This window comes from Strix aluco, chromosome W (genome assembly GCF_031877795.1).
Source record: "Strix aluco isolate bStrAlu1 chromosome W, bStrAlu1.hap1, whole genome shotgun sequence".
Lineage (NCBI taxonomy): Eukaryota > Metazoa > Chordata > Aves > Strigiformes > Strigidae > Strix > Strix aluco.
This window is the reverse complement of record NC_133970.1, coordinates 37,573,928-38,727,360: the sequence shown is the minus strand read 5'-3', so window position 1 is coordinate 38,727,360 and position 1,153,433 is coordinate 37,573,928. Positions and strand designations below refer to the sequence as shown.

The 1,153,433-nt window shown below is 44.4% G+C and overlaps 10 protein-coding genes, 1 long non-coding RNA gene and 2 pseudogenes across 35 annotated transcripts; 10 read left to right on the top strand and 3 right to left on the bottom strand.

Annotated features, from left to right (window-relative positions):
- Positions 1–305,393: 305,393 nt before the first annotated feature.
- Positions 305,394–313,047, bottom strand: LOC141917681 (ATP synthase F(1) complex subunit alpha, mitochondrial-like). The gene is made up of 12 exons (XM_074811075.1): positions 312,901–313,047; positions 311,827–311,905; positions 310,571–310,740; positions 309,596–309,769; positions 309,350–309,516; positions 309,057–309,205; positions 307,955–308,106; positions 307,598–307,822; positions 307,386–307,493; positions 306,682–306,826; positions 306,342–306,492; positions 305,394–305,602 (listed from the first exon to the last, which is right to left on the bottom strand). Exons 1-12 carry the CDS (start codon positions 312,958–312,960, stop codon positions 305,521–305,523), a joined length of 1,662 nt encoding a protein of 553 aa, XP_074667176.1. The 5' UTR covers positions 312,961–313,047; the 3' UTR covers positions 305,394–305,520.
- A 19,602-nt stretch (positions 313,048–332,649) lies between these two features.
- LOC141917808 (uncharacterized) lies at positions 332,650–1,062,662 on the bottom strand. Of its 2 annotated transcripts, XR_012621472.1 has the most exons (3): positions 1,062,569–1,062,662; positions 338,380–339,056; positions 332,650–333,334 (listed from the first exon to the last, which is right to left on the bottom strand). XR_012621472.1 is itself a non-coding variant. In XM_074811349.1 (2 exons), the coding sequence occupies exon 2, from the start codon at positions 338,199–338,201 to the stop codon at positions 336,708–336,710; it is 1,494 nt and encodes a 497-aa protein (XP_074667450.1). In that variant the 5' UTR covers positions 338,202–339,056; positions 1,062,569–1,062,658; the 3' UTR covers positions 336,188–336,707. The 2 variants fall into 2 exon arrangements, 1 of the variants encoding a protein (XP_074667450.1); XM_074811349.1 differs by lacking the exon at positions 332,650–333,334 and having other exon boundaries at positions 336,188–339,056; positions 1,062,569–1,062,658.
- Positions 389,752–401,736, top strand: LOC141917813 (uncharacterized). The gene is made up of 5 exons (XM_074811385.1): positions 389,752–389,885; positions 391,113–391,204; positions 398,636–398,760; positions 400,021–400,404; positions 400,615–401,736. Exons 3-5 carry the CDS (start codon positions 398,733–398,735, stop codon positions 400,851–400,853), a joined length of 651 nt encoding a protein of 216 aa, XP_074667486.1. The 5' UTR covers positions 389,752–389,885; positions 391,113–391,204; positions 398,636–398,732; the 3' UTR covers positions 400,854–401,736.
- On the top strand, positions 404,000–456,714 carry LOC141917580 (protein ARK2N-like). Of its 12 annotated transcripts, none has more exons than XR_012621364.1 (9): positions 404,000–404,146; positions 404,476–404,533; positions 419,490–420,303; positions 438,034–438,216; positions 443,059–443,185; positions 447,843–448,028; positions 452,324–452,483; positions 453,852–454,668; positions 455,443–456,711. XR_012621364.1 is itself a non-coding variant. In XM_074810903.1 (8 exons), exons 3-8 carry the CDS (start codon positions 419,583–419,585, stop codon positions 453,855–453,857), a joined length of 1,383 nt encoding a protein of 460 aa, XP_074667004.1. In that variant the 5' UTR covers positions 404,000–404,146; positions 411,297–411,450; positions 419,490–419,582; the 3' UTR covers positions 453,858–456,714. The 12 variants fall into 12 exon arrangements, 7 of the variants coding, with proteins under 7 accessions (XP_074667004.1, XP_074667002.1, XP_074666998.1 ...); XR_012621365.1 differs by having other exon boundaries at positions 453,852–453,953; positions 455,443–456,705; XR_012621366.1 differs by lacking the exons at positions 453,852–454,668; positions 455,443–456,711 and adding exons at positions 451,028–451,209; positions 451,319–451,493 and having other exon boundaries at positions 452,324–452,411.
- LOC141917746 (E3 ubiquitin-protein ligase ARK2C-like) lies at positions 529,060–534,512 on the top strand. The gene is made up of 6 exons (XM_074811163.1): positions 529,060–529,161; positions 530,136–530,240; positions 530,771–530,866; positions 531,115–531,198; positions 532,061–532,167; positions 533,314–534,512. The coding sequence occupies exons 1-6, from the start codon at positions 529,123–529,125 to the stop codon at positions 533,429–533,431; spliced, it is 549 nt and encodes a 182-aa protein (XP_074667264.1). The 5' UTR covers positions 529,060–529,122; the 3' UTR covers positions 533,432–534,512.
- Positions 602,613–603,300, top strand: LOC141917631 (rRNA N(6)-adenosine-methyltransferase METTL5 pseudogene; annotated as a pseudogene).
- LOC141917612 (uncharacterized) lies at positions 717,247–749,747 on the top strand. Its single transcript, XM_074810947.1, has 9 exons — positions 717,247–719,170; positions 739,549–739,581; positions 740,665–740,777; positions 742,422–742,496; positions 742,915–742,966; positions 745,548–745,733; positions 748,216–748,270; positions 748,927–749,026; positions 749,631–749,747. The coding sequence occupies exons 1-9, from the start codon at positions 717,247–717,249 to the stop codon at positions 749,745–749,747; spliced, it is 2,655 nt and encodes an 884-aa protein (XP_074667048.1).
- Positions 759,028–761,834, top strand: LOC141917698 (uncharacterized). Of its 2 annotated transcripts, none has more exons than XR_012621411.1 (3): positions 759,028–759,140; positions 760,401–760,537; positions 760,623–761,834. It is a non-coding gene; the product is annotated as an uncharacterized LOC141917698 (long non-coding RNA). The 2 variants fall into 2 exon arrangements; XR_012621410.1 differs by having other exon boundaries at positions 760,620–761,834.
- LOC141917611 (elongation factor 2-like) lies at positions 793,035–823,541 on the top strand (annotated as a pseudogene).
- LOC141917586 (E3 SUMO-protein ligase PIAS2-like) lies at positions 822,852–858,479 on the bottom strand. Of its 11 annotated transcripts, none has more exons than XM_074810916.1 (14): positions 858,399–858,479; positions 842,945–843,419; positions 841,821–841,905; positions 841,137–841,187; positions 840,925–841,015; positions 836,511–836,645; positions 833,555–833,660; positions 832,894–832,967; positions 831,835–831,995; positions 831,143–831,276; positions 830,595–830,766; positions 828,232–828,371; positions 826,417–826,454; positions 822,852–824,901 (listed from the first exon to the last, which is right to left on the bottom strand). In XM_074810916.1, the coding sequence occupies exons 2-14, from the start codon at positions 843,414–843,416 to the stop codon at positions 824,719–824,721; spliced, it is 1,842 nt and encodes a 613-aa protein (XP_074667017.1). In that variant the 5' UTR covers positions 843,417–843,419; positions 858,399–858,479; the 3' UTR covers positions 822,852–824,718. The 11 variants fall into 11 exon arrangements, 10 of the variants coding, with proteins under 10 accessions (XP_074667017.1, XP_074667016.1, XP_074667018.1 ...); XM_074810915.1 differs by lacking the exon at positions 858,399–858,479 and adding an exon at positions 858,155–858,244; XM_074810917.1 differs by lacking the exon at positions 858,399–858,479 and adding an exon at positions 857,972–857,993.
- Positions 1,062,663–1,106,586: 43,924 nt separating the features above from the next.
- On the top strand, positions 1,106,587–1,110,851 carry LOC141917589 (immediate early response 3-interacting protein 1-like). 2 transcript variants are annotated; one of them, XM_074810928.1, is made up of 4 exons: positions 1,106,587–1,106,715; positions 1,108,503–1,108,604; positions 1,109,088–1,109,151; positions 1,109,504–1,110,851. In XM_074810928.1, exons 1-4 carry the CDS (start codon positions 1,106,625–1,106,627, stop codon positions 1,109,646–1,109,648), a joined length of 402 nt encoding a protein of 133 aa, XP_074667029.1. In that variant the 5' UTR covers positions 1,106,587–1,106,624; the 3' UTR covers positions 1,109,649–1,110,851. The 2 variants fall into 2 exon arrangements, with proteins under 2 accessions (XP_074667029.1, XP_074667030.1); XM_074810929.1 differs by lacking the exon at positions 1,109,088–1,109,151.
- A 14,293-nt stretch (positions 1,110,852–1,125,144) lies between these two features.
- On the top strand, positions 1,125,145–1,143,221 carry LOC141917809 (uncharacterized). Its single transcript, XM_074811350.1, has 2 exons — positions 1,125,145–1,125,213; positions 1,140,660–1,143,221. The coding sequence occupies exons 1-2, from the start codon at positions 1,125,201–1,125,203 to the stop codon at positions 1,142,045–1,142,047; spliced, it is 1,401 nt and encodes a 466-aa protein (XP_074667451.1). The 5' UTR covers positions 1,125,145–1,125,200; the 3' UTR covers positions 1,142,048–1,143,221.
- Positions 1,136,294–1,139,863, top strand: LOC141917847 (uncharacterized). The gene is made up of 3 exons (XM_074811433.1): positions 1,136,294–1,136,406; positions 1,137,705–1,139,727; positions 1,139,813–1,139,863. The coding sequence occupies exons 2-3, from the start codon at positions 1,137,916–1,137,918 to the stop codon at positions 1,139,861–1,139,863; spliced, it is 1,863 nt and encodes a 620-aa protein (XP_074667534.1). The 5' UTR covers positions 1,136,294–1,136,406; positions 1,137,705–1,137,915.
- Positions 1,143,222–1,153,433: the final 10,212 nt, after the last annotated feature.

Genomic DNA, 1,153,433 nt, shown 5'->3' with positions numbered 1-1,153,433 from the left:
ACATACTGGACTAGGGTAAGGGTATCTCCTATCTGGTAATCCTGCAAAATTTGTTCTAAAGCTTGCCCAAACAGGTTTGGGGATTCAGTGAAACCTTGGGGTAGGACTGTCCACCGGAGTTGAGTTTTCCTGTGGGTGTCTGGGTCCTCCCACTCAAAAGCAAAATAGTTTCTGCATTCCTCTTTTAAGGGACATGCCCAGAAAGCGTCCTTCAAGTCTATTACACTGTACCACCGGTCGTTCGGGCCTAATTGACTTAAGAGAGTGTGTGGGTTAGCTACTACAGGGAATCTAGTTACAGTCCTTTTATTAATTTCCCTTAGGTCATGGACTAATCTATACCCCCCATCTGCCTTCTTGACAGGTAAAATGGGAGTATTAAAAGGGGACATGCAGGGTTCCAATAATCCCTGCTTTATTAATCTCTGAATTTCTGGTTTTAATCCTTGCCTTCCCTCCAGAGGTATGGGATATTGCTTAATCCTCACCGGTACCTCAGGATCCCGGATGGTTACCATAAAAGGTTCAACATTCAATTTTCCCACCGTATCTGGAGTGTACCATACTTCAGGGTTGATTTTAGTCTCATCTTCAACCCGTAGGGGGCATAGTTTGATTTCAAGTTTGTGTTCTGTTACTTCCAAACTAATTCCTAATTCAATCATTAGATCTCTCCCCAGTAGGTTATAATCTGCCTCAGGTACTAACAATAAGGATCCCACCCCCACTTTAGAATCTGTTTCAAGGAGTACATCTTTAATTACCGGTACTCCGAATGGTTCTCCTTTCGCCCCAACTACTTGTACTTTTTCTGATGAAATCTTACATCCTTGGGGCAATGATTGAACAGTAGATCTCTCCGCTCCTGAATCTACTAAAAATTCTACCTCCTGTTGCCGAGGACCTACTTTTAACTTTATCAAGGGCTCAGTTCGTTCTCGGGTCCCCAGCAAATAGAGCCCCTGACACCCCTAATCTTCTTTAAACATTCTCTCATCCATCATTCTCCTTCTGCAGCTCTTCTTTGTGTGACCTTTTCTTCCGCAATAAAAGCAGACAATACTCCCTTTTTCTCTCTCTCTCTCTCCGGTTCCTTTGATATATAGCCTGTTCTTTGACCTTCTTGTTTTCTCCCAGCACTGTTCACTCTCTGTCCTTCCCTTATCGCAGCTACCATCATTCTGGTATGTTTCTTTTGAGTCTCGTCCTCCCTTCGGACATAGACTTTCTGTGCTTCCCTCAGTAATTCATCCAACCCCCGATCCTGCCAATCTTCTATTTTTTCTAGCTTCTTTCTAATATCTATCCATGCTTTTGCCACAAATTGTGTCTTTAACAATGCCTGTCCCACTGGGGTATTAGGGTCCAGTCCTGAGTAAAGCTGAAGATTTTTTCTCAGTCTCTCTAACCACTCGGTAGGAGTTTCATCCTTTTTCTGATGTTCACTAAAGGCTTTGTTTATATTTTGTCCTCTAGGGACTGATGCTCTTATACCCTGGATTACAATCGTCCTCAGGTCTTGCATATGACCTCTATCGATTTCATTTTGATTATTCCAATTAGGTCGATTTAGAGGCCATTTTACATCTGCTGCCGGACCTTGCTGATGCTGTTGATCCCAAATTCTCATTCCTGCTCTCCTGATCATATCCCTTTCTTCAACAGTGAATAGTATAGCCATTATGGCTTGTATTTCATCCCAGGTATAGATGTTTGGTCCTAAAAACTGATCCACCCGCTCCGCCACACATAAGAGATCCTCCAATAGATTCCCCATCTCTTTTTTAAATTCTCTGACGTCCCCTGAATTAAGAGGGACAGTCACATATCCCATGCCAGGCTGGGGTCCTCCCATCGCAACCTCCCTTAGGGGGTTGTATCGGGTCTGGCTGAGCCAGAATTGGTTTTCCCCTGTAGCAGCCCTCATGGTGCTGTGTTTTATGCTGGGAGCTGGCAGGGTGTTGATAGCACACTGGTGTTGTGGCTACTGTTGAGTAGTGCTTACACAGCACCAAGGCTCTTTCTGACATTTCCCCCCCCACAGTGGGACGGGGTGGGCAAGATCTTGGGAGGGGACACAACCAGGACAGCTGACCCGAACTGACCAAAGGGATATTCCATACCATATGACATCTGCTCAGTATAAAGCTGGGAGAAAGGAGGAAGGGGGTGGGGTCACCCTTGGTCCTCCGAGGCAACCGCTACGCATATCAGAGCCCTGCTTCCTGAGAAGGCCCGACATCGCCTGTTAATGGGAAGTAGAGAATAAATCTGTTTTCTTTTTTTGCTTCCGCGCGCGGACCTTTGCTTCGCTTTGCTTATATTAAAACTGCTGTTGTTTTACCCACAAGGGTTGTTTTGTTTTCCTATCTTATTTTCTTTCCCTTCTTTGCCCTATTGAGAAAAAAAGGGGAAGGGGGGGGAAGTGATAGAGCGACTTGGTGGGTACCTGGCATTTAGCCAAGGTCAAACCACCACAGTCAATTTTGGCGCCCAACGCGGGGCGGGACAACGGCAGTTTTATATTAATTGTGCTATAGCTATAGCAGTTAGTAAGCGACAAGCTCTTGTGCTGGTCACGGGTTTGTTTATTGCTCTGCTTATCTTTATTTTGCTAAGCTCGGGAACATGCTGGAAGAAATTGGGAACATCATGAGTGGTTTCATCCTGCAAGCTCCCGAAGTACTTATTAATCCTTATGTTAGCTCTTTGATACTGTTCATTAATGCTATTCGCCTATTGTGGGCTGTGTGGAGCTCGTTAGGTTTTTGGTGTAAGAGAAAGCAAATTTTGGGTGAGAGAATACCAAAATGTGCCCTGAGGCGGCCTGTCCCTGGGTGGCAGGGGGAGTGGAAGGATTTGGGCAGATTCCTAGGACGGTTATCACCTCCTGTAGCCTGGGATCTTCCCCCTGAACAGGCAAGCAACCCCGCAAAACTGACACAACACCTGATAGAAGGGTGCCTTGTCTATCCCGATGAAAATCAGCAACTCCTAGCGCTGTACTGGGGCCTGGCCTGTGCTTATCGAGCTGCAGTTCAGTGCTCTCAAAGGACTGTGGTGGAAATGGGAACTCAAACAAAAACAATAACAGCAGAGATTGCCCCAGTAGTAAAAAAGAAACAGTGGACAAGGAGAACAACAGGTCCATACCCTCGATTAATAAGGGACGAGAAAGAGGAGGAAGAAGCGGGTCCTTCAGCAAAGGGGTCAGAAGAGGGAATAACAGAACTCAAACAGGAGGCAGAAACTACCCGGTCCCTGACGTCATCAGAACTGCGAGATCTGCGGAAAGACTATAGCCGCCAGCCAGGTGAGCGGATTGCTGCCTGGCTGCTTCCATGCTGGGATAATGGGGCTGATGCTCAGCAGCTGGAAGGTAAGGAAGCCCAACAGCTGGGTTCCCTTGCTAGAGATCGAGGAATTGAAAGGGGAATTGGAAAAGAAACAGGAATTTGCAGTCTGTGGAGACGGCTCCTTTCAAGTGTTAAAGCAAGATATCCTTTCAAGGAAGATCTTACGGACAACTCCCCAGGGAAGTGGGCTACTGCGGATGAAGGTGTCCAGTACCTGAGAGAACTAGCAGTGCTGGAAGTCATCTATAGTGATCCAGATAATGATGAAGCCCCTAAAAATCCAGAGGATGTCCTGTGCACACGGGCCATGTGGAGGAAGGTGATTAAAGGTGCACCATCCTCGTATTCTGCGGGCTTGGCTGCGATGTACTATCCAGAAATGGATATGGGAGAAGGACTAAGATGTACGCCAACTGTGGAGGCAGTCTCTTCCTGGCTTCAGAACTTTGAAGAGAGTCTTGGAACCTCCTCATCTCTACGAGCGAGTGCCTTAGATGTCAGGAGCACCCCAAGAAATCGGTTCTCTTCCATCCCAGTCAGAGGGAAAGGGAAACCTAGGCGCATGACACGTGGCGAACTTTGGTTCTTCCTGCGTGACCAGGGGGAGGACATGAGGAAGTGGGATGGTCAACCCACCTTCAAATTGGAAGCTCGTGTACATGAATTGCGAGGAAAGACCCCTGCCAAGAAGACAACATCCAAGAAGGTTTTTAATGTAGCTGGCGTGAAACCGCAAGAAAGTAATCAGCGATCTCCCAGATACAGGAAGACTGAGATCACCTCCCTTGGCCCTGATGAAGGAGTTTCCGGCCTGGCACGGCAAGGGTCAGACAGTGAATACTCTGACCAAGAACAGGAATAGAGGGCCCCTGCCTCCAGCCAGGAGGAGGAAAGGGATGATCGGGTGTATTGGACAGTGTGGATTCGATGGCCTGGCACATCAAATCCACAGAAGTACCAGGCTTTAATCGATACCGGGGCACAGTGTACATTAATGCCATCAAGTTATAGAGGGGCAGAACCTATCTGGATCTCAGGAGTGACACGGGGATGTCAAGAACTGTCAGTACTGGAGGCCGAGGTTAGCTTGACCGGGGATAAGTGGGAAAAACATCCCATTGTAACTGGCCCAGAAGCCCCTTGTATCTTGGGCATTGACTACCTCAAGAGGGGGTATTTCAAAGACCCAAAAGGATACCGATGGGCTTTTGGTGTGGCCAGTGTGAACACAGAGAAGGTCAAACAGTTGTCTAATCTGCCTGGCCTCTCAGGAGATCCTTTTGTTGTAGGACTGTTGCGAGTTAAAGAACAACAGGTGCCAATTGCCATGAGGACCGTGCACCGACGGCAGTATCGCACGAACCGAGACTCTCTGGCTCCCATCCAAGAACTGATGGGAGACTGGAGACCCAAGGTGTCATCAGTAAGACACATTCGCCTTTTAATAGCCCAATATGGCCAGTGCGAAAGTCTGACGGAGGGTGGAGGTTGACAGTAGACTATCGTGACCTGAACGAAGTGACGCCACCACTGAGTGCTGCTGTACCAGATATGTTAGAGCTCCAGTATGAACTAGAGTCAAAGGCAGCCAAGTGGTACGCCACAATCGACATCGCCAATGCATTCTTTTCAATTCCTTTGGCAGAAGAGTGCAGGCCACAGTTTGCTTTCACGTGGAGGGGTGTCCAATATACCTGGAATCGACTGCCCCAGGGGTGGAAGCACAGCCCCACTATTTGTCATGGACTAATTCAAACTGCACTGGAAAAGGGTGATGCCCCTGAACATCTACAGTACATCGATGACATCATTGTGTGGGGCAACAAGGCAGAAGAAGTGTTCAAGAAAGGACAAAAAGTAATTGAGATTCTTCTGAGAGCTGGGTTTGCCATAAAGAAAAGCAAGGTCAAGGGACCAGCACAGGAGATTCAGTTCTTGGGAATAAAATGGCAAGATGGACGCCGCCATGTGCCTATGGAGGTTGTCAACAAGATAGCAGCTATGTCTCCACCGACCAACAAGAAGGAAACACAAGCTTTCTTAGGACTTGTGGGATTTTGGAGGATGCACATTCCAGGTTACAGTCAGCTGGTGAGCCCTCTCTATCAAGTAACCCGAAAGAAGAACAATTTTGAGTGGGGTCTTGAGCAACAACAAGCCTTTGAGCACATCAAACAGGAGATAGCTCGGGCGGTAGCTCTTGGGCCCGTTCGGACAGGACCAGATGTGCAAAATGTACTTTACACATCAACTGGGGAGCATGGCCTCACATGGAGCCTCTGGCAGAAGATACCAGGTGAAACTCGGGGTCAACCATTAGGATTTTGGAGCCGGGGATATCGAGGATCAGAAGCCCACTACACTCCAACTGAAAAGGAGATTCTGGCAGCATATGAGGGGATTCGAGCCGCTTACGAAGTTGTTGGTACAGAAGCACAGCTCCTCTTGGCACCGCGATTGCCTGTACTACATTGGATGTTCAAAGGAAACATCCCTTCTACACACCATGCAACCAGTGCTACCTGGAGTAAATGGGTAGCGTTAATCACGCAACGAGCTCGACTGGGAAAACCCAACCGTCCAGGAATCCTGGAAGAGATCATGGACTGGCCAGAAGGTAGAGATTTTGGAGCACTGCCTGAGGAGGTGGCTCGTGCCCAAGAAGCACCACCATATAACAAATTACCAGAAGATGAAAGGCGGTATGCTCTGTTTACTGATGGATCCTGTCGTGTGGTAGGAAACCATCGAAAGTGGAAAGCTGCTGTGTGGAGCCCCACAAGACAAGTCATTGAGGCCACTGAAGGAGAGGGCGAGTCAAGTCAGTTTGCAGAAGTAAAAGCGATCCAACTAGCCCTAAAGATTGCTGAACGAGAAAAGTGGCCAGTACTGTATCTCTACACTGACTCCTGGATGGTGGCTAATGCCCTGTGGGGGTGGCTACAGGAGTGGAAGAAGACCAATTGGCAGCGCAGAGGTAAACCCATCTGGGCTGCTGCACTGTGGCAGGACATCGCTGCCCGAGTGGAAAACGTGGCTCTAAAGGTACGTCATGTAGATGCCCACGTGCCCAAAAGCCGTGCCACCGAAGAACATCAAAACAATGAGCAAGTAGACAAGGCTGCTAAAATTGAAGTAGCTCAGCTGGACCTGGACTGGGAGCGCAAGGGTGAGCTATTTGTAGCTCGATGGGCCCATGAAACATCCGGGCATCTCGGGAGAGATGCAACGTACAGATGGGCTCGTGATCGAGGGGTGGACCTGACCATGGAGGCCATCTCACAGGTCACTCATGAATGCGAAACATGTGCTGCAATCAAGCGAGCCACACGAGTAAAGTCTCCCTGGAACAGAGGGCGATGGCTGAGTTTTCGATATGGTGAGGCCTGGCAAATTGACTATATTGCACCATTGCCACGAACACGCCAAGGCAAGCGCTACATACTCACTATGGTGGAAGCAACTACTGGTTGGCTTGAGACGTACCCTGTAAATCATGCCACTGCCCGAAATACCATCTTAGGTCTTGAAAGGCAAATTTTATGGCGACATGGTACTCCTGAAAGAATTGAATCAGACAATGGAACCCATTTTCGAAATAATCTCATAAACTCCTGGGCAAAGAAACACGGCATTGAGTGGGTGTATCACATCCCTTATTACCCACAAGCGTCTGGAAAGATTGAAAGATACAATGGACTGTTGAAGACTATGTTGAGAGCATTGGACAATGGGGGATGGAAACACTGGGATATAAATTTAGCAGAAGCCACTTGGCTAATTAATACCAGAGGATCTGTTAACCGTCCTGGTCCTGCCCAAACAAAACCCCTTCATACTGTGGGAGGAGATAAGGTCCCTGTAGTACACACAGGGAAATGGCTGGGGAAGGCAGTATGGATTGCTCCTCCCTTGGGAAAAGGCAAGCCCACTCGTGGGATTGTTTTTGCTCAGGGACCTGGATGTACTTGGTGGGTAATGCGGGAGAATGGGGCTACTCAGTGTGTGCCTCAAGGAGATTTAACCTTGGGGGGGAAATAATCTGTGAGCTGAGTTGTATGTTGCAGGAAGTGATGGAGGAAGTAGGAACGACGAAGAGTGAACCAGATACATGCGATGATGACCCAAACCTAGCCGGTGCTGGAGTCCAACAGTCAAACATACTGCTCCTGTCCTGAACATCCACCTTGACAGATGGCAGCCAAGTCACTGAACATCTAGAGGAGTGAAGAAAGCTTACGGAATGGATAAATGAGTGTTATGTGGGACCTGGGCATGACGTAAATGGTATGGAATAAGGGGTGGAGACTGTACCGGGTCTGGCTGAGCCAGAATTGGTTTTCCCCTGTAGCAGCCCTCATGGTGCTGTGTTTTATGCTGGGAGCTGGCAGAGTGTTGATAGCACACTGGTGTTGTGGCTACTGTTGAGTAGTGCTTACACAGCACCAAGGCTCTTTCTGACATTTCCCCCCCCACAGTGGGACGGGGTGGGCAAGATCTTGGGAGGGGACACAACCAGGACAGCTGACCCGAACTGACCAAAGGGATATTCCATACCATATGACGTCTGCTCAGTATAAAGCTGGGAGAAAGGAGGAAGGGGGTGGGGTCACCCTTGGTCCTCCGAGGCAACCGCTACGCGTATCAGAGCCCTGCTTCCTGAGAAGGCCCGACATCGCCTGTTAATGGGAAGTAGAGAATAAATCTGTTTTCTTTTTTTGCTTCCGCGCGCGGACCTTTGCTTCGCTTTGCTTATATTAAAACTGCTGTTGTTTTACCCACAAGGGTTGTTTTGTTTTCCTATCTTATTTTCTTTCCCTTCTTTGCCCTATTGAGAAAATAAGGGGAAGGGGGGGGAAGTGATAGAGCGACTTGGTGGGTACCTGGCATTTAGCCAAGGTCAAACCACCACAGTCAATTTTGGCGCCCAACGCGGGGCGGGACAACGGCAGTTTTATATTAATTGTGCTATAGCTATAGCAGTTAGTAAGCGACAAGCTCTTGTGCTGGTCACGGGTTTGTTTATTGCTCTGCTTATCTTTATTTTGCTAAGCTCGGGAACATGCTGGAATAAATTGGGAACATCATGAGTGGTTTTATTCTGCAAGCTCCCGAAGTACTTATTAATCCTTATGTTAGCTCTTTGATACTGTTCATTAATGCTATTCGCCTATTGTGGGCTGTGTGGAGCTCGTTAGGTTTTTGGTGTAAGAGAAAGCAAATTTTGGGTGAGAGAATACCAAAATGTGCCCTGAGGCGGCCTGTCCCTGGGTGGCAGGGGGAGTGGAAGGATTTGGGCAGATTCCTAGGACGGTTATCACCTCCTGTAGCCTGGGATCTTCCCCCTGAACAGGCAAGCAACCCCACAAAACTGACACAACACCTGATAGAAGGGTGCCTTGTCTATCCCGATGAAAATCAGCAACTCCTAGCGCTGTACTGGGGCCTGGCCTATGCTTATCGAGCTGCAGTTCAGTGCTCTCAAAGGACTGTGGTGGAAACGGGAACTCAAACAAAAACAACAACAGCAGAGATTGCCCCAGTAGTAAAAAAGAAACAGTGGACAAGGAGAACAACAGGTCCATACCCTCGATTAATAAGGGACGAGAAAGAGGAGGAAGAAGCGGGTCCTTCAGCAAAGGGGTCAGAAGAGGGAATAACAGAACTCAAACAGGAGGCAGAAACTACCCGGTCCCTGACATCATCAGAACTGCGAGATCTGCGGAAAGACTATAGCCACCAGCCGGGTGAGCGGATTGCTGCCTGGCTGCTTCCATGCTGGGATAATGGGGCTGATGCTCAGCAGCTGGAAGGTAAGGAAGCCCAACAGCTGGGTTCCCTTGCTAGAGATCGAGGAATTGAAAGGGGAATTGGAAAAGAAACAGGAATTTGCAGTCTGTGGAGACGGCTCCTTTCAAGTGTTAAAGCAAGATATCCTTTCAAGGAAGATCTTACGGACAACTCCCCAGGGAAGTGGGCTACTGCGGATGAAGGTGTCCAGTACCTGAGAGAACTAGCAGTGCTGGAAGTCATCTATAGTGATCCAGATAATGATGAAGCCCCTAAAAATCCAGAGGATGTCCTGTGCACACGGGCCATGTGGAGGAAGGTGATTAAAGGTGCACCATCCTCGTATTCTGCGGGCTTGGCTGCGATGTACTATCCAGAAATGGATATGGGAGAAGGACTAAGATGTACGCCAACTGTGGAGGCAGTCTCTTCCTGGCTTCAGAACTTTGAAGAGAGTCTTAGAACCTCCTCATCTCTACGAGCGAGTGCCTTAGATGTCAGGAGCACCCCAAGAAATCGGTTCTCTTCCACCCCAGTCAGAGGGAAAGGGAAACCTAGGCGCATGACACGTGGCGAACTTTGGTTCTTCCTGCGTGACCAGGGGGAGGACATGAGGAAGTGGGATGGTCAACCCACCTTCAAATTGGAAGCTCGTGTACATGAATTGCGAGGAAAGACCCCTGCCAAGAAGACAACATCCAAGAAGGTTGTTAATGTAGCTGGCGTGAAACCGCAAGAAAGTAATCAGCGATCTCCCAGATACAGGAAGACTGAGATCACCTCCCTTGGCCCTGATGAAGGAGTTTCCGGCCTGGCACAGCAAGGGTCAGACAGTGAATACTCTGACCAAGAACAGGAATAGAGGGCCCCTGCCTCCAGCCAGGAGGAGGAAAGGGATGATCGGGTGTATTGGACAGTGTGGATTCGATGGCCTGGCACATCAAATCCACAGAAGTACCAGGCTTTAATCGACACCGGGGCACAGTGTACATTAATGCCATCAGGTTATAGAGGGGCAGAACCTATCTGGATCTCAGGAGTGACACGGGGATGTCAAGAACTGTCAGTACTGGAGGCCGAGGTTAGCTTGACTGGGGATAAGTGGGAAAAACATCCCATTGTAACTGGCCCAGAAGCCCCTTGTATCTTGGGCATTGACTACCTCAAGAGGGGGTATTTCAAAGACCCAAAAGGATACCGATGGGCTTTTGGTGTGGCCAGTGTGAACACAGAGAAGGTCAAACAGTTGTCTAATCTGCCTGGCCTCTCAGGAGATCCTTTTGTTGTAGGACTGTTGCGAGTTAAAGAACAACAGGTGCCAATTGCCATGAGGACCGTGCACCGATGGCAGTATCGCACGAACCGAGACTCTCTGGCTCCCATCCAAGAACTGATCCGTCAACTGGAGACCCAAGGTGTCATCAGTAAGACACATTCGCCTTTTAATAGCCCAATATGGCCAGTGCGAAAGTCTGACGGAGGGTGGAGGTTGACAGTAGACTATCGTGGCCTGAACGAAGTGACGCCACCACTGAGTGCTGCTGTACCAGATATGTTAGAGCTCCAGTATGAACTAGAGTCAAAGGCAGCCAAGTGGTACGCCACAATCGACATCGCCAATGCATTCTTTTCAATTCCTTTGGCAGAAGAGTGCAGGCCACAGTTTGCTTTCACGTGGAGGGGTGTCCAATATACCTGGAATCGACTGCCCCAGGGGTGGAAGCACAGCCCCACTATTTGTCATGGACTAATTCAAACTGCACTGGAAAAGGGTGATGCCCCTGAACATCTACAGTACATCGATGACATCATTGTGTGGGGCAACAAGGCAGAAGAAGTGTTCAAGAAAGGACAAAAAGTAATTGAGATTCTTCTGAGAGCTGGGTTTGCCATAAAGAAAAGCAAGGTCAAGGGACCAGCAGAGGAGATTCAGTTCTTGGGAATAAAATGGCAAGATGGACGCCGCCATGTGCCTATGGAGGTTGTCAACAAGATAGCAGCTATGTCTCCACCGACCAACAAGAAGGAAACACAAGCTTTCTTAGGACTTGTGGGATTTTGGAGGATGCACATTCCAGGTTACAGTCAGCTGGTGAGCCCTCTCTATCAAGTAACCCGAAAGAAGAACAATTTTGAGTGGGGTCTTGAGCAACAACAAGCCTTTGAGCACATCAAACAGGAGATAGCTCGGGCGGTAGCTCTTGGGCCCGTTCGGACAGGACCAGATGTGCAAAATGTACTTTACACATCAACTGGGGAGCATGGCCTCACATGGAGCCTCTGGCAGAAGGTAGCAGGTGAAACTCGGGGTCGACCATTAGGATTTTGGAGCCGGGGATATCGAGGATCAGAAGCCCACTACACTCCAACTGAAAAGGAGATTCTGGCAGCATATGAGGGGATTCGAGCCGCTTCCGAAGTTGTTGGTACAGAAGCACAGCTCCTCTTGGCACCGCGATTGCCTGTACTACATTGGATGTTCAAAGGAAACATCCCTTCTACACACCATGCAACCAGTGCTACCTGGAGTAAATGGGTAGCGTTAATCACGCAACGAGCTCGACTGGGAAAACCCAACCGTCCAGGAATCCTGGAAGAGATCATGGACTGGCCAGAAGGTAGAGATTTTGGAGCACTGCCTGAGGAGGTGGCTCGTGCCCAAGAAGCACCACCATATAACAAATTACCAGAAGATGAAAGGCGGTATGCTCTGTTTACTGATGGATCCTGTCGTGTGGTAGGAAACCATCGAAAGTGGAAAGCTGCTGTGTGGAGCCCCACAAGACAAGTCGTTGAGGCCACTGAAGGAGAGGGCGAGTCAAGTCAGTTTGCAGAAGTAAAAGCGATCCAACTAGCCCTAAAGATTGCTGAACGAGAAAAGTGGCCAGTACTGTATCTCTACACTGACTCCTGGATGGTGGCTAATGCCCTGTGGGGGTGGCTACAGGAGTGGAAGAAGACCAATTGGCAGCGCAGAGGTAAACCCATCTGGGCTGCTGCACTGTGGCAGGACATCGCTGCCCGAGTGGAAAACGTGGCTCTAAAGGTACGTCATGTAGATGCCCACGTGCCCAAAAGCCGTGCCACCGAAGAACATCAAAACAATGAGCAAGTAGACAAGGCTGCTAAAATTGAAGTAGCTCAGCTGGACCTGGACTGGGAGCGCAAGGGTGAGCTATTTGTAGCTCGATGGGCCCATGAAACATCCGGGCATCTCGGGAGAGATGCAACGTACAGATGGGCTCGTGATCGAGGGGTGGACCTGACCATGGAGGCCATCTCACAGGTCACTCATGAATGCGAAACATGTGCTGCAATCAAGCGAGCCACACGAGTAAAGTCTCCCTGGAACAGAGGGCGATGGCTGAGTTTTCGATATGGTGAGGCCTGGCAAATTGACTATATTGCACCATTGCCACGAACACGCCAAGGCAAGCGCTACATACTCACTATGGTGGAAGCAACTACTGGTTGGCTTGAGACGTACCCTGTAAATCATGCCACTGCCCGAAATACCATCTTAGGTCTTGAAAGGCAAATTTTATGGCGACATGGTACTCCTGAAAGAATTGAATCAGACAATGGAACCCATTTTCGAAATAATCTCATAAACTCCTGGGCAAAGAAACACGGCATTGAGTGGGTGTATCACATCCCTTATTACCCACAAGCGTCTGGAAAGATTGAAAGATACAATGGACTGTTGAAGACTATGTTGAGAGCATTGGACAATGGGGGATGGAAACACTGGGATATAAATTTAGCAGAAGCCACTTGGCTAATTAATACCAGAGGATCTGTTAACCATCCTGGTCCTGCCCAAACAAAACCCCTTCATACTGTGGGAGGAGATAAGGTCCCTGTAGTACACACAGGGAAATGGCTGGGGAAGGCAGTGTGGATTGCTCCTCCCTTGGGAAAAGGCAAGCCCACTCGTGGGATTGTTTTTGCTCAGGGACCTGGATGTACTTGGTGGGTAATGCGGGAGAATGGGGCTACTCAGTGTGTGCCTCAAGGAGATTTAACCTTGGGGGGGAAATAATCTGTGGGCTGAGTTGTATGTTGCAGGAAGTGATGGAGGAAGTAGGAACGACGAAGAGTGAACCAGATACATGCGATGATGACCCAAACCTAGCCGGTGCTGGAGTCCAACAGTCAAACATACTGCTCCTGTCCTGAACATCCACCTTGACAGATGGCAGCCAAGTCACTGAACATCTAGAGGAGTGAAGAAAGCTTACGGAATGGATAAATGAGTGTTATGTGGGACCTGGGCATGACGTAAATGGTATGGAATAAGGGGTGGAGACTGTACCGGGTCTGGCTGAGCCAGAATTGGTTTTCCCCTGTAGCAGCCCTCATGGTGCTGTGTTTTATGCTGGGAGCTGGCAGAGTGTTGATAGCACACTGGTGTTGTGGCTACTGTTGAGTAGTGCTTACACAGCACCAAGGCTCTTTCTGACATTTCCCCCCCCACAGTGGGACGGGGTGGGCAAGATCTTGGGAGGGGACACAACCAGGACAGCTGACCCGAACTGACCAAAGGGATATTCCATACCATATGACGTCTGCTCAGTATAAAGCTGGGAGAAAGGAGGAAGGGGGTGGGGTCACCCTTGGTCCTCCGAGGCAACCGCTACGCGTATCAGAGCCCTGCTTCCTGAGAAGGCCCGACATCGCCTGTTAATGGGAAGTAGAGAATAAATCTGTTTTCTTTTTTTGCTTCCGCGCGCGGACCTTTGCTTCGCTTTGCTTATATTAAAACTGCTGTTGTTTTACCCACAAGGGTTGTTTTGTTTTCCTATCTTATTTTCTTTCCCTTCTTTGCCCTATTGAGAAAATAAGGGGAAGGGGGGGGAAGTGATAGAGCGACTTGGTGGGTACCTGGCATTTAGCCAAGGTCAAACCACCACAGTCAATTTTGGCGCCCAACGCGGGGCGGGACAACGGCAGTTTTATATTAATTGTGCTATAGCTATAGCAGTTAGTAAGCGACAAGCTCTTGTGCTGGTCACGGGTTTGTTTATTGCTCTGCTTATCTTTATTTTGCTAAGCTCGGGAACATGCTGGAAGAAATTGGGAACATCATGAGTGGTTTCATCCTGCAAGCTCCCGAAGTACTTATTAATCCTTATGTTAGCTCTTTGATACTGTTCATTAATGCTATTCGCCTATTGTGGGCTGTGTGGAGCTCGTTAGGTTTTTGGTGTAAGAGAAAGCAAATTTTGGGTGAGAGAATACCAAAATGTGCCCTGAGGCGGCCTGTCCCTGGGTGGCAGGGGGAGTGGAAGGATTTGGGCAGATTCCTAGGACGGTTATCACCTCCTGTAGCCTGGGATCTTACCCCTGAACAGGCAAGCAACCCCGCAAAACTGACACAACACCTGATAGAAGGGTGCCTTGTCTATCCCGATGAAAATCAGCAACTCCTAGCGCTGTACTGGGGCCTGGCCTGTGCTTATCGAGCTGCAGTTCAGTGCTCTCAAAGGACTGTGGTGGAAACGGGAACTCAAACAAAAACAATAACAGCAGAGATTGCCCCAGTAGTAAAAAAGAAACAGTGGACAAGGAGAACAACAGGTCCATACCCTCGATTAATAAGGGACGAGAAAGAGGAGGAAGAAGCGGGTCCTTCAGCAAAGGGGTCAGAAGAGGGAATAACAGAACTCAAACAGGAGGCAGAAACTACCCGGTCCCTGACATCATCAGAACTGCGAGATCTGCGGAAAGACTATAGCCGCCAGCCGGGTGAGCGGATTGCTGCCTGGCTGCTTCCATGCTGGGATAATGGGGCTGATGCTCAGCAGCTGGAAGGTAAGGAAGCCCAACAGCTGGGTTCCCTTGCTAGAGATCGAGGAATTGAAAGGGGAATTGGAAAAGAAACAGGAATTTGCAGTCTGTGGAGACGGCTCCTTTCAAGTGTTAAAGCAAGATATCCTTTCAAGGAAGATCTTACGGACAACTCCCCAGGGAAGTGGGCTACTGCGGATGAAGGTGTCCAGTACCTGAGAGAACTAGCAGTGCTGGAAGTCATCTATAGTGATCCAGATAATGATGAAGCCCCTAAAAATCCAGAGGATGTCCTGTGCACACGGGCCATGTGGAGGAAGGTGATTAAAGGTGCACCATCCTCGTATTCTGCGGGCTTGGCTGCGATGTACTATCCAGAAATGGATATGGGAGAAGGACTAAGATGTACGCCAACTGTGGAGGCAGTCTCTTCCTGGCTTCAGAACTTTGAAGAGAGTCTTGGAACCTCCTCATCTCTACGAGCGAGTGCCTTAGATGTCAGGAGCACCCCAAGAAATCGGTTCTCTTCCACCCCAGTCAGAGGGAAAGGGAAACCTAGGCGCATGACACGTGGCGAACTTTGGTTCTTCCTGCGTGACCAGGGGGAGGACATGAGGAAGTGGGATGGTCAACCCACCTTCAAATTGGAAGCTCGTGTACATGAATTGCGAGGAAAGACCCCTGCCAAGAAGACAACATCCAAGAAGGTTGTTAATGTAGCTGGCGTGAAACCGCAAGAAAGTAATCAGCGATCTCCCAGATACAGGAAGACTGAGATCACCTCCCTTGGCCCTGATGAAGGAGTCTCCGGCCTGGCACAGCAAGGGTCAGACAGTGAATACTCTGACCAAGAACAGGAATAGAGGGCCCCTGCCTCCAGCCAGGAGGAGGAAAGGGATGATCGGGTGTATTGGACAGTGTGGATTCGATGGCCTGGCACATCAAATCCACAGAAGTACCAGGCTTTAATCGACACCGGGGCACAGTGTACATTAATGCCATCAGGTTATAGAGGGGCAGAACCTATCTGGATCTCAGGAGTGACACGGGGATGTCAAGAACTGTCAGTACTGGAGGCCGAGGTTAGCTTGACCGGGGATAAGTGGGAAAAACATCCCATTGTAACTGGCCCAGAAGCCCCTTGTATCTTGGGCATTGACTACCTCAAGAGGGGGTATTTCAAAGACCCAAAAGGATACCGATGGGCTTTTGGTGTGGCCAGTGTGAACACAGAGAAGGTCAAACAGTTGTCTAATCTGCCTGGCCTCTCAGGAGATCCTTTTGTTGTAGGACTGTTGCGAGTTAAAGAACAACAGGTGCCAATTGCCATGAGGACCGTGCACCGACGGCAGTATCGCACGAACCGAGACTCTCTGGCTCCCATCCAAGAACTGATGGGAGACTGGAGACCCAAGGTGTCATCAGTAAGACACATTCGCCTTTTAATAGCCCAATATGGCCAGTGCGAAAGTCTGACGGAGGGTGGAGGTTGACAGTAGACTATCGTGGCCTTAACGAAGTGACGCCACCACTGAGTGCTGCTGTACCAGATATGTTAGAGCTCCAGTATGAACTAGAGTCAAAGGCAGCCAAGTGGTACGCCACAATCGACATCGCCAATGCATTCTTTTCAATTCCTTTGGCAGAAGAGTGCAGGCCACAGTTTGCTTTCACGTGGAGGGGTGTCCAATATACCTGGAATCGACTGCCCCAGGGGTGGAAGCACAGCCCCACTATTTGTCATGGACTAATTCAAACTGCACTGGAAAAGGGTGATGCCCCTGAACATCTACAGTACATCGATGACATCATTGTGTGGGGCAACAAGGCAGAAGAAGTGTTCAAGAAAGGACAAAAAGTAATTGAGATTCTTCTGAGAGCTGGGTTTGCCATAAAGAAAAGCAAGGTCAAGGGACCAGCAGAGGAGATTCAGTTCTTGGGAATAAAATGGCAAGATGGACGCCGCCATGTGCCTATGGAGGTTGTCAACAAGATAGCAGCTATGTCTCCACCGACCAACAAGAAGGAAACACAAGCTTTCTTAGGACTTGTGGGATTTTGGAGGATGCACATTCCAGGTTACAGTCAGCTGGTGAGCCCTCTCTATCAAGTAACCCGAAAGAAGAACAATTTTGAGTGGGGTCTTGAGCAACAACAAGCCTTTGAGCACATCAAACAGGAGATAGCTCGGGCGGTAGCTCTTGGGCCCGTTCGGACAGGACCAGATGTGCAAAATGTACTTTACACATCAACTGGGGAGCATGGCCTCACATGGAGCCTCTGGCAGAAGGTAGCAGGTGAAACTCGGGGTCGACCATTAGGATTTTGGAGCCGGGGATATCGAGGATCAGAAGCCCACTACACTCCAACTGAAAAGGAGATTCTGGCAGCATATGAGGGGATTCGAGCCGCTTCCGAAGTTGTTGGTACAGAAGCACAGCTCCTCTTGGCACCGCGATTGCCTGTACTACATTGGATGTTCAAAGGAAACATCCCTTCTACACACCATGCAACCAGTGCTACCTGGAGTAAATGGGTAGCGTTAATCACGCAACGAGCTCGACTGGGAAAACCCAACCGTCCAGGAATCCTGGAAGAGATCATGGACTGGCCAGAAGGTAGAGATTTTGGAGCACTGCCTGAGGAGGTGGCTCGTGCCCAAGAAGCACCACCATATAACGAATTACCAGAAGATGAAAGGCGGTATGCTCTGTTTACTGATGGATCCTGTCGTGTGGTAGGAAACCATCGAAAGTGGAAAGCTGCTGTGTGGAGCCCCACAAGACAAGTCGTTGAGGCCACTGAAGGAGAGGGCGAGTCAAGTCAGTTTGCAGAAGTAAAAGCGATCCAACTAGCCCTAAAGATTGCTGAACGAGAAAAGTGGCCAGTACTGTATCTCTACACTGACTCCTGGATGGTGGCTAATGCCCTGTGGGGGTGGCTACAGGAGTGGAAGAAGACCAATTGGCAGCGCAGAGGTAAACCCATCTGGGCTGCTGCACTGTGGCAGGACATCGCTGCCCGAGTGGAAAACGTGGCTCTAAAGGTACGTCATGTAGATGCCCACGTGCCCAAAAGCCGTGCCACCGAAGAACATCAAAACAATGAGCAAGTAGACAAGGCTGCTAAAATTGAAGTAGCTCAGCTGGACCTGGACTGGGAGCGCAAGGGTGAGCTATTTGTAGCTCGATGGGCCCATGAAACATCCGGGCATCTCGGGAGAGATGCAACGTACAGATGGGCTCGTGATCGAGGGGTGGACCTGACCATGGAGGCCATCTCACAGGTCACTCATGAATGCGAAACATGTGCTGCAATCAAGCGAGCCACACGAGTAAAGTCTCCCTGGAACAGAGGGCGATGGCTGAGTTTTCGATATGGTGAGGCCTGGCAAATTGACTATATTGCACCATTGCCACGAACACGCCAAGGCAAGCGCTACATACTCACTATGGTGGAAGCAACTACTGGTTGGCTTGAGACGTACCCTGTAAATCATGCCACTGCCCGAAATACCATCTTAGGTCTTGAAAGGCAAATTTTATGGCGACATGGTACTCCTGAAAGAATTGAATCAGACAATGGAACCCATTTTCGAAATAATCTCATAAACTCCTGGGCAAAGAAACACGGCATTGAGTGGGTGTATCACATCCCTTATTACCCACAAGCGTCTGGAAAGATTGAAAGATACAATGGACTGTTGAAGACTATGTTGAGAGCATTGGACAATGGGGGATGGAAACACTGGGATATAAATTTAGCAGAAGCCACTTGGCTAATTAATACCAGAGGATCTGTTAACCATCCTGGTCCTGCCCAAACAAAACCCCTTCATACTGTGGGAGGAGATAAGGTCCCTGTAGTACACACAGGGAAATGGCTGGGGAAGGCAGTATGGATTGCTCCTCCCTTGGGAAAAGGCAAGCCCACTCGTGGGATTGTTTTTGCTCAGGGACCTGGATGTACTTGGTGGGTAATGCGGGAGAATGGGGCTACTCAGTGTGTGCCTCAAGGAGATTTAACCTTGGGGGGGAAATAATCTGTGGGCTGAGTTGTATGTTGCAGGAAGTGATGGAGGAAGTAGGAACGACGAAGAGTGAACCAGATACATGCGATGATGACCCAAACCTAGCCGGTGCTGGAGTCCAACAGTCAAACATACTGCTCCTGTCCTGAACATCCACCTTGACAGATGGCAGCCAAGTCACTGAACATCTAGAGGAGTGAAGAAAGCTTACGGAATGGATAAATGAGTGTTATGTGGGACCTGGGCATGACGTAAATGGTATGGAATAAGGGGTGGAGACTGTACCGGGTCTGGCTGAGCCAGAATTGGTTTTCCCCTGTAGCAGCCCTCATGGTGCTGTGTTTTATGCTGGGAGCTGGCAGAGTGTTGATAGCACACTGGTGTTGTGGCTACTGTTGAGTAGTGCTTACACAGCACCAAGGCTCTTTCTGACATTTCCCCCCCCACAGTGGGACGGGGTGGGCAAGATCTTGGGAGGGGACACAACCAGGACAGCTGACCCGAACTGACCAAAGGGATATTCCATACCATATGACGTCTGCTCAGTATAAAGCTGGGAGAAAGGAGGAAGGGGGTGGGGTCACCCTTGGTCCTCCGAGGCAACCGCTACGCGTATCAGAGCCCTGCTTCCTGAGAAGGCCCGACATCGCCTGTTAATGGGAAGTAGAGAATAAATCTGTTTTCTTTTTTTGCTTCCGCGCGCGGACCTTTGCTTCGCTTTGCTTATATTAAAACTGCTGTTGTTTTACCCACAAGGGTTGTTTTGTTTTCCTATCTTATTTTCTTTCCCTTCTTTGCCCTATTGAGAAAAAAAGGGGAAGGGGGGGGAAGTGATAGAGCGACTTGGTGGGTACCTGGCATTTAGCCAAGGTCAAACCACCACAGTCAATTTTGGCGCCCAACGCGGGGCGGGACAACGGCAGTTTTATATTAATTGTGCTATAGCTATAGCAGTTAGTAAGCGACAAGCTCTTGTGCTGGTCACGGGTTTGTTTATTGCTCTGCTTATCTTTATTTTGCTAAGCTCGGGAACATGCTGGAAGAAATTGGGAACATCATGAGTGGTTTTATTCTGCAAGCTCCCGAAGTACTTATTAATCCTTATGTTAGCTCTTTGATACTGTTCATTAATGCTATTCGCCTATTGTGGGCTGTGTGGAGCTCGTTAGGTTTTTGGTGTAAGAGAAAGCAAATTTTGGGTGAGAGAATACCAAAATGTGCCCTGAGGCGGCCTGTCCCTGGGTGGCAGGGGGAGTGGAAGGATTTGGGCAGATTCCTAGGACGGTTATCACCTCCTGTAGCCTGGGATCTTACCCCTGAACAGGCAAGCAACCCCGCAAAACTGACACAACACCTGATAGAAGGGTGCCTTGTCTATCCCGATGAAAATCAGCAACTCCTAGCGCTGTACTGGGGCCTGGCCTATGCTTATCGAGCTGCAGTTCAGTGCTCTCAAAGGACTGTGGTGGAAACGGGAACTCAAACAAAAACAATAACAGCAGAGATTGCCCCAGTAGTAAAAAAGAAACAGTGGACAAGGAGAACAACAGGTCCATACCCTCGATTAATAAGGGACGAGAAAGAGGAGGAAGAAGCGGGTCCTTCAGCAAAGGGGTCAGAAGAGGGAATAACAGAACTCAAACAGGAGGCAGAAACTACCCGGTCCCTGACATCATCAGAACTGCGAGATCTGCGGAAAGACTATAGCCGCCAGCCGGGTGAGCGGATTGCTGCCTGGCTGCTTCCATGCTGGGATAATGGGGCTGATGCTCAGCAGCTGGAAGGTAAGGAAGCCCAACAGCTGGGTTCCCTTGCTAGAGATCGAGGAATTGAAAGGGGAATTGGAAAAGAAACAGGAATTTGCAGTCTGTGGAGACGGCTCCTTTCAAGTGTTAAAGCAAGATATCCTTTCAAGGAAGATCTTACGGACAACTCCCCAGGGAAGTGGGCTACTGCGGATGAAGGTGTCCAGTACCTGAGAGAACTAGCAGTGCTGGAAGTCATCTATAGTGATCCAGATAATGATGAAGCCCCTAAAAATCCAGAGGATGTCCTGTGCACACGGGCCATGTGGAGGAAGGTGATTAAAGGTGCACCATCCTCGTATTCTGCGGGCTTGGCTGCGATGTACTATCCAGAAATGGATATGGGAGAAGGACTAAGATGTACGCCAACTGTGGAGGCAGTCTCTTCCTGGCTTCAGAACTTTGAAGAGAGTCTTGGAACCTCCTCATCTCTACGAGCGAGTGCCTTAGATGTCAGGAGCACCCCAAGAAATCGGTTCTCTTCCACCCCAGTCAGAGGGAAAGGGAAACCTAGGCGCATGACACGTGGCGAACTTTGGTTCTTCCTGCGTGACCAGGGGGAGGACATGAGGAAGTGGGATGGTCAACCCACCTTCAAATTGGAAGCTCGTGTACATGAATTGCGAGGAAAGACCCCTGCCAAGAAGACAACATCCAAGAAGGTTGTTAATGTAGCTGGCGTGAAACCGCAAGAAAGTAATCAGCGATCTCCCAGATACAGGAAGACTGAGATCACCTCCCTTGGCCCTGATGAAGGAGTTTCCGGCCTGGCACAGCAAGGGTCAGACAGTGAATACTCTGACCAAGAACAGGAATAGAGGGCCCCTGCCTCCAGCCAGGAGGAGGAAAGGGATGATCGGGTGTATTGGACAGTGTGGATTCGATGGCCTGGCACATCAAATCCACAGAAGTACCAGGCTTTAATCGACACCGGGGCACAGTGTACATTAATGCCATCAGGTTATAGAGGGGCAGAACCTATCTGGATCTCAGGAGTGACACGGGGATGTCAAGAACTGTCAGTACTGGAGGCCGAGGTTAGCTTGACCGGGGATAAGTGGGAAAAACATCCCATTGTAACTGGCCCAGAAGCCCCTTGTATCTTGGGCATTGACTACCTCAAGAGGGGGTATTTCAAAGACCCAAAAGGATACCGATGGGCTTTTGGTGTGGCCAGTGTGAACACAGAGAAGGTCAAACAGTTGTCTAATCTGCCTGGCCTCTCAGGAGATCCTTTTGTTGTAGGACTGTTGCGAGTTAAAGAACAACAGGTGCCAATTGCCATGAGGACCGTGCACCGACGGCAGTATCGCACGAACCGAGACTCTCTGGCTCCCATCCAAGAACTGATGGGAGACTGGAGACCCAAGGTGTCATCAGTAAGACACATTCGCCTTTTAATAGCCCAATATGGCCAGTGCGAAAGTCTGACGGAGGGTGGAGGTTGACAGTAGACTATCGTGGCCTGAACGAAGTGACGCCACCACTGAGTGCTGCTGTACCAGATATGTTAGAGCTCCAGTATGAACTAGAGTCAAAGGCAGCCAAGTGGTACGCCACAATCGACATCGCCAATGCATTCTTTTCAATTCCTTTGGCAGAAGAGTGCAGGCCACAGTTTGCTTTCACGTGGAGGGGTGTCCAATATACCTGGAATCGACTGCCCCAGGGGTGGAAGCACAGCCCCACTATTTGTCATGGACTAATTCAAACTGCACTGGAAAAGGGTGATGCCCCTGAACATCTACAGTACATCGATGACATCATTGTGTGGGGCAACAAGGCAGAAGAAGTGTTCAAGAAAGGACAAAAAGTAATTGAGATTCTTCTGAGAGCTGGGTTTGCCATAAAGAAAAGCAAGGTCAAGGGACCAGCAGAGGAGATTCAGTTCTTGGGAATAAAATGGCAAGATGGACGCCGCCATGTGCCTATGGAGGTTGTCAACAAGATAGCAGCTATGTCTCCACCGACCAACAAGAAGGAAACACAAGCTTTCTTAGGACTTGTGGGATTTTGGAGGATGCACATTCCAGGTTACAGTCAGCTGGTGAGCCCTCTCTATCAAGTAACCCGAAAGAAGAACAATTTTGAGTGGGGTCTTGAGCAACAACAAGCCTTTGAGCACATCAAACAGGAGATAGCTCGGGCGGTAGCTCTTGGGCCCGTTCGGACAGGACCAGATGTGCAAAATGTACTTTACACATCAACTGGGGAGCATGGCCTCACATGGAGCCTCTGGCAGAAGGTAGCAGGTGAAACTCGGGGTCGACCATTAGGATTTTGGAGCCGGGGATATCGAGGATCAGAAGCCCACTACACTCCAACTGAAAAGGAGATTCTGGCAGCATATGAGGGGATTCGAGCCGCTTCCGAAGTTGTTGGTACAGAAGCACAGCTCCTCTTGGCACCGCGATTGCCTGTACTACATTGGATGTTCAAAGGAAACATCCCTTCTACACACCATGCAACCAGTGCTACCTGGAGTAAATGGGTAGCGTTAATCACGCAACGAGCTCGACTGGGAAAACCCAACCGTCCAGGAATCCTGGAAGAGATCATGGACTGGCCAGAAGGTAGAGATTTTGGAGCACTGCCTGAGGAGGTGGCTCGTGCCCAAGAAGCACCACCATATAACGAATTACCAGAAGATGAAAGGCGGTATGCTCTGTTTACTGATGGATCCTGTCGTGTGGTAGGAAACCATCGAAAGTGGAAAGCTGCTGTGTGGAGCCCCACAAGACAAGTCGTTGAGGCCACTGAAGGAGAGGGCGAGTCAAGTCAGTTTGCAGAAGTAAAAGCGATCCAACTAGCCCTAAAGATTGCTGAACGAGAAAAGTGGCCAGTACTGTATCTCTACACTGACTCCTGGATGGTGGCTAATGCCCTGTGGGGGTGGCTACAGGAGTGGAAGAAGACCAATTGGCAGCGCAGAGGTAAACCCATCTGGGCTGCTGCACTGTGGCAGGACATCGCTGCCCGAGTGGAAAACGTGGCTCTAAAGGTACGTCATGTAGATGCCCACGTGCCCAAAAGCCGTGCCACCGAAGAACATCAAAACAATGAGCAAGTAGACAAGGCTGCTAAAATTGAAGTAGCTCAGCTGGACCTGGACTGGGAGCGCAAGGGTGAGCTATTTGTAGCTCGATGGGCCCATGAAACATCCGGGCATCTCGGGAGAGATGCAACGTACAGATGGGCTCGTGATCGAGGGGTGGACCTGACCATGGAGGCCATCTCACAGGTCACTCATGAATGCGAAACATGTGCTGCAATCAAGCGAGCCACACGAGTAAAGTCTCCCTGGAACAGAGGGCGATGGCTGAGTTTTCGATATGGTGAGGCCTGGCAAATTGACTATATTGCACCATTGCCACGAACACGCCAAGGCAAGCGCTACATACTCACTATGGTGGAAGCAACTACTGGTTGGCTTGAGACGTACCCTGTAAATCATGCCACTGCCCGAAATACCATCTTAGGTCTTGAAAGGCAAATTATATGGCGACATGGTACTCCTGAAAGAATTGAATCAGACAATGGAACCCATTTTCGAAATAATCTCATAAACTCCTGGGCAAAGAAACACGGCATTGAGTGGGTGTATCACATCCCTTATTACCCACAAGCGTCTGGAAAGATTGAAAGATACAATGGACTGTTGAAGACTATGTTGAGAGCATTGGACAATGGGGGATGGAAACACTGGGATATAAATTTAGCAGAAGCCACTTGGCTAATTAATACCAGAGGATCTGTTAATCATCCTGGTCCTGCCCAAACAAAACCCCTTCATACTGTGGGAGGAGATAAGGTCCCTGTAGTACACACAGGGAAATGGCTGGGGAAGGCAGTATGGATTGCTCCTCCCTTGGGAAAAGGCAAGCCCACTCGTGGGATTGTTTTTGCTCAGGGACCTGGATGTACTTGGTGGGTAATGCGGGAGAATGGGGCTACTCAGTGTGTGCCTCAAGGAGATTTAACCTTGGGGGGGAAATAATCTGTGAGCTGAGTTGTATGTTGCAGGAAGTGATGGAGGAAGTAGGAACGACGAAGAGTGAACCAGATACATGCGATGATGACCCAAACCTAGCCGGTGCTGGAGTCCAACAGTCAAACATACTGCTCCTGTCCTGAACATCCACCTTGACAGATGGCAGCCAAGTCACTGAACATCTAGAGGAGTGAAGAAAGCTTACGGAATGGATAAATGAGTGTTATGTGGGACCTGGGCATGACGTAAATGGTATGGAATAAGGGGTGGAGACTGTACCGGGTCTGGCTGAGCCAGAATTGGTTTTCCCCTGTAGCAGCCCTCATGGTGCTGTGTTTTATGCTGGGAGCTGGCAGAGTGTTGATAGCACACTGGTGTTGTGGCTACTGTTGAGTAGTGCTTACACAGCACCAAGGCTCTTTCTGACATTTCCCCCCCCCAGTGGGACGGGGTGGGCAAGATCTTGGGAGGGGACACAACCAGGACAGCTGACCCGAACTGACCAAAGGGATATTCCATACCATATGACGTCTGCTCAGTATAAAGCTGGGAGAAAGGAGGAAGGGGGTGGGGTCACCCTTGGTCCTCCGAGGCAACCGCTACGCGTATCAGAGCCCTGCTTCCTGAGAAGGCCCGACATCGCCTGTTAATGGGAAGTAGAGAATAAATCTGTTTTCTTTTTTTGCTTCCGCGCGCGGACCTTTGCTTCGCTTTGCTTATATTAAAACTGCTGTTGTTTTACCCACAAGGGTTGTTTTGTTTTCCTATCTTATTTTCTTTCCCTTCTTTGCCCTATTGAGAAAAAAAGGGGAAGGGGGGGGAAGTGATAGAGCGACTTGGTGGGTACCTGGCATTTAGCCAAGGTCAAACCACCACAGTCAATTTTGGCGCCCAACGCGGGGCGGGACAACGGCAGTTTTATATTAATTGTGCTATAGCTATAGCAGTTAGTAAGCGACAAGCTCTTGTGCTGGTCACGGGTTTGTTTATTGCTCTGCTTATCTTTATTTTGCTAAGCTCGGGAACATGCTGGAAGAAATTGGGAACATCATGAGTGGTTTTATTCTGCAAGCTCCCGAAGTACTTATTAATCCTTATGTTAGCTCTTTGATACTGTTCATTAATGCTATTCGCCTATTGTGGGCTGTGTGGAGCTCGTTAGGTTTTTGGTGTAAGAGAAAGCAAATTTTGGGTGAGAGAATACCAAAATGTGCCCTGAGGCGGCCTGTCCCTGGGTGGCAGGGGGAGTGGAAGGATTTGGGCAGATTCCTAGGACGGTTATCACCTCCTGTAGCCTGGGATCTTACCCCTGAACAGGCAAGCAACCCCGCAAAACTGACACAACACCTGATAGAAGGGTGCCTTGTCTATCCCGATGAAAATCAGCAACTCCTAGCGCTGTACTGGGGCCTGGCCTATGCTTATCGAGCTGCAGTTCAGTGCTCTCAAAGGACTGTGGTGGAAACGGGAACTCAAACAAAAACAATAACAGCAGAGATTGCCCCAGTAGTAAAAAAGAAACAGTGGACAAGGAGAACAACAGGTCCATACCCTCGATTAATAAGGGACGAGAAAGAGGAGGAAGAAGCGGGTCCTTCAGCAAAGGGGTCAGAAGAGGGAATAACAGAACTCAAACAGGAGGCAGAAACTACCCGGTCCCTGACATCATCAGAACTGCGAGATCTGCGGAAAGACTATAGCCGCCAGCCGGGTGAGCGGATTGCTGCCTGGCTGCTTCCATGCTGGGATAATGGGGCTGATGCTCAGCAGCTGGAAGGTAAGGAAGCCCAACAGCTGGGTTCCCTTGCTAGAGATCGAGGAATTGAAAGGGGAATTGGAAAAGAAACAGGAATTTGCAGTCTGTGGAGACGGCTCCTTTCAAGTGTTAAAGCAAGATATCCTTTCAAGGAAGATCTTACGGACAACTCCCCAGGGAAGTGGGCTACTGCGGATGAAGGTGTCCAGTACCTGAGAGAACTAGCAGTGCTGGAAGTCATCTATAGTGATCCAGATAATGATGAAGCCCCTAAAAATCCAGAGGATGTCCTGTGCACACGGGCCATGTGGAGGAAGGTGATTAAAGGTGCACCATCCTCGTATTCTGCGGGCTTGGCTGCGATGTACTATCCAGAAATGGATATGGGAGAAGGACTAAGATGTACGCCAACTGTGGAGGCAGTCTCTTCCTGGCTTCAGAACTTTGAAGAGAGTCTTGGAACCTCCTCATCTCTACGAGCGAGTGCCTTAGATGTCAGGAGCACCCCAAGAAATCGGTTCTCTTCCACCCCAGTCAGAGGGAAAGGGAAACCTAGGCGCATGACACGTGGCGAACTTTGGTTCTTCCTGCGTGACCAGGGGGAGGACATGAGGAAGTGGGATGGTCAACCCACCTTCAAATTGGAAGCTCGTGTACATGAATTGCGAGGAAAGACCCCTGCCAAGAAGACAACATCCAAGAAGGTTGTTAATGTAGCTGGCGTGAAACCGCAAGAAAGTAATCAGCGATCTCCCAGATACAGGAAGACTGAGATCACCTCCCTTGGCCCTGATGAAGGAGTTTCCGGCCTGGCACGGCAGGGGTCAGACAGTGAATACTCTGACCAAGAACAGGAATAGAGGGCCCCTGCCTCCAGCCAGGAGGAGGAAAGGGATGATCGGGTGTATTGGACAGTGTCGATTCGATGGCCTGGCACATCAAATCCACAGAAGTACCAGGCTTTAATCGACACCGGGGCACAGTGTACATTAATGCCATCAGGTTATAGAGGGGCAGAACCTATCTGGATCTCAGGAGTGACACGGGGATGTCAAGAACTGTCAGTACTGGAGGCCGAGGTTAGCTTGACCGGGGACAAGTGGGAAAAACATCCCATTGTAACTGGCCCAGAAGCCCCTTGTATCTTGGGCATTGACTACCTCAAGAGGGGGTATTTCAAAGACCCAAAAGGATACCGATGGGCTTTTGGTGTGGCCAGTGTGAACACAGAGAAGGTCAAACAGTTGTCTAATCTGCCTGGCCTCTCAGAAGATCCTTTTGTTGTAGGACTGTTGCGAGTTGAAGAACAACAGGTGCCAATTGCTACGAGGACCGTGCACCGACGGCAGTATCGCACGAACCGAGACTCTCTGGCTCCCATCCAAGAACTGATCCGTCAACTGGAGACCCAAGGTGTCATCAGCAAGAGACATTTGCCTTTTAATAGCCCAATATGGCCAGTGCGAAAGTCTGACGGAGGGTGGAGGTTGACAGTAGACTATCGTGGCCTGAACGAAGTGACGCCACCACTGAGTGCTGCTGTACCAGATATGTTAGAGCTCCAGTATGAACTGGAGTCAAAGGCAGCCAAGTGGTACGCCACAATCGACATCGCCAATGCATTCTTTTCAATTCCTTTGGCAGAAGAGTGCAGGCCACAGTTTGCTTTCACGTGGAGGGGTGTCCAATATACCTGGAATCGACTGCCCCAGGGGTGGAAGCACAGCCCCACTATTTGTCATGGACTAATTCAAACTGCACTGGAAAAGGGTGATGCCCCTGAACATCTACAGTACATCGATGACATCATTGTGTGGGGCAACAAAGCAGAAGAAGTGTTCAAGAAAGGACAAAAAGTAATTGAGATTCTTCTGAGAGCTGGGTTTGCCATAAAGAAAAGCAAGGTCAAGGGACCAGCAGAGGAGATTCAGTTCTTGGGAATAAAATGGCAAGATGGACGCCGCCATGTGCCTATGGAGGTTGTCAACAGGATAGCAGCTATGTCTCCACCGACCAACAAGAAGGAAACACAAGCTTTCTTAAGACTTGTGGGATTTTGGAGGATGCACATTCCAGGTTACAGTCAGCTGGTGAGCCCTCTCTATCAAGTAACCCGAAAGAAGAACAATTTTGAGTGGGGTCTTGAGCAACAACAAGCCTTTGAGCACATCAAACAGGAGATAGCTCGGGCGGTAGCTCTTGGGCCCGTTCGGACAGGACCAGATGTGCAAAATGTACTTTACACATCAACTGGGGAGCATGGCCTCACATGGAGCCTCTGGCAGAAGATAGCAGGTGAAACTCGGGGCCGACCATTAGGATTTTGGAGCCGGGGATATCGAGGATCAGAAGCCCACTACACTCCAACTGAAAAGGAGATTCTGGCAGCATATGAGGGGATTCGAGCCGCTTCCGAAGTTGTTGGTACAGAAGCACAGCTCCTCTTGGCACCGCGATTGCCTGTACTACATTGGATGTTCAAAGGAAACATCCCTTCTACACACCATGCAACCAGTGCTACCTGGAGTAAATGGGTAGCGTTAATCACGCAACGAGCTCGACTGGGAAAACCCAACCGTCCAGGAATCCTGGAAGAGATCATGGACTGGCCAGAAGGTAGAGATTTTGGAGCACTGCCTGAGGAGGTGGCTCGTGCCCAAGAAGCACCACCATATAACGAGTTACCAGAAGATGAAAGGCGGTATGCTCTGTTTACTGATGGATCCTGTCGTGTGGTAGGAAACCATCGGAAGTGGAAAGCTGCTGTGTGGAGCCCCACAAGACAAGTCGTTGAGGCCACTGAAGGAGAGGGCGAGTCAAGTCAGTTTGCAGAAGTAAAAGCGATCCAACTAGCCCTAAAGATTGCTGAACGAGAAAAGTGGCCAGTACTGTATCTCTACACTGACTCCTGGATGGTGGCTAACGCCCTGTGGGGGTGGCTACAGGAGTGGAAGAAGACCAATTGGCAGCGCAGAGGTAAACCCATCTGGGCTGCTGCACTGTGGCAGGACATCGCTGCCCGAGTGGAAAACGTGGCTCTAAAGGTACGTCATGTAGATGCCCACGTGCCCAAAAGCCGTGCCACCGAAGAACATCAAAACAATGAGCAAGTAGACAAGGCTGCTAAAATTGAAGTAGCTCAGCTGGACCTGGACTGGGAGCGCAAGGGTGAGCTATTTGTAGCTCGATGGGCCCATGAAACATCCGGGCATCTCGGGAGAGATGCAACGTACAGATGGGCTCGTGATCGAGGGGTGGACCTGACCATGGAGGCCATCTCACAGGTCACTCATGAATGCGAAACATATGCTGCAATCAAGCGAGCCACACGAGTAAAGTCTCCCTGGAACAGAGGGCGATGGCTGAGTTTTCGATATGGTGAGGCCTGGCAAATTGACTATATTGGACCATTGCCACGAACACGCCAAGGCAAGCGCTACATACTCACCATGGTGGAAGCAACTACTGGTTGGGTTGAAACGTACCCTGTAAATCATGCCACTGCCCGAAATACCATCTTAGGTCTTGAAAGGCAAATTTTATGGCGACATGGTACTCCTGAAAGAACCGAATCAGACAATGGGACCCATTTTCGAAATAATCTCATAAACTCCTGGGCAAAGAAACACGGCATTGAGTGGGTGTATCACATCCCTTATTACCCACAAGCGTCTGGAAAGATTGAAAGATACAATGGACTGTTGAAGACTATGTTGAGAGCATTGGACAATGGGGGATGGAAGCACTGGGATATAAATTTAGCAGAAGCCACTTGGCTAATTAACACCAGAGGATCTGTTAACCGTCCTGGTCCTGCCCAAACAAAACCCCTTCATACTGTGGGAGGAGATAAGGTCCCTGTAGTACACACAGGGAAATGGCTGGGGAAGGCAGTGTGGATTGCTCCTCCCTTGGGAAAAGGCAAGCCCACTCGTGGGATTGTTTTTGCTCAGGGACCTGGATGTACTTGGTGGGTAATGCGGGAGAATGGGGCTACTCAGTGTGTGCCTCAAGGAGATTTAACCTTGGGGGGGAAATAATCTGTGAGCTGAGTTGTATGTTGCAGGAAGTGATGGAGGAAGTAGGAACGACGAAGAGTGAACCAGATACGTGCGATGATGACCCAAACCTAGCCGGTGCTGGAGTCCAACAGTCAAACATACTGCTCCTGTCCTGAACATCCATCTTGACAGATGGGAGCCAAGTCACTGAACATCTGGAGGAGTGAAGAAAGCTTACGGAATGAATAAATGAGTGTTATGTGGGACCTGGGCATGACGTAAATGGTATGGAATAAGGGGTGGAGACTGTACTGGGTCTGGCTGAGCCAGAATTGGTTTTCCCCTGTAGCAGCCCTCATGGTGCTGTGTTTTATGTTGGGAGCTGGCAGGGTGTTGATAGCACACTGGTGTTGTGGCTACTGCTGAGTAGTGCTTACACAGCACCAAGGATCTTTCTGACATTTCCCCCCCACAGTGGGACGGGGTGGGCAAGATCTTGGGAGGGGACACAACCAGGACAGCTGATCCGAACTGACCAAAGGGATATTCCAGACCATATGACGTCTGCTCAAGTATAAAGCTGGGAGAAAGGAGGAAGGGGGTGGGGTCACCCTTGGTCCTCCGAGGCAACCACTACGTGTGTGGGAGCCCTGCTTCCTGAGAAGGCCCGACATCGCCTGTTAATGGGAAGTAGAGAATAAATCTGTTTTCTTTTTTTTCACTTCCGCGCGCGGACCTTTGCTTCGCTTTGCTTATATTAAAACTGCTTTTGTTTTACCCACAAGGGTTGTTTGGTTTTCCTATCTTATTTTCTTTCCCCTCTTTGCCCTATTGAGAAAAAAAGGGGAAAGGGGGGGAAGTGATAGAGCGACTTGGTGGGTACCTGGCATTTAGCCAAGGTCAAACCACCACAAATGGCAACCCAAAACGCTTTAGCACTCACCTAACAATTGAGGGCTCTCAACCTCGAGCACCTGCTCAGGGCAGCGTCCCGACCCAAGGCCCCTCAAGGAGTTTCCTTGGGCAGCATCCTGACCCAAGGGGAGAGTCCTCCACCACACCGTGATGCTCCAGGGGACGAGCTCAGAATGGCTCCCCGAGGGGACTCCATTTATACCCAGGCCGAATCTGACCTCTAGTCAATAGCAGCTCCCATTGGCCAAAGGTCCCAATTACCGCAAAGCCCTGAGAAAAAAGGCAGCTAGGAGCTGCTACACTTCAGCAGCCAAGAAGCTCTGCTTTCATTGGGCGGATGCACCTGCCACATAGGAGAAAAGATATATAGCTGTTTGCATGCATTAAAAGAAGGCGAACTCTTTGACTCGTTATTTTTGCCACTACAACTGGTGACCCTAACATGTGAATCACGACGTGATTTGGGACAAAACGAGGATCGTGGAAGCCAAGAAGTGGTAGCAGAGCCCAGCTGAACTCTATGGTCGGTGGAGATTGAGCCAAATAGTCCGGACGGCAACTGAAGGCACCTGGAAGAAGGTGAGCAGCTGGGGACTGACATGGGGGAGCAAATTTCTACAGAGGAAAGGTCTATTTTACATATTTTGACAAGAATTCTGGAGAAGTGGGGAATCAAATATGAGGAAAAGGTGATACGTACTTTGCTTATTCGGTGCAAAAGGAATGGGGTCCCTGCTGATGCACAGTCTGCTTTTAATCTCGAAACATGGAAAGAGGCAGGGAATGCCTTATTCGAGGCGGCCACAAAGGGGGATACCATCGCTACATCATCTTTAACTACATGGCGATTGGTACATGAATCCCTGAAACAGTTAAAAAGTGATCGGACTGCCGCGGCAGCCGCAGCCACTGCCACGTCACTTAGTGGATCCGATTCTCAGACGGATCCTGCAGTTGTGGATGAGACACCCCCAGAAAAGCTGCGAGCCCCTTCCACATGTCAACTACCTGCCGATGAAGAATCTGATGGGGACTCTCCTAAGACGCTGACACAGTATTCTATCTGGAAAACTGAGTGTGTGGATCTCTGTACTGAGCATTCGCGCCGCCCCACCAGCCAGCGCAGAGTTGGCGGCGGCGGCCTCGGGCCTCCCCAAGCCCCCCCACTGCTGCAGGGTGACCGCCTGCGGCCGAGGCCGGCACTGCGCCCCCGGCCTGCGCCCGCCCGCCCCGCCTCCCCTGAACGCCAAAAGCGGCAGTTTTTACAGAAGGTTCTGACACTGTGATGCGACATCCCTTGTCTGTCACCATGAGAAATAAACTGATTAAGGCTGCCCCACCGGCATATAAAAATGTAATCATACGTTTTGATTAATAAGACAGGAAATCCCCTTTCTAATGTGGTGGAAAAAAAAAATACAGCAGCTGAGTGACCTTGGAGAGTGAGGCCCTGAGGGAGTGCAGGGAATCGAGACACTCGAGACAGCCCTAGTGAATAGGGCTGAATAGTTCTGAAACTAAGGATCCAGGGACAACTCAGCCTACAGCACCTCTTCTCAAACCTCAACGAGACCCTTCATCTGCTCACGGAGGGCCCCCGTGGGTGGATCAACGGTTCCGGAGGTGAAAGAGGATTGGGCATCGTTTTCTGACTTGTACCCTTTGCAGGAGGCAAGGGAGGGGAATCAATATTATGGTCCCCACAAACTGTAAATGCCTTGATTGACACTGGAGCGGAGGCTTCCTTAATATATGAGAATCCCAGGAAATTTAAAGGACAACCTGTAATTATCACAAGTTTGAAAGGAAAACAAATTGAAGCTGTACAAACACAAATAGAAATGGAAATAGGAAACCTCCCAAGACGATTGTATTCAGTCATGTTTCCTCCCGTTCCTGAATATATAATAGGTATAGATATTCTAAAAGGACTAACTTTAAATCTTTCTGATGGTCAGTACACTAAAGGCCTTGATTTTAAAACAAAGAAGGGGGAATTCTCTGGACACACCACATAATCAACTGGCAATGGCTTTATATACTCTTAATTTCTTAAACAGAAATCATTTTGCTTTGACAGCAGCAGAATGTCATTTTAACACCACAACAGACTACAATTAAACCACGTGTCTTGTATAAGGATCCTAAAGGAGACCCGACCTGGAGAGGGCCAGTAGATCTGCTGGTATGGGGGAGGGGGTATGCTTGTGTTTTATCACCCACAGGTCCTCAGTGGATACCAGCAAGGAAAGGCAAGCCATATCGTGAGCTGGAAGGAGCAACCCTCCAACCCGATGCCACAGACCCCTCAACTGATGAGGCAGGAATCGACACGCAGGCTACGTTCCCCTAGGAACTCGGTGACTGCAGCTATCACTTGGAGAAGTCTGAAACACTAAACGTTATCCATTATTAGTTTTTGTTAATTAGCAAAATCTGTATTACTATTAGCATTATTAGTATTTGATCATTATGAAATATATAGGCTGACTAGTCACTAGTGAAAGATGCAGCTTAGACAAAATGTAGTTATTAATAAGGATGAAATGCTATAAGAATGTGTGTATTCAACTTTCTTTGTTTAGCAATATTAAGAATTAAGGACTCAAGTGTTTAACCTTATTAGAAACTCCCTTGGTTTTCCCCCTTGAGTGGTGGCCAGGCTCTGGGTGGAACCCAACAGGAGGATGAGATCAGATGTTTCCGCTCAAAGAAAATTGCCAGTTATTTTGGCCTGCTGATTTAGATATATGAGGCTGGACCTGCTTGCAGCGACTTTGGATGCCTCACCTACGGATGGACGCATCGCGTAGGATTTCCAATTTGCAAGGAAAGGTACTCCAAATCCTCACTGCAACCAGGGTTCCCAGGAATTGCGGATCTGAATATTAGTACCCCATTAAGTAAGTGTACTATTCTGTATTTTCCTTATTGTTTATTTTGTAATACTTGGTCATATTCTTTAATTATTGTCAGTGAAACCAGCCTACTCTTTTCACCTAGTAACTGTAACTGCTATATTGGTTTTAGCCTTTTGTGGAATTATTTTATGTATACTGTGTTTTTTGAAGTTTGTCTAAACCTTAATTGATAAAGCTTTAAAACAAGTCTTGCAGGTGCAGCTGTAAAACGAAGGGGGAGATGTGGGAGAGAGGCAAGTCGATATCGGCCTGTCAGCTCTGCGCAGCCCCTGAGAAACAGCAAGGCTTTGATGAGAAACAGGCCTTGGGAGAATGATAAGAAACTGCTGAGTTGTGCCAAGGTGGCAGGGAAAAACAACGGACAGCTGCAACACTGAACTGTGGAAAAGTACTGAACTGCGAGAAGTTACTGCTGCGTGAACAGCGCGTGAATGAGAGGGTGATTGGTCTGCACAGCGCGTGTTAGAGTGATCTGATGCTGGTAGGAGAAAAGATATATAGCTGTTTGCCTGCATTAAAAGAAGGTGAGCTCTCTGACTCGTTATTTTGGCCGCTACAACCTTATTGTTCATCTTAGTAGCTGGAGATAAGCTTTTACTGAATGTGTTTCATTTCATTCTAACCCAGATTTCCAAAAAAATGAACAAATAAGCCATTGCCTAAAATGCTTACTTCTTTCTATGCAGTCAAATGTAGATATCTGCATTATATAAGTCTCAAGCTAGATGAGAACAATCCACTTTCTATCATTCTTCAACATGGATTATTAATAGGTTTTGAACTAGGACCTTCAGTCCAAATCAAAGTTGAAATTGCATTGCTGGACTCTTAGTAAGAAGAGGCGTGTGTATTGTGTATTCTGCTTTGGAGACTCACTGAGAGTCAACCACTTTGTCAGCTAAGATGGTAGCCTTCAAACACACCTTTTTCACTTCAAGTCTTGCTGTAGGACATAGTCTCTGGTCATTTATAGTGATATCCTGTGGCCTTGTTAACACAGAGATGTCACTTGTGTCCAAGCTTGCTCTTTGAGTTTGGACACATTTGGGGTTTCCCTTCAGGAACTCCTGAGTGAAGCAGGTAGGACATATTTTGCAAGATTGTTTTTCTTGTTGGCATGTTTCTTCACTATAGCAATGTGAATTACATGGGAATAAGCCTTCAGGTATGATATAGCCCCAGCTAATTTAGAAGGGAACAGTGTAACACCCCAGGCAAATGTACATCTTCCTATAGATCAGTGCATGATTAGGGGAGCCAGATATACCCAAATTTCACTGGGTTGCAGTATTTTCTCCACATGAAGCATATATAGGTATATATTTACTTAATATATTATCTTCCATTTCTCACTATCCCACATTTTAGATTTTGGATTAAGCTAATCTCATTCTCAAATTTTAAATTACCTCCTAGAGAAACACTTAAAAATCTATATTTAGTATCTAGATTCCACAAGTTGCTCTGAGTTTATTACTACTAGTGATATTTAATACTAACACAAATATTATTGTAGGGTTCTAGCCTTGTTTGAGATGTCACTGTGTTTTGAATAAACACATGGAACTCAGTTCTCTAAGAGACTTGACTCTGAGGAGGATATCATAAATTGGGATTAATGGATTTAGGCAACAGTTCATAATACACCCATAGCAGGGAACAAATTTCCTGGTTCCTAGTTCAGAGCCTTATCTGGGAGACCACAATTCTAATTCAATCTCATCTCAATTAATCTAATCATTGGGTAGTAAATTCCATATTACACCTTTTCCTGATCTTTAGCAATAAGTAATTAGTTCAGTATAAGCATCTGACATTTTCTCCTGACCATTAATAAAAAACAGTGCAGCTATTCATTCCAGTCAGTAGCACCTTGACTGTCTTCCCCCACAAATAAATGGTGAGATCAGGAAATAACATAAAGCTTTTTTTTTTTCCTTGGGACTCACAGTGTCTCCTTTGCCTTATCCATCATTTTTTTTGCTGATATTTGTAATGTGCCCTATTGTGACATCTTTGCTTGATTCCACATGTTTTATACATCAGTTCCTCTAACATTCAAGCAGACTTTATAGAGATCTATTCAGAGACTGATATATGTGCACTATTAATTGTATATATTATATATAGTATATGAAGCGAGAGGAAGAAAGAATCTGATTACTCTAGGGCATCGTCTCCTTCCAACTAATAATAATTTAACATCTCTATTAACTACCTTTTGATGTTCTTTGTAGAGGGTACATACTGTTTTATATACAGGATGCATAATAAATTCCTATGAGATTATGCTGCAATTGAGTAGAAAGTCTATAATGTATAAGTGATGGAGCTGCAAAGCAGCTAGGAAGGATTTTCCTTTCAAAATAAGGTCACATATTTATATCTCATAGGGCAACATGATGGGTGCTGAGGAGCAAGAGGCACCAAGTTGCACTTTCTGGTGTGCTAAGCCTTTCTGTATATTCACTGATGCTGGAAAATAAGCCAATACATGATAAGAAGATGCAGAAGAAAAACCCATAAACTTCTGAACTTCCAACCAAGGATTTGGGGTGACTTTCTTCAGAACAGAAAACAGAGGATGGGATTAATCTCAACTATCATTACCTAAATGAGGCATCTCTTCTCAAGTAGGCTAGCACTTTAGTCACCTCTGTTAGGTGGGATTGTTGAACCCTGAGAGGTGCCCACTTGTGCTACAGGTGCTCTCCCTCTTGATGCCAGAGGGACCCTAGGGAACTAGCACAGACTAGTTGCCTATCATCTCTTGCAGCCAGTAGGTTGGCAGTGAGGCATCCAGCTCATTGCCTGAAAGAAAGATATTCTACACCCCAGCTATATCTCTGGTCCTTTGAGACTTCAGAATACATTGTGGCAAAGAGACTCTGTTATAACAGGTAGCATATCTGCCTGAGAAGAAAGGGAGCCATATTCCAGTCTGTGTTGGCATATGACAGGTCAGAGACTTGAGACTGGTTTTATCAGCTCCAGAAAGGTGATGCTTTGAACCATCTATGCATGGAGCTGTCACTCACTGTTTCAGATCCCATCCTGGACCAGTCTGAAGCTCTTTTGAAGTGAAATGTTTCCATAGTAAGTTTTGTTTTGGACAAATCTGTTTTCCATTTCAGAGAAATTTACTGAAAAAGATGCCAACTGTCTCAACTGGCTAATTCTGCCCTGAAGATCTTTGCTCACCTTCTATCAGTTTGAAAACAATCTTCTTTATTTGGAAATATGGTCACCAAATATTGTGTTTTCCTAGAGCAATTGCATATTAGAAAACAACTATTCTGATATTCTTAGCTACAAATATTATAACAGAAGTTATTTAACTTTATTCATAGACTTCTGAAAGTTGTCATTTAGAAGTAAGGCTCAGAGAAGTGTGAATTTTAAAAAGTTGTTTTCTGGAAATATCAGTTTGTCATAACTAAAATTGTCCATTAAAAAGGGTTCATTCCAAACATAGAAACCTCTCAGCTTGAAAACCAAAATGGAGAAAAATGCAGAACTGCAAAAACATTATATGTTGCTTTTGAAAACAAACAAATAAAACAAAAAGCCAAAACAATCAAAAAATCCCAAGTTGGGCGAGCTGGTTTAAGTGGTTTGCCTTTCAGGACCTAAGTTAATGCATTAGAAGATATCTTAAAAATTAATTGAAAAAGAATCGGAACTGAAAGGACAAACTTAGATTCAATCAATTTTTTTGAGTATCAGTTTTTTTAAAATCCCATTTTCCTTATCTGGGATAAGATTGCCTTTTCATATATTCACAGTTGTCACAGATTAAAAAAATAAATAAATTCTGGCTTGGTTTCAGCTAGAACCATTGTCATATCCTGTATGCTATGGCATTTGTGTATAATGTCTATGTGTTTGCCAAAGAAACCACATATGAGTCTGTGCCTGTGTCCACAGTTAGGCATACAAATATATAAAATGCATACACTCACATGTGCTTTAGAGAGGAAAAGAGACTATGTAGGGTTTCATATGTGTGTAAGGGCTCCAAAAACAGTCTAATTTTCTCTTATTCACAGAAATCTGTAGATTTGAATGTATGAGTGAAATATCTCTTTCAAACATCACTGCTCTGTAAAATTGACCAAGAGATTTCATGTGCACATGATTTCTTGAGAAATGTGGGATGTTTCTATTTCCTCCCAGATCTCCCTTACACAAATTAGAGGTGGGGAAATAATACAGTTTGTCCAAATAATAGGCAAAAAAATAAAGTATCTAAACATGAAAAAAGAGTCCTGAAGCACAAGACTGAGTGAGAAGTTCCTATCTCCCTGTGCCCCTCATCTAAATTGGAGAAGAGGGGGCTCTTAAAGTGAGCAGAGAAGCACACAAAGGCTTTTCAATTCTGATTTAAGTTTTAGCTGGACACATACTAGAGTTACATATAGTTCAAAAAAAGAAATCTCAATGTGAGGCAGCTTAAAAACCAAACAGTGTGTCAGCAAACCTGTTTCTTTGTAGTATGAGTGTTTTCTCTCAAGAAGGATGGAAAACTTATTTTCAGTTCTTCAATTGTTTGTGGATTCTTGGGTTTCAACAAACTCTACATAGCTGTATCAGGATCCTCAGGAAAGTCTCTTTCTGTTTCTTCTTAGGCCTGGCTGCATCTATATACCCTGTTCATCTCCGGAGCCTGCCTGTCTCAAGGCTTCCTCTAAATGGTTTTCTGCCAAGGCTAGCCTCTAGAAGATTTTCCATATGAATATAATCAATTACATTTCAGGAATAAATTATTTCCCCTCTATATACCACCATAACAGCTGAAACTAGGCAAATGGGAGCTTCACTCCCTATTGTGTAGTCCTCTTTTAATTGAGCCACAGGACACTGCAAGCTGACAATACAGGGTTGTCTTTGCCACTCAATAGGTTTTAGGTTTCTCACTGAGAAGTCAACAAACAACAAACAAATGACAGCTGTGAGAAAAACAGTTTCCAGGAAGTGTAAACAACACTAAAGAAAAATAAATTAAAAAACTGAAAGGGAAAAGATATTAAAAACCAATCAGAAAAAAATTAAGTATAAATTTCTAGATTATTAAAACTTCAACTTATATTTTTTTAAAAAACTCTAATGCTGATGTGCCTAGTTCCTTACTAATTTTGACTAGTCAACTATAATAAGCATGACTACATTGTGAGCAATAGCATTTAAAAATGTAAAACCAATGTAATACAAAAAGCAGCTGGCTCAGTAGTTTAAGACTAATGCAAGCATAGCGCCTCATTTCTTGTTGCCTCGTGTTACACATCCAGTTCATCACCTTGCTGATTCAGGTGCTTTTTAACTGTGCGTATGTGAACGTGTGTGTGTGTGTGTGTGTGTGCATATGCACACGCATATGAGAATGCATGCACGTGTTATACATGTATGTGATGTGATGTGACTACCAGTTTGGAGTATTCAGGATCAGAGTGGCACAGAATAGAAAAAGCAGAAAAGACAAAGACATTGCTCTGGCACAAAGGAAAGCTCTGGCTTTACAATGCATCAGGACTGAGTCACCCACCCTTGAATCTCCTCCCCCCCCCCCCCCCCCACCTCTCCAAAATCCTCCTGCAGGTAAGGACACTAGTCTATAGTGGTATTCACCTGGTAAAAATGCTTACACTTATTGGAGGGTGATTGTCTGGGAGGAAGGTAATGAAATGTGATATTTCACATAACTGTGCAGTGCAGAAATCGTGCAGAGTGACTGTCAAGTGTCAACATTCAGTGAGTAAGACCAACTTGAAATGCAAGATGAAGTCACTAAATTATTTTTGCACTGCACTGAATATCCAGCAGAGACTGTCCTCATCATGGCCTCAGATCTCCAGTTACATTTCACAGCTATGCTTGTGTCACCATTGCTTGCCCTTAGCTTTTCAAAGTTCTATATTTTAAAGGATCAGACAACAAAACTCACTGTGAGGAAATACTGACAAGCTATTAACTCATAACCAAGGATAGGCTGTGAGCAGTATTTTAAAGAACATAACTGTTCCTCTTTGTGTTCTGTTATTTGGTGCTTCTCTTATGAGATGCATATAGGTTTTCTGTAAATTTTGGACTTAGATAATCTATCTTTTTTTTCTTGTCTTTACTCTAAAACTTCTAACTTTGAGCAAGTTGCATTCCTGCTTCTCATGCTTCCACTTCCTCATCTTTTAAAGGAATGAATGATGTCAGAGACATTTGCAAAGGAAGTTTGATAAAGGCTAGAGGACTCAAGTGCATGTATTGCTAAAATACAGTTTGGGGTTTCTCCTAGCTGTCACGTATTCCTTTATAGGAGTTGCTGGATAGTAATTATGAATTCATGCTCCACATCATGAGTATGGTTCTTATGATTATTTGGAGAAAAAGAAGAATGTGAACAATTCCCTGAAGTGGTTGCCTGTGCAGGCTTGGTCCTGCTTTTTCACTGCCTGCTTTTTTCTTTTGTTCTTCTTCTGGTTCAGTTCCTTCATCTTCTATACCTCAGAATACCTTATATTCTTTCTGAGGAAGAAAATCTCCCCCTTTTTCATGGCTGTAGCTTTCTGCTTTCTACGATTTTTTTCTTTTCTTTCTTTTCAGTACTTACAGCTAAATCCACTTCACCTTCTCTTACACCTTTCCCTATAAACCATGTCATTCTTCTGCTAGTACTCAGATACCGCCCACTCTTTACCACTTCTGCTATCATATTATGACTCTTCTATCCCTGATACCCTCTCGGGTCTTAGCTTCCACTGCCATCACTCTTGCCTCCAGGACTATTTTTGCAACATCTGCTTCAATTGATGGTCTCTCTTCTAATGCTGCTGTTTTCTATTTCAGAATGAGAAGTGAATCTCACCTGACCCTGAGGGTTCCTCCTGAGCTCCTAGGGATACTGTTTAGTCACTGACATTTTCCCTGCTTAGAGTTATCACTGTGATTGCTTGTACGTGGCATCTCTTCAGCATGAGAAAACATGCCCTAGCAAGTGACATTTGCCTTTGACCTTTTGTGACTCCTCTGCCTACTATGTGCCAATTGCAACTTCCTCAAGAGAGGAGAACTTATAGTTTTCATGCTGCCTCTGTTTTATATTTAGGTGATTACAGTGGCCAAGCTTTCCTCACTGAATGAGAGATCTAAAGGAGCATTGCTTTGGAAGAGCTCAGAGCAACCAGGTATCACAGAATTATAGATGGTTTGGGTTGGAAGGGACCTTAAAGATCATCTAGTTCCAACTTCCCTGCCATGGGTAGGGACACCTTCCACTAGACCAGGTTGCTCAAAGTCCCATCCAACCTGGCCTTGAACACTTCCAGGGAGGGGGCAGCCACAACCTCTTTGGGCAACCTGTTCCAATGCCTCACCATCCTCACTGTGAAGAACTTCCTTACATCTAATCTAAATCTACCCTCTTTCAGTTTAAAGCCATTACCCTTTGTCCTATCACTACATGCCCTTGTAAAAAGTCCCTCTCTGGCTTTCTTGTAGGCCCCCTTTAAATACTGGAAGGCCTCTATAATGTCTCCCCGGAGCTTTCTCTTCTCCATGCTGAACTACTCCAACTCTCTCAGCCTGTTTTCATAGGAGAGGTGCTCCAGCCCCCAGATCATCTTTGTGGCCCTCCTCTGGACTTACTCCAACAGGTCCAGGTAACATTTCAGTTCTTTGGAACTGGGTGGGGTGAGAAGCTTTTGTGTCAAGCTGGAAGATTGCAGTGATTTATCCTGAAGGGAGGTCCCATTTGCTCAAGCAAAATATTCTTCAAAGCTATAATATAATATGAGGGATCAGGAATTGTTTACTAAAGGGGTCTTGTAAAATGACTGGGAATTGACTTTATGGCCTGAGGATATCCCCTCTAATCATGTGTGAAACCCAGAGAATGGGCTCATGGCCCATGTTTTGCTTATAGATGGTAGCTATCATGTTAAGCTAGCTCAGTTCTCAACCTGTGATCCATGAAGTATTAGAAATCAAGACATAATCTGCATAATGATTGCAGGAAATCATCATAGCTTCTTATTTACTTTGCATATTTAGAAGGTCAAATCTCTGAATCAGATATCTTCATTCTGTATCTGCATGACAACTTGGTTGAAGGATATGGAATTTTCTACTAACAGGTCAGATTCATCTACCTTGCTAAATTTATGTCTGAGAGATCCCTGACAGAGCTGGGACTGAACTGGTCACTCTATAAAGCACAGTATGATTATCTTGGTGACACACTGGATGGATATGTGTAGACAGTTTCCATTTTGGCATTTACTTATTCTGAGCTAATCCCTCCAGAATGTCTGAAACACTGCTCAAATACCAACAGTGGAGTAATAGATGGTGATTGATAGTTTTCACTTGGCTTGCTTGGTGCATCCAGCTCCCCTCATTCACTGCCCATTTAAGTAAGTTTCTTTTACATTTTAACTTTAGCAGAGGCTAAAATTGAGCTCACACCATTACCAAGCTCAAAACAAATATGTCTTTGTTCTGATTTGTCAGAGGTTCTTTTCTATCTCCTATTGCTTTCTCACAAGATGAGTCCAAATTTGTCAGCCTTGTTTTATTTTGAAAGTAAGGTCAAGATGCCTAAGGAATTTTAGAAAAGCCAAGTTTAAAGGATGAGAAAAGCAAACTTGTATGGAGACCATAAAGTATAGACACTTGGACTGTCACAGTATAGGCATGCATGATCTCATGGGAATAGAAAAAGAGAGAAAGGGAAATGATTTAGTTCTTCAGATTAGGATATCCAGGACATTACCAATATCCCAGGCTAGCAGAGTAAGAGGAAGAACTGCACATGTTTATGCAAATCAAAGAAACCTGGGGAAAAAGCAAAAAAGCCCACAACGCTGTTCATGGGCAAATTTGTAATTATTCTGACACTGTTAGTGATTACTGCCATGCAGTCTTTTGGAATGGCTGCATCCCTTAACAGGGAATAGCATACTAGCACTGTTAAGGTAAGCCCTTCTGACATGCTTTTGCAGAAATGTTTGAATAAACAAATAGTGTAATAGTTGGAACTGCTTTATTCAGTCTTAATATGCACCTCAGATACACATATCATCTTGACAGGCCTGAGGAAATGCACAAAAGCCCCCTCTTTTTTTTTTTTTTTTTCTTGAGGCTGGCATTGCATCTATATGTATCTATGCCAGCTGACTGGCTAACAGATCACATGAAGAAAAGACCTCATTCCTTCCTGTCCTGGTTTAGCCAGGATAGGGTTAAGTTTCCCCAGCAGTGTGGGGGAAGCTCTAGCTGGGTTATTCACATATCATGCTGATGTCACGTCCTGGAGTGAGCACGGGAAGAATCGGTGATCGCTTGGGTTGGCTCAGCCGGTTCTCTCTTTGCTGTATCGGTATATATATACTTTGCTCTGTTCATTGTTATCACTGTTATTCTCATTGTTATTGTTTGCTGTGTTGCTGTTGCTCTGTTGTATTAAACCTTTCCTTATCTCAGTCTTGGGGCTTTGTATTTCACTCCCTTTGTGGGGGAGGGGCAGCGGCCGCGTGGTCTCAGACCCCGCCAGGGATTAAACCACCACAACTTTGGCGCTCCAACGTGGGGCTGGAGAAGACTGAGATAAGGACAAAAGAAGAAGGTGTGTTAGAACCATCTGTTAGGTGTAATTTTTCTGTTTTTATTTGCATTTGCTTGATAAAAAACGTTTGCAATGCTGGCCAATTTGCTTGCGTGGTGGGGCTGGATCAATCCTTATATCAACTGTGTGTTTCCAGTGCTGATGTTTGTTTTTGGTGGAAAATGTGTCAAGGGTCTTGTTTTGCTGTATTGGCTGCAGACTGCTTATAATGTGCTTGTAGCGCTGCTTGTGGGGGTGAACCGATACCTGTTTGCTGCCTGGGCTTTTGTTAAGGGTCTCACCCCCTCCATGGGTGAGCCAGGGGAAGAGATTCTCTCGGTTTTTGAGAGTTTCAGCTATCCCTGGAGCACCCAGGCCAGTGTGCTTGCGGCTCTGTGCTTTCTAAATGTCTGTCAAATCTTGTTTTGGGCCATGCGGTACTTCTCCAATAATAGCACCACCTGGAAACCTGCCCCGAGGGCAGATAGTTATAAAAGGCAAGGTGTGTGGGAAAAGATGGGCAAGTACCTGAGTCAGTGGTCACCCCCAATGCTTTGGGATTTCGATCCCGAACAAGTGCAGACTCCTGATAAACTGGTGGAGTGTTTGGAAAAGGTGTGCTGCCAATCTGACACACCCCGGGAGACACAAATCCTTGTGATGTGCTGGGGGCTTGCCCATGCTTACCGCAATTGCCCTTAACACCGATCACTGCCCTCAAGGGGGAGAAAGGGCTGCAGGGTCTGAAAGTGAACTTACTGGTGCAGCAGCTGGGCCAGGGGGACAGGCAGTGCCAGTACCAGTCGCCTCCACCAGCACAGCAGCTGAGCCGGAGGGACAAGCAGTACCAATATCAGTCGCCCCGATACGGAAAACCAAATATACCAAAAAATCCCCTCGCAGTGTACAGGGTGATGATGAACCAGGCCCATCACGAGAGCAGGAGGAAGAGCCGGAGGTAACCATCCGATCTCTATCCCTGAGTGAGTTGGGAGATATGCGGAAGGATTTCAGCCGCCTTCCAGGCGAGCAAATTTGCACCTGACTGCTCCGGTGCTGGGATAGTGGAGCTGGTGTTTTAGAATTGGAAGGGAGAGAGGCCAAGCAGCTGGGACCTTTAGCCAAGCAGGCTGGTATTGACAAGGCAATAGGGAAACAGGCTCAAACCCTCAGCCTTTGGAGGCGACTCCTGCTCGGTGTGAGGGAGAGGTACCCCTACAAGGATGATGTTTAATGTCGGTTAGGCAAGTGGACCGACATGGAGAAAGGCATTCAGAACCTCAGGGAATTGGCTGTGTTTGATATGGTTTATGGTGATCTGAATGATGAGCGGTCACCAATGGATCCAGACCAGGCCCCTTGCACACAGTTGATGTGGCGGAAGTCCCTGCAAAGTGGAACAGAGGCACATTCCAAAGCATTAGCAGTAGCGTCCTGGTAGCGAGACACCCAGACTCAGACAGTAGATGAAGTGATTATCCTGCTCCAGCAATATGAGGGAAGTCTCCCTTCCTCCCAACATGCTTTGGTTTCAGCTGTAGAGGAACTGTCTCAGAGGCTCCAGAAAGTGGAACAGGACATGTCCTATGTTCCACCTGCATGGGCCAATGTCTCAGCTATTAGAAGCAGGCACTTCCCCACACAAGAGAAGGGCAGTGCAAGACACACACCACGGGGCACCCTGTGGTTCTTCCTCCGCGACCATGGGGAAAACATGAGAAGGTGGCATGGACAGCCCACTTCCGCCCTAGCTGCACGAGTACAGCAACTGAAAGGGAAGACCGCCATGAAAGGGGAGTCTTCCAAGAGAGACGCAGCTCCAGTGTCCAGTCGGAAATCCCCCAGACAGAATAGAATGGCCAACAGTATGTTTGACCCTCTTGAGGGGACCAGGAAGTCATTCTTGCAGGAGTCACTCTTAGATCAAGCGAGTGATGGTGAGCAGGATTAGAGGGGCCCTGCCTCCAGCCAGGTGGAGGAAAGGGATAATCGGATTTACTGGAAGGTGTGGATCCGATGGCCTGGCACATCAGAACCACAAGAATATAAGGCCTTGGTAGATACTGGCGCACAGTGCACCCTGATGCCATCAAGCCACAGTGGGGTTGAACCCATCTGTATCTCCGGAGTGACAGGGGGATCCCAACAGCTGACCGTATTAGAAGCTGAAGTAAGCTTAACTGGGAAGGACTGGCATAAGCACCCCATTGTGACTGGCCCAGATGCCCCGTGCATCCTAGGTATAGACTACCTCAGGAGAGGGTACTTTAAAGACCCAAAAGGGTACCGCTGGGCCTTTGGTATAGCTGCCCTGGAGGAGGTTGAACAATTGTCCACCTTACCCGGCCTCTCAGAGGACCCCTCGGTGGTGGGGTCGCTTAAGGTTGAACAGCAGCAAGTGCCAATTGCCACCAAGACGGTGCACCGACGGCAGTACCGCACTAACCGAGATTCCCTGGTCCCCATCCATCAGCTGATCCGTCGACTAGAAAGCCAGAAGGTGATCAGCAAGACTCATTCACCTTTCAACAGCCCTATATGGCCAGTGAGAAAACCTAATGGTGAATGGAGACTAACCGTGGACTACCGTGGCCTGAATGAAGTTACGCCAGCGATGAGTGCTGCAGTGCCGGACATGCTAGAGCTCCAGTATGAGCTGGAGTCGAGGGCAGCCAAGTGGTACGCCACGATTGACATCGCTAACCCATTCTTCTCCATCCCAATAGCACCAGAGTGCAGGCCACAGTTTGCATTCACTTGGAGGGGTATCCAGTACACCTGGAATCGATTGCCCCAGGGGTGGAAACACAGCTCCACCATTTGCCATAGACTGGTCCATGCTGCACTGGAGAAAGGTGGGGCTCCAGAACACCTGCAGTTCATTGATGATATCATTGTATGGGGGGACACAGCTGAGGAAGTCTTTGAGAAAGGAAAGAAGATAATTGAAATCCTCCTGAAGGCTGGTTTTGCCATCAAGCGACAGAAAGTTAAGGGGCCTGGAAGGGAGATTCAGTTCCTAGGAATAAAATGGCAAGATGGGCGTCGCCACATCCCAATGGAGGTGATAAACAAGACAACAGCCATGGCCCCACCAACCACTAAAAAGTAGACTCAATCTTTCCTGGGCGCTGTGGGGTTCTGGAGGATGCACATCCCAAACTACAGCCTGATTGTGAGCCCTCTCTACCACGTAACCCGCAAGAAGAACGATTTTAAATGGGGCCCAGAGCAACAACAAGCTTTTGAACAAATTAAGCAGGAGATTGCCCAGGCAGTGGCCCTCGGGCCAGTCCGGACAGGGCAGGAGATTAAGAACGTGCTCTACACCGCAGCCAGGGAGAATGGCCCTTCCTGGAGCCTTTGGCAGAGAGCAGATGGGGAATCCCAAGGCCGACCTCTAGGCTTTTGGAGCCGGGGATACAAAGGCTCTGAAGCTAACTATACACTGACTGAGAAGGAGATACTGGCAGCGTACGAAGGAGTTCGAGCTGCCTCAGAAGTGGTCGGCACTGAGATACAGCTCCTCCTGGCACCCCGACTGCCGGTGCTGGGATGGATGTTCAAAGGAAAGGCTCCCTCCACACATCATGCAACAGATGCCACGTGGAGTTAATGGGTTGCGTTGATAACACAACGGGCCCAAATAGGGAACCTCGACCCCCCAGGATTAGTAGAAATGATCATAAACTGGCCAGAGAGCAAAGATTCTGCGATGTCACTGGAACAAGAGGTGAAACATGCTGAGGAGGCCCCACCATATAATGAGCTGCCAAAGAAGAGAAACGATATGCCCTGTTCACTGATGGGTCTTGTCGCATTGTGGGAAAACATCGACGATGGAAGGCTGCAATGTGGCATCCCACACAAGAAACCACTGAAGCTGTTGAGGGACAAGGTGAATCGAGCCAGTTCGCAGAGGTGAAAGCCACCCAATTGGCTTTGGAGATTGCTGAGCGAGAAAAGTGGCCGAGGCTCTATCTCTACACTGACTCATGGGTGGTGGCAAGTGCCCCGTGGATGTGGTTGCAGCAATGGAAACAGAACAACTGGCAACGCAAGGGCAGACCCATCTGGGCCGCTGAAGTATGGCAGGACATTGCAGCCCATGTGGAGAACCTCGTTGTGAAGGTGCGCCATGTGGACGCCCATATACCCAAGAGTCGAGCCACTGATGAACATCAACATAACCAGCAGGCGGACCAGGCTGCTAAGATCGAGGTGGCTCAGGTGGACTTGGACTGGCAGCGTAAAGGTGAACTGTTCATAGCCTGGTGGGCCCATGAGACCTTGGGCCACCAAGGCAGAGATGCAACATACAGGTGGGCTCGAGATCGAGGGGTGGACCTCACCATTGACACCATCGCAGAGATCATCCACGGATGTGAGACGTGTGCTGCAATCAAACAAGCCAAACGGGTGAAGCCCCAGCGGAATGAAGATCGATGGCTGAAATATAAATATGGAGAGGCCTGGCAGATCAACTACATCACACTGCCACAGACCCGCCGAGGCAAGCGCCACGTGCTCACAATGGTGGAAGCAACCACTGGGTGGCTCGAAACTTATCCAGTGTCCCACGCTACCGCCCGAAATACCATCCTGGGCCTTGAAGAGCGAGTCCTGTGGCGACACGGCACCCCAGAGAGGATTGAGTTGGGTACAATGGGACTCACTTCCGAAATAACCTCATAGATGCCTGGGCAGAAGAACACGGCATCGAGTGGGTCTACCACATCCCCTACCATGCACCAGCCTCTGGGAAGATCGAGCGCTACAATGGACTGTTAAAAACTACATTGAGAGCAATGGGGGGTGGAACCTTCAAACACTGGGACACACATCTGACAAAGGCCACTTGGTTAGTCAACACAAGAGGATCTGCCAATCGAGCTGGTCCAGCTCAGTCAAAACTTCCACGTGTTGTAGATGGGGATAAAGTCCCTGTTGCGCACATGAGGGACCTGCTGGGAAAAATGGTCTGGGTTAGTCCTGCACCAGGCAAAGGCAAACCCATCCACGGGGTTGTTTTTGCTCAAGGACCTGGGTGCACCTGGTGGGTGATGCAGAAGGATGGAGAGGTCCGATGTGTACCACAAGGGTCTTGATTTTGGGTGAAAACACACCGTGAGTTATACTGGGCTTTTGTTAATTTTTCTTTGTCAATGCTAATTGCTAAATGGCAGCTGGATGTGACGCACATGGTATAGAATAAAGGGGTGGATTATGTCCTGGTTTAGCCAGGATAGGGTTAAGTTTCCCCAGCAGTGTGGGGGAAGCTCTAGCCGGGTTATTCATATATCATGCTCACGTCACATCCTGGAGTGAGCGCGGGAAGAATCGGTGATCGCTTGGGTTGGCTCAGCCGGTTCTCTCACTGCTGTATAGGTATATATATACTTTGCTCTGTTCATTGTTATCACTGTTATTCTTATTGCTATTGTTTGTTGTGTTGCTGTTGCACTGTTGTATTAAACCTTTCCTTATCTCAGTCTCGGGGCTTTGTATTTCACTCCCTTTGTGGGGGAGGGGCAGCGGCCGTGTGGTCTCAGACCCTGGCAGGGATTAAACCACCACACTTCCTAAATCCTGCTTTTCACCCACACCCATCCAAATGCACAAGCATGTCTGGCTGGCCATCCTTTAGCACAGTAATGAGAAAATGATGGAAAGATTTCTCCTAATATTGCCATTGGTATGAGGCAAATATAGTCAGTCTACAAAGTATTGAGAAAACAGTTAGCACAACAAGAAACAACAGATAAACAGCATCTTCTGCAGAAAGCCTAGTTTAAATCAAAATAGTGCAGCCTCAGTTTCAATAACCTTTCCCTTAAACACTTGTCTCTATACACAGAGTTCAGATACTGTTTTTCTGGATATGAGTCTGGCTGAACAGAAGAATTGTTGGGTTTCCTTACAGAGCAATTCATTTCACTTCCTCTTGCCTCCTCTTGTTTCTGAAGAAATGGGGAGAACTTCATACAAATAATTTTTGTGGTTCTTTTTTTTAATCATAACCCCTGATACAACTGAGTTCAGGATTCAGCAGATGTCTCCGCTTTGTATAAGACTACAAAGAGCAGCAATGATGCAGGGAATCTATCTGAAACATACTGTTTGAAAGTGTCTATTTTCCCTAACTGATTGGCATTTTGTTACTACCAAACACAAGAAGCAAATTTGCTTTGTTTTTTTGCTAGGGAGCTGCTTTGCTTTTAAAATATTATCTGGATTAACAACTCCCCTCTGCCACACACATGCACACCCATGCTTTCATGGCAGCTTTGCTCCCAGGTTTCACCTTTAAACGCTTACTTTCAGCAAAGCTTCTGAGTGACCTGTGAACTATACAGAAAGTCTCTGAAGCCCTGGGGTAAAAGGGTTAACTACAGATGACAAAGTGCAACCATCACTGCTATAACTAACCCTTAATGCCATTTTTTCTAATAGGCTTTTGCACTTTCAAATTGCTCCATTCTCAACTTGAAAGAAACAGATACTGATCCTGGAGCAAGAGCAAGTAAAAAATAAATGACAACTTGATTTAGCTGGGATGGCCTGTCACAAACAGACTGGTAATTTGTTGCTTTCTGCAGTTGTTTAGTATACTGTAGCCCAGCCAGGTACAGTCATTTGTATGGGAATGGCTGGCAGCATTTGCTTCCATTCTGAGGAGGCTCTTCAGAAATGTTTCTGAGTTTGCAATCTGTATTTATAGCACCCACTGCACTTGTGCAAGTGCTGGCTTTTCCACCTGGTGGGATCTCCGTGCCACAGGTTTTGAGACATGAAGTTCTCTGTGCTATTCCTTCCATGTTGGGCATAGCAGTGTACTCCCATGTGGTCCCATCTCCACCTCCCTACTAGCACCTCTTAGTAAAAGGGTTTGCTCATGATCCCATGTGCATTCAGCTTTATTTTGCTCCACTCTTCCACCCCACAAAGCCCCAGACTACAGAAACATGGAAATAACAGGACTGGATTGAACCAGTATCCAGCTTGGCCAGTATGTTGTCTCTGAGAGTGACCAAAAGCAAATGCCTAGGGAAGAACACAGGAACAGGACAACTATATTTGATAGTCTCTCAAATACTCTCCCAGCACATAGAAAAACTTGTTCAAAAGTCTGCTAGTCTCCAACATTTTGAGGGAAATCCTCATCCACAGATATGGCCTTTAGTTGATAGCCTTTAATGAATATTTTGTATAATTAGCCTAGAGTCTTTCACTCTGTGTCATCTTCCTGCCTTTGTACCATCTTTCAGTGAGTAGTACCACAGCTTCAGTACATGTTAGTGAAAGGACAACCTAGTAACATGCCCATGTCTTGCCACCTATCTGTCAGTCATCACTTCACCCTAATATGGTGTTTGCTCTCCCTTTAACAGTCCTGAATGGAGGTGAAAAAAGGGGCCCTTGCATTTTCTATAAATGTCTGAGTACACAAGCTTTACATTTAAAATATTTGTCTTTATCATCCCAAGTCATATTATCATTCATCATCTCAAAATTTATTATCTAGCTGTCTCATTTTCCTATTTATTTGTCTCAATGGTGTCTGGTTGCACTGATCTCCACATTCATAACAGAAGACCAGACTCAGGATATACAGCTTGCTTTTTCAGCAGAATCAAGGAAAAACTTTGAGTTTCCAGATGGAAAATTTTGAGTTTCCAGTTGCAACTAAAATGGGCTGATCCATATTATCAAGGCAGACAAACCACATTTAGCTTTTTGACTGACCTTTATAAATTCCATTAATCTTTAATGTGAAGGATAATTTTGATATGAATCTCTGAAGTTTTTCCATGTTTACATCTAAGTGAAAGACATAAGTGAGAATGTTACATGCTCCTTTAACGTTGAATCACTCATGTTTAGAAAAGACCTAACAGTTCATGGACACTCCTCAAGGTTGATTCATCACTTGTGGTAACCAGGCTTTTAAATTAGATGCCTTAACTCTCTAAAGTTAACTGTGATGAAACCAGGCTTACATCATTAACTATACTAGAGATCTCCCAGATGCCATTTCTTTACTTTGTTATTGAGTGTAAAAATGTCCCCAAGCCCAAGCTTCTAACTTTGATTATTTTCCACAAACATTTATAAATAAATGGAAGAAGTGCAATAGGTGAGCATGGCTAGACATGAGGGCTTGTAGTATATCTAAATGTTATGTAATTTTCTTAAATTGCAACATCTGCATCAGGGACAGGCTTTGACTCCACTTAAGTACAATTCCTGGCACAGTGCAGCCTTAACCCATGACTACAATTTCTAGTCATTACCATGTTACAAATAATAATTTGTAGTAGTAGTAAACAATATATTTTAAAGCAGGAGACAAATATAACCAATAGTAGAACTGTGCAGTGCCAAAATGGCATTAGGAACCAGTCATCTGAAAAATAAATCTGTTTGAAGAGATCATATTATGACACTCTGACTTTACTGATTAGAAATTCTATAGGCCAGAAACAATTTTGTTCAAGCCACCAATAATAATTAGTGATATAGGAGTCTAATTATTTGTTGCTCTTTCCTTCAGAATCTCCTTTTCAATCATTCAGAAAGTCTTTATTTATTACTAGTGTACTTATTTTACTAGTGTAAAAACCCCAATTTATACCATGAAATTAAAAAGTGGTATTGGTAGGAGCTGCCTTCATGCTGCAACTCATATCAAGGAGGGGAAAAGAAAGAAGGAACATACTGCTGTGGTTTGTTAATTAATAATAAGGCAGACAAGCATTGCAGAACACTAAACCCACTCCACTACAGCTGAGATGTAAGTCTCCTTTTTTCTTATTAGCTATATTTCAGTCATTTCTAAAAACCCCTGACTGGTTTCAGGGTGCCATTGTACAGATACAGAACTGATTCATGTCCTTGAAGAATGCCAGTCTGAATATAATGAAACATAGAGAGAACTGAGCCAGTGAAGCAGCTTGTCCGTTAACACCGAACAATAAAAGTAAGGAAATAAAACTGTCTCCTTTCTTTTAGGATGCAAGCCAGTGGATCCCATGCTCTCCACCTATGTAAAATTTTAATTCCATTTTTTTGACTCACATAATTCCTCTGTTTCTCAAACGTTATTGTTTTATGCTAGGCTTAACACTTTTTAAAGAAATCCCCAGCTATATTATTGATCTACTATTTTGTTTTAATCCATTTACTGTAGTTAGTAATATTAAATATTAGAAAATATTAAATCTCTCTGAAGCCAACAATATAGATGATAGATTAGCAAAGTGAGAGTAAAACTACAGGTAGTATATGGCCTGCTTGGTTTTAGTCATTATAATGTAAAATAAGGTGACTCCTTTTTAAGATAGGAAAATTCAGAACTGAGAAATTTCTCAGAACTGAGAAATGGGCTAGAAAATTTCTGTGGGCTGTGATCAGAAAGCATGCTTAAAGACAAACCATCCTTTGCCTTCTATTCAATAAGATAATCTTGTGGTAGCAAGTTATGCACATTTTAAGATAGCTTGTTAGACATTTTTATTAAGATAGTTTAAAATTAGTAAAATAAAATATTATTTTTCTTCATGCTAAGAATTTTTTATATTTTTTAAAGTTTTCTGGTTTGAAATGGTGTTTCTTTGACACTGAACCTCTGTTAACACTATGGTTCACATATGTAGATGTCCCAATGCCTTTCTTGAAATGTACTTCTCAAGTAGATATAAATGATGTCAGATTTTTTCCTCTGTAATAGATTGCCCAATTGTGAGTAATCTTCAAGGTAAAGCTTAAGTTTTGAATCTGAACATCAGTTTTCTTTGTCATTAATTATCCATATAATCAATCACTTCACAATAGTATTGAAACTGTTGCATATGAATTCTTCATCTCTTAGTTGTACTGCACTGTAATTAACCCTCAGGATTTTGTTTGATATTAAGAGGGTGGGGTTTTTTTTAAATTTAGTTTATTTATCTCTTCCTCTGAAAATCCCATTCCTCCTTGCTTTGTTCCCAGAATTTTCAGACTATGTCTGAAAAGTAATGTTGGTTTGACCTGGTCCTTTGTAAACTTCTGAAATTTTTCAAGGCCCCGAAATGCTTTTATTTTTAAAAATTTTTTCTTTACTTTCAGTCCATGATCAGAAACAGAATTCTCTGATGCAAAATTTAAATCATCATTATTCCTGTACACTTCTAATACAAAGTTTTAGCTACATATGTACTCACTTATTTCTAAATTAAGAACCTAATTTTGCTGGCGATCAGTTTTTATTGAAAAGGAACAGGGTCTCTATTTCTTCATAAGCTTGTATTCTGTGGTGTTTTTTTCCCCTTAAACATTGCACATATCTATATCTCACACTTCTTTAAAAATATATTTCCTAAAAAAACCCAGAAGTAAACTAAAAAACCCTCTTTGCTTTGGTTTCCTCTCACTTAATTTTAGGTGGTCAAATTAGAACAGTTGCCTTTGTTTCCTGTTCAGATCAAAATGGAAAAAAATATCCACCAGCTGCAGGTCCCTCAAATCTCAGGTGTGCTCAGTGAGTGTATGGAGCTGCTTTTCCTCTTTCATTGACTACAGAGAAAACCTAACCTGATAAAGTTCCTAATTTGGAACCTCCTAATTTGGCACTTCTGTTAAATATCTCTAAATGGGCAGCATAATTCTTTGTCAGCTGTGTGACTGGCTTAAACTCAGTGTTTTAAAAATCTGGACACAGCTCAAGCCAGATGTATTCCAAGCCAGAACTACATTGTCTAACTTATTCCTGAGGCTGTGTTGGGGTTGGTCAAATACTTGAGATATACCTATTTGATTTGGTCTGAGAGCAATTTTTTTTTCTTCATTTTTGGTTCTGGTTACCAAGCATGCTAACTTTGTCTGTTTACTACATAACTGTTCACATTCTCATGAGGTTTACTTTTCACCTTGCACCTACAGATCTGGATATAATTTTTGGACATCCTTTTAATATTTTATGGACTATGGAAAAAATTTTCTTAATTGTTTGGCAACTAACTTAACTTCATAATATATAATCAAAAGTACAGGTGCTGAATATCCCAGTGCCAAATATCATTTGACTTAACCTGACAAGCAATCTGGCAGACAATGAAATGACACATAACCAAAGTTGTGATTTATAAACCACATGTTCTGCTCATGACTATTGTAATCTTTTGAGACAATATGGGAGCAGGTTTTTTTTTGTTCTTCTGTCCTGTGTACATTTTCATTTATTTACCTTTCCATAGGTAAATGTGAACTGATTGTTATGGCTATAGCAAAATTTGAAACTCCTAGCTAAACAAAGCATAATATTTCCTTTATGTAGGAAAAAAAATTTAAAAAATTAAAAATGGATCTACTGACCATGGATACTTTTAATCTGGCTATTAAAATAATATAACAATAAGGAAAAAAATATTCTGCAATAGTATATTAATAATAGAAAGAATGGGGGTAGAAAATGGACTAATTTTAAAATGGGACCTGATAAATGTATAGATTGGATTATAAGGTGTAATTGCATTTGGTATCAGAGGACAGGACTTGTCAGTTCAGATATCCTCTACTACTTCTTTATCCCGTGCTCTCCTGTTATTCACTCAATGCTTTAAATAAATCTCTTTTTATCAGAGATCATAAGAAAGAAATGGAAGAATGTTCACCTATTTGGACCATCTGCATATATCAGAATTTCCAGCTATGTACCTCAATTTTAGCATGCCTGCTTCTCTACTGTCTTGAGCCACCTGTCATTTACATTTTTGCAAAGCAAATTTTATGGCAGGTATTAACTACTTGCATTCAATATGCTACCATTTTACTGCTGCATTTTCCAGGCAGGACTCAGTATTGAATCAGATCCCAAAATGTTGTAGATTACAGGTTTACTGGCAGCTAATAACTCTAGTACAGCTATGGACAGAAGTTTGTATATGGATCATTTTTGGTAAGTGTCGGGGTCACCATTAGCCGGGGTCCTTATTTCTCCGTGCGGGAACAGAAACGAAGCAACACCAATGTGATGATCAGGTCGTCCATCTTTTTTATTATAGTTATTGTCGTATTCTATTCCTTTTCTGGTTACATTTATACTCTACTAAGTTCCGTACACGCACTCATCTATCTTCTAATAGGCTACAGGTTATCTGCACGCGCTGTTCACGCGCCTCTACAAGCATTTGCATTGGTTAATTGCAATTAGCACGTAAAGCCCAAAACTTGCCAAAAACTCCCTTATCTCATACCCTGTTTTGCTCAGACTTGTGTGCTTTTGCTGACCACAGGTGTTTCTCACTTATCTGCTGTCTTGTGTGTTTTTGCAGCCTTATTTTGCTGGCCTTGTCTTCGTCCTTGCATTCTTCTGTCTGCACTAACTTTCTCCCAGCGCGGCCCAGACTCCTACAGGTAAGGTTCTGCTTCAGCTCATTTCATAATCAGACTCTACCTAGTAAACACAGTAACTAGAAATGGATGAGGAGAACTCAGTGAGGTTCTTGCTGGAAAATGTCTTTCTTGCAAAAACACCAAGAAAATGATACAAAAAATGTAAGTGATAAGGAAATAGTGAAATATGACCAACAATATATATGGATGCATCTTGATCAACAAAATGTAGAGTCAAAATATAATAAAACCAGTACTGTGTATCTTACTCATTGCATATGCAGAGACACCTTAACTAATATGAGTAATCTGAAAGAATCAAAGTCATCAGGAATGATGTTTGAGGACTGTTTAAGTAATGTTACTTGAATATTATCTGATGAGTTAAGACATAAAATAATGAAAAATATGAATTCTTTCTTTCTTTCTTCAAGCACCTCTTGAAATGTAGGGAGGTAAATTGCAGTCAGAGGACTCCAGGGCCATAAAGCCAGTTATTTCATCATTCTGCCTCCATTATCTTACTCTACACCATTATGGAGATGCAAAAATGACTCTGCTATCTCTGGACATTGCAAGGTCAGCCTGCCTTTCAGTTCAGCGGACTCCTTAAAGTACTATTGCCAACTCATGACGCTGAGTCAGATAAGCTGAGCTCTACAGGAGAGAATAACTGCATTTCCCCATTCCCCTCCCACCCTTCAGTCTACACTGAACCGGAGGAACCACAGGAACAAGCCATGGATCAGTAAATTGGCAGAGCTCAGAGAACAGTCAGTCAATCAATCTTAAGAGCAATTCATTCTTGGATCTGTGGATGCTGTGCAAAAGGATGCTTAGAAAAATCTAGGATAGGGTAGTTATTAAAAGAGATTAAAGGGTATTACTGAGTGCTTCAGAAAGTTATAATTAAAAAAAAAAGATGGAGAGAGGAAAAGAGAGAAAGAGAGGGAGATAGAGGGAAAGTAGGCTAATTTTTCCAGTCAGTGAAGTTTCAAGGATGAGAAGCCCAGTTTTGCTTTGTTATTGGCTACAATATTAATTATACAGTATTTTTTCCACTTAACATAAAGAATCAGCTCCTTCAACCCAAATTCCCTAGTTAATTTCTTTAAGGTAATAATGCATACATAAAACACAAACTCAATGTTTTTGCCAAGTAGAGGTGCACCAGTCTAGCACACTTGCTGAAAATCTAGCCTACTCTGAAAATTGAGTGCCTCATGACACACAGACAGCCCAGGTATGAATCCTATCTTCCTAAATGGAAAAGGTAATTCAGCATTTGCTTCAATCATGCAAAGTGCTCTACAGGGAAGTATCTGTCTCCATCTGCAGGCAGAACTGGGTGAATTTTATGGTGTTACAGAGAACATCAGACTACATAATCTGATGGTCACATATGCCCTTAAAAAACTGTCTATCAGTCTATGTAATGACCTATTCTTTTGCACATTCACCCTCACTATAGCATCTGATTGCCCTCAAACTAAGATAATTAAAGCCAGAAGGAATTCTTATAAAGCCAGTTCTGAACATGCATCCCAAAGAAAGTAAAATAAATTGGAAACCTTTCAAACTCTTAAGGAATTGAATTTTTTTTTTTTTTTTTTTTTTTTAAATCTTGGGTCTAGATGATACTTACTTATTTTTACTGCTTTTACCCTGACCAAGAAGCCAAATAGCAAGACCTAGCTTCTATGGTCAGCTGGAATCTGGGAGTGTTTTGTTCTCCTAGAAAATATATTTTTTCCAAACTACACAGCAAACTCCAATCTTGAAGGACAAACCTCACTGATTCTCCATCCTGATTCTGTCTTCAGAGGTTGTTTCAGTTTCCAAATAGGTGATGGAGCATGATCTGCTTTCTATATTCCTGGATTTCTGGACTGTGGACTAGGACCCCACCTCATCTAAAGATGAGGATATTCCCACAGACATTAACATTCTCAACACTGCAACACACCCTCATTTTTCATATGCAATGTCTAGGAATGGCATGCAGCTGATGAACACTTGTTGACCATGCTGAAACATGGTAGCCATAGCTAATTCCTTCCCTTGTATTCAGACCACATTCAAGATTCAATTAAAATCTCAGCATGTGTTGCATCTTTCACTTATCAATGCTAATGACCAGGTCCTGAAACCTCCATTATACTGTGTGGTGCTTTTTGCTTCCCGGAGCTGTGCTACACAGAACCTGTGAAGTGCTAAGGCTTGGACAATAGGCCCAAGCCAGAGTTGACCTATAGATGAATCCTGTACATTTTATAACTGATAACCATTGTGCTAATAGGTATTATACTAAGTTATAGCAAACCACCTATTCTGATGTAAAAGGTGGGAGTATTGAAGCCTGAGCAACAGGCCCTGAACTGAAACTGCTAACTCTGTATGTAGTCATTAGTGAAATATGCATAGAAGATGTAGCTTAAACATCATAAAACATGTTTATCTTCAATGTATCCTTCTTTGTGTGTGTGAGCAAGATAACAGGGCCACAGAGACAGTCGTCTGGCCCTGTGACCTGGTGTGTGACCTTGCTCATAAATCAACTAGATAAGCAGGGAAACTCCCTTAGCTTCTCCCTTAAGCCCTGGCCAGGCTCTGGGGGAACCTAATGTGAGATGGAAACCAGATATTTCCGCTTAAAACAAAGGTGCCAGGTATTCTGGCTTGCTGATTTTTGGTATATAAGTCTGGACCCGCTCACAACGACTTTGGAAGCCTCACCTATGGGTGGACGCACCGCGTAGGATTTCCCACTTGCCGGGACAGGTTCTCCAAATCCTCGCTGTAACCGGGGCTGCCCAGCGACTGCGGATCTGGATGATGGTAACGTATGCAAGTGGTGATGGATCTTTCTTAATCACTATTCTCTCTCTCAGGTAGTAATGATTTGATGCATTACCCTGTATTTTCCTATTTGTTTAAGCGCGCTACTCTGTCTTTTCTTACTGTATGTTTTCTGTATTATTCTGTTATATTATTTAGTTATTTCTAGTAAAATACGCCTGCTCTTTTCACTCTGGTGTCTGAGTGTAATTGGTATCCCTAATCAGCAAAACAACCTGACATAGCCAGGACTTTTAAAGACCCTTTAGATCCTTAGATTCCAGACCTGCAAGGTCACTTCATCAAACCAAAGCTCATAAAAAGGAGGAAGAAAGGTGATCTACCATTTTGACCTCGGATATTGTAGCTGAAAAAGCCCTTTGCCATTTATATTTTAACTTTCAATGAGTATATGTCTCAGTACTGGAAGGATTTGTAGCTGACACTCAGTAGAAACTGCTCTCGAATTTTGGTAAATCCCATCTTGAGCCAAGAAGGGAAACAGATATTGATCCTAAGTGTACCTAATTCATCTCTGCACTTGTAATCCCAAAAGAAAATGGCTTCTATGACCAGAGGGCATTCAATATTTTTTCCATCTTGTAAATAAACAGCAGTTATTTTGGTGTGTCTTCACGCATCAGCAGCAACTTTGTAAGTAAACAAAGCACTGATTTTTTTCCTTTCCTCTTTCCTGAGCAGAGTTATAACAGCTGCTGGGCCTTTTGATTGGACTAATCAAATTGTATCAAATAATTTAGACTGATGAAAGTCTGGAGGCCACAGCACCACAGTTGAGATCTGTGATTCCGAAAGGAAGCTATGTTTCTTTATCAGAGAGCTGTATTTCATCAGGGATCATGTAATAAATCATGAGGAAATTAATTTCACCCTGATGATATAGCCTCAGTAGCAGTGTCTTGGCACTAGCACTTGCTGGGTGCTGAGAGTGATGATACACGGAGAGATAAGAGGCTGAGTTCTGTTGTCAATTACATTCATGTAAATATGGAGTGATTCTATTGATTTTACTGATGGTGTTTAAGATATAGTCTGAGGTCAGGATCTAGCCCATGATTTTACTTATTGTTCCTTTTTTCAGCATGTCATATCAGAACAACTGACTACAAAATATAAAAGGTTTGAAGTTCTGTCCCGAGAGTCACTCGTGACAAGAGCTGGATAGGAAGCAACCAACCATCCTAGCTGATTAATATTTTTAGTTTCTAAAGCACACTCAACTAGAATACCTAACCGTGCAGCATACTGTGGTGAAGTCCTCCTTTGATGTGGGGAGAAACAGTCTATTGTGGGAAATAACCAGACCAGGCATTTGAACCTGAATCTCCCATCATTATTGGGATATTGAATTTTATGGGGAAGTGTCACGTCTTGCTCAGATGAGGGAGACAAGTGACTCATATTCGCAAATCCCCAACAGAGCGGACAACGGTGAGATGAGTCTCAAAGTCCAAACATTTATTAACTACCCACAATGTACTAATTGGACACATGATAATTGGCTAAGTATATAGCGAATTGTGGCAAGCAATACAGTATCCCTTGCATTTCTTAATGGTAGTAAAGGAAAAGGGGAAAAAAGGAAAGGAGGGAGATAGAGGGAACAGAGGAATAGAGATCACGGGTCTGGGTTTCTGCGTCGATCCCACCAGAGAGGGTTCCAGGAGGCATCCGTCTTCTTCACTTCACTGCACTCTCCCGCCCCCCTTTCCCCCCTCCCCCCCTTTCCTCCCTCTCGATTTATACCCACTTTCCTTGGGTCCGTCCCCTACGTCAACCCACATACCTACGTATCCCATGTATGGGGAGGGGTAAGGTGTTTCATGGGATGATGTAATTACCATGATCATGTTAGCCCTCATTAGCATATTGAGGGGTGTTAACTTTAATATGCATTTCGTGGATAATGAAGCAAAGGTCATTCACCGGACAGATGGCCCTTGAAATTTGTCCAGGTGCACCAGAGCAGAGCCGTCCTGTCTTCACAGGGCTCCCTCCTCCAGCTGCATCTTGTGTTATTGGGGCAGCCTTATCAGCTTCGACCTCCACACTGTCCACGCCATGACTATAGTTTCGTCTTGTGAGTGTTTGAGGCATTCCTTAGCTCGGAGGGCCTCAACTCTTATCTCTTTCTCAGGCTGTTTTTCTCAGTCCGTGTTTCTCGCAGGCCTGGTTTTTCATCTCTCACAGGAAGCTGGGACTCTTTCCTGACATAGCTAAGATTCACTGAATATGCTGAGTTCCTGTGAAGTTTTCATTTCAGTGAATCAGTCTTTTCTGACAGCAATGACAACAAATGCTGAAAATTTTCCTATTGGCTCCAATAATCATGCAAGGAAGCACCTGGCTGCAAAAGACTGGTGAGCAGGGCATGGTATTTTATAGACAGGTGAGAGTCATTAAGTGCAACTCAGCAGGGTTTTGACACTTTTAAGCAAGAGACTGTTATGGGAGAGAGAAAATAAGGAATTTAGTCATCGTTTTAGATATTTAATGGCATTGTTATCTTAGAAGGAAGGGTAACATGGTGTACATTTGTGTATATGGTAGGTTGTTGAGAATGGATGTCACACACATAAGCATCCAAATTTTTCCCTGTTCTAGATCTGGTTCCAGTTTGCTTTTTTCCCCCCCTACAATTCATTAATTCAGTGTTAAGTGCTGCTACAAATTCAGTGGCATACAAAAAGCGTCTCATCAGTGTCTAGTACTTTTTCCTGGACTGAAACCGGATCACGACCGGATCGCGCCGTCAGTGCAGCGGCAGCGGTGGGAGTAGAGTGCTGGGGCTGGGCTTGCGTCCCTCCGCGCTCTCTCGCCGTCTAGTCAGCCCCTTCTCTTTCTCATCGCCGGTGGGTGCAGGAGACTGGCAGCTCCCGGCGCTTCAGACAGGTCACGGGACCTCTGTGCATGAATCCCTGTTGGAATTTGATCCTTTGAGCGCTCGTCTTGGGAGCCGGTCGCTGCGTTTGCTGTGGCTAGAGGAGAGATCGGGGAGTCGTACGGAGGGTTTTGCGAAGCGTCTTGGGGTTTTGTTTGGGTCTGCAGATTCCACGCGGACGCTTTTTTAGATTTTTTTTTTTTTATTATTATTATAAACACTTTTAAAAATATATTTCTTTTAAGACCAGACTCAAACGTCATCAGACCCACAAAGTTTTTGTTGGTTTTTTTTTTGGTTTTTGGGGTTTTTTTTTTAAGATAATGGAATTAAATTTTGCCCAAGATTTGCAGAAACATTTCCATCTGCCCGGGGCCCCTGTGGACTCCAGCAGGCACACTGCCTAACAGCTGTGAAGACTCCAGCTCGCTGGTCCAGTACCCAGGCAGCGCTTTGTCTTGACAGGCCCCATCCTGCCCTGCGCGCAGCTGCACGCTGTCAGCGGCACTAATCGGGGAGCTCTGCGCTCCTGGATTTTTACCTCTGCTTCATTGGTAATCCTTTGTGAGAGCAGCCCAGAGACAAGCTGTGGCACAAGCCAGTTCTACCAGGCTTCAACAGGAAGAGGGGAACAGGGTGGGAGAGGGAGGGGTTTGAACTGGCCAGCTTCCCTGGAGGCGCTGGGAGTGAGAGCTGCGGTGCCAAGGAGCTTTGAATCGGGGTGGAGAGTAAGGAGTTGAAGAAGCAGAATGGTGGCCACTTGTTGTAAAGCCATGGCTGTTGCCCTGGCTGGGCAGTCTGCACCGCCAGCCCCCATGGTGGCTTATGCCTCCACCCAGACTGAGATATTCAAGGTTGAGGCTGCTGTCCAGAAATTCCAGGAATGCATTGACAACAACTTCCTTCTCCAGGTGGTAGAGGAGCTGAAGAGAAGGGGTGCCATGCTGGACTTTGTTCTCACCAACAAGGAGGGGCTGGTGGATAATGTGAAGCTGAAGGGAAGCCTTGGCTGCAGCAACCATGAAATGTTAGAATTCATGATCCTCAGGGCATCAAGGAGAGTGTGCAGTAAACTCACCACCCTGGACTTCAAGAGAGCAGACCTTGACCTTTTCAGGGATCTGCTTAGTGAAGTACCATGGGATGATGCCCTGAAGGGGAGAGGGGCCCGAGAATGCTGGTCCATATTCAAGGACCACCTCCTCCAAGCCCAGGAACAATGCATTCCAAAAAAGAGGAAGGCGGGTAAGAATGCTAGGAGACCTGCATGGATGGACAAGAAGCTCCTGGACAAGCTTAGAGATAAAAAGAAAATTTACAGAAAGTGGAAAGATGGACAGGCAGATTGGGAAGAATATAAAGAAGTTGTCCAAGTAGCTAGGGATCAGGTTAGGAAAGCAAAAGCCCAGATAGAATTAAATCTAGTCCGGGACATCAAGGGGAATAAGAAAAACTTTTTTAGGCATGTAAATGATAAAAGGAAGGCTAGGGAAGATGTGGGTCCTCTCTGGAAGGGAACAGGAGAACTGGTCACGGAGGATATGGAGAAGGCTGAGGTTCTCAATGATTTCTTTGCCTCAGTCTTTACTGGCAAGGGCTTCAGCCACACTGCCCAAGATGTAGAAGTTGAAGGTGGGGAGGACTGGGAGAAGGATAATCTGCCCACTGTCAGTGAAGATCAGGTTCGAGAACATCTAAAGAACCTGAAGGTGTACAAGTCTATGGGGCTTAATGAGATCCATCCACGGATCCTGAAGGAACTGGCAGATGAAGTTGCTAGGCCACTCTCCATCATATTTGAGAGGTCATGGCAGTCTGGTGAAGTGCCTACTGACTGGAAAAGGGGAAACATTGCCCCCATTTTTAAAAAGGGAAAAAAGGAAGATTCTAGCAACTACAGGCCAGTCAGTCTTACCTCCGTGCCTGGTAAGATCATGGAGCAGATCCTCCTGAAGGCTCTGCTAGGGCACATGGATAATGTGGAGGTGATTGGTGGCAACCAATATGGCTTCACCAAGGGAAAATCCTGCCTGACAAATTTGGTGGCCTTTTATGATGGAGTGACAGCATCAATAGATAAGGGAAGAGCAACTGATGTCATTTACCTGGACTTGTGCAAGGCCTTTGACACTGTCCCGCATGACATTCTGGTCTCTAAGTTGGAAAGACATGGATTTGATGGATGGACCACTTGGTGGATAAGGAATTGGTTGGAAGGACGCACTCAAAGGGTTGCGGTCAATGGTTCAATGTCCAAGTGGAGACCGGTGACAAGTGGTGTCCCTCAAGGATCAGTACTGGGACTGGTACTGTTTAATATCTTTGTTGGTGATATGGATAGTGGGATGGAGTGCACCCTCAGCAAGTTTGCCGATGACACTAAGCTGTGTGGTGTGGTTGACACGCTGGAGGGAAGGGATGCCATCCAGAGGGACCTGGACAGGCTGGAGAGGTGGGCCCAGGCCAACCTCATGAAGTTTAACAAGGCCAAGTGTAAGGTCCTGCACCTGGGCCAGGGCAATCCCAAGCACAAATACAGGGTGGGTAATGAGTGGATTGAGAACAGTCCTGGGGAGAAGGACTTGGGCATGTTGGTGGATGATAAGATCAACATGAGCCAACAGTGTGTGTTTGCAGCCCAAAAAGCCAACCAGATTCTGGGCTGCATCAAAAGAAGTGTGGTCAGTAGGTCGAGGGAGGTGATTCTGCCCCTCTACTCTGCCCTCGTGAGACCCCCCCTGGAATACTGTGTCCAGCTCTGGAGCCCCCAACACAAGAAGGATATAGAACTGTTAGAACGAGTCCAGAGGAGGGCTACCAAGATGATCAGAGGGCTGGAACACCTCTTCTATGAGGACAGGCTGAGAGAGTTGGGCTTGTTCAGCCTGGAAAAGAGAAGGCTTCGGGGAGACCTCATAGTGGCCTTCCAGTACTTAAAGGGTGCCTACAAGAAGGCTGGGGAGGGACTTTTTACAAGGGACTGTAATGATAGGATGAGGGGTAATGGGTGGAAGCTGAGGGAGGGGAGGTTTAGACTAAATATAAGGAAGAAGTTTTTTTACTGTGAGGGTGGTGAGGCACTGGAACAGGTTGCCCAAGGAGGTTGTGGATGCTCCATCCCTGGAAGTGTTCAGAGCCAGGTTGGATGGAGCCTTGAGCAACCTGATCTAGTGGGAGGTGTCCCTGCCATAGCAGGGGGGTTGGAACTAGACGATCTTTGAGGTCCCTTCCAACCCAAACCATTCTATGATTCTATGAGTCTATGAAATCTCAACCTTCTGGTGAAACTACAAAGCCCTAATTCAAACAGATGCTCTGAACATGCATGTCCAGCAAGACCTTCCAAAATGTCTGGTTATATTGAAATCAGTGGAGGCATCTGTCTGCAAGACAAAGGTGCTTCTCAATAAGACTACAATCATGGCCCACTCAAGCCATTCCCAAAGAGGTTGCCTATTAGTAGTGAGACAGTCAAAGCAGAGAGATGGCAGGTAGGAGGCAAGATTTGGTGCTCTACTAGCTGATCCAGAAGCTATTCTCTTGAAGTAGCTGTAGAGATCTGGCCCACGGGACCCAATGGTCATGCTAAAAGTGAGTGTCATTGTCCAACTCTGTCTCCCACAGCAAATTTCAGCTAAGAGGAAAGGAAGGGGAAGTCCTGGATGCCCACATATAGGCAAGTGAGGGTTCACCTACAAGCAGGAGTCCATAGCTTCTTTCAGAAATATCAAATGCTTTCTGAATTTTCAGGTAGCAAGTGCACAAATATTATCAGCTAAATGATGTCAGAACAGGAAAAGTTCATCCTGTGAATTCAGCAATATTTCAGTTCAAAAACAAAGGATTTAGTTACATGTCTTGTGATCAGAGAGGTGCAAATATGAAATTTATTCATTGTCATTTTTGTTTGGCAATATCTTGCTGTTACGGGTAACCTCTAAACATGGGGGCCAGGGAAAGCTCTGCATTTCTTCATAATGAATAAAACACAAAATGTGTGGCAAGTTGGATATTTTGGGGAGAAAAAAAGATAAAAAATAAATGCAATACTGGATTTTCTTTTAAAGAAAATTCATATATAATGTTTTGTCTTACATTTTTCAAACTTTCAAATATTTTTATTTTTTTATTGCTTAGGGCAAGACTGCTGCTGGTGATGCACAAGTAAGCAAAAAACAGGACTGATGTTCTGTGGGTTCTCATGAGTAGATGTCAGAAACATCCAGTTACTTCCTCAGCCACAGTATCACATAACTCTGCTGAAGTTATCAAAGCCCTGCTGCAGAACAGCTTATAAATGATCTGGAATTAATGCTGAACAATAAACAAGGGAAAATACTCAACTATATTTGCAGACTCCTGTTGCAGGGATAGAAGAACCCAGAAATAGGTGGGACTGTAAAAATGATTGTTGGAAACAGGCATCATAAGAACGGTGTGTAATGGTCAGGTCATTTAGGTATTCTGGTCACCAGCTGAAGCAATGTGAAATCTGTGACATATAGAAATGAACCATAATGCTAGCATTTATTTACTTTCTTTGCTATGACTAATTTCCTAAATAAATAAATAAATAAAGCCATCTGGCAAGCTTGTAGTGTCTTGGACATAAACATTAATGGCAGTGCTTTTGCCCTTGCATATCACTTTTAATCTAACATTCTTAAAATGTTCCACATTAATTAAACCTTGCAACTCTTTGTTAAGGTCCATAAGAAAAGGCAGATAATACTTGACAACACTCTCTGAATGTTAGGAAATTAAATCAATGGTTCTAAGATTCTCAGATAGTTTTTAAAAGATGAGTTGATTCACTCAGAGGTTTGCATCAAAATTCTAGCAAACAAAAGTATCTATGAATTTCCCTCTTTTGTTTTTTTTTCAATGACTGCTTCCAAATTTGCTGTTCCTTAATTTCTGGAACTGTTTCCTTTATCAGATGATGGATGATAGAAAGGGAAAAATGAGGTGCCTGAGAATCTGCAGGATTCTTCATTTTGAACATGAGCAGATTACAGTTTTCATTGTCCATGGGTGGAAAAATGAAAAAATTAAAAAAAAAAAAAAAAAGCTGTAAAAATTAAGGACCTGTCCAGGCTGTCTAACCACACACTGAGGAGCACATTCACAAAGGCCTAGATTCATTGTTCCCCAAGCACCTGACTGGTTATAATCATACAAAATACTCTGTGATGTTAAAAGCAGGAGCTTAATTTCTCCAGAGGTTAATTCAGCCTTCCTCTGATCTCAGTTAGCTTGTGAAGGGATTTATCTCTCTTCATTGACTAGACAGGGGAGGGCAACTATATTCCAACTTAAAAGCCCTCAGATATTTCACAAATTAGCAGGATTAATCCAAGTCTAAGTTTTTATGTGTAACTGACTCCTTCATATAATGTTTCCATCAGAAAACCCACTTGAGAGTGTATGTATCCAACTGAAAACAACTTGAGTGATGGTCAAAAGAAGTTCTCTTGATGGAAACTCATTTTGATTGAGTAGAGTTTATCTAGAAAGATGACAGTAGCCTTAAAAACCTAAGATGTTTACCTGGGCCCTCTGTTTCCATAGGAAATTTTATCAATTGTTGTAGAGCCAAGATTTCATCCTATTTGTTAGTGGAGACTCCTATTTGAAACAGGCCTGGGTCACCTCAGCTCTTCAGCCCAAGTCAAGAGATAGTTAAATTGCACGCCAGCAGTTTATTTTATAGGTCTTCTTTCTTTCCCTTTCTCTCTACTGTGAGGTTTTGGAAAACTGCTGACCCTTGTCCTCTCTGAGCACACTGAATACTAGATAGTACTTCTACTTTAATACAGAATTTTCTGTGATACTGTCCTCGACCAAAATTCTCTCTTATTGTTATTGAGCACATTGTTTGTTGACTCTACTTGACTCCTTTTCATCTACATGCAGGGATACACCATACTTAGATACTATATGTAAATACATATAAATTATCTTCTCCTATATATAGACCCATTAATATAGATTATATTATTCATTGCTATTTCTTCCAGATGAATAGTGTCAAGAGTATTCTTCCCTGTAGTAAGAACAAGAATATATTGTTGATAGAAAGATACCTTAATAAGATGAAAAATCCATTCAATGACAGGAACAATAGATTTCATAGGAAACTATGTGACAGGAAAGAGGCACTGCATTGTTTGGAACACCTGTGGTTAATTATCATAGCTGAATACATTAAAATCAGTTTCCAACCTCATATATCTTCATAGACTGTTTGGTAATATTAAGTGATAAACGCTTAATAATCAAAAGTATTGAGTTAGCAAATGTTTTCTAATTTTAATAACTTCTTGTTCTAATTACCAAGTCTTGGAGTGAAATGATTTAATTAGAAAGTAATCAAGAAGTCTCTACTGTTAATTGAAGAAATTATAAAAGATCTACATTTTTAATATATTTCCTGGGTAATAAAATTAAAGTCTATGATAATTATTTTATAAACCATGATGATAAAAAAATTTTGATACCGAAATGAAATATTGTATATGATAATTCCCACAGCTGCATTTGCCTTTGGCAGGTATAACCCAAAGCAAGGGTACTTTGGACATATCCATTGTCTGTCATTTCACAGTGTAGTTAAAGAATGTCCATTCATGCTCACAGCTCCTATGAGATTAGCAATAATTATACCTATTTTCTCAACTAATAAAGTAAGGTTAAATGCATCAGGATACATCATGGCTATTTATAGGTTAGATTGAAAAATCTGTCTAATCTCCTTTTGATAGAAGACTGGATTTATAATTAAGCTGTTTTTTAAAAGAAATGAATATGATTCTCTTTTCATAAACATTTTAACTTTTCAGAAATTAAAAAAGGTACATTTCAAATCAAAACAAAACAGCAAAACTTAATGTTTCAATAATATTCAGCTAAACCTGAAAGAATTTGAATTTAGAAAATGTCTTTAGATCACCTAGTAGGATTTATATTTCATATTCTTCACCTTTTCATTATTCTCTGCCAGCTGAGTACTGAAAATGGACGGTATTTCCCAAAATCCTCTATGGTTATGCATTCCCATGCTGAACCATGCTCAGCAAATGGGGTGTCAAAAATGCTGAATGTGTCATAGGGATAAAACCTTTTTTTCCTGACTGCTGCTATTTCTGTTAAACATTCCAAGACACTGATCATCCAATTTAAAACTTCTGTGGTGAACTGCTCTTCCCTCTTGGGTGTCTGTTAAAATTAATCTGTCAATGCATAAGAAGCACAGGGTAAAGATCTTCTAACACAGGTTTGTCAGAATAGACATGGTGTATGTAGATTTCTGAAACAGTACATGCTCTTAGGTCCTAGGCTTGCATGAAAATCTTGTACTCTAATAAATAAATGCTATTAAAAAAGATGTTTTCCATGAAAGGGAAAAATGACCTGCTTGCAGGAAAAGTGACAGAGCTAAAAGCACATAGAGAAATGTTTTCCAACCTGCAATAGAAGTAATTGGAGAAAAGAAATACATTCTATAAAATGAGAAATGAACTCAATTTTTCATGAGAATGCCATTATTGGTTTACACCTGCGGGAGATTGACGCATGCGTATGATCACACAGTGATTAAGCAATGCCTACTTTATTATGGTGGACAAGCCTTTTATAATGCAGGTGAAAATCACAAGATACAATCACATGGTACAATTCTTTCTGATTGGACAGTTAGCTTTGCACATGCTCCTTAAGCTCTCTTCTGATTGGATGAGAACTGCCACATTGACATTGTACAAACTTCTTCTCTGTCCAGACCAACACCCTGAAGTTGTTTATCTTCCTGGGTTCTTCCTCATTCTTCCAGGGTCATCTCCTCGTCACGTCCTCGCCGAAGCTGAGGCTTTGCCAGTCTTACTCATATGCAGGATTGCTCACATGCGGATTTCCCAGCAGGAAGTCCTTTAGAATCCCCACATATCCCTCTTTTTGTTTTTGAGCAATCCAAACTCCTTGTAAGCCTTTTCGCAGCGATTGTCTAACACAAGAAATTAAGCATGGCAAAATAATAGCAAGCACAATAATCACGATAATTACAATGATTACTCCTTTTAACAATTCCTTCAACCATCCTACAATGGGGGTACTAACATTCAGATCCGCAATTGCTGGGGAACCCTGGATGCAGCGAGAATTTAGAGTGGCCCTTCCTCACAAACTGGAAAGTCCTACGCGATGCGTCCATCCGTAGGTGAGGCATCCAACATCGCTGCAAGCAGGTCCAGCCTCTAAATCAACAGGCCAAAATAACTGGTGACTTTCTTTGAGCAGAAACATCTGATCTCATTCTCCTGGTGGGTTCCACCCAGAGTCTGGCCATCACTCAAGGGGGAAAACCAAGGGAGTCTCTAATAAGGTTGAACAGTTAAGGTCTTGCTTCTTAATACTGCTAAACAAGGAAAGTTGAATACAGACATTTTTATAGCATTTCATCCTTATTAATAACTACATTTTGTCTAAGCCACATCTTTGAGCCCATATGTTTACTGGATGAGCATTAATCACTGTCAGAACCATCACGAGGCTTAGAGTCACAAACTTGATCTCCTTTCCAAGGCCGTACCCAGCGAGATGGAAACCACCATAAGCCATGATCTGTAAGCAAACACATATAACCTCTGCCAGTTAATTGTACTTTAACAGGTCCCTTCCATTGGCCTGTGCTTAAATCTTTGAACATGACCAGCGGCTGCTGTGTGCCCATAGACTGTTCGGCATCACCCTTTAGTGCTAAACTATGAATCATCATTGGAGGTTCCTGACGCGTCCCTGTAAGTCACAGAAAATTTAAAACATACAAAGCTTTGTTTAAACTTTCGGCTGGCATCATTCCTAACATTCCCTCTTTTTGTTTTTGAAGCAATTGCTTCAGAGTTTGATGGGCTCGTTCAATGATTGCCTGTCCAGTGGGAGAATGTGTAATTCCTGTGTAGTGTTTGATACCCCATAAAATACAAAAACGTTGAAAGCGACTAGAAATATATGCAGGACCATTGTCTGTTTTGATCTCTCGTGGTACCCCAAGCACTGCAAAGGAACTATATAAATGTTTCTCAACATGTTTTGCTGTTTCTCCAGTTTGGGCTGTAGCCCAAACAGCCATAGAAAAGGTATCAATAACAAAATGTACATATTTTAATCTACCAAATTCAGCTATGTGAGTGACATCCATTTGCCATAATTGCAAAGGTGACAGGCCCCGTGGGTTGACCCCTGTTCTGAGGCCAAACCCTATTTTCTGACAGGACGGGCAGGAGAGAACAATTCCTTTTGTGTCTACAAGAGGAATTTTGAATTGTCTATGTAACATTTTTGCTGACTGATGAAAAAAGTTGTGAGATTCTCTAGCTTGGGCAACCAAATCTGGAGAAGGTCCAGACCAGGCTGGAGCAACTAATTGATCGGCTAAGTCATTCCCATAGCCTAACCCCTCCTTAGATTGGTGACTTCTGATATGAGTAATAAAATAGAAAACTTCCCTCTGATTAAGAGTGTGAGCTAACTGTTGAAGCAGTTTCCCTAAACGTTCATTTTTTACTTCCTTTACTTGGCCACGTTCAATTCGCTTCACTATTCCCACTACATATAATGAGTCAGATACTACATTTAATCCTATTTCTGGCCAGGATAAAAATACCCACAAAACCGCTTGGAGTTCTAACGTTTGTAAAGAATCTTCTTGTTGGCCCTGAATAATATGATATTTCCATTCCTCTTCTTCTAACTAGGTACATGCAGCTCCCCTTGACCTTTCTCCAGCATCTGTAAAAACTGTTAGCCCTTGAACTGGTATTTCTGATTGCATTGGGAAAGTTTCAATTGTTTGGTTCATTAATAATGGTAATAGATGATGGGCTGGGTAGACATCGGACAGCTGACCAGTGTAATCTTCAAGAGCAATTTGCAACACTTCCAAATGTCTGAGCAGCCATTCCAAATATTCTTGTACCAGGGGAACAATAATAGTTTGGGGATCTGCGCCTGAGATCTCCATAATTCTATTTCTACCTTGCATGATCAATTGCGATAGTAATTCCGCTCTCGTAGTTACTGTTTTCTTAGGAGTGTATGATGTGAAGATCCACTCTAGAATACGTAATGGTTGTTTCTGTTCTGAATCCCATTGCATAATGATAGCTAATGGGTATTGTCTATTTCCGCCGCTATTAACAATCATCAATTGTAATGGGAGTTCTAATTGTAATCTCTGTGCATGGCAGGACTCTATTTTATCTGTAATTTTTTGTAAAGCAATCTTGTGTTCCTGTGTCAAGGTTCTCTTTGTATCGGCCTGTACAGCAGTGCTCAGTAATGGCATTAATGGTTTTAAGTCATCATTTGTAATCCCACACAAATTTCTAACCCACTGAATGTCTCCAATCATTTTCTGTACATCATTTAGTGTGTGAATATCTGTATTGATCTTTAATTTCTGAGGTCGAATGGCAGCATCGGTTATGATCCACCCTAGGTAGTTCCAGGGTGAAGTAAACTGTACTTTTTCAGGGGCTACTCGAAGGCCCCTCTTTGACAATTCTGCATGCAGATGACTTAATATGACTTCTGGTTGCATGTCCTTACCAGCTATTAGTATATCGTCCATGTAATGATAAACGATTAATTGGGGAAACCTTTTACTAATTGGTTCTAATGTCCAGGCAATGAAAATTTGACACATAGTAGGTAAATTTTTCATTCCCTGAGGCAACACTACCCAATGATAACGTTTTGCTGGCTTGGCATTATTAATAGATGGAACAGAGAATGCAAATTTCTATCAGCCTCATGAAGTGGAATGGTGAAAAAACAATCCTTTAGATCAATGATCAATATTGACCAATACTCTGGTATCATTGAAGGAGAAGGCAGTCCTGGCTGCAAGGATCCCATGGGTTCCATTATTGCATTGACCGCTCTTAAATCATGCAACAATCGCCATTTGTTGTTCTTTTTGGGAATGACAAAGATTGGAGTATTCCAGGCACTTTGTGAAGGGACAATGTGGCCCGCTTGTAATTGTTCTCCAACTAAGTGATGGATGATTTGCAGCCTTTCCTGTTTCAATGGCCATTGATCTATCCACACAGGCGTTTCTGTTTTCCATTTGAGCTTGAGGATGGGCTGCTCATCAATGGCCATCACTGAAAAGGCTGTGTAACCAATGTTGTTTTGACTTGACTGAGGACATCTCGCCCAAGTAAGGTAATAGGAACTTCCATCACATAAGGTTTCGTGGTGACCTGAGCTCCATCCGGAAATTTGACTACAATGGGATCTTTGCTAATTCTGGTGGCTTGGAACCCCCCAATGCCAAACACTCCTGTTGATGCTGCAATGGTAGGCCATGAAGCAGGCCATTGCTGAGCCGATATAATTGTAACATCAGCCCCTGTATCTATTAACATTTTTAATTTCTTCCATGTCCCATCAGAGGATTGGATAATCATGTCACATTCTGGTTTTACTCAATTTATGTCAAAAGATAAATATACTTGCGGTTCTCCAGTTGACCTGAAACCACCAGTCCCTCGATTACCATCTCCTACATTGGGAACACAGGCTTTAAATGGCACAAGCTGGGCTATTTTGCTACCTTTAGGAATAAACACAGGTGGCGTTAAAGTTTGAGCCATTATCTTTACAACACCAATGTAATCGGCATCAATTACCCCCAATAATACTTTAATACCTTGCCGAGTCGTTGATGACCTCCCTATTAAAAGAGCACTCAATCCAAACCCTAATGGTCCTTTTACATTACTATCCACTAAGTGGACCTTTTGATCTTGTATTGTAATGTCTACTGAGGTTTCCACGTCCACTCCGGCACTTCCTGCTGTGGCGGAAGCGATATTGGACAGGAAACCAGCCCTTGGTCCTGATGTTGAGCTTGCCATACACCCCTCATTTGTGTCTGAGCGCGAGGGGGAATCGCACTCTTCTTCATGTTTCCCAAGCACCTTCTACACTCTTGAGTGTTATGATTATCTTGTAGACAATTATGACACCATTTTTGAACCTTTGGGTTCCTGCATTGGTTCTGAAGATGACCTTGCTTGCCACAATTGTAGCATTTCTTCCCCGGTTTCTGCCCCCCCCCCCCCCCCTTTACTCTTAAGAAATGGTGCAGCCATGTTGCGCCCTGCAGCGGCATAGGCTGCAACATTAGACTGTTGCATTCCTCGGTTGGTTAACTCAATCATATCAGCTACAGATGCTCCATGTGGGAGGGTCGCTAGCAGGTGCTGGGTAGATGGGTTAGCGTTTTCAAAGCCATTAACTTGAACATTTTTTCTTTGATCTCTAGGGTCATGTCAGATTGTTGTTCTAGGAAGTGATAAAGGCGATCTACATATTTTGAAAAAGGTTCATTTAGTCCCTGTTTTACTGTTACAAACTTATCCCGTTGCTTTCCTTCTGTGTCAGATACAGACATTAGGGCCTGACTGGCTATTGACTGTGATAGCCGTAACACTTCATTAGAAAAATTGACCTGTAGATCTACTGCGGCGAAGGGCCCTGTACCCAATAGCATTTGTGCTTGGACAAGATGAAGGGGATCACCCTGTGAGTGCGGACGAACCTGTTCTTCATTAGCTAACTTCGACCATGCGCTTTCAAATAACATTTTTTGAGATGGAGTTAAAATAACTGCCGCTATTTGATCAATATCTTTTGGGATTAACAACGATGACGAGAAGATATAGTTAATGATTTGTTTGGTCAATTGGTGATGGAGACCATCTTGGATTACTGAAGCCCTAGCCTTTTCAAGAAATTTCCAATCGAAGGGATCCCACTTATTGGTGTTAGTAACAGTATTAAAGGAAACTGGAAATGCTTGTATGGTTTCTGGGACAAAAGACCCTTCTATTATAGCATCTCTAAGAACTCCTTTCCATCGGCGTGTAGCTGCAGAGGCACTCTGCGCCTGTGAAGAAAAAAGATGGGAAGCTGCAGTGTGAGATGATGAGGGCACAGTAGCAGGCACAGGAACTGCATACTCGAGTGATGGATCCGGAGGAGCAGATGGCTGTGGTCCCGTATTTGACGAAAAGGTATATGGTTTCTGCTCCCTCTTCTCTGCCTGTGATACAGTCAAGTTGTCAAGCTTGTCTACAATGTGCAGGAGTAAAGTTTCAATGTCTGCAGAGCCGGCTTGTGAGGCGGGGCTCTCTTCTCCCGAGGGGTTGTTCTGTGAGGGTGGGAGGGGCGGGCACAAATCCTCTGTACCCCCGCCCTCGCCTGGGTCCCGCCCACTACTGGCGTCTTTGGTCTCTTCCGGTTTCTCCTCAGTCGCTTTCCGGTTGGCATCAGACACACTTCCGGTGCTTCCCGCCCCTGATGACGCAGTTTTGGGTTTAGCCCCCGCTGCTCGCCCCAGCCCCGGCGGCACAATCGTTAAGCCAAACGGATTTTTCAGCTCACCCAGCGTGGTGGGCGCCGCAAGTGGCGTAGAGCCCCCCACTCCCTCATCGCTCCGGGGCGAGGGGGCTGAGGGGGGGGAAGGGGCCGGACCGTCCTTCCGGCCGTGGTCGGGGCAGGGCGGTAGCGGCGGCAGCGGCGCCGTGGCTGATATATCAAGATTAGGGGCCGGCCCGAGAGCTGCAGCGGCATATGCCGCAGCCGTACGCTCACTACTCATCTCCTGTAACGCCTCTCGGATTAATTTCCATAGCGCAGTGTAACCGCTCACTTCTCTTGCCGACTTTCCTCCATCACTGACCGAGTCCCATAGCTGTTTCCCTATGGCTTCCCAGGTAGCGGCTTCAAATACGCGCCCTGGACTGGGGATAAGTCCCTTCTCTCAGCTCCACTTTAATAAGCCTTCTAAAGCCGACTTGTCATATTTTATCCCTCTCCCAGAGAGGATAAGTTGGAGGAGTTTCACTACTGCTTGCTCATCCCTGGTAAGCGTAGACCCCATTCCTCCCCGGCTGCGGCCTTTCGCGGATCGTTACCCGCCTCTCGCGGCTCCTTAAGGGTACAGTGCGCTGATTCTCACCTTCAGACACCAGGGCGGCCTTCCCGTGATAATACTTCACCGAGTCCTCTTCGGACTTGTGCTAATCTGATTTATGGCCCTGTTCAGGCGCCAGGTGCGGGAGATTGACACATGCAAATGATCACACAGTGATTAAACAATGCCTACTTTATTATGGTGGACAAGCCTTTTATAATGCAGGTGAAAATCACATGATACAATCACATGGTACAATTCTTTCTGATTGGACAGCTAGCTTTGCACATGCTCCTTAAGCTCTCTTCTGATTGGATGAGAACTGCCACATCGACATTGTACAAACTTCTTCTCTGTCCAGACCAACACCCTGAAGTTGTTTACCTTCCTGGGTTCTTCCTCATTCTTTCAGGGTCATCTCCTCGTCACATCCTCGCTGAAGCTGAGGCTTTGCCAGTCTTACTCATATGCAGGATTGCTCACATGCGGATTTCCCAGCAGGAAGTCCTTTAGAATCCCCACATACACCTTTTAGTTATTTCTCCTGAAAAGCACATCTGGTTAATAACAAAATCAACATCATTATTCCTTTGGTTGCTGTTCTTAATTCTGAAGGACTTTTCAGACTGTCAACAAAACATGTCATATGACACGCATGGTGAGCAGCCACTAGTGGGATGGAAAGTGACATCTGTATAGCTGAACAAAATTCAAATGGTCTGTCTGACTAACAAGACTGCAAGATGTTGAAGTAGTGATTGACAAACTGTCAGGCACTTCAGAAAAGGTTCACAAATGCATGTACATTCCTAATTTATGCATGCTGTTAATACAATTGTAGGTGCAAATAAGACACTCCCATGCCAAAAGTGTACTAAGAGCTGGAAACACCTGATTCACATACATATGTGAATTCTCTCGTCAATTCAATTGGCTTCTATGCACCCATACCTTTTCTTAGTTTGGTAAACCTTTAAAAAACCCAACCAACCAGCCAAAGAAAAATGCCCAGAACATTTTACTTTTCTAGAAATGTTCAAATCAAACTAAATGTAAATTATTTGGCCATAAAGAATATCCATTTTGTTTGTTTCTGTTCTACCTTAGACAGAAGACATCACCTTGGCATAAGACATCTATTTGGAACTAATGACTAGTTGGTGATAATGCTCTCTAGGTGTTCACCAGGCCATCAGCTCCTCCCAGCTCTTCACTAATCCCCAGAAGTTACCTTTGGCCTTGATCATTATTGCTTAAACAAACACATCTTGAAAACTTAGGATGTTACTTTTCATTTACCTGCCATCTAAATTCATTCTTCAGAGACACTCTGTCAGCAAAGGAGATATGAGTCAGTGTCTTCACTGTAAAAGAAAAAAAGGAAAACCTCACTCTATGGCATGTTTTATATGAAGAAGAGAAAGAATAATTATATGTTACCTCTTATGGTTACCTTACAACAGGGAATTTTCTGGATGACTTCTTTCACAGAATGAGAAAGTCTATTTTGCAAAAAGAAGCAAAAAACATTTTGGGGAGTGGAGGCATTGGGGAACTTTTGCATCCTTTAGGATAACAAAAAGGGGAGCATTACAATGACTGTGCTCAACTGGGCATGGATTTATAAGTTACACAGAGCACCCTTATTTACTGAAATGCAGAAGTATATGCATGAGAAATTCCCAGATGCTGACATTTTGTGAGCTTTTAATAGTACCATTAGTCAATATATCAGTATGCAGTATATCATATTGACTAGATCTGATGTTTATAGTGGAAAGCTATTGATTTATGGGATGAAAAAGTGGATATAATTCAGCTTCAAGCATTATTGCCCAGTGGAGGTTACTTTTTCATTTACAGGGACAATAATTTGCCTTGTAAACTGAAAACTCTAGGCTCACTATATATTTTAGTATGCACTTTAATAAGACATTTTTTCCCTAAATGTGCTTTACATAGAAGCTGGAACTTCAGCGGTAGTATATGTTATCATAGCTGATACTAAAAAAAAAAAACCAAAAACTTGAGTGGCTCACTAAAATTTATTAATTTTAGAAATGGTCAACAACGCATTTAGATATAGATGTAAAGGGATACCTCCTACATATCTATCATACTCTATGACATTGCCAGCAGTCTTGAGGTTGGACTTTAAATCTTAAATTGCCTACTACTCATTTATGCATCTTTAGTATGGGACTGGGATTCTTGGTATAGGATTTATCTCAGCTAACTCTGTTCCAAGCAGCCAAATAGGTTGTGCAGAGAGGTTGTGCAGTCCTCATCCTCAAAAGATTTTCATAGAAGCCCTAAGCAGCCCTGGTCTGACTATACTTTGAACAAGAATTCAGACAAGATGGCCACTTGAGATCCCTTCCAACCTGAATTCTCCTATGATCGTATGAACTCAATCACTCTAAAAGTTTATACAGGCTCTTTCTTCATTCAGTGGAGAGACAGACAGTTACAGAAGTTAGGTCACATCAGCAAAAGATAAATGTCTGTTACAAGTGGGAAGAAATGCTCTCTGGAGCCACTGTAGAGGGAATCCAGAAGATTAACCTGGAATAGGCAATTAACAGATGGCTAAAAATGGTGATATGGCAAGGCACTTCACCTTGACTACACAGACTACTGGTTAGTTGAGGATCACATGATTGTTCCAAGATGCTTTCTTTGTACGGGACTCACTCATCCTTGATCACAGCTGATGACTTAGAATGCTACCATAATACAGGTAAATAATTGCATAGAAATAAAAGTACCATATGCATTGACTGATGAACTAATGGGCTGAATCCTACAGTTTTAGTAAAAGATCAGCTTGCTAACCAAAAGATGCATAAACTTCAGCTGACAATGCATCATGACAAGCTAAAAAAAAATTCAGAATTAGCTTGTCAATAGCAGAAATGAGTCAATAGCAGAACAACTGATATCCACTTCTAATCATAGTAATGGCACAATAGACAATATTCATTATCCACCTGTCAAATCTTGGTGTGAAAAAAAGCAGTAATAGATCAAGTATAATATAACAATAATAGAAACAAAAATAGTAAAAACAAGAGCAGCACCAAAACCCAAAAACATTATGTCCTAAAATCAGTGACATAAATCAATGAGTGTTTTTGTGTGTCAATTCACATTAAGATACACTGTATAAGATATAATAATCCAGAGTATCCTAAAACAGCATGACATCCTGCTTTTACTTCATGAATTATAATTTAAGACTTACTATAACGTGATATGTTCAGGGATTTTCGCCAGGTTTCTTGGTAAGATACTCATTTACCTATATCCTAGGAGAAAAAGCAGTTCTTTCCTCTTGCCTTTTTTTGGTAGCATTCATCCCAACAGTGATATTGTGTAACAAGACTAAATAATTTCACAGTTTGACAGCTTAATGCTGACTTCTTCTCATAGGGAGGAAAGTCTTCTAAACTAAAGCATAAGACATGAGAGTTTTGAGAGCTTTGGTAAGTCAGGTTTTCCTCTTTGTGGAGTTCTGGTGTTGTCTTCCTGCTATACAGTTTCTTCCTTTACTTGTTTGGCCCTTGATTAGTGGTGACATCATTACAGGGTGAACCAAGATGGTGCTGTGTTAGCCACGTAGGATTCCATCACTTAAAGGTAGATGTCTGCACTGCAGGTGTAATATATGAGCTGACTATCTGAGATCCCATTGTAGTCAAAGGGGATTATGGTCAATATGGACACCTTACTCTAAAATAGACAGCCACATTTTATTTATTTTTCAGCCAAGTGGCTTTCTAGATTTTTTCAATGCATTGACTGAATTTCTGTTGACTGCAATGAGAACCAACATATCATCATTACCATATGTAGGTTTCTGAATCTGGAGCTGAAACCCACCCTTACTACTCAGTCTAGTTGGCTAGGCATTTAAGTGGGTAATGTCATTTGAGATGCCACAGTGTTATCTAAAACATTTGTGTGGGGTTGGCAGATGTGACACAATTTATAGTTAAGAAAAATCCTTCCATTCTTTTGGAGTGGTAACCAAAAGGGACACCCAAGGGCATCTCAAATGACACTAGATAATTATGTCTAGGCAATTTTACTATTTTTCTTAGTGTCTAATTTATTACAATCATTAAGGATTAAGAAATTGCATGGGACCGGGAACATTTCTGGTCATTGGGGTCAAGCAGCAAAATAAATTTGTGTCTATGCTGGTGAATTCTCCAAGCTTCCAAAAAGGGTAAGTGCACCTGGAGTAGTTATTGGGAGTAGTTCTAACTCCTAAAATGTTCTCAGGTGTTGGCAGTATGTTAGCTGTTATAAACCGAAAGTGGACCAGAGACAGTCCTAGTATCTCACTAACATGGACAGACATGCTTAAGAGTCCTTCTGGGCATTATTTCATTTAACAGTCATAGCTAAAGCACCCAGGAATCCAGCCATGTGTAGGCATTAACAGATAAACATTCCTGGTTTAGACAATAGAAAAGGTAAAAATTTTCATCTTCCCATCTGTCCACTCCTATCTGCACCCCAGTATATCCAAAATAATTTCAGCCCTAACATACCTCTAGATGCATCAAGTTCTACCAGATTTATTTTTCTCTCTTCCTCTTGAAGTAATGTTCATTCAGTCCTGGAGTTGAGGTATTGCAATAGGTTTGTATGGGTTTGGTATTTTATTCATTCCTCTCTCCATCTGTTTTTCTCTTTCCATTCAGACACAGAGCATAATAGAACTGCCACTGCCAAAACCCTCACTCCACTAGAGTGAAAACCATTCATTTGTTGTCTCAATTTTAAGATTCCTGACTCCAAATGCAAGGGTATTCTCCATGGATGGGACATTTAGCAATTCATTCATTTTCTTCACATGCTACTTATCTAGACACTCAGCAGTTGGTAGCTTTGATGTGAGTGGTGGAAATTATAAAGATATTACAGATCATAAAAATATAAATGAAAGAAAACATAGGCCCTGTTTTATATCGGACTAAATTGACTAGTGTCATACTCAGGATATTTTGGTTTATAAATTATAATCATTAGAGAAGGTTCTCGCTTGAGTGAAACACTACCTGTCTGTTTCATATATAACACCAGCTCTTCACTTTTTCTCTTATAAAGAAATTGCTGTGCAAGACTTAGACACAAAGAAGTAAACTCAAATAGTACACACATGACTAGAATAGAGTATGCCTGTGTTTGAGATCTTAAATGTAATTAAGGTCTGTCAGTGTAATTAAGTGTAATTAAGACTGTCAGTGAAGGAAAAGAAATAATATTATATGGAGGGAGTGGTAAAACTCAGCTGGAGAAGTAGGACTATGATTGTTCATAAATGTTTATATAGAAGGCGAAGAAAAAAGAAAAAAAGGACAATTTTTCATGCTGTTGTTCTATCCCATTTTCTGGCCATTTGTGATGGGTTGAATCCAGACAGCAACTAAGCACCCACACAGCTGCTCACTCACTCCTACCCCTGTAGTGGGACAGGGGAGAAAACAGGAAGAGCAAGAGTGAGAGAACTCATGAATCAAGATAAAGACACTTTAATAAGTGAAGAAAAGAGGGGAATAAAACCCAACCACAAGTGATGCAAAGGCAATCAATCACCACCTCCCACAACCAGACCGATTCTCTGCCCATCTTTGAGCAACAGCGACCTTGGAAGACACTTCTCTCCCCACTTCAATTCTTAATTGTGGAACATGACATTGCATCCCTTTGGTCAATTCAGGTCAACTGTCCTGCCTGTTTCCCCTCCCAACTTCTTACCCAACCCTAGCCTACTTGTTGTAGGGGGACAGAGTGAGAAACAGAAAGTTAAGTGGGTTATCAACACTGTTTTGGTCACAAATTCACAACACAGCATCATATGGACTCCTATGAAGAAAGTTAAACTCCATTCCTGCCAGACCTAGTACATAATTATAAGTGCTGGTGTCAAAGCAGTGACCCATTTTGACTACAGAGCATGTATCTAGTGAGACAAAACTGATAGGTGTACTCTGTGGAGTGAATCTCTAGATGTTTGAAGTAGGTCTTGCATACTTCAAATAAAATGGCATATTAAACCAAGGACCCTAGTGGGATCAAAATCTACTATAACCATTCAGCCACCCTAGAGCCAGTAAGAGTGACATAACTAATGCTGCCTTTTTCCTTCATGCACTTTCTGATTTGATTCTAATGGCCTTTCTCTTCACTCTGCATTTTTTTTCTATTAATTTTCTTCTAACTTTTTGTTTTTCCCTAATAGTTTCTCCCTGGAAGCTCAAAGAGATTTTGGATTCTCCATCCTTGTAGATATTCACAATATTGCCAGACAAGAAGCTGAGCAACCTGATCTAAGTTGGTTCGGCTTTGAGCAGGGCATTGGAGTAAAGGACTACCAGAGGTCCCTCCCAACTGATACCACATAGTTCTGGTCTGTGGTTCCACACCAGTCCACTCCTGTTGCAGTTAGTTCTGCCTCTTTGAACCTGCCTCTCCACGTGTCAGTGGCGCTCAGGTCGCAGAGACTAATACTGCAACACCGCAATTAGCCTGCCTCATTAAACCTGCCAATCCACATGTCAGTGGCGCTCAGATCGCAGACTAATGCTGCAGGAGGTTAAGACCTTCACGGGGACATCAGTACAAACACCAATATGATGGATACAAAATGTCCGTTTATTAAACTGTGTATCTCACCTATATACGTTCACCAAGTACCTCCTTCGTGGGTGTGCCCTTAACATTACAAGCCTATCCATCACCTTACCTCGTAACAAGGGAGGGCTACAGCTATTCCTTCCGTACATCGCGAGATCTTCCGAACGCCACTCCCTACATTTCCCCCTCCCCATGCTTTATAACATCATTATTCCTGATTGATTGTCATTATTGCGCTGTTCCAAGCGGTGATGAGCAAGACCCATACGTCGATCTAAGAACAAAACATTAACCTTCTTAAACAATCTACAAACTACAGCACTAATACATGTAAAGGCGATACAAGTAGCAAGAAGCACACCACATATCCCAATAATTCCCCAAATGAGCCAATCCCAACTAAGCTAACTAGTAATCTAAGTCCACACGTTGTCAAGCCACCCAAACCATTCTGGTTTTACAAAGGTGGCTGTGATGAAGACATAGCAAGATTCTGCCCCTGTATCCAGAGGAAAACAGACGTCTTCGCGGTGATGTGCTCGTGCCCGCTCTCTCCAATATCCTGCGTGAGTTGGCAACACGCAACCAAGGAGGGTGATCCACCACCAACGCTGTAACACAAAACTCCATCTTATGTTAGATCAGGTTTTACACACCGTGCGGGTATCCATTTGATTAGGCCGTCCTTTTCCACTGCTGTGTACCCACACCCAAACACCCTCAGTGACCACCCCGACTCCCAAGCTATGGTGCCCGGTTCCCTGATCTGGACCAAAGGATAGTTTTTCGTCGCCTGGGCTGGCATAAAGTGTTTCCACAGGGGAGGTGTAGACTCATCGCCTCGAACAAAATGATTTAAGGTATACAAAGCGCGTGACAAAAGAGCCTGTTGGCGGTCTATGGGTATTGTCCCTCTATGACCTTCCCCCTCCCCAAGCTGTTGGAGCTTTGCTTTCAGGGTGCGATGTGCACGTTCCACTATCGCTTGTCCTTGGCTGTTATAAGGAAGGCCGTGTACTAATTTGATGTCCCACAATGCACACCATTCTTTTGTGCGTCTAGCAACAAAACAAGGGCCGTTATCTGTTTTGATCTCTTGTGGCTTCCCTAACAAGGCGATAACGCCTTCCCAATGAACAATAATGTGTCTGGCTGTTTGCTTACGAGCCATTGTGGCTAATATTGTAGAGCTAAAGGTGTCAATGGTTACTATGAGATACTTATTTGGTTTTAACAATTCACATGTTGTTACATCAGTTTGCCATATCTGATTGAAAGAGAGACCCCGTGGATTGACACCTGCCTCCCACAGTGGGCCTTTTTGACAGTAGGGACAAAGTGCCACTATGTTTTTTGCTTGCGACAGAGAAATATGACATGTTTTTGCTAAGGCTTTTGCTCCAAGGTGTAAAAAGGCATGTAAACTCTTTGCGGCGTCCAATGACCACACACCCTGTGCCGCTTGGTCAGCCTTATGATTGCCTTCTATAATCGGACCTGGTAGGGATTGGTGACTATTCACATGTGTAATAAAGGCCTGCCCTATGCGCTGTTGTAGAGCTTCATAAAGTAAGGTCGACACTTCCGTCTGCACAAATCCTACTGTTGCCATTTTGTGTACAAGTTTATAAACATATAAAGAGTCTGTAACAATATTAACAGGATTCTCTGCCTCTTGCTGGAGTGCCATTTGGACTGCTTTGGCCTCTAACCATTGTACAGATTTGTTAGTCTGAGTCCACATCCTCTTTTCTTTGTTTTGCAGCAGCACCTGAAACACTTATTTCAAGACTTTATGAATTAAGGGTGCGGCAAACTTCAAAAAATGCAGCATACTCAAAATAGTTCCACAGAAGGCTAGAAACAATACAGCAGTTACAGTTACTAGTTAAAAAGAGGAGGCTAATTTCAGTACCCATAATTAGGGGATATGACTAAATACTACAAAAGTAAACAGTAAGGAAAATACGGAATAGCACACTTACTTAATGGGGTACTAACATTCAGATCCGCAATTGCTGGGGAACCCTGGATGCAGCGAGAATTTAGAGTACCCTTCCTCGCAAACCGGAAATCCTACGCGATGCGTCCATCCGTAGGTGAGGCATCCAACATCGCTGCAAGCAGGTCCAGCCTCCAAATCAACAGGCCAAAATAACTGGCAATTTTCTTTGAGCGGAAACATCTGATTTCATCCTCCTGTTGGGTTCCACCCAGAGTCTGGCCACCACTCAAGGGGGAAAACCAAGGGAGTTTCTAATAAGGTTAAACACTTGGGGTCCTGCTTCTTGATACTGCTAAACAAGGAACTTAAATACACACATTCTTCTAGCATTCCATCCTTATTAATAACTACATTTTATCTAAGCTACATCTTTTACTAGTGACTAATAAGCTTATATATTTCATCAAGGAGTTGCAATTACTGTCAGCATTTTCTCTTAAAAAGGTTGGCAACCATAGTGTGATTAAGGACAGAGATATTTTGTCCTATTGCAGTTGCAAGCATTACCCATACATTCTGCTTAAATGATCAGCTGAAGAGATCGTGAACTGTTGGCACAGGGGCATCCACAGCACCCACAGCCGGCTCCTGGGTGTCCACCAAAAGCTGCCTCTCACGCCTCAGCTGTGGTCACACACAGCTTGCTGGTAACCACAGGGATTATGACCTGTGAAAATACAAGCATAATCTCTTCCCCAGGTTATTAAAGGATATGGTCCTTCCCAATTACCACTTTCCAGGACTTGAACCCTGCCCTGGACTTCTTGTTGATCTGGTATCTGCGACGAGAAGTGACGCAATATTGGTGGCACCTTTCATGATCAGTTTGGCAAACATTTCTGGACGAGTAGTGACCATCTTGTGCATTTGGTGTGACAAAAAAAATCCATTCAATAATAACAAGAGGGTCACTAAGTGTTTCATCCCATTGAACAGCAGAGCATAGGGCTGCCCTGAAGGATTAAATAATATCAGTTGATACGAATGGCCGGGCACACATTGTGATGCTTGTCTTTCTGAGATGGCATTAGCTACCCGGTGGAGATCTTGTTTTGCTTTCTCTGTAAGTACTCTGGGTGATGTCAGTGAAGGATCTCCTTGCAAAATATCAAACAAGCTATGCAGATCATCATTAGTTAGGCCCAACAACAGCTGTATCCAATTTATAGCTCCTAACAGTTTCTGTAAATCATTTAAAGTCTTAACATCAGTTTTAAGTTCAACCTGTTGTGGGACATTAGTCTGTTCACAAATTCTCCACTCCAGGTACTGCCATGGTGATGATCGCTGTACCTTTTCAGGTGCTAATTGTCACCCCATTTGAGATACTGAGTCTTTGGTTAAAGCAAGAGCCTTTTCCATGATCTCCTGTGTTTCTGCTGCTATGAGGATGTCATCCATATAATGATAGATAACAGTCTGGGGGACCTGTATTCTAACAGGGCTCAAAGCCTTTGCAACAAACCACTGACACATCGAGGGACTATTTTTCATGCCTTATGGTAAAACAACCAAGTGGTACCATCTTGCAGGTTCATTAACATTAATACTGGGAACAGAAAAGGTAAATTTAGGTGCATCATCTGGATGCAAGGGAATGGTAAATACCAATCCTTTAGATCAATTATTACAAGATGCCAGTTTCAGGGAATCATTGTTGGGGAGGGCATTCCTGGCTGTAATGTACTCATATCCTCCATGGCATCATTAATGTGTTGGAGATCATGTAGAAGTCACCATTTACCACTTTTGTTTCAAATAATTAACACCAGCGAGTTCTAAGGACTGGTGGTAGGTACGAGATGTCCTGCACTTAATTGTTCCTGAATTAAATCATTAAGGTGGCACAACTGTTCCATTGGTGAGGGCCACTGACCCACCCACACAGGTGATTCTGTTTTCCAGGTTAGTTTCAGGGTGTCCTGTGCTGCAGTGGCAATTAAGACAAATTTGATCCAATTTGAGTTCCCCATTGAGCCATACAGTCACGACCCCATGATGTAGCAGGGGTTTCTAATATAAATGGATGAATATTTGCTACCCAGTTTACTGGGCTCCTTACATGAATGAGATCTTTGCTTTGAAATGTTACAGCATGACCACCAACCCTGAAAAGCACTCGAGTTACCGAAGCTCACAGATATTACAGTCACATCTGCACCAGTATGTAAAATGCCTGTCAGTTCAACAGATTCTTCGGCTTTAGTGAGGTTACTTTTTATCAGAGGTCGACTTTGTCTCCCTGGCTGAGCTCAGAATGTTTGAGGGGTACGTGCTGGTCCAAATCCTGAGTCACCCCAGCTGTAGTAAAATAAAGAAGCTGAGTAAGTCTGACCTCTGGTAAAATGAACAACCCCTGTAAGGTTGTAGATAATTTTTATGACAATACCCTTCTTAGATAGATGGTACAAGGGTGCACTCTCCCCACAGAGTATGCACCTAAATTCAAGACAACAATTAATACAGAATTACTGCCTCCTGCTAGAGGAGATATTTCACCTATGACACTTCAAACACTCAGCCCAAACAAACAGGCAGCACCAGTGACCCAGCAGGCGGGCACTAAGGTGCTCTGTCAGAGAACTCCACACTCCGCAGCTGCAGCTGGGCTGCGTCTCATGCACGCAAAACAATCACACAAGGAGGTCTCTTACACTTATTACTCACACAACATAAAATGATAAACGCTGCAAACATCAAAACACTGTTAAGAATATATAAAGCCATTGCTTATTGATTATGTGGTCTTGGCAGACAAGGGACGTCGCATTCCAGCGTCAGCACCTTCTGTAAAAACTGCCGCTCCTGGCGTTGGAGGGGGGGGGCTTGGGAAGGCCCAGGGCCGCCGCCGTCAACTCTGCACTTGCAGGCCAATCACCCTCTTGATCACTCGCTGTTCTCGCGGTAGCATCTTCTCGCGGTTCAGTACTTTTCCCCAGTTCAGTGTTGCAGCTGTCTGTTGTTTTTCCCTGCCACCTTGGCATAGCTCAACAGCCTCTTATCTTTCTTCCAAGGCCTGTTTTTCATCAAAGCCTAGCACTTTCTCACAGGCTGTGCAAGGTTGACAGGCCAATGCCTCCCACATCTCCGCCCCCCAACGCTGCATGTCCGCCTTCTATTTTTCTGCTAGTTCTCCCCTACGCACCTCGGTTTCCCCCTCCCCATCGTCGGAGCTCGCTGAGTGCTCCTCTGGGGTAGCTTTCATCATCGCATTTGCCTGCCCCCAAGCCATTAAATGCTCCGGCTTTCCTAATTTTGCTTGTTCTGCTAACTCTGCCTCTATTTGCGGCCAGAGCTCTGGCTTCATACAGTCTATAGGCTCTGCTAAAACGCCGAGCCTTATCAATCTTTGTAGCATTGCTTTTAATGTTCTCGACTTCATAGAAGTCTTATTTTGTTTACCCCATCTTTTCAGTACCTTAACTGTGACATCTATGGCGCGCCGCGGAGTCTCCCGTCCTGCGTAGAGCTCCTCACCTCCTGCTGTGCACCGCCGACTGCCACAGATTATCTTTTCCCAAAATCATGTCGTAAATCACGTCGGGGTCACCATTTGTTGCTGTTAGCTCTGCCTCTTTGAACCTGCCTCTCCACGTGTCAGTGGCGCTCAGGTCGCAGAGACTAATACTGCAACACCGCAATTAGCCTGCCTCATTAAACCTGCCAATCCACATGTCAGTGGCGCTCAGATCGCAGACTAATGCTGCAGGAGGTTAAGACCTTCACGGGGACATCAGTACAAACACCAATATGATGGATACAAAATGTCCGTTTATTAAACTGTGTATCTCACCTATATACGTTCACCAAGTACCTCCTTCGTGGGTGTGCCCTTAACATTACAAGCCTATCCATCACCTTACCTCGTAACAAGGGAGGGCTACAGCTATTCCTTCCGTACATCGCGAGATCTTCCGAACGCCACTCCCTACACACTCCTACCAGTGCCAGCAATCCTGTACACAGCTACTACTATTTAGATCACCATTTCATCCACATTATTTTGTGGTATCCACAAATACCCTGACTCTCAATGAGTGGATATCCTATCTCTGTTGATGTTCTCACTGCCATCTCAATTCCATGACTCTGATCTAACGGCAATTACTGTGGGAAAAGAGAGGCAAATAGCAAAGTGTGTTTAAACTCATGCAGATGCCTGATTTTTGCTGTTGTATTGAACAATAACAGTGAGGCTGTCTACAGATGTCGATTTTGGGAAGTACTGAACAAGTGTAACACCTAATAAATTTGTTTCATGGTATTTTACCTTCTGAGACTGACACCTAAGGTACCAGCCAGGCAGGATAGTAAACTGTATCTTAAGTTTGTGAAACTTCTGTGTAATTCAAATGTACATATGTGCTTAAGTATGTTGTTGAAATCTAAAGAAGAAAATCTGGAAGGATTTTTCAACATATGCTTTTTATTATAGAAATCTCTAAAATCTTTACATTTTCAGTAGTAGTAAGCACAGGGCACCAAAAAGACACTCTCTTCACACTACTTCGGTATCACAAATAAATGTAGAACTTTCTCAAGGGCTGAATAATATCTTTCAAGCAGCAATGACATACAACACAATGCTTTTCAAAACAGCTTGTTTAGTTTCCTTGTGACTTCAACAGTTTCCATAATTATTTCCTTTTAAATTAAAAAAAAATTATTTATAGATTTACTGCTCAAAATCAGAAGATGGGAGGGGTATTCAGCTCAACTGTCTTTACCCATCTGGAGGCTTAACATCTAGTGCACACCAGTCTTCTAGACTTTGAGTACAGTTCATGACTGAGATACATATTTTGAGAGGTGACTTGTTCTATTAGTCATCTGCTTTAGGGTGGAATGAGTTTTCTATTTTCTTTTCACTTCCAAAATCATATTGATTTCTTGTTTGAAGATAGAATAATTAACTGCTCCAGCTGAAAAATTTCCTTGCAAATATCTTGATTATACAAAATTTTTCATGAGTGAATATTTTATGCTAAAAATGTCAGCTATTCATTGAGGTGTTTTTTACTCCAAACCCTTGTCACGGATGAAAGTATTGACATGGTAATATTTAGTAAGAAATCTAGGTTTATTAATAACAGCAAATTATTATTATAAAATAATTCAGAAATACTAAAAGAAAGAAAAGCGACTTATTCAGATTCTAAAATGACAAGATTCACACTAACTTACTTAATGGTACCTATATATATACATGCATGCACATAACAAAACAGACAAACATACAGAAGCAAAGGGGTTTGGATTCAGTAGAATGAACACAGAACGGACATACACACACAGAAACAAGGGTACGTACACACACACACACAGAGTAAAGAGAAGCTGGCTCAAAGAAAATTTCCCTCTTGAGTTTAGAGCAAATACTCACAATGCCTTGGCATTCCTCAACGGGCGATAATTGAGACTCGAGCGGGTGGACTTCGCCCTGGCCTTCCGTCTGGAGCAGACGACACCTTAAGGGTTTGGTACCTGAGAGACGTCCCAGCTCAGGGGAGATGCTGGTCACAGGCCCGCTGCGATCCAGGAGAGCTCAAAGGGTCTCCCTGGTGGTCGCCATTTATAGGGTCCAAGATAATTGACTTTTGTCAAATACCTTCTGGTGCCTTCCAGCAGTTACACAAGAATTTGATTAATGTGCGACTCTGTTATTGTTCCCATTTGACCACATCCCAGGCACAGGTGTGCCAGGCCCTTAGGAGTTGATGGGCCATTATAGCTGTTTCCGAGCAATCGGGAGGGGCAGGAGCCAGGCTCGTTAACATTGTCAGTCCTTATCTCCACAGATTGGTGTATAGCTCGGGGGATGTGGGTGGAATCGCACCTAGCACCAAGCAGCCCAACAAAGAGGGGCGGAGGGGGGGGGTAAGAATTGCACCACCACAACCCTAAACAATCCAATTCTGTAATGTTACTTTAATTCCTATAGGCATTGTTGTTTGGATGCTGTATACTCTCAGTCTTTTCTATTCTGTCCCCAGCTCAAAGACATTCTTGTGATCACATGCCATGATGCACTGGCTCTTCTCACAAAAAAGGACATGCTATGATATGTCTTGTTTATTTTGGCCTGTGAGGAGTAATGGATTATAGAGTTATGACAACATAATGCATTTAGATTAATTTATTAACTGAAATATATTGCATTGTTTGACAAGGCAGTTTCAACTTTGTTATTTTGTCAGTATTCAACACATAAAAAGAATCCTATGTAGATTATTGCCTCCCATCAAACAATGTAGAAGTTGAAACTCTGAATGACAAGCTTCCTAGGATCCATTGTAAATGAACTTTTCTGTTTAAAACAGATTATTTTAGATAGTTTCATTACAAGGAGGTATGTGGCAAATATGCATTTAAAAAATTATTTCAAGAAATTATGTAAATATTACAAGTTCTTTTATGGATTTTCACTGTCAAATAAGCAAAACATTCATATTAAAATTACTTCTGTCAGACTTCGTGTCAATCATAAATCAAACTTAAATCCATCACAAGGTTTTGAAGATTCAGATACATATAGTTGATGGACCTCTGGTTCTCAAATTTTTGTACCTATGTCAGCTGGAATTTACTGAAGTGTTTTTTGTGTTTGGTTGGTTTTTATCCTCTGTCATTTCATTATTTTTGAAAACAGGAAATATTATTCTCTCCATGGAGTTAGGCTGAATTGGTAAAATGTATGGCTGAAATATATTTGAACAGTTCTGGTTTTATATTTATTCTACTTCTTTCCCTCAGTGCTGCCTGAATATTTTAATTTCCTTTCACAACTAAAGTATATATTTATTATTGAAGCCTGATAATTTTTTGCCTTAATCTTTTTCTCTTTCACTTCATATATATTGTTCTCTTGCTGATGAGTCTTGAACAACTTCAGGAATGCTTTTGCCATATCTATTAATTTTTTTGGCTTCTATTGCTTACTAGTGGTTCTTATTTCCTTATGATTTTTCTGTTATCCTTTTTCATTCAGTATAGTATAGAAATATTTTATTCAAGTTTAACTTTTGCTTGAGATAGATACATAGAACTTTTCAGTAGGTTTCCTATGTCGAAAAAAGAAAATATACAGGCCATCTTTATATTTATGTTCAGTATCTGTTCCACCCGGATGATTTCTCTGCATAATTTCCTTTTTTTCTTTATCACTGAAAACCTTAGTTACAGACCTACTTTCAGCCTTTCATTTAATTGACTTAAAATCATTCTACGCAGGGTTAATTTTCATGCCTGGTTTATCTTCTTGACTTACCACTACCAAATCAGAAATCTTTCAACTCTGGCATGTGACAAAACTGTAGGTAGCTGTTGACGCAGAAGTCCCAGACACAACTTAGACGACCAATGTGATCAAGTTGATGCCACTTTATTAAAGGCTACACAGCAATTTATACTCTATCTCAAGCTTCACGCGCCGCTATCTTATTGCTAATAGGCTAAAGCTACTTGTTCACGCGCCCTTCTGCCCTCTATGATTGGTCCCGGTGTGGTGTCCACGCGCTGCTCTCCCACTAGGTAGGCATCCTGTTTTCAACAGTCCAACTTCTTTATCTTTTGCCCAGGAATGTAGTTTCTCAATCCATCTCGGCCTTGTTTATGTCCTTGAACACAGCTGCAGCTTGCTGTTACAGTGAGGCCCCTTGGTCTGGATCGCTCACAACATGTCCGTTGTTCTCCAGCGATGCCACAAATCCCCCTTTTTGTTTTTGAGCGATCCAGACCCCCCTCGATTCCTGTGCTAAAAACATTGCACCGAGAGTCCTCTGCAGGGCCCTTTGCAGAAGGCCTATAAGGCAAGGCAACGTTGAGAGCACAGTCACTACAATCAAAAGGACTACTCCGACAGTTTTGACTAATGTTATCAACCCACCAGATAATCCCCAACCTTTAAACATCCTTGTCAGCCAGTCCAAGCCATCATCTTCTGTTAAGCGTTTGACTCCATCCTTCAATTGCTGAATGCTTTTTAAAAAATAGATTCTGAATGATTGGATAGATTCATACAACACATTCCTCCAAATTCAGCACACCCATGTCCTTGCGCTAGAAGCACAAAATCAATCGTAGCTCTATTTTGTAACATAGCATGTCTGACACTATCAACATCAGTTAAAAGACCACTTAAAGCTAAAGAAGTAGCATTAGTTTGTTTGCTAAGCCAACACCCTAATTTATTTAAAGTAGTTTAAGCATTCACAACGCCAACACCTGGTGCTAACACGGAGGCCGGTATGATTTCTCCTGGATTCCAAAATTCAATGTTATCGCGACAGGAAGTGCTAAACTGATGAACAGTCCTCTGGACTCGCTTATGCTTTCGAGTCATGGTCAAAATCATTGATATATTTGGTGTTAGTAACATGAGGCGTCCGGGGCTACACGGGCCTCCATTCAGTTTAGATGGAACGCCTCCCCAGGCACGATCTCCACAGATTAAAAACACACCAGGAGGTAGCACGAGAGGAGCAACAGAGGATTGTGAAGCATTGAGTGCAGTATAATTACACCACACAGTAGCATTGTGATAAACAATAATGGTTGCATTAACATTTTTACCTTGGCGAGCAGTCTTGTTATAAGAGTAATTGAAAAATACACAAGCATCCATCATAACAGATACTACTGGTGGTTCCTCCCTATCACCTGTGAGCCGTAAGTAATTTAACACATACACCGCTTTTGCAAGTGGTTCTGCAGCAGCCAAGACCTCTCCCCCTTTTTGTTTTTGCAAAAGCGCTTTTAAAGTTTGATGTGCTCTCTCCACTATGGCTTGCCCCGTGGGGGAATGTGGTATACCTGTGATGTGATGTGTACCCCAGAGTTGGCAAAAATGAGCGAATTTTTGAGAGGTAGAGGCTGGTCCATTATCAGTTTCACGGGTCAATCGAACTAATTCCCCATATTCCCTGGCGCATTCCGCCCTACCGCGATGGTAACTTCTCACAGCTTAGTGCTTTTTCACAGTTCAGTGTTACAGCTGTCTGCTGTTTTTCCCTGCCCCCCTGGCACAGCTCAGCAGTTTCTTATCTATCTTCCAAGGCCTGTTCTTCATCAACCCTAGCTATTGCTCAGATGCTGTGTAAGGCTGACAGGCCAATGCCTCCCACATCTCCCCTTTTTTTGTTTTGCAGCTGCACCTGCAAGACTTATTTCGAGACTTTATCAATTAAGGGTTAGGCAAACTTCAAAAACCACAGCATACTTAAAATAGTTTCACAGAATGCTAGAAACAATAGAGCAGTTACAGTTACTAGTTAAAAAGAGGAGGCTAATTTCAGTACCCATAATTAGGGGATATGACTAAATACTACAAAAGTAAACAGTAAGGAAGATACAGAATAGCACACTTACTTAATGGGGTACTAACATTCAGATCCGCAATTGCTGGGGAACCCTGGATGCAGCGAGAATTTAGAGTGCCCTTCCTCGCAAACCGGAAATCCTACGCGATGCGTCCATCCGTAGGTGAGGCATCCAACATCGCTGCAAGCAGGTCCAGCCTCATATATCTAAATCAACAGGCCAAAATAACTGGCAATTTTCTTTGAGCGGAAACATCTGATCTCATCCTCCTGTTGGGTTCCACCCAGAGCCTGGCCACCACTCAAGGGGGGAAACCAAGGGAGTTTCTAATAAGGTTAAACACTTGAGTTCTTAATTCTTAATATTGCTAAACAAAGAAAGTTGAATACACACATTCTTATAGCATTTCATCCTTATTAATAACTACATTTTGTCTAAGCTACATCTTTCACTAGTGACAAGTAAGCCTATATATTTCATCAAGGAGTTGCAATTACTGTTAGCATTTTCTCTTAAAAGAGTTGGCAACCGTAGTGTGATTAAGGACAGAGATAGTGTACTTTGTCCTATTGCAGTAGCAAGCATTACCCATACACTCTGCTTAAATGATCAGTTGAAGAGATGGCAAACTGTCGGCACAGGGGCATCCACAGCACCCACAGCTGGCTCCTGAGTGTCCACCAAAAGCTGCCTCTCATGCCTCAGGTATGGTCGCACACACCTTGCCGGTAACCACCGGGGACCGTGACCTGTGGAGACACAAGCATAACCTCTTCCCCAGGTTATTAAAGGATATGGTCCTTCCCAGTTACCACTTTCCAGGTTTTTGCTAACACTTGAGCCTTGCCCTGGACGACTTCTTGATCTGGTATCTGTGACGAGAAGTGATGCAATATTGACGGCACCTATTTTAACGATCCAAATGCAGCAAAGTGAGTGACGTCAGATTGCCATAATTCTGAGGAGGTGAGTCCCGAGGATTGACACCATTGGCTGGTGAAGAGAGAGAGTCCTTCTGGCATTCAGGGCAAGTCGCAATGATGTCTTTAGCCTGATGCCTTGATAAAGAAAACTGGTTTTGTATTGCCCTGGCATTTTGATGGAAAAATGGCATGTGAAAGCCGAGCTTGCTGTGTTTCTGAGATGGCGTTAGCTACCCGGTGGAGATCTTGTTTTGCTTTCTCTGTAAGTACTCTGGGTGATGTCAGTGAAGGATCTCCTTGCAAAATATCAAACAAGCTATGCAGATCATCATTAGTTAGGCCCAACAACAGCTGTATCCAATTTATAGCTCCTAACAGTTTCTGTAAATCATTTAAAGTCTTAACATCAGTTTTAAGTTTAACCTGTTGCGGGACAATGGTCTGTTCACAAATTCTCCACCCCAGGTACTGCCACGGTGATGATCGCTGTACCTTTTCACCCCATTTGAGATACTGAGTCTTTGGGTAAAGCAAGAGCCTTTTCCATGATCTCCTGTGTTTCTGCTGCTATGAGGATGTCATCCATATAATGATAGATAACAGCCTGGGGGACCTGCATTCTAACAGGGCTCAAAGCCTTTGCAACAAACCACTGACACATCGTGGGAGTATTTTTCAAGCCTTGTGGCAAAACAACCCAGTGGTACCATCTTGCAGGTTCATTAACATTAATACTGGGAACAGAGAAGGCAAATTTAGGTGCATCATCCGGATGCAAGGGAATGGTAAAAAAAAAAAAAAATTAATCCTTTAGATCAATTATTACAAGATGCCAGTTTCGGGGAATCATTGTTGGGGAGGGCATTCCTGGCTGTAACGTACCCATATCCTCCATGGCATCATTAATGTGTCGGAGATCATGTAAAAGTCACCATTTACCACTTTTCTTTAAAATAACAAACACCAGCGAGTTCCAAGGACTGGTGATAGGTACGAGATGTCCTGCACTTAATTGTTCCTGAATTAAATCATTAAGGTGGCACAACTGTTCCATTGGCAAGGGCCACTGACCCACCCACACAGGTGATTCTGTTTTCCAGGTTAGTTTCAGGGTGGGTTTAGGGGTGGGTTGTGCTGCAGTGGCCCCTAAGAGAAATTTGATCCAATTTGAGTTCCCCATCGAGCCGTACAGTCACGACCCCATGATGTAATAGGGGTTTCCAATATAAATGGATGAATATTTGCTACCCAGTTTTCTGGGCCCCTTATATGAATGAGATCTTTGCTGAAAAGCACTCGAGTTACCCGAGCTAACGGCCAATCTGCTCACAGATATTACAGTCACATCCGCACCAGTATGTAAAATGCCTGTCAGTTCAACAGATTCTTCTGCTTTAGTGAGGGTACATTTTATCAGAGGTTGACTTTGTCTCACTGTCTGAGCTCAAAATGTTTGAGGAGTACGTGCTGATCCAAATCCTGAGTCACCCCGGCTTCTCGACATACTATTAGGGTGAGCTGTAGTAAAATAAACAAGCTGAGTAATTTTTGACCCTTTTGTTACTGAACACAGGGGTCCAGGGGTCCAGGCCATAATTCTGATTTCCCCTTCATAATCGGCATCTATGACCCCTGGTAAAACGAACAACCCCTGTAAGGTTGTAGATGATCTTCTGACAATATCCTTCCCGGGTAGATGGTACAAAGGTGCACTCTCCTCACAGAGTATGCACCTAAATTCAAGACAACAATTAACACAGAATTACTGCCTCCGCTAGAGGAGATATTTCACCTATGACACTTCAAACACTGAGCCTGAACAAACAGGCAGCACCGATGACCCAGTGGGCACTAGGACGCTCTGTCAGAGAACTCCGCACTCCGCAGCTGCCGCTGGGCTGCGTCTCACACCCGCAGAACAGTCACACAAAGAGGCCTCTTACACTTATTGCTCACACAACATAAAATGATAAACGCTGCAAACATCAAAACACTGTTAAGAATATATAAAGCCATTGCTTATTGAATATGTGGTGTTGGCAGACAAGGGGCGCTGCACTCCAGTGTCAGTAGCTTCTGTAAAAACTGCCGCTTTTGGCAGAGGGGTGGGGGGGGCCGAGAGCGCGGTGCCGGGCTCGGCCGCCGGCGGGTAAGAGACTTAAGACTTTCTTAGTTTTCTCATTAGCATTATCATAAGCAAGCATAGCAAGAAATTTAACTTTCATTTCATCATTTACGTCAGGATTACCATTAATAGCAGCATGTAGTCTATCAATAAATTTTGGACAGGGCTCCGTGGGTCCCTGTCTTATTCCTGTAAATGCTGGTGCCGCCTTTTCATCATGTACAGCTAAAACCGGTTTTAGGGCTAATTCTTGGGTTAAGCGTTAACACTTCCGGTTGAAACCCTGCTTGCCAATCCGGGTTGGCAAAAGGGCCTGTGCCCATCAGCATCTGAGCTTGCACCCCATGTAGAGGATCTCCTTGCTGACGGGGTGTGGCTGCCGCAGCCTCGCAGGCCACTTGCCAACGTTGGAAAAATTGCAATTGTTGGGAAGCTGTTAGTAAGGTTTGTATAATCATGCGCACGTCATACGGAGTGAATAATTGTGCTGTAAGAATCTGCTGAATTACTGAATTAGTATATGGTGATTTTAACCCATATTGTGTTACGGCTAATTTGGCCTCCTTAATCACTTTCCAGTCTCAGGCCTCCCACTCCTTGCCTTGTGGGGTTACTGTTACCGGGAACGCCATTGGTCCCAGCTCGTTAAACTGCCCCTCAATTATCGCATCCCGAGTAACTCCCCGCCATCGATGTGCCGGATTACCATTACCACCCGCGCCTCCCAGTGCCCCCCCTCCCATTTGAGCCGACGATGGCAGCGGCCCGATCGCCACCGTTTCCCCCTGACCGCCCCCCCCAGTGTCGGGAAAAAAGGGGTTAATCGGAAGAGGGGGCGGCGGCGGTGCCGGAGGAATAGGCTGAGCCGCTTGCTGCATTCGGATCTCAAGTTGCTCTAGTTTTCTCGTTAGCTCTCGCAAGCGTGGATCTTGTAAACCATCACGAGATTGTTCCTGCACCGGTCGGGGTGACGGGGGCGAGGACGGGGGGCAGGGCTGGGTCGGCGCCTTCCTCTGGCGAGGGGGCGGGCGGGGGGCGGCGGGAGCGGGGCGGGGCGGGGCACTCCGGGGATTGGTCCTTTGAGCTTGAGGGGGGGACTCAAGCGGTGGTGAATCTGTTGACTTTTGCTCTTGCCTTCCCTGCCGCACGGGTGCTGCGCGTGCAGCGTCCCCGTCCCTCCTTTTAGGAGCCGCCTTGGGGAACAGGGATCCCGCGAACGTCCCAGCAGTGGCGGAATCCTGAGCGCCAGCGCGTTCGGCCTCTGCTGACCAGGCAGCGAAAGCGGAGGCGGGGGTCTGCCGTTCTGCTTTCAGTTCTGTCAGAGTGTCTAGGACCAATCTCCACACGGTGGAGAGTTTCCCACTGTCTTTAGAGCCTGAGCTAATGTCGTCCCACAGTGCTGCGCCCAAGTAGCTGCTTCAAAGGCTGCACTCACTGAGGGGATTAATCCGTGCTGCCGAGCCCACAACAGCACCCTCCTCAGGTTCCCCTCATCATAAGATATTCCTCTCTTAGAGAGTATATGTTGGAGGAGCTTAACCACTGCCGCTTCTTCTTTACCCATCGTGGACCCCATCTCCTCCCCAGCCGCTCACCTGATCAGGGCGAGATTCCCGACGATTGCGCGCGCGTCTTCCCAGGCGCCGGGGCAGCACCTGCTACGGCTGCTTCTGCCCCCTCTGGGCCGTCTTCTCTTGCTCGGGAGGGCACCGACGGGAGGGTCCCGATTCCTCAGTATTCAAGTCCCACATAGTTTCAATAAGGCTCCTTCACATCCCTGTTTGGGCGCCACTTGCTGGCGCGGAAGTCTCGGACACAACTTAGACGACCAATGTGATCAAGTTGATGCCCCTTTATTAAAGGCTACACAGCAGTTTATACTCTATCACAAGCTTCACGCGCCGCTATCTTATTGCTAATAGGCTAAAGCTACTTGTTCACGCGCCCTTCTGCCCTCTATGATTGGTCCCGGTGTGGTGTCCATGCGCTGCTCTCCCACTAGGTAGGCATCCTGTTTTCAGCAGTCCAACTTCTTTATCTTTTGCCCAGGAATGTAGTTTCTCAGGCCATCTCGGCCTTGTTTATGTCCTTGAACACAGCTGCAGCTTGCTGTTACAGTGAGGCCCCTTGGTCTGGATCGCTCACAACATGTTCGTTGTTCTCCAGCGATTCCACAGGTAGCTAGGACTGATATGCTATCACAGTGGAATTATTCTGAAGGAAAGGTGTGGCCAGTACAATTTTGATTTTCCACAGTGCTAGGAATGTGTCTACACATATAAAACAGAATAAGCTGCTCTAATCAGGATTAGCATGGGAGAAGGCTAACTGGTCTTTTACCTCAGTTTTGCTGTCATTCCTTCAGGGATTAGGTTAAGCCTCAGTGTATGTTTCATCAGGGAATCATGGAGATTATACTTGGTCTCTCTGTCATTCAGACACTTCCTCTAACGTTGACTAGATTTTTATAAACCTCACAACACATCATGCAGTTCCTTTTAGTCAAAATAGGTATATAATTTGTGGTACCAAAGGCAGCTGTTAGAGTAATAAAATGCAAGGCATGAGACAGTAACATGATTGCTAAATCTTTATTAAGTTTCCTGATTTGCCACCTTTCACCCATGCCAAGTCTCGCCTTGCCTATGGGATTTTTGCATCTTTAAATTCAGAAGATGTAAATGAGGTGTCTAGGAGTCTGACCTCAGACACATAAAGCATTCTGGGTAAACTGAGATTGCCTACTATAAAGTAATGTAACCCAAAGTCCTGACCTGGTCCTTTAAAATAAAGCTCCACTCAATGACAAAATAGAACTGCTATAGGAATATGTTGGTTACTCAGCAAAATTTAAATGAGGCAGAGAGACCAACTCTTTTTCTTTCAGTTCCAGCCAGGAATCTTCACAGATACTGTAAAACTGACTATCATTGTGATATCTGAACACTTAATTATTCACAGAATTTCCTGTTAGCCTAAAGGCCATGATAAATCATTGTATTAATTTAGGATGGGATTCATGTCGTACAGCTTCAAAAATCTACAACATCTGCAACCGGGATAATAGCACTTTCAATTCAGTACAATTAATAGGCATTTTTAGGGAATGATTCCTTGGGTCTGCTTAGAAGTTCACCTTAGGATGAGCCAAGTTATGCCCTAGAAATACCAATTTCTGGTTTTGACTACAGGATGAACAAAGGGTAAGACTAACTGTAGATACCAGTCTTCAGACAACTCCTACAACCTCCCTGTACAATGAACGGAAATAGGTACATTCAGAGGATGATTCATCCCACCTAAGATCCATGTCTAAGGAAAGGGGAGTGAATAGCCATGTGAATGTGTTAGTCTTTCTCTACTGAATATGCAGAAAACTCTTTTTACATAATCATCTTAAAAAAAATGCCCAATTTACAGTGTGGAAGAGAGGCAAGTCGACATCGACCTGTCAGCTCTGCGCAGCCCCTGACAAGCAGCAAGGCTTTGATGAGAAACAGGCCTTGGGAGTAAGATAAGAAACTGCCGAGTTGTGCCAAGGTGGCAGGGAAAAACAACGGACAGCTGCAACACAGAACTGTGGAAAAGTACTGAACTGTGAGAAGTTACCGCCGCGTGAACAGCGCGTGAATGAGAGGGTGATTGGTCTGCACAGCGCGTGTGAGAGTGGTCTTATGCTGATAGGAGAAAAGGTTGATAGCTGTCTAATTGCTGATTTGTTAATTATGAAGTAAGAGCTTTAACGAGAGCATAAGTATGTACTATTGTAAGAAAAGAAAAGAAAAAAAAAGATGGCCCCTGCCCTGCAGAAAGAAAAGAGAACACTCTGACTCGTTATTTTGGCCGCTACATACAGTTGATATTAAAATAAGTTAATTGTACTTTTAACCACACTTCAGATAAAGACATGATTTCCATGAAGAAATTCCAGTTTTACTTCTAGGATCTATGCTTGTAAAGTATGTTTTATAAACAAACTAAAAATTTGTTTTCTTATTTGAAAGTGCCAGATGATGAAAAACCTACTGCAGTTATTGACCGGTCATTCTACAGTTTTCTATCATTTTTGCTAAAAATGGATATTTCTTTGCAGAACCAGTTTGCCAAGTGTCAGTTACTGACCACTGGATGTTTTCAAGTTTTTCCTTCTAAGACTGAAGAAACTTCTATTCTCACATTTTTATTCCTTCAGTGGATATTTATAGACAATGTCTAGTCACGCCTTTATCTTCCTTCTGAAAAATTAAAAAGAGCATGGAGTACTTAATTGCACAGTGTTTTCAAACCTGTAATAATTCCTATGGACCTTTTCTGAACCCTTTCAAATCTTTTCCAATATCTCTTCTGAGCTGCAGGTACCAAGATTGGACAGTTTTCCCATAATGGTCATATCAATGCCAAGTACAAACTGATAAAAAGATTCCTTTCTCCTATTTGATATATTTTCATTTATGTGTTTAAGGATCATACTGGTCCTCTGCAACATAACATCTCACAGAATCATCATCAAGTTTGGAAAAGACCTTGAAGATCATCTAGTCCAACCATTAACCTAACACTGACAGCTCCCAACTACACCATATCGCTAAGTGCTATGTCAACCCGACTCTTAAACACCTCCAGGGATGGGGACTCCACCACTGCCCTGGGCAGCCCATTCCAACACCTAACAACCCGTTCTGGAAAGAAATACTCCTAATATCCAGTCTAAACCTTCCCTGGCGCAACTTGAGGCCATTCCCTCTTGTCCTATCCCTTGTTACTTCATTAAAGAGACTCATCCCCATCTCTCTGCAACTTCCTTTCAGGTAGCTGTAGAGGGCGATGAGGTCTCCCCTCAGCCTCCTCTTCTCTAGACTAAACAACCCCAGTTCCCTCAGCCGCTCCTCATAAGACCTGTGCTCCAGGCCCTTCACCAGCTTCGTTGCCCTTCTTTGGACATGCTCGAGTAATTCAATGTCCTTTTTGTAGTGAGGGGCCCAAAACTGAACACAGTCATCGAGGTGCGGCCTCACCAGTGCCGAGTACAGGGGTAAGATCCCTTCCCTGTCCCTGCTGGCCACGCTATTTCTGACACAAGCCAGGATGCCATTGGCCTTCTTGGCCACCTGGGCACACTGCTGGCTCATGTTCAGCTGGCTGTCAATCAACACCCCCAGGTCCCTCTCTGACTGGCAGCTTTCCAGCCACTCCTCCCCAAGCCTGTAGCACTGCTGGGGGTTGTTGTGGCCGAAGTGCAGCACCCAGCATTTGGCCTTATTGAAACTCCTACAGTTGGCCTTAGCCCAGTGATCCAGCCTGTCCAGGTCTCTCTGCAGAGCCTCCCTACCCTCGAGCAGATCAACACTCCCACCCAACTTGGTGTCATCTGCAAACTTATTGAGGGTGCACTCGATCCCCTCGTCTAGATCATCAATAAAGATGTTAAACAGGAGAGGCCCCAAAACTGAGCCCTGTGGGACACCACTCGTGACCGGCCGCCAACCGGATTTAACTCCATTCACCACAACTCTTTGGGCCTGACCATCCAACCAGTTTTTTACCCAGCAAAGCGTGTGCCCATCCAAGCCATGAGCAGCCAGTTTTGCCAGGAGAATGCTGTGGGAAACGGTGTCAAAGGCCTTCCTAAAGTCAAGGTAGACAACATCCACGGCCTTTCCCTCATCCAATAAGCAGGTCGTCCTGTCGTAGAAGGAGATCAGGTTTGTCAAGCAGGACCTGCCTTTCATAAACCCATGCTGACTGGGCCTGATCATCTGGTTGTCCCACACGTGTTGTATGATGGTACTCAGGATGAGCTGCTCCATCATCTTCCCGGGCACTGAAGTCAATCTGACAGGCCTGTAATTTCCCAGATGATCATTATGACCCTTCTTATATATGGGTGTCACATTTGGCCAATTTCCAATCTGTCGGGACCTCCCCGGTCAGCCAGGACTGCTGGTAAATGCTGGAAAGCAGCTTGGCGAGCACCCCAGCCAGCTCATTCAGCACCCTCAGGTGTATCCCCTCTGGTCCCATAGACTGGTGTATGTCTATGTGATGCAGTAGGTCACTGACTGTCTCCTCCTGGATTGCGGGGGGGTCGTTCTCCCAGTCTCTGTCTTCTGGCTGAGGAGGCTGGATTCCCTCAGTACAACTAGTCTTGTTATTAAAGACTGAGGCAAAGAAGGTAACTGGTAACACCAGAATGAGACTTGTAACACCAGTCTCGGAGCCACAAGTTCATCTGTTGAGTTCTCCTGTAATCTTCTTCATCCATCCCTGCAACTGAAGGGATGGAGGAGAACACAATTTGTGCCCCCGACCCCTTAACCAGTTTCTCCAAGGCCCTGAAATGTCTCTTCACTGATTTAGGACTTCTCCTGGTAATATTGTCGCTACCTACCTGAAAAACCAGGAGAGGGTAGTAGTCCTTGGGTCTCACTACAGTGGGGAGTTTTGCCATGAGGTCTTTCACCCGGGCCCCAGGGAGGCAGCAGAATTCCCTATGGAGAAGGTCCAGTCTGCATATTGGGCCTTCGACACCCCTCAGAATGGAGTCACCCACTACAATGACCCTTCTGGTGTTCTTTTTAGAATTGGTTTTAATACCTGGTCTAGAGAGACCTATTCTCATTGGATCCCATATACTGTTGATGAGCTATGACTGATTCTCATTTTCTCCTTCAAGTCTGTTACTAGATCACAGCTTCTCAAGATAGAATTCTCCATTCAGCAAATGTAACTTTGATTTTCTGATCTTGGGGCAGAAATGCAGCTGACTGAGGTCAGTATAATTCTGTTCTATGCCATTTTCTGCTAGATCAGGATCTGACCAAGGAGCTTATTTCAAGAATTTGTTATATGGACTTGATATAGTCCTTTGCTTAATTTTACTCCAGTAATTAAAGCTAACTTTAATGTGGTCCTAATATCGTTCTTCCTGAACATCTAAACTAGTGTGGTGGTTTGACCTTGGCTAAATGCCAGGTACCCACCAAGTTGCTCTATCACTTCCCCCCCCCTCCCCTTTTTTTCTCAACAGGGCAAAGAGGGGAATGAAAATAAGATAGGAAAAAAAACCCCAACCCTTGTGGGTAAAACAACAGCAGTTTTAATATAAGCAAAGCGAAGCAAAGGTCCGCGCGCGGAAGCAAAAAAAAAGAAAACAGATTTATTCTCTACTTCCCATGAACAGGCGATGTCGGGCCTTCTCAGGAAGCAGGGCTCCCATACGCGTAGTGGTTGCCTCGGAGGACCAAGGGTGACCCCACCCCCTTCCTCCTTTCTCCCAGCTTTATACTGAGCAGACGTCATATGGTCTGGAATATCCCTTTGGTCAGTTCGGGTCAGCTGTCCTGGTTGTGTCCCCTCCCAAGATCTTGCCCACCCCGTCCCACTGTGTGTGGGGGGGAAATGTCGGAAAGAGCCTTGGTGCTGTGTAAGCACTACTCAGCAGTTGCCAGCTGCTGCTAAACAAGGCATTTTAGAAGTGATTAATGATCTTGAAAAAAGAGGAATTATAAGTCGAACACATTCTCCTTATAACTCTCCAGTTTGGCCAGTCCGTAAGCCAGATGGGCACTGGCGATTAACAATTGATTATCGGAGATTGAACAGCAATACTCCACCTTTAACAGCTGCTGTCCCAAATATATCATCAGTAGTAGCAGCAATACAGGCAGCTGCTCACTTATGGATGGCTGCTTTAGATGTTAAAGATATGTTTTTTATGATTCCTCTGAGAGATGAAGATAAGCCTCAGTTTGCTTTTACCTGGGAGGGGATTCAATATACTTTCAATCGCCTCCCACAAGGGTATAAACATTCTCCCACTATTGCTCATAATGCTTTGGCCAAGCTTCTCGACATGGTGGAGGTGCCGTCGGGTGTTCATATATATCAGTATATAGATGATATATTGGTGGGTGGAAATACTAAAGAACAGGTAGGACAAGTGGCTGAGATCATTTGGGACCTGTTAACTAAAAACGGGTTAGATATTCCACCCTCTAGGTGCCAAGGTCCCGGACAAGAAATTAAATTTTTAGAAGCTTGGTGGGTGGCTGGAGCAATTGCAGTACCTGATGATACTTTATCAGTTATTGAGAAGGGACAGATACCAGGTAATAAGGTAGAACTGCAGCAACTGCTGGGTACGTTGGGTTATTGGAGGAAGCATATACCAGGGTTTTTGGTAATTGTGGTGGTGCAATCCTTACCCCCCTCCCCCGCCCCTCTTTGTTGGGCTGCTTGGTGCTAGGTGCGATTCCACCCACATCCCCCGAGCTATACACCAGTCTGTGGAGATAAGGACTGACAATGTTAACGAGCCTGGCTCCTGCCCCTCCCGATTGCTCGGAAATGGTTAAAATGGCCCATCAACTCCTCAGGGCCTGGCACACCTGTGCCTGGGATGTGGTCAAATGGGAACAATAACAGAGTCGCACATTAATCAAATTCTTTTGTAACTGCTGGAAGGCACCAGAAGGCATTTGACAAAAGTCAATTATCTTGGACCCTATAAATGGCGACCACCAGGGAGACCCTTTGAGCTCTCCTGGATCGCAGTGGGCCTGTGACCAGCATCTCCCCTGAGCTGGGACGCCTCTCAGGTACCAAACCCTTAAGGTGTCGTCTGCTCCAGACGGAAGGCCAGGGCGAAGTCCCCCGCTTGAGTCTCAATTATCGCCCGTTGAGGAATGCCAAGGCATTGTGAGTATTTGCTCTAAACTCAAGAGGGAAATTTTCTTTGAGCTAGCTTCTCTTTACTCTGTGTGTGTGTGTGTGTGTGTGTGTGTGGGTACGTACCCTTGTTTCTGTGTGTGTATGTCTGTTCTGTGTTCATTCTACTGAATCCAAACACCTTTGTTTCTGTATGTTTGTCCATTTTGTTATGTGCATGCATGTGTATATATGTATATATAGGTACCGTTAAGTAAGTTAGTGTGAATCTTGTCATTTTAGAATCTGAATAAGTCGCTTTTCTTTCTTTTAGTATTTTTGAATTATTTTATAATAACAAATTGCTGTTAGTTATTAATAAACCTAGATTTCTTACTAAATATTGCCGTGTCAATACTTTCATCCGCGACAAATTGGCGTAGTCGGCAGGATGACAAGCAAAATCACCAAATACTTACAAAAACACGGTATCCAACCAAATCCCACCTTCCCAGAGGATTGGGCTTATAATAATTGGCACAACTGGGAAGAGGTAGAAAAACAGTTAACTATTGCTCGAGGTGCAACTAAATTTGGAAAAAATAAAGGTATGATTTGTAAAATGTTGGGAGTGTGCCTGGAAGCTGCCTGTCATGAACGAGAGAAAGTTAATCGTAAAATACAAAATTTACAAGATGAGATTACAGGGCACAAATCCACCAATCTGCTGTTATCGATTAAAATAGAGCAGCTGCAACAGCAACTTAAGGAATCCCAATTGAAACAACAAAAACTGGGGGAACGTGTTGAAATGATGCTAATGCAGTCTCCAAACCCCCCTGATATTGTTCAAATCAGAAAATTAATTGTGTCCCCTGAAGACTGGGATGGTAACATTTGGAGTGATACACATAATGACGACTCAGACGAAAATAATTATTTGCAGCCGCCTGAGTCTCCCCCTCTTGCAGTCAGACCAATTATTAAAACAGAGGAAACAACAGGACCTCAGGGTGGTGTGAGAAGTCGCATCAGCAAAACAACCCCTTTTGATCCAATTCAAATAGCTCATTTACAAGATCGTTAGGGCCGTAAGCCTGGAGAAACTGAAACTGAATACCTATGGAGAGTTTCTCTAAACGGGGGAGATAGAATTTTACTAGATGGCAATGAAGCCAGTGGATATTGGGGTCCTGGTGTCTTTTTGGATGCTGGTCCCAACCCCCCGAATGATCCCCACTCACTAACAAGCAGAGTGGCATATTGGGCTGGTGGCATTGATGCCTTAGAGAGAGGAGAACCTCTGTTAATACCTATCAAATCTCTAAATGACCTCTCTGCAGCTTTTACAAAAGCTGCCTGTATTCAAGCCATGCATCAGCGTAAACCTACTGATGTTCCTCTTTCGGCAACTGTAGCTCCTGCTATACTTAAAGTACTGATAAAAGGAGCCCCTGCCATGCTCAAACCTTTTCTCATTGCAAAACGGGATGAGATCCAGAGAGACTTAAATTATAATGAATTGGTAAATCTAACACAAACTATTGGAAATAGTGGGGAAGAAGAATTAGAACCAAGAGTATTACCCACTTGGGCAACTTTAGTACATGAAACTGTAAATCATGCCCGAGAAATGGGATGGGATGAAATTCCCAATGAAACAAAAAATGTAGGTTGCACTGTTAGGCAAATTAAACAATTGCATCAAAATAATTCTCAGGAACAAAAACCCTCTGACCGACAACGTAGGGGTCAGGAGTGGAGAAATGAACTGTGGAAGCAAGCATTGTCACTAGGAATTCCTAGAACCGCGATTCAGAGACAGCCTAGCGGCGTCATTCTGAGTCTGATTCAGGCATTTCAAAAAGGTATCGCTCCAAATGCTCCAACCCCCCCCCTCCCCCCTTCGCCAGCTCCCAGAGAACAAAAAGATAACCCTTTCCTCCCTCAAGAGGATCAGTTGCAAAGCACAGGATCAAAAAACTGATAAGGTCCGGACGGCAACTGGGCCTGCCAGTCCGGCAAGTAGAAGCTTATCAGTGGATAAATGAGAACGGCCCTTACATTTTAATTCCAGTTGGTCCTCAAAATCAATTAATAAAATTTTTGATTGATACTGGTGCACAAATTTCAATAATTACACAGCGAGATGCCAATAAGCTAGGCATACGACCTGGCCGGCGAAAGGTTAAAATTACCGGAGTCACAGGAATTAGCACTGTGTGCCAGACAGCAAAAGTTAATTTACTGCTCCCTGGCGAAAAACGTGTAACATCTCTTCGCTTTGCGATCAAGGAGCATTATGAAAATATCCTGGGTTTTGATGCACTGAACGGCCGGACCTGGCGTTTGCCAGACGGTAGTCTGTGGTCTTTTGGTTCAATTGCCAACCCCAGCCATAATAAAAATCAACAAACTGCCACAGTGCGTGTACTCCGTGCAGCTCCAGCACTTCCCGAATCAAAAATTACTAATGTCCCACAGTATCCAATTTCTGCTACAGCACGAACTGGAATTTCTGAAGTAATTGCGGACTTAGAAAAACGGCAGATTATTTCCCGAACTCACTCCCCATACAATTCTCCTGTCTGGCCAGTCCGCAAACCAGATGGGAGGTGGCGTTTAACAGTCGATTATCGGCGTTTAAATGCCAGTACAGCCCCATTGACAGCGGCAGTTCCCAACATTGCAGCTTTAACTGCTACACTGCAAGCCGCTGCACATCCTTGGATGGCAGTGCTAGATGTAAAAGACATGTTTTTCATGGTCCCTTTAAGGGAAAAAGATAAAGAAAAATTCGCATTCACATGGGAAGGTATCCAATATACCTTTAACAGGCTCCCACAGGGATATAAACACTCACCCACAATTGCCCATGCTGCACTTGCTGAACTTTTACAGACAGTTTCACTCCCTGCAGATGTAAAACTGTATCAGTATATAGATGATATTCTAATCGGAGGACCCTCTCCTGACAAGGTGGGAGAAGTGGCAGCAACAGTTTGGCAAACATTGCATGAAGCAAAAATTGAAATTCCACCTGAAAAATGTCAGGGACCAAGTAAAGAAGTGAAATTCCTGGGCACTTGGTGGATTGCTGGAAGTGCAGCAATCCCACCAGATACTCTAAATAAAATAGAACAATCAGAAATGCCCCAATCTAAAAAGGAATTACAACAGCTAATGGGCACTTTAGGATATTGGAGAAAACATGTACCTGGATTCTCCATCATTGCCTGCCCACTTTATTCACTTTTACGAAAAGGAAAATCGTGGAGATGGGATTCAGAACATGAAGAAGCAATTAAAACTCTAATACTGGAATTAAAAACATATCAATCCCTAGGACCTGTTCATCCTCGTGACCCTATTATAGCAGAATGGGGTTTTGCAGAACATGGTACTTATTGTAACTTATTTCAGATCGGCCCTGATGGGCCAAAGAGACCTTTACTGTTTAGCTCAACTGCATTTAAAGAGACTGAACAAAGATACTCAGAATGGGAAAAGGGTCTTTTGTCTCTAGTCCGTGCAGTTAAACAAGTTGAGAAAATACGTCAAGAACAAGCTGTTCAGACCAGAGGTCCCTTTAATTTATTAGACACAATCCTAAAAGGGACTGCTCCCCCAGAGGGAATTGCACAAAAACCTACAATTAGAAAATGGTATGCCTATCTAGTGGGTGTGGCAGATGAAATGCAATTAAGTGAAGGACACACAAAAGTTTCTAAATTACAAATGCCTATTAATACTGACCCCCTAGCATTACAACAACCATTCAAACCTTCACCAATTTTAGATGCACCTCCCTTCACTGAAGATTCACCAACCGAGGGTGTCTGGTTTTCTGATGCCTCGGCAAAAAGAGTGGATGGTAAATGGCAATATAGAGCTGTTGCATTAGAAATCAAAACAGGCAAACAAGTTATTGAAGAGGGTGAAGGCAGTGCTCAAGTAGGAGAGTTAAGAGCAGTTGTTTTGGCAGCACAAAATGAAGCAAAAGCCATTTATGTAGACTCTTATGCTGTCTGGGCAGGTGCCACACAGTGGCTTTGTCAATGGGAAGCCCTAAACTGGGAGATAAATAAATCACCAATCTGGAGAACTGAAGACTGGCAATTACTATTGACCATAGCCAGAAAAACACCATTCCAAATAGGATGGGTAAAAGCTCACGCTAATGACAATAAACCAGCTACAAATTGGAACCAAAGGGTGGATGAATTGACAAAAATTAGGAAAATAGATATTGAAGATTCCTCAGACCCCACATGGTATCGACTGGGAGAATGGTTACATCAAAAATTAGGCCACACAGGTCGAGAAGCACTTTACTTTTCAGCCCAAAGCCGGGGATGGCCTCTCAGTAGGAAAACATGTGAAACCATCCTCACTGAGTGCCCCCAGTGTAAATTAAAATTGCAGATGGACCACCCTGCCAAAGCACCACCTTTACACATTAAAGAGGGGAAAACTTTGTGGTCTACTTGGCAAATTGATTACATTGGTCCTTTAAAATCCTCTGCTGGGTACAAATATATTTTAACAGGTGTAGAAATAATATCTGGACTCCTTACAGCTACCAAGTGCCAAAAGGCTAATGCACAGAATACTATCCGAGGCCTTTCCTCATGGTTCTCAATTTTACCTGTCCCTGATTCTATCCAGAGTGACAATGGCTCACACTTTACTAGTAAAGAAGTACAGGAATGGGCAAAGCAAAAAGAAATAAAGTGGGTATTTCACACACCTTATTACCCACAATCTAATGGTATAGTTGAACGAGCCAATGGACTGCTGAAAAAATATCTTAAACCACATGAAGGACAATGGGACAGACGTCTTTCTGAAATTTTACAGCAGTTAAATAATCGGTATGGTCCCTATGGAAGTCCAATTACTCGAGCCTTCTTAACACTTTCTTCAGAAACAAACCTAAATAATGAGCACACCTGGTCCTCAATGAAAGCAGGACAGCCTGTGATGGCAAAAATACCATCTGTAGGAACAATACCAGTAACCCTGGTCAAGCCACGAGGATTTCTAGCATGGGATGCTATTGATAATAATGGAATAAAACATAAAATCAGTAGTAGATGGATTTATCCAGCATCCTAAGGGGTAACCTGTTCAGCTTCCCCCCCCCCCCGCCCCGAGACCGTTCTCTTTTCTTTCCTTTTCAGAAATAACCGACTCCACCAACGACAATGTGGAAGCAGACACCATACCCAGCAAGTCCACCAGTAGCACTGTGGGAACAACCCTCATCTTCAATATGAGACTCTTCGCAGCATTGCACCTACCCTTTCTCTCCCTCACCATCATACCTCGATTGCTACAACAATGGTGTCTATACGGCTTCTTCTTCTCTCTTCCTTTTTCTGCTCATGAGAGTAAAGACACTTACAATGGCTCACACATCAAATCCTTGGGATCTTGCATTACTGAGATACACTGGAAGCATCAAAACACTACAAGGCAGGTCTAATTGGTCAATTTTCCTCACTACACAGAAGGTGACAGGATTATTGCATTTGTCCTCACTATACGCAATGCCTCAGTGTACTACATACACCCAATCCTTGCATTAGGACTAAATCACAATGGAAACATACTCTGTCCCTCAGAACATAAAGTATGGGCCCACCAGAAGGAGGGGAAATGGCAAACAATTGATGTAAATGCATGTACTGTGCGAGAAAAACGAGGCTTCATTTGTGAAAGAAATACTCTTGAGGCTCAAGACATTTGTCTTGATACTGAACAAAACATTTGTCACTTTGAGATCCACCCAAATGAAACCCCTGAAAGCGTAGTCATATATGTTGGAAAAGGATGTGTTTGCATGCGAACACAATGTGATTCCTTATTAATAGATGGTACTGTCCATACGACTCCTCCAACATCCTGACTTAATCGACCTCCTGCAACAAGCACAGAAAACTGGACAAAAGACTCTCATCACGGTCCAACATGATATAGAAGAAATACATCAAGTATTAACAAGAGTCAAAAGGAATGGAGAACATCAGTGGTGGGAAAGCTCATCTGGATGGTCACCCACCACAACAGGACTGTTTAATTCTATGTTCCACCCAGTCATGATTTTCTTAATTCTAATTCTAATATGTTTACTGCTCATAATTGTATTGTATATTAAGGTTTGGAGGATGGTTAAACAGATTACTCAGTTACAGAAGTATCCCCGTGTGTACACCATCCCAAAATAACTTTTTGAAGCTAATCAAACACAAAATTTCCTTCAATTGTAATTGGATTATGGCATCCTCTGTTTATAGGCATAGAGGCAAGAGGCAACCACACTGCCACTCTATGGACAAGATAAATTGACTTTAGTCACGGGGTGGATTGTGGTGGTGCAATCCTTACCCCCCTCCCCCGCCCCTCTTTGTTGGGCTGCTTGGTGCTAGGTGCGATTCCACGAGCTATACACCAGTCTGTGGAGATAAGGACTGACAATGTTAACGAGCCTGGCTCCTGCCCCTCCCGATTGCTCGGAAATGGTTAAAATGGCCCATCAACTCCTCAGGGCCTGGCACACCTGTGCCTGGGATGTGGTCAAATGGGAACAATAACAGAGTCGCACATTAATCAAATTCTTTTGTAACTGCTGGAAGGCACCAGAAGGCATTTGACAAAAGTCAATTATCTTGGACCCTATAAATGGCGACCACCAGGGAGACCCTTTGAGCTCTCCTGGATCGCAGTGGGCCTGTGACCAGCATCTCCCCTGAGCTGGGACGCCTCTCAGGTACCAAACCCTTAAGGTGTCGTCTGCTCCAGACGGAAGGCCAGGGCGAAGTCCCCCGCTTGAGTCTCAATTATCGCCCGTTGAGGAATGCCAAGGCATTGTGAGTATTTGCTCTAAACTCAAGAGGGAAATTTTCTTTGAGCTAGCTTCTCTTTACTCTGTGTGTGTGTGTGTGTGTGTGTGGGTACGTACCCTTGTTTCTGTGTGTGTATGTCTGTTCTGTGTTCATTCTACTGAATCCAAACACCTTTGTTTCTGTATGTTTGTCCATTTTGTTATGTGCATGCATGTGTATATATGTATATATAGGTACCGTTAAGTAAGTTAGTGTGAATCTTGTCATTTTAGAATCTGAATAAGTCGCTTTTCTTTCTTTTAGTATTTTTGAATTATTTTATAATAACAAATTGCTGTTAGTTATTAATAAACCTAGATTTCTTACTAAATATTGCCGTGTCAATACTTTCATCCGCGACAGTAATTGCCCGCCCTTTATAGATTCAGTTCTTAAGGGGTCATCTCCCCCTGAAGGGATAGCTTAGAAGGCTACAGTACGTAAGTGGTATGCTTTTTTGGAGGGAGTTAGTCAGTTATTGCAGTTAAGAGAGGGCCCAGTTAAAATCTCTAAGCTTCATCAACCTATAAATTTAGATTTGGCTTTGTTAAGTCAACCCTATAAACCTTCCCCAATTAAGGAGGCACCTGAATTGACTATAGATTCAGATACACAGGGAGTTTGGTTCACTGACGCATCTGCCTGTCGGGTGGAATCAAAGTGGCAATATAAAGCAGTGGCTTTAGAAATTGGTACTGGTAAGACAGTCATAGAGGAGGGAGAAGGTGGTGCGCAGGTGGGGGAGTTGCGTGCTCTTTTGCTAGCAGTAGAAAATGGTGCCACTGTGGTTTATACTGATTCCTATGCAACGTATAAGGGTGCTACAGAGTGGATATGTCAGTGGGAATCTAATCAGTGTCAGGTGGGTCGTACAGAGGTGTGGAGAGCTGGGGATTGGCAACGATTGTTGGAAATAAGTAGATTGCGACCCCTGAAGGTGGGGTGGGTAAAGGGCCATGCAAGAGATGGAACCCCTGCTGCAAAATGGAATCAACAAGCAGATCATTTGGCCCAAATTACGGTAGTTGATAGTGATGAAGGAGATTGGGATCGGCTGGTTGAGTGGCTACATATTAAGCGAGGTCACTCAGGGAAAACAGATCTTTATTATGAGTGTCGGTCCTGAGGATGGCCTGTGTCGATGAAGATGTGCGAAGCAATTCTTACAGCTTGTCCACAATGTCAAGTGAGGCTTAAGATTGACCATCCAAATCAATCACCAGCCCAACATATTAAAGAAGGTAAGGCACTTTGGAGCACCTGGCAAGTTGATTATGTTGGTCCTTTAAAGCCATCTCATGGAAGAAGGTACATCTTGGTGGGAGTAGAGGTGGTATCGGGACTGACTATGGCTACAGCTGTTAATGTAGCTACTGGAGACCAAACAATCTGAGTTTTAAGGGGATGGTTTGGCATTTTGCCCATTCCTGAATGTATTCAGAGTGATAATGGGTCACATTTTACAGCTGCAGTGGTGCAAGACTGGGCACGAGGGGAAGGTATCAAGTGGGTGTTTCATACACCATATTACCCTCAAGCTAATGGCATGGTTGAGCGAGTTAATGGCTTAATTAAGAAACATGCTGATGTTTCACGGCCTAATTGGGACACGAGATTGTCACAAGCGGTTTTTATTGTTAATAACCGCTGGGGACATTATGGGAATCCAAAAATATGAGCGTTTTGTCCCATGGGATTATCAGGTGGTGACAATCATAAGGGTCAGTGTCCCTTGAAAATATATGCAGGCCAGCCTGTCATGGTGAAATTGCCCTCAGTTGGCATTGTGCCTATGACCCTGGTAAAATCTAGGGGTTTATATGCCTGGGAGGCTTTAGATAAAGGTGGGAAAACCCACCGAATTAGTGTCCGATGGATAATCCCTGATTTTTAACTTGATGCCCGGGTTTTGATCCGAGGCCTAGTTTTGGGTTTTTTTATTAGGACCTCGGAGGAATGGATGATTTTGACATCTTGCCTGGCTGTGGGGATCCATATGGACAATCAAGACTCGGATGACAACGGGGTGGTGAAGGAGTCTTGTGAAATTGACAGCCCTCAGAAGAATATGATTGGACTTGGTGTTGTTATATTGGGCATTGATTGTTTGTTTTGTTAGAATGGTTAATCAGCCTTTTCAATTTTGACTGTATAATTACCTAGGGATGACAATCCATAATGAGCATGGAGACTCACTGGACCGCACTCCCTTTTAACCTTGGAGGCAAGAGGTGATTGCGCCACCACTCCAAGGAAACCAGACAAATCATGACTGTAGTCACGGGGTGGATTGTGGCAGGTGCATCCGCCCAGTGAAAACAGAGCTTCCTGGCTGTTGAAACGTGGCAGCTTTTGGCTGTCTTTGTTTTCAGGGTCTCGCGGTAGTTGAGACCTTTGACCAATGGGAGCCGCTATTGACTACAGGTCAGATTCGGTCTGGGTATAAACGGAGTCCCCTGGGGGAGCCATTTTGAGCTTGTCCCCCGGAGCTGCACGCTGCGGTCAGAGGACTCTCCCCTTGGGTTCGGGACGCCGCCCAGGGAAACTCCTCGAGGTGCCTTGGGTCGGGATGCTGCCCTGAGCAGTTCCTCGAGGTTGAGAGCCCTCACTTTCTAGGTGAGTGATAGTGCATTTTGGGTTGTCGTTAAACCCTAGGTAGTGAAGCTTTGTTTACGTTTGGGGTTGCCGTTAAACCCCTGGGGAGTGGGGTTTTGTAAAGTGTTTTGGGTTATTGTTAAACCCCAGAAAGTTATTCTGTGCTCCTCTTGCGGACATTCGGATCTGTAATCTACGGAGGGCTGACTGGTGGTTTTATTAAAAAAAAAAAAAATTATTTATTTTTTTAAATTGGTGGTGGGTTGCTTATTTGGAAGCCTCTGTAACATAGCCACAACACCAGTGTGCTATCAACACCCTGCCAGCTCCCAACATAAAACACAGCACCATGAGGGCTGCTACAGGGGAAAACCAATTCCAGCTCAGCCAGACCCAGTACAACTAGATATTCAATTTTATCTTCAGGAGCCATCCATGATGATATTGGAAACTCTGCCTCATTTCTGGCTATGCTGGTGTCCTGCTTTTGGCCAGGAGAGATTTAACTTTCCTTGGGCTGAGAGGGAGAACAGTTAGAGGGCACAGCCCGAATCGGTCATTGGAGTGTTCATATCATGTGACGTCATGCTATAAGGTGACCCGTGCTCTCTCATCTTTTGGTTTCGGTTTCCCGATCGGCAGCAGGATTTCTGGTGTGGTCGGGATAGCTGCTGGGGGTGGACTGCGTACTGGTCGCTGGTCGGTGAGCAACTGCTGTATATTACCTGTTTGGACTTACTATTGTTACTGTTGTTTTCTTACTATTACTAATTTTTTTTTACTAAACCTACGAATTTCTTCTTTTTTCCCTCCTCTATTTCACCGGGGAGGTGGGGGGGAAGCAAATGACTGGCCATGTGGTGATTGTCTACGGGCCGAGTTCAAACCACGACAATCTTTTGGCACCCAATGTGGGGCCTGAGGTTTGAGATAAGGACAGAATGGGTAATAATGCTGATTGCTTGGCTCCTTAAGATTTTATCATCACATCTGCAATGTGTATTTCCCATGCTGTTGCTCACAGTCCGTGAGAGTTGGGTTAAGATTTTGTTTTGCTGTACTATATAATGCTGATCTATGACAGGATGCAGTCGTCAGTCCTGGGGCTATTTACAATTGTGTTTGAGAAATTCAGGAATTTCAAATATCTTTGGAATGTTGAGATTAACATGGTCGTCTTACTGCTAGGAGCCAGTATGTTCCCACATGTGGATCAGGTTTTGTTCAGAGTTAAGCAACTAGTTAAGAGTATCCCTTGGAAATCTACCCCCAGCTTGGAGAAATATTAGTGGCTGGGGTGTGGGCAAGTACCTAGAACAGTGGGCACCTCCGGTGTATTGGAACTTCACTCCCTAACAGGTGCAGAATGCTGAAGAAATAGTAAAATATTTGGAAAAAGTATGCTGTCACCCGGGTAATTCCAGAGAGGCACAGCTCACTGCAACATGCTGGGGCCTAGCCCACACTTACCGAGTGCTATTAAACACTGTTCAGCACCCTCAAGAGGAAGAGAAGGGCTGTGGATCTGGTAACAAACTAACAGACATTGCAGCCACTCCAAAGCCCACAACAGAAACTGCAGCCACTACAACCCCGAGGACAGGCGCTGCAGCTGAAGCAGAGAACCAACCCATGACGGTGTCATTTGCTCCCATACAGAAGAAGAAATACACAAGAAAATCCCCTCACAGTGTACAGAGTGACAACGAACCAGGCCCATCACAAGAACAGGAGAAGGAGGCAGAGCCAGTGATAGTCACCCGAACCTTATTCCTGAGTGAGTTGCGAGACATGCGAAAAGATTTCAGCTGCCATCCAGGTGAGCAACTCGTTACCTGGCTGCTCCGATGCTGGGATAGCAGGGCCAGTAGTGAGGAATTAGAGGGTAGGGAGGCCAGGCAGCTGGGATCCCTGTCTAGGGAAGGGGGCATTGACAAAGCCATTGGAAAGAAGACAGAAAATCTCAGTCTCTGGAGGCAACTCCTTGTCAAGTGTGAGGGAGAGGTATCCCTTCAAGGAAGATGTTATATGTCATCCAGTTAAGCGGACCACTATGGAGAGAGGCATTCAATACTTGAGGGAGCTAACCGTGAGGGAGATGGTTTACTATAACCCAGATAATGCACAGCTACCCAGAGATCCAGATGAAGTCCAATGCACCCGGCCCATGTGGAGGAAGTTTGTGTGGAGTAAACCATCATCATTTGTCAATGCATTAGCAGTAATGGACTGGAGAGACAAAGAGGGACCAACAGTTGACAAATTGGCTCGCCGACTATGACAATATGAAGAAAGTCTCTCTTCCCCCCTCGTCGTGGCTATGGCGAAACTATCTCAAGAATTCCAGCAGTATAAGGCTTTAGTGGACACTGGTGCTCAATGCACCCTAATGCTGTCAAATTTTAAATAGGTAGAACCCATTTGTATTTCAGGAGTGACAGGGGGTCTCACCAGTTGACTGTATTGGAGGCCGAGGTGAGCCTAAGTGGAAAAGTGTGGGAAAAACACCCCATTGTGACTGGCCCAGAAGCTCCATGTATTCCTGGTATAGATTTTCTCAGGAGAGGGTATTTTAAGGACCCAAAAGGGTATCAGTGGGCTTTTAGAATAGCTGCCTTTGAAATGGATGAAATTTAACAGCTGTCTGTGTTACCTGGTGTGGCAATTGAGGCACGGACTCTCCATGAAGTGCAAAAGGAAAGATCCTTTATTATTACGATAGTACATACTCATGCTATGTTTAAAGCTCTTCATAATTAGCAAATCAGCAATTAGACAGTTATCAACCTTTTCTCCTACCAGCATAAGACCACTCTAACACGCGCTGTGCAGACCAATCAACTACTCATTCACGCGCTGTTCACACGGCGGTAACTTCTCACAGTTCAGTACTTTTCCACAGTTCAGTGTTGCAGCTGTCCCTTGTTTTTCCCTGCCACCTTGGCACAACTCGGCAGTTTCTTATCTTTCTCCCAAAGCCTGCTTTTCATCAAAGCCTTGCTGCTTGTCAGGGGCTGCGTAGAGCTGACAGGCCAAAGTCAGCTTGCCTCTCTCCCACAACCTGGTCTCTCAGAGAATCCTTCTGTTGTGGATTGCTGAGGGTCAAAGAACTCCGGGTGCCAATTGCCACTACAACAGTGCACCGATGGCAATATCGCACCAATCGAGACTCTGTAATCCCTATCCATAAACTGATTCATCAGCTAGAGAGCCAAGGACTCATCAGCAAGACGCATTCCCCCTTTAACAGCCCCATATGGCCAGTGCGAAAGTCTAATGGAGAGTGGAGATTGACAGTAGACTTTTGTGGCCTGAATGAAGTCACACCATCGCTTAGTGCTGCTCTGCTGGACATGCTAGAACTTCACTATGAACTAGAGTTGAAGGCAGCCAAGTGGTACACCACAACTGATATTTCTAACACATTTTTCTCCATCCCTCTGGCAGCAGAATGCAGGCCACAGTTTGCTTTTACCTGGAGGGGTGTCCACTACACCTGGAATCGACTGCCCCAGGGGTGGAAACATAGCCCCACCATTTGCCATGGACTGATCCAGACTGCACTGGAACAGGGTGAAGCCCCAGAACACTTGTTTTAAAGTCCCAGGCTAAGGCCACTTAGGCTGGTAATAATCAATAACCAGATTTCTATTCAAAGAATAAGACTCATGACCAGGTACCATTGTTAGACTCTTCGGTAAGGATGATTTTGCTCTGTAGACCAGGTGTTCTAAAAGTTAGATTGTGAAAGGGCCTCAAAGCATGTTAAAATCGCAATGTGAGCCAAAGTCCTTGAGTCAAGGGCATTGGAGGGTCTTTCTTTTGAGTCGGTAGTCCGTGGTGGTCGCAAAAGCAGCCCCCCAACTCATTTCAGGACTGAAGTGCACATGACCGGAAAGAGGTGGGAATAAGAAAATGAGTTATGGGAATTACCATGTTTATGTATGAGAACTTGATTAGTATGTATTACTGTATCCTATATAAGCAACATGCTACACGAGTTAGGTGTGCGTTGTTGGTGAGACAACTCCCCTATGCACCCGGCATTTAATAAAGGAGTGTCTGCTTATCTACATCACATTGGTGTTGATAAGTTCTTTTATCCTGTTTTGGTGACATAACCATGGATGCTATTGCACAGGTAATCCATGAATGTGAGACATGTGCTACAGTCAAGCAAGCCAAACGGTTAAAGCCCATTTGGTATGGAGGACGATGGTTAAAATATAAATATGGGGAGGCCTGGCAGATTGATTATATCACACTCCCACAAATTCAGCATGGCAAACACTATGTGCTTACAATGGTGGAAGCAGCTACCGGATGGTTGGAAACTTATGCCGTGCCATAAGGGGTGTGTGGGGGGGAAGTAAACGACTGGCCATGTAGTGATTGGCTACCAGCTGAGTTCAAACCACGACATGGCTAAAGCACTATAAGAACAATTAAGTAATAAGGAAAATACTGTGTTAATATTGTCAATAGAGTAGCTGCCATAATCACTGTAATAATGACTTGCAGCTCAAAATGTTTAAGTATATAAAAAATTAACCTACACAGTATTTCTGTGGTCTACAGAATAGAGATGTCCAAGATTAAAAAAAAAAAGAAGAAAAAAAAAGTGTATATATTATCCCCCTCTACTCCGCCATCATGAGACCTGGAGTACTGTGTCCAGCTCTGGGGCCCCCAATATAAGATGGACATAGATCTGCTCAAGTGAGTCCAGAGGAGGGACACAATGATGATCAGAGGGATGGACCACCTCCCTTATGAGGACAAGCTAAGAGAGTTGGGGCTGTTCAGCCTAGAGAAAAGAAGGCTCCAGGGAGACCTTATAGTGGCCTTCCAGTACCTAAAGGGGGCCTTCAGGAAAGATTTGTGTCTGTGGTGGTTTGACCTTGGCTAAATGCCAGGTACCCACCAAGTCGCTCTATCACTTCCCCCCCTTCCCCTTTTTTTCTCAACAGGGCAAAGAGGAGAAAAAAATAAGATAGGAGAAAAAAAAAACAAACAACCCTTGTGGGTAAAACAACAGCAGTTTTAATATAAGCAAAGCGAAGCAAAGGTCCGCGCGCGGAAGTGAAAAAAAAGAAAACAGATTTATTCTCTACTTCCCATGAACAGGCGATGTCGGGCCTTCTCAGGAAGCAGGGCTCCCATACGCGTAGTGGTTGCCTTGGAGGACCAAGGGTGACCCCACCCCCTTCCTCCTTTCTCCCAGCTTTATACTTGAGCAGACGTCATATGGTCTGGAATATCCCTTTGGTCAGTTCGGGTCAGCTGTCCTGGTTGTGTCCCCTCCCAAGATCTTGCCCACCCCGTCCCACTGTGTGTGGGGGGGAAATGTCAGAAAGAGCCTTGGTGCTGTGTAAGCACTACTCAGCAGTAGCCACAACACCAGTGTGCTATCAACACCCTGCCAGCTCCCAACATAAAACACAGCACCATGAGGGCTGCTACAGGGGAAAACCAATTCTGGCTCAGCCAGACCCAGTACAGTCTCCACCCCTTATTCCATACCATTTACGTCATGCCCAGGTCCCACATAACATTCATTTATCCATTCCGTAAGCTTTCTTCACTCCTCCAGATGTTCAGTGACTTGGCTCCCATCTGTCAAGATGGATGTTCAGGACAGGAGCAGTATGTTTGACTGTTGGACACCAGCACCGGCTAGGTTTGGGTCATCATCGCACGTATCTGGTTCACTCTTCGTCGTTCCTACTTCCTCCATCACTTCCTGCAACATACAACTCAGCTCACAGATTATTTCCCCCCCAAGGTTAAATCTCCTTGAGGCACACACTGAGTAGCCCCATCCTCCCGCATTACCCACCAAGTACATCCAGGTCCCTGAGCAAAAACAATCCCACGAGTGGGCTTGCCTTTTCCCAAGGGAGGAGCAATCCACACTGCCTTCCCCAGCCATTTCCCTGTGTGTACTACAGGGACCTTATCTCCTCCCACAGTATGAAGGGGTTTGGTTTGGGCAGGACCAGGACGGTTAACAGATCCTCTGGTGTTAATTATCCAAGTGGCTTCTGCTAAATTTATATCCCAGTGTTTCCATCCCCCATTGTCCAATGCTCTCAACATAGTCTTCAACAGTCCATTGTATCTTTCAATCTTTCCAGACGCTTGTGGGTAATAAGGGATGTGATACACCCACTCAATGCCGTGTTTCTTTGCCCAGGAGTTTATGAGATTATTTCGAAAATGGGTCCCATTGTCTGATTCGGTTCTTTCAGGAGTACCATGTCGCCATAAAATTTGCCTTTCAAGACCTAAGATGGTATTTCGGGCAGTGGCATGATTTACAGGGTATGTTTCAACCCAACCAGTAGTTGCTTCCACCATGGTGAGTATGTAGCGCTTGCCTTGGCGTGTTCGTGGCAATGGTGCAATATAGTCAATTTGCCAGGCCTCACCATATCGAAAACTCAGCCATCGCCCTCTGTTCCAGGGAGACTTTACTCGTGTGGCTCGCTTGATTGCATCACATGCTTCACATTCATGAGTGACCTGTGAGATGGCCTCCATGGTCAGGTCCACCCCTCGATCACGAGCCCATCTGTACGTTGCATCTCTCCCGAGATGCCCGGATGTTTCATGGGCCCATCGAGCTACAAATAGCTCACCCTTGCGCTCCCAGTCCAGGTCCAGCTGAGCTACTTCAATTTTGGCAGCCTTGTCTACTTGCTCATTGTTTTGATGTTCTTCGGTGGCACGGCTTTTGGGCACGTGGGCATCTACATGATGTACCTTTAGAGCCACGTTTTCCACTCGGGCAGCGATGTCCTGCCACAGTGCAGCAGCCCAGATGGGTTTACCTCTGCGCTGCCAATTGGTCTTCTTCCACTCCTGTAGCCACCCCCACAGGGCGTTAGCCACCATCCAGGAGTCAGTGTAGAGATACAGTACTGGCCACTTTTCTCGTTCAGCAATCTTTAGGGCTAGTTGGATCGCTTTTACTTCTGCAAACTGACTTGACTCGCCCTCTCCTTCAGTGGCCTCAACGACTTGTCTTGTGGGGCTCCACACAGCAGCTTTCCACTTCCGATGGTTTCCTACCACACGACAGGATCCATCAGTAAACAGAGCATACCGCCTTTCATCTTCTGGTAACTCGTTATATGGCGGTGCTTCTTGGGCACGAGCCACCTCCTCAGGCAGTGCTCCAAAATCTCTACCTTCTGGCCAGTCCATGAGCTCTTCCAGGATTCCTGGACGGTTGGGTTTTCCCAGTCGAGCTTGTTGCGTGATTAACGCTACCCATTTACTCCAGGTAGCACTGGTTGCATGGTGCGTAGAAGGGATGTTTCCTTTGAACATCCAATGTAGTACAGGCAATTGCGGTGCCAAGAGGAGCTGTGCTTCTGTGCCAACAACTTCTGAAGCGGCTCGAATCCCCTCATATGCTGCCAGTATCTCCTTTTCAGTTGGAGTGTAGTGGGCTTCTGATCCTCGATATCCCCGGCTCCAAAATCCTAATGGTCGGCCCCGAGTTTCACCTGCTATCTTCTGCCAGAGGCTCCATGTGAGGCCATGCTCCCCAGTTGATGTGTAAAGTACATTTTGCACAGCTGGTCCTGTCCGAACAGGCCCAAGAGCTACCGCCCGAGCTATCTCCTGTTTGATGTGCTCAAAGGCTTGTTGTTGCTCAAGACCCCACTCAAAATTGTTCTTCTTTCGGGTTACTTGATAGAGAGGGCTCACCAGCTGACTGTAACCTGGAATGTGCATCCTCCAAAATCCCACAAGTCTTAAGAAAGCTTGTGTTTCCTTCTTGTTGGTCGGTGGAGACATAGCTGCTATCTTGTTGACAACCTCCATAGGCACATGGCGGCGTCCATCTTGCCATTTTATTCCCAAGAACTGAATCTCCTGTGCTGGTCCCTTGACCTTGCTTTTCTTTATGGCAAACCCGGCTCTCAGAAGAATCTCAATTACTTTTTGTCCTTTCTTGAACACTTCTTCTGCCTTGTTGCCCCACACAATGATGTCATCGATGTACTGTAGATGTTCAGGGGCATCACCCTTTTCCAGTGCAGTTTGAATTAGTCCATGACAAATAGTGGGGCTGTGCTTCCACCCCTGGGGCAGTCGATTCCAGGTATATTGGACACCCCTCCACGTGAAAGCAAACTGTGGCCTGCACTCTTCTGCCAAAGGAATTGAAAAGAATGCATTGGCGATGTCGATTGTGGCGTACCACTTGGCTGCCTTTGACTCCAGTTCATACTGGAGCTCTAACATATCTGGTACAGCAGCACTCAGTGGTGGCGTCACTTCGTTCAGGCCACGATAGTCTACTGTCAACCTCCACCCTCCGTCAGACTTTCGCACTGGCCATATTGGGCTATTAAAAGGCAAATGTCTCTTGCTGATGACACCTTGGGTCTCCAGTTGACGGATCAGTTCTTGGATGGGAGCCAGAGAGTCTCGGTTCGTGCGATACTGCCATCGGTGCACGGTCCTCGTAGCAATTGGCACCTGTTGTTCTTCAACTCGCAACAGTCCTACAACAAAAGGATCTTCTGAGAGGCCAGGCAGATTAGACAACTGTTTGACCTTGTCTGTGTTCACACTGGCCACACCAAAAGCCCATCGGTATCCTTTTGGGTCTTTGAAATACCCCCTCTTGAGGTAGTCAATGCCCAAGATACAAGGGGCTTCTGGGCCAGTTACAATGGGATGTTTTTCCCACTTGTCCCCGGTCAAGCTAACCTCGGCCTCCAGTACTGACAGTTCTTGACATCCGACTGTCACTCCTGAGATCCAGATAGGTTCTGCCCCTCTATAACTTGATGGCATTAATGTACACTGTGCCCCGGTGTCGATTAAAGCCTGGTACTTCTGTGGATTTGATGTGCCAGGCCATCGAATCCACACTGTCCAATGCACCCGATCATCCCTTTCCTCCTCCTGGCTGGAGGCAGGGGCCCTCTATTCCTGTTCTTGGTCAGAGTATTCACTGTCTGACCCTTGCCGTGCCAGGCCGGAAACTCCTTCATCAGGGCCAAGGGAGGTGATCTCAGTCTTCCTGTATCTGGGAGATCGCTGATTACTTTCTTGCGGTTTCACACCAGCTACATTAACAACCTTCTTGGATGTGTTCTTCTTGGCAGGGGTCTTTCCTCGCAATTGATGTACACGAGCTTCCAACTTGAAGGTGGGTTGACCATCCCACTTCCTCATGTCCTCCCCCTGGTCACGCAGGAAGAACCAAAGTTCACCACGTGTCACGCGCCTGGGTTTCCCTTTCCCTCTGACTGGGGTGGAAGAGAACTGATTTCTTGGGGTGCTCCTGACATCTAAGGCATTCGCCCGTAGAGATGAGGAGGTACCAAGACTCTCTTCAAAGTTCTGAAGCCAGGAAGAGACTGCCTCCACAGCTGGTGTACATCTTAGTCCTTCTCCCACATCCATTTCTGGGTAGTACATCGCAGCCAAGCCGGCAGAATACGAGGATGGTGCACCTTTAATCACCTTCCTCCACATGGCCCGTGTGCACAGGACATCCTCTGGATTTTTAGGGGCTTCATCATTATCTGGATCACTATAGATGACTTCCAGCACTGCTAGTTCTCTCAGGTACTGGACACCTTCATCCGCAGTAGCCCACTTCCCTGGGGAGTTGTCCGTAAGATCTTCCTTGAAAGGATATCTTGCTTTAACACTTGAAAGGAGCCGTCTCCACAGACTGCAAATTCCTGTTTCTTTTCCAATTCCCCTTTCAATTCCTCGATCTCTAGCAAGGGAACCCAGCTGTTGGGCTTCCTTACCTTCCAGCTGCTGAGCATCAGCCCCATTATCCCAGCATGGAAGCAGCCAGGCAGCAATCCGCTCACCCGGCTGGCGGCTATAGTCTTTCCGCAGATCTCGCAGTTCTGATGACGTCAGGGACCGGGTAGTTTCTGCCTCCTGTTTGAGTTCTGTTATTCCCTCTTCTGACCCCTTTGCTGAAGGACCCGCTTCTTCCTCTTCTTTCTCGTCCCTTATTAATCGAGGATATGGACCTGTTGTTCTCCTTGTCCACTGTTTCTTTTTTACTACTGGGGCAATCTCTGCTGTTGTTGTTATTGTTTGAGTTCCCATCTCCACCACAGTCCTTTGAGAGCACTGAACTGCAGCTCGATAAGCACAGGCCAGGCCCCAGTACAGCGCTAGGAGTTGCTGATTTTCATCGGGATAGACAAGGCACCCTTCTATCAGGTGTTGTGTCAATTTTGCGGGGTTGCTTGCCTGTTCAGGGGTAAGATCCCAGGCTACAGGAGGTGATAAACATCCTAGGAATCTGCCCAAATCCTTCCACTCCCCCTGTCACCCAGGGACAGGCCGCCTCAGGGCACATTTTGGTATTCTCTCACCCAAAATTTGCCTTCTCTTACACCAAAAACCTACCGAGCTCCACACAGCCCACAATAGGCGAATACTATTAATGAACAGTATCAAAGAGCTAACATAAGGATTAATAAGTACTTCGGGAGCCTGCAGAATAAAACCACTCATGATGTTCCCAATTTCTTCCAGCATGTTCCCGAGCTTAGCAAAATAAAGATAAGCAGAGCAATAAACAAACCCGTGACCAGCACAAGAGCTTGTCGCTTACTAACTGCTATAGCTATAGCACAATTAATATAAAACTGCCGTTGTCCAGCCCCACGTTGGGCGCCAAAAAAGACTGTGGTGGTTTGACCTTGGCTAAATGCCAGGTACCCACCAAGTCGCTCTATCACTTCCCCCCCTTTCCCCTTTTTTTCTCAACAGGGCAAAGAGGGGAAAGAAAATAAGATAGGAAAACCAAACAACCCTTGTGGGTAAAACAAAAGCAGTTTTAATATAAGCAAAGCGAAGCAAAGGTCTGCGCGCGGAAGTGAAAAAAAAGAAAACAGATTTATTCTCTACTTCCCATTAACAGGCGATGTCGGGCCTTCTCAGGAAGCAGGGCTCCAATACGCGTAGTGGTTGCCTCGGAGGACCAAGGGTGACCCCACCCCCTTCCTCCTTTCTCCCAGCTTTATACTGAGCAGACGTCATATGGTCTGGAATATCCCTTTGGTCAGTTCGGGTCAGCTGTCCTGGTTGTGTCCCCTCCCAAGATCTTGCCCACCCCGTCCCACTGTGTGTGGGGGGGAAATGTCAGAAAGAGCCTTGGTGCTGTGTAAGCACTACTCAGCAGTAGCCACAACACCAGTGTGCTATCAACACCCTGCCAGCTCCCAACATAAAACACAGCACCATGAGGGCTGCTACAGGGGAAAACCAATTCTGGCTCAGCCAGACCCGGTACAGTGTCACAACCCACTCTGGGAGCCCAGAGTGTCATAATGGTTCTGTGATCCCCTCGGGTTAAATTAAGGTGAAGCAACAGCAAACGACTGGTTAAAAAGTTTTACTTGTGGTAGAAAACAATTTAAACTTGGAAAAGGATAATAAGCAATGTTGTCTCTTATAAATCTATAAGAAAGGAAAGAAAAGAAAAGGAAAGGAAATAAGAGAGTCAAAGAAATCCGGATCACCACCCATGTATCCAGCGTTGTCTCAGGTCCGGTAATCTTGGGTGGTGGGTGCACACACAGCAAAGTTTTCTGTCACCTTTTAAGTTCATCTTATCAGCTGATTAGCATACTAGATGAGGAGAGGCAGGTATTCCACAAACTAATTTCCATGAGATATGGGGAAAAAGGTGGAGCATGGGTTCTGTGCATACATTGAGGGAGAATGGGGTGCACGAACTCCCTTGTCCAATTGAGTTGGTGCTTGTGCTCGCCCTGACGCCTTTGTTTTTTCTTCAGTTCCCACAGATTTTTGCTGACTTCCTGCTTCTTGAGCAATCATCCAGCTCCTGGGGTAGAAATGCTCACCTCTTATCAGGCCTTGTCACCTCTTTGAGCTTACAGAATGGAGCCAATGATTAGTGGCCCTTGTGCTTGATGAGAAACATTTGGTTTCACTCAGTCCACATTTCCCCCCTTTGAGGTTTATCTGAGGAGTTTGACAATACAACTGCAAGGGAGTGGGGGGTGCATCCTTTGATACACTCCTGCTTCCTTGGGTGACATTCCTTAGACTAATCACAAAGTCCACAGCTTGTCCTTGAGGTTTTCTGTGTCAATGAATGTTTGAGGCGTTACTTCCTTCGCATCCTTACAGTGGGGAGGGACTCTTTATCAGGGAGTATAATGACAGGATGAGGGGTAACTGTTTTAAAATAAATGAGGGTTGATTTAGATTAGATGCTAGGGAAAAAGTCTTTACTGTGAGGGTCGTGAGGCACTGGAACAGGTTGGATGGGACTTTGAGCAACCTGATCTAGTGGAACCTTTCCCTGCCCATGGCAGGGGGATTGGAACTAGATGATATTTAAGGTCCCTTCCAACCCAAATCGTTCTATGATTCTATAATGTATATGAAGTTGTTCCAGTTTTGTGGTTTTGGGGGTTGTTTTAGTCTTTAATGTGACAAAAACTGTCCTGAAGACAAATAAATGAAAATTCCAGCTACCAAATGTTCACTGTGTTTATGTAACTTATAAATGTATGGATTAAATATCAGTGAAAAATGGTGAAATTTAGGCTTCTTAGACTAATCTTTATAATTCTTGAAGTGCTTTGTTCCCTTTGATTTCAGCAGAGACATTTGGTGCTTAAGTCACTTCAAAATCACAGATCTTAGGGCTGTGATTCAGTTGCCCAAACACTGATCTCTTGCTTTAGATATAAATTATCCCACCTCCATCTAGCTACTGCTGGAAAATGGATTAAAGGGCATTAGACATCCATATTCAGGCAACTGATTTTTGCCCCAAGTAATTTCTGTTCCTTTTCAGAACTTTATTCAGCATTTACTTTTATTTTTTCTATTATCCAGAATGACAGAAGTTGTCAAAAAAGGTTGGGTTTTTTTTAAGTATCACTATAATTTTTTTCTTCAACAAGTGGAATATGCAATACATTAATTGGCCAGCACAGTCTTTTGCAAACGTATCCATTCTGAGACACTACTTCAGTAAGATTATCATTAGAATGGAGAAATTCCATATAATGTATTGAGTGATTAATGATGGCAAGTAGCCAAATGGAAAGTCCAAGTAATTTTGTTGGGAGTTTTCAAAGTATTTTTTTTCAATGGAATTTCAAAATTCCCAAACAGTGAAAAGTTAACAAAAATAAAATCAACACTTTCTATTGAACAATAACATATGGTCTAAATTCCCAATCAGTTTGGGATAAACGGTAATGGTTGAAATGGGTTCTTCTGGATATAAAGGTTTCCCTAGGAGTAATTTCCATAGGAGAATTAAAATAACAAGCTGGCAAATGTGAATTAAAAAATGGCCTTCTTTGAAAGGCTTTGGAAAATAAATCATAGAGTCATAGAATATCTCAAGTTGGAAGGGACCCATAAGGATCATCAAGTCCAACTCCGTGCTCCATATGATTCCTCAAGGGAGGCAGTGGAAGGGGAGGTGCTAATCTCCTGTCTCTGGTGACCAGCGATAGGACACAAGGAAATGGTTTGAAGCTGCATCAGGAGAAGTTCAGATTGGACATTAGGAAAAGGTTCTTCACCGAGAGGGTGGTCGGTCACTGGGACAGGATTCCCAGGGAAGTGGTCGCAGCACCAAGCCTGTCAGAGTTTGAGGAGCATCTGATTTTTCATTTTTCAATCCAGCCCCCTCAAATGGACTGTTGGTATTTTAATGTATTTGCTTTTTCTTACTATCTTTATGTCCTCCAAAATTCATTACCACTACCCAACAAAGTCACACATTTACTTTATAATATTAAACTTTAAATCAAAGTTCATACTTTTTGTTTTCAGTTTTTAGAAAATAAATTGAAAAAAATCATAAATCTGTCCTCTGACAAAATAAGCAGAACAAAATAGTATTTTCTAAAAATCTTTATCAGTCTTTTAGCTTTTATTTTTAACTTCTACTAACTGAATTACTGATTTACACAAGCCATATAAGATTAGATTTCTGTACAATGAGCATAGGAATGGTAAAATTTGATTCCTGAAAAGACATAATATCCTGCTTTACTTATGTCCATTACTATGGAACTAAATAATGATATATTTATAAAAATAATGGAACTACCTAATTACTTAATGCTAAGAACATGTACAAGTGTTTTTAAAATGTGGTCCTATTATCTAGTTAAGCACCAGCAAGAGATATAATATCTTTAAATATCTTTTACTCTAGAAATAGTATAATCATATTAACTACATGTCTGTATTAACTTGCCATTAAAAAGTACCTTAGGACTTATTTTGCACCTAAGTTTTCTTTAATTTGTTTTGATTTTCTTCCTTGGTCTCTTTGGAATTTACAAGATTCTTCAAAAGAAGCAAGCATGAAAAATCCTTTAAAGAAATTCAAGTTTCAGGGTACACAATAACAGCTAATCTCCTGATCTTCAAAAACATTCCCTGAAGGATTGAACGCGGCTCTGTGCTACAGTAAAAATAAGAGAGAATTCTTTTGCTTATTTGTTTGTACGTAATTAAAAAAGACTTTTATTTCTGATCAAGCTGTAAAACATTCTGCCCATTCTGAAAATCATATTGGATAGTACACTTCAGTCTTGATTTAGAACTTTCTGCTATGCCAGGACTGCAGCCTTGCATATATGTTTTTAATATCAAAAACTTGCCTGTTGGTCTCTGTCTTAGTCTGGCCTTTGTCTCTTCACACACTGTGCTCTTGATACACCTCTGTCCTGGCTTTCAGCATATAGTTATTCCGGGGTTCTTTCTGGATACATCAGCAGAATCCTGAAGCAAACTTCACCTGCCTGTGCCATCCACTGTGGCATTGAAATGAGCATGAATGGCGATGTACTAAAGTCATTCTGAAGTGTGACTAGAGCCAGAATTTGAGGTTGTGTTTGGAGATGAAAGGGTGGTGAGCTAGTACATTGTGCTTGCCCATTACACCACCTGCTAGGAGACAATAACTTTCCCAAAACTTGCCTAATGCAGCCAAAAAAAAAAGACGCAGAAGTAATCATGCTTATTTCTTATCAGCAGGGATCCTATTATTGCAAGCTCCATAGTGCTTTGGACTCTAGCTCTACTCATCAAACCATTCCTCTTGCTCCATTCGCCAAGCAATTTACAGAAGGCATTTGACTATAAACAATTATGGAACTCGATGTCCTGTAGCTTGGAGGGGAGGGGGGGGGGGAAGCCTCCTACACTGGCTGAGCTGATAATCAGTGACTTTGACAGTTGAAAACTCTGGCTCTGAAAGACTAATGAAGCTGTTTGAACAATTACCCCATCACCATATTCCACCACAGTCTTCAATTGGGATATTGTTTCTTTTACAGGGTCTGGCAGTCGATGAGATCTAAATGCCAGAAAAGATCTGGCACAGACATTTCACTGTTCAGCTTGGCCGCTGCAGTCTAAACAAATGCAAAAAAACATGTCGTGCTGTGTGCTTTATTGAAGCCAACGATGAGAGCTGAACCACGGTGGGAAGCAAGTGAATGAGCGATGCAGCATTATTCAGATAGCCCATGTGGTTGAATTATACTACACAGTGTACCAAAGATAGGATCCAGGCAGTTAAGCTTTGGGCAACATGGAAGACTCATATCAAGAGATAGGAGTCTCAAAAAGCAGACCAACAATCTGCAGAGTTTTGATAACAGCACAAAGTTTATGCTGATAGCTTTGTGGGAGAAAGTGATGATGCATCATTTGATGCAAGATATTCAGGCAAAACTTTAAAATCTCTCCATTAAATGTCATGACGCCTTTGGAGTTCACATCAGAGGTTGCTTTGCTGTGACAAGAAGTGATCTCCTGGGTTAGACCAGCAGCATTATGTTGTCTTTTTCAAAAACCTGACATTGCTTATAGTTACCAGATATGAATTTGTATAGGTATTGCTTAGTGTGTTTCAAAATGTTATTCTTATCACTTGGCCACAAATACCCATCTTTCACTTAAACTAAGCGATCAAGTGATCACTGGGGGAGAAAAGGAAGCTCTGTCATCACCTTATTGGTGAAAAATCTTGTGTTGCTTTTACTTAGAAATCATAAATCAAGACTTAGTGCTGGGTAGATGGTGTTATTCCTTCCTTCAGATGAGTTAAGGAATCTAGAGATGGTATCTCGGACTTTCATGCAGGTCCGGATTTACCTTTAACCACCTAAGTTTCCTGGCTAATATGGTAATCTAAATTCTTTCTGTGAAAAAATACTTCCACAGGATGATCCATCCCATCCTAAGATAGGTATGTACCTAAAATAGAACAAATCACCATTTTGTCGTTTATTCTTATTATCTATAAAGGAATTTATAAACAAGCAAACAAATAAACAAACAAACAAATAAATAAATAGGATAGATGCCTAAACTGGGGCAGGCAAATATCCTCCATAGTGATTAATACAAACTCCAGTGAGATCATCAAACAAATAAACATTAATGGGGATGTGGATTGGGAGAAAGTTAAGACAATACCAGTGCCTGAATAGAAACCCAGGGTGAGATATTGGCTCCTGATGAGATCTGAGCTCCCCAGAAGTCAGCGACACTCTACCGTTTACTTCAGCAAGGACAGGTTTTCATGCAGACCTGTCATCTTTCACATCTAATCTTAAAAACTATACAGATACGCACACCAAATCACCAAGGTTAAAGAAGGAGCTCTTCTTGGGGTCAGAATGTGGCGTCATCTGGGAGCAGTGGGCAGGAATCAGCACAGGGGAGGAGATCTGAGCAGGAGCAGGACATGATGTGGGGTACAGAGGGGGGGCTACAAAGGCAGTGACCCAAGCTGTGTGGGGAGGCACTCTGACCTCCAATACCTAGCGATGGCTTTCCCCAGCCTCTCTCACCTCGTGCCCCACACACTACTGGGTGCCTGTGTCATACATGTCTGCCTGTTGTGAAACAAGTCCCTTCAATGCCCCCTTCTATTCCAGAGCCACCAAGTATCCTTCCCACAGCTCCAGCTCTACCTGTCACCCAGCAAGATAGGGACAAAGAAAGTTCTTTTGGGGAAAAACCCTCAAGAGCACTTTCCCAGGCCCCTGAAAGGTGCTCAATATTTGTGCCACTTTCTCTTCCCTTTCCAGTGTGCATTCTGTATCACCAGGCAGATCATCATCCAAATATTTACATGCATAAAAAACAGGAGGACTGTCTGTACCCAGAAGAATTGCCTCGCGAGCTTCCCTGCAGCTGCCTCCAACTTTACCCTGGAATCCAGCCCAGCAGCCTGGGCTCTCCAACCCCAGCCTGGCAGCGTCAGGGTGCAGGGGTACACTGGGTCCTGTTGGAAAACTGTTTTCCTGATTAAGGATACAAATTAAACTCAGACACTAGAGTGAAAAGAGTAGGCATATTTTACCGGTGATAACTAAATAATGTAAGAGAGTAATACAGAAAACATGCAGTAAGAAAAGGCAGAATAATGCACCTAAAGCAACAAATAGGAAAATACAGGGTAATGCATCAAATCATTACTACATGAGAGAGAGAGAGAATAGTGATTAAGAAAGATCCATTCACCACTTGCATACTTTACCATCATCCAGATCCGCAGTCGCTGGGCAGCCCCGGTTACAGCGAGGATTTGGAGAGCCTGTCCCGGCAAGTGGGAAATCCTACGCGGTGTGTCCACCCATAGGTGAGGCTTCCAAAGTCGCTGCAAGTGGGTCCAACCTTATATACCAGAGATCGACAAACCAGAATAGCTGGCACCTTTGTTTTGAGCGGAAAATTTCTGGTTTCATTCTCCTGTTGGATTCCACCCAAAGCCTGGCCAGGGCTCGGGGGGGAAACCAAGGGAGTTTCCAGCAAGGCCAAATACTTGGGTTCTCAGCCTTGAACAAGGCTGAGAAAGGAAAGCTGGATACATTCTCTTGGCCTTTCATCCTCACTACTGATTATATTCTGTCTAAGCTGCATCTTTCACTAGTGAGTTTACCTACTTTGTTAATGATTACATACTAAGTTAGCAGCTTCGGCTCGGGGCTTGTTGTTGAGGCTTCAGTATTTCAATGCTTTAGCACTCTTTACACCAGCATAAGTGGGTTGTTATAACTTAGTACAATACCTATTAGCACAATGGTTATCAGTTATAAAGTATACAGGATTCATCTATAGGTCAACTCTGGCTTGGGCCTGTTGTCCAAGGCTTAGCACTTCAAAAACACATCCCAAGAGCTCTGTGGCTGTCAACTCCTTCTCTAAACACCACCAGAACACCCCTTGAAATCCATCTTCTGAGCTATGCTTTAGCATTCCTTGTCTACCCCAGCCTGGTATCTGCTCAGTTCCGCCAGGCTGGCCAGCTCTGCAGGAGTTGCAGATGAAAAACCTGCAAATAGTCAGTATAAACTGTTCCTGTGTAAGCCAAAACATCTTGCTAACATTTCTTTTTGTCTTGCTTTTTCGTCTTGCTAAAAATTTTTTTACTGAGAATAAATTAGGTCAGTGTCAATGTAGGTATGTGCAGACACAGCTGAAGGTTGGTGCTTTTGTGAAGAAGAAATGGGTTTGAAGATAAGACACTAATAAATAAGACAGTTGGGGCCTATTCTTGAAGATAACAGGAACAAGGTTGGGACAAATTAAAACAAACCATCTCAAGACACAACACAACCTCACAACACCTCCTAAACAGACTTTTGTGAGCATGCGTGAGCACTGAGGTCAACCAGCAGATACGGTGAGGAAGACTACCAAGGACCACCAGGGACCCCTCGAGACCACCATCCAGCAAGAAAGTGCATGAGTAATTAGGATGCAGATATTGTAATTAGTTCCAGGAAATCTAATGCATATGTAACTCATTTATCAGAAAAGTTATGAATGTGTATAATCTCACTGTATATTAGCTGCCTCTTATAGATCTGGGGCATGCTCACCTTTGTGAAGCTATTCGCGTGTGCACCCAGCACTGCAATAAAGACTGCCTGCGTTCTAAAACTCAAAAATGAGTCTTAGAGAGTTCCTCTGCTGGCTTTTATGGTAACACCTGTGAGATGAGGAGCTAGGAAATTAAAATAGGATATAGAAATTAGGCACTCAAGAAATGAAGGTATAACTTAGTTTAGAGATAAAGATGGAAGACTTAGAGATCAGGCTAGGGGCTAGAGGCCCATTAGTTAAAAGATAACTAAGATTGAATAGGATAATAGATCATAGTCGATGGGCCAGAGAGCAGAACAATATGGAAACCTTGATTAATGGAAACTGTGAGGGAACGCTTCCTGATGGAATAGGAAGACAGCCCTAAAAACTGGTCAAAACCAACCCTATGGTCCGGCCTGAGTCCAGGAGGCTACAGAGACTGCGCAAGGAACGGAGGTAAAAAGTTCCACAGTGAGGAAGAGGAGCTCCTTCATCTCTGCGACCCCAGCCCACGATCACCGGGACACACTGCGCAGACACGACTAGGAGGAGACCGGGGCGAAACATATGAAAAAGACTTTCAGGCCCATTATAATACGAAGCGGGGATAGGTCATGCATATGTATAGGCATATTATGAATATGTGATGCTTTGTAGCATAAAGCCAAGACAAGGTGCCACGAGAGGGGCGCACGTTTGTGGTGGAGCGATCCCCCGTGCGTCTCAGCGTTGAATAAACATACCTACTTTATAACCTTATAGGTTGGGGAGTCGTGTTTCCGCAAGTCACCTGCAGATGCAGAAGCGGTCTCATAGGACAGTCTTCTGTACATAGTTAAGATAGTTAGGAGAAATGTGCATAGTATCAAGAGTGATGGATCTTGAATGGGCTGGAGTGGTCACAAAGTGGCATTGTGGGTGTCTGTCTCTTCTCCCAAGTAGCAAGCCGTAGAACAAGAGGAAATGGCCTCAAGTTGCACCAGGGGAGGTTTAGATTGGATAGTAGGAAAAATGTCTTCACTGAAAGGGTCATCAAGTATTGTAACAGGCTGCCCCAGGAAGTGGTTGAGTCACCATCCCTGGAGGTATTTAAAAGATGTGTAAATGTGGTGCTTAGGGACATGGTTTAGTGCTGAACTTGACAGTGCTAGGTTAACGTTGGAACCGTTAAGGTGAAACAACACCAGACAACCAGATAAAATGTTTTACTTGCGGTAGAAATGGATTAAACTTGGAAAAGGATAGTAAGCATTGTGGTCTCTTATAAATCTCTAAGAAAGAAAAGAAAGGAAAGAAAAGAAAAACAAAGGAGAGAAAGCGAGTCAAAGAAATACAGATCACCACCCAAGGTTCCAGCATAATCTCAGGTCTGGTAATCTTGGGTGGTGGGTGCACACACACAGCAAAGTTATCTGTTGCCTTTTAAATTCATCTTATCAGCTGATTAGCATACTTGACAAAGAGAAGCAGGTATTCCATTAACTCATTTCCATGGGGGGGGGGGGGGGGGGGGAGGGGAGGGGGGAAGGTGGGGCATGGGTTCTGTGCATACATTGAGGGAGAATGGGGTGCACCAATCCCCTTGTCCAATTCAGTCGGTGGTTGTGCTCGCTCTGCCGCCTTTACTTCTCCCCCAGTTGCCCCAGAGTTTTCCTGACTTCCTGCTTCTTGAGCAATCATCCAGCTTCTTGGGCAGAATGCTCACCTCTTATCAATCCTTATCACCTCTTCAATGGTGAAGTCATTAGCAAGGTCTGCATGGTATCAGGCTTACACAATAGAGCCACAAAGTATCTGGCTTACACAATGGAGCCAGTGATTAGTGATGCAATTCCCCCCTTTGAGATTTATCTAAGGAGTTTGACAATGCAATTGCAAGTGAGTGGGGACGTGCATCCCTCAATACCCTCCGCGCTTCCTTGGGCAGCGTTCCTTATACTAATCACAAAGTCCACAACTTGTCCTTGAGGTTCTCTGTGTCGATGAATATTTGAGGCATTACTTCCTTCACTTCCTTACAGATGTCAAAAAATGGCAGCCTCTGTATATGCAGTGGGCACAAGCTTCCTGCTCTGATGCACTCCCATGGAAAGTGGAAGGAGTCCCCAGTCCTGCCAGCCAATCACAAAGCAGTATGAAAACATGTGGGTCATGACCTTGTCATAAATGGTGGCTCCCTGCCATAAAATCGTGGCTGAAACAAAATGGTAGAAAGAAGTGGCATACACAGACCATGTGACTGGAGGGTTGGAGGACACTTCTGGGGCAAGTGGGATGAGTGACCGCTGGAAGGGGTGACACTTCTGCCAAAAGTTGGGGACTGGGTACCTGTTTCTACCTATCTTGAATTAACATTTTTCTCATAGTGCTGAAGTGCTTATGAGAGCTACCACCACAACCAGGAAAAGTCTGATATATTTAGAGACCGACCACAAAATCTAGGAAAAGTGGAGATTAGAAGGAAAAAAGGCTTGCGTTTTTGTAGAGACATCTGCCAGTACAGTAGAGACAACAACACTAAAATGGACTAGAAAAGAGGGAGATATAGCATTCCTTAGGGGCACTAAGTCTTTGTTGAATACTGCTCCCCCTCACCCAAGGAAGGTTAACTCTAGCCTGGACAAAACCAGGACAGTCTCTACCCATTATTCCATACCATTGACATTATACTCAGGTTTCAAATACATTCTAAGGAATCACCACCCCTTTCCCGGGTCTCACAGGTATCATTCCCTCAGTCTATGGGCCATCCTTCCAAAATGTCTACTGAGTTCATTTAGCCCATAACTTTGGCTTCCATCTGTCATGACAGTCTTTAAGTCTGGAGGAATGAGGTGGAGTTGGCTCAGTTGGTGGAGCAGGAGTCTTTGGATGTGGCAGGAGGATGTTGCGAGGCACCAATTGCAATAACAAGGTTATTTGACAGTTCAATTCATTGGCTACTTTCACCTAAAATCAAATCTCCTTGAGGCACGCATCGGACTTCTTCGTCCTTCTGCATTACCCACCAAGTGCACCCAGGTCCTTGGGCAAAAGTAATCCCACCCATGGGTTTACCTTTACCCGATGCAGGAATAACCCAGACGGTCTTCCCCAGCATATTTTCCAAGCGCACTACGGGGACTTTATCCCCATCTACAGTACGTAGGAGGTTTGATTGAGCAGGGCCAGCTTGCTTGGCAGATCCTCTGGTATTGACTAACCAGGTGGCTTTTGCTAAATGCACGTCCCAGTGTTTGAAAGTTCCACCACCCTGTCACGGTCCACTCAGTGGACTCGTGATGGTTCGTTTGCTACGATCTCGAAAGTGCAAAATTAAGGTGACCAACACCAAAGGGGATAGCTGTAATCAAACAGTGAAACTTTATTGTGTTCCCTGTGGAGCAGCACGCGATAGTTAGAGATGGGTGAAAGAAAGGAGAAAAGTAAAGTCAAGTTTAGAGAGAGGAGGGAGAGATGTTATAGCTACCACCGCTGATCTCACGATGTCCTAACGGTCCCGGGTCCAGCTGACGCTGTGTGGTCGATCACCGTGGTCCTTGGTGGGGAAGCTTCCAATTTTCATTGTCCAGAAGTCATCTTTTATGCTTAGTAACACACCTTGCTCCTCCTCTGCCTCAGGGGTCTCCGCCCTTCTCAGAATTCAATTGTGATATCTCCACCCTTCTCGAGCGAGGCCATCGCGCATGCGTGGGGGGAGTGTCCGAGGTGTGGTCAGTCTTGGAGGTGGGTAACCTTCAACCAGGAGGTGTGTTTTGGTATTATAATGAAGCAAAGTTCGTCTAAGGTTCATGATTTCTTCATCGATGTTATGGCAACAGTCGCGATCCATCTTTTTTGACAATGGCTATGCAATTATCTCTAACGGTTCTGGCTAGGCCCAGGTACCGAACAATAGCACAGCACTCTTTGAACTACATGGCTCAGGCACCGAAAAACAGCACTGCACTGCCTGCACCACACGGTTCAGTACTCAGGAGAACAGCACAGCACTGGCTGTGCCACACAGTTCTGCATTCAGGAGCCTTTGCACCACATTCCACTCCAGGGATTGGCAACTGCGCTCCAAACAGGCCGTTGTTGGGTACCTCACTGTCCATGTCCCTGATGACAATGTTGAGACAATGCTGATCTTCTGACCGACTCTTACACACCCATTGCTCTCAGTGTAGTTTTCAGCAACCCATTGTATCGCTCAGTTTTCCCAGAGTCTGGTGCATGGTAGGGGATGAGATATATCCACTCAATACCAAGTTCTTTGGCCCAAGCATCTATGAGGTTGTTTCGGAAGTGTGTCCCATTATCTGACTCAGTCCTTTGTGACGTGCCATGCCACCATAAGACTTTCTCCTCAAGGCCTAAAATGGTGTTCCGGGCAGTGGCATGGGACACGGCATAAGTTTCCAACCAAGCGGTGGCTGCTTCCACCATTGTAAGGAGATAGTGTTTGCCTTGCTGAGTTGGTGGGAGCGTGATATAATCAATCTGCCAGGCCTCCCCATGTTTATATTTTGACCATCGTCCTTCATACCAAATGGGCTTTAACTGTTTGGCTTGCTTGATCGTAGCACATGTCTCACATTCATGGATTACCTGTGCAATAACATCCATGGTTAAGTCCACCCCTCGGTCACGAGCCCATCTATATGTCGCATCTCTTCGCTGATGGCCTGAGGAGTCATGGGCCCAGCGAGCCATGAATTGTTCACCCTTATGTTGCCAGTCCAGATCTACTTGAGCCACCTTAATCTTGGCAGCCTGATCCGCCTGTTGGTTGTTCTGATGTTCTTCAGTGGCCCGGCTCTTGGGTACATGAGCGTCTACATGGCGTACTTTCACATCCACATTCTCTACTCGAGCAGCAATATCTTGCCATAATTCAGCAGCCCAGACGAGTTTGCCTGTGCGCTGCCAGTTGCTCCGTTTCCACTGCTGTAACCATCCCCACAGTGCATTTGCCACCATCCATGAGTCAGTACAGAGGTAGAGGACTGGCCACCTTTCTTGCTCAGCGATATCCAAGGCCAACGGGATGGCTTTCACCTCTGCAAACTGACTCGATTCACCTTCTCCTTCAGCACCTTCAGTGACCAGTCGTGTGGGGCTCCATACAGCTGCCTTCCACCTTCGATGTTTTCCCACAATGCGACAGGACCCGTCGGTAAACAGGGTATATTGCTTTTCATTATCCGGTAGCTCAGTATATGGTAGGGCCTCTTCAGCACGTGCTACCTCTTCCTCTGGCGCCATTCCAAAATTATTGCCTTCTGGCCAATTTGTGATCACTTCCAGTATTCCTGGACGTCTGGGGCTCCCTATTCGAGCCCGTTGTGTGATTAATGCGACCCATTTACTCCATGTGGCATCAGTTGCATGGTGTGTAGAGGGGACACTCCCTTTGAACATCCAGCCCAGCACTGGCAGTCGGGGTGCCAGGAGGAGCTGTACTTCAGTCCTGATCACCTCTGAAGCACTCGGACCCCTTCATATGCTGCCAGTATCTCCTTTTCGGTCGGAGTATAGCGGTCTTCTGATCCTCTGTATCCCCGACTCCAAAACCCCAGGGGTTGACCCCGAGTATCCCCTGGTTCTCTCTGCCAGAGACTCCAGGTAGGGCCATTCTTCCCGGCTGCAGTGCAGAGCACATTTTTAACATCATGTTCTGACCGAACTGGCCCGAGGGCTACTGCATGAACTATTTCCTGTTTAATTTGTTCAAAAGCTTGTCATTGCTCTGGGCCCCATATAAAATCATACTTTTTCCAGGTCACTTGATAGAGAGGGCTGACAATCTGACTGTAATTTGAAATGTGCAGTCTCTGGAAACCCACAATGCCTAAGAAAGCTTACGTTTTCTTTCTGTTAGTCGGTGGGGACATGTGGGAGATACAGGCATGCGGACGATCACACTGTGATTAAGCAATGCGAATTTTATTATGGTGGAGCAAGCCTTTTATAATGCAGGTGAAAATCACAAGATACAATCACATGGTACAATTCTTTCTGATTGGACAGTTAGCTTTGCACATGCTCCTTAAGCTCTCTTCTGATTGGATGAGAACTGCCACATCGACATTGTACAAACTTTCTTCTCCGCCCAGACCCACACCCTGAATTGTTTATCTTCCTGGGTTCTTCCTCATTCTTTCAGGGTCATCTCCTCATCACATCCTTGCCGAAGCTGAGGCTTTGCCAGTCTTGCTCATATGCAGACTTGCTCACACGTCCATTTTCTTGCAGGGACTCCTTCCGAATCCCCACAGGGACGTAGCTGTTATTTTATTAATCACCTCCTTTGGAATCTGACGACGTCCATCTTGCCATTTTACTCCTAAATACTGGATCGCTTGTGCAGCTCCCTTGACCTTACCACGCTTTATGGCAAAATCGTCTCTCAGAAGGATTTGGATTATTTTCTCCCCTTTCTCAAAAACTTCTTCTGCTGTATTACCCCATATAATGATGTCATCAATGTACTGTAAGTGTTCTGGGGCTTCCCCCTGTTCCAGTGCAGTCTGTATCAGTCCATGGCAAATGGTGGGTTTGTGTTTCCAGCCCTGGGGTAGTCGATTCCAGGTGTATTGGACACCCCTCCAGGTAAAAGCAAACTGTGGCCTGCATTCTGCTGCCAGAGGGATGGAGAAAAATGCATTGGCAATATCAATCGTGGCGTACTACTTGGCTGCCTTTGACTCTAGTTCATATTGCAGTTTCAACATGTCTGGCACGGCAGCACTCAGCAGTGGTGTGACTTCATTCAGGCCACGATAGTCCACTGTCAATCTCCACTCTGCATTAGACTTTTGCACTGGCCATATGGGGCTGTTAAAAGCAGAGCGCGTGTTGCTGATCACTCCTTGGCTGTCTAGCTGACGAATCAGTTTATGGATAGGGATTACAGAGTCTCGATTGCTGCGGTATTGCCATCGGTGCACGGCTGTAGTGGCAGTTGGCACCCGTTGTTCTTCAGCCCTCAGCAATCCCACAACAGAAGGATCCTCTGAGAGACCAGGTAACACAGACAGCTGTTTAATTCCTTCTGTTTCCAAGGCAGCTATATCAAAAGCCCACCGATACCCTTTTGGGTCCTTGAAATACCCTCTTCTGAGATAATCTATGCCAAGAATACATGGAGCATCTGGGCCAGTCACAATGGGGTGTTTTTCCCACTCTTTTCCACTTAGGCTCACCTCAGCCTCCATTACAGTCAACTGTTGAGACCCCCCTGTCACTCCTGAAATACAAATGGGTTCTGCTCCTTTAAAATTTGATGGCATTAGGGTGCATTGAGCACCAGTGTCCACTAGAGCCTTATACTGCTGGGGGTCAGATGTACCAGGCCATCGAATCCACACAGGCCAATAAACTCGATTGTCCCTGTCCTCCGCCTGGCTGGAGGCAGGGCCCCTGTAATGTTGATCATAATACTCGCTAACAACAAATGGGTTAGTGTGGTGTGCACGGGTTTTAGCCTCATACTGATCACTCACTTCTTGTGAATACAAATCAGAAGTTCTTCTCATAGGATCATGAGCAAAGTCGACCTTTCTGCTCCGTTTGGGCGCTTGATTACTGGAAACCGGAGCAGCATTTCTCCTGAAAGGACCACGTTCTGTACTTGTTCTTCCTTCCAGCTCACACACCTGCTTTTCTAGGAGGTAGGTAGGTTTTCCATCCCATTTCTTCATGTCTTCTCCATAGTCACTCAGGCAACGCCACAGCTTCCCCTGTGGTGTGTACCGGTTCTCTTGAGTAGAGAAACGATTGCTCCTAATAGCCGAGATTCTGGTCCGTGCAGGTGGGGAGTAGGACATGTTCTCCTTAAGTTGCTGGACATCTTGAGATAATTTGTTCACAGCTGCGATGATGGGGGAAGAGACACTTTCTTCATATTGTCGTAGTCGGCGAGCCAGTTCATTCACTGTTGGTCCCTCTTCGTCTGTCCAGTCCATTAGTGCTAATGCATTGGCATATGATGAGGATGTGCTCCGTACAAAAGTCCTCCACATGGGCTGGGTGCATTGGACTTCATCTGGATCTGTGGGTAGCCGTGCATTATCTGGGTCATCGTAAACTACCTCCCGCACAGCTAGCTCCCTCAAGTATTGAATGCCTCTCTCCATAGTGATCCACTTACTTGGTTGACATTTAAAGTTGTCCTTGAAGGGATACCTCTCCCTCATACTTGACAGAAGTCGCTTCCAGAGACTAAGATTTTGTGTCTCCTTTCCAATGGCTTTGTCAATGCCCCCTTCCCTAGACAGGGATCCCAGCTGCCTCGCCTCTCTGCCCTCTAGTTCCATGCTACTGACCCTGCTATCCCAGCACCAAAGCAGCCAGGTAACGAGTTGCTCACCTGGATGGCGGCTGTAATCTTTTCTTATGTCTCGCAACTCACTCAAGGACAAGGATTGGGTGACTATCACTGGCTCTGCCTCCTCCTGTTCTCGTGATGGGCCTGGTTCGTTGTCACCCTGTACACTGTGAGGGGATTTTCTTGTGTATTTCTTCTTCTGTATGGGAGCAACTGACACTGTCATGGGTTGGTTCTCTGGTTCAGCTGCAGCTCCCATCCTCAGGCTTGTAGTGGCTGCAGTTTCTGTTACTTGGTTAATCTTAAATAGCAGCTTAACCATAAACAAAACCTGAACCACATGCAGGAAAACACTAGCTCCTAACAGCACGGTAACCATGTTTATGTCAACATTCCAAAGATATTTGAACCCCCCAAATTTCTCAAACACAACTGTAAATAGCCCCAAGGCCGATGAGTGCAAGCTATCATAGATTAGCATCACATAGTACAACAGAAACCAAACCTTAACCCAACTCTCACGGAAGGTGAGCAACAGCATGGGAAACACGTATTGCAAATGAGGTGATAAGATCTTAAGGAGCCAAGCAATCCACATTTTACCCGTTTTGTTGTTATCTCAAACAAAAAGAAAAACCTCGTGCCCCACGTTGGGTGCCAAAAACTGTGGAGGTTTGAACTCATCCGGCAGCCAGACGCCACGTGGCCGGCTGTTCACCTCCCCCACCCCACTCTGGTGAAATAGGGGAGGCACAAAAGTAGAGAATTCGTAGGTTGAATAAAAAGAAAGAATCTACGAAACATAACAAGAGAACAACAGTAACAATAGTGAGTTCAAAAAGAAAACGGTTAAAATGCAGCAGTGGTTTACCGAGCGCGGAGACCGCCCCCCCACAGCAACAACACTGCCCGGCGAGCAGATGGCGTGCGTGCAAGCCCCCAGCGAAAAACCGCGCGGGAGAGAGAGAGAGCCTGCCCACCTAAATCCCTGGGCATGACATCACATGGTATGAAATACTCCAATGAAAATTAACTCGTTCGAAACCAGGACATATGTTTACTCCAGCGCCGGGGTACAAGGGGATTTCTCCACAAAGCTTGCACCCCCCAGCACATTTTACCAAAAACTTATAGAGTGTGGATATACATATTCATTGGATTACATAACACAAACATACATATGCATGAGTGAGGCTGGGTTAGTTCTAGAGGCTGGTGTCAGCAGTTTATGTTCTCTTTGCACCTGCGCATTGCCTCCTGGGGGGCGTCTCCGGGGGTCTTTGGGAGGAAGGCTCACAGTCTTTCTCACCTTGTACTTTTCCTCGGAGCATGCGCAGATTCTCTTAGCCAATTTCTTGAACAACAAGAGTGGTTTCAGCCGGTTTACTCATTCTATCTTATCTAAAAGTACCAGTGTATCAATTTCTACCGTCCATATATAGCTATCTATTCATTACAAAGACTAAACTAGTTAGGGCACTTCTGCTTCCCAAGGACAAAAACATAATATTTTGCTGAACAGTGCAGTTCTTGTTAGATTTTCACAGTAAACTGCTTTGTTTTGATGAACACAGTAGTCCTTGGTAAGTTTCCACAGAACAGTCAAGGCAAGCAGGATTATTAAGCAATATTCAGAAATCATTATAAGTTGCTATAAGTAAATAAGTTGCAAAGTAGGTGATCATTTCCTTGTATCGGCTGTTAAAGTGAATTTCTTCGTTTCACTGGCCTGGAAGAAAAATTCAAAGGACAAGGTAGGGCTGCTAATAGATAGAATGGATCTTTGCAGTAATTTGGGACTTTTGTATTTTTGCTTTGGTGAGATTTATCTCACTTTTGATGCCAACTTCGTCTAGGTCTTCTTGCTCTTATTCTATTACTGAGATTTTTTTTATTGACTCCTGTGGGTGTGCATGCTGGCTTACTGAACTTTCTGCCCACACTGACAATGGAAAAGTACAACCAGCACTCGGGCAGAAGATTAACGACGTCTGAAAACACGAAGTAGTTACAAGAAGGCCAGAAGAAAAGAATGTGCTCGTTAAGGAAGAAACTGATAAAGAAGGGACCTTTTGGAATTGCAAAAGCAGGAACTTATCTACTGGCTGTGTGCGGGTAGCAATGTTTGTGGAAAGTACTGAGGGGAGCTATTTTTAGAATGCACAACAGTATATAAGGGCTTGCTGCTATTTTTAGAAGGCACAAGAGTATATAAGGGCTTGCTTGCTAATAAAATTTGAGCTTGACTTCCAATCATATTGATTGTCTGTGGTCTTGTCTCCTGTGGCCTGTACGGGATTTCGTCCCCACAGACTCCCATGCTCTTTTTAAGAAAAAAGTTCTGACACCTTTCCCTTCTCTTCCTTTCTTCTCTGCTCCACATAAATCCTAGTATAATATTCTACTGCTCATTGGTCCTTTATTTGTTCCCTATTATTGTTCCCACTGATCAGACAGTCTTATTGATTTTCTCCTCCCATTGCTACAGCAGGATTATCATTTACATGACTGAAACCTCAGGGCCAGATTCCTGCCCATTAGCAAGCTGCCTTGCCCTGTTTAAAAAGGCATTTGGTGTCCTGCCTGTCTTCTAAATAGGCCTCTTGCTGGCTGTAGCTCCTGTTGGAAGTGTCTCTGTGCTGATTAGAGTCTAGACTGAAAATTTGCTAAGGAGGTCCAAGACAAACTTCTTTATGCACAGGGTAAGTCATACATAAGATTGGATCCCAAAGGCAGCAGTACAATCAGCAATAGTTTATATACAAGTTACGCAAACACTCAGAGGGAAAAAGGCTTTACAGGGTATAAACATGAGCAGATAACTAGGCTCATGACCTCCTGAAGGGAAGTCGCTACAAGTATACTTGAAATTGCTAATGTAGAGGGACCTGTAATGTAAGACATTTAGTTTTAACGTTAGACATCAGTTGTGTTTTACTAGCTTTTATTTTTTCCTGTATTTTTCCTGTATTTTACTGTAATGTATATAATTTCATTTATACTTTTTCCTAACTACCCTCTGTAGTTGTTACCTAGTTACCCACTTGTAAGATATTTTGAAACCTTTAACTCCTTGCCTAGTAAAGATAAGACAGACCTTGGACAGTCTGAAAAACTCCCTGAGTACATCCCTAATAGCAGGAACCTAAAGAAAACAAGTGCCTAAGAAGACGCCAGTGTCAAGATAAGTGACTGAAAGCTGGAACAAACAGGAGCTGAAGGACGGATGAAGTAACTCTATGACCATGTATGGACACTAGAGACCTAAAGTTCACTAAGGGACAGTGTGAGAAAGGCTGTGGGGACCCCTAAGGAGGGGAGAAGACCCTCACTCTATTTTTACTACGCATGCTCAGACTATGTAAATGAATTCTGAGAACCCCTTAGTATAAGACTGCCTTTTCTAAGAAATCTGATGCATATGTATGCTTTTTGTGTATATTAGTCAGAGTTTTGTTAGTAGGTGCGGCACTTGTGGTGGAGCGATCCCCAGTGCTGCCCAGCGCTGCGAATAAAGAATACCTGCTTAACACTTATACTCAATTCTGACTGATGAGTGAACCTCTTTGTTTCACTCCTTTCCTTGTAAACTGTTACTCTCCAGTTGTGGTCATGAGCTAAGTGACTTTGCCTTCAAGACTTTTCCTTGAGCATTAGTCCCTCTGGATTATTTTGGTAATATCTTTTGAAGCAAAAGGAATGGGATCTGGTGGATTTGGGTGGAAGGGTCTGTAATGAGCAAGCTGTTCCCTCTGTAGACCGCAAATGCTTTTCTGACTCCAAAAAGCCATATGGTGGCTTTAATAGGGGACATGACCTGCATTCACTTAACAGTGTTCAGCATTCCATCTTCCATCATCTTTCAATTCTCTTGTTAGAGCTCTTCTACTCTGTTTATATTTCTCTATGTACATACCCATATATAAGGAAATGTGCTGAATAATTTGATAGTAAAGTAACTAACACACTTCAGAAGCGAAACAGTTCAGAATAAGCAGAAAAGAAACTCAAAACCTCAGTGCCCACATATCCTGTCGTCTGGGCTACCGCAAGATGAGAAGCTTTTGCTTTCTCTGGTTTTGATCACAAGCCCCAGTGGGGAGCTGAGAAAACTTCTGTGACAAAAGTTTCCTCTGCACTGCCATGTCTTCATGAAAAGTTTCAGTTTTGATGATTTATCATTTTCACACACACACAAAAAGACACATTGTGTTGAAGGATTTCTGACCAGCCCTAGTAATGAATCCATTTGCTGCAGTCAGAGAACACAGTTACAAGACAAATCACCCATATTCAACAGTAAAGCTGAGAAAAGAACCTGTTTTTTTGAAAAAAAAAAAAAAAAAAGAGAGAATGAAAAGGCACAGACTGTTAGATTTTGGTCTTAAGGAGATTTTTACTATCCTCTATTAGCAGATAATTTATTCTACTCTTCTAGGTGTGGCCCAGCTGCAAGAGACAAACACGATCTGATACCCACACACAGATGCACACAGAGCAAAAGAGAGAGGGAATCTGTGTATGTCCTTTGCCTACTCTGTGATCATTAAAAATCTGATAATACTTCTGTTCAAGAATGAAGGTTAGACCCCACCTGCTAGTCATTCTACCCAGGTATCTGCTAAACACTGTGTTCTTTATTCTCAGTAGTATGACTAGGTCGCTGTTATATACCTGCTGTGCACTGCACAAGAGACAGCTGCATATGAATGGGCAGAGAATTGCTCTTCCTTTGTGCCTGGTCTACCTTACAGTGTGAAAGCCCATTGCTTGTGATAATGATAAGAAAGTAAACAATGTTATTGAAATATGAAACCTGAGGCCAGATTTTGCCTGAAGACTTAACTGCTTTATGAGCAAAACTCTGAGGTTCAGGTAATCGATGTTCAATGTCCATTTCTACCTCAGATTTCTTTCAGCCCACTGGGGACACCATTTAATTTAGCCGCTTGCTGTAAAACAAAGATTGTGCTCATTCTGCCTCTACCCTCCAGCCTCTGTCTGGTCTTCTCTACACTGTAAGATCTTCAAGTCAGGGAATTTAACGTGTTTGTACAGCACCTCTCACATGGGGACCCGTCTCCCACCTGGGGCCTCTACACATCACAAAAACCACACAGCAACCACTTGGAAATGAGAGTTTAAACACAGAAGTTGGCATTGCTTGCACCAGCATAGATAGTTAACCCCTTCCAATACCCTTCTCTTTCCCTCCCAAAAATACAGATATTCCACTGTATCACATCTGACATTTGGGGATGGTGTGGAAAGCAGGTAATAAAAGAAGAGAAATAACCACAGGGCAGATACCACCTGCCTGGACTTCTCCATGGGAATGAGTGATTTGACAATTATAGACTTCAGGTGCTGTGAGGAATCATCTTTCCAAACTGCTGCTGATGTCAGATTAGTAAAAGAAATGTTGAAAAGTTAGAGGACGGTTTTGTTAGGAACACTGTAGAACAAAATGATTAGCTGTTAGGATAATGGTAAAAACAAATTATTAACTTTGAAACAATCTGCTATTGTATATGCATGTCAAAAAGCAGGAGCCTAGGTAGGATTAATGGGAAGTAGAGACAACGAACTGCGATGACCTGCCTATGTCTGCCAGATTATGAGGAAACTAAGCAAAAGTTAATTCTGGCAGGGGGAGATCATGACCACTGACTCATGGACCACTAACTCTGATTACACCCCAAACTCAAAAGAAGTAGGTGGAGAGGGCAAACTAGGCATGCATGCTAATTTACATGCTAAGCGTATAAATTATGACCAATCACTTAGTAGATGTGTATCAGTGTATTGAATATGTATATACTGTGTGTATAAATAGTTGTCGTTTTTGGGACCATGGTGTGCTGTCTTGGGTCAGGCACCCGTGCATGCACATTCAGGTAATAAAAAAAATACCTCCATCCGGTGTGTGAATTGGGCATCTGCACACTGGGTGACAAACCTCTGATTTTTGGGACAACACTGCCAGGGGGAAAAAGACTAGTTCTGATCTGATATCTAAACAGTCTAAGATTTATTTTTGTCCTTGAAGACTAATAGTGGGTTATTGGTAATTATGAGAAAAGATACCCTATAAAAAGGGTGGGTTGTCTTTTTTATTTCTTCCCCATCTATTCAGTTCTATGGAAATGTTGTGGTGTTCCTATTCCATGAAGTGCCACTTTAAGGAGACTTTACCCCTATTATTATTTTAAATTAAAAGATGCCTGTTCTGTGACATGCTCTTTTTATTTTTTAATCTTAATGTTTATATTATTGTTGTAATTTCTCTTTAAACTGCTGCAGAAAGATGCTATAACACTGCCCAGAGAAATAAACCCCATTTTACACAGCTGTGCATTGCTCTCCAAAGGGGTGGGGCAATATCCCTGCTGCTAAAGAAGGGGGAACCCAAAAATAAAAGCCAGGAGCACATGGCAGAGGAAGAAGAGGAACTGAAAAGAAGGAAAGGTAAAAAAAAAAGGAGGTGGGGAGGGAGGAGGAAGAAAAAGGAGAAGAAAAAGAAAGGAGACAGGAGTGGGAGAACAGGACCATAAAAGTCCCGCATGAACCTGGGATGACTCAGAGAAACCTTTCTATATAACATATCTCAAAATTTTATTTAATTTTATTTAGGGATGGAGCTGAATGCAGCCTAGAAGGAGACTATTTAAGAGCTCCAAAGGCTCCCACTGGCTATTAAGCTCACCTAACAGGCAGCAGCCATCTGGGTCCCTGTTTTGCTGATTAAGGATACCAATTAAACTCAGACACCAGAGTGAAAAGAGTAGACGTACTTTACTGGTGATAACCAAGTAATGTAACAGCGTAATACAGAGAACATGCAGTAAGAAAAAGCAGAACAGTGTACTTAAAGCAACAAACAGGAAAATACAGGGTAATGCATCAAATCATTACTACACGAGAGAGAGACTAGTGATTAAGAAAGATCCATCACCACTTGCATACGTTACCATCATCCAGATCCGCAGTCGCTGGGCAGCCCCGGTTACAGCGAGGATTTGGAGAGCCTGTCCCGGCAAGTGGGAAATCCTACGCGGTGCGTCCACCCATAGGTGAGGCATCCAAAGTCGCTGCAAGTGGGTCCAACCTTATATACCAGAGATCGACAAGCCAGAATAGCTGGCATCTTTGTTTTGAGCGGAAAATTTCTGGTTTCATTCTCCTGTTGGATTCCACCCAAAGCCTGGCCAGGGCTCGGGGGGGGGGGGGAACCAAGGGAGTTTCTAACAAGGCCAAATACTTGGGTTCTCAGCCTTGAACAAGGCTGCAAAAGGAAAGTTGAATACATTCACTCCTCACTACTGATTATATTTTGTCTTTCACTAGCGAGTTTACATATTTTACTAATGACTACATGCTAAGTTAGCAGCTTCAGCTTGGGGCCTGTTGCTCAGGCTGCAGTATTTCAATGCTTTAGCACTTTTTACACCAGCATAAGTGGGTTGTTATAACTTAGTACAATACCTACTAGCACAATGGTTATCAGTTATAAAATATACAGGATTCATCTATAGGTCAACTCTGGCTTGGGCCTGTTGTCCAAGCCTTAGCACTTCAGTCCCTTGCTGGACAGCAAGGGGGAGGAGGAGACTGCCAAATGACAAACAGCAAAAAAAGCATAACTTCCATCTCTTTATTAGGCTTTCAGGACAGATCACTAAAAGTCATAGGTATCCTAAATCCATTGGCACCTCTGGAAATGCTAGGGCAGAGGCAGGGAAGGATAGGTACAGTTCTGAGAGAGCAGGTGTAGGCCTTCATGGCAAGTCTTGTTGGAGAGTCTGCACTGACATCCCTGATTTCAATGGGAAAAACAGACCCTTTAAATCAAATGTTTCAAAGGAAGAGTTGGAAAGGAGAAAGGGAGTGATAGAATAGGGAAGAGGAATGTGGAGGAAGGCTGAAGAGAATAAGAGGATGAGGCTATGGAATTTGGAGGTGGTGGAGAGCCTGGATTTGAAATAGGCAGCAGAGGGCTCGAGCAAGGAAACCTGGTCTCCAGCCTGATTCAGTTGCAGAGATGCTGCAGTTATTTGCTGAGCTGCCTGGCATTGTTTTGAACTATCTGAGAAACCAGTGGCATTCAGGGCAAATTGCATCTAATTTTCTGTACAAATTGCCAAACTATCAGACCCAGCAAATGTGTTTATTAAAAATCAGAGGCATAGGCATGGGTCACATCTTTGTGGCACCAGACAATCAGAAAGAGACTAAGCCCACTAATATGGACAAATTGCATTTGATTTTTCATGCTGGAAAGGTAACCAATAAGGGCTCTTTCATCCTTGCTTTCACTGTCCTGAAGTATGTGTGGCCCAAAAGGGGGTGCTTGCCTATTCCAGTGCTACTGATTTATTTTGGGACCTCAGTCATTGACCCACACTCATGATTAGGACTGAGTAAACATTTGTCTCAATTTGTAACTCATAATGTTTCCTAGCAATGAAGAAGTAACTACAGAGAACTGAGATCATGCTGGAAGAACTGTGTGAATAGCTATGATTCTTCAGAAATCTCTTCTTCCAACTTGCAGTGGATATTCAAGAGTCCTTGATGTGATGGTGGTATGAGGACAGGAGATGAGAGGCATTTTGACATTTATAGAGGTGTTTAAGTGAGGGGCTGATGTTGAAAAACATGCAAAGCTGTTGAAAGCAGACCTTTTATTATCCAGCTAACCTGTCTTGTTTCTTCTGTAAAAAAGGATAGGAAAGTGAGTTGTTCATTTGTTCATCTACTGGTTTAGGTTTTGAAATTTAAAAGGTCAACAAATCTGTTACCACTAGCAAACAAACTAGGACTTGGTGTTGAACTTTGGTGGAACATTTCAGTTTAAGGAGTGCACAGGGTCTGAACAAAATTTTCTCTCCCATAAAGGGGAGAACAATAGTTTTTTTGTTTCGTTTTTGGTTTTGGTTTTTTTTTTTTTATACAAGGACAATCTTCTTTCTTTGATAGATTTTAAGGAAATCATCAAATCCTGAGTTGTAAGGCAATTCACAGAGTCTTGATCCTTCTGGAAGCTATGCTAAGGCAGGTTGAACCTGCAGTGTTTCTCTGGTCTGGGACTGACGTCATCTACCTGGACTTGTGCAAAGCATTTAATAGTCCTACACAACATCCTTGTCTCTAAAATGGAGAGACATGGATTTGATGGATGGACCACTTGGTGGATAAGGAATTGGTTGGATGGTCACACTCAAAGAGTTGCTGATGTCCAGGTGGAGACCAGTGATGAGTAGTGTCCCTTAGGGGTCCGTATTGGGACCAGTATTATTTAACATCTTTGTCAGGGACATGAACAGTGGGATTGAGTGCTCCCTCAGCAAGTTTGTGCATGACAACAAGCTGAGTGGTGGTGTTGATGCTCTAGAGGTGTTATAGACTATCTTGCCAAAATGATGCAAGTTAGGACAAATTAAATTTCAACTATTTATTTTAGCAAGCGGCAATAAGCAAAACAGCGCTGGGCGGCCGGGGAGTCCCTGCTCCACCAACGGCGCGCACTCACTTCCCGAGGGTCCGTCTTTTTTATATCCTCTGTCTTCCGGTATCGGGTCTCTCTGAGAGGTGTACCCTGCGTCTGCGCACTTTGCAGCTAGGGGGTCGCTCCATCCGGGTCTTCCTCGCGTCACCAACTCCTCGTATTTCCTGCTTTCCTGAGAGTGGCTCACAAAGCTTTTGTTTATATCTTACAGAGTATAGACACTACCCCTTTTTTCTTCTCCCCTTTGTCTTTCTCCCCTTTGTCCTTCTTCCCTTTCTCCCTCTTTTCAGTCTTTTGCACAATAGGAGTCCTTGCTTCAGCATTTCAACTTAGATAAGCACTTGCAGTCAGTTAGTCGTTACACAATGTAATAGTTAAGATTAAGCTTAGGCCAACATAGTTTATGGAATAACATGTCACGAGCTCCCAGTATCTTTAATGGAATTTGATGAACAAACAGTTTACTGTCTATCACAGAGGGAAGGGATGCCATCCAGAGGGACCTTGACAAGCTAGAGAGGTGGGCCCATGTGAACCTCATGAAGTTCAACAAGGTAAAGTGCAAAGTCCTGCACCTGAGTTTGGGCAATCTCAAACATGGATACAGACTGGGCGATGAGTGGATTGAGAGCAGCCCTGTGAAGAAGGACTTGGGTGAAAAACTGAATATGATCTGGCAAGGTGCACTAGCTCTCAGACTTTTAATGTTATATTTCTAGCTGTGAATTGTATTTTTCGTGTAAAATTAGTTTAGACAATGGCATTTGGAATGGAAAATGTGTGGACAAAGTTTTCCATATCACATGGGAAGAATATTTTCTGAAAAGACTGAAAACTCTTAAGGGATCATTTGTAGAAAAAGTGGGGAGATATATCCAAGGTGAATCATAAAAGCTATAGCTTTAATGAAGAAAAAAAAAGAGGAGAGATTTTTTTTTTTAAAGTTTTATCTCCACCTTGTTATAAAGGGACGAACTTGCAACTGGGAATGTAATTCTCCCCTCTAGCATGGTGCCAAATAATTATATGGATCACTCTATGTACATTCAAGGTTCTCCTAAAAGGCTTGATTTATTCAGAATTGTAAAGCCTATGCTTTTGATTCTAAAAGGTCTTTGTTTCAATCCTCACTTACATAATAGCTGCCATCTTGGCTGACATTTAAGGCTTGAACTAGGTATAGTCAAGCTGAAAGTATAAACTGTTATAGCTTGAACACAAGTTCCAGGGTTCTTTTGTTAGGGCTGGAATAGGCTCAGAGCATCTGCAGACTGAGCACAGAGGAGGCCTGTAGCATACAATCTCCAATGTACTATGAGTCCTCTGAACATGAATTTTACTGGAACGTGGTTTAACACACTGTAGGCATTCATAGCTTCTATTGGTTTACACAGATATAAGAAAAGGAGAAAAAATGTTTCAGAAAATCAGGATTATCAACTCTTTTTTTCTTTTTTTTTACAGTAATTGTTTGTAGGGCAAATTAATGTCCCAGCTAATATTCCCAGAACTTAAATATCTGCTGCAAAATATTAAACTAAAAGTCAAAGGTGGATGGAGGTGTGAAATTTGCCCATGATTGTGATGCAAATGATGGATAATCAATCTGCTGCTTTCACAAAAATACAAATCATCTTTGCAATGTTTTGTGATCAACTCTAAAGCAACAATGATCACTTATGTGCTTGTGTTCTCTGATGAGATTCAAAAGCTTGAGTACTCAGTGGAGTTTTCTGGGAACTCATGACCTGTATATTGAAAACACAACAGGCACTAGTTTGTAAACGAGTAAAATTTCCAAATTTATGTCTTGTCCAATTTCTAAAATTTCTGCATAGCAAAAAGGGTACTTATATAGATTTGCACAAACCATTCTCAACCAGAGAAATCAAGGGCAACATTTCTTTGTCAGCAAGGGTTCCAGGTTGAGCTCCTGAGGAAAGACTGAAAACATCACCATATAGAAAGGTTGAAAAGCTATAGGGAAAGTGAAGATGGATACAAAACTGATCAATATAAACTGAAACTAAATATAATGAAAAATGTCAGTGAGGTTTATCTGCATCACAATAATTTTTCTATGAGATATTTTCACAGAAGAGATGGTAGAATTAATTAGGTCCAAATGTAAATGAACAAAGAACTTGAAAAAATATATTTTTTTCAAATAATATCCAGACCTGACTTCTGAACATATTCTTATACAAAGAATTCTTATTCTTGTTTTTCTCTATGTGAAAAAAAACTTGTAAACATTTTTTCTCATAGTACAGTGTTCTCATTATCCATTTTGATCTTCCACAAAACTTAAGAGTACTGGTGACCTGTAAAAGCTGACTTGAGCATTATTTCTCTGCTGGAGTTCATTGTGGTCACTGTTTGAAATGTGGCTACTCTGATAACTGAATGCTAGATCACATGTAGGTATCAGAAGAAAATACTTTGAAGAGAGAAGTGTCCCTGGAAAGTCTCCTTTGGCAGACAGTTATGTCAGGTAAGTCAATAGCTCAGTATTTCTGTTAGATCCTTCAGACATGCAAAAGTCTGTTTTATTCCAGCATTTATTAATAACTTTTTCTAATCTGTTTGTTTGTTTAAAATACTCCATCCTGGTCTAGAAGTTAAAAATCTTCTCTTTCTTAAACATATTCTAAATAACAATATTATGTACCTGGGAATGACAACATCAATGCTTAGGAGACTGCATTGCCCATTTATCTGAAGCATGCCTGCCCAGAAACATGATCTGACATACAGCCTGGCTTTCTGTAATATGGTAAGTAGTGTACAGACAAAATCTAAGGTTTCAGCTGTTATTTGCAAGAAGCAGTTTTCAGTAAATTCAGGGTCATGATATAGGCAGGAGCACTAACACACACTTGTCCAGCCTGTTTGGTTGTGAGCCTGCTTCTTGATGTGGTTTTATCTGAGGTTGTTTACGACTTCTCAGATCAAAGTCTGACATATAATTTACCATAAACATTGCACACGCATAAAATGAGAAAATGAAGGTGACAAAATGTACTTAATGTTTTACTAGAAGGTTCTTAGATACAGCTGTGATAACAATGATATGAGAAATTAAAGTGAATAGAAAAGAACCAGTATTCTGGATTTTGTAGACTTCTGGTTTGCTGTCAAATTAAATTTCATATGTTTATAGGCAATCTTTCCTAGCCAAAGAATTACACCAGAATTTTGTCCCACCATTATTTATCATAATGATCATGAGGTTTTATTGATATGTAGGATTTTAAATAAATTGGCTGGTAGAAATAAGTATAATTTCCACAGCATAACTACACATGTGGTTCTCAATGACAACATTATAACTAATGTACTAGCAAACTGTACAAGATCTAACCACGATGCTTTTTATTTTCCAGGTGTCTGAACTCAGCTAGATTCATAAATCATGAATGTTGGACTCTGGAGGGTTTCTTGGTAACTCTGTCATGTAATGATGCTTGGCAAGGTTACTTTTCTTTTTTAAAGATCCACATTTTAGACAGGAAACCAGTATCATTCAAAGTCAGGTAGTACTTATCTTGATGTTGACTATTACGAAGAGAACTGAGGCCACATTTGGTTGTGGTGGCCATCAGGGATCAAATCATGACTCTCCAGAGTTTTCTGCATGTTTTCATTAGGCTCACCAGATATAAGGGTTTTATACATGCATGAGGCTTAGGATGGGTGCACAAAATACACACCAATCTGTTAGTTGCATGTATGAGGTAAATGAGTAAAAGAAGCCATGGTTTTCTAATGTGAACATGCTTGCTCTTCACAAGGTGAGCTCTTCATTTTTGTTCTTTTTTCCCTGTATTTACCTGGACACACAGATCACACAAAATATAGTTGAATGTTTTTCACCATCATCTAAGAGCAATATCAACAAGAATTCCCTCAATTTGATAACCACAACACTGGGAGACAATAAGGCGTATGCTTGTCCAAGTCTGTAAGTGATTGTTAGTAGAATACTCACATTTTGCAGTGTCTCCTGCCAGTATGCACTGCTGTTCATAGCCATGCCTCAGCATCCTGAGTAGTCTGAAGAACAAATAGTAGTCCTTGGCCAGTATGGCCACAGACTACAAACTAGGGACACATTGCCCTAGCAAAGTCTGGAGGTGCCAATCTTTCAATGATATATCTGGAATAATTATCATCCCCACATGAAATCAGGGGCCCTTCTAGCCTGGTATCTGGTCTCTGAAAGTGACCAGCAGAAATAAAAATAGAAATAAATAGAAAGAGCATAAAAGACAGGGCAAGTACAGAATTATTTTCCTGCTATAATGCTTCAGTTTCTATCATTCTTCTGATGAACTTCCCAAGTTGACTAACTTAATAGCCACTAATGGCTCTATCCTTCACGAATTTGTTCCATAATTTTTTTTGCTTTAGCTACTACAGCATCATATGGCAATGAATTTCATACTCTAATGATGACATGCTTCTTTTTATTTCTTTTTTCAGTTGGCTTCATAATTATTTCATTGGTTCATTTTTACATTGTGAGAAACACTGAATCATTCTTTCCTGGTTGCCTACATGGTAATATTCACATCCTCCCATCATCCTCTCTATTGCTCTTTCAGCTGGCAGACAAATAACTTTTAAAATACCTTTATACACATATATCTTCCTCTAGAATAATTTTCCAAAGATTCATTGGCAAAGTCTGGACTTTTAACAGATTAAGATAACAATTTTCAGAGAGAAATGAATTCTCTATTAATTCTGTAGACCTGCTGTTTTTCTAAAATGGAGCATGTTCTTTGCAAGCCTGTAAAGGATAATTTCCATAAGTGGGTATTCTGAAGCCACTGATTCTCAACACATGTCTAAAATTATATGATCTCACCATGCCAAAACAATTATCTTCAATAAAAATTTCTAGCACAAATGATATTGCAATACTGAAAGCAGTCATTACACTATTCAAATTTGTTATATAGTACTGCATAATAATTGCATTTGTCCATTGTCACATTCTTGCATATTCAAGTATTGATTACAACTCTTCAACCCAAATGATATATATCATCACCTCTTTTTACAACTACCTTACATGAAAGAAACTTGGATTTCAGAAAAAATAGCCTTTCTCCTACCTCTCTTGCTGGCTTCCTCCCATTGTGCCTATTCTAATTTTACTGATGAATAATAACCTCATGAGGATGGGAGGCTGAAAGAACTGCATTTTTCCAGCCTTAAGAGAAAGCTAAGGGGAGATCTGTAGACTAGGTCATCTACAACTACCTAGTGGGAGGCTCTAGAGAAAATGGAGCCAGACTCTTCTTGGATGTGCACAGTGGAAGGATGAGAGGCAATGGACACAAGCTGGAGCATGGGAAATTCTGACTAGATGTAAGGATAATGTTTCCCCCCCTATAAGAGATACCCACAGGGCTCCATCCTTGGAGATACTCAAAACTTTGACAAACAGTTCCTTGAACAATCTGCTTTAATTGGACTCGCTTTATGCTGACCATCTCAGGTCACTTCCAACATCTATGATTATGTCATTTTATGATTGTGCATATCTCCCTGATGAAACTTCTGCCCACAGCTGAGCTGTAAATGAGTTCCACATATTCATATGTAACAGCAGGTGGTGATAGTTTCTTAGAGTTGAAGAATAATTTATATAATGCACAACAAATTGTTTCTTACAAAAAAAGTAAAAGAAATCAAGATGACCCCCTCTTCTCATTACATCTGTGTGGCGGTTTGACCTTGGCTAAATGCCAGGTACCCACCAAGTCGCTCTATCACTTCCCCCCCCTTCCCCTTTTTTTCTCAACAGGGCAAAGAGGGGAAAGAAAATAAGATAGGGAAAAAAACCAACCCTTGTGGGTAAAACAAAAGCAGTTTTAATATAAGCAAAGCGAAGCAAAGGTCCGCACGCAGAAGCAAAAAAAAAAAGAAAACAGATTTATTCTCTACTTCCCATTAACAGGCGATGTCAGGCCTTCTCAGGAAGCAGGGCTCCAATACACGTAGTGGTTGCCTCAGAGGACCAAGGGTGACCCCACCCCCTTCCTCCTTTCTCCCAGCTTTATACTTGAGCAGACGTCATATGGTCTGGAATATCCCTTTGGTCAGTTCGGGTCAGCTGTCCTGGTTGTGTCCCCTCCCAAGATCTTGCCCACCCCGTCCCACTGTGTGTGGGGGAAAATATCGGAAAGAGCCTTGGTGCTGTGTAAGCACTACTCAGCAGTAGCCACAACACCAGTGTGCTATCAACACCCTGCCAGCTCCCAACATAAAACACAGCGCCATGAGGGCTGCTACAGGGGAAAACCAATTCCGGCTCAGCAGTACAATCTGCAAGTACAATCCCAGTACAATCTGCAAGAAGAAAGCATAAACATGGGTAATTAGAATTTAACAGAGATTTCAAAAAAGAATCAAACAAGTAATGAAGGGATTGAGGGAAGAGAAGCTCATTTTATTCAAACAAGTGAGTTAAGACATAGACAGGGATAGCTCAGAGTAGTCTTGACATGAATAGTGAACATGGAATCTCCTTTAATCTAAGTAGCCGAATTTACAACAGCAGGTTATGTGGTTCTGGTTTCGTTGAATCCCTGAATGGCTAACACCTACAACAGAGTGTCAGCTGTGCTCTTGTAAGGGACCATGGATTGGAAAGGTACTTTGCAAAAAAGAGTTGGAATGTCTAAGAGATCTGTCAGTAAAATATTTCAAAAAGCAGAAAAGGGAGCACAAAATGGGTTTGCAATAAGGATTGTTTCTATCACAGAAACAGTAACACTTTGGGAGGAATGAAAGAGGAGTGAAACAGAAAACGAGAATATATTTGTAGTTAATCATAGAATACCAGGTTGGAAGGAACCTCAAGGATCATCTGGTCCAACCTTTCTGGCAAAAGCACAGTCTAGACAAGATTGCCCAGCACCCTGTCCAGCTGAACTTTAAAATTGTCCAGTGTAGGGGAATCCACCACTTCCCTGGGGAGATTATTCCAGTAATAGTTTGTGGGAGACATTGGCCTGTCAGTCTTGCAGAGCCTCTGAGAAATAGCTAGGCTTTGATGAAAAACAGGCCTTGAAAGAAAGATAAGAAACTGCTGAGTTGTGCCAAGGTGGCAGGGAAAAACAACAGCCAGCTGCAACACTGAACTGTGGAAAAGTACTGAAATGTGAGAAGTTACCGCCGCGTGAACAGCGCGTGAACGAGAGGGTGATTGGTCTGCACAGCGCGTGTTAGAGTGGTCTTATGCTGATAGGAGAAAAGGTTGATAGCTGTCTAATTGCTGATTTGTTAACTATGAAGTAAGAGCTGTACTGACAGCATCCGAGAGCATAAGTATGTACCATTGTAACAATAAACTCTCTTTTTCCTTCTGGACTTCATGGAGAGTCCGTGCCTCAATTGCCACAAATGGTGCCCCGTGTGAGGAGGCGATAACAGTGATCAGCTTGAATCACTCTTGTGGCAAACCCCACAGAACTTAAGAGCTGCTGAAAGGAAGCAGGAGCTGGCATCAATCACCGTTGCATTGTGAGCAAGGTGAGCTGTGGGGAAGCAATGGGTAGGTTAATACCCTCAGAAGAAAATTCAGTGTTTTCACTGATGGAAAGACTGTTAGTTAAAAATAAGGTCCATATTAACCCGCATGCCTTGAAGAGACTTTTACAGTGGGTAGTAGCAGAAATACCAGGAGTTAATGTGGTTACTGTATTCACCGTTCCGATATGGGATGAAGCAGGAGTAAGATTGTGAGACTGTGCAACCCGAGGGAATCAGGTTGCGGAAGAACTCTTACCGACATGGAGAACTCTTTCTGAGATAATAAAAAGACAAAATAATGAACGCGGCCAGACTGTTAACACGGAGGATGAGAACCCAGAGGGCGAGGACGCATATTTTGAACCTCGGGAGCAAGATTTATATGCTGACTCTGTAGACTGTGATAATCTTTTAGACCCTGACACCGTGAATCCTAAAAGAGAACCTGGCCTGTGTCCTCCCTTAGCTGGGGATGATCCGTGGGTAAAAGTGAGGCAAGAAGCCTTGGCGCAAGGGGATATGGACATGGCGAGAAAGATTGTTGCTCCTGTAATCTATGAGCCGGGACGTCACCCACGGTGGGAAGGACTGCAATTTTCTGTTATTAAAGAACTACAGAAAAGCGTTAATGAGGACAGGCTTCAAAACTCATTTACAACAGGTATACTGGAGGCAATCGCTCATGGGTATCGATTGGTCCCGTGGAATTGGCTGGCACTTTTAAAAAAGGTATTAACGTCAGCACAGCATTCTATCTGGAAAATCGAGTGTGTGGATCTCTGTACTCAGCATTCGCGCCCCCACACCTCCAAGCGCGGAGTTGGCGGCGGCAGCCCGGGGCCTCCCCGAGCGCCCCCCGCCGCGGAGCGAACGCCTGCGGCCGAGACCAACACCGTGCTCTCGGCCCCCCTGCCCCCCCCTGCCCCCCCCCCCGCCAAAAGTGGCAGTTTTTACAGAAGGTGCTGACACTGGGATGCGGCGTCCCTTGTCTGTCAACAGCACATAATCAATAAGCAATGGCTTTATATATTCTTAACGGTGTTTTGATGTTTGTAGTGTTTGTCATTTGATGTTGTGTGAGTAATAAGTGTAAGGGCCCCTTTGTGTGGGTGTGTGACTGTTCTGCGGGTGTGAGACGCAGCCCAGCTGCAGCTGCGGAGTGCGGAGTTCTCTGACCCACAGTCCCGTTATCCCGCGAGGGAAGCAGCCGGAGAGGAACGAAGCTCAGGGCAGACTCTGTACCAGTGGGGGGGTAGTGCAGGACGAGGGAACATTCCTTAGTACAGAGCGCCCCAGTGCCCGCCCGCTGGGTCATCGGTGCTGCCTGTTTGTTCGGGCTCAGTGTTTGAAGTGTCATAGGTGAAATATCTCCTCTAGCGGAGGCAGTAATTCTGTGTTAATTGTTGTCTTGAATTTAGGTGCGTACTCTGTGGGGAGAGTGCACCCTTGTACCATCTGCCTGAGGGGGATATTGTCAGAAGATCATCTACAACCTTACAGGTGTTGTTCATTTTACCAGGGGTCATAGATGCCGATTATGAAGGGGAAATCAGAATTATGGCCTGGATCCCGGTACCGCCGTGTTCAGTAACAAAAGGGTCAAAAATTACTCAGCTTGTTTATTTTACTGCGGCTCCCCCTAATAGTATGCCCAGAAGCCGGGGTGACCCAGGATTTGGATCAGCAGGTACTCCTCAAATATTTTGGGCTCAGACAGTGACACAAGGTCGACCTCTGGTAAGATGTGCCCTCACTAAAGCAGAAGAATCTGTTGAACTGACAGGCATTTTAGATACTGGTGCGGATGTGACCATAATATCTGTGAGCAGATTGGCCGTTAGCTCGGGTAACTCGAGAGCTTTTCAGGGTTGGTGGTCATGCTGTAACATTTCAAAGCAAAGATCTCATTCTTGTAAGGGTCCCAGAAAACCAGGTAGCAAATATTTGTCTATTTATATTGGAAACCCCTTGTGGTGGTTTAGGCCCTGCGGGGACCCAAGACCATGCTGCCACTGCCCATCCCCCACCCTCAGACTGGACGGGGCAGGGAGTGAAATACAAACCCCGGGGTTGAGATAAGGAGAGTTTTAATACAACAGTGTATCAACAACAAACCGAACAACAACAAGAATAATAACAAATAGCAATAGCAGTAATAACAATAAACAGAACAAAGATATACCAATACAGCAGTGAGAGGAGCAACTGCACACTGCGCGGTTAACAATCTTCCCGCGCTTGGGCTCCCCGGATGTGACGTCAGCATGGTATTGAATAACCCGGCTAGAGATTCCTCCCCTCTGCTGGGGAAACTTAACCCTATCCTAGCTGAACCAGGACATAATCCACCCCTTTATTCTATACCATCTGGGTCACGTCCAGCTGCCAGTTAGCAATTAACATAAACAAAAAAACAATTAACAAAAGCACAATATAATTCATGGTGTGTTTTCACCCAAAATCAAGTCCACTTGTGGTATGCATTGGGTCTCTCCATGCTTCTGCATCACCCACCAGGTGCATCCAGGTCCTTGAGCAAAAGCAATCCCGTGGATGGGTGTGCCTTTGCCCAGCGCAGGACCAACCCAGACCATTTTTCCCAGCAGATTCCCTCATGCGCACCACAGGGACTTTATCCCCATCTACAACACGTGGAAGTTTTGACTGAGCTGGACCAGCTCGATTGGCAGATCCTCTTGTGCTGACTAACCAGGTGGCCTTTGTCAGATGTGTGTCCCAGTGTTTGAAGGTTCCACCTCCCATTGCTTTTAATGTAGCTTTTAACAGTCCATTGTAGAGCTCGATCTTCCCAGAGGCTGGTGCGTGGTAGGGGATGTGGTAGACCCACTCGATGCCGTGTTCTTCTGCCCAGGTATCTATGAGGTTATTTTGGAAGTGAGTCCCATTGTCCGACTCAATCCTCTCTGGGGTGCCGTGTCGCCACAGGACTCGGTCTTCAAGGCCCAGAATGGTGTTCCAGGCGGTGGCGTGGGACACTGGATAAGTTTCCAGCCATCCAGTGGTTGCTTCCACCATTGTGAGCCCTGGCAGGTCTGTGGCAGTGTGATGTAGTCGATCTGCCAGGCCTCTCCATATTTATATTTCAGGCATCGATCTCCATTCCGCTGGGGCTTCACCCGTCTGGCTTGTTTGATTGCAGCACACGTCTCACATCCGTGGATGATCTCTGTGATGGTGTCAATGGTGAGGTCCACCCCTCGATCTTGAGCCCACCTGTATGTTGCATCTCTGCCTTGGTGGCCCGAGGTCTCATGGGCCCACCGGGCTATGAACAGTTCACCTTTACGCTGCCAGTCCAAGTCCACCTGAGCCACTTCGATCTTAGCAGCCTGGTCTGCCTGCTGGTTGTGTTGATGTTCACCAGTGGCCCGACTCTTGGGTATATGGGCGTCCACATGGCGCACCTTCACAACGAGGTTCTCCACCTGGCCTGCAATATCCTGCCATACTTCAGCGGCCCAGACGGGTCTGCCCTTGCATTGCCAGTTGTTCTGTTTCCATTGCTGCAACCACATCCACAGGGCACTTGCCACCACCCACGAGTCAGTGTAGATATAGAGCCTCGGCCACTTTTCTCGCTCAGCAATCTCCAAAGCCAATTGGGTGGCTTTCACCTCTGCGAACTGGCTCGATTCACCTTGTCCCTCAACAGCTTCAGTGGTTCGTCGTGTGGGATTCCACACTGCAGCCTTCCATCGTCGATGTTTTGCCACAATGTAACAAGACCCATCAGTGAACAGGGCATATCGCTTCTCCTCCTCTGGCAGCTCGTTATATGGTGGGGCCTCCTCAGCACGTGTCACCTCCTGTTCTGGTGACATCCCAGAATCTTTGCTCTCTGGCCAGTTCGCGATCACCTCCAATATTCCTGGGCGCTTGGGGTTCCCTATTCGAGCCTGTTGTGTTATCAACGCAACCCATTTACTCCACGTGGCATCTGTTGCATGATGTGTGGAGGAAACCTTTCCTTTGAACATCCATCCCAGCACCGGCAGTCGAGGTGCCAGGAGGAGCTGTGTCTCAGTGCCGACCACTTCTGAGGCAGCTCGAATTCCTTCGTATGCTGCCAGTATCTCCTTCTCAGTCAGGGTATAGTTAGCTTCAGAGCCTTTGTATCCCCGGCTCCAAAAGCCTAGAGGTCGGCCTCGGGATTCCCCATGTGCTCTCTGCCAAAGGCTCCAGGAAAGGCCATTCTCCCCGGCTGCCGTGTAGAGCACGTTCTTAATCTCCTGCCCTGTCCGGACTGGCCCGAGAGCCACTGCCTGGGTAATCTCCTGCTTAATTTGTTCAAAGGCTTGTTGTTGCTCCGGGCCGCATTTAAAATCGTTCTTCTTGCGGGTAATGTGGTAGAGAGGGCTCACAATCAGGCTGTAGTTTGGGATGCGCATCCTCCAGAACCCCACAGCGCCCAAGAAAGATTGAGTCTCCTTTTTAGTGGTTGGTGGGGCCATGGCTGTTATCTTGTTTATCACCTCCATTGGGATGTGGCGACGCCCATCTTGCCATTTTATTCCTAGGAACTGAATCTCCCTTCCAGGCCCCTTAACTTTCTGTTGCTTGATGGCAAAACCAGCCTTCAGGAGGATTTCAATTACCTTCTTTCCTTTCTCAAAGACTTCCTCAGCTGTGTCCCCCCATACAATGATATCATCAATGAACTGCAGGTGTTCTGGAGCCCCACCTTTCTCCAGTGCAGCATGGACCAGTCTATGGCAAATGGTGGAGCTGTGTTTCCACCCCTGGGGCAATCGATTCCAGGTGTACTGGATACCCCTCCAAGTGAATGCAAACTGTGGCCTGCACTCTGGTGCTATTGGGATGGAGAAGAATGCGTTAGCGATGTCAATTGTGGCGTACCACTTGACTGCCCTCAACTCCAGCTCATACTGGAGCTCTAGCATGTCCGGCACTGCAGCACTCATCGCTGGCGTAACTTCATTCAGGCCACGGTAGTCCACGGTCAGTCTCCATTCGCCATTAGGTTTTCTCACTGGCCATATAGGGCTGTTGAAAGGTGAGTGAGTCTTGCTGATCACCTTCTGGCTTTCTAGTCGACGGATCAGCTGATGGATGGGGACCATGGAATCTCAGTTAGTACGGTACTGTGGCCGGTGCACCGTCTTGGTGGCAATTGGCACTCGCTGCTCTTCAACCTTAAGCAACCCCACCACCGAGGGGTCCTCTGAGAGGCCGGGTAAGGTGGACAATTGCTCAATCTCCTCCAGGGCAGCTATACCAAAGGCCCAGCGGTACCCTTTTGGGTCTTTAAAGTACCCTCTCCTGAGGTAGTCTATACCTAGGATGCACGGGGCATCTGGGCCAGTCACAATGGGGTGCTTATGCCAGTCCTTCCCAGTTAAGCTTACTTCAGCTTCTAATACGGTCAGCTTTTGGGATCCCCCTGTCACTCCGGAGATCAGATGGGTTCAACCCCACTGTGGCTTAATGGCATCAGGGTGCACTGTGTGCCAGTATCTACCACGGCCTTATATTCTTGTGGGTCTGATGTGCCAGGCCATCAGATACACACCTTCCAGTAAATCCGATTATCCCTTTCCTCCACCTGGCTGGAGGCAGGGCCCCTCTAATCCTGTTCACCATCACTCACTTGATGACTGACTCCTGCAAGAATGACTCACTGGTCCCCTCAGGAGGGTCAAGCATTGTGTTGGCCATTCTATTCTGTCTGGGGGATTTCCGACTGGACACTGGAGCTGCGTCTCTCTTGGAAGACTCCCCTTTCATGGTGGTCTTCCCTTTCAGCTGCTGTACTCGTGCAGCTAGGGCTGCAGTGGGTTGCCCATCCCACCTCCTCATGCTTTCTCCATGGTCGTGGAGGAAGAACCACAGGGTGCCCCTTGGTGTGTGCCTTCCACTGCCCTTCTCTTGGGTGGGGAAGCGCCTGCTTCTAATAGCTGAGACATTGGCCCATGCAGGTGGAATGTAGGACATGTCCTCTTCCACTTTGTGGAGCTTCTGAGACAGTTCCTCTACAGCTGAAACCAAAGCATGTTGGGAAGAAGGGAGATTTCCCTCATATTGCCGGAGCTGGCCAATCACATCGTCCAGTGTTTGAGTCTGGGTGTCTCGCCACCAGGACACTACTGCTAATGCTTTGGAATGTGCCTCTGTTGCACTTTGCAGGAACTTCCGCCACATCAACTGTGTGCAAGGGGCCTGGTCTGGATCCATGGGTGACCGCTCATCATTCAGATCACCATAAAGCATGTCAAACACAGCCAATTCCCTGAGGTTCTGAATGCCTTTCTCCATGTTGGTCCACTTGCCTAACCGACATAGAACATCATCCTTGTAGGGGTACCTCTCCCTCACACCGAGCAGGAGTCACCTCCAAAGGCTGAGGGTTTGAGCCTGTTTCCCTATTGCCTTGTCAATACCAGCCTTCCTGGCTAAAGATCCCAGCTGCTTGGCCTCTCTCCCCTCCAATTCCAAAACACCAGCTCCACTATCCCAGCACCGGAGCAGCCAGGTGCTAATTTGCTCGCCTGGAAGGCGGCTAAAATCCTTCCGCATATCTCGCAACTCACTCAGGGATAAAGATTGCATGGTTACCTCCGGCTCTTCCTCCTGCTCTCGTGATGGGCCTGGTTCATCATCACCCTGTACACTGCGAGGGGATTTTTTGGTATATTTGGTTTTCCGTATCAGGGCGACTGATATTGGTACTGCTTGTCCCTCTGGCCCAGCTGCTGTGCTGGTGGAGGTGACTGGTACTGGCACTGCTTGTCCCCCTGGCCCAGTTGCTGTACCAGTAAGTTCACTTTCAGATCCTGCAGCCCTTTCTCCCCCTTGAGGGCAGTGAACAGTGTTAAAGATGACACGGTAAGCATGGGCAAGCCCCCAGCACATCGCAGCGAGTTGTGTCTCCTGGGGTTTGTCAGATTGGCAACACACCTTTTCCAAATACTCCACTAGTTTATCAGGACTCTGCATTTGTTCAGGAGTGAAATTCCAAAACATTGGGGGTGACCACTGACCCAGGCACTTGCCCATCTTTTCCCACACACCTTGCCATTTATAACTATCTTCCCTTGGGGCAGGTTTCCGGGTGGTGCTATTATTGGAGAAGTACCGCATGGCCCAAAACAAGATCAGGCAGATATTCAGAAAGCACAGTGCCCCAAGCACATTGGCTAGGATGCTCCAAGGATAGCTGAAACTCTCAAAACCCGAGAGGATCTCTTCCCCTGGCTCACCCATAGAGGGGGTGAGACCCCTAACAAAAGCCCAGGCAGCAAACAGGTACAGGTTCACCCCCACAAGCAGTGATACAAGCCCATTATAAGCAGACAGTAGCCAGTACAGCAAAATAAAACCCTTAACACATTCTCCACCGACAACAAACACCAGCACTAGGAGCACACAGTGGATATAAGGATTAATCCAGCCCCACCACGCAAACAAGTTGGCCAGCATTGAAATCTTCCTTATCAAACAAATACAAATAAAAACAGAAAAATGGCACCTAACATATTGCTCTAACACACCTTCTCTTTTTGTCCTTATCTCAACCCTCTCGTGCACCACCTTGGGCGCCAAAAACGCTGAGGTGGGTTAGGCCCTGCCGGGACCCGAGACCACGCTGCTGCTGCTCCTCCCCCACCCTCTGACCGGACGGGGCAGGGAGTGAAATACAAACCCCGGGGTTGAGATAAGGAGAGTTTTAATACAACAGTGTAACAACAACAAACCGAACAACAACAAGAATAATGACAATAGCAATAGCAGTAATAACAATAAACAGAACAAAGATATACCAATACAGCAGTGAGAGGAGTGACTGCACACTGCGTGGTTAACAATCTTCCCGCGCTTGGGCACCCCGGATGTGACGTCAGCATGGTATTGAATAACCCGGCTAGAGCTTCCTCCCCACTGCTGGGGAAACTTAACCCTATCCTAGCTGAACCAGGACACCCCTATTACATTATGGGGTCGTGACTGTATGGCTCCATGGGGAACTCAAATTGGATCAAATTTGTCTTAAGGGCCACTGCAGCACAACCCACCCCTAAACCCACCCTGAAACTAACCTGGAAAACAGAATCACCTGTGTGGGTGGGTCAGTGGCCCTTGCCAATGGAAAAGTTGCACCACCTTAATGATTTAGTTCAGGAACAATTAAGTGCAGGACATCTCGTACCTACCACCAGTCCTTGGAACTCCCTGGTGTTTGTTATTTGAAAGAAAAGTGGTAAATGGTGACTTTTACATGATCTCCAACGCATTAATGATGCCATGGAGGATATGGGTACGTTATAGCCAGGAATGCCCTCCCCAACAATGATTCCCCAAAACTGGCATCTTGTAATAATTGATCTGAAGGACTGATTTTTTTTTTCCATTCCCTTGCATCTGGATGATGCACCTAAATTTGCCTTTTCTGTTCCCAGTATTAATGTCAGTGAACCTGCAAGACGGTACCACTGGGTTGTTTTACCATAAGGCATAGAAAACATTCCCACGATGTGTCAGTGGTTTGTTGCAAAGGCTTTGAGCCCTGTTAGAATGCAGGTCCCCCAGGCTGTTATCTATCATTATATGGATGACATCCTCATAGCAGCAGAAACACAGGAGATCATGGAAAAGGCTCTTGCTTTAACCAAAGACTCAGTATCTCAAATGGGGTGATAATTAGCACCTGAAAAGGTACAGCGATCATCACTGTGGCAGTACCTGGGGTGGAGAATTTGTGAACAGACCATTGTCCCACAACAGGTTAAACTTAAAACTGATGTTAAGACTTTAAATGATTTGCAGAAACTGTTGGGAGCCATAAATTGGATACGGCCGTTGTTGGGCCTAACTAATGATGATCTGCATAGTTTGTTTGATATTTTGCGAGGAGATCCTTCACTGACATCACCCAGAGTACTTACAGAGAAAGCGAAACAAGATCTCCACTGTGTAGCTAACGCCATCTCAGAAAGACAAGCATCGCGATGTGTGCCCGGCCATCTGTATCAACTGATATTATTTAATCCTCCAGGGCAGCCCTATATCCGCTGTTTCAATGGGATGAAACACTTAGTGACCCTCTTGTTATTATTGAATGGATATTTTTGTCACACCAAATGCACAAGACGGTCACTACTCATCCAGAAATGTTTGCCAAACTGCTCATGAAAGGTAGGCAGCGCCTACTATTACTTGCTGGTCAGGAACCTGTGTGTATCATTGTTACAGTTACTATGCACATGTTACATGGCTAATACAAATGTCTTTAGAATTCCAGACAGTGATCTGTGACTACCACAGACAGCTTTAGTACACAGCCCGTCACATAAATTATTACAGCAAATTTTTAATTATATGCCATGCCAAAGTGCAGCGATGTACCATTGCAAGCCTTGACTGTGTTTACTGATGGATCTGGAAAAATGGGAAAGTCAGTCATAGTATGGGAAGACCCACATACTCAAATTTGTCAATCAGACATTACTCGATCCCCGGGTTCACCACAGATCATTAAGCTAGCTGCAGTAGTCTGTGTATTTCAATGCTGGGACACCCCAATTAACATTGTTACTGATTCTGCTTATATTGCCAATCTTGTACAGCGTATGGAGTATTTGTGTTTGAAAGACATTAATAATCCACTGTTATATTCATTAAATAACCACAAGACTTCTTATTTTATTGTACATATTCGAGCGCATACTGCACTACCTGGACCTTTGGTTGAAGGCAATCGAGTAGATGCGTTGACTCTGTCGGCTCCGGTAGTACCTAATGTCTTTGAGCAAGCGCGGCTTTCACATGCATTTTTCCACCAAAATGCCAGAGCAATACAAAAACAGTTTTCTTTATCAAGGCTTCAGGCTAAAGACATCATTGCCAATTGCCCTGAATGCCAGAAGGACTCCCTCTCTTCAACAGCTAGTGGTGTCAACCCTCGAGGACTCACCTCCTCAGAATTATGGCAATCTGACGTCACTCACTTTGCTGCATTTGGAACGTTAAAATATGTACCTGTGTCTGTTGATACCTTTTCTGGAGCAGTGTTTGCGTCCTGCCATACAGGAGAAAAAGCACGCGATGTGCGAAAAAAATTTTTAGCTGCATTTGCTTCCTTGGGCGTGCCACGACAGATTTAGACAGACAATGGACCTGCTTATGTTTCTGTTTCCCTTTTTTATTTCTTTCAACAGTGAGGAGTCAAGCATCTGACCGGCATTCCCCACTCGCCGACCGGACAGGCCATTGTGGAGCGTACGCATGGCATGCTAAAGCGTCTATTACAACAACAAAAAGGGGGAGATGGAGGGTATCTATCTACACCTCACGAAAGGCTAAATAAGGCATTATATGTCATGAACTTTTTAAACATTTCCTCTGTCTCACAGGTGCCACCAATATTGCATCACTTCTCGTCACAGATACCAGATCAACAAGAAGTGCAGGGCAAGGCTCAAGTGTTAGCAAAAAACCTGGAAAGTGGTAACTGGGAAGGACCATATCCTTTAATAACCTGGGGAAGAGGTTATGCTTGTGTCTCCACAGGTCACGGTCCCCGGTGGTTACAGGCAAGGTGTGTGCAACCACACCTGAGGCGTGAGAGGCAGCTTTTGGTGGACACTCAGGAGCCAGCTGTGGGTGCTGTGGATGCCCCTGTGCCGACAGTTTGTGGTCTCTTCGACTGATCATTTAAGCAGAATGGATGGGTAATGCTTGCTGCTGCAATAGGACAAAATACACTACCTCTGTCCTTAATCACACTACAGTTGCCAACTCTTTTAAGAGAAAATGCTAACAGTAATTGCAACTCCTTAATGAAATATATAGGCTTACTAGTCACTAGTGAAAGATGTAGCTTAGACAAAATGTAGTTATTAATAAGGATGAAATGCTATAAGAATGTGTGTATTCAACTTCCTTTGTTTAGCAATATTAAGAATTAAGAACTCAAGTGTTTAACCTTATTAGAAACTCCCTTGGTTTTCCCCCTTGAGTGGTGGCCAGGCTCTGGGTGGAACCCAACAGGAGGATGAAATCAGATGTTTCCGCTCAAAGAAAATTGCCAGTTATTTTGGCCTGTTGATTTGGAGGCTGGACCTGCTTGCAGCGATGTTGGATGCCTCACCTACGGATGGACGCATCGCGTAGGATTTCCGGTTTGTGAGGAAGGGCACTCTAAATTCTCGCTGCATCCAGGGTTCCCCAGCAATTGCGGATCTGATTATTACCACCCCATTCAGTAAGTGTGCTATTCTGTATCTTCCTTATTTTGTAAAACTTAGTCATATGCTTTATGGCAGTGATGAGAGTGCTTGTGTGAAGAAGACGTGTGCTGAATCTGATTTTGTGTGCATCAGTGGTCAGTGTGTGCCTAACAGATGGCAATGTGATGGGGATCCGGACTGCGAGGGTGGGTCTGACGAGAGTGCTGAACTGTGCCATATGAGAACATGCTGGGCAAATGAAATCAGCTGTGGTCCTCAGTTAACCCAGTTGTGGTGGTTTGATCTTGGCTAAATGCCAGGTACCCACCAAGTCGCTCTATCACTTCCCCCCCTTCCCCTTTTTTCTCAACAGGGCAAAGAGGAGAAAAAAATAAGATAGGAAAAAGAAGACCAACCCTTGTGGGTAAAACAAAAGCAGTTTTAATATAAGCAAAGCGAAGCAAAGGTCCGCATGCGGAAGCAAACAAAGAAAACAGATTTATTCTCTACTTCCCATGAACAGGCGATGTCGGGCCTTCTCAGGAAGCAGGGCTCCAATACGCGTAGTGGTTGCCTCGGAGGACCAAGGGTGACCCCACCCCCTTCCTCCTTTCTCCCAGCTTTATACTGAGCAGACGTCATATGGTCTGGAATATCCCTTTGGTCAGTTCGGGTCAGCTGTCCTGGTTGTGTCCCCTCCCAAGATCTTGCCCACCCCATCCCACTGTGGGGGGGAAATGTCAGAAAGAGCCTTGGTGCTGTGTAAGCACTACTCAGCAGTAGCCACAACACCAGTGTGCTATCAACACCCTGCCAGCTCCCAACATAAAACACAGCACCATGAGGGCTGCTACAGGGGAAAACCAATTCTGGCTCAGCCAGACACGGTACACCGTTAAACCCTAAAAAGTTGTTCTGTTCTCCTCTCACAGACATTCGAACCTGTAATTTACAGAGAGCTAGTTAACTGTTAATAATTAATTTTTTTATTTTTTGTGGTTGGTTGTTGTGGTGGTTTAGGGCCTGCCAGGACCCGAGACCATGATGCCGCGGCCCCTCCCCCACCCTCGGACCAGATGGGGCAGGGAGTGAAATACAAACCCCGGGGTTGAGATAAGGAAAGTTTTAATAAAACAGTGTAACAACAACAAACCGAATAACAACAATAACAATAACAATAACAGTAATAACAATGAACAGAACAAGAGATATACCGCACGGATACAGCAGTGAGGGGACCAACCCGGACAAAACACATTCCTGCTCTTCCCGCGCTTGGGCGTCCAGACCTGACGTCAGCATGGTATTGAATAACCCAGCTAGAGCTCCCTCCCCACTGCTTGGGAAACTTAACCCTATCCTAGCTGAACCACGACATAATCCACCCCTTTATTCTATACCATCTGCGTCATGACCAGCTGCCATTTAGCAATTAACAATAACAAAAAAAAAATTAACAAAATGAAGTGCTAAGGCTTGGATAATAGGCCCAAGCCAGAGTTGACCTATAGATGAATCCTGTACATTTTATAACTGATAACCATTGTGCTAACAGGTATTATACTAAGTTATAGCAAACCACCTATTCTGATGTAAAAGGAGTATTGAAGCCTGAGCAACAGGCCCTGAACCAAAACTGCTAACTCAGTATGTAGTCATTAGTGAAATATACATAGAAGATGTAGATTAAAACATCATAAAACATGTCTATCTTCAATGTATCCTTCTTTGTGTGTGTGAGCAAGATAACAGGGCCACAGAGACAGTCGTCTGGCCCTGTGACCTGGTGTGTGACCTTGCTCATAAATCAACTAGATAAGCAGGGAAACTCCCTTAGCTTCTCCCTTGAGCCCTGGCCAGGCTCTGGGGGAACCTAATGTGAGATGGAAACCAGATATTTCCACTTAAAACAAAGGTGCCAGCTATTCTGGCTTACTGATTTTTAGGTATATAAGTCTGGACCCGCTCACAGCAACTTTGGAAGCCTCACCTACGGGTGGACGCACCGCGTAGGATTTCCCACTTGCCGGGACAGGCTCTCCAAACCCTCGCTGTAACCGGGGCTGCCCAGCGACTGCGGATCTGGATGATGGTAATGTATGCAAGTGGTGATGGATCTTTCTTAATCACTATTCTCTCCTTCTTGTAGTAATCATTTGATGCATTACCCTATATTTTTCTATTTGTTTAAGTGCACTATTCTGTCTTTTCTTACTTTATGTTTTCTGTATTATTCTGTTATATTATTTAGTTATTTCTAGTAAAATACGCCTGCTCTTCTCACTCTGGTGTCTGAGTGTAATTGGTATCCCTAATCAGCAAAACACAAAAGCACAATATAATTCACGGCATGTTCTCACCCAAAATCAAGTCCCCTTGTGGTACGTATCGGACCTCTCCATCCTCCTGCATCACCCACCAGGTGCACCCAGGTCCTTGAGCAAAAGCAATCCCGTGGATGGGTTTGCCTTTGCCCATCACAGGACTAACCCAGACCATTTTTCCCAGCACATCCCTCATGCACACCACAGGGACTTTATCCCCGTCTACAACACGTGGGAGTTTTGACTGAGCCGAGTCAGCTCGATTGGCAGATCCTCTTGTGTTGACTAACCAAGTGGCCTTTGTCAGATGTGTGTCCCAGTGTTTGAAGGTTCCACCCCCCCATTGCTCTCAATGTAGTTTTTTACAGCGCTCGATCTTCCCAGAGGCTGGTGCGTGGTAGGGGATGTGGTAGAACCACTCGATGCCGTGTTCTTCTGCCCAGGCATCTATGAGGTTATTTCGGAAATGAGTCCCATTGTCTGACTCAATCCTCTCTGGGGTGCTGTGTTGACACAGGACTTGGTTTTCAAGGCCCAGGATGGTGTTCCGGGAAGTGGCGTGAGACACTGGATAATTTTCGAGCCATCCACTGGTTACTTCCACCGATGTGAGCATGTGCACTTGCCTTGGCAGGTCTGTGGCAGTGTGATGTAGTCGATCTGCCAGGCCTCTCCATATTTATATTTCATCCATCGTTCTCCATTCCGCTGGGGCTTCACCCGTTTGGCTTGTTTGATTGCAGCACACGTCTCACATCCGTGGATGATCTCTGTGATGGTGTCAATGGTGAGGTCCACCCCTCGATCTCGAGCCCACCTGTATGTTGCATCTCTGCCTTGGTGGCCCGAGGTCTCATGGGCCCACCGGGCTATGAACAGTTCACCTTTACGCTGCCAGTCCAAGTCCACCTGAGCCACCTAGATCTTAGCATCCTGGTCTGCCTGCTGGTTATGTTGATGTTCACCAGTGGCCCGACTCTTGGGTATATGGGCGTCCACATGGCGCACCTTCACAACGAGGTTCTCCACCCGGGCTGCAATGTCCTGCCATACTTCAGCGGCCCAGATGAGTCTGCCCTTGCGTTGCCAGTTGTTCTGTTTCCATTGCTGCAACCACATCCACAGGGCACTTGCCACCACCCACGAGTCAGTGTACATATAGAGCCTCGGCCACTTTTCTCGCTCAGCAATCTCCAAAGCCAATTGGGTGGCTTTCACCTCTGCAAACTGGCTCGATTCACCTTGTCCCTCAACAGCTTCAGTGCTTTGTCATGTGGGACTCCACACAGCAGCCTTCCATCGTCGATGTTTTCCCACAATGCGGCAAGACCCATCAGTGAACAGGGCATATCGCTTCTCCTTATCTGGCAGCTTGTTATATGGTGGGACCTCCTTAGTACGTGTCACCTCCTGTTCCGGTGACATCCCAGAATCTTTGCTCTCTGGCCAGTTCGTGATCACCTCCAATATTCCTGGGGGGCTGGGGTTCCCTAATTGAGCCCGTTGTGTTATCAACGCAACCCATTTACTCCACGTGGCATCTGTTGCATGATGTGTGGAGGGAGCCTTTCCTTTGAACATCCATCCCAGCACCGGCAGTCGGGGTGCCAGGAGGAGCTGTGTCTCAGTGCCGACCACTTCTGAGGCAGCTCGAATTCCTTCGTACGCTGCCAGTATCTCCTTCTCAGTCAGGGTATAGTTAGCTTCAGAGCCTTTGTATCCCCGGCTCCAAAAGCCTAGAGGTCGGCCTCGGGATTCCCCATGTGCTCTCTGCCAAAGGCTCCAGGAAGGGCCATTCTCCCCGGCTGCGGTGTAGAGCACGTTCTTAATCTCCTGCCCTGTCCGGACTGGCCCGAGGGCCACTGCCTGGGCAATCTCCTGCTTAATTTGTTCAAAAGCTTGTTGTTGGTCAGGGCCCCATTCAAAATCGTTCTTCTTGCGGGTTACGTGGTAGAGAGGGCTCACAATCAGGCTGTAGTTTGGGATGCGCATCCTCCAGAACCCCACAGCGCCCAGGAAAGACTGAGTCTCCTTTTTAGTGGTTGGTGGGGCCACGGCTGTTATCTTGTTTATCACCTCCATTGGGATGTGGCGACGCCCATCTTGCCATTTTATTCCTAGGAACTGAATCTCCCTTCCAGGCCCCTTAACTTTCTGTTGCTTGATGGCAAAACCAGCCTTCAGGAGGATTTCAATTACCTTCTTTCCTTTCTCAAAGACTTCCTCAGCTGTGTCCCCCCATACAATGATATCATCAATGAACTGCAGGTGTTCTGGAGCCCCACCTTTCTCCAGTGCAGCATGGACCAGTCTATGGCAAATGGTGGAGCTGTGTTTCCACCCCTGGGGCAATCGATTCCAGGTGTACTGGATACCCCTCCAAGTGAATGCAAACTGTGGCCTGCACTCTGGTGCTATTGGGATGGAGAAGAATGCGTTAGCGATGTCAATTGTGGCGTACCACTTGGCTGCCCTCAACTCCAGCTCATACTGGAGCTCTAGCATGTCCGGCACTGCAGCACTCATCGCTGGCGTAACTTCATTCAGGCCACGGTAGTCCACGGTCAGTCTCCATTCGCCATTAGGTTTTCTCACTGGCCATATATGGCTGTTGAAAGGTGAATGAGTTTTGCTGATCACCTTCTGGATTTCTAGTCGACGGATCAGCTGATGGATGGGGACCAGGGAATCTCGGTTGGTACGGTACTGCCGCCGGTGCACTGTCTTGGTACAGTTGGCACTCTCTGCTCTTCAACCTTAAGCAGCCCCACTGTTGGTGTGCATGCTGGCTTACTGAACTTTCCGCCCACACTGACAATGGAAAAGTACAACCAGCACTCGGGTCAGAAGATTAACGACGTCTGAAAACAAGAAATAGTTACCAGAAGGCCAGAAGAAAAGAATGTGCTCGTTAAGGAAGAAACTGATAAAGAAGGGACCTTTTGGAATTGCAAAAGCAGGAACTTATCTACTGGCTGTGTGCGGGTAGCAATGTTTGTGGAAAGTACCGAGGGGAGCTACTTTTAGAATGCACCGCAATATATAAAGGCTTGCTGCTATTCTTAAAAGGCACAAGATTATATAAGGGCTTGCTTGCTAATAAAGCTTTGAGCTTGACTTCCAATCATATTGATTGTCTGTGGTCTTGTCTCCTGTGGCCTGCACGGGATTTTGTCCCCACAAATGGTGACCCTGACGTGATCTGCTATCAACGTGATCGATGTGATATACTACCAACGTGATCTGCTATCAACGTGATCGAAGTGATATACGACCGACTCAGTCAACGGTGGGGACAACGCCCTTCTTAAAGAAGGTAAACACAAGGCAGGGAAGAAACGGCTGCGGGGTGAAGAAACAAAGAAAAAGAGACGAAAGTGCAGACAAGGTGAGCAGCCAGGGGAAGCGCGGTATCCGCGGAAGAAAAGCCAGTCCAGGGGTTTTTAATGAGATTAGCGGACCGGCAGGGTTTTATCAATAAACCCAGAAGCGCTGTCCGGATTATTAAAATGGAGACAGCGGACAGGACTTTTTTTCAGACCACGAAATATGTTTGACCTAGGACTTTGGGACTCTTTGGGGGGAGAACTATGACAAGTGATCACTATAAGAAATTCTCAAAAACCAAAGGTAACTCAGACTTGGGGAATAGTTAAAAAGATGTTGGAAACTATGAAAGCTGACGCTGCTACTGATGCTGCTGTAGCTCAAATTTTTCATGCGGCTGCTGAAATGAAGGATTTGGGGAACAGAGAGTTAGGTACTACTCAGACAGAATCACCCCCACCCGTTGCTTTACCAGTTGGGGCTGCTGAATATGCTGAGTCTGTAGACGGTGATAATCTTTTAGACCCTGACACCGTAAACCCTAAAAGAGAACCTGGCCTGTGTCCTCCCTTAGCTGGGGATGATCCGTGGGTAAAAGTGAGGCAAGAAGCCTTGGCGCAAGGGGATATGGACATGGCGAGAAAGATTGTTGCTCCTGTAATTTATGAGCCGGGACGTCACCCACGGTGGGAAGGACTGCAATTTTCTGTTATTAGAGAACTACAGAAAAGCATTAATGAGGACGGGATCCAGAACTCATTAAACAACAGGTATACTGGAGGCAATCGCTCATGGGTATCGATTGGTCCCGTGGAATTGGCTGGCACTTTTAAAAATGGTATTAACACCGGCACAGTATTCTATCTGGAAATCGAGTGTGTGGATCTCTGTACTCAGCATTCGTGCCCCCACACCTGCAAGCGCGGAGTTGGCGGGGGCGGCCCGGGGCCTCCCCGAGCCCCCCCCACCGCGGAGCGACTGCCTGCGGCCGAGACCAACACCACTCTCTCGGCCTGCACCACCCACCCCACCCCACACCACCCCACCCCCCCGCCAAAAGTGGCAGTTTTTACAGAAGGTGCTGACACTGGGATACACCGTCCCTTGTCTGTCAACAGCACATAATCAATAAGCAATGGCTTTATATATTCTTAACAGTGTTTTGATGTTTGTAGTATTTGTCATTTGATGTTGTGTGAGTAATAAGTGTAAGGGGCCCCTTTGTGTGGGTGTGTGACTGTTCTGCGGGTGTGAGGCGCAGCCCAGCTGCAGCTGCGGAGTGCGGAGTTCTCTGACCCGCAGTCCCGTTATCCGGCGAGGGAAGTGGCCGCAGAGGAACGAAGCGCAGGGCAGACTCTGTACCAGTGGGGGGGTAGTGCAGGACGAGGGAACATTCCTTAGTACAGAGCGCCCTAGTGCCCGCCCGCTGGGTCATCGGTGCTGCCTGTTTGTTCGGGCTCAGTGTTTGAAGTGTCATAGGTGAAATATCTCCTCTAGCGGGAGGCAGTAATTCTGTGTTAATTGTTGTCTTGAATTTAGGTGCATACTCTGTGAGGAGAGTGCACCTTTGTACCATCTACCCGGGAAGGATATTGTCAGAAGATCATCTACAACCTTACAGGGGTTGTTCGTTTTACCAGGGGTCATAGATGCCGATTATGAAGGGGAAATCAGAATTATGGCCTGGACCCCTGGACCCCCGTGTTCAGTAACAAAAGGGTCAAAAATTGCTCAGCTTGTTTATTTTACTGTGGCTCCCCCTAAAAGTATACCGAGAAGCCGGGGTGACTCAGGATTTGGATCAACAGGTACTCCTCAAATATTTTGGGCTCAGATAGTGACTCAAGGTTGACCTCTGATAAAATGTACCCTCACTAAAGCAGAAGAATCTGTTGAACTGACAGGCATTTTAGATACTGGCACGGATGTGACGGTAATATCTGTGAGCAGATTGGCTGTTAGCTCGGGGTTGGTGGTCATGCTGTAACATTTCAAAGCAAAGATCTCATTCATGTAAGGGGCCCAAAAAATTGGGTAGCAAATATTCGTCCATTTATATTGGAAACCCCTATTACATCATGGGGTCGTGACTGTATGGCTCAATGGGGAACTCAAATTGGATCAAATTTGTCTTAATGGCCACTGCAGCACAACCCACCCCTAAACCCACCCTGAAACTAACCTGGAAAAGAGAATCACCTGTGTGGGTGGGTCAGTGGCCCTTGCCAATGGAAAAGTTGTGCCACCTTAATGATTTAATTCAGGAACAATTAAGTGCAGGACATCTCGTACCTACCACCAGACCTTGGAACTCCCTGGTGTTTGTTATTTTAAAGAAAAGTGGTAACTGGTGACTTTTACATGATCTCCGACACATTCATGATGCCATGGAGGATATGGGTACGTTACAGCCAGGAATGCCCTCCCCAACAATGATTCCCTGTGGTGGTGCAATTCTTACCGCCCCCCCCGCCCCTCTTTGTTGGGCTGCTTGGTGCTAGGTGCGATTCCACCCACATCCCCCGAGCTATACACCAGTCTGTGGAGATAAGGACCGATAATGTTAACGAGCCTGGCTCCTGCCCCTCCCGATTGCTCGGAAACAGCTATAACGGCCCATCAACTCCTAAGGGCCTGGCACACCTGTGCCTGGGATGTGGTCAAATGGGAACAATAACAGAGCTGCACATTAATCAAATTCTTTTGTAACTGCTGGAAGGCACCAGAAGGCATTTGACAGAAGTCAATTATCTTGGCCCCTATAAATGGTGACCACCAGGGAGACCCTTTGAGCTCTCCTGGATCGCAGTGGGCCTGTGACCAGCATCTCCCCTGAGCTGGGACGCCTCTCAGGTACCAAACCCTTAAGGTGTCGTCTGCTCCAGACGGAAGGCCAGGGCGAAGTCCCCCGCTCGAGTCTCAATTATCGCCCGTTGAGGAATGCCAAGGCATTGGGAGTATTTGCTCTAAACTCGAGAGGGAAATTTTCTCTGAGCTAGCTTCTCTTTACTCTGTGTGTGTGTGTGTGTGTGTGGGTACGTACCCTTGTTTCTGTGTGTGTATGTCCGTTCTGTGTTCATTCTACTGAATCCAAACACCTTTGTTTCTGTATGTTTGTCCATTTTGTTATGTGCATGCATGTGTGTATATATATATAGGTACCGTTAAGTAAGTTAGTGTGAATCTTGTCATTTTAGAATCTGAATAAGTCGCTTTCCTTTCTTTTAGTATTTCTATTATTATTTTATAATAATAAATTGCTGTTAGTTATTAATAAACCTAGATTTCTTACTAAATATTACCGTGTCAATACTTTCATCCGCGACATATCCCAGATTTAAACAAAGGTAAATGAGCAATAACACTACAAATAACAAATAAAACAATATTAACACTAACAATGGTTAACAACATTCTAACCAAACATATAATAAAGGTAACAGTAACAATAACAATGTCAATTAACAATATTTTAACCAAACATTTTTAACTAAAATGTGTCCCACGCTGGGCCTAATGGATGTACTCCCGGTCCTTGGGGACTGGGGGAAGAAGGTGGTTGTCTACATGAACAAGTACAATTACAGGATGTTTTACATGGACACTTATAAGACCAACACATACATATCACAAGGGAAAATATTCTGGTTGTTGCTGTCCATTGTGGAGCTGAAGATGGTCTGGCTCGCTGGAGCTGGGGTCTGCCTTTGCAGCAGAAAAATGAATTTCCATGCCCCCAGCCCAGAGTGCATGTGTGGTTTAGGTCTTGATACCTCCACCTCGCCTTCATGGGCCCAGTAATGACCTTTTAAAGCCCAGGCCCCATTAGCAAAGGGACCTTGCCCTGGTTTGGTGTCTGTTGTTTGTTCATAATACTGGTAACAGAATGACCTAAACCCACAAATTCGTTTTCCTCCCATTCTTGGTTAACACTTAGGAAGCCGGAGCTTCCCCCAGAACCAAGGGAGAGGGGAACAGTCACCCAAAGCAATTTTTGCAATGATAGACAATACATCTTAGAAATATTAATAAGACAATGAACATCAACACTGTACAAAAATTTAAATTTACACAAGGATCCCCCGTCGTGACTCAGGATATCTTTCTCCAGGGGGTTTACCTGCAAGAAAAAGGAAAGAAAAGCTTCTCGGTTCATTTTGAGAACCGGAAGTGGGTTATAATTAGAAAGATGGGATAATCCACCTTGTATTAATTTTGCGCTCCTTTCCATGAGCATCTTTGGCTTTCCAGGTGTACTTGTTTATTTGGGTATCCAATACCAATAGTACTGCTCCCACCATGGGGAGTTTGACTAAGACAGGTTGTCCTGGAAAATGAGATGGATTTCTGGGGTGGTCAGGGCCATGTGGGGCTGGCTTGATGCCCACAATGCCACTGAATTCCCAGAAACTTCACTGTCTCAGATGGTCCTTGGATTTTTGCAGAGTTAATTTCCCAACCCCTCTGTTTCATATGATCTCCCACTAATTCAAGAACTTGTTGTATTTCCTCCTCATCATTTCCTTGAATCAAAATATCATCTATATAGTGGCTTAATTGTGTGTGAGGAGGCAGCTGTATTTCATCTAAGTGTTCAGCTACAATTCTATAACAGATAGTGGGGCTGTGCAACCATCCTTGTGAAAGCAAATGCTTTTCTGCAATTGGGATAGTAAAAAATGCACTAGTTAAATCTATTACAGCGTACCAAGTTCCTGGATGTTTCTGAGCTTCGTCTATTAAAGTGACAGTGCCTGGCACAGCTGCTGCAAGTGGTGCAGTATGTTTGTTTAGTTCTCTAAAATCCACTGTCATTCTCTAGGATCCATCACTTTTCTTGACAGGCCACACCAGACTGCCACCTCAAAACTTCTACATCTAATAAATCTCTAATTGTCTATGATATCTCTTCATGTGCTCCCAGAATTCTATATTGCCTCATTGTAACTAACTTAGTTGCAGCCAGGATCTGCTCAGGAGGCATTTTTTTACTTTGCTGACCGTAACAGGTCTGGTACTAATACAGGGTTTAACTCCAAATTGATACTGACTATCAGAAAGATTTAAAGTTAGTCTTTTTAGAATGTCTATAATGATTTTATATTCAGGAATGGGGACAATCATGACTGAATATAATAATTTTTGGAGGTTTCCTGTTTTCATTTCCATTTGTGTTTGTACAGTTTTAATTTATTTTCCTCCCAAACCTGTAATAATTACAGGTTGTCTTTTAAATTTCCTGGGATTCCCATATATATTAACGAGGCCTCTGTTCCAGTCTCAATTAGGGCATTTACAGTTTGTGGGGACTGGTTGTTCTAAATAAAAAACAAACAAACAACAACAAAAGGAAAAAAAAAAAAAACTTTAAGTTCTACATGGGGCCATCGGTCCTTCTGCACTCACTGCCCTGGAACTTGGCCATTAATTCATATGTGCTGATTATAATATTGATTCCCCTCCCTTGCCTCCTGCAAAGGGTACAAGTCAGAAAATGCTGCCCAATCCTCTTTCACCCCCGGAACCGGTGATCCACTCACGGGGGGCCCTCCGTGGGCAGATGGAGGGTCCCGTTGAGGTTCGAGAAGGGGTGCCGTAGGCTGAGTTGTCCCTGGATCCTTAGTTTTAGCACTCTGCACTCTCTTGCTAGGTTTATTCAGCCCTCTCTGTGTATATATTCGCCACGGCTCGTTAGTTGGAACACCATAAATTTTTTCATGAGACATGCTGTCTTTTAACAAAGCCGTAAACATTTCCTTACGAGAAATCCTGTTTTCACTGCCTTTAGGGCTGTCTCGAGTATCTCGATTCCCTGCACTCCCTCGGGGGCTCCACTCTTCAAGGTCACGTAACTGTTGCACTTTTTCTATTACTTCATCGAGGGGATCCCCCATTTCATTAATGCAAAGGGGCATGATTACATTTTTATATGCCAGTGGAACGGTTTGAATCACTCTGTTTCTCATAGTGACCGGCAAAGGATGCCACATCATAAAGTCAGCGTCTCCTACAAAAATAGCTGCTTTCATCCCTTCCTCTTTCATTCGCTGTATGCAATCTCGCAAAGTATACCACTGACGGTCAGATGCCAGCCAATCATTCTCTGGAGGATATTTGGTATTACATCCCAGAGCAGCCAGTGTTAACAAATTAATATCCTGAGTGTTGTTTTGAAATGCATCCTGCACAAAAGCATTTGAACTTAAAATCAAAAACCTTTTAGAATCTCCTGCATCTAGGGTTACCCCTGCCACTCCCTGATCCTGCAAACGCACCATCCAAGAGAGCAAGGATTCCCCCGGTCTCTGCTTAAATCTTTCAATTATATCATTTACTTCATACTGTGTATAATCCTCTATCATATCCTTCCTCACAGCTTGCCCACTATTAGGATCTCTACCAGGATCCCACTGCACACCCGCTTCTGCAATCACCGCATGAACTTTCTTACACTTTCTCCTTTTCCTATACTTATATTGTGCTACTCGCACCGCAGCTTTCTCCGCCACTGTCTGATAAGTATCCATCTTATCAGCAAGCAACTTATTCTGGCATTGCAACATCACTATTTGACTCTGTAAATCACACCTCTGTCGCTCCATCTGGGAGCGCTCTAACAACAGCCTCTCTTTACTCTGGTGTTGTTTTCTACATGCAGTTAACAAAATCCACCCTCGTTTACTTGAATTTGTAGTTTCTTTTCCTTTTTCAATAGGTACCTTTTCATACAATTTAAAACATCCAATGGTCACTTTAAATAATGGCATTTTTGTCAAATCCCACTTCTGACACCAATTTATGTTTTGCTGATCAGGGATATCAATTAAACTCAGACACCAGAGTGAAAAGAGCAGGCGTATTTTACTAGAAATAACTAAATAATATAACAGAATAATACAGAAAACATACAGTAAGAAAAGACAGAACAGTGCACTTAAACAGATAGGAAAATACAGGGTAATGCATCAAATCATTACTACCTGAGAGAGAGAATAGTGATTAAGAAAGATCCATCACCACTTGCATACGTTACCATCATCCAGATCCGCAGTCGCTGGGCAGCCCCGGTTACAGCGAGGATTTGGAGAGCCTGTCCCGGCCAGTGGGAAATCCTACGCGGTGCGTCCACCCGTAGGTGAGGCTTCCAAAGTCGCTGTGAGCGGGTCCAGCCTTATATACCTAAAAATCAGTAAGCCAGAATAGCTGGCACCTTTGTTTTAAGCGGAAATATCTGGTTTTCATCTCACGTTAGGTTCCCCCCAGAGCCTGGCCAGGGCTTAAGGGAGAAGCTAAGGGAGTTTCCCAGCTTATCTAGTTAATTTATGAGCAAGGTCACAAGGCCAGACAACTGTTTCTGTGGCCTTGTTATCTTGCTCACACATAAAGAAATATAAGGATACATTCAAGATAGACATGTTTTATGATGTTTAAGCTACATCTTCTATGCATATTTCACTAATGACTACATACGGAGTTAGCAGTTTCAGTTCAGGGCCTGTTGCTCAGGCTTCAGTATTCCCACCTTTTACATCAGAATAGTTGGTTTGCTATAACTTAGTATAATACCTATCAGCACAATGGTTATCAGTTATAAAATGTACAGGATTCATCTATAGGTCAACTCTGGCTTGGGCTTATTGTCCAAGCCTTAGCACTTCAGCAGTTCAAATGGTTCGGCTAAAAGGTTACCACCTGGGTATTTTTTAATATGTGGGGATCAAGCTTGGGGAGGGATTCCTGCCAAAGCAGTTGGAGGTCCGTGTTACCTGGGAAGGCTGACTTTATTTGCCCCTAGTATAAGAAATCTTAAAAAACATCAAAGATCAAAACGGGCCATAACACATCATGAACTCACCCCAGATTGCTGAGACCAAGTGGAATTATGGGGGCCTGGAGAGATTATTGCTGCCTCTCTCTTGGCCCCAGGAGTAGGGGTTGCAAAAGCCCTATCCACCTTGAACAAAATGGCCTGTTGGAGTGTAAAACAATTTAATTTAACATCTAATATAATAAGTAATTAGTTGATGGACGTAGATAGCGTAAGGCATGCTGTTTTGCAGAATAGAGCGGTTATAGATTTTTGTTACTGGCACAATGACAAGGATGTGAAGAATGTGAGGGCATGTGTTGTATGAACCTTTCTGATCACTCTCAGTCGATATCTAATCAGCTTCAGCAACTGCAACATAATATGCATAAGATTCAGCAAGTTTCTTCTCCTTTGCATGAGCTTTAGGAAGTCTAGGGTGGCCAAAGTGGATTACAGAGCTTTTGAGAATGTTAGCAGGACCAATAATAATAGTGGGATTATTGATATGTTGTCTTCCTATTTTAATGAGATGTTGTCTGTCTTGTGTGGAAAATAGCATGGAGGCTTTAATAAAAAGAAAGGGGGGAGATGTTGGTGTGCATGCTGGCTTACTGAACTTTCCGCCCACACTGACAATGGAAAAGTACAACCAGCACTCGGGTCAGAAGATTAACGACGTCTGAAAACAAGAAATAGTTACCAGAAGGCCAGAAGAAAAGAATGTGCTCGTTAAGGAAGAAACTGATAAAGAAGGGACCTTTTGGAATTGCAAAAGCAGGAACTTATCTACTGACTGTGTGCAGGTAGCAATGTTTGTGGAAAGTGCTGAGGGGAGCTACTTTTAGAATGCACAGCAATATATAAAGGCTTGCTGCTATTTTTAGAAGTCACAAGAGTATATAAGGGCTTGCTTGCTAATAAAGCTTTGAGCTTGACTTCCAATCATATTGATTGTCTGTGGTCTTGTCTCCTGTGGCCTGCACGGGATCTCGTCCCCACACCCCACCACCGAGGGGTCCTCTGAGAGGCCGGGTAAGGTGGACAATTGTTCAACCTCCTCCAGGGCAGCTATACCAAAGGCCCACCGGTATCCTTTTGGGTCATTAAAGTACCCTCTCCTGAGGTAGTCTATACCTAGAATGCACGGGGCTTCTGGGCCAGTCACAATGGGGTGCTTATGCCAGTCCTTCCCAGTTAAGCTTACTTCAGCTTCCAATAGCGTCAGCTGTTGGGATCCCCCTGTCACTCCAGAGATACAGATGGGTTCAACCCCACTGTAGCTTGATGGCATCAGGGTGCACTGTGCGCCAGTATCTACCAAGGACTTATATTCTTGTGGGTCTGATGTGCCAGGCCATCGGATCCACACCATCCAGTAAATCCAATTATCCCTTTCCTCCACCTGGCTGGAGGCAGGGCCCCTCTAATCCTGCTCACCATCACTCACTTCTTGTAAGAATGACTCCTGCAAGAATGACTCACTGGTCCCCTCAAGAGGGTCAAGCATAGTGTTGGTCACTCTATTCTGTCTGGGGGATTTCCGACTAGACACTGGAGCTGCGTCTCTCTTGGAAGACTCCCCTTTCATGGTGGTCTTCCCTTTCAGCTGCTGTACTCGTGCAGCTAGGGCTGCAGTGGGTTGCCCATCCCACCTCCTCATGCTTTCTCCATGGTCGTGGAGGAAGAACCACAGGGTGCCCCTTGGTGTGTGCCTTCCACTGCCCTTCTCTTGGGTGGGGAAGCGCCTGCTTCTAATAGCTGAGACATTGGCCCATGCAGGTGGAATGTAGGACATGTCCTCTTCCACTTTGTGGAGCTTCTGAGACAGTTCCTCTACAGCTGAAACCAAAGCATGTTGGGAAGAAGGGAGATTTCCCTCATATTGCCGGAGCTGGCCAATCACATCGTCCAGTGTTTGAGTCTGGGTGTCTCGCCACCAGGACACTACTGCTAATGCTTTGGAATGTGCCTCTGTTGCACTTTGCAGGAACTTCCGCCACATCAACTGTGTGCAAGGGGCCTGGTCTGGATCCATTGGTGACTGCTCATCATTCAGATCACCATAAAGCATGTCAAACACAGCCAATTCCCTGAGGTTCTGAATGCCTTTCTCCATGTTGGTCCACTTGCCTAACCGACATAGGACATCATCCTTGTAGGGGTACCTCTCCCTCACAGCGAGCAGGAGTCGCCTCCAAAGGCTGAGGGTTTGAGTCTGTCTCCCTATTGCCTCGTCAATACCAGCCTCCCTGGAGAAAGATCCCAGCTGCTTGGCCTCTCTCCCCTCCAATTCCAAAACACCAGCTCCATTATCCCAGCATCGGAGCAGCCAGGTGAAAATCTGCTCGCCTGGAAGGCAGCTGAAATCCTTCTGCATATCTCGCAACTCACTCAGGGATAGAGATCGGGTGATCACCTCTGACTCTTTCTCCTGTTCTCGTGCTGGGCCTGGCTCATCTCCATCCCTTACTATGCGAGCTGACTTTTTGGTATATTTGGTTTTCTGTATCGGGGCGACTGGTACTGGCACTGCCTGTCCCCCTGGCCCAGTTGCTGTACCAGTAAGTTCACTTTCAGATCCCTTTCTCCCCCTTGAGGGCAGTGAGTAGCGTTAAGGATGACATGGTAAGCATGGGCAAGTCCCCAGCACATCGCAGTGAGTTGTGTCTCCCGGGGTTTGTCAGATTATTAATTAGTATCTGATCATTAACAAAATATGTATTCTCACTAGTGAAAGATGTAGCTTAGACAAAATGTAATTAATAGTGAGGATGAAATGCTGTGAGAATGTATCCAACTTCCCTTGTTTAGCAGTGTTCAAGGCTGAGAATCCAAGTGTTTGGCCTTGTTAGAAACTCCCTTGGTCCTCGTCGCTGAGCCCTGGCCAGGCTTTGGGTGGAATCCAACAGGAGGATGAAACCAGATGTTTCTGCTCAAAACAAAGGTTCAAATTATTCTGGCTTGCTGATTTTTGGTATACAAGGCTGGACCCTCTTGCCACAACTTTGGATGCCTCACCCACAGATGGATGTATCGTGTAGGACTTCCCAGTTGCAGGGAAAGGTACTCCAAATTCTCGCTGCAACCAGGGCTCCCTAGCGACTGTGAATCTGGATGATGGTAACATATGCAAGTGTACCTCTGTCAGCTGCTGAAACTATGGTTCCTTCAGACATCTGCCAGTTTGCAGCAACTGAATTTAGACACTGCATGCATTTCCCTCATGTCCCCATGACCTGTTGTCCCAATCCAATGTCAGGGGATGTTTCGATACGATCCCAATTGCAAGATTAAGACACAAATGAGGTCAAATGCCGTACAACCTTTCAAACTTTATTCCCGTAAAAAAAAGTAATAGTGATAGGACAGAGGGAAGCAGAAAAGGTCAGAACAGCTAAACAAGCAAACGGAAGAGATGCAGCAAGCTCATTTACCACCACCACGAATCCAGCGGTGTCCTGTTGGTTCGGTCTTGGTGCAGGTGATGGGGGGGTCCCTGCAGGTGATGGGGAATCCCTCAAGAGAAGAGTACACAGTCCTTTTATCATCCCAGTCCCCACAATCAGTCCGCCCATTTCCACGGAGCTCATTATCATATTCGCCACCCCGTGTTCCTCCATGTGCGCATGCCCAGGTGTTCATGGTGGTCGTACTGGGGGGGGTGTTGGCCAGCGATGCCTTCAGCCTCCACACGTCCTCCTCATCCTGACTTCTTCCCCCAGCCCTGCGTGCAAGCACAGCTTGGTAGATGTTACAAAAGATGTTGTTGTTCCAGCTGCAGGCAGACACTATGGTTTTTTTTGGGGATATTTTTGTCCTCTTCAGGGCGTACTTCTTCACAGCAACGGGATGTTGAGGCCCAGTTTAGGCAGTGGTGCAGTGTCAAAACAGGCAGCTGACACAATCCGATAGTCTTACACCACCCCGCGGCTCAGGAGATGGTAATGGTGCAATAGCAATGCTGAGACAAAGCCGCTGACACAGTCCCTTACATCTGTAAAATATGACATGCAATGAAACCATCAAGAATACAAAGCCTCAGGAGAGCTTCTACATGCTTGTGTGTGTACGAACATTTACTTTGTGTGTATATATGCGTGTGTACGTGTGTGTGCACATTTTTATGCATCTCTGAGCATGAAGGCTGATCTTTTGCATAGCACTGGTGGAATATTTTTGCATTGAATTTGTACAGCCAACACTTTTTACTGTTCTTTTTTTAAACAGAATATTTTTTACGGAAAGGCACAAAAGAGCACTACTACGCAAGAACTAAACTTCAGTTCATTGCTTACCTTTATAGTGCCTATTGCAGTACGCTCCTGATGGCGGTAGGTTGCAGTAGTAGTGATCATCAGCGTACAAAGGAACTAACATTCTATAAAGAAAGAGTCACAACACAATTGTTGTACCAAGTATTTAGAAGAACAGATACAGCTTCAGTGACTGCATTAAAGCAATAATTATTTACATCACCTAAAGGTCTGGTCCCTCAGAAGACTGACCTATTCATTATCCAATGGTGTCTTTCAGTCTCCCTGTCACTGTTCTAGCCTGCAAAGATCAGCCTGCACAGTTTATCTGCTTTTTATTTACCTTGGATTCTGGTAGTGTTGACTAAATGATCGAGTTGTTAAATTTTCCTGATTGGGTTGTATCTTCCCCTGATTTAGTGATGCCCTACTTGAGTGTAGTTCTTGCACACTTTTCTGATTGAGATGCATGATTTAGTTTAATAAATGGAGAGAGTTTACTATTATTTTTGCATATTTTATTATTAGGGAGGATTCATATTTTTCAGCGCCAGTTTATCCATTCCCCTTATTTCTTTATATTTGGCAAAGCCAGCTGCACAAACAACGCTTGTTCAGCTGCAAAACTTCTCTGACCAACTGTACAATTCAGGCACTGAACTTCTGAATCTTTTCCTTATTAAGGTGCATATTCTAGCAGGAAAAATTCCAGATGCTTTTTGTTTCAGCAGCCTGATCTTATGTGCTAAACTGTTGAAGTGCTAAGGCTTGGACAATAAGCCCAAGCCAGAGTTGACCTATAGATGAATCCTGTATGTTTTATAACTGATAACCATTGTATCAACAGGTATTGTGCTAAATTATAACAAACCACCTATCCTGATGTAAAAGGTGGGAATATTGAAACCTGAACAATAGGTCTTGAACCGAAATTGCTAACTCAGTATGTAGTCATTAGTGAAATATGTATAGAAAATGTAGCTTAAACATCATAAAACATGTATCCTTCTTTGTGTGTGTAAACAAGATAACAGGGCCACAAAGACAGTTGTCTGGCCCTGTGACCTGGTGTGTGACCTTGCTCATAAATCACCTAGATAAGCTGGGAAACCTCCCTTAGTTTTTTCCCTGAGCCCCGGCCAGGCTCTGGGAAAATCTAACGTGAGACTGACTCCAGATATTTCCGCTTAAAACAAAAGGTGCCAGCTATTCTGGCTTACTGATTTCAGGTATATAAGGCTGGGCCCGCTCACAGCGACTTTGGAAGCCTCACCTACGGGTGGACGCACCGCGTAGGATTTCCCACTGGCCGGGACAGGCTCTCCAAATCCTCGCTGTAACCGGGGCTGCCCAGCGACTGCGGATCTGGATGATGGTAACGTATGCAAGTGGTGATGGATCTTTCTTAATCACTATTCTCTCTCTCAGGTAGTAATGATTTGATGCATTACCCTGTATTTTCCTATTTGTTTAAGTGCACTATTCTGTCTTTTCTTACTGTATGTTTTCTGTATTATTCTGTTATATTATTTAGTTATTTCTAGTAAAATACACCTGCTCTTTTCACTCTGGTGTCTGAGTTTAATTGATATCCCTGATCAGCAAAACAACTGTTGACAAATCTGTTTGGGTTATCATTTTTTTTAAAACCACTAAAGTGCATTTTCTATAGTTTCAGCTATGGTTTTAGATTCTGTGATAAAGCAAATAAAGATGCAATCAGTTTATTTGTAAATCTCCCTATTTTGTATGTAGTAAGTGGCACAAGCCTTCCATAACCAGCAGCTTCAATCTTTGGAGAAGCATTTATCCCACTATTTGAAAGAAAACTTAAGCATTTTGCTATCTTAGATTCTGAAGACACAGCAGGTTGGAAATACTGCAATTCCTGTTCAGTTTATTTTGCATAATATATTGGGGGAAAAGCAAGCTTGAAACTGGACTGGCAAACACAGAATGTAATAGCTATATAAACAGTGATAATAGGCGGCTCAATCAGCAAAGAATGCAGCGAGATTATAAAATTTCATCCACTAAAGTTCACAGAATGATCAGGAAAGGAAGCAGACAATCAACAGAGCATAGATCTCTACTGGGAATGAATATGTTTTGAAAGCTCAGCTACACAGAATATTCAATGGGATCAGCAAAGTTCTAAAAGGGGCATTTGAAGATAATGGATATGTCATTATTAGTGATTACAATGACAACCCCTTAGCATGTCCTGTTTCCAGTAGCGTGTTTAAAAGAATTTAAGTATTAGGTTCCCGGGAATATGAGTTAATGTTGTGCGTGTCATTCATGGTGAGAGCCCTTGGCAGGACTGGTATAAAAATCTGTTATTGTTACATGCCAAAGAATTCACTTCATTACATCCCTACTGTGTTCTTCCTCTGTTCATATTTGCAAAGGCTATCATCTTGATCAGCACCCTGAGAATCAAGTGAAGAACTAAAGAAGGAGTATATGAGACCTAAATTTTCTCTGTGATGCAATATCAAGTTCATCGTCCTTGAGGAAAGTGCACTCAGAAAAATTGCTAGCAGTTATCTGTATGTTACACAAGGTACATCAGTCACGCTGAATGCTCAAAGCCTTGGCTGACTCACAAAGCATGTTTCTCACAGCATCAAAATTTCCATCTATGTCTTCCTAGCCTCTAGGGTATGTAGTTTGTTCAGTATACATGCCCAGATGATCTGGAGATGAACTGCTGGGACTACCAACCTGGATGTCAGCTTGGATGCATATCCCGATATCATAAGAAATAGAGTCAAGAAACACACTCCATATGGGCCACTCACTGACCACTGAAATCATGGTTTTAAGATACCATGAGATTGAAAATCTCATTCTTTTCTAGGTTTCTAAGACTCCTAACCTTTTAGCTTTCACTTTTTAATGTAAAAAGCAGGTATTAGAAACATGTTTCCCAGTACCCCAGGATACTGCTGGTCAGTGCCATCAGGTTTTAATCTGGAAGAACAACTTCACACTTTCTAGATGTGTGTCTTCATGCATGAGATAAATGGAAGTACCCAGGTTCCTGTCCGTGACACAGCAAAGGTGAAGACATTGAAGAGCTGAGGGTAGAAAGGTACCACAGCAAAAATATCAGCTTTCATTTATTGATGAGATAATTATTCAGACTGTAGATAAACCATGCCCTGTGGCTGACTTCAAAGCAGGTTGCTCCCAGTGCAGGCTGAGACCAACAAAGCCTATTGGCTTATAGATAAAGCCAATAAAGGAGTGTTTCTGGATTGGGGCTGTGTGTTTAGCCTCAGAGCCTCAGGGTGAGGTGATGTGAAGATATCTGAGGATGCATTTATATTAGCAAGCAGGGTGATGCAACTTCAGTAGATATGCAGAATCAACTGCTGCTGAGGGCCCAGTATCCACACTATACACCTTTTAGGGTTTTTTTTTAATTCAGTCTAGCCCTAGGCTGGTCCAGTAAACACAAGCTACAGGAGCTGTTCTATTAGCTGTTCTATTAAAGTTCATTAATGGGATCAGTTTTTTCCAAAAAGGATCCCGTTCACACACTCCAAACTCACTCTGTACAAAGTGCAATAACTGAGAAAGATCCAGAAGGTCACTTCAGAAATACACTCCTCATCGAAACTAAATTGTCAAGGTAGACATACTGTGAGCCATGTCAAGTCCTCAGGCTTTTCAGACAGATAGAGCATGGAGCACACTATCTCTCCAGAACACAGGAATTGTAATGTAGAAGATAAAAAAAGGAAATATAAAAGAAATGTAAGACTGCTAAAAAATGTAAATGTCCTGGGATGACATAATCAAAGAGCCTAGTACAGGCTAGGATCTGTTGGCTGGGGAGCAATCTTGCTGAAAGGGATCTGGGGGTCCTGGTCGACAACAAGCTGAACATGAGTCAGCAGTGTGCCGCTGCAGCAATAAAGGCAAATCAAATCCTGGGCTGCATCTGCAGGTCCATTGCTAGCAGAGATAGAGGTGTGATCATCCCACTCTACTCAGTGCTTGTAAGGCTCCACCTGGTCCAGTTTTGGTCCCCACAGTTCAAAAAATATATGGACAGACTGGAGAGGGTCCAAAGAAGGGCCACGAAAATGATCAAAAGGACTGGAGAAGCTGCCCTATGAGAAAAGACTGAAAGAGTTAGGTCTTTTCACCCTGGAGAAGAGAAGGCTCAGGGGGGACCTCATCATTGAGGATGGAGGCTCTCTCTTCACAAGGAGTCACATGGAGAAGACAAGGGGCAATGGGAACAAGTTGCACCAGGAGTAGTTTCATCTTGATAGAAGAAAGAGATTTTTTACAGTGAGAGCAACCATTCACTGAAACAACTTCACCAGGGACATGGTAGAGTCCTCATCACTGGAGGTTTTCGAGATGCAATTGGACAGGATGCTAGATAATCTTATTTAGGCTCCCTTTCCCACAAAAGGTGGACCCAGATGATCTTTGGAGGTCCCTTCCAGCCTGGGCTGTTCTATGATTCCATGAGTCTACGTTATATATATATATATATATATGTATATATATAAAGGAATATGAAATATTCTACCTTCCCTTAAAAAAGAAATGCTAAAACATATGTTATTTCACAGCCATTTCCATAACCACCCCCAAGTTACCTCCAAACTGATACTGAAAACAGTTGACTCTCATGTAGGCAGTACCAAAGTCCAACACTTGCTGTAGTAATAGGCTGTTATGCATCACAAGATATTGAGCCTGAGTCAAGAATTACTGGCTAAAATTCCATGACCGGCACTATGCAAGAGGTCAGAGCACATAATCATAATGTTCCCTTCCAGCCTTAAAATCTATTAATCTAAAGATTTCGTTCTACTTGGCATTGAGGAAAATTTGCTACAACAAATACTGAATTCAATTCACCCAGGTCACAGAGAAAAACAGTTGTTTTTAAGATCACACTTAGAAAGATTTTGCACATGGTATCAGATAAGTTCATGTACCAAAGGAAGAATATCAACAATCTTCGCTTACCTTTTGCTTGGATCAGCCTAGTTTCCAAAATTTCTGACAAGTTCCAGTGATTTCAGAAGCTTGATGTTTTAGAAAGAAAAGCCACTTGTTAAAGCAAATAAATATAGATGGAACCTCTTAAGTTGATTTTTTTTTTTCTGGATGACTGAAAGGGCCAATAAAACATAAGACTCCTTTCATCCCATCCTTTTTTAAAATATGTTTGGATATATCTAACATAGCACTGAAAAACAGTCTAATTTAAAAATTATCACCATACAATATGAATAAAACATATGATAAATGGATTAAGAACTAGCTAACTGTCAGATCTCAAAATGCAGTACTTAATGTTGTATGATCCTAGGATTTAGGAGGGAGCTGCTTCTAATGTGGCTTGGTAATAGGTGCAGCATTATTCAATATTTTCATCAATAAGTAAATAAGAAATCGCTACAGCTAAAATCTGCAGATGGTGCAGAGATTGACAAGCTGGTAAGTAATGATGGGGACAGGGAAATCATCTGGCTGTCTCAAAAAATGGCAGCCATATAAAAATAAGTTTCATTGCAACACATGCCAAGGTCATACCTTGAAAAGGAAGGTCCAAAACATCTTTGATTTCTTTAGAAAGAAGACCCTGAACACTTTTGAAAACCAGAAACTCAGCATGGATTCCCATGTTGCTGTTTTTAAACATATATGTAATATGCCTACATAAACTTTCATTCAGTGTCTAAACTGCGGAATGAGGAGTAGGGATTGGGAAATTAATTTTTCTATAAATGGTATTGATGAGATTAGAGTCATGACAGTCCTGAGAAATGAAGGTGCTGACAAAGCAATGGATAAAGAAGTCTTAGAAATTATCATAAGGATTCAAAAATGTTCTTAATGAAGGATTAAAATAACTCGATTCACTTACTTTTCTGAAATGAAGCCAGGAGGTGACTTGATTGCAACATAGGTAGGACAAGGTAGAATATGTAGTTTAATCTAATGCAATATGACAGAACAAGCACAAATGATTGGACACATTCAAACTGGCAGACAATAAAATTTAGAGGAAGGCATAACTTTTTAATAGTAAGGGTCATAAACCATTGGAACAAATCACCCAAGTGAGTAATAGATTCTCTGTGTTTTGATGTCTTTAGAAGTAGTACAGATGCCTTTTGGGAAGGTATGTAATCAAATATGTTGAATCCAATGCTAAGTAACTTGGTGACATTTAATAAGTTGTGGTATGGAACTACCCACAGTAAATGTGAGCATCCCTTCTGGCTTTATCATCTCTACATGTATTATTTCAGATTATAATGGACTTCCCACAGGATTATTGGCTGGAATCCTACTCTCCTATTAATGACAGAAGGACATGCTGCAGACTAACTTAAAAATAATAATAACAATAAAAGGAATCTAAGTTCTAGGATTCCTTTTATTTCCACTTCCTCAATCCCCATCCTTCACAGCCATAATGGGACACATCTATGTGTGTGTTACCACAAGATAACTCCCATCTTGGGTCACTGAAGGCACTTCTCTTTGCCTTGTGTTTCACACTTCCCCAAAGGTATGTATTATCTCAGCATAACACACACTTTGTCATGTCTTATTTCTCAGCTCCAAGAGAGACCGTGACAATAAATAAATAAGTCACCAAACAGCATGGGAGGAATTGAAGGGTATTTCCCCCCCAGTGTTTCTTTGTGTTTGTGTATGCATGCACGTGTGTGTGTGTGCGTGCGCACATGTGTGTATGTGGTGTATGCCTTTTGGACTTCTTCAGGGGAGAGGAATGAAGAGAGAAATGTCTGGGAGAAAGAGAGAGAGAATTAAGAATTGAAAGAAGCACAGAGATAAAACAAAAGATGTCAAAACAGCAGCACGGCTTCGTTACATAGCAACAACATAGGTTTGGGATAATAGGTTCTGATGAAAGAGTCCCAAGGAAATTATAAACACGTTTGCACATGCACACAAACTAACAAAAAATATTATAAGATAACAAAACATACATAAAGAGGAAAAAAAAAAGAACAAGAAAACAAAGTGAGAACAATTGACACCTATGTAGAAAAACAGTGCATATAAAACCTGGAAGCAGAAGAAAATAGAGATTTCGGAAAAAGCTTGATTAGGAAACGCAAGCAGAGAACACTGGTGTCACATATTCAAGGAATGCCTTCTTTTCCCCTCTTTTCATATGCTGTGTTTCAATTGTGACAATGAGGCAGACTGGATCATACAGGTGAGCAAGAACAGGAGTAGAAGGGAGGTACTGCAGTGACAGATTAATTTATATGGCTAAAAAAATGAAGGCCAGTAGCGTACCTGCAGTTCATTTCTTCACAGTCCTTATTTCTTAAACTGGTTACAGATGACTTCAAAGGTCCTGATAACCAAAGAATAGTTGGCAGAAACAACTGCCAGCTAGGAAGAAAATGTCTATCAAAATCATTAATTGGTTTTGAAAATATCAGCACTGTTTTCACAGTTCATTTTTGTGGGGTTTTTTTTAATCTTTGTTTCAGCCAGGGTGTGATGATGAGAGCATTGTGGCTGCTGTTGGCTAAATCAGCTCCAGAGCTGGGACTAATCTGGCTGTATGAACACATGCCTGCATTCAAACTGCAAAGCTGAGCAGCAGGACACGTGGATTGGGATGCAAAGCCACATTGACACAGCAAGCCTGTTTCTGGATCCAGTTGTGCATCTGCACAAGTTCCTAGGATGCACAATGTGGTTTTGGTCTGAATAGACAGTTGCACCAGCTACTAAACTCTTGGGAACTACAAAGGACAGAGTTTTTATGGAGGAGTGGAAGCTGCCATTTGTATCCTATCAAGAAGTGCAATCAGGTTTGAAAGATCACCAACTTGGACCTTTAAGTGCACAGTCCTGTTCTGCTCTTCAGACTGGCAAACACAGGACCCGGTCCCACGTTTACGAAGCATCTTAGCTGACCCTAGAGTACCAGTTTGGAACAAAGCCCATTGTTTTGTTCAATGTTTGTAAAATGCTTGGAACAAGGCCATTCTGGCCCATGAGTATTATTCTTTGAGTATTGGTGATAACTTGCATACATGTCTTTAAAACTAGTCCACTCAGAAACTACATCTTCCCTTTTACAAGCACAAACAGGAGAGCATGACAAAGAAAGAAGGGTTATTCTTTTCCTTAAGAGACTAATCCCCATCTCAGACTGGTGGCAATGATGAAGTCCTTTCTCATCTGCTTCATCTGAGAGCAAAAGACAAGTAGGTGTCAGGGTCCCGAAGCATCCACAGGCCTTACTGTCCCTGACTAGCATTCCCTGAGTGTCCTAGAGAGAGTGATCTAGATCTCTTCCAAAAGGTCGATGCATGGCAAAGATTATGAACAACCATTCATCTGCCAGACTTCCAACCCTTCTGCTTACATCACTCAGCGTGACTTGCTACAGCATTAATTTCATGCATGATTTAAGTCAGCATAAGCTACTGCTTTCACAAAGAAGACCCATCATGTGCTCACCCAACCCCTCCTTCCACCTCCTGTAGCATATCCTCCCCATCCTGTGCTAAAACAAACCTTTGTGTGGCCACACTAGGAATCAAGTTAAGGAGCTTTTTTGGTTTAAGGGAAGCAAGCAAAATGCATATATTTAATCTAGTAGATCTACTTCTCCATAGCACTATAGGAATGTTTTCTCCAGAGGTAAAGAGGGGAAGACATGGGAGCCAGAAAGAACGTCTTAGAAGAGTGTGTCTGCTTTTTTCCACATCAATGTTGTCCTGACAGCATCTTAAATTATACATACATTTGCAGCTTAAGTCAGCCCTGGTGTCCACATACAGCTAACAGCAGCTTCATGTGTGACCAAACACACAACCGCATTCCCATAGACCAGCTGTATGTCTGTCAAAGCTGTAGTCAACAAGAATTTGCTGAAGTCACATGGGAAAACATAATCATACTTGTCAGCCAGATCCACCAGAAAAACAGCAAATGGCTGTACTGGATGCAATATTTAGAGGTAGCAAGGATAATGGATAATGGATAATGAGATCCAATGCAAAGCTTACTAGAGATGGAAGATGGAGATAGAGATGGATAGATGGAGATAGAGATGGATTAGGAAGCATTTCTTTACAGAACGGGTAGTCAGGCGTTGGAATGGGCTGCCCAGGGAGGTGGTGGAGTCCCCATCCCTGGAGGTGTTTAAGAGGCGGGTTGACATAGCACTTAGGGATATGGTATAGTTGGGAACTGTCAGTGCTAGGTTAACGGTTGGACTAGATGATCTTCAAGGTCCTTTCCAACCTAGATGATTCTGTGATTCTGAGATAATAAGGTGTCTTTACACATGTTTCTGTTGGCTTTTGATTGTGAGCAACCATATCCCCTGTATATTAACCGTTCTTTTCTAACTAGCACATAGCTGCACAGATCAGCTCACAGATGAGTTAGTTTTCTGGGTCTTGTCAGCAGGTACAGTACTTCATGGTACAAATCACCTGGTTCCTGCAGACAAAGAGTTCAAATGTGAAGTCTGTCAAGGAAAATGTCATCAGTTTCAGTCTCCTCACAGGTTGCCATAAGTGCAAGAACTGGAGGCTCAGAAAAAAAAATGACTTACAGTCTGGGAGATTTCCTAGCATTTGTGGAAAAGCACTTGCTTCAGGCCATTGTAGACCAATAAACAGTTCATTTTTCCATTGTTCTAATTAATTTAATTAAGTTAACTTCCAAGGTGTGTTAAGAAGCAATGCCTTGGGTGATTATCTGTTCCCATATCAAGGTGTTTTCACAAACACATTTACCTTGATTAGTGTACACATTATTATGTAATTAAATACCTCACACAGAGGAATTTATTAGTGCCTCCTTGTCTCCTAACAAATAAAGCAGCCTTTGAAATTCTCTCTGAAAAGAGCTCTCCTAAGCTACGTGAGAAGGACAAGTAGAAATGTGTGGAGAGAAAGATAATCATGGATTCGTCATGCAAGCAAGTTCCTCATTGTCTCAGCAAGACTCTGAATTTGTTATTTCAAGGACTGGGAATGTCTGCCTGGGTCTCCTGGAAACTTGCTAATTAAACCACTTCTTACAGATCTAATGTGCATTTCTTTGGCCAGCAGAACCTTGTGATCATTTGCCTGTCATCACTGTCCCAGTTCTGTGGGACAAATTTTCTATTGAAAACTTAATTCAGCTAAATAGAAAACCTTAATTTAAAACATACTTAAGAACATTTCAAATCTGAAAAATTTTCTTACAAAGAAGATTTAAACAGTGTTTAAGAGCACTTGCTATGGGGTTTAGTAAAAGCAGTGAAATGGGCCACCTTGTCCAGTTTCACTGAGAGTTTGCTCCTACTTTCTTTCATTTGTAGCCTGTAGTCACTCTAACCACAGTCCTGGACTTAAGCATGTGCTGAAATATTTTGTTGAACTGAGGCCAAGGTTACTCCCATTGGCTTCAGCAAAGATTAGTACATGAAGCTGAGATTAATCTTTGCCCTATCTGCAGATTGTACCTACTATTTTATTAGGCGTGACCACAATATTTCAGCATTCTCTGCTGGGTTTGTCAGTAGATCATAAATTGCACCCACCATCTGATGAAGCAATAAAATTTGCTTTATGCCTCATTGGTCACTTTCCCAAACATTAAAGCTTAGCATAAACAAAACTCAGATGGTTCACAGACTTGCCCAAACTTTATATAAATGTATTTTGAAAATCTTATGTCTGTAAAAATAAAACAGATTTTTTCATTAAATTTTGGTATTACTAATAATTTATTACAGATCAACAAAGCACTTGGAACAGAAATTCTTCTAGGCAAGTGAAATGTGATTATCAAGTTCCCTGTAGACCAGGAATTTAGTGCCGGAGTAACAAGGTGCAAATTCACCATCATTACTCCAGTTTATCTGTGAGAAGGGAATTTCAGACCTATATGAACAGCCCACACAATTTTCCCATACTATGGAAGTCCCACTTAAGTTAAATTTTGAAAGCTAAATTGCTGCCATTATATTCCTTAGATGAATTTCATCTAGAGTGAATATGATCTCTTTAATTCTCCCAGCCCTCCCCCCACCAAAAAAAAGAGAGATTCCAGCTCCACTTCAGCAACAGAATCTGGGGTCTTTCCAGTGCTTAAATGCTTAAATGCTCAGACTGATTATTATTGATTTGACTTATTCCCCATCATTCCTTTAAATATTAAAAAAAAAAAAAAAAGAAGAAAATAAAAATATTTTCTATTTTGTGGAATGTAGGGAGTGGCGTTCGGAAGATCTCGCGATGTACGGAAGGAATAGCTGTAGCCCTCCCTTGTTACGAGGTAAGGTGATGGATAGGCTTGTAATGTTAAGGGCACACCCACGAAGGAGGTACTTGGTGAGTGTATATAGGTGAGATACACAGTTTAATAAACGGACATTTTGTATCCACCACATTGGTGTTTGTACTGGTGTCCCCGTGAAGGTCTTAACCTCCTGCAGCATTAGTCTGCGATCTGAGCGCCACTGACATGTGGATTGGCAGGTTTAATGAGGCAGGCTAATTGCGGTGTTGCAGTGTTAGTCTCTGCGACCTGAGCGCCACTGACACGTGGAGAGGCAGGTTCAAAGAGGCAGAGCTAACAGCAACAAATGGTGACCGCGACGTGATTTACGACATGATTTTGGGAAAAGATAAGCTGTGGCAGTTGGCGGTGCACAGCAGGAGGTGAGGAGCTCTACGCAGGACGAGAGACTCCGCGGCGCGCCATAGATGTCACAGTTAAGGTACTGAAAAGATGGGGTAAACAAAATAAGACTTCTGTGAAGTCGAGAACATTAAAAGCAATGCTACAAAGGTTGATAAGGCTCGGCGTTTTAGCAGAGCCGATAGACGGTATGAAGCCAGAGCTCTGGCCGCGAATAGAGGCGGAGTTAGCAGAGCAGGCGAAGTTAGGAAAGCTGGAGCATTTAATGGCTTGGGGGCAGGCAAATGTAATGATGAATGCTACCCCGGAGGAGCACTCAGTGAGCTCCGACGATGGGGAGGGGGAAACCGAGGTGCATAGGGGAGAACTAGCAGAAAAATGGAAGGCAGACATGCAGCGTTGGGGGGCGGAGATGTGGGAGGCATTGGCCTGTCAACCTTGCACAGCCTGTGAGAAAGTGCTAGGCTTTGATGAAAAACAGGCCTTGGAAGAAAGATAAGAGGCTGTTGAGCTATGCCAAGGTGGCAGGGAAAAACAACAGACAGCTGCAACACTAAACTGTGGAAAAGTACTGAACCACGAGAAGATGCTACCGCGAGAACAGCGCGTGATCAAGAGGGTGATTGGCCTGCAAGCGCGGAGTTGACGGCGGCGGCCCTGGGCCTTTCCAAGCCCCCCCCTCCAACGCCAGGAGCGGCAGTTTTTACAGAAGGTGCTGATGCTGGAATGCAACGTCCCTTGTCTGCCAAGACCACATAATCAATAAGCAATGGCTTTATATATTCTTAACAGTGTTTTGATGTTTGCAGCGTTTATCATTTTATGTTGTGTGAGTAATAAGTGTAAGAGACCTCCTTGTGTGATTGTTTTGCGTGCATGAGACGCAGCCCAGCTGCAGCTGCGGAGTGTGGAGTTCTCTGACAGAGCACCTTAGTGCCCGCCTGCTGGGTCACTGGTGCTGCCTGTTTGTTTGGGCTGAGTGTTTGAAGTGTCATAGGTGAAATATCTCCTCTAGCAGGAGGCAGTAATTCTGTATTAATTGTTGTCTTGAATTTAGGTGCATACTCTGTGGGGAGAGTGCACCTTTGTACCATCTATCTAAGAAGGGTATTGTCATAAAAATTATCTACAACCTTACAGGGGTTGTTCGTTTTACCAGAGGTCAGACTTACTCAGCTTCTTTATTTTACTACAGCTGGGGTGACTCAGGATTTGGACCAGCACGTACCCCTCAAACATTTTGAGCTCAGACAGGGAGACAAAGTCGACCTCTGATAAAAAGTAACCTCACTAAAGCCGAAGAATCTGTTGAACTGACAGGCATTTTACATACTGGTGCGGATGTGACTGTAATATCTGTGAGCTTCGGTAACTCGAGTGCTTTTCAGGGTTGGTGGTCATGCTGTAACATTTCAAAGCAAAGATCTCATTCATGCAAGGAGCCCAGTAAACTGGGTAGCAAATATTTATGCATTTATATTGGAAACCCCTGCTACATCATGGGGTTGTGACTATATGGCTCAATGGGGAACTCAAATTGGATCAAATTTGTCTTAATTGCCACTGCAGCACAGCCCACCCTGAAACTAACCTGGAAAACAGAATCACCTGTGTGGGTGGGTCAGTGGCCCTCGCCATGGAACAGTTGTGCCACCTTAATGATTTAATTCAGGAACAATTAAGTGCAGGACATCTCGTACCTACCACCAGTCCTTAGAACTCGCTGGTGTTAATTATTTGAAACAAAAGTGGTAAATGGTGACTTTTACATGATCTCCGACACATTAATGATGCCATGGAGGATATGGGTACGTTACAGCCAGGCCTGCCCTCCCCAACAATGAGTCCCTGAAACTGGCATCTTGTAATAATTGATCTAAAGGATTGGTATTTACCATTCCCTTGCATCCAGATGATGCAGCTAAATTTACTTTTCTGTTCCCAGTATTAATGTTAGTGAACCTACAAGACGGTACCACTGTGTTGTTTTGCCACAAGGCATGAAAAATAGTCCCTCGATGTGTCAGTGGTTTGTTGCAAAGGCTTTGAGCCCTATTAGAATACAGGTCTCCCAGACTGTTTTATATATCATTATATGGATGACATCCTCATAGCAGCAGAAACACAGGAGATCATGGAAAAGGCTCTTGCTTTACCCAAAGACTCAGTATCTCAAATGGGGTGACAATTAGCACCTGAAAAGGTACAGCGATCATCACCATGGCAGTACCTGGAGTGGAGAATTTGTGAACAGACCATTGTCCCACAACAGGTTGAACTTAAAACTGATGTTAAGACTTTAAATGATTTACAGAAACTGTTAGGAGCTATAAATTCGATACAGCTGTTGTTGGGCCTAACTAATGATGATCTGCATAGCTTGTTTGATATTTTGTGAGGAGATCCTTCACTGACATCACCCAGAGTACTTACAGAGAAAGCAAAACAAGATCTCCACCAGGTAGCTAATGCCATCTCAGAAAGACAAGCATGGTGAGGTGTGCCTGGCCATCCGTATCAACTGATATTGTTTAATCTTTCAGGGCAGTCCTATGCTCTGCTGTTTCAATGGGATGAAACACTTAGTGACCCTCTTGTTATTATTGAATGGATTTTTTTTTTTGTCACACCAAATGCACAAGATGGTCACTACTCATCCAGAAATGTTTGCCAAACTGATCATGAAAGGTGCCACCAATATTGTGTCACTTCTCGTCGCAGATACCAGATCAACAAGAAGTCCAGGGCAGGATTCAAGTCCTGGAAAGTGCTAACTGGGAAGGACCATATCCTTTAATAACCTGGGGAAGAGGTTATGCTTGTATTTTCACAGGTCACAGTCCCGGTGGTTACCAGCAAGCTGTGTGTGACCACATCCGAGGTGTGAGAGGCAGCTTTTGGTGGACACCCAGGAGCCGGCTGTGGATGCCCCTGTGCCAACAGTTCACGATCTCTTCAGCTGATCATTTAAGCAGAATGTATGGGTAATGCTTGCAACTGCAATAGGACAAAATATCTCTGTCCTTAATCACACTATGGTTGCCAACCTTTTTAAGAAAAAATGCTAACAGTAATTGTAACTCCTTGATGAAATATATAAACTTATTAGTTACCAGTAAAAGATATAGCTTAGATAAAATGTACTTATTAATAAGGATGGAATGCTATAAGAATGTGTGTATTTAAGTTCCTTGTTTAGCAGTATCAAGAAGCAGGACCCCAAGTGTTTAACCTTATTAGAAACTCCCTTGGTTTTCCCCCTTGAGTGGTGGCCAGACTCTGGGTGGAACCCAACAGGAGGATGAAATCAGATGTTTCCGCTCAAAGAAAATTGCCAGTTATTTTGGCCTGTTGATTTGGAGGCTGGACCTGCTTGCAGCGATGTTGGATGCCTCACCTACGGATGGACGCATCGCGTAGGATTTCCAGTTTGCGAGGAAGGGCACTCTAAATCCTCGCTGCATCCAGGGTTCCCCAGCAACTGCGGATCTGAATGTTAGTACCCCATTAAGTAAGTGTGCTATTCCGTATTTTCCTTACTGTTTACTTTTGTAGTATTTAGTCATATCCCTCAAAGTAGTGAAATTAGCCTACTCTTTTAACTAGTAACTGTAGCTGCTGTATTGTTTCTAGCCTTCTGTGGAACTATTTTGAATATGCTGCATTTTTTGAAGTTTCCCTAACCTTTAATTCACAAAGTCTTGAAATAAGTGTTTCAGGTGCTGCTGCAAAACCAAGAAAAGAGGATGTGGACTCAGACTAACAAATCTGTACAATGGTTAGAGGCCAAAGCAGTCCAAATGGCACTCCAGCAAGAGATAGAGAATCCTGTTAATATTGTTACAGACTCTTTATATGTTTATAAACTTGTACACAAAATGACAACAGTAGGATTTGTGCAGATGGAAGTGTCGACCTTACTTTATGAAGCTCTACAACAGCGCATAGGGCAGGCCTTTATTACACATGTGAATAATCACCAATCCCTACCAGGTCCGATTGTAGAAGGCAATCATAAGGCTGACCAAGCGGCACGGAGTGTGTCATCATTGGACGCCGCAAAGAGTTTACATGCCTTTTTACACCTTGGAGCAAAAGCCTTAGCAAAAACATGTCATATTTCTCTGTCACAAGCAAAAAACATAGTGGCACTTTGTCCCTACTGTCAAAAAGGCCAACTGTGGGAGGCAGGTGTCAATCCACGGGGTCTCTCTTCCAATCAGATATGGCAAACTGATGTAACAACATGTGAATTGTTAAAACCAAATAAGTATCTCATAGTAACCATTGACACCTTTAGCTCTACAATAAACAGCCAGACACATTATTGTTCATTGGGAAGGCGTTATCGCCTTGTTAGGGAAGCCACAAGAGATCAAAACAGATAACGGCCCTTGTTTTGTTGCTGGACGCACAAAAGAATGGTGTGCATTGTGGGACATCAAATTAGTACACAGCAGTGGAAAAGGACGGCCTAATCAAATGGATACCCGCACGGTGTGTAAAACCTGATCTAACATAAGATGGAGTTTTGTGTTACAGCGTTGGTGGTGGATCACCCTCCTTGGTTGTGTGTTGCCAACTCACGCAGGATATTGGAGAGAGCGGGCACGAGAACATCACCGCGAAGACGTCTGTTTTCCTCTGGATACAGGGGCAGAATCTTGCTATGTCTTCATCACAGTCACCTTTGTAAAACCAGAATGGTTTGGGTGGCTTGACAACGTGTGGACTTAGATTACTAATTAGCTTAGTTGGGATTGGCTCATTTGGGGAATTATTGGAATATGTGGTGTGCTTCTTGCTACTTGTATCACCTTTACATGCATTAGTGCTGTAGTTTGTAGATTGTTTAAGAAGGTTAATGTTTTGTTCTTAGATCGACATATGGGTCTTGCTCATCACCGCTTGGAACAGCGCAATAATGACAATCAATCAGGAATAATGATGTTATAAAGCATGGGGAGGGGGAAATGTAGGGAGTGGCGTTCGGAAGATCTCGCGATGTACGGAAGGAATAGCTGTAGCCCTCCCTTGTTACGAGGTAAGGTGATGGATAGGCTTGTAATGTTAAGGGCACACCCACGAAGGAGGTACTTGGTGAGTGTATATAGGTGAGATACACAGTTTAATAAACGGACATTTTGTATCCATCATATTGGTGTTTGTACTGATGTCCCCGTGAAGGTCTTAACCTCCTGCAGCATTAGTCTGCGATCTGAGCGCCACTGACATGTGGATTGGCAGGTTTAATGAGGCAGGCTAATTGCGGTGTTGCAGTGTTAGTCTCTGCGACCTGAGCACCACTGACACGTGGAGAGGCAGGTTCAAAGAGGCAGAGCTAACAGCAACAGTGAAAAATGGAAGAAATTTAAGAAATGAGGAGCAGGGTTAGACATCTGGCCAACTGTCCAGTAAATGGAGGAAAGAACAGTTTGTATGACTGTCTAAAAAACCTTTACATTGCTTTGTACTTCCAGCAGTGTTTGAAGTTATCAAGACCTCTGATCCCTCCTATATCCTCTTACAAACCCACTTCTAAAGACATGAATTTGCCAGTCTTGATTACACAGTAACTCAAGTGTGGGCACTGTCATTTCATGATCTAATGCAGGCTGTGCCTGAAAGAAATCAGCCGTCCTTCCCCTCCATCCCCCTTCCTGACCTGGTGTCAGTTTTAGCACCTTGGTGACTACAAAGTGAGTCTCATCAGTTTGCTTCTATTACTGAAAATCAAACATTTAGGTTTGTGGGTTTTTTTTTTTTTCTGAATTCATTTTCAGCCAGAGCATTGAACTTGAACTGCATCATCTCACTCCACAGTTGCATGATTTCTGGAACTCATGTAAGGTAGATCACAGTGAGGAGCAGGGGATGGTTGAGATAACCCTTTTAGCCTGTAGCACAATGTTAGATCAGTTCAGGCCAAGTGGACAGCCACATTTCAGGAGAAGAATGTAACCTCTTGAAGCACTGCATGCACTGGTGATTGAGACTGGTGTTTGTGGTAGAGGAGATGTGAGTCCCTACTCCTCACAGCATGGCAGGAACATTGAAAAAGGTCTTCCGTTTTCTGGAAAAAATGCTCTCCCTAGCCCATTTTGCGTACCAGCTCTGCTTCTAATGAGAAAAATGTGATGCAGATTCTTAATTACTGGAGCATTTCTAAGCTCCAAATACCAGCTTTTAAGAGGCCCCAAATTATAATAAAAACCTATGCAGAAGAGAGCACTGTAAATGCACTCCTCTCTTTCACATATAATTAGCTATTTACATATTCTGGTGCTTGGGAGCTGGCTATTCTGACTCCCTGTCTAGGACTAAGAATAATTTAAGGGGGAAAAAAAGAAGGAAAAAAAAAAAAAAGGAATTTTTTTCCCTTGTCCAATGAGTACGGCAACTATGCTCCTGAGTCAGCACTCAAAATTCCTAGAATTCAGTGGGCTTACTTACCTTGATGCTTTTCAGGACATTTTGGCCCAGAAAAAAAAAAAAAGAAATTATCAAATCTAAAAGTTTCTATAAGCTTCAATCAGGTAAGGCCCAGCCTTCATTCTGTGGTTAGTATAGATCCTGGCTCCAATGGTGTCATAGTCCAGAATGATGCCTTTGAGTTGCCATTGGAATACAAATAATAAAGCTTACTGATTAGCCTACCTGCTGACAGACACAAAAAGCCTGACTGAGTTAAAAGCACTCAAAAGATTTTAACAGCCCTCCTTGTGTGTCTGCCATTCCCCTTTCTCAAATCACATGAACAAAAGGATCTTGTTTTCCATTCAGCTCTTAGAATGTAATATACTACTGGGAAAACAAGTATTAGGATACTCTAATATACAAGCATCACCACCCCTTTTAAAGAGGATGAATTAAGTGACATTTTCTGGGAATCTGGAAAATACTCCTGAATGCTAAGTGAATCAATGTTGAAATAAGAACAAATACACTCTCTACAAATGGGACAAGAGCTATCAGGTCTGTGGCAGTGAGAGAGAATTACGTTTGCCTGGGGCCAGCTCCTCAGGGAGTGAAGACTGACTCTTTATGATTGTTGCCTCTGCACTTGAATGCCAAGTCATCAAGTCCCTGTGTTCATGGCATTGACTGCATCAAGATAACTTTTCCCTCGTGCCTAAGCATGGGTATGGTCCTTGTCTGGAGTGCAGCCTCAGAGGACTCAGGTACAGAACCTGAGTCAGTTGCTTTAAATAAGAGACAGACACAAACTCCAAGTATCTGCAAGGAATAGACTGCACTGAAAAATGAAGTGGGAATGGTGCATGGAAGGCTTGGCTTCCCCTTTGCTGTAACAGGTTCAGACAACATATCCTAAAATGAATGGGCTTACATTATGCAGTTATGTACTCTGAAATACAAAATAAGAATTTTTGGTTTTATTGACTGTATTATCAAGCCTCTGTCTGGGAGAACTGGGTGACAACTCAACACTCATGTCACTGTGTGTCATGGTTTGATCTCAGAGGGCAACTGGGCACCACACAGCTGCTCACTCCCTCCTTCCCCCGCAGTGCTGAGAAGGAAGGAAGCAAAAGACCCAGGAAATTGAGATAAAGACAAGAGATGACATCATCCTTTAAGGCACAGGCAAAAACCAGACTTGTTAGGGGAAGAAAAAAACCCATAAATTTAATACAGACACCAACAACAGCAACACTTAACAGACAGAGTAGGGCCATGAGAAGCATTACCACATCTTGAAAACACCTTCCCTCATCCCTCCCTTCTTCCCAGGCTCAGCTTTGCTCCCAATATCTCTACCTCCTCTCCCACAGCAGAGCAGGGGCAGGGAATGGGGGGTGCAGTCAGTCCCACCCCTTCTTCCACCTCCGTGGGGAGGGAACTTCTGGCATTCCTCCCCTGTCCCAGCACGGTCCCCCTCTCACAGGAGACAGTCCTCCACAAACTAACTCCGACATGAGTCACTCCCACGGGTGTGTGGGTCACCGCTGCATGTTGCAATTCTCCCAGTGCCAAACTATAACAGCAGGGCCTTCTTCCCATAGGGTCCTGGCCTTCTTCGGGTGCAGTCACCTGGCATGGCGTGGGGCCCCCACAGGCTGCAAATCAGTATCTGCTCCACCGTAGATGGAGCAGTGGGGGGCGGCCCTGCCATCTCACCACAGGATACAGGGGAATCTCTGCTCCAGTGCACCTCCCCCCCTTCCTCCTCCTTTCTTCCACTGACCTCGGTGTTCACACAGATGTTCTCCTCACAACTCCTCCCAGGTTCCCCTCCTTAAAAATGTTATTGCAGAGGTGTAGCTAATTGGCTCAGCCTTGGTGCAAAGGCAGGTCCAAACTTGGAGCTGGGGGAGCTTTGAGAAGCTTCTCACAGGGGCCCACCACTGTAGTCCCTCCCCTGCTACCAAAAACCCCTGACACTCACTCAAACCAGGACACTGTGACACTGTAAGCTGTGCAGCTCAGAGCATAGGGGAAAGTGGCAACCAGAAATATGTACCTTTATCTGTATGTCTGATGGGGTGTTGTTAAAATGCACTTGTCCTATGTGTCTTGATACCTACAGACAAGCTTTGGAAAACATGCACAAAATAACTAACCCCTGATAAAGGAAGGACTCTAATTCGGTTGTCAAAAAGAATCTAAAAAATAAACAGCATGAAAACCACACTTCATGTTTGGAAGGAAGTCTGTTCCTTGTCCCATTTGCTCTGATTCTAAAGTCCAAGTGAATAAATTAAGTTTTGTAAGTAAAATTCAGGGCAGCCTTGATCACACACCCCCCCCCCCCCCCCCCCCCTTTCCAACTGCTGTAAGTGTTTTAAAGGATATCTCCAGCTGCTTTAAACTGACCTCTAAAGGTTTCCCCATCAGGGAAGGATCCCCAGCTGACATAAAGCCCCCCTGGGCTGGGGGACTGTTTTGCTGATTAGGGATATCAATTAAACTCAGACACCAGAGTGAAAAGAGCAGGTGTATTTTACTAGAAATAACTAAATAATATAACAGAATAATACAGAAAACATACAGTAAGAAAAGACAGAACAGTGCACTTAAACAAATAGGAAAATACAGGGTAATGCATCAAATCATTACTACCTGAGAGAGAGAATAGTGATTAAGAAAGATCCATCACCACTTGCATACGTTACCATCATCCAGACCCGCAGTCGCTGGGCAGCCCCGGTTACAGCGAGGATTTGGAGAACCTGTCCCGGCAAGTGGGAAATCCTACGCGGTGCGTCCACCCGTAGGTGAGGCTTCCAAAGTCGCTGTGAGCGGGCCCAGCCTTATATACCTAAAAATCAGTAAGCCAGAATAGCTGGCACCTTTGTTTTAAGCGGAAATATCTGGTTTTCATCTCACGTTAGGTTCCCCCCAGAGCCTGGCCAGGGCTTAAGGGAGAAGCTAAGGGAGTTTCCCAGCTTATCTAGTTAATTTATGAGCAAGGTCACAAGGCCAGACAACTGTTTCTGTGGCCTTGTTATCTTGCTCACACATAAAGAAATATAAGGATACATTCAAGATAGACATGTTTTATGATGTTTAAGCTACATCTTCTATGCATATTTCACTAATGACTACATACGGAGTTAGCAGTTTCAGTTCAGGGCCTGTTGCTCAGGCTTCAGTATTCCCACCTTTTACATCAGAATAGTTGGTTTGCTATAACTTAGTATAATACCTAATAGCACAATGGTTATCAGTTATAAAATGTACAGGATTCATCTATAGGTCAACTCTGGCTTGGGCTTATTGTCCAAGCCTTAGCACTTCAGGGACATGTCAGTGGTGTAGAAAGGAGTAAGTAGAGCAGGACTGCGATGCCTCTCAGGTGAATCCAGGCTGACAGAAATGTTCAATCAGTGTATGTCAGAGGAACTGTGTGGCTGTTCTTTAACAGGCTGCAAAATGTTAAAGCTTGTATAAGCCACCACTAGCACATTGGAAAGAACTCTGCTGTAAAGTCACCTTTTGGTCTTTTCCCTTTTCTTCTTTCTTTTTTCATTCTTCTGTCTCCTTTTTTTTTTTTTTTTAACTTGGTTACCTTTAATCCTGAAGAAATATGCATTTTTACTACGTGTGTGGAAAGTGTCAGGTTTTTTTAAATAACACAAACAGTTTGCTGAACTCAAACTTTGAAAACACTTATTCCAAGTTCAGATTGAGTTTCACAAATTATAACATGAAAAAAGAGGAAAACATCTTTATTCAGAACATTCTTCCATCTCTTTTCATTCTTTACTTCTAGTAGGACTAGTATGTGATGCCTTTAAAGAAGGTCTTAAAAATTTTGCAAGAAATAATTACAAACTTTTAAGCCTCACAAATCTTACTAGTAATGTTTCTATTTTGCTCTAAAACAAAGAAAAACTTAAGCAGAAAAGCAAATTTTCTCTTCTACTTCTCCCAACCAAAATTAGAAGAAAAAGCTCGCAGAATGCCCAGTGATGCAACTCAGAGAGGCAGAGAAGTAGTAACAATAATAAAGAAATATGGTGCAGATTCCAGCTCTAGCCATGTGTGAGAACATGTTGCTCCTTTCCATGTTTAGTAACACTCTATGATCACTATTGCTTAATGTTTATCTAGTGGTTCCTCTTCCTTGATTAACATTTAATAATGCTGATGTCAAAACCAGTTACCAGGGAGCATTTGTAATGCCAGCTTATTAATGTTGTGGGACATGCAATATTACAATCATCCTTTTAATCGCATCACGTTGCATTTGTCCTATTCAAAAGTAGGGAATTATTTCACCTCATGCTAGAATCTTTTTGACTCAGAGGTTATGTACCATATGCAAAAGGATCTATCTACAGAAAGAGATGTGGGCTATTTCCAGCCTTCCCTCAAGCTTAGGCTGTTTGATTTCTGCTCCTGGCTTATAAATATATGATGCGTTGTACATTTAAGTTGCTTTAGAACTTGTTCTTAAGTGTCAAATACTTGAGGATGAAAGGCTGAGAGTTACACAGTGTGTTTTCCTCTACAGTAGAATAAAAGGGGTGATACCTTTTGAAGGTTGTGAAACTGCTGCTAATGATTTTCCATGAACTTTTGATGCAATGATAGAAGGAAAAAAATGTAACATTATACTAAGAAGAGATGACCTGGTTCAGAAAAACTGCAGCCAGGCAACCAAATCTCTGCTATAGTCATCCATAGCCTGGCCTTGCATACTAACCAAATCCAGTCCAATTCCTTGTGAAATGTAATAATTCCATAGTTTCCCTGGGTTGGACCCTCACTACAAATAAATCACCATAGATTTTTTTATTGAATTATACTATTTTACAGAGCCTCTAAAAGACTTTGAGATCCCTTCCGCTACTGTTGCATGAATGTAATTTTTATCTTATACATACACAGTGTTGATGTTACACATCAGGTCTTGTGTTTGCTAAAGCAAGCCATGTACATAACGAGATTTGTGTGGGTAGACTGAGATATGGAGGTGCTTAGATATGTATACAAACATACACGCAGGTATTTCAGCCCAGAGAAAGTTCAGTTCATTCATAGGTCTAAAAGTATCCAGAAGTTTTAGAAGCTTGGACACCTGCACAAAGTCTTGATCACTGAGTCCTGAAACTGTGTATTGCCAGGGGAAGCAAAGAGGCAAAGCATCACTCTGTGCTTGCCTGACTTCTTATACATTTTCACAAACAGATGCAGTTGGTCTGAGGTAGACTTAATGCTTTAGGCTAACAGGACCTTTAGCTTGACCCTGTATATGGGAAATTTCCTAAGGAAAAGGTTGATCTGAAAGGAGGCAATGCTTCAGCTAGTGGCCTTAGTGTATGCACAGATGCTCCCAGCTCCAGTTTCCTAGCAGTTTTAGTACAAGTCACTAAGAGTCTTTGTCAATTTGTTGACAACTTTAATTACAGCAAGACCTGATTATAACCACTTTGCAGACTCTATTCAGTGCTTCTCTTCATTAACATCTTATCAGCAGTATAAGTGCAGGCTGGAGTGAACTCACATTACTTTTTACCTTCTTCAAAGCTTCATTCAAAATGTGGAGACAACTTCCATTTCAGCCTTGTGAGGCTTAAGCAGATGTGTTCCTTCAAACATTTCCTCAATCTGTTGTCAGAGCAACAAAACCAGGCAAGCACCCTTTGAACTGCCAGGATCATATAAGAATTGTACTGGTGAAAGCACTGCACTGATTTAAAGAATGAGTATTTTTCCAACACTTTAGTGACTGTATTTGCAATGGGAAATGAGACTGAGTTCTCTGTTTCCTAGAAGATGACACAATTCAAAATTTTACTATTCCAGTTGGAGTGGAGACCAAATAGAGAAAAAGTTTACAAATCAAAAAGTTAATTTTCTTTTCTGAAAATCAATAATAATAATTTTAAAAATACTTTGGACCAGTCAGCTCTTTTTTTTTTCTCCATTTAAAGCAAATTGTTTCACTCTTAATGACAATATGTATTACCCCAGTGTCCTTGGAGCAAACACATCTGGTTCTTCAAAACTATGATACAAGGAAATGATCACCTATTTTGCAACTTATTTACTTATAGCAACTTATAATGATTTCTGAATATTGATAATAATAATGCTTGCCCTGACTGTTCTGTGGAAGCTTACCAAGGACTACTGTGTTCATCAAAACAAAGCAGTTTTCTGTGGAAACTTACCAAGAATTACTATGTTCGGCAAAAATAAGAGACATGTCCTTGGAAAGCAGATGGGTTCTAACTAGTTTAGTCTTTTAATGAATAGATAGCCATATATGGATGGTAGAAATTGATACACTGGTACTTTTAGATAAGATAGAATGAGTAAACTGGCTGAAACCACTCTTGTTGTTCAAGAAATTGGCCAAGAGAATCTGCGCATGCTCCGAGGAAAAGTACAAGGTGAGAAAGACTGTGAGCCTTCCTCCCAAAGACCCCCGGAGACGCCCCCCAGGAGGCAATGCGCAGGTGCAAAGAGAACATAAACTGCTGACACCAGCCTCTAGAACTAACCCAGCCTCACTCATGCATATGTATGTTTGTGTTATGTAATCCAATGAATATGTATATCCACACTCTATAATAGTTTTTGGTAAAATGTGCTGTTGGTGTGCAAGCTTTGTGGAGAAATCCCCTTGCACCCTGGTGCCGGAGTAAATATACCTGCTTTAGAACTCTCTCTGAGTTGTAGAGTCTGTTTTCCGCAAGTCAACTACATTGGAGGATACCAAGCCTAGCTTGTTCTGAGTGCATAGGACAGGACTGAGTCTCACAAGCACTATTCTTCTCTGAATGCCATGATGGTTAGTGACAGAATAATTTGTAGCCCTAGTATGTAAATATTGTGGTGGAAACATCTTCTGTCCCACTGTTTGGAGTTGTGTGCCACCCTGAAGGATGTGGAAGAAGACAGTCCCTTAAGTTTCTATTAGCTGCAGAAAAGGTCCCAGGGAGAGAAGAAAATAAGTGGATCTCCCCTGTCACAGCTTCCCTAAGAAGAGATACAAACCCACCCTGATGAGTACCCAGATGCTGTCTCGATACAGTTCATGCTGCTTGACTAGCAGGGAGATGATGTGATGATGACAATTTAACAATAAATAGTCAAGTTATAACCTGGGATTCTTCTATTCAAATGCAAAGAGTTCTAGTTAGAGCAGAAGGAGCCAAGCCGCAGTATCACATCTCCTTCATTGTTTCAACCACTTTGTCTATCCAGGTCTGCTATTCCTCTACCAAGAAGTCAGATTCTGATTCAGGGTATTTATTTATCATGTAGTAATTAAGTATATGCCTAGATAACTGCACTTTAGGTCACTTCTTAGCAATTTAATTGCAAAAGAAAGTTAATCAGATTTAGGCAGGCTCTCCCAAGCTTTTTTTTTGCTTTTTTTTTTTACTTAAATCATTTTTCCTCTGTGTTCAAAATTAATTAATGCTAGTAAAAAAAAAGGTACTAGATTGACACCACAGAGTCTGTTGCTCTTCCTCTATTCATTGATCAGGCACAGTGTGAACAAGACAAACTTTTTCACCCAGGCGTTCATTGTTGCTGACAGTCTTTTTGGAAGTTTATTTGTAAAGATATATTTTATGTGTACAGATTTTGAGGCCATTAGATGTTGTTGTGCTTATCCACACTGCTCCCAGATTCAGGAATACAAATAGCAAAACTCAGCCCTTCCTCCTAGCAAATCATAAAACATGTTGAAAATTTTGAGGGTGTGCTAACAAACACTTTCCTGGTTCTCTCTGATTGATTCGGGGTGTTTTTAGAATTCTTCTCATGGCATGTCCATAAATTTAACTTTGTGGCCATGGGGACTAGAAATTACTTAAGAAAAGACAGACATAAAACCAGACATTTTCCAAAACACATACCTCCAAATAATAGGTGTTTAAAGAGAAAAAATTATCATGAGAAATGAACTGAAATCATGGGAGCTAGTTAGCAATCAATTTGCAGACTACAGCTAGGGGAACTTCGCCCAGCAATTCATGTACAACACCCAATAACCTGTGGTAAACATGTCTTCTAAGACAAATGCCTTATTCTGACTGAACAGTAGGTTTACCAGCAGATAAATCTGCTGGAATGCAAAGCCCTGATCCATACCAGCACAGGACAGGGGGATCAGACCTTTCAGATCACTGCCATTTTTCACAGCTTCTGGGATTGTTACAGAGGGTGTCAGTCAGGAAAGGTTTTGTTTCTTGTTTATGCTTGGGATGCCTTCCCCTCTAGGACAGGCACTTGCAATCTGTTTTCATGCAGGTGCCCCTTTTAAAGGAGGAAATTTCCCAGCAAGGTACCTCTGTTTTCTATTTCTTCAAGGGATTTTTTTTTTTTTTAAAGCTATCTTAAATTCATGCCAGATTTCTCACGTTAATTCACAGATTTTTTTGTTTTTCCTGGATAGGAAGGATGTAAAAATATTGGTGAAAATTCATTTCGAATATCTTCCCCTTGTCTTGATCCAATGTCAGGGGAGGTTTCAATATGATCCCAAGAGCGAGATTAAGACACAAACGAGGTCAAATGCCATACACCCAAAAGAGTTTTTTATTATTAAAAAGTGAAGAGGGGTAGCAATAGGACAGAATGGAAGGAAAAGACAGAAATCAAGCAAGCATGTGGGATAGAGTCGCAAGAATAGTCACCACCATGGATCCAGCAGCGTCCTGTTGGTCCTCAGTCTTCAGTTCTTCGGTGGTGGGTGCATACGCAGCAAAGTTTTCTGTTGCCCTTTTAAGTTCATCGTATCCACTGATTAGCATATCTGCCCACCTTCAGATTTTTTTTCTCTGGTCCCACAGGTTTTTGTGGCATCCGTCTTCTGGGGCAGAAATGCTCACCTCTTATCAGTTCATTAGCAATGCATGCATGGTGTCTGGTGTACACAACAGAGCCACAAATGGCTACACGATGGAGCCACTGATAAACATTTGTTTTCACTCAGTCCATGTCTCCCTCTTTGAGGCTTGTCTAATGAGATTGACAATGCAACTGCAAGGGAGTGGGGGTGTGCATCTGTATCGGGTCTGGCTGAGCCAGAATTGGTTTTCCCCTGTAGCAGCCCTCATGGTGCTGTGTTTTATGTTGGGAGCTGGCAGGGTGTTGATAGCACACTGGTGTTGTGGCTACTGCTGAGTAGTGCTTACACAGCACCAAGGCTCTTTCTGACATTTCCCCCACACACACAGTGGGACGGGGTGGGCAAGATCTTGGGAGGGGACACAACCAGGACAGCTGACCCGAACTGACCAAAGGGATATTCCAGACCATATGACGTCTGCTCAGTATAAAGCTGGGAAAAAGGAGGAAGGGGGTGGGGTCACCCTTGGTCCTCCGAGGCAACCACTACGCGTATTGGAGCCCTGCTTCCTGAGAAGGCCCGACATCGCCTGTTAATGGGAAGTAGAGAATAAATCTGTTTTCTTTTTTTTCACTTCCGTGCGCGGACCTTTGCTTCGCTTTGCTTATATTAAAACTGCTGTTGTTTTACCCACAAGGGTTGTTTTGTTTTCCTATCTTATTTTCTTTCCCTTCTTTGCCCTATTGAGAAAAAAAAGGGAAAGGGAGGGAAGTGATAGAGCGAATTGGTGGGTACCTGGCATTTAGCCAAGGTCAAACCACCACAGCATCCTTCAATACACTCCTGCTTCCTTGGTGACATTCCTTAGACTAATCCAAAGGCCGCAGCTTGTCCTTGAGGTTTGCACAGACACAAGCAAGCTTTGAGACAGTCATATGACATTTCAGTCTCTCACACCCCCCCGTGGCTCAAAGATTGCTTCAGGCTTTAAGAAAGTATAGTTGTTTAGAAAAGGCCAGAAAAGAGCATTTTATAATCCATCCAATGAAATAGTAATCAAATGTATAAAATATGAAACAATATATGGCAAGAAGAAGAAGCATTAACATGACAAAATCACATAGCAAAATAAAATAGGGAAAAAAACCCATCTGTCCGTACAATTTTCACAACTGAAGGTTTTGGCTGGTACACTGCATGGACATATTTAACATCATCCGGTGATGAGGCGGCTATAAATTGCATATTGGTCACAATTCGTTGAATTAATTGAATAAAGCAGAGAATAATACATGGCAAAAACAGCAATAAGGCCAAACCATGCAACAAATAAAACAATATTAACACTAACAATGGTTAACAATATTCTCACCAAACATATAATAAAGGTAACAATAACAATATCAGTTAACAATATTTTAACCTAACATGTTTAACCAAAATGTGTCCCAGGCTGGGCCTAAGGACCTGCTCCCGGCCCTTGGGGATTGGGGGGAGAAGGTGGTTGTCCACAAAAACAAGTACAACTATGGAACAGGTTACATGGACACTTACAAGACCAACACATACATATCACAAGGGAAAGCATAACAAGAGCTACCAAAGTAACCACTAGAGAATTAAGTATCAAAAGGGTATACATTTCTGGTTGTTCTTGTCAGTTGTGGAGCTGAAGATGGTGGTCTGGCTCACTGGAGCTGGGGTCTGCCTACGCAGCAGGAAAATGTATTTCCGCACCCCCAGCCCAGACCGCATGTGTAGTTTAGGCTTGGGTACTTTCATTTCCCCTTCATGGGTTGCTCGCCGCTATGCTTATTCCCAATAAGGCAGTGAGTGGGCTGTTATACCACCCCATGACTAAAATGGTGGCCATTTGTTAGTAAAAGAGGTCAAAGGTAAGTGAGAAAAGAACACATGCATTTATACAACCTGTATGATAGATGGTGCCTTTTTACGTATGGCACGAATCTGTTTAACGCCATCGGGCGAAGCGGTAGAGACAAATTGCATGTTCAATACAACGCTTTGAATCAATTGTATAAAACATGGAATCAAACAAGGTAAAAACACTACCATAGCCAAGCCACATAACATATAAAACAAGATATGTTTAACCCACGGAGCATCTGGAAGCCATGAGAAGGGATCAAATTATCAACCTTTCCAGGTCTGAACAGGGACATGGGCTAGTTTCCTAATCCCAGAAGTTATTTGTTTGACCACCTGACCATTGTCACCAATTTTTAAACAACAGTTTGAATCATTTAATTTACCACAAACACCCCCTTCTTCAGCTAACAGGTAATCGAGAACCATGCGATGTTGGAATATTCCAGTTCACATTTCCGTGGCCTGGTCTGCTAATAAATCCAGGGCACGAGCGGTCTCATTGGTGAGAATTTCTAAAAGAGCTTGTAATTGAATAATGCAATTCAAATTATACATAGATTCTCGAGCACCGCTGATCACTTCATTGGGGTTCCAGGTGGCAGGCCCATAATGTTGGATGACAAACCTGATCTCCTTCTACGACAGGGTGACCTGCTTATTGGATGAGGGAAAGGCTGTGGATGTAGTTTACCTCGACTTCAGTAAGGCCTTTGACACCGTTTCCCACAGCATTCTCCTGGCGAAACTGGCTGCTCGAGGCTTGGATGATCACACGCTTTGCTGGGTAAAAAACTGGCTAGATGGCCGGGCCCAGAGAGTTGTGGTGAATGGAGTTAAATCCATCCAATCGGTTTTGGGGCCACTCCTGTTTAACATCTTTATTGATGATCTAGACGAGGGGATCGAGTGCACCCTCAGTAAGTTTGCAGACGACACCAAGTTGGGTGGGAGTGTTGATCGGCTGGAGGGTAGGGAGGCTCTGCAGAGAGATCTGGCCAGGCTGGAGCGATGGGCTAAGGCCAACTGTAGGAGTTTCAATAAGGCCAAATGCCGGGTGCTGCACTTTGACCACAACAACCCCCAGCAGCGCTACAGGCTTGGGGAGGAGTGGCTGGAGAGCTGCCAGTCAGAGAGGGACCTGGGGGTGTTGATTGACAGCCGGCTGAACATGAGCCAGCAGTGTGCCCAGGTGGCCAAGAAGGCCAATGGCATCCTGGCCTGTATCAGGAATAGCGTGGCCAGTAGGGACAGGGAAGTGATCTTGCCCCTGTACTCGGCACTGGTGAGACCGCACCTTGATTACTGTGTTCAGTTTTGGGCCCCTCACTACAAAAAGGACATTGAATTACTCGAGCGTGTCCAGAGAAGGGCAACAAAGCTGGTGAAGGGTCTGGAGCACATGTCGTACGAGGAGCGGCTGAGGGAACTGGGGTTGTTTAGTTTGGAGAAGAGGAGGCTGAGGGGAGAACTCATTGCCCTCTATAACTACCGGAAAGGAGGTTGCAGAGAGCTGGGGATGAGTCTCTTTAACCAGGTAATGAGGGATAAGACAAGAGGCAATGGCCTCAAGTTGCGCCAGGGAAGGTTTAGACTAGATATTAGGAAGCATTTCTTTACAGAACGGGTTGTTGGGCGTTGGAATGGGCTGCCCAGGGAGGTGGTGGAGTCCCCATCCCTGGAGGTGTTTAAGAGTCGGGTCGACATAGCGTTGAGGGATATGGTGTAGATGGGAACTGGCAGTGCTAGGTTAATGGTTGGACTAGATGATCTTCAATGTCCTTTCCAACCTAGTTGATTCTGTGATTCTGTGATTCTGTTGTGGGGTCCATTCATCCTTGCCCCAAGTTTGGACACTACCTCCTGTCAGGGTGGTGTCAATAGATCGCTTATTTCAAATTAGGTCATCATATATTTTAATTCCTAACCCATCACCCTGGGTTTGTGGTAATAAGAAAAACAGTGGTCTAATATACCCTATGTAACATATTCCTGTCCAATTTGGAGGCAGCCTCTGGTAGGCATGTTGCCCACAAATCCAGTAATGACCTTTTAAAGCCCAGGCCCCACTGACAAAGGGACCTTCCCATGATTCAGTGTCTATTGGTTCTTCATAATATAAATGGTTTTCAGGTGTCCTAGAGATCCTCCCACCACGATCATTTCCCCTTCAAAGCCACAATAACTACATGTCCAGGTTCCTTCATTGGGTCGCCATTTACAGCTGCACCCCCAATCGCCCTTACCCATTCGGTTGGTTGTAGACCAAAATTTGTCAAAATAAGGTCAGGTTCCATTTTGGAGTTGTCATGCCCACTGATACACCCGCACTATATGTTTTTTATCTGTACTATTGGCTTGTAGACAATTTACCAACAGCGCATCAAAGAACCGGTCTCGCATTACTGCTTTACAACCTTCCCCTGTAGGTTCTTGGTATGAACATTTTACCCAGCTATTGTTAGTGAGTTTTACATGTGTTCGGTTCCATCTCCCTTGGTATTTAGAACAATCATAGGGTCTGCAGTAGGGGTCATAACAATCAAAGCCTGGAGATAAAGTCCATTCACAAACACTCTCCCCGACTCGTACTCCTCTCTCTTTTGTCCAGTTAAGGCAATAAATACCTTTTCCAGGAAAATGGAGTCGCCAGGTATCGGCATCCTCAGTCCAGAACCTCATCCCATTATGGACTGTACTCAGGTTGCTGACCCACCATTTAGGTTGTACCGGTTGGGCCAGCCAAGGCCAATCTTCAAATCCTCCTGGACCTCCACACCCCCAACAATTAGTAAGGTTAAATGCACTGGCAACAGAATGACCTAAAGCCACAAATTCGTTTACCCCCATTCTCAGTTAACACTTAGAGAGCCGAAGCCTCCCCAGAGACCAAGAGAGAGAATGGTCACCCAAAGCAGTTTCTGTGATGATAGACAATACATCCTAAAAATATTAACAAAGCAATAACCATTGCCATGATGCATAGAATTAAGACTTTCATCCCTTCTGCGTCAAGAGCTGTGGTCCATGTCAGAGCCTATCGATACCTACAAAAGAAAACACAGCATCCTCGGTTCGATATGTGGAACTGGAAACGGGTTATGGTTAGAAAGATGGAATAATCCATCTTGTGTTAATCTTATGTTCCTTTCCGTAGGCATCTTTTGTCTTCCAGGCATATTTGTTTATCGGAGTTTCCAACAGCAGGGGCACAGCTCCCATAGTAGGGAGTTTGACCAAAATCGTTTGGCCTGGAAAGTGCAACGGATTTTTAGGATGATCAGGGCTGAATGGGGCTGGTATAACAGTTGGGGCCTTCGGACAGAATGCTGTAATTTTTGGGCATCCGTTTATTCCCCAACGACTGTTAACACTAGTCACAGCATCCCATAGTCGCTCAGCCCATCCTGATTTATGTGGCTTAAGGAAGCACTTTAACAAGCCGCTTGTTCTTTCCACAATTCCGTTTGCCTGTGGATAATATGGAGTATGGTACACCCATGAAATCCCCTCTCGAGCTGCCCACTCTTAGACTAATTTGGCAGTGAAGGGGGAACCATTGTCTGATTGGACTGAATGCGGTTCGGGGAAGGTGCTAAACCACCCTTTCAGAGCTTTCACTGTGTTTTCCCCCATTGCTCTATCAAATGTCTCAGCTCGGATCAGCCCAGACACTATCTCTACCCCAACCAGCACGTAATGCTTTCCTTCTGATTTCCAGAAAGGGCCAATATAATCCACTTGCCAGGCCTCCCATAGCCCTTTCCCTTCCCTTAGGTGCAGGGGATAATCTTCCAGGCGGTGTCTTTCTAAGCGGGTATGACATTGTTCACAAGCAGACACAGAAGTTTTACATTCTTCTCTGGTAACTGGCCAGCCTTGAGCTTGGCCCCAGAGTGTTTTCTTTTCACATGTAGCCATTCTAGCAACCGTTCCCAATCCTCTGCTATTTGGGCATTCGGCTGGGGAGACAGCCGGGCTAGCTCGTCAGCTTTGCCATTCCACTGGCTTGCAGGGGTATCATCCTGCTGGTGGGAAGCCACCCATGCTGTCACAAAATCCCCATGTTTGGCAATATCTAAGATTTCTTGCCATTTCTCCTTTTGCCACACTGGCACCCGGTTTACCTCCCAGTTGTTCTGTTCCCAAAAAGGGAGCCATTCTGTGCACCCTTTGAATACTGCAAACGAATCTGTGTAGATATACACTGGAGTTCTGCTACGGAGGCTTCCAAATAAGCAACCCACCACCAATTTAAAAAAATAAATAAATTTATTTTTTTCTAAAACCACCAATCAGCCCTCCGTAGATTACAGATCCGGATGTCCGCAAGAGGAGGACAGAATAACTTTCTGGGGTTTAACAATAACCCAAAAGACTTTACAAAACCCCACTCCCCAGGGGTTTAACGGCAACCCCAAACGCAAACTTCCTGGGGTTTAACGGGAACCCGAAAGGTAAAACAAAACCTCACACCCCAGGGGTTTAACGGCAACCCCAAACGTAAAACAAAACCTCACACCCCAGGGGTTTAACGGCAACCCCAAACGTAAAACAAAACCTCACACCCCAGGGGTTTAACGGCAACCCCAAACGTAAACAAAGCTTCACTCCCTAGGGTTTAACGACAACCCAAAATGCGCTATCACTCACCTGGAAAGTGAGGGCTCTCAACCTCGAGGACCTGCTCAGGGCAGCGTCCCGACCCAAAGCACCTCGAGGAGTTTCCCTGGGCGGCGTCCTGAACCCAAGGGGAGAGTCCTCTGACCGCAGCATGCAGCTCCAGGGGACGAGCTCAAAATGGCTCCCCCAAGGGACTCCATTTATACCCAGACCGAATCTGACCTGTAGTCAATAGCGGCTCCCATTGGTCAAAGGTCTCAACTACCGTGAGACCCTGAAAACAAAGACAGCCAAAAGCTGCCACGTTTCAACAGCCAGGAAGCTCTGTTTTCACTGGGCGGATGCACCTGCCACAATCCACCCCGTGACTACAGTCATGATTCGGCTGGTTTCCTTGGAGTGGTGGCGCAATCACCTCTTGCCTCCAAGGTTAAAAGGGAGTGCGGTCCAGTGAGTCTCCATGCTCATTATGGATTGTCATCCCTAGGTAATTATACAGTCAAAATTGAAAAGGCTGATTAACCATTCTAACAAAACAAACAATCAATGCCCAATATAACAACACCAAGTCCAATCATATTCTTCTGAGGGCTGTCAATTTCACAAGACTCCTTCACCACCCCGTTGTCATCCGAGTCTTGATTGTCCATATGGATCCCCACAGCCAGGCAAGATGTCAAAATCATCCATTCCTCCGAGGTCCTAATAAAAAAAAAAAACAACTAGTCCTCGGATCAAAACCCGGGCATCAAGTTAAAAATCAGGGATTATCCATCGGACACTAATTCGGTGGGTTTTCCCACCTTTATCTAAAGCCTCCCAGGCATATAAACCCCTAGATTTTACCAGGGTCATAGGCACAATGCCAACTGAGGGCAATTTCACCATGACAGGCTGGCCTGCATATATTTTCAAGGGACACTGACCCTTATGATTGTCACCACCTGATAATCCCATGGGACAAAACGCTCATATTTTTGGATTCCCATAATGTCCCCAGCGGTTATTAACAATAAAAACCGCTTGTGACAATCTCGTGTCCCAATTAGGCCGTGAAACATCAGCATGTTTCTTAATTAAGCCATTAACTCGCTCAACCATGCCATTAGCTTGAGGGTAATATGGTGTATGAAACACCCACTTGATACCTTCCCCTCGTGCCCAGTCTTGCACCACTGCAGCTGTAAAATGTGACCCATTATCACTCTGAATACATTCAGGAATGGGCAAAATGCCAAACCATCCCCTTAAAACTCAGATTGTTTGGTCTCCAGTAGCTACATTAACAGCTGTAGCCATAGTCAGTCCCGATACCACCTCTACTCCCACCAAGATGTACCTTCTTCCATGAGATGGCTTTAAAGGACCAACATAATCAACTTGCCAGGTGCTCCAAAGTGCCTTACCTTCTTTAATATGTTGGGCTGGTGCTTGATTTGGATGGTCAATCTTAAGCCTCACTTGACATTGTGGACAAGCTGTAAGAATTGCTTCGCACATCTTCATCGACACAGGCCATCCTCAGGACCGACACTCATAATAAAGATCTGTTTTCCCTGAGTGACCTCGCTTAATATGTAGCCACTCAACCAGCCGATCCCAATCTCCTTCATCACTATCAACTACCGTAATTTGGGCCAAATGATCTGCTTGTTGATTCCATTTTGCAGCAGGGGTTCCATCTCTTGCATGGCCCTTTACCCACCCCACCTTCAGGGGTCGCAATCTACTTATTTCCAACAATCGTTGCCAATCCCCAGCTCTCCACACCTCTGTACGACCCACCTGACTGTAACGTCCCGCTCAGACGAGGGGGACAAGTGACTCAGATTCGCAAATCCCCAATGGAGCGGACAACAAGTCTCCAAGTCTAAACATTTATTAACTACTCACAATGTACTAATTGAACACACGATAGTTGGCTAAGTATATAGCAAGTTGTGGCAAGCAATATAATATGCCTTGCATTGCTTAATAGGAAAGGGAAAAGAGGGAGATAGAGGGAATGGGGAAATACAGATCACCGGTCTGGGTTTCTGCGCTGCTCCTGCCGACGAGGGTTCCGGGAGGCACGGGAGACATCCGTCTTTTTCGCTGGCATCCGTCTTCTTCGCTTCACTGCACTCTCTCTCCTCGGGCCGCGCCCCCCCCCCTTCCCTTCTTGATTTATACCCACTTTCCTTGGGTCCATCCCCTAGGTCGACCCCCATACCTACGTATCCCATGTACGGGGAGGGGTGAGGTGTTTGCATTTCGTGGATAATGAAGCAAAGGTCATTCACTGGACAGATGGCCCTTGAAGTTTTGGCCAGGTGCACCAGAGCAGAGCCGTCCTGTCTTCACAGGGCTCCCTCCTCCAGTCCCATCTTGTGTTATTTGGGCAGCCTTATCAGCTTCGACCTCCACAGAATGCACCCTGTGACTCATAGTTTTGTCTTGCGAGTGTTTGAGGCATTTCTTTGATCAGCCTCAACTTTTGCTTTCTCAGGCTGTTTTTCTTAGTTTCTCACAGGCCTGGTTTCTCGTCTCTCACATCCCACCCCGTGACTCAAACACTCCAAGTTCTTCTTTGACCATTGTGATCCCAAAAGGTATAGGGAAAAGGAAGACAGAAGGTGAGAGAGCATATAGCTAATTGCTGCAAGGCATACCATTAAAAGCAAAAATTTGCATAATATCACAATACTAATATTTACAAGCCATCTTCCCCACCCCGTGAGTCCTGAGGATCCCAGTGATGTGACCCATGACCCAGGGTTCCATCCATCAAACTAGTCCATCAGTCAATAAAAAGGTTCTCACTTCCCGTTGTTGATCATCTTCATCATGGCACGGTCTCCTCTATAGAGGTGGTGGCATTGTGGATGATGATATAGCATTCTCCCTCAGTTAGATTCAGCACACCGCACAGTCCATGTTCCTTCAGCAATGCTAGCCAGATTCTGCAACGTCATCTTAGATGCTTGTTGGGTCTGCACCTTTAATTCCTTAAAGGCATATCTTGTTAGTACATAGAATTGCTAAGTTAAATTTTCTAAACCTATTTGAGGTTACACAATGACATTATCAGGTCTATAAGGATTTAAATGGGAATACAATTTAATATTCAGGTACAATTCATTAATGCTTAATTTGTGGGATCAGACCCCTTCAACTAGTCTTTGATGACTGCATCTTGCTGTTGGTGGATGTGGTGTTGTAAGGACCACATACAGTTATATGAGCTAGCACTGTAATCTGTTTGGTATTTGCAAGCACCAGTGTGCAGTCACAGGTGACTCACAGGCTTCCTTTATTTTGGAGGTGATTCCCAATAAGGTAACTTAAGGCACAACTCCAGGTTAACCTTCTAATAAGTGAACTCATTAAATGTACCTGTAAAATTTCCTGGATTGTTGATTGTAATTGATTGGCAATGATTTATTCCACACTCAGCAGGTATGATTCCACAAAGTATATAACAATGTAAGCAGATTACAAATAATAACTAGCCAATAATGCCTACAACCATTGAAAGTGCTAAAAGTAACATAGGTCTCCTGTTGTCCAGGATCAATGCCCTGTAAAACACATATATACATGACAAAACCATGATGGTTAGAAAGAAGGGACAATCCACCTGGTATTGATGCGGTATTCTTTCCCATGGGCATCAGTAGCCACCCATGAACAAATATTGATGGGAGTTTTTAGGGTTAGGGGTACTTGCCCCACGGTGGGCAAGTCTACTAGAACAGGTTGTCCAGGATAATGGAGCGGGTTTGCAGGGTCTTTAGTCTCTTTTTTCCTGGCGAGTATGGACAGAGGCTTAGGACAGAACGCAGTAAGTCGTGGGCACCCATTAATTCCCCACCGGCTGTTTATCTTCATTACTGCGTCTGGCACCCGTTGTGGCCATCCTGGTTCGAGGGGTTTTAGGGCCTGCTTTAACAGTCCATTGGTGCGTTCCACAATTCCATTTGCTTGGGGATAGTATGGAGTATGGAAAATCCACTGAATTCCTTCATCTTGAGCCCACTCCTGAACCACCCCGGCAGTAAAGTGACTACCGTTGTTTGATTGGATCGATTTGGGCTTAGGCAAGTAGCTAAACCAACGTTTTAACCCCTTCACCGTATTTTCTGCAGTTGCTCGAGATACAGCTTCTGCTTGGGTTAGGCCTGATACTATTTCCACCCCCACCAATACATAACGTTTTCCCTCAGAGAGCCCGAAAGGGCCAATATAATCCACCTGCCAGGTGTCCCATAGTCCCTTGTTGTCCCTTAGGTGTAGGGGTTGGTCCTTAAGAGGGTTGTGCTCTCCCAGCCGAGTACGACATAGACTACACGCTGAAATAATGGTATTGCACAATTCCCTGGTTACGGACCATCCCCTGCTTATCGCTTCTTTAAACAAATCTTTGCTTCCTGAGTGACCCCGCTTTACATGCAGCCATTCCAGTAAGTGTTCCCATTTCTCCTCCTCACCTTCTGTAGCAGTTCTCATCAAACGAGTCATTGAATCCACCTGGTTGTTTAGCAGGTGGGCAGGGTGATTTCCTGACTGGTGTGCAGCAACCCATCCTACTAAAAAGGACTTCTGTTTTGCAATGTTTAAGATTTCCTCCCACTTCTCACGCTGCCACACCGGTACCTGATTTACTTCCCAGTGGTTTTCTTCCCAAAATGTAAGCCATTCGGTACACCCCTTGAATACGGCATGGGAGTCTGTGTAAATAAATCCTGGTTCTGTAGTCTCAGCTTCTTTAACAATCACGCTCCATACTGCTGTTAACTCTCCCACCTGAGCACTTCCCTCACCCTCTGTTATGATTCGGTCCCCCGAGTCAACATGCAGTGCTACTGCTCGGTATTTCCATACCTTTCCCTCTCTTCTAGAAGATGCATCGGTGAACCATACATTCTTTAGGTGGGTTTCAAATGGGGGAGCAGGTTTTATGTATGAGGGAGGGGGTTCAGGGTGATTGGAGGGTGGATCTTGTATTTTGAGCACTTTGGGTGCCCCCTCCTCTATCTGATGCGTGTGGCAGTAATGATCTACTTGTGCATACCACTTCCTCACTGTGTCTCGCTGCGCAACCCCCACAGGAGGGGGGGTTCCGGCCAGTACTGGTTTCAGGACCTTAAAGGGTCCTCGTAGAATGATTGGTTGCTGCTGTATGATTTTTTCAGCTTCCTGCAAAGCTAGGGTAACCACAAAAAGACCCTTCTCCCAGATCGAGTAACGCTTTTCTGCATCTTTGAAACTGCGCGAATGAAACCCTATAGGGCGGGTGGTACCCTCCGGCCCACGTTGCCACATATGTATCGATAGTCCATGAATTGCAAAACCCCACTCAATTTGGAATGGATCTGTTGGATGTATCGGCCCTAAAGCCTGATATACTCCAGCCTCAAAGATTAACAGCTTTAAGGCTTCTTCATGGACAGGAGTCCAGTCCCAAGTAGCCCTTTTGCGTGTCAAATCATATAAAGGACGAGCTATGATGGAAAAATCGGGAATATGTTTCCTCCAAAATACCAGCAAGCCTAAGGCATGTTGCAGCTCCTTCTTATTTTCAGGGCTCTTTACTTCTTCCAGGGTAGTTAAAGTTTCCAGGGGAATACACACTGTTCCTCCCCGCCACCAAATACCCAGAAACTTTACCTCAGAGGATGGGAGTTGTACCTTTTCAGCTGGAATTTGGAGCCCTAAATTTTCTAGGTGGGTGATTATCTCTGTCTGGGTCTGTCCCACTGCAGCAGCATCAGAGCCACCAATCAGAACATCGTCAATATATTGATATATCCTGACCCCTTCCCTTGGAGGGATTTGAGCAAGCTCCTGTGCTAGTGCATAATGAGCGATGGTCGGCGAATGGCAGTATCCCTGGGGGAGACGTGTAAAAGTTAATTGCACGCCTTCCCATGTAAAGGCAAAGCCATCTCTGTCTGCCTCCTGTATGGGGACCATAAAGAACATATCTTTTACATCAGTAGTTGCTAAGATCTGGTGGGCTTGTTCCTGTATGGTTGCAATCAGTTCAGCTATGTTAGGCACTGCAGCTGTTAGAGGACCTGTATTGGCATTTAATCGCCGATAGTCAATTGTCAGACGCCACTTTCCGTTAGGTTTACGGACTGGCCACACTGGGGAATTATAGGGTGAGTGAGTTGGAACGATTATCCCTTGTTTCCGCAGCTCTGCTATTACCGGAGTGATCCCCTCCCTTGCACCTAACGGTAAGGCGTAAGGTTTCACATTAACAGTTTTAGAAGGAGGAAGCGTAGGCGCTTGCTGTAGAAGTCTTATAGAGGCAGTTGGGGACCCAAATTTCCATTCCCTTCCTTTTGAATCCACCCAAGCTTGTCCCTTCAATAGGTCAAGTCCCAGGATATTTGTGGGGAAATTTCCCAGGATCATCATAGCCTCTGTTGCAGTTTCATTCCCAGGTAACCAGCATTTCACCCGAGCAGTCGGCTGTGGCTTAGAGTCCCCAAAAACATCTGTAACCCAGATCTGCTTTTTGTCAGCAATTATGCCATTCCGCTTGGCAACATCAGCTTGGAGTGCTGAAATCTGAGCACCCGTATCTACTAGAAATGTAACTGGAGTTTTAAAGGGGCCGAGCGGAAAGGTAATCAACAAGTCTCCTTTAGTATTCTCTGTGAGCCTCCTTAAGTGGACCCACCCGCCATCCCCCGGCTCACTTACTGGGGATGGCACGTCCAGTTTCCCGACCCTAAATCAATCAAGTCCTCTTCAGGGGCAGTTGGTGTTTGAGAAGCAATTACCACCATCTCTTAGTTTCCAGCTCTGTCCCTCCCTTTGCCCGAAAGGTCCGCTCGGTTGGGGGGGGCAGCTTTCTTTTGTCTTTCCAGGCTCGAATGAGCTTTTCTAAAACTGTAGTAGGCATACCATCCATTAACTCTCGGGGAATCCCCTGTCCAATTCCCTCAGTCCACAAGAGGTTTCTCTTTGCTCTTAAAACTTGCGGAGGGGAAGGAGGTGGATTTTCCTGCTGTTCCACTCTGCGTACCGAGGGCTTAGGTTTACCCGTTCCCCTGGTAAGGCCCTTTCTCCGGCCATAATTTATTAAGTCCTGAGCTATCTCTCCCCAGGTCATGGCTTCTCCCCCCGCCCGTCTCCCCCCTCGCAGGGCTAATGCATTCCGCAAACGATCTTGTAATTGTACTGCATGTGATTTCAAAGAGTCCGGCAAACCCCGAATCAGGGGAGTCATTTGATCAGGGTTAGCAATTAATAGCATCGGGGAAGGCTGCTGCGGAACCAAACGCCTGTCATGCATTAATTGGAGACAAGCAGCCTTCTGCAGACTTTCAGTCAAATGATTTACGGTTAGGGTCTCAATACATACTGGATCCCCCCTTTCCAAGGGGTCCAGACCCCCAGCCCAATAAGCAGCTCGTTGAGTTAACGACCACGGCTCTCTCTGGTCATCAGTAACTAAGAAAACCCCTGGCCCCCAGTATCCCTGGGCCTCATCTTCTGATAACAAAATTCGGTCGCCACCAGTCAAAGATACCCTCCACACGTATTCAGTCTCAGTTTCCTGAGCTCGTCTGGTATATTTCTCCTGAATTTTTGCAAGCTCAGTCGCTGGATATGGTGTAGTTCGAATGGTGACCTGCGGAGCTCTTCCACCCTGACCCTCGGTGGTCTCCGTTTTAATTAATGGTCTTAAATTTGCCCCCTCATTTTCGGGGTAAGAAATTTCTCGCCTTATCTCTAACTCCTTTGTTGGATACAAGGGTCTGGCTGCTGCTTTTTCCAGACTCTTAACTCCCTGTTCACTATCCGGAACAGAGCCGAGATCTGTCCGGTTGCAGGTTTCTTGTTCATTCCCCTCTTTTTCGGACCGTGAGATTTTTTCTCGGTCCAAGGCATCTAACAGAGCCATGTGAAATCGCTGAGAGGTGTTACGCTCATCAGCTAATTGGCTTTTCAGAACTTCAGTTTGCTCTTGCCAGAGTTTAGCTTTTTGTTCAGTAACTTTACATTCCTCAACCAATTGATCCTGGAGAGCTTTTACCAGATCTTGTAAGGATTTGATCATTTCCCCTTCTAATTGTTTCTTAACATGTTTATCTTTTTGGGCTGCAGTCAGTGCTGCCCCTAATACAGCGCACACTACAGCTTTTCCTTTGCCTGGTCGCGACCCTTGCACCCCCGCAAGTGCACTGATATAGCTTGCCACTGCTTCTGGATTATGCCAATTATCGTGGGCCCAAACCTCTACTAAAGGAGGAGGACAAGCCTTATACTCCTTCAGTTTCTCAAAAATAGGGGAGCAGTCAAGCACCGACATTTCCTGGCCAGTCATGGCTTGCCACTGCTCGAACCTCTCCTGGCTTAGAGCTGAGAGGTCACTTCCCGATTCTCCCTGTCCTTATCGGATAGAGAATCGGTATCCCTCCGACCCTTTCCCAGCATAGAGCTGAGGGGCCAATTCCCAGTTCTCCCTGTCTGAGTTGGCCGGATAGAGAACCAGTATCTCATAAGACTTTCCGACACCGAAGGGGATCCTGCCGACTACGCCAATTTTAATGTCACGTCCCGCTCAGACGAGGGGGACAAGTGACTCAGATTCGCAAATCCCCAATGGAGCGGACAACAAGTCTCCAAGTCTAAACATTTATTAACTACTCACAATGTACTAATTGAACACACGATAGTTGGCTAAGTATATAGCAAGTTGTGGCAAGCAATATAATATGCCTTGCATTGCTTAATAGGAAAGGGAAAAGAGGGAGATAGAGGGAATGGGGAAATACAGATCACCGGTCTGGGTTTCTGCGCTGCTCCTGCCGACGAGGGTTCCGGGAGGCACGGGAGACATCCGTCTTTTTCGCTGGCATCCGTCTTCTTCACTTCACTGCACTCTCTCTCCTCGGGCCGTGCCCTCCCCCCCTTCCCTTCTTGATTTATACCCACTTTCCTTGGGTCCATCCCCTAGGTCGACCCCCATACCTACGTATCTCATGTACGGGAGGGGTGAGGTGTTTCATGGGATGATGTAATTAGCATGATCATGTTAGCCCTCGTTAGCATATTGAGGGGTGTTAACTTTAATATGCATTTCGTGGATAATGAAGCAAAGGTCATTCACCGGACAGATGGCCCTTGAAGTTTTGGCCAGGTGCACCAGAGCAGAGCCGTCCTGTCTTCACAGGGCTCCCTCCTCCAGTCCCATCTTGTGTTATTCGGGCAGCCTTATCAGCTTCGACCTCCACAGAATGCACCCTGTGACTCATAGTTTTGTCTTGCGAGTGTTTGAGGCATTTCTCTGATCAGCCTCAACTTTTGCTTTCTCAGGCTGTTTTTCTTAGTTTCTCACAGGCCTGGTTTCTCGTCTCTCACACTGACACTGATTAGATTCCCACTGACATATCCACTCTGTAGCACCCTTATACGTTGCATAGGAATCAGTATAAACCACAGTGGCACCATTTTCTACTGCTAGTAAAAGAGCACGCAACTCCCCCACCTGCGCACCACCTTCTCCCTCCTCTATGACTGTCTTACCAGTACCAATTTCTAAAGCCACTGCTTTATATTGCCACTTCGATTCCACCCGACAGGCAGATGCGTCAGTGAACCAAACTCCCTGTGTATCTGAATCTATAGTCAATTCAGGTGCCTCCTTAATTGGGGAAGGTTTATAGGGTTGACTTAACAAAGCCAAGTCTAAATTTATGGGTTGCTGAAGCTTAGAGATTTTAACTGGGCCCTCTCTTAACTGCAATAACTGACTAACTCCCTCCAAATAAGCATACCACTTACGTACCGTAGCCTTCTGAGCTATCCCTTCAGGGGGAGATGACCCCTTAAGAACTGAATTTAAAAGAAGAAAAGGGCCTTGTACTACGATGTCCTGCATAGTACGTAGCCTCTCTGCCTCCTTAACTGCCCTGACAAGTGAGAGAAGTCCCTTTTCCCACTCTGTATACCGCTGTCCAGCCTCCTTAAATGAAGTGGAAGAAAATAACAAAGGTCTAACTGGTCCTTGTGGTCCCTTCTGGAACACACCACAATAAGAGGCATGTTCTGCAAATCCCCACTCCACTCTCAACGGGTCCTGTGGATGTAAGGGCCCCAACTTCTGATAAGTTTTAAGTTCATCCTTTAAAACATTCAGGGCCTCTGCATGCTGTAACGTCCAATCCCATTCTCTATTTTTCCGAAGCAAATCATATAAAGGGCGGGCAATTACCGAAAACCCTCGTATATGCTTCCTCCAATAACCCAACGTACCCAGCAATTGCTGCAGTTCTACCTTATTACCTGGTATCTGTCCCTTCTCAATAACTAATAAAGTATCATCAGGTACTGCAATTGCTCCAGCCACCCACCAAGCTCCTAAAAATTTAATTTCTTGTCAGGGACCTTGGCACCTAGAGGGTGGAATATCTAACCCATTTTTAGTTAACAGGTCCCAAATGATCTCAGCCACTTGTCCTACCTGTTCTTTAGTATTTCCACCCACCAATATATCATCTATATACTGATATATATGAACACCCGACGGCACCTCCACCATGTCGAGAAGCTTGGCCAAAGCATTATGAGCAATAGTGGGAGAATGTTTATACCCTTGTGGGAGGCGATTGAAAGTACATTGAATCCCCTCCCAGGTAAAAGCAAACTGAGGCTTATCTTCATCTCTCAGAGGAATCATAAAAAACATATCTTTAACATCTAAAGCAGCCATCCATAAGTGAGCAGCTGCCTGTATTGCTGCTACTACTGATGATATATTTGGGACAGCAGCTGTTAAAGGTGGAGTATTGCTGTTCAATCTCCTATAATCAATTGTTAACCGCCAGTGCCCATCTGGCTTACGGACTGGCCAAACTGGAGAGTTATAAGGAGAACGTGTTCGACTTATAATTCCTCTTTTTTCAAGATCATTAATCACTTCTAAAATACCTTGTTTAGCAGCAGTTGGCAATGGATATTGTGAAACACAAGTCACTTTAGATTGTGGTAATAAAGGGGCAACCTGCAAAGTTTTTACATGAACAGTTCCTATACCCCTACCTCCAAAACTCCACACTCTGCCATCTGGCAAACACCACTGTTTACCTGCCAAAACATCAAACCCCAGTATATTTCCTTTATAAGGACTTAAAGCCACTTCCAACGCTGTCATCCTTTTTTCCCCTGGTAACCAAAATTGTGTTCTCACTAGGGGACATTTTTCTATTGCCCCCATCACACCTACTATATTTATAAATTTCCTCGATGGTTTAAGTCCTAACTCAGTAGCTTGTTGTCTATTTAAAACACTAACTTGAGCCCCTGTGTCAATTAAAAACTCCAAACTTATCCGTTTAGGACCCACAGGGATACGTATATAAGGTTCCTTGTCAGTGGACCATTGGCAGGAATTCACCATGCAGAGTGGGCGGCCCGATCCCCAAACCGCAGCTACTAGTTTTTTGACTCTCTCAGCTCCCCCCTCGATGCCACAAAAGGGTTAATTTTCCCTTCCTGAGGGAGTACAGTTACCTGTGTTTCCCTTTGTTCTCGAGTTTTCCCCTCCAGCAATTCCACCAACTTTAAGATATTATCATTGATTGCCCATGCAACACAGCCGGGGTATCCCCAATGCCAATGCCTTCCGCCAAAGATCATTCCTTCCTAACTCATAAAATCGACCTGGCTTATCTTGGGGCGATTCAAACTCTCTGCGAGCAGGCTGTTCAGCGGGGGAAACCGTTCTAACTTGTCGAACCCTCTGATTTTCACCCCCACCCCCACTCAAATCAGTCCAGCCCATCTCTCGTCCATAAGCAACCAAATCATGTAATACTTCCGCCCATGTTAACACATGTACATGGGCATTGGAGGAATTTCGCTGATTACATTCAATAGCTCTTTGCACCCTCTCTCTAAGGGACTGGACGTGTATCTTTAAGGCATCCGGGAGCCCTCTAATGAGAGGTTTAAGGTGGCTGGGATCCACCGGCGCCGCAAGCGGAATTCCACACCGCCCCCTCTCATACATCGCCTGAATACAAGCTGCTTTTTGTACTCCCTCCGCCAGCTCCGACAGTCCCTTTACTTTAATAGTAACAGGCTCCCCTCTCTCCTTCGGGTCCACACCCCCAGCCCAGTAAGCCACTCGAGATGTTATCGACTGGTTACCCGCTGGTCCATCACTTAAAAACACTCTGGGACCCCAGAAACCTCCCGCCTCGTCGTCACTCAACAGGATTCGATCCCCCCCCGTCAGAGAAACTCTCCACAAATACTCAGTTTCAGTTTCACCTGGCTTACGTGAATATTTAACCTGAAGCTCACCAAGCTCCAGTCCTGTCCAGGGGGTTGTGCGAACGGTGGTTCGGGGGTTCCCACCTTGTGGACCTGTATGTCTTTCTGTTTTAATGAGAGGTCGCACATGTCTTTCCTCCAACTCCTTTATTTCTTCCGAACCACTTTCATCAGACTCTCCCCAGATGTCTCCATCCCACTCCTCAAGATCTGCACTGGTAATTAACTTTCGAATCTGAGCAACACTAGGGGGTCTTTTTGCTCGTGCCAGCATGATCTCAATTTTTTTTTCTAATAACAACCTTCTCTCTCTTTCTCATAATAACTCCGACTTTAAACGATCAATTTCCAACTGCTCCTCCAAAACATCTCTCTCCACTGCTGCAAAATAATCCTGGGCCTGAATCAAGCAGGCACCTAATACGGCGCACATTTTTCCTTCATTTCCGCTTATCCACCAACTTCCCCGGCTCTGTTCTAACTTTCTCACAACTTCTACCGGGTCAAACCATCTCTCTTTTGCCCATTGTATCTGAAGAGGGGAGGGGGCACGACTATATTTCTGTAACAACTCCTCTATCGACATCCTGCCGACTACGCCAATTGCTACGGAGGCTTCCAAATAAGCAACCCACCACCAATTTAAAAAAATAAATAAATTTATTTTTTTCTAAAACCACCAATCAGCCCTCCGTAGATTACAGATCCGGATGTCCGCAAGAGGAGGACAGAATAACTTTCTGGGGTTTAACAATAACCCAAAAGACTTTACAAAACCCCACTCCCCAGGGGTTTAACGGCAACCCCAAACGCAAACTTCCTGGGGTTTAACGGGAACCCGAAACGTAAAACAAAACCTCACACCCCAGGGGTTTAACGGCAACCCCAAACGTAAACAAAGCTTCACTCCCTAGGGTTTAACGACAACCCAAAATGCGCTATCACTCACCTGGAAAGTGAGGGCTCTCAACCTCGAGGACCTGCTCAGGGCAGCGTCCCGACCCAAGGCACCTCGAGGAGTTTCCCTGGGCGGCGTCCTGAACCCAAGGGGAGAGTCCTGACCGCAGCGTGCAGCTCCAGGGGACGAGCTCAAAATGGCTCCCCCAGGGGACTCCATTTATACCCAGACCGAATCTGACCTGTAGTCAATAGCGGCTCCCATTGGTCAAAGGTCTCAACTACCGCGAGACCCTGAAAACAAAGACAGCCAAAAGCTGCCACGTTTCAACAGCCAGGAAGCTCTATTTTCACTGGGCGGATGCACCTGCCACAAGTTCTCATCCTTTCTTCACTATTAAACACACTCCATACTGCTACCAAATTCCCCACTTGAGCACTACCCTCGCCTTCAGTAATTATTTCCTTTTCAGTATCCACATGTACTGAGCCGGAATTGGTTTTCCCCTGTAGCAGCCCTCATGGTGCTGTGTTTTATGTTGGGATCTGGCAGGGTGTTGATAGCACACTGGTGTTGTGGCTACTGCTGAGTAGTGCTTACACAGCACCAAGGCTCTTTCCGACATTCCTCCCCCCCACAGTGGGACGGGGTGGGCAAGATCTTGGGAGGGGACACAACCAGGACAGCTGACCTGAACTGACCAAAGGGATATTCCAGACCATATGACGTCTGCTCAGTATAAAGCTGGGAGAAAGGAGGAAGGGGGTGGGGTCACCCTTGGTCCTCCGAGGCAACCACTACGCGTATTGGAGCCCTGCTTCCTGAGAAGACCCGACATCGCCTGTTCATGGGAAGTAGAGAATAAATCTGTTTTCTTTTTTTTGCTTCCGCGCGCGGACCTTTGCTTCGCTTTGCTTATATTAAAACTGCTGTTGTTTTACCCACAAGTGTTGGGTTTTTTTCCTATCTTATTTTCTTTCCCCTCTTTGCCCTGTTGAGAAAAAAAGGGGAAGGGGGGGGAAGTGATAGAGCGACTTGGTGGGTACCTGGCATTTAGCCAAGGTCAAACCACCACACCACATTAATAGCTACAGCCCGATACTTCCACTGTTTACCCTCTTGCTTAGCGGAGGCGTCTGTGAACCACACGTTCTGCAATTCTTCTGAAAAGGGCGGGGCAGTTCTGACAACTGAAGGAGGAGGAGTATCCCTGTCCAGAAGGTTTGCCACTTGTTCCTGTATGTTTAAAACCTTAGGGGTACCTTCAGTGACTGTGAAAACATTACAATAATGTTCGATTCTGGTGTACCATTACCTTATGGTATCCCTTTGGGCCACCCCATCAGGAGGAGGAGTTCCTGCCAACAGAGACTTAATTACCTTAAAGGGTCCCCTTAAGACTATAGGTTGTTGGTGTATGGTCCGCTCCGCTTCTCTAAGAGCCAAACTCACTACAAACAGACCCTTTTCCCAACTGGAATATCGGTTTTCAGAATCCTTAAAAGTCCTAGAATAAAACCCAATCAGGCGGATAGGACCTTCTGGTCCCTTTTGCCAAAAGTGAACTGACAATCCTGAGCATGCAAACCCCCATTCAATCTGGACAGGGTCAGTGGGGTGGATGGGGCCCAAAGCTTGATGGGTGCTAGCTTACAACACCAAAAGTTGCAAGGCCTTGTCATGGGCTGGAGTCCACTCTCAAGCCACCCCTTTCTGCAACAGGTTATATATAAGGGTTGTGCAATTATTGCAAAGACCGGGATATGCTTTCTCCAAAAGACCAATAATGCTAAGGCGTGTTTCAGGTCTTTCTTATTTTCTGGGATCTTTACCTGATCTAATGCTGAGAGGGTTTCCAGAGGAATACAGACTGACCCTCCTTTCCACCAGATGCCTAAAAACTTAACCTCACTGGCAGGAGCTTGAATTTTCTCCTTGGGTATTTGAAGGCCTATTTCTTCCAGATGGTTGATGATTTTATCCTACATAGTCTGCACTGAGGCCATGTCATGTCCCCCTATTAATATGTCATCGATATACTGATAGACCTTGATGTCCCCTTCTGACGGAATTATTGCCAATTCCTGCGCTAGGGCATGGTGGGCCAGGGTAGGCAAGTGTTTATATCCCTGGGGAAAGCGGGTAAAGGTATACTGTTGCCCTTCCCAAGTGAAAACAAATTGATTTTGATCACCCTCTTGGAGTGGAACCGTAAAAAACATGTCTTTCACATCAATAGTTGCTAAGATGGGGTGGGCCTGTTCTTGAATGGTTGCGATTAATTCAGCTATGTTAGGTACAGCCACAGTCAGGGGGCCAATGTTTGTATTCAGACACCGATAGTCAACAGGCAATCGCCATTTTCCATTAGGTTTGCGTACTGGCCACACTGGCGAATTATACGGGGAATGGGTAAACACTAGAATTCCCTGTTATTTGAGATCCTCAGTCACTGGGGCTATCCCTTCTCTGGCCCCTAACATCAATGGGTAGGGTTTCACATTGGTAATCTTGGAGGGGGGAAGGGTAGGTGCCGCTTGCAATAAGTGCACCTCCGCCCGGGATGTTTCGGCCAATTGCCTGATCTGGGGAATGCCAAAAGATCATGAGTTTCCCTGGGTATCATGCCACTGCCTACCCTTCGACACATCTATACCTAAAAGATTCATCTGAAAAGATCCTATGGCCACCATGGTGTTGACAGGGTTTTCCTCTCCTGGTAACCATAGTGTCACCAAAGTAATAGGCATCAACTGTGTTTTTCCCAGGGCATTTAAGACAATTAGGTTCCTAGATGGGATCGAGATTCCGCATTGTTTTGCTTCGGTCTGCATTAGCGCGGTGATATGTGCCCCAGTATCAATTAAAAAGGTTACTGGCCTCTTCCTTGGTTCTACAGCAATTGTAATCAATAAATCCCCTTTTATATTAAAGGTGAGTTGTCTTACAAACATCCATACTCTGTTCCCCCCCCACACCTTTGGGGGACGGAGGGTCTAGTTTTCCACCACCTTCTTTTCCCCGGTCAGCTCCTCCTCAAGGTCTATCAAGGGTGGAGCATTAGGGGTTGGTCCGAAAGTGACCTTTCGCCCTGACCATTTCTGCACAAGTTTTTCTAATTTTTGGGTCGGGAGTCTGTCCATCAAATCCTGGGGAATGCCTTTCTGAAGCCCTAGCTGCCATAGTCCCTGTCGAGTTAAGGGCCTCTCCCTTCTGGGATTATTGCCTCGGAGCAGCCCCAAGTCTTGGCCCTTCCTAATTGATGGTTGCTGCCCATTAACTTGCTCTGCAGCCCGTACGACCCTAGTTTTGGTTCTTTGGGACGATCCACCAATGAGGCCGTATTTTCTCCCAAAATTAATCAATTCCTGGGCTACCTCTCCCCACGTCCATACTTTCCTTCCCGACCGCCTATGGTCAGCAGTCATTATTCCCTCCAGAGCGGCTGTAACTCTTTCTCCTTTGGGGGTGTTTTGAATCTTCCCTTGTAATTGAATTCCAGTGGGTTTTAGGGAGTCAGGAAGTCCCCGTATCAGGGGAGTAATCCTCTCCGGGTCCACAAGCGTCATCATTGGGGAGCCCTGGTTAGGCTTGAGCTCCCAATCATACATCATCTGGAGGCAGGTCGCCTTCTGCACACTTTCCACTAACTGATCCACCGTACCTTCTATGGCAAGGGGATGTCCCCTCTCCAATGGGTTCAGCCCTCTGGCCCAATACGTGGCCCTCTGAGTTAATGACCATGGGGCCCAGTGATTACAGTAGTTAGAAACACACCCGGACCCCAATATCCTTCCGCTTCTTCCTCTGACAACAAAATTCCATCCCCCCCGACAAAGACACTCTCCACACATACTTAGTCTCCGATTCCTTTGCAGTCCTTGCAAAATCTTTTCTCAACTTTGCTAATTCAGTTGCTGTAACTGGGACTTCTTTGGTGACAACCTGAGGATGGTCGTTATCATCCTCATACAAATACTCCATTTTAACCAGTGGATACATATGGGGGGGGGCTTTCTACAGTTTCCTTTGCCTTTCGCAAATCTCTTTGGGGATAGATTTGCCATATCCCCTTCTCTGAAAGCTTCACTTCTACCTCCGCCTGTGTATCCACCTCCCTCAAAAGTTGATTCCTCAGCTCCTCCTTTAATATCACATTTTGGTTCCTTTCCTCCTCCAGCAACTGTTTATTTTCTTTCAACTGTTCCTGCAGGGTCTTTATTACCATTTGCAGGGAGTCAATTACAGTATCAGCCTGACAAAGCCTCTGCTTTCTATCCTCCACCGCTGCTGCCAGACTTGCTCCCAATACTGCACAAATTATAGCTTTTCCTTTCCCCCTCCTAACCTTAGCTTCCTTCTGCAACACCCTTATCCTATCCACTACACTCTGTGGTTGAAACCAGTGGGTTTTCGCCCAATCTTGCCCCTGGAGTGAGGGACGAGACTGATGTGCCTCCAAAAGGTCATATAATTTATCTATCCGTTCGACCGGCGAGGGGACATAATCACAAGCATCGGCTGCCTTCCAGGTGGCCATTCTCTCTTTTTTTTTTTTTTTTTTTCTAACACAAAGGGACTATCGTCCTGAGAACGTCACACCTTAGTATCCAATTTTCCCCTTTTCACTCTCAGGAGGTCACACCTTAATTATATGCTTTCTGTTTCCCGAGAACCCTGTTCATGTATAAAGCAGGGAAGTGATCGTCTCAGGGAGGCAGCACATAAATTCCCAACACAACACAAGCCCACCCCCCTTACGCTCCTGAGAGGTCTCACTTAAGACAGTGAGGGAATACAGCACTTTCATCTCTAGGGATCCTGTCCATGACACCAATTTAATGTCCCGATCCAATGTCAGGGGAGGTTTCAATATGATCCCAAGAGCGAGATTAAGACACAAACGAGGTCAAATGCCGTACACCCAAAAGAGTTTTTTATTATTATAAAAAGTCTTTTCCTCCACTACAGAGCATTGTGGTTGAATGTGAGAAAACACCACTTTTAAGTCTGCCCTCCAGGGTCCTTTTGTCCTTTATGTTCAAACAAGAAAAACATTAAAAAAAAAAAAATAGAGGAAAAGCAAAGATGAATAAGAAAAAAACCAAAACAGACCACTTCCTCGAAAACACCCTCTAAAAAAGCTTTTAAATTGTATAAGGAGCTTCTGTTTCAGATAAGCTGTTTTGACACAAATGCACTGCAAAGTCACTGATCCCTTTTAAACACCCCACCTTTCTTAAGTAGATAAATTGTTCTGGTCAATATTGTCACACTTGTCAATTATTTGGGTAACAAAATAACTGACCAACATTCACATTTACATATTTCGTTAGTACAATAACTTGACCAGTTGTATTAGTCAGATAATAACAATATTATGAATATTCTTAATAACTGTTCTACACAATTATGATAATTCTCAATAAAATAGCTAAGGAAAAAAATCCAATGAAAGGAAGGACAAAAAAAAAAAATGGTTGCCAAATGCTGAGCTATGACTGTGTGCTGTGCCTTTGAAACTTCATCAAAAAGTAACAGGTGCAGATCCAGAAAAAAAAAAAAGATATAAAAGCTATAAGAAATATCAAAGGACACCTTTGTTGGTGGAAGATTTTTCGTTATATCTTCACATTACAGAAGGCAGGATGGTGATCAGTAAAAATGAGTACAAGTATGAAACAAATAGAGAAGTCAATGAACACATAGAATGCATCAGGTATGTTCAACAGAACATCAGCAAAGGAAATCAAAATATAGAGTATTTTCAACTCTCTGTCAGTCCATTTATGTATGTATCTATTTATCCAAACATTATTCATCCAGAACAAGAAGGTCAAGCAGCCCAACAGATTTAAAAGGAAACCTGTTGGATGTACAGGGGTGCATTAGTCACATGTGTGTCAGCAGTGGCAGACAGATAGACTCAGTGAATCAGTTGGTCCCTTCATTTCCTTTTGTCTCTGTTTCCCATGGTACGTATAAGATCCTGAGAAACGCCTGGTAACGCTAAACGCATTTTGCTCAAGAGAACCAAATGCATTAGTCCATATCAGAATGTAACATCCAATCACTACTAGCAATAATGAGGTTTTCAGATTGTAGGGTCTTAAATGATCAAACACACCATTGGTTGTAGAATTAACCAAAGGGATAAAATCCCAATGAATTCCCAAATGTCTCCAAAAAAAATTTGTTTTAAAGTAGAAGAAAAAAATTAAATTTCCAAATTGTGGGAAAGCAGATGGGAAAACAGGTCTGTACTCTAAACAAAGGTCCTCATATCCTCACCATAAATGTTGATTTTTGGCAGATTAACTATTTCAAATTGGGAAATGTTTCATTAGAAATATTCCGGTTTACTCTGCTCTTTTGTATTTCTGCCGCAGATAGCATAACAAATGGAGTAGGGTCTTAACTGACAAACAAGGGGTGAATAAAGTCTCCTGAGACTACCATTCATTTCTCAAAGCCATTCATTGTAGGAGTCTGGGCCACGCTGGAGGGTAGTGCAGACAGAAGAATGCAAGGACAAAGACAAGGCCAGCAAAATAAGGCTGCAAAAACACACAAGACAGCAGATAAGTGAGAAACACCTGTGGTCAGCAAAAGCACACAAGTCTGAGCAAAACAGGGTATGAGATAAGGGAGTTTTGGCAAGTTTTGGGCTTTACGTGCTAATTGCAATTAACCAATGCAAATGCTTGTAGAGGCGCGTGAACAGCGCGTGTAGATGACCTGTAGCCTATTAGAAGATAGATGAGTGCGTGTACGGAACTTAGTAGAATATAAATGTAACCAGGATTGGGAAATGAACGGACGATCTGATCATCATATTGGTGTTGTGTCATTCCTGTTCCCGCATGGAGAAGTAAGGACCCCGGCAAATGGTGACCCTGACAAATGGTGACCCCGACGTGCCGACGTGACCTGCTACCGACAAGATCTGCTACCAACGTGATCAGGTGAACTGTCCGTTTGGAGCCAATGTGATTTACTCTTGACGTGATAGAATCGTCGCTGATTCTGATAGAATCGTCTGAACAGAAGCCAGAGGAAGGCGGGGGCTGTCGGCCGGCGTTATCGGAGGTAAGCCGGGCTGCCCGAGAGAGGCAGGAGCGGATCCGCGCTAAGCTGGGAAAGTAGGGGCTTAGATACCGACAGCATGGGGCTCGCTGCATCAGCGACAGAAAAGGCTGCAGTTCGAAGTTTGATGCAGCTCGCAGAGGAGACAGAGGTGGATCTCAAGGAAGGGGATTTAGCCACGCTGCTTCTCTGGTGTAGACGTAAGACATTAATCGCTAATACTGATCAGCTGTATGATGAAGAAGTTTGGAAATCTATTGAGACTGATTTGTGGGAATTGATTCAAGCAGGGAAAAAGGAAGCGAGAAAATTAGCACCTACTTATCGAAGTGTGCGAGTGATAGTGGAAGCAATGAAAGGTCGGGCTTGTGTCGCTGCTGCTGCTGCTGCTGCTCGCGCGATTGCTGCCGCTGAGTGGAAGGAGAGTGACAAGGAGGAGAAAGAGAAGGAGGAAAAGAACTTGTTATTTGATGGTGTGCCTGCGTCCTCTAAAGTTGTGTGTCCCGTGTCAGAAAGGGAATTTTGGGCAGGTCCTAGGATTGAGATCGAACCCTGGGTGCCGCCAACAATGCCCTCTGCCCCACCTTTGCCTGGTTCACCTCCTCCTGATACTTTGTCGAATTCCATAGACCCAGTTAAAGTGCCACTCCCTATGGATGTGGATGATGAGTCGTCTCAGGCAGTCTATCCTAAACCTCATTCTGAACAGCTTGCTAGTCTGTTAAAAGAACAAGAGAAAGCAATGTCTGACCTTTTGGATGAAACACAACGGCTAGATCGTGGGTCAGCCAAACAGGCTATTCGTGAGGCGTATAAAAAGGCTCATCAAGCCATAAGGGATGGTTTGAAAGCAGTCGAAGAGAGCGTCTGTGCGCCAGAAGCTAGGGGTGTGCCCGGTGGGCAAAATAATTCTGAGAGACCCCCACAAGAGACTCAGATTACTGAGGAGGAATTGAGAGAGAAGGAAAAAAGAGCCAGAGCTTGGGTAATGCAGCTGTTAGAGGACGGAGAGATGACTCCAGAAGAGGCGGATAATTATCTGAGAAGTAAATTTGGAAATGGGCTTACATCAAAGGAACGGCGAGCATACGCAAAATATAAACAGTTAGAGAACGGAGAAGGGGAAGTAAGTTCAACGACTCCATTAAAACGGGTTGCTGGATGGCTGCAGGGCAAAGACGAAAGAAAAGGACATGAAAACAATGCCGCTTCTTCGGCATCCAGTCCTCCCGCGCCTGATCCGCCCCCCCCCGCAGGACCCGAATTATACTGTCGGGCAGAGATGGAAGGGGGTGATTGAACATGCAGTTATAGAAGGGCAGATGCTGCCACCTAGTGTCATGGCAATGCCAGTTGTCGTGCAAGGGAACCAGCGGGTGTGGCATCCATTTGACTGGAAGACTGTGAATCAGTTACAAAGAACAGTCATGGACTTTGGGTATGATAACAAACAAGTTATGACCGTGATACAATCCTTTTTTCGCAATCAAGATTTAGTGCCAACTGATATCAGAGCACTTTTGGAGATTATTCTTCCCCCTACTGCTTTTATGATGTTTAAAGATAGATGGCAGGAAAAAATGTGAGATTTCAATGGTAAACAACGTCCATCAGTTGAATGGACATGATCCTTTAAGATTTGCTACACTTGATCAACTTATGGGGACAGGACAGTATTGTAATGGAGCAGCACAGGCAGCCTTGCACCCTCGTATAACACAACACTCTCAGGCACTGGCCTTAGAGGCACTTCAAGAGCTGCCTCAAATTGGAAAACCGAGACTGCCTTATCATCAAGTGAAGCAAAAGCCAGAGGAGCCATATATGCAATTTATTGATCGATTGAAAGAGGCACTGGATACTGCACCTAATCTTACACCTGATGCTAAAACAGCAGTGGGGAAAGATTTGGCATATCAAAATGCAAATCAAAGATGCCAACAAGTGATTGCCAGTCTCCCACGAGGTGCTAGCCTGACACAGATGGTTGAGGCATGTTCACGATTGCCATCATTATTGGAAGAGCAAGAAAAGGCTACTATCCACGCAAGAGCCCTTGCTGCAGCTTTAAGACCTGTTACAAGTCAGGGAAAAGGAGATCCTAGACTTAAAAATGCTAGGAAAAAGGAAGGATGTTTTTTATGTGGTAAACCTGATCATTTTAAGCGACAATGTCCTCAGGCAAAGAAAGCTACCATAACAGAGCCATTTGCCGGTACCTGTAACCCATGTGATAAATTTGGGCATAAGGCCAGCGAGTGTCCATCAAAATTCAAGAAAGACGGGAGCCCCTTGTTGGGAAACTCCTCGCAGAGCGCCTTTCCGGGGGGCGCCAAGACACTCAAATTCCCCCAAGTGGCGGCTGCCTTGACGAGCTCTCAGCAGCCACCCGAGGAAGTGCAGGCCTCGATTTGGCCGTGGGAGTCGATGTCACAATAGTAGATGATTCAGTGCATGTAGTTCCTTCCGCAGTTACAGGACCGTTAGGACATGGACTTAGTGCATTATTGATAGGACGATCCTCGGCATCGAAGCAAGGAATTATGATTATTCCTGGATTCATTGATTCTGATTATACTGGACAAATTGGGATAATGGTGAGAATTCTAAACCCTCCAGCCACATTGCATAAAGGTGACCGTATTGCTCAATTAATTCCGTTTCGAGCACATGTTATTAAGAGTCAAGATCGCGAAAGAGGCGATCAAGGATTTGAGTCTACTGGACCAGTGACTGTTGCCTTTTCACAATTGATCACCAACAATAAGCCTATGAGAACAGTCACAATACTTGGGAATGATGGAGTTAAGATCTGCTCTGAACAAGTCATGCTTGACACTGGAGCCGATGTCACCATTATACCATATGCTGCATGGCCACCTTCTTGGCCTTTGATTATGGCATCCAACATGGTTGTAGGAATTGGAGGAGCATCCCCTACACAGCAAAGTGCACATTTTGTCACCATTATAGATGACAAAGAAGGTCTCAGAGCACAAGTGAAACCATATGTACTGCATACGACACTCTGGTTATTAGGGCGAGATGTCTTGTCTCAGTGGGGATGTGTATTACAAACGCCTTTTTAGAGGTGGCCATTGTAGCGAGCGACCCCCGTCCTGTTTTAAAACTGAACTGGTTAACTGATACTCCTGTATGGGTGGAGCAATGGCCGCTACCAACTGAGAAGCTCGCTCATTTAAGGGATCTCGTGCAAGAACAATTGAATGCTGGACACCTTGTCCCTTCTACCAGTCCGTGGAATACACCTGTGTTTACCATCAAAAAGAAGTCTGGAAAATGGAGACTGTTACAAGATCTGCGAGCAGTTAATGCAGTTCTGCAGGACATGGGAGCACTTCAGCCAGGATTACCCAATCCATCCATGCTCCCTCAGGGCTGGGACATTGTGGTTATTGATTTGAAAGATTGTTTTTTTACAATACCTTTGCATCCAGAGGATTATGAAAAATTTGCCTTCTCTGTCCCTTCTACAACTAGAGCAAAACCTTCTGAGAGATATCATTGGGTAGTGTTACCACAGGGCATGAAAAATTCTCCCACAATATGTCAATGGTATGTGGATTTAGCTCTACGACCCTTTCGAGAACATCATATCGACTGTATTTTGTATCACTATATGGATGATTTGTTGCTTTGCCAAAAAACACCCATTTCTGAAGAATTGATTCAAGAACTGATAGAAGCTCTAAATATAATGGGACTCGTTGTGGCCCCTGAAAAGGTACAAGGGACTGAGCCATGGAAATACCTAGGGATGACTTTAACTGAATCTACTGTTAGGCCACAGAAGCTATCAATAACACAGAAAGTGGAAACATTAAATGATCTACAGAAATTGGTGGGAGATATTCAGTGGATCCGCAGTATTTGTGGCATTACTAACACAGATTTACAGCCTTTATTTAAGTTGTTGCAAGGAAATTGTAATCCTCAAGAACCTAGGTCTCTAACAGCATCAGCTAAACACGCCCTGGATAATATTTCCCTGAAATTGAGTGTTAATTCTGCAGCTCGTATTGACCCTGTGCAAGCATTACAATTGTTTGTATATAATACAGAGTCAGAAGTATCAGCTTTTTTAGGACAATGATGTGAACAACAGTCTAATCCCCTCAGAATTATTGAATGGTTATTTTTATCAGCCAGAGGACATAGAACAATAACATCACGTGTGGATGCGATAGCAAGTATTATCCGAAAAGGTGTTCAGCGAGCAATATCTATTGCTGGAAAGGAACCGGATCGAGTAGTTGTGCCGTATGCACTAGACCTAATTCAGGCTATGTGTGAATCATCTATGTCCTTCTCGCTGGCTGTGATGAACAAATCCTATCAAATTGACAACCATTATCCAAAGCATCCACTATTTAAAACTGCTTTAACAATGACTGCTGTTCCTGTCATTAGTCGACAACCTTTACAGGCTTTAAGAGTATTTACAGATGCCAGCAGCAAGACCAAAACGGCAGGATTTGTTTGGAAGGAGAATGGAATATGGCAATCAGAACGTTTTGTTTGCGATACATCTGTACAGATTTTGGAGCTTAAAGCGGTGATTGCTGTGCTTAACCGCTGGAACATTCAAGATTTAAACATTGTGACTGATTCTTTATATGTGGCAGGTGTAGTACAACGAATCGAAAGGGCCTTGTTAGGACATGTAAACAATCCCACCCTTTTTCAGGCTTTTGTTTGACTTACGAAATACTGTTAATCCTCACACGTATCGGGTTTTTATCATGCATATAAAGAGCCATACTAGGCTCCCTGGAGGTCTTGTAGAAGGCAACGCTCGAGCTGATCAGTTGGTTGCCGCTTTAGCAGACACGGATAACATTGTTCAAGAAGCCTATAAATCTCATGCCTTTTTTCACCAGTCTGCAACTGCATTACGTAAGCAATTTAACATCCCTAAGACCCAAGCACGGGCGATAGTGGCTGCTTGTCCAGACTGTGACACTCTCACACCGCTACAGGACGGTGGTGCGAATCCTCGTGGCTTACAGCCACGGGGAGTTTGGCAAACTGATATCACTGTATTTCCGCCTTTTGGGCGTCTTCGCTACTTACATGTGTCAGTGGATACCTGTTCCTCATTTATATGGGCCTCTGCTCATGCTTCTGCCTCGGCAGCAGCAGCTCGTCAACATTGGACGCAAGCAATTGCGGTTATGGGGTGTCCAAAGAAAATTAAAACTGATAATGGTCCTGCATATCGGGCAGCCTCCACCACTGCCTTTTTACAACATTGGGGAATTCAGCTTCTCCATGGAGTACCACACAACTCTACTGGGCAAGCAATCGTTGAGCGCGCCCATCGTATATTGAAACATCACCTTATTATTTTGAAAAAACAGGGGGAGACAGGGGGTTCCCCTCATGAGATATTGGCAAAAACATTATTTGTTTTAAATTGGCTTAATATACGCGGAGGGCAAGATGAACCGCCTGCGCGAATACATATGCAAACAAACAAGCATGATTATTCTTTTCAAAAAATTCAAGTGCAATTGTATTCCCCTCAATCTGGGCAATGGGAGGGACCTATGCAGTTGCTAACTTAGGGAAGAGGTTATGCTTGTGTTTCCACAGGTAGTGATCCACCTAAATGGGTCCCCACAAAGTGGGTGAAACCATGGATCGCAAAGAATGACGACACCAACCCTGCATCCCGAGGCACTCCAGAGACACCAACATCGGTTGAACTTGGTCCTGACGCCGTTGTTAATGGCACTACATCCAGCGAACAGTGAAGTTCTGTGTCTTTTACCGAATCTGTAGTCATTTTACGTGGCTATTCGAACACAGCCGCTCACCATAAAACAACTTGAAGAACATGACACAGCTTGTACGAAACATGGTCTAAACTGTCGACCTTGGGTTTTTATACATTGTGCATGGTGTGACAGGGGAACTTGGAGAGTCACACGTGCGCATGATCGGGAAAGTGTGTATAAATGTCACTTGTGTGCTGACCGGATTATCTTTTACTGAAGCAGATTGGTTGTCTGATTTTATAGGTAGGTCAGTATATCAGCGATTAGCTGTTAGTACAGAAGGACAGATTAGAGTTTTAGAGAACAGCAGCAGTTTTCTAGGGCTTTAAGCCTAATTGAAGATCTTGGGCAAAGAGTTTTAGCAGAAATTAGTTTTGAGTTTTGTAAACGCTTAGCTTTGCAATGTATTAGGCAAAATAATAAGGTAGTGGATAGGAGCTGTGGTGTTGGAATAAACGTTCCTCGAAGTTGGCAGGTGCACAAGGATAAGATCACGCGGATCTGTTCGAACCTTTGACGACACCTGCAACGACAAGGTGCGGCTACCTTCATTAGCCACTGTTATAGCTACTTCTTTCTTCTTTCCGCAAGGAATGGCTGCCATAAATGCAAAAATATATACGTAGATTAGCATGTTGGAGTGAAAAGCAATTTAATCTAACTTCGCAAATGCTGAGTGCGCTGCTTACTGATGTTGATAGTGTTAGGCATGCTACTTTGCAAAATCATGCTGCTGTAGATTTTTATTATTGGCACATGGGCATAGATGTGAAGATTTTGAAGGAATGTGTTGCTTTAATTTGTCTGACCATTCACAGAGCATACACCAATGATTAGCGAAAATGCAACATAACATGAAACATATTACAGAGGGACATGGCCCCTTTTCAGATTGGCTCATTGATCTCGGACTGAGAGGTTGGTTACAAACATTGGTCAAAGGAGCATTGATGGTACTGATGGTATTGCTGCTTTTGCTGTTGATTCTTCCTTGCTTGTTCCAATGTTTGCAGAGGATGCTGCAAAGTTTGGTTGAGCAAATAAAATAAAAAAAAAAAGGGGGAGATGTAGGAGTCTGGGCCGCGCTGGGAGAAAGTTAGTGCAGACAGAAGAATGCAAGGACAAAGACAAGGCCAGCAAAATAAGGCTGCAAAAACACACAAGACAGCAGATAAGTGAGAAACACCTGTGGTCAGCAAAAGCACACAAGTCTGAGCAAAACAGGGTATGAGATAAGGGAGTTTTGGCAAGTTTTGGGCTTTACGTGCTAATTGCAATTAACCAATGCAAATGCTTGTAGAGGCGCGTGAACAGCGCGTGTAGATGACCTGTAGCCTATTAGAAGATAGATGAGTGCGTGTACGGAACTTAGTAGAGTATAAATGTAATCAGAAAAGGAATAGAAGAGAACAATAATATATAATAAAAAAGATGGACGACCTGATCATCACATTGGTGTTGCGTCGTTTCTGTTCCCGCATGGAGAAATAAGGACCCCGGCTAATGGTGACCCCAATACTCGTAGTTACTGTTTTCTTAGGAGTGTATGATGTGAAGATCCACTCTAGAATACGTAATGGTTGTTTCTGTTCTGAATCCCATTGCATAATGATAGCTAATGGGTATTGTCTATTTCCGCCGCTATTAACAATCATCAAATGTAATGGGAGTTCTAATTGTAATCTCTGTGCATGGCAGGACTCTATTTTATCTGTACTTTTTTGTAAAGCAATCTTGTGTTCCTGTGTCAAGGTTCTCTTTGTATCGACCTGTACAGTAGTGCTCAATAAGGGCATTAATGGTTTTAGATCATCATTTGTGATTCCACACAAATTTCTAACCCACTGAATGTCTCCAATCATTTTCTGCGCATCATTTAGTGTGTGAATATCTGTATTGATCTTTAATTTCTGAGGTCGAATGGCAGCATCGGTTATGATCCACCCTAGGTACTTCTAGGGTGAAGTAAACTGTACTTTTTCAGGGGCTATTCGAAGGCGCCTTTTTTTGACAATTCTGCATGACTTAATATGACTTCTGGTTGCATGTCCTTACCAGCTATTAATATATCATCCATGTAATGATAAATGATTACTTGGGGAAACCTTTTCCTAATTGGTTCTAATGTCCAGGCAACGAAGATTTGACACATAGTAGGTGAATTTTTCATTCCTTGAGGCAGCACTACCCAATGATAACGTTTTGCTGGCTCGGCCTTATTAATAGATGGAACAGAGAATGCAAATTTCTCTCTATCATCCTCATGAAGAGGAATAGTGAAAAAACAATCCTTTAGATCAATGATCAATATTGACCAATACTCTGGTATCATTGAAGGAGAAGGCAGTCCTGGCTGCAAGGATCCCATGGGTTCCATTATTGCATTGACCGCTCTTAAATCATGCAACAATCGCCATTTGTTGTTCTTTTTGGGAATGACAAAGATTGGAGTATTCCAGGCACTTTGTGAAGGGACAATGTGGCCCGCTTGTAATTGCTCTGCAACTAAGTGATGGACGATTTGCAGCCTTTCCTGTTTCAATGGCCATTGATCTATCCACACAGGCGTTTCTGTTTTCCATTTGAGTTTGAGGATGGGCTGCTCATCAATGGCCATCACTGAAAAGGCTGTGTAACCAATGTTGTTTTGACTTGACTTAGGACGTCTCGCCCAAGTAAGGTAACAGGAACTTCCATCACATAAGGTTTCGTGGTGACCTGAGCTCCATCCGGAAATTTGACTACAATGGGATCTTTGCTAATTCTGGTGGCTTGGGACCCCCCAATGCCAAACACTCCTGTTGCTGCTGCAATGGTAGGCCATGAAGCAGGCCATTGTTGAGCTGATATGATTATAACATCAGCCCCTGTATCTATTAACATTTTTAATTTCTTCCATGTCCCATCAGAGGATTGGATAATCATGTCACATTCTGGTTTTACTCGACCTATATCAAAAGATAAATATACTTGCGGTTTGCCGGTTGACCCGAAACCACCAGTCCCTCGATTACCATCTCCTACATTGGGAACACAAGCTTTAAACGGCACAAGCTGGGCTATTTTGCTACCTTTAGGAATAAACACAGGTGGCGTTAAAGTTTGAGCCATTATCTTTACAACACCAATGTAATCGGCATCAATTACCCCCAATAATACTTTAATACCTTGCCGAGTCGTTGATGACCTCCCTATTAAAAGAGCACTCAATCCAAACCCTAATGGTCCTTTTACATTACTATCCACTAAGTGGACCTTTTGATCTTGTATTGTAATGTCTACTGAGGTTTCCACGTCCACTCCGGCACTTCCTGCTGTGGCGGAAGCGATATTGGACAGGAAACCAGCTCTTGGTCCTGATGTTGAGCTTGCCATACACCCCTCATTTGTGTCTGAGCGCGAGGGGGAATCGCACTCTTCTTCATGTTTCCCAAGCACCTTCTACACTCTTGAGTGTTATGATTATCTTGTAGACAATTATGACACCATTTTTGAACCTTTGGGTTCCTGCATTGGTTCTGAAGATGACCTTGCTTGCCACAATTGTAGCATTTCTTCCCCGGTTTCTGCCCCCCCCCCACCCCCCCCCTTTATTCTTAAGAAATGGTGCAGCCATGTTGCGCCCTGCAGCGGCATAGGCTGCAACATTAGACTGTTGCATTCCTCGGTTGGTTAACTCAATCATATCAGCTACAGATGCTCCATGTGGGAGGGTCGCTAGCAGGTGCTGGGTAGATGGGTTAGCGTTTTCAAAGCCATTAACTTGAACATTTTTTCTTTGATCTCTAGGGTCATGTCAGATTGTTGTTCTAGGAAGTGATAAAGGCGATCTACATATTTTGAAAAAGGTTCATTTAGTCCCTGTTTTACTGTTACAAACTTATCCTGTTGCTTTCCTTCTGTGTCAGATACAGACATTAGGGCCTGACTGGCTATTGACTGTGATAGCCGTAACACTTCATTAGAGAGACTGACCTGTAGATCTACTGCGGCGAAGGGCCCTGTACCCAATAGCATTTGTGCTTGGACAAGATAAAGGGGATCACCCTGTGGGCCTGGACGAACCTGCTCTTCGTTAGCTAACTTCGACCATGCGCTTTCAAATAACATTTTGGAGTTGGATGGAGTTAAAATAACTGCTGCTATTTGATCAATATCTTTTGGGATTAACAATGATGACGAGAAGATATAGTTAATGATTTGTTTGGTCAATTGGTGATGGAGACCATTTTGGATTACTGAAGCCCTAGCCTTTTCAAGAAATTTCCAATCGAAGGGATCCCACTTATTGGTGTTAGTAACAGTATTAAAGGAAACTGGAAATGCTTGTATGGCTTCTGGGATAAAAGATCCTTCTAGTATAGCATCTTTAAGAATTCCTTTCCATCGGCGTGTAGCTGCAGAGGCACTCTGCGCCTGTGAAGAAAAAAGATGGGAAGCTGCAGTGTGAGATGATGAGGGCACAGTAGCAGGCACAGGAACTGCATACTCGAGTGATGGATCCGGAGGAGCAGATGGCTGTGGTCCCGTATTTGACGAAAAGGTATATGGTTTCTGCTCCCTCTTCTCTGCCTGTGATACAGTCAAGTTGTCAAGCTTGTCTACAATGTGCAGGAGTAAAGTTTCAATGTCTGCAGAGCCGGCTTGTGAGGCGGGGCTCTCTTCTCCCGAGGGGTTGTTCTGTGAGGGTGGGAGGGGCGGGCACAAATCCTCTGTACCCCCGCCCTCGCCTGGGTCCCGCCCACTACTGGCGTCTTTGGTCTCTTCCGGTTTCTCCTCAGTCGCTTTCCGGTTGGCATCAGACACACTTCCGGTGCTTCCCGCCCCTGATGACGCAGTTTTGGGTTTAGCTCTCGCTGCTCGCCGCGGCCCCGGCGGCACAATCGTTAAGCCAAACGGATTTTTCAGCTCACCCAGCGTGGTGGGCGCCGCAAGTGGCGTAGAGCCCCCCACTCCCTCATCGCTCCGGGACGAGGGGGCTGAGGGGGGGGAAGGGGCCGGACCGTCCTTCCGGCCGTGGTCGGGGCAGGGCGGTAGCGGCGGCAGCGGCGCCGTGGCTGATATATCAAGATTAGGGGCCGGCCCGAGAGCTGCAGCGGCATATGCCGCAGCCGTACGCTCACTACTCATCTCCTGTAACGCCTCTCGGATTAATTTCCATAGCGCAGTGTAACCGCTCACTTCTCTTGCCGACTTTCCTCCATCACTGACCGAGTCCCATAGCTGTTTCCCTATGGCTTCCCAGGTAGCGGCTTCAAATACGCGCCCTGGACTGGGGATAAGTCCCTTCTCTCGGCTCCACTTTAATAAGCCTTCTAATGCGGACTTGTCATATTTTATCCCTCTCACAGAGAGGATAAGTTGGAGGAGTTTTACTACTGCTTGCTCATCTCTAGTAAGCCTAGACCTCATTCCTCCCTGGCCACCGCCTTTTGCGGATCGTTAGCCGCCTCCCGCGGCTCCTTAAGGGTACAGCGCGCTGATTCTCACCTTCAGACACCGGGGCAGCGTCTGGCTTAGTTTCGACCGGCCTTCCCGTGAAAGCACCTCACCGAGTCCTCATCGGACTTGTGCTAATCTGATTTCGCCCCATGTTGGGCACCAGATGCGGGAGCTACAGACATACTGATGATCACACAGTGATTAAGCAATGCCTACTTTATTATGGTGGAGCAAGCCTTTTATAATGCAGGTGAAAATCACAGGATACAATCACATGGTACAATTCTTTCTGATTGGACAGTTAGCTTTGCACATGCTCCTTAAGCTCTCTTCTGATTGGCTGAGAACTGCCACATCGACATTGTACAAACTTCTTCTCTGCCCAGACCAACACCCTGGAGTTGTTTAACTTCCTGGGTTCTTCCTTATTCTTCCAGGGTCATTCCCTCGTCACATCCTCGCTGAAGCTGAGGCTTTGCCAGTCTTGCTCATATGCAGGATTGCTCACATGTTGATTTCCTTGCAGGAAATCCTTTAGAATCCCCACAGAGAACTATGACATAGTAGCTATAACAGAAACGTGGTGGGATGCCTCACACAACTGGAGTGCTGCAATCGATGGCTACAAGCTCTTCAGGAGGGATAGACAGGGAAGGAGAGGTGGTGGAGTGGCCCTGTATGTTAGAGAATGCTATGAGAGCTCAGATATCAAGTATAGTGATAACAGGGTTGGGAGTGTGTGGATCAGGTTAAGGGCCAATAAAGCAGATCTTGCTGTGGGAGTCTGCTATAGACCTCCCAACCAAAGCAGTGAGGTGGATGAAGCTTTCTATAAACAGTTGGGAGAAATCTCGCGGTCACTTGCCGTTGTTCTTGTGGGGGACTTTAACCTCTCGGGTATCTGCTGGGATCACAGCACAGCAGAGAGGGAACAATCCAGGAGGTTCCTGGAATGTGTGGAGGATAACTTCCTCACACAGCTGGTGAGTGAACCGACCAGGGGAGGTGCCCTCCTGGACCTGCTTCTTGTGAACAGGGAAGAGCTTGTGGGGGAGGTAAAGGTTGGAGGCCGTCTAGGGTGCAGTGATCATGAGATGATTGAGTTTTCCATCCTTGGAGAAACAAAGAGAGGGGTTAGTAAAACTTCCACCTCAGACTTCTGCAGGGCAAACTTTGACCTGTTCAAAAGACTGATTAACAAAATCCCTTGGGAGGCTGCCTTGGAGGATATGGGAGTCCAGGAAGGCTGGACATACTTCAAGAGAGAAGTCTTAAAGGCACAGGAGCAGGCTGTTCCCGTGTGCCCAAAAACAAGCAGGCGGGGAAGGAGACCGGCCTGGCTAAACAGGGACCTTTGGCTGGGTCTCAAGAACAAAAGGAGAATCTATGACCTTTGGAAGAGGGGGCAGGTCTCTCAGGAAGACTATAAAGACGTAGTGAAGTTATGCAGGAAGAACATTAGGAGAGCCAAAGCGCAGCTAGAGCTCAACCTGGCTACAGCTGTTAAGGATAATAAAAAATGTTTCTATAAATTCATTAACAACAAAAGGAGGATTAGGGAAAATCTCCCTCCTTTATTGGATGCAGAGGGAAACATGGTAACAAAGTGTACTGGGTCTGGCTGAGCCAGAATTGGTTTTCCCCTGTAGCAGCCCTCATGGTGCTGTGTTTTATGTTGGGAGCTGGCAGGGTGTTGATAGCACACTGGTGTTGTGGCTACTGCTGAGTAGTGCTTACACAGCACCAAGGCTCTTTCCGACATTTCCCCCCCACAGTGGGACGGGGTGGGCAAGATCTTGGGAGGGGACACAACCAGGACAGCTGACCCGAACTGACCAAAGGGCTATTCCAGACCATATGACGTCTGCTCAGTATAAAGCTGGGAGAAAGGAGGAAGGGGGTGGGGTCACCCTTGGTCCTCCAAGGCAACCACTACGCGTATTGGAGCCCTGCTTCCTGGGAAGGCCCGACATCGCCTGTTCATGGGAAGTAGAGAATAAATCTGTTTTCTTTTTTTTGCTTCCACGCGCGGACCTTTGCTTTGCTTTGCTTATATTAAAACTGCTGTTGTTTTACCCACAAGGGTTGGCTGTTTTTTTTCCTATCTTATTTTCTTTCCCCTCTTTGCCCTGTTGAGATAAAAAGGGGAAAGGGGGGGAAGTGATAGAGCGACTTGGTGGGTACCTGGCATTTAGCCAAGGTCAAACCACCACACAAAGGATGAGGAAAAGGCTGAGGTGCTCAACGCCTACTTTGCCTCAGTCTTTAGCAGTGGAACTGGCTGTTCCCTGGACACCCAGTCTCATGAGCTGGGAGATGGGGAGGGGAAGCAGAATGAGGTCAGCAGAGTTGAAGAGGAGGTGGTCAGAGACCTGCTACACCACTTGGATGCACACAAGTCTGTGGGACTGGATGGGTTACACCCAAGGGTGCTGAAAGAGTTGGCAGATGTGCTCGTGTGGTGGGCAGCCCATTCCAACGCCTAACAACCCGTTCTGTAAAGAAATGCTTCCTAATATCTAGTCTAAACCTTCCCTGGCGCAACTTGAGGCCATTCCCTCTTGTCCTATCCCTTGTTACTTGGTTAAAGAGACTCATCCCCAGCTCTCTGCAACCTCCTTTCAGGTAGCTGTAGAGGGCAATGAGGTCTCCCCTCAGCCTCCTCTTCTCCAGACTAAGCAACCCCAGTTCCCTCAGCCGCTCCTCATAAGATATGTGCTCCAGACCCTTCACCAGCTTCGTTGCCCTTCTCTGGACACGCTCGAGTCATTCAATGTCCTTTTTGTAGTGAGGGGCCCAAAACTGAACACAGTCATCGAGGTGCGGCCTCACCAGTGCCGAGTACAGGGGTAAGATCCCTTCCCTGTCCCTGCTGGCCACACTATTTCTGATACAGGCCAGGATGCCATTGGCCTTCTTGGCCACCTGGGCACACTGCTGGCTCATGTTCAGATGGCTGTCAATCAACACCCCCAGGTCCCTCTCTGACTGGTAGGTCTCCAGCCACTCCTCCCCAAGCCTGTAGCGCTGCTGGGGGTTGTTGTGGTCAAAGTGCAGCACCCGGCATTTGGTCTTATTGAAACTCCTACAGTTGGCCTTAGCCCATCACTCCAGCCTGTCCAAATCCCTCTGCAGAGCCTTCCTACCCTCGAGTAGATCAACACTCCCACCCAACTTGGTGTCATCTGCAAACTCCTTGCCTAGTGGGAATAAAACAGGCCTTTGACAGTCTGGTAAACTCCCTGAGTGCATCCCTGATAACAGGAGTAAACTCCCTAAATACATCCCTGATAACAGGAACCTAAGAATGCAAGATAAGCGTCTGAGAAGATGCCAGTGTCAAGATAAGTGACTGGTAGCCCTTTTAAACTAACCACCTTGAAGCAAACAGAAGTCGAAGGATGGATGAGGTAACTCCATGACCATATATGGACATGGGAAGCCCAAAGTTCAACTAGCAGACAGTGTGAGGAAGACTATGTGGACCACCACGGGAGGGAGAAGACCCTCACTCTATTTTTACTACGCATGCTCAGACTATGCAAATGAGTTCTGAGAACCCATTAGCATAAGACTACCTTTTCCAGGAAATCTGATGAATATGTATGCTTTTTGTGTATATTAGAACGTCTTGTTAGTAGTCGGAGCACTCATGGTGGAGTAAATCCCAGTGCTGCCCAGTGCTGCAATAAAGAATACCTGTCTAAAATTTATATTGGATTCTGACTGTTGAGTTAACCTCTTTGTTTCAGTTGGCACCCCAGGTGGGACCCTCTCTGCTTGGCTGCAGGACCCATTGAGAATAGGACTCCCTTGGGCACGCCCAGGATTTTCCCGGAGGGACTCCTCACCTCAGTTGGATCACTGCAGGAACAGACAAGGACCATCTGAATAAAGGTATTCTTTAAATCTTTTGGGGGGGGCCTGGCCGTTAGGAAGCTGTTCATAAATCGTGAGACGAGATCTTACGTGGAACAGCGTATACTGGGTTGCTAGCACCTCACTGGTATACGTTTGGGCACGCTTCAGTGTACATTTGGTGTACTTCAGTGTACATTTGGGAACACTTCGGTGTTCATTTGGGGACATTTCAATGTTCATTTGAGTGTTTTCTGGTTCTGACATGGGAAATGGTACTCTTGGATCTCACATTTTTGGTTTTGTGCTTCTGGATCTTGCAATATTGGTAATATGAATGATAATGAGATATTATTGAAAATCTGTATGTATGTATGAATGAGTGAGTGAGAGGTGCAATTACACACAAAGCAAGTGAGGAGTCTGGATCCGTGGTTCTGTTATTCCGCAAGGAAAACAGCCGGAGAAGGATGAAGCAAGAGGAGAGGAGTGAATGGTGATTTTAAACATTATTATTGTTAGCGTCAATAATTTGTGGTTATCCTCGTTGTTATAAGATAACCCCTGCCTGCGTGGTATAATGGATGGTCAGCAGAGTGGGGGAATTCTGAAAAAGAGCCCATTAGGGTGTGTTCTGATACATTGGAAAGATATTGGTAGTCCACCGGGAGGGAATGTGAATAAGAAAACTTTAATCAAATATTGTAATCAATGGTGGCTGTTGTATAAATTGGATGATAAAGAAAAATGGCCGAATAACAGAACTTTAAATTATAATACTTCAATTGATGCTGTTTCTCAGAAGAAATAATAAATGGGGTGAGGTGGTATATGCTGATATGTTTTCACTTTAAGAAATCATCCTGAGTGGAAAAGGAATGTGGTATAAATTTGGCCCCTCAGGATCCCCTTGTTTTGACATTAGAAAATAATAAGAAGAGGGAACAGGGAAAGTTGAAGCAATGTTGTTCAGCATGTAGTATTGGAGAAAGATGTCTGAAAGTGAAGGACCAGGGAGATGAAGAAAGGATAGAGGATTATGTACCACCACCTCCTATATTATCCGAGGGGTTTTCAGAATGAGGAAGATGACTCGGGAAAAGGGGCAGGGGCACTGGGAGGATCAACCCCGATTACTGCCCAAACTCATAGTAAAATGGGACCAATTCTCCAGGTGCCACTTAGAGGAGCTGTGGGACCGGTGGGGCCAACAAGAATTGAAGTCCCCTTTAATATGGGAGACTTGGATGCTTGGAAGGAATTGGTTAAAGGGTATAGAGATGATCCACTGGGGATTGCCAAAAGATTTGAATTAATAATTAAAAATCAAAATCCAGATTGGAAAGATATAGACATAATGTTAGATGCAATGACTGAAACTGAGAAACAGCTAGTTTTAAAAACTGCCCAAACCCATGTCCAGGCTCAGATTAAAGCTGGAACACCAGCAGGGGGAGATGATCAGCATGTTCCCCTGACTGACCCAAATTGGGATCCAAATGATAATATGGAGTATCGCATATTAAAGCGATATCAAGATTGGATAAAATTTGGATTGGAGAACACAATCCTGAAGGCTGTAAATTGGTCAGCACTTTATGCTGTGAAGCAGGGGCAAACTGAAACCCCCATGGAATTCTTAGACAAATTACAATTAGCAATGCATAAATATACCACCTTAGACCCCTCATCTGATGTAGGGCAGCAACAATTGGTATCGTTGGTTTTGGGTCAATCATTGGAAGATATTAGGAGAAAACTCCAGAGACTAAAAGAGCCTTAAGTGCGGGATTTGGAGAAGTTAATTGAAGAAGCCTGGAGGGTATACAGGAATAGGGAAAACAGCGATAGGAGAAAATTAAGTAGAACAATAGCTACGGCAACAATTGTAGCATTAGAACAAAGTGCGGGACCTCAGAGACTCCCTGGAGGCAGAGGTAGAGGAGGACCTCCTGTGGGAACTCGAGGAAGTTTCTGAACAACACTGCGATCAGATCAGTGTGCTTATTGTGGAGAACAAAGACATTGGAAAATGGAATGTCTGAAACTGAGAAAAGTAAAGCCTGAAGTGCTTGCTGAAGTCGAATGACGGGGACCTGGAGAATCTACCCTAGTGGATCCACTGGTTAAACTGAAGCTAGAGAACCAGAATGAGGAGATAGAATATGAGACACCCGTATCTATAAGAAATTCTGTATTAAATCAGGAACTAATACCTGTAGGTCATGATTTCGTAACTGTAATAGGAGCCACTGGCCAGCAAAAGAAGGCTTTCTTTTTACAGCCAATCAAATTTAAGACTTGAAAACAAACAGGAATTCACAAATTCCTTTATTTACCAGAATCTCCAAAATCTTTATTAGGACGGGATTTGTTAGAGCAATTAGAGGCACAAATAATTTTTGAAAAGGGTAAAATAGAACTCAGAGTAAAAGATGATCAACTAATTGAAATTTTAAGTTTGGCTATGATTGAAATGGAAAAACAAACTGAGGGTACCCCAGAACTTGGAGAAATCCTAGATCAAGTGTATCCAGGGATATGGGCTTCTGAAACTCCTGGTAAGGCCAAAAATGCTATGCCAGTAAAAGTGGAATTAAAACCTGGTTCTGGTACAGTTAAAAATAAAACAGTATCCTTTAAGATTGGAAGATCAGAGGGGTATAAAAGAAATAATTGAAAAATTCTTGAAATTTGGACTACTGATCGCATGTGAATCAGAATATAATACCCCAATTTTACCGGTAAAGAAGCCGGATGGGAAATATAGAATAGTACAAGACCTGAGGGCAGTAAACAGAATTGTGGAAGATCTATACCCAGTAGTTGCAAACCCATACACCTTATTAACTAGCCTGAAAGAAACGTATGAATGGTTCACAGTATTGGATTTAAAAGATGCATTCTTTTGCCTCACCTTGGTCCCTGAAAGCCGCAATCTGTTTGCCTTTGAATGGGAAAACCCCGATTCAGGACATAAAACTCAGCTTACTTGGACAGTGTTACCCCAAGGATTTAAAAATAGCCCTACTATTTTTGGAAACCACTTGGCAAGAGAATTAGAACTCTGGGAAAGGCCTCCAGATAATGGTATCCTTTTGCAATATGTGGATGACACTTTGATAGCTACGGAGAAGAGTGTAAAGTATGGACTGTGAGTTTATTGAACTTCCTTGAATTAAGTGGTTATCGAGTGTCATTACAGAAAGCCCAAATCCTGAAGAAGGAAGTGGTCTATTTGGGATTCCTGATTTCCAAGGGACAATGACAGCTCAGAAACGAAAGGAAAGAGGCCATCTGTAAGACTCCAGAGCCAACCACGGTAAAAGAACTTTGAACCTTTCTAGGAATGACAGGTTGGTGTCGTCTATGGATTTATAATTATGGAGTGTTAGTGAAACCTTTATACGAACTACTGAAAGATAATCAGAAACAATCTGGACTGATGAGGCCAAAAGAGCATTTAAAGAGTTAAAATGAGAACGGATGAGAGCCCCTGCTTTGGGCTCGCCAGATGTGACTAAACTTTTTTGGTTGTTTGCCTATGAAAAACAAGGAGTGGCCCTGGGAATTTTAGCCCAAAGATTGGGACCCTACAAGCGAGCAGTAGCATATTTTTCCAAACAATTGGATGAAGTCAGCAAAGGATGGCCAGAATGCCTCCGGGCAGTGGCGGCTGTCGTCATAATCATTCAAGAGGCTCGCAAGTTTACCCTGGGGCAGAAGATGATCGTTCACACTTCCCATGCAGTAACTTCCGTTTTGGAACAAAAAGGCAGACATTGATTATCACTGTCTAGATTTTTAAAATATCAGGCAGTCTTAATGGAGCAGGATGATGTGGAAATTATTACGTCTACAATAGTTAACCCTGCCTCTTTTCTAAGTGCTAAACAGGAAACTGATCCCATTATACATGACTGCATAGAAACAGTTAAAACCATCTATGCAAGTAGACCTGACCTGAAGGAAGAACCATTGGAAGAAGCTGACCATACCTGATATATGGATGGAAGCAACTTTGTGAAAAATGGAGTCTGAATGGCCGGGTATGCGGTGACAACTACAGATCAGGTAATAGAAGCAAAACCTCTCCCAAAAGGTACATCGGCACGGAGGGCTGAGATAATTGCCTTAACGAGAGCACTGGAGCTTGCTGAAGGACTGTGAGTAAATATATGGACAGATTCAAAGTATGCCTTTGGTGTAGTGCATGCTCATGAAGCGATCTGGAAAGAACGAGGACTTCTAACCACACAAGGAAAAACCATTAAACATGCAGATATGATATTGCGAATTTTGGAAGCGATCCAACTTCCAACAGCTGTGGCCATCATGCATTGTAGGGGACATCAGAAAGGTAACACAGACAAAGAAGTGGGTAACAAATTGGCTGATTATGAGGCAAGACAAGCAGTGGAACAAGGTGACGTATTAAGTTTGATTCCTGAAAAATCTCTATCATTACCTGAAACAGTAAAATATGATGAAAAAGATAAAAAGCTAATCAAGGACTTAAAAGCTAAGATTAATTCATCAAGTTGGGCAACAGTAGAAGACAATCGAGTAATAGTTTCCTTTAGAATATTGTGGACATTATATTAGGAATTATTTCTTTACAGACTGGATTGTTAGGCATTGGAATGGGCTGCCCAGGGAATTGGTGGAGTCCCATCCCTGGAGGTGTTTAAGAGTCAGGTTGATATAACGCTTAGGGATATGGTGTGGTTGGGAACTGTCAGTGTTAGGCTAATGGTTGGACTAGATGATCTTCAAGGCCTTTTCCACCCTGGATGATTCTGTGATTCTGTGACATTGGTAAAAACTGAACATGACAACACTCATCGGGGAACAGCAGCTCTGTATAATTCTCTCTCTAATTAAATAATAGCCCGAAGCTTGTTTCAAACTGTGAGAAATGTGGTTAACAGATGTGAGACATGTTTGAAAAATAACCCAAAAGTAGAGCACCGAGTAAAGCTTGGAAACATTAGCAAAGGATGTATCCCAGGTCAAAACTGGTAAATTGACTTCTCCGAATTGCCTAGAAAAGGGGGGTATAGATATCTGTTAGTATTAACAGATACCTATTCCGGTTGGCCTGAAGCATTTCCCTGTCGAACTAACAAAACTCGAGAAGTGACTAAAATTCTGTTAAGGGAAATTATCCCTCAGTTTGGAGTCCCTGAAGTAATCTCTTCAGATAGAGGGCCGCATTTTGTGTCACAAGTAGTACAATCTGTTAGTAATCTTCTGGAAACCAATTGGAAATTGCATACGGCCTATCGCCCTCAAGCAAGTGGGCAAGTAGAGAAAATTAATCACTTAATAAAAACACAATTAAGCAAAATTTGTCAAAAAAAAAAGCTTGAGATGGGATCAAGCCCTTCCAATTGCTTTATTTATATGGGAAACCATTCCAAACCAGATATCAAGGGCAAGATCTCACTCAAGTTGGAGAAATGAGTTTACAACAATATTTAATAGCATTAGGAAAACAATTGGAAGAAGTAAACAAAGTACTTGTGTCTACCAGGGCATGGGAATTAGATTCCCCGGTGCACACATTTAAACCTGGGGATTGGGTTTATGTTAAAACTATTTCAGGTCACCCTGTCACCAAAACGGGATAAAAGAACTTATCGACACCAATGTGATGTAGATAAGCAGACACTCCTTTATTAACAGCTGGGTGCACGGGGGTCGTCCCACCAACAATGCACACCTAACTCATGTAGCATGCTGATTATATAGGATACAGTTATACATAATAAACAAATTCTCATACATAAACATGCTAATTCCTGTAACTCATTTTCTTATTCCCACCTCTTTCCGGTCACGCACACTTGAGTCCTGAAATAAGTCAGGGGGCTGCTTTTGTGACCACCACAGACTACTGACTCAAAATAAAGACCCTCCAGTGCCCTTGACTCAAGGACTTTAGCTCACATTACAGTTTTAACATGCTTCAAGGCCCTTTCACAATGTAACTTCTAGAACACCTGGTCTACAGGGCAATAAATCGTCCTTACTGAACAGTCTAACAATGGTACCTCATCATGAGTCTTATTCTTTGAATAGAAATCTGGTTAATGACTATTATCAGCCTATGTGGCCTTAGCCTGGGACTTTACAAAGGACTTTGTAGCAGCGTGACTGGTTGTATGGTCACTCTAAATCATTCCTTATTTAAATACAAATCACCAAAAATCATTAAAATCAGCTCAAATTAATAACAAATCAGTAACAACCCCCTCAAAGAAAAGTGGAATGGACCATTCCAGATATTGTTGACAACCTTACCCCACTTAGAGGGAGACTATATTGACTCTAGGAATCGGACCCATAAGTGAGATTTGTGTACGTCTACACCAAATGGTATATTATGTGGACAAAGCTTCATGAACCATGTTTATTGGAACATTCAGTGAATCTATGTAAATGGACAATCTTGCCTAGAAACTTTGATATGTTTGCAGAAATTAGTGCTAGGCATGTTTGTGTAGTAACAGATAATCAAAATATTACAAGAATGTATAATTTAACCACTCCATTTTCAGGGTGCCTTAGAAATGTACTCTATCTCATTTGCAATGAAAAAATGTATACCTTTTATTTGGCACATGAGAAAAAACTAAACCTGTATTGACACTGTGAGAGACGAGAAACCAGGCCTGTGAGAAACTAAGAAAAACAGCCTGAGAAAGCAAAAGTTGAGGCTGATCAAAGAAATGCCTCAAACACTCGCAAGACAAAACTATGAGTCACAGGGTGCATTCTGTGGAGGTCGAAGCTGATAAGGCTGCCCGAATAACACAAGATGGGACTGGAGGAGGGAGCCCTGTGAAGACAGGACGGCTCTGCTCTGGTGCACCTGGCCAAATTTCAAGGGCCATCTGTCCGGTGAATGACCTTTGCTTCATTATCCACGAAATGCATATTAAAGTTAACACCCCTCGATATGCTAACGAGGGCTAACATGATCATGCTAATTACATCATCCCATGAAACACCTCACCCCTCCCCGTACATGGGATACATAGGTATGTGGGTCGACCTGGGGGACGGTCCCAAGGAAAGTATGTATAAATCAAGGGGGGGGAAAGAAAGGGGGGGGCCTGGAGAGTGCAGTGAAGCGAAGAAGACGGATGCAAGCGAAGAAGACGGCTGCCTCCTGTGCCTCCTGGAATCCTCGCTGGTGGGATCAGCGCAGAAACCCAGACCGGTGATCTGTATTTCCCCATTCCCTCTATCTCCCTCTTTTCCCTTTCCCATTAAGAAATGCAAGGCATATTGTATTGCTTGCCACAACTTGCTGTATACTTAGCCAATTATGGTGTGTTCAATTAGTACATTGTGGGTAGTTAATAAATGCTTGGACTTGGAGACTTGTTGTCCGCTCCATTGGGGATTTGCGAATCTGAGTCACTTGTCTCCCTCGTCTGAGCGGGACGTGACAGACACCCTCAAAGTTTAGATCTTAGTGGAATCAGCTCATCCCTGACTCCATTGAAAACCATCATGGAGCAATCAGAATATTTGCAATGACACCTGGAACAACAGAATAAAACTCTGTGAGACTCCATGATACAGACTGTGATCACAAAAAAAAAAAAAAAAAAAAATCAATTAATGTCACTAGCTAGCCAGGTGGAAAAAGAGATTGCACATCATTGGTGGGACATCTTCACGGGATACTCACCATCGGTGACCAATGTGTTAAATGTGTTGATACATCCTTTGCTTATAGTACTGATAGTAGTAACAATGCTAACAATTGTAAATCTTATTTTCTGGTGCAAATTAACTAAACTAGCCAGAAGAGTTTGGGCTTTACCCACCGTCCTTAAGCATGAACAATATGAACTTTTGTGAAAGAATTCACAAAGATAATGAAAAGGGGGGATTGAAAGAGGAGCTGCTGCAAGTATACTTGAAATTACAAGACCAATACACCTCTCAAGACCCACTGACTTTGTTAGTATATAGAAACCAGTAATGTTATTTTTATTTTTGTATTTTACTGCAATGTATATAACTTCATTTATATTCTTTTCCTAGCTACCCCTTGTAGTCTTACCCATTTGTAAAATATCTTGAAACCTGTAACTCCTTGCCTAGTGGGAATAAAACAGGCCTTGGACAGTCTGGTAAACTCCCTGAGTGCATCCCTGATAATAGGAATCTAAAAATGCAAGATAAGTGACTGGAAGCCAGTTTAAACTAACCACCTTGAAGCAAACAGAAGTCGAAGGACAGATGAGCTAACTCCATGACCATATATGGACATGGGAAGCCCAAAGTTCAACTAGCAGACAGTGTGGGGAAGACTATGTGGACCACCACGGGAGGGAGAAGACCCTCACTCTATTTTTACTACGCATGCTCAGACTATGTAAATGAGTTCCAAGAATCCATTAGCATAGGACTACCTTTTCAAGGAAATCTGATGAAATGTATGCTTTTTGTGTATATTAGAGCATTTTGTTAGTAGTCAGAGCACTCATGGTGGAGTAAACCCCAGTGCTGCCCAGCACTGCAATAAAGAATACCTGCTTAACAGTGATATTGTGTGGGAGTGTCAGCCCTGTGCAGCTGTGGGAGATTCAATATGTTAAGAGCCAAATTGACATTGGCTGGTCAGCTCTGCGCAGGCTCAGAGAAGGAGCAAGGCTTTGATGAGAAACAGGCCTTGGAGGAGAGATAAGAAACTGCCAGGTGGTGCTAAGGTGGCAGGGAAAAACAAAACAACGGACAGCTGCAACGCTGAGCGGTGGAAAAGGACGGAACTGTCTGATGGGAGAGAGGGTTGATGACTGTCTAGTTGCTGATTTGCTTATTATGAAGTAAGAGCTTGAATGAGAGCATAAGTATGTATTATTGTATAAGTGTGTATTATTGTAAGAAGGAAAAGAGAGATTAAAGAAAATAAACGGCCTCCGCCCTGCAGAAAGAAAGAACACTTTGACTCATGATTTTTGCCGCTACAATATTGGATTCTGACTGTTGAGTTAACCTCTTTGTTTCAACTCTTTGAAATTGTATGCAGTACAACTACAAGATCGCTTGCAGGATGCACTAACCCCATGGGGAGGAAGATGGAATCAGCAGGGGGGAGCTGTGACCTGGGGGGAGGTGGCCCAAGAGTTAATAAATTATGGCCGGAGAATGGGCCTTACCAGAAGCCCACGGTATACAGAGTGGAACAGCAGGAAAATCGCCCTCCCCCCCCACCCCACGAGCCTCAGGGGCAAAGAAAAACCTATTGTGGGCTGAAGGAATCGAACAGGGGATTTAATGAACTGTATGTCTGCTACGGCTTTAGAAAAGCTCATTCAAGTGTGGAAAGGCAAAAGGAAGGTGCTCCCCCACCGAATTAGGCAGACCTCTGGAGACAGTAGGAGGGCAGAACCCTGATCTGACTAACTGCCCCTCAAACACCTACTGCCTTTGGAAAAGACTTGATTGATCTTGGGATGGGGTGTTGATACTCCTCTGTTTTTGGAAATGATGTCTCTAAGAAATTTTCTACTCTGCTCATTCTGAACTTGTAAATAGAACAATGACACAATCAATTACTGGGTCTTCTCCCTCCCATGGTGGTCCACATAGTCTTCCTCACACTGTCCATATACAGTCATGGAGTTAGCTCATCTGTCCTTCGGCTCCTGTTTGCTTCAAGGTGGTTAGTTTAAACCGGCTTCCAGTCACTTATCTTGACACTGACATCTTCTCAGGCGCTTATCTTGCATTCTTAGGTTCCTGTTATCAGGGATGTATTCAGGCAGTGTAGGTAGTCAACAAGACCTGGAAGGGTCCTTGCCACTTCGCTCTTAGTGGTTCGTCCTTCCATGTCTTGATATAAACACAGTCTCCTGGCTGAAATGGATGTGCTGGAACGTCTAGTCCACTTGGTTGGTGTAGGACCACTTGGTTATGGAGCTTCTGGAAAGTCTTGCCCAAAGCCAGCAGGTGTTGTCTGAGATCCTGCCTGCCCTGTAAAAATACATCTACAGGAACAAAAGGCAATTGGTAAGGTCGCCCATACATTAATTCATAAGGACTCACACAGTTTCTTCCTGGTTGTATTTGCATTCTTAACAAAGCTATTGGTAAAGGTTGTAACCATGTTAAAGAAGTTTCTTGACATATCTTCCTCAATTGCAATTTGAGGGTTTGATTCATGCGTTCTACCTTTTCACTAGCTTGAGGTCTGTAAGGGGTATGCAAATCCCATCTAACTCCCAGATGTTCTCCCACCTTTTTAACCACTTCTGCAACAAAATGGGGACCCCTATCAGAAGACATACCTGCTGGTACACCAAACCAGGGTAATATTTGATTTAGCATTTGTTTTACTACCTTACGTGCCATATTGGTGCGACAGGGGTAGGCCTCTGGCCATCTGCTAAACGTGTCCACCAAGACTAGGAGATATTTATAGCCTCCTGTCCTTGGTAATTCAGTGAAGTCTATTTGCCAGTATTTCCCTGGGGTTATTCCTGGTTTTGTTATCCCTAATATTACTCTCTTACCTGTGTTAGGATTATTTGTTTTACAGATCTCACATTTTTCAACTACTGATTTTACAGTCTCTCCCATATATCTGCTAAGTAAGGTCTTCCTTAAATGTTTAATCAGACTTTCTGTTCCTCAATGAGTGGCTTCGTGCTCTTTTGCAGCCACCTCTCTCGTTAGACTAGGAGTGAGTATTATTTGCCTTTGAGGGGTTATTGCCCAGCCATCTTTCTGTTCTTTTGCCCCCAAATCACTAATAAATTTTCTATCATGTTCTTCATAATGCGGGGTTTGGTCCAATATCCTTGGTACTTTTTCAGGAATCAAGGCTAGAATTTTTGCTTTGGCTGCATCTTTTGCTGCTTTGTCAGCCAACTGATTTCCTTGCACGGCAGCATTGTTATCTCCTTTCTGATGAGCTTTACAATGCATAACTGCCACTTGTGCAGGTAGCTGGATTGGCTTCCAATAGTTTCAGAATTTGGCTTGCATGTTTTATTTCACTTCCTTGGGGGGGTCAAAAGCCCTCTCTTTCCAAATAGCCCTATGAGCATGGGAAGTGCTAAGGCTTGGACAACCGGCCCAAGCCAGAGTTGACCTATAGATGAATCCTGTATATTTTATAACTGATAACCATTGTGCTAGTAGGTATTGTACTAAGTTATAACAACCCACTTATGCTGGTGTAAAAAGTGATAAAGCATTGAAATACTGCAGCCTGAACAACAGGCCCCAAGCTGAAGCTGCTAAATTAGTATGTAATCATTAACAAAGTAGGTAAGCTCACTAGTGAAAGATGCAGCTTAGAATATAATCACTAGTAAGGACGAAATGCTGTGAGAATGTATCCAACTTCCCTTGTTTAGCCTTGTTCAAGGCTGAGAACCCAAGTATTTGGCCTTGTTAGAAACTCCCTTGGTCTCCCCACCTGAGCCCTGGCCAGGCTTTGGGTGGAATCCAACAGGAGAATGAAACCAGAAATTTTCCGCTCAAAACAAAGGTGCCAGGTATTCTGGCTTGTCGATCTCTGGTATATAAGGCTGGGCCCGCTCACAGCGACTTTGGAAGCCTCACCTACGGGTGGACGCATCACATAGGACTTCCCACTTGCCGGGACAGGCTCTCCAAATCCTCGCTGCAACCGGGGCTCCCCAGCGTCTGCGGATCTGGATGATGGTAACATATGCAAGTGGTGATGGATCTTCTTAATCACTATTCTCTCTCTCATGTAGTAATGATTTGATGCATTGCCCTGTATTTTCCTATTTGTTGCTTTAGGTGCATTATTCTGCCTTTTCTTACTGCATGTTTTCTGTATTACTCTGTTACATTATTTGGTTATCACCAGTAAAATATGCCTACTCTTTTCACTCTGGTGTCTGAGTTTAATTGGTATCCTTAATCAGCAAAACAGCATGTATCACACTAAAAGCATACTTTGAGTCTGTCCACACATTTACTTTCTTTCCTTGACTTAATTCCAATGCTCTGGTCAAGGCTATAAGCTCAGCCTTCTGTGCAGAGGCATCTGAGGGCTGTGCCTGTGCCTCTATAATGGCGTCTGTTGTAACCACAGCATATCCTGTTTTCCTGTACGAAACTGCTTCCATCAGTATATAAGTCCCAGTCTGCATCCAAAAATGGTTGTTCTTTTAAATCCTTCCTGCTGGAATAGACTTCATCGATGGTTTGCAGACAATCATGTTCAGGAACACCTTCTGGAGTTGAAGAGGATAAAAATATAGCTGGATTAACAATGGCAGTTGTTTTCAGGTTCACATCATCCTGTTCTAATAAGGCAACCTGATACTTCAACATTCAGCTTGGAGATAGCCAGTGTCCCCCCTTTTGTTCCAGTACTGCCAGTACCGAATGGGGAGCATATACAGTCATTTTCTGACCCAAAGTCAATTTCCGGGCCTCGGTAATCAATATCATAGTTGCAGCTACTGCTCTCAGACACCCTGGCCATCCTTGGCTAGCCGTGTCTAGTTGTTTGGAAAAATAAGCAACAGCTCTCCATTCAGGCCCTAAAAATTGGGCCAGTCTAAGGGCTACTCCTTGCCTCTGGTGTGTGAACAGTTCAAAAGCCTTAGTTGGGTCAGGTAAATCCAAAGCTGGAGCTCTCATTAAAGATGCCTTGAGTCTCCTGAATGCAGCCTTACTCGCATCGTCCCATTGTAGAACATTCTTCTCTGCAGTTTTCAGCAGCTGATACAGCGGTTTTACTAATAGTCCATAATTAGTAATCCAAAGGTGGCACCATCTGACCATTCCCAGAAGGGCACGCAGCTCGTGTGGAGTTCCAGGTTCAGGGAGCTTACAGATAGCCTCCTTTCTTTCCTGGCTCAAACTTCGGTGTCCTTGGTCAATTTCAAATCCCAGGTATAAAACGGTCTCTTTAGCTATCTGTGCTTTTTCCTTTGAGACTCAATAGCTGCTCAATCCAAGAAAATTCAGCAGGTCAATCATCATCTGGACACATTCTTCTCAAGTTTCTATTGCTATTAATATATCATCAACGTACTGCAACAATGTCCCTTTTGAATTAGTCTTTTTCCACTGTGCCAATTGCTAATTGATTTTCAAAAATGGTAGGGCTGTTCTTAAAACCCTGTGGGAGCACTGTCCAAGTCAGTTGTGTATTGCAGACGGTCTCAGGGCTTTCCCATTCAAAGGAAAACAATTCCTGGCTCTCCTGACTCAAGGGAATACAAAAGAAAGCATCTTTTAAATCAGTCACTGTAAACCATCTCAATTTTCCATGTAGTGTTGTTAACAAAGTATATGGGTTTGCTACTACATGGTGTATATCTTCTACTATTGTATTAATTGCTCTTAAATCCTGTACCAACCGGTTATCTTTCCCATTAGCTTTCTTTACAGGCAATACTGGAGTGTTATATTTTGATTCGCATTCTGTTAGTAATCCAAACGTGCAAAATTGATTTACTAGAGGTTCAAGCTCTCTTTTCGCTTCTATTTTAATTGGATATTGTTTCAATCTTACCAGTCTGGCTCCCTGTTTCAGTTGAATCTTTACCGATTCTGCTGCCTTTGACCGTCAAGGTATTCCACTCACCCACACAATAGGAATCACAGCATCCTCTACTTCACCTGGAATGCTAGACACTATATTATCAATAAAGTAAATCACGGCTTCCTCTAGTTTCAATGGGGTTACATTAATAGACATTTCCCCTTTTTCAAACTTGATTTCTGCTTCTAGCTTTTCCAATAAATCCCTTCCTAGCAATGCCCTAGGTGAATCTGGCAGATACAAGAATTGGTGTGTTACCCAGTGTTTTCCTAATTTAAACTTGATTGGTTTGAAGAATGGACAGTTTTCCCCAGCCCCTGTGGCACCAATAACTGTTACTGTTTCTTGACTAAGTGGTCCTTCTAAAGTGTTTAACACCGAATAGGATGCCCCAGTATCAACTAAAAATTCCACCTCATCTTTTTTTTTTTTTCTTCCCAGCTGGGCTGTAACCAGAGGTTCTGCTGAGGTAGAGGTCTCTGGTCCCCTTCATGTTGTTTCTATATTCATTAGAGGAGTTTGAGAAAAGTCGCATCGCCTCCTTTAATCTTTCAACAACACTAGATAGTGACTCATTAACATCTTGTTTAATTTCATAAAGCTTAGACCAATTCACTGCCTTAGGAACCGCATCTTTAATGCCAAACAAAATCCACTTTTGGTATTGTCTTAAAGCCTGTTCATCCTGGTCTTTATTAGGATCCCAGCCAGGATCAGCCACAGGCACATGGAAGTTTATGTTCCCTTGTAGGCTTCCTGCTGTTATATGTTGTTCCACCGCCCCCCTAGCAGTGCAAATAATCATATCCATGTCAACACATTCAAAGATGTGGTGCATCATGGCTTGTATATCTTGCCAGTCAGGATCCTGAGTGCGAATCATAGTTTTGAATGTACTCACGACCTGATCAGGATTTTCCCTGTAATTTCCTGCAGTATGCTTCCAAGTATTCAAATCACTGATAGTAAAAGGGACTTTTATCGTTACCAGAACAGCATTTCCCACAGCCTGTCTGAGGGGTGCAATTATCGTTTTTTCCAGCCTCCCCCTCGTTCGTCCGGCCACTGGGCTGAACCCGTCTGCTCCTCCGGACACAGCTACCTCTTTCATTATTTGCTCCAAATCTTGATTCTCAACACGACCCACGGCTCCCGCCGCACCATCCAAAACTCCATTCACAACTCCCCCCTTCTGGGAGCTATCATTAAATCCAAGTCCTCCTCTGGAGTTTCCAAATGCTTAGCACATAGTTGTCCTATACTACACAGAGAACAACAGTGCTTGAGTGGCTTTTTAAGATCTTTCTCTAAAGATAACACCAGTGGATCCTGGCAAGATATTAAACCCACAATCTTTTTGCCACTCAGGATGTTTCCTTAAAGTGAAGAACTGTACTGGGTCTGGCTGAGCCGGAATTGGTTTTCCCCTGTAGCAGCCCTCATGGTGCTGTGTTTTATGTTGGGAGCTGGCAGGGTGTTGATAGCACACTGGTGGTGTGGCTACTGCTGAGTAGTGCTTACACAGCACCAAGGCTCTTGCCAATATTTCCCCCCCTCCAGTGGGACGGGGTGGGCAAGATCTTGGGAGGGGACACAACCAGGACAGCTGACCCGAACTGACCAAAGGGCTATTCCAGACCATATGACGTCTGCTCAGTATAAAGCTGGGAGAAAGGAGGAAGGGGGTGGGATCACCCTTGGTCCTCTGAGGCAACCACTACGCGTATTGGAGCCCTGCTTCCTGAGAAGGCCCGACATCACCTGTTAATGGGCAGTAGAGAATAAATCTGTTTTCTTTCTTTTGCTTCTGTGTGCGGACCTTTGCTTCACTTTGCTTATATTAAAACTGCTTTTGTTTTACCCACAAGGGTTGGGGTTTTTTTCTATCTTATTTTCTTTCCCCTCTTTGCCCTGTTGAGAAAAAAAGGGGAAGGGGGGGGAAGTGATAGAGCGACTTGGTGGGTACCTGGCATTTAGCCAAGGTCAAACCACCACAGTCTTTTTTGGTGCCCAACATGGGGAAAGACAACGGCAGTTTTATATTAATTGTGCTATAGCTATAGCAGTTAGTAAGCGACAAGCTCTTGTGCTGGTCACGGGTTTGTTTATTGCTCTGCTTATCTTTATTTTGCTAAGCTCGGGAACATGCTGGAAGAAATTGGGAATATCATGAGTGGTTTTATTCTGCAGGCTCCCAAGGTACTTATTCATCCTTATGTTAGCTCTTTGATACTGTTCATTAATGCTATTTGCCTATTGTGGGTTGTGTGGAGCTCGGTAGGTTTTTGGTGTAAGAGAAGGCAAATTTTGGGTGAGAAAATACCAAAATGTGCCCTGAGGCAGCCTGTCCCTGGGTGGCAGGGGGAGTGGAAGGATTTGGGCAGATTCCTAGGACGGTTATCACCTCCCGTAGCCTAGGATCTTACCCCTGAACAGGCAAGCAACCCCGCAAAATTGACACAACACCTGATAGAAGGGTGCCTTGTCTATCCCAATGAAAATCAGCAACTCCTAGCGCTGTACTGGGGCCTGGCCTGTGCTTATCGAGCTGCAGTTCAGTGCTCTCAAAGGACTGTGGTGGAGATGGGAACTCAAACAATAACAACAACAGCAGAGATTGCCCCAGTAGTAAAAAAGAAACAGTGGACAAGGAGAACAACAGGTCCATACCCTCGATTAATAAGGGAGGAGAAAGAAGAGGAAGAAGCGGGTCCTTCATCAAAGGGGTCAGAAGAGGGAATAACAGAACTCAAACAGGAGGCAGAAACTACCCGGTCCCTGACGTCATCAGAACTGCAAGATCTGCAGAAAGACTATAGCCGCCAGCCGGGTGAGCGGATTGCTGCCTGGCTGCTTCGATGCTGGGATAATGGGGCTGATGCTCAGCAGCTGGAAGGTAGGGAAGCCCAACAGCTGGGTTCCCTTGCTAGAAATTGAGGAATTGAAAGGAGAATTGGAAATGAAACAGGAATTTGCAGTCTGTGGAGACGGCTCCTTTCAAGTGTTAAAGCAAGATATCCTTTCAAGGAAGATCTTATGGACAACTCCCCAGGGAAGTGGGCTACTGCAGATGAAGGTGTCCAGTACCTGAGAGAATTAGCAGTGCTGGAAGTTATCTATGGTGATACAGATAATGATGAAGACCCTAAAAATCCAGAGGATGTCCTGTGCACACGGGCCATGTGGAGGAAGGTGATTAAAGGTGCGCCATCCTCATATTCTGCCAGCTTGGCTGCGATGTACTATCCTGAAATGGATGTGGGAGAAGGACTAAGATGTACACCAGCTGTGGAGGCAGTCTCTTCCTGGCTTCAGAACTTTGAAGAGAGTCTTGGTACCTCCTCATCTCTACGGGCGAGTGCCTTAGATGTCAGGAGCACCCCAAGAAATCAGTTCTCTTCCACCCCAGTCAGAGGGAAAGGGAAACCCAGGCGCATGACACGTGGCAAACTTTGGTTCTTCCTGCGTGACCAGGGGGAGGACACGAGGAAGTGGGATGGTCAACCCACCTTCAAGTTGGAAGCTCGTGTACATGAATTGTGAGGAAAGACCCCTGCCAAGAAGAAGACATCCAAGAAGGTTGTTAATGTAGCTGGTGCAAAACCACAAGAAAGTAATCAGCGATCTCCCAGATACAGGAAGACTGAGATCACCTCCCTTGGCCCTGATGAAGGAATCTCCGGCCTGGCACGGCAAGGGTCAGACAGTGAATACTCTGACCAAGAACAGGAATAGAGGGCCCCTGCCTCCAGCCAGGAGGAGGAAAGGGATGATCGGGTGTATTGGACAGTGTGGATTCGATGGCCTGGCACATCAAATCCACAGAAGTACCAGGCTTTAATCGACACCGGGGCACAGTGTACATTAATGCCATCAAGTTATAGAGGGGCAGAACCTATCTGGATCTCAGGAGTGACAGGCGGATGTCAAGAACTGTCAGTACTGGAGGCCGAGGTTAGCTTGACCGGGGATAAGTGGGAAAAACATCCCATTGTAACTGGCCCAGAAGCCCCTTGTATCTTGGGCATTGACTACCTCAAGAGGGGGTATTTCAAAGACCCAAAAGGATACCGATGGGCTTTTGGTGTGGCCAGTGTGAACACAGACAAGGTCAAACAGTTGTCTAATCTGCCTGGCCTCTCGGAAGATCCTTTTGTTGTAGGACTGTTGCGAGTTAAAGAGCAACAGGTGCCAACTGCTACGACGCCCGTGCACCGACGGCAGTATCGCACGAACCGAGACTCTCTGGCTCCCATCCAAGGACTGATCCGTCAACTGGAGACCCAAGGTGTCATCAGTAAGACACATTCGCCTTTTAATAGCCCAATATGGCCAGTGCGAAAGTCTGACGGAGGGTGGAGGTTGACAGTAGACTATCGTGACCTGAACGAAGTGACGCCACCACTGAGTGCTGCTGTACCAGATATGTTAGAGCTCCAATATGAACTGGAGTCAAAGGCAGCCAAGTGGTACGCCACAATCGACATCGCCAATGCATTCTTTTCAATTCCTTTGGCAGAAGAGTGCAGGCCACAGTTTGCTTTCACGTGGAGGGGTGTCCAGTATACCTGGAATCGACTACCCCAGGGGTGGAAGCACAGCCCCACTATTTGTCATGGACTAATTCAAACTGCACTGGAAAAGGGTGATGCCCCTGAACATCTACAATACATCGATGACATCATTGTGTGGGGCAACAAGGCAGAAGAAGTGTTCAAGAAAGGACAAAGAGTAATTGAGATTTTTCTGAGAGCTGGGTTTGCCATAAAGAAAAGCAAGGTCAAGGGTCGAGCACAGGAGATTCAGTTCTTGGGAATAAAATGGCAAGATGGACGCCGTCATGTGCCTATGGAGGTTGTCAACAAGATAGCAGCTATGTCTCCACCGACCAACAAGAAGGAAACACAAGCTTTCTTAGGACTTGTGGGATTTTGGAGGATGCACATTCCAGGTTACAGTCAGCTGGTGAGCCCTCTCTATCAAGTAACCCAAAAGAAGAACCATTTTGAGTGGGGTCTTGAGCAACAACAAGCCTTTGAGCACATCAAACAGGAGATAGCTCGGGCGGTAGCTCTTGGGCCTGTTCGGACAGGACCAGATGTGCAAAATGTACTTTACACATCAACTGGGGAGCATGGCCTCACATGGAGCCTCTGGCAGAAGATAGCAGGTGAAACTTGAGGTCGACCATTAGGATTTTGGAGCCGGGGATATCGAGGATCAGAAGCCCACTACACTCCAACTGAAAAGGAGATTCTGGCAGCATATGAGGGGATTCAAGCTGCTTCAGAAGTTGTTGGCACAGAAGCACAGCTCCTCTTGGCACCGCGATTGCCTGTACTACATTGGATGTTCAAAGGAAACATCCCTTCTACACACCATGCAACCAGTGCTACCTGGAGTAAATGGGTAGCGTTAATCACGCAACGAGCTCGACTGGGAAAACCCAACCGTCCAGGAATCCTGGAAGAGACCATCGACTGGCCAGAAGGTAGAGATTTTGAAGCTCTGCCTGAGGAGGTGGCTCGTGCCCAAGAGGCACCGCCATATAATGAGTTACCAGAAGATGAAAGGCGGTATGCTCTGTTTACTGATGGATCCTGTCGTGTGGTAGGAAACCATCGGAAGTGGAAAGCTGCTGTGTGGAGTCCCACAAGACAAGTCGTTGAGGCCACTGAAGGAGAGGGCGAGTCAAGTCAGTTTGCAGAAGTAAAAGCGATCCAACTAGCCCTAGAGATTGCTGAACGAGAAAAGTGGCCAGTACTGTATCTCTACACTGACTCCTGGATGGTGGCTAACGCCCTGTGGGGGTGGCTACAGGAGTGGAAGAAGACCAATTGGCAGCACAGAGGTAAACCCATCTGGGCTGCTGCATTGTGGCAGGACATCGCTGCCCGAGTGGAAAACGTGGCTCTAAAGGTACGTCATGTAGATGCCCACGTGCCCAAAAGCCGTGCCACCGAAGAACATCAAAGCAATGAGCAAGTAAACAAGGCTGCTAAAATTGAAGTAGCTCAGCTGGACCTGGACTGGGAGCGCAAGGGTGAGCTATTTGTAGCTCGATGGGCCCATGAAACATCCGGGCATCTCGGGAGAGATGCAACATACAGATGGGCTTGTGATCGAGGGGTGGACCTGACCATGGAGGCCATCTCACAGGTCACTCATGAATGTGAAACATGTGCTGCAATCAAGCGAGCCACACGAGTAAAGTCTCCCTGGAACAGAGGGCGATGGCTGAGTTTTCGATATGGTGAGGCCTGGCAAATTGACTATATTGGACCACTGCCACGAACACGCCAAGGCAAGCGCTACATACTCACCATGGTGGAAGCGACTACTGGTTGGCTCGAAACGTACCCTGTAAATCATGCCACTGCCCGAAATACCATCTTAGGTCTTGAAAGGCAAATTTTATGGCAGCATGGTACTCCTGAAAGAATCGAATCAGACAATGGGACCCATTTTCGAAATAATCTAATAAACTCCTGGGCAAAGAAACACGGCATTGAGTGGGTGTATCACATCCCTTATTACCCACAAGCGTCTGGAAAGATTGAAAGATACAATGGACTGTTGAAGACTATGTTGAGAGCATTGGACAATGGGGGATGGAAGCACTGGGATATAAATTTAGCAGAAGCCACTTGGCTAATTAACACCAGAGGATCTGTTAACCATCCTGGTCCTGCCCAAACAAAACCCCTTCATACTGTGGGAGGAGATAAGGTCCCTGTAGTACACACAGGGAAATGGCTGGGGAAGGCAGTGTGGATTGCTCCTCCCTTGGGAAAAGGCAAGCCCACTCATGGGATTGTTTTTGCTCAGGGACCTGGATGTACTTGGTGGGTAATGTGGGAGAATGGGGCTACTCAGTGTGTGCCTCAAGGAGATTTAACCTTGGGGGGAAAATAATCTGTGGGCTGAGTTGTATGTTGCAGGAAGTGATGGAGGAAGTAGGAATGACGAAGAGTGAACCAGATACGTGCGATGATGACCCAAACCTAGCCGGTGCTGGAGTCCAACAGTCAAACATACTGCTCTGTCCTCAACATCCATCTTGACAGATGGGAGCCAAGTCACTGAACATCTGGAGGAGTGAAGAAAGCTTACGGAATGAATAAATGAGTGTTATGTGGGACCTGGGCATGACGTAAATGGTATGGAATAAGGGGTGGAGACTGGACTGGGTCTGGCTGAGCCGGAATTGGTTTCCCCCTGTAGCAGCCCTCATGGTGCTGTGTTTTATGTTGGGAGCTGGCAGGGTGTTGATAGCACACTGGTGTTGTGGCTACTGCTGAGTAGTGCTTACACAGCACCAAGGCTCTTTCCAACATTTCCCCCCCTCCAGTGGGACAGGGTGGGCAAGATCTTGGGAGGGGACACAACCAGGACAGCTGACCCGAACTTACCAAAGGGATATTCCAGACCATATGACGTCTGCTCAAGTATAAAGCTGGGAAAAAGGAAGAAGGGGGTGGGGTCACCCTTGGTCCTCCGAGGCAACCACTACGCGTATTGGAGCCCTGCTTCCTGAGAAGGCCCGACATCGCCTGTTCATGGGCAGTAGAGAATAAATCTGTTTTCTTTTTTTGCTTCCGCGCACGGACCTTTGCTTCGCTTTGCTTATATTAAAACTGCTGTTGTTTTACCCACAAGGGTTGTTGGTTTTTTTCCTATCTTATTTTCTTTCCCCTCTTTGCCCTGTTGAGAAAAAAAAGGGGAAGGGAGGGAAGTGATAGAGCAACTTGGTGGGTACCTGGCATTTAGCCAAGATCAAACCACCACAAGTACATATCTGCATAAGCTACTTCATCCCATTTTCCTCCCATCTTAAAAATGACATTAGCTCTAGCAAGGCGTTATAGTTCAATGTACCATTCAGCAGCCACTTCTCCACAGATTCCAGATTATACAAAGACCACCATTGATTACAATATTTTATCAAAGTCACACAAGTAACTGAGACACCTGGGGGTCCACCAATTTGTTTCCAATGTTGTAAAATTCAACCCAATGGGGACTTTTTCAAGATTCATGCCTTTGGAGGCAGTGGTACCCATGATCCTGACCTCCGTTCAAATGCAATGTCCGGATAACCAAACAAACCTCTATCTACTGCACAGGACATCTCCTGTGACTAATGTGGATAGGCAAACAAGTTTAAAGAATGCCTTTTAAAAGAGAAAAATATCACAGGTGTGAGAGACAAGAAACCAGGCCTGTGAGAAACTAAGAAAAACAGCCTGAGAAAGCAAAAGTTGAGGCTGATCAAAGAAATGCCTCAAACACTCGCAAGACAAAACTATGAGTCACAGGGTGGATAGTGTGGAGGTCGAAGCTGATAAGGCTGCCCCAATAACACAGGATGCAGCTGGAGGAGGGAGCCCTGTGGAGACAGGACGGCTCTGCTCTGGTGCACCTGGACAAATTTCAAGGGCCATCTGTCCAGTGAATGACCTTTGCTTCATTATCCACAAAAAGCATATTAAAGATAACACCCCTCAATATGCTAACGAGGGCTAACATGATCATGCTAATTACATCATCCCACGAAACACCTTACCCCTCCCCGTACATGGGATGCGTAGGTATGTGGGTCGACCTGGGGGACGGACCCAAGGAAAGTGGGTATAAATCAAGGGGGAGGAAGAAAGCGGGGGGCCCTGGAGAGTGCAGTGAAGCGAAGAAGACGGATGCCAGCGAAAAAGATGGCTGCCTCCTGTGCCTCCTGGAACCCTCGCTGGCGGGATCAGCGCAGAAACCCAGACCAGTGATCTGTATTTCCCTATTCCCTCTATCTCCCTCTTTTCCCTTTCCCAGTAAGAAATACAAGGCATATTATATTGCTTGCCACAACTTGCTGTATACTTAGCCAATTATGGTGTGTTCAATTAGTACATTGTGGGTAGTTAATAAATGTTTGGACTTGGAGACTTGTTGTCCGCTCCATTGGGGATTTGCGAATCTGAGTCACTTGTCCCCCTCGTCTGAGCGGGACGTGACAGGGGTCTTACCGGTATCCCAACTCAGTCCAGAGACCTGTGGTTCCTTCTCAGGAAAAGTTTCCGACACTGGCATGAAGGTCCCAGAGACTCCCCGGATCCACGGGAAACACGGCAGAGTGTCCCTGTTCGGGCGCTAAATCTTACCTTAAATGCTGTCAGAGGAACTCTCTAAGACTCATTTTGGAGTGTTAGAAAGCAGACATTCTTTATTGCAGCGTTGGGTGTGCACATGAATAGCTTCTCAAAGGTGAGTGCGCCCCCATATCTCTAAGCAGCAGCTAATATACCGCGAGCTTATGCATATTCATAACTTTTCCGAGAAATGAGTTACATATGCATTAGATTTCCTGGAACTAATTGCAATATCTGCATCCTAATTACGCATGCACTTTCTTGCTGGGTGGTGGTCTCTAGGGGTCCCTGGTGGTCGTTGGCAGTCTTCCTCACCGTGTCTGCTGGTTGACCTCAGTGCTCACTCATGCTCACAAAGGTCTGTTTAGGAGGTGTTGTGCAGCTGTGTTGTGTCTTGAACTGGTTTGTTTTCATTTGTCTCGTTCTTGTTCCTGTTATCTTCAAGAATAGGCCCCAACTGTCATATTTATTACTGTCTTATCTACAAACCCCTTTCTTCTTCAGAAAAGCACCCACCTTCAGCTGTGTCTGCACATACCAGAAGCTACATTGACACTGACCTAATTTATTCTCAGTAAAAAAATGTTTAGCAAGATGAAAAAAAATGTTAACAATACGTTTTGGCTTACACCCTAGCACCATGCATGTGCATGTTAGCAGCATTAACCCATACAGCAAGAAACAGCAGCATATTTGCTTTACCTCCATGGTCTTGTAATGCAAATTCCTGGTTTTGTGAATCACCTCCATTATCAGCTCTCTCTGTGAAGACAGCAGATCCGGAGTCAGCACATCACTGACCATCAAAGCTCCAGGATGAACTATGTAGCTTAGGAAACGAAGAGGCACAGACCAGATTGAGATGGGTTTAAGGACCCTCCTCTACCTAAAGCATCTTCACAAAACCCATCCGAGACATTCATCTTTCTATGCTTGTATTGAAGCTTTCACTTGTGTGTGCAAAGGTGCTCTACAAATGAAATCCTAGCAATACATGTTATTGTATTGTCTCCATATGGTCTGGACAAATTGGGAAGCCAAATCAAAGTAATCCTATTAAGCAATGGTGAACAAGATTTGATTATTCATCCCCATGACAGAGTAGCCCAGTTATTGATATTGCCAGTTTTAAAAACAGTTGTAAAAAAGGGGGATCCACCCCAAGCCACCACCATTCGTGGAGATAAAGGGTTTGGATCGACTGATGTTAATAATGGAGCTAAGGTATGGGTCCAAAGATCAGGGGGACCTCCTGAACTGTCTGAGGTAGTAGCTACAGGAAAAGACAATACCATTTTAATCATGAGACCGGGACAGGAAAAATGGGAATATGTCCCTGCAACTAAATGTTATCTGCGAGAATAACTAGATGTCTCAAGATTCTATCTTCTAGGTCCTCCTAAGATGGATCTGCCAGTTTATTGTCATGGTCCATTTGGGAAAGGCTTTTACCCCAGGATGGCCGTTAGAAGGACTGTGGCTCACACCATTCACATGGAGTTGGAAGAATGATACTGATAGGGATATTGAAAAGCTAACTAAAAGACTAACAATATAGGGATATGGAGAAACTAAAATGACTAATAATATTAGGCCTAAGAATTGTATGTTTAACCAAAGAATTGCTGAGCCTTAAAGAACAGAGATAGAGGCACCAAGGACAGAGGAGATGAAACCATGGCAATGGAAGATAACGGACAATTTATTACTCACAGGATTAAGACTAGGCCCAAGGATGCACTACATTCTACAGATAAGGAGGCTAACGAGCAATTTGACCAGAAAGAACTGGTTCTATGACCTGGCGATGTTGCAACTGGGGGAAAGGTGACAAGGAAGACTGCCAGCCTTCCTCCTGAAGACCCCCGAAGACAACCACCAGGAGGCAATGCGCAGGCACAAGGATGACATAGACATTTTAAAACTGCTGACACAAGTCTTTTGAATTAACCCCACCTTGGTTGTACATATGTATGTTTGTATTGTGTAACCCTATGAATATGTATAAGATACCTGCATTTAAGAAGTAAGCTAAGGAGCTTGGGTGTGCACGATAGGTGGAGCAATCCCCCGTGCACGCAGCGCTGCAATAAAGAATACCTGCTTTCTAAAACTCTGACTTTGAGTCCTAGAGAGTTCTTCGACCGGCTTTTTTGGTAACAATACTAAAATAAGACAACAGGATAATTTCATATGTGAAGCAAATGTGAAGTGCCCTATAGTAAATCTTATGTTTACGGTTCAAGATAATGAAACTTGTATGTTTTGGCAGCCTTTGGGGCCTTTGTCACAATGGAGGGAACGTGGACGTGTGTTTATAACTTGTCCCATGGATAATTTGAATGTTAATATATCCAGTAAAGTATCTATCAAATGTTGTAGCATGTCAGGCCTACCCAATTCAAAAGATTTTTATAAATGTGTCAATCGAACAGATGGTTATGTGATAAATGCTACCCAAACAGTGACCATTCCCTTGGAAGAGACAGAAACCTTGATATGTCATGATAATTCAGTAATCCAAAATCGATCACATTGGGGTGACTTTTTTACTATGTTAAAATCTAAACCCCATATTTCTGTCGATCCTTTGTATCGTCTTCCATCTACTTGCGTTCAAGTAGCTCAACAATATCAGAAGCATGTTATTCATTTCAATATTTCTTTCGCCCCACACCATCATGTAGATGGAAAAGAGCATGGTATAATAACCTGTTAGGAGGAGCTGGGGCGGGAATGGGAGTTTTAAATTCCATTGACATTGAAGCCTTAGCTAACAAAGTAAAGAATGCCAGTTATGATGCGGCAGAAGGAATTAGGTTACAAACCCAGTGGCTTCCGACCACTTTGACCCCACAAATTGGATCTTTAAAATATGATGTGGAATTTTTAAAGCTTTTTAATAGGACTTGAATTAATCAGTGGCATCTCGATAATAATATTAGCCAGATTATGAATTGGACAACGTGTACATTACAGACTTTATATATTAGCATGCAACGAAACAAAGCCCAGAATGATCTGATGGCAAATAATGAGTTGTTATGGAGAAACATTTTTAAGAAATGGATTCCTCAGACCCACTGGATCGAATTATCTCCACAGACAGTGCAGTGCATGGATTTATTCTGTACTGGCCAGGTAATTCACTATATTGTGAGCGAACCAAAAGTTATGTGTAAATTTGTGGTATTGCCTGTGATTTTTGGTGAAAAACGACCATTTGAGTCAGAATATTGGCTACCCCATTTTGAAGGAGACTATACTGATTCTAGGAATCAGGCCCATAAATTAGATTTGTGTACATCCACAACAAATACTGTATTGTGTGGACAAAGCTCACGGTTATATGAACCATGTTTATTGGAACATTCAGTGAATTTATGTAAATAGAAAATCTTGCCTAGAAGCTTTGATATGTTTGTAGAAATTAGTGCTAAGTATGTTTGCATAGTAACAGATGATCAGAATATTACAACAATGTATAATTTAACTACTCTGTTTTCAGGGTGCCTTAGAAATGTATTCTATCTCATTTGGCATGGACAGATGTGGGAGGCATCGGCCTGTCAGCCCTGCACAGCCTCTGAATCAACAGTAAGGCTTTGATGAGAAACAGACCTTGGGAGAAAGATAAGAAACTGCTGAGTTGTGCCAAGGTGGCAGGGAAAAACAAGGGACAGCTGCAACACTGAACTGTGGAAAAGTACTGAACTGTGAGAAGTTACCGCCGCGTGAACAGCGCGTGAACGAGAGGGTGATTGGTCTGCACAGCGCGTGTGAGAGTGGTCTTATGCTGATAGCAGAAAAGGTTGATAGCTGTCTAATTGCTGATTTGCTAATTATGAAGTAAGAGCTTTGGCGAGAGCATAAGTATGTACTATTGGAAGAATAAACGGCTTTGCTTGTTATAACTCTCACAGAGTTGTGCAGGTCCGATATCCTCCCGCAACAAATGGTGACCCCGATGTCCCAGGACGGAGCGCAGAAGACGCCGCGGGAGGATCCCCAATTGGAGGTACTGTCTGCAGCGGGGCTGTGGCAGGGAGGATGGAAAACAGTCGATTGACGGAAACTCACCCAGGAGAGGTGATCGATCGGGGGCAGCATGGGGCAGAACAAGTCCGCAGAGGAGACGGCCACTGTCAGACTCCTGCTGCATATACTCTCTATGAGAGGGATAACTTACACTCTAAGGGAGGGATAACTTATAACGAAACTTCTGTACGAAGGTTACTTAAATGGTGCAGAAACCACGACTATCCTGTCGATACCGTCACAGCCTTTGAACCAGCAAAATGGGCTGAAATAGGTGAACAGTCGTGGGAAGCTATTTCCAAGGGGGATCAGCATGCCAGTGAGCTCGCGACCACTTGGAAGTTGGTTTCGGACACTCTTAAAGCGTGGAGTTGGCGGCGGCGGCCCTGGGCCTCCCCAAGCCCCCCCGCCACGGAGCGATTGCCTGCGGCCATCTGGCACCGCGCGATCGTCCGTCCCGCCTCCCCCGAACACCAAAAGCGGCAGTTTTTACAGAAGGTGCTGACACTGGGATGCGGCGCCCCTTGTCTGCCAACACCACATAATCAATAAGCAATGGCTCTATATATTCTTAACGGTGTTTTGATGTTTGTAGTGTTTGTCATTTGATGTTGTGTGAGTAATAAGTGTAAGGGCCCCTTTGTGTGGGTGTGTGACTGTTCTGCGGGTGTGAGGCGCAGCCCAGCTGCAGCTGCGGAGTGCGGAGTTCTCTGACCCGCAGTCCCGTTATCCCGCGAGGGAAGCGGCCGCAGAGGAACGAAGCGCAGGGCAGACTCTGTACCAGTGGGGGGGTAGTGCAGGATGAGGGAACATTCCTTAGTACAGAGCGCCCTAGTGCCTGCCCGCTGGGTCATCGGTGCTGCCTGTTTGTTCGGGCTCAGTGTTTGAAGTGCTATAGGTGAAATATCTCCTCTAGCGGAGGCAGTAATTCTGTGTTAATTGTTGTCTTGAATTTAGGTGCATACTCTGTGGGGAGAGTGCACCCTTGTACCATCTGCCTGAGGGGGATATTGTCAGAAGATCATCTACAACCTTACAGGGGTTGTTCATTTTACCAGGGGTCATAGATGCCGATTATGAAGGGGAAATCCGAATTATGGCCTGGACCCCTGGACCCCCGTGTTCAGTAACAAAAGGGTCAAAAATTGCTCAGCTTGTTTATTTTACTGCGGCTCCCCCTAATAGTATGCCGAGAAGCCGGGGTGACTCAGGATTTGGATCAGCACCTACTCCTCAAATATTTTGGGCTCAGACAGTGACACAAGGTCGACCTCTGGTAAAATGTGCCCTCACTAAAGCAGAAGAATCTGTGGAACTGACAGGCATTTTAGATACTGCTGCGGATGTGACTGTAATATCTGTGAGCAGATTGGCCGTTAGCTCGGGTAACTCGAGTGCTTTTCGGGGTTGGTGGTCATGCTGTAACGTTTCAAAGCAAAGATCTCATTCATGTAAGGGGCCCAGAAAACCGGGTAGCAAATATTCATCCATTTATATTGGAAACCCCTATTACATCATGGGGTTGTGACTGTATGGCTCAATGGGGAACTCAAATTGGATCAAATTTGTCTTAATGGCCACTGCAGCACAGCCCACCCCTAAACCCACCCTGAAACTAACCTGGAAAACAGAATCACCTGTGTGGGTGGGTCAGTGGCCCTTGCCAATGGAAAAGTTGCACCACCTTAATGATTTAGTTCAGGAACAATTAAGTGCAGGACATATTGTACCTACCACCAGTCCTTGGAACTCCCTGGTGTTTGTTATTTTAAAGAAAAGTGGTAAATGGTGACTTTTACATGATCTCCGACACATTAATGATGCCATGGAGGATATGGGTACGTTACAGCCAGGAATGCCCTCCCCAACAACGATTCCCCAAAACTGGCATCTTGTAATAATTGATCTGAAGGATTGGTTTTTTATCATTCCCTTGCATCCGGATGATGCAGCTAAATTTGCCTTTTCTGTTCCCAGTATTAATGTTAGTGAACCTGCAAGACGGTACCACTTGGTTGTTTTACCATAAGGCATAAAAAACAGTCCCACGATGTGTCAGTGGTTTGTTGCAAAAGCTTTGAGCCCTGTTAGAATGCAGGTCCCCCAGGCTGTTATCTATCATTATATGGATGACATCCTCATAGCAGCAGAAACACAGGAGATCATGGAAAAGGCTCTTGCTTTACCCAAAGACTCAGTATCTCAAATGGGGTGACAAATAGCACCTGAAAAGGTACAGCGATCATCACCGTGGCAGTACCTGGGGTGGAGAATTTGTGAACAGACCATTGTCCCGCAACAGGTTAAACTTAAAACTGATGTTAAGACTTTAAATGATTTACAGAAACTGTTGGGAGCCATAAACTGGATACAGCCATTGTTGGGCCTAACTAATGATGATCTGCATAGCTTGTTTGATACTTTGCGAGGAGATCCTTCACTGACATCACCCAGAGTACTTACAGAGAAAGCGAAACAAGATCTCCACTGTGTAGCTAACGCCATCTCAGAAAGACAAGCATCGCGATGTGTGCCCGGCCATCTGTATCAACTGATATTATTTAATCCTCCAGGGCAGCCCTATGCTCTGCTGTTTCAGTACGATCAAACACTTAGTGACCCTCTTGTTATTCTGGATTGGATTTTTTGTTTTGTTTTGTTTTAATGTACAAGACTGTCACTACTCGTCCAGAAATGTTTGCCAAACTGCTCATGAAAGTTAGGCAGCGCCTACTATTACTTGCTGGTCAGGAACCTGTGTGTATCATTGTTCTGGTTACTATGCACATGTTACAGTGGCTAATACAAATGTCTTCAAGCAAGCACGGCTTTCACATGCATTTTTCCACCAAAATGCCAGGGCAATACAAAACCAGTTTTCTTTATCAAGGCGTCAGGCTAAAGACATCATTGCCACTTGCCCTCAATACCAGAGGACTCCCTCTCTTCAACAGCCAGTGGTGTCAACCCTCGGGGACTCACCTCCTCAGAATTATGGCAATCTGACATCACTCACTTTGCTGCATTTGGATCGTTAAAATAGGTGCCACCAATATTGCATCACTTCTCGTCGCAGATACCAGATCAACAAGAAGTCCAGGGCAAGGCTCAAGTGTTAGCAAAAAACCTGGAAAGTGCTAACTGGGAAGGACCATATCCTTTAATAACCTGGGGAAGAGGTTATGCTTGTGTCTCCACAGGTCACAGTCCCCGGTGATTACCGGCAAGGTGTGTGCGACCACACCTGAGGCGTGAGAGGCAGCTTTTGGTGGACACTCAGGAGCCAGCTGTGGGTGCTGTGGATGCCCCTGTGCCAACAGTTTGCGGTCTCTTCAACTGATCATTTAAGCAGAATGGATGGGTAATGCTTGCTGCTGCAATAGGACAAAATACACTACCTCTGTCCTTAATCACACTACAGTTGCCAACTCTTTTAAGAGAAAATGCTAACAGTAATTGCAACTCCTTAACGAAATATATAAGCTTATTAGTCACCAGTGAAAGATGTAGCTTAGACAAAATGTAGTTATTAATAAGGATGAAATGCTATAAGAATGTGTGTATTCAACTTCCTTTGTTTAGCAATATTAAGAATTAAGAACTCAAGTGTTTAACCTTGTTAGTGGTAGTGGTGGCCAGGCTCTGGGTGGAACCCAACAGGAGGATGAGATCAGATGTTTCCGCTCAAAGAAAATTGCCAGTTATTTTGGCCTGTTGATTTAGAGGCTGGACCTGCTTGCAGCGATGTTGGATGCCTCACCTACGGATGGACGCATCGCGTAGGATTTCCGGTTTGCGAGGAAGGGCACTCTAAATTCTCGCTGCATCCAGGGTTCCCCAGCAATTGCAGATCTGAATGTTAGTACCCCATTAAGTAAGTGTGCTATTTCGTATTTTCCTTACTGTTTACTTTTGTAGTATTTAGTCATATCCCCTAATTATGGGTACTGAAATTAGCCTCCTCTTTTTAACTAGTAACTGTAACTGCTCTATTGTTTCTAGCATTCTGTGAAACTATTTTAAGTATGCTGTGTTTTCTGAAGTTTGCCTAACCCTTAATTGATAAAGTCTCGAAATAAGTGTTGCAGGTGCAGCTGCAAAACAAAGAAAGGGGAGATGTGGGAGGCATTGGCCTGTCAGCCTTACACAGCCTCTGAGCAATAGCTAGGCTTTGATGAAGAACAGGGCTCAGAAGATAGATAAGAAACTGCTGAGTTGTGCCAAGGGGGCAGGCAAAAACAGCAGACAGCTGCAACACTGAACTGTGAAAAAGCACTAAGCTGTGAGAAGTTACCATCGCGGTAGGGCGGAATGCGCCAGGGAATATGGGGAATTAGTTCAATTGACCCGTGAAACTGATAATGGACCAGCCTCTACCTCTCAAAAATTCGCTTCTTTTTGTCAACTCTGGGGTACACGTCACATCACAGCTATACCACATTCCCCCACGGGGCAAGCCATAGTGGAGAGAGCACATGAAACTTTAAAAGTGCTTTTGCAAAAACAAAAAGGGGGAGAGGTCTTGGCTGCTGCAGAACCACTCGCAAAAGTGGTGTATGTGTTAAATTACTTACGGCTCACAGGTGATAGGGAGGAACCACCAGTAGTAATACATAGTATGGGTCTGAAATCCGGTATAAGCCGGTGTGGAGATGGTGCTTTTGCTCAGTACAAAGATGTTGCTACAGGAGAGTGGAAAGGACCTGCAGAACTAACAATGACGGGTCGAGGCTATGCCTGCGTTATTACCGATACCGGCACTAGATGAGTTCCGAGTCGATGGGTGCGACCCTGGAAAAGGGAAGTTAAGAAAGATGAAACAGAAACCGAATGAGATATTAACTTGGAGCAGGGTTTGTGTTTTCACAGATGCCGGCTCTCGCTGGGTTCCTGCTCGGTGTGTTCGGCCTGTATTGGAACCTGCCTCAGGGTGAAGGATGGGTAGTCTCACAGCCAAATACCACCGCAAGCCCTGAAAATCCGTTCTCTACATGCTTGGTAGAAATACCTGTGGATACATGGCCGAACCCACTGCAGTTTTGGCTTGGCAAACAAACTAATGCTACTTCTTTGGCTTTAAGTGGTTTTTTAACCGATGCTGATAGTGTCAGACATGCTACGTTACAAAATAGAGCTGCGATTGACTTTTGCTTCTAGCGCAAGGACATGGTTGTGCTGAATTGGGAGGAATGTGTTGTATGAATCTATCCGATCATTCAGAATCTGTTTTTAAAAGCATTCAGCAATTGAAGGATGGAGTCAAACGCTTAACAGAAGATGATGGCTTGGACTGGCTGACAAGGATGTTTAAAGGTTGGGGATTATCTGGTGGGTTGATAACATTAGTCAAAACTGTAGGGGTAGTCCTTTTGATTGTAGTGACTGTGCTCTCAACGTTGCCTTGCCTTATAGGCCTTCTGCAAAGGGCCCTGCAGAGGACTGTCGGTGCAATGTTTTTAGCACGGGACCACAGGGGGGTCTGGATCGCTCAAAAACAAAAAGGGGGATTTGTGGAATCGCTGGAGAACAACGGACATGTTGTGAGCGATCCAGACCAAGGGGCCTCACTGTAACAACAAGCTGCAGCTGTGTTCAAGGACATAAGCAAGGCTGAGATAGATTGAGAAACTACATTCCTGGCCAAGAGATAAAGAAGTTGGACTGTTGAAAACAGGATGCCTACCTAGTGGGAGAGCAGCGCGTGGACACCACACCGGTACCAATCATAGAGGGCAGAAGGGCGCGTGAACAAGTAGCTTTAGCCTATTAGCAATAAGATAGCGGCGCGTGAAGCTTGAGATAGAGTATAAATTGCTGTGTAGCCTTTAATAAAGTGGCATCAACTTGATCACATTGGTTGTATAAGTTGTGTCCGGGACTTCCGTGTCAGCACCTATCCTGCTCCTCCCAGAGACACAGAAAGCAATGGACCATCCCACCTCGATGCAATTACTTCTTCCCACAAACTCCACCTTGTTCCTTTCAAATGACGACCTGAGAATTTCATAACATGGCTGATAAACCCCGCCAAGCCAGTCCCTGTTTAGAGAAGAACAAGCAGGGGTAAGGGGAAGTGAAACGGCCCAGCCAGTGTCACACCACGAGTCAGCAGCTGGGGAATGAACCCAGGAGCCCAGGGCTGGCAGCCTCCCCCATCCCCCAACAGCAGGGACACAGAAAAAAGGACTTTATCCCCGACCAGCCTCACAAGGCTAAAAAAAATTCCTTTGCAGGCACTGGCACTCCCTTGCTCTGCAATGAGGGGCAAAGCATTTATTTTCCTCCACGCTTCCTTTGTGCCATTGCAAAAAGAGATGCAATAGCTCTTTCCTATGTGTTGGGGGGTAAATAAGTGTTTTCAGATACTTTGCCACATGCTTTGTTAGAAAATTAAATATGTCAGTCTAGCTTTTATTGCAGATGACCTGCCTGAGCCATGGATTGTTTTAGCATCATCGCTTTTTCTTGGCGTGACAAAGAAGTATTTGAGAGTGCCTAAAAGATTTAGATACCTAAGTCTAATTTTCAAAAAATCACTTAACCAGACCAACCTCAGCAGGTCTCAGACTTCAGCATTATTTGCTTATTTTTTTAATGTTTTACCAAATGCTTCTTTTTAATGCACCCTGCAATATGCTGCAGAGACCAAAGCATTGTTTTTATCTCATTAAAAGCAAAACGACTGAAAATCCACTCTCCAAGTTGCAAGCTGTTAGCCAATAGATCAGACTTAAAGTGTTTTATAGTATTATCATAATTTCTATTTTTCCCACATAGTTTTACAGGACCAAAGTGCTCTGATGAGACCCAAAGCTTTGCTGCTGGGTTACCTGATATACTCTGCAAGAACAGGCTTGGGGAGAACCAGGCACATACCAAGAAAATTATTAAAGTGAAAGAAGAGACCTCGTACAGTGAAAGAAGAACAGCAGGTTGCAAAACCAAATGAAAACAAAACCCCACACTTGCTCAACTCTCGGCAGTCACTACAGGCAGGGCAAGAGGAAACAAACATGATCTTTGGCATATTTTTATTTTTGCACAACTCTTTTGCAGGCAGCTGCAGGCAGCACAGGCTGCAGGAGGGAGCATCACACGAGTGGGGGCATTCGGGGCAATGGACGTGCAGCTTCAGGCACCTCCGGACTTTGGTAGGATGCAAAAGAGCAAACCCCTTTATTTAAGGAAATTTATCATCTTGTGCTGAGACCTAAGAGCATAGGCAAACTCGAATGCAGAGAGCAAAGTCACAGTGTGCTTTCCCAACACAGCGCATCATGAGCATTACACTATGAACTTCAGCAGGGACCAGGTTCCAGTGCAGGAAAAGACAGACACACACACCCCACCAAAGAAACCAGAACTGCCAGGGTTTAAAGCTAAATCAGTCCCGAGATAAGGCTTGAGGCACAGCCCTGCCACCTCGGCAGAGCAAGGCGGGGCTGCAGTTTATCCCCACAAAGAAATTCAGTGGTTGCCATTCATGACCAGCCACGTTTCAAAGCTAGAAGATGCAACACCAAAAATGGCTCAGCTGTTGGGGGAGTTTGGTTATTTTTTAGACTTTCTCCCATCAGTTGGAGCAGCCCTCTGTCACGTCCCGCTCAGATGAGGGAGACAAGTGACTCAGATTCGCAAATCCCCAATGGAGCGGACAAGTCTCCAAGTCCAAACATTTATTAACTACCCACAATGTACTAATTGAACACACCATAATTGGCTAAGTATACAGCAAGTTGTGGCAAGCAATATAATATGCCTTGCATTTCTTAATGGGAAAGGGAAAAGAGGGAGATAGAGGGAATGGGGAAATACAGATCACCGGTCTGGGTTTCTGCACTGATCCCGCTGGCAAGGGTTCCAGGAGGCACAGGAGGCAGCCGTCTTTTTCGCTGGCATCCGTCTTCTTCGCTTCACTGCACTCTCCAGGGCCCCCCCTTTCTTTCCCCCTCCCTTCTTGATTTATACCCACTTTCCTTGGGTCCATCCCCTAGGCCGACCCACATACCTACGTATCCCATGTACGGGGAGGGGTAAGGTGTTTCATGGGATGATGTAATTAGCATGATCATGTTAGCCCTCGTTAGCATATTGAGGGGTGTTAACTTTAATATGCTTTTTGTGGATAATGAAGCAAAGGTCATTCACTGGACAGATGGCCCTTGAAATTTGTCCAGGTGCACCAGAGCAGAGCCGTCCTGTCTCCACAGGGCTCCCTCCTCCAGCTGCATCCTGTGTTATTGGGGCAGCCTTATCAGCTTCGACCTCCACACTATCCACCCTGTGACTCATAGTTTTGTCTTGCGAGTGTTTGAGGCATTTCTTTGATCAGCCTCAACTTTTGCTTTCTCAGGCTGTTTTTCTTAGTTTCTCACAGGCCTGGTTTCTCGTCTCTCACATCCTCCCCTGGAGCCCTCTCAAAATCTCTCCTTTCCTATCTGACCACTGCGAAATCACTTGCTTCAGCAAAGAAGAATTCTCCTTCCCTTTTTGGCTTAAGCAAAGTAATTTAAGAGGAAAAATTGCAGGAGGAAGCTTGCACTCTCTCACAGCACTTAACAGCAAACTGAAGCTGGATGAGCAGCCCTCTGCACCTCGTCTAAATTTGTTTTTTTCTGCCCATTTCTCATTCTCCTTCTCCCTCCCCAGCCCTCACAGCTGATGCATAGTCACGGGTACATGGCATGGAGACTGCTTGAGGTGGTACCTGCCTTTTCTATGGGCCAAATGACCACAGCAGGGCCTCGATCTCTCCACTGAGTCATGTCCATCACACTCCCATCCAACCTCCACCCCAGCTGCCTACTCCAGGCATGTTTCCTCAGTCAGAGGGAGATGAAGCACAGGGGCTTCGGAAAGGAAAAAGCCAGTCAAAATCCCTGGCAACACCAATAGTTTTGGGCTCAGCAAGAGGATTATTCAGTAAATAGATGTGTTTGCTATAAAAGGGACCAAGCAGGCATGAGCACCCTGGGCAGCGTCCTGGCTCCTCCTCACCTCTGGGGCTTGGGGCAGCTCCTGGCCCTGTATTTTCCCCCACCAAGCCCCCTCCTCCAGAATCCTCCTTCAAAAAGCACCAGACCGCAGCAGAAGAGGAACAAACTGAGCAGCACTAGCCAAAGCAAGCCCCGTGGTGAGGAGCTCTTCAATCCAATGTGCTACTGAAGCACGACAAACCATGTCTACTCAGCTCTCATGGCATCACAGTTATTCCCCTCAGCCTGGAGGATGCTGCCCCCACCCTTGCATCCCTCCGCTCCTGCACATTTGCAAAGCAAAGGGAGCACTGTGGAAATTTCTTGGCAATAAATAGATGAGAAATGGCTGCCAGATGTAAAGCTGGCTTTATTTTCCAAGCCAGGTTAGATACCTATGTGGGATTTACATATTTGACAGCACTGTGCCAGATAATACGCTAATAATGCTGGGCAAGCCCAGTGCTCTGCACTTACCCCTCTCATTCCACAACATGCAGGAGCCCCAAACCCAGCACCCGCTCCTCCCAGGGCCCACGCACCTTTCCCCCCTCCTGCGAGATGGGAGCAGCTTCCCAGGCATCAGCTGGGAAACCCTGAGTGCCATTCACAGACGGGGATTTTCAGCCCCGAAAGCCAAAATGTTGTCATTTATTTCCTGGTTGCCAGTACCTGGAAAGGCCCACACACCAAGAGGAACTGAGCAGCCACAGTGCTGATGCTCTGCAGCGGCTACTGAGCACTTCTCCATTCCAAAAAGCAGAGTTTAGACTCAAAAGAATAAATTGTGGCTTTCCCTGAACCGTGGCCTTTCCTCCACAGCTCAGCACTTGGAAGCAGCATACCAAGGGACTCACTCCTAGTCTGGGATTAGCTCGACATCAAAGGATCTTTTTTGACCATGGCGTCACTGGTAGCCAACTAATATTATCAAGCCCTCAGCCTGGCACCGACTTCCTCCAGCACGGCAGCAGCAGCTCGCCGTGGCTTATTTTGTCTGCCTGGGGCAGGTTGCAAAGCCACAGCTCTCAGGACACGCGTGGACGAGCAGTGCCTGCTGGGGGATGCTCAGAGCCTTCAGCAGTCACCCCAGGATCACGAAGGTGGCTTTGTAGCCAACTCTGACCAGAGAGAGGTGACACGCTCCTCCACCCCGACCCAGCTGTGATGCCCCGCCTCCAGCTGTGACACACCCCCAACCCCCCCGCCCGGCTCCGGCTGGGTCCTGTCCCCACTCCCCCTGTTTCACCGTGCCCCCGCTCACCCAGAAGTGGTCCCCGAACCGCGACTCCCGCATGCTGCTGCCACCGCCGCTGCTCCCGACCCTGACCCGCCGATCCCACCCCGCAGCAGGGTCACATCCACCCCCCTTGCTGCGTGGATTTTCTCTGTGCGCTCCTGGGTGCCTGTGGGTTTGGGGACCGGGGCGCACCGCTGCAGATGAAGGAGATCGGTGGGGATGCGAGGCACAGTATCACAGCACCACGGGGAGAAGCCCACTAATGATGGTCAAATTCGATTGATCTACGTGGTTTCACAAAGGAAACAGAGCAGAGGGTGAGCACAGCCATGCCCATGCGACCTGCAGCGCCTTCCACGCCCAGCTTGGCCAGAGGTTGCCAGAGTAATTTGGGTAGGTTTCACTATACACGTCCTGTTGTTATCGTTAATTTATTAGGGGCTGCTGCCTGAGACAAGACACTGGGTGAGCAACCTCTGAGCAGTTCTTAAAAAAGATGAAAGTAGATGAGCTAGGACACTGTGTGCCAGAAAGCCTGAATCATACCCACTGCCCTAACCTGCTGCCTCTGCTTTAACATGGGGACAGATAAAACAGTGCAGTAATATAAAAAAAGGCATTTTCCACTTACTTAAGTGACCTGAGGCCACTGCCACTTGGCAAACGTTTCTGAGGTTTATACTGAAGAAGCCAGGTTTGCGTGGATTTTTCTTTCAGTGTTCATGGCTGCCCCAGCAGCAGAGGTAGTATCACATCTGTGTTTCAGATTTGAATTACAGAATCACAGAATGGTTTGGGTTGGAAGGGACCTTAAAGATCACCTAGTTCCAACCCCCTGCCATGGGCAGGGACACCTTCCACTAGACCAGGTTGCTCAAAGCCTCATCCAACCTGGCCTTGAACACTTCCAGGGAAGGGGCAGCCACAACCTCTCTGGGTAACCTGCTCCAGTCTCACTACCCTCACAGTAAATAATTTCTTCCTTATATCTAATCTAAATCTGCCCTCTTTCAGTTTAAAGCCCCTCATCCTATCCCTACGCTCCCTGATAAAGAGTCCCTCACCATCTTTCCTGTAGGCCCCCTTTAAGTACTGGAAGGCCGCTATAAGATCTCCCCAGAGGCTGAACACCACCAACTCTCTCAGCCTGTCCTCATAAGGCAGATGCTCCAGCCCCCTGATCATCTTTGTGGCCTCCTCTGGACCCAGTCGAGCAGGTCAATGTCCTTCTTATATTGGGGGCCCCAGAGTACTCCAGGTGGGGTATTACAAGAGTGGAGTAGAGAGGGTTTCAGTCAAAGCTTTGAAGAGGTTTTAGCAACCTCATCTGAACATCTATCAGCTGAAGTACAATCTGCTCAGCTGCAAGCACAAAAAAAACCCCAAAGTGTGAATTCTGGAATAAATTTCCAAGTTTTCTCCATCCAATCAGATGTCCACAGTACCTCTCAGGACTTGCAACCAACCCTTCAAAACCAGCCCCACTCTCCTTGTGTCTGACTGGACTGGATGTATTTACCACACAGTGCTTTAGTGAGGAAACTACCTCCTTCTTACATCACAGCAGCAACAGGGCAGAAATCAGGACTTTGGAATATTTATCTGTTACCAAGAAACAAATATGTCTTTGTGCAATTTTGGACTAAGACACCCCTAAGCTTGGTGCTTTCTAACTACAGCAGCATGCAAGTAAAACATGACACAACACCACCAACAAGTAACTGGGGTTTTGTCACTGTGCAAGAACAAAGTGGCAAGCTGTAAAAGCTGCCCTGGAAGGGACAAGTGATGTAGGGCAGTGTGAGAGACGAGAAACCAGGCCTGTGAGAAACTAAGAAAAACAGCCTGAGAAAGCAAAAGTTGAGGCTGATCAGAGAAATGCCTCAAACACTCGCAAGACAAAACTATGAGTCACAGGGTGCATTCTGTGGAGGTCGAAGCTGATAAGGCTGCCCGAATAACACAAGATGGGACTGGAGGAGGGAGCCCTGTGAAGACAGGACGGCTCTGCTCTGGTGCACCTGGCCAAAACTTCAAGGGCCATCTGTCCAGTGAATGACCTTTGCTTCATTATCCACGAAATGCATATTAAAGTTAACACCCCTCAATATGCTAACGAGGGCTAACATGATCATGCTAATTACATCATCCCATGAAACACCTCACCCCTCCCCGTACATGAGATACGTAGGTATGGGGGTCGACCTAGGGGATGGACCCAAGGAAAGTGGGTATAAATCAAGAAGGGAAGGGGGGGGGGTGCGGCCCGAGGAGAGAGAGTGCAGTGAAGCGAAGAAGACGGATGCCAGCGAAAAAGACGGATGTCTCCTGTGCCTCCTGGAACCCTCTCTGGCGGGATCAGCGCAGAAACCCAGACCGGTGATCTGTATTTCCCCATTCCCTCTATCTCCCTCTTTTCCCTTTCCTATTAAGCAATGCAAAGCATATTGTATTGCTTGCCACAACTTGCTATATACTTAGCCAACTATCGTGTGTTCAATGAGTACATTGTGAGTAGTTAATAAATGTTTAGACTTGGAGACTTGTTGTCCGCTCCATTGGGGATTTGCGAATCTGAGTCACTTGTCCCCCTCGTCTGAGCGGGACGTGACATTAAAATTGGCGTAGTCGGCAGGATCCCCTTCGGTGTCAGAAAGTCTTATGAGATACTGGTTCTCTATCCGGCCAACTCGGACAGGGAGAACTGGGAATTGGCCCCTCAGCTATATGCTGGGAAAGGGTCGGAGGGATACCGATTCTCTATCCGATAAGGACAGGGAGAATCGGGAAGTGACCTCTCAGCTCTAAGCCAGGAGAGGTTCGAGCAGTGGCAAGCCATGACTGGCCAGGAAATGTCGGTGCTTGACTGCTCCCCTATTTTTGAGAAACTGAAGGAGTATAAGGCTTGTCCTCCTCCTTTAGTAGAGGTTTGGGCCCACGATAATTGGCATAATCCAGAAGCAGTGGCAAGCTATATCAGTGCACTTGCGGGGGTGCAAGGGTCACGACCAGGCAAAGGAAAAGCTGTAGTGTGCGCTGTATTAGGGGCAGCACTGACTGCAGCCCAAAAAGAGAAACATGTTAAGAAACAATTAGAAGGGGAAATGATCAAATCCTTACAAGATCTGGTAAAAGCTCTCCAGGATCAATTGGTTGAGGAACGTAAAGTTACTGAACAAAAAGCTAAACTCTGGCAAGAGCAAACTGAAGTTCTGAAAAGCCAATTAGCTGATGAGCGTAACACCTCTCAGCGATTTCACATGGCTCTGTTAGATGCCTTGGACCGAGAAAAAATCTCACGGTCCGAAAAAGAGGGGAATGAACAAGAAACCTGCAACCGGACAGATCTCGGCTCTGTTCCGGATAGTGAACAGGGAGTTACGAGTCTGGAAAAAGCAGCAGCCAGACCCTTGTATCCAACAAAGGATTTAGAGATAAGCCGAGAAATTTTTTACCCCGAAAATGAGGGGGCAAATTTAAGACCATTAATTAAAACGGAGACCACCGAGGGTCAGGGTGGAAGAGCTCCGCAGGTCACCATTCGAACTACACCATATCCAGCGACTGAGCTTGCAAAAATTCAGGAGAAATATACCAGACGAGCTCAGGAAACTGAGACTGAATACGTGTGGAGGGTATCTTTGACTGGTGGCGACCGAATTTTGTTATCAGAAGATGAGGCCCAGGGGTACTGGGGGCCAGGGGTTTTCTTAGTTACTGATGACCAGAGAGAGCCGTGGTCGTTAACTCAACGAGCTGCTTATTGGGCTGGGGGTCTGGACCCCTTGGAAAGGGGGGATCCAGTATGTATTGAGACCCTAACCGTAAATCATTTGACTGAAAGTCTGCAGAAGGCTGCTTGTCTCCAATTAATGCATGACAGGCGTTTGGTTCCGCAGCAGCCTTCCCCGATGCTATTAATTGCTAACCCTGATCAAATGACTCCCCTGATTCGGGGTTTGCCGGACTCTTTGAAATCACATGCAGTACAATTACAAGATCGTTTGCGGAATGCATTAGCCCTGCGAGGGGGGAGACGGGCGGGGGGAGAAGCCATGACCTGGGGAGAGATAGCTCAGGACTTAATAAATTATGGCCGGAGAATGGGCCTTACCAGGGGAACGGGTAAACCTAAGCCCTCGGTACGCAGAGTGGAACAGCAGGAAAATCCACCTCCTTCCCCTCCGCAAGTTTTAAGAGCAAAGAGAAACCTCTTGTGGACTGAGGGAATTGGACAGGGGATTCCCCGAGAGTTAATGGATGGTATGCCTACTACAGTTTTAGAAAAGCTCATTCGAGCCTGGAAAGACAAAAGAAAGCTGCCCCCCCCAACCGAGCGGACCTTTCGGGCAAAGGGAGGGACAGAGCTGGAAACTAAGAGATGGTGGTAATTGCTTCTCAAACACCAACTGCCCCTGAAGAGGACTTGATTGATTTAGGGTCGGGAAACTGGACGTGCCATCCCCAGTAAGTGAGCCGGGGGATGGCGGGTGGGTCCACTTAAGGAGGCTCACAGAGAATACTAAAGGAGACTTGTTGATTACCTTTCCGCTCGGCCCCTTTAAAACTCCAGTTACATTTCTAGTAGATACGGGTGCTCAGATTTCAGCACTCCAAGCTGATGTTGCCAAGCGGAATGGCATAATTGCTGACAAAAAGCAGATCTGGGTTACAGATGTTTTTGGGGACTCTAAGCCACAGCCGACTGCTCGGGTGAAATGCTGGTTACCTGGGAATGAAACTGCAACAGAGGCTATGATGATCCTGGGAAATTTCCCCACAAATATCCTGGGACTTGACCTATTGAAGGGACAAGCTTGGGTGGATTCAAAAGGAAGGGAATGGAAATTTGGGTCCCCAACTGCCTCTATAAGACTTCTACAGCAAGCGCCTACGCTTCCTCCTTCTAAAACTGTTAATGTGAAACCTTACGCCTTACCGTTAGGTGCAAGGGAGGGGATCACTCCGGTAATAGCAGAGCTGCGGAAACAAGGGATAATCGTTCCAACTCACTCACCCTATAATTCCCCAGTGTGGCCAGTCCGTAAACCTAACGGAAAGTGGCGTCTGACAATTGACTATCGGCGATTAAATGCCAATACAGGTCCTCTAACAGCTGCAGTGCCTAACATAGCTGAACTGATTGCAACCATACAGGAACAAGCCCACCAGATCTTAGCAACTACTGATGTAAAAGATATGTTCTTTATGGTCCCCATACAGGAGGCAGACAGAGATGGCTTTGCCTTTACATGGGAAGGCGTGCAATTTACTTTTACACGTCTCCCCCAGGGATACTGCCATTCGCCGACCATCGCTCATTATGCACTAGCACAGGAGCTTGCTCAAATCCCTCCAAGGGAAGGGGTCAGGATATATCAATATATTGACGATGTTCTGACTGGTGGCTCTGATGCTGCTGCAGTGGGACAGACCCAGACAGAGATAATCACCCACCTAGAAAATTTAGGGCTCCAAATTCCAGCTGAAAAGGTACAACTCCCATCCTCTGAGGTAAAGTTTCTGGGTATTTGGTGGCGGGGAGGAACAGTGTGTATTCCCCTGGAAACTTTAACTACCCTGGAAGAAGTAAAGAGCCCTGAAAATAAGAAGGAGCTGCAACATGCCTTAGGCTTGCTGGTATTTTGGAGGAAACATATTCCCGATTTTTCCATCATAGCTCGTCCTTTATATGATTTGACACGCAAAAGGGCTACTTGGGACTGGACTCCTGTCCATGAAGAAGCCTTAAAGCTGTTAATCTTTGAGGCTGGAGTATATCAGGCCTTAGGGCCGATACATCCAACAGATCCATTCCAAATTGAGTGGGGTTTTGCAATTCATGGACTATCCATACATATGTGGCAACGTGGGCCGGAGGGTACCACCCGCCCTATAGGGTTTCATTCGCGCAGTTTCAAAGATGCAGAAAAGCGTTACTCGATCTGGGAGAAGGGTCTTTTTGTGGTTACCCTAGCTTTGCAGGAAGCTGAAAAAATCATACAGCAGCAACCAATCATTCTACGAGGACCCTTTAAGGTCCTGAAACCAGTACTGGCCGGAACCCCCCCTCCTGTGGGGGTTGCGCAGCGAGACACAGTGAGGAAGTGGTATGCACAATTAGATCATTACTGCCACACGCATCAGATAGAGGAGGGGGCACCCAAAGTGCTCAAAATACAAGATCCACCTTCTGACCACCCTGAACCTCCTCCCTCATACATAAAACCTGCTCCCCCATTTGAAACCCACCTAAAGAATGTATGGTTCGCCAACGCATCTTCTAGAAGAGAGGGAAAGGTATGGAAATACCGAGCAGTAGCACTGCATGTTGACTCGGGGGACCGAATCATAACAGAGGGTGAGGGAAGTGCTCAGGTGGGAGAGTTAACAGCAGTATGGAGCGTGATTGTTAAAGAAGCTGAGACTACAGAACCAGGATTTATTTACACAGACTCCCATGCCGTATTCAAGGGATGTACCGAATGGCTTACATTTTGGGAAGAAAACCACTGGGAAGTAAATCGGGTACCGGTGTGGCAGCGTGAAAAGTGGGAGGAAATCTTAAACATTGCAAAACGGAAGTCCTTTTTAGTAGGATGGGTTGCTGCACACCAGTCAGGAAATCACCCTGCCCACCTGCTAAACAACCAGGTGGATTCAATGACTCGATTGATGAGAACTGCTACAGAAGGTGAGGAGGAGAAATGGGAACACTTACTGGAATGGCTGCATGTAAAGCGGGGTCATTCAGGAAGCAAAGATTTGTTTAAAGAGGCAATAAGCAGGGGATGGTCCGTAACCAGGGAATTGTGCAATACCATTATTTCAGCATGTAGTCTATGTCGTACTCGGCTGGGAGAGCACAAACCTTTTAAGGACCAACCCCTACACCTAAGGGACAACAAGGCACTATGGGACACCTGGCAGGTGGATTATATTGGCCCTTTCTGGCTCTCCGAGGGAAAACGCTCTGTATTGGTGGGGGTGGAAATAGTGTCAGGCCTAACCCAAGCAGAAGCTGTATCTCGAGCAACTGCAGACAATACGGTGAAGGGGTTAAAACGCTGGTTTAGCTACTTGCCTAAGCCCAAATCGATCCAATCAGACAATGGTAGTCACTTTACTGCCGGGGTGGTTCAGGAGTAGGCTCAAGATGAAGGAATTCAGTGGATTTTCCATACTCCATACTATCCCCAAGCAAATGGAATTGTGGAACGCACCAATGGACTGTTAAAGCAGGCCCTAAAACCCCTCGAACCAGGATGGCCACAACGGGTGCCAGATGCAGTAATGAAGATAAACAGCCGGTGGGGAATTAATGGGTGCCCACGACTTACCGCGTTCTGTCCTAAGCCTCCGTCCATACTCGCCAGGAAAAAAGAGACTAAAGACCCTGCAAACCCGCTCCATTATCCTGGACAACCTGTTCTAGTAGACTTGCCCACCGTGGGGCAAGTACCCCTAACCCTAAAAACTCCCATCAATATTTGTTCATGGGTGGCTACTGATGCCCATGGGAAAGAATACTGCATCAATACCAGGTGGATTGTCCCTTCTTTCTAACCATCATGGTTTTGTCATGTATATATGTGTTTTACAGGGCATTGATCCTGGACAACAGGAGACCTATGTTACTTTTAGCACTTTCAATGGTTGTAGGCATTATTGGCTAGTTATTATTTGTAATCTGCTTACATTATTATATAATTTGTGGAATCATACCTGCTGAGTGTGGAATAAATCATTGCCAATCAATTACAATCAACAATCCAGGAAATTTTACAGGTACATTTAATGAGTTCACTTATTAGAAGGTTAACCTGGAGTTGTGCCTTAAATTACGTTATTGGGAATCACCTCCAAAATAAAGGAAGCCTGTGAGTCACCTGTGACTGCACACTGGTGCTTGCAAATACCAAACAGATTACAGTGCTAGCTCATATAACTGTATGTGGTCCTTACAACACCACATCCACCAACAGCAAGATGCAGTCATCAAAGACTAATTGGAGGGGTCTGATCCCACAAATTAAGCATTAATGAATTGTACCTGAATATTAAATTGTATTCCCATTTAAATCCTTATAGACCTGCTAATGTGATTGTGTAACCTCAAATAGTTTTAGAAAATTTAACTTAGCAATTCTATGTACTAACAAGATATGCCTTTAAGGAATTAAAGGTGCAGACCCAACAAGCATCTAAGATGGTGTTGCAGAATCCGGCTAGCATTGCTGAAGGAACATGGACTGTGCGGTGTGCTGAACCTAACTGAGGGAGAATGCTGCATCACCATCCACAATGCCACCACCTCTATAGAGGAGACCGTGCCATGATGAAGATGATCAACAACGGGAAGTGAGAACCTTTTTATTGACTGATGGACTAGTTTGATGGATGGAACCCTGGGTCATGGGTCACATCACTGGGATCCTCAGGACTCACGGGGTGGGGAAGATGGCTTGTAAATATTAGTATTGTGATATTATGCAAATTTTTGCTTTTAATGGTATGCCTTGCAGCAATTAGCTATATGCTCTCTCACCTTCTGTCTTCCTTTTCCCTATACCTTTTGAGATCACAACAGTCAAAGAAGAACTTGGAGTGTTTGAGTCACGGGGTGGGATGTGAGAGACGAGAAACCAGGCCTGCGAGAAACTAAGAAAAACAGCCTGAGAAAGCAAAAGTTGAGGCTGATCGAAGAAATGCCTCAAACACTCGCAAGACAAAACTATGAGTCACGGGGTGGATAGTGTGGAGGTCGAAGCTGATAAGGCTGCCCCAATAACACAAGATGCAGCTGGAGGAGGGAGCCCTGTGAAGACAGGACGGCTCTGCTCTGGTGCACCTGGCCAAAACTTCAAGGGCCATCTGTCTGGTGAATGACCTTTGCTTCATTATCCACGAAATGCATATTAAAGTTAACACCCCTCAATATGCTAACGAGGGCTAACATGATCATGCTAATTACATCATCCCATGAAACACCTTACCCCTCCCCGTACATGAGATACGTAGGTATGGGGGTCGACCTAGGGGATGGACCCAAGGAAAGTGGGTATAAATCAAGAAGGGAAGGGGGGGGGGGTGCGGCCCGAGGAGAGAGAGTGCAGTGAAGCGAAGAAGACGGATGCCAGCGAAAAAGACGGATGTCTCCTGTGCCTCCTGGAACCCTCGTCGGCAGGAGCAGCACAGAAACCCAGACCGGTGATCTGTATTTCCCCATTCCCTCTATCTCCCTCTTTTCCCTTTCCCATTAAGAAATGCAAGGCATATTGTATTGCTTGCCACAACTTGCTATATACTTAGCCAACTATCGTGTGTTCAATTAGTACATTGTGAGTAGTTAATAAATGTTTAGACTTGGAGACTTGTTGTCCGCTCCATTGGGGATTTGCGAATCTGAGTCACTTGTCCCCCTCGTCTGAGCGGGACGTGACAGGCAGCCAGAGTAAAAAGGCTCCACAGCAGTATTCCTGCCTGCCTGCGAAGCCTCCCAGGCACCGGTGCTGGAGCTGTGTGTAGAAGAAACAAGATTGTGAAAGTCAAAAGAAACTTCACAGGAAGCCCTCCTCCAGGAGCACAGCACTCCTCTAACATGCCAGCCCTTCACAGAAAGGTGTCTAACACTTCTGGACTAAAAATGTTTATTTTTTCCTGTACTAGAGAAGCCAGAGCTCACACTCAAAGCACTCAAGGCATTCATAGATAAGCTTGTTAGCCTGGAATTGTGTGAAGAGCTTAGATGAAATGTTTCCAGCTGCTTATAACACAGCAGGTTTGAACTCAGAGACAGGAGGCTCTCCTATGAAAGAAGGTAACTAGGGACAGAGTGAAGAGCCTCAACAGACGTCCTGATCACAGGTAACCATGTGGCAGAGGCTCACTGAGGATTAAGGACCTAGGTTCCAGTGTACCAGATAAAGTTGAATACACCACACCAAGTAGAGCAACTTTAAACTGAACTTTCCCACATCCCAGATACAAGTTCTAACACTGGATCTTGTACCTCACATAGTATTGCAGAAAAAGTCAGGAAATGAAATGGATGCTGTGGTATTGTTTTGCCAATTGATGGGGTCAACAGAAAGGACACAGACACCAAGTTAAAAAGATAAGCTTATTTTACTTTAAAGCAGCAGAAAGAATAAGCAAGGTAATGCACCTGATCATTACTACATAAAGTTAGCTATAATGATTAAGAAAGATGCATCACCAGTTGCCCTAATACTTTACCAACATCCAGATCTGTGCTTCAGCTGGGGAGCCCCGTCACAGCGAAGGGTCAGAGAACCGCTCCCAGCAATTGGGAAGTCCTACGCAGTGTGTCCACTCGTAGGTGAGGTCTCCATCTTCACTGTGAGAGGGTCCTGCTTTTATACAGTTTAACAAACAGATCATATAAAATAAGGGCATGAAAACATCTAGTAGATTGGCTTCACTTCACTCGGGCACATCCCGGATCTGGCCAGGATCCCAGGCGTGTCCGAGAAGTTCCTGTCTTCTAGGAAACAGCTGGCTTAGGGTCCAAAAATATATATTCTTTATCTATAGTTTTCAGAGGATATTGCCATGGTCATATTTCATGCTGAAATGATGCTGGTCAGGAGGTTCACTCAGAAGTCAACTCTGGTTCGAGGCCTATGGTTCAGGCCTTTTTGTGTCAGGTATATAACCTTCCCCCAAACCATTAATGATTGCAGTTTACTGACAGAACTGGAGTCACAGAGGATGGTGGTGTTTAAATCTTTAGCAGGTACTACTATAACAGCTAAATGTGCAGTTGTCCCAGGACACAAGGACAGTCAGTTCCGAAAGAACTGTCTTCTGAAAGCCAGGCACCAGGATGGGTTAGGCAACAATTCTAAAAAAATATTGTCACAGCATCAGACTATTAAAGAATACTGCGAGGTCCAACCAGTTACCACCCATGACAAGACAGCATAAACTGTTTCCTCAGTTGTATGCCCTTCTCTGAGATCAGCTGCCTAATGAAAAGGATAAAAAACTGCAAGAGAAACAGCTCTGTTACCATAGGAACTGCAGCCTTAACCACAGGATCCAGCTGCTACCCCTATTCATTCTTGTAAGGGGTGCTTCATCCACCCCACAGCTAAGATGCCCCCTGATTTTTCAGAGTTCCTTTAGCAAGTGTGTGTCCAGGGCAGTTTAACTCTGCAGTTTTAAAAGCATGTGTTGCTCAAGCAGCAATAATTTAGAACAAGCCTTTTTACACAGAAACTTTTATTCTCACCGAGATCTGTGCATTTAAGTCACACATACTTTTAAGTCTTTGATGGAGCTGGAGCACAGGATCACAACAGCCTGGTCTGTTTGAACAGTTTTAAGAGTTTATGCCTCAAAAGTAGCCAGGAAACTTGTGACTATTTCCTTCAATTTAGCTTCTGTCTGGTCAGAGATCTTCCCTTCCATCCTGTTGAAAGAATTTAGTTAAACTTCTGATGCAGGAATAGATATATGGTCAATCCCTAAGGCAAAGAAAAAAGCTTTACAGCAAACCTTCCAATTTCTAACAAAATTCACAGATGAATTCACACATTCCTGTTTGATGCACGAAGCTATAACACTGAAACCAACGTAACACCCCTTTCCACTGATAAAATTAGTCCTGTTTAAGAACTAAGGTTTGTCAACAAATACTTTCAAAACAGCTGTACATAGTTTAACAAGGCTCTGCCTTCTATAGAGCTGTGCCTCAGAGATGGAAGGCACATGATGTAATTCACGACAAAACAAGCCAGGACCAGTTTACAGAACAGAACTATGGAAATACTCAGTCCCCAACAGTCCACTTGGCAGCAGGGAAGGCAGTGAGCAGCACTTAATCCACAGTACTGTAACAGCTTAAAGCTGTCAAAAACATGGAAACTGACTAGATTAAGTGATTTCAATATCAGATTAGAGGAGAGATATGAAAGTAGGTTCAGTTTTAAGCATCAGCTGGATTTTTTAAGTATAAACTGGAGATATGAAGCTGAGCTCTGGACAGCAGTGCAAGGACAGCAGGAAGGCTGATTTAACCTCCAGTTCTGGTACAGGCAGCTTAAGGCCTGATGTTCTAGGATACACTAAATTAACAGTTCAGTGACCATTATCTGCACTCCAGACATAAAGCTAATACCCTTGGGATGAAGCAAGATAAATCATCGCACCCGATTGTGGAGAGGAGGTCCTGGTGCTGGCTCAGCACATGAGCTAGGAAAGCACTCTCAAATTTAGTGATTTTGCTGGGCTCCAGCTTGTCCAAGTGACCTCTTACACCAGCATAGATGACTGCAACCTGTTCCTCAATAGCCATGGGAACTGCAGAAAAGAAAGCATCCATGTCATTGGCAACTCTTACATCGGGACACATCAGTTGTACACAGAGTCCTCCTTTGAAGATCAACCACACGTATACAACATGGTTCAAGTAATGCTGCCACAAAGACCAACCTTGTTAACACAAAAGACTAATGGGAAAAGCAGACTCGTTATGTCCAAGACACTCACCATACTGTCCTTGTTTGAGAAGCTCTGTCAGACGTACACCACGGTTCAGCAGCTGTTGTGTGGCAGCATCCAGATCAGACCCAAACTGAGCAAAGGCAGCTACTTCACGATACTGAGCCAATTCCAGCTTCATGGTACCTGCCACCTACAACACAAGACACAGGTCAGACTGAGTTTGACCACCTTTTAAATGAGTCTAGTAGTTTGCAGGTTGTCTTCAGCTGACAGTCGTCACAAGTCAGCTTTGCCTTGCATACCAGTCAAGTGAATCTCAAAATTCTGACAGATCATTATATGCATTTCTAAAAATCCCACCACCTGCTTGGCCTTTTAACATAAGCATCCTATTCCTCCCTAAAATGGTGACAGTTGATATTAAACCTCTCTAATTTCGTATCTGGACTAAAAGCGCAGGATTAAGAGAGCATTCTCTATTTCTAGTTAGGTCAGTACCCAGTTCAGCATACCGAAACTTAACAGTCCTACATCTTTATACAGATACTATTTTCCTTCCTCCTCCCTCTCTCAGCAGGCAATGGAAATAACAAATAGAACTCTAAAGTTTGTTTTTTTATAATTTCATAACACTAAGGATTACAAAGCTTTATTCCCTCTCTATTCACAGTTCTTTAGAGTGAAATGGTTTGAAAAGCCTACACACTACTCGTCTCTAGTGAGAGGAAGAGCAGCAGTTTCATGCTTACCTGCTTCATAGCCCTGGTCTGAGCAGCTGAACCTACACGTGACACAGACAGACCAACATTGATGGCTGGACGGATACCTTTGTAGAACAACTCGGTTTCCAAGAAGATCTGTAGGAGAAAATTGTTTTATTATCTTGGTCAGAAGCCTAGAAGCCTCCTCAGAGACCTGTCAGTATGTTACCCAGAAGTACCGGCATGTGAAGATGTCCTACCTGTCCATCAGTGATGGAGATGACATTGGTTGGAATGTAAGCAGACACATCACCAGCCTGAGTTTCTATGACAGGCAAGGCAGTCAGAGAGCCACCTCCAAAGGAATCATTCATTTTGGCTGCTCTCTCCAGCAGGCGAGAGTGCAGGTAGAACACGTCACCTGGGTAAGCTTCACGACCGGGTGGACGACGCAGCAGCAGAGACATCTGACGATAGGCAACAGCCTGTGTGGTATAAAGAAAGCTTTCAGACTTCAGTAGCTCATTTAAAATTTTGAATTTCTAAACCTGAGGTGATCTTACAGCTACAAACACCAATGCTAGAGACTGTGAGGCCGATAAACAATGTTTCCTGACCTGTTTGGATAAGTCATCATAGATGATTAACGCGTGTTTTCCATTATCTCTGAAGCATTCCCCCATGGAGCAGCCTGAATACGGAGCCAGATACTGAAGGGGTGCTGCATCAGATGCTGTGGCAGACACCACAATAGTGTACTTCATGGCATCTGCAAAGAATTGGAGACACACCACTGAGTCTATTACCTCATCATGCCCATAATCAGCAAATACAATATGCATGTGAAATACTAGTTGCTGAAGCAAGCCCAGGCAGCATCACTACACTGTTATACAGAAAAACACCATACTAGATTAACACATCCATTAACTCAGCTAACTCATTAAGTTTCAAGAGCAAGTTTGTGGCAGCTAATGTCTAACACTTGCAGACTTCTTTCCCATGTAAAATGAAGTTTAAACTTTCACTAAGATACACTTTGGTTCTAGAAGTAACTCAGCCTTGAAGTCTGTGATTTCCTAGCTTCTACAAGGAGATACTACCCTTTGTTTCACAGTACCAAACAAATTACTGTCTTTAAAATGGGTTTATTTTCCTGCTAGGTATGACTCTGACCCACAGGCAAGAAGTAAGGTGACTGGTCTCTTGCAAGCTGTTACATACACAGCCTTGGTCAATGAGATCACTGTTTCTGAAAAAAAAAAGCTATCATTTAATCCCTTACGTTTGGGCTGTAAAGTCTATGTTTTGGCAGTAAACTCTCTCCACTAAACTTGCAACTGCCATTCACACCGACTTGCATACATATGAAACATGCCAATTCCATAAATACTTGTAGGCCATCACTTGTCATCAGGCCTGCCTGACTGCCAAGAGGAAGCTCTCAACTCTGCTGAAAAAAGTCTGACTTTTCCAGAAGCAATTCAGCAGTTTTGGGGCCTCATACTAGTCTTCTAATGTGATGTAGCAAAAAGGAGGTTTTATTCCCCAGATACCTAGAAAGATTTCTTGTTCACAAAAGCAAGTAGTTCACTCATTTAATAAGGAAAGAATTCTGTCTATACTCGCAGCTAGGAGAGGTCACAGTAGTAATTCAGCATTATAATGAGAACAGGATGTCACTAGTTGCCAGGCTCAACCATCTTCAAAAATCTGTACCTGCATCAGTGAGCCTCTTCACCAGCTGAGCAACAGTAGACCTCTTCTGGCCAATTGCAACATAGATACAGTACAGCTTCTTTTTCTCATCTGCTCCATCATTAAATCTTTTCTGGTTGATTATTGTGTCAATTGCAATTGAAGTTTTCCTGTGTAAGACAGAGGTTGGTAAGTTAAGCTGCCAACACTTCTCCCAACCTCTACACAGTTCTATGTTCAGCTTTGTACATCAGCACATGCTGTACTCGAATCTCTGTTTAAAGAAACATTTTTAACTTGGGCATTTAACTTACCCAGTCTGCCTGTCACCAATGATCAGCTCACGCTGGCCACGACCAATTGGCACCAAGCTGTCCACAGCCTTGATGCCAGTCTGCATAGGTTCGCGCACAGAGATTCTGGGAATGATCCCAGGGGCCTTTAAGCCAACTCTTCTACGCATCTTAGATGTAATAGGACCCTTAAAAGACAGGAAAAAACCTGATGCAGTCTGCATCACATAGATACAAGCAGAGGTAGTAAAACCTAGTTATACTTACCTTCCCATCAATTGGATTGCCCAGGGCATCTACAACACGTCCCAGCAGCTCTTCCCCAACTGGAACATCTACAATTGCACCAGTCCTCTTCACAACATCCCCTTCCTTGATCAGTCTGTCATTACCAAACACAACAACACCAACATTGTCGGGCTCCAAATTCAAGGACATACCCTACGACAAAGATCACATTGTCCTGAGAAAACCCATACCAAAATTTACGAAAGTTTTGACAGTTTAAATACAGATGTGATTATTCTACAGTGTAGAATATCCAACATAATCTACCTCAATTTTATTTGTAACAATAGTCAATATTCTGCTTTTATGTACAATGTATGTATGTTCTTCCATACCGGTTAGAGAACCTGCCTAAGCTTTCAGCTTACTACATAACTGCACTTACAGCAGTCCAGTCATTTCTCTCTCTAAAACAAACAAAAAGGATAAGCAGGCTTCAAATACAACATTTCTCTCTTGCCTAGGAATTGGACAAGGGAAAAGCACTGGCTGCTTCTCTGCCTAAAGTGAGTTAGGTCATTAAAAATACTGGAAGAGCTGTTGCAGTAGTCTCAGAACATTCAGACAGCTTTTTAATTCTAGTCTACTCTTAGGACTATAAGAAGTCAGCACACTGTATTGGAGCAGAGGGGCTATTATTCAACAGTAAACAGAAAAGCCAGTCTGAAACCAAAGAAAACAAAATCCAATGCCAGATTAGTTTTTATACTTCCTAGATGAAGACAAATGAAGCTCAAATGCTGGCCAAAAACCAGATACTGAAAGCAAAGTGTTACAAATTCAAAGAATATTTGCTTTTTGTAGTATTATTTCAACTAGTTACTACGTATTAAAGCTGCAATGAAGTCTGTAAAAGGTCCATATGGGTACTTCCAAGCATAGTCTCATGTTCTCCTTAAAAAAAAGTATTTCTTGTATTTCTAAGCTAAACAAACTGCTTTAGTGAAAGCTTACCTTCAGGCCAGAAGAGAATTCAACCATTTCTTCTGCTTGGACATTTCTTAGGCCATACACACGGGCAATACCATCACCAATTGAGAGCACACGGCCAGTCTCCTCAAGTTCAGCAGAGGTGTCAGCTCCCAAAATACGTTCCTCAAGAATAGAAGATACCTCAGCAGTACCTGGAAAGAGGTGTTTCAAACCACATTTAGCACATTAAGGCACAGTATGAATTCAGTAAGCTTGTCTTGAATTTACAAGCCAAGGTACCCTTCCTCAGGTATGCCACAAGGTCTAGCAAGTAGTACTCTCCCTTACATAGGATGCATAAGAAATAATAGCTTCTGTATTCACATCCAATAAAAGCAGCTTCAACACATCATTAGAAGCCAGCTTCAATCAAAACATTGATGGCTGTTTAGTTATCAATTTCCTTCATTATGTCCAACACTATTAGTAATCGCTCCCCCTAGAAAACAATTAGATTAAATCATTAGCCTTAGCTCAGAAAGGACATGCTAGGTCTGCTTGCAGAGCATTTAGTTAGACTGGAGGCATCAAAACACCCTATCAAGTGATTTTTAATCCAAGATACAAATATATTTAAAGGAACTCAATACATTTAAGGAGCAAGTTGTTTGATATAAGCTATAAAAATGTATTCTCCATTTTCCTCAAATTTGTTTGGCAGTGTACCAACAACTTTTTATTTCCTCAGCTAGGAAACAGTAAATAACACTGTGAAACAGTTATTTCCTAATAACACCTTTAATCACCCTAAACCACTTCAAAAATTGTACATGAATCGCTACCAAATAATACAGCTATGCAGTGCCACTGCCTTCTCTAAACACCAAGATGCTGGCAGCAAAAAAGTTATAATCAAGGACACAAGGTAGCAGGTCTGGGAAAGTCATCTGTTCCTTCATACTGTTACAAACAAGACAGGAAACGGCAATTTGAGGTGTTTTTTCAAATAATTTTGCAGGAGTTGAAGACTGAATTGAATCCTCGTGAAACAGGTAAGCTGTGTAAGCAAATTGACATGTGACCACTCCTTCGGTTTGGGCACAATTATTTAAGTGAAGTCTCCTGGATGTGACTGTGTAACAGATAGTTCACTATTAAATACTGTCAGTACATAAATGTCCTCAAGTGTTTTGTCAACTGACACACACACCCCTCACACTTCATATTCAAATTCCTTTTTGTCTAATAGAGCAAGTTCTTAAACTGCACTCTTATATGAAGACCTTTCTCAAACTTACCAGTTTTCTGAAAGCATGTTTTGGAGGCATGAATGTTTCTCGTAGCAATAAATGCTGCACCCAGGGTGTTTCTGGAAATCTAAAACAAATAACTGTTTCAAGTAACAGTAAGGTTTCCTCAATCATTCAAAAAAATGTTAAGAGATAACACACTGAAATTTTTGATCATGAGCTTATACATTTAACGTGTCTCAGTTCTCAGTTGAGCTTCACAGCACGCTCCATTCACAAACTGTAATTATGGAACCAAGTCCAGCACTGCTAAGCAAGGACAGATGGTAAAGGAGATTGTTCAATTACTCGCTGCATTTTTCTGTATTGCACTAATGTCACCATCACAGCACTGCAGCAGCTCCCAAAGCAATATCTCTTCTCCTTTGCCACCTTTGCGCTGAACATAAGCTTGGGGCATAAAGAAGCCAGTGCACCCCTCATAGTTCTGCATGAGGGAGAAATAAGATTATGCCTTTTAAAGGTTGGCTTTTCCAAGAAAAATCTAACTGCAGAATTTCTGAAGCATGGCTAGAACATATACGATAGCAGAAACGGGAAAAAAAACCCTGTAATAATAAATGCATTCAAAGATTATAATCCCACATCCCAAGCAAAACTCCCAGTTCAGTCCTATGCAGCGCTAATGCTATTTCTCTGAAAGTTTAGGCAGGCCTCTCCTCCATTCACCTTCACAAGATACACTGGCCAGGAACGGGTCCTGACAGATCTTCGCAACCCTGCCCCCCCCCCAAACAGGAAAAACAAAATACCACCTGACAAAGCCTCGCAGCTCAAATCCCTAACCCTGACTAGGATCTAGCAGCTTTCAGACGTTAACCTGAACCTCAACAGTGCCAATCCGCATCCCTGGGGAAAGACACACCGTCCCGTAGACCCCCCCACGCTCCTTAGCAGGGGGTCGGGCTCCACCGTCACCTAGTGCTGAGGTAAGCCCCCCATACATCCTAGACTCCCGACAACAAGAGGCCGCGACCCCTCAATGTCACCGCGGCCCCCAAGATGGCGGCTGCACCCGCCATCCCCTCCCCGCTCACCCCAGGGAGGAGAGAGCGCACTCACCAGGCCAGCCTGCAGCGGCAAGAAGCGAGCGAGGGCGGCAGCCACGCGGGCAAAGAACATAGCAGCAATTCCTATAGAGAAAAACTAAAGCAGAAAGGAAAGGACTACGAGTCGTGCTCTTTCTCCCCAAAATGGCGACGGCGCGCTCCGCCCCTTTTGGCGGCGAGGCCACGCCCACGGGCCGGAGCGGGACACGGCCCGGAAGTGCATCCCCCACCACCTCCGGCCATCTCAGGCGTCGCGTCGCCCTGCCCCTTACTACACCTCGGATCGGTGAGGGAATGTATAGATATATATATAGAAAATAATAAAAAGCACACGAAACGGGGCTTTTAAAAAAATACCCCGTTGCGGTAGGTGTCCTTGAAATGGCTCTCGGCGGGCAGAAGGGGCGGGGAGGGGGCATGAAGTGGGTAGGCGCCGGTGTGGGATACAGGAGGCTGGGGTATGAGGGCTGTAGGACAGCCTAGGGCCAAGAGTGTGAGAGGCTGCGAGGCAGACAGTGATGGTGTGGGGCAGGGTGTCCCCCTATTCTGGAAGCTGTGGATGCTTTTGTCCACCTGGTCCCATAGTAGCTGCTGGTGGCAGAAGAAAAGTGTGACAGAGGAGTGCTGGCATCTTGCCTGCGCTCTGGAAATGGGGGTAAAAGAGAGATGATGTGCAGCACCGTGTTGGTTTTCTTTCTACAGAGGAGCTTAAATTTTTTAGCTAGTCTACTGATGATATGTGAAACCTAAAAGCTGACTCTACAGGTGCCATCAGAGGTGATCGTGACAGGGTAGCATCATTGCAAGCTGGGGAGAATCTCACTGCAAGAGGCAGTTGTGCTTATGGCGCACAGGGGTGTCTCTCCCTGTTGTGATCTGAGGCCTAACCCTGCAGGAACAGCACACTTGGCAATAAGTCCCATATGTAAGATGTAGGATTTAGTCTGCTGGGGAGAAAGTGCTGAAACTCAGGCAGGCACAGTGTGATTGTGTCCCCATGGTAATCCAGAGAAGTTAGTAAAGCACAGATCCCAGCAGGACTTCCTAGGAATTGGAAAAGGTTAAGTGAAAATACAACCCTTTTGGCATGCGCTGTGTCGAACATGATGCTTCAGCAATGTTTCTCATGCTGATTATTTCAGTAATCACTTTAAATTCTTTAAAACTGCCTGAAAAGAAACCCACATTGATTTAAATAATCTATTTAAGTCTTGTGCCTTTGTACTTTTGCTGTTACTAAAGAAAGGTGGTTTCTTGGTAACTGTTTTAAGAGTTTGGCTCAGAAGATGTGTTTTTACAGTGTATTTTCCAACAAGGAGTACATTTTTTAATATGAATTTATGTAAGCAATGATATACAAACTTCGGATTTCAATTTTTACCCTTGAACTTAAAATTATTCATGCCTTTTTTATTAAGGGTTTTATAGGTCTTTATTTGTAATTTGCCTTATGAAATACATGAAACATACGATTCCATCAAAAAAAATAAATCCCCTCAAATTATTTTACTGATTAAAGACCATTTTCTTAAAAGTATTGGGTATAGGGGAGAAGCAAATTCTTTCAAAACACTTAGAGCATTTAAATCCACTTTGGTAAAAGTGTTCACTGCAGCTATTTGAATTGAACTGATTTTTTAAAAATATTTTCTCTGCGTTTCAAGTATTTAAAACTAGGAAACTGCGTCTTGCTGGGCTCGCCCAGCCCCCTTCACCCCAGACCTACAAGTTCTGTGAGGCCCCGCGACAGGCGGGGGAAGTTGTGATGGAGGTGGTGGAGGCCGCCATGGAGGAGAAGCTCCGGCGGGTAACGGTGGGGCTGGGACGGGGCGCGGCTCTCACGGTGCGGGGTTTACGGGAGTGGGGGGACTCCGTGGCCCCACCCTGGACACGCCTTAGGCCGGGCCCGGCTGCCCTTTGCTCGCTCGGGGGGTCCTCCTCCCCGCCGGCCCGGCCCAGGGCCTATTGGGGGGGCGCCGGGCGCGGCGGTTGCTGTGCAGCGCCCCCCCGCCCCCGCCCCCCGGCGGCCAAGGTACCAGCGCGTTATCGGAGCCCTCGTCCCGCTCTCCCGAGAGCATCTCCCTCAGTCCTTCCACAGGAGGCACCCGAGTAGTTGCTCAGAAGGTTTTGCCGGGCCCTAGCCGTTGTTGCTCTACCTGTCTGGCGCTCGGGCATGCATGGTTTAAGAGTAGAAACGAGCCCGTGTCGCTTTCTTACCCCTTTGAGCGTTGGGGGATGGGCAAGGCGTGGTTGCTGGGTGGGTTTTGCAGCAGTGAAGTCTGTGTTAGCCCACTACTACCTACTAGATAACAGCCCGTGCTCTCTGACCTTTAAGTATAAACTCACACCTGATTTAAGATGCTGGATTATGAAGATCTTGGGTGCCTGAAGTTTTTGTGTTTCAAATCTTTTTCACTGGAGAGAGTGGCGTTCCTCAGGGGTCAGTATTGGGACCAAAGCTGTTTAACATCTTTGTTGGTGACATGGACAGTGGGACTGAGCGCACCCTCAGCAAGTTTGCTGATGACACTGTGATAAATAATTTAGTTCCAAACAGGAATTTAAACAAAGTTTCCAATTTATTAAGTGAATAAAAACAAGCAAACAGCGCTGGGTGCGCCGGGAGTCTCTGCTCTACCAGGATGCACACCGAGTTCTACAAGCAGTGTCTTTTATATTCTTGCACCAGCATCTTGACCAATCTCCTTTCACCAGATAGTCATCCTGCTCTTTTCCCATTTGTTCATTTGAGTTGCTGGGGTATGTGTCCTCTTCCTATTGGGTCTTTTGAAAGTCTCAAGGTCTTTACCTCTTGGCACGCTCTTCTCCTATTGGATCTTTTAAAAGTCTCATGATTTCATCTTTTGGCGGGCTTTTTAAGCAGCGGTTACATTGTTGCAAGCGAGTAGCACACTCATCCATATTTTATTCATACATATTCTCAATTTGATCCAAACATTCATCACAATTATGATACAGGTTATAGTGATCACAAATCATTTCAGATCCACACAGGGTACAACAATTACACTTACCACACCATATTCTATCTTGACACGAATCATGCCTATGTTTTCCACAATACCAAGCTCTATGGTGCAGTCGACAGGTTAGAGGGAAGGGATGCCATCCAGAGGGACCTGGACAGGCTTGAGAGGTGCGCCCGTGCAAACCTCATGAAGTTCAACAAGGCCAAGTACAAGCTGTGCACATGGGTTGGGGATATCCCATACGTAAATATAGGCTGGGCAATGAGTGGATTGAGAGCAGCCCTGCAGAGAAGGACTCGGGGGTACTAGTGGATGGAAAACTGACTATGAGCCAGCAGTGTGTGCTCGCAGCTGAGAAAGGCAACCATATCCTGGGCTGCATCGAGAAGTGTAGCCATCTGTGACAACTCAGACATGGACTCTCCGTGAAGTGCAGAAGGAAAAAGAGAGTTTATTGTTACAATAGTACATACTTATGCTCTCAGATGCTGTCGGTAAAGCTCTTACTTCATAGTTAACAAATCAGCAATTAGACAGCTATCAACCTTTTCTCCTACCAGCATCAGACCACTCTAACACGCCCTGTGCAGACCAATCACCCTCTTGTTCACACGCTGTTCATGCGGCAGTAACTTCTCACAGTTCAGTACTTTTCCACAGTTCAGTGTTGCAGCTGTCCGTTGTTTTTCCCTGCCACCTTGGCACAACTCGGCAGTTTCTTATCTTTCTCCCAAGGCCTGTTTCTCATCAAAGCCTAGCTATTTCTCAGAGGCTGTGCAAGGCTGACAGGCCAATGCCTCCCACATCTCCCCTTTCTTTGTTTTGCAGCTGCACCTGCAAACATGTTTCAAAGATTTATCAATTAAGGGTTAGGCAAACTTCAAAAAACACAGCATACTTAAAATAGTTCCACCGAAGGCTAAAAACAATACAGCAGTTACAGTTACTAGTTGAAAAGAGTAGCACAGTCTTTTTCACCATCACATTTCCAGGACACTGGGATACACTGGGTTGACTGAGGACCACAGCTGATTTCATTTGCCCGGCATGTTCTCATATGGCACAGTTCAGCACTCTCGTCAGACCCATCCTCACAGTCCAGATCCCCATCACACTGCCATCTGTTAGGCACACACTGACCACTGATGCACACAAAATCAGATTCAGCACACGTCTTCTTCACGCAAGCACTCTCATCACTGCCATCGTCTTCACCACACAAGCAGTCTCATCATTAATGAGGTACTAATATTCAGATCCGCAATTGCTGGGGAACCCTGGATGCAGCGAGAATTTAGAGTGCCCTTCCTCGCAAACCGGAAATCCTACGCGATGCGTCCATCCGTAGGTGAGGCATCCAACATCGCTGCAAGCAGGTCCAGCCTCTAAATCAACAGGCCAAAATAACTGGCAATTTTCTTTGAGCGGAAACATCTGATTTCATCCTCCTGTTGGGTTCCACCCAGAGCCTGGCCACCACTCAAGGGGGAAAACCAAGGGAGTTTCTAATAAGGTTAAACACTTGAGTCCTTAATTCTTAATATTGCTAAACAAAGAAAGTTGAATACACACATTCTTGCAGCATTTCATCCTTATTAATAACTACATTTTGTCTAAGCTACATCTTTCACTGGTGACTAGTAAGCCTATATATTTCATTAAGGAGTTGCAATTACTGTTAGCATTTTCTCTTAAAAGAGTTGGCAACTGTAGTGTGATTAAGGACAGAGATAGTGTATTTTGTCCTATTGCAGTAGCAAGCATTACCCATCCATTCTGCTTAAATGATCAGTCGAAGAGACCACAAACTGTTGGCACAGGGGCACCCACAGCACCCACAGCTGGCTCCTGAGTGTCCACCAAAAGCTGCCTCTCACGCCTCAGGTGTGGTCGCACACACCTTGCCGGTAACCACCGGGGACTGTGATCTGTGGAGACACAAGCATAACCTCTTCCCCGGGTTATTAAAGGATATGGTCCTTCCCAGTTACCACTTTCCAGGACTTGAACCCTGCCCTGGACTTCTTGTTGATCTGGTATCTGCGACAAGAAGTGACGCAATATTGGTGGCACCTTTCATGATCAGTTTGCTTTTCCCACACTTCCAACAAATGCACAGTGTGATTGCTCACCACCCACTGACTGATACCCAGCCCGTTCCCAGCTAGTGATCCCAGAGAAGAGAGAATTCTGAAACCACAGTCCTGAAAGTCAGAGTGAGCTTCCTGATCAACCCTTATCTATATACTGAGCATGACGTTATATGGTATGGAATATTCCAGTGGCCAGTTTGGGTCCGTTGCTCTGGTCATGCTCCTTCCCAGCTTCTTGTGTACCTGCGTACTAGCAGGACATGGGAAGTTGAAAAGTCCTTGATCTCTTAGCAACAACTAGAAACATCAGTACATTATCAACATTCTTCTCATATCAAATTCCATACTGAATCCAAAACACAGCACTATTCTAGCTACAAAGAAGGAAAAAAATTAGCTCTGTACCAGCTGAGACCAGGACAGGAAGAGACTGAAATACTGCTGGGCATGTCTCAGGGAGGCGTGTTTTCAGGAACTGAATACAGTTTCTCTGAAAGGCAATTTGGCAAGCCAGGAGTGGAGCGTTTGATCATATCAAACCCAGTGGTTATATTCACTAGAGTGCCAGGTCTTGTTCACTTCCTCCTACTCATCGATTGCTGGGCCATTTCCCCTTCCAGATGAAATCTTTGTTAGTTAAGGGAAGCAAATACCCTTAGTGACTTATTTTACTTTCCTCTAAAATAGCTGGCAGTTATCTGATGTATCATAATATGAGAAGAAAATAAAGTCATTTGTGGAAAGTGTGGAGAAAATAATAATTCTGAGTTTCAGAAGACCTGACTCCTGAGCATTCCCACTGAATCTCTCTTTTCACCAGCTGCTTCTGTGCCATCAATGATATGACCTCAGAGCTGTATGCAACAGAATTGAAAAACAGAGAAATGGAACCGGAATTGACCAACATCAGGGAAAAACTAACTGCAGTGCTGATGCTGGAAAAGCTGTTAGAGGGGTGAGTAATGGATGAGAAAAGGCAAAGATGTAAGCACTACTGCTGATCTCTGCAATGTGGAACATTGGTTGTGATAACTAACAAGGATAACTGAATTTTCAAGGTTTTCTCTAATTCACAGTATTTGGAAGTACGTATCAAAAGCCATGTGCAATGGACACATTCAGTAATCAAAAGAGATTTGGGATACCACCAAATCCATTATTTTAAACCAAAAATGGTCTACAAGCAGTTTTCAAATACAGGCTGGCATCTTCCACCAGTTGCCTTCATCTGAGGTTGAAGACAAACCTGATTTTCTTACCACATTTAGCGTGGGCTCTGCAGTCAGAGTGAAAGAGCCAGGCAAAACAAAAACTGTTCCCAGGTAAGAATTTCCTTTAACCAGTCTGTGGGAGACTTTTTTTAAAAAAAAAAAATTAAAAATCTGTGTCAAGTCCATTCCCTAGAATATGTAATCTGAAGTGCTTTGCCAAGTATAGCAGGATCGACCCCTATCTTGAGTGGGGTTTGGCCCAGATGATCTCCACAGCCCCCTTCCAGTCTAATTATTTTCTGGTTTTTGTCTTTTAAAGTAGTAATTGTGGTGCTGCTTATAGCAAAGATACCAGACCTGTGTTTTTTGCAGGTTTGCCATGGCCCCTCTATGTGATCGTAATTTTAGCTTGCGTAACAGGTCTCTAACTGAATTAGGGAATTATGTGGAGAACTATTACTCTTTGCTTTTATGCAGATGGCTTTCTCCTTGGCCTTTTTTTCTCCCTGTCCTTTAGGACTCTGGATGTAACAGCTGTGGATGTTTCCACTGGGAAATCTCACAGGGAAATGCAAGTTTTTCACCATTCTCTCCCTTCTCATGTTGGTTGTATTACAGGGTTTAGCTTGAGCATAGATAATTAAGTTGTATTCATATACTGGTATGTCTCTGAATGTAAAAGTTTGTTTCTTTTTGTATTTTTTTTAAGGGGTCCTAAAAAAACAGACTGTCCTGGTTTCGACCAGGATGGAGTTGTTACCGAAAATCCGGAATAAAGAACTTATCAACACCAATTTGATGCAGATAAGCAGACACTTCTTTATTGACGGCCGGGCGCGCAGGGGAGTATTCTCACCAACAACGCGCGCCAAGCACTAAAATCACACATCTTATATAGAACTTACTCATATATAATTTCCAAGGACACAGTTTCATACACAAACACAATTCCCAAGGACACAGTTTCATACACAAACATAATTCCCAAGGACACAGTTTCCTTGGCAGGTACTTGTAAACTGTTATGGTTGTTTCCCCCAGTTCCTATTAATCCTAAACTTTGACAACTACTTGCATTCTCCTGGTCCTGTATATATATATTATAAATCAACTTACAGATCAGTTTGTATTTGGTTACCTAGGTCCCAAATGTTTCTACTAAATGATTATGACCAATCTCTTCAGCCTTGGTATGGGACTGTATAGGTGATTTTAAAGCAGCAATCGGTTGCTAATTCAAACCACAACAGATAAAAATTTTACTAAATATTTCTTATTATTTTATATTTCTATTAAATCAAACACAATTTCTTCTACTTATTGGTAAATCGATAACATTTCCCCCCTTTGAAAGTGTTGAAAATTATTTCAATGCTTTCACATTTTATTAGTTTTCATTTTCAAAGTTAGTATTTGTTTCACCATATTTTGGTGGTGGACTGTATTCAGGTGGCATATGTGGTACTTCTCTCATAATCCTTCGGTGTGCTGCAAGTCTATTAATAAACTGTCTTTTAAGACAGGCATAAATTAACATGATCATCACAAAGACAATTAACAGCAAAAACAAGGTCTTGATTAGGGATTTCAGCCAAGAGCTCAGGTTCCATCCTAATCCACTAAAAATCTTTCCCAGCCAATCTTCGGACATATCTTCTCGAATTGTTTCTGTCTCTTTTTCAATTTTGCCTAAGAGATCTAGATCATGTTCTACATCCTGAGTGACATTAGGAATATGAATGCAGCAATGATCTAAGCTATCCTTGAGATATCCACACGCTCCATGCTCCTTTAGCAGAAGCATGTATTACTAATGCCATCCTATTCTGAAGTGTCATTCGGGAAGTTGCCTGTAATTAGATGTTTAATTCTTTAAATCCTTTCCTTGTGACGTTGGCCAATTTTTCTACTTGTCCTGTCAACTGATAGAGCCATTCTCTGTTTCTATATGAAGCTATTGGGTTCAAAAGGCCCAGCCAATTTTCACTGCTGTTGATGGTTCATTCCATGTGTCATCATCTGTCTCAGACCTCTTGGTTCATTTTAATTTTAAATTTTCTAAGGGTCCTTTGAATGGCGATTTCTTCCAAATTGGACACAATGCTGGCATGCCTAAAGTAACTTGTTTCACCTTACCATCTACTGGCAGGTGAGTTGTCCAGGTTCCATCACTTAATGTCCAAACCAAATGTCCTGGACTCTGAATGGTAGATTTCTTACAACTAAAAAAGTATCCTCTCCTGGGTGTAAATATACTTGTCAAAGTGAGGTTATTATGAAAACCTCAACAGTAACAACCAAACTTCAAAGCAGCTGCTAAGGGAGGAATTCTTTGAATTATTAAGTCTGCATTGCTGCAATCATATACCTTTTCACACTTCCACCATGGTACTACATGTTCCTTTTCTATTTGTGTAGTACCTTTATCTACTACTGAAGGAAGAATTGCGAATGCACCTTTAATCCAAGTACCGTCCCAAGTAAAACACCAGGGAGTTCTTATGTTCCAGGTTGATCAGATTTACAGTTGAAATTCCCCAAGGAATAGATTCACCTACTGCTCTTGGTATTGGTAAACAAGCAGTAATCTTTGTAACATTCTGCAAATTGGCAAATCCCTTAATCAATCCTAACATCAAATTTTCTTCAGACATTTCTTTGGGAATGTTGATCAATTGTTCTGTGTCTTGTTGTCTTTAGTTTCTCACCACCGAATCAGTCCACTCCAGTATCACCTGCTTAGCTAACACAAGGAGAATAATCACAAACTGATATGAAAAATTAGACATGTTTCAGAGTCAGTTTTAAAGTCTTTGGGTCATGGCTAATAATCTTCCATGGAGTGGGCGCCTTCTTCACCCGGGTATAGTGTATCCAAGCATCTGATTCTGCAATCTTGATAGCCGTAAAGGTGGTTAACAGTATCTGGAAAGGTCCCTTCCAGCGTTCTTGCAGAGGTTCGGAAGTCCACATCTTCACATAGACATAATCTCCTGGTTGAAAGTCATGCACAGGATTTTCAAGGGATAATGGTCTGTTCCACAGTATTGCTCTCCAAATTGCAGTCAAAGTTTTTCCTAAAGAAAGTAAATAGTTATACACATCTTGTTTCCCTTTCACATGCATGTTTGGATTTGGTTCTGGGGATTCATAAGGTTTCCCATACAATAATTCATAAGGACTGACTGAGGTTCCACTTTTGGTTGTACTCTAATTCGTAACAATGCCAATGGAAGCGCTTGAGGCCATTTTAAATTAGTTTCTTGACAGATTTTACTTATTTGTCTCTTTAAGGTTTGATTCATTCTTTCTACTTTTCCACTGGATTGTGGCCTCCATGAGGTATGTAAGTCCCAAGTGATACCCAAAATTTTGCTAATATTTTGGACTACTTCTGCAACAAAGTGTGGACCTCTGTCAGAGGAAATTCCAATAGGAACTCCAAATCTTGGAATTATTTCTCGTAGTAACCACTTTACTACTTCTTTTGCTTGTGTGGTGCGACAGGGAAAAGCTTCTGGCCATCCTGTAAAAGTATCAACCCCCACCAGGATGTATCGATACCCATTTTGTCTAGGTAATTCTGAAAAATCTACTTGCCAATAATCTCCAGGTTCCGTACCAGATTTTAACCTGCCCATTTGAACTCTTTTCTTGATCACTGGATTATTTTTCAAACATACTTCGCATTTTGCAGTTATTAATTTAGCCATGTCCATCATCTTCACTGATATAACTTGTTTTTGTAAAGATGTTACTAGTGCTTCTGCTCCCCAATGACATTCTTGATGTTTGGTTTGCATTATTTCTCTCATTAACAAAGGTGGAACTACTACTCGTCCATGAGGAGTTACCCACCATCCAGCTAAATTTTTCTTGGCATTCAAAAATTGACCTAATTTCTTATCTTCCACCGAATATTTTGGCTTTTCTCTAGGAAGGGTTACTATTTTGGAGGGAATTAATGCCATTTGGAATGCTCGTTCCTTCTCTATTTTCCTTGCCGTTCGGTCGGCCAAATTATTTCCAACAATTTCTTTTGTGTTCCCAATTTGATGTGCTTTACAGTGCATGATTGCTACTTGATCTGGTTTTTGAACTGCTTGTAATAATTGTAAAATTTAATTTTGATGCTTAATATTTAATCCCTGGGAGGACAATAATCCTCTTTCTTTCCACAAAGCTCCATGGACATGTACCACCCCAAAAGCATACTTTGAGTCTGTCCAAATATTTACTTTCTTCTCTTCACTTAGTTCTAAGGCTCGAATTAAAGCAATAAGTTCTGCTTTCTGAGCTGATGTGGTACCCGTCAATGCCTTTGCTTCTATAACTGTGGTGTCTGTTGTTACCGCATATCCAGCGTATCGGACCCCTTGCTCCATAAAGCTGCTACCATCTGTATACAGTTCCCAGTCTGGTCGCTCCAATGGTACGTCCTTCAAATCGTCTCGACTGGAATAAACATACTCAATGGTAGCCAAGCAGTCATGTTCCAGTTGTCCTTCTTCCTGTATGGAACTTAAAAACACTGCAGGATTTACCAGGTTAGTTGTTTTTAGAATCACATCATCTTGTTCAGTCAGTATTACCTGGTACTTCATCATTCGGCTCGGAGACAGCCAATGTCCCCCCTTTTGTTCTAAACCAGTTATCACCATGTGTGGGACATAGACTGTTATTGTTCTTCCCAAAGTCAATTTCCAAGCTTCTTGTATGAGCATCACTGTTGCAGCCACTGCTCGAAGGCAGTTCGGCCACCCTTTACTCACTGTGTCCAGTTGTTTGGAGAAGTATCCGACTGGTCGTTTCCAGCTTCCTATTCGCTGAGTCAGCACACCCAACGCCAGACGTTGTCTCTCATGGACAAACAACTGAAAATCTTTGGTTAAATCCGGAAGTCCTAAAGCAGGTGCAGACATTAAGGCGCGTTTTAATTCCGTAAAAGCCTTTTGCTGTTGTGGGCCCCATACAAAAGGAAAGTTTTTCTGGGCCTCATACAATGGCTTAGCTATTAGACCATAGTTCATGATCCAAAGGCGACACCACCCTGCCATTCCCAAGAATGCTCTGAGTTCATGAATATTTTTCGGCTCAGGTATACTACAAATAGTTTCCTTGCGATCTTTTCCTAATTGTCGCTGCCCTTTTGAAATTTCAAAGCCCAGATAAATCACAGTCTGGCAGGCTATTTGGGCTTTCTTCCGAGATACATTGTACCCATTCAGTCCCAGAAAATTTAAAAGGTCTGTTGTTACCTGTATGCAGGTAAATCTTTCTTCTGTGGCAATCAGTATGTCATCCACATATTGTAAAAGTCAATGTCCAGGCCTTGGTTTATCCTGTTTCCAGATTTCAAGCTCTTTTGCCAGCTGATTTCCAAAAATCGTTGGGCTATTTTTAAATCCTTGGGGTAGCCTTGTCCACGTCAACTGCATTTTTCGTCCTGTTTGTGGATTTTCCCACTCAAAAGCAAACAATTTTCTGCTTTCCTTTTCCAAAGGTATACAAAAGAAAGCATCTTTTAAATCAAGCACTGTAAACCACTGATAAGTCTCCTTTAACGCTGTTAACAATGTATAAGGATTTGCCACCACAGGATATATGTCCTTGACTATTTGATTTACTGCTCTCAAGTCTTGCACTAACCTATTCACCCGAGGGTTTTCTAACTGGTAGAATAGGAGTATTATACTCAGATTCGCATTCTTCTAAAATTTTGTACTCCAAAAATTTATCAATTAATTTCTTCAGCTCCTGTCTAACTTCTGGTTTGATTGGATATTGCTTAATTCTCACTGTCCCTCCACCTTCCTTTAAATCTATTTTCACAGGCTCTGCCAATTTTGATTTGCCAGGAATATCTGTTTCCCATACTGTAGGAATCACTGCAGAATCCACCTCTGGTGGAATTTCTTGCTCTTTCACTTTTTCCTGTATCATCAGGATTTCTCCTGTTTTTGATTCAGGTATTTTCAAGAAAAGTTCTCCTTCTTCAAAAACAATCTGCACATTTAATTTGAATAACAAATCCCTTCCTAACAAGGGTATCGGACATTCTGGTACATACAAAAATTCATGTGTAATTATTTTATTTCCAAATTTTAAATCCAGGGGTTGCAGGAATGGCCTATTTTCCTCCTTCCCTGTTGCTCCTATTATGTTTGCTGTTTTTGTTCCAATTTTTCCTTTACAAGTATTCAATACCGAAAATGTTGCTCCCGTATCCACTAAAAATTTAACTTCTTTATCTCCCAGCTTAATTACAACCAGAGGCTCAGATGGGTTCCCCTCCGGTCCCCTTCAGTCATCTAAAACCATCAATTTGGCTATTTCTTGCTGAGCATTCCCGTTTCTTGGGCAGTCTCTCTTCCAATGTCCTTCTTGTTTACAAAAGGCACACTGATTCACTCCTAAGGGGGTATTAAAGTTTTGATTACCATAGTTCATAAATCCTCCCCTTCCACCAATTCCTCGTCCTCTTCCTCTGCCCCTTCCTCTGCCTGCTGTCTCTGTCATTACAGCCAACAATCTACTTTCTTTGGTCTTCCTTTCCTCTTTTTCCCTGTTGTTATATACTTTCCATGCTGCTTCTAGCATTTTATTCAGACTCCTTGAATCCTCTCCTTCAAGTTTCTGGAGTTTCTTTCTTATATCTGGTGCCGATTGTCCCATAAAAATCAAAGCCAATTGTATCTGAGCCGCCTCCGTTTCTACTCTTAAATCAGTATATTTTCCGGCTGCTTCCTTCAATCTCTCCAGAAACGCTGAGGGAGATTCATTCCTATCTTGTCTCACCTCATATAATTTAGACCAATTCAGAGACTTAGGCATGGCATGTTTAACTCCATACAAAATCCATTTCTGATACCGACTCAGTCTTTCTCTGTGCTCTACATTATTTGGATCACACTGTGGATCCCCAGATGGAAAATTCTGTTCTACTGTTCCACCTGTTGTCCCACTCAATACAGCCACTTCTACCTGTGCTTTGCCAAATACCATCTGCTTTTCTGTATCATCCAGTAAATTATCCAAGATCACCTGTGAATCACTCCAGTCCGGATTCTGTGTTCTGATTATAGTATCTACCACTCTGCCTACTCTTTCAGGATCTTCTCTATATATACCTGCTGCCTGCTTCCAAGCCATCAAATCCGTAACTGAAAAAGGCACTTTTACATACACTGGCCCATCATTACCAACGCCCTGCCGTAGAGGAGCTATTGTTTGCACCTGCTGCCGAGTTCTTCGGGAGACAGGAGTATGAATTACAATCTCAGGCGGCCCTTCCTCCACATCCTCTATTCCACTACTCTCTGGTTCCTCTACCTGTTCCCTATATTCTCGCCCCCGATGCCTTTCTCTCTGCGGAGGGGATATATCTAATTCTGGCCCTTCATCCTTTTCAGCAGAAGCAATTCCTTTCTTTAAACAATCTTTTCCAAGCTCACATGTTGAACAACACTTTTTCACTTTTTTTTTATTGTCAGAAGTCATAGCCATTACTAAATTATCCCTACTAATCAACTTACATTCTTTCTGCCAATCTTTCCTCTGTCTTAAATAGAAAAATAAATCAACATATGGCACTTCATTTCCCTTCCCTTCTACAGAACAGCATTAACTGCAGAATGGTGTTATAATTCAGTGTCCCATTCATAGGCCATTTTTCCTGATCATCCAAAGTATACAGAGGCCACCACTGATTACAATATTCAATCATCTGACTCTTTCACAAATCATCATGCAAATCTCCCCAATGTGCTAACAAACATCCTAATGGAGAAGTTTTCGGAACTTTGTCATTTGCAGCCAGATTACCCATACTTTTACTTTTAAACAAATGAGTCAGCTTAGATGCCATAATAAATCACTTTGCAGTACAATATACAATCAATCACTCAAATCTGTCGCTTCGTTCTTCTCCGGCTGCACCCCTCACGGGATAACAGAACCGCGGATCCAAACTCCGCACTCGCTTCGTGCTCAATTGCACGTCTAATGCTTACAAACACACTCACACTCACACCTTTCCACAACTGTTACAATATACAAAGGTATATAACACAATATTACACAATTCTTAATTCTTATACAATACTCTACTGAAGAAATAAACAATTTTACAATATAACACATATAAAACTTCTAACTTCTTGTTAGAGGCACTTCCTTTGAGAACGCTATAGCATATAGGTTCTCTTGTTTCCCAATCCACAATTGTCCAACCCTGCAATAGCTTTCGCTTATGTCTTACGGGCAGACGCCTAGGCTTCCAATACACGAGGATCCTCTAGCCCAACCCTGCGCAGCTTTCGCCACCTCTGACAGGCAGGCTTATACAGTGGGACTCTAACCCACTGTGTGGGACTCTAACCCACTTTCCAAGGGTGGGACTCTAACCCACTCCTAGTACAAAAAAAGAAGTGTCTTACCAAAATCCAGGGAACGTCGCGAAGAGCCTTACGGATCGGGGATTGATGGGTATCCCCGAGAAATCCTCAGTTCTGGCTGGAACCGATCATGTCCCCGATTCCTCCGGTCTCTCTCAGCGAGGTCCCATCTGGGTCGCCAGAAACTGTTACCGAAAAACTCGGAATAATGAACTTATCAACACCAATTTGATGCAGATAAGCAGACACTTCTTTATTGACAGCCGGGCGCGCAGGGGAGTGTTATCACCAACAACGCGCGCCAAGCACTAAAATCACTCATCTTATATAGAACTTTTCATATACAATTCCCAAGGACACAGTTTCATACACAAACACAATTCCCAAGGACACAGTTTCATACACAAACATAATTTCCAAGGGCACAGTTTCCTTGGCAGGTACTTGTAAACTGTTATGGTTGTTTCCCCCAGTTCCTATTAATCCTAAACTTTGACAACTACTTGCATTCTCCTGGTCCTGTATATATATATTATAAATCAACTTACAGATCAGTTTGTATTTGGTTACCTAGGTCCCAAATGTTTCTACTAAATGATTATGACCAATCTCTTCGGCCTTGGTATGGGACTGTATAGGTGATTTTAAAGCAGCAATCGGTTGCTAATTCAAACCACAACAGATAAAAATTTTACTAAATATTTCTTATGATTTTATATTTCTATTAAATCAAACACAATTTCTTCTACTTATTGGTAAATCGATAACAGAGTTAACTTTCATTAGAGTATTTCATACCATGTGATGTTGTTATTGATTACTTGTAATTTAGTGGGAAATAACCACTTCTCAATTTTTAGTGATCAATAATAAATTTATTAGCAAGCGACGAGTGAGCAAAACAGCCTGGGTGTGCCGGGAGTCTCTGCTCTACCAGGACACACACCTGACCCGGCAGAACCGAGTCCCTTTCTAGTGTAGGCTTCATCCATATTCATGATGGGCGTACCCTGAGGGGTCTGCAAAGGTGTAAACAAGTTTCCCGGGCTTTTCTCAGGTTTTCGCGGGCTTGTCTCCCGTTTCCGTCACAGAAGGGGGGATGACTCAGCACAGGTGTTTTTGTAGTGGCTTGAAGATGGGGGCCATTTTAGCTCCCTTCTAACAACTGATTTTAACAATAGAAACTATAGACATATATCTTATTTCTTATTTACATAAGAGAATTACAAAACTGTTCGGCCACAACATCCTGACTACAACTTCTTTTTCCCCTTGAGATTTGAATAACAAATACCATATATGTTTTATTACAATGCCCAGAGCTTCTGTAATTAACTTTATAATTTTTGATGTAAAATGAGTACCCTGATCCGAATCAAATACTTTTACAATTCCAAATCATGGTATAATTTGTTCCAATAATATTTTAGCTACTGACTGGGCAGTCGCTCTGGTGGTAGGAAAAGCTTCTACCCAGTGAGTTAATTGATCTACTATTACCAGTAAATATTTGCATCTCCTAACTTTCGGTAGTTCTGTGAAATCTATTTGGATCCTTTCATTCATTGCAGAAATTGTTTTGCTGGTAGAAATACATGACATACGTTCAGTTTTCTCAAACATATTGATTTTAGGGTCATATTCATTAACATTTGTGTCACCAGGTAAAAGATCAGAGTGCCTGCTTTTTATCCATGATGTGCCATTAATGGTACGCACTGAACAGCTATCAAGATCTTTCTTATTGTTTGTGGCTCAAATACTTAACTGGTTTTCATTAATCTCTTTTACACTGTACCCATCACCCAAAAGTTTCGTTTCAATTCTGGTCTGGTTTGCAGAGTCCTCTGCAATTCTCCTTGTATCCCTATTGTCTTCTAACACGCACCTCCTGCGCTTCTCTTAATTCCTGTAGACCCCGCTCTTGCCAATCATCGAATTTTTCTAACTTCTTTCTAATATCTCCCCATAATTTGGACACGAATTAAGTTTTTAATAAAGCCTCCCCCACCGGGGATGCATGCAGGGTCTACTCCCGAATACATTTGTAACAATTTTTTTTTTCTTTTTTTTTTTTTTTTTTCCTTTTCTCGCTGGCCGCTTTATTCCCCGGCCGGGCTCCTCCAGCAGCGCGCTCAGACCGCAGCGCTCGGCGCAGCCCCCGCGGGGGCGCAGCCGCGGCCGGGCCCCCTCCCTGCGGCACCGCGGGGGGGCCGCGTCCTGGCGCGGGGTCGTGCCGCGGTCCTAGGGGCCGCCCGCCGCCGCCAACGCCTCCCCAAACCTCTGCCCCACTATTTTCTAATTGTTTCTGCTTTTCTCGATTACGGGTTCGGCTGCTGGTGGAGGGGAAGGAGCGCTAGGTTTTGGTTCCTCATGCAGGAGTTTAAGATACAACCCCTTTGTTTTCTGTGCATAGGCCTCAATCCATAGGCGGCAATACCCAGTCAATCCCAAAAACTTTCTTAATTCTTTCTTAGTTCCAGGGAGCAGTAGATTAATTATCCCTTGAATCCCTTCTGTTATATGTTGAGAAAACGAGACCAAAAGTTTCCAACCCAATCAGAATTTATTATAATTTCAGCAAGCAAAGTTAGCGAGCAAAAATCAGCGCTGGGCAGCCGGGGAGTCTCCGCTCCATCAACGGCGGCCCTCTTCCCTTTTTACAGTCCCTTTTTATATACAGTCTTCTTCCCGGTTGACGTAGTTTCTTTCGGTATACTCTGCGCATGTTCGTTTTGCTACTAGGGGGTCGCAGGGATGGAGGTTCTCAATCTTCCTTATTCAATCCTCTCAATATCTGGGTGGAGACCAGACCTGTGGGGGCTGATTAAGCAAGCCTAACGGCGTCTGGGTGGAGACCAGACCTGTGGGGGCTGATTAAGCAGGCCTAACGGCATCTGGGTGGAGACCAGACCTGTGGGGGCTGATTAAGCAGGCCTAACGGTATCTGGGTCTCACCCACCAAGAGGCCCCCAGCATATCCTGCCAAGCAAACAAGCACTTTATCCTGCTGACATTTTAGTGAACAAACCCACCCAATCTATCACAATCCCCCCTTTTCTATTTCTTAATTTTGTTCACTAAACCTTTTTAATTCTTGTTGACTCAAATTCAAGCTTTCTTCCATTTCCATATCTCCTCGGAGTGGTTCGTATTTAGCTCTAACAAGCATTAAGTGTGCAGCTTCCAAGCGACTTTTTACAATTGTAATTAGTTTGTTAAAAATGCATGGTCCAAAAGTTAATCCCAAAATAAGCAACAGCAGAGGGCCAGCTATAGTCGAAAGCAAAGTTGTTAGCCAAGGGGAATAATTGAACCAGGATTCATACCAGCTCTGTTGAGCCTCTCTTCCCCGTTTCCGTTGTTCCAACCTCTTTCGTAACTTAGTCATTGTATCAATTGTTACCCCTGTATGGTCTGCATAAGTACAACATTCTTCCTTGAGTGCTACACATAATCCTCCTTGTTGTAGTAACAAGAGATCTAATCCCCTTCTATTTTGCATTACTACCTCAGATAAGGATCTTAATGACTTTACCAATCCATCAATCGCTAGCTCAATTTTACCGAGATCTTCGTCTACTGTTACTCGGAGTGCCTTCATTTCTTTTTGATTGTTTACTAAGGAGGCGATTCCTGTTCCTGTGCCTATGCCACTGATGGTGAGAAGAGTAGCAATGGTAAGGACAGTGATTGGTTCTCGTTTTACTAAATGATGTTCAGGGGTTATATGCTGATTATAAATATATTCGCTAGAATGGTAAGTAATACGTGGTATTATTGATACCTGAATGCAGTATTCACTGCTTTCGTTAAATGCAACAAGAGATATACACGGGGTGATCCCAATGTTTGAACATATCCATTTCGTATTAGCGGCGGGAATCAGCCACTGTGCAGGTCTCTCGTTTTTTGATATTTTTGCTCCACAGAGATGCATTTTATGGGTGGGGACCTTTCCAATGCATCTCCCTTTACCTGTTACTTGGGACAAAGTGAGTCCCTGTGTCTGGTCCTTTCCTTTTTTCCACAGGTACCGTGCAGGGTTAGTTCCATTTACTCTTTTAGCTTTAGCAGTCATTCCTACAGCTTCATAAAAAGGTGGCCTAATATTATAACATAACCAACAGTCTTTCGTTAACTCAGGTTTGGTTTTGTTTAGTATCCCATAACTAGCTTGTATAATTTTCCATAGAGTACTATATCCATATATATTGATTTCAGAGGTCAAATTAGTGGGTTGGGTATACTTTCCCTGGTAATTAGTGGTATTGTTTTTAACATTAATAGTAGAAATTGCCAGATTTGGTCCAATGGGTTCTGGGGTTTCATTAGGTGCAATTTCTTTCTTAATTGTTATAAGATTTCCCCGATCTCCTCCAGGTTCCCAATGTCTAATTCCCCAGGTTCTTCCCAGGATCCACCCTGGGTCTTCTGGCTTTTTTATATTAATATATATATATGAACATGTTCCTTTAGAGAGCATCTCTCCTGAGGGACCTTTCCAAGGTGGTGTACACCCAGCTGGACCAAATCCTACTTTAAGATACTGATCTGGTCCCCCTCCTGGAGCCCAATCAGAAGCGATAGTTTCACAGCCCCAATAGGCACAAAAATAATGGCCAGGGTAATTACAATATGGTTTCCCTTGGTTGGAACTAGGACACATGTAAAATCCTGTTAAATTCAAAATTTTACCACAGTGGTCTATTCCCGTTAGATCACACAATCCCACAATGAAGCTTGGAGCCCCTGGTACAGTTGATGTACGTAAGATTTTACCATCTAATCTGGTTAGGGACCATTTAAAAGGTTGGTGTGTTTCCAGTTCTGCAGTACAATAACTTAATTTTAGCCATAACAATATTACAATTATGATATGCAAGGTTTGAGATGATGTTCCCCTGTATACCAGATTCCCTCTGCGTTGATTCCTGTGAAATGCAGACAGGGTTAAAAGTATGTTATTCACCCATTTTTCTTTACCAATCCCGTGGTAATTCTGCCAGCATCTCAGCAACGCTCCAGTTGGACGGCTCCTTCCTCCACAGTCATCTTTCCCTCTGCCTTGCTCGTCGACTCAGGTGCTTCGAGCCACGAGGTGTACCATCTTCTCGGCAGCAAGGATGTTCTTCAGGAGGAAACACTCGCCGTCTAAGATCCTGTCTCGTAAAATAGGATCTCCAATTTGTATGTTTAATTTCAGGAACGTCACAGCGGACTTTACTGATGAGCTTACGACAGAGGCTCTCAGTGATTTCCGCTACAAAAGGCTTTGGTTCATTCGGGTGATAACAATAAAAATTTGGTTCAATTCCTTTTGTAAATATATCCCACCATTCTTTTGAGCCCGAGGTTAATTCTCCTTTAAATATTTTGCAGGTTAATGTCCAATTAGTGATTTCCCTTTGCAATTTATAACAGGAGATGCAAACCCCTCGGGGAGGGTATCCTTCAACACAATGAGTCCACCACCTTTCCTTGCATACTTTACAGGTATAACATACAAAGGGATGACAATTACAGTACTTATTTCCACACCTTATTCTAACATCATCATTACTTATAAGTCCATCATCTAAGTAATAAGGGTTAAGTAAATACTCAATCCTGTAAGGGTCCAAGTCCATTAAGTCCTCTGGAATTTTAATTTCAAGTCTCCAACCGTGCTGGTGATTTTCCACAAAGAGTTAGTGATAGGTCCTTTTATTAAGCGGGCATGGGTCCAACCTCGTTCAGCAGTTCGGACAGCAGTCTCTGTGGTAAGCAATACAAGGTAAGGTCCGTCCCATTGAGGGGTTAATGATGATTCCTTCCATGATTTAATTAATACCCAGTCTCCTGGCTGGATTTTATGAATAGCCAAGTCCAGAGGAGGTCTTTGCACCACCATTCCCTTTTTCCATAATTCATTTCGATATTTCATTAAGTTTATAATATAGGAGTTTAATTTCTGGTCTCTCACTCTAGGATGGTCTTGGGGTTCCTCTAAATCATAAGGCATTCCGTATAGCATCTCAAAAGGTGAAATCCCAAGATCAGCCCTAGGTCTAGTTCTCAAATTAAGTAGTGCGAGTGGTAAACACTTCACCCAGGATAACCGGGTTTCCATCATTAGTTTGGTGAGCTGTTTCTTAATTTCTGCATTCATCCTCTTTACTTTCCCCGAACTTTGGGGATGCCATGGTGTATGATGTTCCCATTTTGTTCCCATTGCCACCAAAACCTCCTGTATTATTTTAGACACAAAGTGGGGACCTCGATCTGAGTCAATAACTTCACTCATTCCATATCTTGGTATTATGTTTTCCAACAGTATTTTTACTACTGTGTGAGCAGTTGCTCTAACAGTGGGGAAAGCCTCTACAAAATGAGTTAGGTGGTCTACTATCACTAGCAAATATTTATATCTTCCCACTTTTGGTAGCTCAGTAAAATCTATCTGAATGTTAGCAAATGGTCTGTGTGCAAGCTGCCTGCCACCTAGTGGTCTTTCTCTAATTTGGGTTTTATTGACCCTTTTGCAGATTAGGCAGTCTTCTACTACTCGTTTTGCCAAATTATATATTCCAATGCTCATATATTTAGTAGCAAATTGGTCTACTAATGCTTGTACTCCCCAATGAGTCTGATCGTGAAACCTTTGCAAAGTTTCTAATGCAAGTGTTTTTGGTAGAATAGTTCTCCCATCGGGGAGATTCCAATGTCCCCCCTGGTTTTCTTTTACGCCCATCTCCTTTAATTTAGCTTTCTCCTGCAGGGTGAAGCTATACAATCTGTATTTCTTTACCTCTGAGGTATCGTGGCTAAGAGTATCAACTGGGGTCCAGTCTTTTAGGGCCGCTCTTTTTGCTTCTCGGTCAGCTACATTGTTTCCCCTATTTCGGATATCCACTCCTTTTTGATGTCCCTTTAGATGTACCACTGCAATTCCTTTTGGACCCCTTAGAGCTTTTAATATCTGCACTATTAATTCCTGATGGATTATGTCCTTTCCCTGTGAATTTATTAATCCTCTTTCTTCCCATATTTTCCCAAAGGTATGCACTACTCCATATGCATACTTAGAGTCGGTAAATATAGTTCCTACTTTATTTCTTAGATATTCCAAAGCTCTTAGCACTGCATATAATTCACACGCCTGGGCTGACCAGGAATGATTTAATGGTCCTGATTCCAATACTTTGAGATTTGGTCCTTTAATAATTGCATATCCTGATTTTCTTTTCCCATTCACTACTCGTGACGAGCCATCCACAAATAATTTTTCTCCTTCTCCTAGTTCTTCCTCTTCCAAATCTGGTCTAATTTTAGTTTGACTTTCTATGGTTATGAAACAGTCATGTATCAACTGTGAGTCCCAGGGTTCTCCGTACAGGAACTGGGCTGGATTCTGGAGGGTTGTGACTTCCAGGGATAGTTTTGGGGAATCAATCAATATTCCTTCATATTTTAAAAGCCTGGAATCTGTGACCCATTTTTCTGCCTTTTGTTGCAAGATGCCCCGAATGTTATGAGGCGATAAAACCCTTAATTCTCCATTAAAAGTTATTTTATTTGCTTCTTCTACCAGGAGTGCAGCTGCTACTACTGCTTGTAGGCAGGTGGGCCAACCCTTGCTAACCGGGTCTAGTAACTTAGACAGATATCCTACTGGTTTCTTTTTCCCTGCCCAGTCCTGGGTAAGGACTCCATAGGCAGTTCCCTCATCAGTATTAACAAAGAGGGAAAAGGGTCTTTTTAGGTCAGGTAAGCTTAGTACTGGGGCAGTTATAAGATCTTTTCGCAGTCGTTCCAAATGTTGTTCATCTTCCATGGTCCATTTTAGCAGGTTATCCTGGCTCAATTTATTATACAAAAATTTTACTTTGCTGCTATAATTTTCAATCCATTGTCTGCAATACCCGACCAGACCCAATAATTGTCTTATCTGCTTTTTATTTGTAGGAGGGGGTATTGACAATATCCCTTTTATTCGTTCGGGATCTATTCTCTTTTCTCCTTTTGATAAATAATGCCCCAGATATTTAACTTCTTCTTCCACAAATTGTAGCTTGGATCGTGATACCTTCAGTCCCTTTAGAGCCAGGAAGTTTAATAATTTAATGCTTTCTTGCCTTACTATTGCTTCCTCCTTTCCTGCAATTAAAAGATCATCCACATACTGGATCAAGATGGTATTTTCATTTACCACATATTCTTGGAGAATTTTCTCCAATGCTTGCCCGAATAAATTCGGTGACTCGGTAAATCCTTGAGGTAAGACCGTCCACCTTAATTGCTGTCGACGGTGGGTTTCAGGATCTTCCCATTCAAAGGCAAAATAATTTCGGCTTTCCTCACTCAGGGGGCAAGCCCAGAAGGCATCTTTTAAATCAATTACACTATACCAGTGATTTTCTGGCCCTATCCTACTAAGCAAGGTATAAGGATTAGCCACTATGGGGAATCGAGTTACGGTTCTTTTGTTAATTTCCCTTAAATCATGCACTAATCTATAAGACCCATCTGATTTCTTTACGGGTAGGATGGGAGTGTTAAAGGGGGACATACATGGTTCTAAAAGGCCTTTTTCAAGTAACCTTTCAATCTCAGGCTTTAACCCCCACTTCCCTTCTGGTGGAATTGGATATTGTTTGATTCGTATAGGTACCTCCGGATTAATAATGGTTACTGAAAATGGAGGTATCTGTAGCTTACCAATCGTTTCTGGGGTATACCATACCTCTGGGTTAACTTCCTTTTCATCTTCCACTCGAAGGGGGCATAATCTAATCTTTAGTTCTTTATTTTTTACTTCCAAATTAATTCCTAATTCTATTATTAGATCTCTACCCAATAAATTGTAATCAGCCTCAGGGACTAATAATAATGATCCCATCCCAAATTTGGAATGTGTTTCAAATACTATATTTTTGATAATGGGTACTTCAAAGGGTTCTCCCTTGGCTCCTATAACTTGGGCCGTTTCTGACGATACTTTACAGCCCTGGGGCATTATCTGGATAGTGGATCTTTCAGCCCCTGAATCTACCAGGAACTCGAATTCCTGTTGCTGGGGACCTACCTTAACTTTTATCAAGGGCTCCTTATGTTTTTGGGTCCCCAGCAAATAGAGCCCCTGACACCCCTAATCTTCCTTGAACATTCTTTCGTCCCGCAGCCGCTTCCTGCATTCCCTTTTTATGTGTCCTCGGGCACCACAATAGAAACAGGTGCCCTGTTCTCTTCGTCTTATCATTCCTTCAGTTTTTTCTGTCCTGAATCTGGGGTTTTCTTTTAGGAAATCCCCATATTTTCCTAGTGTACGAGGAGGTGTCTGATTCCTTGGGCCTTTTTGTCCCTCCCGGACAGCTGCCACCATCATCCTGACTTGCTTCTTATGATTTTCGTCATCCCTCCGGACGTACACTTTCTGAGCCTCTCGCAATAACTCATCTAACCCCCGGTCCTGCCAGTTGTCCATCTTTTCTAATTTTTTTCTTATGTCATCCCAAGATTTGGCTACAAATTGAGTTTTCAGCAATGCCTGTCCCACTTGGGTGTCCGGATCCAATCCTGAATACATCTGGAGGCTTTTTCTCAGCCTCTCTAACCAATCGGTGGGGCTTTCCTCTTTTTTCTGCCTCTCATTAAAGGCTTTGTTTATATTTTGCCCCCTGGGCACAGATTCTCGGATGCCTTGAATAATAATAGTCCTTAGGTCCTGCATGTGAGTTCTGTGGTTTGGGTTTTGGTGGTCCCAATTTGGTCGCTGTATGGGCCATTTTTCATCTGCAAAAGGACCTTGTACATGCTGGGCATCCCATATTCTCATTTCGGCCCTTCTGATCATATTTCTTTCTTCTGCAGTAAATAGTATACTCAAAATAGACTGCATTTCATCCCAGGTATAGGTGTTAGGACCTAGGAATTGATCAATCCTTTCAGCAACCCCCAAAGGATCTTCTATCAAGTTTCCCATTTCTTTTTTGAATTCCCTAACATCCCCTGAGTTAAGGGGTATAGATACAAATCCTATCCCTGGTTGTGGTCCCCTCATTGGTGTCTCCCGGAGTGGATATAATTTTTGTTGTTTTGCCTGACTTCTAGTTGCCCTTCTGGAACTTCTGGGGGTGTCTGAGGAAGTTCCAGAGTCGCTCTCAGTTTCCTCAGGGGCTGAGGGTGGTGGATTGGCAATAGGTGGTGGGGGTGGTATATAAGGTGGGGGTAATAAGGGAACCTCTTCTTTGTCTTGTTTTTTCTTATCGTTTTTCCCACCCCCCTTTTCTTTTAGGGCAAACAGATAGCTTTTGGCTCCTGATCCCATCCACATGTTAGCATAATCACTCTCCTCCGGATTAACCGGTTCCTTAGAATTGACATATGTGTTTAGGGCCTCACATACCCAATTTTCAAAAGACCCAAAGATTGGCCAGAAGACATGTTCTTCCTTAATATTCTGACCTCCCCAAATTTCCATACAAAAATGGATCATTTTTGCTTTATTCTTTCCTTTGCTTTTTGAAAAATCCCTCCAATTTGTCAACATTAATCCTAAGGGACTATCAGGCGGGATAGGGGGCAACCGCACAGGGGGCCCTCCACCCATGGGACCAGGGGGCTTGCTTTTCCCCTGTCCCATCTTCCGAAGCGCACTCTTTCTCACTCACACACGTTCCCCTGGTTCGTGGCCCACGCCCTCGCGGGCTATGGGAACCGCACTACTGAGGGTCCGCACTCGCTTGGTTCCACTGGAACCACTCACATGCAACGCTTCAGGATCACCAACCCTAACCGAACGGATTTCCAAATATACTTACACGTCCTGTGTCTTCGTCCGGACTTTTTGTGCACAAAGATTACAGGGTCGACCGGTTCCTTTTGCTCACTACTTTAGATTTTGGGTTCGTCAGTGGAAAGTGTGGAGACTTTGGGAACAGCTAGGACCACCAAAGGATGGTGGGGCGCCTTCCCTGCTGCCCAAGTCCAGCCACTATATTTCCATCCGAGTCACGGCACCAAATTGTTATATGTTGAGAAAACGAGACCAAAAGTTTCCAACCCAATCAGAATTTATTATAATTTCAGCAAGCAAAGTTAGCGAGCAAAAATCAGCGCTGGGCAGCCGGGGAGTCTCCGCTCCATCAACGGCGGCCCTCTTCCCTTTTTACAGTCCCTTTTTATATACAGTCTTCTTCCCGGTTGACGTAGTTTCTTTCGGTATACTCTGCGCATGTTCGTTTTGCTACTAGGGGGTCGCAGGGATGGAGGTTCTCAATCTTCCTTATTCGATCCTCTCAATATCTGGGTGGAGACTTGACCTGTGGGGGCTGATTAAGCAAGCCTAACGGCATCTGGGTGGAGACCAGACCTGTGGGGGCTGATTAAGCAGGCCTAACGGTATCTGGGTCTCACCCACCAAGAGGCCCCCAGCATATCCTGCCAAGCAAACAAGCACTTTATCCTGCTGACATTTTAGTGAACAAACCCACCCAATCTATCACACCTTCGGGATTTATTTTTCATCTCCCTTCTGTAATTAAATGGCCCAAATACTTAACTTCATTTTCTATATATTGGAGTTTGGCCTTTGAGACCCTTAACCCTTGTTTTCCCAGAAAATTAAGGAGTCCATCAGTGGCTATTTTCACCTCAGACCGCTCCTCCCCTGAGAGTAAAAGGTCATCCACATACTGTAGTAACATGACCCCTTCAGGTGGCTTAAATTGTTCCAGAGTTTGTTCTAATATCTGCCCAAATAAATTAGGGGATTCTGTAAATCCTTGAGGTAGAACAGTCCACCTCAACTGTTGTTTGCGCCCTGTCTGGGCATCTTCCCATTCAAAGGCAAATAAATCTCTACTTTCTGGATCTAATGGGCAAGCCCAAAAAGCATCCTTTAAGTCTGTAACACTGAACCATCTGTGTCCATGTGGTATTTTACTCATCAGAGTATACGGGTTTGGTACCACAGGATATCTCTTTTTGACTATTTCATTTACTTTTCTTAAGTCTTGTACTAATCGATAAGAACCATCCGTTTTTCGAACTGGCAAAATGGGGGTGTTGAAAGGGGACATACAGGGTTCCAGCAGTCCATCCTTGAGCAACCCCTCAATTATTGGTTGAAGACCTTTCCACCCCTCTGCTGAAATCGGATATTGTTTCTGTCATACTACATCATGTCCATCCAATAAGGTAATTTTTTTAAGGGGGGGATTTTTAGTCCTCCCCTATTACCCTCTTTGACCCACACGATGGGGTTTATATCTACCTCATCTTTCTCTGTCAGAGTATTCATAGTAATAGTCATACACATTCCTTATAAGTGTGGATTTGTAATCCTAGTCGTATCACCAAATCCCGGCCCAGCAGATTACTGCCTGCCTTTGGGACATATAACAGTTGTCCCACAACTGTCCTATTTTTTTTTTTTTTTAAATACAGAAGCCGTAAACCCTTCCCCTTTTATGCCGGCCACCGACGCCCATTGGTCCGATAGCTCCAACCCCAAGGGAATATAATTTAAAGAAGTCTTGCTTGCCCCGGTATCACTCCCGGGGTCCCACCCTCCAATTTTTCAAGGGCTCTTGGTGGGATTTATAGCTAAAGAACCCCTGACTGCTCTATTCTGTCTTCAAAGTTCATGATTGGAATTACTTTAACTCTGGGCATTCTCTCTCAAAATGCCCCAGCCTCCCACAATGATAGCTTCTGGAGGCTTTTCATCCCCAGTTCCTTCCCGGTCCTCCTGTTCCACCTTTAAGGTAAAAAGGTGTTCAGTCCTTTGTTGGACCCAGAAGGAGGTGTAGTCAGACTCCTCTTGTGAAAAAGGGGTCTTTGAACTCACATAGAAGTTTAAGTCTTGACATAACCAGTTCTTAGTTGACCCATATTTTGGCCAAAAAGCCTTACGTCCCAAAATGGGCTCCTTTGTCCACACAAAAACACAATAATGTGTCATTTTCTTTTTGTCCTTCCCCTTGTATTCGGAACGTTCCTTCATCATAACAACATTCTCCCCAATGGACTGTCCGGGGGAATGTTTTCAGGGACCTTCCCTGAGTTCCCGCTAAGCTTAGTCTTTTTGTTCCCCATTTTTCCCCGAGACTTCTGGTCGTTTTCCTCGCGGCACAGCAGAGCCGCCACTGCGGACTCCGCCCTCAGCCCGCACTGACGTACGGCTCACTCGCTCCCACCCACCAGAATCTCCCAGACCACCAAGGCAGTACTTAACAGTCCAATTTTCTTACCTTGGTCCATGCACAGAGTTGCCTGGTCTAACAGCGCTTTCCAAAGTTCCTCCCTTTTTTTTTTTTTTATCCTTTTGCCCCCAGTGGTTCACAAGGCCTGTCTGTATTATCAGTCTCAGGGTCTCAGTCGGTCCCCGTGGAGTCACCGTCGATGATTCACGACACCGTTGAAATCAACAGGGCGCGCCTCCTCGCCCTCAGCGGTGGAGACTCCCAGGCGACGACTTTGCTCCCGGACGAGCCCCCAAAGTGTGAGAAACGCTCAGTTGCCAATTATCCATAGCTCAGACAGGATGCGGTGTGAAGCACTCTTTATTACGTTCTTGCAAGACCGGGCGCCCCCATCAAGTGGACGCGCCTACCAGCCATCATGCAATGGTTTATATCCCTTTCTCCCAACCGCCAGTTCCCTCCCCTGATTCCTCATTGGCTGAGTACTACAGGGTGTACAGACTTCCCGAACCGCCTACCGATACGCCCCTTCATGTATGTGTTCATACGTCGCATGTTCATGGAAATGAACCTTGGCTTTCTCCAGGGCGGAGAAGTTAATATGCATGAGCTCATCACGCAAGCCTACTAAGATGGAAAAGTTCGAAATTCAGGTTCCCCAAGTCTTTCGGTATCTGCATCCATCTAAAGCCAGTTCCAAGTACTGGGTCATCACAGTTGACAAAAAGACCACTTGCCTTCTAGCCCTAGGCCAGGGATTTCAATGGTTGTGAATTGCTCTTGTTGATTGCTTTGGTGAATCGCTCCTGCCCTTCCTGTGATAAGAGACATAGTATTTGTTGATCAGATAAAGGGTGAGGTGATAAGAGACATATGGTATTTGTCAATCAGATAAAGGGTGGGAGCCTGGGTATGTGCATGTCTATTTGATGTGATTTACGATTGCGATAAGAGGCAAATGGCATTTGGTGGTCAGATAGTTTACAAAGGGTGAAGGCCTGAGTGTGGGCATGTCTGTGATTTACGCCAAGTCTGCAATTAGCGATATCCTGTAAAGTAGGCATAGAGATGAGCTATGCCATATAAGGGAAAAACCCGAGAGGGTCAGCAGAAGATAACGCAGAGGAAGACTACGACCACCCTAGCAACAAAAGGCGCAGCCGCAGATGAAACCAAAAAGACCACGTCACCCCAGAACCTGAAGATTATAAAAAGAGACTGCCAAAGAGGAGGGGTGCGTGCCGTTGGTGGAGCAGTGACTCCCTGGCCACCCAGCGCTGCTTTACTTGCTCAACCGCTTGCTGAATTAATAAATTTTATAAGTCACTTGATTTGGCTTCTGAAAGTTATTTTCCCCAATTTATAACACTTCCCATCAGGCTTATTATGCGAAAACAACATTCTTTCCCTTACATTGGTGAAAGAAGAGAAAGTGTCCTTACATTGATTGTTATAAGTAAATTCTCAAGTTGATGTGAGACAGGGCCAATAAAAATTCCAATTGTTTATTTAGCAAGCGACAACAAGCAAAACAGCGCTGGGCGGCCGGGGAGTTCAACTCCACCAACGGCGCGCACTTTCAAAGTTTTTTCGTCTTGCTTATGTGTTACAAAGTGATGTATATTAATGAAACTCTCATATATATTCATAATCTATCCCCGCCTACCCCCGCTTCATATTTTAATGAGGCTTCCTCCTACTTGCGTCTGCGCAGTAAACTTCAACAGTTCTGGGCGGTGGTCGCAGAGTCCTGAGTAGTGGTCGTAGAGATGAAGTATCTCCTCTTCCTCGCCGTTGAACTTTTCACCCCAAGGTTCTACGCAGCCTCCGTAGTTCTCTGACATGTCTCTGCATGCCTCTTGTCTCTACATGTCTCTGTTAAAGCTCTGATAAGGACGCACCACTATATCTTCTACCTACCCCCTACACAGCCTTGATTTATTATGTTAGTTCAGCTAAGCGATTGCTGTTAGTCGGTTAGTTTTATACAATGTAGCAATATTAGCATTACATAGCTCATGTGGTAATTTACTTCTCCATTGTTTTAACTGAATTTGATGAATAAATAGTTTACTATCTATCACATTGATCATAGGATATCCTGGGGAGAGACCATGAATATAGCAGGAACAACTTAAGTGTATTAATATGTTGTCCTGTTAGCCCAAGAGTCCTCAGTCCTGGAGTTTAGGAAGCTTCTGGGATGTCTCTGTAACCACAATTTTGGGTCCGACCAACCATGACTGTGCCATCCTGTCACAACATCTTATTAGAAAATTCCTTCCATCTACCTCAGCAGCCTTGATCCTGATTTTTAAATACTCAGATTTGTCTTTCAGGAACTTCAAGTTCTGGGATCAGCTGTCAGCTTTGGCCTTTTCTACTTCCAGAAGTTCCTCTGTGTGGAGGTTTGAACTCAGCCGGCAGCCAGACGCCACGTGGCCGGCCGTTCACCTCCCCCTCCCCCCTCTGGTAAGATAGGGGAGGGACAAAAAGAAGAGAATTCGTAGGTTGAATAAAAAGAAAGAATTTACTAAATATAGCAAGAGAACAACAGTAACAATAGTGAGTCCAAAAAGAAACGGGTAAAATGCAGCAGTGGCTTACCGAGCGCAGCGACCGCCCCCACAGCAACAACACAGCCCCAAGAGTGAAGAGCAGAGAGAGAGAGACCCTGAGAGCGCACCCGCCCCCCTGGGCATGACATTGTAATAAAACATATATGGTATTTGTTATTCAAATCTCAAGGGGAAAAAGAAGTTGTAGTCAGGATGTTGTGGCCGAACAGTTTTGTAATTCTCTTATGTAAATAAGAAATAAGATATACATATATAGTTTCTATTGTTAAAATCAGTTGTTAGAAGGGAGCTAAAATGGCCCCCATCTTCAAGCCACTACAAAAACACCTGTGCTGAGTCATCCCCCCTTCTCTGATGGAAACCTGAGAAAAGCCCGCGAAAACGGGAGAAAAGCCCGGGAAACTTGTTTACACCTTTGCAGACCCCTCAGGGTACGCCCATCATGAATATGGATGAAGCCTACACTATAAAGGGACTCGGTTCTGCCGGGTCAGGTGTGTGTCTTGGTAGAGCAGAGACTCCCGGCACACCCAGCGCTGTTTTGCTCACTCGCCGCTTGCTAATAAATTTTTACTGATCACTAAAAATTGAGAAGTGGTTATTTCCCACTAAATTACAAGTAATCAATAACAGGCATCACTTGGGAATATCACACTCCATGGCATCCACAAAATTATAGACAGGTAGAGCGAATGAATCAGACCTTGAAACAACAGTTACCTAAATTAATGATAGAAACCAAATTCTCATGGATTAAATGCTCACCCTTAGCCTTACTTCATATTAGGACTATGCCAAATTCAGAGACAGGCCTCTCACCTTTTGAGATGTTATATGGGATGCCATATTCCCTAGGTATGCCTTTAGGGCATCCATTAATAGAAGACATGACAATTCAACAATATATTAAAACTATTGAGAAAAACCTAAAAGAATTAAGAATAAAAAGAATGTTAGCCCAGACAACTCCTTTAGGATTTGCAGTACACAAAATACAACCTGGAGATAAAGTAATGATCAAAACTTGGAAGGAGGAAAGCTTATCTCCTAGATGGGAAGGACCATTCCTGGTATTATTGACTACGGAGACAGCTGTAAGAACTGCTGAAAGAGGATGGACTCATATTTCCAGGGTAAAAGGACCAGTTACAGGTGAACCCAATTAGAAGATCAAGTCAGCACCTGGAGATCTGAAGCTTCAAATACGATGGAGCTAAAATAAGACTGGACTTATTAAAACAGACCGAGTGACACCAATAGTAGTGAGGTCCTGAATCGTCTACATGAACCCTGTGTGTATGTACATATGTTAAAAAGTTGTAATACCTATGATTTTTGGTTTTAGACTGTTTTGCATAAAAACATAAATCAGTTGAACAAAGGAATTAGGAAAAAAAAAAAAGTAAAAGGGAGTGAGGGAAAAGCTGAGGATAAGTCCAAGTGAGGGCAAGACCGGGTTGGCCTCCATTTTTGCTGTTAAGAAGACACGAACCCGACCGTTGGCAGCAACCCAATGGGTCCAGGGGTAAACAGAAAAATGTGCCATACCGGACCTCACTATGGTAGCTGGCTTTTTCTCCTCACTGTGTATGTTAGCCTCATAATGGCTAAAAGGAGTCAAAATGCTACCAACTCATATGACCCCTTTGAAAATAATGAGCTTGTTTTATTAACAAAGACTATAAGTAAAACCTTCAATTTCAGTCACTGCTGGGTTTGTGGGGACCTTTGGGATTATCAAGCTGGCCGTGGGTCTCTATACCGCTTCCCCATCACAGATAGCAAACGTGGAATGGCTGGAATGGCAATCTATGGTCCTGGTTACCTGGAACACCGTGGGTAAAACAGCTTTTATTTTATCTGTTGTGTACATTTGCTACCCTAATGTTTATACCATGTATGATTCCATGTTTTATTAAATTGATTCATTCAGTCATTCAAGGGATAAACCCAAACACGAATCAATTTAATAAAATGCGAGGGATTGTGAAGAATATGGTGGTGATTCGTGTTAAAAATATAGTGACTTTAATGTGAGGAGCAGGTATGCTGCTGGTATTTTGCCATGTACATAAGTTAAAGGAGATTTACTGTGGTTTTGTTTTTAAAATGGTTCGGAGTTCTTTTTCTGTAAACACAGACTCCTATGGACTGCTATTGCGCAATGGAAAAGTACTGGAGGGACCCCTGTCAGAAGCCCCTGGCAACACCAGAAAGCCCAGGATAGTTCGAGAGACTCTACTGCGCATGTGCGGACTGGGGAAGAACAAGGATGTCAAGATACCACCTACTTTCTCCACTGTCTCTGTAGGATGCTACATAATCCCTTGCGTCCGAGGATTGGTCCAGCGTCTCATTGAAACCGCCTTGTCAAAACAGATGCCTCTGGAACCACCCCCCTATCTTGGCAAGGTGCTGTTACTAGAGGAAGAGGGAGATGAAGATGCAAGAGATGACTTGTCATCAGAGAAAAGATGTGAAATCATGTTGTCAACACTCGAAAAATGTTCATAGAACAATACTCTAAGAATATGCAAAAAGCAACAAGAGTATAAATAAAAACAGGGGGGAATTGTAAGGGAAAGAATGTTGTTTTCGCATAATAAGCCTGATGGGAAGGGCAGGAGCGATTCACCAAAGCAATCAACGAGAGCAATTCACAACCATTGAAATCCCTGGCCTAGGGCTAGAAGACAAGTGGTCTTTTTGTCAACTGTGATGACCCAGTACTTGGAACTGGCTTTAGATGGATGCAGATACCGAAAGACTTGGGGCAACTTTTCCATCTTAGTAGGCTTGCGTGATGAGCTCATGCATATTAACTTCTCCGCCCTGGAGAAAGGCAAGGTTCATTTCCATGAACATGCGATGTATGAACACATACATGAAGGGGCGTATCGGTAGGCGGTTCGGGAAGTCTGTACACCCTGTAGTACTCAGCCAATGAGGAATCAGGGGAGGGAACTGGCGGTTGGGAGAAAGGGATATAAACCATTGCATGATGGATGGTAGGCGCGTCCACTTCATGGGGGCGCCCGGTCTTGCAAGAACGTAATAAAGAGTGCTTCACACCACATCCTGTCTGAGCTATGGATAATTGGCAACTGAGCGTTTCTCACACCAAAAACTGTATTAGCTCGGACTACCTCGTGCTTATTGTGAGGTGTTGTCATGTAGAAGTATACAGACAGCTACCAGTAGAGCAGCTGATTCACTGAGGTAAATTGTGTGTCAAAATTCTGAACATAGCCATTTTTTGAAATTAATGACTGATTAAACACAGAAGGCAGAAGTTGTACTGTCTTCTCCTTCACCTTTCCTACATAATGAATGACATGTGAATGCTTTATTTAACACTGGGATGCTGTCCAATACCTTGACAAATATGAGATGGAAAATGTTGTATTAGTTGATGACATTTTACTGAGAAGCCTCTTCCCAGACTTGCCACGTGCTCTTCTCCCAGTATTTTTCTGGAAAGACTTGTTATTCTTGATATAAATTTTAGTAACAACTGATTTGATATACCAGCTATACCTGTGGTTCAAATAGCACATTTCTGTTGTTGACAAACTGCATTCTTGTTTGTCTGTTCAGATCAAAACCCCAGGAAATGGTAAAATCTTTCTCCTCCCTGTTATATTTTATGGTAAGTTATGAATTAGCTCTTTCCTGTTTGTAGGAGCAGCTTGCTGCCATGGGGTTGGACCAATTGCTGACACAAATCACTTGTGAGTCTGTCTGAGGTAGGTCTTTTGGTACAAGATGGATGTTTCTACAGTGGTACAGACCAGGCTTGTTGGGTGGTTTCAGGAAATGTAGTTTGCTATTTGGTTACTTGGACAAATATTAATGGTAAAAAGAAGCACAAATAAAAATCCCATAGATGGATACCTCTGAACTGGGGTATGTTGGGATGGGTTTGTCTCTCCTAGAAACTGAGAGGCATCTATGGGTGCTGAAGTAGTACCTTTTCTTCAGTTAGATGTGGGCTTGTTTTGGAATTGCGAAGAAGCTTTCCTTCTGGACTGATTGAGGGGAACAATTGGAATCCTTATTTTTGTTGTCTTTTGTTTTTCCCTCCTCTTTCTGCTGCTGTAATTGGGAATATAGCCTACTAGAGAATTTCCATTGAATAAATTCCCTGCCACTGAAAGAAAATTAGCAGCCTGTGATCTGTCTCCTTTCTCTGTGATGCATGTTATAAACAGAGTGGATATTCTGTGGACTATATCCTGTTATGTGGCTACCTGTGTATTGCAATTACTTGATAGAATGACCCAGGTGATTCTTTCTAGCTTGTGTGAAATAAACCTGCTTTCAAACATTTCAGAGCAAGGGGAGGAGGTCAAGTGAAACCCAAATTCTGAACCACGGTGTGCTTTTTTTTTCTTGTGTCTTTAAATATAACATTTTTCAGCTGTATTGTAAACCCAATGGGATTATTTGTTAAAGGAAAAAGCACATTTCTTGAGTTACTAGCTATAGATTCTCCAGCTTTGTGCTGAAGCATTTGTACACATGTAACATGTATTTGTGTTGTTCTGTCTCCACTCACCACATTTTAATATCATTTGTTATTACTGTAATGAGAACTTAATTTTTCTCCCCATTTCTTTTGATAGCTTTTTCTGCACGTTAGTTGAACAATGAAAATAGGTTTCCTGATTCTTATGTTGTCATTCTCATGAACCAGCACTGGGTGGCAATGCTTACATTGCACAGTGTTTCAGAAGAGTACTCATCAAAAATAATTTCTGTTGGAATGTTACATACAAAAAGTCATAGGCAATTTTCTAGACTTGTCATCTTCTAGAACCTGAGCATAAGGGCAGGTTTGACTCCCTGACATTTCTATATCTGCTTTGCCAAGAGCTCAGTGAATTGGGCAGCACAAATGACTTTCTTCAGAGTGCATTTTTTTTTTACTTTGAAAAAGTTGAGGACTGTGGAAGGTGCTCAATTTTCAGCCCCAAAGAGAAATTATTTCCCCTGGTTAACAGAATGAGCAAAACAGTGCAAGTGTAAGGGAGTCTTTCTGCTACTGCATGCGCAAAACTGTTTTCACTCAGAAGCCATAGGCATGAGAATGTATCCCCTTGGGCCTCAGTTCTCTCTCTGGCCTACAGTGAGGTTGACAGTAGAAATCATCTGTCTGGCGGATTCTCATTTGAAATCCCCTCTCCTTTCAGGGAGATGAGATCAGGTAGTTATACTGTACGGAAAGGCATCTGAAGATGTCTTCAGAATGAAGAGAAATTGATAACTCTGTGTAAAATTTGAACTGGGTTTGACTGACTGATAACTGAATGAATAGCAGATCTTTAGTTTTCCATGGGTTTTAAGAAAGATGATGAAAGCTCTCACCAACATCTGAGAATTCTGAAATGCTGTAAGATAATTGTGGATCTATTTCACTGATTTACATCACTTCTACAAGTAAGACTATAGAATATAATCTGCCTTGTTCTCTTCAGAAACTGGCTGGACTGCAGAAAGAAATTGTGCCTTTGAAGAAAAAACTGGAGTCCTACCTAGATTTAACTCCTGTAATTATTTTTTCCACTGTTCTATTGTATTTGCCATCAGATTAATTTTAATGGACTTTACAATGTAAAGGATATTCTTGTGATGGTTTCGGTGGGCAGGTAGATGTCCTACACATCTGTTAATGGTGTGAACAGAAGACTTTACTTAAACAGAAGGCTATCTATTTGTTAATCAAAACCAAGAAATTAAGTATGCTTACCAGGCAAACTTTGTTCTAACAGAATGCACAGATTTGCTGGGTGAGCTCAGTATCAAGGTGAATTAGCTAGAAATTAGACAAAGAAATGTGGAAGAAAATGTAATTCCTTAGTATAACAAATTTTTGAGGTTTACCAATATATTAGCTATACCTGTTGTCAGGCTGTCAATATGGTGGACACAGCACATTGTGTAGAGGTTGGAGCTCTGAGCAAGATTTTAACAATTATGAAGAAATAGACAAATGTAGGTGTTGTCCCCTAAACAAGTACTCTAGCTTGTGTGAGTATTGGCTGCTCCATCATTTTCTTTGATTTCTCCTGAGGGTGCTGGGTACTCAGCTCTCTGAAAACGCAGGTTTCTCGTTTAGGTGACTAAATTGCAGTTTTGAAAGCCCCTGTCTGTATATCTTTTTTTCGTTTTATATTTTAGCTACTGTCATTATTGGTCCCTGTGCTAGGAGTTACTATCAGACTGCTGTGGGAAGCATCTTTTATAAAAAGGATTTTACTCTTTTCAAATTAGAACACTTGTTACAAAAGACTGTTTCAGTTAAGGGTAATTTTGTGAACAACTTTATAGTGGCTTAAAGAAATCATGGGTAAACAAGGCTTTAATCCATGAAACAGAAGGCCTTGGCTTTGTGCGACATCTTACATCGCCACCTATGATATTTGGGACTACTAAACCCGAGTGTTTCCAATCTCCTTTGGAAGATTGCCATTGCTTTTACAGATAAGTATTAAGGACTTTTCTATTTGTCATTCAGGGGAGAAAAAGCAAAAACTGGAGTGTGAATAGTTGAGTGTCTTTTACAACTGTATTTAATAAAACCAACTGTCTAGTTTACAGTTTTGTATTTGAGTTACCTGATATGGCTCCTGTTACCTCCTCATCTGAGCACCCTACAGCCTTTAATAGAGCTAGCCTCAGACCTTTCTGTGCAAGAGGTGAAAAGATTCCAGTTCTTATAAATGGGGCATAGAGGTCCAGAGAAACAAAGAGACTTGCCCAAAATCACACAGAAACTCTGTGATTAATCACATCTCTCATATTATGAACTAGGGACCTGTCTGCTGGGCCACACTTTTCTCTTCACCTCCTTAGCCCCACCATCAAGTTCCTGCCTCTCAACACATCGCCGTCATACAACTACAGCTGTCTCCCTCCTAAAAAAAAAAGGATGAAGGGAGAGGAGTGGGACTGCTTCTCTTTTAAATCCATCTTACTCCAAGAGACAGCTGCCTAGGTTCTCCAATTCCCCCCTGTAAGAAATGACTTGTAACTCCCCAAAACAAAGGCTGAGAGAAGCAGCCTGAGGGAAGCATAAACAATGTCAAGAGAAAAGGAACTTGGTAAAGATAAGGGATGGGGAGAACAGAGGCCCTCCGAGCCTTTCTGAGGAATGTCTCAAACACTTGCAAATACCCTAAGATGAAACTATAGTCACGGGGTGGGTAATGTGGAGTCTGGATAATGCAGGCTTTGCACTCAAGGAGCTGATAAGGCTGCCTGGATAGCACAGGATGCACCTGGAGGAGGGAGCCCTGTGGAGACAGGACAGTTCTGCTCTGGTGCATCTTGTAAAGTTTCAGGGCCATCCATCTGGTAAATGACCTTTGCTTCATTATCCATGAAATGCATATTAAAGTTGACACCCTGCATATGCTAATGAAGATTAACAAGATCATGCTAGTTACATCATTCCATGAAGCACCTTACTCCTCCCCGTACATGGGATACGTAGGTATGTAGGTTGACCTAGGGGACGGACCCAAGGAAAGTGGGTATAAATTGAGGGAGGGCGAGGAGTGAAGAAAAGTGAAGATGACGGATGCATCCTTGAACCCTTGTCAATGGGACCAACGCAGGAACCCGGACCAGTGATCTCTATTTTTACCTCTCTCTCTCTCTTAGTACATTCTGGGAAATTAATAAATGTTTATGTCTGGACTTTGAGACTTGTCTCACCATTGTCCACTCCATTGGGGATTTACAAATCTTAAGTCACCTGTCTCCTTCTTCTGAGCAGGACGTGACACCCCTTCCTTCCCATCTTGCTGTCAGTGGAGACAGGGAGAGCCCCAATGCCTTGTTTCTGGTACAGGCAGGAGGGAGGAAGGTTTATCCTTGCAAGCTTATTGTGCTTTGGAAAATTCATGGATATGTTTGAAATCCAGTTCCTTGATTGGTAGGTTTGGAAAATTGCTCAAAATGAGGGTTTTTTTAGTCTTTAGGCCATACCAGACTTTTGAAAAATGTGTGATTGCCCAAACCAAACTGATACTTAGCTTTTAATGTCAGTACCTTTTGCATGTAAAGGGTGTACACAAAACTGATTTAATTATCCCTGAATTCCCCTGTGGCACATCATTAGACTCTTGCAATGATGCAGGGACTCTGTGTTTCCAGCTGAAATATTGATTTTTATGCTATTTTCTCTCATTAGAATCCTTCCCTTGCACGAGTGAAGGTTGAAGAAGTAAAATGAGAACTGGTAAGAGTTTTTTATCTTTCACAAATATTTAAATGACTGCTGTTGTTCCAGAACAAGCTCTATATGTTAATTGGCTGTGGATTTATCTACCTCAGATTGTAGTCTTGACCTCTAGAGGGAAATTTTGCTCTGGTAAGGCAGAAGCCATGCATATTGGTAGGAGGAACTGGTGGAAGAATGGTATCTAAGCTACAAAGGCAGTTGGGCATAATGATATCAGTGGGGATTAGGTATCTATATTCCTCTGGATTTTGTCTGCTTCACCTGTCAGAATGTTTATTCACTCAGCTGTGTTGCAGCTTATTGGTCCCACAACCTTCATTGCTGCTCCTGAACTCTGAGGGCTCTAGGGCCCATATTTTAACAGCTGCCTTGTAGACTGCAATGGGGACCTTCTCCTATAAAGCATAATGCCCATTTCATCCACGTTTGTGTAATCTGCAGGTATGGTTGTTGGGAAACATTCCTATAAAGCTGTTTGGGAAGTTAATACATAGTTTTCCTGAGTGAGCTGGGCCACATTTGAGCATAAAACCTGTCTTTATTTCTTTGGGCTACTGCCTGCTTGCTCATAGATAAAGCACAAGGTAGTCAGTGAGAAGCCTTAAAGCTGTGATCAAAAAAATCACAGCTATTTGAGAGTATTTGGTACATTTTCAGATGGGACTGCTCAGGTTGGTAAGCCACTTGTTTTTGATTCAGAAATACAAGCTCACTTTACCAGCCTGAGGCTTTTATCAGGTCCGAATACTCACCTCTGGAGAGTACCTGTTGAGCTTGAAGATCACGTTGGGGCACAGTATAAAGGCAACTGAGCTTGTTTAGCCCATCATTTGGAGATTTCTCTGTAGTTGTCTACAGAGACTACTGCTGTTTGCAGTACTGAGACCTTCCAGTTCAATACTTGGTGCTAATCAGTGCTAATAATATCCCAAGGTTAGATCACTGTAGATACGTTTGTCTAATAAGAACATAAGAAAACTGTTTCATGGTCACTGATTCCTCTTGGTTTTCTCTCCTGCTAGAATGCCTTGGAGACAGAGTTCTCAAAGTAGATTGATATGCTGACTCTTGAGGTGCCAAAGCCCAGCAAACCCCAGTTCACCTGAAATGGCCTGTGTAGAAGAAGATTTCCCTTCTATTTTCTATTTATTTGCACTACTAAAACATTTTAGAATTCTTACTGTACTTCTGCAGCTTTCTGCCTTACTCTTCTTGCTGTTGGATGGCACGCTTGTGACCTTCCAGCAAGCATGCTCATTTTTAAGGGTTCATGTAGCCTTGTATTTGTAAACATCACCTATTTTTCATAAAATAATCTCCCAAACTTACTGTTTTCTTTATCAGTTCTTTTTGCATATGTGATACACACACATAACTGGCCTCCAGATGGCACCTTCACCAGATGTCCCTGTCATGATTTGGTTGACCATTACCATGTAGAATTGAACTGATCAGGGAGTCTGTTTTTCTTCTTTTTCCTTCTTGAGGCTCTGGATTGTGCTTTTTCCTGGAGTCCTCTCTTTGGTGGCACAAGTAAGGTGATGACAGACTGTCTTTACATCTACTAGATCATAGGCTTTTGCTCCCTTGTTTTGTTTTCTCTTGTCATTTCAGGGTTTTTTTTCCACTCATAGTATGTCTGATGTTTACCAAGTTTGTGAAGATGAGTTCTAGACTAGTGCCTGGAGTGTTGCTTAGTTTGAGCATTTTCTTTAAACAGAAGTAAACAGTTAAATTTTTCCTTAATGTCTTCAGCAGGGGTTTGATATGTTAATCAAAGTGAACAATATGGAAACTGTGATCTATTGCTCAAGATAGTAGTTCTCGTTGCCTTCTAAAGCCCTGCAGCATCTGAGACAGCCCACAAAAAGGGGATTTTCTTGTGTGTGTGATGGCTGTCTACCTTCATGGAAACAAGTTGAGTGTGGGAATTAAGAATTGGTGGTTAGCAAAATGTAAACTGACCTTGAGGTTAGAAGAATGATTGTGGATAACTGAGGCAACATTATGTAACACCCTGTTGTGTGAAAAACAGCAGTAAAAAACACCACCTGCAGAGTGTGGTGAACGTGTGAGCAGGCAAAACCTGAAGGTCAGTAGGATGTAGAAGTGTGGTGGTTTAGCCCCTGCCGGGGTCTGAGACCACGCGGCCGCTGCCCCTCCCCCACAAAGGGAGTGAAATACAAAGCCCCAAGACTGAACTAAGGAAAGGTTTAATACAACAGTGCAATAGCAACACAACAAACAACAACAATAACAATAACAGTAACAGTGATAGCAATGAACAGAGCAAAATATCTACCAATACAGCAGTGAGAGGAGCAGATGTACAAAACCACGCGCACCGCACTCCCGTGCCAGGAAAATGTGACCTGCCAGGATGTGACGTCCGCATGGTATCTGAATAACCCGGCTAGAGCTCCCCCCCACTGCTGGGGAAACTTAACCCTATCCTGGTTAAACCAGGACAAGAAGTAAAAACAAACCTATGTAAACAAGTGGGAATAAATTGGGAGCTGGCACACAGTGCAGCGGCATTTGCTCTTGGCAGTGCTCCCCCTTCAACAGACTGGTGTGAGTTTGTTATTATTCAGTGTGTTGCCCCGGTCCCAGCTGGTCCGAGACCAGCAAGTGGTGCCCTGTGTGAGCTGTACGGGAAATTGAAGAAGACAGCGACATGCTCGTATGTGAAGGAGGAAAGTGGAGTCTGGACTACAGTATTCAGTTATCTGGTAAGTACCAGACAGCAGCACCTGGCTTTGGGAAAGCTGCCGGCATACGAAAGAGCAGAAGGGTTTTTCTTTAAGTATCTGGTGAATACCGGACAGCAGCGCCTGGCTGTGGGAAGCTGCTGGCATATAGCTCTTTCTCTTTCTTTTAAATCATGGGGTCAGGGTTTTCTAAGGAACAAAAGCACTATATACAAGTTTTAAAGCAGCTATTGAAGGCTGCCCAATATTCAGTAACAGATGATCAACTGCATGAGCTGCTGCGCTATGTCTTTAAATATTGTACACGGTTCCCGGACAATGGAACTTTTGATTTAGCATTATGGTGGAAGGTCGGACAGGAGTTTAAAACTAATGAAGACCTGGGGAGTACATTGCCAACCTCTGTCTTGCTTACATGGCGATTGATTTACATGGCTTTACAAGCGCTGACAGGAGAAATAGTAGAACCTGTTGGTACCCCATCCTGACAGGAGAAAGAAGTAACTCCCAGTGCTCCCCCGGGAGAAACAAGCGGGGGTGAAAAAGGTAAAGATGAGGAACTAGAATCTGTAACTCCAGATTTTCCACCTCCCCCACCAGAGGCATTCCCGGTAGAGATTCAGGGAGGAGAATCTAGGCTAGAGACCTGTTTTAAGGCGGCACTGAGCAATGGAGATCCTGTGGCGTTTCCAGCAATCTTAAAACCCAACAACCAGCTGCAGCATGAGTCCCTGCCATACCAGGTTTTTAAAGAACTGCGTAAAAGCATTAATGAGGACGGGCTCCAGAACTCATTTACAACAGGTATACTGGAGGCAATCGCTCATGGGTATCAATTGGTCCCATGGGATTGGCTGGCACTTTTAAAAACGGTACTAACGCCGGCACAGTATTCTATCTGGAAACTGAGTGTGTGGATCTCTGTACTCAGCATTCACGCCCCCCCACCTGCCAGGGCGGAGTTGACGGCGGCAGCCTTGGGCTTTGTCCCCGCCCCCCCCCGCCCCTATCGCCCCCCCCACAGGGCGACCGCATGCGGCCGAGTCCGGCACCATGCCCCCGGCCGGTGACATCCCGCCCGCCGCCTCCATGCGTGCCCACCCGCCCTCCCCGCCTCCCCCGAACACCAGAGTCGGCTCCAGCACCAAAATGTCCAACCGGGGACTTTGCCGGGAACCAGCCACGCCGGCAGCTGGGACACAGCCTCAGGACCCCAGCTGAATGCACAACTAGAAGGTTGGCTTTCTCAAGTACAGTCCACAAAAAGACCTGTTAGAGCCATTACTGCACCCCATGCAGGATATACCTGTTGTGGGTCAGGGTGCTACACCCGTAAAGAAGAGACAAGAGTGATGTCAAGCATTGACAGGGCTTGGCCCGCAGATCATACATCTGCCTTGTACCAAAGAACAGCTAGAAGCAGAACACATTGAACCCTCTAATAGCCCATGGAACACACCTATTTTTATAATACCAAAAAAAGGGATGAAAGCGGCAGTATTTATAGAAGATGCTGACACTGTGATGTGGCATCCTTTGTCTGTCACCATGAGAAATAAACTGATTAAGGCTGCCCCACCGGCATCTAAAAATGTAATCATGACTCTTTTGATTAATAAGACAAAAAATCCCCTTTGTAATGTGGTAGAAAAAATACAGCAGCTGGGTGACCTTGGAGAATGGGGCCCCCGAGGGAGTGCAGGGAATCGAGATACTCGAGACAGCCCTAAAGGCAGTGAAAACAGGATTTCTCGTAAGGAAATGTTTACGGCTTTGTTAAAAGACAGCATGTCTCATGAAAAAAAATTTATGGTGTTCCAACTGACGATCTGTGGCAAATATATACACAGAGAGGGCTGAATAAACCCAGCAAGAGAGTGCAGAGTGCTAAAACTAAGAATCCAGGGACAACTCAGCCTATGGCACCCCTTCTCGAACCTCAGCGGGACCTTCCACCTGCCCACGGAGGGCCCCCCGTGAGTGGATCACCGGTTCCGGGGGTGAAAGAGGATTGGGCAGCATTTTCTGACTTGTACCCTTTGCAGGAGGCAAGGGAGGGGAATCAATATTATGGTCCCCACAAACTGTAAATGCCCTGATTGACGCTGGAGTGGAGGCCTCCTTAATATATGGGAATCCCAGGAAATTTAAAGGAGAAGCTGTAATTATCACAGGTTTGGAAGGAAAACAAATTGAAGCTGTGCAAACACAAATAGAAATGAAATAGGAAACCTCCCAAGACAATTGTATTCAGTCATGATTGTCCCCATTCCTGAATATATAATAGGTATCGACATTCTAAAAAGACTAACTTTAAATCTTTCTGATGGTCAGTATCAATTTGGGGTTAAACCCTGTATTAGTGCCAGACCTGTTACAGTCGGTAGAGTAAAAATGCCTCCTGTGCAGATCCCAGCTGCAACTAACTTGGTCACAATGAAGCAGTATAGAATTCCATGAGGACATGAAGAGATATCACAGACAATTAGAGATTTATTAGATGTAGGAGTTTTAAAGCCAACCACCACAGCTTGGAACAATCCAATATGGCCTGTCAAGAACAGTGATGGATCCTGAAGAATGACGGTGGATTTTAGAGACAGAAGGTGGCAGACTTACAACTATTTTTGCAGCAATGGGGGATTCGACATAAGACAGGTATTCCGCATAACCCCAGAGGACAGGCAATAGTTGAATGTGCACATGCTACACTAAAAGCCTTGATTTTAAAACAAAGAAGGGGAAATTCTCTGGACACACCATATAATCAGCTGGCAATGGCTTTATATGCTCTTAATTTTTTAAACAGAAATCATTTTGCCCTGACAGCAGCGGAACATCATTTTATCACCACAACGGACTCTATAGTTAAACCACGGGTCTTGTATAAGGATCCTAAAGGAGACCCGACCTGGAGAGGGCCAGTAGATCTGTTGGTATGGGGGAGGGGGTATGCTTGTGTTTTATCACCCACAGGTCCTCGGTGGATACCAGCAAGGAAAGTGAAGCCATATCGTGAGCTGGAAGGAGCAACCCTCCAACCCGATGCCACAGACCCCTCAACTGATGATGCAGGAATCGACATGCAGGCTACATTTCCCTAGGAACTCGGCGACTGCAGCTATCACTTGGAGAAGTCTAAAACAACTACAACAGAAGACACGGTGGCAGCAGTGGGATCCCGATGTACCAGTAGCCAATAGCGACACACAGTGGACTGGAGGGACTTGGCTTCCTCCTCGAGACACAGAGAATCAGTCATATCATTTGAATGTTGCCAATATAGCATTGTATGCAGATGCCCCCCTGTGTGTATGTCCACAGGAGGAGGGGGTGCATGTGTGCAGCCACAACAGCACCTGTATTTTAGACTGTCTGTGCAACTCATCCGTATATTTTGTTGGCTGGAAAAGAGGCACAAATAAGCAATAGTAATGGCTGATATCAGATCATCATTACAGATCCTCACTATTTTAGTTGTCTATCTACGGCCAATGTATCTAGCCATAAGCTTACAGTAATTTTTCCTTTGAGATGTAGATATGAATTTGTAGTGCTAGGGCCTGAATAATAGACCCTGAAACAAAGCTGACCTCTAGATGAACCTCACAACTAAACGTTATCCATTATTAGTATCTGTTACTTAGTAAAATCTGTATTACCATTGGCATTAATTATTAGAATCTGATCATTAACGAAATATGTATGCTCACTAGTGAAAGATGTAGCTTAGGCAAAATGTAATCAGTAGTGAGGATGAAATGCTGAGAGAATGTATCCAACTTCCCTTTAGTCTTGTTCAAGGCTGAGAACCCAAGTATTTGGCCTTGTTAGAAACTCCCTTGGTCTCCCCCCCCCGAGCCCTGGCCAGGCTTTGGGTGGAATCCAACAGGAGAATGAAACCAGATGTTTCCGCTCAAAGAAAAGTGCAAGTCATTCTGACTTGCTGATTTTTAGGTATATAAGGCTGGACCCGCTCACAGCGACTTTGGAAGCCTCACCTACGGGTGGATGCACCGCGTAGGATTTCCCACTTGCCGGGACAGGCTCTCCAAATCCTTGCTGTAACTGTGTTACCGAAAATCCGGAATAAAGAACTTATCAACACCAATTTGATGCAGATAAGCAGACACTTCTTTATTGACGGCCGGGCGCGCAGGGGAGTGTTCTCACCAACAGCGCGCACCAAGCACTAAAATTATGCACCTTATATAGAACTTGCTCATACAATAAACACACAATTTCCAAGGACACAATTTCATACACAAACATATAATTTCCAAGGACACGGTTTCCTTGGCAGGTACTTATAAACTGTTACGGTTGTTTCCCCCAGTTCCCATTAATCCTAAACTCTGACAACTACTTGTATTCTCCTGGTCCTGTATATATATTATAAATCAATTTACAAATCAGTTTGTGTTTGGTTACCTAGGTTCCAAACATTTCTACTAAATGACTATGACCAATTTCTTTGGCCTTGGTATGGGGCTGTATAGGCGATTCTAAAGCAACAATCGGTTGCTGGTACAAACCACAACAAATAAAAATTTTACTAAATATTTCTTATTATTTTATATTTCTATTAAATCAAACACAATTACTTCTACTTATTGGTAAATCGATAACAACCGGGGCTGCCCAGCGACTGCGGGTCTGGATGATGGTAACGTATGCAAGTGGTGATGGATCTTTCTTAATCACTGTTCTCCCCATCATGTAGTAATGATTAGGTGCATTGCCTTGTTTCACTGTATGTAGTAATAATTACTATTCTGTATTTTTCTTACTGCTTATTTTTTGTAGTACTTAGTTATATCCTTTAATTATTAATAGTAAAATAAGCCTACTATTTTCACTCTGGTGTCCGAGTTTAATTGGCATCCTTGATCAACAGAACAGAATTATGGCTACCAGTCAACCTTACTTGCCCTTAGGAGGGTAACTCTGAATTCTCTCAAGTAAACAAGCTGTTGACACAAAAAGTTGCGGCAAAAAACAAAAAGTGATTCATTGGATGGCCGATAGCCTTTATTATCTTGGTTATTAGAACTCCGGCCACAGCCGTGGTAGCCTCTACATGTGGGAGGCATCGGCCTGTCAGCCCTGCACAGCCTCTGAATCAACAGTAAGGCTTTGATGAGAAACAGACCTTGGGAGAAAGATAAGAAACTGCTGAGTTGTGCCAAGGTGGCAGGGAAAAACAAGGGACAGCTGCAACACTGAACTGTGGAAAAGTACTGAACTGTGAGAAGTTACCGCCGCGTGAACAGCGCGTGAACGAGAGGGTGATTGGTCTGCACAGCGCGTGTGAGAGTGGTCTTATGCTGATAGCAGAAAAGGTTGATAGCTGTCTAATTGCTGATTTGCTAATTATGAAGTAAGAGCTTTGGCGAGAGCATAAGTATGTACTATTGGAAAAATAAACGGCTTTGCTTGATATAACTCTCACAGAGTTGTGCAGGTCCGATATCCTCCCGCAACAAATGGTGACCCCGATGTCCCAGGACGGAGCGCAGAAGACGCCGCGGGAGGATCCCCGATTGGAGGTACTGTCTGCAGCGGGGCTGTGGCAGGGAGGATGGAAAACAGTCGATTGACGGAAACTCACCCAGGAGAGGTGATCGATCGGGGGCAGCATGGGGCAGAACAAGTCCGCAGAGGAGACGGCCACTGTCAGACTCCTGCTGCATATACTCTCTATGAGAGGGATAACTTACACTCTAAGGGAGGGATAACTTATAACGAAACTTCTGTACGAAGGTTACTTAAATGGTGCAGAAACCACGGCTGTCCTGTCGATACCGTCACAGCCTTTGAACCAGCAAAATGGGCTGAAATAGGTGAACAGTCGTGGGAAGCTATTTCCAAGGGGGATCAGCATGCCAGTGAGCTCGCGACCACTTGGAAGTTGGTTTCGGACACTCTTAAAGCGTGGAGTTGGCGGCGGCGGCCCTGGGCCTCCCCAAGCCCCCCCGCCACGGAGCGATTGCCTGCGGCCATCTGGCACCGCGCGATCGTCCGTCCCGCCTCCCCCGAACACCAAAAGCGGCAGTTTTTACAGAAGGTGCTGACACTGGGATGCGGCGCCCCTTGTCTGCCAACACCACATAATCAATAAGCAATGGCTCTATATATTCTTAACGGTGTTTTGATGTTTGTAGTGTTTGTCATTTGATGTTGTGTGAGTAATAAGTGTAAGGGCCCCTTTGTGTGGGTGTGTGACTGTTCTGCGGGTGTGAGGCGCAGCCCAGCTGCAGCTGCGGAGTGCGGAGTTCTCTGACCCGCAGTCCCGTTATCCCGCGAGGGAAGCGGCCGCAGAGGAACGAAGCGCAGGGCAGACTCTGTACCAGTGGGGGGGTAGTGCAGGACGAGGGAACATTCCTTAGTACAGAGCGCCCTAGTGCCCGCCCGCTGGGTCATCGGTGCTGCCTGTTTGTTCGGGCTCAGTGTTTGAAGTGTCATAGGTGAAATATCTCCTCTAGCGGAGGCAGTAATTCTGTGTTAATTGTTGTCTTGAATTTAGGTGCGTACTCTGTGGGGAGAGTGCACCTTTGTACCATCTGCCTGAGGGGGATATTGTCAGCTTACTTGGGTAGCGTTTTAAGGTAAAGTAGACGAGATGGGAAGCGGCCAGAGTGGGGGAATAGTCAAAAAGTGTCCCCTAGGCTGTATTTAAAAACGCTGGAAGAAGATAGGGGGACCTCCAGGCTCAAGTGTGAATAAAAAGACACTAATCAAATATTGCAATCAGTGGTGGTTTATAATAATTTAGTCGATACCGATCAGGCGTGGACCTGGCAGCCTCCGAGTCAGTAACATCATTAGATACCACGGTATCCTTGATACCAACAGGAGTATACAGACTGTTGGGAAATGGAAAAAAAAAAAAAAAAAAAAAAGAGGGCATTATGAAAGGTAGGCAGCGCCTACCATTACTTGCTGGTCAGGAACCTGTGTGTATCATTGTTCCGGTTACTATGCACATGTTACAGTGGCTAATACAAATATCTTTGAGCAAGCGCGGCTTTCACATGCATTTTTCCACCAAAATGCCAGGGCAATACAAAACCAGTTTTCTTTATCAAGGCGTCAGGCTAAAGACATCATTGCCACTTGCCCTGAATGCCAGAGGACTCCCTCTCTTCAACAGCCAGTGGTGTCAACCCTCGGGGACTCACCTCCTCAGAATTATGGCAATCTGACGTCACTCGCTTTGCTGCATTTGGATCGTTAAAATATGTACCTGTGTCTGTCGATACCTTTTCTGGAGCAGTGTTTGCGTCCTGCCATACAGTGGGGAGTCAAGCATCTGACCGGCATTCCCCACTCACCGACCGGACAGGCCGTTGTGGAGCGTACGCATGGCACGCTAAAGCGTCTATTACAACATCAAAAAGGGGGAGATGGAGGGTATCAATCTACACCTCACGAAAGGCTAAATAAGGCATTATATGTCATGAACTTTTTAAACATTCCCCTGTCTCACAGGTGCCACCAATATTGCGTCACTTGTCGTCACAGATACCAGATCAACAAGAAGTCCAGGGCAAGGCTCAAGTGTTAGCAAAAAACCTGGAAAGTGGTAACTGGGAAGGACCATATCCTTTAATAACCTGGGGAAGAGGTTATGCTTGTGTCTCCACAGGTCACGGTCCCCGGTGGTTACCGGCAAGGTGTGTGCGACCACACCTGAGGCGTGAGAGGAAGCTTTTGGTGGACACTCAGGAGCCAGCTGTGGGTGCTGTGGATGCCCCTGTGCCGACAGTTTGTGGTCTCTTCGACTGATCATTTAAGCAGAATGGATGGGTAATGCTTGCTACTGCAATAGGACAAAATACACTACCTCTGTCCTTAATCACACTACAGTTGCCAACTCTTTTAAGAGAAAATGCTAACAGTAATTGCAACTCCTTAATGAAATATATAGGCTTACTAGTCACTAGTGAAAGATGTAGCTTAGACAAAATGTAGTTATTAATAAGGATGAAATGCTATAAGATTGTGTGTATTCAACTTCCTTTGTTTAGCAATATTAAGAATTAAGAACTCAAGTGTTTAACCTTATTAGAAACTCCCTTGGTTTTCCCCCTTGAGTGGTGGCCAGGCTCTGGGTGGAACCCAACAGGAGGATGAGATCAGATGTTTCCGCTCAAAGAAAATTGCCAGTTATTTTGGCCTGTTGATTTAGAGGCTGGACCTGCTTGCAGCGATGTTGGATGCCTCACCTACGGATGGACGCATCGCGTAGGATTTCCGGTTTGCAAGGAAGGGCACTCTAAATTCTCGCTGCATCCAGGGTTCCCCAGCAATTGCGGATCTGAATGTTAGTACCCCATTAAGTTAGTGTGCTATTCTGTATCTTCCTTATTTTGTAATATTTAGTCAAAGACTGTCCTAGTCTTTTCAACTAGTAACTGTAACTGCTCTTTTATTTTTAGGCTTTTGTAGAATTGTTTTAGGTATACTGTGTTTTGTGAAGTTTGTCTAAACCTTAATTGATAAAGCTTTGAAACAAGTCTTGCAGGTGCAGCTGTAAAGCAAAGAAGGGGGAGATGTGGGAGAGAGGCAAGTTGACATCGGCCTGTCAGTTCTGCGCAGCCCCTGAGAAGCAGCAAGGCTTTGATGAGAAACAGGCCTTGGGAGAAAGATACAAAACTGCTGAGTTGTGCCAAGGTGGCAGGGAAAAACAAGGGACAGCTGCAACACTGAACTGTGGAAAAGTACTGAACTGTGAGAAGTTACTGCTGCGTGAACAGCGCGTGAACGAGAGGGTGATTGGTCTGCACAGCGCGTGTGAGAGTGGTCTTATGCTGATAGGAGAAAAGGTTGATAGCTGTCTAATTGCTGATTTGCTAATTATGAAGTAAGAGCTTTGGCGAGAGCATAAGTATGTACTATTGGAAGAATAAACGGCTTTGCTTGTTATAACTCTCATAGAGTTGTGCAGGTGCGATATCCTGCCGCAACATCTACGGCCTTGTTCATTCTGTTCAAACAGCTCATACGGTGGCACAGGTTATGAGTAATGTTACAGAAGGATACAACGTGGGAGCTGGTTAAGATGCATCTACAAGGAGCCTTTTCTAGCAATCTGCAACAAGTTACCAAACTACATAATTCATTACAGCATGAATTGGCCAGGAGAGGGGGAAGCACAACTGACATCCTGGAGTTCCAAAGGGCTGACTTTGTCTTGTTTAGGCACCTGCTTGAAAGGATCCCTTGGGAGACGATCCTGAAGGGTATAGGGGTCCAGGAAGGCTGGGCGCTCTTTAAGAAGGAAGTGTTAATGGCACAGGAACAGGCGGTCCCCAGGTGCTGTAAGAGAAGCCGGAGCCAGAGAAGACCACCCTGGCTGAACAGGGAGCTTTGGCTGCAACTCAGGGAGAAAAGGAGAGTTTACAGCCTTTGGAAGAAGGGGCTAGCCACTCACAGTGATTACAAAGAGGCTGTGAGGCTATGCAGGGCGGAAATCAGGAGGTCTAAAGCCCAGCTGGAAATTAATCTGGCTTCAGCAATCAAGGACAAGAAGAAATGTTTCTACAAGTATGTCAGCAGCAAAAGAAAGACCAGGGAGATCCTCCATCCCCTGCTAGACGCAGGAGGAAACATGGCAACGAGTGATGAGGAGAAGGCTGAGGAGCTTAATGCCTTCTTTGCCTCAGTCTTTAATAGCAAGACTAGTTGTACTGAGGGAATCCAGCCTCCTCAGCCAGAGGACAGAGACTGGGAGAACGACCCCCCCACAATCCAGGAGGAGACAGTCAGTGACCTACTGCATCACATAGACATACACAAGTCTATGGGACCGGATGGGATACACCCGAGGGTGCTGAAGGAGCTGGCTGGGGTGCTCGCCAAGCCGCTTTCCAGCATTTACCAGCAGTCCTGGCTGTCTGGGGAGGTCCCGACAGATTGGAAACTGGCCAATGTGATGCCCATCTATAAGAAGGGTCGGAGGGATGATCCGGGAAATTACAGGCCTGTCAGCTTGACTTCGGTGCCCGGGAAGATGATGGAGCAGCTCATCCTGAGTACCATCACACAACACATGCGGGACAACCAGATGATCAGGCCCAGTCAGCATGGGTTTATGAAAGGCAGGTCCTGCTTGACAAACCTGATCTCCTTCTACGACAGGGCAACCTGCTTATTGGATGAGGGAAAGGCTGTGGATGTTGTTTACCTTGACTTTAGTAAGGCCTTTGACACCGTTTCCCACAGCATTCTCCTGGCAAAACTGGCTGCTCGAGGCTTGGATGATCGCACGCTTTGGTGGGTAAAAAACTGGCTGGATGGCCGGGCCCAAAGAGTGGTGGTGAACGGACTTAAATCTAGTTGGCGGCCGGTCACGAGTGGTGTCCCCCAGGGCTTGGTTTTGGGGCCACTACTGTTTAACATCTTTATTGATGACCTAGACGAGGGGATCGAGTGCACCCTCAGTAAGTTTGCAGATGACACCAAGTTGGGTGGGAGTGTTGATCTGCTCGAGGGTAGGGAGGCTCTGCAGAGAGACCTGGACAGGCTGGAGCGATGGGCTAAGGCCAACTGTAGGAGTTTCAATAAGGCCAAATGCCGGGTGCTGCACTTTGGCCACAACAACCCCCAGCAGCGCTACAGGCTTGGGGAGGAGTGGCTGGAGAGCTGCCAGTCAGAGAGGGACCTGGGGGTGTTGATTGACAGCCATCTGAACATGAGCCAGCAGTGTGCCCAGGTGGCCAAGAAGGCCAATGGCATCCTGGCTTGTATCAGAAATAGCGTGGCCAGCAGGGACAGGGAAGGGATCTTACCCCTGTACTCAGCACTGGTGAGGCCGCACCTTGATTACTGTGTTGAGTTTTGGTCACCTCACTACAAAAAGGGCATTGAATTGCTCGAGTGTATCCAAAGAAGGGCAACGAAGCTGGTGAAGGGTCTGGAGGACAGGTCTGATGAGGAGCGGCTGAGGGAACTGGGGTTGTTTAGTCTGGAGAAGAGGAGGCTGAGGGGAGACCGCATCGCCCTCTACAACTACATGAAAGGAGGTTGCAGAGAGCTGGGGATGAGTCTCTTGAACCAAGTAAGAAGTCATAGGACAAGAGGGAATGGCCTCAAGTTGCTCCAGGGAAGGTTTAGACTAGATATTAGGAAGCATTTCTTTACAGAACGGGTTGTTAGGCGTTGGAATGGGCTGCCCAGGGAGGTGGTGGAGTCCCCATCCCTGGAGGTGTTTAAGAGTCGGGTCAACATAGCGCTGACGGATATGGTGTAGCTAGAACGGTCAGTGTTAGGTTAATTGTTGGACTGGATGATCTTCAAGGTCTTTTCCAACCTAGAGAATTCTGTGATTCTGTGAATTAACTGAGATTCAGAAATTAATGCATGGTGATGTCAGGAGAGAGTTAGGCCAAAGTTTATCCTGGCTCAGCGCTAGTCATTGGGTTGCAGGTCTGAACCTACTGATGTCATTTTAGCAGGCCTGGGATGTTTGATTTGTTTTACAGGATTTGCCATCCTGTGACGCTGTCGCGGATGAAAGTATTGACACGGTAATGATTTAGTAAGAAATCTAGATTTATTAATAACTAACAGCAATTTATTATTATTACAAAATAATTCAGAAATGCTGAAAGAAAGGAAAGCGACTTATTCACAGATTCTAAAATGACAAGATTCACACTAACTTACTTAACGGTACCTTAATTTATACATATATACATGCGCATACACAAAACATACAAACACACACACAGAAACGAAAGTATCTGGATCCAGTAGAATGAAGTACGTACCCACACACCAATAAGCAGAGAAAGAACGGGTGAAAGAGAAGCTAGCTCAAAGGAAAATTTCCCTCTCGAGTTTAGAGTAAATACTCACAATGCCTTGGCATTCCTCAACGGGCGATAATTGAGACTCGAGCGGGTGGACTTCGCCCTGGCCTTCCGTCAGCTCTGGCAGCAGACGACACCTGAAGGGTTTGGTACCTGAGAGACGTCCCAGCTCAGGGGAGATGCTGGTCACAGGCCCGCTGCGATCCAGGAGAGCTCAAAGGGTCTCCCTGGTGGTCGCCATTTATAGGGTCCAAGATAATTGACTTTTGTCAAATACCTTCTGGTGCCTTCCAGCAGTTGCAGAAGAATTTGATGAATGTGCGACTCTGTTATTGTTCCCATTTGACCACATCCCAGGCACAGGTGTGCCAGGCCCTTAGGAGTTGATGGGCCATTTTAACCATTTCCGAGCAATCAGGAGGGGCAGGAGCCAGGCTCGTTAATGTTATCAGTCCTTATCTCCACAGACTGGTGTATAGCTCGGGGGATGTGGGTGGAATCACACGTAGCACCAAGCAGCCCAAAAGGAGGGGCGGGGAGGGGTAAGAATTGCACCACCACAGACGCGTATGACGCCTCCTGTCGGCAGTGTGGAAGGCTGAACCACAACTGATTGCAGTGATTGCCATGGATATGAAGCTAAAAAACAAAGAAGGGGGAGATGTGGGAATTAAGAATTGGTAGTTAGCAAAATGTAAACTGACCTTGAGGTTAGAAGAATGATTGTGGATAACTAAGGCAACATTACGGAACACCGTGTTGCAAGTGTGAGAAACAGCAGGAAGAAACACCACCTGCAGAGAGCGTGGTGAGTTTGTGAGCAGTCAACAGATAAAACCTGAAGGTCAGTAGAATGTAGAAGTAAAAACAAACCTATGTAAACAAGTGGGAATAAATTGGGAGCTTGCACACAGTGCAGCGGCATTTGCTCTTGGCAATGCTCCCCCTTCAACAAACTTGAGTGAGTTTGTCATGATTCAGCGTGTCGCCCCAATCCCAGCTGGGTAGGGCTCAGGATATATCAATATATTGACGATGTTCTGACTGGTGGCTCTGATGCTGCCGCAGTGGGACAGACCCAGACAGAGATAATCACCCACCTAGAAAATTTAGGGCTCCAAATTCCAGCTGAAAAGGTACAACTCCCATCCTCTGAGGTAAAGTTTCTGGGTATTTGGTGGCGGGGAGGAACAGTGTGTATTCCCCTGGAAACTTTAACTACCCTGGAAGAAGTAAAGAGCCCTGAAAATAAGAAGGAGCTGCAACATGCCTTAGGCTTGCTGGTATTTTGGAGGAAACACATCCCCGATTTTTTCATCATAGCTCGTCCTTTATATGATTTGACATGCAAAAGGGCTATTTGGGACTGGACTCCTGTCCATGAAGAAGCCTTAAAGCTGTTAATCTTTGAGGCTGGAGTATATCAGGCTTTAGGGCCGATACATCCAACAGATCCATTCCAAATTGAGTGGGGTTTTGCAATTCACGGACTATCCATACATATGTGGCAACGTGGGCCGGAGGGTACCACCCGCCCTATAGGGTTTCATTCGCGCAGTTTCAAAGATGCAGAAAAGCGTTACTCGATCTGGGAGAAGGGTCTTTTTGTGGTTACCCTAGCTTTGCAGGAAGCTGAAAAAATCATAAGGCAGCAACTAATCATTCTACGAGGACCCTTTAAGGTCCTGAAACCAGTACTGGCCGGAACCCCCCCTCCTGTGGGGGTTGCGCAGCGAGACACAGTGAGGAAGTGGTATGCACAAGTAGATCATTACTGCCACACGCATCAGATAGAGGACGGGGCACCCAAAGTGCTCAAAATACAAGATCCACCCTCCGATCACCCTGAACCCCCTCCCTCATACATAAAACCTGCTCCCCCATTTGAAATCCATCTAAAGAATGTATGGTTCACCGATGCATCTTCTAGAAGAGAGGGAAAGGTATGGAAATACCGAGCAGTAGCACTGCATGTTGACTCGGGGGACCGAATCATAACAGAGGGTGAGGGAAGTGCTCAGGTGGGAGAGTTAACAGCAGTATGGAGCGTGATTGTTAAAGAAGCTGAGACTACAGAACCAGGATTTATTTACACAGACTCCCATGCTGTATTCAAGGGGTGTACCGAATGGCTTACATTTTGGGAAGAAAACCACTGGGAAGTAAATCAGGTACCGGTGTGGCAGCGTGAGAAGTGGGAGGAAATCTTAAACATTGCAAAACAGAAGTCCTTTTTAGTAGGATGGGTTGCTGCACACCAGTCAGGAAATCACCCTGCCCACCTGCTAAACAACCAGGTGGATTCAATGACTCATTTGATGAGAACTGCTACAGAAGGTGAGGAGGAGAAATGGGAACACTTACTGGAATGGCTGCATGTAAAGCGGGGTCATTCAGGAAGCAAAGATTTGTTTAAAGAGGTGTCCTGGTTTAACCAGGATAGGGTTAAGTTTCCCCAGCAGTGGGGGGGGGAGCTCTAGCCGGGTTATTCAGATACCATGTGGACGTCACATCCTGGCACGGGAGCGCGGTGCACTCGTGGTTTTGTACATCTACTCCTCTCACTGCTGTATTTGGTAGCTATTTTGCTCTGTTCATTGCTATCACTATTACTGTTATTGTTATTGCTGTTGCTTGTTGTGTTGCTATTGCACTGTTGTATTAAACCTTTCCTTAGTTCAGTCTTGGGGCTTTGTATTTCACTCCCTTTGTGGGGGAGGGGTAGCGGCCGCGTGGTCTCAGACCCCGGCAGGGGCTAAACCACCACAAGAGGAAATAAGCAGAGGATGGTCCGTAACCAGGGAATTGTGCAATACCATTATTTCAGTGTGTAGTCTATGTCGTACTCGGCTGGGAGAGCACAACCCTCTTAAGGACCAACCCCTACACCTAAGGGACAACAAGGGACTATGGGATGCCTGGCAGGTGGATTATATTGGTCCTTTCTGGCTCTCCGAGGGAAAACGCTCTGTATTGGTGGGGGTGGAAATAGTATTGGGCCTAACCCAAGCAGAAGCTGTATCTCGAGCAACGGCAGAAAATACGGTGAAGGGGTTAAAACGTTGGTTTAGCTGCTTGCCTAAGCCCAAATCGATCCAATCAGACAACGGTAGTCACTTTACTGCCGGGGTGGTTCAGGAGTGGGCTCAAGATGAAGGAATTCAGTGGATTTTCCATACTCCATACTACTGAAGTGCTAAGGCTTGGACAATAGGCCCAAGCCAGAGTTGACCTATAGATGAATCCTGTATATTTTATAACTGATAACCATTGTGCTAACAGGTATTACACTAAGTTATAACAAACCACCTAGTCTGATGTAAAAGGCAGAAGTGTTGAAGCCTGAGCAACAGGCCCTGAACCGAAACTGTTAACTCAGTATGTAATCCCTAATGAAATATGCATGGAGGATGGAGCTATCTTGAATGTATCTTTCCCTTCCTTTGTATATGAATAGAGTAACAGAGTCATGGAGGCAGGTGCCCGTCCTCGAGGCCTGATGTGAGACCTTGCGTATAATCCAATCAGATAAGCAGAGAAATTCCCTTAGTTTCTTCATTGAGCCCTGGCCAGGCTCTGGGGGGAACATAATGTGAAATTTAAACCAGATATTTCCACTTAAAACAAAGGTGCCAGCTATTCTGGCTTGTCCATCTCTGGTATATAAGGCTGGACCCGCTCACAGCGACTTTGGAAGCCTCACCTACGGGTGGACGCACCGCGTAGGATTTCCCACTTGCCGGGACAGGCTCTCCAAATCCTCGCTGTAACCGGGGCTGCCCAGCGTCTGCGGGTCTGGATGATGATGATAATATATGCAAGTGGTGATGTATTTCTCTTAATTACTATTCTCTCTCTCTCTCGTGTAGTAATGATTTGATGCATTACTCTGTTTGTTGCTTTAAGTGCACTATTCTGCTTCTTCTTACTGCATGTTCTCTGTATTACGCTGTTACATTACTTGGTTATCACCAGTAAAGTACGCCTGCTCTTTTCACTCTGGTGTCCGAGTTTAACTGGTATCCTATGGGAGATAGAGACATGTGTATGATCACACAGTGAGTAAGCAATGCCAACTTTAATATGGTGGACAAGCCTTTTATACTGAAGGTGAAAATCACAAGGTACAATCACATGGTACAATTCTTTCTGATTGGACAGTTAGCTTTGCACATGCTCCTTAAGCTCTCTTCTGATTGGCTGAGAACTGCCACATCAACATTGTACAAACTTCTTCTCTGCCCAGACCAACACCCTGGAGTTGTTTAACTTCCTGGGTTCTTCCTTATTCTTCCAGGGTCATTCCCTCGTCACATCCTTGCCAAAGCTGAGGCTTTGCCAGTCTTGCCCATATGCAGGATTGCTCACACATCCATTTTCTTGCAGGGACTCCTTCCGAATCCCCACATATCCCTCTTTTTGTTTTTGAGCAATCCAAACTCCTTGTAAGCCTTTTCGCAGCGATTGTCTAACACAAGAAATGAAACATGGCAAAATAATAGCAAGCACAATAATCACAATAATTACAATGATTACTCCTTTTAACGATTTCTTCAACCATCCTATAATGGGGGTAGTAACATTCAGATCTGCAATTGCTGGGGAACCCTGGATGCAGCGAGAATTTAGAGTACCCTTCCTCACAAACCGGAAATCCTACGCGATGCGTCCATCCGTAGGTGAGGCATCCAACATCGCTGCAAGCAGGTCCAGCCTCTAAATCAGCAGGCCAAAATAACTGGCAATTTTCTTTGAGCGGAAACATCTGATTTCATCCTCCTGTTGGGTTCCACCCAGAGCCTGGCCACCACTCAAGGGGGAAAACCAAGGGAGTTTCTAATAAAGTTAAACACTTAAGACCTTAACTCTTAATATTGCTAAATAAAGAAAGTCAGATACACACATTCTTACAGCATTTCATCCTTCTCAGTAACTACATTTTGTTTAAGCTACATCATCTCTCACTAGTGACTAGTAAGTCTCTATATTTGCTGGATGAGCATTAATCACTGTCAGAACCATTACGAGGCCTAGCATCACAAGCTTGATTTCCTTTCCAAGGCTGTACCCAACGAGATGGACCCCACCGCAGACCATGATCTGTAAACAAACACATATAACCTCTGCCAGTTAATTGTACTTTAACCGGTCCCTCCCATTGGCCTGTGCTTAAGTCATTGAACATGACCAACGGTTGCTGTGTGCCCATAGACTGTTCAGCATCACCCTTTAATGCTAAACTGTGAATCATCATTGGAGGTTCTTGACGTGTTCCTGTAAGTCGCAGAAAATTTAAAACATATAAAGTTTTGTTTCAACGTTCAGCTGGCATCATTCCTGACATTCCCCCTTTTTGTTTTTGAAGCAACTGCTTCAGAGTTTGATGGGCACGTTCAACAATTGCTTGTCCAGTGGGAGAATGTGGAATTCCTGTGTTGTGCTTAATTCCCCATAAAATGCAAAAACGTTGAAAGCGAGTAGAAAGATATGCAGGACCATTGTCTGTTTTAATTTCTCGTGGTACTCCAAGCACTGCGAAGGAACTGTACAAATGTTTTTCTACATGTTTTGCCGTTTCTCCTGTTTGGGCTGTAGCCCAAATGGCCATAGAAAAGGTATCAATAACAACATGTACAAATTTTTGTCTACCAAATTCTGCTATGTGAGTGACATCCATTTGCCATAGTTGCAAAGGTGACAGGCCCCGTGGGTTAACTCCTGTTCCGAGGCCAAACCCTATTTCTTGACAGGACGGGCAGGAGGCTACAATTCCTTTCACATCTGCAAGAGGCATTTTGAATTGCCTATGTAACATTTTTGCTGGCTGATGAAAAAAGTTGTGAGATTCTCTAGCTTGTGCAAACAAATCTGGAGAAGGTCCAAACCAGGCTGGAGCAACTAATTGATCAGCTAAGTCATTCCCATAGCCTAACCCCTCCTTAGATTGGTGACTTCTGATATGAGTAATAAAGTAGAAAACTTTTCTCTGATCAAGAGTGTGAATTAACTTTTGTAGTAGTTTGCTTAAACGTTCATTTTTTACTTCCTTTACCTGCCCACGTTCAATCCGCTTCACTATTCCCACTACATATAATGAGTCAGATACTACATTTAATCCTACATCTGGCCAGGATAAAAACGTCCACAAAACTGCTTGAAGTTCCAATGTTTGTAAAGAGTCTTCTTTTTGACCCTGAATATGATACTTCCATGCGTTTTCTTCTAACCAGGTGCATGCAGCTCGCCTTGACTTTTTTCCAGCATCTGTAAAAACTGTTAGCCCTTGAACTGGTGTTTCTGATTGCATTGGAAAAGTTTCAATTGTTTGGTTCATTAATAATGGCAGTAAACGATGGGCCGGATAGACATTGGACAACTGACCAGTATAATCTTCAAGAGCAATTTGTAACACTTCCGACTGTGTAAGCAGCCATTCTAAATATTCTTGTACTAGGGGAACAATAATAGTTTGGGGATCTGCGCCTGAGATCTCAATAATTCTATTTCTACCTTGTATGATCAATTATGATAGCAATTCTGCTCTCGTAGTTACTGTTTTCTTAGGAGTGTATGATGTGAAGATCCACTCCAGAATACGTAATGGTTGTTTCTGTTCTGAATCCCATTGCATAATGATAGCTAATGGGTATTGTCTATTTCCGCCGCTATTAACAATCATCAATTGTAATGGAAGTTCTAATTGTAATCTCTGTGCATGGCAGGACTCTATTTTATCTGTAATTTTTTGTAAAGCAATCTTGTGTTCCTGTGTCAAGGTTCTCTTTGTATCGGCCTGTACAGCAGTGCTCAGTAATGGCATTAATGGTTTTAAGTCATCATTTGTAATCCCACACAAATTTCTAACCCACTGAATGTCTCCAATCATTTTCTGCGCATCATTTAGTGTGCGAATATCTGTATTGATCTTCAATTTCTGAGGTCGAATGGCAGCATCGGTTATGATCCACCCTAGATACTTCCAGGGTGAAGTAAACTGTACTTTCTCAGGGGCTATTTCAAGGCCCCTTTTTGACAATTCTGCATGTAAGTGAGTTAATATAACTTCCGGTTGCATGTCTTTACCAGCTATTAATATATCGTCCATGTAATGATAAATGATTAACTGGGGAAATCTTTTCCTAATTGGTTCCAACGTCCAGGCAACGAAAATTTGACACAGAGCAGGTGAATTTTTCATTCCTTGAGGCAGCACTACCCAATGATAACGTTTTGCTGGCTCGGTCTTATTAATGGATGGGACAGAGAATGCAAATTTCTCTCTATCATCCTCATGAAGAGGAATAGTGAAAAAGCAATCCTTTAGATCAATGATCAATATTGACCAATACTCTGGTATCATTGAAAGAGAAGGCAGTCCTGGCTGCAAGGATCCCATGGGTTCCATTATTGCATTGACCGCTCTTAAATCATGCAACAATCGCCATTTGTTGTTCTTTTTGGGAATAACAAAGATTGGAGTATTCCAGGCACTTTGTGAAGGGACAATGTGGCCCGCTTGTAATTGTTCTCCAACTAAGTGATGGACGATTCGCAGCCTTTCCTGTTTCAATGGCCATTGATCTATCCACACAGGCGTTTCTGTTTTCCATTTGAGTTTGAGGATGGGCTGCTCATCAATGGCCATCACTGAAAAGGCTGTGTAACCAATGTTGTTTTGACTTGACTGAGGACATCTCGCCCAAGTAAGGTAATAGGAACTTCCATCACATAAGGTTTCGTGGTGACCTGAGCTCCATCCGGAAATTTGACTACAATGGGATCTTTGCTAATTCTGGTGGCTTGGGACCCCCCAATGCCAAACACTCCTGTTGATGCTGCAATGGTAGGCCATGAAGCAGGCCATTGTTGAGCTGATATGATTGTAACATCAGCCCCTGTATCTATTAACATTTTTAATTTCTTCCATGTCCCATCAGAGGATTGGATAATCATGTCACATTCTGGTTTTACTCGACCTATATCAAAAGATAAATATACTTGCGGTTCGCCAGTTGATCCGAATCCACCAGTCCCTCGATTACCTTCTCCTACACTGGGAACACAAGCTTTAAATGGCACAAGCTGAGCTATTTTGCTACCTTTAGGGATAAACACAGGTGGTATTAAAGTTTGAACCATTATTTTTACAACACCAGTATAATCTGCATCAATTACTCCTAATAGCACTTGAATGCCTTGAGGAGTTGTTGACGATCTCCCTATTAAAAGAGCACTCAATCCAAACCCTAACGGTCCTGTTGCATTACTATCTACTAAGTGGACCCTCTGATCTTGTATTGTAATGTCTACTGCTGTTTCCACGTCCACTCCGACACTCCCTGCTGTGGCGGAGGCGATATTGGACAGGAAACCACCTCCTGCTCTTGATGTTGAGCTTGCCATACACCCCTCATTTGTGTCTGAGCGCGAGGGGGATTCGCGCTCTTCTTCAAGTTTCCCGAGAGCCTTCTACATTCTGAAGTGCAATGATTGTCCTTCTGACACTTATCACACCACTTTTGAATTTTTGAGCTCTTACATTGACTTTGAAAATGACCTTCCTTGCCACAATTGTAGCATTTTTTCTCCCATTTGTCTCTCTTATTCTTAAAAAATGGTGCAACCATTTCACGCACTGCAGCGGCATAGGCTGCAACATTGGCCTGTTGCATCCCTCTGTTGGTTAATTCAATCATGTCAGCCACAGATGCTCCCTGTGGGAGGGTCACTAACAGCCGTTTGGTAGATGGATTGGCATTTTCGAAAGCCATTAACTTAAACATGTTTCCTTCATCTCTTGGGTCATGTCAGGTTGTTGTTCTAGAGAGTCATAAAGATGATCTACAAATTTTGAAAAAGATTCATTAAGTCCCTGTTTTACTGTTACAAACTTATCCTGTTGCTTTCCTTCTGTGTCAGGTACAGACATTAGGGCCTGACTGGCTATTGACTGTGATAGCCATAACACTTCATTAGAGAGATTGACCTGTAGATCTACTGCGGCGAAGGGCCCTGTACCCAATAGCATTTGTGCTTGGACAAGATAAAGGGGATCACCCTGTTGTCGTGGACGAACCTGTTCATCGTTAGCTAACTTCATCCACGCGCTTTCGAATAGCATTTTTTGAGATGGAGTTAAAATCACTGCCGCTATTTGATCGATATCTTTTGGAATTAACAATGATGACAAGAAGATATAGTTAATGATTTGCTTGGTTAATTGATGGTGGAGACCATTTTGAACTACTGAAGCCCTAGCCTTTTCTAGCAATTTCCAATCTAAGGGATCCCACTCATTGGCCCCAGTAACAGTATTAAAGGAAACTGGAAATGCTTGTACAGTTTCTGGGATAAAAGACCCTTCTACTATAGCATCTCTAATAATTCCCTTCCATCGGCGTGTAGCTACAGAGGCACTCTGCATCTGTGAAGAGAAAAGATGTGAAGCTGCAGGGTGAGATGGTGGGAACGCAGTCACCGTTTGTGATGAAGATGAAGGGAAGGAATTAGTAACGGGCACGGGAACTGAATACTCGAGCGATGGATCAGGAGGAGCAGATGGTTGTAGTTCTGTATTTGACGAAAAGGTATATGGTCTCTGCTCCATCTTCCCTCCCTGTGATACAGTCAGTTTCTCCAGGCTGTTTACAAGCTGCAGGAGTAAAGTTTCAGTGTTTGAAGAGCCGACTTGTGAGGCGGGGGTGTGTTCTTCTGTGGTGTTGCCTTGTGAGGGAGGCGGAGGCGGGTACAAGTCCTTGCTACTCACGCCCTCATCTGAGTCCCGCCCACTATCAGGGTCTCTAGTCTCTTCCGGTCCCTCAGTCTCTTTCCGGTTGGCATCAGATACACTTCCGGCGCTTGCAGCTCCTCCCTGCACAGTTTTGGGTCTAGCTCCTGTAGCCCGCCGCGGCCCTGGTGGCACAATCGATGAGGCAAACGGATTTTTCGGCTGACCCAGCGTGGCAGGAGCCGCAAGCGGCGTAGAGCACCCCCCTCCTTCATCGCTCCGGGACGAGGGGGCTGAGGGGGGGGAAGGGGCCGGACCGTCCTTCCGGCCGTGGTCGGGGCAGGGCGATAGCGGCGGCAGCGGCGCCGTGGCTGATATATCAAGATTAGGGGCCGGCCCGAGAGCTGCAGCGGCAGACGCTGCTGCTGCGCGCTCACTACTCATCTCCTGCAATGTTTCTCGGATTAATTTCCATAACGTGGTGTAACCGCTCACTTCTTTTGCTAATTTTCCTCCATCACTGACCGAGTCCCATAGCTGTTTCCCTGTGGCTTCCCAGGTAGCGGCTTCAAATACACGCCCTGCACTGGGGATAAGTCCCTTCTCTCGGCTCCACTTTAATAAGCCTTCTAACGCGGACTTGTCATATTTTATCCCTCTCACAGAGAGGATAAGTTGGAGGAGTTTCACTACTGCTTGCTCATCCCTGGTAAGCGTAGACCCCATTCCTCCCCGGCCGCCACCTCTCGCGGATCCCTGGCTGCTGTCCTGCGGAGCCTTAAAGTTACAGCGCGCTGATTCTCACCTTCAGACACCGGGGCAGCGTCTGGATCAACTTCGACCGGCCTTCCCGTAGTTAGTTGCACGTCATCGAGTCCTTTTCGGACTTGTGCTAATCTGATCGTGGCCCATGTCTCAGCGCCAGATATGGGAGATGAAGACATGTGTATGATCACACAGTGATTAAGCAATGCCAACTTTAATATGGTGGACCAGCCTTTTATACTAAAAGTGAAAATCACAAGATACAATCACATGGTACAATTCTTTCTGATTGGACAGTTAGCTTTGCACATGCTCCTTAAGCTCTCTTCTGATTGGCTGAGAACTGCCACATCGACATTGTACAAACTTCTTCTCTGCCCAGGCCAACACCCTGGAGTTGTTTAACTTCCTGGGTTCTTCCTTATTCTTCCAGGGTCATTCCCTCGTCACATCCTTGCCAAAGCTGAGGCTTTGCCAGTCTTGCCCATATGCAGGATTGCTCACACGTCCATTTTCTTGCAGGGACTCCTTCCAAATCCCCACAGTATCCTTAATCAGCAAAACAGCTCCACATGGCCCTGACCACTCCAGAAATCCATCTCCTTTGCCAGGACAACCTGTCTTAGTCGAACTCCCCACGGTGGGAGCAGTACCGTTGGTATTGGATACCCCAATAAACACGTATACCTGGAAAGCCAAAGATGCTCATGGAAAGGAGCACAAAATTAATACAAGGTAGATTATCCCATCTTTCTAATTATAACCCACTTCCGGTTCTCAAAATGAACCGAGAAGCTTTTCTTTCCTTTTTCTTGCAGGTAAAACCCCCGGAGAAAGATCACAACGTGGGATCCTTATGTAAATTTAAATTTTTGTATAGTATTGATATTCATTGTCTTATTAATATTTCTAGGATGTATTGTCTATCATCACAGAAACTGCTTTGGGTGACCGTTCTCCTCTCCCTCAGTTCCTGAGGAGGCTTTGACTCTCCTAAGTGCTCACCAAGAATGGTGGGTCAGCAATTTGAGTACAGCCCATAAAGGGATGAGATTCTGGACTGAGGATGCTGATCCCTGGCAACTCCATTTTCCTGGAAAAGGTATTTATTGCCTTAACTGGACAAAAGAGAGAGGAGTACGAGTCTGGGAAAGTGTTTATGAATGGGCTTTATCCCCAGGCTTTGATTGTTATGACCCCTATTGCAGACCCTATGATTGTCCTAAATACCAAGGGAGATGGAACTGAACACATGTAAAACTCATAATAGTTGGGTAAAATGTTCATACCAAGAACCTACAGGGGAAGGTTGTAAAGCGGTAATGCGAGACCGGTTCTTTGATGTGTTGTTTGGAAATTGTCTACATGCCAATAGTACAGATAAAAAACATATAGTGCAGGTGTTTCAGTGGGCCTGCCACCTGGAACCCCAATGAAGTGATCAGCGGTGCTCGAGAACCTATTTATAATTTGAATTGCATTATTCAATTACAAGCTGTTTTAGAAATTATCACCAATGAGACCGCTCGTGCCCTGGATTTATTAGCAGACCAGGCCACGGAAATGCAAACTGCAATATTCCAACATCGTATGGTTCTCGATTACCTGTTAGCTGGAGAAGGGGGTGTTTGTGGTAAATTAAATGATTCAAACTGTTGTTTAAAAATTGATGACAATGGTCAGGTGGTCAAAAAAATAACTTCTGGGATTAGGAAACCAGCCCATGTCCCTGTTCAGACCTGGAAAGGTTGGGAATTCGATCCCTTCTCATGGCTTCTGGGTGCCCCATGGGTTAAGCATATCTTGTTTTATATGTTATGTGGCTTGGCTATGGTAGTGTTTTTACCTTGTTTGATTCCATGTTTTATACGATTGATTCAAAGCGTTGTATCGAACATGCAATTTGTCTCTACCGCTTCGCCCGATGGCGTTAAACAGATTCGTGCCATACGTAAAAAGGCACCATCTATCATACAGGTTGTATAAATGCATGTGTTCTTTCTCACTTACAATGGCCACCATTCCAGTCACGGGGTGGTATAACAGCCCACTACCTTATTGGGAGTAAGGCGAGATGGAGGTACCAAGGCCTAAACCACACATGCACTCTGGGCTGGCGGTGTGGAAATCCATTTTCCTGCTGTGTAGGCAGACCCCCGCTCCAGTGAGCCAGACCATCTTCAGCTCCACAATTGACAACAAAAAACAGAATATTTTCCCTTGTGATATGTATGTGTTGGTCTTGTAAGTGTCCATGTAAACCATCTTGTAATTGTACTTGTTCATGCAGACAATCACCTTCTCCCCCCAGTCCCCAAGGACCGGGAACACATCCTTAGGCCTGGCCTGGGACACATTTTGGTTAAATATGTTTGGTTTAAATATTGTCAATTGACATTGTTATTGTCACTGTTACCTTTATTATATGTTTGGTTAGGATGTTGTTAACCATTGTTAGTGTTAATATTGTTTTATTTGTTATTTGTAGTGTTATTGCTCATTTACCTTTGTTTAAATCTGGGATAGAAGTTTCTAGGCCCAGATGACACATGCGCTTTAGGATAAAGGGGCGTGGAAAGCGATTTTCCTGCTGCGTATGCTGACCCCAACTTCGGCAGAGCAGGGCAACAGACTGCGTGGGCTACCAGAGCCACAAACACTCAGTGATATATTACCAGAACCACGGAAAAATAATGGATAATATGTTAGTGGTGATTCCAATTCACTTTATAGCCTTAACTTTGTCAACTATTATCTCAATTGCTCTTCTAATATGTCTTTTTTGTCCTTGTAAATGTCCACCATGTAAACTTCTGTCATGTTCTTCTACTGATTCCTCGCAACCTTAAAATCGGTTTGTAGAATGTTTTGGTTTTGTAGAGTTAGTTAATTTTGAGCATGACATGTTTGTTAGAGATGTTGTTAGCTATATGCTTGTTAACTGAAGATATTCGTATTTGTTAAAGATATTGTTAGTTACATGTTTATTAATGGAAAATTTATATATCTGTTAAAGATGTTATTAGTTATATGTTAGTCAGAAATATCGTTAGTTGTCATGTTGCACGCTATTTCTGTCCTTTCTTTCTCTCTCTCTCTTTATATCTCTATCCTTTGTGCCACCATGAGGACAGCAATGTCAAGCCATGGGGCGGTGTGAGAGACTGTATTGCCTCGACATTGCTGCTGCACCACTACCACTACCTGGCCTCAACATCCTGTTGCCGTGAAGGAGTACGCTCTGAGACGAATTGTCCCCGAAGAAACCACCACATCCGGCTGAAGCCAGAACAACATCCTTGTCAGTGCCTGCTAAGCTGCGCTTGCACACAAGCCATGTGGAGAAGAAATCAGGGTGAGGAAGGCGTGCAGAGTCTGAAGATGCTGCAGGCTGACACCCCCCCCCTCCTTGAGCACAACCACTGTGAACACCTGGACATGCGCACCTGGAGGAACACGGGGCGGCACGTATGACAATGAGCTCCGTGGAAATGGGCGGACTCTTTGGAGAAATTGTGGGGACTGGGACAATAAAAGGACTGCGTACTCCTCTCTCAGGGCTCAGAGCTGGGATTTCAGGAGAGACCGAGCCAACAGGATGTCGCTGGATTCGTGGTGGTGGCACCTGATTCTTCAGTTTGCTTGCTTAGGTATTCTGACTTTTTCTTTCTTCTTCCCTCTGTTCTATCACTGTTATTGCTTGTTACAGGAAATAGAGTTTACAAGGCTGTATGGCATCTAACCTTGTTTGTGTCTTAAGATCACTACTGAGATCGTTTAAGAACCCTCTCTGATATTGGATCGGGACACGCCTGACAAAACATCATCAACTGATGAACGAAAACTAATGTCACTAACCATAGAGATGGTTTGAGAGCCATGATTCACCTATAGGTCAAAGGACCGAATGAAGTGCTAAGGCTTGGACAATAAGCCCAAGCCAGAGTTGACCTATAGATGAATCCTGTACATTTTATAACTGATAACCATTGTGCTAATAGGTATTATACTAAGTTATAACAAACCACCTAGTCTGATGTAAAAGGCAGAAGTATTGAAGCCTGAGCAACAGGCCCTGAACCGAAACTGTTAACTCAGTATGTAATCCCTAATGAAATATGCATGGAGGATGGAGCTATCTTGAATGTATCTTTCCCTTCCTTTGTATATGAATAGAGTAACAGAGTCATGGAGGCAGGTGTCTGTCCTCCAGGCCTGATGTGAGACCTTGTGCATAATCCGATCAGATAAGCAGAGAAATTCCCTTAGTTTCTTCATTGAGCCCTGGCCAGGCTCTGGGGGGAACATAATGTGAAATTTAAACCAGATATTTCTGCTTAAAACAAAGGTGCCAGCTATTCTGGCTTGTCCATCTCTGGTATATAAGGCTGGACCCGCTCACAGCGACTTTGGATGCCTCACCTACGGGTGGACGCACCGCGTAGGATTTCCCACTTGCCGGGACAGGCTCTCCAAATCCTCGCTGTAACCGGGGCTGCCCAGCGACTGCGGGTCTGGATGATGGTAACGTATGCAAGTGGTGATGGATCTTTCTTAATCACTATTCTCTCTCTCAGGTAGTAATGATTTGATGCATTACCCTGTATTTTCCTATTTGTTTAAGTGCACTGTTCTGTCTTTTCTTACTGTATGTTTTCTGTATTATTCTGTTATATTATTTAGTTATTTCTAGTACAATACGCCTGCTCTTTTCACTCTGGTGTCTGAGTTTAATTGATATCCCCGATCAGCAAAACAACTATCCCCAAGCAAATGGAATTGTGGAACGCACCAACAGACTTTTAAAGCAGGCCCTAAAACCCCTCGAACCAGGATGGCCACAACGGGTGCCAGATGCAGTAATGAAGATAAACAGCCGGTGGGGAATTAATGGGTGCCCACGACTTACCGCGTTCTGTCCTAAGCCTCTGTCCATACTCGCCAGGAAAAAAGAGACTAAAGACCCTGCAAACCCGCTCCATTATCCTGGACAACCTGTTCTAGTAGACTTGCCCACCGTGGGGCAAGTACCCCTAACCCTAAAAACTCCCATCAATATTTGTTCATGGGTGGCTACTGATGCCCATGGGAGAGAATACTGCATCAATACCAGGTGGATTGTCCCTTCTTTCTAACCATCATGGTTTTGTCATGTATATATGTGTTTTACAGGGCATTGATCCTGGACAACAGGAGACCTATGTTACTTTTAGCACTTTCAATGGTTGTAGGCATTATTGGCTAGTTATTATTTGTAATCTGCTTACATTATTATATAATTTGTGGAATCATACCTGCTGAGTGTGGAATAAATCATTGCCAATCAATTACAATCAACAATCCAGGAAATTTTACAGGTACATTTAATGAGTTCACTTATTAGAAGGTTAACCTGGAGTTGTGCCTTAAGTTACCTTATTGGGAATCACCTCCAAAATAAAGGAAGCCTGTGAGTCACCTGTGACTGCACACTGGTGCTTGCAAATACCAAACAGATTACAGTGCTAGCTCATATAACTGTATGTGGTCCTTACAACATCACACCCACCAACAGCAAGATGAAGTAATCAAAGACTAATTGGAGGGGTCTGATCCCACAAATTAAGCATTAATGAATTGTACCTGAATATTAAATTGTATTCCCATTTAAATCCTTATAGACCTGCTAATGTGATTGTGTAACCTCAAATAGTTTTAGAAAATTTAACTTAGCAATTCTATGTACTAACAAGATATGCCTTTAAGGAATTAAAGGTGCAGACCCAACAAGCATCTAAGATGACGTTGCAGAATCCGGCTAGCATTGCTGAAGGAACATGGACTGTGCGGTGTGCTGAACCTAACTGAGGGAGAATGCTGTATCACCATCCACAATGCCACCACCTCTATAGAGGAGACCGTGCCATGATGAAGATGATCAACAACGGGAAGTGAGAACCTTTTTATTGACTGATGGACTAGTTTGATGGATGGAACCCTGGGTCATGGGTCACATCACTGGGATCCTCAGGACTCACGGGGTGGGGAAGATGGCTTGTAAATATTAGTATTGTGATATTATGCAAATTTTTGCTTTTAATGGTATGCCTTGCAGCAATTAGCTATATGCTCTCTCACCTTCTGTCTTCCTTTTCCCTATACCTTTTGAGATCACAACAGTCAAAGAAGAACTTGGAGTGTTTGAGTCACGGGGTGGGATGTGAGAGACGAGAAACCAGGCCTGTGAGAAACTAAGAAAAACAGCCTGAGAAAGCAAAAGTTGAGGCTGATCAAAGAAATGCCTCAAACACTCGCAAGACAAAACTATGAGTCACGGGGTGGATAGTGTGGAGGTCGAAGCTGATAAGGCTGCCCCAATAACACAAGATGCAGCTGGAGGAGGGAGCCCTGTGAAGACAAGATGGTTCTGCTCTGGTGCACCTGGCCAAATTTCAAGGGCCATCTGTCCAGTGAATGACCTTTGCTTCATTATCCACGAAATGCATATTAAAGATAACACCCCTCAATATGCTAACGAGGGCTAACATGATCATGCTAATTACATCATCCCATGAAACACCTTACCCCTCCCCGTACATGGGATACGTAGGTATGTGGGTCAACCTAGGGGATGGACCCAAGGAAAGTGGGTATAAATCAAGGGGGGGGGGAAAGAAAGGGGGGGCCCTGGAGAGTGCAGTGAAGCGAAGAAGACGGATGCCAGCGAAAAAGACGGCTGCCTCCTGTGCCTCCTGGAACCCTTGCCAGCGGGATCAGTGCAGAAACCCAGACCGGTGATCTGTATTTCCCCATTCCCTCTATCTCCTTCTTTTCCCTTTCCCAGTAAGCAATGCAAGGCATATTGTATTGCTTGCCACAACTTGCTATATACTTAGCCAACTATCGTGTGTTCAATTAGTACATTGTGGGTAGTTAATAAATGCTTGGACTTGGAGACTTGTCCGCTCCATTGGGGATTTGTGAATCTGAGTCACTTGTCCCCCTCATCTGAGCGGGATGTGACAGTCTGAGACTGGCAGTTGAGCTCTGACTTTTTTCACATTGGTCATAGTATTGGCTTCACAAATCAGCAAATTGTACTGCTTACACAAGTAAGAGCTGAGATGAGTTGTAGCAGCATCAAATTCCTGAGATTCTGTAGCTTTGTCGTTATCCGAGAAAGTGGAAGCCCATGGTGCTAACCTGTAAGGCTTGCCCATGCTCAAGGCTTTGAGAGATACCACTCTACTGTTGACTACTTGTTGTTTCTCCTTACATTATAATTAGAGCTAAGCAAATTAAAGTAGATAAATAGCTTTACGGATAGTGAAGTGATAGCTTTAAAAAAGGCTTTATAGTAAAACCTTTCTAGGTCTGATAATGTATTAATATTTTTGCAGAATCACTGTGGGGTGTGATCATTTTGAAGGTAGATTGTCCTTTTCATTTCTACCTCAAATGTCATCTTCCAAAAGGGTCCCCAGAGCCCTCTTCTTATTTCCATGCCACCAGCACACCAGCCTTAAACACTCCAGCTTTCAAAAGTTGTTTTGTACTAAAGCAAAAAATCTGAAAATCTCCTGTGGATGGGGAAAAATCAAAATCTAGAAATAGTGGCAGCACCTAAGGAACATCAAGCATGGACTAGGGCCCCTTTGTACTGGGCAATATCCAGACAAATAACAGTGGTGCTCTCAATGACAATTTGTAGCTACATCTGTTTGCAATTAGAGTTGCAAAAGATTATGGTAATGATTTAGCATGGTGTGCCTGTCCCCAGGAGCTGTTACTTCACTGCAGAAATTGATTTCACTGATCTGCACGAAGAGAGATTCTTTCTATTGCTTCATGTCCTCCCTTGAAGCAATAGCATCATGAGATCTCTATCTGATCATGCCTAGGGTGTATCTCTGATTTCTAAGAACCTGAAAGCTCAGAATGACACTGATGTCATTAAAGCGTCACAGCCTCCTCACCTTGCGACCTTCACCTCGTTTCTTCCACTGTGATGGGGAAGAATTGAAGGATGCTCAGAGAGCCATCATGGGAATCTTGGGCTTCATCTTCCATACACCAGAGGGAGTTGCTGTTTAGTTTCAGGTTTTTAAAACAAGACTTTAGGAAAGGGTGAGTTGCGTTAGTTTCATGGCTATTTATCTTCAATTCCTTCTGGGCTAGAAATCAAGATGGCAAAAGCAAGTGGACAAGCCATCTTATGTATGCATGGGCTAAACTGGCTAAGGGGAAATAACCTCAGAGGTAACTGATATGAAATCTAGAGGAGGCATAGTAGTGCAGGGATGATTACAGGTACAGCTACTGCTTACCAAAAAAACCACCAAAAGAATGCAAGAGTCTTTGAATCTGGAAAGAGCAAAAGCATAATCTGATCTTTCCTGTTGTGGAAGGGGAAAGAAGTCATTGCCTTGAAAGGTGTCAGAACATAGCTGGGTAGACATCAGAGAATGATTTAACAAAAAAAGCCAGTTTGAGGCGCTGGAGGTCATGGCCTGACAATTAAGCAGTCTTAATCACTGATAGCTTTGAAGAGCAGATCAGAAATGTTTTGCTTAAATGTATATAATGAGAGTGAGGGTTGATCATGCTTTGGGATAGAAAGATAAATTTGATGAGGGCACGAGGACGCTACCAGCCCTGCTTTTCAATGAGAGCCTCAAGACTTAATGTTAGCTGAGGCTAACATTAGAGGAAGGCTTTTTACTGCACACGTTGTAACCATGACTTGAGGCTTGGGAGGATTTCCCGGGACTGTGGCACTCCCTTAGCACCACTTCATCACAGAACACTGCACCAGTTGTGAAACCTGGGGGGTGTTCTCCCCCTGCGCCCACAGGGCTGCTGCACCACTCCCTGGCTGCTGCTATTTCACAGCATGTGCTGTGTCCCAACAGCAAAGAGCCCAAATGTAGACAGCAGCAGGGCCAGACTCTGATTCAAGAGCTGTCCAAAGATAGCCACATGTTGCTTCCCAGCGTTGGAAACACGAGGAGAAAAAAATACCCAGCAGCTCCTTCAAGCTGTGTGCCACAGCTGAGCCATCTACAGCACATGCAACATAAATCAGTGGCCAGTTGTCAATCTGACAGGTGCAGGAATGCCTCATGGAGGTCCTGCCGAGACAGGAGCATGCCAGCCTGAGTGCTCAGCTGAGAAATGTCTGATTTTGGGCCTTGCCCTCTGCCTTGGCAGCTATGGAGTGTTTCCACGGAGGTCACAGTGGGTGGTGAGGAGCTGTGGCAGCCTGGAGGAAGGCTGCCAGCTGGACTCCTTGGCTCTTGTATATTATGAAATAATCACCCAGCTGAGAATGACACTAATGCCTGGAGAGGCCTTTGCTGCTTTAGCCTCACTTCAGATTACATCAGCTGCTCTGCTCTGAACTCCCAGACTGAGTTTTGGAGACACCCATTTATTAACACCTGCAAGCTGAGAGTAGTTGTGCCTGCTGGGAGCTTTGTGTGGGGCTCCTGCAGCTCCGGGGCAGCTGTCCACAGCGTGGGATGCTGCTGGGCTGAGCTGCAGACCCTTCGGTTTTACAGAGTGCAAAGGATGTGCGTGCTTTTATCACCATGCACTCAATTCCTCCTGTGGGAAAATGTGAGGATCCAAATTCCACCTGAAAAAAAAAGGAATTAAAATTATGCACTAGATGTGAAAAATAGTGGTCAACCTCAAGTGTAAACTTATGTATGTTTTACCACAAAGTGACATTCTGCTCTTATCAGGCCAATATGCAAAATAATAATTGCTTTAGGAAAAAAAATTAGAATTGATCCCCAGATTAGCTAGGGGATAGGAATTTATTTAAGAGAACATTTAGGTACTAAAACCAGAATAATAAAAATAAAATGCTAGGGAAATGCAAAATACATGAACTGAAATAGGTATCTATTTACTCAAATGCATTGAATCAAAAGATGTGGATGGAATCTCTTTTGGCTGTATATTTTGGCTAGCACTATAGAAATAATTCTGTTGCAAACATTTAACTGTGGTTGCTTTTCAATCTTCCTTTGACTGAAAGTATTCAAAATTTTTTTCATTCATATAAATCCTTTAGTAGATATAGAATATTAATATGGGACTTTGAAATTAAATACAATTTTTTAAAATATTAAAATAGTTTCAAGATTTATTTTAAAAGTTGGTTGCATTTTGTACCATCTCCTGTAAAACACTCCAAATATTCTTTTGATACTCAATTCTGTTTGGGGTACTTATAAGCAAAAAATGTGATGTGTCAAATTGTAAGTGTACTTAAGATTTTTTTTAATTACATCTAGTACTGAATAGGTCTTACAGGTTTGGGAAAGATTTTGTATTTCTGAGCTGTTCCTTGAATTTTTAAATTAGAGGGTCAGCAGTGAAACAATAGTAATCCTGGTCTGCATGGCCTTGCATGCTGCAGGAAATCCTTCAGTTTGTCTCTGAGTACGCAGTTGCTGTTAGTAACTTCAAGCAGCTTTAGAAATATTTTTCATTTTCTTATGTGCTCACTTCATTAAAAAAATTCAGTACCAGGCTGGAAGGATTTCTGCTTCTCCAATTCAGAAATATTTTTTCTGAAAAAAAAAATCTACAAGTGAGTAAGCAGAGGCTTTACCAATGAGCGTGTGTTTAAAGTAAAATTTGTGGTTCCTTTTCTCTTTGCTGGGTACCACCTATGTGGGAGAATACAGTGCTGCCTCCATCTGCCTTGAAGTCATTCAGCATTACACTGTCCTTCCTGAACCATATAATCTCTGGTAAAAAAAACCCAAAACCAACCAACAACTCCAACACTATAACCTAATCTAATAAATGCTTTCTCTAGCCCTTTGCTCAAGATACCTTTAATGCTAATTAAGCAGCACAGCACAGCTGCTTAATTAGCTAATATTGGCTAGTAAAACCCAGCAGCAAGTAAAGGATTTATCTCTCTTCCTTCCCTAGGAGATGCGGGCTGTAGTTTGGGGGTGGGCTCCCAGGCACCTTTCCTGTGGTCCCTGTTTGGCTGCTGCTGGAGGCTGCAGAGGAGACTGGGTGACTTGGCAAAGGAGTGAGAGTGCAGCAAGGGGATGCCTTGGCTGGGTTTCAGCGGCACATTTGTGATTTCAGATGCTTGGCAGCCAGCAGCCCAACTTGGAAAATGGGTGTTGTTTAAATGTTACTCGGAAGGTCAAGTTTCTATATATTCCTCCTGAAGAGGATGCTTAGTAATGTGCCTAAGGATGCTGCTGTCAGATGCATGGGGATTGGTTCTTGAAAAGTCATTTGCCCAGTCTGGAGCTGGAGAGAAACTTTTGGCCTGAGGCTGATTTCAAGATGGGAGCTGGGACAGAGGAGCTCCACTCCCCCCCCCCCCCCAAGAGCTGGCTGAGGGAAGACAGCCTGGAAGCCCTTATGAGCCAAAGTCCTCCCACAACCAGCTTTTGCTTTTACTTTGACAGGGGAGTGTGGCTCAGGGTCACTCCTGCCATCTGCTCCAGCACTAATTTCCTCCCATTGTCTTTGGGGAAGCACAAGTGTGGCGGAGGGGAGGTGGTGGTGGTGGTGAGGTCCCCTAGAAGCTTAGGTGCGGGGCTGCACCACTGGGCCCCTCTGCAGCTGAAGGAGCATCTGCTGCTCCCTTCCCTGGTGATCCTTTCTAGAGATGTCCCACCAAGACCCCCACTTCTCAGCCATGTTTCTTCATGGTGGAAGAGTACTTATCACTTCCTTGTGGAGGCAACTAATGCTGAAATCATTTCACTCTTGACAGAGGCAGTTGAAGAATGATAAAACAGAGCCAAAGGAGCCTAGAAGAGGTGCTGGGCTGTACTCCCTAAATTCCTGGAGCCAGCGCCACTTCTTGCCTTTCCTCCCCCCTTCCTAATCTTTCAGCCCATCTCCCTGAAAATTCAGAATGAGTCCCCTGGTATTTCTCCTAATCCGGCATTTAAAAATCTCAGGCAATAAAGCTTTCACCATTTCCCTTAGCGAGACAATTTTCCAGCCTACGGTTCTCCATTCAAAAGCTTTCCACCCTGATTCTCAGCTTAAACATGTCCTTCCTTAATTTCACCCCATTAAAATCATTAACCTATCACCAGTCTTCTCCCTTCATGCCACTTATTTAATTCAGATATTTACAGATCACTAATGTCTCCCTGTTTAGTTTACTAATTCTGTTGTACCTATGATAGTCAGAATTTCTTTTTTTCTTTTGTAATGCCTCCAGCCTGCCAATTCCTTCAGTTGTGGCTCTTTGAGCTCCTTTCCATTTATCACTCTTCTCGCAAATGTGAGGCTGATGCTCACCACCCTCGCCCGTGTTATGCTTTTCTGTATGCCATCCAAAACTGCATTGCCTGTTCCTTGCTGCCATGTCTTAACGCTGTGCAACAGCGTGCCATCCTCCAAGTGTCTTTCAGGAGTTGTGCCTACAAAGCACGTCCTTCCTTGTAAATACAGATTCTGGATTATTTTCCCAGAAGTATCTGGTCGGATTGTGGAGGTTGATTTTAGTTGGTGCCAGGGCATAGCTAGAGCACGTAGGAAATGAGAGCAGACTCTGGATTAGAGCCCCCAGCAGCCCCACACAGGGCAGGTTTTATCTTTCCTTAAGTATGGATTTCATTAGCGCCCTGCTTGTTCCGTCTTATGTTGACACTGCCGATATTGGATGCACCGACAAGGCTGGTGCTCTTGCAAAAGAAGTTTTTTACATGTTTGGTGAGAAAAGTACTGTGTGGGAGAGAGGCAAGTTGACATTGGCCTGTCAGCCTTGCACAGCCCCTGAGAAGCAGCCAGGCTTTGATGAGAAACAGGCCTTGGGAGAAAGATAAGAAACTGCTGAGCTGTGCTAAGGTGGCAGGGAAAAACAAGGGACAGCTGCAACACTGAACTGTGGAAAAGTACTGAACTGTGAGAAGTTACCGCCGCGTGAACAGCGCGTGAACGAGAGGGTGATTGGTCTGCACAGCGCGTGTTAGAGTGGTCTTCTGCTGATAGGAGAAAAGGTTGAGAGCTGTCTAATTGCTGATTTGCTAATTATGAAGTAAGAGCTTTGGCGAGAGCATAAGTATGTACTATTAGAAAAATAAACGCCCCTTTCCTGCAGAAAGAAAAAAGAACACTCTGACTTGTTATTCTGGCCACTACAACTGGTGACCCCGACATGCAAATCCTGACGTGATTTGGGACAGAGCGAGGACCACGGAAGCCGAGCGGTGGTAGCGGAGCCCAGCTGAACTCTACGGTCGGCGGAGATTGAGCCGAATAGTCCAGACGGCAACTGAAGGCACCTGGAAGAAGGTGAGCAGCTGGGGACTGACATGGGGGTGAAAATTTCTGCAGAGAAAAAGTCTATTTTACATATTTTGATAAGAATTCTGGAGAAGCAGGGAATCAAATATGAGGAAAAGGTGATACGCACTTTGCTTATTCGGTGCAAAAGGAATGGGGTCCCTGCTGATGCACAGTCTGCTTTTAATCTGGAAACATGGAAAGAGGCAGCGAACGCCTTATTCGAGGCGGCCATAAGGGGGGATACCATTGCTGCGTCATCTTTAACTACATGGGAACTGGTAAATGAATCCCTGAAACAGTTAAAAAGTGATTGGACTGCCACGGCAGCTGCAGCTGATGTGACGTCACCTAGTGGATCCGATTCTTGGATGGATCCTACAGTTGTGGCTGAGACACCCCCAGAAAAGCCGCGAGCCCCTTCCACATGTCCACTAACTGCCAATGAGGACTCTGATGGGGACTCTCCCAAGTCGCCGGCATGCCCCAAAGCATTGAGATGTTTACTAATAGATTTGTCTGAGGACACAGAGGGCGAGGACACATGTCCTGAACCCCTGCAGCAAGCTTTATATGCTGGGTCCTTTGACTGTGATAATCTTTTAGACCCGGACCCTGTAGATCCTAAAAGAGAACCTGGCCTGTGTCCTCCCTTACTTGGGAATGATCCGTGGGTAAAAGTGAGGCAAGAAGCCTTGGCGCAAGGGGATATGGACATGGCGAGAAAGATTGTTGCTCCTGTAATCTATGAGCCGGGATGTCAGCCACAGTGGGAAGGACTGCAATTTTCTGTTATTAAAGAACGACAGAAAAGCGTTAATGAGGACGGGCTCCAGAACTCATTTACAACAGGTATACTGGAGGCAATCGCTCATGGGTATCGATTGGTCCCGTGGGATTGGCTGGCACTTTTAAAAACGGTACTAACGCCGGCACAGTATTCTATCTGGAAACCGAGTGTGTGGATCTCTGTACTCAGCATTGTTTTGCTATATTAAGGATACCAATTAAACTCAGACACCAGAGTGAAAAGAGTAGGTGTATTTTACTAGTGATAACCAAATAATGTAACAGCGTAATACAGAAAACATGCAGTAAGAAAAGGCAGAATAATGCACCCAAAGCAAAAAATAGGAAAATACAGGGTAATGCATCAAATCATTACTACATGAGAGAGAGAGAATAGTAATTAAGAGAAATACATCAATACTTGCATATATTATCATCATTATCCAGATCCGCAGACGCTGGGGAGCCCCGGTTACAGCGAGGATTTGGAGAGCCTGTCCCGGCAAGTGGGAAATCCTACGCGGTGCGTCCACCCATAGGTGAGGCATCCAAAGTCGCTGTGAGCGGGTCCAGCCTTATATACCAGAGATGGACAAGCCAGAATAGCTGGCACCTTTGTTTTGAGCGGAAAGTTTCTGGTTTCATTCTCCTGTTGGATTCCACCCAAAGCTTGGCCAGGGCTCGGGGGGGGGGAGACCAAGGGAGTTTCTAACAAGGCCAAATACTTGGGTTCTCAGCCTTGAACAAGGCTGCGAAAGGAAAGTTGGATACATTCTCTCCTCACTACTGATTATATTTTGTCTAAGCTGCATCTTTCACTAGCAAGTTGTCCTGGTTTAACCAGGATAGGGTTAAGTTTCCCCAGCAGTGGGGGGGGAGCTCTAGCCGGGTTATTCAGATACCATGCGGACGTCACATCCTGGCGCGGGAGCGCAGGGCGCGTGGTTTTATACATCTGCTCCTCTCACTCCTGTATTGGTAGATATACTTTGCTCTGTTCATTGTTATCACTGTTATTGTTGTTGCTGTTTGTTGTGTTGCTGTTGCACTGTTGTATTAAACCTTTCCTTATCTCAGTTTCGGGGCTTTGTATTTCACTCCCTTTGTGGGGGAGGGGCAGCGGCCGCGTGGTCTCAGACCCCGGCAGGGGCTAAACCATCACAACTTTGGCGCTCCAACGTGGGGCTGGAGAAGACTGAAATAAGGACAGAAGGAGAAGGTGTGTTAGAGCAATCTGTTAGGTGTAATTTTTCTGTTTTTACTTGTATTGTTTGATAAGAAATGTTTGCAATGCTGGGCAATTTGCTTGCGTGGTGGGGCTGGATTAATCCTCATGTCCACTCTGTGCTCCTAGTGTTGGTGTTTGTTCTCGGTGGAAAATGTGTCAAGGGTCTTGTTCTGATCTACTGGTTTCTGTCTGCTTATAATGGGCTCGTTTCACTGCTTGTGGGGGTGAACCGGTACCTGTTTGCTGCCTGGTCTTTTGTTTGGGGTCTCACCCCCTCTATGGGTGAGCCAGGGGAAGAGATTCTCTCGGGTTTTGAGAGTTTCAGCTATCCCTGGAGCACCCAGGCCAGTGTGCTTGCGGCTCTGTGCTTTCTAAATGTCTGCCAGATCTTGTTTTGGGCCATGCGGTACTTCTCCAACAATAGCACCACCCAGAAACCTGCCCCGGGGGCAGATAGTTATAAATGGCAAGGTGTGTGGGAGAAGATGGGCAAGTGCCTGAGTCAGTGGTCACCCCCAACGTTCTGGGATTTTACTCCCGAACAAGTGCAGAGTCCTGATAAACTGGTGGAGTGTTTGGAAAAGGTGTGCTGCCAATCTGACAAACCCCGGGAGATGCAGCTCGCTGAGATGTGCTGGGGGCTTGCCCATGCTTACCGCATCGCCCTTAACACTGATCACTGCCCTCAAGGGGGCGAAGGAGCTGCAGGGTCTGAAAGTGAACTTACTGGTGCAGCAGCTGGGCCAGGGGGACAGGCAGTGCCAGTACCAGTCGCCTCCACCAGCACAGCAGCTGGGCCAGAGGGACAAGCAGTACCAATATCAGTCGCCCCGATACGGAAAACCAAATATACCAAAAAATCCCTGTAGGAGTCTGGGCCGCGCTGGGAGAAAGTTAGTGCAGACAGAAGAATGCAAGGACGAAGACAAGGCCAGCAAAATAAGGCTGCAAAAACACACAAGACAGCAGATAAGTGAGAAACACCTGTGGTCAGCAAAAGCACACAAGTCTGAGCAAAACAGGGTATGAGATAAGGGAGTTTTGGCAAGTTTTGGGCTTTACGTACTAATTGCAATTAACCAATGCAAATGCTTGTAGAGGCGCGTGAACAGCGCGTGTAGATGACCTGTAGCCTATTAGAAGATAGATGAGTGCGTGTACGGAACTTAGTAGAGTATAAATGTAACCAGAAAAGGAATAGAAGAGAACAATAATATATAATAAAAAAGATGGACGACCTGATCATCACATTGGTGTTGCGTCGTTTCTGTTCCCGCACGGAGAAATAAGGACCCCGGCTAATGGTGACTCCGATAAATCCCCTCGCAGTGTACAGGGTGATAATGAACCAGGCCCATCACGAGAGCAGGAGGAAGAGCCGGAGGTAATCATCCGATCTCTATCCCTGAGTGAGTTGCGAGATATGCGGAAGGATTTCAGACGCCTTCCAGGTGAGCAAATTTGCACCTGGCTGCTCCAGTGCTGGGATAGTGGAGCTGCTGGTTTGGAATTGGAGGGGAGAGAGGCCAAGCAGGTGGGACCTTTAGCCAAGCAGGCTGGTATTGACAAGGCAATAGGGAAACAGGCTCAAACCCTCAGCCTTTGGAGGCGACTCCTGCTCGCTGTGAGGGAGAGGTACCCCTACAAGGATGATGCTCTATGTCGGTTAGGCAAGTGGACCAACATGGAGAAAGGCATTCAAAACCTCAGGGAAATGGCTGTGATTGACATGGTCTATGGTGATCTGAATGATGTGCGGTCACCAATGGATCCAGATCAGGCCCCTTGCACACAGTTGATGTGGCGGAAGTTCCTGCAAAGTGGACCAGAGGCACATTCCAAAGCATTAGCAGTAGCGTCCTGGTGGCGAGACACCCAGACTCAGACAGTGGACGAAGTGACTATCCAGCTCCGGCACTATGAGGGAAGTCTCCCTTCCTCCCAACATGCTTTGGTTTCAGCTGTAGAGGAACTGTCTCAGAGGCTCCAGAAAGTGGAAGAGGACATGTCCTATGTTCCACCTGCACAGGCCGATGTCTCAGCCATTAGAAGCAGGCGCTTCCCCACCCAAGAGAAGGGCAGTGCAAGACACACACCACGGGGCACCCTGTGGTTCTTCCTCCGCGACCATGGGGAAAACATGAGGAGGTGGCATGGACAGCCCACTTCCGCCCTAGCTGCACGAGTACAGCAGCTGAAAGGGAAGACCGCCATGAAAGGGGAGTCTTCCAAGAGAGATGCAGCTCCAGTGTCCAGTCGGAAATCCCCCAGACAGAATAGAATGGCCAACAGTATGCTTGACCCTCTTGAGGGGACCAGGAAGTCATTCCTGCAGGAGTCACTCTTAGATCAAGTGAGTGATGGTGAGCAGGATTAGAGGGGCCCTGCCTCCAGCCAGGTGGAGGAAAGGGATAATCGGATTTACTGGAAGGTGTGGATCCGATGGCCTGGCACATCAGACCCACAAGAATATAAGGCCTTGGTAGATACTGGCGCACAGTGCACCCTGATGCCATCAAGCCACAGTGGGGTTGAACCCATCTGTATCTCCGGAGTGACAGGGGGATCCCAACAGCTGACTCTATTGGAAGCTGAAGTAAGCTTAACTGGGAAGGACTGGCATAAGCACCCCATTGTGACTGGCCCAGAAGCCCCGTGCATCCTAGGTATAGACTACCTCAGGAGAGGGTACTTTAAAGACCCAAAAGGGTACCGGTGGGCCTTTGGTATAGCTGCCCTGGAGGAGGTTGAGCAATTGTCCACCTTACCCGGCCTCTCAGAGGACCCCTCGGTGGTGGGGTTGCTTAAGGTTGAAGAGCAGCGAGTGCCAATTGCCACCAAGACGGTGCACCGGCGGCAGTACCGTACTAACCGAGATTCCCTGGTCCCCATCCATCAGCAGATCCGTCGACTAGAAAGCCAGAAGGTGATCAGCAAGACTCATTCACCTTTCAACAGCCCTATATGGCCAGTGAGAAAACCTAATGACGAATGGAGACTGACCGTGGACTACCGTGGCCTGAATGAAGTTACGCCAGCGATGAGTGCTGCAGTGCCGGACATGCTAGAGCTCCAGTATGAGCTGGAGTCGAGGGCAGCCAAGTGGTACGCCACAATTGACATCGCTAACGCGTTCTTCTCCATCCCAATAGCACCAGAGTGCAGGCCACAGTTTGCATTCACTTGGAGGGGTATCCAGTACACCTGGAATCGATTGCCCCAGGGGTGGAAACACAGCTCCACCATTTGCCATAGACTGGTCCATACTGCACTGGAGAAAGGTGGGGCTCCAGAACACCTGCAGTTCATTGATGATATCATTGTATGGGGGGACACAGCTGAGGAAGTCTTTGAGAAAGGAAAGAAGGTAATTGAAATCCTCCTGAAGGCTGGTTTTGCCATCAAGCAACAGAAGGTTAAGGGGCCTGGAAGGGAGATTCAGTTCCTAGGAATAAAATGGCAAGATGGGCGTCGCCACATCCCAATGGAGGTGATAAACAAGATAACAGCCATGGCCCCACCAACCACTAAAAAGGAGACTCAGTCCTTCCTGGGCGCTGTGGGGTTCTGGAGGATGCACATCCCAAACTACAGCCTGATTGTGAGCCCTCTCTACCACGTAACCCGCAAGAAGAACGATTTTAAATGGGGCCCAGAGCAACAACAAGCCTTTGAACAAATTAAGCAGGAGATTACCCAGGCAGTGGCCCTTGGGCCAGTCCGGACAGGGCAGGGGATTAAGAAGGTGCTCTACACCACAGCCGGGGAGAATGGCCCTTCCTGGAGCCTTTGGCAGAGAGCAGATGGGGAATCCCGAGGCCGACCTCTAGGCTTTTGGAGCCGGGGATACAAAGGCTCTGAAGCTAACTATACCCTGACTGAGAAGGAGATACTGGCAGCGTACGAAGGAATTCGAGCTGCCTCAGAAGTGGTCGGCACTGAGACACAGCTCCTCCTGGCACCCCGACTACCGGTGCTGGGATGGATGTTCAAAGGAAAGGCTCCCTCCACACATCATGCAACAGATGCCACGTGGAGTAAATGGGTTGCGTTGATAACACAACGGGCTCGAATAGGGAACCTCGACCCCCCAGGATTAGTGGAAATGATCATGAACTGGCCAGAGAGCAAAGATGCTGGGATGTCACCAGAACAAGAGGTGAAACATGCTGAGGAGGCCCCACCATATAACGAGCTGCCAGAGGAAGAAAAACAATATGCCCTGTTCACTGATGGGTCTTGCCGCATTGTGGGAAAACATCGATGATGGAAGGCTGCGGAGTGGCATCCCACACGAGAAACCACTGAAGCTGTTGAGGGACAAGGTGAATCGAGCCAGTTCGCAGAGGTGAAAGCCATCCAATTGGCTTTGGAGATTGCTGAGCGAGAAAAGTGGCCGAGGCTCTATCTCTACACTGACTCGTGGGTGGTGGCAAGTGCCCTGTGGATGTGGTTGCAGCAATGGAAACAGAACAACTGGCAACGCAAGGGCAGACCCATCTGGGCTGCTGAAGTATGGCAGGACATTGCAGCCCGGGTGGAGAACCTCGTTGTGAAGGTGCGCCATGTGGACGCCCATATACCCAAGAGTCGGGCCACTGATGAACATCAATATAACCAGCAGGCGGACCAAGCTGCTAAGATCGAGGTGGCTCAGGTGGACTTGGACTGGCAGCGTAAAGGTGAACTGTTCATAGCCCGGTGGGCCCATGAGACCTCGGGCCACCAAGGCAGAGATGCAACATACAGGTGGGCTCGAGATCGAGGGGTGGACCTCACCATTGACACCATCGCAGAGATCATCCACGGATGTGAGACGTGTGCTGCGATCAAACAAGCCAAACGGGTGAAGCCCCAGCGGAATGAAGATCGATGGATGAAATATAAATATGGAGAGGCCTGGCAGATCGACTACATCACACTGCCACAGACCCGCCGAGGCAAGCGCCACGTGCTCACAATGGTGGAAGCAACCACTGGGTGGCTCGAAACTTATCCAGTGTCCCACGCCACCGCCCGGAATATGGGGGGCGGAACCTTCAAACACTGGGACACGCATCTGACAAAGGCCACTTGGTTAGTGAACACAAGAGGATCTGCCAATCGAGCTGGCCCGGCTCAGTCAAAACTCCCACGTGCTGTAGACGGGGATGGACTCCCTGTGGTGCGCATGAGGGACCTGCTGGGAAAAATGGTCTGGGTTAGTCCTGCGCCGGGCAAAGGCAAACCCATGCACGGGATTGCTTTTGCTCAAGGACCTGGGTGCACCTGGTGGGTGATGCAGAAGGATGGAGAAGTCCGATGCATACCACAAGGGGACTTGATTGTGGGTGAAAACACACCGTGAGTTATACTGTGCTTTTGTTAATTTTTCTTTGTCAATGCTAATTGCTAAGTGGCAGCTGGATGTGACGCACATGGTATAGAATAAAGGGGTGGATTATGTCCTGGTTTAACCAGGATAGGGTTAAGTTTCCCCAGCAGTGGGGGGGGAGCTCTAGCCGGGTTATTCAGATACCATGCAGACGTCACATCCTGGCGCGGGAGTGCGGGGCGCCTGGTTTTATACATCTGCTCTTCTCACTCCTGTATTGGTAGATATACTTTGCTCTGTTCATTGTTATCACTGTTATTCTTATTGTTGCTGTTTGTTGTGTTGCTGTTGCACTGCTGTATTAAACCTTTCCTTATCTCAGTTTCGGGGCTTTGTATTTCACTCCCTTTGTAGGGGAGGGGCAGTGGCCGCATGGTCTCAGACCCCGGCAGGGGCTAAACCATTACACAAGTTTACGTATTTTATTAATGACTACATGCTAAGTTAGCAGCTTCAGCTTGGGGCCTGTTGTTCAGGCTGCAGTATTTCAATACTTTAGCACTTTTTACACCAGCATAAGTGGGTTGTTATAACTTAGTACAATACCTACTAGCACAATGGTTATCAGTTATAAAATATACAGGATTTATCTATAGGTCAACTCTGGCTTGGGGCTGTTGTCCAAGCCTTAGCACTTCAAGCATTTGCACCCCCCCCACCTGCCAGCGCCGAGTTGGCGGCGGCGGTCTCGGGCCTCCCTGAGTCCCCCCCACCGCCACGGGGCAACCGCCTGTGGCTGAGTCTATCACTGCGCCCCCGGCCCGCGCCTGCCCGCCCCGCCTCTCCCGAACGCCAAAAGCGGCAGTTTTTACAGAAGGTGCTGACACTGTGATGCGGCATCCCTTGTCTGTCACTATGAGAAATAAACTGATTAAGGCTGCCCCACCGGCATATAAAAATGTAATCATGACTCTTTTGATTAATAAGACAGGAAATCCCCTTCCTACTGTGGTAGAAAAAAAAGCCCCTGATACCCCGCCATAATCAGGGAAACAGAAGGCAAAGCGCAAAGAGGGTCCGTGCTGCGACACAAATAACTCCTCGGAATCCATTTCAGGCCTATGTGGCGGACTCACAGCAAAAACCTCAGGAAGTGCCGGAGTGGATGTCGTCACAGCCACGTCAGTGACTTTTTCTGATGAGGAAGTTCACAAAGTGCCTCTCCTGGCGTATGGCCCTTTAGGGAATGGATTAAGTGCCTTGTTGTTAGGACGTTCTAGTACTACTTTACAAGGATTGTTTGTTCTCCCAGGAATAATTGATGCAGATTATGAGGGTCAAATTTGTGCTATGATGTGGACGCCATCTCCACCAGTAACTGTTCCTGCTAATTGTCCTATTGCTCAACTTGTACCATTTGTTTCACAGGCCCTGGGCACGGAACAACGGACCAGGGGAGGGTTTTGGCTCCAGAGGTACTCCGCAGATCTATTGGACGCAGAACATCGGATCTTCACGTCCTATTATGACATGTATCGTTTCGTTATCCAAAGGTACTCCAAAAGATGTGCGGATCAAGGGGATGATAGATACAGGAGCTGACATCACTATTATATCATCCCGAGATTGGCCCAAAAATTGGCCAACGATAAATATTGGGGCAGCATTAGCAGGAATAGGAGGAGCCACGACCACTCGTCAGAGTACTATGCCAGTTCAAATTGTTAACCCAGAAGGACAAGTGGCCACAGTACGGCCCTATGTAGTGGCAGTTCCTCTAAATCTATGGGGACGAGATGTACTGGGAATGTGGGGCATGACTATCAGTTCACAGCCAGTGGGTTTTTCATAGGGGCCACTGTCACAGAGGGCACAAAGAGACCAACCATTCCCTTGAAATGGTTGACAACTACCCCTGTTTGGGTTGATCAGTGGCCCCTGTCCCAAGAAAAGCTATGTGCCCTGCAGTCCTTAGTACAAGAGCAACTAGACCAAGGCCACATTGAACCTTCTAATAGTCCTTGGAATACACTTGTTTTTGTAATGAAAAAAGAAATCTGGCAAATGGAGGCTGCTGCATGACCTCAGGCAAGTCAATGCAGTGATGGAAAGTATGGGCGCCTTACAACCTGGGATGCCCTCACCAACAATGATACCAAGAGAATGGGACATATGTGTAATTGACCTGAAAGATTGTTTTTTTACGATCCCGTTGCATCCTGATGATGCCCTGAAATTCGCTTTTACAGTTCCAACAGTAAACAATCAAGAACCCTGTAAAAGATATCATTGGACGGTCTTGCCCCAGGGCATGAAAAACAGTCCAACCATTTGCCAGCGGTATGTTGCCTTAGCTCTTTCAACAGTTAGGAAACAGTTCCCTAATGTATATTGTTATCATTATATGGATGACATCTTAACAGCTGCACCAACAAAAATGCATTTGCAGGAAGTGATGCCAGTTTTATGACAGGCGCTGGAAATATATGGTTTGCACATTGCCCCTGAAAAGGTTCAAACACTGCCGCCCTGGAGATATCTAGGGGTGAAAATATTAGATCACACTATCCAGCCACAACCAATTCAAATTAATGATGAAGTAAAAACTTTGAATGATGTGCAGAAATTATTGGGTACAATCGATTGGTTACGGCCCTTGCTGGGCATTACAAATTCCCTTTTGGCTCCACTGTTTCACCTTTTAAAGGGAGACTCAGACCTACTTTCAGCTCAACAACTGTCCCCAGAGGCAAAAGCTGTTTTGAATGTTGTTGCTGACGCAGCTGTGACTTCTCATGCTTTTTTCCACCAAGGTGCCAGAGCATTACAACGACAGTTTGAATTGACTCCTTCTGTTGCCAAAGACATTATAGCTTCGTGTCCAGACTGCCAACAACACGTATCCGTGCCTCAGCTAGGAGTTAACCCTAGAGGTCTACAGAGCCTTCAGGTGTGGCAAACAGATGTTACTCATATACCTGAATTTGGGCGCTTGAAATATGTACATGTTTCTGTTGACACCTTTTCCACAGCAGTATGGGCCACCGCCCATTCAGGAGAGAAAAGTCGAGATGTTACCTCGCACTGGAGATCTACCTTTGCAGCTTTAGGCATCCCTCACTGCATTAAAACACAACGGTCCAGGATATGTGGCAGCCAGCACCCATGCGTTTTTACACCAATGGGGTGTATCTCAGGTAACCGGCATTCCTCATTCCCCCCCAGGACAAGCCATTGTCGAACGTACCCATGCTACTCTCAAGCGACTGCTTGAAAAACAAAGAGGGGGAATGCAAGGAGAGATGCCACACAGCCGTCTTGCTAAAGCAATATATACTTTGAATCATCTTACCATCCCACAATATTCCAATAACCCTGTGATATTAACACATTTTTTGTCGTTACAGAGCTCGACCGAAGTATCTGTTCCTCGTGCCAAAGTCCTAGTGCGGGATCTTATCTCCCGCAAGTGGGAAGGCCCATGGGACCTTGTTACTTGGGGACGTGGGTATGCTTGTGTCTCTACAGCTCGTGGTCCGCAATGGATACCAGCACGAAATGTGCGACCGTTTTTATTGCCCTCCTCAGAAGTATCACCTCTACAGTCTGGGTGCTACCACAACCAAAAACAAATGTTTGGGTCTAACTTGTACCCTTTGCAGGAGGCAAGGGAGGTGAATCAGTATTATGGTCTGCACAAACTGTAAATGCTCTGATTGATGTTGAAGCAGAGGCTTCCTTAATATATGGGAACTCCAGGGAAAGCTGTACAAACACAAATAGAAAGGGAAATACAAGACCTCCCTGGACAATTGTATTCAGTCATGTTTCCCCCTGTTTCTGAATATATAATAGGTATAGATATTCTAAAAGGACTAACTTTAAATCTTTCTGATGGTCACTACACTAAAGGCCTTGATTTTAAAACAAAGAAGGGGGAATTCTCTGGACACACCACATAATCAACTGGCAATGGCTTTATATGCTCTTAATTTCTTAAACAGAAATCATTCTGCTTTGACAGCAGCAGAACGTCATTTTACTACTACAACAGACTCTGCAATTAAACTATGGGTCTTGTATAAGGATCTTGAAGGAGACCCGACCTGGAGAGTGAATCTGTTGGTATGGGGGAGGGGGTATGTTTGTGTTTTATCACCCACAGGTCCTCGGTGGATACCGGCAAAGAAAGTCAAGCCATATCGTGAGCTGGAAGGAGCAACCCTCCAACCCGATGCCACAGACCCCTCAACTGATGATGCAGGAATCGACATGCAGGCTACATTTCCCTAGGAACTCGGCGACTGCAGCTATCACTTAGAGAAGTCTCAATTAGTAAAATCTGTATTACTATTAGCATTATTAGTATCTGATCATTAACGAAATATATAGGCTTACTAGTCACTAGTGAAAGATGTAGCTTAGACAAAATGTAGTTATTAATAAGGATGAAATGCTATAAGAATGTGTGTATTCAACTTTCTTTGTTTAGCAATATTAAGAATTAAGAACTCAAGTGTTTAACCTTATTAGAAACTCCCTTGGTTTTCCCCCTTGAGTGGTGGCCAGTCTCTGGGTGGAACCCAACAGGAGGATGAAATCAGATGTTTCCGCTCAAAGAAAAGTGCCAGTTATTTTGGCCTGTTGATTTAGAGGCTGGACCTGCTTGCAGCGATGTTGGATGCCTCACCTACGGATGGACGCATCGCGTAGGATTTCCGGTTTGTGAGGAAGGGTACTCTAAATTCTCGCTGCATCCAGGGTTCCCCAGCAATTGCAGATCTGAATATTAGTACCCCATTAAGTAAGTGTGCTATTCTGTATCTTCCTTGTTTTGTAATACTTAGTCATATGCTTTATTTATTAGCAGTGAAACCAGCCTACTCTTTTCAACTAGTAACTGTAACTGCTGTATTGGTTTTAGCCTTTTGTGGAATTATTTTATGTATACTGTGTTTTGTGAAGTTTGTCTAAACCTTAATTGATAAAGCTTTGAAACAAGTCTTGCAGGTGCAGCTGTAAAACAAAGAAGGGGGAGATGTGGGAGAGAGGCAAGTCGACATCGGCCTGTCAGCTCTGCAGAGCCCCTGAGAAGCAGTAAGGCTTTGATGAGAAACAGGCCTTGGAAGAAAGATAAGAAACTGCTGAGTTGGGCCAAGGTGGCAGGGAAAAACAAGGGACAGCTGCAACACTGAACTGTGGAAAAGTACTGAACTGTGAGAAGTTACCGCTGCGTGAACAGCGTGTGAACAAGAAGGTGTTTGGTCTGCACAGCGCGTGTGAGAGTGGTCTTATGCTGATAGGAGAAAAGGTTGATAGCTGTCTAATTGCTGATTTGTTAACTATGAAGTAAGAGCTTTAACGAGAGCATAAGTATGTACTATTGTAAGAATAAATGCCCCTACCTTGTAGAAAGAAAAAAGAACACTCTGACTCGTTGTTTTGGCTGCTACAGTACTGTTTTAAAAGTACGTAGCTCTACTTCTGTCTTAATGTATCTCTCATTCTTATTTCTCCTTAATGTGGTAAATTCTTCTGAGGTAGTATGTGCTGTCTGTCTTCCCAAGTTGATGTATATGATTTGGGTGGTGGTGGGGGTAGGTGCATGAACACGTTTCTGTACTATCAACCCTATAACTGATTCTGTGCCAGGAGCAGTGGCTGTGGAGGAGCAGGATCCTCCATGTTTAACACTTGAATTTCCCAGGCGTTTGTAGGCTCTGATCAGGATTTAGGGACTATACTGAAATGATTGCTGCCACATATTTTCAAATTGCAGACCACTACCTACAATGTATTGCACAGCTGTGCAGCACATATACCCCGGGGCTGCAAAGCTAAATACTCTGATTAAGAAACATCAGAGCCATGTTTAGTGTATGTATTATAATGTCACCCTAATTGCACACTATGCTTCCCCCACCCAGCCCCCAGGTCTCTGATCTCCAGGAGTGCAGAAGCAGGATCACCAGGATCAGCACTGGAGGGAGGAGTGTTGGTCAAGAGACTGGTGAGAGGCATTTGCGGTGCTGGGCTCCTGCTGCCTTCGCCTGTGTCTCTCCTGAGCTCAGCCCTCCTCGTTGCCCATCCCCTGCACCAGGGAAAGATGTTTCTTCTTGTTTCCTGGTTTCCTTCTGCTTCCTCCTCTGCTTTTTTCCTCCTATGAGTCGGCTCCAACCACCATGCTTGGTTTGCATGCTTCTGCTTCTCTGCTGAGAAACCAAATAAAGTGGTGTGCTGTTAGCCCACAGGCAGGTCTCTGTCCTGGCTGATTTACCAGCCATCAGCTCTCTCAGCTTTCCTCTGTGGCAGGCAACCCTCAGCACCCACTGGCACAAACAGCTCTGGTGGTGGCTGCCTGCTGCCGTGCCCCTCAAGTGGTCTCAGCCTCTCAGGCCTCTGTCCCGACGCCAGCCATGGGCATGGCCACCTCGACATGCTGCAGCCTGACCGAAGCCGAATGCGTCCCCTCAGGCAATGTCTCGCAGGGGCCCCGCTGGGCCTGGGGCTGCCCGAGGGGGCTCTCCCGCGGGTGTAGGCGAGAAGGGATGTGTGTGCGTTTCACACCCAGAGGGTGTGAGGGGTGGGTGCGCAACAACCGCGAGTGTCAGGATGCCAGTAGGTAACAGCCCACACGCCCGCCCGCTGGTCCTCTCAGGGTACCGCGGGAGTGGAGGGCGAGGAGAGGGAGGGAGGGGGTGGAGCCTACCGGCCCCGGCCTCGCTCTGTGCCGAGGGGTGGCGCTAGCGGGCGGTAGCCGCTCTGCGCGGCGAGAGGAAGTGACGTCGCGTAGCGGAGTCTCGCGGCCTCCGGTGATATTCTCTGTGGCGTCGGGGTTAGGGGGGTGCCGGCGCGGTTGAGATCTGGCTTCTCTTGGCTGCACATGCCTTAGTTGCAGTCCCCTGGGGGGGAGGCCAGGAGGGCCTCTGTGTCATCCAGGTGAGTGGGGCTGGCGTGGCTAGGGCTCGCCCGCTGCGTGCTCCGGCCGAGCCGCCTCGCCGCAGCCGCGGAGGCCCTGGGCGAGCGGCAAAACCGTTGCCGTTAGGCCCCCTGCGCGCGGGTGGGAGGCGGCGTGCCGCGATGGGGGGTTGGAGTGGGTACCGGCCTCATCTCCCCCTTTCCCCGGGGCCGGCAGGGGTGGGAGCCGACGGCCCGGCGGTGGCCTTGAGCGGCTGGGCGCGACCCCGCGGCGCCTTGGGGGCCTGGTCTTATCAAGGGCTGGGGGGGTGGCGACCCTGCTCACGCCGGGCATTTTCCGCTCTGGCCAGGAGGCGTTTCAGGAAAATGTGGGTGCCTGGTGAGTGGCCTTCAGCGTCGCCCGCCCCGGTAAGTGGTGATCTCCATCACGGCCCGGTAGTGTACCAGGAGGTCAGCCTAGCCGCTGCTTTTTTTGTCCTCATTTTGCCCGGAGTCGGCGTACGAAAGCCTTGTCACAGTTCCTGGAAGCAATTTCTGGCCACTTTGTGTTTCTTAGGACTTCTGTAATGTGTTGTGGGATCGTAGGAGCTGTTTGGAGAAAAACCCCTTTGAAAAACAAAGCGTGTAATTGCTGTAGTTTTACACTCCTCTAGGGGTTTTTTTTGCTTCTTTGTTTATGTTGGATGATCTGGGAATATTTATTTTATGTAGAAAAAGAGTTTAAGTTGTTCATTGCTTATCTAGCCTGAGTTCCCCTTGAGTTCCCAACACTTAATGGGTTGCAGATGTGGCTTTCAGTGACATAGCCATTTGAGGAGAATATCAAATTTAACTGTGCTACTTGTTCTTTTTACAAAGGAAAAATGCAGTCTGAGCAGACTTGTAATATTTTAATGATTTCCCTAATTCTAGTATTGTAAATTTCTTTTCATTGAGGTTATTGGGCAACTACTTAAAAGGCTACTTTTTGAAAGACTTGGGGGGCGGGGGGGTGTGTGTATGTTTCAGGTTTACATTGTGTAGCTGGTATGGAGAGCTTCCACCTTTGTTAAGTAGCATCTAATTGTATTTATGTCTTGTTAACAGTGGAACAAGGCTACTTGTATTAAAGTTTGTAGGTACCTTTGTGAAACCATAACTGCAATAACTTAAACAAGGTCTTGGTTGTAACTAGTTGCACACTTTAAACCGGTACAAAATACTGAACAACATTTCAAAGGCTAAAAAACCCTGTGTGTAGAGATACTATGGCATAAATCAATCCTGTTTGGTATTGGCTTTTTTCACTGGCAAATAATTCTAGCTTTTAAAAATCAATGATTAGTAAGACTTTGAACCGTTGTGTATCTCCAAAAATGTAAAATTTCTCTTAATTGTAACAAGCTCTAAGGAGACCAATAAGTTGCTTGTCATGTATTTGCTAAACCCAAACATCCCCCCCTCCTATATAGATGTCTGATACAAAAGCAGTGAGATGAAGAACTCAGCTGTCCAACAGCAATCATTTTTAAGCATAATTTTCTAAATCTTTCTCATATCTAGTGATATAGAGCAGTCTGGTTTTGGCAAAAGAAGCTCCAAAGGGGGTGGTTATGTGGCTACTAAAAGCTAATAAAATACTGCGTTCTGTGGTTCTGGTATACCAGTAACACTGGTGTTTTGTCTAGGGGATTAGGAGGAGGGACAGTGGGGGTGATGGAAGGTAGTACCTAAGTTTGGGCAGCTGGTATTTATGCTCAAGTATGAGGACAACAGTTCTGACTCATTTTTAAACACTTGAATTTTTAATTATAATGTGTTGACTATTTCTGTTTGCTCTTCAGCCTAATTGCTAGTTGGCATCATGAAGAGGTGTGATGAGGAATTCCTGAGAAATCAGGAAGAGGAAAGGACTGTGATCTTTGATATTCAAGCATATGAGGTGAATTGCAGTCAGCCTGGCCATCTATGCTTGTGCTCGATAAGTGCACGAAGGCTGCCTGCTTGGTAGAAATTGAAGTGCATAAGCAAGTTGGGAAATGAGTGGATACATCAAACTGGGTACTGCAGAGATGTAAGCCAAAACATCTTGCTAACATTTTTTGTCTTGCTTTTTCATCTTGCTAAGGAGAAGGAACCTGAAGCCAACCACAAGGCAGTTGAGAGCAGTAGATATGGAGTGGTCACAACACACACAAACCAAGCACTGCTCTAACTGATAAAGGAGAGGTAGGAAGGATGTTTGTGTGTGTTTGACAAATGGGCAGATCATGCTAGCCTCTGACAGTGTGGAGGAGGTGCGGATTAATGAGGTATGATAAGATCGGATGAACAAAGAGTAAATATAGGGAATCACGAGGGGCTTTGAACACTGAGTGTTAGAGAGATAAATTGGTGTAACTTGACCAGAGCAACAAGAAATAATTGCCTTGGTTATCCTGACCCCCCCATCTCCTTGTGGTGTAATTACCTTTAAAATGCAGGCTACTTTGCCTCAATTTTGTTCACGTTCTTGGCTATCTCTTGTATATGATCACATCAACTCCCTGCTCCATCAAGGATGTATGCCCATCTATGACCCACCTGTATATCAACATCTCACTTAAACATCTGGTAATGAGATGGGAGTCTGTAATGGCACTGTGAAAGCAGCTGCAGACTGAGCATTCGCAACTGTCTGGTTATCCTCTGACTGAAATGTCACCACTAGATATGTTACAGCTTTGGAAACTTCAAATGGGTGAATAGTTTCAAACAACCTGTATTTAATTTTCTATAGCATTTCCAAGTTATTATGTTGCTGGTACTTTTTGACAGAATTGAGTCTATGGTCAATCTCAGCTTCTGTATTTTTATCTGCAGTTGACTAAATTACTTAGAAAACTGTAAACATTGACAGAAAGTGAACAGCAGATTTAATAACACATTTACTAGATCAGAGTAAAAGATTTAAATACTGTAGTTGCAAGCATATAACTTGCACCTCAGAACAAGCACTCTGGGGGGAAAAAAAAAGTACCAAAACTTGAAAATCTTTGCTGGCTTGAACATTATCAGTAGCAATGGGGAACCAAAAAATGAAGCAGCAGTGGGAGAGGGGAACAGGTGTAGTGCTGGGGAAGAGCTCTGGGATAAAGTTGTAGTGGTACAGTGTATGTCGTTGCACATTTACAGCTCCAAGATAACCTGAGGCTTATGTGGCAAGGAAACCACTTGTTTCTGTTTTCCGTTATGTGAATCAAAGTTCAGCAGAGAACTGACACTCATGCCCTTTACTTTAGCACTGTAACTCAGGAGCAGCTGAACTGTTATGACATGGGAGTCTGGCAGCAAATATTATCGCAGGGAACTTAATATGAGTTTTGTGGTGATTTGTGTTGTCTTTGTCACATCTTTGTTCCAGGTTTTTAATGCATAATGCAGTTCTGAGTCTGACTTGAGGTCTAGAATGCAACGTCTACAAATGTACAATTCTGAGCAAAAAGAAAACTGGATGAAAGAGACTGTGAAGGAAAATGTGCATTTAGTGTAAATATTTGCCTCTGCAGTTGCCATCTCATAACAGAGTGCATCTCTGAGCTAGACTGGAGTGACTGATACCTTGTCACTTATTCAGTATTATTGCTAAGAGTTTGAATTTAAATTTGTGGTTGCACATTCCCACTTGTTAGCGTTCCCTCTTCACATGTCTGATCAGCATGAATAGAGCCTGTACAGTATAGTAGTTTCTCCACAGATATGACTTACTTTCTGCAGTTGGGGCATGCATCGATTACTCATTCAGGACTGAAAATGAGTTGCAGCTCAGTCACTGAGGTGTTGCTGTTAGACCATTGCAGATGCATTACTGAATGCACAGGGAGGTCAAGTAATGTGCCTGTGGTCATGTGAGTCAGTTTTAGGTTCAGAATGATCCAACCTAATATCCCTTTTTATTGAAGAAGGTATTTAGGGTTTTCTATCAATTTGACCACGTAGTCTGTCTCCTGAATGCTCAGAAATTAAGTAGCAGAATAGTGTACAGGCTTCAGCGATATCACGTCCTGTGATATTTGGTCTCCAAGAAGACAGCTTAAAAGCTGTTAGGATTCAATCTGACAGCTTTTTAATCATAAGCAGAACAGGTGGTCACTTTTTAATTAAATGCAAGTATTTAAGACTCAAGCTAGCATTTTTTTGTTTCAGTATATGTGGATCATGGATTTGACTTTATAGTGAGACTTCTGCAGTGTTATGCACAATGCTCTTCTGCTTTGATGCCTCAAAATTTCCTGGAAATGAGCAGGAAGAGCCAGACCATGATTGGATAAGTGGTGTTCTTGCTGCGTTTCTGCTGTAATGTCTTGTTTCATTGTGCTTGGTCATTAGCCTTTCAAGACTTACTTTAGAGAAAGCAGATTTCATTTCCATTCATCCGAAATGGGTAGAGACTCACAGTAGCAGAGCTGGGAATAACTAAGAGCCAGACTTTATAATATCAGTTGTCTGTGTGATGATGCAGTTATTACCATTTCAGTAATTTATTTTTCATTGGAAATATTACATTTCCATGATATCAGTTTGAGGTTGGTGCTGTATGCTCCAATAGTATTGTCAAACTTTCTGAAGTAAAAAGAAGCAACTTAACATGATAGCCAGGTAAGGTTAAGACAGTGCTGTTCTCTTGTACTGTGGCTTTCTCATCAGCTGGTAATCTCCTGACTCCTCATCTTACTCTTCCAGTTCTTGCTCTCTGGGAATGCCAACTCTTGATAGCGAGACACTCTAAGTAATCTAGGGGTTGGAACTAGATGATCTTTAAGGTCCTTTCCAACCCAAACCATTCTATGATTCTATAGTCTTCCAAAAGAAAAATGTTAGGGAAAAAGGTCAGTAAAGAGTAGGTCAGGAAGCTGTTTACTAATTCCATGTGCTTGTAGTTGGAAATACAATGTAAGATAAAGGAGGCTTAGAGGCTGTCTCCTAATTAAATAAGCTGGATGAAATGCTGGTAGCCTGCAACCTTATAGTGTTTAATAAGATGTCTTGGAAGTGAAGTTGTCATTGTGGGAAGGAATGGGCTTGTGGGTAGCAGTGCCCATGAGCTGAATTACTGATGAATACAATTTGAGTTGTCAGTAGTTATGGTTCCTCCAGAGCTGGTAATACCTTTTGATCAGCACTACACAGAATCTGTGAGTAGTTATTTAAAAAAAGTAAATTGAGTTTTGTTTTTAAAAAGCTTTTAAGGTGAAGTCTTATTTTCCATGGTTCCAGTTACAGATATTAAGTCACAGGCTTTGGATCTGTTCACTGTAATGAAGAAAATCCAGAAATTGTTGAATACAATAAAACTAAGCTAGGGAAATTTAGTATCTTGCCATAGATAGCCAGATATTGAGGGTTTATGAAGTTATAGATCTCATCTCAATTTAAAGTTGGTTTGATAAGACACTCAATTTCCCTTTTTTTTTTTTTTTTAAGATCAAAATGTTTTTTCTGCTTTTTAAGACCTGTAGTGGATTTCACCGTTTGTCTGTATGGAATTCATCAAGCTACAGCAGTAATAAGACTGTGTTGAATGAACAGAATGGGGTTAAATTAATACTCTTCTATCTCCCCTTTTGCTGGGGAAGTTGTATATATTGTTTACATCTCCTGTTGCTAACCATTAGTTTTTTTCTTAAGAATGTTCTGCCAGTTGAGCCTCTTTTTCCTAAATCAAGAACAATAATGTAACAAACCATTTTGGGGTAAATGGTGCTTTTATTTAAGGGTGTTTTGGTGGTGGTGGTTTTGTGTTTGGTTTTTTTTTTTTTTCCTCCTGTCAGTACTTGCATGGTACTGATGAAAACTACCTTTTAATTTTCTTTTGCTATAGCTGGTAACTTGGTATCCTCTTGCATGCTGTTATTTAATTTCTGTAGTCAAATACATGCAAAGTCCTCTGTATGTTGTGGGAAAGAAATGTCTGTTTCCTGGTCTGTCTGTTATCCTCTCAAAGTAGAGGTCAAATTTCTTCACCTCTACCAACTGGGAGTAAATACTGTAGGAAGTATTTGATAGTAAACCTGTGTTAGAGGCATTATTCATAGCGCACATGTAACTGGCTTTTGACTGAGTCAGTTCTGTTTTTTTGAAATACCCAAAGTAGCTTTTGTTCATTTGTAGAACCAACCTGTGTTTACATCATGCTATTTTTTTCATCTGTTTGTCAAAAGCCTATTCTGAATTAACCCTCTCCTGCACTGTCCTTTTTCTTTACCAGGCTTCGTTCTCCTTCCATAACAGACCACGCCAGTCCTCCTAATTCTGCCAGTGTCCATGTACATTTATCTATGGCTGCAATGTCCTACAAGAGTTTCACTTTTTTGTTGCATTTGTTTCTTAGGAAAACTTAACTGAGAAGGAGAGTGTTAGGATTTGTAAAGATACAGACTAGCTATCTTGAGTTAGCTGTGCTTTTGAGTATGGTTCAGTGGCATGGGTGAGCTTAGTGAGAAGCTGGTGGGTTGTTTCCAGTGAAGCTATACTTATTGCTTACTGAGTCCTAATTAGGTCATGGCAGACCAGTGTCATGAGTGCTTTCTTCCTTAGGAGCAATTTGGACCTGTAAAGACTGTGGTATCAATTCTTAGCAATCTGGTGGATGCTGAAATCAGTTGGGACCTTCTGTTACTGGTCAACAGATGATCAAGGGTTTGGTGTCAAGAACAGTCCAACAGCAGTTGGTATCTTAACTGTTACTAAAATTTTCATAATTTGAATGCAATGTGACTTGGCTTTTAGTCTATTGATACCATTTATTTTTCAGTAATATACTTACTGCAAGTTCATGTCGCAATATTTAGATTATTTTTTTTTACTACTAGCTTAATAATTAAAGAAACAAATTAATAATATTAGTGGCTTGTGGATGAGAAAATGACTTGAGATCAGGGTTTGGTTGGCTTACAGCTCCTTTCCAGCCTTTCTGTAGAATTTGGGCATGTCACCTGATCTTTCTTCTTCAGTTGGCCAGACCATAAAATGGGTATGTTATGGTTGGTTAGGTAAGCAGCACTGTTACTGGAAAGAAATGTTATACAGAACTTGACAAAACATCTCCCTTATCTGCTGATAGTATCTATCCTCCTGATGTCAAGGGTTGTGCAATTTTGGAGTGGTGTTTTGCAAGATCTGGTGAATTGTCTAATGCTCTCTCTTGCTCCAGGCCTGTCACTGCTGTCTGTTGTGTAAGATGCTTGCCTTGCTGTCATTCTGGACCCTGATCTCGTTCAGCCAACTAGCACTACGATAAGCTGCACAGCTTTCCTCTGGGAAGTTGAATTACAGAAGGACTTGATGGGTGCTAACTGGCCCAGCAGGTAGGCAGTTCTGCCTCTTTACAGTGGACTGCAGGATGGACTTACAGGCTCCTGGAACTGCAGTCTGTGTCCCACAGCACTCATTGCTGCTTCAAGATTTCCACATAACGGTAATAGCAAGGTACATTTCTGCCTGTCCGTGATGGACCGGCTTTGATTTTTGCGGGAGACAGAACAAGCCCTTCTCAATGAATACGGCAGTACTGTGATGACTTTACTGCTTGGAAGTTATATTGCAGTTGTCCTGATCTGCCAATTGGAGCTATTAGTGAGTAATGCAAGGTGTGATTACTTTCAGGATATTTCATATAACTGTTCTTAATTGAAAGAAAATCTGTGCTCTGAAAATCAGGATTAATTTGTTACTGTTATGCTCAAGCAATTTAAAATGTGGCTTTTCTGTGAGCATTACTTTATTGACCATGGTAGAACAATAAACTAAAATTTCTTGAGAAGAGGAGATCTGTTTATATAGAATGGCATGAACCAGCGGAGGAAGCACAGAATACGTTTCCTTTGAATAACAGAAATGGATACGTAAAGTGGGAAAATTTGTTGAATTCAAAATCTTAGAAAAAGATGGTACATCTATATGACTATCCTCAGTAGGGTGATCTTCTGTAAGCTAATATACAGCAGAGAGAAAAAGAAATGAAGCATGGCTATGCTAGCATTGATTTCTGACACTAGTTTTATGGAAGAATAATGAAAAAAATCTGAGTAGTTTAAATTTTTAGGAACAGATAGTAATAAAAATACACACCCCCTCTTGATTTTTAGAGTAGAGAGTGTTGTAGACTTTAAATTGCTGTGCACTTGAGAAAAATTGTTTCACTTTGAGAAAGAAATTAGATCTTTAGAAGGCGAAGTGAAGCTGACCCTGTGTGCTGATGCGCGGAAACAAACTACAACTCGAATGGAGTTATACAGCAGGTATGTTTACTCCGGCCGGGGTGCAAGGGGATTTCTCCACAAAGCTTGCACACCAACAGCACATTTTACCAGAAACTGATAGAGTGTGGATATACATATCCATTGGATTACATAACACAAACATACATATGCATGAGTGAGGCTGGGTTAGTTCTAGAGGCTGGTGTCAGCAGTTTATGTTCTCTGTGCACCTGCGCATTGCCTCCTGGGGGGCGTCTTCGGGGGGCTTTGGGAGGAAGGCTCACAGTCTTTCTCACCTTGTACTTTTCCTCGGAGCATGCACAGATTCTCTTAGCTAATTTCTTGAATAACAAGAGTTGTTCCAGCTGTTTTACCACCTCTATCTTATCTAAAAGCAGCAGTATATCAGTTTCTACCGTCCATATACGGCTATCTATCCACTACAAAGACTAAACTAGTTAGAACCCATCTGCTTTCCAAGGACAAGAAACATATTTTTGCCGAACATAGTAATTCTTGGTAAGTTTCCACAGAAAACTGCTTTGTTTTGCTGAACACAGTAGCAGTAGCCCTTGGTAAGCTTCCACAGAACAGTCAGGGCAAGCAGGATTATTAAGCAATACTCAGAAATCATTATAAGTTGCTATAAGTAAATAAGTTGCAAAGCAGGTGATCATCTCCTTGTATCAGTGCCTTTATCTGTATGCTAATAAATTTATTTTTACGAGGACTGTGATGTTTTGTTGGTGGTTTGTTTTTTTTTTGTGGGATTCCAGTGCAGTTGGTGAACGTTTCTGGAAGTCTGTCTGCAGGCTTGTGAACTAACCTGTAGCTGGTAGTTATCTTTCATTTGAAAGAGGCAGAATATGTGCGTTAAGCGTTGCAATGCAAAACCCTGTATTTAAATGTAAAGTCTTGCTTCTTATTTACCATGAAAAATGTTGCTTTTCAGGGTTGCAAAGGATGCTCCACAAACCTTTGTTTTAACACATATACTTGTAGTTTTTATTCAGTCTTGGATAATTGGTATATGCAGCCTGTTGCACTCAGTAGGAGCAGCCTATTTTTAACCTTCATTTGTTTATGCAAAACCAGGTGAAACACAGCATTAGTTTAATCCTTTCTTCTTTTGTTTCACACCACCGTTTTCTTACCATGTTGGTTGGAGAGGGTCCTATTCTTTAGGATTGCTACCAGACCTGATTTATGAGTCATCTGATAAAGAGCCAGCTCCACCCCCAGAAATGGGCCTTAAGTAGAATTGTATGCCAGTGAGTCAGCTGTAGGGCAGCATTTTCAAAGGAACACTATATAAATTACACAGTATCCGAGTGGGGGTGGCTTAGTGTTAAGAAAAATCTCTTCTAGAGCATTGTGTACCCACATACACACAGAGCTGAGTCAGCTGTCTTGAGTTAAATTGAGTGCTGATCACACTTGTTTTAAGCGCATGTGTATGTGTGACACTTATAAGAAAATAAAAAAGATTGTATAGTATCTTGGGGAGGAGATGAACAAGTCCAAAAGACAGCACTTGGGAAGTCCAGAAAGCATTGGTACTTCACCATTTGTCTGGATGCACATTAGTCTTTTCTGATAGAGGTCTAATTATTTGGATTGATTAGTTTTTAGTTACTTAGACATTTTATTGTTGGTCATATCTGTATGTGTTATTCGTGCTGGAATGTCATTGGTGAGTTTGCTGAATTAAGCGTCTTGGCTTTTAATGGAAAGGAAGGCATTCAAGTAGAAAAAAAGAATGACCAACATGCAGATACACCTACAAAGGTTTTTGGTGAAGCTTCAGAAGTGGCCAGAGTCATATCTTCACAGTTATGTGGCGCTCTATCAGAAGAGGACATAATTTTGGTCTTTGCCAAAAGTTTCTCCTGTATTATAAAGTGGACTTGTGTGTTACAGTCAACTCTTCAGTACCCAGGTCATGTGCTGCTTCTGTCCTTTCCGAACCCATCACCCTTAGACACATAGTCTATCAAGTGTTTGATTTGGAGTTCTTAATGAGCTTGCCTGAGTGTTTAAATTTTTTTAAAAGTCAGCTGTTTTACATAATTTTTAGACTCAGTTGTATACATTTGTCATTACTTCTCTCACACCTCTGATTTATTCCATCTATGAATTATGTTGGGTAAATGTGTGATATTGTAATCTACTGGTGATGGAAATAATTGTTTATGTAAGTATCAGCCACTATAGTCTTTAGTTTTGTATAAATACAAAAGCATATTCATATTTAGATGAAAATACTGACTTCTGTGACACTGGAGCTGTAAGGTAGTAGGTGCTCTGGAAGGATCTCTGTAGTTAGCTGTGTATTTTGAACAAGTAACTCCTATGCAGCAGTGCAGTTCAGCTTTTCATTTACGTGATCATAAAAGCTTAAAGAACATACTTGGTGTTATTTTCTGTGAAAATGTAGGTACAGCTTCTCATTTTTGTAAAATTACAGCTTGTGAATGAATGGCTAGTGGTGTGAGGAGGTAGGTTGTTCAAACTGTTTTCTTTCAGCACTAACTAAAATGGAATTAAAAGACTGTTCTGCTAGATAATTTTTTTCATTTAAACAATTGCTAGAACTGGCATAAGAAGGTGATATGGTTGTAAGCAGGGAAGAGAAGTGGTCTGTTGGACTCTGAATAAGAGGAAATGTGTCAGTAAAACTAAAGTGACTTAACAGCAAGCTGCTATGAAAAACTTAGTACTTCTGAAGTAAGAATCTGCCATATCCACAGCTGCTGAGAAAAAGCTGGTTTGCTTCATATAAGCTAGGCATTTGTTATTATTAATCAGTTCAATAACACCTAAAATGACAATGAACAATTAAGGTTAGGGTGTCATGGTGTTTATTAAGTATTTCAGACCTTATTATTTGTTTGGGGGAAACTCATTTCCTTTTGTTATTGCAGGATATGCAATTATAAAGAACAACATTTATGGAGAGCAAACCAAATAAAAATATTATGAAGTATGTATGAGTGGGCAGTTATTGATTGATAAAGGGCATGCATGCCATCTTCAGTGTAATTCTTTATGCTGTAGTACATATTACTTAATAGCATATGTTCTGATAGTTGTTCTTTAGGAAGCTACTAACACCTCTGAATTTAACTTTTTGCTTGTTAATAATTTTTTATCTTCAAAAATCTCTTCTCTGAGCAAACAGTGCTGTGAAAGAAACACTTAGTACCCTCTCCTGCATCTACCTGTGAGACTAAACAGCAGGTAGTTTTTAATCAGATTTGTTTTTTTTTCTAAAGGGATGGTTTGTGCTTGCCTTCCCTTCCCTCCTTCCTGACAGCTCTGGCAGAAAATTTCACTTATTTTTCTGGTTTTGTTTTCTGCTGGCTTAGTGAAGTGAATCTACCTAAGAAAGGATGAGCCAGTTCTGGTGCAAAGGAGGGAATATGACTGTGCAGTCACAATTAGGTGGTAAAAGAGTAGGGGGTAAAACCCATTCCTGTTAGTAGCAGCAAACTGTTAGACTGGCAGGGCTGTCTCTGCTAATCTGACCTTCAAAATCCTTCTGGATTTCTTCATTAAAGTGCAGGTTTTATAGTGTACAAATTATGTGCCTTTACAAATGAGTCCACGATTTGAAAATATTTCCTAGGTAAAGGTACAGTTAGATATTTAATGGCTTCTGCATACTGGTGTGTGTGGCTGGAAAATAAAATTTTTTGTTGGAAAAATCTAGCACAGAAGTTTTTACAGAATTGCCTTTTAAAATCATCAGTGCGGTATCTGTGCATCAGAAAAAGGAAAATTACATTTCTGAACAATGTCTACTTAAGTATCCATCCGTGTGTCTGTAAGCATCACAACTTATTTTTCAGTGCTGTTCTCATTTAAGTAAAAAACTAGTCCTTCTCTAGCATCATCTTGAGATTATCTTTTCTAGTACTGCTACTAGAAAAGTGAGTGGCAAGAAAGGAATGGGAATTTTTCGATATAGTCTTTTCCTCTCTCTGATCTATACACTTCTCAAATACAACTAAATTAGTGCATTTTTTTCTTTCTTGGAGACAAGGCTTTCCTTGGCATAGATATTTTCCCCTGAACTGTCTGTATTCTTCCCTGCAACAAAGTCTGTTTGAGTCACAATAGACTTTTTTTTTTTTACTGAGATAAATATGACCTTCTTTTTCATATACGTACTAATGCTCAAATTGTTGTCACTTAAATAGCCATTTCAAGGGACCTGGAGAGTACAAACCTCATCAGAGCAAGTATTTTTTTCACAGACACAAACATATGTCAATGTTGTTCAGATATACTTTTGTGAAGTTACTAGTCCCTGTACTGCCTTCTCACTGAAAATATATTTCACTGATCACTGTATGAGGGATCAAACCAGCATAGTTTGATTAGTTAAAGTAAGATCCTACTTAATAAAAAAATCTTAAGTCATTCAAATTAGGCTGTTAGCAAGGTGGCAACATGTAGATGAAACATAATTTTTTCTGGCTGATAGGCCAGAGAGATGGAAAGGCAAGTACAGGTGTTCTTGTAGTCTCTTTGGGAGTTGTGAGATAGCTGATGTCCCCAGGTAGAATGTTTATGAAAGAAGTCTTTAGTTCACTTCAGTCTCTTTAGCTTTGTGTCAAGCTTTGTTGTTTGTGCTCCCCAGGCTAAAAGGATGAATAGTGCAGAAGCTGTTCTGCAGTTATTTGTATGAATATTTAAATATATTTTTTTTGGCCAGGCTGATATTCTTCTGCAATGTGTTTGAGCAACCAATTTTTTCCTTGCATGTACTTTTCAAAATTCTTAGAAAAGATATTTTTCTTTTCAAAGTACATGACGAGAGCAAAGCTGGGAGTTGCACTAGCAGGTACAATACATATCCCACAGTGTATCACTCTTGGCCAGTCATTCAATCATCAAATCTGTGTTTTACCTGTATAATAGGAGAATTATTTGATAATGTAGATTTGCAGATTAAATATGTAGAAATACTGATTTTATTGCAGTATTGGGATATATGTCTCAAATGTGTATTCATCACTTGAGTTTGTTGATGCTGTGCTGTGGCCTTGGAAACAAATTGGTTCTTAAATGATATTTATTGCCCATATTAAATGACAATCTCCAGAAATTCTTTTAAGTTGCTTTTAAGAGAGCTTTACTCAGTGCAAGTACTGGCAAATGTTTTTCTTTATATATATGTTCCTGTATTTTACAGTATGTATCTTATTCTTTTTTTTGGAAGTAAAATGTTTGGTTTACTGTTTGTTTTGGGGTTTGGGGGTTTTCATTTATTTTTTCATCATATTTAGCAGGCCTAGAGTTGTCATCTCTATCTTTCTTGTGTTGTCTGATGTTAACTAAGCTTTCTTTCCTTAACTGGTGTTTCTCTCCCATAAATATTTTCATAATTCCCTTGCACCATACAGCATTTCATTTGTTAGCCTGAAGGAAGCATGAACTCTATTTTAGTGTTATTTAAAAATAAAGTTTCAAAGTGGGTTAGGGCAGACAGGACAACACTGAACTTTTCACAGCACCTTTTAGAAGCAGGGGAGTAGCCTTATTCTGTGCTGCAGGTGGAGGGGAGCAAGCAGCATATAATTACAGGCAGCTTGGGATGGATCAGGAGACTGAAGAAGGATTGTCAGGGTACAGAAATCTCTCTCTGAACCATCCATCTTCTCTCAGGCTGCTCAAGTACTAATTGCCCTTGTCTGCAGAAATGCATTTTTTTAAAAAACAGTAGATTAAATCTTACTACTGCTTTTTCTTGTCTATGCTTTTTTTTGAAGTGCCATAAATTTATTGTTTACTTCTAAACCCATAAACAATTTGTTCCATATCATTTGTCTGTAAGTGCATGTGGTAACTGAAAGATCTTTATTCTATGTTGAATTCAAAGTGAAAATTCGGGTGGAAGGCAAAATTGAATAATGAAGATAAAATGATAAATATTGATATCTAAAACAAAATTTCCCTGAAGGTACTTCATGTACTTTGGGGTTGATAATGTGCAAGTTATCAATCAGATAAATAGCTTGAGTTTTGTATTTGCACTGAAGCAATGCAATTTATTAAATTATAGCTTGAAGTAAAATGTAGGATACTGGTGTGGGTGGATACTGTTTCTTGCTTGCAGCCCATACTATTTGATGCTGTTTTCCTGGCAGATTTGAGAGAAACTAGGTCAGCCTGTAGGTTCTCATACAACCAGGACTTGTATGGGAGACAATCAAGGAGCACTTGAATGGTGCTCTCTGCTGAGAAGGTCTTTATGTGACTCACCAGCATGGTGACTCTCTGCTGAGAACAAATCTGTTACACATAGCTAATGCTTCTAAAGACATTGCCTGTAGATGTTGTAAACCCTGTGTCTCTGACAATTTAGTATCACTTCATAGCACTTGTAAATACATCTCTGGTATGTAAGGTCTACTGGCAGAGCGGTTCCACTGGGAAAGGAAGGTGTTTGTAGTCTTGCTCTGTAATGTTCAGCAAGTCTGTAAGTAAGATTGTAGTCTTGCTACTTGCAAGTTAGGCAAGTCTGTTCAGCAAGCTTGTAGTCTTGCTCTGTAATGTTCAGCAGCTGCTCGGTTTCTGCTCAGTGACTGGATTTCTCCTATGTCATGTTGGTACTGTAAGTTTGCAAATTGCCATAAAAACATTGTAATTTTATAAGATTGAGGTCCTGTTCAACTGAAAGTAGATTTCTCATAGATATGGAAACTGAGCTATATTCTGGTCTGTCCAGGTAGATGACTACCAAGTCTGTGAATTTTCAGGCTGGCATTGTTCATAAGGGCTAAAATTCTCCATTAAAATGTTTAAAGTTCTAGGTAAAGAAGTTTAGCATATGTTGCTTATATTGATTTAAATTTTGTAAAGTAAGAGTTTAGAAATATTTTTATTATTTTTTGATCCGTTTTGATTATTCTCATGAAGTGAATCACATTTAATGTGATTTCAATACCATCTTTCATGGGTGTGTGAAAGGAAAAATAGTTTGGTCTAACAGGATGAGTTCACTAGGAAAAAGTAAATAAAGCAATACAGTATCGAACCACACTGTAATTGAAAGCAATGAGTTGTGTAGGTAATGCTATCAAGAGCAGGATTGAGTGACGTGGCTAAATTATTCTTACTGTTCTGTTCTTGTTCAGGCTGCTGTATTGCTGAAGTCCATATCTAGTTCACCCAGTCTTCCAGACCACGTGCTCCATGCTTTGAGACCAGGGGGACCTTGGTGTTCTGAAATGAAGATGGAGGCAGCGGGAAAAGCAGAACTTGTTGATTCAGAAATTCCGCTAAAGACTTCTGAAAAGCAAGAAACTGCTCCTGATGAGGACAGACCTATAGAACTCAAGACACAAACTCAGAAAGACAATGTTCCCACTGCAGCAGACTCTGCGGTGCTCTCTTCAATGCCTTGTTTACTGATGGAACTGAGGCGAGACTCCTTGGAGTCTCAGCTAGTATCTATAGAGAGTGATAAGCCAACGGGTGGTCGAGTTTATGAGAGTGACTCTTCTAACCATTGCATGCTTTCCCCTTCTTCCAGTGGGCATTTGGCTGACTCAGATACATTGTCTTCCACAGAAGAGAATGAGCCTTGTCAAGCTGAAGCTGCTGTAGAGGGAGAACCTTCTGCAGTATCTGGGGCTGCAGTTGGGAGGAAATCCAGGCGATCCAGGTCTGAAAGTGAAACTTCAACAATGGCTGCCAAGAAAAACCGACAGTCTAGTGATAAGCAGAATGGTCGAGTTACCAAGGTAAAAGGTCATCGAAGCCAAAAGCACAAAGAAAGAATCCGGCTCTTAAGACAGAAACGGGAGGCAGCTGCTCGCAAGAAGTACAACCTGCTGCAGGACAGCAGTACCAGTGATAGTGACCTGACATGTGACTCGAGCACAAGTTCATCAGATGATGATGAAGAGGTTTCAGGGAGCAGCAAGACAATCACTGCAGAGATACCAGGTAGAGGATGTTTTTTTTAAATTGAACTGTAATGCATCTGACATGGTTTCTCAGCTGTCATGCGAAATTAGATGAGTGACACTTGAGAAAAACTAGAACTGCAGCTCTGTAAATTTGAAGACTGCAGTATATTAACAAGACATGGGCAAATTTTAAAATCTGTTCTGAGGTTTCAGTGTACTTTCACACACCAACAAAGCATAGAAATGGTAAATTGGAGGAAGGACTACACTTGAATTCTGGAATTTTCAGATCTTTTCTTTTGTAAGCCTACATGAACTCCTATCAGTGCTGTCAAATCCCATTAGATGGTGATAATCTATTAAATACATTCTTAAGACAAGTGGCCAGGTGTGCTTTAATATATTAAGACCACAGCTTGGCAGCTGTGTTGGAAATAACATGGCATACCTCTTGCCTGTGTTACAGTAAGGCTGTGTTAGTTATTGCACTTATGCTGTGCTTTCAGCTCTGTTTCAGTGCATGACAAACCTACCTAGCCTTATTGTAAATTCTTGCAGATTGCAGCTGGTCACCTATTTTAGGATGTAAATATGAATTTGTTTACACAGGTGCCCAAGCTATATCCACACCTAAATTTTCAACATTTTAGACAAAGCTGTTACCATTTCCTATGTCATAAAGATCTATAATTTCTATACTTTTAATTTTGACACATCTGTGTTAAGATTGGAGGCAGCAAATTATAGGGGCCTCTTGTGATTTTTATTAGCAAAAGAAAGGTTAATTATTCAAGTTGTCTGCTGAGTCTGTTACTTTATTAGCCCAAGTGCTGTGGACAGGATTTTGTATGAATTATTCTTGCAGCATAGAACCGTCATCATATGGCAATCAAAAATAAAATCACATAAAAATAAACTTTTTGGCTTGCCAACTTTTACTGGGTTACATGCCTTTTTGCCTCTTGTGCTAGAAGTTTTGGGCTTTTTTGAGATAAATATCAGTTTATATAGGGCAAGAATATTTAAAGGAAAATGTAATAATTAGTCTTTAAGTTGCTGAACTAATATTTCCTAGATTAATTATTTAAAATATTTGCAGCAGATTTTTCAAATAACTTTTAATTGACTTGATTATGGTGAATGATTCTGTCACCATGAGAACTGTCATTTTTCCCACATATTGCTAGGAAGCAGGTTGCACAAAGGAAGTTAATGTTTATTAGAAAGTCTGTGAAAGGCGTAGTCCTCCTATAATCATTGTGTAATAAACTTTTAATAGATAGCTAGATTTGGTAAAAATAATTTTAGATTTCATAGTTTTGTGCCTTTTTATTTACTATATTTACACTTTGGGCAATTAAAGCCTGTCAAAGAAGACTGTTTCATTCAGTTTTGGGACAGGTTCCTCCCCACCCCCCAAAAAACCCAAAACACACACAACAAATCCCCCAGGTTATATTCTTAAGTCATAAAAATACATTGTGACCCAGAAAGGCATCACATGGTATTTTCATATCTGCTTAGATTTCTGACTTCCATTGTGGAGACCTGAAACCACTCTGGAGTACTTTTTCTGTGTCGCTAGGCTCTTCTGTATTTAAGCTCTTAGTCTTAACTGTGAGATGCTTGCAGTGAAAAGGTCCCATTGCAGTGCACAAAAGAACTTGACAATTTAATGATGATGACACCAAGGCCCAATTTTACCTTCGATGCAAGATGTGGGAGTACAAAAACCATCCTGAGGAACCATGACCTTTATTCTTATTTCATACCCATATCATCTGCTTGATACTGAATTACGTTTAAGACATTAAAACTTGTGAGTTGTCCTTTTGGAATTAGGTACAGTATGTACCTGCCACATTACAGTTTTCCTTTAAATAGAAACAACTCTGGTTTGTGGGAAACAGTCTCCAAGTACAAGAGAACAATATTCTCTCTAGAGATAAGGACAGTGTTGTCCAAAAATGCATCCTGTGCTACTTGTGGGTTAATGAAATGTTGTGGTCTTAATAGATGCAGTGGAGCTGTGTGTCTGAGTAGGACTTTCAGCTCTCTGTCACAGTGGTAGGTTCACATGCCATCTGTGATCCCTCTTCTTGGAACCGGCGAAGTGGTTAAATTTTTTTTTTTTTTACTAGAAAGCCATTTTAGTGCACTTAGCATTACACTGTGAATATCCTCAAAATTTAGGGAATGAACACATAGTTAGAAAATAATACAGGGTATCAAAAAGCATTACTGGAAATTCAGGCCATGAGTCATGCACACAGTCAAAAGCTAAGAGGTTTAACTTGGCACTTGAACTTGAGTGTCAAGAAACTACAGTGCACCTGTCAGAAGGACATAAGCATGAGAACTTTTGCTTTTACTTCTGAAAAAAGTCTGTACACATTGATGCAAAAGTTTTACAGGTAGCCTGTGTTCCCCTTAGTCTTCCTGTATTTGGACACTTCAGCTGTAGTGTTGGTTACTGTCTCAACATAGCTTATTATTGGGACTGATTTTCAAATGTCTGTTGTCTGAAAAATAGCTTTGCCAGCAGAGATGCTCTAAAATTTTTAGTGACAGTTAATGTGGCCTTCATGTATGAAGGTTATACATACTCTGACTCTTAACACTACCTGTGTTGATAGAAGGTTATGGAAGACAGTTCGCTTTGTGTGTGATCTGAAAAATTGAAGTGCCACATTCAAGAATACAGTGGTCTTTTATGTTGTGTTAACCAAACCTTTTCCATTTTAATAGTACAGTTACTTTTTTCAAGCCATCCACATCACTAGCTCTGAAATATATTTGGCTAAATAAGTAAGATAAGGGAAATGTTTAGTGAAATACATAATAATGCCATGAAATTGTGAACTGAGCAGTTGTGCAATAGAGAGTCAGTTCTCTCTGAACTCTAATGTGGATTAAAATACTGGCAGGCTTGGTTTTCTTCTTAAAGATTGAAGAGTAAAGAGTTGAGAACTTACTGGTGATACTTCAATACAAATATTGTGAGCTCAGTAGGAGCTAAGCACAATATGTTATGTTATTCTGAATGCATTATATGGTGTTAATTTACACCTGAAAATACAGGTTCAATCTAAACTTCATGGGTGCTTATTAAGAATCTTTTCACTGACCTGAGCAGTCATAATCTTAGGCTCTTTAATTCAGGGAATGCCATGATTTTTGAATTATTGCATATGAGGAACAATTTCTTATCTTTTAACGATTGAGCCTCTCTATTGGCATTTAGGATTTTACCATTCTTAAGCACCAGATAGCATTCATGGTGTAAGAGGATGATCTTTGAGTCCTGAAATATAGGTTTTGCTAGACCTGCTGCTGTTGAAAGTTTTTCCTTTAAACAATTTCAAATTTGACCATGCAAATTAACTCTTAATGAAATTGGCATGAGAGCAAGTCTGGGAATCAATATTTATTTCTGTATAAACACTTTCTTTGGAAGAAGGAAGGGTTTTTTAAAAATTCAAATATAATATGAAAATATTGTCATTTCACCACCATTGTGCTTTCTACAACTCAAAAAAATCGGAATTGAAATAGGAGTGACTCACGTTTTAGGCTGTTAAAAAGTTTGAATACGCAGAAATTCAAAGAGAGGGGCGCAGTGTGTGTGAGGGACTCTCAGCCAGGTTAATTCCTCTGAAGAATTGTGCATGGACCTTGGATGAAGCATCTTGCAAAGGGTGAATTTGGTTGAAGTAACTCAGAATGACGATTATATAAGAACGGGGGGGGAAAAGATATCTGTTAAGAGGGATTTGCAGTAAGATACTAATTTGGAAATGTCAGGTAGCATAATGCCACAGAGGAATCCACTGTTGCTAATTAGAATGAAGATGCAGCATATCTTCTTAAATTGTTAGGTTGTCAGATTTCCTTAATCAACTTTGGATTTGGTAATTGTTTGGATAGTACTTAATAGATTCCATAAAGAGACAGCATTGGGGAATATCTTAGGTGCTTTTCTGCAGGAGGTATTGTCTTGAAAATAAGATATGAGTCTTGGATTCTGACCCCTTCGATTGCAGATTTCTTTGCCTTTTAACTTGGTGTAACTTCAAAAACTATAGAGCTGTAAGTTTACGGATAGCAAAGGAACCAATTAGATAAATGCTAGCATTTCTATTATAATAATGCATTTTTAGATTTTTAATACTGAAGGCCACCGGTAAAGATTGACTGAGGCTTGTTATGAGAATTGCAAGGGAAGTATTTGAAACACTGATTTGCTGCTACTGTAAATTGTGAATATACTATGAATGGTGCCTTTTAAAAATAGTATTGCAGGGTAATATATATTTCAATATATAGTCTCTTCAGTTTACAAAACAGTTTTGTTAACTTTGACCATGCTAGTTCATTCTTAACTCTAAAAGCCTAGCTAGATTGTCTCGCATATTGCTATCAATAGTTTTTATTTAAATGGCAATTAAAACTTACTCAACATGATTTAAAGGTGTCTGATTGTAAGCCTGTGGAAGTCAGAAAGACTGCCATTTCAGTTACTTGACCTTGGGATAAGATTCCCAACTAAAGATGAATAACCAGAATCGTATTGGACGTTCAACACTAGGAGTATATGAACAGGAGTTTTTTTTTTCAGGGTGGAAAAAGACATTGAATATACAAAAGGAACCACATTTTAGGAGAAAGGTACCATTTTACTTAATTACTTCTAGTTAAAATGCAGTTGGAGGGATGTAAATTAGTTGCTATAAAGTAACTTATTTTTGAGCAGAGGACCTGAATGCTGAATTTCCAGCCTGTCTGATAGGTAAACAGATGAGAGAGAAGACTTAAAAAGTAGGGTTTTTTAATAGAAGGTTTTTGGCCCCTGCTTGGAAATAAGAAAATCATCTTAGGCTTTGTCTAGCTGTTACTGAAGGACTTATGTATATCTCATTTAAATAGCTCCTAAAAAGAATGTATTATTTAAGTAATACTGTAATTTCATGTACAGAGTGAAATCCCAATAAAGATTTAGTGCCATATGTTTTTATTAGTAAAAACTTGCTTAGGTTGTTCAATGATTTCTCTCATTGTTAAGATATTCTCTATTATTTTTAAGCTAGAGGATCCTACAAGTTTCATGTTTACATATTAAATTGTCAGGTTCTGTAGCTGCTTTGTGTAGTTTAGTAAGGTGCTTGTCTTGTTTTGGCATTACCTTAGGTGAGGTTTGTGTGTATGGAGGATGTGCACACATTGTTTATTATTCCTCAAACAGGTACAGAGGGTCATTTTCCTGGTGTTTTATTGCTTCCTAGAGGATTCCTGAGTGAACTCTAAACTTAAAAATATAGATATCGCTGCCTTTTCTTATTGATATGTAGAGTAAGGTAATGAGGATGGCCTTCTTGCTGCTAGAGTTCTTCCTGATAATCCCAAAGCCAGTCATTTTAACCATATTTTTGATGGTTAGAAGGAAGGAGATGACAATTTCCTTCCAACTATGCCCTGTCTGTTTTCTGCCTTGACTAGAATTAATGCCTGAAATGCTCCACAGCTGGTGACTCATGTGATAAAGGGCATGCTTCTAGTTGGTGTGAGGTTGATCACTCCTATGTGTCGTGTGGATTAGCCCATGATGTAGCTGTGTTCATCAGACCTAACAGAGGTTGCTTTCACCTCATGTAGTAGCATAACATTCACATATCTTTTCATGTTTGTGTGTGTGTGTTTGTGTTGTATATTCTCTTCATTGGTGTTTAGTGTGTTTTCCAAAATTAGATTTGGGCTTGGCTACTTTAGATGCTGGAATCACTATATCAGCCTTTTTCTCTGTTATCTTGTGTACAATTTTGTCTGTGTTTAACAGTCCATTATAAAAGGGTTCAAGTATGTAAGTAAAATATGCATAATTATTCATGTTTATCAGTTAAACAGTAGTATTTTGGATTGCAGCTTAACTAAACATGTTATTGTATCATGTTTTTGACACCTCCAGTTGAATTCAAAACAAATTGTGAGGGAATTGGACTAATTTGGTTTACTTATTTAAAAAAAGACCTTTGTGACAGAATTGTCTGAATTCTAGAATAAAAATAATTTTGAAGCCAAAATTTCTATTATAACCTCAGTGAGTGTAAAACGGGCTTTTTTTGACGGTGATGCTGTTGGTTACTATTTGCAAATTCCTCCCCCGTTGTCATATCCAAGGGATACAACTAGAAAAGTTGTTTTCCTGAGTGAAGATGCCTTAATAAACAATATTATGTTCTTAATGATGTCTTATCAAATGGCATCAATGTCTTTAAAGCTGGCTTCAGTCATGCTGGGGGATATGGAGGAGCAACCAGGGAAATTCCAGGATTGCTTGACAGGGGCACTGTGTGGGATAGGAACTGCATAGGCAGTATCCTGGAAGAGGCCATGAACTGCTTTGGTGAGATGCAGAGGCAGACAGAGGAGAAATTTCACGTGTGGATAGAAAAGCTAACCCGTCTTGACACAGATGAAGAAAGCAAGCAACTACTGGAGCCCAGGGAACCTAAAATTCAATTAGTTGGCCAAAGAATCCCCCTGACCACACAGTCAGGGGCTTTTATACAGATGCCTGATAGCCACATACTTCCATAGCAGTTGTTTAATTCTTATGTGGGCTATCAAAATGTTGATGCTGCACTAGAGTTTCCAGTGACTTTTAATAACAATTTTCTAACTATCTTTCCAGAGAATGGGAATATTGCAGAGCCTGATCAGATTCAATCATAAGCGTAAAAAAATCTGGTCTTTGAAATCTTGATGTTGTTTTGGATTATGCTAAAACCAAGGTTTGCTTTTCATATATGTTTGGTTTGATTTTTCTCTTTTGGGTTTTATTACCATTATATATATATTTAATTTATAGAGTATATATATGTAGCTTAAAAAAACTCACAGCATGCCCACGTGTATGTGCCAGCACACACATACCAGCACGTTTAAAGGTGGTGGGGAGAACTACCCTAAGTGTTCATCACCGAACTTGGGAAAATATAACTTTAGAATCCTTGTTTAGGTACCCCAAAATCAGTAGAGGTATGTTTGCTAAAATAGGAGCATTCAGAGTATTCATCCAAATGCTCTTTTTGTATGTTAAAACATTTATATAAGGAAATAAGTTGTATATTTAAAGATGTAAAGTACCCTAGAGAACCAGACTAGATACAGACCAATAACATTTCCTTAACTATATGTTTACTCCCAAGTTTTGCAGCTTGACCATTTCACACATGAGTTTTTTTCTTCTTCCTTTTTAGACAGAAGTAATAATGTGCACAAGTGATTTTTGTCTCTCACATTTAGTAGTTCACTTTCTGTCCAGAGTTTTTATTAACGCCACTGCTGTGTTGCACATAGCATATTTATGGAAGCAGCTGTCTTGTATTGTGTGCACAAATATCCACATGTATACATATATATATGTTTGGTTTGGGTGGAAGTCATCTCCTCTAATTTTAGATGTCTAGTTCTGTGTATCTCCTTCTTAGTCAATGGGAAGAGAGAAGCACCTACAGAGGATTCCTCCTGGCAGTGTCTTTCTCTTCCATTAAGGTGCCTAAACCTCCTTATAAAACTGTTTGGAATAGATAACTTTTGGCTAAAGTTAGGTGAGATGAATCACACCCAACTGCGTGTGCATGCATGACCTGTGCACACAAAGCACTGCTGCTTCTTTCTGTGTATATGATCAAACTGCATCCTTCATGCTGGAATAAAAATAGTCGTGTCAGTCCGAAGATAAGCAGCTGTCAGTGGATGGATTGAGCCTTGGCACAGGAATTGAAAGGAAGGCTTGACAGTTGGATTACTAAACACTGTGGTGGTCTGAAGGTATGGGTTTCTGGTCTGGGTCAGACAGCAAGAGCTTCTGAACCATGTCTGAATGCTGCTGAAATCATTATTTACTTGTGATGGGGAATGCCAGAACATTAGTTTCATTTAAATAATACAATAACTTGCTGTTGTGTGGATGTTTTTTATATTGATAGTTACCTTGAATAGGCAGGCTTGAAACTGTGATGTTTAAAGTAGGATTAATTTATATAGTAGAAATCTCTTATTTAATGACTATTATCACTACACACAGGATTTTTTTGGTCTCATCTCCATTAAGGCCTTTCTTCATGTGAAGTAACTTCTCTGTAGCTACCAAAAATGTGTATTTATCATCAGTTAGAAATTGCTAAAAGTTTCTAATGCAAATTAAATCAAAATTCTAATAATGGAAATTGAAAGTCTTTGCATAGACATATTTTAAGTAGAGAAAACACTATAGGTCTCCTTTAGCTCTGTTTTGCTTTTTAAGCCACAGTCACTTTTTTCTAATTTAGTGTAACTCATTTTCTTCCTGTTGAAAGTAACCAGTGTAAGTAACCAGTGTATCTTCTGTAGGTCTGACTTTTTTTTTTCCCTTCTCTCCTCCCTGAGGTCTGGGAGTTTTTCCATCAAGTTATATGGGGGTTTGGATCAAACCTGTAACAGGAGCTCAAAAACTGCTTTTTGTTACCAGTATAATACTAACACTGGTGTCTTAACATTATTCTTGGCCCAGACTTATTTTTTAAGTATGTGATGCCTACATTTAAAAAAAAATAATTAAGTTAGAGAGCTCTGTTATTTTCAGAGTAACTGTTTGAAAGACTATGCAGGAGATAATTTTTAGGTACTGGAATAAATTCTTTATGGATCACCTTCATGTGTGATTTTGATATGAACTTGTAAGAAAACTCCCTTGTCTGACATTGTGTGCATTTTTAACTTAACTATAGGTAAAAGCTAAATGAGTTATTCTATGTTTGATTGCAATTTAATAAACTTGTCCTCATCTGTTTAAAATTTAAGATCTTAAGATTATTTTCTGATATTAAAAAAAAAAATCCCATCCTTCTGGTGTTCGTAGATTGTGTGTGTGTGTATATATATACACACCTTTATGATGATGATAAAAGCAGCATATTTTAAAGCATGACAACTTTACAAGTCTTCCTGTGTATGCAGAAGCAGCTTTTTGCAGTGACTGGTTTCTCTTAACGTGTAAGAGTCACTTAACTTGGTATGTCTGTAAGCATGCCCTTAACCTTTTTTTATAAAAGGGTGTATATGGAGCAATTAGGTATTTCAAAACAGATGGTGTAAGGAGATCAGTTCAAATTATTTATCTCAGACTGAAACAGACTTTTATGTACTGATCTCATAAATGGATGATAACTTTGTTAGGGATGTAGCCAGTGAAATTTCTGACAACTTTCAATGTCTTGGTTAGGTAATCTCTTAAAAAAAATCAAAAAAACAAAAAAACCCCAAACAAACATTGAAATCATTCAGTGTATTAATAGATAAAAAATTGTATTTGGTTACTATAGGCAAAAATGAAAATGTCAAACATTTTTATCCATTTATGTTAATCTTTTTTTCCTCCAATGCAAATAGCTATGAATGTGAAAGAACAAGCAGAGGATTGCAGCAGTTGAGCGTATAGACTTTAAAGCTGTACTCTTTCTAGGATAAAATAATTCCAAGGCACCCAGAAGACTGAGGGAATACTTCATATTAGATATAATTTTAACTTAATTTCCCCACAACAGCTACCTAGTGTTAAGAGCACCTGTGCAAGACCAATGGTTGTAAATGGTAAATATTCTTCTGTTTGGTTGCTATTTTCACTTGCCTCAAAACTGGAGCCAAAATTCAGCTGTCATACATCAGCTCCTTTGAAATTAAAAGTGTGTGTTGATTTACACAGTTGAATATCTGGTCCATTAGCTTGTTTTCCATGTGAAGAAGGATGTTTCTCCTTCTAGGAACTGAGAGGGGAACCCTACCTTTCTGTTGTTCAGGTGTAGTATAACCTGCCTGATGAAGGATTTGGCAGGCTATGCAATTAAACAGGAGCATATCTCTTCTTGCTTTGTATTGTGAATTTTAAAGATGCAAAGCACTGAAGAAACCAACCTTCAGACACCAATACTAGTGATGAGTCTGTGTGTTAAATGTGTGTGCAACAGCCTTTGGCATCTCTTTGAGAAAACAGATTCCTGATACATATTTTCAGATTTTTTTTTTCTCTTCTGGAAATACTTCTGCTATATTGTATGGCTAAAGTTAAGTTTTTCATGATTTCCATTATAAACTCCTATTTTCACAGGGCTTTGACTAGAAATGTTCAGGAAGTTAAAATTTCTTCAGCTGAAATTTTAACATAATTTCCATTCTGTATTTCATTAAAGCAGTCTGGCCTTATTTAAGACTATTTTAAGATTATCAGAAGGAAACTCTTCTACTTTCCAACCCAGAGTTACATTTTGAATGTATGTTTATGCTCACATCTCAATAAATTACTTCAAAACCACCAAATTTAACAATTGGAGAAATCAGTGCAAGTTTTGCATGGATGTGGAGAATCAGATGATAATTTAGAGTTTCTCCAATTGCCCTAGGTTTTATACTTCAGAATGGAGTAAAGAAACATTCTAGTAGCAGGTGGAACACAGCTACTTTCTTAGCATTTTTTCTGCAAGTGCAAAAGAAATAAGTCTTTATATAAAAGCTCAATTCAAATGTCACTAAATGTCAAACTGACAATTCAGTAAACGAAAAATTAGAGGATCTGCTCCTAGAATTGGACCATATGTAGGAGTCCTTGGAAGTCTAGGGGCTTTATTGTGCAGACTTGGCTGCAGGTTCTTCCCCAGGCATTTGTGCTGCTTCCCTCCCTCGAGTAGAGTTCGATAAGGAAGGTCTATAGGAAATTCCACCCTTCATACATCATTTTATCTGAAGGTTTGGAGTTTTGCTTCACATGCTTCTAACAAAACATCTGAATTTTCAGGTTTTATTTAGGAAAAAAAAAAAGGTAATGTACAAAATAAAGTTTCACAGCCTTTACTTGAATTTGTTTTATTCAGTGTTTCTATGGCAAAAAATAACCGAGCAGGGGAAAAAATATCTTAAACCTTTCAGATATACTGCTCTTCAGTGTTATTTTTAACAGTATTAGGACAGAATAATTCAGGCAGAAATATACATCTCTATTTTAAGTTCATAGTGTCTTTTAGTGTTTTTGCAGGATTGTTTAGGTTATTTTTTTCTGAGCTCCTAGAGTTAAGATTGGAGGACCAATCTTAACTTCAATGAAATGGGATTATATTTGGCAGTTATTTTTATGAATTGAAATGTATTTATTATCACTGATTTATCTTGTTAATATATTTTGTCTATTCCTGTATCCCCATACTGTAAATATATATTTTTTTTTTAAAGAAGAAATATTTCAAGGGCATTAAAAAATTAAATCCTAGCCCTATGAAAACCAGTAGAAAACTACTTCTAATTACAGTGGGGGGGCTAGCATTTCATCTCATTAGAAATTGAACTTATTCTGCAGTTTTTGGTCAGAGAATCCTTCAGCAGACTTCAAGGGGAGTCTTTGCCTGATGAGTGTGTGTAAATCAGGCTAGTTGAGTAGATGTTTTTAAAATAGTCAAGGTCTGCCCTGTGACCACTGCAGTTACATTTGGAAGCATTAGAACAAATGCACTGTGCAATATGTACTGTAGAAGATAAAATATTCAGGCTGATTGATAGAGATGGACAATACCTTGCAAAATGGGAAGCTAGAAACCACTCTTTCTCAGAAATTTTTAGTCTCATAGTTAGAAGAAATTTCAAGTGCTCTGTTAAATCTTGCAGAGCAGGGGGTTAGTCTTGACCATCAAAAGTTTTGCATCAAGGCTGTATCAGTCCTTCCATGGGAAGATGCAGTTTGTACTTGCAAAAATGTGATGTTTCCTGGAGGGGTGTGTATGGGGTGTGTGTTTGCCTGCCTTTTCCTAATGTGAGTTGTATTTACATAGGGAATTTTTTAACTGTCATTAGCTATGTAAGAGTAGAGTGTGATGGTTTCCAAAACCCTCCTGTGAGACACTTTTGCAAGTAAAACTGGGGAAGAGATCTGGCTAACATCTCTGCTTCCATAATTAATGAATCACTGGGTAGCATCAGGGAAAAGAAATCCTATTGAGATAAAAAGTGCACACCACTTCCTGATATTTTCAATACACAACCATGTTCCATGTGCCTTTGCTTAATGCACAATGAAAAAGACTTTATTATGTCTTATATATAACTTGATAAAACAAATCCAAGATATTTTCCATCTAGTCATCAAAAAGCCTGAAAGAATGAATGTTGATCAGCAAGACTTGAATTTTTGAGATCTCTTTTGATGTGATATATTAAAAATTATCCAGTCTGAGAACAGATACTCATTTGATCATGTTTTGATTTTATTATTTTTATGGTAAAAAAAAAACCATCAAACACAAAAGCTTTACTATGTGAAATGAAGGAAAATGTGAGGAAAGTGGATTCATCAATAACTTTTTGTTCACTTTATGATTTTAGAGAGAATGTTGTTACACTACTATTGGTTTTTATTGTATTTACAATGTATTCTTTGCCTAACCCTGTCAATTTTGAAATATAACTACTGTAATCTGGAACAAATAAATAAATATAAACAGTAATGCAGCATTTCATGTTGCTAAACAACACTTAAAAAAAGCACAGATCTCCTCTGCCCCCCATCCCTCTTTGGGAATTGTTTTAGGGTTCAGCTAGTTTATGCCATTTGAACTGCATATACTTTATGAAACTGCAGCTCTGGATCATGTTTTAAATAATACCAGGTTTGTATTGTTTATCTAAAACACAGACTGTCACTTCAGCTTGTAGTCTTGCATATGAAGCCTTTCTGTTTGGATCAAAGCTACTGATGTGTTTACTGTAAAACTACTTTGGCAAGTCACTTAAGATGAATCTTCTAGTTTTTGGTGCACAAAATAATATTATTTTGATTACTGTAATGATCATCTGATCTTAAAATTTTTATAGGTATTAAAGTCGATTCTATGTTTTGTTTCATCTTGAAGTAAATGGAGTTATCTCTTAAGCATCAAGTGTAAATGAGGGCATTCTTAGATCTTTTATTATTTTAAAATGTCTCAGTATTCTCTTTCGTTATATAAAAATTAACGCATTTTAGTTTAGAGTACTGAGATTGAGACAAAGCACTGCCTACATTCACAGTGAAGATGCAGAGGTGAGTCTGGAAGAAGTCATGTCTCCTTGGGCTTGTGATTACCTGGGTGCCTCTGTGTGTTGCCTTTTTAGCTTTTGCATGTTTCACAAAAGCATTCCTAAACACTGTTTTTAAAATCCTCAATAATTCACCAGTTAAAAATAGCTCAGTAACTTGAGAGGAGTGTTGTTTTCAGCAAAGCTGAGCTCCTGTGCTCTTAGCCTTGAGCAAGCTACAAATCTCTGCTTGCTCAGTTTTCCCCATAGGCAGAAGGAGGTTAATAACCACCTCAGAGCTCTTTGAGATCCACTAATGGAAAGCTTTTTGTAAAAATGAAGTGCTGTAATTATTGCTGTTATTATTGTACCTGTTCTGTGTGTTTTAAAGCTTAAGGTGATACACCTAACAGTGCAAAGACACTGATGAGTCCAGAGGTCGATTCAGACCATCAAAATTAGGCTTTTAATTTTGAAATTATTTCAGTCAGGATTGAATTCAGTCCAGTCCTCTGGAGATTTCAGTCTTTTTCCACTACTTGTAGAGGAAAATACAGCGAAGCTGAAATCCCATCCCTAAGGCTGGAATTCATCTTGCTGAACTTCAGCAATGTAAAAGTTAGGTGCCTTGTCTAAGGTGGTTGTCTAAGCTCTGCTTGCTGGGGAATGAGGAGAGATGATGATGCTCCAGGCTGCAGTTTCCAGGCTGAGATTACTTGACCCTAAAGTTCCTCTCTGGCTACAATGGGTGGAAGTTTAGGTGATCAGCTTGGCACTACATGCCTAAATATAAGAAAGCTAAAGAGAAATAATGATTTAAAAGAACTAAATTCCCCATTCAAGTTCTGCTAGCTGTTATCTTTTGTTTCCTATGATAAAATACTGCTGTGCATTGATATACAGCTGTTGTGGTGCAAAGGTACGGTGCTGCTTATAGGATTGCTGCTTTTAACCTACAGCTGAAATTTTACAGTTGATTCCCCTTTTTCCTTGTGCTCCATAATAATGAATTAAGGGATAATAGGAGGCTGGATCTTGCAACACAGTTTAGACTGCTGAATGTTGAGATGTGGCTCTGAAAAGCATGGGAGTGGCTAGCAGATAAGAAATTATTGAATTTTCTACATTATAAGCTTAAAATGAAAGTTGATATGTGTAGACCTGGATTTTTGTGCATGTGGCTTCTGATTTGGTTGTCATGAGAGGAATTAATTTATACAGCTCATCAAAACTAAGGGAGAATTGGATGCTTAGAAATGCTGTCCCCATGATGACCTCTGCCTCTGAATTTTTTTTTTTTTAAAAAAAGGCAGTCTTTTCCTTCCCTTTGTTAACATTAAATGTCAACAGCTGTATTTTACTGCTGGTACTTATTAACTTTCAGCCTTGTCTTTTTCAAGCATTTGTTGGTTTAGAAATTAATTAAAGCTTATCACCAGGGAAATTTCAGTCTTCCATCTACCTTGGCTTCTCAAAAGATGTGACTTGTTAAATAGATTGTTTAAATTACTGACCAGGGAACATCCTACTTGTGCTACATCAAATTTTGATTCTGGCATGGCTTGTTTTGGTGTGTTTTTCTATCTGAAATCCTGTTGCAGTCAGTAATTATGAGGGGTGGCTCTATTGTAAAGAAAAGATGATAAATTACAACTATGGCTGTAGTTAATCCTTTTACCTTTTCAGCCTGAAAGCATTTTTTCACTTATTTCCTGGCTGAAGTCAGTTGTCCTTATTTCTTGGTACCAGACATTCACTTTGCATCGCATCATCAGATGATCATGTAATTGGCTAGGGAAGTATTATTTATTTCCAAATTTAACCCTTCCTGTCCTTGTAGCACTGAAAAGGAAACAGGCTTTGGGGAATGGAGGATTTTTAGAGGATTTTTTTGATATGCCGTCGCTGCAACTTTCATCTAGTTGTAGACAACTTAATGGCTTGTTTATTGGGTTTTTTAAACACGTATAGGCATTTATTGCTTATTTCTTTTTATACATGCTATGAATCCTAGGATTTGTCACAGCATCGTCACAGTTACCTTGGCGATAGGTATGGATAACCCTGGTGTCAGGGGGCCTTTCACTTCCAAATCTGATTCTGAAAGGCAAGGCTGAGAAAAGCAAAAATAGATCTCTGCTGCGATTGCTTTGTAAACAGGCAGCTTGTTTTTTCCAGACTGTCAAATTGGTGGCTATTACACTGACAAATATAATTACAGTATGTAAATTATATTGAAAATATTTTTATCTGTTTGATGTATACTAAATTTAAGCTAAGTTATAAGGTGTGCTGTTTGGAAGTGTGGAAGATACAAGAGTGGAGCTACAGATAACAAGTTTATGCTTGTTTTTCCTACTGATGAAGACTTTCACACAAGTTATTTCTATGGGTAGGTGATGAGAATATCACTCTGCATATATATACATTTATTACACATTTTTGCATGATTATACATGTAGGAGTGGTACAATTTTGACTTGAGACTATTGGTTCCTTTTGTCCAAATATAATTTTACTTGTGTAGACAGGTCTGTCTAAAATCAAATTTTGCTTCTGCTTTTGGAGATCTTAGTAGGAAATGAGAGAAACAGAGATCTGAAGGAACAGTACATAGCTCCTGAAATTTTAGATAACCTATTGAAAAAATGGTCAAATAGTCAATATTGTACTTGACCCTCGTATCTTCTGCACTCGACTGTTTATTTTTATAGATCATGTTATATATGTTCACGCTGAACTCTGATGATAAAGCTAAAAGAAAACATGCCTCATGACTCAGTCCAGTTGTAACTTCTGCATATAATTTAATCATCAGCTTTCACAAATAATTAACTGAACATCAGCTAGCTTAATTTTGAACTTCATATTCCATTATTTTGCAGTTGCCTTTTAAAAAGACAAAGACTGCCTTTCAATTAATTATTGGGACTTTTTTTCCAGTCATAATCACTGATGTTTCACATTGTGGACAGTTTGGTCTTTAATACATTGGCATTTAACTGCCCATTTATTTTTGTCGGGTCTGTTTTAAGTTTTTAATATAACATTGTTTTATGAAATTGTTGGTTTGGAGGCAGGTCTGATCAGAAATATTTTGTGAATTTCTTCATATCTTGTTACAAAACTGATCTTTAGTATGACTTAAGCAATATGGTCACTCTTTAATGAAGTGTGTTGCTAATCACAAAATAGGTGTTTCTTAAAATAGTGAGTCGACTTATGTTTCAGGGACCAAGTTACAAAAAAACTGCAAAACCAAAAAACTCCACCCTAAAAACCTCAGTAGAAACAGCTTTTCAGAGAACTAAATTTGAAACTTTTAGTTCATCATGTTCTTTCTGTCTTCAACAGCCACTTAACACTCCTAAAAGAAACCAATCTTTCCTGAAAAGTCTTTTCATTTTATTCTTTGTGACTTTTAAAGATTTCTTCAGTAATTTTGTAACTCTGAAGGTCCTATCTTCCTAAACACATTATTAGTTCATGATTATTTTATATTATTCCATACAAATTATACCCTCTATGTATCATACCCATAACGAAAAAGTCCTGCAGACACTCAGCTGCCATAACTTCCTTGGAGTTAAAGAATTGCAGTAGCAAAGCAGCTGAGCTTTGGCCCAGCCTGTTTTTCTATTTCATATTCATTTTTGTGGATGAAATCTTGGCCCAAAGAAAGCTTTGATTCTCTAATTTGGGGAGTGGGAACTCCAATTACTTTCATCCACTCTGAGTCGATAAGCTGGAGCTGAGACGAGGCATTTGAGTCAAAATGTGCATACTTTCAGAATTACAATATTTATCCATTCTCTCTTTGCTTCCACATTAATCCTTGTCTTGAATTTGACTTTTTTCTGAGCCTCTTCTGTTTCTAGCATGCTTTGCAATTATAAGTGATTTTCATTCCTCACAAAGAAAATAGTCTATCCTAACAAAATAGACCAAAAATAGCTTTTTGTTATTCCTCAAGAATAGATTTCAGAATCATGTAAGCAATTATCTTTCCCTCTTTCCCCTTTCACTTTTGTGGCCAAAAATGCATATGGTAATCATATTGAACTAAAAGCATATTTATTACTGCACGTTATAGTTTTGTTTCTTGTTATTTTTGATCTTAAAAAAATCAAAACTGAATACCATTGCCATTTTGAAAAATTCCCCTGTCCTTGACAGGTAAACATTATGAAAGGGAAGTTGCCTAATGTTAAATTTATTGTCACTGGATCAGTTATATCAAAAAGTTAGTTTTATTCCATCAACCTTAAAGTAATGTAATCTGTCACTTGAGTTTTGTAAAATTCTCTAGATAAATATCTTGTCTTGCCAAATTTAATGTCCTGTAACTTACTATTTTTTATTTTAAACTGAAGGGTTTATCCTTTTAAGATTGTAAATGTAACCTTGTCAGATAGAGATGTTTGTGTTCATGTAAAAGATAATACACAAATAACTGATACGTTTGATAAACATGTTTTTCTTACATTTGTGTTTTCTGTGTATGCAAAGGTTAAAATGTCTCTGTAATGTCAGACTATGTTCATTAACTGAAGTTTAATCATATAATTTATAGTTCTTTAAGAGCTTCATGTAGGAGATTGCATTAATCCTTAAACAAATTATTTGTACTTTTAAAGATGTCTTTCACAGTATGCTGACTTCTAATCCATGTTGCTTTTCTCTCCTTCTGCAGATGGACCTCCAGTTGTAGCTCACGATGATAGATCAGACACAAATTCAGACCCAGAAGTGGTAAATGTGGATAGTCTGTTGGCGGCTGCAGTAGTTCAAGAGCACAATAATTCTTTAGGAAATCAAGACTCAGGATCTACCTGGAGATCCAGAGGGCTGCTAGATGAACTGAGTGCTGATACAGGTTTGTTTAAATTCTCTTCCTCTGACGTTTGTTCCAGTATCTCAGTTGGTGTCTCTCCTTTTCTTGCTTTCAATATTTTTGTAGGTTATACAGCTTTAAAAGCTCACTGTGTGGATTTTGCAATGCAAAAGTACAGGTGCTTATTAAAAAGATCTGACATTTATTCCAAATTACAACTGATAAAAATTGACAGAGATTCCTGCAATGTATTTTTGACACTAATTTTCTTAATTATTTTTTTCTCCTTCTTTTCCTTCTAATTACTACTTGGAACTTAGCTCTGGGGTTTTGGTGGTGTTGGTTTTTTTAAAAATGAAAGTGAGCCAAGCTTGTTACTGAATGGTTGATTATGACAACCTGTGCCACCAGCTAGTAAACTGATCATAATCTCATTTTAAGTATTGTAGTTGTATATGTGTGTTTTTGTTTGTCTCTATTTCTTTAAAATACAAGCCTTAATTATTCCCATATTCCATCTGCATTTCTAACTTACCTTAGAAAATTGGACAGACCAGCATCAGATAAAGATGAAGGGCGAAAAGGTGCTGGTAAGTGGGCTTAGCATCAAGAGACAGCAAAGAAATTTCTTTCAAGAAAGCAAGAGCAAGAATACTGTGGAAGAATTCAGAGAAGTTCATGTAGCTTGTAAAAGTTGTTTAGTTTCACTAAGTGCTTGTAACTCTTCACTAACAAAAGAGTTAAACAACAACATGAAATGCTACTGTGTTTTGAATGCAGAGAGCTAATGTAATATTTTCTATTGACTTTATCTCTAGTCTTGTATATCAACATATTGCCTTCCTTTCCACTTTTTTAATACCCATGTTAAGATTTCTAGCTGCATAAGACATGGAGTCTTGCCTGCAGTGGTGGAGCACGGCAGCTTTTTTGTTTCATGCTGTCTTTTTCCAAACGTAAGCCTGTCAAAGGGCACCTACATTGAAAGTGTCCTGGTAGCTCTGAGCTACTTTTCAATGTCTATAAGCCTTAAAGAAATACAAGTATGTGGCTGATTTTGAAAGAGATATTCCATTATCATATAGTGGACAAGTCCATTATTTGAATATGAGAATCTCTATTGCATTATTTTCACTGTGGTCTGTGGCTGGATGTTGTTCCAGCCTTTCTGAAGATAGCTGGTGTCTTCCAAGCTCACTGGTATTGTTTGCAGGATAGCAGCTGACTGATAGTTAGCTATTTGACTCCTAACAAGCCCACTCCTTTATAAAGTGATTTATTAAACGATTAGAACAGCTGAAATTTAACTTTATTATATAGCACTAATGGATTGGTACTTCAGAGGAGTGTAAGGAAATAAAAAGTAATGTTTCTTACCAAGCTTTCTTCCACTCTCTGCTTAAGAGTATAGTGCTGTGATGCGGGTAGAAATTTGTCTTCCTTCCTCTATCTATATCCAAGTGGACTTGCAAGAAAGAGGTTGCCAGGTAAAAGAAAACTAAAAAACTTCAAGAAGCTTCTTCATCCCTGACCCTGTGGGAATGTGTCTAGACAAATTTGTTCATGGTGCTATGGCCATGTCAATATCTGAAAGGATGAATCTCTTTTTTTTTTTTTTTTTGTCTGTCTTCCTGTATATACACCTTGCCCCCAGAGCCCTGTAGCCTCGGTACACTTCTGACTGCACATTTGACAGTACTTTTCTTACCATGTCTAGGATTACATATTTGGAAAGCAGAATTTTCAGATCTTACATCTTGTTGCCAAATTAATCTTCAGCCAATATCTAGTTTAATAGACATTAAATTATGTGTACCCATGGGAAAATAACATAAGCTTTATACAAGTGAAAAATCTTAATAGGACACACTAGCACATCTTTGTGCATGGGCAAATATTTTGAGCTGTTTTGCAAGCCCTGATGTTGTAGGGCAAACAAAACATCTCCTTTGGGTGTCATCCTAATGTTCATGCAAAAAAATTAACAGTGTAGGCATGAAATTTGTATGGCCTGAGACTGTAAATCTATCTGTATGCTATAATCCTGATTTACACTCAGCTACTGTTGCAATATTTACTCTGCTAATCATGGTTTCTCTACTGCTATTTACTTTTTTGTTGTCTGATCTTAAAGCTATGGTAATATACTACTTTTTTGGGGCTCTCATTTATACATCTGGGGATTCATTTTGGGGTTACGTAAGAGCTGGTCTGGTTTGCCCCTCTGCCAGACATTACCCTGTCTAGCAAAGGGTGCAGAATGGTGGTACATCATTAATACAACATATTAAGGCAGGTTGATATCCATACCAGTTTGCATGAATCAATGGCTAAGGACTGTGTTGCTGTTCTGCTGCCTGTACTGCAGCAGTGGTGAGGTTCAGGAGTGGAACAATGCAAATCCCTGGGGCAGTAATCACGTAAAACTCCTAGTTTGCATCACCAGCACATGAATCAAAGCTTCTGAGCACTTCCATTTCATCTTTCACAGTGTCTCCAGCCACTTCTATTAAAGAAGTGTCTGTGACCCATTTTGGGACTTTCTGGCAGTCAGTAATATTTGTCAAGAAATGTTCAGCTGAACTGTAATGTTTAGGAAAAGTCTGCTTGGGCTATTAATTCGTTTTAAGTTCAGCTGACAAATCTTTTTGTCCTGTGGTGGAAACTCCTCCTTTGGGTACACAACAGCACACAGGTTTCCTTCCCTTGCTAACCCTGATCAGATGTAGCACCAAGGGTCTTCCCTTTCCAGAAATTCAACATACAGTATGGTCTCTGCCCCTCTATTTGCTTGTATCTTTTCCAAGTAATTTAAGCAGTCATTAGAAGGTTTCCCTGGCACTTGTTTTAAGTTGAATTTCTTCTCTCTGTGCCCTCTTGATCTACCTGGGGGTATAATCAGTTCTGCATGTTTGCACATCTTTGAAATTCTGTGGATCATTATTGCATCCTCCTCCTCTCATCTTTGAAGAAGTGTCCAGTCAAACTAGATATATATATCTAATCTCAATTTTCCTGCTTGACAAATGATTCTTCCCCTGTGTAATACAGCTGAGTGAGTGGTTTCCAAGAAGTAGGTAGTATCTTCAGCCCAGTGTCCCCCAGGTTACTGCTAGAGCGACAATAGAAGTAATCTTTTTTTTGAGGGGAAAAAAAAAAAGTAGAATGTAATGTCCTGCTCAGACGAGGGAGACAAGTGACTTAGATTTGTAAATCCCCAATGGAGCGGACAATGATGAGACAAGTCTCAAAGTCCAGACACTTATTAACTTCCCATAATGTACTGATTGGATAGCCAATAATTGGCTAAGTATATAATGTGTTATGGCAAGCAATACAGTATGCCTTGCATTACTTAATGGTAGTGAGGGAAAAGGGGAAAAAGGAAAGGAGTGAGATGGAGAGAACAGAGAAATAGAGATCACCAGTCCGGGTTCCTGCGTTGGGCCTGTCTGAGTTCGTCAGGAATGCATCCATCTTTTTTACTTCTTTGTGTCTTTTTTTCTTTCTCCCTTTCATTCCCCCCTGCTCCCCCCCCCCAATTTATACCCACTTTCCTTGAGTCCATCCCCTAGGTCGACCCACATACCTAAGTATCCCATGTACAGGGAGGGGTAAGGTGCTTCATGGGATGATGTAATCATTAGCATATTTAGGGGTGTTAACTTTAATATGCATTTTGTGGATAATGAAGCAAAGGTCATTCACCAGACAGATGGCCCTTGAAATTTGTCCAGGTGCACCAGAGCAGAGCCGTCCTGTCTCCACAGGGCTCCCTCCTCCAGCTGCATCTTGTGTTATTTGGGCAGCCTTATCAGCTTCGACCTCCACACTATCCACCCTGTGACTATAGTTTTGCTACTTGAAAGTGCTTGAGACATTCCTTGGCTTGGAGGGCCTCTGCTCCCCCCCATCCCTTATCTCTCTCGGGCTGTTTTTTCTTGCAGGCCTGTTTCTCTCAGGCCCTGTTTTTGTGGAGTTACAAGTCGTCTCTCACATAGAAGTTATCTCCTTTTATTGAAATCTTACTTTTTAATTGATTTTTTTTTTAAATTGTTTATTTTCTATAAAACAGCCAAAATCATTATGTCTTGTGTTTTCCATGCAAGTATTACTTAATATGTCACAACACAGCTTCGCTGACTGTGGTGAAGAACCTTCTTAGCAGTACTTAGCAGAAAAGACAGAACCTGCCACACTAGTTGCAAATAATTAGATAGGACTTGTTGTTTGACAGACCAATGAACTGGATAGCATTGAGGAATTGTAATAAAAAGCCAACACTGCTGTATATGGAACTTATGAAAAACAGATTTTTTTTTTTAAAGTGTTTATAATAATGTTAGAGCAGATGTGTGAAGCAGCATGACCAGAAACTGATGGGTTTGTTAGGTTTTTTTCATTGACTGGCTTCACCTATTTAAAAAAAAGAGTAAATTCATTTTCCTTAGTGTGTGATGTTTCTGTCCAGCCTATAGGCTGTTTGCCACAGTATCATCGAGTTTGATTTATTTACAATAGATTGTCTTGTTTTTTTATCTCAAAGAGATTTAGGCACAGTCTAATTCTTAGCATTGTCATAAAATAACAGCTGGAAAGACTAATTACATCAAGTGTTCTTGATGCAATAGTCGGGCTTTGTTCACATTTGTGTGATAATACCATCACTAGAGTTATTGAGACTGGATAAATCCAGTGGTCATCCTGTATCTGGTGATGAACTGAAGGTTGGATAACTTGATCTAATAAGATTTTCCTATCTCAGTGTTTCAGTCTTTTTTTTTTTTTTTTTTTTTGCTAGCTTGGGAAATTCCTTTTCCAGCTGATTTCTGAGCTGTGTAAGCTGTTAAACATTGGCTGTATTTGCATTTTCCCCATCTGTAGGTCATTTGGATCCAAGCTTCCTTGCAAGTGACAAAACCTCTTCTGGTAATGCCCAGATCAATGAAGAAATTAATATCGCCTCTTCTGATAGTGAAGTAGAGATTGTTGGAGTTCAGAAACATGCCAGGTATGAATTCCTTTTTCTTTTTCCACTTCTATTTCTTTCATTTTATCAGAATATCTGCATCGCCAAAATTAATGAAAAAAAACTGCTGACTTCTACTTCTGTAGTTATCCATCCACAACTGGTGCCCAAAAGTAGCAAACATTGCACTTGTTTTTTCTATTCTGCTGGTCACGGTGATGTCAGAATGTGTTTTTCCTTAGAACATTATCAACTTCATATGTATTCAGATTAAGCTTGTGATTCAATATCAAACATTAACAGGCAAAACACATATAGTGTTAAAATACCAAATATTGAGATACCAGATTTATATACATCAGGAACCATTGTTAGGAATTCAGATTTTAAGGGCAGAGTGTGAATATGCAAATACATAAACAAAAATATTTGTGGGTTCTTCTTTCCTTTCAAAATATTCACCTACTTTAAGCATTTAATCAGTTTCCAGTTTATGTAATTAATCAGTAGTTGTAAAAATACTATCAACTTTTCAATGGCTAATGTCATAAGATAGCCCCTTTAGATTAAAAATCAGTTCATTATGAATCTTGGGTTTATTTCAAGATACAGGAGAGTTCAAACCCCTGAAGTAGGTGAGGGTAAAGAAGCCAGAGGTTTCTCTCAAACTCAGATAGAAAGCTGTCCAGCTGTGTTTTAGCTGTTATTCTTGATAGGCATTTTTGATGTTACTCTTCATCTTCAGTCTATGATCTTTTCTTGGCTTAAGGTATTATGAAGCACATGAACAAGACTGGAATTTTCATATAGAATGGAGGGTTAATTTGGTAGAATAAAAGCAAATTAAGACAGTATACAGACAAGGTCTTTAAAACTAGTCTGCTGCCTGTTGGATGCTTGGAGGTGGAAAAGGGGTGTGAGGGACAAGGAACAGAGCTGTTCCTTGCTGTCCCTTCACTGCAAATTTCTTGAGAAAAGGAAGGAGGAAGGTGTGCAGGACCCAATTCCCCAGGCAGGAAATTGTACAGATAGTGTGGGGACAGTCCAGTGCTGTTGGATGTGAAAAATGGAAATTTTAAGGTGCCAAAGGAAAAGAGATTTCACCTTTGCTTTTAGAATAGTGAAAGTCCTTGCATGGCTAACTCTTTTTGGAAGGCACTAACTCTTTAGGAAGTAGCTAGCTCTCCTGGCTGTTTATCCAGCAGACCCAGGGCTTGGAGGACCTTTGTCCTAATGATAAATAGTGTGGACTTGTCCTCCAATACTAGTTTGTGTAAATCTGTCTAGCACTATGTACGCACAGCCCTTCTGCTTTTGAGGTCTCCTAGTCAAAAGCTTTCCATGCTGCTTGCCTCAATATTTACCATGTACAAGAATGGAAATGCTAAGTAAATGCAGAGTTGCTGTTTAAAATCAGTTTTAGTAGATATGGACTGAAATAATTTCAGCAAAGACAGATTTAAAGCACACTTTCTATGCTTTCCTCTGTTCATGTAACCATCTACTATCTCTCCCAAAGACTGGTTTATACTGGCTCCATTGAATACTCACACATTTCAGTTGTTCGAATCCTATTTAGAATTTTATTTCTCTTGCAGGTCTAGGCTTGCAGTTATGAAGTATTGATGGGCTTCTGACAGGGTTGTCGTTTGGAAAAGGTTTAGGTTTTTGATCAGTATTTTTTTGCATGCTTAGTATGCTGTTCAGATTCAGTTCTTTTGCTCACACTTTTTTATTGTGCTCCGTATTCCATGATGATGTTGGTCTGGCATGAGTTGTGACACCCTAGAGTTTGTTCATCATTTGTAGCTTTTCAGATTGCTAGTGAATTGGCGGTGCTTCTCATCATTGGAATATTACTTGGCATCTACATAGGACACTAAGTCATGTTTTTCAGTTTGCTTAATTTTTCTCCAATAGATTTTTTTTTTTCATTATTCATGTATATAAAACTCTTTTTCCTAGGTCCCGTTCCCCCCCCCCTCTTTTTTTTGGTTGCCTTTGGTATCTTCCCTTAGCTACAGATTGGAAAGCATGTTCCCTAAGCTACTGTTTGATTGAACGTTTTCCTATTGGCTGTTTGTATGATTTGTTTGATGATAAACACTTTTATTTTTGCGAGGTAGTGTTTTTGAGATAACTTATAGCTTGCTTTTTGCCCTCTTCAGGGAGAAAATTAGTACTAGTTTTGCCTAAGCATTGAGGACTGTTCTGTATCAGAATGATGGATCATAGTCACTGAGACTGAACATCATAGTGTGCTTTGGCTACAAGCTTTTTTCCTCAGTTATGCTTAAAATTATTTTTTCTTAAAGCTTTAAAAAAAAAATTTCCCTATATTTGTTAGAGTTCCAGTCTCTTACTACTAATTCTTTGTAAATACGTACTTTATGTATTTTTAAGACTGAAGAAGTAATAAAAAAGTCATTCTGAACATCACATCCAAAACTAAATGTCATGGTTTGAGCTCAGAGGGCAACTGAGCACCACGCAGCTGCTCACTCCCCCTTCCCCCCCTCCCAGCGCTGAGAAGGAGGGAAGCAAAAGGCCCAGAAAATAGAGGTAAGGACAGGGAGGGATGATCTCCTCCATTAAGGCACAGGCAAAAACCAGACTCATTAGGGGAAGAAAAAAAAGAACATATATTTAACACAGATACTAACAACAACAACACTTAACAGACAGAGTAGGGCCATGAGAAGCATTACCACATCCTGAAAACACCTTCCCCCATCCCTCCCTTCTTCCCCAGGCTCAGCTTTGCTCCCCATATATCTACCTCCTCTTCCCACAGTGGCTCAGGGGGCGGGGAATGGAGGGTGTGGTCAGTCCTGCTGCTTCTTCCACCTCGGGGGGTGGGGGTGAACTCTGGCATTTCTCTTCTCTCACAGGAGACAGTCCTCCACAAACCAACTCTGACATGAGTCACTCCCACAGGTGTGTGGGTCACACCCACATGTCGCAATCCTCCCAGTGCCAAACTACAACAGTGGGGCCTTCTTCCCACAGGGTCCCAGCCCTCTTCGGGAACAGTCACCTGTCCTGGCATGGGGCCCCCCACAGGCCACAAATCGGCATCTGTTCCACCACAGACCTCCATGGGTGGCAGGGGGGCGGCCCTGCTGTCTCACCACAGGATACAGGGGAGTCTCTGCTCTGGTGCACCTCCTCACCCTTCTCCATTCTTCCACTGACCTTGGGGTTCACACAGATGTTCTCCTCACAACTCCCACAACTCCTCCCAGGTTCCCCTTCTTAAATACATTATTGCAGAGGCGCAGCTAATTGGCTCAGCCTTGGTGCAAAAGTGGATCCAATATGGAGCTGGGGGAGCTTTGAGAAGCTTCTCACAGGGGGCTACCATTGTAGCCCCCTCCTCTGCTACCAGAAACCCTGTCAGTCACTCAAACCAGGACACTAAACAGCATATCTGAGGAGGAAATGAGACGTTTACATTCAGCAAAGTTAGAGCTTGGGGAATGAGATTTTTCATTTCATGAAACTCTAACCAGAGCCAAGAGAGATGAGCATAACATAAGTAGTTCTAGAGAAAAAAATTGTGCTACCTTAAATTAAAGCAAATAAAGTATAAACGTCAGGGATATTTGACCAGTGCAGAAAATCTGGGTTCCTGAAATATAGTACATGTGCCTTCACAAAGAAACAGGAAAAGGTTACCCCAGCAGCCAAACATCTCCTACTTATGTCTGCAGCCAGGAGCAGCTACAGCCACCACCAGTGCTTACAAAAACAAAACAATTTTTGGATCACTAGGTATAAAGTTTTACTAGCACTTATTTAAGATTTACAACTGGAAATGGAGTGATCATCTTAGAGTCCAGTAAATTCTTGTCATCACTTCATTATATATCAAAATTAGTCTATCCTTTTCTAATTATTATTAGCTTGTACTTCAATTGTCACATCTATTATTAATATAATAGGTAATGTGCAAATAAGTAGATATGTACCTCTCTTCAGCAAGGCACTTGACTGTGTGCTTATCTTTAAATACGTGATTTAGTCTCATTGACTATAATCACTGAAAGCTTAAATGTCTTGCTGAAGTGGGGCTGTACTGTTACCAGTGAGCATTTCCCAGCGTGTTTGTAATTTTTAGCTAAGACCACCAAAGAAAAATCAAATGTAATGGCTGTAATGATGTAATTGCAAGATGTCTCTTGTAATTATTTTAATGAAAGTATCGTTATGTCCTTATTTTAACATGGATTTGATTTAATAGAGAAAGATAGCTGTTCTCTTTGTCTCATTGAGCCTCACTTAAAATTTTTCTCTTTTAAAAAGTCCAGTGGGTAAAACTGCTATCAGGAAACTAATGCTTCTGAATAATACATGGTACTACACATGATGGGTTAGACTTCTTCAAGATCCTTGGGATCCATGCGCATATTTTGTGAGGAATATCACTTTACACCCGCTGGCAGAATTCAGTTCTTTAAAATAATTTAATCCCCACCACCACCCCCAAGTTTAAATTTAAAGTGTAGTCTGCGCTTTGTTTACTGGGTATTTAAGATGTCATGGACTTTACAAATGGAAGATCCAGGAGGACATTTTGGAGAGGGACATGTTAACAAGATGCATGTTGTCATACAAAGTGATAAAACACTGCAGCTAAGAATCTTGTGTCTGAATTCAACAGTAGCTTTAATCCTTTGTGTTTTTTGTCTTGCTACAGGTGTGTGCATCCCAGGGGAGGTGTGATTCAGACTGTGTCTTCCTGGAAGCATGGCTCAGGCTCACAGTACATTAACACTCAGCAAACACAATCATGGACAGCTGTGACTCCCCAGCAGAATTGGTCTTTGCCCCCAGAAGTAGTAGACCTCACTTTGGATGAAGATACCAGACGCAAATATCTACTGTAATGCAGTGTCACTGTGTTTCTGTCCCCACCCCTTCTCCCCTTTGTTGCACAGTTCATTGCTAAAGTTTCAGCTTCAGAAAGCCTATTCCTGGCATTACAAAATTCAAACTTATGAAGTTTTTCGTTTCCATAAGAATGTAGTGTAATTTCAATATCATTTAAAATGGTTTTGCCTTCTCAAAGGAGGATTCCTCCCAGAATTAAAACCCAGTAGCACCAAATTTAAAACACATCTACAGTTACTAACGTGTGTGTGTTAATATGAAGAAATAATGGTGTGCAAACTTATGTCTTCCCACCCTTTCCCACCTCCAACTTCAGAACACTTTTAATTTATCAGTATATTGAGTTTGTTAGAAGTTAGTGTTTTGCTGTGTGAGCATCAGTGATTTTGAGAAATACTGTGTCCTCTCACTGATTTCAGTGGAACTGGGGGTATTCAACACTTCCAAAAATTGGGCCAAGAGTATTTGTATCCAAGCTGATTTGGTTATGTTACCAGCAGGAGGGACTGTCTTTAATACAAATGGCCCATAACATATGCACTGAACAGCTTTTCATTAAAGGATTTTTATTTTCAATATAATTTATAGTTTACACTCTTTTCAGTGCTGAGTCTTCTGTCTACTTTACTATGTTTCACTGATCATTTCTCACAGATTGTTATAGTTCAAAATAGTAATCATAGTGACTTACTAGCAGCTGATTATTGCAAAAGCACAAGAAAAAGAAAAGTAATAAAAGGGCCCAGCATGCCTCTCCTTTTTAAATACAGCTGAACTTTTTTATCTATATCTGAGTCTTGCCTGGAGTAGAAGTGGTGAAACATTTTGCTCATAATCCTCATTTCTGCTGTTGCTTATTTGCTTCATTAACCATCTTAAGGGGAAAAAAAAAAAGGCAACCAACCAACCTTGTAAAGCCTGAGTCTGGCAAAGCACTTCAGCAGCTGTGTATGTTCAGTTTGGACAGTTTGCTGAAACTCACGGGGTCATCCAAGTGCTTAAAAACTCTGGCCTAAAAGATGTTGCAGGATCAGGGCCTAAGGTTGTGATTTTTTTTTTTTTTTTTTTTAAAAATATCACAAACTAGATCTGCACCATTTTCCTGGCTTTAGCTCATGTCTCTTATCCTAGTTTGGAATTTTTTTAGGGTATGATCCAGGAAACACTTTCTACCAAAATATTTATTGAAATCAGTGGAACTACTTACTTTAGCAGACCGTAGTTTCTGTAATGTATATGGAAATTCCTGCCCCTCATCTGTTATTCTGAGCCTTTCTCAAGGCAAAAACCAAAGATTAGACTTTAACAAGATAATGTTCACTTTAAAAGTCTGTTGTGCAATTAAAATGTTCCTTTGTACTCAGAATGTTTCTAGTGGGAATTTTGTGCAGCTCTATCATCAGATTTTTTGCCATTTAAGGCTGAACGGGGGTAGTCAGGACGTGGGAAGTTCTGTTTTCTTTTTGTGTTGGCTGATTTCTAAATTTATTTGGCTTCCAATAATTTTTCTGTAGGCAAAAAAAAACCCTTACGTTGTCACATAACATAACAGAAAAACCCAGCAGTGGTGGTATAGTTAGTAACAAACAGCTTTTTCTTTAATAAGCAGAACAGTTATGACTGCACTTTAAAGAACAACTAGGTAAGGGATTGATATTCCAATTTCAAGCTTTCTGAAACATCAAACATAAGTGTATTGCATGGCCAGAAAAATCTATGTGGTGCTTCTAGTGACAGATTTCTTTCTCTGGGAGTGGGAGGGAGGGAGTGGAACGTGGATGGAGCCTATTTGCATTGCAGTAGGGAAAAGCCCTGTACTATTGGGGCACTATATCAGTAGTGGCTGTTGATCTTTTCTCCTTGTATTTTAATCATGCAACTCGGCCGTCATTTTAGTGGGCTAGCACACATGCTGTGTGAAACAGTAAATTAGTGTGGCTGCTTTTTCCTGTTTCACAAAGTCTTTTAAAGATCAGTTTTGAAGAAAGCTGCAGGGACCCATTTGTAGTCCTTCCATGAAAAATGCAAACGAACTCTTATTTTTCAGTTTGTATATGATGTGACTTTCACATATGTATAAAAATGATTGTGTCCTAACCAAACTTCCTCCAATTGTGCACTGTTTAAACAATTCATGTATTGTAGTCTGCAGGTTCTTTTATTTAAAACACTACATATTTTCTCCTATTCTTAACAAATTTGAAAGGGTAGTGATCTGAAAACCTCAATCACTGGATAGCTAGGAAGTTTTTAGTTTTGGTTTGGTTTTTTGTTGGGTTTTGTTTTCTTTTTTTTTTTTAAAGAGAGCAAAAGGTGTGTGGATGGTTTTGCTCTTCTCAGCAGAAAAGACAAATGTTAGCTGTTGTATGGCTAAGAACCAGTGCTCTTGGGGCCTGATCCAGAACCCATTGGCGTTGATGTGGGGCTTTTCATTGACTTCAGTGTGCATTGGCTTAAGCCCTTCATGGTTTAGCAGTTCCTGAATTGCTGGGGTGTGAACTTGGAATCTTCTGTAGTGAAGACAAATCATTGTTTAGGATATAAATGTTTAAAATGTGCAACTCTAGTTAAAAAAGTTGATTCTTCTCGACACTCATTATTTAGTTCTCATTTTCTATCTAGTATTTAATGGTCTTTAGAGAAAAAATAATAATAAAAGAGTGTTATATATATATATAAAATATATATATTTTTGGTGCAAGATGAGACCTTCTGTTTTTTGAAACAAGCCTGTAGCATAAAGGTTAAACTATTTTAAGACAAAATAAAATAGTGTATTATTTAAACAATATCAATTTGTTTGGGATGTTTTTTTCCACTTTCATTCAATATGCTGCTGTTTGTCACATCTCCAAAATGAAGCCTTAAGCTCTGGAAACGGGTTACAGTTGCCCAAATTCAGCACTGTTCCCTGCTGTAACGTGTTTAATTTTGAAGGTCCAGAACAGAAATATGATTTCCTGACCACAAAAGCTTCCTTTTATCTCCCAGGTCAGGACCACCACTTCTTCCTGTAGTGCTGGTGGGGAATGCCAGGGGATGCGCAGGTAGCTGGAATGAGCGGCTGCTGCCCATCGCACTCCGCTGAATCCCTTCTAGGGATGTGGTTTCTGCCCAGTCTCCATTCTCCTGCACATCACAGTCCTTCAGATGCCTGAGCAACCTTCACACTGGTATTTCTCTGACTACATCCCCTTGTCCCATCCTTCCAGCTGTCTTCTGCTGGTCAGTAAGAACATTTGAATAAGAGACCGTTGTTACACTCAGATTTTTCTCATACAGCCAGATAGTGCTGGGAAGCTCAGATCCTACTGCCATTTGAAATGGATATGTAGACCAGCTATGAAGCTCTGGGCAGGTCCTCTTGGACCACGAGAGGTGGTGCCAGGCTGAACAGTGTTTGGAGAACCACTAAATTATACTGGGGAATTTACAGCTGCAAATAAAGAGAAGGATGGTGAGTGTAACTTCACTGTGTTAAACATAGGGTCCCGCTGCCTTCCAGTCTTCTCATAGCCAATATGGAAATAGTAATAATAAAATCTGCTGCGTTTCCAGCTAAATAGGGAAGTTTGCTTTAGTTCTGATGTTTTTATCACGTGAGAAGGCTCTCGGTGTGAATAAGGAGGAGCTGTTTATCTACATATTTTAAATGTCAAGATGGATGATGAGAGTGAAGTGAGTTTGCATTTCAGCCCCACTGAGTTCTTGGCTTTTGTGAAGCTTGAAAATACAAATTCTGGGTCTGGTGGTGGTTGTGGAAGTGGATGCCAGACTTGGATTTTATTTCACATGTATCACCAGCTGAGGGAGAACAGCACTGTGGAGTTTGGTGCAGATATGGAAAGATAAGAGCTGACTTATCTCCTGTATCTTTTTCTCCATCACCAAGAGATACACAGAGTCTTTGGACTTCAGGATATACTGAATGGAAAGCTTAAAATGTCTTCTGCAGCACTCAGCACATCCCTTGTGGCTTGGGCCACTTTGCTTTTATGTAGGAGCTGCTTGGCTTTGTGGGACTTGTCATTTCTGGGGCAATATGAGAACTGACAAAAACTACCCAAACAGGTTAGATTTTTCTATTGCTTTCCCCAGTGAAATGATTGCAATGCAGATTAATTTTGTGACTGAAAATTCAGTTTGTCTGCCTTAAATTGGAACTGAAAAGGCTTTACTAAGTGGATTAGTTCCTCAGTTCCCTGGAGAATCTGTAAATGGTGTCCTTTGCTGAGTGCATCATCTCCGTTTGCTGAAATACTACTTGTTTTTCCCTCTCCTTTTTAGGGTCGTTGTATGTGAATGTCAGCTGCTGTGGGTTTCTCTCCAGAGCATCACAGGGATGCAGTTTCCCTTCTGTCTGCAAAAGAAAAGAGCAGCACGCCTGCAAAATGCAAACTTCCAACGGACAAACCCTGTGTTTACTTTTGTCCTTGGTACAAATAAGGTGAACGTCCTCCGTTTACTGAAACTAGACAGTAGATGAGGATCCCCCCCCCCATTATATATCTTGATACCAGGGAGTTTATGAAAAATATAAATGCATTTCTGAGAGTCCTTATGACTACTGATTCATAAATGCCCCTTGGAAGTTTTCTCTTGGAGCTGGTTAGTCATCTGGATTTGCATTTCAGTTTAAAATTATAATTGAGTGCCAGCTACTGGGAAGGAAGGATCTTTCAGACAGTAAATCTCAGGGCAAAGCTGGAGTGGGCAGGGGAAAACTGTCTGAAAGTTTAATTTCAGATAACTTTCGACTTTTACTAGCTGCATCAGCAGCTTTGGGTGAATCCAGAGCAACCACATCACAGCTGGAAAAAGAAACAAGAGTCTCCTGTCAAATTCATTTTTCATTGCTGTAGGCGATGCAAATTGAATGCAGAGCTCCTGGAGTCTGGTGCCTTTTCCAGGGGGGTTCCTACATGTGCCTCTGGCAAAATGCTGTCTCATACAGCTGAGGATTGCATTGTTTTGTGCATAGTATTGACAGCTTTTGGCTGGCCCATGATCAAGGACACGCAAATCTTTCCTATTTCCTTTCTGCCAGGTCCTTGTGCATCTACCTTAAACTTGACATTACTGAATTCCAATGTCATGCTCATCTGACCTCATCCACATCTTCCAGTATTGATAGTGCTGCTACACAATTCTGTGTGATCAGCAGTTTTTAGTAGAAATCTCCAACTCTATATGCTGAAGTTACTCATAAAAATAGTGTCTTTTCATTGTTTCCTTGGAAATATATAATTTCTAATGTTACCACCGGCAGATTTAATTATCTGCATCCTAAAATACTCTTGATTTTCCTCCTATCGTTACAACTATAGCCCTCTGGATGCTCCAGTGTTTGGCAGCAGGGACGTCCAGGGAAGGCTGCCATTTCAAAGCAGGGTGCATTCAAATCCTCCCCTCTGGGGTTGTAGATACATAGGAGATGTTTATCCATGGTGTTATGAGCTGGCAGTGGTCCTGTAAACCCAAAGAGGAGCTTTCGAGTCAGAGGTGGTTGAGCTGGAGTGATGCTTTTAAAATCCTAATGGGAAATGTGTCACTTGTGCGTTCTTACTCAAAGCTCATATTCACCTGGCACAGGATATGACAGAGATTCATAAAAGGGTAATTTTCTTGCTTTTCCACATAATTACACTTCCCATTCAGGTCCATTTATTCACACTCTCCCTGGACTGTGTGTGACAAAACTACTGAATAAAAATACCCCTCACAGCAGCTCTGCCAGTTAAAAATCACTGGCCAAGCACCTCTGATTTATTTTCTGACATCTCACTAACACCTCCTTTCTGCTAACATTTTACAGCTCTAATGGGATCCATCATCTGCATGAAGAGCCCAGGCAAAGCTCTCCACGACATGGCAATTGTCTGGAAACCACCTCTTTGGCTGAGATTTCCTTTTCTTGGTCAGCAGCATGTCCCTGAGAGGAGGATACCCCCCCCCCCTCTCTATTGCTCAGAGCAGCAAGAGGGAAGGACACCCTAAGAAAGTTATTTTGCACTTAAAGTGGTGATGTAGGTTAATTAATAGATTTGGGCAAAGTGGTGGTTCTTCTGAGCATTCGGGGTTGGCTCTTGAAGGTGAAGGACCGCACTTGCTCAGCTTCCCTTCCCCACTGCATGGGAGCAGGGAACAATGGAGGCATCCTCATAACATGGGGTACCAATGAGGACAGGACCCATGGGTGAGATGTCATCAAGGGCAGCTGGTGGGTGACTCCTTAACTGTTCCTCCAGCTTTGCCTCTTGCTTCTGGAGGCGTTCCTCGACCCTTGGGCAGAAGGGTCATCTTCAGCACAGTCGAGTGATGCAGCCAAAACCTCAGCTTGTAAATACATCCCTGGTGGGGATGGTCTCTGATTTTTCTCAGCAAAGGTGGGAGGTGGGACCTACCTGTCTATGAGATGCATCCCAAGGAGGAAAAACTTCAGGTCTGGGTATTTTGTCAAATCATTTTTGTTCCTGATGGTTCTTTATGAGTGCTGGGTCTTTTCTTAGATTGTTAGTGTCACATTTCCAATCCCATGCTGAACATTAGGCTGGACAGGCAGTGATGGGAGCTCACCCTTGGTCTGTGGAAGGACCAGAACTCTTCAGAGAACCATTTTCTGCTCCAGATAGGTAAGAGATGGAGATTATCCAGACAAAATCCTGGCGGACAATAAGATATGGGAGCACCAGCTTGTAGAAGCACCACCATTTCTGTGCTTTGCCTGACTAGCTTCCCAAATACCCCTCATTAAAAAAAAGTCCCTGAAACAATGAGAACTCCAATCACTGGGAGTTGCTGCGTGTCCACAAACCATGTCTGGCATGGGAAAAGCCAGCCATGGGAGCCAGGAGCATGTAGGGGAAGCAGTGTCTATGGTACGACCTTCCCCAGGTACTCAGGGCTGGGCGGAGGTTTGCTCCGACAACCCCAGGATGTACTAAATAACCAGACACTCAACCCCTCCCTTAACAGCTAACACAGTCTTGTGGCTTTTTGGTGTCTGTTGGCTCCAGGGGAGGTGTGAAGCTGCTCAAATGGTCATGCATTACTTAGGATGGAATGAGTAAGCAGATGCCTTCCCTTGGATAATTGAAGACCACGTGTTTACCTGTGCTGATGCACTCATTTGCCATGGGTGTGTTGTAGATGTATTCTTGATGAGCATCAGACAGCCCCAGTACAGCCCTTGGGCTCCTCCTGTGCAACCAAGCCTATGCCACCACTTCAGGCCCTGACACATGATGCCTAGGATGTGATTAAGGGACTGGAGAGCAGCATCCTGCCCCATGGCTACTGCAGAGGTGTAAAATCAGTCTCAATGTCATCCTTCATCCTGTTGGGTTTTATTTTTTCCATCTTATTTCTATTGCTCATGGTGTGTTCCCCTGTGGGTTCAATCCTAGGTTTGAAGACCACTGTGCCCTACAGAGGTGAGGAGATGGGTTCAGGTGGCCTTTGGGGTAACCCAGGGCAGACTCAAGCCATTAGAAGTCAACAGTGGGAAGGTGAAGAGCAGGCTGGAGGTTTAAGACACCCAGAGCAGAAGACAAAACACTGTGAGTAAATTCTAATGAAAAGAGGGATAACTTCAAAAGGCAGCTTACAGCATGTCTCAGATAAGACTTGGTGAGTTGAAAATGCTGTTTAGTTCATCTCTTCCCTTGCAAAAGGAGGATGAGCCCCTGGTGCACACCTGACTGTCCTCCACACCTCCTAAGAGCGTTTGAGGACCTTTTCTCTGGCTGGGATGCTGCTAAAACATAGTCTCAGGCTATTAAAAACACCGTTCCCCTTGGACCTGTGGAACCACTGGCTCCTTGCACAGTCTCCTTCCTCTAGCTGCTTCTTAAGAGGAAGAATTGGGGCAATTTTTAAAGCAGTCCCACCTGGGCATGGCACAAGGTAGGGAGCATGCTTTCTAGGAGGGTCTGAGCTCCCTGCTAGCCAAAAAAAAAAAGTGTTATAATGCTTTATGCCCACTAAGCAGCAGCACCACGTGCTATGTCCAAGTTGTCAGAGGGATAATGCTGAGCTCCCCCATCCTTCGATGGCCAGTGTGAGGTCTTGCCCTGGACCAGCGCTCCCAGCTTGTGCAAGGGGTATAGCAAAACTCTAAAATACTCAGAAAGGTTCTCAAAAATGCTTCAAATTTAGCTTTACACCCACATCCTCCCATTCCCCATGCCCCAGGGAGGAATCCCCTTAATTCCTGGTACTCCAGGCTCAGCCCAATCTACTCTCAGCCCTACAGAAAGGCTGGGGGGTGTGCTGTGTGGAGGTGAGGGCTCTCAGCAGCACCCAGTCTGCAAAGCAGGTAATATTGAGATGAGGAGCTAGGAAATTAAAATAGGATATAGAAATTAGGCACTCAAGAAATGAAGGTATAACTTAGTTTAGAGATAAAGATGGAAGACTTAGAGATCAGGCTAGGGGCTAGAGGCCCATTAGTTAAAAGATAACTAAGATTGAATAGGATAATAGATCACAGTTGATGGCCCAGAGAGCAGAACAATATGGAAACCTTGATTAATGGAAGCTGTGAGGGAACGCTTCCTGATGGAATAGGAAGACAGCCCTAAAAACTGGTCAAAACCAACCCTATGGTCCGGCCTGAGTCCAGGAGGCGACAGAGACTGCGCAAGGAACGGAGGTAAAAAGTTCAACAGTGAGGAAGAGGAGCTCCTTCATCTCTGCAACCCCAGCCCACGACCACCGGGACACACTGCGCAGATGCGACTAGGAGGAGACCGGGGCGGAACATATGAAAAAGACTTTCAGGCTCATTATAATACGAAGCAGGGATAGGTCATGCATATGTATAGGCATATTATGAATATGTGATGCTTTGTAGCATAAAGCCAAGACAAGGTGCCACGAGAGGTGCGCACATTTGTGGTGGAGCGATCCCCCGTGCGTCTCAGCGCTGAATAAACATACCTACTTTATAACCTTATAGGTTGGGGAGTCGTGTTTCCGCAAGTCATGACAAGCGAGGGCTCTCAACCTCGAGGACCTGCTCAGGGCAGCGTCCCGACCCAAGGCTCCTTGAGGAGTTTCCTTGGGCAGCATCCTGATCCAAGGGGAGAGTCCTCGACCACAGCGTGTTGCTCTAGGGGACTCCATTTATACCCAGGCCGAATCTGACCTGTAGTCAATAGCGGCTCCCATTGGCCAAAGGCCCCAATTACCACGGAGCCCTGAGAACAAAGACAGTCAGTAGCTGCTACCCTTCAGCAGCCAAGAAGCTCTGCTTTCATTGGGCGGATGCACCTGCCACACCTGGAATTCCACTCGCCCATACCAATGGTATCACTGCATTCTCTGCTTCCTGAGGAATTTCTTTTGTTTTCTCATCCTGCAATATAAAAGTTCTCGCTTCCACAGCTTTTGATTCCGGAATTAGTAATTGTATTTCTCCATCTTTAAATGGAATTTGAGGTTCCAATTTACTTAAAAGATCTCTCCCCATTAAGGGAATTGGGCAATCTGGCATATATAAAAATTGGTGGGTTACCCATTGTTTGCCAACTTTGAATTTTATTGGTTGGAGAAAAGGCCACTTTTCTGTTTTACCTGTTGCACCAACAACGCTTACCAATGTTTGGCTAAAGTTTCCTTTACAAGTATTGAGAACTGAATATGTGGCTCCTGTATCTACTAAAAATTAAATTTCCTCATTCCCCAGCTTTAATGTAACCAGGGGCTCAGCTGAGGATGATGGCCATGGTCTCCTTCATGATTCTTCATCTAAGGTCATCAGTTTAACAGCTTGCAAAGTCAGATCTAAATTCCCTGCTTGAGGGCATTCCTTTTTCCAGTGTCCTCTTTCCTTACAAATTGCACATTGGTGTTCTGCAAGCCAAGAATGTACAAAAGGGGGTGATCTTCCTATTCCCCTACCTCTTCCAGTTCCTCTATACCCCCTTTCTCTTCCTCGAAATCCTCCTCCCAAAGCCCCAGTGAGGGCTGCAATCAATCTCACATCTCTGTTATTTTCCCTTCTAATCTGCCTTGTTTCTTTCTCCTTTTCTCTATTATTAAAAACTTTCCATGCTACATCCATCATTTTTTCCCAAATTTCTAGAATCTGCCCCTTCCAATTTTTGAAGTTTCTTTCTTATATCTGGTGTGGATTGACCCATAAAATGGAGGCTAACTAAACCGCTGCCTCAGGATTCTCGGGATCCAAATTGGTATATCTTCTAGCTGTTACTTTTAACCTTTCTGTAAAGGCAGTTGGGGATTCATTTGAATCTTGTTTCACTTCACACAATTTAGACCAATTTATTGCTTCGGGCATAGCATGTCTTATTCCAAATAATATCCACCTCTGATACCTTCTTAGTAATTCCCGGGGATCCTCCTGATTTGGATCTCAATTTGGGTCCACAGTGGGAAAGTTCTGGTCTACAGTTCCCTGCAGGTCTCCATTAGCATGTGCCCCTTCTACTTGTTTTCTGGCAGTATTTAACACTGTTCTTTTCTCTGTATTATCTAACAACATATCTAAGAATACTTGTAAATCATTCCAATCAGGATTTTGAGTTCTGATTACAGTCTTGACCACGTTTTCTACCTTATCTGGATCCTCCCTATAAACCCCTGCCATCTCCTTCCATGATCTGAGATCTGTTATGGAAAATTGAACTTTAACCATTACTGGTCCATTGTGGAATTGCTGGAGAACAACAAACATGTTGTGAGCGATCCAGACCAAGGGGCCTCACTGTAACAACAAGCTGCAGCTGTGTTCAAGGACATAAGCAAGGCCGAGATAGATTGAGAAACTACATTCCTGGGCAAAAGATAAAGAAGTTGGACTGTTGAAAACAGGATGCCTACCTGGGGGGAGAGCAGCGCGTGGACACCACACCGGGACCAATCATAGAGGGCAGAAGGGCGCGTGAACAAGTAGCTTTAGCCTATTAGCAATAAGATAGCGGCGTGTGAAGCTTGTGATAGTGTATAAATTGCTGTGTAACCTTTAATAAAGTGGCATCAACTTGATCACATTGGTCGTATAAGTTGTGTCCGGGACTTCCGCATCAGTAGGCTGTTATTTCCAATTCCCTGCCAGAGTGAAGCCTGTATTATTTCCCCGTGTCTGCCCCGCATCCTTCCCGCTACTGGGCTAAATTCCTCCTGTCCTTCATCATCCTGCTCCTCCCGAGCTCCCCCCGCTCCTGCTTCTTCTAACTGTTCATTATCATTCAGGCCATTCCCAAACCTCCGTCTCGGCGCTATTACCAATTCTAAATCATCATCTTCTTCTTTCTCACACTTTAAACATCTCTTTCCAATACTACATGCAGAACAACACCTCTGTAAATGTCCTTTCCTGTTTTCTTTTTCTAATGGGGTCAGGTGAATTTAATCTACACTGTCTTTGCCACTCTGGATGATTTCATAAAAAGAAAAAGAGATCAACATATGGTACCTCATCCCATTTTCCTTCTCTTCTACAAAATAACATCAATTGCAACATGGTATTATATTTTAAAGTTCCATTTTTTGGCCATTTTTCCCCCATCATCAAGAATGTACATGGGCCACCAATGATTACAATATTTCTTAAGCTGCCTACAAGTAAGCAGATCCCCTCCTACCTTTTTCCAATGCTTTAAAATGCATCCTAAGGGAGATTGTTGGGGAATTCCTTCTTCCTCTGATGTCAAGTTTTTCTCCCCTCATATAGAAGCCTTATTCCTTACACCTCACCAACCTTTTTACCAAACCCTAGGTATCCCACAGGCTTTCACCTAGCAGGATCAAAACCTCCTTATGTAAGGCGTCCTATTCTTAACCCAATCCTGTGGGGTTTTCACTGCATCTTATGGACAGGTGTGGGAGTGTCAGCTCTGCACAGCTGTGGGAGATTCAATATGTTAAGAGTTAAATCATGTGTTACTGGTAAATGATTAAGAGGCCAGTCGGCATTGGCCTGTCAGCCCTGCACAGCTGTGGGAGATTCAATACTTAAGAGCCAAATCAACATTGGCTGGGTAGCTCAGCTAGAGAGTTCTGTTTGGGGAGTTCAGTGAAGGTGGAGAGCTCTGCCCAGAAGAACTCTGCTTGGCAAGCCAGGCAGGAGTTCTGTCCTGCACTGGCTTGGAAAAGCAGCAAGGTCTGGAGGAGAAACAGGCCTTTGAAGAGAGATACCAGGCTGTGCTAGTGTGGTGAAGAAAATGGCAGCACTGAGACTGCCTGTGTGGTATGGAACTGTTTGTGGGATAAGTGTTGATGACTCTAGCTGCTGATTTGCTTATCATGAAGTAAGAGCTAAGGTAGCGAGAGCATAGTATGAACCATTTTAATAATAAAGGTTTTCCTTCTGCACTTCAATGGAGAGTCCATGCCTCAGTTGCCACAGACAGGCCTTTACCATCATAAATGAAAGAATGCCTTTACCTTTTCCCAGGGAACTTTCTTGAGCTCTGCGGTCCAGGGATTGGAGGTTCTCCCTGATAATCCCTCGGTGCCAGCTGGAGGTCCCATGATCCCAAAGATCCACCGAGGTTCATGAGCAGTGTCCCATCTGGGTTGCCAAAACTGTCACTGAAATTGGGAATAAAGGAATTCCTTAACACTAATGCAGTATTAAGAAGCAGGCATTTGCTATTAACAGCCGGGTGCGTAGGGGAGTTGTCTCACCAACAACGCACACCTAACTCGTGTAAGACACATTATATAGGATACAGTAATACATAATAAACAAGTTCTCATACATGAACATGATAATTCCCGTAACTCATTTTCTTATTCCCACCTCTTTCTGGTCATGCGCACTTGAGTCCTGAAATGAGTCGGGGGGCTGCTTGTGTGACCACCACGGACTACTGACTCAAAAGAAAGACCCCTGAATGTCCTTGTCTCAAGGACTTTGGCTTGAGTTACACTTTTAACATGCTTCAAGGCTTCTTTACAATGCATCCTCAAAAACATTCTGATCAATGAGGTCATAAATCATTTCCTAGCAGGCACCTACACAATGGTGTTTGTTACAGAATCATTCTACAAATATATCACCAGTTAATGATTACTTCAGTTTAAGATTATACAGAAGAGAAGTTGCTAACATATAGCAACTTTAAAATTTTATTTTACCTAAACATTTCTTATCCTGTATCAATGGTATGATGCTATGGTGTTTACTGGAGAGATTTCTCCTCCCTCTTCACCCTTTCTCTATCCATTCTTCATTTTGCCTTTAATTTTTCCACCATCACTTTTCACTGGAGGTTCTCCTCTTCAGTGCTGGTCTCCCAAGCCCAACAGGCTTTTTGTCTCCTCTCATTTAAGACCTGAGACTCTCAAAACCCCAGATCTATTCTTCATGGGGTTTGTAAGACCCATCACCCTTGCCCTAGATGCACCACCAAAGATGTAGCCAAGGCCGTGCTGTGTTTGTATCACCACTGACATCAAGACATGCTGCCAAGGAAATCATTATGCAAAGAGTAGCTGAAGATCAGAAAATAATCAAAGCCTCAGACAATCATCTAGAAAAGAGATCACACCATCCATGTGCTTCATCCCTACCAGGAGTGAGACATCATATCTTTTCATGACATCAATCCCATTGCTCTTTATCCTGCCATAAAATGGCCTCTGGTGATGCGAGATGTCCTTCTTGAGCACACCATGGCTTCAAAACTGCTGGAAAAAAGTCCTTTACTGAGGCTTTTCCATTGTCTTGTCAAAGGCCAGGCAAAAAAAACCCCCAAGTGTGGCAACTGAGGCACGGACTCTCCACGAAGTCCAGAAGGAAAAAAGAGACTTTATTGTTACAATGGTACATACTTATGCTCTCGGATGCTGTCAGTAAAGCTCTTACTTCATAGTTAACAAATCAGCAATTAGACAGCTATCAACCTTTTCTCCTATCAGCATAAGACCACTCTCACACGCGCTGTGCAGACCAATCACCTTCTTGTTCACGTGCTGTTCACGCAGCGGTAACTTCTCACAGTTCAGTACTTTTCCACAGTTCAGTGTTGCAGCTGTCCCTTGTTTTTCCCTGCCACCTTGGCACAACTCAGCAGTTTCTTATCTTTCTTCCATGGCCTGTTTTTCATCAAAGCCTACCTATTTCTCAGAGGCTGTGTAAGGCTGACAGGCCAACGTCTCCCACACCCAAGTTTGAAGAAAATAGGCTCATCAGTTTTTGAGCTTGACTTCCCAAAGGATTTCACTCAACTCAGTTTTGCAGAGAAGGTGAAAAATCCCATATCACATTGAAATTACCAAGGCCTTTGAGGTGGGCAGAGGGTGAGTGCCAGGTCTGGCAATGAGCTGAGAGTTATGGTCACCCCAAGATCTGCCCAAGGATGGTGGCTGATGTGCCATATGCACCCCATAACTTCTCAACTGCTCTGTACCACATTTATATTTATTGAATATCCTCTGCGCATGCCTGGCTAAGGGGAGAAACCTTCCCCATGGGACCGAGGGGTGAGACATCCCTGGTGCCCCAACGCCTGTGCTGCAGCATCTCCAAAACATCTACTCCACAGGTACGCTGGTGGCATGTGAGACATCCATGAGGCTGGAGAACATCACGTTGAAGAAGAATGGTGTTAATTTTTAAAGAGAGCTTGAGGCAAAAGTGGAAGGATGCCCCAAACTGGGGCTGCTGGGACCCCAAAAGCTGCACTGGGGGACACCAACAGGCACTGGCCACGTGGACAGGAGGAAGCCAAAGGCTAATTTTAATGTCAACCTGTGCCTGTGGCATCTGTGTGACATGCAAAGCCCCAGCGACAGATTGGGTGTCCCAGGGGTGAGGGTGGGGGGGAGCACGCGCAGATGAAAAGCAACAGCAGTGAGGGCTGAGCCCTGCGAAATGCCCACGATGACTGCCACAGCGGGGCCAGGGTCCACGGGAGCAGCTGCCCAAGGCAACTGGAACCAGCAGTGGGGCTGTAGCCCCTAGTCTGGGGCCAGCGGTGGTCCCAAGGGACCATGGAGGGGATGTCGGCGTGCTTTGCAGGGCCCATGCATGTCCTGGGAGTCCCCTGGGGCCTGTCCTGCAGCCATCATGGTGGGGATAGGTGAGTGGAGGCAAGGTGGAAATCTCTCCTTGGTTGATTCACACATGAATTTGTCTACATGAGCCCCCTCTAGGCTTTTTACATCTTAAAAACATGTAAGATATGTTTAATACAGCACAATCAAGCAGATCGCACCTTGCTGCTGGAAACGATTTCTCGCCACTGGTAGAAATGGGTGGAAAGTGGTAATTTTTCCATGCTGCACCACAAACGGGGCATGGGAAGCATTTCGTTACAGCATAAGCATGGAAAAAACCTCCAAGTTTTCTCCTTCCTTGGAAATATTCATGCTGGTGGGACGATGTGTGCCACCTGCAAATACTGATCATTGCAGATCTGGGGCTGGCCGAGCCGTGGTGTGGGCATTGCTCAGAGCAGTATGGTGACAGCGGGGGACAAGTCCAGCCTTTCCCTACCCAAAACCCCTCCTGGAGTCTGTGCAGCCTTCTGGGAGACACTGAGGTGGGCAAGGCAGGAGGGAAAATCCAAACTGGGATGCAATCACGTGGGCACTGAGAGGCAGTGGACACCTGGGACTTTTCCTGATCCCATTTGAGGGGAGCTTGGCACAGCAGTGGTGTGAAAACTTACCCAGAAGAGCTTTTTTTGGGTAGACGTCACAGCTCTGAAGAAGGCAGCGAGGGCTCGCGAGCAGCTGTCCCTGCTGCCTGGATCAAGTTTAATCCCTCTCATGCTGCTGCCGGGCGGCATCTGCCCTCAGGCTGTGGGGCTGGGAGGGAAAGGGTTAAACAGATCCAGGTTGCCAAAGCCCCCATTTTAATTCAGATCAGGAAAAAAAAAAAAACAACCACGAAATAAATCCAAGGACAAACCCAATGCAATAATCCAGGTGAACAAATCCATCGCATATATATGTTAGGAAGCTGCCGAGTGCTTAAACCTGCCAGATGCACGGAATGGATAAAGCTAAACCGGGATTAAGGGGGCTCCCCACAGCGGGACAGTGGCTGGCATTGGGGGGGGAAGCACAGCAAAAACAACCGCCAGCCCGGCCAGGGTGGAAAGGCCACAAAAAAATTGGTTTGCAGCAGGGTAAAGTGCTTCCTGGGACCCTGCGCCCTGACAGAAACCCCTCCTGCACAGTGGGGTCTTTCCTACTTCATTAAAACAGTTTTAAATCAACAAGGATGAGCTTCTGGTTGGGGTTTTTTTTGGGGGGGAATTGTCCTTCTTAAAGCCATGGGGGTTCTTCACCCCAAGAGGAGGGGGGCTCTGAGCCTTGTGGGGTTTCCATGTACTCTCTGCATCCCTCCGGGCTTGGCGATGCCCCAACGAATAAATTCTGTCAGGAACTGGAGTGTCAACACAATAGGCCACTGTGTTGCCTGCAGGGAGAGGGACAGGGACTGCAATGGGGATGAGCCCCTCCACGGCCAGCACGATCCTCTGCTTTGGGCCTGACTTAATGTGTGTTTCCCATACGTGCCATAACCAGGGGTGCTGGCATGGGTTGGGGTGCAGAGGGGACATATGGAGGGGTGTGCCTCCCTCCCACATGTGCTCCTCTGGAGGGGAGAGCAGGGCTGCAACCTGGGCGCCATGCCTGCTGGCATGGGGGTGATACAAGGAGATGATCACCTACTTTGCAACTTATTTACTTACAGCAACTTATAATGATTTCTGAATATTGCTTAATAATCCTGCTTGCCCTGACTGTTCTGTGGAAGCTTACCAAGGGCTACTGCTACTGTGTTCATCAAAACAAAGCATTTTTCTGTGGAAACTTACCAAGAACTACTACGTTTGGCAAAAATAAGAGACATGTTGTACTGGGTCTGGCTGAGCCAGAATTGGTTTTCCCCTGTAGCAGCCCTCATGGTGCTGTGTTTTATGTTGGGAGCTGGCAGGGTGTTGATAGCACCCTGGTGTTGTGGCTACTGCTGAGTAGTGCTTACACAGCACCAAGGCTCTTTCTGACATTTCCCCCCCACAGTGGGACGGGGTGGGCAAGATCTTGGGAGGGGACACAACCAGGACAGCTGACCCGAACTGACCAAAGGGATATTCCAGACCATATGACGTCTGCTCAGTATAAAGCTGGGAGAAAGGAGGAAGGGGGTGGGGTCACCCTTGGTCCTCCGAGGCAACCACTACGCGTATTGGAGCCCTGCTTCCTGAGAAGGCCCGACATCGCCTGTTCATGGGAAGTAGAGAATAAATCTGTTTTCTTTTTTTGCTTCCGCGCGTGGACCTTTGCTTCGCTTTGCTTATATTAAAACTGCTTTTGTTTTACCCACAAGGGTTGGCTGTTTTTTTTCCTATCTTATATTCTTTCCCCTCTTTGCCCTGTTGAGAAAAAAGGGGAGGGGGGGGGAAGTGATAGAGCGACTTGGTGGGTACCTGGCATTTAGCCAAAGTCAAACCACCACACATGTCCTTGGAAAGCAGATGTGTTCTAGCAAGTTTAGTCTTTGTAGTGGATAGATAGCCATATATGGACAGAAGAAATTAATATACTGGTACTTCTAGATAAGATAGAGGTGGTAAACCAGCTGGAACCACTCTTGTTGTTCAAGAAATTGGCCAAGAGAATCTGCGCATGCTCCGGGGAAAAGTACAAGGTGAGAAAGACTGTGAGCCTTCCTCCCAAAGCCCCCCAGAGATGCCCCCCAGGAGGCAATGCGCAGGTGCAAAGAGAACATAAACTGCTGACACCAGCCTCTAGAACTAACCCAGCCTCACTCATGCATATGTATGTTTGTGTTATGTAATCCAATGGATATGTATATCCACACTCTATCAGTTTCTGGTAAAATGTGCTGTTGGTGTGCAAGCTTTGTGGAGAAATCCCCTTGCTCCCTGGTGCCGGAGTAAACATACCTGCTGTATAACTCTATTCGAGTTGTAGAGTCTGTTTCCGCGAATCAGTTGGCACCCCAGATGGGACCCTCTCTGTCCGGCTGCAGGACCGGCTGAGAGGGGGACGTTCTAGGTGCGCCCCGAAGTTTCTTTCTTGGAGAGCCTCCCTCGCTCTCCCGATCTCCGCAGGGACAGACAAGGACCATCTATCGGCAGATCAGGTATGTTGGAGAACGGGGAGACCTGTAAGTCGTGAGGAGACGTCCTACACGAGGTAAAGGGCCTTTGTGCTCGCCCCTGGGGTTGGGGTTCGAGTCCCCAAGTGGTAGTGGGCCGGTGGGTTGCAGGGTGGTTTCAACACTCTGACCACATTGGGATCCTGGGTTGACCTGGGTACTCCTAGTACGGGGAGTATGGGAGTGGTGTGAGTTGTGTGAGTGGGGTGGCATTGCCATTGCTACCATCAAATGTAAAATCTGGTACCGTTTATAATAATTTAGTCGATATCAATCAGGTGTTGGATCTGTGGTAAATGATAAATGGCAAACGGCTCATGGTATATGATTTATGCTTTTGGCTTTGATTTATGACTTTTCTGATTTAGCAATTGTTGTAATTGGTGTTTTGATGTTTGTAGTGTTTGTCATTTGATGTTGTGTGAGTAATAAGTGTAAGGGCCCCTTTGTGTGGGTGTGTGACTGTTCTGCGGGTGTGAGGCGCAGCCCAGCTGCAGCTGCGGAGTGCGGAGTTCTCTGACCCGCAGTCCCGTTATCCCGCGAGGGAAGCGGCCGCAGAGGAACGAAGCGCAGGGCAGACTCTGTACCAGTGGGGGGGTAGTGCAGGACGAGGGAACATTCCTTAGTACAGAGCGCCCTAGTGCCCACCCGCTGGGTCACTGGGATATTGTGAGCTTACTTGGGTAGCGTTTTAAGGTAAAGTAGACAAGATGGGAAGCGGCCAGAGTGGGGGAATAGTCAAAAAGAGTCCCCTGGGCTGTATTTTAAAACGCTGGAAGAAGATAGGGGGACCTCCAGGCGCAAGTGTGAATAAAAAGACACTAATCAAATATTGCAATCAGTGGTGGCCCCTATATAAATTGGATGAGGGGGAAAATGGCCCCTTAATGGGTCCTTGAATTATAACACCCTGCTACAAGTGATGCTGTTTTAAGAGGGATGAAGTCTCCTATGCAGACATGTTTTCCACCCTCCGAGACCATCCTGAATATCAAACAGACTGTGGCCTGGCACCCCCATGAGATCCACTAGTGCTGGCTCTGGAAAAACAAAATAAGCAGGAAGGGAAAGAGAAAGGGGCCGAAATAAAGGATTTACCAGAATACTATAAACCACTGGTAGGAAGCCGACAGGAGGAGAGTGAAAGTTTGGAGGAGCCAGAGCCAGGCTCCCCACCTCACAGCCCCGTATCCTCTCACCCTCGGAGACCGGAGAAGCAGAAGCGAGCGGTGGTGCCGGCTCCTCTGAGAGAGGCCGCAGGGCCGGATGGGGGGGCCCTGTCAGAATAAAAGTCCCGTTCGCTTCCTTTCATCTTGCAACTTGGAAAAGTGCAGCGAAGGGATATCGAAGCGACTCTGTTGGGGTGACCAAGCATTTTCAGTTTCTAATAAAACACCCGCGCTGGGACCCCAACAGAGGAGCCCATATGAGATTGCTAAATGCACATAGAGATTGGATTGTAAGGGGCATGGAACGGGCTATACCGAAAGCAATTAACTGTGCGGCCCTATACGCCGTTCGACAGGGACCTAAAGATACTCCATCAGAATTCCTGGAGAAGCTGCGGGATACCGTGAGGTGACACACCCTTAGATCCAGGATCAGAGGTGGGAATACAACAGTTAGTGTCATTATTTATAGGGCAATCAGCATGTGACATTCAAAAGAAGTTGCAAAAGCTGAAACTGTTAGAGAGTAGGTATTTGGAGACCTTGTTGTGTATAGAGAGCATATAGCAATAAGAGAGGAGGAGATCTGCATCCTGTTGTAGCAAACCCATATACATTATTAATTAGATTAGTACCAGAATTGGCTCAGTTTACTGTGCTGGACCTAAAAAGACGCCTTCTTTTACTTGCCTTTGAGCTCCGAAACTCAGTTATTGTTTGCATTTGAATGAGAAAACCCAGAATGCAGAGGGAAGATTCAATTAACATGGACTGTGCTACCCCAGGGGTTTAAAAATAGCCCCACTCTTTTTGGAAACCAACTAGCTAAAGATCTGGAGCAATGGGAGCGGCTGCATGGAATCAGGGAAGTTCTGCAGTATGTAGAGGATTTATTAATAGCCACAGAGACTAAAGAAATGTGCATCACATGGACTATTAGTTTATTAAATTTTTTGGGACTTAATGGCTATCGAGTCTCTCCACAGAAAGCTCCAGTAGCTCAGCAGCAAGTAACCTACCTGGGATACGAGGTCACAGCTGGCCAACAGACCCTAGAACTGCAAGGAAGGAGGCCATCTGTCAGACCCCTCGGCCACAGACAGCTCAAGAGCTCTGCGCGTTCCTAGGAATGACGGACGGTGTCGCCTGTGGATATATAACTATGGACTCATGGTAAAACCCCTTTATGAACTATTAAAGTCAAATCCAAAACCCCTCACTTGGAATGGAGAGGCGGACAGAGCATTCCATCAGCTGAAAAGAAAGCTGGTGGATGCCCCTGCTTTGGGTTTACAAGACATCACTAAGCCTTTCTGGTTATCCTCCCACGAGAAACAGGGAACAGCCCTAGGGGTCCTGGCCCAAAATTTGGGACCAGATAGAAGGGCAGTGGCATACTTCTCTAAACAACTCGATGAAGTAAGCAAGGGATGGCCTAGCTGCCTGAGGGCAGGAGCAGCAGTAGTTCTAAATATCCAAGAAAACACATTGGGCCAGAAAATCACAGTACTAGTATCCCACACAGTGTCTGCAGCACTCAACATGAAGGGAGGACACTGGCTTTCACCCCAAAGGTACCTGAAATACCAAGCCCTCCTAGTGGAACAGGATGATATAGAAATAGAGGTTACTAATATTGTCAACCCAGCTTCTTTTCTCAGTGGAACCACAGGAGAACCTGTGACACACGACTGCCTGGAAACGATTGAAGCAGTTTATTCCAGCCGGCCAGACCTCAAAGAGGGGCCATTAGAGGAAGCTGATGGATCCTGGTATACGGACGGGAGCAGTTTCATCCGACAAGGTATCCGCAAGGCAGGATACACAGTAATCACCAAAGATCAGGTAATAGAATCTAAAGCTCTTCCTCCAAATACCTCAGCACAAAAGGCAGAAATAATAGCTCTAACACGAGCACTGGAAATGGCCAAGGGTATGAAAATTAATATATGGATGGACTCTAAATACGCTTTTGGAGTGGTCCATGCTCATGGGGCAGTGTGGAAAGAAAGAGGACTCCTGTCTGCACAGGGAAAACATATAAAGCATGCCAAAGAAATCCTCAAACTCCTGGAAGCGGTGCAACTACCTGAAAAGGTGGCTATAATGCATTGCAAAGCTCACCAAAGAGGAAATTCCACCCATGAACTTGGGTACGCTATGGCAGATCGTGAGGCCAAAAGAGTGGCTAAGGAAGGTGAAGTAGAAGTGCAGGCTTTGGTTCCAGATGGTAAAATATAAATTGATGTTGAGCCTCAATATTCTAGGGAGGATCAAAAACTTATTGAAAATCTAGGGGGAAGCAGAGAAGAGGAGAAGTGGGCAAAGACTCCTCAAGGTAACATAATAGTACCATCTGCATTATTATGGGCTATAGTGATGGCAGAACATAGAAAATCCCATTGCGGTGTAGAGGCCTTATATAAGTATCTAAATCAACATACAGTTGCCCGAAATCTATATACCACCATCAAGCAGGTGACACAGCAATGTAAAATCTGTTTACAAAATAATCCTAAACTAGGACCAAAGGCCCAACCCAGGTGGATAGGGAAAGGAAATTACCCAGGGCAACAATGGCAAATTGATTTTTCTGAACTCCCAAGAAAAGAGGGGTTTCGGTACCTTTTGGTCTCGACAGATACCTTTTCTGGGTGGCCAGAAGCATTCCCTTGCAGAACTAATAAGGCCAGAGAAGTAACAAAGGTATTGTTACAAGAAATAATACCAAGGTTTGGGGTTCCAGCAACAATGTCCTCAGATCGGGGATCACATTTTGTGGCAAAAATTGTCCAGCAGGTTAGTAAACTTTTAGGAATAGATTGGCAATTACATACCCCGTATAATCCACAAGCCAGTGGTCAAGTAGAAAAAATTAATCATTTAATCAAACAACAAATAGTAAAACTAGGCCAGGAAGCTGGATTGTCCTGGCCCCAAGCATTGCCCTTAGGCCTTCTAAGAATCAGAACCAAACCCAGAACTAAGGAGGGATTAAGTCCTTTTGAAATAGTATATGGGAGACCATATATGATACAAGCAGGAATATCAACCCAGGTTGGAGATGAAATACTAACAGATGATGTTATAAGTCTACAAAAGCAGCTGCGAGAAATAGAGAAATTGGTCCTGGGGACCAGACCTCGAGGTCTGGACGGGCCTGTACACAACATTAAACAGGGTGATTATGTATATATCAGATCTTTTTCAGATTCACCTCTGGAACCAAAATGGGAAGGTCCGTTTCAGGTGTTATTAACTTCCCATACAGCAATCAAGATTATGGAACAGACATCGTGGATATATCACACTCAAGTTAAAGGAGCCCCGAACCAGCAATGGGAATCAAAATCGACTGGTCCCCTGAGGCTACGAATCCAACAAAAGGATGGACATTAATTATCAACATGATCGAACTATGGGGAGGGATCGTAAGTACATGGCACTCTAACACACATTATACATTAACACAGAATATCTCCCTAATTCTAGGTAAGATCAATTGTTAGATATGTACTCAAATACCTGCTTTGATATAGCAAAAGAATTTGCTTAGGAAAAAGAAAAGGGGGGAATTGATACAAGGAGATGATCACCTGCTTTGCAACTTATTTACTTATAGCAACTTATAATGATTTCTGAGTATTGCTTAATAATCCTGCTTGCCCTGACTGTTCTGTGGAAGCTTACCAAGGGCTACTGCTACTGTGTTCAGCAAAACAAAGCAGTTTTCTGTGGAAACTTACCAAGAATTACTATGTTCGGCAAAAATATGTTTCTTGTCCTTGGAAAGCAGATGGGTTCTAACTAGTTTAGTCTTTGTAATGAATAGATAGCCATATATGGATGGTAGAAATTGATACACTGGTACTTCTAGATAAGATAGAATGAGTAAACCGGCTGAAACCACTCTTGTTGTTCAAGAAATTGGCCAAGAGAATCTGCGCATGCTCCGAGGAAAAGTACAAGGTGAGAAAGACTGTGAGCCTTCCTCCCAAAGCCCCCCGGAGACGCCCCCCAGGAGGCAATGCGCAGGTGCAAAGAGAACATAAACTGCTGACACCAGCCTCTAGAACTAACCCAGCCTCACTCATGCATATGTATGTTTGTGTTATGTAATCCAATGAATATGTATATCCACACTCGATAAGTTTCTGGTAAAATGTGCTGTTGGTGTGCAAGCTTTGTGGAGAAATCCCCTTGCACCCCGGCCGGAGTAAACATACCTGCTGTATAACTCTATTCGAGTTGTAGAGTCTGTTTCCGCGAATCAGGGAGTGTGTGCCCATGTTGTGTGTGTGAATATGTGGGGTTGCACACCTGTTTGCATGTATGCATGTGTGTGTGCATGTATGTGTGCCTCTGTAGTTGCACATGTGTGTGGGACTGACTTGCGGAAACACGACTCCCCAACCTATAAGGTTATAAAGTAGGTATGTTTATTCAACGCTGAGACGCACGGGGGATCGCTCCACCACAAACGTGCGCCCCTCTTGTGGCACCTTGTCTTGGCTTTATGCTACAAAGCATCACATATTCATAATATGCCTATACATATGCATGACCTATCCCCGCTTCGTATTATAATGAGCCTGAAAGTCTTTTTCATATGTTCCGCCCCGGTCTCCTCCTAGTCGTGTCTGCACAGTGTGTCCCGGTGGTCGTGGGCTGGGGTCGCAGAGATGAAGGAGCTCCTCTTCCTCACTGTCGAACTTTTTTTCTCCATTCCTTGCACAGTCTCTGTCGCCTCCTGGACTCAGGCCGGACCATAGGGTTGGTTTTGACCAGTTTTTAGGGCTGTCTTCCTATTCCATCAGGAAGCGTTCCCTCACAGCTTCCATTAATCAAGGTTTCCATATTGTTCTGCTCTCTGGCCCATCGACTATGATCTATTATCCTATTCAATCTTAGTTATCTTTTAACTAATGGGCCTCTAGCCCCTAGCCTGATCTCTAAGTCTTCCATCTTTATCTCTAAACTAAGTTATACCTTCATTTCTTGAGTGCCTAATTTCTATATCCTATTTTAATTTCCTAGCTCCTCATCTCAGGACTGTGTGTATATGGGGTGTGCATGTATCTGTGCCTGTGTGTGTGCATGCATGTCCATGTGTTTGTGCACATGTGCTAGTGCCCATGTATGTGCACACATGCCTGTGTGTGCATATGCATCTGTATGCATACGTACGTGTGCCTGTGTGTATGGGTGCAGTGTACATGCATGCATCTGTGCACGTGTGTGTGTACGCATGCATGCATTCACGCACACATGTACCTGTGTGTGCACGTGCACATCTGCGTATGCCTGTGTGCTTACGTTCACGCTGTGTGCGCGCGTGTGCACACGTGCGTACATGCATGCACGGCTACGCGCGTGCAGCCATGCAGGCTGCATACATGCGTGCGTGTGCCCGCCTGATAGCGGCCGCACGTGCGGACGCGCGCCCGCCACCTTGCCCGAGCCCCGCCCTACGCCCTTCCGTCGCCTCCTATTGGCCGGTGCTTCGGTCGGAGGGGCGTGGCCTGGCGGCGGGGGGGCCGTGGTGGCCGGCCGTTGACGCGCTGCTATTGGCGGCGGGCGCCTTTGTGTGCCGGTGGCGTGGGCGGCTCCTGCTTGCCCCTGCGTTGGAGTGGCCGGCGGGACCGGACCGGACCCGACTGGGACTGGCACTGGCACTGGCACTGGGACTGGATTGGGACTGAGACTGAGATACGGACACGGACACGGACACGAACACGCCACGCCACAAAGGCCGCAGCATGGTCCTGGTGCACGTCGGCTACCTGGTGCTGCCCGTCTTCGGCTCCGTGCGCAACAGAGGTACCGCGCTGTGCGCGGGGGCTGAGGGTTCGCGTCCTGGGGCGGGAGAGTGGGTGTTGTGGGCGAGCAGGGACTGCGGCCGGGCGCGTAGGGCTGCGCGCCGCCATGCCCGCCTGGCGGGCTTGGCCTGGGGTCTGGGCTCCCCGGCAGAAGGAGGTGTGCTGCTGTCGTCCGTGTCCCCCCCCCCCCGCGGTTGGGGCGAGCCCGCATTGCTCCTCAGCCCCCCTGCAGTGCCCGTTTTGGGGGTGTCCGTCCCCGTCCTCCTTGTCCACCGGGACCGTCCCGGCGCTTGCCGCTTGACCTGCTTCCGCCTGCACCTCCAGTTTGTGCTTCGGTAGATCCATTTTCCTTTTTTTATTTGTTTTGTATTTTTAAAATTTTATTTTATTTTTTTAATTCAACCCCCCACCCACCTACTCTCCCCCCTCCCCGTCTCGCCGTGTAGCGTAGCCACCAGGTCATTTCAGCGTAGCTGTAGACGATAACAGCCATTTTTGTACCTTCATCCTGTTTAGCTGAGTACATTGCACTGTAAGTTCCTGTTAAGTGGATTCCTTTTGCTGTGGTCATTGGGCGCAGAGTCTCCTGGGGGACTTGGGGGGGGGGGGGAAATGCCCCTAAACTGCAGCAGAAAATCCCCAAAAAATTAAATCGGGAGGGGAAATCTGGCAAGGAAATGCAATTGACCTCAATTCCAAAAGTAAAATTGGAAGAGTTGGAGAGCAAGATCTGTGATTAAACGGGGGCTAACACACCCCGCAAAAGCTGCTGGCCGGTGCTGACGAGAGTCGCCCGCAAAGGGGTGCAGCATCCCTGTCCTTGGCGGCAGTGACGCCGCAGCTGGCAGATGTCCCCCGTGGGCGCCTGGCCAGCCCCACGCTTCATCCCGCCCGGCCCCATCAGCCTCAAGTGTCCCGTCCCATTAGTGAGCCTCCGACGTGGCGAACACCACCCCTTCCCCCCCCCCTAAATTTGCTTTCGAAAAGAGACGACTAGCAAAATGGTTTTCCATTAAACAGGGATAACATTTTTTTTCTGCTGTGCTAAATTACTTCCTGTTCTTATTTTTTGTGGGTAATTTTCTGTATCGAATATCCTTTGGTTGTGTATCTTCACCTTTTTCTTGTACTAAAACTAAAGCATGGTCTGTATTTTTTTTACATTACCTAGTTTCTGATGTAAATCTCTCTGTAGAGACATACCCTGCTGAAATGTAATGTGCTGTAGCCTATACATCTGCTCAGTGTACGCTGCTTTTGTTCTGTTGCCCTTCCATAGCATGGTGGGCCTTGCCTTTTTGTATTGTGTGCATGATGACATTGTTACACACGATTCCACTAATACTAATATACAATCTCTCAATAAAGAAACTAGTTTTCCTATTATTAACCTAGTGTGCTTTTTCTATTGCTGTTCTCCCATTTATTGTTGTATCCTGCTGTTTAGATTTTTTTCCTTGCTTTCCCCCATCGTGAGGTTTGAGTGAGCAGATTTTTTTCCCCATAGTGCAGATATGGGAGCTTTTTAATACATTTTTTTTCTCCTATCCCATATCTACCCTCAGCATTAGTCTGTGTGTACATACTTCCTAGATGCACAGTCCCTATTACTGTTGTGCTGATACAGAATTCTGTTTTACTGCAGAATAGCCAAAAAAGGTGTATAAATACAAGCTGTCATTATTAATAAAAAAAAAAAAATGTTCGATGAAGGGTCTGCTGCTTACTTAATTCTAGTTACAACATTACGCATTCCTTACCAGACTGATAGCAGAATGAGAGGGACAACCTCCAGATGGATGGGTGGAATTATTTTTTTAAATGAACCTGGAAAAAACAAAAAATCCCTTTAATCTATTAGCCACCAATCTATTTAAACATTTTACATATATGCGAGTGCCCTGCCCATCATCTGCTAGGCGAGAAGTTGCGAGTCACCTCGAGTCACCTCTTGTCCTCTCTTGTCCTGTGGTTGTTGGCATGCTATAAATATCTTCACTAGATCCCTGCAAGGCAGGGTTTGTAAAACCGTTCCAGTTGCTAATGTTGTAACTACATTTTCCTGCTTCAAGCCTCCAGGCCCACCATCTTCTGAATAACTCGATTTGGTCAAAAGAGCAAACTATGGGATTGAGAGAAAGTCACTGGGAACCTTAAAATAATGGAAACAGGGAGGGATGGACAACCAAATTGTGGTCAGCAAGCAATTTTGCTGCAAAGCATTAATAATGCTGGTCACCTCTCCTTGTTCCTGTGCCAGACCTCCTTTCCCAGGTCCGCAAAATGGTCCTGTAAAACCTTCCAATTTTGGCTTGGATGCCACCAGAAACTGAAGGAAGTCAGGGCTCCTGAAAGCAGTAGATGGGGCTGGGGTTGGGGGGGAGCATCTTCTCTTAATTGCTTTTCCACAAAAGGGGGGAAGATAAGAGTTGGTTATTTGTCTTTAATGAGAAGAAGACAAATTCACCAGGTCGGTGGTTCCCACTGCTAAAATTTCAAGAGGAGCCACTAGCAAACAAAACAAAAGCAAGTGCCTCCAGCAACCTGCCTTGCCTTACCCCAGCATTCCTCAAAGTGATGCATCATTTTGCAAGGCTGTAACTTTCTGCCTCCCTCCTAGCTTTATTCTGAGTTTGGTTGGTTTGTTGGGGTTTTTTTTAAACACTTTTTTATTATTTCCTTCCCCATATTTCCTTTTCTGTGTATCTCAATGACTGTTTGGCCATTCTGTCCTGTCGTCCCCCCCCATGAACACAAGTAGGTTGCCCCCCTGTTCCCCCCTGGATGTAGTGTATGCTGTGGCCCTTTGTTCTCGCTCCATCCTTGCCTCGGGCCAGCGCTGAGCTCTGGGCGTGACATGTCCCTGTATGCATCCGGAGGAGGGAGGCTGTGCTTCTCGCTTGCATGAAAGGAGACATGCATGCCTGTTGGGGCTGATCATTTTCCAATGTGATTTTTTTTTTCTCTTTTTTTTTTTTTTTTTTAAATTCAACCCCCCACTTCATGTGAGACAATGAGATTTGGGTTATGGTGTGGAAAAAAATGAATATGCCTACCCCACCCTAAAACCCTGACATGGATATACCCAGTCCCCTCCAAAATATACCTCGTGCTACAGGCACCTGCTGGCAGCTGCCCCTTTGTTTGGAGCGGCTGATTCACTGAAGCGAGTGTAATAACCCCCCAGATGTTCTTCTGTAAATTAGTGCTAATATAGAGCAAAACTGTTTGGTCAATATACTCTGAGGATACCTTGGTAATCTAATAATAATACAGAAAGCTGCTGGGTTAATGGCAACTGGTACTAAGCAATTTATCATCTGCATCATATTTTGACCTGTCTTGTTAGAAACACATTCTTACAAGAGGAAACGTTTCCCTGCCCCTCCACCTTCCAGCCTTATTAGTCAGTAACCACGAGGCTTTCATAAGCTCATCATCCATCAAATGCATCCACAATTTAATGACTTAATTCCTTTGATACTCTGAGTCTTGAAAAGCTACCTGGTACAAAAGAAAATAATCTTTTTTTATTTTACCATCACGGAGTGAGGAAATCCAAGACAAGTCACGTGCTGGTGGTGCTGCTGTGTGTGTGGAGGCACATGCAGTGATTTCTGTAAAGCCTATACATCTCTCCAGCACCAACCTGTATTCCTGGACTGCTTTAAATAACTTCTTTCAATAACAGGGAGACAGATAATCCCAAACATGAACAAAATGGGCCCTGAGATTCATTTATATAGGAGTTGTGTAAAGGTCTTATACACATCTGTGTTCATTTAATGATGCGAAATGGGAGCTGGACTGATCTGTCTCTCACACGGGGTTTGGGGTGGTGTCACAATTTCCATTGTTTTTAAGAAAAAGATAAACAAGTAGTGGTCACATTTTGCTCATATTGGGAATTATCAACAAAGTCTAATGAAAGCTGATCTGGATTTACCTTGCCGTGTGTGGATCTGGCCTCGTGGAAGTGTGTTATTTAAGAACCGGTGAGTTGGTGCCTGAGCGAGAAAGCAAATGCAGCTGCGAAGCTGGGGAGGGGTTTGGGGGGTGTTTGCCACAAAACCTGGGAGCTGCTCTGGCTGGGAGGGATGAGGTGGTGGGGACACAGTAGGGACACAGTCCAGCATTGCTTGGTGCGTCCCAGACAGAGTGTGGGGTGCCAACCCGGGGGGTGAGATCCGTAGGCGCCAGGACGCTGCCATAACTGCCTCTGGCCTCTGTCCTTGCCGAGTCACTGGTCTTGCATTGAGTCCTCCTCCGTGAACTTCCTGGAAGGATTGTCCTAGAGTAAGTCTGAGCTTCCTTTTTTTGTTGTTTTAAACCCTGCTCGTAATTTGGGGAGCACCTTGTTATCTGAAAGGGGAGGATGGAGCACTGCTGGGGCAGGCACAGGAGCCCCATCCTCCCAAATCTGTAGGAGAAACCCCCCAAGTGCCACAGGGAGCACGTGTGACATCCAAGACCGGCTCATCCCTCTCCACCAACCAGACAGAGGATGGTTGCAACCTCTGAAGGTGCAGGGCTGGAAGGAGAGGGGAGGATGGCTCTTTCGGGGCCTCTGCAGGGCACAATGCTGGGTAGTGAGGGTGTGGGCATCCCCTCCAGCCTGTTTACATGCTGCTTTAAACCCAAACTGTGTGCTGGGGCTGCCTCGTGTCAAAACTGGAAGGCCCTTATCTCTAGAAGTGTTCAAAAGGGGACACATGCTACAGTAGGTCAGCAGAGAAAAGTCTTTCCCACCCTTAACCTGGGAGCATTCGTTTTGGGAAGTATTAAATAAATGTGCCAGAAATTCAAGGGGAGACTTTGCAAAAGGTCTTCTCCTACATCTAGATCATCTTCGGTATCTGTAACCTCCCAAGACCAAGTTGGTTTGGCAATTGGGAGAGGTGATGGCACCACCAAATGTCGTGACTCTTGGGCATCTCACGGTGTTTGGGTGTTTCTACATAAACCTGCAGCTCCTGGAGTCAGGCGATAGCACAAGGCTTTTTGATTAAAGGGTGGTATATAAAGTAGAGCTTCAAATTGCTGCTTATGGGAAACTTGATGCTCAAAACTCACAAGTCAGCTACAACACTTGGGAGGTGTTTCAGTCAATGCAGTGGTTTGGGAAGAAAGGCGATGTGGGGCTGCAGCGGGGCCAGAGCAGGGACCTGTAGGTGGGCAGTGAGAGTGGGGCTAAAACCCAGTGGGGAAAATGAGAATTTTCTCCCTTTTTGGGTTCAATTTGGGGAGATGGAGTGGGTTGGTCTGCAGTCGGAGTTGGCAGAGGGGGTTGCGGTTTCCTGAGCGGCTCTGCACAGGGCCCCATGGGAGATCCTCTGATTAAATCCTTGCATGGTCTTGTCTCACTCCTAAACCTTCTTAGGGAGAAAATCTGGTCTTTTGGGAATGGCTAAATTCTCCCTCTAAAAAAAAAAGCCCAATCACTTTTCAGCCAGAGTGACAGATCCTGGTGGTGGCAGGGACTGGGCTTCTGTACAGGAGAGCTCTGGTGGGTAGAGCTCAGTGGCCAGGACAAAGGGAAAGAAAACCCATGTCTGCTCCATGCCTCCCCACCGCCTTTGCTTAACCCTTTCTGCTCCTCCTCTGCTCAGTTTTGCAGTCTCCCAGGACCTTTTCTCACCCATTTTCCTGCCTGCTGGTACTTTACATTTCCCAGCCCCAGCTGGGTTGGGCTGGTTGGCACATGCTGTCATGGATCCCTCTTGGTAAGTGTCCTTAACTGCTGTTGTTTTCTCTCCTTCCCTTTAAAGGCTGTAAAATGTGCCTGCAGGACAGTTGCATGTGTATGGCTTGTAGCTCTTTAATAAACATTATCACTTTGGTTTGAGTGACTAAGCCCAGAGGGGTCAGGAGCAAAGCAAGTGCTGGAAGCAGTGAAGATGCAGGTTATGGGGAGAGGCAATAAGGGGCAGCTTGGTACCCATGGGCTGGGACCCTCTAAAGTGAGGACATGTCTGTGGGGAGATGTTTGGATGAGGATTTTGGTAGTTTGGAGAAGGACCTGGATGTCTCTGTCTCTCACACCGCATCCTTGTGCTCCTGGCTGCTTGCAGCAGCTGCCTTGCCTGGAGGTGACACCCCAAGGTGTGGGTGACTGTCAGCTTATACAGAGCCACCAGCCATTGCTGTTTTTCCCTGGGAGGCTCAAGTGATGCTGTGGAGCTGTTACCATGTGTTGCTCCTTCATCTCCTTCCCCCAAAATGGTACAAGGAGCAGCCATTTTCCTAAATGAGGAGAAAGCCGGGCCATGGGTACCTTCTGGGACTTCTTTGAAGTGACCTTGAGCAGGACTCTGGTGGAACTGGACAGCCCATCAGGCTACATGTCCAGGCACCCAACACTGAGGCTGAGTTAGGAGCTACTCTGAAAACCTGCTCTTGTCTTTTTCTCCAGGCTTGGGAGGGTCTCTAAAAGACATTCAGAAACATAGTCCCTTAGGCATCCATTGTGCTGCAGCTGCTTCCCACATTGGGCTCCTCTAGTGGGGGGTGGGATTGGGAAACATCCCCATAGCAAATGTGCCCTCCCCAGTGGTTCTTCGTGTTGTGTCTCTGGGCTTTCTCATTCTCCTGGTGGCATCTGACTCTTCCTTCAGTCACACTGCTAACTCAAGGTACTGATATATCCAAAGGAATCTTGTTTTTTTGGAAGCTGTGGGTGCGTGAGGAGGCACCGCTCATGAGCACTTGCCCAACCAACCTGTTTCCATTATATGTCTGCTTGAAAACTGGGCATCTACAGACAAAACAAAGCTTTCTCCTCTTTTTTTTTTTTTTTGATAGCAGAGGAGGTGCCTGTTCTCATGCAGCCCTGAAGCATTGGGTATGATCTCATTTGTCTGTGCTCCTTGGAGCAGTGGAGGATGTTTGTCTGGTCCATGCAGGGCTGATCATCATCATCTGGTGGGAGCTGAGACTTAAATAGACTCTCCTGTGAGCCCCAAACCTGAGTGAGGAGCAGTTGGAGTCAGAAATGAGCTGTGGGTTCATGGTGAAGCTGCCTGGACGTGGGATTGGACAGCAACATGGAAAGGTCTGAACTTGTTTATACCTGCATAAATCCAAAGTAAGTCCTCAACTTTTAAAAGAGTTGCTTAGCATTTATACTGGGATGAGTAAGATGAGAATCTAGTTTGAGGTGGGTTTTTTGGGGGTTTTTTTGGTTTTGTTTTTTTTTTTAAAGTAATTGGCAGCAAACTGACTATAGTCTAAAGGTATTCTGTTTGCATGAGGGTTTGGTGATGCAGTTATCTTTGCAAGACTATCTGTGTTTTCAGCCCTGGCGTGGCATTTGCTGGCAAACTTGACCAGGAGCTTTTTAAATCTCAGGCAGTGTCTGAAGGTGATGGGGGTCCTACTGCTTCAGGAGAGGTGTCTGTCAAGCCTGGCAGTTTCCACAACCTCCAGGCAGAAAATACCACATCTCTAATTTGCCTGGCAGGAAAGGAGCTGTAAATCTCATGCAGATTACCATGTTTCTTGTTGTGGTTTGCTAAATCCACATTTCTCTTTCTTGTAGCCTGGCCTTTAATATTAATATCTTAATTTATCAGCTTTCATTAGTCATCCCGTTAATGATCTGAGGCAAGAAATTTGTCATTTGATGTCAAAAGGCAGATTAAGGGACTTCTAGAGCCTTGGGAAACGGCTTCATGCTGCACCAGAATTATAGTGGTTGGCATATGAGGCTAATACTATGTATATTTTGCATCTGCTGCTCAGGGGATGAATGATTATTTTATATATTTAGCAGAAAAAAAGAGCATTTCTTAATCATGAATGGTGTTACATTTCCTGCAAACTCTGCAGTATTATGAATCATTGGGCTATAAACATCTTGTTGCTGGTGTGCTTGGTTTTGCATTACCACAGTGGTAAGCCCTAGAGGGTCAGATCCTGACAGCTCGCCTCCTCCTTGGGGGGTTTTACTGCACAAGCAGCTAACTGAAATTAAGAAGTTCCCTCAACACTAGGAGCTGGAAGGGACTGGGAGTGGATTAAGCTTTGCTTGGCCAAAATTGAGTGTCTTTGGTCTCTGTTCTCCCTGATGGGAGGTGAGGGTGTTGGTAGGGTTTGGAGATGGGTGTCTAAGGCATGAAAATGGGGAAGAAACCTCACAGTATTTTCTCAAAACATCTGGAAAAGAGCAGGGTTGGACTGAAACCAGATGAGATGTAGCATCCCCAGGCACTAGTCCATTCAGGTCCATCACGATGAGGCTTTATAGATGTTAGGAGCAAGCAGTGTGTTGGAAGAAGCCTTATCTTGTCCAGCTGTTATTTGTGATATCCCACAAATCTCCAGGAGCTGAGATAAGGAATGAGCAAGCTTTCTGTACAGAGATAGCATGACATGAGTGGGCTTGGGGTTACAAGGCTTTTTTTTAATAGTGAATGTCTGAGTTGCATAAAACCCTATAAAGAAGGGTCCCCTCCCATGCTGGCCACCTGTAAAGCCCACTGGTGGCTCCAAACTCCCTCCACACACTGCTCCTCTGGGCAGAGCCTCCTTTGAGATCTATGGGCTGCAGGCAGCTCTCCATGAGGCTGAACAAAGAAAATTTTATCTGTTGTGTACCAAAAGCACTTACTGAGGTGGCTTTGCTCAGCCCCTGTTTGCCTGAGTGGGAAACTTCTGTATGAACCTGTAGTGGGTTAACCTTGGCTGGATACCAGGTGCCTATCAAGCTGCTCTATTACTCCTGTCCTCAGCAGGAGGGGGAGATAGAAAATAAGATGGAAAAGAACTCATGGGTCGAGGTAAAGGCAGTTTAATACTGCAAAAGCAAAGGCTGCATGCAGAAGGAAAGGAAAACAAAAGATTTATTCTCTACTTCCCATCAGCAGGTAATGTCCAGCCACTTCCAGGAAGTAGGGCTTCAGTGTGTGTAGCAGTTGCTCCAGAAGACGAATGTTGTAATAATGAATGTACCCTCCTCCTTTCTCTTAGCTTTTATTGCTGAGCAGACATCATATAGTATGGAATATCCTTTTGGTCAGTTTGGGTCAGCTGTCCTGGCTATGTCCCCTCCCAGGATCTTGCCCACCCCAAGCCTACTGGCTTTTGGGGGTGGGTGGGGGGGATGTTGGAGAGACAGCCTTGATTCTGTGAGAGCACTGCTCAGTGGTAGCCAAACCGCTGGTGTGTTATCAATGCCTTTCTGCTACCAATACAAAGCACAGCACTATGAGGGCTGCTAAGGGGAAAATCAACTCTATCTCATCCAGACCCAACACAGAACCTGAGATAATGGTTATATTGTGTCAAGTGCAGCTCTGGAAGAGCCTGGAGGTGGCAACAAACCTGGCTGGGGGCTGCAGGGTGATCTATACTGTCTGGCATTTTGATCACTGGTGCATGAATCTGTCCTGGGTGGTAAATGACAGCCTGGGTGAATCCAAGTAGGCATGAGGCAGCTGGAGGTTGGGGGTATGTGGGGAGGTGGAGCCCTTCAGCCTCCTATCTGCAAGGGCTAAAAGGTGACCCACAGCCCAGGGAGTGAAAAGGACCTGGGGATGTTGGTCGACAGTTGTCTGAATATGAGCCAGCAGTGTGCCCAGGTAGCCAAGAAGGCCAATAGCATCCTGGCTTGTGTCAGAAATAGTGTGGCCAGCAGGGACAGGGAAGTGATCGTTCCCCTGTACTTGGCCCTGCTGAGGCCGCACCTCGATGACTGTGTTCAGTTTTGGGCGTCTCACTACAGGAAAGACATTGAGGTGCTGGAGCGTGTCCAAAGAAGGTCAACGAAGCTGGTGAAAGGTCTGGAGCACAAGTCTTATGAGGAGTGGCTGAGGGAACTGGGGTTGTTTAGCCTGGAGAAAAGGAGGCTCAGGGGAGACCTTATTGCTCTCTACAACTACCTGAAAGGATGTTGTAGCAAGGTGGGGGGTTGGTCTCTTCTCCCAGGTAACCAGTGATAGGATGAGAGGAAACAGCCTCAAGTTGCTCCAGGGGAGGTGTAGATTGTGGATATTAGGAAAAATTTCTTGACCAAAAGGGTTATCAAGCATTGGAACAGGCTGCCCAGGGCAGTGGTTGAGTCACCATCCCTGGAGGTATTTAAAAGACATGTAAATGTGGCACTTGGGGACATGGTTTAGTGGTGGACTTGGCAGTGTTAGATTTACAGTTGGACTCGATGATCTTAAGGGTCTTTTCCAACCTAAATGATTCTATACCTTCCTGCTCTTATCAAAGCAGCAGCAAAACTCATCGTCCATCCTTAATCTGTTGCTCAGCTCTCTGCCTGACTCCTTCTTAAGTTAAATTAACTAGTGGTGGCTGGACTCTTGTTTCTGAGGTTGTTCTTTGAAGCTGAGAGCTGAAAATATGGTATTGAGTGGGAATTGGGCCCTGAAGTAAGGGATGTTGTGTCCCAGCAGCAACAGGGGTGTGCACGGGTGAGCGATGGGTAGTGGACCAGCAGCTCAGCTGATGGCACTTCTATTGACCTGAGTTTCTAGAGACTAGAGCTATGTGAAAACAGATAGCTGATTTTGATGATGATTATTATTTTCTGGTTCACTGGCTGAAAATTTATTTTCCTGGTTTTATATTGTCTTTGAGTTTTTCAGCAAAATGAGAGGAGGGGAAAAAAGGCTTTTAAATGGTTCATTTGAAGTGAGATGAAATAGGCCACTACCCCAGAAGTGAAATGCTGTCTTATAGCAGAAAATGAAACATCATCAACTGGATGCAGGGAATAAAACCAATTCATCATAATCTTTCAGTTGGGTTTTTCATACAGAAATGTTTCACCTAGACATAATTTTTTTTATATCCAAGAGATGGATTCTGTGTTTTGTACTCACTCGGAAAGCATGTAATGGTCAGGAATAGACTGTCCCAGTCCTCCGTGTTCTTGTACTGTGAAACCATGTGACTTCAGTGTGTGCAGAAATTGGATTTATTTAATCAACAGAAAGTGCTTTAATGCCTGAGATGAGTCTTGGAGAAGCAAAGGCTGTTCCCAGTGAGGGAGGTTGCAAAAAATGTAGTTGGCTCCTTACAAAATGAGGAAGGTCTCATCAGCCCCTGCCTTTCCTTCATTCTCACCTCTATTGGCAATGAGGGTGGGTTTCCAGGCTTGTGATAGGACTGAAGGCAGTTTCCAAAATGAAAATGAGAGCTGAGGTCTGGAATGGGATGTGCAACCACTGCTTTGCTCCTCACTGGGATCATCCACCTGAGTTACTTCAGCCAGCAGAAACAAATAGCACCTTCTTCATGGCCTTGTTTGATTTAAATAGGACAATCTGTCTGGCACTGTCCTGGTTTTGAACAGGATGGAGTTAACTTTCATCGGAGTATTTCATACCATGTGGTGTCATGCCCAGGGATACAGGTGGGTGGGCTCTCTCCGGCATGCACCGTTTTTGGGTTCCGGTGTGGTCACGTGTTGCTGTGGGGACGGTCGCTGCACTTGGTAAGCCACTGCTGCATTTTACCCGTTTCTTTTTGGACTCACTATTGTTACTGTTGTTCTCTTGTTATATTTAGTAAATTCTTTCTTTTTATTCAACCTACGAATTCTCTTCTTTTTGTCCCTCCCCTATTTCATCGGGGAGGGGGAGGTGAACGGCCGGCCACGTGGCGTCTGGCTGCCGGCTGAGTTCAAACCTCAATAGGCACGTGTGATTAAAACTTGCCGGTGGAAATCCTGGGTGTTTTGCCAAAGGAGACCATAGAAGTACCCTGGAGATGAGGACGTATCATCTTGCCCTGAGTCATCTGCAAGGAGAGTCTCGTATTGCCAGATTCAGATGGCATGTGATGCCATCCAGGTGCTTCTTCTATAGGGTGCAGGGGTGTCCTGGGGAAGGAAAATATTACCAGGAGGTAGTTACAAGCTTAGAAAAATAGGACATGGACAAACGGGAAGGGAGGCATCCCCCCATCCCTTGGAAAGAATGCAGTTCCTCCCGAAAGGAGTTGGGGTGCTGTTAGGGAAGCCAAAGCATGTTTGTTTGGTGTCCAGTGTGACTGTTCTTCCTGTAACAAGCAATTTTGAGCCCCATTAACAAAATCAAGGGCCAGACCTCAACAACATCCAGGAAACTCATAGTAGTTTTTGGGATATGTTACATTGGCTCGTGCATTCATCTAGACCGTGTGGGACCAGCTGTTCTGAACCCCTGTCCTTGCCCTAGGTTTCCTTATCCACAGCCCAGCATCTCTCAATGGACCTTTTTCTACTAGAAACTAAGCAATGAGAGGAGGTCTTTTCAGCCTGGGCTGACCTCGATGCTGGCAGACCCAGGCTTAGACCCACCCTCTGGCTCTCTGCAGAGACACAGCATTTGCTGATCTTCAGCAAATGCATTACGAGGCTGGTTATATGCCAGATGAGAAGTCCTCCTGGCCAGCACTGCTGTTGGTATTACCTTCACTTGATTTCTTCACCTTTACTTCTCTTTTCCCACCATGTTTATAAATATCTGTCATGTTTTCCCCCGTGGATGTGATGGGTTTTTCTGATTTGCTCCTTCCTCGCATTCATTCCCCAGGTACCAAAGTCTTCCTCAGGGCTAGTGCTGGCTCCGGGGACTCAAACCTGCTGGAACACTTGAGATGCTCAAGCACGCTGGTCTGGTATGTGTTGGTGGAGGGGAGGATAAGACACTGCTCTCCGTGGGACAGCGTGTCCAGAAGGTAGAGGACCTCCTTGAGAGCTCTGTATGGGCTGAAAGGATGAGGAGGCTGAAGAACAAGTGCTGTCCTCTGGCTGCTGCATCGGGAGACGGCTATGATTGATGCTGTAATACCTGGTGCTGGGAACGCAGTGATGGGGAGGTTTATCTCATAACCAGAGTACTAGCTTTAAAGCATGGTCACACTGGTCATTTGGCTGGGGGAAAGGAGCATCATGGTAGGGGTGCTGAGTGGGCTCTAGGTACACATCCCTCATCTGTCTTCACTTCTAGAAAATATTGCTTTTAGAGGGAGGGTGGTTTTGATGGATGCTTTGCAGAAAATAGCTGTGCAAAAGCGCTGCAGCTCTTTCATCACGTTGAACAGGGAGTGCTGGTGCCTCTCCCCCCCCCCTCCCTGTTTTTGGTGCACCGGCACAACTGGTCACAGCTTTCTTGGCCCCATGATGACAATGGGGAGGCAGCAAGGGCCCCTTCCCAATGCCCTGCAATTCAAATGGGAAACAGGGGGATGGACATGCTTTGCAGAAACCCAACTCACTGGCAGCATCCCTTGGGGGGGAGGTGATATCCAGGCCAGTGCAAGAGCCAAAGGGCATAAAAGAGGTTCTGGGATCCTCCTGCGAGCCAGGGCCGGGCAGGTGGATGGTGCAGGGGAGGAGGGATGTATGAGGGCACCCAACGACTAACCCTGCTTGGAGCTGTCACCTTTGCAGAGGACTTTGGGGAGTCCTCTTTGAACGGAGCCTGTTGAAGGTAAGTTTAACGGAGCGGGTGGGTGTGCAGAGTTGGCACCCTGCTCCCTGAGCCGAAACATTCCTCTCCAGCCCATGAGTAGACCCAGCTCCTGCTTGCTTTCCTTTTTTTTTTTCAGCATAAAGAACAAGCCCATTTCTAGTGATGCTGTGATGCATGCACTTTCGCATCATGCCAGGGAGCTGGAGCTTTGAGAAAGACAACAAACATAGTGAGATTTTGTGATTTAAAAAAAAAATAGAAAAAAGGAATAAAATCCCAGAACATAACAGCAACATGAAAATGCAAAGTGTTCGCCAAGGTTCATACACCAAAAAGCCAGTGAAAAGGTGCTTTGTTCTTATCGATGCCTGCTGTGAGGGGTCTGCTCCCCACATCTCCTGGGGTTTGGGGTTGGCTGTGGTTCAGTCCTTAAGCTGTAGGAGTTGTTGTCTCTGTGTGTCCATGTGCATACCACCTTCCATGGTGAGAAAGGTGGCTTTCACCTCTAGTGTCCTGCTGTCTCCAAAAAGTGGGGCTTAAAATTCCTTGCATCTGTGAGAGAGGTTTTAGCTGAGCTCTGATGTGAAAGTGCTGGCTGATGGCAGAGGAGGGAGGGCAACACACAGTGGGAAGCCGGGGAGGCTCTCAGGGCAGCGAGTGATGGACCAGAAAGTCAAGGAAAAGCAGCACCACACAGAGAGAGTTCCCACACCACGGGCTGGGGATGCTCGTCAGTGCAGCTTGGTAATGGTTAGGAGAACTGTGGGTTTCCACCACATCCAAGCTGGGCAGGGGCTGAGGGTGGCTGTTGACTGGTTTCCACAATATTAAGAAAAAATGAGGCCTTTGACAAGAAAGCTGATCTGCTCTGAAGGGCTGGGCACTTTGGTTGAACAAACCACCGCTTGTCATCAAGAAAATGGGGCATTCGGGAGTGTGGCAACTCTGCCTGAGCTGCACCTGTAATACCAGGGCATCTCTATTTAAAACTACAAGCAGGTTAATGCTAGTGGGGCTTTACACTGCTGTGCTGCTATCTCGAAATACAGAGAGCAGAAATCCATATACTCCATTAGAGCAGAAGAGTAAATGACCTGAACCCAGGGGTCCCAGGAGGAAGTTTGCTATCTGTACAGCTTTTGTTGTTTCTCTAAAAAATAAAAATGATCCCACTGTAAAATGGCAGGAATCAGGATTTTGCCCATACAGATTTCTGTGTGGAGGGTATTCAGGGCTTGGGGACTGCCCACAGGCATCTCTTTGGGGCTAGATGATTGCAGATCTGCCAAATCCTGGACAACTTCTGAGTCAGCCAGCGCCTCCTAATGGAGCTCGGTTTGATTTTGCTTGGTCAAAATGCTCCTGAATGGAGGAACAGGATTAGATGTTTTGTAGTCCATATTTCTCAAAAGCACGAAAGAAATTTTAGAAATGCAGTGTGCGGCTCGTCTGGTGTTCTAGAGGTGCCAGGCTTTAATTAACATCACTGAGAAGTTCAAATCCCAGCTTTAATTCCTTTTTGTTTGTAACTGGGAGCTCTGAGGAGGCAACAGATTTTGTGGCTTGAACAGATGTTTTTTTCCCCAGAGCTGGGTTGAATCTGAGATACACCTTTGTAATTGCTGCTTTTCTCTCTTCTACTTGATATCTGCCAGAACCACTATCCAATGGACATTACGTGGGTTAGTGTTATTCATGCTGTATTATTTCAAATCAGGTAGAAGTCTTCTCCTGGATTCAGCGGTTAGCGCTGTGAAAGATCTTGTAATCTTTTTCTGCTTTCTCTAAAGGTTCAGTTACACTGTGAACTGACAATATAAATGGAAAATGCATATCTAGGATTATTTTCATTCCAGTCTTTGAGTGAAGTCTGCGCTCCTTGTAATGCAGAAGTTCTGGGCACTGTACCACTGTCTTCATGTGTGTGCATTTACAAGCACACCCCTTGCAAGGGTAGAAGAGACTTTTTCCATGTTAGTAGTGCTTTCAGAGGTGTAAGGTGAAGGCACACACCCAGCTGCCCCAGAAGATGCTGATAGAGTTGCAGAATAATTCAGCTGGGAAGGGACCTCTGGAGGTCTCTAGTCCAGCCTTCTGCTCAAGGCAAGGCTACCTTCACAGTTATTGAGTGTCTCAGGGTCTTGCCCAGCCAAGTCTGGGATGGAGATGACAGCACCTTGGTGGTGCCTGCTATCTTGTCAGCAGTCCCTGGGGGTACACCCACTCCTAGGGCTGGATGGGCAGTCAGATGGCATGGTCAGGGGTGCAGATGTGCTCTCCCCTGCCATAAAATTCAGTGTTGGACACTTCCCTTCTGTTCTGCACTGGAGTCATCCCCTTCAAATAATGCAACTTTCCATGGTCAGGGATATCCAATTCTGTGGCCATATCTGCATGGGGAAGATGCCAAACCACCATGGGTCTGGTCCAAGGCTAAGTAGCTGTGCTGTGTCCAATACTCGGAGCAGAAACCAGCTCTCCCCAAAGTTATGGACATGCTTCTGTTTACTCAAATGGCATGTGTGGGTCCAGGTGGGCAGTGGGCACAACACACTGACCCCCAGCTCCAAAGATCCCCACTTGGACCCTCTGGTCTTTCCTAAGGTTGAGTAAGTGCTGTTGGTCTCCCACCTTCATTTCTCTGTCTGTACAATGCACCAGTGTTCATCTCTCAGGCCACTGGGTATAAAATTCAGGGAGCAAGGGAAATGCAGATGATTCTGCTCCTCTGTAGGCAAAATTCCTGGGAAAATGTAAATGTGGATGGGGAAGAGTGGATTTCTGGTTTTCATCTTCCTTTCTGTGGTCACTATTGAGGAAATGTGTTACAGGAGATGTTTGAACAATTGTATTTAGCCATAAAAACTTGGTCAGATGCCTCTGCTTTCTTCAGGAAATAGATTTAGAAATTAAACAGAAAGCTGACAAAGCTGAGAATTTTGGATGAAAAATAAAAGCCTCAATTCTTTCCTAGTGTTATAGACACACACACACCTATATATATATATTTTTAAGAATGGTTTTAACATTATTTGGTTTTAATCCATGGGGAGGCATTTTCCCAAGGTTACCCACTGCAGTAGTGGAAAGAGTGACTCAGGCCCCATCTCCTCTATGGAATTTCCTTAAAAATAATGATCTGGGGGAACACCTGGCTGCTGACACTAATTGTACGACTTCCTTATCTAGCTGCTCTGATCAATAGGTGTCGTGGTTTGAACTCGGCCAGCAGCCAAACACCATGCAGCCACTCGCTCACCCTCACCCCACATGGGGGATGGGGGAGTAAATTGGAAGGATAAAGGGAGACTGATAGGTTGAGATAAAAAACAGTTTAGTAATTGTAATAAAATAAACCAATAACAATAATAGAAAGTACAAACGGGTAATGCACAATGCGATTGCTCACCACCTGCCGACTGATACCCAGCCTGTTCCTGGCTAGCGATCCCAAAAAAAACCCAAGATCTCGCAGTCGCAATCCCAGAAGTGAGAGAGAACCCCCCTCCTTCCTGGCTGCCCCTCCTTTATATACTGAGCATGACGTTACATGATATGGAACATTCCATTGGCTAATTTGAGTCCGGTGCTCTGACTGTGCCCCCTCCCAGCTTCTTGTACACCTATGCACAGACAGGACATGGGGAGTTGGAGAGACCTTGATCTCTTAGCAACAACTGTAAACATCAGTGTATCATCAGCATTCTTCTCACTGAATCCAAAACATAGCACTATTCTAGCTACTAAGAAGAAAAATTGACTCTATCCCAGCCAAAACCAGGACAATAGGTTTGCTTTCCCCATGTAGCTGATAGATCCTGACTTTTTGAGTCTGACAGTGACTTTTTGCAACGCCAGCTGATACAGAGCCATGGAGACTTGTGGCCACTTCTCAATACCAGGGGATTTGTCGAAGTAAATCAGATCTGGAGTCACTGAGAGGGAATTAATGTGAAATGCCTTGATGTTAGTTTTACAATCGATTTAATAGACATAACTACACTATTAAACTGATCTGCCTGTATTTAACTCTTATTTGTACTTGAGTGGAATAAATGTTTTCCTTTAGGAAGGATGAATTTACAGAGTAAAAGCTATTATAAACCTCCCAAATGCCTCAGCAATAATGATGTGACAGCTTACAGCCTGAAACACAGACTTCTTATGCTGTGGTAGTGCCTTGAAGTCCTATTTCATCCTCTTCCCCACCTCTTCTCCTTCACCCCAATTGCACTTTCAAAATGTCTCTGAAACAATGGTGTTGGGCACACAGCTGGTTAGACCTTGAGTAGCCACACACAACTAAAATTGTCATCTTGCTTCAGCAGAGCAACTCCTGATTTCAGCCCAAGTCATCTTCTTCTCCATTTTGTTGTGTTACATGGCTGAGAATATCCTCACCTTGATACCCAAATGGGGCTTTGATAAATTAAGGCTCTATAAGAAGTTGCAGCTTGTACTGGTCTGGTATAGACATGAGCTGGTTGCACCCTTGGGTTTAGGTTAATTGTGCTAAAGAGTAGGAAAAGTGTTTTCTGATGTTTTTGTAGGTCCTTCCTTGCCCATGGGTGACAGTAGCTATACCACCTTGTTGTAGAAGCAGGGAGAGAAACTGCAGGTGTGGTGGGCCACTGGCCATGGGGCCATGCTGGAAGGGGTTGGGAAGGTGATGGGGTGGGCACCTTCATTGCTCATTTCTCTGCTGTGCAATTGCCAGCTCCTCAAAACTGCTTCCAGGCCAGGTGCAGAGCCCAAGGAGTGGAAGGTGGGTGTCCCAGTGTTGGTAGCTGTCGAGCTCTGAAAAGCAGATAGAGGCTAGCACCCAATAGGTCTGACTGGAGTGGACTTAGCAACAGGGAGGATCTTGTAGCATCTTTAAATCCTCTGTACCCTCTTTGTGGCAGGCAGCGGGGTGAAGTCTGGAAACTGAGACAGAACAACCCTGCTGAAATCTATTTCTTGCTTTTGGGTTTTTTTGTAGGATTTTTTGTGGATTTTTTTTTTCTTTCCTCTTCTTGGCTCTATCTTTCAATTGCAGCTTGTGAAGATTTGTCACAGGTCAGGAAAACTTGAGCCATGATTTGTAGAAGATGAATGGACTTTTAAAATCAATTCTGTGTTCCCTAGTGACAGTGGGGTGCCAATCACTGTGCTGGTGCTGCCTGGTTCCTCTGCCGGTATCATTAGGAGACACAGGCAGCATTCATTACAGGGAGGCTGAGTCTCGCCGCCTGTTAATGGAATTGAGCTTCCTGACCTTAATGTGTGACTGATATTTAATTTGAAGTTTCTGTGGACACCAGCAGGCTGTAATGGAAACAACACAGATCCAGCAATGCAAAGCCTTAGCCCTGAGAAGACCGCAAAATAAATTAAATTTATAATTAGTAAAAATCCTTGGGGCCTAGAGGTCACACGCAGAACTAGAGAAAGTGTATATTTTTCTGCTTCTCAACTGCACAGGTTCCTGGTAAGCTTTTGTGTGTCGCAGGGAGGAGCGTGGTACAGTCTGTTTGCCCTGGACTGGTGGGAAATTTTGAGGTGCTCCTGGCCCTGCTCAGATGGGTGCATCTCTAGCCCCATAGCCATCACCATCACCCTCCTGGTCTCCTTTGCTTTGCTGAGATGCACAGACCCTGTACCCCAGAGAGAAGTCTTAAAGGCACAGGAGCAGGCTGTTCCCGCGTGCCAAAAAACAAGCAGGCGGGGAAGGAGACCGGCCTGACTAAACAGGGACCTTTGGCTGGATCTCAAGAACAAAAGGGGAATCTATGACCTTTGGAAGAGGGGGCAGGTCTCTCATGAAGACTATAAAGACGTAGTGAAGCTATGCAGGGAGAACATTAGGAGAGCCAAAGTGCAGCTAGAGCTCAACTTGGCTACAGCTGTTAAAGATAATAAAAAATGTTTCTATAAATTCATTAACAACAAAAGGAGGATTAGGGAAAATCTCCCTCCTTTATTGGATGCAGAGGGAAACATGGTAACTAAGGATGAGGAAAAGGCTGAGGTGCTCAACGCCTACTTTGCCTCAGTCTTTAGCAGTGGAACTGGCTGTTCCCTGGACACCCAGCCTCATGAGCTGGGAGATGGGGAGGGGAAGCAGAATGAGATCAGCACAATTAAAGAGGAAGTGGTCAGAGACCTGCTACACCACTTGGATGCACACAAGTCTGTGGGACCAGATGGGTTACACCCAAGGGTGCTGAGGGAGTTGGCAGATGTGCTCGCCAAGCCACTGTCCATGATTTACCTGAAGTCATGGCTAACTGGGGAGGTCCCATTGGACTGGAGGGTAGCAAATGTAACACCCATCTACAAGAGAGGCAGAAAGGAGGATCTGGGAAACTATAGACCTGTCAGTCTGACCTTGGTGCCAGGGAAGGTCATGGAGCAGATCATCTTGAGTGCCATTAAAAGTCATATAATGGGCAACCAGGGGATCAGGCCTAGTCAGCATGGGTTTATGAAAGGCAGGACCTGCCTGACAAGCCTGATCTCCTTCTATGACAAGATGACCCGACTATTGGATGAGGGAAAAGCTGTGGATATTGTCTACCTGGATTTTTGAAAAGCATTCGGCACAGTTCCCCATAGAATTCTCACAGGAAAACTGGCTGCCCATGGCCTGGATGAGCGAACGGTCTGTTGGGTCAAGCACTGGCTGGATGGACGGTCCCAGAGAGTGGTGGTCAATGGAGCTAAATCCAGCTGGCGGCCGGTCACAAGTGGTGTTCCTCAGGGCTCGGTGTTGGGACCATTTCTGTTCAACATCTTTATTGATGATCTTGATAAGGACATAGAGTGTATCACCAGTAAGTTCGCAGATGACACCACGTTAAGCGGGAGTGTCGATCTGCATGAGGATAGGGAGGCTCTACAGAAAGACTTGGATAGATTGGATTGGTGGGCCAACATTAACGGGATGAGCTTCAACAAGGCCAAGTGCCCGGTCCTGCCCTTGGGCCACAACAACCCCATGCATGGTTACAGGCTTGGGGAGGTGTGGCTGGAGAGCTGTCTGGAAGAGAAGGATCTGGGGGTTCTAATTGACAAGCAGCTGAACATGAGCCAGCAGTGTGCCCAGGTGGCCAAGAAAGCCAATGGCATACTGGCTTGTATTAGAAATAGTGTGACTAGCAGAAGTAGGGAGGTGATAGTCCCCCTGTACTCTGCACTGGTGAGGCCACACCTGGAGTATTGTGTCCAGGTTTATTGCCCATTCCCCTCTTCCCATGAGCCCTACTTGCCCCTTGGTGCAGCAGGGCAGGTAGGTAAGGTACAGGCAGGGGGTTCCCAGCATGGGAAAAAGTAAAATTGGAGAATGAGACCACTATCCCAGCTGTTTGGCAGGGAAAAGCATGGTTCCTCCTCAGTCTGTAGCAGATGAAAATGTATCTCCTGAGCCAGGAGGAAGCTCTGGGCTGGTGTGGTGCCAGCTAAAAGATCAAATTACAATTTCCTAAATGTCTCCTGAATGTCTAGGGCCATGATGTTATAAAAGGTGCTCTGTCATCCTTTGGGAAGGAAAGGTCTCTGCTCCTTAACACGCAGGAGTGATATACATAGACAAAGCTGAGCTATCTTATGGTCTGTAAATCTGCTGCCCACCTCCCTGGGGCTGGTCCATTGCCCTCCAGTATGTGTCTGGTCATGTGTGTCCATGGTTTGCAGGGCAGAAAACCGCCTGCTGCTGGGGAAAAATGGTGCATGTAAGGCAAAAAAGGGGTATCTAGGCTGCTACTCGTAGAAACTCAGACCTGTGCTTCTTTGGTTCATCTTACTAGCAACGGTAACACATTAATTTGCGTGAGAGCCCTGGGTGGGGTGATATCTGTAAATGCCCTGCAAGCACGGGGTGATGTAGGAGACCTTGGCTGGTCATAGGGGAAAAGGTGGCTTTGGTTCCCGAAGCATCACCAAGAGGCAGTGGGGAAGGGAACAGCATGGCAGCAACCTGTGGTTGTACAAACACCTTTTCATGGGAGATATGCAGAGGAGAGGGTCTGGTCCTGGGTCGACCACCCACCACTTCTGCTGCCCAGGCCAGCTCTGTCCTCTGCCCAGTTCCCATCTTCTCTGTAAAACAGGGTGTATTCACCAGCCCAGTTCTCAGTGCACTGGGCAAGCACTTTCCCATCCTCCCCCCATGCCATTTAAGTACAGAAACAGCTAATTTGGGTGTGCCGTTGATTTGTGGAAACACGACTCCCCAACCTATAAGGTTATAAAGTAGGTATGTTTATTCAGCGCTGAGACGCACGGGGGATCGCTCCACCACAAACGTGCGCACCTCTCGTGGCACCTTGTCTTGGCTTTATGCTACAAAGCATCACATATTCATAATACGTCCATACATATGCATGACCTATTCCCGCTTCGTATTATAATGAGCCTGAAAGTCATTTTCATATGTTCCGCCCCGGTCTCCTCCTAGTTGCGTCTGCACAGTGTGTCCCGGTGGTCGTGGGCTGGGGTCGCAGAGATGAAGGAGCTCCTCTTCCTCACTGTCGAACTTTTTTTCTCCATTCCTTGCACAGTCTCTGTCGCCTCCTGGACTCAGGCCGGACCATAGGGTTGGTTTTGACCAGTTTTTAGGGCTGTCTTCCTATTCCATCAGGAAGCGTTCCCTCACAGCTTCCATTAATCAAGGTTTCCATATTGTTCTGCTCTCTGGCCCATCGACTATGATCTATTATCCTATTCAATCTTAGTTATCTTTTAACTAATGGGCCTCTAGCCCCTAGCCTGATCTCTAAGTCTTCCATCTTTATCTCTAAACTAAGTTATACCTTCATTTCTTGAGTGCCTAATTTCTATATCCTATTTTAATTTCCTAGTTCCCCATCTCACCGTGATTCTCCACAGCACGAAAAGTCTGCTTGAAGGCCCTGCAGAGAAACGGAAATCAAACAAATTTCAGATGGTCTCACAAATGAAGCTGACAGGTCATAACAATATCTAACAGGAGGTCGTGTGCGGCGCTGCAAGCCTCTGCTAAATAACAGCCAAAGATTATTCCATCCTCTCCAAAAGGCCAAGAGCTATAAAGGCTCTGAGTTCCTTCTGCCACATGTTCAGACTTGTGGCATCTAAAAATGGCACAATCCCCCTGTGAGAGATACAAATTCAAGGGAGAATGTTAGGCTGGTGAGGTGTGTGAAAATGAATTTGGAAAATTCTTAGAATTTTTTAAAGTCAAAAGGGATTTGTAGATTGTGTGGCTAGTGCTAATTAATTTGGCATTTTGCTGAGCATCGCCATCACAGTTTAATCAGCATCTGTGAAACAGCATTGTCCATCTGCCAGCCTCCCATCCTGGCTCCTGAGGATGGCAAGGGACATCTCTGTTAGATAGATCACCACATCCTGCATTTGTTTGAAAATCTGGTCATTTAAAGGCTTCATCTGACATAAAAGTTGTCAGTGCAGGAACTGTACTGGACAGGAATTTCATCTGGGAAATGCAGAGTCAAAGCATCAGTTTAACTGGGGGGGTTAGGCTATTGTGTAAAGAGTTCAATAAGACTGCAGGCTTCTCCCCAAGGCCACCAACCTTCTCCTAATAGTATTGTGCTAATTAACCAGTGAATTCCTTGTCTCTTGTGCTGACATGGATTGCTGGTCTAACTGGGTTCACTAATTCTCCCCTAGTCCAATTTCTGGTGTCTGATGCTGAGTATCCCACAACCTCCAGAGGTCCAAGACCAGGAGTTTGAGGAGCAGCTGAATCTCACACCCATTAAAACCACTAAAAGCCCATACAAGACACCCTGCAAATATGAAATAACTCATCGTCATGAGAGAAATCTCACCTCATATGTGGTGGGTAGTGACTGGTCCTGAAAACATGTGAGTGGATGCATCAATTAAGTTAAAAAGTGCCTGGTGTGCAGAAAGCCCTGGGGACACACACTTTCCCTGCCACAGCATCTCACCTTCCTCCCCCCAGGTGACAGCTCACAGACTCCAGTCATTTCCACTATTTGTATTTATGGGGCACTTAACCAACCCTATCAACAACAATATACAGGTTATTCTGCACCCTCTAACTGAAAACCTCTTTATTATTTTGTTGTCTCAGTTAAGAGCAGCACCTGAAGCCCTGGGAGCTGAATTCCCTCTGAATGCCAGCTTTGTTTCTCAACAGCAAGGCTGACTTTGGAAAGCAAGATAACAGTGGCAACCTGGTGCTGCTAATGGGCTTCTCCAAGGGGGTTTGCTGATACAACAGGGCTGAGGGCTGTATAGCCTCCCTGTACCTGTTGTGCTTGCTGGTTATGCTGAATGGCAGCGTGTAGGTTTCCAAGGTAGATGTAATAAAAACAACATCCATGTGAGAGAGGAAAAATGTTTCTGTCTGAGCAGGCTCGGCAAAACCACTGTCAGGAATGATAAAAATCATAACACCTGCCATTGCCTTGGTAACCCTCCCTTCAGGTGACTTAAGGCAGCCTGGTTTGGCTTGTCCCCTGCTGAGAAGCACTTTCTTCTCCCAGCAGCTCCCCCAGGTCCCCAATGTTCTCCATGCCACGAGGTGCCCATCATGTCCAACCAAGGGGTTGATGCAGTGCGAGGATTTGGGACCCAGACCAGTTTCCCATCCTGTGATGCTCAGTTTAGCTCTGGCTGAACTAATTTGATGGGGAGCAGATGCTAGAGGTTGTGTTTTGCTTGAAGGAGGGAGCAGACTTTGCTGCCAGGGTCCCTCCTCCTCCCCTGCATCCTCCTCATCTGCTCAAGCCCCTCTTTCTTCCGATTTGTGCAAACAGACTCTACAACTCGAATAGAGTTATACAGCAGGTATGTTTACTCCGGCACCAGGGAGCAAGGGGATTTCTCCACAAAGCTTGCACACCAACAGCACATTTTACCAAAAACTATTATAGAGTGTAGATATACATATCCATTGGATTACATAACACAAACATACATATGCATGAGTGAGGCTGGGTTAGTTCTAGAGGCTGGTGTCAGCAGTTTATGTTCTCTTTGCACCTGCGCATTGCCTCCTGGGGGGCGTCTCCGGGGGTCTTTGGGAGGAAGGCTCACAGTCTTTCTCACCTTGTACTTTTCCTCGGAGCATGCGCAGATTCTCTTGGCCAATTTCTTGAACAACAAGAGTGGTTTCAGCCGGTTTACTCATTCTATCTTATCTAAAAGTACCAGTGTATCAATTTCTACCATCCATATATGGCTATCTATTCATTAAAAGACTAAACTAGTTAGAACCCATCTGCTTTCCAAGGACATGTCTCTTATTTTTGCCGAACATAGTAATTCTTGGTAAGTTTCCACAGAAAACTGCTTTGTTTTGCTGAACACAGTAGCAGTAGCCCTTGGTAAGCTTCCACAGAACAGTCAGGGCAAGCAGGATTATTAAGCAATATTCAGAAATCATTATAAGTTGCTATAAGTAAATAAGTTGCAAAGCAGGTGATCATCTCCTTGTATCACTTCCTGCAGCAGCTGGAGAAGACATGAAACCAGGGGTTGCAGGTTTGCATATGGGCCTCCCTCATCACCCAGCTTGGTTCATTCTGGTTTTGCCGGTAGTTTCTGTGTCTTTAATATTCACATGGATTAATCTTTTGGCTCTGCAACAGCTTTTCTGTTTGAGGTGGCTGGGTTTGCTTCTTTAGATTAGTTTAATTACTGGCACTCTATTGCCTTTAAATCTAAAAGAAAAAAAAAAGGCCATTCATTGACAGCAAGCACAGGGAGTGCGGACCCACCTCTGCTGTCTTTCCTGCAGATTGAAGCCAGCATGCATGGATTTGCAACAGACACCCCTGGCGCTGGCCTGATGTTAAGCAAATGCTTCCCAACATTGGACCATGCCTGGTGTTTTCTCCAGCTGTGGGAGCTGGGTTACATCTTATGTGAATGAGTGGTGGGAAGACCTTGCTGTGGTTGGAGTTAGTTTTGGACTCAGTGTTGCAATTCATCCACCAAAAAATTCCTGCAATGGCCTCATTGCATCAGGAGGATGTTTCTTCCTTGGGTGCAATTGCTATGCCATGTCAGAATAGTTTCACCTGAGTGACTTCTTGCTGTGATATCTCCTATGTGCTTTATAATGTGGCTTGTGTTGCTCAAGGACAGATGGCCCAAAGTGTACCTGTATATTTGGCAGTTTTTCTTCCGATTCACCACTCTCTCATTCAGTGAGTCACCTGGATCCTGTGCAAATCCATACCATATGTGGGCTATCTCATTCCTCCTGGAGACTACATGTACGCAGGGCTGATGCCAGGCTTTGGACCTTCTGGGACAAGGGGTGGACTCTGCAGCACAAGCTGCTTGCCTTGCTTCCAGCCAGCAAATTCCCCATACCTCTCTTGCAAGTAATTCTTCACTGGGTCTGCTGGGATTTGGGGAGGCTGAGACATGGGACGAGTGCATGAGGAGGCCCTGTGCATGCTGTTGGGTTGCAAGCTCGGCATTGAGATGGAGAACTTGGTGGGAGGCCATTTTGGGGGAAAATTTCCAACCCTGTAGGGTTGCTTTCAATCCTCTCTCTCAGCAAATGGGAATTTGGCTCAGAGGGAATGGTGGGTGGATCCATACCCCATGGAAAGGACATTTTCCTAAAGTAACATCTGCAGAGATGTCCTCAGGCCACGTTGCATGATCCTGACCCAACATCAGCTCAGCTCCCCATACCAGTGCAATGTTCCCATACCTGGCAGCCCCCCACTGCCTCCTGCAAAAAGTCCCAGCCCTGCAGATAACAAAACATTCGGATAACAGCACCAGCTGGACAGTAGCCCAGCATCCCACTGGGGACCCTCTGACATCTGGAGTTGACTGTATGAGCAAAATCACTGCTATTTCTCTCTGCTCCAGCTGAGGTGGACTTTTGAAGGGTGGCCAAGCTGGGGCTTTGGGGCGTGTCCTTGGCTTTTGGCTACTGGAAAGTAGCTGGCCTCAGTAGAGCAAAGTCTGAGTTTGGGGTAAATATGGAAGTGCTAAAATCCTGGCGTACAGCTGATGAAAACCAATCCTCACCCAGGGACTGGTTAGATAGTGCTGGGCTGCAATAACTGCCTGAACTCTAGAGAAGTGGGATGTCACAGGGGCTCAATTAAAACAGCAAATCCATTCTCAAAACATTACCGACATTGATTAAAGGGCTTGGGGGATTTTGCCATGTTTTAACTCTTCCTGAACATCAGGCTTAATGTGCAAGTCACCCCCGGAAATCTCGAGCTGTGATGCTGGCACTCTGCTGGGCAAAGGACATTGATCTTGTTAAAGAGGGGATATTAAAAAGGCAAGATATTTGAGAAATGGCACTGTGAACTGTATCTGAAAAAAGCCTGCCATTATTCAGTATAAGCTGCTTTTTCAAAATTATTGGAAGGTAGGAATAAAAATCCCACACATTTTTCTTTTCCCATTTTACATGTTTAAGCCAAAAAGAAAAAAAAAGGCTCACGAGATTTAAGCTATTTATTACCAAATAAAACTGCATCTGGACCGTGTGCTTCTGTGCCAAGTTTTGGTCTCACAAACATCAGAGTTATGAGCCCCTTGAAAGCGAGGTTAATGGAAACACTGACTTAGTCTTAACTCTTTCAGGGATGCCAGGTGCTTGTTGGGATATTTCAGAAGCTGGTTGCAGGGAAATGAGATGCTGCCTGTGATGTGGAGCCATACCTGCAGCATCCTACCTGGTTGCCGCTGGGTCACCTGCAGCCCTGCAGGATATTCTTGATAGAATAAGCAGGAACCTGATTTTCTATTCCCATTGTGGTGGAAAAGTGAGTCCCTTGCAATCAGCCTCCTTTGACTTCAGTGGGAGGGGAAAATATCCACAAGCAGGTGGATTTTCATGCCAGAAGGGACAGCTGTTGTCACCTTCTCCATCTCACGTCCCAAAATTAATTCCTGCCTGAGCAAGAGGATGACCTTTAGGAAACCATCCAGCCTCATCTTTACCAGCCCTGGTACTGAGGAGGGAATTTTGGTTGTGGGTATGTGGTGCCTGGTGTTTCAGCCTGTGTTGGCTGCAGGTCAGTCCCAGCTGATGGGTTTTGTCAGGCTCATTACCAGGCTGATGAGCCTCATCCTGCCCAACCAGTGCAAGGTACCATTTTAGGCTGTGCTCAACCACAGTTTCATCTTTGCTCTTTCTAATGTGGAGACACGGCTCTCCTGCAGTGCCTCCCTCCAGGGTGCATGCATGGCACCCTTGGGCTCCTCTCCAAGCCTCCTTCTGAACTTTGGCATCAATAGAAGGGACTTATTGCTCCCATGGGACCCCACCTCCTGCTTTTTATATAGCAAACACTTGTGCCTTCAGATGCTGCTGGGGCTCTGGGAGCTCATGGTTTGCTGATTTTACCAAAAATCACTTTCCCTGGGATAGCCTGCCACCTGCAAATAGGACCTGTATGGTTTTTTCTTAGATGGATGACTTTACATTTAACCCTATAAAATACATATTCCTTGCTGTCTGGGTAGAGTTTTCCTTTATATGTTATTACAGCAGGGATTAGTGGCACTAACTCATGCCAGGACCTCATGCAGAAATGTAAAGAGCTATCTCCACATTGAGAAACTGATGTTTTACTTGTATTTAAACACAGCTCGCTCTCTCCTGGAGTGACACATGCCTATAAACTTCAGGATATTAAGTTTAATAGGGAACAGGCTTCCAGGATCTTTGATTTTTAGCTACAGGCTTCTTATTCATGGAGTTTAAAAGGGGAATTGCCAGGATGTGGCACGGCAGGACTCGTGGTAGCTGGGGTTTTCCCAGACCCATGCCAGCTCACCATGGGCACCCACTGCATCTCACGTGGCTTTTCCTCAGCCTTGGTCCTTGGGATGGACTGTGGTCCCAGCTGCTGCTGTGGTGCTGGGAGTGTAAACAGGTCCCTGCATGGCACCTCCAACCAATGCACAGAGATGGTCTAACCTCCAAAGTCTTTTAGGTTAATTAAATGAAGAGGTCCAGTGGGGATTGGGAATTTGCAGAAGCCCCATGGGTGCAAGCCCCCATGGTGAGGGCTGCTCTTAGACTGTGAGGGTGAGCTTGTGGGCTCGGGATAGGACCTTATAATGCTGTACAGAGGATTTGCTTAACCTTGTTCATTCACTGCATCCCATGGACCCACCTACTGGGAGCATTTCTCCTCTTTCTGAACAGATAATCTTAATTTTTTTGTACCCTAGCAGTTGTAAGACCCTGTCTTCTGTATATTGTCACTTGGAAGAAGTGCCAGCTGCTGAACAGCTCCTGCCTTCTGCCTTGTGGGGTGAGGAGGAGCTTTTTTTGGTGTGGTTTATGGGTGGTCTCTAAAAAACTCGAGGGGGACCATACAATATATTGGCTTCCCTGGGCAGCAGGTACCACACATACTGCAAGAGTTGCTCTCCTGGCCCCACTGAGGGTCTCATGCAGCCCGGTAAATGTTTTGCACCCTACCTGGCATGTGTCTACAAGGTTTGAGATAAAATCCAGAAGGTGACCTGCAACATGGGATCAACCAATCCCTTTGCAAGGGGATGATGGCCCATGTCCTGACTCCCATCCTTGTCTCTCACTGCTACAAACTTTACTAGCCCTCAGCATTAATAGCAGCACTAATGACACACCCAGCACTTTCCACCTCCCTTTCTTTAATAGCCAGCCTGACTTCTTGCCACTCTCCAGCGCTGTGCTCTCCCTGTGAGGTCAGACAGTTGTTTTTGGTGGCACATTTCTGCAGTTGCTAGGAGAAACAAAACTCGGAGCTGTGCTCTGCTGTCAAAAAGTTCTGGCTTTGGGGCTGATTTGACAGACAGTCAGCAAAGAAGAAAGGCTAGAATGCAAAACATCCCCCATCCAACCTGACGTGCTGTTCCCAGAAATGATGAAACACTCCACCGGTTTCTCAAACCTGCCCCCCAAATCTCTGCCACTCGCTCTGGAGTTGTGCAGATGTGTCAGGTGGGATCTCCCACCTCCAGTCAGATAAATGAATCAAGCAGGAAAACCCAGCTGGTGATTACAGCCCCATTTGAAACATGAGGTGGGGGGACAATCAATGCATGCAAAATAGAGATGGATGAGATCAATGCAGAATACCCCCCCCCCCCAAATAGTCTCCTCTATTTTTTTTAGGACAGGTTTCAAATGCTGCTCTGATCTCTCCCTAGCAGAGAGGTTTAAAGCAGGTCAGAAACTGTGCTCCAAAAAGCATCTTTCCCCTCTTTGATCATAAGGGGAAAGCAGGATGGAAGTCTTCACTGGAAATCCCTATGGCTAGGGGAGACAAGGTGTGCGGAGAGGAGAGGGCTGGTGCCAATGCTGCTGGTCCTCACCCAAAAGCTGCTGAGGAGGGAGGGGATATCAGGGTTGGCATAGGATTGGGGTCCTGTCACTGCATCCCCACAGCCTTGTGAGGCAGAGCAGTCCCATCCCCTAGGCTGTTCTGGGACTGCAGACAAGCCTTGGTTCTTGAGAGCCCACGGGGTTCAGGCATACTGAAGGACTTGGCTCCTGTCTGAGCAGCTGCAGCATAGCATGGATTAATACTGAGCAGATGCAGGTCTGAGACCAGGTGGGATCACGAGGCCTTTTATTTAAACAGGGACAGGAGACAGCTGAGAGCATTGGCTTTTCCCATTAACGTCTCCTCCAGAGAAGTGTAAAGTTGCATTTGGATTTTAGACCCACCAGGTCTGGCAGTGTTTGTGTGAAAGGTTTTGGTTTGGGCTGTCACAGAATTAAGAGGCTCTGTGAGTGATGCAGCGCAACACTAGAGAGATCCTTCCAGATCCTTTCTGGGGTTTTTCCCCAATGATTTTGGCTTTTTGTCTGGTTTTGGATGTCCTGTGTATCATTACTGGTAGGAGGGAGCTGCTGCAAGCCCCCCAGCTGGTCATTAGGAGCAGTTAAGAGAGTTTTAAGGCAGGTGTTGAGCACTTCCAAATGTCTGTGGAGGGCTTTGGACATTGTGAAAGCAAGGAAACACTGGAAACCCAAGTATTGAATTTCCCTTTCCACACAACTGGCTGCAGCATATCGCTGCTCATCAAAGCTGAAGGCTCCTGCGTGCACAAGTCAGCACGTTTTTACATTCCCAAGGGCAGGGATAGGGCTTGCTCCAAGTGCTTCCCCATTGCCCTCTGCAGGCAGAGCCGAGTAATAGACTACTGTCACGTCAGGATTTTTTATTTTTAAATTAAGGATGAATTTCTTCCCCTGGTTAATTTTCCCATTTCCAGGTTGGGGACTAATTCAGGTGGATATAACACCCTGTTAGTAATGTATAATGACAAAAATATGAGCTCTCTTGCCTCCTTTGACCAAAGGGGCCCCTGGCCCCCTCCAGCTCCCTTTTCAACCTTTTTTTTGAATTTGGCTAACACTCCAAACCCTGGAGAAGAGCCATCAAGCCCGGGCGCCTGACAATAAACTAGGAAAAGTTCCGATTTTGTTTGCCTTCCCCACCACACGACATGTAAAAAATGGGCTTGGATTACACATAGGAGCTGGCCGGGATGATGGTGGGGGAGAAGGGATGGGTGAGTACGTTGGGTTGCATGGCTGATGGGCAAAGCCCTAAGAGTTGCCTTAAAGTTCAAGTACTAGCCAAACCCTCTCTGCACTTGGCAGCACCGGAGTTTTGCTCAGGCATAAGCCCTGCAAACGGCTGAGCAGTCCAAAAATGTCATTGAGACCTGAGATGTGACTCTTGCTTTTAGCCTGGGCTTTGAGGACAAGTGATTCCTGTCAGTCATTCATTCTCCATTCTTTCTGACACCTTCAGACCAAACAGAAACGAGACACATTATAAATAAGTCACAGAGGGGTTTTGCAACATCTCTAAAGCCACATTTCCTCCAGTGCCCTTTCCTGGCAGATGCAAAGCTGGGCCCAAAACCGTGAAAAATGGGGCAGTTTGGGGAGGAAGAGCTAGGTTGGGTGGGAAACATCATTCCAGGCTTCCAGGGCCACCTGTCCCTCCAGGCATGTGAGAACCTGGGAGGGGAGGAGTGAAATTAATTGGGGCCATTAAATCTCAGAAAACATTTGATTTCAGCGCAGTTTGGCTCTTTTTTTTGGTGTGCCAATCCAAAAATCATAAATACACCCTCAAATGCTGTACATTAGAATAAAGCTATAATTAAAACATAGTGTGAAGTAGAAAAGCAAAAAGATGGATTTCAGTGTAGCAACGCCACTGAAGTGTTTCTCCTTCCTCCTCGGAAAATATTGCTGAATTCAACACATTCCCGTGAAACATCATCTTCAACAAAACTTTTTTTCCCCCCTGAAGCTAGTGGAAAAGGGTTGCAGGAAAAATACCCCTCAGCCAGCGCTGTATAAAAACTGTCTTTCTCCTGTGATGGGTCCGGGCTGCCCAGCCATACCCCATCACTAGCTCTTGCTGCTCCCCATCCCCACCACTCAGCATCACTTCAGCCTTGATAGAAATATGCTAATAAATGCTGGTTATTGATAGCTGTAAGTGGTTTTTTTTTTGTTGAATGCTGAGTCTGGGCTCTGGAAGGAGTCCCAGTTCAGCCTTTTTTTGGGTACATCAGGGCCATAAGTGGTTTCCCCCCTGTGGTGTGCAGGAGAGGAGATGCTCTGCTCAGTGTTGGGGACCACGGGTGTGTGTACGAGCCTGTGCTCCAGCCACACCAGCTCATGTCACTCAGCGATTAATGAGAGACTTCGTTAGGGTGAGAGGATTTTGAATGGGGATCATGCAATCAGGCAGAGGCAATCTGCAGTCTCTGAGGTCTGTATTTATATAGTTTTTGCTATGAGCTGAGCTGGGTTTTGCTGTGCCTGCACAGAGGTCCATAGAGGCACGGTGCAATAAGGGCTATTGAGTGGTGGTGACCATCAAACTGTTAAATGGCGATGGGGGAGCCCATCTCAGCCATGTTCCCCTAAACCCCTTTGCAATCCTTTTCCATCATATGTGCAAGACACTGAGCGGGAGGATGATAAACCTCCAAAACCTCATGTTTCCACCCAGGACCCAACCATGCTCTGCCAGCCACCACAGACCAGCCTTTTGCCCACCGCAAGGGCTCCATCCTGGTGCTGCACAGCCTGGCCAAGCAAATAAGACAAATGAAAATGCTCTTTATCCATCGCTAATGTGTGCCAGGGCTGCTCCTCACCTGGCCATGGGCTGGTGCTGGGGTCTGCTACTCACTGCATGGCACTAGACTCATGAGACAGCAGGCTGCACCCTGGGCTGGATTTGAGCTGGCTGCCTATTATTTTTGGCATGGTTCTTGCCATTTGCTAGATCAAATGAGAAAGCTGTTGGCAAAGGTGCTGAAAGTGAGACAGATTCCTTTTCATCTGATAAATTTTTCTCAAATTCTTTCCTCCTCCTCCTCTTCCATCATCCCTGCCCTAATCTCCTCGCCCTGCATTTTGCTATTCTATAATGGGAGTGAGACGGCATGATATCTCCCTCTGTGCAAGACCGCTACATTTTTATGCAGCTGACTATACTGTGGATTCGGTCTGGGGGTTTATTTTTTTAATATTTTCTTTGCCAGGTGCATTGTCACTCCTCATTTCCTATTAGTAAGTCAATTGAACTCATTTAATAAGGGTATATTCACAAATAATTTGCAAAGGGTTAAGACACGACTGATGGCACCAGGCAATTAGTAGCTTGTTTGTAAATGTGGTATGAGTCCCCGTGGCTGTCCTCAGTATGCCATGTGAAGCTGGAGCTGCTCCCACAATTTTAGCATTTACTCACTCTATGCCATTGGGACCAACGTTAGCTTCCCACCATGCTGTTGTCTCCAAGGGGAATTTTAATGCCCGTCCAGGGAAACAAGCTGCAGGTGCCTGGGCTATTAAAAGCCTGGCAGGCTCTCTGCAGAGCCTGGTGCTCAGAGAGGCATTGCAGATGGCTCCTGTTTATGGGGTTTATCTGCCTCCCCAGGGCAGGAGGAGGGGTTGTGGGGGCTCTAATCAGAGCGAAATGGCTGAGACGGCACAGCTCCAGCCCCTGGCTTGGCCAATTGTGACGGGCAGATATCTGTGACTGCAAAATCTGTCAGTGAGCGAAGCCAGAGCTTTCCAGGAGCTGCCATCTCCCTCTCCGCCGTGATGGGATCAAGATATATAAACAGCCCCAGCCTCCCCACTAACCCCCCCAGCCCCGGCATGATCGCACACAGACCGTGAATGCCTTGACAAGCTGGCCAGGTTGCCTTACCCAAGGGAAAAATTCATATGCATCGCAGGCAGCTTAACAGCATAAGACAGATTTTGTTTTCCTCTCGAAGGTGGCTGGGCTCCCTGGGCTGCAGCTGTCTGCTTGAGATACCTATCCCCAGCACCAGCTCCAGGCCTGATCCTGCATGCCTTCCCAGTAGCCTGACTGCATCAAAAATATTGTTGCCACGAGGAAAGGAGGTGGAAATAAATTGTTCTGCTTTCTGTGTTTTTCTTTTCATAAAGCCCATAGCATCCACTGTCTCTCTGCAGGGATTACCCAGGGGCTTTGCATCTCCGACATGGGTCAGTGTTTAATGAGCACACAGATCCCTTTAGCCTTCTGGGTGAAATATTGGTGGATGGATAAATTTGCATGTGCATATGCATAGTCAGATCTTGACTAATGCTAAAGGAGAATCACCAGTGACAGAAATACCCAGTATCAGATCAGTACATTTCTGTGACTTTATGTCACATACCAACCTGCAAAAATATATAAACTTATAGTTTGCAGGGTTCACCTGGAGGTGTGAAGGAAGCAGGAGCATTTCTTTTAATGAAAAAGTCCAGGCTGCTTCAGATAATGTATAGAAACAATAAATATAATTGTAGAACTGAGAAAAAAAAAAAAAAAGAAAAAGCCATGGAAGTGAGAAAGTGGCGACGAGGAAGACGTGATGAGTTTCCCCACAGGTTTCTACCATGTTCGAAGCCTGTGTGAGCAAAGGGTGGAAACAGCATGTCGACGAGCAGCAAAACAGGTTCAGCTATCCATTCTCCTGCATCATCTGTTGGCTTTCTTAAAACGAATTTATACCTCCTTGGTTTGAGACTGTAGCCTGTAACACCATCTTCCAGCTCAGTATTTTGGGTGCTTCATAAATAGCTGTTTAGCAATCTTCCCTGTGGGCTTTTTAGTTGAAGATCATCTTCACGGTGCAGGTAAGGAGATGGGGCCACGGCATCACCGAGCTGCATCGCTGTGGGGAATACAGCAGACCCAGCTCCATGGTGGTTCCTCGGTATCATGGCATGAAGCCACAGTGTCCATCATGGTGGAGGTAGAGCCAGACTGGTTGGGGCAGCTATTGATCTGCACTCATGTTCTGGCAGTGGCAGGAATTAATGAAGCGCCAATTCCCCCACCCTTGATACCTGGTGCTGACCTTGGCTTTGGGACCTGACAGAAGAAGCCAAGGGCGACTGGATGCAGCAGCTTTCAGAGCATCGCAGAAGGCAGGGAGGTGTTGCTGGTGCTCACTCAAAGGCACGAGGTGGATGGGGCATCCATGGCCACATGGTCCTACACCATCATGCTGTGCCGTAGCCTCTTTTGGGGCAGGCTTGGCCCCAGGCTTGTCAGAGGACTACGTAGCTCTTCTTTTCCACTACACAGATAGTCTGGCTTGCCCAAGACTTGATTCACTTCTCCACTGGATCCCATCTTTGCCTCCATGTGTTAGGGAAAACTTTTAGACTTGCAAGGCACTTCTGGATTATCTAGGCTCAGGCATTAGCTGCCTTTGTGTCTTAGCTGAGGCCAGGTGGGTGTAAAGCAACAAGGGTTGTTGGGTGGGTCGGTGGGCAGGCTGAGAAAGACAGCAGACCTTGCAAATATGTATGGTCAACAGAAGAGCATGGAGAGGGAGAGGAAAGGCAAAGAAGGGGAGGGGGGAAATACACCCCTGCTCTGTTGAGAAATAATTCAGTTTAGATGCTTACATTGAGACAGAGGGCTCTGATCTCAATGACATTTGGCCTCAACTAGTTAATGGGAGACTGCACAAAACTGGAATATGTCGCCTGTTTTGCTTACACAGATGTGATGCATTGCTCATCTCAGAGCTGCTGATCATCATCGTCTGCCACAGCAACAGCATTTAAATGAAAGGAAGAACCAATAGGACAAGGAAAGAAGGATTTATGGCTGGTGGGCAGTCTGCCAGTGAGCCCAGAGAAATCAGTCCTCCACAGCTCCAGATATGAGAAGCTGGAGCTACTCGTGCCACCAGGAGGAGCACATCAATGAGCCTCACACAGCAGGGTGGACCTTCTCCTCCTGACCAGCAGGCTGGACATGGGGACACATGTTTCCAGGTTGGCCTCAGGTCAAAAGCCTCTCAGGGCTGGTGAGGACTGCATTGCCTCTGCAGCAAGGACATTGGGTTTCCCCCTTCCTCTTCAGCTGGAGAAGACAAGTGTTTGCAGCAAAGGCCACTGAAGCTGATGAACCTGTTAGGTGCCTTTGCGGTAAGCCATAAAAAAACACCCAAGATCTGGCTGACCCCTCTTCCTGCAAAATCAAAGTATCCCAATGGAGAAGGAGAATCCTTCTGTAGGATGAGGACCAAAACTCAAGCTCATTGAGCTGGGAGAAGGTCTCTGCCTTGCTGATCCCAGAGCAACATTGCCTTCCTGCAGCCACCGCTGGGGCAGGTGGTAGGGATCATGGCTTGTGGAGGATGCAATTAGTGTCTCTGGAGCTTGATAGGCACACTTTCCAACCTCATCGTCTTTGCTGCAGAAATGTCCTCAAAGCTTAGCTAATGAAATTGTCATCCCTGCCCTTGTTCTAGGGAGTGAAAACAAAAGATGAAATGTGGTATCTGGACTAATTTTTAGTCATGGATTGCTCTCTGCTGTGGCAGACATTACTGTCCAGGCAAAAAGCAGATTAAATCCATGAATCAGATTTTCTTGAAGCATTTTATGGGCAATGCTTGTCGGTTCCAATGCAAATGTGATATAGGACCAAACTGCAGCTTGGAAAAGAGAAGGAAGATGTGCTAGCAGAGTAATCATTGTTAGACACTGCTAACATGAGATCTTCCGTTGCACTGAATAGGGGTGAGTGCTGCAAGCCAGATTTTGGTGTTGGTCATGGTGTAAACCTGGAGTAAGGATGCTCAGCTGGTGTCAGCAGGGTGACACTGGATTTACCTTGAGTATGCAAGACCAACATGTGGACTTGGAAAGCAGTCTCCATGAAGGCCCTTTGCAGCTAGATACGATGAGCAGAAGAGGGTAAACTTGAAAATTGATAACTTGGAAAAGTAATGTTCTATTTTGCACTGTTATTTGTTTGCCAGGGCTTTCTGGGGTCCAGCAGTACCATACTTGGCAAGGACTGGCTTTGTTGTGCAAGCTGATTCAGTTATGCCAGCTGTATGATTTGATGACTGCTAATAAGCATAGATTTGCTGAAGTATTCCCCGAAGTCTTTGCTTTGAAAATCCTCATCAGCAATTTGATTAGTTGTAGGGAATGAATAATTACAACACAAGACAGTGTATTATGTTAAGACAAATTGATGGGTTTTATTTAATCATATGGTCCTGGTCACATCTTGATAGTATTTTTTCTATGGAGGGAAATGCATCATTGCACCAGTAGGTACCAGGAAAAAAAACTAAAAAATGCTTGATTTAATTGACTAGTGCCTAAAAAGAAGGCAAATTAACTCTCTGTACCAAAACAAAATCGGTTATGTTGGCTCTGCATGTCTTCCTGCCAAGATATCAGAGATAAAGTTTGCACTTTCTGGACCACAGGGAAATGTATGACCAAGTTCCTCGGAAGGACTGTCTTGGTATGGGAGGAAAAATTCAAGTCAAAAGCTCTGACAAGATGATCTGCCCACCCTGTGCACTCTAGTTCATCATGACTCCAGCATCAAAGGCCCTGCAGGCATTTTGCTAAATCAGACTAAGACCTCCCAAGATACAGCAAAACGCTGGAAATCCTTGGCCAAGGTTGCACCAGACATCAAGAGATGAGATGCAGATTAGAGACTGGCATTTTCTGCTTATGTGCTACAAAATGTGTCCCAGTAAATGTGGGGGAATATCACTAAGCTTCACTGTCTTGTGTCACCCTAAGCCATTTCTGTGTGAAATGCAACTAAACTGCTGCCTGGTGGCACAGGCTGGTGTGTTTGGGTGTGCAGAGGGCTCATCACTTTAACCTGCTCTCGCACCTTGACTTCAGGCCTCATGAAGACCTGGAGGTATAAAATGGCTCACCTGTGACTTGCTGTAGCAGTTTTCCATTGAGAGGACCCACGGCCATTAGAGGTTGAGCAATTCACCATGAGTTGCTTTGCAAGTACCCAGAAAACACAGCAGTTAGGAGGCATCTCCCCATGATTATGGTGTTGCTCAGCTTTAGCAATGGTTCAGGGCAGCACAGGATCCCCATTTCATTACTTAGCCTTTACCTCTTGGTGGGGTACGGTGAATTGGGGCCAAGCTGACAGCAGCAAATATAACCTTCAGTACTGGGGAAATGGGGTATGTGGATGGCTCTTGGGTCTGGGTTTGCAGCTCCGTCATTGAGGAACGGTGGGTCTGATCCCACCTCCTCCAGTTTTAATTAATAGTGTAGTTGAATCATGCCGTTATCTGACAGCATGAGAAATTATCACCTTAAGAAATTCTGCTGCTGGTGGCACACATATTTGTTACCTGCTGCTTCTCTCAGAGGGGCACTAAGGAGGACTATTTTGTATTTAAGAGATGCTGTGTGTAATTACTTATGCACAGTTTTGGAAACCATTCGTTTCTATTAGGTCCTCTCCCGTTGTTTCTCTTGCTGGCATCTGGCTTGCTTTGTGCATCTTCTGTTTCCATACGGGTGTGAACAGAAAACGCTCGGGGCTCCCTGAGCTGCTGTGATGGACTGGCCCTGCCTGCTGGCAGAAGGGAGATGTGAGCAGAAGGGATCTGGGTGAAGAAGGCATGATGTGCATGCCTGTGTCTTGGGATGACACTCAGTGTCTCTTGGTGCAGTTGTTCCTGGATATTTTGTGCCATTCACAAAGATTAAAAAAGAAAGAGGAGTTTTTTAGGAAGATGAGGTGTTCAAAAGACTGCCTAAAAGGGTAGGTGTCCTATACTGGGGCTGATCCTCAGTAAAGAGGCATCTCTAATAGCCTCACTTGAGTCTCATCCTTCACCACTGAGTTGACTCCCTAGTTTAAGAGCCAAAAGTTTTGTCACAATGCCTGTAAACGCTCTGGGAATGTAGGAATTAATGTGCCAGACTAGGCCAAGGGCCCATCCAAGCAAGGATCTTGAGCAAGGTGCAAGCCAGTGCCAGATGTTTTGCAAAAAGCCTCCGCTACAAATATCTTTCACACCTCATTTCTTCCTCATTCCCATCAGTTTCATGGCTGGTCTCATAGCAGTTAATGTGTTTCCTCCCTGCATGCAGCTCATGAAGACAGGCTATGAAGGGTCTCAGCAAAGACACATGGTCTTAATCCCGGCTCTCAGAGGTGGAAGGTGTCTCATCCATGTCCTGTAGTCAGCGAGAGATGGTTTCTTAGAGCAGAGATTATTTCCTTGCCTATGAGACATTTTTAGACAGGCAAAGAAATACCTTGAATTGCATGGAAAATCAGCAAGCTTTGAAAACTTCAGTGAGCTCATAACCCATGAAAACATATTTTAGAAAACAGATTTTTTTTTTCCTTTTCTAAAATGTTGAGGCTTTTTCATAGAATCATAGAACAGTTTGGGTTGGAAAGGACCTTTAAAGGTCTTCTAGTCCAACCCCTGCTGCAATGAGCATCTTCAACTAGATCACGTTGCTCAGAGCTCCGTCCAACCTGACCTTGAATGTTTCCAGGGATGGGGCATCTACCATCTCTCTGGGCAACCTGTTCCAGTGTTTCACCACCTTCATCATAAAAAATTTCTTCCTTATATCTACTCTGAATCTGTCCTCTTTCAGTTTAAAACCATTACCCCTTTTCCTATTGCCATAGGCCCTATTAAAACTTTTGTTATTTTTCTCTTTAAGACAGGCAAACCAAAACAAGCTGAAGCAGTTTTCATCAGTATACACTTCAATTTGGAGCCAAAAAGTCACTTTGAACCCAAATTCATGTTTTGGTTTCAATGTTTTTTGGAGGAGAAAAACTATTAGTCAAAATCAATATTTTTCCATGTAATTGACATTAAATGACCTGTTGTCTTTTTTTAACCCTTTTGACAGAGAAGAGAAACAGCTGTTTGCCCAATTCTTGCCCTGGATGGGCAACTGCCGGGTTGGGCTGCCCTGGCCACCGCTGGCCCCCATGACAGCCGTGCTCTTCTCTTCCAGGTGCTCCTTTTCAAAGGTCTCAGCATCCCCATGCTACCTCCTGCCGGCACTTCCACCTGGGTCCCCAGCCTCATCTCTCTGCTGACTTCACCCTGCCTCACACGGTGCAGCCCCAACCAGGGCTGACTCCCCACATGGCCCCCGCACACCAGCACAGCAGCCCCCTGCACCAGCCCCTGGCACCGATGCCAGCCCTGCCCTTCCAGGACGTGGCTGGACCCTCCTTCCTACCTCAGGCGCTACGCCAGCAATACCTCCTCCAGCAGCAGCTCCTCGAGGCACAGCACCACCGGCTCATGCCCCATCCCAGGTAAGAGGATCTTACTCTTCCTGAAGGATGCTGAGAAGCTACATCAGCCTCACTTCAGCAAAGTGGCTTCTGCAAAACCCTGACAGAACGTGCTGGCAACATTGGGTTTTCTTCACAAGTTCATCTGTGTACCCCCAAAATGCATCCACCAGAAAGGAAGCTGCAGGGCAGGTTGTACCTTTCCCATGGGGATCCATACTGTGCTCATCTAGTATGTCCCAAGGTCACCTATTATTGTCACTTGTAGGAGAAGCATGATGGTAACATCTTGGTGTTGCAGTCAATTTGTCCTGCATGGCAGAGAGAGCAATAGACTGCGTGCACGAGCTACCTCCTCGTAGCTGCTATTTCAAAACCATGTAACAGATTGTACTCACCTTTCCTGTAAGGTTTTGCACAGGAAGAGCTTGCTCCTCTGGGTCTAGGTAGGCTTCCCAGCTCTATGAGGAAACGATGCTGTTGACCTGCAGCACATTCAATCGCGCAAAGGAGCCTAAACTCAGACTGGGCTGATGACTGCAGAGAGAATTACTGTAACTCAGCAGAGGTGGAAATGGATGCCTGGCCTTATCCATATTGTGTTTCTTGAGAGAGGGGTTTAGATAGCATGTAGGAGAGGAGTGCTTTTTTTGGGAACATATGGAAGCTATTTGTGGGTTGTACCCATGGATCAAAAATCAGAGGATGAGTCTTTGCGATAATGCTTCATTTGGAAAGAATGCTACAGATGGAAAACACTTTCTTTCCATACCCTTTCTGTCTGAAAACTGTGTGTTCTTCTCATCCTTGTTTTGTTTTGCTTAAGCTGGATTTTAGGTGGATTTAATGATTAGTTAATAATTGGGTAGAAAATATGTGTGAGGCTGAGGCATTGATGATGTTTATCTCTTAGTCATAAACTGAATTCAAATAAAAGCAAGGAGCACAATTCCACGCAGAAGCTGCTTTGGTAAATGTTGTCAGTGTTACATTTGCAAGTGGGTTGTGGTGTGGAAAAGGGCAGGAACCTCTTGCCCAGTCCCACAGCCTGTTTCTGAAAGAACAGCTGCAGTGGAGGAGGGTGTCAGAAACCTCACAGGTGTGGGGCATGAGGTCCCAGTAATGGAAATCTGGGTTGTACCTTCAAAAGTGAAGCCTCTGAGCTGTGGCTGCATGAAAAATTCTTTATCCTGCAGTTCCCTGCTCCATTTGCTCTAGTGTTTTCCTATAGATATGCTTTGTGATGGCTCCACTGGTAAGCAGGGACTTGGCAGGGAGCAAGGGGCATGAGTCTGTCTGTAATGCAAATCCTGCTTGTGCATCCACCTTGTCTTTCTCCAAATGTGGACACTGATCAAGCAGCAAATACTCTTCCCCTGAGTAGTTCAAATAAGCAATAATCACAAGAAGAGACTCAAATCCTTAGAAAATCCTTGCTATATTTTCTACCACTTTCCTTTCCCTGCCTGCAAAGACAGAAAAGCTGGGGGAGAAGGAGCTGGATCCCAGTCTGGCCTGTCCATCATCCAGAGAAATGTTGGCAAAGGTCAGCAGGAGTAAATTCTGGTTTCAGTTACCCCTGAGTAATCGTGTTATGAATGAGGTTCCCCAGGAGTTTATGGACTGCATGGGGAGATGAGACATCCTGCAGCTTCTTTATGATGATGGATAATGGCTGAAGCAGGGGCACGTTTTATCTTGTGTGTTGTTTATGGGGCTGACAGTGGAGAAAAAGAAAATAGTGCAAATGGCACAAAGCTGCTAAAGAAGTTTTTTGGTTTTCTTTTTCTCTCCATGTTGCCACCAAATAGCATCTCCTGTAAACTGATCATATGTGGATGCCACAGGGGGTGAGAGTGCAGGTCTATGTTATGTCTGTGGTGACCACGAGTAAATGACATAGTTCCTCTTCCCATCATCCCCAATGCCTGCCTTGGACGCTTTTCTCTTGGATGCATATTCACAAGCCCAACCATTTGGGTTTTCCCCTGGTTTATTGACATGGGCTTGGAGCAGGAGCTGTATGTACCAGTGCCTACCGCGTGGCTAACTTGTTTGCTGGTCTCCCTGCAGGCGGGCTCAAGAGCGCATGTCTGTTCAGCCTCACCGTCTACACCCCAGCTTTGACTTCAGCCACCAACTGCAAACTCCACAACCCATGGGGCCCCAGCCCAGGTATTTAGCCGAAGGCACAGACTGGTAAGTCTTCCACATTTCACTAGTGCATTGAATGAGGTGTTAAAAAAGTCCTGGGGAGGCTGGTGAATGTCATCAAGGATCAGTGCTTTCATGAAAGCTAATGGTTCAGCTCAACAGATATGATGTGGGGAGTGTGCAATGGGAAAACTCATCTCTGGGAGGGCCATGAATGTGTGCTAAAGCCTTTATACAGGTATATGATAACATTGAGGCATCGATATTGCCCATAGCTCTTCATTCATGGATGTAGAGTGCAGCCAAGCATTAATCTTCCCCAGGGGCTTTTCCTGCTGCAGGGCACAGCCAGAGTCTTTTTCCTGTAGACCAATGTCTCTGCCTGAAGTAAATCTTCTGCTGTCTACCAGGCACTCAAAAACCAGTGACCGCAACGTTTTCTGTGGTATAAATTAGGGAGCACCATGCTGCCCTTCCCCGCAGGGTGGTGTGAATGAATTAATAGTTGTTAATCGTTCTCCCACTGTAGTGTTCGATACCCTGGAAAAGCCAAGCAGGGAATTGATCATTTCGTTTTCAGAGCAGGTCTTGAGTTCTTGCACAGTTAATAAGGTATGGGACCCTACTTGGAAGAATAAGAAAATAAAAACATACTTCTGAGTAGCTGCTTGTTAGCTGAGCAAAGACCATTCTGTGAACTGAATGGAAAAAATAGCATGCAAACATGTAATTAGAGACAATCACAATGTGTGTGCACAAGGGGACCAAAATAAAATGGCACAGGAAATCTTAATTATGGCATTTCCTAACATCTGAGCACTTTGCTCTGCAAATGGAGAGTCCTTTTAACACAAGGGTTTTTTTCTCCCTCCAGGGTAATAATACACAACCTAAAATATGGCCAGATCCTTCTGCCATTTTCTTCTCAGGTGTTTTCATTACTGGCACCACTGTGAGCTGAATTTGGCCAGGATGACATTGTTCAGATCAGTTTGCAAAGTGGTTCATGTACCATCTGGATAGAGCCATTCTTTCTGCCTCTCTTTCAGCACAGAGTGTTTAATTATAATCATTAGAAGGATCTGATAAAGCATCGCTTTATGTTCCTTTCCTCCTCCCTCCTTTTTCCCCTGTGTTGCTCCATAGCCTTATAAAACCTAAGGAGTGGTGATGACAGAAATCATATACTGTGTATATATATTTGGGTGACTCACTTTCCCTTGGGGCACATGTACAGTTTTGCCCAGTGACAGATATAAAAACTTTCATCTGATGTGTTACCAGCGCATGAGCAGCAGCAGCACTTGCTCAGAAGTGGTAGGTGGTAGGTATTGTGGCAGGAAATGGGGATGGAAGGAAGATCTGAAGGTGCTCAGTCATCTCAGCCCAGCCTCGATTAAAATCTTCTGGTGAAGAATAAATAAAGTCCCATTTGGTTCCTCAAATCATCTTCTGCATACACATTTAGTGACAGTCATCCAGCCTGTTATCTGGAGCCTTATCCTTCACTTTTTGGTTGTTGGCAGCCCATGTACCATAAGCATTGCAGCTTTTGAACCTCATAGCTGATCATCAAGATGCTGTACAGTTGTCCATGTAGCACAGGCTAGAAGGTTGTCGTGGTTTGAGCTCAGAGGGCAACTGAGTACCATGCAGCTGCTCACTCCCCCCCTTCCCCCCCAGCGCTGGGAAGGAGAAAATAAAACAAAAATCTCAGGAAATCGAGATAAGGACAGGGAAGGATGACCTCATCCTTTTAGGCACAGGCAAAAACCAGACTCATTAGGGGAAGAAAAAAAAGAACATAAAATTTAATACAGACACTAACAACAACAACATGTAACAGACAGAGTAGGGCCATGAGAAGCATTACCACATCCTGAAAACACCTTCCCCCATCACTCCCTTCTTCCCAGGCTCAGCTTTGCTCCCGATATCTCTACCTACTCCCCCTACAGCAGAGCAGGGGCAGGGAATGGGGGTGTGGTCAGTCCTGCTGCTTCTTCCACCTCGGTGTGGGGGGGAACTTCTGGCATTCTTCCCCTGTCCCAGTACGGTCCCCCTCTCACAGGAGACAGTCCTCCACAAACTCTCTCTAAGTCACTCCCACAGGCATGCGGGTCACCCCTATGTGTTGCAATCCTCCCAGTGCCGAACTACAACAGCAGGGCCTTCTTCCCATAGGGTCCCAGCCTTCTTTGGGCACAGTCACCTGGTTTGGTGTGGGGCCCCCCACAGGCTACAAATCAGCATCTGCTCCACTGTAGACCTCCATGGGTGGCAGGGGGGCGGCCTGTTACGGAGGCTCCCAAATGAGCAACCAACCACCAAAAATAAAAAATTAATTATTAACACAGTTAACTAGCTCTCTGTAAATTACAGGTTCGAATGTCTGTGAGAGGAGAACAGAACAACTTTCTAGGGTTTAACGGCAACCCAAAACACATAACAAAGAACTCTATGGGGTTTAATGGCAACCCAAAACGCAGAACAAAGCCCCACTCCCTAGGGTTTAACAGCAACCCAAAACGCTTTATCACTCACCTGACAAGTGAGGGCTCTCAACCTTGAGGACCTGCTCAGGGCAGCATCCCGACCCAAGGCACCTCGAGGAGTTTCCTTGGGCAGCGTCCTGACCCAAGGGGAGAGTCCTTGACCGCAGCGTGCTGCTCCAGGGGACGAGCTCCAAAATGGCTCCCCCAGGGGACTCCATTTATACCCAGGCTGAATCTGACCTGTAGTCAATAGGGGCTCCCATTGGCCAAAGGCCCCAATTACCGCAAAGCCCTGAGAACAAAGGCAGCCAGGAGCTGCTGCACTTCAGCAGCCAAGAAGATCTGCTTTCATTGGGCGGATGCACCTGCCACACGGCCCTGCCATCTCACCACGGGCTACAGGGGAATCTCTGCTCTGATGCACCTCCCCCACTTCTCCTCCTTTCTTCCACTGACTTTGGTGTTCACACAGATGTTCTCACAACTTCTCCTCGCAACTCCCACCACTCCTCCCAGGTTCCCTTCCTTAAATATGTTATTGCAGAGGCACAGCTAATTGGCTCAGCCTTGGTGCAAAGGTGGGTCCGAGTTGGAGCTGGGAGAGCTTCGAGAAACTTCTCACAGGGGGCACTGCTGTAGCCCCCCTTCCCCCTACCAAAAAACCCCCGCCACTCACTCAAGCAAGGACAAAGGTGATGGTTGGTTTTGGTTTTCTTCAGCTAATGTGCTCTGCTTATTCACCCCCAAACCCTGGGAAAACACCGTTCAATGCAGTATTCTGCTTTGGACCCTTCTGTAGATCCACAGCATCGACATCCAATTCATCCCATCACTGTAGACCCAGGAGCCTTGACATCCGATTTTAAGACTCTAGATGCACCAGTGCACAAGTAGTTCAGCAATGCTCTTATTGCAATTACTTGTGCAAGTTAATAATGGCCATTCATCTTTGAGACATCTCTTCAGTTCTTGATCTCAAAGCACTCTGTGGATTATCACATCCATTTTGTAGACAGAGAATATGGGAAGGCAGAGAGGAAGTGGTCAAGGTCATTCATCAGGCCAGTGACAGGGCTGGGAATAGACCCAAAGACTCCTGATTTCCAGTTGAGCCTTCCATCCACCTGGGAACAGTCTTAAGCAATTGGATAAATCTCTAAAATTGTGACAAAGGAGCAGGAAAATGCCCAGTCCTTCAGATTCTCACCCTGGCTGTGTTCCTGCCAGTCGTGTGCTGTGTTTTATCCTCTGCCAGGTTTTGTTTGTCTAGCACATGGCTAGCACAGGGCCAGCAAAGATAGTCTCTCTCTTTGCTTCAACTTGGTGCAGGGTGTCTTATTAGGGGGTACTAGAGCACTGGAACTGCTGCCTGATACACAGGCTGTTCTGGGTAAAGGATTTCTGTGTTTACTGTCCCCTTACATCTGTAATCTGCTGTTGGGTGAAAGCTGTTTCACAGCTGCTGGAGGACATGTCTGGGTTGCTTATAACAAGCCGTGGCGCTCGCTGCCACTGTCCTCCGCACAGGGGAAGAGAAGTTTGATGCTGAAACGAGAAGCCACCCCTGTGCTCTAATTAGCTTTGCTTTGGCAAATGTGAAGACAATGGTTATTAGAGCACTGGCTTTTGTAATTATGATAAGGTGAATGATGTTCAAAGCACTTGTTTGCTGAGAGACTCTGGCTGGAGAGACAAGGGATCAGCTAATTGGATTATAGATAGAGATGCTGCTCTAGGTCTCCTCCCATCCCCTCCACATGGTGTGGGGATGGGATTGCCGTTTGTGTCTGTGTGCTGGATTGGGCAGAGCTGTGGCATTTGCCAGGATCTTGGTCATGCCGAATCCTGCGATTGAACTGGGTTATTTTTCTGGAGGAAAAAAGTGCCCAAACTCACTAAGCTAAGCCTCAGCTCTTCTTGCCTGGGACAGGCTGCACGCGGGGAAGTGGGACCACCAGGGATGTCCTCCTTCATTGGTGTTGGCCTGCTGGTTGTGTGACATGCTTTCCTGTTGCTGTTAGCTCTGCCTCTTTGAACCTGCCTCTCCACGTGTCAGTGGCGCTCAGGTCGCAGAGACTAACACTGCAACACCGCAATTAGCCTGCCTCATTAAACCTGCCAATCCACATGTCAGTGGCGCTCAGATCGCAGACTAATGCTGCAGGAGGTTAAGACCTTCACGGGGACATCAGTACAAACACCAATATGATGGATACAAAATGTCCGTTTATTAAACTGTGTATCTCACCTGTATACACTCACCAAGTACCTCCTTCGTGGGTGTGCCCTTAACATTACAAGCCTATCCATCACCTTACCTCGTAACAAGGGAGGGCTACAGCTATTCCTTCCGTACATCGCGAGATCTTCCGAACGCCACTCCCTACATTTCCCCCTCCCCATGCTTTATAACATCATTATTCCTGATTGATTGTCATTATTGCGCTGTTCCAAGTGGTGATGAGCAAGACCCATATGTCGGTCTAAGAACAAAACATTAACCTTCTTAAACAATCCACGAACTACGGCGCTAATACATGTAAAGGCGATACAAGTAGCAAGAAGCACACCACATATCCCAATAATTCCCCAAATGAGCCAATCCCAACTAAGCTAACTAGTAATCTAAGTCCACACGTTGTCAAGCCACCCAAACCATTCTGGTTTTACAAAGGTGGCTGTGATGAAGACATAGCAAGATTCTGCCCCTGTATCCAGAGGAAAACAGACGTCTTCGCGGTGATGTGCTCGTGCCCGCTCTCTCCAATATCCTGCGTGAGTTGGCAACACGCAACCAAGGAGGGTGATCCACCACCAACGCTGTAACACAAAACTCCATCTTATGTTAGATCAGGTTTTACACACCGTGCGGGTATCCATTTGATTAGGCCGTCCTTTTCCACTGCTGTGTACTAATTTGATGTCCCACAATGCACACCATTCTTTTGTGCGTCCAGCAACAAAACAAGGGCCGTTATCTGTTTTGATCTCTTGTGGCTTCCCTAACAAGGTGATAACGCCTTCCCAATGAACAATAATGTGTCTGGCTGTTTGCTTACGAGCCATTGTGGCTAATATTGTAGAGCTAAAGGTGTCAATGGTTACTATGAGATACTTATTTGGTTTTAACAATTCACATGTTGTTACATCAGTTTGCCATATCTGATTGGAAGAGAGACCCCGTGGATTGACACCTGCCTCCCACAGTGGGCCTTTTTGACAGTAGGGACAAAGTGCCACTATGTTTTTTGCTTGCGACAGAGAAATATGCCATGTTTTTGCTAAGGCTTTTGCTCCAAGGTGTAAAAAGGCATGTAAGCTCTTTGCGGCGTCCAATGACCACACACCCCGTGCCGCTTGCTCAGCCTTATGATTGCCTTCTACAATCGGACCTGGTAGGGATTGGTGACTATTCACATGTGTAATAAAGGCCTGCCCTATGCGCTGTTGTAGAGCTTCATAAAGTAAGGTCGACACTTCCGTCTGCACAAATCCTACTGTTGTCATTTTGTGTACAAGTTTATAAACATATAAAGAGTCTGTAACAATATTAACAGGATTCTCTGCCTCTTGCTGGAGTGCCATTTGGACTGCTTTGACCTCTAACCATTGTACAGATTTGTTAGTTTGAATCCAGATCCTCTTTTCTTTGTTTTGCAGCAGCACCTGCAGCACTTATTTCAAGACTTTATGAATTAAGGGTTAGGGAAACTTCAAAAAATGCAGCATACTCAAAATAGTTTCACAGAAGGCTAGAAACAATACAGCAGTTACAGTTACTAGTTAAAAGAGTAGGCTAATTTCACTACTTTGAGGGATATGACTAAATACTACAAAAATAAACAGTAAGGAAAATACAGAATAGCACACTTACTTAATGGGGTACTAACAATCAGATCTGCAATTGCTGGGGAACCCTGGATGCAGCGAGAATTTAGAGTGCCCTTCCTCGCAAACCGGAAATCCTACGCGATGCGTCCATCCGTAGGTGAGGCATCCAACATCGCTGCAAGCAGGTCCAGCCTCTAAATCAACAGGCCAAAATAACTGGCAATTTTCTTTGAGCGGAAACATCTGATTTCATCCTCCTGTTGGGTTCCACCCAGAGCCTGGCCACCACTCAAGGGGGAAAACCAAGGGAGTTTCTAATAAGGTTAAACACTTGGGGTCCTGCTTCTTGATACTGCTAAACAAGGAACTTAAATACACACATTCTTATAGCATTCCATCCTTATTAATAACTACATTTTATCTAAGCTACATCTTTTACTAGTGACTAATAAGCTTATATATTTCATCAAGGAGTTACAATTACTGTTAGCATTTTTTCTTAAAAAGGTTGGCAACCATAGTGTGATTAAGGACAGAGATATTTTGTCCTATTGCAGTTGCAAGCATTACCCATACATTCTGCTTAAATGATCAGCTGAAGAGATCGTGAACTGTTGGCACAGGGGCATCCACAGCCGGCTCCTGGGTGTCCACCAAAAGCTGCCTCTCACGCCTCAGGTGTGGTCACACACAGCTTGCTGGTAACCACTGGGGATCGTGACCTGTGAAAATACAAGCATAACCTCTTCCCCAGGTTATTAAAGGATATGGTCCTTCCCAATTACCACTTTCCAGGACTTGAAGCCTGCCCTGGACTTCTTGTTGATCTGGTATCTGCAATGAGAAGTGACGCAATATTGGTGGCACCTTTCATTATCAGTTTGGCAAACATTTCTGGATGAGTAGTGACCATCTTGTGCATTTGGTGTGACAAAAAAAAATCCATTCAATAATAACAAGAAGGTCATTAAGTGTTTCATCCCATTGAAACAGCAGAGCATAGGGCTGCCCTGAAGGATTAAATAATATCAGTTGATACGGATGGCCGGGCACACATCATGATGCTTGTCTTTCTGAGATGGCATTAGCTACCTGGTGGAGATCTTGTTTTGCTTTCTCTGTAAGTACTCTGGGTGATGTCAGTGAAGGATCTCCTTGCAAAATATCAAACAAGCTATGCAGATCATCATTAGTTAGGCCCAACAACAGCTGTATCCAATTTATGGCTCCCAACAGTTTCTGTAAATCATTTAAAGTCTTAACATCAGTTTTAAGTTTAACCTGTTGCGGGACAATGGTCTGTTCACAAATTCTCCACCCCAGGTACTGCCACGGTGATGATCGCTGTACCTTTTCAGGTGCTATTTGTCACCCCATTTGAGATACTGAGACGTTGGGTAAAGCAAGAGGCTTTTCCATGATCTCCTGTGTTTCTGCTGCTATAAGGATGTCATCCATATAATGATAGATAACAGTCTGGGAGACCTGCATTGTGGGAGTATTCTTTATGCCTTATGGTAAAACAACCCAGTGATACCGTCTTGCAGGTTCACTAACATTAATACTGGGAACAGAAAGGGCAAATTTAGGTGCATCATCTGGGTGCAAGGGAATAGTAAAAAACCAATCCTTTAGATCAATTATTGCAAGATGCCAGTTTCAGGGACTCATTGTTGGGGAGGGCAGGCCTGGCTGTAATGTACCCATATCCTCCATGGCATCATTAATGCATCGGAGATCATGTAAAAGTCACCATTTACCACTTTTGTTTCAAATAATGAACACCAGGGAGTTCTAAGGACTGGTGGTAGGTACGAGATGTCCTGCACTTAATTGTTCCTGAATTAAATCATTAAGGTGGCACAACTGTTCCATTGGCGAGGGCCACTGACCCACCCACACAGGTGATTCTGTTTTCCAGGTTAGTTTCAGGGTGGGTTTAGGGGTGGGCTGTGCTGCAGTGGCAATTAAGACAAATTTGATCCAATTTGAGTTCCCCATTGAGCCATATAGTCACGACCCCATGATGTAATAGGGGTTTCTAATATAAATGCATGAATATTTGCTACCCAGTTTACTGGGCCCCTTACATGAATGAGATCTTTGCTTTGAAATGTTACAGCATGACCACCAACCCCGAAAAGCACTCGAGTTACCGAAGCTCACAGATATTACAGTCACATCCGCACCAGTATGTAAAATGCCTGTCAGTTCAACAGATTCTTCGGCTTTAGTGAGGGCACATTTTATCAGAGGTCGACTTTGTCTCCCTGTCTGAGCTCAAAATGTTTGAGGGGTACGTGCTGGTCCAAATCCTGAGTCACCCCAGCTGTAGTAAAATAAAGAAGCTGAGTAAGTCTGACCTCTGGTAAAATGAACAACCCCTGTAAGGTTGTAGATAATTTTTATGACAATACCCTTCTTAGATAGATGGTACAAGGGTGCACTCTCCCCACAGAGTATGCACCTAAATTCAAGACAACAATTAATACAGAATTACTGCCTCCTGCTAGAGGAGATATTTCACCTATGACACTTCAAACACTCAGCCCAAACAAACAGGCAGCACCAGTGACCCAGCAGGCGGGCACTAAGGTGCTCTGTCAGAGAACTCCACACTCCGCAGCTGCAGCTGGGCTGCGTCTCATGCACGCAAAACAATCACACAAGGAGGTCTCTTACACTTATTACTCACACAACATAAAATGATAAACGCTGCAAACATCAAAACACTGTTAAGAATATATAAAGCCATTGCTTATTGATTATGTGGTCTTGGCAGACAAGGGACGTCGCATTCCAGCGTCAGCACCTTCTGTAAAAACTGCCGCTCCTGGCGTTGGAGGGGGGGGGGGCTTGGGAAGGCCCAGGGCCGCCGCCGTCAACTCTGCACTTGCAGGCCAATCACCCTCTTGATCACTCGCTGTTCTCGCGGTAGCATCTTCTCGCGGTTCAGTACTTTTCCCCAGTTCAGTGTTGCAGCTGTCTGTTGTTTTTCCCTGCCACCTTGGCATAGCTCAACAGCCTCTTATCTTTCTTCCAAGGCCTGTTTTTCATCAAAGCCTAGCACTTTCTCACAGGCTGTGCAAGGTTGACAGGCCAATGCCTCCCACATCTCCGCCCCCCAACGCTGCATGTCCGCCTTCTATTTTTCTGCTAGTTCTCCCCTATGCACCTCGGTTTCCCCCTCCCCATCGTCGGAGCTCGCTGAGTGCTCCTCCGGGGGTCCGCCCCATCGTCGGAGCTTGCTGAGTGCTCCTCCGGGGTAGCTTTCATCATCGCATTTGCCTGCCCCCAAGCCATTAAATGCTCCGGCTTTCCTAATTTCGCTTGTTCTGCTAACTCCGCCTCTATTTGCGGCCAGAGCTCTGGCTTCATACAGTCTATCGGCTCTGCTAAAACGCCGAGCCTTATCAATCTTTGTAGCATTGCTTTTAATGTTCTCGACTTCATAGAAGTCTTATTTTGTTTACCCCATCTTTTCAGTACCTTAACTGTGACATCTATGGCGCGCCGCGGAGTCTCCCTTCCTGCGTAGAGCTCCTCACCTCCTGCTGTGCACCGCCGACTGCCACAGCTTATCTTTTCCCAGAATCATGTCGTAAATCACGTCGGGGTCACCATTTGTTACAGTTAGCTCTGCCTCTTTGAACCTGCCTCTCCACGTGTCAGTGGCGCTCAGGTCGCAGAGACTAATACTGCAACACCGCAATTAGCCTGCCTCATTAAACCTGCCAATCCACATGTCAGTGGCGCTCAGATCGCAGACTAATGCTGCAGGAGGTTAAGACCTTCACGGGGACATCAGTACAAACACCAATATGATGGATACAAAATGTCCGTTTATTAAACTGTGTATCTCACCTATATACGTTCGCCAAGTACCTCCTTCGTGGGTGTGCCCTTAACATTACAAGCCTATCCATCACCTTACCTCGTAACAAGGGAGGGCTACAGCTATTCCTTCCGTACATCGCGAGATCTTCCGAACGCCACTCCCTACACTTTCCTACAGCAGTCTCATCCAAAAATTTCTTAAAACCTTTATATTTTCTGCACAAATAGCAGTTTGGAGTTCCCTAAGGCTGGGTTCAGGCGAGGTGCAGTCTCCCTTATCTCCCGGAGTTCTACCATAACCTGGGCTGGGAGACCTCCAAGGAGAGCACAGGGACATCAAAAAGCCCCCCTGGATGGTGCCTAGCTGGCTACAAACAACTACCAAGAATGGTTCATCAGTGTGTCCCCAGTGTAATTATCTGTATTTCTGCAAAGTCACAGAAACGTGGTGGGATGCCTCACACAACTGACGTGCCGCAATCGATGGCTACAAGCTCTTCAGGAGGGATAGACATGGAAGGAGAGGTGGTGGAGTGGCCCTGTATGTTAGAGAATGTTATGAGAGCTCAGAAATCAAGTATAGTGATAATGGGGTTGGTAGTGTTTGGATTAGGTTAAGGGCCAGTAAAGCAGATCTTGCTGTGGGAGTCTGCTATAGACCTCCCAACCAAAGCAGTGAGGTGGATGAAGCTTTCTATAAACAGTTGGGAGAAATCTCGCGGTCACTTGCCGTTGTTCTTGTGGGGGACTTTAACCTCCCGGGTATCTGCTGGGATCACAACACAGCAGAGAGGGAACAATCCAGGAGGTTCCTGGAATGTGTGGAGGATAACTTCCTCACACAGCTGGTGAGTGAACCGACCAGGGAAGGTGCCCTCCTGGACCTGCTTCTTGTGAACAGGGAAGAGCTTGTGGGGGAAGTAAAGGTTGGAGGCCGTCTAGGGTGCAGTGATCATGAGATGATTGAGTTTTCCATCCTTGGAGAAACAAAGAGAGGGGTTAGTAAAACTGCCACCTCAGACTTCCGCAGGGCAAACTTTGACCTGTTCAAAAGACTGATTAACAAAATCCCTTGGGAGGCTGCCTTGAAGGGTATGGGAGTCCAGGAAGGCTGGACATACTTCAAGAGAGGAGTCTTAAAGGCACAGGAGCAGGCTGTTCCCGTGTACCGAAAAACAAGCAGGAGGGGAAGGAGACCGGCCTGGCTAAACAGGGACATTTGGCTGGGTCTCAAGAACAAAAGGAGAATCTATGACCTTTGGAAGAGGGGGCAGGTCTCTCATGAAGACCATAAAGATGTAGTGAAGCTATGCAGGGAGAACATTAGGAGAGCCAAAGTGCAGCTAGAGCTCAACCTGGCTACAGCTGTTAAGGATAATAAAAAATGTTTCTATAAATTCATTAACAACAAAAGGAGGATTAGGGAAAATCTCCCTCCTTTATTGGATGCAGAGGGAAACATGGTAACTAAGGATGAGGAAAAGGCTGAGGTGCTCAACGCCTACTTTGCCTCAGTCTTTAGCAGTGGAACTGGCTGTTCCCTGGACACCCAGCCTCATGAGCTGGGAGATGGGGAGGGGAAGCAGAATGAGGTCAGCACAGTTGAAGAGGAGGTGGTCAGAGACCTGCTACACCACTTGGATGCACACAAGTCTGTGGGACCAGATGGGTTACACCCAAGGGTGCTGAGGGAGTTGGCAGATGTGCTCGCCAAGTCGCTTTCCACGATTTACCTGAAGTCATGGCTAACTGGGGAGGTCCCATTGGACTGGAGGGTAGCAAATGTAACACCCATCTACAAGAGAGGCAGAAAGGAGGATCTGGGAAACTATAGACCTGTCAGTCTGACCTCGGTACCAGGGAAGGACATGGAGCAGATCACCTTGAGTGCCATTACAAGTCATATAATGGACAACCAGGGGATCAGGCCAGGTCAGCATGGGTTCATGAAAGGCAGGTCCTGCCTGACAAGCCTGATCTCCTTCTATGACAAGATGATCCGACTATTGGATGAGGGAAAAGCTGTGGATATTGTCTACCTGGATTTTTGAAAAGCATTCAACACAGTTCCCCATAGAATTCTCATAGAAAAACTGGCTGCCCATGGCCTGGATGAGCGAACGGTCTGTTGGGTCAAGCACTGGCTGGATGGACGGTCCCAGAGAGTGGTGGTCAATGGAGCTAAATCCAGCTGGCGGCCAGTCACAAGTGGTGTTCCTCAGGGCTCGGTGTTGGGACCGTTTCTGTTCAACATCTTTATTGATGATCTTGATAAGGACATAGAGTGTATCACCAGTAAGTTCGCAGATGACATAAAGTTAAGTGGGAGTGTCGATCTGCATGAGGATAGGGAGGCACTACAGAGAGACTTGGATAGATTGGATTGGTGGCCAATGTTAACGGGATGAGCTTCAACAAGGCCAAGTGCCAGGTCCTGCCCTTGGGCCACAACAACCCCATGCATGGTTACAGGCTTGGGGAGGTGTGGCTGGAGAGCTGTCTGGAAGAGAAGGATCTGGGGGTTCTAATTGACAAGCAGCTGAACATGAGCCGGCAGTGTGCCCGGGTGGCCAAGAAAGCCAATGGCATCCTGGCTTGTATTAGAAATAGTGTGACCAGCAGAAGTAGGGAGGTGATAGTCCCCCTGTACTCTGCACTGGTGAGGCCACACCTGGAGTATTGTGTCCAGTTTTGGGCACCTCAATACGAGAGAGATATCGAGGTGCTGGAGCGAGTGCAGAGGAGGGCAACGAAGCTGGTGAAGGACCTGGAGAATAAATCCTATGAGGAGCGATTGAAGGAGCTGGGACTGTTCAGTTTGAGGAGGAGAAGGCTAAGGGGAGACCTCATCACTCTACAACTACCTGAAAGGACATTGTAGAGAGGTTGGTGCTGGTCTCTTCTCACAGGTAATTAGCGATAGAACAAGAGGGAATGGCTTTAAACTGCAACAGGGGAGGTTTAGACTGGATATTAGGAAAAATTTTTTCCCAGAAAGAGTGGTCAGACAGTGGAATAGGCTGCCCAGGGAGGTGGTGAAGTCACCATCCCTGGATGTGTTTAAGGGTCGTTTGGATGAGATGTTGGGGGATATGGTGTAGGGGAGAACTTTGTAGAGTAGGGCTGATGGTTGGACTCGATGATCCCAAGGGTCTTTTCCAACCTGAAAGATTCTGTGATTCTGTGAAAATATTCAAGACAAAATGTAATTGTTTGCAGTGATGGCAGCAGAGGAAGGACCAGGTCTGGCCGGGTTGAGTTACCAAGCCTGGGTATTGATCGGAGCCACCAAAATGCTCTTGCTGTGAAATTATCAGGCTGCATCTGTGCAGGTCTTGACCCCAGCTAACACAAATGATAACTGGCATAAAAACAACCCCTCACGCCTTTGTGCTGGTCTGGTGGGTGATTTCCTAAATTGAAGGAAACTCCCTTCCAAGCAGTAGCATCACCCAGGTTGAGGAACCCATAGCAGCCCAGAGCCCACCAGTGGAGGTTGCCCTCCTCTGCCATGATCATGATCTAACTTGCTGTAGGCCACGCAATAAAACCATGCTATATCTTCATCCGAATGCCCACAGGGACCTCAGTGTCGATGCAGGGCTGACTCATGCCCAGTTCCAGGTCCGGCCCGTCCCTCAGCCATATCAGCACTATTTAGCTACACCTCGGATGCACCATTTCCCCAGAAGCACATCCTCAACACAGATGGTAAGTGAAACACTTTTACTGAGAAATGTTTTATGCATTGTCTGCCAGAAGGCAGTCAAAATAAAGGCTGCTATCTTTCTTTCACCTGTCTTTTGTGAATCCCACTTATCTCCAGCTGTGGGAGGGAGTGTCTGAAAGGATAATGTTGCATCATTGCACTCTGGATTAGAGAAAGGAAAGAAAAGCTCAGCTGCTCTGGAAAGATTCAGTCCATCCTGCAGCACCATGCTCACAAGCTGGTCTGCAAAACCTGGGCAGGATGTGAGAGACTCAGCAGTTATTACTAATAATATTATCAATACTGGAACAAATTGTGGGCTCCCAGGACTTTTTGTATGCAGAAGGATTGGCAGTAGGTGACTCCCTTCCCTGGGCTCAGCCCCAAGGACCATCCCTCATCACATCATTGCCCTCTACATCAGCCTTGATGCCAGGTAGAGATGGGGTTTGACAAGAACTGGGGTTTGACTGGGGTTGTTTGCTGGCCCTTTTTCTATCAGTGCTGTATTTGGAACTGAGCCATGCCAAACACTGCTAATCCTTAAAGCATCCTCAGAAATCCTACGAGGGTGTTTTTTCCTTGTGCCCGTAGTCAGACCCTGACACCTGTGTACTACAGCGAGGCTTAAAAAATCAAAGCTTGGATAAAGAGAAGTTCACTCATTTAGAACTAAATAAAATAAAATCTCTTTTTAAGTTAATCCATGGTGAGAGTATGGAACTGCAATGTTATAGATGCAACAGGAATTATTATAACAGATAGTTTATTCAGAAGAAATGCATGTTCTTAGTTATCATTTATAGATCTATTTAATAAAACCTCATTTTTTGGTTATTAAAAGGCTTCCATTTAGGAAGGTGTTGGTCTGCTCTTTCATTTGAATTTTTTAAACACTAGATTTAAATCAGGGTTATGCAAGGGATTTCTATGTGCCAATACAGGTGGCTTTATTTTTCTCCCTCACTTCTTGCAGGTTGTTCATGAAATCAGAAATTACTCTTATCCTCAGCTTCAGTTACTTGCTCTTCAGGGACTGAACCCAAGCAGGCACACATCCGCTGTGCGGGAGAGCTATGAAGTATGTATCTCGGGGACTGGAATTATTATTAAATTTTTAAGTGCTGGGAATCTATGCAAGCTCTAGCATAAACTTGTAAGACTGTTTTGTTGCATGGAAGTTGCACTGAGTCTTGCAGAAAGTAATAACTGGGAGGCAAAAGGGTTGAGTGGGTTTGGTAAAAGATGGTTTACTCCAGGGTGGCTGAGTCTGGCTCAGGTTGACTCTGGTTTGTTTCATGTCTGTGAACAAAGTGCTTCAGTTCTGTGGGTTTTTGTTTCCCAGCCTGTCAAATGGAGCTCAAATTCCGCCCTAATTTCTGAAACATTGGATGTTCAGCTCTCTGCTCTCTGCCTTGAACCCTTAGTTATTGGTCCAAGAGCCAGGGCTCAGGTCCATCATTAAAGCACAACTGATTTGGGTTTGATGGACATTTCCACCAAGGAAAGGGCAGGAGGGAGCCTTGGTCCCCAGCAGGTAGGTTGGAGTGGTGGGATCTCATGTTTCAGGAGCAATGCTGACGGCACTTTGCTACTGTTCCTGTGCCACAGGAGCTGCTGCAGCTGGAGGACAGGCTGGGCAGTGTGAGCCGGGGCACTATCCAGAACACCATTGAGAGGTTCACCTTCCCCCACAAGTACAAGAAGGTGAGCGCCCTGAAACTGCAGCACAACTGCCAGCCCCTCTCAGTTGGCCAAGGGTTGTGGGCATGGAGTGGACAGAAGGAAGGACTTTGGTGGGTCACAATCCTTAGGGTTGGCAAACTGGCACCATCAATCAAAATATTCCCTGAAATGGAGGAGGAATGTAAAATCCAGAATTGGTGCTTTAATATCTTGTGGGGCTCCCAGGCTGAAGCGGTGGTGTGGCTCAGCTGGCTGTTTCTCACTTCTAGGCTAGGAAGCTGCGAGCCAAATTTTCAAAAGGGACTCAACCTTCTCCCACGCAGCGGGTGCAATTCCCCCCCTGTCTGCACCTGGTAAGAAAGTGCGTACACCAAGGGGGCTTCGTGCACGCAAACCTGCCCCGTTCTGCATGCAAGCGGCGCTGCCCGCATGCCCTGCCATGAGGGCGCTGGCTCAATGGCATGGGGGAGCTTGTCCTCCCCTCGCTTTGCAAGATGTGTCTCCTCTGTTGGAGCTGATCTCCTGCCCATAAGGAAATCAGTGCTATGTTTTTGGGTCTTGCTAAATAGAAAATGGGAAAAGTGCTTGTTTGCATAGTAATTTCACATGTTGGTCATTCCCATCTGGGCAGTAACGAGTAAGGACATTGCATTGTCCAAGTTGGAAGTGAGTCAACTCCTGCTGTGCTTATCTCTGACCGCATCTCCAGTGGATCCAGAAAAATTATATTAATAGGAATGGATGTGTGGGGGGAAGATAAAAGAGGAGAGCTGACAGGCTAAGCACTGCCCCATGGCACAGAGTGGGGCGGGGACAGTGGCCAAGCTAGCATGGGGCACAGCGGTTGCCCTTCCTGGCAGTGGTGGCCCCACATGCTTTGGGGTCTCCAGGAGAAGCCTCCAGCAAAGGAGACCATGGGGCCATCCCTACTGCAAGGAGGATGGAGGAGGTGGTGGGGGGCTGTGTTAGGGCAGCAGAGGACAGGCTGCTCCTTGGGGCACTACCACCAGCCCCACTGCCGAGGAGACATGCCAATCAGCAGCATGTTGGTGGCATCCTTCCCTCACTGTCTGTTTTGGCTGGGCTGGCTTCCCCAAGCTGGAGGATCTGGCTGATAGATGAAGCTCTTATTATTTGTATTCCTGCAACTAGGCAGTCTTGGAGAGCATTAGAAAGTCAAGTCCTAACCAAATCATGTCTTTAATCTTGCTGCAGAGAAGACCGCAGGAGGGTAAAGCTGAGCAAGAGGATGGAGAGGAGTCAGACATCGACGAGAAATGCACAATCTGTCTGTCCGTGCTTGAAGATGGAGAAGACGTCAGGTACAATACTTCCATCTGCTCCTCTGCCTCTTGATGCCATCTGAGATGTGTTTATTGGGATTAATGCTGCCTTGTGCTGGTGGGATTGTCCCTGTTCCTGTCCTGACAAACTCCCTTGGGCTGTTGCAGGTTTGGGAAACCAAATGTCATTTAGATGGATATTGGTATCAGCTGTAGGTAGGAAGAGCTCTGCAGCAGCAGGAGGGCCAAGTTTTATAGTATCTCCTGGGTTTGGATCACCTGCTTCAAGGCTGTGCCAATGGGCCAGGTGGCAAGTGTCAGAGAAGGATGGATCCCAGGTCTCAGACAGACATCTGGAGCTCGGGACATCAACATCTGAGCTTGACAGATGACCAAAGGGTGTGAAGTCCACAGGAGTTTGGCTTGTGGACAGGACAGAGCCGCTTCATTGTAGAATAAGCGAGATTACCTTACCCACATGGTCACAGGGAGCCATCCTGAGCCAACAACAAAGCCCCAGTTATCCCTCACAGACATCCCCAGGCTCTTGGCTGGGTCAAATCTCTGACTGTGACAAAGGATGAGAACAAGCAATTGCAAGGGGCTGAGCTACCATGGCTGAAGGAGCTGCAGGTGGGCAGTGCAGCTACACTACCTGGTCCTTCTCCTCACCCTTTAATTGTCTTAAACCATCAAGAAAAACTCTGATCCTCTTGCTGTGGGTCCTTGTGGTTCAGGGTCCCTCTGGCTGGTGAGGGTGAGCAAAGAGATGACAGAGGTGATGTAGGTGAAAAGCAACCACATTCCCTGGGGCACGCCAGACACCCACATAGGAGTGGTGGGTGCTAATGAGCTGCAATGATGAAGAATCAAGAGGCTTTGGAGTATAGCCTAATACTCCTGAAAGGTTAAAAAGCAGCAGCCAGGGTAATTAATAACTGGAACAGCTTGATTCAGGAGGGTGTGAGGTTTTCTAAAAGGCTTTTAGCCAAGAAGGGCACCATCTCTGACCTACTTCCATCTGTGAGCTGGCATGTCTGGGGAAGGCTGTAGGACCTAGGCAGAACTGGTGTCACTACATCGGTGCTTCCCCATGTTTGAAGCAGCCCTGGCTGTTGCTTTCTGGCTCTTTGTGGTCCCCTGGGCCTCCTCCATCCTAACGGGGTGGTACTTCTCTCTCTGCAGGCGGTTGCCCTGTATGCATCTCTTCCACCAAGTGTGCGTGGACCAGTGGCTGGTCACCAGCAAGAAGTGCCCGATCTGCAGGGTAGACATTGAAACACAGCTTGGCTCGGACAGCTGAAAGGACTGGCTGGACACACCATTTTCCTTACCAGGTCGTATGGCCATAAACCCTTGCAGCAAATTTTTTGCCTTCTGAGCCATTTGATTGAGAGGAAAAGTCTGCAGGCACATTAGTGAGGAGGAGGAGGTAGCAGTACAACATCTAGTGGGATACGGGCCCGGTGAAAGGGAGCCGGCATTCCTGGAGCTCAGAGACCTCATGCTGCAGAAAATTTAGTGTTGAACATGAAGGAACTAGTTGTGGTAGTCTGGCCTGTCAATCCTGCATTTCATGAGGATTGTATATATACCTCTCGGATACATAGAAACATGTTAGGGGTCCTTTAGCTATTTCTATGGATGGCAGCTGGAGCATGTTAGCTTAAGAAATGTTGTGTTTAATGCCCTATTCATCTTGTGGTGGACATGTTGCTGTTACCTAATTTGCACCAAATATTTTTTCATAGATTCTTTATTTTGGTGCCTGATTAATACATTGCAGAGGGAGAATAAAGAGGTCAAGCTTTCCCACCCCTGGGGGGAGAAGAGGTGAAAAAGCAAATCCTGTTTACAGTCAGAAGGGTTGTGCTCTTTGCCTCAGCCACATGTGCTTCCTTTCTTTGTGTTTACAGTGTCTTGCAAATTTAGAGAAGCTTAAAAAAATAAAAATTGGGAATGAAATGAATGAAGCAATAGGGAGAAGCTTCGTTCCTGCTTATCTGCTGGTGCTGGATACTTTCTGTAGGGGCACAATATTGGAGTAGATGCTGTTTCTTTGCTTTCTGTATCTTAATGAAGTAGCTTGGTATATCAAAATCCAAGGGAGGGCTGTTTTCTTGATTGCCATTGTCCATGATGCTTTCTCCTGTGAGCTGTGAGGCTGGTTGGCTTCAACACTGGCCCAAAATGATGGTTACTGTAATCGGTGCCTATAGCTGTGCTTTGGGGTATAATAACTCCGGAGGGGTGCTGAGAGATATACGCTGCCGACTCCTCTCCCATGCAAAAGCATCTCTGATAACAGGACAGGAGAAAACTCAGTGCTCACGAGGCACTGCTGAGGCCATGAGCATTTCGGCGTGGGAGGGAAAGGCATATTGGAAGGGGGATTTGCTGCTTTTTGGAGGGGCTGTGACCCTGCCTCAAAGCATGCGCACCTGCACCTGAGTGCGTTTGTATACATGTTTCAGGCTGTATCCATAAGGAGAATGGAATGATTATTAAAATGAAACTTAATTGCATTAATGTTCAAAACAGAATTAGGAGGTGGTCCCTGAAGGAGTGAGCTGTTGCAATCCAAGCTCCCCCTGAAATAAAGACCTCAGCATGCCAGCCGCAGGGACAGAGCTGAAACCCCTCTTGAGAACCGACATTCACAGCCAAACCCCTTTTTTTTCTTTTTTTTTAAATTTAAAATCTATTTTTTTCTTTTTGCATACTAGGGAAGCAAAAGAGAGATACAGAGGAGCAAGGGGAATTAGTCAGGAACATTATATATTAAAAATGCTGATGTGGTGGGAATGATTTCTGGCTACCCTGAGCCAAGTGATCCTCTCCAAGTATAAATAATCATAAATTGCCATCTGAGAGATCGTGGGATTTCCATGAGCTGTAATTGGAAAACACCAACCTCAGAGGCTTTTTTTTTCCCAGCTGGAGAGGGGAGGGAAAGAAGGGAGCCCCACAGGGTGCAAGGTTGCAGGAGCCCCTCTCTTGCCATGACCATTCAGATAGGAGGGAGTGGAGTGGGATGCATGGTGGCATATAAGGAAGATACAAGGAAGAAATTTTTTATGATGATGAGGGTGATGAAACACTAGAACAGGTTGCCCAGAGAGGTGGTAGATGTCCCATCCCTGGAAACATTCAAGGCCAGGTTGAATGGGTCTCTGAGCAACCTGATCTAGTTGAAGATGTCCCTGCTCATTGCAGTGGAGGTTGGACTAGATGACCTTTAAAGGTCCCTTCCAACCCAAACTATTCTATGATTCTGATATATTTGCCATTCAGCACAAGCGATGGCTTCTTGGTGGATGTGGTGGTCCCAGCCCTGATGTCCATGGGTCAAGGAGTGGTCCATCAATACCTATGGGGCTTGCTCCAACAGCAGCAGATTGAAGCAGCATTAAAAATAATACTAATATTACTAGTAATATGGACAAGCAAAGCAAGGCTTTGCTGGTAAAATACACTGTAAGATGGTCTGGTCTGTCCAGGTGTGAGCTGGGGGCAAAGCAGGGGGAGGAATGGGGTGATTGGGATCCTGGCCAGGAGGGGAGAGAAGGACGAGCACTTCCAAACCGTGCATTTTCTTAAAGCCTATGTGAAAGTATTACCATTTGCCTAATGAACAAGCACAGTTTTTAAAAAACAAAACAAAAAGATCTTTGGTGAAGAAAAGCACCAAACTCCCGTGGTCTTGTGTGAGTGACTGCCCAAGGTGTGTGCGAATTTACAGCGTCTGGAGTTGCATCAGTGTGTCAGGTTCCTTTGCGTTTAAATAATTTGTATGAGTAGGCTGCGATAATAGGATGAGTTTAAAAATAAAACAAAACAAACAACAAAAAATCTCTAGGAACAAAACATTGATAGTTTACAGGGTTTTATGAGTTTAAAAGCCTTATATTTAACAATCATAATTTATGACTAACTGTGGGTTCTTATTTAATTATTTTATAGGGTTTTTTTGCATTTTTAATCATAATTTATTTATTTAGAAATTAATACTAATTTTTTTATTACTCCTATTACCTCATTTTTGCATTGTTTCTGGGAATGGAATGCTTTGCATGTGTTGGTACTTTAAAGAAAAATTAAAAATGGGATGTGAGGGGTAATGTTTATATTGTCAAAAAAAAGAGAGAGAAAAAAATCAGGGTGTGTGATTACAAACTGTATTACTGTGGTGCTGTTACCTTGGGTACATTCCATAAAAACATAAAAATGCAAACCTTTGATTCTGTATGCTGTGACATAGTGGAAAACTGCAATATAGTGACTGTGTTTAGCACATATATATGAGTATTATTTGCACTCATAATCAAACTCTGGTGATCCTTTCACTTGTGTCCTTGCGCACCGATGGTGATTAACGGTGCTCTGCAAAACCAAAACGTTTCAGTCGATTCTTGTTACTGCCCTGTCCCCAGCGCCGCTGGTGATGCTACTGCTGTTGCTGCATGTGTTACCCTGCAATAACACCCAATGGGCCCCCACTATAAGGCTGTGCTTGGGGCAATGCATGCATTTAGTGCAAGACTGCAAATTGCTTCAAAAGCCAAGGAAGGAAGCCCAGGTGTGGTGTCTCTGTCCAATTTTTGTGCCTATCAGTGCTCGGTCTGGCTCTTTTCACCCTCTGTGCGTGCACCCAGCTGGGTGCTGTGGGGAGGATGAAGGAGGCAGTCAACTGAGCCTGAGCTTCGAGGCAACAAAACTGAAGGATTCATTGCAATTTTTAAGGGCTGACCCCTGGTCTAGCTGAGAAGGGCTGGGGTGGATGCGGGAGTGATTCGGCATCCCTTTGTAATGCCTGGCCATGAGCATTTACTATAACCCAGCCGTGAAACATGCATGGAGCAGAAGCCCTCAACACTGATCTACTTGATCAGTTGGTTTCATCCCCCCGTTAAGGGGGAAACCTCGACTTGGAGCTTTTTAATCCACTGTAAAGCTGGGACCTGCACTGGAGCCCTCCTGGCCCCAAGGAAGGGGGTCAGCCCCAAGCTGACATCCCACTCCTGCAGCGGTGGCCAAGCATTCCCATCCCTAGCCATGGCCGCACTGCTCTTGCAACGCACTGCCCTTTCCCAAAAGGCTCCTGAATATCAAGTGCTTGAGCCTCACAAGAGCATTAGAGCACCTTTGATAATATTTTAATCTTTAAGCCATAACTGCTCTTGGTCAGCGCAGATGCTCGGCTATGTATGGACAGAAGTGGGGTTCAATGCATGTGCTCAGCCAGTAGCCATCCCCCCCCCAAAGACTTTGGATGCAATTCTTTTCTGGGTTAGAAAGGCACAAAATGACTGTACCTTAATTTTTTTTCTCTCTGTCCCTTCAGGGTGCTGCTCTGCTTTGTCGACTTTGCCTTACCCTGGGTTTAAAACCTGTCTGTTTTTTTCCTTGCTGCTCTGTAACACTCCTCCCCTATAGCCTGGAGCTGCAAATTTGAGCCATGCGGGGATGGGGGGTCGGTTGTTTCCCCCCCTGCAAAGACACTATAAAAGGGATAAGTAAAACAATGAGCAAGCAAACAAAAATCCTCTCCTTTAATGACCCGGGCTGGTGAAAGGATCACCATTTTTGTACTCCTACTGATGTTCTGTTGTGCTGTGCAACATTTTGCTACATAGACTATTTTATAGAAGAAAGCTAGAAAAATACTTATTATTAATATTAAAGCAATAGCGCATTGAAGAAATGAAAAGACATTAGAAATTGTGTAAATGCTTAGATTCACTTTTGGTGGATTTTTTGTACTTTATTTATAACTAATAAACTGCATTGCTAACTATAAACTTGTGCCAGACAGAAGCCACCTGTCAGGACAATCGCTTGGTCCTTATTTACTGCTCATTTCTTGTTTCGTTGGGTCGGAGTCAATTCTTCTTTCACTGTTTATGCCTTTGGACTTTGATGTGCAAAAGAGATGCTGCTGGGGTATAAAATACTCTGCCCAGCTGTTTTTCAGGAGCTGTTGGTGCTTGAGCTCCATGGCAGAGGTGAGATGAGGCTTCCACACAGGTCACACCACCATGCATGATGTCCTGTGGCACCAGTTTTGTGATTAGGTACCAAAATCACTTTCTAGAACCAGGCTGGAAATTGCCTGTTAAAGAGAAATTTCTCCTCTAAACACAACCCACAGTGTCTGTAGGATATCTCTAGCAAGTCCTGCAGAGATACTGACAGGTCTTCCATCCTCTTGGTGGAGGAGCATGTCCCTCCCTGTGGGTCTCTGATTTAATAACTAAGGAAAGAGAAAATTATTGGAAGAAAAAAAAATCCCCCAAACTAATACAGATATATTTGAGGGTATTTTCAATCCTTTTGTTACTTGTAGGAGAATCCAATGGGCCATACACCCAACTTTGCATCCTGCACAGCTCATTTCATAGGTCCTCTTGCACTTTTATTTTTTCCCACAATGAATGGTGCCAGTCTCTGCTCCTGCCCACTCTCAATTTGGTTGCTTCTCCTCATGCATTTCATGTAGAAAGACTGAGACCAGTCCCCAGCTTTGACTATGTGATTAGACTAAAGAAGCCTTGGAGACAGGTGGCTGCTGATCGTAGAGATTTGGTTCCCATAGTCGAAGGGAATTGCTGGCTCCTCCAGCATCCTGCAAAGGCTGCATAAGGGCTGCACCATATTTAGGCAATACAAAGCTCCAGTTATAGGAAGCTTTTACAAATACAGAAAACAGGTTAAAAATGATCTGCTGGTCCAGCTGGGGAAAATCTCAGTTGCTTGCTGAGATCTTGTTGATGTCCTTTGAAAGGGTAATGGCGCTGAGACAGTTGCTTGAGATGGCAAATGGTTTTGCTTCAAAGCTGCCACAGCAAACACACTGCCATGATCTCATAACAGCCCTGCCGAGTGCAGCGAGCAGTAACCAGTTAGCTGCGCTGGAGAGGGAGAGGGGTTGTGCCCATTAAGGTGTAACAGCATGGGCCAAGATGCAATGTCTTTATTCACTGCGAGCATCTGCTCTTGCAGCAGCTGCCCAGGGTCAGGAAGCTTAGCCCTTATTTGTGTTTTGTAGTATCTAAATCCTCAGCTGCCGCACAGGTTGCAGCTCAGAGCTGTACAACCCCATCAGTAAATATCTTTTTTTTTTGGTTGTTTTTTTAAATGGAGCTTTTCTCTATGTCAAAATGGACCCCTACACATACTGATGGGGCAGGGGAGATTATAAGATGGATACTTCACAGCCCTCAGTTATTCTGCCTTCGTGCACATAAAGTTGGTGTAGCTATATGATGCTATCAAAAATGTTTCACAACAATTTCATAGAGATTTTCAAACAATTCTCTGTGTCCTGCAGCAAGAGTCAACCAGTCCCTCTTAGCATCCAACACTGCAAAGGACTCCTTAGTTATACTTGTTTTCACTGGCAGCACCCAAATGCTTTTGTAAACACAGCACTTCATTGGGATCGCAAAACACTGGGGACCACGGAGACAATGGGATAGCCTGGTTTTGCAGACTCCCGCTGAGTGCTACCATCCTTGTCCTTTGCTCTTGCTTCTCATCTACATTCATGGTTTTTGGATTGTGGTGGTTTGACCTTGGCTAAATGCCAGGTACCCACCAAGTCGCTCTGTCACTTCCCCCCCTTTCCCCTTTTTTTCTCAACAGGGCAAAGAGGGGAAAGAAAACAAAATATGAAAAAAAACCCAACCCTTGTGGGTAAAACAAAAGCAGTTTTAATATAAATAAAGCGAAGCAAAGGTCCGCGCGCGGAAGCAAAAAAAAGAAAACAGATTTATTCTCTACTTCCCATGAACAGGCGATGTCGGGCCTTCTCAGGAAGCAGGGCTCCAATACGCGTAGTGGTTGCCTCGGAGGACCAAGGGTGACCCCACCCCCTTCCTCCTTTCTCCCAGCTTTATACTGAGCAGACGTCATATGGTCTGGAATATCCCTTTGGTCAGTTCGGGTCAGCTGTCCTGGCTGTGTCCCCTCCCAAGATCTTGCCCACCCCGTCCCACTGTGTGTGTGGGGGAAATGTCAGAAAGAGCCTTGGTGCTGTGTAAGCACTACTCAGCAGTAGCCACAACACCAGTGTGCTATCAACACCCTGCCAGCTCCCAACATAAAACACAGCACCATGAGGGCTGCTACAGGGGGAAACCAACTGTGGCTCAGCCAGACCCAGTACAGTCTCCACCCCTTATTCCATACCATTTACGTCATGCCCAGGTCCCACATAACACTCATTTATCCATTCCGTAAGCTTTCTTCACTCCTCCAGATGTTCAGTGACTTGGCTCCTGTAGGGAGTGGCGTTCGGAAGATCTCGCGATGTACGGAAGGAATAGCTGTAGCCCTCCCTTGTTACGAGGTAAGGTGATGGATAGGCTTGTAATGTTAAGGGCACACCCACGAAGGAGGTACTTGGTGAACGTATATAGGTGAGATACACAGTTTAATAAACGGACATTTTGTATCCATCATATTGGTGTTTGTACTGATGTCCCCGTGAAGGTCTTAACCTCCTGCAGCATTAGTCTGCGATCTGAGCGCCACTGACATGTGGATTGGCAGGTTTAATGAGGCAGGCTAATTGCGGTGTTGCAGTGTTAGTCTCTGCGACCTGAACGCCACTGACACGTGGAGAGGCAGGTTCAAAGAGGCAGAGCTAACAGCAACACACTGGGATATAAATTTAGCAGAAGCCACTTGGCTAATTAACACCAGAGGATCTGTTAACCGTCCTGGTCCTGCCCAGACAAAACCCCTTCATACTGTGGGAGGAGATAAGGTCCCTGTAGTACACACAGGGAAATGGCTGGGGAAGGCAGTATGGATTGCTCCTCCCTTGGGAAAAGGCAAGCCCACTCATGGGATTGTTTTTGCTCAGGGACCTGGATGTACTTGGTGGGTAATGCGGGAGGATGGGGCTACTCAGTGTGTGCCTCAAGGAAATTTAACCTTGGGGGGAAAATAATCTGTGGGCTGAGTTGTATGTTGCAGGAAGTGATGGAGGAAGTAGGAACGACGAAGAGTGAACCAGATACGTGCGATGATGACCCAAACCTAGCCAGTGCTGGAGTCTGTGGTGGTTTGACCTTGGCTAAATGCCAGGTACCCACCAAGTCGCTCTATCACTTCCCCCCCCTTCCCCTTTTTTTCTCAATAGGGCAAAGAAGGGAAAGAAAATAAGATAGGAAAACAAAACAACCCTTGTGGGTAAAACAACAGCAGTTTTAATATAAGCAAAGCGAAGCAAAGGTCCGCGCGCGGAAGCAAAAAAAAGAAAACAGATTTATTCTCTACTTCCCATTAACAGGCGATGTCGGGCCTTCTCAGGAAGCAGGGCTCTGATATGCGTAGCGGTTGCCTCGGAGGACCAAGGGTGACCCCACCCCCTTCCTCCTTTCTCCCAGCTTTATACTGAGCAGACGTCATATGGTATGGAATATCCCTTTGGTCAGTTTGGGTCAGCTGTCCTGGTTGTGTCCCCTCCCAAGATCTTGCCCACCCCGTCCCACTGTGGGGGGGGAAATGTCAGAAAGAGCCTTGGTGCTGTGTAAGCACTACTCAGCAGTAGCCACAACACCAGTGTGCTATCAACACCCTGCCAGCTCCCAGCATAAAACACAGCACCATGAGGGCTGCTACAGGGGAAAACCAATTCTGGCTCAGCCAGACCCGATACAGTCTCCACCCCTTATTCCATACTATTTACGTCATGCCCAGGTCCCACATAACACTCATTTATTCATTCCGTAAGCTTTCTTCACTCCTCTAGATGTTCAGTGACTTGGCTGCCATCTGTCAAGGTGGATGTTCAGGACAGGAGCAGTATGTTTGACTGTTGGACTCCAGCACCGGCTAGGTTTGGGTCATCATCGCATGTATCTGGTTCACTCTTCGTCGTTCCTACTTCCTCCATCACTTCCTGCAACATACAACTCAGCTCACAGATTATTTCCCCCCCAAGGTTAAATCTCCTTGAGGCACACACTGAGTAGCCCCATTCTCCCGCATTACCCACCAAGTACATCCAGGTCCCTGAGCAAAAACAATCCCACGAGTGGGCTTGCCTTTTCCCAAGGGAGGAGCAATCCATACTGCCTTCCCCAGCCATTTCCCTGTGTGTACTACAGGGACCTTATCTCCTCCCACAGTATGAAGGGGTTTTGTTTGGGCAGGACCAGGACGGTTAACAGATCCTCTGGTATTAATTAGCCAAGTGGCTTCTGCTAAATTTATATCCCAGTGTTTCCATCCCCCATTGTCCAATGCTCTCAACATAGTCTTCAACAGTCCATTGTATCTTTCAATCTTTCCAGACGCTTGTGGGTAATAAGGGATGTGATACACCCACTCAATGCCATGTTTCTTTGCCCAGGAGTTTATGAGATTATTTCGAAAATGGGTTCCATTGTCTGATTCGATTCTTTCAGGAGTACCATGTCGCCATAAAATTTGCCTTTCAAGACCTAAGATGGTATTTCGGGCAGTGGCATGATTTACAGGGTACGTCTCAAGCCAACCAGTAGTTGCTTCCACCATAGTGAGTATGTAGCGCTTGCCTTGGCGTGTTCGTGGCAATGGTCCAATATAGTCAATTTGCCAGGCCTCACCATATCGAAAACTCAGCCATCGCCCTCTGTTCCAGGGAGACTTTACTCGTGTGGCTCGCTTGATTGCAGCACATGTTTCGCATTCATGAGTGACCTGTGAGATGGCCTCCATGGTCAGGTCCACCCCTCGATCACGAGCCCATCTGTACGTTGCATCTCTCCCGAGATGCCCAGATGTTTCATGGGCCCATCGAGCTACAAATAGCTCACCCTTGCGCTCCCAGTCCAGGTCCAGCTGAGCTACTTCAATTTTAGCAGCCTTGTCTACTTGCTCATTGTTTTGATGTTCTTCGGTGGCACGGCTTTTGGGCACGTGGGCATCTACATGACGTACCTTTAGAGCCACGTTTTCCACTCGGGCAGCGATGTCCTGCCACAGTGCAGCAGCCCAGATGGGTTTACCTCTGCGCTGCCAATTGGTCTTCTTCCACTCCTGTAGCCACCCCCACAGGGCATTAGCCACCATCCAGGAGTCAGTGTAGAGATACAGTACTGGCCACTTTTCTCGTTCAGCAATCTTTAGGGCTAGTTGGATCGCTTTTACTTCTGCAAACTGACTTGACTCGCCCTCTCCTTCAGTGGCCTCAACGACTTGTCTTGTGGGGCTCCACACAGCAGCTTTCCACTTTCGATGGTTTCCTACCACACGACAGGATCCATCAGTAAACAGAGCATACCGCCTTTCATCTTCTGGTAATTCGTTATATGGTGGTGCTTCTTGGGCACGAGCCACCTCCTCAGGCAGTGCTCCAAAATCTCTACCTTCTGGCCAGTCCATGATCTCTTCCAGGATTCCTGGACGGTTGGGTTTTCCCAGTCGAGCTCGTTGCGTGATTAACGCTACCCATTTACTCCAGGTAGCACTGGTTGCATGGTGTGTAGAAGGGATGTTTCCTTTGAACATCCAATGTAGTACAGGCAATCGCGGTGCCAAGAGGAGCTGTGCTTCTGTACCAACAACTTCGGAAGCGGCTCGAATCCCCTCATATGCTGCCAGAATCTCCTTTTCAGTTGGAGTGTAGTGGGCTTCTGATCCTCGATATCCCCGGCTCCAAAATCCTAATGGTCGACCCCGAGTTTCACCTGCTACCTTCTGCCAGAGGCTCCATGTGAGGCCATGCTCCCCAGTTGATGTGTAAAGTACATTTTGCACATCTGGTCCTGTCCGAAAAGGCCCAAGAGCTACCGCCCGAGCTATCTCCTGTTTGATGTGCTCAAAGGCTTGTTGTTGCTCAAGACCCCACTCAAAATTGTTCTTCTTTCGGGTTACTTGATAGAGAGGGCTCACCAGCTGACTGTAACCTGGAATGTGCATCCTCCAAAATCCCACAAGTCCTAAGAAAGCTTGTGTTTCCTTCTTGTTGGTCGGTGGAGACATAGCTGCTATCTTGTTGACAACCTCCATAGGCACATGGCGGCGTCCATCTTGCCATTTTATTCCCAAGAACTGAATCTCCTGTGCTGGTCCCTTGACCTTGCTTTTCTTTATGGCAAACCCAGCTCTCAGAAGAATCTCAATTACTTTTTGTCCTTTCTTGAACACTTCTTCTGCCTTGTTGCCCCACACAATGATGTCATCGATGTACTGTAGATGTTCAGGGGCATCACCCTTTTCCAGTGCAGTTTGAATTAGTCCATGACAAATAGTGGGGCTGTGCTTCCACCCCTGGGGTAGTCGATTCCAGGTATATTGGACACCCCTCCACGTGAAAGCAAACTGTGGCCTGCACTCTTCTGCCAAAGGAATTGAAAAGAATGCATTGGCGATGTCGATTGTGGCGTACCACTTGGCTGCCTTTGACTCTAGCTCATACTGGAGCTCTAACATATCTGGTACAGCAGCACTCAGTGGTGGCGTCACTTCGTTCAGGCCACGATAGTCTACTGTCAACCTCCACCCTCCGTCAGACTTTCGCACTGGCCATATTGGGCTATTAAAAGGCGAATGTGTCTTACTGATGACACCTTGGGTCTCCAGTTGACGGATCAGTTCTTGGATGGGAGCCAGAGAGTCTCGGTTCGTGCGATACTGCCGTCGGTGCACGGTCCTCATGGCAATTGGCACCTGTTGTTCTTTAACTCGCAACAGTCCTACAACAAAAGGATCTCCTGAGAGGCCAGGCAGATTAGACAACTGTTTGACCTTCTCTGTGTTCACACTGGCCACACCAAAAGCCCATCGGTATCCTTTTGGGTCTTTGAAATACCCCCTCTTGAGGTAGTCAATGCCCAAGATACAAGGGGCTTCTGGGCCAGTTACAATGGGATGTTTTTCCCACTTATCCCCGGTCAAGCTAACCTCGGCCTCCAGTACTGACAGTTCTTGACATCCACCTGTCACTCCTGAGATCCAGATAGGTTCTGCCCCTCTATAACTTGATGGCATTAATGTACACTGTGCCCCGGTATCGATTAAAGCCTGGTACTTCTGTGGATTTGATGTGCCACGCCATCGAATCCACACTGTCCAATACACCCGATCATCCCTTTCCTCCTCCTGGCTGGAGGCAGGGGCCCTCTATTCCTGTTCTTGGTCAGAGTATTCACTGTCTGACCCTTGCTGTGCCAGGCCGGAAACTCCTTCATCAGGGCCAAGGGAGGTGATCTCATTCTTCCTGTATCTGGGAGATCGCTGATTACTTTCTTGCGGTTTCACGCCAGCTACATTAACAACCTTCTTGGATGTTGTCTTCTTGGCAGGGGTCTTTCCTCGCAATTCATGTACACGAGCTTCCAATTTGAAGGTGGGTTGACCATCCCACTTCCTCATGTCCTCCCCCTGGTCACGCAGGAAGAACCAAAGTTCGCCACGTGTCATGCGCCTAGGTTTCCCTTTCCCTCTGACTGGGGTGGAAGAGAACCGATTTCTTGGGGTGCTCCTGACATCTAAGGCACTCGCCCGTAGAGATGAGGAGGTTCCAAGACTCTCTTCAAAGTTCTGAAGCCAGGAAGAGACTGCCTCCACAGTTGGCGTACATCTTAGTCCTTCTCCCATATCCATTTCTGGATAGTACATCGCAGCCAAGCCCGCAGAATACGAGGATGGTGCACCTTTAATCACCTTCCTCCACATGGCCCGTGTGCACAGGACATCCTCTGGATTTTTAGGGGCTTCATCATTATTTGGATCACTATAGATGACTTCCAGCACTGCTAGTTCTCTCAGGTACTGGACACCTTCATCCGCAGTAGCCCACTTCCCTGGGGAGTTATCCGTAAGATCTTCCTTGAAAGGATATCTTGCTTTAACACTTGAAAGGAGCCGTCTCCACAGACTGCAAATTCCTGTTTCTTTTCCAATTCCCCTTTCAATTCCTCGATCTCTAGCAAGGGAACCCAGCTGTTGGGCTTCCTTACCTTCCAGCTGCTGAGCATCAGCCCCATTATCCCAGCATCGAAGCAGCCAGGCAGCAATCCGCTCACCCGGCTGGCGGCTATAGTCTTTCCGCAGATCTCGCAGTTCTGATGATGTCAGGGACCGGGTAGTTTCTGCCTCCTGTTTGAGTTCTGTTATTCCCTCTTCTGACCCCTTTGCTGAAGGACCCGCTTCTTCCTCCTCTTTTTCGTCCCTTATTAATCGAGGGTATGGACCTGTTGTTCTCCTTGTCCACTGTTTCTTTTTTACTACTGGGGCAATCTCTGCTGTTATTGTTTTTGTTTGAGTTCCCGTTTCCACCACAGTCCTTTGAGAGCACTGAACTGCAGCTCGATAAGCATAGGCCAGGCCCCAGTACAGCGCTAGGAGTTGCTGATTTTCATCGGGATAGACAAGGCACCCTTCTATCAGGTGTTGTGTCAGTTTTGCGGGGTTGCTTGCCTGTTCAGGGGTAAGATCCCAGGCTACAGGAGGTGATAACCGTCCTAGGAATCTGCCCAAATCCTTCCACTCCCCCTGCCACCCAGGGACAGGCCGCCTCAGGGCACATTTTGGTATTCTCTCACCCAAAATTTGCTTTCTCTTACACCAAAAACCTAACGAGCTCCACACAGCCCACAATAGGCGAATAGCATTAATGAACAGTATCAAAGAGCTAACATAAGGATTAATAAGTACTTCGGGAGCTTGCAGAATAAAACCACTCATGATGTTCCCAATTTCTTCCAGCATGTTCCCGAGCTTAGCAAAATAAAGATAAGCAGAGCAATAAACAAACCCGTGACCAGCACAAGAGCTTGTCGCTTACTAACTGCTATAGCTATAGCACAATTAATATAAAACTGCTGTTGTCCCGCCCCACGTTGGGCGCCAAAATAGACTGTGGTGGTTTGACCTTGGCTAAATGCCAGGTACCCACCAAGTCGCTCTATCACTTCCCCCCCCTTCCCCTTTTTTTCTCAATAGGGCAAAGAAGGGAAAGAAAATAAGATAGGAAAACAAAACAACCCTTGTGGGTAAAACAACAGCAGTTTTAATATAAGCAAAGCGAAGCAAAGGTCCGCGCGCGGAAGCAAAAAAAAGAAAACAGATTTATTCTCTACTTCCCATTAACAGGCGATGTCGGGCCTTCTCAGGAAGCAGGGCTCCAATACGCGTAGTGGTTGCCTCGGAGGACCAAGGGTGACCCCACCCCCTTCCTCCTTTCTCCCAGCTTTATACTGAGCAGACGTCATATGGTCTGGAATATCCCTTTGGTCAGTTGGGGTCAGCTGTCCTGGTTGTGTCCCCTCCCAAGATCTTGCCCACCCCGTCCCACTGTGGGGGGGGAAATGTCAGAAAGAGCCTTGGTGCTGTGTAAGCACTACTCAGCAGTAGCCACAACACCAGTGTGCTATCAACACCCTGCCAGCTCCCAGCATAAAACACAGCACCATGAGGGCTGCTACAGGGGAAAACCAATTCTGGCTCAGCCAGACCCGATACAGAGTCCAACAGTCAAACATACTGCTCCTGTCCTGAACATCCATCTTGACAGATGGGAGCCTGTTGCTGTTAGCTCTGCCTCTTTGAACCTGCCTCTCCACGTGTCAGTGGCGCTCAGGTCGCAGAGACTAACACTGCAACACCGCAATTAGCCTGCCTCATTAAACCTGCCAATCCACATGTCAGTGGCGCTCAGATCGCAGACTAATGCTGCAGGAGGTTAAGACCTTCACGGGGACATCAGTACAAACACCAATATGATGGATACAAAATGTCCGTTTATTAAACTGTGTATCTCACCTGTATACACTCACCAAGTACCTCCTTCGTGGGTGTGCCCTTAACATTACAAGCCTATCCATCACCTTACCTTGTAACAAGGGAGGGCTACAGCTATTCCTTCCGTACATCGCGAGATCTTCCGAACGCCACTCCCTACATTTCCCCCTCCCCATGCTTTATAACATCGTTATTCCTGATTGATTGTCATTATTGCGCTGTTCCAAGCGGTGATGAGCAAGACCCATATGTCGATCTAAGAACAAAACATTAACCTTCTTAAACAATCCACGAACTACAGCACTAATACATGTAAAGGCGATACAAGTGGCAAGAAGCACACCACATATCCCAATAATTCCCCAAATGAGCCAATCCCAACTAAGCTAACTAGTAATCTAAGTCCACACGTTGTCAAGCCACCCAAACCATTCTGGTTTTACAAAGGTGGCTGTGATGAAGACATAGCAAGATTCTGCCCCTGTATCCAGAGGAAAACAGACGTCTTCGCGGTGATGTGCTCATTCCACTATCGCTTGTCCTTGACTGTTATAAGGAAGGCCGTGTACTAATTTGATGTCCCACAATGCACACCATTCTTTTGTGCGTCTAGCAACAAAACAAGGGCCGTTATCTGTTTTGATCTCTTGTGGCTTCCCTAACAAGGCGGTAACGCCTTCCCAATGAACAATAATGTGTCTGGCTGTTTGCTTACGAGCCATTGTGGCTAATATTGTAGAGCTAAAGGTGTCAATGGTTACTATGAGATACTTATTTGGTTTTAACAATTCACATGTTGTTACATCAGTTTGCCATATCTGATTGGAAGAGAGACCCCGTGGATTGACACCTGCCTCCCACAGTGGGCCTTTTTGACAGTAGGGACAAAGTGCCACTATGTTTTTTGCTTGTGACAGAGAAATATGCCATGTTTTCGCTAAGGCTTTTGCTCCAAGGTGTAGAAAGGCATGTAAGCTCTTTGCGGCGTCCAATGACCACACACCCCGTGCCGCTTGGTCAGCCTTATGATTGCCTTCTACAATTGGACCTGGTAGGGATTGGTGACTGTTCACATGTGTAATAAAGGCCTGCCCTATGCACTGTTGTAGAGCTTCATAAAGTAAGGTTGACACTTCCGTCTGCACAAATCCTACTGTTGCCATTTTGTGTACAAGTTTATAAACATATAAAGAGTCTGTAACAATATTAACACGATTCTCTATCTCTTGCTGGAGTGCCATTTGGACTGCTTTGGCCTCTAACCATTGTACAGATTTGTTAGTCTGAGTCCACATCCTCTTTTCTTTGTTTTGCAGCAGCACCTGCAGCACTTATTTCAAGACTTTATGAATTAAGGGTTAGGGAAACTTCAAAAAATGCAGCATACTCAAAATAGTTCCACAGAAGGCTAGAAACAATACAGCAGTTACAGTTACTAGTTAAAAGAGTAGGCTAATTTCACTACTTTGAGGGATATGACTAAATACTACAAAAATAAACAGTAAGGAAAATACAGAATAACACACTTACTTAATGGGGTACTAACATTCAGATCCGCAATTGCTGGGGAACCCTGGATGCAGCGAGAATTTAGAGTACCCTTCCTCACAAACCGGAAATCCTACGCGATGCGTCCATCCGTAGGTGAGGCATCCAACATCGCTGCAAGCAGGTCCAGCCTCTAAATCAACAGGCCAAAATAACTGGCAATTTTCTTTGAGCGGAAACATCTGATTTCATCCTCCTGTTGGGTTCCACCCAGAGTCTGGCCACCACTCAAGGGGGAAAACCAAGGGAGTTTCTAATAAGGTTAAACACTTGGGGTCCTGCTTCTTGATACTGCTAAACAAGGAACTTAAATACACACATTCTTATAGCATTCCATCCTTATTAATAACTACATTTTATCTAAGCTACATCTCTTACTAGTGACTAACAAGCCTATATATTTCACCAAGGAATTACAATTACTGTTAGCATTTTTTCTTAAAAAGGTTGGCAACCATAGTGTGATTAAGGACAGAGATATTTTGTCCTATTGCAGTTGCAAGCATTACCCATACATTCTGCTTAAATGATCAGTTGAAGAGATCGTGAACTGTTGGCAGAGGGGCATCCACAGCACCCACAGCTGGCTCCTGGGTGTCCACCAAAAGCTGCCTCTCACGCCTCAGGTGTGGTCACACACAGCTTGCTGGTAACCACCGGGACTGTGACCTGTGAAAATACAAGCATAACCTCTTCCCCAGGTTATTAAAGGATATGGTCCTTCCCAGTTAGCACTTTCCAGGACTTGAAGCCTGCCCTGGACTTCTTGTTGATCTGGTATCTGCAATGAGAAGTGACGCAATATTGGTGGCACCTTTCATTATCAGTTTGGCAAACATTTCTGGATGAGTAGTGACCATCTTGTGCATTTGGTGTGACAAAAAAAAAATCCATTCAATAATAACAAGAGGGTCACTAAGTGTTTCATCCCATTGAACAGCAGAGCATAGGGCTGCCCTGAAGGATTAAACAATATCAGTTGATACGGATGGCCGGGCACACATCACAATGCTTGTCTTTCTGAGATGGCATTAGCTACCTGATGGAGATCTTGTTTTGCTTTCTCTGTAAGTACTCTGGGTGATGTCAGTGAAGGATCTCCTTGCAAAATATCAAACAAGCTATGCAGATCATCATTAGTTAGGCCCAACAACAGCTGTATCCAATTTATGGCTCCCAACAGTTTCTGTAAATCATTTAAAGTCTTAACATCAGTTTTAAGTTTAACCTGTTGCGGGACAATGGTCTGTTCACAAATTCTCCACCCCAGGTACTGCCACGGTGATGATCGCTGTACCTTTTCAGGTGCTATTTGTCACCCCATTTGAGATACTGAGTCTTTGGGTAAAGCAAGAGGCTTTTCCATGATCTCCTGTGTTTCTGCTGCTATAAGGATGTCATCCATATAATGATAGATAACAGTCTGGGAGACCTGCATTGTGGGAGTATTCTTTATGCCTTATGGTAAAACAACCCAGTGATACCGTCTTGCAGGTTCACTAACATTAATACTGGGAACAGAATAGGCAAATTTAGGTGCATCATCTGGATGCAAGGGAATGGTAAATACCAATCCTTTAGATCAATTATTACAAGATGCCAGTTTCAGGGACTCATTGTTGGGGAGGGCAGGCCTGGCTGTAATGTACCCATATCCTCCATGGCATCATTAATGCATCGGAGATCATGTAAAAGTCACCATTTACCACTTTTGTTTCAAATAATGAACACCAGGGAGTTCTAAGGACTGGTGGTAGGTACGAGATGTCCTGCACTTAATTGTTCCTGAATTAAATCATTAAGGTGGCACAACTGTTCCATTGGCGAGGGCCACTGACCCACCCACACAGGTGATTCTGTTTTCCAGGTTAGTTTCAGGGTGGGTTTAGGGGTGGGCTGTGCTGCAGTGGCAATTAAGACAAATTTGATCCAATTTGAGTTCCCCATTGAGCCATATAGTCACGACCCCATGATGTAGCAGGGGTTTCTAATATAAATGCATAAATATTTGCTACCCAGTTTACTGGGCTCCTTACATGAATGAGATCTTTGCTTTGAAATGTTACAGCATGACCACCAACCCTGAAAAGCACTCGAGTTACCGAAGCTCACAGATATTACAGTCACATCCGCACCAGTATGTAAAATGCCTGTCAGTTCAACAGATTCTTCGGCTTTAGTGAGGTTACTTTTTATCAGAGGTCGACTTTGTCTCCCTGTCTGAGCTCAAAATGTTTGAGGGGTACGTGCTGGTCCAAATCCTGAGTCACCCCAGCTGTAGTAAAATAAAGAAGCTGAGTAAGTCTGACCTCTGGTAAAATGAACAACCCCTGTAAGGTTGTAGATAATTTTTATGACAATACCCTTCTTAGATAGATGGTACAAGGGTGCACTCTCCCCACAGAGTATGCACCTAAATTCAAGACAACAATTAATACAGAATTACTGCCTCCTGCTAGAGGAGATATTTCACCTATGACACTTCAAACACTCAGCCCAAACAAACAGGCAGCACCAGTGACCCAGCAGGCGGGCACTAAGGTGCTCTGTCAGAGAACTCCACACTCCGCAGCTGCAGCTGGGCTGCGTCTCATGCACGCAAAACAATCACACAAGGAGGTCTCTTACACTTATTACTCACACAACATAAAATGATAAACGCTGCAAACATCAAAACACTGTTAAGAATATATAAAGCCATTGCTTATTGATTATGTGGTCTTGGCAGACAAGGGACGTCGCATTCCAGCGTCAGCACCTTCTGTAAAAACTGCCGCTCCTGGCGTTGGAGGGGGGGGGGGCTTGGGAAGGCCCAGGGCCGCCGCCGTCAACTCTGCACTTGCAGGCCAATCACCCTCTTGATCACGCGCTGTTCTCGTGGTAGCATCTTCTCGCGGTTCAGTACTTTTCCCCAGTTCAGTGTTGCAGCTGTCTGTTGTTTATCCCTGCCACCTTGGCATAGCTCAACAGCCTCTTATCTTTCTTCCAAGGCCTGTTTTTCATCAAAGCCTAGCACTTTCTCACAGGCTGTGCAAGGTTGACAGGCCAATGCCTCCCACATCTCCGCCCCCCAACGCTGCATGTCCGCCTTCTATTTTTCTGCTAGTTCTCCCCTATGCACCTCGGTTTCCCCCTCCCCATCGTCGGAGCTCGCTGAGTGCTCCTCCGGGGGTCCGCCCCATCGTCAGAGCTCGCTGAGTGCTCCTCCGGGGTAGCTTTCATCATTGCATTTGCCTGCCCCCAAGCCATTAAATGCTCCGGCTTTCCTAATTTCGCTTGTTCTGCTAACTCCGCCTCTATTTGCGGCCAGAGCTCTGGCTTCATACAGTCTATCGGCTCTGCTAAAACACCGAGCCTTATCAATCTTTGTAGCATTGCTTTTAATGTTCTCGACTTCATAGAAGTCTTATTTTGTTTCAGTACCTTAACTGTGACATCTATGGCGCGCCGCGGAGTCTCCCTTCCTGCGTAGAGCTCCTCACCTCCTGCTGTGCACCGCCGACTGCCACAGCTTATCTTTTCCCAGAATCATGTCGTAAATCACGTCGCGGTCACCATTTGTTGCTGTTAGCTCTGCCTCTTTGAACCTGCCTCTCCACGTGTCAGTGGCGCTCAGGTTGCAGAGACTAATACTGCAACACCGCAATTAGTCTGCCTCATTAAACCTGCCAATCCACATGTCAGTGGCGCTCAGATCGCAGACTAATGCTGCAGGAGGTTAAGACCTTCACGGGGACATCAGTACAAACACCAATATGATGGATACAAAATGTCCGTTTATTAAACTGTGTATCTTACCTATATACGTTCACCAAGTACCTCCTTCGTGGGTGTGCCCTTAACATTACAAGCCTATCCATCACCTTACCTCGTAACAAGGGAGGGCTACAGCTATTCCTCCCGTACATCGCGAGATCTTCCGAACGCCACTCCCTACACCAGTGTTTCCATCCCCCATTGTCCAGTGCTCTCAACATAGTCTTCAACAGTCCATTGTATCTTTCAATCTTTCCAGACGCTTGTGGGTAATAAGGGATGTGATACACCCACTCAATGCCGTGTTTCTTTGCCCAGGAGTTTATAAGATTATTTCAAAAATGGGTCCCATTGTCTGATTCGATTCTTTCAGGAGTACCATGTCGCCATAAAATTTGCCTTTCAAGACCTAAGATGGTATTTCGGGCAGTGGCATGATTTACAGGGTACGTTTCGAGCCAACCAGTAGTTGCTTCCACCATGGTGAGTATGTAGCGCTTGCCTTGGCGTGTTCGTGGCAATGGTCCAATATAGTCAATTTGCCAGGCCTCACCATATCGAAAACTCAGCCATCGCCCTCTGTTCCAGGGAGACTTTACTCGTGTGGCTCGCTTGATTGCAGCACATGCTTCACATTCATGAGTGACCTGTGAGATGGCCTCCATGGTCAGGTCCACCCCTCGATCACGAGCCCATCTGTACGTTGCATCTCTCCCGAGATGCCCGGATGTTTCATGGGCCCATCGAGCTACAAATAGCTCACCCTTGCGCTCCCAGCGCAGGTCCAGCCGAGCTACTTCAATTTTGGCAGCCTTGTCTACTTGCTCATTGTTTTGATGTTCTTCGGTGGCACGGCTTTTGGGCACGTGAGCATCTACATGACGTACCTTTAGAGCCACATTTTCCACTCGGGCAGCGATGTCCTGCCACAATGCAGCAGCCCAGATGGGTTTACCTCTGCGCTGCCAATTGGTCTTCTTCCACTCCTGTAGCCACCCCCACAGGGTGTTAGCCACCATCCAGGAGTCAGTGTAGAGATACAGTACTGGCCACTTTTCTCGTTCATCAATCTCTAGGGCTAGTTGGATCGCTTTTACTTCTGCAAACTGACTTGACTCGCCCTCTCCTTCAGTGGCCTCAACGACTTGTCTTGTGGGACTCCACACAGCAGCTTTCCACTTCCGATGGTTTCCTACCACACGACAGGATCCATCAGTAAACAGAGCATACCGCCTTTCACCTTCTGGTAACTCGTTATATGGCGGTGCTTCTTGGGCACGAGCCACCTCCTCAGGCAGTGCTCCAAAATCTCTACCCTCTGGCCAGTCCATGATCTCTTCCAGGATCCCTGGACGGTTGGGTTTTCCCAGTCGAGCTCATTGCGTGATTAACGCTACCCATTTACTCCAGGTAGCACTGGTTGCATGGTGTGTAGAAGGGATGTTTCCTTTGAACATCCAATGTAGTACAGGCAATCGCGGTGCCAAGAGGAGCTGTGCTTCTGTACCAACAACTTCGGAAGCGGCTCGAATCCCCTCATATGCTGCCAGTATCTCCTTTTCAGTTGGAGTGTAGTGGGCTTCTGATCCTCGATATCCCCGGCTCCAAAATCCTAATGGTCGACCCCGAGTTTCACCTGGTATCTTCTGCCAGAGGCTCCATGTGAGGCCATGCTCCCCAGTTGCTGTGTAAAGTACATTTTGCACAGCTGGTCCTGTCCGAACAGGCCCAAGAGCTACCGCCCGAGCTGTCTCCTGTTTGATGTGCTCAAAGGCTTGTTGTTGCTCAAGACCCCACTCAAAATGGTTCTTCTTTCGGGTTACTTGATAGAGAGGGCTCACCAGCTGACTGTAACCTGGAATGTGCATCCTCCAAAATCCCACAAGTCCTAAGAAAGCTTGTGTTTCCTTCTTGTTGGTCGGTGGAGACATAGGTGCTATCTTGTTGACAACATCCATAGGCACATGACGGCGTCCATCTTGCCATTTTATTCCCAAGAACTGAATCTCTTGTGCTGGTCCCTTGACCTTGCTTTTCTTGATGGCAAACCCAGCTCTCAGAAGAATCTCAATCACTCTTTGTCCTTTCTTGAACACTTCTTCTGCCTTGTTGCCCCACACAATGATGTCATCGATGTACTGTAGATGTTCAGGGGCATCACCCTTTTCCAGTGCAGTTTGAATTAGTCCATGACAAATAGTGGGGCTGTGCTTCCACCCCTGGGGCAGTTGATTCCAGGTATACTGGACACCCCTCCACGTGAAAGCAAACTGTGGCCTGCACTCTTCTGCCAAAGGAATTGAAAAGAATGCATTGGCGATGTCGATTGTGGCGTACCACTTGGCTGCCTTTGAATCCAGTTCATATTGGAGCTCTAACATATCTGGTACAGCAGCACTCAGTGGTGGCGTCACTTCATTCAGGCCATGATAGTCTACTGTTAACCTCCACCCTCCGTCAGACTTTCACACTGGCCATATTGGGCTATTAAAAGGCGAATGTGTCTTACTGATGACACCTTGGGTCTCCAGTTGACGAATCAGTCCTTGGATGGGAACCAGAGAGTCTCAGTTTGTGCGATACTGTCGTCGGTGCACAGTCGTCGTAGCAATTGGCACCTGTTGTTCTTCAACTCGCAACAGTCCTACAACAAAAGGATCTTCTGAGAGGCCAGGCAGAGTAGACAACTGTTTGACCTTGTCTGTGTTCACACTGGCCACACCAAAAGCCCATCGGTATCCTTTTGGGTCTTTGAAATACCCCCTCTTGAGGTAGTCAATGCCCAAGATACAAGGGGCTTCTGGGCCAGTTACAATGGGATGTTTTTCCCACTTGTCCCCGGTCAAGCTAACCTCGGCCTCCAGTACTGACAGTTCTTGACATCCCCCTGTCACTCCTGAGATCCGGATAGGTTCTGCCCCTCTATAACTTGATGGTATTAATGTACACTGTGCCCCGGTGTCGATTAAAGCCTGGTACCTCTGTGGATTTGATGTGCCAGGCCATCGAATCCACACTGTCCAATACACCCGATCATCCCTTTCCTCCTCCTGGCTGGAGGCAGGGGCCCTCTATTCCTGTTCTTGGTCAGAGTATTCACTGTCTGACCCTTGCCTTGCCAGGCCGGAGATTCCTTCATCAGGGCCAAGGGAGGTGATCTCAGTCTTCCTGTATCTGGGAGATCGCTGATTACTTTCTTGTGGTTTTGCACCAGCTACATTAACAACCTTCTTGGATGTCTTCTTCTTGGCAGGGGTCTTTCCTCGCAATTCATGTACACGAGCTTCCAACTTGAAGGTGGGTTGACCATCCCACTTCCTCATGTCCTCCCCCTGGTCACGCAGGAAGAACCAAAGTTCACCACGTGTCATGCGCCTGGGTTTCCCTTTCCCTCTGACTGGGGTGGAAGAGAACTGATTTCTTGGGGTGCTCCTGACATCTAAGGCACTCGCCCGTAGAGATGAGGAGGTACCAAGACTCTCTTCAAAGTTCTGAAGCCAGGAAGAGACTGCCTCCACAGCTGGTGTACATCTTAGTCCTTCTCCCACATCCATTTCTGGGTAGTACATCGCAGCCAAGCTGGCAGAATACGAGGATGGTGCACATTTAATCACCTTCCTCCACATGGCCCGTGTGCACAGGACATCCTCTGGATTTTTAGGGGCTTCATCATTATCTGGATCACTATAGATGACTTCCAGCACTGCTAGTTCTCTCAGGTACTGGACACCTTCATCCGCAGTAGCCCACTTCCCTGGGGAGTTGTCCGTAAGATCTTCCTTGAAAGGATATCTTGCTTTAACACTTGAAAGGAGCTGTCTCCACAGACTGCAAATTGCTGTTTCATTTCCAATTCTCCTTTCAATTCCTCAATTTCTAGCAAGGGAACCCAGCTGTTGGGCTTCCCTACCTTCCAGCTGCTGAGCATCAGCCCCATTATCCCAGCATCGAAGCAGCCAGGCAGCAATCCGCTCACCCGGCTGGCGGCTATAGTCTTTCCGCAGATCTCGCAGTTCTGATGACGTCAGGGACCGGGTAGTTTCTGCCTCCTGTTTGAGTTCTGTTATTCCCTCTTCTGACCCCTTTGCTGAAGGACCCGCTTCTTCCTCTTCTTTCTCCTCCCTTATTAATCGAGGGTATGGGCCTGTTGTTCTCCTTGTCCACTGTTTCTTTTTTACTACTGGGGCAATCTCTGCTGTTGTTGTTATTGTTTGAGTTCCCATCTCCACCACAGTCCTTTGAGAGCACTGAACTGCAGCTCGATAAGCACAGGCCAGGCCCCAGTACAGCGCTAGGAGGTGCTGATTTTCACTGGGATAGGCAAGGCACCCTTCTATCAGGTGTTGTGTCAATTTTGCGGGGTTGCTTTCCTGTTCAGGGGTAAGATCCCAGGCTACGGGAGGTGATAACCGTCCTAGGAATCTGCCCAAATCCTTCCACTCCCCCTGCCACCCAGGGACAGGCCGCCTCAGGGCACATTTTGGTATTGACTGACCCAAAATTTGCCTTCTCTTACACCAAAAACCTACCGAGCTCCACACAACCCACAATAGGCGAATAGCATTAATGAACAGTATCAAAGAGCTAACATAAGGATTAATAAGTACTTCGGGAACCTGCAGAATAAAACCACTCATGATGTTCCCAATTTCTTCCAGCATGTTCCCGAGCTTAGCAAAATAAAGATAAGCAGAGCAATCAACAAACCCGTGACCAGCACAAGAGCTTGTCGCTTACTCACTGCTATAGCTATAGCACAATTAATATAAAACTGCCGTTGTCGTGCCCCACGTTGAGCGCCAAAAAAGACTGTGGTGGTTTGACCTTGGCTAAATGCCAGGTACCCACCAAGTCGCTCTATCACTTCCCCCCCCTTCCCCTTTTTTCTCAACAGGGCAAAGAGGGGAAAGAAAATAAGACAGGAAAAAAAACAAACCAACCCTTGTGGGTAAAACAAAAGCAGTTTTAATATAAGCAAAGCGAAGCAAAGGTCCACGCGCGGAAGCAAAAAAAGAAAACAGATTTATTCTCTACTTCCCATGAACAGGCGATGTCGGGCCTTCTCAGGAAGCAGGGCTCCAATACGCGTAGTGGTTGCCTCGGAGGACCAAGGGTGACTCCACCCCCTTCCTCCTTTCTCCCAGCTTTATACTGAGCAGACGTCATATGGTCTGGAATATCCCTTTGGTCAGTTCGGGTCAGCTGTCCTGGTTGTGTCCCCTCCCAAGATCTTGCCCACCCTGTCCCACTGTGGGGGGGAAATGTCGGAAAGAGCCTTGGTGCTGTGTAAGCACTACTCAGCAGTAGCCACAACACCAGTGTGCTATCAACACCCTGCCAGCTCCCAACATAAAACACAGCACCATGAGGGCTGCTACAGGGGAAAACCAATTCCAGCTCAGCCAGACCCAGTACACTGTCCTTTCTGATTAAATTAGTAACTATATTTCAACAAGACCATAACCAGGTGTTCTTATGGCTTACTGCTGGACTGAACTGCTGCATATGGGGCCCTCTTAGGTTTCAAGTCAGAATAAGATCTTTTTCTTCTTGATAAATCCTGATTCGTTTCTTTCTTATCACAGCATTGCACTTCTGAACTAAATAGTACCTTAAATAATCCAACCGTTAAAGCCTGCAAATACAAACACCTATTGTATGGGAATGCTTTGTGGAGCATCTTGCAGGAGATGTGGTCCTATGGCCTCTGAGGTCCCTTAGCAAATGTAACAAGTCAACTCTAAACTTACCGGTCTGTTCCTGCAGTTCTAGGATGTCATTATTGGCACAAGTCAGTTCCCGTATGAGCTGCCCATCATCTTCACCTTTAGTCAGCTACGGATCACACTGGAAGCAAAATGTCTTGTCCATGGCAGAGTCCATCACATCAATATATTCCAAGTACCAACCTGGTGCAATTCCTAGTAAAACAACAAAATAAAGATTTGGATATTTTCACATAGCTTGGGTAAGGAGGTGAGATACCTCTCCTCAGTAGCACTTCTGCTACTGAGAAACATTTCTTCTTGTGCTAGAAATGACTAGTATTTGCTTCAGATAATGTCACCAGTGAACATGATGTTGTTCTGATACCAAAAGCAATGTCGACTTGCTCAGAACCATAATCTGATCCCCCTTCTAGAGTCAGGCCATGATTTTGAGGGAGTTGCTGGCTTTTGATCAGATATAAGGGTGTTGGAGCATGGTCCTGGATAAGCTAGATTTCAAGCTCTCTGGGCAAGGGACCATCGCTTGTCCTTGCCCAGCACTTTGCACGAGATGAGGCTTCTGCAATACCAGTAGCAGCAGTGAGCAGGGAGAGATGGGGATGGTGTGTCCCCTGTCAACATACCAACACAGGAACCGTCCCAGGAAGAAGCACTACTGTGGCTTAGGGACAGCAAACCCTTACAAAGCCCCAGGGAAATCAGGGCCCTGCAGAACTGTTTGCCAGAGCCAGAAGCATGAAATCTCCTGGAAATCAGAGGGTTTGGGGGCAAAAGTTAATGGAGCAGCTTCTGTCACAGAAACTGCTGCTGATTCTTCCTTCTATTTTAAGGGCAACATGTAGCCTTAAAGCCAAAAGAAAGATATGAGTTCATGTTCCACTTAACCCCCACCCTTCCACCACACATGTCCATAGCTACTAAAAAAGACATAGCAGTGTGTGCATGGTTTGTGGTGGTCCCTTCACGTTTTGGGAGTGCTAGTTGGCCACAAGCTGTAGGGTTTAGTGTCTTTCTCTATGGCCTGTATTGCCCCCAAACCCTTCATATTTGGATTTGAAGGTCAGAAGGTAAATTACAACTTGCTCCTTTGGCCCTGCCAGATAGCACATGCAAGGAAATTACCCATGCTATCCTGACTTTGCCAGGCAACTGGGGTGAATTCACTAATGTTGTGACTGGACATGAACATAGGACAGACTAAAGTGATGGATGCTCCAGCAGGGACCACCAAATCACCTAACTTTTGCCTTGGGGCCTTCTGAAGAATCATAGCTCCCTTTTAGCTTTCTACTTCCTTTTTTTCTTTTTTTTTTCCAGTGGAAAAGCAACTTGAAAATGAAGAAAAGGGAATTTGGAAACATTTTCCTGATTTCTTTGTTGAAATAGAAGAAGATCTTGTTGAGTTTGTGTGGGAGTGTCAGCTCTGTGCAGCTGTGGGAGATTCAATATGTTAAGAGTCAAATCATGTGTTACTGGTAAATGATTAAGCGGCCAGTCAGCATTGGCCTGTCAGCCCTGCACAGCTGTGGGAGATTCAATACTTAAGAGCCAAATCGAAATCAGCCGGTCAACTCAGTCAGAGAGCTCAGCTTTGGGGAGCTCAGCAAAGGTGGAGAGCTCTGCTCAGGAGCACTGTTTTGTGTAGGCTTGGAGAAGTGCAGGTCCGTTCTGTGCTGGCTCGGAGAAGCACCAGCTCTGCTCTGCATAGGCCTGGAGAAGCAGCAAGGCTTTGAGGAGAAACAGGCCTTGGAAGAGAGATAAGTGTCCTGGTTTAACCAGGATAGGGTTAAGTTTCCCCAGCAGTGGGGGAGGAAGCTCTAGCTGGGTTATTCATATGCCATGCTGACCTCACTTCCAGGCGCCAGAGCGTGGGAAGAATCAGTGATCACATGGGGTTCGCGCAGCTGGGTTTTCTCTCACTGCTGTATTTGGTAGATATTTTGCTCTGTTCATTGTTATTACTGTTATTCTTATTGTTATTCACAGAATCAACTAGGTTGGAAAGGACCTTGAAGATCATCTAGTCCAACCATTAACCTAACACTGCCAGTTCCCATCTACACCATATCTCTCAGCACTATGTCAACCCTACTCTTAAACACCTCCAGGGATGGGGACTCTACCACCTCCCTGGGCAATCCATTCCACTGCCTAATAACCTGTTCTGTAAAGAAATACTTCCTGACATCTAGTCTAAACCTTCCCTGGCGCAACTTGAGGCCATTCCCTCTTGTCCTATTGCTTGTTACTTGGTTAAAGAGGCTCATCCCCAGCTCTCTGCAACCTCCTTTCAGACAGCTGTAGAGGGCGATGAGGTCTCCCCTCAGCCTCATCTTCTCCAGCCTAAACAACCCCAGTTCCCTCAGCCGCTCCTCGTACGACATGTGCTCCAGACCCTTCACCAGCTTCGTTGCCCTTCTCTGGACACGCTCGAGTCATTCAATGTCCTTTTTGTAGCGAGGGGCCCAAAACTGAACACAGTCATCGAGGTGCGGCCTCACCAGTGCCAAGTACAGGGGTAAGATCACTTCCCTGTCCCTGCTGGCCACGCTATTTCTGATACAAGCCAGGATGCCATTGGCCTTCTTGGCCACCTGGGCACACTGCTGGCTCATGTTCAGCTGGCTGTCAGTCAACACCCCCAGGTCCCTCTCTGACTGGCAGCTCTCCAGCCACTCCTCCCCAAGCCTGTAGCACTGCTGGGGGTTGTTGTGGCCCAAGTGCAGCACCCGGCATTTGGCCTTATTGAAACTCCTACAGTTGGCCTTAGCCCATCGCTCCAGCCTGGCCAGGTCTCTCTGCAGAGCCTCCCTACCCTCGAGCCGATCAACACTCCCACCCAACTTGGTGTCATCTGCAAACTTACTGAGGGTGCATTTGATCCCTTCGTCTAGATCATCAGTAAAGATGTTAAACAGGAGTGGCCCCAAAACCGAGCCCTGGGGGACACCACTCGTGACCGGCCACCAACTGAATTTAACTCCATTCACCACCACTCTTTGGGCCCGGCCATCCAGCCAGTTTTTTACCCAGCAAAGCGTGCAATCATCCAAGCCTCGGGCAGCCAGTTTTGCCAGGAGAATGCTGTGGGAAATGGTGTCAAAGGCCTTACTGAAGTCGAGGTAAACTACATCCACAGCCTTTCCCTCATCCAATAAGCAGGTCACTCTGTCGTAGAAGGAGATCAGGTTTGTCAAGCAGGACCTGCCTTTCATAAACCCATGCTGACTGGGCCTGATCCCCTGGTTGTCCTGCATGTGTTGCAAGATGGTACTCTGGATGAGCTGCTCCATCAGCTTCCCGGGTACCGAAGTCAAGCTGACAGGCCTGTAATTTCCCGGATCATCCTTCTGACCCTTCTTATAGATGGGCGTCACATTGGCCAATTTCCAATCTGTCGGGACCTCCCCGGTCAGCCAGGACTGCTGGTAAATGCTGGAAAGCGGCTTGGCGAGCACCCCAGCCAGCTCCTTCAGCACTCTTGGGTGTATCCCATCCGGTCCCATAGACTTGTGTGTGTCTATGTGATGTAGTAGGTCACTGACTCTCTCCTGGATTGCGGGGGGGTCGTTCTCCCAGTCTCTATCATCTGGCTGAGGGGGCTGGATTCCCTCAGTACAACTAGTCTTGTTATTAAAGACTGAGGCAAAGAAGGCATTAAGTACCTCAGCCTTCCCCTCATCACTTGCTACCAAGTTTCCTCCCACATCTAGCAGGGGATGGAGACTCTCCCTGGTCTTTCTTTTGCTATTGACATACTTATAGAAACATTTCTTTTTATCTTTGATTGCTGAAGCCAGATTAATTTCCAGCTGGGCTTTGGACCTCCTGATTTCTGCCCTGCATAGCCTCACAGCCTCTTTGTAATCACTGTGAGTGGCTAGCCCCTTCCTCCAAAGGCTGTAAACTCTCCTTTTCTCCTTGAGTTGCAGCCAAAGCTCCCTGTTCAGCCAGGGTGGTCTTCTCTGCTGCCTGCTCCTCTTAGAGCACCTGGGGACTGCCTGCTCCTGAGCCATTAAGACTTCCTTGTTAAAGAGCGCCCAGCCTTCCTGGACCCCTATACCCTTCAGGACCATCTCCCAAGGGATCCTGTCAAGCTGGTGCCTAAACAAGTCCAAGTCAGCCCTTTTGAAGTCCAGGATGTCAGTTCTGCTTAGCCCTTTGCTGGCCTCTCTAAGAATAGAGAACTCTATTATTTCATGATCGCTGTGCCCTAGTTGTCCTCCAACCGCCACATCATCCACCAGTCCTTCTCTGTTCACAAAGAGGAGGTCCAGCAGGGCACCTTCTCTGGTTGGTTCTCTCACCAGCTGTGTTAGGAAGTTGTCCCCCACACATTCCAGGAATCTTTGGGACTGGTCCCGCTCTGCTGTGTTGTATTTCCAGCAGATGTCTGGGAAGTTGAAGTCCCCCACAAGAACAAGGGCAAGCGATCGTGAGATTTCACCCAAGTGCCTATAGAATATTTCATCCACCTCTCTGTCCTGTGTGGGTGGCCTATAGTAGGCTCCTACTACAACATCTGCCCTGTTGACCTTCCCCCTGATTCTAACACAAAGACACTCCACCCTGTCTTCACTGCACTTGTATTCAAGGCAATCATAACAGTCCCTAACATACAGTGCTACCCCACTGCCTCTCCTACCTTGTCTATCCCTCCTAAAGAGCTTGTAGCCATCAACTGGCATGCTCCAGTCATGGGAGGCATCCCACCATGTTTCTGTGATAGCCACAACATCATAATTTTCCTGTTTCATCACGGCTTGAAGCTCCTCCTGTTTGTTACCCATGCTGTGTGCATTGGTATACATGCACTTCAGATGGGCTGGTGTTTTGCCCCCTTCCCCCTTCAAATCTAGTTTAAAGCTCTGTCAATGAGCCCAGCTAACTCCTGCCCCAAGATCCTCTTCCCCTTCTGGGACAAGTGCATCCCATCTAACGCCCAGAGGTCTGGTGCCCTGTATACCAACCCATGATTGAAAAATCCAAAGCCCTGACGGTGACACCAGTCTTGAAGCCACGAATTCATCTGCTGTGTTTTTCGGTGTTCATCCTCATCTATTCCCCCAACTGGAGGGATGGAGGAGAACACAACCTGTGCCCCCGACCCCTTGATCAGTTTCCCCAAGGCCCTGAAATCTCTCTTCATTGATTTAATACTTCTCCTGCTAATGTCATCGCTACCTACCTGAAAAACCAGAAGAGGGTAATAGTCCTTGGGTTTGACTAGAGAGGGGAGTCTTCTTGTGAGGTCCTTGACGCGGGCCCCAGGGAGGCAGCAGACTTCCCTATGATGCGGGTCTGGTCTGCATATGGGGCCTTCGACACCCCTCAGAATGGAGTCCCGCACTACAATGACTCTTCTGGGATTCTTTTCAGAGCTGGTTTTAATACCTTTTCTAGAGTGACCTGGCCTTGGTGGTCCTCGGTCTTCCTCATTGTTTGTCTCATTCTCTTCCTCCATGTCTTCATTCAAAAGTTCCAGGGCCCCGAATCTATTGTGAAGGGGCACCATGGAGGGTGAGGGAGGTTGGGAGAGAATTTTCTTGCCTTCCTGAGCAGGGACCTGTTTCCAGTCTCCCTCATCTCTTAGGTCCCCTCCTCCTGCCTGGTAGCATGAGGGTGAGGGATCACCTGCCTTGCCTGGAGCCTCTATTTGCTCCTGTTGATTCATGGGTGCCAAGGTGGAACTCCACCAATCAATTTCCCTTTCACATTCCCTAATACTTCTTAATCTCTCGACCTCTTATTTGAGTTCTGCCACCAGGCTGAGCAGGTCATCCAGCTGGTCGCAGCGCACACAGGCGCTGTCACTGCGGCCCTCCAACAGCACTGACAGGCTCAGGCACTCCCTGGAGTCTGGGACCTGGACTGCTGCATGTTTGCATGGTTGCTCTGTCTGGGTCACCACATTCTTGCTGGTGGTGCTTTTGAGGTGAGTGGAGACCATGGCTCAGGTTACCAGTGGTTGACAAGTACTATCAGCTGGTGGTTCACATGTACTATCTGATCATCCTGAGCTCCGTGCCACAGGGTTCTTATCACCAAATTAACGGTGGGTGGTGCTGGTTCCACCCACGCTAATTAGGAAGCCCTCCCAGCTCGTTGCCAAGGGGTGGGTGTGAACTGCTTTCCTTGGTGAATGACCGTTGGTGTGTTTACATCTTGCTCAAAAGAGGCGCCACCGGCCCTGGGCTCTGCTCACAGCCCACGCCTCCTCAGCTGCCCGCCCACCGGCTTGCCAGCCTCCTTAGAGCTGGCTAGCCGCCTATTGTTGCTGTTTGTTGTGTTGCTATTACACTGCTGTATTAAACCTCTCCTTATCTCAGTTTCGGGGCTTTGTATTTCACTCCCTTTGTGGGGGAGGGGCAGCGGCCGCATGGTCTCAGACCCCAGCAGGGGCTAAACCATCAGAACTTTGGCGCTCCAACGTGAGGCTGGAGAAGACTGAAATAAGGACAAAAGGAGAAGTGTGTTAGAGCAATCTGTTAGGTGTAATTTTTTTTCTTTTCTGTTTTTACTTGTATTGTTTGATAAGAAATGTTTGCAATGCTGGGCAATTTGCTTGCGTGGTGGGGCTGGATTAATCCTCATCTCCACTCTGTGTTCCTAGTGCTGGCATTTATTGTTGGTGGAAAATGTGTCAAGGGTTTTATTTTGCTATACTGGTTACGGTCTGCTTATAATGGGCTCGTTTCGCTGCTTGTTGGGGTGAACCGGTACCTGTTTGCTGCCTGGGCTTTTGTTAAGGGTCTCACCCCCGCTGTGGGTGAGCCAGGGGAAGAGATTCTCTCGGTTTTTGAGAGTTTCAGCTATCCCTGGAGCACCCAGGCCAGTTTGCTTGCGGCTCTGTGCTTTCTGAATGTCTGCCAGATCTTGTTTTGGGCCATGCGGTACTTCTCCAACAATAGCACCACCCGGAAACCTGCCCCGAGGGCAGATAGTAATAAATGGCAAGGTGTGTGGGAGAAGATGGGCAAGTACCTGAGTGAGTGGTCACCCCCAATGTTCTGGGATTTCACTCCCAAACAAGTGCAGAGTCCTGATAAACTGGTGGAGTGTTTGGAAAAGGTGTGCTGCCAATCTGACAAACCCGGGGAGATGCAACTCGCTGCAATGTGCTGGGGGCTTGCCCATGCTTACCGCATCGCCCTTAACACTGATCACTGCCCTCAAGGGGGAGAAAGGGCTGCAGGATCTGAAAGTGAACCTGCTGGTACAGCAGCTGGGCCAGGGGGACAGGCAGTGCCAGTACCGCTCGCCTCCACCAGCACAGCAGCTGGACCAGGGGGACAGGCAGAGCCAGTACCAGTCGCCTCCACCAGCACAGCAGCTGGGCCAGAGGGACAAGCAGTACCAATATCAGTTGCCCCGATACGGAAAACCAAATATACCAAAAAATCCCCTCGCAGTGCACAGGGTGATAATGAACCAGGCCCATCACGAGAGCAGGAGGAAGAGCCGGAGGTAATCATCCGATCTCTATCCCTCACTGAGTTGCGAGATATGCGGAAGGATTTCGGCCGCAGTCCAGGCGAGCAAATTTGCACCTGGCTGCTCCGGTGCTGGGATAGTGGAGCTGCTGGTTTGGAATTGGAGGGGAGAGAGGCCAAGCAGCTGGGACCTTTAGCCAAGCAGGCTGGTATTGACAAGGCAATAGGGAAACAGGCTCAAACCCTCAGCCTTTGAGGTGACTCCTGCTCGCTGTGAGGGAGAGGTACCCCTACAAGGATGATGCTCTATGTTGGTTAGGCAAGTGGACCGACATGGAGACGGGCATTCAAAATCTCAGGGAAATGGCTGTGTTGGACATGGTCTATGGTGATCTGAATGATGAGCAGTCACCAATGGATCCAGATCAGGCCCCTTGCACACAGCTGATGTGGCGGAAGTTCCTGCAAAGTGGACCAGAGGGACATTCCAAAGCATTAGCGGTAGCATCCTGGTGGCGAGACACCCAGACTCAGACAGTGGACGAAGTGACTATCCAGCTCCGGCACTATGAGGGAAGTCTCCCTTCCTCCCAACATGCTTTGGTTTCAGCTGTAGAGGAACTATCTCAGAGGCTCCAGAAAGTGGAAGAGGACATGTCCTATGTTCCACCTGCACAGGCCGATGTCTCAGCCATTAGAAGCAGGCGCTTCCCCACCCAAGAGAAGGGCAGTGGAAGGCACACACCATGGGGCACCCTGTGGTTTTTCCTCCACAACCATGGGGAAAACATGAGGAGGTGGCATGGACAGCCCACTTCTGCCCTAGCTGCACGAGTACAGCAGCTGAAAGGGAAGACCACCATGAAAGGGGAGTCTTCCAAGAGAGATGCAGCTCCAGTGTCCAGTCGGAAATCCCCCAGACAGAATAGAATGGCCAACAGTATGCTTGACCCTCTTGAAGGGACCAGGAAGTCATTCTTGCAGGAGTCACTCTTAGATCAAGTGAGTGATGGTGAGCAGGATTAGAGGGGCCCTGCCTCCAGCCAGGTGGAGGAAAGGGATAATCGGATTTACTGGAAGGTGTGGATCCGATGGCCTGGCACATCAGAACCACAAGAATATAACGCCTTGGTAGACACTGGCGCACAGTGCCCCTTGATGCCATCAAGCCACAGTGGGGTCGAATCCATCTGCATCTCTGGAGTGACAGGGGGGTCCCAACAGCTGACCCTATTAAAAGCTGGAGTAAGCTTAACTGGGAAGGACTGGCATAAGCACCCCATTGTGACTGGCCCAGATGCCCCGTGCATCCTAGGTATAGACTACCTCAGGAGAGGGTACTTTAAAGACCCAAAAGGGTACAGTGGGCCTTTGGTATAGCTGCCCTGGAGGAGGTTGAGCAATTGTCCACCTTACCCAGCCTCTCAGAGGACCCCTCGGTGGTGGGGTTGCTTAAGGTTGAAGAGCAGCGAGTGCCAATTGCCACCAAGACGGTGCACCGGCGGCAGTACCGTACTAACCGAGATTCCCTGGTCCCCATCCATCAGCTGATCCATCGACTAGAAAGCCAGAAGGTGATCAGCAAGACTCATTCACCTTTCAACAGCCCTATATGGCCAGTGAGAAAACCTAATGACGAATGGAGACTGACCGTGGACTACCGTGGCCTGAATGAAGTTACGCCAGCGATGAGTGCTGCAGTGCCGGACATGCTAGAGCTCCAGTATGAGCTGGAGTCGAGGGCAGCCAAGTGGTACGCCACAATTGACATCGCTAACGCGTTCTTCTCCATCCCAATAGCACCAGAGTGCAGGCCACAGTTTGCATTCACTTGGAGGGGTATCCAGTACACCTGGAATCGATTGCCCCAGGGGTGGAAACACAGCTCCACCATTTGCCATAGACTGGTCCATACTGCACTGGAGAAAGGTGGGGCTCCAGAACACCTGCAGTTCATTGATGATATCATTGTATGGGGGGACACAGCTGAGGAAGTCTTTGAGAAAGGAAAGAAGGTAATTGAAATCCTCCTGAAGGCTGGTTTTGCCATCAAGCAACAGAAAGTTAAGGGGCCTGGAAGGGAGATTCAGTTCCTAGGAATAAAATGGCAAGATGGGCGTCGCCACATCCCAATGGAGGTGATAAACAAGATAACAGCCATGGCCCCACCAACCACTAAAAAGGAGACTCAGTCCTTCCTGGGCGCTGTGGGGTTCTGGAGGATGCACATCCCAAACTACAGCCTGATTGTGAGCCCTCTCTACCACGTAACCCGCAAGAAGAACGATTTTAAATGGGGCCCAGAGCAACAACAAGCCTTTGAACAAATTAAGCAGGAGATTACCCAGGCAGTGGCTCTCGGACCAGTCCGGACAGGGCAGGAGATTAAGAACGTGCTCTACACCGCAGCCGGGGAGAATGGCCCTTCCTGGAGCCTTTGGCAGAGAGCACATGGGGAATCCCGAGGCCGACCTCTAGGCTTTTGGAGCCGGGGATACAAAGGCTCTGAAGCTAACTATACCCTGACTGAGAAGGAGATACTGGCAGCGTACGCAGTAGTTTGAGCTGCCTCAGAAGTGGTCGGCACTGAGACACAGCTCCTCCTGGCACCCCGACTGCCGGTGCTGGGATGGATGTTCAAAGGAAAGGCTCCCTCCACACATCATGCAACAGATGCCACGTGGAGTAAATGGGTTGCATTGATAACACAACAGCCTCGAATAGGGAACCTCGACCCCCCAGGATTAGTGGAAATGATCATGAACTGGCCAGAGAGCAAAGATGCTGGGATGTCACCAGAACAAGAGGTGAAACGTGCTGAGGAGGCCCCACCATATAACGAGCTGCCAGAGGAAGAAAAACAATATGCCCTGTTCACTGATGGGTCTTGTCACATTGTGGGAAAACATCGACGATGGAAGGCTGCGGAGTGGCATCCCACACGAGAAACCACTGAAGCTGTTGAGGGACAAGGTGAATCGAGCCAGTTCGCAGAGGTGAAAGCCATCCATTTGGCTTTGGAGATTGCTGAGTGAGAAAAGTGGCCGAGGCTCTATCTCTACAATGACTCGTGGGTGGTGGCAAGTGCCCTGTGGATGTGGTTGCAGCAATGGAAACAGAACAACTGGCAACGCAAGGGCAGACCCGTCTGGGCCGCTGAAGTATGGCAGGACATTGCAGCCCGGGTGGAGAACCTCGTTGTGAAGGTGCGCCATGTGGACGCCCATATACCCAAGAGTCGGGCCACTGATGAACATCAACATAACCAGCAGGCGGACCAGGCTGCTAAGATCGAAGTGGCTCAGGTGGACTTGGACTGGCAGCGTAAAGGTGAACTGTTCATAGCCCGGTGGCCCCATGAGACCTCGGGCCACCAAGGCAGAGATGCAACATACAGGTGGGCTCGAGATCGAGGGGTGGACCTCACCATTGACACCATCGCAGAGATCATCCACGGATGTGAGACGTGTGCTGCAATCAAACAAGCCAAACGGGTGAAGCCCCAGCGGAATGAAGATCGATGGATGAAATATAAATATGGAGAGGCCTGGCAGATCGACTACATCACACTGCCACAGACCCGCCGAGGCAAGCGCCACGTGCTCACAATGGTGGAAGCAACCACTGGATGGCTCGAAACTTATCCAGTGTCCCACGCCACCGCCCGGAATACCATCCTGGGCCTTGAAGAGCGAGTCCTGTGGCGACACGGCACCCCAGAGAGGATTGAGTCAGACAATGGGACTCACTTCCGAAATAACCTCATAGATGCCTGGGCAGAAGAACACGGCATCGAGTGGGTCTACCACGTCCCCTACCACGCACCAGCCTCTGGGAAGATCGAGCGCTACAATGGACTGTTAAAAACTACATTGAGAGCAATGGGGGGTGGAACCTTCAAACACTGGGACACACATCTGACAAAGGCCACTTGGTTAGTGAACACAAGAGGATCTGCCAATCGAGCTGGCCCGGCTCAGTCAAAACTTCCACGTGTTGTGGACGGGGATAGAGTCCCTGTGGTGCACATGAGGGACCTGCTGGGAAAAATGGTCTGGGTTAGTCCTGCGCGGGGCTAAGGCAAACCCATCCACGGGATTGTTTTTGCTCAAGGACCTGGGTGCACCTGGTGGGTGATGCAGAAGGATGGAGAGGTCCGATGCATACCACAAGGGGACTTGATTGTGGGTGAAAACACACCGTGAGTTATACCGTGCTTTTGTCAATTTTCCTTTGTTAATGCTAATTGCTATATGGCAGCTGGATGTGACGCACATGGTATAGAATAAAGGGGTGGATTATGTCCTGGTTTAGCCAGGATAGGGTTAAGTTTCCCCAGCAGTGGGGAGGAAGCTCTAGCCGGGTTATTCATATGCCATGCTGACGTCACGTCCAGGCACCAGAGCGCGGGAAGAATCGGTGATCGCGTGGGGTTGGTGCAGCCGGGTTTTCTCTCACTGCTGAATTGGTAGATATTTTGCTCTGTTCATTGTTATTACTGTTATTCTTATTGTTATCGTTGTTGTTTGTTGTGTTGCTTTTGCACTGCTGTATTAAACCTTTCCTTATTTCAGTCTTGGGGCTTTGTATTTCACTCCCTTTGTGGGGGAGGGGCAGCGGCCGCTTGGTCTCAGACCCCGGCAGGGGCTAAACCATTACAATAAGAAACTGCCAGGCTGTGCTAAGGTGGATGGAACTGTTTGTGGGAGAGAGGGTTGATGACTGTCTAGTTGCTGATTTGCTTATTATGAAGTAAGAGCTTGAATGAGAGTATAAGTATGTATTATTGTATGAGTATGTATTAATGTAAGAAGAAAAAAGAATTTAAAGAAAATAAACAGCCCCTGCCCTGCAGAAAGAAAGAAGAATATTGTGATGTGTGAATTATTTTGGCTGCTACAACTTAATACAACTTAATGCAACTTATTAAAATTTAATACAACTGGTGACCGTGATGGGCAAATCCCATCTCGATTTGGGACAGAGTGAGGACTGCGGAGCTGAGTGGTGGTAGCGGAGCCCAGCTGAACTTTACAATTGGCGGAGGTGAGCCGACTAGTCCAGACAAGTGTTTTGCTGATTAGGGATATCAGTTAAACTCAGACACCAGAGTGAAAAGAGCAGGCGTATTTTACTAGAAATAACTAAATAATATAACAGAATAATACAGAAAACATACAGTAAGAAAAGACAGAATAGTGCGTGGGGATTCGGAAGGAGTCCCTGTGAGAAAATGGATGTGTGAGCAATCCTGCATATGATCAAGGCTGGTAAAGCCTCAGCGTTGGCAAGGATGTGACGAAATGACCCTGGAAGAATGAGGAAGAACCCAGGAAGTTAAACAACTTCAGGGTGTGGGTCTGGGCAGAGAAGAAGTTTGTGCAATGTCGATGTGGCAGTTTTCAGCCAATCAGAAGAGAGCTTAAGGAGCATGTGCAAAGCTAACTGTCCAATCAGAAAGAATTGTACCATGTGATTGTATCTTGTGATTTTCACCTGCATTATAAAAGGCTTGTCCACCATATTAAAGTTGGCATTGCTTAATCACTGTGTGATCATCTGCATGTCTGTATCTCCCGCAACAGTTCACTTAAACAAATAGGAAAATACAGGGTAATGCATCAAATCATTACTACCTGAGAGAGAGAGAATAGTGATTAAGAAAGATCCATCACCACTTGCATACGTTACCGTCACCCAGACCCGCAGTCGCTGGGGAGCCCCGGTTACAGCGAGGATTTGGAGAGCCTGTCCCGGCAAGTGGGAAATCCTACGCGGTGTGTCCACCCATAGGTGAGGCATCCAAAGTCGCTGTGAGCGGGTCCAGCCTTATATACCTAAAAATCAGCAAGCCAGAATAGCTGGCACCTTTGTTTTAAGTGGAAATATCTGGTTTCCATCTCACATTAGTTTCCCCCATGTCACGTCCCGCTCAGACGAGGGGGACAAGTGACTCAGATTCGCAAATCCCCAATGGAGCGGACAACAAGTCTGCAAGTCTAAACATTTATTAACTACTCACAATGTACTAATTGAACACACGATAGTTGGCTAAGTATATAGCAAGTTGTGGGAAGCAATATAATATGCCTTGCATTGCTTAATTGGAAAGGGAAAAGAGGGAGATAGAGGGAATGGGGAAATACAGATCACCGGTCTGGGTTTCTGCGCTGATCCTGCCGACGAGGGTTCCGAGAGGCACAGGAGACATCCGTCTTTTTCGCTGGCATCCGTCTTCTTCGCTTCACTGCACTCTCTCTCCCCGGGCCGCGCCCCCCCCCCTTCCCTTCTTGATTTATACCCACTTTCCTTGGGTCCATCCCCTAGGTCGACCCACATACCTACGTATCCCATGTACGGGGAGGGGTGAGGTGTTTCATGGGATGATGTAATTAGCATGATCATGTTAGCCCTCATTAGCATATTGAGGGGTGTTAACTTTAATATGCATTTCGTGGATAATGAAGCAAAGGTCATTCACCGGACAGATGGCCCTTGAAATTTGGCCAGGTGCACCAGAGCAGAGCCGTCCTGTCTTCACAGGGCTCCCTCCTCCAGTCCCATCTTGTGTTATTCGGGCAGCCTTATCAGCTTCGACCTCCACAGAATGCACCCTGTGACTCATAGTTTTGTCTTGCGAGTGTTTGAGGCATTTCTTTGATCAGCCTCAACTTTTGCTTTCTCAGGCTGTTTTTCTTAGTTTCTCACAGGCCTGGTTTCTCGTCTCTCACACCCCAGAGCCTGGCCAGGGCTCAGGGGAGAAGCTAAGGGAGTTTCCCTGCTTATCTAGTTGATTTATGAGCAAGGTCACACACCAGGTCACAGGGCCAGAGAACTGTCTCTGTGGCCCTGTTATCTTGCTCACACACCCAAAGAAGGATACATTCAAGATAAACATGTTATATGATGTTTAAGCTACATCTTCTATGTATATTTCACTAATGACTACATACTGAGTTAGCAGTGTTCGTTCAGGGCCTGTTGCTCAGGTTTCAATACTTCCACCTTTTACATCAGAATAGGTGGTTTGCTATAACTTAGTATAATACCTGTTAGCACAATGGTTATCAGTTATAAAATGTACAGGATTCATCTATATGTCAACTCTGGCTTGGGCCTATTGTCCAAGCCTTAGCACTTCATTCGGTCCTTTGACCTATAGGTGAATCATGGCTCTCAAACCATCTCTATGGTTAGTGACATTAGTTTTCGTTCATCAGTTGATGATGTCTTGTCAGGCATGTCCCGATCCAATATCAGGGAGGGTTCTTAAACGATCTCAGTAGTGATATTAAGACACAAATGAGGTTAGATGCCATGCAACCTTGTAAGCTCTATTTCCTTTAACAAGCGATAATAGCAATAGAATACAGGGGAGAAGAAAGAAAAAGTCAGAATACCTAAGCAAGCAAACAGAAGAGATGCAGCAAAATCAGTTACCACCACCACGAATCCAGGGGCGTCCTGTTGGCTCGATCTCTCCTGAAATCCCAGCTCCGAGCCCTGAGAGAGGAGTACGCAGTCTTTTTATTGTCCCAGTCCCCACAATTTTTCCAAAGAGTCCGCCCATTTCCACAGAGCTCATTGTCATACGTGCTGCCCCGTGTTCCTTCATGCGCGCATGCCCAGGTCTTCACGGTGGTCGTGCTCAAGGAGGGGGGTGTCAGCCTGAGGTGTCTTCAGCCTCTGCATCCCTTCCTCACCCTGATTTCTTCTCCACCTGGCTCGTGCGCAACAACAGCTTGGCAGGCACTGCCAAGGATGTTGTTGTTCTGGCTTCAGGCAGATATGGTGGTTTCTTCGGGGACAGTTTGTCTCCTTCAGAGCGCACTCCTCCATGGCAACAGGATGCTGAGGCCAGGTAGTGGTAGTGGTGCAGCAGCAATGTCGAGACAACACAGTCTCTCACACCGCCCCGTGGCTCGACATTGCTGTCCTCATGGTGGCGTGAAGGATAGAGATATAAAGAGAGAGAGAAAGAAAGGACAGAAATAGCGTGCAACATGACAACTAACGATATTTCTGGTTAACATATAACTAATAACATCTTTAACAGATATATACATTTTCCATTAATAAACATGTAACTAACAATATCTTTAACAAATATGAATATCTTCAGTTAACAAGCATATAGTTAACAACATCTCTAACAAACATGTCATGCTCAAAATTAACTAACTCTACAAAACCAAAACATTCTACAAACCGATTTTAAGGTTGCGAGGAATCAGTAGAAGAACATGACAGAAGTTTACATGGTGGACATTTACAAGGACAAAAAAGACATATTAGAAGAGCAATTAAGATAATAGTTGACAAAGTTAAGGCTATAAAGTGAATTGGAATCACCACTAACATATTATCCATTATTTTTCCGCGGTTCTGGCAATGTACCACTGAGTGTTTGTGGCCCTGGCAATCCACGCGGTCTGCTGCCCTGGTGTGCCGAAGTTGGGGTCAGCATACGCAGCAGGAAAATGGCTTTCCACGCCCCCTTATCCTAAAGTGCGTGTGTCATCTGGGCCTAGAAACTTCTATCCCAGATTTAAACAAAGGTAAATGAGCAATAACACTACAAATAACAAATAAAACAATATTAACACTGACAATGGTTAACAACATTTTAATCAAACATATAATAAAGGTAACAGTAACAATAACAATGTCAATTAACAATATTTTAACCAAACATATTTAACCAAAATATGTCCCATGCTGGGCCTAAGGATGTGCTCCCTGTCCTTGGGGATTGGGGTGAGAAGGTGGTTGTCTGCATGAACAAGTACAATTACAAGACGGTTTATATGGACACTGACAAGACCAACACATACATATCACAAGGGAAAATATTCTGGTTGTTGCTGTCCATTGTGGAGCTGAAGATGGTGGTCTGCCTCGCTGGAGTTGGGGGTCTGACTACGCAGCAGGAAAATGGGTTTCCATGCCCCCAGACTGTTGTAATTAGCTCTGCCTCATTAAACCTGCCGACCCACATGTCGGTGGTGCTCAGGTCGCAGGGACTAATACCGCGGGAGGTTAAAACCTTCTCGGGGACATCAGCACAAACACCAGTGTGGTGGATACAAAATGTCCGTTTATTAAACTGCGTATTTCACATATATACATTCGCCAAGCACCTCCTTTGTGGGTGTGCCCTTAGCGTTACAAGCCTATCCATCACCTTACCTCGTAACAAGAGGGGCTACAGCTATTCCTTCCGTACATCGCGAGATCTTCCGAATGCCACTCCCTACATTACAGTTTGGCTTTCCAGAAGTCATTCAACTTGGATGATCATGTAACATACAGAGGCTGCGTCAGGGAAAGACTCCTCTCTTGCAGAGGTCAAATCTCCTCTCTTTCAAAGGTCAAATCCAGAGGCCACCAGAAGTACCTCAGATGGCAGCTCTCAGAGTACACACAGATAAGGGGAGAAGGGGTTGTTACTGCAGACACATCCCAAGTCAGATGGGTAATCTTTGGTTAAAACTAAGATCTTGATTTACTTTTGATCTTATAAGAGAAGTAACTCAATCTCATTTTCTTCAAGGTATGACCCACAGACACAGCTGCAATAGAGCCAGACCACCTGATGGCTCTTTCTGTGGCACAAAAATGTCCTCACCTGTTAATTTTGATTTACACAGACTTTCTGTATTCTGTATGCAGGCATCATATACATGGTAATGCAGTAAAGATGGAGAAAGAATAAATACTGCTTTCTCATTTTCCAAGAATTAACAAAGCAGGAGGTTTTTATCTCTGTTGTTATAAGATTAATTATTATGTTGTCAGCTCAGTTACAGCTTACAAATTACATAATTTAGGACAGTTGGTGTCAGTTCCTAGTGCCTTATCCAAGTCTCTGTTAAGTCAAAAGAAGGATATTTTTTGGCCTCAGAAGGCTGTGACTCAAGCCTACAGTTTGTTTAAAAATGATGCAGCTGCTCAATATGAATCATAAAATCATAGACACTTTTGTTGGAAGGGGCCTCTGGAGGTTATTTCATCCATCTTCCTGCTCAAGGGACTATTGCCAGAATTAGGTCAAATCAGCTGACTCTGCCCAGCCAAATCTTGGACACCTCCAGGGATGGTGAAGCCACCACCTCCCCAGGCACCTGATCCAGACCTCTACCATTTTCCTAAGAAATATTTTTTTTCCTGATGCCCAACCTGAGCCTCCCCAGCAATTTGTTGCTGTGGTTCTCTGGGGTGTGGTCTGACATCTCCACAGCACATGACCCTGTCATTGTTATCACCGTCTCTCCATGTGGTCAAGGGGCCCTTGTTCACCTGCCCCAGCTCATCTCCCTTGGCCTCTCCTCACAGTTTTGTACCCCAGCTCCGGTCCATCTTGGCAACCATCTGCTGAGCCCTCCTCAGTGTCTTGACATGACCCAGGGACCCAAAGTGGCACCACAGTCTACGTGTGGGCTCCTCAGTGCTGAGCAAAGGGGATAAGATCTTCCCTTTCAAATATGTGGTTTGTATTGAACACTGAAAACTTGCTGTTAGCTTGGATTCAACCTGAATATGAATGTTACTGCTATAACTTTTGGGTCTCCAACTCCCCAGCATGTACATGTACAAGGTTTATTTCACCCCAGATGCAGAACTCTGCATTTCTCCTTTCCGAACTTCATGGGATTTCTGTTTGACCAGTCCTCAAGTTTCTCAAGGTCCATCTGGGTTGGAATCATAGAATGATTTGGGTTGGAAGGGCCCTTAAAGATCATCTAGTTCCAACCCCTCTGCCATGGGGAGGGACACCTTCCACTAGCCCAGGTTGCTCAAAGCCCCGTCCAACCTGGCCTTGAACACTTCCAGGGAGGGGGCAGCCACAGCTTCTCTGGGCAACCTGTGTCAGTGCCTCACCACCCTCACAGTGAAGAACTTCTTCCTTACGTCTAATCTAAAACTACCCTCTTTCAGTTTAAAGCCATTACCCCTTGTCCTATCAGTAGAGTCCCTCCCCATCTTTCCTGCAGGCCCCCTTTAAGTACTGGAAGGCTGCTATAAGGTCTCCCCAGAGCCTTACAACTCTCAAATCTCAGCTGCCATTCAGCAGCTCTCAACTCTGCCATTCAGCATGTCACTCACTCCCCCAAATTTAATGTTATCTGGAAATCTGCTGAGGATGCCTTCTGTCATTGTTTAGGGTGTTGATGACGAAGTTCAGTGCTGCAGACCCCAGTATTGACCCATGAACTATTGCACTCATTGTCAGTTAAGTCTTGTGCAACCACAGTACCTTCATCTCCTCATTTGTCAAATTTGTTACAGTTCCTAAATGTGCGTGACAGTTTCCTGGAATTAACAACAACAGAAAAATCAGAGACCCAAATAGGTGAAATGTACATTGATTCAGCAATTTCTGTTCTTTTCTTTCCCATCTCGTGCTAATTGCTTGTGAGAGAAATGTCACAGCATGAGGCCCTCATAAGCTTCTTCCTGCGGGGAAGGTTTTGCTCCTCTAATTACATTTGAAATATTTTGCATGCTATTGAAAATGTCACTTCCAGATGTGGACCATTAAGGAGCCTATGTGGCACATCCACGGGTTTTATTAGGGCAGGTTTGCTGCTGGGGATTCAGCAAAACAGGCCTGGAGTGAAGTACCTTTTGTTACAAACATTGAACACTTGTTATGGTGATAGGGTGCTGACGCGGAAGTCCCGGACACAACTTATACAACCAATGTGATCAAGTTGATGCCACTTTATTAAAGGCTACACAGCAATTTATACTCTATCTCAAGCTTCACGCGCCGCTATCTTATTGCTAATAGGCTAAAGCTACTTGTTCACGCGCCCTTCTGCCCTCTATGATTGGTCCCGGTGTGGTGTCCACGCGCTGCTCTCCCACTAGGTGGCATCCTGTTTTCAACAGTCCATGTCTAACGTAGCATGTCTAACACTATCAGCATCGGTTAAAAAACCACTTAAAGCCAAAGAAGTAGCATTAGTTTGTTTGCCAAGCCAAAACTGCAGTGGGTTCGGCCATGTATCCACAGGTATTTCTACCAAGCATGTAGAGAACGGATTTTCAGGGCTTGCGGTGGTATTTGGCTGTGAGACCACCCATCCTTCACCCTGAGGCAGGTTCCAATACAGGCCGAACACACCGAGCAGGAACCCAGCGAGAGCCGGCATCTGTGAAAACACAAACCCTGCTCCAAGTTAATATCTCATTCGGTTTCTGTTTCATCTTTCTTAACTTCCCTTTTCCAGGGTCGCACCCATCGACTCGGAACTCATCTAGTGCCGGTATCGGTAATAACGCAGGCATAGCCTCGACCCGTCATTGTTAGTTCCACAGGTCCTTTCCACTCTCCTGTAGCAACATCTTTGTACTGAGCAAAAGCACCATCTCCACACCGGCTTATACCGGATTTCAGACCCAAACTATGTATTACTACTGGTGGTTCCTCCCTATCACCTGTGAGCCGTAAGTAAGTAATTTAACACATACACCACTTTTGCGAGTGGTTCTGCAGCAGCCAAGACCTCTCCCCCTTTTTGTTTTTGCAAAAGCGCTTTTAAAGTTTCATGCGCTCTCTCCACTATGGCTTGCCCCGTGGGGGAATGTGGTATAGCTGTGATGTGACGTATACCCCAGAGTTGACAAAAAGAAGCGAATTTTTGAGAGGTAGAGGCTGGTCCATTATCAGTTTCATGGGTCAATTGAACTAATTCCCCATATTCCCTGGCACATTCCGCCCTACCGCGATGGTAACTTCTCACAGCTTAGTACTTTTTCACAGTTCAGTGTTGCAGCTGTCTGCTGTTTTTACCTGCCCTCTTGGCACAACTCAGCAGTTTCTTATCTATCTTCTGAGCCCTGTTCTTCATCAAAGCCTAGCTATTGCTCAGAGGCTGTGTAAGGCTGACAGGCCAATGCCTCCCACATCTCCCCTTTCTTTGTTTTGCAGCTGCACCTGCAAGACTTATTTCGAGGCTTTATCAATTAAGGGTTAGGCAAACTTCAGAAAACACAGCATACTTAAAACAGTTTCACAGAATGCTAGAAACAATACAGCAGTTACAGTTACTAGTTAAAAAGAGTAGGCTAATTTCAGTACCCGTAATTAGGGGATATGACTAAATACTACAAAAATAAACAGTAAGGAAAATACGGAATAGCACACTTACTTAATGGGGTACTAACATTCAGATCCGCAATTGCTGGGGAACCCTGGATGCAGCGAGAATTTAGAGTGCCCTTCCTTGCAAACCGGAAATCCTACGCGATGCGTCCATCCGTAGGTGAGGCATCCAACATCGCTGCAAGCAGGTCCAGCCTCTAAATCAACAGGCCAAAATAACTGGCAATTTTCTTTGAGCGGAAACATCTGATTTCATCCTCCTGTTGGGTTCCACCCAGAGCCTGGCCACCACTCAAGGGGGAAAACCAAGGGAGTTTCTAACAAGGTTAAACACTTGAGTTCTTAATTCTTAATATTGCTAAACAAAGAAAGTTGAATACACACATTCTTATAGCATTTCATCCTTATTAATAACTACATTTTGTCTAAGCTACATCTTTCACTGGTGACTAATAAGCCTATATGTTTTATCAAGGAGTTGCAAGTACTGTTAGCATTTTCTCTTAAAAGAGTTGGCAACTGTAGTGTGATTAAGGACAGAGATAGTGTATTTTGTCCTATTGCAGCAGCAAGCATTACCCCTACATTCTGCTTAAATGATCAGTCGAAGAGACCGCAAACTGTCGGCACAGGGGCACCCACAGCACCCACAGCTGGCTCCTGAGTGTCCACCAAAAGCTGCCTCTCACGCCTCAGGTATGGTCGCACACACCTTGCCGGTAACCACCGGGGACTGTGACCTGTGGAGACACAAGCATAACCTCTTCCCCGGGTTATTAAAGGATATGGTCCTTCCCAGTTGTCGCAGTAGAGACGGACACGACAAACATCAGATTGTGTGAAATGACCAAAATGGCTGCAAAAGCCCCTTTATTGTTCTAACAAGCCTTTTTATAACCTTCTTCAAAGTAGGTGTTCATACAGGATTGGTTTACTTTAGTAACTAACAGTTCACGATTGGGTGATAGTTTCTTGCCTGAATCGTCAGGACAGTTCTTCTTATCTTAGTTCTCTAATCTTGTTTCCATGGCACTTCTTGGGACTTTCTGGCCTCTCATGGATACACTGGAATCTCGTCAAGGTTAAATTCTTCTTCAGTTAGACTAGAGGCAGACCCGCTGCCTCCCCCGACAATTCCCCCTTTTTGTATTTGTGTTAGAAATATTGCGAGAGCAGTCTTCTGCAGGGCCCTTTGCAGAAGACTGACAAGACAGGGCAACATTAAAAGCACGGTCACAATTACCAAGATCACGACCCCCACAGTTTTGACCAGAGATATCAACCATCCAGAAAGTCCCCAACCTTTAAACATCCTTGTTAACCAATCTAATCCATCCTCTTCTGTTAAATGCTTGACACCATCCCTTAGCTGCTGTATGCTTTCGAAAATAGATTCTGAATGGTCAGACAAATTCATGCAACACATTCCATCAAAATCTTCACATCCATGTCCTTGCGCTAGAAGCAAAAAGTCAATAGCAGCTCTATTCTGTAACGTAGCATGTCTAACACTATCAACATCAGTTAAAAGGCCACTTAAAGCTAAAGAGGTAGCATTAGTCTGTTTGCTAAGCCAGCATCCCAACTTATTTAAAGTTCTTAGGGCATTTGCAACACCAACTCCTGGTGCCAATATGGAGGCTGCTATGATCTGTCCTGGATTCCAGAATTCAGTGTTATCTTGACAAGAACTGCTAAACTGATGAGCAGTCCTTTGGACTCGCTTATGTTTTCGAGTCATATTCAGAATCATTGACACATTTGGTGTTAATAATGTGAGGCATCCGAGGCTACACGGGCCTCCATTCAGTTTAGATGGAACGCCTCCCCAGGCACGATCTCCACAGATTAAAAACATACCAGGAGGTAACGCAAGAGGAATGACAGAAGACCGTGAGATGTTAGTCGAGGTATAATTGCACCAAGCGGTTGAGTTATGATAAGCAGCATTAGTTGCATTCACATTTTGCCCTCTCCGTGCAGAAGTATTATAAGAATAATTAAAAAAACCACAAGCATCCATTGTGACAGAGCCTAGCAACTCTAGTTCTTGGGGTTCTTGCGTAACCTGTGGAAGATGACTATATACACCATCCCAATTATTTATACAATTTTGTGGAGAGTTGCAAAGAGAGAAAGGCTGAAGGGCTTGTGGGATTGGCCATGTGTCTACTGGCAATCCCACCAAACACGTGGAGAATGGATTTTCCGGGTTCGCAGTAGAAAGGCACAAGGTTTCTTGATGTGTCATGTTTGCCAAAGTTACCCAGACATTCTGCTTGGGTTGTGGAACTACCCATCCTTCACCCTGATGCAGGTTCCAGCACAGGCCGAACACACCGAGCAGGAACCCAGCGAGGGCCGGCATCTGTAGAGACACAAGCATAACCCCTGCCCCAGGTTAATAGCTCACATGGTCCACTCCACTGGCCAGTAATTAGATCTCTAACATGCACTTTGATGTCTTTTTGCAAATCCTGTTTTAAAAAAGAGAAGAGAAATGCTGAAAAAGAGGAGGTAGAGAAGAATTATCCCCATAATGGAGAAAGTTAAGAACATAAACTGCTTTATCCAAACATGCCTGTGGTGGTTCCCCAATCATTCTCCCTTTTTGTTTTTGAAGCTGCCGCTTCAACGTGCTATGTGCACGCTCAACAATTGCTTGTCCTGTTGGGGAATGGGGAATTCCTGTAACATGAGTAACACCCCACAAATTAAAAAATGTTTGAACTTTCTGTGAAACATATGCTGGGCCATTGTCCATTTTAATTTGGTGTGGTACTCCAAGCATAGAAAAAGCCTTTTGGAAATGTCGAATTACATCTTTTCCTGTTTCTCCATTATGTGCTGTTGCTACTAAGGTATGAGAATAAGTATCAATAGAAACATGAACATATTTCTGTCGGCCAAATTCATTTATATGAGTAACATCAGTTTGCCAAATCTGTAAAGCCTGCATACCTCTGGGATTAGTACCAAAATACACTGGTGTGTGAGTTCCTTGGCAATCAGGGCAGGCAGCTACAATGGAACGAGCTTCAGTATGAGACAAGCCGAACTGCTGTCGTAAAGCTCGATATCCTTGGTGAAAAAATTGATGTGATAATACAGCTTGTTGCTTTATGTTAGGAACAGTACTCAGAGTCATAGCAGAAACAAGAGCATCTGCTCTGGCATTACCTTCCGTATAAAATCCTGGTAAAGTGGTATGACTATGGATGTGCATGATAAAATAAGGTTCTGTTCGTAGTTGAATACCTTTCCAGAGTTCTAAGAGTACATCAGATAATAATTGATTGTCTGACATGGTCAAAACTACTTTGTCTAGTCGAGAAACTAAGTTAGCTACATACGCTGAGTCAGTTACAATATTTACAGGAGTCAAAAAAATAGAAAAAACAACAGCCATTGCACGCAGCTCTACTACTTGTGGAGAGCCATTTTGATATACTACTTTGTTGTTCCAGTTGTTGTTTTCATACCATACTACTGCTGCTTTACCTGTTTTTCCTGAGTCATCTGTAAAAACAGTAAGGCCATTCACTGGTTCTGGTTGGCTTAAATTTTTCTGACCAAATGGTACTTCTCGAGTAAATTTCAGCAGCGGGTGTGATGGCAGGTGATATGATATCTGTCCCTGAAAGCCTGCCATGGCTGCTTGCAGCTCATGATTATTCGCCAGACACCATTCAAAATACCAATTTTGACCAGGTAAAAGAATTGTAGCTGGGTCACGCCCTGTTAGTTCTGTACATCGTTTTCTGGCTTTTATGATTACATCAGCAATAAGCTCAAAACAGTCCAGGAGCAGTTTTTCGTGGTCAGAATGACAGAAACATCCATTCCAAAATATGTAATGGGTCATCCCACTCAGAATTCCACTGCACTAAAGCACCAAATGGCACAGTTCTGTCAATTAGTACAAAGAGTTGCACCAATTGAGACAGATCTATTCGAGAAACAAATTTCTCGTGTATAGATTGTTCCACCATGTGAATTACATTTGATGCTTCCTCAGTTAATATTCTGGGTTCTGTTGGATCATTGGAATTTTTTAATAATTCCCATCAAGGTTGCAGTTGCGAATTGGTCAGTCCGAGATAGGGCCTAATCCAATTCAGGGATCCCATTAATTTCTGTACATCATTAAGGGTTTTAACTTCAAGGTTAGGTTTCACAGGTTGAGGCATTACTTGTTTACCTGTAACTGTCATTCCTAGATATTTCCAGGGTTCTACTTTCTGCACCTTTTCAGGGGCAATAACTAATCCATATTGTTGTAACGAATCTCTGGTTAAATTCTCCATGTCATTCAACTGCTCCTTGCTGTTTGATGCTAACAGGATGTCATCCATGTAATGGTAACAATAACTGGTAGGGAATCTTTCCCTTACAGGTGACAAAGCTTGTGCCACAAACCATTGACAAATTGTTGGTGAATTTTTCATGCCCTGTGGCAGAACTCTCCATTGATATCTTTTTGCGGGTTCTGCATGATTGACAGAAGGCACAGAGAATGCAAATTTTTCTCTGTCTTGAGAGGCTAATGGTATTGTAAAAAAACAGTCCTTAAGGTCCATGACAATGATTTCCCAATCTTGAGGGATCATGGCCGGTGAAGGCATGCCTGGTTGCAGAGCCCCCATTGTAGCCATGACAGCATTGACTTGCCGCAGGTCATGCAAAAATCACCATTTTCCTGATTTCTTTTTTATTACAAACACTGGAGTGTTCCATGGGCTCTGAGAGGGTTCAATGTGTCCAGCAGCTAGCTGTTCTGCCACCAATTCTTGCAGGGCCTTTAATTTCTCAATTGGTAGGGGCTACTGATCCACCCACACAGGGTTATTCGTTAACCAAGTTAAAACAAGTGTGGGCTGTCTGACACCCTGCAGCACAGTGGCCCCCGTTAAAAATCCGTGGTAATTTTCACCCCCCATTGTGACAAGCAATCCCTCCCCCATAAATTGACGGGAGCTACCGTCACATATGGTTTGACTGCTTGTTGGCCCTCAGGATTGGTAATCAGAACCGCTGTGGCTGCCGTCCTTGCTTGTGCGGATCCTCCCAGCCCCACTACCCCCGCACCTGCATCCTCTGTTGGCCAGGTGGATGGCCACAGATAATCAGAAATAATAGTCACATCGGCTCCGGTGTCCAGGAGCCCCGCAAGCCTTACTGTGGTTGGCGATTGTCCGTGATTCGACAGCGTGCACTTCATATGTGGTCGGGATGATGAAACAGTCTGAGACCAGCAAACTTGAGGGGGTCCCGTAGAGCCGAAGCCTCCATCGCATTGCAGACGCTGTTCTGCTTTTGAAACACAACTCGGAAAAAGAATAAGTTGAGCAATGCGAGTACCTTTTGGGATTGTTACTGGTGGGTAGGGGGTTGAAACCAGTGCGCAAATTTGACCTGTAAAATCGGCATCGATAACTCCTACATGCACAATCAGTCCATTTAACGTGCTACTTGATCTTCCTAGTAGCAATGCACTCAGTCCTCGTCCTATAGGACCCCTCGCATCAAGAGGGACCTTAACAATGTCTTTGGTGACTATAGTTACTGTGTCGGCGGTGGATACATCCAACCCTGCTGAGCCAGTTGTTGTGGCTGATAGCTGTTTGCAGAGGGGAGTTGGCCGGCTGTCGGGAGGGGATTTGTTGTCCTCGTGCGCCCTTTCGCGCTCTTTTTGTGGTTTCCCTGTAGTGGCTGCCCGTTAACATGAAATTTGGAACGACATTGTTTTGCAAAATGTCCCAGTTTTCTGCATTTGTTGCAATTAGTTCCCAGTAGGATGTTCACCGGTTGTTTACCTGGTGATGTTCTGTTTGGGACAGGCTACCTTCATGTGTCCTTGTTTGCCGCACCGAAAGCATTTCCCTGAATTTCTCATATTCATGGCAGTAGCTAGGGCGGCCACTTGCGCTGCCATCTGGGCAGCCACCTTATGTTCCACTGTCCCAACCTTAAAACACGCAGCCACCATGTCAGGAATGGAAGGATCTCCCGGTAAAGACTGTATTATCTTTTGACAGTCCTCATTAGCATTATCTTTTGCTAACTGTTTGCACAACATTTGCCTTAACGTCTCATCTTCTACCTGTTTTTCCAGTGCGGCAGATATTTTTTCTACAAACTGCAAAAAGGGCTCTCTGGGGCCTTCACGGATGGCAATGTATTTTTGTTTTGGAGCTGCCATTTCCATGGTTCGCTTTAATGCTGTAATTCCTATATGTTGTGTCTGTTCAAGAACAATCGGAGGCCACATAGCTTGCAGTTGAGGGTTGCTAAACGGCCCCTCACCAAGCAAAGCATCCTCTCCGAGGCCCAGCCTCGGGTCATCCTGTGGCAGTCGTAAATTATTCTGCACAGCTGCGTGTGCCATCTGCCTCCAAGTAGATTGAAACACTTGTAATTGCACCGGCTGAAACAGCACTTGTGCGAGATGTGTAACGTCATATGGACACAGCAGATCTTGTGCTGATTATTCGAATAAGTTGCATCACCTCAGGAGAATTGATTCCAAATTTCTGTGCTTTATTCTGCAAATCCTGCACCACTTTCCAGCTGATTGGATTGTGCTCATCATGCTGCTTTGTGCCTGAAGCAGCTTTGTAAACAGGGAATGCACCAGGAGCCTCTGCTGCTACATCTACAGGCTTTGGACATGCCGGGGTTGGAGAGTATGGGCTGAGGCGTTCAACCAGATCCCAGTTGCCAGCTTCGGCAGCATACTTCCTAACTCCCTCCCAAAATCGATCAGGGGATCTTGGGACTACAGTTATTGTGGATGGAGGGAGAGTCCATGGCTGGGCTTTTTTCACTATGGGTTTATCTGCAATATGCAGAGTTTGCATAGCAGCAGTTAAAGCTTCTTCTCCCTCACTTTCATTTTCGTTCTCACTTTCCGGCTCTGTGTTATTCGCCGGATTTTCCTCCTTGGGGGGGGCCGATGGAATCACCCCTTCTGCTGCTGCGCTGCTAGGGGCCACCGCTGCACCGCTAGGTGGGGGGGGGGCCCTCATCGCCCCGCAAAATATTTAATGGCGGAGGAGGAGGAGGTGGGCGAGGGCATGATCTGCTTTTGCCCGTGAGGGGTTTCCTGCCTGCTATTGCCGACGCTGAGGCATTGGCTTCATTTGCCCCTTGGCCACAATCTCTCCCCTTCCTAACATTTTCTGGTTTCTCATCTTTCTTTTGCTCATCATTCGCCTCACATTCTGCTTTCCATTCCTTCAGGGTCTCGCTTAATAGACGCCATGTGGTTGCCAACTCACACGCCTCTTTCTGTCCTTTAGAGACCTCATCCCATAGTTTCAATCCTACTGCTTGCCATGCACTCACACTGAATGCAGTAACTGTTGTGGCTTGAAAGCCTTGCATCTTACTCCATATCAAAATCTTTTTCAGGCTTTGTTCTGAGGTTTTAACCCCTTTTCTTTTTAATAGGGCTTTCCAGGTAGACAAAATCATCTCCTCTTCTTTTGTTAATTGCTGCCCCATAATTACAGTCCCGTTCCCGGTGGCTCACCTTTTTAGGTGTCGAAGTTCAGGTCCGGACCAAGCAGATTCCCTCTGCTCTCAGCTTCACCGGGCTCCGTCTCCGCGGCTCTTCCCGCCGCCGTTATACTTCTCCGCAGGTCTCCCCGCCGCAGAATACGTTGCCTTTAAATGATCACTTCACCCGATCACGTCGGGGTCACCATTTGTCGCAGTAGAGACGGACACGACAAACATCAGATTGTGTGAAATGACCAAAATGGCTGCAAAAGCCCCTTTATTGTTTTAACAAGCCTTTTTATAACCTTCTTCAAAGTAGGTGTTCATACAGGATTGGTTTACTTTAGTAACTAACAGTTCACGATTGGGTGATAGTTTCTCGCCTGAATCATCAGGACAGTTCTTCTTATCTTAGTTCTCTAATCTTATTTCCATGTCACTTCTCGGGACTTTCCGGCCTCTCATGGATACACTGGAATCTTGTCAAGGTTAAATTCTTCTTCAGTTAGACTAGAGGCAGACCCGCTGCCTCCCCCGACACCCAGTTACCACTTTCCAGGTTTTTTGCTAACACTTGAGCCTTGCCCTGGACTTCTTGTTGATCTGGTATCTGCGACGAGAAGTGATGCAATATTGGTGGCACCTATTTTAACGATCCAAATGCAGCAAAGCGAGTGACGTCAGATTGCCATAATTCTGAGGAGGTGAGTCCCCGAGGGTTGACACCACTAGCTGTTGAAGAGAGGGAGTCCTCTGGTATTCAGGGCAAGTGGCAATGATGTCTTTAACCTGAGGCCTTGATAAAGAAAACTGGTTTAGTATTGCCCTGGCATTTTGGTGGGAAAAAAAAAAAAATGCATGTGAAAGCTGTGTTTGCTGTGTTTCTGAGATGGCATTAGCTACCCGGTGGAGATCTTGTTTCGCTTTCTCTGTAAGTACTCTGGGTGATGTCAGTGAAGGATCTCCTCGCAAAGTATCAAACAAGCTATGCAGATCATCATTAGTTAGGCCCAACAACAGCTGTATCCAATTTATGGCTCCCAACAGTTTCTGTAAATCATTTAAAGTCTTAACATCAGTTTTAAGTTTAACCTGTTGTGGGACAATGGTCTGTTCACAAATTCTCCACCCCAGGTACTGCCACGGTGATGATCGCTGTACCTTTTCAGGTGCTATTTGTCACCCCATTTGAGATACTGAGACTTTGGGTAAAGCAAGAGGCTTTTCCATGATCTCCTGTGTTTCTGCTGCTATAAGGATGTCATCCATATAATGATAGATAACAGCCTGGGGGACCTGCATTCTAACAGGGCTCAAAGCCTTTGCAACAAACCACTGACACATCGTGGGAGTATTTTTTATGCCTTATGGTAAAACAACCCAGTGATACCGTCTTGCAGGTTCACTAACATTAATACTGGGAACAGAAAAGGCAAATTTAGGTGCATCATCCGGATGCAAGGGAATGGAAAAAAAAAATCAATCCTTTAGATCAATTATTACAAGATGCCAGTTCTGGGGAATCATTGTTGGGGAGGGCATTCCTGGCTGTAATGTACCCATATCCTCCATGGCATCATTAATGTGTCGGAGATCATGTAAAAGTCACCATTTACCACATTTCTTTAAAATAACAAACACCAGGGAGTTCCAAGGACTGGTGGTAGGTACGAGATGTCCTGCACTTAATTGTTCCTGAACTAAGTCATTAAGGTGGCACAACTGTTCCATTGGTGAGGGCCACTGACCCACCCACACAGGTGATTCTGTTTTCCAGGTTAGTTTCAGGGTGGGTTTAGGGGTGGGTTGTGCTGCAGTGGCAATTAAGACAAATTTGATCCAATTTGAGTTCCCCATCGAGCCGTACAGTCACGACCCCATGATGTAGCAGGGGTTTCCAATATAAACGGATGAATATTTGCTACCCAGTTTTCTGGGTCCCTTATATGAATGAGATCTTTGCTGAAAAGCACTCGAGTTGCCCAAGCTAACGGCCAATCTGCTCACAGATATTACAGTCACATCTGCACCAGTATCTAAAATGGCTGTTAGTTCAACAGATTCTTCTGCTTTAGTGAGGGCACATTTTATCAGAGGTCGACTTTGTCTCCCTGTCTGAGCTCAAAATGTTTGAGGAGTACCTGCTGATCCAAATCCTGAGTCACCCCGGCTTCTCGGCATACTATTAGGGGGAGCCGCAGTAAAATAAACAAGCCGAGTAATTTTTGACCCTTTTGTTACTGAACATGCATCTATGACCTCTGGTAAAACGAACAACCCCTGTAAGGTTGTAGATGATTTTTATGACAATACCCCCGCAGGCAGATGGTACAAAGGTACACTCTCCCCACAGAGTACGCACCTAAATTCAAGACAACAATTAACACAGAATTACTGCCTCCCGCTAGAGGAGATATTTCACCTATGACACTTCAAACACTGAGCCCGAACAAACAGGCAGCACCGATGACCCAGCGGGCGGGCACTAGGGCGCTCTGTACTAAGGAATGTTCCCTCGTCCTGCACTACCCCCCCACTGGTACAGAGTCTGCCCTGCGCTTCGTTCCTCTGCGGCCGCTTCCCTCGCGGGATAACGGGACTGCGGGTCAGAGAACTCCGCACTCCGCAGCTGCAGCTGGGCTGCGCCTCACACCCGCAGAACAGTCACACACCCACACAAAGGGGCCCTTACACTTATTACTCACACAACATCAAATGACAAATACTACAAACATCAAAACACCATTAAGAATATATAAAGCCATTGCTTATTGATTATGAGGTGTTGGCAGACAAGGGGCGCCGCATCCCAGTGTCAGCACCTTCTGTAAAAACTGCCGCTTTTGGCGGGGGGGGGCGGGGGGGAAGGCCGAGAGTGCGGTGCCGGGCTCAGCCGCCGGCGGGTAAGAGACTGAAGACTTTCTTAGTTTTCTCATTAGCATTATCATAAGCAAGCATAGCAAGAAATTTAACTTTCATTTCATCATTTACGTCAGGATTACCATTAATAGCAGCATGTAGTCTATCAAAAATTTTGGACAGGGCTCCGTGGGCCCCTGTCTTATTCCTGTAAATGCTGGTGCCGCCTTTTCATCATGTACAGCTAAAACCGGTTTTAGGGCTAATTCTTGGGTTAAGCGTTAACACTTCCGGTTGAAACCCTGCTTGCCAATCTGGGTTGGCAAAAGGGCCTGTGCCCATCAGCATCTGAGCTTGCACCCCATGTAGAGGATCTCCTTGCTGACGGGGTGTGGCTGCCGCAGCCTCGCAGGCCACTTGCCAACGTTGGAAAAAATTGCAATTGTTGGGAAGCTGTTAGTAAGGTTTGTACAATCATGCGCACGTCATATGGAGTTAATAAATGTGCTGTAAGAATCTGCTGAATTACTGAATTAGTATATGGTGATTTTAACCCATATTTTGTTACGGCTAATTTGGCCTCCTTAATCACTTTCCAGTCTCAGGCCTCCCACTCCTTGCCTTGTGGGGTTACTGTTACCGGGAACGCCATTGGTCCCAGCTCGTTAAACTGCCCCTCAATTATCACATCCCGAGTAACTCCCCGCCATCAATGTGCCGGATTACCATTACCACCCGCGCCTCCCAGTGCCCCCCCTCCCATTTGAGCCGACGATGGCAGCGGCCCGATCGCCACCGTTTCCCCCTGACCACCCCCCCCAGTGTCGGGAAAAAAGGGGTTAATCGGAAGAGGGGGCGGCGGCGGTGCCGGAGGAATAGGCTGAGCCGCTTGCTGCATTCGGATCTCAAGTTGCTCTAGTTTTCTCGTTAGCTCTCGCAAGTGTGGATCTTGTAAACCATCACGAGATTGTTCCTGCACCGGTCGGGGTGACGGGGGCGAGGACGGGGGCAGGGCTGGGTCGGCGCCTTCCTCTGGCGAGGCGGGGGGTGGCGGGAGCGGGGCGGGGCGGGGCGCTCCGGGGATTGGTCCTTTGAGCTTGAGGGGGGGACTCAAGCGGTGGTGAATCTGTTGATTTTTGCTCTTGACTTCCCTGCCGCACGGATGCTGCGCGTGCAGCGTCCCCGTCCCTCCTTTTAGGAGCCGCCTTGGGGAACAGGGATCCCGCGAACGTCCCAGCAGTGGCGGAATCCTGAGCGCCAGCGCGTTCTGCCTCTGCTGACCAGGCAGCAAAAGCGGAGGTGGGGGTCTGCCGTTCCGCTTTCAGTTCTGTCAGAGTGTCTAGGACCAATCTCCACACGGTGGAGAGTTTCCCACTGTCTTTAGAGCCTGAGCTAATGTCGTCCCACAGTGCTGCGCCCAAGTAGCTGCTTCAAAGGCTGCGCTCACTGAGGGGATTAATCCGTGCTGCCAAGCCCACAACAGCACCCTCCTCAGGTTCCCCTCATCATAAGATAATCCTCTCTTGGAGAGTATATGTTGGAGGAGCTTAACCACTGCCGCTTCTTCTTTACCCAGCGCAGACCCCATCTCCTCCCCAGCCGCTCACCTGATCAGGGCGAGATTCCCGACGATTGCGCGCGCGTCTTCCCAGGTGCCGGGGCAGCGCCTGCTACGGCTGCTTCTGCCCCCTCTGGGCCGTCTTCTCTTGCTCGGGAGAGCACCGACGAGAGGGTCCCTATTCTCCAGGATTCAAGTCCCACGTACTTTTGATAAGGCTCTTTCAGGTCCCTGTTCGGGCGCCACTTGCTGATGCGGAAGTCCCGGACACAACTTATACAACCAATGTGATCAAGTTGATGCCACTTTATTAAAGGCTACACAGCAATTTATACGCTATCACAAAGCTTCACGCGCCGCTGTCTTATTGCTAATAGGCTAAAGCTACTTGTTCACGCACCCTTCTGCCCTCTATGATTGGTCCCGGTGTGGTGTCCACGTGCTGCTCTCCCACTAGGTAGGCATCCTGTTTTCAACAGTCCAACTTCTTTATCTTTTGCCCAGGAATGTAGTTTCTCAATCTGTCTTGGCCTTGCTTATGTCCTTGAACACAGCTGCAGCTTGTTGTTAGAGTGAGGCCCCTTGGTCTGGATCGCTCACAACATGTTCGTTCTCCAGCGATTCCACAATAGGGGATCTTCCAGAAAGGCACAGTGGTGGCCAAACTATTTTAAAGACCAAGACCTGCATAATCAAGCAGGAAGTGCTCAGATATGTGCTATTTCTTCCCTTCTGCCCCAAAGCGGTAATGGAGACATATGTAGTCATCCCGGTTTGTACTGGGGTCACTGCAGAAAAGCCCAAGATGCTCTCCAAGGAATTCATGCAGTTGATTTGTTCCTGAGCCCTTGTTCTCCTGGTACTGTTGGTCAACATGCCAATGAGATACAAACAGATCTGCTCTGGCTCTTCTGCAAGCACCGAAAGTTGAGTGATGGAGCAGCTGTGGCTTTCACAGTGGATCAGGATCCACCATCCAACAGTATCCAGGGAAAAGGCTGATGAGCCATCGCTGCAGAGATCCTCCAGTTTTTCCTAAGTGGCCAGACTGTGTGAGCAGTGGACAGGACCTAGGAAAGTCCTTCCACCCTGCTATGTCTACACCACTTTTCTGGCTCCTCTTCCTTACTCTTTCACCTTTCACTGATGCTCACTCCATAAACCAGCTTGTTCTGAGGATTTGATGCCTCTGGGGTTACATCCATATGGGATGTAGTTTCCTTTCCTGTTGTTTCTTAGGCACTGTAATGTCTCTGAGCCCATCGCTCTGCAAAAGCCACACAGGAACAGAAGGTGTAAACAGGGTAATATCCTGAAACCAGTATTTCATGACCTGAAAAGTGGTTCTGCAAACATGGTTTCTTCTCCTTACACTGATGTGTTCCCCAGCACACAGAACCATCTCAGCGGAGAGAAAGTCTCACATTTAGACTCTATGCATTACTGGACTTTGCATTTTTTTTCCAGATCAATGCAAAAATAAATTAAATGTATCATTTCCCAGTCTGAAACAAGAGAAAAACAATACCTTGTCTGGTAAAGCAGAATAGTTTCTTCAGCCCCGAACCATTCCTTCAGCCCCTTCCAATGCCATATCAGCTTTTAAATGGGGTTTAATGCTGTGGCTGTGAAACCCTTGATGTGACACCACTCCTGGAACCAGGGGACATGGACAGGGTGGGAAGATGTGCTGCTCTGGACATAGCCTGTACAACATTCACCTGGGATGAATTATTTCTCTTGAGAAATGAAAAGCGATATAGGATACTTCTACAGCTTCCAGGTCTCCTAATCTAATTTAAGTTGCTAACCATCAGGAAGGAAAACAGGAAAAAGGAAAGACCAGTTCTAGTGAGAGGGAAGAGAAATATTTTTTCTTTAAAGCAGACAGGAGGATGCTTTGGGGCAGTAGCACCATTTTTCTAAGAGTGACCAACCAGCTTCTTGATTTGAGGTACCCTTGTGCTTTAAGGGACACCGTGTTGGTATTTGCTTTTCAGTGTCGATCCCCTGACAGAGCCCAGAGCTTGCTCTTTAAAAAGCCCAGAGCTGATAAATTCATCTTTTGCAGGGAACACCAGGAAAAGCTGAGCTTTGTGCTTGCTTTGCCCTCAACTCCAACATGTGCTGGAAAATCAGTTCTGGCCCATCTCTCCCTGTGATAAAAGAGAAGGTTTTTGTTGCAGCTCTCCTGGTGAGGGGCTGCTGGGACCAGACTGGAGAAGAGGGAGGAGGGTATGTGCATCTCATTCAGTCTCTTTTCTGATACTGCTGCTTAGCACTGATCCTGTCCCAATCATGCTGTTCACTGCTGTCAACAGGACTAATATCACCAATTTATTCTATCCCAGTCTGCAGTCATTGATATCTCTCACTGGAGAAGGATGGGATGTTTTCTTTCTTTCATCCTGTACTGTTTTAACTAAAGTTTTGATGGAAGCAAAGCAGCCTCCTGAATATATTGCAGAGATATTAATTGAACTTAAATGTAAATGAGCCTGCCAAAAAGATTAACAGCTGACACTGCCAACATGTTTAGAATAAATTTCCAAGCAGCCCCAAAGAGCAAGTTGCTAAGATCTGCCCAGGAGGCAATAAACCGGTGAGGATCTGTGAGGGTACTGCATGCCAGCCCAGCCCCCAAACCCCACTTAGTACCTTTGTCCTGCTGCTAGAGCCTGGAGGAGGTCTTGCATGCTTGGGTGCTGCACCCATGGTATTTGCACAGGGTTTGTCACTGGCACATGGCACTCTCCTCCCAGTTCAAGAGAGACAAGGACAGCTGGAGATAGTCCAGTGAAGGGCCACAAAGATGATTAAGGAATTGGAGCATCTGTTGTATGAGAGGCTGAAAGAGCTGGGACTGTTCAACTTGGAGAAGACAAGGCTTAGGGGGATTTTATAAATGTGTACAAATATCTGATGGGGGGAGTAAAGAAGTTTGATCCAGACTCTTCTCACCAGTGCCCGGTGACAGGACAAGAGGCAATGGGCACAAATTGAAATACAGGAAATTCCATTTAAACATAAGAAAAAAGCTTTTTTCTCTGCACAGGTAATCAAACACTGGCACAGGTTGCCCAGAGAGGTTGTGGTGTCTCCATCCTTGGAGATATTCAAAAACTGACTGGACACAGCCTTGAGCAACCTGCTTTAGCTGAGCTTGCTCTAAGCAGAGGGTTGGACTAGACATTCTCCAGAGGTGCCTTCCAGCCACAGTGATTCTGCAGTTCTGTGCCCCAAAAATTCAAGGGGCAAATGGTGTCTTTGGTTGAGGTCTATGCTTTGTAGCAGGTAATTTCCTAGCTTGAAAAAGGTTCGGGAAGCCAAAGTACAAAGCAGTAATGGCTGTGAGTCTGGTAGAAAACTGCCCACACATGGTGTGGAGGGATCACAGTCCACGGGAACATGGTGACTTGTTGACATAATACAAAAAGGTGGCATCATTTTCTTTTCAGGGCTAAAGAGGATTAATATTTACAAACTAAGGAAGTAGGCACATGGCAGTGAGTTCTTGGAAGAGAGATGTTTAATGTCTCTGGGATGTAAATAATAAGTCAGCAGAGATCTCTCATTATGAACATAACCTTTCTTTGTCTGACTACCAACAGGACCTGGAAGTAGAACTGTCAGGACCTCTCAACCCCCCCAAACTTGTATTAAATTTTACTAAGTTGCATTAAGTTGTAATAATTTGTATTAAGTTGTAGCAGCCAAAATAATTCACACATCACAATATTCTTCTTTCTTTCTGCAGGGCAGGGGCTGTTTATTTTCTTTAAATTCTTTTTTTCTTCTTACATTAATACATACTCATACAATAATACATACTTATACTCTCATTCAAGCTCTTTCTTCATGATAAGCAAATCAGCAACTAGACAGTCATCAACCCTCTCTCCCACAAACAGTTCCATCCACCTTAGCACAGCCTGGCAGTTTCTTATCTCTCTTCCAAGGCCTGTTTCTCCTTAAAGCCTTGCTGCTTCTCCAGGCCTGTACAGAGCAGAGCTGACACTCCTCCAAGCCTGCACAAAACAGTGCTCCTGAGCAGAGCGCTGCACCTTCACCAAGCTCCCCAAAGCTGAGCTCTCTGACCAAGCTGACCAGCTGATGTCAATTTGACTCTTAAGTATTGAATCTCCCACAGCTGTGCAGGGCTGACAGGCCAATGCCGACTGGCCTCTTAATCATTTACCAGTAACACATGATTTAACTCTTAACATATTGAACCTCCCACAGCTGTGCAGAGCTGACACTCCCACATCTCCCCCTTTTTTGTTTTACAACTGCACCTGCAAAGGCTTTATCAATTAAGGTTTAGACAAAACTTCAGACAAACTTCAGACAACACAATATACATAGAATGATTACAAAATAAGGAAGATAACTCCTTGAGGGGCTCATCACTCCGGTCATACAAGCAGTCTCTCTGCTACTTACATACTTTATTGACATCATCACTCCAATCACACAAGCCTTAAGCTTAACAAATACTCAAATCTACACTATTTAAGTTAACAAATACTACAATCTGCATTCTTATTATTTTCCTTAAGCTTAACAAATACTACAATCTACATTATCTTATTATTTTCCTTAAACTTACCAAATATTACAATCTACATTATTTTTAACTTAACTTCCTTAAGCTTTGCATTATTTTTAACTTCCTTAAGCTTCAAGACTTTTAAACATCAAAACACCATTAAAAATACACAAAGCCATTGCTTGTTGACCATGTGGTGTATCCAAAGAATTCCCTCTTCTTTGTTTTTAAATCAAGACCTTTAGTATACTTTAATCCTTTTAAAATAGACAAGGGACACCACATCACAGTGTGAACACCTTCTGTAAAATCCAGTATACTTGTTGTGAATCTTTAAGTCTGTCCTCATTACTGCATTTCTCTGTAGTTCTTTAATAACAGAAAAATAAAGTCCTTCCCGATGTGGCTGACGTCCTAGTTCATACATTACAGCAACAGCTTCTGGGGGTGTCTCAGCCACAACTATAGGATCCATCCGAGACTCGGATCCACTAAGTGACTTGGACTCGGCTACAGCTACCATAACAGTCCAATCACTTTTTTCTCTCTCTCTGACCTGTACAGCAGTCCAATCACTTTTTAACTGTTTCAGGGAATCATTTACCAGTTGCCATGTAGTTAAAGATGATACAGCAGGGACCCCATTCCTTTTGTACCAAATACGAAAAGTACATATTGCCTTTTCCTACTTATTTGATTCTCATCTTCTCCAGAGTTCTTATTAAAATATATAAAGTAGACTTTTTCTCTGCAGAAATTTTCACCCCCATCTTCTTTAGTCCCCAGCTGCTCACATTCTATCCAGGTGCCTTCAGTTACTTGTTGAAGTGCTAAGGCTTGGACAATAGGCCCAAGCCAGAGTTGACCTATAGATGAATCCTGTACATTTTATAACTGATAACCATTGTGCTAATAGGTATTATACTAAGTTATAGCAAACCACCTATTCTGATGTAAAAGGTGGAAGTATTGAAACCTGAGCAACAGGCCCTGAACGAACACTGCTAACTCAGTATGTAGTCATTAGTGAAATATGCATAGAAGATATAGCTTAAACATCATAAAACATGTTTATCTTGAATGCATCCTTCTTTGTGTGTGTGAGCAAGATAACAGGGCCACAGAGACAGTTGTCTGGCCCTGTGACCTGATGTGTGACTGTACCGGGTCTGGCTGAGCCAGAATTGGTTTTCCCCTGTAGCAGCCCTCATGGTGCTGTGTTTTATGTTGGGAGCTGGCAGGGTGTTGATAGCACACTGGTGTTGTGGCTACTGCTGAGTAGTGCTTACACAGCACCAAGGCTCTTGCCAACATTTCCCCCCCACAGTGGGACGGGGTGGGCAAGATCTTGGGAGGGGACACAACCAGGACAGCTGACCCGAACTGACAAAGGGATATTCCAGACCATATGACGTCTGCTCAGTATAAAGCTGGGAAAAAGGAGGAAGGGGGTGGGGTCACCCTTGGTCCTCCGAGGCAACCACTACGCGTATTGGAGCCCTGCTTCCTGAGAAGGCCCGACATCGCCTGTTCATGGGAAGTAGAGAATAAATCTGTTTTCTTTTTTTTTGCTTCCGCGCGCAGACCTTTGCTTCGCGTTGCTTATATTAAAACTGCTGTTGTTTTACCCACAAGGGTTGGTTTTTTTTCCTATCTTATTTTCTTTCCCCTCTTTGCCCTGTTGAGAAAAAAAGGGGAAGGGGGGGAAGTGATAGAGCGACTTGGTGGGTACCTGGCATTTAGCCAAGGTCAAACCACCACAGTGACCTTGCTCATAAATCAACTAGATAAGCAGGGAAACTCCCTTAGCTTCTCCCTTGAGCCCTGGCCAGGCTCTGGGGGAACCCAATGTGAGATGGAAACCAGATATTTCCGCTTAAAACAAAGGTGCCAGCTATTCTGGCTTACTGACTTTTAGGTATATAAGGCTGGACCCGCTCACAGCGACTTTGGAAGCCTCACCTACGGGTGGATGCACCGCGTAGGATTTCCCACTTGCCGGGACAGGCTCTCCAAATCCTCGCTGTAACCGGGGCTGCCCAGTGACTGCGGATCTGGATGATGGTAACGTATGCAAGTGGTGATGGATCTTTCTTAATCACTATTCTCTCTCTCAGGTAGTAATGATTTGATGCATTACCCTGTATTTTCCTATCTGTTTAAGTGCACTGTTCTGTCTTTTCTTACTGTATGTTTTCTGTATTATTCTGTTATATTATTTAGTTATTTCTAGTAAAATACACCTGCTCTTTTCACTCTGGTGTCTGAGTTTAATTGATATCCCTGATCAGCAAAACATAAATTGGTGTCAGAAGTGGGATTCGACAAAAATGCCATTATTTAAAGTGACCATTGGATGTTTTAAATTGTATGAAAAGGTACCTATTGAAAAAGGAAAAGAAACTACAAATTCAAGTAAACGAGGGTGGATTTTGTTAACTGCATGTAGAAAACAACACCAGAGTAAAGAGAGGCTGTTGTTAGAGCGCTCCCAGATGGAGCGACAGAGATGTGATTTGCAGAGTCAAATAGTGATGTTGCAATGCCAGAATAAGTTGCTTGCTGATAAGCTGGATACTTATCAGACAGTGGCGGAGAAAGCTGCGGTGCGAGTAGCACAATATAAGTATAGGAAAAGGAGAAACTGTAAGAAAGTGCATGCGGTGATTGCAGAAGCGGGTGTGCAGTGGGATCCTGGTAGAGATCCTAATAGTGGGCAAGCTGTGAGGAAGGATATGATAGAGGATTATACACAGTATGAAGTAAATGATATAATTGAAAGATTTAAGCAGAGACCGGGGGAATCCTTGCTCTCTTGGATGGTGCGTTTGCAGGATCAGGGAGTGGCAGGGGTAACCCTAGATGCAGGAGATTCTAAAAGGTTTTTGATTTTAAGTTCAAATGCTTTTGTGCAGGATACATTTCAAAACAACACTCAGGATATTAATTTGTTAACACTGGCTGCTCTGGGATGTAATACCAAATATCCTCCAGAGAATGATTGGCCGGCATCTGACCGGCAGTGGTATACTTTGCGAGATTGCATACAGCGAATGAAAGAGGAAGGGATGAAAGCAGCTATTTTTGTAGGAGACGCTGACTTTATGATGTGGCATCCTTTGCCGGTCACTATGAGAAACAGAGTGATTAAAACCGTTCCACTGGCATATAAAAATGTAATTATGCCCCTCTTCATTATTGAAATGGGGGATCCCCTCGATGAAGTAATAGAAAAAGTGCAACAGTTACGTGACCTTGAAGAGTGGGGCCCCCGAGGGAGTGCAGGGAATCGAGATACTCGAGACAGCCCTAAAGGCAGTGAAAACAGGATTTCTCGTAAGGAAATGTTTACGGCTTTGTTAAAAGACAGCATGTCTCATGAAAAAATTTATGGTGTTCCAACTAACGAGCCGTGGCGAATATATACACAGAGAGGGCTGAATAAACCTAGCAAGAGAGTGCAGAGTGCTAAAACTAAGAATCCAGGGACAACTCAGCCTATGGCACCCCTTCTCGAACCTCAACGGGACCTTCCACCTGCCCATGGAGGGCCCCCTGTGAGTGGATCACCGGTTCCGGGGGTGAAAGAGGATTGGGCAGCGTTTTCTGACTTGTACCCTTTGCAGGAGGCAAGTGAGGTGAATCAATATTATAATCAGCACATATGAATTAATGGCCAAGCTCCAGGGCAGTGGGTGCAGAAGGACCGATGGCCCCATGTAGAGCTTAAGGTGGGGTTTTTTTGTTTGTCTTTTTTTCCTTTTGTTGTTGTTGTTTGTTTGTTTTTTATTTAGAACAACCAGTCCCCACAAACTGTAAATGTCCTAATTGAGACTGGAGCAGAGGCCTCCTTAATATATGGGAATCCCAGGAAATTTAAAGGACAACCTGTAGTTATTACAGGTTTGGGAGGAAAATAAATTAAAGCTGTACAAACACAAATGGAAATGAAAATAGGAAACCTCCCAAAACGATTATATTCAGTCATGATTGTCCCCATTCCTGAATATAGAATTGGTATAGACATTCTAAAAAGACTAACTTTAAATCTTTCTGATGGTCAGTATCAATGTGGAGTTAAACCCTGTATTTGTATCAGACCTGTTATGGTCAGCAAAGTAAAAATGCCTCCTGTGCAGATCCCGGCTGCAACTAAGTTAGTTATGATGAGGCAATATAGAATTCTGGGAGGACATGAAGAGATATCACAGACAATTAGAGATTTATTACATGTAGAAGTTTTGAGGTGGCAGTCTGGTGTGGCCTGTCAGGAAGAGTGATGGATCCTGGAGAATGACAGTGTTAGAGACCTAAACAAACATACTGCACCGCTTGCAGCAGCTGTGCCAGACACTGTCACTTTAATAGAAGAAGTTCAGAAACATCCAGGAACTCGGTACGCTGTAATAGATTTAGCTCGTGCGTTTTTTACTGTCCCAGTTGCAGAAGAGCATTGGAACCAATTTGCTTTCACAAGGATGGTTGCACAGCCCCACTATCCATCATAGAATTGTAGTTGAACACTTAGATGAAATACAGCTGCCTCCTCACACACAATTAAGCCACTATATAGATGATATTTTGATTCAAGGAAATGATGAGGAGGAAATACAACAAGTTCTTGAATTAGTGGTAGATCATATGAAACAGAAGGGTTGGGAAATTAACCCTGCAAAAATGCAAGGACCGTCTCAGACAGTGAAGTTTCTGGGAATTCAGTGGCATTGCGGGCATGGAGAAATACTGCCTAAAGCCCGACAAAAATTTTGGATTTTGCTGTACCACAAAACAAAACAAAACAAAAAAAAAAGAAGCTCAAAGATTTATTGGGCTATTCAGCTTCTGGAGACAACATATTCCCCATTTGGGATAAATTTTAACCCCTTTGTATAAGATGACAAAAAAAAAAATTAATTTGAATGGGGAAATGAATAACAAGCTGCTTTTGATTTAGCTAAAGAAACCATTCAAAAGGCTTTAGATTTATGGCCTCTGCAGGAAGGAGAAGGGGAGTTAAATGTGTCAGTGAATGAATGCCCAAAGATCACAGCATTCTGTCCAAAAGCTCCAACGATCAAGCCAGCCCCACATGGCCCTGACCACCCCAGAAATCCATCTTATTTTCCAGGACAACCTGTCTTATTCGAACTCCCCACGGTGGGAGCAGTACCATTGGTATTGGATACCCCAATAAACAAGTATACCTGGAAAGCCAAAGATGCTCATGGAAAGGAGCACAAAATTAATACAAGGTGGATTATCCCATCTTTCTAATTATAACCCACTTCCGGTTCTCAAAATGAACCGAGAAACTTTTCTTTCCTTTTTCTTGCAGGTAAAACCCCCTGGAAGAAGGTTATCCTGAGTCACGATGGGGGATCCTTATGTGAATTTAAATTTTTATACAGTGTTGATGTTCACTGTCTTATTAATATTTCTAAGATGTATTGTCTATCATTGCAAAAATTGCTTTGTGTGACCGTTCTCCTCTCCCTTGATTCTGGGGGAAGCTCCGGCTTCCTAAGTGTTAACCAAGAATGGGAGGAAAACGAATTTGTGGGTTTAGGTCATTCTGTTGCCAGTATTATGAGCAAAAAATAGATACCAAACCAGGGCAAGGTCCCTTTGCTAATGGGGCCTGGGCTTTAAAAGGTCATTACTGGGCCCATGAAGGTGAGATGGAGGTACCAAGGCCTAAACTACACATGCGCTCTGGGCAGGTGTAGGGAGTGGCGTTCGGAAGATCTCGCCGATGTACGGAAGGAATAGCTGTAGCCCCCCTTGTTACGAGGTAAGGTGATGGATAGGCTTGTAACGCTAAGGGCACACCCACAAAGGAGGTGCTTGGCGAATGTATATATGTGAAATACGCAGTTTAATAAACGGACATTTTGTATCCACCACACTGGTGTTTGTGCTGATGTCCCCGAGAAGGTTTTAACCTCCCGCGGTATTAGTCCCTGCGACCTGAGCACCACCGACATGTGGGTTGGCAGGTTTAATGAGGCAGAGCTAATTACAACAAATGGTGACCCTGACGTGATCCGGCGAGAGACGAGCTGTGGCAGTCGGTGGTGCACAGCAGGAGCTGAAGGAGCTCCACGCAGGACGGGAGAGTCCACGGCGCGCCATGGATGCCACAGTTAAGGCACTGAAAAGATGGGGTAAACAACATAAGACTTCTATGAAGTCGAGGACATTGAAAGTGATGCTGCAAAGATTGATAAGGCTCGGCGTTTTAGCAGAGCCGATAGACGGTATGAAGCCAGAGCTCTGGCCACAAATAGAGGCGGAGTTAGCAGAACAAGCGAAATTAGGAAAGCTGGAGCATTTAATGGCTTGGGGGAGGACACAAAGGGAAATCCAGAGGTGTGGCCGGTAGAAGACAAACAGCCAGGGGGAGACGGGGGTGGAGAACAGGGAAGGAGAGACGCGATCCCGTCTGCGCCCCCTGCGTCTCCTCCTGTGTACCCTTGGGGGGAGATGCAGGGGGTGGAAACCGAGGTGGTAGGGGAGAATTAGCAGAAAAATGGAAGGCGGACATGCAGCGTTGGGGGGCGGAGATGGAGGCGGTCCGGCAACAACAAGTTGCTCAGGAGCAGGACCCGCTCCTTGATTGGCTGCCGGGCGTCCCCCAATCCCCCATGGGTGCTGCGCCATGGAGTGTAGCGGCGGCCCGGCCCGGCGTCGGGGGCTGGCTGGCGGCGAGGGGCCGGGCGGCGCGGTGGAAGTGCGCGGCGGCGCCTCGGCCCGGCCCGGCCCGGCCCAGCCCCTCAGCCCGCCCCGCCGGGGCCGCGTTAAACTATAAACATGAAGAAATTAAAGCTTAAAGAACTGGAAAGCTGTCTTCAACAAGTTGATACTTTTGAAAGTCCAAAACTATTCCTTGAACAGTATCCAACAAGACCTCATATCGCAGCATGTATGCTTTATACAATTCACAATACTTTTGATGATATTGAAAACAAAACAACTGCAGATATAGGATGTGGTTGTGGCATGCTCAGCATTGGAAGTGCAATGTTAGGAGCAGGATCGTGTGTGGGATTTGACATAGATGCAGATGCACTGGAAATATTTAATAGCAATATTGAAGACTTTGAGCTCACGAACATCAACATGGTTCAGTGTGATGTCTGTTCTTTATCTGACAGCATGTCAGAGACTTTTGACACAGTTATTATGAACCCTCCGTTTGGTACCAAGCATAATAAAGGAATGGATATGATTTTTCTGAAAACTGCTTTACAAATGGCAAAAACCGCTGTATATTCCCTTCACAAAACTTCAACACGGCAGCACATTCAAAAGAAAGCAGATGAATGGAAGTCATAGCAGAACTTAGATATGACCTACCAGCATCATACAAGTTCCATAAGAAGAAATCAGGTCACTGGGCGCGAGACTGCTGGCATAAGCGCTCGCAGCAGGGAAACGAGAGCGGGGGAGCCAGGAACGGGGGCAGGGCTCCTCCTATGCACTACAAACAGCCCCCACAGAGCAGAGACAACTCCTCTTATACTCCCCGAGTGACAGTAAGATATGCCCAGGGATACCCTCAAGAGAGCAACCCAGACAAAACCCCACCAGTGATGGAGGCGCCGGAGCAAGAACCGTGGCTCTGGTCTTAGATTGTAGCGACAAGCCCATGGTCACCGTTTGGATAAGTCAGCCTCGCCTGGGAAGAATAGAAAAAATAGTAGTACAGGCCATGATTGATTCAGGAGCCAGCTGTGGGTGCTATGGATACCCCTGTGCCAACAGTTCGCCATCTCTTCAACTGATCATTTAAGCAGAATGTAGGGGTAATGCTTGCTACTGCAATAGGACAAAATACACTACCGTTGCCAATTCTTTTCAGAGAAAATGCTAACAGTAATTGCAACTCCTTAATGAAATATATAAGCTTATTAGTCACCAGTGAAAGATGTAGCTTAGACAAAATGTAGGATGTAATGCTATAAGAATGTGTGTACTCAACTTTCCTTGTTTAGCGATATTAAGAATTAAGAACTCAAGTGTTTAACCTTATTAGAAACTCCCTTGGTTTCCCCCCTGAGTGGTGGCCAGGCTCTGGGTGGAACCCAACAGGAGGATGAAATCAGATGTTTCTGCTCAAAGAAAATTGCCAGTTATTTTGGCCTGATGATTTAGATATATGAGGCTGGACCTGCTTGCAGCGATGTTGGATGCCTCACCTACGGATGGACGCATCGCGTAGGATTTCCGGTTTGCGAGGAAGGGTACTCTAAATTCTCGTTGCATCCAGGGTTCCCCAGCAATTGCGGATCTGAATGTTAGTACCCCATTAAGTAAGTGTGCTATTCCGTATTTTCCTTACTGTTTATTTTTGTAGTATTTAGTCATATCCCTTAGTTATGGGTACTGAAATTAGACCACTCTTTTTTTACCTAATAACTGTAACTGCTGTATTGTTTCTAGCATTCTGTTAAACTGTTTTAAGTATGCTGCATTTTTTGAAGTTTGCCTAACCCTTAATTCATAAAGTCTTGAAATAAGTGTTGCAGGTGCTGCTGCAAAACAAAGAAAGGGGAGATGTGGGAGGCATTGGCCTGTCAGCCTTACACAGCCTCTGAGCAATAGCTAGGGTTGATGAAGAACAGGCCTTGGAAGATAGATAAGAAACTACTGAGTTGTGCCAAGGTAGCAGGCAAAAACAGCGGGCTGCTTTATTTCTGAACATGGCACAGTAGGCATCCTGTTTCAAGGCACGGACGGCAAGCTCGTGCCCTTAGCCTGGGCTTACCAAAGTACCAACAAGGCTGCCCTTGTTACCATTGTCGCTGTTTTAGCAGACCTCATAGGACGCCTACGCAACATGGCTCTTCAACACTTCGGAAGGGAACCTGACACTATACTCATCCCCTGGAAGCAGCAGGTATGGGAGGACATGGTTACGTGTTCAGAAGACTTACAATGTGCCATCTTTGACTTTCCGGGCTCCATAACGACAGGAAAGGGTCTACAATGGATTACACACCTGAAGACACTTCAACTACAATTCACCCTACCTCTATCCATGCGCCCTCTTCACGGCACAACATATTTTACAGACGCCTCATCACAATCGCAAACAGCTGCAATCGTATGGAAAACCGAGGGACGCTGGGAAAAGAGGATGTGGACCCAGACTAACAAATCTGTACAATGGTTAGAAGCCAAAGCAGTCCAGATGGCACTCCAGCAAGAGATAGAGAATCCTGTTAATATTGTTACAGACTCTTTATATGTTTATAAACTTGTACACAAAATGGCAACAGTAGGATTTGTGCAGACGGAAGTGTCGACCTTACTTTATGAAGCTCTACAACAGTGCATAGGGCAGGCCTTTATTACACATGTAAACAGTCACCAATCCCTACCAGGTCCGATTGTAGAAGGCAATCATAAGGCTGACCAAGCGGCACGGGGTGTGTGGTCATTGGACGCCGCAAAGAGCTTACATGCCTTTCTACACCTTGGAGCAAAAGCCTTAGCGAAAACATGGCATATTTCTCTGTCGCAAGCAAAAAACATAGTGGCACTTTGTCCCTACTGTCAAAAAGGCCCACTGTGGGAGGCAGGTGTCAATCCACGGGGTCTCTCTTCCAATCAGATATGGCAAACTGATGTAACAGCATGTGAATTGTTAAAACCAAATAAGTATCTCATAGTAACCATTGACACCTTTAGCTCTACAATATTAGCCACAATGGCTCGTAAGCAAACAGCCAGACACATTATTGTTCATTGGGAAGGCGTTACCGCCTTGTTAGGGAAGCCACAAGAGATCAAAACAGATAACGGCCCTTGTTTTGTTGCTAGACGCACAAAAGAATGGTGTGCATTGTGGGACATCAAATTAGTACACGGCCTTCCTTATAACAGTCAAAGACAAGCGATAGTGGAACGTGCACATCGCACCCTGAAAGCAAAACTCCAACAGCTTGGGGAGGGGGAAGGTCATAGAGGGACAATACCCATAGACCGCCAACAGGCTCTTTTGTCACGCGCTTTGTATACCTTAAATCATTTTGTTCGAGGCGATGAGTCTACACCTCCCCTGTGGAAACACTTTATGCCAGCCCAGGCGACGAAAAACTATCCTTTGGTCCAGATCAGGGAACCGGGCGCCATAGCTTGGGAGTCGGGGTGGTCACTGAGGGTGTTTGGGCGTGGGTACACAGCAGTGGAAAAGGACGGCCTAATCAAATGGATACCCGCACGGTGTGTAAAACCTGATCTAACATAAGATGGAGTTTTGTGTTACAGCGTTGGTGGTGGATCACCCTCCTTGGTTGCGTGTCGCCGACTCACGCAGGATATTGGAGAGAGCGGGCACGAGCACATCACCGCGAAGACGTCTGCTTTCCTCTGGATACAGGGGCAGAATCTTGCTATGTCTTCATCACAGCCACCTTTGTAAAACCAGAATGGTTTGGGTGGCTTGACAACGTGTGGACTTAGATTACTAATTAGCTTAGTTGGGATTGGCTCATTTGGGGAATTACTGGGATATGTGGTGTGCTTCTCGCTATTTGTATTGCCTTTACATGTGTTAGCGCCGTAGTTCGTGGATTGTTTGAGAAGGTTAATGTTTTGTTTTTAGACCGACATATGGGTCTTGCTCATCACCGCTTGGAACAGCGCAATAATGACAATCAACCAAGAATAACGATGTTATAAAGCATGGGGAGGGGGAAGTGTAGGGAGTGGCGTTCGGAAGATCTCGCCGATGTACGGAAGGAATAGCTGTAGCCCTCCCTTGTTAAGAGGTAAGGTGATGGATAGGCTTGTAACGCTAAGGGCACACCCACAAAGGAGGTGCTTGGCGAACGTATATATGTGAAATATGCAGTTTAATAAATGGACATTTTGTATCCACCACATTGGTGTTTGTGCTGATGTCCCCGAGAAGGTTTTAACCTCCTGCAGTATTAGTCTCTGCGACCTGAGCAGCACTGACATGTGGGTCGGCAGGTTTAATGAGGCAGAGCTAATTACGACATTGTAACTCAAAGGTTTCTTTGAGGAAAAAGTAAAACAGGACTCTTGTTAAATATGTATGTATGATGGGGAGGAAATGACTGCTGCTTTCTAGTTTGCTGCAGGACATTTTTTGTGGGATTCATTTTCCCTAACTTTAGCCATCTAGCCTAACTTAACTGTGCTGTCTCTGTCTGAATCTGATGAAGACAGAGTGACAGAGACCCTCCAGAGGGTGATCCAGACCAGTGGTTAAGACTCCTCTCCCAGATGAATTGACCAGAGGCAGTCTAGACTAGAAGGATTAAGACCACAACTATAATTTTTTTGAGAGTGACAAATAATGAGATGAATCCTACCCTACATTTTCTTTTTTTTGTTTGTTTCAATGCCTCTGGTGCACTGGAAAGTTGAAAGATATTGCAGAGAAAAACTTTATACCTAGAAATAAACACATCTGATTCTATTCACTGTGGAGGATTTCTGCCCCTAGACAATGTCAGTGTGGCAGGAGATGATATAACATGTTTAAACTAACTGTCAAGCATAAAATGTCTTTTTTCCTGAATTGGTACAAACAGGAGTAATCGTTGAATACATAATGATCAAAGAGGGGAGATGGTTCATGACTTGTACACTCTTTAGATAAGCTGGATAAAGTTCAGTATTATGTCAGTGTACTGTGTGATCTAATCATAAACAGGCTCTCTGAAACCTCTCTGTAATCTGCTCTTTCCTACTGGTTGTCGCTGTTCATAATGAAATAAAATGTTTCATCATTAATACTCGTCATCATTCAATGGGAAGGGCATATCTGTCTGCTGTTGCTGTCATCTATTCTCCTCTCATTTCTATTTATTTCCATTGCCTTTGTGAGATAGGGCTGGATTTCACAAAAAGGTCACAGAAAGATCTACCATTATACTAGATGGATTGCCAGATACATAAACAAATCTTCCTCTCTCTCTTGTGTTTTTTGTATTTCGCTACATGTTTTTCAGACAAGTAGCAGGCAGAGCAGATAGATAGATAGACAAAAAATGGTGAGGTGGCACGAAGACACTCTGCCAGGGGAATTTTGATATTCTCAGATCAAACCTCACAAGCTGCATAAATTACCACTGGTAAATCCAGGAAAAAAAAAAAAAAAAAGAAAAAAAAAAAGGAGAAAATAAGGAGAGGTAGAGAACAAGAGGTGATTATGTGCACTGGTATGGCAGAATCCCCTTTGAGGGTCAACCTTTCAAACAAGGTGTCTGCAAGATAATGTCTAGCTTGCCCCATTTTGGCACAAGGCAGCTTGTATGTGGTTGCAGCTTTCATTCAGCAGCCTGACAAGAGTTCTCATGAAAAGAGGCAATGATCCCAGGAAATGACATAAAAATCCCATTTCTTGGCTCTTGAAGCTCTGCAGCTTTCTTTATACTCTGTTCCACCTCTTCTATCCGGTGTGCATTTAGGGATGTTTTTTCACAGCCTGGGATAAATGGTCTCAAAACGCTTTGAAAAGGAAGGTGAATTATTACTCCTCTCTTTAGCCAAATTAGATAGTGCTGACTGAAAACCTGGAGCCCACCAGCTTTGACTGTAGCCTTTTCTTCCATCCTATGTGGATGGACCTGACCTGGCCAAAATGAAAAAGGGAGCTCCTGACCATTGCAACATGGACTGGCAGTAGCTTAAGGTGTCTTCAGAGGAAGCAGTGAGCAGTCAAATCTAGGCTTTGTGTCTAAATATTTTATGCCCAGTGCTCAGATGAGAATGAATTCCACAGTGTAACAGTTATGATGAACATCCAGACAAAATGGAGATGTTCCAGCATAGTAGGGCTAAATTAAGCTTTTTTTAACATAATTTCAAATTAAGCAGGAGATGCTTTCCATTGCTAAAAATCAAACTTCATACTAGAAAAGTCATAAAATATCCACCATGGACTTGCCTCCAACATCACTGGTTTCAACCTGAAGAGTGTATGTCGTGTCTTCCATCATCTGCTCGTCATTTATCACAGCTGACATCTCACACACAAGACTTCCCTTGGCATTTTTCAGCTTTGACAGCCATTCACCATAAGTAAATGTGGCCACTTCTTGATTAGTCAGGTTCTTCAGGATGATCTGTGAAGAGCCAAAATAAGGGAAAAAACTTCAGCTAAACTTCAACTACCATTTGAACAAGAGCAAAGATCAAACCTATAAGGTGCACAGTGTGGTAGGATATGGGTAGAGCTTGGTCATATCTTCAAAACCTGTACTGAGCTCTTCTAGGCTAAACTGAGCTTTCTGCTATGGACAATATTTGCTGTGGTGACTTGTCTGAGAAATGGTCTTCATAATATTGGACCTTTTCACGCATGGGGTAAAGCATAGGAAGAAATTTGCTCCTCTGACATAAATTACCGACAAAGATCATCTCTAAGAGAGTCAGACCTTTCCTAGAAGCCAGTATGAAATTAAGTCTAAAGAAGAAGTAACAGAGAGTTATTGAAAACTTCACTACCTCTCATTGAAGTACACAGTATCTTTAATTTGCCTGCCTCCTCTGTGCAAACACACAGCAATCATTGTAGAGATATGCAAACCAACCCCAGACAAGTTAAAACAATGCACAAGATAAAATTAGGCCAGCAAAACTTAATGCTTCACACTGTTCTCCCTCTGGGAAAAGGCAACAGAACAGTGTGCAACAGATATTAGTCACACTGTCTAATGTGACACAGAAAGGAGCTAAGATGCTGTGGTGATAAGAACAGAATAGGAACCTATTTAGAACAAGCCAGTAAGTTACTCCAACAAACACCTAACAAAATACCCAGCTTTATGTGTTGTGCTGAATCTGGGCTCAGTGGAGCATCAATCTACTGGGAGAAAGGCATTACACTTGCCTACAGCAAAAACCTAGCAGTAAAATCTCACTAAACTAAGGAAGTTGGAGGGAAAGGAGGAGACAGGGCTGCAAATTAGCATTTTTCTTACCATCTAACAGAAACAGAGACCATATCTGAGTGAGACAGTGCATCAAGAAACAGTGTCTTGCAAGACACATCTCTGCAAAGGCTATGGAAACATGAGCCCAGACGTGTCAGAGAAGTGTGACGTTATTAGGAAGAAATGAATCATGGAGTCATGGAAAATGTTAAGTTAAAAGGGATACCTGGAGGTGTCCAGTCACACGTCCTGCTCCAAGCAGGGCTAACTGCCATGTCCAACTGAGTTTTGAAAACTGCAGAGAAGAATGTTCTACAATGGGATGATGCAAGTAAAGCCACATTCAAGAGATTCAAGGCATCTTTAATGAGAGCTCCAGCTTTGGGTTTACCTGACCCAACTAAGGCTTTTGAACTGTTCACACACCAGAGGCAAGGAGTAGCCCTTGGAGTTTTGACCCAATTTTTAGGGCCTGAACAGAGAGCTGTTGCTTATTTTTCCAAACAACTAGACACGGCTAGCCAAGGATGGCCAGGGTGTCTGAGAGCAGTAGCTGCAACTATGATATTGATTACCAAGGCCCGGAAATTGACTTTGGGTCAGAAAATGACTGTATATGCTCCCCATTCGGTACTGGCAGTACTGGAACAAAAGGGGGGACATTGGCTATCTCTGAGCTGAATGCTGAAGTATCAGGTTGCCTTATTAGAACAGGATGATGTGAACCTGAAAACAACTGCCATTGTTAATCCAGCTATATTCTTATCCTCTTCAACTCCAGAAGGTGTTCCTGAACATGATTGTCTGCAAACCATCGATGAAGTCTATTCCAGCAGGAACGATTTAAAAGAACAACCACTTTTGTATGCAGACTGGGACTTATATACTGATGGAAGCAGTTTCATACAGAATGGAATGAGGAAAACAGGATATACCATGGTTACAACAGACGCCATTATAGAGGCGCAGGCACAGCCCTCAAATGTCTCTACACAGAAGGCTGAGCTTATAGCCTTGACCAGAGCATTGGAATTAAGTCAAGGAAAAAAAGTAAATGTGTGGACAGATTCAAAGTATGCTTTTAGTGTGATACATGCTCATGGGGCTATTTGGAAAAGAGGACTTTGGACCTCCCAAGGAAGTGAAATAAAACATGCAAGCCAAATTCTGAAGCTATTGGAAGCCAATCCAGCTATCTGCACAAGTGGCAGTTATGCATTGTAAAGCTCATCAGAAAGGAGATAATGATGCTGCCATACGAGGAAATCAATTGGCTGACAAAGCAGCAAAAGATGCGGCCAAAGCAAAAATTCTAGCCTTGATTCCTGAAAAAGTACCAAGGATATTGGACCAAACCCCGCATTATGAAGAACATGATAGAAAATTTATTAGTGATTTGGGGGCAAAAGAACAGAAAGATGGCTGGGCAATAACCCCTCAAAGGCAAATAATACTCACTCCTAGTCTAACGAGAGAGGTGGCTGCAAAAGAGCACGAAGCCACTCATTGAGGAACAGAAAGTCTGATTAAACATTTAAGGAAGACCTTACTTAGCAGATATATGGGAGAGACTGTAAAATCAGTAGTTGAAAAATGTGAGATCTGTAAAACAAATAATCCTAACACAGGTAAGAGAGTAATATTAGGGATAACAAAACCAGGAATAACCCCAGGGAAATACTGGCAAATAGACTTCACTGAATTACCAAGGACAGGAGGCTATAAATATCTCCTAGTCTTGGTGGACACGTTTAGCAGATGGCCAGAGGCCTACCCCTGTCGCACCAATATGGCACGTAAGGTAGTAAAACAAATGCTAAATCAAATATTACCCTGGTTTGGTGTACCAGCAGGTATGTCTTCTGATAGGGGTCCCCATTTTGTTGCAGAATGGTTAAAAAGGTGGGAGAATATCTAGGAGTTAAGTAAAATTTGCATACCCCTTATTTAATGTTGTAACTCTTGTTAGGATCAAACATGGAAATTGATATGGAATGAGACTTACGGGATATTACATTATTGTATAAGTCTCAAAGGGGGGGGAAATGTAAGCTAAAATGTCTTGCTAACATTTTTTTTCATCTTGCTTTTCATCTTGATAAACATTTTTTTACTGAGAATAAAGTAGTTCAATGTCAATGTAGCTTCTGGAATGTGCTGAATGTTGGTGCTTTTGTGAAGAAGAAAGGGGTTTGAAGATAAGACAATAATGAATAAGACAGTTGGGGCCTATTCTTGAATATAACAGGATCAAGTACAGGACAAATTAAAACAAACCAGTTCAAGACACAACACAGCTGCACAACACCTCCTAAACAGACCTTTGTGAGCATGAGTGAGCACTGAGGTCAACCAGCAGACATGGTGAGGAAGACTACCAACGACCACCAGGGACCCCTCGAGACCACCACCCAGCAAGAAAGCGCATGCGTAATTAGGATGCAGATATTGTAAATAGTTCCAGGGAATCTAATGCATATGTAACTCATTTCTCAGAAAAGTTATGAATATGCATAATCTCACTGTATATTAGCTGCCGCTTATAGATCTGGGGCACGCTCACCTTTGCGAAGCTATTCGCGTGTGTGCCCAACGCTGCAATAAAGAATGTCTGCTTTCTAACACTCCAAAAAAAGGCTTAGAGAGTTCCTCTGACGGCTTTTATGGTAACAATATAACAAATTGTCTCAAATTCTCTTCATCTCCTTTATATAAAGGAAAAAGAACTGAAAAAAACCAAGTCCCACATTCAGGAATATTTGTGATGTTTGAATGCAATGCAATTAGTGCTTCATTAAGGCAGCTTCTTCTCTGCCTGGCTTTGACAGCACAAAATAACATTAAAATTATGAGGGAAGCAAATCTGCAGATTTCAACAGTCTCACAATTCCTGTTATTTCACTCAGGCAGCTTTCATCCCTTCTTATTTCTAGCTTTTCAACTTCGTATCTAAGATACTGGGCAGCAGGTGAAATCGTCATGTGGACTGAGGAACCAGTTATCCCAGGAGGAGGTTTCCAAAGCATGCATTTAGATAAGTTTCCTAATTAGAAGTCACAATTTTTTTTATGATGAGGGTGGTGAAACACTGGAACAGGTTGCCCAGAGAAGTGGTAGATGCCCCATCCCTGGATACATTCAAGGTCATGTTGGACGGTGTCCTGGTTTAGCTAGGATAGGGTTAAGTTTCCCCAGCAGTGGGGGGGAAGCTCTAGCCGGGTTATTCATATACCATGCTGACCTCACATCCTGGCGCCAAAGCGCAGCAGCGCAGGTGAGTAGGTTATTGCCTGTGTTATGCCATCGCTCTGCTCTCACTGCTGTATCGGTACATATCTTGCTCTGTTCATTGTTATTACTGTTACTGTTATTGTTATTGTTGTTGTTTGTTGTGTTGCTGTTGCACTGTTGTATTAAACCTTTCCTTATCTCAGTTTCGGGGCTTTGTATTTCACTCCCTTTGTGGGGGAGGGGCAGCGGCCGCGGGGTCTCAGACCCTGGCAGGGACTAAACAACCACAACTTTTGGCGCCCAACGTGGGACCAACGAGAGGGCTGAAATAAGGACAAAAGGAGAAGGTGTGTTAGAGCCATCTGTTAGGTGCAATTTTTCTGGTTTTATTTGAATTTGTTTGATAAGAAACGTTTGCAATGCTCACCAATTTGCTTGCGTGGTGGGGCTGGATTAATCCTCATATCCACTCTGTGCTCCTAGTGCTGATGTTTGTTGTCAGTGGAAAATGTGTCAAGGGTCTTGTTTTGCTGTACTGGCTACCGTCTGCTTATAATGGGCTTGTATCACTGCTTGTGGGGGTGAACCAGTACCTGTTTGCTGCCTGGGCTTTTGTTTGGGGTCTCACCCCCTCTAGGGGTGAGCCAGGGGAAGAGATCCTCTCAGTTTTTGAGAGTTTCAGCTATCCCTGGAGCACCCAGACCAGTGTGCTTGCGGATCTGTGCTTTCTAAATGTCTGCCAGATCTTGTTTTGGGCCATGCGGTACTTCTCCAACAATAGCACCACCCGGAAACCTGCCCCGGGGGCAGATAGTTGTAAATGGCAGGGTGTGTGGGAAAAGATGGGCAAGTGCCTGAGTCAGTGGTCACCCCCAATGTTTCGGGATTTCACTCCTGAACAAAGGCAGAGTCCTGATAAACTGGTGGAGTGTTTGGAAAAGGTGTGTTGCCAATCTGACAAACCCCGGGAAACACAAATCCTCGCGATGTGCTGGGGGCTTGCCCATGCTTACCGTGTCATCTTTAACACTGATCACCGCCCTCAAGGGGGAGAAAGGGCTGCAGGATCTGAAAGTGAACCTGCTGGCACAGCATCTGGGCCAGGGGGACAGGCAGTGCCAGTACCAGTCACCTCCACCAGTACAGCAGCTGGGCCAGAGGGACAAGCAGTACCAATATCAGTTGCCCCGATACGGAAAACCAAATATACCAAAAAATGCCCTCGCAGTGTACAGGGTGATGCTGAACCAGGCCCATCACAAGAGCAGCAGGAAGAGCTGGAGGTAACCATCCGATCTCTATCCCCGAGTGAGTTGCGAGATATGCGGAAGGATTTCAGCCGCCTTCCAGGCGAGCAAATTTGCACGTGGCTGCTCCGATGCTGGGATAGTGGAGCTGGTGTTTTGGAATTGGAGGGGAGAGAGGCCAAGCAGCTGGGACCTTTAGCCAAGCAGGCTGGTATTGACAAGGCAATAGGGAAACAGGCTCAAACCCTCAGCCTTTGGAGGTGACTCCTGCTCGGTGTGAGGGAGAGGCACCCCTACAGGGATGATATTCTATGTCGGTTAGGCAAGTGGACCGACATGGAGAAAGGCAATCAAAACCTCAGGGAAATGGCTGTGTTTGACATGATCTATGGTGATCTGAATGATGAGCAGTCACCAATGGATCCAGATCAGGCCCCTTGCACACAGCTGATGTGGCGGAAGTTCCTGCAAAGTGGACCAGAGGGACATTCCAAAGCATTAGCAGTAGCGTCCTGGTGGCGAGACACCCAGACTCAAACAGTGGACGAAGTGATTGGCCAGCTCTGGCAACATGAGGGAAATCTCCCTTCCTCCCAACATGCTTTGGTTTCAGCTGTAGAGGAACTGTCTCAGAGGCTCCAGAAAGTGGAACAGGACATGTCCTATGTTCCACCTGCACGGGCCGATGTCTCAGCTATTAGAAGCAGGCACTTCCCCACCCAAGAGAAGGGCAGTGGAAGGCACACACCACGGGGCACCCTGTGGTTCTTCCTCCGCAACCATGGGGAAAACATGAGGAGGTGGCATGGACAGCCCACTTCCGCCCTAGCTGCACGAGTACAGCAACTGAAAGGGAAGACCACCATGAAAGGGGAGTCTTCCAAGAGAGACGCAGCTCCAGTGTCCAGTCGGAAATCCCCCAGACAGAATAGAATGGCCAACAGTATGTTTGACCCTCTTGAGGGGACCAGGAACTCATTCTTGCAGGAGTCACTCTTAGATCAAGTGATGTTGCAGTTAGCTCTGCCTCATTAAACCTGCCTCTCCACGTGTGAGTGGCGCTCAGGTCACAGAGAGTAATACTGCATTGCCGCAATTAGCCTGCCTCTTTAAACCTGCCTCTCCATGTGTTAGTGGCGCTCAGATCGCAGACTAATGCTGCAGGAGGTTAAGACCTTCACGGGGACATCAGTACAAACACCAATATGATGGATACAAAATGTCCGTTTATTAAACTGCGTATCTTACCTATATACATTCACCAAGTACCTCCTTCGTGGGTGTGCCCTTAACATTACAAGCCTATCCATCACCTTACCTCGTAACAAGGGAGGGCTACAGCTATTCCTTCCGTACATCGCGAGATCTTCCGAACGCCACTCCGTACAAAGTGAGTGATGTTGAGCAGGATTAGAGGGGCCCTGCCTCCAGCCAGGTGGAGGAAAGGGATAATCGGATTTACTGGAAGGTGTGGATCCGATGGCCTGGCACATCAGAACCACAAGAATATAAGGCCTTGGTAGATATTGGTGGACAGTGAACACTGATGCCATCAAGCCACAGTGGGGTTGAACCCATCTGCATCTCCGGAGTGACAGGGGGATCCCAACAGCTGACCCTATTAGAAGCTGAAGTAAGCTTAACTGGGAAGGACTGGCATAAGCACCCCATTGTGACTGGCCCAGATGCCCCGTGCATCCTAGGTATAGACTACCTCAGGAGAGGGTACTTTAAAGACCCAAAAGGGTACCGGTGGGCCTTTGGTATAGCTGCCCTGGAGGAGATTGAGCAATTGTCCACCTTACCCGGCCTCTCAGAGGACCCCTCGGTGGTGGGGTTGCTTAAGGTTGAAGAGCAGCGAGTGCCAATTGCTACCAAGACGGTGCACCGGCGGCAGTACCGTACTAACCGAGATTCCCTGGTCCCCATCCATCAGCAGATCCGTCGACTAGAAAGCCAGAAGGTGATCAGCAAGACTCATTCACCTTTCAGCAGCCCTATATGGCCAGTGAGAAAACCTAATGGCAAATGGAGACTAACCGTGGACTACCGTGGCCTGAATGAAGTTACGCCAGCGATGAGTGCTGCAGTGCCGGACATGCTAGAGCTCCAATATGAGCTGGAGTCGAGGGCAGCCAAGTGGTACGCCACAATTGACATCGCTAACGCGTTCTTCTCCATTCCAATAGCACCAGAGTGCAGGCCACAGTTTGCATTCACTTGGAGGGGTATCCAGTACACCTGGAATCGATTGCCCCAGGGGTGGAAACACAGCTCCACCATTTGCCATAGACTGGTCCATACTGCACTGGAGAAAGGTGGGGCTCCAGAACACCTGCAGTTTATTGATGATATCATTGTATGGGGGGACACAGCTGAGGAAGTCTTTGAGAAAGGAAAGAAGGTAATTGAAATCCTCCTGAAGGCTGGTTTTGCCATCAAGCAACAGAAAGTTAAGGGGCCTGGAAGGGAGATTCAGTTCCTAGGAATAAAATGGCAAGATGGGCGTCGCCACATCCCAATGGAGGTGATAAACAAGATAACAGCCATGGCCCCACCAACCACTAAAAAGGAGACTCAGTCCTTCCTGGGCGCTGTGGGGTTCTGGAGGATGCACATCCCAAACTACAGCCTGATTGTGAGCCCTCTCTACCACGTAACCCGCAAGAAGAACGATTTTAAATGGGGCCCAGAGCAACAACAAGCCTTTGAACAAATTAAGCAGGAGATTACCCAGGCAGTGGCCCTTGGGCCAGTCCGGACAGGGCAGGAGATTAAGAACGTGCTCTATACCGCAGCCGGGGAGAATGGCCCTTCCTGGAGCCTCTGGCAGAGAGCACCTGGGGAATCCCGAGGCCGACCTCTAGGCTTTTGGAGCCGGGGATACAAAGGCTCTGAAGCTAACTATACACTGACTGAGAAGGAGATACTGGCAGCGTACGAAGGAGTTCGGGCTGCCTCAGAAGTGGTCGGCACTGAGACACAGCTCCTCCTGGCATCCCGACTGCCGGTGCTGGGATGGATGTTCAAAGGAAAGGTTTCCTCCACACATCATGCAACAGATGCCACGTGGAGTAAATGGGTTGCATTGATAACACAACAGCCTCGAATAGGGAACCTCAACCCCCCAGGATTAGTGGAAGTGATCATGAACTGGCCAGATGAAGTGCTAAGGCTTGGACAATAAGCCCAAGCCAGAGTTGACCTATAGATGAATCCTGTATGTTTTATAATTGACAAACATTGTATCAATAGGTATTGTACTAAAATTATAACAAACCACCTGTCCGGATGTAACAGGTGGGAATATTGAAACCTGAACAATAAATCTTGAACTGAAATTGCTAACTCAGTATGTAGTCATTAGTGAGATATGTATAGAAAATGTAACTTAAACATCATAAAACATGTATCCTTCTTTGTGTGTGTAAACAAGGTAACAAGGCCACAATAACAGGGCCACAGAGACAATTGTCTGGCCCTGTGACCTGGTGTGTGACCTTGCTCATAAATCACCTAGATAAGCTGGGAAAACTCCCTTAGTTTTTTCCCTGAGCCCCGGCCAGGCTCTGGGAAAATCTAATGTGAGACTGACTTCAGATATTTCCGCTTAAAACAAAAGGTGCCAGCTATTCTGGCTTACTGATTTCAGGTATATAAGGCTGGGCCCGCTCACAGCGACTTTGGAAGCCTCACCTACGGGTGGACGCACCGCGTAGGATTTCCCACTTGCCGGGAAAGGTTCTCCAAATCCTCGCTGTAACCGGGGCTCCCCAGCGACTGCGGATCTGGATGATGGTAAAGTATGCAAGTGGTGATGTATCTTTCTTAATCACTATTCTCTCTCTCAGGTAGTAATGATTTGATGCATTACCCTGTATTTTCCTATTTGTTTAAGTGCACTGTTCTGTCTTTTCTTACTGTATGTTTTCTGTATCATTCTGTTATATTATTTAGTTATTTCTAGTAAAATACGCCTGCTCTTTTCACTCTGGTGTCTGAGTTTAATTGATATCCCTGATCAGCAAAACACCAGAGAGCAAAGATTCTGGGATGTCACCAGAACAAGAGGTGAAATGTGCTGAGGAGGCCCCACCATATAACGAGCTGCCAGATGAGGAGAAGCAATATGCCCTGTTCACTGATGGGTCTTGTCACATTGTGGGAAAACATCGACGATGGAAGGCTGCGGTGTGGTATCCCGCACGACAAACCTCTGAAGCTGTTGAGGGACAAGGTGAATCGAGCCAGTTCGCAGAGGTGAAAGCCATCCATTTGGCTTTGGAGATTGCTGAGTGAGAAAAGTGGCCGAGGCTCTATCTCTACACTGACTTGTGGGTGGTGGCAAGTGCCCTGTGGATGTGGTTGCAGCAATGGAAACAGAACAACTGGCAACGCAAGGGCAGACCCGTCTGGGCCGCTGAAGTATGGCAGGATATTGCAGCCCGGGTGGAGAACCTCGTTGTGAAGGTGCGCCATGTGGATGCCCATATACCCAAGAGTCGGGCCACTGGTGAACATCAACACAACCAGCAGGTGGACCAGGCTGCTAAGATCGAGGTGGCTCAGGTGGACTTGGACTGGCAGCGTAAAGGTGAACTGTTCATAGCCCGGTGGCCCCATGAGACCTCGGGCCACCAAGGCAGAGATGCAACATACAGGTGGGCTCGAGATCGAGGGGTGGACCTCACCATTGACACCATCGCAGAGATCATCCACGGATGTGAGACGTGTGCTGCAATCAAACAAGCCAAACGGGTGAAGCCCCAGCGGAATGAAGATCGATGGATGAAATATAAATATGGAGAGGCCTGGCAGATCGACTACATCACACTGCCACAGACCCGCCGAGGCAAGCGCCACGTGCTCACAATGGTGGAAGCAACCACTGGATGGCTCGAAACTTATCCAGTGTCCCACGCCACCGCCCGGAATACCATCCTGGGCCTTGAAGAGCGAGTCTTGTGGTGACACGGCACCCCAGAAAGTTTTGAGTCGGACAATGGGACTCACTTCCGAAATAACCTCATAGATGCCTGGGCAGAAGAACATGGCATCGAGTGGGTCTACCACATCCCCTACCACGCACCAGCCTCTGGGAAGATCGAGCGCTACAATGGACTGTTAAAAACTACATTGAGAGCAATGGGGGGTGGAACCTTCAAACACTGGGACACACATCTGATAAAGGCCACTTGGTTAGTGAACACAAGAGGATCTGCCAATCGAGCTGGACCAGCTCAGTCAGAACTTCCACGTGTTGTAGACGGGGATAAAGTCCCTGTGGTGTGCATGAGGGACCTGCTGGGAAAAATGGTCTGGGTTAGTCCTGCACCGGGCAAAGGCAAACCCATCCACGGGGTTGTTTTTGCTCAAGGACCTGGGTGCACCTGGTGGGTGATGCAGAAGGATGGAGAGGTCCGATGCGTACCACAAGGGGACTTGATTGTGGGTGAAAACACACCGTGAGTTATACTGTGCTTTTGTCAATTTTCCTTTGTTAATGCTAATTGCTAAATGGCAGCTGGACGTGACGCAGATGGTATAGAATAAAGGGGTGGATTAAAAGTTGTGGTGGTTTAGTCCCTGCCGGGGTCTGAGACCATGCGGCCGCTGCCCTTCCCCCACAAAGGGAGTGAAATACAAAGCCCCGGGGCTGAGATAAGGAGAGGTTTAATACAACAGTGCAACAGCAAGAAAACAAACAACAACAATAACAATAGAAATAACCGTAATAACAGTGAACAGAGCAAATTATCTACCGATACAGCAGTGAGAGCAGAGAAATCGCATAACACACTCGTTCACCGATTCTCCCGCGCTTCCGTGCTTCGGTGCCAGGAGGTGACGTCAGCATGGTATTGAATAACCCGGCTAGAGCTTCCCCCCCGCTGCTGGGGAAACTTAACCCTATCCTAGCTAAACCAGGACACACCACCAGAAAACACATCTCAGTTCTTTGTTGGAGCAGCAAAGTAGAATTAGCTTAGCAACCCACATCTTTGTTATTCAAGTTTAAATTTCGCTGGAGGAAATCACTGTGCCTCAGGGGAGAAAAACCTGTTCCATTTTTTTCACTGTCTTTTGGAGACAAGGATGTCCTGCCAGGACATGAAGTGTCTCTGAATGACAACTGTGGACAAGAACATTAGACACTGCTGTCCAATGGGAAGTGCAAAATGCAGACCGGGTGAAATATGATATTGATTTTACTTGCAGCACTGAGTAAAGTCTGTGGTAGAGCAATGTGTCTGCAGAACGCAACTGGAGGTAATTCCCTCCTGTCTATCATGTCACCAGATTCAAACAAGAGCTCCACTTTCTTCTAGTTATCTAGGCAGCAGGACAACCAAGACCAAGGAAAGATGCTCTCCTTGCTGCCAGCTCTGACCCCCAATACCCAGATAGTGGGAAGAGCAATTTCAACAAAGATAATTTTTTTGCTGATCCCCCCAGCATCCTTGGTCTGGAGGTGTTGCAGGTGTTGGATGCTGGATGTTCCCTGACATGAGTAGGGCATTTCTCCCAGCTTGTTTCTGGGGAACGGCTGAGTTGGTTTTGCAGAGAAAAACACGTGGACAATGACATGCTTCAAAACCACCTGGCCTGAGACAGTGAATCCAGAAGGACCATGTTTAGGAGTCAACAGCTGGCAAAACCACCAGCTGGCGAGGACCTGACAATGCTGCGAGTAGGGAGAGTCGCCCCATGGTGGGCACATTGCCTGCAAGCTGGAGGGTGACACTGACCCCTTGGCAGCTCTCAGCTGAGGAACCAGCACCTTTTGCTACAGAGACCAAATTTCCAGATGCATTTCAGGTTGATGCATGGCATAAGCAGGGACTCATGCCTGCCAGAAGCTTGTTATAAATACAAGTTATGTGTGTTACCTATATTTACACACACATTGTTAGATGTCATTATCAATTAATCATAACTCCACAACTTAATCATTCATGACAGACTGTTACGGAGGCTTCCAAATAAGCAACCCACCACCAATTTAAAAAAATAAATAAATTTATTTTTTTTACTAAAACCACCAATCAGCCCTCCGTAGATTACAGATCCGAATGTCCGCAAGAGGAGGACAGAATAACTTTCTGGGGTTTAACAATAACCCGAAACACTTTACAAAACCCCACTCCCCAGGGGTTTAACGGCAACCCCAAATGCAAACTTCACTTCCTGGGGTTTAACGGGAACCCGAAACGTAAAACAAAACCTCACACCCCAGGGGTTTAATGGCAACCCCAAACGTAAACAAAGCTTCACTACCTAGGGTTTAACGACAACCCAAAACGCACTATCACTCACCTAGAAAGTGAGGGCTCTCAACCTCGAGGACCTGCTCAGGGCAGCGTCCCAACCCAAGGCACCTCGAGGAGTTTCCCTGGGCGGCGTCCCGAACCCAAGGGGAGAGTCCTCTGACCGCAGCGTGCAGCTCCAGGGGGATGAGCTCAAAATGGCTCCCCCAAGGGACTCTGTTTATACCCAGACCGAATCTGACCTGTAGCCAATAGCGGCTCCCATTGGTCAAAGGTCTCAACTACCGCGAGACCTTGAAAACAAAGACAGCCAAAAGCTGCCACGTTTCAACAGCCAGGAAGCTCTGTTTTCACTGGGCGGATGCACCTGCCACACAGACAGCTACTACTATCTAACTAGCACCTTAGAAAAGATTTTTTTAAAAAAACAAATATGAATGGATACAAACGGTGACCTTCCCACCTCCTACCCTTCTTTGCAAATATCTCCTGATTAACACTTGCAGCTCACAGAGCAAGTCTGATAGGGATACTACTATGATACAGACATCTACAAAATGGAGGACACTAAACTGATGTGAAATAATACAGCTGATCTGAACATCAGGGGGCGAAGTGCTGAAAAGACCAAGAGTTTCTAACAGACACATCCAATTACAGCAACAATGAACAACTTCGTGATATGTGTCCAGCGAGTCTTGCAATGAATATTATTTTCAGGCTGTTTTTAAGTGTTGCCACTCTGGTATTTGTGACATTGTGTTGCATAGTGGTATCCAGCAAAGAATCAAAATGAAAGGCAGAAGAAAAACTCCTCTGACAATGCTTGGGGAAATATCTGCACCTACAAGGCACTCTGACTAAACAAGTATTTATTGGAGCAGTAATAGTCAGCCAAGAGGAGGCCTTAACTGGACAAAAAGTATGTTGTGAATCTGGAAATTACGCCCTGGTCACATCCTCAACAGCTGACACAGAAACTCCTGATAAATCATAGCATGCCAACAGTGGTCAGATGATCTCAACACCAACCCCACCACGAGTCTGCTTTCGTGGGGCTCAGATGAGTAAACCACCTCACCTGAGGCTGTGCAGAGGATTGACTCAAGCTGGAATAAAAATCTGACTTACCCTGGTTCCCTGTCTGTGCTTAGTCCCTTATAGCTCAGTACAATTTTCTGCCCAGGCTTTGCATCTGGATGGAGGTAATTCTGCTGTTTTAATGGCACAGTATTCAGATCCAAAAACCCAGGGACGTTATGATAAGCAGCTTCATGAAGAGCCTGGAAGATGTATATTTAACAAAGTATAAATGGGAACAAAACTCATGATCCTTAAAATACCAATGCAGTCCTGAAACTGGGAATTTGATGCACCAGTGGAGGGAACTGCTGTACCTGTGAGCAAAAGCAGCTCCTCAGTTTTCTTTCTGCAACCAGAGAATGAAAAACTACCCAGGCAAATCTTGGATTTTCTAAAAACACAGGAATCTTGCTTAGTTTCTTAAGGGTTAAAAAAAAAAAAAAGTAAAAGAAAAAAACCCCAAAATCTTCTTGAAATATTCCAATGGGATCAAGTTCCAGTCCTGCATCCTCTAAAGGTCTCCTTCCTCAGAGAGGACACCTTGCCCTACACCTTGGATGTTACAGATCATTAAATCTAGGCTGATGGGACACATGGGTTGGGAGGAACACATCTATGACTGTGGGAGACATCAGCCTGTCAGCCTTGCACAGCATCTGAAAAGCAGCTAGGCTTTGATGAGAAACAGGCCTTGGGAGAAAGATAAGAAACTGCTGAGCTGTGCCAAGGTGGCAGAGGAAAAACAACGGAGAGCTGCAACACTGAACTGTGGAAAAGTTCTGAACTGTGAGAAGTTACCGCCGCGTGAACAGCGCGTGAACGAGAGGGTGATTGGTCTGCACAGCGCGTGTTAGAGTGGTCTGATGCTGATAGCAGAAAAGGTTGATAGCTGTCTAATTGCTGATTTGCTAATTATGAAGTAAGAGCTTTGGCGAGAGCATAAGTATGTACTATTGGAAGAATAAACGGCTTTGCTTGTTATAACTCTCATAGAGTTGTGCAGGTCCGATATCCTCCCACAACATATGACTGAATATACTAACCTGCATTTAACGTCTGCTTCTCAGGGAAATCTTGTTCAGTTTCTCTTCAGGAACTCTCGGACATTTTCTTTTAAAGTCCAAAACCCAAACATTCAGTTTCAAAATTAGCCACAGACAATCAAGTATATAAAACTGAACTTGTGGCAATTGAGGCACGGACTCTCCATGAAGTGCAAAAGGAAAGAGCCTTTATTATGGGGAGGGGAAGCAGAATGAGGCCATCACAATTAAAGAGGAAGTGGCCAGAGACCTGCTACACCACTTGGATGCACACAAGTCTGTGGGACCGGATGGGTTACACCCAAAGGTGCTGAAAGAGTTGGCAGATGTGCTCGCCAAGCCGCTGTCCATGATTTACCTGAAGCATGGCTAACTGGGGAGGTCCCATTGGACTGGAGGGTGGCAAATGTAACACCCATCTACAAGAACTGCAGAAAGGACGATCCAGGAAACTATAGACCTGTCAGTCTGACCTCGGTGCCAGGGAAGGTCATGGAGCAGGTCATCTCGAGTGCCATTAAAAGTCATATAATGGGTAACCAGGGGATCAGGCCTAGTCAGCATGGGTTTATGAAAGGCAGGTCCTGCCTGACAAACCTGATCTCCTTTTATGACAAAATGACCCGACTATTTGTGAGAGACGAGAAACCAGGCAGGATCCCCTTCGGTGTCGGAAAGTCTTATGAGATACTGGTTCTCTATCTGACCAACTCGGACAGGGAGAACTGGGAATTGGCCCCTCAGCTCTATGCTGGGAAAGGGTTGGATGGATACCGATTCTCTATCCGATAAGGACAGGGAGGATCGGGAAGTGACCTCTCAGCTCTAAGCCAGGAGAGGTTCGAGCAGTGGCAAGCCATGACTGGCCAGGAAATGTCGGTGCTTGACTGCTCCCCTATTTTTGAGAAACTGAAGGAGTATAAGGCTTGTCCTCCTTTAGTAGAGGTTTGGGCCCACGATAATTGGCATAATCCAGAAGCAGTGGCAAGCTATATTAATGTACTTGCGGGGCTGCAAGGGTCGCGACCAGGCAAAGGAAAAGCTGTAGTGTGCGCTGTATTAGGGGCAGCACTGACTGCAGCCCAAAAAGATAAACATGTTAAGAAACAATTAGAAGGGGAAATGATCAAATCCTTATAAGATCTGGTAAAAGCTCTCCAGGATCAATTGGTTGAGGAACGTAAAGTCACTGAACAAAAAGCTAAACTCTGGCAAGAGCAAACTGAAGTTTTGAAAAGCCAATTAGCTGATGAGCGTAACACCTCTCAGCGATTTCACATGGCTCTGTTAGATGCCTTGGACCGAGAAAAAATCTCACGGTCCGAAAAAGAGGGGAATGAACAAGAAACCTGCAACCGGACAGATTTCGGCTCTGTTCCGGATAGTGAACAGGGAGTTACGAGTCTGGCAAAAGCAGCAGCCAGACCCTTGTATCCAACAAAGGATTTAGAGATAAGCCAAGAAATTTTTTACCCCGAAAATGAGGGGGCAAATTTAAGACCATTAATTAAAACGGAGACCACCGAGGGTCAGGGTGGAAGAGCTCCGCAGGTCACCATTCGAACTACACCATATCCAGCGACTGAGCTTGCGAAAATTCAGGAGAAATATACCAGACGAGCTCAGGAAACTGAGACTGAATACGTGTGGAGGGTATCTTTGACTGGTGGCGACCGAATTTTGTTATCAGAAGATGAGGCCCAGGGGTACTGGGGGCCAGGGGTTTTCTTAGTTACTGACGACCAGAGAGAGCCGTGGTCGTTAACTCAACGAGCTGCTTATTGGGCTGGGGGTCTAGACCCCTTGGAAAGAGGGGATCCAGTATGTATTGAGACCCCAACCGTAAATCATTTGACTGAAAGTCTGCAGAAGGCTGCTTGTCTCCAATTAATGCATGACAGGCGTTTGGTTCCGCAGTAGCCTTCCCCGATGCTATTAATTGCTAACCCCGATCAAATGACTCCCCTGATTCGGGGCTTGCCGGACTCTTTGAAATCACATGCAGTACAATTACAAGATCGTTTGCAGAATGCATTAGCCCCGCGAGGGGGGAGACGGGCAGGGGGAGAAGCCATGACCTGGGGAGAGATAGCTCAGGACTTAATAAATTATGGCCAGAGAATGGGCCTTACCAGGGGAACGGGTAAATATAAGCCCTCGGTACGCAGAGTGGAACAGCAGGAAAATCCGCCTCCTTCCCCTCCGCAAGTTTTAAGAGCAAAGAGAAACCTCTTGTGGACTGAGGGAATTGGACAGGGGATTCCCCGAGAGTTAATGGATGGTATGCCTACTACAGTTTTAGAAAAGCTCATTCGAGCCTGGAAAGACAAAAGAAAGCTGCCCCCCCCAACCGAGCGGACCTTTCGAGCAAAGGGAGGGACAGAGCTGGAAACTAACGAGATGGTGGTAATTGCTTCTCAAACACCAACTGCCCCTGAAGAGGACTTGATTGATTTAGGGTCGGGAAACTGGACGTGCCATCCCCAGTAAGTGAGCCGGGGGATGGCGGGTGGGTCCACTTAAGGAGGCTCACAGAGAATACTAAAGGAGACTTGTTGATTACCTTTCCGCTCAGCCCCTTTAAAACTCCAGTTACATTTCTAGTAGATACGGGTGCTCAGATTTCAGCACTCCAAGCTGATGTTGCCAAGCGGAATGGCATAATTGCTGACAAAAAGCAGATCTGGGTTACAGATGTTTTCGGGGACTCTAAGCCACAGTCAACTGCTCGGGTGAAATGCTGGTTACCTGGGAATGAAACTGCAAGAGAGGCTATTATGATCCTGGGAAATTTGCCCACAAATATCCTGGGACTTGACCTATTGAAGGGACAAGCCTGGGTGGATTCAAAAGGAAGGGAATGGAAATTTGGGTCCCCAACTGCCTCTATAAGACTTTTACAGCAAGCGCCTGCGCTTCCTCCTTCTAAAACTGTTAATGTGAAACCTTACGCCTTACCGTTAGGTGCAAGGGAGGGGATCACTCCGGTAATAGCAGAGCTGCGGGAACAAGGGATAATTGTTCCAACTCACTCACCCTATAATTCCCCAGTGTGGCCAGTCCGTAAACCTAACGGAAAGTGGCGTCTGACAGTTGACTATCGGCGATTAAATGCCAATACAGGTCCTCTAACAGCTGCAGTGCCTAACATAGCTGAACTGATTGCAACCATACAGGAACAAGCCCACCAGATCTTAGCAACTATTGATGTGAAAGATATGTTCTTTATGGTCCCCATACAGGAGGCAGACAGAGATCGCTTTGCCTTTACATGGGAAGGCGTGCAATTTACTTTTACACGTCTCCCCCAGGGATACTGCCATTCGCCGACCATCGCTCATTATGCACTAGCACAGGAGCTTGCTCAAATCCCTCCAAGGGAAGGGGTCAGGATATATCAATATATTGATGATGTTCTGATTGGTGGCTCTGATGCTGCTGCAGTGGGACAGACCCAGACAGAGATAATCACCCACCTAGAAAATTTAGGGCTCCAAATTCCAGCTGAAAAGGTACAACTCCCATCCTCTGAGGTAAAGTTTCTGGGTATTTGGTGGCGGGGAGGAACAGTGTGTATTCCCCTGGAAACTTTAACTACCCTGGAAGAAGTAAAGAGCCCTGAAAATAAGAAGGAGCTGCAACATGCCTTAGGCTTGCTGGTATTTTGGAGGAAACATATTCCCGATTTTTCCATCATAGCTCGTCCTTTATATGATTTGACATGCAAAAGGGCTATTTGGGACTGGACTCCTGTCCATGAAGAAGCCTTAAAGCTGTTAATCTTTGAGGCTGGAGTATATCAGGCTTTAGGGCCGATACATCCAACAGATCCATTCCAAATTGAGTGGGGTTTTGCAATTCATGGACTATCCATACATATGTGGCAACGTGGGCTGGAGGGTACCACCCGCCCTATAGGGTTTCATTCGCGCAGTTTCAAAGATGCAGAAAAGCGTTACTCGATCTGGGAGAAGGGTCTTTTTGTGGTTACCCTAGCTTTGCAGGAAGCTGAAAAAATCATAAGGCAGCAACTAATCATTCTACGAGGACCCTTTAAGGTCCTGAAACCAGTACTGGCCGGAACCCCCCCTCCTGTGGGGGTTGCGCAGCGAGACACAGTGAGGAAGTGGTATGCACAATTAGATCATTACTGCCACACGCATCAGATAGAGGACGGGGCACCCAAAGTGCTCAAAATACAAGATCCACCTTCCTACCACCCTGAACCTCCTCCCTCATACATAAAACCTGCTCCCCCATTTGAAATCCATCTAAAGAATGTATGGTTCACCGATGCATCTTCTAGAAGAGAGGGAAAGGTATGGAAATACCGAGCAGTAGCACTGCATGTTGACTCGGGGGACCGAATCATAACAGAGGGTGAGGGAAGTGCTCAGGTGGGAGAGTTAACAGCGGTATGGAGCGTGATTGTTAAAGAAGCTGAGACTACAGAACCAGGATTTATTTACACAGACTCCCATGCTGTATTCAAGGGGTGTACCAAATGGCTTACATTTTGGGAAGAAAACCACTGGGAAGTAAATCGGGTACCAGTGTGGCAGCGTGAAAAGTGGGAGGAAATCTTAAACATTGCAAAACAGAAGTCCTTTTTAGTAGGATGGGTTGCTGCACACCAGTCAGGAAATCACCCTGCCCACCTGCTAAACAACCAGGTGGATTCAATGACTCATTTGATGAGAACTGCTACAGAAGGTGAGGAGGAGAAATGGGAACACTTACTGGAATGGCTGCATGTAAAGCGGGGTCATTCAGGAAGCAAAGATTTGTTTAAAGAGGCAATAAGCAGGGGATGGTCTGTAACCAGGGAATTGTGCAATACCATTATTTCAGTGTGTAGTCTATGTCGTACTCGGCTGGGAGAGCACAACCCTCTTAAGGACCAACCCCTACACCTAAGGGACAACAAGGGACTATGGGACACCTGGCAGGTGGATTATATTGGCCCTTTCCGGCTCTCTGAGGGAAAACGCTCTGTATTGGTGGGGGTGGAAATAGTATCGGGCCTAACCTAAGCAGAAGCTGTATCTCGAGCAACTGCAGAAAATACGGTGAAGGGGTTAAAACGTTGGTTTAGCTACTTGCCTAAGCCCAAATCGATCCAATCAGACAACGGTAGTCACTTTACTGCCAGGGTGGTTCAGGAGTGGGCTCAAGATGAAGGAATTCAGTGGATTTGCCATACTCCATACTATCCCCAAGCAAATGGAATTGTGGAACGCACCAATGGACTTCTAAAGCAGGCCCTAAAACCCCTCGAACCAGGATGGCCACAACGGGTGCCAGACGCAGTAATGAAGATAAATGGCCGGTGGGGAATTAATGGGTGCCCACGACTTACCGCGTTCTGTCCTAAGCCTCTGTCCATACTCGCCAGGAAAAAAGAGACTAAAGACCCTGCAAACCCGCTCCATTATCCTGGACAACCTGTTCTAGTAGACTTGCCCACTGTGGGGCAAGTACCCCTAACCCTAAAAACTCCCATCAATATTTGTTCATGGGTGGCTACTGATGCCCATGGGAAAGAATACTGCATCAATACCAGGTGGATTGTCCCTTCTTTCTAACCATCATTGTTTTGTCATGTATATATGTGTTTTACAGGGCATTGATCCTGGACAACAGGAGACCTATGTTACTTTTAGCGCTTTCAATGGTTGTAGGCATTATTGGCTAGTTATTATTTGTAATCTGCTTACATTATTATATAATTTGTGGAATCATACCTGCTGAGTGTGGAATAAATCATTGCCAATCAACTACAATCAAGAATCCAGGAAATTTTACAGGTACATTTAATGAGTCTACTTATTAGAAGGTTAACCTGGAGTTGTGCCTTAAGTTACCTTATTGGGAATCACCTCCAAAATAAAGGAAGCCTGTGAGTCACCTGTGACTGCACACTGGTGCTTGCAAATACCAAACAGATTACAGTGCTAGCTCATATAACTGTATGTGGTCCTTACAACACCACATCCACCAACAGCAAGATGCAGTCATCAAAGACTAGTTGAAGGGGTCTGATCCCACAAATTAAGCATTAATGAATTGTACCTGAATATTAAATTGTATTCCCATTTAAATCCTTATAGACCTGCTAATGTGATTGTGTAACCTCAAATAGTTTTAGAAAATTTAACTTAGCAATTCTATGTACTAACAAGGTATGCCTTTAAGGAATTAAAGGTGCAGACCCAACAAGCATCTAAGATGGCGTTGCAGAATCCGGCTAGCATTGCTGAAGGAACATGGACTGTGCGGTGTGCTGAACCTAACTGAGGGAGAATGCTGTATCACCATCCACAATGCCACCACCTCTATAGAGGAGACCGTGCCATGATGAAGATTATCAACAACGGGAAGTGAGAACCTTTTTATTGACTGATGGACTAGTTTGATGGATGGAACCCTGGGTCATGGGTCACATCACTGGGATCCTCAGGACTCACGGGGTGGGGAAGACGGCTTGTAAATATTAGTATTGTGATATTATGCAAATTTTTGCTTTTAATGGTATGCCTTGCAGCAATTAGCTATATGCTCTCTCACCTTCTGTCTTCCTTTTCCCTATACCTTTTGAGATCACAACAGTCAAAGAAGAACTTGGAGTGTTTGAGTCACGGGGTGGGATGTGAGAGACGAGAAACCAGGCCTGCGAGAAACTAAGAAAAACAGCCTGAGAAAGCAAAAGTTGAGGCTGATCGAAGAAATGCCTCAAACACTCGCAAGACAAAACTATGAGTCACGGGGTGGATAGTGTGGAGGTCGAAGCTGATAAGGCTGCCCGAATAACACAAGATGCAGCTGGAGGAGGGAGCCCTGTGAAGACAGGACGGCTCTGCTCTGGTGCACCTGGCCAAAACTTCAAGGGCCATCTGTCTGGTGAATGACCTTTGCTTCATTATCCACGAAATGCATATTAAAGTTAACACCCCTCAATATGCTAATGAGGGCTAACATGATCATGCTAATTACATCATCCCATGAAACACCTCACCCCTCCCCGTACATGGGATACGTAGGTATGTGGGTCGACCTAGGGGATGGACCCAAGGAAAGTGGGTATAAATCAAGAAGGGAAGGGGAGGGGCACGGCCTGGGAGAGAGAGAGTGCAGTGAAGCGAAGAAGACGGATGCCAGCGAAAAAGACGGATGTCTCCTGTGCCTCCTGGAACCCTCGTCGGCAGGATCAGCGCAGAAACCCAGACCGGTGATCTGTATTTCCCCATTCCCTCTATCTCCCTCTTTTCCCTTTCCTATTAAGCAATGCAAGGCATATTATATTGCTTCCCACAACTTGCTATATACTTAGCCAACTATCGTGTGTTCAATTAGTACATTGTGAGTAGTTAATAAATGTTTAGACTTGCAGACTTGTTGTCCGCTCCATTGGGGATTTGCGAATCTGAGTCACTTGTCCCCCTCATCTGAGCGGGACGTGACACTATTGGATGAGGGAAAAGCTGTGGATATTATCTACCTGGATTTTTGAAAAGCATTCAACACAGTTCCCCATAGAATTCTTGTAGGAAAACTGGCTGCTCATGGCCTGGATGAGCGAATGGTCTGCTGGGTCAAGCACTGGCTGGATGGACGGTCCCAGAGAGTGGTGGTCAATGGAGCTAAATCCAGCTGGTGGCCGGTCACAAGTGGTGTTCCTCAGGGCTCGGTGTTGGGACCATTTCTGTTCAACATCTTTATTGACGATCTTGATAAGGACATAGAGCGTATCATCAGTAAGTTCGCAGATGACACCAAGTTAAGCGGGAGTGTCGATCTGCATGAAGATAGGGAGGCTCTACAGAGGGACTTGGATAGATTGGATTGGTGGCCAACGTTAATGGGATGAGCTTCAACAAGTCCAAGTGCCAGGTCCTGCCCTTGGGCCACAACAACCCCATGCATCGCTACAGGCTTGGGGAGGTGTGGCTGGAGAGCTGTCTGGAAGAGAAGGATCTGGGGGTTCTAATTGACAAGCAGCTGAACATGAGCCAGCAGTGTGCCCAGGTGGCCAAGAGGGCCAACGGCCTCCTGGCTTGTATTAGAAATAGTGTGACCAGCAGAAGTAGGGAGGTGATAGTCCCCCTGTACTCTGCACTGGTGAGGCCACACCTTGAGTATTGTGTCCAGTTTTGGGCACCTCAATACAAGATAGATATCGAGGTGCTGGAGCGAGTGCAGAGGAGGGCAACGAAGCTGGTGAAGGACCTGGAGAATAAATCCTATGAGGAGCGATTGAAGAAGTTGGGACCGTTCAGTTTGAGGAGGAGAAGGCTAAGGGGAGGCCTCATCACTCTCTACAACTACCTGAAAGGACATTGTAGAGAGGTTGGTGCTGGTCTCTTCTCACAGGTGATTAGTGACAGAACAAGGGGGAACGGCTTTAAACTCCAACAGGGGAGGTTTAGACTGGACATTAGGAAAAAATTTTTCCCAGAAAGAGTGGTTAGACAGTGGAATAGGCTGCCCAGGGAGGTGGTGGCGTCACCATCCCTGGATGTGTTTAAGGGTCGTTTAGATGAGATGTTGGGGGATATGGTGTAGGGGAGAACTTTGTAGAGTAGGGCTGATGGTTAGACTCGATGATCCCAAGGGTCTTTTCCAACCTGAATGATTCTGTGATTAAGTCCTGAGGGTTTTGCCACTGGAGTGATCCAAGCTGGGCACGCTTATCGCCCGCCTCACACGGGGCACCATTTGTGGCAGTTGAGGTACGGACTCTCCATGAAGTGCAAAAGGAAAGACCCATTATTATTACAATAGTACATACTTATGCTATGGTTAAAGCTCTTACTTCATAATTAGCAAATCAGGAATTAGACAGCTATCTACCTTTTCTCCTATCAGCATAAGACCACTCTAACACGCGCTGTGCAGACCAATCAACTTTGTGTTCACGCGGTGGTAACTTCTCACAGTTCAGTACTTTTCCACAGTTCAGTGTTGCAGCTGTCCGTTGTTTTTCCCTGCCACCTTGGCACAACTCGGCAGTTTCTTATCTTTCTCCCAAGGCCTGTTTTTCATCAAAGCCTTGCTGCTTCTCAGGGGCTTGTTTTGCTGATTAAGGATACCAATTAAACTTCGACACCAGAGTGAAAAGAGTAGGCGTATTTTACTAGTGATAACCAAATAATGTAACAGTGTAATACAGAAAACATGCAGTAAGAAAAGGCAGAATAGTGCACTTAAAGCAACAAACAGGAAAATACAGGGTAATGCATCAAATCATTACTACACGAGAGAGAGAGAATAGTGATTAAGAGAAATACATCACCACTTGCATATATTATCATCATCATCCAGACCCGCAGACGCTGGGCAGCCCCGGTTACAGCGAGGATTTGGAGAGCCTGTCCCGGCAAGTGGGAAATCCTACGCGGTGCGTCCACCCATAGGTGAGGCATCCAAAGTCGCTGCAAACGGGCCCAGCCTTATATACCAGAGATCGACAAGCCAGAATAGCTGGCACCTTTGTTTTGAGCGGAAAATTTCTGGTTTCATTCTCCTGTTGGATTCCACCCAAAGCTTGGCCAGGGCTCGGGGGGGGAGACCAAGGGAGTTTCTAACAAGGCCAAATACTTGGGTTCTCAGCCTTGAACAAGGCTGCGAAAGGAAAGTTAAATACATTCTCTCCTCACTACTGATTATATTTTGTCTTTCACTAGCGAGTTTACATATTTTATTAATGACTACATGCTAAGTTAGCAGCTTCAGCTTGGGGCCTGTTGTTCAGGCTGCAGTATTTCAATGCTTTAGCACTTTTTACACCAGCATAAGTGGGTTGTTATAACTTAGTACAATACCTACTAGCACAATGGTTATCAGTTATAAAATATACAGGATTCATCTATAGGTCAACTCTGGCTTGGGCCTGTTTTCCAAGCCTTAGCACTTCAGGGCTGTGCAGAGCTAACAGGCCAATGTCGACTTGCCTCTCTCCCACATGAACTTGCTATTCCATTCAGATTTAAGTATTTTGTGTGTGAGAAGAGCAACAATGCAGGAAAACTGCAGCCCTCACGTGTGCGGATTTTACAGGCATCAGCCAGCACATCAGCTGCACCATGTGTTTGGCAGCCTGGTGCCTACAGCTGGTTCCTCAATGCTGTTTTTGATGCTGCAAGCTGGGCCGAGCCATCCCAAATGTATCGTGTGTGTATAACAAGGATGGCTACTGCATATGCTTGGGCCTCCTTGGGTCCTGCCCAGAGAGAGTGAGAGGTGGGGGGTACACAAGCTTTCACCGCCCCCAGCCTCATACCTGCACTTGCTCAGCACACACCTGCAAACGAAAGGAGACATCTGCAAGAGCCTAAACCTTCAGATGCCAGCGAGGGCTTGCTCTGAAATGTCTATTTGCACTCATCTGCTTTACGATGCTGATTTTCCATACCAATAGCTAGCGGCAGCTCTGCTGCAGGTCAATGGCCTATCAGGGAGGAGGAAGAGCTGCTGTGATTCCTTGCAAAGCCCCATTCACAGCATATTAACTACTCATTTCGAATCTGTAAGATCCCATTTCAGCAGGACAACTCCAGGCAACTTTAACTTTCCAGTGGGACTACACAAGTGTGTAGTGGAGGGTGTCTAATAGCCAGGCCCAAAGATTTTTTGCTGCCTACATAAAAATATTAGCAAGTGCTCCTGCAAATTAATCAACACTTTAAGATCACAATGCGTTTAGTGTTGGCTTGTTCTGTCACACAAGCTGACAGTTCTTGGGTACACTCATTTAGCAAACTCTAAAAGTGATCCAAACTTTTCAAAATTCATATTTCATGCAGTCATTTGTAACTATGGAAAATGCTGACACGCAAGCAGGTGTGATCCACCACATCTCCAAGGCAGGTGCAGCACCACCTTCTCTCAGTAGCATGCTTTGCATGTCCTACTAGATCACAAGACATAAAATTGCCACTGCTACAAAACTCTTCTCTGAATGTTTTATGCCTAAAACCAAAGCTCATTTTGGCAGTGAGGAGAAAAAAAAATCTGTCATCCAAAGAGGAGTCCTTGTTCATTTTGATTTGGAATATTCATCAAAGTCTTGGTTTGGGAAGATCAGTGGGTACAAGGTGCAGATGAGGTGATTTTGCAACTGATGATTATCTATCATAAAAGTATGTGATACATCTCTCCAGTTCTGTGTATAGCACAGGGAGAGAGCTGACGACCCCACAGCACTTGCTCTCCTCCTCCATTCCACTGCTAAATTACATTAAACAGAATTTAGCAATAAGCTCGGAGTGTCCTGAATGCTTTTTCTGTGTGACCCTTTGCTGCAGTTGCTAAAGGAACACAATGTGATAAATGTAACACAATAAAACAGATGGTGCACATCAAGGGAAATGATGACCGGCTTGTATATCTATTTATAAATCAACAGTGGCCATTTCCCTCCACCCATCACCATTTGAGACAATGTGTTAACAAAAACATGCATTTCTTGAGTAGCTTTCTTCATTTTATAATTATTATCAGCACTGCTAAGATCACTGAAGTCCAGCTTCACCCTTTGTGCAATATGGACAAACCAGCAGTGTTTCACACAAAGTGCTCAGCATCTGTCCCTGGAAGAGATGACTGCAGCCTCAAAGTACTGCATCTCCTGGGAGCCAATACAAGCTTTGCCCCCTTGCATGGGACTGTACGTTTTCCATGGACCTCTACGGTGCCTTTATCATCATGAGTCACCTAAGCTTTCATAGCCATTTACTGTCGTGCAGACCTGCCATTTAAGAGATTGCATGTATGAAAGTGCCTTATCCTTCATCCTCTATGAAACAGTCCTGGGAATCCTGGCCCTGGAGATGGTGACCAAGTAAGCATAGTGCCGTAGGTCTGACTACATGCTACAGTAAAACTTCCAAGAGACAAGGAAAACCTACTAGAGGATTTGTTTCTCTTTAAAGAAAAGATACCCACTTTTTAATATCCAGATCCAAAACTTGGCAGGAAAAAAAGAGGGGAGAAAAGAAAAAAAGAGGAGTTTATCATCAATAGGACCCAAAAAAGATTGTTTTCCTCTGAAATGAGATATACTTCTTGGTGAGCTACAGCTACGCAAAGAGGGAGGCCCCAAGATCTCCTGAGTCAGCAGCACTTTACTGTGACACAGTACAGGAGGGGGCTTTCCACCATCTGCCACAACCTGTGGATGTCTCGGGGCTGGAGTCACCAAGCCAGAAGATACCAGCTCAGCCAGAGACAAGACTCAGTTAATGGCATAAAAGCAAGTTTGGAGAAGGAAACATTTTCTTTCTTCCTACCAACCCAGAGATATCCATGGCTTTGGCAGAAGTGACCCAGAAAACAGATACTGACACTTGGTCCCTTCCTTCATAGTTCTCTGACCCCAAACCTGAGTGATAGGATAAATAACTGTGCCAGTCTCCCTCTTCCCTATCACAGACAAGATTCGAGATATCAAGAGAAAGGTATGGAGAAAGAAAGAGATGGAGTTCCTGCAAAGAGTTGGTTTCAGGTCTCAGGCATCCACTCTGAACCTCAGGCAGTTTGTACTTATAGAAGCTTTAATGATGGTTTAAGCAGCCAGGGTGCTATATGAACAGTCTCTGGATACCTACTTCACTTTAAATCTACCGATTCCAGCAATTAACTTTACATTATGCAGCATGCCCTATTTGCAGTATTTGCAGAATGGCAATTCAAGATTATAGAATGGTTTGGGTTGGAAGGGACCTTTAAAGGTCATCTAGTCCAACCCCCCTGCAATGAGCAGGGACATCTTCAACTAGATCAGGTTGCTCAAAGCCCTGTCCAACCTGACCTTGAACACTTCCAATGATGGGGCATCCACAACTTACCTAGGTAACCTGTTTCTCACCAGCCAGTGTCTCACCACCCTCATCATAAAAAATTTCTTCCTTATGTCCAATCTAAACCTATTGTCTTTCAGTATAAAACCATTGCCCCTTGTCATGTCACTACAGGCCTTGGTAAAAAGTTTTGAAGTGCTAAGGCTTGGACAATAAGCCCAAGCCAGAGTTGACCTATAGATGAATCCTGTACATTTTATAACTGATAACCATTGTGCTATTAGGTATTATACTAAGTTATAGCAAACCAACTGTTCTGATGTAAAAGGTGGGAATACTGAAGCCTGAGCAACAGGCCCTGAACCGAAACTGCTAACTCTGTATGTAGTCATTAGTGAAATATGCATAGAAGATGTAGCTTAAACATCATAAAACATGTCTATCTTGAATGTATCCTTATATTTCTTTATGTGTGAGCAAGATAACAAGGCCACAGAAACAGTTGTCTGGCCTTGTGACCTTGCTCATAAATTAACTAGATAAGCAGGGAAACTCCCTTAGCTTCTCCCTTAAGCCCTGGCCAGGCTCTGGGGGGAACCTAACGTGAGATGAAAACCAGATATTTCCGCTTAAAACAAAGGTGTCAGCTATTCTGGCTTACTGATTTTTAGGTATATAAGGCTGGGCCCGCTCACAGCGACTTCGGAAGCCTCACCTACGGGTGGACGCACCGCGTAGGATTTCCCACTTGCCGGGACAGGCTCTCCAAATCCTCGCTGTAACTGGGGCTCCCCAGCGACTGCGGATCTGGATGATGGTAACGTATGCAAGTGGTGATGTATCTTTCTTAATCACTATTCTCTCTCTCAGGCAGTAATGATTTGATGCATTACCCTGTATTTTCCTATTTGTTTAAGCGCGCTACTTTGTCTTTTCTTACTGTATGTTTTCTATATTATTCTGTTATATTATTTAGTTATTTCTAGTAAATACACCTGCTCTTTTCACTCTGGTGTCTGAGTTTAATTGATATCCCTGATCAGCAAAACAAGTTTGTCCCCATCTTTCTTCTAAGCCCCCTTTAAGTATTGAAAGGCCACAATAAGGTCTTCCCAGAGCCTTCCATACTGTACTGTAGAACTAACTTTGCAAATTCTTATTAATAAATAACTAATCTCATTAACAACAGGATCACAGGCATGGACAACAACTGCAATCTAGTTAAAAATGCCGGCTAACTCTGCTATAATTTTCTCAGATACACTATTACCCAGAGACTTGATATCTTTTGTTTTCCTGTCCCCAGGAGCTGTATTTGCCTTGTTCTTCAGTCACTGATCAAATGCGATGGGGGAGGATCCCTTCTCCTGTTTGTTAATACAATAAGATAAAGAAGACATCAGATGACACAGGCAGGATTGACTCCCTCCTTACAAAACATTTACAACATCTCTCTTTTTACAGTAAAAGAAATCACAGCTTGTGGACTGAAATATATCTCTACTGAATATTCACCAGTACCAAAGGCAGCTGACATCCCCAAAGCTTCTGGGAGGCTTTTTGCAGAGGTTACACATTTCTCAAAAGCCTGACCAACAACAGTCACTTCACTCAATGGTCCTTTGGAAGAAAAGCAGCAGTGGCCTCTAAGTCACAGAAAAAAATCTGCTTTTTTGAATCAAGATAGGAAGAGCAGCAGCTTAGTGTATGGCAGAGGGAATAGCTGAAACTTAAGCAAGAAGATAGGGCAGTTAGAGTTTGCTCCTGAGCTTTTGCTTTTTTGGTGCCAAATGGCCCAGTAGCAGGTTTTCACTAGTGGAAAAACTCAGTGGCTCATTGATTGCATATGTCCTACCCAACATCCTTCTCCTCTCCCTTGCCCTTTGTTTCTTCCCTCACATACATGTACACTCACTTCCATAAATATCTGGAAATTGAGGGTGCAAAATATTGAGACACAGCTCAAGGAGGAGAGTCCACGATCCAAGGGAGCAACCAGTGGTTCACCCTTGGGACCTTTGGCCACATGACAAGTTTCTTGGAGGTCCTGGGGCTGTCATGATAGTAAGTGTTGCAAGTTTTGGACCAAGTTTTTTAATATCTGTTAGGCACTATAAGAATCAAGTCCCTGCTTAATTCATCCCCAATGCTTCAACCACAAGCTATTACCTTCCCTGCAGAAACTGTTGAGAAACTAAGCAGAAGACCGCATAGACATTATTACAAACATTTGCTGGAACTTCTCTCTTTGAAAAGTGCAACCATTATTATTCCTCTACTATAAAAAAATTGTGGTATAAAGGGAGACAACCTCTCTCCCCCTAAAGGTCCATCACAAATGAAGTAAGTTATGTCCATGGCCTAAACACAGTGTATATGGGAGGGCCTTGTTTCTCCTGCATCAGAGCAGTTGAATCATTTTTATTTTCCCAGTACAGCTATACAGCACCATTACAGAAGTCATCAGTTATAGTTAACCTATAACCACACCGCAAGCATGAGATGCTTTACAAGATTCCTTAGGCATGCTTGGTTCTCCAAATTGCTACATACAAAACACGTTATTGCTCTAATTAACTGATGGGGAAACCACAGTGTTGAGAGGTTAAGCGTCTTGCCTGATACAGAGAAATGATTACTTGTTTTGAGACTTCTTTACTTATTTACTTATAGCAAACTGCTTAGCAACTTATTTACTTACTTCTAGCAAGTTATAGTATTACTTACAGTATTTTTGAATATTGCTAAGAATCCTGCTTGCCCAGACTGTTCTGTGGAATTTTACCAAGGACTACTGTGTCCATCAAAACAAAGCAGTTTACTGTGAAAATCTACCAAGAACTGCAGTGTTCAGCAAAATATTATGTTTTTGTCCTTGGGAAACATATGTACTCTAATTAGTTTGGTCTTGGTAATGAGTAAAAATAGCCATATACGGACAGTAGAAGTTCCATTGGTACTTTTAGATAAGATAGAATGAGTAAACCGGCTGAAAAACACTCTTGTTATTCAAGAAATTGGCTGAGAGAATCTGCGCATGCTCCAGGGAAAAATACAAGGTGAGAAAGACTACGAGCCTTCCTCCAAAAGACCCCCAAATATGACCATCAGGTGCAAAGATAACATAAACTGCTGACACCAGCCTTTCGAACTAACCCAGCCTTACTCATGCATATGTATGTTTGTGTTATGTAATCCAATGAATATGTATATCCACACTCTATAAGTTTTGGGTAAAATGTGCGGTGGGTGTGCGAGCTTTGTGGAGAAATCCCCTTGCACCCTGGTGCTGGAGTAAACATACCTGCTTTATAACTCTCTCTGAGTTGTAGAGTGTTTTCCACAAGTCATGCCCCAGTCACATCAAGATCCAGTTGCACAGGTAATGGGTGGCTGATGTCACCCCTCGGCAGTCCATTACCTCTTTGCTGCCCACCTCTCTGATAAGGAGGTAACCTCACTGTGCTTGGGAGCATCCTCCTACCTATCGAGGGCTTTTTCTTTTAATCATGGAGCTACACCATGGGTCCTTGCTGTTCACCTTGCATTTTCCTCACCTCTGCCACAGCGCTGCAGGTTTGCTGGGGAGGTAGGGGATTACTAGCTGCTGCCACAAAGCAAATATAATGCTGAAGTGCAGTCTTTTTCTACAAGCTGTCTAGATGTTGCCAGGCTGATGGCTGCAATCCTTCTCCAGGCCATATTCTTCTAATGAAACTGAGTGCATCATCTAAACCTTAAGTCACTGCACAGCTCATCATGCATTGAACTAAAGTACCCTGTGCATATAAATGAGTGTACTGACACAGTATTAAGGTTTAGAGATGAGTAGCAATATTTCCCCAGCCTATTTGGTTACTTACAACAGTCAGAGATGGTGTGCTAGACCTCCTGCTTCTACATCAATCCTAAGCATTCCACTGCCTGCTCATCTGATTGCTGAAATCACTGGCACACTCCTGCTTCATATGCTTGTGTAGGACTGTGCATCTTTGCTATGTATCCTGCTTACACAAGGGGAGTCATCATAGAATTCCAGGAATTCCCAAGGAAGCAGGAGTGTATCAAAGTATGCACCCCCCACTACCTTGCAGTTGCATTGACAAACTCCTTAGATAAGCTTCAAAGGGGGGAAACTGGACTGAGTGAAACCATGTGTTTCCCCTCAAGCACAAGTACCGCTAAGCCCGATACTTTGTGGCTTTATTGTGCAAGACAGACACCATGCTTGCCTTGCTAATGACTTCGGGCCTTCACCATTGAAATGGTAACAAGAACTGATAAGAGGTGATAATTTCTGGGATGACTGATAAGAAGCATAAAGTCAGCAAAAATCTCTGGGAACAGAGGAAAAACCAAAGGTGGGCAGGGCGAGTACAACCACGGACTCAGTTGGAACCCATGTTCCACCTTTTTCCTAGTGTCTCATAGAAATGAATTTGTGGAATACCTGCCCCTCCTTGTCTAGTATGCTAATCAGCTGATAAGATGAACTTAAAAAGGCAACAGAAACTTTGCTGTGTGTGCACCCACCACCCAGGATTACTGGACCTGAGACAACGCTGGATCCAGAGGTGGTGATCTGGATTTCTTTGATTCTCTTTCTCTCCTTTCTTTTTCTTTCCTTTCCTTTCTTATAGATTTATAAGAGACCACATTGCTTATTATCCTTTTCCAAGTTTAAATTGTTCTCTACCGCAAGTAAAACATTTTAACTGGTCAATTGGTGTCATTTCACCTTAATTTAACCCGAGGGGATCACAGAACCCTTGCAACTCTCTGGGCTTCCAGTCCGGGTCATGACATTTTATTGGCGTAGTTGGCAGGATCCCTTCGTTGGTGTTAAAGTGACCATTTGGACCAGGCATTCACTGTAGCCCCTCTCTGAGAGGAGTCATACAAAAAGTGGGGGTGCTACCGATTGTCACTGATTTGTTATTGATTTAAGTTGATGATTTTGGGGTTATGATAAGAAATGATCATGATTAAATAATTAAATAGAATGTTATAAGAATATTGGTTTTATAAACTTAGAGAATAGTTGTGTATTGTTTTAAGTAACCATGGAAATACTGTGTAACCATATAACCAGTTATGCTGCTATGAGCTCATCTGTAAAGCCCTAGACCAATGCTGCATAGACCGCATATTCCAAATAATAATAATAATAATCATAATCATTAACTGGATAATTATGAAGTTAAACAAAGTACAATTGTTAGACTGCTCAGTAGGAGTGATTTATTGTCTTATAGACTAGAACTACATTGTAAGAGAGCCTTGAAGCATGTTAAAGTTGCAATGTGAGCCAAAGTCCTTGAGTCAAGGACATTGGGGGGTCTTTTCTGAGGGGTCACAGTCTCTGGTGGTCGCAAAAGCAGCCCCCTGACTCATTTCAGGACTCAAGTGCACATGACTGGAAAGAGGTGGGAATAAGAAAATGAGTTATGGGAATTATCATGTTTATGTATGAGAACTTGATTAATATTTATTACTGTATCCAATATAATCAGCATGTTACATGAGTTAGGTGTGTGTTGTTGGTGAGACAACTCCCCTATGCACCCGGCCGTTAATAAAGGAGTGTCTGCTTATCTACATCACATTGGTGTCGATAAGTTCTTTTATTCCGTTTTGGTGACAGTCTGAGTGGTGTCTGTATAGTTGGACCTGGCACTGGACCTGTTTTACAAGTCTGGGCAGTGACTGGAATGCTACCTCCCACCGCCTCCTAACACAAAGGGGTCATTGTCCTGAGAGGGCCAAACATTAATATCCAAATTTCCCCTTTTCTCTCTCAGGAGGCCACACCTTAATTAATACACAAACCCAATATTACTATCCACTCTTCCTCCTATTCACTCTTAGGAGTTCACACCTTAATTAGATGCTTTCTGTTCCCTGAGAACCCTGTTCATGTATAAAGCAGGGAAACGGTCCTCTCAGGGAGGCAGCACGTAATTTCCAAACACAGCACGAACCTGCCCCCTTATGTTCCTGAGAGGTCCCACTTAACACAGCGAGGCAATACGGCACTCTTGTCTCTAGGGATCCTGTCAATGACGCCAATTTAATGTCCCGATCCAATATTGGGGGAGGTTTCGATATGATCCCAAGAGCGAGATTAAGACACAAACGAGGTCAAATGCCGTATACCCAAACCAGGTTTTATTATTAAAAGTGAAGAGGGGTAGCGATAGGACAGAATGGAAGGAAATGACGGAAATAAAGCAAGGATGCGGGATAGGGCTGCAAGAATAGTCACCACCATGGATCCAGCAGCGTCCCGTTGGTCCTCAGTCTTCAGTTCTTCGGTGGTGGGTGCACACGGATCTAGCATCGATGGTAGATGCACGCTGAGCAAAATTTTCTGCTGCCTTTTTAAGTTCATTGTATCTGCTGATTAGCATATCTGCTCACCTTTAGTTTTCTTTTTTTCTCTGGTCCCACAGGTTTTGTTGCATCCGGCTTCTGGGCAGAAACGTTTGCCTCTTATCAGTTCATTAGCAATGCAGGCATGGTGTCTGGCCTACACAATAGAGCCACAAATGGCTACACGATGGGGCCAGGTCAGTACATGACTGCCCCTTTAAGGAGTCTGACAATGCAACTGCAAAGGAATGGGGGGAGGTGTATCCTTCAATACACTCCCACTTCCCTGGGTGACACTCCCCAGACCAATCCACAGGCCACAGCAGCTTGTCCCTGAGGTTTGCACAGACACAAGCAAGCTTTGAGACAGTCATAGGACATTTCAGTCTCTCACACCACCCCGTGGCTCAAAAATTGCTTCAGGACCCATGGTGGCTTTAAGAAAGCATAGTTGTTTAGAAAAGGCCAGAAAAGAGCATTTTATAACTCATCCAATGAAATAGTAATCAATTGTATAAAATATTAATCCATAATCCTCAATTCCCTCTTCTGCTTTTTCCTCTCAATCTTTTATTTTTAGGCATCTCTCTCCAATCCTACATGCCAAACAACATGGTCTCAACCTGCCCTGGCTCCTTTTCTGTTCTTTCTCTAACATCAACACTAGAGGATCCTGAGGGGCTAAATTAACACCACACTCCTTCCGCCACTCAGGATGATTTTCCAAAGTGAAAAACATATCTGCATACAGCACCTCATCCCACCTTTCCTCTCATCCTAGGAACAGCATCAATTGCAGCAAAATATCATATTTTAAAGTACCATTCCTGGGCCATTTTTCTCCATCCTCTAACTTATACAATGGCCACCACTGATTACAATACTTTATCAAAGTCTTTCTATTAGTTACACCACCTGCAGACCCTCCTATATCAAAATACATCCTAGTGGAATTTTCTCTAAAATTCCTCCATTCTTCCAGCCACAAACCACCTTTATCACATACGAACACCGTTCTCGGTTTTCCTGACAGTTAGGGCAGTCAATATCCTGCCCAAACTCGACCGACAGGTTTTGGTCACACCACATACATTCTAAAACATACAAAGGTTTACAATCGTTTTCTGGGTGTAACAGACACTACTCAGGTTCCCACATTCATTCAAAATTACGTATTAAGATCACAACAGTTGTTTATCAATCGCTTCATCCTTCTCCAGCTGTGTCCCTCGTGGGATAACAGAACCACGGATCCAGACTCTGCCACTCGCTTCGTACTTATTTGTATGTCTCACTCACACACACAATCATGCAAATTCAGGATACAAAGCAAGTCAATAGCTGTTAAACTTAAAAATTTTAAACCGCTTCTTTCACAAACATCTGTTCACTTTTCAGTGAGCAGAGGTATATAGCTTATAAAGTTACCAAATGCAAACAAGTATTTTACCAAACATCTATTCACTCTACAAATTCTGAGGAGATGAACAGAGACACTCAAATTACAAAGTTACCAAATGTATGTGTATTAAGACACTAGCAGTCCCGCATATGCTAACCCTGCGTCTAAACAGTAACAACTTACAGGCAGCGACTGATTTGCAGAAACAGACTCTGCAACTTGAATGGAGTTATACAGCAGGTATGTTTATTCCAGCGCTGGGGTGCAAGGGGATTTCTCCACAAAGCTCGCACACCAACAGCACATTTTACCAGAAACTTATAGAGTGTGGATATACATATTCATTGGATTACATAATACAAATATCCATATGCATAAGTAAGGCTGGGTTAGTTCAAAAGGCTGGTGTCAGCAGTATATGTTATCTCTGCGCCTGCGCATTGCCTCCTGGGGGGCGTCTTTGGGGGTCTTTTGGAGGAAGGCTCGTAGTCTTTCTCACCTTGTACTTTTCCTCGGAGCATGCGCAGATTCTTAGCCAATTTCTTGAACAACAAGAGTGGTTTCAGCCGGTTTACTCATTCTATCTTATCTAGAAGTACCAGTGTATCAATTTCTACCATCCATATATGGCTATCTATTCATTACAAAGACTAAACTAGTTAGAACCCATCTGCTTTCCAAGGACAAGAAACATATTTTTGCCGAACATAGTAATTCTTGGTAAGTTTCCACAGAAAACTGCTTTGTTTTGCTGAACACAGTAGCAGTAGCCCTTGGTAAGCTTCCACAGAACAGTCAGGGCAAGCAGGATTATTAAGCAATATTCAGAAATCATTATAAGTTGCTATAAGTAAATAAGTTGCAAAGTAGGTGATCATTTCCTTGTATCACTACCAAATGAATCGGTTCCAAAACCAAAACCAAGCCAAGACCAAGTATGCACCAGATCAAGTGCTTCACACTATATTGCCAGGCATACAGTACCCAACATAGAACGTCTTCTACGATTTATGGGTACCTTTACAAGGGCATGCCTCCTAAACAAGCAAAAAAAAATTTTTAAAAGAATACCTTTCCGAAGATGGTCCTTGTCTGTCCCCACAGTGAGCCCGATGAGGAGAGGAGTCCCTCCGGGAAGTCCCAGGGGCGCCCAGGGAGTCCTCCATCTCAGTGGCTCCTGCAACTGGACAGAGATTGTCCCATCTGGGTCACCAACTGAAACAAAGAAATTAGCTTAATAGTCAGAATACAATATAACTGTTAAGCAGGTATTCTTCATTAGCAGTGCTGGGGTCGCCCTGGGGATTCTCCACCATAAGGGCTCCCAAGAACTAGCAAGGGACATCAGTTTGCATACACACAAATCATACATATTCATTAGATTTCCTGGAAAGTGGGGTCTTATGATAATGAGTTCCCGGAATTCATTTACATAGTCCGAGCATGTGTAGTAAAAATAGAGTGAGGGTCTTTGGTGGTCAAGGGAAGAAGTACTTGGTCTTCTTCACGGTGTCTGCTCTTTCCAGAGCATGCGCTGTGAGGTAAAGTCCAGGTGTCTTCTTCCTAAATCGGCGAGATCATCCTCCCTAGATGGTATCTCTGTGTCCTTTTGTTCGAGTTCCCCTTATCTTAGTTTGCCCAAGTGCCTATTGAGGGCTTTGAGGCTGCTATCAGTGAGTTATATAGGGAGTGTTTTACTTTTGTCTAGACAGACAAAGAGGCCCAGGGAAAACAGTTGAGGAATCTTTGGGAAACAAACACAAGCAAAACTTTCATGCATCACAGTTTAGTCTTAATCAGAAATTCATTGGTTTGAGCCCTTTCAAAAGCCTCTTCAATCAACTTGCTGCTGAGCAAGTGACTAACCAAAGGTTACATACCGCGATGAGAAACAATGGAGCTGACCTTTTTTTTTTGTTGTACTCATCTTCTGTTGCATCAGAGGCATCTGAATGATAGTCCCAATGCTCCTGTTCGTACATCTCAAAAAAACTGTCATCTGCCTTTCCTTTCTTGGACTTGTCACCTTTCTTCTTTTCTTTGCCTTTTTTGCATTTTTTCTTCTTTTTTTTTCTGCACTCAAGGTCATCCTCATTGCTATACTCTCTTTGCTTGTTTTCTTTTTCTTTTTCTTTTTCTTTTTCTTTTTCTTTTTCTTTTTCTTTTTCTTTTTCTTTTTCTTTTTCTTTTTCTTTTTCTTTTTCTTTTTCTTTTTCTTTTTCTTTTTCTTTTTCTTTTTCTTTTTCTTTTTCTTTTTCTTTTTCTTTTTCTTTTATTTCCCATCAGTCTCTGAGTCCTCAGACTTTGATTTCTTTTTGCTTTGTTTCTCCTGGCTTTCATCTTCCCCATCTTCCTCAACTATCTCCTCAACTACCTCTTCCACTACCTCCTCTTCCTCTTCCTCTTCCTCCTCCTCCTTTTCTACTTTGTTCTTTTTGGTCTTTTCTTTCATGTAATTGTTTTTCGCCCCTACACTTTTAAAAACATTCTGTGATCGCCTTAACCTCACTTCTGCCACCTACCCTGGCTTCTTTACCAATTGCTGAAGTCCTTTAGTCCTCCTCTCCCTGCCTAGGGCTGGGCTGCCCTTGTTTTGCGGTGTCCTTCCTCCCTACCAGTTCAGTGTAGGTATGTCCTGGAATCCCTTGTCCTTCCCAACCCACGGGTGCCAACAGCTCACCTCCTTCTGACTCTTCCTGCCTTCCTTGACCTCCTTGACTGAGGCACCTTCCTCTCTCTTTTGCCTCTCCTGGTCTTTGGGTTTTCTCCTTTTCGTTATTATTATTTATTCATTGGTCTGTGCTGAGAACTTTCTCTTTTTTTTCAGAGCTGCCTCAGCCTCTGCTCAAGGTCAGTTGACAATCTGGATCTTGATACAGAGAAATGTCCACTTTCCTTGCAAATTATTTACTTATAACAACATATGATGATTTATGAACGTTGCCTAAAAATCCTGCTTGCCCAGACTGTTTTGTGGATTCAGTGTAGCTTACCCAGATAGTTTGTGGATTGGCTATGATAAAAAGTAGCAGGTAGCCCTGGGGTATGAATTAAAAAGACAACTCACTGATAGAAGACTCAAAGCCCTCAATGGGCACTTAGACAAACTTAAACTTGAACAAAAGGACTCAGAGATGCTATCTAGGGAGGATGATCTTGCCGATTTAGGAAGAAGACACCTGGACTTTGCTTCACAGCCCATGCCCTGGAAAGAGCAGACACTGTGAGGAGGACCACGTACTTCTCCCCTTGACCATCAAAGAAATAATTATAATAATTATGCCTATCCCCTGAACTAATTGTAATAACCTGGCCTTTCCTAATGAATATGTATGCTTTGGTGTAATAAATATTTGGCTACTTGCCAGAGATGGTGTGCAAGCTTTGTGGAGAAATCCCCTTGCACCCTGGCCAGAATAAACATATCTGCTTTATAACTCTCTCCGAGTTGTAGAGTTTGTTTCCGCGCGTCAGTCTATGGTATCAGGATGTGCCAATCAAGGTTGTAGCTCCCTGGAAAATGGGTCAGATGAGGGCACATGGTCAAGTCGCTTCTTGTCCTTCACATGCCATCTCAGGACAGGGGAAAACAGGCATTTCTCCTCCTCATAACATGTAGCAGCTTCAGAAACCTCATGAAAAATTACTTAGAGCTATCCAGTCACATGGTCATAAGACAGATGGGCAGGTGAAAAAAGAGACCCACCAAGCAACCATATCGCACTGGTCTGCATTTCCTCTCCATTATTTATAGTGTCAGGATCACCTTAGTGATAACAACAATCTCAACTTTACATGGATTTTCTTTTTTTGACCAGCCAGGACAGTGACCAGAAAAAACAAACACTTCCAGGATCTCTGTCTGTAGAACTTCAGGATCAGCAATGCACTCTTGCATCCAGCAACCCACTCCTGTCCTCCAGTTACTGCGCTGTACCTCCAAACAAATGAAAAATCAATGCTCAATAAATAAATACAACAGTCAGAAGAAGAGACTGAATGTGCTTTTCACAAGGTGCCCTTATAACAGCCCATCTTGGCCAACAAAAGATAAATAAATAACTGAGCAGAAGCACAAATATACCCATCTGACAGCTCCCATGGGCAAATATTGAAGTGAGATTGTGGCAGGTGCATCCGCCCAATGAAAGCAGATCTTCTTGGCTGCTGAAGTGCAGCAGCTCCTGGCTGCCTTTGTTCTCAGGGCTTCGCAGTAATTGGGGCCTTTGGCCAATGGGAGCCGCTATTGACTACAGGTCAGATTCGGCCTGGGTATAAATGGAGTCCCCTGGGGGAGCCATTTTGAGCTCGTCCCCTGGAGCAGCAGCTGAGGTCAAGGACTCTCCCCTTGGGTCAGGACGCTGCCCAAGGAAACTCCTCGAGGTGCCTTGGGTTGGGACACTGCCCTGAGCAGGTCCTCGAGGTTGAGAGCCCTCACTTGTCAGGTGAGTGATAAAGCATTTTGGGTTGCCGTTAAACCCTAGGGAGTGGGGCTTTGTTCTGCGTTTTGGGTTGCCATTAAACCCCATAGAGTTCTTTGTTATGCGTTTTGGGTTGCCGTTAAACCCTAGAAAGTTGTTCTGTTCTCCTCTCACAGACATTCGAACCTGTAAATTATGGAGAGCTAGTTAACTGTATTAGTAATTAATTTTTTATTTTTGGTGGTTGGTTGCTCATTTGGGAGCCTCCGTAACAGAGATAAGTGGAGGACGGGAAAAATAAATGATGTAACATCCTGATTGGAAGGACACCGCAGCATGAAGCATGTCCAGCACCCTGCTTGTGTCCAAGGATGTCAGCATGGGGCTCACCTAACATCTAGTACATGCAAGAGGGGTTTCACTCCCATGCCCAGAAGCAGATATTCCAGCGGGACATAGGAAGGGACTGAGGGTCCTTCAACCTCTCTCTTCCCACCTGAGCCACCAGTGCAGCTGTGGTCCAAGCCCCATGATGGTGTAAATGTTCAGCCTGGGTTGGATCCAGCCCTGTAGAGGCTCCAGCAGGCTCTCGTGGCAGGTAAGGGAAGGACAAACACCAGGAGACTGGGTCAATCTCAGCTGCAGTCAGGAGCAGATGATTTAAAGTCTGACTGAGAACAGGAAGAAAAAAGAAGAAAAATAATCTCTTCTTCTTCAAAGGTGCTTTTATGGGTTTTGTCATAGAAAATAAATTTTAATTAAGAACTGTGATATAGAAAACCATACTGAATTTCTCTGGTGTAGCTCAAATGTACATAAACCAAGCAGGGCAGTCAGCCTGGCACTAAATCACACTAATGGAAGAAGCAAGAGCTGAATTTATGGCAGGGCTGTAGGATGATGATACAGAGCCTCCTGCTACCATCTGCCCTGCCTGTGGGATAACTCAGCCCACAGCTTTCTCAAATGATAAATTAAGTGCGATTTGCTTGATGGTGTGCTGCCCAAGTTAATGATACCATAAGTATTGGTAAGTCAGAGGGTTCAGCCATGCTAAGTCTTCAATGCACATGATTTAAACACTTCCTAGATAAATCTGGGAGTTTCCAGGAGACAGCTTGAAAAGGGGGGGATGGCATCTGTGGTGGGTTATCAGGGACATCAGGAACAGATGTTTTGATGGCAGGATTTGCAGCCCGAGCAGGATGGCAGTGGCATTGTCCTGGGCAGGTGTGGTAATTAAAAAAAATAAACACTGTATTTTTTAAGGTCTCTGTTGCTGAATGGAAATCTTTCTATTAAGCATCATAAAGTGAATTATTCAGGGCTAGCTTCCAAGTAGGTTAGCTTCCAAGTAGGTTAAAGCACAGGTTTGGGATGAAACACAACAATGGCTTTTCCAAGGTCTTAAAATCATAAAGAAAAAAAATAAATCACTGTCCTTCCTTACAATACAGCTCTCACTTGCCAAACACTCAGGACATCAGCACCACAGGACCTGTACCCTGCCTGAAATCCCCTGTTTACTTTTCAGGTCTTTATTTTCTGGAAAGCAGCAGAAAGGCACATAATGCATCTCTGCATGGCACTTCTGAGAGTGAGCATGGGATGGTTGGCTCAGCAGGCACCAAGGGCATGCTGCTCCGAAGGGACCATCCAGGCACATGGATGCTGCCAGTCTCGAGGAGCTGGGGGATCCTACAGAAAAATTTGATGATGCAGCACATTTCCCCAAACAGATGCTTTGCAGCACACTATATTCATAACTGTTACCTTTCCCCTCTTTGGGGCAGCCATCAGCCCACAGCAGAAATCACAGGCACAAACATTTCAGCTTAAAGCTGGGAGCCAGATTTTGGTTTTAGCCACAGAAAAGCCAACCTTTTCCACCAAAAAAAAAATCCCACAGAACAGAACAAAAACACACCTTCAGAAAAAGAAAATTTATGGGATCTCTCAGAAAAGCAAAGCTCATATCTTTGTTATGCTTTCGCAAGGTAAACACTTCATCACACCAAGTCCCTGTGTGCTGCTGCTCTGAACGGCTCCAGCTCTATGCAGCAAAATGCTGACAGCATCAACATCTAAGGCCAAAAGACAGCATTACGATTATGCAGGACAAGTCATCCAGGTGCAATATTGGTCCCTTCTAGCCCTAAAATAGTTTTCCTAATATCTGCTTACTCCCTGTTAATAGTAAGCTACCTGCCTTTGACAGCAGAGTTGTTGGGGTAGAAGAAATGCCTTTTTCCCCTCCTGCACTGGGAGATTCAGTTTTAGGAGTCTCAGGGCACCTCTGGGAGCAGCCTCAGGCTGATGCAGCTCCAGTGAGGGCTGAGGCCATGCATCGGCCCCAGCTACATTTGCAGAAATACCCCAATTAATGAGTGATGTGTCAGGAAGAAAGATCTGAGGCACTAAAAGCACCAGTGGGACACCACAGTAGCTGCCCCAGGGAGAATCACCCCTCTGAGCTACCTCTAACCTTTCACTTTGCTTTCTCCTGGTGCAGCAGAGCAGAACCTCAGGCATAAGCCAGAAATAAATCACCCCTATCAAATGGGCTAAAATGATGGGGGAGAAGAGATATTTAACATGTCTTATTCAAGCTTTGTTCCATAAGCTTCCATTGCCTGTTGTTTTAATTAAAAAGAAATCTGCCGAGAACACTTCAGCTTGCTTTGGTTCTTTTTATGAATAACAGCTGGGAGAAGAACAATGGGGTTTATTGGTGCATAAAAAACTACTGGGAAAGCAACCAAGCTATTGGTGAGAACCATTATTTTAAACTGTCGACAGTATTTATATGGGTTTATATTCTTACCCTGCATTTAGCAATATCCTCCCTCTTGTGAGAGATGGCTTGTAACTCCAGAAAAACAGTGCCTGAGAGAAATAGGCCTGCAAGAAAACAGCCTGAGAGAGATAAAGGATAGGGGGGAGTGGAGGCCCTCCTGTGAGAGACGAGAAACCAGGCCTGTGAGAAACTAAGAAAAACAGCCTGAGAAAGCAAAAGTTGAGGCTGATCGAAGAAATGCCTCAAACACTCACAAGACAAAACTATGAGTCACAGGGTGCATTCTGTGGAGGTCGAAGACAAGATGCAGCTGGAAGAGGGAGCCCTGTGGAGACAGGATGGCTCTGCTCTGGTGCACCTGGCCAAATTTCAAGGGCCATCTGTCCAGTGAATGACCTTTGCTTCATTATCCACAAAATGCATATTAAAGTTAACACCCCTCAATATGCTAACGAAGGCTAACATGATCATGCTAATTACATCATCCCATGAAACACCTTACCCCTCCCCGTACATGGGATACGTAGGTATGTGGGTCGACCTAGGGGACGGACCTAAGGAAAGTGTGTATAAATCAAGGGGAGGGGGAAGAAAGGGAGGGGCCTGGACAGTGTAGTGAAGTGAAGAAGATGGATGCAAGTGAAAAAGACAGATGCCTCCTGGAACCCTCGCTGGCGGGATCAGCGCAGAAACCCAGACCGGTGATCTGTATTTCCCCATTCCCTCTATCTCCCCCTTTTCCCTTTCCCCTTAAGAAATGCAAGGCATATTGTATTGCTTTCCACAACTTGCTATATACTTAGCCAACTATCGTGTGTTCAATTAGTACATTGTGGGTAGTTAATAAATGCTTGGACTTGGAGACTTGTTGTCCGCTCCATTGGGGATTTGCGAATCTGAGTCACTTGTCTCCCTCGTCTGAGCGGGACGTGACACCTCCGAGCCAAGGAATGTCTCAAACACTCGCAATTAGCGAAACTATAGTCATGGGGTGGATAGTGTGGAGTTTGGAGCTGATAAGGCTGCCTGGATAGCACAGGATGCCTCTGGAGGAGGGAGCCCTGTGAAGGCAGATTGGTTCTGCTCTGTTGCATCTTGTAAAGTTTCAAGGGCCATCTGTCCAGTGAATGACCTTTGCTTCATTATCTATGAAATGCATATTAAAGTTGACACCCCTGTATATGCTAATGAAGATTAACAAGATCATGCTAGTTACATCATCCCATGAAGCACCTTACTCCTCCCCATACATGGGATATGTAGGTGTGTGGGTTGACCTAGGGGATGGACCCAAGGAAAGTGTGTATAAATTGAGAGGGGGCTGTCACGACTCAGACTGGAAGCCCAGAGAATTGCAAGGGTTCTGTGATCCCCTCGGGTTAAATTAAGGTGAAACGACACCAAATGACTAGTTAAAATGTTTTACTTGTGGTAGAGAACAATTTAAACTTGAAAAAGGATAATAAGCAATGTGGTCTCTTATAAATCTATAAGAAAGAAAAGAAAGAAAGGAAAGAAAAAGAAAGGAGAGAAAGAGAGTCAAAGAAATCCGGATCACCGCCCCTGGATGCAGTGTTGTCTCAGATCCAGTAATCCTGGGTGGTGGGTGCACACACAGCAAAGTTTCTGTTGCCTTTTTAAGTTCATCTTATCAGCTGATTAGCATACTAGACAAGGAGGGGCAGGTATTCCAGAAATTCATTTCCATGAGAGACTAGGAAAAAGGTGGAACATGGGTTCCAGTTGAGTCGTGGTCGTTGCCCACCTTTGGTTTTTCCTCTGTTCCCAGAGATCTTATCAGTCATCCCAGAAATGATCACCTCTCATCAGTTCTTTTTACCACTTCAATGGCGAAGGGCCATTAGTCATTAGCAAGTTATTAACAAGGCAAGCATGGTGTCTGGATTGCACAATAGAGCCATAAAGTATCCGGCTTAGGTACTTGTGCTTGAGGGAAAACAACCTGGTTTCACTCAGTTCATGTGTCCCCCTCTGAGGCTTATCTAAGGAGTTTGTCAATGTAACTGCAAGGGAGTGGGGGGTGCATCCTTCAACACACTCCTGCTTCCTTGGGTGACATTCCTTAGACTAATCCAAAGGCCACAGCTTGTCTTTGAGGTTTTCTGTGTCGATGAATGTTTGAGGCATTTCTTCCTTCAGTTCCTTACAGGGGCGAGGATTGAAATATAGAAAGAAAGAAAGAAGACGACGGATGCATCACTGATGAACTCAGATGGGACCATTACAGGTGATCTCTATTTCTCTGTTCTCTCTATCTCCCTCCTTTGCTTTTTCCCCTTTTCCCTCACTACCATTAAGTAACATAAGGCATACTATATCACTTGCCATAACTCGTTATATACTTAGCCAATTATCGTGTGTTCAATTAGTACATTGTGGAAAATTAATAAATGTCTGTACATGGACTTTGAGACTTGTCTCATCATTGTCCACTCAGTTGGGGATTTATGAATCCAAGTCACTTGTCTCCCTCGTCTGAGCGGGATGTGACATCTCCCAAAAAGACTCAGGCCAGAACCTACCAGAGCGCCATGAGCCCAGGGTGACTTCTTGAGTTATAACAGATTTGGTGGAGTACAAGAGGTCATAATTTGGCTCTTCAATGTCCTAACTCTCCTGTAACCTTTTTTTCCTGGGATGCTAAAGCCTGTACAGTGCTTAATCTGGAATTATTCTATCATTAGGTAATGAGATTATTATTATTTATAATGATTAGGTAAATATTAGGCAAGGCATGAATACACCTTTTCTTTAGTTCATTCTCTTCTATGTGGTTCCTATTTTGCACTTATTACCATAAAATTCAGGTATCTTGTACCCAGGCGCCATGCAACACAGTTGATGTAAGGGAAAGAATGTTGTTTTCGCATAATAAGCCTGATGGGAAGGGCAGGAGCGATTCAGCAAAGCAATCAACAAGAGCAATTCACAACCATTGAAATCCCTGGCCTAGGGCTAGAAGGCAAGTGGTCTTTTTGTCAACTGTGATGACCCAGTACTTGGAACTGGCTTTAGATGGATGCAGATACCGAAAGACTTGGGGCGAACTTTTCCATCTTAGTAGGCTTGCGTGATGAGCTCATGCATATTAACTTCTCCGCCCTGGAGAAAGCCAAGGTTCATTTCCATGAACATGCGACGTATGAACACATACATGAAGGGGCGTATCGGTAGGCGGTTCGGGAAGTCTGTACACCCTGTAGTACTCAGCCAATGAGGAATCAGGGGAGGGAACTGGCGGTTGGGAGAAAGGGATATAAACCATTGCACGATGGCTGTTAGGCGCGTCCACCTGATGGGGCGCCCGGTCTTGCAAGAACGTAATAAAGAGTGCTTCACACCGCATCCTGTCTGAGCCATCGATAATTGGCAACTGAGCGTTTCTCACAGTTGACATCCCAAAGAAATATTTGTTCGTTTCCTTCCCAAGGCAGATGCAGTGAAACCTCTTGTTTCAGGAGAGGTTATTTTTCAATACATGCTGCTCTGCACTTATGGTTAGAGAAGTCTGTCATCCTCATTGCACAGTCTGGGGGCAATTTAAAGAAAAAGTTGGTGTCTGCATGCATGGTCTGTATTTTGATGCTCTTTTGGTGACCAGCACACCCCATGGAGATGAGGGTAAAGAAACTGGCTGTGAAGGACAGACAGCAAGGCTTAGGTCAGATATAGGCGAAGCAATTTTCCAGATGTTTTATGAACCAGCTGTTTTAGTCTGCCTCCCCTACTGCTTCTGTGGGGTTCAGGATGGGGTATAATCCAGAAAAAAAGGGCATCCTTGAACTCTAGCTGAATTACTACAGTTAGCAGAGCTTCAGGGGGGGTTGAAGCACACAATGCTCTGCCCAGGGCACTTGCAAGCCCTGGGCACAGCCTCAGCTTTAGTACTGCATTTCATATTTTTTTCTGTGTATATACTTGGCAGTAGGGCAGGATCTACCCCCATCTCTGGATAGTTTCTTGAAAATGCTCCCTGCAGCCCAGCACGCCAAATACTTATATATACACATAGTCCATCTCCTTCAGAAAATAAATGTATTTAATGCCACAGAAATAAACACCAAAAGATTCCTTTAATAGAGCCATTTCATTTCTCTCCCATTTACATGAGTAATGCACAAGATTACACCAGGCTGAGCAGAGGAGCTGCTGGGGGAGCCACCTGCCACTGTTGCAGCACCAGTCATTGCAGATTTAATCAAACCTCATGGTGCCTACTAAGAGCTTTGCTTTTTCCCCCAGCCCCAGTTGGCTACTCATTACTTTTTTTATTTTTTAACTCAAATAACAAAATCTGTATCTGCATTGCAATCCCATCAGCCCAACAGCTTAGCAAGAGGCATTTGGGGATACTGGGGTACAGAGTCCAATCCATCTGGAAAGGTTTTAATGGGCTTCAGTGTGAGCTCACTGCCTTCAAATGTATGGGCATAACGGCCTCTGCTGGTAAAATAGAGTTTAGCCAAGAGAAATATTTCCCTATCAAAATGCAGATGCTAAGTGTCCCACAGAGAGAAGCAGGAGTCCCTGGTCCCTGGGAGCTGCAGGTGTCCATCAGCAGGGACACGCTTATAGACCCTGAGCCCTCAAAAGCCTCGAAACAGCAGCTCCTGTAGCCATTTCAAACTCTTGACTGGGGAAACTGCTTTACTCAAGGTCATAAGAAAAAGCCTTGAAAACAGGAATAAAGCATGAGGGCTCTTAACAGAATTTGCCTGAAAAAAAACCCAAACAGCTCTTTCAAGAACAGGTGATTGAAGTTGGGGGTCTTAAATCCATGTCAATATAGGGATTTGTGCGACTTCCACAACGAAGAATGAAGTCTCTCCCATTGCCTGAACAAGCAGGCAGCAGAGCACAGACCCCCACCAGCATCCCTGGTACCTCCTGGAGCTCATCTGCACCTCCTAGGACACAGCCAAGCAGGCATTAAACATTACCTGTCCAGCTTCAGGTGCCAGAGGAGCTGCAGGGGCACAGAGCCCAATGTAGGTTCAACATCCAAGCATTTCCCAGAGGTTTTTACCCTGATGAGACTTCTGATTGAAATAAGGAGGTGCTGAGAGAGTGAAATGCCCTCATCTACTTTTCCCTGGGGCTGTGGTACCTCTGATTTGAAGGCTCCTGCCAGACATATAGGATCTGCTCCAGATACCCACAGCTGGCAAGTTATACATGCAGTAATCTGTTAAGGCTTATTCACAGCCATGAGTTGTTTTAAAAGCCACAAGCCTGGGAAGAAAGAGCATCTTAATGCTGCTAGCATAAAACAGATCCCTTACAAGGACAAATGTGTGAGGCTGGTGAAAGAGATGCTCTTCTTTTTTATCAATTTAATTCACAAGGTTTAAGTACTGCTAAGAATTAATTAGCAACAATTAAAAATAGATTGAACTGTGATTATGGCTGTGATTATGTGTCCTTAGGAAGTCAAGCTGAGCCTACATGTACTCAGCAAATACAAGCTCAAAACATCTCTATTTGCAGCTTTTTTGTATAAACAGAGGGGTCTCAAAGCTGAGAAGTCAACCTCTGTCACCAAAGGAGCTGTGAAACATGGGTTTGGAAAGAATGTAATCCAAGCCGCCTTGTTCAAGGGAGTTTTGCAACATGAGAAAATGGGAAAGGAGCTGACTATGTTTTCACCTGCTTCTCCAACTGCCTTTTTGCAAAGCAGTAAGAAAAGAAGACCCACAGACACCAGGAATTTCAAGTGTACATAGATACACTCCAATGCATAAGGGACTAGACTATCAGTCAAACAACTTAAAGGACATTATTTCTATTTAAACCAGCTGTGCAGCCAGCCCCAACTAAGGCATTAGCTACAATTACTAGTATTGTACATGATTTCTTATTGAAAAGACTTTTTCCTTACAGACTAACCGTTCAAGTCCTGCTGATTCCAAGCAAATAAGATATTTAGCCCCAGGACTGTAATTCATCTATTCCCTTTGATCATAATATACATTAGCCCAACCACCAAAAGTGGGAAGAGGGATTCAGAGCACCGGCCACTTCTGTACCAAGTACTGAGCATTCCCACAGCTGGTGAGGCTCCTTCATCATCTTGTGCAGGAGTTATTTTAAGTTTCCCCCAGGAGGGATCAACCTACCTCCTTGCCCCCTAAAACTTTCTGACATATCTGTTCTGCCAAAAGACTATAAAATCCAGCATTTCTTAAAAAGACTAACTGTCACACACATCAGCTTTAAGTATTTCAAAGGGCACTGTTCTTTCCCCCCAATGAAGAACCCCCCCCAATGTTTAACATCTTTGTCAGTGACATGGATGATGAGATTGAGTGCACCCTTAGCAAGTTTGCCAATGACACCGAGCTGCGTGGTGTGCAGTTGACACGCTGGAGGGAAGGGATGCCATCCAGAGGGACCTTGATGGGCTTGAGAGGTGGGCCCGTGCAAACCTCATGAAGATCAACAAGGCCAAGTGCAAGGTCCTGCACATGGGTCGGGGCAATCCCATGAACAAATACAGGTTGGGCGATGAGTGGATTGAGAGAAGCCCTGCGGAGAAGGACTTGGGGATGTTGGTTGACAAGAAGCTCAACATGACCTGACAATGTGCGTTTGCAGCCCAGAAAGCCAACTGTAACCTGGTCAAGGGAGGTGATTCTGCCCCTCTACTCTGCTCTTGTGAGACCCTAGCTGGAGTACTGTGTCCAGCTCTGGGGCCCCCAACATAAGGACACGGACCTGCTCGAGCGGGTCCAGAGAAGGCCACAAAGATGATCAGGGGGCTGGAGCATCTCCCTTATGAGGACAGGCTGAGAGAGTTGGGGTGGTTCAGCCTGGAGAAGAGAAGGCTCCGGGGAGACCTTATAGCACCCTTCCAGTACTTAAAGGGGGCCTACAGGAAAGATGGGGAGGGACTCTTTACAAGCACATGTAGTGATAGGACAGGGGATAATGGTTTTAAACTGAAAGAGGGTAGATTTAGATAAGATATAAGGAAGAAATTCTTTACTGTGAGGGTGGTGAGGCACTAGAACAGGTTGCCCAGAGAAGTTGTGAATGCCCCCTCCCTGGAAATGTTCAAGGTCAGGTTGGACAGGGCTTTGAGCAACCTGGTCTAGTGGAAGGTGTCCCTGCCCATGGCAGGGGGGTTGGAACTAGATGATCTTTAAGGTCCCTTCCAACCCAAACCATTCTATGATTCTACAAAGACCATCACAGATCACGAGAGGCAGCAGCAGAAGTGACTAAGTGGCAGGGGTATGAGGAGAAAAGCAGCTATCTTCAGGCACTGCAGCAGGGGTAAAGAACTGAAAGTGTTCAGTTTTGCAAGGTATTGAACGTGGTGAGACTTATAGCATGAATAGAAACACTGAAGTTAGTGGAGTCAATCAATGCTTGAAGCACCACCTGAATCAGTGCAGACTGAAGCAAACCCCAGAGCTTTGCTCCTATTCCAGTGACACGCAGCATGTCAATGCTGCCTGCATTCATGTGGCTGCTTCTCCCTGCAGAGCCCAAGCAAAGCTCTGCTTGCTCCTGCCCAGCTCCGAGTCTCCACAGCCCAAGAAACCAGCTGCAGCACCAGGTCCTACTCAGCTTCTCCCTTGCCAAGGCACCAGAAAGTCTCAGAAGTGGGAATCTGAGCCCATATCAAGTCATTCCATACCGCCCCGTTGAACCTACTGTCTGTGGTGGAGGGCCAGGCACCATCCCAGCCCAACGTCCTCAACACCTCAAGCCTCCCCCTTCTCACTCTAATACCATCTTTAGCAAGGATAGATGGACACTGCAACCATCCCAGTGCCCACTGCCCCAGCCCTGATCTTCATCCCTAGCTCAGTGCCTTTTTCTCCATCTAGAAGAACCATCAAAGCCATCGCTGATCTACAAGGCATATGCATTTTACACCTCTCCCCAGCTTGGGTTTACACCCCCATATCCACCTGTACACAGGGCTACCACTTCCACTGGGGAGAGGAGATTTAAAGAGAAAAAAGGGAGGGAGGATGTCAGATCCACACTCTCCTGTTAGTTCCAACTAAAGGACCAGGCTGCATTTCCACCCATCTTCTAGCTGCATCATGAGCATCACGTCTTTGATACATTGGTCCATCACCTGCAGAGATAATCATCCTTTTCATTAACCTGGCTGCTCCTGGGACTAGATATTCGCCTGAAAAGTGCTATAAAACAAGTTACAAGCCAAAGGGCATGTTTAGGGAGCACCAAGGTAGACAAGTCATCTGCAAATCATTCCACCTGAACTTGCCTTCTCTTTTAAAGGTTTGAGGAAGACCTAAGAGCATACAGTGACTGGACTGTGTAGCAGCATTAGCCTAAGATGCACAAAAAGAGGATTTTAAGGTTGGCTATGAGAAACAATAAGGTCATGAGGGCAGAACCATCAACTGTCTGCTGTCCTTGCTAGGGCAGAGTTTGCACATAGTGGACTAGAGACTGATGCAGAAAAGAAGATGGGGGAGAGAGGGGGAATCAGCTAGCACTTTCCACCCATACTTCACTGAGTATCTCTCACTTTCCCACATCCCCAGTCGGCATTTCCCTGGGGAAGGAAGCTTTGTGCACAAGCCTAAGGGACATTGCGGGGCAGAGCCAACTGCAGAGGGACCGACCTGCTCCTGCCTGTGCAAACACCCTGCTCACAGGTGGCCAAGGAAATAGATTCTCCCATGGATTAAGACTAAAAACACCTCCTCCTTTGAAAAACATATTAATTAATGGCATTCATTAGGGAGCTAGCCAGGAAACTAGGTAATTTAGTTTATTAAGTACACAATGTCAGGAAAGATAATGGGCCAAAAGCCAGTGCTGCCAACAAGGTGAAACCTTTCATTTATTATCTGAGAGGTGGGGAAGTCAAGCATAAATGTCAGAGTGTCACTAGAGAAACCAGATACACTGAGCAAGTACTAAATTATCCAAATAAGTCCATTATATCTATTGCTGTCATGCACTGCCTGAGGGAGATGGGAAAGCTCTCCCAGCTCACCAGTGATGCCATGGGCCAGTGCTCTCCTGCAGGTGAGAGGCTTTGCTGGGCTAGACACCACACAGAGTGAGTCAATAATTTTAGAGAGAAGAAAAAGAAAAACCTACCAGCCAGTAAATTACCATGGGAAATCATGAGCAAATAGCAATTCAAATAACATTCCTCTAAAAGATATTGATGCCCATGAAATTCTGATTTAACCAAGAACTACAAAAATTATTTTAAATCCCCAGACTAGTTTGCAGCGTTAAATGCACAGGGAGGCTGGGTCAGTTGTCCCTGCTAAGAGATGCCCCATCTGGACTGTGTTTGAGGAAGCAGTGGAAAAATCAGGCCAGGTGACTTTCTTGCCATCATCTACATAAAAAGTGGTGTAAACAGTCAAGCTTAGTAATTTTTCTATGCATCTCTGGTTTTCTTCCAAACATATCAGAGAACTTAAGAACAAATCAATCCTTACAGCGAGTAGTCAAGCCAAAAAGCTTTGCCACCCTCTGAACAGGTAATTTAGGGCTTGGGGAGATAATGGATTTATTATAGCACATGCCCAAGCTGATTTATAAAAGCAGGGATAGAAACATGAGCAAAGGAGTCCTATCTCACCCCCTTCCTTGGCACAAGAGTTGAGTGTTTGCACCTCGGGCTGACGTAGCCTTTCCTTTCCAGGAACCAGGCAGGCAACTCCAAAGCACCAGATTCAGCAGAGGGAGGCTTGTTTTGACTTAGCAAGGCATGGTCTCAGCTCCAGAAGTGCTTTATAGGAAGAGATTTTTTAAATTTTATATATTTATTTTCAAATATAAACTTAGAAATAGCAAGAGATTACCAGCACAATCAGTCTAGGACACCATGATTCTTTATGAAAAGACTCTGGAGGAGAAGAAAAAAATCATCACCATCCCCAATTTTAGAAGGTGTAAGAACACTATACTTATACCCATCTACTGGTTCCCAGCCCACACTGAGAAGTCCAAGATGATGCTCTAGCGGAGTTCGCAGCACATCCTGCAGTGGTCAGTGGAAGTGAAAGTGAAACTGCCTCAGAACAAGCAAGTACAGGGCAGTTCCCATTCCTTTTCCATCCCTAGAGAAATGTAAACTTCCCCCCCCACCTTATATATCCAACAGGGGAAATATATTCTTTCATTTAGGACAGTTTTGAAATTACTTTTGGATACATCTAACACCTTTAAAATTGTAATTCAAGCAATTTCACTGAAACCCTGTTTGGTTTTCATATTCAGGAACAGAAACCCTATCCAGTACATACCTCCAAGGGAAAACATTATTGTTATCCAAAACTGCATTAAGATTTAATACAAACAACACAGTAATTCAGCCTTTTAAAATTCAATAATGGTTCCTCTGATTTGACACAGTGAAGATGATTGCAGAACTACCATTAACTTCAATGATTTAGCTGCAAGCTTCTTGACAAATTCAAAATTACATCCAAATCACACAACATCATTTATTATGATGTAAGCTATTATATAGTAAATTAAAATCAAAGCTAACAGATGTTTCTACAGCTGTTTACTTTAAAATTACACAACTAAAGAGCACCATTTTTCATTTATTTAAACCTATGCACAACCTACCAAATCTAAGTGCATTTAATATTTAATGCAAACAGTATGATCCCTACGAGAATTTAGTGCTCCCAGTGAAGCCAGTACTACTCTTGACATTAGATAGCAGGAGTAAGTGTTTGCAGAGTTTAGACCCATAATTGATGTAATGACAGTAAATATGCAGACCCTGAGGCATGTTCTCCAACTTCAAAAGTTAAGCTTCTGAGAGGATTTCTATATCAGATCCACATATCGGAGACCAGAAGAGCAGCAATGATTAAGGCCTGTAATACACAGCTTGTTGTTGAATTTGGGGACATTTGCAGCAAACATGCCAATTCTGTAAACTGCCTTCGCCTCCCTTGCTAAAAGATAAGGATCTAATTCAGTAAACTCAGAAGGGCTCAAACACTCAGCTCTTCAGATGCTGCCAAATTGCTTCTGCAACAGTCATTGATTTCCTCTCCCGCATGCCCACATCCTCCTTGAAGCCTGTGACAGGGCTGCCAAAATATCACTCAGCATCCCTGGGCTGCCTCTGACCCTCCTGCCCTGGGGCATGGAGAACCTGTGTGGCCCAACTGTACCCGTGCACATCCATGGGCAGAAATTCCCTGGCAGCAATGCCCAGACACACCTGTGTTTTATACCTTAAATACTTTCCCATGCTGTAAATGTCATTTTACCTTTTAAGACGGTTGTTAGCAATGTAATCAGCACCAGAGAAGCCTCTGCATACTCTGTTCCCAGATAATAGGAAAAAATTGTTTCATATTTGCTCTGCAGTGACAGAGACTGGGTCCCTGATGTGCTGAACACTGCAATAACCACATCTAGAGGGAAAGTCCTTGCCCCAAAGGCTCTGTGTAGACAGGAGAGACACAGAGCTAATAGGAAAAGGGCAGGAGCATAGTCATGAGCACCGAGCAGGTCACCACAGCCAAGCTGGGGACACCTCCTGACTCCATTACCTGCCCTGCTCCAGTAATCACTGAGTCACCAGCAATAACATGCACCAAAACCCCAAAGTTTACTGTCCTCACATCTTCCTTGCAGCATGCAGTCACCTGTGCATATGGAAGCGAACTCAGGGGTGTAATAGATGCTCTTCACAAACAACTAAAGAACTATTCAAGCAGTGGTGGCTCCTGAACAAGCCAATCATGAGCAAGTTTAAGGTTTTCAACATCAGAGCAGGGAGGTTCTCAAACAGCCCCCCAAAAACAGTAGTGGGCAGAAACCCACAGCTGGATTCAGCAGGGACTTGGGGCCTTCATGGATTAAGTGTTTCATGGGTTAAGTTGGGACTAGATTTGGTGAGGCGTGTGGTCTCTTGCAACCCTGCAATCTCCAAAATAATCACTTTGTGAGCAGGTGACATTACAGTGGCATGTCACAAAATAAATACTTCATAGATGGTCCAGGGCTCATCGTCCTGGCATTGACTTCTCAGTATTGTCTGTCTTGATGGCACTTCACCATTCCCAAGGCCTGCTTCAGTGATTGTTTACACCAATTACAATATAGTGGCACTTACCTCACCAGTGCGCTTGTCCCCACCAATGGGTACCTGGTCATAGAATCATATAATGATTTGGGTTGGAAGAGACCTTTAAAGGTGTCGTGGATTAAAGTATTGACACGGTAATGATTTAGTAAGAAATCTAGGTTTATTAATAACTAACAGCAATTTATTATTATTACAAAATAATTCAGAAATACTGAAAGAAAGAAAAGCGACTTATTCACAGATTCTAAAATGACAAGATTCACACTAACTTACTTAACGGTACCTTAATTTATACATATATACATGCGCATACACAAAACGGACATACACATACACAGAAACAAAGGTGTTTGGATTCAGTAGAATGAACACAAAACTGACAAACACACACAGAAACAAGGGTACGTACCCACACACACACCCCCCAATAAACAGAGAAAGAACGGGTGAAAGAGAAGCTAGCTCAAAGAAGATTTCCCTCTCGAGTTTAGAACAAATACTCACAATGCCTTGGCATTCCTCAACGGGCGATAATTGAGACTTGAGCGGGGGACTTCGCCCTGGCCTTCTGTCTGGAGCAGATGACACCTTAAGGGTTTTGTACCTGAGAGGCGTCCCAGCTCAGGGGAGATGCTGGTCACAGGCCCGCTGCGATCCAGGAGAGCTCAAAGGGTCTCCCTGGTGGTCGCCATTTATAGGGTCCAAGATAATTGACTTTTGTCAAATACCTTCTGGTGCCTTCCAGCATTTACAAAAGAATTTGATGAATGTGCGACTCTGTTATTGTTCCCATTTGACCACATCCCAGGCACAGGTGTGCCAGGCCCTTAGGAGATGATGGGCCGTTATAGCCGTTTCCAAGCAATCAGCAGGGGGCAGGAGCCAGGCTCCTTAACGTTATCAGTCCTTATCTCCACAGACTGGTGTATAGCTCGGGGGATGTGGGTGGAATCGCACTTAGCACCAAGCAGCCCAACAAAGAGGGGTGTGTGTGTTGGGGGGGGGGGGGGTGTAAGAATTACACCACCACAATCCACCCCGTGACTAAAGTCAATTTATCTTGTCCATAGAGTGGCAGTGTGGTTGCCTCTTGCCTCTATGCCTATAAACAGAGGATGCCATAATCCAATTACCATTGAAGGAAATTTTGTGTTTGATTAGCTTCAAAAAAAAAAATTATTTTGGGATGGTGTACACACGGGGATACTTCTGCAACTGAGTAATCTGTTTAACCATCCTCCAAACCTTAATATACAATACAATTATGATCAGTAAACATTAAAATTAGAATTAAGAAAATCATGACCGGGTGGAACATGGAATTAAACAGTCCTGTTGAGGTTGGTGACCATCCAAATAAGCTTTCCCACTGTTATAGAATATCTTGCCAAAATGATGCAAGTTAGGACAAATTAAATTTCAATTATTTATTTTAGCAAGCGGCAATAAGCAAAACAGCGCTGGGCGGCCGGGGAGTCCCTGCTCCACCAATGGCGCGCACTCACTTCCCGAGGGTCCGTCTTTTTTATATCCTCCGCCTTCCATTATCGGGTCTCTCTGAGAGGTGTATCCTGCGTCTGCGCACTTTGCAGCTAGGGGGTCGCTCCATCCGGGTCTTCCTCACGTCACCAGCTTCTCGTATTTCCTACTTTCCTGAGAGTGGCTCACAAAGTCTTTGTTTATATCTTACAGAATATAGACACTACCCCCTTTTTTTTTCTTCTTCTTCTCCCCTTTGTCTTTCTCCCCTTTGTCCTTCTTCCCTTTCTCCCTCTTTTCAGTCTTTTGCCTAGTAGGAGTCCTTGCTTCAGCATTTCAACTTAGATAAGCACTTACAGTCAGTTAGTCGTTACACAGTGTAATAGTTAAGATTAAGCTTAGGCCAACATAGTTTATGGAATAACATGTCACGAGCTCCCAGTATCTTCAATGGAATTTGATGAACAAACAGTTTACTGTCTATCACACCCACCATCGATGTTCTCCATCCCTTTTGTCTCTCGTTAACACTTGATGTATTTCTTCTATATCATGCTGGACCATGATAAGAGTCTTTTGTCCAGGTTTTAAAGGATAGGCACAATTCTGCAGAGACTCTCATATTAAAGATGAATATTGTTTTCACAGTGCTACTGGTGGGCTTGCTGGATGTGGTGTTTGTTTACATGATGTCGTTGATGGAGTTGGTTATTTCTGAAAAGGAAAGAAAAGAGAATGGTCTTGGGGTTGGGGGGGGGGGTGGAGGCTGAACAGGTTACCCCTTAGGGTTGTCGCTCTGGATAGAATCAGGGACAGGTAAAATTGAGAACCATGAGGAGAGGCCTCGGATAGTATTCTGTCCCTTAACCTTTTGGCACTTGGTAGCTGTAAGGAGTCCAGATATTATCGCTACACCTGTTAAAATATATTTGTACCCAGCAGAGGATTTTAAAGGACCAATGTAATCAATTTGCCAAGTAGACCACAAAGTTTTCCCCTCTTTAATGTCTAAAGGTGGTGCTTTGGCAGGATGGTCCATCTGCAATTTTAATTTACACTGGGGGCTGATTTGCGGAAAACAGACTCTACAACTCGAATAGAGTTATAAAGCAGGTATGTTTACTCCGGCGCCGGGGTGCAAGGGGATTTCTCCACAAAGCTTGCACATCCACCGCACATTTTACCAAAAACTGATAGAGTGTGGATATACATACCCATTGGATTACATAACACAAACATACATATGCATGAGTAAGGCTGGGTTAGTTCTAGAGGCTGGTGTCAGCAGTTTATGTTCTCTTTGCACCTGCGCATTGCCTCCTGGGGGAGTCTCCGGGGGTCTTTGGGAGGAATGCTCACAGTCTTTCTCACCTTGTTTTTTCCCCGGAGCATGCGCAGATTCTCTTGGCCAATTTCTTGAACAACAAAAATGTTTTTCAGCCGGTTTACTCATCCTATCTTATTTAAGGGAACCAATGAAACTTCTACCATCCGTATATGGCTATCTTTACTCATTACCAAGACCCAACTAGTTAGAGCACATCTGTTTCCCAAGGACAAAAACATGATATTTTGCTGAACACTGCAGTTCTTGGTAGATTTTCACAGTAAACTGCTTTGTTTTGATGGATGCAGTAGTCCTTGGTAAAATTCCACAGAACAGTCTGGGCAAGCAGGATTCTTAGCAATATTCAAAAATACTTATTACTTAGAGTAAGTTGCTAAGCAGTTTTCTATAAGTAAATAAGTAAATAAGTCTTGAAACAAGTAATCATTTCTCTGTATCAGGGCACTCAGTGAGGATGGTTTCACATGTTTTTCTACTGAGGGGCCATCCCCGGCTTCGAGCTGAAAAGTAAAGTGCTTCTCGACCCGTGTGGCCTAATTTTTGATGTAACCATTCTCCCAATCGATACCACGTGGGGTTTGAGGAATTTTCAATGTCTGTTTTCCAAATTTTTGTCAATTCATCCACCCTTTGGTTCCAATTTGTAGCTGGTTTATTGTCATTAGCATGAGCTTTCGATACCAAAAAAAGCCGGTTGAAGAAAACTCTCTAATACTCAAAGTTAGAGTATTAGAAAGCAGGCATTCTTTATTGCAGCGCTGGGTGCACGGGGCATTCCTCCACCTAACGTGCACACCCAAGCCCCTTAGGTTACAACTGAAATGCAGGTATCTTATACATATTCATAAGGTTACACAACACAAACATACATATTTACTACAAAGGTGTGGTTAGTTCAAAAAGATGTGTCAGCAGTTTTAAAACAATTATGTCACTCTTGCGCCTGTGCGTTGCCTCCTGGTGGTGATCTTCGGGGGTCTTCAGGGGGAAGGCCAGTAGTCTTCCTCGTCACCCTTTCCCCAATTTCAACATCGCTAGTCCCTAAAAACCAGATCCTTCTGACTAAATCCCCCGTCATCCACCTTATCTGAAATGTGATGCGCATCCTTGGGTCTGGACTCATTCTTTTGGGTCATAAATGTCCGTTATCTTCTGGTGCCAGGGGCCCAGACCCATTCTGTTGGGTCATAAAATGCCCGTTATCTTCTGTCGCCATGGTTCTACATCCTCTGTCCTTGGGGCCTCTCTCTTTGTTTATGTGAGCTTTCTTCTTTGTTCCCACAGCTCAAAATGCCTTGTTCCCACAGCTCAAAAGGCCTTAGCTTAAACAGACAACTCTTAGGCCTACTATGGCTAACCATCTTTTAGTTGTGTACTTAATTTCTTAACATTTCTATATCACTTCTACCCATCCTATTTGGAATGGTGTTTTTCTGGCCATGGTTAATAGTAATTGCCAGTCTTCAGTTCTCCAGATTTGTGATTTATTTATCTCCCAGTTTAGGGCTTCCCATTGACAAAGCCACTGTGTGGCACCTGCCCAGACAGCATAAGAGTCTACATAAATGGCTTTTGCTTCATTTTGTGCTGCCAAAACAACTGCTCTTAACTCTCCTACTTGAGCACTGCCTTCACCCTCTTCAATAACTTGTTTCCCTGTTTTGATTTCTAATGCAACAGCTTTATATTGCCATTTACCATCCACTCTTTTTGCCGAGGCATCAGAAAACCAGACACCCTCGGTTGGTGAATCTTCAGTGAAGGGAGGTGCATCTAAAATTGGTGAAGGTTTGAATGGTTGTTGTAATGCCAGGGGGTCAGTATTAATGTGCATTTGCAATTTAGAAACTTTTGTGTGTCCTTCAGTTAATTGCATTTCATCTGCCACACCCACTAGATAGGCATACCACTTCCTAATTGTAGGTTTTTGTGCAATTCCCTCTGGGGGAGCAGTCCCTTTTAGGATTGTGTCTAATAAATTAAAGGGACCTCTGGTCTGAACAGTTTGTTCTTGATGTATTTTCTCAACTTGTTTAACTGCACGGACTAGAGACAAAAGACCCTTTTCCCACTCTGAATATCTTTGTTCTATCTCTTTAAATGCAGTTGAGCTAAACAGTAAAGGTCTCTTTGGCCCATCAGGGCCGATTTGAAATAAGTTACAATAAGTACCATGTTCTGCAAAACCCCATTCTGCTATAATAGGGTCACGAGGATGAACAGGTCCTAGGGATTGATATGTTTTTAATTCCAGTATTAGAGTTTTAATTGCTTCTTCATGTTCTGAATCCCATCTCCACGATTTTCCTTTTCGTAAAAGTGAATAAAGTGGGCGGGCAATGATGGAGAATCCAGGTACATGTTTTCTCCAATATCCTAAAGTTCCCATTAGCTGTTGTAATTCCTTTCTAGATTGGGGCATTTCTGATTGTTCTATTTTATTTAGAGTATCTGGTGGGATTGCTGCACTTCCAGCAATCCACCAAGTGCCCAGGAATTTCACTTCTTTACTTGGTCCCTGACATTTTTCAGGTGGAATTTCAATTTTTGCCTCATGCAATGTTTGTCAAACTGTTGCTGCCACTTCTCCCACCTTGTTAGGAGAGGGTCCTCCAATTAGAATATCGTCTATATACTGATATAGTTTTACCTCTGCAGGGAGTGAAACTGTCTGTAAAAGTTCAGCAAGTGCAGCATGAGCAATTGTGGGTGAGTGTTTATATCCCTGTGGGAGCCTGTTAAAGGTATATTGAATACTCTCCCATGTAAACGCAAATTTTTCTTTATCTTTTTCCCTTAAAGGGACCATGAAAAACATGTCTTTTATATCTAGCACTGCCATCCAAGGATGTGCGGCAGCTTGCAGTGTAGCCGTTAAAGTTGCAATGTTGGGGACTGCCACTGTCAGTGGGGCTGTATTGGCATTTAAACACCGATAATTGACTGTTAAACGCCACCTCCCATCTGGTTTACGGACTCGCCAGACAGGGGAATTGTATGGGGAGTGAGTTTGGGAAATAATCTGTCATTTTTCTAAGTCTGCAATTACTTTAGAAATTCCAGTTCGTACTGTAGCAGAAATTGGATACTGTGGGACATGAGTAATTTTTGATTCAGGAAGTGCTGGAGCTGCACACAGCGTTCATGACAGGCAGCTTCCAGGCACACTCCCAACATTTTACAAATCATACCTTTATTTTTTCCAAATTTAGTTGCACCTCTAGCATTAGTTAACTGTTTTTCTACCTCTTCCCAGTTGTGCCAATTATTATAAACCCAATCCTCTGGGAAGGTGGGATTTGGTTAGATACCATGTTTTTGTAAGTATTCGGTGATTTTGCTTGTCATCCCGCCGACTACTCCAATTTGGAGATGATGGGCCGTTATAGCTGTTTCCGAGCAATCGGCAGGGGGCAGGAGCCAGGCTCGTTAATGTTATCAGTCCTTATCTCCACAGATTGGTGCATAGCTCAGGGATGTGGGTGCGGTAGCACCAAGCAGCCCAACAAAGAGGGGCGGTGTGTGTGTGTGTGTGTGTGTGTGTGTGTGTAAGAATTGCACCACCACAAAAGGTCATCTAGTCCAACCCCCCTGCAATGAGCAGGGACATCTTCAACTAGATCAGGTTGTTCAAAGCCCATCCAACCTGACCTTGAATGTTTCCTGGTGACAGTCAGGCGCTCAGACAGATCATCATTGGTCTCAGTTCACCTACCATCAGCCAAAGCCTTGCAGATGAACATTTTGATGCAAAGGCAGGTCCTTCACATCAGTAGCTCAGATATCAAGCTGCGAGTCTTGCTCTTCCTGCAGGTCCAGAAGCTGCCCTGTAACATACATGTCCATGCAACTGAACAGGGCTGCCCATCTCACCTGAATGTGTGCTATAGGTGTCCACACCCCAGCAATCCACCCCACACCTCCTCCAGGGTTGATGGATGACTGCTAAGATGAGGTGTCTCCATACACAGGGATGAATCCCACCCAAGAAAATGCAAGGGTGGCCCTGGCTTTTCCAAATCCAGATGTAGAAGTGCTAATGAAGAAATTGTGATGCTGTAGTCACCTACTGAAGGACCTGCTTTCTGCCCATCACACACCTTCACTCTGTGTCACGTCCCGCTCAGACGAGGGAGACAAGTGACTCAGATTCGTAAATCCCCAATGGAGCGGACAACAAGTCTCCAAGTCTAAACATTTATTAACTACCCACAACGTACTAATTGAACACACGATAGTTGGCTAAGTATATAGCAAGTTGTGGCAAGCAATACAATATGCCTTGCATTTCTTACTGGGAAAGGGAAAAGAGGGAGATAGAGGGAATGGGGAAATACAGATCACTGGTCTGGGTTTCTGCGCTGATCCCACCAGCGAGGGTTCCAGGAGGCATCCGTCTTCTTTGCTTCACTGCACTCTCCAGGCCCCCCCCCCCTTTCTTTCCCCCCCTTGATTTATACACACTTTCCTTGGGTCCGTCCCCTAGGCCAACCCACATACCTACGTATCCCATGTACGGGGAGGGGTAAGGTGTTTCATGGGATGATGTAATTAGCATGATCATGTTAGCCCTCGTTAGCATATCCAGGGGTGTTAACTTTAATATGCATTTCGTGGATAATGAAGCAAAGGTCATTCACCGGACAGATGCCCCTTGAAATTTGTCCAGGTGCACCAGAGCAGAGCCGTCCTGTCTCCACAGGGCTCCCTCCTCCAGCTGCATCTTGTGTTATTTGGGCAGCCTTATCAGCTTTGATGTCCACAGAATGCACCCCATGACTCATAGTTTTGTCTTGTGAGTGTTTGAGGCATTTCTTCGATCAGCCTCAACTTTTGCTTTCTCAGGCTGTTTTTCTTAGTTTCTCACAGGCCTGGTTTCTCGTCTCTCACACTCTGTTCTCCAACCTACCAGAGGTTTTCTGATATTACTATACAGATTGGCTCCTTTCTTCCTTTTTTTCATGGACAGGGTAATATTCCATCACTGATTTGAGGCAGGCAGCTTGCAGTAACAGCTCTAATCACAGCCAGACACAGCTGTCAAACATATTCTACAAGGAAAGTCAAAAATCTTACAAATATTTTACATGCATCTGCTAGCACCCACTGGAGGACCCAGAGCGACACAGCTACTTTCATCTCTAAATCACAGAAAACATAATAACCTGCTCTTTGCAGACAGGGTCTCAAAGAGGGAAGGTCAAATGTCTTGCCAAAAGTCAAAGCTAGGGTCCTTTTTCAGTGCATGACACACGTCTCAGCTGTTAAAAACAACAATTTCTTTGCGCAGCACCTTGGACGTGAAGTACACCCAACATTTGGCATCTTTTCTTTCAGATTTGGGTGTTCAGCACAATGCATCAACCATTGAAGGGCCACAGCTGAAAATCCTGTGCATTAACTCTGCTCTAGGAGAGATTAGAGAAGATGGAGAGCTGAGAACAGCTGCAAAACTGCTGAGATTTTATTTCCTTTTAAAATAAAAAAAATCAAAGCTTTATTCTTGCAATCCTGTACAAACATGTGTGTTCTTTTCATCTTTTCACCCTTTCAAACACTAATCATCCCCAGAAAGTTTACGACACAGGTAAGGGCTGAATTTCCAAGACCTGTTGTTAGGAAGGAATCAAAGAAAGCCTTCTGCAGTTCTTTCACGGACTAGAAATGCTCTCAGTCCTGCAAACCCCATCCAAACTATGATATGAGATTTCAAGTGGTACCTGTGAGTCTGCTTACACACATGGGTGCTGAATGGGTTTATTTCTCTCTTTTTATTCACACCAAATCTCTGAGTCACCCCAGTAGCATTGCCTACCTCTCATAATACCATCCTCCTCCTCCTCCTCCCAAGGATCCTTATCTTGAACAAGAACTAAAGCTTTGCAGCACACAAACTACTCTAGACAGGCACTGAAAGAAAGTCAGCTCTGGCCAAAGTTTCTTCTCTCAAATATTTTTTCACCTCCATTCTTGTATCAGCAATAAAATTATCACCAACAAAAAATTTTGCTAAGAGAATTAGTTTAGAAGATTTCTGCCAAGGATTAGAGACATTGTTACAAGCTGCCAAGAAACAAGAGTGCAAGTGTATATATGTGTGTCTGGGAAAGGATAAAAGTAAAATAATTGCAGCTGAACTTGCCCAGATAACACCAAATAAATACAAAACTTTCTATTAAGCTGACATAAAAATAGAAAATCTCTCAGAGTTACAGGGATCCAGAGATATTTTTTTTTCATCCTATAAAATGTAGATTAAGAGCCAAAAGTACCTAACAGAGTCTGACTCAAAACCCAACCCACTGAGCCTCCCAAGAAGGTTTTGCACCAGCTCTGGCATACTTTGTACACAGAAGTACGTGGGCAGAAATCCCCACTGCTCTTTGTTGTAGCACCAGGTACACAGCTGTCAAGAAGCAAACAAGCAATGATTTTTTTTTTTTCATGATGTTAGCTTTGAAATTAGATTCCTGGAAATACTGTTTTAAGCCCAACCCCCAATATTCACCTAAATGATCATAAATAAGCATTGTGTTACTACCCAACTGAACTCCAGAAACACAAGAATGACAGTTACCTGTATTTCCTATCTGCTAGGAGAAAAAGACAACATGGCAGGAGCAAAGAGAGCTTGTATATGTGCGCATATATATATACACACACATATATACATATACAGAAAGTATGCAAGCAACTGAAGCACATACACAAATAGAAAGGAGAGAGAAAAGTAACCCAGCCCAGCCAGCGCTGTCTATGGGCTACATACAGCACATGAAGGACAGACATGAAAGAGCAAAGCAGATATACAATATCAAACAGGTGAAATAACCTGCTACCAAAAAAAACCCATAGAGGGCACCTTTACCAGAAGGGATGAAGAGGGAAATGTTATTACCGCACGTCCCTGGTCTGGGAGTCATAAGTAAGTCATAATCCATGCTGATACTAGCTCTGCCAACTAACTGAACTGAAAAGCCAACTGAAAGCAATCTAATTCCCAGCATTTTCTAGAGGGCAAAGGCTCAGTTCAGAAAGCACTTTTGCAGCTGATCAACTCTAAGCCTGTAATTAGACCCACATGGTAAAATCCTGGACTTAGTGGTGAGTTCTTACTGAACTAGATCAAGGCAGGATTTTGTCTGTTGTACTTTGAGTGCTTGGGGACTTCCCTGAATCCAGATGGGAATTTCAGCTCTTTGCAGAGAAAGCATTTGTGAAATTTCTTTCTATTCACTTCACAAAGAAGTTGTGTTATAGACTATCTTGCCAAAATGATGCAAGTTAGGACAAATTAAATTTCAATTATTTATTTTAGCAAGCGGCAATAAGTAAAACAGCGCTGGGCGGCCGGGGAGTCCCTGCTCCACCAACGGCGCGCACTCACTTCCCGAGGGTCCGTCTTTTTTATATCCTCCGCCTTCCGTTATCGGGTCTCTCTGAGAGGTGTATCCTGCGTCTGCGCACTTTGCAGCTAGGGGGTCGCTCCATCCGGGTTTTCCTCACGTCACCAGCTTCTCGTATTTCCTACTTTCCTGAGAGTGGCTCACAAAGTCTTTGTTTATATCTTACAGAATATAGACACTACCCCCTTTTTTTTTCTTTTTCTTCTCCCCTTTGTCTTTCTCCCCTTTGTCCTTCTTCCCTTTCTCCCTCTTTTCAGTCTTTTGTCTAGTAGGAGTCCTTGCTTCAGCATTTCAACTTAGATAAGCACTTACAGTCAGTTAGTCGTTACACGGTGTAATAGTTAAGATTAAGCTTAGGCCAACATAGTTTATGGAATAACATGTCACGAGCTCCCAGTATCTTCAATGGAATTTGATGAACAAACAGTTTACTGTCTATCACAATCCCCCCTTTTTCTTTTTATCATTTTGTTCATCAAATCGTTGCAATTCTTGTTGACTTAACAGGAGAGTTTTTTTCAATTTAAAGTCATCATCTAATTGATTGGTTTTGGTTTTAATGAGTATTGGACGGGTGACAGATATCAGATATGTTACCCGTTGCATCATTCTCCAAGTTATGACATATAATATTATTGACAAAGTCAAACTGATTAAGATTAATATCAAGAGAACCACAATGGGGTGACACAACTTGTTCAAGATGCCTGTAGCAGTAGGTGACCATCCAAAAAGGGTGTTCCACCAGTTATGTTCTGCATTCTTTTTTGCTCTTTCCAAGACTCGGTGTATTTCTTCCACATTGTGATGAACAGTTATTAGAGTTTTCTGTCCGTTTTCTCTAACTTTCTTTAAAATTCTAACTAAGTCTTTGTGTTGAAGTAACTGCTTAACCAAAGTGAGATTCATTCCAATGGGTGTAGGTTGTAGATTATGTATTAATGTATAATTGGATTGCAGGAGTTGGTAAGACGTGACCGGGGCTAAATAGGAAAAGTCACATCCGATTACCTTTGTGAAATTGCAAACACAGAGATTTGAATAATTTTTTGTCTCTATTATGATCTTGTCTACGGTTAAGAATTCACAAACCGTCCTCAAACATACACAACCTTCGCCAATATATATAAGTACTGTTTTAGGATTTTCATTGGGATGGACCTCAAAGTGACAAATATTTTGTTCGGTATCTAAACAAATATCTTGTGCCTCAATTGCATTGCCTTCACAAATGAATCCTTGTTGTTCCCGTACAATGCAGGACTCTAGATTGACAGTTTGCCATTTTTCGTTTACCTTTCGGGCCCATACTCTATGCTCAGAAGGATAGAGTATGGTCCCGTTGTGATTCAGCCCTAATGCAATGATAGGATAAATTTGGTATATGGTGGCATTGTAAATAGTGAGTATAAAGGTAGTAGCTGTGTTTGTGATGGGGTCATAGGTAAAGTTTACCAGGTTCCACCAGGATTGGAGTTTCTTTTCAAAATTAGTAGTACTGTCCCAAATTATTCTTCGAATTTCAGTAGGAAGAATACCTTCTTCACCTTCTCTTATAATTGAGGCAGCTATCGACTGCATCCATATTTGAGCCTGGATGCAGCTGAGAGCTAAAGAGAGGTTATTTTGGAGCACACTGAGTGCATCTGTAATCAATTCATGATCCTTTATATTTACCTTTTCCCCTTTTGGTAATATATTCGACAACAGCCACTGGTTAGCCCCCAAAGCCAATAAGGAAGATCGCAAAGGCCTTTGTATATTAGTTAAATCACTAATTGAGGTAGCCAATTTGTTCATTATCACCTCCGAATCAATACTATTTAAAACTCCCAATCCTGTTCCTAAAGCACCGGTTAAGTCTCTCTGCGTTCTTTTTGTGTGAGGAGTTTGTTTTTGCAGCCAGGTTGTCCATCCCTCGTAAGAAGTCTTTAGGAAAGGTGAACATGCTGGCTGAATATTTGAAACATTATTTTGCATTAACAATTCAACTTGTTTAAGAGACCACGCCGGGTTAAACAGCATTTGTTGTTTACCTGTATTTCTAATTGCATATGGTCCAATTTTAAAAATTCTTGGGCTAAGCACGACTGTTGGTTGTGTTGGAACAGTATGAGTAGTCTGAGTAGTCTCTTTGGGAGCGTGGGTTGTGGTTGTTGTAGTTTCCTCCTGTATATTCAATGGAAATCGGAAAGATATAGCTTGATCTCCTGACCTGGTCCCTCCCAAACAAACTATGGACACCGGTTGGGTTGCAGTAAATGCATACCAACAGGCTTCCGACTCACAACGGGTTTGAGCTATTTTCGATTCCGTTTTGTCTCTGATAACGATTTGAGTAAAAGGGGGCTGACGGACGGTTTGAATTAAAGGGTGTCGACTTATTATCACATTTACATTGAATACTCTGCAGCCTATCTGTATCTCATCTCCTTTTTTAGCTGTCCAGGTATGGGATGAATTCTCCCATTTATATGTTTGGAGTGTTAGGTTATTGCTTAGTATGGCAGTTGCTAACTCTGTCCCATACAAATCTGCATCCATACTTCCTGTATGTCCATAATAAGCATCTGTCCAAGGCCATATAATTTGATTAGTTAGGGTATGTTCAAAAGGTTGGTGGGATTGGTTAGTCGTTCTAGCCCATCCTGGTAGTGTATTCATTGTAGTTAATACACCTAGCCAGACTATCCAATAGCTCCAATAGAAGGCTGACGGGATTCTATAGATTTGCATATTTTTTCTTAGTCTCTTTTGTATCGGGGTGTCTGACACTCTCGTCTGGCCCTTCTCCCTCAGAGGTCCTTTTTTCTTCAGAGTAGGGCAGTAAAGTTTTCCCCACTTTGATACGTCTCGGCCTCCTCTGCCTACTCTGTTGCTTAGAGCAGCAAGGTGTTCCAACTTCTCGGCAGCAGCCGTATTCTTCAGGGGTACGTTTGCCTCTACTCCGGGACACATAGGTCTCCCAGTTTTTATCTTTGACCTCGGGTTCACGACAGGGGACCCAGGGGATGTGCTTTCTACAGATCACCCTTAGGATCTGAGAGTGCTATTGAGTAGGCCAATTAGAGTGAGTGCACTCTCTTTCAGGATTTATCCCTTTAGTAAATATTTTCTACCAAGTTTTAGAATCTCCAGTTTTAGGGCCTGATTAGTTAATCTCCGTTCTCGTTAATAACACTGATTACAACTAGACCGAAGATTTATTCCATGTGCATTATGAATCCCCCAGCCTTCTTTACATACATTACACTTTACACTTTATGCATATAAAAGGAAAACAAATATAAGTTTCAATTGGACAAAAATATCAGGGTCTCACTCATCGAGTCCTTCGTAGGTTCTTATCTCACAATGTGTAGAGAGTTTTTTCAGGTTTTCCGAAGGGTGACTCGTAGATCCCCAGGAGGGCTGGTCACTTTCCAGGCCGGATCCTGTATAGGTCCCTTTACTCGGCTTGCGTGTGTCCACCCCTTCTCAGCAGTCCGAACAGCAGTTTCTGTAGTGATAAGAGCAACATAGGGTCCTTCCCAACGGGGGGTCAAAGAAGATTCTTTCCATGATTTGATTAGTACTTTATCTCCTGTTTGGATTTGATGCATGGCCACATCCAATGGAGGCCTTTGTACTACCATCCCCCGAGCCTGTAGTTGTTTTCTCCTTGCCATTAGCTGTATCAGGTAGGACTTTATCTTTAATTCTTCAAGTTGGGGGTGATCCGGTGGCATTTCTAAATCATAAGGCATCCCATATAGCATTTCAAAGGGAGAAATGCCTACATCAGTTCGGGGCTGAGTTCTGATATTTAACAAGGCTAAAGGGAGACACTTTACCCATGACATTTTAGTTTCTAACATTAGTTTGGTAAGTTGTTTTTTTATTTCTCCGTTCATACGTTCAACTTTCCCTGAGCTCTGCGGGTGCCACGGAGTGTGGTACTGCCACTGTGTACCCAGGGCAGCCAAAGTCTCTTTGGCTACTCTGGATACAAAGTGTGGACCCCTATCTGAGTCTATTGCTTCTATTGCTCCATACCGAGGTATAATTTCTTCAAGTAATATCCTTGTTACTGTGTGAGCTGTGGCTCGGGCTGTGGGAAAGGCTTCTACGAATTGAGTTAAATGATCTATAATTACTAATAGGTATTTATACCTCCCCACCTTTGGTAATTCAGTAAAGTCTATTTGTATTCTTGCAAAAGGTCTATGAGCCAATTCTCGCCCCCCATATACTCGTTTTCTTATTTGATGTTTATTTACTTTTTGACAAACGAGACATTCTCCTATCACTCGTTTGGCTATATCATATATCCCAATGCACATGTATTTAGTTGCAAATTGATCCACTAATGCCTGAGTTCCCCAATGAGTGTTTTTATGGAATTGCTGCATTATCTTGGTAGCTATGGGTTTTGGGAGAACTTCTCGGCCATCCGGGAGTTCCCATTTTCCATTAGCTTTCTGTTTAATCCCCATTTGATTTAATTTTGCTTGTTCTTGAACAGTAAAACTTAAAAGTTCATAGGATTTTCCATGGAAAAAGCACCACTTAAACCCTGGTCTTTCACATACACATTCTATACCGTCTACTCCGTATTCTTTCCAGCAACCATAACAGGGGAGGTAATTATCTCCACAATTAACACACCGCTTTCTGTCCTCTATCGGATCATCCAAGTCCAGTGCTGATAGCGCTGCTCTCTTTGCCTCTTGATCAGCAAGGTTATTCCCCCGTACTAAAGGATTTAGCTCCCTCTGGTGTCCTTTTACGTGTACTACCGCAATTTCGCTGGTCCCTCGTATAGCTTGCAAAATTTGTGATATTAACTCCTGATGTACTAGGCTCTTCCCCCGAGAATTGATTAAACCTCTTTCTTCCCATATTTTCCCAAAGGTATGTACTATTCCGAAGGCATATCTAGAATCGGTGTATATAGTTCCCACTTTTCCATTTAGTAATTGTAAAGCCTTTAATACTGCATATAATTCACATGCCTGTGCTGACCAGCTGGGACTCAAGGGTCCTGATTCTATCACCTTAAAAGTTTTTCCATCAATTATGGCATACTCTGATTTTCTTTTCCCTTCTACCACTCGAGAGGATCCTTCTACAAATAATTTTTCTCCTTTCCCTAATTCCTCCTCTTCCAAATCTGGTCTTATCTTAGTCTGCTCCTCGATGTTACGGAGGCAATCATGAAAAAGATCTTGACTAGGTTCTCCATACAAAAATTGGGCTGGATTTTGTAACGATGTTGTTTCAAGGGTCAGGTGGGGGGACGTAATGAGGATTGCCTCATATTTTACCAGTCTAGCATCGGTTATCCATTTTTCTGCTTTTTGTTGTAACACACCTCTAATATTATGGGGTGATAGTACCCTTAATTCACTACCAAAAGTTATTTTATGCGCTTCCTCAACTAACAAAGCAGCTGCCACCACAACTTGTAGGCACGTAGGCCATCCCCGACTTACGGGGTCCAGTAATTTTGAGATATATGCTACTGGTTTCTTTTTTCCTGCCCATTCCTGGGCTAATACTCCAAATGCAGTTCCTTCCTCTGTGTTGACAAATAAGAAAAATGGTCTTTTTAGGTCGGGCAAGCTCAGAACAGGAGCATTTACTAATTCAGTTTTTAGTTCTTTTAACCGTTGATCATCTTCCTGAGTCCATTTTAATAATCCATTTTTAGTTATTTTGGTGTATAAAAACTTTACCTTTCCACTATACCCTTCGATCCACTGCTTACAATATCCAAAGAGCCCTAATAGCTGCCGGACTTGTTTTTTAGTTTTTGGACTTGGTAGGGAAAGTATCCCTTTCACCCTTTCTGGATCCAATTTCTTAGTTCCTTGACTTAATCGATGCCCTAGGTATTTAACTTCCTTTTCAACAAATTGCAATTTGGATTTTGACACTTTCAGTCCCTTTAAGCTCAGGAAATTTAACAACTTGATGCTTTCTTCCCGAACCCTTTCCTCATCCTCCCCTGCTATTAAAAGATCATCTACATACTGGACTAGGGTAAGGGTATCTCCTATCTGGTAATCCTGCAAAATTTGTTCTAAAGCTTGCCCAAACAGGTTTGGGGATTCAGTGAAACCTTGGGGTAGGACTGTCCACCGGAGTTGAGTTTTCCTGTGGGTGTCTGGGTCCTCCCACTCAAAAGCAAAATAGTTTCTACACTCCTCTTTTAAGGGACATGCCCAGAAAGCGTCCTTCAAGTCTATTACACTGTACCACCGGTCGTTCGGGCCTAATTGACTTAAGAGAGTGTGTGGGTTAGCTACTACAGGGAATCTAGTTACAGTCCTTTTGTTAATTTCCCTTAGGTCATGGACTAATCTGTACCCCCCATCCGCCTTCTTGACAGGTAAAATGGGAGTATTAAAAGGGGACATGCAGGGTTCCAATAATCCCTGCTTTATTAATCTCTGAATTTCTGGTTTTAATCCTTGCCTTCCCTCCAGAGGTATGGGATATTGCTTAATCCTCACCGGTACTTCAGGATCCCGGATGGTTACCATAAAAGGTTCAACATTCAATTTTCCCACCGTATCCGGAGTGTACCACACTTCAGGGTTGATTTTAGTCTCATCTTCAACCCGTAGGGGGCATAGTTTGATTTCAAGTTTGTGTTCTGTTACTTCCAAACTAATTCCTAATTCAATCATTAGATCTCTCCCCAGTAGGTTATAATCTGCCTCAGGTACTAACAATAAGGATCCCACCCCCACTTTAGAATCTGTTTCAAGGAGTACATCTTTAATTACCGGTACTCTGAATGGTTCTCCTTTTGCCCCAACTACTTGTACTTTTTCTGATGAAATCTTACATCCTTGGGGCAATGATTGAACAGTAGATCTCTCCGCTCCTGAATCTACTAAAAATTCTACCTCCTGTTGCCGAGGACCTACTTTTAACTTTATCAAGGGCTCAGTTCGTTCTCGGGTCCCCAGCAAATAGAGCCCCTGACACCCCTAATCTTCTTTAAACATTCTCTCATCCATCATTCTCCTTCTGCAGCTCTTCTTTGTGTGACCTTTTCTTCCGCAATAAAAGCAGACAATACTCCCTTTTTCTCTCTCTCTCTCCGGTTCCTTTGATCTATAGCCTGTTCTTTGACCTTCTTGTTTTCTCCCAGCACTGTTCACTCTCTGTCCTTCCCTTATCGCAGCTACCATCATTCTGGTATGTTTCTTTTGAGTCTCGTCCTCCCTTCGGACATAGACTTTCTGTGCTTCTCTCAGTAATTCATCCAACCCCCGATCCTGCCAATCTTCTATTTTTTCTAGCTTCTTTCTAATATCTGTCCATGCTTTTGCCACAAATTGTGTCTTTAACAATGCCTGTCCCACTGGGGTATTAGGGTCTAGTCCTGAGTAAAGCTGAAGATTTTTCCTCAGTCTCTCTAACCACTCAGTAGGAGTTTCATCCTTTTTCTGATGTTCACTAAAGGCTTTGTTTATATTTTGTCCTCTAGGGACTGATTCTCTTATACCCTGGATTACAATCGTCCTCAGGTCTTGCATATGACCTCTATCGATTTCATTTTGATTATTCCAATTAGGTCGATTTAGAGGCCATTTTACATCTGCTGCCGGACCTTGCTGATGCTGTTGATCCCAAATTCTCATTCCTGCTCTCCTGATCATATCCCTTTCTTCAACAGTGAATAGTATAGCCATTATGGCTTGTATTTCATCCCAGGTATAGATGTTTGGTCCTAAAAACTGATCCACCCGCTCCGCCACACCTAAGGGATCCTCCAATAGATTCCCCATCTCTTTTTTAAATTCTCTGACGTCCCCTGAATTAAGAGGGACAGTCACGTATCCCATGCCAGGCTGGGGTCCTCCCATCGCAACCTCCCTTAGGGGGTACAAGCCACTATCACCCCACCCCATTCTAGTTTGACTACGGGTTATTCGTCTCGGTTCTTTCGGGGATTCAGGTGGGGAGTCTGAATTCTCTGGGTCCTCCGGCGCAGTCGGAGGAGGTGAAGGCGCCGGAGGTGGGGGTGGAGGTATGTAAGGAGGAGGAGAGGTGGGAGGTTCGTCCTCATCACGTACCTTCTTTTTCTTAACTTTTTCTTTTAGAGGATATAGATTTATTCGGGTATCTGATGCTATCCATACCTGTGCATATTCACTCTCCTCTAAATTAAAGGGTTCCCTTGAGTTGACATAAATGTTTAGGGCTTGGCAGACCCATTCTTCAAAGGACCCAAAAACAGGCCAATAGAGATGATCGCCTCTGATTTGTTTCCCTCCCCAAACTTCCATACAATAATAAATCATTTTTGCTTTGTCCTTACCCCGCCTAGAGGGGTAATCTTCCCAATGGTTTAACATCAAGCCTAAAGGGTTATCTGGTGGTATTTGGGGGTACCTCACCTCGGGTCCCAAATCACCCATGGGATCAGAAGGCTTGCTTTTCTTCTGTCCCATCTTCCGGAGCGCCTTCACACACTCACACAATTCGCTTCCCCCTTTTCGTGACCCAGTCCCTCGCGGGATATGGGAACTGCACTACCGAGGGGTCCGCACTCGCTTCGCCCTGCTGGGCGTCTCACACACCACGCTCCGGGAAACCCAACCCCAACCGAACGGTAACCGGCCTATACTCACGCAACCCTGCGTCTTCGTCCGGGGCTTCGTGCACAAAGATTACGGGGTTACCGGTATTTTTTTTGCTTGTTGCCGAGTTTTGGAGTTCGTCGGTAGAGGGCGTGATGTGATAGCACTCAGCCGGGGCCGCTGAACTCAGCGGGGCGCGCCTCCCCGTATGGGGCTTCCCACCAGATTGCCTCTATCCGAGTCACGGCACCAATTTTGTTATAGACTATCTTGCCAAAATGATGCAAGTTAGGACAAATTAAATTTCAATTATTTATTTTAGCAAGCGGCAATAAGCAAAACAGCGCTGGGCGGCCGGGGAGTCCCTGCTCCACCAACGGCGCGCACTCACTTCCCGAGGGTCCGTCTTTTTTATATCCTCCGCCTTCCGTTATCGGGTCTCTCTGAGAGGTGTATCCTGCGTCTGCGCACTTTGCAGCTAGGGGGTCGCTCCATCCGGGTCTTCCTCACGTCACCAGCTTCTCGTATTTCCTACTTTCCTGAGAGTGGCTCACAAAGTCTTTGTTTATATCTTACAGAATATAGACACTACCCCCTTTTTTTTTCTTCTTCTTCTCCCCTTTGTCTTTCTCCCCTTTGTCCTTCTTCCCTTTCTCCCTCTTTTCAGTCTTTTGCCTAGTAGGAGTCCTTGCTTCAGCATTTCAACTTAGATAAGCACTTGCAGTCAGTTAGTCGTTACACAGTGTAATAGTTAAGATTAAGCTTAGGCCAACATAGTTTATGGAATAACATGTCACGAGCTCCCAGTATCTTCAATGGAATTTGATGAACAAACAGTTTACTGTCTATCACAAGTTGCACAAGGCCAAAATTTCTAAATCTTGTCCTAAACTGAGGCATGTTTTGGGTTGTTTTCACCAGGACTGGACAACTGCAGCTCCCATCCTCTCACACCCATCCTGCCGTAAGCCAGCACCTTGCAGCCAGGTGTGGTTCCTAGCTTTAGCATCTCAGGGGTGGCTTTTTGTGACTCAGCTTGAGGCTTAATTTCGTCAACCCATCAAAATAATTATCTCCTTCACTGTAAACCTCTCAGCAGTCTCACTGGAGCTAGCACATGCCAAATTAAACAGTCCTTTAAGTGTTATGGTGGATGAAGTTCACTGCTGCATCCTTTATGGGGAGTGTGATGCTCTTTGTAGCACATAATGGTGTTGGATATACAGCCACTTAATGCATTTCAGCTGTTTAACCAGAAGACAAACAATTTTTTCCCCTTTGTGTAGATTCTTCAAGTAGGAAGTTCTTCTGGAAAAATTCCCTAGGACATCTCCAACTGGTGTTTTCTTTGGACAAAGGCCACCAGCGCCTGCTGACATCACTAGAAGAGCAGCCTATGCACTCCTGAGGGGCTCTGGGCAGAGCTGAGGACATACCTCCCCCTCATTATCCCTTGCCCCAACAGGGAACAGTCTCCAAGATATTCAGAACCCATAAAAAAAAAATCCCTGCCTTGGAGGTTGTGGTGGTGCAATCCTTACCCCCCCCCCCCCCCCCTCTTTGTTGGGCTGCTTGGTGCTAGGTGCGATTCCACCCACATCCCCCGAGCTATACACCAGTCTGTGGAGATAAGGACTGACAATGTTAACGAGCCTGGCTCCTGCCCCTCCCGATTGCTCGGAAATGGTTAAAATGGCCCATCAACTCCTAAGGGCCTGGCACACCTGTGCCTGGGATGTGGTCAAATGGGAACAATAACAGAGTCGCACATTAATCAAATTCTTTTGTAACTGCTGGAAGGCACCAGAAGGTATTTGACAAAAGTCAATTATCTTGGACCCTATAAATGGCGACCACCAGGGAGGCCCTTTGAGCTCTCCTGGATCGCAGCGGGCCTGTGACCAGCATCTCCCCTGAGCTGGGACGCTTCTCAGGTACCAAACCCTTAAGGTGTCGTCTGCTCCAGACGGAAGGCCAGGGCGAAGTCCCCGCTCGAGTCTCAATTATCGCCCGTTGAGGAATGCCAAGGCATTGTGAGTATTTGCTCTAAACTCGAGAGGGAAATTTTCTTTGAGCTAGCTTCTCTTTACTCTGTGTGTGTGTGTGTGTGTGGGTACGTACCCTTGTTTCTGTGTGTGTATGTCTGTTCTGTGTCCATTCTACTGAATCCAAACACCTTTGTTTCTGTATGTTTGTCCATTTTGTTATGTGCATGCATGTGTGTATATATATATATAGGTACCGTTAAGTAAGTTAGTGTGAATCTTGTCATTTTAGAATCTGAATAAGTCGCTTTTCTTTCTTTTAGTATTTCTGAATTATTTTATAATAACAAGTTGCTGTTAGTTATTAATAAACCTAGATTTCTTACTAAATATTACCGTGTCAATACTTTCATCCTCGACAGAGGTGACAAGCAGCATATATTTTGCTGAATTATTCAAGTTGAGCTATCAAAAAACCCTCATACCTGCATACTTCAGCATTAACATTTTTGCAACACACTTAACCGAGGACTACTGTTAAAGTATAAGTTTAGTTAACCTAGACCATGGCACCTCACCCACCATGGGAGGTCAGTGATTAGGACCATGCAACACTGTGCCTCCTCCATCCTCTGCTTGGGTTCCAGTCCAGCAGCACACCCAAGATGTGCTTAAAATTAAGCCTCAGACCCCAGACTCCAAAATAGGGATTTCAGTGGTGACATTAAAGCTGTTTAAAGAACAGGGCATTGCTCCAAAATTCAACAGTACATTGTATCCAACACATAAAGGATAAATCATGCCTTTATTTGAAAGACACGGATCTTTTTCTGAGAAGCTACAAAGCAGAATAATTCAAATATACAGTTAATAAAGAGTTTGTGAAAGTATAACTCTTTTTGATTTTTTGACAGAGACTTTTAAGATTTGTAGCGGCCAAAATAACAAATCAGAGTGATCTTCTTTCTTTCTGCAGGGCAGGGGCCATTTATTTTCCCAATAGTACATACTTATGCTCTCATGAAGTGCTAAGGCTTGGACAATAGGCCCAAGCCAGAGTTGACCTATAGATGAATCCTGTATATTTTATAGCTGATAACCATTGTGCTAATAGGTATTATAATAAATTATAACAAACCACCTAGTCTGATGTAAAAAGTGGAAGTGTTGAAGCCTGAGCAACAGGCCCTGAACTGAAACTGTTAACTCAGTATGTAATCCCTAATGAAATATGCATGGAGGATGGAGCTATCTTGAATGTATCTTTCCCTTCCTTTGTATATGAATAGAGTAACAGAGTCATGGAGGCAGGTGTCTGTCTCCGAGACCTGATGTGATGAATGTATCTTTCCCTTCCTTTGTATGTGAATAGAACAACAGAGTCACGGAGACAGGTGCCTGTCCTCGAGGCCTGATGTGAGACCTTGTGCATAATCCAATCAGATAAGCAGAGAAATTCCCTTAGTTTCTTCCTTGAGCCCTGGCCAGGCTCTGGGGGGAACCTAATGTGAAATTTAAACCAGTTATTTCTGCTTAAAACAAAGGTGCCAGCTATTCTGGCTTGCTGATTTTTGGTATGTAAGGCTGGACCCGCTCACAGTGACTTTGGAAGCCTCACCTACGGGTGGACGCACCGCATAGGATTTCCCACTTGCAGGGAAAGGTTCTCCAAATCCTCGCTGTAACCGGGGCTGCCCAGCGACTGAGGATCTGGATGATGGTAACGTATGCAAGTGGTGATGGATCTTTCTTAATCACTATTTTCTCTCTCAGGTAGTAATGATTTGATGCATTACCCTGTATTTTCCTATTTGTTTAAGTGCACTATTCTGTCTTTTCTTACTGTATGTTTTCTGTATTATTCTGTTATATTATTTGGTTATCACTAGTAAAATACGCCTGCTCTTTTCACTCTGGTGTCTGAGTTTAATTGATATCCCTGATCAGCAAAACATCTCATTAAAGCTCTTACTTCATAATTAGCAAATCAGCAATTAGACAGCTATCAACCTTTTCTCCTATCAGCATAAGACCACTCTAACACGCGCTGTGCAGACCAATCACCCTCTCGTTCACGCGCTGTTCACGCGGCGGTAACTTCTCACAGTTCAGTACTTTTCCACAGTTCAGTGTTGCAGCTGTCCGTTGTTTTTCCCTGCCACCTTGGCCCAACTCAGCAGTTTCTTATCTTTCTCCCAAGGCCTGTTTTTCATCAAAGCCTTGCTGCTTCTCAGGGGCTGCGCAGAGCTGACAGACCGATGTTGACTTGCCTCTCTCCCACAAAGATTTACTAGCACACCATTTCACATGCAAATAAAGAGAAAAAAAGCAAGGAAAGCACAAATGGCTCCTCACCCTTTATCATTTTACCATCAAGATTTTCAACACAGTTCAGCCTCCATTGCCAGGGTCAGATCATAGAATCATAGAATAGCTTGGGTTGGAAGAGACCTTTAGAGATCATCTAGTCCAACCCCTCAAATCTTCAAGGCTGTATTAGTCTGCATTATTTAATTTAAAATATTAAATAATAAACTGTTTCATACTGCATCAGCCTAGCTTATGCACACACACACCTGCCATCATATGGATTTGGGGAAGCTTATTCTAATCATAAGCTATCAAGCCATCATGTAAGTTTTTATTTCCTCATTATTAACTTATGTAAATTCAGCTTTTTGAGGGTGAAGTTGTGGCAGGGGACTGAACAGGGCACTCTCCTATTCTTCACCCCCATTTATGCATATTCTTACAGATATCTTCCACCTGTGCTAAAGAGCAGCATTCATTTTTTGTCAGCTTGTTACTGATTTGTTATTAATTTGAGCTGATTTTAATGATTTTTGGTGATTTTGATTTAATTAAGGAATGATTTAGAGTAACCATACAATCAGTCATGATGCTACGAAGTCCTTTGTAAAGTCCCAGGCTAAGGCCACGTAGGCCAGTAATAATCATTAACCAGATTTCTATTCAAAGAATAAGATTCATGACCAGGTACTATTGTTAGTCTGTTCGGTAAGGACGATTTATTGCCCTGCAGACCAGGTGTTCTAAAAGATACATTCTGAAAGGGCCTTGAAGCACATTAAAATTGTAACGTGAGCCAAAGTCCTTGAGACAGTAGTCCGTGGTGGTCATAGAAGCAGCCCCCCGACTCATTTCAGGACTCAAGTGCACATGACTGGAAAGGGGTGGGAATAAGAAAAGGAGTTATGGGAATTATCATGTTTATGTATGAGAACTTGTTTATTATGCATTACTGTATCCTATATAATCAGCATGCTACATGAGTTAGGTGTGTGTTGTTGGTGAGATAACTCCCCATCTTTTCAAGTGAAAGGGATGCATATTCCATATTTATCATCCTGCACCACATGTTCATGGAAACATCCAAAGAGCACAGCATTAGGGACTCAAGTATTTTATTTTATTGTCTGATGGCATTTGCACTGAGCAACAAAGATGGTAAATTATTTGCAAAATTATCAGACTCCCTCAGTGCCTCAGCACTTCTCGAGGGAAATAACATGCTTAGAAACACGGATGTTACCAAGATTAACTTCCACTGCCTGAAAGGCATTTGCCTGACTGACCTGACTGCAGCCTACAATTTAATCAAGTGCTACTAAGCAAACAGGCAGCAAGATGAAAACGCTTCCATGAAGCTCCAGGCATCAGCTCGGATGCCTCGATGGCATTTCATTCACCTTGTCTGGAAAAAGGATAAACTTCGTTTTCCAAAAACTGACTCTAAGTCCAGCAAGGCAGAAGGACTGCTAAAACTGACAGTGTGAGAGTCCTGGCTGTTAGTACATCTGACAAGATCTATTTATTGCAAAAATAAACAGAAGATGCCCTGTGAAAGGAAAACAGTGGATTTTAGCACTTATTATTTCTAAAGATGCAAAGAAGCCCAGAGAAAGCTTATTTTTGTTGATTAATTTTGTCATGCTCTATCAGACCAGTTAAAGCTGTCCTGGCAGCAAACCTTGCACCTGGGAGACCTTTCATATACCAGCATGTCTGGAGGTCTCAAAAGGCAGCACCAAATCCCAGGAACCGGGATGGACAGGGGTCAAGAGACCCTTGTCCTTCCCCTGCAGGACCAGCTACCCCAACAGCACAGACCTCCGTACAACCCAATTTTGGATCCACTGGTGACAGAGAATTCAGTGGCTCCCCAGGAAACCTTTTCCAGTGCCAAACCCTTGTAATCTTTCTGGTAAGTCCCTGCCAGGTGCAGTCAGAGGAAGAGAAGTTGCAGGGAAGGGATGGAGCAGGCAAAGATGTCCCCATTGGCCCCAAGGTGCTGGAGGCAGCAGGTAGAGAGGGATGAGCACCTGGAGGGATGCTGTGAGCAAGGAGGGAAGATGTTAGTGCCACAATTTTTCTACAGCTCTGGGCAGAAAAGAGCAGGCGAGGTGTACTGGACCTCCAATTTCACCTCCACGAGTTGTAATGAAATGCAAAACAAAGCTGGTGATGAGGAGCTGAAATGACTGCCTGTTGATTTTGCAGCTTCGTGAAATGATATCTGACACATCCAAAAGAGAAAAAGACAGTGCCTATGTACTGGGTAAAAACTGTGGGCTTAGGTGATAAGAATAATCTAAGTGTGTTGGACAATGTGTACATCACATTCAAAAGCAGAGCAAGAAAAGTATTATTTGATTAATTTGGTTATCTCAGAGTTCTGTTTCACATCTCTGCCTTTCTACCTACAGATGCCTACTTAGGGCTACCACAGTTACTAGCAGACAGCTAGTGAGACACCCTCTGGTAGCATTTGTGTTGATTCAGCAGTAGGATTTGAGGGCTGTATTATTGTCTCTGAGGTCTACATATCCCATCTATTTTCTACATCCAACCTTCAACAAAATACTCATGCTCCCAACTCTTGGTTAAGACCTGAACTTGCTAACTCAATAGTTTGCAAGTGTAGAAAAAATTAGTGGGGTCTGAGTTTCTACATGTAGGAAGATTTGGCATTGACATCCTTGTAACCAGGGTGTCTTCTCCACCTGAAAAGGTGCCCATGACAGCAGTTAACTGAATATTTTCCCCCTCTGTGATGGACAATAGCTCCTTTATGGATTTAAATGGTTTATTCCTCTATCTAGATACACTGGGAGGGCTTAGAGATGACTGAAGCCTTAGAGCGAGAAAACAACTAAGTGATAAAAATTACCTGACAGCTAGCACTTCACTACCCAGGAGTAGATTCTGCTTAGCAGTGCTCATCACAGCTCTAGAGCTGGTTTGGAAAAAAAAAGGAAAAAAAAAAAAAGAGATTCATAAAGCTTTTATTCCAAGAGGTGATGCCAGTGGTGGAAGAAGGGAGGTCAGTATCTGCCTTGGCTCCACCTAACAGGTCCCACAACCCAAAGACATCTTGCTGGGTGCCTTTGGGAGAAAGAAACATCTCACAAAAGCAAAAGGAATCACTTCATCACATGAGCGCAGAGCTAAAAACTGATACTTGGTACCACATAGCACTGCTGAGGCCAAAAATACAAGCTGGCAATACCAGTTTGAGGGAATACCAACAGAAGGGCCATTTATTACATTCCCTATTTCTTCTGCTCTTTCCCTAAGTATTCACTCCTAGGCACTGTCAGAGACAGACTGTGGTAAAACATCTCTGTCATTCACTATGGCTTTTTACTGAGACTTTCTCGGAGGAAAAGCTGCAAATGCCACTAAGGAAAATGACGGATGCTGCAGTCTTTAAGAAATGAACCATTCTTTGATTGCTTGCTTAGCTGAGTACTTTACAATGTGACAGACAGCAATTATATCATCCAGTGTCAATTTGTCTATTCATTTTTCCCTCTCCACATTTCCTCTTCTTGAATGAATAATCACTAACAATAATCACAAGCAGCTAGGGGAAGGAAGTACATTCATCAGTTTTAATGTCAGCAAGAATGAGAACTGATTCCTCAAGCATTCACCACAGCTCTGCATCTTCAAAGTCATTTACATTTTCCTTATACCAGTACTAATATCAAGATCTCATTATTTCTATTACCTACTCCTACTTCAGTTCATAATCTAAGAACAATAGAATGCCACAGGAAAATACCCAATTTCAAAAAATATATGGTTGTTTCATCTGCTATTCTATATTCCCACAGATATTTTTACATTTATGTTTTAATTCTCCTGATGCTGAGAATATTGATGGAAATGTAAGCTTGTAAGACTGTAGCTCAATAAGATAGACCAGACCCGAGGAAGATGAGTTTATGTAAAGGGTGAGGACAGTAAAAGGCAGAGCTGTTAGGAAGGCATAAGAAAGCAAAACCCAGGGATTGCAGAGGCTTTTCAAAGCTTCTCTGTGCACAGATTGCTTCTTCTAGCAATAAATTACCTTACTGTGACCATATATATTGTAGGCTACGATCCAGAATGTAACATTGAACGTCCAATGATCAAAATACCATATTCTCAATTTATATCGTTGTATAGCCCTACATATACTTTTATATATCTGTATACATATATGATGTTATATCATCATATAATTTTACAGTGGTATTCCCTAGTTACACGAACCAAATTCTATCAGCTGAGCTTCCAACTCTCTCTGTTCAGAGACACAAAACAGCAGAAAATAGAAAATGAGTTTGAAGGCACAAAAAGTGACCAAAAGACTGCCTTTCCCATAAAACTGTTAAAATGGTTTATTCAATAGAATTAAATCATCTTTCAAACACAGTGACACAGACCAAAAATATACCCTGATTACTCTTTTAGTTATGGCTTACATCAATTGATAGGCTTTCTATTACAACCATAATACAGCTACAGAAACAATAAGCAAAAATTACAGGGTGGAAGGATGAAAAAAGAAAGGTGAGTCAATGGACACGAGGGATTAACATCAGCATGAAACTACCATGACTCCACTTGGATTTCTCCACCCCCACTATCACTGCCTTACAGAAATAACAAATATGAAACAAGCTTTATTTTTGTAACAGTCCAAGCTCCCCTAGCGTGAAGACACACAGTTTTGGTCCAGTATTTCCAAACTAAGCATTTGTTTTCCACCAGGTGAAAACAGGAGACATATTCAACAGGATACAGCTGTTCAATACAATTTACATGGGCTGAACACAGAGGTTTGATCAGGAACCTCATGGTTGACAATAAGGAGGACCCAGAAAGGAAGCAAAAAATCACCATGTCCTGTCCCAGATAGAGCAGGTACAGGCAGTTTTCCTCATCTCTAAGGGGACAGGCTCTAGTGTCACACTTAAGTGTGTATCACTTGGCCAACACAAGGTTAACAAACAGGGATTAATTCAATTCTGCTTGCTCCCTATGTCCCGATCCAATGTTGGGGGAGGTTTCAATATGATCCCAAGAGCAAGACACAAATGAGGTCAAATGCCATACACCCAAACCAGTTTTTATTATTAAAAGTGAAGAGGGGTAGCAATAGGACAGAATAGAAGGAAAAGACAGAAATCAAGCAAGCATGTGAGATAGAGTCACAAGAATAACCACCACCATGGATCCAGCAGCATCCTGTTGGTCCTCAGTCTTCAGTTCTTCAGTGGTGGGTGCACACACAGCAAAGTTCTTGGTTGCCTTTTAAGTTCGTCTTATCAGCTGATTAGCATATCTGCCCACCTTTAGTTTGTCCTCTGTTCCCACAGGTTTTTGCTGACTTCATGCTTCTTGAGCAATCATCCGGCTTCTGGGGCAGAGCTCACCTCTTATCAGTTCAATGGCAAAGGCACAAAATCATTAGCAATAAAATAGAGCAACAAAGTATCGGGCTTATACAATGGCCGGTGATCAGCAGTCCTTGTGCTTGATGAGAAACACCTGGTTTCACTCAGTCCACCTCTTTGAGGCTTATCTAAGGAGTTTGTCAATACAACTGTAAGGGAGTGGAGGGTGCATCCTTCAATACACTCCTGCTTCCTTGGGTGACATTCCTTAGATTAATTACAAAGGCCACAGCTGGTCCTTGATGAACGGTCTAGGCGTTACTGACACCACCCCGTGACTCAAAGCACACACACAAGCAAGCTTTGAGACAATCATTTGACATTTCTGTCTCTCACACCCCACTGCTAAAACAGGTAATAAACAGAGCTGTATGGAGCACTGGAGATACTTGGTCCATCAGACAGTTTCAGGTAGAACAGACATTTTGAGAAATAGCCAACACAGTATCTGATTTTGCTGGCTTAACTTGTCACCATTTTACATGCTAACACATTTTACAGTCATTAGTACAGTTAAAAATGTTGTCCTGGTTTCAGTATGGAATAAGGGGTGGAGACTGTCCTGGTTTCGGCTGGGATAGAGTCAATTTTTCTTCTTAGTAGATAGAATAGTGCTATGGTTTGGATTCAGTATGGGATTTGGTATGAGAAGAATGCTGATAATATACTGATGTTTACGGTTGCTGCTAAGAAATCAAGGACTCTCCGACTCCCCACGTCCTGTCCATGTGCAGATGTACAAGAATCTGGAAGGGGGCACAGCCATAGCACCGGACCCAAATTAACCAATGGAATATTCCATATTCACAGAAACACAGAATTACAGAATCGTTCAGGTTGGAAAAGACCCTTGGGATCATCGAGTCCAACCATCAGCCCTACTCTACAAAGTTCTCCCCTACACCATATCCCCCAACATCTCATCCAAACAACCCTTAAACACATCCAGGGATGGTGACGCCACCACCTCCCTGGGCAGCCTATTCCACTGTCTGACCACTCTTTCTGGGAAAATTTTTTTCCTAATGTCCAGTCGAAACCTCCCCTGTTGCAGTTTAAAGCCATTCCCTCTTGTTCTGTCACTAATCACCTGTGAGAAGAGACCAGCACCAACCTCTCTACAATGTCCTTTCAGGTAGTTGTAGAGAGTGATGAGGTCTCCCCTCAGCCTTCTCCTCCTCAAACTGAACAGTCCCAGCTCCTTCAATCGCTCCTCATAGGATTTATTCTCCAGGTCCTTCACCAGCTTCGTTGCCCTCCTCTGCACTCGCTCCAGCACCTCGATATCTCTCTCGTATTGAGGCGCCCAAAACTGGACACAACACTCAAGATGTGGCCTCACCAGTGCAGAGTACAGGGGGACTATCAGCTCCCTACTTCTGCTGGTTGCACTATTTCTAATACAAGCCAGGATGCTGTTGGCCCTCTTGGCCACCTGGGCACACTGCTGGCTCATGTTCAGCTGCTTGTCAATTAGAACCCCCAGATCCTTCTCTTCCAGACAGCTCTGCAGCCACACCTCCCCAAGCCTGTAGCGATGTGAAAGGAAGTTGCTACAAGTATACTTGAAATTGCTAATGTACAGGGACCTGTAAAGTAGGACATTTAGTTTTAACATTAACCATCACTTGTGTTTTACTAGCTTTTATTTTTCCTGTATTTTGCTGTAATGTATATAATTTCATTTATACTTTTTCCTAACTACCCTCTGTAGTCATTACCCACTTGTAAGATGTTTTGAAACCTTTAACTCCTTGCCTAGTAAAGATAAGACAGACCTTGGACAGTCTGAAAAACTCTCTGAGTACATCCCTAATAGCAGGAAACTAAAAAACAAGTGTCTAAGAAGATGGCAGTGTCAAGATAAGTGACTGAAAGCTGGTCTAAACTAACTTCCTTGGAACAAACAGGAGCTGAAGGACAGATGAGGTAACTCTATGACTATATATGGACATGAGAAACCTAAAGTTCACTAACGGACAGTGTGAGAAAGTCTATGTGGACCCGTAGTGAGGGGAGAAGACCCTCACTCTATTTTTACTACGCATGCTCAGACTATGTAAATGAGTTCTGAGAACCCATTAGCATAAGACTGCCTTTTCTAAGAAATCTGATGCATATGTATGCTTTTTGTGTATAATAGTCAGAGTGTTCTGTTAGTAAGCGTGGTACTTGTGGTGGAGTGATCCCCAGTGCTGCCCAGCGCTGCGAATAACGAATACCTGCTGAACAGTTACACTGAATTCTGACTGTTGAGTGAAGCTCTTTGTTTCAGATGCATGGGGTTGTTGTGGCCCAAGTGAAGGACCTGGCACTTGGCCTTGTTGAAGCTCATCACATTAACGTTGGCCACCGATCCAATCTATCCAAGTCTCTCTGTAGTGCCTCCCTATCCTCATGCAGATCGACACTCCCGCTTAACGTGGTGTCATCTGCGAACTTACTGATGATACGCTCTATGTCCTTATCAAGATCGTCAATAAAGATGTTGAACAGAAATGGTCCCAACACCGAGCCCTGAGGAACACCACTTGTGACCGGCCGCCAGCTGGATTTAGCTCCATTGACCATCACTCTCTGGGACCGTCCATCCAGCCAGTGCTTGACCCAGCAGACCGTTCGCTCATCCAGGCCATGGGCAGCCAGTTTTTCTATGAGAATTCTATGGGGAACTGTGTTGAATGCTTTTCGAAAATCCCGGTAGACAATATCCACAGCTTTTCCCTCATTCAGTAGTTGGGTCATTTTGTCATAGAAGGAGATCAGGCTTGTCAGGCAGGTCCTGCCTTTCATGAACCCATGCTGACTAGGCCTGATCCCCTGGTTGTCCATTATATGACCTCGAGTCACCTCGAGGAGTTTCCTTGGGCGGAATCCCGGCCCAAGGGGAGAGTCCTCGACCGCAGCGTGCTGCTCCAGGGGACAAGCTCAAAATGGCTCCCCCAGGGGACTCCATTTATACCCAGGCCGAATTTGACCTGTAGTCAATAGTGGCTCCCATTGGCCAAAGGCCCCAATTACCGCAAAGCCCTGAGAACAAAGGCAGTCAGTAGCTGCTACCCTTCAGCAGCCAAGAAACTCTGCTTTCATTGGGCGGGTGCACCTGTCACAAGACCCTCATTCTATTTTTGCTGCACATGCTCAGACTATGTGGGTGAATTCTGGGAACCCATTATCATAAGACTGCCTTTTCCAGGAAATCTGCTGCATATGTATGCTTTTTGTGTATATTAGTCAGAGTGTTCTGTTAGTAAGTGCGGCACTCGTGGTGGAGCACTCCCCAGTGCTGCCCAGCGCTGCGAATAACGAATACCTGCTTAACAGTTCTACTCAGTCCTGACTGTTGAGTGAAGCTCTTTGTTTCAGTTGGCGACCCAGATGGGACCCTCTCTGCTTGGCTGCAGGACCCATTGAGAACAGGACTCCCTTGGGCGCCCCCGGGATTTTCCTGGAGGGACTCCTTGCCTCAATTGGATCACTGCGGGAACAGACAAGGACCATCTGAATAAAGGTATTCTTTAAATTTTTTGTTTGGGGACCTGGCCATTAGGAAGCTGTTCATAAATCGTGAGATGAGATCTTACGTGAAACAGCATATACTGGGTTGCTAGCACCTCACTGGTATATGTTTGGGTACACTTTGGAGTACATTTGGGAACACTTTGGTGTTCATTTGGGGACATTTTGATGTTCATTTGAGTGTTTTCGTGACATTCGAAAGAAGTTGCAGAAGCTGAAACTGCCAGAGAGCAGGAATGTGGAGACCCTGTTGGACGGAACATGGAGAGTATATAGCAATAGGGAGGAGGAGATCTGCATCCTGTTATAGCAAACCCATATACACTATTGATCAGATTAGTACCTGAATTGGCTTGGTTTACCATGCTGGATCTAAAAGACGCCTTCTTTTGCTTGCCTTTGAGCTCCGAAACTCAGTTATTGTTTGCGTTTGAATGGGAAAACCCGGAATCCGGAAGGAAGATGCAATTAACATGGACTGTGCTACCCCAGGGGTTTAAAAATAGCCCCACTCTCTTTGGAAACCAACTAGCTAAAGATCTGGAGCCTCTCCGGTCCACATTAATCTTGATGGATTTTCCTTTAGCAAGGAATACAATGGCTTTACCAAAAGTCCATAATTATGAGAGGCTAGAAAGGCATTTGAACAATTAAAGAAGGAATTGATGAGAGCTCCTGCCTTGGGCCTCCCTGACATTCCTGAACCCTTTTGGTTGTTTTCACATGAGAGACAAGCATAGCACTGGGAGTTCTAGCACAACAGCTGGGACCCTATAAGCGAGCAGTTCCTTACTTTTCTAAGCAACTGGATGAAGTGAGCAAAGGAAGGCCCAGATGTTTGAGAGCAGTTGCAGCAGTTGTTCTCAACATTCAAGAAGCCCAAAAGTTTACTATGGGCCAAAAGATGACGGTATTGGTGTCCCATACTGTCTCGGCTGTCCTGGAGCAAAAGGGAGGCCATTGGCTTTCTCCTTCCAGATTTCTAAAATATCAAGCCATCCTGGTGGAACAGGATGATGTAAACATTGTGACCACTAACATTCTGAATCCAGCCTCTTTTCTCAGTGGGACCATATCAGAGCCTGTAACCCATGACTATCTGGAGACCGTGGAAGCTGTTTACTCCAGTAGACGTGACTTAAAAGAACCACTTGAGGATGCTGAAGGCACCTGGTTCACGGATGGAAGCAGCTTCATAAAACAGGGAAACCTTAAGGCAGGATACGCTGTGACCACCACTTCTGAAGTAATAGAAGCTAAGCCATTGCCAGTAGGGACTTCTGCTCAGAAGGCTGAAATAATTGCCTTGATCAGAGCTTTAGAACTGACAAAAGGGAAAAAGATTAATATATGGACAGACTCAAAATATGCTTTTGGAGTAGTACATGCTCATGGTGGTGTATGGAAAGAACGAGGATTATTCACAGTACAAAGAAAACAAATAAAACATGTGGAGGAAATTTTAAGGCTGCTAGAAGCCATAAAACTCCCTGAAAAGGTAGCCATCATGCATTGTTGAGGGCATCAAAAAGGTAACACTGAGCAGGAAATTCGAAATAATTTGGCAGATCGGAAGGCCAGACAGGCGGCAGAAATGACTGAAACCATAGCATTAGCTTTGGTCCCAGGCAGTAAAACTTTCAATCCTAAACTCAGATTTGAAACCTGAATATTCAAAGGAAGACCTAAAATTGATTAATGATTTGAAGAGTAATAAAGAAAAAAATGGATGGTTTTATGTTCCAGATGGGCAAATAATAGTGCCTTCTAACATACTATGGAAGCTAGTTTTGGGTGAACATAAGAAAACACATTGGGGAGTGGATGCTCTATACAAGCAGCTAAATCAAAAAATAGTAGCTGAAATTTATACATTACTATGAAACAAGTAACCCAAAGATGTGAAATCTGTTTAAAAAACAACCCAAATATATCAAACAAAATTCTAATTGGAGTTATAGGGAAAGGTAATAGTCCGGGACAACATTGGCAAAGTAGATTTTTCTGAACTCCCAAGAAGAGGGGGGTATTGGTACTTATTGGTATTAACAGATACCTTCTCAGGTTGGCCAGATGCATTCCCATGCAGAACTAATAAGGCAAGAGAGGTTACCAAAGTGTTATTGAATGAAATCATTCCCTGGTTTGGAGTGCCGACAGTGATTTCATCAGACAGAGGTACTCATTTTTGTGTCCAAGTGATACAACAAGTTAGTAAAATATTTGGTATAGATTGGCAATTGCATACACCATATCGGCCTCAAGCCAGTGGACAGGTTGAGAAGATGAATCACTTGATTAAACAACAAATGGCAAAAATTTGTCAAGAAACCAATCTATATTGGTATCAAGCTCATCCCCTCATTCTGTTAAGAATTATAGCTAAGCCCAGATCTAAAGAAAATCTCAGTCCTTTTGAAAATTTATATGGCAGACCTTATCAATTTCCATTTAAAGGGGAAGACATGAGCCAATTAGGAGAGAACCATTTATACCAATATGTGGTATCATTGAGAGGACAATTGAATAAAATTAATAATGTGGTTTTGGGGGCTGGAGTCAGAGGTCTAGATCAGACAATTCATCCTTCTAATCCTGTAGACTGGGTATATGTTAAGAATTTTCAGGTCAACCACTGAAAGAAAAATGGAATGGACCATGATTCACGGAAACAGACTCTACAACTCGAATGGAGTTATAAAGCAGGTATGTTTACTCCGGCGCCGGGGTGCAAGGGGATTTCTCCACAAAGCTTGCACACCAACAGCACATTTTACCAAAAACTTATAGAGTGTGGATATACACATTCATTGGATTACATAACACAAACATACATATGCATGAGTGAGGCTGGGTTAGTTCTAGAGGCTGGTGTCAGCAGTTTATGTTCTCTTTGCACCTGCGCATTGCCTCCTGGGGGGCGTCTTCAGGGGTCTTTGGGAGGAAGGCTCACAGTCTTTCTCACCTTGTACTTTTCCTCGGAGCATGCGCAGATTCTCTTAGCTAATTTCTTGAATAACAAGAGTTGTTCCAGCTGTTTTACCACCTCTATCTTATCTAAAAGCAGCAGTATATCAGTTTCTACCGTCCATATACGGCTATCTATCCACTACAAAGACTAAACTAGTTAGAACCCATCTGCTTTCCAAGGACATGTCTCTCATTTTTGCTGAACATAGTAATTCTTGGTAAGTTTCCACAGAAAACTGCTTTGTTTTGATGAACACAGTAGCAGTAGCCCTTGGTAAGCTTCCACAGAACAGTCAGGGCAAGCAGGATTATTAAGCAATATTCAGAAATCATTATAAGTTGCTGTAAGTCGCTATAAGTAAATAAGTTGCAAAGCAGGTGATCATTTCCTTGTATCAGTTCCCTCCTTTTCTTTTCCCTAAGCAAATTCTTTTGCTATATCAAAGCAGGTATTTGAGTACATATCTAACAATTGATCTTACCTAGAATTAGGGAGATATTCTGTGTTAATGTATAATGTGTGTTAGAGTGCCATGTACTTACGATCCCTCCCCATAGTTCGATCATGTTGATAATTAATGTCCATCCTTTTGTTGGATTCGTAGCCTCAGGGGATCAGTTGATTTTGATTCCCATTGCTGGTTCGGGGCTCCTTTAACTTGAGTGTGATATATCCACGATGATCATTCTTTAATCTTGATGGCTGTATGTGAAGTTAGTAGCACCTGAAACGGACCTTCCCATTTTGGTTCCAGAGGTGAATCTGAAAAAGATCTGATATATACATAATCACCCTGTTTAATGTTGTGTACAGGCCCGTCCAGACCTTGAGCCCTGGTCCCTAGGACCAATTTCTCTATTTCTCGCAGCTGCTTTTGTAGACTTATAACATCATCTGTTAGTATTTCATCTCCAACCTGGGTTGATGTTTCTGCCTGTATCATATATGTTCTCCCATATACTATTTCAAAAGGACTTAATCCTTCCTTAGTTCTGGGTTTAGTTCTGATCCTTAGAAGGCCTAAGGGCAATGCTTGGGGCCAGGACAATCCAGCTTCCTGGCCTAGTTTTACTATTTGTTGTTTAATTAAATGATTCATTTTTTCTACTTGACCACTGGCTTGTGGATTATACGGGGTATGTACTTGCCAATCTATTCCTAAAAGTTTACTAACCTGCTGGACAATTTTTGCCACAAAATGTGATCCCCGATCTGAGGACATTGTTGCTGGAATTCCAAACCTTGGTATTATTTCTCATAACAATACCTTAGTTACATCTCTGGCTTTATTAGTTCTGCAAGGGAATGCTTCTGGCCACCCAGAAAAGGTATCTGTCAGGACCAAAAGGTACCAAAAACCCCCTTTTCTTGGGAGTTCAGAAAAATCAATCTGCTATTGTCCTGGGTAATTTCCTTTCCCTATCTGCCCGGGTTGGGTCTTCAGTCCTGTTTTAGGATTATTTTGTAAACAGATTTCACATTGCTGTGTCACCTGCTTGATGGTGGTACACACCATCCCCTGGGGAGTTCACAACATGCCAGTGTGCAGCAGAGATTTTCAATACGGGTCACAGAGGCATGTACCAGCACAAAATAATGGGGAGCCAGTAGCGTCCTTCACATCATCCATGCATAGAGAGGTCCAGACCTGCCAGCTCCAGCTGGGCAAATTTTCAACACCAGTAGATGGGATCAAGCTCAAGGGTCTTTCAGTCCAGCCTTTGCATGATGACTTTTAGTGTAGTTATGCAATGGAAAACGCTGGCTATGGCAGGTTATTACGATCCGTTCTGATTGGCGGAAACAGACTCTACAACTCGGAGAGAGTTATAAAGCAGGTCCTGGGTAATTTCCTTTCCCTATCTGCCCGGGTTGGGTCTTCAGTCCTCTTTTAGGATTATTTTGTAAACAGATTTCACATTGCTGTGTCACCTGCTTGATGGTGGTATATAGATTTCGGGCAACTATACGTTGATTTAGATACTTATATAAGGCCTCTACCCCCCAATGGGATGATTTTTTTTTTTTTTAATGTTATGTCATCACTATAGCCCATAATAATGCAGATGGTACTGTTATTTTACCTTGAGGAGTCTTTGCCCACCTGTCCTCTTCTCTGCTTCCCCCTAGATCTTCAATAAGTTTTTGATCCTCCCTAGAATATTGAGGCTTACAAACAATTTATATTTTACCATCTGGAACCAAAGCCTGCACTTCTACTTCACCTTCCTTAGCCACTCTTTTGGCCTCACAATCTGTTATAGCGTACCCAAGTTCATGGCTGGAACTTCCTCTTTGGTGAGCTTTGCAATGCATTATAGCCACCTTTTCAGGTAGTTGCACCGCTTCCAGGAGTTTGAGGATTTCTTTGGCATGCTTTATATGTTTTCCCTGTGCAGACAAGAGTCTTCTTTCTTTCCACACTGCCCCATGAGCATGGACCACTTTGAAAGCGTATTTAGAGACCATCCATATATTAATTTTCATACCCTTGGCCATTTCCAGTGCTCGTGTTAGAGCTATTATTTCTGCCTTTTGTGCTGAGGTATTTGGAGGAAGGGCTTTAGACTCTGTTACCTGATCTTCGGTGATTACCGCATATCCTGCCTTGTGGATATCTTGTTGGACAAAACGGTTCCCATCTGTATACCAGGATTCATCAGCGTCCTCTAATGGTTCCTCCTTGAGGTCTGGCCAGCTGGAATAGACTGCTTCGATTGTTTCCAGGCAGTCGTGTGTCACAGGTTCTCCTGTGGTTCCACTGAGAAAAGAAGCTGGGTTGACAATATTAGTAACCTCTATTTCTATATCATCCTGTTCCACTAGGAGGGCTTGGTATTTCATGTACCTTTGAGGTGAAAGCCAGTGTCCTCCTTTCATGTTGAGTACTGCAGACACTGTGTGGGATACTAGTACTGTGATTTTTTTGGCCCAATGTGAATTTTCGTGCTTCCTGGATATTTAGAACTACTGCTGCTCCTGCCCTCAGGCAGCTAGGCCATCCTTTGCTTACTTCATCGAGTTGTTTAGAGAAGTATGCCACTGCCCTTCTATCTGGTCCCAAATTTTGGGCCAGGACCCCTAGGGCTATTCCCTGTTTCTCGTGGGAGGATAACCAGAAAGGCTTAGTGATGTCTGGTAAACCCAAAGCAGGGGCATCCATCAGCTTCCTTTCCAGCTGATGGAATGCTCTGTCCACCTCTCCATTCCAAGTGAGGGGTTTTGGATTTGACTTTTAATAGTTCATAAAGGGGTTTTACCATGACTCCATAGTTATATATATCCACAGGCGACACCATCTGGTCATTCTTAGGAGTGGAGCTCTTTAGCTGTCTGTGGTCGAGGGGTCTGACAGATGGCCTCCTTCCTTGCAGTTCTAGGGTCTGTTGACCAGCCGTGACCTCGTATCCAAGGTAAGCTAAGCTGCTGAGCTACCTGGGCTTTCTGTGGAGAGACTCGATAACTGTTAAGTCCCAAAAAATTAAATAAACTAATAGTCCACATTATGCACATTTCTTTAATCTCTGTGGCTATTAATAAATCATCTACATACTGCAGAACTTCCCCGATTCCATGCAGCCGCTCCCATTGCTCCAGATCTTTAGCTAGTTGGTTTCCAAAGAGAGTGGGGCTATTTTTAAACCCCTGGGGTAGCACAGTCCATGTTAATTGCATCTTCCTTCCGGATTCCGGGTTTTCCCATTCAAACGCAAACAATAACTGAGTTTCGGAGCTCAAAGGCAAGCAAAAGAAGGCGTCTTTTAGATCCAGCATGGTAAACCAAGCCAATTCAGGTACTAATCTGATCAATAGTGTATATGGGTTTGCTATAACAGGATGCAGATCTCCTCCTCCCTATTGCTATATACTCTCCATGTTCCGTCCAACAGGGTCTCCACATTCCTGCTCTCTGGCAGTTTCAGCTTCTGCAACTTCTTTCGAATGTCACGTGCTGATTGCCCTATAAATAATGACACTAACTGCTGTATTCCCACCTCTGATCCTGGATCTAAGAGTGTGTGTTGCCTCATGGTATCCCGCAGCTTCTCCAGGAATTCTGATGGAGTATCTTTAGGTCCCTGTCGAACAGCGTATAGGGCCTCACAGTTAATTGCTTTCGGTATAGCCCGCTCCATGCCCCTTACAATCCAATCTCTATGTGCATTTAGCAATCTCATATGGGCTCCTCTGTTGGGGTCCCAGCGTGGGTCCTGTAAGGGGAAGTGATCTTTTATATCTCCTCCTGTACTTTTGAGGTGATCAGTAGCCAGATCCTGGGCTGTTTTTAATATTAATTGTTTTTCAGTTTCTGTCATGTGATCCAATAATAATTGTATATCACTCCAATCAGGATCATGTTGTTTTATTAGAAACTGAAAATGCTTGGTCACCCCAACAGCGTCGCTTCGATACCCCTTCGCTGCACTTTTCCAAGTTGCAAGATCAAAGGAAGTGAACGGGACTTTTATTCTGACAGGGCGCCCCCATCCAGCCCTACGGCCTCTCTCAGAGGAGCCGGCACCAGGCACCACCGCTGGCTTCTCCGGTCTCCGAGGGTGAGAGAATACGGGGCTGTGAGGTGGGGAGCCTGGCTCCTCCGAACTTTCACTCTCCTCCTGCCGCCTTCCTACCGGTGGTTTATAGTACTCTGGTAAATCCTTTATTTTGGCCCCTTTCTCTTTCCCCAGTTTTGTGCATCTCTGTCCTATACTGCTTGATGAACAACATCTTTTCAACTTCCCTTTCCCTTCCTTCCTATTTTCTTTTTCCAGTGCCAGCACTAGTGGATCTCGTGGGGGTGCCAGGCCACAGTCTGTTTGATATTCAGGATGGTCTTGGAGGGTGAAAAACATGTCTGCATAGGAGACTTCATCCCACTTCCTTTCCCTCCTTAAAACAGCATCACTTGTGGCAGGGTGTTATAATTCAAGGACCCATTAAGGGGCCATTTTCCCCCTCATCCAATTTATATAGGGGCCACCACTGATTACAATATTTTATTAGTGTCTTTTTATTCACACTTGCGCCTGGAGGTCCCCCTATCTTCTTCCAGCGTTTTAAAATACAGCCCAGGGGACACTTTTTCACTATTCCCCCACTCTGGCCGCTTCCCATCTCATCTACTTTACCTTAAAACGCTACCCGATTAAGCTGACAATATCGCCCTCAGGCAGATGGTACAAGGGTGCACTCTCCCCACAGAGTACGCACCTAAATTCAAGACAACAATTAACACAGAATTACTGCCTCCGCTAGAGGAGATATTTCACCTATGACACTTCAAACACTGAGCCCGAACAAACAGGCAGCACCGATGACCCAGCGGGCGGGCACTAGGGCGCTCTGTACTAAGGAATGTTCCCTCGTCCTGCACTACCCCCCCACTGGTACAGAGTCTGCCCTGCGCTTCGTTCCTCTGCGGCCGCTTCCCTCGCGGGATAACGGGACTGCGGGTCAGAGAACTCCGCACTCCGCAGCTGCAGCTGGGCTGCGTCTCACACCCGCAGAACAGTCACACACCCACACAAAGGGGCCCTTACACTTATTACTCACACAACATCAAATGACAAACACTACAAACATCAAAACACCAATTACAACAATTGCTAAATCATAAAAGTCATAAATCAAAGCCAAAAGCATAAATCATATACCATGAGCCGTTTGCCGTTTATCATTTACCACAGATCCACACCTGATTGATATCGACTAAATTATTATAAACGGTACCAGATTTTAAATTTGATGGTAGCAATGGCAATTCCAACCCACTCACACAACTCACACCATTCCCGTACCCCCGTACTAGGAGTACCCAAGTAGACCTAGGATTCCAATGTGGTCAGAGTGTCGAAACCACCCTGCCACCCACGGGCCCACTACCACTTGTGTTATCGATTTACCAATAAGTAGAAGTAATTGTGTTTGATTTAATAGAAATATAAAATCATAAGAAATATTTAGTAAAATTTTTATTTGTTGTGGTTTGAATTAGCAACCGATTGCTGCTTTAAAATCACCTACACAGTCCCATACCAAGGCCGAAGAGATTGGTCATAATCATTTAGTAGAAACGTTTGGAACCTAGGTAACCAAACACAAACTGATTTGTAAATTGATTTATAATATATATACAGGACCAGGAGAATACAAGTAGTTGTCAGAGTTTAGGATTAATGGGAACTGGGGGAAACAACCGTAACAGTTTATAAGTACCTGCCAAGGAAACCGTGTCCTTGGAAATTATATGTTTGTGTATGAAATTGTGTCCTTGGAAATTGTGTGTTTATTGTATGAGCAAGTTCTATATAAGATGCATGATTTTAGTGCTTGGTGCGCGCTGTTGCTGAGAACACTCCCCTGCGCGTCCAGCCGTCAATAAAGAAGTGTCTGCTTATCTGCATCAAATTGGTGTTGATAAGTTCTTTATTCTGGATTTTCGGTAACACTTGGGGACCCAAACACCAACCCCAGGAACGAGCACAAAGGCCCTTTACCTCGCGTAGGACGTCTCCTCACGACTTACAGGTCTCCCCTTTCTCCAACATACCGGATCCGCCGATAGATGGTCCTTGTCTGCCCCTGCTGAGATTGGGAGAGCGAGGGAGATTCTCCGAGAAAGAAACCTCGGGGCACACCTAGAACATCCCCCTCTCAGCCGGTCCTGCAGCCGGACAGAGAGGGTCCCATCTGGGGTGCCAAACTGATTCGCGGAAACAGACTCTACAACTCGAATGGAGTTATAAAGCAGGTATGTTTACTCCGGCACCGGGGTGCAAGGGGATTTCTCCACAAAGCTTGCACACCAACAGCACATTTTACCAAAAACTTATAGAGTGTGGATATACATATCCATTGGATTACATAACACAAACATACATATGCATGAGTGAGGCTGGGTTAGTTCTAGAGGCTGGTGTCAGCAGTTTATGTTCTCTTTGCACCTGCGCATTGCCTCCTGGTGGGTGTCTTCGGGGGTCTTTGGGAGGAAGGCTCACAGTCTTTCTCACCTTGTACTTTTCCTCGGAGCATGCACAGATTCTCTTAGCTAATTTCTTGAATAACAAGAGTTGTTCCAGCTGTTTTACCACCTCTATCTTATCTAAAAGCAGCAGTATATCGGTTTCTACCGTCCATATATGGCTATCTATTCACTACAAAGACTAAACTAGTTAGAACCCATCTGCTTTCCAAGGACATGTCTCTTATTTTTGCTGAACATAGTAATTCTTGGTAAGTTTCCACAGAAAACTGCTTTGTTTTGATGAACACAGTAGCAGTAGCCCTTGGTAAGCTTCCACAGAACAGTCAGGGCAAGCAGGATTATTAAGCAATATTCAGAAATCATTATAAGTTGCTGTAAGTCGCTATAAGTAAATAAGTTGCAAAGCAGGGGATCATTTCCTTGTATCAACCATTCCAGGTGCTGTTGATGACTTCTACTGTGATAAATATTAAAGAGCAAGCCACGTGGATTCATTATTCGTGGGTCAAGAAAGCTCCAATGCCATGGATCTCCCAGGAAGAGGCCCCTCTAAATCTCCGACTCAAAAGACTGTAACTATTTTGCTGATACAGCTGGTTATATATCAGAAAGCTACCTTACAAAGCTTGGGAAGCCAGTGGAATGATAACACTCATGTGCAGTTGGTAAAAAGAATAGCACTAGCAATTAATATGAGTGAATGTTGGGTATGTCCTAAATTTCCAGGGCATAGTGCTGTTACATACCTCTCATTGACTGGCCTTCCAATTCCCTTCAATACCACCTGGAATGATCTCTGGAACAACCCCAAAACTCAATTTAAGGAACAGAATGAGAACCCACAAGTTTGGGATATAAAGGTTCCTAAATTGAAAGAGAAAGTTAAATGCATAACAGATCAGAAAACTACCTTTCTGGGTAACTTTTCAGTGGGGAATTGCTGACACGGAAGTCCCGGACACAACTTATATGACCAATGTAATCAAATTAATGCCACTTTATTAAAGGATACACAGCAATTTATACACTAGCATAAAGTACACGCGTTGCTATCTTATTGCTAATAGGCTAAAACTACTTGTCCACGCGCCCCTTTGCCCTCTATGATTGGTCCCGGTGTAGTGTCCACGCGCTGCTCTCCTACTAGGTAGGCATCCTGTTTTCAACAGTCCAACTTCCTTATCTTTTGGCTACGCACGCAGTTTCTTAATCTCCCTTGACCTTGCATGTGTCCTTCACAGCAGCTGCAGCCTGTTGTTACAGTGAGGCCACTCGGTCTGGATCACTCATAATATGTCCGTTGTTTTCCAGCCACTCCACAGGGAATTATTTCCAGTGTGATTGGTACTTTCAACTTCATCTACAAATGGAACACAAAAGCTATAGAGGAAAACATTGGGAGGTTTCTAAAGGAAAGGGATGGTATTGGCTATGTGGAAACACTGCCAGAAAATCACTACCCCCTTGGTGGACTGGATCATGTACATTAGGAGTAGTTCCCCCACAAATTAAAGTAATGCCTCAATTACATGGAGCAGGCTGGGTGAGACTGCCCATAGGGAGACAAAAGAGAAATATACCAAACCCTTTAATAATACGATCTATGGCCTTTCACTCCTTTGTGAGATGGTTTATTCCTTGGCTGGGAGTCAGTGAACTAGAAAAGGCTATAGTAAATATCTCTAGTGTAATGGTGGAAATTGGAAGTGCTACAACTGATGCAATAGGAACATTACAGAGGGAAGTTACTGAAATTTCTAAAATCACCCTCCAGAATAGAACGGCTGTAGACATGATGTTGGCCTCACATGGGGGAGTGTGCGCAGTTGTGAATTCTAGTTGTTGTACATACATAGATGAAACAGGAAAAATAAATGTAGATCTAGGAATAATGAAGCAACAATTAGGTATTTTGCAGGAAATACAAAAGGACGATACTTCTTTAGGCTTTGAAGAAATATGGAACAAGCTTACTTCATGGTTGCCAAACTTCAAATGGTTAAAACAATTACTTGTATTGATCATAGGAATAGCTGTGATGATTGTAGTAACTTGTTTGACAATTCAGTGTTGTAACTGCTATTCATGATATAGCAAATTCATTTAGATGAGGGATAGAGCTATAAGCACTATACCCTCAAAAGAAAAGGGGGGAATGAAAGGGCTCAAACCAATGAATTTCTGATTAAGACTAAACTGTGATGCATGAAAGTTTTGCTTGTGTTTGTTTCCCAGGGACTCCTCAACTGTTTTCCCTAGGCCTCTTTGTCTGTCTAGACAAAAGTAAACCGATCCCTATATAACTCACTGATAGCAGCCTTCAGTGGGCACTTGGGCAAACTAAGATAAGGGGAACTCGAACAAAAGGACACAGAGATACAATCTAGGGAGGATGATCTCGCCGATTTAGGAAGAAGACACCTGGACTTTACCTCACAGCACAATGCTCTGGAAAGAGCGGACACTGTGAAGAAGACCACGTACTTCTTCCCTCGACCACCAAAGACCCTCACTCTATTTTTACTACGCATGCTCGGACTATGGAAATGAATTCCGGGAACTCATTATCATAAGACCCCCCTTTCCAGGAAATCTAATGAATATGTATGATTTGTGTGTATGCAAACTGATGTCCCTTGCTAGTTCTTGGGAGCCCTTATGGTGGAGAATCCCCAGGGCGACCCCAGTGCTGCTAATAAAGAATACCCGCTTAACAGTTATATTGGATTCTGACTGTTGAGTCAATTTCTTCGTTTCAAGTTCATGGCTGGAGATTTAAAAAATAAAATTCACATCTTGTTAGTTTATTGTCATTTTGAGAACTCATTCTCTGAAACCCATGGTTATTATTTTGCCTGAATCTCACACTGTAAAATATAGAAGAGTTTGTATCCTTCAGAGTGGCCTTAAATGGCAGTAGCACAAAAAAAGTAATCAGATGCCATTAGTAGCTGTCTGCTGGATTAATGGCCAGCAAAATCTTGTGAAGATGCCTGGAGCTTTCTAGCATCACTGTTGTGATTTTGTACATAACTGCCCACGAGCAGCTACACAACATCCAGCTCAGCCACAGCATCATGCTGTCGGGCCTGTGCATCCGCACGTCCCTCCTCACCAGCTTTCCAGCTAAGGCAAATTGAGGCCAAGCGCCTCTCCCAAGGTTACACAGTGAGGCAGTAGTTCTCCTGCAGTTAAAATCCCCCATCTCCACATAGCTCTTAGGCTTTTTGTCCTGGCCACTTGTATGACATGTCTTTATCTTCCTGCCTACTTGAACAGACTGGTTTTGTTGGAAAATCAGCCTGTGCTGTGCAAAACTAGAGAGACGTGATACAATGTTGTCCAAAGATTTCAGCAGGGCTTGCTTGAGAATGCCATAAATCACTTATTCAGTCCATCATTTTGCAAACACTTTCAGCTGACAAAAGCCAGCACAGCTGCCAAAAGAGTCTGTTCTTCTCACCCCTTCATCTCCACCTTCCCTGCTCATGCCTCCCACGTAGCATCCCATCTCCTGTTTCTTGGGAGTGTTTGTGTGCTTGTGCAGTGAATCTGGACTGAGAAGCTGATCCATGTGAAAACTAACCTTTTAAATTCTTTTTCTGCTGGGTTTATTCTAAACTGGATTACCTCTCTGATAGTCACAGCGCATCCATGCAAACACTAATGCTATACAAGAGAAGGACAGTGCAACAGCAAAGATGTGTAGCTGAGAGCAGGACAGGTTTGCTTTTTCTGTTGATAATACCAGCTTAGGCCAGGTTGTAGTACTTGTAATACTGCAGCTTCGTGTTATCTTCAGCCCTTAAAAAAACATTCTGTTCTGGTGATACCGAAAAGCCGGTTGAGGAAAAACTCTCTAAGACTCAAAACCAGAGTATTAGAAAGCAGGCATTCTTTATTGCAGCGCTGGGTGCACGGGGGATTTCTCCACCTATCGTGCACACCCAAGCCCCTTAGGTTACGACTTAAATGCAGGTATCTTATACACATTTATAGGGTTACACAACACAAACGTAGATATGTACGACAAAGGTGTGGTTAGTTCAAAAGAGCTGTGTCAGCAGTTTTAAAACAATTATGTCACTCTTGCGCCTGCGCGTTGCCTCCTGGTGGTGGTCTTCGGGGGTCTTCAGGAGGAAGGCCAGTAGTCTTCCTCACCACCTTTTCCCCAATTTCGACATCACCAGGCCTCAAAAACCAGTCCCTTCTGGCCAGATCTCCCGTTATCCACCTTATCTGAAGAGTGATGCGCATCCTTGGGCCTGGACTCATTCCTTTGGGTCATAAAATGCCCGTTATCTTCTGTTGCCATGGTTTCACGTCCTCTGTCCTTGGGGCCCCTATCTCTGTTTTTGTGAGCCTGCGTCTTTGTTCTCACAGCTCAACATTCCTTAGCTTGAACAGACAACTCTTAGGCCTAATATTGTTAATCATCTTATTAGTCATGTGCTCAAATTCTTTAATATTTCTATATCACTGGCACACCATGAACTTTTCCATAAAATAATGTAGTCTGGAACAGCTAGTTGGAAATGTTTGAGAAAATGGTATTTTCCTATTTTTTTTTAATCAGGGCCTGTTAGACCAGATGCTGCACTTTCATTAAGCAACTGCGCAGATGTAGGAGAGTCAAAGGAAACCCTTTCTGTACCCAAAATGATATAACTTAGTCTCTTCCAGAGTCAGGAGATGCTGTGTTGCCCCAAGGTAGCATGCCAGCAGTAACAGTGCACAGACCAGGCTGCGGACGCAGAAATGTGAGGGGAGGAGAAAAGGCCTCCCAAGCTGGGAGGCAGAGGTCAGAGGGGAAGGGAGCTGTTGCACTTTGGAAGTTTGACTTGTCAGAATTTGTTTAGTGAAAAAACAGAAATGTTTCCCAAAGCTCCTTTTCTGGGCTTTGGGAACATCTGTTATATGTTCAGAAAAGGATGTAAAATAACACAGGGGAAAAAAAATTAACTCCCTAACATCAGACATAGAGAAGGAGCAATATCCACTTCTGGCTATCAAATTCTAAGTGTGAGGGGGAAAACTTTACCCTCTAGCCCACCTCAAAAGAGCTGGGAACAAAGAGGTTCCCAGTAGCATGTTCAGGAGGTTTTGTTATCACAGATACTCTGGAGAACAGGTTCTCACCAGCTCCTGAGAATGCCTTATGCCAAGCTCAGTGCCTGTTATACCAGTGTAGCTCATCTTTAACATGAGCAGAATTTTTAGGGAGAAATGCAGATTTTTAGCAGCAATAGCCTAGTTGGGACCAATGAAGATCCCCATTGCCTTCTCTCTTACTTGTCACTAAGCATCCATAAAGACTGGAGCCCAGGCAAAATGAGTCAGGACATGTGGAGTTTGAGGTACCAACAGAGCCTTTGACAAGGTCTGAAACAGGAATGAGAGTAGGGATAACATGACAACGTCACTTGGAGCCAAGCAAAAACTCATCTACACTAAAAAATGTCTCCTAAAGAACACAGTCGCTCTTCTATGTGTAAGGGAAAGAATGTTGTTTTCACATGATAAGCCTGAAGGGAAGGGCAGGAGCGATTCACTAAACCAATCAATGAGACCAATTTACAACCATTGAAATCCCTGGCCTAGGGCTAGAAGGCAAGCGGTCTTTTTGTCGACTGTGATGACCCAATACTCAGAACTGGCTTTAGATGGATGTAGATACCGAGAGGCTTGAAGAACCTGAATTTCGGGTTTTTCTGTCTTAATACGCTTGCGTAATGAGCTCATGCATATTAACTTCTCCGCCCTGGAGAAAGCCAAGGTTCATTTCCATGAACATGCGATGTATGAACACATACATGAAGGGGCGTATCGGTAGGCGGTTCGGGAAGTCTGTACACCCTGTAGTACTCAGCCAATGAGGAATCAGGGGAGGGAACTCACGGCCGGGAGAAGGGAATATAAACCATTGCACGATGGCCGTTAGGTGTGTCCACTTGTTGGGGGCGCCCGGTCTTGCAAGAACGTAATAAAGAGTGCTTCACACCGCATCCTGTCTGAGCCGTGGATAATTGGCAAATGAGCGTTTCTCACAATTTGGGGGCTCGTCCGGGATTCGAAGTCGTCGCCTGGGAGTCTCCGCCGCTGAGGGCGAGGAGGCGCTCCCTGTTGATTTCAACGGCCTCGCGACTCATCGACGGTGACTCCACGGGGACCAACTGAGATCCTGAGACTGATAATACAGACGGGCCTTGTGAACCACTGGGGGAAAAAGGAAAAAAAAAAAAGAGGAACTTTGGAAAGCGCTGTTAGACCAGGCAACTCTGTGCACAGACCAAGGTAAGAAAATTGGACTGTTAAGTACTGCCTTGGTGGTCTGGGAGATTCTGGTGGGTGGGAGCGAGTGAGCCGTACGTCAGTACGGGCTGAGGGCGGAGTCTGCAGTGGCGGCTCTGCTGTGCCGCGAGGAAAACGACCAGAAGTCTCGAGGAAAAAAATGGGGAACAAAAAGACTAAGCTTAGCGGGAATTCAGGGAAGGTCCCTAAAAACATTCCCCCGTACAGTCCATTGGGGAGAATGCTGTTACGATGGAGGAACGTCCCGAATACAAGGGGAAAAGACAAAAAGAAAATGACACATTATTGTGTTTTTGTGTGGACAAAGGAGCCCATTCTGGGACGTAAGGTTTTTTTGCCAAAATATGGGTCAATTGACAATTGGTTATGTCTAGACTTAAACTTCTATGTGAACTCAAAGACCCCCTTTTCACAAGAGGAGTCTGACTACGCCTCCTGCTGGGTCCAACAAAGAACTGAGCACCTTTTTACCTTAAAGGTGGAACAGGAGGACCGGGAAGGAACTGGAGATGAAAAACCTCCAGAACCTCAATCATGGGACCCCCTTAAGTATTTGCCCCCTCCTTATAACCCTCCTCCTCCTTCCCATAATCCTGGTAATCAAATTCTCCCTTCCCCTGCGCCTGTAACAGAGCATCAGGGTGAACAAGATGGGACAATGAGCGCCCCCTCCCCTCCAAAAACGCACTGTAGATTAAAAAGAGAGTTAGAACAGTGCAGGAGGGATTTGGAGAATTTTCCTATGAAAACAGGGGAACAAGATCTGAGAACAATAGAATCCATGTTCCCCCTCAGGGAAGTCCCTCTGGGACAAGGGCAAGTGGGGTATGTGAGTGCCCCGCTGACAAGTAGCGAAGTGCGGAACTTTAAAAAGGAAATGAAAGTTTTAATAGAGGACCCTGTTGGATTGGCAGAGCAATTAGATCAATTTTTGGGTCCTAATTATTTTTCCTGGACAGAAATGATGTCTATAATGAATATTTTGTTTAATGGGGAAGAAAGAGGGATGATCAGGAGGGCAGCCATGCAGGAATGGGAAAGGAGAAATCCACCCGGTCAAGGGGTTGTTCTAGCTGAACAAAAGTTCCCTAATGTGGATCCCAACTGGGATAACAATAATCCTGTGCATAGAAATAATATGAAAGATTTGAGGGAACTAATTATACAAGGGATTAAAGGGGCTGTCCCTAAATCTCAGAATTTCATAAAGGCATTTGAGATTCAACAGGAAAAGGACGAAACTCCGTCAGCCTTCTTACAAAGGCTACGAGATCAGATGAGAAAATATTCTGGTATGGACCCCGAAGACCCTGTAGCTCAGGGGTTGCTAAAAGTCCATTTTGTCACAAAAGCATGGCCAGACATCCAGAGAAAAGTTCAAAAGATAGAGGGATGGAATGAGAGGCCACTAGAGGACCTTCTAAGAGAAGCTCATAAGGTATATGTTAAAAGAGAGGAAGAAAAACAAAAACAGAAGGTTAAAATGATGGTCTCCACAGTTGAACAGGTAGTAAACCAGAAGGTAGAACAAAAAGGAAAACCAGAAAGAGGAGGTTGGGCTCAAGGCCAGAGAAGAAGGCAGAGGGTGGAAAGTCAGATTATGGGGCGGGGTAGGAGACTGTCATGGCGTAGGCCATCTCAATATCGCCCAGGATTGCCTAGCAGATGCTATCGTTGTGGGAGACTGGGGCATTTTGAGAGAGAATGCCCAGAATTAAAGAAGGAAGAAAAAGTAATTCCAATCATGAACTTTGAGGACATAGAATAGAGGAGTCAGGGGCTCTTTAGCTATAGATCCCACCAAGAGCCCTTGATAAATTTGAAGGTGGGACCCCGGGAGGAGGAAGTGATATTCTTAGTTGATACCGGGGCAAGCAGGACTTCTTTAAATTATATTCCCTTGGGGTTGGAGCTATCAGACCAATGGGCGTCGGTGACTGGCATAAAAGGGGAAGGGTTTACAGTTTCTGTATTTAAACCTACCAGTTTGAGATTTAAAAATAAGACAGTTATGGCACAACTGTTATATGTCCCAAACTCAGGCAGTAATCTGCTGGGCCGGGACTTGGTGATACGACTAGGATTACAAATCCACACTTATAAGGAATGTATGACTATTACTATGAACACTCTGACAGAAGAGGATGAAGCAGATATAAACCACATTGTGTGGGTCAAAGAAGGTAATAGGGGAGGACTAAAAATCCCCCCCTTAAAAATTACCTTATTAGATGGACATGGCGTAGTGCGACAGAAACAATACCCAATTTCGGCAGAGGGGCGGAAAGGTCTTCAACCAATAATTGAGGGGTTGCTCAAGGATGGACTGCTAGAACCCTGTATGTCCCCTTTCAACACCCCCATTCTGCCAGTTCGAAAAATGGATGGTTCTTATCGATTGGTACAAGACTTAAGAAAAGTAAATGAAATAGTCAAAAAGAGATATCCTGTGGTACCAAACCCGTATACTCTGATAAGTAAAATACCACATGGACACAGATGGTTCAGTGTTACAGACTTAAAGGATGCCTTTTGGGCTTGCCCATTAGATCCAGAAAGTAGAGATTTATTTGCCTTTGAATGGGAAGATGCCCAGACAGGGCGCAAACAACAGTTGAGGTGGACTGTTCTACCTCAAGGATTTACAGAATCCCCTAATTTATTTGGGCAGATATTAGAACAAACTCTGGAACAATTTAAGCCACCTGAAGGGGTCATGTTACTACAGTATGTGGATGACATTTTACTCTCAGGGGAGGAGCGGTCTGAAGTGAAAATAGCCACTGATGGACTCCTCAATTTTCTGGGAAAACAAGGGTTAAGGGTCTCAAAGACCAAACTTCAATATATAGAAAATGAAGTTAAGTATTTGGGCCATTTAATTACAGAAGGGAGACAAAAAATAAATCCTGAAAGGATACAAGGGATAATTAATCTACCACTCCCTGAAACTAAGAAAGAATTAAGGAAGTTTTTGGGATTGACTGGGTATTGTCGCCTATGGATTGAGGCCTATGCACAGAAAACAAAGGGGTTGTATCTTAAACTCCTGGATGAGGAACCCAATGTTCTTGTCTGGACCAAGGAGGAGGAGAAATTAATTAAAGAATTAAAACAAAGCCTGGTGACTGCCCCAGTTTTAGCCTTACCGTCTTTAGATAAGCCATTTGAATTATTTGTGACAATAGATAAGGGAGCTGCCTTAGGAGTTTTAACTCAGGAATGGGGGGATAAAAGACAACCAGTGGCCTATCTATCCCGACTCCTAGATCCAGTGTCCAGGGGTTGGCCAGAATGTGTGCAGGCCATAGCAGCCACTGCCCTCTTAGTCGAAGAGAGTCGGAAACTGACTTTTGGAGGGTTCCTGATTGTGAGCACTCCTCATCAGGTTAAGACAATTTTGACTCAGAAGGCTGGGCGGTGGTTAACGGATTCCAGAATCTTAAAATATGAAGCGATATTGATTGAAAAAGATGACCTAGTATTAACAACAACTCCTTGCTTGAACCCAGCCACCTTTCTATGGAAGGGCAAGGATAAGGACAGAGACTGTGACCTGGAACATGATTGTTTAGACTTAATAAATTACCAAACCAAGGCAAGAGTGGATCTTAGGGATGTACCTTTACATACAGGATTAAGGTTATTTATAGACGGGTCCTCAAGGACGATACAAGGAAAAAGACATAATGGATATGCAATAATTGAGGGAATAGAAAATGAAGTAAAAGAAATGGGGAGACTGCCCAACCAGTGGTCAGCACAAACTTGTGAGTTGTATGCTCTAAATCAAGCATTACAAAGGTTGAAGGGGAAAGAAGGAACAATATATACAGACTCAAGATATGCATTTGGGGTAGTACACACATTTGGAAGAATCTGGGAGGAAAGAGGACTCATTAACAGCCGTGGGAAGGGACTGGCTCATGAAGAGCTTATCAGACAGGTACTAGTCAATCTGATGTTGCCGGCTGAAATTGCCGTGGTGCATATTAATGGACATCAAACAGGGGACTCTTTTTGGGCAAGGGGAAATAGATTAGCAGACAAAAAGGCCCGAGAGGCGGCCTTAGGGCTTGAAGTAGTAACCATGAATTATCTTACCCCTGAGGTACCTATTTTACAAGAAACACCAACCTTTGAGGAAAAAGAAAAAGAAATGCTTAAGGAAATGGGGGCCAGTGAACTGAACGGGAAATGGGTACTCCCTGATGGGAGAGAAATGTTAAATAAACAACTGATGAGGGAAGTCTTGGCCATCTTGCACCAGGGGAGCCATTGGGGCGTACAAGCCATGTGTGACTTGACGTTACGAAAATATGGCTGTATAGGAATTTACACTATAGCCAGACAAATTTGTGAACGATGTCTAACATGTAAAAAAATAAATAAGAAGATACTCAAGAAACAACCTATCGGAGGGCGAAATCCGGGTCTAAGACCCTTTCAAAGTATTCAGATTGACTTTACTGAATTGCCTAAAGTAGGGAGAGTGCGGTACCTGTTGGTGTTAGTAGACCATTTAACTGGGTGGGTGGAAGCCTTCCCCTTAAGCTCGGCTACAACAGCAGCAGTGGCCAAAATAATTTTGGAACAAATTATTCCTAGATATGGGATAGTAGAAAATATTGATTCAGATCAGGGACGACATTTTACCTCAAAGGTATTACAGTATTTAATGAGAAGCTTAGACATATCTTGGGATTTCCACACTCCTTGGCACCCTCCTTCATCAGGGAGAGTGGAACGAATGAATCAGACAATAAAGAGACAATTATCCAAGCTGGTATTAGAAATCAAACTGCCTTGGACTAAGTGTTTACCCATAGCCTTATTAAGGATCCGAACTGCTCCTCGTAAGGATGTAGGAATCTCCCCTTAGGAGATGCTCTTTGGACTACTGTACTTGGGAAGAAATAAGGAACTTCCACAATTTGAAACAAAAGATGCATTTCTTAAAAACTATATACTTGGGCTGTCTTCTTCACTATCTTTTCTCAGGCATCAAGGACTATTAGCCCAAACTCCACCATTGGAGTTCACAGTTCATAAATTCCAACCTGGAGATTGGATCCTAATCAAGTCCTGGAAGGAAGCCAAACTCCAACCAGATTGGGAGGGACCTTTCCAAGTCCTCTTGACTACAGAGACCGCGGTACGAACAGCTGAGAAAGGGTGGACACATTATACACGAGTCAAAGGACCAGTTGAACCCCCAGAGGACCTCTGTGAATGGCAAGTCCAGACTACTGAAGATCCTCTACGGATGACATTCAAGAAAAAGCATCCATCTACCTTATAGACGTGAATAAGCGAAACATTGGTCTGGTGGTAAAGATGTTAGGAGGAAATTGGATGGCAGTGATTGTGTTAATAACCGTGGGCCTTGATACAAGTGACAGTGTAAACAGAAATGAGAAGACAGATGATAAATGGAAAGGAGGGGCTGGGTATCCTGTTAAAATTTGGATAAATGTAACTAGGACAGAAAGACCCCAAACTATCCAATTCGATGCCTGTCAGGTGTTGAACTGTGGAGGTGTTGAAACCCAAAGACAACTGAGTAGTGAAAATAAATATCTATGCCCTGAGACACAAATTTATAGGGGGCCACCATGCCCTGGATGGGATCATGTATGGTGGACTACCACCTACCAGGGATGGACCTATACACCTCCCCAGTCCAACACAGCAAAGGAATTAAAGAATCAAATAAGCATATCTAAAGGGGTCCCTAGTTCCACCTGCTCATCTTTACAATGTAATCCCATAGTAATAACCATCAAAAGGGCTGATAACCTTGTAGATCGCACTTACGGCCTTGGAGCAGATGTAGCAGGGAAGGACCCTGTAGCGAGATTTAGAATAGTAGTATGGGCATTGCCACCTAAGATCATTAAGGAAAAGAGGCAGCCCACTCAATCCCCTGAAGAAGGAAAACTGAGCCTCCATAATGATCCTAAAATCGCGGCAGTTGTGGAGGTAAAAGATCTTAAACAGGCCTTTGAAATAGAGACAGGGTATGGAGATACAAATGCCTGGGTAGAATGGATCAAATATACAGTACAGAGTTTAAATCATAGCAATTGCTATGTCTGTGCAACAGGAAGACCCACGGCACAGGTTGTTCCCTTCCCCCTGGGCTGGACTCAGGATCCACGAGGCATGCGGTGCATGATTGCCCTCTACCAGGAGAAGGCTGCTTGGGGTAATGAAACTTGCAAGTCTTTAGCATTGCTATTTCCTGCCGTACAGAACAAGGATGTAAAGATACCACCTACTTTCTCCACTGTCTCTGGTAACCATACAGCTTGTCTCTCACGACAAGGTGGCAAGGCTACTAGATTTGTGGGAGAATTCAACTTGTGCACAAAAACCTTGAATGTGACTAATGATGGTGCAGGAAACTACTCAGCATTAAGTATCCCCAGAGCAGACCTGTGGTGGTATTGTGGAGGAAAGATCCTGCGACCCATTCTACCAGCAGATTGGAGGGGAACATGTGCAATTGTTCAATTGGCCATCCCATTTACCCTGGCATTTGAAAGAAAATTAGAGCCATCAGATAGACGAGCAAAGAGGAATTTAGGAGTATCATTTGATGATCGAATATACATTGACTCTATTGGAGTTCCTCGGGGGGTCCCAGATGAGCATAAGGCAAGGAATCAAATATCAGCAGGGGTTGAGTCCTTCCTATTTTGGTGGGTAACTATAAACAAGAATGTAGACTGGATAAACTATATTTATTATAATCAACAGAGGTTTATAAATTATACCAGAGATGCATTAAAGGGGATTGCCGAGCAACTAGATGCCACAAGTAGAATGGCTTGGGAAAATAGAATAGCTCTAGATATGATATTAGCTGAGAAAGGAGGTGTATGTGTAATGCTGGGGAACAAATGCTGTACCTTTATCCCAAATAACACAGCCCCTGATGGGACTGTCACCAAGGCATTACAGAGACTTACTACCTTGGCAAATGAACTAGCAGAGAATTCAGGAATAGACAGTTCACTAACTGAGTGGTTGGATTCTTGGTTTGGGAAATGGAAGAGAATGGTTGTATCTATCCTCACTTCTTTGATTGTAGTAGCAGGTGTCTTAACGGCAGTAGGGTGCTGCATAATCCCTTGCGTCCGAGGATTGGTCCAGCGTCTCATTGAAACCGCCTTGTCAAAACAGATGCCTCTGGAACCATCCCCCTATCTTGACAAGATGCTGTTACTAGAGGAAGAGGGAGGTGAAGATGCAAGAGGTGACTTGTCATCAGAGAAAAGATGTGAAATCTTGCTGTCAACACTTGAAAAAAGTTCATAGAACAATACTCTGAGAATATGCGAAAAGCAACAAGAGTATAAATAAAAACAGGGGGGAATTGTAAGAGAAAGAATGTTGTTTTCGCATGATAAGCCTGAAGGGAAGGGCAGGAGCGATTCACTAAACCAATCAATGAGACCAATTTACAACCATTGAAATCCCTGGCCTAGGGCTAGAAGGCAAGCGGTCTTTTTGTCGACTGTGATGACCCAATACTCAGAACTGGCTTTAGATGGATGTAGATACCGAGAGGCTTGAAGAACCTGAATTTCGGGTTTTTCTGTCTTAATACGCTTGCGTAATGAGCTCATGCATATTAACTTCTCCGCCCTGGAGAAAGCCAAGGTTCATTTCCATGAACATGCGATGTATGAACACATACATGAAGGGGCGTATCGGTAGGCGGTTCGGGAAGTCTGTACACCCTGTAGTACTCAGCCAATGAGGAATCAGGGGAGGGAACTCACGGCCGGGAGAAGGGAATATAAACCATTGCACGATGGCCGTTAGGTGTGTCCACTTGTTGGGGGCGCCCGGTCTTGCAAGAACGTAATAAAGAGTGCTTCACACCGCATCCTGTCTGAGCCGTGGATAATTGGCAACTGAGCATTTCTCACATATGCTTGCTGCCAATTGTACTTGATTAATCAGGTTTCTTTGGGGGTGTTTTCCTTCACTCCATTCCTGACAACATATTTTTCCATAAGTGATCTTAATCTTGCAGATAATTCATTGCCTGCAAGATGATGACTGTTCCAAAAAGTTGCAATACTTTACCCTTCAGAAACTAATAAAATTCTTGTTGGAAAGCCATAAATACCTTTTCAAGACATCAGCCCCACAAAGCTATTTGTTCTTTTAAAAGTAATCATTGTGTGTTTTCCTCCCCACAAAAAAGTGAGGTGGGAGTTAGGCTGGTTTTGATCTTGTGGAGTTGATTGAAGTTTTCCTGCTGGAGTCTATTGGATAGGTTCAAACCAGGGAGCATTTATGTACAATGCACCTGTTTCCAATAGCTCCCCCACCTTCATAAAGACAGCTGCAGCAGAAAGTCCTATTCACTCTGGGGAAAACACATTTTATAATAGATTCCCATCCCCCAGCCAGATGGGATCAAGCTGAGGCAGCTGCAGTCCAGGTCCTATGAGAAATACTACAAAAAGTGCAACTAAAATAATTAATTAATGCCTTTTTATCCAGCTGTTTTGCTGATTAGGGATATCAATTAAACTCAGACACCAGAGTGAAAAGAGCAGGCGTATTTTACTAGAAATAACTAAATAATATAACAGAATAATACAGAAAACATACAGTAAGAAAAGACAAAGTAGCGCGCTTAAACAAATAGGAAAATACAGGGTAATGCATCAGATCATTACTACCTGAGAGAGAGAACAGTGATTAAGAAAAATACATCACCACTTGCATACTTTACCATCATCCAGACCCGCAGTCGCTGGGGAGCCCCGGTTACAGCGAGGATTTGGAGAGCCTGTCCTGGAAAGTCGGAAGTTCTACGTGGTGCGTCCACCCATAGGTGAGGCTTCCAAAGTCGCTGTGAGCGGGCCCAGCCTTATATACCTAAAAATCAGTAAGCCAGAATAGCTGGCACCTTTGTTTTAAGCGGAAACATCTGGTTTTCATCTCACGTTAGGTTCCCCCCAGAGCCTGGCCAGGGCTTAAGGGAGAAGCTAAGGGAGTTTCCCAGCTTATCTAGTTGATTTATGAGCAAGGTCACAAGGCCAGACAACTGTTTCTGTGGCCTTGTTATCTTGCTCACACATAAAGAAATATAAGGATACATTCAAGATAGACATGTTTTATGATGTTTAAGCTATGTCTTCTCTGCATATTTCACTAATGACTACATACGGAGTTAGCAGTTTCAGTTCAGGGCCTGTTGCTCAGGCTTCAGTATTCCCACCTTTTACATCAGAATAGTTGGTTTGTTATAACTTAGTATAATACCTATTAGCACAATGGTTATCAGTTATAAAATGTACAGGATTCATCTATAGGTCAACTCTGGCTTGGGCCTATTGTCCAAGCCTTAGCACTTCATTCGGTCCTTTGACCTATAGGTGAATCATGGCTCTCAAACCATCTCTATGGTTAGTGACATTAGTTTTCGTTCATCAGTTGATGATGTTTTGTCAGGCGTGTCCCGATCCAATATCAGAGAAGGTTCTTAAACGATCTCAGTTGTGATCTTAAGACACAAACGAGGTTAGATACCATGCAACCTTGTAAACTCTATTTCCTGTAACAAGCAATAATAGCGATAGGACAGAGGGAAGAAGAAAGAAAAAGTCAGAATACCTAAGCAAGCAAACTGAAGAGATGCAGCAAAATCAGTTACCACCACGAATCCAGTGATGTCCTGTTGGTTCAGTCTCTCCTGAAATCTCAGCTCTGAGCCCTGAGAGAGGAGTACGCAGTCTTTTTATTGTCCAAGTCCCCACAATTTCTCCAAAGAGTCCGCCCATTTCCACGGAGCTCATTGTCATACGTGCCGCCCCGTGTTCCTTCATGCGCGCATGTCCAGGTGTTCACAGTGGTCGTGCTGGAGAAGGGGTGTCGGCCTGTGGCGTCTTCAGCTTCCGCACGCCTTCCTCACCCTGATTTCTTCTCCACCTGGCTCGTGCGCAAGCGCAGCTTGGCAGGCACTGCCAAGGATGATGTCGTTCTGGCTTCAGGCAGATATGGTGGTTTCTTCGGGGACAATTCGTCTCCTTCAGAGCATAGTCCTTCATGGCGACAGGATGTTGAGGCCAGGTAGTGGTAGTGGTGCAGCAGCAATGTCGAGGCAATATAGTCTCTCACACCGCCCCATGGCCTGACATTGCTGTCCTCGTGGTGGCACAAAGGATAGAGATATAAAGAGAGAGAGAGAGAAAGGACAGAAATAGCGTGCAACATGACAACTAACGATATTTCTGACTAACATATAACTAATAACATCTTTAACAGATATATAAATTTTCCGTTAATAAACATGTAACTAACAATATCTTTAACAAATACGAATATCTTCAGTTAACAAGCATATAGCTAACAACATCTCTAACAAACATGTCATGCTCAAAATTAACTAACTCTACAAAACCAAAACATTCTACAAACCGCTTTTAAGGTTGCGAGGAATCAGTAGAAGAACACAACGGCAGTTTACATGATTGACATTCACAGGGACAAAAAAGATGTATTATAAGAACAAATAAGAAAATGATTATCAAGGCTAAGGCTATAAAGTGAATTGAAATTATTACTAACATATTATCCATTATTTTTCCGTGGTTCTGGTAATATATCACTGAGTGTTTGTGGCTCTGGTAGCCCACGCAGTCTGTTGCCCTGCTCTGCCGAAGTTGGGGTCAGCATACGCAGCAGGAAAATCGCTTTCCACGCCCCTTTATCCTAAAGCGCATGTGTCATCTGGGCCTAGAAACTTCTATCCCAGATTTAAACAAAGGTAAATGAGCAATAACACTACAAATAACAAATAAAACAACATTAACACTGACAATGGTTAACAACATCCTAACCAAACATATAATAAAGGTAACAGTGACAATAACAATGTCAATTAACAATATTTTAACCAAACATATTTAATCAAAATGTGTCCCACGCTGGGTTTAATGGATGTACTCCCGGTCCTTGGGGACTGGGGGAAGAAGGTGGTTGTCTGCATGAACAAGTACAGTTACAGGATGTTTTACATGGACACTTATAAGACCAACACATACATATCACAAGGGAAAATATTCTGGTTGTTGCTGTCAATTGTGGAGCTGAAGATGGTCTGGCTCGCTGGAGCTGGGGTCTGCCTTTGCAGCAGGAAAATGGATTTCCATGCCCCCAGCCCAGAGTGCATGTGTGGTTTAGGTCTTGGTATTTCCATCTTGCCTTCATGGGCCCAGTAATGACTTTTTAAAGCCCAGGCCCCATTAGCAAAGGGACCTTCCCCTGATTTGGTGTCTGTTGTTTGCTCATAATACTGGTAACAGAATGACTTAAACCCACAAATTCGTTTTCCTCCCATTCTTGGTTAACACTTAGGAAGCCGGAGCTTCCCCCAGAACCAAGGGAGAGGGGAACAGTCACCCAAAGCAATTTTTGCAATGATAGACAATACATCTTAGAAATATTAATAAGACAATGAACATCAACACTGTATAAAAATTTAAATTCACATAAGGATCCCCCGTCGTGACTCAGGATATCTTTCTCCGGGGGGGGTTTACCTGCAAGAAAAAGGAAAGAAAAGCTTCTCGGTTCATTTTGAGAACCGGAAGTGGGTTATAATTAGAAAGATGGGATAATCCACCTTGTATTAATTTTGTGCTCCTTTCCATGAGCATCTTTGGCTTTCCAGGTATACGTGTTTATTGGGGTATCCAATACCAATAGTACTGCTCCCACCATGGGGAGTTTGACTAAGACAGGTTGTCCTGTAAAATAGGATGGATTTCTGGTGTGGTCAGTGTGGAATGGCTGGAAAATAACGGACATATTATGAGCGATCCAAACCGAGGGGCCTCACTGTAACAACAAGCTGCAGCTGTGTTCAAGGACAAAAACAAGGCCGAGACGGCCTGAGAAACTACATTCCTGCCCAAGAGATAAAGATGTTGGAATGTCGAAAACAGGGGGTCTACCTGGGGGGAGAGCGTCGCGTGGACGCCACACCGGGACCAATCATAGGGGGCAAAAGGGCGCGTGAACAAGTAGCTTTAGCCTATTAGCAATAAGATAGCGGCGCGTGAAGCTTGAGATAGAGTACAAATTGCTGTGTAACCTTTAATAAAGGGGCATCAACTTGATCACATTGGTCGTCTAAGTTGTGTCCGAGACTTCCGCGTCGGCAACTGGCGCCCGAGCAGGGACCCGATGGAGCCTCATCGAATACGCGGGACTCAAGCCCTGGGGAATCGGGACCCTCCCGTCGGTGCTCGTCCGAGCAAGAGAAGACGGTCCAGAGGGAGCGGAAGCCAGCCGTAGCAGGCGCTGCCCTGGCGCCTGGGAAGACGCGCGCGCAATCATCGGGAATCTCGCCCTGATCAGGTGAGCGGCTGGGGAGGAGATGGGGTCCACGCTGAGTAAAGAAGAAGCGGCAGTGGTTAAGCTCCTCCAACACATACTCTCTAAGAGAGGAGTTTCTTATGATGAGGGGAACCTGAGGAGGTTGCTGTTGTGGGCTCGGCAGCACGAACTAATTGCTTCAGAGACCGCAGCCTTCGAGTTAGCTACTTGGGAAAAGATCGGCGCGGCACTGTGGGATGACATTAGTTCAGGTTCCAAAGACAGTAGGAAACTTTCCACCGTGTGGAGAGTGGTCCTAGACACTCTGAAAGAAATGAAAGCGGAACGGCAGACCACCGCCTCCGCTTTCGCTGCCTTGTCAGCAGAGGCAGAAAGTGCTGGTGCCAAGGATTCCGCTACCGCTATGACGTTCGCGGGATCCCTGTTCCCTAAGGTGGCTCCAAAAAGGAGGGACGGGGACACTGCACGCGCGGCACCCGTACGGCACGAGCAAAAATCAGCCGATTTGCTCCAGCTCGACTCCCCTCCCTCAAGCCCAAAAGATCAATCACCGGAGCGCACGGGCCGGCCCCGCTCTCGCTGGCCCCCGCCCGACCCCCCCGCTGCCGCCGCCGCCGCCGCCGCTGCTTCCTCTTTAGAGGACGGCGCCTACCCACCCCTGCCCCCGTCCTCGTCCCCGACACCTCAGTCGCCGCAAGAACAATCTCATTACGGTTTACAAGATCAGCACTTGCAAGAGTTAACGAGAAAGTTAGAGCAACTTGAAATCCGAATGCAGCAAGCGGCTCAGCCCACCCCCACAGCACCGCTGCCTCTTCCTTTTAACCCCTTCTTCCGTGACACGGTGGGGGGCGTTGGTCAGAGGGAAACGGTGGCTATCGGGTCTCCGCCACCACTGGCCCAAATGGGAGGGGGGGCACTGGCTCAAAGGGGAGGGGGGGCACCGGGACGCGCGAGTGGTAATAATAATCCGGCAAACCGTTGGCGGGGAGTTATTCGGGATGCTATAATAGAGGGGCAGTTTAACGAACTTGGCCCAATGACGTTCCCGGTAATAGTGACCCCACAGGGCAATGAGTGGGAAGCCTTAGATTGGAAAATGATTAAAGAAGCAAAATTAGCCGTAACACAATATGGGTTGAAATCACCATATACAAATTCGGTAATTCAGCATATCTTTACAGCACATTTATTGACTCCGTATGATGTGCGCATGATTGTACAAACCTTACTAACAGCTTCACAACAATTGCAGTTTTTCCAGCGCTGGCAAGTGGCCTGCGACGCTGCCGCAGCCACACCCCGTCAGCAAGGAGACCCTCTATATGGGGTGCAAGCTCAGATGCTGATGGGGGCAGGTCCTTTTGCTAGCCCAGATTGGCAAGTGGGATTTCAACCAGAAGTGTTACGGTTAACCCAGGAATTGGCTCTCAAAATCATTCTAGCCGTACATGATGAAAAAGCGGCGCCAGCGTTTACAGGCGTGAGACGGGGGCCCACGGAGCCCTACCCAAAATTCATCGACAGATTGCATGCCGCCATTAATAGCAATCCTGATTTAAGTGATGAAATGAAAGTTAAATTCCTTGATATGCTTGCTTATGACAATGCTAACGACAAAACTAAGAAAGCTTTAAGCCTTCTCCCACGACAATCTACTGCAGGTCAGCTGCTGGAGGCAGCAGAGCGAATGCTTGATCAGGAGAAAGCTGCCTTTATGGCTGCTGCGGTAGGAGCTGCAGTAACACCAATTGTCAGAGGCAAACACATCAAAGGCAAGCGAGATAAGAAGTGCTTTAACTGTGGACAAATGGGTCATTTTAAATCAGAATGTCGTGCTCACGTGTCTCGTAAGAGGGGAAACGGGAGGCAGAGAGCGCCCCGCCCTCGCGCGACGACACAAGTCCAGGGTGCTTGGACCGCTGCTCCGCTGCCACCTCCGGAAGCGCAGGAGTGGACTTGGCAACAGCAGTAGCTATTACACTTACAGACACTACAATACATCTGGTTGATTCTAATCTGGTGGGACCTCTGGGACATGGTTTAAGTGCCTTATTAATTGGACGTTCCTCAGCATCTAAAAAAGGTATTTTTGTCATCCCAGGACTTATTGATGCTGACTTTGAGGGAACAATTAAAATCATGGTATACACACTTACTCCTCCTTTGACTATCATGGAGGGATCGAAAATTGCTCAGCTAATTCCATTTGAATCAAAAGTGCCTAATGCAGAACAAAAGAAGAGAGGTGAAAAAGGCTTTGGGTCCACCGGACAACCAGATGTTTTGTTAGCCCTGGACATTAGTCGGGGGAAGCCAGAGGAGCAGATGGAGATGAGACACCCTAATGGACAGACGAGTAAATTACGAATGCTCATTGACACTGGAGCAGATGTCACAATTGTACCACTTTATCTATGGCCTAGTCAGTGGCCTTTACTGCCTGCTAATACAGGAATTCTAGGGGTTGGAGGAACTCAAGTCACATCCATCAGCAGAGACACAATAGCATTTATGTTTCCGGATGGCAAGCTAGTAACCACACGTCCCTATGTGATGCACTCACCTGTGGCACTGGTGGGCAGAGATCTGCTCAGTCAAATGGGAGCTCGATTGATTACTTCGCCTTTTTAGGCGCGGCCACGGTAGAGCAGCCAATCCTAAAATTAACCTGGAAAACTGATGATCCCATATGGATCGACCAGTGGCCGCTAAAACTGGACCGGCTGCAAATTATTAATGATTTGGTACAGGAACAGCTAGATGCCGGACATATCCTGCCTTCAACTAGCCCATGGAACACACCAATTTTTACAATCCAGAAAAAGTCTGGGAAATGGCGTCTGTTACATGATTTGAGAGCGATTAATGCGGTTATCTGTGACATGGGCACCTTACAACCTGGTTTGCCTTCCCCAGTAATGTTACCTGAAGGCTGGGATCTGGTAGTTATCGATCTAAAAGATCGCTTCTTTACAATCCCCTTACATCCAGAGGATGCTGAAAGGTTTGCCTTTACAGTGCCATCGATTAATAAGGCCGAACCAGCAAAGAGGTATCACTGGGTGGTGCTACCGCAAGGGATGAAAAATTCACCCACGATCTGTCAGTCTTTCGTCGCGTGGGCTCTGGAACCCATCCGAAAACAGTATCCTCATTTACTCATTTATCATTACATGGATGATATCTTAGTGGCAGGAAAACAACTAGACTGCGAGACAATATTGGGCCAGCTAACATGCAGTCTCAGGGAGAGGGGATTAGAGATAGCACCAGAGAAAATTCAGAAGCAGGGACCATGGCTGTATCTGGGCTGGATTATTACAAACGCAGTGATTCGCCCTCAAAAGGTTAAAATCAACACAAAAATAGAAACATTGTCTGATGCGCAGAGATTAATTGGGGATATCCAGTGGGTTCGTAATATCTGTGGAATTACGAACGATGATCTGAAACCTTTGATGCCACTCCTGGGCACGTCTGTACAAGCTCAGGAGCGCCGTCAACTGGATGAGGATCAACAGCAAGCTTTACAAGTAATTAGCAACAAAATCATGACAACTTATACTCACAGGCGACTGGATGATAAAGCTCTTTCTTTTATGATAGTTAACTCTGGGGGTAAACGTGAACACCCATTGGGGCTTATTATTCAGTTGAGTGAAACAAAACCAAATTTACGAATTTTGGAATGGATTTTTCTCCCTTTTCAGCCCAGAAACACAGTAGTTACACGTCCTGAATTATTTTCACAGCTTGTCATAAAAGGGAGGCAGCGAATTTCAGATATTTCAGGCATCGAACCAGAAGTCATCTACATACCTGTATCTCAGTTTTATTTAGATTGGTTATTATCTGCTTCAACTGTCTTTCAAATAGCAATTGCTGATTTCTTAGGTACTATCACCAATAGTTATCCATCGGATAAGCTTTTGTCATTATTATGCCATCAGCGGTTTGTACATTTACCCTTGCGATCAGAGGTTCCAGTAGAAGGGATAACTGTCTTCACTGATGCTGGACGAAAATCTCGAAGGGCTGCAGTCACCTGGAAGGAAGGGGACACCTGGGAACATCAATTACTCCCTGGAGTGCCTGGTGACTCTTTACAGACTTTGGAACTTCGAGCTGTTATCTGGACATTTCAACGCTGGTCTCAAGAACCTCTTAATATAGTATCAGACTCATTGTATGTGGTAGGTACAGTACAACGTCTGGAAAACAGCATGGTGAAACCTGTGCGAAATCCTGTATTACATACTTTGTTGTTACAATTGCTGACACTTTTGAACCAACGTCAGGATGAATATTTTATTATGCACATCCGCAGTCATCAACAATGTGGAGGCCTTGCGTTGGGAAACGCTCGAGCCGATCAACTTGTCGCTCCAGCCTGGACGGGCCCTGCCGTTAACACCTTTGAACAGGCCAGGCTGTCACACCAGTTTTTTCACCAGTCAGCAAAAATGTTAGCCAGACAATTTCACATTCCTGTGGCTGATGCTAGAGGAATTGTGCAATCCTGTCCCGATTGCCAGAAGGTGGGAGTAGGCCTCGGTTTGGGAGTAAACCCCCGAGGACTCCAACCTTTACAACTCTGGCAAATGGATGTGACCCATATCCCAGAATTTGGCAGGCTTAAATATGTGCATGTCTCTATTGATACCTTTTCTCTAGCACTCTGGGCAACAGCACAAACAGGTGAAACAGCACGGCATGTCATCAAACATATGCATGCTGCAATTATGGCACTGGGCGTGCCTGCAGAGATCAAAACTGACAATGGTCCGGCCTACACTTCCCGGAAATTTACTCATTTTTGCCAACTCTGGGGTATACGTCACATCACAGGAATACCGCATTCCCCCACGGGACAAGCCATCGTGGAGAGAGCGCATCAAACCTTGAAAGCGCTTTTGCAAAAACAAAAAGGGGGAGAAGTCTTGGCTGCTGCAGAGCGACTTGCAAAAGCGGTGTATGTGTTAAATTTTTTGCGGTTCACAGGTGATAGAAATGAACCACCAGTAATAATACATAGTTTGGGTTTGAAATCTGGTACAAACCAATGTGACAATAATGTTTTTGTTCAATACAGGGATATCGTTACAGGAGAATGGAGAGGACCTGCAGAACTAAGAATGACCGGTCGGGGATATGCTTGTGTTGTTACAGATACCGGCGTCAGATGGGTACCGAGTCGATGGGTGCGGCCCTGGAAAAGGGAAGTCAGGAAGAACGACGCAGAGCACTAGGCTCACTCACAGGTCCTAGGCAGGGGTTCCTGCTTGTGTTTTTACAGGTAATAATTCATCTACGTAGGCCTCTGCAAACTGGACGGAGGACCCTGTGTTTTGAGGCACTTCAGAGACATGAACATCGACTGCACCTGGTTCTGACCTCGTTGCTAACAGCACTACATCCAGCAAACAGAGAAGCCTTTTGTCTTTTCCTGGGCTTGCAGTCGTTTTGCACGGCTGTTCGAATACAGCCGCTTATCACAGTTCAGAAGTTTATACTGAAGCAAGCTGGTTGTCTGAATTTGCCAACGAGCCAACATATCAGCAATCCACTTTTAGTTACAGAAAGGCAGGCTTAATTTTTTAGAAAACAGCAGTAGTTTGTTAAAGTTATAGGCTTAATTGAAAACCTTAGATAAAGGATTCTAGCAGAAATTGAGTTTGAAGCTTTGTAGACGTTTGGCTTTGCAGTGTGTTAATTAGAACAATAAGATAGTAAATAAGAGTTGTGGTGTTGGGAAAGAATGGCTCTCGAAGCTGGCAGGTGTACCAGGACACCTGAGAAAGGAAGGTGAAATGATGACTACACGTCAAATGTGGGCCACATTTGTTCTGGTTTGGCTCACATTAAGCCATGAAGGGATTCTTGACATCGAACCCAGAGCAACCATTTGGGTAACCTGGGCAAACGCATCTGGGATAAAGGATTTCTGTTTGAGTCTACAACAAGCAGATGATCCTTTTAGGACCTGTTTAATTGGCATTCCGTTGCAGGAAAATGAAACTGATTTTGAAGGATATTGGAAACAACAGAGAGTGGACCTGATTGGCCAGACCAGATGATGATAGTTGTTTCATTTTAAATTGGCCCTCCATGCGTAATGCAGCTTGGCAAAAGACAGTCATTGAGAATCTAAACCAGTTAACTTCTTTACCCTTGCAAGAATTGGATTTGTTGGCTAGTGTTACACCTGTTAAGTATGTTGATGTTACGGAGATGCCAAACTGCCATAATGTGGTTCCTCAGCTGCAGCCAGTGAATGGCACAGGAGTGGTTTGGTTTGGTGACCCATGACATATTTGGTTAGCTCAGAATGGTCGCTGAGATTTATTTGTAGGTTGTCAAAATGTGACAGAGCATTCTTCTTGGAATAATTTGAAAACAGGAGGATTCTCCGTAGAAACCACCGGAGGCTTTAAACTTCCACCTGGAGCGTTTTCCGATTTGTGGGGATAGAGCATGGCCTGGTATTCCTGTACGACCTGTCAGTGGTCCTTGTTATCTTGGACGACTAGACTCGGGATGAGGGGCTGGTTGCAGACCTTGGTCAAAAGAGTATTGATAGTGCTAGTAGGTTTACTAATCTTGATGTTGCTTCTTCCCTGTCTGTTTCAGTGTTTGTGACGGATGTTGAATAGTCTGGGTGAACAAATGTTTAAGAAAAGAGAAGTCTGGATCGCTCAAAAACAAAAAGGGGGATTTGTGGAATGGCTGGAAAATAACGGACATATTATGAGCGATCCAAACCGAGGGGCCTCACTGTAACAACAAGCTGCAGCTGTGTTCAAGGACAAAAACAAGGCCGAGACGGCCTGAGAAACTACATTCCTGCCCAAGAGATAAAGATGTTGGAATGTCGAAAACAGGGGGTCTACCTGGGGGGAGAGCGTCGCGTGGACGCCACACCAGGACCAATCATAGGGGGCAAAAGGGCGCGTGAACAAGTAGCTTTAGCCTATTAGCAACAAGATAGCGGCGCGTGAAGTTTGAGATAGAGTATAAATTGCTGTGTAACCTTTAATAAAGGGGCATCAACTTGATCACATTGGTCGTCTAAGTTGTGTCCGAGACTTCCGCGTCGGCAGGTCAGGGCCATGTGGGTCTGGCTTGATGCCCGCAATGCCACTGAATTCCCAGAAACTTCACTGTCTCAGACGGTCCTTGGATTTTTGCAGAGTTAATTTCCCAACCCTTCTGTTTCATATGATCTACCACTAATTCAAGAACTTGTTGTATTTCCTCCTCATCATTTCCTTGAATCAAAATATCATCTATATAGTGGCTTAATTGTGTGTGAGGAGGCAGCTGTATTTCATCTAAGTGTTCAGCTACAATTCTATAACAGATAGTGGGGCTGTGCAACCATCCTTGTGAAAGCAAATGCTTTTCTGCAATTGGGATAGTAAAAAATGCACTAGTTAAATCTATTACAGTGTATCGAGTTCCTGGATGTTTCTGAGCTTCTTCTATTAAAGTGACAGTGTCTGGCACAGCTGCTGCAAGCGGTGCAGTATGTTTGTTTAGTTCTCTAAAATCCACTGTCATTCTCTAGGATCCATCACTTTTCTTGACAGGCCACACCAGACTGCCACCTCAAAACTTCTACAGCTAATAAATTTCTAATTGTCTGTGATATCTCTTCATGTGCTCCCAGAATTCTATATTGCCTCATTGTAACTAACTTAGTTGCAGCCAGGATCTGCTCAGGAGGCATTTTTTTACTTTGCTGACCGTAACAGGTCTGGTACTAATACAGGGTTTAACTCCAAATTGATACTGACTATCAGAAAGATTTAAAGTTAGGTTTTTTTTGAATGTCTATAATGATTTTATATTCAGGAATGGGGACAATCATGACTGAATATAATAATTTTTGGAGGTTTCCTGTTTTCATTTCCATTTGTGTTTGTACAGTTTTAATTTATTTTCCTCCCAAACCTGTAATAATTACAGGTTGTCTTTTAAATTTCCTGGGATTCCCATATATTAAGGAGGCCTCTGCTCCAGTCTCAATTAGGGTATTTATAGTTTGTGGGGACCGGTTGTCCTCAATAAAAAACAAACAACAACAAAAGGAAAAAAAAAAAAACTTTAAGTTCTACATGGGGCCATCGGTCCTTCTGCACTCACTGCCCTGGAACTTGGCCATTAATTCATATGTGCTGATTATAATATTGATTCCCCTCCCTTGCCTCCTGCAAAGGGTACAAGTCAGAAAATGCTGCCCAATCCTCTTTCACCCCCGGAACCGGTGATCCACTCACGGGGGGCCCTCCGTGGGCAGATGGAGGGTCCCGTTGAGGTTCGAGAAGGGGTGCCGTAGGCTGAGTTGTCCCTGGATTCTTAGTTTTAGCACTCTGCACTCTCTCGCTAGGTTTATTCAGCCCTCTCTGTGTATATATTCGCCACGGCTCGTTAGTTGGAACACCATAAATTTTTTCATGAGACATGCTGTCTTTTAACAAAGCCGTAAACATTTCCTTACGAGAAATCCTGTTTTCACTGCCTTTAGGGCTGTCTCGAGTATCTCGATTCCCTGCACTCCCTCGGGGGCTCCACTCTTCAAGGTCACGTAACTGTTGCACTTTTTCTATTACTTCATCGAGGGGATCCCCCATTTCATTAATGCAAAGGGGCATGATTACATTTTTATATGCCAGTGGAACGGTTTGAATCACTCTGTTTCTCATAGTGACTGACAAAGGATGCCACATCATAAAGTCAGCGTCTCCTACAAAAATAGCTGCTTTCATCCCTTCCTCTTTCAGTCGCTGTCTACAACCCCGCAAAGCAAACCACTAACAGTCAGATGCCGGCCAATCATTCTCTGGAGGATATTTGGTATTACATCCCAGAGCAGCCAGTGTTAACAAATTAATATCCTGATCGTTGTTTCGAAATGTATCCTGCACAAAAGCATTTGAACTTAAAATCAAAAACCTTTTAGAATCTCCTGCATCTAGGGTTACCCCTGCCACTCCCTGATCCTGCAAACGCACCATCCAAGAGAGCAAGGATTCCCCCGGTCTCTGCTTAAATCTTTCAATTATATCATTTACTTCATACTGTGTATAATCCTCTATCATATCCTTCCTCACAGCTTGCCCACTATTAGGATCTCTACCAGGATCCCACTGCACACCCGCTTCTGCAATCACCGCATGAACTTTCTTACACTTTCTCCTTTTCCTATACTTATATTGTGCTACTCGCACCGCAGCTTTCTCCGCCACTGTCTGATAAGTATCCAGCTTATCAGCAAGCAACTTATTCTGGCATTGCAACATCACTATTTGACTCTGCAAATCACATCTCTGTCGCTCCATCTGGGAGCGCTCTAACAACAGCCTCTCTTTACTCTGGTGTTGTTTTCTACATGCAGTTAACGAAATCCACCCTCGTTTACTTGAATTTGTAGTTTCTTTTCCTTTTTCAATAGGTACCTTTTCATACAATTTTAAACATCCAATGGTCACTTTAAATAATGGCATTTTTGTTGGATCCCACTTCTGACACCAATTTATGTTTTGCTGATTAGGGATATCAATTAAACTCAGACACCAGAGTGAAAAGAGCAGGTGTATTTTACTAGAAATAACTAAATAATATAACAGAATAATATAGAAAAAATACAGTAAGAAAAGACAGAACAGTGCACTTAAACAAATAGGAAAATACAGGGTAATGCATCAAATCATTACTACCTGAGAGAGAGAGAGAATAGTGATTAAGAAAGATCCATCACCACTTGCATACGTTACCATCATCCAGACCCGCAGTCGCTGGGGAGCCCCGGTTACAGCGAGGATTTGGAGAGCCTGTCCCGGCAAGTGGGAAATCCTACGCGGTGCGTCCACCCGTAGGTGAGGCTTCCAAAGTCGCTGTGAGCGGGTCCAGCCTTATATACCTAAAAATCAGTAAGCCAGAATAGCTGGCACCTTTGTTTTAAGCGGAAATATCTGGTTTTCATCTCACGTTAGGTTCCCCCCAGAGCCTGGCCAGGGCTTAAGGGAGAAGCTAAGGGAGTTTCCCAGCTTATCTAGTTAATTTATGAGCAAGGTCACAAGGCCAGACAACTGTTTCTGTGGCCTTGTTATCTTGCTCACACATAAAGAAATATAAGGATACATTCAAGATAGACATGTTTTATGATGTTTAAGCTATGTCTTCTCTGCATATTTCACTAATGACTACATACGGAGTTAGCAGTTTCAGTTCAGGGCCTGTTGCTCAGGCTTCAGTATTCCCACCTTTTACATCAGAATAGTTGGTTTGTTATAACTTAGTATAATACCTATTAGCACAATGGTTATCAGTTATAAAATGTACAGGATTCATCTATAGGTCAACTCTGGCTTGGGCTTATTGTCCAAGCCTTAGCACTTCACCAGCATGGTAACAAATAGGGAAAAAAGCTTGAAATAGCTCTTCTACTTATCAGTCCAATATGATATTGGATGCTTCCCAGGATTGCTCTAAGCTTTCCGTAGGGCTTTAAAAGAGCTTGTGGGTACTCGGCCAGTTGCTGGATTAAGGATCTCTATTACAGATGGTAATGGGGATAGGTTACAGCCACTTGCACATTAGATTTTGCTGTGAGAACAAAAAAAAAAAAACTGAGTCTGAATTGACAATAAAGTGATTCAGGTTCTGCTTCCTCCCTTGGAAATCAAGATTGCCTCCCATTGATTTAAGCATGTACTGGCTTAGGTTCTGATTAAACAGAATTTACCTGATGATTCAACTTTATGGGGGACGTACAAATGAAAAACACATGGCCAAATACGTCCCTGGCACAACTCAGTGAAATCTGGCATTTACCCAGTCATTAGCTGCTTGTTGTTTGAGGGTTTCTCTGCTAACCTTCAGATGGTGCAGCAAATGAAGATTTCTTTTGCAGGCATTTTAATTCCTTTTCCTGAAGTGTTCATAGCAAGTAAAGCAGTGTACCAGGAACTGTAGCCCCAGTAAGCTGTACTTGTTATTGCCATAGCAGGTGGTATTAAGTCTGCAGCCAAGTGAGATGACCAAAGCGTGAAATATAACCTAAAAAACAGGGAAGATTCTCTTAACAATCCTTAGATTCCCTGATGTCGCTCAGATTTCATCCAGGGGCTGAATTATGCAAACATGAGTATTTTTTCAATTTATATTCCTGTCACCGTTCCCTGCCATCCCTGTGGGGGAACCTGGAGGTCAGGCATCTTAGCGAAGAGCATGAAAATAACGTAATGTTGAATAATAAATGCTTCAGGTCATGCAAGCTGTTCCTATCTCCCACCTTTGATGCGCGGAAACAAGCTCTACAACTCGGATAGAGTTATAAAGCAGGTATGTTTATTCCAGGGTGCAAGGGGATTTCTCCACAAAGCTTGCACACCGTCTCGGCAAGTAGCCAAATATTTATTACACCAAAGCATACACATTCATTAGGAAAGGCCGGGTTATTACAATTAGTTCGGGGAATAGGCGTGATTATTATAATTATTTCTCGGAACTCATTTACATAGTCTGAGCATGCGCAGTAGAAATAGGGTGAGGGTCTTCGGTGGTCAAGGGGAGAAGTACGTGGTCTTCTTCACGGTGTCCGCTCTTTCCAGGGCATGCGCTGTGAAGCAAAGTCCAGGTGTCTTCTTCCTAAATCAGTTGAGATCATCCTCCCTAGATGGTATCTCCGTGTCCTTTTGTTCGAGTTCCCCTTATCTTAGTTTGCCTAAGTGCCCATTGAGGGCTTTGAGTCTGCTATCAGTGAGTTATCTTTTTACTTCATACCCCAGGGCTACCTGCTACTTTCTTATCATAGCCAATCCACTAACTGTCTGCTAGGCTACACTGAATCCACAGAACAGTCTGGGCAAGCAGGATTCTTAGGCAACGTTCAGAAATCATCATACGTTGCTATAAGTAAATAATTTGCACGGAAAGTGGTCATTTCTCTGTATCACCTTCCTGACAGATGATTACAGAATAGCCTAACTGAGGAAGTTTTGAGTGGCTCACACAGTGATTCTGGGGTGTTAGTATGCAATCCGTGTCCTGGTTTCAGCTGGGATAGAGTTAATTTTCTTGAGCTGGGAGAGAGCATAGCCAGAGCACCTGATCTGGACTTTGGCCAGGATAGAGTTAATTTTCCTTGAGCCGGGAGGGAGCACAGCTGGAGGTCCGGGCCCGGATTGGCCATTAGAGTATTCCATATCATGTGGTGTTATGCTCAGTATATAAAGGAGGCGGATTCTCTCTCATTTCTGCTTCTGGAAGGATCTTTGTGCTGTTGGGATCACTGCTGGGGGGTGGGCTGGGTATCGATCGCCAGGTGGTGAGCAACTGCATTGTGTATTACCTGTTTGGACTTTCTATTGTTACTGTTGTTTTGCTACCATCACTAAACTGTTTTTTTATTCAACCTACGAGTTCTTCCTTTTTGTCCCTCCCCTATTTTACCGGGGGGGGGGGGGGGGGGGAAGGTGAGTGACTGGCTACATGATGATTGGCTACAGGCCGAGTTCAAACCATGACAATCTGTGAAGCTGTCAATGCTCTTAGCCTTTGCATGGGTCATCAAAGGAGTTTTTGAATCTCAGTAAGCACTTTGCCATGTGGCAGGGACTTGCAAAAGCTACGTGCTACATAACTGGGCATTTCCTTTTAATAGTTTCAAATTATTTCATTTGTGTTGCTTTTTAAATTTTTTCAGTTCTAGGAGAAATGTTAAAGTATCTGATTTTCTTATATTGTCTGGAAATGTAACTCCCTCCCTCTCCTCACCCCAGACGATTTTTGAATGTTACTGGGAGAAAGAAATACCATGACTCCCCAGATTTGCCTTGTCTTCCTTTTGACTGTGAGAGGAGAGTTAACGGTAGAAGTGGGAAGAAGGTTTAGCAAAAAGGAGAGTGCTAGTCATGTGGACAGAACACCAGCAACCAAGCTGGCACATGTTTTTTCATTCACACAAAAGTATGTTTTATTAATTTGCTGATGATCATCTACAGCATCTATGAGAGAGAAAAAAGAGTACCGGAGTAATACTGGAAATCTAGATGAAATTCTGTAGCTTTGTCTCCCTTCAATCGCAAGTGGTTGCAGGAAATGTGAGTTTCTGTGACAGTTTCACTGGAATTAATATAGGCACTTTCAGCAGATTAAATATTAAGGGGGAAACATTCATAGCTCACTTCCTTATGTTGTTTTCACACTTGGCCCTCTCACCAGCATTTAGGCATCCACCATGCAGATACCTGCAGCTGAACTGGTCATCCCAAGCTCCTATTATAGTCAGGAAAAACAAAGGCAGTTTTAGGATGTGATTCATTTGACGTAGCTTAGAAATGTATTTTAGGATGAAAAGAACTGCTAGTCCCCATGGAGTGTATTGACTAAAGCTCAGCTAACTGCATGGAGGGTTTCAGTAGGCTGTAGGCACATGCATTTATGGTGAGAGTCAGGTACATCTATGTTCAGTGCTATTAATACCTATATTTCCTGGTACCCATGATCTGTGTATGATACTTGTCTGTCTTAACCAGATGATACTGAGGCATATCAAGTAGTTCAGGATGGCAGCACTTAGGGAAATGAATCCTGTGCCCAGTCAGGTGGATCCTGCTCTTGCAGTCCTCAGACTGACAAAGTCATATGTTAAAAGGCAGAAGAGTTTTTTTGCCTTACGTGATAAGTGGAAAGCTTCCTACTGTTTTGCTGATTAAGGATACCATTTAAACTCGGACACCAGAGTGAAAAGAGTAGGTGTATTTTACTGGGGATAGCTAAATAATGTAACAGAGTAATACAGAAAACATGCAGTAAGAAAAGACAGAATAGTGCACTTAAAGCAAACAAATAGGAAAATACAGGGTAATGCATCAAATCATTACTACCTGAGAGAGAGAATAGTGATTAAGAAAGATCCATCACCACTTGCATACGTTACCATCATCCAGATCCGCAGTCGCTGGGGAGCCCCGGTTACAGCGAGGATTTGGAGAGCCTGTCCCGGCAAGTGGGAAATCCTACGCGGTGCGTCCACCCGTAGGTGAGGCTTCCAAAGTCGCTGTGAGCGGGTCCAGCCTTATATACCTAAAAATCAGTAAGCCAGAATAGCTGGCACCTTTGTTTTAAGCGGAAACATCTGGTTTCACTCTCACATTGGGTTCCCCCAGAGCCTGGCCAGGGCTCAAGGGAGAAGCTAAAGGAGTTTCCCTGCTTATCTAATTTATGCATGTTCTTTTTAGAACAAGGCCACACATCTGGTCCCAAGGCCGGGACAGCTGGCATCATGGCCTTGTTAACTTGCTCCTACACAGAGAAGAAGAAAGATACATTCAGGATAGACATGTTTTCATTACATTCATCATTAGCAATGAGTATATGATATCTAAGCTACATCTTTCATTAATGAGCATACATATTTTGCTAATGACTACATACTAAGTTAGCAGCTTTGGCTCGGGGCCTGTTGTTCAGGCTTCAATACTTCAACACTTTAGCACTTTTTACATCAGCATAGGTGGTTTGTTATAACCTAGTACAATACCTACTAGTACAATAGTTATCAGTTATAAAATATACAGGATTCATCTATAGGTGAACTCTGGCTTGGGCCTATTGTCCAAGCCCTAGCACTTCACCTACAGTTGTTCTTTTTACTCCTGCGGTATACCTGCAAGGCCAAGAAATGCTATGATTGCTAGTTCAGAAATGAGGGAGAAGATGTTGAGGAGGGTAAAGATACTCATCTGTGTGGCATATGGAGTATAAGGTGAGATGACTAAGCAGTAGATGACTACTGCACCATGCAGAAATCACAGTTCAAGTGCTGGAAGCAGCCATGCTTTCACAGAAATGCCATTTTGCTTTCCTAAGCCATCTTGGAGATCTCAGCACTGTGGCATAGCTCTGCCCAAAGTCATGAAAGAAACCTGGTGACACATGGAGCTGAGCCCAAACCTCCTCCTAATTAGCAAATGATAGTTAGGGCTGTTGTCCCCCCCCAGGATGAGGATAAGGATGAACTCAGCTTTTGGCCTGCTGGGAGGAAGTTTAGGGTTTTACGTTAAAAAAAGGACTGGATAGTTCTGCAAAAATAGCAAACTAGGGACTGGTTAATGATTTTTTAATGGAATCTCTTACTTTTAATATTGATAACCTTTTAAAACCAATGGGGTATGAGACACTTGGGGCTGATGTTTGAAGTCAACTTGGATGGATATTGTTGAACTGTAACTTTTTTGTAGTTCTGTAATTTTTCACTAGCTGCTGGGAAGATAATACTTTTAACAGGAACAAGTAAGTGCTGGAGTACAGACATGCCTTGATGGGAGAGTGGGGATGGCAAGGAAGAGCAACAGACATGAAATGCAGAGTTAATGGCTTTCCTGCATATTTTAGGGAAGGATGATGTGCTGGTTCCAGGCAGCACCTGGTGAATTCAAGTATGCATTTAACATTCAAAGTCAAGCTCTGCTCTGTGTAGGGCCAGTCAGGGCTTGCAGGGACTTACCATGTGTGTGGCTCAGAGCAAGATATGTATTCCTGTGAAGTTGGTGACCATCTAAACTGAGATCATGTGCCACAGCACAATGTTTATTGTGAAAGTAATACAGAGAAATGATTACTTGTTTTAAGAATTATTTACTTATTTACTTATAGAAAACTGCCTAGCAACTTATTTCCTTACTTCTAGCAAGTTATAGTATTCCTTATAGTATTTTTGAATATTGCTAAGAATCCTGCTTGCCCAGACTGTTCTGTGGAATTTTACCAAGGACTACTGTGTCCATCAAAACAAAACAGTTTACTGTGAAAATCTACCAAGAACTGCAGTGTTCAGCAAAATATCATGTTTTTGTCCTTGAAGAACAGATGTGCTCTAACTAGTTGGGCCTCGGTAATGAGTAAAGATAGCCATATACGGATGGTAGAAGTTCCATTGGTTCCCTTAAATAAGATAGGATGAGTAAACCGGCTGAAAAACATTTTTGTTGTTCAAGAAATTGGCCAACAGAATCTGCGCGTGCTCCGGGGAAAAAACAAGGTGAGAAAGACTGTGAGCCTTCCTCCCAAAGACGCCCCCCAGGAGGCAACGCGCAGGTGCAAAGAGAACATAAACTGCTGACACCAGCCTCTAGAACTAACCCAGCCTCACTCATGCATATGTATGTTTGTGTTATGTAATCCAATGGATATGTATATCCACACTCTATAAGTGTTTGGTAAAAAGTGCTGTTGGTGTGCAAGCTTTGTGGAGAAATCCCCTTGCACCCTGGTGCCGGAGTAAACATACCTGCTGTATAACTCCATTCGAGTTGTAGAGTCTGTTTCCGCGAATCAGTTGGCACCCCAGATGGGACCCTCTCTGTCCGGCTGCAGGACCGGCTGAGAAGGGACGTTCTAGGCGCGCCCCGAGGTTTCTTTCTCGGAGAGCCTCCCTCGCTCTCCCAATCTCGGCAGGGACAGACAAGGACCATCTATCAGCGGATCCGGTATGTTGGAGAAAGGGGAGACCTGTAAGTCGTGAAGAGACGTCCTACACGAGATAAAGGGCCTTTGTGCTCGTCCTGTCCCTGGGGTTGGGGCGCGAGTCCCCAAGTAGAGTGGTAGTGGGCCCGTGGGTTGCAGGGTGGTTTCAACACTCTGACCACATTGGGATCCTGGGTCGACCTGGGTACTCCTAGTACGGGGGTACAGGAGTGGTGTGGCATTGCCGTGTTACCATCAAATGTAAAATCTGGTACCGTTTATAATAATTTAGTCGATATTAATCAGGTGTGTATCTGTGGTAAATGATAAACGGCAAACGGCTCATGGTATATGATTTATGCTTTTGGCTTTGATTTATGACTTTTCTGATTTAGCAATTGTTGTAATTGGTGTTTTGATGTTTGTAGTATTTGTCATTTGATGTTGTGTGAGTAATAAGTGCAAGGGCCCCTTTGTGTGGGTGTGTGACTCTTCTGCGGGTGTGAGACGCAGCCCAGCTGCAGCTGCGGAGTGCGGAGTTCTCTGACCCGCAGTCCCGTTATCCCGCGAGGGAAGCGGCCGCAGAGGAACGAAGCGCAGGGCAGACTCTGTACCAGTGGGGGGGTAGTGCAGGACGAGGGAACATTCCTTAGTACAGAGCGCCCTAGTGCCCGCCCGCTGGGTCATCGGTGCTGCCTGTTTGTTCGGGCTCAGTGTTTGAAGTGTCATAGGTGAAATATCTCCTCTAGCGGAGGCAGTAATTCTGTGTTAATTGTTGTCTTGAATTTAGGTGCGTACTCTGTGGGGAGAGCGCACCCTTGTACCATCTGCCTGAGGGCGATATTGTCAGCTTAATCGGGTAGCGTTTTAAGGTAAAGTAGACAAGATGGGAAGTGGCCAGAGTGGGGGAATAGTCAAAAAGTGTCCCCTGGGCTGTATTTTAAAACGCTGGAAGAAGATAGGGGGACCTCCAGGCGCAAGTGTGAATAAAAAGACACTAATCAAATATTGCAATCAGTGGTGGCCCCTATATAAATTGGATGAGGGGGAAAATGGCCCCTTAATGGGTCCTTGAATTATAACACCCTGCTACAAGTGATGCTGTTTTAAGAGGGATGAAGTCTCCTATGCAGACATGTTTTCCACCCTCCGAGACCATCCTGAATATCAAACAGGCTGTGGCCTGGCACCCCCATGAGATCCACTAGTGCTGGCTCTGGAAAAAGAAAATAAGAAGGAAGGGAAAGAGAAAGGGGCCGAAATAAAGGATTTACCAGAATACTATAAACCACTGGTAGGAAGCCGGCAGGAGGAGAGTGAAAGTTTGGAGGAGCCAGAGCCAGGCTCCCCACCTCACAGCCCCGTATCCTCTCACCCTCGGAGACCAGAGAAGCGAGCGGTGGTGCCTGGTGCCGGCTCCTCTGAGAGAAGCCATAGGGCCGGATGGGGGCGCCCTGTCAGAATAAAAGTCCCGTTCACTTCCTTTGATCTTGCAACTTGGAAAAGTGCAGCGAAGGGGTATCGAAGCGACTCTGTTGGGGTGACCAAGCATTTTCAGTTTCTAAAAAAACACCCGTGCTGGGACCCCAACAGAGGAGCCCATATGAGATTGCTAAATGCACATAGAGATTGGATTGTAAGGGGCATGGAACGGGCTATACCGAAAGCAATTAACTGTGCAGCCCTATACGCAGGGACCTAAAGATACTCCATCAGAATTCCTGGAGAAGCTGCGGGATACCGTGAGGCGACACACCCTTAGATCCAGGATCAGAGGGAATACAACAGTTAGTGTCATCATTTATAGGGCAATCAGCATGTGACATTCAAAAGAAGTTGCAAAAGCTGAAACTGTTAGAGAGTAGGTATTTGGAGACCTTGTTGTGTATAGAGAGCATATAGCAATAAGAGAGGAGGAGATCTGCATCCTGTTGTAGCAAACCCATATACATTATTAATTAGATTAGTACCAGAATTGGCTCAGTTTACCATGCTGGACCTAAAAAGATGCCTTCTTTTACTTGCCTTTGAGCTCCGAAACTCAGTTATTGTTTGCGTTTGAATGGGAAAACCCGGAATCCGGAAGGAAGATTCAATTAACATGGACTGTGCTACCCCAGGGGTTTAAAAATAGCCCCACTCTCTTTGGAAACCAACTAGCTAAAGATCTGGAGAAATGGGAGCGGCTGCATGGAATCGGGGAAGTTCTGCAGTATGTAGATGATTTATTAATAGCCACAGAGATTAAAGAAATGTGCATAATGTGGACTATTAGTTTATTTAATTTTTTGGGACTTAATGGTTATCGAGTCTCTCCACAGAAAGCCCAGGTAGCTCAGCAGCTTAACTTACCTTGGATACGAGGTCACGGCTGGTCAACAGACCCTAGAACTGCAAGGAAGGAGGCCATCTGTCAGACCCCTCGGCCACAGACAGCTAAAGAGCTCCACTCCTAAGAATGACCGGATGGTGTCGCCCGTGAATATATAACTATGGAGTCATGGTAAAACCCCTTTATGAACTATTAAAAGTCAAATCCAAAACCCCTCACTTGGAATGGAGAGGTGGACAGAGCATTCCATCAGCTGGAAAGGAAGCTGATGGATGCCCCTGCTTTGGGTTTACCAGACATCACTCAGCCTTTCTGGTTATCCTCCCACGAGAAACAGGGAACAGCCCTAGGGGTCCTGGCCCAAAATTTGGGACCAGATAGAAGGGCAGTGGCATACTTCTCTAAACAACTCGATGAAGTAAGCAAGGGATGGCCTAGCTGCCTGAGGGCAGGAGCAGCAGTAGTTCTAAATATCCAGGAAGCACGAAAATTCACATTGGGCCAAAAAAATCACAGTACTAGTATCCCACACAGTGTCTGCAGTACTCAACATGAAAGGAGGACACTGGCTTTCACCTCAAAGGTACATGAAATACCAAGCCCTCCTAGTGGAACAGGATGATATAGAAATAGAGGTTACTAATATTGTCAACCCAGCTTCTTTTCTCAGTGGAACCACAGGAGAACCTGTGACACACGACTGCCTGGAAACAATCGAAGCAGTCTATTCCAGCTGGCCAGACCTCAAGGAGGAACCATTAGAGGATGCTGATGAATCCTGGTATACGGACAGGAGCAGTTTTGTTCGACAAGGTATCCGCAAGGCAGGATACGCGGTGACCACCGAAGATCAGGTAATAGAATCTAAAGCTCTTCCTCCAAATACCTCAGCACAAAAGGCAGAAATAATAGCTCTAACATGGGCACTGGAGATGGCCAAGGGTATGAAAATTAATATATGGACGGACTCTAAATACGCTTTCAAAGTGGTCCATGCTCATGGGGCAGTGTGGAAAGAAAGAGGACTCTTGTCTGCACAGGGAAAACATATAAAGCATGCCAAAGAAATCCTCAAACTCCTGGAAGTGGTGCAACTACCTGAAAAGGTGGCTATAATGCATTGCAAAGCTCACCAAAGAGGAAGTTCCAGCCATGAACTTGGCAACACTATGGCAGATCATGAGGCCAAAAGAGTGGCTAAAGAAGGTAAAGTAGAAGTGCAGTCTTTGGTTCCAGACAGTAAAATATAAATTGATTTTTCTGAACTCCCAAGAAAAGGGGGGTTTCAGTACCTTTTGGTCTTGACAGATACCTTTTCCAGGTGGCCAGAAGCACTCCCTTGCTGAACTAATAAAGCCAGAGAAGTAACTAAGGTATTGTTACAAGAAATAATACCAAGGTTTGGGGTTCCAGCAACAATATCCTCAGATCAGGGATCACATTTTGTGGCAAAAATTGTCCAGCAGGTTAGTAAACTTTTAGGAATAGACTGGAAATTACATAATTACATACCCCGTATAATCCACAAGCCAGTGGTCAAGTAGAAAAATGAATCATTTAATTAAACAACAAATAGTAAAACTAGGCCAGGAAGCTGGATTGTCCTGGCCCCAAGCATTGCCCTTAGGCCTTCTAAGAATCAGAACCAAACCCAGAACTAAGGAGGGATTAAGTCCTTTTGAAATAGTATATGGGAGACCATATATGATACAAGCAGGAATATCAACCCAGGTTGGAGATAAAATACTAACAGATGATGTTATAAGTCTACAAAAGCAGCTGCGAGAAATAGAGAAATTGGTCCTGGGGACCAGGGCTCAAGGTCTGGACGGGCCTGTACACAACATTAAACAGGGTGATTATGTATATATCAGATCTTTTTCAGATTCACCTCTGGAACCAAAATGGGAAGGTCCGTGTCAGGTGTTATTAACTTCCCATACAGCAATCAAGATTATGGAACAGACATCGTGGATACACCACACCAGGGTGAAGAAGGCCCCTAAGCCAAAATGGGAATCGACACCTGTGAGGCTGCTAAAGTTTGCATCCAAAAATGGTGATATGGGTATAAGTGCTTATAATTTTGCTGAACTGTAATTTAACAAGTGCTTGGGAATGGCCTTGGACAGATGCTTATTTTGGACATTATGGGAAAGAATTTATTGGGGATGAATTTGGCAACCGTTATAATATATGACAACATGACATTTCAACCAGACAAATGGGAAAAGACGAATTCAATCCATACCTGGACAGTTAAAAAGAGGAAAAGAGGTACAGATCGGTTGTAGAATCTTCAATGCGAGTGATGTAAAAGATCCGCCTCCCCTGACTCAAATTACTATCAAGAAAATTTCCAATGGGAGAATGGGATCCAGACTAGGCCAAGCCCATTGTGTGGCTGAGGTTTGTTGGTATGTATTTACTGCAATCCAACCAGTATCCATTATTTGTTTAGGAGGAACCAAACTGGGGGACCGAGCAGTATCTTTCAAATTCAGATTAAATATAACGCAGGAGGAAACCACAACCACTCCTGTTTATGCTATTCCAACTCAGGTTACTAATTCAAACCACGTAGAACTTAAACGATTGAGAGCACCATCTGTGTATCCGATAGGCCCATATGTAATTAAGAATGTTGGTCAACAACAGTTAATATCTAATCCAACATGGTCTCTTAAACGAGTTGAGCTACTGATGCAAAGCAATATTTCAGAGATCCAGCCAGCCTGTTCATCTCTCTTAAAGACCTCTTACGAAGGATGGACAACCTGGATGCAAAGACAAACACTTCATACGGGGCGAACAAAAAGAGACCTAATTGGTGCTCTAGGGACAGGATTGGGAGTTTTAAATAGTAACCAGTGACCTGAACAAAATACAATATCCTCTAAAATCCTCCCTCCTAACTTTGGACAACGATCAGTGGCTTATGGCAAGTGCATTTCCACAATGGGAGAACCTAAATGAAAAAGATAAGAAGATAATTGTAGATGCATTAGACACAATTCAAACTAACGTTTCTACAGCCCTTAGTTGTGTCCAAGCTCAATTACGGATACAATCAACAGCAGCCTCAACCATCAGGGAAGGTAGGGACGGAATCCTGCCAAGAGAATTCCAAAAAGTAATATGGGATAATGCAACAGAATTTGAAAGAAGATTTCAATCATGGTGGCACTTAGTTAATTTTACCTTCGACCCCCTTAAGAACACAGCCACAGCTTTTGTAGTAACGATATATCGAGCTCAGGTATATAAAATGTATCCGATTGTTGCATTAGGATTGAATCATCATGGAACTGTGATTTATCCCTTAGAGCACAGGGTATGGGCTATAAAAAATAAGAAGAAATGGCAAACTATTGATGTTGAGGCCTGTACTGTGCGAGACCAGCAAGGATTCATTTGTGAAGATAACACCATCAAAGCTCATGGCATTTGTCTGGACACTGAACAAAACGTCTGCCAATTCGAGATTCACCCTAATGAAACCCCAGAGACTATTATCATTTACATGGGGGTGGGATGTGTTTGTTTAAGAACCCTGTGTGACTTTGTACAAGTAGATGACCTTATAATAGATACAAGTAATCATTCGAACATCTGTATCTGCAATTTCATTAGTCTTACAGGGTGTGATTTCAATTATACTGCTCCTGTCACAACTTATCAATTGTTACGATCTAATTATAAATTAGTTCAAGATTGGCAGCCCACGCCTATTGGAATGGATCTGACCCTAGTAAGAAAACTTTTGCATCATGAAAACTTAACAAGATTGATGAAACAGGTCCAAGAAAGTGGACAAAAGACTTTAATTACTGTCCAGCATGATACAGAGAGAATACACCAAATCATGGAACGAGTGAAATCAGACGGAGAACACTATTGGTGGGATGTGTTTACAGGCTATTCCCCATCAGCTACCAAAATCTTAAATATACTGACTCATCTGACGACAATATTAACAACAGTAAACCTTATCTTTTGGTGTAAATTGAAGAACCTAACAAAACAAATATGGACCTTACAGACAGTAATAAAATCTAATGAAACCCTTTTGACTGCAAAAGAATTTGCTTAGGGAAAAGAAAAGGGGGGAATTGATACAGAGAAATGATTACTTGTTTTGAGACTTATTTACTTATAGAAAACTGCTTAGCATCTTATTTCCTTACTTCTAGCAAGTTATAGTATTCCTTATAGTATTTCTGAATATTGCTAAGAACCCTGCTTGCCCAGACTGTTCTGTGGAATTTTACCAAGGACTACTGTGTCCATCAAAACAAAACAGTTTACTGTGAAAATCTACCAAGAACTGCAGTGTTCAGCAAAATACCATGTTTTTGTCCTTGAGGAACAGGTGTGCTCTAACTAGTTGGGCCTCGGTAATGAGTAAAGATAGCCATATACGGATGGTAGAAGTTCCATTGGTTCCCTTAAATAAGATAGGATGAGTAAACCGGCTGAAAAACATTTTTGTTGTTCAAGAAATTGTCCAAGAGAATCTGCGCATGCTCCGGGGAAAAAACAAAGTGAGAAAGACTGTGAGCCTTCCTCCCAAAGACCCCCGGAGACACCCCCCAGGAGGCAACGCGCAGGTGCAAAGAGAACATAAACTGCTGACACCAGCCTCTAGAACTAACCCAGCCTCACTCATGCATATGTATGTTTGTGTTATGTAATCCAATGGATATGTATATCCACACTCTATAAGTTTCTGGTAAAATGCGCTGTTGGTGTGCAAGCTTTGTGGAGAAATCCCCTTGCACCCCGGTGCCGGAGTAAACATACCTGCTGTATAACTCCATTCGAGTTGTAGAGTCTGTTTTCCGCAAATCAAAAGCGCTGATTTTTGCAGTCCCAGCCAATTCCTCTGCTTCATCAACTGTAAGGAACAATGCTGAGGAAAAAGGCATGTCCTTCCTTTGCCCAAAGCAGATGGATGCTATATGTATAGATACAGCTTCCTTGGATTTCCAAGCCAAACCTGTAGTGGTATCCAAGACGAGGGGATAGCACCTGAACATGAGCTGTCAGAGGGAAATTGATGACCATGCCATAGTTCCCTGCTGCGCTGAAAGGCCTTAAGTTCCCTATTGCTTTGTGTTTGATATCAGGCATTTTTCCAGTTGTGAAAAGTGAATGGAAAAACTCTACCCAGGGTGGTGTATTGTGAGGGATGGCTCCAGGCCTGAAGGAGGAAAAGCAAAAGAAAGTGGGAGGCTAGAAAGCTGTAAATTAAAAAGGGGTGAAGGACACTCTTCATACACCCTTTCAACCTTTCTTTTAATTTCCTTGTCTGTTAAACCTTAGAGCAAAAGTTTAATCAGTTTATAATGACAGTATGCAACAGTATAGCATATATCCTCCATAATCTCTTTGGTTTTGCCACAGTGAAAAAAAAGAGGAGAATTTAGTGTGATTATTGCCCCTTTTATTAAGCAAGTATTTTGTCTGTGATTCCAATGGAGGTGAACTCACAGCATTGTTCTTGTTTGCCAGCTACTCCATAGACTGCAAGGACCCACAAACAGTACTAGATATGATTTTTGTTATCACATCAGGGAAGAGCTTTCCTCATCCATTAGCCATCTTTTGGACCTGTGAAGCTTTCAGTGTGAATCTGGCACCATGTTTCATTTTCTTAAGTGCTGCATGGATTGTAAAAGAGGAATACTGATTTGGCTGTTTCATTTCATTCATTTAAAATGTATCATTTCCTTGTATCAGTTCCTTCTCAGCAAATATAAGAGACACATCATTCATTGACTGATTTGAAAAGAACTCACTCAGCAACCTTGAGCTGCTGACTTTGACTGTTGCTCAAGTGTTGTCCTAATATCAGAGGGCAACAGCTCTTTCTCCGAGTCTAGAGAGTCAACTATCATGTGCAAAAAGAGCAAAAATAGAGCCAAGCTATTGAGAGAGGCAAGGACTCTGCCTGTGTTGACACTTGGGCAGCTCCTTTCAGCCTCAAGGAAAGAGTTAATGTGACTCAGAAAGGATGGTGAACATCACCACATGGGTTAGTTAGCAAAGAGATGTAGCTTCCCTGTAGCTAAAGGCAGTGATGATGAAATTGTGTCACTCAGCATGTGTACCACTGCCTGCCTTCCTGTTTGTCCCCAGGAGGGATTAAGCTAGAAGCCCAGTATGATCCCTCCTGCCCTGCCTAAGGAAAACTCCAAGGAAGTATGTGTAAGAAGCTAAGAGGGTACCTGGACGTCCACCAGCTAAATGGCATGAACCATCCAGACTGAAAAATCCCCCATCCTATGGAACAGCTCCAATACAGGACTAGGTTAGAAACAATGACTCAGCTCTGTCCAGATCTCTTAAAAAATGTCCCAATCCAATGTTGGGGGAGGTTTCAATATGATCCCAAGACACAAACGAGGTCAAATGCCGTACACCCAAAACAGTTTTTATTATTAAAAGTGAAGGGAGGTAGCAATAGGACAGAATGGAAGTGATGAGGGGAAAAGTTAATAACTAATTTGTACCTTTAAGACTGAGCCTTTTGCCCACCTAGCTGCAGAGAACTGATAAAAACGTCAGGTCTTCGAAGATAAGCCTGCCTGGAAGACAATGGGATTATAGAGAGACCGGTTCTGACCATCCAAAGTACACAGCTTGTGATAGACAGTAAACTGTTTATTCATCAAATTCCGTCAAAGATACTGGAATCTTGTGCTATGTTATTCCATAAACTATGTAAGCCTAAGCTTAATCTTAACTATTACATTGTGTAACGACTAACAGACTATAAGTGCTTATCTAAATTAAAATGCTGAAGCAAGGACTTCTACTGTGCAAAAGACTGAAAGGAGGGAAAAGGAGGGGGGTTGAGAAGGGCAAAGGGGAAGTGTCTGTACTCTGTGTTACCTTATAAGGTATAAACAAAAGCTTTGTGAGACTAATCTCAGGAAAGCAGGAGATACGAGGAATTCGTGACGCGAGGAAGACATGGAGCCTTCATCCCCACGACCACCAGAAGGCAGAAAACGACCCCCTAGCAACAAGGCATGCAGATGCAGAGTACACCCCTCGACGAGACACAGATACTGGAAGACGGAGGATATAAAAGGAAAGACTTTCGGGAAGTGTGCGCGCACCGTTGGCAGAGTTGAACTCCCCGGCCGCCCAGCGCTGTTTTGCTTGTTACCGCTTGCTAAGTAAACAATTGAAATTTTGATTGGCTCTGACTCACAGCAATTTGAGAAATCTACTTATAACACAGCTCAGCAGAAACTAGCAAAAGGTCAGAAGTTTACCAGCGAGGAAGACTTCGAGCCTTCATCAAACGACCACCAGAGAACACCCTGAGGGCTTTTTAACTATTGCGTTAGAAGGAGAGATCCTCCACACACCCAGCACCATAATAAAGGAATATCTGCTTAATAACTCCAGTTATTGAGTTTTCACTACATCAGAAGGAAAAGAAAGAAATCAAGCAAGCATGCAGGACAGAGTCACAAGAATAACCACCATCATGGATCCAGCAGCATCCCATTGATCCTCACCCAGATGTAGCAGCATCCCATTGGTCCTCTTCAGTGGTGGGTGCATACCCAGCAAAATTCTCAGTCACCTTTTAAGTTTGTCTTATCAGCTGATTAGCATATCTGCCCACCTTTAGTTTGTCCTCTGTTCCCACAGATTTCTGCTGACTTCATGCTTCTTGAGCAATCATCCGGCTTCTGGGGCAGAGCTCACCTCTTATCAGTTCAATGGCGAAGGTGCAAAATCATTAGCGATACAATAGAGCCACAAAGTATCAGGCTTATACAATGGCCGGTGATCAGCAGTCCTTGTGCTTGATGAGAAACACCTGGTTTCATTCAGTCCACCTCTTTGAGGCTTATCTAAGGAGTTTGTCAATACAACTGTAAGGGAGTGGAGGGTGCATCCTTCAATACACTCCTGCTTCCTTGGGTGACATTCCTTAGACTAATTACAAAGGCCACAGCTGGTCCTTGATGAACGGTCGAGGCATTACTGACACCACCCTGTGACTCAAAGCACACACACAAGCAAGCTTTGAGACAATCATTTGACATTTCTGTCTCTCACAAAAACACATTGAAAACACATTTTAAAACACTTAAAAATTGGGGGGGTTTATTACAGACTAGTGAATGTCCAGAGGGAAAACTAACCAGCTTGTATAGCAAGTGAGTCAAATGCAATTTTTCATTTGGCTTGCAGTCAAAAGAAGATTCAAATGACGTACAGAATCCTACCTCCACAAGTACATAGGACAGCAGCGTAGTTGAGAGCAAAATTTGATTGGAAAAAAGGAGTGAACTGGCCATTTCAATCCCTTCTGTAAGCATTCCTGATTAACCACAGCTGTTGGTTTTAGAATAGCAGGTCTGAGGATTAAAGTATTATGTAGGCTGAAAACACCACATCACATCTCTAAAATTGTTTTGTATCATTTAATACTCTGCATACTCTTAGGATCAATTCTTAGGTCCTCATTCATTAATGGGAACCTCCGTCTCAAATCTAGTTAATGTTTAGGGTTACTCACGCTCTCTCAGAGGTTTTTATAAGAGATTCTGCCTTCAACCCTGCTTTATCATATTTTCTCATTTGTACTCATTTGTTAGCTCCCTCAGTGACAGATCTCTAGAAGAGCTGTTCAGCAGACTCGAGCTATAGCCAGCAGATGAAAACAGACATCTCCAGAAATGTTTCATTGTTCTTTAAGGTAGACAGACAGGCAAATCAGCCATTGGGTGTGATACAGAGAAACGATTACTTGTTTTGAGACTTATTTACTTATAGAAAACTGCTTAGCAACTTATTTACTTACTTCTAGCAAGTTATAGTATTCCTTATAGTATTTTTGAATATTGCTAAGAACCCTGCTTGCCCGGACTGTTCTGTGGAATTTTACCAAGGACTACTGTGTCCATCAAAACAAAACAGTTTACTGTGAAAATCTACCAAGAACTGCAGTGTTCAGCAAAATATCATGTTTTTGTCCTTGAAGAACAGGTGTGCTCTAACTAGTTGGGCCTCGGTAATGAGTAAAGATAGCCATATACGGATGGTAGAAGTTCCATTGGTTCCCTTAAATAAGATAGGATGAGTAAACCGGCTGAAAAACATTTTTGTTGTTCAAGAAATTGGCCAAGAGAATCTGCGCATGCTCCGGGGAAAAAACAAGGTGAGAAAGACTACGAGCCTTCCTCCCAAAGACGCCCCCCAGGAGGCAACGCGCAGGTGCAAAGAGAACATAAACTGCTGACACCAGCCTCTAGAACTAACCCAGCCTCACTCATGCATATGTATGTTTGTGTTATGTAATCCAATGGATATGTATATCCACACTCTATAAGTTTTTGGTAAAAAGTGCTGTTGGTGTGCAAGCTTTGTGGAGAAATCCCCTTGCACCCCGGCGCCGGAGTAAAACATACCTGCTTTATAACTCCATTCGAGTTGTAGAATCTGTTTTTCCGCGAATCAGGTGTGCTTCTCTCTCCCGATCACTACAGAAAGGGCTTAAATGACTAGCTTAGATGAGAGCTCTAGCTTCTTTACAACTAAAACCAAGTGAGATTAATCATAGAATCACAGAATCATAGAATCATAGAAGAGTTTGGGTTGGAAGGGACCTTTAAGGGTCATCTAGTCCAACCCCCCTGCAACGAGCAGGGGCATCTTCAACTAGATCAGGCTGCTCAGAGACCTGTCCAACCTGGCCTTGAATGTTGCCAGGGATGGGGCATCTACCACCTCTCTGAGCAACCTGTGCCAGTGTTTCACCACCCTCATTGTAAGAAATGTCTTCCTTATATCTAGCCTAAATCTACCCTCTTTTGGTTTAAAACTGTTACCCCTTGTCCTATCTCAACAGGCCCTACTAAACAGTTAGTCCCCATCTTTCTTATAAGCCCCCTTTAAGTACTGAAAGGTCTCCCTGCAGTGGGATCCTGTATTTTTCCTGTATTTTACTGTAATGTATATAATTTCATTTATACTTTTTCCTAACTGCCCTCTGTAGTCATTACCCAGTTACCCACTTGTAAGATGTTTTGAAACCTTTAACTCCTTGCCTAGTAAAGATAAGACAGACCTGGGACAGTCTGAAAAAATTCCCTGAGTACATCCCTAATAGCAGGAACCTAAAGAAAACAAGCGCCTAAGAAGACACCAGTGTCAAGATAAGTGACTGAAAGCTGATCTAAACTAACCTTGGAACAAACAGGAGCTGAAGGATGGATGAAGTAACTCTATGACCATTTATGGACATGAGAAACCTAAAGTTCACTAACGGACAGTGTGAGAAAGGCTGTGGGGACCCCTAAGGCAGGGAGCAGACCCTCACTCTATTTTTACTACGCATGCTCAGGCTCTGTAAATGAATTCTAAGAACCCATTAGCATAAGACTGCCTTTTCTAAGAAAAGCATTGCATATGTATGCTTTTTGTGTATAATAGAGTGTTTTCACAGAATCACAGAATCATCTAGGTTGGAAAGGATGTTGCAGATCATCTAGTCCAACCGTTAACCTAGAACTGACAGTTCTCAACTACAACATATCCCTAAGTGCTATGTCAACCCTACTCTTAAACACCTCCAGGGATGGGGACTCCACCACCTCCCTGGGCAGCCCATTCCAACGCCTGACAACCCATTATGCAAAGAAATACTTCCTAATATCTAGTCTAAACCTTCCCTGGTGCAACTTGAGGCCATTCCCTCTTGTTCTATTGCTTGTTACTTGGTTAAAGAGACTCATCCCCAGCTCTCTGCAACCTCCTTTCAGGTAGTTGTAGAGGGCGATGAGGTCTCCCCTCAGCCTCCTCTTCTCCAGACTAAACAACCCCAGTTCCCTCAGATGCTCCTCGTACGACATGTGCTCCAGACCCTGCACCAGCTTCGTTGCCCTTCTTTGGACACACTCAAGCAATTCAATGTCCTTTTTGTAGTGAGGGGCCCAAAACTCAACACAGTCATCGAGGTGTGGCCTCACCAGTGCCGAGTACAGGGGGAAGATCACTTCCCTATCCCTGCTGGCCACGCTATTTCTGATACAAGCCAGGATGCCATTGGCCGCCTTGGCCACCTGGGCACACTGCTGGCTCATGTTCAGCCGGCTGTCAATCAAGACCCCCAGGTCCCTCTCTGACTGGCAGCTCTCCAGCCACTCCTCCCCAAGCCTGTAGCGCTGCTGGGGGTTGTTGTGGCCCAAGTGCAGCACCCGGCATTTGGCCTTATTGAAACTCCTACAGTTGGCCTCATCCCATTGCTCCAGCCTGTCCAGATCTCTCTGCAGAGCCTCCCTACCCTCGAGCAGATCAACACTCCCACCCAACTTGGTGTCATCTGCAAACTTACTGAGGGTGCACTCGATCCCCTCGTCTAGATCATCGATAAAGATGTTAAACAGGAGTGGCCCCAAAACCGAGCCCTGGGGGACACCACTCATGACTGGCCGCCAACTGGATTTAACTCCGTTCACCACAACTCTTTGGGCCCGGCCATCCAGCCAGTTTTTTACCCAGCGAAGCGTGTGCCCATCCAAGCCACGAGCAGCCAGTTTTGCCAGGAGAATGCTGTGGGAAACAGTGTCAAAGGCCTTACTGAAGTCAAGGTAGACAACATCCACAGCCTTTCCCTCATCCAATAAGCAGGTCGCCCTGTCGTAGAAGGAGATCAGGTTTGTCAAGCAGGACCTGCCTTTCATAAACCCATGCTGACTGGGCCTGATCATCTGGGTGTCCCACATGTGTTGTGTGATGGTGCTCAGGATGAGCTGCTCCATCAGCTTCCCGGGCACCGAAGTCAAGCTGACAGGCCTGTGATTTCCTGGATCATCCTTCCGACCCTTCTTATAGATGGGCGTCACATTGGCCAATTTCCAATCTGTCGGGACCTCCCCGGTCAGCCAGGACTGCTGGTAAATGCTGGAAAGCAGCTTGGCGAGCACCCCAGCCAGCTCCTTCAGCACCCTCGGGTGTATCCCATCCGGTCCCATAGACTTGTGTATGTCTATGGGATGCAGCAGGTCACTGACTATCTCCTCCTGGATTGCGGGGGGGTCATTCTCCCAGTCTCTGTCTTCTGGCTGAGGAGGCTGGATTCCCTCAGTACAACTAGTCTTGTTATTAAAGACTGAGGCAAAGAAGGCATTAAGGACCTCAGCCTTCTCTTCATCACTTGTTACCATGTTTCCTCCTGCGTCTAGCAGGTGATGGAGACTCTCCCTGGTCTTTCTTTTGCTACTGACATACTTGTAGAAACATTTCTTGTAGTTCTTGATTGCTGAAGCCAGATTAATTTCCAGCTGGGCTTTAGACCTCCTGATTTCCACCCTGCATAGCCTCACAGCCTCTTTGTAATCACTGTGAGTGGCTAGCCCCTTCTTCCAAAGTCTGTAAATCTCCTTTTCTCCCCGAGTTGCAGCCAAAGGTCCCTGTTTAGCCAGGGTGGTCTTCTCTGTCGCCGGCTTCTCTTACAGCACCTGGGGACAGCCTGCTCCTGAGCCATTAAGACTTCCTTGTTAAAGAGCGCCCAGCCTTCCTGGACCCCTATATCCTTCAGGATCATCTCCCAAGGGATCTTTTCAAGCAGGTGCCTAAACAAGACAAAGTCAGCCCTTTGGAAGTCCAGGATGTCAATTCTGCCTAGCCCTCTACTGGCCTCTCTAAGAATAGAGAACTCTATTATTTCGTGATCGCTGTGCCCTAGTCATCCTCCAATTATTAGTACATGTGGCACTTGTGGTGGAGCGATCCCCAGTGCTGCCCAGAGCTGCGAATAAAGAATACCTGCTTAACAGTTATACTCAATTCTGACTGTTGATTGAAGCTCTTTGTTTCAGTAGAGGGGCAGAATCACCTCCCTCGATCTGCTGGTCATGCTTCTCTTGATGGAGCCCAGGATACTGATACAAGAAAATGATCACCTGCTTTGCAACTTATTTACTTATAGCAACTTATAATGATTTCTGAATATTGCTTAATAATCCTGCTTGCCCTTACTGTTCTGTGGAAGCTTACCAAGGGCTACTGTGTTCATCAAAACAAAGCAGTTTTCTGTGGAAACTTTCCAAGAATTACTATGTTTGGCAAAAATAAGAGACATGTCCTTGGAAAGCAGATGGGTTCTAACAAGTTGAGTCTTTGTAGACTATATATGGACATTAGAAACTAATACGCTAGTGCTTTTAGATAAGACAGAGGTGGTAAACCGGCTGGAACCACTCTTGTTATTCAAGAAATTGGCTGAGAGAATCTGTGCATGCTCCGAGGAAAAGTACAAGGTGAAGACTGTGAGCCTATGTAGGAGAGGCATCGGCCTGTCAGCGCAGCCCCTGAGAAGCAGTAGGGCTTTTATGAGAAACAGGCCTTTGATGAAAAACAGGCCTTGGAAGAAAGATAAGAAACTGCTGAGCTGTGCCAAGGTGGCAGGGAAAAACAACGGATAGCTGCAACATTGAACTGTAGAAAACTACTGAACTGTGAGAAGTTACCGCCGCGTGAACAGCGCATGAACAAGAAGTTGATTGGTCTGCACAGCCTGTGTTAGAGTGGTCTTATGCTGATAGGAGAAAAGGTTGATAGCTGTCTAATTGCTGATTTGCTAATTATGAAGTAAGAGCTTTGGTGAGAGCATAAGTATGTACTATTGTAAGAATAAACGGCCCTTGCCCTGCAGAAAAAAAAAAAAAAAAAAAAGAGAACACTCTGACTCGTTATTTTGGCCGCTACAACTGGTGACCCCGACGTGCGAATTCCAACCCGCCATGCGAATCCCATCTCGATTTGGGACAGAGCGAGGACCGCGGAAGCCAAGCAGTGGTAGCGGAGCCCAGATGAACTTTACGATTGGCGGAGGTGAGCCGACTAGTCTGGACAAGTAACTGAAGTCACCTGGAGAGAAGGTGAGCAGCTCGGGCTAACATGGGGGCACAAATTTCTGCGGAGGAAAAATCTATTTTACATATTTTGACAACAATTCTGGAGAAGTGGGGAATCAAATATGAGGAAAAGGTGATACGGACTTTGCTTATTTGGTGTAAAAGGAATGGGGTCCCTCCTGATGCACTCTCTGCTTTTAATCTTGAAACATGGAGAGAGGCAGGGAACACCTTATTTGAGGCGGCCACAAGGGGGGATACCATCACTGCATCATCTTTCACTACATGGCAACAAATACATGAATCCCTGAAACAGTTAAAAAGTGATCGGACTGCCGTGGCAGCTGCAGCCAATGTCACGTCACTTACTGGATCCGATTTTTGGAAGGATCATTTAGTTGTGGTTGAGACACCCCCAGTAAGGCCGCGGACCCCTTCCATGTGTCTACTACCTGCCGATGAGGACTCTGATGGGGACTCTCCCGAGTCGCTGGCACGTCACAAAGCATCGAGACATTTACTAATAGATTTATCTGATGACTCGGAGGGGGGACCTGTTGATTGACCACCACCTACTACCCCCCCAATCCCAATTAAGGGGCTCGAAAGAGATGATTTGCTTACGATACAACCGGTAACAGTGACTATAGGGGCTCCTGACCCCCATAAATTTTGGCTAAAAATAAGAGAGCATGCTCTACAAGGAGACTTAGAACTTGCTCAAGCTTTGGGTCCTGGGAAAAAACATGCATACCCGGTAGTTGTTAACCTGGATGGTGGTCATAACGAGTGGGAACCGTTCCACTGGGAGGTAGTAAAGGAATTGAGAGCCACTTGTATGCAACATGGATTAGACTCTCCCTATGCTCAATCACTTTTGCGAGGAATCTATACTAGTGAATTAACACCTCATGATTGTCGGAGCTTGGCTCAGGTCTGTTTAACTCCTGTGCAGCTAATGGTGTTTGAAGCAAAATGGAGGCAGCTCGCACAGGAGCAGGCTTTAGCCAATTTGGAATTCCCACAGGATGACCCTCATTTTGGGGCAGGACTTCCACAGTTTCTAGGAGACCACCCTCTTAATGCCCCACAAGTGCAAGCCCAATTACATACACTGATTTTACAACAAGCCAAAGAGCTGGCTTTTCAGGCTTTAGTTCAACTACCAGATACCGGGGCTCCAAAATCATCCTGGACTACGATCAAACAAAAGCCAGATGAATCATATATGTGATTTCTAGATAGGCTATGGGATGCATTAGAGAAGCAAGTTGATAATAAACCAGCAAAAGAGGCTCTAATTCTACAGCTTGCACGAGACAATGCTAATGAGGATTGCAGACGTGTAATTGCAGCATTACCCAGTGCTAATCCCTCACTGGTAGAAATGATAGATGCCTGCAGTAAGGTTGGGACAGCAATACATCAAATGGAGACACTGGCAAAAACAGTTGCTGTCGCAGTAAGGGGGGATCGACCTCACTATGGCTGTGGCCAAACAGGACATCTTTAAAAGAACTGTCCAAGAAAAGAGCATGTTAACAATACGCCTGCTGCAAATATACTCTGAGCAAGGTGTAAAAAAACAGGGCACTATGCCAAGGACTGTTGCTTGAAATTTAATGCGCAAGGGCAGCCCCTGATACTCCGCCATAATCAGGGAAACGGAGGGCGGAGTGCGAGGGGGGGCCGTGCTGCGACACAAATAACTCCTCGGAATCCATTTCAGGCCTATGTGGCGGACTCACAGCAAAAACCTCAGGAAGTGCCGGAGTGGATGTCGTCACAGCCACGTCAGTGACTTTTTCTGATGAGGAAGTTCACAAAGTGCCTCTCCTGGCGTATGGCCCTTTAGGGAATGGATTAAGTGCCTTGTTGTTAGGACGTTCTAGTACTACTTTACAAGGATTGTTTGTTCTCCCAGGAATAATTGATGCAGATTATGAGGGTCAAATTTGTGCTATGATGTGGACGCCATCTCCACCAGTAACTGTTCCTGCTAATTGTCCTATTGCTCAACTTGTACCATTTGTTTCACAGGCCCTGGGCACGGAACAACGGACCAGGGGAGGGTTTTGGCTCCAGAGGTACTCCGCAGATCTATTGGACGCAGAACATCGGATCTTCACGTCCTATTATGACATGTATCGTTTCGTTATCCAAAGGTACTCCAAAAGATGTGCGGATCAAGGGGATGATAGATACAGGAGCTGACATCACTATTATATCATCCCGAGATTGGCCCAAAAATTGGCCAACGATAAATATTGGGGCAGCATTAGCAGGAATAGGAGGAGCCACGACCACTCGTCAGAGTACTATGCCAGTTCAAATTGTTAACCCAGAAGGACAAGTGGCCACAGTACGGCCCTATGTAGTGGCAGTTCCTCTAAATCTATGGGGACGAGATGTACTGGGAATGTGGGGCATGACTATCAGTTCACAGCCAGTGGGTTTTTCATAGGGGCCACTGTCACAGAGGGCACAAAGAGACCAACCATTCCCTTGAAATGGTTGACAACTACCCCTGTTTGGGTTGATCAGTGGCCCCTGTCCCAAGAAAAGCTATGTGCCCTGCAGTCCTTAGTACAAGAGCAACTAGACCAAGGCCACATTGAACCTTCTAATAGTCCTTGGAATACACTTGTTTTTGTAATGAAAAAAGAAATCTGGCAAATGGAGGCTGCTGCATGACCTCAGGCAAGTCAATGCAGTGATGGAAAGTATGGGCGCCTTACAACCTGGGATGCCCTCACCAACAATGATACCAAGAGAATGGGACATATGTGTAATTGACCTGAAAGATTGTTTTTTTACGATCCCGTTGCATCCTGATGATGCCCTGAAATTCGCTTTTACAGTTCCAACAGTAAACAATCAAGAACCCTGTAAAAGATATCATTGGACGGTCTTGCCCCAGGGCATGAAAAACAGTCCAACCATTTGCCAGCGGTATGTTGCCTTAGCTCTTTCAACAGTTAGGAAACAGTTCCCTAATGTATATTGTTATCATTATATGGATGACATCTTAACAGCTGCACCAACAAAAATGCATTTGCAGGAAGTGATGCCAGTTTTATGACAGGCGCTGGAAATATATGGTTTGCACATTGCCCCTGAAAAGGTTCAAACACTGCCGCCCTGGAGATATCTAGGGGTGAAAATATTAGATCACACTATCCAGCCACAACCAATTCAAATTAATGATGAAGTAAAAACTTTGAATGATGTGCAGAAATTATTGGGTACAATCGATTGGTTACGGCCCTTGCTGGGCATTACAAATTCCCTTTTGGCTCCACTGTTTCACCTTTTAAAGGGAGACTCAGACCTACTTTCAGCTCAACAACTGTCCCCAGAGGCAAAAGCTGTTTTGAATGTTGTTGCTGACGCAGCTGTGACTTCTCATGCTTTTTTCCACCAAGGTGCCAGAGCATTACAACGACAGTTTGAATTGACTCCTTCTGTTGCCAAAGACATTATAGCTTCGTGTCCAGACTGCCAACAACACGTATCCGTGCCTCAGCTAGGAGTTAACCCTAGAGGTCTACAGAGCCTTCAGGTGTGGCAAACAGATGTTACTCATATACCTGAATTTGGGCGCTTGAAATATGTACATGTTTCTGTTGACACCTTTTCCACAGCAGTATGGGCCACCGCCCATTCAGGAGAGAAAAGTCGAGATGTTACCTCGCACTGGAGATCTACCTTTGCAGCTTTAGGCATCCCTCACTGCATTAAAACACAACGGTCCAGGATATGTGGCAGCCAGCACCCATGCGTTTTTACACCAATGGGGTGTATCTCAGGTAACCGGCATTCCTCATTCCCCCCCAGGACAAGCCATTGTCGAACGTACCCATGCTACTCTCAAGCGACTGCTTGAAAAACAAAGAGGGGGAATGCAAGGAGAGATGCCACACAGCCGTCTTGCTAAAGCAATATATACTTTGAATCATCTTACCATCCCACAATATTCCAATAACCCTGTGATATTAACACATTTTTTGTCGTTACAGAGCTCGACCGAAGTATCTGTTCCTCGTGCCAAAGTCCTAGTGCGGGATCTTATCTCCCGCAAGTGGGAAGGCCCATGGGACCTTGTTACTTGGGGACGTGGGTATGCTTGTGTCTCTACAGCTCGTGGTCCGCAATGGATACCAGCACGAAATGTGCGACCGTTTTTATTGCCCTCCTCAGAAGTATCACCTCTACAGTCTGGGTGCTACCACAACCAAAAACAAATGTTTGGGTCTAACTTGTACCCTTTGCAGGAGGCAAGGGAGGTGAATCAGTATTATGGTCTGCACAAACTGTAAATGCTCTGATTGATGTTGAAGCAGAGGCTTCCTTAATATATGGGAACTCCAGGGAAAGCTGTACAAACACAAATAGAAAGGGAAATACAAGACCTCCCTGGACAATTGTATTCAGTCATGTTTCCCCCTGTTTCTGAATATATAATAGGTATAGATATTCTAAAAGGACTAACTTTAAATCTTTCTGATGGTCACTACACTAAAGGCCTTGATTTTAAAACAAAGAAGGGGGAATTCTCTGGACACACCACATAATCAACTGGCAATGGCTTTATATGCTCTTAATTTCTTAAACAGAAATCATTCTGCTTTGACAGCAGCAGAACGTCATTTTACTACTACAACAGACTCTGCAATTAAACTATGGGTCTTGTATAAGGATCTTGAAGGAGACCCGACCTGGAGAGTGAATCTGTTGGTATGGGGGAGGGGGTATGTTTGTGTTTTATCACCCACAGGTCCTCGGTGGATACCGGCAAAGAAAGTCAAGCCATATCGTGAGCTGGAAGGAGCAACCCTCCAACCCGATGCCACAGACCCCTCAACTAATGAGTATTTGATCATTAACGAAATATATAGGTTTATTAGTTACTAGTGAAAGATGTAGCTTAGACAATTTTCTGTTTAGCAATATTAAGAATTAAGAACTCAAGTGTTTAACCTTATTAGAATCTCCCTTGGTTTTCCCCCTTGAGTGGTGGCCAGGCTCTGGGTGGAACCCAACAGGAGGATGAAATCAGATGTTTCCGCTCAAAGAAAATTGCCAGTTATTTTGGCCTGCTGATTTAGAGGCTGGACCTGCTTGCAGCGATGTTGGATGCCTCACCTACGGATGGACGCATCGCGTAGGATTTCCGGTTTGCGAGGAAGGGCACTCTAAATTCTCGCTGCATCCAGGGTTCCCCAGCAATTGCAGATCTGAATATTAGTACCCCATTAAGTAAGTGTGCTATTCTGTATCTTCCTTATTTTGTAATACTTAGTCATATGCTTTATTTATTGGCAGTGAAACCAGCCTACTCTTTTCAACTAGTAACTGTGACTGCTCTATTGGTTTTAGCCTTCTGTAGAATTATTTTATGTATACTGTGTTTTTTGAAGTTTGTCTAAACCTTAATTGATAAAGCTTTGAAACAAGTCTTGAAGGTGCAGCTGTAAAACAAAGAAGGGGGAGATGTGGGAGAGAGCAAATTGACATCGGCCTGTCAGCTCTGCAGAGCCCCTGAGAAGCAGTAAGGCTTTGATGAGAAACAGGCCTTTGATGAAAAACAGGCCTTGGAAGAAAGATAAGAAACTGCTGAGTTGTGCCAAGGTGGCAGGGAAAAACAAGGGACAGCTGCAACACTGAACTGTGGAAAAGTACTGAACTGTGAGAAGTTACCACTGCGTGAACAGCGCGTGAACAAGAAGTTGATTGGTCTGCACAGCGCGTGTGAGAGTGGTCTTATGCTGATAGGAGAAAAGGTTGATAGCTGTCTAATTGCTGATTTGCTAATTATGAAGTAAGAGCTTTGGCGAGAGCATAAGTATGTACTATTGTAAGAATAAACGGCCCCTGCCCTGCAGAAAAAAAAAGAGAGCACTCTGACTTGGTATTTCAGCTGCTACAATGGCACTTGAAACTTTACAAGATGCACCAGAGCAGAACCATCCTGCCTTCACAGGGTTCCCTCCTTGAGCACATCCTGTGCTATCCAGGCAGCCTTATCAGCTCCAAACTCCACACTATCCACCCCGTGACTATAGTTTCGTTACTTGCGAGTGTTTGAGACATTCCTCAGCTCAGAGGGACTCTGCTCCCCTCCATCCCTTATTTCTCTCAGGCTGTTTTTTCTCGCAGGCCTGTTGCTCTCAGGCCCTGTTTTGGGGAGTTACAAGTTGTCTCTCACAGCCATGTCTGTCTCTGAACTCTCATTTTCTTCCATACAAATGTATTTGACTTTAAAAAGAAAATCACCATTTGAAAACTAATTCTTTTATGTTTGGAGTTGATTCACAATTTTTAACAAAGCTTTTAGATTAATGCAGATATAAAACTCTATCCAAATATATGGAGCTGGATTTCCTGTAAAGGTTTGCACGAACGTATCGGAAAAGTGCTGTAAAGAGAACAGCACATACCATCTTCAAGAAATCCAGCCAGACCAGGAGAGCAGCAGCAACCACACATTTTCCAATCAAATTGTCCCTTATTTTACTGTAATTACTTATTTACCTTCTACATGTGCTGTGGTTGCCCTCCTATTATGTCAGATTGCCCCTTTCTCTCTGTTTCTCCTCCACTGCACTCATGGACTCCTGCTTCTTTCAGTCTTTGAATTGCGGGCTGTCCCCCTCTTCTACCTCCCCTAAGCGTCAAGCCAGCTCCAGCCTTCACCTCTGCATCACAGCCAGCTTCCACCAATGCTGAGTTTCAATTTCCTCCTGCTGTCAAATTTCAGCCCAGCCCATGAAACCCACACCCTGCCTTGGCTCTTACATCATGAGCTGGAAAGCTCTCCTATGCTCAAGACTTTGTAAGGGATGTTTGCAGGGAGCAGAAATTTTATTCACTCTGTATTTTATGTTCTATTTCTTTTGCAGCTTTTCTCTCTTATGTGACAAGAAACAGCTGTTTGTGTTGGGGGAAGTCTCTTCCCTGAGCCAATCCTTTCTTGAGCAAATCCTTGCCTTTGCTGGAAATAGCTCTTTCAGTTGCTCCAGTGGCACTGAAATCCCCTGGAGTCAATAAAACTTCTCTAAGGAGCATTTCTACTGTCAAACTTTATTTTTATATCTAAAAGAAGCATTTAGACTGTCTCTGAAGAGGTTTATTTCTCTTAAAAGGTGAACAAGATTCTAAATCTAAAATTCTAAATCAATGCTACTTTTTATAGGTATGACTGCTGAAAAGCAAAAAAAGGGGCAGAAGACTTATTTCCTGCATAATTTCAAGTTAAATGCTGAAACCACCATCACCACCACCAGATAAGAGTGGGTCGGCAGGAGATGGACAGAAAGGATTATAAACTCCTTAAGGTGACATTTCTGAGTTTTTCAGAATTTTGTTTCCTCCCACAGAAAAGGCAGTAAAAAGGAAAGGGAGAACAATGTTTTTATCAGATCCCGAGGATCAAGGAGAAATGGCAAATCCAGACTAAGTATCTCAAGAGTGATAATTCACAGAGAAATATCCCTCAAAGAAGCAAAGCAGGTTAAAAGACATCAATGTTAAAAATGCTGTAAAGGTGTATGCACAGGCTACTGAAGAGATCTGGCGCTTATGAGCAGGGACAAGATGAGGTCCTACTGCTTCCAAGGGATATTGTTATCAACATAGCAGTGTCCACAGTTACCACTAGAAAACCTTGCTACCTTCTTTTGCTCTGGTTGTCACATCGGGTGATGCTCACAAGTCACTGCCTGGAAGCACAACTCAGATTCCACTTTATAACAGAATCTGCAATATTTGTTTTTCATCTACTGTGCATGAGTTTGAGTTAGCTTACATTACTTTGCATTTTCAGCTTCTGGGGACAACAGGCAAGAAGGAGATAAGGCAAGGCAAGGAAGGCAGGAAAAGGAAAGGAAGAAGAGAGATAGAGGCACAGCTAGTTTTAGGAACGTAGTGAACAACTCATTATTTCAGCCCTGTTACTTACAACTGTACTACAACCACACTGCAAAGCTAGCAGATTGCAGCCTTGCTCAAATATGCATCCACAACTTCCTTTCATCCACGCTGGCAAACACAGCTCACAGCTTCAGATTGATAACCGTTTGGACACCACAATGCAGAAAGCCTGTGGTGTAGAAATACCCTCAATGGTATATGTGCAGGGAACTTTGTAAGGGGTTAATTTTGCTCTAAGGGATTTTGTGCAGACAGAAATCATAGAGGTCAAAAGCCTAATAGGATTTTTAAAAAGGATTGGACAATGCAAATACCCACAGTTACATTAGAGATAATAGCTCTAGAGATAATATTTATATGTTTTCAGAGACATAAAACACCCTCCAGCTTCAGAATAGAAGCCAGCCATTAAACTGCTTATGATTACAGACAAACTTCCCTGCATGGGCTTCTTATTTCAAAACTGCCAATTGCCAGAGATTTATGCCTTTTTCCTCAGAAGATGCAAGTGACAGACTCACTCAGAAACTGTATTATACGATGACCTGATACTGAAAGATGATACTGAAACAAATATAACTACTTCTACTTTTTGCTATAATCTCTGATTACACATGTATCTGAAGCATTTCACTGGATTCCACACAAATGAAGGCCCTGGAGATGTGAAGCTCACTGTGTAGTCCTAGACATGCATGGCCAAGCACAGGAGAGCAGGATTTCAGGTTTTACTAACACTTCTGCAGCATCATGCCCTGAAGAGTGCACTGAGAAAGTTAAACAATAAATAATAAATTCTGAAATGCAGTACTTTCCATGCAGTTACCTCCAAGGCTAGGAAGGAAGACCAAGCCAACTGCAGCTTTAGCATTACTTCAGGGGCACAAAAATTGGCTGAGGACCAGCACTGTTTTCCTTTGGAGCAGCTACTGCTTCAAGATGGGGAGAGTTTCCTTCTCCTGGAATTCTAGCATCCTAAAATCTCCATTAAGGCAATTGAAATCCAAGCCTCTGTAACCTCTTCTACATTATAAAGATGGTTCAGACAATTAGTGAGGAAATTTTTCATACCTCTTCTCTGTTTCTTCTGGGGTTTCCTCTGAAGTGGGACCTGTTTTGAAGATGGAGGAGCACTGTATTCCTAGGCACAAACAAAATAGTTGAATATATATTAGAACAATCATACTTGCCAGAAAAGACAAGAGAAGGAAAATTCACACTCAGAGCTGGAATATTATTGCACCATATGCTTTCCAGCAGCCAAGCAATCATTGTCTTACTGCACCCTGTTGTATCTCCACCTGGAAAGACATATGGCAGTACCTAAGAGATAAATTCTTTCTTTTTCTTTTTTCTGATGTTAAAGTAATTTCCCAGCTTTAAAGGAATATTTGATTATGAAACATGCTCAGGCCAAGGATAAAAAAAGTTCCTATTTATTCCCACTAATGACAAAAACAGGTCCATTGACCTGTTGGCATTATGACCAAATAAAAACTTGAAAGAATGGCTTGGGTGCTACTTTGCCTCATGCATTGCTGACAAAATTGTCTGCTCTGCAGAAACCTGATGCCTCACAGTTATGTCAGGAACACTAAACAGTAAAAATTTTATTTTTCAGCCCTCAGGGAGTACTGGGGGAGAGAAGACATTATAAAAATCATCTTTCTGCTTGTAAAATGAAAAATACTGCTTTGTAAAGAACTGACCATGAACAAATGTTCAGCACCACAACAGATGCTTTTAACCCTGATTACAGTCAGTTTTTATAATGCCATTTTTTACTGTGAACACATTCATCATTATAGTAAATTGCTCATGACTGCTGCTAGATGAGGGAAGAAGCTATATTAGAAGATGGGAGTCCCTGGAAGAATGAGAGACTACACAAAAAACTCTTATAACTATCCTATCATCACTCAGATAAGCAGAAACATTTAACAGTGGTGTTATTGTAGCAGTAATGCTTTTCACCTCCCCACAGTAGCTCTAAGAGAGTTATTTTGGATCACTTCTTCTTTAAGAGGGTTATATTGAGTTAACTTTTCCAAAAAAAAGTGTGTAAAGTTGATTATTACAAGCCTCACCACAGTTGTGATAAGAAAGGAAGATGGTGAAACTCTGGATTAGCTTCATCAGCCTGGATTAATATGATCATTGTGGAGGGTTGTTCCACCCCTCTTTAGTGAGGGTGCCCTTTCTCCAGTCGTCTCACACTGCGCCTTAGCCCTGTGATATCCATTGCCTCAAAGGGGCACATCTACCTTGGCAGGCTGTAGCCAGAGATAAAGTCTGAATGCCCCAGGCAGCTGATCCAACCCGGCTTTGAAGTGTCAACTCCATTCCAGACTTGAAAGTGCTCACAGTGGTTTTACCAATGAAGGAACCCGGCTGCCAGGTCTGGCTCAAACTGGGAGCTTTCAGTCTTAATCTGTTTGCTTCCTGAGCAATAAAGATCCAGAATTTCCTCAAAGACTTCAAACCCTGTACACATGGGTTCACCAAGATTGCTCGTTCCAGACAGAGCTTCCTGAAATTGTGCTTACTTCTGCATTGGCTTTGCTTAGGGCAGCCTTATTGCATTGCCGCTTGGCCTATGCCATTCTTTTCAATCAATTACAAAACATATCCTGCTCCCAGATAAACAGATGGGACCTTTTCAGTGCAATTTGGCAGATGTTATCAATGTAGTAAAGTTACCAGAAAGCTGAGTGGTAGCCCTTATTTAATTCACTGCCTGCATTCTTCCTGAAGCAGAAAAACACTTCATGCCTTGTACTTTCCATTCCTTTTCATTCTGTTTTACAACCAGAATTGAATGAACACTACAACTAAACTTTCTTGAATCTTTGATAAAACATAACTACTTCTACATCCATATCACCATAGTTAATTATAAGATGTATCATAACAATAAATTATTATAAGGTAGGGAAGCATTATTAATTTCATTCACAAGCAGGGATCTTGCAGCAAAGAGATTATATAATTTTTCAGCAATGTCTTTCATTCATTTCCCAAACCAAGTCAGGTGCCTTAGTTATGAGACCAACCCTCAACTCTAAACGAACTTGGTTCAGTTATGTTCTTGTTCATTTGGTATATGTAGACAAGCAAGTCTGTTTCACTAGCACAAATGATCACACAATCCATTTCAAATTTACACATACTGATCTTTGCAAAATGCTCATTTTTACAGCTTGGGTTTTCAAAAACAGTCATTTTGGGCCCAGCTATTTAAAACCAATGACAACAGCAATCTCACTGATTTAAGAAGAACAGAATAAAGGCAACACAAAGACAGTACTTTTGAAAATCATATGCACTGCTTTTATGTGTTAAGTATCAATACCAGATATTCTTGCAAGCCATCCAATGAAGGAACAGAAATAATATCATGTGGCATATTCTACTAGTCATTCAGTCACAACAAATCACAGGCGAACAAAATGCTAAACTGCCTTCCTGAAGTGCCTGTCTCTCTTCATTGCTAAGTAAGGCCTCCAATGTAGATATCTCTGTTAAATGCCTAATATTTTGTGAGATGGACCCAGGCATTTCTGAAGTGCAGGCAAAATCTGAAGAGATTACGTGACTGTAGCCAATGCATAATTTAAAAAAAAAAAACTAAAACAAAACAGCAAAAGAACTCATCAGCTGTCTGATTAATAGTTTTAAAGGAATTGTATGCTGTTAGGAAAAAGCCTATGAGGGAAAGAAAAGTTAAATTCACACTTAATATATAACTATATACCCTTGATTCTCTGAATTTCAAGATGAAATTAAGTTTAGTGGGATAGTCAAGGGTTCAAACCCACAGGCTGCTTGAGATGAGAGGTTACAAAGATAAAAAAACATATGGCAACAGATTAAGGAAACTTTCAGCTTTAAAAGCGGTGCTACCCTGGAAAATCCCAAAGGTGGTAGTGAAATTATTCACTGCCTTCCAAAAATTATTATACCATACAGCTTCAATTTACAACTAATAGGATTTTCTTTTCGTAGTCCTGAAAATAAAAAAAAATTTAGACTTCTTCTGCTCTTTACAAGGTTTACTGGCATCAGTTTCACAGATTTTCTAACACTGTATTGGTCAGGTAGCTTTTTGCTGCCATAGGCGCATCCATCACAGGCTTTTATTCATATAGAAATATTGTAAAGCAGAAGATTCACGGTAGTATTTTGAGGTAAATGGTTCACTGCTTCCTTGATGAAAACTTTGCAGGACTGGTCCCTGTTAGTGGTCCAAGAATTATGTGATTCATCAGTTGTAAAGAAACAGTTGCCCCATCAGGCATCTTACAACAGTGAAAGCTTTTGTTGTAGAGTGGCTTAGTAATAAATTTGCATTTTTTTCTTCTCATGTATCATTACTGGAAATCTGATCCAAATAGGTAATCTACTGAAAGATGGATAAACCTGCTATCTTCAGAGGATCCCCTCAGAGGTGTTAATTAAAAAATTCAGAGGTAGGTTTAGAGAAGTGCGATTGGTAAATAAAATGCAGTGAACTCAGTTAACTGCGGTGTCTTAACTACTAATACTGCAAATGAGAAAATATTTTAGTCAATACATTTGAACAACACATAAATAAGACCCTGGATTTACAGAACAAGCTAAGTTGTTGGCTAAAGGTGGTGCCATTCTTATCCAGGCAGGGTTCAAATTTTAACTGTTCTGGGGAAAATCCTATATACAAGCAGGCAAAGGCAGACTTGAGCTCTTCAGATACACTCAAAACTCTCAAGATCTGAGTCAACACCAGTGTGGAAGCTATACAGTAATGATAATGGAGTACCACCCCTGAACTAACACACTCCCTGAGAAAAGACAGACGTTGTTAGCTCAAGACCAGACCAAATGGTCTATCTGGCTTTCAGGTCAGAGCTGCCTTCTGCTTGGCTAACCTGGATGATAGCCAGAGGTGGTCCTGCCTGTCTACACAAGTCCATGTACAAATAACCTTTGATAACACCCATCCTCTAAACCACTGAATGTTATCAAAATTAATTTGTATACATAATGGGACCATTCAGCTCAGTTACAGCCATGGAAAACTGAGTACTCCATGCATTACAAAGCAAGCTAAATCTATCTGAATTGAATAGAAAGCAGAATCTAGACCAAAGTACATCAGGCACTACATAGGAAAAACTTATGCACATGTATGAGAAAGGTTGGATCCGGAGCAAAAACAGGGTAAGTGAAAATGGATTAAAAACTCTGAGAAACACTGGAAGAAGGAAATGGCTCCTCCTGTTCCATCATGGCTTCTCCTGCTGCACAGGTATTAACTAGCAAAGCAATCTTTTTCCAGTTCCAGTACATCTTACTGAATAAGGACTCTGGCTCTTTGTACCCTCAATACAACGGTGAAGCATTACTGGGTACAGTTTGGACCAACTTCTTTTCAGGAAGCCTCAGCTACACTTTTTCAAACCTCTCTTTTCAAAGTTTTCAAACCTCCAAAATTTGCTACAGTCTACTCTTATTTACACTGCTCTAAACAAAGAATAATTAATCACTTAAATAAAATAATTTTGGAGTCTCCTAAGCATATCACAGCATAAGAAAAAAAATCAAGTCAGTGCAGAAGGCAGGTACAAAATTAATGTATCACTTCAATTTCACTTATGCCCTTAAAATGTGTGCTGAATGGCACACAGCCCTTGGGCTGAGCTATTTCTATAGGCACAACTTTTATTCTTCAGGCACAATTTAGTTGACTCTATTGAGTAGTTTTGCCAAAGATACAACCAGAAGGGGTTTAGTACAGCACTCTCCATATCTGTGGCTGAAGGTGATGCTATAGAGGAGAGAATAAGGACAGTAATTGCTCCAGAAATACAAATGAAGGCTGTGCTCTTAGTAAAAAAAAAATGTGGGAAGAGGAATGGTTAGCACCTGTAAGAAGATTTTTGTAGGCAGTGTACAGGCTGAAAGATACCTTGTCTAGGAGTTGTCATTGTTAAATGGGAAGGAGGCCATATAAAGAATAAAATACCCATGAAGATGGCAAGCCAGTAAACACTGAGGGCTTTTTTTTCAGGGAGCCTGTTAATTTGGAAACTTTTCAACAGTTCTGTAAGGTTTGTTTTTCTGCACAGACTGGCATAAATTGGAATGCAATAAAAGACAGAGGAAAATAAAGTTAATTTCAATGATATTTATAGGAGCATGGCTGTGCAAAATGGTTCTAAAATTGTGTGTGTGCACGCACGCAGGCATGAGGAAAATCTGGTTTTGTAATCAGACATCAGGTCTTCAGAAAGAGCTTTCCATGTTGACAGAGAACTGTGCATGTGCACAGACCTGCCGTTCAGTCTGCATAAGGAAGTCCATACAAGTGCTGACCAGCTCTTCAGAAGAAAACAACAGTGCTTTTCCTCTGTTGTGACATAACTAGGTTGATTAAAGGAAGCTATCTGATGTCTGCTTCATAACCCCTAGAAGATATGCTAAAAGAAAAATGAGTCTTTGGGTAGAAAAAGCTTGCCAGCAAAGTATCTGGTGAACATTTCCTCTTGTTTCAGGAAAAGAGATTAAAAAACCAGCACGTGTAAAGTCACAGGGGCTGGATGGCAAGAAGCTCTCAGCCTTTTTCTTTCTTGGCCAGGTAAAGGACATTGGTCAAATAGATTATTTTGTTTCGAATACAGGTACTGACAAGGCAGCAAACGTGTTGGACTTACAGCCTAGTGAATGTGAAGTTGCTAAGCATCTGGCCAAAGAAGGTCTGGAGCTCTGAGATCTAGCTTTTCCTCTGTTATAGTATTGCTTTGAGGAATATGGTGCAACTAATATCTGCTCTTTAATAAAATGAGTAATGCCTCTGAGGCAACGCATAATTCCGAACTTCTGCTGGCCATTTATGACCACTGAATTTGCTGCTTAATAAAAAACACCTGTAGGCCAGAAATTCCTAACCACATTACCACTTTCTGCTCCTTTGTGAGTGGTTGCTCTTGTTATTTTTATACCTTAAATGTATTTGAATGTATTAAACTTTAGGCAATTGAGTAAAATCCTGCAAGTTGTCCTTGGGCAGAAGCTCTGTTGAAAGTAACAGGACAGTATTTTTCCACTCAGGAGGCTGGAAGTGGTTTCTGAAAAGGACCATTGATTCTGTATGGCTGATATGGCCATTTATTCCATCCATAGGGCTCTCTATATAATAATATGCTTGCATAACAGTTTGATTTTATATTCTTCTTTTCTGATATTCAATTCTTAGGAAGTATTACTGTATAAATTTTCCCTTAGTTTGATCCCAGAAGTTGGTGTTTTCAGTGAAGACATTTACACGCTCATTCTGCGCTTGAGAATTTAATTAGGTAATATTTCTAAAAGATTTTTGGGTGAAAGTCTGTATTAAAAAATGTGAAGTGCTGTTATTACTTCAGTGTCTTTCATGAGAGGAGGAGGAGGGGGTGGGAACCTGGTAACGCTAAGGTGGTCCTGGCTGCATCCCTTTTCACCCAGGGGCTGTGGGACTGGGGCATCGCTGAGCTTTTTTATTTGTTTTTATCCCCCCCATACTCTTTTATTATCAGGATGCCATGTGCATGGGTAGGGAGGGTGCTGCTGGTTCTTCATTTCTCCTCCTTTTACAGGTATGGGGAGTGTACCTTATCAGTGTAGGTCACAGATTTGAAATTTTCTGTACGTTTTGCCCACCAACATGTGTAGTGAATTCAAGTGGAAGCTTTGGGGTTAAATCCTGATCATCAGTGTTTATAAGGATAGGAAATAAAAGCATTGCTTCCAATGAGGGTTGCAACAGGTTATACACAGGTGTAAATATATCACAGAATCGCAGGAATCACAGAATCATCTAGGTTGGAAAAGACCTTGAAGATCATCTAGTCCAACCATTAACCTAACAGTGACAGTTCCCAACTACACCATATCCAAAAGTGCTATGTCAATGCGACTCTTAAACACCTCCAGGGATGGGGACTCCACCACTGCCCTGGGCAGCCCATTCCAACGCCTAACAACACGTTCTGTAAAGAAATACTTCCTAATATCCAGTCTAAACCTTCCCCGGCGCAACTTGAGGCCATTCCCTCTTGTCCTATCACTTATTACTTGGTTAAAGAGGCTCATCCCCAGCTCTCTGCAACCTCCTTTCAGGTAGTTGTAGAGGGCGATGAGGTCTCCCCTCAGCCTCCTCTTCTCCAGACTAAACAACCCCAGTTCCCTCAGATGCTCCTCGTACGACATGTGCTCCAGACCCTTCACCAGCTTCGGTGCCCTTCTCTGGACACGCTCGAGTCATTCAATGTCCTTTTTGTAGTGAGGGGCCCAAAACTGAACACAGTCATCGAGGTGCGGCCTCACCAGTGCCGAGTACAGGGGTAAGATCACTTCCCTGTCCCTGCTGGCCACGCTATTTCTGATACAAGCCAGGATACCATTGGCCTTCTTGGCCACCTGGGCACACTGCTGGCTCATGTTCAGATGGCTGTCAATCAAGACCCCCAGGTCCCTCTCTGACTGGCAGCTCTCCAGCCACTCCTCCCCAAGCCTGTAGCGCTGCTGGGGGTTGTTGTGGTCAAAGTGCAGCACCCGGCATTTGGCCTTATTGAAACTCCTACAGTTGGCCTGAGCCCATCGCTCCAGCCTGTCCAGGTCTCTCTGCAGAGCCTCCCTACCCTTGAGCAGATCAACACTCCCACCCAACTTGGTGTCATCTGCAAACTTACTGAGGGTGCACTCAATCCCCTAATCTAGATCATCAGTAAAGATGTTAAACAGGAGTGGCCCCAAAACCGAGCCCTGGGGGACACCACTCGTGACTGGCCACCAACCGGATTTAACTCCATTAACCACAACTCTTTGGACCCGGCCATCCAGACGGTTTTTTACCCAGCGAAGCGTGTGCCCATTCATGTTGCGGGAGGATATCGGACCTGCACAACTCTATGAGAGTTATAACAAGCAAAGCCGTTTATTTTTCCAATAGTACATACTTAGGCTCTCGCCAAAGCTCTTACTTCATAATTAACAAATCAGCAATTAGACAGTTATCAACTTTTTCTCCTATCAGCATCAGACCACTCTCACACGCGCTGTGCAGACCGATCAACTTCTTGTTCACACGCTGTTCACGCGGCGGTAACTTCTCACAGTTCAGTACTTTTCCACAGTTCAGTGTTGCAGCTGTCCGCTGTTTTTCCCTGCCACCTTGGCACAACTCAGCGGTTTCTTATTTTTCTCCCAAGGCCTGTTTTTCATCAAAGCCCGGCTGTTTCTCAGAGGCTGTGCGAAGCTGACAGGCTGCGGTCTCCCACATCTCCCCCTTTTTGTTTTACAGCTGCTCCTGCAAGAGTTTTTTTCAGAGCTTTTTCAGTTAAGGGTTAGGCAGACTTCAAAAAACACAACATACTTGAAATAATTTCACAGAAGGCTAGAAACAATACAGCAGTTACAGCTACTAGTTAAAAGGAGTAGGCTAATTTCACTACCCATAATTAGGGGATATGACTAAATACTACAAAAATAAACAGTAAGGAAAATACAGAATAGCACACTTACTTAATGGGGTACTAATATTTAGATCCGCAATTGCTGGGGAACCCTGGATGCAGCGAGAATTTAGAGTGCCCTTCCTCGCAAACCGGAAATCCTACGCGATGCGTCCATCCGTAGGTGAGGCATCCAACATCGCTGCAAGCAGGTCCAGCCTCTAAATCAGCAGGCCAAAATAACTGGCAATTTTCTTTGAGCGGAAACATCTGATTTCATCCTCCTGTTGGGTTCCACCCAGAGCCTGGCCACCACTCAAGGGGGAAAACCAAGGGAGTTTCTAATAAGGTTAAACACTTGAGTTCTTAATTCTTAATATTGCTAAACGACGTTGAATACACACAATCTTATAGCATTTCATCCTTATTAATAACTACGTTTTGTCTAAACTACATCTTTCGCTAATGACTAGTAAACTTATAGGTTTCATTAATGATCAAATACTCTTTCGTTGAGGGGTCCGTGGCATCGGATTGGAGGGTTATTCCTTCCACCTCACGATATGGCTTGACCTTCCTTGCCGGCATCCACCGGGGACCTGTGGGTGATAAAACACAAACCTATCCCTCCCCCATACCCACAGACCCACTCTCCAGGTCAGGCCTCCTTCGGGATGCTTATACAAGACCCATAGTTTGGTTGTAGAATCTGTTATAGTGGTAAAATGACGTTCTGCTGCTGTCAAAACAGAATGATTTCTGTTAAGGAAGTTAAGAGTATATAGAGTCATTGCCAGTTGATTATGTGGTGTGCCCAAAGAATTCCCCCTTCTTTGTTTTAAAATTGAGGCCTTTAATGTACTGACCATCTGAAAGATCTAAAGTTAGTCCTTTTAGAGTGTGTATACTTGTTATATATTCGGAACCAGGGGGAAATATAACTAAATGCAATTATCTGGGGGGGTTTCCTGCTTTCGTTTCTATTTGTGTTTGTACAGCTTTTCCTGAGATTCCCACGTGTTTGTGCGGAGGTGCAATCCAGGGCTTTATCCATTTAGTTGGTACCCATCGCGTCCCGTGATCTGGAATAACACAAGCATACCCTTGTCCTCATGTTATCAACTGAAAAGGACCTTCCCATTGGTTAGTTTCTGAGTTTCTCACCTTTACTTGGACGTTTTTTACAAGGTCAAACAATTCCCCTGTCATGCCTTGCATATGTTTTACCATGGGTGGCACCATTTCCCCATCTGCCAGGCGCAGATAATTTAGCACATAGATTGCTTTCTGAAGTCGTTCGGGAGGAGATGTGGCAGGCTCTCCCCCTTTTTGTTTTTGCAATTGTCTCTTTAAAGTTTGATTCATGCGCTCGATAGTGGCTTGCCCTGTTGGGGAGCGGGGAATACCAGTGATATGGGAAACTCCCCACAGATTGAGAAACTGTCGAGTTGATTGTGCTATATAACATGGGCATTGTCTGTTTTGATACAAACGGGAATACCAAGTACTGCAAAGGCGGATTTCAGGTGGCGTTGGACGTGGCGGCTTGTCTCTCCTGTTTGAGCAGTGGCCCACATGACTGCTGAAAAACAGTCAACTGAGAGATGTACATATTTGAGCTTTCCAAATTCTGGGACATGAGTAACGTCCATCTGCCAGAGTTGGAGAGAGTGCAAGCCCCGAGGATTTACCGCCCCAGGCATGGAGGTTCCAATGATCTGGCAATCTGGACATGTTTGTATTATTGCTTTGGTGTTGCTGTTAGCTCTGCCTCTTTGAACCTGCCTCTCCACGTGTCAGTGGCGCTCAGGTCGCAGAGACTAATATTGCAACACCGCAATTAGCCTGCCTCATTAAACCTGCCAATCCACATGTCAGTGGCGCTCAGATCGCAGACTAATGTCGCAGGAGGTTAAGACCTTCACGGGGACATCAGTACAAACACCAATATGATGGATACAAAATGTCCGTTTATTGAACTGTGTATCTTACCTATATACACTCACCAAGTACCTCCTTCGTGGGTGTGCCCTTAACATTACAAGCCTATCCATCACCTTACCTCGTAACAAGGGAGGGCTACAGCTATTCCTTCCGTACATCGCGAGATCTTCCGAACGCCACTCCCTACACTTTGGCATCTCCAATGGATATGCCGAATTGTTTCACAAGCACTTTTGCAGACTGGTGAAAGAATGCATGTGATTTTTTAGCTTGACCCAATTTATCTGGCATTGGACCCATCCGTGCTGGAGCCACCAACTGATCTGCCATTGCATTACCTTCTGCTATTTCACCTGGTAAATTAGTATGGCTCCTAATGTGCGTAATGAAATAGGGATTTTGTCTGTTGTTTAACAAGTACCACAGCATCCGAAACTGGTGATATAACTGTTGTTGTTTGCAATGTTTCAATACTTCTCTTTCTATTCGTTGAACTACCCCTACCACGTATAGAGAGTCAGAGACAACATTAAGAGGTTTGTGTTCCCATAGTTTAAAAGCCTCTATTACTGCTTGTAATTCCACTTGCTGCATGGAGCCGGAGGATTGAACTACATGTTTTTCCCATTGTTCTCCATTCCGCCAAACCACTGCTGCCTTTCCAGTCTTACCGCCTCCGTCGGTAAACACTGTTGGTCCATCAACCGGCTGCAAGCTACGCATAGGCATTCGTTCTAGTCCGGTGTTTTTGAGAAAGGTGAACATGCGATGTGCAGGATAATGGATGCTTATAGTTCCTGTATATCCCTTTAATGCAATCTGCAATTCCATTGAATTTTGTAAACCCCATTCAAGATAGTCTTGTTGCAATGGGAGCAATAGTGTTGCTGGTTCTTCTCCTGATATTTCTACAATTCGAGACCGACCTTTGATTATAAGTGATGACAGTATCTCTAATCTTGTGCTAATGTTTTTTTTAGGCTGAAAAGGAACAAAGACCCATTCTAATATTCGCAAGGGATCTGCTTCTGTCTCCAACCATTGCATAATGATAGCATATGGGTGCTGATCATGGTTTACCAATGCTAATTTTAAATCCTTGTTTGGCTCTCGTCTGTCTCCGTAGGTGGTTTTCAACCATGCTACAATATTCTTTAGTGCTCTTTCTGCTTCAGGAGTTAATTTTCTAGGTGAATTTAAGTCACCGTCTCCTGCTAAGAGGGATATTAATGGGCCTAATTCCTCATTCGTGATTCCACAAATGTTTCGAACCCAATTCAGGTCACCTACTAGTTTTTGAACATCATTCAGGGTCTTTACGTTAGTTCTAATTTGTATTTTTTGCGGAAAGACAGCAGTCTGTGTGATTTTCCACCCTAGATAGCTCCATGGCATCTGTTGTTGAATTTTTTCTGGTGCAATCTGCAACCCGCCTTTGCTCAATTCATTTGTTAGCTCCTTGATTAATTGCTCTTTGTTTAATTTATTTCCTGCAATCAGTATATCATCCATATAATGATAGATGAGGTATTGAGGCCATTGTCTCCTAATTGGTCCCAATGTCCAATCCACATAAATTTGGCACATCGTGGGTGAATTTTTCATGCCTTGTGGCAACACTGTCCAATGATATCTTTTCATCGGCTCAGCCTTATTAATTGTCGGCACAGAAAAGGCAAAGTGCTCCGCGTCCTGCTTCTGCAAAGGTATTATGAAAAAACAATCTTTTAAATCTATTATCAATATGTCCCAATTTCGGGGAATCATGCTGGGAGATGGTAGGCCAGGTTGCAATGCTCCCATGTCGTCAATGACCTCGTTTACTTTTCTTAAGTCATGCAGGAGTCTCCATTTGCCACTCTTTTTTGGGATAACAAATACAGGAGTGTTCCATGGACTCGTAGTGGCCTTAATATGTCCCTTAGCCAATTGTTCTTGTACCAATTCCTGCAATTTAGCGACCTTTTCATGGGTTAGCAGCCATTGATCCACCCAAACCGGAGTGTCAGTTTTCCACTTCAGCTTAAGTATTGGTTGCTTTTCAATGGCCGCTCCGCAAAATGTTCCGGGTTGCTTACAATGGTGCAATTCACCTGACCCAAGACATCCCGGCCCAGAAGGCTGATTGGTATAGGAGCAACATAGGGCCGAACTGAGCAGACAAGGCCGTCAGGGTTTTCACACAACAGTGTAACCACGCTCTGCATTGTGGTTGACACTCCGCCCACCCCCATTAGCCCATGAGCAGGATTAATCAATTGCCATGTGCTAGGCCATTCCGTTTGTGCTATAACGGTTACATCTGCTCCAGTATCAACCAAAATACCACACACCAAAACCTTTGGCTGAGCCTGGGGGTGCGTAAACCTAATCCTCAGGGTGGGCTTCCTTTTTCTTATTTCTAGTGCCCAAAAAACATTCGGTTCCCCTGTGGATCCAAAACTACCCTCACCCCTATCTTGTTCCAGCGCATGCGGAACACATGCTTTAAAATGGCACAAGTTGGGCGATGCGACTGGCAGCAGGGATGTTAACTGGTGGCATGGGTGTCCAGACCATAATCTGGATTTGTCTGGTAAAATCAGCATCTATGACTCCGGGTAATACAAAAAGCCCTTTTCTTGTTGCAGATGATCATCCCAACAAAAGGGCACTCAAACCATATCCAAGTGGCCCTTTTGTGGTCGTTAGAATACAGTGCATTGTAGAGTCCCAGAGGGTGGCCTCTACTGCTGTTGCCAGGTCCACTCCGGCACTCCCTGCGGTGCTGGCACTGACGCTTGCCAGGCTGCCTGATTGTTCGCTGCCATTTGTGTCAACGCGCGGTGCGACGGCGCGCTCTGCTGGCCGTTTCCCAAAAATGACCCATTCTGATGATACTTGGAACAACAGATCGCAGCCACGTGTCCCGGTTTATGGCATCGGTGACAAACCACTTTTGCGGCCCCCTGCTGTTTCACCGTATTCAAAGGCTGTTTGTTCTTTAACTTTGTCCAGCATTGAGCCTTAAAATGACCAGGCCTGCCACAATTATAACATTTTTTGTCACAATTAGAACATTTTCTATCAGACATGTCCGGTTTGATTGCAGTCGCAAAAGCTTCTGCAAGTGCTGTCATCTGATGAGCTGTTGAACCCACGCGATTGCAAGCCTCCACCATATCCACTAAGGAGGCGTCTCTCGGTAATGCCAATAGAATCCTTTTACAGTCCTCATTGGCATTTTCAATTGCTGGGTTCATAAGTATAGCCATTTTTGCTTCTTCATTAACAAATTGTCTATTAAGCGCGTCCCTCAGTTTATCAATGAAAGCCATATACGGCTCTTGATTACCCTGCCATATTTGTGTGTAGGACCGTTGCACCCATCCTTCCTCAGGCAGTGTCATCAGAGCCTTTAGAGTTAAGCGGGCAGTTGTCCGTAAAGCTTCTGTCGGCAGCCGGGCTTGTAACTGGACATCAAGAAAAGCTCCGGTTCCCGTCAACTGCTCAAAGCCGATCAGATAGAGAGGATCTCCTTGCTGCCGCTCTAAATTTGCCAGAGCAGCATCGGCACATAATTTATGCCACCTGTCCTTCCACAGCAGTCTCTGGGTCGGGATGAGCAGCATATCAGCCATTTGCTGACAGTCATATGGTGTTAATAGCTGTGCCCCGAAAATATTGTTGAGCAGAGCTTGCGTAAACAGGGCCATTAGGCCGTAACTCTGTACTGATTTATGAACCTCTTTAATCATGTCCCAATGAAACGGAACCCACTTATTTGGCTGACCTTGGGTCACAGTAACCGGGAAGGCGGATGGTAAAATGACCCCCTCACTCATCGCTTTTCTCTGTATATCTGTCCATCTATTCCTTGGATCACACCCCACACATTTCTGTGATAATATCTGTTTTTTACGGTCATTAAGCACGTCATCATTGGAATGAACCATTTGATTTTCGTCGGGGGGGGGTCAGGCCACTTCTCCTCACTATCATCCGGCAGCGGCGGATACAGGAATTCGGCGGGTGGGGCGCTGGGCTCCACGCGATCGGTATGCACACTGCGGGGGGGGTTTCGGCGGGGGCCTTTTTGGTATGGTACCCGCTTCTTGATTTTTTCGGTTACCCTGGTGACAAGGGCAATCCGGAGGGCAATGCAGGCATTCATTTTTACAATCCCCTGATACACTTGAGGCGGAAATTGCAGTCTCGCCTGCCAGGCTTACAGGGGTTTGCTCCAGAGTCACGCTAGCCCGCTGAGCGGCCTTTCGGTCTGCTCTCAGAGCTTTAAGAGTATCCGAAAGCAACTTCCAAGTGGTCGCGAGCTCACTGGCATGTTGATCCCCCATAGCCATAGCATCCCACAACTGTTCACCTATTTCAGCCCATTTTGCTGGTTCAAAGGCTGTGACGGTATCGACAGGACAGCCGTGGTTTCTGCACCATTTAAGTAACCTTCGTACAAAAGTTTCGTTATAAGTTATCCCTCCCTTAGAGTGTAAGTTATCCCTCTCTTAGAGAGTATATGCAGCAGGAGTCTGACAGTGGCCGTCTCCTCTGCGGACTTGTTCTGCCCCATGCTGCCCCCGATCGATCACCTCTCCTGGGTGAGTTTCCGTCAATCGACTGTTTTCCATCCTCCCTGCCACAGCCCCGCTGCAGACAGTACCTCCAATCGGGGATCCTCCCGCGGCGTCTTCTGCGCTCCGTCCTGGGACATCGGGGTCACTATTTGTTGCAGGAGGATATCGGACCTGCACAACTCTGTGAGAGTTATAACAAAGCCGTTTATTTTTCCAATAGTACATACTTATGCTCTCGCCAAAGCTCTTACTTCATAATTAGCAAATCAGCAATTAGACAGCTCTCAACCTTTTCTCCTATCAGCATAAGACCACTCTAACACGCGCTGTGCAGACCAATCACCTTCTTATTCACGCGCTGTTCACGCGGCGGTAACTTCTCACAGTTCAGTACTTTTCCACAGTTCAGTGTTGCAGCTGTCCGTTGTTTTTCCCTGCCACCTTGGCCCAACTCAGCAGTTTCTTATCTTTCTTCCAAGGCCTGTTTCTCATCAAAGCCTAGCTGTTTCTCAGAGGCTGTTCGAAGCTGACAGGCCGCGGTCTCCCACACATTCAAGCCACGAGCAGCCAGTTTTGCCAGGAGAATGCTGTGGGAAACAGTGTCAAAGGCCTTACTGAAGTCAAGGTAAACAACATCCACAGCCTTTCCCTCATACAATAAGCAGGTCGCCCTGTCGTAGAAGGAGATCAGGTTTGTCAAGCAGGACCTGCCTTTCATAAACCCATGCTGACTGGGCCTGATCATCTGGTTGTCCCGCATGTGTTGTGTGATGGTACTCAGGATGAGCTGCTCCATCAGCTTCCCGGGCACTGAAGTCAAGCTGACAGGCCTGTAATTTCCCGGATCATCCTTCCAACCCTTCTTATAGATGGGCGCCACATTGGCCAATTTCCAATCTGTCGGGACCTCCCCAGTCAGCCAGGACTGCTGGTAAATGCTGGAAAGCGGCTTGGCGAGCATCCCAGCCAGCTCCTTCAGCACCCTCGGGTGTATCCCATCTGGTCCCATAGACTTGTATGTGTCTATGTGATGCAGTAGGTCACTGACTATCTCCTCCTGGATTGCGGGGGGGTCATTCTCCCAGTCTCTGTCCTCTGGCTGAGGAGGCTGGATTCCCTCAGTACAACTAGTCTTGTTATTAAAGACTGAGGCAAAGAAGGCATTAAGGACCTCAGCCTTCTCCTCATCACTTGTTACCATGTTTCCTCCTGCATCTCGCAGGGGATGGAGACTCTCCCTGGTCTTTCTTTTGATACTGACATACTTGTAGAAACATTTCTTGTTGTCCTTGATTGCTGAAGCCAGATTAATTTCTAGCTGGGCTTTATAATAATAATTATAATAATGTTTAATAATATGTATTATACAGTGCTGCACTGCACTGATCTTAAGGAAGGATGGTCTGACCTGAATCAGATCAAGCAGCATTTTCCCAGGGAAATCAGTCTGTTAGAAACACTGCAGGATGAGTTGCGTTGGTTTGAATTTATTTTTCCCCTTAGGAAGCCTGGCCCATTATTTTAAATCACTGTAATTCTGGTAATGTGTTTCACCTGTTTTGAGTCTTTTTTTATTCTAGTGAATCAGAATTTCCCAGCCTGTTTCTGTGATCAACAGATACTTGTGCACCTTTGCATTTCTTGATGTTTAATGCTACTGAAACCCTTTCCTTTTTTTTTAATTCTTATAATCTTTCATTGTATAAGTATTATTGTTTACTGAAATGGACATTCTAGTTACCTATTTCAGCTTCAATAAGTGTTTTAATTTTTCTTTTTTTTTAGAATATGTATTTCTGAATTGAAGCTATGTAATGGTTCATTACAATAAGAATTTGAACATCTTTAAGAGAAAGAGATGCCCTGCAGAAGAGGAAGGCAGTCTACTCTGGAGACATTACCGATAGCCAGGGATAACCAACACTGCAGTATGGGCTACCCAAATGATGTAATGCAGTAGTTAAAAGGAGCAAGGTCATTATCTGACTGTAGTGGCCATGAAACTTGAGGGGTTTGGCAAAAGTAATGTTTTGTTTGTAATAAAGCGGTAATGTTTCTTCCTTTTACAAATACTGCTTTCATCTTCATTTTTTGCTTGCTGTTGCACACAGAAGACCTTAACCACTCTGCAGCAAGCATTTCATAGCAAGCTAACTTTGATCCGGTTGCTGTCTATCACAGCAGAACAGAAACTCTGTAACAGCTCTTTAATGAGAAACATTTAAAATTGCTATTAAATTTTAATCTGGCTTTGTGTTTTCAGGTGTATTTATGACCAAAAAAAATTGTGATGCCAGTGCATCTCTCTCTTACAGAACAGCACATATGGTAAACTCTGTTTTGGCATTTATTTAAATGAAGTGGTAAATAAAATGGTAGGAAGTGGATAGCATTTATTAATACATAATCCTGAAGTTCCTGCCAGAAGGCCTGGTAAGATATTAATATTAATGCTTGACTTTAACTCTTTATCTTTTCTAATATACTATGTTTTATTAACAAGCTAATTAGCAGAAACTTAAGAATGGTTTACTCAGTTATATTAACAAGAACAGCTGCTATGATATAACAAAGTGAATTAAAAGTGAGCTAGCAGTGTTAAGCTCTTTAAAATACTCATTTAGGCCAAGGGATGAACCAAGCAATAATAGAGGAGTGCCACTTACCTGAACTTGGCTCTCAGGCTGAAAGCTTCATGCACAAGTGTATTGTATTGTTGTAGGCCTGGCAAAAAGTACTAATGCGGTAATATCTAAGACAACAGACCCTCAGTTTCTGGGAAGGGATGGGGTCTTTCAGTTGAGCAAAAGGATGGTAAGTTTGAAATACAAATATATTCGTGTTGTTGGCATTGGCTTGCCATGAGAGGTATCAGCAGAATCTGTGAGGTCACTTATGGAGGCCTGCCTCTTTCCCTCCGTTACTCTGATGACTTCTTTTGAGGTACAATATTGTAGAGCTTTGGGTCCCACAGTCCATCAAATCCCTTAAACTTGGTTGTAGATTTTCCTTGTCCTTTGCCTTATCCCCCACCTCCCACCCAGTACTGCCTGACCCTGCTCTTCTTTCACTGTGCTTTTCAGCTCTCCTTTCCTTCACCATGACTTACTGATTCTTTTCCATCTCAAACCCAAGCTGCTCCAGCTCCACCACAAAGTAATAATAATATACTAATGACTTCTTGAAACACCAAGCAACTAAACCTATCAAACTAACATTTTACATCCATGTCTTGTATAATGGTGTACTGGGTCTGGCTGAGCCAGAATTGGTTTTCTCCTATAGCAGCCCTCATGGTTCTGTATTTTATGTTGGGAGCTGGCAGGGTGTTGATAGCACACTGGTGTTGTGGCTACTGCTGAGTAGTGCTTACACAGCACCAAGGCTCTTTCTGACATTTCCCCCCCACAGTGGGACGGGGTGGGCAAGATCTTGGGAGGGGACACAACCAGGACAGCTGACCCCAACTGACCAAAGGGATATTCCAGACCATATGACGTCTGCTCAGTATAAAGCTGGGAGAAAGGAGGAAGGGGGTGGGGTCACCCTTGGTCCTCCGAGGCAACCACTACGCGTATTGGAGCCCTGCTTCCTGAGAAGGCCCGACATCGCCTGTTCATGGGAAGTAGAGAATAAATCTGTTTTCTTTTTTTTGCTTCTGTGCGCGGACCTTTGCTTCGCTTTGCTTATATTAAAACTGCTTTTGTTTTACCCACAAGGGTTGGGTTTTTTTCCTATCTTATTTTCTTTCCCCTCTTTGCCCTGTTGAGAAAAAAAGGGGAAGGGGGGGAAGTGATAGAGCGACTTGGTGGGTACCTGGCATTTAGTCAAGGTCAAACTACCACAGTATTTTTTGGCGCCCAACATGGGGAAAGACAACAGCAGTTTTATATTAATTGTGCTATAGCTATAGCAGTTATTAAGTGACAAGCTCTTGTGCTGGTCACGGGTTTGTTTATTGCTCTGCTTATCTTTATTTTGCTAAGCTCGGGAACATGCTGGAAGAAATTGGGAACATCATGAGTGGTTTTATTCTGCAGGCTCCCAAAGTACTTATTAATCCTTATGTTAGCTCTTTGATACTGTTCATTAATGCTATTTGCCTATTGTGGGTTGTGTGGAGCTCGGTAGGTTTTTGGTGTAAGAGAAGGCAAATTTTGGGTGAGAGAATACCAAAATGTGCCCTGAGGCGGCCTGTCCCTGGGTGGCAGGGGGAGTGGAAGGATTTGGGCAGATTCCTAGGACGGTTATCACCTCCTGTAGCCTGGGATCTTACCCCTGAACAGGCAAGCAACCCCGCAAAATTGACACAACACCTGATAGAAGGGTGCCTTGTCTATCCCGATGAAAATCAGCACCTCCTAGCGCTGTACTGGGGCCTGGCCTGTGCTTATCGAGCTGCAGTTCAGTGCTCTCAAAGGACTGTGGTGGAGATGGGAACTCAAACAATAACAACAACAGCAGAGATTGCCCCAGTAGTAAAAAAGAAACAGTGGACAAGGAGAACAACAGGTCCATATCCTCGATTAATAAGGGAGGAGAAAGAAGAGGAAGAAGCGGGTCCTTCAGCAAAGGGGTCAGAAGAGGGAATAACAGAACTCAAACAGGAGGCGGAAACTACCCGGTCCCTGACGTCATCAGAACTGCGAGATCTGCGGAAAGACTATAGCCGCCAGCCGGGTGAGCGGATTGCTGCCTGGCTGCTTCGATGCTGGGATAATGGGGCTGATGCTCAGCAGCTGGAAGGTAAGGAAGCCCAACAGCTGGGTTCCCTTGCTAGAGATCGAGGAATTGAAAGGGGGATTGGAAAAGAGACAGCAATTTGCAGTCTGTGGAGACGGCTCCTTTCAAGTGTTAAAGCAAGATATCCTTTCAAGGAAGATCTTACGGACAACTCCCCAGGGAGGTGGACTACTGCAGATGAAGGTGTCCAGCACCTGAGAGAATTAGCAGTGCTGGAAGTCATCTATGGTGATACAGATAATGATGAAGCCCCTAAAAATCCAGAGGATGTCCTGTGCACACGGGCCATGTGGAGGAAGGTGATTAAAGGTGCACCATCCTCGTATTCTGCTGGCTTGGCTGCAATGTACTACCCAGAAATGGATGCGGGAGAAGGACTAAGATGTACACCAACTGTGGAGGCAGTCTCTTCCTGGCTTCAGAACTCTGAAGAGAGTCTTGGTACCTCCTCATCTCTACGGGCGAGCGCCCTGGATGTCAGGAGCACCCCAAGAAATCAGTTCTCTTCCGCCCCAGTCAGAGGGAAAGGGAAACCCAGGCGCATGACACGTGGCGAACTTTGGTTCTTCCTGCGTGACCAGGGGGAGGACACGAGGAAGCGGGATGGTCAACCCACCTTCCAGTTGGAAGCTCATGTACATGAATTGCAAGGAAAGACCCCTGCCAAGAAGAAGACATCCAAGAAGGTTGTTAATGTAGCTGGTGTGAAACCACAAGAAAGTAATCAGTGATCTCCCAGATACAGGAAGACTGAGATCACCTCCCTTGGTCCTGATGAAGGAATCTCCGGCCTGGCACGGCAAGGGTCAGACAGTGAATACTCCGACCAAGAACAGGAATAGAGGGCCCCTGCCTCCAGCCAGGAGGAGGAAAGGGATGATCGGGTGTATTGGACAGTGTGGATTCGATGGCCTGGCACATCAAATCCACAGAAGTACCAGGCTTTAATCGACACCGGGGCACAGTGTACATTAATGCCATCAAGTTATAGAGGGGCAGAACCTATCTGGATCTCAGAAGTGACAGGGGGATGTCAAGAACTGTCAGTACTGGAGGCCAAGGTTAGCTTGACCGGGGACAAGTGGGAAAAACATCCCATTGTAACTGGCCCAGAAGCCCCTTGTATCTTGGGCATTGACTACCTCAAGAGGGGGTATTTCAAAGACCCAAAAGGATACCGATGGGCTTTTGGTGTGGCCAGTGTGAACACAGACAAGGTCAAACAGTTGTCTAATCTGCCTGGCCTCTCGAAAGATCCTTTTGTTGTAGGACTGTTGCGAGTTGAAGAACAACAGGTGCCAATTGCTATGAGGACCGTGCACCGACGGCAGTATCGCACGAACCGAGACTCTCTGGCTCCCATCCAAGAACTGATCCGTCAACTGGAGACCCAAGGTGTCATCAGTAAGACACATTCGCCTTTTAATAGCCCAATATGGCCAGTGCGAAAGTCTGACGGAGGGTGGAGGTTGACAGTAGACTATCGTGGCCTGAACGAAGTGACGCCACCACTGAGTGCTGCTGTACCAGATATGTTAGAGCTCCAATATGAACTGGAGTCAAAGGCAGCCAAGTGGTACGCCACAATCGACATCGCCAATGCATTCTTTTCAATTCCTTTGGCAGAAGAGTGCAGGCCACGGTTTGCTTTCACGTGGAGGAGTGTCCAGTATACCTGGAATCAACTGCCCCAGGGGTGGAAGCACAGCCCCACTATTTGTCATGGACTAATTCAAACTGCACTGGAAAAGGGTGATGCCCCTGAACATCTACAATACATCGATGACATCATTGTGTGGGGCAACAAGGCAGAAGAAGTGTTCAAGAAAGGACAAAGAGTAATTGAGATTCTTCTGAGAGCTGGGTTTGCCATAAAGAAAAGCAAGGTCAAGGGACCAGCACAGGAGATTCAGTTCTTGGGCATAAAATGGCAAGATGGACGCCGCCATGTGCCTATGGAGGTTGTCAACAAGATAGCAGCTATGTCTCCACCGACCAACAAGAAAGAAACACAAGCTTTCTTAGGACTTGTGGGATTTTGGAGGATGCACATTCCAGGTTACAGTCAGCTGGTGAGCCCTCTCTATCAAGTAACCCGAAAGAAGAACCATTTTGAGTGGGGTCTTGAGCAACAACAAGCCTTTGAGCACATCAAACAGGAGATAGCTCGGGCGGTAGCTCTTGGGCCTATTCGGACAGGACCAGCTGTGCAAAATGTACTTTACACAGCAACTGGGGAGCATGGCCTCACATGGAGCCTCTGGCAGAAGATACCAGGTGAAACTCGGGGTCGACCATTAGGATTTTGGAGCCGGGGATATCGAGGATCAGAAGCCCACTGCACTCTGACTGAAAAGGAGATACTAGCAGCATATGAGGGGATTCGAGCCGCTTCCGAAGTTGTTGGTACAGAAGAACAGCTCCTCTTGGCACCGCGATTGCCTGTACTACATTGGATGTTCAAAGGAAACATCCCTTCTACGCACCATGCAACCAGTGCTACCTGGAGTAAATGGGTAGCGTTAATCACGCAACGAGCTCGACTGGGAAAACCCAACCGTCCAGGGATCCTGGAAGAGATCATGGACTGGCCAGAAGGTAGAGATTTTGGAGCACTGCCTGAGGAGGTGGCTCGTGCCCAAGAAGCACCGCCATATAATGAGTTACCAGAAGATGAAAGGCGGTATGCTCTGTTTACTGATGGATCCTGTCGTGTGGTAGGAAACCATCGGAAGTGGAAAGCTGCTGTGTGGAGTCCCACAAGACAAGTCATTGAGGCCACTGAAGGAGAGGGCGAGTCAAGTCAGTTTGCAGAAGTAAAAGCGATCCAACTAGCCCTAGAGATTGATGAACGAGAAAAGTGGCCAGTACTGTATCTCTACACTGACTCCTGGATGGTGGCTAACGCCCTGTGGGGGTGGCTACAGGAGTGGAAGAAGACCAATTGGCAGCGCAGAGGTAAACTCATCTGGGCTGCTGCACTGTGGCAGGACATCGCTGCCCGAGTGGAAAACGTGGCTCTAAAGGTACGTCATGTAGATGCTCATGTGCCCAAAAGCCGTGCCACCAAAGAATGTCAAAAAAATGAGCGAGTAGACAAGGCTGCTAAAATTGAAGTAGCTCGGCTGGACCTGCACTGGGAGCGCAAGGGTGAGCTATTTGTAGCTCGATGGGCCCATGAAACATCCAGGCATCTCGGGAGAGATGCAACGTACAGATGGGCTCGTGATCGAGGGGTGGACCTGACCGTGGAGGCCATCTCACAGGTCACTCATGAATGCAAAACATGTGCTGCAATCAAGCGAGCCACACGAGTAAAGTGTCCCTGGAACAGAGGGCAATGGCTGAGTTTTCGATATGGTGAGGCCTGGCAAATTGACTATATTGGACCATTGCCACGGACACGCCAAGACAAGCGCTACATACTCACCATGGTGGAAGCGACTACTGGTTGGCTTGAGACGTACCCTGTAAATCATGCCACTGCCCGAAATACCATCTTAGGTCTTGAAAGGCAAATTTTATGTCGACATGGTACTCCTGAAAAAATCGAATCAGACAATGGGACCCATTTTTGAAATAATCTTATAAACTCCTGGGCAAAGAAACACGGCATTGAGTGGGTGTATCACATCCCTTATTACCCACAAGAGTCTGGAAAGAATGAAAGATACAATGGACTGTTGAAGACTATGTTGAGAGCATTGGACAATGGGGGATGGAAGCACCGGGATATAAATTTAGCAGAAGCCACTTGGCTAATTAACACCAGAGGATCTGTTAACCGTCCTGGTCCTGCCCAAACAAAACCCCTTCATACTGTGGGAGGAGATAAGGTCCCTGTAGTACACACAGGGAAATGGCTGGGGAAGGCAGTGTGGATTGCTCCTCCCTTGGGAAAAGGCAAGCCCACTCGTGGGATTGTTTTTGCTCAGGGACCTGGATGTACTTGGTGGGTAATGTGGGAGAATGGGGATACTCAGTGTGTGCCTCAAGGAGATTTAACCTTGGGGGGAAAATAATCTGTGGGGTGAGTTGTATGTTGCAGGAAGTGATGGAGGAAGTAGGAACGACGAAGAGTGAACCAGATACGTGCGATGATGACCCAAACCTAGCCGGTGCTGGAGTCCAACAGTCAAACATACTGCTCTGTCCTCAACATCCATCTTGACAGATGGGAGCCAAGTCACCGAACATCTGGAGGAGTGAAGAAAGCTTACGGAATGGATAAATGAGTGTTATGTGGGACCTGGGCATGACGTAAATGGTATGGAATAAGGGGTGGAGACTGTACCGGGTCTGGCTGAGCCAGAATTGGTTTTCCCCTGTAGCAGCCCTCATGGTGCTGTGTTTTATGTTGGGAGCTGGCAGGGTGTTGATAGCACACTGGTGTTGTGGCTACTGCTGAGTAGTGCTTACACAGCACCAAGGCTCTTTCCGACATTTCCCCCTCCCACAGTGGGACGGGGTGGGCAAGATCTTGGGAGGGGACACAACCAGGACAGCTGACCCGAACTGACCAAAGGGATATTCCAGACCATATGACGTCTGCTCAAGTATAAATCTGGGAAAAAGGAGGAAGGGGGTGGGGTCACCCTTGGTCCTCCGAGGCAACCACTACGCGCATTGGAGCCCTGCTTCCTGAGAAGGCCCGACATCGCCTGTTCATGGGAAGTAGAGAATAAATCTGTTTTCTTTTTTTGCTTCTGTGCGCGGACCTTTGCTTCGCTTTGCTTATATTAAAACTGCTTTTGTTTTACCCACAAGGGTTGGAGTTTTTTCCTATCTTATTTTCTTTCCCCTCTTTGCCCTGTTGAGAAAAAAGGGGAAGAGGGGGGAAGTGATAGAGCGACTTGGTGGGTACCTGGCATTAAGCCAAGTTCAAGCCACCACAAATGGTCACTATGTGTATCTGTTTTCATTCTACTTTTGTAACAGTGGGACATAATTATCCCAGATGGAGAGTAAGGCTCCATTGTTTTTAGGCACTAATCAAGGATTTTACAACTCCAGTACCATCTTTTCTCAGACTATATGAATAGCTTCAACAGTCCGTAGGAGAACATCCAGTCCTGTCAGAGGAATATGTGCATGAAGTTTACATTCAGAATTAATGTAAATGGACATGAGTAGGAGGCCTGTATGCTTAAATTATGAGGAAGAAATAAACTGTTATGGTCATCTCTGCTCCTTGCCCTGAAAGAAAACTACAATTTAGCCTGTGTATATAAATGTATTGGAAACTTGGAGACAATGGAAAAAATACAGGTTTCTGTTGAAAATGTGATATCTGTGCTAGTTAAATATTTATCAGAAGTAAACTTCACTTGTTCCATTAAGGAAGTGTATAATTAGCAAAAACAAAGAGCACATAGGTACACTTGTCAACACTTAAGTATTTATTTATGTTATGAAATAAGTGTATATAGCACAGCTCTAGCACTATACTTAATTCTTGCTAAGACTACTGATTATATTTTTTAGCACAGCACAATTTAAAAACAGGGAAAATGATAAAAGTAGAAAATAAAAGTAGTGGTGTTGTTTTCTCTAAATGGAAAAGAAAGATTTCAAGGTCTCAGAAGAAGTATGTAAATTTTGTTGTGAGGGAGACTTTGGAGTCCAGGACACCCTAGAACATTCTAGAAAAGAAATATCATTGGTTTTTATTAAACTGAAGAATAACCTAACAGAACAAATTCAGACATGAAGTGCCTTCATTTGAGGTGGATCACTGACAAAACCGTAAGCATACTCTAGAAATTTTCTTGTTTGTACTAAATTTTCTTTAGCAGGAAAAAAAAGGAGTGGGTTGGTTGTTTTCTCCATTGCAGACTTTGAGGTAGGAAAGAAACTGTATACATAGGGGAGAGTGGGGAAATAGTATATTTTGGGGGGAAGAGGCCAGGCTGCTGCTTAGTTTGGATATTTCTCATCTCTAAAAAGAACTTGGCTAATTACTATTAAAGCATTCCTTTTTTTAATAAGAACCATTTTCTTGACAAAATGTATAATGAAAAAGTTGAACTGAAGATTCTAAGTTAGTATGAGAATGTGCAGTAATAAGTTATATATCAGAAGTGTATCTGTTCATGTAAAAAAACCCTCGTTTTGTCTCCTACATATAATTATATTCTGAGCTGGCTCGAGTTGTTTTTTTTTAATTAATGTCTTATCCTTGCAAGAAGACAGGTTCCCTGTGTTCAGATGCACTCATTAAGACCCAGACTGTGTTAGAAACCTTTGTTGGTATAGCAATAGAAATGTGTGTTTCATTATTTCTGTGTCATTTGCAACTCAAACACAGATGAGGAACCTATTTAAGTGTTTCTAATGGTATATTTTTCTTCACTTGAGCAACTAGTTGTGGTGGTTTGACCTTGGCTAAATGCCAGGTACCCACCAAGTCACTCTATCACTTCCCCCCCCCTTCTCCCTTTTTTCTCAACAGGGCAAAGAGGGGAAAGAAAATAAGATAGGAAAAAACTCCAACCCTTGTGGGTAAAACAAAAGCAGTTTTAATATAAGCAAAGCAAAGCAAAGGTCCACACGCAGAAGCAAAAAAGAAAACAGATTTATTCTCTACTTCCCATGAACAGGCGATGTCAGGCATTCTCAGGAAGCAGGGCTCCCATACGCGTAGTGGTTGCCTCGGAGGACCAAGGGTGACCCCACCCCCTTCCTCCTTTCTCCCAGCTTTATACTGAGCAGACGTCATATGGTCTGGAATATCCCTTTGGTCAGTTCGGGTCAGCTGTCCTGGTTGTGTCCCCTCCCAAGATCTTGCCCACCCCGTCCCACTGTGGGGGGGAAATGTCGGAAAGAGCCTTGGTGCTGTGTAAGCACTACTCAGCAGTAGCCACAACACCAGTGTGCTATCAACACCCTGCCAGCTCCCAACATAAAACACAGCACCATGAGGGCTGCTACAGGGGAAGACCAATTCCGGCTCAGCCAGACCCAGTACACTAGTATAAACTACTGATGTGGTATTTGATTTTTGTGTTTGGTTGTTTAATATTACCCATCATTTTTTCCTCCCAGTTCTGTCTTTTTCCATGTCCCTATGAAGCACTTCATGCATTAAAGGGATTTGCAAGAATAACCACATTAACTGCACTCCTGTGACCTACAGATGACTCTCATTACAGAATGAGACAGGCCAAGATTAGTAAGAGCTCAGCTTCCTTTGCTAAGTTGTCACGTGTTTAATACATAATTACCAGGACTTCTGAGGATCAAGATTATTTTTATTTTATGCAAATTGAAGGAGGGGAATTGTTCTTAGCAAGAGATAGAAGAATTATGGAAATGAGAAAAATTTCTGGGATATTATTTGTGATAGGGGCTCTAAAAATGTTGCTTTTTAGTAGTTAAATCTTTAAAGAGGTTTTTGACTGAGATGGACTACCAGTTTCTAGAGCTGGCATATTGGCTACAAAAGGAGAAGATCCAGCCTCTTCTGGAAACCAGGAAGAGTGGCTTAGCCCAAAAGCTCTGGGAGATGGAGAACTGGTGTGGGAAGAGGACGTGGCAAAGTGAGGGGTAGTGGTGGGAGGAGAGGAGAAGGATGTGTGCAGAAGCTCTGATGAGAGCTGCAGCTTGCAGTTGTGTGCACTAACCCTCCGGTAACATTTGACAGGGATGAGCTGTTCTGTCCCCACAGGTGGATTCTTCATTTTTGTGGTAGTTGACATTTTGTGATACAAAATCTGAGCTGTGTTTTAAGTTATGCCTCCACCCTTCATATTTACAGAAACATGCCAAAAATGTGAATGACTATTTGTAATACTAATCTTAAAAGTATGAACAACTTAATTTCTTCTTTAGATTGTGAATTTAATAACAAATAGTAAAAGTTTAAAATTTCACATAGACATTTGTATACTTTAAGAGGAAGCAATACCTGGTTTTCTTTTTTTTTTTCCTCCCCCATCCAGGTGAATTTCATAGTAGACCAGATCCAAGCAATCATGGACAAGAAGTCCAATATTAGGTATATGCCTGTGATTGCTCATGATGATCATGGCAAATCAACCTTGACAGATTCCTTGGTGTGTAAAGCAGGCATCATTGCTTCAGCCAGAGCTGGAGAAATGTGATTCACAGACACACAGAAAGATGAACAGGAAAGATGTATCACAATCAAGTCTATGTAAGAATTTGTTTGTATCTTTCTCTTTTTTTTTTTTTTCTTTTTAATCTGAAGACCAAAAAATGGTTTGCTCAAAGCTTTGCATCTTGTCAGATCTTTTTTAGGTTGACATGTGAATCAAGCTGTGCATTACAGAATAGAAGTTCACAGTCTTCAGGGTGCAATCTGGGCAATGTTGGAGTAAAGCTTTTAAGTGGTATCTAGCAACCATTCTTACCTGCTTCTCACTATTGAGAAAGATGCTTTCAGAAAGATTCTTAGTAGTAGCCTTTGTTTTCATTGGATTGCTTACAGACTAATACCCTGTTCCTCCAAGCCACTGTGGTGAGCCGTGTCTTATCATTAGCCCTGTCTTTGATGTCTGCAACTGCAAAGTTAACAAGTTGTAAAGTGATTTGGAGCATAACTCTACAAGTGTCTGACAGTGATATTATGCTGTGACTGCTATCTCAAGGTGTTGATTCTGAATAAGAATAAAAATTAATTACATCCAAAGCAGAATTTAAGGTTCTAAGAACTTTATAAATTGAAATATTGAAGTCTTTTTGTGGTTTTTCGTTTAACTACATCAAGAAATATTGTCATTGTAATAGAGCAGGTATAGTTGCCTGACCAATGCAATTTTTAAAATCGGCAAATTATGAAACATTATTAAATTATTAAAATTATTTGTCTTCTCTTACAGGGCAATTTCTATGTATTATGAACTCTCAGACAATGACTTGGCCTTCATCAAACAGTGTAAGGATGGTTCAGGTTTTCTTATTAACCTAATTGACTCCCCTGGACATGTTGATTTCTCCTCTGAAGTTACAGCAGCTCTCCGTGTCACTGATGGTGCCTTTGTGGTTGACTGTGTTTCAGGTAAGCATGCTCTTCTAATTAGAAAGGCCTCAGTGTATTTTATTTTCTTCCTCTTAAGAAAAAAAAATCATGAGTGATGGAAGAAGCTTCTTTCTCTGAAAGTTTAAATTCTAATGGTATGAGTTCTGATTTGCAGTCTTAGCCCATGGCCTTTCCTGTATCCTAGAGGATTATATCTACTTTGTATCCAGCTTGTGGGTTGAATGTAAAGTAACTGAGGAAATAAAGTCAATCTTTCAGTAAATTCCTAGGGAGTGGAGCTGCCTGTCATTCTTCTCCTTCAGTTAGAAAATGGAGTGATATATGCAACTGAGTAATGACGGTTTCAGTTGCTCGCTGGGGTTAAACCATGACAACCACCAAATTCCCAGTTTGAATTTCCCAGTCACCACTGTACAAAGTACATTAGAGATCTTGCCCATATTTATAATGCATGTTTTAATTGTGCTTATATTTTTTAAGGGGTTTGTGTCCAGACAGAGACTGTTCTGCAGCAGGCTATTGCAGAACATATCAAACCAGTACTGATGATGAACAAAATGGATTGTGTTTTGCTGGAATTGCAGCTGGAGCCTGAGGAACTTTACCAGACATTTCAGCATATTGTGGAAAATGTCAGTGTCATCATTTCCACCTACAGAGAGGGTAAAACTGGATCAATGGGTAATATTATGGTAAAGAAAACTTTAAAATTTTGCTGTGGATGAAATCCTATTTTGGAGAATACCAGCCTTGATATGAAGCAATTGCATACATTTATGGCAGTTCAGATCTTTGGCCAACCTGAAGGAGCCGTTCTTCAGTCCCCTTCCACCCCCATTGTTTCATACTTTTGGGGATATTATTTCAGACCAACCAACTGGGAGTGAAAACAACTAGGAGAGAGGAGAGAATTCACAAAGCAGATATAGATCATCCTCTAGTGATACTTTCTCACTAACAAAATGTGTAACCTCAAGCCAGTTGCTCAGTGTCATTCAAACATCAAATGTCAGACACTTGCCTGGAGCAAACTGCTGAAGGGAAGCTATGGTTTGAAATTTAAGGCAAAGGACCAGAAACCAGAAGATTACCTTTCTGTGCCTGACTTTCCTGCTTATGTCACTTACATGACAAGAAACATGGCCTTATTGCTATTCCTGACTGATAAGACATTTCATTTGATCTTTTCTGATCTGAAGATGTAGGTCTCTCTTATTCTACCAGTAATTATATCATAATATACTGGATATCTCTGGAAGGATGGTTTGAAACTAGAAAGACAAATCATATTTCCTATATTGGAGCTGAGAATTGTGAAATAAGAAAACAAATTCAACCGCAAGTCTTCTCTGGTGGTCCAGCTGTTAGAGTAAGGAATTGTCAGAATTGGGCTGCTTCAGATATTATTTTTTCCACCAAATAGCTACAAGACAGACCTTCTCAGCAGAGTTTTCAGACCTGGATCCCATTGTTTAAATGTGACCATCCTGTACTAGCTTGTTTTATGGCTAAAATTGACTGCAGCTTAATCTAGTTACTGGAACAAAGGACTCTTGGCTAGGATTGTATTCTGATTCTTATATTTCATGAATCTCAACCATTCTTATGTCAGACCAGTTTTATCTGTGTGGCAGGAATGAGCCGCCTATATTTTCATTTCCAGAGAAAGTTCACTAACAATTCAGTTAATATTCATTACAAAGTCATAATCCTCCAAATCCTACTTAGCACTTTACAAATATATTTATGGTTTTTATTTTAGCCTTTGTTATAAATATTTCCACTGTGTGGGACAAAGTAAGGTTCTTGCTTCAAAGTAATATTTAATAGACCCATTTTAGGGGAAATATTTCCTTGTTCTATGTTTCAGAAAATATTTAGCATCTTTACTGATCTTACCTGTCATTGAAAGCAGTTCATACATTTCAAATCAGTTTTTTGTGAAATGCATTCACTTTTTTCCCTTTTTAAAGATTGATCCAGCTATCGGTACTGTCAGGTTTGGCTCTGGTCTGCATGGCTGAGCATTTACTCTGAAGCAGTTTGCTAAGATATATGTAACCAAATTTGCTGCCAAAGGTGAAAAAGCACAACTCCCTCCAGTTGAGCGTTCCAAGAAAGTGGAAGAGATGGTGAAAAAACTCTGGGGTGATAAGTAACATAGAGTCTTGTCCCACGCGGTGGGTTACGAGGGCAGTGAATCTATTGAATTCCCTGAGAGCCTGCGTGCCAGTGGAAGAGCCAGTCTCTGCTTGGCAGAGGGGATAGGAAAAGGGGAATCACCACCCTTGGATCCCATGTTGTCGCAGAGTAGCTAGCGTGCTTCGTGGGTGGTGAGTTGACAAAGACACACGTGGGGTGTTGCCTTTATATAGTCTTTCTTACGCATGTGCAGTAGGTTGTTCCAGAAGGTTCTCATTTTCTCTGGCTTGTACCTGCGCAGTTTGGCAAGTTGTGTCTCTGGGCAACAACAGGAGGGAGGGGGAGAGAAACAGTCCACTGCCCCACCTTCGCAGAGCTTGCTCCGCTTCTCCCCCACAGGGCATCCCACTCGAGTTGTTTGAGACATCCTCTTCACAAACAGTTTCTTGTTTACGAACAGTTTGTGACACACAGTATGCATTGAATGAACCTAGATACATGCTTAGATACCACAGTGACACTCTAAGGATATCAGTGACACATACCAATTCATGTTGAGTTTGTGCTTCTGTTAAACTAAACTTTCATAGGCAGCTTAGAAAGCTAGTTAGAGACATGAGTTTGTAACTCTTACAACAAAAATATTTATGTATCTGAGAAAGGCAATTGCTTGTAATGCAGATATGCTTTATGTGCCTTCTGTGGTGAGTTCTGATAACCTGCTTCATAAGAGCAGAGAGAGGAGATTCACTCTCAGAACTTCAGAACATAAATGCTTTTATTGAACTGCATAGGTAAAATTAATGCACAACACAAGATTATGGACCAAATCCAGTCTTTTGATACCAATGAGTATTTTTGTGAATTTAATAAACCTTAAATTGTATCTCATAAACAATGGAGTTAATTTCCTATTAGATGTATACACAACTTGCTGTTAACTGAATGCTTTATACATGTGTGAAAGCTCAAGATATTTGCTTGTCTTCTGATGCCTTATAATAAATTAACTTACCTCGACTCATTTAGCTCATAGGGTACTCCAAGATTTATCTTGTATGGTATTTAAATGCTTTTAGCAAGGCTTCAAAAGACAGTTATAGATAACAGGGTGGAGTAAGAGAATTCTTGGCAATAGGTTTGTTTTCAGTGCCTAGTTCCCAGTAAAAGCCTAAAAATGCATGTTGAAGTCAGTGTTTTTAAGTGTAGTAAAAAACCTCAAAAACCTGAACAAACAAAAAGCCACCCTTTGCCTCCGCAAACATCTAACAGTTGTTGCTACATTCAAATAAGGATTAGCCACTTTTCTGCTGTTTTAATCTCTGCTTAAATGTGAAACTTTACAAAGTTTCCTTTTAAAAATAACTAAGGGGAAATTTGCAGGAAAAGTGGATACTCCTCAAGTTCAAACTGGATGAGTAAAAATAAATATAATCTTTAGATATTTTGATCCAGCAACTGGAAAATTCAGCAAATCAGCCGCTAGCCCAGACGGAAAGAAGTTGCCATGGACATTTTGACAGCTAATTCTGGATCCTATCTTTAACGTAAAGCAATATTTTGTCTTGATTTGATTGCAAGGGCATAAGGGGAGACTTTTTTTTAGTTTAGCAGGTTAGCTCTTAAGAAAGCCATCCATCTTATAAAGTAGGTCCATACTTTCTGTAGAGACTAGAAAAATTCTGCAGTATAAGAACAATGTGCAAAAGGTGGTGTGAGGAACTGAAGGAGTTAATGCCTCAAACATTCATCAACATGGAAAACCTCAAGGACAAATTGTGGCCTTTGTGGTTAGTCTAAGGAATTAATTATCTGCCTAGGGAAGTGCAGAGTGTATCAAAGGGTGCATGGCTCCGCTCCCTTGCAAATTCCCTAGATAAGCCTCTAAGGGGGGAGATGTAGACTGAGTAAAACCATATGTTCAGGTTAAGGCCTACACTTTAATTCACGACTATAGCCTTGAAGAAGAGTTAAAAGATTGATAAGAGAGAAAACAGCCAACACCAGATGGAGCTAATGACTGGATAATTGCCCAAGAAACAAAAACTGAGGAAAAGGTAAAAGTGGTAGGGGCAGATCATGACCACCGACTCAATTGGACAAAAGGGTTAATGCACCCCATTCCCCCTCAACACACACACAGTACCCATGCTCCACCTTTTCCTCGTCTCTTATGCAAATGAGTTCATGGAATCCCTGCCTCTCTTTGTCTAGTATGCAAATCAGCCGATAAGATGAACTTGAAAGGCAACAGAAAACTTTGCTGGGTGTGCACCCACCACCCAAGATTACCAGACCTGAGACAACGCTGGAACCTGGGGTGGTGATCCGGATTCTTTGACTCTCTTTCTCTCCCTTCCTTTTCTTTTTTTTCCTTTCTTTTCTTTCTTATAGATTTATCATTAAGAGACCACATCGCTTACTATCCTTTTCCAAGTTTAAGTTGTTTCTACCGCAAGTAAAACATTTTAACTGGTCGTTTGGTGTTGTTTCACCTTAATTTAACCTGAGGGGATCACGAAACCTTTACAACTCCCTGGGCTCCCAGTCTGGATCTTAACAGGTGGGACAGAAGTAGAAGGCAGTAAATCTAAATGGTCTGTTCACTGAAATAACATATTCTGCATATCATTAGATTAAAGATTTGTGTGTCTTGTGTGTGAACCTCTTCTGATAGGAATTTGGAATTTCCTTTGGAATTAGAAACATTTGATATAATTTGTGAATCTTAAGCTGTATGATCCTTGCAAATGGTTTCTCAAACAAAAGCCCAGAAAAGAGAAACCAGAGGGTTTTCAGACATACAACGTTTAAGATAAATGGCAAGCACATGCAGGACAACCAGATGATCAGGCCCAGTCATCATGGGTTTATGAAAGGCAGGTCCTGCTTGACAAACCTGATCTCCTTCTATGACAGGGCGACCTGATTCTATGATTCTAAGTAAAACCTGTCTCTGTTATATTACTTACTCTGGTCACTATAAACTTGTTTCAGATCTTTGATGCCATTATGAATTTTAAGAAGGAAGAAACAGCCTGATAGAGAAACTTGATATCAAGCTAGACATTGAAGATCAAGATAAAGAGGGAAAACTACTTCTTAAGGTAACTTGGCCTTGCTACTTCATTAGAATTGCCAGTGTAGTAGCATTTCTTACCCTTGAGCTGTGTAATGAGAACAGTCTTGTAGGTCTTTCTAAAATCCACAGAAACTTACCTTAATTGTCTTTTTATAATCTGGTCAGTGGTTAATTTGTGCATCAGGAATGTCATGATTTGAAATAAGGTGCTTGGTAATTTATTGCACTGAATTTGCTAGAGAGATCACAGGACTTAAGTGCACTGCAACATACAAAAGACACCTGTTTTGATTTAAGAAAAGAGAGAAATTTTTTATTTCATACATTAAAAAAAACATCAGTACTGCCTCCCTCCCTCTTCTCAAGGTGTAAATGAAATGCTAATACAAAGTGTCTGTTGCCGCACATATATGCTGTGGCTGTGTAATCAGAAACGCGATTTCTGGTTGGCTCTCACAAATTCCAGTATATTCAAGAACACTGCTGAATTCTGGTCAACCTTTTGAAGAGTAATGCCTGAAAGCACATGATCGCTTTCTATGCATCACTGAATGTTAAGAGCAGGGACTTTAAGAAACTGTCCAGTTCCTGTGCTAACTCGTGTTCTCCTCAGGTATGTTAAAACCCACATGAAAAGGGAGCCCAGGGGATACATGTGGAAACTTCTTGAAATAGTCACTGGAGAAGGGAAATTCAACCACATCACTGTGGCAAATGGCCAGAGATTTAATAAAACATTTGGGTTTATTTTTATCTTCCATATATGGAAGATACAGCCATAAAACATGACTATTCATGGACCTTTTTCTTTCTACTATTGTAATCTGTTGTCAGCAGAGAAGGAGGACATTGTCACGGTCCACTCGGTGGACTCGTGATGGTTCGTTTGCTACGATCTTGAAAGTGCAAAATTAAGGTAACCAACACCAAAGGGGATAGCAGTAATCAAACAGTGAAACTTTATTGGGTTGCCTGTGAAGAGGCACGCGATAGTTAGAGATGGGTGAAAGAAAGGAGAAAAGTAAAGTTAAGTTTTAGAGAGAAGAGGGAGAGAGGTTATAGCTACCACCGCTGATCTCACGACGTCCTAACGGTCCCGGGTCCAGCTGATGCTGCGTCGTCGATCGTCGTGGTCCTTGGTGGGGAAGCTTCCAATTTTCGTTGTCCAGAAGTCATCTTTTATGCTTAGTAACACACCTTGCTCCACCTCTGCCTCAGGGGTCTCCGCCCTTCTCAGAATTAAATTATCATATCTCCACCCCTCTCGAGCAAGGCCATCGCGCGTGCGCGGGGGGGAGTGTCCGAGGTGTGGTCAGTCTCAGAGGCGGGTAACCTTCAACCAGGAGGTGTGTTTTGGTATTATAATGAAGCAAAGTTCATCTGAGGTTCATGATTTCTTCATCGGTGTTATGGCAACAGTCACGATCCATCTTTTTGACAATGGCTATGCAATTACCACTAACTGCTCTGGCTAGGCCCAGGTACCGAACAATAGCACAACACTCTTTGTACTGCACGGCTCAGGCACCAAAGAACAGCACTGCACTGCCTGCACCACACGGTTCAGTACTCAGGAGAACAGCACAGCACTGGCTGTGCCACACAGTTCTGCATTCAGGAGCCTTTGCACCACATTCCATTCCAGGGGTCGGCAGCTGCGCTCCAAACAGGCCGTTGTCGGGTACCTCACTGTCCATGTCCCTGATGACAATGTTGAGACAATGCTGATCTTCTGACCGACTCTTACAGACATTCATGTTTTATTTCAGTAGCTTAATATAATCCAAGAATCCTAACCTTTCTGTTGAAATGTAAGTCACTAGCCCAAGGAAAACAAGACTGCAAGGAGTGCTGGTTTTCAGTAATTCAAACATACAGTTATGTTCAAATTGCTTGTTCTAGAGAAGTATTTTAGTCCTAGCCTTTAACAAGATTTAAATAGTCATAGGGAAATTTTAAATGGCTATCATGACTTTTTACATTGCACCCCTAGGTGTAGCCTTCTACATGCTATCCAAAAGGTATATTTGGGGGTCAGTTATTATGTTTGTTGAAACAAGTTTTAATCACATTGTGAATTTTGGGTCCCTAGGCCATGATGCACCGCTGGCTACCTGCTGGAGATGCCTTGCTTCAGATGATCACCATTCACCTACCTTCCCCTGTAACAGCACAAAAATACTGCTGTGAACTTCTTTATGAGAGGTCACCTGATGATGAAGCTGCTATGAGTAAAAAAAATTTCCCAGCTTACCAGGAGTTGTCAGAAATACAGCACCCCTAGTGCACAGATGAGTAAAACTGCCTAAAATGGAGTTGGATTAAGTTTCTGTGTTATAATGATAATTACTAATTCGGACTCCGTTGAGCAGGGTATTACAAAAAGTAAGAAAGCAAAGGAAAAGTCTTGAGGTACTATATTGAAGTGCTAAGGCTTGGACAACAGGCCCAAGCCAGAGTTGACCTATAGATAAATCCTGTATATTTTATAACTGATAACCATTGTGCGAGTAGGTATTGTACTAAGTTATAACAACCCACTTATGCTGATGTAAAAAGTGCTAAAGCATTGAAATACTGCAGCCTGAACAACAGGCCCCAAGCTGAAGCTGCTAACTTAGTATGTAGTCATTAACAAAGTATGTAAGCTCACTAGTGAAAGAAGCAGCTTAGATAGAATATAATCAGTAGTGAGGATGAAAGGCTGAGAGAACGTATCCATCTTCCCTTGCTCAGCCTTGTTCAAGGCTGAGAACCCAAGTATTTGGCCTTGTTAGAAACTCCCTTGGTTCCCTCCCCGAGCCCTGGCCAGGCTTTGGGTGGAATCCAACAGGAGAATGAAACCAGAAATTTTCCGCTCAAAACAAAGGTGCCAGCTATTCTGGCTTGTCGATCTCTGGTATATAAGGCTGGACCCGCTCACAGCGACTTTGGAAGCCTCACCTATGGGTGGACACACCGCGTAGGATTTCCCACTTGCCAGGAAAGGCTCTCCAAATCCTCGCTGTAACCGGGGCTGCCCAGCGACTGCGGGTCTGGGTGATGGTAAAGTATGCAAGTGGTGATGGATCTTTCTTAATCACTATTCTCTCTCTCATGTAGTAATGATTTGATGCATTACCCTGTATTTTCCTATTTGTTGCTTTAGGTGCATTATTCTGCCTTTTCTTACTGCATGTTCTCTGTATTACGCTGTTACATTACTTGGTTATCACCAGTAAAATACACCTACTCTTTTCACTCTGGTGTCTGAGTTTAATTGGTATCCTTAATCAGCAAAACATATATATAAAACTTGCTTTATGTCCTTATATGCTGGATGCTGATATGTGTGAAACCATGTTGTATTTATTTTAGATTCAGAGAACATGTGGCTGAGATGAGCAGGAATATGGTATGTACCAGCCTTTGGATATACTGTAAGAGATAGATGGAGCAGCAAGTTCATTACCCTCATTCTCTCTGCAGCTTTGATTACGGTCTCCTAGTGAATCCTGTGATTTCTCCTCAGTCACAGTCAGAATCATAACAAGATACTTTACTTTCAAACACTTCTAACATGTTTCCTGGTAGCTGACATATTGTTCTGTTCTCTGATTCACTCTCAACCTTAAAGGTGGAGGATGAAAATCTGGTAAAAAATGGAACCATCTTCCAGTTGTCTGAAGGTGTGGCTGAGATCATGACTAGATAAAGAGCAAATAGCTGAATCTGAATCTGATACAGGGCTGTTGGTCTGACATTGATAGGAAGGAGTTAAGTTTTGAAGAATTCATCTGTAATATGATTATCAACTTGAATACTTTCAAGAGGATTTGCATTTTTTGGATTTGTGTAGATTTGTCACCTCCCTCAGAAATCCACAAATGTTGATGTAAATAAATCATATTTGAAGTAATTTTCAAGTCCAGTATTAGCTTATCTGTGATGGCTCCCCTCCAACCCAAACCATTCTATGATTCTATGGCACGTGTTTAATCCTCTAATAACCTGTTGACTCTTTCTCACAAAACCAGATAGGACTTCTGGTTAGACATCCTGCTTCTGACCATATCATCCATATGATTACTGAGGATGCAAACTTCTAGTGCTGTATTTTGTCTTCTGGATTCTAATGGATTACAGGGGATCTTTAAATCCCCCTATTCAAAACTTCTCCTGGGACTAGGACATGTTAGTAGAGATTTAGTGATATCATGGAACCTGCTACCAGAAGAGGGAAGCTTGGGCAAGCAGGGAATAAGTACTACCAGAGGTCTCAGTATTGAAAAAAACAACAGTGGTGATGATTCGTTACCTTAACAAAAAATCTTTGATAGCTACCATAGCTATAATTCATCTGTCGGCACACATTTATCCTTTACTAACTGAAAAAGAGAGGAGCTGTTAATAAGGTTCACTGAATTTTGGGAATCATATGTATATAGTTCTAAGTTTTGAAGCCTCACAGAAAATGTGTCTGATGCAGCTACATATTTTATTGCAGGTGTCAAAAACTGTGATCCCAAAGGCCCTCTGATGTATATTTCTAAAATGGTCCCCACATCTGATAAGGGGCGTTTCTATGCCTTAGGGCGAGTCTTCTCTGGTATTAACTGACTGACTGGAAAAGGGGAAACATTGCCCCCATTATTAAAAAAGGGAAAAAAGGAAGATTCGGGCAACTACAGGCCAGTCAGTCTTACCTCCATGCCTGACAAGATCATGGAGCAGATCCTTCTGAAGGCTCTGCTAGGGCACATGGATAATGTGGAGGTGATTGGTGGCAACCAACATGGATTCACCAAGGGAAAATCCTGCCTGACAAATTTGGTGGCCTTTTATGATGGAGTGACAGCATCAATAGATAAGGGAAGAGCAACTGATGTCATTTATCTAGACTTGTGCAAGGCCTTTGACACTGTCCCGCATGACATTCTGGTCTCCAAGTTGGAAAGACATGGATTTGATGGATGGACCACTCGATGGATAAGGAATTGGTTGGAAGGATGCACTCAAAGGGTTGCGGTCAATGGTTCAATGTCCAAGTGGAGACCGGTGACAAGTGGTGTCCCTCAAGGATCGGTACTGGGACCGGTACTGTTTAATATCTTTGTTGGCGACATGGACAGTGGGATTGAGTGCACCCTCAGCAAGTTTGCTGATGACACCAAGCTCTGTGGTGTGGTTGACACGCTGGAGGGAAGGGATGCCATCCAGAGGGACCTGGACAGGCTAGAGAGGTGGGCCCAGGCCAACCTCATGAAGTTTAACAAGGCCAAGTGTAAGGTCCTGCACCTGGGCCAGGGCAATCCCAAGCACAGATACAGGCTGGGTAATGAATGGATTGAGAACAGTCCTGGGGAGGAGGACTTGGGCGTGTTGGTGGATAAGATCAACATGAGCCAACAGTGTGTGTTTGCAGCCCAAAAAGCCAACCAGATTCTGGGCTGCATCAAAAGAAGTGTGGTCAGTAGGTCGAGGGAGGTGATTCTGCCCCTCTACTCTGCCCTCGTGAGACCCCCCCTGGAATACTGTGTCCAGCTCTGGAGCCCCCAACACAAGAAGGATATAGAACTGTTAGAACGAGTCCAGAGGAGGGCTACCAAGATGATCAGAGGGCTGGAACACCTCTTCTATGAGGACAGGCTGAGAGAGTTGGGCTTGTTCAACCTGGAAAAGAGAAGGCTCCGGGGAGACCTCATAGTGGCCTTCCAGTACTTAAAGGGTGCCTACAAGAAGGCTGGGGAGGGACTTTTTACAAGGGACTGTAATGATAGGATGAGGGGTAATGGATGGAAGCTGAGGGAGGGGAGGTTTAGACTAAATATAAGGAAGAAGTTTTTTACTGTGAGGGTGGTGAGGCACTGGAACAGGTTGCCCAAGGAGGTTGTGGATGCTCCATCCCTGGAAGTGTTCAGAGCCAGGTTGGATGGAGCCTTGAGCAACCTGATCTAGTGGGAGGTGTCCCTGTCATAGCAGGGGGGTTGGAACTAGATGATCTTTGAGGTCCCTTCCAACCCAAACCATTCTATGATTCTATGATTCTATGATTCTATGATTGTCTCTACTGGACAGAAAGTTTTAATCATGGGACCAAACTACACACCTGGCGAGAAAACCCATTCAAAGGTAGATGGAAGTTTCTTTTGAATAGCAATGCATGTAAAAACAAATGCTTGCTTTTAGTTTCTAGAATCCTAATGAAAGTGGTTGGTGGGATCTATGGTGTGCTGAACAGGAAAAGGGGACACATTTTTGAAGAATCCCAAGTGGCAGGAACTCCAATGTTTGTGGTCAAGGCATATCTACCGGTGAGTCATTTGGTAAGATGATGATTCTTTTGTTACCCACATGCAATTAAAGAAAGACCTCTGCAGGATCAAAAAGATTTAAGAATTCCCATTTTATTAGCTCCAAGCTTCTTCTTGTTGTCCCTTTGCATCTTCAGTTCAGAATAGTTTACTCCTTTTTTCCTGGCAGCCTACTCCATTGGACTTTCGTGCCAGCAGAGGGTGCCAAAAAGATGCGGCAGCTTCTGCACATTAAGACCTTTCAGCATACACCAGATTCGGTTTCCATCATTTTAAATCAAAGTCTTCCTTTGAAGCAAGCCTGGAAGAAAGAGTTGGTCTTCGGTGGCAGCAGGCTAGAAAATTTGGTACTGATTTGAATCTTTAGAAGAAGGACAGAGTGCCAACCTGAGTAGCTTAAATGGCATTACACCCTCTTGCTGATCTTAAGGCTACCTTTAAAATAATAACCTGATCCTTCTTATGCTGCCCCTGAAACTTCAATTTTTCAATGTGGTACAAAGCCCTTCCTCTGGTATTGTGGTTTGTTTGTGTGTCCCATTTCCCTCCTCCCCATTTAAAAATGCACTTCAAGAGCATCCTGTGATATTGTGACAGAAAGTTTACCAGTTCTATGGGGCATGTTTGGAACTCCCCACATGATAAAACTATTTTTTTGGAGGGGGCTTCTTTGCTGAAGTACATTAGTGTGGTAACTTCTAAAATAATCAGTGATGAAATAAGAGATGCTTAACTTTTAAAGTCTAAACTGGCAATTTAACTTATTGAACAATTTACATGTGTTTGTGTGGCTGGGTTTTGAGTATTTTGGGTTTTTTTCCCCCTTCTCCAAGTTTCCATAGAGTTTAAAACAATTTCAGAGACCCATTTTCCAAACATGGAAAAACAAAAAGAAGTGTAAGCTTAGACTTGGTAGGATGTGTATTACACTGGTCTCTCAGTCTCAACTTACATAGCATGTTAACTTCCATATTCTGCGAAACTGCCTTTCTAGTTCCTTGCCAAAGCTGCTGTTGAATCTTGCTAAAATAGCAATCTAAAGATGTGGGGAAATATCAGTATTCCTGTAAACTAGTGGTTAGAAGCGGTTCTACAGTAGCAGTCTCAGTTCACAGGCAGCAGCTCTTCAGGGGACTGAATACTTGGGAGAAGGGGATGACACTGCTATGAAGATGAGGAAATGGGAAAGGAAACACCGAAATGTAAAGTTCCTGTACTGCCAGGCTAAATGTTGCGTTAGCCCAGCATCTTGTTCATGACAGTGACTGAAAGTGAGCACTTAAGGAAGAGAAAGAACAAGGTAAGTTGGTGTGAAACTTCCCCAGTTGCTTTTTTATAACCACTTTCAGAGGCTTCCTGGGGCAGAAGTGGTTTCTAGATAGATTTCTTCATGAAGTTACTCAGTTTCCCCCTCAGTGTAAAACGTCAGCATCCACAGCACTGTCAAGGACTTCCACCGATCTAGACGTGTGAAGAATTGCCTCCTTTTGTGACTCTTGAACCTGGCTCCTGATAGCTTCAGCTGATGCTTCCTTGTATCAAAAAGAGCACGAGCTCATTTTCATCTTTATCTGCTGAGTCCACATTGCTTAATTTTTAGCCCTCTGTATCCTTCCTACTATATTGCTGCTCTTTCCATGAAGAGTCCTAGCTTGCTAAGTGTGCTTCTTTGCATGGAAGCCAGTTCAGGGCTTTGGTCACCTGTATCCCCCTTCTCTGAACCTTTTCTGCAGTAACTGCTTTTATAAGAAAGTAACCACAACTGCACAACCTTATAATAAAGGTGCAGTTTCACCGGACATAATGTTTTGTTTTCTGTTCCTTTCCTAACAGGTACTAGGCACTTGATTTCTCATTTTGACTGCTGCTGAACACTGAACTAACACTTCTGTACTACTGACCATAACCTCAAGATCTCAAACTGAGTGGTAGTGATTGGTTCAGGTCCTGAGACGTGAAACAAACATAATTTTCCCCATATACTTTTCTATCTATCTAAATTGAATTTTGTTTGCCTATTTATGGCCAATTTACTTGGTTACATGAGATCTTTCTGCCGTTTTTTGGAGTTGGCCTCATTTTTACCTTCTTGAAAGAATTACCTGCAAAGTAGCAGTTTCCTAACAGTACCATGCCCAGGTTCTGGAAGAGTGTTTTTAGGATGTTGTCTATGCAGAAATTCACAATAAACCAGTTTTATTTTATCCTTCCCACTAGGTTTTACCACCAACTTGAGATCCAACACTGGTAGCCAGGCTTTTCCATGGTATGCCTCTGATCACTGGCAGCTTTTGCCTGAAGATCCTTATGATGCAAATTCTCATCCTTGGCAAGTTGTGGCTGAAACATGTAAACACAAAGAATTGAAGGAGGGTAATTCCACTTCTGGATAACTTCCTAGATAAGTTATAATAACTTCTGTTTCATGTTGTATGATACACTGGCCAGTTTTGTCCTAAGACCATTTCCTCATAAAACCAGGAAGGAAATGGAAAGTTTTTAGAGTGCCACAATGAATACACACACAGTGTTAACATGTTGTGATGATAGCATGATCACCTACTAAAAAAAGAAATAAAAATGATGTGCTAATTTGATGTATGGGACTGTTGTTGCCTGTATTTTGTCTGTGGTCACTGATGCCTGTGTCAAAAATACATATTAAAAAATAATAAAAATCAGTTGCCTAGGACTAATGGCATTCTTTACAGTTTGCCTAATCCACAACTGTCTTTTAACCTAGGAAGCAGCTTCCTTCGTTGTTGCTCTTGCAGAAATACTTGTTGAACTGTCAGGTTTTGTCCTCTCAGCCAGAAAATGCATTTTCATTTCCAAACTTGAAACCTCTATGTTCTTGAAGACTGATAGTGAAAGGCTTGCAGTTATTTACAGGTAAGCTTTCTAGCATCCAGCACCTAGATTTAAAGGCAGATACAGAAAATCCCCACTAATGTTGGAAATGCCCAAATTCTTGCTGCTGGACAGGTACAGAACCTCCTGGGGCTGGTGGTATATCATTGGGCAGCAGTCCTGCCTATGTAGCTCATGATTGTTTCAGACAGCTTTATCTGATTTGAAAGTATGAAAATCAGAAGCCAGCTCAGGCTAATAGCCTTCAGGTGTATAGATATAGCCTTTCTGGAAATAGCATTTTAGCAGTTAGCTCACTTCCAGAAAACACAGAAAAAGATGTAGCAAATGGAGGGGTGGGGAAAAAAGGGCCAACTCTTGCAGCATGACTTCCACTGCATGCTGGTTCTCTATGCAGTAGAAGGACTTTGTATTAGTTTTTAAGCTGCAGTTGGGTTGAAAGTATCTGCTCAAAGCAGTAACTAGATACTTCCATAGTGGAAACAAAGAGGTAAGACGTCATCTAACCTTTTCTTCAAGATTTTTCTTGTGTTAGAAGTTCTTGGATAGACATTATGATGCATTTTAGAACTTGAAAGAAAAATAGACCAAAACCTCATCTAGCTACTGTCGCGGATGAAAGTATTGACACGGCAATATTTAGTAAGAAATCTAGGTTTATTAATAACTAACAGCAATTTGTTATTATAAAATAATTCAGAAATACTAAAAGAAAGAAAAGCGACTTATTCAGATTCTAAAATGACAAGATTCACACTAACTTACTTAACGGTACCTATATATACATATATACATGCATGCACATAACAAAATGGACAAACATACAGAAACAAAGGTGTTTGGATTCAGTGGAATGAACACAGAACAGACATACACACACAGAAACAAGGGTACGTACCCACACACACACACACACACACACAGAGTAAAGAGAAGCTAGCTCAAAGAAAATTTCCCTCTTGAGTTTAGAGCAAATACTCACAATGCCTTGGCATTCCTCAACGGGCGATAATTGAGACTCAAGCGGGGGACTTCGCCCTGGCCTTCCGTCTGGAGCAGACGACACCTTAAGGGTTTGGTACCTGAGAGGCGTCCCAGCTCAGGGGAGATGCTGGTCACAGGCCCACTGCGATCCAGGAGAGCTCAAAGGGTCTCCCTGGTGGTCGCCATTTATAGGGTCCAAGATAATTGACTTTTGTCAAATGCCTTCTGGTGCCTTCCAGCAGTTACAAAAGAATTTGATTAATGTGCGACTCTGTTATTGTTCCCATTTGACCACATCCCAGGCACAGGTGTGCCAGGCCCTGAGGAGTTGATGGGCCATTTTAACCATTTCCGAGCAATCGGGAGGGGCAGGAGCCAGGCTCGTTAACATTGTCAGTCCTTATCTCCACAGACTGGTGTATAGCTCGGGGGATGTGGGTGGAATCGCACCTAGCACCAAGCAGCCCAACAAAGAGGGGCGGGGGGGGTAAGGATTGCACCACCACAATCCACCCCGTGACTAAAGTCAATTTATCTTGTCCATAGAGTGGCAGTGTGGTTGCCTCTTGCCTCTATGCCTATAAACAGAGGATGCCATAATCCAATCACAGTTGAAGGAAATTTTGTGTTTGATTAGCTTCAAAAAGTTATTTTGGGATGGTGTACACACGGGGATACTTCTGTAACTGAGTAATCTGTTTAACCATCCTCCAAACCTTAATATACAATACAATTATGAGCAGTAAACATATTAGAATTAGAATTAAGAAGATCATGACCGGGTGGAACATAGAATTAAACAGTCCAGTTGCGGTTGGTGACCATCCAAATAAGCTTTCCCACCACTGATGTTCTCCATCCCTTTTGACTCTTGTTAACACCTGATGTATTTCTTCTATATCATGTTGGACCGTGATAAGAGTCTTTTGTCCAGTTTTCTGTGCTTGTTGCAGGAGGTCGATTAAGTCAGGATGTTGGAGGAGTTGTTCAATTATGGTTAGGCTCATCCCAATAGGTGTAGGTTGCAACTCGTGATATAGCATATAATTGAAAGATAAGTCATCATAGGTAGTTATTGGTACAGAGAAATGAAAATCACAGCCAATAATTACAGAAAAGTTACACACACATAGATTGGACTTATTGGTTATGTTATGGACAGTACCATCTATTAATAAGGAATCACATCGTGTTCGCATGCAAACACATCCCTTTCCAACATATATGACTACGGTTTCAGGGGTTTCGTTTGGGTGGATCTCAAAGTGACAAATGTTTTGTTCAGTATCAAGACAAATGTCTTGAGCCTCAAGAGTATTTCCTTCACAAATGAAGCCTCGTTGTTCTCGCACAGTACATGCATTTACATCAATTGTTTGCCATTTCCCCTCCTTCTGGTGGGCCCACACTTTATGCTCTAAGGGATAGAGTACGTTTCCATTGTGATTTAGTCCTAATGCAAGGATTGGGTATATGTTGTACACTGAAGCATTGCGTATGGTGAGGACAAATGCAATAATCTTATCACCTTCAGTGTAGTGAGTAAAGTTGACCAATTGCCACCATGATTGAAATTCCCTTTCAAATTCTGAGGCGTTGTCCCAGATCAATTTACGGATTTCAGTGGGTAGGGTTCCTCCTTCTCCTTCTCTAATAATAGCTGCTACTATAGACTGTATCCACAATTGTGCTTGGATACAACTCAAGGCAAGAGACGTATTACTTTGGGTTGCTCCGAGAGCTTTTGCAATTAATTGATGATCGTTTTCTTCAATTCGTTCCCAGTGAGGCAAAATGTCTGATAGAAGCCATTGACTTGCTCCTAAGGCTGATAAAGATGATTTTAGTGGGTGTTCCAATTTGATCAGGTCTTCGGTAGTAGCAGTTAATTTGTTCACTAGAACTTCAGCATCTATGGTGTTTAGTATTCCTAATCCTGTTCCCAATAACCCAGTGGCGTCCCGTTGTGTACGCTGGGATTGTTTTAGAGATCGTCCATGTAACCATGCTGACCAGCCAGTGTGGGCGACTCTTAAAAAGGCAGAACAGTCTGGTTTAATTTCTGACACATCGATTTGTAGCGCTAGCTCCACTCTTTTTAGAGACCAGCTGGGGTTAAAGAGGACTTGTTGTTGTCCTATATTTTTAATTATATAAGGACCAGTAGTATAAATGCGAGGGGACAATTTAATAGGAGGTCGAGTTGGTACGGATGGCTGTTGGATTTCAATTTTGAACTGGAGAGCCAACCTGGAATGAGACTTGAGGTCTGCCGAAATGCATGTTATGAGTGCTGAGTGGAATATAGTAAAATTGTACCAACATTCATACCCAAAATGACAGGTATGGGTGTGTGTGTTATCAGGGCCATGCCTATGCCTTCTTCCAGTGTAATCTACAATAATATGTGAAGCTGTTGTACATTGAGTGTGATTTTCAATTCGGCATCCTATTGAAATAGTGTCTCCACTTGTCCCTTTCAGGTATGGAATTTGCCAATCTTTATCTTCAGTTTTTATAACCCATTTTTGGAAGGCAAAATTATTGCGTAAGGCTACTACAGACAAATTTAGGGATTCAGCAAGATGAGTTTGGGGTGCATGTCCATTATAGCCTATATGAGCATGGGTCCATGGCCATCCTGTTGCGCACAGGCTCCACATACTACGTGTGCTAATCGTGAAATCAAATAATAGTTCTGTGTCTCTATGGCCCCACATACAAAATGCAATTACAGGTTTAGAAAAGGTAAAATTGTACCAACAGTCTAAATTTGGTTCTGTTATTTTATAGCAATCATTGTTGTTGTTTTCTGGTTTAGTAAAATCAGTGTAAAATATTTTGATTTCTGTTGGCCTACGGTAAGTAGGTCCATCAACCACTCGGCATCCAATTTGTATTCTCTCTCCGGTTGTGGCTTGAAGTTGAGCCATTTGCTGAGAGTTATCCCATCCCCATTCATTCTTTGCGTATATTTCATTTTCATGTAGAACTAGAATAGCAAGATTTAGACTGGCCTTTTCTCGTAGTGTTTTGGTGCTTCCAGTGTATCTTAGTAATGCAAGATCCCAAGGATTTGATGTGTGAGCCATTGTAAGTGTATCAACTCTCATGAACAGGAAAAGAAGGAGAGAAGAAGCGTATAGCCACCGTTGTTGCAGCAATCGATGTGTGATGGTGAGGGAGAGAAAAGGTAGGCGCAATGTTGTGAAGAGCCTCATATTAAAGATGAGGGTTGTTCCCACAGTGCTACTGGTGGACTTGCTGGGCGTGTTGTCTGCTTCCACGGTGTCGTTGGTGGAGTTAGTTATTTCTGAAAAGGAAAGGAAAGAGAACTGTCTCGGTGGGGGGAGGCCGAACAGGTTACCCCTTAGGATACTGGATAAATCCATCTAGTACTAATTTTATGTTTTATTCCATTATTGTCAATAGCATCCCATGCTAGAAATCCTCGCGGTTTGACCAGGATTACTGGTATTGTTCCTACAGATGGTATTTTTGCCATCACAGGCTGTCCTGCTTTCATTGAGGACCAGGTGTGCTCATTATTTAGGTTTGTTTCTGAAGAAAGTGTTAAGAAGGCTCGAGTAATTGGACTTCCATAGGGACCATACCGATTATTTAACTGCTGTAAAATTTCAGAAAGACGTCTGTCCCATTGTCCTTCATGTGGTTTAAGATATTTTTTCAGCAGTCCATTGGCTCGTTCAACTATACCATTAGATTGTGGGTAATAAGGTGTGTGAAATACCCACTTTATTTCTTTTTGCTTTGCCCATTCCTGTACTTCTTTACTAGTAAAGTGTGAGCCATTGTCACTCTGGATAGAATCAGGGACAGGTAGAATTGAGAACCATGAGGAAAGGCCTCGGATAGTATTCTGTGCATTAGCCTTTTGGCACTTGGTAGCTGTAAGGAGTCCAGATATTATTTCTACACCTGTTAAGATATATTTGTACCCAGCAGAGGATTTTAAAGGACCAATGTAATCAATTTGCCAAGTAGACCACAAAGTTTTCCCCTCTTTAATGTGTAAAGGTGGTGCTTTGGCAGGGTGGTCCATCTGCAATTTTAATTTACACTGGGGGCACTCAGTGAGGATGGTTTCACATGTTTTCCTACTGAGAGGCCATCCCCGGCTTTGGGCTGAAAAGTAAAGTGCTTCTCGACCTGTGTGGCCTAATTTTTGATGTAACCATTCTCCCAGTCGATACCATGTGGGGTCTGAGGAATCTTCAATGTCTATTTTCCTAATTTTTGTCAATTCATCCACCCTTTGGTTCCAATTTGTAGCTGGTTTATGGTCATTAGCATGAGCTTTTACCCATCCTATTTGGAATGGTGTTTTTCTGGCTATGGTTAATAGTAATTGCCAGTCTTCAGTTCTCCAGATTGGTGATTTATTTATCTCCCAGTTTAAGGCTTCCCATTGACAAAGCCACTGTGTGGCACCTGCCCAGACAGCATAAGAGTCTACATAAATGGCTTTTGCTTCATTTTGTGCTGCCAAAACAACTGCTCTTAACTCTCCTACTTGAGCACTGCCTTCACCCTCTTCAATAACTTGTTTGCCTGTTTTGATTTCTAATGCAACAGCTTTATATTGCCATTTACCATCCACTCTTTTTGCCGAGGCATCAGAAAACCAGACACCCTCGGTTGGTGAATCTTCAGTGAAGGGAGGTGCATCTAAAATTGGTGAAGGTTTGAATGGTTGTTGTAATGCTAGGGGGTCAGTATTAATAGGCATTTGCAATTTAGAAACTTTTGTGTGTCCTTCACTTAATTGCATTTCATCTGCCACACCCACTAGATAGGCATACCATTTCCTAATTGTAGGTTTTTGTGCAATTCCCTCTGGGGGAGCAGTCCCTTTTAGGATTGTGTCTAATAAATTAAAGGGACCTCTGGTCTGAACAGCTTGTTCTTGACGTATTTTCTCAACTTGTTTAACTGCACGGACTAGAGACAAAAGACCCTTTTCCCACTCTGAGTATCTTTGTTCAGTCTCTTTAAATGCAGTTGAGCTAAACAGTAAAGGTCTCTTTGGCCCATCAGGGCCGATCTGAAATAAGTTACAATAAGTACCATGTTCTGCAAAACCCCATTCTGCTATAATAGGGTCACGAGGATGAACAGGTCCTAGGGATTGATATGTTTTTAATTCCAGTATTAGAGTTTTAATTGCTTCTTCATGTTCTGAATCCCATCTCCACGATTTTCCTTTTCGTAAAAGTGAATAAAGTGGGCGGGCAATGATGGAGAATCCAGGTACATGTTTTCTCCAATATCCTAAAGTGCCCATTAGCTGTTGTAATTCTTTTTTAGATTGGGGCATTTCTGATTGTTCTATTTTATTTAGAGTATCTGGTGGGATTGCTGCACTTCCAGCAATCCACCAAGTGCCCAGGAATTTTACTTCTTTACTTGGTCCCTGACATTTTTCAGGTGGAATTTCAATTTTTGCTTCATGCAATGTTTGCCAAACTGTTGCTGCCACTTCTCCCACCTTGTCAGGAGAGGGTCCTCCGATTAGAATATCATCTATATACTGATACAGTTTTACATCTGCAGGGAGTGAAACTGTCTGTAAAAGTTCAGCAAGTGCAGCATGGGCAATTGTGGGTGAGTGTTTATATCCCTGTGGGAGCCTGTTAAAGGTATATTGGATACCTTCCCATGTGAATGCGAATTTTTCTTTATCTTTTTCCCTTAAAGGGACCATGAAAAACATGTCTTTTACATCTAGCACTGCCATCCAAGGATGTGCAGCGGCTTGCAGTGTAGCAGTTAAAGCTGCAATGTTGGGAACTGCCGCTGTCAATGGGGCTGTACTGGCATTTAAACGCCGATAATCGACTGTTAAACGCCACCTCCCATCTGGTTTGCGGACTGGCCAGACAGGAGAATTGTATGGGGAGTGAGTTCGGGAAATAATCTGCCGTTTTTCTAAGTCCGCAATTACTTCAGAAATTCCAGTTCGTGCTGTAGCAGAAATTGGATACTGTGGGACATTAGTAATTTTTGATTCGGGAAGTGCTGGAGCTGCACGGAGTACACGCACTGTGGCAGTTTGTTGATTTTTATTATGGCTGGGGTTGGCAATTGAACCAAAAGACCACAGACTACCGTCTGGCAAACGCCAGGTCCGGCCGTTCAGTGCATCAAAACCCAGGATATTTTCATAATGCTCCTTGATCGCAAAGCGAAGAGATGTTACACGTTTTTCGCCAGGGAGCAGTAAATTAACTTTTGCTGTCTGGCACACAGTGCTAATTCCTGTGACTCCGGTAATTTTAACCTTTCGCCGGCCAGGTCGTATGCCTAGCTTATTGGCATCTCGCTGTGTAATTATTGAAATTTGTGCACCAGTATCAATCAAAAATTTTATTAATTGATTTTGAGGACCAACTGGAATTAAAATGTAAGGGCCGTTCTCATTTATCCACTGATAAGCTTCTACTTGCCGGACTGGCAGGCCCAGTTGCCGTCCGGACCTTATCAGTTTTTTGATCCTGTGCTTTGCAACTGATCCTCTTGAGGGAGGAAAGGGTTATCTTTTTGTTCTCTGGGAGCTGGCGAAGGGGGGAGGGGGGGGGTTGGAGCATTTGGAGCGATACCTTTTTGAAATGCCTGAATCAGACTCAGAATGACGCCGCTAGGCTGTCTCTGAATCGCGGTTCTAGGAATTCCTAGTGACAATGCTTGCTTCCACAGTTCATTTCTCCACTCCTGACCCCTACGTTGTCGGTCAGAGGGTTTTTGTTCCTGAGAATTATTTTGATGCAATTGTTTAATTTGCCTAACAGTGCAACCTACATTTTTTGTTTCATTGGGAATTTCATCCCATCCCATTTCTCGGGCATGATTTACAGTTTCATGTACTAAAGTTGCCCAAGTGGGTAATACTCTTGGTTCTAATTCTTCTTCCCCACTATTTCCAATAGTTTGTGTTAGATTTACCAATTCATTATAATTTAAGTCTCTCTGGATCTCATCCCGTTTTGCAATGAGAAAAGGTTTGAGCATGGCAGGGGCTCCTTTTATCAGTACTTTAAGTATAGCAGGAGCTACAGTTGCCGAAAGAGGAACATCAGTAGGTTTACGCTGATGCATGGCTTGAATACAGGCAGCTTTTGTAAAAGCTGCAGAGAGGTCATTTAGAGATTTGATAGGTATTAACAGAGGTTCTCCTCTCTCTAAGGCATCAATGCCACCAGCCCAATATGCCACTCTGCTTGTTAGTGAGTGGGGATCATTCGGGGGGTTGGGACCAGCATCCAAAAAGACACCAGGACCCCAATATCCACTGGCTTCATTGCCATCTAGTAAAATTCTATCTCCCCCGTTTAGAGAAACTCTCCATAGGTATTCAGTTTCAGTTTCTCCAGGCTTACGGCCCTAACGATCTTGTAAATGAGCTATTTGAATTGGATCAAAAGGGGTTGTTTTGCTGATGCGACTTCTCACACCACCCTGAGGTCCTGTTGTTTCCTCTGTTTTAATAATTGGTCTGACTGCAAGAGGGGGAGACTCAGGCGGCTGCAAATAATTATTTTCGTCTGAGTCGTCATTATGTGTATCACTCCAAATGTTACCATCCCAGTCTTCAGGGGACACAATTAATTTTCTGATTTGAACAATATCAGGGGGGTTCGGAGACTGCATTAGCATCATTTCAACGCGTTCCCCCAGTTTTTGTTGTTTCAATTGGGATTCCTTAAGTTGCTGTTGCAGCTGCTCTATTTTAATCGATAACAGCAGATTGGTGGATTTGTGCCCTGTAATCTCATCTTGTAAATTTTGTATTTTACGATTAACTTTCTCTCGTTCATGACAGGCAGCTTCCAGGCACACTCCCAACATTTTACAAATCATACCTTTATTTTTTCCAAATTTAGTTGCACCTCGAGCAATAGTTAACTGTTTTTCTACCTCTTCCCAGTTGTGCCAATTATTATAAGCCCAATCCTCTGGGAAGGTGGGATTTGGTTGGATACCGTGTTTTTGTAAGTATTTGGTGATTTTGCTTGTCATCCTGCCGACTACGCCAATTTGTCACGGATGAAAGTATTGACACGGCAATATTTAGTAAGAAATCTAGGTTTATTAATAACTAACAGCAATTTGTTATTATAAAATAATTCAGAAATACTAAAAGAAAGAAAAGCGACTTATTCAGATTCTAAAATGACAAGATTCACACTAACTTACTTAACGGTACCTATATATACATATATACATGCATGCACATAACAAAATGGACAAACATACAGAAACAAAGGTGTTTGGATTCAGTGGAATGAACACAGAACAGACATACACACACAGAAACAAGGGTACGTACCCACACACACACACACACACATACCAGTAAAGAGAAGCTAGCTCAAAGAAAATTTCCCTCTCGAGTTTAGAGCAAATACTCACAATGCCTTGGCATTCCTCAACGGGCGATAATTGAGACTCAAGCGGGGGACTTCGCCCTGGCCTTCCGTCTGGAGCAGACGACACCTTAAGGGTTTGGTACCTGAGAGGCGTCCCAGCTCAGGGGAGATGCTGGTCACAGGCCCACTGCGATCCAGGAGAGCTCAAAGGGTCTCCCTGGTGGTCGCCATTTATAGGGTCCAAGATAATTGACTTTTGTCAAATGCCTTCTGGTGCCTTCCAGCAGTTACAAAAGAATTTGATTAATGTGCGACTCTGTTATTGTTCCCATTTGACCACATCCCAGGCACAGGTGTGCCAGGCCCTGAGGAGTTGATGGGCCATTTTAACCATTTCCGAGCAATCGGGAGGGGCAGGAGCCAGGCTCGTTAACATTGTCAGTCCTTATCTCCACAGACTGGTGTATAGCTCGGGGGATGTGGGTGGAATCGCACCTAGCACCAAGCAGCCCAACAAAGAGGGGCGGGGGGGGTAAGGATTGCACCACCACAGCTACAATGGACAGGTTTCCTTCAAGCAGGCCTAGAGTGGTACAGGCCTCAATTAAGTTGCAACCCCCCCTCCCCTCTCCACCCACCCCTGTTTAAGTCAATTCTTTGGTGTCTTGGGGAAGGCAAAGGACTGCACTGCAGTACTCCAACCCCTTGGTACACATCATCCACAAACTCAAGTGACTTAAAGGATTTAGACATCACACAAGCCTAATAATTACCTACCATGTGTACAACTACATTGTTCACCTGACCACTTGCCTCACACCACAGCCTATGAGAATCTAGCACTCTCCTAAAGGGGTAAGGATCAAATGCCTTAAGTTTGCATTCAACATTGATCTCATGGGTCAAGAATCACAGAATCACAGAATCATCTAGGTTGGAAAGGACCTTGGCGATCATCTAGTCCAACTGTTAACCTAGCACTGACAGTTCCCAACTACACCATATCCCTAAGTGCTATGTCGACCCTACTCTTAAACACCTCCAGGGATGGGTGTGGAATCACTGGAGAACAACGAACATGTTGTGAGCAATTCAGACCAAGGGGCCTCACTGTAACAGCAAGCTGCAGCTGTGTTCAAGGACATAAACAAGGCCGAGACGGCCTGAGAAACTACATTCCTTCCCAAGAGATAAAGATGTTGGAATGTCGAAAACAGGGGGTCTACCTGGGGGGAGAGCAGCGCGTGGACACCACACTGGGACCAATCATAGAGGGCAGAAGGGCGTGTGAACAAGTAGCTTTAGCCTATTAGCAATAAGATAGCGGCGCGTGAAGCTTGAGATAGAGTATAAATTGCTGTGTAGCCTTTAATAAAGTGGCATCAACTTGATCACATTGATCATCTAAGTTGTGTCCAGAAATTCCGCGTCAGCAGATGGGGACTCCACCACCTCCCTGGGCAGCCCATTCCAACGCCTAACAACCCGTTCTGGAAAGAAATACTTCCTAATATCCAGTCTAAACCTTCCCTGGTGCAACTTGAGGCCATTCCCTCTTGTCCTATCGCTTGTTACTTGGTTAAAGAGACTCATCCCCAGCTCTCTGCAACCTCCTTTCAGGCAGTTGTAGAGGGCGATGAGGTCACCCCTCAGCCTCCTCTTCTCCAGACTAAACAACCCCAGTTCCCTCAGATGCTCCTCATACGACATGTGCTCCAGACCCTTCACCAGCTTCGTTGCCCTTCTCTGGACACGCTCGAGTCATTCAATTTGTAGTGAGGGGCCCAAAACTGAACACAGTCATCGAGGTATGGCCTCACCAGTGCCAAGTACAGGGGTAAGATCCCTTCCCTGTCCCTGCTGGCCACGCTATTTCTGATACAAGCCAGGATGCCATTGGCCTTCATGGCCACCTGGGCACACTGCTGGCTCATGTTCAGCTGGCTGTCAATCAAGACTCCCAGGTCCCTCTCTGACTGGCAGCTCTCCAGCCACTCCTCCCCAAGCCTGTAGCACTGCTAGGGGTGTGTGCCCATGCAAGCCTCGAGCAGCCAGTTTCTCCAGGAGAATGCTGTGGGAAACGGTGTCAAAGGCCTTACTGAAGTCAAGGTAAACAACATCCACAGCCTTTCCCTCATCTAATAAGCAGGTCACCCTGTCGTAGAAGGAGATCAGGTTTGTCAAGCAGGACCTGCCTTTCATAAACCCATGCTGACTGGGCCTGATCATCTGGTTGTCCCGCATGTGTTGTGTGATGGTACTCAGGATGAGCTGCTCCATCAGCTTCCCGGGCACTGAAGTCAAGCTGACAGGCCTGTAATTTCCCGGATCATCCTTCTGACCCTTCTTATAGATGGGCATCACATTGGCCAATTTCCAATCTGTCGGGACCTCCCCAGTCAGCCAGGACTGCTGGTAAATGATGGAAAGCGGCTTGGTGAGCACCCCAGCCAGCTCCTTCAGCACCCTCGGGTGTATCCCATCAGGTCCCATAGACTTGTGTATGTCTATGGGATGCAGCAGGTCACTGACTATCTCCTCCTGGAATGCAGGGGGGTCGTTCTCCCAGTCTCTGTCCTCTGGCTGAGGAGGCTGGATTCCCTCAGTACAACTAGTCTTGTTATTAAAGACTGAGGCAAAGAAGGCATTAAGCACCTCAGCCTTTTCCTCATCACTTGTTACCATGTTTCCTCCTGTGTCTAGCAGGGGATGGAGACTCTCCCTGGTCTTTCTTTTGCTACTGACATACTTGTAGAAACATTTCTTGTTGTCCTTGATTGCTGAAGCCAGAGTAATTTCCAGATGGGCTTTAGACCTCCTGATTTCTGCCCTGCATAACCTCACAGCCTCTTTGTAATCATTGTGAGTGACAAGCCCCTTCTTCCAAAGGCTGTAAACTCCCCTTTTCTCCCTGAGTTCCAGCCAAAGCTCCCTGTTCAGCCAGGGTGGTCTTCTCTGTCGCCGGCTTCTCTTACAGCACCTGGGGACTGCCTGTTCCTGTGCCATTAAGACTTCCTTCTTAAAGAGTGCCCAGCCTTCCTGGACCCCTATATCCTTCAGGATCATCTCCCAAGGGATCCTTTCAAGCAAGTGCCTAAACAAGACAAAGTCAGCCCTTTGGAACTCCAGGATGTCAGTTCTGCTTAGCCCTCTCTTGGCCTCTCTAAGAATAGAGAACTCTATTATTTCATGATCGCTGTGCCCTAGTTGTCCTCCAACCGCCACATCATCCACCAGTCCTTCTCTGTTCACAAAGAGGAGATCCAGCAGGGCACCTTCTCTGCTTGGTTCACTCACCAGCTGCGTCAGGAAGTTATCTGCCACACATTCCAGGAATCTCTGGGACTGGTCCCGCTCTGCTGTGTTGTATTTCCAGCAGATGTCTGGGAAGTTAAAGTCTCCCACAAGAACAAGGGCAAGCGATCGTGAGATTTCTCCTAAATGCCTATAGAATATTTCATCCACCTCTCTGTCCTGGGTGGGTGGCCTATAGTAGACTCCTACTACAACATCTGCCCTGTTGGCCTTCCCCCTGATTCTAACGCAGACACTCCACCCTGTCTTCACTACACTTGTGCTCAAAGCAATCATAACAGTCCCTAACATACAGCGCCACCCTACCACCTCTCCTTCCTTTCCTGTCCCTCCTAAAGATCTTGTAGCCATCAACAGGTGCACTCCAGTCATGGGAGACATCCCACCATGTTTCTGTAATAGCCACAACATCATAATTTTCCTGTTTCATCATGGCTTCAAGCTCCTCCTGTTTGTTACCCATGCTGTGTGCATTGGTATACATGCACTTCAGATGGGCTGGTGTTTTGCCCCCTTCCCCCTTCAAATCTAGTTTAAAGCTCTGTCAATGAGCCCAGCTAACTCCTGCCCCAAGATCCTCTTCCCCCTCTGGGACAGGTGCATTCCATCTAATGCCAAAAGGTCTAGTGCCCTGTATACCAACCCATGATTGAAAAATCCAAAGCCCTGACGGTAACACCAGTCTTGGATACACAAGTTCACCTGTTAAGTTCTCCTGTATTCTTCTTCATCCATCCCCGCAACTGAAGGGATGGAGGAGAACACAGTTTGTGCCCCCAACCCCTTAACCAGTTTCCCCAAGGCCCTGAAATCTCTCTTCATTGCTTTAGGACTTCTCCTGGTAATGTCGTCGCTACCTACCTGAAAAACCAGGAGAGGGTAGTAATCCTTGGTTTAGAGTTAAATGCAGCTGCAAAACTCCTGCCCAAAACAGCTGGGGAACACAACCATACCTCAACCCTGATAAGCAACTACTAAAACAGGGCACAATATTTAACTTAAAATTCCATCTGTATTTTATAATACCATGAATGATTTAGAGCACATCCTAAAAACGTCACTTACTTAACTTTTCTGACGTACATGCCTGAGTCATGCTTCAGTTTAGCATTAAGAGTACAAACAGCATCTTCAGCAACAGATACCAGTTTTAAACACTTTATTCAGAATTACTCTGGACACTCTTTCCCCACTCTATTTATAGTTCAAGTCACTGTGCAACTGTGATGCAGAAAGCACTGATCTGGCCATTAGGAAAAAACTTCATGAGCAGCATGGCTTTATTGGAAATAAATCGTGCTAAAAACTGATCCTTAACAGGTAGAAAAAATTCAACAGATAAGGAGAAGAAAGACTGGATGCAATATTAAGACCAACATGTGAATTGAAGAGTGATGTGAAAGATCATACAAAAAAGGCAATAAGGAATGGTAATGCGGCATTAAAGATGGGAATACAGGGCAGACAAGTTACAGTACATCCTGCTTCAATATTTCTTATCCAGGTATTTTGTTCAAATACTGTAACAGTAATGGAAGGCAAAAAACCACAAGACAGCTGACTGAAGAAATAAGGGAACACAAAATTAGGAAAAAGTGAAAGCTAGTAATTAGGGAAGGAATAATCTCAAATATGGTTACTCAACAGAAACACAACACTTGGAAAAGCTGCTATGTCAACATATATAGACAATACCATTATTCCAGCTCTATAGAAATTACTTGATTTTCCTGGTCTGTAACCTCTTCCACATACAGTACTGCTGAAGTTATCCTTAGAGGTGTGTGAGGAGACACTGCGTACACACAAAGCAGCAGATTCATCAGAGGAGTAAAACAGGAAGTTACTCCCATCAAATTAAAAAAGCCACAACTAGGAGACCATGTAGTATGGGACAAAACATCGTTAAGCCCTAAACACATAATTCCAGTTAGGCGGGAACACTGTTCAGCTACAGCTTTTCTCTTCCAAAAAGCCAAGCCTCCCCCATGTCCAGTCAGAGTGCAGTATTCCCAAGCAGAATACAGCAGTTACTGAGGTGACAGAAGCCAGGAGCAAGAGATTCTAGAAAATAATCCTACACTGGAGAAAGTAATCCCTATTCTGCCTCCTTACAGCTGCCATGGAAAGCACGCACTTCATCATTTGGTGAGGGGTGGCAGTTTCAAAGAAGGCCACCAGGGACTTTATAATCTAAATTTGAGTTTAAAGGCTTTTTTTCTATCACCTTTTAAAGTTAGCAAACCAGAAATTCAACTACAACTCAACTGCGCATAGTTGGGAGTTTCTGGTGGTGGGGAGGTATCCTAATTCTGACATGACAGTACAGAGATTGTGTAATGCATGGTTTGCATAGATAGTTTGTCCCCTCCCCAGTCCAAAGAACATTAAGAGGAAGAAGTCACACCTTAGGATTTTGTTGCAGTTGTGAAAAATATGAGATCAGGAGAAAAAAACAACCCAATCCCATTTACAGAGGCTTCCCCTCCATCCCCAGGTAAGGGGGAAGGGGGGAACAAGAGGCATACAACACAAATCATGGCTATTTCAAAGCTTCATCATCTTAAATGAAGTTTATTACAGGCCCCAGTGAAAATATTAAATTCACTAATGCATACACTTCTGCACCTTTGTCTAGGTTGTTGTTCTAGAGTGGTTAAGTGCCTTTTTTATTACAAAAGTTTGTTTTTACATTATTGCTGTGTTTTACAACAAAATTAAGAACCATTTGTGGAATCCACCCAGCAACAAAAAGTCAGTTTCCCCAGAACAAGCCAAAAGCATAAAAGCATGTTCTGATGGGGCCTTTTCTATACCAGCTATTTAACAAGCAAGGAAAAAAAAAAAAAAAATCTATCATTTCTGTTCCTAGTATAGATTAATTTAACTCCATTTTCCAGAAGGCAAATCCTTTCAATAAATATCAGAATAATTTCCGAGATGCTGAAAGTTCCAAAGATACAAGCAGCAGCTCTGCGCAATTCTCCTGGAGTCCCATGCTGCCCCTTGTTTCAGTCTAGTGAGATGATGTCAGGAGCACTGCCTCCGCCGCTGGTTATCGCTCCTGCCTCGCTCCTGCTGGATGAGCTAACATGCATGCTGCTCTCCTGGTGACTGGTTGATGTGATGATGCTGCCAGGTGTGCTGCTTGTTAAGGTTGAGGTGAGACTATCCAAAAACATAGGAGGACAGCACTGCTTGAAACAAACAACAAAGAATGAAGAGACTAACTGCACAAGGGAAACATATGCTCTAAAGATACATCTCCCATACAACAAGCACAAAACACATTACAAGCAGAACAAACGTTAACACATGCATAGCAAGAACCTGAGTTCTGCAAACCAGCAAGTAAGCAAGCAAAGATGGTAGTCATGAGCCCTTCTTCCTCATCCTCATCCTCCTCCCCCCTCCCCTTTTTTTTTTCTTACTAACTGGTTAGCTTGAACATTTACTAGCACATTAAGAAACACTATCATGTCTACGTGATTACCACAAACAAAAACACCCACAGCCACTGGGCACAATAGCATATTTCAAGCTCCTTTCATCACGAAAAATAACGTAATGCTTTTTGCTGCTTCAGTGGAGGTTAGAATAATTTCATCCTCTCAAATGGCAGCAGCTGTACTAATCAACATTTTCATAGTATATACTTGCAATGATACATGCAGATCCCTCAACATTTTAGCATTGATAAATGAGCCCTGATCAAGTCTGATTAAGAAAAGTTACTAAGTTGATTTAAATTTCCTGAAGTGGAAGACAAGCCTTCTAAAAGCAGTACTGAACATTCTAAGCATTTAGAAACAGAACAAGGTTGCCAGGTATCAAAGAAGAGAGTAATGTAAGACACCCCCACGCGCACACACACACACGTTGTTCAACACACCTTACTTTCTCTTACCCTGTGGATTCCAAACTTGGGCATAAGTTTGGAACTGAGCCTGAACAGTTTGAACTGTCCTAAGTGGACACTTCATAGCAGTATACCTGCTTCCAGTCTCCCACATGAACAAACTTCTGTTATTCCCACTTTTGGCAGTTCAAATCAAGGTCAGGCACAGAGTATTGCACAGAGTTTTCAAGTGGAAATAAAAGGAGGAAGTTCATCCTTTGTTTTTAAAGGCACCAGAAAGTCAACTCTACAGCAGAGTCCTGTTACTGTTGTCTTCTAGTGACAGAGAGATGAAACAGAAGGTCTGGCTTCAGATGCTCTTGTCTTAGGGAGCTGATATTCCCCCACATTTCAAGGCTGTAGTCTGTCTGTGTAAGAGTCTAGTTACAGTAAGAATCATTCTCCCTAACGGTGTAAAGTTTAAATTTCTGGGGAAGGAAAAGCACCACCTAGTTAATTTTGACCTACAAAATTTCCATGCAATCCAAAGCCAATGGGGTTTAAGTGTTACATGGAGAGATTTATTATAAAAGTGTTCAGTCATGTGCCCATTAAATTAATGAAGATATTTTCTTTAAAACTTAATCTCCTCCTAATATCAAAACCAACAGAAATAGCAATCAGTGAAGTATATTTACAGAGCTTAACCTGGCCTACAGATACACAGTATGAACTAAGAGCATGAAGTACACTATGAATGTATTCAGGTTAGCGTTGTGCACATACCCACTTTAGAAAGGCAAACTATCAACAAAGAGCAAGTTTCCGTGCCTGGATTTATCCTGGATTTATATTATGTTCAGAAACATACCTGTGAATCAACTGTGATTAGTGAAAGAAAATCCAGACCTAGAAAGAAGGATAATAAATTGATGTGTCTTTCTTTTATTCATACACAACAAATTTAAGGAACTTCTTTGTGGTCATAGAACAGATTTTGCAATTGTTACACAGTTTCTAAATGGAATATACCACTGACACCACTCAATGACTACTTCAGGCAGCAGCAAAACTAGTTATCTAGTATAAGTGGCTTTTTAAGAATGAGAATGACATAATGATGTATTTATTATTCACTGGGTATTGCAGGGTGGTTCAATGTGGTTGCTTAGATGGAGGTTGCCATTTGGAGCTGTTGGTTCATAATGCAAGTTTCACTGCATATTGTACCTGACTTGGCCAAACTGGGACATGAAGAGTGTCATCACATTAAAGATGCTGGAATGAAGTAAAGTCACAACATGCACAAGTCCAAAAACAAGCAGCAGGTCTCTTCCTCCACCCATGGGCAGCCAATAAGGAAACATTTCTAATATCATCCCCGTTTTGTGTCTAGACAAATAAAAGGAACGAAGAAGAGGAAACTACAAGTAGTTCAAGGTATATCCTCTAAGAGCAGTGACAACTAGCATCCATCTTATACACCATTAGCGTGTAAGCATTCAAGGCAAGATGTTTAAAATTATGAAACCAATGAGAAATTACAGCCTTTTTTGTTTTGTTTCTAAACACTGGCCTTATGTTTGCTATGTCAACAGAAAGAAATGGTAAACTTACTCCCTCCCTCTCCCCTCACCTCCAAATCTGTTCTGGCCAGTGGCATCTCTCCTCTTCTCCATTAGAGAAAAATTTTGAAAGAGATTTAAGCTCAGCTGCTTTTACAGAACTGACAGCTTTTTTTGTTCTTGCACATTCTAGAACTTCAGTCAATAGACATAGACAACAGTTCTAGACTTCCATTCTCTCAGCTTACTCTCCTATCTAATTTGGAAAGACAACCGATTTCTTAACAAGGGAGAAGTGGATGGAGGGAGCAGTAAGGGAACCAAAATGGACAGAGAAACTAGGGGAATGATATCCATCCCATTGCCAAACTGGTGCTGAAAGAAGAGGAAAAAACCCAGAGATGTTGCAGGGGAGAAATGGAGACAGGCAATGGAGGGGGAGAGGGAAGTACAGGAGACCAATGTGACACCTGTCACCATTTCCTGGGCTCTGGGTTTGTTACAGCTGGCAAAAAGAACCCCCAGAGTCCCTATATACAGTGTGCTTTTCAAGGAGCCAGGATAGAAAACAGTTTCCCCACCTTTTGTCTGATATTTAGCAGCAGTGTTGAAGAATACATCATAGGCATTTAGGGTATGTCTAGGTAAAGAAAGTCAATAGAGGTCAGCTTACATATTGTAGCTCACCTTAACCTTTTTCATACAGTCTAGATAGAGCACCACTAGAATCAGCTAGCATCTCTATATCTACAGTTGGGATGAGTCAGTGCCATCACATGTCTATAACTTAAATAAGCAGCCACTCTCCTTCACATCTACAACATGTAACAACCGGATGTTTACACAAAGTCTAACTGAATATAGCGAGAAGTGTTTCTGGCTGCCATTACAGAGTGCCAATTTGTACCCCCAGAAGCAATTTTTTTCACATCACTGTTGTGAAGTGCAATCTGAAACTGGAAAGACAGCCTGTACTGGACTTGTTTAGACATCACATCAGTGCAATACTGCATATAGTCTTGTTCCATTAAAAAAAAAAAGTTGATCAATTCTCCAATTTTTGCCCATGCCCCAAATTAATAAGACTGTCAGAATATGCATTAAAAATAGCCACCACCTACCTGGTAAGTCTGATGAGATACTGGATATTGGTGGATGATGGAATGGTACTGGGTAGTCTGTTAGTGAAGGAGGAATAGCAGCAGCATTGACCGTTGTCATGCTGGGCACTCTGACAGTAGATGGCTGATACATGAGAACCCTGTTTTAAACAGCACGGGAAATTACAAACAACCTGGCTGTTAGTTACAGAAGAGAAATGATGCACTGCTGTGCACACTCATTCACAAGGTCACTATGTTACAACACAACTATAACATGGCTACTCACTACACAGTATTCCACTCTAATTTCCTCTTTCATAAGAGTCTTCATAATAACATGACCATACCTTGGCTTTCAACAGCAGCTGTGACATAAGAGCAAGTTGGCATTAAAACAAAGTACAGTGCTGGAGTCATTTATAACATCCTACTATTCGGAGACAGAAATGGAAATCTGTATCTGTAGAGCACCCTGGTAGGGTAGGTAGCCAGAGCTGGGAGGAGAGCACTCATTTCAATTTCTCCACATAACTGTTCTTTGGTGCTAACCTGTTATGCCAAGGGCACAACTGACCCTTATTCAGCCCCTGGAGAACAGATTACACACGTGGGACTTAAATATCAAACCCATCTTTACTTACAGCCTGAGCCCAAGCTAAGTTCAGCCCTCCAGGAGCATGCAACCAGTTAAAACCCTTCTGCATCCTCACCTTCTGCCTGATTACTTCGTGGCACTGTTAAAGATGACACCACAGGCATTCAGGCACCAGCCACGTGCATCAAATATTTCAAACTCCAAGTCAGGTGGAAACACCCAGAGTCCCACTCCCAGCTGCTCCACATCGCTCCCTCCAGCCCACCAGCGTTATTCACTCATATCTTCCTCCCTAGACAAGCTGCATTTATGCTACTTCTGATTTCAGAAGCTTGGATTTCAGACCCACCCTTCTCAAGCACCTTATACTTCAGCCTATGTTGCTTCTGCCTATCGGAAGACACTTCACAGTTTTGCCAGAACTAGCATTCAGGCAACATAGTTTACGGGAGATAAGCTATTCCCCAAAAGCCTGTCTTTGACTTGGATTTGAAGAATGAAAACGTGCCATTTCCATATGTAAACAGTAAGGAAAATACATTGGTCACAGATAGGCAAGAAAACTCAGTCCTTCTACAATTATGGTTGCAGGTAGCCATGTCAGACAAACACAGGAGCATGGAAGGAAGTCTTGTTGCCTTCTGAAACTTCATTAAAGAGATGTAATTGTAGCTATATTTTCTTATAAAAATAAGAAACAGTCTCTTGCAGGACTCCTCCATAATCCTCACAAAAAGCAACAGCATTTTACAGCATCACTGCTGGAAGTTGTTGAAGATGACTATTTGCTCACCAAAGATCACACATTCTTGTGGACTAGAGACACAGTACACCTGCTCATTACTTCAAGAGCTAGCAAAACAGAAGGGGTTTGTTTTTATTACTATTATTTTAGTACAAGACATAAGCCACTATGCTGAGACACACAGACACACCCCTTATGCATGCAGCAACACTAATAAGTCATTCCTAAAAGCTGACACTTAGAAACACCTTGTGGAGCAGTGACTGCTGGTGAGCCTAACCAGTGCCCCCCTCTCCCTGCAGGTCTCCTGTGCCCTATGGGCCAAGAGCAAGAACTTTATGGAAGCCACAAACAGTAACTGCAGCTGAGTTGCACAGATTCGAAGAGACAGAAGGCACAAGAGTAAAGAAGGTGGTTAAGCCTGCCGCTGAAGTCACAGATGGAACAGTTGACAGAGGACTTGGGAAGTCATTGGTCAAGCTAACCAAGGCGCAGGACTGACTGATAACTATGGCCAAAATCTGGAATATCTTGGACACTGTTAACAGAGAGATGGAGGAAAAGCTTGTCTTGATTCAAAACAGCAAAGCACCTCCCTTCCAAGACTGACAGGATGGATGAAAAATGCAATGCAGCCTGGTTTCCTGGGCACCAGAGCAGATTAGATAAAAGGTGTAACAGACTGCAAAAGCCTTTAAGAGGACATTAACTTAACAAGAATGAATAAAACTCCTCCACTTGGCATAACCTGCTTTCTCAGGAGAATCCTGTCCATTAGCTTAATCAGCTTCCTTTTCTATGGAGAAATAACCCTGCAAACACAGCAACAGTCAGCGCAAGATTGTGAGATGCAAAACTATTTAATAGTGTTTTGCCTGTACAAAGGTACTGTGGCAACACAACCTTCTGCAAGGAGAGGCCTAGAAATTCTCCTCTGGAAGCGTGGAGCTGGATCCCAAAGAGAGATTACAAGACCATTCATCTACACATCAGCTTATCTGAGACACTACAGAATAACAACTAACTTTAAAATTGACAAACCCTTTGGTTGGGCTTCCTTGTGTTTCAGACATAAATATGCACTTCCTTTTGGTAGGAGGATCTTCCTCTTCATCAGAAGAGCTTTCTATCGTCAAGTCAATAACGTCAACTTTCTTCTTGTTTACCTCATTGGCCACTGTCACAGAACACAGTTTGCTAACAACTGTGGAACCTAAACAAGAAAATAAAATATCACTGTTTTTTAAAGGCTGTTGACATCAGCAGTTTCTATTTGTAACAGAACCAGCAACTCAAATCCTGTTTTAGCTCAAACTTCCTGGCCACTACAGAAAACATTATGGCCCAGGAACTGCTTTATTAGTATTCTGTATCATGTTGAAAATATTAAAGCACAAGCTATTATAAAACAGTTAAGCACAAAAATGCACACTTTTAGAGATACAACCCTTTCTTTTTAGTTTAAATGACAAGAAGTAGTATTAAGCCCTCCACAAAACAAACATCAACATCCATACACATTATCCAAGCTACAACCAAGTCTCCAAGACTTTTTGTTGGTTTGCAACCAGTACCCCAGATATACGCACTTTCTATTTTGGTGCACTGTGGACTTGAGACTTTCACAGCTTCTTTCTTTGGCCTCATGGGGCACCAAGAGCCATCTTCTTGGAATTTGATCTCATCCACATCTGAACATTCATTAAGGATTTCCATAAAGAGCCTGAAAAATAAAGTTGAATGGTTTAATTTTTGATTCCAAGTGCAATTTTTTATTCTAAGTGAAAAGGAGTCAGTTGACACCTTCAGCCCATTGCATGTACTAGTTCATGTTACCTGAAAGCCTGTAATTAGTCTTTGCAGACATCGAAACCTAAGAGTATATCAACCCGACCCCTATTCCACTCCAACATTGCTGCAATTCATAGATTCTCATATAGAAGCAGAAATCATCATCCTTTGAATCAAGTTTGACACTTGTTTATGAGTTAAAGTTAATAGCATCAGAGATAAGGTCATGTAAAAGGGAGACCTATCCTGAAATGTCACATTTGGATTTCTCCAGAGGAAATATACTAAGGTTCAAGAGTTTGATGATGCAGTTAGATAAACTTGCATAGTTTGTTACATGGGAATAGAAACTAACAGAGTCTAATGGTTCCTCCCAGTCCAAAATATTGTGACAAAGAAAATAGTATGAAATGGCTAAACCTCAAGTCACAAAAGTAGCTATCATGAAAAATTTTAAGTAATTGTGTAATCTGCAAACCCAGTCTCTTACCCATCTAATATTAGGCTCTCATAAGCTGCCTTTTTGTCACAGACAGGGCAGATCCAGGTAGGCTTTTTTTCATTCATTTGAAGATAAAGAGCAGCATCAAAACATTGCAGATGTGTGCAAGTAACAGCCCGGCATGGGATTGTGAGTCTCATTTTTCCCAGCTGCAGGAGATGCATTTAAAAAAGTGTCAGAACAGAAGACAGTGAAGTAGGCCTGGACAGCTAACAACAAAATCGGAGGCAGTCAGTGAAGTAACTGTCTCTTCTCACTACAAAGGTGCCCAGTGCTAAGGTTGCTGCAGGCAAATCCACCCTATTAAAAAGTACATACAGTGCGCTTAAAGGAACAATAAAGCCATCCTCAAAGTCTTCACCAAGTTGAAAACAGTCAGAAACATTTCTAATGGACCTACAATGTTATTTCTAGGATTTTATTTTTATTAAAAGACCTACTGAAGCACCCGCTTTTATAATTTTCTTTTAGCCAAATATTTCAAGGGTTTTTGTGAGCTCCAGTTATGTTAGACTCAGAGTGGCATAATACCCATTTTAACATTTAGTTTAACAGACCAGTCACAAACACAGGGCCAGTTTCTACCTGGGAAGAGAAACCCCAAGGCAGAGTTACCCTGTTACATGATGATTAATTTTTTTTCTTGTTTGTTATAGTAGCTGGCAGTATAAGCAATACCACCAAGATGAGGAAATCTGAAGTTTTATTTATCACTGTATCCTTGAATTATTCTGTCACCCTGCCCAATTAGTGTCAATGCCTCAGTATATGAGATTACTCCTTCTAAAGGCCTCACTATACACAAGTAGCAACTTGATTCTGACTGTATTACAACTGAGGCACTCTCAATTCTAAACCATAGTTAGCTGAATGCAGCTACAATCAGGTGCTTGCAAATGCACCCTTCTCCCCACTATTTTATATTAATGAATCAGTATATAACAAAAGCCAGTGAAGTTTCTAAAGCGGGGCCTTTTAAAATTAGCCCAACTCTGCACTGAAGATGAAAATACAAATCTGTATATAGTAATTTCCAGGCATACTTACAGGACACATCAGAGATACCCGCAGACTGGTTGTGGCAATCTCACTGTCAGGATCTGCAGTTAGTTTTTCTTTAACTATTAAAATAAATTAAAAAGTTATACACAGGCATCATTATTTAAAATTATGATCTTGATTCACGAAGTATATGCACCCTATTTCCAGCTATCTAAAAAAAATTAAGCATCTAGGAAACTAGTTCATAGCAAACAACAATAGTTTCACTATTTATAAGCAACTGTCAAAAACTGTGCATCACAAGATTGTTTGATGTGCAGCAGATGCACTAACAGCCACAAGGGTTAGTAGAGCAAACTCAACCCAACATGCCAAGAGATAAATAAAATAATCAGTGAGTGAGGTACAATCAGCATCACATGCAAGTGACACTTAGGACATCTACCTGCCCCTCACAGCCCACCACAGTAAGTGGTGCTGGTGGCATTCCCATAACAGCATTTCAGATGGGATCTCTAGGTGTGCTCCCTACCAGCACAGGGACCTGCACTGAAAAAGCGCATGATGCCTCAGCAACAGCAAAGGGAACCTTTGATACTCTGGGCATGGACTTTCTTTTCAAAATACTGCAAATCCCCTAAGTATTACCAGTTCTAAAGAACCACCAACTACTCTCAAAAAGTACAGACAGACAAATTAGACTTACTTAGTGCTCTGGAATGATCGGGGTTTCTGATACCTTTCATTTTTAACCTCTGCAAAAGCATAGCTGAAGTGAGCTGACGAACGAGATACACAGACATGGAGTAATTCTACAAAGAGAGTGATTAAAGATTAAATATTGATTTCATACAGTACTTCTGCTATGACAACAAACTATTTACACTAGTTGTAACATACAGTGAAAACAAAAACATTCCTATTTTTTGCTTAATAGTTATGAAAAGCATTGACAAACAACTTCATTACTGTGAAAGAGTCCAATACTCTGCCAGAATTCTCCTGCCAATCAAGTCCAATGGTCCTACTCCATTTGTAACTTAACTAAGAATAACAACTCCACAACCAAGAGGCAGTCTAGGCTCTTCTTGGAAAGATGATTTAAACTGGTGACACACCTTCTCATATATGCAGTCTTTAAGAACTTCTCACCTTTGTCTCCTAAATCCTTCCCTTTTTTTCAGTGTCAGTCTGTTAGTGGGGAGCTCAAAGACAATCATGTGACAAAAAAAAGATGAATGGTCTTTCAGGTGCAAACACAACACCTTCAAGGCACACAGCTGCACCACCTTCCTGGTACCTTTTCTTTAGCTTGCTCTGCACTTTTAAGCCAAGCCTTATTACACCATATCCACTCCTCTGAGGCTGGCCACATTCCCTAGCATTTACTACTCTTACACTGTTTGCCAGCTTCTTTTGTTCAGTGTTCACTCTCTTCAATGAAGAGAAAATTCTGTAAGTCCCACTACTGCAGAATAATAATGGTTTCATCTGTATAACACACACAACCTGCCATCTCTTATTTCCACTCTCTGCCAGCCACCTGTTTATGGCTCCTATACTGTCTGGGTACCACACAAGAATTTTAAACAAGAATACCTACTGCCCTGCTCCTCCTTTATCACCTATAGAAAAACCAGCTCTTACCTAGATGAGCAGATAAACTTATCTAAATGCATGGGAAGCCACTAAGAAAAATGGATTATTTTTTTTACCTTAAAGAATGACCATATATTGCACTCACTGTTTATTGCCTCAAGGCTCATGCCTGACCACCTCTGTGGGATTAATGCCTCCTTTGCTCAGCAGCCCTCCACTATCAGTCAAGCACGTGCCAATAAGCCCTCACCATGTGAGCCCGCTGACACTCCACACTGTCCCCAAGAGTTTCATTTAGAGGATGAATAGCAATGGCTGCTATGTAAGTTCCAATACTTAAAGCAGAGCACCAACATTAAACCAAAGGAACTGTTACCTCCTCTCAGGGCAAGGGGGTGCGCTGGGACAACCTCCAATTCATCTGCTTCCATGAGAATATGTTTTGGCAGATACAGGGGAGGAAGAAAGCAGGGGTCAGCAGGAGAGGCCAAGACCACACACACAACACTGCAACCATATTAAGATTCTCGTGCTTTATGATTGGGAAGCAACAGCTTAGATCTTTCCCTCCACCTCTGTTTTAGAAAAAAACTGCTATCAGCACTGCCCTTCATTTATTTTCTGAACATTAGCTTTCTCTCCAATTTCTTTTTAAAATTTTAATTAGTGTATAAAACCTTATACTGAAGTCTCACTTTGAAACATGTGGCATCTCTGGTCCACAGATTTTCATTTTGAAGAAAAAAAAGTAAGAGGTAAGCTACTTTGATAATTGAATCCAGAAGGCTTTACACAACTAGCTAGTCACAGATAGAGGAGTAAGTAGTTCTTGACTTACCAACAGCTGAAAGGGCTGCTGCAACAGCTATTTAAACCTAGGACAAATTCTGAAATTCCTCACTCTCCCCCTTTCTTTCCTTAGTAAATCCATAGGGGGATTTCTAAACAGCCACACAGCCGTTTTAAAGGCTAATTCCTTTTCAACTATGATTAACGACTGCAGGCACTAGAAAGCAACAGATATCAAATTTCAGTCACCCTCCCCTTTATCTCCTGCCACCTGAAGTCTAGCATGCTTTTTCCCCACTGCAGCTTTCCATGAAATTTAGAAATTGAAGAGGCTTCAATTTTCGTTTTTTCCCCCCAGCTCTCCATCCGTCCCCCTCAAGTCACCCAAACTTCCAGAATAGTCTTCATTTGTAAGAAAACACACACTGTTCAGATAGCCTGCATTATGAACACACAGACCACACAAGTATGGTCCAACCAAGCACGCTTGAGATCCATCAAGCCCGGAAACAACTGACACCAGCAGCCTGTCACCTCCCCAGTAAACCCTTCCCAGCAACCAGCCATCTAAGAGCTTTGAGCTAGAAATTCCACCCGTGCTTTGGTTTATTTGTAAGTGCAATTTTAAACTCAGAGGGACCATTTTCATGTAAAAGGAATCTCAAAAGAATAGAGATGGAAACATCCGTTAATCAGTTCTTCTTATGAAATAAAAATTGCTTTTGTAAAACTTCTTAGTATTACTTGGTTAGAAAATACAAAATACTCAAAAGCAAATGCATGTCTCCACCCCCACGGCCTCGGCACATCTGGTCAGCTTAAAGCTCCTTCTCCAATGGACAGTTACAACGGATACTGAGAAACATGCCTTAGAATATATGGCTACATAATTTCATTTTTCACACCATCAGGCTACAAGGAAGAAAGGAGGTTTTCCTTTTGTTATTTTGTCATGTCTGAACTGGTTTGTATTATTTACACCACAAAAAGATTTTGGTATTTTTGACACATATTTCAGGCAACCCCTAATGGCAGGCTTTCTAATGTGAATTCTATAAGGAAGGCTTTGCCATCTGTATGCAAATCTTATATATGGTAAACTATCACACTTCTAGAGAAAACTTTGTTTCCTGGCACTGATAATACGTTCAGCCACCTAATGCTACACACTTGCTGGTGTATGCTTTGCCAGCAACATCAGGCAGTGCAGGAGAAGGAATGCTAGATGAGGTTATTTAGACAATTTTCCACACCCTACAGAACATACAGTTTACCTTTCCAATTTCAGAAGCCCAGGAAATGGAAATTTGGTTTGGCACTGCTGACGACAACCTAACTAGAGATGTTATATTCAAGGGGCGCCCAGGTCGCTTCTGTTCAATTCCATTTTTTGGCGGTGGAGCATATCCCTATGGGAAGAAAGAACAAGGAAAGTGTTACCATGACTCCCCACTGTACTCTGAAACCTGTTGAAATCAACTTGCTAGTTTTAAACAGATCTATGGAAAGCAGGGAAACCTAGAAGCTCTCTAGGCTGGAGACTGAATTCAACACTTACTCTGAGAAATATCAGTCTTTGACAGTCTAATACCATACGTCAACCACAGTTTTAAAGCATTTTTGGCTCTAAGTGGTTTTACATAAGTGCTGAAAAGGTGGAAGAGAATGCAATTTTGGTCCAGGTAAGTTCACTAGAAGAGTAAAAAGTAATGTTGATGTTTTGACCTTTTTTCCCCCCCACTCCACTGAAAGAGTGTGGAACATCACAAGGACACAGCCTTAGTGACACACACAGTAAGTCATGAAGAGTTAATTCAGTGTTTTATACCCAGAAAACACTTCATTGATTCTATGTAAGAAACAGTGGAGCTCTTGGAACAAGACTTTACATGCCCTTGGTGTCTGCTTTGCCTCCCATCAACTACACCTAGCCCCATAAGTAACAGGTTGTCGTTGTATGCTGCCAGGGCCCCTGAAGAACAGCTGTAAATGGAATATCAGCTGTATTTACGAGCTAATAGGCTTTGCTGTTGTCTGCAGAAAGAAAATAAACCAGATATTGTTTGCTCAGCTTTGATGAAGAATTTCATAACCTGGACAGCTTTTCTCTGTAGTTTATTTCCGATACGATGGACACAAATTGAATCAGGAGCCATCCGGTTCCCTTTTGCTTCTAGGCAAGCACATAATCTCCAGCGTATTGTGAGCAGAAAGTACCTGTGCTATGTGAAGGAGCACATGGCCTAACCACAGCTTATTCATCTCACCCTGCGTCTGTCACTATGAAAGCAAGCCAGTCTGCAACAGGAACGCAGGGAATCTCTGTTTTGAGCTCACACAGACAGCCTGCAGTCCACTCATCTGAAAAACTCATCCTGCACCAGAAGTATGCCAATAAAAGATTGCAGCCCCATGTCTTGCATAGAACCAACTGCCAGATATCATTTAGTTCAAGACAGTGTTGTTAGATACAAGAAACTCTCCCAGAAAGGATATGCTGGAAAACACACACACACACATATATTGTTTTACCTGGAGAAACATACACATTCACAGCCTGGAAAAAGAATTACTTTGAAAGACACTAAGTCTGAAATTAAAAAGCAGAAATAAACAGCTTCTTCCCCTCACTAGCCAAGTATACCATAGGATAATCGCTGTCTTTAATCCAAGGAGGACTCAATCAATATTTGTCACATCATTTCCTAGGTTTCCAAGGCAGCTCTATTACTAGTCCATATGTTCACCTGACAACCAAGCCCTGGCTGGACCTCACCACTGCCCTTTATTAATTTCAGACAGGACTCTTGCTTGCAGTGACAGAACAGGGACTCGGAGCTTCTACAGGCAGCTCTGCCAGGCCAGAACAGCAGGCAGCAATTGCTGAAGAACTCTCCCTAAAATGGTTCTCACCCCAGATGAGTGACCCAGTAGCTATTGGGAACCTTACCATGTATGCTTTATCGCACAACATAGAGGCAGCGGATGTATGGGGACTGCTGACAATTTCACAGTTAAAAGAATGAATGATTTGCCATTTCTTTAATCAGACATAGCAGCTGCAGCAATTTATAGAGTATATATCCCAATTGCTTTGCTGTAGTAGGCCTTTCTCTACTATGATGACTTTATAATGAGCTTGTGGACAAACACACGATCCCTGCAATACTTTGGAGAGTATTTCCACACGTACTGTACCAGTCACAATAATCCTGCTGGTCTCCAACCTAAAATGAAGCTGCCTTGCTTTCAAGAGAGCAAGGATGCAAGTTCTCTTCTATTTCCCAACTTTATTTCTTTAGAGACAGACTACAGTGCACATGCTTCATTTCAGTCACGTTTTTGATGTTTTCTTCCACAGAGCAATGACCTTGAGATGAGATCCAATCTTGCACTCCTAGAACACTTTAAAACCTTCCCTTCCTAGCCTTCCAGGAGTTAAAGAGCACTCTGCTTGCCCATCACAACCAGCATGGTCTAGCACTGTTTAGTTAGGCTGCCAATTCTAGTGGCTCACAAGTGCCAACATTATTTGGGTCTTTAAGTCTTCCACGCTTCTTACAAGAACCATATTAGTCAAAGCAGGTGGAATCTGCTATAGCCAGAAAAATCTATCAACAGAAAGCATGACTGCTCTTCTATCTGGCTATTTCCATCCTGCCCTGACATATTTGATTTTGTCCTTTGAAAGAGACCTGCAGTGGTCTATGGAGGTCCCCTGAGAAGAAAAGCAAAATACCTTTTTGGACTTTTGCATTTTCTCTTGCCTACATGAGAAGTCAACAGGAGAAGCACCTGCTGTAGTGCATTATGTATAAAATCCTTGTTACTTGACAAGACACCAGCATGCAAGGCTCTACATTTACTCCTTTTAAGTCAGAACCAATGTTACAAGAGCAGGACACAGATAATTGTAGGAATACAAGAAAACACCATGTTAACATGAGTTGGCACAACCTGAAACAGAACTGGCACACTGGCAGCATTTCTCTGAAGTTTCCAGTAAGGACTGCAGCCAAGGAGATGACCAAGAATAATTTACAGATATCTGCAGAGGCATGAACTGCTATACCAGGGAAAGACAGAACAGTACTCAAGAATTGTACAAGTTGGCAATAGCAGCTGGCATCACTGATTACCTAACACCAACACTACTGAGTTGGACAACAGTGGTCCTTGAGGCAAAGAAGTTACTTTACATTTCCTGCAACAGAAAGGAACCACCAGAGGGATGCAGACAGTGACCAAATTAACAAAAAATGTTTTCAAGAGCACTCGGTCTGAGACTATATCTGTCATTCAGGAGGAGAGGAAAGGAAGTTGGCAAGACAATAGTAATTTATTGACTTTCTCACCTAAAGTTTCTGCTGAACAGATTAAAGAATCATTTTATGATGTGCAGGAAGAACCTACAGGATTTAGATCTAAAGCAAAGCAATAATCCAAGATTACAAACTGGTTTTGCTATGACTGTGACATATGTTATGCACAAAATGGATAGCATAACACAGCATAGCAGGGCGTAAACTATATTAGCAAGACTGAGAATCAGCAGACATTGATGTCCACAGGATAACATCAGACCCAATTCTTTTTGGTGGGTTGCTTAAAGAAAGGAAGACAATCTGCAGAAGAAAGGAGAAAATCCTTAAGTTTATCACAGAGAACATAACTGACATTTGCAGAAAATACTGACCAGAAAACATATGAAAGAATCCTCTTACACACTGAAGACAGATAGAAGAACAGTGATGCAATGGTTAAAGAAGCAGGGGGAAGAGAAGCTAGACTCTCATTTAAGCTGAGTAGAGGCAAAAAAAAAAAGTCATGGTTGCATATGGCAGGAAGGAGGGTACAGGACAACACATCTGACACACCAAGAAGGTGACAAACATTCTGAAAAAGAGGTTTCACACCTCCTCTCTCCACACAGCATTTTTCCAAACCCACTGCTGAAGAAAACTGTGCTACTACTTTTTCCATCTTCTATATTTTCCAGAACGGGTTGTGTAAGAGTTTCTCTCTCTGTTCTATTGTACAGAGATACTCATTCCAGAGATTTTTCAAGTATAATGAGAGTGCTCTCCCTTTTTGTATATATTCAAGCCTTGAGGTGACCCTGCCTACATACTAACTCTCGCAACAGACACCAGTGAAGTGTATGACTGCCAACACGGTTTTGTTCTAGTATCAGCAAATGCTAGTAACCCTAAAATGTGTCTGTTCTTCATCCCCACGATGAATTCTGCTCTAACCACAGATGTAGAGCAGCATACAAACTTGTACACAAGGTGATACCATTCCCTCATAACAAGAAGGAACTCAATCCAATCACAAATATAGATAGCCCAAACAGCAAGGGCTACTACCAATGAAGTCAAACCCAGTTTGAAGACCTATGAGGAGGATTCCACATACAGACACTGATTTGTTTGACATATTTTGTTGTGTTAACTGCAACAGATGAGGTTTGCTACAGGTGGCTAAAACAATTAATCCATGCAGTGGCTGTAACATGATTAATAGTAGCAAGGGCTATCTCACACAGCAAATGTACAAACCATATGCCTAACATCAGTAACTAGAGAAATTTGAGCAATAACAATAAACAGCTTGTTTTAGCAAGCTAACATTACAGAAAAACACACACTGCAAGTCAAAGCCACAAATATGTACAAACAAGCTTACCGGCAATGGAAACAGCTTCCCATTTACTTTAATGCACAAGCTATTAGGGTAATTATCTTCTTGAGGGCAGCTTGTCTCTGCTAGGCATAACCTATATCCCCAAAAAGAGAAAGCGTCATTTAAGTGTCACCACATTTGTTGTCCCCACAAACATCTAGACTTATGTTATATTAGCCAATTAAGAAGTTAAGAGAACAATATGAAAAAGGTACCTTAGCTGAACTTGGACTGTGTAATCTCTCCTGCCCCCTGGCAAGAAGTCTCTGTGACAAAAAAAAGAGAAAATACCACCCATTTAGACAGCAGATCTCATATTCCAGTCATATGCAGAAAGAACTGGCATGCCTGCCCCAACATCACTGCACTTTGCTCTTATTTTTCTTTGATTGAGCTATGAACAAATCTTAGAAGTGACACCTCTGTTTTGCTACTGCAAGTTAAGCAGGACTTTGGGATCAGCACCCTCTGTCAAGAGTTTATAGTAACAATAAAGTATGATGTTACCAGAGAGGAAAAAACCCTATGAATTCTCTTGGCTTACACCATAGGTCTTGCAACAACAAGAACCCTGGGACAAGAGATAAAAGCAGCCTTCCATTCCTGCAGCCAGAAAGCATGCAGGGAAGAAAATCTTACCACCTCCCTAAATAGTCACAATTATTTGGAACTGAGCAACTGTTAACTCTTTAGTGGTGTAGGATTTACCCCAACTGCACATAAATTCTGTGCACAGTAGTTCCTGAAGAAAACAGAACAGATAAACTCAGCATAACTTTGGTGAGGATTACCACTCTGCATCTGCAAGCTTATGCAATGCATAAAACAAACCAAAAATCCAAACTTTCTCCTGAAACTTTGCAGAAGTTTACCTACACTATGCCATACTTATTTCTTACCTGGAAATACAGATTTCTCTGACCTGCTGAGGTGTTAAAGCAAAGATAAAAAACTTCTCTTGGAACCTCTGAATACTGCTCTGTACTAGAAAAAAGAGACACAAAAGAGGTTTAACTATGGTGATTGAAGTCATTGATTAAAACAGGATCTGCAACTGAGTTTTTCCTGGAACAAGGCATAAGGCACTTAATATAATCAAATTGTGGTTGAACTGCATGTAACTGTCAACAGGAAAGCAATGGAACAAATCATTCATTCAACTATATTCAGATGGCTTAATATCACATTACACTTCAGTACTAAAGCCATGTTATAATCCTTTCTCACAAGGGAGAAAGGTTATAAACACACACACACCAAAATATAACACTAGATACCTAACGAAAAGAGTACCACAGAGAAGATGTTTACAACTGTTTTAATGTACAACACGCAGACTGAGAAACCTTCACTAATCCAAGTACAACACTGAACTTTGCTGCACAAAGTATCTATTTCAGTGTCAGAACCTGCAGAATTGTTGCAGCAAGAGAAGCATAAACTAACAAACCAGTGAACTTGTTCTTTTTATGTTGTTGCAACTTATTAATTTCCTTATATAACCCTGAAATCCTTTTCCTGTTGGCCCTGACTAATGTGTTCCTCACTTATACCAGACAAAGACTTGAGGTCCAAATCTTTCAGCCAAAAGTGGAGGTTCAGACTAGGTATTAGGAAGCATTTATTTGCCGAGAGGGTGGTCAAACACCGGAACAGACTTCCTAGAGATGTGGTCAATGTCCCAAGCCTGTTAGTGTTTAAGAGACATTTGGACAATGCCCTTAACTATCACTGTCTAACTTTTGGTCAGCCCTGGAGTGGTACCTTCCAACTGAACTATTCTACTCTATTATTTAATATTCAAAAGACAAAGATCTTTAATCATATAATATCTACAAAAGAGAAGTGTGACTTGGCATTTTTGGGGACAAGTGGTGAAGAGAGGGCAAGGGTAGAGATAAGAAGGGAAGGGAGTTCCCACTTTTCCCCAGCTGCAAAAAGCCATTTAAGTCCGGACTTGGTACTGTCATGAGCAACACCTACTTCATGAATTAAACAACCTGCAGAGCTATTAAACACTTACCTAGACTTGTAGGTTTTATGAGCACATCAAGCACATCATAAAAAGGTAGGCTTTTCAGTTGAACATCGGGATGAACGGGTGGAATCGGAGGGGATGGCTGTTGCATCTCAAAGTGGGGCTTAGTGTCTTGGAGGAGCACAGAACTGACAGACGAGGAAGGAGACTGAGGCGTGACCGAAGTAGAAGGGAGTGGGTGAATGCCAGCAACAGCCAGGTCAGGCTCAAGAGGAGAGGAATTACTGTCCAAATTGAAAACTGTGGGTTTTATAGCCGATAAGTCTGAAAGTCCTTCAATTGTCCTTGGGTACCGACGCCTATAGAGTTCTCGGATTTTTATCTGAACTGCTGGGCTGCAGCCACTCTTCAGTAAGTGCAGTGCCCTCATCAGGAGGTCATGTTTCCGCCCGCTTTTATTACGTCCAGCAAACCCCAACAACACTTGTAGTTCAGAAACACGAAAACTAGATACCATATTCTAGAAAGAAAAGAGAGATAAGCACAGGTGAACCAACAGTACCACAAGTAGGCCTTTTTGAGAAGCATGGTGAAGCATCTGAACTTCCATCAACTCTAGCTTCACACTTGTTATCTTCGGTACTACCCATACCCTCACCTGACGCAAGAGTATAGTTAGTTTAAAACAAAGAAACAAAGTGCCTAGGATGAAGGTTGAGTTTAGTTATGTAAATAATTTCAAAAACTTCTAATTGTTTCCACACTCAAACAATAGTAACAACAAAACCTTAATGCAACCCATGCAGTGCTATCTTAAATTCAAAGGCAGAAGCTCTAACACAAAATATCTGTCTCACTTCATGCAACAAGCAAAAAAACCAACCAACCAAACAAACAAATCACATGAATCAGTATTATCACCTGTCTTCCAACACATTTTAAGAAATAAAATAAGGAAGTGTTTAAGGTCTGCATATTTTATTCTGAAACGTCCTTTATTTTGGGCAGCATGTTAAATGCATGCATGAACAGAGATGGGCACATCTGGTTTCACTCTTGAAAGGATGGCACAGCAAGGTGGGCACTTTTTAAAAAGCTACATTATATCATACTAACAAACTGTTTAACCAACATAATTGATTCTTCCAGAACATCACAGAAAAAATCCTGTCCTCTTCGTATCACATTCTGGTATCATGGGACACAAAGATCTCTTCAAAGGAAATAATACTATTTACTTGGTTATCAGAGTTAGTTGTGGAAGACTTTGAGGATTAAACTATGAAGTTCATAAACAGAAAGATTCTCTTTTTCTAAAAAAAAAAAATGCCCACTATGCAAGAGGAAGCAATATTCTCCCCCATTACTACAAACAAGTAAATTAGCATAGGCGCATCATCTCACATTTTTGTGAGCAAGCTCTCCTTTCAGAGGTATAAAGTTGTCCAGAATTCTTCTAAGCACCTTCCTTCCTATTTCTGTGGGACTCTTCCACTGTAACGAGGAGGTTAAGCTTTAAAGATGAAAGAACATCCAACTTCAATCTGTACTGCTGTACCGTAACAACTCCAGATTCAAGGACTGGAGGATGAAGGCCCTAACAGAAGGTATGAAGTAGTAGACATCTGGGATCATAAAAGATATTCTTAAAAACAGTTCAAAAGTGCATTGTTGACTTTTAAATAGTAGTCCAATATACAACATTTAAAGCTTTGGGCACTGATTTCAGAAGGGATACAACTCAAAACACGATGTTTTTGGTTTACCTTCCCTAATCCTCGCTATACAGTTACAGAGTTTACACCCATGTTTTCTAACACAGATCTGATCTCAGCTGAACTTTTAACACAACTATGCTACAACCATGCAGTGAGCCACCAAAAAAAAAGTCTGAACTCCCCATGTCCCTAGCTGCTTGTTCCCTATTCTCTCCTTAATGTGGAGAAAATTGTTTTTACGGTAAGAGAGATCAGGGAATTGAGCCAGATGAAAACTGAACCTAAAATCATAGAATCATTTTAGTCCAACCATTAACCTAGCACTGCCAAGTCCACCACTAAACCATGTCCCCAAGTGCCACATTTACATGTCTTTTAAATACCTCCAGGGATGGTGACTCAACCACTGCCCTGGGCAGCCTGTTCCAATGCTTGACAACCCTTTTGGTCAATAAATTTTTCCTAATATCCACAATCTACACCTCCCCTGGAGCAATTGAGGCTGTTTCCTCTCATCCTATCACTGGTTACCTGGGAGAAGAGACCAACCCCCCACCTTGCTACAACGTCCTTTCAGGTAGTTGTAGAGAGCAATAAGGTCTCCCCTGAGCCTCCTTTTCTCCAGGCTAAACAACCCCAGTTCCCTCAGCCACTCCTCATAAGACTTGTGCTCCAGACCTTTCACCAGCTTCGTTGACCTTCTTTGGACACGCTCCAGCACCAAAATGTCTTTCTTGCAGTGAGGGGCCCAAAACTGAACACAATATTCAAGGTGCGGCCTCAGCAGTGCCAAGTACAAATGGACAATCCCTTCCCTAGTCCTGGTGGCCACACTATTCCTGATACAAACCAGGATGCTATTGGCCTCCTTGGCCACCTGGGCACACTGCCAGTTCATATTCAGGTGGGTGTTGACCAACACCCCCAGGTCCCTTTCTGCCAGGCAGTTCTTCAGCTACTCTTCCCCAAGCCTGTAGCGTTGCATGGGGTTGTTGTGACCCAAGTGCAGGACCCAGCACTGAGCCTTGTTGAACCTCATACAATTGGCCTCGGCCCATCGATCCAGCCTGTCCAGATCCCTCTTGTGCCATTATAAGACAGCAGGAGTGAGCAGCCAGGGCCTGCCTTTTCAAGAACCACATTATTCATGCATATCAAAACAACCATCTAAAATACTATGATACTCCTCTCATCAGGCACACCCTTTCCTCATTTGTTGAGGGGATGAGGTTATCTTATTTCAGATACTGAATTTCAACATTTCCAGACAGCTAGTTTGGGTACAGTGATGCTTCTATCAAGTAGCTATCAGGGAGCTAACCCAGCAGTCTTCAAACTGGTATTCCCCCAACACCCCATCAATAAACACACCACAGATGCAACTGCCAGTGAAAGCAGTGTTACATGAGGGGTTGAATGGCTCACCCTAACTTCTGAAGAAGAGATCAACAGCAGATGTCACCTTAATTTCATCCCATCAAGTTCTCAACAGCAAAACAATACAAGAAAAGAGGAAATACAAAACCCCATCCAGTTTGCAAGCTGCTGGACAGGGTTAGTTTCCACCTGGGATCCCCCTGCTACTTTTCCTTAGTCTCACAGTCAAACAGGGTGAAGAAAATAAAGTGTTTCAGTATTCATAAAAAAAAGCTTGAAGTACTATAACAGCTTTATAGTCATGCCACATAAAAGAGAAATTGTGTTAAAAGATAATGATGATATTCAAGAATTTACTGAGAATTTCATACTGCATGCTTCCATAGATAGTTGCATAAGCTTGATAGCAGCATCAGCTCCTTTATTTCAGATGCAGGCAGTAAGCATGATTCTGAATTCCATAATCAGAATGCAAATGAATAAAATAATCCTTTACATTGAGATTGTAGTGGTTTAGGTCCTAGCCGGGGTCTGAGACCATGCGGCCGCTGCCCCTCCCCCACAAAGGGAGTGAAATACAAAGCCTGGAGACTGAGATAAGGAGAGGTTTAATACAACAGTGCAACAGCAACACAGCAAACAACAACAATAACAATAACAGTATGTCCTGGTTTAGCCAGGATAGGGTTAAGTTTCCCCAGAAGTGTGGGGGGGAGCTCTAGCCGGGTTATTCAGATACCATGCAGATGTCACATCCTGGCGCGAGAGCGCGGAGCGTGTGGTTTTATACAACCGGTCCTCTCACTGCTGTATCGGTAGATATTTTGCTCTGTTCATTGTTATTACTGTTATTGTTGTTGTTTGTTGTGTTGCTGTTGCACTGTTGTATTAAACCTTTCCTTATCTCAGTCTCCGGGCTTTGTGCTCCAGTGTCTACCAAGGCCTTATATTCTTGTGGTTCTGATGTGCCAGGCCATCAGATCCACACCTTCCAGTAAATCCGATTATCCCTTTCCTCCACCTGGCTGGAGGCAGGGCCCCTCTAATCCTGCTCACCATCACTCACTTGATCTAAGAGTGACTCCTGCAGGAATGACTTCCTGGTCCCCTCAAGAGGGTCAAGCATACTGTTGGCCATTCTATTCTGTCTGGGGGATTTCCGACTGGACACTGGAGCTGCATCTCTCTTGGAAGACTCCCCTTTCATGGTGGTCTTCCCTTTCAGCTGCTGTACTCGTGCAGCTAGGGCGGAAGTGGGCTGTCCATGCCACCTTCTCATGTTTTCCCCATGGTCGCGGAGGAAGAACCACAGGGTGCCCCGTGGTGTGTGTCTTCCACTGCCCTTCTCTTGGGTGGGGAAACGCCTGCTTCTAATGGCTGAGACATTGGCCCGTGCAGGTGGAATATAGGGCATGTCCTCTTCCACTTTCTGGAGCCTCTGAGACAGTTCCTTTACAGCTGAAACCAAAGCATGTTGGGAGGAAGGGAGACTTCCCTCATATTGCCGGAGCTGCATAGTCACTTCGTCCACTGTCTGAGTCTGGGTGTCTCGCCACCAGGACGCTACTGCTAATGCTTTGGAATGTGCCTCTGGTCCACTTTGCAGGAACTTCCGCCACATCAACTGTGTGCAAGGGGCCTGATCTGGATCCATTGGTGACCGCTCATCATTCAGATCACCATAGATCATATCAAACACAGCCATTTCCCTGAGGTTTTGAATGCCTTTCTCCATGTCGGTCCACTTGCCTAACCGACATAGAGCATCATCCTTGTAGGGGTACCTCTCCCTCACAGCGAGCAGGAGTCGCCTCCAAAGGCTGAGGGTTTGAGCCTGTTTCCCTATTGCCTTGTCAATACCAGCCTGCTTGGCTAAAGGTCCCAGCTGCTTGGCCTCTCTCCCCTCCAATTCCAAACCAGCAGCTCCACTATCCCAGCATTGGAGCAGCCAGGTGCAAATTTGCTCGCCTGGAATGAGGCTAAAATCCTTCTGCATATCTCGCAACTCACTCAGGGATAGAGATCAGATGATTACCTCCAGCTCTTCCTCCTGCTCTCGTGATGGGCCTGGTTCATCATCACCCTGTACACTGCGAGGGGATTTTTTGGTATATTTGGTTTTCCGTATCGGGGCAACTGATATTGGTACTGCTTGTCCCTCTGGCCCAGCTGCTGTGCTGGTGGAGGCGACTGGTACTGGCACTGCCTGTCCCCCTGGCCCAGCTGCTGCACCAGTAAGTTCATTTTCAGACCGTGCAGCCCTTTCTCCCCCTTGAGGGCAGTGAACAGTGTTAAAGATGACACAGTAGGCATGGGCAAGCCCCCAGCACATCGCAACGACTTGTGTCTCCTGGGGTTTGTCAGATTGGCAACACACCTTTTCCAAATGCTCCACCAGTTTATCAGGACTCTGCACTTGTTTGGGAGTGAGATCCCAAAGCATTGGGGGTGACCACTGACTCAGGCACTTGCCCATCTTCTCCCACACACCTTGCCATTTATAACTATCTGCCCTCGGGGCAGGTTTCCGGGTGGTGCTATTGTTGGAGAAGTACCGCATGGCCCAAAACAAGATCTGGCAGACATTTAGAAAGCACAGAGCCGCAAGCACACTGGCCTGGGTGCTCCAGGGATAGCTGAAACTCTCAAAAACCGAGAGGATCTCTTCCCCTGGCTCACCCATAGAGGGGGTGAGACCCCAAACAAAAGCCCAGGCAGCAAACAGGTACCGGTTCACCCCCACAAGCAGTGATACAAGCCCATTATAAGCAGACAGTAACCAGTACAGCAAAACAAGACCCTTGGCATACTTTCTACCGACAACAAACACCAGCACTGGGAACACACAGTGGATATAAGGATTAATCCAGCCCCACCACGCAAGCAAATTGGCCAGCATTGCAAATGTTCCTTATCAAACAATACATATAAAAACAGAAAAATTGCACCTAACAGATGGCTTTAACACACCTTCTCCTTTTGTCCTTATCTCAACCCTCTCACGCCCCACATTGGGCACCAAAAGTTGTGGTGGTTTAGGTCCTGCCGGGGTCTGAGACCACGTGGCCGCTGCCCCTCCCCCACAAAGGGAGTGAAATACAAAGCCCCGGGGCTGAGATAAGGAAAGGTTTAATACAACAGTGCAATAGCAACACAACAAACAACAGCAATAACAATAACAGTAACAGTAATAACAATGAACAGAGCAAGATATGTACCGATACAGCAGTGAGAGCAGAGAGATGGCATAACACACGCGTTCACCAATTCTCCCGCGTTCCCGCGCTTCGGCGCCAGGATGTGACGTCAGCATGGTATCTGAATAACCCGGCTAGAGCTTCCCCCCACTGCTGGGGAAACTTAACCCTATCCTAGCTAAACCACAACAGAGATTAACAGCATGTTTTGCAAAATACTGTTTATTACCCTGCCTGCTGCCTTCTGTGCATTCCTGCAAGTTAATCAACGTGAAATGTACAATCGCACCTTGGAACAGCTAACATTTTATGCAGAAATTCCACAAACTAGCATTTTGTTACAAGATAGATTTCATTTTATTAGAAGACACAGGCTGGCTTCAATACCATAGTCAGCAAGATTTTAAATTGACACCTCCATTAAAAGTGCTTGGGAGTATAAAAAATAAAAAATACATAGTTTTTTTCATCAATGCAAAAATCTCCCATATGCTTTTGAAAGAAGTCTTGCAAAAGTGAGTTTTACTGGAAGTAATTAAACAATGGCTTTTGCAACATTTTCCCCCTAAAGCTGATTCTACATTCCCTTTAAGGCAACAACAACCATGTGCATGAAAACGCAGCTAGTCTGATCTACACGTTTTAGCTTATTACTCCATTTACAGATATATCGAAATAGACACTTGTTATATTCAAATCAACAAGGTTTTAATGGAGGCATAATATATGCTTAGGAACATTCATAATCATGGTGCAAGACAGGTATTACTTCCAACAAACCATACCAAGTTATTTCCTTTTGGGGTTCCAGCAATATTGCAGAAGACTGCAGCCTAGCTATTAACATGCTTTTCACATCACTGAATTAAGATTAGACATTTGTCATGTAAATGCCATCAATTTTCTCTTAACAGAAGTTCTTTACAGCTGCACAGCCCAATAAAGAGCTTTTTTTAACATGGAAGACCAAAGTCATTTTATTTTTAATGTTTTTCCATGAATGCAAAGAGTAGTTTGACAGAACTTTAAGAAAATCTGACTGGATAATTCAAGTACTTTTATGTTCCAGAAACATTTTTTTCCCCTGAAATTCATACTTGAAGGTCATAAGAAGTTTCACAGGGTTTTTTGTTTCTTATTGTTAAACTATAACAACCATGATTCATAAGCAGAAATATTGTTCTAAAGCATTAAGCCATAGGTGTATCTGGAATGGCATTCATTTCACAGGGATGATGATAAGGAGCCCAGGAAATGCTGACACGCCGCTGAAATTAAGGGCAGGCGTGTTTCAGAGCAAAGTAAGGGACCAAACATCTCTCAAACAAGAGGTATGTGATTCTCCACACTCCCCCTGCCAAAGCTACCTGCAATTTTAGCAGTCATCGTACTTACATATATGAATGAAAGGTAACTAAGAACGCCTGTTAAATTCTTGACATATATCTACAATAAGCAACAACGACTGTAGCTTCTAGGGCAACTGCAACTGCTCAAGTAGTGAACCCTACAATTGAACCTGCAGAAGCAATCCAAGTCAACTCAAAAGTTCTAGTCGGTCTCTACCTAAGAGCTCCGCTTCAGCCCCACCGGCTTCCAGATTGTTCATGAAGTGTCTGAAGGCTATATAGGGAGGGGATGCACCAAGAACCAACCCCACAAATCCTCACTCCTGACTAAGCCCTTTTCTGGACACTCATAACAGAGAAGCACATTTGTGACATCTTTTGCAACAAATTTGCATAGAGGCTGATTTACAGCAGGCTAGAAATGTGTAACACTAGTAAGAAAGAGAAACTCGTGTCTTGGGATGGTTGAAGATCTCTGTGCTGACCCTAAATACAAATATAAATGTATTCTGGAAACTGATCTAACTATAGATATAAAATTGCAAGTCCTGGGAAAGAATGAAGATGTCCCTAGTTAAATCTGTATAAGCAGTACAGCACAGTAAGAGCAGCTCTGAAGAACACAACAGTTGGTGCAAACAGCATGACCATCGGGTCCTCAGTATTATGGGGATTTTTCTTTGGACTAACTCTAGCCTGGCTCTTAAATTAGGCATTAGTCTTCAAAGTTGCATGCACTTAATATAACAGTGAAAATCCCAAATCAAATACTTGCGTTCATTTCACATAAGATGCTCAAAAGAAAGCTTGACCCATTGTCCTGGTTTAGCTAGGATAGGGTTAAGTTTCCCCAGCAGTGGGGGGGAAGCTCTAGCCGGGTTATTCATATGCCATGCTGACGTCATGTCCGGGCACCAGAGCGTGGGGAAGAATCAGTGATCGCGTGGGTTGGCGCAGGCGGTTCTCTCACTGCTGTATCGGTAGATATCTTGCTCTGTTCATTGTTATCACTGTTATTGTTATTGTTGTTGTTGGTTGTGTTGCTGTTGCACTGTTGTATTAAACCTTTCCTTATCTCAGGCCGGGGCTTTGTATTTCACTCCTTTTGTGGGGGAGGGGCAGCAGCCGCATGGTCTCAGACCCCAGCAGGGACTAAACCACCACACCCATTTCATTGCAGCCTCATTTTTTAAGTACCATAAACTACATTATCTCCTTCCTCTCCCCCATCACTATATCTCAGCACAATCATTAACTGTTAATTATTCTAGATACAACAAACTTTTAAGGTACCACAATAAGCCTCACTGGTCTGAAAAAGCAACTATGCATTTATGATGGCTTGGGGAGGAGTGGGCTGGAAACCTGCCAATCAGAGAGGGACCTCGGGATGTTGATTGATAGCCAGCTGAACATGAGCCAGAAGTGGAAAAAAAGGAAAGGGTTCCAGTAGCATTAAACATCAAGAAATGCAAAGGTGCACAAGTATCTGTTGATCACAGAAACAGGCTGGGAAATTCTGATTCACTAGAATAAAAAAAAACTCAAAACAGGTGAAACACATTACCAGAACTACAGTGATTTAAAATAATGGGCCAGGCTTCCTAAGGGGAAAAATAAATTCAAACCAACGCAACTCATCCTGCAGTGTTTCTAACAGACTGATTTCCCTGGGAAAATGCTGCTTGATCTGATTCAGGTCAGACCATCCTTCCTTAAGATCAGTGCAGTGCAGCACTGTATAATACATATTATTAAACATTATTATAATTATTATTATAAAGCCCAGCTAGAAATTAATCTGGCTTCAGCAATCAAGGACTACAAGAAATGTTTCTATAAGTACATCAGTAGCAAAAGAAAGACCAGGGAGAGTCTCCATCACCTGCTAGACGCAGGAGGAAACATGGTAACAAGTGATGAGGAGAAGTCTGAGGTCCTTAATGCCTTCTTTGCCTCAGTCTTTAATAACAAGACTAGTTGTACTGAGGGAATCCAGCCTCCTCAGCCAGAGGACAGAGACTGGGAGAATGACCCCCCCGCAATCCAGGAGGAGATAGTCAGTGACCTGCTGCATCCCATAGACACACACAAGTCTATGGGACCGGATGGGATACACCCGAGGGTGCTGAAGGAGCTGGCTGGGGTGCTCACCAAGCCGCTTTCCAGCATTTACCAGCAGTCCTGGCTGACCGGGGAGGTCCCGACAGATTGGAAACTGGCCAATGTGACGCCCATCTATAAGAAGGGTCGGAAGGATGATCCAGGAAATTACAGGCCTGTCAGCTTGACTTTGGTGCCCGGGAAGCTGATGGAGCAGCTCATCCTGAGTACCATCACACAACACATGCAGGACAACCAGATGGTCAGGCCCAGTCAGCATGGGTTTATGAAAGGCAGGTCCTGCTTGACAAACCTGATCTCCTTCTACGACAAAGTGACCTGCTTATTGGATGAGGGAAAGGCTGTGGATGTTGTCTAACTTGACTTCAGTAAGGCCTTTGACACTGTTTCCCACAGCATTCTCCTGGCAAAACTGGCTGCTCGAGGCTTGGATGGGCACACACTTCGCTGGGTAAAAAACTGGCTGGATGGCTGCGCCCAAAGAGTTGTGGTGAATGGAGTTAAATCCTGTTGGCGGCTGGTCACGAGTGGTGTCCCCCAGGGCTCGGTTTTGGGGCCACTACTGTTTAACATCGTTATTGATGATCTAGACGAGGGGATCGAGTGCACCCTCAGTAAATTTGCAGATGACACCAAGTTGGGTGGGAGTGTTGATCTGCTCGAGGGTAGGGAGGCTCTGCAGAGAGACCTGGACAGGCTGGAGCGATGGGCTAAGGCCAACTGTAGGAGTTTCAATAAGGCCAAATGCCGGGTGCTGCACTTCAGCCACAACAACCCCCAGCAGCGCTACAGGCTTGGGGAGGAATGGCTGGAGAGCTGCCAGTCAGAGAGGGACCTGGGGGGTCTTGATTGACAGCCGGCTGAACATGAGCCAGCAGTGTGCCCAGGTGGCCAAGAAGGCCAATGGCATCCTGGCTTGTATCAGAAATAGCGTGGCCAGCAGGGACAGGGAAGTGATCTTCCCCCTGTACTCGGCACTGGTGAGGCCGCACCTCGATGACTGTGTTCAGTTTTGGGCCCCTCACTACAAAAAGGACATTGAATGACTCGAGCGTGTCCAGAGAAGGGCAACGAAGCTGGTGAAGGGTCTGGAGCACATGTCGTACGAGGAGCGGCTGAGGGAACTGGGGTTGTTTAGTCTGGAGAAGAGGAGGCTGAGGGGAGACCTCATCGCCCTCTACAGCTACCTGAAAGGAGGTTGCAGAGAGCTGGGGATGAGTCTCTTTAACCAAGTAACAAGTGATCGGACAAGAGGGAATGGCCTCAAGTTGCACCAGGGAAGGTTTAGACTAGATGTCAGGAAGTATTTCTTTACAGAACGGGTTATTAGGCAGTGGAATGGACTGCCCAGGGAGGTGGTGGAGTCCCCATCCCCGGAGGTGTTTAAGAGTCGGGTTGACATAGCGCTTAGGGATATGGTGTAGTTGAGAACGGTCAGTGTTAGGTCAATGGTTGGACTGGATGATCTTCAAGGTCTTTTCCAACCTAGATGATTCTGTGAAGAACAGGGGAATTGCATACAGATACAAGATAACAGTATATTATCAGAGGTTATCTTATTTAATACACTCAGTGTTAACTGCAACTTAAAGATCACTACATCACCAACAGAAACTTCTCAGTATCTATTCTGTCCATCATTTTAAGTTTACTCCAGATGAACATGCAGAATTCGATTTCTACATCAAATGACCAGACTGGTCAGCATATACAATACAATATTATTAATACAGCTAAAATAAAGCAGAGTACAACAAATTGTTTGGCAATGAGCTTGAAGAGGAGACATCAAAATAGCTCTCCGTTTTCTTCTTGGGTAACAATTTAGCACTAAACACTGCTTCACCTGATAAACAGGCAAATGCCATCCAGACTGGAAAAATAAATGAAAGACACCAAGCCTGGTATGAATGAGAGATTCAATACATACAAGAATGAGACTTCAATTTCTGTATTTTAATATGGTATCTGAACCATATTGCTCTTCACATTTGAATCACATGACTTCAGTACTGGGTGTACAAGAGCAAAAATTAAAAGTGGGACTTACTTTCAGTATTTATAAACTGTGAATTTCCAGTAAATTGTGTAATCTCCCCTTCCACATTGGATATATGAGCACACTTCCATCTCTTCTCACTGAGGTTTTTTTTTTCCACAATAGCCATGAAGCTCATCACTAACATCACACAAATTGGTTTTGTCACAGGCACCTTCATTTGCCTATAAAGAGGGTTGAGGTTTTTTTCCATAAAGATGAAACTAACACATTACTTCAAAACCCAATTAAATACAAACTATGAAACTGAAGCTGTTATCTTCTAAACTAGGGATGTGCAGTGTTTCAAGGATAGCATGCACCCTGTATTATTTGTTTCCAAAGTAGTCAGGATGTCAGCAGAAACTTATAGGACCCAAGAGACGTTTTCTCTCTAAGCAATAATATATAACCGATCCTCTTATCTGCAGTATTTTGCTGGGATGCAAATGGTAGCTTCAAACCAAATTTCGGTGAGTTCAGAATTTGCTGGGAGCTAGAATCATTTTCTTACAGATGGCTCTCAGAAGGAGCTGTAGTTCCCCACTCCTGGGCTAATTCTGTTCAAAAATGTGTTCACATGCCATCTCTGGCCTCCACACCAGACTGCTGACTTCTGCTCCACGTCCATCTATGTCTGTGTAATCCCTCTGACATTTGTCAGGCTGCTCATGAGTAAGGATTATGGACAGAGGTATGAGACATGTTTAAAAACACATCTGTGAACAGCAGATCTGGAAATTGTATCTCAAAATACAAGAAAGATACAGTTGTGCTCACCACATCTTCTCAGCAATTCCCTAATATTCCAGAAACTGATAACCTACAGAATTCAATAAACACTACCAATTAAGGGTTAATCTGAAGGTCTGGAAGGGCAAGCCTTATACCGGACATTTTCAACAATATCTTGAGAAGTAGTGACTGTGGTTACAGCTACTGCCAAATCCTTTAACAAAACTGAAGATTTGCAAAAGACACGATGTAATAGCAGGTTCCTTTGAGTCCCTTTGTTTTCTCTCACCTCTCAGTTATAACCCTTTGGTCATAACTCCCCAGAACTTTTACTCCAAAGATCCAGAGGATGGCAGGGATGGTACTAACAAATGCTAAAACAATCCTTTGCCCTAAGAATAGAAAAATGCTGCTCCTGCATGTTTCCCTCAAAAATAGGATTTCAGAGAAAACTGATCTCCTGCCTTTAGTCAGTCCTTAACGATTTACTAAAATAAATTCAACTCTCCAAATAGCCCTAGTGGCCTTTTATAAGGCAGGTAGAAATCACATACTACAGGAAATTGCAATCAACAACAGAGAAGCAAACAATGCCATAAATACGTCCCATATGTTTATCTATAAAGCAGCAGTTTAAGATCACTCCTAAAGGTCAATTCACAAAACCTATTGGGGGGGGTGGTATCTCTCTTCTTTGGCCAAAAGCAGGAAGAATTGGTTGTCTGAAAAAAAAAAAAAAAACCCACACCAACAAAAAAACAACTTAAACCTGCAATACCAAGCACCTGGTATTCAAGCAGACACATTCAAACATATCCTCTTAAGAAAAAAAAAAAAAAAAAAAAAAAACAAAAAACACAACATGGCAGTAAGGGCCTTGAAGAGATGAGGCAGTCTACAATATTCTCTTCCAAAAAGTATCTAGAGCTTTCCCAAAATAGACCCTGAATTATCAGCCAAATCTTGAACATTTAGAGAAGCTCCAGACTAACAGATTCATTTCACAGGCACTCCAGTTTACAAATAAGATGAATGGAAACATCAAAAGACATTTCTTCAGACTAGTATTTTTTTAATTACTGATATCTATTTTTTTGAGTGATGAAAGGGCAGTCCTGTAGTTGGCCTGAAACCCAGCTCCCTTTTCCCTCCATACTTCCTGTGTTACTTTTGGCAAGCAACTCAGGTGCATATATAATTCCAAAGGTATTTAGGTACCCAATTCCCAGAGTCTATCAGTACTTATGCATACCTAGATAAGTGATTATAGCACTTTGGAAAATGTGGATCACAGCTCCAGCTCAAGCCTGGAGAAGAGGAGCTACACAAAGAAGAGTTCTCTCTGCTAAAAGTTTACTCTGGGGGTTTAGACACCTATGTAGCTACACCCTTTGAGAGACCTTGGAACAAGGGCTGAAAATGAGCAAGGACACTAAACAAGAAAACATGCAAACACAAACAAGTTATAAAACCATGTTTAACTTAGGAAAAAATAAGACAACCTTTCTTAAACCAAAGATTAAGATAGAGCACCCTTATCCCCAAAGAAACTCAGTTCTTTCCATGAGGTTTTTATAACTGAGCTCCTCAGCTACACTATAGTCACTTCAACCCAAGCAGTATTAGTGCTATAAGAAACCTTAGTGTAGGAAATGCTCTGACAATTGCAGCATATTTCACACTGTTGGTCAGACTACAGTCAGTTCAGCCATCAGACCTTTCTCTACACTAAAGCCTAACTCGCAGTGGTTCCTATTTAACTGACTTTCATCCCTTCTGTAGGAAAGTCTAGGTTGAGGGGGGGGGGGGTGTTCAGCATGCACATAGTATCCCCTCAGCAGCACTTCTGCAGGTGTTGATGCTGCTGAAAGACAACATTCTCCTTCCAAAGATATTCACAGATTATTCAATAAACGTACAGAAAAACAGAAACGATGTAGTCAGCTCTTTGTGTACACACCTTAAAATATGAAAGGCCACCCCCCCACGCCAAAAAATCTGTTACAGAAAGTCCACAAGTGCAATATAAAAGACATTCAACTGAAAGTCTGAAAATGAAAACAGGTCTGAAAATAAATACTGAATTTCACGCTTCACAGGCCCAGGTTTCCCGGCTAGAAAGCAACTAATGAATTTTCAAAAATTCAATAATTAGCATTTTCCAGAATTCAGTAATTAGTCAGCATTCTCCCTTCAGTTCGCAGCAAGGGCACCGCGGCGCTGGGCCCTATGCGAGCCACCGGGCCGAAGCCCGACTTCTCGCCCGGTCGGGCCGCATGCAACAACCAAAACAGCTTTTAAAACGTTGGGGGGAAAGAGAACCCCACCACCGTCACAACCCACACGGCAGAGACGGAAAGCGGGCTCCCCGAGCCCTCCACCGGGGGAGGCGACAGGGAGGGCTTTCCTTGGGCAAAGCTGGCACCGCCGCCGGCTCCCACCGCCCCCCGACCGCGTTTCAGGGCGGCCCCGCTTCCTCCCCGGGGAAGGCAGAGGCGGCCACGGAGCCCTGGTGGTTTTCGGCGGGCCCTTACAGGCTGCCGTTTCAGCGAGATGCGCTGACAGCTCACCGCATCCCCTCCCCCGGCAAGGACCGAGGGGTACAGCTAGGGCTCCCCAGGAGGAAAGGCCAGGGGAGAAGCCCCCTGCCGCGGGAACAGCTGGGTGACATCTTGGCGCGCACGTCTCCTCCCGCCACCGCCTCACTCCCTCCTCACCCGCAGCTCCTCGAAATCCGCCATTTTCTACCCGCTGCTGCTGCCGCCGTCGCCGGGCCCCGCCGCCACCATCGTGCACCCTGTGCACACCCCCGGCACGTGATGGGGGAGGGCGGCTCCGGCGGTGGAGAGAGGGGCTCCGCGCCGCCTTCCGGGGCCGCCCCTGAGAGAAATATTGAGGGTAAAAAACTAGCTTCCCCCCCTACACACAGACCCGCCGGTACAGGTACGCAGTGCCTCTTACCGAGCCGGGCTCCTCCGCCACTCTCGGCGTCCCTAGCAGGCCCAAACCCGGAGGCCGGCGGGGAAGAAGCAGCTACTCAGGCCCGGCATGAAAGCCAAGGGGACGTTAGGGTGAGTAGGGAGCACCCAGCGGGATCACACCCCTCAGGGCTGCCTCTCTCCGGCTCTCCCGAATTAACACCGCGGAGGACACACTCAGGGGTTAAACAGAATTATTATATTTAGAGGGGGAAAAAAAAAGAACAGCGAGTAATGCAACAGTCTTGCAATTGAAGTGTATTAAATGGAAAGTTTGGGCTCGTGCTGTGATTTTATGGCTTTCTTAGCTTTATCCATCTAATCAAGAACATTCTCATAATTTGTGTAATTATAATAATAACATTTTTATTAATAAAAAGTGAAGCAAAAGTGTCATTGGCAGTAATAATAACTGGATAATGGGTTTCCTGCTGTAAAGGAAATGTTGAGACATTTACAGAAAGATAAACATCAAGGTGCAGTTAAGAATACTATTATCAAAAGCAGCCAGAGATTATTATCTAGTCACAATATTCAGTTTCATTAGCAACTGGGCTGTTAAACAACCAATTTATTGCAATAAAAAAGGCAAAGACTCAGCCAACAAACAGGCAAGCAGCCAAACCAACCCAAACAAGAAAAGAAACATTAGGAAAAAAGTCTGAAACAAAATATATTTGCCCATAATAACCAAAAGGCAGCAGTTTTTGCACAACTGATGGATTGAGAGCAGTAGCTACAACTGTAAGATCTCTCAGAACAAATATGAGTACACTACACCAGGAGCTTATTAATAGGCCAAGACATGGACCACATCGGTAGCAAGCTCTGCTAGGAAGGATTCTGGCAGGCAATTTTGTGAACAAATAGCTGAGCTTTTGTAGAGGGTACTGATTCCTGCTGTGTACACTGGCTATGGTTATTCAATATCACTACAAGATCTAGACACATAGGAACTCAATAATTAACGTTATTAGTGGCAATTTTGCAATAACAAAACAGCTAGTTCAAGATAAACCTGATGCCTGCAAGCAGTTGGTGCTAATTGCTGTAAGGGGCCTCAGACAAGAATGCACCCAAGAACATAATTTTTGCAACTGTGATGGGTACATCCCAGGGAGGGCAGAGAAACCAACAGACACCTGTGGAAATCAAAGATAAGAAAGCTGAGAAACTTTACAGACAGAGCAATGAGCCAAGACAAGATCTTATATGAAAAAGTTTGTGGGAAGGACACTAAGAGACACCTCTTCAACAACCACTGGGGACCAGCACAGACCACTGAAAACCCCCATGGAAGCCCCTCAGAGACCCTTCCCCAAATTTTAGTATGCTTGCACAATGTATTAACATATGCAATAGATTCCCTGGAAATAAGTGTGTACTTCTCAGAAGTTACATGAATATTTAATTTTTTATTGTATATAATAAGTGTGCCTTTGTCTTTCGGCATGCACATTAGGTGGAGCGATCCCCCACGCATCCAGCACTGCAATAAAGCATGCCTGCCTTCTAAAACTTCAAGCTAAGTCTTAGAGGGTTCTTCTGAAACCAGATTTACGGTAACAAACCCTTAGTTCTGCTAAAGTTTTTAACCATAAGCACAGCTAGACAGTCTTTCTCTGCATAAACTGGTTCTGCACTTGGTCTTATAACAATCATTTCCTTGAAGATTTAAACATAAAGACTTTATTAATTTCAATCTCCTTTTGTTAGTCAAAATCAGGAATTCACAGCTTAACAAAGCATGCTGCCTGCCACGCTGCTGCATGAGTTCAACTCCAAAGTCCATCAAATGTTTCTTTTCCCTGCAATTCAATACCAGACTAAAGGGGCAAGCTGCAGGTTAGGATCTCTTAGAGCATTAAAGCACACACCAGACCAAAGCCTTCTCTCTTCTTCTTTCAGCACACTCTCACATGTTTCTTCCTTCAAATACACTGGGAAAGACATCAATGTTCAAGCTCACACTAGAGCCAGGCATTTATTTTCTCACATACACTCACATCTCACTTGATAACCACATCTTTCAACTTTCCCATTCATCTCATCCCAAACATCCACTGGGATAAGAACAAACTGATTATAGTTTGTGTTTTAATGCCTCACATGCATAAGATAATAAGAGTTTACATATCATTTATCCTAATTTTTTCCTTGAAGAAAAGGGTTCCTTAGAGTTCTTCTCTTCATCATATTTTGTTTCCCCCCAGCTTTCCTTCACAACCTTTTTCCTACTTATTACTGGGGCCATACCCTTGGGGGAAAAAAAAAAAAAAAAAAAAAGAAAAAAAAGAGTACTCCATACTTCTTCCTGGTCCTCCTCAAGCTTTTTCCTAGGTCCCTACTCCACAAAAGCATAGGGCACAGGCCTATCCTCTCCCAAGCTATTATCTTATTTTCACACCAAGGCTTCTCTCAAATCTTCCCCTTCCAGTTTTTCCAGTAACCAGGATCAGCCTTCCCTTTTGCTCTTTCTCCTCTCACAACCCTCTACTGTAACTCCTAAAGCATTTTACACACTTTCCCCTTAAATCCTTTCTGATTTTACAATACAAGCTTTAAAACTCAGCCCAGTACCAGTCATCAGAGGAACAAACAACCAGCCCTTCTTCAAAGAACCTACTTCATACTCCCATCTGATAGCACATCACTACAGCAATGAGTTTGTTTTCCTAATAGGCTCTAATTAGAGTAAGAAGGGAGCCTATAGATGTTAAGCATCCTGCCCCCTAAATTGAGTTAGGCTTGTTAGGAAAAAAACCCCACAAAACATCTGGGCTTCAACCTTCTTTATTATTCTCTCTAGGACTACCTAGTCTGTCCATACAAGCACTGACTCTTCCCACAGCTGCATTACCTACTGAAATTAGGACATCTGTTCATCTAAATAAACTCTCCCTGCCTCCCACAGACACACTGCAGACAGTTAAAAACAAAACAAAAAAACCCACCCTACAGCTCCTCCAGCATTGCAGCAATTACACTAATCAGCATTATACCTCAACAAATTCCTCCTGTGCTGCTTAACCAGCTGCTAATAGACAACTAAAGATGAATTACAAGCAGTGATAGGACTGGGGGGGACCTGAAATGACCCAGTCAAAAGTAGATTTTTTTTGTGTGTGTGTGCTGTGTTTAAAGGAAGGAACTTTATGAGGCCAGCTTAAGGCTTCTCCATTGTCTTTCCTATCCCACAGCCATTTATTTTTTAATGTAACACTAGAGAAAGTGGATAGCAAAAATGTAATGGGGTGCTGCTCAGTGCCCACACCCCTCTTGTGTTAGGTTTAAAACTGTCAAAGCACAGAGGCTCACAGACCCCCTTAATTGCTCCCCTGCTGATTAAAAATAGGGGCTCTGATTACAAGATGATGTTCTGAGCTGGATACTTACTCTATTTATTAGAAAGAAATTATATGCTTTCTGTGCAGCTGATAAAACAGAGCTTAGATGGGAAATAATCTTCTATCTGTTATGTCAAGACATACAGTGAATTTATATTAACTAAAGCGATATCAGATTCAGTAGTTATATATAATATATATAGACAAAGTGTAAATTAGAGATCTGATTTGTTCTTTATTTTTATATTCTAATCATTTTTGATTATGAAATACATGTTAATTAGGCTTTTTATCCTAACACACTAGGGTAATACACTTATATTTTGGTTATAAGCACAGCAGGGAAATATTTAAATGTTTGCTATAAAGCTGTTTACCTGGGCATTATTATTTTTATTAAATGATGCCTATTGAATGTAAGGCCTAGATAATGAGTACCCTAGTAAGGTTTCTTGGTAAGTTTTGAATTGCTTGGGGACACCTTGATCCTGTCAACCAGCACTGTTCAGCTGCAGAAGTCTGCCCTTACAGATTTAACTGCCTGAGCTTTTGTGGGAATTTCAGTCCTGAACCTCCCTGACTGTGGGTGTGCATTTGTCTCCAAGGACAGATTGAAAGATTCATTCACAAACATATGGTGAAAATTACCCTCAAGTTTGTGTTCTAAGTGTTACTGTAAATTCAGTCTCAAAAGAACCCCCTAAGACTTAGTTTGAAGTTTTAGAAGGCAGGCATGCTTTATTGCAGTGCTGGATGCGTGGGGGATCACTCCACCTAATGTGCATGCCGAAAGACAAGGGCACACTTATTATATACAATAAAAAAATAAATATTCATGTAACTTCTGAGAAGTACACACTTATTTCCAGAGGACCTAATGCATATGTTAATACATTGTGCAAGCATACTAAAATTTGGGGAAGGGTCTCTGAGGGGCTTCCATGGGGGTTTTCAGTGGTCTGTGCTGGTCCCCAGTGGTTGTTGAAGAGGTGTCTCTTAGTGTCCTTCCCACAAACTTTTTCATATAAGATCTTGTCTTGGCTCATTGCTCTGTCTGTAAAGTTTCTCAGCTTTCTTATCTTTGACTACCACAGGTGTCTGTTGGTTTCTCTGCCCTCCCTGGGATGTACCCATCACAGTTGCAAAAATTATGTTCTTGGGTGCATTCTTGTCTGAGGCCCCTTACAGCAATTAGCATCAACTGCTTGCAGGCATCAGCTAGCAGGCATCATCTCCAGTCAAGCAAAGGCAAGAACCCAGGCTATTCTCTCAACAGTAACGATAATGATCTTGGAGACCTAATTGGGATCACTTGAATCTTAACTTCAATTACAGGAACTTCTCTTTCAGAGCTATAAAACAGAAGCACCCAATAATGGAGAATGAATTACCTCTACTACCACATTAAGGCCACGAAATTAAACACAAAGTCTAGTAGGAGAGGACCTAAGTTGGATGCAGGCATATTAATCTGATCCGCTTTGAAAACTTCATGGTTTATAGGACAAATTTAATAAAAAAACATATGTATTAAGTTACATACTTAACAGGATGAAAGTACATTATGTTTGCAGCACAACTAACTGAGCAGTTAACATACACTGAAGTCATGGTTTTGCTTAGGACATCCTTGAAATTAAGACATACTGAAAGAAGAGAGAAGGCTTATAAGAGGTATGTGCAGTTGGAGATACTTAGTGAAGGGAGCTTGAGGGAACAGAAAGCTTGTGTTGGCTTACACCAGATTAGGAAAGTGTAAGAAAAGGGCTAGAGAAACATTCCTGAGTAGGAACAGGTGTTACCATCAATCCGATAACATTTTGGTGACCCAGATGGGACACTGCTTCTGAATCTCGGCAGATCTGTGGGATCACAGGACCTGCAGCTGGTACCGAGGGATTCTCGGAGAGAACCTCCGATCCCCGGACCAAAGAGCTCAGAGCAAGTCCCCTGGAAAGATTAAAGGCATTCTTTCAGGATTTCTGGTTGCCTGTCTGTAAGACATGGTGAAAGCCTTGCAAGGTTGGGCTATAAGGCTACCTGAGGGGTTCAAGTCCCCTCCTGGATAAGTTCTGCCAGATGAAAGTTTGGAGGATGCCTGGGTTCTTGGCTTGGGGTTAGAGTCACCCAGTGGGTTCGAGTCCCACCCAGTCTGAAACTGGTATAGTGGTTCAAGTCCCACCCATTAGTCTTGGTAATTTTGAATTACATGCTTTGTTTACTGGATTATGATTTTTGGATTGTGTGCTTTGTTTACTGGATCACGGTTTCTGACTTTGTGCATTGGATTACGGTTTTTGGCTTTGTATATTAATAAAGTTTAACTAAGATGAGTGCAAAACAATCTAAAAATAATATTTTGAGAAAGTCTCCATTAGGATGTCTTTTAAGGAACTGGAAACAAATAAGCGGAGTCCCCTTTGGGTTAATATGCTGTGTATTGTAGTTCTGTGTCATGTTATTGTTTTGTGGTGTTATTGTACTATTTTGTTTATTGTATTATTTTTGTGACGGGTTCTGTCCAATCCCAGAATGGAGGAATTCTAAAGGCTGGTCCTTTAGGCTGCTTATTCAAACACTGGAAAGATCTGGGGGGAGAATCATTGACCTGAAAGAACCTGATTGAAGATTGTAATCATTGATGTCCCTTATATACTTTAGATGATCAGGAGAAATGGCCTAAGAGCGGAAGTATACACTATAATACTGTGTTGCAACTGATGTTGTTTTTTAGACATGAAGGAAAATGAAATGAGATGAAATGCTCAGAACATACAAGCCCCTCTCAGGCATGCAGTAGGAACGGATAGATCGGTTGAATCTGATGGGTCCTGCCTGAGGAAAAGAGAGTGGTGCTGGAAAAAGCTCAGGAGGAGGAAGAGAGGCTAAATACAAGGGACGGTCCAGATCATTCTATGCCAGCACAAGAGCCAGACTGGAATCTAAATACAGGGGCGGGGAGATTGATAAATAAACAGTATCAACAGTTGACTGCTTTGTTCACAGGTCAGTCAGCACCAGATATAAGAAGAAAGTTACAAAAGTAGAGGGCATGGCTGGAATGTCAGCATCTCAGTTTACAGAAAACGATGCAATTTTAGCAACCACATTTGCTTAAGCACAAACCTCCTCTGGGGGAAGAGGTTTCCCGAGAGGATGAAGAACAGGAGGAAATATGAGAAATACAATCCCTCTGGGCAGGGATCAGTGCGAGATCTGCAAGGGAAAGAGACATTGGAAAAATGAATGCCCAAAGAGACAATCAGTTAATTGGATACCCCTGTCTGCACCCGTTCCGGAGGCAGACTTATTTATGATTGGTACGGAAGACTCGGATTGATGGGAACTGGGGGTTGAGGAATTAAAACTTCCCAGCTGAACCCCAGGTTTCAGTTAAGCTGGGGAATGAGACAGTTAAATTCCTAGTTGATACAGGGGCAACTATTCTGTACTAAATAGTTGTAAAAGACCCATGAGCAAATTCTTTATGTCAGTGATTGGTGCCACGGGGTGGAAAGAAAATCAGCTGTTTTTCCAGCCTTTGAAGTTTGGAATTGGGAACAGGGTGTTAACCCATCAATTTCTTTATATATACCAGATTGCCCTATGCCGTTACTAGGACAGGACATATTAAGTAAACTGAATGCACAAATCACTTCTGAAAAAGGGAAAATCCAAAATCCTGAAAATAAAGCTTTGGATGCCCAAGTCTTTATGTTACAGAGGGAAGCCAAGTTACAGGAGGTACCTTCAGAAGTAGAAGACGCTGTGATTCCTATTGTATGGGCCGCAGGAGTCCCGGGAAAATCCAAAAGAGCAGAACCAGTAAGAATTGACCTTAAACCAAGATCATCCCCAGTAAGAATTAAACAGTATCCTCTAAAGCTGGAAGCTAGAAATGGATTGGTGCCAATAATTGAAAAATTCTTTAACTGTAAGTTACTAGTGATACAATACCTGAAGGAGATATAGTTCTTCTCTTGCTAAAACTGCATTCCTTTCCCACTGAAATTGCGCAGCTAGGCTGAATGCTTATAGATAAAGAAGCTTGTTCTGAGACACTATCCTTGAATAGAATAAGATAAAGGGGTAGTACTAGCGTAAACTGGTTCTGTAGATAACAGGGTATGTAAACTTAATAGGGAGTAGGACTGAGCATGTGCACAAGCCGAGTTCAACTAACAGACACAGATCAACTAACAGTGAGGAAGACTATCGACAACCACCAAAGACCACCAAAGAATATGAGGGCGCATGCGTCAAAGACTGTCGCAGTTAGCTCTGCCTCATTAAACCTGCCGACCCACATATCAGTGGTGCTCAGGTCGCAGGGACTAATACCGCAGGAGGTTAAAACCTTCTCGGGGACATCAGCACAAACACCAGTGTGGTGGATACAAAATGTCTGTTTATTAAACTGCATATTTCACATATATACGTTCGCCAAGCACCTCCTTCGTGTGTGTGCCCTTAGTGTTACAAGCCTATCCATCACCTTACCTCGTAACAAGGGAGGGCTACAGCTATTCCTTCCGTACATCGCGAGATCTTCTGAACGCCACTCCCTACACTTCCCCCTCCCCATGCTTTATAACATCGTTATTCTTGGTTGATTGTCATTATTGCGCTGTTCCAAGCGGTGATGAGCAAGACCCATATGTCGGTCTAAAAACAAAACATTAACCTTCTTAAACAATCCACGAACTACGGCGCTAATACATGTAAAGGCAATACAAATAGCGAGAAGCACACCACATATCCCAGTAATTCCCCAAATGAGCCAATCCCAACTAAGCTAATTAGTAATCTAAGTCCACACGTTGTCAAGCCACCCAAACCATTCTGGTTTTACAAAGGTGGCTGTGATGAAGACATAGCAAGATTCTGCCCCTGTATCCAGAGGAAAACAGATGTCTTCGCGGTGATGTGCTCGTGCCCGCTCTCTCCAATATCCTGCGTGAGTCGGCGACACGCAACCAAGGAGGGTGATCCACCACCAACGCTGTAACACAAAACTCCATCTTATGTTAGATCAGGTTTTACACACCGTGCGGGTATCCATTTGATTAGGCCGTCCTTTTCCACTGCTGTGTACCCACACCCAAACACCCTCAGTGACCACCCCGACTCCCAAGCTATCGTGCCTGGTTCCCTGATCTGGACCAAAGGATAGTTCTTCGTCGCCTGGGCTGGTATAAAATGTTTCCACAGGGGAGGTGTAGACTCATCGCCTCGAACAAAATGATTTAGGGTATACAAAGCGCGTGACAAAAGAGCCTGTTGGCGGTCTATGGGTATTGTCCCTCTATGACCTTCCCCCTCCCCAAGCTGTTGGAGCTTTGCTTTCAGGGTGCGATGTGCACGTTCCACTATCGCTTGTCCTTGACTGTTATAAGGAAGGCCGTGTACTAATTTGATGTCCCACAGTGCACACCATTCTTTTGTGCGTCTAGCAACAAAACAAGGGCCGTTATCTGTTTTGATCTCTTGTGGCTTCCCTAACAAGGCGGTAACGCCTTCCCAATGAACAATAATGTGTCTGGCTGTTTATTGTAGAGCTAAAGGTGTCAATGGTTACTATGAGATACTTATTTGGTTTTAACAATTCACATGTTGTTACATCAGTTTGCTATATCTGATTGGAAGAGAGACCCCGTGGATTGACACCTGCCTTCCACAGTGGGCCTTTTCTTTGTTTTGCAGCTGCACCTGCAAGACTTATTTCAAGACTTTAGCAATTAAGGGTTAAGCGAACTTGAAAAAACACAGCATACTCAAAATAGTTCCACAGAAGGCTAGAAACAATACAGCAGTTACAGTTACTAGTTAAAAGAGTAGGCTAATTTCACTACTTTGAGGGATATGACTAAATACTACAAAAATAAACAGTAAGGAAAACACGGAATAGCACACTTACTTAATGGGGTACTAACATTCAGATCCGCAATTGCTGGGGAACCCTGGATGCAGCGAGAATTTAGAGTGCCCTTCCTTGCAAACCGGAAATCCTACGCGATGCGTCCATCCGTAGGTGAGGCATCCAACATCGCTGCAAGCAGGTCCAGCCTCTAAATCAACAGGCCAAAATAACTGGCAATTTTCTTTGAGCGGAAACATCTGATTTCATCCTCCTGTTGGGTTCCACCCAGAGCCTGGCCACCACTCAAGGAGGGAAAACCAAGGGAGTTTCTAATAAGGTTAAACACTTGAGTTCTTAATTCTTAATATTGCTAAACAAAGGAAGTTGAATACACACAATCTTATAGCATTTCATCCTTATTAATAACTACAATTTGTCTAAGCTACATCTTTCACTAGTGACTAATAAGCTTATATATTTCATTAAGGAGTTGCAATTACTGTCAGCATTTTCTCTGAAAAGAATTGGCAACGGTAGTGTATTTTGTCCTATTGCAGCAGCAAGCATTACCCATACACTCTGCTTAAATGATCAGTCAAAGAGACCGCAAACTGTCGGCACAGGGGCACCCACAGCACCCACAGCTGGCTCCTGAGTGTCCACCAAAAGCTGCCTCTCACGCCTCAGGTGTGGTCGCACACACCTTGCCGGTAAACACCGGGGACTGTGATCTGTGGAGACACAAGCATAACCTCTTCCCCGGGTTATTAAAGGATATGGTCCTTCCCAGTTAACACTTTCCAGGACTTGAGCCTTGCCCTGGACTTCTTGTTGATCTGGTATCTGTGATGAGAAGTGGTGCAATAAGGACAGCACCTATTTTAATGATCCAAATGCAGCAAAGGGAGCGATGTCAGATTGCCATAATTCTGAGGAGTGAGTCCCCGAGGGTTGACACCACTAGCTGTTGAAGAGAGGGAGTCCTCTGCTATTCAGGGCAAGTCGCAATGATGTCTTCAGCCTGAGGCCTTGATAAAGAAAACTGGTTTTGTATTGCCCTGGCATTTTGGTGGAAAAATTGCATGTGAAAGCCGTGCTTACCGTGTTTCTGAGATGGCATTAGCTGCACAGTGGAGATCTTGTTTTGCTTTCTCTGTAAGTACTCCGGGTGATGTCAGTGAAGGATCTCCTTGCAAAATATCAAACAAGCTATGCAGATCATCATTAGTTAGGCCCAACAACAGCTGTATCCAATTTATGGCTCCCAACAGTTTCTGTAAATCATTTAAAGTCTTAACATCAGTTTTAAGTTTAACCTGTTGTGGGACAATGGTCTGTTCACAAATTCTCCACCCCAGGTACTGCCACGGTGATGATCTCTGTACCTTTTCAGGTGCTATTTGTCACCCCATTTGAGATACTGAGACGTTGGGTAAAGCAAGAGGCTTTTCCATGATCTCCTGTGTTTCTGCTGCTATAAGGATGTCATCCATATAATGATAGATAACAGTCTGGGAGACCTGCATTGTGGGAGTATTCTTTATGCCTTATGGTAAAACAACCCAGTGGTACCGTCTTGCAGGTTCACTAACATTAATACTGGGAACAAAAAAGGGGAATTTAGATGCATCATGCGGATGCAAGGGAATGGAGAAAAAAAATTTAATCCTTCAGATCACTTATTAGAAGATGCCAGTTTTGGGGAATCATTGTTGGGGAGGGCATTCCTGGCTGTAACGTACCCATATCCTCCATGGCATCATTAATGTGTCGAAGATCATGTAAAAGTCACCATTTACCACTTTTCTTTCAAATAACAAACACCAGGGAGTTCCAAGGACTGGTGGTAGGTACGAGATGTCCTGCACTTAATTGTTCCTGAATTAAATCATTAAGGTGGCACAACTGTTCCATTGGCAAGGACCACTGACCCACCCACACAGGTGATTCTGTTTTCCAGGTTAGTTTCAGGGTGGGTTTAGGGGTGGGCTGTGCTGCAGTGGTAATTAAGACTAATTTGATCCAATTTGAGTTCCCCATTGAGCCATACAGTCACGACCCCATGATGTAATAGGGGTTTCCAATATAAATGGATGAATATTTGCTACCCGGTTTACTGGGCTCCTTACATGAATGAGATCTTTGCTTTAAAATATTACAACAATTCAAGACAACAATTAACACAGAATTACTGCCTCCCGCTAGAGGAGATATTTCACCTATGACACTTCAAACACTCAGCCCAAACAAACAGGCAGCACCAGTGACCCAGCAGGCGGGCACTAGGATGCTCTGTCAGAGAACTCCACACTCCGCAGCTGCAGCTGGGCTGCGTCTCATGCACGCAAAACAATCACACAAGGAGGTCTCTTACACTTATTACTCACACAACATAAAATGATAAACGCTGCAAACATCAAAACACTGTTAAGAATATATAAAGCCATTGCTTATTGATTATGTGGTCTTGGCAGACAAGGGGCGCCGCATCCCAGTGTCAGCACCTTCTGTAAAAACTGCCGCTTCTGGCGTTGGGGGGGGCGCGGGCCGAGGGCGCGGTGCCGGGCTCGGCCGCAAGCGGTCGCTCTGCGGCGGGGGGGGGCTCGGGAAGGCCCGGGGGGGCTCGGGAAGGCCCAGGGCCGCCGCCGTCAACTCTGCACTTGCAGGCCAATCACCCTCTTGATCACGCGCTGTTCTCGCGGTAGCATCTTCTCGCGGTTCAGTACTTTTCCACAGTTTAGTGTTGCAGCTGTCTGTTGTTTTTCCCTGCCACCTTGGCATAGCTCAACAGCCTCTTATCTTTCTTCCAAGGCCTGTTTTTCATCAAAGCCTAGCACTTTCTCACAGGCTGTGCAAGGCTGACAGGCCAATGCCTCCCACATCTCCCCTTTCTGTTTTTGCAAAAGCGCTTTCCCCCAAGCCATTAAATGCTCCGGCTTTCCTAATTTTGCTTGTTCTGCTAACTCCGCCTCTATTTGCGGCCAGAGCTCTGGCTTCATACAGTCTATAGGCTCTGCTAAAACGCCGAGCCTTATCAATCTTTGCAGCATCACTTTCAATGTCCTCAACTTCATAGAAGTCTTATGTTGTTTACCCCATCTTTTCAGTGCCTTAACTGTGGCATCCATGGCGCGCCGTGGAGTCTCCCGTCCTGCGTGGAGCTCCTTCACCTCCTGCTGTGCACCGCCGACTGCCACAGCTCGTTTCTCCTCAAATCACGTCATAAATCACGTCGGGGTCACCATTTGTCACAGTTAGCTCTGCCTCATTAAACCTGCCAACCCACATGTCAGTGGCGCTCAGGTCGCAGGGACTAATACTGCAGTGTCATAATTAGCTCTGCCTCATTAAACCTGCCGACCCACATGTCAGTGGTGCTCAGGTCGCAGGGACTAATACCGCAGGAGGTTAAAACCTTCTCGGGGACATCAGCACAAACACCAACGTGGTGGATACAAAATGTCCGTTTATTAAACTGCGTATTTCACATATATACGTTCGCCAAGTACCTCCTTCGTGCGTGTGCCCTTAACATTACAAGCCTATCCATCACCTTACCTCGTAACAAGGGAGGGCTACAGCTATTCCTTCCGTACATCGCGAGATCTTCCGAACGCCACTCCCTACAAAAGACATTTGCATATGTTAATGAAGTCCAAGGAACTGCATGAATATGTTAATAATTTCTTGAGAAACTGATGAATATGTATGCTTTAACCATATATATTTAGTGCTGTTAGATACCCCGACATGCACATTAGGTGGAGCTATCCCCTGTGCGTCCGGCACCACGATAAAGAATGCTTACTTTCTAAAACTGTAAATCAAGTCTTAGAGAGTTATTTTAGACTGGCTGTTTATGGCAACACTAGTAGAGTGCGAGTCAAAATACAACACCCCCATTTTTCTGGTTAAAAAGGCCAATGGTGAGGATTACCAGTTGGTCCAGGACCTGAGGGCAATAAATCAGATAACCCAGGTTATTCATCCTGTAGTGGCAAACCCATATACATTGTTAACAACCCTCACTGAGGAACAGGGTTGGTTCACAGTCTTAGACTTGAAAGACACCTTTTTCTGCATTCTCCTCAATACTAAAAGTCAGGAGTTCTTTGCTTTCGAGTGGGAAAATCCAGAAACAGGGAGAAAAACACAATATACTTGGATGGTTTTACCTCAAGGCTTTAAGAATAGCCCGACAATCTTTGGAAATCAACTGGCAAAAGAGTTGGAAATTTGGAGAAAAGAAAATCACCAAGGAACTGTATTACAGTATGTGGATGACATTTTGATTGCAGCAGAGACTGAGGAACAATGTCTTGCCTTGATCATAAACCTTTTGAATTTCCTGGGCATCAATGGATACCGGGTGTCAAAGGACAAGGCACAAATTGCCCAAGAATCGGTTACATATTTGGGATTTGAAATCCTGAAAGGCCAAAGACAACTAGGATCCAAGCAGATCTGCCACCTCCCTGAGCCCAAAACCTTGAGAGAATTATGGGTGTTCTTGGGAATGGTGGGATGGTGCCACCTATGGATCGTTAACTATGAATTACTGGTAAAACCTCTATATGAGATGTTAAAAGATTCCCACAATGGGTATCTAGATTGGACTGATAACAGCAGAACTGCATTTAAGCAATTAAAGCGGGCCCTGATGGAAGCACCTGCCCTTGGACTACCAGATCTCACAAAGTCTTTTGAACTTTTTACTGAAAGAAGGGGTGTGGCCTTTGGTGTCCTGGCACAGTTCCTTGGGACACAGTGATGAGCTGTTGCGTATTTCTCCAAACAATTGGATAATGTGAGCCAGGGTTGGCCTGGCTGTCTTAAGGCAGTAGCAGCGATAGTGTTGCTAATCCAGGAAGCCCGCAAGTTTACTCTGGGACAAAAGATTACTGCATATGTTCCACACATGGTGGTTACTGGGTTAGAACAAAAAGGGGGGCATTGGCTGGCTCCCAGCCCCATGTTAAAATACCAGGTGGTGGTGCTAGAACAGGACAATGTTCATCTTAAAACCACCTCAGTTGTTAACCCTGCTGTGTTTCTCTCGATTGACCAAGTAGAAGGGGTGCCAGAGCACGATTGTTTGCAGACTATCGAAGAAGTCTACTCCAGTCGACCAGACCTCAAGGACACCCCATTAGAGAACCCGGATTGGGAGCTGTACACCGACGGAAGCAGCTTTGTTTGAGATGGAAAGCGAATATCCGGGCATGCTATAACCACAGTTGACAAGGTAATAGAATTGCGAGCTTTGTCTTCAAAGGTGTCCACCCAGAAAGCCGAATTAATAGCCCTCAAGAGAGCACAAGACCTGAGTGAAGGAAAACAAACCAACATATGGACAGATTCCAAGTATGCCTTCGGGGGTAGTCCAGGCCCATGGGGCTATTTGAATGGAAAGAGGATTACTATCAGTTCAAAGAACTGTGATCAAACATGGCCCCCAGATCAAGAACTACTGGAAAGCATTCAAAAACCAACAGCAACCGTGATTATGCACTGCAAAGCGCACCAAACAGGTAAAACCGCTCCAGAATTGGGTAATCAATTGGCAGATAAAGCTGCAAAGGAGGCTGCAGAAAAAGGCATCCTAGCCCTGGTACCTGAAAAAGAAATAATTTTACCAGACACATCACCCAAGTATGATAAAAAGGATGGTAAGTTGATAACTAAATTACAGGCCAAGGAGCAGGTGAATGGGTGGGCCGTTATGCTCACCGGACAGGGAATTGTTCCACCCTCGTTGATGAGGGAAATTGCTAGGAAAGAACATAATAAGGTACATTGGGGAACAGAATTTGGTGAAACACCTCCAGAAAACTATTACAAGTAGAACTATGACAGAAATTGTTTGGTCCATTACAGAGAAGTGTGAAATTTGTCTTAGAAATAACCCGAACACTAGTAATAAGGTAGTATTTGGGGTTACCAAAGGAGGAAATTCTCCTGGAAATTATTGGCAAATAGATTTTACTGAGGGGTAAAGATATATTTTGGTTTTGGTTGATACCTTTACTGGGTGGCCCGAGGCTTTCCCCTGTCGCACCAACAAAGCAAAAGAGGTAGTTAAAGCTATGCTAAAAGAAATTATCCAACGATTTGGTACACCTTTGGGGATGTCATTAGATAATGGGCCTCATTTTATTGCTGGAATTGTGAAACAGTTGAGCAAAGCTTTGTCTATAATTTGGGATTACCACACTCCTTATAGACCACAATCCAGTGGTGGAGAGAATGAATTATACTCTCAAACAGCAGCTTGGGAAAATTTGTCAGGAAACATCTATGACTTGGGTACAGGCCCTACCCTTAGTGTTGCTGAGAGTTAGAATCCAGCCCTGTGGAAAGGGTAATTTGAGTCCATATGAGCTATTATATGGATGACCGTACCAGGCTCCACTTGTGCCATGTGCCACTCATATCATGGGAGAACTAAATTTTAAAACTTATTTGATATCTTTAGGAAATACCTTACAGAAGCTCCAGAAATATGTCGTGACAAAGAGACCTTTGGAACTTGACACACCAGCACATCCTTTCCAGCCTGGAGATTGGGTCTATGTCAAGTCATGGAATACTGAACCTCTGACAAAAAAGTGGAAAGGACTGTTTCAAGTTCTGTTAACTACCTATACAGCAGTCAAGGTTTGGGGCAAAGGCCCTTGTATTCATTATTCAAGAATCAAGAAAGCTCCCACCCCATGGGTAGTGGAGCAGCAGTCTCCTCTGAAATTAAGGAGATCATGATTGGGCAAACTCATTGAGACCAAAATTTTCATTTGATGTTAGTTCAAAATCTTACACGACTGCTTAACAAAACTAATTGTTGGATTTGTACCCACCTTCCAGAACATAGTGCTAAAGAGTGGCCTTTTGATAGGAGTCCCGACTCCTTTTGAAACAAATTGGAACAATTTATGGATAAATTCAAAATATATGAATTCAAATTCGTAAAGTAGAAAATCTGAATATTCTGGATGTTAAATATATAACCACCAATAAAACTGCCAGCCCTGGTAATATTTCAGTAGGACATTATCCAAATTGCGGCTGAGCAATGCAACTTCAAACTAAGAAAAATCAAGATGGATATTGGAATGTCCCAAAAAGGCAAAAGATGGTACTGGTTATGTAGAAACTCAGAACGAAATGCCTTACCTCTGGGTTGGTCAGGGACATGTACACTAGGAGGCCTGATCCCTAATATAACTATAGTTAATAAATTAAATGAACAGAGTGGATGAGTGAGGACCTTCCTTAAACGAACCTGAAGGACTCACAATGCTATAGCAGACCGTCCTTATGCGTTCCAGAGTTTTGTTAGATGGTTTCTCCCTTGGCTCAGAGTAAGTGAATTGGAAAAGACAGTTGTAAATGTATCTGCCGTAACTGAGAACATAGAAAACAAAACTATGGATGCCATACAAACATTACAGAGTGAAGTCTCCAATTTATCTCGGGTAGTATTACAAAATTGAATGGCCCTTGATTTACTACTGACTTCACAAGGGGGTGTCTGCACTGTGATTAACACAAGATGTTGTGTATATGTAGATCAAAGTGGCAGAATTTCCATGGATTTGGGAGAAATTTAGGAACAGAGAAAGGTCCTGCATCAGGCCACCAAGGACAACACATCCTGGGGCTTTGAAGAATTGTGGCACAAACTTACCTCATGGCTACCGAATTGGGTATGGTTAAGAAATCTGTTTGTAATAATAATAATAGTAGTAGACTGCATCTGTATCTTAGCTTGCATTATGATTCAGTGTTGTAGTTGTTGTACTAAATCTGTGTGAAAATAATGCATGGGTATTGAGTATTGAGACCTTGGGTTTGAGTCCAAAGTCTCAAGAAAAGGGGGGAGTTGATGCCTGCTAGCTGATGCCTGCAAGCAGTTGATGCTAATTGCTGTAAGGGGCCTCAGACAAAAATGCGCCCAAGAACATAATTTTTGCAACTGTGATGGGTACATCCCAGGGAGGGCAGAGAAACCAACAGACACCTGTGGAAATCAAAGATAAGAAAACTGAGAAACTTTACAGACAGAGCAATGAGCCAAGACAAGATCTTATATGAAAAAGTTTGTGGGAAGGACACTAAGAGACACCTCTTCAACAACCACTGGGGACCAGCACAGACCACTGAAAACCCCCATGGAAGCCCCTCAGAGACCCTTCCCCAAATTTTAGTATGCTTGCACAATGTATTAACATATGCATTAGGTCCTCTGGAAATAAGTGTGTACTTCTCAGAAATTACATGAATATTTATTTTTTTATTGTATATAATGAGTGTGCCCTTGTCTTTCGGCATGCACATTAGGTGGAGCGATCCCCCACGCATCCAGCACTGCAATAAAGAATGCCTGCCTTCTAAAACTTCAAACTAAGTCTTAGGGGGTTCTTTTGAGACCAGATTTATGGTAACACAGGGTTGCACCAAAAGGATAAGGCCTTTTGGGGTGTTGATGGTTACACTGAGGAGACAGTATTTGGAGGAAGGCATGGATGTGAAGAATCTAGTAGTTACCCAGTCTAAGAACAGCTGATGGAATTGAGTAGCTGTGGGTCTCTAACTGGCAAGACTTGGGGAGAGCTTGCACCTGCAGCTGCCTGGCTGGGAAGCACTCATATACTAGAGAACAGCATGTTTTCAGAGGATTGTTCCTTCACTCCTCTGACCTCTTCCATCCTGCTTTGTGCCCTGTTGTGGCTGTCACTGAGCAAGCCTTTTGCATGCTCTAACTTCCCTGTCATATATTTTCAGATATTTTTTTCTTAATGTTCTCCTCCAGCTGGACTAAAACCAAACAGTATCCAACATACACAACTCGCCCCACCAACAATTCACATCCTGAACACAAGAGGCTGCAGCAATCAGGCAGCCAAGTTTAACAACAACTTTCAGGTGCTCTGAAAAGGGCCCTTCTCACAGCCCTGCATTCCCTCAGTGCCAGCACACTGGTGGCCTCCACTTTAAGGCCCACCACCATCCTTGATGCAAGGGGCAGATGGCACTCTGCTTCTTCTCAGATGTACCTCACATTCCTCGCTAAGTGAACTGGGCATGTTTAACACAGTGGAGTAGGCTAGGCTGGGCTGGTTTAGTTTAATTTAATTTAGCCTAGCCCCTCAACTCAACATCCCCTTCACTCCCTCACAACTCAACAAACTACCCCACCATGCTACTCAGATGACACTAGCAGCAATTGGCCAGCACTACTGCTATCCCCACCTTTCCTCCCTACTGTGATTGGCCCATCTTTTAAACGAGCACTCCCTGCTCCACTCCTGATTCGGTAGTTCTTCGGCGTCTGGATTGTCTGTGTGAGGGAGGTAGGGTGGGTCTCTTCCTCAGGTGTCCGCTGGCCTCGCGGGGTATGGGGTTGGGTGCTGCTAGGAGTTTGCTGTGACTTTCCCCGCAGGCTGTAGCTGCCCATGGTCGGGTCCGCTGCCCGCCCTCATGGAGCTCTCCTGCCAAACGCTGAGAACCACCTACCAGGCGAGGGAGGTGGTAAGAACCGGCAGGCTGGGTGGCCACACGTCTCCATTGCTATGGAAATCGTGGGGGGGTATACTTCTGTGCATGCGTGGGGAGCAGTGTGCAGGCGTGGGGGGAATGGGCGGTGTCATGGTGGCCGAGACGGGGCTAGTTGTGTGTGGGGAGGGCCGGGCCTGGAGGTCTTTGGGGTCATTGGCATGATGGCAGTCCTGGCTCTCCTTAAGAATGCGGGCTTTCCACGCCCCTACCTTTCTCGTTTCCCTTCCTTTTGCAGGAGGAAAGTGCTTGTCCTGTCTGCTTCTGTGGCGGTTTGACCTTGGCTAAATGCCAGGTACCCACCAAGTCGCTCTATCACTTCCCCCCCTTTCCCCTTTTTTTCTCAACAGGGTAAAGAAGGGAAAGAAAATAAGATAGGAAAACAAAAACAACCCTTGTGGGTAAAACAACAGCAGTTTTAATATAAGCAAAGCGAAGCAAAGGTCCGCGCGCGGAAGCAAAAAAAAGAAAACAGATTTATTCTCTACTTCCCATGAACAGGCGATGTCGGGCCTTCTCAGGAAGCAGGGCTCTGATACGCGTAGCGGTTGCCTCGGAGGACCAGGGGTGACCCCACCCCCTTCCTCCTTTCTCCCAGCTTTATACTGAGCAGACGTCATATGGTCTGGAATATCCCTTTGGTCAGTTCGGGTCAGCTGTCCTGGTTGTGTCCCCTCCCAAGATCTTGCCCACCCCGTCCCACTGTGGGGGGGAAATGTCGGAAAGAGCCTTGGTGCTGTGTAAGCACTACTCAGCAGTAGCCACAACACCAGTGTGCTATCAACACCCTGCCAGCTCCCAACATAAAACACAGCACCATGAGGGCTGCTACAGGGGAAAACCAATTCTGGCTCAGCCAGACCCGGTACAGCTTCGCAGGGCACCCCCCCTTGCTCCCCACAGCCCTTGTCCGTTGTATGGTCATGGCAGGAGCAGATGCAGCGAAAGGGGACAAATCCGTATTCCTTCCTCAGCTCCCCTCTCTGTAAGTCAGGGCTGTACAGTCCCACCATGCCTCCATCCCACAGATGGGTTGAGCTCCAGGAAGCATATAAGCAGCAGGATTTTGCTAAATTAATTTGTTACTGTAAATTCGGTCATGAAAGAACCCTCTAAGACTTAGTTTGAAGTTTTAGAAGGCAGGCATTCTTTATTGCAGCGCCAGATGCATGGGGGAATTAGTAGATTAACTAGGAATGAGAGCCTCCAGCACAGTCTCTTTCTGAGCCCTAAAGTGGACTCAGATCCTAAGCACTGAGAATGGTGCACTAAGGTGTGGTATTGAAATGGTATTAATGTGCAGAAGGAGACTGGAGAAAAAGGGGTCTGATTTGTAGCCTCACTAATGGGGATTTGGGTGGCCCTGGTCCCAAGGATGGTTTTGACTCCTATAATGAAAAAACATTGGTGGGAATAGGACCTGGAGCTCAAGAAGTCTTCCATGTGAGCTGTACCACTGGGTTTGGGTTGGTTTGCTTTGTAAACTGACTTCTCCGTAGCCTTTTGGCAGGATGGATGTGAAATTGGAGTTTATATTTTGGGTACAGAGTAGAGGAAGGTGTTCATATTATACAGAGGGGCAGAAGTTTTGGAGCCTACTTTTTTTTTAAGCTAGTCACTGACTAAACCTGAAGCTGTGAAGGAGGATTCTTTGATTCTTTCTCTAAGATTCTTGATTTCGGTGGAGGGAGTATAGATACTTAATTTCTGTTTTCCTAATTGCAGTGTTCCAATGCAGTATCTAAAAGTTAGGCTGCTACATGTTTAATTTGTAGCACTAAATAATTACTGGAATTCCTAGTTCCCCAGTCCTGTCCTTATCTGTATTGTATTTTCCAATTAATCTGTTCTATAGAATGGAAATGATTATTTTCTAGCAATTTTTGGAAAAAGGGTTAAAACCAGAAATTCCTATATAAATATAAACTCTTATATGCATTACAATTATATGGCTGTTCACAGCTACCCAGTATAGTTTTACAATCAAATAAATTTTTGTGAGGCATTTCACTGGTTTTAATTGTTAAATATTTCCTATGTGTGTTCTGTAAATCACTCCTGACAAGAAGTATTATTGTAAACTGCAGCAGAACTCTGCAAATTCATACAAATAAGTGGGAGAGGTAATGCTTATTACAGAATCACAGAATCATCTAGGTTGGAAAAGATGTTGCAGATCATCTAGTCCAACTGTTAACCTAGCACTGACAGTCCCCAACTACACCATATCCCTCAGCGCTATGTCAACCCGACTCTTAAACACCTCCAGGGATGGGGACTCCACCACCTCCCTGGGCAGCCCATTCCAATGCCTAACAAGCACTTCTGTAAAGAAATGCTTCCTAATATCCAGTCTAAACCTTCCCTGGTGCAACTTGAGGCCATTACCTCTTGTCCTATCGCTTGTTACTTGGTTAAAGAGACTCATCCCCAGCTCTCTGCAACCTCCTTTCAGGTAGCTGTAGAGGGCGATGAGGTCTCCCCTCAGCCTCCTCTTCTCCAGACTAAACAACCCCAGTTCCCTCAGCCGCTCCTCGTACGACATGTGCTCCAGACCCTTCACCAGCTTCGTTGCCCTTCTCTGGACACGCTCGAGTCATTCAATGTCCTTTTTGTAGTGAGGGGCCCAAAACTGAACACAGTCATCGAGGTACGGCCTCACCAGTGCCGAGTACAGGGGGAAGATCCCTTCCCTGTCCCTGCTGGCCACGCTATTTCTGATACAAGCCAGGATGCCATTGGCCTTCTTGGCCACCTGGGCACACTGCTGGCTCATGTTCAGCCGGCTGTCAATCAACACCCCCAGGTCCCTCTCTGACTGGCAGCTCTCCAGCCATTCCTCCCCAAGCCTGTAGCGCTGCTGGGGGTTGTTGTGGCTGAAGTGCAGCACCCGGCATTTGGCCTTATTGAAACTCCTACAGTTGGCCTTAGCCCATCGCTCCAGCCTGTCCAGGTCTCTCTGCAGAGCCTCCCTACCCTCGAGCAGATCAACACTCCCACCCAACTTGGTGTCATCTGCAAACTTACTGAGGGTGCACTCGATCCCCTCGTCTAGATCATCAATAAAGATGTTAAACAGGAGTGGCCCCAAAACCGAGCCCTGGGGGACACCACTCGTGACCGGCCGCCAACAGGATTTAACTCCATTCACCACAACTCTTTGGGCCCGGCCATCCAGCCAGTTTTTTACCCAGCGAAGTGTGTGCCCATCCAAGCCACGAGCAGCCAGTTTTGCCAGGAGAATGCTGTGGGAAACAGTGTCAAAGGCCTTACTGAAGTCAAGTTAGACAACATCCACAGCCTTTCCCTCATCCAATAAGCAGGTCGCCCTGTCGTAGAAGGAGATCAGGTTTGTCAAGCAGGACCTGCCTTTCATAAACCCATGCTGACTGGGCCTGACCATCTGGTTGTCCCGCATGTGTTGTGTGATGGTACTCAGGATGAGCTGCTCCATCAGCTTCCCGGGCACCGAAGTCAAGCTGACAGGCCTGTAATTTCCTGGATCATCCTTCCGACCCTTCTTATAGATGGGCATCACATTGGCCAATTTCCAATCTGTCGGGACCTCCCCGGTCAGCCAGGACTGCTGGTAAATGACGGAAAGCAGCTTGGCGAGTGTAGGGAGTGGCGTTCGGAAGATCTCGCGATGTATGGAAGGAATAGCTGTAGCCCTCCCTTGTTACGAGGTAAGGTGATGGATAGGCTTGTAATGTTAAGGGCACACACACGAAGGAGGTACTTGGTGAGTGTATATAGGTGAGATACACAGTTTAATAAACGGACATTTTGTATCCATCATATTGGTGTTTGTACTGGTGTCCCCGTGAAGGTCTTAACCTCCTGCAGCATTAGTCTGCGATCTGAGCGCCACTGATATGTGGATTGGCAGGTTTAATGAGGCAGGCTAATTGCGGTGTTGCAGTGTTAGTCTCTGCGACCTGAGCGCCACTGACACGTGGAGAGGCAGGTTCAAAGAGGCAGAGCTAACAGCAACAAATGGTGACCGCGACGTGATTTACGACATGATTTTGGGAAAAGATAAGCTGTGGCAGTCGGCGGTGCACAGCAGGAGGTGAGGAGCTCTACGCAGGACGAGAGACTCCGCGGCGCGCCATAGATGTCACAGTTAAGGTACTGAAAAGATGGGGTAAACAAAATAAGACTTCTATGAAGTCGAGAACATTAAAAGCAATGCTACAAAGGTTGATAAGGCTCGGTGTTTTAGCAGAGCCGATAGACGGTATGAAGCCAGAGCTCTGGCCGCGAATAGAGGCGGAGTTAGCAGAGCAGGCGAAGTTAGGAAAGCCGGAGCATTTAATGGCTTGGGGGCAGGCAAATGTAATGATGAATGCTACCCGGGAGGAGCACTCAGTGAGCTCCGACGATGGGGAGGGGGAAACCGAGGTGCATAGGGGAGAACTAGCAGAAAAATGGAAGGCAGACATGCAGCGTTGGGGGGCGGAGATGTGGGAGGCATTGGCCTGTCAACCTTGCACAGCGTGCATGAGACGCAGCCCAGCTGCAGCTGCGGAGTGTGGAGTTCTCTGACAGAGCATCCTAGTGCCCGCCTGCTGGGTCATCGGTGCTGCCTGTTTGTTTGGGCTGAGTGTTTGAAGTGTCATAGGTGAAATATCTCCTCTAGCAGGAGGCAGTAATTCTGTATTAATTGTTGTCTTGAATTTAGGTGCATACTCTGTGGGGAGAGTGCACCTTTGTACCATCTATCTAAGAAGGGTATTGTCATAAAAATTATCTACAACCTTACAGGGGTTGTTCGTTTTACCAGAGGTCAGACTTACTCAGCTTCTTTATTTTACTACAGCTGGGGTGACTCAGGATTTGGACCAGCACGTACCCCTCAAACATTTTGAGCTCAGACAGGGAGACAAAGTCAACCTCTGATAAAAAGTAACCTCACTAAAGCCGAAGAATCTGTTGAACTGACAGGCATTTTACATACTGGTGCAGATGTGACTGTAATATCTGTGAGCTTCGGTAACTCAAGTGCTTTTCAGGGTTGGTGGTCATGCTGTAACATTTCAAAGCAAAGATCTCATTCATGCAAGGAGCCCAGTAAACTGGGTAGCAAATATTTATGCATTTATATTGGAAACCCCTGCTACATCATGGGGTCGTGACTGTATGGCTCAATGGGGAACTCAAATTGGATCAAATTTGTCTTAATTGCCACTGCAGCACAGCCCACCCCTAAACCCACCCTGAAACTAACCTGGAAAACAGAATCACCTGTGTGGGTGGGTCAGTGGCCCTCACCAATGGAACAGTTGTGCCACCTTAATGATTTAATTCAGGAACAATTAAGTGCAGGACATCTCGTACCTACCACCAGTCCTTAGAACTCGCTGGTGTTAATTATTTGAAACAAAAGTGGTAAATGGTGACTTTTACATGATCTCCGACACATTAATGATGCCATGGAGGATATGGGTACGTTACAGCCAGGCCTGCCCTCCCCAACAATGATTCCCTGAAACTGGCATCTTGTAATAATTGATCTAAAGGATTGGTATTTACCATTCCCTTGCATCCAGATGATGCAGCTAAATTTACTTTTCTGTTCCCAGTATTAATGTTAGTGAACCTGCAAGACGGTACCACTGGGTTGTTTTGCCACAAGGCATGAAAAATAGTCCCTCGATGTGTCAGTGGTTTGTTGCAAAGGCTTTGAGCCCTATTAGAATACAGGTCTCCCAGACTGTTTTATATATCATTATATGGATGACATCCTCATAGCAGCAGAAACACAGGAGATCATGGAAAAGGCTCTTGCTTTACCCAAAGACTCAGTATCTCAAATGGGGTGACAATTAGCACCTGAAAAGGTACAGAGATCATCACCATGGCAGTACCTGGAGTGGAGAATTTGTGAACAGACTAATGTCCCACAACAGGTTGAACTTAAAACTGATGTTAAGACTTTAAATGATTTACAGAAACTGTTAGGAGCTATAAATTGGATACAGCTGTTGTTGAGCCTAACTAATGATGATCTGCATAGCTTGTTTGATATTTTGTGAGGAGATCCTTCACTGACATCACCCAGAGTACTTACAGAGAAAGCAAAACAAGATCTCCACCAGGTAGCTAATGCCATCTCAGAAAGACAAGCATGGTGAGGTGTGCCTGGCCATCCGTATCAACTGATATTGTTTAATCTTTCAGGGCAGTCCTATGCTCTGCTGTTTCAATGGGATGAAACACTTAGTGACCCTCTTGTTATTATTGAATGGATTTTTTTTTTTGTCACACCAAATGCACAAGATGGTCACTACTCGTCCAGAAATGTTTGCCAAACTGATCATGAAAGGTGCCACCAATATTGTGTCACTTCTCGTCGCAGATACCAGATCAACAAGAAGTCCAGGGCAGGCTTCAAGTCCTGGAAAGTGCTAACTGGGAAGGACCATATCCTTTAATAACCTGGGGAAGAGGTTATGCTTGTATTTTCACAGGTCACAGTCCCGGTGGTTACCAGCAAGCTGTGTGTGACCACACCCGAGGTGTGAGAGGCAGCTTTTGGTGGACACCCAGGAGCCGGCTGTGGATGCCCCTGTGCCAACAGTTCACGATCTCTTCAGCTGATCATTTAAGCAGAATGTATGGGTAATGCTTGCAACTGCAATAGGACAAAATATCTCTGTCCTTAATCACACTATGGTTGCCAACCTTTTTAAGAAAAAATGCTAACAGTAATTGTAACTCCTTGATGAAATATATAAACTTATTAGTTACCAGTAAAAGATATAGCTTAGATAAAATGTAGTTATTAATAAGGATGGAATGCTATAAGAATGTGTGTATTTAAGTTCCTTGTTTAGCAGTATCAAGAAGCAGGACCCCAAGTGTTTAAACTTATTAGAAACTCCCTTGGTTTTCCCCCTTGAGTGGTGGCCAGGCTCTGGGTGGAACCCAACAGGAGGATGAAATCAGATGTTTCCGCTCAAAGAAAATTGCCAGTTATTTTGGCCTGTTGATTTGGAGGCTGGACCTGCTTGCAGCGATGTTGGATGCCTCACCTACGGATGGACGCATCGCGTAGGATTTCCAGTTTGCGAGGAAGGGCACTCTAAATCCTCGCTGCATCCAGGGTTCCCCAGCAATTGCGGATCTGAATGTTAGTACCCCATTAAGTAAGTGTGCTATTCCGTATTTTCCTTACTGTTTACTTTTGTAGTATTTAGTCATATCCCTCAAAGTAGTGAAATTAGCCTACTCTTTTAACTAGTAACTGTAGCTGCTGTATTGTTTCTAGCCTTCTGTGGAACTATTTTGAATATGCTGCATTTTTTGAAGTTTCCCTAACCCTTAATTCACAAAGTCTTGAAATAAGTGTTTCAGGTGCTGCTGCAAAACCAAGAAAAGAGGATGTGGACTCAGACTACCAAATCTGTACAATGGTTAGAGGCCAAAGCAGTCCAAATGGCACTCCAGCAAGAGGCAGAGAATCCTGTTAATATTGTTACAGACTCTTTATATGTTTATAAACTTGTACACAAAATGGCAACAGTAGGATTTGTGCAGACGGAAGTGTCGACCTTGCTTTATGAAGCTCTACAACAGCGCATAGGGCAGGCCTTTATTACACATGTGAATAATCACCAATCCCTACCAGGTCCGATTGTAGAAGGCAATCATAAGGCTGACCAAGCGGCACGGAGTGTGTCATCATTGGACGCCGCAAAGAGTTTACATGCCTTTTTACACCTTGGAGCAAAAGCCTTAGCAAAAACATGTCATATTTCTCTGTCACAAGCAAAAAACATAGTGGCACTTTGTCCCTACTGTCAAAAAGGCCCACTGTGGAAGGCAGGTGTCAATCCACGGGGTCTCTCTTCCAATCAGATATAGCAAACTGATGTAACAACATGTGAATTGTTAAAACCAAATAAGTATCTCATAGTAACCATTGACACCTTTAGCTCTACAATAAACAGCCAGACACATTATTGTTCATTGGGAAGGCGTTATCGCCTTGTTAGGGAAGCCACAAGAGATCAAAACAGATAACGGCCCTTGTTTTGTTGCTAGACGCACAAAAGAATGGTGTGCATTGTGGGACATCAAATTAGTACACGGCCTTCCTTATAACAGCCAAGGACAAGCGATAGTGGAACGTGCACATCGCACCCTGAAAGCAAAGCTCCAACAGCTTGGGGAGGGGGAAGGTCATAGAGGGACAATACCCATAGACCGCCAACAGGCTCTTTTGTCACGCGCTTTGTATACCTTAAATCATTCTGTTCGAGGCGATGAGTCTACACCTCCCCTGTGGAAACATTTTATACCAGCCCAGGCGACGAAGAACTATCCTTTGGTCCAGATCAGGGAACCGGGCGCGATAGCTTGGGAGTCGGAGTGGTCACTGAGGGTGTTTGGGTGTGGGTACACAGCAGTGGAAAAGGACGGCCTAATCAAATGGATACCCGCACGGTGTGTAAAATCTGATCTAACATAAGATGGAGTTTTGTGTTACAGCGTTGGTGGTGGATCACCCTCCTTGGTTGCGTGTTGCCAACTCACGCAGGATATTGGAGAGAGCGGGCACGAGAACATCACCGCGAAGACGTCTGCTTTCCTCTGGATACAGGGGCAGAATCTTGCTATGTCTTCATCACAGTCACCTTTGTAAAACCAGAATGGTTTGGGTGGCTTGACAACGTGTGGACTTAGATTACTAATTAGCTTAGTTGGGATTGGCTCATTTGGGGAATTATTGGAATATGTGGTGTGCTTCTTGCTACTTGTATCACCTTTACATGCATTAGTGCTGTAGTTTGTAGATTGTTTAAGAAGGTTAATGTTTTGTTCTTAGATCGACATATGGGTCTTGCTCATCACCACTTGAAACAGCGCAATAATGACAATCAATCAGGAATAATGATGTTATAAAGCATGGGGAGGGGGAAGTGTAGGGAGTGGCGTTCGGAAGATCTCGCGATGTACGGAAGGAATAGCTGTAGCCCCCCTTGTTACGAGGTAAGGTGATGGATAGGCTTGTAATGTTAAGGGCACACCCACGAAGGAGGTACTTGGTGAGTGTATATAGGTGAGATACACAGTTTAATAAACGGACATTTTGTATCCATCATATTGGTGTTTGTACTGATGTCCCCGTGAAGGTCTTAACCTCCTGCAGCATTAGTCTGTGATCTGAGCGCCACTGATATGTGGATTGGCAGGTTTAATGAGGCAGGCTAATTGCGGTGTTGCAGTGTTAGTCTCTGCGACCTGAGCGCCACTGACACGTGGAGAGGCAGGTTCAAAGAGGCAGAGCTAACAGCAACAGGCGAGCACCCCAGCCAGCTCCTTCAGCACCCTCGGGTGTATCCCATCCGGTCCCATAGACTTGTGTATGTCTATGTGATGCAGTAGGTCACTGACTGTCTTCTCCTGGATTGCGGGGGGGTCGTTCTCCCAGTCTCTGTCCTCTGGCTGAGGAGGCTGGATTCCCTCAGTACAACTAGTCTTGTTATTAAAGACTGAGGCAAAGAAGGCATTAAGGACCTCAGTCTTCTCCTCATCACTTGTTACCATGTTTCCTCCTGCATCTAGCAGGGGATGGAGGCTCTCCCTGGTCTTTCTTTTGCTGTTGACTTAGAGAAACATTTCTTGTTATCTTTGACTGCTGAAGCCAGATTAATTTCTAGCTGGGCTTTAGTCCTCCTGATTTCCACCCTGTATAGCCTCACAGCATCTTTGTAATCACTGTGAGTGGCTAGCCCCTTCTTCCAAAGGCCGTAAACTCTCCTTTTCACCCTGAGTTGCAGCCAAAGCTCCCTGTTCAGCCAGGGTGACCTTCTCTGGTGCCGGCTTCTCTTACAGCACCTGGGGACTGCCTGTTCCTGTGCCATTAAGACTTCCTTCTTAAAGAGTGCCCAGCCTTCCTGGACCCCTCTACCCTTCAGGATTGTCTCCCAAGGGATCCTTTCAAGCAGGTGCCTAAACAAGACAAAGTCAGCCCTTTGGAAGTCCAGGATCTCAGTTCTGCTTCCCCCTCTCCTGGCCTCTCTAAGAATAGAGAACTCTATTATTTCATGATCACTGTGCCCTAGTCGGCCTCCAACCACCACATCATCCACCAGTCCTTCTCTGTTCACAAAGAGGAGGTCCAGCAGGGCACCTTCTCTGGTCGGTTCTCTCACCAGCTGCGTCAGGAAGCTCTCTCCCACACATTCCAGGAATCTCCGGGACTGGTCCTGCTCTGCTGTGTTGTATTTCCAGCAGATGTCTGGGAAGTTAAAGTCTTGAACAAGGGCAAGCAATTGTGAGATTTCTCCTTAAATTAATTAATTAATTTTAGAATTAATCTCCTAACATTAATTAATTTGTAAATTCAGCATCCTTAATTTGTATTGTTTAATAATTCAACATACTTTGTGTCCATTTATTTTTATGTATTTATAATATATATCACTTCAAATTATTGAAGTCTTGGCAGTGTAAATCCTGGCTTCAGCAATGTTCCTGTTAAAAGAGGGAGATAATAGCAGTCTGTGAGTGCCTCTTAACATTGGTGCATGAACTAATGAAAGACAGCATGTAACTATTGCAATGGGGGGAGAAATCAGAAGGTTTTTGTTTTCAGTGCACCAAGCTCAAATTGTAAAATGTCTTTAGATTTTAAACGTAACACTTCTTGGATGCATCCTAGTGTTACTACTAGAACACCCATAACTTCTGTGGTGAGCTTGCTGTAGATCTTTAATTTCGAAAGCTATTTGTAATCCTTCTTGAGAACGTTGCCAACTCTATTGTTTGTAGCAGGCTTGTATAATTTAGAAGAGAGAAGAGAGTAAAGAAGAGCCTTTTCTTTGTGCTGGGAAATTCTACTCAATTGCAGTCAAGTTATATGCTGTTTAAAATTCACCATTTCCCTTCTCTGTTTGTGTTTCTCTAAAAAATACTGTCAGCAAGCCAAATAATAATTGAACATCAGCCTTCTAAAAAGCCTGGTAAGGCTGCAAATATAAGACGCAAAGGGCTAAGGGAGAGGGAAAGCTGTGGGGATACAGGGTGGTGGAGGGAGGAGGAAAACTGAGTAAGTCCATCATGCCTCAGCTAGTCTTTCTATCCTGGCACAGCTTGGTCTTGAAGAACCTCATACTTGGCAGCCATCCTGGGATCCCAGAAGCAAAAGAGGAAAGGGACACTGCATATGTATTATGATAAGATCTTTCCCTGTGTGATTACAGAGCTAAACGCTTGCCTCTTGTCTGAATTCCTGATCACAGATCCCTCTGAACTCATCTTATTGACTGCCTCAGTTGAATGTACAAGGGCACAGTATTACAATAGTATAGTTATTTCCAAGCTTCTCAGGCTGTAACTTACTCTGTAACTTTTTTTCTTCATGCTATCAAATATATTCATGCAGAGATATAGGGTCTTTTAGTAGGTCCATTAATTTGATGGAATTACACAAGAGACTAGGTTGATTTATAATGTAAATGTATTTTAGTAAAAGGTATGGAAGTGACTAAATGAACAATTGCATTTAAAGATGCATGACTAATAGAGTTTAATTTTAAACGGCTGCAAAGAAGGGAATACTTACCGCTTTTGTTAAGCTAAAAATAAAATACACTGTAAGCGTTGGAGCTAATTAGTTAAGTGCTCAACTATTTAGTTTTTAAAACAAGATCACACTCAAGTGCTTTAAGCTTTTGTTAATTGCATGGATCCCAAAATCCCCTATAGTAATTGAAAATTTAATTACATACATTTTTTTGTTCTTTTAAGAATGGAAGCTTATTAAAATTTAAAGCCTTAAACATCTATTGAAATACCAGTGGCTGTAAACAACATGCAATTCTAAATACTAATTAAACAGGAAGGCTAAATCACTATAAAACTAAACTGAATTTTAATTAACTTTGCACTCATAAGTACTCCTATTTTTTTCATGCTGTGTAACTTTTACCATTTCCTCTCTAAGCACAGCAGAAATCCTGGGCAGTGTTAGTATCTGTCTGTACTGTGGCAGGCACATTGTTTTGTGGACATATTTGCAGTGGAGGTCAGTCCCTAGAGAATAAACTGGAGTTCAGGAGAGGAGACCAGTGTGGGCAAAGAGCTGTAAGTGGACAGCTAAAGCTGATGGTGGCACTGACACGTGCAGAGGTTCACCTACCTCTTGGAAAGAGTACGTGGTAAAATAAGATTGGTGAAAGGTAGGGAGATGTGGCTTTGTGGGGTTGGTCAAGAAAGCAATGATCCATGCACCACTGACTCACAAGATTTATGATCTGATAACAGTTACATGTTGAAAGGACCTTAATCTTTGTTTTATAGAAACTGCACAGAACTGGGATCAGAGGTTTTGATATCTCTGTTATGTTTTTCAAATCCAATTGTTGTGGTTTGAACTCAGCCAGTAGTAAATTGCCATGTGGCCAATTGTTTACTCCCCCCCCCCCCGGTGAAATAGGGGAGAGACAAAAAAAGAAATTTGTAGGTTGAATAAAAAAAAATTTAGTAATACTAACAAAACCAACAGTAACAATAGTAGTTCAAAACGGGTAAAATGCAGCAGTGGCTCACCAACTGGCGACCGGTACAGAGCCCTTCCCAAGCAGCGATCTGACCGCACCAGACAATCCCACCACATCAACCCGGAAACCGAAAACAAACAAAAAAAAACATGCGAGAGAGAGCATGCACCAGCCTATATGCTGAGCATGACATCACATGACATGGAATGCTCCAATGATTGATTGGGACCCGGCCCTTCAGCTGTGCTCCCTCTCAGCCCAAGGAAAGTTAACTCTACCCTGGCCAAAACCAGGACACCAATCTAATGCAAATCTTTGTCAGTTGATCAACTGATTAACGGCTTAGTTAATTTTCTTTGGACAGATGTCTGACTTCTCAAATTAACCATTGCTTTTTGCATTTGTATTAACACAAGATAAAGACAGAATGAAAATCTCAGTCTAAACTACCTTCTGATTTTTAGGTGGGGCTCTTTTTTGATGTAAAGGTTCACTTTTGCTTCTGTTTGGTCAACACAACAAGACGAACATTACTATGTTAAAAGAAACTGGGAGACCTTTTGCCTGCTCTACCCAGTACTTTTTACAAGTTGGCAAACACACAGAGAGGTATTAGTTTTAAAATAAAACAATCGCTATCGCAAGTGTTTAAATTAGCAACAGAATGCTATATGATATCCACTGCTGTGTACAGTGCAGAGGGAGCAGATAGGTCTAATCTGACAAGGGAAAGGCATGCTAAAGAGGTAAGTTGGTTTTGCAGTACATTGCACCACCCAAAAGCACCTTTGCTTGTAGGAATAAATGATTCTCCAGTATCTGCAGTTTACTATAATGATGCTTCCTTCCAAGAGACCGGGAAAGAGGATAAGGTAATTGTCTTTCCATATGGATATTCTTTTTACGCATCTAGTGGGATTTAAAAACATAAGCTTTGGTCAGTAGTAATTCTTTGGCTTGTTTGTGTGCCAGGCACTGGCAGAGAGCAACAGAGGTCATTGCTATAGACACTGGGGCTGTTTTCAGTATGAAGAGGACAAAGATTTGTGGATTTGTCATCTGCGGATTCCTAACACTTGGGCTAGGCTTTTTCTTGGGGATGGATGCAGGCACTGTTTGACTGGGGTAGAAGGGAGGGAAACTGGGGGTGGAAGTGGGAGTCTGTGTATGCATTACTGTGCAACATGATCAGGTATATATGTGCTGTGCAAGCAACAGAAACTACTGCTCTTTCCCCATCCACTGAATAAGTGCCACTCTTTCATGCTCACACTGGGTCCTCATAAGTAATCATAGATTCATAGGATGATAGAATATCTCAAGTTGGAAGGGACCCATAAGGATTATTGAGTCCAACACCCAATGCTGAATGCCAGCATCCTAAAAGAGAAAGGAAATAATTTATTTGCCTAAATGTAGATTTGGCCATACCTGCTTTTCCTGTGGTCCCAGCTTCAAATCCCGATGAGGCAGACCAAAGTCGATATGCTGATTTCTAGAGCTTTCCTTGTAGCAACTTATGTTGCGACCCTAAAATCTCAAGGTTTCTCTGCAGACACTAAGCATATACGGCATGTTTCATCAGAGTAAGACTTTGTTCCAGTATCTTACAAGATTTCTGTTTCCACTGCCCCTTTTGCTCTACTTGATATTGCACTTTGTGCTCCCCCAGATGTAGCTTCACTGAATGATGACAAAGATGTTTTACGCTGCCTTGTTTTTATTGCTGAACCATTTGTGAATGACGTTGGGTTCTCCAATCTGTGTGAAGAAATCCATAGGACTGACTCCATATTGAAATTTCTGTATGTTGGGACATGGCTTTGGTCACTCCTGTGTTAAAATTGGGCAAGTTTGGTGTTATCTCAAACTATTAATTCTTCAAGTACTCTGTATTTCACTTGCGTTTATATATCAAGGTGCATGAATTGTGAAGAGCCAAGAGTGTACAGCTGGTCTTTGTAGCATAGTTATGCAGATCTGTCCTGGTTTGAGTGAGTGGCGGGGTTTTTTGGCAGCAGGGGAGAGGGCTACAGTGGTGGCCCCCTGTGAGAAGCTTCTTGAAGCTCCCCCAGCTCCAAGTCGGACCCACCTTTGCACTAAGGCCAAGCCAATTAGCTGTGCCTCTGTGATAACGTATTTAAGAAGGGGAACCTGGGAGGAGTTGTGAGGAGATGTTTTGCTGATCAGGGATATCAATTAAACTCAGACACCAGAGTGAAAAGAGCAGGTGTATTTTACTAGAAATAACTAAATAATATAACAGAATAATACAGAAAACATACAGTAAGAAAAGACAGAACAGTGCACTTAAACAAATAGGAAAATACAGGGTAATGCATCAAATCATTACTACCTGAGAGAGAGAATAGTGATTAAGAAAGATCCATCACCACTTGCATACTTTACCATCATCCAGATCCGCAGTCGCTGGGGAGCCCCGGTTACAGCGAGGATTTGGAGAGCCTGTCCCGGCAAGTGGGAAATCCTACGCGGTGCGTCCACCCGTAGGTGAGGCTTCCAAAGTCGCTGTGAGCGGGTCCAGCCTTATATACCTAAAAATCAGTAAGCCAGAATAGCTGGCACCTTTGTTTTAAGCGGAAATATCTGGTTTTCATCTCACGTTAGGTTCCCCCCAGAGCCTGGCCAGGGCTTAAGGGAGAAGCTAAGGGAGTTTCCCAGCTTATCTAGTTGATTTATGAGCAAGGTCACAAGGCCAGACAACTGTTTCTGTGGCCTTGTTATCTTGCTCACACATAAAGAAATATAAGGATACGTTCAAGATAGACATGTTTTATGATGTTTAAGCTACATCTTCTATGCATATTTCACTAATGACTACATACGGAGTTAGCAGTTTCAGTTCAGGGCCTGTTGCTCAGGCTTCAGTATTCCCACCTTTTACATCAGAATAGTTGGTTTGCTATAACTTAGTATAATACCTATTAGCACAATGGTTATCAGTTATAAAATGTACAGGATTCATCTATAGGTCAACTCTGGCTTGGGCTTATTGTCCAAGCCTTAGCACTTCATTCGGTCCTTTGACCTATAGGTGAATCATGGCTCTCAAACCATCTCTATGGTTAGTGACATTAGTTTTCGTTCATCAGTTGATGATGTTTTGTCAGGCATGTCCTGATCCAATATCAGAGAGGGTTCTTAAACGATCTCAGTAGTGATCTTAAGACACAAACGAGGTTAGATACCATGCAACCTTGTAAACCCTATTTCCTGTAACAAGCAATAATAGCGATAGGACAGAGGGAAGAAGAAAGAAAAAGTCAGAATACCTAAGCAAGCAAACAGAAGAGATGCAGCAAAATCAGTTACCACCACGAATCCAGTGACGTCCTGTTGGTTCAGTCTCTCCTGAAATCTCAGCTCTGAGCCCTGAGAGAGGAGTACGCAGTCTTTTTATTGTCCAAGTCCCCACAATTTCTCCAAAGAGTCCGCCCATTTCCATGGAGCTCATTGTCATATGTGTCGCCCCGTGTTCCTCCAGGTGCTCATGTCTTCTCCACCTGGTTCATGCGCAAGTGCAGCTTGGCAGGCACTGCCAAGGATGATGTCGTTCTGGCTTCACGCAGATATGGTGGTTTCTTCGGGGACAATTCATCTCCTTCAGAGCGTACTCCTTCACGGTGACAGGATGTTGAGGCCAGGTAGTGGTAGTGGTGCAGCAGCAATGTCGAGGCAATACAGTCTCTCACACTGCCCCATGGCTTGACATTGCTGTCCTCGTGGTGGCACAAAGGATAGAGATATAAAGAGAGAGAGAAAGAAAGGACAGAAATAGCGTGCAACATGACAACTAACGATATTTCTGACTAACATATAACTAATAACATCTTTAACAGATATATAAATTTTCCATTAATAAACATGTAACTAACAATATATTTAACAAATACGAATATCTTCAGTTAACAAGCATATAGCTAACAACATCTCTAACAAACATGTCATGCTCAAAATTAACTAACTCTACAAAACCAAAACATTCTACAAACCGATTTTAAGGTTGCGAGGAATCAGTAGAAGAACACAACGGCAGTTTACATGATTGACATTCACAGGGACAAAAAAGATGTATTATAAGAACAAATAAGAAAATGATTATCAAGGCTAAGGCTATAAAGTGAATTGAAATTATTACTAACATATTATCCATTATTTTTCCGTGGTTCTGGTAATATATCACTGAGTGTTTGTGGCTCTGGTAGCCCACGCAGTCTGTTGCCCTGCTCTGCCGAAGTTGGGGTCAGCATACGCAGCAGGAAAATCGCTTTCCACGCCCCTTTATCCTAAAGCGCATGTGTCATCTGGGCCTAGAAACTTCTATCCCAGATTTAAACAAAGGTAAATGAGCAATAACACTACAAATAACAAATAAAACAACATTAACACTGACAATGGTTAACAACATCCTAACCAAACATATAATAAAGGTAACAGTGACAATAACAATGTCAATTAACAATATTTTAACCAAACATATTTAATCAAAATGTGTCCCAGGTTGGGCCTAAGGATGTACTCCCGGTCCTTGGGGACTGGGGGGAGAAGGTGATTGTCTGCATGAACAAGTACAATTACAAGATGGTTTACATGGACACTTATAAGACCAACACATACATATCACAAGGGAAAATATTCTGGTTGTTGCTGTCAATTGTGGAGCTGAAGATGGTCTGGCTCGCTGGAGCTGGGGTCTGCCTTTGCAGCAGGAAAATGGATTTCCATGCCCCCAGCCCAGAGTGCATGTGTGGTTTAGGTCTTGGTATTTCCATCTTGCCTTCATGGGCCCAGTAATGACTTTTGAAAGCCCAGGCCCCATTAGCAAAGGGACCTTCCCCTGATTTGGTGTCTGTTGTTTGCTCATAATACTGGTAACAGAATGACTTAAACCCACAAATTCGTTTTCCTCCCATTCTTGGTTAACACTTAGGAAGCCGGAGCTTCCCCCAGAACCAAGGGAGAGGGGAACAGTCACCCAAAGCAATTTTTGCAATGATAGACAATACATCTTAGAAATATTAATAAGACAATGAACATCAACACTGTATAAAAAAAAAAAAAAATTATATAAGGATCCCCCGTCGTGACTCAGGATATCTTTCTCCGGGGGGGTTTACCTGCAAGAAAAAGGAAAGAAAAGCTTCTCGGTTCATTTTGAGAACCGGAAGTGGGTTATAATTAGAAAGATGGGATAATCCACCTTGTATTAATTTTGTGCTCCTTTCCATGAGCATCTTTGGCTTTCCAGGTATACGTGTTTATTGGGGTATCCAATACCAATAGTACTGCTCCCACCATGGGGAGTTTGACTAAGACAGGTTGTCCTGGAAAATGAGATGGATTTCTGGGGTGGTCAGGGCCATGTGGGGCTGGCTTGATGCCCACAATGCCACTGAATTCCCAGAAACTTCACTGTCTCAGACGGTCCTTGGATTTTTGCAGAGTTAATTTCCCAACCCTTCTGTTTCATATGATCTACCACTAATTCAAGAACTTGTTGTATTTCCTCCTCATCATTTCCTTGAATCAAAATATCATCTATATAGTGGCTTAATTGTGTGTGAGGAGGCAGCTGTATTTCATCTAAGTGTTCAGCTACAATTCTATAACAGATAGTGGGGCTGTGCAACCATCCTTGTGAAAGCAAATGCTTTTCTGCAATTGGGATAGTAAAAAAAAAATGCACTAGTTAAATCTATTACAGCGTACCAAGTTCCTGGATGTTTCTGAACTTCTTCTATTAAAGTGACAGTGTCTGGCACAGCTGCTGCAAGCGGTGCAGTATGTTTGTTTAGGTCTCTAACACCGTCATTCTCCAGGATCCATCACTCTTCCTGACAGGCCACACCAGACTGCCACCTCAAAACTTCTACAGCTAATAAATCGCTAATTGTCTGTGATATCTCTTCATGTCCTCCCAGAATTCTATATTGCCTCATTGTAACTAACTTAGTTGCAGCCAGGATCTGCTCAGGAGGCTTTTTTTTTTTTTTTTTTTTTTACTTTGCTGACCGTAACAGGTCTGGTACTAATACAGGGTTTAACTCCAAATTGATACTGACCATCAGAAAGATTTAAAGTTAGTCTTTTTAGAATGTCTATATTAATTTTATATTCAGGAATGGGGACAATCATGACTGAATATAATAATTTTTGGAGGTTTCCTGTTTTCATTTCCATTTGTGTTTGTACAGTTTTAATTTATTTTCCTCCCAAACCTGTAATAATTACAGGTTGTCTTTTAAATTTCCTGGGATTCCCATATATTAAGGAGGCCTCTGCTCCAGTCTCAATCAGGGCATTTACAGTTTGTGGGGACTGGTTGTTCTAAATAAAAAACAAACAAACAACAACAAAAGGAAAAAAACCCCAAAACTTTAAGTTCTACATGGGGCCATCGGTCCTTCTGCACTCACTGCCCTGGAACTTGGCCATTAATTCATATGTGCTGATTATAATATTGATTCCCCTCCCTTGCCTCCTGCAAAGGGTACAAGTCAGAAAATGCTGCCCAATCCTCTTTCACCCCCGGAACCGGTGATCCACTCACGGGGGGCCCTCCGTGGGCAGATGGAGGGTCCCGTTGAGGTTCGAGAAGGGGTGCCGTAGGCTGAGTTGTCCCTGGATTCTTAGTTTTAGCACTCTGCACTCTCTCGCTAGGTTTATTCAGCCCTCTCTGTGTATATATTCACCACGGCTCGTTAGTTGGAACACCATAAATTTTTTCATGAGACATGCTGTCTTTTAACAAAGCCGTAAACATTTCCTTACGAGAAATCCTGTTTTCACTGCCTTTAGGGCTGTCTCGAGTATCTCGATTCCCTGCACTCCCTCGGGGGCTCCACTCTTCAAGGTCACGTAACTGTTGCACTTTTTCTATTACTTCATCGAGGGGATCCCCCATTTCATTAATGCAAAGGGGCATGATTACATTTTTATATGCCAGTGGAACGGTTTGAATCACTCTGTTTCTCATAGTGACTGACAAAGGATGCCACATCATAAAGTCAGCGTCTCCTACAAAAATAGCTGCTTTCATCCCTTCCTCTTTCAGTCGCTGTCTACAACCCCGCAAAGCAAACCACTGCCGGTCAGATGCCAGCCAATCATTCTCTGGAGGATATTTGGTATTACATCCCAGAGCAGCCAGTGTTAACAAATTAATATCCTGATCGTTGTTTCGAAATGTATCCTGCACAAAAGCATTTGAACTTAAAATCAAAAACTTTTTAGAATCTCCTGCGTCTAGGGTTACCCCTGCCACTCCCTGATCCTGCAAACGCACCATCCAAGAGAGCAAGGATTCCCCCGGTCTCTGCTTAAATCTTTCAATTATATCATTTACTTCATACTGTGTATAATCCTCTATCATATCCTTCCTCACAGCTTGCCCACTATTAGGATCTCTACCAGGATCCCACTGCACACCCGCTTCTGCAATCACCGCATGAACTTTCTTACACTTTCTCCTTTTCCTATACTTATATTGTGCTACTCGCACCGCAGCTTTCTCTGCCACTGTCTGATAACTATCCAGCTTATCAGCAAGCAACTTATTCTGGCATTGCAACATCACTATTTGACTCTGCAAATCACATCTCTGTCGCTCCATCTGGGAGCGCTCTAACAACAGCCTCTCCTTACTCTGGTGTTGTTTTCTACATGCAGTTAACGAAATCCACCCTTGTTTACTTGAATTTGTAGTTTCTTTTCCTTTTTCAATAGGTACCTTTTCATACAATTTAAAACATCCAATGGTCACTTTAAATAATGGCATTTTTGTCGAATCCCACTTCTGACACCAATTTATGTTTTGCTGATCAGGGATATCAATTAAACTCAGACACCAGAGTGAAAAGAGCAGGCGTATTTTACTAGAAATAACTAAATAATATAACAGAATAATACAGAAAACATACAGTAAGAAAAGACAGAACAGTGCACTTAAACAAATAGGAAAATACAGGGTAATGCATCAAATCATTACTACCTGAGAGAGAGAATAGTGATTAAGAAAGATCCATCACCACTTGCATACGTTACCATCATCCAGACCCGCAGTCGCTGGGCAGCCCCAGTTACAGCGAGGATTTGGAGAGCCTGTCCCGGCAAGTGGGAAATCCTACGCGGTGCGTCCACCCGTAGGTGAGGCTTCCAAAGTCGCTGTGAGCGGGTCCAGTCTTATATACCTAAAAATCAGTAAGCCAGAATAGCTGGCACCTTTGTTTTAAGCGGAAATATCTGGTTTTCATCTCACATTAGGTTCCCCCCAGAGCCTGGCCAGGGCTTAAGGGAGAAGCTAAGGGAGTTTCCCAGTTTATCTAGTTGATTTATGAGCAAGGTCACAAGGCCAGACAACTGTTTCTGTGGCCTTGTTATCTTGCTCACACATAAAGAAATATAAGGATACATTCAAGATAGACATGTTTTATGATGTTTAAGCTACATCTTCTATGCATATTTCACTAATGACTACATACAGAGTTAGCAGTTTCAGTTCAGGGCCTGTTGCTCAGGCTTCAGTATTCCCACCTTTTACATCAGAATAGTTGGTTTGCTATAACTTAGTATAATACCTATCAGCACAATGGTTATCAGTTATAAAATGTACAGGATTCATCTATAGGTCAACTCTGGCTTGGGCCTATTGTCCAAGCCTTAGCACTTCAGGAGAACATCTGTGTGAACACTGAGGTCAGTGGAAGAAAGGAGGAGGAAGTGGGGGAGGTGTGCTGGAGCAGAGATTCCCCTGTATCCTGTGGTGAGACAGCAGGGCTGACCCCTACCACCCATGGAGGTCTGTGGTGGAGCAGATGCTGATTTGTGGCCTGTGGGGGGCCCCATGCCAGGACAGGTGACTGCGCCTGAAGAAGGCCGGGACCCTATCTACGGGAAGAAGGCCCCACTGTTGTAGTTCAGTGCTGGGAGGATTGCAACATGTGGGGGTGACCCACACACCTGTGGGAGTGACTTATGTCAGAGAGAGTTTGTGGAGGACTGTCTCCTGTAAGAGGGGGACCGCACTCAAACAGGGTGAGAATGCCAGAAGTTTCCCCCCCACACCGAGGTGAAAGAAGCAGAAGGACTGACTGCACCCCCCATTCCCTGTCCCCTGCGCCACTGTGGGAGGAGGAGGTAGAGATATCGAGAGCAAAGCTGAGCCTGGAGAAGAAGGGAGGGATGGGGGAAGGTGTTTTCAGGATGTGGTAATGCTTCTCACGCCCCTACTCTGTTAGGTGGTGGTGTTGGTGGTGTCTGTATTAAATTTTATGTTCTTTTTTTTCTTCCCTTAATGAATCTGGTTTTTGCCTGTGCCTTAAAGGAGGAGATCATCCCTCCCTGTCCTTATCTCAATTTCCTGGGCCTTTTGTGTTCCTCCTTCCCAGTGCTAGGGAGGAAGGGGGGGAGTGAGCAGCTGCATGGTGCTCAGTTGCTCTCTGAGCTCAATCTACAACAAGATCCCAGACCTTTTCTCCATCCCCCCTTCTCCACTCATAAAATGGGTTTCTAGTTTCTAGAGAGAGGGACACAGCCATGCTGGAGCACAAGATTTCCTTGCACAGCCCTTGACGACACTGTGTATGAGGTCTGCAAGAGTCCTACTGAAGTGAGAAACCTTAACGAAATAGATGCAGGCCTCTCAGCAGGGTGGGCTCTCAGCAGGATGGGCTCTTGAGATAAGGGAGGAGCTGCAACTACTGAGTCCCAAGATAAGGAAGGGGAATTCAAAGAATGCTAAATTGACATGCTGAAGAGACCTAATTGGGTGAAAAGCCATAAGAGGAAGAAGAGGAATCTTCAATCTTCATCCTGAAGACCCCTGCCCAAGACCATCAGGAGACATTGCGCAGGCGCAACGGGGAGGGACTTGGGGCGGGATTTATGATAATGATTTCTCAAAACTAATTGTAATATCTCTCCCTATTCTCGGGATTATCATGAATATGTAAACACTTACGCTATAGAAAGGAGCTGCTTTTCGCTCCAAAATGTGCACGTTTGTGGAGGAGCGATCCCCCGTGCACCCAGCGCTGAATAAACATACCTTCTTTATAACCTTACTGGTTGTAAAGTCGTGACTCCGCACGTCACTACCCTGAAATTCGCAGCAGCCTGAACATGTTGGAGATCCATAACCATAGTAAGGGAAGTAAGCTATTTTTTCAGCCTCAAAGTAATTTTCTCTTCTCTAGGAAAAAGTTTTTACCCATCCAGTAGCCCTGATAATGTGTAAGAAAAATTACATTTAAAACCCCTTTCCTTCTGTTTATTAACAGTGAGTTGTTTTACAGTTCTTACATGCTGTTGTCTTAATTTGTTTGTTTCCACAGGCTACATTTAGATGCTGTTTACAGTAATAAAGATAATATTACATTTGATCTAGAGTTCTGTCTTAATTCACAGGATGCGATGCAAACAGAAGCTCATTGAAAAAATCTCCTCATTCTAATTTTGCATTATTTAATGGAGGAAGGGTATGGTTTTTTAAATAATAGTGCTCTACATTTGTGGGTTTGTGTGTGTCTGACCTCCCATAATGTGTCCTTCTGTCCTCTGTTGGGTACGTGGACAGCATAGCCCTTTGGTTTGATGTGAGTAAGAGGTAAACTACTATTACATATCTTGGCAGTTTACTTTGCTAAATTGTTTCAGTTTCTGGAACAAAAATGTCCTATATAATTTAAAAATACTTTAGAGCAATCAGCAAAAGATTTTTAAATAGAGTTTATGCTTTTAGAATTAATAGAGTTGTGGACAGGTGAAGTGCTAAGGCTTGGACAACAGGCCCAAGCCAGAGTTGACCTATAGATGAATCCTGTATATGTTATAACTGATAACCATTGTGCTAGTAGGTATTGTACTAAGTTATAACAACCCACTTATGCTGGTGTAAAAAGTGCTAAAGCATTGAAATACTGCAGCCTGAACAACAGGCCCCAAGCTGAAGCTGCTAACTTAGCATGTAGTCATTAATAAAATATGTAAACTCGCTAGTGAAAGACAAAATATAATCAGTAGTGAGGAGAGAATGTATCCCACTTTCCTTTCGCAGCCTTGTTCAAGGCTGAGAACCCAAGTGTTTGGCCTTGTTAGAAACTTCCTTGGTCTCCCCCCCCGAGCCCTGGCCAAGCTTTGGGTGGAATCCAACAGGAGAATGAAACCAGAAACTTTCCGCTCAAAACAAAGGTGCCAGCTATTCTGGCTTGTCGATCTCTGGTATATAAGGCTGGACCCGCTCACAGCGACTTTGGAAGCCTCACCTACGGGTGGACGCACCGCGTAGGATTTCCCACTTGCCGGGACAGGCTCTCCAAATCCTCGCTGTAACCGGGGCTGCCCAGCGACTGCGGGTCTGGATGATGGTAACGTATGCAAGTGGTGATGGATCTTTCTTAATCACTATTCTCTCTCTCTCATGTAGTAATGATTTGATGCATTACCCTGTATTTTCCTATTTGTTGCTTTAGGTGCATTATTCTGCCTTTTCTTACTGCATGTTCTCTGTATTACGCTGTTACATTACTTGGTTATCACCAGTAAAGTACGCCTACTCTTTTCACTCTGGTGTCCGAGTTTAATTGGTGTCCGAGTTTAATTGGTATCCTTAATCAGAAAAACAACAGATTAAAAATACCATATACTTACTAATGCCATTGTTTGCTTTTTCTGTCAAAAATCAGAATAAGATAACTCTCAGTTTTTTGATCTTTGGGTTGTTTTTTTTTTAAATTAGCAGGTATGTCAATGCTGCAAATGCTTTGGAACAAGAGACAAAATTGAGTTTACGTGGCTTTGAAGTTTGTGACAACATTGATCTTGAGACAATTTTGATGGACTATGAAAGTTATTACTTTGTAAAATTTCAAAAGTATCCTAAAATTACCAAAAAGGCCCTGGATGACACTGGTATGTGGCTGTTTTCCAAAAAGAATTCTTTTGTTTCTCAAAGCCTAAAATGTGTATTTGCCTGGTATACTCACCGCCCTTCTTGTGTATGTCAGCGTTTAATGTTTGAACTCTCTTACAGTTACAGAGCTATAGTTCTAGCATATGGGACATAGGAATTGAGAGATGGAGCTTTGAGCCCTTCTGCTCTTCCTTCTTTCTTTACATAGAGGAAAAAGAAGGTGATGTTTTTCTGTCTTTTAAAAACTGCTTTGATATTGGAAAATGCCATGTAAGCATAAAGTATTATGACATAGATATATTCACTTTCTTCTCATGGGGAGAGAATAGTAAGTCTATTTTAGCTTGGATTTAATTTTTAAATTAAAATAACCCAGTTAAATGAAATATTATAACTTTGCTCATCCAAACTAGTGCTTAAAAGTTTATGACCACTAGACTCATTAACCATTTGTTTTGCACATTTTCATATACTAAAGGTAATGTGCCAAACAAGTAATAGGTTTATTTGCTCCAAAGGACTTAAAGTGTGAATGAATGATACAGAATAAGGCAAATCAGAACATGAGTGTTTTGTTATAACCCTGAGAGCCTGAATGGTTTTGTACTTGAGCACAGAATGTAACTTATAGAAGCCATAAGAACAACTGTATGAGTCAGTTATGAAGAGCTTGGAGGGTGCAAAAAATACCAACATATCTACCTTGAAGGGAAGCTGCTACAAGTATACTTGAAATTGCTAATGTACAGGGACCTGTAAAATAAGACATTTAGCTTTAATGTTAGACATCACTTGTATTTTGCTAGCTTTTATTTTTCCTGTATTTTACTGTAATGTATATAATTTCATTTATACTTTTTCCTAACTACCCTCTGTAGTCATTACCCAGTTATAAGATGTTTTGAAACCTTTAACTCCTTGCCTAGTAAAGATAAGACAGACCTTGGACTCTCTGAGTACATCCCTAATAGCAGGAACCTAAAAAAAAAGAAGTGCCTAAGAAGACGCCAGTGTCAAGATAAGTGACTGAAAGCTGATCTAAACTAACCTTGGAACAAACAGGAGCTGAAGGATGGATGAAGTAACTCTATGACATATATGGACACGAGAAACCTAAAGTTCACTAACGGACAGTGTGAGAGAGGCTGTGGGGACCCCTAAGGCAGGGAGCAGACCCTCACTCTATTTTTACTACGCATGCTCAGGCTCTGTAAATGAATTCTAAGAACCCATTAGCATAAGACTGCCTTTTCTAAGAAATCTGATGCATATGTATGCTTTTTGTGTATAATAGAGTGTTCTGTTAGTAAGTGCGGCACTTGTGGTGGAGCACTCCCCAGTGCTGCCCAGCGCTGCGAATAAAGAATACCTGCTTAACAGTTCTACTCAATTCTGACTGACAATTCTGATTAAACGTATTAATCAAGTTCTCATACATAAACATGCTAATTCCTGTAACTCATTTTCATATTCCCACCTCTTCCCGGTCATGTGCACTTGAGTCCTGAAATGAGTCAGGGGGCTGCTTTTGCGACCACCACGGTCTACTGACCTAAAAGAAAGACCCCCCAATGCCCTTGACTCAAGGACTTTGGCTCACACTGCAATTTTAACATGCTCCGAGGCCCTTTCACAATACAGCTTTTAAAACACCTGGTCTACAAGGCAATAAATCATGCTTACCAAACAGTCTAACAATGGTACCTCATCCAGCAGCGTAACTGGTTGTATGGTTACTTTAAACTAAACACAACATCTCTATGACTACTTAAAACATTACACCACTATCTGCTATAAAAACCGATATTTCTGTGAGATTCTATTTAATTGATTAATCCTAATCATTCCTTATCAAAATCACCAAAAATCATCAACTCAAATTAATAACAAATCAGTAACAATCAGTAACATTTCCCCCCTTTGAAAGTTTTGAAAATCATTTCAATACTTTCATATCAGAGTATTATGTTTCTTTTTTACTGTATGCTGGTGGGAGTCTTGGGATTTCTCTTATGATCATGCCATTGAATACAATTTTGCTGGTAATTTGTTTTTTAAGCAGGAATAAATCAACATTATTATCAAGAAAACAACTATTAAGATAAATAATATGCCAGTTAATAACCTTATCTATGAATTTAAATTTCAACCCAATTCACTACAAATTTTGTCTATCCAATCTTTTGATATATTTTCTTGGACTTTTTTTAGTATCTTTTTTAATTTTTCTTAGTAGTTCTAGATCATGTTTTACGTCTTGTGTCGCATTTGGGATATGTATGCAGCAGTGATCTATTCTATTTTTAAGGTATCCACAAACTCCATGCTCTTTAAGCAGGAGCATGTCTAGTGTCATTCTATTTTGCAAAGTCATCCTTGAAGTTGCCTGCAATTGAAAATTTAATTCTTTGAATCTTTTCCTTGTGACATTAGCCAGTTTTTCTACCTGTCCAGTTAGTTGATGTAATCATTCTCTGTTTCTATATGATGCTATGGGATTCAAAAGGGATTCAAGAGCCCAACCAATTTTTACTCCTGTTGAGGGTTCATTCCATGTGTCATCTATTTCAGATCTTTTAACCCCCTTTAATTTTAAATTTTCTAAAGATCCTTTAAATGGAGATTCTTTCCAAATTGGGCACAACATTGGCATACCTAAAGTAATTTCTTTTACTTTTCCATCCAAGGGCAGATGCGTTGTCCAGGTTCCATCACTCATTGCCCAAACTAAATGTCCTGGGCTCTGAATTGCAGATCTTCTACAGCTAAATAATGTTCCTTTTCTGGGTATATATGTTTTGGTCAAATTAAGGCTGTTTTTAAGACTTTGGCAAAGACACTTACATTTTAAGGCAGCAGCCAAAGCAGGAATTCTCTGAATTATTAGGTCTACATTGCTGTAGTTATATACTTTGTAGGGAGTGGCGTTCGGAAGATCTCGCGATGTACGGAAGGAATAGCTGTAGCCCCCCTTGTTACGAGGTAAGGTGATGGATAGGCTTGTAATGTTAAGGGCACACCCACGAAGGAGGTACTTGGTGAGTGTATATAGGTGAGATACACAGTTTAATAAACGGACATTTTGTATCCATCATATTGGTGTTTGTACTGATGTCCCCGTGAAGGTCTTAACCTCCTGCAGCATTAGTCTGCGATCTGAGCGCCACTGACATGTGGATTGGCAGGTTTAATGAGGCAGGCTAATTGCGGTGTTGCAGTGTTAGTCTCTGCGACCTGAGCGCCACTGACACGTGGAGAGGCAGGTTCAAAAGAGGCAGAGCTAACAGCAACAATACTTCCTCATATTTCTACCAAGACACTACATTTTTCTTTTCTCTCAGTGTGCTTCCTTTATCATTTACTGATGGAAAGGCTGCAAAACTTGTCCCATCCCAAGTAAAACACCAAGGAGTTCTAGCCATGTTGAAACTGTAAAAATATAGTCATGGACCATATAGAATCTTATTGTACTTCCTCCTCTTGCATAGTTTAATTGGTTTTGTCACACTTCTATTCCGTGATGTTTCTACTTACATTGTTTCTAATTTGTTCATCATAAGAACACCACCTAACAGTTTAATATCTTCCTATTTTTGTGAAAACACAATTTAACAATTTTTTATAATCTGCTTTATTTCCTGGGGACTTCTACTGTTTTTTGATAATTTTTACTTGTTTATACTACGGAACAACAGGGCTTTTGTTCGCAATAAGTAGTCTAATTTTTGTGTTTTAAATTGGTCAAATTCATTGTTAAAATTCCCCATGGAACAGATTCATTTACTGCTCTTGGTATCAGTAAACAGTAATTTGTGTTATGTTCTTCTAATTGTCAAATTTCTTAATTAATCCTAATATCAAATTTTTCTCCTGGTGTTTTCTTTGGGAGGTATATTAGCTGTTCTGTTTCTACATGCTTTCTATTCCTCACCTTCAGGTCTAGTATTTTTTTCAGTTATATTTTCTCTTTTGATTATTACTTCAAACCAGAATTCACCAGCATCAGTTTCCAGGTTAAAATCAAATCTAAAACAATTTCTAATTAATATATAAAGTTAGACATATTTTAGAGTCAATTTTGAAGTTCCCAGATTCCTACTGGCGATCTTCCAGGAAGGGGACGCCTTCTTCACTCTAGTATAGTGTATCCATGCCTCTGATTCTGCAATTTTGATAGCTGTAAAGGTAGTCAGTAGTATTTGAAAGGGTCTTTTCTAGTATTCTTGTAAGGGTTCAGAAGTCCACGTCTTCATGTAAACATAGTCTCTGGGTTGAAAGTCATGTATTGGATATTCCAGGGATCGAGGTCTATTCCACAGTACTGCATTTCAGATTGCAGTCAGGGTTTTTTCTAAGGAGAGTAAATAATTATATACATCTTGTTTCTTTTTACATGAACATTTAGATTCGGTTCCAGAGATTCATATGTTTGGGGATTTTTTTATATAGTAATTCATAAGGACTAACTGATGTGCTATTTTCTGGTTCTACTCTGATTTGCAACAATACCAATAGAAGTGTCTGAGGCCACTTTAAATTAGTTTCTTGACATATTTTGCTAATTTGCTGGTTTAGGGTCTGATTTTTTTTTTTTTCTCTTCTACTATTCCACTGGATTGTGGCCTCCATGGTGTATGTAAATCTCAAGTAATTTCTAGAGTTTTACATACACTTTGTACTACTTCAGCAACTAAGTGTGGGCCTCTATCTGAAGAGCTCTCAATAGGGGCTCCAAATCTTGGGATTATTTCTCATAGCAACCATTTTACTACTACTTTTGCCTGAGGGGTATAACAAGGAAAGGCTTCTGGCCATCCTGTAGAAGTATCAACCCTCACCAGAATGTATCAATACCCATTTTGTCTAGGTAACTGTGAAAAGTCTTCTTGCCAATAGTCTCTTAGTTCTGTTCCAGATTTGAGCTTACTCATTTGGTCCCTTTTCTTTATTACTGGATTAATTTTTTTAAACACACATCACATTTTGCAATTATTATTTTGGCTAATCCTAGCATTTTGACTGATACTACTTGTCTTTTTTAAAAGGGTTGCCAAAGCCTCTACGCCCCAATGACATTCTTGATGTTTTACCTGAATTATTTCTTAGTTAAAAGAGGTGATACTATTTTTTGTCTATTAGATGTCACCCACCATCCAGCTACATTTTCTTAGCATTCAATAATTGTTCTAATTTATTATCTTCTTCTGAATATTTAGGTTTCTCCCTTGGGAGAATTACTGTCTTGGTTAGAATCAATGCCATTTGTAATGTTATTTCTTTTGCTGTCCTTCTGGTAGCCCTATCTGCTAAATTATTTCTTCCAATTTCTTTTGTATTCCCAACCTGAAGTGGTTTACAGTGCATGATTGCTACCTGAGTTGGTTTCTGAACTGCTTGCAATAATTGCAAAATTTCATCTTGATGTTTAATATTTGATCTCTGGGAGGACAATAATCCTCTTTCTTTCTATAAAACTCCATGGACATGTACTACTCCAAAAGCATACTTTGAATCAGTCCAGATATTTACTTTCTACTTTTCACTTAATTCGAGAGCTCGAATCAAAGCAATAAGTTCTGCCTTCTGAGCCGAAGTGGTACTAGACAAAGCTTTTGCCTCTATAATTGAGGTGTCTGTTGTTACCGCATATCCAGCGTATCGGACTCCATGTTCCACAAAGCTACTACCTGTGATGGTTTAATCCCTGCCGGGGTCTGAGACCATGCGGCCGCTGCCCCTCCCCCACAAAGGGAGTGAAATACAAAGCCCCGAGACTGAGATAAGGACAGGTTTAATACAGCAGTGCAACAACAACGCAGCAGACAACAACAATAACAATAAGAGTAACAGTAATAACAATGAACAGAGAAAGGTATATACCAATACAGCAGTGAGAGAACCGGCTGCACCAACCCCACACGATCAACGATTCTTCCCGCGCTCTGGCGCCTGGACGTGACGTCAGCATGGCATATGAATAACCCGGCTAGAGCTGGGGAAACTTAAACCTATCCTGGCTAAACCAGGACATAATCCACCCCTTTATTCTATACCATGCGCGTCACATCCAGCTGCCATTTAGCAATTAGCATTGACAAAGAAAAAAATTAACAAAAGCCCAGTATAATTCACGGTGTGTTTTCACCCACAATCAAGTCCCCTTGTGGTACGCATCGGACCTCTCCATCCTTCTGCATCACCCACCAGGTGCACCCAGGTCCTTGAGCAAAAACAATCCCATGGATGGGTTTGCCTTTGCCCGGCGCAGGACTAACCCAGACCATTTTTCCCAGCAGGTCCCTCATGCGCACCACAGGGACTCTATCCCCATCTACAAGACATGGAAGTTTTGACTGAGCCGGGCCAGCTCGATTGGCAGATCCTCTTCTGTTGACTAACCAAGTGGCCTTTGTCAGATGTGTGTCCCAGCGTTTGAAGGTTCCACCCCCCATTGCTCTCAATGTAGTTTTTAACAGTCCATTGTAGCGCTCGATCTTCCCAGAGGCTGGTGCGTGGTAGGGGATGTGGTAGACCCACTCGATGCCGTGTTCTTCTGCCCAGGCATCTATAAGGTTATTTCGGAAGTGAGTCCCATTGTCCGACTCAATCCTCTCTGGGGTGCCGTGTCGCCACAGGACTCGCTCTTCAAGGCCCAGGATGGTATTCCGGGCGGTGGCGTGGGACACTGGATAAGTTTCGAGCCACCCAGTGGTTGCTTCCACCATTGTGAGCACGTGGCGCTTGCCTCGGCGGGTCTGTGGCAGTGTGATGTAGTTGATCTGCCAGGCCTCTCCATATTTATATTTCATCCATCGATCTTCATTCCGCTGGGGCTTCACCCGTTTGGCTTGTTTGATTGCAGCACACGTCTCACATCCATGGATGATCTCTGCGATGGTGTCAATGGTGAGGTCCACCCCTCGATCTCGAGCCCACCTGTATGTTGCATCTCTGCCTTGGTGGCCCGAGGTCTCATGGGCCCACCGGGCTATGAACAGTTCACCTTTACGCTGCCAGTCCAAGTCCCCCTGAGCCACTTCGATCTTAGCAGCCTGGTCTGCCTGCTGGTTATGTTGATGTTCATCAGTGGCCCGACTCTTGGGTATATGGGCGTCCACATGGCGCACCTTCACAACGAGGTTCTCCACCCAGGCTGCAATGTCCTGCCATACTTCAGCGGCCCAGATGGGTTAGCCCTTGCGTTGCCAGTTGCTCTGTTTCCATTGCTGCAACCACATCCACAGGGCACTTGCCATCACCCACGAGTCAGTGTAGAGATAGAGCCTCAGCCACTTTTCTCGCTCAGCAATCTCCAAAGCCAATTGGATGGCTTTCACCTCTGTGAACTGGCTCGATTCACCTTGTCCCTCAACAGCTTCAGTGGTTTCTCGTGTGGGATGCCACACCGCAGCCTTCCATCGTCGATGTTTTCCCACAATGCAACAAGACCCATCAGTGAACAGGGCATATTGTTTTTCTTCCTCTGGCAGCTCGTTATATGGTGGGGCCTCCTCAGCACGTTTCACCTCTTGTTCTGGTGACATCCCAGCATCTTTGCTCTCTGGCCAGTTCATGATCATTTCCACTAATCCTGGGGGGTCGCGGTTCCCTATTCGAGCCCGTTGTGTTATCAACGCAACCCATTTACTCCACGTGGCATCTGTTGCATGATGTGTGGAGGGAGCCTTTCCTTTGAACATCCATCCCAGCACCGGCAGTCGGGGTGCCAGGAGGAGCTGTGTCTCAGTGCCGACCACTTCTGAGGCAGCTTGAATTCCTTCGTACGCTGCCAGTATCTCCTTCTCAGTCAGGGTATAGTTAGCTTCAGAGCCTTTGTATCCCCGGCTCCAAAAGCCTAGAGGTCGGCCTCGGGATTCCCCATCTGCTCTCTGCCAAAGGCTCCAGGAAGGGCCATTCTCCCCGGCTGTGGTGTAGAGCACGTTCTCAACCTCCTGCCCTGTCCGGACTGGCCCAAGGGCCACTGCCTGGGTAATCTCCTGCTTAATTTGTTCAAAGGCTTGTTGTTGCTCTGGGCCCCATTTAAAATCGTTCTTCTTGCGGGTTACGTGGTAGAGAGGGCTCACAATCAGGCTGTAGTTTGGGATGTGCATCCTCCAGAACCCCACAGAGCCCAGGAAAGATTGAGTCTCATTTTTAGTGGTTGGTCGGGCCATGGCTGTTATCTTGTTTATCACCTCCATTGGGATGTGGCGACACCCATCTTGCCATTTTATTCCTAGGAACTGAATCTCCCTTCCAGGCCCCTTAACTTTCTGTTGCTTGATGGCAAAACCAGCCTTCAGGAGGATTTCAATTACCTTCTTTCCTTTCTCAAAGACTTCCTCAGCTTTGTCCCCCCATACAATGATATCATCAATGAACTGCAGGTGTTCTGGAGCCCCACCTTTCTCCAGTGCAGTATGGACCAGTCTATGGCAAATGGTGGAGCTGTGTTTCCACCCCTGGGGCAATCGATTCCAGGTGTACTGGATACCCCTCCAAGTGAACTCAAACTGTGGCCTGCACTCTGGTGCTATTGGGATGGAGAAGAACGCGTTAGCGATGTCAATCATGGCGTACCACTTGGCTGCCTTCGACTCCAGCTCATACTGGAGCTCTAGCATGTCCGGCACTGCAGCACTCATCGCTGGCGTAACTTCATTCAGGCCACGGTAGTCCACGGTCAGTCTCCACTCGCCATTAGGTTTTCTCACTGGCCATATAGGGCTGTTGAAAGGTGAGTGAGTCTTGCTGATCACCTTCTGGCTTTCTAGTCGACGGATCAGCTGATGGATGGGGACCAGGGAATCTCGGTTAGTACGGTACTGCCGCCGGTGCACCGTCTTGGTAACAATTGGCACTCGCTGCTCTTCAACCTTAAGCAACCCCACCACCGAGGGATCCTCTGAGAGGCCGGGTAAGGTGGACAATTGCTCAATCTCCTCCAGGGCAGCTATACCAAAGGCCCACCAGTACCCTTTTGGGTCTTTAAAGTACCCTCTCCTGAGGTAGTCTATACCTAGGATGCACGGGGCATCTGGGCCAGTCACAATGGGGTGCTTATGCCAGTCCTTCCCAGTTAAGCTTACTCCAGCTTCTAATAGGGTCAGCTGTTGGGACCCCCCTGTCACTCCAGAGATGCAGATGGATTCGACCCCACTGTGGCTTGATGGCATCAAGGGGCACTGTGTGCCAGTGTCTACCAAGGCCTTATATTCTTGTGGGTCTGATGTGCCAGGCCATCGGATCCACACCTTCCAGTAAATCCGATTATCCCTTTCCTCCACCTGGCTGGAGGCAGGGCCCCTCTAATCCTGCTCACCATCACTCACTTGATCTAAGAGTGACTCCTGCAAGAATGACTTCCTGGTCCCCTCAAGAGGGTCAAGCATACTGTTGGCCATTCTATTCTGTCTGGGGGATTTCCGACTGGACACTGGAGCTGCATCTCTCTTGGAAGACTCCCCTTTCATGGTGGTCTTCCCTTTCAGTTGCTGTACTCGTGCAGCTAGGGCGGAAGTGGGCTGTCCATCCCACTTCCTCATGTCTTCCCCATGGTCGCGGAGGAAGAACCACAGGGTGCCCCGTGGTGTGTGTCTTCCACTGCCCTTCTCTTGGGTGGGGAAGCGCCTGCTTCTAATAGCTGAGACATTGGCCCGTGCAGGTGGAACGTAGGACATGTCCTGTTCCACTTTCTGGAGCCTCTGAGACAGTTCCTCTACAGCTGAAACCAAAGCATGTTGGGAGGAAGGGAGACTCCCCTCATATTGCCGGAGCTGGCCAATCACTTCATCCACTGTCTGAGTCTGGGTGTCTCGCCACCAGGACACTACTGCTAATGCTTTGGAATGTGCCTCTGGTCCACTTTGCAGGAACTTCCGCCACATCAACTGTGTGCAAGGGGCCTGATCTGGATCCATTGGTGACTGCTCATCATTCAGATCACCATAGACCATGTCAAACACAGCCATTTCCCTGAGGTTTTGAATGCCTTTCTCCATGTTGGTCCACTTGCCTAACCGACATAGAGCATCATCCTTGTAGGGGTACCTCTCCCTCACAGCGAGCAGGAGTCGCCTCCAAAGGCTGAGGGTTTGAGCCTGTTTCCCTATTGCCTTGTCAATACCAGCCTGCTTGGCTAAAGGCCCCAGCTGCTTGGCCTCTCTCCCCTCCAATTCCAAACCAGCAGCTCCACTATCCCAGCATCGGAGCAGCCAGGTGCAAATTTGCTCGCCTGGTCTGCGGCCAAAATCCTTCCGCATATCTCGCAACTTACTCATGGATAGAGATCGGATGATTACCTCCAGCTCTTCCTCCTGCTCTCGTGATGGGCCTGGTTCATCGTCACCCTGTACACTGTGAGGGGATTTTTTGGTATATTTGGTTTTCCGTATCGGGGCAACTGATATTGGTACTGCTTGTCCCTCTGGCCCAGCTGCTGTGCTGGTGGAGGCGACTGGTACTGGCACTGCCTGTCCCCCTGGCCCAGCTGCTGCACCAGTAAGTTCATTTTCAGACCCTGCAGCCCTTTCTCCCCCTTGAGGGCAGTGAACAGCGTTAAGGATGACACAGTAGGCATGGGCAAGCCCCCAGCACATCGCAACGACTTGTGTTTCCCGGGGTTTGTCAGATTGGCAGCACACCTTTTCCAATTGCTCCACCAGTTTATCAGGACTCTGCATTTGTTCAGGAGTGAGATCCCAAAGCATTGGGGGTGACCACTGACTCAGGCACTTGCCCATCTTCTCCCACACACCTTGCCATTTATAACTATCTGCCCTCGGGGCAGGTTTCTGGGTGGTGCTATTGTTGGAGAAGTACCGCATGGCCCAAAACAAGATCTGGCAGACACTCAGAAAGCACAGAGCCGCAAGCACACTGGTCTGGGTGCTCCAGGGATAGCTGAAACTCTCAAAAACCGAGAGAATCTCTTCCCCTGGCTCACCCCTAGAGGGGGTGAGACCCCAAACAAAAGCCCAGGCAGCAAACAGGTACTGGTTCACCCCCACATGCAGTGATACAAGCCCATTATAAGCAGACAGTAACCAGTAGAGCAAAATAAAACCCTTGACACATTTTCCACCGACAACAAACACCAACACTAGGAGCACAGAGTGGATATGAAGACTAATCCAGCCCCACCACGCAAGCAAATTGGCCAGCATTGCACACATTTCTTATCAAACAATACAAATAAAAACAGAAAAAATTACACCTAACAGATTGCTCTAACACACTTCTCCTTTTGTCCTTATTTCAGTCTTCTCCAGCCCCACGTTGGAGCACCAAAGTTGTGATGGTTTAATCCCTGCCGGGGTCTGAGACCACGCGGCCGCTGCCCCTCCCCCACAAAGGGAGTGAAATACAAAGCCCCGAGACTGACATAAGGAGAGGTTTAATACAACAGTGCAATAGCAACACAACAAACAACAACAATAACAATAAGCGTAACAGTAAGAACAATGAACAGGGCAAAATATCTACCGATACAGCAGTGAGAGAACCAACTGCGCCAACCCACGCGATCACCGATTCTTCCTGCGCTCTGGCACCTGGACGTGACGTCAGCATGGTATATGAATAACCCGGCTAGAGCTTCCCCCCCACTGCTGGGGAAACTTAACCCTATCCTGGCTAAACCAGGACACTACCGTCGGTGTATAATTCCCAGTCAGGATCTTCCAACGGTGTGTCCTTCAAATCCTCTCGACTGGAGTACACATGTTCAATGGTAGTCAGGCAGTCATGCTCCAGCTGCCCTTCTTCCTGTGTAGAACTTAAAAAGACTGCAGGGTTTACCAAGTTAGTCATTTTTAAAACCACATCATCTTGTTCAGTCAGGACCACCTGGTACTTTATCATTCTGCTCGGGGACAACCAATGTCCCCCCTTTTGTTCTAAAACAGTTATTACCATGTGTGGGACGTATACTGTTATTGTTCTTCCCTAAGTCAATTTCTGGGCCTCTTGAATAAGCATTACTGTAACAGCAACTGCTCGAAGGCAAGTAGGCCATCCTTTACTCACAGTGTCTAACTGTTTGGAAAAGTATCCGACTGGTCTCTTCCAGCTTCCCATTCTCTGGGTCAGCACACCTAGTGCAAGACGTTGTCTTTCATGAACAAACAGCTGAAAATCTTTGGTTAAATCTGGAAGTCCTAGGGCAGGTGCAGACATTAGAGCTCATTTTAAATCTTTAAAGGTCTGTTGCTGATGTGGGCCCCGTACAAAGGGAAAGTTCTTTTGAGCATCATACAATGGCTTACTTATTAGACCGTAATTCATTGTCCAAAGGCGGCACCACCCGGCCATTCCTAAAAAGGCTCTCAGTTCATGAACATTTTTCGGCTCGGGTATGCCACAAATAGCTTCCTTATGGTCTGTTCCTAATTGCCACTGTCCTTTTGAAATCTCAAAGCTCAGATATATTACCGTCTGACTTGCTATTTGGGCTTTCCTTCTGGATACTTTGTACCCATTTAATCCAAGAAAATTTAAAAGATCTATTGTTACCTTTATGCAGGTGGATCTTTCTTCTGTAGCAATCAGTATGTCATCCACATATTGCAGAAGTAAATGTCCAGGCTTTGGCTGTGTATCATCCTGTTTCCATATTTCAAGTTCCTTTGCCAACTGATTTCCAAAAATCGTCAGGCTATTTTTAAATCCTTGGGTAGTCTTGTCCATGTTAATTGTATTTTTCATCTGGTTTGTGGATTTTCCTACTCAAAGGCAAACAATTTTCTGCTTCCTTTCTCCAGAGGTATGCAAAAGAAAGCATTCTTTGAATCAAGCACTGTAAACCACTGATGGGTCTCTTTTAATGCTGCCAACAATATATATAGATTTGCCACTACAGAATAAATGTCCTTAACTATCTGATTCACTGCTCTTAAATCTTGTTACTAACCTATATTCACCTGAAGGTTTCCTAACTGGTAGAAGTGGAGTATTATATTTAGATTCCCATTCTTCAAGGATTTTATATTCTAAAAACTTCTCAATCATTTCTTAATTCTCCATCTAACTTCTGGTTTAATCGGGTACTGTTTAATCCTTACTGGTCTTGCACCCTCCTTTGTGGCATCGCTGGAGAACAACGGACATGTTGTGAGTGATCCAGACCAAGGGGCCTCACTGTAACAACAAGCTGCAGCTGTGTTCAAGGACATAAACAAGGCCGAGACGGCCTGAGAAACTACATTCCTGGGCAAGAGATAAAGATGTTGGAATGTCGCAAACAGGGGGCCTACCTGGGGGGAGAGCAGCGCGTGGACACCACACTGGGACCAATCACAGAGGGCAGAAGGGCACGTGAACAAGTAGCTTTAGCCTATTAGCAATAAGATAGCGGCGCGTGAAGCTTGTGATAGTGTATAAATTGCTGTGTAGCCTTTAATAAAGTGGCATCAACTTGATCACATTGGTCGTATAAGTTGTGTCCGAGACTTCCGCGTCGGCACTCCTTCAATTGTATTTTCACAGGTAGTGCTAATTTTGATTTGCCAGGTTTATCTGTTTCCCATACTATAGGGATTACTGCTAGATCTACTTGCTGTGGAATTTCTTGTTCTTTTATTCTTTCTTGTATCATTAGGATTTCTCCTGTCTTTGACTCAGGTATTTTTAGGAAGAGTTCCCCTTCCTCAAAAACAATTTGTGCATTTAATTTGGACAACAAATCCCTTCTTAACATGGGTATCAGACATTTTGGTACATATGAGAATTTATGTGTAATTATTTTGTTCCCAAATTTTAAATACAGGGGTTGTAGAAATGGCCTGGTTTTTCTTTCTTTGTTGCTTTCGTTATGCTTGCTGTTTTCATTTCCAATTTTCTTTTACAGGTATTCAATACTGAAAATGTTGCTCCTGTATCTACTAAAAAATTTAACCTCTTTCTCTCTCAGCTTAATTACAACCAGAGGTTCAGCTGGGTTCCCCTCTGGTCCCCTTCATTCATCTAGGATCATTACTCCTGCTACCTCTTGCTGACCACCCCTCATCTTTCAGCATTCTCGTTTCCAATGCCTTTCTTCTTTACAATAAGCACACTGATTTATTCCTAGGGGTGCATTAAAATCTCGGTTCCCAGAATTCACAAATCTTCCTCTAAAGTTCCATTGGTAGGCCACTTTTCCTGATCTTCCAAAACATATAAAGACCACCAATAATTACAATACTCTATCATTTGATTTTTATATACGTCATCATGTATTTCTCCCTAATGTGTTAACAGACATCCTAATGGGGAAATCTTCGGTACCTTTTCATCAAAAGCCAAATTACCAACACTCTTACTCTCGAACAAATGTGTTAGTTTAGATGTCATTTCAAATTATTTTAAAATTCACACACACACAATCACTCAATCTTTCACTTCGTTCTTCTCCGGCTGCACCCCTCGCAGGATAACAGAACCGTGGATCTGAACTCCGCACTTGCTTCGTACTTATTTGTACGTCTCAAATTCACACAAACACCACCAATTTTAAATACCAGAATACAGATAAAAACCTATAGCATATAGGTTTTTCCAATATCCAGATTTGTCCAACCCTGCAATAGCTTTTGCTTATGTCTTATGGGCAGACGCCTAGGCTTCCAGACCAGATTCCAGACCAGATGGGTACCCTTAGTCCAACCCTGCGCAGCTTTCACTGCATCTGATGGGCAGACTTCCCAGACCAGACCAGATAAGAAGTGTCTTACCAATTCCAGGGGACGTCGCAAAGAGCCTTATGGATCGGGGATCGATGGGTATCCCCGAGAATTCCTCGGTGCCGGCTGGAACCGATCAGGTCCCCGACTCCTCCGGTCTCAGCGAGGTCCCACCTGGGTCTCCAGAAACTGTCACCAAAACGGGATAAAAGAACTTATCGACACTAATGTGATGCAGATAAGCAGACACTCCTTTATTAACGCCCGGGTGCACAGGGGAGTTGTCTCACCAACAACACACACCTAACTCGTGTAACATGCTGATTAGATAGGATACAGTAATACATATTAATCAAGTGCTCATACATAAACATGTTAATTCCCGTAACTCATCTTCATATCCACACCTCTTTCCGGTCATGCGCACTGAAGTCCTGAAATGAGTCTGGGGACTGCTTTTATGACCACCACAGACTGTTGACCCTTAAGAAAGACCCCCCAATGTCCTTGACTCAAGGACTTTGGCTCACATTGCAACTTTAACATGCTCCAAGGCTCTCTTACAATATAACTCCTAGTCTATAAGACAATAAATCACTTTTACCAAGCAGTCTAACAATAGTACTTTGTTTGACAACATAATTATCTAGTTAATGATTATTACTGGCCTATGCGGCCTTGGTTTGGGGCTTTACAAAGGAGCCCATAGCAGCATAACTGATTACATGGTTACACAATATTTCTATAGCTACTTAAAACAGTGTATAATTATATTTTTATAACTTATAAAATTAATATTCTCATAAAATTCTATTTGATTATTTAATTATGATCATCTCCTATCTTAAACCCCAAAATCATCAACTTAAATCAATAACAAATCAATGACAATCAGTAACAGCATTACAGTTGAAATTAATGTGATTTTATTTTGAAAGGCTATAGGTAGCAAGAGGATGCAAGTTACACAATAATTGTGTAACTAATGGATTTTACTAATTATGTCATTTAAGGATTATACATGCAAGAGTTCAGGAGAATATGCTTTCTGGCTGTGAGTTGGGGAGCAAGTCATAGGCAAAAATTAGAGGAAGAGAGTCATATAATTCAGTCTATACTGAAAGCAACCAGATTTTTCCCATTAACATCAGTAGATTCATCCTTTAGTGCTAGAAAGCAAGACAAACGAACCAAGTAGAAAGTCTGGTGTCAGTTGTAAGCATCTTCACAGTGCATAAGGTGTTTTGAGATTGGGGGAATAATTTGGCTCTGTAATTTTTAGTCTTTAGTCTCATTTTGGCAAGATTGCTGTGAAAACTACTTTATTACCATCCCTTACAGAGGAGGCAGCAGGAACAGCAGGTTGGTGGGCAAGCACCGTTTCTGTTACAGCTTTTGAGGAACTGTGAGGAGAGCCTCTTTTTTTTTTAAGTCCATGTCTATATTCCTGCATATGATGGATCTGATCACTGACCCATTCTCTCACCCTTTAAAAAACTTAGCTTTTGGACACTACAGCAATAACTGCTATGAAGTAAATGTCAAAGTAATTTATAATCCTAAAATGGCTCCTCATTTCTGAGTTGACATGCTGTGCCTTATACTTGCCTGTTGTTTCCACTGTTCATTAAGTGTTTCTTCGCATAGCTATGTAAAATGCAGATTTCTACAACTTAGAATTAAATGTAATAATAATAACACACATGAAATAACTTGAATACTGAGCTCTAGAGCCATGGCTAAATGTACATAACTAAATGTACAACAGTGTTTGTCTGATAATATGGGATTACTGTTGCAACTTCCATGTAATGATACAGCTCATCTGGGTATGTATGAAGAGGTGGGATGATACCTATAATGGGATAGCTGTAACTCATCTATGTGGCAACACATCTCTTAAAATTGATTTTTCTTTAGGATAATGACAATGCAGTTACTTTGGAGCAATCTGACTTTGGCTTAAGCAGTGTAGCAATCAACAAAACTGGAGGAGACAGCACTCACCCAAGAAGGGTTGATGGAAACTTAGTATGTAATTTATGATAGAAATGTGTATGTAGAAAAAACACACGAAAGTTTTTCACAAATATCAAATGCGAGCTTTTTGTGTCTGTTTTTATACAAAATGTTCCTGTATAATTAGGTGAAGGGTCAATTTTATTATTTGGGCAGTAATTCTTTGCATAGGAGACTCTGCTTGCATTAAATAGTATTTCAAACATCATCAAGAAGGAAAAATATTTCTGGTTTTAAAACCCAGGGATAATAGCTAAAATTGCAGAATAATTTCAGATTCCTGAATGAGATGATAAGAGGCTCTGCAATTAAATTGTTGCAATGACTGAGATGTGTGTTCTTTTCCCATTGCTACCACAGGTTCTGTGGTCAGTTTTTGCCGTGTTTAGGACTGTATGTGCAATAAGGAAACTAATAGCTCTAATGGCAAGCAAAATTTGATCCACTGCAGTTTTAACAGTTAAAGCCTATCAAAACATTATTTTCTCCTTTAGGGCCAAGTAATTGATTTCCATGGGATGATTCAGGATGCTGTCAAAGTATCATCAAATGGAATAGCCTTGAAGAGCCTTAATTGTGATCCAGATCCTTCAGTAATGTTTCTGTTCATATTTCCATCTAATAAACATGTTTTATATAACCAGGAACAAAACAAAATGCCACAATGATGTTGTCTTCGTTCCCAAGTGCTAAAAAGGGGCTTAGATTTCTGAGTGGTGTATTTCCTTCTTGAGTAGACAGTCATACTTGATACTGGTCCAATTTGTTGACAGTTGTTTACTCTTTGATCAAGACAACAAATACAAATGATACTTTATGATTCACAAAAAAAAAAAAAAAAAAAATGCAGAAACCCACAGAACATCTGAGGGTGAAATTCTGGTTCCTTTGAATTCAGTATGTTATTCAGTGTCACCTCAGCTGAGGCAAGAACAGAATTTAGATGGTTAAGATAGAAAATATTCAGTAAAGTAATCACTACTTGACACAAGCTATAGCTTCTAGGACAGCACATCCAACTTACTCAGTGCTACTCTGCCTGGCAACTGCTATGCTTGAAGAGACTTTCAAAAGAGAGTATGTGGTGAACCATATTTACATTTTCCACTCCTCTTAATCTATGTAGGGTATGTTTAGGACTACATGTGCAATAAGAGAGCTGCTCATTTTAACATTAATTCAGGATTAGATTCTGTAAGATGAAAAGATAAGTTACTTCAAAATCTTTATTATTATCTATATTTTTACAGCTTTAAAAGTCGACGTTATTATGATGTATCAGCTTTTTTGAAACTATTTCATAGTTCATCTGTTTAAAAATAATTGAAGTCTGACAGGAACTTATGTTTGTCTTTTTTAGGAACGATTATTGAAACCCCTTAGTGCTTTTATTGGCATGACTGGTGAGATGAGAGAACTTGCAATGGTTGTAAGCAAAGTAAGATCAGATCTCCATTTCAGTTGTATAGAAATCTTGGTTATCTTTGTCATCTGAGAATGCTGTTTGTTTCTTTTTACTGTCACTGATAATGCTTATTCTTGAATGTGCAAGCTATTTCTCTTATCATGTGACTCCCAACAAGTAATTTCTTTACATGTAACAATGTTTCTTTCTGATACACAGTGGGAGGAAGTAATTAAGGCCATCCCTTTCTAAAGGGGAACATGAAATCTAATTGTGCTGTACCCATTAGACTGTCATAGTTTTTCCCTTTGTTCTTATTGCTACAGAAAATGTACAATACTTTGCTGAAAAGAGAGATTTAAATATATTAGCTAATACCAACTATTATCTAATGTATTATCTAACTGTAATCAAATGGTGGGGAAAACCTTGATTCAACTCTGCGGGTACAGTTTCCATTCAAGGCATCAGGCTGTATTCAGCGTGGATGGCGTGCCAGTATCGCAGCAATATCCTGATTCTGAGTGTATCTACTAGATACCATGTACCAAAGTTATTAAACCCTGATGCTCCCACACTGTTTATAATACTGGTCCTGTGCCTTGCTTTGTGCTGCCTGCATGATCTGGACTCCTTGTCTTTTCTCGCTTGGCACAGTGGAGAGATGCTGCAAGCAGTGCCCTTCCCTCATCTCAGCACAGGAGCTGCATGGGCACCATCAATAATACACTGTATCCCAGGGCATATTGAGGATTCTTCCAGGATGGTCAGTTTGGCACCTGGAGGGAATTCCAACGTTGTCAGCACCATTTCATTTCACTCGTGGGTCGAGGTGCAGCCTAGCAAACAGGCCCTGGGCTACTGGGGATCAGCCTGGCTATGAAGCAGGTAAATGCTTTGCATGCATCACCTCCCAAACTTCACAAGGCACTTGTCCAAAAGGCTTCATAGTATCACAATATTTGATAGTGTTGTCACTCTTTCTGGATATAAGCCTCAGCTTATATGGTATCAGCTGTTGCTCCCACATAATTAAAATCAGCTGTTTAAAAAGCCTGGAAGTCTTTTGCTGATTGATTTTTATAGCTGTGTACGGCCCAAATTCTTGGTCTGCAGATTTTGCATTTGCAGTATAGTAGAATTGAAGTCTAAGAAACTTCCAACCTTACAGTAAGAAAATTCTCATTCATTTCCATTCCTATCTGGTTTTTAATTTATAGTAAACCTTTAAAATAGTGTTGTTCTTGCTGCTACTTTAGTAAAAAGCAATAGGGTTGCTTTAACCTTCATTATGGTATGTTTTTTAAATTGTGCTGGTATGTACCTAGTTGCTATGGTAATCAACACTGGAAATCAATAAATATAAATAGCATGTGGTATATTTCACAACACAATCTGATTTAATTTGGAAACAGTTATGGAAGTCTCTACTTAGTATCATAAATCTGATTCATCTTAATTTGCTATTGATAGAAAGGGAAAGTGTAATCTACTCTATATAAATAATTTTTCTAATTGTATTAAATCAAATTTTCCCCTCAGATATAAGCACATAATTTTTCTTCAGTCTCTGGGGTCTGCCTGTTTTTATTGGAGAGCAGAATTTATCCTAAGTATTTGTATTGAGGATATGATATTTTCTGCAGAACAATTAGTCTCTGGAACACAAAGCCACAAAATATTACTAAGGCAAATGGAAAGATTCGTAGAAGATTTGGAAAGTTTGATGAATTAAATGAAATTAATTTAGTGAGTACTTCAAGGCATAGGCTAATTACCGACTATCTTTTGATAGATGCTTAGGGGAAAATTTTCCTCCTGTTACAGAGTTTCTCACAGCTTTTCTTGCAGCATATAAAATCTTGCATAGTGTGGAGTAAATAGCTTTTTTTCTGTTACTTATAAGTAATAGGTGCAGCCATAAAGTTACTGAACATCAAGTTTAAAACAAAGAAAAGTATTTGCACATGATTAAACTGTGGAACTCATTAGTACAGAATAAGCGTGTTCAAAAAAAGAGGTAAGAGAAATTTACTAAAGAATGAATGTCAAAGGGTGTTTGAACTCAAAGACTAAGATGTAATTTTAATTATCTAAGTCCTTCAGTTATAGATTTTGGTGTATGTAAATATGAACCAACATGTCAATCTTATATTTTCTACCTTTTTATTTAAACATCCAATATTTGCCAGCATCAGAGACAAAATATTATGGTTGGTGAACCTTCATATCATTATAGCTCTTCATATGTTAGTTACTAAAACCAACTAACAGAAAACAGATCTGAGAAACAGATCTGTTCAGCATATACATTTGGCAGTGTATATGCTCTTAGGGAAACTAGGGGCTTGAGGGGAAGCAAGGCACACTGTAGCAGCTCTGTAGAAATGATTGCTGTGTATGCTTTCCTCTTGGGAGGTCTCTAGTACGTAGTGTTAAATAATACAGTTTGTATCACTTAATAGCACTCATAACTGAGTCGATTCTTTTACTTTGTCAGAGGTCATTATCCTAGTGCAGAAGAAGTTTTACTGACAGGATGCAATGTATGTTGCAGGACATTTATCTCCATAATCCAAACATGAAGTGGGATGATATTATTGGATTGGATGCAGCTAAAAGGCTAGTCAAGGAAGCAGTTGTTTATCCCATAAGGGTAAGGCACTAAATAGTTTTGAGAAAACCAGTTTTGGGCTCATTAGCGTTTCCTTGTAATTACAGTGGTGTTTTAGAGTTCTCACTATTTCTGTGCATTTGTAGGCAGCTCATGTTAGAACTATTCCTGTTCCTGTTTCATCTGACAATAGCATACACATTCTCCTATAGGAAAATGACTTTTCAATATTAAAACTATAAGTATTGGATCTTTTGGCAATGTAAGAGGTGCTGGATTTGGCCCATGTTAATTCAATGGAAAATGACTTATAGAAGAGATTATCAAACCAATTGCATTCACTTAAAACAGATTTCAAATGGTAAATATAGTATTTTTCTCAGTACTCAGATCATATATATTACATTGCTTTGGAGCGTTTTTATCCCATTCTCTTCAAATTTCTTGGGTTTCATGAATGCGTTAGGAGCAGTGGAGGTAGGTGTTAGAATCCCTTTTGTTATAGATAATACATTTTTAATCCCTAAATTAGTTTTCTGTTTCCACAATACTCACAGCTGTTTACTGGCCTTCTGTCTCCTTGAAAAGGATTATTGCTGTATGGACCACCAAGTATGGAGAGCTTTATACCATATCCATTTGTTTATCACTGCTTCTGGTTTTGTCCCATGGATAAATCATTGATGCTAATTAGATCAAATATGTTAGTAAAGAACATGTTCTGTAATGGAGACATAAAGGATGATTGTGTCTGTCTCTGACACTCAGACCTGTCTATTTGCTTTTCTCACAACCCTTGACTATTTCTACACCTGAATCTTCCAAAAACAGTACTTATACTAACCATTCAGAGGAGCGAGAACTCATATCTGGTTTTACTCAGCTTGGACCATGTTAATCAAGTTTGGCTTGACCTGATCTTACAAAATGTGAATAAATCTGGCATGGACTCACCTTCTTAAGGAAAATGTCCTTTCTTCTGCATTTGGGTGTTGTTTTGGAAATGAGGTGGAAGCTTTGCCCTCTGTGCTAGCTGGGTGTTTTCCATGTCAGCACAGCTTCACTGCTCGCTCTGTTCCACTTTGACACAAGCGCTACCACCATGAGTGTGGCTGGGAGGGGACAGACAGAACAAGTACTGTCTGAGTTAGGTTGCAAAGGCTGTTGCTGCAGTAAACTCCATTTGTTCCTGTGAATGTTTAGATGTACTTGCCACAGAAAGCATCTGACCATTTCAGCATGTGGTACTTCAGAATTTGGGAAATGCATTTGCAGTTCTGTATTACCTGAGTTTCTCCAGACAATCCTGGAAGGCCCACAGAAATGATCAGAGGACTGGAACACCTCTCCTATGAGGACAGGCTGAGAGAGTTGGGGTTGTTCAGCCTGGAGAAGAGAAGGCTCTGGGGAGACCTTATTGTGGCCTTTCAATACTTAAAGGGGGCTTAGAAGAAAGATGGGGACAGACTTTTTCATAGGGCCTGTAGGCATAGGACAAGGGGTAATGGTTTTAAACTGAAAGAGGGGAGATTCAGACTAGATAGAAGGAAGATATTGTTTACAATGAGGGTGGTGAAACACTGGCACAGGTTGCCCAGAGAGGTGGTAGATGCCCCATCCCTGGATACATTCAAGGTCAGGTTGGACGGGGCTCTGAGCAACCTGATCTAGCTGAAGATGCCCCTGCTCATTGCAGGAGGTTGGACTAGATGACCCTTAAAGGTCCCTTCCAACTCAAACCATTCTGTGATTCTATGACTTTTTCTATTTTACTGTTTTTATCTGACTGGTAGGATGAGGGGAATTATTCAAACACTTGTATTTCTTTAGAGAGTGAATTTCTTCAATGCTGTTGTTTGTAGGTACTGGAAAAACTTTGCTTGCTAAGGCTGTTGCCACAGAATGCAATACAACCTTTTTCAACATATCAGTATTCACCATTGTCAGCAAATGGAGGGGTGATTCAGAAAAACTTGTTTGGGTAAGAATTATTATCATCTCATTATACTTTAACAAACATCAGGTTCTCGCTTAAAGAACTGGAGTTTAACACAGAACTGGAATGGGAGTAATCCTCTGATACTCATAATCTTTCCTTTCTTGGACAAAACATGTGACTCTGTATCCCATTAAAATGGGAATTATATCACTTCTGCAGGAGTCTCACAATGGATTCTTGCTGTGGAATTTTAGTTCTGTAATGTAAGATGATGTAGATGTCCTGAAGGCATCAAAGATTTTTGACTCAATGAATAAGAGACAGGCAAGCAGAGTTCCTAACTAAAGTAGTGTTTGCTTAGTGACCCATTCAAAGCGCTTCACATCCTTTCTGCAAGGGTTGGCTCCTAGGCTGCCTACAAAATGTTATTTAGATTCCCAAATTCCCTACTGCTCTTAGTCTTCAGGGCACAGAATTGGAAAAGAATTCCCTTGTCACAAAGATCTTAGTCAAACGCAGATGTAATGTTGTTTTAAGGAAAGTAGTTTGATGGTAAATGGGTAAATGTATTTTTGCATATAGACTAGCAAGTAGCATGCATGGCTCAACTGTGGTACAAAAAAATTCAGGGATTCAGGTGTAGCATCCTTGCCATAAGATGCCCATCCTAATCTCTCTGATGTCCCCCATTTCAGTGTAAGAAATCCACAAGCTCTTAGCTTTCCTTTATGCTCATCTCTTAAGATATGCTTCAGATAGATACAGAGCTCTTGAGAATGAATAATCGTAACAGATTGCACTCAGCAAATGGCATTGCAAGCATTGCTAATCTCTCTTGAAATTTAGGCAATGTCTGCAACATAATTATTCTTCATGTGTCCTTTGTCTTTTAAAATGGCACATTTTTCTTCTGACATTCACCTCCTATGTTATTTATCCTCTTGACATCTGTCTCAGTAGCTTCCTAGAAGTTTGCCTTCTGGCAGGAGTAGGGATGTTTTTTGACACCGTCATCCAAAAGGTTTTTGTGAACATGCTGCAGCATTTGCAATGATATTGAATTTGTGGCATTTTACCCTTAGTTGAGTTTTTGGCAGAATCCAAAAATGAAATAAGATTGTGGATCAGGACAGCTCTAAGTATTGTGTGAATTTATATCCTAAAATCACATGAGGCTGGTGCAGGAGTTTTCTGAAGTTGTATGAAGTATATGTGGGTTTTGTGGTCATTTGGAGGCATGTCCACTCATCCTGTTTTCTTCAGTTCTTGGATGTATTGGTGTGATTTTTATATTTTAGATTTGTAGTAAAACTGTAGACTGGTCATAGACTACTTGTGACTCTGGACAAATAATTTAAACCCTATGGTTCATATCCAAAGTGTAGAAAATAATATATATATTTTAAAATTTGTTTTTCAAGTGTTCAGATTAAAAAGTGCTTGATTAATATATATTGTTAATGATATTTATTTAAAAACTCAAAGAACACTTCACTGAAGAACTGACAATATGTTTTTGCTGCTAATATAAGCTTCTCCATGTTTACAGAAAAATAGATGAAACTTCTTTCTCCAGATTTTCTGTGTCAGCTTAATATTCCATTGTTCAAGCAATTTATGTTTGTTTTCACCAGGAAAAACAAAAGAACTGCTTGATTCTTGTCAAGAGAATCACTCCATTTTCTTTCATTATGGTTCAGCTGACTTGTAATATTTTTTTATTCCCAAATCCTTATTTAACAAAAATACAAATGGAGCAACAACAAAAGACAGATGTTTAATCTCTGATAACAATTTAAGAGTTTCCAGAATCCTCTGATGGATCATTTTCAGGGTACTCTGATAGGATTTAGCCAGAAAGATTTACATATAAAGACAGGATTACAAGACTGTGTTCTTTATATCTCCTTTGCAAACCTTTCAGAATTTGAGAGGATTCAGGGACTCTCAGCCTACCCAGAGCTTTTTCCCAGAAGATATCCCTCTTTGTCCTAGAAGTTTGGAATGTGGGTGCTGTTATTTATCTTCTGTGACAGTAGCCCTTAATGCCTTTTTGTGTTAGTTTATCTTTTCTTTCACATTTGCTCTTCTCTCTGAACAGGTGTTATTTGAGCTTGCCTGGTACCATGCTCCTTCCATAATTTTCTTGGATGAGCTTGTCTCAGTTATGAGTCAAAGGGGCACTGTTTCTGGGTAACTAATGGGACCACTTCCTATGGTTTTAGGAGAATATTTGTCCCCCTTTTACTGCATCTTTTCAGTAGTGTGTGTGTGTGTTCAGGTGCTGACCAGCGTTTAATCGTACAGTGTACCTGTTAGAAACAAATCTTAGCTAAACTAAAGCCTGAGTCTACTACATAAACTTCAACAGCAGCATAATTGGGCCCCTAAAAGACTTGTCTTTTAGATTTTATTGACATTATAATTACTTTGAGTGATAATGGTAATTTTCTTTACTTTTTATTAAGCAATTTTTCTTTTGTTCTGCTGTCAACTTTAGGAGCCTCACAGTGTGTTATTGTCAGAGTGCCTCTCAGCTCTGAAAGTACTGCTTTATGGAAGCATTGCATATGCTGTGGGGATTTAAAGAACAAAATGTAGTGGTTGTTTCATTCACAGTAGATGAGATCAGTAGAGAAGCAAGCATGAAAGACGGGTTGTGTGAAGATTAGCAAGGGACTGTGGGTCCAGCAAGACTGAGAAGGAGGGAGGTGCAAGAGTGTATAACCAGCGGTGCTGTACTTTAAAATAAGGGATTTGAAGTGGAAATAAAGGCAGTGGGGGGGAAACAACAGATGACTTGTTAGAGGTGAGTAAGAAGCAGCTGATTTTGTGACACTTCGGACAGGCTTAGGTGTAGCAGGGTAAGATGGAGTGTACATGGTGAAATGGCATTTTCGTTAATGGGACAAATTTTACTGGCATTGTCAGGACTTTCAGATGCAGGAATGGGAGGATGTTATTATTGTCATCCATTGTGTAGACAGTTTATAGTTAAAAACAGATTGAAAAGGTTAGGGATGGGGAAGAAGCAGGAGAAATATAAAAATATTGTTATAACCATTAGGAGCCCATTACAGTGGATTTTATGTACTGTAAATTATATGATCACAAAGATTTATAAATAGAATGTGTTATATTGTAAAGATACAACTTGTAATAATTGTCAGTTAATAGCTATAAATTATGGGCCAAATTTTGCTCTCGTATACTTTTAAAAGCTCTCATTAACATCACTGAATTATATATTGTAATAAGGATTTTTATCTAAGTTATATATAGTTACTTTTACATATCCTTATTAAATATTGACTTGGCACTGATGTGTGGATGCCTTTGCAGAAATAAGCCATTAAACCTGAACTGTAGCTCTTACCATCTGTCCTGGTTTCGGCCAGGATAGAGTTAACTTTCCTTGGGCTGGGAGGGAGCACAGCTGGAGGGCCGGACCGGATTGGTCATTGGAGCATTCCATATCATGTGGCGTCATGCTCAGTATATAAAGGAGGCGGGTGCTCTGTCATTTTCTGCTTCCGGTTGGCTGGCAGGATCTTTCATGCTATTGGGATAGCTGCTGGGGGCGGGCCACATACCGGTCGCTGGGTGGTGAGCAACTGCATTGTGTATTACCCGTTTGGACTTACTATTGTTACTGTTGTTTTGTTACTATTGCTAAACTTTTTTTTTTTTTTTTATTCAACTTATGAATTTTCTCTTTTTTGTCCCTCCCCTATTTTACCAGGGAGGAGGGAAAAAGTAAGCGACTGGCTGCATGGTGATTGGCTACCGACTGAGTTCAAACCACAACACCATCTAATGCCCTGATGTTTTCTCTGGGTTTGATCCAGGAGTTTCCAAGAACACATCTGGGACCAAGAGTTCAAATTGGCTTTCTGCAAAATTGGTTACCTGGATCAGGGCCAGAATTCTTAGCATTTTGCTTAAGCTCCCCTTCTCTTTTTGAGGAAGGATCCTTTCTGTGTGGTCTCTGCCCCATTTTTAAATTCATTTCAATATGGCATATTTTTCTGTTTGCTTTTGATAGAACATTTTGCAAAATATTGAATTCAGTAGTAGGTGTATCTTCTTGTAGCCACTTAAAATTCACTCATAGAAAAATGCCAGTAGTTGCCCTGAAGAGGTAGGTGTGTTAGTTATTTAATGGCAACTATCACATTATAAAAATTCTCCTACATAGATCGATCAATCAGAGCCTTAGCTGTTTTCCAGTAAACATCAACGTTGCATGGAGATTAATATGAAGAAAAAATAAAAATAAATATTTTCTTTGGATTCAATAATAGTAATTCTCCTTACTTTAACGCACTGAAAAGAGTCCATTTAAGTAATTATTAGAAAGCTTGATTTTAATGCTTGGATGTTAGCTAATGGAGCTTAATCATGCTTTGAACTGGGGCAAAACTGTGACAAGGGCTCAGTTGTTGTGAATGACACTATAAATAAAGATGATCACTTTAATGCACTGAGCAAATAATATTTCTCTGAATCTTGGTAGTGGTGAACATGAAGGAAGTCAGCAGATGAAAACAGAATTACTGGTGCAGATGGATGGCATGACCCGATCTGATGATCTTGTATTTGTTTTAGCAGCTTCCAATCTGCCATGATAAGAGATCCAGAGACTACATTTTTAATACATTTGTATGAGCTTCTAAGCACAGATAAAGATTTTATTTAGACTTTTGCAGAAAAGATTTGGTATTTGGTTAAAGCATTTGGAGCTTTTACTTTTAAACTCTACAATTCTTGCTATTTGTGCCACATGAGAATAATCCATAATAAAGTTAACATATGCTGGTGCTACCAGCTGCTAATATTAAAAATGGGGTATTTGACTTTATAGGCAAGTTATTTACTATGTTTAAGCTAAGGAGGGTTTCAGCCTGGGACTGTAAGGTGCTTAAAACATCTAGTGCTTAGAAGGATACTCCACAAATAGGAATGTTGCATTTTATTGATATGAAATGTGACTTTTAAAAGTTGAGGGACAAAATTATTCAGTTTCTTTAACATAACTTAGAATAGAACAATAAACAGTTTAAGACTGGAACTAGGGCACTTCATCATGTTGATTCTCAAAGTGAGCAGGACATCTATTGAGAACAGGACAGACAGAAGAGGATGAGGTAGGGAGGTAACATTTGTAGTGTAACAACTGTGGATGCTGGGGGGAGTCCAACAGCCAGCAGAAAATGGCCAGCTCATGTGCTTTCCTTGAACAGCATCTCCCATGGCCACTGTCAGAGCCAGCATGTTGATCTGGTGTGATCATTTATTTGAACTAGTGTAGTGTATCTTTTTCTTTCATGAAAAATATTATCAAATGGTTGGGAATAGTACATGGGGAAAACAACGGCTACTGGTTAAGCACAGCTATTTTTAACAGTCTGATTTGTAGCTCATTAATAATTTTCCAGAGTAGAAGCCAACACCTGTACAGAGAATTGAAGCACATTGATGATGGGCTTGTTTTTGAAGTTAGTTTTCATATGTCTGGAACTAGTCTGTGGATTTCTGCCTGCCCTGAGATTCTCCCTGTCCCTGGACTACTGATCCATGAAATCTTCAGTGGAAGATCGTATTTTCTTACAGAGAAACCTGTGCATTGAAAACAGAGAGGGGAACCTCAGCAAAGTAAACTGTGAAAATTATCTGTTTAGTGAGGGACAGTCTTGGATGCAGATATCTGCAAAACAGTTGAGTTAGGCATAAGAAGGTGGGTTTTTTTTTTCCTTTACCTGAAGTATACATGAGGCAGACAAATACAAGGTGTCTGCTGGGAGCAGACTGTCTGAATGGCTGTTTTTGCAGTCTGCTGATCATCATAGCACTGAGGTCTTTCTTGATATCCATGTCCCTAAGGCATGCAGACTTAAGTGGGCCTATTCACCTCTCACATGTAGAGGTGGTCAAGCTAGAAGTCTGAGAAGGAGAAAACAGCAGTGCTGTTTCCAGGGAACTTCAAACCGTAGTCTGGGAGATGTTTGGTGAGGCCCAATGGTGGATGTTCCCAGGAATGACCTTGTATGATCAGCAGCATTTCAAGTGGTGATACTTGAAATTTGACTGAAAGGCATGTTGTTCATTGACATGATACCCGCCTAGCTCTGCAGTGTGACAGCCACAGAGCAAGGCATCCAAAACTGGCTGGGAGCAAGTGAAGGCTCTGCACCCACAAAACCACAGGTTTCATTCTGGGATTGTTTTCCATGATTACTGGGTTTTGGCAGATTTCCATGAGGTTGCTATAGGGAGATGTGTTGGAAAAGCCTCTCTGTGACTGTAGGGCTCTGGGCTGTGATCAGCAGGCTGTTGCTGGCCATAGGGAGTGTCCGAGTCTGAATGACACAGTGTGTATATCCACAGCTGCTCGCTTTTGAGTACTTATAAAAAACCCCTCATATTTTGTTTTGTATAACTGTTGGAAGTGTGGGAAAAGCAAAACAGCAAAAAAACTGCAAAACACACATTTCCTTAACACATGGTGCCCAGAACAAACACAGGACAGGATGGGGATCCGGTGATTTGTGTTGCCATGGTGTAAGAGTCGGTCAGAAGATCAGCATTGTCTCAACATTGTCATCAGGGACATGGACAGTGAGGAACCCAACAACGGCCTGTTTGGAGCGCAGTTGCCGACCCCTGGAATGGAATGTGGTGCAAAGGCTCCTGAATGCAGAACTGTGTGGCACAGCCAGTGCTGTGCTGTTCTCCTGAGTACTGACCCGTGTGGTGCAGGCAGTGCAGTGCTGTTCTTTGGTGCCTGAGCCGTGTAGCACAAAGAGTGCTGTGCTATTGTTCGGTACCTGGGCCTAGCCGGAGCTGTTAGAGATAATTGCATAGCCACTGTCAAAAAAGATGGATCGCGACTGTTGCCATAACATTGATGAAGAAATCATGAACCTTAGACGAACTTTGTTTCATTATAATACCAAAACACACCTCCTGGTTGAAGGTTACCCACCTCCAAGACTGACCACGCCTCAGATACTCCTCCCCGTGCATGCGCGGTAGCCTCGCTCGAGAAGGGCAGAGATATAATTGATTTCTGAGAAGGGCGGAGACCCCTGAGGCAGAGGTGGAGCAAGGTGTGTTACTGAGCATAAAAGATGACTTCTGGACAACGAAAATAGGAAGCTTCCCCACCAAGGACCACGACGATCGACCACGCAACGTCAGCTGGACCCGGGACCGTTAGGACGTCGTGAGATCAGCGGTGGTAGCTATAACCTCTCTCCCTCCTCTCTCTAAACTTAACTTTACTTTTCTCCTTTCTTTCACCCATCTCTAACTATTGCGTGCCTCTTCACAGGCAAAACAATAAAGTTTCACTGTTTGATTACTGCTATCCCCTTTGGTGTTGGTCACCTTAATTTTGCACTTTCGAGATCGTAGCAAACGAACCATTACGAGTCCACCGAGTGGACCGTGACACATGGCACCAAGGAGGAATGAGAAGCGAGGTGGAGGCCGTGCGATCCCATTCTTCCATTTTTCTCAAGGAATATTTGACATGACTGCAGATTTATCTCCTGCTCTTCCTCTTCTTTCAAGGACTGTTTTGCAGAACTCTGCAGACCTTATCTCTCATTCTTCCTCTTTTCCCACAGAACCAGCGCACACCTTGCACCAAGGAATGTGCTGTGTTGTTACTCAAGAAACAATGGCTTGACCACAGTCCCACCCACTCACACATACATACTTGGGCAAATAATACCCCGAGTTTGTATCTAACTTGGAGGGACGATAATCTGATACCAAATCGGAGGGACAGATCGATGGGTCTGTGCTCCTCGCTCCCCCCCAGAAGGGACGCCTTTTGGTAAAATTTGGGCCCTCAGCTACGCTGAGTGATTGCCTGGGAATTAAGTGTGTGTGATTGCAATTGGTTTTGTGTGTAGTGCTATATAGCCAACCTGCAGTTTGTGCATTTATCATAGGCAATCTCCAAGAATCTGTAGATGCTGCATAAGAATAAACCGTACTATTCATGAACCTGACTGCTTCTCTTGAATGCAACCGGACCTACAGCATACGGGCTGTTTGTGCATCTGGTGTCAGGCCGATAGTTACAGCCATAATTGGCATAGCTATTAAGAGATAAGTCCAGACGCCCCCAGCCCCTCTAATCTCTGAGGACCGGCTAGAACACAAGGGGATTCGTCTCTTTCCAAATTAATTCATTACCTTAAATGCAACAATAATGTACAAATGCACTTCTTGGTCATGACACACCACCTAATGTTCTCTCAAAAAGTTTGTGGTAATGTTTTATTCCTCTCCTCAGCTGACCCCCTTTTTGGCAGACCTGGCTGAAAGGCCAAGGGAACAGGCAAAGAGAATTAAACAACAGCAGTGATGTTGGTGCCTCAGAATTGAGGCCCAAAGGTAATATTTTCAGTCAGTCCCATGAGGCCTGTAAGCCTGGCCCATTTCAAAACATGTTGGTGCTGAGAAGCCTGAGTCCTTTGGAGATGCAGGAAGATGTGGGTCCCCAAGTCTCCATGGCTTTGTGGACAGCTCTGCCATACAGTATTACCCCAGTCTGTCATCTTTCATGAACTTTGTGGGCAGTGTTCACATCACATAATTTTGGCACCTAAGGTAGAAGGCAAGTTTGTCCTGCTATGAAACAGTCAACAGTGAAATCTTACCCCTGTACTTGGCACTGGTGAGGCCACACCTCGATTACTGTGTTCAGTTTTGGGCCCCTCACTACAAAAAGGACATTGAATTACTCGAGGGTGTCCATAGAAGGGCAACGAAGCTGGTGAAGGGCCTGGAGCACATGTCTTAGGAGGAGTGGCTGAGGGAACTGGGGCTGTTTAGTCTGGAGAAGAGGAGGCTGAGGGGAGACCTCATCGCCCTCTACAACTACCTGAAAGGAGGTTGCGGAGAGCTGGGGATGAGTCTCTTTAACCAAGTAATAAGCGATAGGACAAGAGGGAATGGCCTCAAGTTGTGCCAGGGAAGGTTTAGACTAGATATTAGGAAGTATTTCTTTACAGAATGGGTTGTTAGGCGTTGGAATGGGCTGCCCATGGCAGTGGTGGAGTCCCCATCCCTAGAGGTGTTTAAGAGTTGCACTGACATAGCTCTTAGGGATATGGTGTAGTTGGGAACGGTCAGTGTTAGGTTAATGGTTGGACTGGATGATCTTCAAGGTCCTTTCCAACCTAGGTGATTCTGTGAAGAGATGCAGCAATTGAGAGGAATCAAGAGACCCACAGGGGTCAGTGCTGTTTAACATCTTCATCAGTGACTTGGATGATGGGACAGAGTGCACCCTCAGCAAGTTTGCAGATGATACAAAACTGGGAGGAGTAGTTGATAGACCAGAGGGTTGTGCTGCCATTCAGAGGGACCTTGACAGGCTGGAGGAATGAGCCCATAGGAATCTCATGAAAGCTCAAGTGCAGGTGATCAAACACTGGCACAGGTTGCTCAGAGAGGTTGTGGAGTCTCCATCCTTGTAGATGCTCAAAACCTGACTGGATGTGGCCCTGAGCAACCTGCTGTGGCTGACCCTGATTTGAGCAGGGGGTTGGACTAAATGATCTCCAAGAGATGCCTTCCAACCTCAGCCATTCTGTGATGCTATAAATAGAAGCAGAGGTCTAATCTAGGTACCATGAGAGTAATTAAAAGTATTTCTCTCTTCTGAATGCAAGAAAGCCTAAGGGGAGTGGTTTTCTAAGTTAGGCAGAGGCACAGTTGCTGCATAAAACCAGGCAGTGTGTTACCCTTCAGTATCCCTCATTAAAATTAGATAAATTAAATTAAATACCTAAGAACTCACTTGAGAATTACACATTTCTTCTCTGATGTAAAGGCTGGAGTTTCTGTCCATCATGGGAAAAGATCCAGTCCACATCCTTCTACAAGTCTGTCTTTTCCTCTACATTTTCTTTCCTAATGCAAAACCTTATGTTTCCCATACAGTCAAGGAAGGATGCTTCTGAGAGTCAGGCAGACATCTTACCTGCTCATATTCAAGTGCCAAAGTGGCAACATATTCAGAGGCTTTCATCTGCTTCTCTCTATGGCCTGCCCAGGGCTTTCAAACTCTTTAACTAGGAGAATGGCTGTATGGGTACCTAAAATTTATGTAGAAATTAGATGTACAAGTTAGGCTGGTTCCTACCCTGGCTCATCAGTGTGAGTACAAAGTCATTACTGGCTTTTATAGCCATAAGAGCAGAGTCTGTGTGTTGGTTTGAGGGATTTATGCCTTGGACAAATTCATTAATTTAAATCAGTACAAAATCCACCCCATTTTGTGTTACAGTATCTACATGAAAGGAACTGAGCAGAATTTGATTTAATTATGTTCCAGTTATGTAAAAAAATGCTGAGAAATAAATAGCTACTGTGTGTGTGAACAGTTAAGTTTGAAAGAGAATTAATACATTAATAATTATATAATTAATAATCTATTTGTGTCTCTATGGTTCATTAGTAATACACTATAAATGTTTATGTTATTGTAGCATCATTACTCTGAGCAATGTATTGCAACTTTCTGTGGTCTTTTAAATTATCCTGTGAGTAGCTAAGCTTCACATGTAATGTTGCAGCATGGCAGCATTAAAAAGGATTAGATGTCTTTAGAGGATCCATGTCTTTCTACTCTTGCATGCTGGTTTGAAAGAAAAAATTGGGTATTTGAAACTCACTGAGGAAGAGTTCAGAGATAGCAACTGGTTTGAAGGTCACTGGCTAGTGCTGGATCTAGGGATCCTGGAGATGTGTTAATATAAGCATGAGGCTGACCTCTCCGTATGCTTCTGCAGAAAGAGATTCCTGCATGTGTCTTATTAGCATGTGTCTGCCTTATGCAACTGATAAACTCTTTCTGGAAAGTCATGCAAAAATTACAGAATACAGTTTTGAGTGTTTTACACATTTGATTTTGGATCATTTTGTGATTCCAAACTGCTAATTTCTGCAAAATTGCTTCTTTGAAACATCAGAAATGACACAGCTTTTTTAAGGTAGATCCAAAATGACAAGATTTCTATTTTGGGGGAACTGCTCCCACATAAAGCTGGCAATCTCTGTTGGTACGAGGGTGGCAGCTGAGCCATTGTGAGAAGCCAGCTCCCACTTTCAAAAGTTTTATACCTGAGAGCTTAGAATTTCCTTTTGGACTTTCTCAACATTACTCATGGACAAGTTAGATTTTGCCCTTTTTTGCAAATCCAACCTATGAATGTAATGACTAGGTTGTCTGGTGGAAATGTACCTACTGCAGAGAATATGCTTTAAAATGTGACTGAGTGTATGCTTAGAAAGGTGTTTTAGGGGGATAGAAAGCTAGTGAAAGCCATGAGCATCTTACATCATCATTGAGGCTCACAGCCTCAAGGAATTTGGGAGTATCTGCTTCCAGAGAGGTCAGCAGGATTTGAACCCCGTTTAAGATCTCAACTGTATGTTTACAGATTATTTTTATGTGTATTAGGTGACATTCAGTCATACTGTAAGACCCCAGACTTCAGCTGCATAGGGATATTTCATAACAAAATTTCAAAATACCTAGTACTGCAGTCTGAGGTTGTGGCTTCACAGCACAGCCCTGTGTTCTTACAAACATTTAGTATTAAGCTGGATTTCAAGAGATTTGTTTAACTTGGATATTTATTCGTCATGAAAAAAATAAGTACCAAGCTGCTTTTAGATGAATGAAAAGAAGCCTAAACAAAGCTCTTCATGCTGTCCTAAGCTGCACTGCAGCTACTGATCTTCCTCTTCAGCCAGTGCTTGATGCCCAGCCTCGCTTCCTGTTACTCATCAAAGCACTTCCTATCGACAAATTACTTGTTGAAATGATTCAACGTGATAAAATAAAGGCCTCGTTAGTGAAGAAATAAAGTGATTCTTAACCACATAGTGAATGTTTCCTAATGTATTAGTGGATTTAATTTGATTCTCATTGCAGTGCTGCTTTTTTCTCCCTCCCCAACCTCAGGGTGGGTGAAGCTTTGGTGCAGGCTGATAGACTCTTCCCTTCTGTCTGAGCTGAGTCCTGTTGGAGCTATGAGCACATGGCCAAGATGAGTTCAGGAAGAGGTGAGTTGTGAAATCCAAATCAGATCTGGGATTACCCCGTAGTGAGCCCTTTCCTTCACTCTCCGCAGTGTGCGGTGTGTGCAGTGGAGGAGAGCAGGAAGGAGATTGGAGGAGGATGGTGTGGGGAAGCCCTAAGAGGAGCAGGAGAAGACGTGGAGTGAGAACAAGCCCACAGCTTTTGGGGGCTCTGGCCAGGCCTCTGCACAGGAGGATGGGAGGTGGGAAGGATGAGGAGCTCACTCATCATTCTTGGCACCTTTTCCTCTAGAGCACTGCAGTGATGATTGCACTAGGCAGGGATTAATTATGGACCACTCAGCCCTTGTTGCTGTTTCTGGGTTCACCTCTGGAGTTGTTGAGGTCTCTTAATTTCTGCCTAAAATGCATTTGTTACCCTTCTCCCTTCTGGAAATTAAAATAGGTGTTTGTCTGTTGCGGGAGGATATTGGACCTGCACAACTCTATGAGAGTTATACCAAGCAAAGCCGTTTATTCTTCCAATAGTACATACTTATGCTCTCGCCAAAGCTCTTATTTCATAATTAGCAAATCAGCAATTTGCAGTAAAAAAAAAAAAATCAATCCTTTAGATCAATTATTACAAGATGCCAGTTCCGGGGAATCATTGTTGGGGAGGGCATTCCTGGCTGTAACGTACCCATATCCTCCATGGCATCATTAATGTGTCGGAGATCATGTAAAAGTCACCATTTACCACTTTTCTTTAAAATAACAAACACCAGGGAGTTCCAAGGACTGGTGGTAGGTACGAGATGTCCTGCACTTAATTGTTCCTGAACTAAGTCATTAAGGTGGCACAACTGTTCCATTGGCAAGGGCCACTGACCCACCCACACAGGTGATTCTGTTTTCCAGGTTAGTTTCAGGGTGGGTTTAGGGGTGGGTTGTGCTGCAGTGGCCATTAAGACAAATTTGATCCAATTTGAGTTCCCCATTGAGCCATACAGTCACGACCCCATGATGTAATAGGGGTTTCCAATATAAATGGATGAATATTTGCTACCCGGTTTTCTGGGCCCCTTACATGAATGAGATCTTTGCTTTGAAACGTTACAGCATGACCACCAACCCCGAAAAGCACTCGAGTTACCCGAGCTAACGGCCAATCTGCTCACAGATATTACAGTCACATCCGCACCAGTATCTAAAATGCCTGTCAGTTCAACAGATTCTTCTGCTTTGGTGAGGGCACATTTTACCAGAGGTCGACCTTGTGTCACTGTCTGAGCCCAAAATATTTGAGGAGTAGGTGCTGATCCAAATCCTGAGTCACCCCGGCTTCTCGGCATACTATTAGGGGGAGCCGCAGTAAAATAAACAAGCTGAGCAATTTTTGACCCTTTTGTTACTGAACACGGGGGTCCAGGGGTCCAGGCCATAATTCTGATTTCCCCTTCATAATCGGCATCTATGACCCCTGGTAAAATGAACAACCCCTGTAAGGTTGTAGATGATCTTCCCAGTAATAATTCACTCTTTTTTTTCTTTTTTTTTCTTTCTTTTTTCTTCTTTTTTTTTTTTTTTTTTCCATTTCCCAACAGTCCATATACTCCTGTTGGTATCAAGGATACCGTGGTATCTAATGATGTTACTGACTCGGAGGCTGCCAGGTCCACGCCTGATCGATATCGACTAAAATATTATAAACCACCACTGATTGCAATATTTAATTAGTGTCTTTTTGATCACACTTGCGCCTGGAGGTCCCCCTATCTTCTTCCAGCGTTTTAAAATACAGCCCAGGGGACTCTTTTTGACTATTCCCCCACTCTGTCCACTTCCCATCTCGTCTACTTTACCTTAAAACGCTACCCAAGTAAGCTGACAATATCGCCCTCAGGCAGATGGTACAAAGGTGCACTCTCCCCACAGAGTACGCACCTAAATTCAAGACAACAATTAATACAGAATTACTGCCTCCGCTAGAGGAGATATTTCACCTATGACACTTCAAACACTGAGCCCGAACAAACAGGCAGCACCGATGACCCAGCGGGCGGGCACTAGGGCGCTCTGTACTAAGGAATGTTCCCTCGTCCTGCACTACCCCCCCACTGGTACAGAGTCTGCCCTGCGCTTCGTTCCTCTGCGGCCGCTTCCCTCGCGGGATAACGGGACTGCGGGTCAGAGAACTCCGCACTCCGCAGCTGCAGCTGGGCTGCGCCTCACACCCGCAGAACAGTCACACACCCACACAAAGGGGCCCTTACACTTATTACTCACACAACATCAAATGACAAACACTACAAACATCAAAACACCATTAAGAATATATAGAGCCATTGCTTGTTGATTATGTGGTGTGCCCAGAAAATTCCCCCTTCTTAGTTTTTAAATCAAGGCCTTTAGTGCACTGACCATCAGAAAGGTTTAAAGTTAGTCCTTTTAGAATGGACAAGGGACTCTGCATCCCAGTGTCAGCACCTTCTGTAAAAACTGCCTCTTTTGGTGTTCGGGGGAGGCGGGACGGACGATCGCGCGGTGCCAGATGGCCGCAGGCAGTCGCTCTGCGGCGGGGGGGCTCGGGGAGGCCCGGGGCCGCCGCCACCAACTCCGCGCTTTAAGAGTGTCCGAAACCAACTTCCAAGTGGTCGCGAGCTCACTGGCATGCTGATCCCCCTTGGAAATAGCTTCCCACGACTGTTCACCTATTTCAGCCCATTTTGCTGGTTCAAAGGCTGTGACGGTATCGACAGGACAGCCGTGGTTTCTGCACCATTTAAGTAACCTTCGTACAAAAGTTTCGTTATAAGTTATCCCTCCCTTAGAGTGTAAGTTATCCCTCTCTTAGAGAGTATATGCAGCAGGAGTCTGACAGTGGCCGTCTCCTCTGCGGACTTGTTCTGCCCCATGCTGCCCCCGATCGATCACCTCTCCTGGGTGAGTTTCCGTCAGTCGACTGTTTTCCATCCTCCCTGCCACAGCCCCGCTGCAGACAGTACCTCCAATCGGGGATCCTCCCGCGGCGTCTTCTGCGCTCCGTCCTGGGACATCGGGGTCACCATTTGTTGCGGGAGGATATCGGACCTGCACAACTCTATGAGAGTTATAACAAGCAAAGCCGTTTATTTTTCCAATAGTACATAATTATGCTCTCGCCAAAGCTCTTCATAATTAGCAAATCAGCAATTAGACAGCTATCTACCTTTTCTCCTATCAGCATAAGACCACTCTCACACGCGCTGTGCAGACCAATCACCCTCTCGTTCACGCGCTGTTCACGCGGCGGTAACTTCTCACAGTTCAGTACTTTTCCACAGTTCAGTGTTGCAGCTGTCCCTTGTTTTTCCCTGCCACCTTAGCACAGCTCAGCAGTTTCTTATCTTTCTCCCAAGGCCTGTTTCTCATCAAAGCCTAGCTGTTGATTCAGAGGCTGTGCAGGGCTGACAGGCCGACGCCTCCCACATTTGTCTTGTTTATCTTCATGAAATTTGGGAGTGATAACATGGCATGATGCCTCTTGATGGCAACCTGGGGGAGCTCAAAAAAGTCACCCGCTCTTATAGGTCCTGTACAGCTTTGTGTATCCTTTCATGCGCATTTCTTAATACTTTTATTAGCTATTGTTTCAGAGAATATTTTGGTTGTCTCGGTGCTTATTATTCTATTCTGGTTAATGTCACTTAACCTTGCATTTTATTGTTTTGCTGATTAGGGATACCAGTTAAACTCAGACACCAGAGTGAAAAGAGTAGGTGTGTTTTGCTGGAAATAACTAAATAATGGAACAGAATAATACAGAAAACATACAATAAGACAGAATAGTACCCTTAGAGAAATAGGAAAATACAGGGTAATGCATCAAATCATTACTACCTGAGAGAGAGAATAGTGATTAAGAAAGATCCATCACCACTTGCATACGTTACCATCATCCAGATCCGCAGTCGCTGGGGAGCCCCGGTTACAGCGAGGATTTGGAGAGCCTGTCCCGGCAAGTGGGAAATCCTACGCGGTGCGTCCACCCGTAGGTGAGGCTTCCAAAGTCGCTGTGAGTGGGTCCAGCCTTATATACCCAAAAATCAGCAAGCCAGAATAGCTGGCACCTTTGTTTTGAGCGGAACATCTGGTTTCACTCTCACATTGGGTTCCCCCAGAGCCTGGCCAGGGCTCAAGGGAGAAGCTAAGGGAGTTTCCCTGCTTATCTAATTTATGCATGTTCTTTTTAGAACAAGGCCACGCGTCTGGTCCCAAGGCCGGGACAGCTGGCATCATGGCCTTGTTAACTTGCTCCTACACAGAGAAGAAGAAAGATACATTCAGCATAGACATGTTTTCATTACATTCATCATTAGCAATGAGTATATGATATCTAAGCTACATCTTTCATTAATGAGCATACATATTTCGTTAATGACTACATACTAAGTTAGCAGCTTCGGCTCGGGGCTTGTCGCTCAGGCATCAATACTTCAACACTTTTTACATCAGACTAGGTGGTTTGTTATAACTTAGTATAACACCTATTATCACAATGGTTATTAGTTATAAAATATACAGGATTCATCTGTAGGTCAACTCTGGCTTGGGCCTATTGTCCAAGCCTTAGCACTTCATTGATCACTAACAAAGCAATTTAGCAAACAACCTAAACACTTAAGATAACACAAATATTATGTCTTTATTTTCCTCTTTAGCCAACAAGCAGGGTCACTGTAACCTTTCTGGATAAATAGAGCAACTTCTGTGCATCAGCAGACTTATTTACAGAACATGGCTAGGGAGCTCATGAAACTGTGATCTTGGGGGACACCCCAGGAGTGCTCTGAAGCAGGAGGAGTGATGGAAAATGTCATCACTTAGAGGATTTGTGGGGTATTTGCAGAGTTTCTGGCTGTGGTTGTCCTTTCCCTGCAAGGGTGGTTTAGAGTACCTGTGTGGGCACCTCTAAAACTCTGAGGACTTTTGCCCTGTTTTCACCAAGGATGGTAATATGGGTAAATAACAGCCAAGGGGTTGGTCAGCCAGCGAGTAGTTATTTCCAGCCAAGCAAAGCAATTCTGAGAAGTTGAGCTGAAAAATACATTTGGAAGGAGAGCAGGGACTAACACGGTTCTTTGTCCGGTCTGGGTGGGACCCTGTGCGAGAGGCATTGCACTGAATGTTGGACAGTATCTTAAACTGCCTAAAAATATCAATAATAATATCAATATACCAACAGCCATCAATTATCGAACTCTGGTATTTACTTCTGAGGCCTTTGTCCTCTGAGTTCCTATTGATCTGGTTTTCTAATCTTCGCTTTCATTGCCCTTGGCTCAGCGCACATGGAACAAGCTCTCCCAAACCAAGAGGTCCTTTCTGGGGAGAGGGACACTTCTGCTCCTGCTGAGCTGAGAGCCAGGCATGCTGAGGTCTGTGGAAAACCTAGGCAGGCACCTAGCTGGGGATTGGGAGCCCATTTATGGTTTTCTTTATCACGTGCTATGTCAATAGAAAACAATTGCTATTAAAAAATAAGGACAAGTCACCAAAGGTGACAGAAATAAGCTCTATTGGTGTGCTACAGATCTGTCTTGAGCTGGCTTTGAGCTCCCTGTAAATTAAAGAGGAGTTTCATACAAGAAGCATTGCTTGAATGTTGACTTTGCTGGCAAAAAGATTTCACCAGGGAATCAGGAAAGATTGAAGCAGGTTTATTTAAGTGTAGCTACAGTCCCAGATTGCAGGTGCAGTCCTCCAACAGCTGTCTCCTTCTGCTCAGCCAACAAGGGTGGAAATGGTGCTTAGTGCTTGTGTTTTTCTGTTTGCACAAGACACGTGGAAGTGAGTTTCCCCTTGATGAGAGTTTCTCAGCAGGTATGAGGACTGAATTATATTTTAAACTGAAATAACAAGTCTGTGACTGAATGGGGCCAGTAGAGAAAGATTGGTACAGCACTTGGAAGGATAATAGCTCAGAGCAGCTCCTGGAAGGCACTGGAGACTTATGTATGAGTAAATATTTTGTAGCAGCTATTGCTTCTTGAAAATTGTATGGATGACTGGGGTACCTGTAGACCATTCCCATTACACAAGTGACAAGGGATGAACTGGAATAGGAATTTGTATTCAGTTGTTTGGTTGTGTTACCATTAGATGCAAACAACTGAAAAGCACTTAGGGAAAAAAAATAGATTAAAATTAACTGTTTAGATGCGTGTCTGAGAGGAGCTGGCATGCCAGGCATACGAGGGCTCCTGATATTTATAGAATCTGTGGCACTGGCAAGAAGCACTATTTCTAGATGGTGATGAAATACATTGAGAAAGGAACAGAAAGAAACATTAATTTTTCTTTCAAGCTTCCTTTGTGCATCACAAGCAAGTAAAAATGAAGAGTAGTCCCAATCTTTTGTATTTTACCTTTGTCTTTTTTTAGGCAAAACATCTTTATCAGGGTTGATGTTGACAGCATCATGGTTTTTGGCTCACTGACATATTTATCCAGCCTGTCCATCCTTCACATAGTCCTTTTTATAAGGACATTTTCCTTTGTAGCTGTATTATTTATACTTTGTATTGCAGGAGCAGTCTCAGATCGATGTTTTTGTTCTGCCATAAATATGGCCCTCGCATCCAAGACCTTCAGTTTGTATTTTATACCTACTAAGCATCCCTTACAAAGTAGCAATTAATTAGTCCTGACAGTGCCCCAGACAGACAATTTGTAGTGTCTCCTTAACAGCAAAGGGAGAAAGGGAGAGGTTGTTACTGATGAAACATGCTGCATATGAGTACCAGAGCCAGGGAAGAGAACTACAACTTCTGATTGTTATTGTTAAGCTTCATTGTCACAAGCCAGTGTATCGCTAACATACTGAACAGGAATACACTGGATAATTAACCCTTTCTTTTTTTTTTTCCCCTGAATTAGGTTGACAGTTACAGGTGGGGTTGAAAAATGTCAGTCCCTGCAGCAGGGAGCTTGCTGTCAAAGCCATGTCTCCGCAGTGAGGCACACTGAGACGATTCTTCCTTTGCTTGCAGGGACTTAGATTCTGCCCTGCTGCAGCGGTTGGAGAAGAGGATTTTGGTTGACCTCCCAAGTAAAGAGGCATGGCAGGTGATGATCCAGCACTGGCTGCCCTCTCTGAGCAACAGCAGAGGAGTGGAGCTGAGAACAGATCTGGATTACAGCTTGCTGGGTAAGGTGAGACAGCGCTGCAGCAGGGACAATGCCTACTCGGTGCTTGAGGTCTTTCTGGGTGGGAACCATCAGCACAAGTGACACATCACCCACAGCGGTGGGATTATGTTGTGGCAGAAGAGGTCCAGAGGGTTGAGACAGCACCCCTGTATACAACAATTGTGACATACAGAGCGGGGGGGGACCTCGGCTCAGTTTGAGGCTCCAGCCAAAAGGAGACCAGCGAGACACAGGGTTGAGCACTTCACAGGCACATTCCTGGCCATGGCAATTGCTGGTTTCACACAGCTCTGCTTGCAAAATGGTGTATTCTGATCCTCTCTGTTGGGCCAAGTTTTCAGCCTTAAATACAGGGAGACTTCCAGCAACAGTATATTTTATCACTCTTCTCACCAAGCTGGGAGCACTTCCAGTTCATCGGGTAATGAACAGTTAATTGTGTAGGGAAGGTTTGTCACAGTTCCACTGCTTCAGGAGAAAAGAGCATTTAGACAGTGAAGAGATTCACTAGATATCAGGCTTTCTTCATTTAGCCCTTTGTCACATCCTCAATTCTTTCAAAATATCTTAAAGCTTACCCAGTTGGCCCTTTTTACATCTGTTCACAGAGACAATACTGCTCAGTTTTTGTTTCATAAACGTTAATAAGAAAATATAGTTATTTTATTAACAGGAAAGATGGGAACAGACACAGAAAGGCAGGTTTTATTCGACCTACAGAAAATTACCCTTTAGAAAGAAAATGCCCAGTATTTTCCTTGCTCCTACAAGGTACTGTGGGCACTCAAAACAAGAACAAGCAACATAATGTTGAAGGCAAGGTACACATAAAAATATATATGTGTGTGTATGTGTATATATGTACACATATATGTATATTTCAGGCAGGAATAGACTTTACAAATATTTTAGATAAAATATATATGCTTGTAAATGCCATTCCTGACTGATTTGTAAGCCTGTAAGATGTAATGTATCATCCTGATCCCTTCACAGGAAACAGACGGGTACTCCACCTCAGACGTAAAACTTGTGTGCAAGGAAGCAGCCATGAGACCAGTGAGGAAAATTTCTGATGCTCTTGAAAATCATCAGTCAGGTACCACTGCTCTGAGTAGAGAATCTGGTCTGAGGAATGCTGATCTACTGCTGTAACTCTAGAAATTATAATGTTAACCCCAGCAGGTGGAGCGCTGTTATCTGCTTAGAAAAGTTTTAAACTGTACATTTCTAAAACATCCACCTAAGCTAACATTTCTGAAAATCTAGCCTTATTTAGGCTGTCCGTATCTGTGCTCTGTGCACAAATATGAATTTTTCTTTATTTCACTAGGGTTATTCTTTTGATTTTGTATATTAAGTGTTGTATTAGGCAGGGACATAAAAGAATGTCTTTTGGTAATAATAACAGTATTTAAACAATTCTCTTCTCTTTAGGTAACTAACTTACTTGCAATCCGATTAGACACGATCACAACAGCAGATTTCCTGGATGTGATCACCCACACCAAGCCATCAGCAAAGAATCTAAGCCAGAAGTACACAGCTTGGCAGAGAGAATTTGAGTCAGTTTGAAAAGAAAAAACCCAAAAGATTGACAACTTCCAAGACTTTTGCTATCCAAAATGGCATCGCCTTGCCTCCGAAGGATTGAATGGTGATGGGGAGGAAGTGCTGTTATTTCCAGGGAAGAGAATGCAGTGAGAAATGTCAGGGGGAAATCCTCACTTCCAAAATTTAAGGGGGGGGCTGTTTGGTTATTTTTTATTAGCCATTTTCAATGACCATTCAAAAAACATTCTTCATGGAAAATAATGTAATGGCAATTGCTATGTCATGAAGACTCCAGCCTTAATTTTATGTATAAAGACTTGGAGATTGCTTGTGTGGTGGTTTAGTCCCTGCCAGGGTCTGAGACCACGTGGCCGCTGCCCCTCCCCCACAAAGGGAGTGAAATACAAAGCCCCCGCCTGAGATAAGGAAAGGTTTAATACAACAGAGCAACAGCAACACAACAAACAACAACAATAACAGTAACAGTAATAACAATGAACAGAGCAAGATATCTACCGATACAGCAGTGAGAGGACCTACTGCACAAACCCACGGGCTCACCGATTCTTCCCGCGCTATATCGCCAGGATGTGATGTCCGCATGGTATCTGAATAACCCGGCTAGAGCTTCCCCCCACTGCTGGGGAAACTTAACCCTATCCTGGCTAAACCAGGACAGATTGCTTGTCAGTCTTTATTCATGACAGTCCTTTAAAGGTTTGGGGTAGAACTGGAGCAGAAAACTTGTTCAGAACAGTTAGATGATTAGTGTAATTCTCCCTTTCTGAGACTCTCTAGAGCATCACAACCAGCAGAGACCTGCACCCTTTTTAATGAAACATAAGTCACTGCTTTCAGTGAAATTTGGGTAAATTTGGCTAGTTTGTCATTGTTTTCAGCTGAGATCAAAGCTGTGATGTGCCAAATGTATTACTTTCCAGTTGGTTTGGTGGAAAAGGCAAGGAAGTAAAGGAACTTGGAGACATTGGAGAAAATCAGCAGATTTAGGCTAATCTAACTAGAAACTGGATTGGTGGTTACCTACTGATTTGCAGTCAGCCATAAAATGCAAAGAGCGAGTCTTTGCAGTGCAGGGGTAAATACTAGCCAGGTTGGAGACTTTTCTGCTTAGAAACATGGCCAGGTAAGCAGTCAGGACTGTCACATGTCCTGCAATCTTTCAATTAGAAATTCTAATCAGTCATTTTTTCAGGCTTTCAGGTCTCATTCCTGTCCCTCTCTCACCCTCCCTCTTGTTTGGCAAGACAGTTCTCCTCTTTGCAGTTCTCCCAAGGTTTTCCTTGCACAGGCTTGTATGCAGCTGCTTTTCCAAGCACACTCTGGGACCTCTGCAGCAGACAGTCTCTTTGTTCCAGTGTCACTCATGTTGTCAGAAGTCTTTATGGGCAATGTCTTCACAGGATTTTGCTTATCGATCTCTTGCCTCCTGACCTGACTTTGACCATGGGCCAAAGACCTCCCTGACATACTCCAAGCAGAAACCAACAGAGGTTCAGAACTGTTGCCATGAACACTAGATGTGTGAATTTATTCAGAACATAGGTTACAATGTACAAGGGCACACAAACAGTATTTAAAGAAGGCTTTTGTTCCTGGGGGGGTTATTGTTTCTTGTATTTCTACTGCCAAGTCTACTCCATCCACACATTCTGTCTCAGACAGAGATTAAATCTGAGGGTAGGTAATCACCCACCACATGAGACTGCAGATTGACACTCATGTAAGGAGAGCTTCCCATTCATTCATCACAAAGATTTTTCTTAAAAAGAACGAGCATGGCTCATTAGCACAAAAATGTATTTTCAGTAAGGTTAATATTCCAGTAATATATAATTACAATCTAATAATTTAACTCAGGAGCACTGTGAAACAACTGTAAAGGACTTTGATTATTACAGTTTACAAATGGACCAGAAAAGCTATTTACCATCATTACAAACTTGGTTCATATTGGTGAATTTAGTACATCGGAAAAACATTGCATACTACGGAATTAAATTTAATTTTACAGTTCTACTAGCCAACTGTGTAAAAACTGGAATCTGTCCCCATGGCTTGTGAAGGATTTTTCCCATAACATTAAAAAGAAACAAAAAACCCCAACAATAGTGAAATTTTGCAACTGTAGCATTAATAGGACCCTGCTGAAGTCTAATTTCAAAAATTCAATCTCTACAGCATTTAATACCAGATTTTTGTTTCGGTACCATTCTTTTTACTAACAGCACCTACTTAAAACATCTGTAAAATGCTGACAGTTTTAATTTTATGTAAAATTTGAAAAACAAAACCCAGGATCAGTTCTAATGAGAGAAAAGATATCAACAGTAGTTATTAAACAATGGTGATATCTTAATTTAAAATTCACTTCTAAATGTGCATAATCTGTACCTTTAAATTAGAGCAGATGTCATGGTTTGAACTTGGCCAGTAGCTAATCACCACGTGGCCAGACATTTACTTCCCACCCCCCCTCCCAAGTGAAAGAGGGGAAGTGTGGGGATTCTAAAGGATTTCCTGCTAGGAAATCGGCATGTGAGCAATCCTGCATAGGAGCAAGGCTGGTAAAGCCTCAGCGTCGGCAAGGATGTGACGAGGGAATGACCCTGGAAGAATAAGGAAGAACCCAGGAAGTTAAACAACTCCAGGGTGTTGGTCTGGGCAGAGAAGAAGTTTGTACAATGTCGATGTGGCAGTTCTCAGCCAATCAGAAGAGAGCTTAAGGAGCATGTGCAAAGCTAACTGTCCAATCAGAAAGAATTGTACCATGTGATTGTATCTTGTGATTTTCACCTGCATTATAAAAGGCTTGTCCACCATATTAAAGTTGTCATTGAATAATCACTGTGTGATCATTTGCATGCGTTTATCTCCCGCACCAATCTCTAGCAGGGAAGGACAAAAAAAAGAAATTTGTAGGCTGAATAAAAAAAAAAATTAGTAGTAGTAACAAAACAACAGTAACAAGAGTAAATCCAAACAGGTAATATACAATGCAGTTGCTCACGAGCTGGCGACTGGTACTCAGCCCACCCCCAGCAGTGATCCTGACCGCACCGGAAACACCGCCGTGCCAACTGGAAAACCAAAATGAGAGAGCATGCATCTCCTTTATATACAGAGCATGATGTCACATGATATGGAATACTCCAATGACAGATCCAGGCCTGGCCCTCCAGCTGTGCTCCCTCTTAGCCCAAAGAAAGTTAACTCTATCCTGGCCGAAGCCAGGACAGTCTCCACCCCTTATTCCATACCATTTACGTTATGCTCAGGTTCAAAATACATCCTAAGGAATCACCACCCCTTTCCCTGGTCTCACAGATATCATTCCCTCAGTCTATGGGCCATCCTTCCAAAATGTCTACAGAGTTCATTTAGTCCATAACTTTGGGTTCCAACTGTCATGACAGTCTTTAAGGCTGGAGGAATGAAGTGGAGTTGGCTCAGTCAGTGGAGGAGGAGGCTTTGAATCTGGCAGGAGGATGTTGCGGGGCACCGATTACAATAACAGGGAATTTGACAGTTCAATTCATTGGCTATTTTCACCCAAAATCAAATCTCCTTGAGGCACGCATCGGACTTCTCCATCCTTCTGCATTACCCACCAAGTGCACCCAGGTCCTTGGGCAAAAGTGATCCCCAATGCAGGAATAATCCAGACGGTCTTCCCCAGCATATTTTCCATGCACACTATGGGGGCTTTATCCCCATCCATGGTATGTAAGAGGTTTGATTGAGCAGGGCCAGCTTGCTTGGCAGATCCTCTTGTATTGACTAACCAGGTGGCTTTTGTTAAATGCACATCCCAGTGTTTGAAAGTTCTACCACCCATTGCTCTCAGTGTAGTTTTTAGCAACCCATTGTATCGCTCAATTTTCCCAGAGGCTGGTGCATGGTAGGGAATGTGATATATCCACTCAATACCATGTTCTTTGGCCCAGGCGTCTATGAGGTTGTTTTGGAAATGTGTCCCATTATCTGACTCAATTCTTTCTGGCGTGCCATGCCGCCATAAGACTTTCTCCTCAAGGCCTAAAATGGTGTTCCGGGCAGTGACACTGGGGCACGGCACAAGTTTTCAACCAACCGGCAGCTGCTTCCACCATTGTAAGCACATAGTGTTTGCCATGCTGAGTTTGTGGGAGCGTGATATAATCAATCTGCCAGGCCTCCCCATATTTATGTTTTGACCATCGTCCTCCATACCAAATGGGCTTTAACCGTTTGGCTTGCTTGATCGTAGCACATGTCTCACATTCATGGATTACCTGTGCAATAGCATCCATGGTTAAGTCCACCCCTCGGTCACGAGCCCATCTATATGTTGCATCTCTTCCCTGATGGCCTGAGGAGTCATGGGCCCAGCGAGCCATAAATTGTTCACCCTTATGTTGCCAGTCCAGATCTACTTGAGCCAACTTAATCTTGGCAGCCTGATCTGCCTGTTGGTTGTTCTGATGTTCTTCAGTGGCCCGGTTCTTGGGTACATGAGCGTCTACATGACGTACTTTCACAACCAGATTCTCTACCTGAGCAGCAATATCTTGCCATAACTCAGCAGCCCAGATGGGTTTGCCTCTGAGCTGCCAGTTGCTCTGTTTCCACTGCTGTAACCACCCCCACAGCACATTTGCCACCATCCATGAGTCAGTATTTCTGAAAAGCCCACTTTTCTCGCTCAGCAATATTCAAGGCCAGCTGGATGGCTTTCACCTCTGCAAACTGACTCGATTCACCTTCTCCTTTAGCAGCTTCAGCAACCCGTCGTATGGGGCTCCACACAGCCGCCTTCCACCTTCGATGTTTCCCCACAATGCGACAGGACCCATCGGTAAACAGGGCACATCGCTTCTCATTATCCAGTAGTTTTATATGGTAGTGCCTCTTCAGCATGTGTTACCTCTTCCTCTGGCGACATTCCAAAATCTTTACCTTCTGGCCAATTTGTGATCACTTCCAGTATTCCTGGGCAGCTGGGGCTCCCTATTTGAGCCCGTTGTGTGATTAATGCAACCCATTTACTCCACGTGGCATCGGCTGCATGGTGTGTAGAGGAGACACTCCCTTTGAACATCCAGCCCAGCACTGGCAGTCGGGGAGCCAGGAGGAGCTGTTAACGGGTTGTTAGGCGTTGGAATGGGCTGCCCATGGCAGTGGTGGAGTCCCCATCCCTGGCAGTGTTTAAGAGTCGGGTCGACATAGCACTTAGGGATATGGTGTAGTTGGGAACTGTTAATGTTGGGTTGATGGTTGGACTGGATGATCTTCAAGGTCTTTTCCAGCCTATACAATTCTGTGATTCTGTTGGCAATATCAATCGTGGCGTACCACTTGGCTGCCTTCAACTCTAGTTCATACTGAAGTCCTAGCATGTCTGGCACGGCAGCACTCAGCGGTGGCGTGACTTCATTCAGGCCATGATAGTCTACCGTTAATCTCCACTCTCCATTAGACTTCCGCACTGGCCATGTGGGGCTGGTAAAGGGGGAGTGTGTCTTGCTGATCACTCCTTGGCTCTCTAGCTGACGAATCAGTTTATGGATAGGGATTACAGAGTCTCGATCGGTGCGATATTGCTGTCGGTGCACTGTTGTAGTGGCAGTTGGCACCTGTTGTTCTTCAACCCTCAGCAATCCCACAACAGAAGGATCCTCTGAGAGACCAGGCAACACAGACAGCTGTTTAATTCCTTCTGTTTCCAAGGCAGCTATACCAAAAGCCCACCGATACCCTTTTGGGTCCTCGAAATACCCTCTTCTGACCTAATCTATGCCAAGAATACATGGAGCGTCTGGGCCAGTCACAATGGGGTGTTTTTCCCACTCTTTTCCACTTAGGCTCACCTCGGCCTCCAGTACAGTCAACTGTTGAGACCCCCCTGTCACTCCTGAAATACAAATGGGTTCTGCCCCTTTGAAATTTGATGGCATTAGGGTGCATTGAGCACCAGTGTCCACTAGAGCCTTATACTGCTGGGGGTCAGATGTGCCAGGCTATCGAATCCACACAGGCCAATAAACTCGATTGTCCCTGTCCTCCACCTGGCTGGAGGCAGGGCCCCTCTAATGTTGGTCATAATACCTGCTAATGACAAATGGGTTAGTGTGGTGTGCACGAGATTGAGTCTCATCTTGGTCACTCATTTCTTGTGAATACAAGTCAGAAGTTCTTCTCATAGGACCATGAGTAAAGTCGACCTTTCTGCTCTGTTTGGGTACTTGATTACTGGAAACCAGAGCAGCATTTCTCTTGAAAGAACCCCGTTTTGTAGTTGTTCTTCCTTCCAACTCACATACCCGCTCTTCTAGGAGGTAGGTAGGTTTTCCATCCCATTTCTTCATATCTTCTCCATAGTCATGCAGGTGATGCCACAGCTTCCCCCGTGGTGTATACCGGTTCTCTCCAGTAGAGAAACAACTGCTCCTGATAGCTGAGATTCTAGTCCGTGCAGGTGGAGAGTAGGACATGTCTTCTTTAAATTGCTGAAATTCTTGGATAATTTCTCCACAGCTGTGATGAGGGAGGAAGAGAGACTTTCTTCATATTGTCGTAGTCGGCGAGCCAGTTCATCCACTGTTGGTCCCTCTTCGTCTCTCCAGTCCATTACTGCTAATGCATTGGTATATGATGATGGTGTGCTCCGTACAAACTTCCACCACAAGGGCCGGGCGCATCGGACTTCATCTGGATCTGTGGGTAGCTGCGCATTATCTGGGTCATAGTAAACTGTCTCCTGCATGGCTAGCTCCCTAAAGTTTTGAATACCTCTCTCTATAGTGGTCCACTTACTTGGTTGACATAGAAAATCTTCATTGAAGGGATACCTCTCCTTCACACTTGACAGGAGTCGCCTCCAGAGACTGAGATTTTGTGTCTTCTTTCCAATGGCTTTGTCAATACCCCCTTCCCTAGACAGGGATCCCAGCTGCCTAGCCTCCCTGCCCTCTAATTCCATGCTACTGGTCCCATTATCCCAGCACCAGAGCAGCCAGGTAACAAGTTGCTCACCTGGATGGCGGCTGAAATCTTTTCGCATGTCTCCCAACTCACTCGGGGATAAGGATCGGGTGACTATCACTGGCTCTGCCTCCTCCTCCTGTTCTCCTGATGGGCCTGGTTCATCATCACCCCGTACACCGCGAGGAGATTTTCTTGTGTATTTCTTCTTCTGTATGGGAGCAACTGACGCTGTCATGGGTTGGTTCTCTGGTTCAGCTGCAGAGCCTGTTGTCGGGGTTGTAGTGGCTGCAGTTTCTGTTACTTTCTTAACAGATCCAGAGCCCTTCTCTTCCTCTTGAGTGTGCTGAACAGTGTTTAATAGCACTCGGTAGGTGTGGGCTAAGCCCCAGCATGTTGCAGTGAGCTGTGCCTCTCTGGAATCACCCAGGTGACAACATACTTTTTCCAAATATTCCACTAGTTCTTCAGGATTCTGCACCTGTTTGGGAGTGAAGTTCCAATACACCAGAGGTGCCCACTGTTCTACATGCTTGCCCATGTGTGGAGGTTTGAACTCAGCCGGCAGCCAGACGCCACGTGGCTGGCTGTTCACCTCCCCCTCCCCCCTCTGGTAAGATAGGGGAGGAACAAAAGAAGAGAATTTGTGGGTTGAGTAAAAAGAAAGAATTTACTAAATATAACAAGAGAACAACAGTAACAATAGTGAGTCCAAAAAGAAAATGGGTAAAATGCAACAGTGGTTTACCTAATGTGGCAACCGCCCCCCACAGCAACAATACCGCCTGACGAGCAGACAGCATGTGCGCGAGAGAGCGACCCCGAGAGCGAGCCCGCCCACCTGGGCATGACATCACATGGTATGAAATACTCCAATGAAAATTAACTCCATCCTGGTTGAAACCAGGACACCATGCTACTCCACACCCCCAGCCACTCATAATTCTCCAACCTTGCGGTAGGTTTCCAGGTGATACTCTTAAATAGTTGCTTAACCCTGAACAAAACCTGAACCACATGCAGGAACACACTAGCTCCTAGCAGTAAGATGACCATGTTAATGTCAACATTCCAAGGATATTTGAAATTCCTGAATTTCTCAAACACCATTGTAAATAGCCCCAGGGCCAATGACCGCATGGTGTCATAGATGAGCATCACATAGTACAGCAAAACCAAAATCTTAACCCAACTCTCATGGATGGTGAGAAACAGCATGGGGAATACATATTGCAAATGAGGTGATAAAATCCTAAGGACCCAAGCAATAGTCATTATGACCTGATCTGTCATTATCTCAAACCCCTGGCCCCACACTGGGTGCCAGAAGACTGTCGTGGTTCGAACTCAGCCGGTAGCCAATCACCACGTGGCCAGTCGTTTACTTCCCCCCCACCCCCTCCCCAGTGAAATAGGGGAGGGACAAAAAAAAGAAACTCGTAGGTTGAATAAAAAAAAATTTAGTAATAGTAACAAAGCTACAGTAACAATAGTAAGTCCAAACAGGTAATATACAGTAGTTTCTCACCGACCGGCGACTGGTACGCAGCCCGCCCCCAGCAGCGATCCCAACCGCACCAGAAAATCCTGCCGCCGACCAACCGGGAAACCGAAACGGAAATGAGAGAGCACACGTCCCCTTATATACTGAGCATGACATCACATGATATGGAATACTCCAATGAGCGATCTGGGCCTGGCCCTCTAGCTGTGCTCCTTCTCAACCCAAGGTAAGTTAACTCTATCCTGGCCAAAAACAGGACACCACTGTAGGTCTACCAGTTCTCCCTTTTGGACTGATGTGTTTATGGGTAAGGGCTGTGCTTCCACAATCTTAGTCTGTGTCACAACTGCATAGCCAGGTCTTTGTTTCCCTTCATGCATATAGCTGCTACCATCTGTAAATAATTCCTCCTCAGGGTCTTCTATCAGAGCGTCTTGTAGGTCTTTTCTTCTTGAATACACCTGTTCGATGGCTTGGAGGCAATCATGTTGTAACACTTCTTCTTTTCCAGATACAGCGTCTAGAAACATTGCAGGATTAAGGGCAGTAGTTGTCTTCAGTTTCACGTCTTCTTGCTCTAGGAGGAGCACTTGGTATTTTAGCATCCTGCTTGGAGACAAATGGTGGCCCCCCTTTTTTCTTTCCCATCGTTAATTTCTGGGCTTCTTGAATTAGTAAAACAGTGGCAGCCACAGCCCTTTAACACACTGGCCATCCTTTGCTAACATTATCGAGCTGTTTAGAAAAATATTCTACGGCTCTCTTCCACAATCGCAATCTCTGAGTTAATACTCCCAGAGCTTGATGGAGTCTCTCGTGTACAAAGAGTTCAAAGGGTTTGGTTAAATCAGGAAAACCCAGGGCTGGGGCAGTCATCAAAGCCTTCCTTAGGGTTTGAAAGGCAGATCTGCACTCAGGAGTTCAATGCAGTATCTCCTTTGATTCTTTAAGCATTTCATACAATGGACTCAGAATTAGTCCATACTTAGGAATCCACAGCCGGCACCACCCCGCCATTTCCAAGAAGGCACATAGCTCCCACACTGATCACAGTTCTAGTGTTTGGCAAATCACTTCCTTCTGTTCTGTTCCCAGGCTCCACTGTCCTTGTGAAATGGTGAATCCCAGATATAGGACCTGGGTCTTTGCTATCTGTGCTTTCTTCTTGGATACCTGGTAGCTGGCTTGTCCTAGAAAGTTTAACAGACTAACGGTTATGTGAATGCACTTGTCACCAAAACGGGATAAAAGAACTTATCGACACCAATGTGATGTAGATAAGCAGACACTCCTTTATTAACGGCCGGGTGCGCAGGGGAGTCGTCTCACCAACAACGCACACCCAACTCGTGTAACATACTGATTATATAGGATACACTAATACATATTAATCAAGTTCTCATGCATGAACATGATAATTCCCGTAACTCATTTTCTTATTCCCACCTCTTTCTGGTCATGCGCACTTGAGTTCTGAAATGAGTCAGGGGGCTGCTTTTGCGACCACCACAGTCTACTGACCTAAAAGAAAGACCCTCCAATGCCCTTGACTCAAGGACTTTGGCTCACACTGCAATTTTAACATGCTTCGAGGCCCTTTCACAATACAGCTTTTAAAACACCTGGTCTACAGGGCAATAAATCATCCTTACCAAACAGTCTAACAATGGTACCTCATCTAGCAGCGTAACTGGTTGTATGGTTACTTTAAACTAAACACAACATCTCTATGACTACTTAAAACATTACACCACTATCTTCTACAAAAAACGATATTTTTGTGAGATACCATTTAATTGATTAATCCTAATCATTCCTTATCAAAATCACCAAAAATCATCAACTCAAATCAATAACAAATCAGTAACAATCAGTAACACACTGACTCTGCGAGGGAGCGGCTATCAGAATGTCATCCACATATTGAAGGAGAGTTATACTCTCATTCTCCTTTTTCTATATTTCCGGCTCCTTTGCCAATTGGTTTCCAAAGTAGGGCTATTTTTGAACCCTTGTGGCAAGACAGTCCAAGTGAGTTGTGTCTTCCAGCCTGTACTTGGACTTTCCCATTTGAATGCAAAAAGTGTCTGACCATCCAGCTCCAGAGGTATGCAGAAGAAAGCATCCTTTAAATCCAATACTGTGAACCATTTATCATTTTCTTTGATTGTTGTTAATAGGGTGTAAGGATTACCTGCTACCGGGTGTATATCCTTCACTATCTGATTAATGGCCCTAAGATCTTGTACAAATCTGTACTCCTCCGAATGGGGTTTCTTTACCAGCAAAACATGAGTACTGTAAATTGATTGACACTCTACCAGCAACTTATATTGCATAAACTTATTAATTAAATTCTCCAATCCCCTTCTTACTTCTAATTTTAAAGGACATTGCTTCTGCCTTATGTGAGAGACGAGAAACCAGGCCTGTGAGAAACTAAGAAAAACAGCCTGAGAAAGCAAAAGTTGAGGCTGATCGAAGAAATGCCTCAAACACTCGCAAGACAAAACTATGAGTCACAGGGTGCATTCTGTGGAGGTCGAAGCTGATAAGGCTGCCCGAATAACACAAGATGCAGCTGGAGGAGGGAGCCCTGTGGAGACAGGACGGCTCTGCTCTGGTGCACCTGGACAAATTTCAAGGGCCATCTGTCCAGTGAATGACCTTTGCTTCATTATCCACGAAATGCATATTAAAGTTAACACCCCTAAATATGCTAACGAGGGCTAACATGATCATGCTAATTATCATCCCATGAAACACCTTACCCCTCCCCATACATGGGATACGTAGGTATGTGGGTCGACCTAGGGGATGGACCCAAGGAAAGTGGGTATAAATCAAGGGGGGGGAAAGAAAGGGGGGCCCTGGAGAGTGCAGTGAAGCGAAGAAGATGGATGCCTCCTGGAACCCTCGCTGGCAGGATCAGCACAGAAACCCAGACCAGTGATCTGTATTTCCCCATTCCCTCTATCTCCCTCTTTTCCCTTTTCCATTAAGCAATGCAAGGCATATTGTATTGCTTGCCACAACTTGCTATATACTTAGCCAATTATCGTGTGTTCAATTAGTACATTGTGGGTAGTTAATAAATGTTTGGACTTGGAGACTTGTTGTCCGCTCCATTGGGGATTTGCGAATCTGAGTCACTTGTCTCCCTCATCTGAGGGGGACGTGACACCTTACTGGTCGGCGTTAGTTTTCAGTTGTATTCTTACTGGTTTTGCTGCTCTTGATCTCCCTGGAATACCGGTGGCCCAGACTAATGGCATGACTGCATTTTCCACCTCCACTGGAATCTCCTCCTCCACCTTCGGCTGCTGTAACATAAGAACTTGAGCCTCCAGAGTCTTACACTTTGGAATACGTACCCGTATTTCTCCATTTTCAGAAGTTATTCGAGCATCTAATTTACTTAGTACATCTCTGCCTAGTAGAGACATCAGACACTCTGGCATGTAGAGAAATTGATGTGTTAACCACTTTTTACCTATTCTGAATTTCAGGGGTTGGAAAAATGCCCTATTCTCCCCTTTTCTGGTGGCACCAACTACATTCACAGTATCTTGACTAAAAGTTCTTCTACAGGTATTTAAGACAGAATATGCAGCTGTAGTGTCTACTAGGAAATCTGCTTTCTCATTCCCCAGTATCAGTATAACCAGGGGTTCAACTGGGGATCACAGAATCATCTAGGTTGGAAAAGACCTTGAAGAAGATCATCTAGTCCAACCATTAAGCTAACACTGACAGTTCCCAACTACACCATATCCCTAAGCGCTATGTCAACGCGACTCTTAAACACCTCCGGGGATGGGGACTCCACCACTGCCATGGGCAGCCCGTTCCAACGGCTAACAACCCGTTCTGGAAAGAAATGCTTCCTAATATCTACTCTAAACCTTCCCTGGTGCAACTTGAGGCCATTCCCTCTTGTCCTATCGCTTGTTACTTGGTTAAAGAGACTCATCCCCAGCTCTCTGCAACCTCCTTTCAGGTAGTTGTAGAGGGCGATGAGGTCTCCCCTCAGCCTCCTCTTCTCCAGACTAAACAACCCCAGTTCCCTCAGCCGCTCCTCGTACGACATGTGCTCCAGACCCTTCACCAGCTTCGGTGCCCTTCTCTGGACATGCTCGAGTCATTCAATTTGTAGTGAGGGGCCCAAAACTGAACACAGTCATCGAGGTGCGGCCTCACCAGTGCCAAGTACAGGGGTAGGATCACTTCCCTGTCCCTGCTGGCCACGCTATTTCTGATATAAGCCAGGATGCCATTGGCCTTCTTGGCCACCTGGGCACACTGCTGGCTCATGTTTAGCCAGCTCTCAATCAAGACCCCCAGGTCCCTCTCTGACTGGCAGCTCTCCAGCCACTCCTCCCCAAGCCTGTAGTGCTGCTGGGGTTGTTGTGGCCCAAGTGCAGCACCCGGCATTTGGCCTTGTTGAAACTCCTACAGTTGGCCTTAGCCCATCGCTCCAGCCTGTCCAGGTCTCTCTGCAGAGCCTCCCTACCCTCGAGCAGATCAACACTCCCACCCAACTTGGTGTCATCTGCAAACTTACTGAGGGTGCACTCGATCCCCTCGTCTAGATCATCAGTAAAGATGTTAAACAGGAGTGGCCCCAAAACCGAGCCCTGGGGGACACCACTCGTGACCGGCCACCAACTGGATTTAACTCCATTCACCACAACTCTTTGGGCCCGGCCATCCAGCCAGTTTTTTACCCAGCAAAGCGTGTGCCCATCCAAGCCTCAAGCAGCCAGTTTTGCCAGGAGAATGCTGTGGGAAACGGTGTCAAAGGCCTTACTGAAGTCAAGGTAAACAACATCCACAGCCTTTCCCTCATCCAATAAGCAGGTCGCCCTGTTGTAGAAGGAGATCAGGTTTGTCAAGCAGGACTTGCCTTTCATAAACCCATGCTGACTGGGCCTGATCATCTGGTTGTCCTGCATGTGTTGTGTGATGGTACTCAGGATGAGCTGCTCCATCAGCTTCCCGGGCACCGAAGTCAAGCTGACAGGCCTGTAATTTCCTGGATCATCCTTCTGACCCTTCTTATAGATGGGCGTCACATTGGCCAATTTCCAATCTCTCGGGACCTCCCCGGTCAGCCAGGACTGCCGGTAAATGATGGAAAGCGGCTTGGCGAGCACCCCAGCCAGCTCCTTCAGCACCCTCGGGTGTATCCCATCCAGTCCCATAGACTTGTGTATGTCTATGGGATGCAGTAGGTCACTGACTGTCTCCTCCTCGATTGCGGTGGGGTCGTTCTCCCAGTCTCTGTCCTCTGGCTGAGGAGGCTGGATTCCCTCAGTACAACTAGTCTTGTTATTAAAGACTGAGGCAAAGAAGGCATTAAGCACCTCAGCCTTTTCCTCATCACTTGTTACCATGTTTCCTCCTGTGTCTAGCAGGGGATGGAGGCTCTCCCTGGTCTTTCTTTTGATACTGACATACTTGTAGAAACATTTCTTGTTGTCCTTGATTGCTGAAGCCAGAGTAATTTCCAGCTGGGCTTTAGACCTCTTGATTTCCGCCCTGCATAGCCTCACAGCATCTTTGTAATCATTGCGAGTAGCTAGCCCCTTCTTCCAAAAGCTGTAAACTCTCCTTTTCTCCCTGAGTTGCAGCCAAAGCTCCCTGTTCAGACAGGGTGGTCTTCTCTGTCGCCGGCTTCTCTTACAGCACCTGGGGACAGCCTGCTCCTGAGCCATTAAGACTTCCTTCTTAAAGAGTGCCCAGCCTTCCTGGACCCCTATACCCTTCAGGACCATCTCCCATGGGATCCTTTCAAGCAAGTGCCTAAACAAGACCAAGTCAGCTCTTTGGAAGTCCAGGATCTCAGTTCTGCTTCCCCCTCTCCTGGCCTCTCTAAGAATAGAGAACTCTATTATTTCATGATCTCTGTGCCCTAGTTGGCCTCCAACCGCCACATCATCCACCAGTCCTTCTCTGTTCACAAAGAGGAGATCCAGCAGGGCACCTTCTCTGCTTGTTTCTCTCACCAGCTGCATCAGGAAGTTATCTGCCACACATTCCAGGAATCTCCAGGACTGGTCCCGCTCTGCTGTGTTGTATTTCCAGCAGATGTCTGGGAAGTTAAAGTCTCCCACAAGAACAAGGGCAAGCGATCGTGAGATTTCTTCTAAGTGCCTATAGAATATTTCATCCACCTCTCTGTCCTGGGTGGGTGGCCTATAGTAGACTCCTACTACAACATCTGCCCTGTTGGTTTCCCCCCTGATTCTAACGCAAAGACACTCCACCCTGTCTTCACTACACTTGTACTCAAAGAAATCATAACAGTCCCTAACATACAGCGCCACCCCACCACCTCTCCTTCCTTGTCTATTCCTCCTAAAGAGCTTGTAGCCATCAATTGGCACACTCCAGTCATGGGAGACATCCCACCATGTTTCTGTGATAGCCACTACATCATAATTTTCCTGTCTCATCATGGCTTCAAGCTCCTCCTGTTTGTTACCCATGATGATGATGATTTGTTACCCATGATGATTTCCCCGGTCCTCTTCATGCCTCATCCAGAGTCATTAATCTCGCAGCATGTTCAGGAAAGGTTCCACCAACTCCCTCCCTTCTCGGACATTCTCATTTCCAGTGTCCTTTCCTCTACTTCAGCCCCTTCCTCCACCTCTGTTGGGGCTCCCAGTGATCATCACTGCCAGCAGCAAGGCTTGTAATTTTATTCCTTTATGTTTCTCTTTGAGTCTTTCCCTCTTTTCTCTATTATCTCTGTTATTGCAAACCTTGTATGTTATTTCTATCAATTGCGATACGGACATTCCTCCCACTTTTGCAATACATGCAGTACATTGACTGCAGTTAATCAGCATACAAGCTATTAGTTATTATGTACACATTAAAGTTCTCACTTCCTGCTCCTGAGCTGGAAACGGGCTGGTCTTCATCTTCACTATCGCAACTATCCTGTGATTTCTCTTTTCTTTTTTTTTTTTTTTCTTTTTTTTTTCTTATCCCTTCATTCTACATTTACTGGATTCCCTTTTGGGACCAACACCTGTGCATCCTCAGCCTCCCCACTGTCCTTATTACATTTTTTTTACATTTTTTTCCAATTTCACAACTTTTACAACAGCTCTTTTTCTTTCTCTTTCCATTAAACACTTTCTGCTAATATATAGATTCTATCAGCATCATCCATCAACAATCTACATTCTTCTACAAGTTTCATGATCACATCTTAAACAAAAACAAATTGACATATGCAACTTCATCCCATTTCCCATCCCACCAGCAAAACAACATTAACTGTAACATAATATTATACTTTAAGGTCCCATTCTTTGGCCACCAATGATTACAGTATTTAATTAATTGTTTCCTAGTAAGGGGATCACTCCCTACATCTTTCCAATGTTTTAATATACATCCCAGAGGCGACTTCTTTGAAGTACCACCCTCAGACCCCAGGCCATTGACTGGACTCTATATTGGAGCAAAACAAACAAGTTATACAAACACTACAATATCTAACAAAACCAAAACATGCAAATTACAGTTATGAGCGTGACAATAACCAATACCCTGTCTGGCATTCCACGTGCAAGCAAGCCTTTATTTTCCGTTCGGACCCCCCTTATATTCCTTATAACTTTTAGTAATGCCTTAACAATCCCAGGGATCTTGCTCTGAACTCACCAGACCAGGGGATCGGAGGATCTTCCCAAAAACCCTTTGGTGGCGCCAGAGTCCTCACGATCCCATGAATCCGTTGAGCGTCAGAAGCAGGGTCCCATCTGGGTCACCAAATTGTCACCGAAATTGGGAATAAAACTCCTTAACACTGGGTTTCACATTAATGAGCGGACATTACGTTATTTGGCCGGGGACACGAGGGAATCGTTCCACCTAACATGTCCACCGTATGTTGCATCAGCCAAAGCTTATATCACTCTGTTACACACATATGTATTAAATTTCCTGGAACTAATTATCATATCTACATAGTCATTACACACACAGCTCCAGTCTCTGAGGGGCTTCCATGGGGTCTTCGGCGGTCGTTAGTGGTCATGAGCGGTCTTTTAGAAGAGGAACTTTTTTGAGCTTTGTTTGAACCTCTGAATTCTTCTTCCTTATATGGTATAGCCTTGGTCATTAGTTCTGTTTGTTATAGTCCTTGATTACTCATCTAGTTCTGACAAGTTTTCTTAAGTACATTCCAAGATATGGTTGTTTTGCTGAAATGGCACAAACTGTCCTTGCTGATTAAATCTGTAACTATCTTTCAACAAGATTAGACAAGAATAATTCAATAGCAGCCATTAACAGGAATTTAAAGCATTATCCACTGTACTTAAAATGTTTCAAGAGCAGCACTGAGAGAATGTGAGCCAAACCGCTTGTAGCAAAAAGAAACAAAACAATCCATTCCAGAGCCAAGCAATACAGATAATGCCACCAATGTACTCTGCTCATATCTTTGTTTTTGCCATCTTTTACAAAATTAGCATCAACTACTGCAAAACTGATGGAAAGATCCTAAATACATGAAAGTTAAACTGATTTAAATACCTTCAGTGAAACAGCTGCTGTCTCTGCTGTTTCTGACCCAAGAAAGCCTTTGTGAGAACACAAAGAATATTGCTGGGGGCATATTTCTCTGGATATGATGCTGGATTGAACAGATTATCAGGTCTCATTGCTCTCAGAGCCCACAGAGGCTTTTCTCCTGAACGCTTACCTTTCTGAAGATTACTGACTAGACTATGGCACTAAAATTTAACAGCTCCTAGCAAGATTAGAACCTACTTAAAGTACACAGCCATAAGGATTTCAGTTCACAAGGCAAGGGGCAGGAAGCAGTGGTAAACCATCCATGTTTTTGCTGCCTTGGCTTTAAATGAAAGACTAAATATACAATATATGGTTTTCAACTCTAAGTAAAAATGTTAAAAATGTAGGTATTTTCATTACTCTTGAAACAATGATGTGGTTAAGTCAAGGACTAACAGTCTTCGCTTCAGGCACCTGCCAGACATGTCCAAGTTAGAATATATCATCTTCTACTCCCCTTATTGCTGAGGAAGGGAAATGGGAACATCTGAAAGTAAAGCAAGTTTTAACCAGGTCTTTAGAGATGACTACCTAGAGAAGTCAGGGCAATGAACTTTCTGTCACCAATTAAGGCATCAAAGTACATGGAGCGAGACCTAGATGTTCAATACAAGATAAGTAACAATAACTACCTGGAGATTTTACATTCCATAATAATCTATTAGGAGAGAAATAGCCTCCTGTGTGTGCCTACACACTGGCTTTTCAGCTCTTTACCAGCAAAACCTCTGTGCAGTAGCTGAGGGAAACCTGATTTCCAACAAATGGACCCATCCTTGCAATAAGACAAATCAGCACTGCTAAGTGCAATAAATCTCCAATGTGATAAGCATTGCTCTTTTTTTTAACAATGGAAATTAATAAAAAGTATTGAGTTTTACCCAAATTCCTGACTATTTGAAAGCTTTGGCTGCCATTTCCACTACTCCTCAAGAAGCTATGACTTCAGACTATTTAATATTAATTTAAAAAGAAGAAAGGACCTTCATGACTCTGGAAAGTTCCACATTTCAGGCTTCATCATGGCTAGTGGTATATATATGATTGTCATTTTACAAAACAGAGCACTATGTTTCCTTAGTTGTTCAGTAACTTCCCCCATGCTGTTTTCTGACCACCTCACCTGTAAAATCAGGTAGGGCCTTATCATCCACCAGGAGGAGAGGCCACACCTGCTTTTGCTCCAGATTTCTGGCTGCTGTCAGACACGTGAATATCTCATTTTTTGCAATGTCAAATCCCAGTTTCGTCAGCCTCTCCAGCAGATCTCTCTTGCACTCCTTCATTGTGTTCGTCACAAATTGAATGGTAACCAGAGTGCTGCGCAGCCTGATGGATGAAGAGCAAAGGCAAATTGGCCACAGCATCCTTCTATTTATGTCTCTTTGGGACTGAAAAAGGACTGTTTGTCTAAAGGCTGAGGATGAAAAGACTATACGTTCCAGACTACTGGTGCCACAGAAGAACCACGAGGTTGTTAACCTCCATGGACTGGAGGGTAATATGAAACAGATGGCAAAAATTACAGCTACCAGAACAACGCCAAGTCTTCCCTGCTTTGCTTCTACCAGGAAAAGTTGGGAGGAAAATGGTGATTCCAAATTCCATCTTCATAGTAGTAACAAACACATCTATGATCAACAACAACGAGTTTGAAAAGCCTTTTAATTCAAACTAGATAATAAAAAACCCAGCCCTGTATTCTGGATCAACAGCATCCTGAACCAAAATAAACAAAAGAACCTTGTTGCTAAATTAATATATTGAACTCCGCATGCTGGGTGAATTTCATGGCAGCTGTGGCTCATTCAGAGATGCAGGATGCTCTAGGAGCCTGTGTTACCTGTGTGGTGATTCTATGTCAGCTTTTGCAGACATTTCTCCCTTTACTGAGGAACACCAATATCCTATAAAACCACATTATTGCCCTACACTGACAATACATGCTACCAAACAATCAAATAATTTTAAGTGACAAATTCAACGGCATTCCCTTTAATTATTCATCTACCATCTCTTTCTCTGTTGCTATAGAAACAAACACTGGTATCACAACTGCGTGGAGAACATCAGAATAAAGTTGGTCAATGCTAGAGACTTGCTTGCACCTGCCACTTCTTTCTCTTATCTGGTCTGATGCCCAGAAAGATACACTGACCCTTCACAAGTATGAACTGGTTAAAAAGTCCCCTGGTTGCTAGGAAGAAAAAGTAATTAATTTTTATTTTATTATTGACCTAAATACTGAGAGGTAACCCTAAAAATGGAATCTATCCATTTGTTCCCTAAGCAAACTGCATGCCAATCATTTCAGCTTCTCTTTAGGAAGGGCAATGACATGTATTAGCAGAAAAAAGCATGAGAAAATATTTTTTTCAAACCTCTAAGCAAAAAGACATGGCTGTTCTTTACAATGAAATGACAACACCTGCTCTCCATACCTGTGACAGCAGATTGAAGTTGACAAACAGCACTGCTCTCTCTGCACCTCATCCCTTTGCTAACCCCCCTCTCTTGCTACAGCCAGTACAGGACTTGCATGAGCTCAGTTCATCAGGAATCAAGCAGAAGACAAAGGAGAATGAATGACTTCATAAAACAGTTTGTCTTTTGCTTCTACAGAAGCCATTTCTTCTGTCCAGTCTATTGCCTGGAGGTGAGCAGCAGACAGAACAGATACTGAGCTCTTCTTGACAGTATTACCACTTTTATATATATGGATTTTTGAGAATGCTGACTCTCACCTGGCACAAGTTCTCCTTACAGCATGAAACACTAGACAGACAAGGTTCTAGCAGGTGCACCTGCCCAATGAAAGCAGAGCTTCTTGGCTGCTGAAGGGTAGCAGCTCCTGATTGCCTTTGTTCTCAGGGCTTGGTGGTAATTGGGGCCTTTGGCCAATGGGAGCCACTATTGACTACAAATCAGATTCAGCCTGGGTATAAATGGAGTCCCCTGGGGCATGGGGAGGCCTTTGGGAGCTTGTTTTGGCATGTTGTGGCACTACATAAGGAAACTCCTGGAGGTGACTTGGGTTGGGATGCTGTGTTGAGGAGGTCCCTGAGGTTGAGAGCTCTCACTTATTAGGTGAGTGATAGAGTGTTTTGGGTTGTTGTTAAACCCTAGGGAGTTGTTCTGTTCTCCTCTCACAGACATTTGAACCTGTAATTTATAGAGAGCTAGTTAATTATGTTAATAAATTTTCAATTTTTGGTGGCTGGTTATTTGAGAGTCTCTGTAATAAATTAGTGTACTTGGCAGGATGTCAATAGAGGAGTTATTACAGAAGTATAGTTGTGCCCCTTCTCCCCCAGATGTACAATGGGTGAAGGAGAAGTAGTTTGATCTGGTGGAAGTCGCAAGAAAGTTGGAACAAAGCTGGGGAAGTTGGTGGAATAGTGGAAGTGAAGGAAAAATGTGTGCTATTTTAGGTGCCTGCTTGATTCAGGTGCAGGATTATTTTGTAGTAGTGGAGAAAGACAACTTAAAGGAGCAATTGAAAAGTGATTGTTTGAAGACAGAATTCTTATGAGAAAAAGAGAGAAGGTGGTTATTAGAAAAAATAGTTGAAATTATGTTGGCATGAGCAAAAAATCCTCCTAGTGTTGTTCAGACTTGAAAGTTAATTACAAGTGTAGATCTTGAGGAGTGGGATGGAGATATTTGGGGAGAGTCTGATGAAAGTGGCTCAGAGGAAATAGAGGAATTGGAGGAAAGAAGTGTGTGACCTCTCACTAAAACAAAGGCATACAGGTCCACAAGGTGGGAACCCCCAAACCACCATCCGTACAACCCCCTGGATGGGACCTGAGCTTAGAGAACTTCAGGTTAAATATTCATGTAAACTGGGAGAAACTGAAATTGAGTGCTTGTGGAGAGTTTCTTTAATGGGGGGGATTGAATCCTGTTGAGTGATGATGAGGCAGAAGGTTTCTGGGGTCTCAGAGTGTTTTTAAGTGATGGACCAGCGGGTAACCAGTTGATAACATCTCGAGTGGCTTACTGGGCTGGGGGTGTGGACCCTAAGGAGAGGGGGGAGCCTGTTACCATTAAGGTGAAGGGACTGTCGGAGCTGGCGGAGGGAGTACAAAAGGCGGCTGGCATTCAGGCGATGGATGAGAGGGGGCGGTGCGGAATACAGCTTGCTGTGCTGGTGGATCCCAGCCACCTTAAACCTCTTATTAGAGGGCTCCCAGATTCCTTAAAGATCCATGTCCAGTCCCTCATGTTATAGATTAAAAGTAATTTAGTGGGAAATAACCACTTCTCAATTTTTAGTGATCAATAATAAATTTATTAGCAAGCGGCGAGTGAGCAAAACAGCGCTGGGTGTGCCGGGAGTCTCTGCTCTACCAGGACACACACCTGACCCGGCAGAACCGAGTCCCTTTATAGTGTAGGCTTCATCCATATTCATGATGGGCGTACCCTGAGGGGTCTGCAAAGGTGTAAACAAGTTTCGCGGGCTTTTCTCAGGTTTTCGCGGGCTTTTCTCAGGTTTCGGCGGGCTTGTCTCAGGTTTCCGTCACAGAAGGGGGGATGACTCAGCACAGGTGTTTTTGTAGTGGCTTGAAGATGGGGGCCATTTTAGCTCCCTTCTAACAACTGATTTTAACAATAGAAACTATAGACATATATCTTATTTCTTATTTACATAAGAGAATTACAAAACTGTTCAGCCACAACATCCTGACTACAACTTCTTTTTCCCCTTGAGATTTGAATAACAAATACCATATATGTTTTATTACAATTCCCCCCTTTTCTTTTAACTAATTTTGTTTTTCAAATCTCCTTAACACATCACAGACTTGTTAAATATACATGGTCCGAAAGTTAACCCAATTAATAATAACACTAGGGGTTTCATAAAATGGAGGTTTAACATCAAAATTGCAATTCCTCCCATAGCCCAAATGACCACTATAGTGAGGAGAGTTGGTGGGTTCATCTTCCAATTACTAGCTAATTGTACAAACGTGTCCCCTTTCTGTCTTGCGACAGGATTTGCATGCTCAGATCTTTTCCTTCCCCATGCTTTCCAGTTCTCCTTGCCACAACAATCACCTGAACTGGTTGCTTCGAGGCCTTTCTTATTTTCCCCTCTCCATACGTCTCTGCCTCCTCCGCCTACTCCATTCATTCCTTAGAGCAGCGGGGCTTTCCATCTTCTCGGCAGCAGTCGTATTCTGTGGGGTTAGGGTCTTGTTATCGACACCTTAACGCCTCCCAGTTCCAGGCTTTCACTTGTGGGATCGTACAGGGCACTTGGAGTATTTGGAATTTGCAAAGAGTTTGTACTATATTCACGTTATGGGGCTTAGGTTCATTGGTATGCACACAATTTTTCCTGTTGATGACTGGTTAATTTTCTTTCTCTTTTATAGCACTGGTCACAGTATTCCTTTGGGGAATAGCCGTGGACGCAGTGCGCCCACCAACTTTCCTCACAAGTAGTGCATTTAAAACACACAAAAGGATAACAAACACAGTTAGGGGTTTTACAAAATTCATTTAGTCCTTCTTCCTTCGCAACACTAGTTTCAGATCTCCTGATGTTTCAGCTACTTCCCAGTGATCAGGCGTTAAGGGTCCTTTCACTCTGGTAGCATGAGTCCATCCCTTTTCAGCAGTCCGGACAGCAGTCTCTGTTGTGAGTGTAACAAGAAACGGTCCCTCCCAACGAGGGGTAAGAGAGGATTCTTTCCAAGTTTTTATTAACACCTTGTCTCCAGGTCTTATGGAGTGCATACAAATTTCTAATGGAGGTCTCTGTACTACCATCCCTTTTTTGCGTAGTTCTTTTCTCCTATTCATGAGGTTTATTAAGTATGGTTGCAAATTGTCTTTTTCCAATACTGGGTGATCAGTGGGAAATTCCATATCATAGGGCATACCATATAGCATTTCGAACGGGGATATTCCAGTATCAGTTCGGGGCTGGGTCCGGATATTCAGAAGTGCTAGGGGTAAACACTTAACCCAAGACATCTTTGTTTCTAACATTAATTTGGTAAGTTGTTTCTTGATTTCTCCATTCATTCTTTCTACTTTTCCTGAGCTTTGTGGATGCCAGGGAGTGTGGAATTCCCACTTGGTCCCCAGGGAAGTCAATGTCTCTTTGATTACTTTAGACACAAAGTGGGGACCCCTGTCCGAATCGATTACTTCTATATTTCCATACCTAGGGATGATGTTTTCCAAGAGTATTTTTATCACAGTATTTGCTGTAGCTCGAGCAGTGGGAAAGGCCTCCACATAATGAGTGAGATGATCTACCAATACTAGGAGGTATTTGTACTGTCCTACTTTTGGTAGTTCTGTAAAATCGATTTGAATTCTTCCAAATGGTCTGTATGCCAAATCCCGTCCCCCTTGAATCTTTTCTCTTAATTGGTACTTATTAATTTTCTGGCAAGTTAAACAGCTTTTTATTATTCCCTTAGCAACATTATAAATTCCTATGCACATGTATTTAATAGCAAACTGGTCTACCAATGCTTGTACTCCCCAGTGAGTTTTAGTATGGAAATCCTTCATAACTCTCCAAGCCATTGCCTTCGGGAGAACCTTCCTCCCATCAGGTAATTCCCATTCCCCTTGTTTTTCATTAATTCCCATTTGTTTCAATTTTTCTTTCTCTTGGTTAGTAAACGTGAATCCTAATTTGGTGGGGTCTGTTCTTTCGTTTGTGTTTGATTCTGTTACCATCAATGCTAGTAGTGCAGCCCGTTTTGCCTCTTGATCAGCTAGAATATTTCCCCTGATCTGTAGTGAGGTTCCCTGTTGGTGTCCTCTTATATGCACTACTGCTATTTTCTTAGGACCTCTTAATGCTTGGAGAGTCTGGATAATTAGAGACTCATGTATTAGCCCTTTTCCTTGTGAATTAATGAGTCCCCTTTCTTCCCAAATTTTTCCAAAAGTGTGAATTACTCCAAAGGCGTACTTAGAGTCTGTATAAATGGTTCCCTCTTTTTCCTTTAAAATCTGTAACGCTCTTAGTACTGCATATAGTTCACAAGCTTGAGCCGACCAGCTAGGACTCAGTGGTCCTGATTCTACTACCTCTAGGGTGGTTCCACTAATAATTGCATAACCTGATTTTCTTTTTCCTTCTACCACTCTAGAGGATCCATCCACAAACAGCTTTTCCCCTTCTTCTAATTCTGTTTCTTCTAAGTCTGGCCTGATTTTTGCCTGTTCTTCAATGGTATGGAGGCAATTATGGTTTAAACTTTCGCTTGGCTCCCCATATAGGAATTGTGCTGGGTTTTGAAGACTAGTTACTTCAATCTCTAACTTTGGTGAGTGTATTAATATTCCTTCATATTTGAGGAGCCTGGTGTCTGTTATCCATTTGTCTGCTTTTTGTTGAAGCACTCCCCTAATGTTATGAGGAGTCAACACCTTCAGATTCCCCCCAAATGTAATTTTATTAGCCTCTTCTACTAACAAGGCCACTGCCACTATCGCCTGGAGGCATGTTGGCCATCCCCTACTTACGGGGTCTAACAATTTATATATGTATCCCACAGGCTTCCTTTTCCCAGCCCATTCTTGGGTTAATACCCCAAATGCCGTGCCATCTTCAGTATTGGCAAATAAATAAAAGGGCCTTCTTATATCTGGTAAACTCAATACTGGAGTGTTGACTAAGTCAGTTTTTAATTTTTCTAATTTTTCCTCATCGTCTGGGATCCATTTAAGCAACCCGTCTTTTGTTAATTTCTGGTATAAAAATTTAACTTTTGTACTATAATTTTCAATCCATTGTCTACAGTACCCCAGTAGTCCAAGGAGCTGCCTAACCTGTCGTTTGTTTTTGGGAGCCTGGAGAGAAAGAATTCCATTCACCCTCTCTGGGTCTAATTTCTTGCTCCCTTTACTGATCCAGTGACCTAAATACTTCACCTCTTCTTCTACAAATTGCAATTTAGATTTGGATACTTTTAATCCTTGGAGGCTTAAGAAATTTAACAACTTAATGCTTTCCTTTCGTACCATCTCTGGGTTGCCTCCTGCTAACAGAAGGTCATCTACATATTGTACTAAAGTAACACCTTCCCCCAAGTTATAATCTTTTAAGATGTGTTCGAGGGCTTGTCCAAAGAGGTTAGGGGACTCAGTAAAACCCTGAGGCAAAACTGTCCACCTCAGCTGTTGTTTCCTAAAGGTATCTGGGTCTTCCCATTCAAAAGCAAAATAATTTCTACACTCCTCTTTTAGAGGACATGCCCAAAAAGCATCTTTCAAGTCTATTACGCTATACCACTGATTTTCAGGATTCAATTGACTAAGTAAAGTATGGGGGTTCGCCACTACAGGAAATCTGGTTACAGTTCTTTTGTTGATTTCTCTTAAGTCATGCACTAATCTATAACTCCCATCTGCCTTCTTAACGGGCAATATTGGAGTATTAAAAGGTGACATACAAGGTTCTAATAGCCCTTGATTAAGGAGTCTATTTCAGGCTTTAAGCCTCTCCTGCCTTCTTGCGGTAAGGGATACTGTTTGATTCTAGTCGGGATCTCTGGGTTCCTAATGGTGACTTCGAAGGGGGTGATATCCAATCTACCCACTGTCTCTGGGGTATACCATACTTCTGGGTTAATCTTTTCTTCATCCGCCACTGTGAGGGGGCATAATCTGACTTTGAGTTCTCTTTCTTCTACTTCCAGATTAATTCCCAATTCTATAATCAGATCCCGTCCAAGTAAATTATAATCTGCTTCTGGTAATAATAAAAATGTTCCAATCACATATTTGCATTTTGATTCAACAATCACATCATGAAGAACCGGGGCCTCAAACGGTTCACCTTTAGCCCCTATTACACTGATTTTTTTCTGATGATACTTTACAGCCTGGAGGCAGAGCCTGAATGGTAGATCTTTCGGCTCCTGAGTCCACAAGGAACTCTACCTCTTGTCGCTGAGGACCCACTTTAAGTTTTATCAAGGGCTCTTTGTTCTTTGAGTTCCCAGCACATAGAGTTCCTGACCCCACTAATCTTCAGAAAACATTTTCTCATCTTGGATTCTCCTCCAGCAAACCTTCTTCACATGCCCCTTCCTTTTGCAATAAAAACATTCCACTTCCTTCATATTAAAGCAGGCAGAACCATTCAATGAATGAAAATCTCTGATCCCAAAGAAACCATAGTCTCCAGGTAATCATCACATAAAACATCCATGTTCTGCACAGCTTTATTACATGCAGGTACTGGGGAATGCACAGAACAGTTTTCAGGCTAAAATAATGTAGTTTGCTGCATGTTTGAGTTGTTACACACTCTGCATTGCCTCCTCTCAACCTGAAACTCCTACTCCTGGGTCTAGACACTTAGAGCAAGGGTAGTTTAAATCTACCGAGACTGTTGCCCATGTACTTCCAGATGCAATCAAATAAAGCATCTGGGCAGCTATACCACACACGCGCTGCGCGGTGTTTACATAGCACATCACAAATTACAAAACTGGTAAGCTCTAGGCCATGGCCTGTGAGGAGAAAGTCTGCAAAGGGCACAGCAGCATCCTCCTCCTTTGGAAAAGACACAACATTTATGAGCTGTCTAGTCAGTGTGCTACAATTATGTCAGTTCCCCATCTTTTGGCTAAGAAGTACAAACCAGATTAGCAGCTCCAAAAGAATGTGGTCTGGGGGCAAATTAGCTTGAACTTGGCTCCCCAGCCCATATACCTGCCTGTATGCTAGAACCCTGATTCTCTTTTTTTTTTTTTCCAACTCCTGCCAATGATGTAAGAGAGCTGCCTGCTTGAAGAACAGGCAGCCAGATTAAGCTGCAGATCTGCTCACTTTTTTCCCTCTTGGACTATTGCTTTCACTCTGATAATGTTTTACTCCGATTTTCTTATTTAAATTGATTCATCACTGTTAAGAAAAAAAAAGCTGCTGAAGCTAGCCAAGGGCTTGTATCTATCACAGTATCTTTTGATCCTTGTCTACAGTCCTTAAAATACCAAGAGGATAGAAAGTTCTAAGCTGTCACCTTCTGATCACCAAGTCAAGCAGGCAAAGGTATACTGAATAATAAACGAGTTATGAAGAGGTGAAACAACATTTAAATAGATCATTATCTGGGTATCCAAACTGATAACGAGAACAATACCACCACTTCAAGTAGGAATCCACCTAAACTTTCTGAGCTTCTCTCAGCAATTCCTCTCCCTTGCCAATCTTCTATCTTTTCTAGCTTCTTCCTAATATTTGCCCAAGACTTAGCCACAATCTGAGTCTTTAATAATGCCTGCCCCACAGGGGTGGCAGGATCTATTCCTGAGTACAACTGTTATTAATATTCTGCCCTTGGGGAACTGACTCTCTTAATTCCTTGAATTATGATAATTCTTAAATTTGCCATGTGGGTTTGGTGGCCTGGGTCTTGATTATTCCAGTTGGGTTTTACCAACAGCCACTTCTGATCTGCTGTGGGACCCACTTGATGTTGCTGGTCCCAAAGTCTTATACCTGCCCTCCTGATCATATCTCGTTCCTCCATAGTAAATAGAATTCCTAGGATAGATTGTAATTTATCCCAGATATATAAATCTGGGCCAAGAAACTGGTCCACCTGTTTGGCTACGCCAAGCGGGTCCTCTAATAAGTTCCCCATTTCTTTTTTAAAAATCTCTCACATCTCCAGTGTTGAGGGGAACAGCGACATACCCCGTTCCCGGTTCCCCTTGTGCCCCCACTCCTGGCACAAGCATTTCTCTAAGGGGGTATAATCTCCCTTCCTTAACTTTGCTTCGGGTAACCCGCTGAGGGGGTCCGGGAGATTCAGGGTCAGAATCATTGGTTACGAGTATGAGCGGGTTAGAAGGGGGGGGGGGGTGGTGCTCAGCACAGAGCCCCCTCGAGACAGTTTACTGCAGCCTGTCTCTGAGCAGAACCCTAAACGCTAATTTGGGGCCGCTCGGTGCCCCCTGCTCCAGCCCCAACCCCCACCCCGGGGCAGCTGGGTGCTCGGGACAGGCCCTCCCGGCTGGGGAGTGGGCAGCTCTGCCCCCCCACTCCCCCACGCTGGGCCAGGCTCCGCGACACTGCTCCAGGGCTCGGCTTGGGCATGCTGCTCGGGTCGGGCGGTGGCGCCCCGGGAACAAGCCCTGTCCCAGCTGGAGCCAGCAGCGGGAGGAGTTCAGCTGCCCCCTCCCATGGATCCAGAGGGCTTGCTTTCCCTCTGTCCCATCTTCCAGAGTGCCACTCACTCGCACTCTGGGATTATCAACCTCCTAGTGGGATATCCGGCAATTCTTCCTTGCCCCCACCCATGGATCCAGAGGGCTTGCTTTCCCTCTGTCCCATCTTCCAGAGTGCCTTCTTTCACACACACACACGCTCCCCTTATTCGTGACTCGCTCCTTCGCAGGCTACGAGAACTGCACTACTAAAGGGTCCGCACTCGGGTGATCTCTTCGAGACCTCTCACTCATTCGCACTCTGGGATTACCAACCCCAACCGAACGGATAACTGCACAAACGCAAATACTTACTCCTCCCCGGAGTCTTTGATCGGTCTTCGTGCACAAAATTTAAGGGGTTCTGCAGATTCTTTTGCTCACTCCCGAGTTCGAATTAAAAGGGGTTCGGATATCCAGCGTTTTGGCCACGAGATCCTCAGACTGGGGCTATCCGAAGATAGGGCGCCTCCCCTATCTGGGGTTTCGCACCAAAAGATCTGGATCCGAGTCACGGCACCAAATTTGTTATAGATTAAAAGTAATTTAGTGGGAAATAACCACTTCTCAATTTTTAGTGATCAATAATAAACTTATTAGCAAGCGGCGAGTGAGCAAAACAGCGCTGGGTGTGCCAGGAGTCTCTGCTCTACCAGGACACACACCTGACCCGGCAGAACCGAGTCCCTTTATAGTGTAGGCTTCATCCATATTCATGATGGGCGTACCCTGAGGGGTCTGCAAAGGTGTAAACAAGTTTGGCGGGCTTTTCTCAGGTTTCCGTCACAGAAGGGGGGATGACTCAGCACAAGTGTTTTTGTAGTGGCTTGAAGATGGGGGCCATTTTAGCTCCCTTCTAACAACTGATTACAAAACTGTTCGGCCACAACATCCTGACTACAACTTCTTTTTCCCCTTGAGATTTGAATAACAAATACCATATATGTTTTATTACACCTCAGAGAAAGGGTGCAAAGAGCTATGGAATGTAACCAGTGAAACCCCCTGCCCTTCACGTGCACATGTTAATGTGGGCAGAAGTGTTACATGATCTGGTTGCTTATGGGCGAGGGTTTGGCAAGTCAGTCGGAAACTCCCCCCCCCCCCCCGAGCAGGCTCCTCATAGGGAGTTTAAACTGCCCTGGGATAAGTCAGGTCGATTTTATGATTCAGGAATCATCTTTGGTGGAAGGCGTTGGCACTGGGGGTACCCCGGGCAATGTTACATGGGCAATCTACTGGTAACGTCTCAAAGTTGGTGCAATTGCTGGAGGGCAGAACTCGAGAACAAAGGAAAAATATTAGGGTTTTGACTTGCGGAATCACAGCTCCATAACCTATAAGGTTGTAAAGTAGGTATGTTTATTCAGCGCTGAGGCACAAGTGTGTGCACCCATTGTGGTAATGATACAGAGAAATGACCACTTTCCTTGCAAATTATTTACTTATAACAACATATGATGATTTCTGAACGTTGCCTAAGAATCCTGCTTGCCCAGACTGTTCTGTGGATTCAGTGTAGCCTAGCAGACAGTTAGTGGATTGGCTATGATAAGAAAGTAGCAGGTAGCCGTGGGGTATGAATTAAAAAGACAACTCACTGATAGCAGACTCAAAGCCCTCAATGGGCACTTAGGCAAACTTAAACTTGAACAAAGGACTCAGAGATGCTATCTAGGGAGGATGATCTCGATGATTTAGGAAGAAGACACCTGGACTTTGCTTCACAGCGCATGCCCTGGAAAGAGCGGACACCGGACACCGTGAAGAAGATGACATACTTCTCCCCTTGACCACCAAAGATGCATGCTTAGACTATGCAAATGAGTTCTGAGAAATAATTATAATAATCATGACTATGCCCTGAACTAATTGTAATAACCTGGCGTTTCCTAATGAATATGTATGCTTTGGTGTAATAAATATTTGGCTACTTGCCAGAGATGGTGTGCAAGCTTTGTGGAGAAATCCCCTTGCACCCCAACCGGAATAAACATACCTGCTTTATAACTCTCTCCGAGCTGTAGAGTTTGTTTCTGTGCGTCAGTAATTTGTCTTGGCTTTATGCAACAAAGTGTTACGTATTCATGATAGTTTCAAAAATGCCTATACATATTCATAATCTTTCCATGAAAAAAGCAGGTTTTATTATAATGAGTTCTAAGAAGTCATTTCTATATGCTCTGCCCTGGTCTCCTCCTAGTTGCGCCTGCGTAGTGTCGTGGGCTGGGGTCTCGGAGATGAAGTAACTCCTCTACCTCACTGTTGAACTTTTCACCTCTCTCTCTTGTGCATGCCCCCTGGACCCTCAGTGTTTCTCCAAACCACAAAGCCAGTTCAGCTGGTTTAAGTTGCTTTAGGCAGCAAGTCTTTGGTCTTATCAGGAACTTCTCAGTAACAGACCCCCTTAGACAATGACTTAAAATATGTTTCAGCTAAATAATTGCTGTCCTGTTAGCCCTTAAGTGTTAGTTCCCTTTATCAGTTTGATGTTTTGGCAGGTAAACAGTGGTGTTTACCAGATGGCAGAGTGTGGAGTTTTGTAGTTAGGGGGACAGAAGTTACCTATGTATCTCAATATCCTCTGCCAACTGCTGCCAAACAGGGTATTTTTGAGGTGAATCGTGGTACTGAAAAAAGATTATAAATCATACACATTCCCCTTAGAATTCTCTGGTGTGGCCAGTCCCAAACCAAACAAAAGGTGGCAATTAACAGCTGATTATGGGCAGCTGAATGCCCATCCAGGCCTTTTGTCAGCTGCAGGACCTGGCTGGGCTGGGCACAGCCTGCAGGAGCTGCCAGCCAGGTCTGGGACGGGCTCTTTGTAGTGCCTTTGCTCCCGCGTGGGATGGTGCAGTTTACATTTGCATGCCCTGTCCGGGGATATCGGCACTCCCTGACATTTGCTTGCTATGCACTGGCTCAAAAGCTTGCTAAAACCACGCCTGGAGAAGGGGTTAAGATCTCTGGAACCGCCCCCTCCTGTGGGAGTTGGGCAGTGAGAAACTTCAAGGAAGTGCTGTGTGCAGTGAGATCATTATTGCCACACACAGCAGATAGAGAAGGAAACACCCAAATCAATTCAATCAGGTAACAGGAGCCACTTTACTGCCGGGGTGGTCCAGGAGTGGGCACACAAGGAATACAGGGGGTTTGCACACCCCATATTATCCTTGGGCTAATGGGCATTGTTGACATGCTTGGGAAGCCTCAGGGAAAGGTGGAAGAACTCACGGTATTAGTGCCCAATTGATAATTACTAATTTTTAACTTGATGCATGGGTTCTGATCCGAGGCCTAGTTCCGGGTTTTTTTGTTAGGATCTTGGAGGAACAGATGACTTCGACATCCTGCTTGGCCATGGGGATCCATATGGACAATCAAGACTTGGACGACAACATGGTGGTAAATGAAACCTGTGAAAGTGGCAGCATTCAGAAGAATGTGACTGATCTTGATGCTATTGTGTTAATGCCACTTTAGGTCTGATACCGTAAAAGCTGGTAGGAGAAGAACTCTCTAAAACTCAAAAGTCAGAGTGTTAGAAAGCAGGCATTCTTTATTACGGCGCCGGGTGCACGGGGGATCTCTCCACCAAACGTGCACACCTAGGCCAGTAAACCCACTACTTAAATGCAGGTTACTTATACATATTCATAAGGTCTTACAATACAAACATACATATTCATAACAAAGTGTAATTAGTCCTAAAGTTCTTGTGTCAACAGTTCTTTCCGCCTTATCTTGAAATGTGATGCTATCCTTGAGACAGGAGTCATCCGTTAAGTCATAAATGTATCAATATTGTCGTGCTTTCCTCCATCTTATCGGAAACATGATGCGATGTGTGTCCTTGAGTGGAGCCATCCCTCCTAGTTCTCACGTTTGATGTGTGATGCACATCCTCTTGGTAATTGGTCCACAAGTTTGATATGTGGTGAGAAGCCTTGAATGGGGAGTCATCCTCTTGAATTTACAGTTCACAGATGTCCTCCATCTCCGGGGGTACAGATGTCCTCCATCTCTGGGTACACACAGATGTTCTTTGTCTCCACGCGTCAGAGGCCCCAGTCTCACTTCACTGAGTCATAAAATGCCTGTATATCTCTTGTCACCCTAATGCTACATCCTCTGTCCTTGGGGCCTCTATCTTTATTTATGTATGCTTGTGTTCTTTGTTTTAACAGTTCAGAAATGCCTTGCTCTTACAGCTCAGAAAGGATTTTTAGTTTAAACGAACAACTTAAGTTTACTATGGTTAACTATTCTATAGTTATATTTGATTTTCTTAATATTCCTGTATCATAGTGTGGGGATTCGGAAGGAGTCCCTGCAAGAAAATGGATGTGTGAGCAATCCTGCATATGGGCAAGACTGGCAAAGCCTCAGCTTTGGCAAGGATGTGACGAGGGAATGACCCTGGAAGAATAAGGAAGAACCCAGGAAGTTAAACAATTTCAAGGTGTTGGCCTGGGCAGAGAAGAAGTTTGTACAATGTCGATGTGGCAGTTCTCAGCCAATCAGAAGAGAGCTTAAGGAGCATGCACAAAGCTAACTGTCCAATCAGAAAGAATTGTACCATGTGATTGTACCTTGTGATTTTCACCTTCAGTATAAAAGGCTGGTCCACCATGTTAAAGTTGGCATTGCTTAATCACTGTGTGATCATACGCATGTCTTTATCTCCCATATTTGGCACCATACGTGGGCCACGAACAGATCAGCACAAGTCCAAAAAGGACTCGATGACGTGCAACTAACTACGGGAAAGCCGGTCGAAGTTGATCCAGACGCTGCCCCGGTGTCTGAAGGTGAGAATCAGCGCGCTGTAACTTTAAGGCTCCGCAGGACAGCAGCCAGGGATCCGCGAGAGGTGGCGGCCGGGGAGGAATGGGGTCTACGCTTACCAGAGATGAGCAAGCAGTAGTGAAACTCCTCCAACATATCCTCTCTGTGAGAGGGATAAAATATGACAAGTCCGCGTTAGAAGGCTTGTTAAAGTGGTGACTTGCGGAAAAAAGAACTTGACAATTTTGGAGTTTTAAAGCAGGTATGTTTATTCAGCGCTGGGCGCACAGGGGATCGCTCCTCCACAAGCATGCGCGCCTTTCTGTAGTTATTCCCTTGCTTTTATGGTACAAAGTATCGTATATTCATAAGACGCCTATACATATTCATAGCCTATCACCGCCTCCCCTTGCTTCTCATGGCAATTAGGTCTCCTCCCCTTGCGCCTGCGCATTGAGTTCCTCAAGTCCCGGGCAGTGGTTGTAAATTCCTGGGCGGGGATCGTATAGATGAAGTATCTCCTCTTCCTTGCTGGTGAACTTTTCACCCAGTCGTTCTGCCCAGCCTCAGTCATTCCCTGTTCCCTGGCCAAACTGCCAGGCCAGTTTGCACCGGAATCCGGGGTAATCTTGCTGCTGACACACACATCTTCAAGGCTTCTGCCCGGACCAGGAGATAGTAGCCTAGCAACACTATCAGCACCTGGTATGTCTCTGCACGAGTCCTCCCTGCCTCTGCACGAGTCCCTCTGTCTTGTGCCGTCTAACTACAATTTGTTTGCATTCCCTGTCTCATTCCCCCCTTTTCTTTCTACTTAGTAAATTCTTTTACTACTTGGCTAGTCCATAATTAATCTTTTAATATGTTAATACTATTGTAAGGGAAAGAATGTTGTTTTGGCATAATAAGCCTGATGGGAAGGGCAGGAGCGATTCACCAAAGCAATCAACAAGAGCAATTCACAACCATTGAAATCCCTGGCCTAGGGCTAGAAGGCAAGTGGTCTTTTTGTCAACTGTGATGACCCAGTACTTGGAACTGGCTTTAGATGGATGCAGATACCGAAAGACTTGGGGCAACTTTTCCATCTTAGCATGCTTGCGTGATGAGCTCATGCATATTAACTTCTCCACCCTGGAGAAAGCCAAGGTTCATTTCCATGAACATGCGACGTATGAACACATACATGAAGGGGCGTATCGGTAGGCGGTTCGGGAAGTCTGTACACCCTGTAGTACTCAGCCAATGAGGAATCAGGGGAGGGAACTGGCGGTTGGGAGAAAGGGATATAAACCATTGCATGATGGATGGTAGGCGCGTCCACTTGATGGGGGCGCCCGGTCTTGCAAGAACGTAATAAAGAGTGCTTCACACCGCATCCTGTCTGAGCTATGGATAATTGGCAACTGAGCGTTTCTCACAATTTGGGGGCTCGTCCGGGAGCAAAGTCGTCGCCTGGGAGTCTCCGCCGTTGAGGGCGAGGAGGCGCGCCCTGTTGATTTCAACGGTCTCGCGAATCATCGATGGTGACTCCACGGGGACCGACTGAGATCCTGAGACTGATAATATGGACAGGCCTTGTGAACCACTGGGGGCAAAAGGATAAAAAAAAAAAAAAAAAAGGAGGAACTTTGGAAAGCGCTGTTAGACCAGGCAACTCTGTGCACGGACCAAGGTAAGAAAATTGGACTGTTAAGTACTGCCTTGGTGGTCTGGGAGATTCTGGTGGGTGGGAGCGAGTGAGCCGTACGTCAGTGCGGGCTGAGGGCGGAGTCTGCAGTGGCGGCTCTGCTGTGCCGCGAGGAAAACGACCAGAAGTCTCGGGAAAAAATGGGGAACAAAAAGACTAAGCTTAGCGGGAACTCAGGGAAGGTCCCTGAAAACATTCCCCCGGACAGTCCATTGGGGAGAATGTTGTTACGATGAAGGAACGTTCCGAATACAAGGGGAAGGACAAAAAGAAAATGACACATTATTGTGTTTTTGTGGGGACAAAGGAGCCCATTTTGGGACGTAAGGCTTTTTGGCCAAAATATGGGTCAACTAAGAACTGGTTATGTCAAGACTTAAACTTCTATGTGAGTTCAAAGACCCCTTTTTCACAAGAGGAGTCTGACTACACCTCCTTCTGGGTCCAACAAAGGACTGAACACCTTTTTACCTTAAAGGTGGAACAGGAGGACCGGGAAGGAACTGGGGATGAAAAGCCTCCAGAAGCTATCGTTGTGGGAGGCTGGGGCATTTTGAGAGAAAATGCCCAGAGTTAAAGTAATTCCAATCATGAACTTTGAAGACAGAATAGAGCAGTCAGGGGTTCTTTAGCTATAAATCCCACCAAGAGCCCTTGATAAATTGGAGGGTGGGACCCCAGGAGTGATACCGGGGCAAGCAAGACTTCTTTATTCCCTTGGGGTTGGAGCTATCGGACCAATGGGCATAAAAGGGGAAGGGTTTACGGCTTCTGTATTTAAAAAAAAAAAAATAAAAAAAATGGGACAGTTGTGGGACAACTGTTATATGTCCCAAAGGCAGGCAGTAATCTGCTGGGCCGGGATTTGGTGATACGACTAGGATTACAAATCCACACTTATAAGGAATGTGTATGACTATTACTATGAATACTCTGACAGAGAAAGATGAGGTAGATATAAACCCCATCGTGTGAGTCAAAGAGGGTAATAGGGGAGGACTAAACCCCCCCCCCTTAAAAAAAAAAAAAAAAAAAATTATTTATTTGCCTTTGAATGGGAAGACGCCCAGACAGGGCGCAAACAACAGTTGAGGTGGACTGTTCTACCTCAAGGATTTACAGAATCCCCTAATTTATTTGTCTGGAACAATTTAAGCCACCTGAAGGGGTCATGTTACTACAGTATGTGGATGACCTTTTACTCTCAGGGGAGGAGCGGTCTGAGGTGAAAATAGCCACTGATGGACTCCTTAATTTTCTGGGAAAACAAGGGTTAAGGGTCTCAAAGGCCAAACTCCAATATATAGAAAATGAAGTTAAGTATTTGGGCCATTTAATTACAGAAGGGAGATGAAAAATAAATCCCGAAGGGATTCAAGGGATAATTACCCCTCCCTGGAACTAAGAAAGAATTAAGAAAGTTTTTGGGATTGACTGGGTATTGCCGCCTATGGATTGAGGCCTATGCACAGAAAACAAAGGGGTTGTATCTTAAACTCCTGCATGAGGAACCAAAACCTAGCGCTCCTTCCCCTCCACCAGCAGCCGAACCCGTAATCGAGAAAAGCAGAAACAATTAGAAAATAGTGGGGCAGAGGTTTGGGGAGGCGTTGGCGGCGGCGGGCGGCCCCTAGGACCGCGGCACGACCCCGCGCCAGGACGCGGCCCCCCCGCGGTGCCGCAGGGAGGGGGCCCGGCCGCGGCTGCGCCCCCGCGGGGGCTGCGCCGAGCGCTGCGGTCTGAGCGCGCTGCTGGAGGAGCCCGGCCGGGGAATAAAGCGGCCAGCGAGAAAAGGAAAAAAAAAAAAAAAAAAAAAGAAAAAAAAAAATTGTTACAAATGTATTCGGGAGTAGACCCTGCATGCATCCCCGGTGGGGGAGGCTTTATTAAAAACTTAATTCGTGATCAAATTATGGGGAGATATTAGAAAGAAGTTAGAAAAATTCGATGATTGGCAAGAGCGGGGTCTACGGGAATTGTTAAGAGAAGCGCAGGAGGTGCGTGTTAGAAGAGATGAGAATAGGTTTCAGAAACTAAAAGAAACACTGGCTGAGCCTCCAGTGTTAAGTTTGTTGGATGTTAAAAAGCCTTTTCAATTATTTATAACTGTTATAGATTAAAAGTAATTTAGTGGGAAATAACCACTTCTCAATTTTTAGTGATCAATAAAATTTTATTAGCAAGCGGCGAGTGAGCAAAACAGCGCTGGGTGTGCCGGGAGTCTCTGCTCTACCAGGACACACACCTGACCCGGCAGAACCGAGTCCCTTTCTAGTGTAGGCTTCATCCATATTCATGATGGGCGTACCCTGAGGGGTCTGCAAAGTTGTAAACAAGTTTTCCCGGGCTTTTCTCAGGTTTTCGCGGGCTTTTCTCAGGTTTCCGTCACAGAAGGGGGGATGACTCAGCACAGGGGTTTTTGTAGTGGCTTGAAGATGGGGGCCATTTTAGCTCCCTTCTAACAACTGATTTTAACAATAGAAACTATAGACATATATCTTATTTCTTATTTACATAAGAGAATTACAAAACTGTTCGGCCACAACATCCTGACTACAACTTCTTTTTCCCCTTGAGATTTGAATAACAAATACCATATATGTTTTATTACAATAACTACCTCAGATCAAACTGCTTATGGGGTTCTGCCCCAAGATTAGGCTGGAAGTAAGAGCCCAATTGGATATTTTTCAAAATTATTAGATCCCTTAAGCAGGGGCTGGCCAACATACTTACAGTCTTTAGTGGCAGCAACCTTACTGATTGAAGAGGCAGGAAAGGTGACTTTTGGAGCGATTATCAGTGTTTTCCCCTCATGATGTGCGTGGGGTACTGCAGCAAAAAGCTGAGAAATGGCTCACTGATAGTCGACTATTGAAATATGAAATATCTTAATGGAAGCACCAGAATTAGAACTGAGAGTAACCGGTGCTCAAAATCCTACTCAATTTTTATATGGAGATCTAGGGGTGAATTAAGTCACAGTTGCATTGAAGTAATAGAATTACAAACAAAGATAAGACCTGATCTAGAACAAACTGAATTGAATTCAAAGGTTGTTTATATGTAATGGAACAAGAAGTAGATTATGGGAAAAAGTTATATAACCCTCAGGAGTTAACCGAAATTCAAAAATTGGGGACCACTGTGGTGAATGGGAAGTGGATCCTTCTAGACAATAGGGATACAAGGAGAATTGCAGAGGACTCTGCAAACCAGACCAGAATTGAAACGAAACTTTTGGGTGATGGGTACAGTGTAAAAGAGATTAATGAAAACCAGTTAAGTATTTGAGCCACAAACAATAAGAAAGATCTTGATAGCTGTTCAGTGCGTACCATTAATGGCACATCATGGATAAAAAGCAGGCACTCTGATCTTTTACCTGGTGACACAAATGTTAATGAATATGACCCTAAAATCAATATGTTTGAGAAAACTGAACGTATGTCATGTATTTCTACCAGCAAAACAATTTCTGCAATGAATGAAAGGATCCAAATAGATTTCACAGAACTACCGAAAGTTAGGAGATGCAAATATTTACTGGTAATAGTAGATCAATTAACTCACTGGGTAGAAGCTTTTCCTACCACCAGAGCGACTGCCCAGTCAGTAGCTAAAATATTATTGGAACAAATTATACCATGATTTGGAATTGTAAAAGTATTTGATTCGGATCAGGGTACTCATTTTACATCAAAAATTATAAAGTTAAATACAGAAGATCTGGGCATCACTTGGGAATATCACACTCCATGGCATCCACAAAGTTATAGACAGGTAGAGCGAATGAATCAAACGTTGAAACAACAGTTACCTAAATTAATGATAGAAACCAAATTCTCATGGATTAAATGCTCACCCTTAGCCTTACTTCATATTAGGACTATGCCAAATTCAGAGACAGGCCTCTCACCTTTTGAGATGTTATATGGGATGCCATATTCCCAAGGTATGCCTTTAGGGCATCCATTAATAGAAGACATGAGGATTCAACAATATATTAAAACTATTGAGAAAAACCTAAAAGAATTAAGAATAAAAAGAATGTTAGCCCAGACAACTCCTTTAGGATTTGCAGTACACAAAATACAACCTGGAGATAAAGTAATGATAAAACTTGGAAGGAGGAAAGCTTATCTCCTAGATGGGAAGGACCATTCCTGGTATTATTGACTACGGAGACAGCTGTAAGAACTGCTGAAAGAGGATGGACTCATATTTCCAGGGTAAAAGGACCAGTTACAGGTGAACCCAATTAGAAGATTAAGTCAGCACCTGGAGATCTGAAGCTTCAAATACGATGGAGCTAAAATAAGACTGGACTTATTAAAACAGACCGAGTGACACCAATAGTAGTGAGGTCCTGAATCGTCTACATGAACCCTGTGTGTATGTACATATGTTAAAAAGTTGTAATACCTATGATTTTTGGTTTTAGACTGTTTTGCATAAAAACATAAATCAGTTGAACAAAGGAATTAGGAAAAAAAAAAAGTAAAAGGGAGTGAGGGAAAAGCTGAGGATAAGTCCAAGTGAGGGCAAGACCGGGTTGGCCTCCATTTTTGCTGTTAAGAAGACACGAACCCGACCGTTGGCAGCAACCCAATGGGTCCAGGGGTAAACAGAAAAATGTGCCATACCGGACCTCACTATGGTAGCTGGCTTTTTCTCCTCACTGTGTATGTTAGCCTCATAATGGCTAAAAGGAGTCAAAATGCTACCAACTCATATGACCCCTTTGAAAATAATGAGCTTGTTTTATTAACAAAGACTATAAGTAAAACCTTCAATTTCAGTCACTGCTGGGTTTGTGGGGACCTTTGGGATTATCAAGCTGGCCGTGGGTCTCTATACCGCTTCCCCATCACAGATAGCAAACGTGGAATGGCTGGAATGGCAATCTATGGTCCTGGTTACCTGGAACACCGTGGGTAAAACAGCTTTTATTTTATCTGTTGTGTACATTTGCTACCCTAATGTTTATACCATGTATGATTCCATGTTTTATTAAATTGATTCATTCAGTCATTCAAGGGATAAACGCAAACACGAATCAATTTAATAAAATGTGAGGGATTGTGAAGAATATGGTGGTGATTCGTGTTAAAAATATAGTGACTTTAATGTGAGGAGCAGGTATGCTGCTGGTATTTTGCCATGTACATAAGTTAAAGGAGATTTACTGTGGTTTTGTTTTTAAAATGGTTCGGAGTTCTTTTTCTGTAAACACAGACTCCTATGGACTGCTATTGCGCAATGGAAAAGTACTGGAGGGACCCCTGTCAGAAGCCCCTGGCAACACCAGAAAGCCCAGGATAGTTCGAGAGACTCTACTGCGCATGTGCGGACTGGGGAAGAACAAGGATGTCAAGATACCACCTACTTTCTCCACTGTCTCTGTAGGATGCTACATAATCCCTTGCGTCCGAGGATTGGTCCAGCGTCTCATTGAAACCGCCTTGTCAAAACAGATGCCTCTGGAACCACCCCCCTATCTTGGCAAGGTGCTGTTACTAGAGGAAGAGGGAGATGAAGATGCAAGAGATGACTTGTCATCAGAGAAAAGATGTAAAATCATGTTGTCAACACTCGAAAAATGTTCATAGAACAATACTCTAAGAATATGCGAAAAGCAACAAGAGTATAAATAAAAACAGGGGGGAATTGTAAGGGAAAGAATGTTGTTTTCGCATAATAAGCCTGATGGGAAGGGCAGGAGCATTCACCAAAGCAATCAACAAGAGCAATTCACAACCATTGAAATCCCTGGCCTAGGGCTAGAAGGCAAGTGGTCTTTTTGTCAACTGTGATGACCCAGTACTTGGAACTGGCTTTAGATGGATGCAGATACCGAAAGACTTGGGGCAACTTTTCCATCTTAGTAGGCTTGCGTGATGAGCTCATGCATATTAACTTCTCCGCCCTGGAGAAAGCCAAGGTTCATTTCCATGAACATGCGATGTATGAACACATACATGAAGGGGCGTATCGGTAGGCGGTTCGGGAAGTCTGTACACCCTGTAGTACTCAGCCAATGAGGAATCAGGGGAGGGAACTGGCGGTTGGGAGAAAGGGATATAAACCATTGCATGATGGCTGGTAGGCGCGTCCACTTCATGGGGGCGCCCGGTCTTGCAAGAACGTAATAAAGAGTGCTTCACACCGCATCCTGTCTGAGCTATGGATAATTGGAAACTGAGCGTTTCTCACACTATTCTACTAATTAGTAAATTAAACAGTACAACTTGTTGACCAGTTTTCCGGATCACATATGGGTCTATTTTAAAGATCTGTGGTCCTGACCTCGTCACTTGCCCAGTGGCCATTGTCATGACCTTTACAGGTGTGATAGGTGGTGAGGTAGTAGTAGGCTGTTTGAGTTCAATTCTAACCCTGTAAAACAATGCCTGCCCACCTGACCCTTGTCCTAAGCATGTTAAAAGGACTGTCTCGGTTAAGGTGAAGTTAAACCAACACACTAATTTCCCTTTGCATGATTCTCCAAATTTATATGAGGACCCTATTATTCTCACACCGATCATGGTGTCTTCTAAAACAGGGACTAGACCATCCTCATGATATATTTGACAACCCACTGTTATTTCATCCCTTATTTTTCCTTCTAGTCGGTCGATTTCGTCCTTATTGTCCCTGCTCCACTGATTCCTTTGGTATACCTTATTGTTGTGAACATGTTACGGAGGCTTCCAAATAAGCAACCCACCACCAATTTAAAAAAATAAATAGATTTATTTTTTCCATAAAACCACCAGTCAGCTCTCCGTAGATTACAGATCCGGATGTCCACAAGAGGAGAACAGAATAACTTTCTGGGGTTTAACAATAACCCGAAATACTTTACAAAGCCCCACTCCCCGGGGGTTTAACGACAACCCCAAACGAAAACTTCACTTCCTAGGGTTTAACGGGAACCCCAAACATAAAACAAAGCCTCACACCCCAGGGGTTTAACGACAACCCCAAACGAAAACTTCACTTCGTGGGTTTAACGAGAACCCAAAACGAAAAACAAAGCTTCACAGCCTAGGGGTTTAACGACAACCCCAAACGAAAACAAAACTTCACTACCTAGGGTTTAACGACAACCCAAAACGCTCTATCACTCACCTAGAAAGTGAGGGCTCTCAACCTCGAGGACCTGCTCAGGGCAGCGTCCCGACCCAAAGTACCTCGAGGAGTTTCCTTGGGCAGCGTCCTGACCCAAGGGGAGAGTCCTCTGACCGCAGCGTGCAGCTCCAGGGGACGAGCTCAAAATGGCTCCCCCAGGGGACTCCATTTATACCCAGGCCGAATCTGACCTGTAGTCAATAGCGGCTCCCATTGGTCAAAGGTCTCAGCTACCGCGAGACCCTGAAAACAAAGACAGCCAAAAGCTGCCACGTTTCAACAGCCAGGAAGCTCTGTTTTCACTGGGCGGATGCACCTGCCACAATCCACCCCGTGACTACAGTCATGATTCGGCTGGTTTCCTTGGAGTGGTGGCGCAATCACCTCTTGCCTCCAAGGTTAAAAGGGAGTGCGGTCCGGTGAGTCTCCATGCTCATTGTGGATTGTCATCCCTAGGTAATTATACAGTCAAAATTGAAAAGGCTGATTAACCATTCTAACAAAACAAACAATCAATGCCCAATATAACAACACCAAGTCCAATCATATTCTTCTGAGGGCTGTCAATTTCACAAGACTCCTTCACCACCCCGTTGTCATCAGGATCTTGATTGTCCATATGGATCCCCACAGCCAGGCAGGATGTCGACATCATCCATTCCTCCGAGGTCCTAATAAAAACAAAACTAGGCCTCGGATCAAAACCCGGGCATCAAGTTAAAAATCAGAGATTATCCATTGGACACTAATTCGGTGGGTTTCCTCACCTTTACCTAAAGCCTCCCAGGCATATAAACCCCTAGATTTTACCAGGACCATAGACACAATGCCAACTAGGAGCAACTTCACCATGACAGGCTGGCATACATATCGCTCCACCATGCCATTGGCTTGAGGGTAATATGGTGTATAAAACACCCATTCAATACCTTCCCCTCGTGCCCAGTCTTGCACCACTGCAGCTGTAAAATGTGACCCATTATCACTCTGAATACATTCAGAAATGGGCAAAATGCCAAACCATCCTTTTAAAACTCGGACTGTTTGGCCTCCAGTAGCTACATTAACAGCTGTAGCCATAGTTAGTCCCGATACCACCCCTACTCCCACCAAGATGTACCTTCTTCCATGAGATGGCTTTAAAGGACCAACATAATCAACTTGCCAGGTGCTCCAAAGTGCCTTACCTTCTTTAATAGGTTGGGCTGGTGCTTGATTTGGACAGTTAATCTTAAGCCTCACTTGACATTGTGGACAAGCCATAAGAATTGCTTCACACATCTTCATTGGCACAGGCCATCCCCAGGACCGACACCCACAACAGAGATCTGAGTGACCTCGCTTAATATGTAGCCACTCAACCAGCCGATCCCAATCTCCTTTGTCACTATTAACTACCCTAATTTGGGCCAAATGATCTACTTGTTGATTCCATTTTGCAGCAGGGGTTCCATCTCTTACATGGCCCTTTACCCACTCTATATACCGCCGTTCAGCCTCCTTAAATGAAGTGAAAGAAAATAACAAAGGTCTAACTGGTCCTTGTGGTCCCTTCTGAAACACGCCACAATAAGAGGCATGTTCTGCAAATCCCCACTCCACTCTCAATGGGTCCTGTGGATGTAAGGGCCCCAACTTCTGATAAGTTTTAAGTTCATCCTTTAAAACATTCAGGGCCTCTGTATGCTGTAACGTCCAGTCCCATGCTCTATCTTTCCACAGCAAACCATATAAAGGGCAGGCAATTACTGAAGACCCTGGTATATGCTTCCTCCAATAACCCAACAGTTGCTGCAGTTCTACCTTATTACCTGGTATCTGTCCCTTCTCAATAACTGATAAAATATCATCAGATACTACAATTGCTCCAGCCACCCACCAAGCTCCTAAAAATTTAATTTCTTGTCCTACCTGTTCTTTAATATTTCCTATATACTGATATATATGAACACCCAACAGCATCTCCACCATATCAAGAAGCTTGGCCAAAGTATTATGAGCAATAGTGGGAAAATGTTTATACCCTTGTGGGAGTCGATTGAAAGCATATTGAATCCCCTCCCAGGTAAAAGCAAACTGAGGCTTATCTTCATCTCTCAGAGGAATCATAGGAAACATATCTTTAACATCTAAAGCAGCCATCCATAAATAAGCAGCTACCTGTATTGCTGCTACTACTGGTGATATATTTGGGACAGCAGCTGTTAAAGGTAGAATATTGCTGTTCAATCTCCAATAATCAATTATTAACCGCCAATGCTCATCTAGTTTACGGACTGGCCAAACTAGAGAATTACAAGGGGAATGTGTTCTCACTAGGGGACATTTTTCTATTGCCCCCATCACACCTACTATATTTGTAAATTTCCTCGATGGTTTAAATCCTAACTCAGTGACTTGTTGTCTATTTAAAACACTAACTCGAGCCCCTATGTCAATTGAAAACTCCAAACTTATCCGTTTAGGACCCACAGGAATATATATATATAAGGTTCCTTATCAGCGGACCATTGACAGGAATTCACCGTGCGGAGTGGGCGGCCCGATCCCCAAACCGCAGCTACTAGTTTTTTTAACTCTCTCAACTCCCCCCTCGATGCCACAAAAGGGTTAATTTTCCCTTCCTGAGGGAGTAGAGTTACCTGTGTTTCCCTTTGTTTTCGAGTTTTCCCCTCCAGCAATTCCACCAACTTTAAGATATTATCAGTAGACCGCCCATGCAACCCGGCCCGGGGCACCCCCAGTGCCAGTGCCTTCTGCCAAAGATCATTCCTTCCTGACTCATAAAATCGGCCTAACTTATCTCGGGGCAATTCAAACTCTCTACGAGCAGGCTGTTCAGCGGGGGAAGCTGTTCGACTAACTTGTCGAACCCTCCGATTTTCACCCCCACCCCCACTCAAATCAGTCCAGCCCATCTCTCTAAGGGACTGGATATGTGTCTTTAAGGCATCCGGGAGCCCTCTGATGAGAGGTTTAAGGTGGCTGGGATCCACCGGTGCCGCAAGCGGAATTCCACACCGCCCCCTCTCATCCATCGCCTGAATGCCACCCGCCTTTTGTACTCCTTCTGCCAGCTCCACTGCTGCAAAGTAGTCCTGCGCCTGAGTCAAGCAAGCACCTAATATGGCGCACATTTTTCCTTCATTTCTGCTTATCCACCAACTTCCCCGGCTCTGTTTCAACTTTCTCACAACTTCTACCGGGTCAAGCCGCCTCTCTTTTGCCCACTGTATCTCTAAAGGGGAAGGGGCACAGCTATATTTCTGTAACAACTCCTCTACTGACATCCTGCCGACTACGCCAATTGTTACGGAGGCTTCCAAATAAGCAACCCACCACCAATTTAAAAAAATAAATAGATTTATTTTTTCCATAAAACCACCAGTCAGCTCTCCGTAGATTACAGATCCGGATGTCCACAAGAGGAGAACAGAATAACTTTCTGGGGTTTAACAATAACCCGAAATACTTTACAAAGCCCCACTCCCCGGGGGTTTAACGACAACCCCAAACGAAAACTTCACTTCCTGGGGTTTAACGGGAACCCCAAACGTAAAACAAAGCCTCACACCCCAGGGGTTTAACGACAACCCCAAACGAAAACTTCACTTCGTGGGTTTAACGAGAACCCAAAACGAAAAACAAAGCTTCACAGCCTAGGGGTTTAACGACAACCCCAAACGAAAACAAAACTTCACTACCTAGGGTTTAACGACAACCCAAAACGCTCTATCACTCACCTAGAAAGTGAGGGCTCTCAACCTCGAGGACCTGCTCAGGGCAGCGTCCCGACCCAAAGTACCTCGAGGAGTTTCCTTGGGCAGCGTCCTGACCCAAGGGGAGAGTCCTCTGACCACAGCGTGCAGCTCCAGGGGACGAGCTCAAAATGGCTCCCCCAGGGGACTCCATTTATACCCAGGCCGAATCTGACCTGTAGTCAATAGCGGCTCCCATTGGTCAAAGGTCTCAGCTACCACGAGACCCTGAAAACAAAGACAGCCAGAAGCTGCCACGTTTCAACAGCCAGGAAGCTCTGTTTTCACTGGGCGGATGCACCTGCCACAGAACAACCACTATGGTTAATTTCGTTTTTGGGTCCACTTTTTTATCATCATGACATGACTTTTCTGAGCATGATTCCAAGGCCAGTCTTTTGGTTCCTGGGCACAGGTAAAAGAGGAATGCTAAAACATAATAATAGTTCAAACTCACAGTTGATCATTTTGAGGTTTAAATCTAATAGGCTTTTGTTGTCTGAGTCTGAGCTTTAGTGGTTCAGTTTCTGTTACCTCCCAGCGTTGTTTAGGAGCTTTCTTTACCCTGGTATGATGTATCCATGATGTCTGTTCTTTAATTTTGATCGCCGTAAATGTCGTGAGCAGTACTTGAAATGGCCCTTCCCATTGCAGTTCCAACGTCTTTTCTGCAAGAGACTTAACATACACATAGTCTCCAGGTTGTATATTATGCACAGGCCCATCTAACCCTCTGCCCCGAGTTCCAAATACATGTTTCCCAATTCTATTGAGCTGCTTATTTAGGGCTATCATGTATGAAGTCATAGTTTCCTCCCCAACTTGCATTGATGTTCCCTTTTGCACCGCGTAAGGTCTGTCATATAGTATCTCAAAAGGACTTAATCCTTCCTTGGCTCTCGGTTTGGCTCGTATGCGCAGAAGACCAAAGGGAGAGCCTGGGGCCAGGTCAAGTTTGATTCCTGACCGAGCTTCACTATTTGTTGTTTAATCAAATGATTCATTTTCTCTACCTGGTCACTGGATTGGGGACGGTATGGGGTATGAAGTTGCCAGTCTATACCTAGATGTCGACTGATTTGCTGAACTATTTTCGAAATAAAATGTGGTCCTCTGTCTGAGGATATAGTTGCTGGAACCCGGAAGCGTGGAATTTCCTGGCTGACCGGGGAAGTCCCGGCAGATTGGAAACTGGCCAATGTGACGCCCATCTATAAGAAGGGTCGGAAGGATGATCCAGGAAATTACAGGCCTGTCAGCTTGACTTCAATACCCGGGAAGCTGATGGAGCAGCTCATCCAGAGTACCATCTTACAACACATGCAGGACAGCCAGGGGATCAGGCCCAGTCAGCATGGCTTTATGAAAGGCAGGTCCTGCTTGACAAACCTGATCTCCTTCTACGACAAAGTGACCTGCTTATTGGATGAGGGAAAGGCTGTGGATGTAGTTTACCTTGACTTTAGCAAGGCCTTTGACACCGTTTCCCACAACATTCTCCTGGCGAAACTGGCTGCTCGAGGCTTAGATGATCGCACGCTTTGCTGGGTAAAAAACTGGCTGGATGGCCGGGCCCAGAGAGTTGTCGTGAACGGAGTTAAATTCGGTTGGAGGCCGGTCACAAGTGGTGTCCCCCAGGGCTCGGTTTTGGGGCCACTCCTGTTTAACATCTTTATTGATGACCTAGACGAGGGGATCGAGTGCACCCTCAGTAAGTTTGCAGATGACACCAAGCTGGGTGGGAGTGTTGATCTGCTCGAGGGTAGGGAGGCTCTGCAGAGAGACCTGGACAGGCTGGAGCGATGGGCCAAGGCCAACTGTATGAAGTTCAATAAGGCCAAATGCCGGGTGCTGCACTTGGGCCACAACAACCCCCAGCAGCGCTACAGGCTTGGGGAGGAGTGGCTGGAGAGCTGCCAGTCAGGGAGGGACCTGGGGGTGTTGATTGACAGCCAGCTGAACATGAGCCAGCAGTGTGCCCAGGTGGCCAAGAAGGCCAATGGCATCCTGGCTTGTATCAGAAATAGCGTGGCCAGCAGGGACAGGGACGTGATCTTACCCCTGTACTCGGCACTGGTGAGGCCGCACCTCGATGACTGTGTTCAGTTTTGGGCCCCTCACTACAAAAAGGACATTGAATGACTTGAGCGTGTCCAGAGAAGGGCAACGAAGCTGGTGAAGGGTCTGGAGCACATGTCGTACGAGGAGCATCTGAGGGAACTGGGGTTGTTTAGTCTGGAGAAGAGGAGGCTGAGGGGAGACCTCATCGCCCTCTACAACTACCTGAAAGGAGGTTGCAGAGAGCTGGTGATGAGTCTCTTTAACCAAGTAACAAGTGATAGGACAAGAGGGAATGGCCTCAAGTTGCGCCAGGGAAGGTTTAGACTAGATGTCAGGAAGTATTTCTTTACAGAACGGGTTATTAGGCAGTGGAATGGATTGCCCAGGGAGGTGGTCGACTCCCCATCCCTGGAGGTGTTTAAGAGTAGGGTCGATATAGCGCTGAGAGATATGGTGTAGATGGGAACTGGCAGTGCTAGGTTAATGGTTGGACTAGATGATCTTCAAGGTCCTTTCCAACCTAGTTGATTCTGTGATTCTGTAATTATTTCTTGTATTAGCACTTTTGTCACTTCCCAGGCTTTAACCGTTTTAGTGGGGAATGCCTCTGGCCAACCTGAGAACGTATCTGTCAGTACCAATAAATATCGATACCCCCCTTTTCTTGGAAGTTCTGAGAACCTTTCCAATCTGGCTTACTTCTATATTGGGGGTATTCTTAGGATTAGTCTGGAGGCAAAGATCACACTGTTGAGTCACTTGCCTTACTATTGTATACAAATTTCTGGTTCTAATATTTCTGACCAAATATTGCTACAGGGCCTCCGCTCCCCAGTGTCTTTTTCGGTGTTCCTCCCGTACCAGGTGTCTAGTTAAATAAGAGGGTATTACTACCTTCCCTTGGGGAGTGACAGCCCAACCCTCCTCATTGTATGATCCTTTCAAGTTTGTAATAAGTTTTTGATCTTCCTTAGTATAAGTAGGCTTACCTTCTAAAATAGTCTCCCCGTCTGGGACTAGAGCTCCCTCCAATTTTACCTCTCTTTTGGCTGCTTGTTTTGCCTCTCTGTCCGCCAGTTCATTTCCTTTTTCCAAATCCGAATTCACCTTTTGGTGTGCTTTAATATGCATAATTGCCACTTTTCTTGGAAGTTGGACAGCTTCTAGTAGTCTTAGAATCTCTTTTCCATGTTTGATGTATTTTTCTTGCGAGTCTAACAGTCCTCTTTCCTTCCAGATTGCTCCATGAGCGTGGACTACCCCAAAGGCATATTTTGAGTCTGTATAAATGTTCACAGTTTTACCTTGGGCTAATTCCAGTGCACGGGTTAGAGCAAATATCTTTGCCTTTTTGTGCAGATGTACTTACAGGCAGTGGTCCTGATTCCAGTATCTCTTGGGTGGTAGCAACAGTATACCCAGCATACCTTTTGCCGCTCAGGACATAGCTATTCCCATCTGTAAACCAGTTTTCTGTATCTTCCATCGGGTTGTCCTTCAAATCTGTGCGGCTTGAGTAGGTTGCTTCAGTGGTCTCCCGGCAGTCATGTTGCACTGGCTCTCCTGTGTTTCCGCTAAAGAAAGAAGCTGGGTTGACAATGTTAGTTACTACGATATCCACATCATCCTGTTCCACTAATTCAGCCTGATATTTCAGGAATCTTTGGGGTGAAAGCCAATGTCCCCCTTTAATTTCCAATACTGCTGACACTGTGTGTGATACTAATACAGTCATTTTCTGGTCCAAGGTGAATTTTCGTGCCTCCTGCACATTTAAGATCACTGCTGCAACCGCTCGGAGGCATCCGGGCCAACCTTTGGTGGTTGCATCTAGTTGCTTGGAAAAATAGGCGACTGCCCGACGATACGGGCCTAGATCTTGTGCCAGTATTCCCAATGCAATTCCCTGTTTCTCGTGTGAAAAGAGAAAGAATGGTTTACTTACATCTGGGAGTCCCAAGGCTGGGGCTGACATTAGGGCCTTCTTCAGCGAATCAAAAGCTCGTATGGCCTCTTTATTCCATTGAAGATTTTTCTGTTCAGTGGCGGTTAGTGCATATAAGGGTTTGACAAGTAGTCCATAGTTATAGATCCACAGCCTGCACCAACCTGTCATTCCCAGGAACGTTCGCAATTCTTTCACTGTTTGTGGCCTCGGAGTCTGGCAAATTGCCTCCTTCCGAGCTTGTCCTAATGTTCTCTTTCCAGCACTGATCTCATATCCCAGATAGATCACTTCACGCCGTACTACTTGAGCCTTCTTTTTAGATACCCGGTAGCCCTGAAGTCCCAGAAAATTTAAAAGGCTTACCGTCCAGGCTGCGCAGGCCTTCTTCGGTCTTGGTGGCGATTAGGATGTCATCCACATATTGCAGCAGCTTTCCTTCTTCAGGTGGAGCTGGGGTTTCCCATAGCTCGAGGTCCTTTGCTAATTGGTTACCAAATATAGTGGGGCTGTTTTTAAATCCTTGTGGCAATACCGTCCAGGTTAGCTGGGTTTTACGCCCACTCTTAGGATTTTCTCATTCAAATGCAAATATTTTCTGACTGGCTTCGAGGAGAGGGAGGCAAAAGAAAGCATCCTTGAGATCTAAAACAGTAAACCAGATTAGCTCAGGAGTTAATTTCGTTAACAAAGTGTATTGACTGCTCTTAGGTCCTGAACTATTCTATATGTCCCATCAGGTTTCTGGACAGGTAATATGGGAGTATTAAAATTAGATTCACACTCTTTTAACAATCCTATTTGTAAAAACTTTTCTATAACTGGCTGGATCCCTTCCCGATCCTCCTTTTTAGGGGGTACTGTTTAATTCTTACCGGTTGTTGTCCTTCTTTAAGGTTTACCTCTACGGGGGGGGCATTCTTCGCCCTTCCAGGTGTGTCAGTGGCCCACACTCCAGGATACACTTGATTAATGATTTCCTCGCTAATTTCTCCCTCTGTGGGAACACTGGTTAGAGATAAGCTCATGATTTGAATGAGTTCTTGATTGTTTACCTCCAGAGTAATCTCTCCATTGTTAAAATTGATGGTTGCTCCTAATTGTTCTAATAAGTCCCTCCCCAGGAGCGCTTTTGGAGAGTTAGGCATATACAAAAACTTGTGTATGCCTAACTGCTTTCCTAATTCATATTTTAAAGGTTTGCAAAAGTACGCCTTTTCACTTTGGCCAGTGGCTTTGTTTTGCTGATTAGGGATATCAATTAAACTCAGACACCAGAGTGAAATAACTAAATAATATAACAGAATAATACAGAAAACATACAGTAAGAAAAGACAGAATAGTGCACTTAAACAGATAGGAAAATACAGGGTAATGCATCAGATCATTACTACTTGAGAGAGAGAATAGTGATTAAGAAAGATCCATCACCACTTGCATACGTTACCATCATCCAGACCCGCAGTCGCTGGGGAGCCCCGGTTACAGCGAGGATTTGGAGAGCCTTTCCCTGCAAGTGGGAAATCCTACGCGGTGCGTCCACCCATAGGTGAGGCTTCCAAAGTCGCTGTGAGCGGGTCCAGACTTATATACCTAAAATCAGTAAGCCAGAATAGCTGGCACCTTTGTTTTAAGCGGAAATGTCTGGTTTTCATCTCACGTTAGGTTCCCCCCAGAGCCTGGCCAGGGCTTAAGGGAGAAGCTAAGGGAGTTTCCCTGCTTATCTAGTTAATTTATGATGTTTAAGCTACATCTTCTCTGCATATTTCACTAATGACTACATACGGAGTTAGCAGTTTCAGTTCAGGGCCTGTTGCTCAGGCTTCAGTATTCCCACCTTTTACATCAGAATAGTTGGTTTGCTATAACTTAGTATAATACCTATCAGCACAATGGTTATCAGTTATAAAATGTACAGGATTCATCTATAGGTCAACTCTGGCTTGGGCTTATTGTCCAAGCCTTAGCACTTCAGGCTCCTACTACCATAACGTAATCTTCCTCTAAGGGTATTAAGTCCTTGTTCAAGACTGAATATGTTGCTCCAGTGTCCACCAAAAATTTTACTTTCTTTTGTTCTGTTCCTAGCTTTATTGTAACCAGCAGATTCGCTAGGGTAGATTCCCCAGGTCCTCGTCATTGTTCTTCTAAATTAGCTAATGTCTGCCGCTTTCGGCGGCTTCCCCCTTTTCCTCTGTTTCTCCATCTCCCCGGACACTCGCTTTTCCAATGTCTGAACTCCTTGCATATGGCACATTGATTTCTCTTAAGCGGGGGGTCGCTCCAATTTCCTGTGTTCCCCCTCTTTTATTACTGCCAAAATTTTCCTATGCCCTTTCCTGTAGTCCTCTTCCCTATTCCGAAATACCCTGCATGCTTCTTCTAATAGTGTCTCTAAGTCCCTTCCTCCGGGAGGAGGTAACTTCTGAAGTTTTTTCCTAATATCCCCTGTGGCTTGCCCTAGAAACAGAGAAACTAAATGCTGTATTCCTACCTCTGAGCTTGGGTCTAGGGGGGTATTGCGGCGCATTGTATCTCTCAGTCGATCCAGGAACTCTGATGGGGACTCGGATGAACCCTGTTTGATTTCATAAAGTGCTGACCAGTTTATGGTCTTAGGGATAGCCCTCTCCATTCCCCTTGCAATCCACTCGCGGTACCCTTGTAATTTTTCCACATGTGCAGATCGATTAGGATCCCACTTCGGATCGAGCAGGGGGAGGAACTACTTATAGTCTCCCCCGGTCGCTCGATAGTGATCCTCAGCCAAATTTTGTGCTGTTTTTAAAACCAGCTGTTTTTCTGTCTCAGTTAAATGATCCAGTAGCAGCTGCATGTCTTCCCAATCAGGGTTGTGCTGCTTTATAATAAATCGAAAATGTCTAGTCACACTCTCAGGGTCATTCCGGTAATTTTTAGCTTTCTTTTCCCATGTCTCCAAATCAGAGGTGGAAAACGGCACCTTTACTAACATAGTACCACCCTGAGGTCCCACTGCCTCTCTGAGGGGTGCCTGGAGGGCTTCAGGAGCCTTTCCCCGCGTCCGGGAGGAGATTGGGCTGTCCAAAGAAATAGACGGTTCCTCCGAGTCCCCGTCCTGCTCCGGGGGCTGAGGAGGGGGTTTAAACAAATTTTTCAAGCTCTGTTCTTTCGCCCTTCTAGTCTTATCCACTCTGGTACACCTCTGTCCAATGCTGCATGATGAGCAGCACCTTTTTAATTTTCCTTTCATTTCCCCTTTATATTCCTTTTCTAGGGCAAGCACTAAAGGGTCTTGTGGTGGGACTAATCCACAATCCCTCTGCCACTCCGGATGATTTCGGAGGGTAAAAAACATATCTGCGTAGGACACCTCGTCCCACTTCCCTTCTCTCCTTAAAAATAACATTAATTGCAGCAGTGTATGATAGTCTAAGGTTCCATTCAGTGGCCATTTAGCCTCCTCTTCCAGTCTGTAAAGTGGCCACCACTGGTTACAATATTTAATCATGATTTTCTTGCTTTCTGTGCTTCCCCTCCCCGCTATGTCTTTCCAGTGCGTGAGTATACAATCTAATGGGCTTTTCTTTACAATTCTTCCCTGCTTATTCCCCATTATTCTTTCTTCTTCCCAAAATCCTTTCTTTCCACTTATAGCGGCTTTTACACTGTTTTCTAATTTTCTCCCACTCCTCCTCCTTCACTTCCCAAAGTTCTGGTACCTTATGACTTTTCCCACACACAAATTTAATAATTATCGACTCCCGTCTTTCGATTGAGAGGTCTGACCGCTCTTCTTCTTCCCGACACTCTGCACACTTCGACCTTCTCCTACCAGACACACAATACCACTTACACTGACAGTTTACACACTCTATTAATACCCACGCTTGATGAGAATTCCCTTGGCCGGTAACAGGGGCACAAAGAAAGCAAGGGATTCTCCCACGAACCCGGGGGAAGTGATCGGCTGGCTGTTCCCAGTCTAATGCTACTAGCCGTCCAGAAGGAGTTGAATACAATCCTTTTAACAAATATAAACTATTTTCCTGTCGGGTACGACTTGAAGGACTCAGACAGAACGGCCTGTGCTGCTCCGTTGTTAGAGGGGGATGTACTGGAACTTGTAGGCTACAAACCTTGGGAGGCCTGATAAAGGGAAGAGAAAAGCACTGGGAAAAGTGCTGATATGGTGAAGAATTGCTAACCTGTGAGTCATGCTTGATAAACGGCTGAAGACGGTGCAGACAGCAAGGAATTTAGAGTTTTTTATAGGAGAGGCTTAGTTGCTATTAGTCCACTTGCTAAGTGTTAAGTAGCTACCAATTAGCACGCGCTGATAAGAATTCGGAAGCTTAGCAACCAATCAATTTAACACACGCATCTTCTGATTTTCTATAAAAATGAGTGTTACATGTAATAAAGTGGAGAACTTTGCTTGCATCAAGCCTGCCTCCCGTCTCTCAATCGCGGCAAATTGGTGACCCCGACGTGATCTGAGTTCGGGACGCGATCGGGTCAAAGAACTGCCTATCTGCGCGGCAGGCTGCGAGTCCCACGGAACGTTGAATGAGCTGCTGAAAGGAAGCAGGAGCCGGCCGGCCTGAAATCCCTCTGGAGTAGAGAGGTGAGCTGTGGGAAACATGGGGAATCAAGCGTCTTCCCCCGAGAGAGACGTATATGAACTTATGAAAGCTCTTCTTCAAAAGCATGGGAAAGTTATCTCTGGGCACGACCTTAAAGCCATGCTTAAATGGGTACAAATGAAGATACCCGCTGTAACTGCTTCTAATATTTTTACGCGGGAACTTCGGGATGATGTGGGGGTGAAGTTGTGGGATTCTGCCACATCGGGGAATGTAGAAGCACAGCATATGCTCCCGTGGTGGAGGATCATTTTTGAAGCTTTAAAAGCTCAAGAGGAGAGTAATAATGGCGACGTAAAGACTAAAGGGAATACCCCCGCCGCCCTGACCGTTACCCCCATGGTCCCTTCTCCGCCTTTGGAAAGTCAAAGTTGCCGAGGACCCCCAGAGGTCGGCGTCGCAAATTATCCTGTGGGGGAGGACTCCTTTGATTCGGGGCCGGTAGATCCCGAGAAGGAGACGGACTTATGTCCCCCTGACCCACACGACGCATGGGCTAATATAAAACGCCAAGCCTTAAAGGAAGGGGATCTCGAGATTGCAAAAATGATAGTTGCTCCTGTGATTTATCAGGGCCGGGGGGCACAATGGGAAGCCTTATCTTTCTCTGTAATTAAGGAGTTGCGCCGTACCGTCACTGAGCACGGGCTTTCCTCTCCTTATTTCGCAAGTCTGTTAACTTTGGTTTTTGATACCTATGTCATGACTCCTCATGATTTAAAATCCTTAGCGCAATTACTGTTAACTCCGACTCAGTTTTCGTTGTGGGAGTCGCACTGGAGGGGAGGGCTCCAAGTACTTCTCCGTGCATTTGCGGGTCATGCTAATCAAGCTGTGGCTGCTTTAACTATAGAGCATCTTACCGGCACGGGTCAGCACACTGATCCGGTAGCCCAGGCTCGGGATATCCCTCGGGAGGCTCTAGAAGCGATCCGTGAGGAAGCGAAAAAGGCCTTTTTTAAGGTCCCGGACACACAGAAGCCACAGAAAGCTTTTACAACTATTACTCAAGAACCTCGAGAGCCCTATATGCAATTTATTGATAGATTAAAGCAGGCTCTGGAGCGTCAGATAGATAATGTGGAAGCGCGGGACATTCTGTTGCTGAAACTGGCTGTTGAAAATGCTAATGTGGATTGTAAAAAGCTCCTGAAATCCCTTCCTAATCCGAATCCTACACTGGTTGAAATGGTGGAGGCTTGTAATAGAATTGGCACTGTGGATCATAAATTTGAGGCCATGGCTGCTGCCCTTGCAGCCATGCGTGGTCCGTCAAGCTTGGGAAATTGCTATGGCTGTGGTAAATCAGGGCATTTTAAAAAGAATTGCCTGACTATGAATGCGGGGGCTAGGCACCAAGCCCCTGGGCTTTGCCCTAGATGTCGAAAAGGGCGTCATTATGCTAATCAATGTCGGTCTAAGTATGATTTTCAGGGTCAACTGATACAGGGAAACTGGTTGCGGAGCGCGAGGCAGCGACGCGTGCAGACATAAATGCCGCAGCCGACATTCCAGCTGCAGCCAGCATTCCAGCCCTCACAGAGGGAAGCAGCAGCGTCTCAAGTTTTCGTCCAGCAACAGCCGGGAGTGCAGGATTGGACCTGGCAACCGCTCACACAGTAACATTACTTGATTGCTCAGTTCACTTGCTGTCGACAGATATCTCGGGACCCTTACCCCCTAAAACACAGGCGCTGTTGTTAGGAAGATCATCTACTACATTGTCAGGGCTTTTTGTATTACCAGGGGTCATTGACTCTGACAGTACTGACGAAATTAAAATTATGGCATGGACTCCGTTTCCTCCCTGCACGATACCTAAAGGTAGTCGTGTAGCGCAATTAATATTGATTCCTGCGGGGACGAACTCCCCCACTCCTAGTCAATCTTATCAAAGGCAAGGAGGATTTGGGTCTACAGGGAACCCACAAATTCTATGGGTGCAATCTATTTCTCAGAAGCGACCCGTATGTCAATGTACCCTTATTCGTGGAGAGCAGCAAGTAGTACTAAATGGAATTATTGATGCTGGAGCTGATGTCACGATAATATCTCTGGCTAAGTGGCCTCCACAATGGCCTCTGGCTAATGTTTCCTACACATTAGCTGGAATTGGAGGAACTGGTAACAGCTGTCAAAGTGTGGAATTAATTCAGATTCAAGGTCCAGAGGGGCATATAGCCTCTGTTAAACCTTTTGTGTTACCTGTCCCTCTGATCCTGTGGGGACGTGATGTGCTGTCCCAGTGGGGAATGTCCATTTGGACCCATTTTTAGAGGGGGCCATTAAAGCGCGCGACACCCTTAAATTGACATGGAAGACCGATACCCCTATTTGGGTAGATCAATGGCCCCTACCACTGGAAAAGCTTCGCGCCCTCCAAGAATTAGTTACAGAGCAATTAACAAAAGGGCATATTGTGCCTTCTACCAGTCCTTGGAACTCGCCTATTTTTGTCATTAAAAAACAAACCGGCAGGTGGCGCTTGCTCCACGACCTCAGAAAAATTAACGACGCTATGGAAGACATGGGGGCTCTCCAACCAGGACTCCCGTCCTCTACTATGATTCCTCGAAATTGGTGTTTGACTGTCATTGATCTTAAAGATTGCTTTTTCAATATTCCACTGCACCTTGATGATGCTCCTAAATTTGCCTTTTCAGTTCCAAGCGTCAACATGCAAGCCCCGTTGCAAAGATACCAGTGGGTTGTGCTGCCACAAGGAATGAAGAATAGTCCTACAATTTGTCAGTGGTATGTAGCTAAAGTACTTAGTCCTGTTAGGGACACGATGCCTAATGTTTTGTTATATCATTATATGGACGACATCTTGGTGGCCACACAACATCACGAGGTCATGGAGGAAGCTGTAGCCCTTGTCACGGCTGCTGTCAACTCGGCAGGCCTCTGTATTGCGCCGGAAAAAATTCAAAAAATATCACCATGGAAGTACTTAGGTTGGCGCATCAGGGCTCAGACTATAGTTCCTCAACCCTTACAGATACAGACAGACATTAGAAACTTGCATGATGTACAGAAATTGTTGGGAACAATCAATTGGGTCCGACCGCTGTTGGGAATTTCTAATGCAGACTTAAGTCCTTTATTTGAACTGCTTAAAGGGGATACTGACTTGTGTTCCCCTCGCAGTCTCGGCTCTGAGGCTGTTGCCTCTTTGCAAAAGGTTGCCACAGCGATCACCAACAGGCAAGTTCACCGATGGGCTCCTGAATTACCTTTTCATCTCATTATTTTAAATCCTGCTCGACAGCCTCATGCACTGATTTTTCAATGGGACTCTCAGAAGCCAGACCCATTGTTAATTATTGAATGGATTTTTTTGCCAAATCAATCTACAAAAACTATTTCAACACAGCATGAGATGTTTGCTTCTTTAATAATTAAAGCCAGACAATGCTTACTAACATTATCAGGGGTAGACTTTACTTGTATCTGCCTACCTGTGACAAGCATGTATCTACAATGGCTTTATCAGCAATCAGATGTTTTTAGTATGGCACTGGCAGACTATATGGGTCAACTCACATCCCACCCACCTTCGCACAAACTGCTTAATGCCAATATTCACTTGATATCCAGACCGAAAAGAAGTGATCAGCCGTTACAGGCTCTTACTGTATTTACGGACGGGTCTGGGAAATCGCACAAATCAGTCATCTTATGGTGGGACGACCAGCACGGACGATGGGACTCAGACATAGAGACCGTTCCTGGTTCTCCCCAGATAGTGGAACTGGCTGCAGTTGTTCGAGTTTTTCGAAGGTGGTTTACACCACTTAACCTTATTACTGATTCAGCTTATGTTGCAGGGATTGTTGAGCCAGCTGAAGCATCTGTATTACGTGATGTCTCACATTCTGAGCTGTTTGTTTTATTACAAGAGCTTATCTTTCTTTTGGATTCTCGCCCTCATCCCTATTTTGTTATGCATGTCAGATCACATACTTCTTTACCTGGTTTTATTGCAGAAGGGAACCGACGAGCAGATATGCTGACATTACCAGTACAGGTATTGCCGGATCGCATAGCACAAGCTAAACTCAGCCATTCCTTTTTTCACCAGAATGCTGGAGGTCTCAAACGACAGTTTGGGCTTACCTCCCAACAAGCATCTAATATTATCGCCGTGTGTCCTGACTGCCAAAGGCATTCTTTCCCATCGATAGCAGGAGGGGTTAATCCTAGAGGTCTACAAAGTTTACAACTATGGCAAACAGATGTTACGCATTATCCAGAATTTGGTAAATTGAAATATGTTCATTCTTCCATTGACACCTTTTCAGGCGCTTTGTTTTCTTCTTGCCACACAGGAGAGAAGGCGCGTGACGTTCGGAAACATTTAATGCGTGCTTTTGCCACCTTGGGCATACCTTCTCAGATAAAAACGGACAATGGTCCTGCATATGTCTCAACTGCAACAAAAACCTTTCTCGACTCCTGGGGTGTAATTCACACTACTGGCATCCCTCATTCCCCTACAGGTCAATCTCTAATTGAACGCTCTCACCAGTCTTTAAAGGGTTTACTACAACAACAAAAAGGGGGAGTAGGGGCTGCCACCCCTGAGGAACGACTACAGAAAGCTTTGTATGTTTTTAATTTTTTGAATTGTTCTTTGCTAGATAACAATCCTCCGATAGTTCGACATTTCAACGCGAATACTTCATTCGAGACACGAGTTAAAGCCCCAGTGTTGGTTCGCGACCCGGAAACAGGTAAAATAACGGGACCATATCCTCTTGTCACGTGGGGAAGAGGCTATGCTTGTGTCTCTACAGAAAAAGGCCCTAGGTGGATTCCAGCAAAGAACGTGCGTCCTTTCCGTGAATCCCTTCCTCGAGCACCCGACAAGCCCAGCGGGGACCCTGCTCAACCTCCAGATCATCCTCCGGAACAACTTCCTGACTTTCTTGAGGCTACAGAGGACACCTACGGAGCTTCATAAACTGGGGATCGTTAGATGGGCCAAAGCAAAGAAGTATTTGTGATGATAATACAGAATTTTGGTCTTTTAGTCACCGCTTTTTTTCTTCTTTTTTGCTACCAGGAGCCGCTGCTGGGAAAGCGTTAGCAACATTAGATAAGCTTGGCTGCTGGCTTGCTAAACAGACGAATGCCGCTAGCAAGGCATTGTCTGGTCTTCTGTTAGATGTAGATAGTGTTTGCCATGCCACATTGCAAAATAGAGCTGCTATAGATTTTTTGCTTTTAGCACAAGGCCATGGTTGTGAAGATTTTGAAGGTATGTGTTGTATGAATCTCTCTGACCATTCAGAATCGATTCATGCCAGTATTCAACAACTTAAAAAGGGAGTCTCTAAACTCCGACAAGATGATCGCTGGGATTGGTTAGACAAACTCTTTGGAGAGTGGGGGCTATCAGGGTGGATAAGAAGCTTAGTGAAGACTATTGTTTATGCTTTAACTGTTTTTATTCTCTTATTGTGTTTTTTACCCTGTTTGTTACAATGTCTGCAACGATTGATGGAACGCTCCGTGAAGAAGATTCTTTTTGTGCAAAAGGAAGGGGGAGATGTCGGGTACGACTTGAAGGACTCAGACAGAACGGCCTGTGCTGCTCCGTTGTTAGAGGGGGATGTACTGGAACTTGTAGGCTACAAACCTTGGGAGGCCTGATAAAGGGAAGAGAAAAGCACTGGGAAAAGTGCTGATATGGTGAAGAATTGCTAACCTGTGAGTCATGCTTGATAAACGGCTGAAGACGGTGCAGACAGCAAGGAATTTAGAGTTTTTTATAGGAGAGGCTTAGTTGCTATTAGTCCACTTGCTAAGTGTTAAGTAGCTACCAATTAGCACGCGCTGATAAGAATTCGGAAGCTTAGCAACCAATCAATTTAACACACGCATCTTCTCATTTTCTATAAAAATGAGTGTTACATGTAATAAAGTGGAGAACTTTGCTTGCATCAAGCCTGCCTCCCATCTCTCAATCGCGGCATTTTCCCGCACCAACCATTCATTTCTTTCACAAAGATAATCACTAGATTCTAATCCAAACCAGCGGAGAAGGGATTCACTTTCCCATCTCTGGCTCATACAAAGTTTTCACAAAACATACAAAGATAATACACTACTCAGCTTCTCATTTGTTTTACAACCACTGCGTCTCACTCACACCCTGCTGGCACACAGACACACAGACATACAAACACTTAAAGGGCCCGCCACACTCTCACTCATACCACAAAGTACACCAAAGTTTAACCATTTGCCAAGTTCGCTTATAACATATATCATAAACCGTTAACAATTTGCCATAAGATCAAAACCATATGATTCCAATAAATCCCACCACTTGCAACAAACTGCAAGTGTCGGACTCGAGGTGGTCAATGACACTCCCATGAACCCCAATACCCCCTTATTCAGTTGGTCGAGGTGGTCAAAGACACGCCCATGAACCCCGATACCCCTTATTCAGTTGGTCGAGGTGGTCAATGACACTCCCATGAACCCCGATACCCCCTGTTCCTTTCTGCACGGCCTCGCAGAACCAAAGTTAGATCGGTACCTCCCTCCTCGGGACAAAGCTGTGCGCCAGACGTCTCTGCGCGTCTTACCAGCAGCCCGTTATTCCTTAAAACATACCTTAGTCCGCGAATCCGATGGTCCTTGTCTACTCCCGCCGTGGACAGCTGGGAGCGGAGCTCCTCCGAGAAGGGCTCGGGGTGCACCTAGGAAGTCCACTCTTCAGCAGTCCCGACAGCCGAGCAGAGAGGGTCCCTTCGTGGTCGCCAAAATGACTTGCGGAAAAAAGAACTTTACAATTTTGGAGTTGTAAAGCAGGTATGTTTATTCAGCGCTGGGCGCACAGGGGATCGCTCCTCCACAAGCATGCGCGCCTTTCTGTAGTTATTCCCTTGCTTTTATGGTACAAAGTATCGTATATTCATAAGACGCCTATACATATTCATAGCCTATCACCGCCTCCCCTTGCTTCTCATGGTAATTAGGTCTCCTCCCCTTGCGCCTGCGCATTGAGTTCCTCAAGTCCCGGGCAGTGGTTGTAAATTCCTGGGCGGGGGTCGTATAGATGAATTATCTCCTCTTCCTCGCTGGTGAACTTTTCACCCAGTCGTTCTGCCCAGCCTCAGTCATTCCCTGTTCCCTGGCCAAACTGCCAGGCCAGTTTGCACCGGAATCCGGGGTAATCTTGCTGCTGACACACACATCTTCAAGGCTTCTGCCCGGACCAGGAGATAGTAGCCTAGCAACACTATCAGCACCTGGTATGTCTGCACGAGTCCTTGAAGTGGTAAGGCTTGGACAATAAGCCCAAGCCAGAGTTGACCTATAGATGAATCCTGTACATTTTATAACTGATAACCATTGTGCTAATAGGTATTATACTAAGTTATAACAAACCAACTGTTCTGATGTAAAAGGTGGGAATACTGAGGCCTGAGCAACAGGCCCTGAACTGAAACTGCTAACTCCGTATGTAGTCATTAGTGAAATATGCATAGAAGACGTAGCTTAAACATCATAAAACATGTCTATCTTGAATGTAACCTTATATTTCTTTATGTGTGAGCAAGATAACAAGGCCACAGAAACAGTTGTCTGGCCTTGTGACCTTGCTCATAAATCAACTAGATAAGCTGGGAAACTCCCTTAGCTTCTCCCTTAAGCCCTGGCCAGGCTCTGGGGGGAACCTAACGTGAGATGAAAACCAGATATTTCCGCTTAAAACAAAGGTGCCAGCTATTCTGGCTTGCTGATTTTTGGTATATAAGGCTGGACCCTCTCACAGCGACTTTGGAAGCCTCACCTACGGGTGGACGCACCGCGTAGGATTTCCCACTTGCCGGGACAGGCTCTCCAAATCCTCGCTGTAACCGGGGCTGCCCAGCGACTGCGGGTCTGGATGATGGTAATGTATGCAAGTGGTGATGGATCTTTCTTAATCACTATTCTCTCTCTCTCTTGTAGTAATGATTTGATGCATTACCCTGTATTTTCCTATTTGTTTAAGTGCACTGTTCTGTCTTTTCTTACTGTATGTTTTCTGTATTATTCTGTTATATTATTTAGTTATTTCTAGTAAAATACACCTGCTCTTTTCACTCTGGTGTCTGAGTTTAATTGATATCCCTGATCAGCAAAACATAAATTGGTGTCAGAAGTGGGATTCGACAAAAATGCCATTATTTAAAGTGACCATTGGATGTTTTAAATTGTATGAAAAGGTACCTATTGAAAAAGGAAAAGAAACTACAAATTCAAGTAAACGAGGGTGGATTTCGTTAACTGCATGTAGAAAACAACACCAGAGTAAGGAGAGGCTGTTGTTAGAGCGCTCCCAGATGGAGCGACAGAGATGTGATTTGCAGAGTCAAATAGTGATGTTGCAATGCCAGAATAAGTTGCTTGCTGATAAGCTGGATAGTTATCAGACAGTGGCGGAGAAAGCTGCGGTGCGAGTAGCACAATATAAGTATAGGAAAAGGAGAAAGTGTAAGAAAGTTCATGCGGTGATTGCAGAAGCGGGTGTGCAGTGGGATCCTGGTAGAGATCCTAATAGTGGGCAAGCTGTGAGGAAGGATATGATAGAGGATTATACACAGTATGAAGTAAATGATATAATTGAAAGATTTAAGCAGAGACCGGGGGAATCCTTGCTCTCTTGGATGGTGCGTTTGCAGGATCAGGGAGTGGCAGGGGTAACCCTAGACGCAGGAGATTCTAAAAAGTTTTTGATTTTAAGTTCAAATGCTTTTGTGCAGGATACATTTCGAAACAACGATCAGGATATTAATTTGTTAACACTGGCTGCTCTGGGATGTAATACCAAATATCCTCCAGAGAATGATTGGCTGGCATCTGACCGGCAGTGGTTTGCTTTGCGGGGTTGTAGACAGCGACTGAAAGAGGAAGGGATGAAAGCAGCTATTTTTGTAGGAGACGCTGACTTTATGATGTGGCATCCTTTGTCAGTCACTATGAGAAACAGAGTGATTCAAACCGTTCCACTGGCATATAAAAATGTAATCATGCCCCTTTGCATTAATGAAACGGGGGATCCCCTCGATGAAGTAATAGAAAAAGTGCAACAGTTACGTGACCTTGAAGAGTGGAGCCCCCGAGGGAGTGCAGGGAATCGAGATACTCGAGACAGCCCTAAAGGCAGTGAAAACAGGATTTCTCGTAAGGAAATGTTTACGGCTTTGTTAAAAGACAGCATGTCTCATGAAAAAATTTATGGTGTTCCAACTAACGAGCCGTGGTGAATATATACACAGAGAGGGCTGAATAAACCTAGCGAGAGAGTGCAGAGTGCTAAAACTAAGGATCCAGGGACAACTCAGCCTACGGCACCCCTTCTCGAACCTCAGCGGGACCCTCCATCTGCCCACGGAGGGCCCCCCGTGAGTGGATCACCGGTTCCGGGGGTGAAAGAGGATTGGGCAGCATTTTCTGACTTGTACCCTTTGCAGGAGGCAAGGGAGGGGAATCAATATTATAATCAGCACATATGAATTAATGGCCAAGTTCCAGGGCAGTGAGTGCAGAAGGACCGATGGCCCCATGTAGAACTTAAAGTTTTGGGGTTTTTTTCCTTTTGTTGTTGTTTGTTTGTTTTTTATTTAGAACAACCAGTCCCCACAAACTGTAAATGCCCTGATTGAGACTGGAGCAGAGGCCTCCTTAATATATGGGAATCCCAGGAAATTTAAAAGACAACCTGTAATTATTACAGGTTTGGGAGGAAAATAAATTAAAACTGTACAAACACAAATGGAAATGAAAACAGGAAACCTCCAAAAATTATTATATTCAGTCATGATTGTCCCCATTCCTGAATATAAAATTAATATAGACATTCTAAAAAGACTAACTTTAAATCTTTCTGATGGTCAGTATCAATTTGGAGTTAAACCCTGTATTAGTACCAGACCTGTTACGGTCAGCAAAGTAAAAAAAAAAAAAAAAAAAAAAGCCTCCTGAGCAGATCCTGGCTGCAACTAAGTTAGTTACAATGAGGCAATATAGAATTCTGGGAGGACATGAAGAGATATCACAGACAATTAGCGATTTATTAGCTGTAGAAGTTTTGAGGTGGCAGTCTGGTGTGGCCTGTCAGGAAGAGTGATGGATCCTGGAGAATGACGGTGTTAGAGACCTAAACAAACATACTGCACCGCTTGCAGCAGCTGTGCCAGACACTGTCACTTTAATAGAAGAAGTTCAGAAACATCCAGGAACTTGGTACGCTGTAATAGATTTAACTAGTGCATTTTTTTTTTACTATCCCAATTGCAGAAAAGCATTTGCTTTCACAAGGATGGTTGCACAGCCCCACTATCTGTTATAGAATTGTAGCTGAACACTTAGATGAAATACAGCTGCCTCCTCACACACAATTAAGCCACTATATAGATGATATTTTGATTCAAGGAAATGATGAGGAGGAAATACAACAAGTTCTTGAATTAGTGGTAGATCATATGAAACAGAAGGGTTGGGAAATTAACTCTGCAAAAATCCAAGGACCGTCTGAGACAGTGAAGTTTCTGGGAATTCAGTGGCATTGTGGGCATCAAGCCAGCCCCACATGGCCCTGACCACCCCAGAAATCCATCTCATTTTCCAGGACAACCTGTCTTAGTCAAACTCCCCATGGTGGGAGCAGTACTATTGGTATTGGATACCCCAATAAACACGTATACCTGGAAAGCCAAAGATGCTCATGGAAAGGAGCACAAAATTAATACAAGGTGGATTATCCCATCTTTCTAATTATAACCCACTTCCGGTTCTCAAAATGAACCGAGAAGCTTTTCTTTCCTTTTTCTTGCAGGTAAACCCCCCCGGAGAAAGATATCCTGAGTCACGACGGGGGATCCTTATATAATTTTTTTTTTTTTTTATACAGTGTTGATGTTCATTGTCTTATTAATATTTCTAAGATGTATTGTCTATCATTGCAAAAATTGCTTTGGGTGACTGTTCCCCTCTCCCTTGGTTCTGGGGGAAGCTCCGGCTTCCTAAGTGTTAACCAAGAATGGGAGGAAAACGAATTTGTGGGTTTAAGTCATTCTGTTACCAGTATTATGAGCAAACAACAGACACCAAATCAGGGGAAGGTCCCTTTGCTAATGGGGCCTGGGCTTTCAAAAGTCATTACTGGGCCCATGAAGGCAAGATGGAAATACCAAGACCTAAACCACACATGCACTCTGGGCTGGGGGCATGGAAATCCATTTTCCTGCTGCAAAGGCAGACCCCAGCTCCAGCGAGCCAGACCATCTTCAGCTCCACAATTGACAGCAACAACCAGAATATTTTCCCTTGTGATATGTATGTGTTGGTCTTATAAGTGTCCATGTAAACCATCTTGTAATTGTACTTGTTCATGCAGACAATCACCTTCTCCCCCCAGTCCCCAAGGACCGGGAGTACATCCTTAGGCCCAACCTGGGACACATTTTGATTAAATATGTTTGGTTAAAATATTGTTAATTGACATTGTTATTGTCACTGTTACCTTTATTATATGTTTGGTTAGGATGTTGTTAACCATTGTCAGTGTTAATGTTGTTTTATTTGTTATTTGTAGTGTTATTGCTCATTTACCTTTGTTTAAATCTGGGATAGAAGTTTCTAGGCCCAGATGACACATGCGCTTTAGGATAAAGGGGCGTGGAAAGCGATTTTCCTGCTGCGTATGCTGACCCCAACTTCGGCAGAGCAGGGCAACAGACTGCGTGGGCTACCAGAGCCACAAACACTCAGTGATATATTACCAGAACCACGGAAAAATAATGGATAATATGTTAGTAATAATTTCAATTCACTTTATAGCCTTAGCCTTGATAATCATTTTCTTATTTGTTCTTATAATACATCTTTTTTGTCCCTGTGAATGTCAATCATGTAAACTGCCGTTGTGTTCTTCTACTGATTCCTCGCAACCTTAAAATCGGTTTGTAGAATGTTTTGGTTTTGTAGAGTTAGTTAATTTTGAGCATGACATGTTTGTTAGAGATGTTGTTAGCTATATGCTTGTTAACTGAAGATATTCGTATTTGTTAAATATATTGTTAGTTACATGTTTATTAATGGAAAATTTATATATCTGTTAAAGATGTTATTAGTTATATGTTAGTCAGAAATATCGTTAGTTGTCATGTTGCATGCTATTTCTGTCCTTTCTTTCTCTCTCTCTTTATATCTCTATCCTTTGTGCCACCACGAGGACAGCAATGTCAAGCCATGGGGCAGTGTGAGAGACTGTATTGCCTCGACATTGCTGCCGCACCACTACCACTACCTGGCCTCAACATCCTGTCGCCATGAAGGACTATGCTCTGAAGGAGATGAATTGTCCCCGAAGAAACCACCATATCTGCCTGAAGCCAGAACGACATCATCCTTGGTAGTGCCTGCCAAGCTGCGCTTGCGCACGAGCCAGGTGGAGAAGAAATCAGGGTGAGGAAGGCGTGCGGAAGCTGAAGACGCCACAGGCCGACACCCCTCCTCCAGCACGACCACTGTGAACACCTGGACATGAGCACCTGGAGGAACACGGGGCAGCACGTATGACAATGAGCTCCGTGGAAATGGGCGGACTCTTTGGAGAAATTGTGGGGACTTGGACAATAAAAAGACTGCGTACTCCTCTCTCAGGGCTCAGAGCTGGGATTTCAGGAGAGACTGAACCAACAGGACATCACTGGATTCGTGGTGGTAACTGATTTTGCTGCATCTCTTCTGTTTGCTTGCTTAGGTATTCTGACTTTTTTTTTTTCTTTCTTTCTTTCCTCTTCCCTCTGTCCTATCGCTAGTATTGCTTGTTACAGGAAATAGAGTTTACAAGGTTGCATGGTATCTAACCTCGTTTGTGTCTTAAGATCACTACTGAGATCGTTTAAGAACCCTCTCTGATATTGGATCGGGACACGCCTGACAAAACATCATCAACTGATGAACGAAAACTAATGTCACTAACCATAGAGATGGTTTGAGAGCCATGATTCACCTATAGGTCAAAGGACCGAATGAAGTGCTAAGGCTTGGACAATAAGCCCAAGCCAGAGTTGACCTATAGATGAATCCTGTACATTTTATAACTGATAACCATTGTGCTAATAGGTATTATACTAAGTTATAGCAAACCAACTATTCTGATGTAAAAGGTGGGAATACTGAAGCCTGAGCAACAGGCCCTGAACTGAAACTGCTAACTCCGTATGTAGTCATTAGTGAAATATGCATAGAAGACATAGCTTAAACATCATAAAACATGTCTATCTTGAATGTATCCTTATATTTCTTTATGTGTGAGCAAGATAACAAGGCCACAGAAACAGTTGTCTGGCCTTGTGACCTTGCTCATAAATTAACTAGATAAGCTGGGAAACTCCCTTAGCTTCTCCCTTAAGCCCTGGCCAGGCTCTGGGGGGAACCTAACGTGAGATGAAAACCAGATATTTCCGCTTAAAACAAAGGTGCCAGCTATTCTGGCTTACTGATTTTTAGGTATATAAGGCTGGACCCGCTCACAGCGACTTTGGAAGCCTCACCTACGGGTGGACGCACCGCGTAGGATTTCCCACTTGCCGGGACAGGCTCTCCAAATCCTCGCTGTAACCGGGGCTCCCCAGCGACTGCGGATCTGGGTGATGGTAACGTATGCAAGTGGTGATGGATCTTTCTTAATCACTATTCTCTCTCTCTCTCAGGTAGTAATGATTTGATGCATTACCCTGTATTTTCCTATCTGTTTAAGTGCACTGTTCTGTCTTTTCTTACTGTATGTTTTCTGTATTATTCTGTTACATTATTTAGTTATTTCTAGTAAAATACACCTGCTCTTTTCACTCTGGTGTCTGAGTTTAATTGATATCCCTGATCAGCAAAACAGTCCTCCCTGCCTCTGCACGAGTCCCTCTGTCTTGTGCCATCTAACTACAATTTGTTTGCATTCCCTGTCTCAGTGGAGCCGAGAGAAGGGACTTATCCCCAGTGCAGGGCTTGTATTTGAAGCCGCTACCTGGGAAGCCATAGGGAAACAGCTATGGGACTCGTTCAGTGATGGAGGAAAATTAGCAAAAGAAGTGAACAGCTACACTGTGCTATGGAAATTAATCTGAGAGGCGTTACAGGAGATGAGTAGTGAGCGTACGGCTGATAGGGGGAATATAAACCATTGTAGTCAGAGAACATAAGAGAAAAGAACTTGCGCAAAGACAAGGGGTCTCCACATTGAGAAACACCAAGTGTCAATAAAGTTGCTAGGTTACTATCTCTCGGGTCTGAGCAGAGACTTCCTCTAGCCCTTGAAGAGACATAGGTAAGAGATAAATCCCCCCGAATTCCGGTACAAGCTGACCCAGGGGTTCAGATAAGGAGCAGAGAACAACTGAGACCGCGCAGAAGGACAAGGTGAAAAGTTCATTGGTGAGGAAGATGAGGTACTTCATCAACGAGACCCCCGCCCAGGAATTTACGACCACTGCCCAGGACCTGAGGAGCCCAGGACGCATGTGCAGGAGGGAGGAACCTAATTACCATACGAAGCGGGGATAGATCATAAATATGTATAGGCACTTCATAAATAAACAATACTTTGTACCATATAAGCAGGTCAAAGGCTACGGGAGGGCACGCACGCCTGTGGTGGAGCGATCCCCTGTGCGTCCAGCGCTGAATAAACATACCTGCTTTACAACTACAAAGTTGTAGAGTTCTTTTTTTCTGCAAGTCATTTTGGCGACCCAGGTGGGACCCTCTCTACTCGGCTGCCGGGACCGCTGAAGAGTGGACTTCCTAGGTGCGCACCCCGAGCCCTTCTCGGAGGAGCTCCGCTCCCAGCTGTCCACGGCGGGAGTAGACAAGGACCATCTAATTCGCGGACCAAGGTATGTTTAAAGGGTAAAGGGCTGCTGGTAAGACGCGCAGAGACGTCTGGCGCACAGCTTAGTCCCAAGGAAGGGGTACCCATTTTGTTGAGGTTTTGCAAACTGAGTTGAGAGGGAACCCGGGGGATCATTCGATCGCCTCAGGGCTTGGAGCTCGCAGTTTGCTTGTTAAAAGTTTGTGGAGTTTATTGAATATTCCGGAACTGACTTTATGGCAAATGGTTAACGGTTTATGAGATATTCTGTAAACGGATTTGAAAGATTGTTTGAACCATATTTCATAGTGTGAGTGAAAAGTGTGGTGGGCCCTTTAAGTGTCTGTGTATCTGTGGAGCTGTGCTCTGCGCTTTGTTTGTCTGCATATCTGTGATTCGAGCAGGCAGGGTCTGTGTGTCTGTGTGCCTGGCTGCCTGCAGGGTGCGAGTGAGGCGCAGCACCGCTGCAAAGCGAGTGTGGAGTTCTGATCTGAGGCTCCGTGAAGCGTATGACAAACTGTATTTAAACGGATCCATGATTTGTAAATTTCTGTAAAATTTTGTAAACAAAAAAAAAAAAAACAAACCTAAGAGTGATTATCGGTGTAGGAGGTATTAACAAAGTGTGAGTTGCTTTGATTGTGGGTGTAAATAGTATTGTATAAAGGTGTTAAACTTGTGAATTTGAACAGCAATAATGGGGAACCAGCAGGGAAAGGTTATAAAGACAAGCCCGCTAGATTGTATACTTACACACTGGAAAGATATAGCGGGAAAGGGGGGCACAGAAAACAAGAAAATCATGATTAAATATTGCAACCAATGGTGGCCACTCTATAAATTAGAAGAGGAAGCTAAATGGCCACTAAATGGGACTTTAGATTACCATACTCTGCTCCAATTAATGTTATTCCTAAGGAGGGAGGGAAAATGGGATGAGGTGTCATATGCAGACATGTTCTTTACCCTCCGGAATCACCCAGAGTGGCAGAGGGACTGTGGATTAATACCACCACAAGACCCTCTGGTGCTAGCCTTAGAGAAAGATTATAAAGGGGAAATGAAAGGGAGATTGAAGCGGTGCTGTTCATCATGCAGCATTGGACAGAGGTGTACAAGAGGGGACAAATCTAGAAGAACAATGACGGGGACCTGGGGAATCTACCCTAGCGGATCCGCTGGTTACAATAAAGCTAGGGACAGAACAAAAAGAGGTGGAATTTTTGATAGACACTGGAGCAACATATTCAGTCTTAAACATGGATTTAATGCCCTTGGGGGAAGATTATGTTACGGTGGTGGGAGCCACTGGCCAAAGTGAAAAGGCATACTTTTGCAAGCCTTTGAAATACAAGTTAGGAAAACAGTTAGGCATACACAAGTTGTTGTATATGCCTAACTCTCCAAAAGCGCTACTGGGGAGAGATTTATTAGAACAATTAGGAGCATCCATCAGCTTCAATAAGGGAGAGATTACTCTGGAGGTAAACAATCAAGAACTTATACAAATTATGAGCTTATCTCTAACCAGTGTCCCCACGGAAGGAGGAGGAAATTATCAATCAAGTGCATCCCGGAGTGTGGGCCACTGACACGCCTGGAAGGGCGAAAAATGCTCCACCTGTGGAGGTAAACCTTAAAGAAGGACAACAACCGGTAAGAGTTAAACAATACCCCTTGAAAAAGGAAGATGAGGAGGGGATCCGGCCAGTTATTGAAAGGTTTTTACATATGGGATTATTAAAGGAATGCGAATCTAATTTTAATACTCCCATATTACCTGTCCGGAAACCTGATGGGTCGTATAGAATAGTTCAGGACCTAAGAGCAATAAACAAAATAACAGAAGATCTCCACCCAGTAGTGGCAAACCCATACACGTTGCTAACAAAGTTAACCCCTGAACTAACCTGGTTTACCGTTTTAGACCTCAAGGATGCCTTCTTTTGCCTCTCTCTCTCCACGAAGCCAGTCAGAAAATATTTGCATTTGAATGGGAAAATCCTAAAAGTGGACGTAAGACTCAGTTAACCTGGACGGTGTTGCCGCAAGGATTTAAAAACAGCCCCACTATATTTGGTAACCAACTGGCAAAAGACCTCGAGCTGTGGGAAGCCCCGACTCCACCTGAAGAAGGGAGACTGCTCCAATACGTGGACGACATCCTAATCGCCACCAAGACAGAAGAGACCTGCGTAGCCTGGACGAAAAACCTCCAATGGAATAAGGAGGCAATCCGTGCCTTTGACTCACTAAAGAAGGCCCTGATGTCAGCCCCAGCCTTAGGACTCCCAGATGTAAGTAAACCATTCTTTCTATTTTCACACGAAGAGCAGGGAATTACATTGGGAATACTGGCACAAGATTGTGGAATGGCTGGAAAATAACGGACATATTATGAGCGATCCAAACCGAGGGGCCTCACTGTAACAACAAGCTGCAGCTGTGTTCAAGGACAAAAACAAGGCCGAGACGGCCTGAGAAACTACATTCCTTCCCAAGAGATAAAGATGTTGGAATGTCGAAAACAGGGGGTCTACCTGGGGGGAGAGCAGCGCGTGGACGCCACACCGGGACCAATCATAGGGGGCAAAAGGGCGCGTGAACAAGTAGCTTTAGCCTATTAGCAATAAGATAGCGGCGCGTGAAGTTTGAGATAGAGTATAAATTGCTGTGTAACCTTTAATAAAGGGGCATCAACTTGATCACATTGGTCATCTAAGTTGTGTCCGGGACTTCCGCGTCGGCAACTGGCGCCCGAACAGGGACCCGAGGGAGCCTCATCGAATACGCGGGACTCAAGCCCTGGGGAATCGGGACCCTCCCGTCGGTGCTCGCCCGAGCAAGAGAAGACGGTCCGGAGGGGGCAGAAGCAGCCGTAGCAGGCGCTGCCCCGGCGCCTGGGAAGACGCGCGCGCAATTGTCGGGAATCTCGCCCTGATCAGGTGAGCGGCTGGGGAGGAGATGGGGTCCACGCTGAGTAAAGAAGAAGCGGCAGCGGTTAAGCTCCTCCAACACATACTCTCTAAGAGAGGAGTTTCTTATGATGAGGGGAACCTGAGGAGGTTGCTGTTGTGGGCTCGGCAGCACGAACTAATTGCTTCAGAGACCGCAGCCTTCGAGTTAACTACTTGGGAAAAGATTGGCGCGGCACTGTGGGATGACATTAGTTCAGGTTCCAAAGACAGTAGGAAACTTTCCACCGTGTGGAGAGTGGTCCTAGACACTCTGAAAGAAATGAAAGCGGAACGGCAGACCACCGCCTCCGCTTTCGCTGCCTTGTCAGCAGAGGCAGAAAGTGCTGGTGCCAAGGATTCCGCTACCGCTATGACGTTCGCGGGATCCCTGTTCCCTAAGGTGGCTCCAAAAAGGAGGGACGGGGACGCTGCACGCGCGGCACCCGTACGGCGCGAGCAAAAATCAGCCGATTTGCTCCAGCTCGACTCCCCTCCCTCAAGCCCAAAAGATCAATCACCGGAGCGCACGGGCCGGCCCCGCTCTCGCCGGCCCCCGCCCGACCCCCCCGCCGCCGCCGCAGCCGCCGCAGCTGCTTCCTCTTTAGAGGACGGCGCCTACCCACCCCTGCCCCCGTCCTCGCCCCCGACACCTCAGTCGCCGCAAGAACAATCTCGTTACGGTTTTACAAGATCAGCACTTGCAAGAGTTAACGAGAAAGTTAGAGCAACTTGAAATCCGAATGCAGCAAGCGGCTCAGCCCACCCCCACAGCACCGCCGCCTCTTCCTTTTAACCCCTTCTTCCGTGACACGGTGGGGGGCGTTGGTCAGAGGGAAACGGTGGCTATCGGGTCTCCGCCACCACTGGCCCAAATGGGAGGGGGGGCACTGGCTCAAAGGGGAGGGGGGGCACTGGGACGCGCGAGTGGTAATAATAATCCGGCAAACCGTTGGCGGGGAGTTATTCGGGATGCTATAATAGAGGGGCAGTTTAACGAACTTGGCCCAATGACGTTCCCGGTAATAGTGACCCCACAGGGCAATGAGTGGGAAGCCTTAGATTGGAAAATGATTAAAGAAGCAAAATTAGCCGTAACACAATATGGGTTGAAATCACCATATACAAATTCGGTAATTCAGCATATCTTTACAGCACATTTATTGACTCCGTATGATGTGCGCATGATTGTACAAACCTTACTAACAGCTTCACAACAATTGCAGTTTTTCCAGCGCTGGCAAGTGGCCTGCGACGCTGCCGCAGCCACACCCCGTCAGCAAGGAGACCCTCTATATGGGGTGCAAGCTCAGATGCTGATGGGGGCAGGTCCTTTTGCTAGCCCAGATTGGCAAGTGGGATTTCAACCAGAAGTGTTACGGTTAACCCAGGAATTGGCTCTCAAAATCATTCTAGCCGTACATGATGAAAAAGCGGCGCCAGCGTTTACAGGCGTGAGACGGGGGCCCACGGAGCCCTACCCAAAATTCATCGACAGATTGCATGCCGCCATTAATAGCAATCCTGATTTAAGTGATGAAATGAAAGTTAAATTCCTTGATATGCTTGCTTATGACAATGCTAACGACAAAACTAAGAAAGCTTTAAGCCTTCTCCCACGACAATCTACTGCAGGTCAGCTGCTGGAGGCAGCAGAGCGAATGCTTGATCAGGAGAAAGCTGCCTTTATGGCTGCTGCGGTAGGAGCTGCAGTAACACCAATTGTCAGAGGCAAACACATCAAAGGCAAGCGAGATAAGAAGTGCTTTAACTGTGGACAAATGGGTCATTTTAAATCAGAATGTCGTGCTCACGTGTCTCGTAAGAGGGGAAACGGGAGGCAGAGAGCGCCCCGCCCTCGCGCGACGACACAAGTCCAGGGTGCTTGGACCGCTGCTCCGCTGCCACCTCCGGAAGCGCAGGAGTGGACTTGGCAACAGCAGTAGCTATTACACTTACAGACACTACAATACATCTGGTTGATTCTAATCTGGTGGGACCTCTGGGACATGGTTTAAGTGCCTTATTAATTGGACGTTCCTCAGCATCTAAAAAAGGTATTTTTGTCATCCCAGGACTTATTGATGCTGACTTTGAGGGAACAATTAAAATCATGGTATACACACTTACTCCTCCTTTGACTATCATGGAGGGATCGAAAATTGCTCAGCTAATTCCATTTGAATCAAAAGTGCCTAATGCAGAACAAAAGAAGAGAGGTGAAAAAGGCTTTGGGTCCACCGGACAACCAGATGTTTTGTTAGCCCTGGACATTAGTCGGGGGAAGCCAGAGGAGCAGATGGAGATGAGACACCCTAATGGACAGACGAGTAAATTACGAATGCTCATTGACACTGGAGCAGATGTCACAATTGTACCACTTTATCTATGGCCTAGTCAGTGGCCTTTACTGCCTGCTAATACAGGAATTCTAGGGGTTGGAGGAACTCAAGTCACATCCATCAGCAGAGACACAATAGCATTTATGTTTCCGGATGGCAAGCTAGTAACCACACGTCCCTATGTGATGCACTCACCTGTGGCACTGGTGGGCAGAGATCTGCTCAGTCAAATGGGAGCTCGATTGATTACTTCGCCTTTTTAGGCGCGGCCACGGTAGAGCAGCCAATCCTAAAATTAACCTGGAAAACTGATGATCCCATATGGATCGACCAGTGGCCGCTAAAACTGGACCGGCTGCAAATTATTAATGATTTGGTACAGGAACAGCTAGATGCCGGACATATCCTGACTTCAACTAGCCCATGGAACACACCAATTTTTACAATCCAGAAAAAGTCTGGGAAATGGCGTCTGTTACATGATTTGAGAGCGATTAATGCGGTTATCTGTGACATGGGCACCTTACAACCTGGTTTGCCTTCCCCAGTAATGTTACCTGAAGGCTGGGATCTGGTAGTTATCGATCTAAAAGATCGCTTCTTTACAATCCCCTTACATCCAGAGGATGCTGAAAGGTTTGCCTTTACAGTGCCATCGATTAATAAGGCCGAACCAGCAAAGAGGTATCACTGGGTGGTGCTACCGCAAGGGATGAAAAATTCACCCACGATCTGTCAGTCTTTCGTCGCGTGGGCTCTGGAACCCATCCGAAAACAGTATCCTCATTTACTCATTTATCATTACATGGATGATATCTTAGTGGCAGGAAAACAACTAGACTGCGAGACAATATTGGGCCAGCTAACATGCAGTCTCAGGGAGAGGGGATTAGAGATAGCACCAGAGAAAATTCAGAAGCAGAGACCATGGCTGTATCTGGGCTGGATTATTACAAACGCAGTGATTCGCCCTCAAAAGGTTAAAATCAACACAAAAATAGAAACATTGTCTGATGCGCAGAGATTAATTGGGGATATCCAGTGGGTTCGTAATATCTGTGGAATTACGAACGATGATCTGAAACCTTTGATGCCACTCCTGGGCACGTCTGTACAAGCTCAGGAGTGCCGTCAACTGGATGAGGATCAACAGCAAGCTTTACAAGTAATTAGCAACAAAATCATGACAACTTATACTCACAGGCGACTGGATGATAAAGCTCTTTCTTTTATGATAGTTAACTCTGGGGGTAAACGTGAACACCCATTGGGGCTTATTATTCAGTTGAGTGAAACAAAACCAAATTTACGAATTTTGGAATGGATTTTTCTCCCTTTTCAGCCCAGAAACACAGTAGTTACACGTCCTGAATTATTTTCACAGCTTGTCATAAAAGGGAGGCAGCGAATTTCAGATATTTCAGGCATCGAACCAGAAGTCATCTACATACCTGTATCTCAGTTTTATTTAGATTGGTTATTATCTGCTTCAACTGTCTTTCAAATAGCAATTGCTGATTTCTTAGGTACTATCACCAATAGTTATCCATCGGATAAGCTTTTGTCATTATTATGCCATCAGCGGTTTGTACATTTACCCTTGCGATCAGAGGTTCCAGTAGAAGGGATAACTGTCTTCACTGATGCTGGACGAAAATCTCGAAGGGCTGCAGTCACCTGGAAGGAAGGGGACACCTGGGAACATCAATTACTCCCTGGAGTGCCTGGTGACTCTTTACAGACTTTGGAACTTCGAGCTGTTATCTGGACATTTCAACGCTGGTCTCAAGAACCTCTTAATATAGTATCAGACTCATTGTATATGGTAGGTACAGTACAACGTCTGGAAAACAGCATGGTGAAACCTGTGCGAAATCCTGTATTACATACTTTGTTGTTACAATTGCTGACACTTTTGAACCAACGTCAGGATGAATATTTTATTATGCACATCCGCAGTCATCAACAATGTGGAGGCCTTGCGTTGGGAAACGCTCGAGCCGATCAACTTGTCGCTCCAGCCTGGACGGGCCCTGCCGTTAACACCTTTGAACAGGCCAGGCTGTCACACCAGTTTTTTCACCAATCAGCAAAAATGTTAGCCAGACAATTTCACATTCCTGTGGCTGATGCTAGAGGAATTGTGCAATCCTGTCCCGATTGCCAGAAGGTGGGAGTAGGCCTCGGTTTGGGAGTAAACCCCCGAGGACTCCAACCTTTACAACTCTGGCAAATGGATGTGACCCATATCCCAGAATTTGGCAGGCTTAAATATGTGCATGTTTCTATTGATACCTTTTCTCTAGCCCTTTGGGCAACAGCGCAAACAGGTGAAACAGCACGGCATGTCATCAAACATATGCATGCTGCAATTATGGCACTGGGCGTGCCTGCAGAGATCAAAACTGACAATGGTCCGGCCTACACTTCCCGGAAATTTACTCATTTTTGCCAACTCTGGGGTATACGTCACATCACAGGAATACCGCATTCCCCCACGGGACAAGCCATCGTGGAGAGAGCGCATCAAACCTTGAAAGCGCTTTTGCAAAAACAAAAAGGGGGAGAAGTCTTGGCTGCTGCAGAGCGACTTGCAAAAGCGGTGTATGTGTTAAATTTTTTGCGGTTCACAGGTGATAGAAATGAACCACCAGTAATAATACATAGTTTGGGTTTGAAATCTGGTACAAACCAATGTGACAGTAATGTTTTTGTTCAATACAGGGATATCGTTACAGGAGAATGGAGAGGACCTGCAGAACTAAGAATGACCGGTCGGGGATATGCTTGTGTTGTTACAGATACCGGCGTCAGATGGGTACCGAGTCGATGGGTGCGGCCCTGGAAAAGGGAAGTCAGGAAGAACGACGCAGAGCACTAGGCTCACTCACAGGTCCTAGGCAGGGGTTCCTGCTTGTGTTTTTACAGGTAATAATTCATCTACGTAGGCCTCTGCAAACTGGACGGAGGACCCTGTGTTTTGAGGCACTTCAGAGACATGAACATCGACTGCACCTGGTTCTGACCTCGTTGCTAACAGCACTACATCCAGCAAACAGAGAAGCCTTTTGTCTTTTCCTGGGCTTGCAGTCGTTTTGCACGGCTGTTCGAATACAGCCGCTTATCACAGTTCAGAAGTTTATACTGAAGCAAGCTGGTTGTCTGAATTTGCCAACGAGCCAACATATCAGCAATCCACTTTTAGTTACAGAAAGGCAGGCTTAATTTTTTAGAAAACAGCAGTAGTTTGTTAAAGTTATAGGCTTAATTGAAAACCTTAGATAAAGGATTCTAGCAGAAATTGAGTTTGAAGCTTTGTAGACGTTTGGCTTTGCAGTGTGTTAATTAGAACAATAAGATAGTAGATAAGAGTTGTGGTGTTGGGAAAGAATGGCTCTCGAAGCTGGCAGGTGTACCAGGACACCTGAGAAAGGAAGGTGAAATGATGACTACACGTCAAATGTGGGCCACATTTGTTCTGGTTTGGCTCACATTAAGCCATGAAGGGATTCTTGACATCGAACCCAGAGCAACCATTTGGGTAACCTGGGCAAACGCATCTGGGATAAAGGATTTCTGTTTGAGTCTACAACAAGCAGATGATCCTTTTAGGACCTGTTTAATTGGCATTCCGTTGCAGGAAAATGAAACTGATTTTGAAGGATATTGGAAACAACAGAGAGTGGACCTGATTGGCCAGACCAGATGATGATAGTTGTTTCATTTTAAATTGGCCCTCCATGCGTAATGCAGCTTGGCAAAAGACAGTCATTGAGAATCTAAACCAGTTAACTTCTTTACCCTTGCAAGAATTGGATTTGTTGGCTAGTGTTACACCTGTTAAGTATGTTGATGTTACGGAGATGCCAAACTGCCATAATGTGGTTCCTCAGCTGCAGCCAGTGAATGGCACAGGAGTGGTTTGGTTCGGTGACCCATGACATATTTGGTTAGCTCAGAATGGTCACCGAGATTTATTTGTAGGTTGTCAAAATGTGACAGGGCATTCTTCTTGGAATAATTTGAAAATAGGAGGATTCTCCGTAGAAACCACCGGAGGCTTTAAACTTCCACCTGGAGCGTTTTCCGATTTGTGGGGATAGAGCATGGCCTGGTATTCCTGTACGACCTGTCAGTGGTCCTTGTTATCTTGGACGACTAGACTCGGGATGAGGGGCTGGTTGCAGACCTTGGTCAAAAGAGTATTGATAGTGCTAGTAGGTTTACTAATCTTGATGTTGCTTCTTCCCTGTCTGTTTCAGTGTTTGTGACGGATGTTGAATAGTCTGGGTGAACAAATGTTTAAGAAAAGAGAAGTCTGGATCGCTCAAAAACAAAAAGGGGGATTTGTGGAATGGCTGGAAAATAACGGACATATTATGAGCGATCCAGACCAAGGGGCCTCACTGTAACAACAAGCTGCAGCTGTGTTCAAGGACAAAAACAAGGCCGAGACGGCCTGAGAAACTACATTCCTTCCCAAGAGATAAAGATGTTGGAATGTTGAAAACAGGGGGTCTACCTGGGGGGAGAGCATCGTGTGGACGCCACACCGGGACCAATCATAGGGGGCAAAAGGGCGCGTGAACAAGTAGCTTTAGCCTATTAGCAATAAGATAGCGGCGCGTGAAGTTTGAGATAGAGTATAAATTGCTGTGTAACCTTTAATAAAGTGGCATCAACTTGATCACATTGGTCGTCTAAGTTGTGTCCGAGACTTCCGCGTCGGCACAGCTCCGGCACTATGAGGGAAGTCTCCCTTCCTCCCAACATGCTTTGGTTTCAGCCGTAGAGGAACTGTCTCAGAGGCTCCAGAAAATGGAACAGGACATGTCCTATGTTCCACCTGCACGGGCCGATGTCTCAGCTATTAGAAGCAGGCGCTTCCCCACCCAAGAGAAGGGCAGTGGAAGGTACACACCACGGGGCACCCTGTGGTTCTTCCTCCGCGACCATGGGGAAAACATGAGGAGGTGGCATGGACAGCCCACTTCCGCCCTAGCTGCACGAGTACAGCAACTGAAAGGGAAGACCACCATGAAAGGGGAGTCTTCCAAGAGAGATGCAGCTCCAGTGTCCAGTCGGAAATCCCCCAGACAGAATAGAATGGCCAACAGTATGCTTGACCCTCTTGAGGGGACCAGGAAGTCATTCCTGCAGGAGTCACTCTTAGATCAAGTGAGTGATGGTGAGCAGGATTAGAGGGGCCCTGCCTCCAGCCAGGTGGAGGAAAGGGATAATCGGATTTACTGGAAGGTGTGGATCCGATGGCCTGGCACATCAGAACCACAAGAATATAAGGCCTTGGTAGACACTGGCGCACAGTGCACCCTGATGCCGTCGAGCCACAGTGGGGTTGAATCCATCTGCATCTCTGGAGTGACAGGGGGATCCCAACAGCTGACCCTATTAGAAGCTGAAGTAAGCTTAACTGGGAAGGACTGGCATAAGCACCCCATTGTGACTGGCCCAGATGCCCCGTGCATCCTAGGTATAGACTACCTCAGGAGAGGGTACTTTAAAGACCCAAAAGGGTACAGTGGGCCTTTGGTATAGCTGCCCTGGAGGAGGTTGAGCAATTGTCCACCTTACCCGGCCTCTCAGAGGACCCCTCGGTGGTGGGGTCGCTTAAGGTTGAAGAGCAGCGAGTGCCAATTGCCACCAAGATGGTGCACCGGCGGCAGTACCGTACTAACCGAGATTCCCTGGTCCCCATCCATCAGCTGATCCGTCGACTAGAAAGCCAGAAGGTGATCAGCAAGACTCACTCACCTTTCAACAGCCCTATATGGCCAGTGAGAAAACCTAATGGCGAATGGAGACTGACCGTGTGTTTTGCTGATCAGGGATATCAATTAAACTCAGACACCAGAGTGAAAAGAGCAGGCGTATTTACTAGAAATAACTAAATAATATAACAGAATAATACAGAAAACATACAGTAAGAAAAGACAAAGTAGCGCGCTTAAACAAATAGGAAAATACAGGGTAATGCATCAGATCATTACTACCTGAGAGAGAGAATAGTGATTAAGAAAAATACATCACCACTTGCATACTTTACCATCATCCAGATCCGCAGTCGCTGGGGAGCCCCGGTTACAGCGAGGATTTGGAGAGCCTGTCCCGGCAAGTGGGAAATCCTACGCGGTGCGTCCACCCGTAGGTGAGGCTTCCAAAGTCGCTGTGAGCGGGCCCAGCCTTATATACCTGAAATCAGTAAGCCAGAATAGCTGGCACCTTTTGTTTTAAGCGGAAATATCTGGAGTCAGTCTCACGTTAGATTTTCCCAGAGCCTGGCCGGGGCTCAGGGAAAAAACTAAGGGAGTTTTCCCAGCTTATCTAGGTGATTTATGAGCAAGGTCACACATCAGGTCACAGGGCCAGACAATTCTCTCTGTGGCCCTGTTATTGTGGCCTTGTTACCTTGTTTACACACACAAAGAAGGATACATGTTTTATGATGTTTAAGTTACATTTTCTATACATATCTCACTAATGACTACATACGGAGTTAGCAATTTTGGTTCAAGACCTATTGTTCAGGTTTCAATATTCCCACCTTTTACATCCGGACAGGTGGTTTGTTACAATTTTAGTACAATACCTATTGATACAATGTTTGTCAATTATAAAATATACAGGATTCATCTATAGGTCAACTCTGGCTTGGGCTTATTGTCCAAGCCTTAGCACTTCACCGTGGACTACCGTGGCCTGAATGAAGTTACGCCAGCGATGAGTGCTGCAGTGCCGGACATGCTAGAGCTCCAGTATGAGCTGGAGTCGAAGGCAGCCAAGTGGTACGCCACAATTGACATCGCTAACGCGTTCTTCTCCATCCCAATAGCACCAGAGTGCAGGCCACAGTTTGTGTTCACTTGGAGGGGTATCCAGTACACCTGGAATCGATTGCCCCAGGGGTGGAAACACAGCTCCACCATTTGCCATAGACTGGTCCATACTGCACTGGAGAAAGGTGGGGCTCCAGAACACCTGCAGTTCATTGATGATATCATTGTATGGGGGGACACAGCTGAGGAAGTCTTTGAGAAAGGAAAGAAGGTAATTGAAATCCTCCTGAAGGCTGGTTTTGCCATCAAGCGACAGAAGGTTAAGGGGCCTGGAAGGGAGATTCAGTTCCTAGGAATAAAATGGCAAGATGGGTGTCGCCACATCCCAATGGAGGTGATAAACAAGATAACAGCCATGGCCCCACCAACCACCAAAAAGGAGACTCAGTCTTTCCTGGGCGCTGTGGGGTTCCGGAGGATGCACATCCCAAACTACAGCCTGATTGTGAGCCCTCTCTACCACGTAACCCGCAAGAAGAACGATTTTAAATGGGGCCCAGAGCAACAACAAGCCTTTGAACAAATTAAGCAGGAGATTACCCAGGCAGTGGCTCTCGGGCCAGTCCGGACAGGGCAGGAGATTAAGAACGTGCTCTACACCGCAGCCGGGGAGAATGGCCCTTCCTGGAGCCTTTGGCAGAGAGCAGATGGGGAATCCCGAGGCCGACCTCTAGGCTTTTGGAGCCGGGGATACAAAGGCTCTGAAGCTAACTATACCCTGACTGAGAAGGAGATACTGGCAGCGTACGAAGGAATTCGAGCTGCCTCAGAAGTGGTCGGCACTGAGACACAGCTCCTCCTGGCACCCCGACTGCCGGTGCTGGGATGGATGTTCAAAGGAAAGGCTCCCTCCACACATCATGCAACAGATGCCACGTGGAGTAAATGGGTTGCGTTGTTAACACAACGGGCTCGAATAGGGAACCTCGACCCCCCAGGATTAGTGGAAATGATCATGAACTGGCCAGAGAGCAAAGATGCTGGGATGTCACCAGAACAAGAGGTGAAACGTGCTGAGGAGGCCCCACCATATAACGAGCTGCCAGAGGAAGAAAAACAATATGCCCTGTTCACTGATGGGTCTTGTCGCATTGTGGGAAAACATCGACGATGGAAGGCTGCAGTGTGGTATCCCACACGAGAAACCACTGAAGCTGTTGAGGGACAAGGTGAATCGAGCCAGTTCGCAGAGGTGAAAGCCATCCAATTGGCTTTGGAGATTGCTGAGCGAGAAAAGTGGCCGAGGCTCTATCTCTACACTGACTTGTGGGTGGTGGCAAGTGCCCTGTGGATGTGGTTGCAGCAATGGAAACAGAGCAACTGGCAACGCAAGGGCAGACCCATCTGGGCTGCTGAAGTATGGCAGGACATTGCAGCCCGGGTGGAGAACCTCGTTGTGAAGGTGCGCCATGTGGACGCCCATATACCCAAGAGTCGAGCCACTGATGAACATCAGCATAACCAGCAGGCAGACCAAGCTGCTAAGATCGAGGTGGCTCAGGTGCACTTGGACTGGCAGCGTAAAGGTGAACTGTTCATAGCCCGGTGGGCCCATGAGACCTCGGGCCACCAAGGCAGAGATGCAACATACAGGTGGGCTCGAGATCGAGGGGTGGACCTCACCATTGACACCATCGCAGAGATCATCCATGGATGTGAGACGTGTGCTGCAATCAAACAAGCCAAACGGGTGAAGCCCCAGCGGAATGAAGATCGATGGCTGAAATATAAATATGGAGAGGCCTGGCAGATCAACTACATCACACTGCCACAGACCCGCCGAGGCAAGCGCCACGTGCTCACAATGGTGGAAGCAACCACTGGGTGGCTCGAAACTTATCCAGTGTCCCACGCCACCGCCCGAAATACCATCCTGGGCCTTGAAGAGCGAGTCCTGTGGCAACACAGCACCCCAGAGAGGATTGAGTCGGACAACGGGACTCACTTCCGAAATAACCTCATAGATGCCTGGGCAGAAGAACACGGCATCGAGTGGGTCTACCACATCCCCTACCACGCACCAGCCTCTGGGAAGATCGAGCGCTACAATGGACTGTTAAAAACTACATTGAGAGCAATGGGGGGTGGAACCTTCAAACACTGGGACACACATCTGACAAAGGCCACTTGGTTAGTCAACACAAGAGGATCTGCCAATCGAGCTGGCCTGGCTCAGTCAAAACTCCCACGTGATGTGGACGGGGATAGAGTCCCTGTGGTGCGCATGAGGGACCTGCTGGGAAAAATGGTCTGGGTTAGTCCTGCGCCGGGCAAAGGCAAACCCATCCACGGGATTGTTTTTGCTCAAGGACCTGGGTGCACCTGGTGGGTGATGCAGAAGGATGGAGAGGTCCGATGCGTGCCATAAGGGGACTTGATTGTGGGTGAAAACACACCGTGAGTTATACTGTGCTTTTGTTAATTTTTCTTTGTCAATGCTAATTGCTAAGTGGCAGCTGGATGTGACGCAGATGGTATAGAATAACGGGGTGGATTATGTCCTGGTTTAACCAGGATAGGGTTAAGTTTCCCCAGCAGTGGGGGGGGGAGCTCTAGCCGGGTTATTCAAATACCATGCAGACGTCACATCCTGGCAGGTCACATTTTCCTGGCGCGGGAGCGCGGTGCACTCGTGGTTTTGTACATCGTGCTTCTCACTGCTGTATTTGGTAGCTATTTTGCTCTGTTCATTGCTATCACTGTTACTGTTATTGTTATTGTTGTTGTTTGTTGTGTTGCTATTGCACTGTTGTATTAAACCTTTCCTTATTTCAGTTTTGGGGCTTTGTATTTCACTCCCTTTGTGGGGGAGGGGCAGCGGCCGCGTGGTCTCAGACCCCGGCAGGGGCTAAACCACCACGCTATAGAATAGTTAACCATAGTGAACTTAAGCTGTTCGTTTAAACTAAAAATCCTTTCTGAGCTGTAAGAGCAAGGCATTTCTGAACTGTTAAAACAAAGAACACAAGCATACATAAATAAAGATAGAGGCCCCAAGGACAGAGGATGTAGCATTAGGGTGACAAGAGATATACAGGCATTTTATGACTCAGTGAAGTGAGACTGGGGCCTCTGACGCGTGGAGACAAAGAACATCTGTGTGTACCCAGAGATGGAGGACATCTGTACCCCCGGAGATGGAGGACATCTGTGAACTGTAAATTCAAGAGGATGACTCCCCATTCAAGGCTTCTCACCACATATCAAACTTGTGGACCAATTACCAAGAGGATGTGCATCACACATCAAACGTGAGAACTAGGAGGGATGGCTCCACTCAAGGACACACATCGCATCATGTTTCCGATAAGATGGAGGAAAGCACGACAATATTGATACATTTATGACTTAACGGATGACTCCTGTCTCAAGGATAGCATCACATTTCAAGATAAGGCGGAAAGAACTGTTGACACAAGAACTTTAGGACTAATTACACTTTGTTATGAATATGTATGTTTGTATTGTAAGACCTTATGAATATGTATAAGTAACCTGCATTTAAGTAGTGGGTTTACTGGCCTAGGTGTGCACGTTTGGTGGAGAGATCCCCCGTGCACCCGGCGCCGTAATAAAGAATGCCTGCTTTCTAACACTCTGACTTTTGAGTTTTAGAGAGTTCTTCTCCGACCAGCTTTTACAATATCACTAGACTTTGACAACTACTTGCATTCTCCTGGTCCTGTATATGTATTGTGGTAGACAGTAAACTGTTTGTTCATCAAATTCCATTGAAGATACTGGGAGCTCGTGACATGTTATTCCATAAACTATGTAGGCCTAAGCTTAATCTTAACTATCACACTGTGTAACGACTAACTGACTGCAAGTGCTTATCTAAGTTGAAATGCTGAAGCAAGGACTCCTACTAGGCAAAAGACTGAAAAGAGGGAGAAAGGGAAGAAGGACAAAGGGGAGAAAGACAAAGGGGAGAAGAAGAAGAAAAAAAAAAAAAAAAAAAGGGGGTAGTGTCTATATTCTGTAAGATATAAACAAAGGCTTTGTGAGCCACTCTCAGGAAAGCAGGAAATACGAGGAGTTGGTGACGTGAGGAAGACCCGGATGGAGCGACCCCTTAGCTGCAAAGTGCGCAGACGCAGGGTACACCTCTCAGAGAGACCCGATACCGGAAGGCGGAGGATATAAAAAAGACGGACCCTCGGGAAGTGAGTGCGCGCCGTTGGTGGAGCAGGGACTCCCCGGCTGCCCAGCGCTGTTTTGCTTATTGCCGCTTGCTAAAATAAATAATTGAAATTTAATTTGTCCTAACTCGCATCATTTCGGCAAGATAGTCTATAACAAAATTGGTGCCGTGACTCAGATAGAGGCAATCTGGTGGGAAGCCCCATACGGGGAGGCGCGCCCCACTGAGTTCAGCGGCCCCGGCTGAGTGCTATCACATCACACCCTCTACCGACGAACTCCAAAACTCGTCAACAAGCAAAAAAATACCGGTAACCCCGTAATCTTTGTGCACGAAGCCCCGGACGAAGACGCAGGGTTGCGTGAGTATAGGCCGGTTACCGTTCGGTTGGGGTTGGGTTTCCCGGAGCGTGGTGTGTGAGACGCCCAGCAGGGCGAAGCGAGTGCGGACCCCTCGGTAGTGCAGTTCCCATATCCCGCGAGGGACTGGGTCACGAAAAGGGGGAAGCGAATTGTGTGAGTGTGTGAAGGCGCTCCGGAAGATGGGACAGAAGAAGAGCAAGCTCTCTGATCCCATGGGTGATTTGGGACCCAAGGTGAGGTACCCCCAAATACCACCAGATAGCCCTTTAGGCTTGATGTTAAACCATTGGGAAGATTACCCCTCTAGGCGGGGTAAGGACAAAGCAAAAATGATTTATTATTGTATGGAAGTTTGGGGAGGGAAACAAATCAGAGGCGACCATCTCTATTGGCCTGTTTTTGGGTCCTTTGAAGAATGGGTCTGCCAAGCCCTAAACATTTATGTCAACTCAAGGGAACCCTTTAATTTAGAGGAGAGTGAATATGCACAGGTATGGATAGCATCAGATACCCGAATAAATCTATATCCTCTAAAAGAAAAAGTTAAGAAAAAGAAGGTACGTGATGAGGACGAACCTCCCACCTCTCCTCCTCCTTACATACCTCCACCCCCACCTCCGGCGCCTTCACCTCCTCCGACTGCGCCGGAGGACCCAGAGAATTCAGACTCCCCACCTGAATCCCCGAAAGAACCGAGACGAATAACCCGTAGTCAAACTAGAATGGGGTGGGGTGATAGTGGCTTGTACCCCCTAAGGGAGGTTGCGATGGGAGGACCCCAGCCTGGCATGGGATATGTGACTGTCCCTCTTAATTCAGGGGACGTCAGAGAATTTAAAAAAGAGATGGGGAATCTATTGGAGGATTCCTTAGGTGTGGTGGAGCGGGTGGATCAGTTTTTGGGACCAAACATCTATACCTGGGATGAAATACAAGCCATAATGGCTATACTATTCACTGTTGAAGAAAGGGATATGATCAGGAGAGCAGGAATGAGAATTTGGGATCAACAGCATCAGCAAGGTCCGGCAGCAGATGTAAAATGGCCTCTAAATCGACCTAATTGGAATAATCAAAATGAAATCGATAGAGGTCATATGCAAGACCTGAGGACGATTGTAATCCAGGGTATAAGAGAATCAGTCCCTAGAGGACAAAATATAAACAAAGCCTTTAGTGAACATCAGAAAAAGGATGAAACTCCTACTGAGTGGTTAGAGAGACTGAGAAAAAATCTTCAGCTTTACTCAGGACTGGACCCTAATACCCCAGTGGGACAGGCATTGTTAAAGACACAATTTGTGGCAAAAGCATGGACAGATATTAGAAAGAAGCTAGAAAAAATAGAAGATTGGCAGGATCGGGGGTTGGATGAATTACTGAGGGAAGCACAGAAAGTCTATGTCCGAAGGGAGGACGAGACTCAAAAGAAACATACCAGAATGATGGTAGCTGCGATAAGGGAAGGACAGAGAGTGAACAGTGCTGGGAGAAAACAAGAAGGTCAAAGAACAGGCTATACATCAAAGGAACCGGAGAGAGAGAGAGAAAAAGGGAGTATTGTCTGCTTTTATTGCGGAAGAAAAGGTCACACAAAGAAGAGCTGCAGAAGGAGAATGATGGATGAGAGAATGTTTAAAGAAGATTAGGGGTGTCAGGGGCTCTATTTGCTGGGGACCCGAGAACGAACTGAGCCCTTGATAAAGTTAAAAGTAGGTCCTCGGCAACAGGAGGTAGAATTTTTAGTAGATTCAGGAGCGGAGAGATCTACTGTTCAATCATTGCCCCAAGGATGTAAGATTTCATCAGAAAAAGTACAAGTAGTTGGGGCGAAAGGAGAACCATTCGGAGTACCGGTAATTAAAGATGTACTCCTTGAAACAGATTCTAAAGTGGGGGTGGGATCCTTATTGTTAGTACCTGAGGCAGATTATAACCTACTGGGGAGAGATCTAATGATTGAATTAGGAATTAGTTTGGAAGTAACAGAACACAAACTTGAAATCAAACTATGCCCCCTACGGGTTGAAGATGAGACTAAAATCAACCCTGAAGTGTGGTACACTCCGGATACGGTGGGAAAATTGAATGTTGAACCTTTTATGGTAACCATCCGGGATCCTGAAGTACCGGTGAGGATTAAGCAATATCCCATACCTCTGGAGGGAAGGCAAGGATTAAAACCAGAAATTCAGAGATTAATAAAGCAGGGATTATTGGAACCCTGCATGTCCCCTTTTAATACTCCCATTTTACCTGTCAAGAAGGCGGATGGGGGGTACAGATTAGTCCATGACCTAAGGGAAATTAACAAAAGGACTGTAACTAGATTCCCTGTAGTAGCTAACCCACACACTCTCTTAAGTCAATTAGGCCCGAACGACCGGTGGTACAGTGTAATAGACTTGAAGGACGCTTTCTGGGCATGTCCCTTAAAAGAGGAGTGTAGAAACTATTTTGCTTTTGAGTGGGAGGACCCAGACACCCACAGGAAAACTCAACTCCGGTGGACAGTCCTACCCCAAGGTTTCACTGAATCCCCAAACCTGTTTGGGCAAGCTTTAGAACAAATTTTGCAGGATTACCAGATAGGAGATACCCTTACCCTAGTTCAGTATGTAGATGATCTTTTAATAGCAGGGGAGGATGAGGAAAGGGTTCGGGAAGAAAGCATCAAGTTGTTAAATTTCCTGAGCTTAAAGGGACTGAAGGTGTCAAAATCCAAATTGCAATTTGTTGAAAAGGAAGTTAAATACCTAGGGCATCGATTAAGTCAAGAAACTAAGAAATTGGATCCAGAAAGAGTGAAAGGGATACTTTCCCTACCAAGTCCAAAAACTAAAAAACAAGTCCGGCAGCTATTAGGGCTCTTTGGATATTGTAAGCAGTGGATCGAAGGGTATAGTGGAAAGGTAAAGTTTTTATACACCAAAATAACTAAAAATGGATTATTAAAATGGACTCAGGAAGATGATCAACGGTTAAAAGAACTAAAAACTGAATTAGTAAATGCTCCTGTTCTGAGCTTGCCCGACCTAAAAAGACCATTTTTCTTATTTGTCAACACAGAGGAAGGAACTGCATTTGGAGTATTAGCCCAGGAATGGGCAGGAAAAAAGAAACCAGTAGCATATATCTCAAAATTACTGGACCCCGTAAGTCGGGGATGGCCTACGTGCCTACAAGTTGTGGTGGCAGCTGCTTTGTTAGTTGAGGAAGCGCATAAAATAACTTTTGGTAGTGAATTAAGGGTACTATCACCCCATAATATTAGAGGTGTGTTACAGCAAAAAGCAGAAAAATGGATAACCGATGCTAGACTGGTAAAATATGAGGCAATCCTCATTACGTCCCCCCACCTGACCCTTGAAACAACATCGTTGCAAAATCCAGCCCAATTTTTGTATGGAGAACCTAGTCAAGATCTTTTTCATGATTGCCTCCGTAACATTGAGGAGCAGACTAAGATAAGACCAGATTTGGAAGAAGAGGAATTAGGGAAAGGAGAAAAATTATTTGTAGATGGATCCTCTCGAGTGGTAGAAGGGAAAAGAAAATCAGGGTATGCCATAATTGATGGAAAAACTTTTAAGGTGATAGAATCAGGACCCTTGAATCCCAGCTGGTCAGCACAGGCATGTGAATTATATGCAGTATTAAAGGCTTCACAATTACTAAATGGAAAAGTGGGAACTATATACACCGATTCTAGATATGCCTTCGGAATAGTACATACCTTTGGGAAAATATGGGAAGAAAGAAGTTTAATCAATTCTCGGGGGAAAGGCCTAGTACATCAGGAATTAATATCACAAATTTTGCAAGCTATACGAGGGCCCAGCGAAATTGCGGTAGTACACGTAAAAGGACACCAGAGGGGGCTAAATCCTTTAGTACGAGGGAATAACCTTGCTGATCAAGAGGCAAAGAGAGCAGCGCTATTAGCACTGCACTTGGATGATCCGATAGAGGACGGAAAGCGGTGTGTTAATTGTGGAGATAATTACCTCCCCTGTTATGGTTGCTGGAAAGAATACGGAGTAGACGGCATAGAATGTGTATGTGAAAGACCAGGGTTTAAGTGGTGCTTTTTTCATGGAAAATCCTATGAACTTTTAAGTTTTACTGTTCAAGAACAAGCAAAATTAAATCAAATGGGGATTAAACAGAAAGCTAATGGAAAATGGGAACTCCCGGACGGCCGAGAAGTTCTCCCAAAACCCATAGCTACCAAAATAATGCAGCAATTCCATAAAAACACTCATTGGGGAACTCAGGCATTAGTGGATCAATTTACAACTAAATACATGTGCATTGGGATATATGATATAGCCAAACGAGTGATAGGAGAATGTCTCGTTTGTCAAAAAGTAAATAAACATCAAATAAGAAAACGAGTATATGGGGGGCGAGAATTGGCTCATAGACCTTTTGCAAGAATACAAATAGACTTCACCGAATTACCAAAGGTGGGGAGGTATAAATACTTATTAGTAATTATAGATCATTTAACCCAATTCGTAGAAGCCTTTCCCACAGCCCGGGCCACAGCTCACACAGTAACAAGGATATTACTTGAAGAAATTATACCTCGGTATGGAGCAATAGAAACAATAGACTCAGATAGAGGTCCACACTTTGTATCCAGAGTAGCCAAAGAGACTTTGGCTGCTCTGGGTACACAGTGGCAGTACCACACTCCGTGGCACCCGCAGAGCTCAGGGAAAGTTGAACGTATGAACGGAGAAATAAAAAAACAACTTACCAAACTAATGTTAGAAACCAAAATGTCATGGGTAAAGTGTCTCCCTTTAGCATTGTTAAATATCAGAACTCAGCCCCGAACTGATGTAGGCATTTCTCCCTTTGAAATGCTATATGGGATGCCTTATGATTTAGAAATGCCACCGGATCACCCCCAACTTGAAGAATTAAAGATAAAATCCTACCTGATACAGCTAATGGCAAGGAGAAAACAACTGCAGGCCCGGGGGATGGTAGTACAAAGGCCTCCATTGGATGTGGCCATGCATCAAATCCAACCAGGAGATAAAGTACTAATCAAATCATGGAAAGAATCTTCTTTGACCCCCCATTGGGAAGGACCCTATGTTGCTCTTATCACTACAGAAACTGCTGTTCGGACTGCTGAGAAGGGGTGGACACACGCAAGCCGAGTAAAGGGACCTATACAGGATTCGGCCTGGAAAGTGACCAGCCCTCCTGGGGATCTACGAGTCACCCTTCGGAAAACCTGAAAAAACTCTCTACACATTGTGAGATAAGAACCTACGAAGGACTCGATGAGTGAGACCCTGATATTTTGTCCAATTGAAACTTATATTTGTTTTCCTTTTATATGCATAAAGTGTAAAGTGTAATGTATGTAAAGAAGGCTGGGGGATTCATAATGCACATGGAATAAATCTCTGGTCTAGTTGTAATCAGTGTTATTAACGAGAACGGAGATTAACTAATCAGGCCCTAAAACTGGAGTAAAAACAAGAAAATAATTGAAGATTCTAAAACTTGGTGGAAAATATTTACTAAAGGGATAAATCCTGAAAGAGAGTGCACTCACTCTAATTGACCTACTGAATAGCACCCTCAGATCCTAAGGGTGATCTGTAGAAAGCAGATCCCCTGGGTCCCCTGTCGTGAACCCGAGGTCAAAGATAAAAACTGGGAGACCTATGTGTCCCGGAGTAGAGACAAACGTACCCCTGAAGAATACGGCTGCTGCCGAGAAGATGGAACACCTTGCTGCTCTAAGCAACAGAGTAGGCAGAGGAGGCCGAGACGTATCAAAGTGGGGAAAACTTTACTGCCCTACTCTGAAGAAAAAAGGACCTCTGAGGGAGAAGGGCCAGACGAGAGTGTCAGACACCCCGATACAAAAGAGACTAAGAAAAAATATGCAAATCTATAGAATCCCGTCAGCCTTCTATTGGAGCTATTGGATAGTCTGGCTAGGTGTATTAGCTACAATGAATACACTACCAGGATGGGCTAGAACGACTAACCAATCCCACCAACCTTTTGAACATACCCTAACTAACCAAATTATATGGCCTTGGACAGATGCTTATTATGGACATACAGGAAGTATGGATGCAGATTTGTATGGGACAGAGTTAGCAACTGCCATACTAAGCAATAACCTAACACTCCAAACATATAAATGGGAGAATTCATCCCATACCTGGACAGCTAAAAAAGGAGATGAGATACAGATAGGCTGCAGAGTATTCAATGTAAATGTGATAATAAGTCGGCACCCTTTAATTCAAACCGTCCGTCAGCCCCCTTTTACTCAAATCGTTATCAGAGACAAAATGGAATCTAAAATAGCTCAAACCCATTGTGAGTCAGAGGCCTGTTGGTATGCATTTACTGCAACCCAACCAGTGTCCATAGTTTATTTGAGAGGAACCAGGTCAGGAGATCAAGCTATATCTTTCCGATTTCCATTGAATATACAGGAGGAAACTACAACAACCACAACCCACGCTCCCAAAGAGACTACTCAGACTACTCATACTGTTCCAACACAACCAACAGTCGTGCTTAGCCCAAGAATTTTTAAAATTGGACCATATGCAATTAGAAATACAGGTCAACAACAAATGCTGTTTAACCCGGCGTGGTCTCTCAAACAAGTTGAATTGTTGATGCAAAATAATGTTTCAAATATTCAGCCAGCCTGTTCACCTTTCCTAAAGACTTCTTACGAGGGATGGACAACCTGGCTGCAAAAACAAACTCCTCACACAAAAAGAACGCAGAGAGACTTAACCGGTGCTTTGGGAACAGGATTAGGAGTTTTAAATAGTATTGATTCGGAGGTGATAATGAACAAATTGGCTACCTCAATTAGTGATTTAACTAATATACAAAGGCCTTTGCGATCTTCCTTATTGGCTTTGGGGGCTAACCAGTGGCTGTTGTCGAATATATTACCAAAAGGGGAAAAGGTAAATATAAAGGATCATGAATTGATTACAGATGCACTCAGTGTGCTCCAAAATAACCTCTCTTTAGCTCTCAGCTGCATCCAGGCTCAAATATGGATGCAGTCGATAGCTGCCTCAATTATAAGAGAAGGTGAAGAAGGTATTCTTCCTACTGAAATTCGGAGAATAATTTGGGACAGTGCTACTAATTTTGAAAAGAAACTCCAATCCTGGTGGAACCTGGTAAACTTTACCTATGACCCCATCACAAACACAGCTACTACCTTTATACTCACTATTTACAATGCCACCATATACCAAATTTATCCTATCATTGCATTAGGGCTGAATCACAACGGGACCATACTCTATCCTTCTGAGCATAGAGTATGGGCCCGAAAGGTAAACGAAAAATGGCAAACTGTCAATCTAGAGTCCTGCATTGTACGGGAACAACAAGGATTCATTTGTGAAGGCAATGCAATTGAGGCACAAGATATTTGTTTAGATACCGAACAAAATATTTGTCACTTTGAGGTCCATCCCAATGAAAATCCTAAAACAGTACTTATATATATTGACGAAGGTTGTGTATGTTTGAGGACGGTTTGTGAATTCTTAACCGTAGACAAGATCATAGTAGAGACAGACAATTATTCAAATCTCTGTGTTTGCAATTTCACAAAGATAATCGGATGTGACTTTTCCTATTTAGCCCCGGTCACGTCTTACCAACTCCTGCAATCCAATTATACATTAATACATAATCTACAACCTACACCCATTGGAATGAATCTCACTTTGGTTAGGCAGTTACTTCAACACAAAGACTTAGTTAGAATTTTAGAGAAAGTTAGAGAAAATGGACAGAAAACTCTAATAACTGTTCATCACAATGTGGAAGAAATACACCGAGTCTTGGAAAGAGCAAAAAAGAATGCAGAACATAATTGGTGGGACACCCTTTTTGGATGGTCACCTACTGCTACAGGCATCTTGAACAAGTTGTGTCACCCCATTGTGGTTCTCTTGATATTAATCTTAATCAGTTTGACTTTGTCAATAATATTATATGTCATAACTTGGAGAATGATGCAACGGGTAACATATCTGATATCTGTCACCCGTCCAATACTCATTAAAGCCAAAACCAACCAATTAGATGATGACTTTAAATTGAAAAAAACTCTCCTGTTAAGTCAACAAGAATTGCAACGATTTGATGAACAAAATGATAAAAAGAAAAAGGGGGGATTGTGATAGACAGTAAACTGTTTGTTCATCAAATTCCATTGAAGATACTGGGAGCTCGTGACATGTTATTCCACAAACTATGTAGGCCTAAGCTTAATCTTAACTATTACACTGTGTAACGACTAACTGACTGCAAGTGCTTATCTAAGTTGAAATGCTGAAGCAAGGACTCCTACTAGGCAAAAGACTGAAAAGAGGGAGAAAGGGAAGAAGGACAAAGGGGAGAAAGACAAAGGGGAGAAGAAGAAGAAAAAAAAAAAAAAAAAAAGGGGGTAGTGTCTATATTCTGTAAGATATAAACAAAGGCTTTGTGAGCCACTCTCAGGAAAGCAGGAAATACGAGAAGCTGGTGACGTGAGGAAGACCCAGATGGAGCGACCCCTTAGCTGCAAAGTGCGCAGATGCAGGGTACACCTCTCAGAGAGACCCGATACCGGAAGGCGGAGGATATAAAAAAGACGGACCCTCGGGAAGTGAGTGCGCGCCGTTGGTGGAGCAGGGACTCCCCGGCTGCCCAGCACTGTTTTGCTTATTGCCACTTGCTAAAATAAATAATTGAAATTTAATTTGTCCTAACTTGCATCATTTTGGCAAGATAGTCTATAACATGTATTATAAATCAACTTACAAATCAGTTTGTGTTTGGTTACCTAGGTTTCAAACGTTCCTACTAGATGATTATAACCAATCTCTTCAGCCTTGGTATGGGGCTGTATAGGGGATTTTAAAGTAGCAGTCGGTTGCTGGTATAAATTACAACAAATAAAAATTTTTGCTAAATATTTCTTATGATTCTATATTTCTATTAAATCAAACACAATTACTTCTACTTATTGGTAAATCAATAACAAGGCTGCAAGAAACACCAAAATGAAGCACGTTTGAAACCCAACCCTAAACTGGCTGTAAGGGAAAGAATGTTCTTTTCGCATAATAAGCCTGATGGGAAGGGCAGGAGCAATTCACCAAAGCAATCAACAGGAGCAATTCACAACCATTGAAATCCCTGGCCTAGGGCTAGAAGGCAAGTGGTCTTTTTGTCAACTGTGATGACCCAGTACTTGGAACTGGCTTTAGATGGATGCAGATACCGAAAGACTTGGGGCAACTTTTCCGTCTTAGTATGCTTGCGTGATGAGCTCATGCATATTAACTTCTCCGCCCTGGAGAAAGCCAAGGTTCATTTCCATGAACATGCGATGTATGAACACATACATGAAGGGGCGTATCGGTAGGCGGTTCGGGAAGTCTGTACACCCTGTAGTATTCAGCCAATGAGGAATCAGGGGAGGGAACTGGCGGTTGGGAGAAAGGGATATAAACCATTGCATGATGGCTGGTAGGCGCGTCCACTTGATGGGGGCGCCCGGTCTTGCAAGAACGTAATAAAGAGTGCTTCACACCGCATCCTGTCTGAGCTATGGATAATTGGCAACTGAGCGTTTCTCACACTGGCCATCACCAATTAACAGCTCAACAACAGCTCCTTAAATTCCTACCTTGTTCCTTTCAGTGCGAAGAGCCAGGTCGGTGTGCATAACACTCAAAAAGCAAGGACGGGGCTCAGACTTACCGTGGTCCCATAGTCGCCCCTTGACCAGGAGCCATCTCAGCTGGTGGAGTTCCCTTGCCTGGAAAGCACCCAAATCATGGGGCTGCCTGCCCTCTCCACCCAGCCTGCTGGAGGACCCCCAAAGGCACCACTCAGGACATGGCATGTTTCTGCAGTGACTCCTGAATGCAAGCTACAGAGGCAAGCTTTGCTGGAGGAGTTCATGCAATTGTAGCATGCCAGAAAGTGTCCAGTGCTCAGCAGAAGCCCTGGCAAGCTTCTAGGTGGAGCCCAGCTGTGTCTCCTGCTCCACCAGAAAGATCGTGAAATTAATTGTTTAACAAAAGGATGGTGAGTAAAGCCTCTCTTTGATCCACCTCCACACTTTATTGATTGGCTATAAACAGGAGAGATTATTCTGCCCTAATAAAAACCATGGAGAGAAGAAAGCAATCAACAGAGGCAAATGAAGTGAGCAATTAGTCCGAAACCCTTCAGACCAGCTTTACTTTCATGCAAGGTCTTAGCAGCATGATGCTGACGCAAGGATCTTCAGCAGTCACAAGGTAATCCAGAAATTTGTAATCTTATTCTGTTCTAGATTTAAATTACCATGGTGTAAAGAACTGAAAGAATTAATGCCTCAAGCATTCATCGACACAGAAAACCTCAAGGACAAGCTGTGGCCTTTGTGATTAGTCTAAGGAATGTCACCCAAGGAAGCAGGAGTGTATTGAAGGATGCACTCCCCACTCCCTTGCAGTTGCATTGTCAAACTCCTTAGATAAGCCTCAAAGGGGAGATCACTGGTTCCATTGTGTAAGCCCGATACTTTGTGGCTCTATTGTGTAAGCCCAGATACCATGCAGACCTTGCTAAATACTTCACCATTGAAGAGGTGATAAGAATTGATAAGAAGTGAGCATTCTGCCCCAGAAGCTGGATGATTGCTCAAGAAGCAGGAAATCAGCAAAAATCTGTGGGAATTGAGGAAAAACCAAAGGTGGTCAGGGCAAGCACGACCACTGACTCAATTGGACAAGGGGGTTGGTGCACCCCATTCCCCCTCAATGCGCACACAGTACCCATGCTCCACCTTTTTCCTCATGGAAATGAGTTCGTGGAATACCTGTCTCTCTTTGTCTAGTATGCTAATCAGCTGATAAAATGAACTTAAAAAAGACAACAGAAAACTTTGCTGGGTGTGCACCCACAACTCAAGATTACCGGACCTGAGACAACACTGGATCCAGGGGTAGTGACCAGATTTCTTTGACTCTCTTTCTCTCCTTTCTTTTTCTTTCCTTTCCTTTCTTTTCTTTCTTATAGATTTATAAGAGACCATATTGCTTATTATCCTTTTCCAAGTTTAAGTTGTTTCTACCACAAGTAAAACATTTTAACTAGTCATTTGGTGTAATTTCACCTTAATTTAACCCGAGGGGATCACAGAACCTTTATGACTCCCTGGGCTCCCAGTCCAGGTTGCAACACATGGTTTATTTTCTTAACTTTTTTCAAGATGAAGGGTGACACTGAGGTGCTCCTTAGGACATCCTACTGAAGTGACAAAAAGAGATTGTATCACGGGGGGCTGGAGGACTCTTTAGTAAGCAAGTGATTTTTATATTCAGTAACACTCAGCCCAGCTCTCCTTGCATCAGGGGAAATTTCACAGGAGATCCTGAAACAGTTTCTGGGCCAACATTTCAGTTTAATCACAGACACATGCACTAATGGATAAGAGGCAAAGCCTGGACAGTCTACATAGCTACAAAATTATGCTGCTTGGTCCAAGCTTTATAAAAGCAGGAGTTGTTGCAGATCCCACTGATTCATGATAGGAGGGATAATGGTTGTAGTGATAGGACAAGAGGTAAGTGTTTTAAACTAAAAGAGGATAGATTCAGATTATATAGAAGAAAGAAAATTTTTATGATAAGGGTGGTGAAACACTGGAAGGGATTGCCCAGAGAGGTGGTAGATGCCCCATCCCTGGAAACATTCAAGGTCAGGTTAGAGGGGGCTCTGAGCAACCTGATCTAGTGGAAGATGTCCCTGCACATGGCAGGGAGGTTGGACTAGATGGCCTTTAAAGGTCCCTTTGATACACGGAAAAAGATGCTACAACTCGAAATAGAGTTATAAAGCAGGTATGTTTTACTCCGGCCGGGGTGCAAGGGGATTTCTCCACAAAGCTTGCACACCAACAGCACATTTTACCAGAAACTGATAGAGTGTGGATATACATATCCATTGGATTACATAACACAAACATACATATGCATGAGTGAGGCTGGGTTAGTTCTAGAGGCTGGTGTCAGCAGTTTATGTTCTCTTTGCACCTGCGCATTGCCTCCTGGGGGGTGTCTCCGGGGGTCTTTGGGAGGAAGGCTCACAGTCTTTCTCACCTTGTTTTTTCCCCGGAGCATGCGCAGATTCTCTTGGACAATTTCTTGAACAACAAAAATGTTTTTCAGCCGGTTTACTCATCCTATCTTATTTAAGGGAAGCAATGGAACTTCTACCATCCGTATATGGCTATCTTTACTCATTACCGAGGCCCAACTAATTAGAGCACACCTGTTCCTCAAGGACAAAAACATGATATTTTGCTGAACACTGCAGTTCTTGGTAGATTTTCACAGTAAACTGCTTTTTTTTGATGGACACAGTAGTCCTTGGTAAAATTCCACAGAACAGTCTGGGCAAGCAGGGTTCTTAGCAATATTCAGAAATACTATAAGGAATACTCTAACTTGCTAGAAGTAAGTAAATAAGTTGCTAAGCAGTTTGCTATAAGTAAATAAGTCTCAAAACAAGTAATCATTTCTCTGTATCAATTCCCCCCTTTTCTTTTCCCTAAGCAAATTCTTTTGCAGTCAAAAGGGTTTCATTAGATTTTATTACTGTCTGTAAGGTCCATATTTGTTTTGTTAGGTTCTTCAATTTACACCAAAAGATAAGGTTTACTGTTGTTAATATTGTCGTCAGATGAGTCAGTATATTTAAGATTTTGGTAGCTGATGGGGAATAGCCTGTAAACACATCCCACCAATAGTGTTCTCCGTCTGATTTCACTCGTTCCATGATTTGGTGTATTCTCTCTGTATCATGCTGGACAGTAATTAAAGTCTTTTGTCCACTTTCTTGGACCTGTTTCATCAATCTTGTTAAGTTTTCATGATGCAAAAGTTTTCTTACTAGGGTCAGATCCATTCCAATAGGCGTGGGCTGCCAATCTTGAACTAATTTATAATTAGATCGTAACAATTGATAAGTTGTGACAGGAGCAGTATAATTGAAATCACACCCTGTAAGACTAATGAAATTGCAGATACAGATGTTCGAATGATTACTTGTATCTATTATAAGGTCATCTACTTGTACAAAGTCACACAGGGTTCTTAAACAAACACATCCCACCCCCATGTAAATGATAATAGTCTCTGGGGTTTCATTAGGGTGAATCTCGAATTGGCAGACGTTTTGTTCAGTGTCCAGACAAATGCCATGAGCTTTGATGGTGTTATCTTCACAAATGAATCCTTGCTGGTCTCGCACAGTACAGGCCTCAACATCAATAGTTTGCCATTTCTTCTTATTTTTTATAGCCCATACCCTGTGCTCTAAGGGATAAATCACAGTTCCATGATGATTCAATCCTAATGCAACAATCGGATACATTTTATATACCCGAGCTCGATATATCGTTACTACAAAAGCTGTGGCTGTGTTCTTAAGGGGGTCGAAGGTAAAATTAACTAAGTGCCACCATGATTGAAATCTTCTTTCAAATTCTGTTGCATTATCCCATATTACTTTTTGGAATTCTCTTGGCAGGATTCCGTCCCTACCTTCCCTGATGGTTGAGGCTGCTGTTGATTGTATCCGTAATTGAGCTTGGACACAACTAAGGGCTGTAGAAACGTTAGTTTGAATTGTGTCTAATGCATCTACAATTATCTTCTTATCTTTTTCATTTAGGTTCTCCCATTGTGGAAATGCACTTGCCATAAGCCACTGATCGTTGTCCAAAGTTAGGAGGGAGGATTTTAGAGGATATTGTATTTTGTTCAGGTCACTGGTTACTATTTAAAACTCCCAATCCTGTCCCTAGAGCACCAATTAGGTCTCTTTTTGTTCGCCCCGTATGAAGTGTTCGTCTTTGCATCCAGGTTGTCCATCCTTCGTAAGAGGTCTTTAAGAGAGATGAACAGGCTGGCTGGATCTCTGAAATATTGCTTTGCATCAGTAGCTCAACTCGTTTAAGAGACCATGTTGGATTAGATATTAACTGTTGTTGACCAACATTCTTAATTACATATGGGCCTATCGGATACACAGATGGTGCTCTCAATCGTTTAAGTTCTACGTGGTTTGAATTAGTAACCTGAGTTGGAATAGCATAAACAGGAGTGGTTGTGGTTTCCTCCTGCGTTATATTTAATCTGAATTTGAAAGATACTGCTCGGTCCCCCAGTTTGGTTCCTCCTAAACAAATAATGGATACTGGTTGGATTGCAGTAAATACATACCAACAAACCTCAGCCACACAATGGGCTTGGCCTAGTCTGGATCCCATTCTCCCATTGGAAATTTTCTTGATAGTAATTTGAGTCAGGGGAGGCGGATCTTTCACACCACTTGCATTGAAGATTCTACAACCGATCTGTACCTCTTTTCCTCTTTTAACTGTCCAGGTATGGATTGAATTCGTCTTTTCCCATTTGTCTGGTTGAAATGTCATGTTGTCATATATTATAACGGTTGCCAAATTCATCCCTGTCCTGGTTTAGCCAGGATAGGGTTAAGTTTCCCCAGCAGTGCGGGGGAAGCTCTAGCCGGGTTATTCATATACCATGCTGACGTCACGTCCTGGGGCCCAAGCGCGGGAGAATCGGTGCATGTGTTTTGAGATCGCTCTGCTCTCACTGCTGTATCGGTATATATCTTGCTCTGTTCATTGTTATCACTGTTATTGTTATTGCTGTTGTTTGTTTTATTGCTGTTGCACTGTTGTATTAAACCTCTCCTTATCTCAGCCCCGGGGCTTTGTATTTCACTCCTTTTGTGGGGGAGGGGCAGCGGCCGCATGATCTCACACCCCGGCAGGGACTAAACCACCACAATCCCCAATAAATTCTTTCCCATAATGCCTGTATGTCCAAAATAAGCATCTGTCCAAGGCCATTCCCAAGCACTTGTTAAATTACAGTTCAGCCAAGTTATAAGCACCCATACCCATATCACCATTTTTGGATGCGAAGCTTTAGTGGTCCCACAGGTGTCGATTCCCATTTTGGCTTAGGGGCCTTCTTCACCCTGGTGTGGTGTATCCACGATGTCTGTTCCATAATCTTGATTGCTGTTTGGGAAGTTAATAACACCTGAAATGGACCTTCCCATTTTGGTTCCAGAGGTGAATCTGAAAAAGATCTGATATATACATAATCACCCTGTTTAATGTTGTGTACAGGCCCGTCCAGACCTCGAGGTCTGGTCCCCAGGACCAATTTCTCTATTTCTCGCAGCTGCTTTTGTAGACTTATAACATCATCTGTTAGTATTTTATCTCCAACCTGGGTTGATATTCCTGCTTGTATCATATATGGTCTCCCATATACTATTTCAAAAGGACTTAATCCCTCCTTAGTCCTGGGTTTGGTTCTGATTCTTAGAAGGCCTAAAGGCAATGCTTGGGGCCAGGACAATCCAGATTCCTGGCCTAGTTTTACTATTTGTTGTTTGATTAAATGATTAATTTTTTCTACTTGACCACTGGCTTGTGGATTATACGGGGTATGTAATTGCCAATCTATTCCTAAAAGTTTACTAACCTGCTGGACAATTTTTGCCACAAAATGTGATCCCCGATCTGAGGACATTGTTGCTGGAACCCCAAACCTTGGTATTATTTCTTTAACAATACCTTTGTTACTTCTCTGGCCTTATTAGTTCTGCAAGGGAATGCTTCTGGCCACCCAGAAAAGGTATCTGTCAAGACCAAAAGGTACTAAAACCCCCCTTTTCTTGGGAGTTCAGAAAAATCAATTTGCCATTGTTGCCCTGGGTAATTTCCTTTCCCTATCCACCTGGGTTGGGCCTTTGGTCCTGTTTTAGGATTGTTTTGTAAACAGATTTTACATTGCTGTGTCACCTGTTTGATGGTGGTATACAGATTTCGAGCAACTATTCACTGATTCAGATATTTATATAAGGTCTCTGCCCCCCAGTGGGATTTTCTATGTTCTGCCATTACTATAGCCCATAATAGTGCAGATGGTACTATTATTTTACCTTCAGGAGTCTTTGCCCACTTGCCCTCTTCTCTGCTTCCCTTTAGATCTTCAATAAGTTTTTGATCCTCCCTAGAATATTGAGGATCACCATCAATTTGTACTTTACCGTCCGGGACCAAAGACTGCACTTCTATTTCACCTTTCTCAGCCACTCTTTTGGCCTCACGATCTGCCATAGCTTTGCCAAGTTCATGGGTGGAATTTCCTCTTTGGTGAGCTTTGCAATGCATTATAGCCACCTTTTCAGGTAGTTGCACCGCTTCCAGGAGTTTGAGGATTTCTTTGGCATGCTTTATATGTTTTCCCTGTGCAGACAAGAGTCCTCTCTCTTTCCACACTGCCCCATGAGCATGGACCACTCCAAAAGCGTATTTAGAGTCCGTCAATGTATTAATTTTCATGCCTTTGGCAATTTCCAGTGCTCGTGTTAGAGCTATTATTTCTGCCTTTTGTGCTGAGGTATTTGGAGGAAGAGCTTTAGATTCTATTACCTGATCTTCGGTGGTCACCGCGTATCCTGCCTTGCGGATACCTTGTCGAACAAAACTGCTCCCGTCCATATACCAGGATCCATCAGCTTCCTCTAATGGTTCCTCCTTGAGGTCTGGCCGGCTGGAATAAACTGCTTCAATCGTTTCCAGGCAGTCGTGTGTCACAGGTTCTCCTGTGGTTCCACTGAGAAAAGAAGCTGGGTTGACAATATTAGTAACCTCTATTTCTATATCATCCTGTTCCACTAGGAGGGCTTGGTATTTCAGGTACCTTTGAGGTGAAAGTCAGTGTCCTCCCTTCATGTTGAGTGCTGCAGACACTGTGTGGGATACTAGTACTGTGATTTTCTGGCCCAATGTGAATTTTCGTGCTTCCTGGATATTTAGAACTACTGCTGCTCCTGCCCTCAGGCAGCTAAGCCATCCCTTGCTTACTTCATCGAGTTGTTTAGAGAAGTATGCCACTGCCCTTCTATCTGGTCCCAAATTTTGGGCCAGGACCCCTAGGGCTGTTCCCTGTTTCTTGTGGGAGAATAACCAGAAAGGCTTAGTGATGTCTGGTAAACCCAAAGCAGGGGCATCCACCAGCTTTCTTTTCATCTGATGGAATGCTCTGTCCGCCTCTCCATTCCAAGTGAGGGTTTTTGGATTTGACTTTAATAGTTCACAGAGGCATTTTACCATGAGTCCATAGTTATATATTTACAGGTGACACCATCTGGTCATTCTTAGGAGTGGAGCTCTTTAGCTGTCTGTGGCCGAGGGGTCTGACAGATGGCCTCCTTCCTTGCAGTTCTAGGGTCTGTTGACCAGCCGTGACCTCGTATCCCAGGTAGGTTACTTGCTGCTGAGATACTGGAGCTTTCTGTGGAGAGACTCGATAGCCATTAAGTCCCAAAAATTTAATAAACTAATAGTCTATGTTATGCACATTTCTTTAATCTCTGTGGCTATTAATAAATCCTCTACATACTGCAGAACTTCCCCGATTCCATGCAGCCGCTCCCATTGCTCCAGATCTTTAGCTAGTTGGTTTCCAAAAAGAGTGGGGCTATTTTTAAACCCCTGGGGTAGCACAGTCCATGTTAATTGCATCTTCCTTCTGGATTCTGTGTTTTCCCATTCAAATGCAAACAATAACTGAGTTTCGGAGCTCAAAGGCAAGTAAAAGAAGGCGTCTTTTTAGGTCCAGCACAGTAAACTGAGCCAATTCTGGTACTAATCTAATTAATAATGTATATGGGTTTGCTACAACAGGATGCAGATCTCCTCCTCTCTTATTGCTATATGCTCTCTATACACAACAAGGTCTCCAAATACCTACTCTCTAACAGTTTCAGCTTTTGCAACTTCTTTTGAATGTCACATGCTGATTGCCCTATAAATAATGACACTAACTGTTGTATTCCCACCTCTGATCCTGGATCTAAGGGTGTGTCACCTCACGGTATCCCGCAGCTTCTCCAGGAATTCTGATGGAGTATCTTTAGGTCCCTGTCGAACGGCGTATAGGGCCGCACAGTTAATTGCTTTCGGTATAGCCCGTTCCATGCCCCTTACAATCCAATCTCTATGTGCATTTAGCAATCTCATATGGGCTCCTCTGTTGGGGTCCCAGCGCGGGTGTTTTATTAGAAACTGAAAATGCTTGGTCACCCCAACAGAGTCGCTTCGATATCCCTTCGCTGCACTTTTCCAAGTTGCAAGATGAAAGGAAGCGAACGGGACTTTTATTCTGACAGGGCCCCCCCATCCGGCCCTACGGCCTCTCTCAGAGGAGCCGGCACCACCGCTCGCTTCTCCGAGGGTGAGAGGATACGGGGCTGTGAGGTGGGGAGCCTGGCTCTGGCTCCTCCAAACTTTCACTCTCCTCCTGTCGACTTCCTACCAGTGGTTTATAGTATTCTGGTAAATCCTTTATTTCGGCCCCTTTCTCTTTCCCTTCCTGCTTATTTTCTTTTTCTGGTGCCAGCACTAGTGGATCTCATGGGGGTGCCAGGCCACAGTCTGTTTGATATTCAGGATGGTCTCGGAGGGTGAAAAACATGTCTGCATAGGAGACTTCATCCCTCTTAAAACAGCATCACTTGTAGCAGGGTGTTATAATTCAAGGACCCATTAAGGGGCCATTTTCCCCCTCATCCAATTTATATAGGGGCCACCACTGATTGCAATATTTGATTAGTGTCTTTTTATTCACACTTGCGCCTGGAGGTCCCCCTATCTTCTTCCAGCGTTTTAAAATACAGCCCAGGGGACTCTTTTTGACTATTCCCCCACTCTGGCCGCTTCCCATCTTGTCTACTTTACCTTAAAACGCTACCCAAGTAAGCTCACAATATCCCAGTGACCCAGCGGGCAGGCACTAGGGCGCTCTGTACTAAGGAATGTTCCCTCGTCCTGCACTACCCCCCCACTGGTACAGAGTCTGCCCTGCGCTTCGTTCCTCTGCGGCTCTTCCCTAGCGGGATAACGGGACTGCGGGTCAGAGAACTCCGCACTCTGCAGCTGCAGCTGGGCTGCGCCTCACACCCGCAGAACAGTCACACACCCACACAAAGGGGCCCTTACACTTATTACTCACACAACATCAAATGACAAACACTACAAACATCAAAACACCATTAAGAATATATAGAGCCATTGCTTGTTGATTATGTGGTGTGCCCAGAAAATTCCCCCTTCTTAGTTTTTAAATCAAGGCCTTTAGTGCACTGACCATCAGAAAGGTTTAAAGTTAGTCCTTTTAGAATGGACAAGGGACTCTGCATCCCAGTGTCAGCACCTTCTGTAAAAACTGCCGCTTTTGGTGTTCGGGGGAGGCGGGACGGACGATCGCGCGGTGCCAGATGGCTGCAGGCAGTCCCTCCGCGGCGGGGGGGCTTGGGGAGGCCCGGGGCCGCCGCCACCAACTCCGCGCTTTAAGAGTGTCTGAAACCAACTTCCAAGTGGTCGCGAGCTCACTGGCATGCTGATCCCCCTTGGAAATAGCTTCCCACGACTGTTCACCTATTTCAGCCCATTTTGCTGGTTCAAAGGCTGTGACGGTATCGACAGGACAGCCGTGGTTTCTGCACCATTTAAGTAACCTTCGTACAAAAGTTTCGTTATAAGTTATCCCTCCCTTAGAGTATAAGTTATCCCTCTCTTAGAGAGTATATGCAGCAGGAGTCTGACAGTGGCCGTCTCCTCTGCGGACTTGTTCTGCCCCATGCTGCCCCCGATCGATCACCTCTCCTGGGTGAGTTTCCGTCAATCGACTGTTTTCCATCCTCCCTGCCACAGCCCCGCTGCAGACAGTACCTCCAATCGGGGATCCTCCCGCGGCGTCTTCTGCGCTCCGTCCTGGGACATTGGGGTCACCATTTGTTGCGGGAGGATATCGGACCTGCACAACTCTGTGAGAGTTATAACAAGCAAAGCCGTTTATTTTTCCAATAGTACATACTTATGCTCTCGCCAAAGCTCTTCATAATTAGCAAATCAGCAATTAGACAGCTATCAACCTTTTCTCCTATCAGCATAAGACCACTCTAACACACGCTGTGCAGACCAATCAACTTATTGTTCACACGGCGGTAACTTCTCACAGTTCAGTACTTTTCCACAGTTCAGTGTTGCAGCTGGCCGTTGTTTTTCCCTGCCACCTTGGCACAACTCAGCAGTTTCTTATCTTTCTCCCAAGGCCTGTTTCTCATCAAAGCCTGGCTGTTGATTCAGAGGCTGTGCAGGGCTGACAGGCCGATGCCTCCCACACTGGGGTCCTCCCAGGCTCCCTCTCCATCAACCCGCAGCAGGGTGCAGTAATGGTGACTGGAGAATTGCTAGGGTGGGTGCTTGGGTAATGCCAATTTAGACTCAGAATCATAGAATCATTTAGGTTGGAAAAGATCCTTAAGATCATTGAGTCCAACAGTTAACCTAGTACTGCCAAGTCCACCACTAAACCATGTCCCCAAGTGCCATGTCGACGTGTCTTTTAAATACCTCCAGAGATGGTGACTCAACCACTGTCCTGGGCAGCCTGTTCCAATGCTTGACAACCCTTTTGGTCAAGAAATTTTTCCTAATATCCAGTCTAAACCACCCCTGGCGCAACTTGAGGCCGTTTCTCTCATCCTATTGCTTTTTACCTGGGAGAAGAGACCAACCCCCACCGCTCTACAACCTCCTTTCAGGTAGTTGTAGAGGGCGATGAGGTCTCCCCTCAGCCTCCTCTTCTCCAGACTAAACAACCCCAGTTGCCTCAGCCACTCCTCATAGGACAGTGCTCTAGACCCTTCACCAGCTTCATTGCTCTTTAGGGCAATGACATTTGGTTTTATTTTATATCTGCACCAAATTTTTCTTCCCCTCCCCAGATTTTATTGAAATGCATATTTATATGTATTGATATTTTATTGAGGAAAATTAAGAGACCCAAGCCCCTAATTTCTCACTACTGCCAACATTCTCATTTTTTTCAAGAACAACCTGAAGTCACAAGAAGAGGGACATTCCTTGAGATGTTTATTTCTATGATGAGAAAGTAAACAATATGTTTTGAGAAATCTCTTCAAACAAAAATTTTGTTTAGCTTTTGTTTGAATGCATCTAACCAAATGGAGGAGGGCAATGGGGCCATAAGACATGTTTTATGCTAAAGTATAGATGATTAAGGGAGAGGAAAAGGTCACCTCCATAATTAATTAAATCAGCTCTATCCCACCTATCAGTTCTGTACTACCATTAGTTATATCCTGTTATTAATTGGATTGGGTTCAAAATACAAACAGCTCTTCATGCTTATCTGACACCTAATGATTTGTTTTGCTCCATTTCTGTTGTGCCAGGTGTTGCACATCAAATTATTTCTCCAAAAATATCAGTATGCCTGTGGTGGTGGAAAATATTACAGTGATGAAAAATAGCTCTGATGATAACATTTCAACAGTGGATTTGACTGGCCCAGTGTGTATAAGTTACATTTCTGACAAACGAACTGTATCCCCAGTTTGCCATCTCTGAAGAGACGATTTTCTTTTTTGAGTTATCGTTCTTCTCCTTTGCTGTCTCGATGACACCCCCTGATTCAGCACCAGACAAGTGATGGCCCACAGCTTCTTCCACCTGCAGCTTTCTTCTGGAGAGAAAAGTGGATGAAGGACTTGGGGGTGTATGTTGGCAGGCTGATGGACTGTCATGACACACTTCATTTTCTCCACTATAGCTTTCATCTGTGAACACGTACCACACCAGTATTAGAAAATGCAGGAAAGTGGAAGTGGAGAAAAAGCATAGATATATGTACCTTAACTCTGTGATGTGTTGTGTTAAAAATTTACCGTAGAGACATATATCTTTCCATATTATCTCTTTCCATGGGATGACTCACGGGAAAAAATGCAGGGGGAGATTTCTGGTAATTTTTACATTCCCAATCCCTCTGACTCATGTATGAATCCCACACTTTATGCTGAGACCTAACCTTTTGCCCATGGTTTCTTACTAGCTGTACGACTCTGTGGCTATGGTAACATTATTGGACAGATTGAAATCTCTTAAATCACCAGGTTTGTGATTTTTTTTTTTAATCTGCCCACTTTTACAGCCTGAAGGAAGATACCATCTATTAATCTTTAAACAGAGTGCTGCAACTTTACCAGCACTGATGACCTCTGCCTCTGGTGTGACACCAGCTTGCTAAAGGAACAAGGCTGGCTGTTCTCCCCATGCAGGTGACAGTTACAGGGGACAGATTAGTCTGAGATCTGTCATGGAGAGGGATAGGTGTACTCCCTGGATCTGGACAGCCTAGTCCAACTTCATGCCCTTTGCCAACTGCTGCTGGGAACCCTGCAATAGCTGCAGGGTATATAATTTTCCATTTATCTTATCAACTTTCTTGGCCTACATCCAGCATGCTTTCCATACAAATAGATGGAAAGTTGAAGGAAGCAGGAGAAAAGCCCTTTGGCCAATGGGTATTCCTCCAAAAAGGGGTCTGGTATGGTCTGTTCCCCCTTTGTGCTCACATGTTGCAGAGCACTGAAAGTATCTGCAGGATCATTAAGGCACTTTGGAGTTGCCCACAGGTTGGAAGGGTGGTTGGCATCAAACAGGAGTCCTTAAGGTCCACCAAATGTATGAACAGGAAGGCTACAGCCTATGAATTTCCTCCTCTTTTAGGTTTAGATGGGGCCAGCCATTCACTGGGGAAGCTGTTGATGGAGAGTCTGGCCCCAGCGGGACACACTGTGACACCAACATGCTCGTGTAAGCTCTTGTATGTGATGCTTATCAAAACAGAGCCTTAGGGCAAGCACAGAAAGATGAGGCTCTCCCACACAGATCCACTCAGACATTGGGCATTTCATAGACCTGAGTGAAAATCTGTGTGCTGCAAAGGCAGTTGGACTTCAGTCACCATTACAACACCTCTGTATTTGTCCTGAAAAGGCAGTTTGAGTAGCTTTTCTTTTATCAGAGATGGAAACCAGACCTGATTCTGAAACTGAGGGGACATGTCAGCTGTCCCTGGTGGAGACTCAGCCACAGCAGGATCCTTTCTCCTCTGACATTATCCATATTCCCATTCAAAATATTGCTACTGACACCGTTTTCCATGGTCCAATGCTTGCACGTCCATGGTGGCAAACACCAACTCCTTGCCTGTAACAGTCTGTGCCACTTTAGTCTCCCTCTTGTATAATGCCTGCATTTAGTGAGTTGCTCCTGCCTGTCCATCACCCATAACAACAGCCTTCAGGCACCCCTTCTCTTTGCTCTCCTTAATATCCCTGCTCTTTCTTCATGCTGCTAGCCGTACAGAGACAAAATCCTCCCCCTTGTCAAAATTCATGTAGCTGTTTCCTCATCTTCCTCTAAATCCCTCCTTAAGACCCAGTGCTGCCTCAACGCCTGCAAATCCTGACTGTCTGTCAGCAGTAAGGCAGAGCTAAGCAGACACTTCCAATTCTCTGACAAAGTCTATTTGTTTTCTTGCTGCCCCATTCCTCATGTTGGCCTGCTTTTGAAATTTGCTGTTTTCCAGCTGAGACATGGACTGAAAAATCCTTACACCTGTCACCTCAGAAAAATATCTATATGGTACCGAGAATAGCAGGCTTTGGTTCTGGACTGGCGTATTCCAGCACAAACACAATGCAAATGGTGACTGGGCTGAAGATGCCAATAATCACAGTACAATATAATGTAACATAATATAATACTGTACTATTGATAATACCAAGATGAACAGCAGCGTGTGTGTATGTGCATGCACTAGACAACAAATGACATTTAAGGGCTGTTACGGAGCCAAGTACGATAAACTTAAGAAATGGTGTCAATAAATTTAGGTGTAAATTCAGAAATTTGTATTTGCTTTTCTTTTGTTCTTCAATGTCCTTTTGCATATGAAGCCATATTAATGTCCTCTCAAGGTACAAATCTTAGGAAAGCTGTCAGGCTGTGTTTTTGAAGGGGACAGCTATTCACTTTTCAATAAGCCAGGAAGGGCAGAGATGATACTGCTCAGCACATATAGAGTCATGGACAAGATGAAGATCTTTATATAGCTGCTGAAGGGTAAGAACTAGATACTAATTCTATCAAATGTACAAAATCTTATTGCATTTCCAGTTTTGGTAGTTAAACAACTGGACATTAAATCAGTTAAATATTCAATTTGTGCCTACAAGAGATGCATTACGTCTGTAGAACGCATCACTAACCTTGGCAGCAATTTGGCAGTGCAATAGGTGTGATGACTAAAGGATGACACAAAGGCTTTAATTTAACCATGGAATGTAGCTATGGGAGTTATTTATAGCACATAACTGAGCTGCAGAACCTAAATTTTTCATATATACAGAATTTTTCAGTTAATAGAGTTACTCATTGTGGAGGTTGGTACATGGTAGGCCAGTGTAAGAACTCAACATAGTGCGATGGTTTGCGGCCATTCAGAGCCCCATTAAGGTAAAACCACTATGTTACAAGTTGCCTTCTGGACTCTGAGGGTGAATATTTCAAGTTTGCTCATCTTCAGCTCATGAGGTATGACTAGGCCCACTGGTAAAATTCATCTAGACACACACATTCATTAGCAACCACTTGGCATGAAGCACTGAAAATAGAGAGGCTGATGCCATGTTCCTGTTAACAGTCTTTCCACTGCCAATTACAGAAGCCAAATAAGGTAAAAGAGTTGCCATCAACAAAATACATTTCTTCACTTTCAGCTTGGGATTGGTTGGGCCAGTTTCCAGCCTTTCCTGCATCTCAAAAATATTCTTACTGGTATGTGTATGTCTGGGTATGTAAAATATCTAAAGGAGGAAATTGTCAAAGCTAGTTCAAAAAATAAACTCAGAAGATGGTGGCAAGCGAGGCAAAGGATGTAGGGATTGAAGTCATGAGAAGAATTCCTTTGACCTGGTATTTGCTCACCAGGAATAAACTAACATAATCCTGAAAACTTGCATGCAACAAGCTCAAGTCTTGTTAACTGTAGAGGATAATTAGACCCAAGGAACTATGCTCTGCCTGATGATATTGAACAATAAACTGAGAATAAAAAATACCAAGGTCTTCACAATACTTCACCAGCCTCAAGTTTAATCTTTTGACATCTGTAAGGTGGTTTAAAACTCTTCTTTATGGTGATTGACAGCACTCTGCAGATGACACCACAGAAATTTAGTGCAATGAGACATAACACCTTAATGAAGAAAAAAGAAATGCTTTCCTTCTAATGCAAGCAACTTTGTCTGGTTTTGCCTTCAATGACGTAACATGATGATTCAGAGATAAGAATCATGTGGTGTCCCTGCAACTCAGGGAGAAAAGGAGAGTTTACAGCCTTTGGAAGAAGGGGCTAGCCACTCACAATGATTACAAAGAGGCTGTGAGGCTATGCAGGGTGGAAATCAGGAGGTCTAAAGCCCAGCTGGAAATTACTCTGGCTTCAGCAATCAAGGACAACAAATGTTTCTATAAGTATGTGAGCAGCAAAAGAAAGACCAGGGAGAGCCTCCATCCCCTATTAGATGCAGGAGGAAACATGGTAACAAGTGACGAGGAAAAGGCTGAGGTGCTTAATGCCTTCTTTGCCTCAGTCTTTAATAACAAGACTAGTTGTACTGAGGGAATCCAGCCTCCTCAGCCAGAAGACAGAAACTGGGAGAACGACCCCCCCGCAATCCAGGAGGAGACAGTCAGTGACCTACTGCATCACATAGACACACACAAGTCTATGGGACCAGATGGGATACACCCGAGGGTGCTGAAGGAGCTGGCTGGGGTGCCCGCCAAGCCGCTTTCCATCATTTACCAGCAGTCCTGGCTGACCGGGGAGGTCCCGAGAGATTGGAAATTGGCCAATGTGACGCCCATCTATAAGAAGGGTTGGAAGGATGATCCGGGAAATTACAGGCCTGTCAGCTTGACTTCGGTGCCCGGGAAGCTGATGGAGCAGCTCATCCTGAGTACCATCACACAACACATGCGGGACAACCAGATGATCAGGCCCAGTCAGCATGGGTTTATGAAAGGCAGGTCCTGCTTGACAAACCTGATCTCCTTCTACGACAGGGCGACCTGCTTATTGGATGAGGGAAAGGCTGTGGATGTTGTCTACCTTGACTTCAGTAAGGCCTTTGACACCGTTTCCCACAGCATTCTCCTGGCAAAACTGGCTGCTCGTGGCTTGGATGGGCACACGCTTCGCTGGGTAAAAAACTGTCTGGATGGCCGGGCCCAAAGAGTTGTGGTGAACGGAGTTAAATCCAGTTGGCGGCCAGTCATGAGTGGTGTCCCCCAGGGCTCGGTTTTGGGGCCACTCCTGTTTAACATCTTTATTGATGATCTAGACGAGGGGATCGAGTGCACCCTCAGTAAGTTTGCAGACGACACCAAGTTGGGTGGGAGCGTTGATCTGCACGAGGGTAGGGAGGCTCTGCAGAGAGACCTGGACAGGCTGGAGCGATGGGCTAAGGCCAACTGTAGGAGTTTCAATAAGGCCAAATGCCGGGTGCTGCACTTGGGCCACAACAACCCCCAGCAGCGCTACAGGCTTGGGGAGGAGTGGCTGGAGAGCTGCCAGTCAGAGAGGGACCTGGGGGTGTTGATTGACAGCCGGCTGAACATGAGCCAGCAGTGTGCCCAGGTGGCTAAGAAGGCCAATGGCATCCTGGCTTGTATCAGAAATATCGTGGCCAGCAGGGACAGGGACGTGATCTTACCCCTGTACTTGGCACTGGTGAGGCCGCACCTCGATGACTGTGTTCAGTTTTGGGCCCCTCACTACAAAAAGGACATTGAATGACTCGAGCGTGTCCAGAGAAGGGCAACGAAGCTGGTGAAGGGTCTGGAGCACATGTCGTACGAGGAGCGGCTGAGGGAACTGGGGTTGTTTAGTCTGGAGAAGAGGAGGCTGAGGGGAGACCTCATCGCCCTCTACAACTACCTGAAAGGAGGTTGCAGAGAACTGGTGAATTGCTAAGGCTTGGCCAACAGGCCCAAGCCAGAGTTGACCTATAGATGAATCCTGTATATGTTATAACTGATAACCATTGTGCTAGTAGGTATTGTACTAAGTTATAACAACCCACTTATGCTGGTGTAAAAAGTGCTAAAGCATTGAAATACTGCAGCCTGAACAACAGGCCCCAAGCTGAAGCTGCTAACTTAGTATGTAGTCATTAATAAAATATGTAAACTCGCTAGTGAAAGACAAAATATAATCAGTAGAGAGGAGAGAATGTATCCAACTTTCCTTTCGCAGCCTTGTTCAAGGCTGAGAACCCAAGTATTTGGCCTTGTTAGAAACTCCCTTGGTCTCCCCCCCCCCGAGCCCTGGCCAAGCTTTGGGTGGAATCCAACAGGAGAATGAAACCAGAAACTTTCCGCTCAAAACAAAGGTGCCAGCTATTCTGGCTTGTCGATCTCTGGTATATAAGGCTGGACCCGCTCACAGCGACTTTGGAAGCCTCACCTAAGGGTGGACGCACCGCGTAGGATTTCCCACTTGCCGGGACAGGCTCTCCAAATCCTCGCTGTAACCGGGGCTGCCCAGCTACTGCGGGTCTGGATGATGATGATAATATATGCAAATGGTGATGTATTTCTCTTAATTACTATTCTCTCTCTCTCTCATGTAGTAATGATTTGATGCATTACTCTGTTTGTTGCTTTAAGTGCACTGTTCTGCTTTTTCTTACTGCATGTTCTCTGTATTACGCTGTTACATTACTTGGTTATCACTAGTAAAGTACGCCTACTCTTTTCACTCTGGTGTCTGAGTTTAATTGGTATCCTTAATCAGCAAAACATAAATTGGTGTCAGAAGTGGGATCCGACAAAAAAATGCAATTATTTAAGTTCAAAGGAAATTTGTCAAGTCCACCAGATACTCCCGGTTTGAAAAATCCTCCCTGTAGTTCCTGGGCCCAGCAGTGGGCTAGGGTCGGAGGACCGTGTGAACAATGGGAGAGCTGGCTGCAAGAAGCCGAACCATTAGATGTTCTAAATTATATGAAAAGTATACCTATTGGAAAAGGAAAAGAGATTGCAAATTCAAGTAAACGAGGATGGATTTTGTTAACTGCATGTAGAAAACAACACCAGAGTAAAGAGAGGCTGTTGTTAGAGCGCTCCCAGATGGAGCGACAGAGATGTGATTTACAGAGTCAAATAGTGATGTTGCAATGCCAGAATAAGTTGCTTGCTGATAAGTTGGATACTTATCAGACAGTGGCAGAGAAAGCCACAGTGCGAGTAGCACAATATAAGTATAGAAAAAGGAGAGGGCTGGATTTGTTGTGAACTTTGACCATTGGCACCGATATTGACTCTGAGACTTGGAACTTGTATATTGTACGTATGGTGTTAAATTTGGATTTGTCGTTTGTCATAATTGTCCTAGTGGTACTTGTGGTTATAAGTGTAATTCTGTGTTGTTTGTGTAAATGGTGTAAGGGAGCTCCTTGTGTGGTAATATAAGATCGATCTGTTTAATGTAAGAGTGTGTGTGAGTGTGTGAGATGCAGTACTACTGTAAAAATGTTATCATAACTCTTTTGATTACTGAGATAGGAAATCCCCTTTGTGATGTGATAGAAAAATACAGCAGTAGCGTGACCTTGGGGAGTGGGACCCCCGAAGGAGTGCAGGGAATCAAGATACTCGAGATAGCCCTAAAGACAGTGAAAATAAGATTTCTCGTAAGGAGATGTTTATGGCTTTGATAAAAGATGGCATGTGAAAAAAAAAAAAAAATTGACAGTGTTCCAACTAACGGGCTGTGGTGAATATATACACAGAGAGGGCTGAATAAACCTAGCAAGAGAGTGCAGAGTTCTAAAACTAAGAATCCAGGGACAACTCAGCCTACAGCACCCGTTCTCGAACCTCAACGGGACCCTCCATCTGCCCACGGAAGGCCCCCTTCCCCCCCCCCGTAAGTTGATCACTGCTTCCGGGGGTGAAAGACGATTAGACACCATTTTCTGAGTTGTACCCTTTGCACGAGGCAAAGGAAGTGAATCAATATTATGATCAGTACAAATGAATTAATGGCCAAGCTCCAGGGCAGTGGGTGCAGAAGGACCAACGACACCATGTGGAGCTTAAAATTTTTTTTTAGAACAAGCAGTCCCCACAAACTGTAAATACCCTGATTGACACTGGAGCGGAGGCCTCCTTAATATATTGGAATCACAAGAAATTTAAAGGACAACCTGTAATTATCACAGGTTTAGGAGGAAAATAAATTAAAACTGTACAAGCACAAATAGAAATGGAAATAACAAACCTCCCAAAATGATTATATTCATTCATGATTGTCCCCATTCATGGATATATAAAAGGTATAGAGATTCTAAAAAGACTAACTTTAAATCTTTCTGATGGTCAGTATCAATTTGGGGTTAAACCCTGTATTAGTGCCAGACCTATTACCGTCGGTAAAGTGAAAATGCCTCCTGTGCAGATCCCGGCTGCAACTAAGTTAGTCATAATGAAGCAGTATAGAATTCCAGGAGGACATGAAGAGATATCACAGACAATTAGAGATTTATTAGATGTAGGAGCTTTAAAGCCGACCACAACAGTGTGGAACAATCCGATATGGCCTGTCAGGAAAAGTGATGGATCCTGAAGAATGACGGTGGATTTTAGAGAACTAAACAAACATACTCCACCGCTTGCAGCAGCTGTGCCAGACACTGTCACTTTAATAGAAGAAGTTCAGAAACATCCAGGAACTGGGTACGCTGTAATAGATTTGGCTAATGCATTTTTTACCATCCCAATTGCAGAAGAGCATTGGGATCAATTTGCCTTCACATGGCAGGGCCGGCAATATACTTTCACTAAATTACCACAGGGGTGGTTGCATAACCCCACTATCTGTCATAGGATTGTAGCTGAACACTTAGATGAAATACAGCTGCCTCCTCACACACAATTAAGTCACTATATAGATGATATTTTGATTCAAAGAAATGATGATGAGGAGGTACAACATGTTCTTGAATTAGTGGTAGATCACATGAAACAGAAGGGTTGGGAAATTAACCCTGCAGAAATCCAAGGACCATCTCAGACAGTGAAGTTTCTAGGAATTCAGTGGCACTGTGGGCATCAAGAAATACTGCCTAAAGCCCAGCAAAAAAAAAAAAAAAAAAAAAAAAAGAGAAAAAAAAATTTTTAGATTTTGCTGTACCACAAAATAAAAAAGAAGCTCAAAAATTTATTGGACTATTCGGCTTCTGGAGGCAACATATTCCCCATTTGGGATAAATTTTAACCCCTTGGTACAAGGTGACAAGGAAAAAGTGTGAATTTGAATGGGGAAATGAACAGCAAGCTGCTTTTGAATTAGCTAAAGAAACCATTCAAAAGGTTTAGATTTATGGCCTCTGCAGAAAGGAGAAGTGGAGCTAAATGTGTCAGTAAATGGATGCCCAAAGATCACAGCATTCTGTCTAAAGCCTCCAACAATCATACCAGCCCCACATGGCCCTGACCACTCCAGAAATCCATCTCCTTTGCCAGGACAACCTGTCTTACTTGAACTCCCCACGGTGGGAGCAGTACCATTGGTATTGGATACCCAAATAAACACGTATACCTGGAAAGCCAAAGATGCTCATGGAAAGGAGCACAAAATTAATACAAGGTAGATTATTCCATCTTTCTAATTATAACCCACTTCCGGTTCTCAAAATGAACCGAGAAGCTTTTCTGTCCTTTTTCTTGCAGGTAAAACCCCCCCGGAGAAAGATATTCTGGGTCACGACGGGGGATCCTTATGTGAATTTAAATTTTTGATTGGTGTTGATGTTGTCTTATTAATGTTTTTAGGATGTATTGTCTAGCATTGCAAAATTGCTTTGGGTGACCGTTCTCCTCTCCCTTGGTTCAGGGGGAAGCTCCAGCTTCCTAAGTGTTAACCAAGAATGGGAGGAAAGCAAATTTGTGGTTTTAGGTCATTCTGTTGCCAGTATTATGAGCAAACAATAGATACCAAATCAGGGGAAGGTCCCTTTGCTAATGGGGCCTGGGCTTTAAAAGGTCATTACTGAGCCCATGAAGGCCCATGGGGGGCGTCTTCGGGGGTCTTAAAAATTAGTAATGACCTTTGAGATGAAATCTTTTCAGCCCAATATTGACTTTCTCTGTGTGTATGGAGTTTGGTAAAAATCAAGATTAGCCTTTTTTATTATTTATAGACACATGGAAAAAGATGGTTTGAATGAATAAAAAAAACTTTTTGCAAACTTTGGGGGCCCCTGGGTAACTAGAAATGGCTCCATTTCTAAATGTTAAACTGGTAGTTTTTATACTCATACAGAGAAATGATTACTTGTTTTAAGACTTATTTACTTATAGCAAACTGCTTAGCAACTTATTTACTTACTTCTAGCAAGTTAGAGTATTCCTTATAGTATTTCTGAATATTGCTAAGAATCCTGCTTGCCCAGACTGTTCTGTGGAATTTTACCAAGGACTACTGTGTCCATCAAAAAAAAGCAGTTTACTGTGAAAATCTACCAAGAACTGCAGTGTTCAGCAAAATATCATGTTTTTGTCCTTGAGGAACAGGTGTGCTCTAATTAGTTGGGCCTCGGTAATGAGTAAAGATAGCCATATACGGATGGTAGAAGTTTCATTGCTTCCCTTAAATAAGATAGGATGAGTAAACCGGCTGAAAAACATTTTTGTTGTTCAAGAAATTGTCCAAGAGAATCTGCGCATGCTCCGGGGAAAAAACAAGGTGAGAAAGACTGTGAGCCTTCCTCCCAAAGACCCCCGAAGACGCCCCCCAGGAGGCAATGCGCAGGTGCAAAGAGAACATAAACTGCTGACACCAGCCTCTAGAACTAACCCAGCCTCACTCATGCATATGTATGTTTGTGTTATGTAATCCAATGGATATGTATATCCACACTCTATCAGTTTTTGGTAAAATGTGCTGTTGGTGTGCAAGCTTTGTGGAGAAATCCCCTTGCACCCCGGTGCCGGAGTAAACATACCTGCTTTATAGCTCTCTCTGAGTTGTAGAGTCTGTTTCTGCAAGTCAGTTGGCACCCCAGATGGGACCCTCTCTGTCCGGCTGCAGGACCGGCTGAGAAGGGACATTCTAGGCGCGCCCCGAGGTTTCTTTCTCGGAGAACCTCCCTCGCTCTCCCGATCTCGGCAGGGACAGACAAGGACCATCTATCGGCGGATCTGGTATGTTGGAGAAGGGGGAGACCTGTAAGTCGTGAGGAGACGTCCTACGCGAGGTAAAGAGCCTTTGTGCTCGTCCTGTCCCTGGGGTTGGGGCACGAGTCCCCAAGTAGAGTGGTAGTGGGACGGTGGGTTGCAGGGTGGTTTCGACACTCTGACCACATTGGGATCCTGGATCGATCTGGGTACTCCTAGTACGGGGGTATGGGAGTGATGTGGCATTGCTGTGTTACCATCAAATATAAAATCAGGTACCGTTAATAATAATTCAGTCGATATCGATCAATTGTGCACGTATGGTAAATGATAAACCGCAGACAGCTTATGGTTTATGGTTCATGGAAATCACGACTTTGGCAATTATCATAATTGGGGTTTTGCTGTTTGTAGTGTTTCTCATTTTATATTGTGTGAGTAGTAAGTGTGAGGGGCCCCTTTGTGTGGTTGTGTGACTGTCTGTGTGTGTGGTGCGGCCCAGCTGCGGAGTGAGTGCAGAGTTCTTTGATCTGACGTTCTGTTATCCCGCGAGGGAAGGAAGAGGTTGGAGAGGAATAAAGTGCATGGCAGATGTTGGAACAGTGCTAATTGAACCAATTATCAACTTTTGGTGTCCTGTACACGGGAGTGGGGATTTTTCATGTAATCCAATTTTTATTATTGAGTGTTTTACTTGCAAAAATCACGTTTGGGTTGTGTTTGGAGGTGATTTTGACTGTGAAAACTGTAGGAGCTGGTCAGATTGGGATAGGATAGAACGCTCGGGAGAGCTCATACAGGCATTCTGTGGAAAATTAGATAGTGTAAAAAATCAGTAAAATCCTTAATTGGGCTGGGATCGTACCTGCTGGACAAGTTAACATCCATTAGTAAAGAGAGAGCACGCCCTAGTGCTCACCCGCTGCGTCAACGGTGCAGCCTGTTTGTTCGTACCGTGTTCCAAGTGTTATAAGTAAAGTGTCTCTCCTCTAGCAGGAGGCAGTAATTTTATGTTAATTGTTGTCTTGAATTTAGGTGCATACGCTGCGCCGCGGTGAGAGCACACCTTTGCACCATCTGCCTGAGGGGGATATTGTCAGCTTAATCGGGTAGCGTTTAAGGTAAAGTAGACAAGATGGGGAGTGGCCAGAGTGGGGGAATAATCAAAAAGAGCCCCCTGAGCTGCATTGTAGCACACTGGAAAAAGATAGGGGGACCTCCAGGCACAAGTGTGAATAAAAAGACCCTAATAAAATATTGCAATCAGTGGTGGCCCCTATATAAATTGGATGAAGGGGAAAAATGGCCCCTTCATGGGACCTTGAATTATAATACCTTGCTGCAATTGATGCTGTTTTTAAGGAGGGAAGGGAAGTGGGATGAAGTCTCCTATGCAGACATGTTTTTCACCCTCCAAGATCATCCTGAATATCAAATAGAGTGCGGTCTAACACCCCCACGAGATCCACTAGTACTGGCACTGGAAAAAGAAAATAAGAAGGAAGGGAAAGGAAAGTTGAAAAGATGTTGTTCATCATGCAGTATAGGACAGAGATGCACAAAACTGGGGAAAGAGAAAAGGGCCGCTGAGGTAAAGGATTTGCCAGCGTTCTATAAATCACTGGTAAGAAGCCGGCAGGAGGAGAGTGAGACTTCAGAGGACCCAGAGCCAGAGCCGAGCTCCCCGCCTCACAGCCCCATATCCTCTCATACTCAGAGACGGGAGAAACAAGTGGTATTGCAGGCTCCTTTGAGAGAGGCCGTAGGACCGGATGGGGCCCCTGTCAGAATAAAAGATCCGTTTACTTCCTTTGATCTCGAGACCTGGGGAAGCATAGCGAAGGGGTATCGAGACTACCCTGTTAGGGTGGCCAGGCATTTTCAGTTTCTAATAAAACAACATGATCCAGATTGGAGTGATATACAATTATTATTGGATCACATGACAGAAACTGAAAAACAATTAATATTAAAAACAGCCCTGGATCTGTCTGCTGATCACCTTAAGGGTACAGACAAAGATATAAGAGAGCACTTTCCGTTACAGGACCCACGCTGGGACCCCAATAGAGCAGCCCATATGAGGTTGCTAAATGCATATAGGGATTGGATTGCAAGGGGCATGGAGCGGGCTATACCGAAAGCAATTAACTGGTCGACCCTATATGCCATTCAGCAGGGACCCAAAGAAACTCCATCAGAATTCCTAGAGAAACTGCGGGATAATATGAGACGGCACACACCCTTAGATCCAAGATCAGAGGTGGGAATACAACAGTTAGTGTAATTATTTATAGGGCAATCAGCACGTGATATTCGAAAGAAGAAGCCGGAGGTAATCATACGATCTCTATCCCTGAGTGAGTTGCGAGATATGCGGAAGGATTTTAGCCGCATTCCAGGCGAGCAGATTTTCACCTGGCTGCTCCAATGCTGGGATAGTGGAGCTGCTGGTTTGGAATTGGAGGGGAGAGAGGCCAAGCAGCTGGGATCTTTGTCCAGGGAGGCTGGCATTGACAAGGCAATAGGGAAACAGGCTCAAACCCTCAGCCTTTGGAGGCGACTCCTGCTCGCTGTGAGGGAGAGGTACCCCTACAAGGATGATGCTCTATGTCGATAAGGCAAGTGGACCGACATGGAGAAAGGCATTCAGAACCTCAGGGAATTGGCTGTGTTTGACATGGTTTATGGTGATCTGAATGATGAGCAGTCACCAATGGATCCAGATCAGGCCCCTTGCACACAGTTGATGTGGCGGAAGTTCCTGCAAAGTGAACCAAAAGCACATTCCAAAGCATTAGCAGTAGTGTCCTGGTGGCGAGACACCCAGACTCAGACAGTGGATGAAGTGGCTGGCCAGCTCCGGCAATATGAGGGAAATCTCCCTTCCTCCCAACATGCTTTGGTTTCAGTTGTAAGGGAACTGTCTCAGAGGCGCCAGAAAGTGGAACAGGACATGTCCTATATTCCACCTGCACAGGCCGATGTCTCAGCCATTAGAAGCAGGCGCTTCCCCACTCAAAAGAAGGGCAGTGGAAGACACACACCACGGGGCACCCTGTGGTTCTTCCTCCACGACCATGGAGAAGACATGAGGAAGTGGGATGGACAGCCCACTTCCGCCCTAGCTTCACGAGTACAGCAACTGAAAGGGAAGACCACCATGAAAGGGGAGTCTTCCAAGAGAGACGCAGCTCCAGTGTCCAGTCGGAAATCCCCCAGACAGAATAGAATGGCCAACAGTATGCTTGACCCTCTTGAGGGGACCAGGAAGTCATTCTTGCAGGAGTCACTCTTAGATCAAGTGAGTGATGGTGAGCAGGATTAGAGGGGCCCTGCCTCCAGCCAGGTGGAGGAAAGGGATAATCGGATTTACTGGAAGGTGTGGATCTGATGGCCTGGCACATCAGAACCACAAGAATATAAGGCCTTGGTAGACACTGGCGCACAGTGCACCCTGATGCCATCAAGCCACAGTGGGGTCGAATCCATCTGCATCTCCGGAGTGACAGGGGGATCCCAACAGCTGACCCTATGATAAGCTGAAGTAAGCTTAACTGGGAAGGACTGGCATAAGCACCCCATTGTGACTGGCCCAGATGCCCCGTGCATCCTAGGTATAGACTACCTCAGGAGAGGGTACTTTAAAGACCCAAAAGGGTACCGGTGGGCCTTTGGTATAGCTGCCCTGGAGGAGATTGAGCAATTGTCCACCTTACCCGGCCTCTCAGAGGATCCCTCGGTGGTGGGGTTGCTTAAGGTTGAAGAGCAGCGAGTGCCAACTGCTACCGGCTGCAGTACTGTACCAACCGAGATTCCCTGGTCCCCATCCATCAGCTGATCCGTCGACTAGAAAGCCAGAAAGTGATTAGCAAAACTCATTCACCTTTCAACAGCCCTATATGGCCAGTGAGAAAGTCTAATGGTGAATGGAGACTAACCGTGGACTACTGTGGCCTGAATGAAGTTACGCCAGCGATGAGTGCTGCAGTGCCGGACATGCTAGAGCTCCAGTATGAGCTGGAGTCGAAGGCAGCCAAGTGGTACGCCACAATTGACATCGCTAACGCGTTCTTCTCCATCCCAATAGCACCAGAGTGCAGGCCACAGTTTGCGTTCACTTGGAGGGGTATCCAGTACCCCTGGAATCGATTGCCCCAGGGGTGGAAACACAGCTCCACCATTTGCCATAGACTGGTCCATACTGCACTGGAGAAAGGTGGGGCTCCAGAACACCTGCAGTTCATTGATGATATCATTGTATGGGGGGACACAGCTGAGGAAGTCTTTGAGAAAGGAAAGAAGGTAATTGAAATCCTCCTGAAGGCTGGTTTTGCCATCAAGCAACAGAAAGTTAAGGGGCCTGGAAGGGAGATTCAGTTCCTAGGAATAAAATGGCAAGATGGGTGTCGCCACATCCCAATGGAGGTGATAAACAAGATAACAGCCGTGGCCCCACCAACCACTAAAAAAGAGACTCAGTCTTTCCTGGGCGCTGTGGGGTTCCGGAGGATGCACATCCCAAACTACAGCCTGATTGTGAGCCCTCTCTACCACGTAACCCGCAAGAAGAACGATTTTGAATGGGGCCCAGAGCAACAACAAGCCTTTGAACAAATTAAGCAGGAGATTACCCAGGCAGTGGCCCTCGGGCCAGTCCGGACAGGGCAGGAGGTTGAGAACGTGCTCTACACCGCAGCCGGGGAGAATGGCCCTTCCTGGAGCCTTTGGCAGAGAGCAGATGGGGAATCCTGAGGCCGACCTCTAGGCTTTTGGAGCCGGGGATACAAAGGCTCTGAAGCTAACTATACCCTGACTGAGAAGGAGATACTGGCAGCGTACGAAGGAGTTCAAGCTGCCTCAGAAGTGGTCGGCACTGAGACACAGCTCCTCCTGGCACCCCGACTGCCGGTGCTGGGATGGATGTTCAAAGGAAAGGCTCCCTCCACACATCATGCAACAGATGCCACGTGGAGTAAATGGGTTGCATTGATAACACAATGGGCTCGAATAGGGAACCGCGACCCCCCAGGATTAGTGGAAATGATCATGAACTGGCCAGAGAGCAAAGATGCTGGGATGTCACCAGAACAAGAGGTGAAACGTGCTGAGGAGGCCCCACCATATAACGAGCTGCCAGAGGAAGAAAAACAATATGCCCTGTTCACTGATGGGTCTTGTCGCATTGTGGGAAAACATTGACGATGGAAGGCTGCGGTGTGGTGTCCCACACAACGAGTCACTGAAGCTGTTGAGGGACAAGGTGAATCGAGCCAGTTCGCAGAGGTGAAAGCCACCCAATTGGCTTTGGAGATTGCTGAGCGAGAAAAGTGGCTGAGGCTCTATCTCTACACTGACTCGTGGGTGATGGCAAGTGCCCTGTGGATGTGGTTGCAGCAATGGAAACAGAGCAACTGGCAACGCAAGGGCAGACCCGTCTGGGCTGCTGAAGTATGGCAGGACATTGCAGCCCGGGTGGAGAACCTTGTTGTGAAGGTGCGCCGTGTGGATGCCCATATACCCAAGAGTCGGGCCACTGATGAGCATCAACACAACCAGCAGGCGGACCAAGCTGCTAAGATCGAGGTGGCTCAGGTGGACTTGGACTGGCAGCGTAAAGGTGAACTGTTCATAGCCCGGTGGGCCCATGAGACCTCGGGCCACCAAGGCAGAGATGCAACATACAGGTGGGCTCGAGATCGAGGGGTGGACCTCACCATTGACACCATCGCAGAGATCATCCACGGATATGAGACATGTGCTGCAATCAAACAAGCCAAACGGGTGAAGCCCCAGCGGAATGAAGATCGATGGATGAAATATAAATATGGAGAGGCCTGGCAGATTGACTACATCACACTGCCACAGACCCGCCAAGGCAAGCGCCACGTGCTCACAATGGTGGAAGCAACCACTGGGTGGCTCGAAACTTATCCAGTGTCTCACGCCACCACCCGGAATACCATCCTGGGCCTTGAAAACCGAGTCCTGTGGCGACATGGCACCCCAGAGAGGATTGAGTCGGACAGTGGAACTCATTTCCGAAACAACTTCATAGATGCCTGGGCAGAAGAACACGGCATCGAGTGGGTCTACCACATCCCCTACCACGCACCAGCCTCTGGGAAGATCGAGCGCTACAATGGACTGTTAAAAACTACATTGAAAGCAATGGGAGGTGGAACCTTCAAACACTGGGACACACATCTGACAAAGGCCACTTGGTTAGTCAACACAAGAGGATCTGCCAATTGAGCTGGCCCAGCTCAGTCAAAACTTCCACGTGTTGTAGATGGGGATAAAGTCCCTGTGGTGCGCATGAGGGACCTGCTGGGAAAAATGGTCTGGGTTAGTCCTGCGCCGGGCAAAGGCAAACCCATCCATGGGATTGCTTTTGCTCAAGGACCTGGGTGCACCTGGTGGGTGATGCAGGAGGATGGAGAGGTCTGATGCATGCCACAAGGGGACATGATTTTGGGTGAGAACATGCCATGAATTATATTGTGCTTTTGTTAATTGTTTTTTGGTTATTGTTAATTGCTAAATGGCAGCTGGGCATGATGCAGGTGGTATAGAATAAAGGGGTGGATTACGTCCTGGTTCAGCTAGGAGAGGGTTAAGTTTCCCCAGCAGTGGGGAGGGAGCTCTAGCCGCGTTATTCAATACCATGCTGACGTCAGGTCCGGGCGCCCAAGCGAGGGAAAGAGCAGGGACGGCCTTTGTGCTGTTCGGTCCCCTCACTGCTGTATCCTTGCGGTATATCTCTTGTTCTGTTCATTATTGTTATTGTTATTGTTATTGTTATTGTTATTGTTATTGTTATTGTTATTGTTATTGTTATTGTTATTGTTATTGTTATTGATGTTGTTGTTATTGTTCAGTTTGTTGTTGTTACACTGTTGTATTAAATTTTTCCTTATCTCAACCCCGGGGTTTGTATTTCACTCCCTGCCCCATCCGGTACGAGGGTGGGGGAGGGGCAGCGGCAGCATGGTCTCGAGTCCCGGCAGGGCCTAAACCACCACAGTACATACCCTTGTTTCTGTGTGTGTTTGTCAGTTTTGTGTTCATTCTACTGAATCCAAACACCTTTGTTTATGTGTATGTGTATGTCCATTTTGTGTATGCACATGTATATATGTATCAATTAAGGTACCGTCAAGTAAGTTAGTGTGAATCTTGTCATTTTAGAATCTGTGAATAAGTCGCTTTTCTTTCTCTCAGCATTTCTAAATTATTTTGTAATGATAAATTGCTGTTAGTTATTAATAAATCTAGATTTCTTACTAAATCATTACCGTGTCACTACTTTCATCCACGACAGTTGGACAGTAGTTAAAGTCTTTTGTCCATTTTCCTGGATCTGTTTCATTAACCCTTTTAATTTTTCATGATTCAAAAGTTTTCTTACTAGGGCCAGATCCATTCCAGTAGGGGTGGGCTGCCAATCTTGAATTAATTTATAACTAGATCGTAACAATTGATAGGTTGTGACAGGAACGGTATAATTGAAATCACACCCTGTAAGACAAGCAGATTGCTCTCCAATTTTGACTGCTGTGAAGGTTGTCAACAATATCTGGAATGGTCCGTTCCACTTTTCTTCGAGGGGGTGACCTGAAATAGTTTTAACATAAACCCAATCCCCAGGTTTAAATGAGTGCACCGGGGAATCTAATTCCCATGCCCTGGTTGACGTAACTATTTTGTTTACTTCCTCCAATTGTTTTCCTTGTGCTATCAAATATTGTTGTAAGCTCATTTCTCCGACTTGAGTGAGATCTTGTCCTTGATATCTAGTTTAGAATGGTTTCCCATATAAAATTTAAAAAGGACTCAATTTTTCTTTGGTTCTTGGTTTGGTTCGAATTCTTAATAAGGCAATTGGAAGGGCTTGATCCCATCTCAAGCTGGTTTCTTGGCAGATTTTGCTTAACTGTGTTTTTATTAAATTATTCATTTTTTCTACCTGTCCACTTGCTTTGGGGATGATAAGCTGTATGCAATTTCCAAATGATTTCCAACAGTTTACTAACTAATTGTACCACTTGTGACACAAAATGCGGCCCTCTGTCTGAAGAGATCATTTCAGGGACTCCAAACCGAGGGATAATTTCCCTCAACAGAATTTTAGTCATTTCTCGACCTTTATTAGTTCGACAGGGAAACACTTCAGGCCAACCGGAATAGGTATCTGTTAATACCAACAGATATCTATACCCCCCTTTTCTAGGCAATTCTGAGAAGCCTATTTGCCAACTTTGACCTGGAACACATCCTTTGCTAATATTTCCAAACTTTACTCGGTGCTTTACTTTTGGGTTATTTTTCAAACATGTCTCACATCTGTTAACCACATTTCTCACAGTTTGAAACAAGCTTCAGACTATTATTTGCTTAGAGAGAGAATTATAGAGAGCTTCTGTTCCCCAATGAGTTTTGTCATGTTCAGTTTTTACCAATGTCCACATTATTCTAAAGGGAACTATTACTCGATTGTCTTCTACTGTTGCCCAATTTGACGAATCAATCTTAGCTTTTAAGTCCTTGATTAGATTTTTATCTTTGTCATCATATTTTACTGTTTCAGGTAATGATAGAGATCTTTCAGGAATCAAACTTAATACCTCACCTTGTTCCGCTGCTTGCCTCACCTCATAATCAGCCAATTTGTTGCCCACCTCACTGTCAGTGTGTACTGGGTCTGGCTGAGCCGGAATTGGTTTTCCCCTGTAGCAGCCCTCATGGTGCTGTGTTTTATGTTGGGAGCTGGCAGGGTGTTGATAGCACCCTGGTGTTGTGGCTACTGCTGAGTAGTGCTTACACAGCACCAAGGCTCTTTCTGACATTTCCCCCCACAGTGGGACGGGGTGGGCAAGATCTTGGGAGGGGACACAACCAGGACAGCTGACCCCAACTGACCAAAGGGATATTCCAGACCATATGACGTCTGCTCAGTATAAAGCTGAGAGAAAGGAGGAAGGGGGTGGGGTCACCCTTGGTCCTCCGAGGCAACCACTACACGTATTGGAGCCCTGCTTCCTGAGAAGGCCCGACATCGCCTGTTAATGGGAAGTTGAGAATAAATCTGTTTTCTTTTTTTGCTTCTGTGCACGGACCTTTGCTTTGCTTTGCTTATATTAAAACTGCTTTTGTTTTACCCACAAGGGTTGGTTTGTTTTTTTTCCTATCTTATTTTCTTTCCCCTCTTTGCCCTGTTGAGAAAAAAGGGGAAGGGGGGGGAAGTGATAGAGCGACTTGGTGGGTATCTGGCATTTAGCCAAGGTCAAACCACAACAGGGTCTCATCAGTTCTAATTTTCACTCTTTAAATGCTCTTTTGGCCTCATCAATCCAGATTGTTTCTGATTATCTTTCAGTAGTTCGTATAAAGGTTTTACTATCAGCCCATAATTATAAATCCATATACAGCACCAACCTGTCATTCCTAGAAAACTTCGAAGTTCCTTTACTGTAGTTGGCTCTGGAGTCCTACAGATAGCGTCTTTCCTTTTGTTTCCAAGCTGTCGTTGTCCTTTGGGGATCAGGAATCCCAAACAGACCAATTCCTTCTTCAGGATTTGAGCTTTCTGTAATGACACTCAATAACCACTTAGTCCAAGACAGTTCAATAAAATCACAGTCCATTCTTTACACTCTTCTCTATAGCAATCAAAATAACATCCACATATTGCAAAAGGATGTTCTTGAGGTTTGAACTCAGCCGGCAGCCAGACGCCACGTGGCCAGCCGTTCAGCTCCCCCCTCCGCGGTGAAATAGGGGAGGGACAAAAAGAAGAAAATTCGTAGGTTGAATAAAAAGAAAGAATTTACTAAATATAACAAGAGAACAACAGTAACAATAGTGAGTCCAAAAGAAACAGGTAAAATGCAGCAGTGGCTTACTGAGCGCGGTGACTGCCCCCCACAGCAACACCCAACCGCACCGGAAACCGACAATGGCGTGCACCAGAGAGAACCCGCACCCGCCTGTATCCCTGGGCATGACATCACATGGTATGAAATACTCCAATAACTGATCGGGACCTGGCCCTCTAGCTGTGCTCCCTCTCAACCCAGGGAAAGTTAACTCCATCCTGGTCGAAACCAGGACAGTCTCCACCCCTTATTCCATACCACTGACGTCATGCTCAAGTTCCAAATACATCCTAAGGAATCATCACTCCTTTTTTCCCAGGTCTCACAGATATCATTCCCTCAGTCTATGGGGAATCCTTCCACAATGTCTGCTGAGTTCATTTAGTCCATAACTTTGGGTTCCATCTGTCATGACAGTCTTTAAGGCTGGAGGAATGAGGTGGAGTTAGCTCAGTCGGTGGAGCAGGAGGCTTTGGATGTGGCACAGGAATGTTGCGAGGCACCAATTGAAATAACAGGGAATTTGACAGTTCAATTCATTGGCTATTCTCACCCAAAATCAAATCTCCTTGAGGCACACATCGGACTTCTCTGTTCTTCCTGCATTACCCACCAAGTGCACCCAAGTCCTTGGGCAAAAGTGATCCCACGCATGGGTTTACCTTTACCCAATGCAGGAGTAACCCAAACGGTCTTCCCCAACATATTCCTAATGTGCACTACGGGGGCTTTATCCCCATCTACAGTATGTAGGAGGTTTGATTGAGCAGGGCCAGTTTGCTTGGCAGATCCTCTGGTATTGACTAACCAGGTGGCTTTTGTTAAATGCACGTCCCAGTGTTTGAAAGTTCCACCACCCATTGCTCTCAGTGTAGTTTTTAGCAACCCATTGTATCGCTCAATTTTCCCAGAGGCTGGTGCATGGTAGGGAATGTGATATATCCACTCAATGCCATGTTCTTTGGCCCAGGCATCTATGAGATTGTTTCGGAAATGTGTCCCATTATCTGGCTCAATTCTTTCTGGCGTGCCATGCCACCATAAGACTTTCTCCTCAAGGCCTAAAATGCTGTTCCAGGCAGTGGCATGGGGCATGGCATAAGTTTCCAACCAACCAGTGGCTGCTTCCACCATTGTAAGCATATATATAGTCAGTATAGATGTAGAGCACTGGCCACTTTTCTCACTCAGCAATATTCAAGGCCAGCTGGATGGCTTTCACCTCTGCAAACTGACTTGATTCACCTTCTCCTTCAGCAGCTTCAGCAACCTGTCGTGTGGGGCTCCACACAGCTGCTTTCCACCTTCAATGTTTCCCCACAATGCGACAGGACCCGTTGGTAAACAGGGCACATTGCTTCTCATTATCCAGTAGTTTACTATATGGTGGGGCCTCTTCAGTACGTGCTACCTCTGCCTCTGGCATCATTTCAAAATCTTTGACTTCTGTCCAATTTGTGATCACTTCCAGTATTCCTGGGCAGCTGGGGCTCCCTATTCGAGCCCGTTGTGTGATTAATGCAACCCATTTACTCCACGTGGCATTGTCTGCATGGTGTGTAGAGGGGACACTCCCTTTGAACATCCAGCCCAGCACTGGCAGTCGGGGTGCCAGGAGGAGCTGTGCTTCAGTCCCAATCACCTCTGAAGCAGCTCGGACCCCTTCATATGCTGCCAATATCTCCTTTTCGGTTGGAGTATAGCGGTCCTCGGATCCTCTGTATCCCTGACTCCAAAACCCCAGGGGTCGACCCCGAGTCTCCCCTGGTGCTCTCTGCCAGAGAATCCAGGTAGGGCCACTCTTCCCAGCTGCAGTGTAGAGCACATTTTTAACATCTTGTCCTGAAAGAACTGGCCCGAGGGCTACTGCATGAACTATTTCCTGCTTAATTTGCTCAAAAACCTGTTGTTGCTCTGGGCCTCATACAAAATCATTCTTTTTCCGAGTCACTTGATAGAGAGGGCTTACAATGTGACTGTAATTTGGAATGTGCAGTCTTCAGAAACCCACAACACCCAAGAAATCTTGCGTTTCCTTTCTGTTAGTCGGTGGGGACATAGCTGTTATTTCCTTAATCACCTCCACTAGAATCTGACGATGTCCATCTTGCCATTTTAATCCTAAAAACTGGATCTCTTGTGCAGGTCCCTTAATTTTACTACGCTTTATGGCAAACCCAGCTCTCAGAAGGATTTGGATTATTTTCTCCCTTTTCTCAAAAACTTCTTCTGCTGTATTACCCCATATAATGATGTCATCAATTTACTGTAAATTTACAGAATTTCACAGAATCATCTAGGTTGGAAAGGACCTTGAAGATCATGTAGTCCAACCGTTAACCTAACACTGACAGATCCCAATTACACCATATCCCTAAGCACTATGTCGACCCTACTCTTAAACACCTCCAGGGATGGGGACTCCACCACCTCCCTGGGCAGCTCATTCCAACGCCTAACAACCCGTTCTGTAAAGAAATACTTCCTAATATCTAGTCTAAACCTTCCCTGGTGCAACTTGAGGCCATTACCTCTTGTCCTATCACTTATTACTTGGTTAAAGAGGCTCATCCCCAGCTCTCTGCAACCTCCTTTCAGGTAGTTGTAGAGGGCGATGAGGTCTCCCCTCAGCCTCCTTTTCTCCACACTGAACAACCCCAGTTCCCTCAGCTGCTCCTCATACGACATGTGCTCCAGACCCTTCACCAGCTTTGTTGCCCTTCTCTGGACACGCTCGAGTAATTCAATGTCCTTTTTGTAGTGAGGGGCCCAAAACTGAACACAGTCATCGAGGTGCGGCCTCACCAGTGCCAAGTACAGGGATAAGATCACTTTCCTGTCCCTGCTGGCCACGCTATTTCTGATACAAGCCAGGATGCCATTGGCCTTCTTAGCCACCTGGGTGTGGGGACGAGATCCCGTGCAGGCCACAGGAGACAAGACCACAGACAATCAATATGATTGGAAGTCAAGCTCAAAGCTTTATTAGCAAGCAAGCCCTTATATACTCTTGTGCCTTCTAAAAATAGCAGCAAGCCCTTATATACTGTTGTGCATTCTAAAAATAGCTCCCCTCAGTACTTTCCACAAACATTGCTACCCGCACACAGCCAGTAGATAAGTTCCTGCTTTTGCAATTCCAAAAGGTCCCTTCTTTATCAGTTTCTTCCTTAACGAGCACATTCTTTTCTTCTGGCCTTCTTGTAACTATTTCTTGTTTTCAGACGTCATTAATCTTCTGACCCGAGTGCTGGTTGTACTTTTCCATTGTCAGTGTGGGCAGAAAGTTCAGTAAGCCAGCATGCACACCCACATCTCCCCCCTTTCTTTTTATTAAAGCCTCCATGGTATTTTCCACACAAGACAGACAACATCTCATTAAAACAGGAAGACAGCATATTAATAGTCCCACTATTATTATTGATCCTGCTAACATTCTCAAAATCTCTATAATCCACTTTGGCCACCCTAGACTTCCTAAAAACTCATCCAAAGGAGAAGAAACTTGCTGAATCTTATGCATATTATCTTGCAGTTGCTGAAGCTGATTAGATATCGACTGAGAGTGATCAGAAAGATTCATACAACACATGCCCTCAAATTCTTCACATCCATGTCCTTGTGCCAGTAACAAAAATCTATAGCCGCTCTATTCTGCAAAACAGCATGCCTTACACTATCTACATCCATCAACAAATTACTTATTATATTAGATGTTAAATTAAATTGTTTTATACTCCAACAAGCCATTTTATTCAAGGTGGATAGGGCTTTTGCAACCCATGCTCCTGGGGCCAGGAGAGAGGCAGCAATAATCTCTCCAGGCCCCCATAATTCCACTTGGTCTCGGCAATCTGGGGTGAGTTCATGATGTGTTATGGCCCGTTTTGATCTTTGATGTTTTTTAAGATTTCTTATACTAGGGGCAAATAAAGTCAGCCTTCCCAGGTAACACAGACCTCCAACTGCTTTGGCAGGAATCTCTCCCCACACTCAATCCCCACATATTAAAAAAAACCCAGGTGGTAACCTTTTAGCCGAACCATTATTCCATATTCCTCCTTCTTCAAGTTGTAGGCCCATTTTAGAAGCGTGCTGACCACCACAAAACCAAGTTTTATCTATGGGTATCGTGACAGGAGTCACATTCTGCCAGCCTTCCCATTTCGATCGATTTTCCCAACCCCAGCGAGCCCACAGTGTATCCCTCCCCCCAAATCGTATACATCCCCCGGGCTGATTCTGTGTGTTATTTCCACTTATTGGGGGAAGAGAGCCTCTCACCTCTAACTCTTGTAACGGAAGAGGGGCTGTCTGATTGAGATAATTCACAATATGTCCCTGTAGCATAGGCAAACCTGCTTGTGGGCAACTTTTCGTTGCCTGTACTGCGTTGTTATACAATGCCCAACACGTCCCTTTAACGTCCTCTGTTCTCTTATTTATTCTTGCCATATTTTTAACAAACCCTTTAAAGTCCTGAGCGCTAAAATATGGCATACCAATCAAACAGGTCCGAAATGGGTCAGTAGCAGTTGCTAAACCTAGGCAAAATGCCTCCTGTCCTGATTGATTTGCTCAGGTTACCCAGAAATTCTTCCATGGGTCAATTGAACTAATTCCCCATATTCCCTGGCCCATTCCGCCATACAGCGGTGGTAACTTCTCACAGCTTAGTACTTTTCCACAGTTCAGTGTTGCAGCTGTCCGCTGTTTTTCCCTGCCACCTTGGCACAACTCAGCAGTTTCTTATCTATCTTCCAAGGCCTGTTCTTCATCAAACCCTAGCTATTTCTCAGAGGCTGTGCAAGGCTGACATGCCAATGCCTCCCAATCCCCTTTCTTTGTTTTGCAGCTGCACCTGCAAGACTTGTTTCAAGGCTTTATCAATTAAGGGTTAGGCAAACTTCAAAAAACACAGCATACTTAAAATAGTTTAACAGAATGCTAGAAACAATACAGCAGTTACAGTTATTAGGTAAAAAAGAGTAGGCTAATTTCAGTACCCATAACTAAGGGATATGACTAAATACTACAAAAATAAACAGTAAGGAAAATACGGAATAGCACACTCACTTAATAGGGTACTAACATTCAGATCCGCAATTGCTGGGGAACCCTGGATGCAGCGAGAATTTAGAGTACCCTTCCTCACAAACCGGAAATCCTACGCGATGCGTCCATCCGTAGGTGAGGCATCCAACATCGCTGCAAGCAGGTCCAGCCTCCAAATCAACAGGCCAAAATAACTGGCAATTTTCTTTGAGCGGAAACATCTGATTTCATCCTCCTGTTGGGTTCCACCCAGAGCCTGGCCACCACTCAAGGGGGAAACCAAGGGAGTTTCTAATAAGGTTAAACACTTGAGTTCTTAATTCTTAATATCGCTAAACAAAGAAAGTTGAATACACACATTCTTATAGCATTTCATCCTTATTAATAACTACATTTTGTCTAAGCTACATCTTTCACTAGTGACTAGTAAGCCTATATATTTCATCAAGGAGTTGCAACTACTGTTAGCATATTCTCTTAAAAGAGTTGGCAACTGTAGTGTGATTAAGGACAGAGCTAGTGTATTTTGTCCTATTGCAGTAGCAAGCATTACCCATACATTCTGCTTAAATGATCAGTCGAAGAGACCGCAAACTGTTGGCACAGGGGCATCCACAGCACCCACAGCTGGCTCCTGAGTGTCCACCAAAAGCTGCCTCTCACGCCTCAGGTGTGGTCGCACACACCTTGCCGGTAACCACCGGGGACCATGACCTGTGGAGACACAAGCATAACCTCTTCCCCGGGTTATTAAAGGATATGGTCCTTCCCAGTTACCACTTTCCAGGTTTTTTGCTAACACTTGAGCCTTGCCCTGGACTTCTTGTTGATCTGGTATCTGCGACGAGAAGTGATGCAATATTGATGGCACCTGTGAGGCAGGGGAAATGTTTAAAAAGTTCATGACGTATAATGCCTTATTTAGCCTTTCGTGAGGTGTAGATTGATACCCTCCATCTCCCCCTTTTTGTTGTTGCAATAGACACTTTAGCGTGCCATGCGTACACTCCACAATGGCCTGTCCGGTCGGTGAGTGGGGAATGCCGGTCAGATGCTTGACTCCCCACTGTATGGCAGGACGCAAACACTGCTCCAGAAAAGGTATCAACAGACACATGTACGTATTTTAACGTTCCAAATGCAGCAAAGTGAGTGACATCAGATTGCCATAATTCTGAGGAGGTGAGTCCCCGAGGGTTGACACCACTGGCTGTTGAAGAGAGGGAGTCCTCTGGTATTCAGGGCAAGTGGCAATGATGTCTTTAGCCTGACGCCTTGATAAAGAAAACTGGTTTTGCATTGCCCTGGCGTTTTGGTGGAAAAATGCATGTGAAAGCCGTGCTTGCTCAAAGACATTTGTATTAGCCACTGTAACATGTGCATAGTAACCAGAACAATGATACACACAGGTTCCTGACCGGCAAGTAATAGTAGGCGCTGCCTACCTTTCATGATCAGTTTGGCAAACATTTCTGGACGAGTAGTGACCGTCTTGTGCATTTGATGTGACAAAAGAAAAAACAAAGCAAAACAAAAAAAATCCATTCAACAATAACAAGACGGTCACTAAGTGTTTCATACTACTGAAACAGCAGAGCATAGGGCTGCCCTGGAGGATTAAATAATATCAGTTGATACAGATGGCCGGGCACACATTGTGATGCTTGTCTTTCTGAGATGGCGTTAGCTACACAGTGGAGATCTTGTTTCGCTTTCTCTGTAAGTACTCTGGGTGATGTCAGTGAAGGATCTCCTTGCAAAATATCAAACAAGCTATGCAGATCATCATTAGTTAGGCCCAACAACAGCTGTATCCAATTTATGGCTCCCAACAGTTTCTGTAAATCATTTAAAGTCTTAACATCAGTTTTAAGTTTAACCTGTTGTGGGACAATGGTCTGTTCACAAATTCTCCACCCCAGGTACTGCCACAGTGATGATCGCTGTACCTTTTCAGGTGCTATTTGTCACCCCATTTGAGATACTGAGTCTTTGGGTAAAGCAAGAGCCTTTTCCATGATCTCCTGTGTTTCTGCTGCTATAAGGATGTCATCCATATAATGATAGATAACAGCCTGGGGGACCTGCATTCTAACAGGGCTCAAAGCCTTTGCAACAAACCACTGACACATCGTGGGGCTGTTTTTCTCTCCTTGTGGCAAAACAACCCAGTGGTACTGTCTTGCAGGTTCACTAACATTAATACTGGGAACAGAAAAGGCAAATTTGGGTGCATCATCTGGATGCAAGGGAATGGTAAAAAAAAATCAATCCTTTAGATCAATTATTATAAGATGCCAGTTTTGGGGAATCATTGTTGGGGAGGGCATTCCTGGTTGTAACGTACCCATATCCTCCATGGCATCATTAATGTGTCGGAGATCATGTAAAAGTCACCAGTTACCACTTTTCTTTAAAATAACAAACACCAGGGAGTTCCAAGGAGTGGTGGTAGGTACGAGATGTCCTGCACTTAATTGTTCCTGAACTAAATCATTAAGGTGGCACAACTGTTCCATTGGTGAGGGCCACTGACCCACCCACACAGGTGATTCTGTTTTCCAGGTTAGTTTCAGGGTGGGTTTAGGGGTGGGCTGTGCTGCAGTGGCAATTAAGACAAATTTGATCCAATTTGAGTTCCCCATTGAGCCATACAGTCATGACCCCATGATGTAATAGGGGTTTCCAATATAAATGGATGAATGTTTGCTACCCGGTTTTCTGGGCCCCTTACATGAATGAGATCTTTGCTTTGAAACGTTACAGCATGACCACCAACCCCGAAAAGCACTCGAGTTACCCGAGCTAACGGCCAATCTGCTCACAGATATTACAGTCACATCCGCAGCAGTATCTAAAATGCCTGTCAGTTCAACAGATTCTTCTGCTTTGGTGAGGGCACATTTTACCAGAGGTCGACCTTGTGTCACTGTCTGAGCCCAAAATATTTGAGGAGTAGGTGCTGATCCAAATCCTGAGTCACCCCGGCTTCTCGGCATACTATTAGGGGGAGCCACAGTAAGATAAACAAGCTGAGCAATTTTTGACCCTTTTGTTACTGAACACGGGGGTCCAGGGGTCCAGGCCATAATTCTGATTTCCCCTTCATAATCGGCATCTATGACCCCTGGTAAAATGAACAACCCTTGTAAGGTTGTAGATGATCTTCTGACAATATCCCCCTCAGGCAGATGGTACAAAGGTGCACTCTCCCCACAGAGTACGCACCTAAATTCAAGACAACAATTAACACAGAATTACTGCCTCCGCTAGAGGAGATATTTCACCTATGACACTTCAAACACTGAGCCCGAACAAACAGGCAGCACCGATGACCCAGCGGGCGGGCACTAGGGCGCTCTGTACTAAGGAATGTTCCCTCGTCCTGCACTACCCCCCCACTGGTACAGAGTCTGCCCTGCGCTTCGTTCCTCTGCGGCCGCTTCCCTCGCGGGATAACGGGACTGCGGGTCAGAGAACTCCGCACTCCGCAGCTGCAGCTGGGCTGCGCCTCACACCCGCAGAACAGTCACACACCCACACAAAGGGGCCCTTACACTTATTACTCACACAACATCAAATGACAAACACTACAAACATCAAAACACCATTAAGAATATATAAAGCCATTGCTAGTTGATTATGTGGTGTTGGCAGACAAGGGGCGCCGCATCCCAGTGTCAGCACCTTCTGTAAAAACTGCCGCTTTTGGCGTTGGGGTGGGGTTGGGCCAAGAGCGCGGTGCCAGGCTCAGCCGCAGGCAGTCGCTCCGCGGCGGCGGGGGCTTGGGGAGGCCCCGGGCCGTCGCCGCCAACTCCGCGCTTGCAGGTGGGGGGGCGCGGATGCTGAGTACAGAGATCCACACACTCGGTTTCCAGATAGAATACTGTGCCGGCGTTAGTACCGTTTTTAAAAGTGCCAGCCAATCCCATGGGACAAATTGATACCCATGAGCGATTGCCTCCAGTATACCTGTTGTAAATGAGTTTTGAAGCCCATCCTCATTAACGCTTTTCTGTCGTTCTTTAATAACAGAAAATTGCAGTCCTTCCCAACGTGGCTGACGTCCCGGCTCATAGATTACAGGAGCAACAATCTTTCTCGCCATGTCCATATCCCCTTGCACCAAGGCTTCTTGCCTCACTTTTACCCACGGATCATCCCCAGCTAAGGGAGGACACAGGCCAGGTTCTCTTTTAGGATTTACGGTGTCAGGGTCTAAAAGATTATCAAAGTCTACAGACTCACCATATTCAGCGGCCCCAACTGGTAAAGCAACGGGTGGGGGCGATTCTGTCCCAGTAGTACCTAACTCTCTCTTCCCATATCCTTCATTTCAGCAGCCGCATGAAAAATTTGAGCTACAGCAGCATCAGTAGCACTGTCCACGTTCATAGTTTCCAACATCTTTTTAACTATTCCCCAAGTCTGAGTTGCCTTTGGTGTTTGAGAATTTCTTATAGTGAGCGCTTGCCATAGTTCTCCCCCCAAAGAGTCCCAAAGTCCTAGGTCAAACATATTTCTTGGTCTGAAAAAAGTCCTGTCCGCTGTCCCCATTTTAATAATCTGGACAGCGCTTCTGGGTTTATTGATAAACCCTGCTGGTCTGCTAATCTCATTAAAAACCCCTGGACTGGCTTTTCTTCCGCGGATACCGCGCTTCCCCTGGCTGCTCACCTTGTGCGCACTTTCGTCTCTTTTTCTTTGTTTCTTCACCCCGCAGCCGTTTCTTCCCTGCCTTGTGTTTACCTTCTTTAAGAAGGGCGTTGTCCCCACCGTTGACTGAGTCGGTAGTATATCACGTCGATCACGTTAATAGCAGATTACGTCGGTCGTATATCACGTCGATCATGTTGATAGCAGATCACGTCGGTAGTATATCAAGTCGATCACGTTGATAGCAGATCACGTCGGGGTCACCATTTGTGGGGACAAGATCCCGTGCAGGCCACAGGAGACAAGACCACAGACAATCAATATGATTGGAAGTCAAGCTCAAAGCTTTATTAGCAAGCAAGCCCTTATATACTCTTGTGTCTTCTAAAAATAGCAGCAAGCCCTTATATACTGTTGTGCATTCTAAAAATAGCTCCCCTCAGTACTTTCCACAAACATTGCTACCCGCACACAGCCAGTAGATAAGTTCCTGCTTTTGCAATTCCAAAAGGTCCCTTCTTTATCAGTTTCTTCCTTAACGAGCACATTCTTTTCTTCTGGCCTTCTTGTAACTATTTCTTGTTTTCAGACGTCGTTAATCTTCTGACCAGAGTGCTGCTTTTACTTTTCCATTGTCAGTGTGGGCGGAAAGTTCAGTAAGACAGCATGCACACCCACACCTGGGCACACTGCTGACTCATGTTCATGTTCTGGGGCTTTACCCTGTTCCAGTGCAGTCTGGATCAGTCCATGGCAAATGGTAGTGCTGTGTGAGAGACGAGAAACCAGGCCTGCGAGAAATTAAGAAAAACAGCCTGAGAAAGCAAAAGTTGAGGCTGATTGAAAAAATGCCTCAAACACTCGCAAGACAAAACTATGAGTCACAGGGTGCATTCTGTGGAGGTCGAAGACAAGATGCAGCTGGAAGAGGGAGCCCTGTTGGAGACAGGATGGCTCTGCTCTGGTGCACCTGGCCAAATTTCAAGGGCCATCTGTCCAGTGAATGACCTTTGCTTCATTATCCACAAAATGCATATTAAAGTTAACACCCCTCAATATGCTAACGAAGGCTAACATGATCATGCTAATTACATCATCCCATGAAACACCTTACCCCTCCCTGTACATGGGATACGTAGGTATGTGGGTCGACCTAGGGGACGGACCCAAGGAAAGTGTATATAAATCAAGGGGAGAGAAAGAAAGCGGGGGGCCTGGAGAGTGCAGTGAAGCGAAGAAGATGGATGCCAGCGAAGAAGATGGATGCCTCCTGGAACCCTCGCTGGCGGGATCAATGCAGAAACCCAGACCAGTGATCTGTATTTCCCCATTCCCTCTATCTCCCTCTTTTCCCTTTCCCATTAAGAAATGCAAGGCATATTGTATTGCTTGCCACAACTTGCTATATACTTAGCCAACTATCGTGTGTTCAATTAGTACATTGTGAGTAGTTAATAAATGTTTAGACTTGGAGACTTGTTGTCCGCTCCATTGGGGATTTGCGAATCTGAGTCACTTGTCTCCCTCATCTGAGCGGGACGTGACATTAAAATTGGTATAGTCAGCAGGATCCCCTTCAGTGTTGGAAAGTCTTATGAGATACTGGTTCTTTATCCAACAAACTCGGACAGGGAGAACTGGGAATTGGCCCCTCAGCTCTATGCTGGGAGAGGGTCGGAGGGATACTGATTCTCTATCCGATAAGGACAGGGAGAATCCGGAAGTGACCTCTCAGCTCTAAGCCAGGAGACGTTCGAGCAGTGGCAAGCCATGACTGGCCAGGAAATGTCGGTGCTTGACTGCTCCCCCATTTTTGAGAAACTGAAGGAGTATAAGGCTTGTCCTCCTCCTTTAGTAGAGGTTTGGGCCCACGATAATTGGCATAATCCAGAAGCAGTGGCAAGCTATATCAGTGCACTTGCAGGGGTGCAAGGGTCGCGACCAGGTAAAGGAAAAGCTGTAGTGTGCGCTGTATTAGGGGCAGCACTGACTGCAGCCCAAAAAGAGAAACATGTTAACAAAGAACTAGCAGGGGAAATGATCAATTCCTTACAAGATCTGGTAAAAGCTCTCCAGGATCAATTGGTCGAGGAACGTAAAGTTACTGAACAAAAAGCTAAACTCTGGCAAGAGCAAACTGAAGTTTTGAAAAGCCAATTAGCTGATGAGCGTAACACCACTCAGCGACTTCACACAGCTCTGTTAGATGCCTTGGACCGAGAAAAAATCTCACGGTCCGAAAAAGAGGGGAATGAACAAGAAACCTGCAACCGGACAGATCTCGGCTCTGTTCCGGATAGTGAACAGGGAGTTACGAGTCTGGCAAAAGCAGCAGCCAGACCCTTGTATCCAACAAAGGAGTTAGAGATAAGCCGAGAAATTTCTTACCCCGAAAATGAGGGGGCAAATTTAAGACCATTAATTAAAACCGAGACCACCGAGGGTCAGGGTGGAAGAGCTCCACAGGTCACCATTCGAACTACACCATATCCAGCAACTGAGCTTGTGAAAATTCAGAAGAAATATACCAGACGAGCTCAGGAAAATGAGGCTGAATACGTGGGGAGGGTATCTTTGACTGGTGGCGACCGAATCTTGTTATCAGAAGATGAGGCCCAGGGGTACTGGGGGCCAGGGGTTTTCTTAGTTACTGATGACCAGAGAGAGCCGTGGTCGTTAACTCAACGAGCTGCTTATTGGGCTGGGGGTCTGGACCCCTTGGAAAGGGGGGATCCAGTATGTATTGAGACCCCAACCATAAATCATTTGACCGAAAGTCTGCAGAAGGCTGCTTGTCTCCAATTAATGCATGACAGGCGTTTGGTTCCGCAGCAGCCTTCCCCGATGCTATTAATTGCTAACCCCGATCAAATGACTCCCCTAATTCGGGGCTTGCCGGACTCTTTGAAATCACATGCAGTACAATTACAAGATCGTTTGCGGAATGCATTAGCCCCGCGAGGGGGGAGACGGGCAGGGGGAGAACCCATGACTTGGGGAGAGATAGCTCAGGACTTAATAAATTACGGCCGGAGAAAGGGCCTTACCAGGGGAACGGATAAACATAAGCCCTTGGTACGCAGAGTGGAACAGCAGGAAAATCTGTCTCCTTCCCCTCCGCAAGTTTTAAGAGCAAAGAGAAACCTCTTGTGGACTGAGGGAATTGGACAGGGGATTCCCCGAGAGTTAATGGATGGTATGCCTACTACAGTTTTAGAAAAGCTCATTCGAGCCTGGAAAGACAAAAGAAAGCTGCTCCCCCCAACCGAGCGGACCTTTCGGGCAAAGGGAGGGACAGAGCTGGAAACTAACGAGATGGTGGTAATTGCTTCTCAAACACCAACTGCCCCTGAAGAGGACTTGATTGATTTAGGGTCGGGAAACTGGATGCGCCATCCCCAGTAAGTGAGCCGGGGGATGGCAGGTGGGTCCACTTAAGGAGGCTCACAGAGAATACTAAAGGAGACTTGTTGATTACCTTTCCGCTCGGTCCCTTTAAAACTCCAGTTACATTTCTAGTAGATATGGGTACTCAGATTTCAGCACTCCAAACTGAGGTTGCCAAGCGCAATGGCATAATTGCTGACAAAAAGCAGATCTGGGTTACAGATGTTTTCGGGGACTCTAAGCCACAGCCGACTGCTCGGGTGAAATGCTGGTTACCTGGGAATGAAACTGCAACAGAGGCTATGATGATCCTGGGAAATTTCCCCACAAATATCCTGGGACTTGACCTATTGAAGGGATAAGCCTGGGTGGATTCAAAAGGAAGGGAATGGAAATTTGGGTCCCCAACTACCTCTATAAGACTTTTACAGCAAGCGCCTGCGCTTCCTCCTTCTAAAACTGTTAATGTGAAACCTTACGCCTTACCGTTAGGTGCCAGGGAGGGGATCGCTCCGGTAATAGCAGAGCTGCGGGAACAAGGGATAATCGTTCCAACTCACTCACCCTGTAATTCCCCAGTGTGGCCAGTCTGTAAACCTAACGGAAAGTGGCGACTGACAATTGACTATCGGCGATTAAATGCCAATACAGGTCCTCTAACAGCTGCAGTGCCTAACATAGCTGAACTGATTGCAACCATACAGGAACAAGCCCACCAGATCTTAGCAACTACTGATGTAAAAGATATGTTCTTTATGGTCCCCATACAGGAGGCAGACAGAGATCGCTTTGCCTTTACATGGGAAGGCACGCAATTTACTTTTACACGTCTCCCCCAGGGATACTGCCATTCGCCGACCATCGCTCATTATGCACTAGCACAGGAGCTTGCTCAAATCCCTCCAAGGGAAGGGGTCAGGATATATCAATATACTGATGATGTTGTGACTGGTGGCTCTGATGCTGCTGCAGTGGGACAGACCCAGACAGAGATAATCACCCACCTAGAAAATTTAGGGCTCCAAATTCCAGCTGAAAAGGTACAACTCCCATCCTCCAAGGTAAAGTTTCTGGGTATTTGGTGGCAGGGAGGAACAGTGTGTATTCCCCCAGAACCTTTAACTACCCTGGAAGAAGTAAAGAGCCCTGAAAATAAGAAGGAGCTGCAACATGCCTTAGGCTTGCTGGTATTTTGGAGGAAACATATCCCTGATTTTTTCATCATAGCTCGTCCTTTATATGATTTGACACGCAAAAGGGCTATTTGGGACTGGACTCCTGTCCATGAAGAAGCCTTAAAGCTGTTAATCTTTGAGGCTGGAGTATATCAGGCCTTAGGGCCAATACACCCAACAGATCCATTCCAAATTGAGTGGGGTTTTGCAATTCATGGACTATCCATACATATGTGGCAACGTGGGCCGGAGGGTACAACCCGCCCTATAGGGTTTCATTCGCGCAGTTTCAAAGATGCAGAAAAGCGTTACTCGATCTGGGAGAAGGGTCTTTTTGTGGTTACCCTAGCTTTGCAGGAAGCTGAAAAAATCATAAGGCAGCAACTAATCATTCTACGAGGACCCTTTAAGGTCCTGAAACCAGTACTGGCCAGAACCCCCCCTCCTGTGGAAGTTGCGCAGCGAGAGACAGTGAGGAAGTGGTATGCACAATTAGATCATTACTGCCACACGCATCTGTCACGTCCCGCTCAGACGAGGGGGACAAGTGACTCAGATTCGCAAATCCCCAATGGAGCGGACAACAAGTCTCCAAGTCTAAACATTTATTAACTACTCACAATGTACTAATTGAACACACGATAGTTGGCTAAGTATATAGCAAGTTGTGGCAAGCAATACAATATGCCTTGCATTTCTTACTGGGAAAGGGAAAAGAGGGAGATAGAGGGAATGGGGAAATACAGATCACCGGTCTGGGTTTCTGCGCTGATCCTGCCGACGAGGGTTCCGAGAGGCACAGGAGACATCCGTCTTTTTCGCTGGCATCCGTCTTCTTCGCTTCACTGCACTCTCTCTCCCCGGGCCGCACCCCCCCCCTTCCCTTCTTGATTTATACCCACTTTCCTTGGGTCCATCCCTTAGGTCGACCCACATACCTACGTATCCCATGTATGGGGAGGGGTGAGGTGTTTCATGGGATGATGTAATTAGCATGATCATGTTAGCCCTCGTTAGCATATTGAGGGGTGTTAACTTTAATATGCATTTTGTGGATAATGAAGCAAAGGTCATTCACTGGACAGATGGCCCTTGAAGTTTTGTCCAGGTGCACCAGAGCAGAGCCGTCCTGTCTTCACAGGGCTCCCTCCTCCAGTCCCATCTTGTGTTATTCGGGCAGCCTTATCAGCTTCGACCTCCACAGAATGCACCCTGTGACTCATAGTTTTGTCTTGCGAGTGTTTGAGGCATTTCTTCGATCAGCCTCAACTTTTGCTTTCTCAGGCTGTTTTTCTTAGTTTCTCACAGGCCTGGTTTCTCGTCTCTCACAGCATCAGATAGAGGAGGGGGCACTCAAAGTGCTCAAAATACAAGATCCACCCTCCGATCACCCTGAACCCCCTCCCTCATACATAAAACCTGCTCCCCCATTTGAAACCCACCTAAAGAATGTATGGTTCGCCGACGCATCTTCTAGAAGAGAGGGAAAGGTATGGAAATACCGAGCAGTAGCACTGCATGTTGACTCGGGGGACCGAATCATAACAGAGGGTGAGGGAAGTGCTCAGGTGGGAGAGTTAACAGCAGTATGGAGCGTGATTGTTAAAGAAGCTGAGACTACAGAACCAGGATTTATTTACACAGACTCCCATGCCGTATTCAAGGGGTGTACTGAATGGCTTACATTTTGGGAAGAAAACCACTGGGAAGTAAATCAGGTACCGGTGTGGCAGCGTGAGAAGTGGGAGGAAATCTTAAACATTGCAAAACAGAAGTCCTTTTTAGTAGGATGGGTTGCTGCACACCAGTCAGGAAATCACCCTGCCCACCTGCTAAACAACCAGGTGGATTCAATGACTCATTTGATGAGAACTGCTACAGAAGGTGAGGAGGAGAAATGGGAACACTTACTGGAATGGCTGCATGTAAAGCGGGGTCATTAAGGAAGCAAAGATTTGTTTAAAGAGGCAATAAGCAGAGGATGGTCCGTAACCAGGGAATTGTGCAATACCGTTATTTCAGCATGTAGTCTATATCGTACTCAGCTGGGAGAGCACAAACCTTTTAAGGACCAACCCCTACACCTAAGGGACAACAAGGCACTATGGGACGCCTGGCAGGTGGATTATATTGGTCCTTTCTGGCTCTCCGAGGGAAAACGCTCTGTATTGGTGGGGGTAGAAATAGTATTGGGCCTAACCCAAGCAGAAGCTGTATCTCGAGCAACGGCAGAAAATACGGTGAAGGGGTTAAAACGCTGGTTTAGCTGCTTGCCTAAGCCCAAATCGATCCAATCAGACAATGGTAGTCACTTTTCTGCCGGGGTGGTTCAGGAGTGGGCTCGAGATGAAGGAATTCAGTGGCTTTTCCATACTCCATACTATCCCCAAGCAAATGGAATTGTGGAACGCACCAACAGACTTTTAAAGCAGGCCCTAAAACCCCTCGAACCAGGATGGCCACAACGGGTGCCAGACGCAGTAATGAAGATAAACAGCCGGTGGGGAATTAATGGGTGCCCACGACTTACCGCGTTCTGTCCTAAGCCTCTGTCCATACTCGCCAGGAAAAAAGAGACTAAAGACCCTGCAAACCCGCTCCATTATCCTGGACAACCTGTTCTAGTAGACTTGCCCACCGTGGGGCAAGTACCCCTAACCCTAAAAACTCCCATCAATATTTGTTCATGGGTGGCTACTGATGCCCATGGGAAAGAATACTGCATCAATACCAGGTGGATTGTCCCTTCTTTCTAACCATCATTGTTTTGTCATGTATATATGTGTTTTACAGGGCATTGATCCTGGACAACAGGAGACCTATGTTACTTTTAGCACTTTCAATGGTTGTAGGCATTATTGGCTAGTTATTATTTGTAATCTGCTTACATTATTATATAATTTGTGGAATCATACCTGCTGAGTGTGGAATAAATCATTGCCAATCAATTACAATCAACAATCCAGGAAATTTTACAGGTACATTTAATGAGTTCACTTATTAGAAGGTTAACCTGGAGTTGTGCCTTAAGTTACCTTATTGGGAATCACCTCCAAAATAAAGGAAGCCTGTGAGTCACCTGTGACTGCACACTGGTGCTTGCAAATACCAAACAGATTACAGTGCTAGCTCATATAACTGTATGTGGTCCTTACAACACCACATCCACCAACAGCAAGATGCAGTCATCAAAGACTAGTTGAAGGGGTCTGATCCCACAAATTAAGCATTAATGAATTGTACCTGAATATTAAATTGTATTCCCATTTAAATCCTTATAGACCTGCTAATGTGATTGTGTAACCTCAAATAGTTTTAGAAAATTTAACTTAGCAATTCTATGTACTAACAAGGTATGCCTTTAAGGAATTAAAGGTGCAGACCCAACAAGCATCTAAGATGGCGTTGCAGAATCCGGCTAGCATTGCTGAAGGAACATGGACTGTGCGGTGTGCTGAACCTAACTGAGGGAGAATGCTGTATCACCATCCACAATGCCACCACCTCTATAGAGGAGACCGTGCCATGATGAAGAAGATCGCCAACAGGAACAGAGAACGTTTTCAACTGATGGACTGGTTTGATGGATGTAACCCTGGGTCTTCAGGGGGAAGATGGCTTGCAAATATTAGTATTGTGATATTATGCAAATTTTTGCTTTTAATATTATGCCTCGCAGCAGTTAGATATATGCTCTCTCACCTTCTGTCTTCTTTTTCCCTATACCTTTTTGAGATCACAATGTTCAAAGAAGAACTTGGAGTGTTTGAGTCACGGGGTGGGATGTGAGAGACGAGAAACCAGGCCTGCGAGAAACTAAGAAAAACAGCCTGAGAAAGCAAAAGTTGAGGCTGATCAAAGAAATGCCTCAAACACTCGCAAGACAAAACTATGAGTCACGGGGTGGATAGTGTGGAGGTCGAAGCTGATAAGGCACCCTAATAACACAAGATGCAGCTGGAGGGGGGAGCCCCGTGGAGACAGGACGGCTCTGCTCTGGTGCACCTGGCCAAATTTCAAGGGCCATCTGTCCGGTGAATGACCTTTGCTTCATTATCCACGAAATGCATATTAAAGTTAACACCCCTCAATATGCTAACGAAGGCTAACATGATCATGCGAATTACATCATCCCATGAAACACCTTACCCCTTCCCGTACATGGGATACGTAGGTATGTGGGTCGACCTAGGGGATGGACCCAAGGAAAGTGGGTATAAATCAAGGGGGGGGAAAGAAAGGGGGGCCCTGGAGAGTGCAGTGAAGCGAAGAAAACGGATGCAAGCGAAAAAGACAGATGCCTCCTGGAACCCTCACTGGCGGGATCAGCGCAGAAACCCAGACTGATTATCTGTATTTCCCTATGTCCTTGTTTAGCCAGGATAAGGTTAAGTTTCCCCAGCAGTTGGGGGGGAGCTCTAGCCGGGTTATTCAGATACCATGCAAACATCACATCCGGGCGCCGAAGTGAGACGGTCGGTTAACACGTGTGTTATGCCATCGCTCTGTTCTCACTGCTGTATTGGTAGATATTTTGCTCTGTTCATTGTTATTACTGTTATTCTTATTGTTATTGTTGTTGTTTGTTGTGTTGCTGTTGCACTGCTGTATTAAACCTCTCCTTATGTCAGATCGGGGCTTTGTATTTCACTCCCTTTGTGGGGGAGGGGCAGCGGCCACGTGGTCTCAGACCCCGGTAGGGACTAAACCACCACACCCTATTCTGTCTATCTCCCTCTTTTCCCTTTTATATTAAGAAATGCAAAGCATATTGTATTGCTTGCCACAACTTGCTATATACTTAGCCAATTATCATGTGTTCAATTAGTACATTGTGGGTAGTTAATAAATGTTTGGACTTAGAGACTTGTTGTCCGCTCCATTGGGGATTTGCGAATCTGAGTCACTTGTCTCCCTCGTCTGAGCGGGACGTGACATGCTGTCTTTCCCCCCCTGGGGCAGTCGATTCCAGGTGTATTGGACACCCCTGCAGGTAAAAGCAAACTGTGGCCTGCATTCTGCTGCCAGAGGGATGGAGAAAAATGCGTTGGCAGTATCAATCGTGGCGTACCACTCGGCTGCCTTCGACTCTAGTTCATACTGAAGTCCTAGCATGTCTGGCACGGCAGCACTCAGCGGTGGCGTGACTTCATTCAGGCCACAATAGTCCACTGTCAATCTCCACTCTCCATTAGACTTTCGCACTGGCCATATGTGGCTGTTAAAACGGGAGCGCGTCTTGCTGATGACTCCTTGGCTCTCTAGCTGACGAATCAGTTTATGGATAGGGATTACAGAGTCTCGATCGGTGCAATATTGCCGTCGGTGCACTGTTGTAGTGGCAGTTGGCACCTGTTGTTCTTCAACCCTCAGCAATCCCACAACAGAAGGATCCTCTGAGAGACCAGGCAACACAGACAGCTGTTTAATTCCTTCTGTTTCCAAGGCAGCTATACCAAAAGCCCACCGATACCCTTTTGGGGCCTTAAAATACCCTCTCCTGAGATAATCTATGCCAAGAATACATGGAGCGTCTGGGCCAGTCACAATGGGGTGTTTTTCCCACTCTTTTCCACTTAGGCTCACCTCAGCCTCCAGTACAGTCAACTGTTGAGACCCCCCTGTCACTCCTGAAATACAAATGGGTTCTGCCCCTTTAAAATTTGATGGCATTAGGGTGCATTGAGCACCAGTGTCCCCTAAAGCCTTATACTGCTGGGGGTCAGACATGCCAGGCCATCGAATCCACACAGTCCAGTAAACTCGATTGTCCCTGTCCTCCACCTGGCTGGAGGCAGGGCCCCTCTAATGATGGTCATAATACCTGCTAATGACAAATGGGTTAGTGTGGTGTGCACGAGATTGAGTCTCATCTTGGTCACTCACTTCTTGTGAATACAAGTCAGAAGTTCTTCTCATAGGATCATGAGCAAAGTTGACCTTTCTGCTCTGTTTGGTCACTTGATTACTGGAAACTGGAACAGCATTTCTCCTGAAAGAACCCTGTTTTGTACTTGTTCTTCCTTCCAACTCACATACCTGCTCTTCTAGGAGGTAGGTAGGTTTTCCATCCCATTTCTTCATGTCTTCTCCATAGTCACGCAGGCGATGCCACAGCTTCCCCCGTGGTGTGTACTGGTTCTCTGAAGTAGAGAAATGATTGCTCCTAATAGTCGAGATTCTAGTCCATGCAGGTGGGGAGTAGGACATGTCCTCTTTAAATTGCTGGAAATCTTGAGATAATTTGTTCACAGCCGCGATGAGGGAGGAAGAGATACTTTCTTCATATTGTCGTAGTTGGTGAGCCAGTTCATTCACTGTTGGCCCCTCTTTGTCTTTCCAGTCCATTACTGCTAATGCATTGGCATACGACGATGGTCTGCTCCATACAGACTTCCTCCACATGGGCTGGGTGCATCGGACTTCATCTGGATCTGTGGGTAGCTGTGCATTATCTGGGTCATAGTAAACTGACTCCCATACAGCTAGCTCACTCAAGTATTGAATGCCTCTTTCCATAGTGGTCCACTTACTTTGTCGACATGCAAAGTCTTCCTTGAAGGGATACCTCTCCCTCACACTTGACAGAAGTCGCTTCCAGAGACTGAGATTTTGTGTCTTCTTTCCAATGGCTTTGTCAATGCCCCCTTCCCTAGACAGGGATCCTAGTTGTCTCGCCTCCCTGCTCTCTAATTCTACACTGCTGGGACCGCTATCCCAGCACCGGAGCAGCCAGGTAACGAGTTGCTCATCTGGATGGCGGCTGAAATCTTTTCTTATGTCTCGCAACTCACTCAGGGATAAGGATTGGGTGACTATCACTGGCTCTGCCTCCTCCTCCTGTTCTCCTGATGGGCCTGGTTCATCATCACCCTGTACACTGCGAGGGGATTTTCTTGTTTATTTCTTCTTCTGTATGGGAGCAACTGACACTGCCATGGGTTGATTCTCTGGTTCAGCTGCAGCGCCTGTCCTCAGGGTTGTAGTGGCTGCAGTTTCTGTTACTTTCTTAACAGATCCAGAGCCCTTCTCTTCCTCTTGAGTGTGCTGAACAGTGTTTAATAGCACTCGGTAGGCGTGGGCTAAGCCCCAGCATGTTGCAGTGAGCTGTGCCTCTCTGGAATTACCCGGGTGACAATATACTTTTTCCAAATATTCTACTAATTCTTCAGGATTCTGCACTTGTGCAGGAGGGAAGTTCCAATACACTGGAGGTGCCCACTGTTGTAGGTACTTGCCCATGCTACTCCACACCCCCAGCCACTCATAATTCTCCAATCTTGGGGTAGGTTTCCAGGTGATACTCTTAAATAGTTGCTTAACCCTGAACAAGACCAGAACCACATTCAGGAACACACTAGCTCCTAACACCACGGTATCCATGTTTATGTCAACATTCCAAGTATATTTGAACTCCCCAAATTTCTCAAACACAACTGTAAATAGCCCGAGGGCTGATGACTGCACGCTATCATAGATGAGCATCACATAGTACAACAGAAACAAAATCTTAACCCAACTCTCACGGAAGGTGAGCAACAGCATGGGAAACACATATTGCAAATGAGGTGATAAGATCTTAAGGAGCCAAGCAATCCACATTTTACCCGTTTTGTTGTTATGTCAAAAAACCTCAGTGCCCCACGTTGGGCGCCAAAAGCTGTTGAGGTTTGAACTCAGCCGGCAGCCAGACGCCACGTGGCCGGCCTTCACCTCCCCCTCCCCAGTGAAATAGGGGAGGGACAAAAAGAAGAAAATTCGTAGGTTAAATAAAAAGAAAGAATTTACTAAATATAACAAGAGAACAACAGTAAGAATAATGAGTCCAAAAAGAAACGGGTAAAATGCAGCAGTGGCTTACCGAGCGCGGAGACCGCCCCCACAGCAACTAGCGACCGCACCGGAAACCAAAAACGGCGCGCGTCAGAGAGAGACGGCGCCTGCCTGTATACCCTGGGCATGACATCACATGGTATGAAATACTCCAATGATTGATCGGGACTCGGCCCTCTAGCTGTTCTCCCTCTCAACCCAAGGAAAGTTATCTCTATCCTGGTTGAAACCAAGACAGATGCCAGTGGCAATTGAGGCACGGACTCTCCATGAAGTGCAAAATAAAGACCCTTTATTATTACAATAGTACATATTTATGCTCTGGTTAAAGCTCTTACTTCATAATTAGCAAATCAGCAATTAGACAGCTATCAACCTTTTCTCCTATCAGCATAAGACCACTCTAACACTCACTGTGCAGACCAATCAACTTCTTGTTCACGCGCTGTTCACACGGCGGTAACTTCTCACAGTTCAGTACTTTTCCACAGTTCAGTGTTGCAGCTGTCCGTTGTTTTTCCCTGCCATCTTGGGACAACTCAGCAGTTTCTTATCTTTCTCCCAAGGCCTCTTTCTCATCAAAGCCTTGCTGCTTCTCAGGGGCTGCGCAGAGCTGACAGGCCGATGTCGACTTGCCTCTCTCCCACAGATGCCATTACCTGGAGGCCTTTCCCAAAGTTCTAGTTCTCTTGCCAATTGGTTTCCAAAAACTGTAGGGCTATTTTTAAATCCTTGGGGTAACACTGTCCAAGTAAGCTGAGTTTTACACCCCAAATCGGGGTTTTCCCATTCAAAGGCAAACAGATTGCGGCTTTCAGGGGCCAAGGGGAGGCAAAAGAATGCATCTTTTAAATGCAATACTGTAAACCATTCGTATGTTTCTTCCAGGCTAGTTAATAAGGTGTATGGATTTGCTGCTACCGGGTATATATCTTCCACAGTTTTGTTTACTGCCCTCAAGTCTTGTACTATTCTATATTTCCCATCCGGCTTCTTTACCGGTAAAATTGGGGTATTAAATTCTGATTCACATTCTATCAGTAGCCCAAATTTTAAGAATCTTTCAATTATTTCTTCTATACCCCTCCGATCTTCCAATCCTAAAGGATACTGTTTTTATTTCAGTTGTACCAGAACCAGGTTTTAATTCCACTTTTACTGGCATAGCATTTTTGTCCTTACCAGGAGTTTCAGAGGCCCATACCCCTGGATACACTTGATCTAAAATTTCTCCAAGTTCTGGGGTACCCTCAGTTTGTTTTTCCATTTCAATCATAGCCAAACTTAAAATTTCAATTAGTTGATCATATTTACTCTGAGTTCTATTTTACCCTTTTCAAAAATTATTTGTGCCTCTAATTGCTCTAACAAGTCCCGTCCCAATAAGGATTTCGGAGATTCTGGTAAATAAAGGAATTTGTGGATTATCATTTGTTTTCCAATATTAAATTCAATTGGCTGTAAAAAGAAAGCCTTCTTTTCCTGACCGGTAGCTCCTATAGTGTTACGGAGGCTCCCAAATGAGCAACCAACCACCAAAAATTAAAAAAATTAATTATTAACACAGTTAACTAGCTCTCTGTAAATTACAGGTTCGAATGTCTGTGAGAGGAGAACAGAACAACTTTCTAGGGTTTAAGGGCAACCCAAAATGCAGAACAAAGAACTCTATGGGGTTTAAGGACAACCCAAAACGCAGAACAAAGCCCCACTCCCCAGGGTTTAACGGCAACCCAAAACGCTCTATCACTCACCTGACAAGTGAGGGCTCTCAACCTTGAGGACCTGCTCAGGGCAGCGTCCCAACCCAAGGCACCTCGAGGAGTTTCCTTGGGCAGTGTCCTGACCCAAGGGGAGAGTCCTCGACCGCAGTGTGCTGCTCCAGGGGACAAGCTCAAAATGGCTCCCCCAGGGGACTCCATTTATACCCAGGCCGAATCTGACCTGTAGTCAATAGCCAAAGGCCCCAATTACCACGAGGCCCTGAGAACAAAGGCAGTCAGGAGCTACTGCACTTCAGCAGCCAAGAAGCTCTGCTTTCATTGGGCGGATGCACCTGCCACAATCCACCCCGTGACTACAGTCATGATTTGGCTGGTTTTGTTATCGATTTACCAATAAGTAGAAGAAATTGTGTTTGATTTAATAGAAATATAAAATCATAAGAAATATTTAGTAAAATTTTTATCTGTTGTGGTTTGAATTAGCAACTGATTGCTGCTTTAAAATCACCTATACAGTCCCATACCAAGGCTGAAGAGATTGGTCATAATCATTTAGTAGAAACATTTGGAACCTAGGTAACCAAATACAAACTGATCTGTAAGTTGATTTATAATATATATATACAGGACCAGGAGAATACAAGTAGTTGTCAAAGTTTAGGATTAATAGGAACTGGGGGAAACAACCGTAACAGCTTACAAGTACCTGCCAAGGAAACTGTGCCCTTGGAAATTATGTTTGTGTATGAAACTGTGTCCTTAGGAATTGTGTTTGTGTATGAAACTGTGTCCTTGGAAATTGTATATGAAAAGTTCTATATAAGATGAGTGATTTTAGTGCTTGGCGCGCGTTGTTGGTGAGAATACTCCCCTGCGCGCCCGGCTGTCAATAAAGAAGTGTCTGCTTATCTGCATCAAATTGGTGTTGATAAGTTCTTTATTCCGGATTTTTGGTAACAGTTTCCTTGAAGTGGTGGTGCAGTCACCTCTTGCCTCCAAGGTTAAAAGGGAGTGCGGTCCTGGTGAGTCTCCATACTCGTTGTGGGTTGTCATCCCTAGATGATTATACAATCAAATCTTAAAAAAACCCACAACCCTCCAACCATACAATGTATTACAATCAAAATTGAAGGAAGCTGATTAACCATTCCTATTAGGAAGATTCAAACATATCCAATTAATGCTTAATATAGCAACAATTGCCTCAAGTCTCTTGCCGCTTTCTTCATTTTTTGACCTAAAGTGACATTAACACAATAGCACCAAGTCCAATCACATTCTTCTGAATGCTGCCAATTTCACAAGATTCATTCGCCACCACGTTGTCATCCAAGTCTTGACTGTCCATATGGATCCCCATGGCCAAGCAGGATGTCGAAGTCATCTGTTCCTCCAAGATCCTAACAAAAAAAACAGAACTAGGCCTCGGATCAGAACCCGGGCATCAAGTTAAAAATTAGTAATTATCTACTGGGCACTAATATGGTGAGTTCTTCCACCTTTCCCTGAGGCTTCCCAAGCATGTCAACTATGCCCATTAGCTTGAGGGTAATATGGTGTATGAAACACCCACTCGATGCCTTGTGTGCCCACTCTTGGACCACCCCGGCAGTAAAGACATGTAAATGTAAATTGCCCGCCGTCCCACGGGGGAGCAAAGCCATCTCTTGCTTCTGACAAAGAAACCACAAAGAGCTGGTCCCAGACCTGGCGGCTCCTGCAGGCTGTGCCCAGCCCAGCCAGGCCCTGCAGCTGACAAAGGCCTGGATGGGCATTCAGCCGCCCATAATGGACTGTTAATTGCCACCTTTTGTTTGGTTTGGGACTGGCCACACCAGAGAATTCTAAGGGGAATGTGTACGATTTATCTTTTTCCAGTATCATGAATCACCTCAAAAATACCCTGTTTGGCAGCAGTTGGCAGTGGATATTGAGAGACACAGGTAACGTCTGTCCCCCTAACTCCAAAACTCCACACTGCAGTGTGGTAAACACCACTGTTTACCTGCCAAAACATCAATCCCTAATATTTCTCCTTTGTTCTCGAGTTCTGCCCTCCAGCAATTGCACCAACTTCGAGATGTTACCAGTAGATTGCCCATGTAACATTGCCCGGGGTACCCCCAGTGCCAACGCCTTCCACCAAAGAGGATTCCTTCCTGAATCGTAAAACCGACCTGACTTATCCTGGGACGGTTTAAACTCTCTACGAGGAGGCTGCTCGGGGGGGAGTTTCCGACTGACTTGACGAGCCCTCCGGCTTCTGTCTTCACCCCCACCCGGGTCAGTCCAGCCCATTTCTCGCCCATAAGTAACCAGATCATGTAACACTTCTGCCCACCTTAACAAGTGTACATGAAGGGCGGGGGGTTCGCTGGTTGCATTCAATAGCTCTTTGCACCCTTTCTCTGAGGGACTGGACATGGATCTTTAAGGAATCTGGGAGCCCTCTAATAAGAGGTTTAAGGTGGCTGGGATCCATCGGCGCCGCAAGCGGAATTCCAGACCGCCCCCTCTCATCCATCGCCTGAATGCCAGCCGCCTTTTGTACTCCCTCCGACAGCTCCGACAGTCCCTTTACTCTAATAGTAACAGGCTCCCCCCTCTCCTTCGGGTCCACTCCCCCAGCCCAGTAAGCCACTCGAGATGTTATCGACTGGTTACCCGCTGGTCCGTCACTTAAAAACACTCCGGGACCCCAGAAACCTCCAGCCTCGTCATCACTCAACAAAATTCGATCCCCCCCCGTCAAAGAAACTCTCCACAAATACTCAGTTTCAGTTTCACCCGGTTTACGCGAATATTTAACCTGAAGCTCACTAAGCTCAGGTCCCGTCCAGGGGGTTGTGCGGACGGTGGTTTGGGGGTTCCCACCTTGTGGACCTGTATGCCTTTCTGTTTTAATGAGAGGTCGCACATGTCTTTCCTCCAACTCCTTTATTTCCTCCGAGCCACTTTCATCAGACTCTCCCCAAATATCTCCATCCCACTCCTCAAGATCTACACTGGTAATTAACTTTCGAATCTGAGCAACAATAGGGGGCTTTTTTGCTTGTGCCAGCATAATTTCAATTTTTTTTCCTAATAAGCGCCTTCTCTCTCTGTCTCGTAACAATTCTGTCTTTAAATGATTGATTTCCAACCGCTCCTCTAAGGCATCTCTCTCCACTGCTACAAAATAATCCTGCGCCAGAATCAAGCAGGCACCTAATATGGTGCACATTTGTCCTTCACTTCCGCTATTCCACCAACTTCCCCGGCTTTGTTCCAACTTTCTCGCAACTTCCACCGGATCAAACCACCTCTCCTTCGCCCATTGTATCTCGGAGGGAGAAGGGGCACAACTATATTTCTGTAATAACTCCTCTATCGACATCCTGCCGACTACGCCAATTGTTACGGAGGCTCCCAAATGAGCAACCAACCACCAAAAATAAAAAAAAATTAATTATTAACACAGTTAACTAGCTCTCCGTAAATTACAGGTTCGAATGTCTGTGAGAGGAGAACAGAACAACTTTCTAGGGTTTAACAGCAACCCAAAACACATAACAAAGAACTCTATAGGGTTTAACGGCAACCCAAAACGCAGAACAAAGCCCCACTCCCCAGGGTTTAACGGCAACCCAAAACGCTTTATCACTCACCTGACAAGTGAGGGCTCTCAACCTTGAGGACCTGCTCAGGGCAGCGTCCCGACCCAAGGCACCTCGAGGAGTTTCCTTGGGCAGTGTCCTGACCCAAGGGGAGAGTCCTCAACTGCAGCGTGCTGCTCCAGGGGACAAGCTCAAAATGGCTCCCCCAGGGGACTCCATTTATACCCAGGCCGAATCTGACCTGTAGTCAATAGCGGCTCCCATTGGCCAAAGGCCCCAATTACCACGAGGCCTGAGAACAAAGGCAGTCAGGAGCTACTGCACTTCAGCAGCCAAGAAGCTCTGCTTTCATTGGGCGGATGCACCTGCCACATACGGTTACAAAATCGAGACCTACAGGTATTAGTTCCTGATTTAATACAGAATATGAGGCACCTGTATCTAAGAAATTCTATCTCCTCATTGTGATTCCCTAGCTTCAATTTAACCAGTGGATCCGCTAGGGTAGATTCCCCAGGTCCCCGTCATTCAATTTCAGCAATCACTTCAGTCTTTACTTTTCTCAATTTCACAGAATCACAGAATTACAGAATCACAGAATTGTCTAGGTTAGAAAAGACCTTGAAGATCATCCAGTCCAACCATCAACCCAACATTAACAGTTCCCAACTATACCATATCCCTAAGCGCTATGTTGACCCTACTCTTAAACACCTCCAGGGATGGGGACTCCACCACCTCCCTGGGCAGCCCATTCCAACGCCTAACAACCCGTTCTGGAAAGAAATGCTTCCTAATATCCAGTCTAAACCTTCCCTGGCGCAACTTGAGGCCATTACCTCTTGTCCTATCGCTTGTTACTTGGTTAAAGAGACTCATCCCCAGCTCTCTGCAACCTCCTTTCAGGTAGTTGTAGAGGGCGATGAGGTCTCCCCTCAGCCTCCTCTTCTCCAGACTAAACAACCCCAGTTCCCTCAGCCGCTCCTCGTACGACATGTGCTCCAGACCCTTCACCAGCTTCGTTGTCCTTCTCTGGACACGCTCGAGTCATTCAATGCCCTTTTTGTAGTGAGGGGCCCAAAACTGAACACAGTAATCGAGGTGCGGCCTCACCAGTGCCGAGTACAGGGGGAAGATCACTTTCCTGTCCCTGCTGGCCACGCTATTTCTGATACAAGCCAGGATGCCATTGGCCTTCTTGGCCACCTGGGCACACTGCTGGCTCATGTTCAGCCGGCTGTCAATCAACACCCCCAGGTCCCTCTCTGACTGGCAGCTCTCCAGCCACTCCTCCCCAAGCCTGTAGCGCTGCTGGGGGTTGTTGTGGCCCAAGTGCAGCACCCGGCATTTGGCCTTGTTGAAACTCCTACAGTTGGCCTTAGCCCATCGCTCCAGCCTGTCCAGGTCTCTCTGCAGACCCTCCCTACCCTCGTGCAGATCAACACTCCCACCCAACTTGGTGTCATCTGCAAACTTACTGAGGGTGCACTCGATCCCCTCGTCTAGATCATCAATAAAGATGTTAAACAGGAGTGGCCCCAAAACCGAGCCCTGGGGGACACCACTCGCGACCGGCCGCCAACTGGATTTAACTCTGTTCACCACCACTCTTTGGGCCCGGCCATCCAGACAGTTTTTTACCCAGCAAAGCGTGTGCCCATCCAAGCCACGAGCAGCCAGTTTCGCCTGGAGAATGCTGTGGGAAACGGTGTCAAAGGCCTTACTGAAGTCAAGGTAGACAACATCCACAGCCTTTCCCTCATCCAATAAGCAGGTCGCCCTGTTGTAGAAGCAGATCAGGTTTGTCAAGCAGGACCTGCCTTTCATAAACCCATGCTGACTGGGCCTGATCATCTGGTTGTCCCGCATGTGTTGTGTGATGGTACTCAGGATGAGCTGCTCCATCAGCTTCCCGGGCACCGATGTCAAGCTGACAGGCCTGTAATTTCCTGGATCATCCTTCTGACCGTTCTTATAGATGGGTGTCACATTGGCCAATTTCCCATCTGTCGGGACCTCCCCGGTCAGCCAGGACTGCTGGTAAATGATGGAAAGCGGCTTGGTGAGCACCCCAGCCAGCTCCTTCAGCACCCTCGGGTGTATCCCATCCGGTCCCATAGACTTGTGTGTGTCTATGTGATGCAGTAGGTCACTGACTATCTCCTCCTGGAATGCGGGGGGGTCGTTCTCCCAGTCTCTGTCTTCTGGCTGAGGATGCTGAATTTAGGACATTCCATTTTCCAATGTCCTTGTTCTCCACAATAAGCACACTGATCTGGTCTCAGTGTTGTTCGGAAACTTCCTCGAGTTCCCACAGGAGGTCCTCCTTTACCTCTGCATCCAGGGAGTCTCTGAGGTCCCGCACTTTGTTCTAATGCTACAATTGTTGCCGTGGCTATTTTTCTACTTAATTTTCTCCTATCGCTGTTTTCCCTATTCCTGTATACCCTCCAGGCTTCTTCAATTAACTTCTCCAAATCCCGCACTTAAGGCTCTTTTAGTCTCTGGAGTTTTCTCCTAATATCTTCCAATGATTGACCCAAAACCAACGATACCAATTGTTGCTGCCCTACATCAGATGAGGGGTCTAAGGTGGTATATTTATGCATTGCTAATTGTAATTTGTCTAAGAATTCCATGGGGGTTTCAGTTTGCCCCTGCTTCACAGCATAAAGTGCTGACCAATTTACAGCCTTCAGGATTGTGTTCTCCAATCCAAATTTTATCCAATCTTGATATCGCTTTAATATGCGATACTCCATATTATCATTTGGATCCCAATTTGGGTCAGTCAGGGGAACATGCTGATCATCTCCCCCTGCTGGTGTTCCAGCTTTAATCTGAGCCTGGACATGGGTTTGGGCAGTTTTTAAAACTAGCTGTTTCTCAGTTTCAGTCATTGCATCTAACATTATGTCTATATCTTTCCAATCTGGGTTTTGATTTTTAATTATTAATTCAAATCTTTTGGCAATCCCCAGTGGATCATTTCTATACCCTTTAACCACTTCCTTACAAATATCCAAGTCTCCCATATTAAAGGGGACTTTAATTCTTGTCAGCCCCACCGGTCCCATCGCCTCTGTAAGGGACGCCTGGAGAATTGGTCCCATTTTACTATGAGTTCAGGCAGTAATTGGGGTTGATCTTTCCCCTACTGCCCCTACCCCAGAGTAATTTTCCTCATCTGGAAATCCTGCAGGTAATATAGGAGGTGGCAGTACATGATCCTCCATCCTTTCTTCAGCTCCCCAGTCCTTCACTTTCAGACATCTTTCTCCAATACTACATGCTGAACAACATCACTTCAACTTTCCCTGTTCCCTCTTCTTATTATTTTCTAATGTCAAAACAAGGGGATCCTGAGGGGCCAAATTTACACTCCTTTTGCCACTCAGGATGATTTCTTAAGGTGAAAAACATATCAGCATATACCATCTCATCCCATTTATCATTTCTTCTGATGAACAGCATCAATTTCAATAAAGTATTACAATTTAAAGTTCCATTACTTGGCCATTTTTCCTCCAATTTATATAATGGCCACCGCTGATTACAATATTTGATTGAAGTTTTCTTATTTACATTCCCTCCCGGTGGACTACCACTATCTTTCCAGTGTTCCAGAACACATCCTAATGGGCTCTTTTTCAGAACTCCCCCACTCTGCTGACCACCCATTATACCACGCAGGCGGGGGTTATCTTATAACAACGAGGATAACCACAAATTATTTATGCTAACAATAACATTATTTAAAATCACTATTCACTCCTCTCCTCTCACTTCATCCTTCTCTGGCTGTTTTCCTCACAGAATAACAGAACTGTGGATCCAGACTCCACACTCGCTTCGTGCGTAATTGCACGTCTCACTCACTCATTCATACATACATACAGATTTTCAGTAATATCTCATTATCATTCATATCACCAATATTGCAAGATCCAGAAGCACAAAACCAAACTTGTGAGATCCGAGAGTACAATTTCCCATGTCAGAACCAGAAAACACTCAAATGAACATCGAAATGTTCCCAAATGAACACCAAAGTGTTCCCAAATGTACACCAAAGCATACCCAAACATATACCAGTGAGGTGCTAGCAACCCGGTATACGCTGTTCCACATAAGATCTTGTCCCATGATTTATGAACAGCTTCCTAACGGCCAGGCCCCCCCAAATTTTAAAGAATAGCTTTATTCAGATGGTCCTTGTCTGTTCCCACAGTGATCCAATTGAGGCGAGGAGTCCCTCTGGGAAAATCCCAGGGGCGCCCAAGGGAGTCCTGTTCTCAATGGGTCCTGCAGCCAAGCAGAGAGGGTCCCATCTGGGTTGCCAAGTGAAACAAAGAGCTTCACTCAACAGTCAGAATTGAGTAGAACTGTTAAGCAGGTATTCATTATTTGCAGTGCTGGGCAGCACTGGGGAGTGCTCCACCACGAGTACCGCACTTACTAACAGAACACTCTGACTAATATATACAAGGTCCCTGTATATTAGCAATTTCAAGTATACTTGTAGCAACTTCCCTTCAAACAGTTTGACAACATACATGAAGTTAATCATACACATAAGTGTTTGCAGAATCAGAGCCAACGTTTGGAAATATTTTGAGCTTTCATATAACAAAACACTTTGGTTTATGCTTAAATAATATTGATCCCACTGGAAGTGCAATAGATGTTTTACTCACTTCCCTGAATTGAGACTATATTCCTTTTCCTGACTGAAATGACCAATATTTTTGACCAGATGACAAAACTCTGATGATTATGTCTGATTTTTGTTCTCTGCTCTATCTCCCCTAAGTTAGTAACAAAATATGCTATGGCTCTGCTGATGGGGTGCTTTCTCTTGCTTCCAGTTTCAAATGTTAAAACGTAATGTAATTTAATAGTAATGATTATTTAGATGCATAATACTATATCATTGACTATACTAAAGCAAGTGTTTTGGAAAGGAAAAATAAACACAAGAAGCAGCTGAGGTGTGGGTTTCTTTGTGGCTAATTCACATGGTGTCTGAGCGTCTATTGATCATATGGTCCCAACGCTTAATTAATTGCTGAAGTATCAGATCATCTCATGCTTGCTGGTGAGTGGATCTTAACCCAGAGCTGAAGCATGGAGATATGATATTGATAAACTGTGAATAATTTGCCCAGATTGTATCAGAAGTCTGTGGCAGGGCAAAGAATCGACATGGGGTCTCTGCAGTCCACCACATTAAGCACATAGTTATCATTGCTATGACGATGAATGAGTCCAATAACCATCAAAGCACAGTGATTATGCAAATCATTGTACCCTGACTGAGTAATAAAAGCTATCAACCATCCAGAGTTAAGGGGTTTACATACTGTATGATTACTGAGAAATAAAATCAGAGTGATTATGCAAATCGCCCCCTTCAGCTAATCGGACTGAAAGATGCAACAGAAAAAAAAAGTGTATTTATGTATCAATAACTATACAGTATCCCTGAGCTCCAGTTATTATTATTTTTGTTATTTGACTGCAGAAGTTCCTAGAGGCCCCAATCAATCCAATATAAAATAGAATTGTTTTCTTTTGGATTCTGCTACGAATCTTGACTTCTGCGGTCATTACATTTTGGATAAACAACAATTGGGATCTGAGCTGATTTCCTGATAGAACAGAAACATAGATCAATATATATTGAAAAAATACAGGGGGAAAAAACAGATGTTGTCCATAAAATTAAATATAAACCCCTGTATTTTTGCATATAAGATGGTTTATGGTTTTGACTGATTCTACTAATATTAGATTATTAATACGTGATGTCCATGGGGGCTACCTCGCAGGCCCACACTGGGATAATGTTTCCCTTTCACTATTTGGAAGGTACAACGTTACAATTATCGATGGTGAAAGTCAAGGCAGCACCTCCCTCCTCTGCCGAAACCGGGCTAAAACAACAGGCCACTCGCTAAGCGACAAGCAGACTTTTCCACGGGTGACCGCGGGCTCTTCGGCCACGTGTGCTGCGTGTGCCGTACGTGGTCAGGCGTGATTCCCACCTCCCCGAAAGATCAATGGGGGGTTCATCCCCGGGGGGGGGGAACCCACTGCCCGGCCCAGAGGCCACGCCTCTAACCCTGCCCTCTCCCAACCCCCCACCCCTCCCAGTCAAGTCCCGCTCGGAGGCCGATTCCTGCCCTGGCGGTGGGCCATGGCGTTCACGCTGTACTCGTTGTTGCAGGCTGTCCTCCTTATCGTCAATGCTGTTGCCGTGTTGCACGAGGAGCGCTTCCTTCGACACGGTGAGCTACGGACCGGCTGAGGGAAGTGGGGCGGGGGGGGAGGCCCGGGCCAGGCTTGTTGCAGCGAGTCGTCACCGGCCTGGCCTCATGAAGGGAGGAGCCGCCCGCAGCCCGGCTGGCGGTATCCGGCTGCCCGGCTCTTAACAGGCCTGGGGATGCTCGTAGCGGGTTCCGCGGGTGCAGGAGGGCCGCCCGGTGTTGCGGAGGCCCCTCCCGATCCGCCGGGCTTCGTGGGAGCCGGTGCTGCGGCACCCCCGCCCTCCCTCCTTTGCCGCCTTTCCTTGCCGGTGTTGAATATCAACATGCAAGGAATTGCTCTGGGGTTTTCGGTCTTGAAGTTGAATCTTCTGTTGGTGTGGTTAATATTGCTCCTGTAACTGCTTTGTCTCTCTTTTTCCCATAACTTTATTTTTTCTGTGCATTTCTACTATTTTATCTCCATTTGTGCCATGCATCAGGATGTTGTGATAGCGTGAGATGGTTTCTTTCATCTTGTCATGCCCTTTTTTTGATGAGATAACACTTCCTAGTCTTTGCACGTTCATGCTCACGTTTCTGCGGTACTGAAGAAAGATCCCCAAGGTTGGGGGCATCTTTGTCCTTTAAAAGAAAACAAGACTACAAAACACAGAAAAGCTACTGACACAAAGATCTGCAAAGCCCCAGAAAAAAATTACCTATGGTCAAAGGTTTCCCAGTTTCCTGATCTGGAGAATCCTGACTTCTCAAAGTCAGGCTGAGCTTGGATTTTTGGCAGGAGGGCAGATAATTATCCCTTTCTCCCGTTCCCTGGGAGGATTCACTGCAAGGGACCTGCTCAGTTTGGGTTTGAGGTTTTCTTTTGCTTTGTGATGAGCAGCAGCTCGAGGAAAAGGGAGATGTGGGGTCAAGTCCCTTGTTGGCCCCAGGTGACTTGGGAATAACTCCAGGCTCGTCTGAGTGTGAAGCAGTGGCTGGTGATAGAGAGGACTCGCCTACTGCCCCCACCCCAGTGCCAACAGAGTGAGAGAGACTAGAAAGGGAAAAAAAATCACTCCAAAATTGTCTCTGGAGAAAAGAAAATCACGGGTTGCACAGTGCAGCTTTGAATATTGGGAGACGCTCCCTTCTCTGCTCTGCTCATTCCCAAACGGGTCAGGGCTGTGACCAGCAGGACTTGGAAATCCCTGGTCCCCTCGCTGGGACCACGTTCTGCCTCCCCACAGCAGGCAGGCAAGGGTTTCTCCCTTGAAGGGTTTTGTAAACCTTAAGTACTTATGTAGCCCTCGGAAAAGTTCCCAAGTCTGTCTTTTTTTTTTTTTTTTTTTTTTATAGCAGTTACAAACACCATCATCTCTGTTTGGAATTTGTGCTGACCGTTTTCTGTCATGCAGCTCGTTTCTCTGCTGAAGCATCACTTCATACTCAACAGTTATTTGCAATTTTCTCTTCTGGTGAAGGGCTGTGTACAGATTGGATTTATTTTTATTTTGGTGGGTGTTTTTTTGAAGCCCAGATAAACTCATTTGTTTCTCTGGCATGCAGGGAACAGTAGTGTATTAAAAGGTAAGGGTTTCCTTTACAGAAACATTGAGCTGTCATTACTGTTGCGTTCATTAAAAGGTTTAACAGTTTTCAGTATCTTGTATTCAAATCTGATCGTGAAATAAAGTAAATTGGTTTGTCGTTTGTCTTTCAATATTAAAATAAACTTCACTATATTTGAGATAGATCACTCATTAATATTGCTGGTAGTATTTGTTGCATTTTTTTTTTCTAACATGTCTGGCTGTTTTTATGTGACACAGTTGGCTGGGGAAGTGATCAAGGGATGGGAGGATTTGGAGAGGAACCAGAAATTAAAACACAGCTAACAAACCTTATTCGATCTGTACAAACTGTTATGAGAGGTAAGTTGAAAATCTTTTGTTTAAATATTATTGTCTGTAAAGTTTTGTTTCTGTGCTTTAATGAAGTAACATCAGGATTTTGACTCATTTACCAAACAGCTGCTATTTCTGCTTGTCACTTCCAATCTAGTCTTCCTTCATGCATGGACTCTGTATAGCCCAGGTCCCAGCTAAAGTGCCCTAATTTTGATAGTGTAAAACGTTCCCTTACTGATTCTGGTTTGTGGTGCTGCTGCTGTGTTTTGTCTTTCCTCAGAGTTTGGGAGCTGGGGGGAAGCTTGGTGATCAATCAGAGTGTGCAATTAGCTTCACTTTAGCTAAATTCAATTTTATTTGAAGTACCTGGTGAGGGAAATGTAATTCCTGGGATTCTTAAAGGTAAGCCAGGCCTATGTGCCTCAAAGGATGGGGAAAATTAGACTCTTAATTTGTAAGTTACTGGTAGTTTTTTACTATAAATCACACCAAAAATTCCTTTTATAGATGATGATGATGAAGAGGAAATAACAAATGTTAACCTGTCTTGCCCACCACAGAGTGAAAACTGGTATGTTTCTTCTAGATCACAGCAAAGCCAAGGGTAGAAACTGACCTTGAGATGGTTTTGTTTCATTTGGAGAAAGGATTATTTGAGTCAAAGTTATAACATGGTGGGCCATATAAAAATATTTATACTGTTGCTTCCTAATTTTTAGTATCCTAGGCTTTGATCCTGGCTCCTCGCACTAATCCTGATTTTTGCATAAGAAAATTCAGTGTATCTTTAAATTTTTGATTGATTTTGCTCCTTAAAAAGGTAGTCTCCCAGGATAATAAGTTCTGTCACTTTGTGATGTGCAGAAGAAAATTTTCACAATTGCTCTTCTCTTTTTTTATTTTATTTTTTTTTTCTTCTACAGTGCCATTAATAGCAGTGAACTCCGTTACAATTGTTCTCCTCTTGTTGTTTGGTTGAAGATACCTGGTGAAAATCTTTTGGACATCCAAAGAAACAAGTTGCTAACCATCACTGCTCTGAGTTTTCTGGGATCCAGCATGGTTTAGCTGTCAATTTGACGTTCAACTTAAAATAAGAAAGACACTATTTTTATTTATCCTATTTCCTAATGTTCACTTGCAGTTTCATTAAACAAGATAATGGAATCAATGCAACAACGCTGCAAATATATTGGACTATGAGAAGTTCTGTTGCTGCCTGTTAATAGTGCTGACTGTTAGAGTATGCGTCATGACATATCGCAATGACTGTCAATAGGATGCAGTTTTTAAATGTCTCATTACTCAGGGATTAATTTCCTTCAGTATGCTTCGCAGTTTATTTTTAAATTAAGAAAAACATCAGTGTTTTTTATTTCAATTAATACCACAGTACTATTTAAGAGGATATGAATTAGGCTTGGAAAACACGTGAATTATTGAAGTACAATTGTGATATTGAGGGAGATAAAACTAGCTGGGTAAATTTCTGATTTCAGTTCACATTGGAAGTTGAATTTTCCTGGTTTGATTGATTCCAGGCTTTTTTTTCCTTGGTGTTTCACAGCCTTTTCAAATCAATAATGTTTCATGTTGATGGTGAAATAAGTTGAAAATAGGTGCAATTGCTATGCAAAATCTAAAAAACCTGTACCTAAAGCAGGGCAGCTCTCAATTTAGACTAGCAGGTGATAGTAGTGATTAGCATTTGTTACTGTTCTGTCAAGAATTATTATACTTTTTTAAATGTGTGTTTAAACTTCTGCATGGTGATTAGTGTGTTGGAAGTGGGGAACCATTTCTATTCTGAGCTTCTTGGGAAAGGTGGGAGGGGAATACTGTGCTCTTTTTAAATGTAATTCTTTTTTAAAAACTGTCGGGTACGACTTGAAGGACTCAGACAGAACGGCCTGTGCTGCTCCGTTGTTAGAGGGGGATGTACTGGAACTTGTGGGCTGCAGACCTTGGGAGGCCTGATAAAGGGAAGAGAAAAGCACTGGGAAAAGTGCTGATATGGTGAAGAATTGCTAACCTGTGAGTCATGCTTGATAAACGGCTGAAGACAGTGCAGACAGCTAGGAATTTAGAGTTTTTTATAGGAGAGGCTTAGTTGCTATTAGTCCACTTGCTAAGTGTTAAGTAGCTACCAATTAGCGCGCGCTGATAAGAATTCGGAAGCTTAGCAACCAATCAATTTAACACACGCATCTTCTGATTTTCTATAAAAATGAGTGTTACATGTAATAAAGTGGAGAACTTTGCTTGCATCAAGCCTGCCTCCCGTCTCTCAATCGCGGCAAATTGGTGACCCCGACGTGATCCGAGTTCGGGACGCGATCGGGTCAAAGAACTGCCTATCTGCGCGGCAGGCTGCGAGTCCCACGGAACGTTGAATGAGCTGCTGAAAGGAAGCAGGAGCCGGCCGGCCTGAAATCCCTCTGGAGTAGAGAGGTGAGCTGTGGGAAACATGGGGAATCAAGCGTCTTCCCCGGAGAGAGACGTATATGAACTTATGAAAGCTCTTCTTCAAAAGCATGGGAAAGTTATCTCTGGGCACGACCTTAAAGCCATGCTTAAATGGGTACAAATGAAGATACCCGCTGTAACTGCTTCTAATATTTTTACGCGGGAACTTCGGGATGATGTGGGGGTGAAGTTGTGGGATTCTGCCACATCGGGGAATGTAGAAGCACAGCATATGCTCCCGTGGTGGAGGATCATTTTTGAAGCTTTAAAAGCTCAAGAGGAGAGTAATAATGGCGACGTAAAGACTAAAGGGAATACCCCCGCCGCCCTGACCGTTACCCCCATGGTCCCTTCTCCGCCTTTGGAAAGTCAAAGTTGCCGAGGACCCCCAGAGGTCGGCGCCGCAAATTATCCTGTGGGGGAGGACTCCTTTGATTCGGGGCCGGTAGATCCCGAGAAGGAGACGGACTTATGTCCCCCTGACCCACACGACGCATGGGCTAATATAAAACGCCAAGCCTTAAAGGAAGGGGATCTCGAGATTGCAAAAATGATAGTTGCTCCTGTGATTTATCAGGGCCGGGGGGCACAATGGGAAGCCTTATCTTTCTCTGTAATTAAGGAGTTGCGCCGTACCGTCACTGAGCACGGGCTTTCCTCTCCTTATTTCGCAAGTCTGTTAACTTTGGTTTTTGATACCTATGTCATGACTCCTCATGATTTAAAATCCTTAGCGCAATTACTGTTAACTCCGACTCAGTTTTCGTTGTGGGAGTCGCACTGGAGGGGAGGGCTCCAAGTACTTCTCCGTGCATTTGCGGGTCATGCTAATCAAGCTGTGGCTGCTTTAACTATAGAGCATCTTACCGGCACGGGTCAGCACACTGATCCGGTAGCCCAGGCTCGGGATATCCCTCGGGAGGCTCTAGAAGCGATCCGTGAGGAAGCGAAAAAGGCCTTTTTTAAGGTCCCGGACACACAGAAGCCACAGAAAGCTTTTACAACTATTACTCAAGAACCTCGAGAGCCCTATATGCAATTTATTGATAGATTAAAGCAGGCTCTGGAGCGTCAGATAGATAATGTGGAAGCGCGGGACATTCTGTTGCTGAAACTGGCTGTTGAAAATGCTAATGTGGATTGTAAAAAGCTCCTGAAATCCCTTCCTAATCCGAATCCTACACTGGTTGAAATGGTGGAGGCTTGTAATAGAATTGGCACTGTGGATCATAAATTTGAGGCCATGGCTGCTGCCCTTGCAGCCATGCGTGGTCCGTCAAGCTTGGGAAATTGCTATGGCTGTGGTAAATCAGGGCATTTTAAAAAGAATTGCCTGACTATGAATGCGGGGGCTAGGCACCAAGCCCCTGGGCTTTGCCCTAGATGTCGAAAAGGGCGTCATTATGCTAATCAATGTCGGTCTAAGTATGATTTTCAGGGTCAACTGATACAGGGAAACTGGTTGCGGAGCGCGAGGCAGCGACGCGTGCAGACATAAATGCCGCAGCCGACATTCCAGCTGCAGCCAGCATTCCAGCCCTCACAGAGGGAAGCAGCAGCGTCTCAAGTTTTCGTCCAGCAACAGCCGGGAGTGCAGGATTGGACCTGGCAACCGCTCACACAGTAACATTACTTGATTGCTCAGTTCACTTGCTGTCGACAGATATCTCGGGACCCTTACCCCCTAAAACACAGGCGCTGTTGTTAGGAAGATCATCTACTACATTGTCAGGGCTTTTTGTATTACCAGGGGTCATTGACTCTGACAGTACTGACGAAATTAAAATTATGGCATGGACTCCGTTTCCTCCCTGCACGATACCTAAAGGTAGTCGTGTAGCGCAATTAATATTGATTCCTGCGGGGACGAACTCCCCCACTCCTAGTCAATCTTATCAAAGGCAAGGAGGATTTGGGTCTACAGGGAACCCACAAATTCTATGGGTGCAATCTATTTCTCAGAAGCGACCCGTATGTCAATGTACCCTTATTCGTGGAGAGCAGCAAGTAGTACTAAATGGAATTATTGATGCTGGAGCTGATGTCACGATAATATCTCTGGCTAAGTGGCCTCCACAATGGCCTCTGGCTAATGTTTCCTACACATTAGCTGGAATTGGAGGAACTGGTAACAGCTGTCAAAGTGTGGAATTAATTCAGATTCAAGGTCCAGAGGGGCATATAGCCTCTGTTAAACCTTTTGTGTTACCTGTCCCTCTGATCCTGTGGGGACGTGATGTGCTGTCCCAGTGGGGAATGTCCATTTGGACCCATTTTTAGAGGGGGCCATTAAAGCGCGCGACACCCTTAAATTGACATGGAAGACCGATACCCCTATTTGGGTAGATCAATGGCCCCTACCACTGGAAAAGCTTCGCGCCCTCCAAGAATTAGTTACAGAGCAATTAACAAAAGGGCATATTGTGCCTTCTACCAGTCCTTGGAACTCGCCTATTTTTGTCATTAAAAAACAAACCGGCAGGTGGCGCTTGCTCCACGACCTCAGAAAAATTAACGACGCTATGGAAGACATGGGGGCTCTCCAACCAGGACTCCCGTCCTCTACTATGATTCCTCGAAATTGGTGTTTGACTGTCATTGATCTTAAAGATTGCTTTTTCAATATTCCACTGCACCTTGATGATGCTCCTAAATTTGCCTTTTCAGTTCCAAGCGTCAACATGCAAGCCCCGTTGCAAAGATACCAGTGGGTTGTGCTGCCACAAGGAATGAAGAATAGTCCTACAATTTGTCAGTGGTATGTAGCTAAAGTACTTAGTCCTGTTAGGGACACGATGCCTAATGTTTTGTTATATCATTATATGGACGACATCTTGGTGGCCACACAACATCACGAGGTCATGGAGGAAGCTGTAGCCCTTGTCACGGCTGCTGTCAACTCGGCAGGCCTCTGTATTGCGCCGGAAAAAATTCAAAAAATATCACCATGGAAGTACTTAGGTTGGCGCATCAGGGCTCAGACTATAGTTCCTCAACCCTTACAGATACAGACAGACATTAGAAACTTGCATGATGTACAGAAATTGTTGGGAACAATCAATTGGGTCCGACCGCTGTTGGGAATTTCTAATGCAGACTTAAGTCCTTTATTTGAACTGCTTAAAGGGGATACTGACTTGTGTTCCCCTCGCAGTCTCGGCTCTGAGGCTGTTGCCTCTTTGCAAAAGGTTGCCACAGCGATCACCAACAGGCAAGTTCACCGATGGGCTCCTGAATTACCTTTTCATCTCATTATTTTAAATCCTGCTCGACAGCCTCATGCACTGATTTTTCAATGGGACTCTCAGAAGCCAGACCCATTGTTAATTATTGAATGGATTTTTTTGCCAAATCAATCTACAAAAACTATTTCAACACAGCATGAGATGTTTGCTTCTTTAATAATTAAAGCCAGACAATGCTTACTAACATTATCAGGGGTAGACTTTACTTGTATCTGCCTACCTGTGACAAGCATGTATCTACAATGGCTTTATCAGCAATCAGATGTTTTTAGTATGGCACTGGCAGACTATATGGGTCAACTCACATCCCACCCACCTTCGCACAAACTGCTTAATGCCAATATTCACTTGATATCCAGACCGAAAAGAAGTGATCAGCCGTTACAGGCTCTTACTGTATTTACGGACGGGTCTGGGAAATCGCACAAATCAGTCATCTTATGGTGGGACGACCAGCACGGACGATGGGACTCAGACATAGAGACTGTTCCTGGTTCTCCCCAGATAGTGGAACTGGCTGCAGTTGTTCGAGTTTTTCGAAGGTGGTTTACACCACTTAACCTTATTACTGATTCAGCTTATGTTGCAGGGATTGTTGAGCCAGCTGAAGCATCTGTATTACGTGATGTCTCACATTCTGAGCTGTTTGTTTTATTACAAGAGCTTATCTTTCTTTTGGATTCTCGCCCTCATCCCTATTTTGTTATGCATGTCAGATCACATACTTCTTTACCTGGTTTTATTGCAGAAGGGAACCGACGAGCAGATATGCTGACATTACCAGTACAGGTATTGCCGGATCGCATAGCACAAGCTAAACTCAGCCATTCCTTTTTTCACCAGAATGCTGGAGGTCTCAAACGACAGTTTGGGCTTACCTCCCAACAAGCATCTAATATTATCGCCGTGTGTCCTGACTGCCAAAGGCATTCTTTCCCATCGATAGCAGGAGGGGTTAATCCTAGAGGTCTACAAAGTTTACAACTATGGCAAACAGATGTTACGCATTATCCAGAATTTGGTAAATTGAAATATGTTCATTCTTCCATTGACACCTTTTCAGGCGCTTTGTTTTCTTCTTGCCACACAGGAGAGAAGGCGCGTGACGTTCGGAAACATTTAATGCGTGCTTTTGCCACCTTGGGCATACCTTCTCAGATAAAAACGGACAATGGTCCTGCATATGTCTCAACTGCAACAAAAACCTTTCTCGACTCCTGGGGTGTAATTCACACTACTGGCATCCCTCATTCCCCTACAGGTCAATCTCTAATTGAACGCTCTCACCAGTCTTTAAAGGGTTTACTACAACAACAAAAAGGGGGAGTAGGGGCTGCCACCCCTGAGGAACGACTACAGAAAGCTTTGTATGTTTTTAATTTTTTGAATTGTTCTTTGCTAGATAACAATCCTCCGATAGTTCGACATTTCAACGCGAATACTTCATTCGAGACACGAGTTAAAGCCCCAGTGTTGGTTCGCGACCCGGAAACAGGTAAAATAACGGGACCATATCCTCTTGTCACGTGGGGAAGAGGCTATGCTTGTGTCTCTACAGAAAAAGGCCCTAGGTGGATTCCAGCAAAGAACGTGCGTCCTTTCCGTGAATCCCTTCCTCGAGCACCCGACAAGCCCAGCGGGGACCCTGCTCAACCTCCAGATCATCCTCCGGAACAACTTCCTGACTTTCTTGAGGCTACAGAGGACACCTACGGAGCTTCATAAACTGGGGATCGTTAGATGGGCCAAAGCAAAGAAGTATTTGTGATGATAATACAGAATTTTGGTCTTTTAGTCACCGCTTTTTTTCTTCTTTTTTGCTACCAGGAGCCGCTGCTGGGAAAGCGTTAGCAACATTAGATAAGCTTGGCTGCTGGCTTGCTAAACAGACGAATGCCGCTAGCAAGGCATTGTCTGGTCTTCTGTTAGATGTAGATAGTGTTTGCCATGCCACATTGCAAAATAGAGCTGCTATAGATTTTTTGCTTTTAGCACAAGGCCATGGTTGTGAAGATTTTGAAGGTATGTGTTGTATGAATCTCTCTGACCATTCAGAATCGATTCATGCCAGTATTCAACAACTTAAAAAGGGAGTCTCTAAACTCCGACAAGATGATCGCTGGGATTGGTTAGACAAACTCTTTGGAGAGTGGGGGCTATCAGGGTGGATAAGAAGCTTAGTGAAGACTATTGTTTATGCTTTAACTGTTTTTATTCTCTTATTGTGTTTTTTACCCTGTTTGTTACAATGTCTGCAACGATTGATGGAACGCTCCGTGAAGAAGATTCTTTTTGTGCAAAAGGAAGGGGGAGATGTCGGGTACGACTTGAAGGACTCAGACAGAACGGCCTGTGCTGCTCCGTTGTTAGAGGGGGATGTACTGGAACTTGTAGGCTACAAACCTTGGGAGGCCTGATAAAGGGAAGAGAAAAGCACTGGGAAAAGTGCTGATATGGTGAAGAATTGCTAACCTGTGAGTCATGCTTGATAAACGGCTGAAGACAGTGCAGACAGCAAGGAATTTAGAGTTTTTTATAGGAGAGGCTTAGTTGCTATTAGTCCACTTGCTAAGTGTTAAGTAGCTACCAATTAGCACGCGCTGATAAGAATTCGGAAGCTTAGCAACCAATCAATTTAACACACGCATCTTCTGATTTTCTATAAAAATGAGTGTTACATGTAATAAAGTGGAGAACTTTGCTTGCATCAAGCCTGCCTCCCATCTCTCAATCGCGGCATTTTCCCGCACCAACCATTCATTTCTTTCACAAAGATAATCACTAGATTCTAATCCAAACCAGCGGAGAAGGGATTCACTTTCCCATCTCTGGCTCATACAAAGTTTTCACAAAACATACAAAGATAATACACTACTCAGCTTCTCATTTGTTTTACAACCACTGCGTCTCACTCACACCCTGCTGGCACACAGACACACAGACATACAAACACTTAAAGGGCCCGCCACACTCTCACTCATACCACAAAGTACACCAAAGTTTAACCATTTGCCAAGTTCGCTTATAACATATATCATAAACCGTTAACAATTTGCCATAAGATCAAAACCATATGATTCCAATAAATCCCACCACTTGCAACAAACTGCAAGTGTCGGACTCGAGGTGGTCAATGACACTCCCATGAACCCCAATACCCCCTTATTCAGTTGGTCGAGGTGGTCAAAGACACGCCCATGAACCCCGATACCCCTTATTCAGTTGGTCGAGGTGGTCAATGACACTCCCATGAACCCCGATACCCCCTGTTCCTTTCTGCACGGCCTCGCAGAACCAAAGTTAGATCGGTACCTCCCTCCTCGGGACAAAGCTGTGCGCCAGACGTCTCTGCGCGTCTTACCAGCAGCCCGTTATTCCTTAAAACATACCTTAGTCCGCGAATCCGATGGTCCTTGTCTACTCCCGCCGTGGACAGCTGGGAGCGGAGCTCCTCCGAGAAGGGCTCGGGGTGCACCTAGGAAGTCCACTCTTCAGCAGTCCCGACAGCCGAGCAGAGAGGGTCCCTTCGTGGTCGCCAAAATGACTTGCGGAAAAAAGAACTTTACAATTTTGGAGTTGTAAAGCAGGTATGTTTATTCAGCGCTGGGCGCACAGGGGATCGCTCCTCCACAAGCATGCGCGCCTTTCTGTAGTTATTCCCTTGCTTTTATGGTACAAAGTATCGTATATTCATAAGACGCCTATACATATTCATAGCCTATCACCGCCTCCCCTTGCTTCTCATGGTAATTAGGTCTCCTCCCCTTGCGCCTGCGCATTGAGTTCCTCAAGTCCCGGGCAGTGGTTGTAAATTCCTGGGCGGGGGTCGTATAGATGAATTATCTCCTCTTCCTCGCTGGTGAACTTTTCACCCAGTCGTTCTGCCCAGCCTCAGTCATTCCCTGTTCCCTGGCCAAACTGCCAGGCCAGTTTGCACCGGAATCCGGGGTAATCTTGCTGCTGACACACACATCTTCAAGGCTTCTGCCCGGACCAGGAGATAGTAGCCTAGCAACACTATCAGCACCTGGTATGTCTGCACGAGTCCTTGAAGTGGTAAGGCTTGGACAATAAGCCCAAGCCAGAGTTGACCTATAGATGAATCCTGTACATTTTATAACTGATAACCATTGTGCTAATAGGTATTATACTAAGTTATAACAAACCAACTGTTCTGATGTAAAAGGTGGGAATACTGAGGCCTGAGCAACAGGCCCTGAACTGAAACTGCTAACTCCGTATGTAGTCATTAGTGAAATATGCATAGAAGACGTAGCTTAAACATCATAAAACATGTCTATCTTGAATGTAACCTTATATTTCTTTATGTGTGAGCAAGATAACAAGGCCACAGAAACAGTTGTCTGGCCTTGTGACCTTGCTCATAAATCAACTAGATAAGCTGGGAAACTCCCTTAGCTTCTCCCTTAAGCCCTGGCCAGGCTCTGGGGGGAACCTAACGTGAGATGAAAACCAGATATTTCCGCTTAAAACAAAGGTGCCAGCTATTCTGGCTTGCTGATTTTTGGTATATAAGGCTGGACCCTCTCACAGCGACTTTGGAAGCCTCACCTACGGGTGGACGCACCGCGTAGGATTTCCCACTTGCCGGGACAGGCTCTCCAAATCCTCGCTGTAACCGGGGCTGCCCAGCGACTGCGGGTCTGGATGATGGTAATGTATGCAAGTGGTGATGGATCTTTCTTAATCACTATTCTCTCTCTCTCTTGTAGTAATGATTTGATGCATTACCCTGTATTTTCCTATTTGTTTAAGTGCACTGTTCTGTCTTTTCTTACTGTATGTTTTCTGTATTATTCTGTTATATTATTTAGTTATTTCTAGTAAAATACACCTGCTCTTTTCACTCTGGTGTCTGAGTTTAATTGATATCCCTGATCAGCAAAACATAAATTGGTGTCAGAAGTGGGATTCGACAAAAATGCCATTATTTAAAGTGACCATTGGATGTTTTAAATTGTATGAAAAGGTACCTATTGAAAAAGGAAAAGAAACTACAAATTCAAGTAAACGAGGGTGGATTTCGTTAACTGCATGTAGAAAACAACACCAGAGTAAGGAGAGGCTGTTGTTAGAGCGCTCCCAGATGGAGCGACAGAGATGTGATTTGCAGAGTCAAATAGTGATGTTGCAATGCCAGAATAAGTTGCTTGCTGATAAGCTGGATAGTTATCAGACAGTGGCGGAGAAAGCTGCGGTGCGAGTAGCACAATATAAGTATAGGAAAAGGAGAAAGTGTAAGAAAGTTCATGCGGTGATTGCAGAAGCGGGTGTGCAGTGGGATCCTGGTAGAGATCCTAATAGTGGGCAAGCTGTGAGGAAGGATATGATAGAGGATTATACACAGTATGAAGTAAATGATATAATTGAAAGATTTAAGCAGAGACCGGGGGAATCCTTGCTCTCTTGGATGGTGCGTTTGCAGGATCAGGGAGTGGCAGGGGTAACCCTAGACGCAGGAGATTCTAAAAAGTTTTTGATTTTAAGTTCAAATGCTTTTGTGCAGGATACATTTCGAAACAACGATCAGGATATTAATTTGTTAACACTGGCTGCTCTGGGATGTAATACCAAATATCCTCCAGAGAATGATTGGCTGGCATCTGACCGGCAGTGGTTTGCTTTGCGGGGTTGTAGACAGCGACTGAAAGAGGAAGGGATGAAAGCAGCTATTTTTGTAGGAGACGCTGACTTTATGATGTGGCATCCTTTGTCAGTCACTATGAGAAACAGAGTGATTCAAACCGTTCCACTGGCATATAAAAATGTAATCATGCCCCTTTGCATTAATGAAACGGGGGATCCCCTCGATGAAGTAATAGAAAAAGTGCAACAGTTACGTGACCTTGAAGAGTGGAGCCCCCGAGGGAGTGCAGGGAATCGAGATACTCGAGACAGCCCTAAAGGCAGTGAAAACAGGATTTCTCGTAAGGAAATGTTTACGGCTTTGTTAAAAGACAGCATGTCTCATGAAAAAATTTATGGTGTTCCAACTAACGAGCCGTGGTGAATATATACACAGAGAGGGCTGAATAAACCTAGCGAGAGAGTGCAGAGTGCTAAAACTAAGAATCCAGGGACAACTCAGCCTACGGCACCCCTTCTCGAACCTCAACGGGACCCTCCATCTGCCCACGGAGGGCCCCCCGTGAGTGGATCACCGGTTCCGGGGGTGAAAGAGGATTGGGCAGCATTTTCTGACTTGTACCCTTTGCAGGAGGCAAGGGAGGGGAATCAATATTATAATCAGCACATATGAATTAATGGCCAAGTTCCAGGGCAGTGAGTGCAGAAGGACCGATGGCCCCATGTAGAACTTAAAGTTTTGGGGTTTTTTTCCTTTTGTTGTTGTTTGTTTGTTTTTTATTTAGAACAACCAGTCCCCACAAACTGTAAATGCCCTGATTGAGACTGGAGCAGAGGCCTCCTTAATATATGGGAATCCCAGGAAATTTAAAAGACAACCTGTAATTATTACAGGTTTGGGAGGAAAATAAATTAAAACTGTACAAACACAAATGGAAATGAAAACAGGAAACCTCCAAAAATTATTATATTCAGTCATGATTGTCCCCATTCCTGAATATAAAATTAATATAGACATTCTAAAAAGACTAACTTTAAATCTTTCTGATGGTCAGTATCAATTTGGAGTTAAACCCTGTATTAGTACCAGACCTGTTACGGTCAGCAAAGTAAAAAAAAAAAAAAAAAAAAAAGCCTCCTGAGCAGATCCTGGCTGCAACTAAGTTAGTTACAATGAGGCAATATAGAATTCTGGGAGGACATGAAGAGATATCACAGACAATTAGCGATTTATTAGCTGTAGAAGTTTTGAGGTGGCAGTCTGGTGTGGCCTGTCAGGAAGAGTGATGGATCCTGGAGAATGACGGTGTTAGAGACCTAAACAAACATACTGCACCGCTTGCAGCAGCTGTGCCAGACACTGTCACTTTAATAGAAGAAGTTCAGAAACATCCAGGAACTTGGTACGCTGTAATAGATTTAACTAGTGCATTTTTTTTTTACTATCCCAATTGCAGAAAAGCATTTGCTTTCACAAGGATGGTTGCACAGCCCCACTATCTGTTATAGAATTGTAGCTGAACACTTAGATGAAATACAGCTGCCTCCTCACACACAATTAAGCCACTATATAGATGATATTTTGATTCAAGGAAATGATGAGGAGGAAATACAACAAGTTCTTGAATTAGTGGTAGATCATATGAAACAGAAGGGTTGGGAAATTAACTCTGCAAAAATCCAAGGACCGTCTGAGACAGTGAAGTTTCTGGGAATTCAGTGGCATTGTGGGCATCAAGCCAGCCCCACATGGCCCTGACCACCCCAGAAATCCATCTCATTTTCCAGGACAACCTGTCTTAGTCAAACTCCCCATGGTGGGAGCAGTACTATTGGTATTGGATACCCCAATAAACACGTATACCTGGAAAGCCAAAGATGCTCATGGAAAGGAGCACAAAATTAATACAAGGTGGATTATCCCATCTTTCTAATTATAACCCACTTCCGGTTCTCAAAATGAACCGAGAAGCTTTTCTTTCCTTTTTCTTGCAGGTAAACCCCCCCGGAGAAAGATATCCTGAGTCACGACGGGGGATCCTTATATAATTTTTTTTTTTTTTTATACAGTGTTGATGTTCATTGTCTTATTAATATTTCTAAGATGTATTGTCTATCATTGCAAAAATTGCTTTGGGTGACTGTTCCCCTCTCCCTTGGTTCTGGGGGAAGCTCCGGCTTCCTAAGTGTTAACCAAGAATGGGAGGAAAACGAATTTGTGGGTTTAAGTCATTCTGTTACCAGTATTATGAGCAAACAACAGACACCAAATCAGGGGAAGGTCCCTTTGCTAATGGGGCCTGGGCTTTCAAAAGTCATTACTGGGCCCATGAAGGCAAGATGGAAATACCAAGACCTAAACCACACATGCACTCTGGGCTGGGGGCATGGAAATCCATTTTCCTGCTGCAAAGGCAGACCCCAGCTCCAGCGAGCCAGACCATCTTCAGCTCCACAATTGACAGCAACAACCAGAATATTTTCCCTTGTGATATGTATGTGTTGGTCTTATAAGTGTCCATGTAAACCATCTTGTAATTGTACTTGTTCATGCAGACAATCACCTTCTCCCCCCAGTCCCCAAGGACCGGGAGTACATCCTTAGGCCCAACCTGGGACACATTTTGATTAAATATGTTTGGTTAAAATATTGTTAATTGACATTGTTATTGTCACTGTTACCTTTATTATATGTTTGGTTAGGATGTTGTTAACCATTGTCAGTGTTAATGTTGTTTTATTTGTTATTTGTAGTGTTATTGCTCATTTACCTTTGTTTAAATCTGGGATAGAAGTTTCTAGGCCCAGATGACACATGCGCTTTAGGATAAAGGGGCGTGGAAAGCGATTTTCCTGCTGCGTATGCTGACCCCAACTTCGGCAGAGCAGGGCAACAGACTGCGTGGGCTACCAGAGCCACAAACACTCAGTGATATATTACCAGAACCACGGAAAAATAATGGATAATATGTTAGTAATAATTTCAATTCACTTTATAGCCTTAGCCTTGATAATCATTTTCTTATTTGTTCTTATAATACATCTTTTTTGTCCCTGTGAATGTCAATCATGTAAACTGCCGTTGTGTTCTTCTACTGATTCCTCGCAACCTTAAAATCGGTTTGTAGAATGTTTTGGTTTTGTAGAGTTAGTTAATTTTGAGCATGACATGTTTGTTAGAGATGTTGTTAGCTATATGCTTGTTAACTGAAGATATTCGTATTTGTTAAATATATTGTTAGTTACATGTTTATTAATGGAAAATTTATATATCTGTTAAAGATGTTATTAGTTATATGTTAGTCAGAAATATCGTTAGTTGTCATGTTGCATGCTATTTCTGTCCTTTCTTTCTCTCTCTCTTTATATCTCTATCCTTTGTGCCACCACGAGGACAGCAATGTCAAGCCATGGGGCGGTGTGAGAGACTGTATTGCCTCGACATTGCTGCCGCACCACTACCACTACCTGGCCTCAACATCCTGTCGCCATGAAGGACTATGCTCTGAAGGAGATGAATTGTCCCCGAAGAAACCACCATATCTGCCTGAAGCCAGAACGACATCATCCTTGGTAGTGCCTGCCAAGCTGCGCTTGCGCACGAGCCAGGTGGAGAAGAAATCAGGGTGAGGAAGGCGTGCGGAAGCTGAAGACGCCACAGGCCGACACCCCTCCTCCAGCACGACCACTGTGAACACCTGGACATGAGCACCTGGAGGAACACGGGGCAGCACGTATGACAATGAGCTCCGTGGAAATGGGCGGACTCTTTGGAGAAATTGTGGGGACTTGGACAATAAAAAGACTGCGTACTCCTCTCTCAGGGCTCAGAGCTGGGATTTCAGGAGAGACTGAACCAACAGGACATCACTGGATTCGTGGTGGTAACTGATTTTGCTGCATCTCTTCTGTTTGCTTGCTTAGGTATTCTGACTTTTTTTTTTTTCTTTCTTTCTTTCTTCTTCCCTCTGTCCTATCGCTATTATTGCTTGTTACAGGAAATAGAGTTTACAAGGTTGCATGGTATCTAACCTCGTTTGTGTCTTAAGATCACTACTGAGATCGTTTAAGAACCCTCTCTGATATTGGATCGGGACACGCCTGACAAAACATCATCAACTGATGAACGAAAACTAATGTCACTAACCATAGAGATGGTTTGAGAGCCATGATTCACCTATAGGTCAAAGGACCGAATGAAGTGCTAAGGCTTGGACAATAGGCCCAAGCCAGAGTTGACCTATAGATGAATCCTGTACATTTTATAACTGATAACCATTGTGCTAATAGGTATTATACTAAGTTATAGCAAACCAACTATTCTGATGTAAAAGGTGGGAATACTGAAGCCTGAGCAACAGGCCCTGAACTGAAACTGCTAACTCCGTATGTAGTCATTAGTGAAATATGCATAGAAGACATAGCTTAAACATCATAAAACATGTCTATCTTGAATGTATCCTTATATTTCTTTATGTGTGAGCAAGATAACAAGGCCACAGAAACAGTTGTCTGGCCTTGTGACCTTGCTCATAAATTAACTAGATAAGCTGGGAAACTCCCTTAGCTTCTCCCTTAAGCCCTGGCCAGGCTCTGGGGGGAACCTAACGTGAGATGAAAACCAGATATTTCCGCTTAAAACAAAGGTGCCAGCTATTCTGGCTTACTGATTTTTAGGTATATAAGGCTGGACCCGCTCACAGCGACTTTGGAAGCCTCACCTACGGGTGGACGCACCGCGTAGGATTTCCCACTTGCCGGGACAGGCTCTCCAAATCCTCGCTGTAACCGGGGCTCCCCAGCGACTGCGGATCTGGATGATGGTAACGTATGCAAGTGGTGATGGATCTTTCTTAATCACTATTCTCTCTCTCAGGTAGTAATGATTTGATGCATTACCCTGTATTTTCCTATTTGTTTAAGTGCACTGTTCTGTCTTTTCTTACTGTATGTTTTCTGTATTATTCTGTTACATTATTTAGTTATTTCTAGTAAAATACACCTGCTCTTTTCACTCTGGTGTCTGAGTTTAATTGATATCCCTGATCAGCAAAACAGTCCTCCCTGCCTCTGCACGAGTCCCTCTGTCTTGTGCCATCTAACTACAATTTGTTTGCATTCCCTGTCTCAGTGGAGCCGAGAGAAGGGACTTATCCCCAGTGCAGGGCTTGTATTTGAAGCCGCTACCTGGGAAGCCATAGGGAAACAGCTATGGGACTCGTTCAGTGATGGAGGAAAATTAGCAAAAGAAGTGAACAGCTACACTGTGCTATGGAAATTAATCTGAGAGGCGTTACAGGAGATGAGTAGTGAGCGTACGGCTGATAGGGGGAATATAAACCATTGTAGTCAGAGAACATAAGAGAAAAGAACTTGCGCAAAGACAAGGGGTCTCCACATTGAGAAACACCAAGTGTCAATAAAGTTGCTAGGTTACTATCTCTCGGGTCTGAGCAGAGACTTCCTCTAGCCCTTGAAGAGACATAGGTAAGAGATAAATCCCCCCGAATTCCGGTACAAGCTGACCCAGGGGTTCAGATAAGGAGCAGAGAACAACTGAGACCGCGCAGAAGGACAAGGTGAAAAGTTCATTGGTGAGGAAGATGAGGTACTTCATCAACGAGACCCCCGCCCAGGAATTTACGACCACTGCCCAGGACCTGAGGAGCCCAGGACGCATGTGCAGGAGGGAGGAACCTAATTACCATACGAAGCGGGGATAGATCATAAATATGTATAGGCACTTCATAAATAAACAATACTTTGTACCATATAAGCAGGTCAAAGGCTACGGGAGGGCACGCACGCCTGTGGTGGAGCGATCCCCTGTGCGTCCAGCGCTGAATAAACATACCTGCTTTACAACTACAAAGTTGTAGAGTTCTTTTTTTCTGCAAGTCATTTTGGCGACCCAGGTGGGACCCTCTCTACTCGGCTGCCGGGACCGCTGAAGAGTGGACTTCCTAGGTGCGCACCCCGAGCCCTTCTCGGAGGAGCTCCGCTCCCAGCTGTCCACGGCGGGAGTAGACAAGGACCATCTAATTCGCGGACCAAGGTATGTTTAAAGGGTAAAGGGCTGCTGGTAAGACGCGCAGAGACGTCTGGCGCACAGCTTAGTCCCAAGGAAGGGGTACCCATTTTGTTGAGGTTTTGCAAACTGAGTTGAGAGGGAACCCGGGGGATCATTCGATCGCCTCAGGGCTTGGAGCTCGCAGTTTGCTTGTTAAAAGTTTGTGGAGTTTATTGAATATTCCGGAACTGACTTTATGGCAAATGGTTAACGGTTTATGAGATATTCTGTAAACGGATTTGAAAGATTGTTTGAACCATATTTCATAGTGTGAGTGAAAAGTGTGGTGGGCCCTTTAAGTGTCTGTGTATCTGTGGAGCTGTGCTCTGCGCTTTGTTTGTCTGCATATCTGTGATTCGAGCAGGCAGGGTCTGTGTGTCTGTGTGCCTGGCTGCCTGCAGGGTGCGAGTGAGGCGCAGCACCGCTGCAAAGCGAGTGTGGAGTTCTGATCTGAGGCTCCGTGAAGCGTATGACAAACTGTATTTAAACGGATCCATGATTTGTAAATTTCTGTAAAATTTTGTAAACAAAAAAAAAAAAAACAAACCTAAGAGTGATTATCGGTGTAGGAGGTATTAACAAAGTGTGAGTTGCTTTGATTGTGGGTGTAAATAGTATTGTATAAAGGTGTTAAACTTGTGAATTTGAACAGCAATAATGGGGAACCAGCAGGGAAAGGTTATAAAGACAAGCCCGCTAGATTGTATACTTACACACTGGAAAGATATAGCGGGAAAGGGGGGCACAGAAAACAAGAAAATCATGATTAAATATTGCAACCAATGGTGGCCACTCTATAAATTAGAAGAGGAAGCTAAATGGCCACTAAATGGGACTTTAGATTACCATACTCTGCTCCAATTAATGTTATTCCTAAGGAGGGAGGGAAAATGGGATGAGGTGTCATATGCAGACATGTTCTTTACCCTCCGGAATCACCCAGAGTGGCAGAGGGACTGTGGATTAATACCACCACAAGACCCTCTGGTGCTAGCCTTAGAGAAAGATTATAAAGGGGAAATGAAAGGGAGATTGAAGCGGTGCTGTTCATCATGCAGCATTGGACAGAGGTGTACAAGAGGGGACAAATCTAGAAGAACAATGACGGGGACCTGGGGAATCTACCCTAGCGGATCCGCTGGTTACAATAAAGCTAGGGACAGAACAAAAAGAGGTGGAATTTTTGATAGACACTGGAGCAACATATTCAGTCTTAAACATGGATTTAATGCCCTTGGGGGAAGATTATGTTACGGTGGTGGGAGCCACTGGCCAAAGTGAAAAGGCATACTTTTGCAAGCCTTTGAAATACAAGTTAGGAAAACAGTTAGGCATACACAAGTTGTTGTATATGCCTAACTCTCCAAAAGCGCTACTGGGGAGAGATTTATTAGAACAATTAGGAGCATCCATCAGCTTCAATAAGGGAGAGATTACTCTGGAGGTAAACAATCAAGAACTTATACAAATTATGAGCTTATCTCTAACCAGTGTCCCCACGGAAGGAGGAGGAAATTATCAATCAAGTGCATCCCGGAGTGTGGGCCACTGACACGCCTGGAAGGGCGAAAAATGCTCCACCTGTGGAGGTAAACCTTAAAGAAGGACAACAACCGGTAAGAGTTAAACAATACCCCTTGAAAAAGGAAGATGAGGAGGGGATCCGGCCAGTTATTGAAAGGTTTTTACATATGGGATTATTAAAGGAATGCGAATCTAATTTTAATACTCCCATATTACCTGTCCGGAAACCTGATGGGTCGTATAGAATAGTTCAGGACCTAAGAGCAATAAACAAAATAACAGAAGATCTCCACCCAGTAGTGGCAAACCCATACACGTTGCTAACAAAGTTAACCCCTGAACTAACCTGGTTTACCGTTTTAGACCTCAAGGATGCCTTCTTTTGCCTCTCTCTCTCCACGAAGCCAGTCAGAAAATATTTGCATTTGAATGGGAAAATCCTAAAAGTGGACGTAAGACTCAGTTAACCTGGACGGTGTTGCCGCAAGGATTTAAAAACAGCCCCACTATATTTGGTAACCAACTGGCAAAAGACCTCGAGCTGTGGGAAGCCCCGACTCCACCTGAAGAAGGGAGACTGCTCCAATACGTGGACGACATCCTAATCGCCACCAAGACAGAAGAGACCTGCGTAGCCTGGACGAAAAACCTCCAATGGAATAAGGAGGCAATCCGTGCCTTTGACTCACTAAAGAAGGCCCTGATGTCAGCCCCAGCCTTAGGACTCCCAGATGTAAGTAAACCATTCTTTCTATTTTCACACGAAGAGCAGGGAATTACATTGGGAATACTGGCACAAGATTGTGGAATGGCTGGAAAATAACGGACATATTATGAGCGATCCAAACCGAGGGGCCTCACTGTAACAACAAGCTGCAGCTGTGTTCAAGGACAAAAACAAGGCCGAGACGGCCTGAGAAACTACATTCCTTCCCAAGAGATAAAGATGTTGGAATGTCGAAAACAGGGGGTCTACCTGGGGGGAGAGCAGCGCGTGGACGCCACACCGGGACCAATCATAGGGGGCAAAAGGGCGCGTGAACAAGTAGCTTTAGCCTATTAGCAATAAGATAGCGGCGCGTGAAGTTTGAGATAGAGTATAAATTGCTGTGTAACCTTTAATAAAGGGGCATCAACTTGATCACATTGGTCATCTAAGTTGTGTCCGGGACTTCCGCGTCGGCAACTGGCGCCCGAACAGGGACCCGAGGGAGCCTCATCGAATACGCGGGACTCAAGCCCTGGGGAATCGGGACCCTCCCGTCGGTGCTCGCCCGAGCAAGAGAAGACGGTCCGGAGGGGGCAGAAGCAGCCGTAGCAGGCGCTGCCCCGGCGCCTGGGAAGACGCGCGCGCAATTGTCGGGAATCTCGCCCTGATCAGGTGAGCGGCTGGGGAGGAGATGGGGTCCACGCTGAGTAAAGAAGAAGCGGCAGCGGTTAAGCTCCTCCAACACATACTCTCTAAGAGAGGAGTTTCTTATGATGAGGGGAACCTGAGGAGGTTGCTGTTGTGGGCTCGGCAGCACGAACTAATTGCTTCAGAGACCGCAGCCTTCGAGTTAACTACTTGGGAAAAGATTGGCGCGGCACTGTGGGATGACATTAGTTCAGGTTCCAAAGACAGTAGGAAACTTTCCACCGTGTGGAGAGTGGTCCTAGACACTCTGAAAGAAATGAAAGCGGAACGGCAGACCACCGCCTCCGCTTTCGCTGCCTTGTCAGCAGAGGCAGAAAGTGCTGGTGCCAAGGATTCCGCTACCGCTATGACGTTCGCGGGATCCCTGTTCCCTAAGGTGGCTCCAAAAAGGAGGGACGGGGACGCTGCACGCGCGGCACCCGTACGGCGCGAGCAAAAATCAGCCGATTTGCTCCAGCTCGACTCCCCTCCCTCAAGCCCAAAAGATCAATCACCGGAGCGCACGGGCCGGCCCCGCTCTCGCCGGCCCCCGCCCGACCCCCCCGCCGCCGCCGCAGCCGCCGCAGCTGCTTCCTCTTTAGAGGACGGCGCCTACCCACCCCTGCCCCCGTCCTCGCCCCCGACACCTCAGTCGCCGCAAGAACAATCTCGTTACGGTTTTACAAGATCAGCACTTGCAAGAGTTAACGAGAAAGTTAGAGCAACTTGAAATCCGAATGCAGCAAGCGGCTCAGCCCACCCCCACAGCACCGCCGCCTCTTCCTTTTAACCCCTTCTTCCGTGACACGGTGGGGGGCGTTGGTCAGAGGGAAACGGTGGCTATCGGGTCTCCGCCACCACTGGCCCAAATGGGAGGGGGGGCACTGGCTCAAAGGGGAGGGGGGGCACTGGGACGCGCGAGTGGTAATAATAATCCGGCAAACCGTTGGCGGGGAGTTATTCGGGATGCTATAATAGAGGGGCAGTTTAACGAACTTGGCCCAATGACGTTCCCGGTAATAGTGACCCCACAGGGCAATGAGTGGGAAGCCTTAGATTGGAAAATGATTAAAGAAGCAAAATTAGCCGTAACACAATATGGGTTGAAATCACCATATACAAATTCGGTAATTCAGCATATCTTTACAGCACATTTATTGACTCCGTATGATGTGCGCATGATTGTACAAACCTTACTAACAGCTTCACAACAATTGCAGTTTTTCCAGCGCTGGCAAGTGGCCTGCGACGCTGCCGCAGCCACACCCCGTCAGCAAGGAGACCCTCTATATGGGGTGCAAGCTCAGATGCTGATGGGGGCAGGTCCTTTTGCTAGCCCAGATTGGCAAGTGGGATTTCAACCAGAAGTGTTACGGTTAACCCAGGAATTGGCTCTCAAAATCATTCTAGCCGTACATGATGAAAAAGCGGCGCCAGCGTTTACAGGCGTGAGACGGGGGCCCACGGAGCCCTACCCAAAATTCATCGACAGATTGCATGCCGCCATTAATAGCAATCCTGATTTAAGTGATGAAATGAAAGTTAAATTCCTTGATATGCTTGCTTATGACAATGCTAACGACAAAACTAAGAAAGCTTTAAGCCTTCTCCCACGACAATCTACTGCAGGTCAGCTGCTGGAGGCAGCAGAGCGAATGCTTGATCAGGAGAAAGCTGCCTTTATGGCTGCTGTGGTAGGAGCTGCAGTAACACCAATTGTCAGAGGCAAACACATCAAAGGCAAGCGAGATAAGAAGTGCTTTAACTGTGGACAAATGGGTCATTTTAAATCAGAATGTCGTGCTCACGTGTCTCGTAAGAGGGGAAACGGGAGGCAGAGAGCGCCCCGCCCTCGCGCGACGACACAAGTCCAGGGTGCTTGGACCGCTGCTCCGCTGCCACCTCCGGAAGCGCAGGAGTGGACTTGGCAACAGCAGTAGCTATTACACTTACAGACACTACAATACATCTGGTTGATTCTAATCTGGTGGGACCTCTGGGACATGGTTTAAGTGCCTTATTAATTGGACGTTCCTCAGCATCTAAAAAAGGTATTTTTGTCATCCCAGGACTTATTGATGCTGACTTTGAGGGAACAATTAAAATCATGGTATACACACTTACTCCTCCTTTGACTATCATGGAGGGATCGAAAATTGCTCAGCTAATTCCATTTGAATCAAAAGTGCCTAATGCAGAACAAAAGAAGAGAGGTGAAAAAGGCTTTGGGTCCACCGGACAACCAGATGTTTTGTTAGCCCTGGACATTAGTCGGGGGAAGCCAGAGGAGCAGATGGAGATGAGACACCCTAATGGACAGACGAGTAAATTACGAATGCTCATTGACACTGGAGCAGATGTCACAATTGTACCACTTTATCTATGGCCTAGTCAGTGGCCTTTACTGCCTGCTAATACAGGAATTCTAGGGGTTGGAGGAACTCAAGTCACATCCATCAGCAGAGACACAATAGCATTTATGTTTCCGGATGGCAAGCTAGTAACCACACGTCCCTATGTGATGCACTCACCTGTGGCACTGGTGGGCAGAGATCTGCTCAGTCAAATGGGAGCTCGATTGATTACTTCGCCTTTTTAGGCGCGGCCACGGTAGAGCAGCCAATCCTAAAATTAACCTGGAAAACTGATGATCCCATATGGATCGACCAGTGGCCGCTAAAACTGGACCGGCTGCAAATTATTAATGATTTGGTACAGGAACAGCTAGATGCCGGACATATCCTGCCTTCAACTAGCCCATGGAACACACCAATTTTTACAATCCAGAAAAAGTCTGGGAAATGGCGTCTGTTACATGATTTGAGAGCGATTAATGCGGTTATCTGTGACATGGGCACCTTACAACCTGGTTTGCCTTCCCCAGTAATGTTACCTGAAGGCTGGGATCTGGTAGTTATCGATCTAAAAGATCGCTTCTTTACAATCCCCTTACATCCAGAGGATGCTGAAAGGTTTGCCTTTACAGTGCCATCGATTAATAAGGCCGAACCAGCAAAGAGGTATCACTGGGTGGTGCTACCGCAAGGGATGAAAAATTCACCCACGATCTGTCAGTCTTTCGTCGCGTGGGCTCTGGAACCCATCCGAAAACAGTATCCTCATTTACTCATTTATCATTACATGGATGATATCTTAGTGGCAGGAAAACAACTAGACTGCGAGACAATATTGGGCCAGCTAACATGCAGTCTCAGGGAGAGGGGATTAGAGATAGCACCAGAGAAAATTCAGAAGCAGGGACCATGGCTGTATCTGGGCTGGATTATTACAAACGCAGTGATTCGCCCTCAAAAGGTTAAAATCAACACAAAAATAGAAACATTGTCTGATGCGCAGAGATTAATTGGGGATATCCAGTGGGTTCGTAATATCTGTGGAATTACGAACGATGATCTGAAACCTTTGATGCCACTCCTGGGCACGTCTGTACAAGCTCAGGAGCGCCGTCAACTGGATGAGGATCAACAGCAAGCTTTACAAGTAATTAGCAACAAAATCATGACAACTTATACTCACAGGCGACTGGATGATAAAGCTCTTTCTTTTATGATAGTTAACTCTGGGGGTAAACGTGAACACCCATTGGGGCTTATTATTCAGTTGAGTGAAACAAAACCAAATTTACGAATTTTGGAATGGATTTTTCTCCCTTTTCAGCCCAGAAACACAGTAGTTACACGTCCTGAATTATTTTCACAGCTTGTCATAAAAGGGAGGCAGCGAATTTCAGATATTTCAGGCATCGAACCAGAAGTCATCTACATACCTGTATCTCAGTTTTATTTAGATTGGTTATTATCTGCTTCAACTGTCTTTCAAATAGCAATTGCTGATTTCTTAGGTACTATCACCAATAGTTATCCATCGGATAAGCTTTTGTCATTATTATGCCATCAGCGGTTTGTACATTTACCCTTGCGATCAGAGGTTCCAGTAGAAGGGATAACTGTCTTCACTGATGCTGGACGAAAATCTCGAAGGGCTGCAGTCACCTGGAAGGAAGGGGACACCTGGGAACATCAATTACTCCCTGGAGTGCCTGGTGACTCTTTACAGACTTTGGAACTTCGAGCTGTTATCTGGACATTTCAACGCTGGTCTCAAGAACCTCTTAATATAGTATCAGACTCATTGTATGTGGTAGGTACAGTACAACGTCTGGAAAACAGCATGGTGAAACCTGTGCGAAATCCTGTATTACATACTTTGTTGTTACAATTGCTGACACTTTTGAACCAACGTCAGGATGAATATTTTATTATGCACATCCGCAGTCATCAACAATGTGGAGGCCTTGCGTTGGGAAACGCTCGAGCCGATCAACTTGTCGCTCCAGCCTGGACGGGCCCTGCCGTTAACACCTTTGAACAGGCCAGGCTGTCACACCAGTTTTTTCACCAATCAGCAAAAATGTTAGCCAGACAATTTCACATTCCTGTGGCTGATGCTAGAGGAATTGTGCAATCCTGTCCCGATTGCCAGAAGGTGGGAGTAGGCCTCGGTTTGGGAGTAAACCCCCGAGGACTCCAACCTTTACAACTCTGGCAAATGGATGTGACCCATATCCCAGAATTTGGCAGGCTTAAATATGTGCATGTTTCTATTGATACCTTTTCTCTAGCCCTTTGGGCAACAGCGCAAACAGGTGAAACAGCACGGCATGTCATCAAACATATGCATGCTGCAATTATGGCACTGGGCGTGCCTGCAGAGATCAAAACTGACAATGGTCCGGCCTACACTTCCCGGAAATTTACTCATTTTTGCCAACTCTGGGGTATACGTCACATCACAGGAATACCGCATTCCCCCACGGGACAAGCCATCGTGGAGAGAGCGCATCAAACCTTGAAAGCGCTTTTGCAAAAACAAAAAGGGGGAGAAGTCTTGGCTGCTGCAGAGCGACTTGCAAAAGCGGTGTATGTGTTAAATTTTTTGCGGTTCACAGGTGATAGAAATGAACCACCAGTAATAATACATAGTTTGGGTTTGAAATCTGGTACAAACCAATGTGACAGTAATGTTTTTGTTCAATACAGGGATATCGTTACAGGAGAATGGAGAGGACCTGCAGAACTAAGAATGACCGGTCGGGGATATGCTTGTGTTGTTACAGATACCGGCGTCAGATGGGTACCGAGTCGATGGGTGCGGCCCTGGAAAAGGGAAGTCAGGAAGAACGACGCAGAGCACTAGGCTCACTCACAGGTCCTAGGCAGGGGTTCCTGCTTGTGTTTTTACAGGTAATAATTCATCTACGTAGGCCTCTGCAAACTGGACGGAGGACCCTGTGTTTTGAGGCACTTCAGAGACATGAACATCGACTGCACCTGGTTCTGACCTCGTTGCTAACAGCACTACATCCAGCAAACAGAGAAGCCTTTTGTCTTTTCCTGGGCTTGCAGTCGTTTTGCACGGCTGTTCGAATACAGCCGCTTATCACAGTTCAGAAGTTTATACTGAAGCAAGCTGGTTGTCTGAATTTGCCAACGAGCCAACATATCAGCAATCCACTTTTAGTTACAGAAAGGCAGGCTTAATTTTTTAGAAAACAGCGGTAGTTTGTTAAAGTTATAGGCTTAATTGAAAACCTTAGATAAAGGATTCTAGCAGAAATTGAGTTTGAAGCTTTGTAGACGTTTGGCTTTGCAGTGTGTTAATTAGAACAATAAGATAGTAGATAAGAGTTGTGGTGTTGGGAAAGAATGGCTCTCGAAGCTGGCAGGTGTACCAGGACACCTGAGAAAGGAAAGTGAAATGATGACTACACGTCAAATGTGGGCCACATTTGTTCTAGTTTGGCTCACATTAAGCCATGAAGGGATTCTTGACATCGAACCCAGAGCAACCATCTGGGTAACCTGGGCAAACGCATCTGGGATAAAGGATTTCTGTTTGAGTCTACAACAAGCAGATGATCCTTTTAGGACCTGTTTAATTGGCATTCCGTTGCAGGAAAATGAAACTGATTTTGAAGGATATTGGAAACAACAGAGAGTGGACCTGATTGGCAGACCAGATGATGATAGTTGTTTCATTTTAAATTGGCCCTCCATGCGTAATGCAGCTTGGCAAAAGACAGTCATTGAGAATCTAAACCAGTTAACTTCTTTACCCTTGCAAGAATTGGATTTGTTGGCCAGTGTTACACCTGTTAAGTATGTTGATGTTACGGAGATGCCAAATTGCCATAATGTGGTTCCTCAGCTGCAGCCAGTGAATGGCACAGGAGTGGTTTGGTTTGGTGACCCATGACATATTTGGTTAGCTCAGAATGGTCACCGAGATTTATTTCTAGGTTGTCAAAATGTGACAGGGCATTCTTCTTGGAATAATTTGAAAACAGGAGGATTCTCCGTAGAAACCACCGGAGGCTTTAAACTTCCACCTGGAGCGTTTTCCGATTTGTGGGGATAGAGCATGGCCTGGTATTCCTGTACGACCTGTCAGTGGTCCTTGTTATCTTGGACGACTAGACTCGGGATGAGGGGCTGGTTGCAGACCTTGGTCAAAAGAGTATTGATAGTGCTAGTAGGTTTACTAATCTTGATGTTGCTTCTTCCCTGTCTGTTTCAGTGTTTGTGACGGATGTTGAATAGTCTGGGTGAACAAATGTTTAAGAAAAGAGAAGTCTGGATCGCTCAAAAACAAAAAGGGGGATTTGTGGAATGGCTGGAAAATAACGGACATATTATGAGCGATCCAAACCGAGGGGCCTCACTGTAACAACAAGCTGCAGCTGTGTTCAAGGACAAAAACAAGGCCGAGACGGCCTGAGAAACTACATTCCTTCCCAAGAGATAAAGATGTTGGAATGTCGAAAACAGGGGGTCTACCTGGGGGGAGAGCAGCGCGTGGACGCCACACCGGGACCAATCATAGGGGGCAAAAGGGCGCGTGAACAAGTAGCTTTAGCCTATTAGCAATAAGATAGCGGCGCGTGAAGTTTGAGATAGAGTATAAATTGCTGTGTAACCTTTAATAAAGGGGCATCAACTTGATCACATTGGTCATCTAAGTTGTGTCCGAGACTTCCGCGTCGGCACAAGATCTAGGCCCGTACCGTTGAGCAGTCGCCTATTTCTCCAAACAATTAGATACAACCGCTAAAGGGTGGCCCGGATGCCTAAGGGCAGTTGCAGCAGTGATTTTGAACGTGCAGGAAGCACGAAAATTCACCTTGGGCCAGAAAATGACTGTATTAGTGTCCCACACAGTATCGGCGGTATTGGAAATTAAAGGAGGACATTGGCTTTCGCCCCAGAGATTCCTGAAATACCAGGCGGAGTTGGTGGAACAGAATGATGAGATCATAGTAACTAACATTGTCAACCCAGCTTCTTTTCTTAGTGGAAACACAGGAGAACCAGTACAACACGACTGCCTGGAAACTATTGAAGCAACGTATTCCAGCCGCGCCGACTTAAAGGACAGCCCCATGGAAGATACAGAAGACTGGTTTACAGATGGGAGTAGCTATGTCCTGAGCGGCAAAAGGTATGCTGACTATGCTGTCACTACTACACAAGACAAAACTGTGAACATTTACACGGACTCAAAATATGCCTTTGGAGTGGTCCATGCTCATGGGGCAATTCGGAAAGAAAGAGGACTACTGAACTCACAAGGAAAACACATCAAGCATGGGAAAGAAATTCATAGACTATTAGAAGCTGTTCAACTTCCAAGAAAATTAACAATTATGCATATTAAGGCACACCAAAAGGTGAATTCTGAATTGGAAAAAGGAAATGAGCTGGTGGATGGAGAGGCAAAACGAGCAGCCAAAAGAGAGGTAAAAGTGGAAGGAGCCCTAGTCCCTGATGGGCAGATCACCATGGAAGGTAAGCCTAACTATAATAAAGAGAATCAGAAACTTATCACAGATCTAAAAGGATCATATAATGAGGAGGGATGGGCCATTACTCCCCAAAGAAAAATAATAATTCCTTCCCATTTAACTAGACATCTGGTACGAGAAGAACACCAAAAAGGACGTTGGGGAGCAGGGGCCCTATACCAATATTTAATCAAGAATATTAGAGCTAGAAATTTGTATACCATAGTAAGACAAGTAACTCAGCAGTGTGATATTTGCCTCCAGACTAATCCTAAAAATACCCCAATCTAGAAGTAGGTCAAATTGGGAAGGGAAATGGACCTGGACAAAAATGGCAGTTGACTTTTCGGAACTGCCAAGAAAAGGGGGGTATCGATACCTACCGGTGCTAACAGATACGTTTTCAGGTTGGCCAGAGGCATTCCCCACTAGAACGACCAAGGCCCGGGAAGCAACAAAAGTATTAATACAAGAAATAATTCCACGCTTTGGGGTCCCAGCAACCATGTCTTCAGATAGAGGACCTCATTTCATTTCAAGCGTGGTCCAGCAAATCAGTCGCTACCTGGGTATAGATTGGCAACTTCATACCCCATATCGCCCCCAATCCAGTGGACAAGTAGAGAAAATAAATCACCTAATTAAACAACAAATAGTGAAACTCGGCCAGGAATCAAATCTGACCTGGCCCCAGGCTCTCCCTTTGGCTCTTCTGCGCATACGAGCCAAACCGAGAGCCAAAGAGGGATTAAGTCCTTTTGAGATGCTATATGGCAGACCTTACGCGGTACAAAAGGGAACATCAATGCAAGTTGGGGAGGAAATTCTGACTTCATACATGATAGCTCTAAGTAAACAGCTCAGTAAAATTGAAAAACATGTATTTGGAACTCGGGGTAGAGGACTGGACGGGCCTGTACATAATATACAACCTGGGGACTATGCGTATGTTAAGTCTCTTGCAGAAAAGGCGTTGGAACCACGGTGGGAAGGACCATTCCAAGTGCTGCTCAAAACCTTCACAGCTGTAAAAGTTAAGGAATACTCAGCTTGGATACATCATACCAGGGTAAAGAAAGCTCCTAAACAACGCTGGGAGGTAACAGAAACTGAATCACTAAAGCTCAGCCTCAGACAACAAAAGCCTATTAGGTTTAAACCTCAAAATGATCAACTGTGAGTTTGAACTATTAATATGTTTTAGCATTCCTCTTTTTGCCTGTGCTCAGGAACCAAAAGATTGGCCTTGGAATCATGCTCAGAAAAGTCATGCCATGATGACAAAGGAGGTGGACCCAAAAACGAAATTAGCCATAGTGGTTGTTCACAACAATAAGGTATACCAAAGGAACCAGTGGAGCAGGGACAATGAGGACGAAATCGACCGACTAGAAGGAAAAGTAGGGGATGAAATAACAGTGGGTTGCCAAATATATCATGAGGATGGTCTAGTCCCTATTTTAGAAGACACCATGATCGGTGTGAGAATAATAGGGTCCTCATATAAATTTGGAGAATCATGCAAAGGGAAATTAGTGTGTTGGTTTAACTTCACCTTAACCGAGACAGTCTTTTTAACATGCTTAGGACAAGGGTCAGGTGGGCAAGCATTGTTTTACAGGGTTAGAATTGACCCCATACAGCCCACTACTACCTCACCACCTATCACACCTGTAAGGGTCATGACAATGGCCACCGGGCAAGTGGCGGGATCACGACCACATATCTTTAAAATAGGCCCACATGTGGTTCGGAAGACCGGTCAGCAAGTGGTATTGTTTAATCCCCAATGGTCACTCAAACAGGTGGAGGTACATCTACAGGTAAATCTAGCAGATGTACAACCAAAATGCCTTCCATATGTGGAAACAGCTCAAAAAGGATGGACAGCCTGGCTGAAATCTCGCACTAATCAGAGACAAAGGAGAGATACCACGGGAATTTTAGGAACTGGACTGGGAGTACTAAATAGCATAAATTCAGAAGTAATAATGAACAAATTAGCCACGGCAACCCAAGACCTAAATCAGTTACAACAACCTCTACACTCATCATTACTCACACTGGGAAATCATCAATGGTTAACATCGAAACTCCTCCCTGATTGGGAAAGAACCAATATCAAAGATCATTCCCTAATACTGGAAGGGATGAAAACCCTGCAAAAGGATACATCCCTAGCTCTCAGTTGTATACAAGCCCAGATGTGGGTACAATCAATTATTTCTAATATTCTAAGAGAAGGAGAGGAAGGAATCCTCCCTACGGAGGTCCGAAAAGTAATTTGGGACAAAGCACTGCACCAAGAAAGAGAACTACAATCTTGGTGGAAGTTGGTAAATTTTACATATGATAGCACAACTGATAAAATAATTGCCTTTGTGCTGACCATACCTAAGGCCACCCAATATAAAATCTACCCTATTACGGCCATAGGGCTATATCAGCATGGAGTAGTAATAAATCCGGTGGGACATAAAGGATGGGCATGGCAACACAAAGGTAAATGGCAAACAATTAATACGGATCTGTGTACCAATATGGGCCATCAAGGATATATCTGTGAAGGAAACACCATGGAGGCTCAAGACATATGTCTAGACACCCATCAGAAAGAGTGTAATTTCAAAGCCCAACCCTCTCCTAACAACCACACGGTTTTAATATACATAGGAGAAGGATGCATCTGTCTAAGGACTTCTTGTAAAAGCTTAATAGTTGATAACTACGAGGAAGAAATAGGAGGTTACTCTAATTATTGCATATGCAATTTCACCAAGGCCGAAGGGTGTGATTTCACTTACACCATCCCAGTACTGAGCTCCCAGGTGATAAAGACAGAACAAAACCTGTTTCAGAAAATAGATTCTATTCCCATAGGCATGAACTTAGAAAGGGTGAAAGAGATGCTGCAACATGAAGACTTACTCTCCATCCTAGAAGAAGTAAAAAAGAAAGGGAAAGAAATGCTGGTTGTGGTAAGACATGACACAGAACAAATACATGAGATTCTAACAAGGGTACAGAAAGTAGGAGAACACCATTGGTGGGACACCTTCCTAGGATGGTCACCGACGACCACTGGGATCCTTAACACAATACTTCATCCAGTAATGGTATTATTGATATCTATAATACTATTGCTAGTCCTCACCATAACTATATACATATGGATTTGGAGACTTACGAAACGTTTACAAATCATATATGATGCTTTATATCATAACCCAACCCTTAAACTCAAGTAGACTCACCAATCCTAGACTATAGAATAGTAGACTATAAGCTAATTAAATAGTAAAAGAATTTACTAAGTAGAGAGAAAAGGGGGGAATGATAGGGGGAATATAAACCATTGTAGTCAGAGAACATAAGAGAAAAGAACTTGCGCAAAGACAAGGGGTCTCCACATTGAGAAACACCAAGTGTCAATAAAGTTGCTAGGTTACTATCTCTCGGGTCTGAGCAGAGACTTCCTCTAGCCCTTGAAGAGACATAGGTAAGAGATAAATCCCCCCGAATTCCGGTACAAGCTGACCCAGGGGTTCAGATAAGGAGCAGAGAACAACTGAGACCGCGCAGAAGGACAAGGTGAAAAGTTCATTGGTGAGGAAGATGAGGTACTTCATCAACGAGACCCCCGCCCAGGAATTTACGACCACTGCCCAGGACCTGAGGAGCCCAGGACGCATGTGCAGGAGGGAGGAACCTAATTACCATACGAAGCGGGGATAGATCATAAATATGTATAGGCACTTCATAAATAAACAATACTTTGTACCATATAAGCAGGTCAAAGGCTACGGGAGGGCACGCACGCCTGTGGTGGAGCGATCCCCCGTGCGTCCAGCGCTGAATAAACATACCTGCTTTACAACTACAAAGTTGTAGGGTTCTTTTTTTCTGCAAGTCACGGCTGTGGCGTCTGCCGCTGCAGCTCTCGGGCCGGCCCCTAATCTTGATATATCAGCCACGGCGCCGCTGCCGCCGCTACCGCCCTGCCCCGACCACGGCCGGAAGGACGGTCCGGCCCCTTCCCCCCCCTCAGCCCCCTCGTCCCGGAGCGATGAAGGAGGGGGGTGCTCTACGCCGCTTGCGGCTCCTGCCACGCTGGGTCAGCCGAAAAATCCGTTTGCCTCATCGATTGTGCCACCAGGGCCGCGGCGGGCTACAGGAGCTAGACCCAAAACTGTGCAGGGAGGAGCTGCAAGCGCCGGAAGTGTATCTGATGCCAACCGGAAAGAGACTGAGGGACCGGAAGAGACTAGAGACCCTGATAGTGGGCGGGACTCAGATGAGGGCGTGAGTAGCAAGGACTTGTACCCGCCTCCGCCTCCCTCACAAGGCAACACCACAGAAGAACACACCCCCGCCTCACAAGTCGGCTCTTCAAACACTGAAACTTTACTCCTGCAGCTTGTAAACAGCCTGGAGAAACTGACTGTATCACAGGGAGGGAAGATGGAGCAGAGACCATATACCTTTTCGTCAAATACAGAACTACAACCATCTGCTCCTCCTGATCCATCGCTCGAGTATTCAGTTCCCGTGCCCGTTACTAATTCCTTCCCTTCATCTTCATCACAAACGGTGACTGCGTTCCCACCATCTCACCCTGCAGCTTCACATCTTTTCTCTTCACAGATGCAGAGTGCCTCTGTAGCTACACGCCGATGGAAGGGAATTATTAGAGATGCTATAGTAGAAGGGTCTTTTATCCCAGAAACTGTACAAGCATTTCCAGTTTCCTTTAATACTGTTACTGGGGCCAATGAGTGGGATCCCTTAGATTGGAAATTGCTAGAAAAGGCTAGGGCTTCAGTAGTTCAAAATGGTCTCCACCATCAATTAACCAAGCAAATCATTAACTATATCTTCTCGTCATCATTGTTAATTCCAAAAGATATCGATCAAATAGCGGCAGTGATTTTAACTCCATCTCAAAAAATGCTATTCGAAAGCACGTGGATGAAGTTAGCTAACGATGAACAGGTTCGTCCACGACAACAGGGTGATCCCCTTTATCTTGTCCAAGCACAAATGCTATTGGGTACAGGGCCCTTCGCCGCAGTAGATCTACAGGTCAATCTCTCTAATGAAGTGTTATGGCTATCACAGTCAATAGCCAGTCAGGCCCTAATGTCTGTACCTGACACAGAAGGAAAGCAACAGGATAAGTTTGTAACAGTAAAACAGGGACTTAATGAATCTTTTTCAAAATTTGTAGATCATCTTTATGACTCTCTAGAACAACAACCTGACATGACCCAAGAGATGAAGGAAACATGTTTAAGTTAATGGCTTTCGAAAATGCCAATCCATCTACCAAACGGCTGTTAGTGACCCTCCCACAGGGAGCATCTGTGGCTGACATGATTGAATTAACCAACAGAGGGATGCAACAGGCCAATGTTGCAGCCTATGCCGCTGCAGTGCGTGAAATGGTTGCACCATTTTTTAAGAATAAGAGAGACAAATGGGAGAAAAAATGCTACAATTGTGGCAAGGAAGGTCATTTTCAAAGTCAATGTAAGAGCTCAAAAATTCAAAAGTGGTGTGATAAGTGTCAGAAGGACAATCATTGCACTTCAGAATGTAGAAGGCTCTCGGGAAACTTGAAGAAGAGCGCGAATCCCCCTCGCGCTCAGACACAAATGAGGGGTGTATGGCAAGCTCAACATCAAGAGCAGGAGGTGGTTTCCTGTCCAATATCGCCTCCGCCACAGCAGGGAGTGTCGGAGTGGACGTGGAAACAGCAGTAGACATTACAATACAAGATCAGAGGGTCCACTTAGTAGATAGTAATGCAACAGGACCGTTAGGGTTTGGATTGAGTGCTCTTTTAATAGGGAGATCGTCAACAACTCCTCAAGGCATTCAAGTGCTATTAGGAGTAATTGATGCAGATTATACTGGTGTTGTAAAAATAATGGTTCAAACTTTAATACCACCTGTGTTTATCCCTAAAGGTAGCAAAATAGCTCAGCTTGTGCCATTTAAAGCTTGTGTTCCCAATGTAGGAGAAGGTAATCGAGGGACTGGTGGATTCGGATCAACTGGCGAACCGCAAGTATATTTATCTTTTGATATAGGTCGAGTAAAACCAGAATGTGACATGATTATCCAATCCTCTGATGGGACATGGAAGAAATTAAAAATGTTAATAGATACAGGGGCTGATGTTACAATCATATCAGCTCAACAATGGCCTGCTTCATGGCCTACCATTGCAGCATCAACAGGAGTGTTTGGCATTGGGGGGTCCCAAGCCACCAGAATTAGCAAAGATCCCATTGTAGTCAAATTTCCGGATGGAGCTCAGGTCACCACGAAACCTTATGTGATGGAAGTTCCTATTACCTTACTTGGGCGAGATGTCCTCAGTCAAGTCAAAACAACATTGGTTACACAGCCTTTTCAGTGATGGCCATTGATGAGCAGCCCATCCTCAAACTCAAATGGAAAACAGAAACGCCTGTGTGGATAGATCAATGGCCATTGAAACAGGAAAGGCTGCGAATCGTCCATCACTTAGTTGGAGAACAATTACAAGCGGGCCACATTGTCCCTTCACAAAGTGCCTGGAATACTCCAATCTTTGTTATTCCCAAAAAGAACAACAAATGGCGATTGTTGCATGATTTAAGAGCGGTCAATGCAATAATGGAACCCATGGGATCCTTGCAGCCAGGACTGCCTTCTCTTTCAATGATACCAGAGTATTGGTCAATATTGATCATTGATCTAAAGGATTGCTTTTTCACTATTCCTCTTCATGAGGATGATAGAGAGAAATTTGCATTCTCTGTCCCATCCATTAATAAGACCGAGCCAGCAAAATGTTATCATTGGGTAGTGCTGCCTCAAGGAATGAAAAATTCACCTGCTCTGTGTCAAATTTTCGTTGCCTGGACGTTGGAACCAATTAGGAAAAGATTTCCCCAGTTAATCATTTATCATTACATGGACGATATATTAATAGCTGGTAAAGACATGCAACCGGAAGTTATATTAACTCACTTACATGCAGAATTGTCAAAAAGGGGCCTTGAAATAGCCCCTGAGAAAGTACAGTTTACTTCACCCTGGAAGTATCTAGGGTGGATCATAACCGATGCTGCCATTCGACCTCAGAAATTGAAGATCAATACAGATATTCGCACACTAAATGATGCGCAGAAAATGATTGGAGACATTCAGTGGGTTAGAAATTTGTGTGGGATTACAAATGATGACTTAAAACCATTAATGCCATTACTGAGCACTGCTGTACAGGCCGATACAAAGAGAACCTTGACACAGGAACACAAGATTGCTTTACAAAAAATTACAGATAAAATAGAGTCCTGCCATGCACAGAGATTACAATTAGAACTTCCATTACAATTGATGATTGTTAATAGCGGCGGAAATAGACAATACCCATTAGCTATCATTATGCAATGGGATTCAGAACAGAAACAACCATTACGTATTCTGGAGTGGATCTTCACATCATACACTCCTAAGAAAACAGTAACTACGAGAGCAGAATTGCTATCATAATTGATCATACAAGGTAGAAATAGAATTATTGAGATCTCAGGCGCAGATCCCCAAACTATTATTGTTCCCCTAGTACAAGAATATTTAGAATGGCTGCTTACACAGTCGGAAGTGTTACAAATTGCTCTTGAAGATTATACTGGTCAGTTGTCCAATGTCTATCCGGCCCATCGTTTACTGCCATTATTAATGAACCAAACAATTGAAACTTTTCCAATGCAATCAGAAACACCAGTTCAAGGGCTAACAGTTTTTACAGATGCTGGAAAAAAGTCAAGGCGAGCTGCATGCACCTGGTTAGAAGAAAACGCATGGAAGTATCATATTCAGGGTCAAAAAGAAGACTCTTTACAAACATTGGAACTTCAAGCAGTTTTGTGGACGTTTTTATCCTGGCCAGATGTAGGATTAAATGTAGTATCTGACTCATTATATGTAGTGGGAATAGTGAAGCGGATTGAACGTGGGCAGGTAAAGGAAGTAAAAAATGAATGTTTAGGCAAACTACTACAAAAGTTAATTCACACTCTTGATCAGAGAAAAGTTTTCTACTTTATTACTCATATCAGAAGTCACCAATCTAAGGAGGGGTTAGGCTATGGGAATGACTTAGCTGATCAATTAGTTGCTCCAGCCTGGTTTGGACCTTCTCCAGATTTGTTTGCACAAGCTAGAGAATCTCACAACTTTTTTCATCAGCCAGCAAAAATGTTACATAGGCAATTCAAAATGCCTCTTGCAGATGTGAAAGGAATTGTAGCCTCCTGCCCGTCCTGTCAAGAAATAGGGTTTGGCCTCGGAACAGGAGTTAACCCACGGGGCCTGTCACCTTTGCAACTATGGCAAATGGATGTCACTCACATAGCAGAATTTGGTAGACAAAAATTTGTACATGTTGTTATTGATACCTTTTCTATGGCCATTTGGGCTACAGCCCAAACAGGAGAAACGGCAAAACATGTAGAAAAACATTTGTACAGTTCCTTCGCAGTGCTTGGAGTACCACGAGAAATTAAAACAGACAATGGTCCTGCATATCTTTCTACTCGCTTTCAACGTTTTTGCATTTTATGGGGAATTAAGCACAACACAGGAATTCCACATTCTCCCACTGGACAAGCAATTGTTGAACGTGCCCATCAAACTCTGAAGCAGTTGCTTCAAAAACAAAAAGGGGGAATGTCAGGAATGATGCCAGCTGAACGTTGAAACAAAGCTTTATATGTTTTAAATTTTCTGCGACTTACAGGAACACGTCAAGAACCTCCAATGATGATTCACAGTTTAGCATTAAAGGGTGATGCTGAACAGTCTATGGGCACACAGCAACCGTTGGTCATGTTCAATGACTTAAGCACAGGCCAATGGGAGGGACCGGTTAAAGTACAATTAACTGGCAGAGGTTATATGTGTTTGTTTACAGATCATGGTCTGCGGTGGGGTCCATCTCGTTGGGTACAGCCTTGGAAAGGAAATCAAGCTTGTGATGCTAGGCCTCGTAATGGTTCTGACAGTGATTAATGCTCATCCAGCAAATATAGAGACTTACTAGTCACTAGTGAGAGATGATGTAGCTTAAACAAAATGTAGTTACTGAGAAGGATGAAATGCTGTAAGAATGTGTGTATTTGACTTTATTTAGCAATATTAAGAGTTAAGGTCTTAAGTGTTTAACTTTATTAGAAACTCCCTTGGTTTTCCCCCCTGAGTGGTGGCCAGGCTCTGGGTGGAACCCAACAGGAGGATGAAATCAGATGTTTCCGCTCAAAGAAAATCGTCAATTATTTTGGCCTGCTGATTTAGATATATGAGGCTGGACCTGCTTGCAGCGATGTTGGATGCCTCACCTACGGATGGACGCATCGCGTAGGATTTCCGGTTTGTGAGGAAGGGTACTCTAAATTCTCGCTGCATCCAGGGTTCCCCAGCAATTGCAGATCTGAATGTTAGTACCCCCATTATAGGATGGTTGAAGAAATTGTTAAAAGGAGTAATCATTGTAATTATTGTGATTATTGTGCTTGCTATTATTTTGCCATGTTTCATTTCTTGTGTTAGACAATCGCTGCGAAAAGGCTTACAAGGAGTTTGGATTGCTCAAAAACAAAAAGAGGGATATGTGGGGATTCGGAAGGAGTCCCTGCAAGAAAATGGACGTGTGAGCAATCCTGCATATGGGCAAGACTGGCAAAGCCTCAGCTTTGGCAAGGATGTGACGAGGGAATGACCCTGGAAGAATAAGGAAGAACCCAGGAAGTTAAACAATTTCAAGGTGTTGGCCTGGGCAGAGAAGAAGTTTGTACAATGTCGATGTGGCAGTTCTCAGCCAATCAGAAGAGAGCTTAAGGAGCATGCGCAAAGCTAACTGTCCAATCAGAAAGAATTGTACCATGTGATTGTACCTTGTGATTTTCACCTTCAGTATAAAAGGCTTGTCCACCATATTAAAGTTGGCATTGCTTAATCACTGTGTGATCATACACATGTCTTTATCTCCCATATCATAGGATTAATGGGAACTGGGGGAAGCAACCGTAACAGCTTACAAGTACCTGCCAAGAAAACTGTGTCCTTAAGCAAAAGGTAATTCTGGCAGGGGAAGATTGCGACCACCAACCCATGAACCACCTACTCACATTACACCCCAGACTCATTTCTAGGCATTTCTAATCTTTACTGCGCAGAATCGGAAGTAGGCGGAGAGTATGTTAATGATTTCTTGGAAATTGTGTATTTATGTATGAACACTTAATGAATATGCATGAATAAGTTCTATATAAGATGTATGATTTTAGTGCTTGATACGCGCTGTTGGTGAGAACACTCCCCTGCGCGCCCAGCCGTCAATAAAGAAGTGTCTGCTTATCTGCATCAAATTGGTGTTGATAAGTTCATTATTCCGAGTTTTTCGGTAACAGTTTTTGGCGACCCAGATGGGACCTCGCTGAGAGAGACCAGAGGAATCGGGGACCTGATCGGTTCCAGCCGGCACCGAGGATTTCTCGGGGATACCCATCAATCCCCGATCCGTAAGGCTCTTCGCGACGTTCCCTGGATTTTGGTAAGACACTTCTTTTTTTGTACTAGGAGTGGGTTAGAGTCCCACCCTTGGAAAGTGGGTTAGAGTCCCACACAGTGGGTTAGAGTCCCACTGTATAAGCCTGCCTGTCAGAGGTGGCGAAAGCTGCGCAGGGTTGGGCTAGAGGATCCTCGTGTATTGGAAGCCTAGGCGTCTGCCCGTAAGACATAAGCGAAAGCTATTGCAGGGTTGGACAATTGTGGATTGGGAAACAAGAGAACCTATATGCTATAGCGTTCTCAAAGGAAGTGCCTCTAACAAGAAGTTAGAAGTTTTATATGTGTTATATTGTAAAATTGTTTATTTCTTCAGTAGAGTATTGTATAAGAATTAAGAATTGTGTAATATTGTGTTATATACCTTTGTATATTGTAACAGTTGTGGAAAGGTGTGAGTGTGAGTGTGTTTGTAAGCATTAGACGTGCAATTGAGCACGAAGCGAGTGCGGAGTTTGGATCCGCGGTTCTGTTATCCCGTGAGGGGTGCAGCCGGAGAAGAACGAAGCGACAGATTTGAGTGATTGATTGTATATTGTACTGCAAAGTGATTTATTATGGCATCTAAGCTGACTCATTTGTTTAAAAGTAAAAGTATGGGTAATCTGGCTGCAAATGACAAAGTTCCGAAAACTTCTCCATTAGGATGTTTGTTAGCACATTGGGGAGATTTGCATGATGATTTGTGAAAGAGTCAGATGATTGAATATTGTAATCAGTGGTGGCCTCTGTATACTTTGGATGATCAGGAAAAATGGCCTATGAATGGGACACTGAATTATAACACCATTCTGCAGTTAATGCTGTTCTGTAGAAGGGAAGGGAAATGAAGTGCCATATGTTGATTTATTTTTCTATTTAAGACAGAGGAAAGATTGGCAGAAAGAATGTAAGTTGATTAGTAGGGATAATTTAGTAATGGCTATGACTTCTGACAATAAAAAAAAAGTGAAAAAGTGTTGTTCAACATGTGAGCTTGGAAAAGATTGTTTAAAGAAAGGAATTGCTTCTGCTGAAAAGGATGAAGGGCCAGAATTAGATATATCCCCTCCGCAGAGAGAAAGGCATCGGGGGCGAGAATATAGGGAACAGGTAGAGGAACCAGAGAGTAGTGGAATAGAGGATGTGGAGGAAGGGCCGCCTGAGATTGTAATTCATACTCCTGTCTCCCGAAGAACTCGGCAGCAGGTGCAAACAATAGCTCCTCTACGGCAGGGCGTTGGTAATGATGGGCCAGTGTATGTAAAAGTGCCTTTTTCAGTTACGGATTTGATGGCTTGGAAGCAGGCAGCAGGTATATATAGAGAAGATCCTGAAAGAGTAGGCAGAGTGGTAGATACTATAATCAGAACACAGAATCCGGACTGGAGTGATTCACAGGTGATCTTGGATAATTTACTGGATGATACAGAAAAGCAGATGGTATTTGGCAAAGCACAGGTAGAAGTGGCTGTATTGAGTGGGACAACAGGTGGAACAGTAGAACAGAATTTTCCATCTGGGGATCCACAGTGTGATCCAAATAATGTAGAGCACAGAGAAAGACTGAGTCGGTATCAGAAATGGATTTTGTATGGAGTTAAACATGCCATGCCTAAGTCTCTGAATTGGTCTAAATTATATGAGGTGAGACAAGATAGGAATGAATCTCCCTCAGCGTTTCTGGAGAGATTGAAGGAAGCAGCCGGAAAATATACTGATTTAAGAGTAGAAACGGAGGCGGCTCAGATACAATTGGCTTTGATTTTTATGGGACAATCGGCACCAGATATAAGAAAGAAACTCCAGAAACTTGAAGGAGAGGATTCAAGGAGTCTGAATAAAATGCTAGAAGCAGCATGGAAAGTATATAACAACAGGGAAAAAGAGGAAAGGAAGACCAAAGAAAGTAGATTGTTGGCTGTAATGACAGAGACAGCAGGCAGAGGAAGGGGCAGAGGAAGAGGACGAGGAATTGGTGGAAGGGGAGGATTTATGAACTATGGTAATCAAAACTTTAATACCCCCTTAGGAGTGAATCAGTGTGCCTTTTGTAAACAAGAAGGACATTGGAAGAGAGACTGCCCAAGAAACGGGAATGCTCAGCAAGAAATAGCCAAATTGATGGTTTTAGATGACTGAAGGGGACCGGAGGGGAACCCATCTGAGCCTCTGGTTGTAATTAAGCTGGGAGATAAAGAAGTTAAATTTTTAGTGGATACGGGAGCAACATTTTCGGTATTGAATACTTGTAAAGGAAAAATTGGAACAAAAACAGCAAACATAATAGGAGCAACAGGGAAGGAGGAAAATAGGCCATTCCTGCAACCCCTGGATTTAAAATTTGGAAATAAAATAATTACACATGAATTTTTGTATGTACCAGAATGTCCGATACCCTTGTTAGGAAGGGATTTGTTATTCAAATTAAATGTGCAGATTGTTTTTGAAGAAGGAGAACTTTTCTTGAAAATACCTGAATCAAAAACAGGAGAAATCCTGATGATACAGGAAAAAGTGAAAGAGCAAGAAATTCCACCAGAGGTGGATTCTGCAGTGATTCCTACAGTATGGGAAACAGATATTCCTGGCAAATCAAAATTGGCAGAGCCTGTGAAAATAGATTTAAAGGAAGGTGGAGGGACAGTGAGAATTAAGCAATATCCAATCAAACCAGAAGTTAGACAGGAGCTGAAGAAATTAATTGATAAATTTTTGGAGTACAAAATTTTAGAAGAATGCGAATCTGAGTATAATACTCCTATTCTACCAGTTAGAAAACCCTCGGGTGAATAGGTTAGTGCAAGACTTGAGAGCAGTAAATCAAATAGTCAAGGACATATATCCTGTGGTGGCAAATCCTTATACATTGTTAACAGCGTTAAAGGAGACTTATCAGTGGTTTACAGTGCTTGATTTAAAAGATGCTTTCTTTTGTATACCTTTGGAAAAGGAAAGCAGAAAATTGTTTGCTTTTGAGTGGGAAAATCCACAAACAGGACGAAAAATGCAGTTGACGTGGACAAGGCTACCCCAAGGATTTAAAAATAGCCCAACGATTTTTGGAAATCAGCTGGCAAAAGAGCTTGAAATCTGGAAACAGGATAAACCAAGGCCTGGACATTGACTTTTACAATATGTGGATGACATACTGATTGCCACAGAAGAAAGATTTACCTGCATACAGGTAACAACAGACCTTTTAAATTTTCTGGGACTGAATGGGTACAATGTATCTCGGAAGAAAGCCCAAATAGCCTGCCAGACTGTGATTTATCTGGGCTTTGAAATTTCAAAAGGGCAGCGACAATTAGGAAAAGATCGCAAGGAAACTATTTGTAGTATACCTGAGCCGAAAAATATTCATGAACTCAGAGCATTCTTGGGAATGGCAGGGTGGTGTCGCCTTTGGATCATGAACTATGGTCTAATAGCTAAGCCATTGTATGAGGCCCAGAAAAACTTTCCTTTTGTATGGGGCCCACAACAGCAAAAGGCTTTTACGGAATTAAAACGCGCCTTAATGTCTGCACCTGCTTTAGGACTTCCGGATTTAACCAAAGATTTTCAGTTGTTTGTCCATGAGAGACAACGTCTGGCGTTGGGTGTGCTGACTCAGCGAATAGGAAGCTGGAAACGACCAGTCGGATACTTCTCCAAACAACTGGACACAGTGAGTAAAGGGTGGCCGAACTGCCTTCGAGCAGTGGCTGCAACAGTGATGCTCATACAAGAAGCTTGGAAATTGACTTTGGGAAGAACAATAACAGTCTATGTCCCACACATGGTGATAACTGGTTTAGAACAAAAGGGGGGACATTGGCTGTCTCCGAGCCGAATGATGAAGTACCAGGTAATACTGACTGAACAAGATGATGTGATTCTAAAAACAACTAACCTGGTAAATCCTGCAGTGTTTTTAAGTTCCATACAGGAAGAAGGACAACTGGAACATGACTGCTTGGCTACCATTGAGTATGTTTATTCCAGTCGAGACGATTTGAAGGACGTACCATTGGAGCGACCAGACTGGGAACTGTATACAGATGGTAGCAGCTTTATGGAGCAAGGGGTCCGATACGCTGGATATGCGGTAACAACAGACACCACAGTTATAGAAGCAAAGGCATTGATGGGTACCACATCAGCTCAGAAAGCAGAACTTATTGCTTTAATTCGAGCCTTAGAACTAAGTGAAGAGAAGAAAGTAAATATTTGGACAGACTCAAAGTATGCTTTTGGGGTGGTACATGTCCATGGAGCTTTGTGGAAAGAAAGAGGATTATTGTCCTCCCAGGGATTAAATATTAAGCATCAAAATTAAATTTTACAATTATTACAAGCAGTTCAAAAACCAGATCAAGTAGCAATCATGCACTGTAAAGCACATCAAATTGGGAACACAAAAGAAATTGTTGGAAATAATTTGGCCGACCGAACGGCAAGGAAAATAGAGAAGGAACGAGCATTCCAAATGGCATTAATTCCCTCCAAAATAGTAACCCTTCCTAGAGAAAAGCCAAAATATTCGGTGGAAGATAAGAAATTAGGTCAATTTTTGAATGCCAAGAAAAATTTAGCTGGATGGTGGGTAACTCCTCATGGACGAGTAGTAGTTCCACCTTTGTTAATGAGAGAAATAATGCAAACCAAACATCAAGAATGTCATTGGGGAGCAGAAGCACTAGTAACATCTTTACAAAAACAAGTTATATCAGTGAAGATGATGGACATGGCTAAATTAATAACTGCAAAATGCGAAGTATGTTTGAAAAATAATCCAGTGATCAAGAAAAGAGTTCAAATGGGCAGGTTAAAATCTGGTACGGAACCTGGAGATTATTGGCAAGTAGATTTTTCAGAATTACCTAGACAAAATGGGTATCGATACATCCTGGTGGGGGTTGATACTTTTACAGGATGGCCAGAAGCTTTTCCCTGTCGCACCACACAAGCAAAAGAAGTAGTAAAGTGGTTACTACGAGAAATAATTCCAAGATTTGGAGTTCCTATTGGAATTTCCTCTGACAGAGGTCCACACTTTGTTGCAGAAGTAGTCCAAAATATTAGCAAAATTTTGGGTATCACTTGGGACTTACATACCTCATGGAGGCCACAATCCAGTGGAAAAGTAGAAAGAATGAATCAAACCTTAAAGAGACAAATAAGTAAAATCTGTCAAGAAACTAATTTAAAATGGCCTCAAGCGCTTCCATTGGCATTGTTACGAATTAGAGTACAACCAAAAGTGGAACCTCAGTCAGTCCTTATGAATTATTGTATGGGAAACCTTATGAATCCCCAGAACCAAATCCAAACATGCATGTGAAAGGGAAACAAGATGTGTATAACTATTTACTTTCTTTAGGAAAAACTTTGACTGCAATTTGGAGAGCAATACTGTGGAACAGACCATTATCCCTTGAAAATCCTGTGCATGACTTTCAACCAGGAGATTATGTCTATGTGAAGATGTGGACTTCCGAACCTCTGCAAGAACGCTGGAAGGGACCTTTCCAGATACTGTTAACCACCTTTACGGCTATCAAGATTGCAGAATCAGATGCTTGGATACACTATACCCGGGTGAAGAAGGCGCCCACTCCATGGAAGATTATTAGCCATGACCCAAAGACTTTAAAACTGACTCTGAAACATGTCTAATTTTTCATATCAGTTTGTGATTATTCTCCTTGTCTTAGCTAAGCAGGTGATACTGGAGTGGACTGATTCGGTGGTGAGAAACTAAAGACAACAAGACACAGAACAATTGATCAACATTCCCAAAGAAATGTCTGAAGAAAATTTGATGTTAGGATTGATTAAGGGATTTGCCAATTTGCAGAATGTTACAAAGATTACTGCTTGTTTACCAATACCAAGAGCAGTAGGTGAATCTATTCCTTGGGGAATTTCAACTGTAAATCTGATCAACCTGGAACATAAGAACTCCCTGGTGTTTTACTTGGGACGGTACTTGGATTAAAGGTGCATTCGCAATTCTTCCTTCAGTAGTAGATAAAGGTACTACACAAATAGAAAAGGAACATGTAGTACCATGGTGGAAGTGTGAAAAGGTATATGA

Coding starts and splice junctions, on each gene's coding strand:
- LOC141917681 (XM_074811075.1), bottom strand. CDS start 312,960: ATGTTCTTTGCCCGCGTGGCTGCCGCCCTCGCTCGCTTCTTGCCGCTG. Junction 310,741..311,826: donor AACATGCTTTCAGAAAACTG/GTAAGTTTGAGA, acceptor ACCTCTTTCCAG/GTACTGCTGAGGTATCTTCT. Junction 307,823..307,954: donor ATGATGACTTATCCAAACAG/GTCAGGAAACAT, acceptor TATACCACACAG/GCTGTTGCCTATCGTCAGAT.
- LOC141917808 (XM_074811349.1), bottom strand. CDS start 338,201: ATGGGACAGGGGAAAAGCAAGCCCCCTGGTCCCATGGGTGGAGGGCCC.
- LOC141917813 (XM_074811385.1), top strand. CDS start 398,733: ATGACATGTATCGTTTCGTTATCCAAAG. Junction 398,761..400,020: donor TATCGTTTCGTTATCCAAAG/GTACTCCAAAAG, acceptor TTTTCCACCAAG/GTGCCAGAGCATTACAACGA. Junction 400,405..400,614: donor ACCAATGGGGTGTATCTCAG/GTAACCGGCATT, acceptor TTGTCGTTACAG/AGCTCGACCGAAGTATCTGT.
- LOC141917580 (XM_074810897.1), top strand. CDS start 404,492: ATGTGGGTGCCTGGTGAGTGGCCTTCAGCGTCGCCCGCCCCG. Junction 420,304..438,033: donor AATCACTGCAGAGATACCAG/GTAGAGGATGTT, acceptor CTCCTTCTGCAG/ATGGACCTCCAGTTGTAGCT. Junction 438,217..443,058: donor TGAACTGAGTGCTGATACAG/GTTTGTTTAAAT, acceptor CCCCATCTGTAG/GTCATTTGGATCCAAGCTTC.
- LOC141917746 (XM_074811163.1), top strand. CDS start 529,123: ATGCACCATTTCCCCAGAAGCACATCCTCAACACAGATG. Junction 530,241..530,770: donor CTGTGCGGGAGAGCTATGAA/GTATGTATCTCG, acceptor CCTGTGCCACAG/GAGCTGCTGCAGCTGGAGGA. Junction 532,168..533,313: donor GAAGATGGAGAAGACGTCAG/GTACAATACTTC, acceptor CTCTCTCTGCAG/GCGGTTGCCCTGTATGCATC.
- LOC141917612 (XM_074810947.1), top strand. CDS start 717,247: ATGTTAGGAGGAAATTGGATGGCAGTGATTGTGTTAATAACCGTGGGC. Junction 740,778..742,421: donor ACCATCTATCAGCGGATCCG/GTATGTTGGAGA, acceptor CTATACCGAAAG/CAATTAACTGTGCAGCCCTA. Junction 745,734..748,215: donor ATATGTAATTAAGAATGTTG/GTCAACAACAGT, acceptor GTTTGATATCAG/GCATTTTTCCAGTTGTGAAA.
- LOC141917586 (XM_074810914.1), bottom strand. CDS start 847,120: ATGCTTGACCCTCTTGAGGGGACCAGGAAGTCATTCCTGCAGGAGTCA. Junction 843,420..847,060: donor AGGAGTCACTCTTAGATCAA/GTGAGTGATGGT, acceptor TTTTCTTTCTAG/AATATGGTATCTAGTTTTCG. Junction 831,277..831,834: donor GAGAGCCTAATATTAGATGG/GTAAGAGACTGG, acceptor TTTATTTTTCAG/GCTCTTTATGGAAATCCTTA.
- LOC141917589 (XM_074810928.1), top strand. CDS start 1,106,625: ATGGCGTTCACGCTGTACTCGTTGTTGCAGGCTGTCCTCCTTATCGTC. Junction 1,106,716..1,108,502: donor GGAGCGCTTCCTTCGACACG/GTGAGCTACGGA, acceptor TATGTGACACAG/TTGGCTGGGGAAGTGATCAA. Junction 1,108,605..1,109,087: donor TGTACAAACTGTTATGAGAG/GTAAGTTGAAAA, acceptor TTCCTTTTATAG/ATGATGATGATGAAGAGGAA.
- LOC141917847 (XM_074811433.1), top strand. CDS start 1,137,916: ATGATCAACTGTGAGTTTGAACTATTAATATGTTTTAGCATTCCTCTT. Junction 1,139,728..1,139,812: donor GGAAAGAAATGCTGGTTGTG/GTAAGACATGAC, acceptor ACACCTTCCTAG/GATGGTCACCGACGACCACT.